Source organism: Eretmochelys imbricata, chromosome 1 (assembly GCF_965152235.1).
Source record: "Eretmochelys imbricata isolate rEreImb1 chromosome 1, rEreImb1.hap1, whole genome shotgun sequence".
In the NCBI taxonomy this organism is placed as follows: domain Eukaryota; kingdom Metazoa; phylum Chordata; order Testudines; family Cheloniidae; genus Eretmochelys; species Eretmochelys imbricata.
In genome coordinates, this window is record NC_135572.1 from 69,076,608 (window position 1) to 70,230,040 (window position 1,153,433).

At 41.8% G+C, this 1,153,433-nt stretch overlaps 2 protein-coding genes and 1 long non-coding RNA gene across 6 annotated transcripts; 1 reads left to right on the forward strand and 2 right to left on the reverse strand.

Moving 5' to 3' along the window:
- Positions 1-63,139: 63,139 nt before the first annotated feature.
- DIAPH3 (diaphanous related formin 3) lies at positions 63,140-594,886 on the reverse strand. The gene is made up of 28 exons (XM_077806852.1): positions 594,737-594,886; positions 571,523-571,555; positions 555,658-555,834; positions 542,271-542,375; positions 536,628-536,758; positions 494,513-494,587; positions 494,358-494,427; positions 491,059-491,195; positions 490,125-490,230; positions 470,774-470,884; positions 470,251-470,369; positions 469,896-470,012; positions 461,254-461,372; positions 461,077-461,141; positions 460,090-460,194; positions 442,397-442,738; positions 441,169-441,283; positions 351,836-351,931; positions 347,664-347,758; positions 323,625-323,726; positions 287,683-287,922; positions 270,835-270,964; positions 241,494-241,618; positions 213,722-213,886; positions 205,117-205,252; positions 183,725-183,820; positions 183,185-183,244; positions 63,140-63,419 (listed from the first exon to the last, which is right to left on the reverse strand). Exons 1-28 carry the CDS (start codon positions 594,884-594,886, stop codon positions 63,160-63,162), a joined length of 3,582 nt encoding a protein of 1,193 aa, XP_077662978.1. The 3' UTR covers positions 63,140-63,159.
- A 124,379-nt stretch (positions 594,887-719,265) lies between these two features.
- On the forward strand, positions 719,266-1,025,925 carry TDRD3 (tudor domain containing 3). 3 transcript variants are annotated; one of them, XM_077812194.1, is made up of 14 exons: positions 719,266-719,393; positions 808,790-808,874; positions 833,028-833,093; positions 868,833-868,993; positions 907,055-907,196; positions 929,808-929,879; positions 932,271-932,420; positions 933,216-933,356; positions 941,851-942,007; positions 942,404-942,529; positions 967,848-968,692; positions 970,752-970,877; positions 1,013,903-1,014,037; positions 1,025,684-1,025,925. In XM_077812194.1, the coding sequence occupies exons 1-13, from the start codon at positions 719,353-719,355 to the stop codon at positions 1,014,020-1,014,022; spliced, it is 2,232 nt and encodes a 743-aa protein (XP_077668320.1). In that variant the 5' UTR covers positions 719,266-719,352; the 3' UTR covers positions 1,014,023-1,014,037; positions 1,025,684-1,025,925. The 3 variants fall into 3 exon arrangements, with proteins under 3 accessions (XP_077668320.1, XP_077668324.1, XP_077668326.1); XM_077812200.1 differs by having other exon boundaries at positions 719,377-719,393; positions 833,032-833,093; XM_077812198.1 differs by lacking the exons at positions 1,013,903-1,014,037; positions 1,025,684-1,025,925 and adding an exon at positions 983,617-984,087.
- On the reverse strand, positions 724,537-787,878 carry LOC144262453 (uncharacterized). Of its 2 annotated transcripts, none has more exons than XR_013345521.1 (3): positions 787,687-787,878; positions 785,862-785,991; positions 724,537-725,318 (listed from the first exon to the last, which is right to left on the reverse strand). It is a non-coding gene; the product is annotated as an uncharacterized LOC144262453 (long non-coding RNA). The 2 variants fall into 2 exon arrangements; XR_013345519.1 differs by lacking the exon at positions 724,537-725,318 and adding an exon at positions 770,995-771,012.
- Positions 1,025,926-1,153,433: the final 127,508 nt, after the last annotated feature.

The window sequence follows — 1,153,433 nt, forward strand, 5'->3', positions numbered from 1 at the left end:
AACATATGGTAGGCCATAATTTGGGGAAAATAGAAATTTTAAAATTGTAACTACAGAGACCCACAATTAATTAATTGGGAACAGACGTTGCATTTGAACTAGAACAGCTATTTGATTACACATAATGTTTGCTTGATGATTAATGTATGAAGTGTTTCACTGTTCAATAAACAATAGTATATCTAGTTTTTACTATTCTTTACTATCTTATCTTTTAAAGACCTACTTTCAGAACGGTGATAGCTTTCTGGCACTTATTCTGTGTGTTTCTGCATATATTCAGGAATTATGAAAACAAGAACTGAGAGAAAGGTTTAAACATATTTTGATATCTGTGCACTGTGACCATTTTGTTCTGAAGCCAATACCATACTCCTGATATGTCTACACTGCAATCAGAGGTTTCATTACTGTATATGTAGACATAGCCTAGCTAGCATCAATCTAGCTAGCTCAAATAACAATAGCTGTGAAGCCACAGCATCATGGGCTGTACAAGCCTGCCTGAGATGCTGGGCATGTATTCAAGTGGCTAGACTGTGCTTCAGTGCTCCTGTCATGGGAGCTAGCTAGACCAAAACTAGGTCAGGTATGTCTCCATGTGCTGCAGGCCCACCTCTGATTGTAGTGTAGTCTTAGCCTTGGTTACAGACTGAACCCTCATTTACTTCATTTTATTGATAAAGTGTATTTTGTTGAAGCAATATAGGACCCTGTTCTGTGAAGTGCTGAGAACCTTCTGTAAATTACTGAAGGGTCTGAATTCTCATTGGGAGAAATCCTGGCCCCACTGAAATCAAAAGCCAAAATTGCCATTGACTTCAATGGGGTTGGGATTTTACCGTTGATTTCAGAGACATTAAGGTTATATGACTATTATAAATGTTCATAAAAGAAATTAATCCCATTACTTACCCCAAAATATTGACAAACTTTCTCCAGATAATATAACTGATGCATAAAAAAGACATCTGAGTGAAAGCCACCATTCACATGAAAAAGAAGGTGCTCTGGGGAAGAATGTTGCTCTTTTTATAAATGAGGATGGGGTTACACTCACAGAGTAGAATCTCATTTCCTCATTATTTTTCCACTTCCAGCAGCTAGGGGAGCTCTCTGATTCCTACACCATAGTTCTGTTAGATAAGTGCTTTCTGAGTTTGCTAGGCATGGACTTTCTACAGTCTGCAGGAGGGAGTGATGCTCCAGTCAAGTGCATAGATCCCACAAGAGATGTATGTAGGATCATGAAAATCTGCATGTGGCTTGAGCCACTGATGAAATATTACTGGCTTAGGGCACTGAGATCCAATTTGAATCAAGGGTGAGTTCTCATTTGCTGCTTTGGAAAGTGCAATTTCATTCTTGCCTCCACTTTTGTATTTTAAGGCTGTTTATTGTTAGTCTCTGGCTACAGTACTGGTAAATAATGATTTAACAGAATCTCCAGTATAGCAATGCCCTCTCTCTTATTTGTTTTACCAATAGGGCTGCTAGCATGAGTAACAAGGAATAGCCCTGATATTAAGAAAGTAGAGACTCCAGTATCTGATAACAAATTAGTATTATATGCTGATGACATCCTGTAATGTCTCTTCTCCTGTAACCTCAATATCAAATTTAATTACATAGATTCAGCTTTTTAGTCATGTCTCAGGATATAAAATTAATTTCCATAACTCGCATGCTCTCCTCATTCCATTATGTGCAGAGGTTAGCAAACAACCGTCCTCCTTCCTTGCCATTCAAGTGGGCTTTCAAAAAAGTAAGATTTAGTCATAAATATTATTCTAAGACTGACAGACTTACACAAAACTAATTTTCCCATCCTCTTATCAGGGGTCTGTAGACAAGCGAGCTCATGGAAACTATTTATAAACTGGACTAAGCAAAGTAATGCTGCTAAATGGAATTAGCTGCCTTAGGGATATTTAATGGTTTTTCTGTCCATTCCTATCCAAATTCACTCCCTCCACCCCCACCCCTTTAAATGAACTATCAGTAGCTTTGATTTGTTTAGAAAAAAAGACAAGGGAGCAGAGGAAAGTTTCTACCAGAGAGAAACAGACATTAGGAGGAATTGTGTAATGGGTAACAGGGATAAGATAATATTATGTGATTATTTCAATCTAATCTTCTGCTGAAGCATAGGCCAGAACTAGGTCCTTTCAGGACAAAGATTTAACATTGTACAAAGTTACTATTGAGAGAGAGAGAAAGTAACAAACAATGTAGTTAAAAATAACATTTGATAAATTTAAATAATCTATAACCAATATGTAAATTGGTTGTGAATATTTCTCAAAAACAACTAGCATGTGATAGCCCTTTGATGTTTCTCACCCAAACTTCCACACTTCTTGCTGTTACAAAATGGTGAGGAAATGTGTACCTTACACACATACACACACATCCTCCCTCCAACTTCCTTGTGGGTTAAGTCTCCTTGCAATATGTGCAATTCAAAATATATACATCCCTCAGGTTCCTACAGCTAGAGTCAGGTGGCAGTTCTACAGACTCCTAACTCCTTTGTCTTTCTTCAGCAACAATCTTAAACTCTCACAACCAGCAGTGACTTCCAGTGTCCTTCTCTGGCTCGCAGTAGGATAAGGAGTTCCCCATCTGGATCCAAATGGATTGGCACAGTCTGTGAGAAAAGACCACATAATGGACACCTCTTCTCCCTGCAAGGTTCAGCTGCTTAATTCCCGATCTCCAATTTCCTCCATAGCCTCCTTCTGAAAAGCTCTAGTGGACTTAGCCTTCAGATAATGACTATGGGTATGTCTCACCAAGCAGTTGCCCACAATGAAAGCTTCCTATAGAGCTTCCAAAAAGCTACTGAACATCTTTAGTAACCATCAGACCCCAGATTCTGGATGTTCAGGCTCCTCCATCAGTGTCACTGTCAGGCTCTGACAAGTCTGTAGGCACAGAGGCCCCAAAACAAAACCAACAAACGATGCGTCTTTCCCACTGTTTCTTCCCGTTCTTATTCCATTAAACTTTGTGATTCATGCATATGGGTTACAATTGCATTACCCACCTTCCTAGTACATTATCAGGCTATTTGTTTACTCTGTTGGAGACATATCTCTGCAAAGTACATCAGAAGATGAAGAGGGTTCTGCAAATGCACATCAGTGCTGATCTGCAAGTCAACCATCCCAACTGCAGAAACACTTGACAGACTGGGAATGAGATCCCCAGAGGGGTGTTATCAAGATTATTTCTCCTCTTAAGTAATACCTAGCGCTTTGATGCCCCTATCTTTTTTGGAACAATTAAAGCAATTAGGCCTTATTCCAGAAGTGTACACTCTTCATGACAGTTTTCAGGATTATCTATATAAACATAAGGTAACATAGATAACATTTATGAAATAATATGAGGACCAAATTGAATAGTCTCAGCAGCCTGAACAATTCATCTTAATGGCATCTTGTAAACTGTGGACTGACTGCGTACTTATATCCAGTATATTTGCTATCGGTCAACACAGCAATAGTCTGCTCCCTTCAAAAAGATAGTATTAAAACTATAGGGTCACAAACAGGTCATACTATAGAATGCACAAGTTAGGGTCTTTTGTACAACTACTACTAACATTCTGTGTTTTGTCTGTGTTTTGTATATTCTACACCAGGACTTGAGCCCATGCCTATTCCCAACAGCAGTGCAGGGGTGCTGTCCTAACTTGGGTTAGTAGAACTTGAGTTAGCAGACATTGCATTTGCTAAGCTAGGGCTTGAGCATCTACACTCATTTGTAGCCCCAGGTCAGGAATTATTAAACTCTGAGGCACCATTGCATTATGTGGGCCAGAGTCCAACTACTCATATCCCAGACTTCCTAGCGCCCTCCCAAAATATGGTCACTCTAGCCCTTTGTTCTTGGTGCTGTGTGGAAAAACTTGAATATCCACTAAACTTGACTGTCCAGAGGAAAAAGAAAGTTGGTCAATGAAATTGTGGGATACTTTTGGCAGATGAGTCCAGTGGGGCTGTGTCTATACTGCAAAGCAAGAGGGTTTGAACCATGGGTCCCACCTTGACTCAGACCCTCCACCTCCATGGGGTCCTGGGAATCTGGGTCCAAACCCTGGGTTAGTGTGATTTGTGAGTAGATGGAAGGGGATGAGTAGGCTTGAACCTGTGTTTGAATCCTGGGCTTATATTGCAAGACATACGCTCTGATGTACCATAATTTGGTAATATCAATGATATTAAAGCAACTACTTGTCTCTGAGGCCTTGTCTACACTACTGCAGTAAGTCGACCTAAGTTACACTACTCCAGTTATGTGAATAACATAACTGAAGTTGACATAGCTTAGGTCAACTTACTGCAGTGCCTACACCACACTGTGTAGACAGAAGGCGCTCTCCCACCAATTTATCTTACTCTTCTCGGGGAGTTAAAGTACCGGAGTCAACGGGAGAGCACTCTGCCATCAACTTAGCAGGTCTTCACCAGACCCGCTGAATTGACACCGGCTGTATCGATCACAGCAGTGCCGAGCTACCGGTAAGTATAGACTTGGCCTGATGGTGCACTAGGTAGAAGTTAAAGCTCCCAAGGCATGTTTTACAAAGATGAGAAGATAAGATAACCTCAGCATCTTTACCAATTGATATTTCTAACACTGTCTCACTCCTAGAAACATACTCTGTCCAATAGCTATAGACTTGTGGAGATAAAGGAAGGAGGCATGCCTCGGGGCCCTATTTCACACCGGGGTGTTCACTACTTCCCACCACCCAACACAAATGTAATGAGGTTAAGTGATGTCTGTATAAAATAAGTAGGAACTATTAATTATTCCTCAAGAAAGGTTTTTAATGATTTTCGACTATAATAACAGCATAAACAAAACAAGAAAAGGAAAACCAAAGACAAGCACTGAATAAGAATTAATACAAAAGGCAGATTATACTGAAGACAAGCGTAAGTACAAGTAATATTTTGGACCATTTGCAAGTTCCTGAACAGTGACTCTACATATGCTGGTCCTGGCAGGTTATAATAAAAGCCCTGAAGACAAGCATAAGTAAAGCTATTATTCACCAGCCCTATATTCCTGGTGTAAAAGGCAACATAAAGCTGATGAATGACAGCGCTACATGCATTTGCTATGACTATGTAAAAGACAAGCAATAACACATGCAAAGCTATTATACATCAGCCATCTACTATTGATTTTGTACTACAGTATCAATACAACTATGATCAGTTCAGCTCAAGCGACCAGACTTCTTTACTCCATAGACTTACCCTGCATTCATCCGAAAAATACATTACCCTTCAGTTGGCCGTTTTCCACACTAGCCAGGTACAGACAGTCAAGAAGTACACGTCCCTTCGGTTCAGGGGGTGTGGGTCAGGTACGACTGAAAACATACACACGCTCCCGTGCCTTCATTCTTTTTATCTGGTCTGATGGCCGTGTTATAGAACAGACCAACCAATCAGGGTGGGCCACATTGTTTATGTGGTTGCCCTAATTGTATAATTGATGCATATTTAATTTTTATGTTCAATTGTTTGTTGTTCGTATAATTGAGGCCTATTTATTTTCTGTAGCCAATTAGATTTTGAATGTGGGTAATTTTGGATTGATAAGTACATAGGAGTCAGCATAAATCGCTATCTGGTCGCCTCGTTTCCTGACCACAAGTCACAAGCTTAAGCTTTATTTTTGCAAGGCTTGCATTTTGCAGCATACGGAAGTTAGAGGCTTAACATTGCTATACTTCTATTTCGTTCAAGCTTGACAAGACAGTTGTTCACATTATTCACAAGACTGTGGGTTATTGTTGATTAAACAATGGATGCACTGTCTGCCTACAGCACGTGTCATGGTAGCACTAGTGTATAACCTTCATGAAATGCTTTGAATACCTTGGGATTGAAAGGTGCTACATAAAAACAATTTTTATTCTATTCCATGTTAGAGTGGCTCAACATTGCTAACAACAAGAAAAACATAGCTTGAACAGTTAAAATTTCCAAAGACTGTATCATTTTTATTTTTTCTACTAAAAATTCCGAGCTGCTGTAGATTTTTTCCTTCCAGAAGAAAGAAAAGTTTAGGTAAACCTAAAGTCTTTTAATCTGAATCATCTCTATTTTCTGTCTCTCTTTTTTTGCTTCCATCCTCCTACATTTTGTTGTTGTTGTTGGTTGTTGTTGTCAGGGAATAGATATAAATGCTGTTGAAAGAACAACAGGAAAACAGAAACTTGTATTGATTAAACTAAGAAAAAATCCTATAGCTTTCAAGGTCTGAGTCACACACCATTATGAAGAGAGATGCCTATGTGCAAAGCAAACATGAATGCACTGCTTGTTAGCATTATTATTATGGGGCTACACACAGAGTTAAATATTAAATAAGCTAAATATAGTGGAAACCCTTTGTGCAATATCCTTCATGAGTTCTGGGTGATGGCATTTTTTTCCTTGGGCCTATAACAATAATGGCTGTGTGATTTGTTTATGCAGCTCCATGCTCTTTGGTTGACAGATCCACATTTGGGAAAATCAGAGAGAGGGGTCACATGACCTTTCCAAACACGAGAAAACTCTGTTTTTCTCAAGATGACCTGAAATGTTCTAATTATTGGTTATTCCCTCTAGTCAGTGATGCGGCCAACCAGCATGTAAAGTTCAGTGAACCCACAAGTGTACAGCTGTTATCTTTGACTTGTGGCCAAAATAAAAATTGGAAAAGAATTTACCCAGACAAGTATAAAGTCTTCTTCTTAAAGCAGTTATTTTCTAAGACAGATAAACTGCTTTGAAACTAAGAAGGAATTAATCCCTTTTCCAGAATGTTTGAATAAATCTAGGGTCAATGTCCTGAAGATGAGATGTTAACATGGATTACCTACTTGACTGCACAAGCCTCCCAAAGAATGACAAAGTCTCAAATCTATTGAGATGTGTGCAGTTTTACCTTTTAATCCAATTGTTCGAATTTCATCTTTTAAAACAACTTGTGTCTTAACTTTTCACTGACAGGAAAGGGAGTTGATTTTATTTGGCTGCTGTACAATCAAAAGAAGAGGTTGACGGGAGCTGGTGAAAAGTACACTGCTGCAGGTTTTAACATATACCAAGGATGTGCATCCTAGTGTGTCAGTAGGGGGCAGTAGAGAAGGGAAAGGAATTGTTTCATTACTGTTTCTGCACAAAGAGTACTCTTATTAACCAATAGAGGTCTTATTCTGGGAGGTCAAAGGTAAATAACAGAAAGCACAGGGTCAGTGAAATATCATTTCCTCTTCCCCCTCCCCTTTTTTATACAAACACTGTTGCCTATGCTGATCTTTAGATCCATTTTTTATTACCCAACACTTCAGAGCAGGGAAACAATGCACTCCAGAAGAGATCTCCACAGCGCCTTTCACAGCTTGAAGTCCATTGCAGCTGCTTATATTGTACCTGCAGGTGGGTATAAAAAGCTGATTCCTGAGTCTACATAAGCAACATCCCACAGTACGTAGGAGGGAGATAAGATTTTTCCAATATGGTGAATGTGCATATCAATGCACCAGAATGGATATCTGGTTGCTGTTGAACTGTATCATGAGTTGCAAATCAGCCTGTGCCTTCCATCTAAAGTAACCTGTTCCATTGATAACAAGGCTTATATAATGTGCATTTCAAAAGCTTGCTCCTCTTGGTTTATTTGATATGAGGCACATTTGTACAGAGAACAGCACAGGTCTTGCTATCAGGTGTAATCCTATCCCAAATTCTCCTTGCACTATCTCTTTGCAACAATGACAGAAACACAGCAGTTCATTGAGATAAGACTTTCCTGGATTAGCAAGCGCTATGTTCCACTGGATGGCAAGAACAATTGTAACTACAACTTGTTACACTCAGTTATAAAATAGCCTACAGTTTAGGCAGTCAGCTGCATAATCTGTGCTGACTTCCTGCTAAATGGTTAGGGACAGTTTTCAGAAGCTCATTGAACAAATAGATTCTGAGACTCATAGAAGTTTCAAATCTATGAGTCTCAGAATCCTCAAAAAATAACTGTAACTGATAGTTGAAGTCATGCTTAATGGGATTGATTTAAATGTGAAGTGGTTTTAAAGCAGCACTGCTTTTGTATTGGTGTGAATGGGATTTGCAAGAAATATTATAAAAGAGGAATCCTCAACAAAGGAAAGATTTCTTGTTTGTTTTATAAATATTAAAATATCTCCAGATATTACTTTACAGGACCAAGAAATATGTGGCAACAAATGGGTGGGTAGCCAAGGCTGTGTATAAAAGCAATGTTTCAATCAACGTTTCTACCAACATCACAGACTACAACATCTTATTATAACTGCTGTGGAAACGGGGCTCCTCCAGTACTTTATCTATCTAACTATTGAGAAGGGTGTTCATTTATAAGGGATGACTTTTGCTATCTGTTTCCTATTTCAAAATGTCCAATAACTTCTCAGCCAGGCAATGTATTTTCCCTTATTTCTCTTTTTCTGTGGTTTAAATTATCATTTGTTTAAACACTCTCTTTACTTCAGTTGGCAGCTCAAGACCTTCCTGAGACTTCTCCCCACCCTGCTGCCCAGGAGTTTAACAAATGAATTTACTGGAGTTCTCTGATTCCATCAGATTTGCAGTTGTGGTTAGACTGATTGATAAATAATGTCACCATGCTATAGGCAGGGCTTCTCTATATGTGACGTATATGTGCTTAACTTAATTCCATATCAGACATGCTTATTCTGAAATCAGAGTGTCCACACATGGAGTTAATCAGGAACAACTCCATATGTGGATAATTCTATGTAGTAATGCAAATATGTTTCCTTTCAATGTGCTAGGGAGGGTGAGAAGGGAGCTCCTCTTGTCTGACTGCCTGCCTTTGTTTTAGCCCTACAATTGTCCTGTAGGCGTTGGTCTTATCTTTCTTACATTTAAATGTATATTTCTCCTGCAAGATGAGAATAGAAGCGCTATTACCAGGAGGCAAAAACAAGATGGATTAATCTGTATGTGATAAAGTAATCAGATTGCAAGATAAAAACAAGTAAAATTGCCACGGAATAACATGAGACAGATACTGTACACAGAGAGAATAAAGAGTATCACTCCAGATGACGTCTTCTCAATAAATTTTGCCACACACATAAGTTAGCTTTATTAAAGCATGTGTTGTATTTGAAATTAATACCAATTGATTATTAAGAATATGTTTTAGGATTGATAAAAATGTAACATTACACAAATGTCCTGGCTGCCTTCACTTAATAATCCAGCCACTCCTTCCCCTAAGTCCTTTCTCTCCCTGAATTTCTTTGTAACCTGTCTGGTCCTGTTTCCCTCACATCATGGCCTCTTCCACTAAGGCCAAGTCTACACTACCACTTACTTCGATATAATTTATGTCACTCGGGCTGTGAATAAGCCACTCTCCTGAGTGACATAAGTTATATTGACCTAAGCACCGGTGTGGACACCACTATGTCAGCGAGAGAGCTGGGGAATAAACAGGAAAAACTGGAAATCTTAGTATACAAGCTAAGTGCACACCTAATTGGCATCACAGTGACTCGATGGGATAAATCTCATGACTGGAGTATTGATGTAGAGGGGTATAGCTTGTTCAGGAAAGACAGGAAGAGAAAAAATGGAGGGAGTGTTGCATTGTCTATCAAGCATGTGTATACTTGTTCAGAGATCCTGAATGAGGTGAGAGGCAGACCAGTTGAAAGTCTCTGGTTGAAGGGGAATAAAACAGAGGTGATGTCATGGTAGGAGTCTACTACAGACCACCTAATCATGAGGAGAAGATAGACAAGGCATTTCTCAAACAAATAACAGAAATATCCAAAGCACAAGACCCAGTAGTAAATGCGTAACTGTAGCTACCCAGGCTTCTGTTGGAAAGGTAATACAGCAAACACAAAATCTCTAATATGTTCTTGGAATGCATTGAGAACAGCTTCTTGTTTCAGAAGGTGGAGGAAGTAACAAGAGGGGCAGCCATTTTAGACTTCATTCTGACTAACAGATAGAAATTGATTGTGAATCTGGAGATGGAAGGCAATTTAGGGTGAAAATGATCAGGAAATTATGGGCTTCATGATTCTAAGGAAAGGATTGACAGCAGCATAATAAGGATTTCAAAAAAGCAGACTTTAACAAACTCAAAGAACTGATAGGTGGGGTTCCATTTTTCTAAAGGGAAAAGAAATTTAGGAGAGCTGGTAGTTTGTCAAAGAGACAATATTTAATGTACATCACCAAATGACCCTGAGATGCACAGGAAATATAGGAAGGCCAGGAAGAGGCCAATATGGGCTTTATTGGGAGCTCTTTAATGAACTGAAAAATAAAAAAGGAATCCTACAAAAAGTGGAAACATGTAGATATTGCTCAGGACAAGTAAAAAATAGGACAAACATGTAGGGACACAATCAGAAAGGCTAAGGGTATATGTGATGGGTTACCTCCCACTCTGGGGTGCCACCTGATATACTGGAGTCCCACTGAGCCTGCCCGTTCTACCAGCCTGGGCTCCCTCACCCTGTCCTGCTGTGCCAGGCCTTCAGACCTCCTCCACCACACATACAGGTATGGACATGCCCAGCTACAGAAACACAGAAACAGAAATCAGCACTGCATGGGAAGAATCAGCTCGGGGATTGCCCAGCACTGAAGTGCACACCCGCTCTGGGGTGCAAACCCAAAATTATATTGTCTTGCGCAGCACAGAAAACTCATAAGCTCATGAAATTTGCTCCTTCCCTCAATGTGGAGGAAGATATGCACAGCTTTTTGCCCCGTTATGAATTGCACAAATTGCTGTAGAGAAAACAAACACAAGTTTATTAACTACAAAGAATAGATTTTAAGTGATTATAAGGGATAGCAAACAGATCAAAGCAGATTACTGAGCAAATAAAGCAAACATGCAAACTAAGCTTAATACACTAAAAAAGCTGACTCCAAGTAGTAATTTCTCACCCTAAATGTTGTTTTAAGCAGGTTGCAGAGTTTCTTGAAGACAAACTGCTCTTGCTTGCAGCTTAGAACTCCAGATATTCCTTAAACAGGCCAGACACCTTCTAGCCTGGGCCCAGTCCTTTCTTCCCCAGATCAGCGTTAAATGTTTTCAGCAGTCCTGTTGGGCAGGGATTCAGTGAAGAACCGACCCTGATTAACTCACTTCCCTGCCTTAAATAGCATTTACATATGGTGGGAATCCTTTGTTTCCCAGTTTGATCCCCACCCCCTATTTGTGGAAAAATACTAGTAGTCCAAGTTGGAATCCATTACCAGGTGACATGATCGCAGTGTCAAAGCAGCATCCCAGGAAGCTTCTCAGGAAGGTGGGAGATTAGCATCTTCAAAGTCCTATTGTTCTCTCTAATGGCTCATTGACTAACCAGCCAGACTGATTGCATTTTGTCTGGTGGGCATTCCCCAGGTGCAAACTCTTTTTGTAATTAATACATAATCCATATTCCTAACTTTAGATACAAAAATGGTACATGTATACATATTCAGTAAGTCATAACCTTTCCAATGATAGCTCACAAGACCCATCTTGCATAAAATACATTTTAGATATGCCATATTCATATCATAACAATATCTCTATGAAGACTACGGCGCGTAGCGTCACAGTATGTCTGCACATAAACTGCTACAGTGGCACAGCTGCACCACTGTGGCACTTCGGTGAATACACTACCTACGTGAATTGGAGGGGTTCTCCAGTCACCGTAAGTACTCTACCTCCACAAGAAGGATTAGCTAGGTCAACGGGAGAACTCTCCCATCTACTTACTGCTGTCTACACTGAGGGTTAGTCTGAGGTGCTCAATGACTCTTTTGTTTCAGTGGTAACTAAAAAGATTGTGACCAAAGGCTTAACAGAATTCATATTAACAATAAAGGGGAAAGAAGGTAAGTCAGAATAGGGCAAAAACAGGCTAAAGACCATTTAGTTGTTAGATATATTCATATCGGCAGAAATGCATGCTTCATTCTTCATGCAGATTACTCTGTGGGGGTAGGTGGGAGGAAACCTACGTAAATCCCCACTGCCATTCCTTATTGGGGAATCTGAGTACGGCTTAATATTTCTGTGGCTATGACCTCAGCCAAAAGTGTGGAAACAGAGGCACAGCGGAGTGTTCATGAAGCTAAGACCGCCCCCCCACCTCCCCCAGTCAAAATTGGAGAGACCAAGGTAGATCTCATTATTGGTGTAGTGAACACCTCAGCCAAAAAAGGGAACTCTGAGGCACAGCTCAGTTTCGCTACCGCCAGATTCCCAGCCACAAGTGGGGAAACTGAGGCATAGCTCAATGTTGCTGTGGCTTTGACCCCAGCGGAAAGTGGGGAAGTTAAGACTGTTAAAGAATATTGCATAATGTGTGTTTCCAATTAAGTTTCACACCCCTAGTGATGCCCTTAGTACAGGTATTTTGCACTTGGTAGCCAACTGTCTCCTCATTCATGGCCAGACTCAATTTATTATTAAGGACAAACTAAGAGATAGAAGATTTATTGAATGTTGGACAATCCCTGAATCAGTGCATTAGGGTTTCCTTCAAGTCAAGACAGTCTCAGTTATTAAGAAGAGTAGGCTGTTTTCACATAACAGCAAAGCTTGAGTCCTGCCAGGAAGTGCATTTTGCAGGCCTAGAGACCATTTCTTCCCACAATCCTTAGAATGGGCTGACAAGTTGTCCCACAATACTCTGGGAATGTCAGTATAGAGCATCACAGTGAGTTGCAGTACTATGAAAAAAGAAAAGGAGTACTTGTGGCACCTTAGAGACTAACCAATTTATTTGAGCATAAGCTTTCGTGAGCTACAGCTCACTTCATCGGATGAAGTACATCCGATGAAGTGAGCTGTAGCTCACGAAAGCTTATGCTCAAATAAATTGGTTAGTCTCTAAGGTGCCATAGGTACTCCTTTTCTTTTTGCGAATACAGACTAACACGGCTGTTACTCTGAAACCTTGCAGTACTATGAGTCTTAGCATGCAATGAAGCCATGTGGGACAAACTCATGCTTGCACGGGCTCAGCCCCGTTACAGTCAGTGGTCCTAGTCCAGGGATGACTTTGGCCCTGGCGTTACAAAACATACAACAACCACGAACTTGGAGTGAGACTCAGGGTTCAGCTCTAACTTGCCTTTTTGAGTGTTTATAAAAATGAGATGTTATTGCATTAGAAGTGCTCACATTACTTTTGAAGCCCGGCTTAATTGGGAACTATTTTAATTAAGGGGAAACAAAAATGTGTAGGAGTTGTAGATAGATTTAAGTATTTTTCAGAATGGTTAAAATAATTTCCTAGCTATGTATCTTTGCATGTATTATGCTGTTTCAGTTCCCTACCCTACATCCTGCCTACCTTTGGGCCTCAATCTAATGCTGGTATTACCTTTGGCAATGGTAAAATGTCTCTCTGTCAGCCCCCAGGAGAATGGAGGGTGCTTGACACACATGCTGTTTCTTCATCTTGTCCTTGCTGCTTCACTCACTACGTCACTGACTGAAAAGTGGCCAGGCATACAGTGGTTGCCCTATGGTCATTCGTGGTATGCTTGAAGTATGTGAGGCATGTGACATATGTTAAAAGTGAACTGTTAATGGCTTTCCATAACTTGGCTTCAACTTTATTAGCCCTGCAGCTCATCATGTTTAATTCATCCTTAAATTGCATTTGAATCAACCAGCTAGTTAACCCTATTTTCTTATGAAGCCCTCATGGTTACACTTATGTTGCAATAACTATTTAATTCTTGCATGACCATTAAAGTGAATTTAATCAACCCTTTCTTTGAGCTCTGCTTTGTAGTGATAAATTGGCAGGTCCATACCTGACCCACCACACAAACTTTCATCTGCCCTTTTTTGTCCATTCTCTCTCTCTTATCCTTTTTATTTTAATGTTGTGTTTTCTTTTTTTCTGTACATAAAGGGTGACCACTACCTCTCTATTAATTATTATTAAATATGATTATTATTACTTTATTTTATTACTACTACTATTATTATTTCTTTATTTTTCTGTTTGCTTCCTTTCCATCTCCCTCTCTCCCTTCCTTCCTTGTGACTCCTACTCCCCAATGTGTCATCCTATAGAAGTCCAGCAGGCTGATACTTGAGCTTGTAGCCCTGTCCACCTGAGCTGCTGTTGGGTCTATCTGCATGGAGGAAAGGCAGGCACCACCCCTTTACTCATAGGCACACATATTCGGTGTGGGGTACGGGAAGATCCAGGATTTTACAGTATTTCTCTCTCACATTGCTCCAGGCCCTCCTGAACCAATCCTGTGCCCTGTTAGGAATTCCTAAATCATAGGCACCATATCCTCCACTGTTGTAAATGGACAGAGCTCCAGCTATTGAGCTATGTCCATTTATACTGCCCCAGGATATACCAATCGTCTTAAAGGGATGCCCTTCACACTGTCTGCTGTGCTTTCCATCCTGGTCAGCAAAGTAAGGAATCAGAATAATTTGACAATGATTTCTCCACAATGAAAATAAGATTTTGCAGTTATGCTGCCTACCAATTGCAGTTTTGCAGTTATGCTGCCTGCTAAGCATAATCTTAATCAAGTCTCAATAAAGAGTCATGAAACTCCTAGCTGGCATGAACATAGTCGAACACAAAGTCATTCAACTTAATTTTAAATGCTAGGACTGGGCTTTTGTACTTCATGAAATAAAAGCTCAATATAAATTAGAGCTTCAGAAGCAAGGACATACCTGCTGTCTGCTGCCTTTTTACCCAGGAGCATTAAAAATGCCTGGTTTACATGGGCATCCAACACAGGTGGTCAGATCATTTCACCCTTATTTAATACCCTTTTTGTAACCCATCACTGGAGTAAGCTGTTTTGTCCTAACTAGAGATGTTGAGGTTAAAAAAAAACTCTATCTTCACTCTATTGCCTTTTTAAATGCTGTTCCTTCTAGCTTATTTTGCTGATATATCGCATCTGGATGTACTGCAAACAGAAGATGTCAACATGCTTTTTGGGGGTTAGGGGTATTTAAAATGTTTTTGTTTAAACCCACATATTTTAAATAATGTATTTTACCTGTGTGTTATTTGCTTACTTTTCCCATTGTATAGGCTTAAATTGGTAACGTGGATGTCATATACTTCTTTCTTTAGCTACCTAATTTGTTAGTAGAATTTCAGACTTTTACGTAGCATTTTTCTCCCACTAGGAACCTTCACATTTAAAATGCACATCTCTGCTGTAAAAGTCAAGCCCAGGGCCCCATTAAAATTTTTACTGTAAGAACAATACAAACTCAAACTGATAAGCAAATAGCTTGAGCTATATTTTTAGCCAGCATCATCTTCCAATATATTGAACTTCTACAAGTCAAGAAGCAGCAGTGTATCTATCTGTCTGTACTCTTCCATCAAAGTTTGCAATTTCAAGTCAGTGGGACTTGTATCCTGTCAGTTAGGTTCTGCTGAAAATCTCACCCTCAAGTGGGAAACTACCATGTCTGGAGGTCATTAAATCCTCATGGAGAAAACCAGTAAGAGCTCTAGTTGTTCCAAGAACAACTGTAACAAATCTCAGTGTAGCTAAGAATTTTACATCAGGGAAAATGGTTGTTATGAGCAAGCCCAAAAGATAAGGAGACAGTAAAAATTCAGCACAGAACAACATGTAGTTAATTAATATTGTTATTACAAACAGTTTGTGAAATGTGTGAATGTAAGGCAGGATGGGAGGATTGAAAACTATCACCAAGTTTGGGGGTAGGGAATGGTATTTGTGTTTCTAATTTCAGTCTTTGTGCTCATTTGCTACTGTATTTATTGGCTTAGTTTCTGTAAACTCAAGTGATAGTAAAAATATTAGTATTTAACATGTTTGTTACCATGCAAATTCAGCTTAATAAAATCAACGGTCAGCAGGACTGGACCCTCAAGCATGACCTATGTGAATGTCCACACACCTATGTGGAGGAACAAATAACACCTGTAATACTGAAGGCTCTTTCAGCTGGAACAGAGACGGGAGGGCATGCCAATTAATTCTGCCAACTTTGTGTGTGCTGGCCATATCATCCATTTATGTTGCCAGGATAAAAGAAAATCCTTTGTAGAATTCAGCCTAGGCTTACTGAAATAATTATTAATTGTGGTCTCAGCAAGCTCAGTATTCAGATGGGAAGAAAACATTCTGATCCTGATTCTGCTTGATCCGAAATATCAAACGGTGCCCTGATCGTCACCACTAGTCAGGTCTGTGACTGAATCTCTCAGTGAAACCCTCCGTGCATTGTATTAGACTTTCTATTGCCTAATTATCCTAAAACCTCTCACCTATTGTTCTTTTTCTTTCCCTGCCACCAACTTTTGGATTACTTCAGTGCTCATGAATGTACAAAACTAATAGCACTCACTTGAGTCAGATATAGAGCAAACAGACATGGTGAAAACTTCCCCACACATCTCTGCTAATACATCTCAATCCTGTCTTATGGCCTGCCTGTCTCCTTCCTCGTCTTCAGCCAAACAGAAGCCACTAATCATTTGCTAGTTTTTACTAAGGCAAACCTCTCTCCTAAGGCTTTGGGAGTTTTGCCTGAATAAAGACTGAGTAAATCCTGAGTACGGAGTTCAAGATCTGGCCCCAGGAACTAAGAATGAGAGAATCAAAGTCACTTCCATGTATGAGTTAAGTGAATTTTGAACTTGGACTAATGAAAAATGAGATGTTAGCACTGTGGTCCCAATCTTTTATTTTATTTTTATTTTATTTTATTTTTATTTTTGATGCAGCTCTACCTTCTGATGCATTGGCAGATTAGTACCTCTGCTGTAAGAGCACCAACTGAACTCAGCTAAACTGACTTCTGCCATGGAATCTGAAAAAGGTTTGGGGGTAGTAGTGAATATTCAGCTGAACCTGAGCTCCCAGTGTCTGGCCAAAAGAGCTAATGAAATTCCGGGATGCATGAAGAATCTTGAAAAGGACTAGAGAGGTTATTTTACCTCTATATTTGAAAGTGGTGCAACCGCTGCTGAAATACAGTGTCCCATTCTGGTACACACAATTCAAGAAGGATGTTGATAAATTGGAGAGGGTTCAGAGAAGAGTCACAAGAATAATTAGAAGATTAGAAAACATTCCTTATAGTGATAGACTCAAGGAACTGAATCTATTTAATTTAACAAAGAGAAGGTTAAGAGATGAGTTGATAACTATCTATAAGTATTACTCCCGAGGGAATTCTGCACCAAAAAAATAAAAATTCTGTGCACAATATTTTAAAATTCTGCATATTTTGTCAATAAATAAGTGTGGAGGCTCCAGTATGGCAGTGGGCAGCACAGGCCACTGGCTGCATGGAGGTGAGAGAGAGTTAGCTTCTATTCAAACAATGACATTTTTGATCCCTGAATTTTTGAAGCAGAGGCATCAAATAAACAAAAATGTATTCAGGAACACAGACCTTCACCCCATACAGTATACAGAAGAATTATTTGGTGGTGAATCTCTCCAGTATGTGGAAAGTGACATAAGCCACACAAGGGCTGTTGATAAATATTACTATACTTTCTCCTCTGAAATACTTTTTGGAACTCTTTACAACAGTTTTATTGTTTGGTTGTAATTAACAATTTTAATATCCCCCTTTCTTCTCCTTTTATTGCCACATATTTTCCTTTAAAACCTTATTACTGGCATCATATTGATCCCTTTCTGCTACCGGCGCTATTTATTAGAAAGATGTGTTCTCACTTCCATTCAGTAACTTGAAAGAAAAAGTGATTTAAAAAAAGATATTTAGCACAGAAAACTCATAAACTTCCACCTAAATAAGCAGTTACAGAAGAGCAGATGTTTTTAGATTGTATTGGTAAATGTTGCAGTGTTATAGGCCAATCAATATAGTTAATGCTAATTGTAATGTACTTTTGTCAAAACAGTGCTTTATCTTAAAGTTAATTTCTGAATTATATCATTTTCCATAAAGTAATTCTGAAAATGTAATGCTTATTGCATTTGGTTCCTGCTAATGGGAAACTGGCATCATTTAAATATTAGTCTGTCTTAAGTACTTAAAAACAAGGTTCAGTATTCTTGTTGGGAGAGGATAGCAGACATTTCCAGAATGACTTTTTTCCTAATAGTGGTGAGGTAATTTGGCTCAGCGTATAAATGTAGTTATTGTCAAGAGGTGCCAAAGCCAGGCCAAAATGTCTCTAAAGCCCAGTTCTCCTTCCATTTACACTGTTTTTACACTAGCGTAACTCCATTGACTTCAGTAAAGGAACTCATGATTTACACTGGTGCCCCAATTAGGCCTTCTATATTTATTGAAAATAGTATGATTTTTTGATTCTTGACTCTACTTACAAAATCATTTGCCTTGATTTATATTTATAGTACACTGTTTCATTTATACCATAAGCTTTTCAGGGTAGGGACTCACTTATGATTCTGTACAGTGCCTAGCACAATAGGATCTTGTGTCTGATAGGGGCCTTTTGGTGCTACCACCATACAAATCCTAACTATTATTGTGAAGTGCCAGGTTTGCTTTTTGAATATATAGTAAGTTTGCACATTTCTGTTCTTCAGATTTCTCTAATGCTGCATTGTGTTTTTTAGCCTGTTCTCTGATAATAACACAATGAAACTTAAATCGGAGGTCTACATGAAAGGCAGACCTTGCATATGACAGCCTGCTAATGAAAACAAAATATACTCAACAGCCTGAAAATATTAAAGCATCATTTTGTTTATGATGCATTAGTACTGCCATCCTCCCACAACATATACATACACACATAGGTTTCTGATATCAGTTACACCAGTGTACATTCAGACTAAACCCATTGGAGTTAGCCTGGATTTACATGACTATAATCTTTTGGTCTATTAAATCAGCTAAATTAGTTTACACACACACACGCACTTATACCCAGTCACACCTTTCCCACTGTTTAACATTTCCACAGCTTTTATAACTATATATTTTTTTGACAAATAGTTATTCAGCATCCTTGCCTTTCTGTTCTTTCTCATTGGTAAGGAAATGAAGTTACACATGTGCCTACATCTATCCAGCACTGAAAAAATTAGAAAATATTGCTTCTCCTTCGACCGCCTTTCCTGGACAGAGAACAATAAGCTGCTTGATAAACAGCTCATGAGAGGGTCACAGTTATACTTATTCACAGTTACTTGTAGCTGTACAGACCCTGCATGTGACCTAGGAAAGCGCTCTCACACAGACATACATGCTCTTAAATCATCTCATTAGTCTAATGAAGACAGAGACAGCCGAAGAGTTAACATGGCTAATTTGATCAGCAGGCGTTGCAGTTGTTTCTGCTCAGAGAGCCTGCGAGTGGCAGATGTATACAGAATCTATTAAAAAAAAGAGGCGTCCTTGTGGCTAGACTAACAAATTTAGAGACTCACAAATTTATTTGGGCATAAGCTTTTGTGGGCTAGAACCCACTTCATCAGATGTATGAAGTAAAAGATACAAAGAGAACAGGAGTACTTGTGGCACCTTAGAGACTAACAAATTTATTTGAGCATAAGCTTTCATGAGCTTCAGTTCACTTCATCGAGCAGGTATAAATACATGAAAGGATATGAGTTGCTTTACCAAGTGTTAGGTAAGTCTAATGAGATAAATCAATTAACAGCAGGATACCAAGGAAGAAGAAATAACTTTTGAAGTGGTAAAAGAGTGGTCCATTACAGACAGTTGACAAGAACGTGTGAGTAACAGTAGGGAGAAATTAGTATTGGGGAAATTAAGTTTAGGTTTTGTAATGACCCAACCACTCCCAGTCTTTATTCAGGCCTAATCTGATGGTATCTAGTTTGCAAATTGATTCCAGTTCTGAAGCTTCACGTTGGAGTCTTTTTTTGACGTTTTTTTTGTTGAAGAATTGCCACTTTGAGGTCTGTTATTGAGTGACCAGAGAGGTTGAAGTGTTCTCCTACTGGTTTTTGAATGTTATGATTCCTGATGTCAGATTTGTGTCCATTTATTCTTTTGCATAGAGACTGTCCGGTTTGGCCAATGTACATGGTAGAGGGGCATTGCTGGCACATGATGGCATATATCCATAGGTAGATGTGCACGTGAATGAGCCCCTGAAGGTGTGGCTGATGTGATTAGGTCCTATGATGGTGTCCCTGCAATAGATATGTGGACAGAGTTGGCACCGGGGTTTGTAGCAGGATTTGGTCCCTGGGTTGGTGTTTTTGTTGTGTGGTGTGTAGTTGTTGGTGAGTATTTGCTTCAGGTTGGGGGCGCTGTCTGTAAGCAAGGACTGGCCTGTCTCCCAAGGTCTGTGAGAGTGAGGGGTCATCCTTCGGGATAGGTTGTAGATCCTTGATGGTGTGCTGGAGAGGTTTTAGTTGGGGGCTGTAGGTGACGGCTTGTGGCATTCAGTTACTTTCTTTGTTGGGCCTGTCTTGTAGTAGGTGACTTCTTGGTACCCTTCTGGCTCTGTCAATCTGTTTCTTCACTTCAGCAGGTGGGTATTGCAGTTTTAAGAATGCTTGATAGAGATTCTGTAGGTGTTTGTCTCTGCCTGAGGGATTGGAGCAAATGCGGTTGTATCTTAGAGCTTGGCTGTAGACAATGGATCGTGTGATGTGGTCTGGATGAAAGCTGGAGGCATGTAGGTAAGTATAGCGGTCAGTAGGTTTCCGGTATAAGGTGGTGTTTATGTGACCATCACTTATTAGCACTGTAGTGTCTGGAAAGTGGACCTCTTGTGTGGACTGGTCCAGGCTGAGGTTGATGGTGGGGTGGAAATCATCAGAATCTATAGCAGCAGCAGGGGCGCTGAAAGAGGGGTGGGGCAGAGCCCTCTCACTTTTTGAAAGCAAATGGGCCTGGCCCATCCACTTTTCAGCAGGGGCCCAACCCTCCTCTTCCCCCTGAAAAGTGACCATTTATTCCTACTCTTCATTTCTTATCTTTTAATCAGTTACTGATACATGAGAGGACCTTCCCTCTTATCCCATGACCCCTTACTTTGTTTAAAAGTCTTTGGTGAGGGACCTTCTCAAAGGCTTTCTGAAAGTCATGTACACGATATGCACTGAATTACTCTAGTCCACATGGTTGTTGACCTCCTCACAGGATTCTAGTAGATTGGTGAGGCATGATTTCCCTTTACAAAAGCCGTGTTGTCTCTTCCCCAACGAATCATGTTAACCTATGTATCTGATAATTCTACCCAATTTTCCTTGTACTGAAGTTAGGCTTACCGGCCTGTCATTGCCAGGATTGCTTCTGGAGCCTTTTTTAAAAATCAGCATTTCATTAGCTGTCCATCAGTCATCTGGTACAGAGACTGATTTAAACAATCGGTTACATACTACAGTTATTAGTTCTGCAATTTCATATCTGAGTTCCTTCAGAACTCTTGGGTAAATACCATCTGGTCCTGGTGATTTATTACTATTTAATTTATCAATTTGTTCCTCTACTGATGTCTCAATCTGGCCAATTCCTCAGATTTGTCAACTAAAAAGAATGGCTCAGGTGCAGGAACCTCCCTCACATCCTCTGCAGTGAGCTTTTTGCTAATTGCTCTTCAAACTGTTTCTTGGCCTACCTAATTATACTTTTACACTTGATTTGCCAGGTTTATGTTTCTTTCTATTTTCCTCAGGAACATTTAACTTCTAGTTTTTAAAGGATGCCTTTTTGCCTCTAACCACTTCTTTTATTTTGTTGTTTAGCCACGGAGGCACTTTTTTGGCCCTCTTACTATGTTTTCTCATTTGGGGTATATGTTTAATTTGAGACTCTATTATGATATTTTGCAATTTCTTCAAGAGTTTGTCTGAGGATGGAGCTTGTTTCGTGATGATGCAAGAAGCTCCAGCCCTCTCAGAAATTTCATCCCTGCTTGGGGGAAACCCCCTCTGATTGGCTGTTTTTCCCCACTGCCCCCCTCCAGGGGAAGAGCAGCCAATCAGATCTGCTGCAGGAAGCAGGCAGAGCTCTCCCCGAACTTCAGAAGCTGACCCCATTCTCTCAGGAGAGGAGTGGAAAAGAGGTAACAAAAGAGCCCAGCAGCCCTGCTCCCTCTTCTCTTATGAACAAAGGGGGTGGCTCCTCAGCTCCCTCTTTCCTCTCCATCCCTGCAACACTGGGCCCGGGAAGGGTGTGTGTGACCTCTGAACCCTTCTGTGCCAGCTGACAAGAGGGTTACAAGAATATCTTGATTCTGGTGCACCAAAGAATATCATGTGACATTTTATATGAAAGCCGGCATCACCCTGGTCATTGTTATTGATGTGAAATGTATGTACAGATACGACGTAAGGAAGTCTGTACATACACTAAAAAGGCATTCTTAGATTCTCTATCATAGCAACGATGGAGAAACAGGGAGGTTTCTGTCAGACAACAGATGTTTATTCGCCTGTCTCTCTGTTGACATGTAAATGAAGCATTGTAAGCTAACACAATGAAAGCACATTTACATATCAACCCCACAGAGGGATATGAAGTCAGCAGGGAAGACCATACAGCAGAGGAAGAGAATCTTATCTTATCTTATAGTCCAGCAAACCTTTGAAGTATATTTGGGGAACAGAAAGACACCCTGTCACTTTGCACCTAGGAAGTATAAGGACAGTGTATTCACATTCGTGAAAATAGGTTCACAACCAGCTTTGTTTGAAATACTGCAGAGGACATTTGGAGTGAGATAAACTTCTTCAGACAGGAAGTTAGCCTGTTAAGTTTCTAGAAAGCATGTTATGATTTTGTTTTATAAGTGACCATTTGCTTTCATTATCTTTTCTTCCTTTCTCTTGAATATTTGATATTGTTGTTTTTACTATAAATATATCTTAATCCTGCGGTTTTAAGCAAGTAGCTGATCCTAAGTTAAATCATACAGGCTGGTATGTACACTTATTCTCTTGGGCACCACAGACCTGATATTTCTGTGAGTGTACAGTGGAGAAGAAGAATTTTTCAAAGGGGCTCTGGGACTGGGGTACACCTATTATTAACCTGCAAGGCAAAATTAAGGGCTGACATAGCCCAGAGGAGATTGTTTGGGTGGCTACCTGGCCGGTGGTGTCAGGGAGCTGACACCCAGTTAAGCACAAGGCAGTCTCCTTCTCACGAGAGGAAGACGGATAACAAAGTGACTCACGGTCATGAGTACCCCAAGAACCATCACAAGGAGGAGCCTGCTGTAGCCCCCCAGGCTTTGGAGAGAGGGTGAATAACCCCAGTAACTGCAGGAGGAGCAGAGGTGAGGCTGGGGATGGGGAGAGAACTGATGTGGAGGGAGAACTGATGGAGGCCAGAAGTGATGGGGAGTTGAGGGGCAGAACTGATGTGGGGGGCAGACTTGATTGGGGTTGGGAGGTAGAATTGATGGAAGCTGGAAGAGCAGAATCCATGGGGGATAAAATTGATTGGGAGGGCAGATTTAACGTGGTAGGAGAACTGATGGGAGGTAGAATTGATGGCAGTTGGGGACAGAACTGATAGGAGCCAGAATTAATGGGTCACTAGGGGGGCAGAATTGCTGGGGGGATTGGAGGCAGAATTGCTAGGCAGGAAGACAAACAGATATGGGGGTGAGAGCACCTGCAGCAGGAGCCAAAGTCACCTTTAATAAATTTGTGAGCATTGGCCACAGTTGTCACATACATGCTGGGGGGAGAAGGTTCAAAAATCAAAAGACAGAGCAAAACCACAAAGTAATCCTTTTTTAAAAACAAACAAAACGAATTTTTATTTAAAAAAAAAACTAAAACAAAACATGAGGGAGGAGGCGTGTCTGAGTTATGATTTTTGAATCTTTGGGGTTGGCAATACTATAAACATTGATAAGATGATTGTAAAAGTGATAAAATGATTGTTTTTTGAAGAATCATTGAGTAAGAATGATTTCAGTCTTTCGCTGTTTCTGAGTAGAGACTGTAGCAGTGGATTCCACTTTTGTGGGAGCCTGACAGCCAAACTTGCCCACCACAACAACACACAAATGCTCAGCGCACACACAGGCAAGCTAGCTCTTGTTACACATGGGCAGCATGTTAATGTAGGAAGCAGTTACATGTACGGTATGATAGCACTCACACACATACGTGAATTGCAGCTGTTCACACTTGTCAGCATTCCCATTTTGACCAGAACTGCCTGGAGGTTTGCAATTCTGGCCAAAGCCTGTGCTTCCTTCAAGTTAGGGCCTCTGTGGAGAGGGATTGGGAGAGGCCTCTGGCTGCCTCAGCCTCCCCTCTCCTTCCCTTACAGGCACTTCTCGCTCCTGGAGAGTTGGAGTCAGAGTTCAGAACAGCGACAGCAATGGGAGAAGTGTTTGCTAATCTCCCATCCGCCCACCAATCTGCTTAGTCTCCTTAATGTGTAAGTGATAGTGGCATATATAAGAGAGATTTCTGTAGTGGTCGTCTAACTGCTGCATAACACAGGCCATAGAATTTTACCCTGAGCAGCTATGCAGACATACCTCCATAACTCGGAATTATGATGATAATCAGAATTGCTGAACTTTGTCAGCTCAGTAAAAAAGGTGAATAGATCTCATCATAAAGAGGCACAGAGGAAGCGTTGTCTACTGGTTAAAGTATAGGATTGGGAGTCAGAAGACCTGGGTCCTACTTCCAACTCTGCTATGTGTTCGCTATGTGAGCCAGTGGTGCTGGAATAATTTGTATAGTGGGGGTGCTGAGAGCCACTGACCAAACTATAAACCCTCTATATGATGGAAACCACCTCAAGCCAGGGGGCTCAACAGTACCCCCAGCGTTCCTAGTTCCAGCGCCTATGGTGTGAGCTGTGGGCAAGTCAGTTAACCTTACTGTGCCTCTTTGTCGTTAGAAAGGGTATAATACTTCAGAGGTTTGTGAGGTTGAATACAGTTAATGTTTGTCAAGTGCTTTGAGGTTCTTAGATGAAAGGTTCTATTGAAATGCAAAGTATTAAATATGGAAGTAAACTTGTGCCAGGTGGAAGTGCCTGATTCCAGTTTCAGTGTTGTCAGCTGCAGGAGGGCAGTTTAACTGGCTTCTAGGAATGCCTGCCTGGAATGTGCTGTATTCAACTTCAGAGGTTTCATTTCATTAATTGGGAGAATTGTGTTTTGATAGGAAACTAGTGATTTGTTTCCTCTTCCCCTTAGCAAACCTTATTTAATTTTGTAAAATGTTTAAGGAGATTGCAGATATGTACTGTATATTAATAGACTGAGTCTGATATTCATTTTTACTGAGCTGACTTTGCCCCACAAGCTAAGTTTTTGTTGATTATATCTAACTAAATGGAATTTGATAGAGGATAAAAGTTTAATGATACTAGGTCTTTAAGTTTTTAGTTCCTGCTGTGTCTAGATCTTTTATGCATTCTGTGACCCATCTAAAGTTCCCATTTGAAAAGTGGGCTCTTTAACGTCTATTTAATATTGACAATGTTTGTGATGTTCCAGGTGATTTTATAATTAGAGGTTATAGGCCAAGATTTTTTAAAAATAGAAGCCTAATAAATGCTGATTTAGGAGCCTAAGTAAGTGGCCTGATTTTCAAATGTTCTGAGCATGCAACTTCCCATTACTCAGCACTTTTGAAAATCACACCACTCAGTCTGCTAGGTGCCTATCTATAATTTTAACATTAGGCTTTTATATTTGAAAATCTACCAATAATTTTCATACTGAGTGTTTACAGTTAGATTTCCAAATCAATATTTAGGTACTTAAATAAAAGTAGCCTGAATTTTAGACTGGCTGAGCACTCGTGAATCTTACTAAAGCCAAAGGGGCGAGCCGTGCTTGGCACCTTTGAAAATCAGGCCACTTTTATTTAGGAACCTAAATAGCCTGACTGTGAGAACCCAGATTGAAAATGTTGGTTCCTGCATTAGGAAAATGCCTGCAATTTCCAAGATGAATGTCACCTAGGGAAACTCTAATTTCTGACATTACCCTAAGCCACAAGGAGACATTGTTACAAAGAAGAAAGTGGACACTGGACGGCAGGGCTGGATGAGATGGGCCTCCCACCTACAGCAACTTTGAACCAGCCCTGTCTCTCTCTGCCAGGAACAACCACCTCTCAATCAGCTAGAAAACTAGGCAGCTTGCTTCAGCAGATATGAGTATGGGTAAGAAGCTGCCATGAAGCCCAGAGCAGCTTTCTGCAGAGGACCGGCTAGCACAGACAGCAAGGAACATGAAGCTTGGTGCCTTCACAGGAGCATGCATAAATCACTTCAGATGGTGTTGGGATTGGTTAGAAGGCTAGGGGAGTGGGCAAAATGTTATCTTAGAAAGGACAGAGTGCACTAGATCAGATGGAAGGGTGAGTCATATGTTCGGTGGCTGTGAGGCCCCAAGTTACTGAAGAGGTGCGTGCTCATTCTAACCACCTACGTGCAAAATGAGGAGGATAAATATAATGCCTTTAGCATACTTTGGGGTAAAGATAACATTATTAAACAGGTTCTATCATTCTGAAACAGGTGACTGATGGTTTGCTGTTTATTTATATTCACCTTTCTCTTCCTTTCATACACTGTCTAGCTTTATTTTTCTCTGACAGCTATGGCTAAAGCCTTTAGCTTAAGATCTCTCTCAGAGAATGGGGCAAGTTGGCAATGGCCTATTCTGCTTCCATTTATTTGTATCTATACAATAAAATATGGAAAAAGATTGTAAGATGATGCTGTTCGTAATGTCACAGACGTCTATATTTTAATACAATAGACTTGTTTTTTTCCATCAGTGGAAGTCAGCCTGCAGGCCACTGGTAGCAGAAAATCCATCCAGAAATTGGGAAGGTCTGTCTGAAGAGAAAGCAGGGTCAAGACACCTTGGTGATATGCTAATTTGCCTCATTCCCTTCCCCTATGACAGCTTCTGTTGACTGGGTGCTTCTGGAGGTCCCCAGAAATAAATTGAAGCTGTTCCACCCAGTTTAACCCACAGGAAAGAAAGAGGTGGAGATATTTCCAACAACCCTCCCTGAAGCATCTTCGCTTAACTCCAGGTGGATGCAGCTTGCATACTCTATATTTGTGGGGCTGAATAAAGCCCACAATGTCTTTTAAAAAGGAATGTCCAAATCAGTGCAGTGTACACACAGTAATCCTGGCCTATTCTGTCAAATGGTTTTTCCCCTTCATCTAGTGTGATGGCCATTTATTTATTCCCTTTTCGGAAAGTTTTGAGGCTTATTAATCTTGCATTGTTATTACTGTGGGATGTCTATTTTTGATATATGAATCTTGAGTCACATGTATTGTTTCAAGAAAAAATATCTCTAGTCTCCTTACTAAACATTTTTTGCTAACAGTTTACAGTCCCTGTGATGAGCAAGGATATAGACTAACTGTTTTACTGCATTCGGGGCTTGATACTGAAAAATGCAGAGCACCCTTTGCAATGTAGCTGATCCAGCAGTGAGCTACCTGGATTCCAAATGCCTTCAAAGGGAACTGAGGGTAGTCAGCTCGGCACGTGGTAAGAACTGGCCATCAGTCTCTTTCCTCTCCACCCCGCCCACCACCATCTATGTATTATAGTTCGATGTTATAAATTGCACTTAAAAATGTTCATTGAATATCAGCCTCTAGAATAATTGCTCTTTGTAGAGATGTCTCGTGGAATCCAGCTGGATATCTATCCAGTCCAGGTGTTTTGTGAACATAACGCCTCAAGTACTTTTTTGTCGATTGTTCCATCATTTATCCCTTTGTAATTAATTTCATGTAAAAACTGCATTTTTCCTCCAAAACTTGCTACTCTCAGGGATCCACCAGACCCTGTCACACTGTGCTCCTTTCCAGCCTGACTCTGGCTGGCTCCAGAACTCTTGCAAGAGTTGCAGTTCTAGGACACTGGAGGAACTCTGTGCTAAAAAAAATTACGACCAAACATTTTCGGCAATAACTGTCCTGTGCATTCCTGGTGGGGTTGGGTGTCTGCCATACACCTTTCCCACAATCAGCTCCTCAGCCTCCTGGAAGAGCTGCTACAAAGTCTGGGGGAAGGTGGGAAGCACAACCACCTTCTACACCTCTTACCCCCAGGATCCACAGGTTTTCTGTCCTTTCCAGGCACAGAAGTAGAGGGGATGCCTTGTTCAACTATTTGTATATACAATGTCCCATTTATGAGAATGCTGACAGAGCCTCTGCAAGCCACCCACAGATGTAAATGTGGAGTTGGTTTCAGCCTTAGCTCAGGTAAAAATAATGCAGTCCCCAAATATAACTTCAGTTAGATATATCTTCTGCAAAATCTGCAAGAAGATGTCTAAGCTCATATAGAGTTAAGTTTAATTATAAGCATCAACATACCTGGAGTAACCGTGGAAAGTGTTGAGTCCTGTAGGCAGTGTTTATTTTAGTTGTTGCACTTGTTCTAGTTATTTAGGTTTTGTCCCTTGTTTTCATTTCTTTCTTTATTTGTGGCACCATCAAAGCAAGTGCGTGTCTCAGGATCCTAACGATTGACAGCTCTTTTGGGTTTAACAGAAGAAACATCTCTCACCCACAAATTACATAAATTAAATTATTACATGGTCTCCTGGGCTTGCTTAGTTTTTAACAATACATAAATACACTGCAAATAAAGAGCTGAAAGCTCTTTGGGGCAGGGATCTTGTCGTCTTACATTTGTCCGTGTAATACTCAGCACACCTACAGTATTAAACAAACAATACTAAGCTAGCTTAAAAAAAGGGAAGTCACTGCATTGGAGAGAGAATGAGAAAAAAGAAATTCTTCTAGCATACGTGATCGTTGGTCTTTCTTAACACTCTTTAGTTGCCTCCAGATAATTAAAATCTCTTTCTTCTTTCCAAGGCAGTGGAGTTAATTTTCACGTATTTATTTTAAAGTGTTATCCTTTGTTTTCACATAAGTTACTTAGTTTTTATCTCCCTGTTCTGAGATCCTCCCCTTTACTTCTATAATTCTAGTGGATAGGTGACTTTTTTTTATTGACATATTTATTTCAGAAGCATATTCTGAAATCTTTACAGAACTGCTAGGTTATTATGTTTAATCATTTGCTCCACTGAAGGGCTTTCCTTGAGTTTCTTGAAGAGTTCCAACTTCAGGCAGTAAACGCAGTCCTTCTGTGTGTATGATAACACCCATTGTTTCATGTTCTCTGTGTGTGTATATATATCTTCCTAGTGTATTTTTTCCACTTCATTCATCTGATGAAGTGGGTTTTAGCCCACAAAAGCTTATGCTCAAATAAATTTATTAGTCTCTAAGGTGCCACAAGTCCTCCTGTTCATTTTGCGGATACAGACTAACATGGCTGCTACTCTGAAAACAGTCCTTCTGTGTTTCCCTAACAACACTGAAGTGTGTTGGGGAAGAGAGCAACTTTTAGCAGGTTTTTAATGCATTGTAAACAAAATTCTTCTTTGCTGTGGCAGTGCAACCCCAGGGACAGCAATGGGGTCACACTGAGAGGGTAATTTGGCTCTGCACATGTACAGCTTGTTTGTTACTTACAGCAGTATAAATCCAAAGAAGTCAATGATGCATCTGGAATTGGAAACTGTACCTTTAAATGGGTTAGCTTCCCAGACTGGAAGTCGGAGGGAGGATGCTGAAGAACCCCATGTTCTGGATGCAGAGGCAGTTAGAACTGCATCACTGAATAAACAGATCTCTTTGAAGTACCGTAGGCCCAAAGCGATTACTGAACACCACATGGTACCAGGTGTAAATAGAAATTAAGGAAAATTACTTGAGTGGAAGAATGGAGCAGGTAAAAGTTCCAGTAGAGATTAAACTCTCTGGAAATATGGGAAACAACTGGAAGAGATTTAAACAGTGCTTCCTCTGTATCTGCAATCAGCGGGCAACAGTGAAAAGGAAGAAAATCAGAGGTAGCCTTATTTCTAACAATAGCAGGTTCTAATACTCTTGGGAAGTTTAACAGTTTTCAGATAACTTGGGCAGAGGCTAACTATGAAACTGTATTACAGAAATTTGTAAAACTGAAATATGAGAGTGATGTTTTGAACATAAGGGCACAAAAAGAAAGTGAAACTGATGGAAGGCCGAAGAAACAATCTTGCAATTTTGGGTGCTGAGTCCTTGATAAAAGACCAGATTGTGACTGGAATCTGAAAGAAAAAAACTCAGACGGAGACTACTGGGAGACCCAGAATTAATCTTTGACAAGGCAATTAAAATTTGTCAAGTAGTGGGAGTCAATTTGTCCAGAATGCATGGGTGGCCAGTAACCCAGCCATTGGGGGAGGCTAGCCCCTGGCCCCTCCCCTTGTGCCTGAGGCCCCTCCCCTCCCCTCCCCCACAGGAATCCAGAGCACCCCCAAGCATGGACCCTGCCCCCAGCCCCAGAGCACCAGGTGGCAGTATCCCCAGCCCTAGTGTACCGGGCGGCCAGGCGGCCACAGCGCCAGTCACCTTGAGTCCGCACCGCAGGCCGGCCAGCCCCAGCCAGCCTGGGCCAGGGCAGACTCAGAGCACCAGGAACTGCAGGAGGGGACCTGGGAGCAGAGCATGGGTGGGGCCATGCCAGGCTGTTTGGGGAGGCACAGCCTCCCCCAGCCTATGATACCCACCGCCAAGGCAGGAATAAAACATATGGAGGATGGACACTTTAACACTGTAGATATGATTGAGAATCCAAAATACCACAAGAAAAGAGACCTAAGACAGAAAGGTACACAGAGCTCAAAGTCAGAGTCAAGCAAGACTAGCTCATGATGCTGTACACACCGTGAAAGCCAGCACATGCCAGGACAGTGCCAAATATATGGGAAAGGATGCAAGAAATGCAACAGATTACAGCAGTTTGTAAGCATCAGGAGTGTGTGCCTCTTTGAGGACAGGGAGATCACTAGCCAGTTTAAATATTTTCAGAGCAGGTTCTGAGCCCAATTTTGCTTCCTCCTCTGAAGCAGGACCATGGGAACAAAGTCCCCAAAGGGAAATAAATAATAAAATCTGCTCTCTCTTCCTTTGCTCAGCTTCACAGAATATAGCAAGGTGGATAATCCTCAGGGCTTTGTTCCCCTTCTCACCTGCACGAAATGCAGGGCACTTCAATGCAAAAAGGCCGGGCTACAGACACGTGCTGATTCCTCTAGGTATGCATACCCAAATCCCCCACACACACACACACGCATATCGTCCTGTGCAGAAGAAGAACTTGCTGGTTTGTTTCCTAAAAATATTCACATTCTGTGATGCAGGAAGGTAGATTTGAATTAGCCTGGCTGTGGAAGTTATCTCAACTAGAGGGAACTTCAGGAGGTGGTAGGCACTCCCCTTCTGTAAGTGACTGGAAGGTCTGGTTCTGCCCTCAAACTGCAAGCAGGCTGAAATACCAGTTGTAATGGATTTGTGGATTTTATTACTTGAAGAAAATAAATTTTCAGATGAGTACAAATACATTTTCCTGTTGAGCACAAAGATTCACTTTTCAACCTGCCATTCATACTCTTAGACCATCAAATAACATAACTACACACAGTCGTAAACTCCTTGGCTACTACTTTGCTTTTGTTGTCCAAATTTGTGTCACCTATCTGATTACATAGGTTTGTAACAGATTTTGGCAAGCATGCAGAATTCTCCTGAGTTTGTTATTTAGTTGGTATTTCCTCTTCTCTCTAAGCTTTTTAGTGAGCTCCCACAGACTGTAGCTTAAATTTTCAAAAGCATCCAACTTGGACTCCTAAGTCCCATTTTCAAAAGTAATTTAGGAGCCTAATTCCCATTGACTTTCTATGAGACTTGTACACCTAAGTGCCCAAATCACTTTTGAATATGGGATTTGGGTTTCTAATTCAGTTAGGAGTTTTTGAAAAATTTACCCCTTGCCTAAAATTGAATGTCAACCTTCTTTGGAAGAGACCCGGATTATAAAGACTGATGGGTGTAAATATCCATGTGAGATTTTTTTTACAGCTGTCTGTGGGGAAAAAAACTGATGTTTTCAGTTTTAAAAAATGCTCAAAATGTATGTCATCAAATAGCTATTAATATATTAAAATGGCTTAGGGACAGGTGAGCCTCACGTTCTAGCTACAGGAGAAAAAATACATATTACTGACAATTACTGTCAATTACTGACATATTATAGGAGAAAAAATACATATTACTGACAATGGGTATCCCAAATGGTTGCAGCTGGAATGGTTTTGATGCGCATGTAGACAAGGACAAACTACAATTACTGACATGGTGCTGAATGGCATTTGTCCTTGTTTATGCATGCAGTTAAGCCATGGTCATCAGTGGATCACCTGCAACCATTGCTGAAACCTGTCCTCAGAAAAAGGTACTTTTTCTATTGTAAACAGGATCTGAGACTCAAATGTTGCTTTGGCATCACTTCTCCTGTCTCTTGTTTGGGCTCACCATGCACAGATTATATTTAAATATATCAAAAGATGCACTGGGAGCAAAGTCACAGATCTTTGACATGAAGATGATAAATATAGCTCTCTTGTTTTTTGAACAAGTATTGTTTTGGAAGCTGGATTCATGAATCCTACAGTGGATGTGTTTTCAGTGTTGGCAAGCTGATAATGTCTTGGTCTCTCCTCAACAACCTGTATTATATAAACATTTGGGAACATGTATGATTTAATTACAACATCACAGGCTGCCAGCAAAACCTTGCTTTTGCAGTTCTCCGGTTATATATCTTTTCTTAATAAAGTTTGATCTCACCTGCTCAGAGCTGTGGGCCACTAGTATGGATCCAAATTCTATCTCAATCAGAAATAGAGTGAAAAAGAGGAGACTGCAAAGACAATATACATGGTTACATGTAGACATATACCACTTCTCCTAACCTCCCATATGGCACAGAATCAAGAAGAATATATGGTATCAACCTATGGACCCATTTGGTCCTGTACAGCAATAACTCTCAAGTGAAATGGAAGCTTGCCGAGATGAAACTTGCACATTTCCCTTTGACTACACCCGTCAGAGGTATGTGGTTTGCCCCCACATATCCAAGGACGAGGCAAGGCATCAGTCTCCCAAACCCATTGATCTTGGGTTTCTGGTGAAGTCAGGGGCCTGCCAACCTGAGAAACAGCAAACTAAACAACAACAAAGGCTCCATCTGCTTCCCTTCAGCCTGTTATATTTAAATAAACCAGTAAAAAAAAGACAAACTGGTAAGAACTAACATAATCGTGCTACAAGTAGAATAAAAGGGCCCAATTCTCCTCTCAGTTTTACATTGGTATAATTCCACTTACTTCAGTGGACTTATTCCTGATTTTACCTAGTGTCAGTAGAATTAGGCCAGAGGAGGGTTGTGCTGTCTTGTGCACATCTACTTCCAATATCCATCCCCTGAACACACCTACAAAATATGGTACATCCAGCTGAAATAAAAGGTGGCATAGCATATGCTCAGCGTGCTTCAGGCAGCATGTGCCCAGGATTCATCACCGAATTTGTTCTGCGGGTTGGATCATTAGCTTCCCTGGCTTGGGCTGGGTATTGACAGGGAGCGTGTCATGAATGCTGATCCATGTCCCCCATAACTCTACTGTGGAACAGGTATTTCAAAGAGCAGAAGAATCTGATGTGGGTGAAATTTTCACCCCCCTCGTAGAGGATGCCAGTGGTCTCTAGGCATTATGCTGATCCTCTGCACTGTGGAATTTCACCATATTGGAAGAAAAGTATTAATTCCCTGCTTAGCAAAACTAATCGTCAGTTAGCTGCCCACTCAGGGGCTAGGGAATTAACAACCAAGCCATCCATTATAGTGAGGAGAAACTGAGAACTGTTCTTTTAAGGACTAGATTTGTGACTGTGGGTAATTATTTGGAAGAGAAAATGTCTCCATCTCATCTTTATGCATGTCAACCATCTCTGTCAGTTTTCCTCTCCTTCTCAGACATTTCTGTGAGAAAACAGCATTAAAAAACCAAACTTCTATTCGTAGGAACAAATTTAAAAATTTTAGACTTGCAATGGGAAATCCTTTTAGTCCTGCATAACCCAGTGTGTGCACTAGCATGTCTGTTATCAATGAAGTGCACTATGCAACTGCAAACAGTCATACAACCAGGTTTTCATTTATATTTATGTGACCAAGCTCTGCCTTTGATAGTTTTAAAAGATACCTGAGTTCTAAATGCAGTTCCCATATATCAGTGTATTTTCAGTAATAGGCCATTGTCTATATAGTGTGGCTCACATGAGGATCCTGAATGAAATTTTATCGGTGAAACTGGCAAATATTCTCACTTAGTTTTAGATTAGAAGAAAACGTGAAAAATACAGATTCATATACAATCTATAAATTGCCATAAGTACCAGATTTACAAGTGCCATGGCACGTGACAAATTAATATTTACATAGATTGCCATGTCTTACAGCAGTGGTTCTCAACCAGGGATCCGGTGCCCCTTAGGGGTCTGCGGGCAGGCTTCAGGGGGCTGCCAACCGGGGCCAGTGTTAGATTTGCTGGAGCCCAGGGCAGAAAGCCAAAGCCCCACTACATGGGGATGAAATCCAGGGCCCTCAGTACTGCCACCCGAGGCTGAAGCTGAACTTAGCTTTGCAGGAGCCCCAGTGGCATGGGGCCCCAGACAATTGTCCTGTTTGCTACCCCTTAATGCCAGCTGTCATGGGTGTGAAGGGAAGGGTAGACACCTTTGGGGTCCCTCCTGGCCGGAGGAAAAACCCTTTCACCTGTAAAGGGTTAAGAAGCTAGGATAACCTCGCTGGCACCTGACCAAAATGACCAATGAGGAGACAAGATACTTTCAAAAGCTGGGGGGAGGGAGTAACAAAGCCTCTCTCTCTGTCTGTGTGATGCTTTTGCCGGGGACAGAACAGGAATGGAGTCTTAGAACTTAGTAAGTAATCTAGCTAGATATGCGTTAGATTCTGATTTCTTTAAATGGCTGAGAAAATAAGCTGTGCTGAATGGAATGGATATTCCTATTTTTGTGTCTTTTCGTAACTTAAGGTTTTGCCTAGAGGGATTCTCTATGTTTTGAATCTAATTACCCTGTAAGGTATTTACCATCCTGATTTTACAGAGGTGATTCTTTTTTACTTTTTACTTCTATTAAAATCCTTCTTTTCAGAAACTGAATGCTTTTTCATTGCTCTTAAGATCCAAGGGTTTGGGTCTGTGGTCACCTATGCAAATTGGTGAGGATTTTTATCAAACCTTCCCCAGGAAAGGGGGTGTAAGATTTGGGATGATTTTGGGGGGAAAGACGTTTCCAAACAAACTCTTTCCCAGTAACCGGTGTTAGATGTTTGGTGGTAGCAGCGGAAGTCCAAGGGCAAAAGGTAAAATAGTTTGTACCTTGGGGAAGTTTTAACCTAATCTGGTAAAAGTAAGCTAAGGAGGTTTTCATGCAGGTCCCCACATCTGTACCCTAGCGTTCAGAGTGGGGAAGGAACCTTGACACTAGCTCTGGCTTTTATATGCAGAAAGCCAGTTGTTGTGGCACAGGTGGGCAGTGGAGTTTTTATTGAATGTTGAGGGGCCCTCAGAAAGAAAAAGGTTGAGAACTTCTGCCTTACAAAATATTGACCTATATCCCACAGTCCTTTTGGGGAAAATGCCTATGGTTACTGAGTAAAAACAAAGCGCTCAGTTCTGCCACTTTACGCATCTTAAGAAATACCCTGTTCAGTATAAGGGTGGCAGAATCAAGCCTGAAGTAAGGACCTCAAGATTTGCCCAGGATGATCTCAATATGACAACACAGGAAAACAATAGAGTGTCCCCATTCCTCTAGACCCTTCCTTTTTATTTTTGCATTTTCATCAGTACAAATAGTCTGAATACTAACACTATGGTCTTTTGCACAATGACATAGATGTTTAATACAATTCAGTATTTCTCATACAACATACTATCAGACCGAGCCATAGGATTACTAAATTAGGATTCAGTTGAAATACTTCATAAATTGGTCTTTGCAACATTTCATAATATCATCTAGATTTTAGAGACAGAAGGGGCGGGGGTAAATGTTTATGTGTTGCCCAGATTCCCAAATTGCTAGCAATCTGACGTAGTGGCTGGCCACAAATTGCTCGATCTACTTGATAATCTCATTTTGATTCCGGATGATATGGCTGCATAATTACCTTTGAGATACAATATGGGACACACCTTAAATTTCTCAGAAAAGCCAAGAACATCTTTGTTTCTGAAAGGCTCTAAAGCCATTGAGTTTCACCTGTACACCACAAACAGGTTTTGTGCACAGCAGGATTCAGTGATCTTGGATAACAGAGGTGATTAAATTAGAGCTGAATTAATCTCATTTCTATCCCTGAATCGGAGAGATGACCTGGGTTATGCCTTTTTTTATGTGACACAAAGTACAACATACAACATCTGAAGAAGTACCTGGATGGCTCTTTGACTGCATACAATAGAATCCCTATGTTATGAACTAACTGGGGATTGAGAAGTTTGTAAAATAAAACATCTCACAATTACAGAAGATACAGTTAATAAATTAATGTTCTAATCATTCAGTGGTAGTGTGCCTAATGAATGGTAACAAATGTGTGCCTGATTTGTCTTTGTTTGAGAGCACTGCATCTCTTCTTAGGTGCCAGAGCTCGCAGTCTTTTCAGGCCTCTCCACCCGCTTGAATGTTGGCTGAGGAATTGAGGCCACCTTTGGCAGCAGAAAAAATGGTTCATATAATGGGTCATTCATAAAATCACTGTTTTAAAATTGGGCTTCTACTGTATTATGCTGTGTCACCACACTACTGAGAAAAGCAGGTGCGCTTTTTAAAGTGATTTTTGTGGGGCAGGTGCCACATAAAAGTCCAAGATGGATAGATACAGCTTAGTATGCTGCTGAGCCTATAAATAAGGGTAGCAATTGGTGCCAGTGGTGACGGTGTTTTTTTGTGCTGTGCTAGGAATTGGACCAAAATTGCTAACTCAGTTCACGTAGGCTACCTAACCAGTATCAAATGGCAATGAATGGTAAAAACAAGAGAGTAGGTTACTATTTAGAGACCGACTGTTCAGAAAAGGACACGGTTCAACTTGAGCTGTGTTACAAACAAGCTCAGATAGCAAAATGAGAGACGTGCCCAAGCGCAAAACAGGCTGTAAATCCAAAGATAATCAATGACTGACAGTCCAAAGCCACTTGCAGTGTTTCAGTGGGTGCAAAATAAAAAGATACTGCAAAATTGGTTTAACCTTCTGCCGTAAAAGGGCTCTCTCTCATTTCTCACTGAAGAATCCTTTTGATAGATCCTTATTACCCTTAAATTAGGAAATAACAGACACAACCACATTAGTTTTTTTCACTCCCATATGCTACAAAGAAATGTATGGGACATATTCTATAAATCCCCATTTCCATAATAAGATAATAAAAGTTCATTGAAACCTTTTTTCACCCTATTAGTAGCATTGAAGTAAAGTGGTTGCCATTAAAAATTTAGCATGTAATAGGACAGCAATAACAGGAAAATATCTGGATAAGAACTTTTTGTAAAAGTTAACTTTTTATTGTGGAAACCACCATATACAATAACTCTCACTGCTTTATATCAGCCATATTTATATTTTAATGGACGAGGTGTGCAGGATGTGTGTCACTGTCATAGACTCTCTACTGCCACTTTTAGTCATGTTGAGTGGGACTTGCACAAGTATTCCCATTGAAGACAAAAGGACTCCTTGTGAATACAGATTACTCAATGTGACTGTGTGTGACAGAAACAGACTCTGAAAGGCTACAGAAATGAGAGAATGGGGTAAGCCTTGTAGGAGTACAGTGCAGTAATGATTATATTCAAAAGTAACTTTGATTTTTTTTCTTAAACCAAATACTTAACAACAAAATTCTTCTTTGTTAAATTTTAAAAATACAATAGACTGGCTTTTGTCTATCTCCCCTGAGAGATAGGCATGATGGAAAGGAGTAGGAGGACAGCACCATGAGAGAGGAAAGGAAGAGGACAAAGAAGGAGGAAAGGGAAAAAAGAAAAAATATATAAGAAATAGAGATGTAGCTGAATCAAAATTCCAGATCTGATTCTGTCAAATTGAAGGGGATTGAAAACCCAAAGCCACACCTGATATTTTTTCAATTATGCTGACTTTATAAGAGATCAAACCATAAACTTTACACACAATCATCTCCCCCCAACAGCCAATCTTTAGATTTGAAGTTTGCAATCTTGTATTTTTTAAAAAAAAAAAAACAATCCCTTCTATTGAAAGGTTTTTGTTTACTGTTATTTAAATATATTACACAGATATTTCAGTGATAAAATCCCCTTCAGCTATATAGGCACATAGGAATTGCCATACTGTATCATGGTCCACGCATTCCAATATTCTACCTTAGACAGTGGCCAGCTGCTTCAGACAGAAATGCAAGAAACTTTTCAGTAGCAGATGTGGGATACTCGGCCACACAAAGGGGCTTTCCTCTTAACACTCAATAGTTAGAGGTTGGCTTAATCACTGAGGCTCCTTTTTATTTTTTAAAATATTTGACATTATAATGCTGGATATTCTTTTTATCCATATAAATGTCCAATTCTCTTTTAATCGTGCTGATTTCCTGGTCTCAACAACATCTGTGGCAATGAGTTCCACACTCTGGTTGTGCACTGAGTGAAAAAAAATGTTTTTAACTATTTTAACTTGCAGCCTTTTGGTTACTTTGGATATCATCTGGGTCTTGTATTGCGACAAGGAGAAGAAAAGTTACTGATTGACCTTCTGTAGACCATTCATTGTTTATCATTTCCCTCTTATTTATATCCTTTCTTACAGAAACAAGCCTGTTTTTTCACTCTCTTTTCTTATGGGATTATTCATCATTCTTGTTGTCACGAGACATTTGCTCTTGCCAATGATGTCAGCAGAGTCCATTCATGTCATTATAATCTTATACTTCACAACAATAGCCTATAATTTCATATATTTTATTTAGATCTAATAATTGATTGACTGCTATGTTCTGCTTTAAACATGTACACAGTTAGTTCTCATTGTCTTTTAATCTCTCCGGAGCACTTTGGGGTATGATTTTCCTTTTGCATGTGATTTTGATTTAGAAACACTCTTATTCACATTTGTATTTCTTAGTTTTCTTTTCAAACCAAGCATTTCACTGGAAAAGTCTTTCCTAAAAATAAATCCCACCCTGCCCCTTGTGGTCTCCCTGCAGTTACTGGAGGGACATCAATCTGAAATTGGTCATATAAAAAGTCATTATTGCTTAAAGACCTTAAAATCCTTGTCTTTGTGACTCCCTTGTTACCTATTTTCATATAACATCTTCCAAATCTGCTAATCTGATATGAATTGAAATAAATTAGTTCATTTGCAGTCCGACTTTCCTGCCAAATTCAAATCGGCAGTCAATATGCTTTATTGAACAGTGTACAGTGCTTGTTTTTGCTTGCTGAGTTCTTTTGAGGATGAAATCACAGACTTGCACACAGTCCTAATGGTTACTTTGTTTCCCTACAGTAGTCACTAATCTTTGTTTTCTCATCCTCCTTGCACAACTGTCAGTGGACCACTCATTGCTACTAAGCCAGACCCTTCAAACTCTTCCGGTGTTTAGGAAAATTCCAGCAGGTTTGACAGCGGTGACCTGTTTATGTGTGTGTGTGTATATATATATATATAAAGTTTTATTGCAGGATATTCTTGCAGCTGCTGCTAGCTGATGTTTCCTCTTTGGTAAAGGTGAATAATCTGATTTGCTTGTCCCAAATTTGTCCTTTTTCAGGCAAGGTGGGGGATTAATTCCCCTTGAATGACAAAACTCCCAAAGATTTTACTGGAACATTAACTTGAAATTTTACATGCAACATGATAATTTATGTTCTGATCTTCCAGTTAGATCCATGAAGGGGATCTTTAAATGTCTGTGGACCCCAACTGACTTTACTGGGGCGGAGGGGTGTCCATGTAATCATAAGTGACCTCTCTGTAGGTACACAGTTGCAGTATCTGGGCTTCAGTCTCTGACTGAATTTACATCTCCTCTCAGAAAGGTTTATATTGAGCCCCGGGAGCTGAGTTCTGCCTCCAGCGCACACTGTGAGAGTGGCATCCCTAAAATCAGAGGCAGAACTGAGCCTCAAGAATATTGTCCCATTAGTTTTCTCTAAAACCCAGATTTTTTTTTTTAACTCCCCAAATTGTGGTGGCATGGATAAAATGAAACCTGACTTTGGAACAACCACTGATTTTGGTTCTGCAGCAACTGACAGGGTTTTGAAAAACTAAAAATGAAACATGGGCTCTCCAGTCCATATCTAGTTGTCTCTCTAAACCTTAGGAAATGAGGATTTAGAGAAACAGGCTAAGGTTTTTAAAAATAGGAGCACAACATTAGGAGTCACTGAGAGCTTCTGGGTGCTCAGCACTTTGGAATATCAGGTCACTTATTTTCAAGTCTAAATTAAGGTTTAAGAGTGTAACTTTAGGCCCATGTTTCTGAAAGTCTTGACGTGAGGTATGGTCTACACAGGACTAAGTTAACATTCACAGAACCAGTTAAGACTTTTTGCCCATATGTAAAATGCCTTGCATCTATACATGACATCCTTGCTTCCAATGTCTCCAAGTAGGCCTGGAACCAACAAGAATAGATAGTTCTCAGCAGGTTTAAGGACTGATTCAAGATCAGTTAGTTAATTGGTTCACTTTTAAAAATCTGGTGACAGTGTGGACACAAAGTCCTCAAAGAGCTAGCCCACAATGCATGTTCTGAACAGTTCTTTTTATGTAAGGATGTGGCTGCAGAGGCCAACAGATGTTCATTTTAGAAGGTGAAATTTTGGACTTCAGGAGGCTGTGCAAAGTACAACTAACAGTAGGCTACTGGGACATGAAGATGGCAGGAATGGAGTGGGGTCTCTCTGGAGTGGGTTTGTTGGCTAGTTTGTTGGCTGACTAAACAGAGGTGGCTTGTGAGAGCAACACTTGCAGCCAGAGAAAACATCTGTAATTCACTGGCTGAAGATGTTCAAAGCCAGGGCATTAGTAAGTCTGGTGGGGAGGATGTTTTCAGAAGGAAAGTATGGTTCAGGGAGGGAGGAAGGCAGGGCCTCAGCCCGTGAACTGTATGAGGTTTGCCAAAAGAGGCAGTTGTGCTCTTGACAGCCTCCTGATACTGCCATTTCAGTTCCCAAACAAGCCACTTCAGAGCAATCACTGCAATGATGGATCACTGCTGGAATACTGTGTTCAGTTCTGGTGTCCACAATCCAAGAAGGATGTTGATAAATTGGAGAGGGTTCAGAGAAGAGCCACAAAAATGATTAGAGGATTATTGAACATGACTTATAGTGATAGACTTCAGGAGCTCAATCTAATTAGTTTAACAAAGAGAAGGCTAAGGGATAACTTGATTACAGTGTATAAGTATCTACACAGGGAACAAATATTTCATAATGAGCAATTCAGTCTAACAGAAAAAGGCATAACACGATCCAATGGCTGGAAATTGAAGCCAGGCAAGTTCCATCTGGAAATAAGGCATACATTTTAAATAATGAGACTAATTAACTTTTGGAACAATTTACCAAGGGTCCTGGGGGAGTTTCCATCACTGACAACTTTTAAATCAAGATGGGATGTTTTATTAAAAGATATGCTCAGCTATTTTGGGGGAGTTCAGTGGTCTGTATTATAGGAAGAAAGTAAAATTAGATAATCACAATGGTCCCTTCTGGGCTTGGAATCTATGAATGTTGGACAGGTATCCAGAGTGCATTGCAACTGGACTTGCTTATATAAGCACTTGTGTAGAAGTGGTACTGCCAACCCCCAATGCGCAAAAATCATGGGTCAGTCCCTCCAAATTATGAGATTAAAAAAAACAAAAACAAAAATCACGGTGGGTCCTTTTAAATTTCCCCTCTGGTTTTTAAGCCTTTGTGGGGAACATGGGTCACATCTTTAAGCTTTTCTCCTCAACGGTGAGGTTTGTAAATTTTTTTTAATGGAAGCAGAGATTCTCGTGTGTTTACATGACTCCAGAAACTGAAGTTTTAAACCTCCAATGCTTGTTCAGAGTTGGCAACCACACTGCTTCCAAACCGATTCAATACATCTTGGACTGAACCAAGTGAATGGACTGAACCAAGTGTATTTTAATTGGTTTCTTCAGATTGCTTACAATACAAATTTGTAGTGTGTATGAATGCATTCCTGAAACCGGTGGTGTTGCACTGGTGGGCACCAGAGCAGAATTTATCCTTAAAAGTCCAATCTTGCAAGGTGTTGTATGTCTGCTGAGAGGTGCAGTGCCCCCAACCCACATTGCCCTCTCAGAAGGCACTGAACAACTTGTAGGATTCAGCCCTAGTTGTTAAATAAATTTGAAATGGCTCCTCTAGAAATTGGGGAAGTCCTGCAGATATGACAACTATCTTAGTGTTTTTTAATTTAAAAAAGACAGCTGAATGAGTAATTTTTGAAAGTGGGCCAGTGTACATGCAACATAACTTCCTGTATAATGTTGTCTTAATAACATCCTACATTTATGGAGCATCTTCAATCCCAAAGTACTTCACAAAGTATATGCATATAGCACTGCTGAAATGCAGACAGTTTTGCAGTGGAGGGCAGCAGTCAGGCAGACAGCTTACAGTAAAGTGTGGAAAGAGGGTGAGAAAATTTTGGCCAGGGACAATCATCTACTCTTGTGAAAAGTACCCCTTGCTCTTTTATGTCCTTGCAGCACAGACAAGGCCGCATTTTGACAATTTCATACTATAATGGTTTCCCATTATACCCTGACCAGTGGCTAACAAGACTACCCATTGCCTTTTCTTTTTAATTATTTGTAGGTTAATGCACCAATGTTAATCCAAGTTTATTTGTTTAGATCATATTTTTTTATGCTGGGTGCCTATTCAGGCCTCTATCAGTCTCTGTACTTCAAGCACTGATACTATGAATGTTATTGTCAAAGCAAAAATATACCTCCACCTATCAGGCAAGTCTGTAATTTACATTTAGATTTATTTCATTTCTCAGGCTGTGGAAGTTACAGAGCTGAGAACATTTTGGCCTGTAAAGCCTTTGTCACATAGCTGAAACTGCATTCTCGTCCTCTTTTCAAACCATCAGACATCAAAGGCACTGACCCAGTCCCATTAACCAATTACCCACATGTCACACAATTAATCTTTCATTGCAATTCGATCAAGTTCATTCTCCATCTCCATATGATTCTTTACAATCCCACTGAGTAAAACCTGTTCATTTTGACCTGGCCTGCACTACTTTGATCTGGGAAATGAAAAGACTGTAAATGTAACTTATAGATTCATCGGCTGTGTGGAGGCTCTTTTCGGGCTGAGCTGATATGATAGGGCTAATGGCTCCTTTTGGAGTCATTCTGGATTGTCAGGTGGACAGGCATTTTAAAAACAGGCAAAATATATATTTTATGGTAACTCCTGAACTCAGGTGTCACTGATAGGGGTATTCCCCTAAATGTTTCTGAGAGAGCTGACTGCAGTACTGTCTTTTGTCTCTTTCACTTCTCATAATCCCCTAGGCACCCATTCTCCCACCTGAGGGCCAGCTCGTTTTTTGTAGTCGGCCACTCTGGGGGTGGAGGCACCAAAAACATTTTCTGCCCAGGCTGACAAAAGGCCCAGAACTGCTCCAAAGCTGCTCGCTGCCTCCCCTTTTGGATCTGTGCTGCTAATTCCCATGTCAACTGATCCCACCCTCTGTGAGAGCATCTGCTACAACTGCAGGGCCAAGATGGAACAGAAAGTAACACAAAGCGAAATGGCAAATATACCAGCAACCTGCCTGCCCCCCAACTGCATTAGAAACGCAACTACCCATTAACCTCTGACTTACACTGTGGTGGAGGAAAGTCTCATCTATGGAACTCTTAACAGCTGAGTCCAATCAAGAAGGAGGATCTGGTTGTAAAATCTTCACTCCTCTCCCCTGGCCTGTGGAGGGAGGAGAAGAAAATACAGCGTTACATACTAACCTTCCCTCAGGTCTAGGGCTGCGGGGAAAAGGGAGAATTACTGCTGAACAAATGAGAACACACATCTGGGGATGGCAGAGAACGGCTGCTGCAAATTCTGCCCTTTTAGACTTGAGAAAGGGGATACACTGATGTAAAGTTTGGAACACCTGCCCCAGACTCGGGTTTGGACAGAACAAGGATGGAAGTCCAGAGGTGAGGGGTTTTGTTGGGAAAGGAGTTCAAATTGTAAGTCATCTTCAGCCCTGCTCCTAGCTCTCAGGTGCTTGTACTGAACTTGTTAAAGAGCTCTGCCTTAACTTGGGCAGGAGAAGAGAAGCGTGTATGTCCTCTACATATAGAAACACTACTCCCAAGTGTTTCTCTCCTTTGTGAATCATGTGCAATGAGAGTTGTAATCCTATTTCTGCTGATAGACAATGGAGTCTTTATCTGTTTAAGGACAGAGGCCTGTTTTTTTGGAATGGAAGCTTTTTTACTTCTTGACCTGATGCCATATGTATGTAGTTTGCCGGCAGGTCTGTGTACATTTGTTGCTACAAATTATTATTTTTAAACTTCATAGGTAATCTAAATGTACAGATAAATGACAGTGATATGTCCTTCAGAACTTCCATGAGAGATACTCTTCTTAGTTTACAGGAAATTAAATACTCAAAACTGGGCGACAATGTTAAAGATCAGACTTTGCCATAAAACCAAGGAACTGGAAGAGTCAAGATTTCCACACAACACATATTTCACCGTGTTGTGTCTATAAGCTGCCATGCCTCTTGGAATACGATGACATGGAAATTTCCTGTTAGGTAGGAAGATATAAGGAGGTGAATTAAAAACAAATTGCAGATTAAACATTCTGGAATTTCTTGCTTTTGTGGATTTAGGTTGTCAAAGTTCGGGGCACCTACACCTATATTTGTCCTCAGAGGTCTAGCAGGGCACCCACTCTCAGGCTTCCGGCTCCGCAGCTGTTGCTTCTCTTGGGTGGACTGAAGACTCATGTCTCACTCCCTTCTGACTGGGGTATTTCCAGGCTATACAGTGCCTGCTTTCGCTGTGTTTTTCCCAGAAAAGACAGTCTGCCTAAACAGACCTGTTTGCTTTTGCTTCAGAGGCTGATAACAGAGTGATTGCTACAGATATGGATTACCACAGTTCCTTCTAAGCAAGTCTGCTTTATTCTTAAGGTAAAAAGCATTACAGAGAAAACATATTAAAAACAACAAAGGAAACTTCATTCACGGTAATAAGCTTACCAGAGTTTATCCCAACTCTCTCATGGGCTCTGGCAAGGACAGTCTTTCAACACCCACTGTTGGGGCTTCCTTCTGGTTATAAATTAATCAGATCTTCAGTTTGGAACACTCACCCAGTCCTATGAGGCTTTGATAGGCCAAGCCCTTCCAATCCTCCCCTAAAGGTTGGGGCCCTCTGTGGGCCAGTGGTCCTGTCTGTTTGCTGGATTCAGAAGAAGACTTTGAGTCAGATTAAGCTCCAGGCTTCTATCCAAAAATATTTTCTTTGCCTGTTGGTGCCTAAACTCACTCAGCGCCTATGTTTTCAGGATAAAGCTTCCCCTAAGTGCCTATGTTTCTGCCTTGGGGCTTGTGCACTGCTGCCTCACTCCAGACATCCGGCTGCCTGTCTCCCACCTAAGCCTCAGAAAATTTACAAACTAGGGGAAGATAGGTGTTCAGTTGTCTAACTTGTGTGCAGGGCCTGATCCAGTGGGTGTGCTCAGAAGCTGCCTGTTGGATCAGATCCCATTCAAAATCCAGTGGCGTTGGGTGGAGAGCCAGTATCTACCTTATAACTATTCAGTTATTATATAACTATTATAACTATTCAGTGGCAAGACCACTCACCTGGGATGGGATTCGTGCTCTCTCTCTGGCCCAGTGACTGTTCCATTGTGGATAAATACTCAAATAGTCATTGGACCGGACACAGAGAGAATGACTCTGCAGTCTTGTGGTTAAGAAATATCTTGGTCCAGTACCTCTGCTCCCAATTACTCCATTACTTATGCAGAGTGGAACAGCTTGAACAGGAGCAACTGAGGGAACCCTATATCAGAATATCCCATAGCGGTGTGGTTCGTGCACTCTCCTGAGACATGGGAGCCCCACTTCGAATCCCTTCTCCCCTTCTGGCGGGGGGAATTGGATCTCCCACATTCCAGGTGAGTGCTCTAATCACTGCACTAAAAATTCTAAGGTGAGTGGTGGCAGAACCACTTCCTGCTCCTTGGCTCCTTGCTGAAACACTCTAATGATCTAATACTAGGAGAATGTTCACTGTCGAGCGTTGCAAATGGAGATAGGCACCAAGTCCAGGCTGCAGGCAGGTGCCTATCTCCATGAGAGGGGTGAATCTTAGCACACACCCCTCTTGTCAACATCTCCCATTGCTAGCTTAGGCAGCTCCCTGCCTAATATGCTGGCTTTTGTGAATCCCATTCTGAGGTGCCCAAGGCTCCCCGTGCATTTTGTAGGGAACCCGAGGGCCTAACTCAAGCTTTGTAAATCCCAGTTATTTTCTAGGCATCTAAAGTTAGATACTGTGACACTCAGCAGCACCACACGGAACTTATTTTGAGCATCAAGCTCACAGTTATTACTAGTTTTATCCCCTATGCCTTCCCAGGTCTAGTATCAGTACCTAGATGGCACTATGATAAAAGCTACAGAAAAACCTGGGGTCAAGAGAGCAACGTGCCCCTCTTTTAGAGGCTAAAATCTATGGTTGCTGCCATCACAAGTCTCTGCATCTGATATCCTGGTCTCGTCTTGTGATACGGGCTGGGATTTGCCTTTGACATCTCCATCCTGGGTGGCTGTGTTGGAGTGTTAAAAGAAGCATGCTCAAGGTTTGTCTTCACTAGAAAATTAGGTTTTGTCGAAACACATCCTTGAGGAGTTGTGCCCACTAACATAAACTTGATGATTTTACAGACAGTGGAGACAAATAGAGTTTAACATTCTGTCAGCTGATTGTAGTTAACCCTATGACAGTTAACCCACTGCATGGTACTGCTATCTTCTATTCTATTTTATATATATTGCACTCACCACTGTTGTATCTGAGCACCCTCCAGTAGTGCATTAAGCAATGTGATAAACATCTGTCACATGTTGTTTGTTCTCTCATCTTCTCCTCAAAGGGAGAAGTGTATGCAGTGGAATGCTTTGTGATGGTAGGTGGGGATTTTTTGGGCCGGGGGTGTTTATTTGTTTTTAACATACTTGTTATGTATTTATGTTATATTAGGCAAGGTCAAAGAACTGCACCTTGCACTTGGTGTGGTGAGTATTGTGATAGTCCTTATTTCATATGGAAGTTCATTCCACAATCTTGGACTGGCCGCTGAGAAAGTTGTATCTCTCACACAGACGAGCTTTACCCTTCTTGTAGAGAGTTCCACTGTGCCAGTGAAGCAAAGTTGTTGGCCATGGTCTTCATCCTGGAGCTTTACTGATCTTTTAGGTACCCTGGGTCCAGGCTATAGGGCACTTTGAAGTTAAGGCCTGAGACCTTGAATTTGATTAGAAATTATGTCAGAAACCACTGTAAAGAGTGGAGGACAAGTTTGATGTGCTTACGGTGACTTGTTTTGCTGAGGAGACATGCTGTAGCATTCTGTGCTACTTGGAGTTTCCTAAGTGCTGAAGAATTTATGTCCAGGTATATAGCATTGCTGTAATCTAGCCAAGAAGTGATGAAGGCATGAATAATTAAGGCCAGGTCATCATCCATTGGGATAGAATGGAGTCTCCTAGCCAACTGGAGATGAGATAAAGCTTTACTTAGATGCTATTGTGTGAAACCATAGCATCAGTGAGGAATCTGGCAGGCTCTCTATGTCTGGAGGGATAACTTCTGTTACAGGAGCACCTGAGCGCTTCCCAAGGTCTGATTTCAGAATATTTATTGCTGGTTAAACAACAGGCAGAAAGAATCCAGTTTGACTCAGATGAAGGGTTATGTTTGCAGAGTGGGCAACTAGAAAATAATCATTGTACTTACAGACTGAGCTGACTGGAATTGGAATCAATGAGACAACAAACATAAAAGCCCTATGATTCCATTTGTACTGTTGCTTTCCGAGTAGAACCAGATTTCAAGTCATTCCATATCCAATGCTATTGAAGTCAATGGGTCTTGGATCAAACTGTGCTGTAAGGGTCTAATAGTAAGGTGATAAAGGCCAGACTTAAAGCGCTAGGTTTTGCAGATAAAATAAGAGCATTCTTAGATGGGTCATTGCTCACTGGAGGAACGTTATAATTGTACTTGAACAAGACCTCTGTATATTGCCATCATGTTACAAACTTATTACATTTCATTGTCGAGCAATGATAAAGGTAAACTTTTTCAACCACCTTAAGTCCTAGAATGGTATTTATAAATAAAAATGCATGTTTCGAAGAGACAATCACATACAGGGAAAGTCTCAACTAAACATCCTCAGAGTGTAATTTGCATACAAAGTGGTTGCTATTAAAAAGTCATACTTACCAACAGTTATCACACCATGGTATCTGAATTACTGCAGTTATATCATATTATAAATAGAATGAAACACCAGTATCTTTGCTGTGTCTGTAGGAAATGTTCATTTTTTAATCATGACCTCCTATTCAGTAGCATTGAAAAGCCAAAGTGGGTGGATGCCTTGATCAGTTAGAAAGAACACTATACTTTGTCTTGTTGAGACCAGTCAGAGGTCAGGTTGTCTTGCCAGGAAAATGTCCGAAGAGGAATATTTTATTTTACATTGTCAGCACACTAGGGAATGGTTTCACTCAAGTCACCTTTGTTTATTTTATTCATTAGGGAATGATCCTGCAAGGCTCCATTCACCTTCAGCTCTCACTAACTTCTGTAGAAGATGAAAGTGCCGATGAAGTGAGCTGTAGCCCACGAAAGCTTATGCTCAAATAAATTTGTTCGTCTCTAATGTGCCACAAGTGCTCCTGTTCTTTTTAAGTATTTTTAGGAGGTGCTCAGCAATTTAGGACTGACCTTTAGTCTGACCACTTGTGTTTACATAATGGATTTGTATTCCAGCTTTAGAAATGGGGCAGGTCAATTCTTTGAGACAATGTGTTGAGATTGTGCTAACTCAGGAGCTCCAGACCTGCCTACTAAATGGTGAATTAAGGACTGAGTTGAAGTTTCAACACTGAACATCCTTGTTTTTATCCTCTTAAGCCTGATTCAACTTTATTTGAACATAGATTGTATATTTACTAGTAAAGATATCAATAGAGAAGGGTGAGCAATGATCCTGCACAATCTTTCCTAGTAAGGGTTTAATTTGTTCTTGACTGCTGATTTTGATGTTAGTATCCTGGTGCTATTGAATTCAAACAATTTATTAGTTTCTGCAGTTTGTCTTTGTGGAAAGATTTACTGTACCACAGGTCTTCTGAGAAAAATAAAAACTTCTGATCCTTCAGGGATTTTTGTAATCAAGGAGTAGAAAATTGTCTTTCAAAGCTGAAGTTAATGAGAGATCATCCTGTTATATATAGGATAAAACACTCTATGCACTTCAGTAGGGACAGAGAAAATCTGTAGTCTGCCTGCTGTTCTTCTGTGTCATCCGGAAGTTTCAACAGTGTAATCCCATGTGGATTTGCAGACTGGAATCTGTTACACCTCAAGTGAAAAACACCTGTCACTACTGTAAATAGTATTGCATCTGATTTTCCATAATGTCAATGGATTCAAAGATAATCAAGACATTATTCATATCTTATTTACAATGGTGTTTCAGGACAGAATGGCTAAATGTGACAAACTACACAGTAGCAACATCACATTTGTATTTGCCTAAGCATTTCTAATGTAGTATTCAGGCCCCTTGGAAATACATTTAGCTGATCAATTCTGCCTTAAAAGGAGACGAACTCTTCCCCATCTTTCATTTTAAGCCACTTTTTAAGATGCTTCAGCTTCAGTGGCAGTCCCAGGAGGAATGTTGGTGGGTCAAGTTCTAGGTTCATTACTGGGAGAAGACCTGTGTGAAATTGATGGGTCTTGCATTGTACTCTGAAGGTGAAGTTCCACCTTGCATTTCCATCCCTTACCAGAAAGTACAGTTCATTAGAAAAATCTGATTTATAAATTGTATAATTACCATTTGTATCTTACTGAATGGAAGGCATGTAGTTGCACTGTTTATTTTCCACTGTATACAAGTCTTCAAATTGAAATGCAACAAATTAAGCATAGCTTTTACTGAGATCATCTTTATATTTACAATTAGACTGTGAAGCTTATGCAGCATAATCTAGACATTTCAATTCAAGGTTGAACAAAGCATAATGAAGCCTAGCTTAAATGATGAAGGCTTCTTTTGCATTTGTATATCACATTGGCTCAGCATAATTTGAGACACAGTGTGTTATAGGTGGTTTTATCTTGGTATATTATAGAGAGCCACAAAGATGATGTCATTTGCTGCCATCTTGACCCCTATAGCATATTGGAAAATAGAAATGCACCTGGAAGACAGTAGTGTCCTTTTGTATAGTAAATCTAGCCCTGAAGAATAGGTGTTGAGATCTCATGACAGAACCATTATGTTTTTGGGTAGCGTGGACTAGATTCAGCTTCCTGCAAAATCTGAAATTCCACTCCTAAGTCACTCATGAGTCAGTGGGAAGTGATGAACACTGTTGGTTCAGAGTAGCAGCTGTGTTAGTCTGTATCCGCAAAAATAAAAGGAGGACTTGTGGCACCTTAGAGACTAACCAATTTATTTGAGCATAAGCTTTCGTGAGCTACAGCTCACTTCATTGGATGCATTCAGTGGAAAGATTTATATAAATAGAGAACATGAAACAATGGGTGTTACCATACATACTGTAACCAGAGTGATCACTTAAGGTGAGCTATTGCCAGCAGGAGAGCGGGGGGGCAAGGGGGGACCTTTTGTAGTGATAATCAAGGTGGGCCATTTCCAGTAGTTGACAAGAACGCCTGAGGAACAGTGTGTGTGTGGGGGGGGGGGGAATAAACATGGTGAAATAGTTTTACTTTGTGTAATGACCCATCCACTCCCAGTCTCTATTCAAGCCTAAGTTAAAAACAGACACTCGCTGGAGTCTGTTTTTGAAGTTTTTTTGTTGAAGTATTGCAACTTTTAGGTCTGTAATCAAATCAAATCAAATCTGACCAGAGAGATTGAAGTGTTCTCCAACTGGTTTTTGAATGTTATCATTCTTGACGTCTGATTTGTGTCCATTTATTCTTTTCAGTAGAGACTGTCCAGTTTGGCCAATGTACATGGCAGAGGGGCATTGCTGGCACATGATGGCAGATATCTGCTGGTTCAGAGTGCTGCCCACACAACATTCCCTGTCTCAGTCACTCTTGGTACCAAGACCCTAGAATGCAGGGTTCTCTAGCATGGCGGTATAGAAATATAACCACTGTGTTGGTGCATCTCAGACTCCTTGTTCCTGATCCTGCACCCATCAAAGAACTTTATTTAGCAGGATCAAGACATTTTTTAATCAAAGGAACAGTAGTCTGAGTGGATCTGAACCTTTAGGACAAAGTATCCTTAGGTTTATCGTGCCATATATTTATCTCTTTTGGCCTCCCCCCATCCCCCCTTTCAACAGGACTGCCAGTCTCAGGATATTCTGATATATATCTTTCAATACACAAGACACCTGTGGCCATACTAAGCCTGGATCACCTATCCTCATTTCCTTTATGACCTTTAACAATGTGAGATAAGACTATCCCCCCCCCCCCAGTTGCTTCATTCTGCTCTAGATTCAATTTCAAGTCCCAGAAGTGGAATCAACCTGCACATTAATCGGCTCTGCTTCCCAGCCTCCTCACTTGTATATCTTCTTGTAGCTCTTGGCTGTCTAATACAATGCAGATTTAAAAACAAGGGCCTGTTACTCTTTCAGAATACATTATGTTCTGATATCAACAATGGAATAAGCTTGTTTAGATGAAAAGGACCATTTCTGTTTTGCTGAAGCTAAATAGCTTATCTACCTCTAAGTGGATTGATTTCAGGTTTTATGCTTCTATGGTACATAGAACTGATATAGCATATAAGGAACCCAATCAATCCATCTGTGTGCTATTAGCAGAAAATTGATTGACCTTTAGTAACTGTTCAGTGTACAAAAAAAATAGGCTCCATGGATCACAAAAATCAGAAGCTGCACTACCAAAAGAAATACATATACAAAAAGGAATAAAATGCACTCAAAGAACGTAACATCTAACTCTGTGATTGAAGGGGAAAATATTCCATACCAAACAGCTCCTGAGATTGTGCAATTGCAGCTGGTGTGGTATTGTCCTGGAATTCTGTCCTGGTATTATTTAAAAATAAAATTTGGAGAGACAGTCTTAATCTTGAATACTGTGGTTAGTTTCAAATAAACACCTGTAAGTATAATGCAGAAAGTGTTTTTAGTGGGGAGATGCACTTGCTTTGCACGCCAAGATAATTGAATGCAGATTGACTAATCTTTGTCATAATTAATTTAATAACAGACGTTCACCATAGAATTTCTTAAACATAGGGGTCTTAGCATAAGTCATTACTTAGAACTGATAAAAATTTGAAAGCCTAATTAAATGTTTTTCTTTCATAAATTTGAAACAATTTATAAGACCTTGAATTGTCAGTTATTTTTCTTTTGTAGCTAGGTTCTATGAAATTCACATGCACCGTATTAAAAAAAAAGTGGTTTAATACAGGTGAGTTTTCTTCTCTAGAGAAAGAAGTGTAGGTGCATAATTGAACAATTTCTGGTCACCCTGGCTGCTTATAATTTTTAGTTCAATGTTTGACTCTTGCTTGTGGCCTGAGTCAAAAAAACTGAGGTTGACAGAATTAAAACTAGGTCCTATGTATTAGAAATGGACCAGGAAGTAGCTTTAGCAGTGAAATTTGAAAGAAGGAGAGGACAGGAATGCCTCAGATCAGTCAATGCTGATCCCTTCAGCTGAGAAAGAAGTGGTATTGACTGCAATCAGAGTGAGACATGTTCATTCTCCTTCAACACCATATTAAGGAAGACTTTTTATGGGTAAAAGAATGACAATTGTGAGTGGGTTGTTAGAATAGCTCTAACTGGGATTTAGATACATAACTGCCACTTTAGACTTCTGCTACACACACCTTCTCTGGCATTTTTGACTGGTTAGGTAAGGTGGCTCTCTAATCAGTGTGCTGGTTTTTGAGAATGGAGCCTAACTTGGGGCTGTGGCTTTCACTAGACAGCAGGGGACCAAAATATTAGGTGTTGCACAGCTGAGGCTAAAGCCAGCTATACACTACAGAGTTAAGTTGACTTAAGTTAGGTTGACGATCATAAACTGCTGTAATTACATCGCTTCTGCATGTTCACACAACACTCTTTGTGTTGGCAGAGTGTGTCCACAGTTGATGCTCTAGCACCGACCAGGAGAGCAGTGCACTGTGGGTAGCTATCACACTGTCAAATTGCCGCCTTCTTCCACTAGGAGTTCTGGGAATGAATGACAGTGCGTCATGGGGGCAGGCTCACTGCCCCATGATGCAGTTTTCTCCATCTCATCATTCCATGGGCTTCTGACTACATTTCACACTATTTCTCAACTGTTCTTGTAAACTTTGCACCCACCATCTCTGCCTGAAAGCATGGCTCCTGTACTGCTCACCAGTCTTGAGGTGAGTGTTATGAACATAACACGGCTGATCTTACAGTATTTCATGAGCTGTAAATCTAAACAGGAACCCATGCTGCCTGCCCTGCTGTGTGCCAAGGAAAGGAACAATTCAAGACTGATGTTAGCATTCACAGAGCAGCTGCACATGGTGGACCGTCGCTCTTGGGCTCAGGAAACAAGCACTGAGTGGGTGGGATCAGATTGTGATGCAGGTATGGGATGATGAGCAATGGCTGCAGAACTTTTGGATGTGCAAAGCCACTTTCCTAGAACTCTGGGCGAAGCTCGCCCCTCCTCTGCAGCGCAAAGACACCAAAATGAGAGATGTCCTCATGGTGGAAAAGCATGTGGCAATCGCTGTCTGCAAGCTGGCAACTCCAGGACACTACCGGTCAGTCACGAATCAGTTTGGAATTGGGAAGTCCACTGTGGGGGTTGTGGTGATGCAAGTATGCAGGGCCATTAATCTCCTCCTGCTATGAAGGATTGTGACTCTGGGCAGTGTGTGGGAAACAGAGGATGGCTTTGCGGCAATGGGATTCCTTAGCTGCGGCAGGGCATGAGGTGGCACACATATTCCAATTTTGGCCCGAGACCATCTTGTGATGGAGTACATCAACAGAAAGAGCTACTTCTCTATGGTATTGCAGCCATTGATGGAGCACCATAGTCGTTTCACTGATGTCAACGTGGAATGGTCAGGGAAGGTGCATGGTGCATGCATCTTCCGGAACACAGGCCTGAAAAGAAAGCTGCAGGCAGGGACTTTCTTTGCAGACAGGAAGATTCTAGTAGGGGATGTGGAAATTCCCATAGTGATCCTGGGAGACCCAGCCTACCCCTTACTGAAGTGGCTCATGAAGCCTTGCGCCAGAAACCTTGACAGCAGCAAGGAGTGCTTCAACAACAGGTTCAGCAGGTACAGAATAACCATTCAATGTGCATTTGGCAGATTAAAGGGTCGCTGGCACTTCCTTTTTGGCAAGTTAAACCTCAGTGAGGAAAATATTCCCATCGTCATAGCAGCCTGCTGTGTTCTGCACAGCATTTGTGAAGCCAAGGGGGAAAGTTTCCCCAGGAGTGGGGGTCAGGTGAGGTGGATCGCCTGGTGGCTGATTTTGAGCAGCCAGACACCAGGGCTATTAGAGGGGCTCAATGGGGAGCTATTAGAATCAGGGAGGCTTGGAAGCAGCATTTTGACAATGAGCCCCAGTAATGTGTCTTTCTGTAATGCATTGCTACCACAAATGACTTTTGTAATGATTGCTGCCTGAGCGTAAATTATAGTCTGCAAATGTGCCGACTGCCACGCTGTATGAATTTCTGCGGCAACCAGTGTGTGTAGGATACATATAAAGAATCATTGTATTTCTAACACATTCTAACACATTTTGTTTAACAGCAATGCACAGATTTCCATTTCTTACAAGGGACATGACAGTCAGCAGCACTCTCTCCAATGAGGCTCTCACAGCCTTGTCTAAGCCCAGCTGTCATTATTGGGCATGTCCGTAGGGGTGTAGAGCAAGGGGTACTGTGATGGGCCAGGAACTTGCCAAGAATGTATGTGGAGAATTTGGGGAGGGCATGGAACACAGTTCTGTATGGGCTGCAGGGGTGTGGATCTGTTCCAGCTGCAGCACAATCAGGGACCTGAGCATCTTTGTTTCATCCTCCATGAGCTTTATTATCCCTCCTGCCCCTGTCTCCTCTCTTGGCTCTCCATGTTTAGTTTGTTGTCTCCACGCAGTGTACTCACTAGCTGCATGATCAGATGATTGCAGCACTTCTCAAAACATGTCCTCCTTATCCCTCCTCGTTCGTCTCTTTATCTGACAGAGGTGCTTCACCAGTGTGTAGGAGCTGGCCCTCAAGGGCACATCTGCAGGAGCAAAAGAAACAATACACAGAGTCAGTATTGTGAGTGCACTCACAGTATTGAATCATAAAAGTTACATATCCCTCTTTCTCACTTTACCCTTGGCAAGCATGCAGCACGGCGAGAGCACAAAACGTGGTGAGTTCAGCTCAGGGGAGGAAGGTGTAAGATGGGAGAATGGGTCTGGGTGGTTTCAGAAGAGGATCAGTACAAGTGCCGAAGGACATATTTTGAATGCTGGAACTGTTTTCCACAGGTGGGGCTGATTTAAGCTGATATCTCACTACTGAGGGTAACTGAGAATGCAAGGGTGCATCGCCCGTGTGCATGTGGTTTCAGACTGGGTCTGCATGCTGCTTGCCTGTGTACTGTTTTGGTTCCTGCAGACATAACTGCTGATTGGCATGGCAAAGTTTTCTACAACAGGGGAAGAAATGAAGCAGTTCTGCCAAGGAACCTTCAGCAGAGGATTGCAGAGTGTCTTCAGGAAAGGTTCCTATAGCTCTCTATGGAGGATTCCTGGGAAATCCGAGTGTGCGTTAACAAACTTTTCTGCAGGGTCTCCAATGCATTGCTGCACAGGGGAATAAGAAGCAGGTGCAAACAGTACCTAGTGTTGTTAATTTCTCTCCCTTCTCCCATGTGCACTATGTAATAAAATGAAGGACGCCTCTACCTCATATAACTATGCAATATCAAAGCAAAATGAATACTTACTGGAGGTTCCCTTTCCTGCTTCATGCACACCTGAGCTGGGACTGGCTAAATGACTCCGAAGTCCAAAAGCGGTCCTGGTGCACGAATGGACGATCCTGTCGCCTGTCCCAAGACCTCCTTGTCCACCACTTTGTCCTCGGGGTTGACTACGCTGGCCGCTGCCTCCAGTTCTCCGGAAATATCCATGGGGCTTTTGGTGGTGGATATGGGGTTGCCACTGAGGACGGAATACGGCTCCTTGTAGAAGTGGAATGCTTTTGGTGCCACACCAGAGCGACGGTTGGCCTCCCTTGCCTTCTGGTACACCTGCCTCAGCTCCTTGATCTTAGCAGGCACTGCTGCATGTCCCTTTCATGCCCCTTCTCCTCCATGCCATGAGAAGGGAAGAAAGGAGAGCAGCAGAATACGGATCCTGGACTTCAGAAAAGCAGACTTATTCTCCCAGGGGATCCTGCCCATCAGTTCCCTGAGGGAGTCAAACATGAGGGGGAAAGGAGTCCAGGAGAGCTGGCTGTATTTTAAAGAATCCTTATTGAGGTTACAGGGACAAACCATCCCGATGTGTAGAAAGAATAGTAAATATGGCAGGCGACCAGCTTGGCTTAACAGTGAAATCCTTGCTGATCCTGAACACAAAAAAGAAGCTTACAAGAAGTGGAAGATTGGACAAATGACCAGGGAAGAGTATAAAAGTATTGCTCGGGGATGCAGGAGTGAAATCAGGAAGGCCAAATCACACCTGGAGTTGCAGCTAGCAAGAGATGTTAAGAGTAACAAGAAGGGTTTCTTCAGGTATGTTAGCAACAAGAAGAAAGTCAAGGAAAGTGTGGGCCCCTTACTGAATGAGGGAGGCAACCTAGTGACAGAGGATGTGGAAAAAGCTAATGTACTCAGTGCTTTTTTTGCCTCTGTCTTCATGAACAACGTCAGCTCCCAGACTGCTGCACTGGGCAGCACAGCATGGGGAGGAGGTGACCAGTCCTCTGTGGAGAAAGAAGTGGTTAGGGACTATTTAGAAAAGCTGGACGAGCACAAGTCCATGGGGCCGGATGCGCTGCATCTGAGAGTGCTAAAGAAGTTGGCAGATGTGATTGCAGAGCCACTGGCCATTATCTTTGAAAACTCATGGCGATCCGGGGAAGTCCCGGATGACTGGAAAAAGGCTAATGTAGTGGCCATCTTTAAAAAAGGGAAGAAGGCCAGTCAGCCTCACCTCAGTCCCTGGAAAAATCATGGAGCAGGTCCTCAAGGAATCAATTCTGAAGCACTTAGAGGAGAGGAAAGTGATCAGGAACAGTCAGCATGGATTCACCAAGGGCAAGTCATGCTTGACTAATCTAATTGCCTTCTATGATGAGATAACTGGCTCTGTGGATGAGGGGAAAGCCGTGGACGTGTTGTTCCTTGACTTTAGCAAAGCTTTTGACATGGTCTCCCACAGTATTCTTGCCAGCAAGTTAAAGAAGTATGGGCTGGATGAATGGACTATAAGCTGGATAGAAAGCTGGCTAGATTGTCGGGCTCAACGGGTAGTGATCAATGGCTCCATGTCTAGTTGGCATCCGGTATCAAGTGGAGTGCCCCAAGGGTCGGTCCTCGGGCCGGTTTTGTTCAGTATATTCATAAATGATCTGAAGGATGGTGTGGATTGCACCCTCAGCAAGTTTGCAGATGACACTAAACTGGGAGGAGAGTTAGATACGCTGGAGGGTAGGAATAGGATACAGAGGGCCCTAGACAAATTAGAGGATTGGGCCAAAAGAAATCTGATGAGGTTCAACAAGGACAAGTGCAGAGTCCTGCACTTAGGACGGAAGAATCCCATTCACCACTACAGACTAGGGACTGAATGGCTCGGCAGCAGTTCTGCAGAAAAGGACCTGGGGTTACAGTGGACGAGAAGCTGGATATGAGCCAACAGTGTGCCCTTGTTGCCAAGAAGGTCAATGGCATTTTGGGATGTATATGTAGGGGCATTGCCAGCAGATCGAGGGACGTGATCGTTCCCCTCTATTTGACGTTGGTGAGGCCTCATCTGGCGTACTGTGTCCAGTTTGGGCCCCACACTACAAGAAGGATGTGGAAAAATTGGAAAAGAGTCCAGCGGAGGACAACAAAAATGATTAGGGGACTGGAACACATGAGTTATGAGGAGAGGCTGAGGGAACTGGGATTGTTTAGTCTGCGGAAGAGAAGAATGATGGGGGATTTGATAGCTGCTTTCAACTACCTGAAAGGGGGTTCCAAAGAGGATGGCTCTAGAGTGTTCTCAGTGGTAGCAGATGACAGAACAAGGAGTAATGGTCTCAAGTTGCAGTGGGGGAGGTTTAGGTTGGATATTAGGAAAAACTTTTTCATTAGGAGTGTGGTGAAACACTGGAATGCGTTACCAAGGGAGGTGGTGGAATCTCCTTCCTTAGATATTTTTAAGGTCAGGCTTGACAAAGCCCTGGTTGGGATGATTTAGTTGGGGATTGGTCCTGCTCTGAGCAGGGGGTTGGACTAGATGACCTCCTGAGGTCCCTTCCAACCCTGATGTTCTATGATATTATGATTCAATCTGCCCCTAGGTTTCAAAGTTCCTAAGACTGGCTCAGAGGTACAACAGAGCTGTACAGCTGCCTCTCCCACAGACCCAACAACTCTGGGGTACGCCAGCCGGACACATGTTTGCTGCAGAAAGCCAGCATGGTCAACTGGGAAGATGCTATGTGAACTTTCCATGCCAAGCACACAGGAAGTGGAATTTCAAAAACTCCCACGGCTTTGAAGGCAGAGTTCACTGCCTGTGTACCTGGCAGTAGCTCAGTGGTATTGAAACTGCTGGCCAGAGCAATTCTGATAGGCATTGTGGGACATCTCCTGGAGGACGTTCAAGGTGACATAAGGAAGCACAGTGTCTACTGACACTGTGTTGTTCTAACTTCATTGCAAAAAGCTGTGTGCCGCTTGGGGAGGTGGTTTTCTTATGTCAGTCTAGGAGGAGCGTTAAATCAGCGGGAGGAGCACTGTAGTGTGTACACCTCCACAACTAAGTTTTGTTGAGAAAACTGTGTAGTGTAGACAAGGTCTTAGTCCCCTTCATGAAACTAACCCATAGTGAATATGCCACTAGAGGTATGCTGGGATGGTGATATGAACAGTTAATGCCTTCATGCCTTCCCCTGTTCTCAAGTGGAATTACACCAGTGATGAATTTAACCCACTGACACAAACAATACAAGGTGGAAATGAACCACTTCTAACACCGTACAGTATATGTTAAGACAATGTAGTAATCATGTTTGCTCTCCTGAGTCAGATGAAAAGGCATAATAGAAAAATGTGAGGAAATGGGTAGGTGGAGGTGGTAGAAGCCCCATTTTAAAATTTTATTGCAAAATAGGGTCCTTAACTTATGCTAATAAATAGCACACAAACTATACCAAAGTAGGGCTCTGTTGAATGGCTCTCTAACAATCATCAACCTTTCAATTTTCCTGCTCTTTTTGGAGTCATGTAGGTGGAAGTAATGTACAGCTCCAAGAGGGTCCTCTATGTGGGCTTGATTTGCAAGAAGTGAATTGTAAAAAATCACCAAGTTTTTTGTGTTTGGAAAACTCCAATTACACCAAACCTCACTGGTATGTTATAATCTGTTGCCTTGAGCAACAGACTATGCACCAAAAACTATTATTGACAGTGAATCTAAGATCAGGACTATAATACAACCAGTTGTGCCAGAGAGCACCATGATTTTTTAAAAGTACACCCCCCCCCATCGCCCCCAAAAGGAAAGAAAATAACCCACTGCTGCTGTAGTACTGGCTGTTGAGGCCTAATATTTCTAAGGAATAATATGAAGCCACAGAAAGTCAGTGGAGGTTTCTGTTTTTCAGTCATATTTACATTTTATCTGAGAAATACTCGTCATTCTGAAAAATCACATTGTATGCCAAACTAAATGTTACCATAGCAATAGTTATAAAGAGACACTCTAGAGCCTACACATTTGCTTAACTATAAAGTAAGTAGGGATTTGTTTAATTAGAGCGATGAAATGCAGAACAAAATGTACTGCCATCTAGAATTATTGGGTTCATCTGGTTTAGCTGGACAATTCTAATTTAATTGAATGATGATGATACAAAACAAAGAGCCATTGGGAAAATAAATGCTAACTACTCACGTATAGCTCACATAACCACAGCTGAAAAGTTGCTAGCCATAAAGGAGACGTATAAACAAAAAAGTTTTTATATTTGAAAATTGGAAGCTACTGTACTGCTACCAGTTCTCTGCTCATTAAAAATTCAGCTGTAGTTTACTAAGCCCTATTATCTTGCCAAAATTTTAAACTTTACATAAAATAAAGACTGATAAAAGCTAAAAGGAATAATTTGGTCTCCATCCTAGATGAGTGCTGTGTCCATCTGGAACATATGCTGTCAAGTGTACTGAATTGTGTCAGTTTTCTGATGTGGGCTATTACCCACTAATTCAAATGAACAAACTGATTTTGCTCAGGCAGATGAATCTATATTTGAATCTCCATTCAGAAGGTCATTGCTGTAATATTTCAGCTGCAGTTCTCCAGTACTACTATTCTCTATACCCAACCCTTATTATTATGGTTAGGGTTTTGTTTTTGTTTTGGTGCTATTTTCAGCAGCATAAGCCATCTAAAGATTAGTTTCAGAGTAGTAGCCATGTTAGTCTGTATCCTCAAAAAGAAAAGGAGTACTTGTGGCACCTTAGAGACTAACACATTTATTTGAGCACAACCTTTCGTGAGCTACAGCTCACTTCATCGGAGACTAACCAATTTATTTGAGCACAAGCTTTCGTGAGCTACAGCTCACGAAAGCTTGTGCTCAGATAAATTTGTTAGTCTCTAAGGTGCCACAAGTACTCCTTTTCTTTTTTCTAAAGATTAGTGTGACTTTTTTCCCCCGGACCACAAGTTTTGTTTATACTCGTGAAAGCATTTTGGTAACCCATCTACTTAAGTCTGTCAAAAGTAGAAAAATACATTTTTTATTCTTTTATAGTAAATAAAATCATACATGAATGTCTGTCCTGGTGAGTCTTAAATTCACCTCTTATCCATAAAGATCCAGTCTTAGGATAAGTGGAGGTGATGAGTACCAAATCCTGATAACTGGGGAGGAGCAGGGGGCTTTGTAACCCTAATAATGAGGTGTGGGTGGATATGAAATTCATCTCAACATGAATTTGGTATTCCAGTCCATTCTTTGGACTAGCAGCTGCTATCCATCCACTATGCATTAAACACTGATCCTGTGGCTCTTCCACGCTAACTGGAGCCAGCAAAAGTGCTTCCTCAATATGGTTACTTCTTCCATGGTTCTTAAGTGACACTGAAGCTCTGGCAAACTAAAGTCTTAAGTCTGGTAGGATTTCTCTGTATCTGATCTCTCCTTATGCTTTACATTCATTTTTACTAAATTGGGGAGCATAACAAGAGGGTATAATGATAGTTTCAGCAGCCCCCGAAACATAAGACTAATTCCTGTGTTGAATGAAAAACATTTCATGCCCAACTGTTCATAAACAGGTCAGTGTCAGAGTTCTAATTAATTAACTTTATTTTTTTTTTTTGCAGGAAATAAGAAGGCAGCTTAAACAAGGAAATAAAATGCACCAGAACACTGGTTTCATTTAACTGACTCATTTATAAAGAAAAATAGAGTATTTGGAAGAGAGGTATTAGTCACTGAGCACATTCTGATTAGTAGGAACTTGAAATAAATGACCAAATGTCCTAACAGTAGCTTTCAAGTTGATAGTTTAAGTAGCATGTTTTTTTCATGGTGATGTGCAATTAATAAATATGTTAGTGAACATGTAACAGTGTACAATGACTTGTGTCAAAATGGAGACGCAATTATGTGTGAGATTCCTCCTGTGCCAGCAAATGAGATTGTACTGCTAAATGAGTTTGTTGAAAACCAATTGTAGAGGTCTCTGCCATTAGGCGTTCTTTATATTATTATTGCAATATTATGTTTACTCAAGCAAAAGTAGTGAAAAATTACTTTGGTAGCTACTTATAAAATAAGAAGCTGTTATCCTATGTGCACAATTGCAACATTGTATTCATAGAACTTTTGTACATTGGTTTTATACAATCATCCAAACAAGTTTAACAGCAATGAAATATCAGTCATACATAAAATACATTTCTTGCATAGATGTAAGCTTCTGTTCGTGTTACCATTTAGCTAACGCATAAACTATTCAGCATTCTTTGGTGTTCTTATTTAGATTAAAGTGAATAAAAACATGGCTATGAGAAATTTACATAGTATACATTTTCCTCCATAAGCATTTAATATGATACAATAATGAACTTCCTTAGGTGCTAAAAATTACACTGCAGGTGATGTGTAGAAATAAAATAGAAAAATATACAGGTTGATTCTGTAGCTATTTATTAGTCCTAGATGATGACCAAACATAATGGTTTAAAACTATTTAAAATGTACTGTGTGTTGTGGAGAAAAGTTCTCATAACATTGTGTTCAGAAGTCTGGACACTAAAATAATTGTTTCTTGGGGTAATTCAGCATCTGTCTGAATTACCAGACTGTCAGTAGGTAGAAATGCATACAAGCCTGCTTATAGTTATGCATAAACCATGGGCTCAAATTCATAGGCAAAGCATTACACATTTGTATTTTAGATATAAAGTATGTGAAGTTTGGAATACAGAAGTGCGTAAGTGTCACTCATGCAAAATTAATGTGTATTTTAAAAATGTAGCAGCTTATTATAGCTTGTCTTTAGTGATTGCTTAATCAGTTTTCTAGGATTAATTTACAATGCTCGTAATCTTGCCAGCAAAGCCTCTACTTCAGGAACAACATCTCCTTTGGAAGCAGAGCCAACAAGCTCCATTTCCTTTTCTCTGTTGCTTTCTCCATTGTAGGTCTCCTTTCTTCCAACAGCCTTGCTCCTTGCTGTAGAGGAATTAGCTTCCATGTCATAATTAAGCTCCTTGGTGATTGGAGTCCTTGTGAAGTTGAAATTGATATTGTGGTTTGAATGTGACTTTTCTAGGTGTGCTTTCTGGTTCTCTGTAGAAGAGAAGAAAATAAAAGCTTCATCTCATTGTTAAACAAAGACTGTTACTCTAGTTACATTTTTCAATACAGAAAGCCTTCAAAATAGACAAAGTTGGAGTAATTTTACATGTAGAAGGAATAGTATTGTTGGCATGAGGATGAACAGTTAAGATGGCATAAAAAAGATGGCATAAAATGAAAATCATTACTTCTGAAAACGCTATTTCTAGACAATGTGGCTCAAGGGAAGCAATATGGAAGTAAGTAAACCATATTTATCAAACTAGCTTCCATTTTCACAAAGCCAGGACCAGATCCTGCCAGGTGCTGAGCACCCTTGATTGACACTGAAATAATTTGGAATGAAGAACACAAGTGCCTTACAGGAATGGGCCTTCAGGTGAGAAGAGAAAGACACAGAAAGGTGTTTGACATTTTTAAACCCATGCTAGACTATATTTTTGTGTGTGCAGTGTTGTTGTAGCTGTGTTGGCCCCAGGTTATGAGACAAGGTGGGTGAGGCAATATCTTTTATTGGACCAAATTCTGCTGGTGAAAGAGACAAGCCTTCAAGCATCACAGAGCTCTTCTTCAGGTCCGACAAAGGTACTCAGAGTGTCACAGTTAAATACAAGCTGGAATAGATCATTAAGCATGAGAGAAGTTCACACGTTGCAGGAAATCATTCAAACTGAAGCAGGCAATTAACACCACTGCAGTCACAGGTCCAAGGAGTGTTAGTGGGTTACAGATTGTTATAATGAGACATCAAACCAATCTCTATTAAGTCCGTGATTATTTGTGTCTATCAGAGTTATAAAATTAAGCTCCCAGGTGCGCCTTTTGAAGGTGTTGTGCTGATTTCCTTTGAAGTTGACGATTGAGAGGTCAGATACGGAATGATCATTTTGTACTATTTATGGGTACTTTGTATTGTGTAGCCCTGGGTACAATTGCCTACCTCTTCGTGGGCCAACTCAAGGAAGAATTTCTTGAAATATACAACACTAAACTGATGATACACCTGCGATATGCTGATTATATTTTCATCCTCTGGACTTCCTCAGAGATTTTCACTGCAACTTCAACAACCACCATCCATTCATCAAACTCTCTCAAGAACACTCCCACATCCACATCGACTTCCTGGACACGAGGATAAAAATTCACCAACAGAACCCTACAGACAATTATATACAGGAAATCCATGGATCACCACTCTTACCTTCACAGATAGAGCAAATACCTCAGACACACCAAGAAATCTTATCTACAGTGAGGCACTCAGTTACTACAGGACAAGGGTGGACAAACTTTTTGGCCTGAGGGTCACATTGGGGTTCTGAAACTGTATGGAGGGCCACGTAGGGAAGGCTGTGCCTTCCCAAACTGCCTGGCCCCCACCCTCTGACTGCCCCCCTTCATACCCCCCCACCCAACCAACCACCCGTGCTCCTTGTCCCCTGACCACCCCCTTCCAGGACCCCCCCACCCCTGACCACCCTCTCCCGGGACCCCACACCCTATCCAACCCTCCCTGCTCCCTGTCCCCTGACTGCCCCGACCCCATCCACAGGCCCTTCAGGACTCTCACACCTATCCAATCCCCCCTATTCCTCGTCCCCTGACCATCCCACCTCAGAACCTCCACCCCATCCAACTGCTCCCTGTCCCCTGACTGCCCCCCACGACCTCCTTCCCCTTATCCAATCCCCTCTCCCCCTGCCCCCTTACCATGCCGCTCAGAACAGCAGGACTGGCAGCCGAGCTGCCCAGCTGGAGCCAGCCACGCTGCTGTGCTTCCCGGCAGGAGCTCACAGCACCACCACCCAGAGCGCTGGCTGTGGGGGAGGGGGGACAGCAGGGGAGGGGCCGGGGGCTAGCCTCCCCAGCTGGGCGCTCAAGGGCCAGGCAGGACGGTCCCACAGGTGGGTGTGGCCTGCGGGCCATAGTTTGCCCATCTGTGCTATAGAAAGCCCTCTGAGGAGAAAGTCCAGGATACATGCCTTAACATACCTAAAACTGTCTTCACTAAACAAGGACACTCCATCCGCGAAGCAGATTTGCCAGCAGAACCGGCTTTGATACAGAAAACCCACACACACCTTGTTAACACCTAGCACCCCACACTGGAACCCATACAGGGTATAATCATAGAATTATAACCCATACTTGATGGGGACCACATCTGAAAGAAATCTTTCCTGAATCCCCTCTTCTGGCATTCAAAGAACCCTCCCAACATTGCTAAACTCATCATCAGAAACTAACTCCTCACAGACCAGGACCCATCAACTCAAAGCAACACCAGACCCCGCCATAAACATAAGATGCAAAACCTGCAGCCATACATACACTGCTACAGTGATCAGTATCCTCCACAGCACCCATTTCAAGATGAATGGGTCCTACTCATGCCTGTCACAACATGTGGTGTACCTCATTCAGTGCATCAAATACCCCAACAAGAAGTATGTGGGGGAAATCAGACTATCACTATGCTCTCCAGTGAACTCATACATAAAAATGATGAAAGACAAAAACACCCTATCACTTGTGGGGGAACACTCTTGACAAACTGATCATTCCACATCTAATCTCTCAGTCCTCATACTCAAAGGAAACCCACAAAACACCTTCAAAAGGTGAGCCTTGGAGCTTAAATTCATAACTCTTCCAGACATTAGAAATCATTGACTCAATAGAGAGACTAGGTTTATTTCTCATTACAACAATCTGTAACCCACCAACTCTCCTTTGACCTATGACTGCTGACGTGTTAATTGCTCACTTCATTTTGAATGGTTTCCTGCAACTTGTCTCTTTATGTTTAACAATCTGTTCCACCTTGTACTTATCTGTGACACTCTGATTACCTTTCTGAGACCTGAAGAAGTGATCAGTGGAACTCAAAAGCTTGTCTTTTTTACCAGCCGAAGTTGGTCCAATAAAAGATATTACATCACCCACCTAGTGTCTTTTGTTTGTAGAATTTAGAATTTGTCAGGCAGATTTTTGAAACTTTAAATAAATCAAAATTGTATTGTAATTTAATCATCCAAGATAATCTACTTTCTTTCCTTTCTGGTCTCTTTGTGGCTATATTCAACTAAGTGACAGCGAGCTTGACTTATCTCACCAGCTGTGAGTTGCACTGGCTGATGAATAAATGGCTCTGCCTGATTGACTTTCTGAAAGAAGACTAGACAAATTTCTTTCTTTCTTTCTTTCTTTCTTTCTTTCTTTTTTTTTTTTAAAGCAAGTGACTCTTTCATCTACCAGCCTTTTGAGTGATCCCTCTCATAGATCTTATACTTTTTAAAAACAAGCATACTCAATATTCATGTAACCTTGAACAAGGCTTGAAAATGGCTTCAACAAACTTGACATGACATTTAAAGTTTTTTGGTTATTCGCTGAAAGATGTTCCATCATCCCAATAGTAATGACTCTGGAGCACAGGCAGTCACTCATGACAGTGTGTTTTATGTGAGTGCTGAAAATTCCTACCGAAAACAGCTTGTACATTCCAAGGCAGCTGCTGAAGATATTTACTGCATTGTCATTCCCTGACCAGGGGCTCACAGTGATGGATGAGTATTTTACACACTATCTTGGACAATCTCAACAAATTTTATTAGTATGATCACCTTTTGGCTGTTGGAAGAAAATAAATACCCTCCTTTCTCCTTCTATATCAGATGGACAATTGTTACTTAAAATTTAACAGAGCTTCAATTTTCACTTAGCTGAACGGTTAAGCTCTATTTTATATATACTGTATGTTGGAAATAACACAATAATCCACGTGACTATAGTTGCACACATTGAGACTCCCTGTAACACATAAGGCCAAAAGAAAAGAGCTTTCAGCAAGTGAGACCATGCATACACACACATTATATACAATTTAAAATAATTGTAGTATGTTTATATATATTTCTCCATTTAATATTTTTTACTTAATAATTGTATTATAATGAATCTGCACACACCACTGGGGGCTTTAAGATCCTGTAGGACTACATTGTCTATATCAATATACAGAGTGCCCCTAACCTTTGCTGCTGTCCATATTCTGATGGTCAAAAAGATGATTGGGGGAGGGGGAAGAGAAGGAACCCGTACTTTTCTGAAACTTCATCTTTTTTTTCTTTCTTTTTCTTTTAAGAGAATTTAGGGCTTGATATATGCTGGCCTGTGAATACTAAAGAATGAAGTTGGAATTTTCAAAAGAGCCTACATGTGTTAGGCACTCCTTTGAAAACTGCAGCTTGCGGTCTGATTTTCTCAGCTAAAGGTATTGAAAGAAGTGTTGTGATATAAATCTTGACGTGTGCTTCAAGCTGACCTGGAGGGGCCACCTACTACAGATAAATAAGCATAGTAAACATGTGAACTCTGACCTTGGTCTCTTACAGTGCTGCAAACAAAGGACCTTTAAAAAAAATGAGGCCCTGTTTCAGTGACAGATTTAAGCATAACTTTAAGTCCCATTGACTTCACCAGAGAACGAACTGTCTGTAATGATCAGATACAAAACAACAGTGGTAGAGCTGAAAATGCTTGTCTCACCCAGATTTAAAGGCTTCTGATAAGTCTCATAGATACTCTTCAAAAAGAGAGTGAACCAACTCTAGGAAGTTCAAAGATGGCTTGAGAAGGTATGTCCTGGGCTGGGGAGCTAAGTGGAAGATATGCTGAACTTTCCAAAGCTGGAGAATGGTATATTTGAAAGACCTATGTCTGTCATCCTTTAATACAATGGTTCAGATCCACAAAGGGACTTAGGTATCTAAAACTCAGATTTAGGTGCCACTGTGATTCACAAACCCCCACTAAGCTGCCACCTAACCATAGGTGCCTAAACTCACTAATTTTTGCTGTAAAAGTCCCCTAGGGGCCTACGTTTCTGCATCTGGCATGCATACTGCTGCCTCATGTGCACTGCATCCTCCTCTCCCCCTCCTGCCCTGCCATTTTGCGTCAAGGGGGAGTGCATCACTGCCATTCTTATCAGAAATAGCTTAGATGCCTGACTTCAGATGTCTGTGGATCTCAAGCAGGGATAGGCACCTCCCTCTTGCTTGGACTTAGTTGCCTAACTCCCTAAGAGGGACAGGGTTTAGGACAGACCTGTCTTGTTGGCATCTGCTGTTGGCCAGGTTAGGTGACTCCCTGCCTATTATGCTGGCTTTTGTGGATCCCATTCTCAGTTGCCTCTCTCTCCCTGTGCATTGTATAGGGATCTTAGATATCTAACCAAGGGTTTGTGGATTACATTGGATAGCGAGGTGCCTAAAAGTTAGGTGTTGCAACGCTGAATGTGGGACCCCCGAAGTCCCTCTATGAACCTGGGCCTAAGATCGTATAACAAATCTAGATTATTTTGGACGTTAGGTTTGAAATGTTGAAAGCCAACTATGGATTTTAATCCCATGAATTACATCAATTTTAATGAAACGTGCAGCTAAATCTACTAGTTGTCTTTTATAATTTGAAAATGGAAGTTAATCTGATTTGTGTGGTTATATTTCCTACTCTGCTTTGAAAATCTCAGCCTAGCTAGGTCCTGAGTTTATAGTTTGCCATCTCTGCATCACACTACCTAACATGCTTCTGCAGTTTCAAAGGTTTATAATATTCTTCCCTTCCTGTCTAAAACTATGTTATATGGATATTTCTTAGATAATCTATTCACAGCTCTAGCCACTTTTGTCAATATTTAGCAGTTACAATGCACAACTTCCTCGGTTTAATCAAGCCCCTCCCAACCAGTTACAGCAAGACAGAAAAAAAGACATGGAAAAATATTTTCCCTTCCTCCAATGCCAAATAATTAGGGTTTGCACAATGCCTTAAAGTTCGGCGGATTCTGTCTACATTAGATGAAGTGGTTGGAGTGAGTTCCAGAATCAAAGAGACTCATAGAGATCATCCCATCAATAGTCCTTATTTTACAGTAAGGGAGCTCCAGCCCTAGTATCATTTGTGGCATGAGGAAAGAGGTGGTCTCAGGTAGGTACGTTCCAGGCCATTTACAGCTTTTATAATAGGTCAAAAACAATGCCTTCAATTGTATCTAGATACCAATAGGCAGCCACTGAAGATCATAGAGCAAACAATTTTGTTAAATTTCAGTTAAGGTTGCTAAGCAGCTTTAGAGAGAAGGCATACCATTAATCACATCCGTTTAAACAATTCTGATACTACCCTTATCACTTCATTCAAACAGAAACAATAGCCAACCCAACCCAAACAACCTTAACTCTGCTCCTAGAATTGTGTTACTTTTTAAGGGCCCACTCCAAACTTCCACTGAAAATAATAGCATTTCCCCTTTGGTTTTAATGGGTGTTGCCCAGGCCTTTTAAATAAAGTTTGGATAATAGAGTGTGTATGTGTTTTATTTGCTCAGCAGTGTCAAATTTGATGGTTATTACACAAGTAGTTCCTGTTTAATGTAATGGCCCTATTTTAACGATGGGTGTAAGTTATGTTTATATATTTAGCTTTAGCTCTAATGTTTTGTCTAATTACGTATTTATAGAATTATATATACTGTATATAAGTATATACAGAAACCCCAGCTAACAGAATGGCTGCTGCTGTATACCACACCTGAGACCACTTTAATACAGTGCCAGGCTGCTTCATGTGAAAAAGCTCTGCACACTCTAATGAAAGCATGAGAGTCAGTTTAAAACTCTCTTTGCTGTGTATGCAAAGATTTTCCCAGAGCAGAAATTTTTGTTTTGCTAAGCCCCTCAGACTTTCTTTGCTGTCAGGCTCCAACTGGTCCTTATTTCCCAACAGCAGTTCAGTGCCTGGCTCCAGCCGCAGGCTTTCTATTGTAAGCTCCTTTTTACCTATTTCTCCTGCTTCCTCCAAACTTGATTATTTGCAAACCAGCCCCACTCCAGTGCTCAATTCCAGCTCTATCCTCTTCCATGCCCTGTCTCTACCCAATCTCATCCCTCTGTCAGTGCCAGTACTAGCCCACTGTGGCCCTATCCAGGAATATCCTCCCCTCCCCCAATTCTAAAACAGCCAAGTTCTTATAATAAAAAGCAAATGGGGGCCCCCCTTGAGATGCTTGGGGCCCTAAGCAATTGCTTAATTTGCTGATGCCTAGAGCCAGCTCTGCCCTCTGCTAACATCTGCAAATGAAGAGCCCTGGTCTCTTGGACTGTTAGGAGGTTTGACATCTGCCAAAGTTCCCTATGCTTGAGCGTGGAAAATGTCTGTCTGTGAACTTGGAGTTGTGGAATACTTGCTATGCTGACAACATGTAGGTTGATAAATCAAGGGAGACAGGGAATAATTTAAAAAAAGCGTAATTTTTGATGTCCTAGTATTTTAAATCTTTTAATCATAAATTTTCAAACAAATCTCCAGAAAAATTCGACTCCTATTTTTAAGCATACCAAGTGTAAATAAATTGGTCAACTAATGAACAGTTAGAAAGGGAATAAACAGAGAATGTACAGTGGATATATAGACTCAGCTTGAACTATGACACCTACACAATCCCACAGCATCTCACAGAATCACTGTTCACTTTGTTTGGCTGTGGTATTTCTACCAGCCACCAAGTATAAATATCAGATGTTTGCTCCTGTTGCTCCATTGTGGTGGAATTCTTTACATCATAGGAGTCACACTGGTGCCTCATTCTATTTCAAGTCAAAGCTTTAAAAGTCATTTTGCAGGTATTAAGAGGGGGAGAGGGAAACTCCTGTTCCTTTTTAATTAAAAATTCAAAAGACTCATTTGTTACCCTACCAAATCTTTTCATTTTAAAATTACAATGGGAATTTTATTCTGCTAAGATGACACCCTCAGGATCCTCTTTACTGCTGCACACAATGCTTCAAAGGTGCCACATGCATTGTTGCCTATAGGGCTCATTCACCCCAAGATGATCTCTGCCAGCTGCTGTAGCAGCTCCCCGAATCATCAAATTTACTGGTAATATCCAAGAAATATGCACTCATCCTAGAGGCACTGGAATGGCTAGTGCCTGATTTGTAATGCCACTGCAACTGACAAAGCGGTTCCTGGGAATGGATTAAAAACTCAGAAGTTGCCATCTGCTGTGTTTTAGCAAAGAATCAGGACCCTACTGCAATTTATAGGTAATAAAGGAGCGTAATTTATCACCTTAAAAAAACAATGTTGAGACCATATAAATCTATTTAGCTATTTGTAATTGCTAGCTGGCTAGTACTGTTGGGCATCAAACTACTGACCATAAGTTTGAACTCTTCTGTGCTACTTACTGTTATGCTGGACTTCAGGAGAAGGAGGCCTTTAGCCCACTCCTGTCTACTGGCAAAATGATTGCAATCCTTTTAGAAATGGCATCCTAGATGGAGGCTACGGACAACTTGTCCTCTCCCCACAATACCGGATCAATTCTTACATTTACTAAGGCCAAGTCTACACTTAGAAGCTTACAGCGGCACAGTTGTACTGATACAACTGTGCCACCATGAGAGTGCTCATGTATCCGAGTTATGCTGATGGGAGAGAGCTCTCCCATCGTACAATAAAACCAGCCCAATGAGCATCTCCCGCCGACATAGCACTGTGCACATGAGCGCTTTTGCTGGGAAAATTTATGTCGCTCAAGGATGTGTTTTTTCATATCCTTGAGCGACAAAAGTTTGGCCGACATAAATGCTAGTGTAGACATGCACTAAGCTACCTTCCCTCTTTGTCAGAGGCTCGCAGTGCCTCCACATCTAACTGCCAGCTCCACCAATGAAGGCTGCAAAATCTCTCGTTGAAAGACCAAGACCTTTTCACTATCTTTTTAAACTGGAAAACTCCAACTAATAGTATTTGAGGCAATACTGCTTCAAACTTTTTGTTTCAGTATTGCTACTTTTATCTGTTTTGGACAGCTTTTCACAGATTAAAGCATATAAAACGAAGCAGTACTTAGAAAATTCAATGTACAACAGAATAAATGACAATACAGAGCACAGCCTTTTTAAACTACATTTCTCCACTAACAGACTTCGCCTAGTCTATGTCAGACCAGTAACTCTTGAAAATGCAAAAATTCTCTTTGTTAATTTGGCAGTGGCACATTTCTGTAAATATTTGCAAAAGATATATATACTCAGTTCAAAATTACTCTTCCTAGGCTGAAAAGCATTCTCTCTCTCCCTGGATTTAAGCACAACTCTTTAAAAAATGACAGAAGAGCAACAGAAGCCTACCCCTGGAAAGGCTCTTCCGCAAGAACTCTTGTGATGAAGACACTTTATTTCTTTGGAGTGTAGCCTTTGTTCATCAACTCCAGGAATATGCTACAACCCTTTCACTCATCAGCAAGACCAAAAATCAGAAAAAGGCCCTCAAAAATTAGACATGTTAAATTTTAAATGTGCAGGAAGAAGCCAACAATACCAATGGACACAGTTAGAAATTCTCAAGCTATTTTTAAATTGGGAGGTAGTCCTCTGGGCGACAGACTGAAGTTGGTTTCGGATGTTTCATCAGCTCAAGGAACGCCAACCATAATGAAGGGTTGTCAATAACAGACAACGCAGCAATCGCTGAAGTATTAAATGCCTTTTTTTGTTTCAGTTTTCACCAAAAACTTAGCAGTGATTGGACAGCTAACATAGTAAACATCAGTGTAAATGGGGCAGGATCTGAGGCTAAAACAGGAAAAGAACAAATTAAGAATTACTTAGGCCTTGTCTACACTGCCACTTTACAGCACTGCAACTTTCTTGGTCAGGGGTGTGAAAAAACAGCTCCCTGAGCGCTGCAAGTTTCAGCGCTGTAAAGTGGCAGTGTAGACAGTGCACCAGCTACTCCCCTGGTGGAGGTGTTTTTTTATAGCGCTGGGAAACTACACAGCCACGTTCGCAGCCGAGGCAGCGCTTTAACGTTGCTAGTGAAGACATGCCCTTAGACAAGTTAGATGTCTTCAACTGGGCAGGGACTGATGAAATACATCCTAGAATACTTAAGGAACTGTCTGAAGAGATCTCTGAGCCATTAGTGATGATCTCTGAGAACTTGTGGAGAACAGGAAAAATATCCCTAGGATTGGAAAAGGGCAACTATAGTACCTATCTATAAAAAGGGGAATAAGGACAGGTGACAGAATTATAGACCAGGTAGTTTAACTTTGGTACCAGGAAAGATAACGGAGCAAACAATCAATTTTAAACATAGAAGAAAATAAAGGTGATAAGTAAAGTCAATATGGATATGTCAAGAACAAATCATGTCAAACCAACCTAACATGTCTTTAACAGGGTAACAAGACTTGTGGATAGAGGAGAAGCAGTAGATGAGATATATATCGACTTTAGTAAAGTTCTCGATACTGTGTCCCATGATCTTCTCATGAACAGATTAGAGAAATATAGTCTAGAGATGAACCTACAATAAGATGTGTGCACAACTGCCTGGAAAACTATACTCAGAGAGTAGTTATCAATGGTTCACAATCGAGCTGGAGGGGGAGGGACATATCGAGTGGGGTCCCTCAGGGATCTGTCTTGGGTCCAGTTCTATTCAATATCTTCATAAACTATTTGGATAATGGCATAGAGAGTACAATTATAAAGTTTGTGGACAACACCCTGGTGGGAGGGGTTGCAAGCGCTTTGAAAGACAGGATTACAATTCAAAATGATCTTGACAAACTGGAGAAATGGTCTGAAATAAATAGGATGAAACTCAAGGACAAATGCAAAATACTACATTTAGGAAGGAATAATCAACTGCACAAATACAAAATGGGAAATGACTGCCTAGGAAGGAGTACTTCAGAAAAGGATCTTGGGATTAGAGTGGATCACAAACTAAATATGAGTCAACAGTGTAATACTGTTGCTAAAAAAGTGAACATCGTTCTGGAATGTATTAGCAGAGTGTTGTAAGCAAGACACAAGAAGTTATTCTTCCACTCTACACAGCACTGATAAGACCTCAACTGGAGTACTCTGTCCAGTTCTGGGCACCACACTTTGGGAATGATGTGGAAAAATTGGAGAAATTCCAGAAGAGAGCAACAAAAATGACTGACAGTCTATAAAACATAACCTATGAGAAAAGATTTTAAAAATTAGGCTTGTTTAATTTGGAGAAGAGAAGAGGGGGGATTTGATAACAGTTTTCAAGTCTGTAAAAGGTTGTTATAAAGAGAAGAGTGATAAATTGTTTTCCTTAATCAGTCTGGTTACAGGAAATAAGGCAAATGTTATGAATTTATAGCTAAAGCTACCAAAAGCCATGGGTGATACACTGTTAATCCTAATGATTTTGACTTTACTACTGTTGTATCGTTCCACACATTGCTCTTGGACATATCCCAAAGGCTTCATAGACACAAATCTTTTAAAGCACATATCACCCAGTTTCTCCCATATCCTGAGGAGCTAAGAATGCGGATGAAGAACACAAGCAGAATTGAAGTGATATCGGTTAGTAGATGGAGGGAGAGATGAGGGAAAGCATTTAGAGGTTTTAGTAGAACTCATGCCTACTCTTTCAGTGAAAGGCATATGTTCATTGATCATCAAGATAGTGTGCAATGTGGCAGTTGTGTAAGACTTGGCTCCCTATTTGGATGCCAATGTCAGAGGAGAGGCAAAAAAACCCTTTTTCCACCTTCATGTGGATAGGAAAAATCTACCAGCTCCTTTTTGACAAAGAGCTGTTGAAAGTGTATTGTCTCTCACTTCAAGGCTGGACACTGCATTGCTCTGTACCTGGGGCTGACAGTGGATGCCGAAAGGAAAGTGGTTTACAGTACAACAGCCTAACTGGAACAGGCAAGCAAGAGCATCTCAGAACAGTGCTCTGCATTCTACATTGATTCTCCATTAAATATTCGATCCTACAGGAGTTTACAATACACTCATGACTTCCTTCCTTCAGAGTATATGCAAGACTTCTCTTTACATATACCTTCTGACAGGACAAGCGGTGACATTGTGACAAACCCTATTTCACCTGCATCTGAAAAAATTCAAGTGAAAACAACCAGCACCGACCAAGACTAAATAGATATGGCTAAGCCTCCAACTATTGTTATTCTGCCAAGAACTGGCCCAGATCAATCTCCCATACTCTACTTCCCTTGACATGGACAGTATATAGACCCAAATCCTCCTTTCCTTCATTCATGTAACCCCCCACCCCACTCCCTCCAAACACAGCTTGTTTAGTAACAGGATGGCTAGAATTGTAAAATACACTATAAGCTATTTTGTAATTAAAAAGAGAGCCAGAAGAAACCCGCTGCATTACTGACTCACCATAGCTACTAGGAGGGAGAGAGTTGATCAGCAGGATAAACTAAGAAAAAGCAACCTGACAGATGTTGTTCCCCTTTAAAGACATAAGAAAAAATAATCCCGAACCAATGTTGCTTCAGTTGTTCTCACACATTTATTTAACTGACAGGGTTTATGATATGAAACTCTTAGCACAATGGAAAGACCAACAAAACTGAGACTCAATCCTGTAGTTCTTAATTAGGTAAAACTCCCATTGTCTTCAAAATTCAATCTATTAATGTTTAGTTTTCCCACATCTGAATTTCCTGAGCACTGCTGTTCATCAAAATAAGTTATTAAAGAATTGTTACGAGATCATCTGATTTGTCTAGAGATTCTTATATTTTTGCTACTGAAATACATGTTACTGAACTGACTTCCAGAGAGTTTTGTCTGAGTAAGGACTTTGGGATAATTTCTTTGTTTTATAAACATAGAATGTAAACACTTAATTTTTAGTCTTTCAAACAAACAAATCTCTGGTGTAAAAAACAAATTCAAAATTATCTTCAGATCACCTAAGGCAATCCAGCTAGTATTATCCAGACACAAGTCTTCCTAAATTATTTTGATGAACAGCAGAGCTCAGGAAATTCAGTTAATGGAAAATTGTGCTTAATATCTTTCCTCTGTTTAAATGGTGATCTAGCATGGAACAGCATACAATGATATACATATAGGCTATGAAGGGATACTTATTTTCTCTGAATGAGAAAAAGTGTAAAGTGCGTGAATGAGAAGAAACACTAATACTGGGGACTTGCTATGAATGTCGTGGAGCAAATTTATGCTTGATCCTTTGGAAATTTTTAAACCCCTCCTACTCCTGGAATATAGGACAATTAATACTGAATACAAATGACTTCAAGATTTACTGAAGTAGAGGTATGATTTTTTTAACCACTGACAAATAGCTAACATTTTAAAAAAATGTTTAAATAGATTTATTATATTGCAACAGAATGCCCACTTTCTTGATACTCAAGACACTTGATTTTTTATGTCAATATTTTTATACTGTTTGTACACGAATTACTTTTGATTAAAAAAATAAAGCAACAAATGTGTGAGAGAGACTAATACAACAGCATTGTATGCTTACATGATCATAGTTTTCAGTGTGGGACATGATAAAATTATAACTGAAAGAAAAGAAATGTAGCTGTAATCTTATTACATTTCCCTAATTGAATCTCTGATTTACACAGGGCAAATACTACAGTGGCCAAAGGGAATATTTCCTAAATTATTGTCTTTCAGCTCCACATATTGCACCATGTTACCGAGAGTCCATACCTAACTACTGATGGCAAAAAACTGTTGCTAAACAGAGATGTGCCTTCTATGGAGACGGTCCAATACTCTGACATTACTAACTGAAATCACTCAAGTACAGCTTTCCAATCCTGAGTATAGCAGAGTGATAGTAAACAGCAAAAATATGCAGCTTGTAGAATCAGGACTATTCATTATGGAGTAGGTCTTGTTTATTGCTCTGTGCATTGCTCTCTTAATATCCAGAAGTAGTTTTTAGAAGTAATCAGAAAAATTGCAATAGCCAGAGACCTTGTGTATTGCATCATAGCTCTCATAAAGTACAAGATATATCTCCTCCCTCTATAGCACAGCAGAAGACACTTAATATACTTTAGTGTCACTTTTTATTAGTTTAATAGTTTTTCCAACAATGTTTTTGATTGACAAAGTCAGGATAAGAAAATGTTCCTGAATTGCAAAAAAAGTGCTGTGGGCTGCTAACAACTTATTTCATTTCTACTCTGTAGCCATGGCCTTAACACCTGATGAACTGTCAACTGCACTTAGATGACGCCACCATACATTTGAAATGTAATTTCTTGCACCTTAAGGCTTTACAATGGATGCTCAACAACCTTACTAATCAAAAACAGATGACACCACCAGAATTAATGAGGCACTCAATTGCATTACTGAAGAGTGGATTTTTTTTTTAAAACCCAACCTGTTATATGCATTTCATTCATTTAAAAGTTGCTGCTCTTCCTGGTATGAAAGAATGTGGAATTTAAAGGAATAAAACATTCAAATAAATAAATTCAGTTAACTGAATTTTACTAAGTGTTCAGAAGCAGGAGATACAAAATATTTTTCTTTGTTTCAGAGGGAAGAAAAGAGGGATGTACTAAAGTACTAAACGATGTTATGAAAGGGGACTGACTTATTTAGCATGAATTTCCTCTGCTTTCAAAAAACAATGTGTTTGATTATGAGCACTGAATAAAGTAATTTATGAAAAAATGAACCACACTGGACCGCAATTTGACTTTCCCATTCAACAGAGTCTAAATCAAAGGTTTCACAGTTCAGATTAGATAATATATACAATTTCTTCTCACCTACTTGACTACTGCTGCTACCTCCTCAAAAATCATCTTCAAAATTGCTGCCTCTGATTTTTCAATTCATTCAATTTTTCTCCCAATTTCTTCTCTAACCAAACCTTGCATACATGTAGAGTTGGAAGCAATTTCTCAATCCATCATACTAATCTATTTTCTTTCCCCCATACCTTAGCAATGACAATAGCTACTATAATAACTTTAGGATGCCAAGATTTAACTAAAATCTGGGGTGCATCTAGGAATGGCTTCAAAGCTTATCAATTAACTTCAAAATTAACCAAGAAATTGGGCACAATTTTAGATTAAATACATTTCTAAGTTTAAAAATAACGGTATAAACCAACCCTGACCCTATCTCAGTGGATGTGAAGAGCCCAGGGGCACAGGAAACAGTGTGGTTCAGCTAGGTGAGAGAGGGGCAGGATTTGACTGTCATTCCTCCTCCATTTACCCCGAAGGGCTGCACCCAGCCATGCTACTTGAGGTGGATGATGAGTTATGGATTTGCCCCAATGTACGCAGGAAGAGGATTGATAGTGAGGGCATTAAGTTTTCCCACTTCTCTCAAACATGTGAAAAACAACAATCATCTGAGAAAAATATTATTTCTGGAATTACAGTGGACTCCCAAGGAGGCAACATGCCTTAAGATCATTCTAAATTGTTAGAACATAGTCTCTTAATTGGCTTTTTCCTTGTGCATAAGCAATATCTATAGGTTCACAGGATTGGTACTGTGATAGAGAATCATTCAGTTGTAGGTTGCCATTTCAAATCCAGTCCAGGTCAAAAGTGATTGAAAGAAGTTACCACCAGACAACTATATGATTTGGTGCCCTCAGCCATGTTCCTAGTAGACAGATGGTTGTATTACAAAGCCACCACCACTGCGACTGGCAATAATTGAAAATATTTTTGGCAGTTTCAATGGGAGGGGAAGAATTACAGATCATAGGCACTTAATTATACCTTGCAGCCCTAAAAGGTTACTCCTGCTTGTGTTGTACTCATGCAGTAGATAAACAAAGGACTTCAGTTTCCTGGGCTATCCATTATCTATCAATGAATACTGACTTCAAGAAACATTTTGACAAAGAATTTAAGCAAAACAGATAACCTATTAGTAGCACAATTAAATTTCTGTGACAAGGGGAAATCCACATGCATCTTCAGAGGATAGCTGGATGAATACTGTTTGGGAAGTGCTGATGAAGATGACCAATCTGAAAGAAGACACAAAATCTGTGTCTCCCTTATTAATTACTCTGAAAAGGACACAGTAAAGAAGCCCATGCTATAATGACTGTGGGGAAATAAAAAAACAAAAACAAACCCCAAAGCTCTGACCTACTTGTTGTATATCCACATGTGACATGTTTAGCATGTTTCCTTTCTACTATAGTTTCCACTGACTTACTAACTTACCATAACAATTTATTTAGGAATTTTTTTTACTAATGGTTAGTAAACAAGAGTTTTAACTCTCAATTATTTTTAATCATCATACTTTACATTTTGTAACTAAAGCCCTAACTACTCTAAAGAAATTCTTATTTACTGTATAATTTGTTACGATTGTGTGTTTCCCATCCCTTGCCTTCACTTCCGTCTGAAGCCAGAAATTGGGTCACTGTTAGGGTGTTGTCTAAAGCAGAAGGCAACAGAGGAACACTTAGCAAAGACGCTTTAAAATTCCACCTCTGTTCCTCCCAAAGAGATGGTGTTGACTCTGTGGGTGCTTCGGGGCAGGAGCATCCAAGGGGAAAAATTAGTGGGTGCTCTGCATACACCAGCAGCCAAGCTCCCCTCCCCACCTCCTCCTCCCCGCTTAAGCGCGCCGCATCCCCACTCCTCTGCTTACCTCCCAGCGTTTCCCACTTGGCTGCTGCCAAACAGCTATTTGGCAGCATTAGCATGCTCTGGGAGGGGGGTGAGGAGCAGGAACGTAGTGTGCTTAGCGGAGGAGGCGGCGAAGAGACGGGGCCGGGATTTGGGGAAGGGGTTGGAATATTGGCAGGGAGGGGGCAGAGACTTCAGGGAAGGGCTGGGAAGAGGCAGGGCAGTGGGCGGGGCCTCATGGAAGGGGTGGAGTGGGGATGGGGCCAGGGGCAGAGGGGCGGGGTCGAGCACCCACAGGAAAGAGAAGATGGTGCATATGACCAGAGCTCTAAGTCTTAAGGAGATCAACACATTTTTTTAAAACTTTTTTATGATGTCTTAAAAAATGCTTTGTACTTCCCTAAAATTGGTGCCTCTGTACATTCCTTTCTTGCTTGCTTCAAACTCCTAGTTTTCTGTATCAGAAAAATGACTTACTTATAAAGTTTATCTGGGACAAACTGGTAACCAGGATTGCCTTTGTGAACAAATTGGGCATGGGGAAAAAGCGGAATTAACTTAGTACATGCAACTTTGACCATTAAAACCTTGGTAATCAAATAGGCTTCTTGTTCTTACAACTCACTCTAGGCATCTGATATATGTTGCAAATAACTAGATATAGGTCAAAAACAAGCCAGCACATTGTCCGAAAGTGTGTAACAGACGATAATGTAAACTACTAGATAGGCGACCCTTACCCAAAGCTAAAAATTAGGAAGCAATAAAGCAAAGACACAGAAGAAGTAGCTCTTTCCTCTCCTTGTGCACAAAACATACTGCAAATATCTTCAATAATTATAAAGTGCTTTCAGAATACCTAATATGAAGCACTATATTAGTGCTATATATTTGTACTATCTGACTTCCTATATTTGGGCCACAGTGTGTTATACCAATAAATTAAAAACCAGCAGGATCTTATTAAAGGGGAAAAGGCAAAATACCACATTTATTGTGAATACAGAAAGACTCATAGTAAACAGTTATAGTTATAACATTCCATTCAATCTCATATTTACTCACACATTCATTCAGTCATTCATACACACACACAGAGGTTCTGCAAGGTTGTTATCATAGTTACCAGCCTTAGAGTTGCTCATGCCAAGCCACTGGCCAGGTGGCCTGGACATGAGGAAAGAGCAGAGCCTTGTCAGATGCTCATCTGATGCTCCTGGAAGTTGGTTTGCAGCATCAGATCCCCCAAAGTTCTCACTTTCTAGAGTCTATTTTTATAGGAATTTATTCCTAGGCCAGTCTGTGGGAATTGCTTCATCATGGTGTTGCTGAATCAATCAGCAGATAGCACATTCCTGACGGCTCCGTGCTGCTAGATGTTATCTTGTTCTTTGGTTCTCCCATTCTTGAGGCTGTTGGGTGGATTCCAGTCTGCCCTCCGCGGGTCCTCTGGTTATTTCCACTTGATGCCTTCTTCAGCCGATGGACACTGGATTCTTAGGCTGGCACCTCCCTGATCATTCAGTTATTATCCACACCAAGCATCCATCCATATACATCCTCTATCTCTATTTTAATCACAATTGTTAATACAACAAAAGGGCGGGGAGTCTCTGGGTGCTGTTTTTGTTGTTACAGAGTATTGCTTTGAGTCTCTCTCTGTCTGAATTGCTTTGAGAACAGACTCTGTCTTAGAATGTACTAACGCAATCATCAGCTTGCAAGTTTCACACATAGAAGGAGAGAAACAGTATCAAAAACCAAGAGACCTCCTAATTAGTAATATCCTGGAATTTAAACTATGGGGAATCACACTCATTTGTGATTTTAATACAGAACTTCTTTAATATGATCCAACAAGTGTACTTGGCCTTGTGCAGGTATGCAAAAAGGTAGTTGTGGAGAAGATTACAAGGAGCTTTTCCCTGCACAAAAGCTGGTCACAGCTGTAAGTCTTTGTGCATAGTAGGCAGCCGTTATATATCAAAACAGGAAAATTTAAAATATCTTAGAACAAGGACTACAACACTTTAGCTCTGGCAGTAGAAACCTCTACATATAAGAAGAAGGGTCGCCTAGTACTTAAGGTACTGAACTGGAACGCTGGGTTCAATTCCTGGCTCTGCCACAGATTTCCTGTTTAACTTTGTGTATCATTTAATTTCTCAGTGTCTCAGTTCCCTATCTGTAAAATGGGAATAATACTTTCTTTCACACTTTGTCTAGTGTGTCTGCTTAGACTGTAAACTGCAGGGCATTTGTTCATGTTTATACAGTTCTAGTACAATAGGGACCTGATCTCAACTAGGGCCTCTAGTAAAATATAATACTGACACAGTAGTTGGGGAGAAGGCAGAGCCAGGGCATTCCACCTTCCACTCAGGCTGATAGAGCTGGTTCCACAACAGGGATGGTTCACACTGAACCTTTTTTTACTTCTTTGTGCTCCTGGTGAGGCACAATGGTGCCACTGGAAAACTGTGCTTCTGCATGTCTCCTGCATTTCGTTTCCTGAAGAGCCTCAAAGTGGCCCACTCCTTTTGGTTTCTCATCTCCATGTCACCTCTACTTGCAACTGTCCACAATCATTCTGAGTTATCCATAGTAGAAAGCAATCCAAATCAGCATGTAGCAATCCCTCCAATGGAAAATGCTCATGGAAAGTATGATTAATTAATAAGAGCTTGTTCTGTTAATTTGTGTAAATTTTGGCTGCCCTTAATAACTGGCATCTTACATTTCACACTGCAACCTCAAACTCATTAGTAAAGCATTCCCCAAATTGATTGGTTTGTTAGCATTTAATTTGTCATTTTATACTGCCAATTGTAACAATTTGGGGAACCTGTCTATATGTGACTTCTGAATTCTGACAGTTATGAAATTGTTGAATCATGGAAGGCACCAGTGTATGTGGAATCCACCACCTGCTAACAAATACTGTGCCACATTGCTACCAGACCAGGGACAATGGTAAGGCCAGAAAGGACCACCAGATTGTCAATTGATAACCTCAACAACTGTGCTCTAACCAAAAAATGGCTATGCTCATGTGATGTTGCCTGAGCTGGGAAAACAGTTTGACCAAGCCTCTCTGCAGCGAGGGGGAAGTGGAGAGTGGAAAATCCCCAACAGCTGAACCAAGGACAGAGGTTTTAGTGGTGGAACAAACATTTGTGAGACTGAAAGAGCCACACAGGAGCTTGATTAGGAGAGGGGGCATGCTTTTGTAGTGGGGTTATGCTGTTTAACTGCAGGATCATCTAAGGAAGAAGGAAGCTAACTGACCTAGTGGGAGAGACTGACTCCATGATTCTGAAGAGAAGCCATGAACTACTGAAGGAACCTGGGCACTGCAGAGGACTCTGTTCAAGCTCAAAGAACTCTCCAAAGTGATGGAAACTGAGAAAGGGAAATGTATACGGAGATGTTTATTATTTTGTCTAGAGCTGTGTCTCTGTCTTGCTAAGTAAAGAGTAATCATGTTTAGAATCCTCTGCAAAGTCTCTGTGTTTGTTTGTTTTCACTATCGCCTGCCCTGGAAAAGTCAAACTGTAAATCCAGAATACCTACGTGGCTGCAATTATGGGATACGATGTGCTTAAACTGTGAGCACGCTTGAGGGGTCAGCACTGGTCCCAGGGGCTAGGTAGTTGGACCACAGGGTCTCAGCTCTCAGAAGGGGGAGCTAGACAGAGGATCTGCACTTCAAGAGTGTGCTTAGAGAACCCACGTTGGGGATCATCCCTGACTATTCAAACTTAGGAGGCTTAAAGACTCCAGTGATATGGGCCATGAGCACGACAGCCTGGTGAGTGATAAGCCAGAAGGAGCTCTCCAGGACTGTGTGTATGACACCAATATACCACACATGAAAGTAATGTTATCAATTTCCTAGCATACTGTATTCCACAAATGAGAAAAATTACCTTTGTGTGGAGTCAGGCTTTCCTCTGTATTTAAATATGGATTTTATTTTTGAGATATGATTTACTACTGAGGCTGGTCTTGAGAGTTCCAAATTCCATTTACTTATGATCTGAGACAGATTCTAGACACATTGCCATAGGTGAAAGTGAATTATTCAGCTGTTGTACCAGCCCCCTGAATGCTGTATTTAAGAACATTAATGGCATACTACCACCATCTTTCCAGTGATAAATACATTTATTACTTTACAGTCTAAGGTTTAGAGTCATAGCATCTATTTTACTACAAAGACTTCAGCTTAATATCAGAAATTGATTTGTGGCATTTACAGTTGCCTACGTTCCTCATCAATTATACAACTGCACTTTAGCTATAACTCATAACAGGTATGCACAATATGTCAGATAACTAAGGGTACGTCTACACTGTAAAACAAAAAAAAAACCCTGCAGCAGTGAGTCTCAGAGCCTGGGTCAACTGATGTGGGCTCATGCTATGGGGCTAAAAATAGCAATGTAGACATTTGGCTCTGGCTGGAGCCCAGACTGTGAAACTGAGAGAGAGGGGAGGGTCTTGGAGTTGGGGCTCCAGTATCAGCCTAAATGTCTACACTGCTATTTTTAGCCCCGTAGCGCGAGCCCATAAGCCGAAATTGGTTGACCGGGGCTCTGAGATTTGTTGCCGCAGGGTTTTTTGGTTTTTCTGGCAGTGTAGACATACATTTTATTTGATTGTATTAGAATGGATGTTTATCATAATTTACAGATTGAGGCTTAGGGCTTGTCTACACTGGCACTTTACAATGCTGCAACTTTCTCGCTCGGGTGTGAAAAACATCCCCGTGAGCGCTGCAAGTTTCAGGGCTGTAACGTGACAGTATAGACAGTGCACAAGTGCTGGTAGCTATGCCCCTCAGGGAGGTGGTTTTTTTTAGAGTGCTGGGAGAGCTAAGCGCTTTAACGTTGCCAGTGAAGATGTGCCCAAAGTGAATTCTAAATCAGAACTCTTAAGTGGTACAGCACATCTAAACCATGTAACCAGGAGCACTTACAGAAACAACCTTCAGAATCAGAACAGAGAGCCAACACCACAATCAAAAAGATTGAAAGAACCAGAACCTTTCATGTTCTTTCACAACTCAGGGCAGAATAAAGTACAGAACTTCTGAGCTAATGAAATAAAGGCTCATGTACAAACTCATTCAGCTTCCCTTTGTCTGCTCTGACTTAACTGAGCAGCCCTGCAAACAGTGTGTGTCTAGACCAAGAGGCAATATTAAAAACAAAAGGTTAGAGATCATCATGGGACATTAATTATGCAAAAGAAGCCAAACTGAATTTAATCAGAAGCAGTAGATTCCAAGCAGGAAATATTTTCCCTTTTTTGACAGGGGTGGTTAAGAAAACATTTATGGTAATACCAGAGCATCTGCTGATTACAGTCAAAGCTGCAGGACACTGACATTAAATCACTGAACCATCTTGACAGCTACTGGGTACTCAAGTCCCATTCTAATAATAATTTGCTGTGAAATTCACCCAAATTTGAAAATTAGCCAGAAAATGTTTATGAAGAAAACAGGTAAGAATCAATACAGCAGTTATAAAAGGGATTTACATCTGACAAAACTTTTTAAATCTAAAATGAATGTTCAGCCATCAGACATTTTAGTGCTACATTTAAATCAATATATCTTTCAAAGAAGCTTAAGTGTCTTTTTAAAAGAGCAGAATGTAATTTTATGATCCATTTCATGTAGTTTGTGATATGGTACTTCTTTGTTTAGAAGATTTTTTTTTTAAATACAGGTTAGCCTCTTGAAGAAGGCCTGAATCATGGTAAATGGAATTTAACTCCTGATGTCACAGAATTCTGAACAAAACACAATACCTCATTGTAATGCTTTAATTGATGCTTCTGTGTGTTGCAGAGGGTGATTACTTGAATAATAAGTATAAAAGATGTGTGAGCTGGTTGCTAAGCTAACCTGAGTAAGAGGAAAAAAAATCAAGCAAATATACAGCCATGAACCAAGGTGATGATAGGACAATTATTCAATGAAAGGTCATGTTGAAGGACTTGCAGAGCACTGACCTGCACATTATCACACATCAGAAATTACTTGAGGGGTAATTAAGAGAATAATACACAAGTACAATCAGTGACACAGAGAAATATACAAATTTAAGGTAATTCCCTGGGGTTTGAGTGGTCAAATGCATTTCGGTTCTATATTTAAATCTTTGAACAGCCCAAGAACTCAGAGAACAAAAGATTATACCAAAGCCCACTGAGATTTATCAATCACTAAAGTTATCATTTCATACTTTATCAAAATTATAAACATTTTTCTCTCCTCAATTACTTTGAGAATTTAACTAAATTTTATTTATAACAGGACACATTAAAAGAAGCAAAACTGTAAACAGTTTTTTCTGAATGATATCAGGATACAAAATTTAGTTTACATGATTGTTTCCCTTTCCTTTGGTTAATGCTTTCAAAATACATTTAAGGATGTAACATAATATGTTACAAGGAATTACTGTTATCACTAATAATTCTGTACTTATTCAAGTGTTGGATATCTGCGTTTTTAAGGCCTGTATTATATTTCAAATCACAGTTTTAGGACTTTTAAATAAAAGATGTGCCTAAATCTCATTTAAATGTCCCACTTTTTCCTCTAGTTATGCATTCTTAAAAATGTGACTGTGTATATAGAAAAGCTACTTTAATAAATTTTTAGAAATGTCTTCTAAGCCCTGTGTGATTGAATTCATAGTAAATAGGGCATCTTTCCTTACACAGCAAAGGAATTTTTTTTAAAAAGTCTCAATGAAAGTTTTGCAAACTTTCTAAATCATTGCTAAAATAGTGTTTCAGTAACATATGCAGAAAACAAAAAAAAGTAAACAATGGTGTGGAATGGCATAAAGATTTTATCACCACCTGTTTGAGGTAACCTCTAACTTCCAAGTGGCTATGGTGGTTGTAAGCAATACATCCATGTGAAACTCAGGATGATGAAACCTTTCTGCCTTGCATCATACCACAGCATCACATTTTATATATATTTATTTCTCCATTTGTCCATGTCATGTAAGAATGAATCTCAGTACTGGAGAGGGGAAATGTCACACTCCACTAAACTCCAGAAGTTAAATTTGCAAGAATGTAAAAAAAACCAAAAACAGTTGGTAAACATGCTAAACATGATGTTAAATTAGAATATTCCATCAAACAAAGAGTTTAAGGAAGCATATTAATCAGGGGAGAAAAATGTTAAAAGAACCCAGAATACCATTATGGGAAAAACAGAAATCACAAATGAATGTTATTTTTGAGTAGCAGTATTTTAGATTCATAAACAATGGGAAACTTTTTTGCTGATCTCTATGGAGGAACTTTTGCATACTTCTAAATAAACTTATCACAAAACTTGTGCATTTAAAAAAGCCCTATGCAACATTCCATCTTTCATTCAAAAGTAAATCTGAGCTGTACATCCCTCTCAGAATCTAAACAAGAAATAAAATTTCACTTGCCATATCAAATTACATATAGCTCCATCTTCTTCCAAGCATGCAGGAATAATGCTGTACTACATGAAAGAGATCCTGCTGAAATGTATTTTAAATTTATGAGGCACTTTTTTATATGCAGGTACATAATCCATTCGCAGATGCTTGACTGAGGATGTTCGGTTCTGTGTAAACTGTATTACTTTCATATGTAACACAAGCTGCCGGATGTAGCCCACTGATCCTATGCAAACATTGGAAAACAGTAATCTAACCCTGACTAAAACACTACAATAACAAAGTTAAAGATGAAAGGCTTTTGAACTGGGCAGACCAACATTCAGAGGTCTGTGTCTCTCCTGCAGTAGGTACTTACAGCACAGGAAAGAACGAAGAGGAGGAAATGAACACTCCATTAAGGTAAAAAATCCTGGGAGCCATGGAAGGTCCCCAATAAAGAGGAACCACTTGTGCTGGGTGGTGCTGCTGATGCACAGAAGTTACACAGGAGACTCTGCAGCCCTCTTCATGCCATGAAACGCAGCTCTACTGTAGTCTGTTCTGTGTGAGTTGAGGGGGGGTTGAGATAGAGGAGTGGCCAGTTGGTCCACATACTGCTCAGACTCACTACCCTACAATCTGTATCTAGGTAGTAGCTATTTGTGGCTGCTACTCTTATTCACATCCTACCTTAGTAGTCATTCAGCAGTTGCATACCAGGTACTGCAGGTTGGGGCTCAGGATTCTGTTTCTCAACCTCACATACATATGGCTGAACACACAGTCCAGCGCAGCCAGAGGGCTATTCTAAACCTATGCTAGGCTGCAATGGCCAATGGGGGGTAGAAAACAATGGAGGACTAATGTCATTCAAGGGAACCTACTTCTTCCTCTTGCCGTGCCAATTTTCTCCACTACACAGAATGGGAGTGACATAAAAGCCTCTGTATCAGCTTCAAGCCATCAGAGGATCACTAGGATGATTCTCCAAGAACATGTTTATGTCACTATAGAGTCAGATTTCCAGGATAGTGTGGTGCAAAGCAAACTACTCTGGAAAATGTGGCCTGGAAAATATGCAGAGCTGATTCTCTTATGAAAAGTCTCTCATTCATACTTAAAGCATTGTTTATAAACATGTAACCCTCTTAAAATATAGTGACAGCATTCCACAGTCCTATGAACTAGATCAAGAGGAACAATATTTCAGAGGAACCAAGGGCTGATGGCCTGTAATACTTGGCTGGCACTCCATTCTGTTTGGGGAAAAGGACTGGATTATGATTGGAGACATGTAATAAAATAACTAATCATAGAGACAGTTTTCCAGTTTAAAAAAAACTTATGCTAAACAATTACTGACTGCTCAATCCATAGGCATCAAATGGAAAGATTACTATTCGAAATAGATGTGATTCTTATAGCATATTCATTCAATTGTATAGAATTTTAGAGGTGCTTCTTCTGGCACTGTACATCTATATATTTTAAAAATTCTGAATAAAACGATTGTTTATAAACTATTAAAGAGTAGTTTAAATATATCATTTGCTTGTTTTTACTTTGTATTAGATGTCACATTATGCCCTCTACATTTAAAAAATATTTTAAGTGGTTTTTAAGAGCAAGTTTGGCTTTTCAGCATGTTGATATATGTAAAACTGATAAACCATATTTCTTTCAACACCAACTCTTATTCTAGATATTTTCCCCCTCTTAGGCACTAACCTTTATTTGGAATAAGAATACAGAAGTCTTTCTTTAATTTAAAAAAATTTAAATTTGTTTAAACTCCTATTTGCGTTATGTTTGGTATTATGAAATAAATAAATTAAAACTTGTGTAGTATGATGTATGCTAAGTATACTACAGTATGTAACATTTAAACATGGCTAGGTAGGGCCTGTTCTAACTTCCTCTGAAGTCAATGGGAGCTTTTTACTCACTTTAATCAGAGTTATATCTGACCCTTAATGCTCTTATTTATTTATAAGTGGGTATCGCATTATTGTTTCCAGTTAGGTTGTTACGGAGAAGGATGTGTGTCTTTTGGCTACAGATAGCTCTTTTTTTTTTTTTAACTAAACTTACAAAGATATGGTATTCTCTTTATATAACTGAGAAGATTGCCAGCAGTAACAGGAGAATTTTATATATATATAATCATAAATGTTATAACTCAGTTGAAATGATTAGATCATCTAGTCCATCCCCATTAACAGTGCAGGATCATTCCCCACAATCTTCTTTTTTATATAGGAATCTGCTCCTGAATTACATATTCTTCTTCTATGGACTTCATGCAAGATGGCACGCTTGCTTATGGTTATCTTTTCCCCGTCAGCATGAATGCAGCTTGAGAAGTTATGTAGGGGGCTTTTGGTTGCTGAAACACATACCGTATTTGCTAAGGGAATAAGGATATTCACCCAGAATGGTGTGAGACAGAGTGGGATATGCCTGTATCAAATTATGAATTTGTATTATGTGTTGAACATGTGTAAACTTTCCTGAGGGCAGCCTATTGTACTGCATTCCAGACAGCTACCCTAGCCTGGAGAGGTGCTTCATACTTCACTGAAATACTAATCATTGGGGCTATCCATTTTGAATGAGTCAACTTCAACTGATGGCCCACCCCCAAGAAACTATGTTTTTTTCTACACAGGTAGGGCCAGCATGACTTCGGGAGGGAGCTGGAGCTTCCCAGTGGAGCACAGGGCAGAGACAGAAAGGCCTATTTAAGAGCAGGATTCTGTGTGCAGAGAATGATGTGCATGAGGGACTTTGCCCAGTCTGAAATGCTGACAAACTTGGACTCCAAGAAAGGATGAGATCAGACCATGGGAGAGTGTGCCTCATGACTTTTGTTGTTTTCAAATATTTGTAACTCTAGAGCGTTCTAAGAGTAATATCACCAGGGCTAAGAAATTCCTTTGCTATATCTGTATTCCTTGCTTACCTGCAACATTGTCCCGCAAAGAGGTTAAACTAGAAGCCCAGAGTAGAGTGCTCATGGCCTTGAGGGAGTATGTGTAAGAGACTGGTGGAGGGGCTCAGGAGGTCTCAGACACTGATTCTGGGGTTGAGGCTGGCATCCCACATCTCAAAGAAAGATATTAGATAAAAGGTTTGAACCTGGGAGTATGCCCTAAAATTCCGAAGCTAGTAACAGTGTCTAGCTCTGTCCAGAACCAGTTCACTTGGAAACAATGAAACCCAGTGACTGGGTCCACTCACAACAGTCGGGTGACAGTACACTGGATCCTGGGTCAAATACTCCCAAATTACATTTGACTGATCACCTGTAATTTCAAAAAGAAAAAGGAGTACTAGTAGCACCTTAGAGACTAACCAATTTATTTGAGCATAAGCTTCGTGAGCTACAGCTCACTTCATCAGATGACACCTGTAATTTGTACATATAAAAATATATATATTAGAAAAATAGTTTTAAAAACATGCTAAAAATTAAGAAATGTAGTGCAAATGCAGGGCACGTTTTATTTAAAATCTCTTCAGATATACCCCAATTCCTGAAGAAGCAGTTTGGGCTTGATACTTCACACAACCTCTCTCGAGCAGGTGACATAGTAACAGAATTACATCAGCAAATGTTGCTGATGTGACACTTTAGCTGCTTATAAATGTCCTTTATTATTATTTATATAGTGCCAACGGTTTGTGATATGCTTTATACTCGTATTGGCTTAAAGTAGTTTAAACCTAGATGTAGAATCACTACAATATTTTCTCTAATTATAAAAAATGCATTGATCTAATCAATTATTTTTCTTCCTACTATAGCTGTTACACTGTATATGGGAAAACAAAATGAAAAAGGTTATTGCTGCAGGGTAAAACAAAGATGTTCCCTAATTTGAAATGTCTGTTATTGGAACTTGAATTTATACTGCCTTACCTGCAAAATATGAAATGTAAATATTTGCAGGTTAGGAAGTATGATTCCAAATAAGCTATCAAACCAAAAATATACAAACTCCTGGAGAACAATATTCATCTGTCTGAATGAATTTAGGAGCAATTTTTTAGCTGTGTTAGTAAAACCTGCATGCAAAATTTATTCAGTGTGAATAATTTACTCAGTGCATTTCCATAGGCATCATAAAATGCAAGCGCTGATAAAAGATGAATATTCAAATAATCCTCTCAATCTTCAGCAAATCACAGCCATGGATTTCTAATTATTAAGATTATTACATTAGGAGAGTTTACGATCACAAACATGAAATATTAACTTTTGCCTCATATGAAAATTAAGTTTTATAGAACATCTCACAACTCTGTTCTAAGATCAGAGAGAAGGTACAATCAAGTACAAACAGCATGCTATTTAACTATAGTACCTCAATACTGAAATCTACAGTACTGTACTCATCTCTAATGAGAAACACCAATCTATGGTTTTATACACTGTTGCAAGTAAGACAATGCTTGCTATGTAAAAACTTTATTAAAAGTCATGCTTTTCTAACAAAAGAGAAATTAAGCCGCAGAATAGAAAATGCCCTTATCTCAGAGAAAATGAATACGCTAACAGAGCCAAGCAATTAAAAAGATATGCACTAGTACCCTGTTTAGTAATCTAATATGCATTGGAAAATGTCTGCTACTCCAAACTCTGCCATAGTGTAGTAAGAGAAATCAAAAACATTTTTTCTTTTGGAAAAAAACAAATGTTACTCTAAATTACATTTTATATGGAGGACCTTCAACTCTGTAAAGATGAATTTCCATCTATGATTAAAAATCAATTCCATTTTAATTGCTTCCAGACTAATTGACTGCTTTCTATTTAGATAAAGTATCCCTTTTACTCTTACTGATCTAATACTTTTAAGCATAGATCAGAAAAATAACCTGCCAAAAATTAAAAAAAAAAAAAAAGTAGAAGGATATTTTATTTAAATGAGATCATTTAAAAAATATTCGATTATTGTTATGTAACTTTTGGTTGGTTTCAGCTAAAAGAAATACCAGACAGGTATTAATAGTACACTATTAGAATATAAAACTAAGGGCAGTTTAAAAACCTATTTCTTGATACAATTACTGTTTCACAACATGAGGAATTATTTCTCACAGAGGGTGACATGTTCCCTTATGTCACAGTTATTCTTCCTTTACAGAAGCTGTTACAATGATAGGGAGGACAAACGCCTGCCATATATTACTATGCATTCCATTACAATGGGTTCATTCATATTTATAATACAACCTGTGATGTTGATGAAATCGCTTTAGACCTCACTGTTGTTTCAAACAAATCCATAACTGAGAAAAAGGCAGGCTGTTGACAGGAGTTAATGTGAGTTTCACTGTTTACAATTGCTTTCTAATCTACTAAATGGCTGTGAAAATTGATGCACTGTTAGAAGTGCTTTTATACACTATTACAGATAAAGGGCTGTTGTGCTGCAATAATCTCTGTAATGCTAAATTGAATTTTCGACAGTCTTTTTTCGTTTTCACAATTTGAATGTGACAAGGTATGCTAGTGAATTTATGGTCAATTTATTTCCATCAATTGAAAGCATTTTCCATTTTTATTAATTGAGATGTCTATTGCTGTTGTTGGGGAAAAATTAAAGATAATTTTATTAATATCACAGGGTTTTGTTTTTTTTTAAAGGAAAAGTCACCAGGGCCCAACCCACCAGGGCTCTGCTGCTGTGTAGGCATAACTGAATCCTGAGGACAGAAGACATGGCAGGGTATAGTTTGCACAGTTGCCCAGCTTCTCACTAGGATGGAGACAGACATTGCGCAGACTAAATGTTATGCAATGGAATTGGATGCTGGTGAGATTACGTGCTTATGAAGTGCTTCCCTGACATCCTAGCAGAGGGGAGAAGGTTCTTCTCCAGAAGACTAAAAACCAGCGAGTTCACAGTAATCAGCCTACATGACCGAAGAGTGTATGCTTCGGCTGACTGCTCTGAACAGCAGCAGTCAAGAACAAAGGGCGCAGTCTTCTGAGCTACAGACTCCCTCCCAATGAAGAGGCAAGGCAATACTTATGTAAAAGTGCACAAAGTTTGGGGGCAGTCTCTGGAAGATAGCTGTACTACAGAAATTCCTTTCCACTAAGTAAAAAGGAGAAAATAAAAGAACCTTATCTCTAAAAAGCCTGGTCCCTCATTATGTCCTTAGAAGGAAGGGTAGAAGATGGAAAACACTTAATTTCAGATTATTTATGTTAATATAGAATAAATTTAGCTCTTTCACATTATTTAGATTGAAAACTAACACATGAACAGTCTGATATGCTGAATTAAGCAAGTAGAATTTTGTATGGTAGTTTTATGACTCAGGGAAGGCTCTTGACAAGATTTGGAAACCATACTATTTGGCCTAATACACAGAGAACAGGTATTACAGTAAAATGCAGCCTTCCCAATATACCTCAGCTCTGACCTGGAGACACCAGTTAGACCCAAGAGTAGGTCCTTTCTAAATTTATTGGAGTTTTGGTATTTAATTTAATAGGGCCAGGATTTGATCCTTCCAGCAAAAAGTTGAGTTTCAATGTCCATTCAATCTTTGGGGCCCAACACTGAACAGGGTTACTCTTGTAGAACTTTGGAGTGGTGTGTGGAAATACTACACGTATGTGGTAACTACGGTGAGAATTTGTCTTCTACTGAGACTGCCACTGTTGATGTAAATTAGCACCAATATTCCAAGTTACTCCTCTTGTGAATTAAACTTCTGTCCTCTTGGAACTGGACTGAGAACACTTACTTATTCCAGACCATTGAATAGTCTTCAGATGGCAATAACTTTCTGTTGCCACTGAACTGGGCTGGTTTCTAATTTCTAACAGGTCACCTGGAGATGTAAGGCTCCATATCCTCTCACTTAGGATCCCTCAAAAAACTATGTTAATATAGCATAGGCTTTACCATCCTGTGAAAAGTTTCAAGATTTCAAAAAATTTCAGGATAAAACTGAGACCTCCTTTTTGTGAAAAATGAGAGCCCCAACCAGTGGTTAGGGCATTCATCGGGGATGTGGGAGATGCAGGGACTTGAAGTGGGTTTCCCACATCCCCTGTGAGTGTCCTGAGTATCAGGCTTTAGAGTCAGTTTCTATTGCTTGCTCTCTGGCCCAATGAATATTAAATTATTTATGCAAACTGGAATGGTTCCAACAAGAGTACTTGGAAGAAGATTACTTTGTAGCCCAGTGTTTAGGGCACTCATCTTTGATGTGGGAGACCCAGATTCAACTCCCTATTTTGCTGTCTCTTGTATCATCCTGGTCTGAAAGAACCTTTCTGACAAAAAGTTTTGAGGAAAGTTAGTTTTATGGATTTTGATGAATCCGCATTTTCTGACAAAAATGTTTTGTTACATAATTCCCAACCAGCTCTAAACATAGGTTGAGATTCTATGCCCACAAAAGCAAGAATTTTCAGTGTTAAGATTGCCACGTGATCTGTCCCCTTGTGTCTGTAATGAAAGAGGGTCTCATTGCACTATCACATAGCACTTGGCAATGTAACATACTGTACTATTACTATATCTGAACCAAGCTGATTTGGAGAAGATTCATATCTTATGTGATACTAAGAAATGTAATTTCTTAGGATCAGAAGTGTTAAATAAGAATTACATTTTCTTGCAAAAAACTCCAAAACCCACCTATAAGTGAACTTATTAAATATAAACTGCTTTGATAATACATACACGACAATGTTTACTAGTGCTACTTCTTTATTGTATTGTTAGATAGTATAAGTTACAACAGTGTAGATTTACTCTTAATAATAAACAAGATGAAAAATGATTAAGGTTAATACATTAGAATGTTTTAGAAGAGATTGGGAGCTTCCTGCACAAACTGTGTGTGTTATAAATATATAAAATGTGTTAAATAAAAATGAAATTTAGTCTATGAAGTAATTTTAAATATTTAATGACAATCAAGTTATGCTCGTATGTTTTTCTGATTAAAAATAGATAAGATTCTCAACCTTTCATCTTTAGACAATGTGTTTCCTAATTGTTTCCATGTACATTTGAAAATTAAAAATATTGACATTAAAATTTCCCCCATCTATCCAAAAGACATCTTAAAATAGGTTTTCATCATTGGATGTGCTTTAGAGTCTCTTCCCCTAATATTGGCCTTATTACTAAATGCTCTAATTTAATTACTGTAGAATGGCTTTATGCTAGTTGTCTGTTCTTTTTATTATGTTACAAACAAAATAAACCCTACGTTAAAATAACATTTTTATGGTTACCAAATCAAGCACTCAAAATTTAGGAAATTCCAGAATTAAGATTGCCTATGCAACCTTAATCAGGCCCTTTGTGAGAATGCATTATGATACAGTCTTCAATTACATGATCACATACTATTTTTCTAGACTCCTACCTCATTCACTTAATAAGCACTTACTCAGTATTTTGTTTTATCCTCATTGTTCAGTATATGGCTCCCATGCCTTTTTTACTGCTCACTATTCAAACCCTGCTCTGAATTCAGAATTATTTACTTACTCATGGGGCTTTTCAGTAGCACTCACCACTAGTATGAGTACTTCACAAACAATAATTAATATATTTTCACAACTCCCCTGTGAAGGGGATGGTATTATCTCCATTTTACAGGTGGGTAACTGAGACATAGGGGGTCAAGATTAAAAGTTTCCAGTAATATTTGGGGCCCAATTTGAGGCACCTAGGACCTGAATTTTCAGAATGCTTGGCATTACATAGCCCTTTGTATGTTCAAAGCACAGCTTTAGTGACTTCAATTGCAGTTTGAAGTGTTCAGCACTTCTGCAAATCAGACCTCAGGGTATCAAGCTGGGGATTCAGAAAATGAGAAATACATAATTAGTGATAACAAGTGGAAAGTTTGGTTCAAGTCACTTGCCCAGAATCACATATGAATTCTGTGACAGAGGCAGAGATAGAATCCAATTCTTCAGGACAGCACTCAACTAACTGCATTAACCACAAGACCTTCCTTTCTATTCCTGCAGTCTCCTGCACAATTCACTACACACCTCCCAACTTCTGCAACAAATGAAGCAGCGGTCCTAACATCAACAGCCTCCTTCATTACACAACCCTGACTCATTACAGTTCTCCCTCTTCCCACCAACCCCCAGCACCGTGTCATAAGGGCCTGTCTCCTAAGCACTCTCATGCCTGGAGAATCCCAGTCTCCTTACCTAGCTAGTCCTAGTCTCCCCTCTGGGCTTGCTGACCAAGTCCCAATCTCCCCCGTGTCCACACCCAGTCCCAATTTACTTGCCAACCAATCCTAGTTCCCCCCCTCAACACCTTGTTCTCAGTCTCTTTGTCCAGCCAATCCCAGTTCCCCCCTTGTTCTCTTCTCCTTTTCCATTCTGTCTCACCCCTATCTCCCCACTAGCTTCCAGTCCTAGTCTCCCTCTCCAGGTTCCTCATCTAATCTCAGTCTCTCCCCTGAGTCCCTCCCTCACCTCCTTGTCCCAGTCTCTTCCCTCACACTCTTGCTCCTTCTCATATGTCTTCCTTCCCACCCAGCTTTAGGTGGGAAATCGTTATTTGTGAAAAATTCTGAGATTTCAAAAATTCCCTGTTCTGCATGAGGGTGGGACTTTGTTTTTTGTTAAAAAAAATAATTAAAAAACCAGACACCCTACTCCCCAGAATAGCCATTAGCATGGTGATTAAGGCATTGACTGCTGAGATGTGGGAGATCCAGGTTCAAGCCCCTGCTTTGCCTGATTTAGATCAGGGACTTGAACCCAGCTCTCTCTTATCTCAGGTGAGTATCCTAAATACCTGGCTATTCTGAGGTAGGGTTCTCTCTTTCTCTCCTACACAACAGAAATTCCATCCTGGACTGAAAGTTTCACAGAAACATGCTCTGGCAAAGGGTTTCCAAGAATTGACTTCTCCCTAAAAAAAACTGTTTTGTTGAAAATACAATGATCAGCTCTGTTCCTGCCCCATTGGTTCTGAGTCTCAGTCTCCTTGTCCAGCCAGTCCCAGTTTCCCCGTACCCAGCTCATCTGATCTCAGTGTTTCCCTACATCTTGCTAGCTAACTGGCTCCCAGCACCTTCATTTCTTCATCAGCTCCCAGTCTTTCTCCACAAATTCCCAGGCCCAGTTTCCCTCTTCCTCCACCAGCCTCCTTGTCCCACTACTTCCCCACCCTCAGTTTTTGACCCCCCTCAAATCAGGCAGCTCCCTTCTCCACACAGCCTGAGCCTAGCAGGAAATTGAGAGCACAAGACAGTCTCCTGGTCTCAGTTTAGGCACCTGGACCTGGACCTTGCATGGACCCCAGCCACACAAAGCTGCAGTTACAGGGAAAGTCCTGTTTAGTCCCAGGCTGCAGCATGCTCAGTGCAGATGGAATCTTCTGAGATTTTAAATCTAAAAGCTAATTTAAATTTTAAAGCTAAAATCTAAGGAGTCTAAGGCATCTACTGAGCAAGTGAGAACTGTGATCTTTCAAAGGCTTATAACTTAGCCCAATTAGATTTGCTCAGAGATGACAAAAGGCTCATCCCTGACACAAAGGCCACCCTCCTGCCAAATGTCAAGTCCCTGCTCCAAAGAACGGTGACACTAGAGCTTTTCAAGGACCAAGTTACCAGAATGTTTTAACATGGGCAAAATAATGTAATTTCCCAAAGCCTTGTTCTCTTTAACAGCTGAACTCTTTTAGCTGGGTTTTTTTTTTAAAGTGTCAGCCTGAGATAGATATCCAGCATGTAAAATTTCAGCCTGAACGATCAAAGTTTGTCAGAGTTATAGACAACTGAAAACAGCATCTTATAATGAGAAATATTGGGCAACCTTAAAAATAAGCAGTGCTTCCAGCCCTGCCTATAGTATTGATCTTCTCCTATGCTTATGTTTAGATTTCTCTGCCGTGTAGGTGGCCATGAATCTAGGAATGAAGGGGACAGCTGGGAGCCTAGAACCATGTAAAAATAAGAGCTATAGGTATAAAAATACCTTGTCCTGACTACTGTCTGGCATTAATTAATTATGGAAAATGTGGGGTACAGTTTATGGCTAGACAAAATAAGGGATGAATTTTGCAAATGTTCATACAAAGGGAATTATTATGAATGTAAAGAATGAAGAATCAGGCCCTGATGCTGTATTGTGTAATAACGATTATGTTGCATAGGCTGATTCATGCTATTCGAAATGTTTTTGCATGTATACAGTACATCAATTTCTGTATACTATATCTAAAAATGTACTCTTTTTTTGTCAACTTAAAAACATTTCTTAGGTAGTATGCTGCATTTACTGCCTTGTATTTGGGAACCTCGTATTACTGTACCTAAAAAATCAGACAGCTTTAGTGAACTACATTTCTTTGCTATAGATGCTGTTTGTTGACCAAAATCAACCCCCAGATTGCATACCATACCCAAATAATGGCAGACAAAACTCCTCTATTTAAGAGGCGGTGTGTAAGTCTTACTATATTTTATGCATGGTTGGATCGGAGGTTTTTGTTCATGCCACCTCTACTTTTTCCCTATTTTTTTAGAATGGTAACAAGCATCTAAATTGTCTGAAACTGAACTACCTTCAGTTTCAAATCATTTGAGTCTTCTGATAGCTAAGACGAGCTGACCATCTTGTGGCTAGGTAATAGTATTGCTACATGTGAAGCATGTTTGATTTTCAGCAATAGATCTCAGGCCTGTTCTAGGTACGAGGAATAATTTTTAGTTTCTCAATATATTTTTTTAAATTAAGGAAACTAAAGAGAAAAGTAATATATAGTTATGCTTTATATTTTAAACCCACAAAACACAAGAAATTCAGAATTAAAGCTCCAGTGGCCATGTTAACTTTCCTCTAAGCAGATATGGACTCTGAAACTCAGTCATTCATTACATCATTAAACAATACAAGGAAAGAGAACATACTATTGGCAAATAATTAAGTGACAATTATCATCTTAAGTACCCTTGTGTAAATGCAAAATAAGGCACATGTATTTTCCTCTTTTAATATATTTGCTAGAGTTACAGAAATTGCTTGGTTTTAATTTTTGCTTAATGAGGAAGTTGCTATCTGCTCTCTTCAACACAGTTATCCAGGCCTTTGTCACCTCCAGCTTTCTTTATTGCAATGTACTTTATAAGGGGCTATGTAACTTGGAAACTTATACATAACTGTCTATTTACTTAACAGTGTCTAATGCTAGTGTTTCATGTAATTCATATAACAACACTACTTTTCAGTTTGTACTCACTTCAGATTCATTTTTGGGCCCAGCTTATGCTGATGATGGAACTCATCTCTATGGCTCCACCACAGCTGACCCAACCAGAGTAGTGAAATAAACAATCCAGTGAAAATATGATTTTGGCCTTGGATGAGTGCTAGCTGATTATAATTCAATCCATATTAGATTATGAAACTTCCCCAAGATTAGTGGCTCAGGCTCTCTATAATTTATTTGAATGTTTAAAGGCACAAATTACAGTTGCTGTAGGAATCATAACTTTGAATTGCTACGTTTTGCATATTTAAACATACCGTTTTGAAGACAATATTGTTAGTACTAGATTGTAATAACAAATACAATTTGAGTAAGATACCAATAATGTGTAGCTCTAAAACTAGGTGACTATGGTATGGGATGCAAGAAAATGCTTAAAACAAATGGTAAAGCAAACCACTTTAGAGACAGAAATCTAAAAGAAGACATGGCTAGAGCTGTATCAATTGTTAGGGGGTCGCTGAACTGAGTAAACTAAAACGAAGATTGGGGCAGAGTTGTAATATATTTTCACTTCCATATACGAAAAAACTTCATTCTATCCTCACTAGGTGATGAACAAGCAAACACAAAACCAAAACAAATCTAAGGTTGAGCTCTACATTCTTCCTCCCTGATTTTAAAAACTACAGTGTATTTGGGGAGTAAATGACATATGGCAAAGCTACATATAAGAAAAATGTTGCAAATTCACTTTGGGCTGTCAACAGGAGTTCAAGATGTATCAGTGAAGGAATACAAAACAATCCCTTTGAGAGGTATGACTTTAGCTTACAGTTTAAAGCACATAAAACTATTTGAGCCTCTTACTTTATGGAATTTCCACTCCAAATAAAATACCCTTTCTACTTGAGTACGCAAGATAAAGCTGTAGAATTAGTTGTAGTTATTCATTAGGTTTAAATCAGGTTGGGTTTTGTTTGAGTTACAGAACTGGTGTTGCACAGAGATTTTACCCTTAAAATATAACTCTCAGACCAAGCTGAGGTAGCAATCATAATAATCTTACTCATCTGTGGAAACAGAGAATATTAAAGGTTAATTTAATTAAAATTAAAGATTTTGGCCCTATGGTATTTAATATTTTTTATCAATGACCTGGAAGAAAACAAAATCCTCACCACCAAAGTCTGAAGATGGCACAAAGATTGGAGGAGTGGTAAATAATGAGGACAGGTCACTGATACATTACAATCTGGATCGCTTGGTAAAATGGGAGCAAGAAAACAACATGCATTTTAGTACGACCAAATGTAAACATATACATCTAGGCCATTCCTACAGGATGAGGTATTCTGTCCAGGGTAACAGTGACTCTGAAAAACATATGGGGGGCCATATTGGATAATCAACTGAACATGAGCTTCCAGTGCCAAAATACCAAAAAGGTTAATGTGACCTTGGATGTATAAACAAGGGAATATTGAATAGGAGTATCGAGGTAAAATTACTTCTGTATTTAGCACTATGTAACCTCTGATTTGTGTTCCCAATTAGTAGTTTAAATATAAAGAATAAAATCTGAATGTTTAAATGTGGCAAGCAAGTGCAACTCAAATTGAGGGAGTAAAAATGGAAACTTATCTGCACTTACTGCAGGGCCATCTACATAGAGTCATAGAAGATTAGGGTTGGAAGAGACTGTGTGAAGGCCGAGACTATAACAGGGTTCAAAAAAGAACTAGATAAATTCATGGAGAATAGGTCCATCAATGGGTATTAGACTGGATGGGAAGGGATGGTGTTCCTAGCCTCTGTTTGCCAGGAGCTGGGAATGGGTGACGAGGAATGGATCACTTGATGATTACCTGTTCTGTTCATTCCCTCTGGGGCACTTGGCATTGGTCACTGTCGGAAGACAGGATGCTGGGCTAGATGGACCTTTGGTCTGACCCAGTATGGCTGTTCTTATGTTCTTAGACCTCAGGAGGTCATCCAGTCCAGCCCCCTGCTCAAAGCAGAACCAACCCCAACTAAATCATCCCAGCCAGGGCTTTGTCAGGCTGGGCCTTAAAAACTTTTAAGGATGGAGATTCCACCACCTCCCTAGGTAACCCATTCCAGTGCTTCACCACCCTCCTACTGAAAGTTTTTCCTAATCTCCAACCTAGATCTCCCTCACTGCAACTTGAGACCATTGCTCGAAAAGTCTAGCTCCATCCTCTTTGGGACCCCCCTCCATCAGGGTGCATTTTCAAAAGTAGGGAAAGACAGGTGTGATAGAAAGGCCGATGCGTTCACTAGTTTGTGACAGCAACTCGTCAGAACTGACATACTCACCATACCTAATACACAGTTGTCATGGTATATGCTCAAAAGTGGTATGTAATATATCATTGGAAAACTAATGATCAGTGACTTATTAGTATTCTTTTGAGATGCATGTATGGGATGTGTAAAAAGAGATATGGATATGTGCTAGAATTATGTTCTTAAAATTTGTTTGGCAAACAATGCATAAGTACAGTCTGCCTTAGACAAAGGAATATATATTTGTTTGTCTGACCAACCTGGTAGTCAGGCAGAGACAATGAAAAGTACATAAAAAGTAAACAAAGCCATCACCCAAGCGAGTGGGAGATATAGCCTCAACTATAAAAACAGGGGGCCTGAACCTCAAATGCTAAGTAATTGAATCACCTGACTGTATACAACAGGGGTTCTCAAATTTGGGGGTCGTGACCCCTCAGGGAGTCGCGAGGATATTACATGGGGGAGTCACGAGCTGTTAGCATCCAACCCAATCCACGCTTCACCTCCAGCATTTACAATAGTGTTAAATATAAAAAAAATGTGTTTTTAATTTATAACGGGGATTGCATTCAGAGGCTTACTGTGTGAAAGGGGTTACCAAGAGAAAAGTTTGAGAACCACTGGTATACAATATTGCTGTACTATAAACGTGTATCAAATAAGGTCTTTTATGAAAGCTAATGATATACTGGTGATTAATATAATTGTAAAATGTATGTTTTAACACTGAGGAATTATGAATACTCACTGATATTATGCTTTAAAGTCTGTAACCAAATAAAAGAAGAAACAGGTTATCTCTGAGATAGGAGAGAAGGCAGATTAGCTGTCATCACTGGACAGACACAAGGGGCCAGAGCTTTAGCAAACTGAGAAAGGGAGGTCCTTCAACCCAGGGGATCAAAGTGTCTGGGAACTGAATATAGGTGAGAAACCTGCTTCGGCAAAGAACTTTCACCTAGGAAATCGAGGGAAACTAGCACCTTGTACTTCTGTGAAAGGTGCTGACTGAAAGAAAGCCAGCCATAGCTGGAAAGAAAAAAAGATGGATAAGAAATCTACTTTGAATCTAGGCTGTAGCTTGTAAAGTCTTTGCCGCTAGAAAGCGTATTTCACTTTTATTTGCTTGTCACCATTTTGTCTTTATCCCTTGTAATTGAACTCACTTAAAACCTCTCTCTTTTTGTTAATAAACTTATTTTACTTTTCATCTAAATCAGTCCAATGCTGTGTCAGACTTGAACTGATTATTAACTCCAGTTAAAGCAACAAGCTACTGTACTTGTGTCTCTTTAAAGGAGCAACGAACCTTATTATTCCTCTGAATATTCCAGGAGAGGCTGGCCATTTCAAGGCAGATGGTTTTGGGGAACTCTGGGACTGGGGTGGGTGTTGGGGTTACCTTTAGTAGTAACCAACACTGGTGAAGACCAGAGGGGGGCCGTTGTTTTGTAGGCAGGCTGCTGGGGTCAGAGCACTGAACCAGGGCTGCACAGCACACAGAAACTCAGGGAACTGCTTGCTTGTCTGCTGGCTGTTGGTGTCTGGTCTGTGAGCACAGTAGCAGAGCATTTAAAGTACCAGGTTACAGGGAAGGTGATGACAAAGCCTCTCACTAGTCTGGGCTGCACCCCAATATGTGACCAAGGCCTGTTTGATAAGAGGAAGAACACATGAGAAGCTGGTGACCAGATTATACTATTGGCATATGCTAAACCACCACATAACATATGTCTCAAATAGACTGGTTCTTACTATATTATTGATAAATTGAGTTCTTTCGTATATAAGATACAAATTTATTAAAAAGAAAACAGATGGACAAGGTGTATCATGCAAATTAACTGAAGTTGTACCAGAAGAAAATAGAAAGAATGAGTATAATCTTTTCTCTAATAGTATATTGATGGTGGGTGGGTGTGCCTATTCAAAATCAGTGTACTACCCTTTTTATAACCAGCTACAATAATGCTCCTTAATTAATTAACATTAAATTCACCTTTTTTACCATAACTAAATATTTTCTACTTTATCATTGGCTATTTAAGATTAAGCATCATCTTAATTAACACCTGCATAAAGGCCATACCAATAACTATCAATATAGATAGCATTTTCCCAAACATTTTCCTTCCTTTGAGGTTTTTAAGGTCACACTTGACAAAGCCCTGGCTGGGATGATTTAGTTGGGGATTGGTCCTGCTTTGAGCAGCGGGTTGGACTAGATGACCTCCTGAGGTCCCTTCCAACCCTGATATTCTATGATTAATATTTTCTCTAAAACACTTGTAATAACCATTTAGGACCAGAACATGTTTACAGCATGACCTGGGATTATGCCCTAAGTTATCTCCAAATTCGCCTCTGAATTGCCTCACTTGACTTTACTCATGTTTGTGACCGTAGGCATCCCCGGTTTTCACACCCTACATATTATTGCAATAATATTTGTACAAAATGTATCTTCAATGGTATCATATGTATAATTGTAAAATGTATGTTAGTTACATGTTACTAGAACGTGTGTAAGACCAGACAGCCTAGCTTAGGTAAGGGTAAAAAACAGGTCTGTCCTTGACAAAGGATTGTGGGTTCACCTCAGTTCATAGGCGGCGAGTTATATGGGCCCATGGTGCCCGTGCTCCACCAATATTCAGGAACGTAGGCCTGCCTGCACCAATGTTTGGGGCTCCGCTGCCGGCTCTGTGCCCTGGGTCCTGGGTGTAGCCCGGGGCTCTGCTGCTGGCCCCGCACCTGGGGTCCCAGGTGCCGCTCAGGGCTCCACTACAAGCCTTGGGCCTGCCCCGAGCTGTGGCCCCAGCGTTGGCCCCTTTACTCCTGTCCGGATCCCCCCTCCCAGAGACATGGCCCTGTTCCCAGCCCCAGCTGGAGGGTGCACGGTGGATAGGGGTAAGGATATATATCAGTTTATAAGGCAGGTATAGGGAGAGTGGGGGTGGGACTTGGACCCGTTCTGGGCACCAACAAAAATTATACAAACCTGGCAGCCATGCCTCAGTTTGCATATTAACAGTAAATAAAACCATTGAGCTAAACTTGGGGTTATCCTGATCCTGAACTTGAGAGACAGAGAATTAACATGTCTCCTCGACCCCAGAGACACAAAGGAGGCCTTCCTGACTTGTAAGATAAAGACATTCCTTTGGGGATATAAAGAAGAGAGAGAGACTCCATCTTTATCCTTCATCTCAGGAGACAAAGGAACCAAGCAATCTGATCTCCATCATGGGTCCCGGCCAGTAAAAGCTGGAAAAGAGACTGTGGGTGAGAAACTATTTTGAACAAAGGATGTATCACACTAGATTAAATTTTAGTCTTTTAGATGTGTGTTTTCACTTTTATTTGCTTCTAACCATTTCTACATCTAACCCTTTGACTTGGTATCAATTAATCCATGTTCATCTGTTAATAAACTTGTTTCCTTTCGTTATAAATCATGAGTGCTGTGTAAGTTCAGCCAAGTGTGTGCTTCTAGAAAGTTTACAGGTTGGAGTGTTTTATTGTCTCTGTAAAGGCAGTGAACCTAACACTTTCACTGTGAGGGTCCAGTGAGAGGGACCAGTCCCTGCAGTAAGGTGATTTTGGGAGAAATTCAGGGCTAGAAACATTCTAAGGTCAGCCTGCAAGGAATAACTAGGTTGGGCAAAACCAGGGTGAAGCTTGTGGGCTGCTGGCAGGCTGTTGGGGTCAGAGCTCTGAACCAAAACTGCACAACCATAAATCACCTAAGATTACAAGATAGAGGGTGATCAAACCCTTTACTGGCCTGGGTGAACCCTAAAACATAACATTTTACCAAGCCTCATTTGACTATTGTCAAACCTATTTTTAGGAAATAGATTTTTGGGCATATTTACATTTCAACACATTTCTATAAAACATTAGCAAGCATCATCTCTCTAGGCTACACACACTATTGGAATACTGTGTGCCGCTCTCATGTTTGCAGTTCAAGAAGGAGGTCAATAAATTCCAGAGGTTCAGAGAAGAGCCACAAAAAATATTAAAGGATTGAGCAAAAGTGCCTTACAGTGATAGACTGAGGGAGCTCAATCTCTTGAGATTTACAAAGAGCAGGGAAGGGGTGACTTGATCACAGTCTGTAAGTACCAACATGGGGAACAAAATGTGAATAAAGGGTTTTTCAGTCTAGAACAGTGGTTCTTAACCGGGGCTGCATGCACTGCTTCGGGGTGCGAGATGCCCTTTCTGGGGGTGTGATACATGCCAGATTTTTTTAGAAGGTAAATCATCGAAAACACAAATTAAGCACAGGCACGTAAGCACAACTACTTTGTTTCATCAAACCTATGTATTTACTAACATTATACATTTTTTAACGATTACTGTAATATACAAACAAAAAATATATCTAGGTTTAAAGAACTGACCCATTTCAATGATTTTTGATAAGGGGTGCGAGAACATATTTTGAGAACTAAAGGGGTGCAGGCTGCAGCAAAGATTAAGAACCACCGGTCGAGAAGATAAAGATGTAACGAGATCCAAAGGCTGCAAGTAAAAGCTACACAAATTCAGACTGGAAATAAGGTACACATTTTTAACAGAGAGAGCAATTATCCATTAGAGCAAGTTGAGTCTACATCACTGGCAATTGGATTTTTTGCTAAAAGATATGCACTAATTCAGACAGGAAGTATTTCAAGGAAAATGTCTGGGCTAAATTATGCAGGTTAGCCTAGATGATTGGAGTGGTCCCTTCTGGCCTTCTAATCCTTGAATCTATTAAATACTTTGTTAAACTAGAACTTGTTTTACTACCACATAATTAATTGTGCTGTTGAGTGCATGAGAGATTATGGAACGTTTACATATTCCATTTTATTGTACTTAAAATATGGTTGCTTACCCTACATGATCCCACATGAGTTGCAAGCTCAGAGTCTTCTGAATTGAACTGTCATGGCTTCCAGTGTGCCCTGTGCCTCCTCATGTTCTTGCACAAGGTCATAAAGGACAGAATACTTGCGCCCCTCCCTCAGTTCCTTTCCCATTTGAAACTCATGGTAGCAGAGGACTCGAAAGAGTGGGGAAGGAGGTCATGGGATCCACATTGACAACATCTTTACAGTTACTGTAAGTTAAGTAACTACTTTTTTTTTCTTCAGAAGATCCAGCCTCTAGAATCTTTGAACGTGCCTGCATGAGACAACTGTACCACTAATTGACCACTAATGCAAGATTCAACAGTGTACAGTATAGATATTAGGCATGTTATTAAAGGAGTGTCTAGTGCACCACCTCTAACACAGCACTCCTTGAACATACTGAAGGGCCTGTTTATTGTTAGATCTATTGCAATGCCTGGCACAGCTCCCGGGGGTACATGTACACTGTCTATGATGTATGATGTCTATTTGAACCTGTGCACTATTTTTGGTTTGTTCCACCACTTCTTTCAAATGGCTTTGTCCCACCTGAGGAGCTGAGCATAAGCTGAGTAGACCGGAGTCACATCCTCAACCCCTGCAGATGTTGTAGAGGCGGGTCATCAGTCTTTTAGCGTGCTGCTGCTTGCTTGACTCTGGGCACAGTAGCCCAAATATCATTTTTACATCTTAGTACTGGATGAGGTAAGGAGCATGATTTATTGTTTTCATTCCTTTATTCTGTAAATTATTACTTCTATTTTTTTGCAGAATTGCTTTTTCATTTCTTATTTTGGGCTGTTTTGTAGCTGATCTAATGGTTTCCTTATCTCGTGTGTCCTCCTAAGGTACAGAGGCAGGAATCATTCCGGCCCATAGTTCATAGATTCTAAGGCCAGAAGGGACCACTCTCATCATCTAGTCTGACCTCTTGTATAACACAGGCCACAGAACTTTCCCAAAATAATTCCTAGAGCATATCTTTTAGAAAAAGACATGCAACCTTGATTTACTGATTGTAAGTGATGAAGAATCCACCACCACTCTTGGTAAATTGTTCCCATAGTTAATTATTTGTACCATAAAAAATTTACACTTTATTTCCCGTCTGAATCTGTGTAGCATCAACTTCCAGCCATTAGGTCATATTATATCTTTCTCTTCTAGATTGAAGAGTCCATTATTAAATATTGTTCACCACATTGGTACTTATAGACTATAGCCAAGTCACCTATTAACCTTCTCTTTGTTAAGCTAAATAGATTCAGCCCCTTGAGTCTGTCAGTATAAGTCTTTAATTGTTGTGGCTCTTCTCCAACTCCTCGGCAATTTATGAATATCCTTCTTGAATTGTGGACACCTGAACGAACACAGATCAACTGATAGATCAACAACTCCTGGAAAGTCTTCCTATCTTTGGGCAGGAAAGCAGCAAAGGAACAGACCTCAAATTAATTTGGAGAAGATTAGTTGGGTTTTTTTCCCCCCTAACCTAATTAAACTATTAACCACTATTTACAAATAAGAATGGATGGGCAAGAAAAGGGACAACAGTGATAAAGGAAGCGCTGTTGACACTCAGCTCTGGTGTGTGTGTGTGATGCACCTTTGACAGTCATAAATAATTGAGGAGAATTTGGGGCTGATCCCAACATGTGGTGAGTGCATACTAGGCCCAAACAGACACTGTTTGCTAGAAATCTGTAGATTTGCAAGCTGGAGGTGCAGTTCTCCCCACAGTGCAGGTCCATATGATAAGTCTCCGACGAGAAAAGAGCAATTTCCTTTTTGACTTATTTTTCCTGAACATGCTTTTTCATCCCTTAGGAGACACCATATTATACTAGTGCAGGGCCAAACGTTATTTGTGTAAACAAAAGATGAGGCTATTATATATCAAAACAACAAACTGCTAATCAGAAAACAGATACCTAATATTGTTTTCTTCTGTAGTAGATGGGCTAGTTTAATGTAATGTGTCTGTAAAATCCCATTGGGCAAGAGATCATTGTAAACAAACTGTCAAGCTTAATTGGAATATCCTGTAAAAATATCTTTCATAGATAAACACATACATATGCAGTATCTATACCTGCAAACTCTTTCATGAAAGATGGACCTAAAGGATTAGAGAGAGAAAGATAGTATAATACAATTTCTCAGAGAATCTCCATACATTGCAGCATTGCTGGGGGAAACTGTCAACTGGGAAACTTTTAAATGCGGACTTCATCCTGCTACTTAGTGTCTGGAAATATATTGTATTTACACGGAATGATCTACATTTGTTTTAAAAAACCCTTATTTTTTAATTCAATAAGATCCAAATAAGCAGTAATAGGTATTTCATATTCAATATCAGTCATGTTTAACGCAGTACCTTTTAAACAGAGAGAGTGTATTTTTTAATCTCTTATAATTTAGTAAAAGTATAGCCATACAGTACTCACTATGGTGCAATTAGAAAAAATCTGAATTCCTTGCATGTGTAAGCAAATTGTGATCCAAAAACCCCACATCTTACTAAATGTTTAAAAATGAAAAAAAAAAAAACACCTTTATCCAGAGAAATGATAAAGCTTAAGTGAGGCATACATTTTGGAAGGAAGACAGTGACAAAAATAAACTATGTACAAACATTTTTAAGAGACAAGAACTAAAGGCTACGGTCTTTACTGGGTAAAAAAAAATTGTCTATATCCTTAGTGGACAAGGTCAGTTGCTAATTTAATGAGAGATAAATAGCAAGATCATAGGAGTAGGATGCAATCCTTATTCAAACATAGGAGCCAGAATGGCTTGGAAAGGCTATGTCTGTGGAAGTATAAGCATTTTCTCTATAGTGTGTTGAAGCATGTGTGAAAGATCAAACTGAAACTCTGCAGTACTGGACTAGAGAAGCTTTACTTCTGTGAGTCCTAGAGGTAGAACTGCTTTTAGCACACTGAGCTCTAATGCTTAGAGAGCTTTCTTTGTAGGTAATAGAAATATTGACCACGGCTTATCATACCGATCAATATTGTGTCTGTTTTTTTGTACTCCCCCATCATTCGATCTCTCCCCATCTGTTGTTTGTTTTGTTCTGTTCTTGTACCGCACCTAGCACAATGGAGTCTTGGTCCATGACTAGGGCTCCTAAGTACTCCAGTAATACAAAGAATTAACTGACTAAAATACATATGTCAAACTATGTGAATAGCACAATGATTCAAGGATGGTGGGTTTTGGACACAGACAACATATTGTAAAGAACTCTAGTTACTAAACAGGTAAGTATCTGAAGTTAAGCAACTTCCCTTTTTTCTTCTATGTGTATTCCATGTCTGGTGACTCCAAAGTAGTACACCATAGCGGCAAAGGGTACTGTGAGACTAATGAACTAGGGATTTCAATACAGCCCTGCCAAACTGAGTATCTGCATATGATGCTTCCACAACAGAGTAATGTTTCATGAAGGTATGTATGTTACTCCAGGCAGCAGTCCTACAAATATTAATTACAGCAACAGCTCTAAATGACGCTATGAATGTTGCCTGCATCGACTGAATGTATCCTAATGTTTCCAGGGAGAGACCTGTAAATTGACCATCTCATAACATAACTTCATACAACCTGAAACCCATCTAGAAATTCTCTCGGTTGAAACTGATTGACCCTTCCATCTTTCAACAATAGAAATAAACAGCCTAGGGGATGATCTAAATGGCGTCCTATTCAAGTAAAAGGACAAGATCCATTGATCATCTAATGAGTGCAGTATAGCTTCACCCTTGGTTGAGTGTGATTTCAGAAAGATGGATTTAAATGAAAATCAGACAGCATCTTAGGAAGGTCCCTCACCCAGGCAGTAAAGACAGTTAGAGTGAGTGTCATTAAGGAGTATAGCAGTCCCACATGACCAACAAAATTTAAAAACGGGGGAGTTTTGAGCAGACACGAGAAAATTTTCCTATAATGGAAAAACAAAAAACAAAAACTATTAAACTAAAACAAAAACACTATTAAACTAAACTACCAAATTAACTAAACCACCACTAACTAACCTACTTACAGATAAACTAGTGTGTGAGTGGCTGAGATGGGACACTGCTAACTGTCTCTGTCTCACAGTCAAGAGCAGTGAAAGGAACTGAGGGTTAGTTGTTTGCTCTGCTCCCTTTTTATACCCTCCGGGGAGAAGGGGCATGAGGCAAGGCATGGAGCAGGTTCGATCAGTAGACGCTGCTGGCTAAAGTGTTCTGATTTCTGATGCACAGAATGCACCCACACCAGATGTGGAACACAGAGACAAGCACTCGAACTAAAATTAGGGGGTTTTGCCTAAATCCCTCTGAGGGGAGGCTTTTAAAAGACTTTTTAGAGAACTCAGAGACCTGATATGATCTATGCACAGACTTTAGTTCTATAAAAATATTATAGAAGGATTATTCTATCTAGGGCCTGATCACCTCTAGAGCGTGGAAAAGGGTTGGATTCACCTAGAGGCTGGAGCTTTCATGGTGAGGTTAGGAGGTTTGAAGTAGTCCATATGAGTCTGCAGGCCTTGGAATGATGTAGGCCCGTTAGGGCTTTTGGTTTGAATATTTGGGATATATGAGTTTGCTTAAAATTTGAGAATCAAATGGGGTTGGGGGAGGGAAGAGAAGAGGCAAAAGAGGGAAGGGAAGGCTTTTGACAGCTCAAGACAGCTGTTGCTTCCTTTCGCTGCTGTTAGGACAAGTTGCCTTTAGGAGTTATCTTGTTTGACTTTCAACAGTTATGAAAAGTTGCAACCACTTGGCCAAACTTCTGCTACTTGTCTTCATCTTCACTGGCCCCCTGCCATTCACAATTTTAGTTTAGCTCTCTCCCTTCTTTCACTGCGTAATTATAATAATGTTGCATATTTCTTGCATTCTTATTCTACTCAGATGCTAGCAAACTGATTATATCTCATACAATCAGACTGAAATCTAATCTAAATCTTGCTGCAATCCACCATGAATGGAAAGTTCTACAAGTACCACTTGTTCTTTATCCTTACTTGTTAAAAACACTGTATTCCATTCAGTTTCAAATGACCCAAATGTAACATCTTTTGCACTAAAAACCTGGAATTGTTAACTACCATAACTGGTTTCTTTAAAAATCTGATTAGTATAGTTTATCTTGAATAGTTACATCTATTTGCTTGACTTTAGTGTTAAACTAAATTTGCTCAGGTGCTAACTATAATGTGGAAACCCAAAGGAAACAAATATTTATAAGAAGCAGTAATTAACATCACAGTAAATGGGTAAGTCCTTTTCACTAAACAATTCTTTCTTAACTTGCAAAACTGATGACGATTTACAATATATTTTGTTACCTGCATTTATTAAGTGTTTGTAAAAAGGTTATTTTGATAAATAATATTCATTATTGGGTTGTTTTTGTTACTACTGGCACTGCTCAGTATAAACATTCTTTGAAAGGCAGAAAGATATAAGTTTAGTTTCTAAACTTCTAATAAAAGTGCATTTTGTACCATTCAACCCCAAAGTATTGTCTCTAAGTTTGTTTCACTGCTTCTGAAAACTGATGAAATAAAATGCCCAATGAGCCTTTCCCCAGAAGCAGGAAATTTATGCTTTAGCTACAGTGACAAATGTTCCCTTTTCACAAATTCTATTGCTACATGAGGGAAACAGCAGAATTAAACTTAGCTTTCACAATTATTTTTTTAAGTAGTATTTGAAAGATGTGAAAAGTGAAAATATGAAAAAATTTAACATTCAGCACTCAGCACTGATTTTTAACACAAATTGGTGAAAAAATGAAAATTGCAGTTTAGATGCATGTAATTTAAGTTCTGAGAGAGTGCATTAGTTTATTCATTTAGACACTGATTCAGAACAGCACTTAAGCATGTGCTTAAAGTTAAACATATGCTTTAAGTCCAGCCCAGTTAAGCATTGCACCTAAACATGTGCTTGAAGTCAGTGGGACTTAAGCATGTACTTATGTTTTGTGCTGAATTGAGGTTTCATAGATGCAATTCACAATGACAATATATTTAATCAGCATACATTGCAAGCATATTTAGCCAACCATAGCAAAACCAAGCATGCCATGTACCCTATAGGTATTTTGTATAGTTTGGCAGGATCCAGCAGGTAAAAATGCCTTATCATGAGCTACTTTTCCTCATAATGTGACAGCTATCATCAACAACAACAAAAGAGTATATAGTTTGAAGTAAAAAAAGGAAAGATCCAAACTGGCATCTATTAGCTGTTTGTCAACCATGTTTTTCCTAATGAATTGCCCTGTTGCTCTGTATCACTCTGATTACAGTAGAACAGCTTTCATTAGTCACTGCAAATAAGGCTTGGTGCCACCTTATTTACATTCTTACTGCAAATAATTAGAATTAGAATGTTATAATCATTCAGAGCACTTCTGAACTTGTTGTAAGACCATTTGACATCATCCAACACTCAATTTCACCCTGAGCAAGCTTGAAAACGTATTCTGTATTTTTTTGTTACAACTGTGTCACCAATATAATTCTACCATGCCTCGAATTCCTGCCAATAACTTAGCTGAGGGAATCAAAATTCTACTGTAATTAGACCTTGCAAGCTGGGCTTCTCTAGTGGTAGAACTGTCACAGAGGGGGAGCATTGATATTCAGAGCTTATAATGGCTCAAACCTCTATAATTATTGCTTAAAAATGAACTCTACCTTTGCAGATAAACATATAAATGTATTTTTAGAAGAATCTGTATTACAAAACTCTAGAAAAGAAATGCAATACAAATTAGTTACAAATTTGTTTTGATTACATATACTGTTATTCCCTAGATGTTTAAAATAATTCGAAAGGTCTCGCCTTTAAGGATTTTCTTTTTGCCAAAATTCTAAGTAGGTGATAGCATACAAATTATATCCTGGTATAAGCAGATACAGTTCCCATGAATTCGGCCTAAATAAATCTCTAAATCTTCCTTTTATCCTGGCGACTGACATCTGAATCCTGTATAAAAATATAGCTAAATTTTAATAACACCAAGTTATGCTGAAACACAAATTTGTAAATTATTCTCTTCCAATCCAGCAAGATAACATAACAGAATATACATGTACATGAGGTTTCTAGATTTTAAGTATCAAAACAAAACCATATTACGTAAATACAATATATTTAGAGAAACACCTTATTTGTTACACATCTGGATGACTTGTAGCTCTTATATCATCTCTGGGGATTCAAGCCTTCTTTATTTATGTACAGAGCAAACACAACCTTGCTGTAACTCTGGCCTGGTGGGGACAATCTCCAGGGGTCAGAGGTCACTCCTTGGAATTTGCTCAGAGTGCAAACAAAGCAGCCAAGAGCTGTCAATTATGATTCTTGTTTGTGACGTGGACACCTGTAAATTGGAGTGAGACCATCAAAATCATTTTACACAGGCCACTAACTGGCAATCAGATGGTAAAAACTTTCAATCACTGCTGACCTGGTCTGAATTCAAAATCAGTGACCTCACAGTAAAAGGCTCTATCACCCATTGTCCATTTCCCAATTCTTTCGGTCCTACTGCTTTTCTTTCTAACACAACTCTGTTTTCTTAAACTAAGAAAAATGAACTTCTACTGTTAATGTAAAGCACTGGGGAAAATATTTTTAACTGGTATGTATTTTTCACATCAATGACTTACGTACCACTTCTCCACAAACTTCTACACACATACAACCTTATAAATTCCTATACTGAATTAATAGACTACAACTAATATTACTGGTAACACCCTCACAGATTCCATCATTACTTTAAACACTGACTGCTTGACAGTAAAATCTCAGCTCGACTTGATATATCCAAACTCTGTGGATAAAAAGATTAATCTTTTAACTAACTTATTCTACTACAGAAAGATTTATCTAAAATACTACAAGGATTCCAAAAAAATGTTTACATAAATATAATGGAATAAGGTACAAAGGCATGTCAAGATGTCTATAAATGACGCAGAGGTAACAAAGAAAAAAATGAAAATCTCTTCCTTTGAAAGAGGAAAGATTTTATTTTCTAAAATGAGGAATTAAAAGTTTTTTCTATTCAATTATTAAAACTCTCTCAATGAACAGTCAAATAACTGTTTGTCATATTTAATGTGTTTCTCCAGGTCTATCTAGCCCAGATTCACCTCTGTAATATTAAGCATCTCTCCTGACCTATGCTGCTGATGAGCGCACACCCAATTTTGCAGGCAATTACTCTAGGCTGCCCCTCCCTCACTTCCTGCAGCAAGTTGAAAAATGGATTCATTTGATTTTAAAAATAGATTTGAAGGACATGTTTTTTACATTTGGTTGATCATCTTGCTATTTTTCATGCAATTTGCAGTTTGAAAAGAAAACTCTTGACGTTCCCTATAAATAGGGTTTCCTTATCCTCTTAACTGATAACACACCAGATTAGGACACCTGAAATAAAACAGACATTTTTAACGTTATCAAACACCACAGTTAGTTAGTTTTATGGTGGAAGAACAGGTTCTATGCTGGTTGACCTTATATTCATTTTAATATTTATGATATTGCTCTAATGTTTGGTCCTCTACACTCAAACTCAGGAACCATTCTTTCTTTCCACTCCAACACTAGAAATATCTTTGTCCATAAAAAAAAAAAGATTGAAAAGACAATACTGATGATGGTCAACTGCTACAATTATGAATCTAGCTAACTGCACATTTTTCAAGCTGTAATGAGGTACCATTAATGCAAAATACTGTGTAATTATCTTTAATGAAATTATCATGTCGTTACTGCATAACAGGCTGTAATACTTCGCAATAAGAATGAAATCAACTTGCACACTACACTTGTTCTATGGCATGGGAGGATTAAATGTAGCTCAAAACAATAGAAGCATCTTTATTACACACACACACCGAGCACCCCAGAGTGGTGACTTAATAGAGAATGTGCGCATATAGAAAGATGTCTTTATTGTGTGTGTACATAGGCAGTACATAATGGAAGCTGCGGGAGGTTAAGTCTCCTCAAACCTCGTGCTGCCGGGGAGAAGGGAATGGCAGATTTGGGGCATCTGAAAAAATCTCCACCATCACGGCCACGGGGCTGGAGGAGCTCTTGCTCCATGCCGCAGCCCTGGGGCTGCAGCATGGGGTCAGAGTTTTTCCGTTCTCGGGGTCACAGTGAGGGAGTGCAGGAAGGAGCAAGCGGAGGGCAGGGCCTCAGGAGGAAAGGAGGAGTTGGGGCAGAACAGGGATGGGGCTGCAGGGAAAGGAGCATGATGGGGTGGGGCCATGGATGGAACAGAGGAGGGGCTCTGGGCTCAGACCGTTAGCCAGGACCGAGAGCTCCACCGTGGTCCTGGCCAAGGCTGAGCGCTCGACTCCAGCCGGGGCTGACTTCTCAGCCACGCTGCCCCCTGCGACTCCAACCGAACTCTCAGCAACCCCCTACCCGGGCTGTGGGCATGGGGAGAGGGGCCGAGCTCTCAGCGCTCCACTCCCTGACCGGGGCCATGCCGGGGGGGAGGTGGAGTGCTGAGAGCTGTGAGGGCTAATTTACAATGAAAAGAGCCTAGGAAAGTGGAAGGTTTCAGAGTAACAGCCGTGTTAGTCTGTATTCGCAAAAAGAAAAGGAGTACTTGTGGCACCTTAGAGACTAATAAGGTGCCACAAGTACTCCTTTTCTTTTTAGGAAAGTGGAAGATACTAAACTTAGATGTGGAGAGGAATTATCTTCTCAGGGCAAACAACAAATATCTTACAGTTAATAGTGTGTAGAAATTGTTGAAGATTGCCCTGTGAAATGGTCTTGCTGCGTAAGTACTGGCTATTAAATGTAATGCTGTCTAGGACTTGAGCTGCTCAATTTTTTTAAACAAAAATTCAATAAAAATGTTTGAAAAAATTATTTTCATGACTTATTTTGTGGTTGCTGTTTTACAACAAGTTTATAGAGTGATTAAAATTTGAAATCTTGATAAACAATTTACCCTGGCTCTATCTAGGACTCTGAATGAATCACTTTAATTTCTGGCTGGGACACTGAGCCAGAAAGCTGGATGGTAGGGAGCGGGGCAGTCTCTGAATGGCATACTGTCATGTAGTGCCCATTTGAAGCCAAAGACTGGAAGCTTAATCACACACGAACTATGGGCTTGTCTCAAGGGGGCAGTCAGGAAAATTAAGGCAAATCAACTTAAGGTAGGAAGTCAATTTACTTTGTCTTCAGACATTTAGTTGATTCACCTTCACTTTCTTGAATGTGCCTGTGCAGATTTGGTCTAAATTGGAGTACGAGTCCAAAGCCACTCCGGAATCTAGGGAGTGGATGACAAGATATTCAGACATACTATATAGTCTTCTTCCTTAGATAAAGTTAAGGAATAAGGTGCATTGGTTTTCACAGGAGAATGTAAGGTCCTCTTCCACTGACGTGGACAAAAGAATCATTTCATGTAAGGAATAAGGATCTTTACTCATAAGGAGAAAATTATTACATACTGTTTTTGTCTTTTGAGAGCAAAATTGGCCAGATTAGACCTCTAGCATTTAATTACTGAACACCTCTATGAAGGTTTTAAATACTTGGAAAATTATTCTAATTAGGAAACATGGAAAACAATAGCTTTAAAATGTTTAAACAGAACACAAAGCAGTACAAGTTTTACTAGCATCACTATCAGACAGTATAAGTAAAATACTCGGAAGGGCGTAAGCTCTGCCATCCACAGTAAGAAAAGGAAAAAGAGTGCAGGGAGTGAGTAAGTGAGCCTGCATGCTGATCACTTGGAGGCGAATTAGTGCCCAGGAGAAGCTGATTGGGGTAATGATCTAATCATGCTAGTGGGCTGCGAGGGGTAAACACTCTATTGGCCCCATCAGCCCAGAGCTGATAGAAAGAGGCACGTGGGGGGAGAGAAAGAGAGAGGAATAGGGCTAGTCACACAGAGGGCTCAAAGTAGGGAGACCTCTGTTCCCCTGAGGTCCTGGGTGAGAGGGCCAAAAGCTCAGTTAACATTGTAAATAGACTGTTGCACAGGGACTGTGGTGATATTGTTAGAAGGAACTAGAAATGAAAAAGAGTGGGATGCAGCAGGCCCCTATTATACACCGCCATAAATGTAATTAGGAAAAATGTGATTTATTTCTACTTCATTCATAGTACAAAATGAGAACAAATACACAAGCATTTCACTCTCCCCAGAATCAAAGAGAACCAGACAGAGAAATGGAATGACCAATAATGCCTATATGGATTTGGTGCAGAAAATGGTCATTGATTTTTTGCATGGTGTAAAAATGTTCACTTTTTAAATCCTTAATGGGGATCAGAATCAGAAGATAAAATGTACAAGTGTAAATGAAAGAGGAAAAGGAATATTATATTAGTAGTAACTCCAGAGAAGATGGAGGTATGACAGGAAAAATAAATTTTAGAGGAGAAGTATCTAGAATAGTTGCACACAGCTCTTATTTAAACTTTGCTAAGTATGTTATAAAGTCAGAGTGATAGTGTAAAATAGAGTGCAATAAATATGAGCATTACCGTAACTAAACCTCAATCTGTTGCTACCAATGAAAATCCATTTTATGAACCTGTGCAATATTCATATCTAAAAAACCTCTCTTTTTTGATAATTCTTCTACTTAAAAATTCTTACCTGTAATAAGTAGACACGGTTATACTCTGAAGATTTATAAATACCCTAAGCCTATTTGTTCTTGCACAGAACAAAATTAATGAGGTAATCTCAAATGAAAAGTCTGTTAAACCAACATTAAAGATCCAACAAATCTTAAGAGATGAAAACAATGTGGATCCTTATCAAAGCAAGCTCAAAACAGTGGATGGCAAATTTTATATGAATTGTGAAGTACAAAATGTAGGAACAGGGCACAGTGAGGATCTATTAGAGTCCCTTGTTTCTTTCACCAGTTCTTCTCTGCCAATTCCCCCCATCCTTGTACAGTTAGTGATTTGTTTTATTAGGTTTTAGAGAACAGATTTTAAATGGTTCTGTAGCTAGCATTTTAATTTTTTTTAATAAACACATGCAGAATCCCCCACTGCTTGGTTCTCAAAGAAGTTCATTCTTTGAATCACAAGGAGGAGTTCCATGAATGACTGGTGATCCACAGACCACAATAAAAGATTTCTTGCCTCAGATTAAAGCAAACAATGACACAAAGCAGCAGGCAACATGGGTTTCTCTTCCAGCATATGGTTCTCTAGTTGAAGAAAATAAAATGGTGATCCTCCCCTGCCACCCCAATCATTCAGTTATTCACCCATCAATATAGTTAACTCCCCTCACACAGTAAAGCATTGCTTCATTTACATGTCCAATCATTCACAGTCTCACTCTTCACATATTCTCCATATTCCTCTTCTAGGGGATGAAGAATTTTCTGTCTCTTCTCTTCACAAAGCAGGATTCCCTATAGGACAACAGGGGTTCTTTTCCTTTCCAGGGATGGTTATTCTTTCCTATCTCCCCCCTCTGATGCAGGAGGAGTTGAAATTTGAGATTAAGATGGCAATGGCTCTGGTTTGCTGCTCTCAGAATTATCCTATTCAAGTCTCCTCTTTTCTCTCTCCCCCTCCATGTGCAGACCTTCCCCAGCTAGCCTGTAACAATGACATTAGTAGGCCAGGTTGAGAGCAGGGGGAATGGGAGAGAGACCTGTAAAGTGGCCCCTGTTGGAAAACCCATTTATATGATCTCTGCTGCAGCTTGCTATGAACTGCAGAGAGTAGATTAACAAAAACCCAGGCAAATCACATAGGATGAAGTTCATTTGTTGTCCCTTTCTTACGACAAGGTCAGAGGGATCTGTTCAACCCTGACAAGAGCCTCGGTTAGGGACACCAGAGATTAACTTAAGGTCAGACTACGTTTATCTCCAGTGCGGAGGGACTGTTAACATTAAGGCTATGTCTACACTATGCAACTTATAACGGCACGGCTGTGCCGCTGCAGCTGTGCTATTGTAAGGTGTGCTGTGTAGCCACTCTTTGTCTCTGGGAGACAGCTCTCCTGGTGACAAAATAAAACCACACCGAACGAGGGACAGTAGCTTCGTCGCCAGGAGAGCGGCTCCCATTGGTGAAACGCTGTCCACACCGGCACTTTTCGTTGTTAAAACTTTTGCCGTTCAGGAGGATGCTTTTTTCCCACTACAGTACAAATGCTCATGACTTGCTCACATTTATAATGTGCAAACAGAATAAAGCGCAGAACTATATATCTATACACACACACACACACACAGAGTGTGCTTTAAAAGGGCCAGTTTCATGAAACTGAAAACAATCATCAGTCAAATCACCTGGGAGGAAGAATTTAATCAGAAAAACTTCTTCAATAATTCCCAATTATTATTCAACACCTTACTAGATGCCCAAAAAAGCCACAATCTCACAATTGAGAAAGAAGGCTGTATTGGTTAAAAAACTCCCCTCATTTAGGGGGGAAGTGAAGGCAGTTACAAAAAATAAAACAAATGGAAGAAAGGGGAAGTTGACAGTAATTAATATCAGTAATAGTAATAAATCAGAAGGTAGGAATTGAGGAAAATTGCTACGGGACACAAAGAGGCACAAAGAGAAGGATCTTTGGCTACCAGACTTAAGGATGAGAAGAAGGAATTTTTAAGTATATTAGGAACAAAAAGAATCACAGAATGGTATTAGTCCACTACTTGGTGGAAATGGTAGAATTATCAATAATAATGCAAAAAGGCAGAAGTGTTGAATAAATATTTCTGTTCTGTATTTGAGGAAAAACACAAGTGTTATAGTTATATCCTATGATAATACTTTTTCCATTGCACTACTTCTGGGGGCATTCCGTGCCAAAAAAATAATAATTCTGCATACCATATTTTAAAATGCTACAAGTTTTATTTATCAATAAATAAATGCAGAGGCTCCAGCATAGTATTGGGGAGTACAGGCCACTGGCTGCATGAAGGTGGAAGATCACCCTGCAACTCTCCCATCCCCAGGTCATGGACTCAGCGGTCAGGCTGCACCCGACCCTGACACAGCACAAGGCCTGGGCCTGCCCCAGAAACACCCTGGGGCCAGGGCTCTTTGTTCCAGGTGCACCAGGTGTTGGGGCAGGTAGGCTCAACAAGGCAGGATCCAAGTGTGGAGGGGCTCAGTGTGGGGGAATCCAATTGTAGGGTGAGAGGCTTCTGTGTGGGACAGTTTGGGTGCAGGCGGCTCAGTGTGGTGTCTAGGTGGGGGGGAGGGGGAGATCTGGATGCACAGAGGCTTGTTGGGAGCATTGCAGGTGCAGGGGCAATGGGACTCTGCAGAGGCTTCCAGGTGAAGGTTGTTGGGGCTGAACGGGGTGGTCTGGGTGTGATGGTGCCCCCCGCATAAGGCTTTATGGAAATAGGCTTATGAACATATATGACATAACTGGAATATCTATGCTACATATACCATGTCACATATCTACGTGAAGGTTATGATCTACTGAATCTATTAATCCTATTTGTATGCATGTATCATTTTTGTGTTTGAAGTTATGAATATTGGCCATGTACTGGCTTGATTTCTAAATAACCTTAGTAGAGCGTTTGGTCAGTTCCTGGAGAAAAGAATTCACAAAGTTAAGTGCCCAATCAAGAAGCACTTAAGGAACGCTCCAATCTTGGAATGCTCCAATCCACATAAGTAGTCTTCCTGGAGACATTCAAGATGCCATGTGGGCAATGGCTTCTGCCTGTAAAAACTGTGAGTTATGCATGGACATACAACTTGCCCAGGTAACTCCAGAACTCCATCTTGGAGATGGACTTTGCATAAGAGACAGGAGGGGGGCTCCACCGATGAGAGAAAGTCTATTTAAGCCCGTGGGAAACCCATCCATTTTGTCTTCAGCTGGCTAAGGAGATAGCCACTCCACCCCCAAGGATACCTGAAAGAAACTGGAACAAAAGACAATAACTACAGGGGGTGTGAGTGATTGCTGGACCCAGACTAAAAGGAGATTAGTCTGTAAAAGGAAGTTTACTGGAACTGGTGAGGTTTTGTCTATATTCAGTTTTATTGGACACAGATCTGCGGGTTTTATTTTATTTTGCTTGGTAATTCACTTTGTTCTGTCTGTTACTACTTGGAACCACTTAAATCCTACTTTCTGTATTTAATAAACTCCCTTTTTACTTATTAATTAACCCAGAGTATGTATTAATACTGGGGGAGGGGGAGGGGCAAACAGCTGTGCATATCTCTCTATCAGTGTTATAGAGGGCGAACAATTTATGAGTTTACCCTGTATAAATGGGTAAAACAGATTTATTTGGGGTTTGGACATCTGGGTGTTAAAGACAGGCACACTTCTGTAAGCTGCTTTCAGTTAAGCCTACGGCCATTAGGGGACGTCATTCAGACCTGGGTCTGGGTTTGCAGCAGGAAAGTAGGAGCAGAAGTAGTCTTGGCACATCGGGTAGCAGCTCCCAGAGGGTTTCTGTGATTCAATCTGTCACACTGGGTGCTGGGGAGTGGGGCTTGGTGGGGTGGGGGTCTGGGTGCAGCTAGTTGACAGTCAGTGGTGTGGGGTCTGGATGTAGGGGCTCAGGGTGGTGCAGGGGGTGGGGTTTGAGTGGAGGGAGCTCAGTGGGGGGTGGTTTGGGTGCAGGGGTGGGGGGTCTGGAGGCGGGGGTCTGGTGCAGGGGGGCTCCAGATGCAGGGGTTGAGGTTCAGTGGGCTGGGGTTCAGGTATGGAGGGCTAGGGGGGTTTGGATGTACTAGGTGAGGCTTAGCAGGGTGTCTGGGTCTGGAAGGTGAGAATGCTCAGGGCTTGGGTGGATGGGGGAGCAGCTCCCCATATAATGACCCCTCCCTCCACAGCTAAGGAGTAATGGGGGCAGGAAGCAGCGAGGATGCTGAGCTTCCTGCAGCTGGGGGAGGTTTCTGGGGGTGAGTCAGACACAGCCCCAGCCACTTCTTGCAAGGAAAGAGGAAGTCCTGTCTTCTTCTGCCTCTAGCCCAGCCGGGACTAACAGCTGATCCCAGCTCAGGGTATGAGCCACTGGCTGGGGTGTCCCCAGCCCCACAGTGATTTACCTCTCCTGTGGCTGCTCTGGGTGCTTGAAACATTGTATCTGTGCTGCTAGGGAGTGGTGCATGGCTGCTCTTGCAGCTTCCCTTTTCTTCCTTTCAGGAAGTCATTTTTCTGTAGGGAAGCAAAGAAATCTGCAGGGGACATGAATTCTGCACATGCACAATGGCACAGAATTCCCCCAGAAGTAATTATCATCTCAGGAAGAAATTAAACAGAAGTTACTGAAGTTAGACATTTTTAAATCAGCAGGTCCAGATAACTTGCATCCAAAAGTTTTAAAAGAACCAGCTGAGCAGATCGCTGGACCACTAATATTGATTTCCAATAAAACTTGGAACACCAGGGAAGTTCTGGGAAGACTGGAAGAAAGGTAATGTTGTGCCAGTGTTGAAAAAGACAAAATAGGATGACCCAGGTTATTATAGGTCCGTCAGTCTGCTACTGATCTTAGGAAAGTTAATAGAGTGACTAACACAGGACTTGATTAATAAAGAATTAAAGGAGAGTAATATTATTAATGCCAATCAATATGGGTTAATGGAAAATAGATCCTGTCAAACTAACTTGAGATCTATTTTTGATGACGTTTTGTTGATAAAGGTAATAGTGTTGATGTAATGAATTTAGACTTCTGTAAAGTGTTTGACTTGGTATCACATGACACTTGGATTAAAAAACTAGAAAGATATAAATTAAACATAAGAATGACCATACTGGGCCAAACCAAAGGTCCATCTAGCCCAGTAGCCTGTCTTCCGACAGCGGCCAATGCCAGGTGCCAAAGAGGGAATGAACAGAACAGGTAATCATCAAGCGATCCATCCTCTGTTGCCCATTCCCAGCTTCTGGCAAGCAGAGACTAGGGACACCATCCCTGCCCATTTTGGCTAATAGCCATCGATTGACCTATCCTCTATGAACTTATCTTGTTCTTTTTTGAACCCTGTTATAGTCTTGGCCTTCACAACATCCTCTGGCAAAGCATTCCACAGGTTCACTGTGCATTGCGTGAAAGGACAAGGCACACTTTAAATGTATTAAAAATGGCTAACTGATAGGTCTCAAAATGTAATTGTAAACATGGAAATATTATTGAAAGGTGTGTTTCTAGTGGGACCCAAAGAAATATGTTCTTGGCACTACATTATTTAACATTTTTATTAATGACCTGGAAGAAAACAGAGTCATCACTGATAAAGTTTATGGATACACAAAAACTGGGGTGGGTGGGTGAATAAATAATGAAGAGGACATGTCACTGATACACAGCAATCTGGATTGCTTGGGCTCAAGCAAAAAGAAATGCATTTTAATACAGCTAAATGTAAATGTATGCATCTAGGAACAAAGAATGCAGGTAATACTCAGAAGATGGGGGACTCTATCCTGGGAAGCAATGACTGAAAATGATTTGGCCGTCATGGTGGATAATCGGCTGAACATGAGCTTCTAGTGCAACACTGTAGCCAAAAGGGCTAATGCAATTCTTGGATGTATAAATAGGGGAGTCTTGAGTAGGAGTAGAGAAGTACATTTTACCTCTGTATTTGGCTCGTCCATTCATTGCTGGAATACCATGTCTAGTTCTGGTGTTCATACTTCAAGAAAGATGTGGATAAATTGAAGAGGATTCAGAGAAGAGTCATGAGAATGATTAAAGGATTAGAAAACATGCCTTATAGTGATAGATTCAAGGAACTGAATATTTAGCTTAACAGAGAGAAGGTTAAGGGGTGACTTGATTACAGTCTACCTACACGGTGAACAAATATTTAATAATTTCCTCTTCAATCTAGCAGAGAAACCTGTTTGGAAGTTGAAGATGGACAAATTCAAGCAAGCCATACATTTTTAACAGTGAGAGTAATTAACTAGAACAACTTAACAACGGTCATGTTGGATTTTCCATCACTGACCATTTTAAAATCAAGACTGGATGTTTTTCTAAAAGATATGCCCTAGAATTATTTTGGGGAAGTTCTATGACCTATGTTATACAGGAGATAAGACTACATAATCAGAATGGTCCCCTCTGGCCTTGCAATTTATGAATCATAACACAATCATGTTGTGTATTACGTTAAATCACACTGACTGCAATGGTGCAAGTGTCTTGTGAATTTTATAGCCCACACCTATATTCATTATTAAAATACACTTCAGAATGCACAAGTAAGCATAATCCGTGTAGACTCAGAAATAATTAAATTAATGTATTACTACAGTGACTTGTGCTGGAATGATTATACGTCCTCTTCACAATAAAATGCATTGGTCTAATGCTTCTGTAGTATTTTATACTGTATATTGTAATTGTTTTGTTTGTATAGTTTCAGAATATGCTACATTTAGCAGTCTGATCCTCTGAGTACTCATGAATTGCTGATACCATTTACCTGCTGGTCCAAAACAGAACCAAGAAGTGCATATGGTGAAAACTAGGAAGAGCTTTTATTAAGGTAAACAAACAATGGTGTATTGTGTTCAATAAGTCTCTGCAGTTTCCCTGTAACCTGTATTGCATATCTCTGTGTCATTTTGAACACAACCTGCTGTTCACAGCTGCACCAAATTGGGCTCAGTTTTTCAAAAAAGCTCAACACACACACAGACACCTAACTGAAATGACCAGATTTTCAAAACTGTTCACCCAGAGGATCTTATAAGAGCAATGTGAGCTGCTGGGTGCCATACACTTTTGAAAATATGACCCAAGCAATAAAGTGCCTTAGAAAAAGAGCAGAAAAATCATATGAGCTCCCCACGCTTCCTTGCTAAACATGAAGGAGAATGGACGATAACTGCTATAATTTTAGTTTTGAAGGGAAGGAGGGTAGCTAATAACATGCACAAAATCATACATCACATTCATCAGGCACCATCCCCTCAATGAGACTATTGATTTTAGATTTAGAAAAAGCTTCCAGTATGGTTAGACAATTTGGCTTTGAATAGGCATCTTTCTACCATAGTTACTTATATGACTCCCACTATCGTAATATTTAAGTGCCTCACAATCTTTAATTAGTTTATCTTCATAACTCCCCTGTGAAGTAAAGAAACAGTATTTATCCTCAGCTGTACAAAGGGGGAAGTGTGGCACAGAGACATTAAATGACTTGCCCAAGGTCACACAGGAATTCTAGGATGGAGCAGGGAATTGAACTTGGGTGTCTCGAGTTTCAGACTAGTACTCTACTGGACCAAACTTCCTCGCTATGTACTGCATCAACATGTTATATAAGTGTTCTCTGGCATCAGTGGTGAAGAATGAAAATATTTTCTCTACATTTCAAAGTGGGAGCCACCAAGCCAGGATGTTCCCTTTTCCACCTTTTTCTTAAATGCTGTATGTAAACATGTGCAGCTATAGCACAACGTGTGGTTTTGGGTTTTCTGCTAGTTAGAGTTGAATGTGAAATTTTCTAGCATTTACAGGAAATGCACACAGTAGTGAAACTGCAGTTCCACCTTGTGGAAAAACTTATGTGCAGTTTGTGTGTTTTAAGACTAGAGGAAATAAGGTTTAAACAAAGACAAAAACATGACTCTATATTCTCCCTTTAGAGTTATGAAGATAACCAGAACTCCAAAAGATTAGAGAGGAGATCTTCTACAACTGGAAACTATGAGGTCTTCTAAATAAGATTTGTTTTTTATTTGATTTGGGGATTCCATGTACACATTATACGTGTATACTGGGTATAGGAAATCTACACATCACATTTTATTTTTATAGAATTAATATGAAAGTGGTTGGGCGCCATGGCACATGCCCGTAATTCCAGCTACTTGAGAGGCTGAGGCTGGCGGATCACTCAGGGGTTCTGGGCTATGGTGCGCTATGCCGATTGGGTGTCCAGTGCCACTGACAGCCTGGCCAGTGGGTGGCTGAAGGACTGGTTAGAACAACATGAATGACATGTTGTGATTGGCGCTCTCTCTGTGAGGGCTGATGGAATATTTTGAACAAAATATGACCAGTGGTGCAGAGTAGGAGAAGGAGGACTCTATTCATTGAGAAGAACCACTCTATAGGATGCAAATAAAATATCATTCATAGAAAATACAGTATACCTAACATGGTAATTTACTGACAAACCAGAAAGCAATCTTGCCAGGTTTGTATTAGAAGGCAAGATACTGGATAAGGAAATTTTCCATCTGTGTTGAGATTTCTTTGAAAGTTTTAATGAACTCATGTGTAAACAGTATTGTCGTTTCTTTAGCTATAGCAATTTTAGAGACTTTAACTCTAGATGAATTTCTCCAAGTATCTAAAGCAGCGCTTCCCAACCTAGAGAATGGGTTCAGTCAGCAAGGTGAAGAGGGCAGCACCCTAACGTAAAGTGGGGTACAGAGGAGTGGAGCAACAGGGATGGGAAAAGCTAAATGATTCGGGCTTTGCACTGCTCATCCCTCCGATACAAATATGTTTCCGTTGTGGCAGGTAAAGTGGCTGCTGGTCCTTGAAAGCCCCCCAGCTTCCCTTCCTGCTCCTGTGATGGATCTTAATGGGTCTAGCTATAAGGAGCAGCTCCTAAGTACAGGACTCCTGTTCAAGAAACAGCCTGTCAATCCAAGAACTTGTCTGCACTATGGGGTAATGCACGTTATGGGGGTGTGATTTCTAAAGTGCACTAACATATTGTGTGTTAGTTGGTCCATGCAGACCAGGAGTAGGCAACTTGCGGCACGCGAGCTGATTTTCAGTAGCACTCACACTACCCGGGGTCCTGGCCACTGGTCCGGGGGGCTCTGCATTTTAATTTAATTTTAAATTAAGTTTTTTAAACATTTTTAAAACCTTATTTACTTTACGTACAACAATAATTTAGTAATATATTATAGACTTATAGAAAGAGACCTTCTAAAAACGTTAAAACGTATTACTGGTATGCGAAACCTTAAATTAGAGTGAATAAATGAAGACTCAGCACACCAGTTTTGAAAGGTTGCCAACCTCTGATGTAGACCCTGCTGGTGAGCATTAAAAGTATCCTAATGCACTTTAACATGGTGCTGTTAGAACAGATAAGGTGACCCAGCTGAAAAGATTTAATGAGAGTGAGCTTGGGACACTGTGAAAAGCTGGTACCTAGTCAGCAAGGTAGGCTGACCAAAAGGTGTTTAGAGAAAGAAGATTGGTTTCATGAGATACAAGTTATTCACTTTTCTTTTTTTCCTCTCTAAGCTGAAAGTGCTTTATCCAGTTTAGTTTATGGGAAGTATAAATCTAGACATATATTTTAATTCCATTTTCTTTCCGTTATTAATAAATCCTGGTTTTGTTTAAGATTACAGTTGTAATCCTGGGCAATTTCACACAGATGTTCCTGAAAAGAAGAGAACCCAGAGGAGTAGTGCTGAAGGGTAAAAGGTTTCTGAAATTTTGTCCTATTCCAGTGTTGTGTTGCCAGTAAGATATTGTGGGCAAACACAAAGGGAAAAGATGAAAAACCAAGCAGAAGATGGGAATTGGCAGGGGATGTTGGTCATAAGCAGCTTTCATAAGCAAGATATTCCTTAAGGGGTTTCTAATACAGTTAGAAATCAGTAGTGTAATAAATGTCAGCATAAAGCAGCCAGCTTAGATATTTAAGCCACAGTTAGATCAGTTAGTACAGTGCCATGTCTATACTGATTATATACTGATTGTGCACCCTAGAAGACTGATGGAACTCAGCGTACTACAAAATTCACTGGGGAATAAACTTGTCTTGCTTATGAAAACAAGTGTGGAGATCACCATGGTTTAATGGTGAAATATAACAGACTAAATAAATGGGGAGCACGCTAGAGAACAACTGGTTTAAATACATCAAATAAATCATCTCTGACATAAGCAGTTCTGATATTCCTATGCCACATCTGTGGTGGAGACCACAAGCTCCTTTACAGCACTATTGCATCTTCAAAGCTCAAATGATTAACCCAGATTGTCTTTGGCAGGTTTCAGAGCTAACTGCTTCTTATTCTTTACAGGTAAGATTGATTGGATTTTGGGTGGTAACTCTCATTAGATAAGAGCCATGTCAAAGCCAGAGAAAACAAATGCATCATTTCCTCTGACAGAGCTTTATTCAGGTCTTCAGAGTTTATAGATGCATTGGGAGAGATTCGCTCAATCATTTGCAGCTTCATATTACATGTGTTCTTGCATTGAGTGGTGGGATAGCTCAGTGGTTTGATCATTGGCCTGCTAAACCCAGGGTTGTGAGTTCAATCCTTGAGGGGGCCAATTAGGGATCTGGGGCAAAAATTGGGGATTGGTCCTGCTTTGAGCAGGGGATTGGACTAGATGACATCCTTAGGTTCCTTCCAACCCTGATATTCTATGATTTACATTAGCTGCCAACTCACTTCTGGGTAAAATTCAAGGTGCTGATCAGTATCTATAAAGCCTTACATGGTTTAGAGCCCAGTTCTCTCAGAAACTCTTTGTCCTTTTAGCAGACAGGTTTCAGCTACCTGTCCCATGAAGGAAGTTTGTAGGAGCTGGGGAGTGTCCTTAGTACCGGCCCTCAACTCTAGATATTGAAGTTCATTGTCTTAATCTTCAAAGCCCTACATACTTTTGCCTCTTACATCTCTGATCTCAATTCTTTCTATTTCCCCACTGACTTCCCAGATTTTGCTCAGTTCTCTTCATTTACTGCTCCTTTCATGCCATTTTGCGTTCTTGGCTCTAGGTGTTCTATCATGCAAATCTATGACTGAAATAGAGTTACACTTCCTGTCTACCAAGCTCCATCATCTTTTAAAAATCCAGTTCTTTAAGGAATCCTTTTTCCACCAATAATCTCTCCTCACTTTCTCCTTGTCTTATGTGGTAGAGAATGTATTTTACTTTATATTTGTAAAGCTCGATGAAAGCATACAGCACCACATAAATTATTATAACTGTTGATCCTCCAGAACCTGCTCCCATTTGAAATACATCAGAGCTGGGCCTAGCCATATAACAGTTTCTTTGTCTGGATTGTCCTATGACTGTAAGTTTTGGAATGTCCAAGCTTTAAGGCCCAGATTTTTAAAGGCATGCAGGTGTTGCCAGAGCTGGCGGTAGGCATAAGTAGACTAAGCAATTGCTTAGGGCCCTGAGCAGCTCAAGGGAGCTCCCTATTCACTTTTTCATTATGTGTTGATTGTGGTGGTGGTGGGGAAATATTTCTGCTCAGGGCCCCCAATGGGTTAGCCCACCTCTGAGTGTTGCTCTGTTCTAGTTTACAAGGCATAAATAACTTACGAGCCTAAGCCCCATTTTCAAAAGTGATTAGGGTACATCTACACTATAACTGGGAGCGAGCCTCCCAGTCCAGGTGAACACACATGCACAAGTTATGCTTGAGCTAGTGCATTAAAAATAACAGTGTAGAAGTTGCAGCTTTGGTGGCAGTTCAGGCTAGCCACCTGAGCACAGACCCATGTAGTGTCTACACAGCTATTTTTAGTGCACTGGCTTGAATGGAGCTAGCATGAGTCTGTCTACTTGGACTGGAATGCTTGCTCCCAGATGCAGTGCAGACATACCCTAAGGTAGCCTAAGTCTCAATGCCTCAAATGCTCAGTCAATGTACCAGAGTTAGATACAGACTATAGAGGAGAACCATTGTCTTAACAGTCTGTGTGGCTCTGTACAGTGTAATCCGTTTTAATGGTCTCACATAAAATGATGGGATGGTAGCATCATCTATGAGTCTATGCTCAGTAGAAAACAGTGCAGTTTACACATTTTAAGCTGGCAGCCGGGGGATTCTCTGGTGAGAAACTAAGTTCAAAATGTTACAAAGAGGATGTGGGAAGTTGTATAAATTAGAAAAGAATTATTATTGTTTAACATTTATATTATAGTATCACCTAAAGACCACAATCAGGTTGGCCCCAGTGAGCTTGGTGCCATAAAAACATGCAATAAATGACAGCCCCTCCCCTAAATAGCTTATGATCTAAAAGGCAGCATGTAATAAGGTCCATGAGATAAATGAGCATGCCGGGACGGGAGGTTACGTGGGGGATGGGGTTACAAATAAATATATGAGAAGTGTACAATTCTTAGCTGTTTAGTAGTAATTATCACAATTCTTCACCTGCCTAGAACAGAATCTCCCACCACTAGAGTCAGCCTCTTTCTGTTTTCCAGGAACACATCTAAAATAAAACTAAACAGCTACTTTCATGGAAAAGTACCAGCTTCCTTCTCAGGAAAGTCTATATAAGGCCCCCTCTATTGTTTCTAATCTGATAGTTTGGGATAGAATGATAGATATAATCACAAAGCCATTGCTATTCAAAGCATATAGTGGACCAACTTTTTCCCTGGTGTAAATGCACTCAAGTCAGTAGAGTTCACCACTTAGATGATCTGAACTCAGTATGTCTAGATCACTGCTGATTTCTGACTAATTTGAATAGTATTAAAATAAGTAAACAATATATTCTTCCCACTAGGTAAACTTGATGGTTATGGTCTAATAATTCTTTACACTATGTTGACCTCCTCCCCTCCCCCCGGCCAAAAAAAAAAAAAAAAAAGCTTTAATGAAATTAACATAACAAACAAGGCCATACTGAGTCAGACCAATGGTCCACCTACCCTCATATCAGACAGTGGCCAGTGCCAGGTGCCCCAGAGGGAATGAACAGAACAGGTAATCATTAAGTGATCCATCCCCTGTCGCCCATGCCCAGCTTCTGACAAACAGGAGCTAGAGACACCATCCCTGCCCATCCTGGCTAATAGCCATTAAAATTTAAAAAGTTCTGTTAATAATAGTTATCCCAGGAGAGTATTGCCTAGATTTCAATAAATGGGAAGACGACAAAATTATTAACAAATATTTTACACACACACACGTTTTTTCATTCCCAATGATTCAAACGGGCTTCACAAAAAATATACAGTATGTACATCACCACTGAAATGCAGCCAAGTCTGGGGTAGCAAGGCAGCAGCCAACTGGCATGCAGCACATTGCACATCCAGGAGGAAGGGAGAAGTAACGTAGCTCCATAATCTCAGTTTGCTTATAGGGCCTATTAGCTGCCTCTTGGGCCTCAAAAGAGGTTTGAATATTTTAAGAATCTGAATATTATCTGTACACGGAGAGGTGGGTAGGATGAAATTAATTTTTGATTTATAAAATAATAGAGTAGGAACTTCAAAAATAAAAACTACCTGTAAAAAGAAGACCAAACAGTAAATAGATACTACAATCTTTTTGTCACTGGTATATAGGTAATATTGGCTGTCACACCAGAATTATGGTATCTCCAATAATCTTGTACGAACAGCCATTGCTTCACTTTTGTTTTCTGTTTTACTGAAAGAAACACAGCTTATGAGAGAAGACCAGAATGGGTACTCATGTCATATGTTCACTGCAGACAGAACTAGGACTGATGGTGTATCAGATATGCTGTATCAGAACATAAAGATTCCCAGCAAGTCAAATATGTATGATGATAAACAATGTAGCCCTTTCCATCAGAACAATCCAAGTCAGTTGTTATTCAGGGCAAAGAAGGCAGGAAAACAGGAGGTGGGGGGATTAAGTGTTTATTCATGCAAATCCTTTAAGGCCATAAAATATTTATTCACTGAATGACACAATGTATAAAAAATACACTGCCGTATTAAACTCAAAACTTTGTATTCTATCAAAAATTGCATCTCAAAATTTTGGTTTATGAAATGTTTTGATAAACATACCCCTTTAAATCATGTAACTTTACCTCTGAGAAGTCATGTCACTTCTTTTTCATGTCAATTCTCTGCACCATTGCATTGCCACAATCTGTGGTGGCCACTAGAGCTTAAGTCAGACGGAGCCATCAAATCAATTATAACAGCCTGCCACTGTCTTACATCGACAACAAATGATTGATAACAAAACCTGCCTACTTTCAGTTCTTGTCTGACAGCAACAAAACAGTCCCTGCCTGCTTTTACTGGCATTTGTCATAAATCAATAGCAATTTCATCACTCAAAGATGCTGTCAACTCTGCTCAGTCCATCTGGTTTCACTTTACTCTCATAATTTTTAAATATAACTATTTAGCAAGGTTAATGCATAAAGTTGGTTTCTTTTTGAGCTTTCTTATACATTAACAACATTGCAACAATTTCAAAACATATGGAACCAATTATTTTTAGAGATTAGAAAAATAACCCCAATGTACTTTTACCATAGAAAATAAAGCAATATCTACAATCCATCTTTGCCGATGATTTGCTCTTTAGTTGGTAACAATGTCATCTTATCCAAGCTGAAATTAATTCTTCTGATCTGACATTATGGCTCTTTCGTAACTGTATGTGAGACTCAGAACAGGAAAGTATATAAATGTGACTTTTCATCTTCAAGTGTAAGGTGAAATATAGATAAGATTCTGCGTTCTTCATAACATCACTCAGTTTGGCCAACAGGACTACAAAAAGAACGGTTAATTCAATATTCTTCATAAAAAGACAGTGAAGTAATTTTAATATTTTAGAATAGCAATTGTGAAAAATATTTAAATGTGCAAGTTTATACTAAATAACAAAATTCATTGAATTACCAATGGGCTTGATTAACTTTTAGTTTGAGCAATAAAGCAGCTAAATATACCAACATTTGGATATGGGTAATATTGTCAGAGAGACTGAAGCGTTGGTATGAAAACAACAGCATCACAAAATGAATTAGAATCTAATGGCAAATATTCCACTTTTCTCAAAACGTGAGAGACAGAAGAAATTGCTGTTCTTGTTACAGAGCTGTGATCTGTTTGGTATTTCACAGGTTATAGTATGAACTTCTAAACAGTGGTTCTTTGATACTCAATTTTGCTCTATACAATTGTTTAGGCCACAAGTATAAAAATTAACAGCTGTTGTCAATGGGGTGCACTGGTTTGATGTTCTGACTTCGCATTTTTTAAAGCTGTTCCTATTCAGAAAGAATGGTTACTTAGCCTACAGTAACTATGCAATCTGTTTATCGTGAAAGTGCAACTTACAAATGTAGATTTCTTTTGTTATATAACTGCAATCAAAAACAAAACATCTTTAGTATCTACAAGTGCACTCAGTCCTACTTCTCATTCAGTCAATCGCTAAGACAAACAAGTTTGTTTACATTTATGGGAGATAGTGCTGCCCACTTCTTATTTACAATGTCACCAGAAAGTGAGAACTGGCGTTCGCATGGCACTTTTGTAGCGGCATTCAAGGTATTTATGTGCCAGATATGCTAAACATTCATATACCCCTTCATGCTTCGGCCACAGGAGGACATGTTTCCATGCTGAGGAAGTGCGTTAAAAAATAATGCATTAATTAAATTTGTGACTGAACACCTTGGAGGAGAATTGTATGTCTCCATCTCTATTTTACCTGCATTATGCCATATATTTCATGTCTCAGATGATGACTCAGCACATGTCAATTTTAAGAACACTTTCGCTGCAGATTTGACAAAATGCAAAGAAGATACCAATGTGAGATTTCTAAAGATAGCTACAGCACTCAACCCAAGGTTTAAGAATGTGAAAGTGTCTTCCAAAATCTGAGAGGTATGAGGTGTGGAGCATGCTTTCAGAAGTCTTTAAAGAGCAACACTCCGATGCGGAAACGACAGAACCCGGACCACCAAAAAGGAAAATCAACCTTCTGCTGGTGGCATCCGACTCAGATGATGAAAATGAACATGCAGTGGTCTGCACTGCTTTGGATTGTTATAGAGCTGAACAAGAAATAGGTTTGAGTGGACTTGTAGGCTCTAAAGTTTTATATTGTTTTATTTTTGACTGCAGTTATTTTTTTGTATATAATTCTACATTTGTAAGTTCAACTTTCATGATAAAGAGATTGCACTACAGTACTTGTATTAGGTGAAGTGAAAAATACTATTTCTTTTGTTTTATACATTGCAAATATTTGTAATAAAAATAAATATAAAGTGAGCACTGTACACTTTGTAAGTGAAATCAATATATTTGAAAACGTAGAAAATATCAAAAATATTTAAGTTAATGGTATTCTAAATGGTATTGTTTAACAATGAGATTAATCGTGATTCATTTTTTTAATCGCTTGACAACCCTAGTCCCTAGCCCTTTCCTGATGCATCTGTGACTAATGACCTGGAGGAGGGGGCAAAGAATGAAAATGGATGAAGTATTTGTGGGTAACCATGTCCAGCAGCTATTTGTCATTGTAATCTTTGACCACAACAAGTGGAAGGGGCTGAAACAATTTCTGAAGGTATGCTTCAGGATGGTTTTTACATGGCTCTTGACACCCCATTAATCTTCCTGTCTCAGGGACAGAGCCTCGTATCTTTCAGTAACTGTTGTTCTTCGAGATGTGTTGCACATGTCCGTCCCATTATAGGTGTGCGCATGCCTTGTGCACAGCTGTTGGAGAACTTTGTCCCTCAGGGTGACCTGTCGGGGTGACTTGAGTGCCCTCTGCTGTTGTGCGCCACTGTGTGCAGGTATAAGAGGATGGAGCAGCCCTCTACCTCCCTCAGTTCCTTCTTATTGGATAGGCTCTGATAGAGAGGGGAATGAGCGTGGGTCATGGAATGAACATGTGTAACATACCTCAAACAACAGTAGTTACAGAAAGGTAGGTAACCATTTTTCTTCTTCAAGTGACTGCACATGTTCATTCCACTGCAGGTGACTCACACGCAGATAAATGTGGACATGGGCTCGGAGCTAAGTTCCCTCTAAGCTGCGCGGCTGTGCAAGCAGGCTACCAAGGGCTGTGCAGCAGGTGTGGAGAGGCACCTCTCCGCCTGGCCCTGGGCTGCTGTGGCAAGAGAGGGTCGGGGGAGTCCTCTCTCCCTATTGCAGCCCCGGGGCAGCCTGCCTCCCAACCCCCTCATCCTTACCTCAGAGCCTGGAGCCCTCACCCCCAACACCCAAACCCTCTGCCCCAGCCCTGAGCCCCTTCCCACACTCCAAACCCCTCAGCCCCACCCCCACCACATATCACCTCCATTTTGGTGCACATAACAAAATTCATTCCACACATGGATGTAAAAATTCAGAAGGAACATTGGCTCAGATTCTACCTTAACAGAGATTGTAGAACCACCCATCCAAAACTGACATTGCTCCTGACTGACAGAAAATGGTATAATGATCAGCAGGTTGCCACTTTTCACATGTCTTGAATAGGAACGTGCACCAGGAAAGCTGCTGAAACTTGTGCTCTAGTGGAATGAGCCAACACTTTAGGAGATGGTGTGACGTTAGCTAACTGGTAGCACAAGTGACTGAAACAGGAAATCCAGCAGAAAATCCGCTGAGTGGAAACTGGTTTACATTTCACCCTGTCCACAATCATGACATAACTGCACTGAGGATCTAAAGCAGCAGTTCTCAACCCCTGGGTCGCAATAACGTATGAAAAGGTTGCCTGAGTCTCAGTGCCTGGGGTTGAAGTCAGTGAGATCATGTAAAATCACAGAATCCGTGACCTCCATGACACACATGTAGTTTTACCAATTAGCTAATCGAATGCAATGCAGGTAGAGTTATAGGAAAAGAGTATTCTGTATAGAACTTACAGTGAAGAGTGTGCATATTAATCACTAAGTGAGTCTTTAGCTGGTGAAATGGATAAATTTTTAAACTGTCCTATTGCAACTGCAAGCACCAGTGATATTAGGAATTCATCACAATTGAAAAGAAAAGTAGTCAAAGGCATGACCCTGCTTACTTCACGTATGGGTTTTCATTTACCGAGGACCGAAATGGTGAACACAGGCTGCAGCGTGCCATCTGCAGTGAACTGTTAGCAAATGAAAGCCTAAAACCATCAAAATTGCATAGGCATTTGGAGACAAAGCACTTTAGCAATAAAGAAAAGCCTCTAGATTTTTTTAAATGAAAAAGCAAAACTTTGGAAATGTCACAAAAAACACTAACCTCTATCTACTGTCCAAGAGCAAGCATTGTGTCTCTCTTACCTTGTTGCACACTCCCCAACAATACAATATGGAGACTAATCTGCGATATCTCAGAAGATGACAAATTGAAAACTGACAGTCTTTCAGTAAGCCACTGTTTTGCTTTACAATTAGATGAATCTACAGATGTATCAAACCGCTCTATCATGTTGGTTTATGCGAGGCATGTATCGGAAAGTGATTTTAAAGAATAGCACTTGTTTAGTGCAGATTTGCCTATTTCTACTACTGCTGCTGATAGATTCGTTGCACTGGATAATTACTTGGAGTTGGTGGGATTGAGCTGATCGAATGCATTGGTGTTACAACTGATGGAGCTGCTTCAATGACAGGGAAACATTCAGGAGATGTTCAAAGAATCCTTTCAAAAGCACCCAATGCAACGTGGAACCACTGTTTACTGCACAGGGAGGCATTAGCAGCTGAAGACATGGTACCTGAGCTTCATGAAACTCAAAGATGCTGTCAAAATTGTGAATTATATCAAACAAAATGCTAAGAACTCAGGATGCTTTCAAGTTTTCTGTCAGGAAATGGGCTATGTGCATGTAAATCTGCTTTATCATGCTGAGGTTCTCTGGCTGTTCCATGGCAATTTGCTGTCTTGTATATATAAACTTATAAGTGAGATGGCAGCTTTTATTGAAGAAAAAAGTCTCACCTGGCAGAAGACTTCAGTAATGACACATGGCTTGCTTGTGTTGCATATCTGGCAGATATATTCAATCATCTGAATTATCTCAATCTGTCTTTCCAGGGCAGAGGGCACAATCGCTTCGAAAAAACTGACAAAATTGCTGCATTAATAAAAAACAATCCTCTTTGTGGAACAAACATGTTTCAAATGATAGGATGGATATGTTTCATAATGTGTTTCTAGAAACAAAAATTGGAAAGATTCCACTAACCACTGAAGAAAACAATCCGTAATTGTTTAACTAAATTGCACACATGATTCTGGGATTACTTTCCAGGTGAGCAACTCAAGGGTGAAAAATGGATATGGGATCCATTTGGAGATGTGTTGGAAAATGAGAATCTACTGATGGAGGAAAAATCTCAGCTGGTCAAGTTATCTTGCAATCACGGTCTACCGAGACAATATACTGAAATGAGCCTTTCCCAGTTTTGGTACGGTGCTGCTGGAGGAGAATATCCTGCTTTTGCTTGCCATGCTGTTAGAGTCATTTTGCCTTTCCGTACAACATACTTGTACAAAATTGGATTCTCTGCCTTGACTCAGCAGAAGAATAAAAGCCAGAACAGACTGGATGTTGAACATGACCTTCAGATTGCACTGACTACAATTACACCAAACTTTGATTTTTTTGTCAAAGATAAGCAAGCTCAGGTTTCTCTTTAAGATTTATTATACCGTTGTTAATGTGTTCCCGTTAATGCTGATTTCTGCCTTTGGCTTTCTGACTGTTGACCTGCTTTAACGTTGTTATTGTTATTACATGTAACGGGTAAATAAGTATTTTGGGGCCAAAATATTTGTCTGTTTTCTACTTAAGCTATTTACTGGGTTGTGACTGGCCATCAATGTTTATAAATGGGTCCTTTTCCAAAAAAGGTTGACAACCACTGATCTAAAGGACCTGGTACGGTCCAAGTAGAAGACTAATGCTCTTCTCATAGCAATTCTGTTAATCTGTATGGATGTGAGGCTTCAGGAAAAAGGTTAGCAAACACATTGCCTCATTAATATGGAAATTGGAATCCACTTTTGTTAGGGATTTTAGGTGAGGGCAGGCGTAAACTTCACCCTTATGGAAAACTATAGAAGGCGGCTCTGAAACCAAGGGTGTTGATTCATCCACTCTCCTTGCTGAGTTTATCAGAAACATCACTTTCACAGAGAGGTAGAGCAGGGTCCAAGTTGTGAGAGGTTCAATGGCTGGTCCCATTAATTTTGTTAGCACTACGTGGAGATCTCATGGGGGAACAGGATCTTGCACCTATGGGTATAACCTGTCTAACCCTTTTAGAAATCTGATAGTTATGGGGTTGAAAAAAAGCAATCTGTCACCCACTGCAGGGTGGAAAGGTGAAATAGCTGCTAAATATAACATAGGAGAAATAACTGCCAGACCCTGATGTTTTAGGTGCAAAAGATGATCCAAAACATGGTTAACAGAAGCACTGGAAAGACATGTTTGGTGGGACCAGACATTTGGCCAGGTAAATATGCCTAGGTGAAGGCTTTTTGAACTCAGAAGCATTTCCTGAACATTTTTTGAGCAAGCCATTTCCAATGGTGTTTGCCATGAAGCATCCACACTGTCAAGTGGAACGGAGATGGAGCAGATGGCTATGGTCCAGAGAAATCACATGTGGATCCAATGGGAGAGGCAGAGGAGGTCTTACTAACAATGCTAATAGGGTCAAAAACCTATGTTGCTGAGGCCATGCTGGTGCTACTAGTATGAGGTGAGCATGGTCTTACTTGGCCTAGAAGTGGGGATAGAAAAAAACCCTAAGGGAATATCCCAGATCCACTGAGTTTAGGATCCACCAATCTGATAAGATGCAAGTCCAAGCACAAAGGAAGTGGGATAGGAACAGATGGGTCTATAAATACTGATATGTTGCCCGCGACAAATCCATCAAAATGCGTGTTAAGACCGGGCCGCTTGTTGAGAGGAACCTGCTGTGGCAGAGAAGGAGGGCGTGGTGGGCATCTCCTGAAATTCTCTTTATCTCAGCAGGTTTTGTGCCGAGGTATAAAAAGTTTGATACCTCAACTCTGGCTTGGAAAATCTCTCTTCCAGGATAGGATGCAAGTTCCACGGAGGGCCTCATAAAACGTAATTTGAGTCTTGCGTCTCTTAATTTTCAGTGTGGCACAAGAAGGAATGGCTCTAGTTGAGGAGTATGTCCTTTCTCCAGGCAGAAGACAGGTGCTGTGCATGTCAATAAGACCACTGCATGTGGGACAGGGTTTAAACCTGGTGGGTTTAGAGTCTTCCATGCTGGTGATGAAGTATCTCACTCCACTTTACAGGTTTTTTCCCTCCCAGTCCTGCTTTCTAAGTTTTATTTTAACAACTATTGTGATGGGGTGTATTGCCTGGCCCTGAGAGGGTGAAGTGGGCCAGGCAGGCCCAATCAACCAATTAAGCAGTGAGCTGGGGAGAGATTTAGGCTGTGAAGGAGCAACTAATTGGAAGCAGGCTCAGCTGGACAGGAACAGGAGGGAGCCCAGGAGCTGGCAACAGCTGGGAGGGCTGCAGGGAAGTAGGCTTCATTCACTCCCTGGGAGAAAGGAGGTGTGTTAGGACGATAGAGGGTAGTCCACAGTTACTCCCTGACAGGAGGTAGTTGGGAGGCTGGCAAACCCAGAGGTGGGAAAGCCAGAAAGGTAGGATAAGGCTCAGAGGAACAGCAGCACCGACCTTGGCTGCTGATTAGAAGGCCCCTGAGCTGGAACCCGGAGTAGAGGGCAGGCCCAGATTCCCCAGCCACTGACAATGTGGCATAGGCCAGATAAAGGACAATGAACTGCCTGGGACAATCTGGAAATATTTGTTACCACTCCCGGAAGGGGAAAACACATGTGATGACCTGGACGGAGGGCCAAGTCACTAAGAGGGGTCCACAGGATGAGAGGATGATGAGACACACACTGCCAGTTGAGAGCACAATGCCTAGCCAGAGCCAATCCCCAGAGTGAGCAGGAGGAGGCACAACCTGTGGTGAGTGGACCCCGTGACAATATTTTTTGAACATTCATCAAAAAATATTAAAGTAATAATAAAAGAGTAAAGAGGAGTTTCTTCACAAAAAGGGTTGAGATTGAAGCTCAAGAAACAGTAGCGAATAGGACGCTGTCCAGGTTCTGTCTCACTGACATGGGTGGTATAAAGGAAGGGTATAAGGCAGGGAGGGGTTTGGCTGCTCCACCCTTTATGTCCTTGGCATGTGAGCACAAGGAGGTAAAAAGTGCATGCACAGCCCCGCTGGACACTGCTATTCAAAAGATACCAACCTCGTGCCTGAGGCTAATGTGCATCTACAGTGGGACCCACAGTGACATATTAGGAGAAGAATTCTACTTTCCTTGCACTGACTAAAATAAATCATAGCTTTAATGCATATACTGAATTTTACTTTTGATCCCTAATGTTTATATTAGCTAATATTGTAGAGCTATATTAATTTTAAAAGATCAGCAGCTCTCCAAAGCATCAAGAGTTGTGGATCTTGGCAATTCATACTAAGATTGACTGCAGATTTACTACAGAATATATGCTTTAGACAACAATTTTTAGCATGTCAGTAGAGACAGGATCCCTAATTTCCTCACATGAACTACCATAACACACACTTTTCTGGGGAGGTCTAATATCTATTGACCAAGAACGGAGCATGGAGTCTTGCTATCAGAAAGTTGGAGGGCTCTGGCTTAGCCCCAGCCTGTGAAAGGTCCACTGCCAGACCCAGAGTCTCTTTTCCAGGAAGTTTCATTCCTCAGATAGGCAAACCCCCACAAACACAGTTCCTCAGCCCACCCTGGGTTATAACTCCCAGGGATTTTACCCTTTGCCTCTCTCAATTCCTCCTGCTTCAGGGCCTATTACAGGATTGTCCCATGATTGGTTTACTAAGCACTGGTTCTGAGGGCTCTCTCCCTGAAGAGCCTCTCTCCCCAGTAGATTCCCACGGCTACTCAACTCTTGTCTCCAGGATCAGGCAGAGAGAACCCATGTCTACACTCTCTCTCTGTCCCTTCCCTGACTGACTCTCAGGCCTGACTCACCCAGGCCCCCTCCTTCTAGGGCCTAGCTGCCTTCTCTTATAGCACAGGTGGGGATCAGTTGACCAGTCACAGGTGCTCTGGCCTCTTCGCTCTTAAAGGGCCAGTACTATCCAATAACAAGTAATCAATGTGAACATTCACAATATTTCCTTAGACTAAGCCCTGAGGGAGTCATGTAAGAGCACAGCACAATGAGCCTGAATAGCCACAAGTTCCTGACTGATTTAGCACATGATTTTATAAGAGAGTAATAAATAGTGTCACAATTGCATGGCTAGACGCACCTCAATTTCCTTTCTGATGTCTCTGAGCCCACCACATCTCAAAGGTTAGGCCTCTTGCCATGACCTATCTCAAGGTGGAATCTCAAGGTTCTTCCACTCAGATCACATACCATATACACAACTACGTGTATAACAATTACTTATTGCCCTGTAGGTTTGATTGCATTTTGGGCACCTGCCTTTCCTCCCTTTGGAAACGCGTGACTAGGCATATTGACCACCAGCCTTCTTGAAACAAAGTATTTGATTAGCAGTTGGAACAAAGTATTAAAAGTATGTGTGCGTGGGAGTGGTGGGATTTTAAAACAACACAGGCTTCACAGACATTTAGGGCACAAGACAAGTTAAGTAGGCTTTGTTCTTAAGTTACAGGTGTGACAGATGCCAGACCTTGGAAGCATGGAAATTTCAAAGGACTATTAACTTGAGATATACCAGACACCTCAGGCACCTCAAATAATCATGGCCTTTGGTAGCAACAAACGTTATATGTATTCTTGTGTTTTTGGTTTGTTGGGTGGTCATGCTGTGGAATCTAGACTCATTGGGCAGTGATTTATATAAAGTTCAAAAAGCTGATTATGCAGAACTCATCATTTGAAGCTTTGCCCCCTGGGTGGAAGGATGTTAATTAGTTTTACCATTTTCAGGAAACCTGGGGAAAACAAAAGCCTGAAAACTGTATAAAGCCTCAGATGGAACTGACTAAGAGAAACTTCATTTTGGAAGGGTCTGAAGGACTTTTGAAACCTACAAGATTCCCTAGGAGGAAGATATGTGACTTCTGCTAAGCTTACCATGCATTTAGACCTTTTTTATGTGATATGTTTTCTCTGTAATCCTTTTGTCCTAAACATAAATATGTCTTGCTCTGCAAAGTCTGGATGGTCACTGGTATTCATAGTCTGAGAGAGAGAGAGAGAGAAACATTGGCTTTGGAATAAGGTCACATGTGCTGGGATAAACACAGTGAAGGACAGTATGAATTGCAGCCTAAATCTTCAGTCTGGAGGAATAGCGTCATGGGACTCTGCCCACAGAGAGGGAACAACTAGAAGGCTGAGATCTATGGGAGCATCCTTTGGGCAGACCATACAGAGGTGCAGTTAAGCTAGAAACTGTGACAAGAGGAACAAAAGAGAACCAAACTTACATTCCCATAGCAAGCCCAGATCCCATGTGTCTCTGTTGGTCTCTTGGTCTGGCTCCCCCTTGAACTCACCCCTATTCAAATCAGTTTTGATGCTCCCCCAAGGAGAGGGGGCCAGGGCCCTTAAGGTTATTCATGCTGGCAGTCTTTTAATAACTCTTAAGTGGAATCAGTTAAACAACTCTTAGAAAGGGCCTTCTCCCTTTCTCTCTCTAAGTGGGTAGGTTCTGCTACCAAACTAACCCCCTAGGGTGAAACATCCATTCTTATATATGGTACAGAAACACTAGACTAGTGACAGATCCAGACGCCTTCTAATTATTAAAGAGCACCCACACATTTGTCACAAATGGTCTTCTAATAAGCCCGTTATCCAACTAAGGGTATATATGGATACCCATATGTCTGAGAAGTATTGTCACCACTGCCAAACTTTTACTAAAGTCATGGGGCTGTTAGCCAGTCCTAAAGGAAGATTCTTCCTCCATGCTCCTGGGATGGAGCTGTATCACAATCTTAACATCGGTCTCAAGAAATGAGTGGAGAGATGCTGGATACTAACATTGCAACATGAAACTTGAACTAAATTTTACAAAAACGTATAGGAAACAAAGGCATTTTTTCTTTGTGATGAAAAACTACCTTGCATATAATTTGTGTGTTTCTGGCAGTGCCTACAACGTGCTATGGACTTTATAAACAAAGACCATGCTCTGAAATGCTTACATTCTTAGAAAACATTAAAGACATACAGATGAAAGGTAAGAGGTAAAAGAATCACGAACAAGTAAGGTAGCCAGGTGGTGACTGGCCACCTCCTGATAACAGTTTTAACACTACACTGGTAGGGTTTCCCCCCCCCCTTTTTTTTTTTAAATATATAGAACACATTTCACTGAAACTGCTCAGGAACTTCGCTTGCTCCTATCTTCACTAAAGCATCTTCTTCCAATATTTTCTCATGAGAAGGATCACAGTAGAGGACTGGGGGAAGAATTGGGAAGGGGCAATAGGAAGTGGAATTGGATAACTAACCTTTCTGAAAGATCACTAGACTCCCTTGTCCACTGCAAGGAAATAGATAATTCCCAAAGGCGGAAGAAAAAGGGTAAAGATCTGGAGGCAACACTAGTCTTGTGATCTTCAGTGGCTTGTCAAATTTGATATCTTGTCCTCAAGGAACCTAGTCTGGATGCTCCAGCTGAAGCTTTTTGTCTACACTGACATCCCCTCTGAGACTTGCTGAAATCGGTCTCTCATGGCTCTGTTGCTGAGCCTTAAGTTTACTACAGTTGAGAAGTTGCCATGGAATCAAAGTGGATTTCTGATCACATGAAAGCAGAGTCAAATCAAGAACAGATGTAGACTTGTTCTCTTTCAATGCTGCTTGCGTTTCATCTAGACACTAAATCCTGCCGCTCAAAAGGCAGGTCCACCACTTTAATCTTAACTTCTTGAGAGACTCTAAAATTCTGAGACAAGAAGGATTTTGAATGGTAATTACTGAGGCCACAGAACACTATAGTTATATCTCAAGAGTAGTATGAAGCATTAATGGAGTGATTAAATGCAGTTTTCCCTGCCTTGATATATATCTTATACCTATTTCTCTTTTTAGAATTCCCAAACCATGGGATCAAGGCAAGAAATCTTCTTGGACATGCTCAAAAAAAAAAAAAAAAAAGAAAAAAAAAAGAAAAAAAAAGAAGCGTATCCAAGAGGCAGAAGTTAAAACAACAAGCCATGACAGCTTCATAGTTGAGGATTCTCATGGCCTAAACAGACAATGAACAAGATTCCCTACTCAATGCAGCTTATGTCTTCAACTCCTTATCATTACAAGTTGACTCAAAGATCACAGATGACTTCTTTCCCTCAGAGACTGTCACATGGGTCAATGTAACTCACAAGCCCAGGCACAGGATGTTAAAAGAAATATTTGAACTGATGCTGTTGCATGCATACTGGCAATCAAAATGCATACCTACAGCAGGCATAGAGGATAAAGAAGAAGTTGTTACTCTCCTTGTGGAGTAACAATGGCTCTTCAAGATGTGTGTCCCTATGGGTGCTCCACTGTAGGTGTGCTAGCGTTGCTGCACTGCTGATTGGAGAACTTCAGTAGCAGTGTCTGTTAGGCTCACACAAGCGCTGTCCCTCCTCATGCTCTGCCATAAGGCTAGTCAGATAACCCCCCACAGTTCCTTCTCTACCAGAGAGTCATTGACAAGAACTCCGAAGTAGAGGGGAGGAGGAATGGGTGTGGCACACCCATAGGGACACACATCTCAAGAACCATCGTTACTGCAGAAGGTAACTTCTTCTTCGAGTAGTGTTCCTATGGGTGCTCCACTGTAGGTGATTCCTGAACAGTATCCCTTCTGGAGGGCTGGGACTTCAGAGTCAGCTCAGTTACAGATGACAGCACTGTGGGGCCGAAGATGGCATCGACAGCAGAGTCCCCAGTGATCGCATAATGTTTTGTGAAAGTGGGGACTGATGCCCATGTTGCTGCTCTACAGATCTCTGAGATAGGGACATTCTCGAAGAAGGTGCTGGATGAGGAGATCGACTTTGTGGAGTGTGTATGAATAGTATCTGGAGGGCTCATATTGAGAACTTGGTAACATTGTCTGATACAGTTTGAAACCCACTTGGAAAATCTTTGGGCTGATATTGCTGAGCTCTTGTATCTTTCTGCAACGGAGAGGAAAAGCCTGGGGGACTTCCTGAAGGCCTTCGTTCTGTCCAGATAGAAGGCTAGGGCTCTTCTTACATCTAGTGTGTGTAATAGAGCCTCCCAGTTGTCTCGTGAGGCTTGGGATAGAAGATTGGAAGACGAATCAATCGGTTCATGTGAAACAGGGAGGTTACTTTAGGAATAAATTTTGGATTTGGTCTGAGTGGTCATGTGCCATCAGAGTAGCTATTTCACCTGTTCTCGTGGTGGAAATAATCACTATCAGGAAGGCAGTTTTCACGGAGCGGTACATAAATAAACAGGTGGCCAAGGGTTTGAAGGGAGGCCTAGTCAGTCCTTTCAGTACCAGGTTTAAATCCCATCTGGGCATAGGAAACCGAGATTGTGGGAAAAGGTTAACTATACCCTTGAGGAATCTTTTGGTGGTTGGGTGTGACAGCCCTAAGTACCCCTCTACAATGGTGGAAGGCTGTTATAGCCACTAAGTGCACTCTGGAAGAACTTAAAGATAGCCCCGATCTTTTTAAAGCCAGTGAATAGTCTAATATGTGTGGAAGAGTCGCGGATGTCAGGGAGTTTTGTTGGGAAACATCAGATCTGAAACTTGGACCATTTTTGCAGGTAAGTACATCATATTGAGGAGTTCACTGTGTAATATCATCTCTGGCACCTCCATTAAACAGGAACTTTCAAGGTGTTTGAACCAAGAAAGAGCCATACCTTGAGGCAGAGAATCACCAGGTTGGGATGTAGGGTACATCCTCTATTCTGTGAGAGGAGGTATGGAGTGACTGGAAGAGAGATCGGGGGGTGCATCGCGAGTTGTGACAGGTAAGGGTACAAGGCATGTCTCGGTCAAGTCGGAGTGACGTGTGTGCTCCATCTCTTTTTATTTTCAGCAGGACCTTCAAGAGTAGGGGAAAAGGAGGAAAGGCGTAAAGAAGGTCTCTGTCCCAGAGGAGGAGAGCATCGTCCTATTCCTGCTCTGGAACAGTAGCATGAACATTTCTTGTTCAGGTAAGTGGCAAACAAGTCTGTGGTTGGCATCCTCCACCACCTGAATAGATCGTGAAGTACTACTGAGGCTAGTTACAACTCATGGTTGTGTGGGAATTTGTGACGGAGACTGTCTGCTATTGCGTTCTGTGTGCTCGGGAGATAGGCTGCTGACAGTGTGACGTCGGGGGAGATACACCAGTTCCATAGTCTCATTGTTTACACACAGAGGAAGGGTGACTGAGCTCCCCTTGTCGATTTATGTAGAACATGCAGGGAACGTTATGCATTAGGACTGTTGTGTGAGATCCTTTGATCAGCGGCAGGAAGTGGGCGCAGGTGTTCCTGACCACCCTGAGCTCGAGGAGATTGATGTGAAGAGATATCTCCATGGGTGACCACGTGCCTGGTGTGGTGAGGTCGTTTAGATGTGCACCCCATTCTATGAGCGATGCGTCAGTGGTGAGAAGCAATGAGGGGTGAGGTTATGAGGAGAGAATCCCTCTGCAAATGATGGCTGAGTCTTTCCAGCAGTCTAAAGAGTTTTTGATCCTGGAGAGTAGTGACAGGGATTTCTCTAACCTGTCCCTGTTTGGTCTGTAAACTGAGCTGAACCATTGCCAATACTGGCCAAATGGATGTGTAGCATTGGTTGGCTGTAGCAGTTGGAGGAAGAGGACTATCAACACCTGAACCAGCCCATCAAAATTGGTATTTCGATGTAGATGCCTGGGATGAGGAAGATTGTGGGCCAGATGGTTTATGCCAAGAAAATTTACTTTTCTTTCTCTAAAAGAAATGGAGTACTTGTGGCACCTTAGAGACTAACCAATTTATTTGAGCATGAGCTTTCGTGAGCTAGTGAGCTGTAGCTCACGAAAGCTCATGCTCAAATAAATTGGTTAGTCTCTAAGGTGCCACAAGTACTCCATTTCTTTTTGCGAATACAGACTAACACGGCTGTTACTCTGAAACTTTTCTTTCTCTGTGACTCATAGTGGGGTTGAGTCAGATATTGGGATGTGCATGGCCTATGCAGGGACTGGGGACTGTATCTCCTTTTTTGTCCTGGTATATAGATACCCAGCGAATGGAGAGTGACTTTAAAGTCCTTCAGGATGTGAAGGGAAGCATCAGTCTTTTCTGCAAAGAGCTTTATGCCCTCAAAAGGAAGGTCTTCGACAGTTGAAAGAAAAGGAGTACTTGTGGCACCTTAGAGACTAACCAATTATTTGAGCATAAGCTTTCGTGAGCTACAGCTCACTTCATCGGATGCATAAAGTGGAAAATGCAGTGAGGATGTTTTATACACACAGACCATGAAAAAATGAGTGTTTATCACTTCAAAAGATTTTCTCTCCCCCCACCCCACTCTCCTGCTGGTAATACCTTATCTAAAGTGATCACTCTCCTTACAATGTGTATAATAATTTGTGCTGGAAATGGCCCACCTTGATTATCATACACATTGTAAGGAGAGTGATCACTTTAGACAAGCTATTACCAGCAGGAGAGTGGGGTGGGGGGGAGAGAAAACCTTTTGAAGTGATAAACACCCATTTTTTCATGGTCTGTGTATATAAAACATCCTCACTGCATTTTCCACTTTATGCATCCGATGAAGTGAGCTGTAGCTCACGAAAGCTTATGCTCAAATAAATTGGTTAGTCTCTAAGGTGCCACAAGTACTCCTTTTCTTTTTGCGAATACAGACTAACACAGCTGCTACTCTGAAACCCTTCAACAGTTGACTGTATCTCCCTTGGGAAGCCCAATAGATGGAGCCATGATGCTCATTACATCATCACCACAGTGGAGATGAACCTAGTCACTATGTTGGCTGCACTGAGGGCAGATTGCAATGATGTCTTTGTTTTACATTGTTCACAATGTGACTCTGGTAGTTCAATAAAATCATTCAGTTCTGAATAATTTATATAATTGTACTTCTTGTGGGAGCTTGGTAGTTGGTGATACGGAATGGAAGCGTGACCAAGGAATATGCCTTTCTTCCAAAAAGGTCCAGGTGCTTCCAGTCCTTATCATAGGGAGTGGACCTCATCTAGTGTTGACGGCCGTGGGAGTAGGGTGGAGGGTGCAAGAAGAGGAATTCAGATTCCTTGGCGAGGACATAGTATTTTTTGGTCTGCCCACTGGCAAGTAAATGCTACCGACACCGGGCTTTAACAAAATTTTCTTGCCAGATCCAAAATGGCCTCGTTAATCAGAAGGGTGATCTTTGAGGAAGAGGATGAATGAAGAATGTCACGAAGATGATGATGGGTGTCCTTGATTTCTTCCCATGGTATTTGGAAAGTGTCTGCAACTCTCTTTGCCAAATCCTGGAAGACACTAAACTTGTCAGCCAGAGATGGTGGGGAAGGCATGGCGGGTTGTTGGGGAGGAGGAGGAGATGATCTTCAGGTCACTTCTTCCTCAGGACCACCCTCATGTTCCTCCATGATGTTTTCTGAAGGCTCCAAAGCTCTGGATGTGGCAGCCAAGGGGGTTTGCCTCGAGGGTTCTTGGGTGAGGCTCAAAGCTTGAGAGGCATGCTGGCGATATACCGCCCAAGGGTCCCAATATGGCCTCTGGGTAGTGGTGGCTTAGAGCCCTGTGGTGGTGCTCAGGTGTGGCCGTACCAGGATGGTGATGGTGGGGCCATCTGAGGATATACTCTAGGGCCCTGTTGATATTGGGCGCCATACAGAGCCTGGAAGGAGTACTGTGATACCACCTCCTTTGGTTCACTGTTTGAACCCTCACTAGAGCAGGGATGATTCCTGTGCTAGGCGGAGGCCCCGGTACCGTGAAGTAGGGACTCTGGTATGTTCAATATGCTGAGGTCCCTGGATAGGCGGAATTCTCCTGGTACTGACTGGCTCGGAGCCAATGGAGGTGCTGGGGGAAGGACAGGGATCTTGCCTGTACCGGTCGCTCCAATGTCGGATGAGGCATTGATGATCGTACTAATACCATCTCGTGTACCGGGAGCACCTTTCTAGTGGAGTGCTTGCTCCTGTCTCTCAGTGCTGATGACTCAGTGCCTGTGTCCATTGGGTCCAAGGGCATGTCAACAGTACCTGCTGCTGTCGGTTTCCATGAGCACTGGACAGGGGTGGTCTTGGTCCATCCAGTTGCTCTAGGCCTCAAGACCAGTACTGATGCTCCAAACATTTACTGAAGATACCAAGCGTCATGAAGATTGCTTACAGCTATCTTGGGGGCTTCCTGCTCCCTTCTTCAATGACTTGTGACAATGGTCAGCTTGCTTCTTTGACCTACAGCCTTCAGATATAGAGGGCTGTAGGGAAGACTCACATCTGCCAGGTGACTTGCAGCATGGGCTCTGAGGTGGTCTGAGAGTTGCCTCCACAAAAATAATCTGTCGGCACTCTCTGTCCTTACGTGACCATGGCCTGAATTGCTGGCCTTTCCCAAGGCAGTGAATGAACTGGGAGTACTTGTTTGCAATCTGGATTGCCTCCTTGCAAGTAAGGCACTTCATGAAGCCCGGGGGTGAACTATGCACACACAGAATACTGCCTAAGAATCAAAGACCTTCATCATGCTCATCCTTTGCAGACATTTTATGATAATATGGGGGTTATAAACTCACTGTTACAGCCTTGGCTGCACTCCCCTTTATGGTCAGACACCAGGTTGCTGTACTGGATCCAACTCTTGGACTCCACAGGCATTTAAAGCCTACTGGGTCTTAAAAGCATGCAGACAACATTACTAAATCCAGCTCTCTGGCACACTTCTAGGGCATAGACCCCTTGTTTGGTAGCCCCTTCTTGGAATGTGGAGCTTTGCCATCCAGTTGCCCTAGGCCTCAAGACCAGTACTGATGCTCCAAACACTTAGTCCTCAGAGGTCTGCCCTAGTCAGTACTATGATGTGCTGTGTGACCCTTCAGGGACTTTGTGACGGTTAAGACAACGGAACACACAGACTTTGCAAGGAATGTCTAAACTAGACACACATTACTCAAAGACAAAGCACAAGAGATACAAATCTAGGGAAAAATAACTAAACACACATATGCAACCTCCCTCCCCACAGTATCCTCACCATTCTGGGTTTTGATTAGTGTGCCTTTCAGAGTCAAAGGACCCTCCTGCTCAGTCTCCTGTTGTCAGCAAATAGATGGCCAGGAAAGAGAGTGCCCAGAAGGTGCCTCAAGAAGAGCCAGCACTTAAATTGGGTCCCTCTAAATCCCCCATTAGGTGATCCCTCGATCAACTTCAAATCCTCTGTCAGATAACCAGATGCTTAGTTCCAACTCCTGCCCATTATTTTCCCTTCCTCAACCTCTGCCCCGAGTCTACACTGTGAAAAGTGGTTCCCCTGGAACTGCATCCAGACTATTATTCTAGGGTGGACACATCTGAATGGAGGACCATCAAGCTGAGGACTCTGTACAGTACAGTACTTTGTTACAATCAAAATGGCATTCACAAAACGGAACGGGATTTGCAGATAGATGTACACATACACAGGGATATACTAATCCAGCATACATATATTTCCTTTCCAGATCCAGCATGACTCCAGGTGGCACCAATGAAGTGAGACAAATATGAATCTAAATGGCACCATGACTCCAACATGATTGGATACTAAAAAGAACACCCTGCTCCCCAAATAATGGAAGTGTCAACCAAGATGAGTCAACAGATGAATTTTTTATTTAAATATATAACCCATTAATTAGAACAGAGAAAAAAAATCACTCACTGTGCATGAAATTCCAATCTATTTTTTGTGGCTATAGGAAAATAAATTACGGTAGTTGGTGCTGGTGTGTGTGTGTTTTTATTATACATATTCTTGGTCTGGACATTTAGATTTGAAAAAAAGTGCACACACAGCCCTAACAGGCGCTTACTTTTAGATGGTTCCAAACTTCCACCCTAAGGTCATGCACAGCACAAACATAAGAATCTACAGACACAGTTCTCTATTGGGAACCCTATTTCACATGCTCCTACTTTCCTGGATAAAACCTTCTTTCTTGATTAAATTGTTCAATGCTGCATGAAACGTGAATGTTTTGGTTCTATGTGGTTTATGCCAGACACAGAGCTTTAAAATACATTTTATGTACATATTTTCCTTTGATAAATAAGTCTATTCTTTTATAGGAGGTCAAAGAGTATATTAAAATGTACAATTTTTCTAGTAAATACTTATTTAAGCTAGAGTAAATATAATACATATTTAAGACCATTTAAAAATGTGTATTCAACCAAATGTGCATGTAATTTTTGTGCAGGTAATTATAGATTTTGCTACTAGTATTAAAAATGGTTTGGTATGCATTATTTATCTGATGGATATTAGAGACTTAGAATCACAGAATTCCATATTAACTATTCTTCAAAAAAGGATAATTTGTCCATCTCCGTAATTACATATTATCATGTCAGTCTGATTGGTTACACGTACTTCACATTCATACACTAAATCCCCTTATTTTACTTACATACTAACTAAATTTTAAGCCTAATGTTTTCAACCATCTTTTTATTTTTTCCAAAATATCGAAATTAGTTAGGCTTTGCTATGTACACCTTATTTTGATTTTTAAATCATGACTACTGTTTCTTTAGTTAAAGCAGCACAAACAGATATCTTAAAATAGCTAACTCTTATTTACAATATTTTCCAAAATTGATAACATACAGCTCTTGGTTGAAACAAGTTTCAATCTGAAGCATATTTTGACAGTCAATTTATAAACCTGCTAAAATAAGAGTTGATAACGGAATAAACAGTGGTACTGACCTAATGAATCCTTTTGCTAAAGGCCATACTAATAAAGTTTCAAAATAAAAATAAAAGCAATACCCATGCAGCCTATTAGGCTTTTGGGCATCTCACTGCTATGCTTAGGCTTATATAAACTGTTGCTGAGATTTGCCCAAGACCTATCTCTGAAGGGTTGGTGTCAAATTAATCTCCAAGTCGTTGATATATCTCAACAGGTTTTAAAGTAATCTTTTCCCCACAACCTCTTAAGTCTCTGATCAACACTTGTGGGTGTTTGAGTCAAGCGGTGCTTCTGCCCACACAGTGGCACTGTCAGCACTGTCAACTGCTCAAACAATTTTTTAAACAGAGCAGCCGGTTGCCTTCAGCAGCAATGCTTTTGGGGGCACTCTGTGCTGTTCGCCCAGAGACTCTGGCTGCTCTACAACTTTGCTAGTTAAGGGAACGACAGAAGGAACAACAAATGGCTACAATTAGCATTCGCCCTGCTCCTGCAACAGAATTTCATTGCTATGGCAACTGGAGTTGCCCAGACGACATAGGGCTTTGGCTGAGGCTAGTATACGACATAACAAGCACGACCAAATATAATAGTCACAGTTCAAGCTAATACCCTATCTCACTGGCATTTTAGATCTTTGCCTTTATTTCCCAGTTTAATTAATAAGAGCTGGTTTCTTAATTTTTTCTAACTTGCAGTATGTCTGTGATTACTTTAGTAACTAGAAACATTTGAAATACCTGTATTACTCCTTCCTTTTATATAGCCATAAAATATCTGGAATACAGCCAGACAGCCAAATGCAAGAAGTCCTTCCAAATATGCTAATTTTTTCACAGGTGGTATATATTTATTTCATAGCAACTGATGGAGAGAAAAAAAGATTTATTCCTAAATAACAGAGCTGTTCTAGCAATGAAGTAAAGGCTGTGACATGGGTGTGCAATAGTCTGCATGGTAAGCCAAGATAAGAGGTGACAAATTTAATTATCCCTAAAAACAGATATTTTTTAATTTGGACTAAAATTTAAATTAGCTGAAAATATTTTACCAGAAACTGAAATATGTGAATAAAATGTTCCATGAGATGAGATCTTTATAGCTCTTCAAACTCTGTTAAACCAAACAAGCCAGAGAATTTCATGCTGCTTTTTGCTGTTGGGACATACATTTAACTCAGGAAGCTGCTGTGAATTTCTAAACCTTTGAAAGCATCTTGAAATTAGTTTTTTGATAATGCTAATGAGTTTATCAAATGCAGCCTTCAATCTGAATAATACATATATAAATGCTCCTTTAGCAGATTCCTATTACAATAATCTGCAGCTGGGCCAATGAATTGCCCGGTAGTGAAACACTCCAGGTGGGAAACTAGTACACTTGCAGTCGCCGGGGTTGGCTTGGGCCTGGGTAAGGTTGCAGCTGCCAGAATTCTCTCAACCTCCTAGTGGCTGGAACATGGTGTAAAAGAAATTGCCTGTCCTCCCTGCTGTAAAGTGAGTGCAGGTCTTATACTCCTGAGGGAATTCTGCACCAAAAAAATTAAAAATTCTGCACACAATATTTTAAAATTCTGCAAATTGTATTGGTTAATAAATAAATTTGGAGGGTTCAGCATGGCAGAGGGGAGTACAGGCCACTGACTGCATGGAGGTGGGAGATCACCCTGCAGCCCCCATTCTCCTGGGACAGGGACTCATCAGTGAAGCTGCACCCGACCCTGCACCATGTGTGGGCAGGCAGGCAGGAAGGCAGGGCCCAGCAGGGAGGGGTTCTGGGGGAGTGGGGCTTAGCTAGGGGGGTGGCGGTATGGTTGCAACTGATTGGGGCTCAGTGGGATGGGGGTTCAGGTGGGCTTGTCGAGATGGTTCAGGTGCAGGGAGGTGTGGGTTCGATGGGCCTGCTTAATGGGGGAGCCCCAGCTGCTGCTGAGGGTACACCGCATGCCAGGCTCCTGCTTCCCCCTGCAATTCCCCATTTCACTTCTCTTCCCCATCCCCTGCTCCTTCTCTCCCTACTGTCCCCTGCCCCCCCGCATTCCCACATCCCCCTCACCCTGCCCTATCCCACCCATTTCCTTCCCCACTGCCTCTTCTCCACCGCTCACCCCTCCTTCCCCTATTTACCCCTCCTTACACTTACCCTGCCCCATCGCAGGCACTCACTGTTGTACAGAAAACAGGATGGCTCCCAGCACACAGAAGGGGATCACGACCAGCACTAGAACCCCGGAGACAGCATCCAGCTGCAGAGTCAGCGAAGCGGAGCAGCACCCCCCTTCAGCGAGGCAGCTCTGTGCTCGCAAAAAGGGGGTGGAGTGGCATGTAACACTGCATTCCCCCAGACTATGCTCATGGGCGTCCCCAGCCCTGCCCCCACCTCCACCCCTGCTTGGCTTCCCCATAATTTTCTGCGGGGAAGCAAAGAAATTCTGCAGAGGGATATGAATTCCGCACCCACACACTGGCGCAGAATTCCCCTGGAGTATATATAGGAGGATGACCAAGTTACAGGGAAAAAGGTAAAATAAAATGATGGAAGGGAAACCCCAATTAACTTCAGTTCAGCCTGCATGACTTCTGAAACCATTTCTGTAAGGTAAATTTGATCCCCAGTCCTTGGTTTATACCCCAAAAGGGGCAAGGGAATGGACACACTAAAATAATTATGTCCTTTTGATAGGGGGAAAAAATCTTCATGCAAGTTTTCTTAAAAATAATCAAAATACTGATTCCTTATTGTTTCTCCCTTTTAAGATCATCACTTCTTACCTATTAAAAAGTAAATTCTGATTTTTGAAAAACAAATGTAGAAATTCACTTTTTGAGCAGGTTTCAGAGTAACAGCCGTGTTAGTCTGTATTCGCAAAAAGAAATGGAGTACTTGTGGCACCTTAGAGACTAACCAATTTATTTGAGCATGAGCTTTCGTGAGCTATAGCTCACTTCATCAGATGCATACTGTGGAAACTGCAGCAGACTTTATATATACACAGAGAATATGAAACAATACCTCCTCCCACCCCACTGTCCTGCTGGTAATAGCTTATCTAAAGTAATCGTCAGGTTAGGCCATTTCCAGCACAAATCCAGGTTTTCTCACCCTCCACCCCCCCCCACAAATTCACTCTCCTGCTGGTGATAGCCCATCCAAAGTGACAACTCTTTACACAATGTGCATGATAATGAAGTTAGGCCATTTCCTGCACAAATCCAGGTTCTCTCACTCCCTCACCCCCCTCCAAAAACCCACCCCCATACACACACAGACTCACTCTCCTGCTGGTAATAGCTCGTCCAAACTGACCACTCTCCAAGTTTAAATCCAAGTTAAACTAGAACATCTGGGGGAGGGGGGTAGGAAAAAACAAGAGGAAATAGGCTACCTTGCATAATGACTTAGCCACTCCCAGTCTCTATTTAAGCCTAAATTAATAGTATCCAATTTGCAAATGAATTCCAATTCAGCAGTTTCTCGCTGGAGTCTGGATTTGAAGTTTTTTTGTTTTAAGATAGCGACCTTCATGTCTGTGATTGCGTGACCAGAGAGATTGAAGTGTTCTCCGACTGGTTTATGAATGTTATAATTCTTGACATCTGATTTGTGTCCATTTATTCTTTTACGTAGAGACTGTCCAGTTTGACCAATGTACATGGCAGAGGGGCATTGCTGGCACATGATGGCATAAATCACATTGGTGGATGTGCAGGTGAACGAGCCTCTGATAGTGTGGCTGATGTTATTAGGCCCTGTGATGGTGTCCCCTGAATAGATATGTGGGCACAATTGGCAACGGGCTTTGTTGCAAGGATAAGTTCCTGGGTTAGTGGTTCTGTTGTGTGGTATGTGGTTGTTGGTGAGTATTTGCTTCAGGTTGCGGGGCTGTCTGTAGGCAAGGACTGGCCTGTCTCCCAAGATTTGTGAGAGTGTTGGGTCATCCTTTAGGATAGGTTGTAGATCCTTAATAATGCGTTGGAGGGGTTTTAGTTGGGGGCTGAAGGTGACGGCTAGTGGCGTTCTGTTATTTTCTTTGTTAGGCCTGTCCTGTAGTAGGTAACTTCTGGGAACTCTTCTGGCTCTATCAATCTGTTTCTTTACTTCCGCAGGTGGGTACTGTAGTTGTAAGAAAGCTTGACAGAGATCTTGTAGGTGTTTGTCTCTGTCTGAGGGGTTGGAGCAAATGCGGTTGTATCGCAGAGCTTGGCTGTAGACGATGGATCGTGTGGTGTGGTCAGGGTGAAAGCTGGAGGCATGCAGGTAGGAATAGCGGTCAGTAGGTTTCCGGTATAGGGTGGTGTTTATGTGACCATTGTTTATTAGCACTGTAGTGTCCAGGAAGTGGATCTCTTGTGTGGACTGGACCAGGCTGAGGTTGATGGTGGGATGGAAATTGTTGAAATCATGGTGGAATTCCTCAAGGGCTTCTTTTCCATGGGTCCAGATGATGAAGATGTCATCAATATAGCGAAAATAGAGTAGGGGCTTTAGGGGACGAGAGCTGAGGAAGCGTTGTTCTAAATCAGCCATAAAGATGTTGGCATACTGTGGGGCCATGCAGGTACCCATAGCAGTGCCGCTGATCTGAAGGTATACATTGTCCCCAAATGTGATCCATCGTCTACAGCCAAGCTCTGCGATACAACCGCATTTGCTCCAACCCCTCAGACAGAGACAATTTAAATTAAATTATTTTTGTAGTTATGTTTAATTATGTTAAATTAATACTATTGATTGTGCTGCCTTATTTCATGTTGCTTTAATTCTTGAAAATATATTGCATCAAAACCAAACATAATTAAGTAATATTAACTTTAAACATTACTTTTAATTTTTAAAAATCCCAGGAAATACTGAGTTATGGTTGATATTCCAGTGTAATCACTATGTGTATATCAGGGCCCACCCAATTATCAAAAAGATTTGATGTGATCTGTTTACCTTTGATGTAGAGGGGAGATGCACAGATATCATCATAAATACTAATAGACGTTACAATAGAACATCCATTGTACACTGATAGGAAATAAAGCGTTATATATATTCCACTAGCTAACCCAAAGGATATCTCAAAGAATGGAGTTTTATTCTCAGTCTGGTTTTACTGGCTTTTGTTGACTGAAACCAGACTCTGAAAGTTACTTCAGCTTTCTGTGTGGAAATTTAGCTCTGCTTCCAGCTGGGACTGGACAACAGTATGCATCACCCGATAAATGTTCTGTTCATTTCCTCTGAAGCATTTGACACTGGCCAATGTTGGAAGACAGGATACTAGATTAGATGGATCATTGTTCTGACCCAGTGTAGCCATTCTTATGTTTTTATAAGAGTGAAAATTAAATCCTACATCATTTTGCTCTGCCCAGGTGCCTCAAAGCTCATAAAAGTAAAAAGCACTAAACATTGAGAAATCTATTTAAAATAAAAATGTATTTCCGCCCACTTTTGCTGAAAAGTGGCATGAATGTGTGTCTTTGTCTATGTGAGCCCAGTGTACATAAAGGCTGAAAAATTAATCTTTATTTAATCCTGGTTTAATAATTGGTGAGTCGAACTGGAAAACTTTTTCAAGACTAATGAGTATTGATTATGAGCAATTTAGGGACACTTTTGGAATGGGCATCCACCACAGAACAGAAGCCTAATACTACAGAGTGTCATTGAATCTCTGGATCAGAAGGGCTAATGGGCCAGGTGATATAAATTGAGTTAGTTAGCATCATTGACTTTCTGGCCCAAAGAATGTCTAACTTTTCAGGAAGGTTCCAATTAATTTTGTTAGGCAACAGAGTTAAATGGTTTAACCATTAAGGGAGTTATGCTGAACTTTCAGGGAGCTACTATTATTGGAGCCATAAAACACCTAAGAGACTCCAGGCTGACTGCAACAGACTGGTAAATACAAGCATTTGTTAGAGTGAGCCAAGTGAGGTCTGTTTTTCCTCTTAATTTAAAGAGTGACTGGTGTTTGAAAACATGGAGCCAGATACTCAGCTAGGCTAAATTGCTGCAGCTCCATTTCCATAAACAAATCTACACAGATTTTAATAAGCTGAAAATTTGGTCCATTGTTTGTAAGAAGAAAAGACACCAGGAGTTTGGAACCTGCAATATATTCATGTGAAAAGGAGGAGTCACTTGCCGAAACTGGAAAAATATACAGAGCTGGTGTATGTTTACTAATATGTCATCTACATATAGCATTTTAACTTGCAAGTTGTATAGGTACTGTAAATTAAACTGGGGACACTGTTTCCTTTTGGTATTTTCTTCTCTCTCTCTCTTTTTGGGGCAGGGAACAGGAGGAGGTTAAACAAGAAAAAAATTAAAAGGTTAGGTTAGGAAAGGAGTCACTGGAACAGGTTTGAGACCTAAAATATCCTAAAAATCCTAATAACACCCACATTTGAATTGTTTTGGGATTTATATTTTTGTCATATATAAAGATCTTTGTACTACTTAAAACAGATTGCCAGTGGAAGGTCTGAAGAAATCTCCTGTAATTCATTTGAAAGAAATATATTATTTTGAAATGTTACTGTAAGCTATATTGTAAGTTATTTTCCCTATGGATACTTGTAAATTGTTACCAGATTCTTATCTAAAATCTTATAAGAAACACTGCTAGATACTATATTTGGTTATTTGATTAATCTAGTATGGCAAAAGTCATTTCTGGTTTAAAAAACAAAAATTCAAAACCAAAATTTCACAAATTAAAGCCCAGATCCTGTCAAGAGAATTGTGCAGTGGACAACAGACCCTTTAACCTGTGTATAATTAAAAGGGGCTTCATGTAGGCACATGGATCCACCTTTGCAGTTCTCTTTTTAAGGTAAGTGCCTAAGATTCTGATCCTAAACAATTAAGTCAATGGTACTCCCCGGGGACATGGTTTCACACTAGTGTATCTGCTTACATGATCAGGGCCCTTACTTGTGTGTATTTTGTCTGCAATTTATTTCTATATTATAGTAAATAGTTTTTAAAAAAAATCAGCTTCTTGATTTTCAGATTTTGTAATCTGTGTCTGCAACAAATTGATATTCCAGTAGCCTGAGTGACTAAAGTATAAACTTGGAAATACAATTGTATCTCCGATTTCAAAATGTCTAGAGCACAGCCAGAGGTGGTCATGGAGTAGAATTAACCACTTATGATATGGTGATGGTTTTAGAGGTTGCTGTAAAATCATAGAATCATAGAATCATAGAATATCAGGGTTGGAAGGGACCCCTGAAGGTCATCTAGCCAACCCCCTGCTCGAAGCAGGACCAATTCCCAGTTAAATCATCCCAGCCAGGGCTTTGTCAAGCAAATCCCTTAGCTGTTAACAAAAAATATTGACTGGTGTATGACAGTAAATGTAAAGCAAATTGAATCGGTTACTCCACATTCTTGTAAAATCCCACGGGGTCTAGGGGTCATTTACATCTACACATTTGTTGGCTATATATATTTGCTTGTAACATAGTTTTGACTTAGCCACAATAAAACTCTTATCTCAATTTATTTGAAACAGAAATACTATTGTTTAGGAACGCAATATTAGTCAAACAACACTGGTGGCTTAACGGTCCTGTACAGATGGCTAAAGTTTATATAAATTTTAGAAGGAATATATATTGTTGATTATGTTTACCTTGCACCCCTACATTTAATATGAAGCCTCTCTTCCTATATTGCAAACTCTTCAGGAAGGGACTGTCTTTCTGTATGTATGGAAAGTGCCTAGCAAATTGTGGGAGCTTTTGGAACTATACTTGAATGCAAGAATTCTCTTGACTCCTCGTTTTATATGGAAAATTGCACATGTAAGTGGTTTACCTTGTCCAAATACACAGATATCTCCTAAATATGAAGGTTATTGTTAGGATAAGAATTGTGCCGTCCTCTGCTAATACAAACAACATACTCATGGCTTTGTAAATTTACTGATTACAGGATTAGCTACTCAACTCATACTGAGAAGATCTGAACATCAAAAAACTCTGCTGCAGCTGTCACTCTTTTGGCTCCTATCAAATCAATAAGTTGATTTAAAGAAAACTTCACACTATTATTTAAACAAATACATTTAGATCTGAAGACTCAACCCATCATAGCCATGCATATCAGAGGGTTGAATTCTGCCCTTAATCTTTACACAATAAAGTCATTCTTCTGGATTATAATTGGTATTTTTGAGGACAGACAATACTTTCCAACCTTTGATATGACTGTCATCTCCCATTGTCCTAATGTTTCCCACTAATGATGCACGTTTGCTTTCAGAAAAGCAGACTCAAAGACTGGTTTTAATTAGAGCTTACTTACAAATAAAATGTAGTTTAGTTATACCTGATAAAGCATGCTCTTGTCTAACTGAACTTTCATAGTACTATATAAAGAAATGTGTTATTTATTGCAAGCATTTATAATTTATCTACATAGATGTTGAAACACCAAATATTTGGAAACTATTTTAAAAAAGGGGGACTAATTCTTATTTTTTAAAACTAATGGCTTAGATTGAAAGCAGAACCATTTTATACAGAAAGAGAAAATACCCCACAATCACCGGCAGCACTGCAATGTTAAAGGGCAGAGAGGAGGAAAACTTTACCCATTAGGGTGAATGTTGGGATACAGTGGCAGTGAAAAACCTGGAAAAAAGTGCACTTTATAGCAATTTCTGAATAAAGCCAGGCTCTGACTGGCACATATTTCTGATGGGAACCAGTCCAGAGGCGAGGGTGCCCCTCCAAAAACATCTTGGCTCCAAAATGAGGGGACTTTGGCAAAAGCCTTTTAACTTAGAAATAATTTTACTAATTGTGAATGATACAATATTTTTAATTATTAATGACCTCTTACTGCTTATGCAGTTGTCTATTGTTTTCATTAAGATATAGTACTGAGACCAACTCTGAACTAAATTATATAATTCCTTGTGTGCCCATCTGTGAATTCTTACAAATGTCATGGAATTAACTACCTAAATGTACATGATGCTTTGTGTAGTTCCTAACTTTATGAATAAATTCCAGGCTGAGTTATTTGCAGGTTCTATAGTGTCAGTTCCTCCAAAATGCCCAAGTAATGCTTTACAACTAATGTAACTATAGAAGATATATTTTTATAATCACCTTTTGTAAAATATCACCTTTTTTGCAATATGCCACAGTGTATTTTACAGTTTATCAACATTAAGCCACTGTCCAACAAATTTCTATTTTAACATGATAAGTCTCCCATCAAGGATTACAACAGCTATAAATTGCATTAGAGTCTACCGTCAGTTCTAGTATCTAATACTAAAGTGGCTTTAGTTACAGGAGAGCAGAGAGTGACAAGAATGAGAGGGTTGGCGAGAGGGGGATGACGAGAGTGACCAGAAGGATAGAATAAAAATTCAGGGATAAGAGTTCAGAGACAACAGGAAGGAACTGAAAAACAAGAGAGGGAGACTAACTCCAAACCACAGGGAAAGAGCCAAATCTAAAAAGGAGCCTCAGTGAAAAACACAAGAGCTAAATACTAAAAATAATATTTTATCATTAATGGAGAGTTTACCTTTATTCTTTTTAAAAAATGAAATATAGAGTGTATTTTAACCGGCTCTCCCTATAACAGAGAAGGGAAAATAGGTGATGATATCACCACCCCATGTTTCAATTTTGTGCCACAGGAAGCAACCACTTTCTGAGTGATGTGAAATTCACTGTTGGATTGTAGGCTTCTTTACTTTTTGGCAAAGCTGCAGCAACAGTTTATGATCAGAGATCTCACCACATAACAAGTTTTCAATACAGTGATCTCCTGGCAACTTCTGGTAGGTGGATAAACAGAAACTGGGTTAACTCAGTGGAGAGTAATTGGCTGTGTCCTGTTTTCAGTCAGTGCCTTGAAAACAGAGAAAGAGCAGACCCAAAGCAGTGGTGTAAGCTTGGAGACTGATTAGTCGGGAAGCTATTGCTAAAGGCAGCAAGAGCAGCAGCTATCCCAAGAGCTCTCTCACAGCAGTTTTCTCTGCCCTGTGAGACTCAACTGGAAATCCCTTAATACACTATGCCCTTCATTTATTGTTGCTAGTGGACATTTGAGAGCATTTAAGAATGCTACTTTTTTGAGTAGTTGCCCGATGATGGATCACATTGAATTAAAAGGACTTTTATATTTTTTTCTTAGGGACAGGGGAAGACTACCATCTACAGTACAATTAGGAAACTAGGTCTTTTACCTGATAGTAAAAGATTTTCTAGTCTCTGTTGAGTAGCCAAAATACTATTTGTGACTGCTCATACATCTCTTTTAAGTACTCTTCAGGCTAAATCTAAGAACTTAATGTGACTATTAAAAGACTTATGACAAAACTGGCTCAGCTAAAACTTGTACAAGTAAACACTGATGTTCTATATTGTTTTGAAGTATGTTAGCGGTACATTAAATAAAATTTACATTTATTACACTGCTCAGCAGCTAACACCAAATTTCAATACTGTAAATTAAAATAGTTGTGCATTGTTAGATATCGTAAGGACAACACTAGGACAGTGACAAAATATTGTTACCCCAGCTAGCAGCGTCTTCACATACATAATACACACAACATCATGTTAAAAGAACATTATTAAGGTTGCAAAGTCAAGCACTCAAAAATTAGGAAGTATCAGAATTATTGCTTGTGCAAAGGGAGAAACGAGAAAGGTTTCTGCCCACATATAACAGCTAGGAAAAGGATGGAGATAGGAGAGAGAAGGTGGCAAAGCGTAGCAGGTAGTTGGGTGGTGTGTGTGTATGGGAGTTTCTTCCCTATTAAAAATGAGAAAACAGAGAAAACCATGGTCTTCACTTCAAAGATAATGAGCTCCTCCTTCCCACAAATTGCTGGGGAAATAGGTGGTGTGGGTGGAGGGAAAGAGAGAAAGAAAGGGAGTGATCTCCAAAAACAGCTGATACCTACAATACAAATAAAGGCTGCTGAGAAAGTGTCTCCACCAGGAAGTTCCTGGGAGACTGCTTTGCTGAGTAATTCCAAGCCACTTCCTAACTGCTGAGACACTGAGCACATAACCAGAGCGGACATTCTGGTCCCTCCTCTGGTGGCTATAGACAAATGGGAGATCAGCCTGTGGCTTGTAGTTTTTTTCCTCTGCCTAGCAGGTGTCTGAGATTTTTCAAGCCTTTTTCTCAACATCTTTAGACACTTTGGCTGCTGTAGCATAATGTGGCAACATTTGAAAGTGATATACCTGCTACATGGGTTGACCTTGGATGTGAATTCTGACCCATGCATCAGGCATATTCACATTTTGTCCAGCAAGGCAGCTACATTTCAATGACTCACTTGCACAAGGCCACACCAGGGGAATTGCTCAACCTTGCCTGGGGAGTCAGCCACAGACATGACAGGATTTGGGTGCTACAAACAGTATGGGTTGGAGGGATAGCTCAGTGGTTTGAGCATTGGCCTGCTAAATCAACGGTTGCGAGTTCAATCCTTGACGGGGCCATTTAGGGATCTGGGGCAAAAATTGGGGATTGGTCCTGCTTTGAGCAGGGGGTTGGACTAGATGACCTCCTGAGGTCCCTTCCAACCCTGAGATTCTATGAAGACTAAAATAGTTAAAATATAGTTCTTATATTTATTTCTTTTACTTTAGGTTTTTCTTTCACTTCAATAGATGTCATGGTACAAAGGCAGCCCTGCAGACAGACAAACAAAATGATTTTGAGTTTCAAGGGAGATGATGGTTATAGTTAGCACAATGAACAATGCCATAACGCCACAACAGTATATATAGCGCCCTTTGTTTTCAGTTTTTATTTTATTTAATTTTTCCTGGAAATTTATCTGTGCTTATTACTACAACAACAAAACCAGCTGAAAATCAGTGCAAAAAACACCTTAATTTTTATGGGAAAATATCAGAGTGTATTTTGGTGGACAGAAGGATGGGGAAAAAAGTATTCACTAGATTAATGCTCTGATGAACAGTATTCAATGTGGTTTGCTGCAGAACTGAAACAGAACTCAACACACAATGCCACCTCTGAGTTTAAGAAGACAACATATCTCTAATCCCCAAATAAAAATTTTTAATTGAATAAACAGTTTACTGTTGTAGATGTAGAACTAGTAGCCTATAAATATCTACATTTAATTGGGCCCAATATTTTAAAATATTTATAAACACTCACTGTCTTATCCTTCAGTGTAATTTCCAAAAGTCCTGCATAGCATAGGCTCACAGAAATCTTTTTAAGGAGTCTTTTCCAAGGCCTGTTCTCCTACTGTTTTGGATGTAGCCAAATTTTGAAAATACTCTCTCCACATCAGCTGAGCCAGGTGGGACACTGAGGATGTGAGAGGCAGCGCGGCTCAAAGTTGGAAAGTAGATGCGGTGGATTTTTCAGAATTCAACTGGAGTGATGGAGTGGTTGTCCAGGGAAGACATTGCCATGTAGACATGGAATGCACTTTCTTCATTTGAAGCCACAAAGAGGGAGTGTATATTAGCACACTCTTTACGTTTATCAGCCAAGGCCACACTTTTACGATGAGGGCCAAACAGCACAATGACTTTTCAGAATGATGATTCACTGTGAAAAGCTTCAGGGGATATATTGCGAGTGACAGTAGCTTCCCACTTCTTTGACAGCTCTTCGGAAAAACTTTTGAAAGCTTTTGCGAGGTTGTCCTGCTCAGTGACTGGCAACATAGACATGAAAAGATTTGTTTTTTCTGGTATCTCTCCAGGTGTGCTTTTGCAAGAAAGTTCTGTAGAGATACTGTTAAACGGAATGTCATACACCTCTGTATTAGAAAACGTGCTGTCTGTTAAAGAATTGGATTCCTATTTCTTCTGTGCTTCATGTAGTGGTTGAAGTGTTTCAATCAGGAATTTGAGTTTCGTATGAAGGCTTTGCCTAATTTCTTGCGTAGCTGCTTGAGATTTCAGCTTTTTCACTGTTGAACTCTTCATAGCTTCTGAACACACTGTGCAGCCAAACACTGATTAAACCATCTTTTCAGTACAAACGGAACTGTTATGCTGAATTCAAATGTGATCTCCTCACAAACATCACAGAAGAGGTTTTTTGTTTTACCGGAATGCTTGAAAACTGCACCAGCATCTATTACCAACTTTTAAAAATCAGCCATTTGAGAACACATTTGAGCAGGTCCTCAAGGAATCAATCCTGAAGCACTTACATGAGAGGAAAGTGATCAGGAACAGTCAGCATGGATTCACCAAGGGAAGGTCATGCCTTACTAATCTAATCGCCTTCTATGATGAGATTACTGGTTCTGTGGATGAAGGGAAAGCAGTGGATGTATTGTTTCTTGACTTTAGCAAAGCTTTTGACATGGTCTCCCACAGTATTCTTGTCAGCAAGTTAAAGAAGTATGGGCTGGATGAATGCACTATAAGGTGGGTAGAAAGTTGGCTAGATTATCGGGCTCAACGGGTAGTGATCAATGGCTCCATGTCTAGTTGGCAGCCGGTGTCAAGTGGAGTGCCCCAGGGGTCAGGTATTTGTTCAATATCTTCATAAATGATCTGGAGGATGGTGTGGATTGCACTCTCAGCAAATTTGCGGATGATACTAAACTGGGAGGAGTGGTAGATACGCTGGAGGGCAGGGATAGGATACAGAGGGACCTAGACAAATTGGAGGATTGGGCCAAAAGAAATCTGATGAGGTTCAATAAGGATAAGTGCAGGATCCTGCACTTAGGACGGAAGAACCCAATGCACAGCTACAGACTAGGGACCGAATGGCTAGGCAGCAGTTCTGCGGAAAAGGACCTTGGGGTGACAGTGGACGAGAAGCTGGATATGAGTCAGCAGTGTGCCCTTGTTGCCAAGAAGGGATGCATAAGTAGGGGCATAGCGAGTAGATCGAGGAACGTGATCGTTCCCCTCTATTCGACATTGGTGAGGCCTCATCTGGAGTACTGTGTCCAGTTTTGGGCCCCACACTACAAGAAGAATGTGGAAAAATTGGAGAGAGTCCAGCGAAGGGCAACAAAAATGATTAGGGGTCTGGAACACATGACTTATGAGGAGAGGCTGGGGGAACTGGGATTGTTTAGTCTGCAGAAGAGAAGAATGAGGGGGGATTTGATAGCTGCTTTCAACTACCTGAGAGGTGGTTCCAGAGAGGATGGTTCTAGACTATTCTCAGTGGTAGAAGAGGACAGAACAAGGAGTAATGGTCTCAAGTTGCATTGGGGGAGGTTTAGGTTGGATATTAGGAAAAACTTTTTCACTAGGAGGGTGGTGAAACACTGGAATGCATTACCTAGGGAGGTGGTAGAATCTCCTTCCTTAGAAGTTTTTAAGGTCAGGCTTGACAAAGCCCTGGCTGGGATGATTTAATTGGGGATTGGTCCTGCTTTGAGCAGGGGGTTGGACTAGATGACCTCCTGAGGTCCCTTCCAACCCTGAGATTCTATGATTCTATGACCTGTTGCGTGAGAGACCGCAACATGCAGCAGGTGAGCTTGGCAAGATGAACGAAGCAATTCAGGTTTTTCATTCAGTTTTACCTCATGTGAACTTTGCGCAGTAAGAAGCTGAGTCAGAATTCACTGTTGCCACATCCTTCCAGGTAAATACTTATTCATTTAAAGTTTTACTGACACAAACAGAAACTGTTTGATTGTTTGCAGTCTTTACAAACTCCAAATCTGCCAAAATGAGTGCCAGCTTCTCCACAACAAAATCAAAAAATGAAAACAAAATCACCCAGATGGGGTGGTTGAGAACATCTGATGATTCATCAAAAATCAAAGAATGAATTATTTTTCCAGCCAACCTCTCTTTAATTTTGTTGGTCAGAACAACTTTATTCTCGTCAGATTGATTGAATTTGGCAAGCATTTTGCAGCTGAACAGAAATTTCATACAAAGTCCCACAAAGGACCATCAGCAAGGCCTAACGTCTGCCCTGAAAAACAGAGGGGACGTACAAATTTACTTACTACAATGTGTTGATCTCTCTTTCTGCCATGCCTGGGAAAATGCTGATTCCAATGTTTGCTTGTTTCTGTTTTTGTCTTCTTGTTTTAGTCTTAATTGTGGTTCTCTCTCCAAATATTCTTTAATCCAGTACACCCAAGTGTCAACTTTGATGCTGCACCATTTGCAGCACATACACTCAATTTAATTCTTTTCTCCTGTTTTTTTTTATACTTTCTAATACTTCCTTGTGTTCTGAAATGTATTGATACAGACTTTTGTTTTCGTCCTATTTTAGTGTGTCAAATCTTTCAACTGTTATCTGCTAACAGCTTGAAATGTGTACATGGTAGGCATGAGATTCATCAATATGTTCAGATGTGCACGTACTTCAGAACTTGTGTGCATACCTGTTCGTTTATGTGTGTATCTTCTAGACTAATACATAACCTTACTTCAACCGGTAGCTTTGCATATACACACAGACTAATGTATTATTATAGTACATATATCTCATACAATGTATTGAATTTTCCTAATCAAAACAAGTTATTTTTTATATATTTGAATGATACAAAAGTAGGCTGAAAATCAGAAACAAAAATACTATTTTTTGCAAAACCCAGGATTTTTTTTGGTAAAAATCGGTTTAATCTGAAAACCAAGAGGCTTAGTTATATGCCATAAAATTAGGCAAGAGTTAATCTACTAAATGTTTTCATAGAAGTGATAGATTGTGTTTATACTAGGAGATGCTTTTGAAGATTTTTGTATTCAGTTGGATGGAGCATTTTTCTACACATTTTCCTATACTGTCCACAGTCAAAAGGTTTTTGTTTGTTTGTTTGTTTAAATAAAATTAACTACAGTCTAGGCTTTCCAGTTATGAAAATAATTTTCACTATGTATCTCCATGTTGTCTTGTTGCAGCCATACACAGTCATTTTTATTATTATTGTTAATTACAAGTATTGAGGCACTACTGAGAGGTCTCAGTTAGGGACTGGGGCATCATTTTTCTAGGCACTGTGCACGTATATAACAAACACTCCCTTCCCCAAAGAGGTAACCATCAATATGGAAATAGATTGTAAAACATTTTCTAAATCACTAACACACTGCCAGCTATTTATCTTCTCTCTCTTATTAGTAAAAACTTGTCATGTTATCTACTACAGGTATGAAATAGTTACAAAGAATCTGTGCAGACTGACTACTATTTGTAATGTACAGTATGCATCAGCCATTATTACTACTTTCTGAGTTCTTGTAAACGGAGACAGGTAGCTTGTTAAAACTTGGTGAGGGTGCCTAGAGAGTCTCCTTACCTCAGGGATATTCATATTTAACACCATTTCATCTACTATATTTTGCACAGGAAGATGGTGTAGCTGTTTCATCTGATCTGTGCTGCCATCACTGAGAAGACCTTTGTGAAGACCCTGGGTGCTCTTGCCAGCCCAAATGGGAGAATTCTGATCTGGTATTGTTCCTCTCAGAAACATCAGGAACCTTCTGTGGGATCGCTGAATGTCCATATGAAAGTAAACATCTTTCATGAAGAGAGTTGCAAACTGTGTGTCTTTTTCCAAGGAGAGAATTATTGATGCCATTGTAATCATGCAGAATTTTAACTTGTGAATACAAATATTTAGTCAACGTAGGTCACGAATGGACTTCCATCATCCCTTTCTCTTGGGAACTATAAAATAGCTGGAAATGAACTCTTTCCCTTGATGCTGAGGTGTTGTTTGAGGAATGAGTCCAATATTGTTGGAGGATCTTCTTGTGAGAGTGGTCCCTGAAGAGAGGCCAGGAAGGGATTTTTGGAGGAGGTAGAGAAAGCAACTTGATGGTGTTTCCAAAGTGGATGCTCTCTAGTACACATTTGTCTGATGCTATAGCCTTCCAGTTATAGTCAAAGTATGCTAGGCTGCCACCAAAGCGGACTTTGGAAACAGGTGGGTATGTCATCATAGTTAGGTAGCAACTCTTGAGCATACTGTCAAAAGTAAACTTTAGCCAGTGGATGAGGTTGGGAGGCTGTTATCCAGGTGGATGGGGATTCATATGTTGACGTCTGCACCTTCTATTGGCTGCATCCAATACAGCCTGCAGTGAGGTTTAGCCACGAGCCTAGCTTCCTCAATAAGGTCTTGGAATTGCGCCTTGTTCTCCATGAGGATTTTATCTTTGAAGTCCAAGAAATTCAGGTAGTTCGTAAAATCATATTTGGCTAACAGGCACTCATAGTTAGAGATTCTGAACTGGAAACTGGTGGATGTAAATACCCTCCTCCCCAGAAGGTCCAGGCATTTAGCTCCCTTATCTACAAGGTTATTTTTAGGATGTTGCCGCCTGGATCTTTCCATGCTGTTTGTACTGCTGTGGAGTTGGGGGAAGGGTGGGTGAAAAAGAATTTTGTTCCTTTTGCAAGCACAAAGTAACATTTGTTCATTCTTTTAGGATAGAGGTACAAGTTACTGGTGTATGCCATAACACTCTAGCTGGCTCCATAATGGCTTCATTCATCAGGAGAACAACCCAACTGGGTCCAGTGGGGTGCAGGATATCCAAGAGCTTGTATTGCCTATCTTGAACTTCTTCTAATGAAATATGAAGTTCTGCCACTCCCCTCTGCAATAGTTCTTGATGTCAGCTGTGGTAGACAGGTGGGAATGGTGAATTACCTCATTGGATGAGGAAGATGATATGGCTGTTGGTACTGCTCGATATGGCTCATCATCTTCCTCCCTCGCATACTCCTGCAGAGGCAGTTGCTGTTGTTTAGGAGGAGAGGGGTGATGTGACTTTCTATTAGAGCACATGGATCTGGTATGCCATGCATAAGGAATTTACCAAGGAAAGACATTACATGGATGACAATCAAATGGTCACCAAAATATTCAGTTGCACAATAAGATCACCAGTGATGAACAAAGACTGAACATCCAGACAAACTGTGTTAAGACCCTACCGAGAGATCGATCTAGGTGGCACTTGGTCTGCAAGAAGGCTATTTTCCCTCTGAGATTTGCCTTAATGATGATGATTGCAATGATGATTAATCTCCTCTCCTAATTCAGTGTAGCTCAAACTCTTCCTGATCTTTTAAATAAAGCTCAGTTTTAAAAAGAAGGTAAAATGAAAGTTATTTCATAATTGTTCTGGCTATTTAATCTACTTAGCCTTGAAAACTTTTATTGAAAATCTGGCCGTTTTTCACCTGGGCATTTGGGAAAAAATATATATATAAAAATGTACATTTTATTGGGGACCTTTAATTCCCATTACTACAACAATTTGTGGCATTACAATCTGAAATTTACTTGTATATGCAAACAAAGCAGCCTGCAAATTACACAAATTGTACATCTATATTGTACATCTTTAGCCTCAAAATATTACATGCCTGTTCTTTCTTGTTGTTTATAAATGCCTCTTATTCTCTGCTGAGGTCTTGCCTGTATGGTGCCTTAGTCTGAACCAAAGGAGTGTAAATTCTAGTGCACACTACATGGCATGCATTAATTGGCCATATGGCTCCCATTGGTGCGCACTAAAATTCCGTAGTGTGCATTTATGTAGTACTATTTGAAACGGGACTACATAAATGCACACTATGGAATTTTAGTGCATATCAGCAGGGTCATCACTGGCTAATAATATCTGACATGCTAGTGTGCCCTAGAATTTACACTCCTCTGGTACAGACTAAGGCACCATGTAAACAAGTCCTAAGAATGATTTACCTCTCGCTTTTCATCCTGGATGCTGTAAAATCCATCATCCTACAAGGTGGACTTGACGAGCCACGAAAGAAGATGCAATTGCTAATGTAGTTGATGTCCCTTTGATGGCTTAAAAGATCAAGACCAAGGGTTTGAACTGAAAGCAAAAAAAGACAGAGCCAGTAAAGGCATGTGACAGTGTCGGGCCAGATGGCTACAGGAGAGTAACAGAAGGCAGATATATTAGGCCCAGGTTAAGTAGGTCCCTTTTCCCTGGGTAAGGTAACAGGGAAGGTTCCAGAACAATCAGGAACCTTCTGGAGACAATTAAGACAGACAGGATGATTAGAACAATCAAGAAGCTGCTAGAATCAATTAAGGCAGGCTAATCAGGGCACCTGGGTTTAAAAAGGAGCTCACTTCAGTTTGTGGTGCGTGTGTGAGGAGCTGGGAGCAAGAGGCACTAGGAGCTGAGAGTGAGAACGCGTACTGTTGGAGGACTGAGGAGTACAAGCATTATTAGACACCAGGAGGAAGGTCCTATGGTGAGAATAAAGAAGGGGTTGGGAGGAGACCATGGGGAAGTAGCCCAGGGAGTTGTAGCTGTCGCACAGCTGTTCCAGGAGGCACTCTAGACAGTTGCATTCCACAGGGCCCTGGGCTGGAACCCGGAGTAGAGGGTGGGCCCGGGTTCCCCCAAACCTCCCAACTCCTGGTCAGACACAGGAGGAGTTGACCTGGACTGTGGGTTCACGAAAACGGCCAAACTGAGGGCTGCCGTGAAGCTCCAAGGTGAGCAAATCCGCCAGTAAGCACAAGACACACCAAGGTAGAGGAGGAACTTTGTCACAGGTATCAGAGCACAGGTGTCATGTACCTACTTCAACGCTTCCTGATAAGGTGGGCAGCCATATTATGTATAGGTTTGTAGCTTCTGCATTGCACAATCTTGCAGTGTCAGAAACAATGAATTAAAGTAAACCAGTAATTCCTCACTTAACATTGTAGTTATGTTCCCGAAAAATGCTACTTTAAGCGAAATGATGTTAAGCGAATCCAATTTCCCCATAAGAATTAATGTAAATAGGGGCAGTTAGGTTCCAGGAACTTTTTTTTCACCAGACTATATTTTTAAATATACACCTCTACCCCGATATAACACTGTCCACGGGAGTCAAAACAATCTTACCGTGTTATAGGTGAAACCGTGAGATATCGAGCTTACTTTGATCCACCGGAGCGTGCAGCCCCACCCCGCTAGAGCGCTGCTTTACCGCGTTATATCCGAATTCGTGTTATATCGGGTCACTTTATATTGGGGTAGAGGTATGTGTGTGTGTGTGTATACATATACACACACACACAGTACACACACACACACACAGTATAAGTTTTGAACAAACAATTTAATACTGTACACAGAAAAGATGATTGTGAAGCTTGGTTGAGGTGGTGAAGTCAGAGGATGGGATATTTCCCAGGGAATGCCTTACTGCTAAATGATGAACTAGCACTCGGCTGAGCCCTCAAGGGTTAACACATTGTTGTTAATGTAGCCTCACACTCTACAAGGCAGCATGAATGGAGGGAGGAGAGACAGCATGGCAGAGAGAGACCGAGACAAACACCATATGTGTGTGAGAGAGGCGTGCATTGCCCCTTTAAGTACGCTGACCGCACTCTTGCCTTTTTAAGTAGATCAGCAAGTTGAAACAGCAGCTGCTGCCAGCAAGCTCCCTCCTACTGAGCCCTGTTGTGTCCCCCCTTCTCTGTGGAGATGGGGTAAAGAAGCAGGGGGCACAAGAGCGGGGGACACCCTGACATTAGCACCCCTCTTCCCCCGCCTTGCACAGCAAGCAGGAGGCTCCCAGGAGCAGCTCCAAGACAGAGGGCAGGAGCAGCACACGGCAGTGGCGGGAGTGACAGCTGAACTGCCCGGCAATTGATAGCCTGCTGGGCGGCTGCTGCACAGGGAACTTAGGGGAGCTGATACGGGGGCTGCCGGCCCACCCTGGTTCTAAGCCCCCACCAGCTAGCTCCAACAGGCTTCTCTTTCTGCAAGCAGTGGACAAAGCAGGTGACTGCCAAACAACATTATAAGGGAGCATTGCGCAACTTTAAACGAGGATGTTCTTTAATTGATCAGCAACGTAACAACGAAACAACGTTAACTGGGACAACTTTAAGTGAGGAGTTACTATAGTGTAGTGATGAAGCAATGGACCACTGGGGCCAGAATCTCATGGAGAAGAAAGGGCAAGAGTTTACTAAAATTGTTTCTTTTATCACAGGCATTATGTGATAATTGAGGCTTAGAGATAAGTTGAAGGGGACACTGAATCTTTCTACCATTACGATGAATGGTTGGGAAAAAGCATGGCTGCCTTCAGAAGAATCCTGTGCTGCTGGAAGATGAATTTAGATTGGGATTTGCACTATGTGTTTTAATTTTTTACCCGTATGCTTAATTTGCCAATCTTCTCAGTCAGGGCAGGAGCTGGCATGTTGGCCAAGGTGGTCTTGTAGTTGGGTGGCTCTCTCTTCTGGAGTATGTGTCGGATATTAAAAGATTTAAGGTCTTCAAGTGTGAATCAGGTTTGGTAGTTTATTTAATAAGATCATAGAAGCATAGAAGATTAGGGTTGGAAGAGACCTCAGGAAGTCATCTAGTCCAATATGCAGAGAAGGACCTGATCTTCATTTGAATCAGTGGCTGGACTACACAAATTTAATGTTTATGATATTCACCTGGGGACTCCTAGGAGCTGGGGAGAAAGCTTCCAGGTGCTTCTACCCAAGAAGGGAAAAAACAGTTTGGGCTAGTCTCTAGGGTGCCCCTGCCTTTGACTTGGAAAGATCCAGTAGGACAGGGAGAAAGCAGTCAGATGCAGTGGGGCTATGATATCTTTCATAGTGCGATGAAGTATATTTTTCTAATTATATTTAATGTGTCATTTGTCTTAGTATCAATGTGTCTGGATGGGTCCCTGATAATGAAAAGAATCCAGGGGCAGTATAATTCCAGAGACTTTTCCAAGCTTTACTTTTAAATTGCAACAGCTACTATGACTAAAAGTTATATTATATTAGCACTGTATTTGGAAATTCTCAAACAAATAATGAAGAAAAGAAAGTAAACTATTAAGGGACTGAGTTCACTAATATGGTGAAGAGGGATGAAGAAAAGAACGCTCAGACTCATCCATGATTAATTTGTCTTTTCCTTTGCTGGCTTTACATCCTCCAGCACACCACGTATACAGTATTGTCCTAAATACAGAGGACCTGACTCACAGAGTCTGCATATGGATCTAAGCTTTTTTCAACATTTGAAGATGGTTTGATTTGGAGTTTTGGCCTAGACCCATCTTTAATTAAATACGAACCATTTCCCATGTGTGTCAATTGATGGAGCTATTACCTTAGCTATTGAAGTATCTCGTACATGTTAAACTACCTTTTAAAAAAGGTGAACACTACAGTATTTTACAAATGTCTAAACAGATTTAAAAAAAGAAGAAAGTTAATATGTAAAGCCATTCAATTCCATTTGTCTCATTGTATTTAGATATTTAAAAGAAGTCTCTGATTTAGATAACTTTAACCTGGATGTAAATGAGCAACATCTGAAAAATGTCTAGTAAATTTTTGTCAAAATCCAGAAACTTTGTTTAACAAGCATGGCAAATACTTAATAGGTACCCTTACAAGTGACAGTACCTCTCTGCTGCACCAGATCAACTCCATAATTTTCTTAGAGTGAAAAGTTCTGCATGGTTAAACAATGAAAAGATGAATAAGGATAAACTGTAAGTAATTTAAAACTTCCTTAGCTGATTTAAAATTGTCCACTGATGCATATTGAGAGCAATGCCTTTGAATATATAACTTTATACAGTAGCTTTTGGAAGTCTAGTTACCTAGATTACCACAGTACATAAAATGACATTTGCTGTAATTACGGAGTATACTGGATCACTGTTACCAAATGTCACCTCCTTTTCACATTTCTTTTTACCAAGCAGAAAATGTCCTTGCTCCCCTTGAAAAAGGAGCTCACATGAACCAAGTACCTATTCATATTGGCAAGATTTTTCAGAAATGAGTAGTGATTTGGGGCTTTCAACTTGACAGATCTTAAAAAGGCCTAATTTTCAAAGGATGAGCGCTCAGCTGTTTATTAAAAATTCAGGCCCATATAAGGATGTATCCAGTTGGCCACCCAAAATCACTAGTTACTCTTAGAAATATTTGCTTTTTCTTCTAGATATTCTATGCCAAACTAGATATATAGGTACATTTCTTCTAAGTTTGCGCTGAGAGGAAGTGCTTACATCCAAACATCCTTAAGTATCTAAGGGGTTTTCCATCTCTGAATCTTCAGATGACACTTCAACAGCAGTGAACATACAACAAGAACAGTCAAACAGGTAATCTGTAAAGTTACCTAGACAACCTGGAACGATCCAGTGATCTTTTGTAAAGTTATAGCTCTATCTCGCTCTTTAAAAAAATAGCCTGTGCTAAGCTTGATTAGAAAGGTTCTGGATACACAAAACACAAAGAAGTTAACAAGACTTATTGTTCCTCCATCTGTCTATAACAGGCCCAAAACAGTGTTGATGTATAAGGGTGCTGATAGCATTTTACAACCATCTAAAGTATCCTTCTGTCTCAGCTGAAGCCTGCACATCCATTCTGCAGTATTTGGCAGAATTGTGTACTAAACCTCATGTGACAGCCTTACAGATTTCTAAGAAAGGATGCCTTTGCATTCATTATCCAGGTCTAAGTTACTGCCCTGGTTGAAAGGGCTGGAAGGTATCTGACCCTTCTTCCTAACTCCTCATTCAAAATTATGCTAGAAGGTTCACTTCATCCATGACATCCACAGACTCATTAAAATCCCATATTGAATTCCTTCTCCACCCCATTATAACATTATCTCATCTCCCTGCCCCAAAGTTAAGACCCTCCTCTTAATATCCAACTATGTCATCTTTTTTGCATCTATTTTAGGCTATAAATTCTCAGGGCAGGGATTATTTGTATCTTGTACAGTCCCAACAGCGGTGTCAGTTCTAAACAAAACAACATCATTAATAAAAAAGGTATCCTTGGGTTGATCTTTTTTCCATTCACTCGAAGTTGACTTGTAGGGTCATTGCTGAATTCCTTATGGAACAAAGAACATCTCTGAACTCTGCTGTTCTTTCCAGGCAGAGCCAAAGAACTTTTGACATCTAATCAGTGTAGTCTGGATTGCTGGGATTCTTTTGGTTAGCGCACAGGTTGAGCATAACTACTGCTTAGCTCAAATAAATGGAATGTGTGCTGTTTGGTCTCAAAAGTGGCACAACTGAGAACGACCCATCTTGCAGAAATCTTATAAAATTTCTCCTTACAAATCAGAGCCTACACTTCCTCAATTCTTTTGGCCAGACAAAAAGCCTCTGGAATAAGATCTTAAAAGATAGGATCCTTACTGACCTTTCTTTCTCATGGGTTCAGAGGAGTTTTTAGAGAATTTCTGCCAGGCCCAAGTGCAGATTGCATCTTTTGCACTGGATTAATTAACTCAAAATAGGAAGGGGAGATACCAGTTCTGGCAGCTGCCTTCACGGGTTTCAGGGGTCTGTAGCCTCTGTTGCCAGAAACTGGGAATGGGTGGCAGGGGATGGATCACTTGAGGATTACTTGTTCTGTTCATTCCTTCTGAAGCACTTGGAATTGGCCACTGTCAGAAGACAAGATACTGGGCTAGATGGACCTTTAGTCTGACCAATATGGTCGTGCTTGTGTGTGAATAGCCTGAATGTATATTGTCCCCACACACAATTATATGAAAGATATTAGAATAAAGGACATACACTAAAGATCAAGGCAAAATGAAGTGAAAGTAAAGCTGGACTTTCAGTTAAATGACAGTGCTGCAGGATGGAGCCTCTTATACATGACAGAAAACAAACAGTAATGTTAAAATTAAATAATATGTTCTCAGTATCTGCACTGGAGGTCTCAAGAAAAAAGCTTGACCTGAGCCTATCATTGCTGTTACAGATCTGGTAATAAAAGCATTAATTTGACCCTCAAGTGACAGTTCTACTACAGATAAGAACTCACAAAAATCAAGTGTCTAAAAAAAAAGGTTTTCATTTATTTAATTAGGATGAGAATGACATCCTTGGACAAGGATTTTATTTAATTACTGGGGTTTAAAATACTTTGGACTAAATATGATGCATACACGAGTCAACTTTTTACTGATTCACTGGAAAGCAGTAATAATAGTTAAGTAAATCTTTCATGCAAAGGGAGAGCCATTTCAACACAGAAATGAGAGCTGTACCTATTTTTACACATGAGAGGTGTAACCTATGCTGGTATCTATTCAGATTAGTTGTCAAGAGAGAGACATTTATTTCAGGCACTACAATCACTTTAAGATCAGCCAACCTGCAGCTTCCCTTACATTTTAGTATTACTTTTCCCATTTACAGTAGTCTGAAACTTAAGTATATCACAAATTAATCTCCATTTAAGAAAATCTGCTTTTCCTTACATTTTAGACTGGTGACTTTCTATTCAGATCAGCCTTAGGCACCAGCTACTTTACATGGTCCTACCCTGCACAAACTTGATCACCGATGAGAGCCTAGTGAGTGCCAATTTTTTTTTCTGTCATGGATGTAAATTAGAAAAAGAAATGCCTTACTGAATGCAGAAGGGGCGCCCTGGCACAATTGAACCTGTTCCTCTCTCTACTTGCTTAGATACTAGAGATCAGCAAAGGCTCAGATAGAAAGGGAATTGATACAAATCTCTGATCATTCCTCAAACTGATCTCAAAACTATTTATAAGGTTGGAAACTGATGTGCTAAAACCCTCATCAAATATTTACTCTACCTTTAAGACAAATGGTGGGCCTCCTGACTGTCATTTTATTTGTACTGTGAAGTGCCTATATTACTTCAGGGAATTATAATAAATAATGGATATTTTTCTTCTATTTCTAAACTTCCAGTAGGCTCTTCTGGTCTGCTCCCCACAACCGTTCCTTGAAGATGTTTCAGGACTCAGCTGCTCTGGCAGCTTCTCCCCTGGATGCTAGTTGCAGCTGAATAGAAATCTTACATACTTTTGGATGCACAATGACATCTGTTGCATAAAGTCCTCAAAGTAAATTATGGGAGAAGTATGTATAGCATGTTGTATTTGCTGTAGCTAAAGATTTATGTTAGAGTGAGCTTAAATATTTACATAGATTGATGTGAATTTATAACTAATGCAGTTACTAATGAATAAAATGCAAAAAAAAAAAAAAAAAAAAAAAAGCAGTATTGAAGTGTAGTGGATAGAACCTCCCCCATGACTTTAGGACAATGTCATGACAAAAATCTAGTGAAAAGGTTTTAGAGGCTTAAGGTGCTATTACACTCCCAGAATAAGCTTCTCTTCATAGGAACATGTTTCAGACCACTGCAATAACAGAGCCAGGAAACAAAAATCTAAATTGAGAGAGACACTGCAAGCAGCATACACATAAAATCATCACTAATTATGACCATAAAAATGGGCCAGATTTGGAAGTGAAAACAAGTGTGCGCCACTTTGGTAGAAGACAATCAAATCAGTGAAAGAACAGAATAGATTGGAGGAAAAAAATGGGTCTGAAATGTCAGCCGTAGGGCATTATGTGCTACAGTGCTTCCTTTATGAGATTAGGTTTCTGGAACTAAAATGATCAATGACACCTTATGATCGATTCTTGAGAAGCCCAGCCTTTCCAATGGACAGTACCATAGGGATTGCAGAGGAAGCAGACAGGAAGAGCAAAGTATCTTGCTGCAGAACCTGAGAACCTTTAAAGGACAGCTCCTCATCTGGAAGAACTATCTTTCAGACCTAATATATTCCAAATATTATGGAGTTTTATGCTATCTAGATGACAGATCCTTGTTACAGAGGGAAAGGGGGAAGTTTATTTGTGGAACTAGACACCTGTGCTGAAACAATAAATGATAGGTTTGGATTACCTATGAAAAAGAAAAAATGTGTATTTTTCCAAATGAGTTTTATTATTTAGAGTCATATGACTGCACAGAAGGCTTACAGACTTTTCTAGAAAAAAATGAAGTTGTGTCCAAACTTATTGCACCTAAGAATTTCAGAATGTATATAATTTTTCGTTCTGTTTAATTATTCTGGATAGTTATTAGCTAGCTGTGTACAGTAATAAACCCACCGACAGCTGCTAAAAACGAAAAGGATAGTACAGTAAAAGCTGTGTTATCCGGAACTTTACCAACCGGAAAGCTCTATAAACCGGCATTTCTGATCTTCAGTGAAAGGCTGGTTTATAGTCTGGTTGGCTCAGGGCTGGCAGGCTCCCTACCTGGCTCCGTGTGACTCCCCGGAAGCAGCGACATGTCCCTGCTGCTCCTTGGCAGAGGAACAGCCACGAGGGGTTCAGAGTGCAGGAAAGTTTGTGGGGTTGGGGCGCAGGAGCGGGGTGCCAGGTGCGGGCAGATCCCTGCAAATGGCAACCTGTCCTCTGCACGCTGCCTCCGCCCCACCCCAAGCACTGGCTCTTCAGCTCCCATTGGCTGGGAACCAATTTAAAACTACAAGGGGAAATCTGACATCTGAGGATTTTGCTCCAGTGAACTAAGGAAAACTGTTTTGGAACTATAGTTACTTTCCACCAAGAGAGGGAGCAGGGTTAAAGAAGTAAAACAGACTGAGAAGAAAGCAACTGCAGGTCCACAGCATCAAAAGAAAGAAGCTTTCAAAATAGATATTAGTATGTTTTGCTAAACTTTTTTTTTTTAAATCTTTGTGATATGTTACTCGAGGATTTATTTAATGATGCCCCTCACTCTGCCATGTACCAAAGTCAATCCATTAATACTTGGCAGCCCACTCACTGTCCTCCAGTGAATCAATTTATTCGAGTCCCACAGAGTTCTCTCCTGAGACTGTAGAAGGGAACCCTCCCAGCACACATCCAGGGCACCCCAAAAAAGGAAGCAGTGGTCTGAAGAGGAGGGAGGCAGCTCAAGCAACTGTGGTGGGCACCTGCCTACCATCTGAGCAGAGGTTTATTATATAGGAGATCTGAATAACCCCCCCTCATCAGATAAAGGGCTTGAAAAAAGAGACTGCTGGAGTGGTTGGGACTGACCCATCTCCAGTGACCCCTGCCACAGAAGTGGAGGACCAGGCACACCCGCCTTCTTCTCCCCCACCCCTCTGGGGAACTATATACCTTAGCAGTGGATGCTGTTTTTGGCTGAGCTAATATTGACACTGAAGTTGCCTGCAGATTTAGGAAGACCTCCCTGAGGTTTTATACTCTGGTAAGATAACTGTCTAAATAAGCAATCACAAATACAAAAGGAATATATAAGAAAACTCAGATTATACCAAAGTTGATGATACTTAGCCAATAAATATTCCTACTTGCCATGTATGAATGAATGGGCGGGTGAATTTCCAAAGCTATATTCATAATTCTTTTTGCCTGCACTGTGTTTAAAGGGAGCTCAGTCTAGGTATGTCCCTGAAATGCATATTTACATAGCACATTCATGATGGGCTAATCTGTTAATCCTCATTTGCGGGGACAAACAAGCAAAGTGCTATATTGCAGCACTAACACTTAATAGGTTCCCCCTTGTTTTAAGCTCAAAATAAGCCACTGGCTTTTACAGGACAGTGATATAATCCTTGACTTCTATTCAAATTTCAAGGCTGTATCCAGGGCAAATGCTAAATTAATGCAAGATCAAGAAGCTGCTGGTACATTTGATTTCAGTTTAGAATTACTGGCACATGATCCCTCTACCACAGGTAGAGGTTCTAGACTATAAAAAAAGGTAAGATGGTACCGAAAGGCCTATGGCACTTCAACTTCCTAAAGAATAACTAAAACAGAAACAAAAATAGAAAAAAAAGCTCTGATGTTCAATTTGAGATTCTACATGGGGAAAAAAAAAAGTGAACCTTTATATTTTTATTAAAATGTTTGGTCAGAATAACTGCTTCATCAGCTGTAGTTAGGGAAATGAGCTCTGATTTTAGCAGGACATCAGGCACACATCTGCCTGGAAATTTTGATACATTCTTTCTGGTAACAGTTAGTGGTTAAAAGAAAAAGTTATCATAACCAAACAGGATTGAAATGAGTGATTCAGCAGAATGTGCAGTACACTTGGTGGCGATGTTCAGCTCAGATACAGAACTATTGAGTGCACACTGAGAGGGAAGTCAACAAGCCTGAAATGTGTTGCTTGCTACTGCAACAGGCAATGCTTCAAAGTGGGCTCATATTTTTGTTTTCCTAATCCTAAACTGATAACAGAAAAACTAAGATGACTTGATTTTAAAAATAACAAAAATCAGAATTTCTTTCAAGATCTCAAGTGCGAAAGTGGCTACAGGAGAAACATAAAACTGAAGATTAAAGACTGAGTATCAAGTGTTCTCTTCCGCCAAAATATTAAATCCTAGTATCAAACTCAGTCATGGGCTACATCCTACTTCCTTGGATGTACTCATCAGACTTCTATGTCAGACTAAAATTCTGCAGAATTTAAAGCTTCCATGTTTAAAAAACAAAACAAAAAACAACTCATGTTTTTAAAAACCCTGCCGATTGGGAAATGATACTATGTTCTTTGACAGAGTCTTCAGAACTGGCTGATAAAAATAGCAATATTGAACATATCCACTACTGGACACAGATATATACAAATTACAATTCAAATAAAAGTATGGTGAACTGTAGCAATTTTGTAATTGATTCTCAGCATGTTACTTCAACAATGCTATAAACAATATTTATATTTTGCATTCACTATATCCTTTTCTGTTACAACTATTTAAGAAAACCAAAAATATTTAACGAACAAATCAGGCAGAGTAATTAGTCCCTCATAAGCACAAATGGCATCTCCATTAGCAATATTTTTTTTAACTATTTGTTCGCCAAAAAGTGACAAACATTTCACCAACTCAAAAGTGGTCAAGGCAATTTTTGACAAATTTTGTTGAAAAATTTACTTCCAGATGGATACTAAGTATGCAAACTTCATTTTGAGAGGACTAGTTTTCAGTAACTGAATACAGGAGAGTCTGGCCTTCTCATCCTTAATAACACAGCTAACATAACATTATTTTGTAGGTTATCCAACATATAGTCACACATTAGAAACAAAGGCCCTGATCCTGATCTTAACTTTATGCATGTGAGTAGTCCGCTAAGTTCAATGAGACTACTCATGTATGGAATTTAAGTGGTTATAGGACCAGGGCCAAAATTAGGAACAGTATTCGATCATAAGGTCTTCCGTTAAATGGTTTGTTAATTGCTCTCATCATGCTAACACAACACACACCACTTATGTTACCAGATTAATACACAGTACTGTATGATACTCCCTGCTGATCCTTTGCAACTCCAGCTGCAGTTCTATTTATCAAGAAAAATGCCAAATGAAAAGAAATGGAGTAAATACCAATGAATCTCTAATTCAACATTATCAATATTTTGCAGTGGTTAAAATATGTGCCCCTAGAGTCCACTTCTATAACACAGCTCATAATCCATGGGAGGCACGGGGCGGAAACTAACAGTTTCTCGGGTTATTTAAATGCTACATCTGAAAACAAAACTAAAATTAAAATAAACAAAACCATCAAAGGCTAGACTAGGTCAGCAAAGTACCCTGAAAAGATAGTTTAGGGATGCAACATATGAGAGGCAGGTAATCCTTTAACAACTAGGTCCCAATACTTTATTTCTAATACATTTATATCTAAATGATATAGAAAACCAGGACTATCACAGCAGTCTTCAGAAAACACAGATCAACAGGCTAAGCTGAGATAAGAAGAACATGCCATTTATGAATATGGTTTATTACCATGGTTACAAGCTTTCAGAACAGGCCTCTGATTGGTTGGGCTGAGATTTTGCAGTATATCTGTAAAAGCGAAGAACAAAAGAAACATAATACAATCATCCATTAACTTTCAGAGGTGTAACCATATTGCCAGGTAGATTTTTTCCCCTTCAGGTTAAATATTTCTGGGAGCAAAGCAGTGTTAAATACCAGTAAAATATCTGACTCAGTGGAGAATGTTATGACTTTTTCTTCCCATTTAATTATGCTACTATAAACCCAAAAGAGATATGGTGCATATGTTTCTGTAGAAGAGTCTTGTCATAACAATCAGGCTATGTTAAGTTCAGTACATTGATTTGCAAACTGGTACTGACATCAGCCAACTGGAATGAGCATCTCTGTGAAATTTGTCATTGCAAGAAGAGGATTATGCATGCTGCTGGGACTCCAAGGAATTCCAGCCTGCAGCACACTGCACTCATGATACATTTTTTAAGCAAAAATGTCTTTCTATGCCATAATTCCTTAGAAAGTAACATGAACAGGTATAATATTCACCTTTAGGCCTTGGTGTCCGTTTTCTCCGGTCTCGGAAAGCAGCACCTGACTGCAAGGCCTCCAGCAGGCTATCCATCACTCCTGTCTCATCACCCTCTGTGAAAAGAGATGGAGGGAATTCCATCAGACCCTCAGGGTTACCACAGCAATGTCAAAGCATACATGAGAGTGGAAAAAAAAAAGCCTTGTGCCATTACTAAAATTAGCAATTTCAAACATAGACAAGCCTTTAACTTGCCCATAAATCAGCTCTCATAATGAAATCAGTTTCATTAACGTTTGTACTGCTGTTCAGTAAAGTGGACCAAACTTTATTTGATTCACTTCACACAACTGCTTTCTATAGTGAGATTCAATACTACCTTCAAATGGAATATGGTTCTATTTACGTGTGCATCTCTGAACCCTGTATGAAACCACAACCCATTGTGAATCACACATTTCACTTGCAGAAAGTGGTTACTTTTAGAGAATCAGCTCCTCGCCTAAAATCAAAAAGTTGTTTAGGACACATTTGTTATTAAAATTCTGTTGTCTGAACTGATAGCAAAAAATTGTACTTCTCTGTAGACTTTTGAGAGCCTGTCTCCCCAAAAACATTCATCACATTAGACAAAAACGATAATTTGAGTCACTGTTCTATAAAATCAAGCGAAAATCATTTCTCTACATGAAGCCAACAGAATAACACTGGACTAGAGTTAACATGGACTATAATGAACATGTTCATAGATAATGTACAGAAACCAGCTTCGCGCTCTCGCTTAAAAAACTGTGGTACATATTAAATAATTTACCAAATTTAGAGTATTTCTACTTATCGTATTAGACACAAAAACACGGTCCCATAAGTATAAATGTTACCATAAATGAGGTTACTCATGATTTGTGTACATGCATTTATACCAACAGTACCATGAATAAACTTGCTTACGTTATCAAATAAATTCATGATTAGAGCAATTTTGACCTTCAGCGTCAAGTTTACAACATCAGAGTAAACCAACTGGTCTATAGAGCTTTCAGATTAATGACTGAAAGCCATCTGCACCAACCTCCACTTTACTTGGAAACCTCTAGGAATGAGTGAGTTTGCCCTGGAATATCTAGATGATACTGCCATAGACATTCAAATATGAGAGGCACATCTTGCCCGTGTGAAGGCAATATTTCACCAAATTCAGAAGGCTGGATTAGCAGTGAAAATGGAGAAGCACAAAGTAGAGAAATGGCAGAGATATCTTACTTGGGACACCAGGCTGGAAATAGGAATATCACTCAAGCCATCTAAGATGGAAGCTATAAGAAACCGCGCCATTCCTCAAACCAAAAAATGGGCCAGATCTTTTATTCCTATATTCATATGGACCACCATCTAATCTGACCTTCTGTATAACACAGACCATAGAACTTCCCCAAAATAATTCCTAGAGCATATCTATTAGAAAAACATCCACTCTTGATTTAAAAATTGTCAGTGATGGAGAATCCACCACAATCTTTGCTAAATTGTTCCAAAGGATAATTAACCAAACTGATAAAAATATGCACCTGACTTCTAATATGAACATGCCTAGATCCAATGTCTAGCCACTGAATTCTGTTATCTCCACTCAGTTTGAAGGGCATGAACAAAAATGTCTGGTTCCAAGAGATAAGTTGTTTGGGATTGCATTCCAGCAAAACAGAAGAGAGAAGCCTAAGAACTAAGGAGGACACATGAGTTGGTGAGCTGAGATATAAATATGAAAAATGCTATCTAAAAGCTAGGCATCATCATCATGATGTCTGGCATCCTGGATTCTAACCTAGCCCAAACTTTAATATCCCCTCTATCCCCCCCAAAAAAATCCTCGAAAACAAACAAAAATAACTTCCTAAATATAACCTTTCCTGATATAGAGGTACAGTCACTACTTCTCTAATTTAAAAAAATAATACATTTAAAAATAAAAATAGGAGATATAAAATGTTAGTTTTCCAGCCTTACAGCTAGGTAAAACAGTCACTGCTTCAAGCAAACCCATTTCAAATGTAAATCAATTCCTTCACAAATATTCTTGTCACTTAAAAATTCTCTGTGGTACCACAATACATGTAATATTAATATGGGGGCCAAAGATCAATCAGATTAATAACTTAATTTCTGCAGCTACGCAATTAATTGCATTTATTTTGCACTACTGGGCCTTTCACCTGCATTTTGTGCATTAAGAAATCTTTTGTAAGACTACTTATAACTTCAAATAGCTGTGACAGATTAGTTTCCCTTTTTCCCACATATGGACATTCCCTCCAAAGTTACATTGGTCTGAAGGACAGGACAGGCACTATTCAGCTGCGGTAGGCTTAATATCCAGTACTACATGTCTGTTTAGGGCTAGAAACGAAGATTTCCATCTCTTCCTTACAGTATAGCACTTGTTACAGACCTAAGATACTGATCCTTAAAATTGTGGAATTATTATTATTTGTGGGGAAGTTATTTAGCTATTTCTATAGCTTTATTAGTTATAATTTTCTTCTTCATTTGCAAGGCTCACAGGTAATAAGGGATCCTATCTTTACAGGAAGAGGGATATGAAGAGAGAAGTAACAAATATTTATAAGACTAGCTAAAACATTTAAAAAATAGTATTCCTGTATGTGGCATATATAAACGATGGTGAGGAGTGGTATATAGGTTTTCTTGACATGCATTTAGGATGACTTGCATAACCCACTAGTGGTTAGGCCCATTATAATTAACATGGCAATCCCAAATTCGTGACAAAGAAAATCTTCTTGCTACACTATATTCTACCTTCTGCCTTTTCTTATATTCAGACTCCACCTGACTAATTTCATGTGATTTTCTTAGATACTCACTTTTGTGACTGAAATACATGCTTGATATCAAGAGAAAGGTGAAGCTCTTGGAAAACTTGAGGCACAACCTTTCAGTTATTTGAGTTACAAAGAAGGGGAAAAAAAGTCTTTGTCATTAGTAAAATCTGTAAATGTTGTGCATACTAGTAATTCAAAAGGGGCTGAACAAAAAAGCATACCCTGAAATTTGTACCATCACTAGTTACTGAGGAATAGTTGTGGGCTCAGTTTTGAGGGGGAAAAAATGAATAAGTTTATGCAACCCAAAAACTTCCTTATTCATCTCAGAATTCTGCATAGTCTAACAAAGCCCCCACCCCTTTCTAACATCATGCACAGACAGAGAAAAGCCCATTCTGCCTGTCCACCTTGATCAGGGGCCTGGCAGAGACAGGAACTGTTGCTTTCAGGCTCATTTCAATGTAGCTTCTGTCCTTGTCTTTTATGATCTCTCTCTCACACACCCCCCTCCCCCGGCCCATTTACCTTTTCAAGACCTCTACAGACTTGATAGTTATTTCAGGAAGAATTAAAGAGCAGTTTTCAAAAAAGATGAACCGCAGCATAATGTACTACACTATATAAATACAAATACAGAATAGAGACTTTAAATAATTATATTATTCCTATTCAATTAACAGGAAAAATAACCTTTTGAAGTGTAATTATTAATGCCATTTGAGGGTACTATCCATTTTTCACACTTGCATGCAATATATTGTATTTACAAATTAGGCTACAGATCAAGGCTTCAGATTATTAGCAAACGAAACCTATTGTGTACATGTTTTTAAAACTCAACTTTTCTAGTAATTTTTCCTTTCGTATGGATATAGTCACAAAACTAGGTTAATAATCATTACACACAAATTACCGACAGTTAATTTTCTCCATCCAAAACACAGAGTAAGAGCTAAATGTTCAAATTTCTGTGTCTGTAATTAGAAACCACATTTCTATTTTAGCAGCTATTGTAAGTGCAGATTTAAATGCCTACACGTGAATGTAGGCAAGTAAATTAGCATGTAGGTGCCTAAATACAGATTTAAGGACCTACTTTTATGCAACCAAATTTGGCAGGAGAGATACAAAGTAAATATGTTTAAAATAAGGGCATTAAAAATCTTAAACAGAAATATACTAGAAATATTAGTTCTCCATCAGCAGGAATAGAAGAACATGATTGTCATAAATCCTATATTACAACATAACGCTTCCTACACTCATAACTTCAGATCATGTATGTAAACTGCTGACCTGAAATTATCAGATTTAGGATTAACCAATGACTACTCAAATATCAGTGATTCAAGATATAAAATGATTCAGCTAAACAGTTTTAATGCACTGGCATATTGTTATCACATATATCATTTTGAATATGTGTTTGAACAGGAAAGTACTATGTTGTTATAAGATTACTTGTGGACAGAGATACGACTTTTCACTTTAAAAAAATGCTTTCCCACCTTTCCACAAAGAAACAGTTAAAACAACGTTGAGTCACATTAAGGATGATAGGTTTCAGAGTAGCAGCTGTGTTAGTCTGTATTCGCAAAAAGAAAAGGAGGACTTGTGGCACCTTAGAGACTAACAAATAATTTGTTAGTCTCTAAGGTGCCACAAGTACTCCTTTTCATTAAGGATGATAGAAGTTCACTTTACCAAACAAATAGTATCTAACAGTGTGACCCTATATAGAAATATTTTTCCTCTTTAAGGTGTTGTGTCTATATCCTGCTATCTTCAAAATCCTGCAAATCTTTTTGAAGAAATGCTAGTCAAACTGCAGGGCAGCAATTCAGGAATAATTTAACACATGTGCTGTCAGCATTGCCTAATCCAGCTGTGCAGTTAAGAACTTTATCTGAGACCAGGGAGTTAGACTGTCAGTTTCCATTGGGATCTAACTGATGACATGGCAATTAGACAAAGCTCTTTGTTATACTGTAATTAACTGACAGGATCAAACCTCAACCCAGATGATTATGCTAATAAGGCCAACTGAGAACTTTCTAACACCACCTACTCTAAAGAACTCAAAGACCTCCCACATCACAATTTACCCAGGAACTTAAGGATATCATCAAATCCTTTCCCAAACAACTCCAAGAGAAACTCTACAAACACATCCCCTATGAACCCACCAAAGGGACCTTCTATATCTTTCGTAAGATACACAAACAAGGGAACCCAAGCAGACCCACCATATCTGGCCATGGCACTCTTACTGAAGAAATATCGGGACTCTCAGAAACCATCCTCAGAATTACAAAGTTAACATTTTAACTCATTTAACATTTATAACCTTATTTATTTATTTAGTTCTCATATTTGGATGAGGTTTTAGGATTCATATATAGCACTTCCGAATATTTAACTACATTTATATTTTTATCAAGTCTGAATTTCCCTGGCCTTCAATAGAATTGTTTATACAAGAATTCCTGAGCTTTTAATTTTAAAGTTGGTGAAAAATAAGTTTTGGAACCAAAACTATAAAATTCCAGAAGGTAGAAAAATTTTACTGTGTTGGTAATTTATATTACGGTGGCAATAAATTTAACTGTCTTACACAGAAAATAAATGTACTACACTGGTGCCATAATGAGTTAAACCTCTGTTGTCAAATAGACTGATGATTTAGTATCTACTACAAACATAGTAGTGAAGTTGAGGTGGAAGTACAGTTGGCAGCTATTTAAACAGAAGTTCAGTTCCCAAATCTAAATTTCTGACACTGGTAAAAAAAAATATAGCACCGGGAGTGCAGACACATTACGCAGATTTATAGTTCTGTAGGAGACAAGGTAGGCAATGTAATATCTTTTATTGGACCAACTTCTGCTGGTGGAAAGACATGCTTTCCAACTACACAAAGCTCTTCTTCAAGTCTGGAAAAGGTGCCGAGAGCCTTACAACTAAGTCTATGTTTACACTGCACACCTTACAATGTGCTGTGCCGCTGCAGTCACGCTGTTGTAAGGTGCGCAGTATATACACTCTTTGTTGCTGGGAGAGAGCTCTCCCAGCGACAAAATAAAGCCACCCCGAAAGAGGGGTGGTAGCTTCATTGCCAGGACAGCGGCACTTTTCATCGTTAAAACTTTTGTGGTTCAGGGATGTGTTTTTTCATACTCCTGAGCAACAAAGGTATTAATTATGAAAGTGCAGTGTAGACAAAGCCTAAATACAAGATGGAACAGATTGTTTAGCATAAGTAGTTTAACATTTATTTCAAGAGAACGTTCACAGTGAAGTATCCCATTAATACCTCTCCAGTATAAGGGCTTCTCGACACTTAAAACGCTGCAGCACTTCAGTAAAGACACTACCTATGCCAATAGCAGGGATTCTCCCATCAGCATAAGTACTCCACCTCCCTAAGGCTGTCTACACTGGGGTTAGGTTTGTTTAACTATGTCATTTAGGGATCTGAATCTTTCACACCACTGAGCAACATAGTTATCCTGCTTTAATTTCATGGCGTAGACCAGGCCACAGCCAAGTTCTGTAGGAGAGCTAAGTCAAATGTTTACAGAAATAGTTCCCCTCAGATTTAAATTATTGTGGCAACACAAAAAGTTCAAATCAACTCCAAAAGAAATGAAAACTACAAAGGAGCTGCTAAGAAAGGACAAGAACTCGTATTAATAAGAATTACAGTACTATCCAGGCTGCTGCAGACATTACTAAAATTGTGCTCCATTTCTGGAGCTGAAAATAGTAGGAAGAACCTCTAGTAACTGAGAAAGGAATGGTAATGGCAATGAGAAATTACAGATTACTGTTTTGCTGTCTGTTCACATTCTGTATTAATTAGCCAAGTATTCTAATATTATTTCTATACCCTTATGCAAAAAATAATTTTCACAGTGATCACACCTCATACTTTATTTGCATGTTTCCAAAGTAGCAGCGTGGCTCTTGTGCCTGCAGAAGTGTCTCAGCTAACTAATACTTCTCTCCATGAACCCCTTCAACAATCCAGGGGGAATGCAGGGTAGCAGGGAAGGGGGTAGTTTAGGGGCCGTGAGGAGTGCAGCTCCAAGTCCTAATCTATTTGATACATCAGGAGCAACCCAAGGTATCTGATGTGACTGCTACAGCTCCTCCCATAATCATGAAAGGAGTTGAGATTTGGGCAACCCTCTGCATATCACAGGCACATGGCTGTGATTGCAGGGGGGGAGGAGGGAAGCACACAGGCACATGAACATTAGTGTCTATTATCTGCGCAACATCCATGTGTAGTGAGGGCTGATCTGACTGCTCATCTTGCAGGGACTCTGCACATGCTCCTGTGTTGCCATGGTTACTGCCCAAACTGTTTCCCAGAATAGGGATTGTCAGCTGAGGGAAGAGAAGGTGAAAGTGGAAGTCTCACCTTTCTTAAAGAATGCACTGTTTGTGCCTATGGTGATGCTGTCTGTATCTTTTTTAATTTAAATCGGCTTTTTTTGATAAAATGTTTTTTGAGAAAAAACCTATCTAAAGATAAAGATATATTATAGCTCAAAGATATCTCATCATGGAATAGGGATTATAAATTCTAATTCTATAGTATGAGACAATATATTCATGTAATGTTTACGAAAAGTTTTGTAAATGAGTTCCAATAGTTCATGGATTAGGGACCCAATCTTATGGGGTTCCAGAGGCTTCAGTATAGATTATTTAGACTAATAGGACTCAGTGCTCAGTCTAGAAGATACCATCCAAGATGAAAAGGAGGACTTGTGGCACCTTAGAGACTAACCAATTTATTTCATAAGCTTTTGTGAGCTACAGCTCACTTCATCGGATGCATAAAGTGGAAAATACAGTGAGGAGATTTATATATACACAGACCATGAAAAAATGGGTGTTTATTGTACACATTGTAAGGAGAGTGATCACTAAAGATGAGCTATTACCAGCGGGAGGGTGGGGTGGGGGGAGAGAAAACCTTTTGAAGTGATAATCAAGGTGGGCCATTTCCAGCACATTTCCAGGAGGAAATAAGGGGAAATAGTTTTACTTTACACCCATTTTTTCATGGTCTGTGTGTATATAAATCTCCTCACTGTATTTTCCACATTATACAAAGTAAAACTATGATAGTGTTTCAGTCACATCATCTATGTCACTTAGCCACAGTATATCACCTGCAGCAAAAAGAAAAAAAATCTCCATCATCCAGAAACAACCCTACATAAGTTTGTGATAAGAACCAGCAGATTACAAAAAGAGGTAATTGATGAAAAAAATTGCCCAGTTTGTTTATGCAACAAACTCTCCTTTCCATAGGATTGAGAACCCACACTTCATTAACATGGTTCAGTCATTAAGACCAGGATACAGTCCACCCAACAGAGCAGATGTCGCAGGCAAATTGCTGGATAAAGTGTATGAAAGAGAAATTGAGCAGTGTGCATAAGGTCTAGAGAGTGAAATTGTTAACCTGAGTCTTGATGGGTGAGCAATGTCCACAATGATCCTGTTGTACGTGCTTGTGTGACAACAGAAGAAGGGAATGTCTTCCTTACAGAAACAATTGATACGTCAGGAAATGCACACACAGCAGAATACTTACAAGAAGTAGCAGAAAAAGCTATAACAAACTGCAAAAAAAAAAAACAAAACCAAACGTCTAGTACGCAGCTTGGTCACAGACAATGCTGCAAATGTATCCAAGGTGAGAAGAAATTATTTGAGAGTGAAGAGAGTCCCAAGTTAATAACATAGGGTTGCAGTGCTCATTTGATGCACCTCCTAGACAAAGACTTCAGTGTTCCAGAAATAAAGGCTAATGTTGTTAAAATTGCAAAATACTTACATAACAACCACTTTGCAACAGCTGCTCTGAAAAAAGTGGGAGGAACCAAGCTAACTCTCCCACAAGACGTGCGATGGAACTCAGCAGTGGACTGTTTTCAGCATAATATCAAGAACTGACCTAATCTGATGACAGTTTGTGAACAAAATCGTGAAAAAATAGATGGCACTGTCACAGCCAAAGTTCTCAACATTGGGCTTAAGAGAAAGGTTGAACACATGCTGAGTACCCTGAAGCCTATTTCTGTAGCCTTGAACAAAATGCAGGGAAGTAGCTGTTTTATTGCTGATGCTGTTGAAATTTGGAAGGAACTGAGTGAGATCTTAAACAAGAAATATGCAATGACAGAGTTAAATTACAAGCATTAAAAAAACAAATGGGACAAGCACTATCTTCAGCTCATTTGCTTGCAAATACTCTCAATACTAGGGTCAAACCTGAAGTGCTGAAGAAGAGGAGTTGGCTATGACATGGACATCCAGCAATCATCCCTCTATAATGCCAACTATAATAAACTTAAGAGCTAACGGTGAGCCATTCGAGAAATATATGTTTGCCGATGATGTTTTAAAGAAAGTCACACCAGTGAACTGGTGGAAGTCACTTAAGCACTTGGATTCAGAGACTGCCAAAGTGATAATCCCACTTTTAACAGCAGTAGCTTCTTCTGCCGGTGTAGAAGGAATATTTTCTTCCTTTGGACTCATTACAAATTGAGAAATTGTTTGGGACCTGAAAAAGCAGGAAAACTTGTTTCTCTTTTCCAGATTATGAACAAACAGGAAAATGAAGGTGAAGACAACTGAGTTAGCTGCAGAAGCCAATATTTTAAGTTTCTCATGTTGACCTGGCTGACATAGTCAATTTAATTTGTTTTTTTTTTAAATATTTCATTTAACTGTTTGTTAAAAACAATTTTAACAAAAACAAACCTGATTTTTAAAAATTGAATGTTTAACTAAAATTCAAGAATTCATATGCTTGTTTTGTTAAAATATTATATTTTTGCTGTTGAAGAAAAAAAATCCAGAATGCATAATATTGTTGTTTTAGTTAAATAAAACTATTTAAATGTATGTCTGGTGATGTTCTCCTCCTAAAACAGCATGGCAAGAAAATGCTCCAAATATTAATGATTAACCTGTTGAATTGGAGATAGTTCACCTCCCAGTGATTGCATAAATATCTGCTTCAATTACCTTTGGAAAATGTAATAACCAATCATTCATTTTCTGATATAGCTGTAAAACTAATCTGAAAAGTTTTCAAAATAAATCACTTAAAAATGTATAGTGTGTACCTTCTAAAAAGGAAACCTATATCTGTCTCTGAATTGTGAAGAATATGCATTAAGGTTATAACAATCAACAAGAATGCACTTTTATGTAGAAATCCATGATTAAATTGAGTGTTCCTGACTAGTGATTTAAATTAATTTGATTTAAATAAAATCCACCCTGAAGAGCATACAAGTTACCTAGGAATAATAGCTATGAGGTGATGAACCTATGACATGATGAACTACTCACTTGCTCATTCTTTCCAGTACCAGGAATTTAAAGCGCGGCAGGGGAGGGACTCTGCACAGAATGTGTTCTAGTGGTGGGGACACATGATAACTTGGAGTAGCTCTGTGGGAAGGGGAAATTGACACAGAGAAGATCCCTTTACACATTGCATCACAAGGGCAAAAATCACAGACTCTTAGAAGTGTAGGACTGCAAGTGACCTCAATAGGTCATGTAGTCCAGTCCATTGCACTCACAGCAGGACTCAGTAATAACTAGACCGTTCCTGACAGGTGTTCGTCTAACCTGTTCTTAAAAACCTCCAATGACGCAAATTTCACAACCTCCCTAGGCAATTTGTTCCAGTGCTTAACTATTCTGACAGTTAGGAAGCTTTTCTTTATGTCCAACCTAAACCTCCCTTGCTGTAATTTAAGCCCATTGCTTCTTGACCTATCCTCCAAGGTTCACAAGAACAACATTTCATCCTCCTCCTTGTAACAACATTTTTTGTACTAGAAAACTGTTATAATGTACCCTTGCTGTCTTCTCTTCTCCAGAATAACCAGGCTCATTTTTTTCAATCTTTCCTCATAGGTCATGTTTTCTAGACTTTTAATCATTTTTGTTCCTCTGGCCTTTCTCCAATTTGTCCACATCTTTCCTGAAATGTGGCACCTAGAACTGGACACAGTACTCCAGCTGAAGCCTTATCAGTGCAGAGTGGAGTGGAAGAATTACTTCTTGTGTCTTGTTTATTACACTCCGGATAACACATCGAAGAATGATGTTCACTTTTTTTGCAACAGTGTTACACTGTTGACTCATATTTATCTTGTTATCCACTGTAATCTCCAGATCCCTTTCCGCAGTACGCCTTCCTAGGCAGTCATTTCCTATTTTGTATGTTTGCAATTGATTGTTCCTTTCTACGAGGAATACTTTGCATTTGTTCTTACTGATTTTCATCCTATTTTCTTCAGACCATTTCTCCAGTTTTTTCCAGATCATTTTGAATTTTAATCCTGTGCTCCAAAGCACCTATATTACCCCTCGCAGCTTGGTATAGTACACTTGTAAAGTTTGTGGACACTCTATGCCATTATTTAAATTATTTATGAAGATATTGATCAGAACCTGACTCAGGACAGATCCCTGGAGGACCCCACTTGATATGCCCTTCCAGCTTGTCTGTGAACCACTGATAATTACTCTATGGGAAGTTTTCCAACCAGTTATGCACCTGTCTTATAGTAGCTCTATATTGCCTGCAATTCTCTAGTTTGTTTATGAGAAGTCATGCAAGACAATGTCAAAAGCCTTAATAAAGTCAAGGTATACCATATCCACCGCTTCCCTCCATCCACAATCTGACACTAGTCTATAAATAAACAACATAAAATAAAATGCTATAAATTCAATAATTTAGGAAACACTCAGATAAAAAAGCCTTTATAAAAGATAGCTACGGTTGAAACACTGCTGTCACTGACTACTGCTAACACAAAAGAAAGTTTTGCACTTGCACTATATCCACTTCTGCAAAAGCCTAAACATTAAAAAAGGTTATACATGAAAAGTTAAGGCAACTACTGCCAAATCATCCTTCCTCATTCACTATCACCCTGACTCTCTGTCCTGTAAGTTACACCTCGGTGTAAATGTCTATCATCTCATTTACCTGAGGATTTTAAATATTGGGTTATTAGAGTAATATAAATATTAATAAGGATAATGTTTTTAAAAAGCCAATTATTGTGGATTTAAACTAATTTTAGGACCCTTCTTGTTCACCTGGGCTATTTATTTTTTATAGAAAAAGTAAGCAGCTACTATAAGAAAATTATGTGACATTAAATATGCATTACAACCAGAATAGACCAAGTTTGTGCACATTAATGAGCTCTGTTCATAATAGACTGGGGTGCTGATTGAACAATTGTCACTGAAAGAGTAAAGTCATCTATCTATAAAGAGGTCAATAAAGTCTACTATTTACGAATTATTCTTTTCATGTTCTTTGTGTATGTCACAGCTCCAATTCAAATGAAGCTGGTAAGAATGGAAGCAATCTTTGTTTTAGGTTACTTGAAAACTAATATTTCCACTAATGTCATTTTTCAGGGAAATATTTCCCATACAAATCACTTGTAAGCAGCAAGGAACTCAAAGTTCATGAGCACATTTTTATTTTAAAATGAAATCAGCGTCTCATAAGATCTGTTATTTGTAACATAATGTAATATATCACTATCATAAAGTTGTTTCTCTCTTTAGGCACTATATGCATTTGAAGGTAGTAGATCACAGAGAAAAAAATCATTTTAAAAAATTTAAACTGTATTTAAATTTAAAAATAAATACTCACTAATCAAATCGGAAAGTTTCTACATAGGCACAATGAGCACCCAAGTTGGCAGCCATAATTGAGAGAGAGAGAGACTGAAGGAACAAGAAAATTGAGGTACTCTTCAAACTCACAGTTGAGCTACAGGGTTGATTAGATTTGGGTTACTGTGGTCACAGGAAAGCCTCAGTGAGGTTAAGAGTGTGCAAGCCCCTTGTATGGAGCTGGCCATAGCAGCACTTTGTACTCTTTCCTCAGAACCCAGTGTGGCTGCTGAATTGCTGCTGAGTGGAGACAAAAGTAATGATCAGCAGCAGAGCAACACCAGAATCAACAAGAAGGGAAAGCCAGAGGGAAGACTGGAAAGTTACTACTTTCCTTTTTGAAACTGGAGTTCTTCAAGATGCGTGGTCCCTATATGTATTCCACTGTAGGAATGCATGTGCTCCATGTACCTGAGACCAGAGGTTTCTTGCAAGCAATGTCCATTGCTCCATGCCCACCCCCCTGCTCTCCTCGTGCTCTGTACTGAGGGTATAAGGAGTGGGATGGACTGACTGCCTGCCTCTCCAGTTCTTTCTCTGCTGCAAATTCAGTCATGATCTGAAGCAGAGGGGAAGAAGGGAGGGTTGTGGAATACAGATATGGACCGCACACTTTGAAGAATGCCAGTTGCAACAAGGTAAGTAACGTCTCTTTCTTCTTCGAGTGTTAGTCCCTATATGTATTCCACTGTGGGTGACTGATAAGAAATACTGAAAGAAGAGGTGGGTGCGAGAATGCAGATGGTAAAGCTGCTTGTAGAACCGTTTTCCCCCCAAAGGATGGGTCAGTGGAAAAGTCTTGGATCAAGGCATAATGTGTTTTGAATGTATGGATGGAACTGCATATCGCTGCCCTGGCAAATTACCTCTTGAAGTGATGCCACTGAGACTTATGCCCTTGCAGAGTGAGCCCTGGCCCCATGTAGGAGAAGGAGCTGTGCATCTGAGAGAGTCAGATACAGCCAGAGATCCTCTGAGAGGATACAGCTTGGACTCATTCTGCTATGGCAACAAACACTCTAGATGATAATCTGATCGGCTATATTTTCTGCAGGTATAATGCCAATGCTCATCTTATGTCGAGGGAATGAAGTCTCCTTTCCTCACCAGAGGCATGGGGCTTTGGAAAAAAAAAAATACAGGGAAGTGAATTGACTGGTTTAGTTGAAATTCTGAAAATATCCCAGAAGTGAATTTTGGATGTAGTCATGGTGAGATTTTGGAACACTGTGTGTAGTTATTCATCTATTAGTGTCACAAGCTCTGCCCATTCTGATAAAGCTGATGTAGAGAGACTCTGAGTGAGTGTTGAGTTGTGATGCTACCATCGGTGACTGAGGTTTCTGATGGGTACTCTTTGCCCATACTGGCAGTTCTCAGTCTTTTGACTTAGGTAGTACTGCTGGCATTGTTACTGCTGAGGAGGAGTCTGGTACCAATGGAGCCCTGCTCTTATGAGCCTTTTTATCATAGCCCTGGGACTTAGGACATTCTAAGTCTTTAGGGGCTGGGTGCAAAGGCTTGTTCGGCTTGGAGAGGAATGGACTTAAAGGGGGAAATCCGCTCTTGTGTTTATGAGTACATTCCCTGCTCTCCTGATGAGACCCTGATGGAGGGTTTATAAGTGTGCTCTCCCACACTCCTAAATCAGGCCACATGACAGGAGGTGTGCTCCTTGCTCACTCTGGCCAATGTATAGAGGAGGTTCCCCCAGCCTGGGTCTGACTAGGCATTCATAACCTTTTCCACTAGGTGTTTTTTAAGCTGGAATTCCTGAACCTGTTAGGTATGGCTAGGGAAGGAGTGACAAATATTGCAGCCGATGGAGCTATTTACTTCCCCAAGGCAGTAAAAGCAGTGCAGGTGATCACCGCTGACTAAGAAGGAATGGGGACAGGAGACTGCTTTCAAAGCCCGGTGTTCTGGGCATAGTCAAATTCCAGTATCAGGAGCCAGGGTGGTGGTGGTAGGGGTTCCTGGGGTGAGGAACCTAACTAAATACTGACTATACTATTAAAGACTATTTACACTAGCTATACTAAAGATAAAACTTTGAAATATTTATAGGTTGAAGACAAGGCTGAAAAAACCCCAGACACTCCAGATACTGGAGGTCCTGACTCAGGCCATGTGGCAGTAAGAAGGAACTGGAGAGGCAGTCGGTCCAACCTGCCCCTTATACCTTTGGTACATAGCATGGGGTACAAGGGCACAGGTGCAAGCAATGGACACTGCTTGCAAGAATTCTCTGGTCTCAAGCTAAGGGAATGAATATGTACCCACAGTGGAATACACATAGGGACCCACAATTGAAGCAGATCCTCTCTTCTACTCTCTCCTACAATGGAAGGAGAAAGTGCCTGGTTCCTTTGCAAGCCTTGACTAAGGCAGAACACCCATTAGCCTCCCCTGAATACTTTGAAGAGGGAAATACCCACCCAATGAAGAGAAAAGACCAGTGATTGTACAGAGACAGAAAGACAGAATGTGAGTGTGTATATACTGGGAAGGGGAGAGAGGTGATTCAGTTGCTGTGAGCCTCATGACAGTAGTAGTCCTTAAGGAGAAATTGAATGTGGAGAGGAAAGTGGCCTGCAGAACAAGTTCACAGAGGACAGTCCATGAATAGGGGGCAGCTTGGAAGCAGTTGTGGGAGAAGCAGATATACTTGCTACTGAAGTTAGTATCATTAGTGCAGCAGAGAAGGGGAAGGGAAGGTGAGATGAAGAAATTACTTTGGATTCTTGCATGACATGCAAGAGCGTGGCTTCCTAAAGAACTTTCTCCCTCGGAAGATTGCCACACAGCTTGCTTTTCCCTCCTTCTACAGATTCCTGAAGTGTTGAATATAAAGGTTAACTTTTACTTCTCTATCTGTACTTTGTATCTGTGTATTATTTTGTATTATTAAAATATATGTGCTAGTCTTCACTACTGCATTTTCTACAAAATCCACTTTTGTTTTTCATATTTCCCACAGTATTTAACCTAATATACAGGTGTACAAATAAACAGAATTATAAACCTAATTATAATGCTCAGTTGTTTGTTGAACTTAACATTCTATGCTGAAGACTCAATAATATAGAGGACTATTGCCAGTTATTTTGGCTGCTTCATATATATTTGAACTGAGGTAACTTGTATGGCTAAATGTATGGTTCAGGATGTAAATGTGCATCAGGATCCTACTATTGTCCTGGGGCCTGTGATTTTCAGCAAAAGTCACCTGACTAATCTATGTTAGAAATGACAAACTATCAAAACTGTTACTCTTAAAGAAAGGAGATTGCTTGTGTGATTCATTGTGGCAAGTTTGAAGGAGTTTTATTAACGTACTGATTCTCACTCACAGCCAGGAGGATTACTCCAATGGAAGTCTCATGTGTTGGTGCTGGGAGTAGAGAGGGTAGAAAATACAGGAAATTTCTACTCCAGACAAAGTCAAGTGTTTTACCCAATGGCATCAGAATTGTAATTCTTTGCATATATGCACAGCTGAAACTGAATAGTCTAAACTGGAGTAAAAATTCAACATCCTGCTGTCAGGTGGAATATGACTTTTTGTTTTGAAGTCTAGTACACAATTATTGACAAAATCCATATTTCACAACTCAAGGACAGAAATTAGAAACTAAAGCTAGTTTATTAAGAAATAATATACTAAGCACTCCAATAGAGTTTGCAAAATTAGAATTGTTTATTCCCAAAGAACAGGTTGAATATAAGGCAGAAAAGGGCTAAAACTGAGGTCATGATTTATTAGATCAATTGAAACATGCTGCTGCTGATTATTTCAACTCCTGAGTAACTTTTACAAAAATTAAAACAATAATTATATTGTGGATTGCAGGTTTGATGTGTAAGAAATCATTGTGGCATCACTTCGCTGCTTTTAAATAAGAAAAAGCAGACTATGTAAATAACTAGTGATTAAAGTGGCTTGTTCCCTAAGTAGTATTCAAAGTGATGCACAAAGAAGATGCCACAATGATGGAGTTCTCAATTATAATACAAGAAATGTAGCTGATGTTATCACAGTTTTAGGGTTCTTTAGACTGTGATAGGATCAAAATAATTGATTGGTATGCTTTCTACTGAGAATCTGAACAGCATGAACAAAGCTAGTCACTGAATGTTACTAGTATGCATACAAGGGGCATTTACATAAAGATCCCTTCCCATTAGCTATTTACCCTTGGAACTAGAGAATGTTATAATTTGAACTGGCATCAGAAGAGCAAGAAATCTTATTTACAAAGCATTTAATCATTAATTTAATATATTTGAGAAGAGTTTGGAGGACTGAGTCTGTTGTCTTCTGTTTTGCTTTATCAAAAGAGTCAATTTTTGCATTATTTTTGCTAAGGACTACCAGTTTTAGAAAGAATTCAATGTTTTGGTGTTTTAACTGAATTAAATATTTTCTTAGAATCAATGTGGAGCCACAATGAAAAATATGTAGCTTCTTTTTTTACCCGGTCAACTTAAGGTCTATTATTATAGTGAGCCATTTGAACCCAAGTTGTTTGGACAGATATGACAAATGTCACTCAATTTGAGTCACAAAGTTCAGATCCAGATTTTTTTTACACCTGAAAGTATGGAGATGTTTGGACCTAACATTTGGGTTCAGATCCACCTTTTTGAAAAAACCCCACAAGAAAATAGAGTTATCGTAAGCGTGGTTAATTTTAATTTCATGTAAATAATAAAATTTGGGGTTTTGCAGTTAGAGAGACACACACCTATGTTTTATGTCTGAGAAAGACAAGATGCCATTAATAGATTTAAAAATTCATGCTGCATTGCATATTTATAAATATAAAAATTAAACTTTATGAAGGTTTAATATACAGTTAACATATTTATCTAATTTTAGAAAACAGTGTGAGCATTTTTAGAGACCCAGGTTATTGCCATCCAGTCCTGTGTACCAGCCTCCTACAGAGCATATTTACTCTGGCTCTGGCTGGTAGAAATGGATTTAACTCTTGAGACCTGATCCATTTCCCATTGAAGTCACTGAAAGTCTTTCAGTTGACTTCTCTGGGAGATGGATCAGGCGTTTAGAGAGTACAAAGAATAAAAAATAATAGTTTCACTCTAAAGAGTTGTACAAAACAAAAGTGTATGCGTAAGCCACAACAATGAAAAACTATGAGACAGAAAACTTACATACTGTACATGATAGACTAGAGTGTCTAGAAAATTTATTGAATAATACAAATATTGTGAAATAAGTGACACACCATAGTGGCTTCAATAAGTGGAGTCCAGGCCCCCTTACATAATATACACATTATTATTAAAAAGCAACCATAATTCCTTAGTTTCCCAAAAGAATGGAACAGCAATAAAGGTATTGTACCAGATACGCAGATAAATAAATTTTAAAATTCTTTCTAGCTGCATATCTCATCACCTGGAACACAAGTGAAGGATCAATATATTAATTTTGGTAAAGGAAGATTGTCTTAAAGATTAAAGAAAAATAGATATTAGCCTTCTATTGCCATTTTTTTCCTCACTGAGAGTTGAAGGGAACATTTGACAAAATGGCAGCTCCTAAGAAAGCGAAGCTAGATGTCCGATCATTTCAGCCTGCTTGGACAGACACATTTGGATTTATTGAAAAGAAGGACCATGCTATTTTGCTTTCTGTTATGAAAGTGTTGTTTGTCACACATCAAGTGTTCGACATTTTGAAACGAAGCACGAGAAAACCTTTCTTGACAAAGCAGACAAGACTGAATCGATCAAAAAGGCAGTAGCAGCCTATGAGAAGCAAAGCAGTATTTTTAAAAGCTTAAGTGTAAGTAAAAATCAAGCTACAGAAGGAATTTACAAGATTGCACAGTGCATTGCAAAAAAACGGAAAGCCGTTTACAGATGGGGAATATATAAAAAGTTTTTCTCAGCAGTTCGGAGATTTTGTTCAATGATTTGCCAAATAAAGATACAATCGTATCTAGAATAAAAGAACTGCCCATCTCTGCCAGAACAGTTGAGAGACACATAAGTGAAATGGCAGAAAACATTAAGGAAAAGCAGAAGACTGCATTGAAAGACACAGCAGTGTTTAGTGTTGCAGTTGATGAGAGCGTGGATATAAACAACATTCCATGTTTGGCATTTGTTGCAAGATGTTGTCCTTCCGATGAAATCCAAGAGGAACTTTGCTGCCTAAAACCCCTGCATGGTACAACAAAGGGGGAAGATATACTGGAAAGTTTTGTAAACCATTTTGAAGAATGAAGAGTTGACATCAGAAAAATATTTTGTGTGACAACAGATGGTGCTCCTGCCATGGTCGGAAAACAGAAGGGATTTGTAAAGTTACTTGAAGATCAAATTGGCCATCTGACAGTCAAATTTCACTGTATCATCCATCAAGAAAAACCTGTGTGCTAAACTTTCTAATTCGGAGCTTAATAATGTGATGAATACAGTGTACGAATTGTGAATTTCCTTGTTGCTCAATCTGCTTTGACTCACCGACAATTTCAAGCACTGCTGGAAGAGATGGACAGTGCTTATAACGACATCCCACTTCACAGCAACATTCAGTGGCTAAATCGTGGCAAGGTTTTGGTGTGCTTTGTAAACTGTTTTGATGCACTCGAGGCCTTTTTGTTGGAAAAAGAACAAAACTACCCCGAACTGGATGATGACAAATGGCTATGTAAGCTCATGTTTCTAACTGATATCACCGCTCACCTAAACGAACTCAACTTCGGTCTCCAGGGTGCAGGGCAAACAGTTCTGGATCTTTATGAAGCCTGGAAAGCATTTGTTGTGAAACTAGCAGTTTTTTCCAGGGATATTCAAACTTCTACTTTCTGCTACTTCCAACTCATAAAAGAGCTATCGACACGTTGCACTGTCAATGTCGATGAGATTGGAAAGTACATGTAAGAACTGGAATCAGAATTTTCTGAGAGATTTCAAGATTTCCAGCGATTTGGCCCAAAGCTTTGTTTTCTAATTAAACCTGAAAAGTTCAAAGAAAGCGACTTGGATTTGCCTGTATTTCAGTGGATGGGTGCTGAAGATTTCGAAATGCAGCTCATTCAGTTAAAAAGCTCAGAATTGTGGACATCAAAGTTTGTGGATCTGCGGAGCGCACTTGAAGCTACCGAGAGAGATCATGGGGCCTCTGTTTGGACGTGCTGGATGTCCCTGCCAGTGAAATTTAACTGTTTGAAGAAAATTGTGTTTGCAATGCTTTCAGCATTTGGATCCACATACCTGTGTGAATAGGCATTTTCACACATGAAATCTGTCCTCCGTCCCTCTTGGAGCTGGTTAACAACTGATCACTCAGAAGCCTGTGTGCACCTTAAAGTATCCAAATACGTGCCAGACATTGGAAAACTCAGCAAGGAAAAGCAATGGCAAGGATCACACTAAACTGATAAGATCTGCATTTTAATTTAATTTTAAATAAAGCTTCTGAAACATTTTGAAAACCTTGTTTACTTTACATATAACAGTAGTTTGGTTATATAATATATAGACTTACAGAGAGACCTTCAAAAACGTTAAAATGTATTACTGGCACGCAAAGCCTTAAATTAGAGTGTATAAATGAAGACTCGGCACACCACTGCTGAAAGGTTGCCGACCCCTGGTATATATATAGGTGTCCTCCGAAAAGGACACACATCATCTATATATATAAAACCATATATATAAAACTTCCTGAACTGCACAGATCTGACTAGAAAGATTGCTGAGATTTGTGGCTTCTTCCTCTCTACCAGAGCCTCTAGAACCACCCAGACCCACAAGGACTATTGCAGGAGATGGAGCTTTAGCCTCACGTCATGACTTCTGTGTTCTTGCGGAGAATGACAAGCAGACCGATCATCTGCTTGGTATACGAGATTCTGACATACAGAAAACATACGTACTGTGTCTACCTTGAGGGATGGGGCTATAAGCCCACCAGTTTTGAGCTGATAATGCTAATGAACCCTGTACAGTGAGTGGAGTCTGATCATTAGAGATCAGTTCAGAGGGATGGAGACATTTCATGGTGGTCTATATTAAAGATCAGAAGTAGTTCTGAGATTTTCGTGAAGATATGTAGAAGTTTACCCTGAGCTAAGAACTAGTGAGTTGGACACTCACCAGGTTCTGTCTCACTGATATGGGTAATAAGAGGGAACTGATCAAACGTCGCAGTTGTCCCACTCTTTACACCCTCATGCTCCGTCAAAAGGAGGCAAAAGACACACACATGGCCCTGATGGACACAATACTATTCAGAAAAACTCCATTCTCATGCACATGAGGTACATGTACACTCACAGTGGGATCCACATTGACACATACTCAGAGAAAAATCTTAGCTACATAAAAGAAGCCTATTGTCATAAAAGGAACAATTACAAAAATCACAGTTTCCCTTAGTTAAAATATAAATAAATTGGCTCTGTGATTTGGAAAGTGACTTTGTTCACATGTAACATTATAGTTTCTTTTTCAACTTAGCTTTAATTGAGATAAATCATTGATACCTGAGTACAAAATGTTAAATAAATAGTGAATGGGAAAGTACTGAGCACCATTTTCAAGGTCTAACATAACTTGAGAAAAGCAGATAAGCTAGAACAGCTTGTTAATAAAATCAAATTTAAGAACAGCTTTGCTGTACTATTTATTGAAATAATTTATTGAAATATTGAAATAATTTATTCTGCCTCTCTTCCAGAGCACATCAAGATAATAACAAAATAGAGGCTGTAGTTTCATTTCATATAGAACACTAGATAGAAAAGGCTGTTTTCCATATTACTCACCTGTTTTCATTTCTAACAAGAGCTTTTTCTTTTGTTGCCTCTCTAATTTTTCTTTTTCTGCTTTCTCCTTAGCTATTCTAGCGCGTCTCTGTTTTTCCTCTGCTTCTCTTCTTCTTACATTCTCCTTGGCTGCTTGCTATTTAAAAAAAAAAAAAGAGAGAGAGAGAGAGATACTGGTAATGAAACTTAATGTAAGTAGTTTCAGACAGAACAAACTTGTAAACTATAAAAATGAAAAAATCCCTACGTTATATTGTCAGTCAAATAACTCTTGCTAAAAGGTCACTTGCACCTTCTACCAAGTCTGTTACATATTAAATAATATGTAATCTGAAGATATTGTACTTTCCATATAGTATATTTTACTCTCTAATATATCAGTCACTTAGGGAGAACCACATTATAGGAATGGTGTAATTATCTCCAAAACAAGCATTATAAACCCAGAAAATTCAGCATTCAAGTTAACACTGAAATCCCAACAAGTTAAGGTATAGAGAAACAGTTAAGGCACCCAAATAGCCTTAACTCCTCCCAGCAGCAAAACCCTAAAATGCCTGAGTGCTTTTGGTCCCAGATTAAACATTTTCTCCTCTATTGTCACTACAAAGGGGAAGAAAGGCATCAGCACAGGCTAGCACAAACTCTTATCCTTCAGAAGAACTCAGGAAAAACTTCCCTTTTTCAAAATAGCTACAATCTCCTTTCTCAATGGGTCTGAGGCAACAGGTTGCACTTTAGCCAAGGTGACCAGTACCTTTCATTGTTCCCCACAGGACTGAAGTCAAGCCACTCTCAGGGAAGATGGAAGCCCCTATGCTATCAAAAGGCATTGTGAGGTTCAGATGAATTAGGTCATGGCTATTTTTCCTGAGGACAGCCTGTGGCCTCAGGCACTCTGAAGAACATTGTTCAGCCACTGCTGAAACACAAACCCTCACTCATGAAGAAGAAAAAACAGAAAAAAAGCTACCATTCATCCTAATGTTTTTTTTAAAAAAAACTGCCCATTACACCATATCTACTAAAGATTCACTTCCCTGCCAATTCGGTTCATGACCTGAACTTTGAAAAACACTGATTAATGCAAGTAGTACGGGGAATAAGCAGGAAGAACTCAAAATGCTAGTAAATAAACATAATTATGACATAGTTGGCATCACAGAGACTTGGTGGGATAATACGCCTGACTGGAATATTGGTACAGAAGGGTACAGCTTGCTCAGGAAGGACAGGCAGGGGAAAAAAGGGAGAAGGTGTTGCCTTATATATTAAAAATGTATCCACTTGGACTAAGGTTGAGATGAAAACAGTAGACAGACTTGTTGAAAGTGTCTGGGCAAAGATAAAAGGGGTAAAAAACAAGGGTGATGTCATGGTAAGGGTTTACTACAGACCACCTAACGAGGAAGAAGAGGTGGATGCGGATTTTTTAAACAACTAACAAAATCATCCAAAGCACAGGACTTGGTGGTGATTGGGGACTTCAGCTACTCAGACATCTGTTGGGAAAATAACAGCAGGGCACAGATTACCCAACAAGTTCTTGGAATGTATTGGAGACAATTTTTTATTTCAGAAGGTGTAGAACGGTACTAGAGGAGAGGCTGTTCTACATTTGATTTTGTCAAATAGGGAGGAACTGGTTGAGAATTTGAAAGTGGAAGGCAGCTTGGGTGAAAGTGATCATGAAATGGTAGAGTTCGTGATTCTAAGGAATGGTAGGAGGGAGAACAGCAAAATAAAGACAATGGATTTCAAGAAGGCAGACTTTAGCAAACTCAGGGAGTTGGTAGATAAGATCCCATGGGAAGCAAGTCTAAGGGGAAAAAACAATTGAAAGCTGCTGGTAGTTTTTCAAAGAGACATTATTAAGGGCACAAAAGTAAAATATCCCATTGCGTAGGAAAGATAGGAAGTATGGCAAGAGACACCCTGGCATAATCAGGAGATCTTCAATGACCTAAAAATCAAAAGAGAGTCTTACAAAATGTGGAAACTAGGTCAAATTACAAAGGATGAATATAAACAAATAACGCAATATATTGTGACAAAATTAGAAAGGCCAAGGCACAAAACGAGATCAAACTAACTGGAGACATAAAGGGTATCAAGAAAACAGAGACTAAAATAAGGAAAGAACAAGTTAAAAATTACTTAGACAAGTTAGATGTCTTCAAGTCACCAGGGCCTGATGAAATTCATCCTAGAATACTCAAGTAGCTGACTGAGGAGATATCTGAGCCATTAGCAATTATTTTTGAAAAGTCATGGAAGATGAGAGAGATTCCAGAAGACTGGAAAAGGGCAAATATAGTGCCTGTCGATAAAAAAGGAAATAAGGACAACCCAGGGAATTACAGACCAGTCAGCATAACTTCTGTACCCGGAAAAGTGATTAAGCAATCAATTTGCAAATACCTAGAATTATAGACGAGTCAGTTTAACTTCTGTATTCAGAGCAAATACATACGCAATCAATTTGCAAATGTCTAGAAGATAAGGTGATAAGTAACAGTCAGCATGGATTTATCAAGAACAAATTGTGTCAAATCAACTTGATATCTTCCTTTGACAGGGTAACAAGCCTTGTGGATAGGGTGAAGTTGTAGACGTGGTATATCTTGACTTTAGTAAGGATTTGATACGGTCTGGCATGACCTTCTTGTCAACAAACTAGGGAAATGCAACCTAGATGGAGCTACTACAAGGTGGGTGCATAACTGATTGGAAAACTGTTCCTAGAGAGTAGTTATCAGTGGTTCACAGTCATTCTGAAAGGGCATAACAAGTGGGGAACCGCAGGGGTTGGTTCTGGGTCCGGTTCTGTTCAGTATCTTGGATAATGGTATGGAGAATACACTTATAAAGTTTGCTCATGAGACCAAGCTGGGAGGGGTTGCAAATGCTTTGGAGGATAGGATTATAATGTGGACAAATTGGAGAAAGTCCAGAGAAGAGCAACAAAAATGATTAAAGGTCTACAAAACATGACCTATTATAGGCCAAAAGCCTAATGGGGAGAAATTGTCTCAAGTAAATTGTACTTCATTTTGCTTTGTACTCCATTTTGCTAGCTTTGAATTAGTAAGAAGAAATTTTTCTGGGTTTATTCTTTGCTGATTGTGTTCATGATTGTTCTTAGAAGGATAGAAGTGTTACGGCTGTAATTCTTGTGTTTGAAATTTATTACCATTTTGCGTGAGAGTGAAGAATGTATGGCATGCTGATGCACAGAGAAGAGACAGGAGGCACCAGTACTGGTGGGCCGGATGGTCAAGGGGGAGTGAAGGAATTGAGAGGCACCAACTTTACTATCAGAATCACCTGGATGGCAGATTGACAACCCTAAAGCAAAGGCATATGCCCCAAGGACAAGTTAAGGAATGGAGCCAGAGGGACAAGATAAGAAACAGCTGCGGATACTCCCGGTAACAACCCAAAATAATGCTAATTAGGAGCAACCTTGAATACCTCAAAATTAACAGCTCCGGTGTGACACAGCAAGGTCCATGGACTTGTATGGGAACTTATTACTATAAAAGAAGGGTGCATTGCCATGGGACTTTGGGTTTGTTCTGCATCAGCATCGGAACTTCAGATGCATCCAACAGAGACCCAGCTCCATTCCACTCCCTCGTGTGCAGTTTCAGATGGCCACTGGAACTGACCAAGAAACACTAAGGACTAGTTTCAGAGCGGTAGCCGTGTTAGTCTGTATCAGCAAAAACAACAAGGAGTCCTTGTGGCACCTTAGAGACTCACAAATTTATTTGGGCGTAAGCTTTTATGGGCTAAAACCCACTTCATCAGATGCATGGACTGAAAAATACAGTAAGTAGAATATATATTCTAGCACATGAAAAGATTGGAGTTGACTTACCAAGTGGGGGGTCAGTGCTAATGAGCCAGTTCAATTAAGGTGGAAGCGGCCTATTCTCAACAGTTGACAAGAAGGGGTGAATACCAAGGGAGGGAAAATTACTTTTATAGTGCTAACGAGGCCAATGCAATCAAGGTGGCCCATTTCCAACAATTGACAAGAAGGCATGATTAAGGGAAAATTACTTTTTGTCGTGACTCATCCACTCCCAGGACTAAGGGCTGATAACTATAAGATACAGCTGTAGAACCATTTGGTGGATGTGCTTGCATGTGTGAATGGAAGCATATGCTGATTTTAATGCTTAAATTGTACTCTCAATAAATGTGGTATATTGCTTTATCCCCTTGAAAAAGATTCCATGTGCTTCTAATAAGCATAACACTATGAAGGAAGATTGAAAAAATTGGGCTTGTTTAGTCTGGAAAAGAGAAGACAAGAGTGGACATGACAACAGTTTTCCGGTACATAAAAGATTCTTCTTAACCTCTGAGGATAGGACAAGAAGCAATGTGCTTAAATTGTAGCAAGGGAGGTTTAGGTTGGACATTAAGAAAAACTTCCAAACTGACAGGGCAGTTAAGCACTGGAATAAATTACCTGAGGAGGTTGTGGAATCTCCATCATTGGGGATTTTTAAAAACAGGTTACACAAACACTTGTCAGCGATGGTCTAGATCAGTGGTTCACAAACTTTTTTTCCACGGATCATTTGAAAATTGCTGAGGGTCTTGGCAGACCATTTAATGATCTTTCCAAATGTTGTTTGTACTGTTAGCTATCTATTGTAAAGAGCTTTGGATAAAAGTGCTATATAAAAAAACTTTAGAATAATTAAAGTTTTTTTGTTCTACAAATAAAAGTACACAACTCATATTTTAATATCAGTAGTCTTACCTTCCTAATGTAATGGATGTGCCCTCTCTCACCAGCTGTGGCAGCCCCTGAGGTGGGGCTGGGAAGGAGGGGGGGTCTCTTCTCCCTCGCCATAGCAACCACAGAGCTGAGGCTGGGAAGAAGGGCCACCTCTCCCCAGCAGCGCAACCCTGGAGCTGGGGAAAGTCGCCTTTTTCTCTGGCCACCGAAGCCCTGCACATCCTAAATTCCCCCCCACTGCCGCCTCCCACCAACCCCATAATCCCCCCAAGGCCAGCACCTCACCTTACATGTGTGTCTTCTCCAGGGTCCAGGCACCTAATTAGTGGAGCCATGCCTACGCAACTCCACTAATTCGGTGGGTGGCCCTTCATTTTCTCAAGTGTGGCCGCCCAGGCACGCACCTTAGAGGGAACTATCAGCAGACCATTTGAATGGATCTCGTGGACCAGGGACCAGTTTGAGAACATCTGGTTTAGATAATACTTAGTCCTGCCATGAGTGTAAGGGACTGGACTAGATGACCTCTCAAGGTCCCTTCCAGTCGTATGATTCTATTAATGGCAATTTGCTAAACATACCCAAAATGTTAGAAAAAAAACATGAGCAAATCAAATGACAAAAACTCGCACTCTGATATTGTTCTCATGGAAATAGAAAAGTTATGATTGGATTGCTCTTGCCTGTGAAATAAGCAAACGGTTTCTCACAACAACTATTACCAAACCAAACAAGTTCAGATTAATCGGAATGTCTACGATGTACAAAGTTTTTGCTGGTCTATATTTCGCAGCTCTTATTGCAGAGAAGAAAACATTACTTTCATCATGGTAGAGATAGGCTCATAGCAAATCTACCATTATCTCTCATAAGCTTTCTTCCCTGATGGTTGATTCTATCTGGTCGAACAATACTTTGCACTGCTAGAAGATCTTCCCGCTGAAAGATCGCAAAGCACTTTAAAAACAAAATTAGTAATATTCCTGTTAGTTAGTGAAGCATTTTACAGCTAGAAAACTGAAATATAGTAAAGTTAACTAAACTGTCCAAGGCCACAGAGATTTAGTGGCAGAACTACAAATATAGCTGAAAACATCTGATTCTTATTCATTAACCACTAGACAATATTCCATTCGTCATTCTATACAAGAAATTATTTCAGGGACAACCCTTTCAAAAATCTATATTATGACGACTGGAATTTCCAAAAGCAGGACAGTTACTATATCATTTTATGTAAAATGATGATCAAGTGTATACATACAAAAATATAAGGACTAAGGAATCTGACTTGCAGAACTTGAAATATTAACTCATTTAATTTCTGCTCAATTTGTAGATGAAAGAGCAACCAACCAAACATGACAGTGACTATTTACAGGCCAGACATCCAGTGCTACTTGCTTGCCTATTTGTAAGGACTAACTTTGGCATCTGAAGTCCCCTCCTTAGTTGCCAGGAAGAACTGCCATTTCCCTGTTACTAAGAAATAGCAGTATGTTCACCCCTTTCTGGCCAGAGGATAGCCTTCTTTGCATAACATAAAATAGGTATAAAAACAATGGCAACTAGGAAGTCATTTTAAATATAATTGTAATGGATTCTACATAAATTAGTGATTAAGTTGTGTGCAGGAGTTACAAAATAATACTATGCCAGGATTATTTTTGTAATTGTTCTGTATACAGATAGATGTTGCATCTCTCTCTCTTTCTTCAATTGTGCAGTGGAAAATTTTAACAAAAGTACTCATATAGAGTGTGAGGTTTTCTTTTTAGTCATTGACACCGGCCCAATTTAAGTGTGTTGAATACAACAAGTACATCAACATGCTAAAGTAAAAGCAAGTGAGAATATACTATGCCCTCTGGATTTGTCTACCACATATAGAACTGCTTAAAGGATGGTAGTGGTATTTCAGCAATCCAAAGAGAAGACTATTTAAGCCTTCAAAATAATCTAGTTTTCACAACCTATCTTTTCTTCATTTGTAAAATTTAATTATACACAGATATTGATTTTAATTGTAAAAATATCTAATTCCTCTTAATTATGCAAATCTATAACATTTGGTCACACATTATGCACCAACAATTAAAAGCAAAGAAAGCAAGAAATCTGATCTCAAACTGCATGCTGATTTAAACTACCATATTAAAATATGTTATGGTGTAATTATCCAGTAACTTCTTCATAATTAATGTTATTTAAATGTAGTGTTAATAAAGGGGAACTAGAGTGTCCCCTACAGATAATGGAACAGCAACTGACCTTTAACAACTCCATTTGTCAAATCTTATAACTTAGCCAACTTAAATTTCTTGACCATATTTCCTTTTTCACAGACAAATGTACAATGGTGGATCAACTGCCAGCCATGTTACATGGTGATAGGTGCTGCATCTTTTTTACAGATGTTTTGAAACACCCATCACCATGGCATCTGGATTAAGAGAATTCAGTTAGGTGAGAAAGGACTGTCGTGTCCCCAAAAGTCAGGGTCTAGGAAAAGGAGAAGACAGTCATCTTATTTTCACGAGTTTTCTTCAAACCCTCCCTCCAGAGGCTGGTCAGCTGCAAGTTTGGAATTGTTTTTCCTTTTCCTGGAGGATTTTTCAGCCTGGAAAGTTACTGATGAATTCAGTGTACTAGATCATGCCCTAAGAGTTAAAATATCATGTTCTTCCTTCATACCCATTCCCGTACCTCCTTCATCCCATTGTTTGAACTTCTGCATATGCAATATTAATTACATTAAAAGATGAAAGATCATAACATTAAAAGATTAAAAAGTTATCTTTTTGAACATTTTAGTTACTCACCTAAAGTATTTTTTTTAATCTAAGCAGCTAAAAGTGTTTCTAAAAAATATTTTTTGTCCTTAAATAAAAAATAGTGGATATAAAAGAGCAGACCTCTTAAGAAAACAAAAACAAAAGACCAGGCATTCAGAATATATTACAAATCAAGTAAACCATGAAAAATAAAAAAAGGTTCCTCAGGAAGTGTCTAGAATCTGATAAAATTATGCCTATTTTATGCAAAAGCCAGGATTGGTGTTTCTTTGAGAAGCAGCCAGCACAGAACTCCCCCTAAATTCATTGTGTTTGCACACAGCCAGGATAACCTCTGCAGCTCATTTATTTCTGTTTGCTTCTTTCCTGTTGATTTTGTATGTAAATGGACATCTATTGTATGACCTTACAATGTTTAATTTACCTAATGACAAAGAGATACCAGAGGATACAGAAGGAAAACCTATTTTTCACCTTTGCTGATGACTTTTATCTTGGTATGACATATTTTCAGTATGTGCATATCATCTCTGCATATATTTCACAACAATGTTAAGGACCAGAGTGACAATAACTTTCATTTGAGACCTCACATGATCGTCTTTGGTGAACTGTAATATACACATCAGATTTATGTGATTTCTGTAACCCATTCCCAGCTCACATTAAGAAGTCCTTGGGTCATACAAGTATCCTATAGTAAGTCAGACAGAAGAAGTTTCATCTGAACAGAAGTAAAGAACTTAAAACTCTTCTCTGCCTTCTGCCCCCCTACAACCTCCTGCATGTTATCTAGTAAATCAAGGACCCAGTTTTAATTTATAATAGTTCAGTTTTTTCCTTCTGAAGGTACAGATAGTTTTAAGATAATGAATGAATATTTCCTTTTCTTTACATTGTAGAATCTGGGATGTAGAAATTAGGGTTTCTGATATGAATGTATGTTACCATTCAAGAAGACAGAAAAAAATATTGAATAGCCCATCAATATTTGAACTAACAAACAAATCATTCCTGGAAAACAATTTTAACATCAATAGACATACTGTACCAAGAACATTGTCCTGAAGTTGTTCAAGTCGGTTAAAAATTCTTCCACCGAAACCTTTTTCAAATCAATGGCATAGTATCCCATCACATTTTGATAGAGTTTATCCATGTTCTCATGCATCCTGGTAAGTTTTTGGTAATGTTCTCTTGCATAAACTGCAAAGCTGTGTATTACTGTTAAGGCTAAAAGAGCATTCAGTGAAGCTAGTTAAAGCAAATTATCATGGTTTATCTACCTGTTTCTCTGTAGCCAACGTTAACATTCAAATAAACCTCTCAATTATCTCAGTAGATTATCCATTTATTTCAAGTACAACACAAACTACATACCTAACAGTGTTTAATGAATACTTTGGTAATAGTGAAAAAATAATATAAGAATGATCCTCAAATTTTCTTGATCATTTTTTACTTTGCTAATTGAATGAAACATTTTTTACATATAATGGGAATTGACAGGCAACCTTAATAATAGGCAGTACATAATCTGTTTGCCACATATTGTGTTACATAAAACAACATACCTCAAAGACTTCAATAGGAAGTGGGAGGTGCTTGGAGATCCTTTGAAAACAGGTCACATCTATTTGGGTGCCTAAGTATTGATTTAGGCATCCAGAGTTCAAATTTTGACCTTAATCCCTATTTATGATGGAAACTGTTTTGCAAGTATAGCAGACTTGACGTATGCACATACGTATGTGTGTGTGGACAAAGCTATATATAAGTCCTAGGGCTAGCAGGTTTGTGGAAACAGAAGCTCTTTGGATTTCTCTATAGGTAAAATGGGAGAATTTAGGTTGCATTCTTACCTGCTGCAAGGCAAGTTTGCTTATGTCGCTCTCTAGCTCCCCCTGCAGACAGTTATAATTTGCATACACTTTTGAGGAGTTCCATAAAATACATAAAACTATCATCTGAAGTTTTCCCATAATCCATACTCAAGAACTGCATCAAATGTTCTGAGAGACACAACGTAGATGAGCTAATATCTTTTATTGGATCGACTTCTGTTGGTGAAAGAGACAAGCTTTCAAGCTACACAGAACTCTTTGTCAGGTCTGGGAAAGGTACTCAGCGTGTCACAGCCAAATACAAGATGGAACAAAATGTTTAACATAAGTAGTTAAAACATATTCTAAGTGACCAGTCAAGATGAAGTGGCCTGTTAACACCTCCGCTGGCTTGCCTCTCTAATACCCTGGGACCAAAAGAGCAACAACAACACTGCAAACATCAAATGTTCCAAGTAATTTCAGGTACGTCTAATAACTCATAGGAACTATTCTTTGAGGGATATTCCAAACCCTCCCCCCCCAAAAAAACCTCTTGTCATTAGATACCAATGGCTGGGTGGTACCAGCTGGCTAGGGCTAAGGGATGTCAACATTTGGGCTCTGGTTGCAGCCAGAGCTTTAGGAACCTCCCACCTTGCAGGGTCCTAGAGCCCAGGCTCCAGCCCGAGCATGAATGTCTACACCACAATTAAACAGCCCTTAGCCTGAGCCCCGCGAGCGTGAGTCAGCTGGCATGGGCCAGCCGGAGTTTTTTAAACACAGTGTAGACATACCCTCACACTAAAATGCCATAATTAATGTTGCCTATGCAGGTTTAATTCAGGCCTCATGTGTATACACTGTGATATGGTCTTTAAAAACACAAGACCCCTGGCTCATTCAGTGCACAGGACAGATCTGCTCTGGGGATGAATCAGTGTTGTGTCATGCAGAGGGGGTCTGTTGGACCCCCTTCTCATTTGTTGTAGAAGTTGGACGGTTTTTAGTGAATGAGGCAGGTGAATGCAGGAAGAGAACTGAGAGTCTCACGGTTAGGGCAGATGAACACTGCCTTGCAGACATAAATTCTATCATTGCCTCTGCCACTAAGTTTCTGTGTGATTCTGGTCAAGTCACTTACAACAAACTTTTTATAGGCAGTCACTTATGCATGTAATTAAAGACTATATCATAATGCATACATACATAGGGCCAAATTACAGTTGCACAGACAACCTTCTTTCTGGCTTTTTCTAACTTGACTGTGCTTATCTTTGCAACCTTTTAATCCTTTTAAAATCCCCAACTTTCTGTTTTCTACTTTTTTATTATTTAGTTTATGGATGACAGCAACCTTAAGTAACATTAAACAACGTTTGTGAATTTATTTTAATATAATTTTTATATATGTGCTATTTAAATAATAAAGAACTTACACATTTGTTGACTTCAATGTATACATTAACCTTCACATTTCAACACTCATTGCCATGTTGACAGATATACTAAAAGTTATTAAACTTTATTGAAGCAAACCACATTTTTAATGCAAGTTCAGTTTTACTGCAACTTCTAGATGACACAATTTAGAAAAAAAGAAAGAAAAAAAACCAAGTAAGGATTCATATCTATAATTTCCCACTTTTTTTAAAAAAAAGATAGTTATTCAGAAAGACGTACCGCAGCATATAAATAATATACATAAAAGAGCCGTAATTTTGTATTTTATTTTCGTGTAACTCTTTCTAAGGAAAGTAAGAAACAATTACCCTTTGAAATGAAACTTCGCCACTTACACATTACAAACCCCAAAGAGCAAAGCAGGAGCTTATCAGAACCCAATCTGCTTTTGTTATAGCCCCTCCTCTGACCCTTCTTTGTAGCTCTGCAAGCTTCCCCTCTTTGTCTTGCCGGTGTTCCCCTCGGACTTACCCTGACTCGAGTGGTCAAGTTCCTCTTTACTTCTTGCTGCTCTTCATGGGGGTTCCTGGTCCACCTTTCCCCCATTAGAGTTGAGGCTGCCATGGTGGGCTGTGGTTCCTACCTGCTTGCCCGCAGCCCTGGAACCTAGGGGACACAGACACAGGCTGGGCACAACTCACCATCTGCCAAGACTAAGCAAGCTGCCTTACAAATAAAGCATGATTTGGATTTAACTCTGTGCTTTCCTGGATGCTCTGCCATGCCTGCAACGGACAGAGGAGAGGGCGAGGAGATGCTACAGTTGTGGCTCAGAGAGGATTAACCCCCGAGGGGTTAATTGACCCAGGTAGGAGAAGAAAGCCAGAAGAGAGGGAGAGCAGTACTCCCCACTATCCAAAAAATGGGGAGAAACAGCTCAAATTGAAAAGGTAAGCACATACGCAGAGAACCTGGCAGCAAGTGGAAGTAGAGAGGTTGTGGCCAGAGCATGTGGTGTGAAAACATTGATCCACTCCATGAAGCCACAAAGAGAGGAGAGCTGCCCAAGTGTTCTGAATTGTAAGACATGCTGGGCTGTAGAATAATCAAGTTCAATAAATCCAACAGCGAAGAACATGAATATGTGTAGAAGGAACGTTTCACCATGCCTTATCATGAAAAGAAAACACAGCACCTATATGTCTAAAAGCATCATTGAGCTTTCCGTCAAGATTCATGGACTTGTCTCTCCTCTTCTGGAAGGCTAACACGAAATTCCTTCCATCAGTTTAATGAATTTTGCTCCAAGGGCCTATTTATTAACACATTTTATAGCTGAAAAATTTCTATTCCAGGTTTCTGACAAACTGTGCTCTACAACAGAATTAGTTAAATTTAATGCGAATGTGGTAGTAAAACAGCACTAGGAACCATTCTGGAACAATCACAGAACTTCCTCTGAGATGTGGTGTATTGCTATGCATTTTGATATGGAGATTCTCATGGGAAACTCTGAAAAACAGTCTCTCTCTTCAGTATATCAGTAGCCAGTTTCTTTTGCATCTCATTTAAAAACAAAAAGTTCTGGGGAAAATACGTGCAATTAGGTTTACTAATTGATATTGTTTCTTTATCACTGACCAAAGAAATGTTACAAAGAACAGTGAAATAAATTATCAATAAATGTCTTTAACCCACTCATGCTACAAGATATTTAAATCATTTAATTGGATTTAACGCATTAACTAGCAGTGCCAAGAAAAAATGTTTTTTTGATATTAAAAATGAATAATATAAAAATGGAACTTATACATAGATCCAAAGAATTGATTTGAAATACTTAAGTGTTCCCATACATTTTATCACCTCAGGACAGGATGCAGAGGTAAAGTTTCTTGACACCTTAAATGACTGCCTCTTGGAGCAGCTAGTCTTCGAACCCACAAGAAGAGAGGCAATTCTTGATTTAGTCCTAAGTGGAGCTCAGGATCTGGAGGTCCAAGAGGTGAATAGAGTTGGACAGCTTGGTAATAGTGACCACAATATAATTAAATTTAACATCCCTGTGTTGGGGAAAACACCACAGCAGCCCAACATGGTAGAGTTTAATTTCAGAAAAGGGGACTACACAAAAATGAGGAAATTATTTAAACAGAAATTAAAAGGTACAATGCCAAAAGTGAAATCCCTGCAAGCTGCATGGACACTTTTAAAAGACACCATAAGAGAGGTTCAACTTAAATGTATACCCCAAATTAAAAAATATAGTAACCAAACAGAACCAGAAAAGTGCCACCGTGGCTTAAAAACAAAGTAAAAGAAGCAGTGAGAGGCAAAAAGGCATCCTTTAAAACGTGGAAGTTAAATCCTAGTGAGGAAAATAGAGCACAAACTCTGGCAAGTGAGGTGTAAAAATATAATTAGGAAGGCCAAAAAAGAATCTGAAGAATAGCTAGCCAAAGACTCAAAAAGTAATAGCAAATTTTTGTTTAAGTACATCAGAATCAGGACGCCTGCTAACCAACCAGTGGGGTCACTGGACGATCAAAATGCTAAAGGAGCACTCACGGAGAATATGGCCATATGGAGAAACTAACTTAATTCTTTGCATTGGTCTTCACAGCTGAGGATGTGAGGGAGATTCCCATACCTGAGCCATTCTTCTTAGGTGACAAATCTGAGGAACTGCCCCAGATTGAGGTGTCATTAGAGTAGGTTTTGGAACAAATTGTAAACTAAACAGTAATAAGTCACCAGGACCAGATGGTATTCACCCAAGAATTCTGAAGAAACTTAAATGTGAAATTGCAGAACTACTAATTGTGGTTTGTAATCTATTATTTAAATCTGCTTCTGTACCAAATGACTGTGGCTAATGTGACACCCATTTTAAAAAATGTCTCCAGAAGCGATCCTGGCAATTACAGGCCGGTAAGCCTGAGTTCAGTACTGGGCAAACTGCTTGAAACTATGACAGAATAGTCAGACACGCAGATGAACATAATTTGTTTGGGAAGAGTCAACATGGTTTTTGTAAAGGGAAATCATGCCTCACCAATCTACAAGAATTCTTCGCGGGAGTCAACAAGCATGTGGACAAGGGGGATCCAGTGGATATAGTGTATTTAGATTTTCAGAAAGCCTTTGACAAGAACCCTCAACAAAGGCTCTTAAGGGGTAAGAGGAAAGGTCCTCTCATGGACTGATAACTGGTTAAAAGATAGGAAACAAAGGGTAGGAATAAATGGCACTTTGTAGCTGGCGTTGCAAGGCATTTACGTGCCAGATATGCTAAACATTTGTATGCCCCTTCATGCTTCAGCCACCATTCCAGAGGACATGCTTCCATGCTGATGATGCTCGTTAAAAAAATAATGCATTAATTAAATTTGTGACTGAACTCCTTGGGGGAGGACTGTATGTCTCCTGTTCGGTTTTACCCGCATTCTGCCATATATTTCATGTTATAGCAGTCTCGGATGATGACCCAGCACATTGTTCATTTTAAGAACACTTTCACTGCAGATTTGACAAAACACAAAGAAGGCACCGATATGAGATTTCTAAAAATTGCTACACCACTGGACCCAAGGTTAAGAATCTGAAGTGCTGTCCAAAATCTGAGAGGGACGAGGTGTGGAGCATGCTTTCAGAAGTCTTAAAAGAGAAACACTCCGATGTAGAAACTACAGAACCCGAACCACCAAAAAAGAAAATCAACCTTCTGCTGGTGACTTCTGACTCAAATGATGAAAATGAACATGCGTTGGTCTACTCTTCTTTGGACTGTTATTGAGCAGAATCCGTCATCAGCATGGATGTATGTCCCCTGGAATGGTGGTTGAAGCATAAAGGGACATATGAATCTTTAGAGCATCTTGCACGTAAATATTTTGCGATACTGGCTGTAACAGTGCCATGTGAATGCCTTTTTTCACTTTCAGGTGATATTGTAAACAAGAAGCGGGCAGCATTACCTTCTACAAATTGTAACCAAACTTGTTTGTTTGAGCGATTGGCTGAAGTAGGATTGAGTGAACTTGCAGGCTCTAAAGTTTTACATTGTTTTATTTCTGAATGCAGGGTTTTATGGGACATAATTCTACATTTGTAAGTTCAACTTTCATGATAAAGAGATTGCACTACAGTACTTGTATTAGGTGAATTGAAAAATACTATTTCTTTTGTTTTTTACAGTGCAAATATTTAAAATAAAAACAAATATAAAGTGAGCACTGTACACTGTATTCTGTATTGTAATTGAAATATATTTGAAAATGTAGAAAACATCCAAAAATATTTAAATAAATGGTATTCTATTATTGTTTAACAGCGCGATTAATTGCCCAATTAATCGTGATTACTTTTTTTAAATCGCTTGACCGCCCTAGTAAAAACAGAAAATGAAACTGTAAGGTTAAATTTATCAGAGCACATAAGGCAGTTAAAAAAAAAAGACAGCAAAAGAAAGTGGTCAGACAATTTTTGTCAAAACAGAAAAAACGCAGCAGCTTTCTGCTTCTCTGAAGGTACCATCGTTTATGGGGCTTAGATCTATTGCACAATATTGGCAGAATAAGCATTTTTAAAAATACATTTGAAGGCAGCCGTAGCAGGGCATGTGTCTTTCACCCTTATGATTTTTGCATGCCACCTCTTGCTAAATTATAAGGCTAAGTCTACACTACAAAGTTAGATCAATGTAAGCTGCCTGCCTATACCTAGTTGTGTATGTGTTTACTCTTAAATGTGTCTCCCACTGATGTAAACACCCATTATGCTGACATAACACCACCACCTCTCCGAACGATATAGAACCATGGTTGATGCCACACAAGTGTAGACACTGCATTACTTCTGCCAAACCTAACAGTCTTCCAGCAGCTGTCCCACAATGCCTGTCACCGACCACGGTGGTCATATTTGTGTGCTGTGTCCGTTTGAATCTATGTACCCCTTATGAATTCTAATTGTATTTTCAAAAGCTGTGTAAAACTCTAACCTTCAGCATATATTAAAATCAACCATTTGCTGACAGGGACCATGTTATGTACCATACACCCTATTTGGAAGCAGAAAATCAAAGAGGTTGTTAACACAAAATGACTTTGCCCTGGCAATACAATGGAGATGCGAAAAATATTGGCCAAGCTGAAGGAGATGGGTTTTTCTCCCCAGGTTGTCTGCAAAAATGGGGGAGTGGAGCAGTCAAAATTTGCCAGCAGCAAAGCAGAAACAAAGATAGATAATTTTAGAAATGGCTTTTAAAATCTCAAATTCTGTGAGGTTTAGAAAACACAAAAAGACACATTTTCTGAATTAGAAGAAGCCTTCCGACTTCCAGATCTGAATAAGCTAAGAGCTTGTTACAGGGGAAGAGAGAGTAAATCTGAAGGCTGAACAGGAGGAGATTATTGTCCGGGGCCTTTAAAAGAGCGATCCAGAACTAGTCGATTCTCAGAGTGGTGCTGACACTAGAGGAAGGGTTTTTGTGTGCATGAACCTCTCCATGCCTTCCCCCCACCCCAATAGATCTGTAAGTCTCTAGGATTTCTCTAAGAATTAATGGTGTAAGTGTTTAAGAAGTTACTTTGCAAAGCCTCTGGGTTCCTAGCTGTATTGGTCACGTGTCCCTGAAGGGGCAAAAAACAAACCAGAGTATCCACGAGGGTAGTGCTCTGGGAAAGGGTGTGCTTAAGCTACTGAGGAGACTTTGGGCAGGGGAACAGGAGGATCAGCACTGGTCTTGGTGCCTACAGCAGCTGGACCACAAGAAAGAGGACCAGACTTCCAAGAGAGGACCAGACAAGGAAACTGAACCCTAGGAATGAGTATCGGAGACAAAAAACAGAGGCGGTGCCTGGACAATGCTCAGAATCTGCTGGCTCAGAAACACCCAGGATCCCGTGTCTGAATCCAAACCTGGTCCCTCACTAAGTTTCCAGGAGGGGGATCTTGACCAGGTCTGTGAAAAAACGGTTACCTAGCTTTTGTAACTGTTGTTCTTCGTGTTACTCATATCTATTTCAATTAGGTTTTTCCCCTAGCAGTACCCGTTGGGTCAGCTCAGGTGCCCCCTGGAATTGTGCCTCCAAACTCAAAGACTGACACCCCTACATCAAATAGGAAAGAGCTATCTGGGGAGGCCAAGCAATTGGAGCAATTTGATCCTCACAGAAAAGGAGCTTGGATTCACAAGCTTACAGTTGGTTGGATATGCTATTCTCAGAAGTAAATAGAAATTTCAAACAGATCACTCACTACACTGACATAATTAATTCTACAGCTTTTATCTACAAGGTAAAGTTCCATAAGGATGACACTCCTAGAATTTTGTATGATGAAATTAAAAGAATCTGTGTCTCCGCTATAGAAGATGGTTGATATGAGAACTTTTGAGCTGCTCTGTTCTGTTTCCTAAGCACAGCACTGAAAAAATTGCTTTGCCTCCATTAACTGAAAATAGGGGAAGAACCAAAATAAAATTAACTGAATTGGTAAGAAATAAAGTGGCAATAGTAGTAAACATTAAGATGCATAAATTAACAATTAAATACATATTAAAAGGAACGAGGTAATTGTTTACAGTTTAATAGTGTGGTAATTCGGTATGTGTAAAATGTTGGCACATAGCCAATAAGAGTAGCTAGAAGTTTCAGTTTAGACTTTGGCTAGTATGTTGGCAGGCAGACAAGTGTAGACGGGGCCAAAGGTCACTCCAACACTGCAAGGAGGGGTCAGTCAGGCATGCAGAGGCCAAAACTAGGTGAGGGTCACCAGACTATTATAGTAAACAGACCATAATACTAAGACTTGTTATGTAACAGCTTTAATTGACAGCTGGATTTAGCAGTTGTAATTGGACTATAAGTATGGACCAATCAGAGAGAGTCGGAGGATAGACTGGAGGATAGAGTATGCTATGTCAGGATTGGGAAACAAGCCAATTTGAAAGGGTCTAGTGGCTGGTAAAACTCAATAAAAGACAGGCAGTCAGCAGGCAAAAGTCAGTCAAGATAGGGAGCTATCAGAAGAAAGAAACCTAAAACAGTAAAGAACAGCAAAGAAGACGACCTCAAAGGAGAAGCAGCAGCCACAGCAGCTGCAGTACCACTGACAGAAAAGAAGGCGGCTTAGGGCTTGTCTACATTACCCACTGGATCGACGGGCAGTGATCGATCCAGTGGGGGTCGATTTATTGCATCTAGTCTAGTGAGGACTCGCTTACAGACAGCCCCCCAACCTGAAGAAAATACTCACCAGCGACTACACACCACACAACAAAAACACTAACCCAGGAACCAAACTCTGCAACAAATCCTGGTGCCAACTCTGTCCGCATATCTATTCAAGGGACCTAACCACATCAGCCACACCATCACGGGCTTGTTCACCTGTACATCTACCAATGTGATATATGCCATCATGTGCCAGCAATGCTCCCCCTCCATGTACATTGGCCAAACTAGACAGTCTCTACGCAAAAGAATAAATGGTCACAAATCTGACATCAGGAATTGTGACACTCAAAAACCAGTAGAACACTTCAATCTCCCTGGACACTCAATAACAGACTTAAAAGTGGCAATTCTTCAACAAAAAAACTTCAAAAACAGACTCCAGCCTGAAACTTCAGAACTGGAATTAATTTGCCAACTGGACACCATCAAATTAGGCCTGAATAAAGACTGGGAGTGGATGGTCATTACAAAAACTAATTTCCCCCTACTTTTACTCACACCTTCTTGTGAACTGTTTGAAATGGGCCACCCTCATTATCACTACAAAAGTGATTTTTCCTCCCTTGGTATTCTACTGTTAATTGAATTGTCTCGTTAGCACTGACCCCCCCCCCCCAACTTGGTAAGGCAACTCACATCTTTTCATGTACTGTGTGTAATACCTGCTACTGTATTTTCCACTCCATGCATCTCATGAAGTGGGTTTTAGCCCACAAAAGCTTATGCCCAAATAAATTTATTAGTCTCTAACGTGCCACAAGGACTCCTTGTTGTTTTTGCTGACACAGACTAACACTGCTACCACTCTGAAACCTGTACATGTTTATGGTTCAGGTACTTTTAAACTGTACCCAAGGATAGTGCAAAGGGATTTATGTTTATGCTTTGATGTTTTTGTTTAGATTAATTGTATAAGGGAAGACTGGTTATGCTAAATTAAAAAAAAATACTTTGTTGCAGAAGAATACTGCCTGGGTGTCAAACAATTATATCCAAGGTCTGTATCAATGTCCTTCCTCCCAGGGTAGCAGGTCTAAGCTCTACTGGGAAGTTTTTGCTAAAAGTGTTTCCTGCAAAACCCTGGCAATTTCTCTAGGCTGGGCCCACGTTCACATTACAAAAACAGATAAATGAGTCAACAGAAGGGAACCTCTGGTAAACCCAGGAAGGGATAATAGGTGAGCTATTGTGGGGGAACCCTGGGTCTTTATTTGGGAGTAATAGTGGTGACCCAAATGACTGTGCCTACCTCATGAAGTTGTATATTGAGAAGTTGCCCTCCTCTGTTTGGAGCAGAATAGAGCTTTTGGTGGATCCTGGGGTAACACCAATAAGACATCATAGCCACGCATCAGATCATAGGAGACCCCTTCGGTGTGGGAGGTGCTAAAATGTTAAATGATCCACAGGGTAAAGCCTACACTTGGAAATATGAAGAGAATGCTTTAGAAATAGAAGATAGAGAATTACCCTGATTAAAGAACCTTCTCTTTCCTCCACAGAGAGAGAGGAGCCAGGCAGTTACAACCTAACACCTGAAGTGGCAGGTAAAGTGGCTGAAAAAAGAAAAACTCCAGCTGAGATAAACCTTCGAATCCTGAAGCAAGAATCCTGAAGCAAGCAGATTTCAAAAACTGTACGCAGACCAAATCAGTTATTGTCTCTGATGACTCACCAAGCCACCCATCATGCGATGATGCCACTAGACCAGGATGTCCTCAGAACAAGTCTTTCTGCATTGGAATCTGTCCCCAAAATAGATGACTAATGATGAGATCCAATCCCACACCAGGACTGAGCTTGACTTTCAGCCATGGTGAAGAAGAGTCTCTTGGAAAGGGGTTGGAATCCACAACCATTCAAAATGACCAGTCACATAGCAGGCAGAATTTGATTTTGTTCTGGTGGATCAACTAGTTCTAAATACAGGGTGAGTTTTCTTAGGGGAAGTTCTCCCCCATGAATCTTTGCAGAGGCTGTATTTTAAAGTTAGGATACAAGGCACTGTGATGTGTCTAGCTCTCCTAGCTGGGGGAAGAAATGACTAATGATAGAAAGAGTGGCCAGATTAACCAGTCAGGACTACAGTCAGCAGGCAGAATGCTTCTCCCACAACACAGTATAGCCAAGTTCACCAATTATACCCAAGACAGGGTGAGTACTGTGGATATCTGTGGATGAATCTAACTTCGGGGACATAGTGTGGTCCGTCCTGTGTATGTCACCTCATGTGAGGTTGAAGTCTTGTTAATTAGGAATAATTTACTAATGAATTTCAGTCCTCTAATTAAATTGCCATAGTTATACATTGTGGGCACAGGTTTCTAAGCCTAATCCTTACAAGTTAACTACTGAGAAAAAGGCAATGCAACTGTAGATTGTCACCCAAAATCCCAACCAGCGCTGAAGGTGATTGTGAGGCCCCCAAAAGAGGCCTGGTTAAGGCATTCAGGTGTAGAAATTGGAAACAATCTGGTAGGTAGCCAAAGCTCAGAAAGCAACAGCAAAGAGATAAAGGAGTTAAAATGTGAGTCTGCAGAAATGCTGCAGTCTGTGGATACAGAAAGAGGAAGTTTTTTGTTTTGTTTTGTTTTTGTTTTTTTTAAACAGGCAGACTTTGAATCTTCACAACAGTCTTCTGTCATTTGTAAAACTCAACTATGATCTTAAATGTAGTGGGGCTTATGTGCGTGATATCTCTCTAAAAGGAAAAGGAAAGATTTTTCCGAGTACTGTGCTGGAAGGCTTATGGGTGGAAGAGGCATTTATGAATTTGACCTTTGAGAAAACTCTCGTTAGGATGGATTGGTTTAAGAGGTTAGTCAAGGTCCATAAACAAACAGTGATCGTGCTCAAGAAAAAAGTATTCTGCACAGTGCAATAAAAGAAAGGGCCTCTGAGGAATCAGGGTATATATGCATTAAATATTCAGGTTGGCAATGGGAACTTATTGCATTATAAGGTACATTGGATTACAAGGCATAGCCAGCAAGGTTTTGTCAAGAACAAATCATGCCAAACCCAATTTCCGTTTTAGACAGGATTACTGCCCTAGTGGATAGAAGGAAGCAGTAAACGTGACATTCCTTGATTTTAGTAAGGCTTTTGACTCAGTCCCACATGACATTCTCATAAGCAAACTAGGAAAATGTGGTCTAGATGATATTACTATAAGGTGGGTGCACAACTGATTGAAAGACCGTATTCAAAGTGTAGTTTTCAATGGTTCATTGTCAAAGTGGGATGACAAATCTAATGGGGTCCAACAGGCAGCAATCTAGTGTCAAATACTATTCAATATTTTCATTAATAATGACTTGGCCAATGGAGTGGAGAGTATGCTTATAAAATTTGCAGATGTCACCAAACTGGGAGACGTTGCAAGCGCTTTAGAGGACAAGATTAGATTCATCATGACCTTGACAAATTGGAGAATGGGTTTGAGTTCAACAAGATGAAATTCAATAAAGACAAATGCAAAGTACTACACTAATGCAGGAAAAAAAATCAAATGCACCATTACAAAATGTGGAAAGGGTAGGTGGTAGTACTGCTGCTAAGGATCTGGGGATAATGGAGGATCACACATTGAATGAGTCAACAATGTGATGCGGCTGTGAAAAAGGCTGATATCATTCTGGGGTATATTAACAGGAGTGTCCTATGTAAGACACAGGAGGCAATTGTCCTGCTCTTCTTGGTACTGGTGAGGCCTCAGCTGGAATACTGTGCCCAATTCTTTAGGAAAGACGTGGATAAATTGGAGAGAGTTGACAGAAGAGCAACAAAAATGACAAAAAGTTTAGAAAACCTGATCTATGAGGAAAGGTTAAAAAACTGGGTATGATTAGTCTTGAGAAAGAAAACTGAGGAGGGGGGCTTTATAACAGTCTTCAAATGTTATAAGTGCTGTTATAAAGCAGACAGTGATCAATCATTTTCCATGTCCACTGAAGGTAGGACAAGAAGTAAATTGACTTTATCTACAGCAAAGGAGATTTAGGTTAGATATTAAGAAAACCTTTCTAACCATAAGGGTAGTTAAGCACTGAAATAGGCTACTATGGGAGGTTGTGGAATCCCCATCATTGGAGATTTTTAACAAGTGGTTGGACAAACACCTGTCCAGGATAGTCTGGGTTTACTTAATCCTGCCTCAGCACAGGTGGCTAGATTTGTTGACTGTTTAAGGTCCCTTCGAACCCTACATTTCTATGATTATGTACAGGTAGTGAAAGATCAGGAACCAGCTGTGCACATAGGAGTATAAGGAGGTTATGCGGATTTGATTCATGGTGTTTTGTGGTCACAAAATATGCATGGCTCATACCCCCCTTTCTAGTGACCCTAGACAAATGTGCTCAGAAAAGAGTATTCCATAAATTTGTCAGGTAATCTCTGAAATGGATCCTCTAAATCTCTGCTGGGAGCCGTGGTGGGGGACTATGTGCCCTGTCATTAGGAAAGGGCAGAATTTTCAAGGTAAACAAGCCTTTTTCAACTCCTGCAGAGAATTTGTAGCCACTGGATTTAGATCTTGTGGAAAGAACTGTGTTTCCTCCTAGTGACTAATCCCATGCAGAGTGCAGTCAGGTTTCCTTCTCAAAGTGAAGTTTGTTATTTGGTTGTTGAAAGATTCTATTGCTTTGAGCTTAGGATTCCTATAATTGGAGCAATGTCAGAGGAAATACAACAAGAAAGTAGCCATGGCAAACTGATTCAGACTTCCCCACAGTGATGATTACCTTGGAGCCAATCTGGGAAAATCACTGTTACAAGGCGATCTGGAGTGAGTTGGTTGAGGACCAGCTGGTTCTCTCAGGAAAACAGATAGATCCTGAGGAAACTGCTCTTTCTCCCCCTGAAATTCTTGAAAGCCAAGTAGAATTTAAAGAATCTGAGCTCCTCCCTGGATCTGAGGAACAGATAAAGCAACAGATCCAGTTAATAGATGCCACAAATAGGATAAAAAATCCTGCTATATAATCTAAATCCAGCCTCTCGTAAAAATAAATTTAAGATTGTTGACACTTTCAAACAACATGCATTTCTACGGATAACACACTTTAAACATTGCTAGAAAGCAAGGACGTTCATGAACAGCAGGTGTAACCTGAAGATATTACTTCAAGCACCCAATGGTCCGAGGTCAGTTGAGACTAGGCCAACAGGAAGGGGCACAGGCGGTCAAGGAAAGAGTGGGAGGGTGGATCCTGGGCAATGACTGGGGCACTGTTCTGGATCATATGCTCAAAATGTCTGCTTCTGGTCTCCTTGATTTCGGGAAGGGCCAGGCTGAGCAGATTAATGGGAAGACAATGGGTGTTGCTGCTTAGACCATTTTCTTTATCCTTTCTCCTGTAGGTGCTCAGCCGGGGAAGTCCCCCAGGACCTAGCCAGGGGAGGCAGAGGACGAAATGGCTTCCTGGCCTGCTGAGCTGTATGAAGGCCCAAGAAACAGAGGGTAGCACGGGAGTCTTTAAGGCCGTAGAGCCTTGTGCCTGGAGGCTCGGAGAAGAGCCCTGGCCCCTCAAACAGGAGGTCCTGAATGGTGGCCTGCATCTCTAGGGATAACACCGAGGACTGCAGCCAGGAGCTGCGCCTCATGGCCACCACAGAGGCGACCACCCTGGCCTCTGAGTCCATAACATCCCAGGCCGCATGAAGGGCCCCACTCACCACCATTGTGCCTTCGTGCACTAAAGCGGTGAACTCCTGGGCTCGGTCCTGTGGGAAGGCCTCCTTGAATTTGTTAAGGGAGTCCCACAGATTAAAATTGTACCTGCCTAACAGGGCCTGGTGGTTACACACTCGAAACTGCAGGTTGGCAGTTGAATAAACTTTTCTGCCAAACAAATCCAGTCTCTTGGCGTCTTTGTTTTTTGACATGCCACTGACTTGGCCCTGCCTGTTCCTTTCATTATCAGCGGACACAACCAGTGACGCTGCTGGAGGGTGTATGTACAAATATTTGAACCCTTTTCCAGGGATGCAGTACTTCTTTTCTGCCTTCTTTCTGTGCTGGATTCGCTGGCGGTGCCCTAGGCGGCTTGTTCGAGGTGGCCAGGGAGGACTGGTGGAAACATGGGACTGGGATTACAAGCACGCCCGCCGGTTCCAGTATGGCCACTGAGCGGGCCACTGTCCAGGCTGCCATGCCACTACTGCAGGTGACATACCGGTCTCGTGGGTCGGTGGTGACTTACGGCTCCTTGGCAAGGGGCTGAGCTCCAGGTCCGACTCAGACCATTACTCTTCTGGCGACCAGGGCAGGGCTGTCGAACCCCAAGTTTGATGATTGACCCTGGTCGGTGACCGGTGAGACATGGGCTAGGATCAGTGTCTGGCCAATGAGCAGTACTTGGGAGGTGGAGAACGGTGATGTGATACAGAGCGATTCTGTCCTGGGTGGGGACTGATGTCTTGGAGACCAGGGTACAGGGACCAGCGCCTCAGCTCTGGTGTCCCATGCCTAGTAGGGGAGAGCATGGCGCTGGGGACCTGGACCTTCTGACCGGAGACTGAGGGTGCGGTGCCGTGGTCCTAGGCTGCAGAGATGGGGATCTACACCTGCCGTCCAGGGACCGAGGGTGATCCATTGCCCTATGGGGCAGTCCCAAGACCAGCTTGCCCTTAGGTGCTGGGGTCTTGGCTGAGTCAAGCACGGCGTTTGCAGTGCCGGTTGGCCTGCTTGTTCCTTAGCTGCTGGGGCCACTTGGGAAATGAGGGCTGTAGGAAAAGCCAGGTCTCTTGCCGTTCCCGGGAGTTGGAGTCGGATCCTTGGCCAGGTTGGGGGCTCAGACTGCAGTGGTACGCCCATGAAACCCTAGAGTGGGCACATGGCCTGTCATAGGTCCTTTGCTTGAAGCCTCTTTGCCCTGTGGTGCCAGGGGGCTCTTCTTTTGCTGCTTCTTAGGCACCAGCGATGGGGAACAGTGCCAGGCAGACCCCGGTGCTGGCAGTGCGCTCTGTACCGATGCTGAGGTGCTCAGCGTGGGTCAGAGCGGGAGGGCTCCGACGCAGGACGAAGCGCAGCCTCCATGAGTAGGGCCCTCCAGCAGATATCCCATTCCTTTTGGGTTCTAGGGCAAAAGTTTTTAGAGATTCTGCACTTGTCCTTTTCAAGGGACTCTCCTAAGCACTTCAAACAGATGTTCTGGGGGGGGGTCACTAATAGGCATCGGCCTGTTGCATGACAATCATGGTTTGAAGCCTGAAGAACTGGGCATGCCCCACTCTGGAGTGAAGTCCCAACCGGGACTCTAACTACCAAACTAACCTAACACTTAACTTAATGATGAAATAAGTACCTACAAAGTATATACAAAGACGGACAATGGGCTGTAAAGAACCCCTAATGCTCTTGCAGTGCAAGATGAGGCACTTCGACCAACTGTCACGGGAGGTAGGAAGGAATTGAGAGGGCATAGGGTCGGCAGCACCTAATATTTCAGTGCATGAGTGAGGCACTCAAGGGGGCGCCATAGCCAACCCTGCGGATACCACTAAGGCAAAAATCTCCGACGACTGTGCATGTGGGCACGCACACACCTAGAATGGAATCAACATGAGCAAGGGCTAGAAGAACAACTTTGGTTGGCTTAAAAGTTTACCTACCAGTGATACTGATGGTTGACAATGGAAACATGCCTATAAAGTTGATGCTTACAAAACTTTCATGAGCATAATTTTCTTCTGGTGTTAGCAATAATACAAGCTTTAATTAAGGCTATTTTACACAGAAAATATGTTTAAGCAATGTTTTCTATATAAGGATTACTCACTTGCCTAGAAAAATCTAAAGGCGGCTTTTTTAATTTAATAGAATAGTCATTTTTTTTGTATACAATGAAATTGTTCTGCAGCATTAGTCAGTAGTTCTTCTTTTGAAATGGATATGGTCCAAAGTCTATCTCCCTATCAAAAGGGGAGAGGGGAGGAGAGATGTAAGAAGAAAGGCCCCAAAGTTATGAGTTACTACTATTTAATAATTGCCCAGGCATCAAGGCTGTTTAAAAAAGATGAGACAGAGGGCTGAGAGAGAAAACTCAAGATCTAATGGTAAGATTTCTTCAGAGTGTTTGAGAAAACAGAGTCTCTGGAGCTTTTCACAAGAGTGTAATTTGGTACAGCTGTATAAAGTTCCCTTTCTTCCCCCCTTCCCTCATCTGTGAATGAATTAATTAAAAAAAATGATATCAAACAATAAGTTATTGTATGATGTGCCAGATACAGTCATGAAAAACAGGGAGCTTGATGGAATCTAATATTATGATTAAAAGAAGTTATATGTATAAAAAGGAAGTCAACTACAAGCAATACAGCTTTGGGCAAAATAGTGTAACCTTTAATGACAGGTTTAACCTCATGGGCAATCCTGTTTAAAAAAAAAAAAAAGGGATTGCATTCATATTGATTTATGAATGTGATCAATGGCTCGATGTCTAGTTGGCAGCTGGTATCAGAGTGCCCCAAGGGTTGGTCCTGGGGCCGGTTTTGTTCAACATCTTTATTAATGATCTGGATGATGGGATTAATTGCACCCTCAGCAAGTTCTGAGATGACACTGAAATGCAGGGAGAGGTGGATATGCTGGAAGGTAGGGATAGGGTCCAGAGTGACCTAGACAAATTGGAGGATTGGGCCAAAATAAATCTGATGATGTTCAACAAGGACAAGTGCAGAGTTCTACACTTAGGAAGGAAGAATCCCATGCACCGCTATAGGCTGGGGACCAACTGGCTAAGAAGCAGTTCTGCAGAAAAGGACCGGGGGATTACATTGGATGAGAAGCTGGATATGAGTCAGCAATGTGCCCTTGTTGCCAAGAAGGCCAATGGCATATTGGGCTGTATTAGTAGGAGCATTGCCAGCAGATTGAGGGAAATCATTATTTCCCTCTATTTGGCACTGGTGAGGCCACACCTGGAGTATTGCATCCAGTTTTGGTCCCCCCACTACAGAAGGGATGTGGACAAATTGGAGATAGTCCAGTGAAAGGCAACGAATATGATTAGGGGGCTGGGGCACATGACTTACAAGGAGAGGCTCAGGGAACTGGGGTTATTTAGTGTGCAGAAGAGAAGAGTGAGGGGGGATTTGATAGCAGCCTTCAATTATCTGAAGGAGGGTTCCAAAGAGGATGGAGCTAGGCTGTTTTCAGTGGTGGCAGATGACAGAAAAAGAAGCAATGGTCTCAAGTTGCTGTTGGGGAGGTCTAGGTTGGATATTTGGAAACACTATTTCACGAACAGAGTGGTGAAGCACTGGAATGGGTTACCTAAGGAGGTGGTGGAATATCCATCCTTAGAGATTTTTAAGGCCTGGACTGACAAAGCCTTGGCTGGGATGATTTACTTGGTGTTGGTCCTGCTTTGAGCAGGGGATTGGACTAGATGACTTCCTGAGGTCTCTTCCAACCCTAATATTCTATGATTCTAATTTAGTGACAAGTAAAGTAATAGTAGAAGTAAGACTAATATTTGAAGTGATCCATGTTTATGCTATCAAGTTAGTGAAATACACCAGGGCTAAAAAAGGTAGTACATAAAGGAACTGAAACCAAGTAGTGTGTTTATAAGGACACTTGATCACAAGTGGAATAATTAGAAATGTAACTGTTGTATTAATAATGCACAGACTCAGATCAGTGCAAATGCCTCACCATTGTAGTTAAAACAAGAAGATTTATACAGCTGTTCCAGCCTGCTTGAGACTAACAGGTCTTAAAGCAACTTAGCTTTGTATAATGGACTGTTAAAACAAGTTTAAAAGGCATAAAGAACATGGAGGGACCTTGTATACATTATACTAACTTTAAACTGGACATTTCAAAAGTGAGCAAGGTGCTGATGGAGAAACTGCAACATGAGCAAGCAAAATTTCAAAGTTGGCCAAGGAATGCATTAAAAAAAGGGGCTCGTGGAGATAAGTTGCAGACTGGAGCAAACCAGACGGTGTTTGAGATATTTCCCAAGATGACTGTACCAACAGTTACAGCCTAACTTGTCTTACACAAGCTGGTGCAACAATATGTGTTGCACAAACAGACTGGAAAATAAGCCCCAATTGCAGTGTCTCTCCTTGTTTTATAACAGGTTCCAATCAAGATTTTGTACAGTAGCTTAGAAGTTAAACAAGTTACCGTTGTTAAGTAAGATAGTTTTCAGAGTAGCAGCCGTGTTAGTCTGTATCCGCAAAAAGAAAAGGAGTACTTGTGGCACCTCAGAGACCAACAAATTTATTTGAGTATAAGCTTTCGTGAGCTAAGGTGCCACAAGTACTCCTTTTCTTTTTAAGTAAGATAGTGGAACACGGTACATGTGTCTACTATAGTTAAGGGTTTCATATTGCCTGTCAAGCTCTAGGTGCATAGACATAAGACAGAAGCGTAGAAGAATCTTGAAATTACATTTCGTCTAAACAGTCTGCCATAAATATAGGAGTTTATGTTAGATAGTTGGGAATGTGAGTCAGATCCTGGGGCTAATATAATCTGTGAGGAAGTAGGTTAAAAGGGTTGATGTCTATAGAACTGTTGGGAGAGAGACTTTGGTGAGTTGGCATATAAGTAAGAGACTAAATTGTCTTGTGCTTTAGCTTTGAATTCTCCCTGTTCCTGTACCACCCCGTTGCCTTAGCAACACCAGAGTTGACCTGTTCTCTCGTTTATGTTGACCAAACCATAGTCCAATATTATTTTTATCTTCTTATATCCTAAACTATTAGGTGTGATTGTGAAGGGTATTTAATAAAATTCTTCTAAACTAAATTTAACACTCATGTCCTTTTCATTAGTTAAGCAATCAAAATTAAAAGAAAAACTTACAAAAGATGGTACTGGTACTCAGTTAAGCAATTACTTAATTAAGGTTTGTTTTATACCCTATCTTTCTTTTTGTATCATATCTTGTAGATTTCTGCACTCAAAGTTAGCCTAGAATTTTTTCAGTTTCCCCTTAATCCTGTCATTTCTATTTGTGTCCTACAGAACTTCATAACTATACTTCTCATTGTCCAGTAGTTCACCAGCATTGTCAGTACTTTTGATATACAATGCCTTCCCACAACCCTCTTCATTTTTTTTTATCCACTATACAGATTGTATCAGTTTATATGGACATTCACCCCCTCTCCCCCTCTCTCTCACATACACACACGAGTACTATGGTACTTTTTAAAGAGTGTGTTACTGTGCAAGCCATAATTTTGAAGCTTCTGACTTTTGTGGGTTTAAGTTCTGAACCATTACATATATTAATGAACCATCATGTAGACTCTCTCTAGATGTATCCAATGGATCTATCCAGTTAATTGAACTGGCAATTTGATTTTTTATTAATTAATGCATATTATTTAAAAAGTGCTATTTTACACAGAAACTCAGATGAGATGCTATTAAGATGCAATTACTATATAACAAATGTGTTTTATAGAGAATTATTTAAATTTCACTGCCAAATTTTTATCCTAGTTTGCTTACAAAAAGAGATTTCTTAATACTTAATGAGCACTTTAAGTAGTTAACCAAGATTTTCAGTACTGAGGAAAAGTAGTACACACTAATCCCCAAAAGATCAAAACATCCTACAAAATATTTGAACCAATTAAAATAGGTTTAGGCAGTTGATCAGTTCCATCTTTTTACCATGAGAGCAGAATAGAACTTTGAACCATTAAAACCAATGTTCTCCCGAGAAACCAGTTTCTTTTCCCAGCATACTCCAATACAATTTCTGCTCAGAGAGTCCAATTCAGCAAAGTATTTATGCATATGCTTATGTAAACATGGTTTAAGTCCATCACTATGTGCAGTAGCAGCACTTAAGCATATATTAAAGTTTACCTAAGATTCATTGACTACAATGGGACTTAAGCACTTTGTTGAATCAAGCTTCTCAAATATCCCTGTTCACAGTCCCTCCTCAACATCTCTCCTCAATGCTTCCTTCACCCATACTTCCTCCTGTACTTAAACAGTTTCCATGTTCTTCTCTGCAAAGTTGTTTTCTTTATTCTTCAAATCTGCTCTTAAAATCATGTCTTCCTGGAATTGTTCCTACACAGTTCTCACAGATAATAACCAGACCCTCCCTTAGCTGAACTGTTATCCTCTCTCATCTTGCCGTGATTAGAACTTGTCTAAATGGGAAAGTTTTTTCAGAATGTAGGCTTCCACTTTAACTATTCATGAATAACTATTCTGAAAGAGTAAGTCCACACTCCTTTGTTTGTGTGGACTTAAGCTACTTCTTTTTGAATCACTGCATCCAACACTTTCTCAAAATAACCATACAGCGTTCTGGACAGACAACCTATGGAGCAACGTTCTGCTACTAGATGCTTTGCATTCAGGGATTTTTCTTGTGGGGCTCTGTCAGATACCCACCAAAAAGGCACTGGAATTTTGGCACTTGGGGTCAAACTATAAATTCCCATGATTCTTCTCTTGTCATCCAGTAATTCATGAGCCCGTGCCATTTTCAAACTGCTGAACACCATGAGCCTGAGCCATTAATACAAACAAGCTAATGCACATGCATTGGCAATCACACAACTGAATGACTTGGGAGACAGGTATGGTGGTGCTGCAGTGGTACAGGCAGGAAGAGGAGGATGAAACCGAGCAGTTTCTGTACATCAACTTTTTTTTGGAGAGGCTTCATTCGGTGGACTGTCACTTCTGGGCTCAGCCGATTAGCACTGAGTGGTTGACCAGGATAATGATGCAGAATTGGGACGACCAGCAGTGGTAGCAGAACTTCAGAACTCTATGGCTCTGATCTTGCAATTCATTGCACCTGGGAACACTGCTGTACCTGCATGCGTGAATTACAGGATTGGCCTATGTTTATACAGTACAGTGTAAATTTATGGTGCTACATAAAGGATTATTAATAATATAATGCAGGGTATTATGACCAAAAAAAACCCCAAACAAACAAACCAATGGTCCAGAGCTGTTACCCTGCACAAAGTGAGGAAAGATCCACATCTGTACTATATTGAATACATCTTCATCAGTTTATGCGTAAACTGATTTTACTCCAGTCAGTCGTCATCCTACCTGTATATACTAATGGTACACAATCTACATATGGACCTGGTTGTGTGCAACCATGGTAAAATTAAATGATTGCATAGTATGGGCACACCTATTTCCATCTTGCAAAATTCTACAGGCTTGAGAGTTTGTCCCTATAGTAAAAATGAGAGTTTTAAGTAACGAGGCTTTTCTATTAAGGCCCATGAAAAGGTCTAACCCATTCATTGTTCAAGCGATAAAGAACCATATTAAGCTGTGGGATACGTAATTGCAATTTCCATTATTGCACGACACAGAATCTTTCATATTTGTTTATAATATTGCACAAAATGAATACAAACCCTATGCTTGCTAAATGTGTACCTACCAGGATTTATCAAATAGTTTGTCAAAGAATTTATCTGATGAATTCTGCAATATTTTCAAGCTTTTTTCCATTACTCATCCAGCTCTAATATCTATCCATGTATGTATGACAATGCCACAACAAATGCATATACATATACAGCAAGCAACATAACTTTACTGCCTCAGATATGCACTCTTTCCTAAAGTATGCAAGAAAAATGCTACACAAATTTGTCTGAATACCAAACTGTGTAACAGTCCCATATCAAGAAATCATACACCTACTTGTGTTCTAAACTTGCATATTTACCTGCATACTTTATCCATAAAGTTACCTGCAAATACCCATTTAAAAACCACAAATTGCTGTTCACTAAACTGAGATCTAAAAATATTTGCTCATTTAAATAGTTAATTGTGCATTTTTATAAAACTACCCAGTATACAGTATTTATTAAAAAGTTCAACACAATAATTTAATATTTTAAAGATTATTGTTAATGAATTAAATATCTGAAATATACATCCATAACACAAAGTCATAACCTACTAACCTTCCACAAATGTAGAATTAGAAGGACTTAATTATTTAAACCCTGGTAAAATACCAAATATTTATTTAAAACCTTCTTCACAAATCCATATAATCTCTATTTTGAGAACAGTTTGCTCAGTCTGCCTTTTTCCTAGCATATACATGAATGGATTTAATATTCTAAGTCTGACTTTTGACATTCCTAATTAAACAGACCATTTTAATAAATGATTGTAATTGCTATTAAACTAATATACGTAAAATGAGCAGCAAACTAGCACAATCCAATATATAAGTGGAATATTTATAATTATAGACTTTGTCAATAATAAAGTGCACCAGCTGTGCACATATCTGACTTGCAAAAGAAACAAGAATGCTAATCAGTTCATTAGAGGCTTCTAGGTTGTGATATTTAGTGACAGGATGTAATAGCTGGCTTGTCCATGGAGCATAATTGTACTCAGGATGAAAAATTGTTTCCAAAGAGCACCATCCTTCCTGTTTCAGATTTCCTGCTGGCTGATTTTTATGAGCAGCATACCTTTCAAGACATCAGCATCATTCAACTTCCTCTGTCACAGAAATAAAAGTAAAGATAGGTCCAAACTTCATCATGCTGCGTAGAATTATCTAACCTTTACATCAAGTCTCCTTTGCTTTAGTAATTTATTTTAGCTCCTGTTTTCCTGAAAGTGAGCTTCTTTAATTAGCGTGCTCACAGGCATTACCAGAAACCATACGCATGTCTACTGTTCCTAAATTACTGCCTGTCTACGGCGAGAGTTAATAGGTGAGGCTAACTACTTCACTTAACAGTATTTACTGATCAAAATAACAGTTAAAATGTCACATTTGGATATTCTAATATGGGAAAATAATTGGGAAAAATGGTCATGACATGTTCTGTACCAACAAACTTATTCTAAAGTCAAACAAGACCAAAACAGCCCAAAATATATATGACTTAAGGAAATCAAAGAATATGCTACTCCTATTACAATATACTATTTTAATTGCCTCTCAGAGTAGTAAAAATCACATTGGTGTCTAAATTATTAGTGGTCTCAAGGATAATGCTTTTTAATATATTGACTTATCAAATATTCATAATCTAACATAAATGTATCAAAATACATTAAAATAAATCCTTTATAAGAATAATCAATATTAATCCACCAAAAGAAAAGTAGCATGATTCTACTTCATCACATGCTTGTCTATTCTCAGGAGCTCAGCACCATAATAATGGGAGCTATATAAAATCCTGTTTAGTATTCTATGCCATTTAAAATTTGCTATCGAAAGGTTTTACAAATAAAAATCCTCCCCCATTTCCCTGTTTGCTCAATAATTCTCACATTCTGATTGCTTGTTTTCCTCTTGCCACGTTGTATATGTTACATATTCCCTATCCACCACAAGTATCTAACACCAAACCCATTTGTGCATAAAGCCAGCACTTCCAACAAAACATTTCTGTACATTAACTTTTCACTTAAAATTATTCTCACTCTTGTCGCTGTGGGGGAAACTCTTCTGAATGGGAATGGAAGCAGTGTTATCCCTTGAGTCTTCAGACACTGAAACAGTAGCTCTGTGAAGGTGTGAACTATGCCACTTATCTCCATGGTTAATTCCAAAGCATAAATGTTATAATTGTCAACACAGTTAACTATTTCAGTGTTTATCACTTTAACAGAAACTTCCAACTAATGTGAGTTTTTTTAGACGGAAACAAATGCTTCCCATCCTCTATCAGTTTAAAGTGAATGGCTGAACAGAGGAGCCTTGCAGTGCTGTCTTTCTTGCCCTTGAACCTCTGAATGAACCCTTGCACAACGGAGTGATGAAAAAATGGTTACCTACCTTTTCGTAACTGTTCTTCGAGATGTGTTGCTTATGTCCATTGCATTCTAGGTGTGTGTACACAGTCAGAGATTTTTGCCTTAGCAGTATCTATAGGGTTGGCTGTGGGTGAAGGAGAATATAATATTAAAGACGTCGTCAGACTCCTCCGCTAGCTTCTCGACCTCCAAGTTCAGGTTGGCAGCTACCCTTTTGAGCAGGGCCTGGTGCTCCATGAAGTTGTCAGGGGAGGGAAAGGGGGGCAGCTCGTTTACGCGGGGCCCGCCACCACTTCGTCCGATGACGACGAATATGACTGCTTCCCCTTGCTCATTTGGGGATGGATCCTTCGGCGTGGGGGTCCACTTTGTCACCCCTGCATTGGATTCGGCACCGTGCTCTGACTCGGGTGCCAGCTGCAGCTTGTCCAGTGCTGCCTGGGAGGAACAGTGTGAGTATGGGAATGGCATAACAGGTACACCCCACAGGTTCCAGTACTTGCACTGAGCGAGCCGTTGCCCCTGCCTCCACGCTGCCGCCGCAGGAACCACACCAGTCTTGCGGGCTGATGGCGATTCGCCTTTTATAGGCGAGGGGCTGAACTCTCCTTCAGGCTCAGACCACTGTCCTTCTGGTGACCAGGGTGGCGCCATAGATGCTTGAGTCTGTAAACTGACCCCCATCGGCGACCGGTGCCGCGACCAGGAACGATCCCGCACCGGGAAAAGAGGAGGGGGAGCTGGGGGAGGGCGACCGCATAGGCAATGGTGATCTGTGCCGTACTGAACTCTGGAGGGAGGCCCGACGGTGCCATGGGTACGAGGATCGATGTCACAACTCAGGTGTCCCATGCTTTGCAAGTGGAGACACTGGCGTCAGGGACCTGTGTCTTCTAATCGGGGATTGAGGCTGTAGTGCCAGGGTCCAAGGCTGTGGTGATGGAGACCAGCGCCTGCAGTCCGGGGATGAGAGATGTTCTGCTGCTTTAGGGGGCAGTTCCATAACCGGCTTGCCCGTAGATGCCGGGGCCTTGGCTGGGTCTGTTGCCTGGCTTGACATCTGCGGTGCCGGTCGCCCTACTTGCTCTTTGGCCACCGCACCCACTTGAGGCACAGATGACCCTACTAAGAGCCGGGACCCCCTGCCACTCCCAGGAGTTGGAGGCGGGTCCCTGGCTGGACTAGAGGGTCCAACTGCAGCGGTACACCTGAGCAGCTCCGAGGTGGCCATGTTGTCCAAAGCCCCCTTTTCCTGCAGTGTCAGCTGCACGATGAACATGGCTTAAAGCCTGGGGAACGGGACATGCCCCACTCTGAGGTGAAGTCCTAGCCAGGACTAACTCCTAAACAAGTACTCTAACGCTTAACTTAAAGATCTAACTAAGTACCTATCAACTAACAACAAAGGAAACAGAACAATTGACTGTAAGAACTGCTAACACTCTTGCGATGCAAGACAAGACACTCCGATCAACCATCATGGGCGGTAAGAAGGAACTGAGAAAGCATAGGGTCAGCAGCACCTAATATACCAACAACTCAAGAGGGTGCTACACTCGACCCTATAGATGCCGCTAGGGCAAAAATCTCCGACAACTGCACATGGGCACACACACACATAGAACGAATCGACATGTGCAAATACTTGAAGAAAAACTACTTTCTGCACAGTTTCCTTGCTACTACTTAGCGTGGGAGAGAGGACCGGAAGACATAAGACTTCACTAGGATTACTTACCCCCAACTCAGAAGAGTAAATTAGGAGTGCAAAAGGTGTTTCTCCTGAATTTTTGCACTTTGATTGCAAGGGGTTGCTGTTGGGATTGAAAGTAGTTGTTTCTTTCTCTTCCTTCCTCCTCCTGCTTTCTTGCCAGCTGTTTCCCTTATGGCACTTGGGAGGGAGGCAAAGAGAGCAGCTACAGAGATAAGACGTATATAATAGAACATGGACATCAGAAGGTAGGAAGAAATGGATCTGCTACTAGAGCCAAGTTTTCCCCTAAGGGGAAGAGAAAGAATCAGAGCCATTACTTTTAAATAAACATGAAAAAAAGGAGTTTTGTCAAAAACAAATGAGGCAGAAGCTGTCTTCATGGATGAGTTTCATAAGCTGAGACTATCAACAAACTTGAAAAGCTTTGCAGGCCACCTATACAAAAGTGGACAGAATCCCAGTGGTAATATACAACTTGAAGAGAACAAAACACATCTAACTGGAATGGCCCTCTCCTATTTCTATGTTCTATATTCAAGGTGAAATAAAATATGGCTTACCATGCTCCTTATAAAATTAGTTTTTAACACTCTTATTGTAATATGTTCACCTTTTCACTCAGCAAAAAAAGTTTTCTATGTTATGTACAAAATTCAGAATCATTGCCATTTGGCAATGTTGTTTCCATATTATGCATTACAGGTCATTTTTTTTTATTGTTCTGTATACTTAGTCTTTGAGGAAAGGAGAGTTAATGTTTTAAAATATGAATGCTGCAAACTAGACAAAGGTTCTGCAAATAAATTTGAAGAGTTAAGTAAACGTTAGACAAGCCCTCATAAGATATTTAACTGTCAAAAGGATATAGACATCTTTGTCACAAACTTGTCACGGATATCATCGGGAGGGGGAAAGATCTTCAAATCCTTCTCAAGCTGTTGAAGCTGCCTTTCCATCTGCCTCAGGTTCTTCTCCAGGTTTTCTGCTGAGACTAAAATATAATATATTCATTTGCTCAACATCTCAATAAAGAAAAACTGGTAAGTAATGCCTATTTGTAAAAGATTTTTTTTTATACCAATAGAGCACATATAATTCTGAAATGGAATTGTATCAGATAATCACAGGACAGGGATACTAGTTCATTGTGCAATATTTATTTTTTCTCAATTACACAATTTCCTCACTGTGATTAGTTGTACCCATTTTAAATAATCACTGCATTTTTTCCCTCAAACATGCAGTATGCAAAGCTGTATATTCTGATTGGTTCTTAATGAGTGTCAGCCAATGCAAAAGCAGGGTTTTGCATTAAAACCAAAAGTTTATTTTTAAATTACCTGTACTGTGAAAATACCAATCTCTCTTCTCTCTGATTAATGACTATATTAAGAAAGTTCAAGATATTTCCTTGCAATAAAGTTGCTCGCCTTAGCTTCACACTTCTGAAGAAAAAAAACCCTACTTATATTTACATGAAACAAGGAGAGAATTCGAATCCCCAAATATAGAGAAAATAGAGCTATTAAAGAGCTGAAAGAGAATTTCCTTTAAATAAACAAGCCAAATTTCTGACCCATTATTTCCATCCCAATTCAGATCTGAAGCATGATGTAAACTAAGAAACATTTGTTATTCTGCGGGAAAGTGCCCTGCCAATCAGAAGGGAACAACAGGGTATGTGGGAGAATGTTAAGAGGGATGAAATGAGGGGAGAGGAGAAATATAAAACATGCACAAGTTTTACTTGATCAGGAACAAAGCAATAATTGCCTTTCAATTGTCTGGCACCCTAGTTTACATTTGGAATATTTAATTAAAAAATGTCAGTACAGTAATAAAAAAAGCCAGTACAGTACAGTATAGTTCCTGATAGCTTGGTAAATCATAACCTGGGCTCATATGAATTCATACAGTCAAAGATATGGTTATCACATCATACACAGGAAGTAAGTAAACTTTCGTAAACATTCAAATGTTCTTCATAAGAATAATAAGATAGATTATAAATAATATACTTGAATATTAGTCTGGAAATATTGACATTGTATAGTTTTTCATTATCAGCTTGTTACACTAATTACAAAACCTAAAATTACTTACAGTACTTATTAGAATTTCATATATATTTTACCTATGCAGCTTCTGGGGGGGAAATTCTGAGCCTACAGAAGTCAATGTGAATTTTGCCATTGATCTCAGTGAGGTCAATATTGCAACAGTGGAGTCGAATGCAGAGATGAATAAACTTAGAACGGTTCATAATACACAGAAGTGATCAGAATATGGGCCACATTCACTGGCTGCATATGCTTTCATAAAGAGTGGCAGTCTCCTTCATGAATTATCACCCCACATCCTCATCTCAGTGACTACGAAGTAATGATCACCAGTAGGTGGGCTGATGAATACTGGTAGTTAGAGAGACTAGAGCTCTGCTAAGTGTATATCTACACATAAACTGCTGCTACACATAAAGTGCTTCAGTGAAGAATCATAGAATATTAGGGTTGGAAGAGACCTCGGGAGGTCATCTAGTCCAATCCCCTGCTCAAAGACACTAGACATAGACACTACCTATGTCAACGGGAGGGCTTCTTCAGTCAGCACAGGTACTCCACCTCCCTGAGATCCAGTAGCTAGGTTGACAAGAGAATTCCCCCATCGACCTAGCGCTATCTACACCAGGGTTTAAATACGTCGCAGAGGAATACGGATTTTTCACACTCCTGAGTAATGTAGTTATACCGACCTAATTTCCTAGTGCAGACCAGGCCTCAGTAATAATGCTGACATGCGTGTGAATTAAGCTCTGTGTCTTCACAAATTTTAGAAGCAGGAATATAATAAATCCATAGTTTAATGCCATGTTATAGTTCTACCAGCAGAAGAATGCAGTCCTTCAGGGATAGATACATAGTGAAGCAGACCGATCCAAGTAATCATCTCCTAGGAAAGCAATGTTTGATATGATACAGAGAAATTCCTCTGGCAAAGACTTAGGTGACCCTCCCAAACCATGAACATATCCCAGCAGGAGCTAGCTTGAATTATTCTGATATATCATAACTTATCTCTCTCAGGACTTTGTTGAATTTAGTGAAGGGATGGGAAACAGAAAGGGAGGAAAGCTGTGAATGGAAACATCTCTCCTACAGAAGGATTATATGGAGTGGAAATATAGGGTCAGATTCTGTGCTATGTATCCAAGAGCAAAGAATCTGCAGCCCAGAACTTAAGCCACCTTTGCTACCTCTAAATCCCAGACTGTTCCAAGGCCTGGAGAGCCCACTGACAATACAGACTGGGGGGTAAGGGGTGTGTGTGTGTGTGTGTGGCGGGGTGGTGGTGTGTGTTCTTCCCAGAGTGCTCTATTAAGTAGAGTGCTGCTTGCAATCTCTGCAGCACTATGGGCAGCAGTCCAGCCCCTGGCATGCCCTTCTCACCTGCCTCTGGTACACACCTCATGCTGCAGCTTGCAAATGTCACCTCTGGAGGCAGCCTTTTGTCTATCTACCACAGTTCTTTTGCCAGCGGAATTGTACCCCAGAGGGTTACGTGGATTTTCAGGACCTGTTACACCATTCTGACTCTTTTAAGTGGCATAAAGGGGCTGAAGTAAGAGTGAAGATCTTACCCATAGGATCGCTTCCTTCTCTGAAACAAAACTGAAGATATTTGAACTGCTCCCTAGAAACAATGCCTCTCCTTAGACCACATTTTAGAAAAATGGAATCCAACACCTAGTATAACAAAGACCACTGATGACACGAAATTAATTCTGTCAACCTGATACTGCATTCACCTCTTCTAGCTTATGAATACTGGAAATAAATAAGACAGCACATAGAATAATTCAGAGAATGCCAAAATATATTATTGACATAGTACAGAAAAACAGAGCACACTAGGTATCTGAAGTAAAATATAGCTGCAGAACTACGTAGAAGACTTATCTCGGAATGACAAAGGAATTAATACTAATAATTAAAAAAACAGCCATTGCCTGTCAGATAGTCTAGAGCTCCAACACAATGACGGGGATAAGTATTTCAGAGACAAAGAACCCAAAAAGGTACAAAAAACACCCCACAACGGCCTGAGATATCCATTAGCAGCAACATGATAGGAGCTGGTTGGATAAAAGTGACTCACTGAACACATTAGAGGGAAGGGCCTGACAAAAGAGAATTCTCTTTCACTTTCTGCTAGGATAATCTTTTTCCTCAGGGACAACAAGGGGAGTGTATTCTTTTCAGGCTTTCCTGCTCTTTATCTCACTCTACCACTACCTATACCAAATGTTTCTAAAATTGTTACGAGCTCCCAAAGCTCTAACCATGTCACTCTTCTGAACCCCTGTGGTGGTTTGCCCTTGCCTTCCACATTTCTCTATTATATAGCTACAATATAAGTATTTAAGTTAGCTTTCTTATTTGAAAATAGTAATAATACTCTGCTCTCACCCAGTCCATTCACATATTGAAAACACTGTACAAACATGAACTTAATTAATTCATCACCATATCCCTGTGAGTCAGGAACAAGTAGCATTATCCCCATTTTACAGCTGTCGAAACAGAGCAGTGAAAATGACTTGCCAGGACGAGTACAAATTGAGAATAAATAATCAAGAGTTTTTGGTTCTCAGTGCGGTGGTTTAGCCACTAAACAACATTTTTATATAGAATGTAACTATTAGATAAATTTTCCAATTTAATTGTTCATTCTAAAACTTCCTGAAAGATTAACTTTTGCAGACTTTTCTAAATTAACTCTCAATGTCAGAAGACTGTTTAGAGGCAGATGGACAAGCATTCAAACAAAGATTTGGGTTCAAATAGTAAGGTTTTTGTTTCAAAAATCAATCTCCAGCACAATGTATTTCAGTATCACATTATCCCACATGAAATACATGAAAATGGAGACTTTGTTAACTTGCTCAAAAAGTACACTTTTCCTGTTTAGAGTTTAAGTTCAGCATTGAATGGTGTATTTATATTTGTATGTATATGTGTGCATATATGCATGTGTATACACACACACACACTTTACATTGCTATGTATTTCCCAACATGCCAGCTATTGATTGTTTAATGATGTACATGTTAACTGGAAAAATATTACATTGCATAGATTGTGAAACACAGATATTTCAATCTGTTCTCAAACTTTGCCAGAGAGCTTCTTGTCTCAAGTACTAAAATTTTCAAAGAGCTGCCTTGCTTGGTCTGTTAAGATCTGAAAATGTGGTTACATAGGGCATAAATGGCAACTTGCTGGGGCAGGGGCAGGGAGGGAGAGAGACAACCTTTTTTTGCCACCAAATGATTTTCGAAATAGCCTCCTAAGTCCAAGGAATGGCTTTCAGCTATTTAATACTTTCAAAATCAGTACCAGTTTTGTTTGTTTTGTTTTGTTTTGTTTTTAATCCTTCCATAAGAATATCTGTTTCATATGCTTTACAGCTGAAGTGACCTCCTTGTACAACTACTGCATATGTGGAAGAATATCTAACCTGCTAAATCCAATTTTTCCTTGCATACATTCAGTAACAGCACATTACAGATTTTCTTACGGCAGATTATTATCCCATTGCCCGATTGGCCTATCAGCAATTAGTTTCTATTACATTTAAAATGATCTTCTATTTCTGGATATCTGATTCTCAACTTTTGTCTCCTTTTCACCACTACAAGTAATTTATCTTCTACTCTTTTATTATTGTCTCGGAGGCATATAGAAACATTTGCCACTATTTGGTGAATTGTACAAATAGAATTCTGTAGTCAAATAAAAGTCTGAAGTCCTTCTTGGGACCCTGAAACAATTCCACTGCATTTTCCCAGCTATTATATGGGCTGATCAAACACCCACTGAAATCATTGCAAGCTTTCCCATTGACTTCAACAGGAGTTGGATCAGAACCATAGTCTTTAATTTTTGCTACAATTTCATACTATCCTTCTCTTGTTCATAGTCCCTTCTAATTTGGTTTGATCACATTATTATAAGCAGTGCAAGAACACTACTGTGATTGAGGTTGCCGGGGCACCAAGCACAGCATGCCCCCTCCTCAGTTCCCCATGCCTCATGCCTCCCTGCCCCCAAAGCCTCCACATGGGCCTCACCCAACCATCCTTCAACGCCAGTCCCGAAGGCCTCTCCAGCTCCCCCATCCCACCGGTCACTTTCCCTCCCCAGTCCACTTGTTTCTGCCACATTCCGGCCTTCCCCAGTTTCCCAAGGCTGCTATCTAGAGTCTCCTTGGTCCTCCCACTACCCGGACCCTCTTTCTTGCCCCGACCCTCTGCTATCCCAGCCTCCAAAGGAGCAGCACACTGCTAGCTGGATCGTAGTTCAATAACTTCACCTCCTGGCTCTGAGCCCAAAAGTACTCACACACTTGCACACTCACATCCTGCTTTACTGCCTAGATCCCAGCCCATACCCATTCCTCTTCCCCCACATCTCTGCTACCTTGCTCAATTGGGAGCACAGAGGTGGGGGGCTTAGCAGCGGTGCCAGGTGGCTCAGGCCAGTCCCATGCATTCCCGTTTTCAATTTAGGGAAATATGGTCACCCTAGCAGCCGTGTATTCCACTTAGGTGACTCACATGCAGTACCCAGAGGAGGTCGGGCTCGGAGTCTATTTAAACAAGGATTGCAGAAACAGCTTCCCTGTTTGCATCTATTCTGGACACCACAATAATGGCATAATTGTTCGCAAACAGATGTATCGATGAACACCTGGCACCTCTGCAAATGTCCAATATTGAGACATTGCTTCAAAATGCATTGATTTGCTTGTGCTCTCCTAGAATGGGCGTATACCTGTTCAGGAGGTGTAGCCGAAGCTGTTTTGTATGCAGTGTTGATGCAGAAATTTATTCACTTAGAGATTATCTATGAGGAGACTGACTGCCCCTTTATACAGTCTGCATATGACACAAACGGACAAGGTGAAGCCCAAAAGGGTTTAGTCCTGTTCAAATAAAAAGGTGAGACAACATCTGAAGTTCAATGCATGAAGATACTACTCCTCCGGGTATGAACATGGCTTTAGGAAAAAACACAGGCAAATACACTGCCAGGTTCAAATGAAAAATTTTGGGTGAGGCCGCAATACCACTGTCTTTGGAGAACTGTATATAAGGAGGCTCTGCCATCAAAGCCTGTGACTTGCACACTCTCCTTGAAGAGGTCATTGCCACGAGGAGATTTTGACAGTTTTTTGACACAAGAGAGGAAAGGGACAGGATGCCAGAGGCTCAAATGGAGGTCCCATTAGAGCCGTCAAGACTGCTTTAAGGTCCCCCCAAAGGAACTGGTTCCTACACTGGCAGATGGAGATGAAGAATTCCTTTTAAAAATCTTGCTACCATGGCATTGGCAAACACCAATCTTACATGAATAGATGGATGAAAGTCTGAGATTGCTGTTAGATGCACCCTCAGCAAGGTAAGTGTAAGGCCCAATGACTAAAGATGCAGAAAATACTCTAAGATGTCCTGGATAAAAGACAGTGTTGGCTGAACTTCATGGGCCAATGACCACACTGAAAACTGCTTCCATTTTTGCTAAAGAGTCCATTGTGGTAAAGGGTTTCCTACTATTGAGTAGGACCTGTCAAATAGCCACTAAACATCACTCTTCCTTTTTATTTGCTGCAGAACAGCCATGCAGTGAAATACAGGGAGCTGAGCATGGGATGCTAAGTGTGACCATGATTCTGCATGAACAGGTCAGGATGGAGAGAAAGGGGTACGGGAGACTGAATTGACAAAGTGAGAAGGTGTGGGAAAACCAACACTGCCTCAGCCACGCTGTGGCAAAGATGAACTGGCTTAATCAGCTTTCAGTTTGAGGATAATCTGTGAAATGATCAGTATCATAGGAAAAGCATACAGAAGAGCTGGTTGCTAGCTGAGGTGAAAGGCGCTGGTCAGGGAGCCTGGACCGAGGCCCCCTCAGAAGCAACACGATAACACTTCCTGTTGTCTCTTGCAGTGAACAGGTTGATCATTGGGATGCCCCAAGTTGCAAAGATGACTCAAAGAATGCTAGACATCAGTGACCACTCATGACTCAGGTAAAAATTCCAGCTGAGATGGTCCGTGAGATGATTCTGGACCCCAAGCAAGTGGTTGGCCATGAGAACGATACTCACTCTAATGCAGAACTGCCACAGACTGATTGCTGGTTGGCAGAGAATCCTGGAGTATGCTCCTCCTTGCCTTTTCACATAATATATTTTGGAGCTCTGGTTGGTAAATATGTGAACCACTGAACCCTTGAGGCAGTCAAAAAAGTGTGACAGGAATTGTAGATTGCCTGAAGCTCCAGCACATTGATATGCAGTGAAGCTTCCTCCTCTGACCACAGACACTGAACCTTCAGTGACCCCAGATGTGCTCCCAAACCTAACAGGGACGCATCAGTGACAACAGTCCTGGGTGGTAAGGGCTGGATGAAGGGAATGCTTTGACATACATTCCCCTGAACCATCCACCACTGCCAGGAGTGCAGGATCAACACAGGGAGGCAGACCAACTTGTCCAAGGAATGAAGGATTGGATGGTAAACTGTCTTCAGCCACATCTGAAGAGGGTGAAGGCATAACCTAGCAAATTGAACCACCTGCAAGCATGCAGACATATGGCCCAAAAGCCTCAGGCCTATACAAACTGTCATGGAAGGTTGCAACTGCAGACCAAGACAAAGGCAGCAAATCATATGAAAATGCTCTGTCTGCAAAAAGGCTCTAGAATTGGTAGAGTCTATTAGGGCTCCAGTGAACTTGATTTTCTGAGTGGTTGACTTCCCAGTGTTTGGGATGAGACCCAGACAGTCGAGTAAGCACAGTGTAATGCAGTTGTGGGCAACCTGCGGCCTGCATGTGGCCCGTCAGGGTAAGTCGACTGTGAGCGACGAGACATTTGAGGACACTGACCGTCCACAGGCATGGCCTCCTGTAGCAGTGGTTTGCCATTCCCTTGAACCACCACAGAAATCTTCCGTGGCTTGGGAAAATTGCCATGTAGAAATAAGTGTCCTGAAGGTCCCAAGCAGCAAACCAGTCGTTCTAACATGGGGAGGAGAGTTGATAGGGTGACTGTTCAGAACCTCATCTATCTGATATATTTGTTGAGGTTTCAGAATTGAGAATAGGTGGATTTGGGAACCATAAAAGTACCCGGAATAAAAATCTTGACCTCAGTGCTCCAGAGAAAACTCCTCCACTGCTCCCAAAGCCAGTAAAGAGCATACCTGATTGACAAGCAGTATCTTGTGAGGTGGGTTCCTGAAGAGGGACAGGGAAGGAGGGAAGGGAGGACGTGTAGAGAGGAACTAGATAGCACAGTCTGATCTGACAGTGCTTAGGATCCAGCTGTCAGTGGTAACTGAACCCCAAACATTGAGAAAGCAAGCTAGTCTGTCTGTCCTCAAATGAGGGGGTGAGGAAACAGGGTAATGGAAGAATGGACTGAACAACAGCTGTGAACAGACAAGTCAAAATGGGGGTTCTGGGGTACTGGGGGGAGACATGTAGACTGGGCAAACCCAGAACCTGAATACCTCTGGGACCACTGTCTCTTTCTTGGGTAGTCCTGCTATCTCAGAGGAGGGAAAGCGTGCTCAGAGTGTTCCAGGCAGTACTGCTGCTGCTGTTGATGACTGCCACGCTGGTGTCTTTGCACTGCTGATATATATACCCTCAAGGAATGTAGGGTGGCCCTAGAATCCTTGAAGGAGTGCAAAGTTTCATCAGTTTTGTCCAAAAAGAGGACCCGAGCATCAAAGGGCAAGTCATAGAATCTCAGGGTTGGAAGGGACCTCAGGAGGTCATCTAGTCCAAACCCCTGCTCAAAGCAGGACCAATCCCCAATTAAATCATCCCAGCCAGGGCTTTGTCAAGCCTGACCTTAAAAACTTCTAAGGAAGGAGATTCTACCACCTCCCTAGGTAACACATTCCAGTGTTTCACCACCCTCCTAGTGAAAAAGTTTTTCCTAATATCCAACCTAAACCTCCCCCACTGCAACTTGAGACCATTACTCCTTGTCCTGTCATCTTCTACCACTGAGAATAGTCTAGAACCATCCTCTCTGGAACCACCTCTCAGGGAGTTGAAAGCAGCTATCAAATCCCCCCTCATTCTTCTCTTCTGCAGACTAAACAATCCCAGTTCCCTCAGCCTCTCCTCATAAGTCATGTGTTCCAGTCCCCTAATAATTTTTGTTGCCCTTCACTGGACTCTCTCCAATTTTTCCACATCCTTCTTGTAGTGTGTGGCCCAAAACTGGACACAGTACTCCAGATGAGGCCTCACCAATGTCGAATAGAGGGGAACGATCACGTCCCTCGATCTGCTGGCAATGCCCCTACTTATATATCCCAAAATGCCATTGGCCTTCTTGGCAACAAGGGCACACTGTTGACTCATTCCAGCTTCTTGTCCACTGTCACCCCTAGGTCCTTTTCCGCGGAACTGCTGCCTAGCCATTCAGTCCCTAGTCTGTAGCGGTGCATTGGATTCTTCCGTCCTAAGTGTAGGACCCTGCACTTGTCCTTGTTGAACCTCATCAGATTTCTTTTGGCCCCATCCTGCAATTTGTCTAGGTCCCTCTGTATCCTATCCCTACCTGCCACCGTATCTACCACTCCTCCTAGTTTAGTATCATCCGCAAATTTGCTGAGAGTGCAATCCACACCATCCTCCAGATCATTTATGAAGATATTGAACAAAACCGGCCCCAGGACTGACCCTTGGCGCACTCTACTTGATACCGGCTGCCAACTAGACATGGAGCCATTGATCACTACCCGTTGAGCCTGACAATCTAGCCAACTTTCTACCCACCTTACAGTGCATTCATCCAGCCCATACTTCTTTAACTTGCTGATAAGAATACTGTGGGAGACCGTGTCAAAAGCTTTGTTAAAGTCAAGAAACAATACATCCACTGCTTTCCCTTCATCCACAGAACCAGTAATCTCATCATAGAAGGTGATTAGATTAGTCAGGCATGACCTTCCCTTGGTGAATCCATGCTGTTACTGATCACTTTCCTCTTGTGTAAGTGCTTCAGGATTGATTCCTTGAGGACCTGCTCCATGATTTTTCCGGGGACTGAGGTGAGGCTTACTGGCCTGTAGTTCACAGGATCCTCCTTCTTCCCTTTTTTAAAGATGGGCACTACATTAGCCTTTTTCCAGTCGTCCGGGACTTCCCCCGATCGCCATGAGTTTTCAAAGATAATGGCCAATGGCTCTGCAATAACAGCCGCCAATTCCTTTAGCACTCTCGGATGCAACGCATCCGGCCCCATGGACTTGTGCACGTCCAGCTTTTCTAAATAGTCCCTAACCACTTCTTTCTCCACAGACGGCTGGCCACCTACTCCCCATACTGTGTTGCCCAGCGCAGTCTGGGAGCTGACCTTGTTCGTGAAGACAGAGGCAAAAAAAGCATTGAGTACATTAGCTTTTTCCACACCCTCTGTCACTAGGTTGCCTCCCTCATTCAGTAAGGGGCCCACACTTTCCTTGGCTTTCTTCTTGTTGCCAACATACCTGAAGAAACCCTTCTTGTTACTCTTAACATCTCTTGCTAGCTGCAGCTCCAGGTGCAATTTGGTCCTCTATAGCCTGTTGCATGTCTGGAGCAATGCTCAAACTTTGCAGCCAGAATGTCCTTCCCATGGTCATCACCGAGGCTATCACTTTGGTGGAACTATCTGCCACATCTAGAGCAGACTGCAGCAACATTCTGGCCATCAAGCAGCCTTCAGCAACCCATCTGAAATTCCTTCCTGGAGGTTTCAGGCAGCTGGTCTGTAAATTTAGACAGTCATTCAATTTACAAATACATATTTGGACAACAGTGCCTACTTGTTTCCGAATCCACATTTGCAGGGAGGAAGAGGTGTAGATCTTTCTACCCACTAAGTCCATCCTTGTCCTTGTCAGTGGACTTAAATCTGCCCTCTCAAACTGTCATTCACCGCAATTATGACCAGTGAATTAGGACACTGGTGCGAGTAAAGCTACTAAAACCCTTCATCAGGACAAAGTAATGCTTCTCGAAACACTTCACAGTAGTGCTACAAAGAACCTTTACAGGCTCTAGGAGTGCAATGTTAATAGGAAGGGTCACTCTCCCAAATGCAGATGGCTGCAGGATGTCCAACACCTCTTGGCTAGTCTCCACCTGGATTCCCAGGAAAGTAGCTAGGTGCTGCAAAAGGTCCTGGTAAACCTTGAAGTTCTCAGGCACTGAATGCCAGGAAGTCTAACTGTCCAGGGTCAATGAAGAGACAGTTAACTATGCCAGTGATGGCGCCTGTTCCTGAACAGGGACAATTCTGGAGTCTCTGCAAGACGGAGGAAAACTGGTGCCTGAACTTGTGGTGGCGTGACAGCCCCAGTCACTCAAGTTTCAGGTGATCTTGTCTTAGAGCAAGAAGAGGAGTTTAACCTCCGTAACAGAAGAGCATCCCATAAATTGCATGGAGCATAAGGGTAAGAGATTGGTGGCCAGTAGGCACCAGGCCAGGGGCTCCTGTTCCAACTGCAGGAAGGCTGCTGATCTTGACCTGGATGCCGAGAAGTTTCAGGGGATTCTGGGGATAAAGGTGGAGCCAATCCCGAGGGTGTGAGCAACCAGTCCAACTCATCAGTCATCCAAAGTGAGAGAGGGATCCATGCTGACTGTGAAAATGGTGCAGCCAGCACCATGTAATCCTCAGTTGTCTCCAGGACTGGCAGCAGCATTGGTAAGGATGTCAGTGACAGTACCAAAGCTGCTGATGGTGCTGAGGTGTAGGGTGGAGAGCACGACCACGGTAACATTGGCAGTGCAAAAGTGCAGTGCTGACAAGGAGTTTACTTGTGCCACGCCCAGCATCAGACTCACTTCCACAGTCTGCAGCAAGGGAACATCAGGATGCAGTTCCAACAGACCAAACGGTTTAGTGGCCTGTCCAGGCAGTGAGGCTGTGGATGCATAGCCCTGGTGAAGTCCTGGATCAAATGAGAGCAGAGAAAGGCAGATGAGGTTCACTGACACCTGATATTCCACTGATGTGGATACAGTCGGTGCCACCATCATCCTTGCTGGTGCTGGATTCAAAAGGGCCAGAATACAAGTTGGCAGTACGGCGTCTGTTACATCCCTAGGCAGTACTGGGGAGTGGTTGGAAGGACCCGCTCCATCCTGTGTGCTGGCATCAGCCATATTCTTCCTGGAGTAGGAAGAAGAGTCTCCACAAGGCCTGGTGAGGTTTTGATTGGTCTTGAGACCTTTTCTTTGGTGCTCTTGAAGAAGAGTGGTTTCTGCACCTCTTCAGAGAGGTGGCGGCTGCGGAGAATGAACTGTCACCATTCATTGAGATTGGCCTCCAATCCAACACAGGCCTCAGTACTGAAGCAGGTGCTCCTTCAGACGAAGGTCTCAAGCCAGAGTCTGATACCCATCATTTTTTTTCTCAGAAACAGTGTAATTCTGTATTTCATTAAGCTATACTGCAATGTTTCTCCAGAGTTTATGCTGGCCACTTTGGCATGAGTAAGAGCCTCTCATAGTCCAATTCCTCTTCCAATCCCCAAAGCCCCTACTATTTGGTTATTAAAATGTTTCATTCTGTAGAACCCCTGCCAGAGCCCTGTGGACTGTAAGTGGTTCATGTCCTATGTTAACGTGAAGCCAAAAAAGAAAGTTTGTTACCTCTCTGACACAATTTCATTTTTAATTTACTTATTTGCTTTCATAACAGTGATTATTTACAGACCATTTCTAGGGGATAACTGCAGTTCCTGGATTGCTCAGGATGTGTACTGTCTTTTTTAAAAAAAAATATGACAGAATATTTTCTCTAGACTTTTCAGATTCCTAGAATCAATTTATTAAAAGATGCATAGTTTTTAGATTATGCACATTCAGACAGTTGTTACATATCCTAGTGCAAGTTATTTATTAAACAAAGAAAAGCAAGTTTCTCTGATTCTGTTATCTATCTTAGATATTTCTATGGTATCTACCTGGCCCAGGATTATTTGAGTACAGGGACCAGTGGACAAAGTACGAAAGTCAGGAGACCCAGGTTTAATTACAAACTCTGATTCTGAGTCACAGTGTTACTTTAGGCAACTCAATTAACCTCTATGTGTGACAAGTACTCATTCTGTAAAAAGGGGATAATTGTGCTTACCCACCTTTGGAAAGAGCTTTGTGAATGTATAGAATTACTAAGTATCATTATTATAACAATAATATGTCTCAGTGACCATATATTATACACCCAATGTGTTCTATCTGCCTGTGCCAGTGAACTGTAACCTCTCTGAAAGAAGTTATTGTTCAGTTTGGCATAAATGAGAGAAATGAAATCAAGGACATTATTATTTTAAAACGCTCATGCAATTGCCTATTATTCGTCATACCACACATGGTCTACTAGAGCCCACCAAATTCCATTCTATTATATTATGAAGGAAAAATATTTCACAATAATTATGTATGATCAAGTTACACAGAGATATTACATAGCAGCTTTCAATAAACAAAATCAATTAAATCTATGCTAAGTCTTACAATGTAAATTAGATTCTTGAAATTATATTCTTTTATGGAGATTTTAAGATACATTAAGTCCCAAATAAAGACAGGACTTAGCTAAGTATACTTCTTTAATGTTCCTAGAAAACTATAAGTAAAATTGTATCAGTTAAGTATAGAAGGTAATAAACATGTTTTTTTTCTAGTGGATGTCATCTGCCTTGATCATTACCACACAGCAAATCTGTCCACTTAATATAACATGACTCCTAGTGATACCTTACTTCTGAAAAGGAAAACTTGACACTCCTCTTTAAAAAAGAGCCGTTTGATCTGTACTTTATGTAACAGAGAGATACTTAGTGAGAGACAACTTCTAAATTGTCTGGGTTGGCAAACCTAGGACTGTCAAGAGATCAGCTGAATCTCCTTAATTGGTAGAAGCAAATTTGCCTAACCTATAGGAATCATCTAGTTTAGTGAACTATTTTATGTGCTAAGCTTGGCTAAGACCACTAGATATATGAGAAGCTATGATAAGAGTACATGAAGGATTTCCTTCAGTAAAGGTGGAAAGTAAACACTATCTTTGTACCTTTAAAGGAAAAAGGTCATAAAGCACAGAATAAAATAGTGGTTAAATGTTGCAGAAAAAAATCCATCTTGAGTTACACTTAACTTTGAAACCGGGTTCATCTTGCCCCGAGCCAGGAATCACTTGAAAAAAATATATATGTGAGCAACCTAATTCATGATAGCATTCTTCACTGTAGCATAATTTGTAACACAGTTTAGCTGTATGCTGCCTATTTCAAAATTTGGTGCCGTCCCTACACAATAGGATGAATCCCTGCCTCTTCTATGTGCAAAAACAATTTTTCTTAACATTTTCACTGATAATACTGAAATCAATGGAAGGTATGAATGTTCAGAACCTTTGAAAATCAGGCCTCTTATTTGGGTGTTTAAATATGGATTTAGGTGCATTACTTTAGGCATCTCAGCTTTAAAATGTTGAACTACGTTCGTAGGTTGTTGATTAGAGAGAGAGAGAGAGAGAGAGAGAGAAAGAAAACTGCCTTTTAAATTTTCTGCTTTTGTATGTATCCATTACATTTATGTTTTTTTTAAACAATGAAGGAGAGAAATAATTTTGTGATTTTAATGAAATGCAGATTTATTCAAGAGGTTGAAACAAAGCTTTTTTTTTGGTATGAAAAGCTTTTGAAAAACCTAACGTTACATGACTGATACATACACTCTGGGGTTTGTTTTCCTCTGCATAATAATGCCTACTGTCAATGGCAATTATGCATACAAACATATGGAAAGAAGAACTTATTTATAACTTCCAAGTTTGAACATTTTTATATACTAAGCCAGGTTTTAAGGTAAGACGATTTTTTAAATTATTAATACAATCAAACACACTGTTCTTGGCACTGTACTATAACACAAATAGTCCCTACGCCATTAATTTACAGTCTAGTGGTACAGATCCTGTGAACACTTACAAATATTAGTAACTTTACTCAGGTGGATATTAACATTCAGTTAAATGGAAGCACTTGGTGAATAAAGTTATTATTATTTGTATTTTGTAGTAGTACAGGCTCATTTCTTATGTGAAATCTGGAAGAGGTAAGTCAAAGGTGATACATGACCAAGGAGAAGGGGTGAAGGCTTAGCAAACTGAAAGTGACTGGAAATAAGTATGGAGAAGAGTGGAAGAAAAATTAGTGAGGCATCAGTGCTGCAGTCATGGGCATAACTGAGGGGTTTGGTGGACATAATAAATTCCAAGATACAGGATGGAATGGAGTTGTGATGCCTACAGGTAAGGAAAAGACATTTGATCTTTGCATGATAGACAAGTCAGTGGAGGGATTAAAAAGAAAAGAGGCATCAGGATCAGATCACTGGGTGAGAAAAAAAAATTACAGCACCATTTTGGACAAACTAGAGTGGGGAAATAAGAGCACGAGAGTGATGTGACAGAAGTCTAGAAGACAAGAACTGATTATATAAGCCAACAAAGCTTTATACAATACCCTTTAAACCATCTGGAATCAGGTTTATTATTTAACAACATACAATCATAAGTGCAAAATTACATTAACTCTAGATTGAATTTTCAGAATCATAGATTAAGATAACTCTTCTTTATTCTCTGTGATCAACAGATATCATCTGTGATCCACAGATACCCAAGTGTTCTGAAGGAACTCAAATATAAAATTGCAGAACTACTAACTACTTTGTAATCTATCATTCGATCAACTTCTGTACCAAATGACTGGAGGATAGCTAATGTGACACCAATTTTTCAAAAGGGCTCCAGAGGTGATCTCGGCAATTACAGGCCGGTATGCCTGACTTCAGGACTGGGCAAGCTGGTTGAAACTATAGTAAAGAACAAAATTGTCAGACAAATACCTGAACAAAATTTGTTGGGGAAAAGTCAACATGGATTTTGTAAAGGGAAATCATACCTCACCAATCTACTAGAATTCTTTGACGGGGGTCAACAAGCATGTGGACAAGGTGGATCCAGTGGATATAGTGTACTTAGATTTTCAGAAAGCCTTTGACAAAGTTCCCTCACCAAAGGCTCTTAAGCAAAGTAAGCTATCACAGGATAAGAAGGAAGGTTCTTTCATGGATTGGTAACTGGATAAAAGATAGGAAATGAAGGATAGGAATAAATGGTCAGTTTTCAGAATGGAGAGAGGTAAATAGTGGTGTCTCCCAGGGGTCTGTACTGGACCAGTCCTATTCAACATATTCATAAATGATCTGGGAGAAGGGGTAACAGTGAGGTTGCAAAATCTGCAGGTGGTACAAAACTCCTCAAGATAGTTAAGTCCCAAGCAGACTGTGAAGAGCTACAAAAGGATCTAACAAAACTGGGTGACTGGGCAACACAATGGCAGATGAAATTCAATGTTGATAAATGCAAAGTAATGCACATTGGAAAACATAATCCCAACTACCTATATAAAAAGATGGGGTCTAAATTAGATGTTACCACTCAAGAAAGTGATCTTGGAGTCATTGTGGATAGTTCTCTGAAAACATCCCCTAAATGTGCAGCAGCAGTCAAACGAACAGAATGTTGGAAATGATTAAGAAAGGGTTAGATAATAAGACAGAAAATATCATATTGCTTCTATATAAATCCATGTATGCCCACATCTTGAGTACTGTGTGCAGATGTGGTCGCCCCATCTCAAAAAAATATATATTGGAACCAGAAGAGATTCAGAAAAGGGCAACAAAAATGATTAGGGATATAGAACAGCTTCCATGTGAAGAGAGATTAATAAGATTGGGACTTTTCAGCTTGGAAAAGAGACGACTAAGGCCGGGATATGCTAAAGGTCTATAAAATCATGACTGGTGTGGAGAAAATATATAAGGAAGTGTTATTTCCTCCTTCTCATAACACATGAACTAAGGGTCACCAAATGAAATTAATAGGCAGCATGTTTAAAACAAACAAAAGGAAGTATTTTTTCCACACAACGCACAACTGGTGGAACTCCTTGCCAGAGGATGTTGTGAAAGCCAAGACGATCATAGGGTTCAAAAAAGAACTAGGTAAGTTCATGGAGGACAGGTCTATCAATGGCTATTAGCCAGGATGTGCAGGGATGGTATCCCTAGCCTCTGTTTGCCTGAAGCAGGGAACGGGCAACAGGATGGATCACTTAATGATTACCGGTTCTGTGCATTCCCCCTGGGGCACTTGGCATTGGCCACTGTCGGAAGACAAGATACTGGGCTAGACGGACCTTTGGTCTGGCACAGTACGGCCGTTCTTATGTTCTTACCCATGATATGTAGTTAAAGTATATATACACAGCAAGCTGCCTTGGTGACAGTAGATGACATAAGCTGCACAATTTTCCCTACAAAAGTAGTAAAACTTTGACTGACCTTCTGCAAATTTTCCCCAAGAAGTGACTCAGTCCTACAGTTCTCCCCTTGCCAGCTTCCTGCATCTCATTTCATATGTAGAAATTGCATCTGCATTTACCTCTCACATGGCAACAGCTCTTCCAAATCCCTACAATGCACAGACCTACTGAACATAATTCAAAATTCAGTTACACCCACTTTCCTCATGTTATTCACCTGAAAATTGATCAATGTTCTAAAAGTTATCCCTCACCATTTTCAATGGCCAATCTCCCCTCACAATACCAACAAGGAATGTTAGAGACAACAAGAAGGGATTCTTCAAATATGTCAGAAGAAAAAAAAAGATCAAGGATGGTGTGGGTGTGCTGCTCAATGGAGAAAGTTAGCTGGTAACAGAAGATGACAGGAAGGCAGAGCTGCTCTGTGCCTACTTTGCTTCGGTCTTCTCACAAAAAAATAACGTGATCGGGCAACTAGCAAAATTACAATAAACAATAAAGGGGGAGGGATGCAGATCGGGATAAGTAAAGAACATGTCAGTGATCTTCTGACCAGTTTGAATGAATTCACATCAGCGGGTCCTGATGCTATTCACCTGAGGGTACTGAAGGAATTAGCTGAAGAAATCTCAGAGCCACTGGCAATAATATTTGCAAACTCATGGATGACAGGAAAGGTCCCAGGAGACCGGAAAGAAGGAGCCAGGGAACTACAGACCAGTCAGTCTGACTTCAATACTTGGGAAGCTACTAGAGAAAAGTATCTTATTATTTTCCCTTCTGTTTTCTGTGTTAGTGTCTTGTTTTGTCTGCTAGGAAACAGGATGGGACTTAAACAACAGCCCCAGACCATCTCAACTAACATTTTCTCTTCCCACAAAAAAGAAAATTACCACCTAAGAGACTGTCAGACTTTTTTTTGTTTATAAAAATTCTCTATAGCTAAAGGGAAAGGAAATAAGTGACACTGTTAAAATGAAATCCTCATTTTATACTTCACATTTCAAATACTTTAATTATTTGTTCTTCTTTAATGAAAATTAAAAAGGTTTTGAATGGTGTTTGCAGACACAGAACTAACCAGGTTGAGGCCTCTGGTCTGACTATACTAGAAATCTCCAAGAAACCTTGTTTAACCATTTAGCGTTGCAGTGTGACAGGGTAATGTTAACACATTTGACTCTCTGGGCCCATTTAGTCTATTGAAATTTACTCAATGGGGAAGGTTCTTTCAACTGTATAATATATACAACATAGTTAAGTAAACACAAAGCTGAATAATACCATACATAGCAGCCTCAAGTACTTCTATTTTTTTCTCAAGGACTTCATGTTCTTTACAGGCTTTCTAATCAGGCAAGCAACACTGCATAGGAAGAGTGAGCATTCCTTGGAAGAACAAATAGCAGACTGCTACCACAGGGCTTTTTTCTTTTTTTTTTTCATCCTTAACTCCCTTCTGCATTGCCCAAGTTCTGCATCATAATCTACATAAGAGCAATGGCTAATAGACTGATTATTGTTACACAAAGCAAAAGAGGTATTCTGATCGCCACTCTCAGATCATTTTTTGCAGGATACCCAAAGAGACTATCTGAGAAATATCTGCTACTGGCACGTTTCTTCATATTGTTCTTATAGGGAATAAACATTCTTTTTTTTACGCTTAACAGGCCTCTCTGACACAAATTAGTTTTCACTTAGACAATGTGCACAATACAGAAGAGAGTTTACAGACTACACATTAAAACAAAACCTTCTTGGTTTCCAGAGCTGCTTTGTCACACTTGGATTCTATGCTCTAAGGTATTGTTTAATTTTAATATTGACAATGAAAATACAAATCAAAATGGGAGTTAGTTTAATGGCTTCACAGATAAACGGGAACTGTAATGAAAATAATTAATAACCTTCTTTGACAACACATTGATCTTTCCATCTTCTAAGCATGATGTGTCTGTCTGACTTTGTCAAGTGTCAGCTCCTGAATATACATTGATATTAGAAACTTTCAGAATAAGGTAGACCTCATACCAGATAAAAAGATGTAGGACATAGGAATTCAGCACCCTCATTTCTACCCCCGTTCAGGCCTCTCAGGTGGCTGGGGAATGGGCCTTTCAAACCCTGTCCTCTCAATGATACTTTGGGTGGCACATTATTAAAATAAATTGCTCTTCTCTCTGCAGTGTCCTAGCAAAGGGTGTTCCCATGCGCCATATGTAACAGACCAAATGCAACATTACTACTGTCGGCTGCAGCAGGGCATTTGGAACAGAGCTCTTTTGTTTCTGGTCACTGCTCAGGGATCTCCTCTGCTTCCCCAATTGAGTTTTTGTGGGACTCTTTCAAGGGCTTGAAGAGTCTGCCTGTGGAAAGGCCTCCTCTTCCCCTTCTTCCCATACTCTTGATATTGTTACTGAGAATCATGATTTCCTCACCTGGAAACTGGTATCTCCAAATCCTAGACTGTGGTGTCGTGAGTGCTTGGAGTATAATCAGAGTGAAAATTTTGTCTTCTACTCTGCATCACTTATTTCTTGTACTCTGGCAACTCTAGATGTTATTGTCCCTCAGATTAGAGATCCAAAATCCTGAATCATCCAAAAGATTTCCTTTCCTCTTCTTAAAATCTCTTGGATAGTACGAACCAGGAAAGGGAATGTTTTACTCAACATCAGAGTGTCTCCGTTGTATTTACACAAAGTACACTTGTTCAGATTTTCAAAAGAAGTGCAGAGGTTTTAACCACAGATCTTCCATTAAATCCCAATCACCAATCATACCTATTAGGAGTGCTAAACTTTTGGAACCACCTAGAACAGGGGTTGGCAAACTGCGGCACGCGTGTCAAAGGCTGCACATGAGCAGATTTTTACTGACACGCTGCTGCCGCCCCCACTCAGCCTGCTGCGTGAATGGAATCTGAGGCCGGCAGTGGGCTGAGCGGGGCCAACGGCCGGGACCCCGGCTGGCAGAAGCCAGTGGATGGAACCCCAGACCGGCGGCAGGCTGAGCTGCTCAGCCTGTCACTAGTCTGGGGTTCTGTCCGTTGGTGTAGTGTATTAAATTTCTCCCCATAGGAATGTGCTACTTGAAGAGCACCAGGACTGGCAGCCGTAAGTAGTACACCATAAGTGGCACATTCCTACGGGGAAAAATTTAATAAACTACTCTGGGGTAGGAAAGGTTGTGCCTCCCCAAACAGCTGGCCCACTTCCTGCCCCCTGACTGCCCCCCTCAGAACCATCCACCCATCCAACCCGCCCCCAGCTCCTTGTCTCCTGACCGCCCCCTCCCGGGACTCCCCACCCCTTTCCACCCCCCCGGATCTCCCCTCCATCAAAGTCCCCCTGTTCCTTGTCTCCTGACTGCCCCGACCCCTATCCACACCCCCGACCCCTGACAGGCCCCCCAGGATTCCCACGCCTACCCAACCACCCTGTTTCCTGTCCCCTTACCATGCCGCTCAGAGCATCAGGACTGGCAACTGTAAGTAGTACGCTGTAAGTAGCACATTCCTATGGGGAGCAATTTAATACACTACACTTGGCCCCGAGCAGCCCGTGGGAGTTCTCAAAATATGTTCTCTCACCCTTTATCAAAAATTACACTACAATTAGCTTAAAAACTTGAAAACTTAAAAACTTTGTTTGTATATTACAATAATTGTTAAAAAAATGTATAATGTTAATAAATACATAGGTTTGATGAAACAAAGTAGTTGTACTTATGTGCCTGTGCTTAATTTGTGTTTTCGATGATTTACCATCTAAAAAAATCTTGCATGTCTCACACCTCCAAAAAGGGCATCTTGCACCCGCAGGGGGTGCATGCACCCCAGGTTAAGAACCACTGCACTAAACTGATAAGATCTGCATTTTAATTTAATTTTAAATGAATCTTCCTTAAACATTTTAAAAACCTTGTTTACTTCACATACAATAATAGTTTAGTTACATAATATAGACTTACAGAGAGAGACCTTCTAAAAACATTAAAATGTATTACTGGCACGCGAAACCTTAAATTAGAGTGAATAAATGAAGACTTGGCACACCACTTCTGAAAGGTTGCCGACCCCTGACCTAGAAGTTTTCTAATTCCTCTTCGACCCTAGACCTCCACCCTACGAAGGGCCTATGTTTCAGGAAACCTACCTTTAGGAGTGCCTAATCCTTCTATTCTGTTCACATTTTTATATTATGCATCCAAGTTACTGTAGGACAAGTAACTGTCCACATGCATTCTACTTCTGGTGATCCACAAGCAGTGAGCTCATGTCCACAAATGGGTGTTCAGAATAATGAAACAAGGACTGCAAGAGATCTCTGCCAAAGCAGGTGTCAGATCTGGAGCCCTCTATCAACGAACTCTGCTGGGTACAGATGTGAACTGTTCCACAAATCTCTGAGATTGGAACGCCTCTTAGGGAAGCTATGGAAGCCATTTGTGCTCTGGTGAAGTGGCTTAACTGAGGTGCAAGATGGTGTGATCCCCTGAGAGGATGATGAGCCGAAACAGCTACCAAGTAGACTCTTATGAAGTGAATGGAAAGTCCCAAATACTTCAGGGCAACAAGTAATCTAAAATAATGGCTACTGGGGTCCTGAATGGTAACAGGTGCTTCTGTATACCCCAGACAGTCTCTTCTATTTTGCTGCATAAGTCAGTCCAGTGGAGTCCTTTCTACTACAAGCCAGAACGTTTTGAACTTCTGTGGAGCAGGTTCTGTCTGTGGCCATCACCACACCAGCATCTAGTTTGTGAGTTGCTACAATGTTGTGTCCCTGGGGGGGCAGGGGGTTGAATCTGAGCTTTGGCTTGCATGAGAACATCAGCATGAGCTGGACACATGATTGGGGGCTGAGTTGACAGGGTCATGAGGTCAGAGTATCAGAAATGCCTGGGCCATGCTAGGGCAATCATTATCATCTGGGCTGTATTGTGTCTGAGTCTTCTCAGGGTCCTCGGTATTAGTGAAGTATGTGGGTAAGCCTACATAAGCCCTGATGTCCAGGGGATGAGGAAGATGTCCAGCAAAGATCCTCGGTTGAATTCTCCTCTGGAGCAAAACATGGTTTTGATCCATGACAAACTGGTCTGTCCTCGGCTGTTTGTGACAATCGGGGTTCAGATATCCAGGGAGAGAACAGAAGTTCTGATCTCCAAGAATAAGTAACTGAATCAACCAATTGAGAAATGTCATTTGTGAAAGATGTCTCCTAATACTGAGGCTTTGAATGACCACTCAGAATTGTCATAATATTGTCTGTTAGGGTGTTCTGCAAACTTGGAAAATGAAGGGCCAATAGTATGATCTGATAGCTGATGCACCAGTCACACAGCTGGATTGCTTTCTGATACAGTGGTGACGGGCGTATTCCATCTGCTTGTTGATATCATACATTGTTGTAGTATTGTTTGTCGGTACTTAGACTCTGGTCACTTGAAGTCTGGACAAGAATGCTGTGCATGCTTGGCGAACTGTGCTTAGCTCCAGGATATTTATATGGAGATTCATTTTTGGGGAGACCAAAGCCCTTGTGTCTGCAGGTGAGCCAGATAAATTCCCCATTCAAGAGTGGATGTATCCATTATTAGAGGTAGTGCGGGCACTCCACTGCATCTTCCATCAAACTAATGGGAAAGAAGACTTTTTGAGAAAGTGTGACCAACCTATCCATGTGGTGTCTGCCTGGTAGATATGCTTATCTCAAATATCCTTTCATGGAGGGACGGTGAACTCTGTCAAACTACTTCCCCTCGGTACATAAAGTTGTTTGTCCCATATGTCTAAAATACATCCTAAATGATGTATTTGGGTGAGCCTGACGTTGAGTGATGAAGTGAATAGTGAGGAACTTGTCCTGTGGTAGGTAGGACTTCACTACTGTGGAGTCTAATACTGCCCCTATTTACTTTATGCTTGGTGATGGACTAAGAGTGATTTTTTGTCTGTTGGCTCTGAGACCTAGAGCAGTGAAAACTCCAAAGTTTATTTCTAGAGGATTTTTCACTTATAAAGCAACCATCCCTGAAGAAGCTAGTCACTGAGATATGGATAAATCTGTAACTCTTGTCTACTTAGTGAGCTGGCATGACCACCAGAAACTTGATGAATACACTTTGAGCTATGGAGTGTCTGAAGGGAAGCACCTGTAATCATAATGAGACTTTCCCATGAGAAGTCTGAGGTATTTCCAGGGGTCCGAGTGAACTGCTATATGGAAATAGGCATTTTTCAAGTAGTCTTGAAGATCCAAGGTAGGGATTATAGAGGTAGAGTCAAGCATTGTGAAATTGAAATGATAGATGAATTTGTTATTCATCTGTGTAGAACGGAACACCAGCCTCTTTTCTTCACGAGCAAATAATAAGAGTAAATCCGCGCTGTGCTAGAACTCCAGAGGTACTTCTCCCCACTGCTCCAAGATGCAGAACGAAATCTACCCCCTTTCTTAGCAATATCTCATGAGAAAGGCCCCCGAAGAGTGATGAAGGAGGGTGAGGGGGTAGGAAAGAAATTGATAGAATATTCTTTGTTCAAGATCTCCAGGCCCCACTGAGGTTATTCAGTTCTGGGCCTCTCAAAAACAAAATTCCAGAAAGGGAAAGAAGAAAATAGATCCTGCTGTTCCATGTGGCTCTCAACAGCACTGTCTCACCTGCTGATAGAAGTTATTGTAGGTTGTGTGGAACTGAAGGACGCAGTGGGCCTTCTCTAGAACCTCTACCTCTTCCTTGGAGCCTCAGATAATCTTTGTGGGCCATAGTAGTAGGAATTATCTGCCTGGGATAATTCTGAGGTCTGTGTGGTATTCTCTAGGTGACTGGGGGTGTACATCCCCATAGAGCATAAGGTGGCTCAAGAGAGCTTTAATATATGCAGAGCCTAGCGAGTATGGGTATTGAAAAGATCATAGTGTGAAGGGTTGGATCACAGAAACCCCCTTGGGGACTGCCACCTGATGTGCCGAGACTACCCCTGAGCCTGTTTCCCCTGGCAGCTTGGGACTTCAGTGCCCTGCCTGGTTTAAGCCAGACATGCTAGCCTGCTGCTAACTCAAACCCAGGTCTGAACCACTTCCCCTAACAGCTGCAGGCTTAACTGAAAACAGTTTAAGAAGTGTTCCTGCCTCCCTCATTCTTCTCTTCTGCAAGAGCTTCCAGGTGTTGTGACTTGTAGGTATAACACGAGGAATCAGCCATTAGAAGGAGGTTTGGGGTAACTGTTGAATATACATGTTAAAAATTTGCTCATTTTTTGGTTTGCTGGTAGTTCTGAAATATTGAATAAATAAATTTCAGGTGAAATTAAACATTTAGTTCAACTCAAAACTAAATGTTTTGTTTAGTTTGAGCATTTTTTTAACTTATTTTTTTCAATAAAATTGAAAGAAGGGTGAAATGAAAACATTTTGAATTTTAAAAAATGAAATGTTTATTTTGAAAATGTCAAAACAAATTGCTTGGACTTTTTGGATTTTTTTCCCCTCTCTGCACGAACAATTTGGTGAAAGACATGAACTCATACAAGTTTCTGGAATTGACAAATCTGAATTTTTTGCCAAAAATTGTTTCAGCCAAAAAAATTCACCCTGCTCTACTCATTATTTCAGTGCAATTTAATGAGAAAGAATACTGTGGTCTGCAAGGTTCATAGTTTAATAAACATGGTTACTATTTGTTAACTAAAAATACAATTTGATAAATCTTTAACCAATAAGACCTGTGTAGGTCAAAATCAGTTTATTAAAATTTGAGAAAAATAGTATGCATCTTTAAGAGGACATAAGAAAACATTACGACATTGAGAGGTTCAATAATATCAAAAACTGATTTTCTCTGCAGTACTAACAGCAAAGTTGCAAGCGATTATCTTTCAGAAAAACAACAGCTCTATTGAAGTATAGCTTTGGAAACTGTCATATGAGTAAGCTGTAATGAATGTTCCCCCTACAGATCTAGGAGTACCTAACAAGCAGGACTTGTTATGTCACAAAAAAAAAAAAATAATAATTTATATACGGTAGCCACTCATTGAGCAGACTTCCAGTATTTCAAAAGCAGAAATTTTTAATCAACACAATGGAAAAGGGAGCTAAATCCTCTCAAGTAAATTAACACTGCACATATCATGCACTATCTACTCTATGTATGCCATATTTAAAAATATAGATCTAAAAATCTCCATTCAATCTTTGATAAAGAAATGACTTGCTTTTTTGTTATAAAATGTCTAATTCACAGTATTGGAAAAACATTACGATTTATACAGTGCTATGAAAACACACACAGAATTGATAACTAAAAGACAGGGTTACTTCTCCCAAAACTTTCCAATCTATGTTAATAGCTTGATGAATGATACTTGTAATGATCTGGGATGTACTTAAAAAAATAAAAACTGATATTACCTTGTGAAAAAAAAAAAGAGAAAGAACAAACTTACTATTGTTCTTTTAAGACAATGTTTCTCAGACTGTGGGTCGACCTCAAGTGGGTCATGATCCTGTTTTAATGAGGTCGCCAGGGCTGGCTTAGACATTCTGGGGCCTGGGGCTGAAGCCCGAGCCCCACCACCGGGGCCGGAGCTGAAGCCCAAGGGTTCCAGCCCTGGGTGGCGGGGCTCATGTTACAGGCCCCCTGCCTAGAGATGATGCCGTCGGGCTTTGGCCTTCCCGCCCGGGGTTGTGGAGCTCAGGCTTTGAATATCCCCCCACCCGGGGCAGCAGGGCTCAGGCTTCAGTCCCTCCTCCTGGGGTCATGAAGTAATTTTTGTAGTCAGAAGGGGGTCATGGTGCAATGACATTTGAGAACCACTGCTTTAAGAGATGGCGATGAAATAAAACTGAGTAGTGGAGAAAAAGCACAACACTGATGCAGCGGGCAAAGCAACTAGCAAAGGAATGAGGAAAAAAATGAACTGGCCGCTGAGACACAGATTCAGATTGAGAATCTAAGGAAAACCAGCATATATAGTATAATCTCACTCTTATAATTTGTATTCCTGATACACAAAACTCAGCCTGTCACCATGTGACTTTAAGTACCATCTGAACAACACCATTAGATGACTTTGAGAGTCAAATTAATTGTAAATGAACACTCCTACACCATTCAGAGACTGTTTTTTAAAAAAAAACAACAAACATCAGCCTTTGCAACACAATACAAGAAAGATGTGGAACAATTACAAAAACAGAAGGCTTTTACCAGCGTGAGAGGCCATAAGTATTAAAGATCATAATCAACAACTTGGATTACACCCAGAAACAAATGGCTATCCATGATAAAGTATGGAGTATTAGCAAAATATCCTAATAGAGATATGCTACACTGAAGAGGTGAGTCTCACAGTGATGAATCAAGTATGATTCCCATGCTGTTGACTTAATTGACAAAAGTTTGGCAAGCACCCACTGTATATGGCACAGCCATCACCCAGTTTACAGCATCACTTCCTTCTTTTGTGGATTAATTTTAGCTAGGTCAGCCCTCATCCATCCCTATGGCCACCAGACACTGGAAAGGAATAAGAAGAATCCAACATCTGGATTTGATTTAAAAAAAATATAGAACTGAGTAGCATAACTCACTTGCCAAAGCTTTGCAACCTAGTGCCTACTACTTAGGCGCCTAAAACCATATTTAGGCACTTAAATAAAAGTAGCCCAATTTTCAAAGGTGCGAAACAGTTGCAGTTCCCACTGACTTCATTAAGATGTGCAGGTGCTTAGCACTTCTGAAAAATCAGGTCATTTATATTTGGGGGCCCAAATAAAATTTTAGAACCTTAACTATAGACACTCTTATTTGAAAAGTTTGGACACTTTCTCTCCCAGAAGCTGTACATGTACTCTGAACACGAAGAGATAGCAGAAGAGCAACATTAGAATTTAACATGAGAGATCCTATGGAGATAAAAAGTAATTACTGAGAACAACCCATTAGTTCCCAAAAATGAATGTATGAACACCCTCCAATCCACCCTGGATTCCAAACTGGGAAAACTAGTTCCTCTGGACTGCAGCCAGCCTATTGTTCTAGATTGGACCCATTTGAATGGCAGACCATCAAGGTTGAGGACACTTGATGGCTTTCCCATTGTTAGTCTTTTCGGTAGGTGTAAGGATTTCTTGTCCCAGCCCATATGCTGCAAAAGTGAAGGGTACTGCACAGGCTGCAATCAAAATGGCATTCACAGAACAGAATGGAGTTGACAGATTGTTATAGATACATACAGGCATATAGAAATCCATTACACTCGGTCTGATCCTTCTGCCCTTTTCTTTCAGTAATATTTTAATACAATAGTGTGGCTGTGGTTATTTAAACTCTCTCATAATATAGAGAAAAATGCAGCCTATAAGCTTGACAAATATGGTCTTTACCCTACAAGATTAATTGTTTATGTGGCAATAAATGAAGTCTGATAAAATATAATAAAAGTAACTATGATGGTCAATACCCACAAATATCACCACAATATACTCCACAGTCTTCCTATGATGAGCGCATGGATGCTTCCCTGAGAACATGCAACACCACTATTTATGCACAAAAGTAAAGCATGGATAAATTAATAATTCCTCCAGCTACTATGGACTAAACGCTAAAAGTAGCATTGTTAATAAATGTATAAAGCATTTGTAAAACAAAACATATACAAATACATCCATATTTATAAGAAGTAATGTATGCCAATTGAATCTGAAAATTAAAAATGAGTGAGAACAGAGATTTTTATATATATATATATAAACACACACACATATGTATATCTCTCTCTCGATATATATATAGATATATATATGAATGTAGCTTGGGTGAATGTGAGTGACCACTATGTCACCAATGGCGGGGGGCAGAAGGGGGCAAACAGTGTGAATCTAGGGATTTTGGCAGGAAAGGCTACTTGAGCCATGAGAGGTGTCACTGTGCAAGGCAATATACTCCCCACTACATTTCTGTAAGCTAGAAAAACTATTAACTTCAACAATTTGCATAGCCAATCACTATTTTACTCATAGTGCTTTCTGCAGGAGTATGACAATGCTGAGAAGCCTCTCAATTTCTAACTCTATGCCCAGTTGAGTTTAAATTAGTCATGCTATGTCTTCATATATAGAGAAGAAACTCTTAATTGTGATATTATATGTAAAAGTCTTCTGCTGCTTAGATTGAGATGTACAAGAGGCTATGCTATATAATGAGGCGGTAAAGTGGAATTTATCTTCCCTGGCTTCCAGTACTACTGTTGCATGAAGAATTTACAGAAAGGAAAGAAAACAGGAAATTTCTGTGATTAATGTTTTTTGTTTTTATTAGAATGATTACATGACAAGCTTTTCAGAACTACTGTGTTAAATTTGGAAAAGTACTGTTTAATTGCAATTGATTTTTATGATAAAAAGATCAGAAGATTAAAGTAGTTTGAGGTTTGTTCATACAAAATAAAAATATATATATCTCTTTTGATACCATGGACATAGGGTATATGCCGGAAACTGTTTTGGGGACTATTTTAGAGCTCTTCTATTTTATTATTAGAGGTAGCAGGCATATATCTGAAAGTTCAATTGATTGACCTACATAGTATGTACATCAGATTATTAAGTGTGCTATTTAATGTTAGCTTTCAATTAAAATAAATGTAAATTGTTAGTTACAGACATTAAAGTGCCATCAAAATTAAAATTTTCATTTAATAATACAAACCTTTACTAGCTTTGTCTAAATGTTGCAAATCTTCAACAAAATTCAGGACATCAGGATACTTCTCCTCACATATTTCAACGAGAAAATGGAGCAAAGTTGTTTTCTGATCTGCTGACTTTGTGTCCTTTAACTAGAGAAGTAAAAAAAAAAAAATATATGTTGGGAATGAGAATGGTTTGAATTATTCTTACATTCAAAGTACTTTAACAACTCTGAATGTTATGAAGAGAAGAGCCAAGCTGTTAAACTGATGCAGCTTTATGTAAGCAAACCGTAACATGATTGATTGGCTGTTTTTGTTGATTTATTTTGGTTGGTTAAAATTTAAAGTAGATTCTAAATACTGACTAGTTTAACACTTATCTACCAAATATTTGTTTTTTTCCAATGAAAAGTAAAGGAGTATGCTAAATTATGAAATATGAAGCTCAAAACACTTAAGCTGTATTTAAATGTCTTCAGAAATGCAAGGGATGAAATATATTAAAGCACAAGAATGGTATGCGGTTACCAAGATGTTTGTAATTTTTTTTAAATGAAAAGAAAGATTCCAATAACAAACCTATTCATTTCCAATCTTGAATAATTATCTATAAAAATACTGCTCCACATTGGCTATTTACATAAGCATATTAACACCTACAGATGTGAATCCATGTATAAGCTCTTTTGCGCTCCTTACTGGTGGAAAAAGTTTCTTCTTAAGCATCATTTTAATTTGGGAATAGGATCTGCCTTAAGGCTCAAAAGAGACCAACTGAGTCAAAATTTTGGTAGCCTATGAGGGTCCCCCTCCACACACACACAATATATATATTTAGCATATATTGATCCAATTGAAGTGCAAATGACTCAGTGTCCTTAAACCATGTGCTCTACGATATACACTGGATGCATTAAAAAAATTAATTCCAGTTTTAGAGATATTACCATTTTCAAACATATTCTGACAATGAAGGATGTCATTAGAACTGGTATTATCTATAAAACCAAAATGAACTTTAAGTGTGCCCACTGTATATAAATCACATTAGTTTTCAACTCTGTCTGACAAGAAATAATAATCCAATTCACAAAAAGATGGGTAGTTAAACTATGTATTTACAGAACAAACAGTATTCAGGAAATTCCAGCTAAGGCATAGGTTAACTCTCTCCTAAATCTAAATTGTTTGTTTTTTTTAAAGGAGGGATATTAACAATTCAGATGAAAGAAATAAACTCCATTAGCCCATAAGTAACATTACATGATATGGATGAAATTCTGGCCCTATTGAAGTCAATAGGAGTTTTTTCCATGGAGTTCAATGGGGCCAGAATTTCACTCATGAATCTTAGAAAAGGATAAACAAGCACTGTCCCTGGTCTGTTTCAACTGATTTTTCCCTCGCATGAGCCAAACACAGAGACTTCACTGAAGCCAAATGTTAATGGAATCATAGAAACGTAGGGTTGAAAGGGAGCTTGAGAGATCATCTAGTCCATACCCCGCACTGAACAGAAACAAGTATACCTAGGGTATGACTACACTGCAACTAAACACACGCAGCTGGCTCATGCCAGCTGATGTGGGCTCACAGGGCTTGTGCTGCAGTGCTATAAAACTGCAGTGTAGACATCTGGGCTTGGGCTGGAGCCCAGGGTCTCGGACCCCACAATGGGGGAAGGTCCCAGACTCCAGAACCATGGCTATTTTTTCCCACCCACCTTACAGTAATTTCATGTAGACTACATTTCCCTAGTTTGCTTATGAGAATGTCATGTGGGATTGTGTTAAAAGCCTTACTAAAATCAAGATACATCACATCTACTGCTTCCCCACTATCAACTAGGCCAGCAATCTTGTTTTAGAACCCTGTCATCCTTCAGCACACATTGCTTCTGTGTTAAAGGGAAGGAACCTGAAATCTAATATGTAAAAAAATTTGTAGTTGTTTCAGGTACTATACTTGACTCTGAGGAACTTTGATAGTTTTTTGGTTTTACAATTTGTCCATCTGTGAAAGACCAACTCAAACATGAAAAACCAAGCAAATAACTGACTATAATAGAAAAAATAAAACGAACTCCACCGCACCTCATAAAGTTGCAACAAAAATTGTATTAAGAACCTAATCAATTCTCAATAGAGACAATAGCAGTGGAGGACATTCCACATCTCACAGGATATACTTGTTATTAAGAACTGAAGTACACAAAGTTTTCAAAGTATAAAGCTTTATCTCCAAAGTCTTTAAGCAATGAAAAGTGAAATGAAGAATGAAAACACTATACTAAAAATCACACTTTTTCCTATGGGTGTTAAAAATAGCAGCAAAAATTATTGTAATTGAAACATTAGAATACAAAAAATCCACATCAACTATGGTTTATTTTGTGCATTTGATTATATCCTATATAGTCAGTAGTTTTTCCTGTTTGTGGTGTTCTTTCACACCCCAAAGGGAAGAACAATGTTTAAAAAAATAGGAAAGTAACTTTTTAAAAATGACAACATATGTTGAAAGTGTCCCTTTAATTTCTTTTGAAAACCATTTCTTAATGAAAATATGTCTGCAGACAAAACTCACACAGACAGACAGACAAACATGTCCAGGCATGTGTAGATCTAAACTAAAATACTAGCTTAGTTCCAAACAGTTTTGCATCTTTGCATGTTGAACCTTAGAGAGAATGTATATAGTACAGGCACAGAACCAGTTTTTAAAATACTTTAAACTCAGTTATTTTTAATTAGCCTAGAAACCACTCTTTATTAAGAACGATACATCTTCAAATTTGCACATTTTAAATCATCAAAATTGTACCGAGGCTCAAATCAAAAATGTTTCTTAATTTGGTTACAGCACAAAATATCATTGTTTCAACAATGCATAATGGTGTGAGTAAGACAGCAGGGTGAAGAGAGAGAAACCCAGTTACTTACCTGTATTGTGATATATTACACATCTATTCCATGTATGAGTGTGTGAGGTATGTGCCCCAATGGGTACTTCACTTCAGGTGTGCATCCCCCTCCTATGCTCCTTTGTTCTGAGATATTCGGTAGCAGAGTCAGTTTGGCCTGTGCCTGGGTCCCACATATTCTCGAGCCCTGTACTGAGGATACATAGAGCTGTGCGAAGTGAAGCACCCCGAGTTCCTTCTCTACTGCCAAGTCCCGCAGAGGATACTCCAAAGCTGATAGCAGAGAGGGTGGGTAGTGAAGCACCCATAGGGAGAAGAACTCCAGTTATTGAACAAGGTGAGTAACTTCTCCTTCTTTCTGTGTAGCATCCTTTTGGGTGCTTCACTTCAGGTGACTCCCGAGGAGTATCCCTACAGGAAGGAGGGTGCTTCAGAACAGAGTCTAATATTGAAGACAGAACTGCATTGCCAGCTGCAGCATCTGATCTAGAGGCATGCACCAAAGCACACTGCTTGGAAAAAGCATATATTGAAGACCAAGTGTGACATGGGACACATGCCTCTTGTGACCGCCTCCTGTTGACTGGGCGTGAACCTGCACGCTCTCTCCCCCCGGTGACCCATTGGCTGTTGCCCTCGTCAGTCATGTCTTCAGTGGCTCAGCCCTCCAGCTAAGTCACATGGTCAAAAGCATGAATGAAGAAACTCCTTCTGGGGGAAAAGGTTCAACTGTGCCCTTGGTAATGTCTGCAGCCCTGTCTCTGAGCTCAGTTCTCAGGCCCTTCTGAGCTAGCTTTAAGTCCATGTCTGCCCTGGTATAGAGTAGTGCCCCCAAGGCTTTCTCCCTGGAGACTAAGTCATTTAGCAGTTCTCTGATGTCCCATTAAGTCCCGCCCTTCATTTGGGCCTCTAAACAAGAATTATCCCCTTCTTGGGGCTTTGGCCACTCCACCAGTGGCCAGCGGGGGGACCTGGCCCCACCAACTACTCCAAGTCCTAACCCAGGGACCATATAAATAGCAGCCATGTGCTGCTTCCTGAAATAGTTGCTGCTCCTATTCACTGGGCCACTTCCCATATACACCTTTCCTCCTCTTCAGTTCTCTGTCTGTTCCCTGTTTGAACAGGTTCTCTCCCAGGCCTTCTTGCCTAGAGAGTTTCTCAGTCTCTGTCCTGATTTCTCAGGGTCTTCTCTCAGGCTTTTTTGCCTGGAGAGCTTGTAAGAAGACCTGTCCCTGCTTGAGAAAGGTTTCTCCCCAGTATCTTTACTTGTGGAGTTTCACAGCCTCTTCCTCCTTCTTTACCCTTCTGGTCCCAGCCAGCAACTGAATTACTCAGGTCCTGCAGCTCCTTTTTTAAGTGAATCTGCTGGATTCTGATTGGCTGTTTCCTCGCAGCATTTTTAGGTAGACCTGGAGGACTCATCTTCACTGCCCCTGTTCTGTGGTGGAGTGTGGTAGGACTCCAAGGTCTCCAACAGGGGGCCTCAAAGGACCTAGTACACACCGTCACAAAAGGTTATTGCTTTTCAAATTTCAGTAATTTGAACATCCTTGAGTAATGACATAGAAATAGATTGTGACCTTGTAGTAAAGGACTAACACTCTCAAAGGGGGTTGAATGTGGGCAGAATCATAACATGAAATAATACACCCCAAGATCCATGTTGAAAGTTTCTGAGTGGAGATTGTGAATCCTTTGGATCGGTCACAATTGAAACAATAGTCTGGGATATTTTCAGAATGGTTTGGTTCCATTTAGATAGAAGGCAAATGCTCTTTTGACACAAAAGATACAGAAGACAGCTTCCTGTGTAGTCTGAGGTGGTCTCAGGGGGTGAAAAAAAACCTGGAAGATGAATGATCTGGTTAATATGAAATTAAAAAAACACTTAGGTAGAAACTTAGGATTTGGTCATAATGAGACCTTTTCCTTGAAAAGCATTGTAAAGTGCGAACCTACCATTAAAGCCCCCATATCTGGGGGGAGGACTGAGAAAGGCATACTCCATGCAGCAAGACCTCGCATATACAGTGCATGCAAAGTCATGCCACATGGAGGACACCATTTTGAAGAACAGGTCTTCTGCAAAACTGGACGTGTTCAGGGGCCAAATGGAATCATGCCATTGTTTGTCATGACCTTGATGGACTTGGCTCTCATCAGTGGAAAGAAATGAATGCAAGCATTGCCGAACGCTCACAATTCTAAAAGGTTGATGTGAAGACAACTCTTGGAGAGACCATTTGCCCTGATGGTATGAGACCCTAGATGCTCCCCACTCCCAAAAGGGATGCATCTGATGTTATAACAATGATAGGAGTAACAGAAGAACGGGACTCCCCCATGCACATGTGGAGGGGTCTTCCTGTCAATTGAGTGAATCCAGAATCTGACGAGGAACAAACATCTGCTTTTCCAGATTGTGCTTGTTCAGTACATAAAAAGCCCTGAGCCATCTCTGGAAGCATCAAAGATGCAACTTGGTGTATTGGGTTATGATGGTAAAAGCTGCCACCTGACCTAATAGCTGGAGACAATTTCTTGCTGAGGTTTGTGGACTTATCTGAATATTTGAAATGAGATTTTTTTTGGGGGGTGGGGGGTAGGGTTATGAACCTGTCCATAGGTTGGTAAGCCCTGGTTGTCATGACATCTAGAGAAGCTCTTATGAAATCTATCCTATGTATAGGGCTAAAAGAGGACTTTTTGAGATTGAGTTGAAGACCTAAACTGTGGAATAGAGACCTTGTCATCTTTACTGCTGATAAGCCTATCTTTCCAGAGGTTCTAACTAACCAATCACTGAGATAAGGGAAAACAATTATCTCCATCCAAGCTATAGCTATACCTGACGCAACAAAAGTCTTCAGTACCAAATCAAGTTTAGGGGTAGTGTGGCTCTTAGAGGAAGCCTGAGGTGTTTTCACAGTGTAGGAACTACTCAGAGCCTCAGTAGTACTCCCTTTGGTACCTGAGGTCCCTGGAACATTATTCTACGTCAGTGACAGAAGGAGATCTAACACTCCTGCTCCTTTTGCTGGTACCTACAGACTTAGCATGCCAGGCTCTTGGTACTGCGGACATGGATGGAGATGCCACATCCCATGAAGTTTTTGGTGATCAAGATGCAGAGGTGGATGGGGTAACCAGCAATTGTATCCTTGGAGACTCTTGGTAAGCAGGACCTGGAGGTAGATGGAGGTAGAATAGAGACCTTGTCATCTTTACTGCTGATAAGCCTATCTTTCCAGAGGTTCTAACTAACCAATCACTGAGATAAGGGAAAACAATTATCTCCATCCAAGCTATAGCTATACCTGACGCAACAAAAGTCTTCAGTACCAAATCAAGTTTAGGGGTAGTGTGGCTCTTAGAGGAAGCCTGAGGTGTTTTCACAGTGTAGGAACTACTCAGAGCCTCAGTAGTACTCCCTTTGGTACCTGAGGTCCCTGGAACATTATTCTACGTCAGTGACAGAAGGAGATCTAACACTCCTGCTCCTTTTGCTGGTACCTACAGACTTAGCATGCCAGGCTCTTGGTACTGCGGACATGGATGGAGATGCCACATCCCATGAAGTTTTTGGTGATCAAGATGCAGAGGTGGATGGGGTAACCAGCAATTGTATCCTTGGAGACTCTTGGTAAGCAGGACCTGGAGGTAGATGGAGGTAGATGGGGCACTAAGCGTATCTGTTCTTGAAGGAGGGGCAGCTCTTACATATGGGAGTTTGACAAACAACGAAGGCATCAAAAGTGTCAGTCACTAACTAGGATAGATTCCTGGCAGGAAAATCAGCGCTTAAACCCTAGGGATCCCTGCATACCACAGATAAAGTCAAGAACAACCCTTTAATCAGGGAAAGAACAAAGGGAAAACGACAGACCCCAAATTAAACTATTTACAACTAAGCTAAATTAACTACCTAAACTACAATAAGGTATAAGCATGGCAGGCAGGCTCAATGCTCTGTCTCAGGCTGAAGGCAGTTGAGAAGATACTTAGGCCAGTTCACCCATGCAGCCCTATATAGCCTCAATATGGTACATGAAGATGTGTACAGGCTGAACTGGCACTGCTAATGAAAGTCTCCAAAGGTGCACGGGGCACATGCATACCTGAAGTGGAGCACCCATTGAAACTGACTACTCAAAGAAGGAATCCCATCTCCTTGAGGTGCAACTGGTGTTCCAAAATACCTTGGACCCAAGCTTCTACAGGAATTGTGATGCTCCTGACGGGAAAAAACATCATTGCCACCTTCCCTTAACCACGTATGTATTTCTAATGGACAGGAGGTTTTCCTATTAAGTAAGATGTTTTAATAGCTCTTGAATAATCTCTTTTGGTGTGTTCTAACCACTCCAAAGTCGTGCTATGAGCAGGATTTGATCATATTGCTGTGATACCATGTGCCAGTCTGATGGTAGAATCAGACACAGATGAACTGACAGTCTTTGTAGGTCAGAAAACCAATGATTCCATGCTTGAGATATTAGAATAATTTTTGCATAGTCTTGTTTCAACTTCAGAATCACTTTTGGAATGAGTGGAAATGCATATATCAAATTTGACCCTTAGGGTAACAGGAATGTGTCTGTGAGGGAAACCTGGACTGTGACTTGCTCTGGAACAAAACTGATGGCACTTTCTGTTCAGTTCTGACTTCTAGCAAAAAGGGTTAGGCTGTTATTCCTTCATGACTGGAATATGAATCTAAGAATGTTTTTGTTCAACAACCATTTGTGATCTTCCGGGAACCTTCTGCTAAGATGGTTTGTGACAATTTCTGCAACCCTGTGAGAGGAGAGGCCATAAGCAGGATTCCATTTTGGATGCAAAAATTCCAAAGCTTGATTGCTTCCTAATACATTAGGTTGGATCTAGCCCATTCTTGCTTATTCAGGTAGAATATGCTGACAGGTTGTTGGATCATCTGACTCTTGATGTGAGTTATGAAGCCTTGATATGACCAGTATATGACTTGAAGCTCTAGAATGTTTATCTTCAGAGATGATTTCTGTTCAGTCCACAATGCTTGAATCCGCAAAACTGCTATATATACAAATCGCCCCCTGAGGCAGATACATCTGTAGTGGAAGTTTTTGACAGAAGAGGATGACAGAATAATACTCCCTAATGAGGACAGACCCCTGGGAAGTATGCGAATCAGCAAGTCTAGAGAGATTTTGATGGGATGATATTCAGACTTCAACCATATATCTCTGGTGAAGTCCAGCACGCTAAAGTCACATACATGTAGAATGCCATGTGTCCGAACCACACACTCAAGATCTCATGTTGCCCTTGGCTGGGATTGCAGAGTATTGCATAGGGAAAAGAGACTGGAGCAAGTAAGCAGTTGCTGTCTTCAAATTGAGGATCACACCAATGAACTTGATTCTTTGAACACGGGACAGAATCACTTTGTCTTATTATCAGGTCTTGTTGAGCAAATAGTGAGTGGAGATCTGCTGGATGCTATGTTCCCCTTGCTGACTGGAGTGGCTGAGGATCAACTAGTCATGTAAACAGGGGAATACCTGCATGCTGATTCTTCTGAGGTGAGCCACCACTTCTGTCATGTCAGGAAAGGTATATTGGTAGCAGAGGTCTACCACCATGAAACTGAGATATTTTGTGAGTGGGATGGATCACTACGTGAAAGTAGACATCCTGTAAATCGAGAGCAGCATACCAGTCATTGGGATCTAAGGGAGGACTAGAAGCCAAAGAAACGATGCAATGTTTTATTATCTTGATGAAGGCTTTTAGCTTCCATGAGTCTAGAATCAGCCTCAGAACCCCTTTTCTCTTGGATATGAAGTGGATATGGAGCAAGTATTGAGAGTAAAAATGTCGTCCCCAATTTTGAGAACATCCTCTGTAACTCTGAAACACAGAAGAGTCTACACCTCTTGCATGCATGCAGACTTTGTGAGATAGGTCCCTGAAAAGGGACAGGGGAAAGGTGCATGGGGTTAGGGCACAAATTGAAACCGTATCTTGAAACAGTCCCACAGTGCTTAGGACTCACTGGTCTGTTGTTTATGGCCTTCTAGCAGTGAAGAAATGGGACAATCTGTCCCCAAAAGTGGGAGAAAGTCAGAGAGACAGGCAAGAAAGATCGAGTACAACTGGTCTGCTGCTCTTGGGGAAGCAGACATATAGGTTGCCTAGCCTGAGATGGGTGCTGCTGAAATTTGAGGTACAAAGCAGAAGACGCAGGGGGTCTCTTCCTTTGTGGCTTGTGCTGTCTCTTAGAGGCATGAGGCTGCCTTGGTGGATAGTACAATTGTCTCTGCTGCTGTTATAGCCTGCTACATTTCCTCCTTGGGTTCAGCATATAAAACATGAGTGAGAGTAACCTGAGAGTCTTTAAGGGAATGCAAGACCTCACCATTTTTATCTGGAAAGGGATTAGATCCCTCAACTGGCAAATTCTTGATTATTTGATGCACTTCTGCAGAAATTCCAGAAGTCTGGAGCCACAATGGCCTCCACAAAATGGCTGCTGCTGCCATCTCTTTGAGTCCAAGACATCCAAAGCAGCTTGGAGGGACTTCCTCACTACATGACGACCTCCTGAGAACCAAGGCTTTGAATTCCTCTTGAGCATCATCAAGGAGTTTATCAGAAAATTTAGATGTGGAATCCCAAATGATCTAATCATACTGTGAATACATTTTCCTACCATACAAATCCAACTTGTTGGGCTCCTTTTCTTTTGGTGAAGTCTTGAAGCAACCCTGCCATCATTTTTAATTAGCTGCAGTAATGATCAGAGAGACAGGTGTGGGTGGGAAAAGAATTGTTCGTATCCTTGAGAGGGAGCTTGGTAACATTGCTCAGTTGTTTTAGCAGTTGGCGTCAGGAGGCTTGGTGTGCCAAAATACGTTGGCTGTTTCTAACAATGCTTCATTAATAGGCAGAGCAACTCTGGCAGGCACTGGAGTTTGGAGAACATGTCTACAAGTTTGTGAGGAATCTTTTGCAATAGCGCTGGCTGAACTCTTAGTTAGGATGCTACCCTCCTCATATGCTCTTGATGGGCCTGAAGTAATCAGGAATGGAGGAAAATGACTTAGGCATAAGAGTTACATTTGGCGATGAAAATATATTGTGAGGAAGTAAAGTCTCCTCTTATTGTAGGGTATCCTTCAGTGAGCCAAATTCAATAGCAGTCTCAGCCAAAAGGATGAGTATAGGCACCTGCTCAGTCTGAGAGAGTGTCAAAGGTGTTTCCTTAGCTGGCAGTGGAGCTGGCGATCTAGTTCTGGCATGGCTGGGAGAAAAAAACCAAGTTGAGTGTGGAACGCCACAGGATGCCCAAATGGGTCAATCCATGTGGCCGTGGAAGTCAATGAGAAGAGCCCCATGGCGAGCGGTCTCTCTAGACCTATTTTTATATGAGTGTCTAGATCAAGAGAGGGAATCTCTCTCCAATGAAGGAAGGAGTGAAAATCTAAGTGTCCTTGATCTCAAGGGATTCATGTCTCTGCTAGCTTCCGATTCCAAGCATGAATTGGTTAGTCTGTCAGTATGGGAGGAGCAGCACCCAGGTGGAGTGGTTGGTAACCTGGGATGATCCACGGAATTATCTGGTCTCTGAATCAGCCCCAAAGATTGCAATGAACGTCTTCTAAGTGTGAGCAGTGGAGACCATATCAAAGGTGGAATTGGGGTCAAAGGCTAAGCAGACAGTGGGACCGAGGTGAAATCTGCAGCCAGTACTGAAGTCAGTATGGATGATTGTACTGGAGTTGAGAACAGAATATCAGACTACAATAGGGAAGAGTCCAGTACTGAGACACAGCAGATCCCTTGCTGCAACACAGATCTTTGATGTTGTCAGTACCGACAGGACTGGTGCCTCTGAGGAAATCAGAAGTGGTGCAAATGCCAAATTAGATGAGTCTGTGAACAGATCAGTGGGTACCGGTCTCAACTGAACCGACAGGTTCAGTATCAGATTCAATGACACAGGCAGGTGGAGTCTCTCATCAGACCACTCTAGAGAGTATTGAGCCTCAATACAGGCAGAATCATAAGACAACTTATCTGAGCCACAACGACAGCCAGTCTCCTTTGTACAGCTTGAGAAACGCTTCTTGGGTCTCAAAGTTAGCCTCGGATCTGAAGCAGTCACATTGTTTGGCAACCTAGAAGAAGACCCTAGCAAAGGGAGTGGTCTGTTCTCTTCCATCAGCAGTTACCAGTCTTTTCAGCTTTGGGATGAGAGTCAGACAAAGCTGCAGGAGCCCTCCCAGTGGTGTAAAGTCTGATCTCAGAACTTCTGAGGGGTCAGGATCAAAAAATGGGCAAATAGACTGCTCAAGGAAATACTCTCTCAAGTGTCTCTCCCAGGATTGTGGGTTCTTCTCTTAAAACAATGTCAAATCTTACATTTTTCTTTGTTATGTCCCTCACCCAGTGATATTAGGCAAGGAGTATGAGGATTCTTTGTCTGTATAATGTCTATGCAGAAAGGGCAATGTTTAAAGCCCAGGGATTTCTGCATATCAAAACCGGTGCCGAGCACCTCAGACCTTGAATAACAAAGAAAGGGCCCATCAAGTAGGCAGAATATGGCGATTGTCTTGCATGAAGCGAGCAACCCATGCTCTGCATGGATTTCAGCTCAATAAGGACTCTTCACATTGCTGGAATTAGAAGGTTGGGTGAGGAGAGGCAGGCAGGACAGATTAATTACATACTATACATATACTATGGAAATGTGGTCTTAAGAATGACAGGAGCTATGGCAGCTGCCAAGACTTGGAAGAACAGGTGGTGCCCGTGGAGAACCTGGTATAGGGTATGACTGCTCTGATCCATGATCAGCATGGATGGCTGATCTACCCAAGTCTACCTTTTCCCAGTGTCAAGGATTTTGACAAGGGTAGTTGGGACCAAGAGTCAGAGCAGGGCCAAACCTGAAGCTGAAAGTAGCGGAGGTGTCCTGAGGCTGAGAGTAGCAGAAGAATTTGTAATCAAGTTTTTGGATCTGAGTGAATATTAGATATCATTGATTTTTTTCCCCCCTCTAACATCCCATCTTCAGGTTTTAGTAGGTATAATTTTTTGCATTCTCAGAACAGAGACGTTATTCTGCAAATAGAAAGAACAATGTATAATAAAAATCTCCAAAAATCTTTACATTTCTATGCCCAGGTGAATTGATCTGAATAGTAAAAAAAAGAGGTGATAGGTATGACCAACACAAAACTCCATAACTAAGAGCCTCCAGGAAGGAAGAATGTCATACATCATTATTACAAGAATTAATAAATCCAGTCTAAGACAACTCCTTTCACCGTGCCAAGTCCTGGAGATGCATCAGCAGCACCACAGGATTAGCTATGTCTAGAAGTCATTGAAAAATCAAGGTGCATCAGAAATTCTATTTCAATTCAGCTCCTACAGTTCCATGTTATCTGAACATCCAAATTTTATGGCGGGGGTGGGGGAGGGAGGAGGGCACAATATGGCTCTAGGGTTGTGTGTATGGCTGCTTATCCTACATGAGCTCGTGTGTATGTTGATGGCTTCAGTGAGGCTGCATATTTCCACAAGTCGTATTCCTTAAAGAAACAGTACTTTTAAATTATGCTCTCATGTACAACAGTGACAGTCTTTGTAACTGTTCTTCCACCTGACAAACTGATTGACTCTTCCCTTACATACGGCATCAGTAGCTGTGTTGATTTTTCTTTTGGCTCAGACTTTTGCTAGTTATTCATTTGTCATAGTCTCTGACAGCATGGATGGCTGATCTACCCAAGTCTACCTTTTCCCAGTGTCAAGGATTTTGACAAGGGTAGTTGGGACCAAAAGTCAGAGCAGGGCCAAACCTGAAGCTGAAAGTAGCGGAGGTGTCCTGAGGCTGAGAGTAGCAGAAGAATTTGTAATCAAGTTCCAGGCTGGGTCGATACCAAGGATCAGAGTCTAAGTCAGGTTTCAGGTCAGGAGGTAACGTCCAAATCAAGCCAAGGTCGAATCTTGGAGTTCAAGAATAGGAATGGTTGTGGCAGCTACAGGAGATTGACACTGTTGCCTGGACACTTCATGGTTTATAGAAGTCAGGGAGCCAATCACAAGGCAGCAGGCTGCTGCTTGGTGGATCCCTTGAGGCAGGACTTCCTGTGGTCTGTGTCTGCAGCAGGTCGTGGCTAGTGGAGTGTGAGCTGGTTAGAGTTGTCACTGGGTGGCAGCAAGGAGAGATTTTGCTGCCTGGCTGATCTACAGCCCTGGGTTTGAGACCCACTTGGCCTTATACCCAGGCACACTTTCCAAGCACTGTCCATTATCAGTATGACCCTACCGTTTGGTTGTTGGGAACAAGCCAACAAATTACCAGTGTCAGGTGCTGAGTAAGTTGTGAGGCCACAGACCTGTAGAATACTTATAATTTTTAAACCTCAGTTGATATTTATCCTCAGAGAGCCCCAATAAATTTAAAATAGCAGCCAGGACCTTGTAATCTGCAGCAGCATGCTCATCCAGGCCACAATACACAACTTGTTCCTCTTTAATCAAGAAAAAGGGAAAGAACTCAGATAGCCCAGGATTCATTCTCCCACTGAAACGCAGTAACTAAATCATTTTAAAAGTGATCAGGTGAGCCTCTAAGCCATTTCCAGGCCCCAGATTTATCAGGAAAGGGCTGGGAGTTGCTGGCAGCATAGTTTGCGCTGCTAGGCTCATGACCCTCTGCAGCAGACGCGCTTGAAGGTCTCTAGCTCTCCTGCTTCTTCAGCAAAGCCTACTGAGGTGCAACCTGAGCTTTCTGCTGCTCCCTCTGCTGTTCCAATGGGCATTTTTCAAACCAATTCCCTTTCACCAGAACATAAGAACTTAAGAATGGCCATACTGGGTTACACCAATGGTCCATCTAGCTCAGTATCTTCCGACAGCGGCCAATGCCAGATGCTTCAAAAGGAATGAAAAGACCAGGGCAACCATCATATGATCTATCCCCTATTGTCCAGTGCCAGTACCTGGCAGTCAGAGGCCTAGGGACAACCAGAGCATGAGGTTGCATCTCTGACCATCTTGGCTAATAGGGCACTGAGGGAGCTGTTATTCATGAATTTATCTAATTCTTTTTTGAACTCAGTTTGGACTTTCACAAAATCCCCTTGCAGAGTTCTACAGGTTGACTGTTCACTGCGTTAACAAGTACATCCTTCTGTGTGTTTTAAACTTCCTGCCTATTAATTTCATTGGCTGACCCATAGCTCTTGTGTTTTGGAAAGGAGTAAATAAGCTCTAAAAACTTTTGCAGTCTCAATTTTCAAAATTAATAAAGCATTCATCTCATACTGCAGCAATCTGTAATATTTTAGTTGCTAAAATCATCCTCAAACTGAAGCTTTTATACATCATATATACTCTCCATATATAGTAGAATTACAACAGCTGAATAGAGCTATGGTTGTGGAAACATGGACTGTTTAAAACAGCAGCAGCAACTTAGGTTTTAAACAATTTACCAAAGTTAGCACAGACATAGGAAAAGTTTTCCAAAAAACCAAAACTAAGTATTAGAACAATTTTTTTTGTATGGAAAGTTTATTTTATTTAATGTAGATGAATGCCTCACCTGATTTAATATTAAAAAAAAATTGAGACATGGCTGGTTTAGAAAACTTCATATAAAACCACTATAAATATTTTTACGACCATACAAAGTGTTTTTTGTTTTGTTTTTCTTCTCCAGTTTGTTTTTTTTATTCAGATTAAAGAAAAATAAGAACTGTCTGCACATTAGCAATTAAACTGTCCCAACTAGGAGGAAAAGTTTAAAGACACTAAGATGCATGGGATTCTGATGTACAGAATTCTTCATCCAGAGGCCCCCAAACACATGCTGGCTTTTGAAGGATATGGCAGTTAGTTCCTGCTTGGCTGACATAACATATTCCTAAAAGCGCCTAAGCCATACTGTTTTCCTGCCTCTAGTGTTGGTCACCAGTGAGGATGGCAGGGAAAGGTAGTCTCAGACTGCATTTTACAAAAAATATCTGCCACCATATGGATTCTCTATTGTGTTTAACACCAAATACTTAAGATCTTGGAATAGTAAGAAAAGGCAGACCTGACCATGAGGCAGTTGGCAAGGAGGAGTGCATGGCTATTTTTGACAGGCGCCTCCAGGTTTTCCACCTTCTTCTGGGTTCTAGAATAATTTAAGCAGTTTCCCCTTAAGTAAAACAAACACGTAGATGAAAGAGTTCACGTGAGACCAGTGGTTTATAATGAAAGTCCTTAGATGATCTAAATGGCAGGGAAATTGGTAATTAAGCTATAATGTGGAAGGAGTTGCACTGTAATTCTGGGATAGTTTAAATGAGGGTTCATTTCAGGCTGCAAAATAATTCCTGGGAAATCAGCACTCAAACATCAACTAATTCACCCTGCGACAGAATGGTAAACTTCGCTGATCAATGGTAAGTTCTATTCATATAAAATGTGAAAAACACTGCCAGGATTAGACACACACAACTATTAGGAACTATTAAACATCAGTAAAGCAAAAAGGAACAAAGAATCGGAGGAGGAGCAGTAATTCAATGAAATGGACGCTAATGCCTTAGGTCTTGTCTACAATGGAAAATTACACTGTGCTAACCAACACAATGTTAAACATGACTTAAGTCTTAGTGTAGAGGTACCATCTTTAATATCGCTGACACACTGGGGTTAACTATGACTAGATGACACTGTGCTAACGTGCTTATCTATACTCCACATTTAAAAACTTGTCAATTAGTATGTATTTTAAACCAATTAAAAATAATATTCCAATGTAGACAAGGCCTTAAGAGAGATTAGCAATGGGTGATTTAAAAAGTGTGCAAGAGAAGATAACAGTGATTAAAGAAAAGTGGAAGAAACACTGGAAGCAAAGAGATAAGCGAGCGAGCGAAAGGTACAAATGTATCCTCTTAGTAACAGAGCCTACTATCAAAGAAGGACTGTCTTTAAGAGGGCTGATTTAGCATCACAAGAAGCAGGAATAATATTGAAAAGCCAAGGTACCTCACCTAAGGCAAGAAAACAACACATTTTTGAGACCTATCATGTTAAATACCACACCAGGGTTCTGTATGATGATTGACGATGACGATAGAAGGTAAGGAAGATATAACAATTTTTTTCTCATAAAAAAATAGTTCTTTCTCCATGAAGGGTATAAAGTGTTTTGCAGTCTCTTTCTTAGACTTTGCAGTGACATCACACAAGATTATGAACAGAACGAATTACCCTGGGAGTAATCAGGTTTAGAAAGTAAGTAATTGTGATAGAAACTAATCTGTACTATACATTCTTTGGGGGTAGAGAACATATTTGCCCTTTAAACTACCTTGCAGGGTGGTTGTTCTTTTTGGAGTGTGCATGGCGGGATTGTATAAATAAATAATAATGGACAAGTGATGAAACTGGCTAAATAACCCAAAGAACAACTTCCATAAAGGAAAAATTTCATATGGAAAACATATGCAAAAATAAATGTTTCATAATTATAATAAGTAAAATACCTCAGAATACAATAAACTTCAAAAATGTTCACACTTCAGACAAGATTATAATGTTAATACAATGACAGTAATATGGACCATACAATATGTAATTTTATTCAGTCTGTTTCACTCTATGACAGAAATAGAAACTTTAAGAAGTTTAAGTGCAAATCAACCTCAACAGATGTAATTCTATCTTATATTTGATGTAAAATAGATTAGTTATTTTTAACTCAAACTACCAAGTACTCCTAGAAATGGACTATATGAACTGAAAGGTATAAAAGAACAAGTTTAAAAATCTAATCATTGGGGAGGGAGGATTCAAACAAGAGATTTAAGTAGTGCCATAGTGACAAAAGAAAAAGTGAATGCAGTATAAAAACTCAGCATGCATAATATTTTAAACTCACTTTACATAGAGAGCTGAGGTTAAATCCAAAGGTCTGTGCATTCCGAGAACCTGCATTCATGTAGTTTCCTATTAGCAACACTAGTTCCAGCAACTTGCTGAAGCTTTTGCTCTTCTTTATCTCTTCACAGGCAGCACTGACAGCCATGATGTCAGGTTTGATGTTGTTCACCTGTTCCTCAAACTGAAGCTTAAAGAGAATAGCACTGAGCCGTGTCTGTAGTCTCTTCACATTGCTCATCTGATTGAAAAGAAAATAGGAAATTTCCTTTAAAATTCATGCTATACTTTCCTTTAAAATTCACACTGTACAAATGCATATACTCTGGGATGATTTATTGGTGTGACAGGCTTGAAAAAGCAATGCATCTCCTATAACTAATAGCAAAACGGATGAATGAAAAAAGCCAAGTAATCTGAAAAACATCTTAAACATGGAACACAATATAGAATTTGCTTATATAATTCAGTATATGTACAAACACCACAGTGATGGGTGCAATATAATTAGACAAACAGAATTCTACTTACAAAACACTAACAGCTGTATAGTATATACAACCTTTCGCTTTCTTCATGCTATACAGGATAAGGTGTTTTAAAGTTACGTTGCAATCTTCCAGCCTGGTCAAATCCCATTGAGGTCAGTGAGATACCACCAAGGAGGTATTTCTATTATGTCTCATATCCTGATTAATCTATTCTGACTCCCCATTTCTATTTACAGCAACTCTCAAACCCAAGGTATTGTGGTATGTTGTAGCCCTATTGTAGCCTTGATGTAAACAGATCCTGGATTAAATTTGAAATGATGCCTCCACCTGGAAATCTCCTTGGCCCTAGGTGTACAGAAATGTATCCCTGAAATATAAGGAATGGCCTTGGCTGGCGATGGGACATTGGACAGGGAGGGCCAGGGCTCTGAGGTGGCACTGGGCATTTTCAGTCTCAGGTGCTTAGCTGGCTGGTTCTTGCTCACGTGCTAAGAGTTTGATTGCCATATGTGGGGTCAGAAAGGAATTTTTTCCCCAAGTCAGATTGGCAGTGGCTTTGTGAGGGTTTCGTCTTCCTCGGCAGTGGTTAAGTAGGGGGTCACTTTCCAGGATTATCTGGGTATAGCTCACTTATTATTTCCCTGCCTTTGCAGGGACCTTATGCAGAGGTGTACTTGGTCCCTCCTATTCTCTGTCTGTGGCATGTAACAGTCTAGTCTCCTGTGGGCTGTAATAATTCAGTCTAATTTCAGTTGTTGGGTTTAGTGTGCAGGTACTGGCTGGTGTTGGTAGCATGTGATACACAGAAGGTTAGGTGGTCCCTTCTGGCCTTAAACTCTATGTCTTATCATTTACTACTGGACTACTGCAGAACAAGTAAAACACCATAGGCATTTGTATTCAATATGCATCAAGCGGAACCTGATAAGATGGTAAATTTATTGAATAAAGTGGAAACGTAAGGGCAGTTGGACTGGAGATTGAACAGTTCGTACAACAATATGCTAGAAATGGAAATACCTTAGACAACTAAAATGAGCTCAGTGCATTTACCTCTTTCATGCTTTATTGTACTCTGTACAGTCAAATGATTGTAGTACACAAAGTGTGCTTTACACTGTACACACACAGACATTCATTCTATACTGTAAGGAACTTACAATATAATGGCAGACATGACACAACTAAGAATTGTAATTGTGCTGCCCTCTATTGTTCTGAAATAGCCAAAATCTGCTAACCTTCATAACATACTACAAGGTGCAACTTTTTAGGAGGACTGCTCAAGAATCAAATAATGTTAGTGTAAGGGGACTGTTGCCCCCTTACTAACATTCAGTGGGGGTGTTTTAGTTGCTAGCTGCCAGTACTAAAAAGGGGGAAGGGTCGATGGGGAATCAAGACCCTGAGACTGACAGCCCCCAGGAACAATGGGGAGAGACCAATGCTCCAGGTCAACCTGAATGACAGGGCAGGCAGGCTAATCAGGGGGTCAGGAGGCCAGGGAGGTCCCATCCTCCGTGTGAGCTGGATTTGCCTAGGTCAGACGGAGTGGGGCTGGGCTAAGGAGAAAGCAGGGGCCCAAGCTAAGCTGGGGAGCAGAGCCGTGCCAGATCCAGAGGGACCAGAAAAACAGCCCAGAGAGAGCAGACCCTGTCCTTGGAGCAGAGCTGCAGCCCCAAAGCCAGAGGCACAGCCCAGAGAGAGCAGACTTACCCTGGGAGCAGAGCTGCAGAAACCAGAGCCAGACAGGCCAGAAAAGCAGCCCACGAAGCAGGTCAGTGCTGGGAGCAGAGTCACAGAAGCAGCCTGCAGAGCAGACCTGTCCTGGGAGCAGAACTGTAGCAACCAAAGGCAGAGCAGCAGCAGCAGCGCTGAGACAGAGTGGTGGAGCTCGGGCCGAAGCAGTCCAGAGCTGGGCATGGTGAGCAGCTGGGGAGAGCGAGGGCGACCCTGGGCAGCAGGCCCACCACAGGGAGACGCCTCAACCAAGAGGCTCTGCAGGCCAGGCTTGGATCGTAACCCCGACAGGGAAGGGGCGACACTGGGAAGAAGGGTCCTACCACTTAGAGCCTGAGAGCGTGTGGCCACCACCAGAGCAAGTGTCCAAATCACAGCATCCCTGCAGCACAACCAGGGCCTGAGAAGAAGGCCTGGGACTTACAAGGAACAGACTGTGAACTGCCCTGACGTTCCAGAGACACTATTTGTGATGTTCCCTGCCACAGAGCGGGTTGATGTGTTTCCTTTAACCTTTCTCATTTTTCCTTATTCTCTTTAAAATTAATTGTTGATTAAATAACTTGCATTTGCTTTAAATTGTATGTAATGGTCAGTGGGTCAGAGACGGGCCCAGTGCAGATAGAGTACCCCAGAGTGGGGACACCCTAGCCCCTGTCCTAGGTGACCACAGCAGGGTTGGGGGTCGAGCCCCCCAGGAATCCTGGGCCCAGCCTTGTTGAGGTTCCTGCCAGACAGGAGAGTGGAAGGGGAGTCCTCAAGGGCACGGAGGCCACTGGGGAAAGGGAGTGGGAGTGAAGACTCGGATCCTTTTGCTAGCCCACTTCACCGGGCTAGTGCAGAAGCCAGGAAAGTTCCCCACAGTAGTGGGACTATTCCCCCGCTTACATTAGGAATTTTTTATATGGGTCGTGAGGCATTTGATTTATTGTTGTACCACCTGGTTATTATTTAGCAGTAGTATATGCCGAAGAGCTGGTATTTCTGTTTTTATTATGTTATACAATATTTGTCATGTGCCTACAGGTCTTTAAATAGGGACCTCTTATTTTATAAAACTAAATAAATAAGGAAATTGGAAGATGTTTAGAGAACAGTTACAAAAACAAGGTCCCATGGTCACTTAATTGTCCTTAGAGGAGGTTGAAAAAGCCAATTTATGGCATGGTAATTTCTAAAATACATGTTTAAAAAAAATCATACATATTTTTACAATGAAAAATCAAAATCTGAAAATTTGTTTTCAGAAAATTCAAATATCCAAAAATTTTACCAAATACGTTCAGGTCCCAGTTTTTTATAAATAAAAAAAATAAAGTAAAGTGAACATTTTCAGGGAAAATTGCAGTTTTGGATAAAAACATTTCTCATTAAAACAAAATGTTCCAACAACAACAAAAAAAAAAATAAAAATTTGACCAGCTCTACTTCTCATGCACACACTTTGTTAACCAAAATGTTCTTAGATATGAACAAAACTACCTTGTTCCCATCCATCCATTTACATCTCCTTTCAGGGCAGAGCACCAACTCACTTAGTCTTCCCTGACCCTTCCTTACTGCTCCAATTTCCTGGTCCTGCTATTCTCAACAACCACCACCCAACAAAGCTGCCTTACAGACAGTCAGCTAGCAATGTCTCTTAGGCAAAGCACATCCAACAGAGAATGATTCCTGACTCGCATGGTGCCTGAAAGTCTGTTTGCTTGGTCCTTGTCCAGTCTGAACTCTGACAAAGGTCATTACAGATGTCCAGGAATAAATTATCCAAATGTCAAGTTAGAGAAATATTTCAGGAGAGACTATAAAGGCTCTGGGCTAGATGCTTCACCCTCCAATTTCCTTTGGCAGAATAGTTACGGCTCCCAGGAGGCAGCTCATCCCCCACGATAAGTTGTGTTTAGGTCTGAGGCTGGAAGCAGCCCCATGGGCCACTCTCCATCCCATAGGGGATCATCTTTAAACTCTTCTTTTCTCTGAACCCATACATCTGGGTCATGTCCAAATTCTGTTGCTTTTTCCTGTTTAATATTTCTGGAGTCCAATATTTCCTCTCTGTATATTCAAGGTAAAAGTCTAGTCCAGCCCCTCAATATCTCAAGCTTTGATTATTTGTAACCTTATCCACTCAGGGCTCCCTGACATATACAGTGCCCCCCCTTCTAACCAGGCACAATCTAGCCACTAAGATATCCACCTTGCCTGATCTGAAAACATAAACCCTGCCTTCGTCTCCTTCACTGCATCAAGTAAAAGCTTTCTGTCCATGCTTCTGCATAATTCTGACCCCTCCCTACTTATGATGTTCCTCCAAAGTCCACTCCACTTATGATAACTAATTGCCCCACTGGTCTGCTCCTCCCAATACAATTTTCACACTTTCTTCCACACCAACTCCTATGCTTGAAACAATCTCCTTCAGCTCGTGTTCATGACAATAACTACTAGCCTTTCCATATTCAAATTTTTCCACAAGATCCACTCTCCAAATTTTACTGCTCCTGTTGCTGGTAGTTAATGTCATTATCTATGCTGGTCTGGAGTACAAGATGCTTCAAACTAACATAACAACCGCACAAAATAATTTTAAGATTTTTGTTTCAAACTGATACAACTACTGAAACTCTCAGTTGAGCATTGGCTTAATATCTAGTCACACTGTTACGGAGCTGAAAAAAAAAAGTTAGGGGAGATGCTCCACTAATAAGATTCTGATCCTTAAATAAGAATCCCCATTTTTTTTTATTGGTTTGAGCTCTAATTAATGGTTATATTAGTGTTCTTTTAGATTTTGAATAAATTATTCTTCTGTTAACACTCTGAACAGGATACAAAATTTCAGTTCAATTCAATTAAACTTTTCAACTGAATTGTGATTCAAACCAGATGTGTTAGAAGTACTCTGCAAATTTAAATGGATCTTTTCTAGCAAATCTAGAGTAAGCCTAGATAAATAAGAAATTTTCCAGTGATTTCAAAATAAACTCTCTCTTCCTTTTGGGTCAAAGACTTAATACAAAAATTCCATTTAAATTAGCCACATATTTTTATATTATTCATCTTGACCCAGGAAGCAATAGAATGGAGTACTATCAAATCATCAGAACTAACCAACCAATATGTCAGCTCCATTCATTTTAAATGATGTTACACTCCAGATGCAGTAGAACCCACACATTCAAAATTACTTAATGAACCTCAGACTCTCAGATAAATTAATTTATGAAAATATATAAAGGTAATTGTCTAGACCAGTGGTTCTCAAATTTATTTGCTCGGCTCTCCCTTCTTTGTGTCTGTTACCGTCCCCTTCCCACACACAACTACATATGCCGCCACCAAGCTCTGAAGGCAGTGCTGTGCCGCAGCTGCATAGAAATAAAGGTGGCAATGTGAAAAGCGAGATTTGTCAATAACACCTTTCACAGCAGACTTAGTGCCCCATTGCCACCCTTACTTCTGCGCTGCTGCTGCCACCCCGGGGCTGAAAGTCGGAGCCCTTCCGCCTCCAAGTGAGGGACGGGGAGTGGGGCGAGGGAGGCTGGGCAGAGAGGAAGAAGAAGAGCCTAAGCCCAGGCTGCCTCCAGGGGAGGGAAGTGGGGAGGGGAAAGGAGAGCCTGAGCCCAGGTGCTGGGACTCCAGATGTTCCGTTTATCCTTGCCTCCCGGATGTACATGACCCTTCTGCACGAGCCCCATTCACTGGGGTGGACAGCCAGAGCTCTTTAAAAAAAAGAAAGCACACAGCTCTTGCCTCCCTTGACACATTCTCTGGTCTCCCAAGGGAGGTGTGCCCCATAATTTGAGAACGCAACATATAGACTAAAAATTTGCAAAATCCATTTGTTCACAAATATTTTTGTAGAAATGCAAAAAATGTTCTAGAACCATAAATCCATTTCTCTCTCCTTTTCAAAAATGCCTCAGTGGATTTTTTCATTTTACAAAATCATCTGTGGTTAGATTGAAGCTGCTCACAGCAAAATTTTATCCAGGCATGAAAGGTTTTTTGTTTTGAATTATTAACAACAACATAGAAGTAATAAATCCCTTTAAAATGGTGCCTTTATTTGATCAAAACAAATAGCATCTTACTTAGTCATTACTGTATATAAATACTACTAAACATACAACCAGAATTTTTCATTTTCAAAGTACTTTAAAAAAATATTTTGCATACGTTTATTTAATTCCAAGGCCAGAAAAGCCCATTGTGATCATCTAGTCTGACATCCTGTACAGCACAGGCCAATAGAACTTCCCCCAAAAGAATTTCTACAGCATATCTTTTAGAGAAACAGCATTCAATCTTGATTTACAAATTGTCAGTGATGGAAAATCCACAGTGAGACTTGGAAATTGTTCCAATGGTTAACTACCCACACTGTCAAAAAATTATGCCTCATTTCCAGTCTGAATTTATCTAGTTTCAGTTTCCAGCTATTAGAATATGTTACACCTTTCTCTGCTAGACTGACTAACCCATTTTTAAATATTTGTTCCCCATGTAGAAACTTACAGAATGTAATCAAGTCACCCCTTTATCTTTGTTAAGATAAACAGATTCAGCTCCTTGAATCTGTCATTATATGGCAAGTTTTCTAATGCTCTAATCATTCCCGTTCCTTTTCTCTGAACTGTCTCCAATTTGTAGGCAGTGCTGGTCCCAGAATAGAAGAGCTCTGTGTAGCTCGAAAGCTTGTCTCGCTCACCAACAGAAGTTGGTCCAATATAAGATTATCTCACCCACCTTGTCTCTCTCCAGTTTGACAACATCCTTCTTGAATTGTGGACACCAGAACTGGACACAGTATTCTAGCAGCAGTGCCAGAGAAAGAGGTAAAATAATCTCTTTACTTCTACTCAAGATTAACCTTGTTTACATATCCCAACATTACATTAGCTCTTTTGGCCACATCACCACACAAGGAGCTCATGTTCAGGTGATTATTTGCCACAACCTCCAAATCTTTTTCAGCATCACTGCTTCCTAGAATAGAATCCCCACAATCCTGTAAGCATGGCCTACATTCTGCTTTGTTCCGAGCTGAATATATTTGCTTTTAGCCATATAAAAATGCATATTAATTATCTGCAACCTGTTTACAAAGCAAACCAATGCTGTGAATCAGTGATCTGTCCTTTTCGTTATTTACCACTCCCCCAATTTTTATATCAGTAGCAAACTTTGTTACTGATGATTTTACATTATCTTCCAGGTGATTGATAAAGATGTTAAACAGTATAGAGCCAAGAACTGATATCTACGGGACTCCACTGGAAACACATCCACTTGCTGTCTATTCCTCATTTACAATTACATTTTGAGAACTATCGGTTAGCCATTTTTTAATCCATTTAATGTGTGCTATGTTAATTTTATATGGGTCGATTTTTTTAAAATCAAAATGCAGTATCAAGTCAAACACCTTACAGAAGTCTAACTATATTACATTAACACTATTACTTTTATCAACCCAACCTTTAATCTCATCAAAAAAGATACCAAGTTAGTTAGACAGGATCCATTTCCATAAACCCATATTGATCTGCATTAATTATGTTATCGTCCTTTAATTCTTTATGCATCTAATCCCATATCAGCCACTCCATTATCTTGCCTGGGATGTCAGGCTAACAGGCCTATCATTTCCTGGGTCATCTTGTTTACCATTTTAAAAAATTGACATAACATAAGCTTTCTTCCAGTCTTCTGGAACTTTCCCAGTGCACCACGACTTATTGAAAATCAGCATTAGCAGTCCAGCAAGCGCCGCAGACAGCTCTTTTAAAACTCTTGAATGCAAGTTATCTGGACACGCTGATTTAAAAATTTCTAACATTAGTAGCTTCTAACATCCTCTAGAGATACCAATGGAATGGAAAGAGTTATTGTAACCATATGATGAGACTATATCATCTGTTTTTCCCCAAATACAGAATAGAAATATTTGGTGAACACTTCTGCCTTTTCTGCATTTTTAGTGACTCAAAATTTTTGCATTTTAAACAGTCCTGTAATATACCTAAGTATACTCCCTTTCTGCAAGTGGCAGTGAATGAACCGGGATTAGAACTCCATTGTTTTACAGTCCTCTGCTCATGCCCCTAAATGAGGTCTTTCTTTTACTATAGTAAAGCAATGCCACACATTAAGTGCATGAAAAAGTAAAGATTCTGGGAAATGTCTGCTGAGGTAATTGCGTTAAGATATTACCATGAGTCATGGTTTCCAGCATAAATAGTGGATGGTGCCAACTATTATTTCATACTCAATAGTTTAATAAATACATTGTGTAGATAGAGTTATTTCTATTTGTATGCTTGGAGGAAGTTTTTATTAAGATGTGTGTTAGCCATTGTGTGCATTTTCTTTGATTTGGTATTTATTGTTCTGTACTTTCATTCATATCAATTGTTCTGTGTTATGGCAATTTAACAAGGATATTAAGTTTTAGGTATCATAGTTTTAATTTAATTGTGTTTGTATGTCCCCAGGCAAAATAAAATCTCTGATAAAACTACTGCAATTGCACATATACCTCACCGCTACCATCAGAACTCCTGTTGGGGACACTGGGCATGGCCACTAGGTAACTCGAGGGGATGGAAGACCACAAGTGTCGATGAAGCCCCCTCGCACTAGGCCCAAGTGACCTTGGCCCCCCGCCTGGAGGCACTCGCAGCAGTTATGCTGAGGATCTGCAACAATATGTTGCAAAGTCAGACTGTCTGAAACTAAACAAGGCCAGACAGGGCAGATATGGCAAAACACTGCTGAACAAAGCAGCTTTATATATATGGTTTAACAGATGGTACAAAGCAAAAGGGAACTAGCTAGTGTCTGGATTGGCTGGCTATATGGATACTTAGGGCAGCTTGCTATTGGATAAGTATGCTGAAGACAGGATGTATAAAAGTCTGTGTAACTTCCTGCTCTGTGTACAGGATTTGAGGTGAATATCTCCCGGTACCATATTGAAGCTTCAAATAAACTTTTCTGCTTCTCCACTCCGTTGTGATTATTGGGTGACGCATACCGGGCAATGAACCTTGCTGTTGCTTGCCTCGGGCGCTCTGTGCCGGCAACACTCCCATTCAAAAGTATTTTTTCCCTTTCTCAAAAAGGGAATTTTAACTTCATTAATTTATGAGAAAAATAAAAATGATTTAACATTTCTTACACATTATATTTGTAGCTTTATATCCCTTCCCACTACAAAGTTATTCTGACTTTTTCTAATAAAGCAAGTTACCAGAAGCAAGGATATTTAAGAGCAACTGAAACTCAAGGAACCTGTCAGGGTCCCCCTTCTTTCCAAACAGAGCACTTGCACAACTTGTCTCTAATTCAAAAAAATTCAGCTTTAAGTAATTTTAACTTTTTTTCTTTATTTTTAAATAACTTGACTGTTTGGGGGTACAATTTCTGGCTTACTTAGTAAATAAAATTTATTTAAAAAAATAGTATACATTTTCCTAAATATAGCAATGCATATTACAAAATCCTAGAGATTTCACAAAATATGTATTTGTTTTATGGATTGAATAATATCTGGTTAAAATGTGGTTTTGGATTGGAAATGGTTTGTTTTATTAACATTTTAACTGCTACTAAAATAAACATAGTTCTGTTAAAAATCCATCAGAAATGGCAAAAATAATCAAAGTTTTTGATTAAAGATTTAAGCTAGCAATTTAAAGGCTCAGTTCTGCAACAGTTGTACAAATCAAATGCCCACTAGCTTCAATGCCGGAAAGATTGGATTATGTGTGTTTAAACATAATAGGTGACTCATTCCCTGACTACTTATGTAAATTAAAAAAAATGACCCGCTTAATTTCAAAGTCTTTTTTCTCTAGTAGTTTTATTACGCCTAATTTATTCTATGCTGTGCAGCAACCGAACAACAATAGAGGCAGATCTAGAAAGATTATTCAATAGGCACACTCCAAAGACATGTACTTTAATTCCTCTCATATAATACCTATGTTTATGCCAAAGGCCACACTTCCTGAAGTGCGTATGTTTATGCCAAAGGCCACACTTCCTGAAGTGTGTATGATGTAAGCATTATTGAAAAGATGAATTGTGCATACATTAATGAGCACTTAAGTGCAGTAGAATTAAGGCTGATGCAATACAATGCAGTTCCTTAAATCTGCATTAAAAACTAGCAGATTCACAAGAGATTAAACAATTCTACAAAAGAGTTCCTAATGCCAGAGGCAAAAAACAACCCATCAGAAATGCAGCCACTTATGCTATTACAGTACATTGTAATACATTGTTCAGATGCATTTTTCATAGTACAAGCATTTTTTGGACTCTGTACACTTAGTTCTGATTTTGTACGCTTACCTACTAATTTGGAAAAAACAATAATTTTAAGTCTGTTTCCCAGACATTAAAATGACTTTCAGGGCAAGCTAGTCTTCCCCATGCCTAACCCCAATCTTACAATCACTCCAGTCAAATCTTCTGATTTGACTTTAGCCCACGAAAGCTTATGCTGAAATAAATTTGTTAGTCTTTAAGGTGCCACAAGTCCTCCTCGTTCTTTCTGTCGATACAGACTAACACGGCTACCACTCTGAAACCTTTGTCCTGAACTCCTTAATTCTGCTCCTCAGAAGCAACATCCTTCACTGAACAAGCTGTGAAGGGGTAAGAAGATTGCTAGGTAACCTCCAATTGTGCTAGCTCTGCAATGCATTTCATCTTCACTACAACATCTATTCATTGATTAGTTCTGATGACAAGCTCCATGCTTCTCTCCATTCCATCTCTGAATCAACAAAAGTAATAAACAGAGAGGACAAACTGTATTAGGAACCATGGAGTATCTAATCTCATATGTAAAAACTTATTGAGCATTAAGCAAACCCCACCCCACATTTACTTTGGGTATTTGCTGCCAAAGTAGGTATGCAGTTAAAATGCATAAAATCGCAGTTTCACTCCATAATCTTTCTCCTGTTAAAATAGTGACTTGATATATATGCAAAGTACAAGTTTCCTTAGCAGTTAACAAAGAATGTCATACTACTTTCTTTCATCATCTCCCCATCACCACCCAACCTCCAAAGTATTCATCAGTTTGTGCAGTCTTCATATGATTTATTTGGTGAGCGCACAGACAGAAGAAGAGATTACAAGGCTATAGTTTACACGATCACTGAGTGGCTAGATTAAGTGGTATGATTGCAGAGGTGCAAAGTATTTATTTTCATTTTTTTAAAATGCAGCTTTGTAATATATAGCTGCGTATTCATTACTGTATCTGTGTGCCTATACACTATCCCACAGCCAGACTGTCTCTACCTGCTCTGTAAGATCCTTCGCTGTGATCCCTGACATATTAGACATACCAAGTATAGTCAGGAGGAGGAGGAGGGGCAGTGCAAATCCCCACCAAACTTAATGTAGGTTATGCCTTAAAGGCACAAATTAACTCTCATATAATAATGTTCATATTAAGAATTAAAATCCCATTGAAATTGTATTATCCTACCATTCGTTGTTTTTGAGTGGCTTAGAATTTAATCAGAAAATTCCTTCCAGGCTGAAAGTAGGTAGAGTCTGTGTCCAGAAGCAGGGTGGGTTGATTTAAATCAGCAAGAAACCCTGATTTAAATCATGAATTTTAATTGTATTTTCCATTCGTTAATTTCCAAAAGAAAGGTTGATTCTCATTGGTTGGTACCCATTAAAATTCATGCACATTTATTTAAACATTATACAGCTTAACTTAAATCTGATACTTAATTTTTTACGATTATGTTAGAAAATGGTGAATCATGCATTTCTTATTTACTAGATGACTTAATTTGTGATTTGTGTCAAGGTCTATTTTGCAGGAAATTCAAATAAATTAAAATGCAAAAAATCAGCATTTTTTATTAAATAAAACTATCTTAAACGTGCTGGATACCTAAGAAACATCTTTCAAAAATGCTTTGCATTACTAAAAAATTGGTTGGTTTTCAAACAAGAGAAGTATTACCTGTAATTTAGTCAACTGAACTGTTTCACCAAGTTCTTAAAAATTTTAGAACTAGCAAATCTCATCCTCTCACACCGGTTTTTCATTCATAAATTGGAAGAGAAAAACAAGCTTTTCTGCTTTTGCAACTCCCCATTAGTTTCTTAACTTTGAATGACTAGTCATTGAACTGAACCAGATGAATAAACTGAAAAGAAGAGAATATTTTCTATGCACCTGCAGAAGAGGCTACTGCTGACAAAAACTGGTGTAGCATTTTCTGATTCCAGGTGCTTAGCCCACTGATTTCCACCAGTTCAGTGGTCTTTCTTTAAAATTTGGCAGCAAAATGTACTAAATGTTACTTTTTGTGTTTAATTTAAATTATTTTACTAGATGGCAATAAATTTAGGCTTAACATACATTGTCAATTTCCATTTTAAGTCGATTTTTTAAAAATAAACCTGTTTTTAATTTAAATAAAAATCAGATTTAAAGCAAACATGCTTTTTTAAAAAATCCACTACCAAGAAGTGTTTTTTGTTTATTTGATTGGGGATTTTGAGGAGCATGGTCTAAGTCGGTCTCCCTCTTGGACATCTCTCCAGTATGAAAACATCAGATCTTTTATTAAAGGAGCTGCAACCTCTTCTTCATGGACCACTTAAAGTTTTCTTAACAATATGGTTATGCACATCCTGCAAGTGCATGCTGAATAATGGCATGAATCTGCAATAGACTGCTCAACCATTTGCCTCATTTGTTGCAGAAGTTGGAAGGTATGCAGTGAATCAGTCCAGGGATCTGCAAAAAGAAATAATTTGGTCTCATGGTTTAAGCACCTGAACTGACAACCTGGTGAACTGGATTGTATATTTCTATCTCTGCCACAGAATTCCTTTATAATTCTGGGCTTGTCACAAACAATTTTCCCCTCCACAGAGGTGGCCACTAATTGCATGCTCCTCACTTATGGGGGCCCAGTTTGAGACTATGAAGACTGATCTGCAGAAGGGCTAAGCAGTGACAACTAGAACTGAAATAAACAGGTGCCGGAACACGTTATAAAATTTAAATTCTATTTCATATGTTTTATGTAATGTGCAAAATGGACTATAAGTATTTTATATCTTGTTATAAAAAGGTGCTCTGAAAAAAACAGGTCCTATCTATTTTAGGTATTTATATGACCACCATTACCATAGTAGCTGAATGCCTCACAATCCTCAATGTATTTTTCCCCTCACAAGACCAACATGAGGTAGGGCTAGTATCTCATTTTACATGTGAGGAAGTTAGACCCGCATATAAAAACTGAACACAAAATTTATGGTTTCAGAAGTCTTTTACTCTTAGTTAAAGTCTAACCTTTCAATTTAGATTTTTGTGTGTTAACAAATGCTGGTCAAAGTTGAGCTGCTGTGTACTAAAATATTTAGGGAAGTTATAACCACCTGTTTGTAAAACAGGAACTATCTCCCTATGCCCATGTATGAATGAATGTCTGATTCGTGTTGTCCAATTATTTCAATTACAACATTTTGATGATCAATTTTTAAATTGAAGGATGGTCAGGATAACGCATGTGGATTGATCCATCACTGCAAATGTCTCAAAATACTTATGGAACTGACTAGCTGCATACATTTTTTGATCTCTGGACTTTCCAAGCATGCAGTCAGACACTATTTTGTGATGCCTGTCACTTCAAAAAAAGTGTCCCATTCTGATCTGTCAAGAAGCTATTAAGAGGAGTTCCAAAGGGTGAAAAAACAGCCAGGCTACGATCTTCAAAAACTGAACAAAAAGAAAGAAGCCTTACTGCTAGCTTCAAACCATGGCTTGCTGGCTTCTGTCTGTACAATGCTACCATTCCTGACCAAGAGGGCTGTGCTTCCTCTACCTCCTCTCTGGCCACTAAGGGGTAGGAATCCAGAAACTTGCAACACACATGATTCAACATCTGCCAACAAGTAACCTCTAGCCAGTTTGCAAGTTAAACATTGGAGCCAATAAGAGTACTTGCTAATCTTTTCAACCACATACCAGCTTACTGAAGCTGAATGAAACCCCAAAAGTCGCAACAACTAATCTACATATGTAAGAAACTTCTGGGGTTTGCTTTGTTTCCCAGTCTTTATTACTGGAAGGATGCCTCTACCTCAGCGGTCTTCTGCTTGTTTTTAGCTCCAGTAGATGACTGGCAGTGAGTGAGTGAAAGCATGTGGAGGAGTATGTATACAGTGAACCACAGAATTTGAGAATGACGCTACAGAATCATTCCATAAATAACTAAAACAGCCCTAAAATTAATCACCTTGCTGTCTAACAATGTAAAACTTTAGAGCCTGCAACTCCACTCAGTCCTACTTGTTGTTAAGCCACTCGATCAGACAGATAAGTTTGTTTACATTTGCAGGAGATGATACTGGCTGGTTCTTGTTTACAATGTCACCTGAAAGAGAGAACACGCATTCTCATGGCACTTTTATGGTTGGTGTCGCAAGATATTTATGTGCAAGATGCGCTAAAGAGTCATATATCCCTTCATGCTTCAACCACCATTCCAGACGACAGGCATCCATGCTGATGATGGGTTCAGCTCTATGAGAGTCCAGAGCAGTGCGGCCTGACACATGTTCATTTTCATTATCTGAGTCAGATGCCACCAGCAGAAGGTTGATTTTTCTTTTTCGGTGGTTCGGGTCCTGTAGTTTCCGCATCGGAGTGTTGCTCTATTAAGCCTGCTGAAAGCATGCTCCACACCTCGTCCCTCTCAGATTTTGGAAGACACTTCAGATTCTTAAAGCTTGGGTTAAGTGCTGTAGCTATCTTTAGAAATCTCACATTGGTACCTTCTTTGTGTTTTGTCAAATCTGCAGTGAAAGTCTTCTTAAAATGAACAACATGTCATCATCCGAGACTGCTATAACATGAAATATATGGCAGAATGCTGGTAAAACAGAGCAGGGGACATACAATTTTCCCCCAAGGAGTTCAGTCACAAATTTAATGAACACATTTTTTTTTGAAAGAGAGTGTCATTAACATGGAAGTATGTCCCCTGGAATGGTGGCTGAAGCACGAAGGGGCATATGAATTTTTAGCGTATCTGACATGTAAGTACCTTGCAGTGCTGGCTACAAAAGTGCCATATGAATGTCTGTTCTCACTTTCTGGTGACATTGTAAAAATAAGAAGGGCACAGCATTATCTACTGTAAATATAAACAAACTTTTTTGTCTTAGCGATTGGCTGAAAAAGAAGTAGGACTGAGTGGACTTGTAGGCTCTGAAGTTTTACATGGTTTTGTTTTTGAGTGCAGTTATGTAACAAAAAAATCTACACTGGTAATTTGCACTTTCACGACGAAAAGATTGCACTACAGTACTTGTGTGAGATAATTGAAAAATACTATTTCCTTTGTTTATCACTTTTACAGTGCAAATATTTGTAATAAAATATACACTTTGATTTCAATTACAACGCAGAATATAATCTATATGAAAATGTAGAAAAACACCCAAAATAGTTAATAAATTTCAACTGGTATTCTATTGTTCAACAGTGCAATTAAAACTGTGATTAATAGCGTTTAATATTTATAATTGCAATTAATTTTATTTGAGTTAACCGTGTGAGTTAAGTGTGATTAATCGACAGCCCTACGATTTACACATGTGCTAGGATGATTACATGTATATGTACACTACATGTTGCTGAAATAAATGTGCAGTATGGTTGAACTTTAAGGCCAGTTTTTTCTTTAAAAGTATGAACTATGTCAAATCTAAAAATTTTAATTTCTTTGCTTTTGACTAGCTTCCTCTTTTTGTTTTTGGGCGTTCTTTTTAAGGCCCCTCTTCTGAAGTTTTGTGTTACGATGCTAGGTTTTGGTACCTTTCATCTCTTAAGAATGTTTAAATTAATTATATATTGTGGTGACTATTACTTCATGGCCCAACTAGAGATATTTCTTGGACTAAATTCTGAATGTTATTTAGGAGTAAGACGAGAACAGCTTCTCCTCTTGTATGATTCAGAATAAGCAGCTCCAAGAAGTAATGAAAGTGTCAGGAAATTGCTTCTTTAAACCATATCACACTGAGACAAATTTCAAATCATACGTGAGGAGCAGAAGTCCCCAATTATTTCTGTTTTATGACACTTTGTTGCCTCTTTGATTTCTCTCAACATTGCACACTCAATATATTTTTACTGACCTGTGGTACAACAGCATAAGTCTACTAGTATGTTTGACCACACCACACCTTTAATCAGGTGTGTGGAGGGGAAGGGAGGGTGTTGTCCAGCTTGCTGGGGGAAGCGGGGAAACGAAGTTCAGGTAGGACATGCCGTGGACATCATACTAGCCGCTCCTTTCTAAGGATCTGGGAAATAATTTTTCCCTCACCACCTAATTGGCCTAGGTGGAGTGTTTGGGGGGGAGGGGGAGGTAAGGGGTGTTCCGCCTGCCCCACAGCGGGTTCATGGAGAGCTTTGTTATGGTGAGTAGGGAAGGGAGTTAGGCTATGATGTCACAATTCCTTATCTGAATGTGGGGTGGATGTCCAGCACAGATACTCCATATCCAAGGTATACAGTGAGCGGCTAAATGGCTTGGTAAAGAACTTAAAAAGTAGGCGTTGGTTAAAGGAGTGGAACGAGGTGCGGGTGGGTTTTGGGGCTCCTGTGATTGGTATAAAGCAGGGAGCCAATTCCCCTTTCTTATAGCCCACCTTAACCCTCCTATGAGGAGGAATGGTATGGTCCTAATCTCCCGGGTAGTCCCAGACATCTAATAAAGTTGCAGCCTGATTAAAACCATATAAAATATCTCCTGTCCTCCTTCGGTATAGCTGGACAATGCATTCTTACAGTTTGCAATCCATACCAATTCAGCTGTGTGGACCTCACTATGCAGAATTTTTATCTAGTCAATTACATAGAATCTTTAAGATCTAATGCTACCTCCCTATTTCTGACTTAGTATGTCATTTCTTCAGCCAGTATTAGAGTATCCCATTGATATTTGTCATTCCACCATGTTTCAGTGATATCTGTAACATCAAGATCCTCTTGCACTCTCAGATATTCAAGTTGACACATTTTTGCTTTCAAGTGACTCATTTATATGTAGACGTTTATTTTTATCTTTAACCATGTGCCTAACACTTGGAACATTTCGCTATAAGGCTTTTGTGCTATGCCTATCTTTGAGTTATCTATAAAGTTATTTAACACTTCACAAAGTGCGGTTAATCACTATCATTTAGTGAACACTTCAATTATTTCTTCCTCAGAATCTAAATTTCTTGTATTTATGTGCAGACATTTCAGTACTTTAATATTCTTCTTAATCTTTATCTTTTCTTTCAGGTCAGCTGTCATCTACGTTTAAAAGTAATGCAGGAAGTATCTGACAGATCATTTGAATTAAAGCTCCCATTTCCATTTCTTATCTAGGTTCAAGTCTGATGTACAATATCTTCAGTACTGTGCAAAGGACGATGCTTTATTTGTGAAGCAGCACATTTCAGTATGCCAACCAAAATTTCTCTTTTGCATCCATACTGACATGTAATTTCATACCTAATTTGCTGTCCTCTAATAGCACTACTTCTTTTTCCACATTACTTTTTTCCAGGTTTCTCTTTCCCGTTCAATATCTGTGTTTTCGGTTCTTTTTCTTTTGATTTATTAGCTTGTATATTTCCAGGTTGAATACACAATACTGTCAATACTACTTCTGTCAGAGTTCCTTCCCCACTCTGAACTCTACCAGCTTAGGTTAAAACTTCCCTAAGGCACAAAGTCTTTGCCCTTGGATTTAGTAAACGCTGCCACCACCACGTGATTTAACAAACAATCAGGGAAAGGACCACTTGGAGTTCTTATTTCCCCAAAATATCCTCCTACCCCAAACCCTTACACCCCCTTTCCTGGGGAGGCTTGAGAATAACAAGATGAGCACAAACCAACATTGGGTTTTTTGGGTCTTTTAAAAATCCAATCAGATTCTTAAAAAACAGAAATTTATTGGAAGAACAAAAAAAGATGAGAACAACTCTGTGAGATCAGAATGGAAGATAATCTTACAGGCAGGCAGATTCAAAACACAGAGAATCCTGCTAGGCAAAACCTTAAGTTACAAAAAGACACAAAAACAGGAATACACATGTCCTCCAGCACAGCGAATTTCACAAGCCAAAACAAAGAAAACCTAATGCATTTTTTAGTTAGATTACTTACTAACTTTACAGGAGTTGGAGGGCTTGCATCCTTGATCTGTTCCCGGCAAAGGTCTCACACAGACAGACAAAAGCCTTCCCCCCTCCTCCAGATTTGAAAGTATCTTGTCCCCTCATTGGTCATTTTGGGTCAGGTGCCAGCCAGGTTACCTGAGCTTCTTAACCCTTTACAGGTAAAAGAACTTTGCCTCTGGCCAGGAGGAATGTTATAGCACTATACACAGAAAGGTGGTTACCCTTCCCTTTATATTTATGCCAACTTCTTTAACACTCATGTTGTTTCTTTATTCTCATTAGTGTTTCAAATACCATTCAGTTTATTATAGATGAACTACCTATTTACTTTTATGCTATTAATCATGACATTATATAAAGCGTAAGCCTATCATAGATCTGATTTCTGACTCTTTCCCTCAACTTAATATAGTACATTTCATTAACAGTAGTAGTTTATAGACCAGCTGCTTTTCAATACACATGAAAAGCAACCGGCATGAAAGGGTCCAATGGTCTGCCCTTGACTTAGGGACTTAAATTAGCCTACCCCACAACACTTTGAAGAAGTGTCAAGTGTCAAGACTAAAGGAAGAGTCTTTCAGCAGGAATAAAAATTGTTGGCACCTCTCAGTGGACATAGGCATTCAATAGTGAATATAATTCCTTAATAAACTGGAACTGGAAGTGGATTAGGAGAAGGCAACTCCTTAAAAAGAGGGGAGTGGGTTTAGTGCTCCTAATGACTGGTACAGCATGGAGACAACCACCTCTTCCCCACTCCTTAACTTTCAAACAAGAGAGAACAGTGGGGTCTTAGCAACAGTGCTGGAAACAGATTTATGGGATGAAAAGGAGATGGCACTCCCCATCAGATAGCATGGATTACAATAGGAAGGATGACCTGCACTGTATGATTTATTGATAGATAATCCCCAGATGTGTTACTTTATAAAGTTGCAGCTTAGTTAAACATCATTTCTGGTGTTTTGTCTTTCTTCCTCTGGAGTCCAGGGCAAAGACAGAATCTGTGTATTGTAATAACTAAACGTGCCCCACCATCCAGGCGTCACCAGCAAAGAAATCCATTTTCAATCACTTATTTAAAAGACCCTTAGAAAAACATGACTGTTATAGGCAGAAAGCAGAATATATATATATATATATATATATAAAGACGTCTAAAGCACTGGCTGAAACACTAAAACATAAACCTTGAAAGAAGACTGAGATATGATAAAGTCCAAAATTGCCTATAGCAGCGGTTCTCAGACTGAGAGTCGGGACCCCAAAGTGGGTCGTGACCCCATTTTAATGGGGTCACCAGGGATAGCTTAGACCTGCAGGGGCTTGGGGCTAAAGCCCAAGCAGAAGGGATTCAGCCCTGGGTAGTGGAGCTCAGGTTACAGGCCCCCTGGCTGGGCTGAAGCCTTTGGGTTTCAGCTTTGATCCCTTCCCCACCCGAGGTAAGCTTGGGCTTTGGCCCTCCCACCCAGGGCAGTTGGTCTCGGGTGGGCTCAGGCTTTGGTCCCCCGTCCTTAGGTCATATAGTAATTTTTGTTGTCAGAAGGGGGTCGCAGTGCAATGATGTTTGAGAGCCCCTGGCCTACAGCAAATGCTTTGTGCTATCCTTTTCAAACTAAACCAATTCAGTAGGCTGTGCTATAAAATGTCAATACCACTCAACAAATCCAACCAGCAAGTATCAAGTTTACATATTTGAAAAATAAATGACATTTATATTACTGAACTAAATCTGGATTTTTTAAGCATTATCTATTTGAGCAAGATTATTTGGTTTTAAACGTAAAGAAGAAGAAAATACATGCAGATGACTGATACATAATATGAGGAACTAATAATGGACTCTCATGTGCATGTTAAACTTTTTCTTCAAGTTCTTCAGCAAAACTGGTTTCAAGTCACAATAGGATAATTGGAACATTTTACTAAACATTTAAAATGCTAATATAGCAAAACAAATACCTACAGTGTGATCTGGAGATAGGTTTAACATTAAAACCTCTACTAACAATTTCATGCTAATCAAGATCATCTCCACTGACGGTCAGTAAAATCTTAGTCCTTTCCAGAGTTCTCTCACATTACAATTGCATGACATTATATGGCTACCTGCTTTAAAAAGCAGTATAATAAGCAGTCCTTTTGGTGGCTAGTAATAGGTTTTACAGCATACATGACTCAAAGACTGGTCATAACTAATTCAATATAAAAGAAAAAAGTTAAGATATTAACTTAGGAAAAATAAATCTCAGTAAGTCAATGAAATGCAAAGTACTAAATATAGTAATCAAAGAAACAACTGATCTAGATTTTAGGAATCATAAATATACTTTGCCAAATATTTGAGCAACAGAATAGAGCATTCAACACAACTTCAGATCAAAAGCAACATCACAGAGCTAAAATTAGAATATATAATAAAATGAACAGATTTAACAGCATGTATAGAACACTTCAAGGATGTACGCAGGAAAAAAAGAAAACAGTAGTATCTGATAATACTAAGTTGCAAGACAGCAGGATGGAGCAAGTGAAGGAAAAAACGTAAAAGAAAAAGTATTTTATCTCCAGAAAAGCCAAAAGTCTGCAATGGAAGATAAGAGTAATACAAGATTAACACTATACTGACTGCAATAAGAATAGCAAACATAAAAGCATAAAATGAGTTAAGAGGATAATTGCAGAAATAATTGCACAAAAGAAATTTATACTGTCACAAAAACAAAACTAACAACCTGAAATGGAACCTAAAATGTTTACTGCTGTACCCTCTATGTCTATAAGGCTATAAACAGAAGTTGATTAACATAAACTGAAGCTAGACATATAATATTGTAGCTGTCATATCATGACAGTCACCTTAGTAAGTGTCCTCTCTAACTGTTTCTTTTAGGGTAACAGAACTTTAATTATGAAAGTAAATCCAGGAAAAAATGTAAAGAGCTATAAAAGTTTTATGAACCACAAAAGCAGTAATTATCTGTTTAGCGACTGCTTAGAAGGCATATAACATTTTTTGGTCTTTTGCTTTCAAGCACAAAATCAAAACAAATAAATACAGAAATTCTAAGGGTTTAACCCACTAAATACTCAAAATAACATGCCTGAAGAGGGCAGCAACCTAAAAGATGAACTCAAGAGTTATATACTACATTCATGTTTTATTGAGCTCTGCTCCCACTTATTTCAAGAAGCTTGATGCCTTTTTCTTCAGGGAAAAAGTGGCAAATATACTAAGATGATGCATATTTGGCTGAACAAAAGTTCCTACAGAAATGAACTGGAAAATCTGAGCTTATTGCCCAAGCAGAGTAAACCAAAGCAGTGGAAGCAGATTAGTTTAATGGAAATTCAAGGGCTTATATGAAGGGAATCAGAAATCAAATGGACATTTTACATTCAAAGACCAAAAAAAGTGACTAATCTGAAACTGAAAAAACTTACAGTTTTCAAAAAAGAATAAGAAACAGACAATGTGAAAGATAGGGTACGCTTCCCTGAGAACACCTCTCATTTTAAAACAGATCTATTAAGAAGCTGATGGACAAAACAGCAGATATAGAAAGCAGAAGTCCAAGACTGAATCACTCCCAGCAAAAGGTTTCTCAGAAGAGTATATTGGAAAATTGAGCCAAGGTAAAGACCATTCCTTACCTGTATTGTAACTGCTGTTCTTTGAGATGTGCGTGTGGATATATAGTCCACTCAGACATGCACACATCCTGCATACTGAAGTCAGAGAAACTGGCTTAGCAGCACTCATCGTGGTAGAGCTCATGCCCTCTGGCCCTAGTAACCCACCTCTCAACCCCCAATCTGTTCATTCGTACTGCAATTTAAGGCTGGCGACTCTGGTGCAGAGAGTTGGAGGCCAGTCGTGGAATACATTACTGCACACACATCTCAAAGAACAACCGTTACAGAACAGGTGTGGAACCGTCTTTTCTCCTTCAAGTGGTTGCAGGTGTGTATTCCACTCAGGTGACTCACAAGCAGTTCAGGTAGGTGGTGGGGCTTGGAGTCTACTTAAACAATGATTGCAGAACTGCCTTCCCGAAAAGGTAGAAGCATAGCGTTTGGTAAAAATATGCGTGGAAGACCATGTAACAGCCCTGCAAATATCCAATATTGAAACATCACTGAGAAATGTGACTGATATCACATGTGCTTTCATTTAATGAGCCCGTAATATCTGTGCGGTCATAGTCTGAGCTACTCCATACAGGAGATATCCACCTGGAAATCATTTGTGAGGAGACCAGCTGACCTTTCATCTGATCAGCATAGTAGTCAAGGTAATGAATAAAATGGTGTAGACCTTTCCAGATAGAACACCAAGCACTAACTCACATCTAACATACAGAGATGCTGCGTGTCTGCATTTGAGTGCAGCTTAGGAAAGAATACAGCAATTAAATAACTGGCTTAAGACGAAACGGTGAAACCACTTTGGACAAAACCTTTGGATATGGTCTTAAAGACACTTTTTCTTTGAAGAACTGAGCAGATGAAGATTCTATCGTTAAGACTAATTTGCTGATTCTTCTTGTGGATGTTACAGCCACAAGAAAGGTTGCCTTTTGGGAGAGGAGAGACAATGAACAGGTAGCTATCGGCTAAAATGGAAGACACATGAGGGCGGCCAGTACAGTATTATTATCCCACAATGGGACAGTTTCGTTCACAAGCAAAAACAATCATACAATACCTTTCAGAAATCTCACTTCCATGGAGTTAAAGAAAAACTCGCCTTGGATCAGAAGAGGAAACACCAGGACTGTTGCCAAGCGAACCCTCAATGAGCTGTAAGATCCAGACCCAAATGCAACAAACAGTCCAAAATGTCCTAAACACAAGCCAAAATGCATTGAATTCCCTGAGATATTGACCAAACCAAAAAACACACTTAGCCAATAAATAGAGCAAATTGATGTTTTTCTACAATTAAGCAGGATCCTCTGAACTGCTTCCAAGCACTGTCCTTCCTCCTCATCTAGACATTTACCATCCAGGCCATGAGGTATAGATTCCTCAGCACCAAAGTACCACCCTGGCCAAAATGCTGAGTCAGCAGGCCAGGAAAGAGAGGAAGAGATTTGGGAGGTCAAACAGGCTGAGAAGGTCAGAGAACCAACAAACACTGTCTTGGGCAAGTTGGCACAAGCAGTATTAGATTGCATGGTCCCATTTCAGTTTGAGGATAGCCTGTGAAATGAACAGAATAGGGGGAAATGCAAACATTAGGTCCATTCCACAGTTCAGATTAAAGGCATCAGTTAGAGAACCGGAGCTGAGTCTCACCCAGGAACAAAACATTGACAGCACATTTTGTTGTCCTTTGTTGCAATAGTTGACACAGCTGGTTGTCGTGAGCTCCTCCCTGCTTGTTCACATAACAAGTATGGTGAGTATGTGAACTGCTACTCCCCAGAACTGATCTTAGAAGGCACAACACACATTGTAAATGGCTTGAAGCTCTAGTACATTGCTATGGCACTACACTTCCATCTGTGACCACAAACTCTGAATGTTTAACGTTCCAAAATGCACTCCACAACCTATAGTGGAGGCAGGCAATGGTGACTACTGCTCTGGTTGGCAGAGGATGGGAAAAGGTAACACCCTGGCACACATTGTTCTTGTTCTTCCCAACCACTGTAGAGAGTTCAGTATTTCTGGAGGAACTCAGACAAGTCTGTCCAATGACTGGCAGATCAAGCAATAGACCAACTTCAAACATGACTGAAGATGACAAAGATGCAATCTCACATGCTGAACCAAATAACTGTGTGGGGCCATATTCCCTAGTAACTTCAGGTTTACAGAAATTGTGCTCAAAGGATGAGATCGGAGAGCCTGACAAAGGCTTCAAATTGCCTGGAATTACTTGTGCAGAAGAAAGGCCCTCAAATTCATCTAGTAGGGCTTCAGTGAACTCAATTTTTTGAGTTGGCATCAGTGTTAACTTTGCTTTGTTCAGATTCAACCTCAGTTGGTTGAAGAGATCCAGCTTGAACAGGACATGACTGAGGACTTGTTCCTCAGATCTGCCTCTCATTAGCCAATTGTCTAGATATGGGGAGACATGAATTCCCTTCCTTCTGAGATAGACCACTACCACCATCATGCATTTGGTAAAGACAGATGGAGCTGATGACAGTCCAAGAGGGCGAACCATGTACTGATAGTGTTGACTAGTGACAAGGAATTTCAGGAATTTCAGAAACTTCCCATGGCCTGGGAAAACCGACTAATTGAAATAGGTGTTCTGAAGATCAAGAGCAACAAACTGGTCACTGCAATTCAATGTGGGAAGAATAACAACCAGGGCATACATGCAGAGTCTCATATATTTGATGTATTTCTTGAGACAATGGAGATTGAGGATAGGTCTCACCCCTTCCTTGGACTTGGGGATCAGGAAGTACAGAGAGTAGAATCCCTTTCCACCATGAAGAAAAGAAACTTCCTCTATGGCTCCCAGAGCACGCAAAGTCTGGACTGCTGAATAAGCAGATTTCAGAGTAACAGCCGTGTTAGTCTGTATTTGCAAAAAGAAAAGGAGTACTTGTGGCACTTTAGAGACGAACCAATTTCTTTGAGCATAAGCTTTAGCAGTAGCTCATGAGAGGGGTACCTGAAAAGGGACCACAGGGGGAGAGGGAAGGGGGGAAGCAGGGCAGAAATTGTATGGCATAACCCAATCCTACAATGCCTAGGACCCATCTGTCCATAGTTATTGTTTCCCAATTACTGTAGAAGTGAGACAGCCTATCCCTGAAACGAGGGGAGAGAATTGAAATGTTTACAACTGGTATGCTGCTCTCTATATGAAAGTCAATTAGGCTCCCTGAAGGTGGAGGACGATGGGGGGGGTTGAGTAAAACTAGAGCCAGATCATCTCCTCTGTGATTTACATCCTTTTCTAGGGAAGTCTTGCTGCCTAGCAGAGTAGGACAACTGGAGAAAGTATCGCTGAGAGCAATATTGCTGGTGTTGTTCATGCTCCTCAAAATGACATCTCCTTGTCTCCTGGGTGCAAACCCCACAAAGACCATAAAGTAGCTCAGAAGTTCTTAAAAGAAAGTAAAATTTCATCCATGGCCTGCTGAACTTCAAGAGCTATGCTGGAGTTCTGTAGCCATGATGCCTCTCATTGTCACAGCTGAAACCATAAGTCTAGATGAAGCATCCACCACATCCAGTGCAGACTGTAAATATGTCTTGCTCGCTAACTAGCCTTCTGCCTTCAACTCCTCCCTTGAAGATTCTGATAATTTAGCCGTAAATTTGGACATTGTGCCCCAACTTACAAACTAATATTTAGAGAATAATGCTTGCTGGTTGGCAATGTGCATTTGTAATGAGGAGGATGAATTTCTCCCCATAGATTTGAGAGCTTTTGTCTTTAGGAGTAGATTTATACCTCCCCTGACAAACTCTCTCATTTGCAGCAGTCACAATGAGGGAATTAGTAAGTGGATTCGAGAAAAAAACACTTGAAATCTTGCATGGGGACATAATCTCTCCTATCAGCACACTTAACCATGGGTGTTACAGATGCTGGTGTATTGCACAGAGATTTGGCAGGCTCATTCATAGGGAAAGTGGGGGGCATTAATTCTGCGCTTGCATAGTGGCACAGAATTCCCCCAGGAGTAAACCTGCTTCATTTCTTAGTGGTCATGATTGGGAAGGTGAATGGAAGGTTAAGTTGTAAACAGGGCCTTAACAAGCAGTATATTGGGGTCAGGGTGTCTATGCTAGCTAAAATAAACAAGAACACCGTGGTGCTAGGAATAATGGACAAAATAAGTTAGGACTATAAAGATGAGATAAACAACAGGTTGAGAGTGGACAATGCATGGACACAGCATGCTATGCAGGGATTAGTTCCTACAAAGTAAACAAGCCAGACCCAAAACATGTGATGCAAGTTACAGTAAATTCAATCAAATTTACAGTAAATTCAATGTAATATGTAAATGTATGTAAAGAAAGAAGTTTTCTGTTTAACTTTGGATGTGTGGTACACCATATACCCACCCCCAATACTTGAGTATGATCAACTCAGTGTAGCTTTGCTGTAGGCCAAATGAAGAAACCTGAGTGATTAAATCTGGCATTGAACTGAGGTTTTTTTTGGATCCCAGAGAACTGGACAAAGTGTTCTCCAAGAATAGAACAAGGTATTCTGGATAAGCCAAGTGGAAAAGGTCAGGGTTCCTTCCCCACTCTGAACTCTAGGATACAGATGTGGGGACCTGCATGCAAGACCCCCTAAGCTTATTTTTACCAGCTTAGGTTAAAAACTTTTCCAAGGCACAAATTCCACCTTGTCCTTGAACAGTATGCTTCCACCACCAAGTGATTTAGATAAAGAATCACGGAAAGGACCACTTGGAGTTCCTGTTACCCCAAAATATCCCCCCAAGCCCTTACACTCCCTTTCCTGTCGAAGCTTGAGAATAATATCCTAACCAATTGGTTACAAAGTGAAGACAGACCCAAATCCCTGGATCTTTGGACACTGGGGAAAAAAAATTATCAGTTCTTAAAAGAAGAATTTTATTTTAAAAAAGAAAGGTAAAAATCCCCTCTGTAAAATCAGGTTGGAAGATAACTTTACAAGATAACAAAAGATGCACAAAACACAGAGGAACCCCCTCTAGCCTTAGTTTCAAAGTTACAACAAAACAGGGATAAACCTCCCTCCAGCAAAGGGAAAATTCACAAGCTGAGAAAACAAAGATAAACTAATATGCCTTGCCTGGCTGTACTTACAATTTCTGTAATGTGAGAGACCGGTTCAGAGCGGTTTGGGGTCCTTTTGGTCAGGTGCCAACCAGGTTATCTGAGCTTCTTAACCCCTTACAGGTAAGGAGGAATTCTAGGCTACCCTTAGCTGGGTTATGAGAATCCCATCAGATAGCCTAGCTTGAATCAAGGAAGCCTTATCTGGATTCTTAGACACAGACAAGTAGAGGTCGAGAAGTTGAACTCCTCAATGTCCAGTTAGAAGGATCCCAGATAAGAAAAAAGCCATCCTTAACATAAATTCGCTGTTGCCTTTTCTCAATCACAAAGGGAGAGAGAACTCCTTTCTGGCAAAGGCAGCCATTAAATGCCTACACACAGGGCTAAAACTGGACTTTTGCTCCTACAGTTCAACACCTCTCTGCCTTTATATAGCCTCAGTGTGAGGAAAAGTCTGTGAAGCAGAAAAAGCTATCCTGGGCCTTGAAAATGCATCAGCAAAGTAAAGATCAGAAAGGGTAGTAACCATATATGGAAGAGGTTAACACTGTTTTTTTTAAAAAAAACAAAACAAAAAGCTAACTCTGAACATCAGCAATACAAAAGGTCTCTACCAGCCAGCTCCCGGTCAATCATCAGACCCAGCAAGGAAGATCTACATTGACAAAGAAGAACTGAAAAATGTAGACTTGGCCTATCTTGGCAGCCATAGATGTTGAGATTCAACACAGAACCTGCTGAGCCAGCCTTGCCTTTGGCAGACTGTCTTGCCAAGTTTTCAACAATCGCAATATCAGAACACACACTAGACTTTTAGTTTATAAAGCGGTGGTAATCCCAACGCTCCTCTATGGTTGTGAGACTTGGGTGACCTATAGAAAACACCTGAAAAACCTGGAACGTTTTTTGGAAAAATCAGGAAGTCAAAGGACTTTGAGCATGTTCACTTGATGGCAGAACAAAATGGGCTGTATTTCAAAATAGACACAGCCAAGACCTATCCCACTCATTTAAAAGTCTCATACTGCCTCTAAGTCTGCAGATCAGAGGAAAACTCCATCATTGGGTATGAAAGAGAGACAACTGGAATTATCATAGTGCATAGATGAAATCAAATAGAGCACTGATTCTCAGAATTGGAATATCAAAAAACTAGATTTGAGCATCATAATATTAGACTCTTAAGCTTCCTTACTTCAGAAGGAAGATAGCGGTATTGTTGTTTTGGATAAATGAATCCAAAGTTATTTCTGAAATTACACAGATATGAAACCCAACTAGAGTTGAGCATGCATTTCAGATCCCAAGAAAGAATTACCATAACATGGCAGTTTTAAAAGTGTCAGATTTGTAACAGAAATTCGATTCCGGTATCAAGAAAAATAAAATCTGCCTACCATGGATAACAAACAGACTATTCTTCTATGACAGCATGTGTTTCAGAATGAATAAATAGATCCCAGCATTTTATACTCTACAAAATTAAGGAGGAAGTACAATCCTAAACTATCCATTTTTTGTAAGCATAATGGCTTTTCGTCAAAAACAAAAAAATGAATACTACCTAGGTGATCTGTACACTGATCCACATTAAAAAGATTGATGAGATCAACTTATTTGTGGTTTAAATTTATTTTCTAAATAGATCTGCCGAACTTTACATAAACTTTCCCTGACAAATGAAACAAATCTTTAGCAAGTTAGCGCCTTTCACTGTATGATTACGTAAGATCACAAATGTCCTTACAGTTGTTGCCCATTATTTTCTCTGCATGTTTATAAAAGAGAATTATAGTGTTAGTTCAGATCCGTGCTAACTAGACTATGACATGATCAGAGGAGCACATACATAGTACCTATCTTTAAAAAGGTCAAAAAAGGAGATTTTGGAGAATTATGGATTAGCCAGCATAACTGAGATACCCAAAAAGAGTACAAATGATTAAGAACAGCCAAACTGGGTAAGACCAATGGTCCATCTAGCCTAGAATCCAATCTTCCAAAAGTGGCTGGTACCAGATGCTTCAGAAAGCATGAACATAACAGGGCAATTTATTGAATAATCCATCCCCTGTCATCCAGTCCCAACTTCCAGCAGACAGAGACTTAGGGACACCCAGAGCATGGGGTTGTATCCCTGACCACTTTGGCCAATAGCCATTGATGGACCTATTAAACAATCATTTTGTTCAAACCTAGAGGATAGTAAGGCGAAAATTAACAGCCATCGGGGACCTGTAAATAACAAATGATGTCAAATCAATCTAATTTCCTTATTTGACAGTGTAGCTGACTTAGCAGATGGGGGGAGCAGGAGACATGATATATATTGAGTTTAGACACAGTCTCATAAGCAAACTAGGGAAATGTGGTCTAGAATAAATCATCATAAGGTGGGTGCACAACTGATTGAAAAAAATGTACTCAGTTATCAATATTCTGCTGTCAAACAGGGAGGACATGTCAACTGAGATCCCACTTGGGGTCCACTACTATTCAATATTTTCATTCAGGACTTGGATGATGGAGTAGATAGTATGTTTATAAAACTTGCAGATAAGAAGGTGGGGGTTCCAATCACTTTGATGGACAGGATTAGAATTTTATTAAACTAAAGAATTGATCTGCAATTAGCAGGATGACATTCAGTAGGAACATAATTTTCAGTATAAATACAGGACTCTTTAAATATTATCGATGTATACATTTCTCTATGATTATGACAACAAGTGATATTCTGGCTCTTAGCAGATAGCTCACATACCACCCTTTGGTTAACTATTATGTATATATCCAACCCCGGAGACCTTTGTAAAACCCTAAGCACTCCTTGTGTCGTCTGCTGTTGACATGAAGGGGTCCCTGGGTCACACGTAGGACCAGTAGCCCTCATCTTAGTTTGCAGCAAGGGAATATAGGAAAAACTTTCTAATCACAACAATTGTGAAGCACTGCAACAGATTACATAGGGAGGTTCTAGAATCCCCATGATTGGAAGTTTTTACAGACATGTTAGACAAACACCTGTCAGGGATGATGTAGGTATACTTAATCCAGCCTTAGCACAGGGAGATGGGCTAAAAGACCTCTTGAGGTCCCTTCCAGCTTTACATTTCTATGATTCTATGAAAAATGCCACGGTAAACCAAATAGAAAGTTGACAATTAAAATAACGTCTTTTCATTTACCCTGTTAAACGTCTTCAAACTAAATTCTTGTAGCCTGATTTAGGGTGTACTAATATTAATATAATTTATCAATTTAGTTTTAATAATATTAATAATTATTAATATTAATTAACATGGGTCTTAGGCTCACCAATTTGTTTGATCAGAAGACAAAAGTTCTTGTCCTGGATCAGGCTCCACAGAATTTATAAAGGACCCTTGAGGGTATGACAGGAAGCTCACACTGAGACAGATTATAGCCTTAAAGACTTTTTATTTAAAATCAATAATAGTAAGTAAATGGTAAAATACTCAGAGTTACAAAGTTACAATTGCATTACTGTTATTCAAAAGATACATATAATAATATAGTATTATATGCAACAAAGCTTTGGTTAATATACTCACACCCTTCCTTGATAACCTAGCGGAAAGAAAACACAGGACCAGCCTTGCCATTCAGGTTTCTCAATTCTTGAGTGAGGGATGCAGTGTTTAGAAGAAATCTAATGCTAAGAGCTATCAAAAACTAGCTTCGGGTTTACTTGACTAACAAACTTAAAATCAAAACCTAATGAACAAACTAAGAATAAAACTTAGGGAAATCAAGCTTAGCCTAGTTCCCTTGAAACTTACAGTTTAAGGAGAACAAGTAAGCTTACTAATAGTAGTAGTCATAGTAGATAGATGGAATAAAATAGAAGAGGAAGAGGAACAGAAATAGAGTAGAAAAGAATGAGTAAGAATGGAAAACTCTAGCGAGGTGAGTTACCTCTTTTACAGGGAAGAGTGCCAGAAATCCTTCCTCCTATGCCCAAATTTCATTCCTCACCCACAAAATGTTAGGGTATGCTTACCCCATAGGCTAGTATGTTTGTGCGTATTGACACGTATATACGCGCATAAGTTTTCTTGTGGTGTACCTGTTAAGTCTGTGGATAAACATTGAAAAACCCCCTATGCTATTCTTCCATTGTCTATTGGTCTAGATAAAAGGTCTTAGACATATGCATGGATATTCATCTATTTAGTTTAACAAGATATAGGTCAACTTTACTTTTCTAGGTAAAAGGTCTAAATACAGACATGCTAACTTTGCCTTTGCTTAACATACAGGATATGGCCTGCAGGTCTCTTGCATTACAGCCAAACTTACTTTAATATAAATTTATAAACCTATTACAACACATCAAATACTTAAACTATAAGACAAGATATATATATGCAAGCAAGCAGTTTAGTCCGAGAGACTACATTCTTAATTGCCTTAATGAATAGATGTCATAGTACTCTTCCTCCATTCTACAAGATTCCCCATAAAACAACCAAATAGCTTCATCTACCAAGAAACAAGCTAATAAAAATAGTAAGAGGAGCCTTCTGCTCTCCTTCTACTGCTCAGAAAATTCTGTAATTCAAATATATATAAATTAAATTCACCTCATATTTTATTTAGCTGGGTCTTGACACTTTCTAGCTTTGTCAGGAAGCCTGAGCTGAACCCTCATCAACATTACTCAAAGAAATCTAAGGCAAGTAGGATGTTAGTCCTCTTTGTTGAGGTCACTATGGCCTTTTACGATCAATCCCTGATGGAGGAAATCCAGATTAAGATGAGAGTCATTTAGTTTTTACAAGAACAGGTGGTCTACAAAACAAACTCATTTGGCCCACTCCGGAACTGCAAGAATTTCAGGTTTCTGCATTAAACAGCCTTGTTTGGCACTTTCCACTTGAACAGTTCAGGAGGGAACACCTAGGTTAAGTGTAACTCCCACGGTATGGCCAACAGGATGTAAAATAGAATTACCCATTTCTAGTAAGTGCTGAAGTTCTAGGACAGGGGTTCTCAAACGGGGGTCAGGACGTCATTACATTGGAGGGGGGGCCCTCCTCTAGGGAATATTCTTCCAGAAGCACTGTGGATCTGCTGAGTCAGTTGGCTTGCAGTTTCAAGTGCACAGGGATTTTACTGAAAGCAAGCACTTGTCACCCCCCATCCAAAGTAGCAGAAATGTCCCTCCAAAAACCAGGACTCTTGGTCTATCACCGGTTCAGTGCAATAACTGTTTGGATGTCTGAGTTAAGGGCCAGCCTGACTACACATGAGATCAAGAGAGTTTATGAGATGAGCCTTCTCAGCTGGGAACCACAGTGCATTTGCTCATCATACTTTGTTGCTCAAAAACCACAGCCAAGAGTTAGTGTTTTCTATTATCTCAAACAGTAAATTGAGGAGTTTAGCATGTTGACAAGGGGCAATGCACTAGGCAGCGTTCAAGTGTTTGTCTCGGCTTTCCACATTTACATTCAGAGTTATTCTTCAGCATTCGCTTTGTCCTACTGTCACCACTCTTTGCCACCCCAGCTCTAGCTCATTGTCCAGGGGAGTTGTTCTTAAGGATCCAGAAGTCATCTGTTTGCTGCCAGGGAGACCATGTATACTTCCCCAGGTGGTAGAGATGGACCTGGTCAGTCCCATAGTAGGAAACTTTTCTTTATATTTTGCTGATTTTTCTATCTTTGCAGAAAAACCTCAACCTTTCATGATATTCTTAGAATCCGGATGATTTAAGTCCTGAGCCATTAGGGTTGCTAGTAGCAGAAAGGTCCTGTAATACAATCATGCCCAAGGGACTAGATTATTATAGACCATTTAACCAAGAACAGAACTGCTCTCATAGGTGTCAAATTGGATTGCAGGATCAAGTCTAAGGATTATTCTAGTTTCTGAAGGGTTTATGCTGGCAGGGAATCTCTGCCTAGCTTCATGGGTATCAACACTCTCAGATGGTGTACTCAGAATCTTGATCCCTGTTTTCAGGGGTAGATCCCATGACCTTGCTCCAATTATCCAAGTTATCCAAATATGGAACCTTACAGGTTCTACTGATACAAAGAATGGCTACTGTTATAGGCATAATGCCCCTTTCCTGAAACAGAGTTACAAGGTGATTTGGAAAGGAAATGACTTTAGAATAAGTGAGGTTTGGACTTTTGCACCCGAGAAGTCAGCACTGGGAGGGAAGCCTCTTGACTCAATGTACCAGAAAATGGAGACTTGTAACCTGAGAAGAAAGAATCCTCCCTGCAGCCCTGATCTGTTCTAAAGTGCTCTAACAAATTATATGCAAAGAGCTAAGGATATTGGCAACTAACGAAAGGAAATCCCAAACAGCATCATTAAATCTTTGATCTACCAACAGTAAGTTAGAAACAATACCGTGACTTTCACGACCCACAACACTTAGGTAATGAGATCCAGAATTCCTTATCCTGTTGGATCTCTGGAAATCAGCAGATAGCAGATGCAGAGGGATAAGCTGCAGTGGAAAAATGGGAAGTGCCATAATCACAAATTCTCCCACGGACTCCCTCAATTTTCCTATGAGCTAAGGAATAATCCGATTTCTGGTACGTGACATAATAGCCCAATCTTTATGAAGGGTTGAAACCCATTTACCTGTGAAGCCAGGAAACTTATAACATTGACCAGTTCCATAAAAAGAAGTTTTGGTATCTAGGGCTCAGCAAATAGTCTGCATTATTTTCTGAGAGCAGTTCTGTTCTTGGCTTAACAGTATATAACTGTCTAGTCCCTTGGGCATGATTGTATTGCAGGACCTTTCTGCTACTAGGTCTCTGGCCAGGTTGTAGTGGGAAGCCAGAGCCAGAGAGTGCGGATCAGTTGCTCCTCTGGCTGGTGGTACCATTGAAAGGGTAGCTGCGGCGTTCCCCCATCTGCAGCTAGTGCCTCAGCTCCCAGCCTCCTCTGATTGCTCATGCAACACGTAAGAGCTTCCCGGGTTGGGGTGACCCAGTTCTGAGGCCAGCAGAGCCCGCAGGGAGCAACCACTACAGGGGGAACCCTCCCGGCCCACAGCCCCTAGATATCCCCTCCCTGCACCTTGAGCTACCTCCCTGCCTGCACACAACACATAGCTCCCCCGGCCCGCACCCTGACCCATTTTCAAACATTTTGAGCTGAGTCCCACTTTGAGTTATATTTTTTGGTTGCAGCCCCCAACAACCCAGATAGACTGGGTGGCCTGCTGAGGTGAGTCAGGGGGTGGAGGTCATGCTCCCTCCCTGGACCCAGCTATGCGGAGCTGATCCGAGCCCTTGCCAGGTCAGCCATTGCCCTCCCCAAAATAGAAGTCAAACTATGTCTATGCCCAAGGGTCCCCTGCCCTGGCCTGGAGCCCAGAGTTCTCACTCCCCGACCCGCTCTGGGTGCTGGAGTTTTTAAAAGTATGTTGAGGGGGGGCCTCAGCAAGTAAAAGGTTGAGAACACCTGCTGTAGAGTCTACTTCTCTGTTCTCCTGATATCATTTCTCCCTGGTCTGCTCTGGAAAGGAGGAAGAATCTCAGGGTCTGTGCAATACCAGACTCCATAAAAGAAATGAAAGGATGAATCTATGCACAGGACTGGGAACGGAGGAAAAAGAGTAGAGAACCCACCACTATCTCCAGGTCCAATCTCCCTTTCTGCTTGCCTTCCTCCCTAGTAGCACTGTTTCTATTACTACATAAGTTGCTCACCATATTCCAGTCATCTATCTATTGCTAAACACCTGTGACTCCCTTCTTACCACAATTTTTATTCTCCACTAGTCCTTCCCACAAAGCCCATTTCCCATCAACGCTTCATTCTGGTGCATGCTCAAATCCTGACATTTAGTGGGAAACAGAAGTGTTCCAGCTGACTGGAACGCTTCAGAGGCTACTTGTTTTGCACCCAATGTCATAACTAGGGTGACTTGCAAAAAGAAAAAAGTGATGAATAATAATTTTAAAACTAGTACCTCAGAATTCTATCATAAAAAGTCTTGAGAATTAAGATCAATGATCTCCAAATAAGGGTCTCCACATCACCCACCCTAGTTTCATCATGACAGAGATGAGTGTTATTGCCCCTGTACCCTTTCACTTACCCTTCCATATTCTTTCTACTATATGTTTGGAAAATGATGGGACACACTCAACCCCGTTATGGATTTGCGAAGGTGAGAAAAACTTGTACTACAAGAATATACGCTGTAAAACATATGCCCAAAGGCACAGGTAGTTTAGTGTGATGATGTAAAAGGGTTTTTTGCGCAAACATGGTCGATTGACAGCAGAAAGTTGGTGTGGAAATCTTAACTAGAAATTTGATGGTTATTTTTACATTTTGTCACGTTACAGAATGACTTCTACCATGGAAGTTCTAAAATAGCTATAGAGTTAACGTATTTTAGACACCTATGAAAATTCCAACATAGAAACTGCCATTGTAAATGATTTTGATGTAGAAAAGTTATATGATTAATAGTTACTTTATTTCAATCAGGAGACAAAGAACGATGCAATGAATGGGATTTATGGAAATATGGATATGTCAGTTGATATTTATCTAGAAAGTACCATCACTTCTCTCCTCCAGCTTCAGCCTCTGGTTATAATGAGGAACAACAAGAAGGTGACAACACTTCAACACTGGTTACTAATGTAAGACAACTGAAAAATAGCAGCAATGGGCTGGTACTCACCACAATTCCAAACTGCTCTGGTTCAGACAAATTATTATATTCACTCTTGAATTTGGATAGTGTATTCAGCTGCTCTTGTTCAGGAAGATGTTTTATTAAATTCTAACAAAAAAAGACCGAATTATGGACATTAGAAATCTCAAATCTTGCATTGCCTTTTCATGCATGATTATTATTGATATAGCAAGCAAACTGTACAATCAAATGTGAAGACAAGGTCCTTGTCCTGAAGTCCTTACAATTTATATACATAGTACATTGAGGAATGTGATTAAGAATGCACAGAAAAAGTGATTATGTAGTGATGGTTAGCATACCTCTTGTATATGATTTTAATTCTTTTTTTAATACCAGTTTGAAGGGAAGAACAAAATTGATAAAACACACTTCCTGTGCATGCCTGGGTAGAAAGCATGGTGAATGCAATAGGATAGGAATTTCAGATATAGGGTATCCAATGAGTTAACACAATAATTATTCATCTCTGGAAAAAAGTGTGAATGGTGTTTTGGTCATAAATGAAAGTGAGTTGCATTTCCTTATTCTAGCTCCTATTTCTGTAATTCAAAACCATCGTAGAATGCTGCAAAATCTGGCATGACTATGAGTTGTAGATCAACAATGATGTAAGACAGAAACAGGGTTCAAACTTGACTGTGATACAGTAGTACAGTGTATCAGCACCTCTCTCACATTCTTCTACAGAAGCACAGTTGCTATTTAAAAAAAAAGAATAAATCTTAATAGATAAAGATTGTGAAAATCTTGAAAGCATGAGCCAAGTGCAAACCAATGCAGTGATGTCTTCCTATGTTTGTAGAGTGGATAAAACAACAGCTCAAAGAGGTATGAACTGACCTATTCATTTCAGTAACTCAGGCCAAGTCCATGGTTACCAGTAGATCGGCACTGCTGCAGTCGATCTAGATGGTGTTGATTTAGCAGGTCAGGTGAAAACACAATAAATCAATGGGAGAATGCTCTCCCATCGATTTGTGTACTCTACTTCCCAGAGAAGAGTAAGGGAAGTTAGCAGGAGAGCCTCTCCTGTCGACCCAGCACAGAGTAAACACTGCTGTAAGTGTATCTAGCTACTTGAACTTTAGTTACATTATTCACGTAACTGAAGTAGCGTAACTTAGATTGATTTATCATGGTAGTGTAGACCAGCACTCAAATAGTCAAAAAGTTTACTAAATGTCAATACTATTAACTGGTTCACTGCACGGAAGAAAAAAATATCATATAGGGACAATATACAGTCTTTTGTAAATGATCATTCATTTTGATAACATAATAGGCTTGAGAGAATATCTCCTACTACACATCAAGAAGTAGCCAAGCTCAAGGTGCAGAACATGGCATCTAAGCCCCACTGAGGGGAATCCAAGTCCAAAGAACTCAGCAGAGCCCATGGACTTATTCAAATCCCAGGAAGGGGAAAAGTGAGTCCCAAATTACTAAGCGGAGCCAAGGGAGCATGCATTGTTTGAACCTCTCAGTCTATTGCATGATGTCTCATTTTGCCATTTCAAGCTTATTTTGTGGACACATCTTGCAATAGTAATCCTCCTTTTTCCTTCCTCCCATTATGACACCTGAATAGGAACTGCAGTGACTTATAGGTCAGGGTACTGATATATGGGTGGGAGGCTAACTCACCAACCTGCCAATATTATGTCTGGCTCATAATCTCACACTTCAGTGAACACTAAGTTAATTCAAGTTTAAAAATTACAAAACAGTCTTTAAATAGAACACAATTGTACTTAATACTTATTCTTTTCTCCTGAAGCTTTGTAATATTTTTACCATTCATATTGGCACCCACTCTACTTCTGCAAATAAACACTGTCATTTAAAAGATTAACCTATTTAGTGTTCTGTCTAGACTTTTTATAAATGGCCCAGGCACATAGGTGCTAAATGTTTCTTTTCTGGATGGATCACTGGATATTTGAACCCAAGATCTCTGACCTACTAACCAAAGGCCACCCCAAAAGGCCAATTCTTTTTAATGCAAATGTTCCATACACCAGCTAATATACGTTTTAGGTCGGTAATGACCAATAATTATGATTTGATGGCTGTTCTGGGCAGTAACTGAGGTTCTTTGAGATGAGTGTCCCTGTGGGTGTACTGGCCCCCTTGCACCTGGGATCGGAGACTTTAAATCAGCAGTGCCTGTCGGACCACACACACATCTGCTGTACAGTCCAACCATTCCTTCTCTACTGCAGAGTATGTATCTGGCTCTAAAGCAGAGGGGAGATGGGCAGGTAGTGGCACACCCATGAGGGGCACATCTCAAAGAACCTCAGTTTACTGCACAGGGTGAGTAACCTTCTCTTTTTCTTCGAGTAATGTCCCTGTGGATGCTCCACTTGTAGGTGACTAAAAAGCAGTGCCTCTAATTGGAAGGCTGGGGCTTCGGAGCAACACATACTGCTGATGCTAGGATAGCAGGTCCTAGAAGTATGTCCTCTGTGGTGTCACATAATAGCGTAGTGACCGGCAAAAGTATCTGTTGATCCCCATGTGGCCGCTTAGCAAATGTCAGCAATGGGGACATTATTAAGAAAAGCTACTGAGGTGGCAAGTGAGCGTGTGGAATGTGCTCTAATTTTAGTAGGAGATTGTTGGAGTTCGTAAGATAAAATGTCGACATTGTGAGATCCACTTGGAAAGGCATTGTTTAGAGATGGCTGTGCCTATGGATCTTTCAGTGGTTGAGAGAAATAATCATGGAGATTTTATGAAAGGTTTAGTCCTGTCCAAGTAGAACGCTAATTGTTCTCATGTCTAGGGTGTGTAGAGCTGCCTCTTGGTTGCTGTGAGGCTTCGGGAAGAGGCAAGGAAGGTGTATTGGGTGATTGAGATGAAAAGATGATGGAACTTTGGGTAAAAATCTTGGATGTGGGCATAACATAACTTTGTCGTTATAAAGCTGTCTATGGTAGATATACCATAAGTGCTGCAATTTCACTGATTCATTGGGCAGAAGTGATGGCGACAAGAAATGCCGTTTTCATTTATAACATGCACGTAAGAGCAGGTTGCCATTGGTTCAAATGGGGGGGCTAGTCAGAGAATGTAGGATGCAGCCGAGATGCCAGGCCAGGGTTAAGTCTTGTATGGATAAAGATTTTGGATACCCTTCAGAAAATGTTTTGTGAGTGGGTGTGTGAAGATGGAATGGTCAACTCTGTGGGACTGAAAAGTAGTGATTGCTACCAAATGTACCAGAACGGAGCTGATGGATAATCATGATTATTTAAGGTGTAACATGTCGTGAGGGATAAGTGGTAGTGGAACGCATATTGCGTTGACCTGATGGGAGGCCCACCGGCATGGAAATCTAGTCCATTTGTGAAAGTAAGTGCGTCTAGTCGTATTGCACCTACCATTCAAAAGTATCTGTTTGACAGTGTTCTAACAGGTTATTTCAGAATCCCAGAACCATGAAGGAGCCAGGCTTTGAGGTGGAGCATCTGTGGATTGGGACGGAGGATGTAACTTGTGAAAGGAGCCGCAGCATGGCATGGAGAGAGATTGGGCAGCACACCATCGTGTGAAGGAGGTAAGTATATCAGACCTGTCGTGGCCACGTTGGAGCTGTAAGGATGACAAGAGCTCGGTCCTCCTGTTATCTTGCGAAGTGCTCAGAATAGGAGGGGAAAAGGAGGAAGGGCAGAGAGAACTGGTGCATCCTATGTGATGAGGAATGTGTCTCCCAGTGATCCATGTACCCGTCCCACTCTGGAACAGAATTGAGGGCAGAGGGTGCTTTGCGTTGTGACAAAAGATCTATGGTGGAGTGATCCCAGAAGTTGCAGATGAACTGAAGGACTCACATATCTACAATGAATCAGAGAAATCGCCTGTGGGCAGGGCATACTGTGATTTGAAAGTATGAGTCTTGGAAGTCAAGGGCTGAGAACCAATTCCCCTGTTCAAGTACAGGGATAATAGTGGAAAGGACAACAATCTTGATATGTTGCAGTTTGATGAATTTTTTTAAATTGCAAAGGTCCAGGATAGGTCGCCAGGCTCTGGATTTCTTCTGGATCAGAAAGTAATGGGAGCAGAAACCCTGCCCCCGGTGTTTGAAAGGGATTGGTTCTATGGCTCCCAATTGCAGAAGATTATTTATTTCTCACCATAGAATAAGTTCATAACAGTATTGCGGGAGGAGGTGATACTTCCCTGGGTGTCTCTTCGGCACTGCCATGTAGATGCCAAGAGATTGGAGAGTAGCTTGGGAGTCTTTAAGGGAATGCAGAGAATTGTCCATGCGCTCCAAGAATAGTTTTTAGCTGTCACAGGGTAAGTCTTCTACAGTGGCTTGTACTTCCTTAGGAAAACCAGAGAGGTGGAGCTATGATGCATGCCCCATGACCACAGCAGCTGCGATGGAGTATCTGGTGGTATCTGCGGAGTCTAACTAGGCTTGTAGGGCTGTATGGGCTATGAGGTGTCCCTCTGATATCAGGGTCTGAAATTGCTCACTTTTGGCTGTGGGAAGATCATGGCAGAGTTCCTCCAACTTGCAGTAGTATAAGTAGTTGTATTTAGCCATTAGAGCTTCGTAGTTAGAAATTCAAAATTGGAGCGTGGCTGATGAATATGCTTCGTGTCAAATAAGTTTAAGTGTTCCCAATCTCAGTCTAGATGCCGGGAACAGGAATGGCACTGATGACCTTTCTCTTGCACCGCATTGACCACCACAGATTTCAGGGTGAAAGAACAGAAATTCTGCATCTTTCACCAGAACATAGTATTTTTTGTCAGCAAGTTTGCAAGTCTGAGGGAAGGACGCCAGGGTCTGCCAGAGCAACTTTGTGGGATCAAGAAGAGACTCATTGATTGGTAGTGCAATCTTAAAAGAAGAGGTATGTGCAGCAGTTTATGCTACTGGTCCTTAATTTCCTCTAAGGGAATCTGCAATTCTGAAGAATAATTCTTCAAAATATCTGAATTCGTCAGCAGCTATAGGCGGTGGAGACACGATAGCCTCATCAGGGGAAGAGGAAGAGAAATGTAATGTTGGAGGAGTTTTCTCCTCCAGTTTCTCCTCTTGTTCTTCCTCCTCATTTGGTACCAGTGGAGGTTCCAGCTCTGGAAGGCAAGAAACCATTGGAGAATGGAGAGGTGTAGGTCTCCAGCTTTGCTCCATTGGGAGTTTCCCAAATTGTGCCCTGTACAAGGCCCAAGGGTCCCAATATGGCCAGTGTAGAGGAAGTGGAACATGTGGTTGCATCCATGGTGGTACGTACTAAGATTGTGGACCAGATGTAGATTGTGCATAATGAGGATGAGTAGATGGAACTTGTCTGATAGACAAGGGTGCGATGGAGACCTCTCCTCCTCATCACTGGGGAAGCGAGAAAGGGAGGAGTGTTGAGAATCTGGAGAGGATGGTGGAAGTGGTGGAGGTCACATCTAAGGAGAGGCAACTCAAGAGTGTCAGATACCAGCAGGGTATATCAAGTCTTGTGGAAGGGGGAAAAGCATCAGCGGTGCCAGCGTATGACTCGGAGCTGAAAGAGGGTGTGTTCCCCTGAAAAGTCGAACATGGAACAAGAGACTTTGCTGGCGCCAATAACTTTGCCAGCACCAACAACTTATTCGGTGCCAATGGCATCATCGGTGCTGAAAAGGACACCGGTACCAGCAGTTTTGTCAGTGCCATAACTCCTGAAGTCATCCTGTCTTGGTCTCCAGAGCTGACAGATGGTGCTGAGGGAGCAGGTCTGCCCGACTGGGTCTTTATACCCTTGCTTCATGCCAGTACCAGAAGTAAACGGACGGGCACTGGAGCTATGTGCCGTCAGATGACGTTGAGGAAACTGATCTTGCAGGGGACAGTGTTCTGGCAGGCTGTGCCTCAAAGTGTGAGGAGGGAGCCTGTTTCTTTTAATCTGAGCAAGAAAGACAACTTTCTCTTCAATGGACATGGGAAATGAGGATCAGCTGACTACCTGGCAGAGCGAGAGAGCCTCACTGGAAGGGAGTCCAGGCCTGTGTCCGATACAGATCACAGTGATTTCTCCGTAAGGAGTTTTAGCCAAATGGCCAGGTCTTTTCTGGCTCTGGCTACCAGGCTGTGTCAGTGGGAACACTTTTGTGGGATGTGTCTCTCTCCCAGACAGCCAATACACTGTGGGTGGCCATCCAACACTGGCAAGGTAAATCCACAAGAGATACGCCTCTTAAAATATAAAAATCAAATGCAGAGCCAGATGCTCAGGTACACCAGAGCAACAAAGATCTGCATGTATTTGAACAAATTTTCATGGATTTGCATACATTCAGGTACAGCACTACCCTGGTGAGCTGTTGTAACATCAATACCCTTCTCTTTCACACACACAAAATGGGGAATCTGGAAGAGCCAGACAGATGCTGGGAGCGCAACCAGCAGAGCTCAATGGGCTGAACACTTAAGACAGGTGGGAAACAGGGGGCCAAAGCAATGCCTACTACATACGCTCAGGGAGACAGCTCCTATTTGCCTTTCTTCTCATTCAGACAGCAAATGAGAAAAGAAAGCCAATCAGAGGAGGTTTCTCCTTAGAAGCCCCGATTATTTTCCCTCAGACCCTTGAAATGTCTGAAAACCTGTAGTCTTTTGGAAAAACAGCTACCAGTACTGGGAGCAGGTGGCTTTCTACCACCTTGCTACTCATTTTCCACAACCCCCAATCATGGAGGCTACAAGGAACTAAGACAGTTTCTGGAGCAAGTTAGAACAACCCCAGGGCTACTTCAACTTGTACCAGCGGATAACAGCTCCTGAAGTACTGCACTGCTAATCAGAATAGCTGGAGCACATCAGACTATAGCCACACCCCTAAGCAATCTAAAAGAACCCTATATAAAGGAAGAGTGCAAGACCAGGAGTGGCTGACACATGGGCATCAGCTTAAAGTGCACCTTTGCACTACTGTAGCAGCACAGAGAGAAAGTTAGGAGGGGCCAATGTTCTATAACTCAAAATCCCACCTGAAACACACACATCACTGAAGGCTTTCAAAAAGATCAACCATTCCTTTTAAAGTTAAATGATTGCTACAGAAAGTTAGACATTAATGTGAGACTTACAAAATGGCACGAATAATGATCTCCTTTTATTTTCTGGGTTTAAGTAAACTATATAATTGTGTATTCTGCATGTTCTCATTTTTTAATTTCATTTCTATATAAGGGCCACAAGTGAATCAACCTGTTAGGTAAGGAAGTAATATTCAACATTCACTATTTACTGTCAGTGATATAATTAGTTTGTTTCTGTACCCACAAAGTTCTTTCTTCTCTATGTAAAAAGAGAAACTGACAGCCACTCAAAGCGAAGAAACCAATTCCAAAGTGGTAAAATAATGAGTTAGAAAAACAACTCAGAATTACACAAAATAATATTTGTCTTATACATAACAGCTGTGAGCGGTGCATGTATTTAATATGGATATGTATTAAATACTATAAACATTAGCACATTTTAAAAGGTAAGATTTTAGAATCCTATGAACCAACTGACCCTAACCCCCACTTTCAACACAGCAGAAACATACCAAGTTAGCAACCTGAAAGCATAAACCCTATTTTTGAGCTTTCCTTCTGTTCTTAAAAACAAAGAAATCAGACTGAACTTTCTTACTCAGGAACCCTTTCATCACTAAATTATGTATAAGCGACCAGTATAAACTGTAATGATGTCCCACTGTGAGGCACGCAGTTTTCTCAGTGGGTTCCTCAAACGCTGGCCTTCCCTTGGTTTCTAAAGTAAGGGAGGCCCAGTGGGTCATGCTCCAGATAATCCTTTCCCTCTGGATTTGGATTGTGAGGCCTCCTCTCTTCTCTTCTACGAAGCTGGGTACTTAAAGTTGGTGGGACACTTCTGACCAAGAGGCAAAACTGAGTTTTCTCAAGAGAATATGAGAACAGCTGGATCTCCTTGTGCTGCTCGAATATGACTACTTGCAGACAGCTCTCTTCCCCAAACTCTGTGCCTGTCTGAGCTCAGTGCACATATGTGGGCAGTCCCTGGAATGAGTTGCTTTCTGGACTGAAGTTGGTTGCCCTGGCATGTCTGCTAGGCTCCTGGTCAAGTAACTCCGCCTTCCCCTCTTCTTAACTGTTCCATCCCCCATTTCTGATATGGTTCTCAAACATCAGCTAGATAGGCAGTTTCAGTTTCAAAAAATGAGAAGTGGGCTACAATAGATAGCAAAGAAAATCAGAAGTTATTAAATGTAGAAAATTAAGAAGGGAAGCTAAAGACTTGTGGGAAATATCCAGGGATCAGCAGTTTTTTGCATTAACAAACAGTTTTTAACAACATATTAAGAACAAAAGAAATCCGAACAATGGAATAGGACCTTTACTAGATGATAAAATTCCTATTAATTATGCCAAAAAGGAAAAAGTATTCAATAAACATTTCAAACACAATGCATTTTAGTACAGAATGGACAAACAACTCAACATGAGCTCCCAGTACGATGCTGTGGCAAAAAGGGCTAATTTGATCCTTGGATTTATAAACATGGGATAAATAAGTAGGAAGAGGGAGGTGATATTACCTTTGTATACAGCACTGGTGAGACCAACAACATAATACTGGATACGGTTCTGGTGTCTAGTGCCCACATTTTAAAAAGGACATTAAAAAAACTGGAGAGGATATAGAAAAGAACTGCAAAAAATTATTCCAGGGCTGAAGAAGTGAGCCTTGCAGTGACATACTTAAGTGCTCAGTACTTAGCTTATCAAAAAAAAAAAAAAAAAAAAAAGATCAAAAGGTGGCTTGATTACATTGCATAAGTACCTTCACCAGGAAAAAATACCAGGTACTAAATACCAGGCCTAGCACAGAAAGAACCAATGGCTGGAAAATGAAGCCAGATTAATTCAAATTAGAAACAAGACACACATTTTTAATAGTGAGGTTGATTAATCATTGGAACAATCTACCAAGGTAAGATTCTCTATCATTTCATATCTTCAGATGAAGACTGGATGCTTTTCTGGAAGATATGTTTTAGTCAAAACCATAGTTTTGGCTCAATCCAGGGGTAACTATATGTAATTTGCTAGTTTGTAATATAAAGGCCAGACTAGATCATTTTATTGGTCTCTTCTGGCATAAAAATTTATGAATCTATGAATAACATGGTGCTCAGAACACCATCAGCAGCTGGTGGCCCAACTACATTAGGGGCCCAACATTGTTAATACCAGCAGAGTGAGTAGACAAGACTTTATAGATTTTTCAACATTTACTGCCGTGGGTTGGGCTAGCAATGTCCACAAGATCTAGCTGCAGACTAGTAAACAGAGTAATACTCAATCTTTATAAGAGCACCTGCAACCTGACACATCCCAGAGCAACAAATAGGGCTGTGACCTAAGTTCCCTCTAAGCTGCGCAGCTGCATAGCCATGCAGCTGCCTATTAAGCCCTGTATAGGGACTCAGGGCTATAGTGCGGAGAGAGGCACCCCTCCCCACCAGCCCCAGTGCGGACCTCCGCAGGAGGGAGAGGCGCCCCTGCTCGCTGGCCCCGGCGTGGAGCTGCTGCAGTGGGGAGATGCGCCCCTCTGCACTGGCCCCAGCATGAACCTGTCTCAGACTTGCCGTGGCCGGGGGAGAGAAGCCCCTCCCTTGGCCCACCCCAGCCCAGCCGAGGCTGCCGCAGCCAGAGAGAGGCACTTCACCCCCAGCCCCAAGCTGCTGCAACAACAGGAGGTTGAGGGGAGTCCTCTTTCCTACCACAGCCCTGTGGCAGCCTGCACCCCAAACCCCTTATCCCAAGCCCCACCGCAGAGCCTGCACCCCAACACTCTGCCCCAGTCCTGAGCCCTCTCTCACACCCTGAACCCCTCATCCTCGGCCCCATGCCAGAGCCTTCACCCCTTGCACACAACTCTCTGCCCCAGCCCTGTGCCCCCTCTCATACCCTGAACCCCTCGGCCCCATCCCCACCACATGAATTTTGTTATGGGTCCCAATATGAAGGTAATACACATCACCTTCATATTGGGGCCCATAACAAAATTCATTCCACACATGGATATAAAAAATTAGAGGGAACACTGACTGTGACCTTTCTTGGGATTCCCTCAAAGACTTTTTTCCACTCAGCTTCCCAAAAACTCAGTTCAACTCCAGACTTCATCACTCATGTATCTGAATTTGGCACAAAACAATGCTACACTGAGTTGATCAAACTCAAACGCATTGGGATCGATGTAGGGTACATCATAGGTCCAACGTCATACAGAAACTCTCGTTTTTGTATACATTTACACATCTCATTGCACTTATTGTACATGGCATCAAACATTTTAGGACTGGTTTGGTTACTTAATACAAACCAGTCCCTGTACCACACGCTCTGTCCACATGTTGTCCATGTTTTGACTTCCTCTTTACCTCATCTCGACATTCCTAACTTATTTTGTCCGTTATAATCTAGTTCATAGTAAATAGTTTCCTGAGTGTTCTCCTGAGTGTTCTCCCTCTGATCTTAGTTAGCTCAGACTTTGTCTTTTTTAGCCTATTGACCTATTTACTTGTCTTATTAAGCAGCCTGTTTCAATTTGATGATTGGATTTACCTCCCTAATCTCATCTTCCAAAGAACAAGGCCTCCCCTTCATGTATTAACTACTTATGTCAGGCCAGGCCTCAGCTATAACCCTAAGAGCCTCTCAAAGCCGAACGGCAGAGGACCCACTGTACTGAAACTCATATCAGGCCTGACACACTCACTACACTCAACACACTGTTGTGATAATATTTATCACAAAGGTATCCCATAAGATTTCATGTGAACTGGCAACACACTGGAATAAACACCATTGTGTGGTGTGTATACACGTTGTGTAAAAAGAGTTATGTACATGCGCTAGAAATATGTTCTTCAAATGTGTTTTGGAAGGCAATGAACACACAAGTGTGCCCTAGATACAGGAATGTTGTTTTGCCCAGTTACCTGTGTCTCCAATTCAAATTAAGCAAGGAAAGGCCAAAGACAAAGGAAGTATATTTTTATATCTAAAGTAAACAAAATGATTAAACCAACCAGAGAAGCATATTAACCAGAAGAGGAGGAAGACAGCATGGCATCCGCACAAGCAGAAGGGAAGAAAAACTCGATCTGGGGATACATCTGAAAGGTTTACGGGACTATAAAAAGAAGAAAAAAACTCCGTTTTCCATCTCTTACTCCTGTGGGAATTCGGCGCAACGCAGAATTTTGCGGAAATTAATGGTTTTTGCACATATTTTCTTTCTCCCACAGAAATGGGCTGCACTGCTGCTGGCCGCCACTAGGGGCCGCTGGACCTGGCAGAAGCCAGCTCTCAGGTAGAAGACACTGCAGGGGCGGGGGGAGTAAGTAGAGAGGTCCTAGCAACTGCAGTTCCCTGCACACCCTGAGGGAAGGAGATAACAGCACGCAGAAAACTCCACAAAAGCCTGGCTGGGACCCTGTTTCTTCTTCTGTCTCCCTGACCAGTAGGGGGGTTGGTGTCTGGGCTGCAGGGCCATGGCTGGCCTCTGGGAGGAAGGGGGCTGACATCTGGGTTGGGGGACCACAGGCTGGGCTCTGAAGGGGGAAGAGATGCAGGTATCTGGGCTAGGGGGCCCTCCACATATGGACTTGGGGGGAGGGGATTCACATGTATTGGCTGGTGGTGGGGGGCCTGGAGCTGGTCTTCGGGGGAGGGATTGTGGGTGTCTCGCCCTCCAGCTGGGCTCTGCAGGGGTGTGGGACTGAGAAACGGGAACTGGGTTGTCATGTGGGTTTCTTTAACTCTCTGCTCCTGGGGAAAATGTTGTGTGACTGTATTGTTACAGACATATTTGCTGATGGGTATTTTGCGATAAATAACCAAAATAATTGAAATGGGCATGAATATGTAGTGTTATTCTGACAAATAAAATTTGCAGAATTTTAAAATATTGTGCGTAGAATTTTTTCATTTTTTGGCACAGAACTCCCCTCTTAGGGACATAGAGAACAGTACCCTTTAAGACAGTGGATCGTATTGGCCTCAAGGGCAGGAGCCGCTGACAGCTTCCTATAAGAAACAAAATGGTTTTAGGCAAAGATATAGCTCACCTAAACTAAGTTTTAGGCACTAGAAAGTGTGTTATTTTTGTTTTATTTCTAAGACTTTTCTATCATTTTATTGTTGCCCAGTATCACTTAAATGTGCAAAAAGAAAAGGAGTACTTGTGGCACCTTAGAGACTAACAAATTTATTTGAGCGTAAGCTAATTTAACCCCATCATTTTCTATGTATAGTTGGGTTTATGTTTTCCAATGTGCATCACTTTGCATTTATCAACATTGAATTTCTTCTGCCATTTTGTTGCCCAGTCACCTAGTTTTGGAATCTGCCTGGAACTTAACTTAAGTCTGCCTGGGACTTAACTATCTTGAGTATTTTTGTAGTTTGAGTAGTTTTGTATCATCTGCAAATTTTGCCACCTCACTGTTTACTGTTTATGAATATGTTGCGGAAATTAATGGTTTTTGCACATATTTTCTTTCTCCCACAGAAATGGGCTGCACTGCTGCTGGCCGCCACTAGGGGCCGCTGGACCTGGCAGAAGCCAGCTCTCAGGTAGAAGACACTGCAGGGGCGGGGGGAGTAAGTAGAGAGGTCCTAGCAACTGCAGTTCCCTGCACACCCTGAGGGAAGGAGATAACAGCACGCAGGAAACTCCACAAAAGCCTGGCTGGGACCCTGTTTCTTCTTCTGTCTCCCTGACCAGTAGGGGGGCTGGTGTCTGGGCTGCAGGGCCATGGCTGGCCTCTGGGAGGAAGGGGGCTGACATCTGGGCTGGGGGACCACAGGCTGGGCTCTGAAGGGGGAAGAGATGCAGGTATCTGGGCTAGGGGGCCCTCCCCATATGGACTTGGGGGGAGGGGATTCACATGTATTGGCTGGTGGTGGGGGGCCTGGAGCTGGTCTTCGGGGGAGGGATTGTGGGTGTCTCGCCCTCCAGCTGGGCTCTATTTATTAACAAAATAAATTTGTTAGTCTCTAAGGTGCCACAAGTACTCCTTTTCTTTTTGCAAATACAGACTAACACAGGCTGCTACTCTGAAACCTCAGCTAAGCTGATTGGCTCATGTGTACTGTCTATTTGGAGGCAGCAAACAACTTCTGTGAGTGCCCAGTGAGAGGGACTGGACAATGCGGAGAGACGTGTCTCTAGAAAACTCAGGAACTGGTGTTCACTGATTATTACCTGCAAGGCAATGTTAAAGACTGGCAGCGTCTCGAGACGTTTGCTGGTGAAACAGACAGACTGGCATGGCAGGGAGCTGGCGCACAGTCTAATCTCCAGCAAAGCTCACTCTTGCTCAGGGAGAAGGGTAACACAGTGGCTGACAGTTCTGGGCTGCCTTTAAGAGAGCGTTGCAGGGGTGTGCTCTCCTTGTTTTCCCCCATGCTTTCTGCTTTGCATGCTAACTCCTGACCCTGTTGCCAGAAGAATTGGTTTCTCTTATGCCTGCTGCATTTTGACTTCATTGTCCAACAATGAGTTTGACCCCCTGAAGACCTCCAGCAGTCCAAAAGAGCAGGAAAGCACAACACTTACTTTCTAAGAAAACAAAGCCACGAGGGGGATATTTTTTTCCTGCAGTCAATCCATGTGGCCTCTTAGATGTATCACATTCAGTAAAGACATGTGAAAAGCACTATACTTAGGAAGGGAAAAAATCGAATACACAAATACAAAATGAGGAATAATCAACTAGGCAGTAGAACTACTGAAAAGTATCTGGGGGTTATTGTGAATAGCAAATTGAATCTGAGCCAATGCGATGCCCACTCTACTCAGCACTGGTGAGGCGTCAGCTGCAGTACTGTGTCCAGTTCTGGGAACCACATTTTGGCAAAGAAGTAGATAAATTGGAGAGAGTCCATAGGAGAGCATTTTGATAGAAGATTTAGAAAACCTGACCTACAAGGAATAGTGAAAAAAGTGGGCATGCTTAGTCTTGAGAAAAGATGACTTGGGGGGGGTGGGGAAACCCTGATAACAGTCTTCAAATATGGTAAGAGCGGTTATAAAAAAAAAAGGGTAATGGTCAATTGTTTTCCAAGATAAAAGTAATCAGCTTAATCTGCAGCAAGGAAGAATTAGGGGGAAAAAACTTTCTAACTATAATGATTGTTAAGCATTGGTATAGGCTTCCAAGCATTGGTATAGATTGTGGAATCCCTGCCATTGGAATTTTTTTTTTTTTTTAACAGTTTAGACAAGCACCTGTCAGACTTGACCTACGTTTACTTCGTCCTGTCTCAGAAAAGGGGGCTAAACTAGATGACCTCTCAATGTACCTTTCAGTCCATTTCCATATATTTCTGATTCTGTAATTATTCTTAGGAGTCCCTTTGGGTAGCGATGACCTGAATGGGTTCTGCTATCTGCATCAGCTCTGGTTTGATTAATCTTCACTGTACTTATGTTTGTGCACACATCCCTAAATTGCTTAGGACTGACACAATGCCTAGTTCTAGCTCATCAGTAGAGCAATGTCCCTGGGAAGCCCTGTTTATGTCCTCTTTAAAACGGTACTTCCCACTCCTATAGTTGCAATTAATAATGAGACAGGACTTATATACTCCAGTCTGTCAGACTGAAAGAGATGATTAGAAGGTCTGGAGAATCCTCCTTTGGATTCATAGCCAGTGTCCTTGTCTTTTTCATTCTCTCTCTCAGAATCAAGTAGTCTCTACATACTTCTGTACAATGATTCTTCAGTCCATCCAGTTAATGGTCCTTCAGCTTTAAATCTGACTATTGTTACTCCTCTGTCAGCTCAGTTTTCCATTAGCGATGAGGAAGTTACTAACCTTGTGGAGTAATGATCATTCTTCAAGATATGTCCCCCTCTGGGTGCTTCATTGTAGTGTCCCTATGAGTGCTCTTGCATCTCTGCACTGCTGATTAGAGAACTTTGATAGCAGTGTCCATTTGGCCTGCACGTGTTGTCCCCCCTTCATGCTTTGCCACGAGGCTAACCAGCACTCCGTGAGCAAAGCCCCTTCAGTTCCTTCTCTATTGCAGAGTCTTTGACAAGAACTCACAAGAAGAAGGGAGGGTCGTGGAGCACCCACAGGGACACACATCTAAAAGAACCATTATTACTACACAAGGTGAGTAACTTCCTCCTCTTCTTTGAGCAATGTGCCAATGAGTGCTCCGCTGTAGCAGTATCCCAAGCAGTATCCCTAATGGGAGGCTGGGGCTTCAGAGTCATGTCTGTTATGGATGACAATACTGCGGAGCTGAAGATAGTGTCAGAAGCAGAGTCCCCAGTAATCGCATAGTGTTCTGTGAAGGTATGCACAGATGGCCAGGTTGCTCCCTGCAGATTTCCGAAATTGGAACATTCTTGAGGAAGGCAATAGAGGAGGAAACTGACCTCATGGAGTGTGTGCAGATCCTAGATGGTGATACTGTTATGAACCTGATAGCAGTATTTGATATAGTTTGAGACACATTTGGAGGGTCTCTGGGATGACACCGCTGCACTATTAGACCTTTCCACAATGGAGAGGAAAAGCTTAGGAGATTTCCTAAAGGCTTTTATCTTGTCCAGGTAAATGGCCATGGCTCTCCTAACATCTTGCGTGTGCAGTATAGCCTCCCTGTTATCACGGTGATGCTTCGAGTAAAAGGTTGGGAGGTGAATCAACTGATTTATGGGAAAAGACGAGGTCACCTTGGGGATGAACTTTGGGTGTGGCCTGAAAGTAACTTTGTCCAGAAAAAATATTGTTTAAGGGCGTGCGCCATCAGTGCTGTTATTTCCCCTACTCTTCTTGTCAAGGTGCCTGCCACCAAGAAGGCTGTCTTCACAGACAGGTATGTGAGCAAACAAATAGCCATGGGTTCAAAGGGCAGCCTAGTCAGGCTCTTTACTACTAAGTTTAGGTCCCATGTTGGGGTAGGACGTCTGTGCTGGGGGAAGAGCTTTACTATACCCTGAGGAATCACTTTATGGTTGCTTATGAGAGCACTGAGTATCCCTCTATTTATTGATGGAAGGCTGCTATGGCCACTAGGTAAACCTTGAGTGAACTAAGAGATAGCGCTGATTTCTTGAGAGGCAGTATATCATCGAGAACCATTAGGAGAGTAGTAGACGTCAGGGAAATTTGTTTCGAATTACACCAAATTTGAAACCTGGTATACTTTTGCAGGTAAATACAACAGGTATCCAGTTTCCTACTGTGTAGTAACCACTTCCTGTATGTCTTTCTATGCGCTGGAAGTGTGAAGGAGCCAGGCCTTGAGTAGGAGTATCCACATGTTGGGAAGGAGAACATGTTCTTCGTTCTGCGAGAGGAGGTGTGGAGTGTGTTGCAGAGATCAGTGGGCACACTGCCAATTGTGACAGGTAAGGGTAACACGTTTGTCTCTGCCAGGAAAGAGCAATCAGTATGACGTTTCCTCTCTCTCTTTTTATTTTTAACAGGACTTTCACCAGTAGAGGGAATGGGAGAAAGACGTATAGAAGGTCCTTGTCTCACAGAAGGAAAGCGTCCCCTAAGGAGTGTTGTCCTAGTCCTGCCCTGGAGCAGTAGCATGGACATTTCTTGTTCAGGTAAGTGGTGAACAGGTCTATAGTTGATGTCTCCCTCCATCTGAATATGTTATGTAGTACTGCTGAGTTAATCTCCCATTCGTGGCTCTGTGGGAACTTGCAGCTGAGACTATCCGCTATCATGTTTTGTACTCCTAGAAGGTAGGCAGCTTATATTGTGACGCTGTGAGAAATGCACCAGTTCTATAGATTTAGTGCTTCTTCACAAGGAGACCACAATCGGGTGCCTCCCTGGTGATTTATATAGTACATGCATGCTATGTTGTCTGTCAAGACTCTTGTGTGTGTTCCTCTGATTAGCAGAAGGAAGTTGGTGCAAGTATTCCTGACCTTTCTGAGTTTGAAGAAGTTGATGTGATGTGAAGAGATATCTTCATAGATGATCACTTGCCCTGTGGCTAAAACTGTTGAGTGTGCACCCCACCCTATGAAGGATGTGTTGCTGGTGAGAAGTAATGATGGGGAAGTTTGCAAGAAGGTGATCCATGTGCAGACATTGCTGGGTCTTTCCACCAGTCCAGGGAGTGTTTGACTTTGGTGAACAGTGATAGAGGTTTGTCTAGTCTGTCTCTGTTCGGCCTGTAGACCAAGTTAAACCACAGCTGGGGGCACCTCATGTGAAGTCTGACATGAGATATCCCAGATGTGCCTGCAGCCATATGTCCCAGAAGTTGGAGGCCATGTCTGGCTGATATTTGAGGGCTGCTTTTTACTGCCTCTGACCGTGGCCAAGGTGTGGAACCTGTGCTCTGTGGCTGAAGTGCCCTTGTCTGTCATGAGTCAAGATCGTCTCCTATGCACTCTAGGTGCTGTACGGGGTGAACGTTGAATTTTGGACATTGATCTATAGGCCCAGCTCTGTGAAGAAGTCTACAGCAGTTTGGGTGACCTGGAGGGCCTCGTTGAAGCAGTGGGCTCTGAGGAGACAATCATCCAGATAGGAGTAGATTATAATCCCCGGGAGAGTAGGTGAGCTACCACTTTGCAGAGGACCTTGGGGAATACTCTCTGAGCCGATGAGAGGCCAAAGGGGTGTACTCTGTATTAGTAATGATCCTGGCCCAGGGTAAAATGGAGGAATCATCTTTGGGAAGGTAGGATCGATACGCAGAAATAGGCATCCTATAGGTCGAGGGCCAAGAACCAATCTGCCTGTTCCAAAGATGAAATCATTGCTGCTAATGTGACCATCCTGAATTTTTGAGCTTTGACAGATTTGTTCAGTGCTGAGGTCTAGTATGGGTCTCCAACCTCCCCTCTTTTTGGTTACCAGAAAATAACGAGAGTAAAAACCTTGGCCTTAACTTGGGCTTGAGAAAATGAATCACTGGCCTCTTACGCACCAGGGAAGGCACTTGGCCACATTCCCATGAAACTATTTAAACATTTTGGCCACATTCTCATGGAATACAGCCCATTTGGAAACCCATGCAAACACTTCTCCCTTGAAACACCCAATCAATTCAATATATTAGCCTTCACAGCATAGTACTCTGCACCAGAGTATATATCCATTTTAAAGTCTGTACCTCTCCCGTAAGAAAAAGGGATGGCACTGGTTTCATCCTATGCTGAGATAATGTGCCTATCCGCTTGAAAGTGACGGTATAAACACTTTTGGGCATCTTCTAGTCTCAGGTTGGACAAGAAAGGGGTTGGACTTACTGGCAGCTGGGCAGCACAACTTGGGCTAGTGACCCCCGAATCAGCTCCTACTGAAACTCTTGCCTCTCTTGGAGGAGATGACAGTCTGGTTCATCTTCAAAAATTGAATCTATGCTTGTTGAGTTTCTTCCTGTTGTGGTGCATCCTTGTTTAGCTGCTGCTCCTGTACAGTCAACCATTTCAGAACTTCCTCTATTTTTCTCCTTTTTGCGGTATGACCAGAAATTCCACTATTAGTATCAGATGTGAATGAAATAAGTCCCCGTCATTTCTCAATATAGTATAATACAGACAGACAAGTTTGGCATCCAAAACTCACACCTTACATGGGTACTTTTTTATTCTTAAGAAAAAAAATAAACATACATCTTAGCCTTAACTTCCTCCTGAGCCAGCTGTTTCTAAAGATTTTCCCCAACAGATGTTCATGAGGTTCTCAAAAACTACTATGATCATCACTACAGAAGAGCCTACAAATAAAACAAAATAATAAAACTCTCCTCTGTCTAACCCTATGCCATCTACCTTACCTTTAGACACTATCTTTTATCCTTCAAAGCCTGCACTAGTGAAACTCACCTGGCCTAGGGTATATCGTCACTACCTAGCCGGATTGGTGGGCAGCGATCGATCCAGCAGGGATCGATTTATCGCTTCTAGTCTAGACGTGATAAATCGACCCGAGTGCTCTCCTGTCGACTCCTGTACTCCAGCACTGCAAGAGGCGCAGGCAGAGTCAACAGGGGAGCAGGAGCAGTCGACTCACCATGGTGAAGATACCACGGTCAGTGGATCTAAGTACGTCAACTTCAGCTATGTTATTCACGTAGCTGAACTTCCGTAACTTAGATCGATCACCCCCACAGTGTAGATCAGGGCCTAGTGAGTCTATATCTCTCTGAGATCCTAGACCTGGACATCCTGTCACAACAAGGAAGACACGTGCAAATGTTAAGGATCTCTAATTTGCCCACATTGTCCATGGAAAGTATTTTCATTTACTGGTTCAGTGGTTAAATGTAACCAACTTTGCAAGTGAACACAAGTCTAAGAACTTTAGCACTTGAGGAATGACTTAGTTATAATTTAACCTTAAGGGCAAAAATGTATTTTCTTCTCTTTATTCCCCCTCCCATTTTTGGAGGGAGAGGGGGAAAACAGAAGAAAAACAATGTTAATGGTTAAATAGTTCAAAATATGCTTTCAGAGTTTACATCTCATTAAGGTAGGTGGTTGGGGGGAAGACTAGGTTTGTTTCTGTTATTTATTGACAGGAGTCAGTTTTTTGCAAGACTGGGTTATTTGAGTAGGAGCACATTCGTATTTTTTGAGACAGATTTTCAAACAGAAAATTATTTACTGGTAGCTCTGTTTCTCATAGTCTCCTCTTCTCTCCTCCTGTGACAATGGATAAACGGCAGACAGCAGAGAAAAACAAGATACACAATAAAGAGGCAGAGCACATCACCCACTGGAAAGGAGGGTGGAAGGTAGGATAAGAAAAAGAGGAGACTATGACAAACAGCTAAGTAATTTTCCCTTTTTGTATGTCTACCTTCTCCTATCCTCTGACAGGGCATTAAGAGAGACACAGTGCACGTATCAAGCAGTAAACCTAGGAAGCAGAGCTACCTTACTGTGTCAGTAGCAGAACCCTGCAGCCAAAGAAGGCATCCTGGGAAGCAGAGATAAAGACTTACAAATAGTGAGGAGACAACCACATTGCTACCTTACACAGCTTGGAAATGAATGCTCAGCATTCACTGCCCATGAAGCAGAAAAGTCTTTCATTACATGGCATCTTGCAAGTTGGGAACAAGGCCATCGCCTCATTACACATTGTGAGAGCACAACCTGAGACCAGGACCTAGCAATACAGGAGAACCTCAGAGTTACAGACACCTCCGAAATGGAGGTTGTTCATAACTCTGAACAGTGTCTTCACCTCCTACCAGTAAGTGGCTGCCTCACGGGTGTGGGTAGGGACAGGAAGCCCAGATGCAGCTACCTTTAAGATGCAATACAGGCACAGTACAGTATTTGCCCCCCCCCCCTTTTTTTTGGTCCCCACTGCTGCACGATTGCTTATTTCCAGTTCCACATGGTGTCCAATTGACTGGTCAGTCCATAACTCTGGTTTTCATACCTTTGAGGTTCTACTATAGTGATTTTATCTGCAGTCTTGCCCTGTTGCAACCCTCAAAATAGACAAACAGCTGCTTTGACATTCTAAAGTCAAGAAGGGAAGAACACACAACATTCAATAAATGCTGTCTCTCAACCTCAGGATGGTGGGGAGAGAGATGCCAGGACGAAGAGAAGAAGAGCAATGGGTTTGTTCAGGTGGAGCTAGGTACTCTCCTTGGGAACAAATTCAAGAGAAGGCTGAAAACCCGTCACTTTTTCTGGAAAAAGGTGACAAATAGACTACGTAAAGAAGTTCAACTTACTCTTCCGTCTGAAATCCCTGCAACACTAATGGCTGTCCTGAAGGAAAGAAATCTGCACTAGGAGCTCAACTGGGGGTTGCATTAGAACCTGCAGGATGTAGATCAAGTCCAACTGTGGAATCTCTTGATGAATCACTAGTCTGAGTCCCTTTTTGAATACTAATGGAAGAAAATCTAAACCACCAAGTAGTAAAAAGGCAGGCAATAATGGTCTGATGTCACATCAAGCCATAGAGATCTTGCAGATCAGAATAAATGAGAGAGGCAACAAGCAGCTTTCTGTTGCTCTATTGACAGTCCGTCACCTCAGCCAAGAAACCTCCCTTTAAGAAAGACTTCCTTCAAAGAGCATGCAGCTACCCTGAGATGAGGGTGATGGCAAAGCACATGGCTTTCAGAGAGCAGGTCTAGCATCTTGGGAAGTGTTCACAGGAGAGTTCACTTCTAGGCCTGTCAGATCTCAAATCAGCAGCAGTGGAGTTACTATGAAGCTAGGAAAAAGAGTTTTATCCTGTCTGACCTTTTTCATCACTCTCAGAAGCAGGGGAAGCAACATCTCACTTTCCCATTTCAACTCCATAATAAGCACTGCAAAGGAGAGTGAGGGCTTGGAGGGGGTGGGGGAATCTGAAAATAAAATAAGGACACTTGATGGATACCATTAACAAAAAAAATGAAGTGTCTTACACTCTGGCAGTGGCCTCAAAAATGAAAGAACTGAGGCTCTATTCTCCCTTAACAGTTTCTGACTGAGCCAGTCTACAAGCATGTTTTCACAGCACTCCAGCACTATTGCTAGAAGGCAGGTTCTAGCCAAACACCTAAAAGCATTACCTCTGAAAGGAGGGGAGCAGTGCCAGTACCTCCTTAACAGATGGCAGAAGCCATCACTGTCTGATTGTCACTACAGACAAACAGAAGGATGTTCAGGACCTGGGGCTCCCAAATTAGAAGAATAAGATGGGAGCTCCGTAGCTCAAGAAGCCTGACATTCCCCTCACATTCTTCCATGGGTCAAGATCTGGGTTGACATATTACCTGGATACACAGCCCCAACCCAAGAGACTCAGGTATGGAAGGAGAAAACCACAACTTTAGAGGTCCAAATTTACATAGGAATAATAAGGTTTCTTCCAGTGAAGAGAGGGCAAAAGGAAAGACTGCCAGGGCCAGAGTCACCGTCCTGTGAAGGTGAGATTTATGTATACAACACTGCTCTCTTGCTGCTAGTATAAGATATCATAGTATTATCTGTTAATTCAGTGTCTTACAACAGGAGAAGAAACACACAATGACAAGGAAATGATACACCCTTTAAAAATATTGTATATATTATATATACACACACTGAAGAACACCACTTCTGAAGAGAATAACTTTACGATAAGTCTCTCCATCCTCACTTAGTTATCAGATTGGCTCCCATCCTCAAGAGAAATGGCAGACTCCCAAGTATAGTAGTTACAATGAATGCCGGTCTATGGTATACATTTTAGATACTACATTTTTACTGAAGGATAAAGTTGAAAACAATTGAGCCAAATCAACCAGGAGAAAGAATTTAAACAAAATAATGAGAATGATAATTGGGAACTGTTTAAGAACATTATACTAGATTCCCCAAAAAAGCCAAAATTACGTAGTCAAGAAAGAAGGTTATACTGATTTTAAAAACAGCCTCATTTAGAGGGGATGTAAAAGCAGCTATAAAAATAATCATTGCTAAAAAAAAGCATCTATACATCTGAGACTGACTTATTCAACAAAAGACTTTTTTTCGAACATACTGTTCACTACATAAACTAATAATAATGGGCTTCATAAATGCTGACTGCAGCAGTAAATGCAACTTACTTGGTGCTACATTAGTTTGGAGAGTGCCCTGAATCAAGAATTTCTGGTATGAAGTGAGTCAAAAGACCTATTTAATGGTATGTTGGAGCCCTCCTCCTTAAGTTTCATTCTTGGATATACTCTTGATACCTGGAGGTTAGCTGGTAACAAGGTGGCATGGTTTAAATATGTAGCTTTCCTTGCTAAAAAATTAATCCTGAAAAAATGGAAAAAAGTTGATCCCCACCAAACATTGATTCCTGGCTCAGTGATATGGCTGACCTCACAGCTAACAAATAACAAATAATAAATAACTAGCATTCTGCAGAATGAAAAAAAATCAAATCAATTTGGGCTGCCTTTTTAAAGGTCTATGATTAATGCAAATCCTGAAGAAAAATATGTCCCTTCCTCTCCCTTTATCCTAACCCTGTAATTACTTCGTGTATTATGATTAATCAGATATTTTGTTATATTTATATATATGAAGATATATATATCTCCATCCACACACGCACACACATTCACACACCAAATACAAAAAAAGGGAAAGTTGATAGCAATCAATATAAATCAGAAGCTAAGTGTAGAAAATTGATAAGGGAAGTAAAAGGACCTAAGAAGAAATCTCTGGCCAGGAATGTTAAGGACAATAAGGAGATTTTTCAGTAGCAGAATTGTTAATCATGACACAGAAAAGTCAGAAGTGTTCAAATAAATATTTCTGTTCTGTGTTTGGAAGATGATGTAGTCCTATTATATGATGATGAAATACTTATTCACAATATATAAGTATGTCTACACTGCGCAGCCCTTTCAGGGTAGAGTACATACATGGCTAGCCCCTCCCCTCTCTGAGATTCTTTTGTCCCCAAATAGAACTGTGTTGATTTTCTGCTTTGAATAAAATGCTGTGTAATGTGAAGTGCTGTACAATTACACTCCAGGGAAGCATTCACAGATAAGCAGCTACTGAAGATTTCTGAAGGTAGGATCCCCAATCAAGTAAGCTCGAATTGAAAAGAAAAATCTTTTTCTGCCTAGTTCATGACCAGGAACAATGTGACAGCTTTGTGCAATACAGGTGAAGGTAATACAGTATGTTCCACAAAAAATAATTTTGCAGGTATGGTAGAAACAAAAAAATATTAAATATTGGTTTATCTGTCTGAATCCATACATAAAGTAGAGTTGCATTCTGGATGCTGGTAATAAGGAAGCAGATACTAAAGCAGAATATAAATTAAAGTGTTTAGATAAGATTTATCTACTCTGCAAATGTAAAAAAAGATTGAGTTTTGTTTGCTTACTAGAAATGCTAAGAGACTAATTATACAGCAATGATTTTCCAACTGAATAATTTGTGTTAAGAGTTTTTGTCAGTAACAGGTTTCAGTTTAATGAGACGCTTACACTGAAATATTGGTATTTAAACCGCCTGTCAATTTACATACCTGAATCATGGTCTCTGCCAGCTGTGTTTCATCTACTTCCAATATCATCATTTTGATTTCCTCATAAGGCACTCGGAAAGAACCAAGGAAAATTGCTAGAACAAAAACATAATACATAATGAATGGAGATATAGTAAGAAGCTGATCTTTCACTCTACTTACAAAATAAACACTAAATGGATTGTAGAATTCTACAGGCCACCCAAACATTGCATATGATAATATAGATAAGAGATAAAACTTTTTATGCAGATTTTGAAGCTTTTATAATTTTTAGTCTGGCTCTTCCAGTCCTCTGGCAGATGAATTACAGCATCAACAGATGCTGCAGTAACGATAGCAAGTGAGACAAAAAGAGTCCTTGCTCTAGGAGAGCCACTCATCATTTATTATATTATTTGTACACGTTTCCCCTTTACCGCATAGGAATCTCAGCTCTTCCCCTTACCCCCCCCCTTTTTTTTTTGAGAGAGCGAGCGCGCGCTATCTTTAGCGAAACCCCTGCAAATTGCAAAACAATCACATTCCTCGAATAATACTTTTGTTTGCTGTAGTATAACAACTGTCCAACATTTTCTTCATACACAGTATTTATTAAGTAATTTCTCATGGACCAACTCCCCTCCTAATTCCACATCTTCTCTTCAACCTTCCTCATCTGTTCTAGTGATTATCATTATTTTACAGCACCAGATGGAGCATTAGGCACCTCACTATAAAAATAAGACAATAAATCTGTTCCCTGAAATATCTTAGTCGCAGATATTATGCAAGAAAAGGATATCAAAACAGCAGAATGGGTAAGAGTAATAGACAACAAATGGTAAGATTATGCTGTTACTCAGATAAGTAGAGAGGAGGGTGCACCTTAAAGGCAAGGACACAGTTTAAGCTTGATGTTGGGAGACAGTGTCGTTCCTCAAAGAGGTAGTTGATGTGGCCAGAAATCACACCTTTGCAACTGTTTTGTGTGGGGTAGGTGTGGAAATCTTGGAAAGGGAAAACCTAGTACTCAAGACAGGAGACTGACAGCTTGGATGAGGATTTTGCTGTCTGGTCAGAGAGAAGAGGTTGCATTTTAAAAATATTGTGCAAAACCAAGAGGCAATATTTGGATACAAAATAGATGTGAGGAGAAGGAGGAATAAAGGTTGACCGTCAAGTTATGGGCCTGAGTAATAGGAAGGATGGTGGCATTGATAAAATTAACAGAAAATGGGAGCATATAAAAGGCTCCAGAGATTAAAAAATAGGTGCTGATGTTTTGGCCATAGAGACACTCCCCGACTTACGCAATCGTTCCGTTCCGGAAAGCCTTGCATAACTCAAGTTTTGTGCAAGTCGGAAACATATACCTGAACGTTATGCCAAAAACGAAAAAAACCTCCTTTTTCTAGCTTACGGAACTTTTTCTGTACGAGCGAATTTGCGCAAATCTGATTTTGCGTAACCCGGGGAGTGTCTGTATTAAGTTTAAACTGTTGATGGAGCATACAGGAGATATAAAAAAAGGCAGACTGAAATGCAGGTTTGGATGAAGGAAGACACCTAGTGGAGAAGATTTGGGATGTCAGCATAGAGATAGTAGTTCAAATCATGTAAGTGGAAGACATCACCCAGTGAGAGGGTATAAGGGGAGGAGAAAATTAGTCTCCTAAAACTGCTGCACTCTTCTTGGCACTAGTGAGGTCTCAGCTAGACTCCTGTGTCCAATTTTGGGTGCCACACTTTAGGAAACATGTGGACAAACTGGAGAGCGTTCACAGGACAGCAATAAAAATGGTAAAAGGTTTAGGAAACCTGACCTGTGAGGAAAAGTTAAAAAAAATGAGCATGATTAATCTTGAGAAAAGTTGACTGTAGGGGACCTGATAACAGTCTTCAAATGTGTTAAGGACTGTTAGAAAAAGAGGACTGTGATCAACTGCTCATGTCCATCAGAGGTAGGACAAGTAGTAAGTGGCTTAATATGCAGCAAAAGTTAAATATTAAAAAAGACCCATCTAACTATAAGGACATTTAACTACTAGACTAAGTTTCCAAGGGAAGTAGTGGAATCCTCTCTCAGGGGTGGTTTAGGTATATTTGGTACTGCCTCAACACAGAGAGGTAGACTAGATGATCTCTAGAGATCCCTTACAGCCCTACATTTTATGAGTCCGTGTCCATGTCTCCCTCTTACATATCACAGCCATCAGAAATTCTAGCTCCAATTTGTTATTAAAGTAATTTTGGGCAGAATACTTTAACTGCTATAAATTAGAGTTGTCAATTAATTGCAGTTAATGAATGCAACTAACACAAAACAAATTAACTAGGTTAAAAAACTAGTTACGATTAATTGAAGTTTTAATTGCACAGTTAAACAATAACAAAATACCAACTTAAATTTATTATAAATATTTGTGAATGTTTTTCAACATTTTCAAATATATTGATTTTGATTACAACACAGAATACAAAGTGTACAGTACTAGGCATATTATTTTTATTACAAATATTTGCACTGTAAAAAAGATAAAACAATTGTATTTTTCAACTCACCTCATACAAGTCCACTCAATCCTACTTCTTGTTCAGCCAATCGCTAAGACAAACAAGCGTGTTTACATTTACGGGAGATAATGTTGCCTGCTTCTTATTTACAATGTCACTTGAAAGTGACAACAGATATTTGCATGGCACCATTGTAGCCAGCGTTGCAAGGTATTTATGTGCCAGATATGCTAAATAGTCATATGCCCTTTCATGCTTAAACTTGTAAACTCTACAGTTATAAATTATTTAGTTTTGGAGTGCAGTTGTGTAAAAATAATAACTCTAAATTTGTAAGTGGAACTTTCACAATAAAGAAATTGCACTACAGTACTTTGTATGAGGTGAATTGAAAAATATTCATGTTTTACAGTGCAAATGTCTGTAATAAAAAATATAAAATGAGCACTGCACACTTTGTATTCTGTGTTATAACTGAAATCAATATATTTCAGAATGTAGACTAACATCCAAAAATATTTATAATAAATTTGACTTAGTATTCTATTATTGTTCATCAGTGCAATTAAAAATGCAATTAATCACAACTATTTTCTTAATTGTTTGACAGCCCTACTATATGTACCTATGATTCAAAGCTCTGATAGACCACAGAAAATTTGGGCTGAAGTGTTCCAAAATTTTGTCTGAGGCTGACACCCAACATGGAAAATTCATCCCAACAATTCAAGTTTTGAAAAGGCATACACAATTAAAAACAGATTCTTATACCAGGTCAGCCTGGTAACACTGACTATATTTAATTTTATCAAGTTCATATTAGGACAACATTCTGCCAAACATATCAAGTTTCTGAAAGCTGATTGCTGGATAAGGATTATGAAGAAAATATAACCAGCCATTTAAAGGCTCTCTTTGTTGAGGGAATGTCTGAGCAAAAAGATGGGTCCTATAGCATTTATTTGCACCACAGAATTAAATAAATTAGAAGATCAAACCACCACAGCCCTGGCTTCTTGCCACTGACCATTTGTTCTTTACAATTTATTTTCTAATATTTTATCGAGTGCAGCTTAGATATTTTAAGTGACAGGTCTTCCACTTTACAAATCTATTCCTGAGAAATCTCCTGAGACTATTTCCTTTGTATTCAACCTAAGTTCCCTTTCTAAGTCCCATTAGTCCTAATTATAAGCTTCACACAACCATAACATGGGGATACAGATGTACCACACACTCTCTTTCTCCTCACGCTACGTTGTGACAGCTGCAATTAACTCTATTAATGCTAGATCCCCCTCTCTTGATATAAACCAACAGAAGGAAACTGGCAGGATATACTTCATCAGGGGACCTGAACTCTGAATTACTCTCCCATCCCTTTATCTCGAATAGTCTGAATTTGTTGACTATTGAGACAGACTGCAGGGAGAGTGAACCAAAATACATTTTTGGTATTATATTTTTAAATAACTGATGGTGCCCAAAGCATGAGTATGGATGATTTGTATTATTCTCAATAAACACACACATTGAAAATGTATTAATTGAAATTAGCTTGAATTTTAGACTGATTATTAAAAAAATCGTCATTTGAATAAAATATCAACACAAGACACCCAACAAGTTCTGCACACATAATTTTAAAAGTTTTGGTTATCATCAAAATTGCTTACAGAGGTTCTGTGCAATCTTCGGGTCTAAGACTTTTAGTTCTTTGATTCGTTTCTTAACGGATTTCTTTTCTTCAAAATCTTCCTCCTCCTTTTTTACTGTAAAAGTAAAGAAAACAAACATTTATTCACAGTATCAAATGTAGGGAACAAAATTCCTGAATGGAAAAAGCTCTCCAAGTCAAACCATAGACAATTCACTATGAGAAAGAAAGTGCAATTGAGGAATGAACTTCCAGGTTTATTTTGTTTTGCAATTATTACTCTTGTGTTTTCTTCAGTGGGACCAAGGAAGACAGCAGCCTTTTCAACATATTAGGTTGGGATATGGTTGATTAAAATTATTTCCCTTTCCTCCTTCAAAAATGGGCATCTCAGATTAAGTTAATCACGTCTTGTCCTAGCTTCAGTGGACATGAAGAACAATTGATCATAACACAGGCGCCGGCTTCCTCTGGGCCCTGGGGTGCTCAACCCTGCACTCCACCCCAGGCCCCACCCGACCCCTTCCCTCAAGCCCCCACCCTGCCTCTTCCTGCCTCCGCTCCACCTTTTCCCATCCAGTTCCGCCCCCTCTGCCAAGAGCACCCTATCCCCACTCCTCCCAGCACCTCCTGCATGCCACAGAACAGCTAAACATGGCAGGCAGGAGGTGCTTTGGAGAGAGGGGAAAGAGTTGATCAGGGAGGCCAATGGCAGACAGAAAGCATGGGGGGAAAGGAGGGAGGTGGGCACTAAGCACCCACTAATTTTTTTTTTCTGTGGGTGCTCCAGCCCACAGTGTCAATGCCTATAGATCATAGTCCTCTTTATGACAGCCCGTAACATATTGAAAGACTGTTATTAGATTCCCCTCCACCCAATCTTCTTTTCTCAAGACTAAACATGCCCAGTTTTTAGACCTTTGTTCATCTAACAGGTTTTCTAGAGTTATCATTAGATTCTCTCCAATTTGTCCACATCTTCCTTAAAACGTCATGCCGAAAACCGAACATGACGCTCATACTGAGGCTTCATCAGTTCTGCGAAGAGTGGGACATAATGCTTCATATACAACACTCCTGCTAATAAACCCCAGAATGATATTAGCCTTTTTTGTAACAGCATCATATTGTTGCCTAGTCAGTTATTCTCCATTTTGTTTTTGCAGATTTAACTTGTGAGTCTTGAGCAACATACTTCACATTTTTTCTCTGAATTTCATAGTGTTGATTTCAAACCAATTCTTCAATTTATCGAGGTCCTTTTGAATTCTAATCCCATCCTCCAATGTCCTTGCAACCACACCTACCTTGCTGTCATCCACAATTTTTATAAGCACAATCGCCACTCTTATTATTCAAGATATTATTGAAAATACTTACTAGTATCAGACCCAGGAGAGACCTTTGTGGAAAACCACTAACATCCTCCCAGTTTGAAAGTGAATAATTGATAACTCCTCTTTTGCAGACTATGTATTTTCAAGACTAACAGTTAAAAGTGATTTAAAAATTGCCATTAATCCTTCAAAAATGAGTTTCCAACTGTATCCCACCTGAAATATTTCTGAGAGATGAACTATATGAAAAGCTTGAAGTATTTCTACTATTGTATTAAAATAATTTGAAACAAAACAAAACAAAACATGCCCGATGCTGGGTGCTAAGTTCTTAAAGAATGCACATTTTAATTTATTATATTTCAAATTAATAAACCAGTTTCATTGTTAATTCTTAGAAAATTACTTCAGACACAAAAAAGAGAATGTGCTGTACTTTGATGGGGATATGTTGTATTCTTCATATACAATAAAGTAATTGAATCTCTGCTTTAAGGAGGGAACTCAGCTCAGCCTTAACCATGGATCCATAAACAGCACTCCACGATAATAAAATTAACACCACAAATAATTAAAATGTAGAACATGATGTTTTCCATTTATCACTTTCATCACAAAAGTTGCAAGTTACAATGACATCTCAAAAAAGTAGATGTCAGTGGAGACTCATGATCAGATGGGGATGGGCTTTAATGAGGTTCCCCAGAGACTGGTTCTAAATACAACATGATACAACGTTTTATCAATCACCTGGAAGTAAATACAAATAGTGGTTAATAAATCTTTTAGAAGACACAAAAATAAATGATAATGAAGATAGGGCAACAATACATGGTGATCTGAATCACTTGGTGTCCTGGGCCCATTCAAACAATGTATTTTAATGCAGATAGATGCAAGGTCACATCCAGGAACAAAGAATGCAGGCCATATCTATAGAAGGGAAGCCTGTATACTGGAAAAGCAGTGACTTTAAAAACAATTAAGGGGTCGTAATATACAGACAACTGAAGATGAGCTCCCAGCACAATCCTATTGGGGAAACGGCTAATACAATCCCTGGGCATATAAACTTGATTAAAGAGTAGAAGTAGGAGAGGTGATTTTACTTCTGTATATGGCCATACTGAGTCTGATACTACAATACTTCATACAGTTCTGTTGTCTATATTTTTAAAAGGATGTTGAAAAATTGAAGAAGGTGCAGAGAAGAGTCACAAAAATTATTCAAGTACTGGAAAAAAACCTGCCTTACAGCAAGATACTCAAAGAGCTCAACCTGTTTAGCTTATAAAAAGATCAAGAGGTGATCTTAATACACTTCTCCCCGAGTATAAGCACTTGCATTGGGAGAAAACACTAGATATTAAAGGGTTCTTTATTAGAAAGGCATAAACAAGACCCTGTGGCTGGAAACAGACTAAACAAATTCAAATTAGAAATAAGGTGCACATTTTTAGCAGAGAGAGTGATCTATTACAAGAACAAACTATGATGGGAGTGATTAATTCTTCATCTCTAAAAGTCTTCCCCCACACACACCCACACCCCGCTCCAATTTTTTCTGTCTAGATGGTAAGCTCTTTGTGTATATGTATGTCACCAATCAAAATGGTTCCACAATCCTAGGTGGAGCTTCTGTGCACTGCCATAATAGAAGTAATAAATAATTAAAAAACACTCTTTAATGGCAGTGGCATAAAAAGTTACACTAAACAATTAAATAATTGTGGGCACTTCTCTTCAAAAAATTTGGTAACAAAGCATCAGATAACCTTATCAGATGCAGCTTCCTTAACTACCGAGAAGAACTTCCCAGTTCTTTTTTTTTTAAATCCTCAGAAGGTAGAAAAGCTTTTACATCACTATAGCAATAAAATACAAATTGGTTTTGCTTTTTTCACAAAACCTTATTTTCACAAATAAAAATAACTTCTAAACTGACTTAGACTCCTAAATCATTTAGGCACTTTTTAACCAGTGGAAGGAAAGCCTAAAGAAATAAATTCAGCCCTAATCAACAAATTATTTCTTCTGAAAAAAAAAACACGATTTATTATTAACACAATAGCACTTCATACATCTTTCCTGATCAGGAAAAGATGCAAAAACAATCACCACTGTTGTTTCATCAGGAATTATCGCTTTCCTCTACTGCAATAAAGGTATTACATTTTGCAAGCAAATGACTGTCTCCCAAGAGTCACAACAGAGATTCCAGTTGTAATGGACTGATTGTAATCAGTCCATTACTTTAGACACAACATGTACACTGTCATGTGCATTAAACAATTAATAGAACAGATGAGAATGCCACATTTCAGGTAGCATTTATGATTGTGTAGCTACACTTCTGAACAGTCATGCATTACAGACATGGCACTGGAAGAAAACAGCACAAAGGTACATGACTATTTTGGAAAAATGAGCCAGTATGACACTGGCTTGCCAGTCTATGTGCAGCCTCCTTCATTTTCACATTTATTTTTTAATTGGTTCAATCACTAGTTTGTGCAGTCTTTATTACATAGTCAGTCTCTTGAATTGGATTGCTTGGGTAAATAGCTCTAATAGAGGAATAACAAATGTGTTTGTGTTTCCTGCCTCCATCTGCTGGTAAAAAATATTTACCACAGGTGTAGAATGACTAAACAACGACCAGCAGAAAGTCTGCAGTCAAAAAAAAAATTTTTTAATGAGTCTGTAAATCAAAAATAAAGACTGGAAATAATCTAGCCAATTCCCTCTGGAATTTCATACAAAAAAAATTACATGAATGAATTTATAGCAATATACAATATGACATATCCTTGGGGGAAATATTTACTTTAATAAAGAGCAAAAAAATAGTCTAAAAGCAAAAATGTCAAAAAGGAACTTGGAACTATGTATTTATACTATACTATACATACATATACATACATACATACAAACAATTAAACTACTGTGAACTTACAGGATAATTCTTCACGGGAATTCCACTCACATCCTTTTTAATGCCAGCAGAAGGAAGCAAAGGATACATATTACTTTTATTTCACAATGAAAAACCTTGTATGATGCTGTGTATACGAAAGGTGATCATTTATATCACTGTTACCACCACTGTTACACAGTTTCCATAAATCTTATGCAAAGTATATCATGTAAGGCGTCAATGGAAAAACTATGATTTGGTAAATATGATTATCCTGTTTATATGCATGTATCATCTTTGTATTTGAAGTTATAAATATTAGCTATGTACTTGTACCTTAAACCTGCATTGTACTCCTGGGTGACACCCACCAGATAGAATTTACATCAGGGCTAGACAGCTATGTATTGATGGCCCATCAAGGAGACACAGCTCTCAGAACAGGACATTGAAGAAACTCATCCCACCCCTGCTAGCTCTTCCTGAGGATGCCTCAGACAGTAAGGAGCCAGTGGCCACCCTCTGTGATTTGGCAAAACATGTGAGGGCATGTGATATGCTCATGTGACCCTGGACTCCATCTTGGGCAAGTAATTTTCCATGCACCTGGCAGAGGACATAAAAAGGCACCTGAAACCTCTCCAAGTTGCCTCTTATCTGCTCTAATTCTCTGGACTCCTTTACAACAAAAAAGAGCCTCTTGAATTATAGACTGAGGAACTCCCAATCTTTTGGAAGTTACCAGAGAGACTTTACAAGACAGCAGTCTATTCCAACACTGTTACAAACCTGACATAAGGACTTTGCTATCATTTGTCTATATATGATCTATTAAATATTTGTAACTTTCTTCTTTTCTTATATTATTAAATCTTTAGTTAGTTTACTAAGGATTGGCTGACAGCATGATTTTTCAGTCAAAATCTGAGATTCATATTGATCTGGGGACATGTGTCTGATTCTTTGGGATTAGAAAGACCTCACATATGGTGAAATGGGTTTTCAATAACCTCTCACTATATTAAATTGGGTTGCCTGGATGGAAACCAAGGGCTGGAATGCCTAAAGGGGTCTGTGTTTGACTTCTGGTGGTACTGCAGAAGCTCTTTTGTTACTGGCTTGGTAAATCTAATTATAGAGTAAGCCACCAGCTTTGGGGATTGTCTGCCTCATTTCTTGCCCTGAGTGTGGCATTCTCAATGTAGCCATCTCTGGTACCTGGTCACACCTTGCATTTTTCAATGAAAATCCTTCCCCTGCCTCCAGATACTTAAGCCTGTCTCATTGCCTGCCTCCCCAAGTTCCTCCCTGAAGTCCTGTCTATTCTGAGTGAGTATAAAGCAGAACAGAAAGAAGACAGAGAACAAAAGACTTTTTTTACATTGGGTAGCGAAGGATGAACATGTGAATTAAGATACCTTGACTACTGCAAAGACAGAGAGAAGGAGACAATGAACATATAAATTTAAAAACACATTACAAAAGTTGTGGAATTTACAAGACATATGCCAAAGAGCAACCAATTACTTTGTTATATTATTTTCCTCCCCCCCCACCTCCATTCCTGATATGTTCCTTTTTCTCTCTAAATTATAAACACTTTGGAGTTGGGAACTTTTGTATCTAAAGTATCTAGCACAGTTTAGGTGTTATATAAATATGCCTGAATAATAATACAGAGTGCTGAACAGACCCATTTTCAAACTATATTGTATTCCAATCTTCCTCACACATGGATGGAATATACAAAAAAAAATCAAGCAAACACTGTAGATACTCTTTTTAAACGTTTAGGCTGGGATTTTCAAACTGTGAAACGCAATGGGAGGTGGTCACTACTTTAGCAAATTATTACTTATAACTTAAAATTAATAAAATTATTTATTACTACATTTTTATGGATAAACATTAAACATTTTATATTATCAGACGTTAATTGACCCCAACATAAAACAAGTTAGATTGATCACTATTATTATAATTACAGGCGTACGCCCTGACAAAAATATTTATAAAAGAATTAATGAGCATATTTTCCAATTGCACACATATAAATAATATCTTCAAATTAACTCAAAAACTATTAGTCTTTGACTCTGATTAGGAGAACAACTGAATTCAGGATAGCACTAAAGCTCTTTTAGGCCAACAGAGCTTCAGTATATGCTTAGAATTAAGCACATGCTCACATGTTGTTCTAAATGAGGACATTTAAGAAGGCTCTTGATGTAAGAGATGCTAGGTCTCCTCCATAGTATTTAATATGTACTTCACAGAATCTCCTTAGTTATGGTTTAGCTGAGATTCATATTCAGAAGACAGATTACCGTATATACTCGTTCATTAGCCCGTTCATTTATAAACCGACCCTCCAAGATGGATAGGTAAAAATAGTAAAAACTGTATGACTCTTTAATAAGCTGACCCTATATTTCAGGGGTTGGCAAACTTTGGCTCCTGGCCTGTCAGGGTAAGACTGGCAGGTCGGGACATTTTGTTTACCTGGAGCATTCACAGGCACAGAGCCCCTCAGCTCCCAGTGGCCATGGTTTGCTGTTCCCAGCCAATGGGAGCTGCGGGAAGTGGCGCCACTTCCCACCTCCCATTGGCTGGGAACGGCAAACCGTGGCCACAGGGAACTGAGGGGCTCAATGCATGCAGACACTCCAGGTAAACAAAACGACAATGCATTAGACATTCAATTCAATGATTTCATAGAATTTAAAATAATCAAATTTTGGTGTAGACCCATTTATAACCCGACCCCTGCTCTTTGATGCATCACTCTTTTACCAAAAATATTCGGCTTATGAACGAGTATATACGGTAATCTTTAATTTATGAGAAAAATACAAGTTACAGCTCTCTGGGTACAGTTTGGATTTCTTAATAATTGACAAATTAAGGTTTTAGTTTATGAATTACAGTAATTTTTAAATGGGCTATTTATGACAGTATAACTTTTACTCCCTCCAGTAAATTCCTGACTCTTGAGATTTGAATAATGACTCATTTCTAGACTGTAACAAAATCTAAGGCACAGGTTACTTTTAAAGTTTCTTAGTGTGGTAATTTTTCATTTATTGCTATTATTCATAACCATTTCTATCTACTTAGTGACCAAGAAGCATATATTTTCATCAGTATCACCTTTCACCAAATACACTATCATTGGATGGATGCAGTAGGATCTAAGTTTTACGGTTTTATAAAGTATGCTTTTATTCCTCATGTTTCAGAGCATAAAAATTTAGACGGAGTATAAACCTATGCAGTATTGTCTTTTACAGTCTGCATAGTCTAAAACAATAGCTATTAGATGTTTGACCTGCCATGCCCTAGGTGGTTTAACTCAAAGATAGCAATTTAAAAAGCTAGTCTCTTGAATATGTCAAAAACTAGTATTGCATGCATGAGCAATTACAAATTAAAACCTTCTATCAGGCATACTAGATGCTAGGTTTTATGTACAAAAGCTTACAAATGGAAAAGCATTACATTAGAAATTCACATATATTTATATCTATCCACTAAGCAATACAAACAATGGGCACACAATCTACTACTACTGGTGCATAACCTTCAGTGAGAAACTGAGCTGATCAACAGTTTTCTATATTTTCAATTGAAGTTTATTATAAATTACCTGTGTGATTTTTGACACATATGAATATGTGATGTGAAAACATTTCATGTTAGTATAGTGCAAAACGTTGGTATTCGCCATTTTAAAAAGACATGCTAAGAAGCTTAGTCTTTTCTGAAAGAAATACTTGCCCATCAAAACTAATAAAAATATTTCATTATATTGCCATTTGGTAGCTTTGACCAATAAACACCACATTAAGGTTTGAAATTAACTTAAACAGTAAAATCTGTAGTCAGTCATGTTGCAGTGTTTCGGGTCTGTGCAAAAAATGACAGTTTCTCATTTTGGGTACCAGTTTCACCTCGCCTATGGGCTTACTTAACAGCTTCTAAGAAATAGGAAATGGCTGCTCACAGAACTAGATGACTGATCTACATACCCACTCAAATGAGTATCGGATCATGATTATGGCAAATTACATTGTGAACACTTCTTCATGAAATATAGTTGTATTTCTAAGGACTTCTTTCTCGCTGTAACTATTAATCAAATTCTAAACTCAAATTCACAACAGACAGACCAAGACAATATGTTATCATCATTGATTATTCATGTTATTGTATCCTCTAGGAGCCACAGTCATGGACCACTGTGCGAGGTGCTGAACACACACAGAACAAAACAACAACAACCACAGTCCCCTCCTCAAATCGTTTACAGTCTAAGTACATTGGGGTTACTACTCTAATCCCCCATTTTAAAAAAAAGTGTAAGTAACAGTATCTTTCATATGTGCTCTCTCTCTAAAATACATATGTTATACATGTTTACAGGGCACTACAATGGGCCTTCAAAAGGAACAAAGAGAAACTAAAATCAGATTAAGACAATAGGCTGTGGCTACTTCAAAACTGAACAGCACTAGGTGCATCTGGGGCAGGCTACCACAGCTTCTCTTCTTTCCTATGCAATCTGTAACAGACCCACCATTTTTAAAATCCCTGTAAAGCTCCGTTCCACTCTCCTCCACTATCAAAAATGCCCATTTCTTTGGGGAGTGTGATGCACCCCATATCAACTCTGATAGGTTAACAAGGACTTGAGAGGCTAATTAGGTTATCTGTCATTACCTAAATAGGGAGAGCGGCGGTTAATTAAGAGTGAAGCCCAGCTGGGGAATGACTGGGACAGCACTATAAAGCCAGGAGACTGAAAAGAGGTGGAGGCTGCAGTCACTCCCTGAGATGAAGGAGGTCATCGAGAACAGGGGAAGGTCCTGGGGAAAGTAATCTCTGGGCAAGGAGTAAGGAGCCTAGAAAGAGGCTAGGAAGGGGTGGAGTAGCCAACAGAAGTATAGTAGGCTCCCATGGTAAACCCAATAACAGACAAGGAAGAGAGAGGCTGGATAGGAAGGAGCCCAAGGAAACAGAAAAAGGAAGGGGACCAAGCAGATCTGGATGGCTGGTTAAAGTGTCCCTGGGCTGGAAGCCGGTATAGTGGGCAGTGTTCTGTTCTCCTGCCAGCCCCTGGTCTTGTGGCACAGAGTCCGAAGCCGGGGCTGAATACTGTTTGGAGAAGGCATTTGGACAGTGGTCCTGTTTGACTTCATAACCCAAGAAGGAGTGTACTAAATGGAGACCTGGGCAGCCAAGTTACCCAAAGAGAGACTATCACAGAAAGAGTAGGGACCAGAAAGGGGCACCTTATGCCATGAGAGCTACTTTCCCAGCTGCACAAGGAGGCGCACTAGTGGTGAGTGGGAACCACACTACAGGGATCTTTTGGTGTTTCTGATCCCACTCTGTGCTAGACTAATTAGGAGAGACAAATTCTCATTCACTTCAGGTATTGCTTTCTTTCAAGAAGTAGTTGTTGTTGCCAGGTGCTGCTGCAGGATCCTGCTGACTTGCTGATGATATGCAAAGTGGTGTTGTGGGATAAGGGAATGGAGTGAGAGCTAAGACAAAAATAAGTTTGTTTTATAAAAATATTGCACTTATCCTACTCTTCACTTCTTCTCCGAAAGTGAAACCATTAAAAATTAGACAAGAATGCCTGACAATATAGTATACTTAAAATGCAGCTTCTCTTTATTTGGGGCTCTAGGTTAAAAACTAAGAAAACCAAATGTTTCCTGTGTTTTTTACTGGATTTATGACAACTAAAAATAAAGTGTTTAATTATATTTTACTGTATTTTATTTTTTAATTTATTTTTAAACAAGCTATAACAATACAGCAGAGGAAAGCAGTAGATATAGAAACAGAGAGATGGTTCAGATCTGATGATTAAATCCTGAGATCAAGAGATCAAAATAACTGTGTAAGATGATGTGTAAAGTTAGTCACAGAGACACGATGATAGGATTGTAGTTTGCTTCCATAATAACCCTGTCTCAATTACAAGGATGGGAACAATCATATTACACTAATACAGAATAAATTCATTACAAAAACATAAGGCTTTTATTATTTTAAACATATTTTAGAAAAGAAAAAAGTAACAGCAGCCCACTATTTTTTTTTTGTTTCATTCTTGCACCACAATGTGGGAGAAATCTGGCAACCACTTCAACAATATGGAAAACCACTAATGACTTCCCTGGGATCCAAGTACAGGAAATAGTTGTCTGACATTTAAAGTTAGGATAGTACCAATAACTCACCTCTCACCTTAAATATCCCATTCATGAGCTCCAGAAAGATATTATTAAACAAACACATTAGATAAACTATACAGCTAACCATAACCTAAATACTTTTAAATGGGAAGTGAAATTCACTCCGAGTGTGTGTCAGGCAGAAAATTAACTAAAATAGGGACAAATGATTCCTCCCTCCCAAGCAGTGAATGTTCAGTCAGGCATGGCAGAGGACAGGAAAAAAACTGGCTTCAGAGTAGCAGGCGTGTTAGTCTGTATTCGCAAAAAGAAAAGGAGTACTTGTGGCACCTTAGAGACTAACAAATAGATTTGAGCATAAGCTTTCATGAGCTACAGCTCACTTCATCGGATGCATGCAGTGGAAAAACTGTGTTCCTTGAAGGAGGGGGACAGGAGAAGGAGCATCAGGCTCTATTCAGCTGTTCCGGAGCTTGCCCCTCCCCCCAAGAGCACACATTGAGACATGAGAAGGGGACAAGACAGATAGGTGGGGAGGGAGAAAAGGGCAGCCAGACTGTTGGGAGTGGGGGTAGGGGCAGGGCAAGAGGAAACTGATGGTCTCTCTCATGCTCCCCCTCCTCTGCTTGCTGTCCTAATCGTTGTTACTACCTTGTCCCATAACGGAGGTACAGTTTGAACCTCCTGTGGATCTTACCAGAAGGCCAGTTTTTGAACTGTGATTTTCCCTTGGGGCAAGATTAGTAGAATTTTATCACCTTCTTTGTAGTACCCTAGATGCCTGGTTCTACATTAATAAGGAGTAAGTATAGCAGTTTAAAAGCTGTAAGTGTAAACAATTTAAAAATCCAAGTAAGAGTATTAGAGAGGAGATTGTGATTTCATTGCAATTTATGTTTTCCGCCCATACACATTAAAGACTCAAAGGGACCAGCTCCTAGAGATCAACATCAACAAAAAAGACCCAAGAGATGGCTAGTGGACCTTATCAGCCTGAAGGAAGAAGGGTACATCTTAAGTCTTCAAAGACTGAGTACCCATCATGTATACCCTCATTCCCTTCTTGCCAGGGGAGGGTGAGAGGATTCAGAGTGGTGCTGAACCCAAGGGCTTAGGATGCATGGGATCTAGGGAAGATAAAGTTGCTAAATAAAGAATTTGGCTTTGCCAGATCACCTTTCAGAATAAATGTTTCAACCCGTGTAACTCTCCTGCGCAGTCAAGAATAGACACCAAGATTTTCAACATTCCTCTCATGTTCAGCAAAGCAATGGCAAAAGCTGTATCATGTCTAGAGCAGGGAGAAATTTTTCAGACAAATGGTTTATTTGCCAAAAAATGCAGTTTTATCTGACCCAAAATTATTCATGAATTTCTTAATGCACTTAATTCGAGGGTGGGGGGGGAGGAAGCTTTTTGGCCTTAGTTGCCATGCTCCTGCAGCACTCTCTCACACCCCACTGGTTAGAGCACTTAGCAAAGTTGTTGGAGACCCAGATTCAATTCCTTACTCTGCCTGATGTGGAGAAGGAAATTGAATTTGGCTCTCCCATATCACAGGACCTCTGGGCTGTGTCTCTCTCAATATCTCTTAGTGAAGCTCTTCCACTTTTTATAAATATTTATCTATTAGAGCAGGGACTTGAACTTAAGTCTCCACATCCTACGTGAGTTTTTGAACAATCAGGCTATAGTATCATTCTCACTTTCTTTCCCTGGCCCAATCAACAATTATTTGTTGTCATTCATAATGTCTATTCATAATCATTTATGACTGTGATTATGTAATCAAATTAATGATTTCATGTGGCAAAGTTCCTGATCTTTCAAGTTTGTTTGTTTTTAAATAGAAAAGTATATACCCAAAACCCCTTATGTTAGAAGAATGTTAAGGTTGTGAAGTAAGCATTCACAAGTGGGGAAATGCCAGAATTAAGGTTGCCCATGAAAATTTTAGAAATAAAATTTTCTCCAACCCTGTATTGAAGAGGAATTCTTTCTATGGCTCTGAGAGAGATAAAAGAGGAAGGTAATGGGAGTATTCGATGCAGTACTTGAAGAGGCTAAGGGTCTTCCTTTATGGAAGCATTGTTTTTTCTTTGTTGGGTATGCAAGTCTTCAGTACATCTAGTAATATGAAGATGACAGAGCTTGTCTGGCGTAGGTCTGATGCAGACTGTTTCCTTTTTTATGTGGAGCATATACTATTAGTGATCTTAAATGTGGTCTGAGAATCTTTCCATGAGTAACAAGTGTCATCCCATTTTATAGTTAAAAAGGTCTCAACCCTAAAAAGGAAGAACTTCACCTGTGTTCTGAGCCTCCTGGGGAATTCCTGCAGATTGCAGCCATGACGCCCACTTCATCATCACCACAATTGCCAGCGATCTTGAGGCAGTGTCTGAAGCATCTATTGCAGACTGCAATAAGGCTTGAAACACTAACTATACTTCAGCGATCACCTAACTCCTCCCTAAATTCCCACAGTAATTTGTTCACAAAGTCAGAAACAACAAGAAAACAGAAATAATCATATTTGGAGAGGTGTGCCTGATAGTTGGCAATCCTTGGCTGAAGATAGAGCTACTCCTTTGACATTCTCCCTAACATGTTTAGTCACTCACGCGCCTTTTCTTTTTGGAGGAGATCTCTGTTGTTCCATACACCCCATACAGACACTCTTGAGTGGCACAATAGCTATGGCAGTTTTAAAGACTTTCAACAACTGGCACAGCCAGTCTCTCGTAATGTGGTATGCAAAATGTCTAATAACTTGTGTGTTTTTTGTGTTCCACCTCTCGGAATCGCTAATGTTTCACTCATTATTCTGAGTAGGTCTGTAAATGTATCAGTCATCTGGCTAAGATGAAGTGAACTGAACTACAGCCTAGTCAGACAGCTTTGAACTCACTGTACAGGACAGGATGATCCAACTCTGAAGTGGGTAGTGGAGGATGGTCTTCTAATGTGATGAGAGCCCCACGGAGCCCCTCTTCTGGCCTTCAAACAACCCCCCAACCTCATCATTAGACCAAGCCCAACACAGAGCAGGACCCACCAACTCAAAGCAGCACCAGGCTCTACCAGAACAGATGTAAAATCTGCAGATCAGCTCCACTGATCAATACCCAGCACAACACAGCTTTCAAGATTCATGGGTCTTATCACAACATGTTGTGTACCTTATCCAATTAATCAAATGCCCTAACCACCACCATTTGGATGAAATCAGACTGACAATCACTACACTCTCAAATGAATTCTCATAGAAAAATGATGAAAGACAGAAACACCATATCACCCATAGGCGAACAATTTTCACAAAGCAATCACTCTACTGGGTCTTTCAATAAAAAGTCTTGTCAAAGGAAACCTGAACACCACCTTCAAAACGTGAATCTTGGAACTTAAATTCATAATTCTGCTAGATACCAAGAACCATGGACTTAATAGGGACACTGGTTTTATGGCTCATTACAATAATCTGTAACACACCACATTGCCGGCCACTTCAACTCCTTTTGCATAGCAATCTAACCCCCATCTGCTCACTTTATTTCAAGTGACCACATTCAACATGCATTACTCCTTCTGCTTAACAATCTGTCCCAACTTTTATTCAGCTCAGACACTCCACTTTCTTCCCCAGACCTGAAGAAGAGCTCTGTGTAGCTTGAAAGCTTGTTCCTTCCACCACATAAATTGGCCCAATAAAAGATATTATCTCACCTACCCTGTCTTTGTCAGAGATATTGTAGACTGGAGATTAACTGGAAGAAACCCTCCATACATTAGTCTGAGGCTGATGAGGAGAAAAATACTCATCCTGGAGAGGTGGTGTAGATGAAGTAGGAGTCCTTGAGATTTCTTTATTGACCTCCCTCATTGGTACAAGTAGATACTCAGTGCCTGCAGTCTGGAAGAGCTCAGTACCATCACAAGAATTCTAACTGCTAAAGATAATAAGGCAGACTTGGGAAATTTGGACACTGTCAAATCCTACAAGTACTGTTGAAGTGTGATCCAGATATAACTGATACTGATTATGTTAATTTAGAAAGCTTCAGTGTCACAGTAGATGGTGCCAACATCAGTCCTGATGAAGCTGGTACTGATTCACAAAACACCTCTATATGCACTGAAAGCCCTAAAGGCAGTGCTGGTGCATTGATGTAAGCAACCACGATTATCTGGTCTCTAGTCAGTACATAAGAGCAGTTATCAGATTATTTTAGGGTAGCCAGAGGGACTATGTTAAAAGCTTGTGCCACCTGTAGATTAGCCTATGTGACAAGAACTCTTTCCCTTTTTCTTAGAAGATCCTTCAATAGTGGCCTAGTCGTATGCTTTCTTGAGGAGGAGCAATGAGTCCTAACTCCTGTCAGATGAGGATTAGGGAACAGGAACTGCATGGAGTAAAACAAAGAAGCAGAAGCCTGGAAGCAGGCAGCAGTTGGGGCACTCTTGAAAGAGGACTGCTCTGATCCATGTGGGTCTTGTGTACCCAGATCAGAAGCAGATCTCATACCATTATCCAAGAAAAATACTTTTAAGAGAGATCTCTTCCTTTCTGAGTCAGTTTTGAAAATGAACAAAAAACAGAGCATTTGCTCATGATGTGCTCCCTCACCTAAACAAAATTATTTTGAGTAGCCATCATTAAAGGGTATAGCTATCTTGCATATGAGACTATACTTAATACTGGGGGATTTTTGTTCCACATGAAGATTGAAGACCTGGCACTGGGTAACAGAAAAGTGACAAATGGTTAACCTAAACTACACAGCTCACAAAAAATGGTATCAAAACTATTCTTAAGTAAAACCATATCCAGAATTTTAGCAAGCTAGATTAGAGCAATAGAGTAAGGACACTACAGAGATTCCATCTCAGCTACAAGAGGTCAGAAGGAACTGAGAGGCAGCTGGCCCTGCTCCACCCTTTTATGCCATCATGGGGGGGGGGGGGGGGGGGCAGGAGAAGGAAACAATTGGGGTACAACGCAAGGGCACGAAATGTGAAAGCATGGGCCAATGGACATTACTGGCCACAAAAGAGTCTGATCTCCACTGTATGGTGCACATCTGCACCAGGAGTGGAATACATGTAGATAATCACACAAAAAACTAATGATTTTTTCTTGAGACAGTCAGGAGAAAGCAGCAGATCAAAGTTTAATTGATATGGTAGTTGAAAGTCAGTGTCCCCATCTATTAACACTAGCAAGGATTTCTCAATGTGTAAGGGAACTCCTTAGTAACAGACACACTGTTAAATAAGAGGAGACAGGACCTTTGGCAGGTGCACATTGGTAGGCTCCAAACAACATAAATCAACTGTCTAAAGCAGTGGTTCTCAACCGGTGGTACACAGAGGTCTTTCAGGGGTACGTCAACTCTGATATTGGCCTACTTTTACAACAGGCTACATAAAAAGCACTAGCAAAGTCAGTACAAACTAAAATTTCATACAGACAATGACTTCTTTATACTGCTCTATATGCTATATACTTGAAATGTAAGTAGATTTATATTCCAATTGATTTTTTTTAATTATATGGTAAAAGTGAGAATAAGCAATTTTTCTGTAATAGTGTGCTGTGACACCTTTATATTTGTATGCCTGATTTTGTAAGTAAGTAGTTTTTAAGTAAGGTGAAACTTGGGGGCACGCAAGACAAATCAGACTCCTAAAAGGGGTAAAGTAGTCTGAAAGGTTGAGACACACTGGTCAAAAGGGCCCATCCTGGATAAGTTAAAGTATTCCCCACCTCTCCAGCAGGTTCAAAAGACAGTTTTAAACAATTCCTGTATTTGGATTAGGAACAAATTGCCAATGCTATGAAGAATCAGCTGTAAGCAGGGAATGTATCTATTGCATAAGGACCATCAGGGCTCCCTTACTGTAAAGAGTATAGATGCAAACTCCATTCCCTGAAAATCTGAGACTGTTTGTTCCTGATGTATTCTCAAAGTTGAAAGAAAAGCACACCTGTCAGTCACAAGTTATGGAACCATATTCACTACCGTGAAGACACCAATGATTCTTGGAATATTACAGGGGAATTTCTAGATAACTGGAAGGCAGCACATTCCATATTGCAAGAACCTAAAATGACAATACACTAGAAGCAGAGAGGAAGATACTCCTGGCATGCCAGAAGGCGTATGTATCAGCAAGGGATCATGGAAAGAAGGAGCTGACCCCCCCCCAACCGGGGGGGGGGGTAATTCAATTACCATATTGATCAAAAATATTAATTTGATTAATAAAGAGAACTGCCATAATTTTTATTTAATTGCCTGTTTATTTGTGAAACTTTCAGCATAATTGCAGCATAATCTTTCCTGATTGTAATATAGCCTGGATTGTATGGTAAAGACATCTGAGTAATGAACTGAATGTTAAATCAATTAACTATAAAACACTGCATCAGCTTATCATTCTGTACCTTCCGGAAGTGCATATAAAAGTGCATAAAGATGACAACAGCTTCTAAGAAAGAACTCCAAATACACAGTACACATTACAATTATACAACACAATATGCTGCTTATCTAAAGCATGAGCTCATCAACTGGAAGACACAAATGTATATAGTGCATCACTGAAGATTAGTGGCAGAAAACGTTCACAATTCAAGTTTCTCAGAGTTGTCGCTAAAATGGACGTAAAATACAGAATAATTAAATAGTAGTATTTTCTGCCTTTGTTCAACATATTGACATGTTTTTTTCACTGAAGGATAGAAAAAAAATTGATAGCTTTACCACATGTCCACTGTTTAGTTCATTTTCCTAATATTTTCATTTAAAAGCAACTTTTCTCCATCTTTTTAACCCCATCATTCACCAAATTTTACAAGACTACTGGTGTTACTAAATTTTAAATCTTGTTACCTAATATCCATGGCTGCGGAACACTATTTTTATACTAATTCTGTGTGTCACATTATCCCATTCTTATTTCTGTAACCTCTTTGGGGTTTAGAGAGCATGGCGCCTTTAAATCTTTTTCCTGGGGGGGGAGGGGAGCAGTGAGAAAAAGAAGGGAAACTCGGGGTGGGGCTCTGGAGCTCCTGAGCAAGAAGGGCTGCAGCCTGGAGGCCCTGGACAAAGTAAAGCAGCAAAAAACCTGCCCGAAGCCTAGGAAGGACAGGACGGCCAATCGGGGACACCCCAGGACAGGAGCCAGGATGAGCACTGTGCCAGGGAGGAATCGCTCGAGGATAGGACGGAGCTGGACCCAGTATCACTGCTGCCCAGAGCTGCATGGGGCTGAGAGTACTGGGGCTTGTGACTCTGCACTAAAGATAAGGAGGGAGGCTGCTAGCTAGTTAAGTGGGGAGGTGGTCACTCTGTGTGGCTTTGTAAAGAGAGGCAGAAGAGGGCACTGGTGGGGTTTGTTGGGAAAAGTTCACTGGCACTGAAGATGACCAGGAGCATCCAAAACTCACCAGTAAAATGAAACTTTATTCAGAACTCCCAAAATCTGCGTGTAGACATTTCTCAGTGTCTGCCCTTTCAGACTGTGCTACCACTGGGCCTGTGGGGCCTTGGTTTGAACGCAACCCTGTTCTACTGCTCCCCCTATACTTCTCCTTGTTGTTTTTCTCCTCTCATCCCTCTGTAAATAAATATCTCCCTTTGTTATAGCCATTGTACTTTTCCTGTGTGTGTGTGTGTGTGTGTGTTCACTCTGGGGGGGTTGAAACAGGTTTGAAACAGGTGGGGTGGAAGAGATTTTTCCTGCTGCATTCCTGTGTGTGCTGTCTCTTGGCCAGAGCTGCCTACAGAGCAGCCTCCAGCTTGGCCACGAGGGCGCTAAAGTTAAATTTCATTAGCTGTGAAGACTAAAACTTGCCATAAAAGACTTCTTTACAAAAGCTCTAACAGGGTGCACAGATCTATGTAGAAAATCCAGAGCCTTCATGTGTTCTGCACATATATGGTAATAAAAACAGAACCTCTTCCGTTGCCATTTTTGCTTCATCTTTTGGACTACATAACACCTGATAACTATGTTAATGAGCAACAGCCCCTTGGTGCTGCAATTTTCCACAAAATGTCATAAGCTAAACAGGGTGGGACCTGGTCTGTAGTTGCTTGATAAACATCTCAATAGAAAACAGGTGCTTGCAGAAAGCATTGGCAATGATTAAATAGGCAGCATCCTTCCTTCTTAGTCAGCATTGCACCCATACCATAGCATTGTCCTGACGAAGGTACTTTCTCCCCCATTAGATGTAAAACAACTTGTGGCATTAAACATCCTGTCACTTTTCATAGCAGTAAGGATAATAACCCACTAGAAGAAAGGAAATTTTCAGTCAAGATACAATTTTCCAGTTCTTTTCTGCAGGAAAAGTCCATGGAGATCCGTTATAATAAGATGTGCAATAGAAGTGTGTCACCAGGGAGCAAAACAAAGGAAGAATAAGAAGATAAACGTTTCTCACTTTTTTTAAAAAGTGTCAGTTAATGGGTGAGCATAATATACCGATTCCGTCCCCACACAGTACAGCCTGAGGAGGCTCGCCTATTTAATTTGAAAAAATTAGTGCAGATGTGAAAAACATGACCAGGTGGCAACCCTAAATCTTTTTGTACACTGAATATGATCCTTCAGGCCATGCAATTTCCATGGCTTTGAATGAATGAGCATAACCATAGGGAGAGAAAGACTTCTACCCTTGAAAGCTTCTGAAATGTCAATTAGTATCTATCTGGTAACTGAAGCCTTAGCAGCACCTGCATCTTTTATTTTTTAATTTATGGTGAGGGTTATAGACCAAGAGCTAGAAACTACATTCAGTGTTGAATTTTAGATCTCTCATAACATCGTGAGTATGTCAGAGGTGGATGGGCAGGTGTGAGTGACTCAGGCTGAGAGAGAGAAAAAGCAAAAAGTTAAAAAGATGGAAAATAAAAATTTCTAGGAACCAGGTTAATTTGGGGAATATAAGCTTTGTTAACTCTTATCGCAATTTTATCCTCTTGAGAGGGGCAATTCTGGGCCCCAATAAGAGCTTAAACTTCCAAAATTATCCTTTATTCACTGATTGCAACCAGGATGACAACCTTCAAAGGAAGGGGCAGGGGGAAATCTATGCACACATGATAAGGGATAATAAATGCTCCAAGTATCTTTTTAAGAGATTTGGACCCCAGGAGGGACTTCTCCTCACTGCGGCAGATTTGAGAAGTGTTGTAAATCTTGTGTGTGAATGAGAAGGCAATCATCCACATGCTCGCTGACTATTTTAATTGGTATAGTTAAAGTTTTATGTTAGATTTAATTTTTCTGGGTTTGGGTGCAGAACTTTGTTCTTGGGAGCATGTCCTTCTTTAGAAGAGGCTTAATTGAGTGACAATTACCACATGAATTGGACAAGAACCGGGACCTCTCTGGACAATAAGAAGTCATGTCTTCTTTCTTATTATTGTCATCGTCCTGGAGAACAGAAAGAAAAGTCGTGCTTTTGGCCATGGTAGAAAGTACACAATCATAACTATAACCTATTAATCTCTTCAACAGGAATAAGAGTTTAGTTTATGTAGTGTTCTTGATGTGAACAGGTCCCCATTGACAGGCAGGCAACTCAAGGCCAGACTCTCTGCTGGAAGACCTGAGCTGTATTCTCCACTCTTTTGGATTTATCCTTTGCTTTCTTAATCAGCTGCTATCCTGTATTCTTCTTCTTCATGTGTATTATTTAAGAATACATATTTTGTTCTTCCTCTTCACCCAGGAACAGAGAAGATTAGACACACATAGCCAGGATGAGGATCGGATACCTCCCTGCTTGATGATAAAAGCCATTGCTCAGGTGCTCTAAGACATCAGCAGTACATATTTGATAATCAGGACAGGCGTTATATAGCTCTTAGGGTCAATATAATTTCTCTGAACTAACACCAACTGATACTGTGTTGGAAATCTGCTCTTCCATTAACTTTGGATGAAACTTTTCCACAACTGATCTTCCCTGCCTTAAAGTGACCCTCTACCTTACAGTGACCTTCAGAGTACCCCTTACAAGGCAAGGCAAGGCAAGGGAGGATAGGGATTACGAGTCCTGCAAGCTCAAGAAAATAAGAAGCTTCTGGAGAAGGCATGTGGAATCTCACTCTCAACACTGTTGGTGCAAAAAACACCTATTCTTATCCAAGATATCAGAGTTCTGATAGATACTACTAGAAAACAAATGCTGTTTTCTTGTGAACAGCTTCAAAATCCTGTACTCTGAGAGAAATAAACTCCCATGGAAGTTGATTTCTATGACACTCCCAAAAGTAATATTGACTCTGTTTGGCTATTCATCGTGTTAAGAAATTCATGTTGTTCCTGAAAAGAATCTGGGCTGTGCAACTGCTGTTTTTACAGGCCTCTTTGAGGAAGTACATGCTATGATCAGGTCATCGTAGCATGGGTATATATGAAACCTTTTTTGACCAAGGAAAACATCTTCATTAACACTTTGGAAAACATCCTTAAAGATGCAGGCCAAACAGTAAAGCAGCATATCAGTACTGTTTTCTGTTTCAGGTGAAGCTAAGATATATCCTCCGGGTGGGGTGTTGTAATGTGTACATAACTTGTTTTTCAGATCAATTAATGATAAAAAACAAATGTTTGAAAATTTCTACTACGTTGGAATTTAGAGTCTCCACCCTGAACTGGGGCTTCCATAGGAATCTCAGATTCCAGCTGAGTCTTTTTTCTTCCATTTTTTGAATGGTTGGGCAATAGGAAGATGGAGCAGAGCCCTTAGCCTTGTTCTTTGGGAGATCAGTTACACCAATTTGAAGTAGATAATATATTGTGGTCTTGATTTTCTGGTGATTTAATCAGTTGTAGAAAGAGAAGGATGAATATCACTTTGATTTTGGAGCTGCATTTAATTCTAAGCCGGACTGTACATCTCTGCATAAAATAAATTCTTCTGATACAGTATTGATCAAAAACTTCAAAATGTCCTGCCACTTTCCCCCATATGAAGAATCATACCATAAAGTGTCAACCTTTACTCACACTCACTTGAAAGCTGCAGAGGGTTTTCCTGCAGTATCTTCTCTGCTTCTCATGCCATTTGGTGTATTCAATCAGCTAGGTGGGCATCCCTCCTGTAACTCTTAGCTGGACCGAAGGAGTACCAAGACCAGAGAAGGATCTATTTTTATCCTTTTAAGCTACAAGGCCTCCTTACTTTTTTAAAAATGTGTTTTAAAAGATTTTTTTTAAATTTATTTAAAGAAGGCTCCCAGTCTAGAGGATCTTCTGATCTTGAATGTCAACAGTGGGAAATAGGGACTATGCCAAGGCATGCATGGCTCCAGCACAAGACGTGTAGGCAGCAAATGCATAAAAGGCTGTTGAGGTGCTTTCACTTTTATTATATTATTATATTATTTAAAAGCTTGTCTCTTTAACCAGGCATGAGAGTTGCCTCAGCTTTTGGGAGGATAAATCATAGTACATTTTCTTGTTAGTGGACTAAATCCCCTTCTCTGCCACTTCCTCCCAATTTTTCCTTTTTCAGGAGCTTATCTGGAGAATACCAAGCGTCTATTTGTCCACCACTGGGGAGGGAGGTTTAGGGGTGGAGACCTCTTCCTCAACCGTGACCTCAGAGTGATCTGCACACACCGAGCCCAGTGCAGTTGATGCCACTGGTGCCGCCTGCTGTTGCTCTGAGGCAGCAGCTGCTGAGCATTGGTAAGGGGGCACTGCCATGACCAGCATTCCCCATGTATCCCAATAAGGCCACTGGGTTGGCCACTAGCCTTGATGCCACTGCTGCACCGTCAAAGTTGATGTGTCCTTGAGGCCCCAATCTTGCCAGTGGGACCTGGGTGAGGGGCTAAACCAGCCCCCCATACCAGAGGAGTCCCCTTCTGGTGCTCACGGAGGAGCTGTCGATGCCTGGGTGTGCCTGTAACGGTTGCTGTCAGAGACCGGTAACCGGAGCAGGATAGCAGTGTCGGTACCAGGGTGAATGGCAGTGGCGCCTGGGAAACCGGAGCGTGGACGGGGAGCATTCCCACGTGGAAGATGATGGGAAATGTCAATAAGAGGCTAACTGGCAGGAGCACAAGTGGTGCCAGTAATATGGAGACCAATGTCGATCTTTAGGCTGGCTGGCGGTGACCGTGATCACGGTGCCGGGGACCGGGGTGAGCCCCAGAGGATCTGGGCTGCAGCTCCAGGGATTTGCGGCACTGGGGTGGGGAGCGCTGTATCATCTCACACTGCGGGGCTAGCAGCGCCTGATATACTGCAGCATGAGCGTGGCATTCCAGAGGGCACCAAGCGGGCCCTATGGATACCGCTGAAGCAAAAGTCTCAGATGACCGTGCATATGGGCATGCAAACACCTAGAATGGAATCGACATAAGCAAGCACTCAAAGAAGAACTTATGCTGATTTAAGAGCTGGCATGGACAGCACTATGTAAGTGGGAGAAGTTTTTCCATTGACATAGCTATCACTGCTCGCAGGGGCCGGAGTAATTAAGCCGACGGGAGGTCTCTCTCCCATCAGCTTAGAGCAGCGACACTGGAGAGCTTACAGTGCCGTAGTTGCGCCAATGTAGCTGTGTCGCTGTAAGCTCTCTAGTGTAGCCAAAGCCAAAGTTCAGAAACCAACAGGAATAGAAAAAGCAGGAAGGCATGTTTTTCTCTTCCAATCTATGAATAAAAGTTAGGTGTGAGACAATGAAATCTACAAATTCTGAAAGCCTGAAGGAAAAGAGACAGAAACAATCAATACAGACTTGAAACAAACAATTCAGATCACTAACTACATTTTTTTTGTTTAATAAATCAATTTTAAATGCAGAATATGTTTTGATGAACTCTTCATAAGCTTTTCTTTTGTGTCCAACAGATTTAACATATTTTATTTAATAAAAATCATCTCAAAATGCTGCTTTGGGCATTTTAATTGAATTTTAATTTCCATCCAAATAGAGCTTGACACAAATCAGAAATTAATCATCTATTAAATAAGAAATGAATCATTCACCATTTTCTAAGTGATAGAGAATCTGAATAAATTTATGTAAAGCTAAATAATTGCATAAATATGTTTGTATAGATATAGCACATTCCCCCCGATTAACAAAAAAGCAAACTTAGTGCAAAGGCTACATTTAGCTGCAAATCCACGTTTAATGGTTATAACAATGAAATTCAACCTTTCTTTGGGAAAACAACTAAAAAGTACAAATGCAAACAATGATTAAAAACAGGGCGGTCCAATGATTAAAAAATTAATCAACAGATTAATAAAACAGTTGTGATTAATTGCAGTTTTAATCACACTGTTAAATAATAAAATGCTATTTATTTAAATATTTTAGACATTGGGGGAGAAGTTGCGTGTGTGTTTTGGGGGGAGTGAGTGTGTTCAGTGCACTCTCTCTTTAAGCAGAGCACTCACCAGCCTGAATGTTTGTTCAGACAGCAGCAGCCCCTGGCAGCTCCCACTCCTGACCCAGAGGCAGCAGCACAGACAAGCTCCCTGTCCGCCGACCCTGCTCAGTGGAGACAGGATACACCGGCAGGGTGATGGGGATACCCACAACATCACACACACCCACTCTGTGCAAAAGACAGGAGGTTCTCAGTCTCAAGCAACTTGGCCGGGGGTGGTTCCAAGTTGGGCGAGGCTGGGAGGGTCAGAGCAGTGGCAGCTACAGATGGCAGAAGAGCAGAGCAGCCAGGGGAAGAGGGGCAGCCCTGCTCTGGAGATGTCCCCTGAGCACGGTGCCCTGGGCGGTGGCCCAGCCTGCTCACCCCAGAGGCCGGCCCTGCTCCTGAGCCAACAGCAGCTGCAGAGATGCTGCTCCTGTTCCCCAACCCCAGCTCATCAGTGACCAGGTGCACGGGCAGAGGGAGAGGTACACCCCAACATGAGCTACCCCACCCCCACTCTGTGTAGCAGACAGGAGGTAGGCTCCCGATCCAGAGCAGCTTCACCAGGCCAGCTCCCTGTGGGGAGGACAAGAGACTGGAACAGCAGTGGAGCAGGGCGGTGGAGGGAGAGACAACCCTGCCCCAGAGGCACACAGCAGTGCCCCCCTGAGCACAACGCCCTGATGTGCGATTAACGCTTGTTAAAAAAAATAATGCATTAATTTGTTTTAAGTTAATCGCATGTGTTAACCACAATTAATTGCAGCCCTTATTAAAATCAATTCTTTAATTCAGATTTCCTTTCCTGCTCGCTGATTTTAAATCATTATTAAACTCGGTGATTGATATTGCTTTGATTTAAATCAATACACCCTGGCTGTGGCTACTCCAAGCAACCCTTCATTGACAAATTGAGATTCTGCCTCCAAGGACTTCAAAGTAAGACCTGTTGTAATGATCTGCAGATGTTCCATGCAGAAAAAAAATATGCTTTTTATGTCTTTCTAATAAGGATAGTTGCTGTTGAGGGAAAAAGCCACATTCCTTCCAGATAATGGGTAAAACTAATCTAGTAAGGGGAGAAACCTACCAGTCAAAAAATATGTGAAGTGAGCTTTGGGGGTCTCTGCAAAATAAATCTACTTGATGACGCATGAAAGAGTCACTAAAATGTGTTTCTTAAAGATTTATGCTATATTGGTATGCCCCACATTAAAAAATAATATGTCATAGTAAGAGTTTTAAAGAACATATTGACTTCTTAAAAAAAATGTTTTTATTTCTTTCAAATTTTCAATTGATTTAATGCCTTCTTTTAAAAAGAAAAGTAAAATGTCATTTTTTTAAATAGTCGCCAAAGGTGTATTAGGTCCTTTGCAGAGAAAGAAAAGGACATGGGTCTCTGACTTTTTAACTAAGGCTCTGATAATGCAGATTAACTACCACACACGAGCAATATTAATCAATAAAGTAGTCCTTCTGAAATCAACAGGGTAATTTGCATGTGTGAAGTTACTTATGTATGTTTGCAGGATTAATTTAGACCTGACAACGTGGGTAAGTATAAACAATGGGGAGAGGATGGTATGGAGAAGGAAGCAAGCTACAGAAATATGATCATGTAGTGACAGCTTTGCTAATCTTGATGTTTCAATTGAAAGATTGTATTTTAACAGAAGTTATCATTGTGGTTATTGACGTACATGTTGCGAACGATGTAAAGCAGCCAGTCCTAAGAAAATATTTAAACACCACCACCACCAAGCTCTTATATAGTACTTTTCATCCATAGATCTAAAAGCTCTTCACCACCATCTTTAATTTATTCATCCTTATTACACCTCTGAGGTGGGGAGTATTATCATCCCCATTTTACAGATGGGGAACAGAAACACAGAGAAGTCTACCAAAGAGCAGGGAACCGAAGCAAGGTCTCCTGAGGCCTTGGCTAGTGCCTTAACCACTGGACCATCCTCACAAGAAACTAGTGGCTTAGTAGACTAGTACTGAGAGCATCCCATGCATAGATTGTGGCAGCATGGAACGATTACCACCAGTTAAATAATTTTTTGAATAACTACTGAGTTTTCCCTCCACGTTTCAAATCAAGCTTAAAATAAACATGGTTCACATTTCAAGAATTTCATTTTCTGTTTAACTGTATGTATATTACACATACACACAAAGTATAAATGTACAATAAATTAATAAAGTTCCTCCATTTATCTGTTTCTTCCACAATCATTTTGCCTACTTTCACACCATCCCAAAATCATGGAATATCTTCTGTGAACTGATCCACTAGTCTGCTACCCACACTCCTTTCAAGATCTGTTTCTACCACAACACATCCAAATTTATGCTTGTACCTAATTAGTGTATCTCACTTTAAACCTAATTACTTGACAGTTATGTTGGACCAATTGATACTATACCAGACAGCAATACATCTTAGCCCAGAAATAACTGTACAGAAATTGAAGTATCACTTACAGTAAACAATTCCACCCATCTAATTAAAAAATTTAAAAAATTAAATAGCTCATCATAATTTACTTTTACTCTAAAAAAAATCTAAAATATCAAGTAGTTATCAAAACAATGTCTGGCTCTACAGGAACCCTGAAGATGCATTATACCCCTAGCAAAAAACACAGAAGAAGCAAAAATCAAGTTTTTCCCCACCTGGAAAACATGCTTCATCATTTGCCATTTTAATATGTGATCTGTACAGAATCTTTCCAACACTATGCTCACAAAGCTATTAAAAATGTTTTATTTCTCCATCTTGATAGACCAGTGATCATTCAAGCCATGATTCTTAAAATAAGTTCCAAACAATAACTAATACATGCTCACAACCATAGTAATAGGTCAATGACCAATTCAATTCCAACTGGACCCTAATTCGGTTGTAATATACCACCAGCAATTATCAACAGTAAAACAAAACTAGAGAAACATGACACAGCTCTGGTTGCAACAGAGGTTTTTACGAATGTAGAGCTGTATAAAACTAGAAACATTCATAAAGATTCAATCACAATATTCACTCATGTTTAGAGGTGGTACTTCGAGTTTGATTCCATGCAACTGAACTACTACCTATTAGTATGCATAAAATTGTGTCATTCTGTATAAAAACGCACCTCCTTTATACTCCCACAGTACAAAGCTAAAGGATTTTTTTCTGACACAAACTTGTGCCATGTTAAACTTAAATCAATGGGATTATCTTACCTAATTATAAAAAACATATACATCTGATTTTACACTTCAGATTTTAGTACTACATTTTTAAAATAAACATTATACATGTTATTATACAGTCAGGATTTTCAACTGTCGAAGATCTGTGCATAGGTATCACGATGCCATGGCTCTTGCTGCTGAACCTGCCCCATCTAATGATGCCTGTAGAGAGATCTGATCCACCAGCTTGCCCTTGTCTAACAAGGCCTGGAATTCCTGTCTGGCATCCTCTGGCAACTTGTCTGAGAAATTCAGCAGATTGTCCCAGAGGGAGAAGTCATACCTGGCTAATATGGCTTGTCGGTTAGCAACACAAAATCATAGACCATATATGGAATAAGTTTTCCTATCATAAAGGTTTAATTTCTTTTCATTTTTGTCCTTTGTCCTGACATGCTCTTTCATTCACTGCCCAAAAAAAAAAAAAAAAAAAAAAAAAAAAAAAGAATCCGGTGAACGATGGGAAGGAAATTGTTCATAGCCTTCAGAAAGGATACATTACCTTCTCTGAGTTCTCTTAACTATTAGAGGGAGAGAACATGGTATTTGCCACACTGATTTTGTAGGCTCTAGTATGACATCGTTGATGGGCAGAACCAAACCCAGAATGTCCTCCAGCCTATGAGAACTCTCCTGGACCAACTCAACAGGAATATTAAGAGAGGTAGCTATTCTCTCTCTAAAGATCTTGATAAGTCCTGTAGTCATTCTGCACAAGTGAGGCATCTCGGGGAACTACTGAATTGTGAGGAGATGAGGAGCAATAATGCAAAGGAAAGTGAGGTTGATACTCCTGTGTTGCAGTAGGTCACGGTTCTGAGGCCTGAGTCTGGGCTTAAGGGTCTTGCTCAGTACTGACAATCATCTTCTGAACCTTCTCTTGTGAGCTAGCTTGTCATCTGCTGGAATATCTGAAAAAGCTGAGGAATCACAGATGATCTGGAAGTGAGAGGCCATACATACAGCACACAACCCCAGTCACAACTGCTCCAAATATCCCTGTATCTAGATATCTGCTGGGTACTAGTAATGGAAATCCCTTCAGGAAAACAAAGGAGTGCAGTCATCTATCCCAGAAGTGAAGGGCATAAGAGCCTACCTCAGACTCCAGAGAGGATCCTGAGTCACTCACCACAGTGGTGTTATACCAGGAAGTGCCGAGGTCCAAGGGCATCTCTCTAGAGAGAACACCACCATGGAACAGAATGATGGGTTTACCCCTAGTCTGCAAAAGTAAAAAAAAAAAAATCAGATTTCTTGCGGCTGCCACAAGGCCTAACACATGGAGACCAAGGCATAATCCAGTAATGGGAATCAGTTCCCTGTGAATAAGAGGGAATTCTCACTCCAAGAAAAATAAAGAAAACCTATATTAATCTAACACTAACCAATACCAAGAATTTAACTATTTATGGAAAGGGTATAATTTCCCTGTCAAGGAAGAAATTTGCAGTAGCAAGCAGGGTGGATAAAAGTCAATGATTTTAAAAAAAGAAATAAATAAAAAATTGTGGTTTTTTAATTTAAATCAGACTTTTTTGATAAAATGCTTTTTGAGGGAAAAACCTATCTAAAGATAGATAGTTTTAATTAAGATACATTATAGCTCAAAAATATCTCATCATGGAATAGGGATTATAAACTCTAATTCTACAGTATGAGACAATATATTCATGTAACATTTAAGAAAAGTTTCGTAAATGAGTTCCAATAGTTAATGGATTAGGGATCCAGTCTTATGGGGTTACAGGGGCTTCCGTATAAATTATTTAGGTTAATCTTTCCAACTACCCAATGGGACTCAGTGCTCAGTCCAGAAGATACCATCAGAGATGCTTAGTTTTGCAGTTCTCAAACTGTGGATTTGTGTCTCCAGAGATAACATGCTTGTTAACAGCAAAAATGTTTTTAAATAAATAGATAATATAGAGAGGTGAGAAACAACAGACCTCAACCCTATTGTCCCTCCGCAAATTTGTGTAAAAAGAGTCAAAACCCCCTACTTACCTCTCTCTAAAAGTGCAACGTTTCAAAAAGTTCAATGAATGGAAGATTCTTGGGGGTGGAATGATCTGGACAAGGAGAAGAAGTTTGGAGATAAATGTGATAAGGGAGGGACAGGCAGTAGAACCAAAAGTGAAACTGTTCGAGCAGCATATTCTAGAAGTGTTAAGGTCTTCCTGAGTACAGTCTTCATTGATTTGAGATCTACCATAACATTCTCTCACTAGAAGAGAAAACCTATAATGGCAGCAGGCTGTAAGAGAGATGCAGTTTGGGAACATTTTAATGAAGTTCCTCTTCCTCTGGGTAAGACAGGTATGCATGCAAAACGCAAAACAGTGCAACAAAGAAATGCAAGGCCTGGTTGCCCAAATGAAACATCATCATGAGAAGTGTTCCTTCTCAGGAGGAAGTGGCATTGACAATGATGACAGGTACATGTCTGAACATAAAGGATCTTCAGGTTGGTAAACTTTTTTATTTCATACTTCTTTCTTAAGAATTGTCTGTCTTCCTTCTGGACTATTCTTGAATTCTCATGTTTGAGCAAAAAATATAGTTGTTACTCTATGGTACTATTATTTTAGATGCAGTTGTGATAAAAAATAAATAGCTGAAATAGGCAGATCTTCCTTTTACAATTTCACCTTTAAAATAGTACTGAGTGTCAGTGAATGCAATGAGTAATACTAAATGAGCAGTATGGTAATAATAATTAAATAACTGCATTGACTTATTTTGTTTAGGAGAATCCATCCTCAACATACAGGATTCTGAAGACTATCCAACTTCAAGATCACCATCATTTTCTATATTTTCAGAGTTATCTGCCAATGATAGTTTTTCAGTCACATTATCTATGTAACTTAGCCACAGTATACCACCTGCAGCAAAAACAAAAAAAATCTCCATCATCCAGAAACAACCATAGATAAGTTTGTGATACGAACCAGCAGATTACAAAAAGAGGTAATTGATGAAAAAAATTTCCCAGTTTGTTTATGCAACAAACTCTCCTTTCCATAGGATTGAGAACCCACACTTCATTAATATGGTTCAGTCATTAAGACCAGGATACAGTCCACCCAACAGAGCAGATGTCGCAGGCAAATTGCTGGATAAAGTGTATGAAAAAGAAATCGAGCAGTGTGCATAAGGTCTAGAGGGTGAAATTGTTAACCTGAGTCTTGATGGGTGAGCAATGTCCACAATGATCCTGTTGTACGTGCTTGTGTGACAACAGAAGAAGGGAATGTCTTCCTTACAGAAAAATTGATACATCAGGAAATGCACACACAGTAGAATACTTACAAGTACCAGCAGTAAAACCTATAACAAACTGTGAAAAATAATTCAAATGTCTAGTATGCAGCTTGGTCACAGACAATGTTGCAAATGTATCCAAGGTGAGAAGAAATTATTTGAGAGTGAAGAGAGTCCCAAGTTAATAACATAGGGTTGCAGTGCTCATTTGATGCATCTCCTAGCCAAAGACTTCAGTGTTCCAGAAATAAAGGCTAATGTTGTTGAAATTGCAAAATACTTACATAACAACCACTTTGCAGCAGCTGCTCTGAAAAAAGTGGGAGGAATCAAGCTAACTCTCCCACAAGACGTGCGATGGAACTCAATAGTGGACTGTTTTGAGCACTATATCAAGAACTGGCCTAATCTGATGACAGTTTGTGAACAAAATCGTGAAAAAATAAATGGCACTGTCACAGCCAAAGTTCTCAACATTGGACTTAAGAGAAAGGTTGAACACATGCGGAATACCCTGAAGCCTATTTCTGTAGCCTTGGACAAACTACAGGGAAATAGCTGTTTTATTGCTGATGCTGTTGAAATTCAGAAGGAACTGAGTGAGATCTTAAACGAGAAATATGCAATGACAGTTAAATTACAAGCATTAAAAAAACGAAAGGGACAAGCACTATCTTCAACTTATTTTCTTGCAACTATTCTCAATACTCAGTAACAGGGTCAAACCAGAACTACTGAAGAAGAGGAGTTGGCTATGACATGGACATCCAGCAATCATCCCTCCATAATGCCAACTATAATAAACTTAAGAGCTAACTGTGAACCATTCCAGAAATATATGTTCGCTGATGATGTTTTAAATAAAGTCACACCAATGAACTGGTGGAAGTCACTTAAGCACTTGGATTCAGAGACTGTTGAAGTGATCATCTCATTTTTAACAGCAGTAGCTTCTTCTGCCGGTGTAGAAAGAATATTTTCTTTCTCTGGACTCATTCCAAATTGAGAAATAATTTGGAACCTGAAAAAACAGGAAAGCTTGTTTTTTCTTTCCCAGATTATGAACAAACAGGAAAATAAAGGTGAAGGCGACTGATTTAGCTGCAGAAGCCAATACTTTTAGTTTCTCACATTGACCTGCCTGACATAGTCAAATTATTTTTTTTTCATATTTCATTTAACTATTTGTTAAAAACAATTTTAACAAAAACAAACCTGATTTTAAAAAACATGTATGTTTAATTAAATTCAAAAATGTATATGATTGTTTTGTTAAAATATTATATGTTTGCTGTTGAAGGAAAAAATCCAGAATACATAATGTTGCTGTTTTAGTTAAATAAAACAATTTAAATGTCTATCTGGTGATGTTCTCCTCCTAATACAGCATGGCAAGAAAATCCTCCAAATATTAATGATTAACTTGTTGAACTGGAACCTCCCATGACTTCAAAAATATCTGCTTCAATTACCTTTGGTAAATGAAATAACCAATCATTCATTTTCTGATATAACTGTAAAACTAATCTGAAAAGTTTTCAAAATAAGTCACTTTAAAAATGTATAATGTGTACCTTCTAAAAATGAAACCTACATCTATCTCTGACTTGTGAAGAATATGTATTAAGGTTATAATAACCAACAAGAATGCACTTTTACGTAGAAATCCATGATTAAATTGAGTCTTCCTGACTCGTGATTTAAAATCAATTTGATTTAAATCAAATCCATCCTGGTAACAAGTCAATGAGCTCTGACTACCAATCACAGCAATAAAAAGGAACTGAGGAGAGCCTGGGGCAGCTCTGCCCCTTACACCATCTTGAAGCTGCACGATGTGGTGGATGTCCTTCCCTAATGGGTGCTGCTAATCTCTCATGCACTGGGCATGTACACACCTGAAATGGAATCAATGTATGCAAATCACTTAAAGAAGAATTAGCCAAGCTACTAGAAGCAAAAATCAATCCTGAACTAAGATCTATGAGTAGCAGAATAATATGTATAGCCTGTGACATACAGATTCATCTCCCACCAGATCCTAATTTGCTACGTGATGCCACAAATTTGCATTTGCTACTCCCAAATGCCCTCTGCATTCAACTGATCAATCCAAAGTAGGATTAAGCACCTTGTTAAAATCCACCCTAGAATAATACTCCTTCCCTAAAATGTCCTAAATCACTTTAAAAAACTGATTAAAAACAACTTGCTCTTGATTGGGAACATATACATTGGCTAAGGTGAGAAATCTACCTTTCAAGGACCCCTTCATTGAAATATATCTGCACTCTGCATCTATGACTTGGGCTGAAACAACAAAAATGAAGTGTATAGCCAAGTATTGCCACCCTTCTTACATTAGGTTATCCTGAAGAGACATATGGTAGCTGTATCCAAGTAAAACTCAGGTATTGATAATCATTTTTCTTCAAGTGTGTTTCCTTTAAATAGATTATCCTAGGAAAATCCTTTTTAAGTGAGTAGAATACTTTTTCCACTCCTTTGTGTTGGACTGTTCATCCAGTTAACATTAACAGTCATGACATTAATAAACTCCCCATAAGTACCATATATTGTCTCACCCAGTATATTACCCTCTGTTAAAAGCAGTGAGATCCCCCACCCCAGCCGAATGCCAGGCCTCCATTACATTTGTGCCTCTTCTTTAAATAAGTAGAGACCTGCAAATCTGCGGATGGGGCTATTTGCAGACCATGTTTGCTGATCGGATCCGAATACAAATTTTGTATCCACGCAAGGCTCTATAAAGAAGACATTTTAGATAGAGTTCCCATCATATGCAAAGTAATATTAGAACTCCCACACTTCGCTTTTCCTTTTTTAAAGAAACCTACATTGTAACCTGATCCTGAGTCTGATTTACTGTACATTTTTAAATTCAGACCTAACATTTTGTTATGAATATAATCTTTCCTATTAAAACATATAATATTTAACATCTGTTTCTGTTCTCTTATCCTGCTTACCTCCCTTCCCTATAAACTCACCTGTTGTCATTTGGGGCCCTCTAACTATGGGAGCCTGGGCTCTCTACTTTTTACATGCATATTAGTTCCCTGCTGGGGTTGGGATGTGGGATCATCTTTTTCCCCCTCCTTCCCCTTTTTAAATAAGTATTCAGAAGAACCAAGCCTAATCTAATCTCGTCTAACATCTCTATAACATCAGGCATTATGAGATTATAATAAGGCATACATTTTTTAAAGGTGAGAGTAATCAACCACTGGATCAATCTACCAAGTGTTGAGGTGAATTCTCCATCAGGGACAATTTTCAAAAGATTGGATGTTTTTCTAAAAGATACACTAGGAATTATTTGGGGGAATTGCTAGGATTTCTGCTATACTGGAGGTCAGACTAGATGATCACAATGGTCCCTTCTGGCCTTAGAACCTATGAGATTACTACACTGGGTTTAAGTTCACTTAGTCTTACAATTTTCCACCATAGATGACCCTTCTCTAATTAATATACATTTTTCAATGTTTGTGAAAACTCTAAAGTCAAATTTACTTCAGAGAAGATCTGAGTCTCCTGCTATTTTGTTATTAAATTTGTTTATAATATAAATTGCAACATTAATATGAACTATACTGTTATACCCATTAACTACACTGTATCCACAATGTAAAATAACCTGCATCCTCTACAGCCCAGCTCAATTTAACTCTCTCTCATCATCATTATAATTATATGGAGATAATATCCATTGTTTATTATAGTATCTTAGCCCATATACTGATTTTGTTCTTCTGGATCTGGACTATTTCTCTGCTCCCATGCCTGTCTTGTTGTCTTGCTAATACATATGTTCTGGGCCTTTTTTCATCTCACTGATTCCCAGTGATTTCTTGGTGGCTCACAGGACCAACACCTTTGATCCCATTCGGATTGTTCTTGAGCTGACTCCCCTATTCTCATGTCCATAAGTATCTGTTGCCCTTCTTTTGAATCTGAAATAGACATACATGTCCTTCCATTTAAAGGACAGACTAAATGTGAATGTTCATTTATACATCATGTTGTTCTTTCTAAGAATTGGTGATCACCTGGTATAGTTCTCCTTGTTTTCTAATGATTAAGGTTGCTACATTTGGGAAAATATATATGGACTCATTAAGAATCATCATTTGTTCAGCTCTCTCCCTCACTGCCCTCATTATTTTATCCTTATTTTGATAGCAGTACAGATGGACAATTAAATTCTCTTGGTCTAGAGCAGGGATTGGCAACCTTTGGCACATGGCCCATCAGAGAAATCCACTGGCAGGCCGGGACGGTTTGTTTACCTATTTGGATTATTTCATCTAGATTGGTAATTCTATCCAATTGCTTGTTAAATCCGGTTTCCACATCTGATAATTTTCCCATTAATCTAATTTTCATTTTTTGTGTTTTTACGATAAGCCTCATCTCCTTATTTATCTTTTTGATTTCTAACCATAGGTCCTTCAGGTTACCTTTAGTGATGGTCTTTCTGCACTTGCCTCTGAAGTTTTTTTGCTTATGGGGAATTACTCTCTTTTGTGGCTGTCTTTGTTTTTTGGTGTAAGATCTTTTTACTAGATGATTTCTTTCCTTTCCCATACATCTAGGTCTTCCTGTCTTTCCTCCTTGCTTGTCACACCTGTCACAGGTCAGGGCAACAGAACCTATATTTCCACTCCATAGTCTCCCAAGAGCACCTTAAAGGTTTATGGCTCACAGTCATCAACTTTCTAGGAGGAGGCCCATGTCTGTCTCTCTCTCCTGACCGGGGTTTTTCCAGGCTGCACAGTTACCAAAATGGGATATTCCCAGGAAGCCAGACTGCCTAAACTCACCAGCATCCTTGCTTTGCTTGCTCTACAGAGAAATTTGCCAGCAATTACAAGTTACCACACAGGTCTTTCTAAACAAGCACGTTTATTCTTAAGATGAAAGCATTACACACAAAACATTAAAAACAATAAAGAACATACACACATGCTAAAAAGCTTACCAGAGGTCACCCCAACACCAACCTCTGGCTCTGGTAGGTGTTAATCCTTCAAAACTCACAACTGGGTTTTCCCCCACAGTTACAAGTTCATAACTGCCTCAGATTCAGAACCAGAACACAGACTGGGCCTGTCAGCCTGTTTCATTATACATTCAATCTCCCAAAATAGATAATCAGCAGACACATACCTCAGACAGGGCTGGTTCTACTGTTTTTGCCACCCCAAGCAGTGAAAAAACCTGGCATCGCCGAATTGCCACCGCGGACGGCAGGGGAGAGAGAGAAGCTGCTGCCAAATTGCCGCCATGGCCAGCGGAATGGAGAAGCTGCCGCCGAATTGTTGCTGTCGCGGAAACTCTGCCGCCCCATTCTGAGTGCTGCCCCAAGCATCTGCTTGGAACACTGGTGCCTGGAGCCGGCCCTGACCTCAGGACATAGCGTCAAAAGGCAAGGTTTTTGTATAACTGGAGATGAGGAATGTGTATTAACCTGTTCCTTGGCATTTTCCAGGAAGTCCACTGCACACATTGTTCCACATGTCCATTCTTGTCTGACATTTTCAGTACAATCCTTTGAACTCCCACACCTCACATCACATCTCCCTCCAGAGGGCAGTTCCAACCCACAACAACACATAAACTTAGCATTTAATACAATGGACCCCAGAGATACTTAAACTTATTTCTGCAAGGTCTAGCAAGGATATGCAGGAAATTGCCGTATCTGTCACATCTCTCCCCTAAAGAAGTGGATGTAACTAGCATGCTTGACTGCCATCCTAGGGGAACCCTCAGATTTATTCCCTAGATGGTGTTTAAGTAGTTAACCTTCATAATTTTATATTTCAACTATGCATATGCTAACTATTCTACTAGCAAGTTAACATGCTTCAAAAATCGTAATCATTAAACAACCAGTACAATTTCTTCACTTAGAACCTACTGGTCTCTCAGACAACCTTACCCTTAATTGCTCCAAAACCTTTGGGTGAACTTGACACCTGGTCCTCCCATCTGGTTCCTAAAGAGTGTGTACAGTGTCCCCTTGTCCCTTGCCCCAGTGGAGTGTGAGGTCACCCCCATCCCCAGGATCATTACAGTGTGTTGATCCCGCACCACACTGGGGTGGCCTTTCATTCCCCACACACTGAGCCAAGATGAGCAGAATTTCCTGTCCTATCCAGTTCAGGGTCCTTTATATTCTCACAGACCAAGAGGCCATCTGAGTCTGCAGAAGTAGTTCCCGCTCCTTACTGCTTGTAATTATCTTTGTCATCTCCCAAGCAACTGTCACACACTTTACTGGAGCGGGTGTTAGACTGATACTATTGGAAATAGCATGCATTGTTTCTTCCTGCCCGCCTCCTGTTTATAAATTGTAAACTCTTCCTGAAAGCAAAAAAGGAAAGTGTTAACAGACACCGAAACAACACAATTAGAATTGAATTTTCCTTTTCTACATATAAGGCCAATCAAATTTATATTGACAATATCTATTTTACATAGTAAGTGACACCAGTCAGTCAGCCACACTTTGAAACAAAACACTATTCAATAAGAATATGACCCTCCACCCAATTACTGTCAAAAATAATTGAGTGTAACAACTTATGAACCATATTTCAATATGATCTTCTAGAAAAAGGCTAGAATTATAATGCTTTCTTCTTCTGTCAAAAAAAAAAAGACATCAAGAGCACAGTGGATATTTCAGCTTTTCCTAATTATAATAGCACTGTGAGACATCATTATAAAAAAGAAAATATGATATATTAGCATAAACAGTAAGCTGGAGAAAATTTAAAACAAGTGTAAATGAATTAAAAAAATGTTAAAAAACAATACAGCACCTGTAGCACTAGGTTATACCCAAGGTCAACAATACTAGCTCTTTATCAGTATACACAAACTAATTATTTAGCTGAAACACAAAATGTAGCTTCCGCCAACATCTTTCATTGCTAAGTCAAGAGCTGTCAATCTGCACCACTTGTTTGTGTGGTCTCATTAGAGCACATTGCTTCAATCTGAACATGCATAGCAAAGAATGCAGAGAGCATATCTGTATCTACTTAACCTTCATCAACCAACATTCATGCACCCTCATTAATTATTTTTCATCTCACTTTCAAGCATGACATGGCTCATACCAGAAAAATAACTTGCTGATAATTGTTCAAGACAACAGCTGGACAGGCATAGTGCAGAGGTGAACTTTCTCATAGATTACAGGGTGCGTCAGCGCATTACAATTAGTTTAAAAAGTCATCTGCCCGTGTTCAACGGCTTTGAAAAGAAAAAAATTTCATTAGCAGCCAAAGCAATCTTATCATATTTTAAGCCTTAATGACCCATTGCATTATATTCTCTCACATTACAATTTATCCATTTTGAACAGACCAGATGACAAACATTCATAGACTTGATCTCAAAACTCAGTACAAGATGCAATATTTCGGAAGTGGTGTCATCTGGTATAAACTAAGCAAAGTTCAGCCTTGTCATTCAAGATCACCTAATTTAGAGACTACTAAAAGAGTAAGAGCAATTTATACATCTTCCAAGTTACAATTTATCTTTATAGGTCTCCCTAATAATACCATTACTGAGATTCCTTTGAAAGAAAATGTTTTGTCATGTTTAAATGGGACACCCAATATGGGAAATCAGATCATCAGTATGCACAATGAAGAGTACTGCAAGACAATAAAATACTGCACTGGTTCATCTTATCCCACACAACCTCTCAAGATGAGGGCAACTATATATTCATAGCATTTAATACAATACAGTGGGAAGCAGGGAGGTATTTTCTTCTAACACAGAGCTTCCACTACAGAAACAAACAAAGAATAGAATTGATATGTCTGAGAAAGGCAGAAAGAGTCACTGGAAAATTAAGCAAGTACCTCCCTGTCTGTATAGTGACCAGCATAATGGAGCCCCAGTCCTGATTGTTGCTACTGTAATAATACGCTAAAACTAATAAAGGCCGTCAACTTACTCAAGTTCTTAAGTTCTGAATTTTGGTAATATAGAAAATAAAGTTATAAAAATGTTTTTAGATATTTACTTCTATTGACAAAAAAGACTTGTTTAGATATCTAGGATTTCAACAATTTATTAAATACCTACTAGCTAAAAGATTTAATATACTAGCCAGAGGTAGAAACAAAAGATAGGAATTTGGGCAGCAGAGTGGGGAATCCTACAAGAGCTCCCAGGCGATTGCCCTGGCAAAGCAACCTGACCCTTTCCCCCACAACCCTCAGCTGGCAGGAAGGGGGAAAAAATTAATGCAATTTCTACCGTAGTAATGTCACAACGCCGGTTTTGGTGACTCCATCACATCTGGCTAGAGCAGTTCTAATAAATCTAAGATCCATCAGCCCCCCGGTGCTCTCAAGCTTGCTGCAAGGAGCTTTGCTTCTCTCCTCAAAAGCAACCTAACAGGAAGAGCCATGGATGGGTTACATTTCCACTAACTGCACTTATTATCTAGTTTCCTGGATATGAAGGGGAGCAATGTGGCAGGGATACAAGGGGGTCTCCACTATCTCTCCCCTAACTTTTGGTCTTTGGGTCTTTTCCTATGAATAATTACAGCATATGCGCATTGTTTTCCCAAATTCTAAAAAATCTTGTTAATTGTCTATGGTGTGCAAATCTAGGAGGCAGCAAAAGAGGAACTGGCACTGTTTCCAGATTCAGGAGAAAACAGAATCGCTTTATATTTTATTCACAGTTGTCATGTCACCTTCAGAACCATAAAGGGTAGAAATGTGTTTTTTGTTGTTCGACAAAAGCTTAAAATTCTGCTGAAATTGATAGCTCAGGCCTCCATGTTTGCTGCAGGAAAGCATCTCACATACAAATTTGTAAATTGATTTTTCAAGTTGTATAGTTATGAAATGCTATAATATAGCTTTATTCTAGTGAAAAAAGGAAGAAAGCTCAGTGACCAAAGAAAGCCTATATAAGAGAACATACTATATTTCCCAACACTGAGTCTGGCTTGGAATGAACAAAATTTCTGGCTGCAAAAGTTATGTCTAATAATATTTAATAAACACTCTGTCCTTCCCCAGCTACTTTTCTTTAAGCAAAAGCTACCATGTTATTCTACAGTAATGATCCAATGCACCATATCTTACAAGAGGAAATACTGCTTTGTTTGGGGCAATTATAGGAGATCTATATTTTAGACGATTATTGATTTTCTTAACTAACTGAACCCCAAAAATCCCACTATTCAGGTACTGTAGGTAAAGGCAGTGTGGGGAGCATTTCACCCACCAGTGGACTTCAGCCATTTGTGGAGCCAGCACATATCAACACTACACAGCAGCGTATGCCAATGATAACGAATACAGAGAATCCTGTGAAAGATCACTGTTATTTTTAGACAACGTCCTTACTTAAGACCACTTCAAAGCATCCCCAAACATGCTGAATACAATTCCGCTACACCTTTATCAAGCAACAGATCTCTCCCAGTCTAGTGAGTTCATTTAAGATATACTTATCTAACTTATCTAACTTATCTAAATACTGCAGAAAGAATGTACGTAGACAGAAAGTAAAAAGAAAAGGAATACTTGTGGCACCTTAGAGACTAACCAATTTATTTGAGCTGTAGCTCACGAAAGCTTATGCTCAAATAAATTGGTTAGTCTCTAAGGTGCCACAAGTACTCCTTTTCTTTTTGCAAATACAGACTAACACGGCTGCTACTCTGAGACAGAAAGTAGTTACCCATCTTTGACACCAAGTAAGAGGACTATGTCAAACTTATTTTTTTTTATTTTTATAAGTCTGTCTCTCTCAAACAGATTTTAATAAAATGCTTAACAATAATACAAGCAAAAAAAAAGTTTATTTTATAAACCCACAACACTATTACAGCTACTCACTCCTTCGAGTGTGGAGACAGACCAAAGATTTGGCTATGGGCAGAAAGCTAAGACATCCCTTCCTGAAATTCTGCAGATTGATAGCTTCCAAAGCTGCAACTATTCTAGTTAGAAACGTACGCTTCCAAACAAACTTTATAAACACTGATCGTGGTAAGGACACTTTAAACACTCAGGAAATATCCCAGATTTTTAAGCACTTCTATCAACGGTGGGAGTTAAGCCAATTTAATATAGAATACATATTTTAATTTTGAAAACCTAAGGTAAAATATTCTTCCTGAGTCTGACTGACTGTATGACAAGATAGATAAAAGAAAATTTACAGACAAGGCCTAATTTTCATTTCTCACGTCCAACAGTTTAAACTGTGTGATGCACAAAGCAATACACATCCCTTGGGAGGGAGGGAAAATTTTAACTACATGCAATGAGAAGATTTCCAGATTATTGCTGAAGCAGCAATTTCTGTAACACATTGGCAACCTGCGGCCCATCAGGGTAATCTGACTGAGGACCCAAGACATTTTGCTGATGTTGACTGCCCGCAGGCACGGCCCAGCGCAGCTTCCAGGGACGCAGTTCACTGTTCCTGGCCAATGGGAGCTGCGGGAAATGGCGGGGCACAGGGCGACCACCGTTTTTTTGTTGTTGTTTTCTGGGGGGGAAAGGGAGGTGGTCAGGATTGGCACCACAACCAGGGATGAGGTATGGGGTGGGGGGGGGAGGGCAGCACAGGGGGTTATGTGCTCTCCCCCCCCCGCCCCGGCCCAATTTCTGCAAGTGCAGAGCTGCCCAGCTGCAGGAGGCTGCGTCTCAGCTCCACTGACTGCAGCTGAATGCCGCCTCCTTGGTGCTAGCGCCAGCAGTTCTCTCCTCCTGTGCGTGCTGGGAGCCTTCCTGTTTTCTGTGTAACAGTGAATGCCCACGGTGGGGCTGGAGAAATGACGGGGTGAGGGGAAGAGGCAGTGGGGAAGGAAAGGGGGTGGAATGGGACAGGAGGAGGGGAATGAGTGAGTGAGGGGAGGGGAAAGAAAAGGGAATAGGGGAATCATGATGGGAATCGGCAGCCTGGCATGTGGCGTCCCCTCAGCAGCAGCTAGGGCTCCCCCACTAAGCAGGTCCATCAAACCCTAACCCTGACAAGCCCTACCCCTGGACTCCCCGACATTCAGACCCCTACCCCACTGATTCCCCAACCATCTGCACCTGGCCATCAAGCCGCACTCCCCCAGCCCCCGGATCTCCCCACTGAACCATCACATGGCCGGACTCCCCCTGCTCAGACCCAACCACCTTCACCTGGATCCCCTGTAGAGTCCCATTGCCCCTGCACCCAGAATCCTCCAACAAGCCCCTGTGCATCCAGATTTCCCACTGAGCCAGCTGTACTCAGATTTCCCAACATAAAAAGCTCTCACCCCACACCTGGATCCCCCCACGCTAAGCCCCTCCACACTTGGATCCTGCTTGGCTGAGCCTGCTCTCCCACCCACACCTGGTGCGCCTGGCACAGAGCGGCAGGGACTAAAGTTTTTCTGTGGCAGGACCAGCCCTTGCACTGTGTCAGGTGCAGCCTCACTGCAGAGTCCCTGTACCAGCAGGGGTGGGGGACTTCAGGGTGATCTATCACCTCAGTGCAGCCAGTAGCCTGTGCTCTCCACTGCCCTGCTGGAGCCGCATTTATTTATTGACAAATAAAATTTGCAGTATTTTAAAATATTGTATCCTTAATTTTTTTTTTTTTTTGGGTGCAAAATTCCCTCAGAAGTAATAATAGCTTCAGCCTTTACGTTGGTGCCTTCAGCTTTTTATTATTATGCAATGTTCATATTTGGTGGCCATAGCCCCTCAAATCATGTCCCCCACTTTGTTAGGCACTATACAAATACAAAGGTAGACAGTGCCTACATATCTTAAAGCCACATGGGAAAGATGGCTAAAAGTGGGAGCTGGCCTTGCACAGTGCAGTAGTGGAAAGAGATACATTGAATAAAGGTTTCCTAAGGTTGATACCCAGATAGACGAGTTTTTCCTAACTGTAGAATTTGCCAAAATAAACTTAATTCACTGCCATCTCAAAGCAAATTTTGGAAAAGAATGCTTTGTCTGCCATGTTTCCTGCTTGCAGAGGCAGGACATTCTGGGCAGAAGTCCACGAGCAGATTCTAGTAGCCATAAGGAGTATAGCTTTGATCCACTTTTTGGAGATGGACAGTGAAAGGACGCACCAATTAGAAAGTTAATGGGCCACACTTGATAGAGAAAGGAGAATTCTGTGTGTTAATGCCTTTGAATTTGAGGGTGAGCTGGAGGGGGTTATGTCTAACTTTTGAGATTACACACGCAATATTTCTACTTATTCAAAATTATTTAAACAAAACTACTACAGGACATAGTTTATCCACACTCAGTTGCTTTCTGTATTTTCTTTATGAATGCAAATACAAATTTTTAAGCTTCCAAAATAATACAAGGGTTGTTCAACCTTTAAAATACTCCAAATCTTTAATTTGTTGTGCTTTAGCATACATACATAGGTTACACAAAACTACTGGCAGATAAAGCCTATGTTTTTGCCAGCGGATATACAAAACTATCAGTGCATAAAACTGAGAACAAGAAGTTACGTCAAATATAGAAGGGACACAATTATTTCTGAATAATCAGCTCTAAAACTATATCTGAGAGGTTTAGGGGAAAATCTTATATCAAATGTTACAGCTATCCATAAAACACATACTATATTCTATAAAAATTCTGGTTTGAGAACCACCACCATAAAAAGCCTTTACTAGAAGAGCTGAATTTTAGGTTTATGAAAATGTTGCTTAGTAACAGGATTTAATATGGAGTGCTTTTCTGTAGCTCTCTACAGGTATATTTTAAAAGGTATGTTAATAATAAACCTAAAATAGATAAAGTTTAACTATTATAGGAGTTTTTAAAAAATACAGTATAATTAAGCACCATTACCTCTGACGCATACGAAACATCAGTTAAAACTAGAAGATTTTGTTAATGCAAGACAATTGAATTGACACTTCGCAACTTTAACATAGAAAAAAATATCTTTCAGTTTCCACAACATTTCAGCACAGTACTTAACGGATATTTACACATGACCACAAAGCTACTGCTTGCAAATTGTGCAAACTATTAAAACAATAATTTATTAATCAGACCACTGCAAGATTTGATTGTAGTCTCTAACGAAGAACATAATATAAAAAAGTATTTAAAAAGTCCAACTACTGCAAGAAATATTAGGCACAGCAAAAGATTTAATAAATGTACTAACCTCTCGTTGCTATGGAGAAAGTAGATAGGAGCATGAAGCCAATATAGCATGCATAAATGTGAAAGAAAGTATTAGTCTGACTAGGTGCAGAACAAAAAGATGCTTTCCAATATTTACACTGTGTAAGTACATCAAAAGGAAAAAATATCTGACCTATATTTAAGTAACTTTAACATAATTAAAAAAACATGGACACTTGTGTGGCTACAGCAGACAAATTTGGGAACCCAGAAACTACAATACACAAAACATCTAGCTGATCAGAACAAATTTTATTTACACATGACATAAACCAGTCAGTATGATGCTAGGCCTCAGTTTTCATTACCTTCAATTAGGTAAAGAGAAACTTTACTGATTCACAACATGGCTGCTTACACCCAGTCATAAGCCATATATTACATTAGCATTCACAAAGTTTTTAACCATTCTCAGCTGGTCCTTACTATCTAGTCTGACACAAATTGGTTCAAGTGTTTCCTTTGCAATTTAGCTTTGAATAGTACTAGGGACATCAAATGACCAGTTAAAACTGAAAAAAAAGTGAATAATTCTAAAATATCCACCTATATCAAATGCCTAAATAAGGAGAGGTTACTTACCTTACAGTAACTTGAGTTCAAGATATTCTGTCCCCCTGGGTGCGCCACCATAGGATGTGCATGTGTCCATGTGATCTCTGCCTCTGTGTCTGACTGGTCCCCGTGAGCAGCTCCTGACAACTCATCACCCCACCCCACTCAGACTGTAAAGTAGCATCCACATGCTTGCACAAGCAATGCCTCAGGCATCAAATGAAAGGATAAAGGAAGTCCCAAGCCCGCCGCCGTTCAGTTCCTTCTTAACAACAGAGCCAGAGACTCCATAGCAGAGGGGCCAGGGGGTAGATGGAGCACCCATAAGGACTAAACATCTCGAAGAACTCAAGTTACTGAAAGGTAAGTAATCTCTTCTTCTTTGAGTATATGTCCTTATGGGTGCTACACCATAGGAGACTTCCAAGCAGTAACTCAATGAGGAGGTGGGTTCTGAGGAGGTAAATCCAGGACTGTTCAAAGTACTGCACCACCAAAGGCAATGTAATCTCTGAAAGCAGTCAAGATGGTGTAATCCTTAGCAAAAGTATGGATAGAAAACTATGTTGCAGTCCTACAGATTTCTGTTATGGGAATGTCCTTCAGTAGAGCTAGAGATGTGGACTGAGCTTTAGTGGAATGTGCTGTTATTTTGTGAAGGGGATGCACACCAGCAGTTTTTATAGCAGGTCAAGATGCAACCTGGAATCCACAGAAAATCAGTTGGCCTGTCATCCTTTCTGCAAATGACACAAAATAGTTTGGGGCAGGCCCAAAAAGTCTTAGTTCTGTGTGTAGAGAAGGAAAGGGCCCTTCTGACTTCCACTGAAGGCAAGCTAGATTGCTCTCTGGAAGCATGGCAGGCAAATCTCCTCATTAACATGATATTCTGAGGAGCCTTTTGGGGGGACAAAGTCTCACAGCAAAAGACTGCTTTTGGGGGGAAGCAAGGATGGGGATGTAGAAGAACTTTGTCTTTATAAAAGATGGTGTATGATCAATCAGCCATAATTCCCCCAGCTCTCCCCAATCTTGCTGAAGTGATGGCAATGAGGAACGAAGTTTGAGGGAGACACGGAGGAAAAACCAGATAGCCATCAGTTTGAAAGAGGGAGTTTCCAGAGCATTAAGAACCACACTGAGATCTCCCTAGAAGGCTGGGTTCTAACCAGGAGGAAACAAGCTGTATAAGCCCTTGAGGAATCTTGCCACAAAAGGATGGGCAAAAACTAAGAAGCCTGGATGAGTAAGTGAAAAGCTGTGATGGCGGCCAAAGATACTCTGACGTTAGCATGGAGGTTTTTGCAACTAATCGGCCTTCCAAGATGATAGACTGAAATTGATCTCTCTGCTATTGTAGCACATATTCAGTAAAATGTAAATTCTGAGTATGTGGGAAAGTCATATTTCACCATCAAGCTGAAAACTGGCAATACAAAATTGAAGAGCAGCTGAACAGCTCTTTCCACTGAGTAAGTCCAGCTGCTCAGATTCTTTGTCCATTGGATAAAATCTAGAACAAGTTTGAGGGCTCCTTGTATTAGCTGCATCCACCACTACAGAGTTAGGATTGAGATGGGGGAAAAAATGTGCCATTGCTTTTGGTGGGATATAATTATTTTTATCTGCCCTCTTACTGGTGGGTGGAAATGTGGCAGGTGTTTGTCACAGGGTACATGTGGGAGATAGCATCGCCTCACTAATAGCCACAGAGATCTTTCTTTGGGGATTAATGTTCAGAATTCTCATCAGGGAATGTTGTGACTCTTGGGCTTCCTCTACAAGGATTTGGCGACAGCCTGCCAGCTACTTCATGAGGTCCTGGAAGGTATTGCAATCAGTGTAAGAGGGTGGTGGTGGCGCCATTACTACTTTCTCCAGAGATGAAGATGTCCTGACTAGAGAACCTCTCAACTCCTCAACCTGTGGTTCCGCTCCTCTTTTTTAATATCTGGTACCGATGAAGTGTACGGTAACCGTGGCTGACATTGTACAAGTGGGTGTCAGCACTTTTTTCTAGGTATCCTATGGAATGGCCCCAAGGGTCGGAGAAACCCGACTTGGGACATGGATGGGAGAAGGGTACCCAATGATAATCTCTGGACCTATGCTGTTTTGTAGGTTCCTAAAGATCCTCTTCGTTAGAGGGACTCAGAAGTGCAGTCGTACAATGAAGACTGGAGACTTAGGAAAGTCTTAATTTTCAGCTGTCTCAACGATACCGGGGAGGGGGCTTTGATAGATGTCCTCAACAGCAGAGACTCAGGCTCATTGGAAATTATAAGGTCCTCTGAATAATGAAATCTAGAAGGAGGTGGAGGGCTCGAATAGCCTAGTCGCAACTTGGGTCAATAGTGGAGGTGGAAATGCTGACCAGCAAGATGGAGACTGCTGTGGTACGAAGGAGATTGCAGGGTCTTCTCCCACCTCAAAACTGTGGTAAAAGACTGGTGCTGCAGCATGTATGATAGCCCTGTACGTGTCACAGTGCAGCAAGGTATCCAGCCGTTCTGCTGTGGTAGGTGTTGTGGTGATAGTGGGCTTGTCCATACAGGGCTTCTTATGCATTAAACAATGCCTCAGTACCATATTCAGTTGGAGCCTCAATGGTACCCTTCAAGGGACACAAGGTCTTCCAAGAGTCTCTCTTATGAAGGCACCGATCCCTTTTCTTCATTTCCATGGCTGGGGAGATGTGCTTTTTTTTTTCTATGAAGTCTTTATGTCCTGGGCCACAGACAAAGCTGCAACAGTGACTAAAGCAGTGCACTGATGTTGATACTAATGCATCGGGGAGGTATAGGGGAGGAGGACCACCCCTATGGAGAAGGAGCACTTTCCATTAGCATGCATTTTAGTCTAGTCTCCCTTTTTTGGGCTTGTCTTTGAACCCAAGACAAACTTTATACTTTGAGGGGATGTGGGAGTCACCCAAACACTGCAGGCAACTCGAGTGTCTGCAACTGTGGAGAAAAAACCCAGGCTTGACAGGCTTGAATTCTGGGGTTTTAAGCAAAACAGACTGTGCTCCAGCACAAATGAAAGGTCCAAGAAAAAGAGAGAGACAGCACTCGACCCAAGATTTAAGAATCTGAAGTGCCATCCATAATCGGCAGGGGACAAGGTGTGGAGAATGCTTTCAGATGTCTTAAAAGAGCAACACTCAGATGCAGAAACTAAAGAATCTGAACCACCAAAAAAGAAAATCAACCTTCAACCTTCTAAAGATGACAAAAATAAACGTGTCGATCCGCTCTGCTTTGCATCATTATCAAGCAGAACCTGTCATCAGCATGACCGCATATATTCTGGAATGGTGGTTGAAGCATGAAGGGACATATGAATCTTTAATGCATCCGGCATGTAAATATCTTGCGATGCCGGCTATAACAGTGCCATGCGAACACCTGCTCTCACTTTCAGGTGACATTGTAAACAAGATGTGGGCAGCATTATCTCCTGCAAATTGCAACCAAACTTGTTTGTCTGAGCAATTGTCTAAAAAGTAGGACTGAGTGGAATTGTAGGTTCTAAAGTTTGACGTTTTTTTATTTTTGAATAGTTATTTTTTGTACATAATTCTACATTTGTAACTTCAACTTTCATTATAGAGAGATTACACTACAGTACTTGTATTAGGTGAATTGAAATATACTATTTCTTTTGGTTTTTACACTGCAAATATTTGTAATAAAAATATAAAGTGAGCACTGTACACTTTGTATTGTGTTATAATTTAAATCAATATAATTGAAAATGTAACAAACATCCAAAAATATTTAAATAAATGGTATTCTATTAACAGTATGATTAATTGAGATTATTTTTTTTTAAAATCGTTTGATAGCCCTAGTATATATGTGCTAAAAATCTAATAAAAATTGTTTTAAATAAAAGCACTCTTGCTTGCATCAATCATCATCAAACCAAAAAAACCAAACGTATCACATTAATTTATTCCTAATACTGCCTTAAAAAAAAAATTGCCACTGCTTTGAGTTCTAAACCCAAAGTAACTCCTCCTCCCGATGCTGCCCTGCTCCATTGCCACCTGCAGCCACCGCACTGCTCCTGCCCACCTGCCAAGGAGCCACTTCTGGCCAAACTGCTCAGTACCAGTAGCCTACCTCTTGATCTAATCCACAGAGCCAGGTGGTGGACTGATGTCGGGGTGTCCCTGTTCCCCTTCATCATGTGCTCAGTCTCTGTTGAGCTGGGGTGCAAGGGCAAGGAGCCAGTCTGTGCTGGTCGGTGCCAGTTTTAAAAAAAAAAAAAACATTCGCTAAACACATAACTTTAGAGACTGTGCAGATGAATTAGATAGGTTTTTAGTGGAGTGAAAAATAATGGACTAAAATAAAGTAGATAATGGCAATAACACAGTGTGTTCGTTTGAGAAAGTAAGCAGATTTTATTTATCTCTACTAAAGTTAGTGTATACAGTATCATACTTGTGTTTCTGATATCTGTGTAAAGGCTCCAAAACTGACACCTTAAGGCTTGTGATTAGAAATATCTTGCTATATTATCTCCTGATTGTTCTAAACTTACATATAAACTTAAAATGTGGCTTAAATTGGTGTTCGTATGCATTTTTTCTCTTTCTTTATGTAGGAATTAGATACAGTGCTCCTGTCTTCTAATTTCAAAGTTATCTGCAAAAAAACCTAGAGTTTTCAGGTGCCTAAATAGCCCCCAGAATCACGGTTGAAACTGTGTGTCATCCAACCCCCCCCACCACCACCACCACCACCTCCAAATCTGAAATGGTGCCCCTACATTTATGGCTTATTACACCAATCTGTAACCCACTAATCACCTCTTTTTCTCCTATGTCTGCAGGGGTGTTAATGGGCCACTCTACCTTGAATGGTCAATTACAATTTGCGCTAATTATGTATGTTAAACAATCTGTTCCATTTTGCATCATGCTGTGATGCTGGGAGTTCCTTTCCTAGACCTGAAGAAGAGCTGTGTGTGGCTCAAAAGCTTGTCTCTCTCATCAACAGAAGTTAGTCCAATAAAAGATATCACCCCACCCACCTGGTCACTCTAAAAAACCCCTTTGACAGTTTAAAATTAAAAAAGAAAAGAAAAGAAAAGAAAAGAAAAGAAAAGAAAAGAAAAGAAAAGAAAAGAAAAGAAAAGAAAAGAAAAGAAGAAAAAATTATTTAAGGATAGTCAAACATCTGTCTTCACAAAATCTCTTTACTCCCCAGCAAGTAATACTAGACATCTAGCATACTGTATTCTAAGATAATTAACAGCCATCATCAATATCAGGCTTTCACAGTCTTTTTTCCACAAGGAGATGCTGCAAAAGAAATTTTGCAAACTGACTCAACTCCAAAGTCTTCAAAAGCCTGAAGGTTTCAGTTCATTTAATCATGGGAGTTAGAACTTCGAATTCTGTTGTCAGTGAGGCTTAATTTTCTGGTACTAGGATATATTTTCATCACAATCGAACATTATCAATTGACGTATCCTGTGTTCACTACATTTAAATGATATTTTCTGAATTGCTGAGAAATTACACACTGGGAGACTGTACTGATGGAACAAATCACCACCTAAAACTTCTTCTATTTGCCAAAGTGGGCTTTATTTTTTCCCCTAATGTAGTTTCCTCTTTGGTATGGCAGGTCCTTATTATACATAAAACATGTATCGAACTAGCACCTGTGATTCCCAATCATGGATCACAGCTTGGTTGTGTTAAGCACTGTAGGAACACATGAAACAACTGACCCTGCCCCAAAGAGTTTACAACCTAAATATAAGACAAGAGACAAAAAGTGAACTCACAGCAAGGGCAGCACAGACAAACAATGAGATAGTGTTTGTTAGTCTGATAAGCAGTGCTGTATGCACACTAGCTGCCTAACAGCTGTCAAGATGTTGGGGCAAAAGCCTATATTCCCAATTGGCTAAGGAGAGTAAAACGGCTATCAGAAGACAATGTCAGACAGCTATATAAAACTGTTTATCAAAAGTAAAATTTGAAGACAAAAAGATTTGTATTAACTAGTTTAAGTTGAAGGAAATGGGATAAAGTAGTTTTCAAGTCTCCTGGTGAGGTCATGTGTTGGCATGACCCACTGAAAGTTCTACAAATAAAAAGAAATATTAATATTTAAACTCAACAAAAATATGTTGTGATAAATTTGATGGGATGAGGTTATCTCCCCTCTCTGTACATTATTTATATGGGAGTCACCAAAAAAGCCAAGTCTTAAGACTATCTAAACTTAATCTCTCCTCATCAAAAAGACAGTTAATATGACCTATAAAGCCTGTCAAACAGATAGTTTTCCCTCACTGTAGACTCTATACAGCTAAACGGGAAATTGTTACTCAACTTTTGTGTTTCAAAACTTTTACTTTTTTCTTCTTTTTCTGTGGTTTAAAGGCTTTTGATGGTAGTTGATATTGTGGGAGTAAACCAGTAGTAATTTGACACAAACAGCATACCATGATTAACTGCTTCACGTTGTAGCAGAAAACAATGGTTTTTGTTAACAACTTAACTCTTGTTCTACACTTTTTTCAACACAACAATCCTCAAACCTCTACCAACATGTTCCCACTTCAGGAAGTCTGGAAGCTCCAGCACCATATTTGTACAGTATTGGTGGGTGGACTACGTTTAGTAACAGAGCTTCTCCCACTGTTGCATTCTGATCCTCTAAAGCATTGCCTTGCTTGAAACTTACTTGTCTCAAGATTTAAACAAAAACAAAAACAAAACAAAAATAAGGAAATTCTTAAAGTTTGCTGAGTATTTGACAACAGCATAAACAACTGAATTTGCACACCTTTTTCCACATGTTGCCTATATGGGACTAGTAGCAAATTCACCATTGACTGGTAAGACTTTACCCAATTTCCAGAACATATACTAGGTTATCTGGGGAAGGACTGTAAGCAACCTGAATACAAAATAGGAATGTTCCATAAAATTACATGGTGGCAGTAATGTAACTGAAGGCTGAAATTCTGTACCTCCTTCATAAGATTCAAAAATGACATTTTGTTTTTATCTTCACTGCATGGTGTATGATCCATAAAACTGATTCCTAGGTACTCTGCTATTTTTCCTCACCACGTCGTATTGGCCATTTTCCCTCTAAAATCTTCTAAACTATGCCAATTCAGCAGAGGCAACTCAGCAGAACTTCTGTCTCTTTTTTTCCTGCCTTCGTGCATTCAGGAGTTAGAACAACGTAACTCTTTGGAGGGCACTAAGGAAGAAAGAGACTCAGGTGTTCCAGGCTCAAGATTTAACAGCTCAAGACAACATCTCAAGCAGATGTCACAATTAGCAACACAATGATCTTAAATGCAGAACCTAGAGCAGAGGTGGGCAAATTACGGCCCAGGGGCCACATCCAGCCCACCTGACCCTGCTGCCCAGCCCCTAAGCTCCTGGCCCGGGAGGCTAGCCCCCGGTCCCTCCCATGCTGTTCCCCCTCCCCCGCAGCCTCAGCTCACTGTGCCACCGGCGCAATGCTCTGAGCAGTGGGGCTGTGAGGTCCTGGGGCAGCGCAGCTGCAGAGCCCGGCCTGACCCGGCTCTGTGCTGCGCGGTGGCGTGGCTGGCTCCAGCCAGGCAGCGCAGCTGTAGCACTGCCAGCCACCAGTGCTCCAGGCAACACGGTAAGGGTGCGGGGGGGGGGGGGGTTTGAATAGAGGGCAGGGGAGTTTGGGGGTGGGGGTGGTCAGGGGGTGGGGGTGTGGATAGGGGCCAGGGTGGTCAGAGGGTGGGGAGCAGGGGGTTGAATGGGGGCAGGGGTCCTGGGGGGGGCAGTCAGGGAGGGGGGTTTGGGGGGGGACAGCAGGGGGCAGGGGTTCCAGGGGCAGTCAGGCGACAGGAATGGTTGGATGGGGCAGGGGTCGGGGGGGCAGTCAGGAATGAGGGGGGGAAGGCTGGATGTGGTGGCGGGGGGAAGTCAGGGGCAGGGGTTCCGGGGGCGGTCAGGGAGAAGGGATGGTTGGGTGGGGCAGGGGTCCTGGGCGGGCCATCAGGAATGAGAGGAGGAGTTGGATGGGGCGGCAGGGGGCAGTCAGGGGTGGGGGTTCCAGGGGCGGTCAGGGGACAGGGAGCAAGGGTGGTGGATGGGGCAGAGGTCCCAGGGGGGCCACGCCCCCCTCCCCTAACCGGTTCTCCATATAAATTTCCGAAACCTGATGCAACCCTCAGGCCAAAAGGTTTGCCTGGTCCTGACCTAGAGCTTGGGGACAGCTTATCACAGACATTTTCCATTACTTGAAGCAGCTGGACCACTTCACACTAATAGTCAATGCAAAAATAAATGCACATTCACAAAAAGCACCTGGCTAGACACCAAAAATGGAAATTATTTATTATTTCATTTGTGACTCTACCTCTTTCCCATTCTACAATAAAGTCCTTATCTTAAACATTAGAGCTACTTGTTTGAGAAAGCAGAAAAGGAAAGAATTGTCCCTTTAAACTAGTGAAAATACATCACCTAGTTTTTTTCCACCATATTTGACAAAGTCTCACAGCAAGAAAATAAAGAAAAATATATGGTCTATAACAAAGAAATCTGAGAAAGAATCCCTAAGAGGAAGGAGAAAAATGACTGAGGAAAAGGAAATGTATTACCAATAATTCACAGAAAGGGAAAAATCATACGTCTATTTTTTTTCCTCTGAGTAATTCACAGGATTTTTGCTCTCAAGTACAAGACAATATGGAATCTATACTAGCTACCACTTTTTATTCTGCGACAACAGTAATAGCAGCCAACAAATTAAACTTCTTCCTTGGTCAGCACATGCCTCAAACTGCCACAACCTTAGTACCTGCAATAGTACCTACAGAACAGAATTGTGCAAGAAGCAAAAACTCCAGCTAAAAGACAATGATACATTTCTAAAGTAAGAGACACAAAATGAGTTCCCTTGAACAAAATTGCCTCAGCCTTCCACACCTTACCCACCCACCCCAAAAAACGGTATGTTAGGTAAAGTTGCAAAAGCACATATGTGACTTAGAAGCCTAGGTTTCCTTTTCAAAAATGCAAGTCAATGGGGTTTAGGCACCTAAATCCCTAAGACATTTTGAAAATCAGACTTAAGCATTTTTCAAAATGTAATTTGTAAACTATAAAAATAACCACAGGGGAACACCATTAATTTAAAAAAATATTCCTCCAAATTCTATATGAAAGTGTGGCGGTGAGTTGAACTACATATTAGAGTATCTTCAGAGAAGTAGAACTACAGGTGAATATTTTGTCGTCTTTAAAAAAATGCCACTGGTACAGGATTCTCAGAATGTGACAGACCTCATACTCAAAGGCAAGACCAAATGTGGGGCATTTTTCTCTCTTAGAAACATTTGCAAAATGTTTTATAACAACTTACTTAAGCAATTTTTGGATTAACGCTTTTTTAAAAAATTATTACATGACAGCTTACATCCGATTGAATAAAGTTAAAGGTTGATCAGCCCATTAACTGTGGTTAGAAAAGCTCATTAGAAATATTTAGTATTTAGATGTTTCAATACATGTGCTAAACAAAAGTTGATGCTATTTATAGGATATATATAATGTAAGTGTCTGAATTATTCGGTTATGAATCCCCATGATCATCATATTTATATGCTGAATTCTTGTACATTCAAGCCATAATCAGATTGCAACCAAAGGTAAATGAAGCATACTTTCATTTAGATTATATGCTTTAATATCCTCAAGGCTATTCAGAAAAACTTGATTTAAAGCACTTAATTTTGGCACTTCTAATAAAACAGGAGCACAATACATAGAATAATATTAATGCTCATTGACTCATTTTGTATCTGAACTCTAGGGACCTGGCGCAGCTCCCATTAAACTCAACGGCAAATATCCCATTAAAGACCCAGTCCTCCTACCATTAAAATCAATCTTGAAGACAAACTACTTTGATTTTTTATTTAAAAAAAATAGAATTGTCAACTCAAGTAATCTAAGTCACGATATTTTTGTATGTCACAAAATGGAGAAAATATTTGTCCAGGCCAATCTACCCTCAGTTTATCTGTACTACAGTATGCTATACTATATATTTTGCTAATCAATATTTATATGAAAATACCAGTTTCCTGGTATTATAAATTATAAATGAAGAAATACACAGTGCCACAAAATTCATTCAGAAAAAGAAATGATTACTAGCCTGTTCTATAACTGTTGTTCTTTAAGATGAGCTGCACATCTCCATTCCAGTTCAGGTGTATGCATGCCCAGTGCACAGGGATGCCCACTGTCTAATCGCACAAACTCAAACACCCTTCCCCAACCCCCTGCACCACTCCTTCTCCAAGGTCCCCCTTCCCCATTCACTCCAGCCCCCCTCCCTCCATCGCTCGCTCTCCCCCACGCTCACTCACTTTCACAAGGCTGGGGTGAAGGGTTTGGACTGAGGGACTCAGAGTGTGGGAGGGGGCTCCGGGCTGAGCCTGGGGCAGGGGGTTGGGATGTGGGAGGGTGTTCGGGATGCAGGCTCCAGCTGGGCAGCGCTTATCTCGGTTGGCTCCTGGCAGAGGCAGCATGTCCAGCAGCAGCTCCTAGCTTCAGGGGCAGCCAAGCAGCTCTGTGTCCTGCCCCTGCCTGCAGGCACTGCCCCCACAGCTCCTATTGGCTGCACTGTTCCCCATTCTCTGCAAATGGGAGCTGTGGAGTCTGCGCTCATGACAGGTGGGAGGACAGTGCGCAGAAACCCCTGGCCGCCTCTCCTGGAAGGAGCCACTGCTGGACATGCCAGCTGCTTCCAGGAGCAGCACAGAGCCAGGGCAGGTAGAGATCCTGCCTTAGCCTCGCTGCACCATCATACTTTTAGCAGTCTAAAATCTCCCGGATTCTCTTCAGTAGCCTCTAGGAGATCAAGCCCAATACCAATAGATTCCCGGCCAATCCGTGAGGGTTGGAAACCCTACCAATGTAGTACTTCCACCCTCTGCTGCCTCACACTGCTACACAACAATATAAAGGACAGAACTGCCCTCAACCCCTTCACTTCCTTCTTACAAGACTGACTCCCATGTAGAAGGAAAGGAGAGTGGGTCACCTTAAGTGGAATAGACACGTGCCACACATCTCAAGCAATTGTAATATAAGAGATTATTAAACTTTTTTCTTATTTGAATGACTGCACGTGGCCATTCCATTACAGGTGACTCACAAGCCATTTGATCTAGAGGTGGGACCTGAATACGGACTGAAGAATCACATTTCCAAATCCAACATTACCTGACTGCATAATGGGAGGCAAAGATATGCACTGAAGACCAAAGTTGCACATCTACCCATGTCCAGAATAGGCACCTTGGATTAAAATGCTATAGAGGCTATGAGAGATCTGGTTGGATGCAATAGCACCCTGTTTGGTGGCAGTATCGATGGCCATGTTGCAGCACAAACATATGCAAGAATGATCCATTACAAGATTTGAAAAAAGACCTCAAGGCCCTTCATCCTGTCTGCAATTGCCACAAACAACTGCGAGGAGATTCTAAAATGGTTTAGTCCTGTCCAAGTCAAACACTAACACTCTCCTGACATCTGAAATGTGGAGTTCTCGCCACATCCTTGTGAGCGTGAGGCTTCAAGAAGAAAGTGGCGAATATATTGCCTGACTAATGTGGAAATGAGACACCACTTTGATGAGAAACTTGGGATAAGGTATACCTTGTCCTTGTAGAAGACTGTATACAGAGGTCCAAATACTAAAGCACATAATTAACCAACTCTCCTGGCCGAGATGATTGCTACAAAGGCTACCTTCATTGAGAGATGGAGTAACAAACAGGTAGTTAACAGTTCTAAGGGAGGACCCATTGGCTCTGTTAATATCAGGCTTAAGACCCCAAGGGGCATACGTTCCTCTACTTGGATATATAAGCAGTCCAGGACCTTCAAAAACCTAACCTACATGGGAGAAGAGAAAAGAGAGAGATTAACAATCAAAGAGTGGGAAACCAAGGCAGCTGCCAGATTGCCCCTGATGAAACTAACAGCATGACCTTGCTGATTCAGACCTAACAAATAGTCCAGCACATGTTGTATTGGAGCCTGGACTGGGGAAACTATTTTCGGTTGGGACCAGATGGAGACACTCTTCCATTTCACCAGGTAAGAATACTTAGTAAAACATTTTCTACTATTTTAGTGTATGTCCTGCACCCCCTTTGAACAGATCTCCTCCTGAGGCGTTAACATAGATTCGAAGGGGGCGAATCTTAGCGAAGGGAAGACTAGGTTAAGGTCTCATTGGAAGGCTATACACAGAATGGGAGGGTATTTTCGCAGAAGACCCTTGCAGAACCATACCAATAATGGGTGGGTAAAGATTGAATAGCTGTCCACCAGTGGGGGAAAGGCACTAATGGCAGCTAATGGAACCGAGGGCCAGTCCCAAGACCTTCAGGTGAAGGAAATATTCCAAGAGTAGAGGGTGCCCTCCGCTTCAGGGACAAAGACCTGCCAGGTAGCCCAGGAAGTGAAAAAGATCCATTTGGCTCATTATGAGCATCTTGTGGACACCTTCCTGCTGCTTGAGAGGACAGAGAACATTCCTGCACTACTGGAGGTGTCTATCCAAAAACCAAGCTGTCAGGTGATGGGTGTGTGGGTTGGAGTGTCTGAGTCTCCCATTGCGTTGGGTCAGTAACTCTGAGAGCGTCTGAGTGGAGAGGAAAAGCGGGAGCCAAAATTGGTGAGTCCATAAGGGGGGAGATCAGGATAGTAGTTTTCTCCTGTGTAATCTTGTGGATCACTCATGGTAGAAGGGGTAAGGGGAGGAAGATATAATTCATGCAGTCTGACCAACTGAGGACTAGGGCAGCCCTCTGTGATTGAGCTCCAGCTCCTCCCCTTGAATAATACTGGGTGCATTTGGTACTGTTGTGGGATGCCAAAAGATCCCGCATCAGGGTTCCCCATTGGCCAAAGATATCCACAATTACAGAGTTATGCAACTCACATTCACGGTCAGTTGCAAAGTTTCTGCTGAGAGGATCGGCAATCATATTCTGGGAGCCCGGTAGGTAGGCTGATGTCAAAAGAATATGGCGTGTGATGCACCATTTCCAAAGTCATATAGCTTCTGCAGACTGGGCTTGTCCCCGCCTTGATTGTTTATGTAGAACACAGTGGTGATGTTGTCAGACATGACAAGAACGTGTCAGTCCTGGATGGTCTGTAGGAACACCTGGCAAGCTTTGCGTTCTGCCTGGAGTTCCAATACATTTATGTACATCCTGGCCTCTCGTGTTGTCCAGGTGCCTTCTGTCATGTGGTTGCCTATGTGAGTGCCCCAGCCCATGCGGGATGCGTCCGTTATGATTGTCACAGTGGGCAAGGATTGGAGGAAGGTCATCCTTGAGCAGACTCATAGTGGATTCATCCACCACTGGAGTGAGCAGAGAACTTCTGATGGCATGTGGAGCAGAGGGTGCATGGGTTGATGCCTGGGGGAGTAGACACTTTGTAGACAGAGTTGAAGGCAGCACTGGTCTAGGCGAGCAAAGGACATGACGTATATGCAAGCCACCATGTGCCCCAAGAGAGAAAGGCAGATTTTGGCTGAAACCGAAGGGCTGGAAGACACCAAAGCGATTAACACCCTCATTGTCTGAAATCTCTCTCTTGGTAGATAAGCTCAGGCGGAAGCCACATCTATGCGAGTGCCTATGAACACCAGAGACTGTGTAGAGCATAAAGTTGATTTTTGACATTGACACTTACCGCCAGGGAGGAGAGGAGTAGAAACAGTTGGGATGTCAATTCCTGGGCCTCTTCTTTGGACTGTGCTGCTATCAGCCAATCGTCCAGATATGGGGAAAAAAGGATCCTTTGACATCTGAGAAAACTTTAGTGAATACATGCAGGGCAGTGGTGAGTTGTAACAGTAGGGCCCTGTATTGTAGATGCCGAGGCCCCACCTTGAACCTCAGCAACCTTCAGTGTGTCGGGTATATATCGATATGGAAGTAGGCATCTTGCATAGTGACAGTCGTAAATGCATGCATTTTTCTAAGGAGGGAATGACTGTTGCAAGCGTAGTCTTGCAAAATCTTGCTCTGGAAATCGAATTGTTGAAGCGTCGGAGACCTAATATCAGTCTCCATCCTCCAGTCTTTTTCGGGACTAGGAAGTAGCTCAAGTAGAACCCTATTCCCAGAAAGGAGTCTGGGATTAGCTCCACAGCTCCGCTGTCTAATAGGGAGTTGGCCTTGAGTTGAAGGAGGTCTTTGCGTAGGTGTTCCATGCATGTGGACTGAGGAGGGCAGCAAGATGGGGGCATCACCGTAAACTCTATGACGTAGCTGCTCCGGATGATATCTAGGACCCATTTGTCTGTAGCTAGGGCTTTCCACGCTGCCAGAAAGAGTTTGAAGCGGCCCTCAAAGGGGGTAGACAGAATGGGCATTGGTGTATGGAGTAGTTAACAGCTCTCTCAGGACACTCAGAAATACCATTTATATATGCTAGTAAAAGAATCTGAAGATGGAACACTACAACTATTGAGGGCAGTCAGAAGGAACTGAGGGAGGTCAGTAGTGGCTCTGCCCTTTATACCATCACACAATAGTACAAGGCAGCATACGCCACCCCAACAAGTACCACTGAAGGGTAAAAACTATGACAATAGCGCAATGGGCATTAGCACACCTGAAGTCCAATGGACACTTGCAATCACACAGAAGAAAAAGCCTTTTGATTTTACGGTTTAATTTTCTGATTTTTCTACAGCAGTGCATTTATATCCCAGTTTTTCATGCAATAAACAATAGTGGGGCGGGGGGAAGAGGTATAACCCTCTATATCCTCACAGACAGAGGTATGTTTGCCTCTTGAATCTAATCCCGTGAGGTGCTGACCATCCTCAGCTCCCACTGATTCTGCGCAGAGAACTCTCAGCAATGGACATAATCAAGCCCAATGTTTGTTTTTGGAACCAAATCAAAGTTTAAAGACATAAATTTGAAAGATCAGTTTTAAGAACTAGTGACAAAGGAAAATTGGATTCATAGATGTTTAAAGAACTAACAAGGAGCCAAAGTAAACTAAAATTTGGCTTTGTAATGATCTCATACAAGAATAAATTTTACCAAAATTGACAAAAAATTAAGTATCTGTCAACACAGAAACTAAAAAAGAAAGAATAACCAACCACAAAGTAGACAGAATAAGAAGAAAAAAATTGCATACAACACTGTTGCCTTCTGACACGTCTCATTCTGACACAAGCATCACCCACATCTCAAGTATCAGATGTTTCAGGCCTTTGCAATTTTTCAAGTGCAGGAGAAATCAGTGACAGTCTTGATCTATAACGAAGTGAAGTTTTTTTTCCTTATACCTAGGGCCCTACCAAATTCATGGCCACGAAAAACACATCACGGACCATGACATCTAGTCTCCCCCCGTGAAATCTGGTCTTTTGTATGTTTTTACCCTATACTGTATAGATTTCAGGGGGAAGACCAGAGTTTCTCAAATTGGGGGTCCTGACCCAAAAGGGAGTTGCAAGGTTATTTTAGGGGCAGGTAACAGTATTGCCACCCATACTTCTGCGCTGACTTCAAAGCTGGACAGCTGGAGAGTGGCGGCTGTTGGCCTGGCACCCAGATCTGAAAGCTGTGCCCTGCCAGCAGTACAGAAGTAAAGGTGGCACCATTTCTCCAGCTGCCCAGCTCTGAAGACAGCGCTGCTGCCAATTGCAGCACAGAAGTAAGGGTAGCAGTACTGCAACGCCCCCAGAATAACCTTGTGACCGCCCCCGCCAACTCCTTTTTGTTATAACTCCTATAATTATAACATTGTAAAATTTCAGATTTAAATAGTTGAAATCATGAAATTTATTATTTTTTAAATCCTATGACAGTGAAATTGACCAAAATAGACCGTGAATTTGGTAGGGCCCTCCTTATACCAGTCTACCTATTCAACAGTCCTGGAACACAGGCGATGAAATAGCATGCACAAAACCTCTTCTTTAAGAATCTCAGCCTATCAGTAATGTCCGGTTCCCTCAAGAGAGCTCTATCTCAAGAACTGACTCTAGGCAGAGACCAAAGCAAAAATGCAACTCCCCTGCTTCTTCTTCAGCTTCCTCTCCCTGTCTCTATACAGAATATTGTACAACCAAAACTATCTTCCCAAAACTGATCATTTGCTCCCATGCTAGGAAAAAGAATTTAGAAGTGTGTGTGTATAGCACCACCCGGCAATGCTTGCTATAACAGTATTCATAATGAGTTTCCAGTGTAAGTCATGGAGAACATGGATTTTTTTTTTTAAATCCAGATTTCTGTCCATTGTCAACCTCAAAAACTTTTGTAAATATACCTAATTTATTGAACCCACAATTCTAAACCCACATTGTAAAATAGCTAATGTATTCTTCTGAAATTGTTTTCAAACCACCTCAAGATTTGTTATGTTTTAATTTGTACTGTATCTTTCCCTTTTAATCATTTGATCCGTATTTTCAAGCTTATGCTTCACATTTGGCCTTTGATAAAATCATAGCTATGGATAATAGCCAGAGGAAAGATTAAGATTTTCTGCAAAAACAGAAAGCAAATGCTGTAACTAGTAACAGCAGAATATCACACTATCTTATTTTCAAAAGCTACAGTTGGATAGTCATTTGCTCACAATATATTTTTTTCAGCTGGAGTCACAATTTGGATTGTGCATCACCATTAAAGTTATAAATAAGCCATCTGCTTATATTCACATTGATTGGAAATGTGTGTGTGGTGAGCCAAAACATGAGATGATTGGAGATGAATAATTCCTTACCCTGTTCTTTCAAATAAAAACTAAGAGTGGCACAGAAAACCTAGTTAGTTTTAGTTTACACATGAATACAGTTCTCAATGAAGAAATACAACCAAAAACCGTAAAATATTCTGGACTATAATATACTAAGGCAGTCAGTTAAAAGGATGTCTACAAACTATAAACATGGTGATTACATCAAGATAACATGTGCCTCATATAATCTGTAAGCACAGCAGGGACATACAAAAATGTAGCCCTTTGGAGATAGCTGGAATAAGTAACAACTCCTCCCTGAAAATAACAGTACACTGGTCTTAAAATAGTACAAGGATTATTAGATGGGGTGGGATCTGAGTTACTACAGAGAATTCTTTCCTGGGTATCTGGCTGGTGAACCTTGCCCATATGCTCAGGGTTCAGCTGATCGCCATATTTGGGGTCGGGAAGGAATTTTCCTCCAGGGCAGATTGGAAGAGGCCCTGGAGGTTTTTTGCCTTCCTCTGTAGCATGGGGCACGGTTCACTTTCTGGAGGATTCTCTGCTCCTTGAAGTCTTTAAACCATGGTTTGAGGACTTCAATAGTTCAGACATAGGTGAGAGGTTTATTGCAGGAGTGGGTGGGTGAGATTCTGTGACCAGCGTTGTGCAGGAGCTCAGACTAGACGATCATAATGGTCCCTTCTGACCTTAATATCTATGAATCTACCGATCTATAACTAATTATGTAAATTCTAAGCACACTTAACACTGTTGTCATGATGAAGGCTCAAACTGTTTAACCATTACTTCACAGTCAATAAATCACTTAAAATATAGTGAAATATCTTAATTTATAAAATTTTGATTCTTCAATAGCTACAGGATGTTTCTAAACCACAATAAATTTTTGCGGTTAGTTCATAGTTCAGGTGCCTAGCAATAAAAACATTCAACAACATAAATATAATGCGTTTCTGTAATATGAAACCAATAGATACAAGGGACTAACAAATATAAACCAATATTTTAAAAAAGATGTATTAAAACCACTGGATTTTCATATACTGGATAACAATAGTTAATTTTACTAGAAGTATGAGCATAAGGTTTGAGCTGAATTTTCTACAAAGAAAAACTTACATTTCAAAGCAAGTATTTATATCTTTCACTGAATATGTTATATTACTTCAGGAATATTACAAAAATACTATGGATTTTACTTAGAAATTTATAGTATTTATTAGATTGTATATTATCTTACATCAAATCAGTAACTACTATGAAGCAACACAGATTATTTACTGTACTATGGGACACTCTTGTGGTATATGAAGGAATGAAGTGATTGGCCAGCAGCAGATAGAGTTCAAAGCAAGTTAGGATCCATCCCAAATAAAGATATGTTTACAGATTAAAATAATTAAAGATGTTAAATTCAAAAAACTCATCAGGAAAGCATTTGTATAATTTAACTTAACTACATACCGTATCACACTTATATTCAATATTCGTAAGAAATAGGACTTAACTATGGACATTCTGAAAGAAAATGCCCAATCATCTCTAGTTGAAAAGATTTTTAAGAATCATTGCCAAATAATAAAGATGAGTTTTTCACAGTATCATTGTAAATTCTTAAGTGTCTTGTATTGCCAAAAGATACACATTTCTGTGCTAAGAGGTAACTGTCATTCCAATATTACGAGGAAACTGTTACATCAGAATGACAATGAAAAGGCAATTTTAAATTGTCTATTAAATAGTGAGTCTCTTAATGTGAATGCATTTGAAACTCTATCCAGAAAGAAGAAATCTTCACACATTCAGTAATTTCGGCATGTTATATTACTATTCTAATACAGTTAAGGTTTCCTGGACACAAGTACATTCAAATCTTTATTGCATTTGCAACTTTGGGCCTAAAACTGGCATGAAACCTATTCAAGAGATTATGAAGAATCAAAACGAATAAGTGATTGAATAATTCCAACATGGAATTATTGTGACATGGTATATTTAATCAAACCAGTTGCAAAGCAGGGAAAGCCCAAGAAACCATCCCCATTGCATTTCCTGTAGAGTAAGAGCGGCAAGTAAATGTACCTTCCTCCACTCTGGCACCTAAGAGGCAAAAGCCCTCAAACCATAATTTCATTGTGGACATGGAGATGACCACATATATTTTTATTTATTTTTTAAAACAACACGTGCAGCTCACTACAGCCAACTATCAGTGACTTCAAGAATTTAGCAGGAGTAAGAAAACCTATACAAAACTTATATAGACATATATAAACCTCAGGTTTCAGAGTAGCAGCCGTGTTAGTCTGTATTCGCAAAAAGAAAAGGAGCTCTTGTGGCATCTTAGAGACTAACAAATTTATTTGAGCATAAGCTTTCGTGAGCTACAGCTCACTTCATTGGATGCATTTACGAATACAAGGGAGGATATTGTACTAGATAGAAAATGGTCAGCTTCTGTATGGTAATTCTCATATTCCTATACACCCCCTTATTTTATTTTTATTATTCATTTATACCTTTTATTACATCCTGTGTTATGTTTTCTTAAATTTATCTTGTACATTTTTAGAAAACTATATGACAGGCGACAGCAGCGACAGAGCTGCAGGTTGGGGCATCAGGCCCCCTGCCGCCACCAATGCCTCCTACCCTGCACACAGGTACAAGATTAACGTGTTAAAAAAATGAATGCGTTAATGCCTGCGATTAATTGACAGCCCTATAGTTTATGTAATTATATATCACCATGAGGGTCTGCTAGTTAATGATACGGAATAGAAGTGTAGTAGAGGAGTATGCCTTCCTTCCAAAAAGGTCCAGGCACTTCCAATACCTATCATATGGAGTGACCCTTGACTGGTGTTGCCAGCCGTGGGACTTGACTGCGTCCACCATGATAGAATTGGGTGGTGGGTGAGAGAAGAGGAATTCAGATTCCTTGGAGGGGACATAATATTTTTTGTTCGCCCACTTGCACATAGGTGCTACCAACGTTGGAGTTTGCCATACAGTTCTTGCTGAGCCTAAGATGGCTTCGTTAATAGGTAGGGTGATCATTAAGGAGAGGAAAAATGGAGGATGTCAAAGAGTCGATGGTGCGTGTCCTTGACTTCTTCTTTGGAGATTGTCTGCAACTCTCTTTGCCATCTCCTAGAAGAGATGAAAGCCATCTGCCAGAGATGGTGAGAAAGGCATGACAGCTTCATCCAAGGAGGAGGAGGGTTGTGGTCCTCAGTGTCACTTCTTCCTTGGCACCACCCTCCTGTTCCTCTATGATGTCTCATGGAGGCTCCGAGGCTCTAGATGCTTCAGCCAATGGGGTGTCTCTCAAGGGTTCTTGGGTAAGACTCAAAACCTGAGAGGCTTGCCACACAAGGTCCCAACTGGGGTGGGAGTGGCATGGAGCCTGGTGGTGATGCCTATGGGTAGCTGTACCAGGATGGCAGTGGTGGGGCCATCCGTGGGTATATTTTAGGGCTTTTTTGGTACTGAGCACCATACAGGGCCTGAGAGGAGTACTGTGACACCACCTCTCTGGTTCACTGTTTGAAGCCTCACTAGAGAGTGGAGGAGCATGGTATGTCCCTTGGTGCTCACACCCATCGGGTCCATGGCCAGCTGCCATCGGTCTCCATGAGCCATGGGTGCCGGACTAAGATGATCTCTGGGCCGACGGTGCCAAGGATACTGAATGAGATGTAAATCGCTTATGGCCATCTCAGGGCTCACTATGGGGACTTCCCACTCTCTCCTTAGATAAACTGCTGACCCCTCTCACAACCTATTTCTTCAATCCACAGCCTTTACACGTAGAAGGCTGTGGGGAAGACTCACATCTGCCAAGTGACTCATGGCACAGGTCCTGGGAAGGCCTGAGAGTTGCCTCAATAAAGATTATCTGTTGGAGCTCTCTGTCCTTACAAGATCATGGCCAGAGTTGGTGGCACTGTTACCAGATGTGGCCTTCCCCGAGGCAGCAAATGCACTGGCAAATGAGGCACTTCTTGAAGCTTGGCAAAGTGAGCATACCCAATTGAGGGAAGGGTCCCCAACGAAGAAGAAGTGGGAAAATATAAAGGTTTTTGGTTTTCTTTAATTTTTTTAGGAGAAAGACAAAACAGTAAAAAATAGACAATACAGCTACACTATGCTAAGAGACTAACTATCTAATTGCGAAAAGAGCAATGATCCTAACAGACTGGGAGGAGCTCCATCTCTAGCCAGGCGTGGTTGAGAAGGAACTGAGGGGGGTTAGCCCATACAGTGGCTAGCCTCATTGCACAGCAAAAGGAGACACAGTGCACATGCAGGCCTAAGAGATACTGCTACCGAAGCTGTCCGATCAGCAGCGCAGGAACGCATGCTCCAACTACACTGGAGCACACCTAGGGATGCTACTTGAAGAAGCAGAATAATTTTCAATAGATATTTTCAATAAATTTTAAAATCCTAAATATGCCTCTTCCAGCACTTTCTATTTTAAAAATATAAAAAATACTAAAGGAGAGACATTTTAACAATTATAAAAGAGAAAAAGAAATCCAACTCAAAGGCCCTATGAATGTTAATTGATGCAATGGATAGCAACAGAAACAGCTTCAAAGCTTCTCAATCTTTTTCTTTTAAAAACATAACTTACATGGGCTTATTTGATTTACTGAAATTGCATAATAAATTCAAATTGAGTTGTAGCACCTACAATTACTGAACAGAAACTTAATATTAATGCCTCATGGCATACTGATTTGACTTAAACAAAAGTAAATATATTTTTGACTATTTTCAAGGTGGTAGGAAAATGTCCTGATTTGATAACATCAAAGAAATACTTGCTTAGAATTTGTGACAGCCAGTAAATGTATTTCATCACAATGGTTGCAGAAACCTCTGTAGAAATATGGATATCCAAAATTAGAGAAATGGAATATTTCTGCCTATATTAAATTAACTGAAGTTGAAGAAAAATGAGCAAAACTGGAAGAACTGATAAAAAAATCCTTAATATATTTAATGCAAGCTATACATATTATAACTCATAACCTATACTGCCTTCAAATGTGGTCTATTCACTCACCTATTATTTTTGTCATCCTCTCAACAAGAATGTACAAAAATCACTTGTACTGTCAACAATAGTTAATCCTTATTAAGTGGTTAATAACTAAAAGATATGTCAATCTTTTGGCAGTAAAGAGATCTCTAACTGAAGAACTAGAAATGGCCATGTTCTTCCAGTAGAAATGTCACTTACATAATACAACTCTTATGTGGTTAGAAAACAAACTGATACACTGCTGTATGAAGGAAATTATTTTGTAATTTATATTTTTAGGACTAGTCTAAATGTGTTTTTCAAGTATCCATCAGCATCACATATTAGGTAGCCTTTCTATTTCAGTTGTCTGTCATTCTTTTGTTTAATAAAAGATTAATTTAGTTTTAACTGTTCTATCTGGGAATTTACTCTCTAATGTTCTCAAAGAGAATATATCTCATCTTACGAAAGAGAAACACTGAAGCAACAATTTGCATATGAGTGAGGGATAGGAAAAGTCTTCCTTTAAAAAGTACTGCCAAAGAGCTGAAGGCTACCAAAGAGAAGGATAGTAGATCCCAAGATCTACATCAGTCTGCTTTCTGGTCTGGCACACTATAGTGCTGGACTGAAGACCCTTATCAGCACCTTCCTGAAGGAAGGTCGGTGTGGCTGGAATCCCAGGATTTCTTGGATCTGCATGCACTCTTCACAACGTGAATTTAACTTACGTAGGGTATGTCTACACTACCCGCCAGATCAGCGGGCAGAGATCGATCCAGCGGGGGTCGATTTATCACGTCTAGTCTAGACCGTGATAAATCGACCCCTGAGCGCTCTCCCATCGACTCCTGTACTCCACCGCCACGAGAGGCGCAGGCAGAGTAGACAGGGGAGCGGCAGCAGTTGACTCACGACAGTGAAGACACCACAGTAAGTCGATTTAAGTACATCAACTTCAGCTATGTTATTCATGTAGCTGAAGTTGTGTAACTTAGATCGATCTCCCGCCCCCGAGTGTAGACTAGGGCTTAGTGTGGAAACTCTCCGGATGACAGCAGAGTCCTGATAATTTTGGAACATAGGCCAAGTGCACCTTACACTTCACTTTCAACAGGTAGGCTGTCAGTTGAACACTATTTTTGTCGGCATGGAAGCCACAGCACTCTTACTGAAGGAAGATCAGGACTCAGACCATCCTCAAACCACTCAACATAGAAAGGGCCAGCTTCCTTAAGGACACAACGAGCTTTCTCAAGAAACTGTGCAACATTAATAACCTCCTTCAGAACTCGAGCCTTGTCACCAGATATGTCACCTCCCTATACACCAACATTGCTCACATTGACAGCATCGCTGTCTCAAATATTTATAACGCAATGAACAACTCTCCAATGCATCCATTTAATCCTCACCCATAAAAATTTTATATTAAACTAACACTTTGTCCAAACCATGGGAACAGCTGTGGGTACTAGCATGGTTCCCCAATATGCCAAGCTTTTTATAGTCCACCTTCAGGAAGAATTTCTGGACAAATGTACCACAAAGCCAATGATATACCTGAGATATTTCAATGATATTTTTATCCTCTGGCCAGACAATCTAAACTCTCTCATAGATTTCCATCACAACTTCAACCACCACCAAACTATCAAATTCTCTCTAAAACTCTCCCACATCAACTTCCCAGACCATGATCAATTTTAACAAGAGAACCCTCCAGACAACTCTATACAAGAAAACCATTGCTCACCACACTTACCTTCACAGATCCAGAAACCATCCCAAACACACCAAAAAAATCAGTTAACTATTGCCTGGCACACAGATACCACAGAGCGTGCTCCGAGGAGAAAGCATGGGATAAAACATCTTTACGCAACAAGAACACTCCAGCAGAGAAGATGATCACATCATGGAAAGGGCAACCAGAATATCCCAAGAGAACCTGCTTCAATACAGAAATAAAAAACCCCTCTGACCGCATACCCCTAGTTGTCACCTACTACCCCTCTCTGGAACCCATATAAGGGATCATTTAAAAATTATAACCATACTAGCGGGGGACCACATCCTGAAGCATCTTTCCCAAACACCCTCTTCTAGTGTTCAAACACTCCAACCTCGCCACGTTCATCAGCTGAAGCAAACTCCCCACAGCCAAGGCACACCAACTCAAAGTAGTACCAGACCCTGCCAGAAGAACAGAAGCAAATCCTACCGACATATCTCCCTTGCTATGCTGATCACACTGTTCAAAATATATGGGTCCTAAACATGGCTATCACGACACTATGATATACCTCATCCAATAGTACTAAATCCCCCAATAACAACTACATGGGTGAAACCAGACAATCACTATGCTCTTGAATGAGCAAACGACCAAAAAAAAAAAACCACCCTATCACCCGTGGGCGAAAACTTTTCACAAAATGATCACTCCACATCTGATCTCTCTTAGTCCTCGTCCTCTAAGGAAACCTGCACGATACTGTCAAAAAACAAGGCTAGGAGTTTAAATTCATGACTTTGCTAAACACTAAAAATCATGGTGTTAATAAAGACATTAGATTTACAGCCTATTACAACAATCTGTAACCTACTCACTCGCCATTTTTGGTCTTGCAGAAATATTAACCAGCCGGTTCACGTAGAATGGTCTCTTACAATATGCATTAACTACTTATGCTAAAAAATCTATTTCACCTTGTATTTAGCTGTGACACACTGGAGTACCTTTCCCAGACCAGAATACCACCAGTCTCTCTTTCACCAACAGAAGTCTGATCAATAAAAGACCCATCCACCTTATCTCTCTCACACCCTGGGACAAACACAGCTACAACCACACCGACGTTTTGTATTGTTCTCTTCTTTTAAATAAATAAGACCCTCCAAAGAGATGGCTTTAGCATCTGAAGACCTACTTGGACTTATGTCCAAGATGCAAGGAACTGAGACAGGGCTCACTCACAGTGCCATCTCTGACTGCAAGCGGATGCATTGATAGATACCATAGTCAGAAAACAAGGAACACAAGATACATGAAAGGATGATTTATTGGAATTGGAAATGGGTGCACAATGTTGCCAAATACAGGTATTATTTGTAGCAAAGGCAAACTGGCAAATGGAAAAAGACTTCCAAAAGGTGCCAAAAATCCTCTTCTTACTGAGGAGGCATTAAGGAGAGGGAGAACAAAAAAAACCCAAAAATAAAGTCTAAAAGGAACTTCCTGCTTCTTCAACTGGAGGCAAGACACTGGGACGTTAGAGAAGCAATCAGTTTTCTGAACAGCTCCACTTGCTCACAGTACATTGTGAAGCTACAGGGAGGTTTAAAAACAATAAAATAAAAAGAAGCACCTCCACGCTTGGAAGACTAAGAGGAATAACCCAGTTGAAATAGATCACAAAGCACCAGGTTCTGACACAGGAGAAAAAGTAATATGCAGTTACTACCAAGTTGGAAAAAACTCCTTGAAATAGACGTTTGCCTGACTGTGCAGCTAATGAAGCTCCTGGAGCTATCGTGTACCAGTTGGATGCACAGGTGATTTCTGCTTGATAAAGACAAAAACAGCTGAATTAAACAAACTGAAAGAAAATGTGTTCATCCTCTACTTCTAAACCTTGCTACATATTCTCAGCACCAAAACGAATATCCTACTTGCTACAAAAAATTCACCAAGAAATACTTGCAAATCTCTATCCAAAATATAGCAAACAATCCTTTCATGAGGGCACTAGTCTAGGACCCTAAAAACCCAGGTTCAATTCTTGCTCTGCCATAGACTTCTTATGTGACTTTGGATGAACCACTTCATCTCTCTCTGTCTCAGTTCCCCATCTGTAAAACGGGGATAACAGTACTCAAGTGAATGTTCACAGGGGTGCTGTGAAGATAAGTACATTAAAAAGATTGTGAGGTGCTCGGCTATATGGACCTGACACCACAATAAGTAGCGGCCAGATCCAAACCCCACCCCTTTCCATTTTTTTAAATAAGTTTCAAATTAATAGCTTACTTTGGCATAGTTTTATTTTTCTAGCCTGTCTCTGCTTACTGATTTTACATTGTTTGGGTTGTAGGAGGTGAACTTCTCATGTCTTTAGTTCAAAAACCTAAGAGAGCAAGGCAGAGCTTGCTCTATTCCAGCAGGAGGCTCTGCTGTGACCAAAAGATGTCACTTGAGCCTTCTCTAAGCCGCTAACATAGGTAAGCAGAAAGGACTGAAATGTGGTGGGTTAAGGGGCTTCTGAATAAAAGGAGCTAATAGAGCAGAAGCTAATAGGGTAGCACTTTCTGCAACAGGTGCACTGAAAGCAGAGTAAAGAGTCTCATCCCAGGTGACCCATAACAAGAACGCATTGACAGAAACCAGCTCTTTGCTTTGTGGATGGATGCACACCGCCTCCACCATCTTCAGAAACAAGAGAAGGAAACAAAGCCCAAGAGAAAGCTACAAAAGTATGAGTATGTGTGTGTGTATATAGATTTGTATATTTGTGTATATATGTTTATATATTTTAAATGGATTTGCAATATCTGTAGTACAGTAGAAGCTCAGAGTTACAAACACCTTGGGAATGGAAGTCGTTCGTAACTTTGAAAGGTTCATAACACCGAACAAAAGTTTATGGCTGTTTCAAAAGTTTACAACTGAACATTGATTTAATACAGCTTTGAAACTTTACTATGCAGAAGAAAAATGCTGCTTTCGCTTTTTTTTTTTTTTTAAGTGGTTAACATTTAACACAGTACTCTACACACTTCATTTGGAACTGGAAGTACGAAATCAGGCAGCAGCAGAGAAAAAACAATAAATAAATAAAGTAGATGACTGGACAGCTTATAACTTTGGTGTTTGTAATTTTGAGGTTCTACTGTACTGCAAACTGACACTGTACAGTGTTCATAATATTAAAATACCTACTAAGGAGAAGAAGAAGTTATTTCTCTTCTGTAGTAACAATGGTTCTTTCAGATGTGTCCCACATGCGTGCTCCCCTGTAGGCATGTCTGTGTCCCTGCACTGCTGATTGGCGAATTTTCGGCCCACACAAGCACTCAGACTTACAAACACCAAAGTTATAAACTGCCCAGTCATCTACACACTTCATTTGGAACTGGAAGTACGAAATGTGCAGATCCCTCTGTAGCTGCTCTGCAAATTTCTGATATAGAAATACCCTTGGAGAAGGCAACGGATGAGGAAACTGATCTCTTTGAATGTGTGCAAATTTTAGATGGGGGTGCAAAATTGCCAATTTGATGACAGAATTTGATACAGTTCGAAACCCATTTAGAGAGTCTTTGACCTGAAATTGCTGTGCCCTCTAAACCTGTCCACAATCGAGAGAAGAGTCTCTGAAATTTTCTAAAAGCTCTTCTCCTGTCCAAATAAAAGGACAAAGCTCTCCTTGGATAGAGCATATGGAGGATGGCTTCCCTATTATCCTGCTGAGGCTTTGGATAAAAAGATTGGAATGTGAATGAGTTGGTTCACATGAAATAAGGACTCACTTTGAGGTTGAACTTTGGATGTGGTCTAAGTGTGACCCTGTCAGAGACCACCACTGAAGGGGGGGATGCACCACTATCTCTCCTATCCTTCTTGCTGAGGTAATGGCAGTCAGGAGCACTATCTATATGGAAAGGTGAGTTAAAAAACAAATGGCCATGGATTCAAAGGGTGCTCTAGTCAGTCCTTTAAATACTAGATTGAGATCCCATTCTGGGGTAGGAAGCCTGAGTTGGGGAAAGAGGTTCTCTATGCCTTTGAGAAACCTCTTTGTAGTCAAGTAGGAAAAATTGAGTACCCGTCTACCTGCTGGTAGAAAGTCACTATTGCTGCTAATTGTACATTTAGCAAGCTAATCAAGAGATAATTTCTTCAGATGTAACCAATAGTCTAGGACTACAGGTAAAATGGCCACACACAGGGTGACTCTTTTGGACTGGCACCAGATCCAGAATCCAATCCACTTTTGTAGGTAAATATGACAGGTAGCCATTTTCCTGCTGTGTAATAACATTTCCTGTATCTCTTCAAAGCATGATGTTTCTATGTGCTGGAACCATGAAAGAGACAGGCTTTGAGCTATACTATCCACAGGTTGGGATAAGAAGTGTCTCTCTCATTCTCCAAGAAATGGCAAGGAGTGATTGGAAGAGTCATTAGTGGACACAGCAGCAATTGTGACAGGTAAGGTACCACATCTGTCTGAGCCATAATGGAGTGATCAGTATGATGGTTGTTTTTTCTCTTTTCAGGACTTTCAGCAATAGAGAGAATGGGGGAAAGGCGTAACGGCGCTGCTTGTCCCATGAGTGGAGTGTCTCTCCCATGGAGCACTGGCCAATGCCTGCTCTGGAGAAGTACCATTGACATTTCTTGTTCTGATAAGTAGTGAACAAGTCTATTATTGTATCCCCATCATCGGACTATGTCACGGAGCATCACTGAAACTCCCATTCATGGTCACGTGGGAATTTGCAGCTGAGACTACTCCTTGTCATGTTGCACATTCCCAGCAGGTAGGTTGCTGATATTGTCACATTCTGGGAAATGTACCAGTTTCATAGCTTTAGTGCTTCCACACAAAGGGAGAGTGATCTGGCACCTCCTTGACAGTTTATGTAATACATGCACGCTATATTGTCCGTCATGACCTTTGTGTGTGTACCTCTGATCAGCAGAAGGAATAGAGCATATGTGTTCCTGACCACTCTGAGTTTGAGTAGATTGATGTGAAGGCATATCTTGCATGGAGACCATTTGCCCTGCACTTTGAAATCGTTCAGATGTGCGCCCCATCCTATGAGGGATGGGTCAGCGGTGAGTAGTAGTGATGAGAGAGGCTAAGCAAATGGGATTCCTGTGCTGGGGTTTGATGGGTCTTTCCACCAATTCAAAAATCATTCAATGTTAATGGGCATTGATAGCAGTTTATCTAGATTGTCTTGGTTCAGTTGGGTTTACAGACCGAACAATGACTGGAGGAATCTCATGTGAAGTCTGGCATGAGCTATCACCAATGTGCCCGCAGCCACATGCCCCAGAAGCTGAAGGCCGTGTCTGGCTAATATTTGAGGATTGGATTGCACCGTCTCTATAAGCATGGAGAGACTGAGCAATCTGTTGAGAGAGAAGTACTCTTGCTCAGATGGACTTAAGGTAGCTGCTATGAATTTTAATCTCTGTACCAGTATTAATGTCGATTTTTGTGCACTGATTTGTAGGCCCAGATTCTTGAATAGTTCCAGAGTGGTATGGGTAACACGCTGGGCTTCAACAAAGGGATGCACTCTGAGGAGGCAATTTTCCAGGTGAGAGTATCATAATGCCCTGGAGGCATGAGTGGGCACCGCCACAGAGAGCACCTTACAGAATACTCTGGGGGCCAAGGAGAGGCTAAAAGGGACTACTCTGTACTGGTCCTGGCCTACTGCGAATGTGAGATATTGTCTGTGACATGGTATGATCTAAATGTGGAATTAGCATCTTGAGGTTCAAGGGCCGAGAACCAGTCTCCCTTTTCTAATGCTGGAACAGTTGTTGCCCAAGTGACCATCTTGAACTTCTGAGCCTTGACAAATGTGTTGAGCACCCTGAAATCTAGTATGGGACTCCAAACTCCCTTTTTCTTGGGTATCAGAAAGTACCAAGATTAACAGCCTTTGCCTCTTAGATGTAGGGGCACTGGTTCTATGGGTCCTACACTGAGGAGATGGTTATCTCTTGTTGTAATAGGCTCTCGTGAGCGGGGTTCCTGAAGAGGGATGGGGAGGGGTAGGCGGGCGGGAGGGGAAAAGGGAGGCGAAATGGATGAAGTACCCATCTCAAATAATCTCCAGTATCCATTTGTCAGTGGCTATTCATTCGCAGATGCTGCGGAATGGGGCGAGATGGCATCCATAGGGATATGAGAGGTTTTCCAGCATTGGATGGCATTGTTGTTTTGAGGCTGTGAAGTAGGTGGAGGGCCGAAAGGTTTCCGTTTGGAGAAAATGGTCTTCTTTCTTTGGGGTTCATAGGAGTGTTGGGATAAATATTGTGACAAGGAGGCCTGAACGAAGGCTGAGGATTATATTTTCTCTTCTGCCCAGGTGTATAAATCCTGAGCGATCAAAGAGAAGCCCTGGAGTCTTTCAAAGTGAAGGAAAACATCCGTCTTTTCCACGAACAGCTTTGTGCCTTCAAAGGGAACATCCTCCACAGTTGTTTTGGATCTCTTTGGGGCAACCTGATGACTGCAGCCAAGAAGCTTGCCTCAACACGATGGCAGTGGAGATGGAACATGCCACCGTGTCAGCTGCATCAAGTGCAAACTGGAGTGATATCTTTGCCACTAGTTGGCCTTCATTAATGATGGTTTTGAATTGCTCCTTGTGAGAATCTGGGAGCTGCTCAATAAAGGAATTGAGTAGTTGATGTAATCATATTTTACCATTACGGCTTGATAGTTTGCAATCTGGAACTGGAGAGTGGCTGATAAGTATATTTTTCTCCTATACAGATGGAGTTGCTTCCAGTCCTGGTCACAGGGGATGGATTTCAGGTGACAGGTGGAAGAGGAGAAATTCTGTGTCTTTCGCTGGCATGTAATATTTTTTAATTGGCTCTCTTGCATGTTGGCAGCCCAGATGCAGGGGTCTGCCATATGACTTTGGCAGGGTCCAAGAGAGCCACGTTAATAGGGAGTGCTACTCTGGACAAAGTAGAGCAAAGTAAAATGTACAATAGTTTATGGTGTGATTCGATCACCTCCTGTAAGGGTAGTTGTAATCGATCTGCCACCCTCTTATCTATCTCCTGGCAAAGCTTGAAGTCTTCTGCCAATGATAGTGGAGGGAGCATCAGTGGTCATGAAGATGAAAAATTCATCTGAGGGGGTAAGCCTCCTCCTCGACTTCAGCCTCTTGTTCCTCTCAAACATTCAGGGGGTTTGGACACCCTCGATGCAGCAGCCAAAGGAGGGTGTATCATTGGCTCCTGATAGGCCAAGCTAGAATCCCTGTAAGGCCATTGATTGAGTAGGAAGGGTCCTGGACATTGGAACCATGGCTGCCCATACCAGGAGGTCTGGGGGCCAGAGCGTCAGCATGGTTGAAGTCCATACGGGAAATGAGTATTGTAGAATGGATGAGAAGAGCAACAGCAGACTGTCTTCTTGGTCACTGTCTGACTCAGCACTCTAAAAAATGGGGTGCATGGCATATCACCAGAGAGTCTAAAGCTCTTGGTAGACTTGGTACCAGGGCACTGGTAACAAGTTGGGTGCACCTGACACCAAAAGGTCTGTTGTGTACTGAAAATCCAGCGGTGCTGTCGGGGTCAGTACCAGTAGTCGTTGGCAGTGCCAAAATGTCTGCACTGAAAGAGTTGGTGATGCAGTGTGGATTGAGTAGTCCGCTGGTGTCTAGCATGTGGAAGACTACGGATGACAATGTCCACACTGAAGGAGCCTTCCCCCAGGATGGATTCTCTAGTTTTCTGATGCCCAGTCGACACCGATGATTACTTGCCTGTGCCCATTAGGTCCTCAGGCAATCCAACACATTCTGTCAGGATGGTACCATACGAGCTTTGGGTACCAGATTTAGATAGCTTCGGTGCCATCAGTATTGATGATATCAAATGAACCAGAAATCATTTTCGGCTTGGTCAAGGCTCACTGTGGGGACTCACGGCCCTTTTTTCAGACGTCTTGTATGGCAGCTCATGGTTGTTTTCTTGGACTCAACTTCCTTTGATGCAGAGGGTTGCAGTGAGGATTACCACCATTCAGAGTCTTGGTGCAGCTCTGAGGGTGGTTGGAGGGCGCTTACATTAAGAGATGCTTAAGTCTCAGTTCTCTATCCTTTCTGGATCTGGCTTTCAGTTGTTGGTCATAAAACACACTTCTGGGGGATTTGGTTCTCTCCCACACAGCAGACACACTGAGAATGACCATCAGTCACTGGGATAGATTCTTTGCAACTGAGATGCTTCTTGAAACCTGGTGAACCAGACATACGCTCTCCAGGGGGGTCCCCAGATATGCAGTGGGGTGGATGGAATAGAAGAAAAATAAGTTTAAAGTAAAGTGGGGGTGGTTTTTTAATAAAATGAAAAATAAAGGCGCAAGAAAAAGAAAAAGGAAGCTCAAAAAGGTAGCTGAAGTAAAGAAACAATTAGCAATTATATATGGGTAATAGTTGGCTAATGGACAGCTAAGGCTCCGTCAGCTAAGATGGTTGAGAAGCAACTGTTTGCCTGCAAAACACTGGTTAGCCTCCTGGCAGAGCACAGCGAGGAGAGGAGGGAGAAGGGGGAGAAGACAGCGCACGTGCAGGCTGAACGGACAGTGCAACCAAAATTCTCCGATCAGCAGCGCAGGGATGCAGACATGTCTACACTGCAGCATTCATAGGGCCATTACTTGAAGAACGATTATTTCACAAATGTTCAGTTACAAAAGTGTAGCCAAACTAAACTGATTTAACATGGTATGTGAAGTGCTTTATACCATCTTGTACTTATCTGTACAAGAACCGTAGCTTTTCTTCCAGTAAAACACTAGATTCCAGGAACTTAATCTGTGGAATACAAAATAAAAGATTCTTTCCAGAAAACTATGTTGTCCTAAAACCTATTTAATGACATATCTCGCAGCAAGCTGCTTTCCCTGCCAGTGATATTAGAATAAAATACAGTTCATTACTGATGATCCAGAACCATCAACCATTATTAGTCTGCTGAACTTATATTAAAGTGCCTATGCCATAGTTATTCAATTATTAATTCAAGGAAGAATTTCTTAGGATGAGCGCTCTCTCATATAAAGAAAAAAACCCACAAAAATTCCCATTTGATACACACATCTGACGCCCTATGCAGGAAAGAAGCTTTTCTCAGAGTACCTGAAGTTTATTACAATACTTCTCTATTTAGCTAATTCAGACACACAAGAGAACCAAAAATTTCTCATAAAACATTCCCCACGTTTTGCACTTTTGTGTTTGTCAAGTATTTTGGGGTGAGGGGTAAGGAGGTGGCAAGTTTTGAGGGAATGTTGGATCTTGTTGCTCAAGAGCATTTCCTAAGCATATGTAAGGCTGATGTAAAGCAGTGTCTATTGGACAAAGATGTAAAGTCTGTGGATGAGATGGCTTTTTTAGCTGATGCCTTCTAACAGAATCAGGCATCTATTGAGGGCAGGCCACAGAAAAGGGGGTTTAAAACTAGTGGGAAGGGAGGATCCCATTTTGCCCCTTGGAAGAGAGAAAGGGGTTGGGAGCCTAAACATTCTCTTACCCAAAAACATTCCTCTAACCCTCTTCCCAAATCTCCTGTAAAAGTAAAAGAACCCAAAAGGTGCTATCAGTGTAATTCCACTGCTCACCAGAGGAATAAATGCCCTGTATTAGGAAGAAGCAGGCAAACAATATCTCATGTTAGTTCTGCTGTCCTCAACACAGAAACCCCCCCAAGCAATTGAAACCTATCATATTGGTTCTGTGAGGTTAGCCTCTCCAGAACCAGATATGGAGCATGTAAAGGCTGTCCAAATTGATGGCAGGGAATATTTGGGGCAGAGGGATACAGGGGACCAGATCTCTCTGGTTAAGCAGAGTGTGATCCCAAAGGCCAGTATGTTGCCTGGACAAATGGCAGAGATTGTGGGGGTGGGCGATAGCAGATTCCTCATACCACGAGCTAAAATCCATGTGGTTTGGGAAGGTTTGGAAAGTGTTTTGACTGTGGGGGACTAAATTAAGAGCCCACACAGAAGGGAACGCAAGAGGGAAAGAAAAGCCAGTGACCGATTACACGGGAGAGAGTCAAAGGACACCACAGGTAACGAACAAACTAACCTCAAACCAGAGTATCTGAACAGAGGGCGTGATATCACAAAGATATTTGTAAACGCCCATCTGTGATTAAGAAATTTGGTATTAATGTTAAGTTTTGTGGATAAGAATTTTGACATAATGTTAAACGTTATGATAATGCTACTTTTCAATTAAAACCTGTAAACAGGTGTAAAGCCTATCACAGCAGAGAAACCATAAATGTTGTCACCCCACATGCACCTGAGCCCATGCCCCAATCTGTGCCCACACTAGCCATTCTCAACCGCAGTCTGTGATCCCCACAGCAGCCCTGTGTGCCCTGCTCTGTCCAAACCTGGCTCCACAGGCACAGTGCTGTGATGAACTTCTACTCCTGAGGAAATTCTGCAGCCGGCTGTTCTGGTGCCACAGCGGCCTCTGGTGGGCAAAAGATGGAACTGCAGCACTTCTTGGGCAAAATGTATGTGAATGGGGAAACTGAGGCACGCTGCCTCATGGCTTGATGGCTGGGTGCCAAGAGAACTATATCACAAACTGCCTTCGAGATGACTAATCCTCTTGCAGTAAACTAAGAGGAGAGCTGTGACATTCTGTACCTTGGGGGAGCATACCGTAATCCCCATATTCTTCATTTTCATATAATCGTGATCTCAAATACAAAGCATGCCTTGTAAGGAATCAGGGGAAAGGTTATGATCTGCTGAAAGTCATTTCTCTATCCATGTGTGTATCATTAATGCATATGAAGTTATGACAATTGTGTTGTACGATGGTCACTAAAGCATGCTGTAAATTGGGGAATCAGCCAGATATTAGCTCCCCAGAGGTAACAGCAAGGAAAGTAACCAACGCCTGGGCGGCGTGTCAAATAGCACATCAACAGTCATTGTCCAGCAAGGGAGATACAATACAGCGACTCACCTGCATGAGGCCCCACCAGAGGAATTGCTCAGCCTTGCTTGAAGAAACTCAGCAATGCCACACAGACATGCCTGGACTTGTGTTCTACAAGCACATGGACTGAGAGTATAAAACAGGCAGAATGGACAAATACCAGGCCTTTCTCTTGCCCCCACCTATGCTGCAAGGGACCAGGACACTGAGAAGACAAGACTCCAACAGAGGAGATAAGTTTGTTCCTTAAACCTGGGTCACTCTATTAAGGACTGCAATATCCAGTGCGGTGAGAAAAATGCTTAATCTAGTTGCTGCCCAGTCTAAAAGGGTTGAGAGTTCAGACTGCATGTTATGTTTTATTTTATTTTGGTAACCACTCTGACTTGTTATGCTTTGACTTATAATCACTTAGCCCTGGTCTACACTAGAAGCTGAGGTCGAATTTAGCAGCGTTAAATCGATTTAACCCTGCATCCGTCCACACGACGAAGCCCTTTTTTTTCCCCCGATTTAAAGGGCTCTTAAAATCGATTTCCTTACTCCACCCCTGACAAGGGGATTAGCGCTTAAATCGGCCTTGCCGGGTCGAATTTGGGGTACTGTGGACGCAATTAGACAGTATTGGCCTCCGGGAGCTATCCCAGAGTGCTCTATTGTGACTGCTCTGGACAGCACTCTCAACTCAGATGCACTGGCCAGGTAGACAGGAAAAGGCCCGCAAAGTTTTGAATTTCAATTTCCTGTTTGCATGGTCACCTGCAGCTTGCCATGCTGGCCAGAGCTCATCAGCAGAGGTAACCATGATGGAGTCCCAGAATCGCAAAAGAGCTCCAGCATGGACTGAACGGGAGGTACGGGATCTGATCGCTGTATGGGGAAAGGAATCCGTGCTATCAGAACTACTTTCCAGTTTTCGAAAAGCCAAAACATTTGTCAAAATCTCCCAGGGAATAAAGGACAGAGGCCATAACAGGGACTCGAAGCAGTGCCGCGTGAAACTTAAGGAGCTGAGGCAAGCCTACCAGAAAACCAGAGAGGCAAACAGCGGCTCCGGGTCAGAGCCCAAAACATGCCGCTTCTATGATGAGCTTCATGCCATTTTAGGGGGTTCAGCCACCACTACCCCAGCCATGTTCTTTGACTCCTTCAATGGAGATGGAGGCAACACGGAAGCAGGTTTCGGGGATGAGGAAGATGATGATGAGGTTGTAGATAGCTCACAGCAAGCAAGCGAGCGGAGAAACCGGTTTTCCCGACAGCCAGGAACTGTTTCTCACCCTGGACCTGGAGCCAGTACCCCCTGAACCCACCCAAGGCTGCCTCCCGGACCCGCCAGGCGGAGAAGGGACCTCTGGTGAGTGTACCTTTTAAAATACTATACATGGTTTAAAAGCAAGCATGATGATTAATTTGCCCTGGCATTCGTGACTCTCCTGGATGTACTCCCAAAGCCTTTGAAAAAGGTTTCTGGGGAGGGCAGCCTTATTCCGTCCACTATGGTAGGACACTTGACCACACCAGGCCAGTAGCACGTACTCGGGAATCACTGTAGAACAAACCATTGCAGTGTATGTTTGCTGGCAATCAAACAACATCCATTCTTTATCTCTCTGTGTTATCCTCAGGAGAGTGTTATCATTCATGGTCACCTGGTTGAAATAGGGTGCTTTTCTTAAGGGGACATTCAGAGGTGCCCGTTCCTGCTGGGCTGTTTGCCTATGGCTGAACAGAAATGTTCCCCACTGTTAGCCAAGGGGAGGGGGTAGGGGCTAGCCACGTGGTGTGGGGAGGCAAAATGCGACCTTGGAACGAAAGCACATGTGCTATGTATGTAATGTTAACAGCAAGGTTTACCGTGAAAGAGTGTACCCATTGTTCTAGAAAATATGTCTTTTTAAATACCACTGTCCCTTTTTTTTCCTCCACCAGCTGCATGTGTTTCAAGGATCACAGGATCTTCTCCTTCCCAGAGGCTAGTGAAGATTAGAAGGCGAAAAAAATGCACTAGGGATGAAACGTTCTCTGAGCTCATGCTGTCCGCCCACACTGACAGAGCACAGACGAATGCGTGGAGGCAGACAATGTCAGAGTGCAGGAAAGCACAAAATGACCAGGAGGAGAGGTGATGGGCTGAAGAGAGGGCTGAAGCTGAAAGGTTGCAGCAGCATGATGAGAGGAGGCAGGATTCAATGCTGAGGCTGCTGGAGGATCAAACTAATATGCTCAAGCATATGGTTGAGCTACAGGAAAGGCAGCTGGAGCACAGACCGCCGCTAAAGCCCCTGTGTAACCAACCGCCCTCCTCCCCAAGTTCCATAGCCTCCACACCCAGACGCCCAAGAATGCAGTGGGGGGGCCTCTGGCCACCCAGCCACTCCACCCCAGAGGTTTGCCAAAGCAACAGAAGGCTGGCATTCAATAAGTTTTAAAGTTGTAAACTTTTAATGTGCTGTGTGGCCTTGTCCTTCCCTCCTCCACCACCCCTCCTGGGCTACCTTGGTAGTTATCCCACTATTTGTGTGATGAATGAATAAAGAATACATGAATGTGAAGCAACAATTACTTTATTCCCTTTGCAAGTGGTGATCGAAGGGAGGTGGGGAGGGTGGTTAGCCTACAGGAAAGTAGAGTGAACCAAGGGACGGGGAGTTTCATCAAGGAGAAACAAACAGAACTTTCACACCGTAGCCTGGCCAGTCATGAAACTGGTTTTCAAAGCTTCTCTCATGTGCACTGCGCCCTCCTCTGCTCTTCTAACCGCCCTGGTGTCTGGCTGTGCGAAACCAGCAGCCAGGCGATTTGCCTCAACCTCCCACCCCGCCATAAACGTCTCCCCCTTACTCTCACAGCAAGCAGTAATAACAGTGGGAATATTGGTTTCGCTGAGGTCTAACCGAGTCAGTAAACTGTGCCAGCTCGCTTTTAAATGTCCAAATGCACATTCTACCACCATTCTGCACTTGCTCAGCCTGTAGTTGAACAGCTCCTGACTACTGACTTGGTACTGTGGACACACTCCGCCGACTACATGCACTTAGAGCATTTGTGTGGGGACACACACAATTGACTGTATAAAAACGCTTTCTACAAAACCAACTTCTATAAATTCAACCTAATTTCATAGTGTAGACATACCCTTAAAGACTATCTTTATAGTTAATAAATCTGTTTCTTTATTCTACCTGCAGCAGTATGTTTGGTCTGAAGTTTGTCAGAGGCTCCCCCTGGGATAACAAGCCTGGTACATATCATAGAATATCAGGGTTGGAAGGGACCTCAGGAGGTCAACTAGTCCAACTCCCTGCTCAAAGCAGGATCAATGCCCAACTGAATCATCCCAGACAGAGCTTTGTCAACCCTGACCTTAAAAACCTCTAGGGAAGGAGATTTCACCACCTCCCTAGGTAACCCATTCCAGTGCTTCACCCTCCTCTTAGTGAAAGTTTTTCCCGAATATCCAACCTAAACCTCCCCCACTGCAACTTGAGACCATTGCTCCTTCTTCTGTCATCTGCTACCACTGAGAACAGTCTAGAGCCATCCTCTTTGGAACCCCCCTTTCCAGTAGTTGAAAGCAGCTATCAAATCCCCCCTTATTCTTCTCTTCTGCAGACTAAACAATCCCAATTCCCTCAGCCTCTCCTCATAAGTAATGTACTCCAGCCCCCTAATCATTTTTGTTGCCCTCCACTGGCAATTTTTCCACATCTTTCTTTTAGTGTGGGGCCCAAAACTGGACACAGTACTCCAGATGAGGCCTCACCAATGCCAAATAGAAGGGAATGATCACGTCCCTACATCTGCTGGCAATGCTCCTACTTATACAGCCCAAAATGTCGTTAGCCTTCTTGGCAACAAGGGCACACTGTTGACTCATATCCAGCTTCTCGTCCACTGTAACCCCTTGTTCCTTTTCTGCAGAATTGCTGCCTAACCATTTGGTCCGTAGTCTGTAGCGGTGCATGGGATTCTTCCGTCCTAAGTGCAGGACTCTGCACTTGTCCTTGTTGAACCTCATCAAATTTCTTTTGGCCTAATCCTCTAATTTGTCTAGGGCCCTCTGGCCCTACCCTCCAGCTTACCTACCACTCCTCCCAGTTTAGTGTCATCTGCAAACTTGTGAGGGTGCAATCCACGCCATCTTCCAGATCATTATGAAGACACTGAACAAAACCGGCTCCAGGACCGACCCTTGGGGCACGCCGCTTGATATCGGCTGCTAACTAGACATGGAGCCATTGATCACTATGCATTAAGCCCGATGATCTATCCAGCTTTCTGTCCACCTTATAGTCCATTCATCCAGCCCCTACCTCTAACTTGCTGGCAAGAATACTGTGATGACCGTATCAAAAGCTTTGCTAAAGTCCGGGACTAACATGTCCACTGCTTTCCCTTCATCCACAGAGCCAGTTATCAATTTCTTTGTTAAACTGACTAATTTACAAAGTCCAGCAGGCATTACTCGACACTGTAAGACAGAGGTTCCTAGGGTTGTGTCTGGGACTGGAGATATTGGCTAGTGTCATTCGTTTGCAGGTAGCTGGGATCAGCTTACATGCCAGAAGCTGTGTGTGAACAGCCCAGGAGTGGGGGTTCTCACAGCAGAGCAGGGTAAGGCTGGCTCCCAGAGTCAAAGGTAAGAGAGGCCTAGCAGGTCACCCGTCCAGATAACACCAGAGTGGAACGTCACAGCATCCCAGGGGGGCCTAATGGTTGGCCACACTCAACTGGAGACAAGAGGACAAACAAACCTGATGTCCAAACAAGTCTAGCCTCTTAGAGTCTTTATTCTTAGGGGTAGCTCTGGGTTGACCCTGTCGCTCCCTGTGGTTAACCGCCCCTACTACTAGGGAAGTGGGAGCAGGATGGGTGTACAGGTATTCGTGGCCTTTCGATGGAACAAAGTATCAGCCCTCTTGGAGATGGGGGGCAAGGAGGAAGGAGTTTGCCACAAGGCATTGGTGATCTTTGAAACTCCTTCATGAAGGGGCAGAACCACTCTGGCCGGTGCTGTGGAGCAGAAGACATCTAAGAGAGAGTCCAAGGACTGCTCTTTATTCTCCACCTGAAGGCCCAGGTTGGTGATGACCCTCTTCAATAGTTCCTGGTGTGCTTTAGCGTCATCCAGAGGAAACAGGGGAGGAGGCCCCGTTATAGCCTCGTCTGGCAAAGACGAGGAAGATGCCGGTGCCGCAGGGTCCTCCACAACCATTGGTGGCCCTGGGGGTCCTTGCACCCAAGGCTTCATGCACTGGAGAAGGGCGGGAGAGAGGCAGCTGGTCTCTCCAAGGCTCAAGACACCAAGTGGGCAGCCTGGGAAAGCTGGGTGAACCCCCCCAGATTTCATGGGTGCCACAGGACCGGTTTTGGTGCCGACAATGTAGCCAGCACCACTGGTACCGGAGCTTGTCCCGCAATCAGGGAACCTCGCACCAAACCAGAACTGGATCCTGAGCCATTGCTCCCAGGCAATCAGCACAGAGTGGAAAGGTGGCTCTGTCCCAACCGGTGCTGGTCACGCCGCCTGGAGTCCCATCTGGAACAGGGTCTTGGGGACTAGCAGCATTTGACGGATCCGCAACAGCCTGGAGCCAGCCATCTACGTCTTGCACTTGATGAACTGTACCGGGATGAGGCACGAGATCAGGAATCAGAAGGGGCCTGGTGCGAGGAAGAGCAAGCACGTGATGATGCCTTTCTGGGGGGATCAGTGACAGTCCAAGGAATGGTAGCATCGATCCCTTGCCTGGTCTCTGGAGCGGTACCAGGGTCTCGGCAATACTGGATGCCAAGACCAGTACTCCTGTCAGGGGGCGCGTGCCTCCAGAGGTCTGCACCTGGTCACCAGTGAGCTGTGCCTCGAGCCTCTCTGCCCGTGCCCAAGGTTGGAAACTGAATGGGGCTGCACAACGCTTGCCTTTCATGGTCAGAGGCGTGGTGGCTACGGGAGGGCGAACACTGGTGGGACATCCCCTGCAATGGGGAATGGTGCAGCTGCGGTGGGAACCGTGACGGTCCGAACGCGGGTTTACCCCATGACCAGGGAACCGCAGGAGCTGGTGTAGGTGGAACCGGGAGGGTCATGATCTCCTGTGCTGACCTGCAGGGCCTCCAGCATGGATGGTACTCAGAGCTGACAGAGGCCTCCGCCACTGTCTGGGGTGGCTGGCAGGTAGTGGGCTGGGCTACATCGCTCAACCGGTGCTTGGGCCCGAGTTCCCGAAGTGGGTGAAGAGTTGCCCAGGATGGGAACTTTTTAGCACCCAGTCTTATCCTTTCCCTTGTGTGAGGTTGGAGACCGAGCTCGCACTGTCTTCTTGGCCAGAGCCACGGATGGGAACCAGTGCCAGACAGTGGATGGTCCCAGTGGGGCACTGTATACCAAGATCACAGTGCTCTGGTACCAGGGCGAGGGCCGACTTCATAAGGAGCGCTCTTAAATATCGCACTCCTCCTAGTCCTTGGCTTGAAGGACTTGCAAATCTTGAACTTTTCACTAATGGGCCCCTTGCCCAAGCAATGCAGACAGCTGCTGTGTTGATCGTTAATGGGCATGGGCCTCTTGCAGCAATCACAGGGCTTAAAGCCTGGGGATTGGGGCATGCCCCGTCCCAAGGCAAAGTCCCGTTTGGGACCTACAAAGTCTAACTATAGCTAAGGGATTTAATAACACTAACAGGAACACTACATACACTATAATACAAGCATCACTGAGTTCGTACAAACGAAAAAGCAACAGCACTAGCTGAAGCAGCAACAGTTCCAGCACCATCACTGGTGGCAAGAAGAAACAAAGGGGGAGGAGCTGGCGGCACCCTATATACCATAGTATGTGCGCCACTCCAGGGGGCGCCAGAGCTGGTCCCCTATGGACACGGCTGAGGGAAAAACTTCCGGCACCCATTCACGTGGCAAGCACACACACACACACACACACACACACACAAATTGAATGGACATGAGCAAGCACTTGAAGAAGAAGAAAGTGTTTGGTCTGTACAAGTATAACAGCAAGCACCACCTCACATCTAACATATGGCGATGCTGCTCATTCACACTGGAGTGTAGCTTGAGAAAAAGATATAGGTAAGTCAATAACCTGGTTAAGATGAAACTACCTTAGATAAAAAGTTTGGATGTGTCCTTAAGGACATCTTGTCTTTGAAGACTTGAGTATAAGGAGGTTCTACCATTAAGGCTTATAATTCACTGACTCTTTTTGCAGATGTTATAGCCACCAGAAAGAGTATCTTCTGGCAGAGGAGAGGCGAGCAAGTTGCTCTTGGCTCAAATGGAGGACCCTTACTAGGGAAAGTCCCAATGACTGGGGAAGAGAAAAGACTTCCTCTGATGTGGTACAAGTCTCTGACGTCCCTGGAGCATAAGGGTTCCAATTCACTCATCACAAAGGGGTCAGAGGAGAGAGACTTCGTATTTCTACCAATCACTGGCAGCAACTCCGATCACACCAGACCTGACCGATTCTGAGATTTCAACTTTGATAGTACCGATGGAAAGGGTGTTACCAGAACGAGGTCTGATACTGAAAGAGCCCCGGCTCTGAGAGTTAGTATGTCCTAGGAGGTTGACAGGGTAGGTTTGCTTCACTTATATGGAGTAGCCAGCTAAGAGGAGGAACTGCTCTTATATTTATGCGAGTGTTTTCTGCCTTCCTGATGAGACTCTGATGGGTTACAGGCTCCGCTGTAGCAGAGCTGGGCATCATGGTAGACATGCATTCCATGTAGATTCAGCTTGATGTACAGAAGGGTCCCCTGGCCAAGGTCCGACTGTGGCTTCTTGGTCTTTTCTGTAAGGTATTTTCTAAGCCTAATTTCCCATGACTAATGGATACCGCCAGAGAAGGAGCAGCAAATATTGCACTTACCTGTGACGTGTGCTTCCCCAAGACAGTACAAGCAGTGCAGATAGTCACTGTTGACCAAAAGGAATGAGGGCAGGAGACAATTCTTGAAGCCCTGAGTTCTGGGCATAGTCCGATACCCATAAAAGAGTGTATGGGGGGGAGGGTTGCCCCAGAGATAAGGAATCAAACTACAAAAACTTTTCTATAGTTTTTATATCTTTAAGAGTAACTATATAGAGAAGGCACTAACACAATCTTTAATACGTACAGCATGAAGTCTTGAAGGAGGAGAGCTCCGGACAGTGGAGGAAAGCAAGGGCACATGCACATGCCAATGGACATGTCTTTCAAAATTCTCCTACTCCAGGCGCATAGAGCGCATGCCTACCCCACAGTGGAATACAGACAGGAACCAGCTTTCAAAAAAGAACAGGGTTTTTTTCCCCAAATCTGATTTTTTTTAAACTCTGATCAGTTGACAAGCAGCCTCGCATACATTGTTCTTATGTTTGTTGCAGTGGCATGCCTTTTGAGAATAATGTAACTAAGCACATACAAAACAGAGACTTCAGAATGGTGCCAGTCTGACAGTGCTTTCCTGAAAAAGCAATGCTGCATAGGTAGCTGGAAGAGTGAGTTTTTTAAAAGTTAATGCATGTTTGTTTGGTTTCTTTGGCTCAGGCCATTTTGCCACATGCTTATCATTTTAGCACCAACAAATCTAGAAGGGATGGGGTTAGTGTGAAGTTTAAGAAAAATTTTTAAAAAACCAGACATTTACAGAAAAATAAATTGTCATTAGCTTTCAACAATTTTAGTACTAGAACTTCAACAGGTTAGTAAGTGTGCAGCTGAAATTACTAAACATTTTCAGTAAACTTATTGGCTCATTCAAATTCCATTCTACCAAATAAACAAACAAAAAGGACTCATCTATTAATGCACCTAATGCGATCTAAAGAATAAATTCAAAATTCTTGTCCAGACTCTGAAGGAGATAAAGGGGCAATGTTGCTTAACCAGTGCTCTGATTTACTATGCTGTCCCCAGCACTTACTCAGTTTTGTCAATGCAATGAGGCATGACATTACCTTCATCTGCCACTCCCATGCTACTCCCTATGTCAGGGATACCCTCCATATACCTAATTCTCAAGCCACCAGTCTCACCTCATTCAAGTATCTCATAGAAACTCACTTCAGGCATAGAATCTACAATAAATGAACTAAAACAAAAAACTTCTTTACAAAGAAAAAAAAAATCAGTCACCCCGCGAAGTTAATACAGCCATGTTCAATCTCACGCTGTCGTTCTTCTCATCTTCACCATCACATCTGCATTTTAGACTGCAAGTTTCTCAAGGTATCTGTTCTGCAAAAGCCTATGAAATACATCTCTGGATGCAATCCTAATAAATTATAACTTATTAATCACCCTGAAATAAAGGTAATTCTTGCCATGCAACATAACAAAGGGATCAGATTCTGTTAATCCAAACAATACTGTTCTTAATACCACATCAATATCTGAAACCATGCCACTAGCACCTAAGAAATAAAAGCAATCACCACAATCATTATTCTGATGAATACATAGTTAACTTGGTACAGAAACAATTATTTCTGTATCAGTATAGAATGTCAGTGTTTTCCTCAACAGTCAATGTTAGTGAAGATATACAAATCTCTATTTTGACATCTCCTTAAAAGCATACTTCAATATAGCTGTGATAGAAATATGCCCTGTCACTGAAAAAGTGAAAACTTTGGAGAATTTCTGCCAAGGGCAGTCCTAACCCATAGATGCCACCAAATCTACTGGTCTTGTATCCCCACTTCTGGGACAAGGGAAACAGCTCACAGTTCAGATTTTCAGATGTCAAGGGGACATGAGATTATTAATTTTCCTGTTCAGGAAGGTAGCAACACACAACCACAGGCTCTGAAAGGGAAATCCTTGGTTGCAACATACTCAGAAAGCAAATGGAGAGAAAGAGGAGAAAACCAGGAGCAGGCTACATGAAACTACTTTAGAGAGGGGGCTGCCCTCTGATTATCTGTGGGATAGCTGACCTTTCCACAGGCCTAAAAAAATTGGGTCAGGGACAGACTGAACAAGAGCAGGATTTCATGTGTAGGAAGGAGGGAACCTTGTGAAAAAAGATCCCCAAGAACGGTTTCTGGGAAAGCCTGGGTCAATTATACTCTCAAGTTTAATCGCTGCAATATTTGTTCAATGTGGGCGTGTCTGTATCCTTGGTGCATCAATAAATCATGTATATTTGCAAGCTAAACACCATAACTTCTGCACTCTACATTGAGACTCACCAGTTTGCCAATAGCTCATCTTTTTATATTGTATGAACAGATACTCTTAAATATGACGGAACAAAATAGTCTGAAAATACCAGGAAGCATTTTGGTGTCTTTCACTGAAATTTTTGTTCTAACTCTCACATTACATACTGCTTTCAAAATGATGGGATAGACTATTACTTCTTCAATAAAAATGAAGCGTGACTCTAAAATTTACTATTTTTCAGATTACATATTTTTTATGTGCTCTCATGTAAAATACGGAGAGTCAAAGTAGTTGATATATATACTATTCTTTAAAATTAGTAGGCTGTGATTACAAATGGTTTGTTTGATTAGAAAAAACAGCTTTAAAAGTAGTAAATCAAGTCAATGAACTACTTACCTTTCTTTTGACAACAAAACGTAAGCTCCAGTTTGCAAAGCAAATCAGCACTCTCATACTTGTCCTCATCTGCTATTAGCCAGAAACACTTTTCAGTCATTTCATGTGGCCTAATCTGCAAATCAAAGAGATATCAAAGATTCCTTGTAAATATGTAGCATAACCTTCTGTAAAATTCTACTTTGCTGTAAGGTCTACACAATACATAACAATGGTGAAGCAGCTGGTTGCTAAGACTGCCGCATACCATGCTGAACAATACTGTCTCATTGTTTCCAGATACACCCATCTATCTGTATCCATCTGTTCTTCTGTTGCCCCTTGTTTTGTACTTAAATGTAAGTTCTTTTAGGCAGGAATTGTCTTTTTTGGTTGCATGCGTGTACAACACCTAGCATAATGAAGTCCTGGTCCACAACTAGGACTCCTAAGTGGTATGATAATACAAAATAATAACTGGACAGTTGAAAGGCTGCATGTTCATAGAGTACTTCAATCACTGTTTTCACAACTACAAAGATTTCTAATTTTGAAAATACGGTATATCTAAAATATATTAATGTACTAAAGATATTGTTTAAAAGAAATTAAATGCTAATGTTTAGAAGATGTCAATACAAACACCAAGATCTTTAACACAAACTGAGTTTTATCAACTTTTGTTTAGAATTCTTAGCATAAATCTGACTTTTCTGTTGAAGCGCTCATGACAAATGTCTATAGACAAAGATTTTAATATAAAGTATTTTATCAGTACTACCTTATTAGTTAAAGGGTTAAATGTGCACTGAATATAAATATAGAAAATTTGACATCAGTGTAGATTTAAAACATCATCAATTTTAAGGGAGACCTTCTTTGATTCAAACACAAATATAATACTTTATTTTTTTAGCTATATTTTTCCAATGAATAACTCTTTACACTGAGTTTTTTAGTCCAAACATTTGTATTAATATAAAGGATAATGATTTTTTAAAAATTGATTATTTTTAAAGACGACCAAGTGATAAGATGGAAATACTGACAGAAGCAGAACTCCCTAGAGGAAGGAAGGAGGAAAGAGTGGGGAGGAAAGAAAAAGTAAAGCATAATAGGAGATTGATACAACATTATATTTTCATTAAACTGACATTCATTCTACACAGCTTACCCATCTGGCAATGCTAAATTACTATAATTTCGATGGTAAATTAGGCACCAGAAATTTTCCACATTTAAGTTTTACCTTTGACCAATTGAGCCTTTTCATGGTGATCTCAGGTTTGAATTCTTTTTTAGGCTTCAATCCAAAGGGCAATGTACGTGGAGGCGGAGACCACTGTACTCCAGGTAAGCCTGGTGGCAGAGGAGGAGGTGGTGGTGCACCAAAAGATGGAGGCATTCCCGAGCCCTTCAAAAAAGGCAGTGGTGGAGGTGGTGGTGGAGGTGGCACTGCTCCATGAAAAGGTGCTGGTGGGGGAGGTGGTAGTAATTGGTCAGGTGCTGCAGCAGCTGGTGGAGGAATAGATGTGCCTCCTTGTATTGATGGTAAAAAATGAACATCTGATCCATGTGGTAAGGAGTCATACTGGGGAGAAAAAAAATTTATTCACTCATTTTCTTAAACTGAGTGCCATAAGGTTCATATTTACAGAATAAATAGAAAAGTAATACTTTCAGTGAGACTCCTTCTCCATGAAGCAATGAAATATGAATTTTATTGAAACAGACATGGTCTCGTTACGTCCATATCTTTCATAATAAAAGTTCTTCGTCTTGCAAACACAATTTAGACTCAGAAGCAGACACAAAAGCATACCTAGAGATACTGTATTCAACACCTTGTTTCATTGGACGTGATACAATTGCTAAAACAGACAAGGTGGGTAAAGTAATTTCTGTTGGTGAGAGAGGCAAGCTTTTACGCTTAGAAAGAGCTCTTTTTCACAGTATTTCTAAGAATAATTTTTCTTGCTCCTAGATGGATTTTTATCTAAACCAGCCAGAGTCTGAAGCAAACCAAAAATCAAGATGGTCAGATCCTCAAGCTGCTATTACAGCTCAAAAAACTATTCCAACAATTAAGGATCCAGAACCAGTGGCATCACTTGGGACTAACTTGGTCCAGTGATTATTATAAACTACATGAACAAACAGGACTTGGGGAAAAAAATCTGTTTTCCTAGACAAAAGCCATTCACATTCTTAGAAGAAAGTTTTGATTCTGCAAATGAAATAGTAAGTTTCTAGCTCTAATAGTTCTGAAGATGACATCACTTCGTGTTTGGAAGGTTAAATCAATACCGTGATATCCTAAATGTGCATGATCCATAGCAGAGTGAAAATTGATCAGAGACTATTTGGTGAGGGTGTGCTTCAAATTTATTAGGCACATACCAACCCAGCAGCTGATATGAAAGAAGAAGCCTCAGAACAGGATCCATAAAGTAAAAGTGAAACTGACATGGAAGACAACTCAGGAAAAAACTAGACTTGGATCTGCTATTGGAAATTTTAAAAAAAGAATGAAGGCAGGAATAGAGAAGAGGTGTAACAAAAGCAAGGTGCCTGTTCAAGTAGTATTTGGCAATTATGAGTTTTACTGGTATTTGTAACACAAGTTATTCAATTAATACTTTTTTAATAGTGAAACAGCTCTGTATATGTCCATGGCACCTAGAGCATATGGAGACATGCCTTTTTTAACATTTGTATAAATCTAAAATAAAACTATAATTTCTGCACTTTTGACAAATTAGTTGTAAGTTGTTTTAAACATATTTAATAAAGAGTTGATTGACAATATTATAGAGATCAGAAATACACTTTTAGCTACTGGTTCTTATTTATATTACTGACCAGAAGAATGGAGATCTTTGACAGCAGATCTTTGACAGTAGATCTTTCCTACTTTGACAGCATTACTGGCCTAGTGGAGGTGGGGCCGGGAGACGAGGAGGAAAAAGAAGAATGGTTACTCACCCTGTACAGTAACTATGGTTCTTCAATATGTGTCCTCCCCCCCCATGGGTGTTCCACTTTAAATGCACTAGTGACCCCTGTACTTTTGATCAGATTTTTCTCACAGCAGTGTCCATTTCGCCAACACATGCATGTTAGTCAGTCTCATGCCCTGTGCCATTGTTATGTAACACTGCGCAAGTGAACCGCCCTCAGTTTCTTCTCTTTGGTGAAGCTCCATGACAGAGAACTCTGAAGCAGAGAGAAAGGAGGGCGGGTAGTGGAGCACCCATAGGAACATACATCTCACAGAATCACAGGGTGAGTAACCATTTCCTCTTCGAGTAGTGTTGCTAAGGGAGCTTCACTCTGGGTGACTACCAAACAGTATCCTCTAAGATGGGGTGGCTTCAGAGTCGAGTCCAGTAGAGAGGAAACTACAGACAAGCCAAACACCGTGCCAGAGCTGGAGTCGTGAGTTATGGCATATGTCAAGGTTCCTTCCCCACTCTGAACTCTAGGGTACAGATGTGGGGACCTGCATGAAAACCCCCTAAGCTTATTTTTACCAGTTTAGGTTAAAACTTCCCCAAGGTACAAACTATTTTACCTTTTGCCCTTCGACTTTATTACTGCCACCACCAAGCGTCTAACAAATATGTAACAGGGAAAGAGCCTGCTTGGAAACATCTTTCCCCCAAAAATCCTCCCAAACCCTACACCCCCTTTCCTGGGGAAGGCTTGATAAAAATCCTCACCAATTTGCATAGGTGAACACAGACCCAAACCCTTGGATCTCAAGAACAATGAAAAAGCAATCAGGTTCTTAGAAGAAGAATTTTAATTGAAGTAAAAGAATCACCTCTGTAAAATCAGGATAGTAAATACCTTATAGGGTAATCAGATTCAAAACATTGACAATCCCTCTAGGCAAAACCATAAGTTACAAAAAGACACAAAAACAGGAATATACATTCCATTCAGCACAGCTTATTTTATCAGCCATTTAAACAAAACAGAATCTAACGCATATCTAGCTAGATTACTTACTAAGTTCTAAGACTCCATTCCTTTTCTGTTCCTGGCAAAAACAACACACAGACAGAGCAAACCTTTGTTTCTTCCCCCCGCCCCTCCAGCTTTGAAAGTATCTTGTCTCCTCATTGGTCATTTTAGTCGGGTGCCAGCGAGGTTATCCTAGCTTCTTAACCCTTTACAGGTGAAAGGGTTTTTCCCTCTGGCCAGGAGGGATTTTAAGGGTGTTTACCCTTCCCTTTATATTTATGGCAGCATAGCATTTGATAAATGTATGTATAGAGGTTCAAGTAGAAAGCTTTACAGATTTTGATAATCTGCTCATTCTTGAGGAAGGCCTTAGAGGCAGCGATGGATCTTGTAGAGTGAGTGTGTATATCCAAAGGTGGTTGAATATTGGAAGACTAGTAACAAGCGTTAATGTAGCCTTGGAAAGCCTCCAGTTAGAGATTGCTGACCCTTTTGATCTATCTGCTAGCAAGACGAATAACTTGTGGGTCTTTCTGAAGGACTTTGTCCTGTGTAGATAGAAGGCCCGGCCTCTCCTAACATCCAGGGTGTGCAGCAGAGATTTAGATGCAATTTGGGATAGAAAACAGGCATATGAATAGGCTGATTGAGATGGAACTCAGAGGAAATCTTAGGTAAAAATTTGGGGTGGGGTGGCAGTGTGATCTTGTCCCTAAAAAAAATGCTGAAGAGGAGAATGCCATCAGGGCCCCTATTTCTCCAGCCCATCACACCAACACGATGGCTATCAGGAATGCTGTCTTCAGTGACAAATGGAACAGTGACCAGATAGACAGAGGTTCAAAGGGTGATCTTGTGAATCATTTAAGGACCAGATTGAGGTCCTATATGGGAGCAGGAAGTTGGACCAACAGATAGAGGTTTCCTAGCCCTCCGAGGAATCTCACTGTAGTCAGGTGAGCAAAGACAAAATAACCTTCTATTGGTGGCTAGAAGCCATGCTGGCTGTCAGGTGGACCTTTATGGAGCTCATCAACAGACCTGAGCTTTTGAGAGTTAGGGCGTATTTCAATATATCCGGAAGTGATACAGTCACTGGAGGAATCTGTCTGTGGTCATGCCAGTTTACAAACTGAGAATACATGTAGCGAGTAGATTGTTTCTTGCTATGTAATAATACCCTTTTCACATCTTCTGAGCAGGCTACGTCTCATCCCTAAAGCCATGGACAAACTATGCTTTGAGACGAAGCACTGTGCGACTGGGATGAAGAATATTCCTGCTCTCCTGGGAGACAAGATGAGAAGCAGTGTAAAGAGTAATCAGACAGCAAACAGCCAGTTGCCTCAGGTAAGGAAACACATTTGTCTAGGCCAAGTCAGTGCTATTATGATGACTCTGGCTTTCTTTATTTTGAGCATAACTTTGGCTATTAGGAGAGTTGACAGAAATGCGTAGAGTAGGGAAAAGCATCCCCTAGGGATTGGTGACCTTATCCGCCCCTAAAGCAGAAGTGAGTGCATTTTTTGCTTGACTCTGTGGCAAACAAGTCTGTGAAGTGCCCACTGATGGAATATGTAAATATGCTGGGGTCTATTTCCCACTTGTGGTCTTGGAAGAATTATCTGCTGAGAGCATACATGGTCATATTCTGTGAAACTGGGATATAGGCTGCTGTGATGATAATCTGGTTGCATATGCACTAATGCCAAAGCTTGACAATCTCGGTGCAAAGGAAGGGGAATCTCATTCAGCCTTGACAAATGATGTAAAACTTGCATGATATATTGTCTGTCATGATCTTTATGTGTTTGCCCCAATTAGTGGTAGGAACCACAGAGAGGTGTATATGACCACTCTGAGCTCCAGGATGTTGATGTGTAGCATTGCCTCTTGTGATCTCCACTTCCCATGTATAAGCACTCCTCATCCAAGCAAAGAGGCATCCGTCATTATGACAACATTTGGGGAAGGACATGCAAATGGGATTCCTGTGCACATGCTGTGATGATCTTTCCATCAGTCGAGGGATTGTTTTACAGAGGTACATATGGAAAGAAGCATATTTAAACCATGTCTGGTTGGTGAATTGACAGTTCTGAGCCACCTTGAAAGCAGCACATTTAAAGCCAGGCATGGTATGTAATGAAGTTCCACGAAGCGACCTCTCAGCAACCAGTTGTTCAGGTAAGGGAATATTAAGACACCTTTCCTGCAGAGCTGTACTGCTACAACTGACATGACCTTTGAAAAGACCCTCAGGGCAGATGACAGGGCAAAAGGAAGCACTCAGTATTGAAAGTGGTCCTGGCCACAATGAAAGATAGGAATCGTTTGTCTGAAAGTGGATAGCGATGTGGAAATGCACATCGTGAAGGTCAAGGGCTGAGAACCAATCCCCTTGCTCTAGTGATTATAAGTGATAGTAGTCCTAGGTCTAGGTTGGGTCTCCAATCTCCACTCCTTTTTGGTACCAGAAAGTACCTTGAATAAAACCACTTCCCTCCGTGCTGCATGGAGACTGGTTCTATAGTTCCCAAATGTAAGAGTGCGTCTACTGCTTGATGAAACACTCTTTGAAGGGGGGTACCCGAAGAGGAATGAGGAAGGGGGGGTTCATTGGTGGAAGAGAAGTGGATGGTGTAACCTGTAGGGATCATCTCCAAAACCCACTTGTCTGTAGTGATCAACTCCCAGGCTCACCTGAAGTGGTGAAGACACTCACCAAAGGGAGGAAGACTACTGGAATCAGCACAGCTGAGGAGTAAGGGAATGGCGGTTCAGAACCTCAACCAATCCCTTAAAATTGATGCTTGGAGGTGGATGGGTACAAGGCGGGAGGCTGAGAAGAGGACACCTTCCTTTTCTGAAATCTCTGCCACCTTTAGTATTGCTCATAGCACCTCAGTGAAGAAAGGAATTAGATCGAGCAGGATCTCCGGGCAGTGGGACTTGCTGAGTTCTCTCTTGTAGATGGGTGTATAAATTAGATCTGTTGATTAATTGCAGTTAGATTTCAGGTAAGGTAGATTTTAGAGTCCTTTAATGTTCTCAGAGACTCGTACATAATATCTACGAATAACTTAGACCTATCAAAATGAAGGTCTTCTACTATACTCTGGACCTCTTTTGGGAATCCAGAGAGTTGGAGCCAGGAGGCTCTTCTCATTTTCACTGCAGTAAGCAATCGAATGGGCAATGGTATCAGCGGCTTCTAGGAAAGCTTGTAGGATTGTCCTGGCAATTATCTAGCCCTTTGCAATAATTGCCTGGAACTGATCCCTGTGTTCTGTCAGTAGATGGTCCATGAAAGAGGTCAGTTCAGTGAAATTCACAGAGTCACACTTTGCCATCAATACTTGGTAATTGGCAATTCTAAACTGCAGGGAGGCCAAGGAATAAGACTGTCTCCCCAGTAGATCCAGACACCTGAGGTCTTTGTCATGAGGCATGGTTTTAGCATGGTGCTGCCTATCATATTCATTCCCTCTGTCAACTACCAAAGAGTTAGGTGAAGGTGAGAAAATAAAATTTCTTAGTCCTTTGCTGGGATGCAATACTACTTATCCTCTCTTTTTCATCTAGACAAAATAAAGCTGCATGTGCCAGATCTTCACTGGGTCCAGAAGAGCCTCATTAACAAGCAAGGCTATATAGGCTGAGAAGGTTGATGGGAGAATGTTGAAAACCTTATGATAAGATTCTGTCAGCTTCTCAAGAGGAATCTATAGAAAGTCTGGGACCCTCTTGACCAGGTCCTGGAAATATGCATAATTGGTTGGTCCCCAAGAGTAGTAATCAGTGGGTCCCAGTCAAGCTGGAAGGCCATATAAAGTGGGGTCCCGCTGGGTCCAGTTCTATTTAATAACTTCATCAATGATTTAGACAATGGCACAGAGAGTACACACTTACACATTTGCGGATGATACGAAGCTGGAAGGTGTTGCAAATGCTTTGGAGGACAGGATTAAAATTCAAAATGATCTGGAAAAACTGGAGAAATGGTCTCGTCTGAAGTACACAGAATGAAATCCAATAAGGACAAATGCAAAGTACTCCAATTAGGAAGGAACAATCAGTTGCACACATACAAAATGGGAAATGATTGCCTAGGAAGAAGTACTGAAGAAAGGTATCTGGGGGTCATCGGGGATCACGAGCTAAATATGACTGAAGAGTGTAACATTGTTGCAAAAACAAAAAAAAAGCAAAACACCATTCTGGGATGTATTAGCATGAGTGCAATAAGCAAAACACTAAGGAATTCTTTGCTCTACTCAACTGGAGTACTGAGTCCAGTTCTGGGCGTCACATTTCAGGAATGTGGACAAACTCAAGAAAGTCCAGAGAAGAGCAACAATAATGATTAAAGGTCTAGAAAACATGACCTGTGAGGGACGATTAAAAAAAGTAATTTTGTTTACTCTGGGGGAAAAACTGAGAGGGGACATAAGAACAGTTTTTAAGTACATAAAAAGTTCTTCAAGGAGGAAGGAGGTAAACTGTTCTGAGGACAGAACAAGAAGCAAAGGGCTTAAATTGCAGGAAGGGCAGTTTAGGTTGGACATAAGGAAAAGCTTCCGAACTATCAGGGTGGTTAAGTACTGGAATAAATTGCCTAGGGAGGATGTGGAATCTCCATCACTGGAGATTTTTAAGAGCAGGTTAGACAAACACCTGCCGCAAATGGTCTAGATAATACTTAGTCCTGCTATGAATGCAGAAGACTGGACTAGATGTCCTCTCGAGATCCCTTCCAGTCCTAAGATTCTATGATTTTATGTTTAAAATCATCCACCAGGGACAGAAGAGGGGGGACGACTGCTTCTTCCAGAAATGGAGAAGGTACTGGTTCTAGGAGATATCCTTTCATCAGCTCCAGCCTCATGTTCCTCAAGGGATTCCTCTGGAGGATCAGGTCTTGTGGAAGGAATAGGTAATGCTGGTTCCTTCTCTCTATGGTGAGTGATACTCAACGCTCAGGAAAATAGTTGGTGATAAGCCACAAAGGGGTCCCAATATAGCCAGGGAGGAAGTGCATAAGGCATAGGAGGCGGCAACCAAGGTTGCACATATCAGCAAGACATTGGTGGTAAATGTGGGCTGTGAAAAGTTGCAGCTTCAGCAGAGGCTTCTGGAAAGGGGCCTCTGTAGTAGTGAGGAGTAGAGCCCTGAACTGACATTTTAGAACAAGGCAAGGTCTTCATCAGAATCCTCTTCCTCAAGTTTACTCAGGAATGGTGGAACGCCTGAAAAGATCTGGATGGTACCAAAGGTCTCATGCACTCCAAAGGAAAGCACACTTGGAGCCTGAGTGGGTTTCTCAGGTATCAAGGAAGAGCTCATCTTGCCACCCCAGTCCACTAATGTTACTGATGGTCTCTCCAGCCCCGGGGCCTTGCGGTCTAGCTGTGCTCTGGGTACCCGAGGAACCAGGAGCCTCGACGGTACCTGACTGAAGAGCCAGTGGCACTGAGATAGCAGAGGAGACTGACAACCTTGGCTTTTAAAAGGTAGGTTCTCTATCTGGTGAGCAAGGGGCACATTGTTTCGAGGACCTATGAGAGGAGATCTGTCTCGCTCTCTCTCTTTTAGACGCCCTGGAGGTGTGGGCCTGTGATGCTGTTGAGGCAGTAGACCCTGCTCAGTCACCCTTGTACTGGGTCGGAAGCTGGCTGTAGAGAGCTCTCCATCACAAGAAAGCGAAGCTTTCTCTCGCTTTTTCTGGCTCTTGATTTTAGTGCCCGATGAAAGTTGCACTTCTGAGCAACGTGTAATTCCCCAAGGCAACGAATCCATTGGGAGTGCCCGTCGTTGACCGGGATCACCTCCCAGAAGGACAGACAACACTTAAAGCCAGGAGAATCAGGCATAACCTCTCCATAAAGAGAGCTAGTAACGATCTAATACAGTGATACTCAGACTGAGGCTCGGAATCTGCAAGTACCTCTTTAATTTAAGTTTTTCCTGGGGCTCTTTGCAGCACATATTAAAACACACTGATTTTATTATTAACCCATCTAAATTATTAACCAATCAGGATGCTTTTATTATGTTATTAACCAATCGTATAATACTTGATCAGTCATTTTGCTGTGAGAATAATAATATATATAAAAAGTTGTAAATGAAACAATGAATTCACACTACTGTGGCTCTTTTGAATAATGCTGATTGCTAATTTGGCTGCTGAACCACTGAGATCCAAGTGTTATTGATCTAATATCTACCTAAATACAATATAGAAAAAATAAAAAGATTTGTTTATGGAAAGAGAGCTATATTAAAAGTATTTACTAATTATGGAAAAGTAACATTAACACTACAACTAGCTACCAATAAGAAGAGAAAACCAGAGTTGAGGAAATCTCAACAGGACAGCTCCGTCCCAGGTCAACGTGGTTGAGAAGGAACTGAGGGCTGTTTGCACACACAGTGCTAAATAACAGCACGGAGCACAAGACACACACGAGTGGGCCCAATGGATACTGCTATGAGAATTCTCTGCTCGAAGGTGCAGGGGGTGCTAGCGTGCCCAGAGTGGGGCACCTGTAGGGACACTACTCAAAGAAGGAGTAGATGTGAGATATACTGATTTCAGTCAGGCTTTTGACAAGACCATACTCAAAGAGTAGTTATAAACGGTTCACTGTCAAACTGGGGTCCCACAGGGGTCAGTCCTGGAGCCAGTACTACTCAATATTTTCATTATTTATTTGGATAATGGAGTAGAGCGTAAACGTATAAAATATGCAGAGGACACCAAGCTAGGAGAGGATAGAAGCACTTTGAAGGACAGGATTAGAATTCAAAACCACCTTGACAAATTGGAGAACTGGTGCCAAGTACTACACTTTGGGAAGGAAAAATGAAATGCACAACTACAAAATGGGGGAAAACAAGCTAGGTGGCAAGACTGCTCAAAAAGGGCCAGGGGTAAAAGTGGATCAAAAAGTAAATATGAGTCAACAAACATTATACAGTTGTGAAAAAGGCTAGTATCATTCTAGGGAATATTAACAGGAGAGTCGTAAGACATGGGAGGTAACTGTCCCGATCTTCTGGACACTGGTGAGGCCTTAGCCCAAGTATTGTGTCCAACCCTTTAGGAAAGATGTGGACAAACTGGAGCAAGTCAAGAGGAGAGCAACAAAAAGCAATAAAAGGGTTAGAAAACCTAACCTGTGAAGAAAAAGGAATAAGGAAATGCTGAGTCTTGAGAATAGATATGGAGGGAGGGCAACCTTATAACTGTCTTCTGAAATGTTAAGGGCTGTTATAAAGAGGACTGCGGTCAGTTCTCCATTTCCACTAAAGGTAGGACAAAAAGTAATGGTCCTAATCTGCAGCAAGGGAAATGTTGGTTAAATATTAGGGCAAGCTTTCTAACTATAAGGGTAGTTAAGCACCGGAATAGGCTTCCAAGGGAAGCTGTGCAATCCCCATCACTGGAGTTTGTAAGAACAGGTCAAACACCTGTCAGCGATAGTCTAAGTTTACTTAGTCCTGCCCCATTGCAGGAGGCTGGACTTGATTTCTCAAGGTCCCTTCTAGATCAAAATTTCTATGATTTTATGATTAAGCAAAGGATAGGAAATATTTTTAAAACAAGGAAATATCAGAATACAATAAATAGTACACAACCGCTCTATTCCTTTAAATTGTTTGCCCTTCTCCAAGTCCTCTGGGAGCTCAGCTGTCCTCCTTGAGTTCCAAAAAATAATTGCTAATTCTGAAATTGCTTCACCTTGACTAGTAGGCCTAAGGTACATTTTTCAAACTGGCTAATAAATTAAAAGAAATAATTATGAATATACGTCAATGCTACAAAACAGCTAGGGTACAGAGAGAGTGAAAGAGGGTCCCAACACACAAAATTAACTATCTTAAGTAGTTGCTAATGGAATGAGAAGACGAAGGGTCTCTTTTCAAACTTGTCCTAAATATTCAGATCCGCCTGAAGGGGTTTACTTGCAGCATCCAAAAGTGTAATAAATCAAAACAGTTAATTTTTTTTAAATATATAAAAGTTGGAAAACAGATTTATACGTAACAGATGTGGGCGTGTTTGTAGTGTGTACACCATGAGTACAGCTAAAAGCATATTGAAGTGCTATGTTTAATTCAATGAATTAAAAAAATAGAGTACAGCTCAGAAGCTAAACAGCACCTCATGTCACCATCAAAAAATGAGGGGTGGGGTTTTTTTGGGTCAGTTTTGCCAAGAAATTTATATAAAATTTGGTCATTTCTTAGCCTGTCTACCACTATAAGAAAGTAGTTAAATATTTTTTGAAAAGGCAGTAGATTTCAGGGGGGTTTTTTTGGGGTGGTGAAGAGATGTGTACCTTTAAAATAAGTACTTAATTCCTTAATAGTGTTTATGGAATATCAATGGCTAATTGCACAAAACATACAGATAAACTAATTTACTTGTCAACAAAACTAAAATTATGAAGTGTGTCTATACAAGCTCAAGATGTAAACCAACAAAACATGGTCAAGAAAAAATGGTTAGTAACCTTTCGTAACTGTTGCTCTTAAAGATGTGTTGCTCATGTCCATTTCATGCTAAGTGTGAGCACACCAGGTGCGCTGTTGGCAGAGATTTTTCCCTTAGTGGTATCCATAGGGCCAGCTCTAGTGCCCTCTAGAGTCGTGCACATAAGCGCCAGCATAATGGGTGCCACCAGCTCTCTCAGTTCTTTCTTGGCAGTAACTCCAACAGAGGGTTAGTAGATTGGGTCTTGGAATGGGTACGAACACTACCTCTCGAAGAACAGTTACGAAAGGTTAGTAACCATTTTTCCTTCAAGTGGTTGCTCATGGCCATTCCATGTTAGGTGACTCACAAGCAGTGCTCCAGGAGGTGGGATCAGAGTTCACAAATGTGCTGACTGTAACACTGCTCTCTCCTTAAACTGGCATCATCTTGGGCTTGTTGAGTGATGACCTAATAGGATTGCGTAAAGGTACGAACTGACAACCAGGTTGCAGTTGTGCAGATGTTCTGGATTGGTACCTGCTCAAGAAATGCTACTGCTGAAGCCCGAGCTCTTGTGGAATGAGCAGTCACGATGGCCAAAGGCGGCACATTCACCTGCTCGTAGCAAGCCTGAATACAGGCGATTAGCCAGAACGAGATTCTTTAGGATGACACACGTAGCCCTCTCATCCGTTCTGCTATTGCTATAAACAGTTGTGTGGATTTGTGGATGGGCTTATTCTTCAATATAAAAGGAGAGGGCGTGCCTAACATCCAACGTATGAAGCAGGTGCTCCTCAGCAGACTTATGAGGCTTTAGGAAGAAGACAGGTTAAAAAATGACTTGGTTGCTGTGGAATTGTGACACCACCTTGGGTAAAAAGGTGCGATGGGGCACAGTTGAAGCTTGTCTTGAAGAACACTGTGTAAGGAGGTTTCAACAAAAGGGCTTTGACCGCAGAGACCCTTCTGGCTAAAGTGATAGCTACCAGGAAGGCAACTTTCCAGGAGAGAAGCAGTTGGGAGCACACAGCTAACAGCTTGAAACGGGGCCCCAGGAGCCTTGACAGGGCCATTTTTAAGTCTCATGGAGGGATCATCTCGTGAACCTGAGCATAGAGTCTTTCCAGCCCCGCTTGAGGAAACCGGACCATCATTTCACATAAGAACACCATTCTGCTGTTCACTGGAAGGTAGAAGGCTGAAATGGCTAATAAATGAATCTAAATAGATGAGAGCACCAGACCTTGCTGCTTTAGGTGAAGCAGATAGTCCAAGATAGACTGTAGAGAAGATTGGAATGGAGAGATTCCATTCAAAGGCTCAACAAGAGGAACATATAACACTTGGCCAAGTAGGTAGCCCTGGTGGAAGGCTTTCTATTTAGAAAGCAGTCAAACCTGATCCAAGGAGGCCTGTTCCTGGGGGTCAGCCACACAGCATCCATGCAGTCAGGCGCAGGAAGGCAAGGTTCAGCTGAAGCAACTTGCTGTGGTCTTGAGAGATCAAGTCTGGGCGGAGTGGGAGCACAAATTGCGCTGCCACTGAGAGGTCCAGAAGCGTGCCGAACCAGTGCTGGCATGGCCACATCAGTGCCATCAGGATAACCCTTGCCTTGTCCCATTTGATTTTTAAGAGAACATTGTGAACCAAGGGGATCAAAGGAAAGGCATACAGTAGATGGTCTGCTCATGAGAGCTGGAAGGTATCAGAGAGGGAGCCCATGCTGTACCCACACCGTGAACAGAGCTAATGGTATTTCCTGTTCTGCCTGGTGGCAAACAGGTCTACATGGGGAAGTCCCACCTCTGACTTCCGGGTGAAAAGACCTCTCATGGTGAGAGGAAAAGGCTCTGTTGAGGTGATCTGCTAGTATGTTTCGGGCTCCCGGGAGGTGCGTCGCCTTAAGTGAATGGAGTGATTCACGCAGAAGTCCCACAGCTGCAGGCTTCCTGGCATGAGGCCAGAGATCAAGCCCTTCCCTGCTTGTTGATATAAAACATGGATGCAGTGTTGTCTGTCAAGACCTGCACCACTTTGCTCGAGATCTGGAGAAGAAACACTCGGCAAGGGTACTGCCCTGAGTTCCCTGACGTTTATAAGTAGGGAGAGTTCTTCTTGGGACCACAGGCCCTGGTCCTGAGGTGAGCTGTTTACCCTAGGTCTGACGCATCCAAGACCAAGGCGACTGATGGTTGAGGGGCAGCAAAGGATACCCCTTCCATTACCGAACCTGGGTCTTTCCACCAGATCAGGGAAGCGAGGACCAGAAGTGGGACAGAGTACTAAGTGTAAGTGGTGTTTGCTTGGGGAGTAGATTGATCCCAGCCACATCTAGAGGGGTCTGACACAAAGCCTTGCATACTGTACTACGTAAGTACACATTGCCATGTCCCAATAGTTTGAGGCAGACCCAAACAGTTGTTACTGGGTGGATCGTGACCTTGGATATCAGGTCCAACAGTCTGGAATCAGGTCTCTGGCAAGAAGGCTCTGGCTTGGGTTGAGTTGAGCACTGTCCCAAAGAACTCTATTCTCTGAACTAGGATCAAAGCTGACTTTTGCTCATTTATCAGCAGGCCCAGCACTTGGAAGGTGACCCAGACAATACTGATGCTGTGCCATACCTGAGCCTGTGACTGAACTTTGATCAGCCATTTGTCAGGGTAGACTTGCACACCTCAGCGACTCCGGAAGGCTGCTGCTGCTACTACTACTATACACTTTGTGAAGAGCTGTGGGGCTGCCAACAGGCTGAAGGGAAGAGCGCTGATAGTGGCACTGACCCACAATAAAAACCTGAGAAGTCTTCTTTGGCCATGGAAGATAGAGATATGAAAATAAGCACTCTAAGTTGAGGATGGTGTACCTATCTCCTGGGTTCAGGGAGGGAATGACAGAGGCCAGGGAGACCAAGAGGAAGCTCAGTTTCTTGACATATCTGTTGAGGCGATGCAGGTCCAAAATAGGTTATAGGCCCCCTTTGGCCTCCAGGATTAGGCAATACCAGGAGTAAAATCCCTTCCCCCTCTATGATCTCCACACTTAGGAAGGATTGCACCTCCTGAGAGAGGAGTTGCTCCTGAGAAAGGTCCCTGAAGAGGAAGGAGGATGAAAGAAAACGAGGTGGCTGAATACAAACTAAAGGGACCCAATGGTCCAATGTTATATGTAACCACACTGGGATGAAGGGTGACAGACAGTCCAACGACAAAAGAGGGGCCCGATCCAGAGCTGAGACTGATAAATGCCCAAGGGCAAACCTTCAAAAGGCCTGGTTGGCACCGCCAGGACATCTGAGAGAGCCTCACTGTGAGGCTGATGTGGACGGGAGGGATTTGCAACACTTGTAACCTTTTCCCTTTCTTTTGTAGTGCGCCTATTTGGTAGATGCTGCAAATCTGGAAGACTGGTTGGGTCTAAAATGCTTTCTGGATGGCGGTGGCATGCGAAGTCTTAAGTACTGCATGTTGGCCTTCGAGTCTTGAGGCCATAAAGTTTCGAGTCCATCGACTCCAAAAACAGGGAGAAGCCTTCTAAAGGGAAGATCCTGGACAGACTGTTGAACTTCAGGAGGGAGGCGTCTGGACTGGAGCCACCAACTGCACCTCACAGTGACTGCCGATACCATAGTCCTGGCTGCTGAGTCCACTGAATCCAGAGCCACATGGAGGGATGTTCTGACCACACTTTTGCCTTCTCCGGGATGGCCATGAACTCCTACCTCAACTCCGATGGGAGGGAATCCTTAAATTTGGACGAGTCCCATAGATTAAAATTGTACCTCCCCAGCAAAGCCTGCTGGTTGGAGATACTAACTGGAGACTGCCCATTGACGAAACTTTCGGCCCAAAAAGGTCTAGAAGTCTTTTAGCATCTTTTTCTTGGGGATAGCACTTCGACTGCCCCTTCCTGTCCTGCTCATTTGCTACCAACGCTACCAGGAACCCCAGGAAGGGGTGCGAATAAAGGTACTTGAATCTGCTTGCCGGTTCATAGTATTTCTTCTCTGCCCTCTTCGGGGGGAGGGAGGGGAGAGAAGACAGGGTTTCCACAGCATTTTCACTGCCACATCACTACTTCTTTAATGGGCAAAGCCACTCTAGAGGGCACAGCTACCACCATGATGTTGATCAGACTGTGTGCAGACTCCTTAAGCTCCTCAATCTCCAGACCTAGGTTTGCTGTGACTCTCTTAAGGAAATCCTGGTTGGCCCTGAAATCATCCTGAGGGAGCCAGTTACTGGGTCCTGCCACCACCTCACCTGGGGATAATGAAGAGGAGGCTTTTAGTGGAGGGACAGTACCCTCCTTTTCCTCTGCCTCCACCATGTCTTTTGAGACCACATCCTGGAAAGTGGCACCAAGGTCAGTATCAGAATCAGGGTCCAGTACGTCTATCTGAAGCCACCGAGTATGTGTGGTGGGAAGCAGGGGAGGTACTGGGAGAAATTCCCAAGGGTTCCAATATAGCCATTGCATTAGCCAGTGGCCAGGTGACGGCCGGTACCGAAGTCCGGTGGAGTGTAGGCTGGGTACTGGTGTTAAGGTTTTGGTGAGGCGGAGATTCCCCCTCGGACTCTGAAGAGGATTCCTCCCTTGACAACCATGATGGAGCAGTACCCACTTCTGCCACCATGTGGTGCTGGGGGGTCCAAGGACAGGCACAGTTCAGTGATTGCTGTGCTAGGATCATGGAAGGCTTGCTTCTAAACAGTGTAGAGGTGATCAGTACCGGGAAGGAGCTCAGCACTTCCTGCTCTCTCCTGTCACTGGCCATCTTGGTTGCTGGGGGTATTTGTGGGGTTGGCAGAATTGGGAGGGCCAGCAGGTCCTTTGCTGCTTGGAACACCTCCAGTGTTGAAGGAGGCGGCCAACGCCTGGCACCACAGCTGCTTCCAGGAGTCAGCAGTGGGTCTCGAACTAGACTCGGCACTCTAGATGGAATCGGCGGCACCATCAATGGCTCAGGGGAGGATGAGTGGCCCAGCATGGGTCTAACTGAGTTGCCATTCCTCTACTTGTCTCTTTTCTGCACTGGAGAGCACCCTGTCACAGTGTACTGATTCTTATGCTTCTTCCTTAGCAACAGAAATAAGGAACAGTGCCAGGAAGAGCATGGTGCCGGGGAAGCACTCCACACAAATGTCGAAGTGCTCAGCACCAATTCAGAATGGTTCAGTTCCGACACTGGTCTGAGGGCTGCCTCCATGAGAATGGCCTTCAGCTGAATGTCTGTCTCTTCTAGTGCGTGGTCTGAAGTCCCCGCAGATGTGGCACTTACCTTTAACATTAGATTCCCCCAGGCACTTTAGACATGTAGGGTGCAAGTCACTCACTGGCATCAGCTTGTCACAAGAGACACACGGCTTGAAGCCTGGGAACGGGAGCATGCCCAGTCCCTCGGGCAAAAAGTCCCTCGACACCAGGAACAACTATTTATGCTATTATATATGCCAACTCTAACTAAGAACGATATATACTAAGTATATACTAAGAATGAATAGAGAAAATTCCAAAATACTGAGAAAGGGGCCCTGCCGCAGCAAGAAGAATCATTTCAGCAACCATCACAGGCAATAAGAAGGAACCGAGAGGGTGCGGGCCTGGCGGCACCCCTTATACCAGCGAATATGTGCACAGCTCCAGAAGGTGCTACAGGTGGTCCTACAGGTACCACTAATGGAAAATTCTCCGGCACCAGTGCACGCAGCGCGCACACACCTAGCATGGAACGTACATGAGCAAGTACTGGAAGAAATATATTTCTTCGACTTCCTGCATGTACTTCTTACCCAAGGAGCTGTGCTTCTAGTCAACGTTTAGATTCTATTCCTTTTACTCCTCGCTATAAAACATTGGGAAATCTTTTGGTCATATGTTCTTAATATCTAAATGTTTAATGTGCAGCAGTTATATGCAAGTTATCTCCTTTAAAATCTGGATTTACTCTCTTTTCTTATCTTTTAAAATCTGTTTACTTTTGGAAATTGAAAAATTATTAGAAAGTGTTCTCATTCAGCTAGAGGTTATCTTTCACTGCAGGATGCCCATTGCTGAAGGTTCAGCAAAATAAATTGCATGAGGAATAATTTCCTGTGGTGGGATAAAGATCAGTGATGAATGCCAAATCTACTAGTAGATTTCTTACCCTTTGTGGTTAATTATTCAGGAAATATGTGACAAGAAAAGTAAAACCCAAATGAAATATAAGCAACTGGTTTAATTATCATAAGCCTAGGCACAAAACAGGGATCAACTGGGAGTTCATGCAGCTAATTAATGTTATACTACAATTCTTTTTAATAAAGATTTGTGGCACACCAACAAAAGAAACTGATAGTAAACTATGTTCTGAAAATGGGTTCATTTTTCTTCTTTAAAAACCTCACACGCTGTATTAAGGTCTGAAAAGTATTAAATGAAGTATGCTTGTTTCACTAGTGACATTATGGTATAGAAAAATGTTATTTAATATTGTCCTTTACCTGGGATTTAAAAGCCTGTAATTCTGCTTCTAGCGCATTGATTTTTTCTTCTTTTTTCTGCAGTAGGGACTGGGTCTCCTGATAGACTATAAATTCTTTTTCAAACTGTATGAGAAAAAAACAAGATGAGAGCATAGTGGATATTAACAACACTGCTATGTTGCTTCAGAAAATTGTAATATTTCCTTAATCTTTCAACACGAAACGAATAGCTTTCTTACCAGTTAACTCTCACTTGAATATTTTAATCCTCAAGTGAAAAACCATAGCAATTACTAGTGGAGGGAGCACTTTGCACAGGGAGCACTTTGCAAATTTCATCCAAATATATCAATCAGTTCACCACAGTATCATGTGTGTTTTAATGGATGAAATGTGATGCATTAACCAAGCAGATTACAGTAAGAGTTTTGATGTTATCAAACTAATACTTTAGTTAGATTATACAAGTATTTGTTTAAAAGGACTTTTCTACAACGTAAAAAATGTCTTCAAAGATCAGTTTGGGAATACCATCTATCAAAACGTAAAGTTGTTTATGGGGATACACTATTCAAGAATGTAGTGTAAATGAAGTCTGACTTAAATCTGAGAGTTCGAATGTATTCTATTTAGACTATAAAATGTGTCAATTTTTATTCTCAATCTCTCAGTCTATTCTACTGGGTAAAAAGTTTATAACACACAACTCCAGTCATATATAAAAGACTTCAGTTTCTCACTATGTAAAGCTACGGTTGCTGTTTACAATTTAAAATAAAAATCTACCAAGTATTTGTAAATAGGGTCAGAATGCGTTAACTAACTTGGCACTAGATCCCTGCCTTCTACTACATATGACACACATACAACACATTTTTTCACTAATTAATAAACTTGGTTACTGAAAAATAAAAATATGTTGTGACTGTCACATTTGCAGTAACAAAATTTATATAGTAATCAAGTAAACCCTCTTTCTGATTAGATAACTTCAAAATTACTTACTTTCCTGGAAAGTTCTGAAGCTCTCTCTTCAAATTCTTCTATTTTTGCTTTATCTACACAAACATCTAAAAACAAAGTTATAAGGTTCTTAATGTTATACAACATTTAAACTCTTTGCTTTTTAAAAACACACAAACACATTTCCACAAAATAATCATTTCTAGAAACTGCTCTCACCTATTAAATGACTGAAATTTACATCTAACTTTTTACGATAGGTGAAATCTGGGTCTGTTCCACTTCGATGTAATACTATCTGGGACACACATTCTTCAATTAATTTGAAATACTGGGGTCTAAAGAAGGAAAGAGAAGGAAAACATTTTACAATGTTTTTACTTGTCAGTGCATACTTATATTAGTGTCATAAATCAACGGTATTTCAAAATGAACACATTAGGCCAAAGCATTTAGAATGACTTAGCTTCATAGAACTAGAGTTTTAAATTCCAACAAGTTCACAGCATTTCACCATTCAAGGACAAATACAGCTAAACCAGTGGGTCTCAAACTTTTTAATGCAGCACGGATCAAATCCCACACAAATATGATTCCATTTAAGATAACGCAGTATCTCTGACACCTACAGCAACCGGATACGTTCCTCACATATTTTCATGTAAGCAGTTTTAACTTTAAATGCAACTGATTTTTTCCCCTTTAAAAAGGCCCACCCTTGTTTCGCTCTTCGTTTTCTCTCCCCCACCCGTAAGTTCTGTACTTCTTTCCCCCTAACCCTTCTATCACCTAGCCCTCCTGCATATATATATATATATATATATATATTCCAGCCTACTAGCCCCTTTCTTCCTCATATGTACTCGGCAGCTTTTGTCTCTTCTCCTGCATGCGCTCTTCCACTGCCTGGTCCTCCTTTCCCTCTACTCGCCTACTATGAATCACAGAGCTGAGGGATGTAAATGTTGGCCAGCAGTGGAACTTGTGCAGAAAAGAGTCTTCCTCTTGGTAGAGTATGACCAGCAGCCAAGAAGACATCTTCTCTTTGTGGCAATGGCATGGATCTCAATAACCTACCTCTCACCTTATTATGGCGAAGCGGACGACCCCATGTAACAAAGAAGCTGTTGTACATTTAAAGCTGTTGTACATTTCAAAATTTCCTATCAAATTAAAGTTTTGTTCTTAAATATCAGGATGGGGTATTCTCTAGTCATATCTAGTGTTCTTAAAGTGAGGACAGGCTAGAAACACTGCAATAAAGTGGTTACTCACCTATTCTGTAGCTGTTCTTTTAGATGTGCTGCACATATCCATTCCATGTTAGGGATGTACGTGCCCAGTGTACTGAAGCCAAAGTTTTTTCCTATAGTGGTACCCAAAAGTGTAGTCCATGCACCCTGAGCCTGCTTGTATTTCCAGCTGAGGGTATAAAGGGCAGAGCCATCCCAACCCCACATGAACTACAATGAACTAAATTCCGAAGCGGAGGGGAAGGAGAGTTGGTCATGAAATGGACATGTGCAATATATCTCAAAGAGCAACAGCTGCAAAAACAGGTAAATAAACACCCATCCCCCTGTTCAAGTGATTACATGTTAGGTGACTGCTAAGTAATTCAGAAGGTAGTCAGGGCTCAGAGTCTATCAGAAAAGGGATTGTAGAACCATCTCCAAATCTACCAACATCTCTAGAAGCTTCAGAGATAGCTTAATATCTGGTAAAACATACATACAGATGACCATGTTGTTGGCCTGCATCCATCAGAAGTTGGGAATGTTTCTCAAAAACACTAGCAAAGTTCCTTGAGCTTTGTAGAACGTGGAGAGATCTTTGTGAGAGAAGTGGTCTAAGTAATGTCAAACACTTAGGAGAAAATCTACAAGTTCCATTTTGTTTTTGCACTTTGCCATCTTGTTTCTAAATAGTTGTGGTTTGTCCACCATGTTGGTGCCCTGCTTCTTGAGACTATTGAGGTCTTTTTCCCTCTGAGGCGGGAAAAGAGCAAGAGTAATATGGTATGTGATCTCCCTAGTAACAAGAGAACATAAAAAACTGCTGCATTTGAGAGAAGGGACTATCCTTCCTTCCTGGTGGCAGCACAGTGCATGTCCTAGCCAAGACTTCGATGGATCTACAGAAGATCACAGTAAAAGATCCAAACTCCTGTTCCAGTTACCTGTTCCTGATTGATTCCTGTCTTACCTGTGTTCGAGAATCCTGTTGTACCTAGTCCATGAAATCCATTGTCGTGGGTTCATTCCTCTGAACATGGTGCAGTATGTCTGTACCTTACCTGTGTTAAACTCCCTTGTCTTGTGGGTTTGGGTCCTGGACCATGTCAATTTGTTAAGCCAACCTGTACCTGAATACCCTTTATGTACTGTTTTATTTGGGGGTCCTATCAGTTACTGTTTAAAGTCTTGTTAAATAAATCAATCTGTTTCATAGTTAAGCCTGTCTGTAGTTTTATCACCGATGATGTATGCGAGTTGGGGGAACAAATTTGCTGGGTGGGGCTTTAAGGTGCGGAACCTAGGGCACATCCAGTTAGCCACTGGCAAGATATAAACAACACTGATACGCAATATGCAATAGATGAGATTCTTTATGAGAAAAAACAATGAGGAGTCCTTGTGGCACCTTAGAGACTAAAATTTATTTGGGCGTACGCTTTCGTGGGCTAGAATCCACTTCATCAGATGCATGAAGTGGAAATTATAGGAGCAGATACTCACCAGCAACTGCACCCCACACAACAAAAACACCAACCCAGGAACCAAACCCTGCAACAAACCACGGTGCCAACTCTGTCCACATATCTATTCAAGGGACATCATCATAAGAACTAATCACATTAGCCAGACCATCAGGGCTCATTCACCTGCACATCTACCAATGTGATATGCGCCATCATGTACATGGCACAGGGGCATTGCTAGCACATTGGCCAAACCGGACAGTCTCTATGCAAAAGAATAAATGGACATAAATCTGACATTAGGAATCATAACATTCAAAAACCAGTAGGAGAACACTCAAATTTCTCTGATCACCCGATAACAGACCTAAAAGTGGCAATTCTTCAACAAAAAAAACTTCAAAACCAGACTCCAACATGAAGCTGCAGAACTGGAATTAATTTGCAAACTGGATACCATCAGATTAGGCCTGAATAAAGACTGGGAGTAGTTGGGTCATTACAAAACCTAAACCTAATTTCCCCAATACTAATTTCTCCCTACTGTTACTCACACCTTCTTGTCAACTGTCTCTAACAGGCCACTCTCATTACCACTTCAAAAGTTATTTTTCCGTCCCTTGATATCCTGCTATTAATTGATTTATCTCGTTAGACTGACCTCACACTTGGTAAGGCAACCCCCACCCTTTCATGTTTTTTTACCTGCTCCTATATTTTCCACTTCACGCAGCTGATGAAGTGGGTTCTAGCCCACAAAAATTACGCCCAAGTAAACTTGTTAGTCTCTAAGACAGAGGTGGGCAAACTACGGCCCGCAGGCCATATCTGGCCAGCGGGACCCTCCTGCCTGGCCCTTGAGCTCATGGCCCAGAAGGCTAGCCCCCGGATCCTCCCCTGCTGTGCCCCCTCCCCCGCAGCCTCAGCACACCACATCACCAATGCAATGCTCTGGGCAGACAGGTAGCGCAGTTGCAGAGCCGCGGCCTGACCCGGTGCTCCAGGCAGCGCGGTAAGGGGAGGTGAAGAGTTGGATAGAGGGCAGACGAGTTCGGGGGTGTGGTAAGGGGTGTAGATAGGGGTCGAGGACCTTAATTGATGGAAGGGACAAGCCCTAGAGCTTGAGATGCATAAGGTAGTCCAGTATCGACTGCAGCGAGGCCTGCTCAAGGCTAACTCCTTGGGCCGAGATCCAGCACATGAATCGTTGCCATTTGGCCAGGTAGATTGTTCTAGTGGAGGATTTTCTGCTACCCAGTAGGACCAGCTGAATGTGGGCCAAGCACTCCTGCTCTTTAGCAGTTAACTATGCAGCAACCAAAAACTGTTAGGGGCAGCGCTGCTAAATACGGGTGCAGGAGCCTGCCATGATTCTGGGACAAGAAATCCAGCCAGAGGGGCAGCTGCATCGGGGTCGTCACCAACAGGTCCATGAGCATGTCGGACCAGTGTTGGGGAGGCCAAGCCGGGGCTATCAAAATCACCTTGGCCTTATCCTGCTTGATCTTCATGAGCACTCTGTGAAGCAATGGCACTGATGAGAAAGCGTACATCAGAGCCTCCAACCACAGGAGTAAGAAGCTGTCCGACAAGGAGCCCTGTCAATTCCCCGAAATGAGTAGAACAGTTGACATTTCCTGTTCTGACGAGTTGCGAACAAGTCCATATGGGGAGAGTCCCACTTTCAGAAGATCCCACTGACCACCTCGGAGTGGAGTGAACATTTGTGTCGAGATGAGAAGGCTCTGCTGAGGAGATCTGCTAATACATTCCTGGTTCTGGGAAGATGCGCTTCCACGAGATGAATGGCATGCTGCACACAAAAATCCCAGAGAAGAGGGCTTCCTGGAAGAGAACCGATGACCTGGCTCTGCCTTGCTTGTTGATATAAAACATCGTGGCGGTGTTGTCCATCAGGACTTGAACCACTTTGCCTTGTAAGTGGAACCAAAAAGACTGACAGGCCAAGTGACCCGCGTTGAGCTGCCTGACATTTATGTAGAGGGAGCGGTCAACCCCTGACGAGCGGCCTCGTGTACTGAGCTCACCCAGGCGGAATCCCCAGCCCAGGTCCGAGGTGTTGGAAACCAGAGTTAGCGACAGGGGCTAGGGCCGCAAAGGCAACTCCCTGCAATACCAACCCAGAGTTCAACCACCATTCCAGGGACGACAGGATGTGATACAGCACCCTGACTACCCAATCTAGATTATGTCTGTTGGGGATGTAGACTGAAACCAACCATTCCTGTAGCAGCCGGAGGTGGAGCCAGGCATGACGGACCACGTAAGTACAGACAGCCATGTGGCCTAGCAACTTTAGGCAAGTATGGGCAGTGGTGAGCAGGTGGCCCCTTACACGGGAGATCACTTCTGACATGGCTTGGAAATAGGCCTCCCAAAGGAAAGCTCCGGCTCATGAGGAGTCGAGGACTGCTCCATTCAACTCTATTCCTTGCACTTATATGAGGGTTAATTTATTTTCGTTTCATAACAGGCCCAGGTTGTGACAGGTGGAACACACCAGATCGAACCTGTTCTGCACTTGATCCCGCGACCTTTGATGAGCCAATCATTGAGACTGACATAGACCTGGATCCCATGACACCTCAAGTAAATGGCTACTGGGACCATGTATTTTGTAAATACCCACAGAGCCGAGGAGAGGCGAAAGGGAAGCACCATGAATTGTAAATGGCACTGGCCCAACATAAAACAGAGCAACCGTCTGTGTCCTTGGAAGATTGATACACAAAAATAAGCATCTTTCAAGTCGAGAGCGGCGTACCAGTCTCCCAGATCCAGGGAGGGAATGATGGAGGCCAGTAAAACCATGCGCAACTTCAACTTCTTGGAGGTACTTGTTGAGTCGCCATAGGTCCAGAATGGGTCTTAAGCCCTCTTTTGCTTTCGAGATCTGGAAACAGTGAGAGTAGAAACCTTTCCCCCTCCGTTTCTGAGAGACCTCCTCCACCACCCCCTCCATCACCCCCCGTTGTAGGAGGTTGTCTACTTCAAGGTAGCCTGCGATCAGGCTGAATGATAGTAATGGAGACGGTTGAGGAAAAGATGGGGCGGATCCAAGGAATTGACTAGGGCGCACGGTCAAAATGCACACTTCTGGCCCCCGTGGTGTTTCGCTGGGCCAGGTTGCCCAGGTAAATGAAAACAGGAAGGATGGCAGTGACTAAAACTAGTATTACTTCTGCACGTAGACTCCTGCTGAGGCTGCCAAGGCCTTGGCAGCGGAGGTGGCCGGAATTGCTTCCTCGCCAACTGAGGATTATGCAACCCACTCAGTAGAGGGTGGCCCAACTGTCCTTCAAACTGTGCAGCCTTGCGTCCGTTTCCTCCACAAAGAGTCCCACTCCAACAAATGGAAGATCTTGTATCAAGGACTACCTGTCCAGGAAATGCGCCTCATGACCACCACTGAGGTGACCATCCTGGCCACCAAATCGGCCATGTCCCAGGCCATCTGGAGGGAACACAGAGCCACTGCTGTACCCTCCTCAACAAGGGCCCTGAATTATTGGGCCACCTCCTGGAGCATGGAGTCCTTAAACTCATGGAGGGAGTCTCACAGGTTAAAGTTCTACCTCCCCAACAGAGCCTGGTGGTTCACGACTGAATTGGAGACTGGCCGTGCAATAAATTTTCCTTGCAAAAAGGTCTTGGCCTCCTTATTTTTGGGGCTGGAACTAGAATGCCCTCGTTTGACCCCAGGGGTGGATAAGCATATAAGTATTCGAACCCCTTCTTCTCAGCCCTCTTGGAAGTGGGTAGGATTGAGAACGGGGTTTGCCAGAGAGCTTTGGCCATCTTTAGGACCCCCTCATGCACTGAGAGGGCAACACATGCAGGAGTGGATGTGGAGAGCACATTAAACAAGTGGTCTGATTGCTCCGCCATCTCTTCCACCTGTAGGCCTAAGTTAGTGGCCATCCTTCAGAGCAGGGCTTGGTGCTCCTTAAAATCATCTGGTGGGCTAGTGCAAGAGGGTTCAGCCACAGTCTCATCTGGAGAGGACGAGGATGACTGAACCACTGGGGAAGGGCTCAGGGCATCATCCCCCATTGGGGGAAGAGGGTCTCGGGGTGGGTACCTACCATGCCACCTCAGCGTCTGCTTGTGCCTCGTGCGCCAAGCCCAGCGCCACTGGTGCTGCTTGATGATTGTCTGACATGGTGACCGACGATTGGTGTGATGAGGGCATTGGCATAACTGGCACGCCCCAGGCATTCCAGTAACACCATTGCGCAGGGCAATGGGCCTGCTGCCAGGAGGACATCTCTGAGATGGACACAGCCTCAGTAGCCCAATCTCATAGGTGCTGTCTTGGCGAGGAGCTGAACTCCCTCTCTCTGCCAGAGGAATCCTCCTCCATTGACCATGGTGGACATGTCGACGCCCGAGTCTGGCGGCTAACCTTCACTGTGGGTGAACAGTGCCTTGAGTAGGCAGACCGGTGCCATGCTGGGGAGCGTCTAGATGACGGTGATAGTCGGCATGAGGATGAACGGTGCCAACCATACGGTGACTGGCACTTCCCTCTGGGCAAGTCTCAACAAGATGGCAGAGACCAGAACATGGTGCCAGCAATCTGTGGCTGCGAACCGGTGACCTACGTTGATGCAGAGACCAGGGGCACAGCAACTAAGAGCTCTGCCTTGGCTCCAGAGACTGGCGGTGTTCACTCACCTTCTGGGAAGCTTTCATGGCTGGCTTGCCCGCCTATGGAGCCTTTGCCGGGTCCACGCCACACACAGTGGCAGCTGTATTGGGAAAGTCCTTTGCTCTCTGGGCAGGCATTGATTCCACCATCAATATGCATCCCCTACTGCTTCCTGGAGTCGGTGGCGGATCCCTTAGTGGAGTATAAGGTTCCCTCAGGGACGTGTCCTCCTGCAGCTCTGGCATGGGCAGGCAGCCCAAACAGGGTCCTTTACCCAATGACCCTTGGTCAATTTTGCTCAGTGTCAAGTCCCACTTTTTAGACTTCTTGGGTACCAGTGAAGGGGATTAGTGCTGGATAGAGCCCAGTGCCGGGGATGCGCTATGCACCAAGCCCGAAGTGCTGGGGGTTGAGTCCAGCCAAGACAGCTCTGAGGCTGGGCGAAGAGCAACCTCCATGAGGAGGGCCCTCAGATGAATGTCACGTTCCTTTTGTGCTGGGACGAAAGTTCTTACAGATGCAACACTTGTCTTTGCCGTGAGATTCCCCCCGGCCAGGCAGTTCAGACAGCTGTCACGTGGGTCATTGACAGACACAGGCCTATTCCAGTCAGTATAGGGCTTAAAACTATTTACAGCTATAACACAAAGTCAAAAGGGAAAGAACCACTGACCACTTGCGAGGCAAGGGAGAGGTGTGGTCTGACCAACCACCACAGGCAGTAAGAAGGAACTGAGAGGGCGCCCAGCGGCGCCTAATATACCGACACATGAGCGCGGCACTCCAGAGGGCACTGCAGCCGACCCTACAGATATCGCTAAGGTAAAGTCTCCAATAATTGTGCATGTGGCAGGCACACACCTAGAATGGAATAGACATGAGCAAACACTTGAAGAATTTTTAATTAAAGGAGTATTTGGAAGCCTAAATATAGGGCAACTTAGCAGCTCCCCATCGTATCTTTAGTCGGGGCCAAATTTTTGAAAGACATTGTTTGCGCATGTCTGAATTGTACACCTGGTACTCCCAGTTCAAGAACACAAGTAATCTTAATTTAAGAACATACATCACTATCTGTAGATCTAATATTGAACCTTTATCCACCTAGCGTTAGTACTTAAAGCCATATTTCTAGGAAGATTCCAGCATGATTTCCATGATCGAGAAGACTACTATTTTTACATTTTGTTTTAATGATCCCAATATGGGATCCCAATATGGACAAGGCCTCAGATTAAAGCACAACTGTGTTCTTACCAAAAAGAAAATAAGCATGTTCAGTTTCTTCTCATTCAGATCTCAGTCTCTTCTTTATGCCATCTTATTATGCAGTAATAATGCCATTTGTACAGTATCAATTATTTCTCTAATAGCAACCCAAAATGCAAAACTGATAGACTAACTCAAAATAATGTGTCACTAGATTTTATTGAAGCACAATGAAACACAAGAGCTAAAGAGCTGATATTTACCACAATTTTAACTTACCGTATAAAATAATCATTTCGTATGAGCAAAAGATGCTGGAGAATAGAAAGAAAATATCCTTCGGCACTAGTGTCCTTTACTGTGTTCCACACCATATTGTAAACATCATTTGCTTCAGTAAACAAGTTAAGGGGAAGAAAACAGGAACTCTTATTTGCAGTCTAGGATATACTTCTTTTTATTTTAAACAAACTACTAAAATGCAGTATACTGTTCAAACACAGTAAAGAAAAACATTTCAGTCAAGTTTTGAGTTACAAAATCTTATATTGCTAACACAAAAACTGAATTGAATTTTCTGATACTAAAGCATTATTGTTTGTACATGTTAAGTTCCTCTTTCCCAAAAGGATATTCTAGTTCAGATCTAATATCTTCCAAACGATGGGAAAACTCAATCATGTCTTCTTCCTTGTGCTCATTGAAGACTTTCAGCTGTATATCTAGAGCATCATTCTTTATACATGTCAATTGCTGCAAAGAAAAGGTAGTAGAAAGATACACACAACTAATAACTGCACATGTAAATGAGCCCTTCAATTCTGAGCAACTTTCATAGGTTTATGTTATTTTAATATTTAACATTACAAGAACTCTTATTAGTCATTCAATGTTAAATATTCAATAAAAAAGTTGTAACTGCACAACATGCTGTTCTATATTTTCTGTCATTAAAATAATAAAATTTGTTCTGATTTAATACGTCTAGATAATGTATAATTTTTTTTAATTCAGCTTTCAAAACTATTTTTCATATGTAACCTCTTTAATACTCAGACTTAGTATAATATTCTAGACTGCATTTCATACAACTCCTCCAACTAAGGTATTCTACTGATTTAAATATTAATGCAGAGACAGACTACCGAGCCACTTACCGGCAATATCTCCTTCAATCCAGAGCGCATAAATTCATTTCTGATGTGAAGCCTGAAGTCCAGATCATCAGGAGATGTTACAAGAGCATTGATAAGCTGCATACAAGCTACCTGTAACAGAAAAAGAAAATAGCTATAGTATTTCTTCGTTTTCAATATATTTTAATGTTAAAAGGGCATTACTGAAATCTGAATACCTACATTTTTAGTGTTCCACATTTTACAGTTTTAAATGTAATCTGTCATGTGTAAGTCATTATTAATAAAGATACTTTAATTTACCAAAATCTACTTAAGCCATGGATGCCAAATAAGAAAGTGAGAAAAACATATTTGTCATGAAACCATAAAATAGATCATTTCAGTTCTGTTTCTCTCTCCTGAATGCTGCAATTTTATACAAGAACCTAGATCATTTCACCCATAGTAACAGTATTTTAAGAGAGAGTTTATAGTAAAGTTATACTCAATATTTAAAGTGTTTGATGAATTAATGCATTATGGATTTTATGCAAAAAATGCTTTAACAGTGTAAATAACTGAAATCTGTACATGTGAATATATATTTAAAATCTGTGACAATGAAAATTGGCATCTTAAATTTCACATGCAGAAAAAATACAAGTTCTTGAAAGCCAAGATACAGATCACCCTAGACAGTCTAAAAACTCTACTGAAGAGGACATACAAAATAGCTTCCTTCTTCATGTGCAAGAATTCCCAAAGCGTTGAGTTTCACAGAAACACCTGGGGAAAAATAGCTCTGACTATTCCTTTTCAATTAAAGTGTCTTTTGTGCAGTGATTTTATGATCACTCTTAAAAAACAAACCACCAAAAGCAAGTTAAAGTAATCATCGTCCCAGAAGAAAAGTCAGATGAACAAAGGCAAAACCTTTGCAAATTCTCATAGTGAATGATCATTGCTCTACAGCAACTATATGGAAGAGCCAACAGAAATCTCATAATAGTGGTGCCCAACCTAATTACACAGGATGGTAAAATAAACCTAAGCACAACCTTGAGTGAGCCAAACAGAGCTGGGCAGCCAGAGACTGGCGGCTGCTGGCCAGGCGCCCAGGTCTGAAGGCAGCACTGGCATTAGCAGCAGCACAGAAGAGTGGCAATACCATACCATGCCACCCTTACTTCTCTGCTGCAGCCCCATGTGTGGAAAGTTAGTGTTGCAAGATGGAGTCCAGAGTCACATGAGAACAACACATGCCCATAAATGTCTTGCTGAATCACAGAGGGTGGCCATTCGCTCCGTCCTGTCTGAGGCTTACTCACAAAGAGTATCCGGACAGAATGAGTTTCTTCAATAGACCATTGTGAGGGTGGAGTGCCCTTGATAGGCCACCAACACATAGCTGTCTAGCCCTAATGTAAATTCTATCTGGGGGGTGTACCCAGGAATACAGCACATCTTTAAGATCAAAGTACATAGCCAATAGTCATAATTTCAGATTCAAAGAAGATATGTGTATATAAACAAGTTAATCATACTTACCAAATCATAACTTTTTCATTCACACCTTACATGACATACTTTGTATCACATTTGTTGCAACTGGCAACAGTGTTAGCAACAATGATACAAATGGTCATCTCTCTTATACACAGCATCACACCCCACTTTACTGGTCATCTCTCATTTGCTATGAGAAGTTAACTCTGCCTCTAATCAGCCCAAGGTGCCAACCTCCACCACCCGCTTATCTGAAAATTTAACAAGCACTTGTGCGCTTTCTCCTATGCTGCCCCTTTCATGTTTAGGAGGAGCATTTTAGAAGAATCATCTACAAAGCCACCTCACGATCCACCTTCCAAATCCTCCTCAAAACTCTCCTTTGCTGTGATGCCTACAGAAAGCTTGACAACGGTTAGGCTGCTGGTCTGCTAAGACTGTTTATCATGCTGACCAATATTGCTTGATTGTTTCCTTATACTCCCTTTCTCTATCTGTAGCTATATGTTGTCTCTTGCCTTTTAAATAGTTTATAAGTTCTTCGAGGCAGGGACTATCTTCTTCTTGTGTGTTTGTATAGCACAATGGGGTCCTGGTCTATGACTTCTAGGCTACTAGGCACCATGGTAACACAAACAAGTAAAAAATTCAGCGCTTGCATACAGATCTGTTAAACCAAAGATGACTAGTCAGCCATAAAACTTTGCCACCTTAACTGGAATGTTTAAAGGCTAGTGTAATCATTTGGGGAATATGTCTGTGTCAGATCATAAACTCCATTGGTTTGTTTACTATTACTATAATGTAGGTTTCATGTTCACAGAACAATTTCACATTTAAATTGTTTCATATCATCTCATCTGTTCTGGCTCTGGTTTCACTGTAGCATTCACAAAGTAGGTTGGTGCAGTGTATGCGCTGGGTGTTTGAATGGATCCTAATGGAGATCACTAGGAAGTTTTTGGATCACATGCTGTAATTATAACCTAACCCACAAATCAATAGTAGTTATGCTGTTTGCTGGAATTGCTACTTTGTTGCATTTCTGTAACTTAACTCTTACAAAATAATAGGTTGTTTGCCTAATATTCAACCCCCAACCTGGAAGACCAGTAGACTGCTTTTCATCTGCTCCCTACCCTTTTATCTCTCAGATTTGGATCACCCTTCCAGGAGTTGAAACTCTCACTGCCATAAATCCCAGGGTCATTGATACACACAGTCCCAGAGAAGGAGTAGAAGTTATGGATAAACAAGTTTCCATTTGTTGTTTTGGAAAACAGTTTCCTAAATAAAACAAGTTGGTTGAAAATGAGTAATTACTGACTCCAAAACTGTTTCTTTAGAATGTGTATAGCAGAAAAACAAAGGAATGATTATCACAGACATGCCCGCACACAACCCAAAGCAGGAGGATGAGTTGCTAAGCAAAGCACAGTTCTTGGATTGTGGTGGGTGCTTAATATTATACACAACTGCATACTGTTTGTTGTTGGGAGACAGCATAGGGCAGTTGTGTTATATACACCCTCGGCCCCAACTAACAGAGAAAGAGAACTAGCAAAACTAAAAACGAAATAAAAATTAAGTACAACTTCTTTATTATTCCTCCTCAATGTAAGAGACCAGACAGATTGGCCTGAGGCTGAAGCCTGGCCCAGATTCAGGGCTGCTGCCTCAGCCTGCCACCAGAGGAACTCTTCCCTCTGCTTCTCCAACTATGCATGAGGGTAAACTTGAAACTTTTAGAACAAGACTGGACTTTTTAAGATACACTAGTACAGAAAGAATTATTTGGGGAAAGTTCTACGGCCTGTATTATACAGGAAGTCAGACAGATGATCACAATAGTCACTTGTGGCCTAGGAATCTATGATATTCAAACTAAAGTAGTTGGTTAATTACCAGAGCTGGGGAAAGTACCTGAAAATGTTCTCAACTAACTGTAAGGAGCATTTTTTCTAATTTGACTATTATTGCGGTAGCACACAAAGTTCTGATTCAGGATCAGTACTCTGTTGTGCTAACAAGGATTTCTACAAACAAATGAGAGTACACTTCCCCTAGCATACAATCAAATAGACAGGGCAGACAACATACACGCAAGCTGTGAAAAGGTACACAGCTTGTATTTTTTCCCTCATGCCAGAACCATTGCCTCACCCATCTCTGTCCAGATTCTTCAATAGCTTCCTACCCACACTGTCCACATCATCCACCTAACATACATATTAAGGCTTAGAGTGTGTATTTGGAAGCGTGGCAGGTGAAATTATTTTACAATTACTGAAAGTGCTAATGCCTCATTAACTTCTCCTGCCCCTCTACAGTCCTTGCTGCAAAATCAAGCCACACTTGCGTCACCCCAGCCCTGGAAAGGATGTATGAAGTCTCCAACCTCCACTATAGGCAATCGCTGGATGTGGGGCAGGGAACAGCAATCAGCTGCTGCCTCCAACTTCAGTGGAAGGAAAGGGAGACTCCTGATTCTATCCCAAGAAGCTCCCTGTATTGGGAAGACGGACGGAAGTAGTTGAATGCATTGTGATCAATTCTAAAAAACTTGGAGCTTCAACGCAAAGGCTAATTTGTTCATAATAAGCACTTGAAAGTAATGGTTGCAACAGACCAATGATTCAGTGATTATATGAGCAGAAATTCTCACCATGGGGGTTTTAGTTCAAACACCAGTGGAATTTGATTCATGCTGTGAGCAAATCAGAGTAAGCCAAGTTTTCCTCCTTCAGAAACTTTCTAGGAAAAGGTGAGGAGTACTTGTGGCACCTTAGAGACTAACCAATTTATTTGAGCATAAGCTTTCGTGAGCTACAGCTCACTTCATCGGATGCATACTGTGGAAAGTGTAGAAGATCTTTTTGAACACAGAAAGCATGAAAAAATACCTCCCCTCACCCCACTCTCCTGCTGGTAATAGCTTATCTAAAGTGATCACTCTCCTTATGCTTATGCTCAAATAAATTGGTTAGTCTCTAAGGTGCCACAAGTACTCCTTTTCTTTTTGCGACTACAGACTAACACGGCTGTTACTCTGAAACCTAGGAAAAGGTGTTCTCTCAATTCAGATTTTAAGTAGAGAAGCCTTTTCTCAGACACTTAAAGACAATATGTCAAACTGCTCACGCCTCCTTTCCTTCATCCCCTTCTCTCTCTGGCTCCTTACATGCTGCTGGTGTACACTCCCCTCCACCTTCTGAAAATTGTGTGTGTCAAGTCTGGAACATTCATTAACACAGATTTCATACAATTACTGCTGTTTTTAAATTAGTTGGTGGCACCAATCCTCTTGTGGCAATTCCCACTCCAAATACTGGCTGCAACTTTAAAAACATCTAGCATTAGAGAGCAGAAATGCTTACATAAGCCTCACTTACAAGGTTTGTGCAGGATGCATTCTAACCATTATACAAGGTTTAAGATAAAAGCATCTTAACTTAAACATCATTAATGGGATACTAATATGACTTGTTATATTAGTTCCAATAGTAACACTGCTGAGAAAGAAAAAAAAACTTTAAATAACTCAATGAGAGCAAAGTTCATCTTGTATTAAATGAGCATAATATTTTAAGTCAGATATGTCTAGTGTAACCTTTGATTAGTAGTTTAAAGATGAATAAAAACAAACTGAATTCTTTAAGGTTCAAAGCCTCCAGGACAGCTACAGATAACTTAGTGGGGATCTGTGAATGACAATGAGTGATAAAATTAAAAGACTAGTTAAAGCAAACAGGCATCACAATACACAGTATTTTATACCCACATTCTAAGATGAAATGATGCATCCAGGGGTGATCAGTCCATGCTTGATGGGAAGAATGAATATAATCTTCTCTCTAATGGTACCTTGATGATGAATGGGCACATCTATCTAAAATTAGTGTCTTTCCCTTTTTATAATCATTTACAATAGAACTCTAATGAATTAGCACCTATCATCATACATATATTTTCACTACTGTAATTAAAATACCTTCTACTCCCTCACTGGGTACTTAATATTAAACTATTTTAATTAATATATGCATAAATGCCATATCAATAACTCAATTGAAATAGCCTTTTCCAAAACATTAACATTTCAACTAAAATATTTGTAAAAACCAGGTTGGACCAAATCATATTTATAACATAACCTGTGTTATGTCCTAACTTATCCCTAACTTGTCTCTGACCTGTCTCACTTAACTTGACTCATTTTATCAGGCCTTGCTTGGTTACTGTCAAATGTATTTTTAGGCCTAGATATATTACAATGCATTTCTATATAATATAAGCAAGAATCATCTCTATAGGCCAGGGGTGGGCAAACTTTTTTGCCGAGGGCCACACCGGCGTTCCAAAACTGTATGGAGGGCCGGATAGGGAAGGTTGTGCCTCCCCAAACATTTGGTCCCACCCATTTCCCACCCCTCAGAACTCCCCACCCATCCAACCCCCCCCGCTCCTTGTCCCCTGACCATCCCCACTCCAGGGACCCTGCCCCCTATCCAACCCCCCCTGCTCCCTATCCCCTGACTGCTCTGACCCCTATCCACACCTCCATCCCGACCAGCCCACCGCGACTCCCACGCCTATCCAACCCCCCCCCCCCGCCTCCCGTTTCCCATCCCCTGACCACCATCCTATCCAACACCCCCTGCTCCCTGTCCCCTGACTGCCCCCCAGGACTCCCTGCCCCTTATCCAACCCTCCTGATCCCCGCCCCCTTACCATGCCACTCAGAGCAGCATGTCTAGCATCCATGCCACTGCGCTGCCTGGCAGGAGCTCATAGAGCCACCGCCACAGAGCGCTCGCAGCATGGCAAGCTAAGGCTGCGGGGGAGGGGCCGGGGCCTAGCCTTCCCGGCCAGGAGTTCAAGGGCCGGGCAGGATGGTCCCGCAGGCCGGATGTGGCCCACAGGCTGTAGTTTGCCCACCTCTGCTATAGGCTACAGTAATGTAGTATGTAATATTTTATGACTTATCTATACAGGGTAAATTTTGAAGGATCAGAAATTCTACAGTGTGACCTGGCATTGCTTAATAAAAACATTCTGAATTCCAAGTCTATTTAAAAGTATCTTTTCATATGCAAACTATTTCCTAAAGAGATTGTGAGACTTGCCATCCACGATTGATACATCCAAACGTTCACAGGTTTGTTACCAACAATTTTACATTTTAATGTGTTTTTATTCCCATTTAAAATAGGACACATCACTAGTAGGACCCTACAAATGTATGGGTTCAGCTTTAAATTCCCTTTTTGGGCTCCTAAAGAGATTGAATATCCATAATTATCCAGAGCTAAAGTAATTTGCTAAGTGCTTTTAAAAAGTTAGAAGCAATAAAACCTTCCCACTGCTTTCTACAGGAAGGAGCTCTCCATTACAATATATCTGGACCTGCATTCTGGTACGATATCATGGAAGTTTGGCATTTTGCAAACAATGTTTCATGATAAGAGGCTAGTCTCACTGAAAGCAAAATGAGTAACTAAGAACATAAGAATGGCCATACTGGGTCAGAGCAAAGGTCCATCCAGCCCAGTATCCTGTCTCCCAACAGTGGTAGATGCCAGGTGTCCCAGTGGGACTGAACCTAACAGGTAATGATCAAGTGATCTCTCTCCTGCTATCCATCTCCACCCTCTGACAAACAGAGGGTAGGGACACCATTCCTTACCCATCCTGGCTAACAGCCATTAATGGACTTAACCTCCATGAATTTATCTAGCTCCCTTTTAAATCCAGTTACAGTCCTAGCCTTCACAACCTCCTCAGGCAAGGAGTTCCACAGGTTGACTGTGTGCTGAGTGAAGAAGAACTTCCTTTTATTTGTTTTAAACCCATTACCCACTAATTTCATTTGGTGGCCCCTAGTTCTTATATTGTGGGAAGAAGTAAATAACTTTTCCTTATTCACTTTGTCATAAATATAAAAGGAAGGGTAAACCCCTTTGAAATTCCTCCTGGCCAGGGGAAAGCTCCTCTCACCTGTAAAGGGTTAAGAAGCTAAAGGTAACCTCGCTGGCACCTGACCAAAATGACCAATGAGGAGACAAGATACTTTCAAAAGCTGGGAGGAGGGAGAGAAACAAAGGGTCTGTGTCTGTCTGCATGCTGCTTTTGCCAGGGATAGAACAGGAATGGAGTCTTAGAACTTTTCGTAAGTAATCTAGCTAGGTATGTGTTAGATTATGATTTCTTTAAATGGCTGAGAAAAGAATTGTGCTGAATAGAATAACTATTTCTGTCTGTGTATCTTTTTTGTAACTTAAGGTTTTGCCTAGAGGGGTTCTCTATGTTTTTGAATCTAATTACCCTGTAAGATATCTACCATCCTGATTTTACAGGGGGTATTTCTTCATTTCTATTTACTTCTATTTTCTATTAAAAGTCTTCTTGTAAAAAACTGAATGTTTTTTCATTGTTCTCAGATCCAAGGGTTTGGGTCTGTGGTCACCTATACAAATTGGTGAGGCTTTTTATCCAACATTTCCCAGGAAAGGGGGGGGTGCAAGTGTTGGGAGGATTGTTCATTGTTCTTAAGATCCAAGGGTCTGGGTCTGTAGTCACCTAGGCAAATTGGTGAGGCTTTTTACCAAACCTTGTCCAGGAAGTGGGGTGCAGGGTTTTGGGAAGTATTTTGGGGGGAAAGACGCGTCCAAACAGCTCTTCCCCAGTAACCAGTATTAGTTTGGTGGTGGTAGCGGCCATTCCAAGGACCACGGGTGGAATACTTTGTACCTTGGGGAAGTTTTGACCTAAGCTGGTAAAGATAAGCTTAGGAGGTTTTTCATGCAGGTCCCCACATCTGTACCCTAGAGTTCAGAGTGGGGGAGGAACCTTGACATGGTGGCAGCGGTGGGATTAACCTGAAATCATTTTGAGATCCAGTTGAGATTTTTTGAACTAGAAATACAGATTTTAAAAAGGAATTTTTTTTCCCTTTGGAAAGCAGTTGAAACTAAAAGCAGATTGTTTTTCTCTGCTTTGTGGCCAAGCAGAGACAAAAGGGGATTATCTTGTGAATTGCAGGTTTTCTTTGCCTGGAGGCAGGGTACTTAACTCCTGCAGGGAAATTCACAGTCTTCCAACCCAGAGGTTTTTTTTTCCTTCCTAAAAGTAAATAGGGGGTGTCTGCTCTACCCATTTGCCTGGAGACAAAAGTGGCAGGGTGTTTTTTTTTTTAGGATTTTGATTTTTTTTGTTTTACAAGGAGCACAGGTTTGAAAAGGAATTTTTTTTTCTTTGGGCTGGGTAAGCAGGTTTCCAAGTAGCTGGAGGTTTTTTGCTTTAAGTTGGGCCCAGAGCAGAGACAAGGGAATTGTCTTTTTCTGTAGGCTGACAATCACTATCAGAGAATAGGTATTCTATTCCAGCACAGCAAAATTTTACAGCCAAGTTTTGTTTGTTTATTTCTAAACCTCGGGTGTAAAGTTAGTTAAAAACAGAGAGGTTAGAATGACCAAATCCTCAGCTCGACTACAGCTGGAATTAGCCAAATTTCAGGCTGAGGAAAGACAAAGGGAACATGAAAGACAGATAGAACTCATGCGGCTGAAGAAGGAACAAGAAAGGGAGGCAGAACAACACCAAGCGGCTGCTCACAGGAGAGCTATGGAAGCGAGGGACAAAGAACTGGAGGAGAAGGAAAAAGAGAGGAAGTATGTGGAGGAGATGGAGAAGATAAAGGCTCAGCAGAATATCCCAACAAACCCTAGTAATCCTTCTCCAAGTACCACTTCCCATCCCAGAAAGTTCCCCACCTACAAGGCAGGCGATGATACTGAGGCCTTCCTAGAAAACTTCGAAAGGGCCTGCCTTGGGTACAACATCTCTACTGACCAATACATGGTAGAGCTGAGGCCGCAGCTCAGTGGACCCTTAGCTGAGGTGGCAGCTGAAATGCCTAAAGAACACATGAACAAGTATGAACTGTTTAAATCCAAGGCGAGAGTCAGAATGGGGATAACACCCGAGCAGTCTCGTCGGAGGTTCAGAGCCCTAAGGTGGAAACCAGACATGTCATTTACCCGACATGCCTACCACATTGTGAAACATTGGGATGCCTGGATATCAGGAGCAAGTGTTGAATCTCCAGTAAATTTGCCCTTCCTAATGCAAATGGAACAGTTCTTAGAGGGTGTTCCTGAGGAAATAGAAAGATACATCCTAGATGGGAAACCCAAAACTGTAATCGAGGCAGGAGAGATTGGAGCCAGATGGGTGGAGGTGGCAGAGAAGAAGAAAACTGGTCGCAGTTGGAGCGGAGACCAGAAGGGACCACCCCAGACCACACCCTATTACCGGGGGCCGCCCAAGGCCCCACCTACCTCCCAAAGAACCCTCCAGACCCCTTATCGTCCTGCCACCCCGTTCTCCAGCAACCCTCCTCGCCCCAGTGACCCGTCAGCTGGACGATGTTTTAAATGTAACGAGCTGGGGCATGTAAAGGCCAACTGCCCTAGGAACCCCAACAGATTACAGTTCATTGCACCGGAATCACACCAGAGATCCACAGGCCCAGATACCTCCCAGATACCCTTGGAGCGGAGGGAAACTGTGAGTGTGGGCGGGAAGAAGGTCACCGCGTGGAGGGACACCGGAGCACAAGTGTCAGCTATCCATGCTTCCTTAGTGGACCCCAATTTAATCAACCCAGAGATCCAAGTGACGATTCAACCCTTCAAGTCCAACTCTTTCAATTTGCCTACAGCCAAGTTGCCTGTCCAGTACAAGGGCTGGTCAGGAATGTGGACTTTTGCAGTCTATGATGATTATCCCATCCCCATGCTGTTGGGGGAAGACTTGGCCAATCATGTGAAGCAGGCCAAGAGGGTGGGAACGGTCACCCGCAGCCAGGCTAAACAAGCCGTGAGGCCTAGCTCTGTTCCGGAAACTTCTATCAGGACCCAGTCAGAGGTGGTGGACCCGGACCCCAGGCCAATGTCTGCAACAGCAGTAGTGGATCCAGTCCCAGAGACCCAGACGGAACCAGTCCCAGAACCGGAACCAGCCGAACAACCAACACCAGACCCCGTGCCAGCACTGAATCCGGTACTTGCAACCTCAACACCAGAGGGCCCCACTGAACCTGAACTGGCAGCAGCCGATAACCCTACACAAGAGGCTCAGCCGGAGCCTGAATCCCAACCTAGTGCACCAGCGGAGAGCGGTTCACAGTCAACAGAAACAGCTCCATCCCCTATATCGCTTCCAGAGGGACCAAGCCTAGGTCCACAATCCAATGAGGAACTGATGTCCCCAGCATCAAGGGAACAGTTCCAGACCGAACAGGAAGCAGATGAAAGCCTCCAGAGAGCTTGGACGGCGGCACGGAGCAACCCACCGCCTCTCAGCTCTTCTAATCGATCCAGGTTTGTTGTAGAAAGAGGACTTTTATACAAGGAAACTCTTTCTGGTGGACACCAGGAAGACTGGCATCCTCAGAGACAGTTGGTAGTTCCAACTAAATACCGGGCCAAGCTCTTGAGCTTAGCCCACGATCACCCTAGTGGCCATGCTGGGGTGAACAGGACCAAAGACCGTTTGGGGGGGTCATTCCACTGGGAGGGAATGGGCAAGGATGTTTCTACCTATGTCCAGTCTTGTGAGGTGTGCCAAAGAGTGGGAAAACCCCAAGACCAGGTCAAAGCCCCTCTACAACCACTCCCCATCATTGAAGTTCCATTTCAGCAAGTAGCTGTGGATATTCTGGGTCCTTTTCCGAAAAAGACAGCCAGAGGAAAGCAGTACATACTGACTTTCATGGATTTTGCCACCCGATGGCCGGAAGCAGTAGCTCTAAGCAACACCAGGGCTAAAAGTGTATGCCAGGCACTAGCAGACATTTTTGCCAGGGTAGGTTGGCCCTCCGACATCCTCACAGATGCAGGGACTAATTTCCTGGCAGGAACTATGAAAAACCTTTGGGAAGCTCATGGGGTAAATCACTTGGTTGCCACTCCTTACCACCATCAAACAAATGGCATGGTGGAGAAGTTTAATGGAACTTTGGGGGCCATGATACGTAAATTCGTAAATGAGCACTCCAATGATTGGGACCTAGTGTTGCAGCAGTTGCTCTTTGCCTACAGAGCTGTACCACATCCCAGTTTAGGGTTTTCCCCATTTGAACTTGTATATGGCCGTGAGGTTAAGGGGCCATTGCAGTTGGTGAAGCAGCAATGGGAGGGATTTACACCTTCTCCAGGAACTAACATTCTGGACTTTGTAACCAACCTACAAAACACCCTCCGAACCTCTTTAGCCCTTGCTAAAGAAAACTTACAGGATGCTCAAAAAGAGCAAAAAGCCTGGTATGATAAACATGCCAGAGAGCGTTCCTTCAAAGTAGGAGACCAGGTCATGGTCTTAAGGGCGCTCCAGGCCCATAAAATGGAAGCATCGTGGGAAGGGCCATTCATGGTCCAGGAGCGCCTGGGAGCTGTTAATTATCTCATAGCATTCCCCACCTCCAACCGGAAGCCTAAGGTGTACCATATTAATTCTCTAAAGCCCTTTTATTCCAGAGAATTAAAGGTTTGTCAGTTTACAGCCCAGGGAGAAGATGATGCTGAGTGGCCTGAAGGTGTCTACTACGAAGGGAAATGTGCTGGTGGTGTGGAAGAGGTGAACCTCTCCATGACCCTTGGGCGTATGCAGCGACAGCAGATCCAGGAGCTGTGCACTAGCTACGCGCCAACGTTCTCAGCCACCCCAGGACTGACTGAACGGGCATACCACTCCATTGACACAGGTAATGCTCACCCAATTAGGGTCCAACCTTACCGGGTGTCTCCTCAAGCTAAAACTGCTATAGAACGGGAGATCCAGGATATGTTACAGATGGGTGTAATCCGCCCCTCTGAAAGTGCATGGGCATCTCCAGTGGTTCTAGTTCCCAAACCAGATGGGGAAATACGTTTTTGCGTGGACTACCGTAAGCTAAATGCTGTAACTCGCCCAGACAACTATCCAATGCCACGCACAGATGAACTGTTAGAGAAACTGGGACGGGCCCAGTTCATCTCTACCTTGGACTTAACAAAGGGGTACTGGCAGGTACCGCTAGATGAATCTGCCAAGGAAAGGTCAGCCTTCATCACACATCTCGGGCTGTATGAATTTAATGTACTCCCTTTCGGGCTGCGAAATGCACCCGCCACTTTCCAAAGACTTGTAGATGGTCTCCTAGCGGGATTAGGAGAATATGCAGTCGCCTACCTTGACGATGTGGCCATATTTTCGGATTCCTGGGTAGACCACCTGGAACATCTACAAAAAGTCCTTGAGCGCATAAGGGAGGCAGGACTAACTGTTAAGGCTAAGAAGTGTCAAATAGGCCTAAACAGAGTGACTTACCTTGGACACCAGGTGGGTCAAGGAACTATCAGCCCCCTACAGGCCAAAGTGGATGCTATCCAAAAGTGGCCTGTCCCAAAGTCAAAGAAACAGGTTCAATCCTTCTTAGGCTTGGCCGGTTATTACAGACGATTTGTACCGCACTACAGCCAAATCGCTGCCCCACTGACAGACCTAACCAAAAAGAAACAGCCAAATGCTGTTCAGTGGACCGGAAAGTGTCAGAAGGCCTTTAACAAGCTTAAAGCGACACTCATGTCTGACCCTGTACTAAGGGCCCCAGACTTTGACAAACCGTTCCTAGTAACCACAGATGCATCCGAGCGTGGTGTGGGAGCAGTTTTAATGCAAAAAGGACCTGATCAAGAATTCCACCCTGTAGTGTTTCTCAGCAAAAAACTGTCTGAGAGGGAAAGCAACTGGTCAGTCACTGAAAAAGAATGTTACGCCATTGTCTACGCTCTGGAAAAGCTACGCCCATATGTTTGGGGACGGCGTTTCCACCTGCAGACCGACCATGCTGCACTAAAATGGCTTCACACCGTCAAAGAAACTAACAAAAAACTTCTTCGGTGGAGTTTAGCTCTCCAAGATTTTGATTTCGACATCCAACACATCTCAGGAGCTTCTAACAAAGTGGCTGATGCACTCTCCCGTGAAAGTTTCCCAGAGTCAACTGGTTAAAATCGTCCTTGAGATGTGGAAAATATTGTTAGTCTTTATGTACTTGGTAGTATACTTAGAGATGCATGTGTCTTATTAACTCTGTTTTTCCTAGAGCTCCAGGAAGAAATCCCAGCCAGTGTTTCACCCTAGCTGAGATTTGGGGGGCGTGTCATAAATATAAAGGGAAGGGTAAACCCCTTTGAAATTCCTCCTGGCCAGGGGAAAGCTCCTCTCACCTGTAAAGGGTTAAGAAGCTAAAGGTAACCTCGCTGGCACCTGACCAAAATGACCAATGAGGAGACAAGATACTTTCAAAAGCTGGGAGGAGGGAGAGAAACAAAGGGTCTGTGTCTGTCTGCATGCTGCTTTTGCCAGGGATAGAACAGGAATGGAGTCTTAGAACTTTTTGTAAGTAATCTAGCTAGGTATGTGTTAGATTATGATTTCTTTAAATGGCTGAGAAAAGAATTGTGCTGAATAGAATAACTATTTCTGTCTGTGTATCTTTTTTGTAACTTAAGGTTTTGCCTAGAGGGGTTCTCTATGTTTTTGAATCTAATTACCCTGTAAGATATCTACCATCCTGATTTTACAGGGGGTATTTCTTCATTTCTATTTACTTCTATTTTCTATTAAAAGTCTTCTTGTAAAAAACTGAATGTTTTTTCATTGTTCTCAGATCCAAGGGTTTGGGTCTGTGGTCACCTATACAAATTGGTGAGGCTTTTTATCCAACATTTCCCAGGAAAGGGGGGGGTGCAAGTGTTGGGAGGATTGTTCATTGTTCTTAAGATCCAAGGGTCTGGGTCTGTAGTCACCTAGGCAAATTGGTGAGGCTTTTTACCAAACCTTGTCCAGGAAGTGGGGTGCAGGGTTTTGGGAAGTATTTTGGGGGGAAAGACGCGTCCAAACAGCTCTTCCCCAGTAACCAGTATTAGTTTGGTGGTGGTAGCGGCCATTCCAAGGACCACGGGTGGAATACTTTGTACCTTGGGGAAGTTTTGACCTAAGCTGGTAAAGATAAGCTTAGGAGGTTTTTCATGCAGGTCCCCACATCTGTACCCTAGAGTTCAGAGTGGGGGAGGAACCTTGACACACTTTCTCCACACCACTCACGATTTTATATACCTCTATCATATCCCCCCTTAGTCTCCTCTTTTCCAAGCTGAAAAGTTCTAGCCTCTTTAATCTCTCCTCATATGGGACCCGTTTCAAACCCCTAATCATTTCAGTTGTCCTTCTCTGAACCTTTTCTAACACCAGTATACCTTTTTTGAGATGAGGGGACCACATCTGTACGCAGTATTCAAGATGTGGGCGTACCATGGATTTATATAAGGGCATTATATAAGATATTCTCCGCCTTATTCTCTATCCCTTTTTTAATGATTTCTAACATCCCATTTGCTTTTTGTGTTTGAGGGAAGCAGCAGCCAGCACATCCCTCAGCCCGCGCCGCTTCGCACAGCCCTCATTGTCCTGGAGCTGCGATCGGCTGAACCTGCGGACACAGCAAGTAAACAAACCGGCCCGGCCAGACAGGGGACTTACCCTGGCATGCCGAAGATTGCCAATCCCTGGTCTAGCAGATTAAGACTTTTAGAATGATACCTCAAAAGATCAACTTTGTACAAAACATATCCTAATTACATGATAGTGGTGAATATTGGGGTGTCAGGGTGTCATACCCTGAACTTGTGAACTCAGGCACCATCCCCTCCAGCTCATCCAGAAAGACTATCAAAATCAGATGGGCCATGAATAATCATTGCAGTACAAAGAACCGATTAATGGTCCTGTCCCACCTGGGAAATGCTGCATGCAAGGAAGCTCATCCTGTGGGCTGGGAAACTGAATGAAAGAAATAAAGCGAAGTTTTCCATCTTTTGGCTGTTTGAACTTGGAAGGGCCAGAGATACTAAATGGAAACCAGAGATCACCAGGGGCTCCCTCCTTGGTCTGCCCTGAAAATCTCTTTGAATAGACAGATTGCTACAACTTTGTCACTCTTAAGATTTAGATGGTAACTCATTTGTGTGTACGTTTGCTACTTTAACCTGTAAAAAAACTCTTATTCCCTTTTCCTAGTTAATAAAACTTTAGATTACTTATTACGGTATTGGCTACAGATGGTGTAGGATCTAGAATACCAATTCATCTGGAGTAAGTGACTGGTCTTTCGGGAATGGAAGCAACCTAAATATGTTGTGATTTTCTGTGTAAGTGGCCATTATCACTGAGTCCAGTTTGTCTGGGTGAGAAGATAGTCCCCTTAGATTTTCTAGTCTATCTGTGACTCTCTAGTAAGAGTGTTACAGTAATCCAAGAGTTCACATTTGTTACCGGCTTCATGAAATCTAATTATAGAACACCCCACTAGTTTGCAGGTGTCTACAGTGTTTTTGACTGTCTGCCCTGAAGTAGGTACTCACAGTCACGAGCCACTCCAGACAAGCTGACAATGAGATCCAATCTTAGGGAGCTGAAGCTAGACATACTCAGACTAGAAATAGAATGCAAATTTTAAGCAGTGAGGGTAATTAGCTATTAGAACCGTTTACTTAGGGACATGGTGGATTCTCCATCACTTCAAGTCTAACAATCAAGACTGGTTACCTTTCTAAAAGATATGCTATAACATACAAAAATAATGGTCTTGAGGTAGAAATTACTGGGTGTGACTCTATTGCTATGTTATGCAAAAGATCAGATTAAAGCACCACACCACCACTTCCAGGCTCCAGAAATCTATCAATCTGCAGTCACTGTCCCCTGCCATTTTCAGTCAACGTACCTCAGCTTTGACAAACACACAGTTCAACTACTTAGGCAAAACAACTATGTGAAAACCAATATACCATATAAAGAGATAAAGGATAAATGGTAAGTATGATTATTAAGCAATTTAGAGTATATTACAGTCTATTCCCTAACCTTAATTCTGATAAAAAACAGCAATTGAATTGACAGAGGTGGAGTTTTTCCATGTACAGAGTATGTTACCCACCTTTCATGTATTAATTTATGCCCAATGACTTCCTATGACTGAGAAAAGTGGAAGTCAATATTAAGTGTATTAAGTCATTATAATGATGTATGATTGAAACTTGACCATTTATAGGATTAATATTGTCATGGTTAGACAATTGCAACAAATATTATAGAAAGTACGTCATGTAAGGTATCAATGGACAGGTTATGATTTGTTGAGTATGATTATCCTGTTTGTGCACATATATCATCTTTGTGTCTAAAGTTATGAATACTGACTATGGACCAATATTTCAAATGTGTTTGCTCCTGGAGTAACATCCACAAAGTAAAAAAGAAAAGAAGTACTTGTGGCACCTTAGAGACTAACAAATTTATTAAAGCATAAGCTTTCATGGGCTATAGCCCTCTTCATCAGATGCAGAGAATGGAACATATAGTAAGATATAGATAGATAGATACACACACACACATATATATACACACACACAGATAAGTTGGAAGTTACCATACAAACTGTGAGAGGCTAATTAGTTAAGATGAGCTATTATCAGATCTCCAGCGCACCATCAAAGATTTACAACCTATCCTGAAAAATGATCCCTCACTCTCACAGATCTTGGGAGACAGACCAGTCCTCGCTTACAGACAGCCCCCCATCCTGAGGCAAACACTCTCCAGCAACTACACACCACACAACAAAAACACTAACCCAGGAACCTATCCTTGCAACAAAACCCGATGCCAACGCTGTCCACATATTTATTCAAGTCCCACCATCATAGGACCTAATCACATTAGTCGTGCCATCAGGGGCTCATTCACCTGCACATCTACCAATATGATATATGCCATCATGTGCCAGCAATGCCCCTCTGCCATGTACTTTGGCCAAACTGGACAGTCTCTATGCAAAAGAATAAATGGATACAAATCTGACACCAGGAATCATAACATTCAAAAACCAGTCGGAAAACACTTCAACCGCTCTGGCCACTCAGTAAAAGATTTAAGGGTGGCAATTTTGCAAAAGAAAAGCTTCAAAAACAGACTCCAACGAGAAACTGCTGAGCTTGAAGTAATACGCAAACTAGATACCATTAGCTTGGGTTTGAATAGAGACTGAGAGTGGCTGGGTCATTACACATACTGAATCTATTTCCTTAAGTTGAGTATCCTCACACCTTCTTGTCAACAGTCTAAATGGGCCATCTGGATTATCACTACAAAAGTTTTTTTCCTCTTGCTGATAAGAGCTCACCTTAACTAATTAGCCTCTCACATTTTGTGTGGTAATGTCCAACTTACCTGTATGTATGTATTACTATATGTTCCATTCTATGCATCCGATGAAGTGGACAGTAGCCCACGAAAGCTTATGCTCTAATAAATTTTTTTCTCTCTAAGGTGCCACAAGCGCTCCTGTTCTTTTTGCGGATACAGACTAACACGGCTGCTACTCTGAATCCACAAAGTAGTTTACATCCAGTCTAGCCAGCACATTGTGAATTAACTATTCAAGTTGATGGCCCATTAATTAAAACAATGGGCCATAGAAGCAACTTGTCCCTACCCAGTGAGCCTTCCTGTGGACAACTTAGCCAGAATATGAGTAATGGCTACTCCTAGGAGTCAGCAAAGCATGTAACGGCATGTAACTTGCTCGTGTGACCCTGGACTCCTTTTTGTGCCTGTAAATTTGCACAAACTAAGGGCTTATCTTCACTACAGGGGTAAGTCGACCTAAGTTATGCTACTCAAGCTACATGAACAACATAAATAACGTAGCTGGAGTTGACGCAGCTTAGGTCAACTTACCCCCGGTGTCTTCACTGAACTGTGTCGACAGGAGATGCTCTCTTGTCGACTTCCCTTACTCTTCTCAGAGAGCTGGAGTACCAGGGTCACACAGAGAGCGCTCTGCCATCAATTTAGTGGGCCTTCACTAGACCCACTAAATCAATCCATGCTGGACCTCCCGGTAGTGAAGACCGGCCCTAAGACTGAGAGCAGTCCCTACACATGGGAAAAGGTATAAAAGAACCCTAGAAGCATTTCCACTTTGCCCCTTTCCTGCCCTGATCTCTTGGCTATGGACTTACACTAAAAGGAGCATTCTGACCAATGGACTGAGGACCTTCCCATATTTTGGAAATTACCAGAGACTTTACAAGCTTGCAGTTTATTCCATCACTGCTACAAACCTGATTCAAGTACTCTGTAGTGAACGTATGTGTGATTTCTTGGGCCATTTTAAGTCTCCCCCTTTCTTTTCTCTTATAAATAAACCTTAAAATATTGGATACTAATGGATTGGCAACAGTGTGATTATTGGATAGGATCTGAGTTACATATTGAGGCTGGCTACATGGCTGATCAATTGGGATAGAAGGACCCTTTGTTTGATTAAACTAGTTTTAAATAACACATCAAAGTCTAGTGTACGTGCGGTGAAATAAGTGCTGTAATGCCTAAGGAGAATGCTTGTTTGACTTTTTGTTAACCAGTGTGCTAAAAATCAAAGATTACTTTTGTTACTGTAAAATAACCACCAGTTCTGGGGGAAGACTGCCCTATTTCTCAGCAGTTCGTTCTGAATTTGGCATCCTCAGCTGTGACCCACTGAGGCCTGGTGACAGTTGTGCAGTGTCAAGATGGTTTATCCCTAAAAATTGCTTCAGCATTAACCTACATTCCTTAAATCACATAGTTTTTACTGCAAAACTTGACCTAATCTGGTCAGCTTCCATTTCATTCTAATGAAAAATTCAGCATCCAATATACATATTTCATTTTTGTTTTGATGTAAAGTTCTCTTCATAAGACAGAGAACTTTCATAAAGGAAAGAATACTTACTTGCAGCTGGACTGAGTTATCCTGGAGGCCTTCTACAATGGGGGAGAATCTGTCAATGTTCCTTTCTTCTGCTGCTGTTGTTAGAGCTTCCAAAATTTTTTCAAGGCTATAGGAAATTAGAAGACAGTTCCATTTATGAGACATAAGTAATCTCCCTCACATACATCCCTTATTTTTTTACCTGCTGGGTATAGGCATCAATTTCTTAAAAAGAAGCAGGGCTATACATTTTAAACTTTTTTTTGTGTTAATTTTTGTGTTAAATTTTGTGGTTTTTTTGTGTGTAATTTTGTGTTAAAATGGAATTTTTGTTAGAAGGAAACTTATCTTAATTTAGCTATTGAAACCTAATTGGAAATTTACAAACAATAAAAATCTAACACAATGGGAGTGGGGAGGAAGGATGTCAATTTTTTTTCCATCTCCCTCCCCCCATTGTTGTAAATTTCACGGTTACTAATAAATTTCTTAGTAGGTGTCAATAGCTAACTTAAACTAATAGTTTCCCACTAACATAAATCCTAATTCTCTTTTTAACACAGAATTATAATGTGCAGTGTATGAACCTACTTGTTTAAGAAATATGTGCCTATAGCCAACAGGTAAAAAAGCAAGGTATTATTAATTCAGTTTTCAGGAGCGAACATTTTAACATGCTGTTATTTTATATTTCCCACATGTGGAAAACCAATTACGGTATACTTGTTAGTGATGAAAACACATTAAAACATTAAATTGTAAGAAGGTTCTTAAATCTGACAAAGTGGTGGTAACATGAAAGATTTACTTTCAGTTCTAAAATTAATACATTTGAAATCAAGATTTTCTAAAAATGGAGGTTTCCGTAAACTTGTTCAACAGATAATGACTATTTAAGTACAATTAGAAGTTTTAAAAGGGTGTATTGTATTTCATGTATAAATACAAAACTTACATGTTTTCCTCTCCAACAATGCATATAGCAGATAGGAGTTTTACAACATCAGTCATCATGTTAGTTTGTCTGGGATCAATTGCTCTGGCCAGCAGTGAAAGGCTCCTTTCTTCTCCCATTATTCTTTCCAACCCATACTAAAGTAAAATCAACAGATAACGAAGGCTTAGTTCTAAAAACTCAGGCAAGCAAAATTGCAACTTAAGAAATGGCAAATGTGAATGATACTGACATATTAGTCTAATGAATTTGTTAATTGGCATTTTCAGTCTGCAAATTCTGCATTTTCAAATACAAATGCTGAAGCTGGAGTAAAGAATAAGAAATGTTTCTTTCTGCAAGAATCATGGATATCAATGTCCAACTGATGAAAATTTTTGCTCCAGTCCTCTTTGACATCAAGTTAATCAATATTGAGTGATGTGAAAAAGACACCAAAATGGTCATCAATCACATGGTACACAAAATCCCAAAAAAATCAAATGAATTGTAACAAAATTACCATAAATTTAATCAAAAACTTTGAAGAAATAATAAATTCTAAATAGCAGTAGCAGAATATGAATTAACTGTATCGTCCTCAAAGTTGCATTTAAACTTTTTCTTCTCTCAATAATGAACAAATATGAAAGACATACAGAATAATTTACACTACATCACATCACTGGGAAAAAACAAAACTGCGTGTTCCCACAGAAAAGACTTATCCATAAGGTGATATAGTAACAGCCATATAAGGATGCAAAACGAATTTGCTGGGGATTGAAAGTTTTTTTCATCCGACATTTAATTTTAACTCTTGACCTTGAGATGTTAAGAAACTCATTATTCCCTGAAAAGCTCCGAATGCAGCACACAATATTCCAGTAAATCTTAAAATTTCGTATGTAGTAAATTCACTAAATATCAATTTGAGTCCTTGTCAGATGGTACAGGTATTTACAGACGAGCATAAACCATCATTACAATATAGTAGTGCATTTTTCCAACTGTTTATTAAATATTTAATAGGGAAATTTGATGTTTCCAAGCATTTTTCATTGTTAGGAATAATTGAAAAGATTAATGAAACACATGAAAAGGCCCAAAGCAACATTTGCTTAGGAATGATATTTTTCAACATCTGAAGGTAAAAGAAAACATTAATTTATTTTCTAAAAGACCATTCTTAACCATCTTAACACTTGGATTGTTCATCCTCGTGTAAATGTGAAGACACTGAAGAGCTGCTAAGTCTGTACCTATACAACACAAGGCTCACAACCCCTACAATGACCTGAAATATGAAAAAGGAATCCGACATACATGGAAAGATGGACAAATTGCTATGGATGAATACAAAAAAATAGAGCAACCATATAGGGACAAAATCAGAAAGGCAAAGGTACAAAATGGGTTACATCCAGCAAAGGACATAAAACAAGAAGTTCTATAAATACATTAGGAGCAGGAGATAGACAAAAGAAAACAAAGGTCCACTACTTATTGGGGAGCTAATCAAGGATAATACCAAGAAAGCCAAGACGTTTTTATGCCTACTTTTCATCATCAAGGTCAATGTCAATTGTAAGATTCTTAACACAATTAATATTAACAAGTGGGAAAAGAATACAGCCACAATAGGAAAAGAACAGGTTAAAGAATAGTTAGATAAATTAGATATTTTTTAGACTGAGGTCTCCAGTTCCATTCTGGATCACCTGGATATTAAACATTGGACTGTAACCTATGGACTAATTCTAAAACAGCTTTTTGCAACTCTAAAGCTCACCGTCTCTTATACAAAACTGACCTAAGAACTCTATTCATATCTGTATGTACAATGATATTTTAACCAGTTCTCTCTCTCCTTTTTTTAATAAATCTTCGTATTTGGGTAAGCATGTATTTGGGTAAGATCTGAAATATTCATTGACCTGGGGGATAATGTAGCCAGTCCTTTGGGATTGATGTAACTGTTATATTATGAACAAGATTTTCAGCAATCCTCATCATGTGTGACTTGGCTGTCTGGGTGGCAGCTCAGGGCTGGGTTGCTTTAAAGGAATTTCTGAGCAACCAGAAAAATATTATAGAAGCTGTTTTGTTGATGGCTTCATGAACCTAAGCATTAGAATAATCATCAGTTTGGGGGATTGTCTGCCCCATTCTTTGCAGTTTGCCCTAGTTGAGCAATCTCAGCATGGCCCCCCTTGGGCCCCAGTCACACCCCAAATGAACCATCATTATTCAGATATTTTGTGATTTAGTGCGAGTTCCTCAATAGGTACGTCAATAAAGACAGGACACATCTTTAAAGTCACATTCCCACTAGCACTTTTTGGAGCATTTAGAAACAATGAACTGGTGCCTGGATTTTTTATAAAAGATATTTCTAATAAGGCATCAGAGTTTAGGAATTTATAGAGGGACATATGATCGGTCAACTTGATCTTGAAACGTCAAAGACAGTATCATGACAAAAGTTGGAAGAGCTGTTCCTAGCACTGGTCAAAAGGAATACTTATCAATGCTAAACAAAAAGGAAAATCTGTGGATAATGATGCAGCAATGTCGAAAAAGAGAAGCTCAATTTTCTTCGGAGTTTAAATTATGACTATATTTAATGGATCATTATGATTTCACTAGCTAAATATTAGCTTCTTGGGTTAATTTGTATTGTTTGTTTCTTCGAGAAAATTTAGTGGAAATTACATTTTACATTAAAATCACAATAGGTGATTAGGCTATGTACTTAAACTCTGAAACCATGTGCACTGCTCAAGAAATTAAATGAGGTCTTGAAATTTTTTAGTTTTACAATCAGTCCACAAATCAATCCATTGAACTATTAGTGAAACATGTTGTACAGATACTCAGCTTCACGCTGAGGAATGAAACAGAATAGAGGGCAACGATCAAAAGAAACACTTTCAATTACAAAGGATGTTTCCATCCTAACAGAAGAAACAATTTCAAAGTTGTGGTACTGAAATAACATTTTCCACATTAAACTTGTCTTTTAAAGCAATAGACAGTGTTCAACTTATTGACTATGTTTAGTTGTCAAGATTCACAAATTTCCACTTGGATCAGAATATTTGGTTTGAGTGTACAGCACAATCTATGCACATTAATGGATCTGGGTTTAAGGGGCTGAAACATAACTGTGGTTTTCTTTCAGATATAATATCTGAAAACCATTCAAGCAAATAAAGTCATTTCGGGTTAAATCATGGTAATCCATGTATCTAAATCATAATGTAGCATAGACTACCTTATGAATAAACTCAATTATTTAGTAACAACAAATCACATACCTTATTATTCATAAAGGCCTTCAAACACTGTACGATCTTATGCTGACTCCTCTTCACAACTCTGTCCTGACTGAATTGATATAAAAAATTTAAGTTGTAATTACAATTTAATTACATATTACACAAAATTCAAAGTTTACAGAAAGTGTTCTTACGGTTTTGTTTCAACCAGTCTTTCTAAAACATCCAGCAATAACCCCAGTCCTTCATGTCCAAAATTTTCAACCCAACTAGAAGAGAGAAAAAAAAAAGACACCAGTGAAGTACATTTTTAATATCTCAGATTTCAGATACTGAATTATTATTATTTATTATTTGTATTATCATAGCATCTAAGAGCTCCTGTCACGGACCAGGACCCACTTGTACTAGGTGCTGTGTAAAAAAGGCAAGAAGACAGTCCACCCCCCAAATTGCTTTGCATTTCAATCAGTTATTTTGCACATGCCAAGAGCCTTCAAAGATATACAACATAAAATAATAAAATTTAAACTTAACTCAAAACAAATGAACCCCAAATTCAGCAGAAATAATCCTGAACAACTTTACTCATTCCTATATCAAATTAAATTTTCAAAATAGGGATTACTGATTAGCTCAAAGAGAACATTGGTATGATGCATGCTTTTCTGAAGCTAGCCACCAAGCCATCTGTTTTTTGGAAAAATAATTTTAAAATTTAAGAAATCTTCCATAATTCAGAGTAAAAACATTATTGTGTATTAGTTGTGCAAGCTTCCAGGATCTCTGGGAAATCTCAGCTTCCATCATTGTCAGTCATTCCTTTCCTTCTGTCACTTCATCAAGTTTGCAGTTCTATCGGATATCTGAATCCATATGGGTATTTCTGAATATATCATTTTTAGAAAACTTACTACAACAATGAAAATGTTTTCTTTGGTTCATAAGAGAAAAAATTAAAGACATCATGCTCTGAAATATTTTGACAGAGAATGGATTCTTATAACACACTTATTCTTTCTCAATCCAAGCAAAGTGTGAATTAAAGAGTTGTTCCATGTTTTAACACACTTTCTCATTAGTAAAATTTTTGACTAATACATTACTTCTGATAACATTACTAGAATTTTATCTTGAGACATACTACCATTTTCTTTTACTTCATCTGAGTAATGCCCCTCTTATAGGAAGAATGCAGGCCCAGAATTTTAACCAAAAGGCTGCTGAATTCTTTCAAACAGCAAGCACTCAAAAACCCTGGTTCAGCCCTATGATAGCTATGAATTCATTAGGGCTTTAGACAAGACTTATTTAATAGCTTCACTCCCACGCTTGTAATATTAACTCCTCGTACATATTAGCAACTTTATTGTAATGAAGAGTTTTCCAGAAATTGGATTAGAGAACCAAACAGTTCCAAATATTCATGGTACGTAACATTTTCAAGTGTGTTATGGTTACAAAACACAGAGAATGATAACAGATATTTGGGAGAATCAAAACTTTATTTTAGAATGAAGAACAAAATTACACTAATTTGTTATAGCAATCTAGGATGATGAGCCAGCATGTTGTTAGATTTGAGAACTCTTTCACTGCAAATTTGACAAAACGCAAAGAAGATACCAATAGGAGATTTCCAAAAATAGCTACAGCATTCGACCCAATGTTTAAGAATCTGAAGTGGCTTACTAAATCGGAGAGGTAAGAGATGTGGAACATGCGGTCAGAAATCTCAAAAGGGCAATACTCCGATGCAGAAACTACAGAACCCAAACAACCAAAAAAGAAAAATCAACCTTCTGCTGGTGGCATCTGACTCAGATGATGAAAATGAACATGTGTTGGTCCGCACTGCTTTGGATCATTACCAAGCAGAACCCATCATCAGCTTGGATGCATGTCCTCTAGAACAATGGTTACGGCATGAAAGGGAGCGCTCCTGCAGCAGCGTTTTGAAGCACGAGTGTGGTCATGTGCAAGCGCTGGGAGAGCACTCTCCCAGCGCTCCTGGTAATCCACCTCCACAAGAGAATTAGCTCTGAACGCTGGGAGCCCAGTGCCCAGCACTCGGAGCCTGTTTACACTTTAAAACGCTCTGACTTTCTGCACTCAGGGGGGTGATTTTTCACACCCCTGAGCCAGCAAGATAGAGCGATATAAAACGTAAGTGTAGCCAAGCCCTTAGAAGTGGGACCTAGATGGAGGAACTACACCTCAAGAGTACCTAAAAATCCAAAATCACAGGCAGTGTCTGGACTCTACTCAATCACAGGAAGCTTAAATGCACAAAGCCCCATCATCTTGGCCCAAAATAGCATCTGGTGACTGACCAACAGGGGATTTTTACCAGGACTGGGACAGAGAGGAAGAATTGTTTAGTGGATAGGGTGCTAAGCTGGAACTCATGAGACTCTGCCACACATTTCCTGTTTGACCTTGGGCAAGTCACTCAGTCTCTCTCTTGCTCTCTCAGTTCTCCACCTATAAAATGGAAATAATAGTGCTTTCTTATCTTATAGGAATTTTGTGAGGCATTCAGCTACTATGGTAATGGGGGGGGCACATAAGAACTCTAGGATAAGATGCTAAAAATCCTACATTGTGAAACAGGTGTTACAAACCCTAATTCCCTTCCATGGATATGCATAACAGAACCAGAAAAAGTTTCTGAAACCCTGCAACACTGTGCTCTCCCTAAGGGCTTACTACCTAATAGCTTGTTTAAAAAATTGAATATTTAATTTATTGCTTAAATTGTATTTGTAACAAAATGTAAGAATCTGTATATTAAGCAATTGTGTATTACTTTCTTGGAATATGAGTAGGAAACTATTAAGTTTTAAAATTTAGGATTTTGAATATGCTAGTCCTAAAGGTTTAATTCTGTGCAATGCTTTCCGAAAAAAATTTCAAAATAAACCTTGGCACATGCTTTAACAAAGGGATAACCTGAGGTGCAGGAAAAAGAACGCAACAAGAACTTATACATAATTTGCCCTAAAAATGACAGCTACTCTTTGGTAAAGGTATCCAGCACTGAATTCTCTAGTCACACCTGTATTGTTTTTATTTAATTACTATACACATTATTTAAATGATTTTCCTTTCAAAAAATGGAAGTCTATTCAACTGTGCAAGTAATTTTGGAAAACCACTCACCCTTAAGAGGTATGTCTTTTTTCAAAGGACAAAGAAGGCCTAAACTAATAGAGAAGGCACTCACCCCATTCCAGTGGAAACAAATAGGAGTGGACCGCTTTAAAGTTATCAGTTTCTATTAAAGATGGATAGTGCTCTCCTTTTACTTTGTCTCCGTTTTTTTAATAAGTTGATGGAATATATTATTTGTAGAGTGAACTTCATTTATATTAAAGCAATTGCTGAACAGAATACTTAAATTAAAAAGATTAATGCTGGTTCTTAGATATGAGCATATATTTCTTACCATCTCAGAAGCTAACGTTAAGATCAGCTGTTCTCAGCTAGTTGTTTTAACATTGATTCAAATACTTAAAAAGAAACTCTTAAGATGAAACAAGGCATTTAATTTAAAAAGAAGAGTGACTTACTGAAAAATTCTGGAAATGAAGTACCAACAGAAAAATTTCATTTCACTACTACTTTTCCTAAAATTTAGAATAACGCAATATGTTCATCTAAAAATTGATCCCTGAACATATGACAACCTTCCTCCCAGCTGTCAATCTAGCTAAAAAAAATCCTTAACTAGCACCTTAAATTTCAGTACACAGCTTCCTGCAGCACCCAAAACAAACGAACCAATACCCTTTTTCTGCTCACCAGATACCCTTCCTTGTGTTTCTGAACTAATTTCTGCCCAAACTTTCCAATAAGCAACCTTATCTAATACACTGGCTCCTTCTTTGCTCGGATTCATTTACTTTGAAATTAGGTTGCAGTCTAAACATTCAGTTTAAATGAGTCTCTCTAGCAATGGCTAATCCTGTACATGTATCCCCTGGAAAAAAGTTCCTGTCTTGCTGCTAGGACTCAACAAAGATAAGAGCCGAGAGGAAGCGGCCCAGGGAAACGCAGTTAATTAAAGGGATGTGGCTACTATTGAGACGGTCCCTGGGTAGAGGTCCGGAGTAGTGGGCGGGCCCAGGGTCACCCACCAACTGCCCCTGGTGAAGTGGCTATACCCTGAGAGACGGGAATTTAGACAGGTCTAGGGAAAGAACTGTACATGGAACTGGTACTCCACAGAAGGGGGCTGAACCGAGACTGACTCGGCTGAGGAGTTGGGGTCAGAAGACTAAAGGATAGAGGAAGAGAGTCTCCAAGGAGGAAGCCCTAGGGGCACTGCTCCATCCCTGAGCAGGAACCTCTGCACATAAGCTGGCCAACTAGGGTACTGAAACAGGACATGTTGGTTAGACTGAGGACTGAACCCAGGGAGGGCTGCAGGGATGCACCGAGGGTACCAGGATGGGCCCTATTGGACTGTGAAGGGATTGAGTCCAGGAAGAGCTGCAGGACATTACTGAGGGCTTTGGGATAGGCCCGGTTGGACAACGTACCCCAGGAAAGTTTTGTTTCGCTCATGCACTGTGAGAGACTCGGTCGGAGGACTGAGTCATTGAAGACTCGCCTGACGAGCGCAGTGGTCGCCCCATGAGCAGAGGAAATGAAGAAAAAACTGCAGGTGCGCGCGTGCACACACTCACACTCTCACTCTACGGGGGGTGCTCACAAGACACGAGTCTACCCCATTACAGAAGAATAAATATTTTTTTTAAAAACTGTTTAAATGAACCAGCTAACATCATTAAGCATTCAGTTACATCATTTACAAAAACAACCACTTAAAAGCAAGAAAATTAATAGTTAATGACATCCGGATTAGGACCATTGAGTGTACGTTATACAGCACACTAAGCTTGGGCTCTGACTCAGGTTCAAAGCCAAGCCTCCCTTCCATCCACACAGAAATCAGTCTGACTCAGACCAGGGACCGCTCTGGACTCCAGCCCACCAACACTGCTAAGTGGGGTGGGGTCAGAGCACAAGCCACACTGACACAGATAAGAGCCCAGGCATTTTGCAGTGTGGACGCAGCTCAAGTCCTGGTTGCCAGACTTCAGGTCTGGAAAGCCAGCCAATGTTATCCCACAATCCCAAGAGCTGCATTTCCTAGCTCTTCCAGCCCAAAACTTCCCATTTGCTTCCCAGGCAACCTCTTGGTTCTAATGCAGCTGTTTGGCATTTAACCCTTCATTTCCACGCAGACTGCTCAACTGGAAATACACTCAACCCTAATGTGTATTAGCTACAACCAGCACTAAAAAGTAATTCTGCATCAAGTGTGCTGAGAGCTAGCCAGAGGAACACTGTCAGATTCTGGTTAACCTATGGTACAAGGGAGGCAAGAAATACAACTTCAGCAAGATACTACAGAGTTGTATACGAGCAGTTGGCAACACTGTGGATCAACCCAACAGCAAAACAATGCAGACAACATGTCAAGTGGCTGAAGACTCTATTACAAAGTCAAAGATGCAAATGGCATTTCTGGGAACTCCATCTTCCTGCCTTTTATGAGAAATTCAACCAGGTACGGGGAACAGTAGCAAGTACTGAGGTGCATGATAATCTGCCTAGGGGGGATGGCACCCGTATGACACCTCAGTCAGGGTCACTGACAGAGAAGAACCAGCTGCCTGATGAATGGCAAGCAATGACCCTGGTGCTGCAGCCATAAACTGAAGAGAGTATGGATGGAAAGGATTTCCAGCTTATGGCCCTATCAAGTTATTAATACAAGCCAGGGATTTGGCATATTTCCATTCAGAGTGAAATTCATGCTATTCCCCTAGGGTCCCCTCTTCCCCTCTGACACGACAGGAGAGTCAAAAGGGACACAGCAAAAAGAAGAAAAAGGTTAACCAAGTAGCTATAATTTTTTAAAAACTAGCTACTCACTGACTGCTATGAGCTGGAGCTCCATAACGAATAGCCTCATGTACCCGCCCCCATCCTATCAAATAAAATGCACATTAAAAATCTGCTACGCCCACACTGATTCACACCATCTGTAAACTGAGTCCCCCTCATAACTGGCTGTTATGAGTCCAAATAAAACCGGAATGTGTATTTGGTCCATAGCTGGCTTTAATATGCAAGTACAAATAAAAGCAGAGTGTGGCTGTCAGTCTGTGTTACGAGGTCCCATAGCAGTCAGTTGGTTCTTTGCATGTACACTGAGAACTTGTAAGAAGCCTGTCCTGCATCTCCATGCAAAATCAGCATCTTGTTGATTTTACCACAAATTTTCACCCATTGCTAGCGATGAAAGCAAAATTTTTCACAGAGTAGGAACTCCAGATAGCGGATAGTCAGTCATTCTGGAGCAGGGCACACTTACTAGGGCCACCTCTGTTACTCACAAGCCCCTCCTTTCCAGGATATGCTGATCAGTCACTAGGTGTCTAAATAACTCCACGACATACACAGATGGCTGTCCTCAACTGGAATTGAATATTCCTACTCAGGGACCTCCAAAATATCAAAGTTCTCTAGAGCTTGCCCTGCCTGAAAGGACTGAAAACCACAGCTATTGATTAGGTCAGTTGTAAGTCCCACCCATCTCCCCAGAAAAATGAAAGGGATGTAATAATCATTTCAATTGAATTTTGTATTATATTACCATGATGTCTGATGGCTTTCAATGCTGTCCCAAAGGACATTTGAAGGGGCTGGTGTTTTGTATGTGAATAAATAATACCCATTGATAAAAAGTATCTTTTCACCTTGAATGAAAGATTCTAGATAAACACAAATGCAGACTGTGTTGCAGAAAGACCACATGGAGTATCAAAAAAAGATAAGGATGCAAGAAGGGTATCAGGAAAACAGAGGACACACACCTGGAAGAGTGCCCAGAAGAAAGGTTGAGGAAGAAAGATACAACTCCTTCTGCTGTACTCCTCAAGCTATTACTTGCGCTCATAGCTACCAGACTGAAGGCTCCACTTCAGTTCTTACTCCACCCGCACATCATGAGTCCCCTCTACATTATTATGCCCGGCGGACAATGCAGCCTTTGGACAATTCAGTGCCTACCTGGACCATGTCACAGACAATGAACACCACATAGTACAAAGAGATACACCACATGCCTTCCTCCAGTCCAGTCGCAGCTTTCCCAGACATAGTACCCCAGAAGAACAGAGGGACAGGAGACACCCAGGAAAAGCTCAATGTGTCATTTGGGGACATGCACTTTTCACTGTTTTGGCACTATTTATTGTGTTGTGAGTTTTGATGGTGGATGGTCTGCCTTTCTGATTTTTTACACTGGCATGTAAATACCCATGTAAAATAAAGTTTTGAATTTGCACAGAAGGCTACAGTAGCATATTTTCTTATATGTAATGTTAGAAGTGGCACAAACTGTAATGAACGTGCAGACTCAATAACTTTCATAAAAAAAATTAGAAATTGTCGTCACAATAATCCCTAAACTGTGAGTTGCAGTACCTGGCCAGTACTGAAAAAAAATGCATAACATCTCTGTACGTTTCATAAAAGCTTTTACAAAAATACATAATACCAACACATTAAAAAAAAATACCACAGCTGCCCCACTCCCATATATAGAACAATTTAAAATACCATTTAATTCCCCCTCATGCATGGGACCACGTAAACCCATTATGAGTGCACAAAGCATCCATGATTTCTGTTTTGCATGTGAATCCAGCACCAGTCATGCATGACAGGTACACTGTCAAACTGTGTGTACCGGCTCAGAAATCCAGCAATGTCTTTAGTCCATTCCTGGTGAAAAGGTTTCCCGCTTTGTCCTTGCAGACATTGTGCAGAACACAGCATGTTATAATAATGTGGACTGCTTTAATGATACCAGTAGGCATAACAGAATATCAGTCTGTCAAATGTACATTCCACCCCCATCCTACAGCTAGAGGATGTGTCACTCCATCTTCTTTGGTCAAGTGCCCTGAAATCAGGGTATGGTTTCATAAGCTATGGGAACATGGGACAAGCAGAGTCCCCTAGAACAACAGTGGGGACAGTGACTCCTTTTATAATGTCATTCAATGAGAATAACGTCCCAACTTCTCCACAAAGAAAGTCCCGATCTCAGGAACAACCTGGCATCAAGCATCCTGCCAGTGCGCACTATATTAGTGTCCATTAATCTGCTCCAATGGTTGACCAGGGCCTGCCTAACCATGAAGTAGTACCCATTGTAATTTGTGTACTTATGCTCCTTGCAGAGGGCAAAACTATAGGCTCAGGTCCCAGCAATGACCCCAGCACAGTTTGGAAAGCCCACTCTCTCAAAGCCAGTAATTACTTCAAAAACAATTTGTAATGCCCAACACCTTTGAGTAATCACTTCACAAACATTTGTCACAACCATCCCACAGTTGATTTACCAAATCCAAAATAGTTGGGCCATGGACCTGTAAGTCTGGTGTAACCCACTTCCAGATCGCTATAGCAACCTCCTTCTAGAACAACATCCTCTCTCATATGGTGCTAAAGGGTTGGGGCAAGCTAATCACAAACTTCTGCTTCTTCATGTGAGCGTTCTGGACCCAGTGTCGGTCACCCCAAGACCACATGACTATGTGATCTCACCAGTCTGTGCGTTGGCCCTGCTTCAGGAACATTGGTCTACAAAGGAGCAATGTGCACCTAATGTAACAGGCATGTGCAGCATCTGCTGGGTTGCAGCTGGCATGTCAATAGCCCCTTCCAAACTGTGTCAGTTCACAAACTGCCAACAGAACCACAACCTGCATCTGACATATGATTTGCCTGATTGATCTCACGAAGTGGAAAACTTCCTCCACCAGTTTGGATTCCAGGTTGATGGCCCCAGCTGCTGGGGACATACAGACACAAAGTGGTTGGAGTGGATGAGCTGGAAAGCGAAAACCACCCAGAACACTTATGGGTCAACTCATGCAGGACAGACAGAAAAGTTCTCCCACAACCTACTGTGAACCAACCGCTAGAGTTGCTTCAGCTTGCAAGAACACTAGGAATCCTAAAATACGATAGTGTATGCCCATAGAAGCTGAAATTCTGACTTAGGTATGCATAGTACAGTACAGTGGCACCAGCAGTCATGAGGCCTAACTTTTCAATACAGTGTGGATGCTCAAGCATGGGCTTGGAAAAAGTTGGCGGACATGGGTCACACAGACCTCGGCCTAATGTGCTGTGTAAGCATTCCGTGATGCTACTGCAATAAAAAAAAACTGTTATTTGTGTATTGACTCACTTATACAAATGGTAAGAAACAGTGGAAGATGTAAAAATAAACATGGAAAACTCCCAAAGTAAAAAAACAAAAGTGCTTAAAAGTAACAATGTAGTTACTGTATCATTTAAAGAACTGCATATCTCATTACGACAAAAAAAATTATGAACCATAGTTAACTAATTTTATTCATTCTTTTTGTGATCTGTATTTTTGTACTTAAATATTTCCCTTGAGATACTGTTAAGCAGAAAATAGCGTTTAACATGTTTAGCCACTGGTAACTATTACTTGAGAAAAATATTGTACAATTAGTTTAAAAGGATAACTCATTCATAATAAAATCATGTATATGGACTATTATTTGAAGTAGGTAACATGCATTAATACATATTTTGTTTTGTTTAAGAAAAGTTGGTAAGTATCATCCCCCTGCAGATGCGCATCAATCTGAATAAGAGGGGTACTTGTCTAATGGATTAGATGTGCATTCTGTTAAGCCACATATGAAAACCTAGTTCACCATCTCCAAAAACACAAGCTTCAATCGTTTGAGAAGCACTACTAGCTACAGAAATAACCTAACTCATGAACAGCCAAAAAATGGCACCATGCTCATACTGGGAGTATTCCGTTGAATTACTGGGGCTTAAAGCTAGCCACCGTACCTCAATTAATAACCTTCCCTTGATTACGTTTTCTGTATCTGAAGTAACACAAAATTTAGTTGTGTGGAAAGTTTCAAGTGGTAAGAGGTATGAAAGACAAAACACAGGCAAAAACTAGGTTTTCAAATCAGTTCAATGTTTTATTCATTGGCAAGTCAAGAACTATTAGCAGAGATCTGAAAAGAATTGGATATACTCTCAGTTTCAGAGAACACTTGATAAAACCTTGTTTTGGTGTAAGAACTAATCCAAAACAGGGCTTCGTGAATGAAATTAGTTGAAGCTTTTTACACTTTGCATAATCTAAAACCATTGTCATTCCCCTTTTTAGTTTTAATTTAATAAATCGGAAGTTTTGTTAATTTTAGAATTAGAAGGGCCCTCAAATGAAAATATTTATATGCACAAAGCAGTACAATATAGCTACAATTACTTTTATGTGGGGAAGTGAAGGAGTAATCAATACAAAGCCTAAGGCCCACTCCTCCCCTCTAACCAACACTGCCAACTGAAGGACATCTGGAAAAAAAGAAAGCTTAGAGACCTTGAAATGTGGATCATTACAGTGAATAACTTGATATAAGCAGAAATCTTTAGCTTTATCATGAGTAATTAGCTTCTCAGCATCAACACCAAATTCTATACCCACCTAACTATTGCACATACTCAGTCAACCTTTCTCCAGTACCAGCCTGAAGGAGCCACCTTGCAATTCCAGACAAAGACAAATAAGTGGTATCACATACAGAGTTTTGTGATCCTAAACTTTGCAAGTATTAAAAGGTGGACAGAGTTAATGAAAGTGCTATCCCACAGTAAAAGATTTAGATTAAGTTAACTCTAAGTTGTCCTCACATTTCTGCACTTATCTTCCATTATATAAAATGATGGACGAAAAGTCTTTTTTAATCAAACTTTTTAAAATTTAAAGTAAATACATATTTATGTTTTAAAAATAAACCTATTTGAAATCATGACAATTTATGTTCAGATTGCAACTCACCATAGCTATTACAATAATTTCAATTCAATAAAAATATTAAGCAGCACGTTTGCTGCCAAAGTTTTAAAGAAAGTCAAACAACTGAACGTGTAGAAGTCACTGGTTAAGCACCTGGAACTAGAGCTTGCTGAAGTGCTAAGCAACCTTTTGATGGCAGTAACCTCTTCAGCAGGCTCAGAGAGAATGCCTTCTCATTTAGTTTATTCCAATAGTTCAGTTCAATGTTTAGTTCACTCACAGCTTGTTTTCCTCTTCCAATCTATGAAAAAAATCCAGTTGAGAGGCTGAGATCTACTATTTCTGAAATCTTGGAGGAATGTAGTAACCAGAAACAATCACTTAATTCACTAACTACAGGTAATATTTCCTCTGTTAATAAACCGGTTTTAAATGCAAAAAACATTTTGATAAAGCTTTTTATTTAACTAAAAAAAATTAAAATGCTGTTTTTCTGCATTTTTAATTGAATTCAAATTTCCATCCCAATAGAACTTAATGCACATCACAAAGAAAAAATTAATCATTATCCGGTAAAGAAGAAACTAATCATTTACCACTTTTCTAATATAAGACATAAAAATTAAGAATCTGAATAAATGTATGTTAAGTGATATAATTGTTTCAGAAAGCATATATAGACAGTGTATCTTCTGGTTAACAAAAGTATAAAATGAGCATAAAGGCTATATTTATTTGCAAATCAACATGTTTTAATGATTCCCAGCCAATGAGAATCAACTTTTCTTTAAGAAAATAACTAAAAGTGGAAAACAAGATTAAAACTGGTGATTTAATTTGCTTTATTTGAATCAATCCATCCTGCTGTGTAATCAACAAAGACACTTGAAATTTTATTTTCATGTTTTTGCCAGTTATTGCATGTTTTAAAGTAACCTGACTCATTAATATTGTCTACATTTTCGTTTCCTTTTAATACAAACTGTGTGCCCATAAATATTTTTCAATTATTTATTTCCGTGAAGTATGTTTCCAATGTACAAAGGGGAAAAAAGCAGTTTGATTCAGAAAAGATTGCACAAGTCAAGAAATATTGAGCATGTTGGCCTCTGTCCTGACAGAAGTTTATTGAATTCCATAGCTTACAACAAAAAGTGGTATCTTTTCATCCTCAGCAAAAAAAGAAAACTGCAACAAGAAAATTATCAACTAATCTAGAAGTGATCACTCTTCAGGAAAGTAGATCAGCCTGTATTTCTTTGTGTCTGTCAGCACAATTCACCACCAGGTTTCAATAATTTAACTATAAATAGCATTCACAGATGACTAGACGTGCAAATATTCTCTCTACCTTTGTTGAATATTCACAGCAGAGTTTCAAACATTCTCACCAGGAAAGCTTCTTGTGAAATAAAGTACAAAAACAAAATAGTTACACATCAATATTTAACAAACCTGGATAAGAGTCCAACAATAAGCACTTTGATAGAAAACTGGATAGTGCAATGTCCAACCTTTTAAGAGAAAAATGTTCAAGGAATATTTTAACTTACATTCCTTAGCAAACTGAGTGAGTTTTCCCTCCAGAAATAGACAAAATGGGGCGACAGAACAGCAATACTGAACAAGGAGGTAGAACTAATGGAGATAGTAAGAGCCCAAACTACTGTTTACAAATTTATTTCCACTGTGGTCTTGGCCTTCTGACAAAGAGAAGCAATAACTACTTCCTTTTTACATAGAAGTATGGCTTCATTTTCATCACATAGAAGGTAGGCATGTGAAAATTCATTCTCCAAATGTAAGGTGAATGTTGAGTAACAAAAGCTTTTAAAAATAACGGAGGGTGGCAACTGATCCAAGCTCTTAACAGTTTTTATCTGCAGTGTATGTCATCATGATACTTAAGCTAGTTTTGTAAGCAATTTATGCCTACAAGCAGGATAATTCTCATTTAAAACCTGCTAACCATCCCAAGAGAAAAAAGTCATTATTGAAGAAACCAACATCATGTAAATTTAAGACTGTGTTGAAAGGCTCCAAGGCCTTCTGATCCATTCCTCTTTGATCATTAATAGGACCACAAAATACGTCACTTTAAAAAGTCATATTTTGACTTTTTTTCAAATCAACAGAAATGGCAGAGAATATTTCTTGTCACTGAGTAGAGAGGCAAAATTCTGAATTACTTGTGATTTAAAAACAAAATCCATAATAATACATTTTGGTGGATTCACATATAAAGAAGGTTAAGAATTCTAAATGCTGATTCCTAAACAAACTATTTCTATGGTTTTCCTACTCATAAACTATCATTTTCTCCCTAAACTGGGATTGACTGAAAAATAGCAGCTTAAATTTAAAAGAACCCTTTTCAAGCATAGCACAATAAGTGACTAAAATAGCAGCTGAAGAATGTAAATCAAACAGGACAAAGGAAAATTATTTTAATATTGCAGGTTATTTAGAACTAAGAATTATAACAAAATTATATTCTGATGGGTGGGGTTTTTTTACTCTAAGTTTACAAAATGAAATTTCTTTAAAGTTTTATAACCTATTTAGAACCAATTTGGTTACTCAAAATATGTAGTTTCCATGATAAATATTTCTTAACTTTTGTTGAAGAAAACTCATATTAAGACCTTTGACAAGGAGAAAAGGTGCAGGTGACAAAATAATAAATTTGATACCTTAAATCTGAAGGTCAGCTTTAATACACTATCAAAAACCAATTTCCACTCATGTGTCAGTCATTCACCAGGTATGTTTAACACAATTATAACCTATACCAAAACTTTAATTTGCTCCTAACTCTTACTTGGGGCGATTAGGTACTCAAAAGCAACAAGTCTAGTGGGACCTACAAACACTTAAGTCATGCACCATAAATTGGAACAAACATGAACAAACAGCAAAATATATGTAATCCTTCCATGGAATTCGTGTAAGCTACATGATGCCAAAAATGACTGGAAAGTGCTTTGGTTGAAAGAGCTAAGCAGAAGTCTACAGATCACTGTAGCGAGGCAGAGTGGGTCCCTGCCACCTCAGAAAGTGACGAGCCCCTCCGGACACCAAAGTAGGCAGAGCAAGAGCCAGGTGTGGCATAGGAAGTGTAAGGCCCGACCCCAGAGCTCACAGAGAGCAGCTGCCGGGGAGATCAGATGCCTCCAGCCTACCTCCCGCTTGGGAAACTCCAGCAACCTGCAGCAGACCCAGTAGCTGCCCAGGCCTCTCCCAGGCCAGCTACCCAGAAGAGTTGCCAACCCTGCCCCAGGCCAGCTATCCCAAGAAACCCCTGGTGCTGGACCCCCTGAGGACACCACCCTGACCCAGGTACCTCAAAAGTAGCCCGGGGGCAGCCAACCCTAGTCTGGCTGCAACACTGCAAGAACCCATGTCAGTGTGTTGCGGCCAGGATCCCCACTGATGCAGCAGCGGGTCATCTGCCGCTGCTAGGGCCCCGAGCTGGTACGCAGTGGAGTGGGAGGGCCTGCGTCCCCCCCCCGCCACCGAACTTGCAGGTGGCAATCTCCCCCTCTCCCAAGCCTTCAGACCTAGGCTCACCATTTATATACTGTTATTGCTCAACCCCTGCCTGAGGACCTGAGCCCCTGGCTCACCCTTGCCCCACCCTGATCTAGGGCCTGGGCTGACAACTAACTGTGTTTACTTCTGCCCTCACGAAGGCCACGAAGGGAAACTCCTGCGGCCAGACTAATTCCCTGCTAGGCCTCCGACTGAACTTAGTGAGGCGGTGGGGGTCCCTGCCACCCCAGAGAGAGACTAGCCCAGCTAGCCTCTCTACAATCACATACTTGTAACAAATATCTTATTTACTAGGGTTTCCATTGTTATAGTGGATTTCTGCCCTTTTGTTCTTTCCCTGACATCACATGCTCATCTTAGTAGGAATCTGATAACTGGCATACCAAAACACACTAGTGGCATATCCACAGTCCTGTATCTGGTGAAAAGACAACGCCAAATGAGTCAAAGAAAACACATGAAATCCTACAGTATACAGTTATGAAATAACTGGGCATGGAAGAATTAGATTATCTTAAGCATCAAACATCAATTTCACCATAAACACACAAACTGAAGATGATGATAATCAATAATAATCAGTCTTTACAGATAAGCAAAGTACGAAAAATGCTTCTTAACAACTTAGAGCAGGGCTGGGGAAACTTTTTGGCCCGAGGGACATATCTGAGTGGAGAAATTGAATACAGGGCCATGAATGTAAGGCTGGGGCAAGGGGTTCAGGTGCAGGGGGGGACTCGGGGCAAGGGGTTGGGGAGGAGGAAGGGGTGCGGAGTGTGGGAGGGAACTCAGCAGGGGGTTGGGAGCAGGAGGTGTGCGGTGTGAAGAAAGGGGCTCAGGGCAGGGGGTTGGGGTGGTACCCACAGGTTAGGGCAGCACGCAGAGCCCTCTGTCCCCCCCGCCACCAGGGGCTACAGGGATGTGATGCCGGCTGCTTCCTGGAGCAGTGCGGGGCCCGCAGCACTACAGGGGTGGCAATCCTGCGGGCCAGATCCAAAGCCCTGATAGAATCATAGAATATCAGGGTTGGAAGGGACCTCAGGAGGTCATCTAGTCCAACCTCCTGCTCAAAGGAGGACCATTCCCCAATTTTTGCCCCAGATCCCTAAATGACCCCCTCAAGGATTGAACTCACAACCCTGGGTTTAGCAGGCCAATGCTCAAACCACTGAGCTATCCCTGGCAGGATCTGGCCCGCGGGCTGTAGTTTGCCCACCCCGACTTAGAGTTTCATTAAGGCTTTGTATATTTTATATATATAGGCTTTGTCTATTTTGACATGAGGTTGACAATTTGTATTTTAACAGTTATAAAGCTTCAACTTTTTGAATCTCAGTGTCTGTCATTAAATTGTCTGATCCTTCCCCCATTATCTGTCACCCCATAATTTCCCACAACTGTTAAAATTTAAATCAATAAACAAAATGCTCAAAAATAAAGAGATATTTTGACAGATTATACCAAAAAGATCAAATTCTGCCAACCCCAGAAGTAACCTACTCATAGTGGAAGTTTCTCACTAACCGACGTGCTTCAGCGGCTGCCTTAAACCTGCTTCATATCTCCCCTTCTAGTTTTTTAGTACTTACCCTGATGGCTCAATGTTATTATCCAGAGAGAAAAAAAAGTTAACACCCTTTAACTAACATCGCTAACAACATTCTATTAAATGGTTCAAGAAGTAGCAACAAAGATTTGAGCCAAGACTTTTAATAAATTGTGTGTGTGTGTGTGTGTGTGTGTGTGTGTGTGTGTGTGTGTGTGTGTGTGTGTGTATATATATATATATATATATATATATATATATATATATATAAAAAGGACTTTTAGTTAAGAGAAGCTTACTGTTGGGAGAGCAAAGGTACTAAACATTTGTGTATATGTATTGTGAGGGGGCAAGCCCAGATGGCTATAGAAAAGTAGTGGGAGATAGATATATTAGCTCCAGGCTAAACAAATCCCTGGTACCAGGTTGAGTGAAATGGAAGCTGCTCCAGGTCAATTAAGACACCTGGGGCCAATTAAGAACTTTCCAGAAGGCAGGGAGAATGCTAGGTTGATTGGGACACCTGAAGCCAATTAGGGGCTGGCTGAAACTAGTTAAAAGCCTCCCAGTCAGGGGGGTGTGCATGTCAGGAGCTGTGGAAGCAAGTTGCACTGTTGGAGAGGCTGAGTAGTACACACCATATCAGGCACAAGGAAGGAGGCCCTGAGGTAAGGGTGAAGTGGAGCTTGAGGAAGTGAGGGCTGCGGTGGGGGAAGTAGCCCAGGGAATTGTACATGTTATGTTTCTAAAAGGTCAGCTACCATAGCTGATACTATTAGGGTCCCTGGGCTGGAGCCCGGAGTAGAGGGTGGGCCCAGGCTCTCGCCCCTCCCCCCCACCTTTGCCCCCTGATTAATCACTGAGACTGGGAGACAACAGAGACTGTGCAAGGAAGGATAACTTCTCCTCACCTCCCTTGCTGGCTTATGATGGAAAAATGGCTCTGTAGACTGTGACCCTTGTCTCTAGAGAAAGAAGGGTTACATGGAGGGTCACAGTGAACCTCTGAGGCTAGTGAAATCCGCCAGGAAACGTGGGACCCATGGAGGCAAGGACAGAGCTTTGTCACAGTATGTACGTATACACACATGCACAGAACTTATTAAAAGTATATATTTAATTAACGAGGCAGAAGAAGGAATTTCAAAGAAGAGGCTAGAAACCTTTGGAAAGGTGAACATTTTCTGTCATCTGCAGGATGGGTAAAAAACAAAATGACATGCTGACCTATCAAGTGGACAAATTTACAGTTTGCAATCAGATATACATACATCCCAATATCTTGGACTGCCCAATGGGAAGATAATTGAGGCAACAAACTGATTCTTTTTTTGGAACTGGACCAGCCCCTCAACAACCAACCAAATGGAAAAATCTGTATTAAAAAACTTTTGCAGAATCCCAGTTCATTGGGGTCTCTCAGTGGAAAGAGAACAATCATCTGAGAGATCCAGCTTTCCTCTAAAGATTCAGAGCTCCTGAAAGCTCAAGCATCCTGCTCCTGACCCAAGAAGAGACCCCTGTTTATGTAATCAATGTTTAGTACCTTTGCTCTCCCAACAGTAAGCTTCTCTTAACTAAATGTCCTTTATGGACAAGAACCTGAGTTTTGGAACCTTAGGAGGTCCAAAGTTTCAAATATAGGAAACATTAGGAAAGAAGAGCTTTCCCAAAGCTCAAAAACATGAAAAATAAACCATCACGTCACCAGAAGACTCCCTGGCCAACAGAAGGCAAAGGTTATATAATCCCACTTTCTTCTAAAGCATAGGAAGATTTGTAAATCAGTATTTACTGCCAAGATTCCACAGGCAATTTCTGTGCTTTGAAGGAAACAAGAATTTAGCCTTGGAGAGCAAAAATATTACCTTTCCAGAATTCTGAACTCCCTTGTATGTAGTTCAGATTCTTGTTCCACAAATGTTATGGATCTTTGAACTGAAATTCCAAAACTTAACTTCCATAGATACAAATAAAATATTCTGATTTCAAATAAGTACTTAAATAGATTATACAAGAAGGAAAGAAATAGAGCCTTTAACTCGCTTTAAGATTTCAAATCTTCCCCGAAGGGACACAGAGTGTGGGGTTGCATCCCTGGCCACCTTGGCTAATAGTCATTGATAAACCTATCCTCTATGAAACTTATCTTTTTTTTTAATCCCGTTATACTTTTGGCCTTCACAGCATCACCTGGCAAAGAGTTCCACAAGTGGACTGTGCGTTGTGTGAAGTAGTACTTCCTAATTTTAGTTATAAACCTATTGCCTATTAATTTAGCCGAGAGACAGCTGGTTCTTGTTGTGAAGGGGTCTTGTTGGGCCAGACATGCTAGCCTGCTGCAACAGAGACCCAACATCTGGACCACGCTCTCAAAACTGCAGGCTTTATGTGAAAACAGCTCAGCAGGTTACTTATCTCCAGCACTCAGACACCCAGTTATACAGGGTAACTTCATCAACTGTCTGCCCTCTATAATACCAATAGAAAGATATGCACAACTCTTTGGTCCTCCAGGTGTTAATCGCTTACCCTGGGTTCATTAATAAACAAAAGTAAAAGTATAAAGTATAATTTAAGTGATTTCAAGTAATAACAGACAGAACAAAGTAAGTCACCAAGAAAAATAAACCAAAAACACACAAGTCTAAACCTAATACATTAAGAAACTGATTGCAGGTGACCTCACCCTCAGATGTTCCAATCAGCTTCTTTCACAGACTAGACTGCTTCCTAGCCTGGGCCCAATCCTTTTCCCTGGTACACTCTTTGTTAGATCCAGCAAACATCTCAGGTGCTAAGCAGGGGTTTTCTCATGACTGGCCATGCCTTCATCCTGCTCCACCCCCTTTTATAGCTTTGGCACAAAGGTGGGAATCTTTTGTCTGTGCTTGTTCCCACCCCCGCTTCATCAATGGAAAAGTACAAGGATTAAGGTGGATTCCAGTATCATAAGATGGATTCCAGCATGACATGTCACTGTGAGTCTCCATTCTTCCTGGATTGGCCCAAACATACACAGGAAGGTTTGCAGGTAAATAAACTGTTTACAACCAGTTGTCTTAGTCAATAGGAGCGATCAAGATTCTAAACCACCATTAATGGCCCACGCTTTGCATAATTACAATAGGACCTCAGTGATACTTCGTATTTCTAGCTTTAGATACAAGAATGATACATGCATACGAATAGGAGGAATATATTCAGTAGGTTATAACCTTTGGTATGATACCTTACAAGAGACCTTTTGCATAAAGCCTATTCCAGTTACATCATATTTACACTCGTAAGCATATTTCCATAAAACATATGGAGTGCAACATCACAGTAACATTACTAGCTTCTTTGACTACTGCTACACATCGTGCAGATTTTTTCAGAGAACTATCCATGGTGACCCCCAAGATTTTGTGTGGAGTTTCTTTTTTGAGTAGTAACAGCTAATTTAGTCCCCATAATTTTTTATGTACAATTGGGATTATATTTTTCAACATGCATTACTTTGCATTTAACAACACTGAATTTCATCTGCCATTTTGTTGCCCAGTTTTGTGAGATCCCTTTGTAAGACTTTCAGTCTGCTTTGGATTTAACCATCCCTATTCTCTGGCTTTCTTTTGGTCTGGAATATTTCTCAGTCCTTGCACCGTCAAAGGAAAGGGAAGCTCTCCTTTATTATGAGGATTTAGATACAAGTACAGATATTTATATTTAGCCTTCTACAGTGCCGTTCAACTGAGGATCTTGTATTTAAAATTAATTTCATTTCTTGTTATAACCCATCAATTGCAACCACCAAATTAACAGAAAAACCCTGCTATATGCATTAATAAATTTTATATATCAAGATGCTTCATTAGCAAAGAATTTCAGATGTTGAACTAAACAAGTGATGTTACTATATACAAAGTGACAAAAATTAATTTAAAGGGGCATTAGCAAGAGAAATTCTTGTGTGTTACATAACCAGAACAAAAACACTCCTATTAAAGATTTAGCCTAGGTAAAGTAAGTTTTATTACTAGTAATAAACACATTCCAAGGAGCAGAGAGAAACTGACTGATTTAGAATAAACAGTTACTCACAGCGTTCTGAAAGTATCTGCACTATTCTAACTCCCAGTGTTCATTATTATGCCCTGAATTTCACAATGAAGAATATTTTAAGGTGTCATCTCAACAGTAACCACATGAACAATAAAAAGTCAGAATAAAAAACTGTTATTATGAAAATAAAACTTAAGTTTTGAATAATGACAATCTTGTGATCTACCTGCAAAAACAGTTTAAAAAAAACTTAAGGGATAAAATTTAGATATTCAGATGGCTTTTTCCCCTCAAGATTCACTTGTGTATCTAATACTCTAAAACATTTGTTTTAAAAAAATAGTGTTTACTAAATCAATTTATGATTTTTGTTCCCATTAAAAGCAGCCTGATACAAAAATAGAATCCACTGTCACTTTGCAGTGCTAGAAAACCTCCTGATGCTAGCTAGTGCTTCTAGTAGTTACTAAGAAACAAGGTACAGAAAGCAGAAAGGAGTATATGTTGTAAGGACCTGTATATTCTTATTTGGCTTTGCAGGTAACAAAAAAACATTGGAACATACAATAATGAGCTGTTGCTTTAGTTAACAATCTTAAGTTCAAAAGCCTCTTTAGAAACATCACAATGATGCACAATTACTTCCGTGTCAAGTGACTCAGCAACACCAGTGAGGGACATGGACAACATAGAAATGCACCGATCATCATCGGACTTCATTGCTGTGGGCAACATTTGGAACAGATAAGGCAATGTACACCCAGATATTTTACAAGTTTCCCTTATATAGTCACAAAAGTATTAACACCGGGATTCAGATAGCATGTGACTTTCAATTATTGAACCTCTTTAATTTGAGCCCAAAAATTCTCCTACCTAGACTCAAATCATAAAATCATAGAACATTAGGATAGGAAGAGATCTCAGAAGGTCATCTAGTCCAACCCCCTGCTCAAAGTAGGACCAACACCAACTAATTCATCCCAACCAGAGCTTTGTCAAGCCTGACCTTAAAATCTTCTAAGGAAGGAGATTCCACTACCTCCTGAGGTAACCTATTCCAGTGCTTCACCACCCTCCTAGTGCAATTGTGTTTCCTAATATCAAACTTAGACCTCCCCCACTGCAACTTGAGACCATTGCTCCTTGTTTTGTCATCTGCCACCACTAAGAACAGCCGAGCTCCATCCTCTTTGGAACCCCCCTTCAGGTAGTTGAAGGCTGCGATCAAAGCCCCCCTCGCTCTTCTCGTCTGCAGACTAAATAACCCCAGTTCCCTTAGCCTCTCCTTGTAAGTCATGTGCCCCAACCTCCTAATCCTTTTTGTTGTCCTCCGCTGGACTCTCTCCAATTTGTCCACATCTTTCTGTAGGGGGGGGCCCAAAACCAGATGCAATACTCCAGATGTGGCTTCACCAGTGCCGAATAGAGGGGGAATAATCACCTGCCTTGAACTGCTGGCAATGCTCCTACTAATGCAGCCCAATATGTCATTATCCTTCTTGGCAACAACGGCACACTGCTGACTCATATCTCCCTTCTTATACACTGTAATCCCCTGGTCCTTTTCTGCAGAACTGCTGCTTAGCCAGTCGGTCCCAAGCCTGTAGCGATGCATGGGATTCTTCTGTCCTAAGTGCAGGACTCTGCACTTGTCTGTGTTGAACCTCAAATTTCTTTTGGCCTAATCCTCCAATTTGTCTAGGTCACTCTGGACCCCATCCCTACCCTCCAGCATATCTACCTCTCCCCCAACTTAGTGTTATCTGCGAACTTGCTGAGGGTTCAATCTATCACATCATCCAGGTCATTAATAAAAAGATGTTGAACAAAACCAGCCCCAGGTTTGATCCGCTTGATACAGGCTGCCAACTATACATGGAGCCAATGATCACTTGCCATTGAGCCCAAAAATATAGCCAGCTTTCTGTACACCTTATTGTCCACTTATCCAATCCATACTTTAACTTGCTGGCAAGAATACTGTGGGAGACCTGTATCAAAAGCTTTGCTGAAGTCAAGCTATATCATGTCCACTACCTTCCCCATATCCACAGAGCCAATTATCTCATCATAGAAGGCAATCAGGTTGGTCAGGCATGACTGGCCCTTGGTGAATCCATGTTGACTGTTCCTGATCACCTTCCTCTCCTCCAAGTGCTTCAAAATAGTTTCCTTGAGGACCTGCTCCATGATTTTTCCAGGGATTGAGGTGAGGCTGACCAGTCTGTAGTTCCCCAGGTTCTCCTCCTTCCCCTTTTTTAAAGATGGGCACTATATTTGCTTTTTTCCAATCGTCCAGGACCTCCCCTGATCGCCATGAGTTTTCAAAGATAACGGCCAATGGCTCTGCAATCCCATCAGCCAATTCCCTCAGCACCCTCAGATGTATTAGATCTGGACCCATGGACTTGTGCACATCCAGCTTTTCCAAATAGTCCTTAACCTGTTTTCACCATTGAGGTCTGCTCATCTCCTCCCCATATTGTGTTGCCCAGGACAGCAGTGTGGAAGCTGACTTTGTCTGTGAAGACTGAGGGGGGCGGGGGGGGGGGGGGGGAATGCAACAACCAACAGAAAAAGAAAACACACTTGAGTACTTCAGCTTTTTCTACATCATCTGTCACTAGGTTGCCTCCCCCATTCATTAAGGGTCCTACACTTTTCTGACCTTTTTCTTGTTGCTAACATATCTGTAGAAACCCTTCTTGTTACCCTTCACATCCCTTGCTAGCTGCAACTCCACTTGTGTTTTGGCCTTCTGATTACACCCCTACATGCTTGAGCAATATTCTTATACTCCTCCCTAGTCATCTGTCCAAGTTTACACTTCTTGTAAGCTTCCTTTTCGTGTTTAAGCTCACCTAAGATTTCACTGTTAAGCCAAGCTGGTCACCAGCCATATTTGCTGTTCTTTCTGCACATCAGGATCATTTGTTCCTGCGCCTCCAATAAGGCTTCTTTAAAATACAGCCAAGCTTTCCTGGACTCCTTTTTCCCCCTCATATTAGCCTCCCAGGGATCCTGCCCATCAGATCCCTAAGGGAGTCAAAGTCTGCTTTTCTGAAGTCCACAGTCCACATTTTGCTACTCTCCTTTCCTTTCTTCCTTTTATGAGGATCCTAAACTCAACTGTCTCGTGGTCACTACTGCCCAGCTTGCCACCCACTTCTACTTCCCTACCAATTCTTCCCTGTTTGTAAGCAGCACGTCAAGAGGAGAATGGCCCCTGGTTGGTTCAGGAGATCAGGAGTGAAGTGTTACAGAAACTTTTAAGCAAATTGTTTGGGCAGTTTGAGTTCCACGGATCAAAAAACTCCCATTTCTGACTAGAGAGACCAACTGCAGTACATTTTTCTGAAATGGCTTTAGTATTTCACATTGCCCATGCACAGAATCCTCCATGAAAAAGTTGTCCATATATTAGTTGAGATAATTATGTTACCACATTAACATGTCTTGTCCATGGCAATTGATTTTTCATGTATAGCTATGGTTCAACATTTAAACTTGAATTAATGCAGTAATAAGCTTCCTTGTAGTTCGGGAAAAAATACGAGATGCTCTTACGAAACTACAAAAGCAAAATGCTCTTTTTTGTTTTCATTGTCTTTGATTTCTTCTGAGAAGGGAGTCCACTGCTCCCTAATCCATTTTTTCTCACCTCAACCAGACAGCAGAGTTCTGCTCACTTAGCCGCAGAAAATTTAGCTGGGCAAGTGTATTCTACTAAAGAACACAAAGTAAGTTGTATTTCTCTTAACGCAATTTCCTTATGTAGGGCATTGCCTGGGTGTTGCCTTGCCAAAATACTGTATTCTATAAAGGATCTTATACCATGATAATTGGCTTATCTGACCACCTTCCAGAAATGCAACTGTGCAATGGGACTACTATCTGTCATGAGTTACTCAATATCTTGTGCATCTCAGTATTCTGTTAATCGTTCCGACCGCCAGAAAGCTTGTGTTTGTCTGGTGTTTGAATGTGCATCATTCTATTGGTATTGAAAGGCTACATGGTGTTGAAAATAAGATACAACGCTGATTCTTTTTGCAGCAAAAAGAGTCTTCCTTCTGTATTTATTAGCAAACTGTGATTTAGCAATTTGAGTCAATGGAAGATGGGTTATTTTCCCTGTTTTAATATACATTGCTCTAAAAGAAGCACGTTTCTCTCCATGTGTCTTTGGTTGAACATCTAGACTAATTAATATATAGCATAGGAATAGGTAAATATGGATGTCTTGGTGCCTCCCCAAGAATACTATTACTAGAGTCATTTGGGACTAGTAATATAATTTGGTGTGCTCACAAAGGAATAAACTTGTTTCACAGTGGTGATTTTGGGCAACAAATCTGAGAAGTTTTCTTATATTCCTGGTGGGAATGTACTAAACTCTGAGGAGTTTGATCAAAGTGATAAACCTAAATTCTGCTCAGTTATATAGGTGTGAACTCCTATTTGAGTTAATCAGCATTGCACCTAGGGTAACTCAGCAGAATTTGGTGCCTGTTCTTTCAATAAAGTCGAAGGTATTTTGTTGTGGTGGTATGAAAAGTTTTACCTTTTGGTAGAAAGTACCTTCCCAGGAAAGGGGGCGTGTAGGGCTTTGGGAGATATTTTGGGGAAAGACGTCTCCAAGTGGTCTCTTTCCCTGTTCTTTGTTTAAAACACTTGGTGGCAGCATACTGTTCAAGGACAAGGCAAAATTTGTACCTTGGAGAAGTTTTTAACCTTAGCTGGTAAGAAGAAGCTGAGGGGGTCTTTCATGCGGGTCCCCACATCTGTACCCTAGAGTTCAGAGTGGGGAAGGAACCCTGACATGGTGGCAAAGCGGTGGGATCATTTTGAACCAGAGATCATTTTGAACCAAAAGAACAGACCTGAAGAGGTTTTTTTCTAAGCAGAGAGCAGCTAGAGGGTTTTCTGTTTATTTGCCTGGAGACAGAGGTGTTAGTTTTATTACAAAAGGGATTTTTCTTTTTTGAGCTGGAGTTTTCTCTACCTAAAGGCAGGGTAGTTAACCTCCTGTAGGGAAATTCAGAAGTTTTTTTTCTCCCTAACTCTCAGATATAGCTAGAGTTAAGCACAAGAAAGCAGGAAAATGAAGTAGCAAATAAACTAGAGCTGGCCAGATTCAAAGCTGAAGAGAAGAGCAGATGGCCTTAAGGCGCTTGGAGATGGAGACAGAAAAAGCCAGGGTGGAAGCAAAGGAAGCTGCCCACAAGAGAGCTATGGAGGAGAAAGAAAACGAGAGGAAGCATGCAATGAAGATGGAGAAGACAAGGGCTCAGTAGAAAGTCAGAATGGGGGTGTGTAGGGCTTGGGGGGGGATATTTTGGGGGAAGACATCTACAACTGGTCTCTTTCCCTGTTCTTGTCCCCTTATTGGTCCTTTGGGTCGGTGCCAGCCAGGTTAGCTGAGCTTCTTAACACTTTACAAGTAACAGGATGTTGCCTCTGGCCAGGAGGGATTTTACAGCACTGTATACAGAAAGGTGGTTACCCTTCCCTTTATATTTATGACACCATGTGACAACCTCAGAGCCACACAGGTCGTATATATATTGTGTGGATGCAGCCCACGTAACACAGAGAGATGCATATGCAGCCCACAATGGTAAATAGGTTGAGAACCATTGGCCTACAGTGTACAGATTTTTTAAGATCTTGTCCCAGAGTAACATAGCTACCTTGGCAGGCCACAGAAAAACATGCAGACACAGCTGTGTCCTAATTCATTTGTGGCCTAGACAAGATCAGGATCAAGATCTTGAACTGACACTGAGAATGGACAAGAAGCTAGCAGAGGCAAATAAAGGACAAGTGATATGATTATAGAAATGCATCCTCTTGAAAAAGTAAGCACTCACATTCTGCACAAGTTGAAGCATTTACACCTGCTTTGTGTTCAGCCAAAAACACAGTGAATTAAACCAACCCAATCTAGAGGGCCCACATGGATCACTGAGGCAGGACCCTCATGAGAAAAGAAGGGAAGAAATTTTCCTAACAAGAAACCTGTTGTTCCATTGGACAGTGCCTGGTCATTTAGGATTAACAGTAAGACAAACAAGACCTTCAGACTCTGTTCCGCTTTGGACACTTGCAACTCAACAGGACAACAACCCAAATAATGCCTCAAAGCATTTTTCCCCTCCACCAACATAAACTCATTCTTGCCTGCCTGCGTCTGAGTCAGCTGATCTTCATAGAAATGCTGATTTCCAGAATGAATTTTCACATCCTTCTGGAAGACACTGTTCAACAGGTAGAGAATAAACAACTATGTGTCATCAGCATACTGATGGCAGTGAAGCCCATATTGTGCCACCATCCCTTGAAGGGAAAGGGGGACAGGAGGGAATCAATGGGGGCCATTGGGGGAAGAGTAATTCGCAATCACCATGCTCCGAGTCCAGTGAGAGAGGAATGACTAAAACCATTGTGGCATTGTGCCATCTATACCAGCTTTGTCATGTATGCACATTAACCACACCTTGTAAGTAAACCATGCACAAAACAGAAAGAATGTAGTATGAGCCTTGAGATATGTCCTCTAGCCATTGCCATAAGAAAAGTAGCCTTTTAGCAGATCAAATGTTATCTCCAGGTGTCCTAGCCTAAATCATTTCAGCCCAAGTGCCCCTCAAGTCTTTACAAACTATTGAATGAAACTTACCAGTTTTGATTAAAAGAGAAATATGAGCACCTCAGTATTTGCAGCATTTCCTATGCTTCATTTACACAATACTTAGAAAAATACTGCAGATTACAGAGGTAACAATGATTTATGACAATGAATAAATTTTCCAGAGTGACCACTGTAGATACAAGCATCACCACAGCACCCACCTCTGAAATGCAATTAACTCAAGTAAAATAATGTATAAACATCCAGGACACAATCTTAGAAGCTTTCCAACTGACTATCATGTCCAATTGTAAGAATATTTGTAGGTAGCTTTAAAGTATTTATGCAAACTGGAATTTAATCACGACACAATGGATTAAAATCCCTGCTGTACAAAATTTCATTCTTTCAGCATGACAGATTGTATTATGCATATGCACAAAGGACCAAATTCAGTCCTCAGAGCTCTGTAGATTTGCTGCTCCCCAAAGCAGAATGAAACTGTGGAGCAACACAGGTTTTTCCACTATAGACCCATCTGAAGAGGCATGGGGATAGACTTCTATGTTATTGCCTTATGCACATTAGCTGCTACATGCAATTTTGGGGAATTGCCAGACTCGCTGAGCATTTCGGATCACAACCTGAGAGCGCAGCTGTTCCGGAAACGCACTCTCAGCACCGTAAGTGGTGGAAAATGCTGTTGCATTGTACAGAAGGTTGATTCCCAAAAATCTCTGCCAGGTGCACTCATATCAAACTAAGAGACAGGCCTGATTGCTTCAGAGAAATTAAACAGTTCAGTACGCTGGAATTGGGGTTGCTACTGGCAAGTGCTGATGCTGCATCACCCCGACATACAAAGCCAAATGCAAGTTTTTTGTTAAGGGTTTCTTGCTTTCAAGCAAGATGCCTTTGTAGAACACTACCTCTCTTCCCCCCCACCTCATCCCAGGTGAATGAGGGAGTCTACCTCTCGCTTTAACAGTCTCTCATGAGATGGGGAAAAGGACAGTAACATCTTGAAACTGGATGGGATATCTCTTGTTGACTGACCATCTTCATGACCCACCAGTCTGAAGTTATGCCACCCAAAGTGACCTGGAAACAGGACAAGTGGTTGCCAAAAGAAGAGTTAGAGAAAGGAGGCTCCAGAGTTGGTCCACAGCCAGACTCCATATTGGTTTCCACTTGAGGCTCCAGATTGTGGGGTAGGCGAAGAAAAGGCAGAGGTTTGCCTCGAATGAAATTGCTGCCTCTTACTTGAGGGCTCCAAGGACTGTTGCTGTGGATAGTACTGAGATTGTGATCTGTCTAGTACAGTTGTTGGCTCAGATGCTATCTCTTTAGGAACCAAACCATCTTAAGGATGGTTTTAGAGTCTTAAGGTATGTAGTACCACATCTGTACAACTATTAAAGGGCTCACTGCCCTAAAACAGAAGTCCTTAATAGTAGAGTACACCTCTCAGAATTCCCAATGCCTGCAGCCAGTGACAACTGAACTGGCTGCTGTATGTCAAACATTCAGCACTGCTTGTACTGCTGTTCAGACGATGAGCTAGCTTTCTGGTAAGAGGGATTTCAGTGACTCATGTTAGTCTTTTGGGAGTCTATCCCGTAACCAAAAATCATACTTGGAGAGTAGCCACTCTCATCTGAAGGGTTTTTGAGAAGTGTATGCCTTCCTCCAGAAGAGACGTCATTTCTGTGTGTTTTACTCTCAAGGGGGAGACTTGGACTGGTTTTGCTGCTTTCACTTCTCAGAAGCTGTCTCAATTACACCAGCACCAGAATAGGATGCTGACAGAAATGTTCAAACCCTTTATCGGGCACCTACTATCCCCTGTCTGCTCTTTTCCATGGCACTGCAACAGAGGCCTGCGTATGCCAGGTGAATTTGACTGGTCCAAATAGTCCTATCATTATTGAGCATGGCTTAGTTATTCAATTGAGGAAGGTTGCAGGACATCCAGAAGCTGATGTAATTTTTCCTGAATGACCTCCCGAGAATAACCAGCATCTCCATCATTCTTTTCAATGAGTCCTGTAAAACCTGTAGATACCAAACGTGGCCATAGAGTTGGTCACCACCAGAACCAAAGACACCAATGGTCTGAAGCGTGGTCAGCGCTGAGGGTCTCAGTGCAGGCACACCTGACACAGTGACCCCTGGAGCTGGCAAGGATTGTGCTGAGGTGCTCAGTACTGACATGTTTGGTACAGATGATGAATCTATCCTCTTGGTGCTGGAAGCAATGCGGTCCTTGGGCCTAGAAGAGACTGATTGTGCAGACATGGATTTCAGAATGGGTGCTGACTTTGATTTCAGGACTCCACCAAAAGACTTTGGGAGGCAAGAGTCTTAGAGGGTTTGTGTCTCCAGTACAGGGAGGTAATCTGCTGATATATCTGCTCTGATCCTGGGAGCAGTACTCCTTGTAGTCACTGAGTGCACCACTTGGGGGACTGATTAGCAAGGCTTATACAGTGCAGCATGAGAACTCACAGAAGCATCTCAGGACATCAAACCACTGACTGCATGAAACTGACCAGATACCTGAAGCTTCTGTGAGGGTTTTCCTGTATTTGATAAGACTTCCATGGATCTTGCCAAGAGGAAAATCTTCAACTTTGCCAACCTTGCCCTCTGGATCCTCTTGGAAAAGGACTCACAGGTCAAGCCTTGTGACAGGACAGGGCTCTCATCAAGACACAAGACATCAGAAGGGTCCATTGACAGGCATGGCAATGTTTTAGGACATGCAGATCTTAAAGCCTAGTAACTTAGGATCAGCTATTTTGAAAGGCAGTTGTACGGGGGTAAGGCCCTTGTACTGGGTCAGCAGCCTGGGTCTGTCCCAGAAAAACCCTATCACTACTCTGTTCTAAAACTAAGCAACTAAGCCATCTGGCAAAGAAAAAATTAATTTTATCAGAACTAATGTTAAAAAATATATGTAATACGTAAGTTAGGAAAAGTGTACATCTGGGTATAGTGCTTAGATTAGTCACAAATACAAAATTTTTCAAAAGTAATATGATCAATAGAGTACGTAATCAGCAATAAACCAAATTTAGGTGAATAGATTTAAAAATACAGTTTAGATCTTAGAATCAGAATACCTTGGGTATGTCACTCATGAGAAGTTGTACAGAGATTTGGTTGTGGAAAGTAAAGTAGATCAATGAGTGGAAATTGTCCCTCAGTAATTGAGAATTAGGTTGGTTGTCCATTTAGAAAATACAATCCATGAGGAAAGTATGTGTTACTATCCTGACTGCCCTTCTCATCCTCACTCCAGCTCATCCCTCCTGATATTGCCGATGCCCAGTGATGTGTTCTATGTAGATGTCCCCCGACCAACTGATGACGTCGGGACACCATGAGTTGTCACATCAGCCAAGCGTAGTGTTGACTGATTCCGCATTCTCTCAGCACTCACTTATAACTGGGATCCCATGCGCCTAAGGCTCCAATAATCAGTGCATGTGTCTGGACCTGGTAACTCTTAGCTCTCAAGGTTTCAGCCAGAAAGGGATATTTCTCTACCTTTTGAGCTTGGGCACAGAGGAAGGCCGGGGTCCTGTTCTCAAATGGCACTGTGACGTCGACCATGATGATCTTCGGGTCCTTGTTGATGACGATGTCCGGTTGCAGTTGGCTGTCGGTTCTGGGGATGGCAGAGTTTACGGCAACCTTCCCCTCGCATGGCAGGATGATTGTGGCCAGGCGATCTTGGATGGTGTTGTGTTGCAGCTGCCAAACTCTCAAATGGGGCTTTCAGCAACACAGGATGTGGGGTAGCATCTCATAGCTGTTGCCACACTTCCTGCATTGCTTGTCCCGATTCCTGTGGCAGAAGGCACCATTCAGTGGGATGAGCCAAGCCCTGTGGATGAATCTCCAGTCAGCAAATCAGGTGAAGCTGCCCCCAGGGAGGAAGTGGTTGCTGGCATCCCACTTGCATGTCATCTCGAAGGCCTTGCCCTGGTCTGGTTTTTGTTTTAGGTTTTCCACATATTGGCAGGTATTAGCATCCTTCAGGGTCCTCTCCAGCATGATTCTAGCTCTCTGAGCGATGATAGTGTGATCTGTGTTCTTCATCTGTGGCACCAGGACTCCCAGCTCCTGGCATTCCTCGCACCATGTCCAGTGGCAGCCGATAGGCTTCTCAAGTCATCACGTAGCGTTGCGGGCACGATTCCAGGGTGAAGCAAAGTCTCCCCTCTCTCTTCCAAATTCACCTTTCAGCGAGCCACTCAAGTAAGTGGCAACGTCTTGGTTGGGGGGGGGGGTCCTGGCGATACGCTTCTTGACTGCATCCTGCAGAGCACTCTCCATGATGTTCCTCACCATGGCGTCCGGGCACATCAGAAAGCATGAATGATCACGGCAACATCGCACAGATCACCCATTTGAGGGACGTTGGCACCCCTCTGCCTCTGCGAGATGTATACCATTGCTGGCCCTCTGGGGAAGAAACGTTCACTTCACCAGCTGCCGGATGGCATTGTCTGCCTTGTTCAGATGTATCTTCACCACGGCAGATCCCCTCAGGACAAATGAGATATAGTGGATCAGGAAGACAGTAAGGCGTTGTTCTTCTGCCATGGTGCCAGTAGGGAGGAGTTGATCCTGCCCACATCTCATAGGATCTCTGTGATGGCATCCTCAGGTGCCTGCTGGACACAGAAACCCGTCGGCATGCCAAGATGTTGGTACACTTGCCCGTCCTCGAGGAAGATCATGGGTTTGCCCTGGATCTGAAGAGATATTGCCTGGACTGAATCCCTTCTACTTTAATCAATATACAGGGATGCACACTTCCTGGCATTGAAGCAGAATCCCATCCAGATGGCAGCCTGTCTGGTGATGTCAAGCATTTGTTGGAGACTCTCAGGGTTGTCTGCAATGTGGACCAGATTATCTGCAAAGGCCAGGATATTCACTCTGTCATACAGATTGAAACCTCCTCGATGGCTAGAGATCGCTCAAATGAGCAGCTCCATGGCTAAATTGAAAACAATGGGGCTCAGGAGGCAACCTTGCTTCACACCGCTACAGATAGGAATTTCGGGTGTCTCTTCTTCCATGGAACAGATAGTAGAGGTGCAGCCTTCATACTTTTCCCAGACCAGTTGGAGAGTTTTCAGGCATCCCGAACTCTTGCAGTGTGGCAAAAACGTGCTGGTGGGGCATCAATCCAAAAGCATTAGCCAGGTCGAGCCACACTATGGTACATTGCCTCTGTGCCCTCCTGGCCATGTGGATGGCAGTCTGAAGGACAGTTATGTTCGTAGCAGCCTTCGCATGGCATGAAGCCTTTCTGAATGGAGATGACGGCTCCTCCATTCACCGACCAGTCTGTGATCCTAGCCGCAAGGCAGCTGGCATATAGTTTGTACATGGTGGAACAGAGAGAGATGGGTCTCCAGTTGTTGGGGTCATCCTGTTCACCTTTTTTGCGGATGAGCACCATCATAGACTTCCAGGAGCCGGGAGTACAGTGGAACTGTTTGCATTTGTTGAAAATGGCAATTAGTACCAGGCAACCGGGGTCTCTTTTTCAGGGAGTTGTTGCAAATGCCATCTTTTCCTGTGGTTGTGTTTTGGTCTTTGTAAGTCTGGCCTCTACTTCCCATGATGTGAAGTCCTGTTCCCGGTCCTCTGCATAGTCAACCCAGGGTTAAAGTTAAAACAACAAACTTTACAAACTGTAGAAGAACTGAGCTAGCTATGGGTCAAGGGCAAGGAATGCAGACAATTACAAGGTTCTGTCTTGCAGCCATAGGTATTAAGAAGAAACTCAGTGGGGGTTGAGGCGACCTTTGCCCATTATGGCCTTGGCTACAAGGAGCAAGAGGGCACTCAGGACACAGACAACTCCCAACAGACAAAACTATTCAAAATAAATCAGACCTTACATCAAAGCAGGGGCAGAAGCAGGATCTGTGTGGACAATGAAAGAAGAGCTTATCTTCATGACATCCCTCGAAGGCAAAGCGGTATTATATCCATTTTACTGTTGGGAAACTGAAGCAGAGAGATTACAGCCAATATTATCAAAGTATTCACTAATTTTGGAGGCCTCGCTTGAGACACCTAGAACTCAATTGTTTATTTTACTTAGTAATTTTATAGCGCTTAATATGTTAGTGCACAGCTCCAATTTATTTCAGTTGCAACTGTGAGCATTCTACAGAGCTCATGCCAGGTGGGTCAAGCAGGGCACCTGGAAAATAATGAACACACAGATACCAGCCACCTGTGTTAAGTTTTTGTTTAAGTGACTTGCCCAGCACCACATAGGAACTCTTTCATTAAGCTACATAAACCTCAAAACATTCTCTTTTCATGCATGATCCTGCCTCATTCACTACACAACTTACAGCTTCTGCAACAAACAACGCATAGATCCTAGAGACAGCATCCCCATTCATGGTACAATATTGATTCATTCCCAAAGAACTATCCATCCTATACAATGAATGAAGCAAGGGTCGTGTGCAGGGGGAAGTGTGATCATGTAACTGAAAATCATCAATGCATACACACAAGGGGGCCAAACTGCATGGGCAACTGAATACTTTTAAGCACGTGAAAGTTATTTAAAAGAAGACTGTAATCTTAAAGTTAATATATGTATTTGTATGCAATTTCCTAGTTTTCTTGAGAAAAATTAGAAAAAAAAAAATTTTAATCACATGGAACCCTACTGATACCCATATAGATCAACAGTTTTTACATCGATGGCACAGACCTTTCCCACCTGAGGTGATAGAATAATAGATAGCAGAAGAAAGCTGTTATTCTCTTATAACCAGCTACAAAAGTAGGATAAGACAATGTTTCAGCTGTTTACTAGACAACAAAGGAATGCTAAGACTCTGGAATGCTGGGTTACATTCCAAGTTCTAGAAGTGAGCATACTCTAGTGCAGGGGTTCTCGAACTGGGGGTTGGGACCACTCAGGGTGTCGCAAGGGTATTACATGGGGGGTTGCGAGCTGTCAGTCTCCACCCCAAGCCCCACTTTGCCACCAACATTTATAATGGTGTTAAATATATAAAAAACTGTTTTTAATTTATAAGGGGGGGTCACGCTCAGATGCTTCCTGAGTGAAAGGGGTCATCAGTACAAAAGTTTGAGAACTACTGCTCTAGTGGTTTTAGCCCGTCTTCCACTGCCCATCGCCTGTGCCTCCAAAAGACCCCTCTAGTCTGTCTGTCAACTCCAAATTCCATAGCTTGTCTCTGCCCAGTCCCTTGTAATCAAGTAATTATGATATTTTTTAAAATGAGCAAAACAATATATATTTTGCTTAACTCATTCTTTGAAATGGCTAAACCATTTCTGCTGAAACATTAAAAAAAATCTGCTTGAGGCAAACACCATACCAAACTTCAGCCATTCAGGCTGAAATTTTCCATGCTGCATTACAAGCAACAAATAACAGGGTCTTATAATTGGAAAGCACTAGCAAGCCTTAACTATAGGTATTGCTGTCAGTTCCACCTACAATTTTAAATATGCTTTGGTTTATTAATTAAACATAAGCTCAATTTCCTATAGTCTGGTTGTGACCACTCAACAGCACAAGCTCATGAGTCTTTTATTTTGTTGTTAAAAAGTGTAGTAATATTGTACATATTTTTGCATCAGTAAAAGGAAAGATCTGAGAGGCACAGGAATTTATGAAACCTGTAGAGATTCCTCGAGCCATGAACACTGATTTTACATTGAACTCAAAAATGTATTGACATTAGTTTGTTATTATCAAGAAAGTTAGTTTTGGGGACTGTAATTTTTAGATCCTCCACAAATTAAAATAGCTAAAAACTAAGGCAAAACTGATAGGCAAGAGCTTGATTTTATTGTGTTGTACTTGTTTTATTCACAATACAAATTTCTCTAGAATTAGACATTTTTAATGTTCTCTCCATCACTACTTTTTGTGAAATTGATATTATCCATCAGCTTGTCAAAAACAAAATATGTAGTTTGCAACCACGAAGTTGGAAGTATTATTCCACATACATGTTGAAACCCAGCCTTCTAATAAATACTCAACCTCAGTCCTATGAAGCTCAAGAGGGAATGACTGTAGACTATATTTGATTTCACAGAGATAAGTGAAACCAATTTTACAGTTTTAGAACAGTTCATGTCAAGTTGAAAGCTGTACAGCTTTGATCTGTAGGTACAGTAATAAGTCTTGAAAACTTATTACTGTATATTTATTGCAACACTATATTGATGCCAGCTTCCTTGAACGTTATGCAAAGTTAGCTGCAAAACAAGAGTAATAATGTGATGTCGTGTAGTTTTGACATAAAATGCATTAGGCTTATACAAGACTGCAGACTGTCTTATATAGAGTTTCTACTGCAAACAATTACTCTTTCCTCCTACTTCTCCCTGCATGTCTCTAAAACCTGAACCCTTTCTTTCCCCAGAAACTAAAATGCTGCTTTAATACCTTGGTCATCTCCCACTTTCAGTATTACGTTTACTTCCTCTGAGGCTGCTCCAGTTACCATACTCCAGTCAAATGAAGCTAAATAGTATCACTTTTAAATCTTACTCAGCTCACGTTACTCCTTTCTTCAAATACCTTCACTAAATTCCTCTTGCATTCTCTGTCTAGCTTAAGCTTCACATCCTCATTTGTATAGGCTTAATCTCTTCTCTCACTTCCCACAACTAGCCCTCCACACCCTTTCCCCTGCCATTGTATCCCCCCCTTACTTCACCCATCATTTCATATTGAACTACTTACATAAAATGTTGTTCCTAATCAAAGTATTCCTTCATCTCAAATTCCTCCTCAAAATTTCCTTCTTCCACAAAATCAACAAATGCTAACCTCACCAATAAACCTGAGGTCCTCCATCCATGATATTAAAAAGTGAAGGGTGTGGAGGAACACAGTGCATTTTTATATTGTCTGTTCACACTGCAAGTTCCGCGTGTCTGTCACTTCTAAAGCTTTTAAGTAAGCTTTTTTGTTAAAAAAAGTCAGAATACATGTAAGAACTCCTGTTTTCAGATAGACAATGTGAAGCAATGTTTATATCGAAAGAGCTTCTCTTTGTACCCTTGGAGAAGGGTGTGACAGGGTGTACCAGGTGTTGGGTGCCACCTGCTGGACATGCCTCCAACGTGGCGCATCCCATATGAGGATGGTTTGTTTTAGAGGTGACAACTCCAAGAACTGCCTAGAGAGGCCATCCAAAGGGATGGAAGCAGGAAGAAGCCAATCAGGTCAGAGCAGGCCAGATTAAAACATCTCGCTGCTTCTTCCAGACATCAGTTCTGGGTGAAGCTAGGACAAGGGAGGAAAGATTTTTCCTTGTCTTAACCAGGAAACCCAGCTTCCTGAGAGGCTTAACTATCCCCTGCTTTTGGCTAAAGCAGCAAAAGACTGTTTTATGTTATGGAACTTAAAAGCCCAGGTGGCCATCTTGACATAAATATCTGTTTATTACTTTAATATCATGGCAAACCGACTTTGCAAGATGCTCCACCGGCTCAGGTGAGCTTGTAACAAATAGACAATACCTTCTGTGCCCCATTCAGCACTGAGCCAATCACCCCACATAACCTAAAACTACACCTCAAAGATGAAAAACAGCAGTATCATGACTACCTTGTGGGGTCATTTTACATAATATGCTGAAACAAGCAAGCACGTATGTATATAGATTGTGTTGGTGGTTTTTCTTCCAAAGCTAGCTTTTCAAAAGGGGAAAGTAATACCTATTTCTGCTGTTTATGTCCCAGTAAAATCACAGTGGAACATCACCATGCACCAATATCAAAGTAGCACCCTAAGTCCATACCTTTTGCCATGAAGTGGAAGTAGGAGCTGTAAAATCAAATTTCAGCAGTGTGGGGGGTAGTCTGTTTTTTCCATGGACTATAAGGCCACAAGGGACCATTGTGACTACCTAGTCTGACCTGCAAAACACAGGCCATGGGATTTCCCTGAACTAATTTTTATTTGAACTAGAACATTTTAGAAAAAGCCAATTTTGATTTTAAAATGGCTAGTGATGGAGAATCCACTAGAACCCTCGGTAACCCAACTGAGCTTCTTAGGGCTTGTCTTCACTTAAATTTTACAGCACTCTAACTTGCTGGCTCAGGGCTGTGAAAAACCACCACCACCCCCACCCCCACCCCCGAAGCACAGCAAGTCTGAGTGCTTTAAAGCACTAGTGGAGCCAGGCTCCCAGCGCTCGGAGTTAATCCCCTCAAGAACGACCACACTCACACTTCAAAGCGCTGCAGCAGGAGCATTCCCGCAACAGCGCTTTCAAGTTTCCAGTGTAGCCATGCCCTTAGTCTTAAAACTTAGCCTAATTTTAAAACACAAAGTTAGGAACAGTTATCCTTTCAAAGCAACTGGTGCATAAACAGCAATACAAGTCTTACGGAACAACCCTATACAATGGAGACAGGCTGAAGTTAACCTCAGAGATGATCATTTCCCAGTAGATGAACAAAAACTAAAATATTCCAGGTGGAAGGAGGGGGGGGGAACAATTACTTGCCTTTCGTAGCTATTCTTCTAAATGTGTTCCTCATGTCCATTCCCTCTTGCCAACAACTCTGACAGAAGGAGACGATGACAGATAATGGAATGGACATGAGCAACATATCTCGAAGAACAGTTACAAAAGGCAAGTAACTGTTTTGTTTTTTCTTCGAGTGCTTGCTCATGTCGATTCCATTGCAGGAATCCCTGGAGGTGGGCTCAGAGTTCAGTCTTGCAGACTGGAGTACTGCTCTGCCAAAACTAGCATCAGCCCAAGCTTGCTGGGTCAATGCACAGTGCGAAGCAAACGTGTGGACCGACAACCAGGTCGCAGAGCAGAAAATTTCCCAGATCAGCACCTGAGCGACGAAGGCAGATGATGACACCTGCGCCCTAGTCAAGTGAGCCGTCACGATCGCTGGCGGGGACACCTTTGCCAGCTCATAGCAGTAGCAGATGCAGGCTATGATCCAGGAGGAGATTCTCTGGGTAGGCACTTGTCAACTCTTCATCCTGGCCATGACAGCAACAAACAGTTGTGTAGACATACAGAGCAGCTTCGTCCTCTCTACATAGAAGGCCAATGCCTGCGGGACGTCTAGAGTATGCAGCCTGTGTTCCTCAGCCATAGTATGAGGCTTCGAGCAGAAGACTGGTAGGTATATGTCCTGACCAGTACTGAACTGGGAGACTACCTTGGGCAGAAAAGCTGGGTACAGACGCAGCTGGACCTTGTCCTTATAGAAGATCATATCAGACGGCTCCGATGTCCATGCCCTGATCTCGGACACCCTACGGGCTGAAGTTATAGCAGCCAAAAAGGAGACCTTCCAGAAAAGAAGAAGAAGAAGAAGGGAGCAGGTAGCCCGGGGCTCAAACGGGGGTCCCCGTGAGTCTGGACAGCACAAGGTTCAGGTTCCAAGGAGGGACTGTGTCCCAGACACATGTGAAGATCTGGACCCCTCCATGCCTCAGGTAAGCCGCCACCAGCGCCATGCATTTCATGAAGAAAAGGAGTACTTGTGGCACCTTAGAGACTAACCAATTTATTTGAGCATAAGCTTTCGTGAGCTACAGCTCACTTCATCGGATGCATACCCCAGTGGCTCCCGGAAGCAGCGGTGTGTTCTTTTCTTTTTGCGAATACAGACTAACATGGCTGTTACTCTGAAACATGCATTTCGTGAACACTCTGGGGGCTGAGGACAGGGCAAAGAGTAAATTGGAAGTGGCACCCCGCCACTATGAAGCACAGGAAACATCTGTGTCCCAGAAATACGGAGACAGGGAAGTAAGCGTCCTTCAGATCGAGAGTGGCACACCAGTCCCCTGGATCCAGGGAAGGGATGACGGAGGCCAGGGATATGTGCGGAAATTGAACTTCATGAGCGACTTGTTGAGGCCGCACAGGTCCAGAATGGTCTGAGGCCCCCCTTCTGCCTTCGGGATTAGGAAGTAGCAGGAGTAGAATACTCTTCCTTGCATATCCAGAGGAACCTCCTCCACAGCCCCCAGGCTTAGAAGATTCTCAACCTCCTGAATGAAGAGTTGCTCATGAGAAGGATCCCTGAAGAGGGATAGGGAAGTGGACAGGGGTGGGGGAGGAGAGGTGGCTGAAAATTGCAGGGTGCAGCCCCCAACCAATATGTCCAGGACCCAACAGTCTGACATAACCCACGACCAGGCCGAACGCTAGGGGGAAAAGGCAGTTGAGGAAGGGGAGGGAAGGATCCGGGCAGTTGGCTCCCGAGCGCACCCTCAAAATGAACCCTGGTGTTTCACCAGGCCAGGCTATCCAAGAGATTGGGATGATGAAGGGTGGCTGCGCTTAAACCCAGCATCCCTTTTTCTCACAGGCCCATGTCGAGGCTGCCACTGTCTAGGTGGCGAAGCAGCTGCCTGGATGTCTGAGGAGTGTGCATCCCCAGGGAACGGAGGGTCACCCTCATATCCTACAGGCCACGCAGATGCACATCCGTTTGGTTGGAAAACAGGCCAACACCATCAAACGGGAGGTCCTGGATAGAGGCCTGCATCTGCTGGGACAGGCTGGCGGTCTGGAGCCAGGAACTTTGCCACAATCACCACAGAGGCGACCACTCAGGCAGCTGAATCGGCTGCATCCCAACCCAGCTGGAGAGAGCACCAGGCCACTGTGGTCCCCTCTTTCACCAGGGTCGCGAACTCCTGGGCTGCCTCCTAGGACATGGAGTCCTTGAACTTGATGGGAGAGTCCCACAAGTTGTAACTGTAGCAGCCCAAAAGGGCCTGGTGGCTCAACACCCAAAACCGGAGGCTGGCCGTGAAATAAATTTTGCAACCAAACAAATCCAGTCTCTTCGCCTCTTTATTCTTATTGGTGGAACTGGTGGCCCCTGCTTGTGCCTTTAGTTGGCTGCCAACACGACGACTGACACCGATGGTGGGTGAGCATACAAGTACTTGAAATCTTTTGTGGGAACGAAGTATTTCTTTTCCGCCCTTTTAGAGGTGGGTGGGATGGAGGACAGGGTTTGCCAGATGGTTTTGACAACGTTCAGGACCCCCTTTTGTACCGGAAGTGCAACCCACACTGGGGCGGACGTGGAGAGCACATCAAATGAATGTGTCCATCTGCTTCTCCATCTCCTCTGCCTTGAGGCCCAAGTTTGATGCCACCCTAGGGAGCAACACCTGATGCTTGCAGAAATTGTCCTGTGGGCTAGCGCTGGAAGGCCTCGCCACCTTGTTGGGGGAGGAGGATGAGGATGATTGGACAACTGGGGAGTCCGGCGGTGTCCTCACCCATCGGGGAGGACAAGCTTGTAGTGGGTACTGGCTCCTCACCAGCAGCAGCAGCCGCCGGGACGTCCTGAACCCTGCCTGGAGCTGTGGATACTGGGGAACCACCTTCAGCCTGTCTGAAAGAGCCACCAAGGGCTGGCAGGAATGGGGTACCAGCCTGATGGGAATGCCCCATACATTCCAATAAGGCCAATGGGTTGGCCACTGGCTCTGCTTCCAAGTCAGCCATGGACACACCCTCCAGAGCCCAATCATGTTGCCTGGGCAAGGGGCTGAATTACACCTCCAAGCCTGAGATTTCATTACCCTCCAATGACCGGGGTGGGGGTGAGGAGGCTTGGGTCTGGAGACCGGTGCCAGGAATGATCCAACCGATGCCAGCAGTAGGGGGAGCAGTGCCGCATCGGGGAGCGCCTTTGAGGCCTCGGCGATGGCACGACAAAGATGTGTGCTGGGGAGATCTACGGCTGAGTAAGCTTCGGCATGACGACAGGTATTGGGAGCATGGTGCCAATGACTCGTAGTGGTGAGCCGAAGACCTGGTTTGATGCGGAGACCAAGAACATGGAGACCTAGGGCTCTGTTTTGGCTCTGGAGACCGGTGGCGCTTGCCTGTTTTTGCGATGCCTTGCCAGCAGGCTTGACCTCGCAGAGAGCCTTAGCCAGTTCCATTGCCACTTGTGGTGCCAGCTGCAATGAAGGCGCTCTCAGCTCTTCAAGTGCCAGGTCAGTCAATTGCGCCATCAGCCTAGGCCCTTGACCGCTCCCGGGAGTCAGTGGGGGAGGAACGCCAAGCCCTTCAGTGGGTCCAGAGTGGGCGTAAGGCCCGAGCAGAGTCCTCTGCCCAGAGCCCTTTGGTTGGGCTTGGTCGGTGCCGCCTTCTTGGTCTTTTTTTTTCTCAGCAGCAGCTATAGGGATCAGTGCTGGGAGGACCCTGGTGCTGTGAGTGTGCTATGCACCAAAGTTGAAGCACTGGGTGCCAACACTGGGATGTGCCGACTCCGAAGCTGGACGCAGGGCAGCCTGCAGCAGGAGGACCTTGAGACAGATGTTGCGCTCTCTTTGTGTCAGCAGACAGATGCGACAGCACTCCTTCACATGGGTTTCCCCAAGGCACTGTGGACACCTCTCGTGCAGCACACTAACAGACATAGACCTGTTGCACAAAGAGCAGGGCTTGAAACTCAGAGACCGGGGCATGCCGCGTGGGGGGAAAAAATCCCTGCTTGGACACCAACACTTAACTAACAATGATTAAACTATTTACAGGTAAGGCACAATGCTAAGCTAGACGAGAAACCACAGACCACTTGCGAAGCAAGCGAAAGAGGTGCTCCGAATGACCAGCACGGGCGGTAAGAAGGAACTGAGAGGGTGCAGGACCAGCAGCGCCTTATTTTATGCGCCATGAATGCGGCACTCCAGAGGGCGCCACAGCCCAGCCCTACAAGTACCACTAAAGCGAAAGTCTCCAACGGCCGTGCACACGCGCGTACACATGGGCACGCACACACCTACAATGGAATTGACATGAGCAAGCACTCTAAGAAGAACATCTATGTGGATGAGCTGTTGGAACTGTAGTTGTTGGTGAACATCATTTTCTCCATCATTAAGCTTCCATAAGTTCCCTATCCAAGAATAGATATGAGTAATGACCCTTGGCATAAGCCAAGGTATAGTCCAGAAATAGAGGTTGAAGGACTACTTGATCAACTTTAAAGTCTTACCTATGTAGTATTTCACCTTGAATTGTCATTTGAAATGTGTTACTACTTATTCTAAACAATCTTGTTCCAGCTTGTATTTAGCTGAGACACACTGTGTACGTTTCCCAGACTTGAAGAACTCTGTGTAAGCTCAAAAGCTTGTCTTTCACAAGCAGAAGTTGGTCCAATAATAGATATTGCCTCACCCACTTAGTCTCTCTAGTGTTCTAGAACCAACACAACTACAACAAACACTGCCCTATCCTTATGTAGCATTCAGATGTAGCTAGAACTAGCTATTCTTTGGATATAAAAATTGCTTCACATTTTGTCCCTTATTCTTTTTTTGTCTGGAAAAAAAAAACTTAACAGTCTATGTAAAAAATTAGAGAACCTGAAAAAAAAAATATGTACAGCCAGCTTTAAAACTGAAACAAATAGTATTACCGTATGTAAACTGATCGAACACCATCAAAGTATGTATACTTAAAATCCACCTATTCATTTTATTTAGAAGAGAATTTCTTACTATAAAATTCTATGATAAAAGGCTACAGAACATTGTTAAACTTTGCAATATGCCCTAGCAGATGGAGGCATTACCTGACAGGGTTACTGGTCAAAGACACCCGTAGAGATTCTAAGCAAGTGACAAGTCTTTCATCTGTTGCTCCAGATTTTAGTTCCAGGATGAATTCCTGTGCTGTAATCTGTCTGCTGCTCTTGAGGCTTCCCTGCAAGAGGAAAGTCACACTGATTTTCTTTCTGGTACACAATTAGTTTATACAGATGACCCAATACAGTTGCTATTTATGAGAAAACCTTGATTCCTGATGCTTAATAAAAAACATTTTAGGAACTACTATAACATAATCTGAAAATATGAGTAAAACGAACTGGTGGAAATATTTGAATCATATGTTGTTTCAGAGTTTTCAGTAAATATTTTTGACTGCAAATAAACCAAGCGAGAGTCAGAGAGCAACATCTGTCAGTAGGACAAAGCCCAGGTATGTTCAGTGTAGCATATTTCAACTGTAAATGAATGTTAACAGCATAACAAAGGAGGTGAGAAAAATATATGGTATGTACCAAAAATACATAATTCAACCACAAAATGTATTACATGAGATGAGAAACTTGGCATATTATGGCTACTTGTTTCATTAACCTGAAAAACAGCAGACCCTTTGATTACCTCTATTAATATAAAAACATTAAAGTATGATAGAAAAGAGGGTAATTTTTCATGAACTAAGTCCAAGATAATTTTTGCAAAGATAATCATTTTTCATGTATGCTACATTTTGAGTAAATTTGTTATCTTTACAGATCTCAAAAAGTTAAGGTAATGAGAAAAGTGACTAGAATAAAACAAGTGTTGAAATCATTATTTACATGCCTAATCCACTGACGCCTACCCATACTAGTTACTTTTTTTTGAAAGACTGAGGGTCCGGAAAGCAGACACTGTATAATGTGCAACACTGAAGGTAGGTTTTGTCCAACAAACCTGGTATATCGGCACTCAAGGAATGTCTACAAGTAGCCAGTACTATTTAACCATATTAATCTATATGCTTTAATGCTCTGCCCTTTTTTTAAAAATTAAGCCAAACCTGGAAGAAAGTTAATTTCGCATCGTAAAGTGTTGAGGTGTCCTGTGACAACAGTGTCAATTCTATGACCATGTCTACGCTACAAACTTTGGTCAATGCAAGTTACATCAGCAAATTTTTTTTTTTAATTTTACCCTTCTGTAATACTAGTTTTGCCACAGTTAACCAAGTATCGTTGATTTTGTTTCAGAATTTTATAGTGATTAGAAGTTGACGTAAGTGTTAATACCTTGGACTACTCATGTATTTACCTTTCCTTTTATATACACCCAACTCATCTGCATACTCTGGATTAATTTTTATAATGATTAAAGCCCTATTTCATTTACAATATTGCGGCTCCTGCAATATTAGGCTTCCACAGCCTTCCCACCTTAGGCTGAGGCCTGTGTTTTTCTGTCATCTGCCTGAGCCAGGATGCCAGGTGAAAGATTGCCTATTGCTCTGTCCTACCCCAAGGGTCAGACCCACTTAAAACCGTTAGTTGCTCTGCCCTGCTGAGGGCCTGAGCTCTCTAGACTGGTTACTGCTCAGCCCTGACAGAAGGCCAGAGCCTCATAAGAGTGGTTGACGCTCTGCCCCACCAAGAGCAGGGGTCAGAGCCCTGAAAGCACTAATTCCCCCTTAAGCTTGGTTGGACAGCCAAACAGTAGTGAGGGGGCGTGGCCCCCTGCTGAGACTGACAGGGTGAGTTAATCGCAGATCCTTACATTGGGGCATCCAGGACTAAGTCATCCTGTTATCCTGACTCCAGCAAAAGGTAGTCTCTCTTATGGTAGTTGGGTATCAGTTCCCCAATGCCACCTGCCTTTCTGCCACTCATCACTCTTCCGGACTATACCATCCCTAACTTTGCCTTGCACATTAACAGGTGCATCCCAATGCCCAAATTGCTTTGAATCGTTCCCTTGTGAAATCCAGCCCCTGACATTGGATACTCTCAGAAATGCCAGATCATCTGCACCAAGAGGTACAGTACACCCCTATTTACCAGTTTTACCTTAAACCACAACTGCTCTAAACCACACAGCGTTTGTGAGCATTTGAACTTACTTTTGTTTTGTTCTAAGAAAGATGAAAGCAACAAGAGCTGTGGAAACAAATGGTTACAGTACACAACAAAATCATAAAATGCAAACCTGGGTCTACATTTATGCATAGTTACTTCTCATATCTAATAAAGTAGATTTCTTCCAAAAAGTTCAGTCTGTTGCACAGCTGGCTGGTTTCTCAGGATCCAAATATTCACAAAAACACCCCCCAATCCACGAGGCATTTTCCTCAGTGAATGGTTTCTTCAGAGTGTTTCTTTCTCCTCTGTTTTATACTGAAAACAGCGTACTATTTGTGTTCTCAGATAGGGCTTATCCTTATCCTGTTGTAAAGATTTTTTTTTTTTAACCTTTAAGTGGTTTAGATAGTTCATCATTCCCTCTGATGGTTTCCCATTCAAAATCTTAATATTGTTCAAAGCTATTGAGTTGCGCATTGCATCAATAGCCAAAAGGGGTGGGGTGACAACTCTCCCATCCCCCACCCAAATGGGCCACCACTGAGACATCTTATCTCCAGGTGACCAATTTCTATTCCAAGTTCGTAAAACACACTTTCAATATCAATATATTACTCCTTAAATATTACCCATACATACATCTCACAATGATTACAAATCTCTCACATTAGGAGCTCTCTGTAAATCTCTTACATGTTACTCTTTATAGATAAATATCCTGTAAGACATGTGTTTGGTGCAGGTCTCAGATGAGAGATGTTTGTTAAAAAAAAGGGGTGGAGGGGGAGAATCCTTCATAGAAGGGATCTCTGTCTCAGAGGTTGTGCGTTTATTTTGTACGGGGCATTTTGATGTGGTCAGAGTAAAGCAAAAGTAATTATGGATTATTTGCAGCATGATATAGTGATTCATCTGTCAATGCCACCACAAGGGAGCAAATGCCAGAACTCAGTACATGATGGTTTGCTGCATCCCCTTGTCAGATGGCATTTAAGAGGTTCTTGCATCACACTTGTATAGTAATGCCATATTTATTCCAGCTGTCACATTAAATCCACATGAAAACAAATTTTAATAGCTCTTTGAGACAGGGACCATCTTTTTGTTATTATACAGTGATTAGCACAATGGGACCATGGTCCATGATTTGCGCTCCCACGCGTTAATGTAGTTTGTATTCATAATAATAAAAGCCAGTAAACATAGTTGGTACAGTAGACTGGATCAATATACAAGCCCATATTACTCCTAACAATAGAAGAAAAAGGGTGGGGAATCCATTTACAGAAGAGCTTTCTGGAAACATTGCATTGACAGTCACTGGTCCAAATGCTCATGGTGCGCAACCAAGATTTGACACTGCATGGGACAGGAATGTAAGTGAGAGCCTTGAAGGATTTCCCAAGCCATGCCCGTTCAGGTAACGTATAATAAAGGTATCCAAGTGGTACTACTTTAACACTATATATTGCAATGAAGAATGGAGTGGCTCCTTATTTGGTCACCAAAATTACCTGTGATTTCTGTGCTAAATTTATCCATCAAGAAGGAAAGAAAATGTAACCTATATGTGATGACCGCCATCTTGGCTAACACAACATTGATTGAAGTAGGCACCTCCAATTCTAAATGCCTGACTCTCTACAGCTTGAACTAAGCTCAATAGCCGGGGGCTATAAAAAACTCATCTATCAATTAAGCACAGAGGGTAAGACATGTAACATGCTGGCCAGTAGGGTACATATGCAGAAATTCCTACATTTCAGAGTCATGATGCCAAAATAAGATTTCAATATTTTAAACTACTGACCAAGTTAGACCACACAAAACGTATTCTCCACGAACAAAATATTTACTTCATTTGAGTCTCATTGGTAACGAGCAGTATCAAGGAATTCGTACTTCATTCATCTCTTGGGTCACTAAATTAGAGTGCCCAAAAATTTTCCAATACAAGTACAACTTGTGTCACAAAAACTAATTCAAAACGTAGAACTGTTCCACACTGGATTCATTTGAAAGACTTTTCTAAAATCTGCAAACCTTTACTTTATTTTGACATCTTATGTTTCATCTAATACATGAATTAGGTTTTGCTATGTGAACTAGAGGAGCAGTGGCAGATGAAATTCTGTACTGACAAATATAAAATCATTCCTTCTCGTGTGTATTGTTTCAAGTAGTCACAACACTTACTAGGTTCCCAGTTGGTTCCAAAAACTCAGAAGAGAAACTGTAAAGCTCAGTGAAAACCTCTGCTCACAGTGTAGCGGTGGTCAAAAACCAAACTAAGTACTAGGATGCATAAAGAAGGGAGTGGATAATAGTGAAAATGTCATTTAGATAAATCAGTGATATAACCTCACCTAGAATACTGTGTTCAATATGGGTTACAAAAAGGATACAATAGAAATAATGGGGGGTAGAGAAACTGAGTAAAAGCAACAGGAATGACTGGACTATGAAAAATATTTGCTACGAAGAGAAATAGAAAAGAAATGATTTACACTGAAGAGAGGATAAATAAAATAGTGACATCATAAAGGTACACAAAATAAACAACAATACTGAAAAGGTCAGACATGTATAGTCACCTTGTCAATTCTAAAGTAAGGGTCATATAATGAAATTGAAGAATGGCAAATTTAAAATAATATGGAAAAAAAAATTTCACAAAATGCACAAGTAGTCTGTGGAACTCATGGCCTCAATATCACTAAGATCAAGAAGTAAATAGGATTCAAAATAAAAATTGACATTTGTGTGTCTATATGACCACTGTGAGACACAGAATACCGAGTTAGATGGACCCTGGTCTGTTGCAGTACGCACCTTCGATTTTGCTAAATAACATTGCACAAATTGAAATTAACTAAAACAATATAAAATGGAGAATAGAGTCAAGTTTAAAGGATGCATGATCAGCCAAGTAAAAACGAAGTTACTTTAAAATAGTACTGCAAAGTAACACTGTAACTGAAGTGTCAGATGTTTGCAAGGGAACTTATTTGTCCCAATTGACAGTAATACTTTTACCTTACAGCAGTGTTTCCCAAACTTGGGACGCCGCTTCTTCAGGGAAAGCCCCTGGCAGGCCAGGCCGGTTTGTTTACCTGCCGCGTCCGCAGGTTCATCTGATCACAGCTCCCAGTGGCCGCAGTTAGCTGTGCCCAGCCAATGGGGGCTGCAGGAAGTGGCGGCCAGTATGTCCCTCAGCCTGCGCCGCTTCCCGCAGCCCCCATTGGCCAGGCACAGCGAACCACAACCAGTGGGAGCCGCAATCGGCCGAACCTGCCGACACGGCAGGTAAACAAACTGGCTCAGCCCGCCAGGGGCTTTCCCTGAACAAGCGGCGTCCCAAGTTTGGGCAACACAGCCTTACAGGATAAACTCTGCCCAACATATACAGACAACTTCCACTGTTACCTAAAGATATAAACAAAACTAAAATGTGGTGCTTTAGGACATTTGCATCTAAGGATTGATATTAGTCCAAAAAATTAAATAACTCAATTATGCATTATCATCCCTCCAAACATACATGTAAAAGTAGTAAGTACACTAAACTTTTCATAGGCATATTTTTGGTGTATTTTAGAAGTGACATATACTTACAGCCTTTGAAGCAGTACTAATATATTGCATCACCATTTCTTTTTTGGTATTGAAGTCCTTTTCTCGCAATGGTGTTTTTCTGTCTTCATTTAAATTCATATCTTCCTATGGGAAAAAATTGAAAAAACTTGATTTAGCCATCCGTGTGTCTGACGATAAGGATCTTAATGAGGTCCTACACTTTGCTGAGTAGGTATATATGAACACGTTAAATGTGAAATTTAAGGAAAAAAACCCTATGAAAAATCGAATACTAACAATGAGGAAACCGAAGAATCAAATACAAAATATCCACTTAAGCAATTTAAAACCATGAAATAGGAAAAAATATTTAAAAAGTTCTCTTTAATTTTCAAGGAAAATGTGTCATGGTTTTACCCGCCCTATTTGGCAATTTCAGCATCACCACAGTAACCTTAGTCCTGTAGGGACTTTGCAGTGCAGAAGCACTAGCAGTGTAGTAGTTCCCGTTTAATCTCCTCCTAGGAATCATATGCAAAATGGACACATTGCATTGGATCCACTTGTTGGAGTGGGAGACCTGTATTTCAGATTAGATGCAAACAGCACAGTCACGCTACCTCCTCTTCCATCACCCAAACCAGTAAGGCTCTTGTAAGAGTACCACAGAGTTGTAACCATATGCACCAAAAATCAAGACTGCAGTATCAGTCATTTTGGAAAAATGTATGCAAGATTAGGGCAAAAAAAGTTATCTTTGCATCTTTTGTAGAGCAAGTGTCGCTGCCTTTTTGTCATACCTGTAATTAGACACCCAAATTACAATCATCATCTGCAGTGCAGTGATCACACAGCAGGATTTTTCCCCCACATATGCCCCTGTCAAGAATATTTCAGGCTCTTTTTGGATGCAGATCTTGCTACTAACATCCATGCCTGTCACTCACCATGAGATGAGATTACTTCACTGCATCCAAGTACATTTTAAATCCTTTTGAAAACTGAAACTGGTGTATAACTTGCTACAGAGTTTCCTGCCACAAGCTCATTATGCTAGCGCTCTGGAATCTGTACCATATACCTGTGAGTTTCTGCACATAGTTTTAAGTTACTGATTTGCTCTGTGAAGGTGACTTAGCACCTGCATATCTCAGAGGCAGCCTCTCCCCCTGTCCCATTTTATGCTACAGTATCTAAGTGTCTTCCAAATAAAATAAGCAGCAAGTCCATAATAGACTTCTTGGAGTCTGTGGCACTCTTCCCTTTCCATGGTAAAAATACTTCTTGTTTTGTTTTTGATTTTATTAATTTACTTATGTGTTGCTTCGATTGATTTGTTTCAGGGAAGCTGTTATGTTGGTTGAGGTTTTTATGTGCCTAAACAGGGTTTACAGGTCTTTCTGATGGAGTAAAAATAGGCCTTTTTCAAAAAGAAAGTTTTTGCAGCATTTTCTAAAGCTCTAGTTTCACCTAAGATCATCTGGAAAGTTGGTCCATAGCCAGATTTCCCCCCAGCCAACAATTCTTTGTCCCCAGTTCTTACGCACTTAATCCTGGGATCTGGAATCTGTACTGTCCTAGAAGAGTGAAGCCTTGCGGTAGTTCATAGGTCAAAATTTAGTCTTCAACATCATGGAGGCTCAATCTATTGATCCTTTTGAAATTAAAATAAAAGCCTTAAATCAGCATCAGAAGCTGACTAGGGAGACAGAAGTGGCTCTCAGCCTATTTACCATTGTGGACCACATCCAATGCTACCGATATAGCCCTGAGGATGTCACATGGGCCACAGCCCTGTGCTGATTGGGCCACAAATGTCCCGCGAGCCGCAGGTTGAGAACCACTGCAGTGAAGGGACTCAAGCACTGGCCTGATGTGGTCATAGCTGCCTAAACCATGCAGAAGGTGAGAAGCCACATTCCTTGTCAGCTGGAGACTGTGCTTTGTCATCTTCACATTTGGCTTCAGATACAGTGAATTACAATAATCCGGCCTTGAGCTGACAAATATATGTAGGACTGCGGCCAGGTCCTCAGCTGGGAGCAAGTTACACATATAACTTACAAGCTGAATGTGAAAAGAGGCATATTTAGATGCTGACACTACCTGGTCATCCAAGGCTATTGAAGACTGCTGCAGCTATTCTCAGATTAAACTCATGAGATGGACCTCCATCAGTTCAGGCAAGGCGACTGCTAGTCATTAAATTTTGAAGATGGGGCAGCTGTTGACTCAGCCTAGTCAGAAATAATACATACAGATCTCTGTTGGTCCTTCAAGACATGCTGCGAACAACTCTGTTCTCCTCGGATTTTAGGGAAGGAGAGGTGCAAGGAGAGCTACTATTTTGTGATATGGCAGGAAGTAAGTATTTGGTTTTCATTATTTTTTAGTCAGTGAATTGTGCCAAGTATATAACCATATCACACCCTAAGGATCTAACAGTCCGGTTCAGTGAATGGGGTCTTTTTTGAGAGACCCAAAAGCAGTACCAAAGGATCTATTTGTAATCTCATTTTTGTCCTACCACTGAGGTTTAAAATATTTAGCCATATTCCCATGCAGAACATAACATAGTTAAAGTTGCTTCTCATTCCACACACTTTCCAGACTCTAAAAGATATTATTTAAAAGGAAATGGTATCAGGAACCATTTAAACAGGGTTTGTTATTTTGGGGGTGGGGAGAGACACCATTTTCTTTTCATGTTACATATGTTGAAAATTTCTTCAATCACCATCACCAGCACTTCCATAACCGCATTGGTCATTGGGGCACCATCACTGATGAGCAACCAACCAATTGTCTCCACCCTGATGATTGTCTGTCAGTGCTTGAGTCTCCGTGAAGTCCATTCCTGTCCACTCTTATATTGTCAATCCATCTCTTCTTCTGTCTACCTCTTCTTTTCTGCTCTTGTACTGTCCCTTGGAGGAGGATCTTGGATAGGCCAGATGATCTTCTTACATGGCCGTACCACTTCAGCTTGTGCTTCTTCACAGTCATCATATGACCCAGCACATTGGGTGATGGGTGATGAGGTTGCAGACCCCTTCATTAGTGAGGTGGTCGAAGTAGGAGATGCCCAGGATTTTACGGAAGCATCTCATCTGTGCTACCTGTATTTTCCGTTGAAGTTCTGCCGTAAGGGTCCTTGTCTCGCACGCATAGAGAAAAATGGAGATACCCAGTGCACGCAGGAGTTTCAGTTTGGATTCCAGAGAGATGTTTTTATTCTTCCAAATTGGCTTTAGCTTTGCCACTGTTGCTTGCACAGTTCTTGCCCAAATTTCTGCTTTGGATCCTTCATCAGTGATGATTGCCCCCAAATACTTCAACTGTTCTACTGTCTCCAGCTCTTGTCCACAGACAGTAATATGTGAGCTGATCCCATCACATTTGTTTGTCATCAGCTTGGTTTTCTCTGCACTGATTTCCATGTCATATTTTGCGAAGGTTTCATCTGAACATTTCACACAGTCGGCAAGTTCATCTTTGCTGCCTGCCAGGCCATCAATGTTGTCAGTGAACCAAAGATTTGAGATTGTGCACCCCACAATGCTGACTGTGCACATGTGATCTTCTACGGCATCGGTCTCTAAGCACTCCAAGTAAACGTTCAACAGTGTGGGCGAAAGAAGGCAGCCTTGTCGGACTCCAACAGTGGTACGAAACCATTCTCCTGTTGTGCCATTGACAAGAACTGCACTGCTGGCCTTGGCACACAGTTGTTTAATGGTAAGAATAAGCTTACAACCAACACTGTACTTCTCCATGGTTGCCCAGAGAGCTTTGTGCCATATTCTGTCAAACGCCTTCTTGAAGTCAACAAAGACGTGGTAGATGTCCTGCAGGTGTTGTAAGTACTTCTCACATAGAACAAGAAGGTTGAAAATCTGTTCTGCGGTACTTCTTCCAGCACAAAAACCAGCTTGTTCTTCAGCAATGATATCCTCTGTTTGTGGCTTCAATCTGTTCAATATGACTCAACATCACTTTGCTAGGATGGCTGATTAAGCTTATGGTCTGGTATTTTTGATACAATTGCAGGTTGCCGTTCTTTGGCAGAGTGATGATTAGTGACTGTGCTCACGTGGAGGGCTACTCACCCATCTGCCAGATCTTTTTGAGTACATCTATTACTATTTCTTCTCCAAATTTCATCAATTCAGCTGGGATGTTAATACCTGTAGCCTTTCTGTTCCTGAGTGATTTCACAGCTGTGTCCACTTCTTCACGCAGTATTGGAAAGTCATCCTCCTCTGTTGAATCTGGGCTGTTTAAGACACTCGGATCTCCATGTGTCTGGTGGTTGTATAGATCAGACCAGTAGTTTGTCCACCTATTGATGATCACCCTTTCTTCTTTAAGGCTATTCCTTTCTTTGTCTTGAATTGCGTTAGCTTTGGTCCATTTTTCCGAACCTGGAAGGCTTGTTGGCTATTTTTATTATTGATATACTCTTCAATTTTAGAGCATTGTTTTTCAATCCATATCTTTCTGCCAATTGCTCGGTATTTATCAGCTCTATCAGTGCTGTTCTTGTCTCTCTTAAACTCTCTTCTAATATCATACACTTGTGACCTATGGTTTTGTCTTCTTACAATGTTTCCCAAGGATGTCCATTGCTGCCTCATTCATTGAAGCATTAAAATTGTTGGTCATTGTTCCTAGGTCTTCCTCTAGAGCAAGACCTTCTGCCCATCATTGCTTGGAATGACTCTTCAGTGTTTCAGTCTCTGAGTCTTTCAGAGTCAAACGGTTCTGGTGAACTTTGACCTGATGATTTTCCTTAGCTGCAGCCAAGAATTTAGCATCAAAAGGTCATGATCACATCCAATATCAGCACCAGGGAATCTCCTTGTTTTAGCTCTACTAATCCCAGAATGAAATCTGTTTTGCACCATGATGTAGTCGATCTGCCTGTTATATAGACCATTAGGTGCATGCCATGTTGATCGTCTGGATGCTTTATATGCTCCTAATGTGTTTGCAAGAACCAGATTGTTATAGCTGGCAAACCCCACAAGTCTCAATCCTCTCTCATTGGTTACCACATTTCAGAAAGGACCACAAGAATCTCACCAATCTGCCTGTGCATCAGTACCCACTTCAGCATTCCAATCTCCTTGTATAATCAGGATATCTTTCTTGTGTACCTTATCAATGTCTTGGAGCTGATTGTAAAAACCTTCAATTTACTCGTCATAGTCTGTTGTAGGGATGCAGACTTGTACCCCTGTGATATTAAATGGTACTGCCTTTAGACAGATGGAAATAAGCCTCCTAGACATTGGGCAGCATCCTAATATTGAATTCTTGACATCTTTACGCACAAGTAATCCTATGCCGTTGACGTTTTTCCTCTACCCTGTAATAGAGCACATGGCTTCTTCCAAAAGATCTCAACAAAGTTCTTCCATCTGATCTCAGAGATTCCTAGGAGATACCAAGTGTATCATTCCATTCCGTACGCAAGTTCTTTTGACCTTCTTATTTGTCTCAGTGCCCTTACATTCCATGTGGCTATGGTGATGTTATCTCTTCCACCGATCCTCTTTGTTGGGGTTACACCAGTAGAATACTTGTCACGTCTGCCCTGGTGGGAGATGGATGGTGCGGTCATTATTAACCTGGGCTGTGATTAATTCGCTATGGACATCGTTGACTTGCTCATTATATGGTATTTCTTGGGCAAATTTCTAACCTGGCGGAGCCCATCCTTCTCCAGTCACACTCTTACAACATGCAGGACCAGTGGGCCTATTCTGTCATCAGACCCACAAGGGAAAATTTACTCCAAGCCAAAACAGGGATCAAGTGCTCAAAGGGCCTTATATAGAGCTTTTTCCCATTTATGTAATTAGATTTATCTTTCTTGCTTATAAAATTCAGTGAGCCCACCATCTCTTAGTGGTTGAAATAGGTTTTAGTTTTATATAACGAAAGTTACTGTAATCTACATACTAAACATTCTTTCTAAAATATGTTCCCTATTTGCTCTTCTGGAATTGCCCTAGTCTTTGCAGGCCCACTTTTGCTCATTTAAACAAAACAAAACCAAAAAAAACAAAAAAGGACGGTCTCTCTTGAGGATACTTTAGAAGTATCCAGCTGTTCTTAGAAAAGGAGAATTCTATCCTTTTATTATGCTCAAAACGCCACTATCTTGATATCCCAAATAGAGCTGATCCATAAAAAGATCTTAGACATGAAATAGTCATATTTGTCTACGATATCTTATCCTGACCTGATACTTATCTACTCTCAAAGCCAGGGCACTGAGAACTAAGCTGACTAAGTAATTCTGTACCAATTGCAACTCTTATCAAGCAAAGCCTCAGGTCCCACTGCAGGGCCGTTCCTAGCTATTCTGGGGCCCTAAGCAGCGCTCCCCCCCCCCATGAGGGGGAGGGTGTGGGCCCCAGGCCTCCATGGCGCTGGAGCTGGCTTGGGGGCAGTGGGAGGGGGAACTTCCCCCAAGCAGCGCAGTGGGGCCAGGTTGCTGCACTTCTCACTGCCAGAGAGTGCAGGTCTGGCCCTGCTGCAGTCCTCCGGGAAGTGTGGGCGGGGCTAGGGCAGGGCTGGGGCGGGGCCAATAGGCAGGGCAGGGCCTGGAGCAGCACACAGCTGAGCAGGGAACCAGGATATTTGCTGCCCCAAATTTCCTGGTACCCTACACAGCTGCGTACTTTGCATACAGGTAGGGACGGCCCTGTCATAGAATCATAGAATATCAGGGTTGCAGGGGACCTCAGGAGGACATCTAGTCCAACCCCCTGCTCAAAGCAGGACTAATCCCCAACTAAATCATCCCAGACAGGGCTTTGTCAAGCCTGACCTTGAAAACGTCCAAGGAAGGAGATTCCAACACTCCCCTAGGTAACGCATTCCAGTGTTTCACCACCCTCCTAGTGAAAAAGTTTTTCCTAATATCCAACCTAAACCTCCCGCACTACAACTTGAGACCGTTACTCCTCGTTCTTTCATCTGCTACCATTGAGAACAGTCTAGATCTATCCTCTTTAGAACCCCTTTCCAGTAGTTGAAAGCAGCTATCAAATCCCCCATCATTCTTCTCTTCCGCAGACTAAACAATCCCAGTTCCCTCAGCCGCTCCTCATAACTCATGTGTTCCAGTCCCCTAATCATTTTTGTTGCCCTCCGCTGGACTCTTTCCAATTTTTCCACATCCTTCTTGTAGTGTGGGGCCCAAAACTGGACAAAGTACTCCAGATGAGGCCTCACCAATGCCGAAGAGAGGGGAATGATCACGTCCCTCAATCTGCTGGCAATGCCCCTACTTATACAACCCAAAATGCCGTTAGTCTTCTTGGCAACAAGGGCACACTGTTGACTCATATCCAGCTTCTCATCCACTGTAACCCCTAGGTCCTTTTCCGCAGAATTACTGCCTAGCAATTCGGTCCCTAGTCTGTATCAGTGCATGGGATTCTTCTGTCCTAAGTGCAAGACTCTGCACTTGTCCTTGTTGAACCTCATCAGATTTCTTTTGGCCCAGTCCTCCAATTTGTCTAGGTCCCTCTGTATCCTATCCCTACCCTCCAGCGCATCTACCACTCCTCCCAGTTTAGTGTCATCTGCAAACTTGCTGAGAGTGCAGTCCACGCCATCCTTCAGATCATTAATGAAGATATTGAACAAACTGGCCCCAGGACCGACGCGTCGGGACACTCCGCTTGATACCGGCTGCCAACTAGACATGGAGCCATTGATCACTACCCGTTGAGCCCAACAATCTAGCCAGCTTTCTCTCCACCTTATAGTGCATTCATCCAGCCCATACTTCTTTAAACTTGCTGGCAAGAATACTGTGGGAGACCGTGTCAAAAGCTTTGCTAAAGACAAGGAATAACATGTCCACTGCTTTCCTCTCATCCACAGAGCCAATTATCTCATCATACAAGGCAATTAGGTTAGTCAGGCATGACTTGCCCTTGGTGAATCCATGCTGACTGTTCCTGATCACTTTCCTCTCCTCTAAGTGCTTCAGAATTGATTCCTTGAGGACCTGCTCCAAGATTTTTCCAGGGACTGAGGTAAGGCTGACTGGCCTGTAGTTCCCCGGATCCTCCCTCCTTCCCTTTTTTAAAGATGGGCACCACATTAGCCTTTTTCCCATCTTCCAGGACTTCTCCCAATCGCCATGAGTTTTCAAAGATAATGGTCAATGGCTTTGCAATCCCATCCACCAACTCCTTTAGCACCCTCATATGCAACGCATCCGGACCCATGGATTTGTGCTCGTCCAGCTTTTCTAAATAGTCCTGAACCACTTCTTTCTCCACAGAGGGCTGGGCACCTCCTCCCCATGCTGTGCTGACCTTGTTTGTGAAGACAGAGGCAAAAAAAGCATGGAGTACATTAGCTTTTTCCACATCCTCCGTCACTAGGTTACCTCCCTCATTCAGTAAGGGACCCACACTTTCCTTGACTTTCTTCTTGTTGCTAACATACCTGAAGAAACCCTTCTTGTTACTCTTAACATCTCTTGCTAGCTGCAACTCCAGGTGTGATTTGGCCTTCCTTATTTCACTCCTGCATGCCTGAGCAATATTTTCATACTCCTCTCTGGTCATTTGTCCAGTCTTCCACTTCTTGTAAGCTTCTTTGTGTTTAAGATCAGCAAGAATTTCACTGGGAGGTTACACACAGAGACTAGAACCCAACTCTCCAATATGGCAATCCCAAATTACATCCCTTTTGAGACACTGCCTCTCAAAGAATCAGACAACTTTTTGTCCTTGACTATGCTGCCTGTGAAATGGGGCTACTAATGCATAGGAAAAACCTACTGTTCTTGTGTTAAGCATCCTCTAAGGGCTGGATAACAGCACTTCTATTTCTTTGACCATGGGATGCTGTTCCAGAAGAGCTGAGCAGAGATGGGATCCACCTATTGAGAAAGAAAATCTGAATCGGACTAGCTAATCTAGTGAGGAGGGATTTAAACTAGGCTCAACAAGGTCAGGAAATAAAAGCCCACATATAAGTCAAAAACATGGAGACCTGGGAGAAGGGTCAGAATCTGGGGGGAGCATTGGCAATTATAGTATGGACAAGGCAGAGATGAGAGAACAGAGCGGAAATCAAATCAGTATCTTAGATGTCTATATACTAATGCACGAAGTATAGGGAATAAACAGGAAGAACTAGAAATGATAGCTGACACCACAGAAACTTGGTGGATTAACACGACTGAAATATTGGTACAGAAGCATACTGCTTGCTCAGGAAGGACAAGCAGGGGAAAAAGGGAGGAGGTACTCCCTTATATACCAAAAATGTAAACACTTACACTGAGGTTGAGATGGAAATAGGACACAGACTCGTTGAAAATATCTGGGTAACGATAAAAGGGTAAAAAACAAGGGTGATGTTATGGTATGGGTTTACTACAGACTACCTAAACAGGGGGGAAAAAAGGGGGGGGGGTGGATATGAGGCTTTTGTTTGTTTTTTAAAAAGCAACAAAATCATCCCAAACACGCAATTTAGTGGTGATGGGTGACTTCAACTATCCAGACATCTGTGGGAAAGATACAGCAGGGCACAGATTATTCAATGCTTTGGAGACAATTTTTGATTTCAGAAGGTGGAGAAAGTAATTAGTGAGGAAAAACTGTTCTAGATTTAATTTTGACAAATACGGAGGAACTGGTTGAGAATTTGAAAGTAGAAGGCAGCTTGGGTGAAAGTGATCATGAAATAATTGAGTTCATGATTCTAAGGAATGGTAGGAGGGAAAACAGCACAATAAAGATAATGGGTTTCAAGAAGGCAGACTTCAGAAAACTTCGGGAGTTGATAGGTAAGATCCCATTGGAACCTAGTCCAAAGGGGAAAAAAGCTCGAGAGAGTAAGCAGTTTTTCCAAAAAGCTATTAATAAGGGCAAAAGACCCAACTATCCCAACACATAGTAAACATTCGAAGTATGGCAAGAGACCGCCCTGGCTTAACCAGGAGATCTTCAATGATCTGAAACTCAAGAGAGTCCTACAAAATGTGGAAACTAGGTCAAATTAGAAAACAAACACCACAAGCCAAGACATAAAATGAGATTAAACTAGCTAGAGACAAAGAGTAACAAGAAAACATTCTACAAAATACATTAAAAGCAAAAGGAAGACGAAGAATAGCGTAGGCCCCTTAGTCAATAATGGGGGAAAGACAACATAAAATGTGGAAATGGTAAGTGTTGAATGACTTTGATTCAGTTTTCATCAAAAGCGTTAGTAGCAATTGGACGTCTAACATTGTGAACGCCAGTGAAAACGAGGTAGGATCTGACTCTAAACTACGTGAACAACAAGTTAAAGATTAGACAGTTAGATGTCTTCAAGACACCAGGGCCTGATGAAGTACATCCTAGCATACTAAAGGAGCTGACTGAGGAGATATCTGAGCCATTAGTGATTATCTTTGAAAACTCACAGAAAATGAAAGAAGGCAAATATAGTGCCAATTAAAAAAGGGAAGAAGGACAATACGGGGAATTACAGATCAGTCAGCTTAACTTCTGTACCCGGAAAAATAATGGAGCAAATAATCAAGCAATCGATTTGCAAACACCTAGAACAATAAGGCGATAAGTAACAATCATCGTGGATTTTTCAAGAACAAATCATGTCAAACCAAACAAATAGCTTTCTTTGATGGGATAATCAGCACTGTGGATGGGGGGAAGTGGTAGATGTGATATATCTCTACTTTAGTAAGACTTTTGATACGGTGTCACATGTCCTTCTCATAAACAAATTAGGAAAATAGTAGTTCCATCTAGGCTCTATAAGGTGGGTGCATACCTAGTTGGAAAACTATTCCAATGGTTCAAAATCAAGTTGGAAGCACATATTGATTGTGGTCCCACAGGGATCGGTCCTGGGTCCAGTACTGTAATGATTTAGATTTAGATAATGGCATAAAGTTTGCCAATGATACCAACCTAGGAGGGGTTGCAAGTGCTTTGGAGGGTATGATTAAAACTCAAAATGATCTGGACAAACTGGATACATGGTCTGAAGGAAATAGGATGAAATTCAGTACGGACAAATGCAAAAATAGTCCACTTAGGAAGGAACAATCAGTTTCACACATACAAAATGGGGAATGACTGCCTATGAGGGAGTATTACAGAAAGAGATCCGAGGGTTATAGTGGACCACAAGCTAAATAAGAGTCAACAGTAGAACACTGTTGCAAATAAGTGAACTTCATTCTGAAAATATTAGCAGGAATGTTGTAAGCCGGACACAAGTAGTAATTCTTCTACTCTACTCCATGCTGATAAGGCCTCGCTGGAGTATTGTGTCCAGTTCTGGGTGCCACATTTCAGGAAAGATGTGGACAAACTGTAAAAAATCTAGAGGGAAGCAAGAAAAATGACTACAGGTCTTGAAAGCATGATCTATCAGGGAAAATTGAAAAAACGGAGTTTGTTTAGTCTGGAGAAAGATTGAGGGGGGGGGACATGATAATCTTTTATGTACTTGAAAGCTGATGTCACAATGAGAGTGGTGAAAAATTGTTCTCCTTAACCTCTGAGGATAGGACAAGGAGCAATGGGCTTATACTCCAGAAGGGCAGGTTTAGGTTGAATATTAGGAAAAACTTCCTGTCAGGTTGGTTAAGCACTGGAACAGATCGCCTAGGAAGGCTGTAGAATCTCCATCATTGGAAGTTTAAGAACAGGTTAGACAAACACCCTGTCAGGAATGGTCTAGTTATTACTGAGTCGTGACTTGAGTGCAGGGGACTTGACTACATGACCTATTGAGGTCCCTTCCAGTCCTACACTTCTATAATCCACCTACTACAAACTGATGTTAATCCTGTAGCTCAAGTGGCAGAAGGGTCTGTGCAGTGCTGAAGGTTCAGGCCCCAACACCACATGATGGAGAGCAGTAGTGTTACACGTAACAGAATTGGCTTGAACTTTACTTTTATTCCTTTTTTTTAAAAAGCTAGGTAAATTTCAAGGTAACTCTTATTTACCCTACAGCAAACTTATAGAAAACCACTTACAGATCTATCAAGTCTACTAACCTTCCATTTATAAAACTTAATAGATTGAACTCCTTTAATCTATCACTGTTTTACATGTTTTACAATCCTTTAATCATTCTTCTTGCTCCTGAATTGCGGACATCAGAACTGTACATGGTATTCCAGCAGTGGTTAGACCCGAGTCAAATATAGAGGTAACATAGCCTTTCTACTTCCATTCAATCTTCCCCTGTTTATACATCAGAGGACCACACTAGCCCCTTTGGTCACAGCTCATCATGCATCATGACAACTAAGTCTTCTATAGAGTCTCTACTTCCCAGGATAGAGTCCCCCCAACCAAAATTCTTTGGCCTCCTTTGCTAGAACCTCTTTTCTCTTTGTTGTTCAGAAGGCCTGTGCTGAGAGTAGTAATAGGAAGGGAGCATCTCTCTCAATAAAGTCTGAGGTCTGGTTTGTTTTCTCCTTGATACCTGTGGCATGTAGCACCCCACAGATCAAAAACTGGCTCACAAATTTTATGGAATGATGGTCTTGATCTGTATTGGAATTAAACAAGTCACAGCCTTCAAATAAGAGGCCCGCAGTTGTGATCTGTACTTCTTCCGGTATCCATGAAGACTGTAACCGAGAAGCCTTGCTCATGGCAACACCTGTGACCCTAGAGGTCTTTGCAGTGTCTGAAGCATCTAACACAACCTTCAAAGAAGTATGAGCCACAAACTGACCTTTCTGTTATAAATGGACCTCAGTTTCTCCCCGATATCCTGAGAAAGCTTTTCTATACAACTTGATACATAATCCCATTTAAATAACTATATTTAATTAAAAAGGGCCTGGCAATTAGCAGTAAACATTTCCAAGCTAGCTGAAGAATAAGTTTTTTCCTCCCAAAAGATAGTCCTTTCAACTTATGGCGTTCATTTTGGTAGCCCTTACTATCTAGATCATTCAAACAGCAGCTATCACCAAGGATCCTGGGATAGGATGCATTCAGAAGTACTGAAAGCCAAATGGGGGTACTGTTTGCTTGTACCTGGTTTACAAGCAATCCAGATTGCATTACAAAAGTGAGCTGTAGTTTTCATTATTTACTATTCCCAAAAACTGTCTCATCTGAAAATTGGTAAATTATGATTGTGTGCCTTCTTCCAGGTCACGGATTAAAAAAAGAACACGGGACTAAGATCCCACAAGAAACACCACCACTTGATGATGATTCCCTGTTTCCCTTCACATCTTGATACATACTCTTCATTCAATTAGGGACAAAAAAAGACTCATTCACACATTGACAATGAGCTTCAAGTGAACACACATCAGTCATGGCATAATTATCTCAATTAGAAACATCTAAAATTTACCACTAAGTATTAAACAGTGAGATAGGATTCTTACCATCATTTTTTCAAAAAGTGCTAGAATTTCTCGCTCTGACAAGGGTTTGGGGATGAACTCAACCACATCTGCAGGAGGCGATGACCAATCAGTAGAGGAATGCGATTGTTTCAGCTGCAATAAAGGAGGTCTTTCTTTTCTACTGCCTGGAATCCTTATGCTGGCAAATCTATCCAACTGCAAACAAAAAAAAACAGTGAACGTGTATCACCAGCTGTCATTCATATTATATTCAACCACAGTAAATAGTTTTCACATATACTTTTTTTAAAAAGCTAATTGTCTGACATGTTTGACCAACAGCTCGCATTTACAATTTGATTTTAACATTTTTATGATGAGAGACCTATTCTACTCATCTTTAGACATTTAAAAAAAAAAAAGTCAGCTGCTCCAATACGTCTACTTTAAAAGTTGGCATCGATAGGTATCTTTTTTGGTTTTTATTACCCGAGACAAAGGGAATAAGGCACATCAATTCAGAGATTTATTTACAACACATCTTTAATTTCGGATGCCCAAATATTATTTGACCAAACCTCAGCAATATATTCCAGTAAAAAATATAAAGTTCACTCTTCCCAAGAGTAACCTTGAGTTTAAAATCTACTATCTAGTAACTGATAGAAAATGAGGGTGTATCCATGCAAAGTCAAAGCACTAGATGAAAGCTCATCACCACCACCAGTCCCCACTGGGAAGGAGACTGCTAAGATTCTTACCAGGCCACTGGCCCTGCACTCCAACAGGAGATCACTCCTCCATATCAGCCTCTGGTTAAGGGCTGCCAGATTAAAATTTAAGGCTGCTCAGATGCTGCTGCTACAGAAAAAAGTACTTGTCCCTTCACCCATCGGATACATGGGAGGTCTCTGCTACTATCCATTTTCTCCAGCAGCCTCCTGGTTGCTTCAAAAGGGCAAGTGTCGCTGTAAGGTCCCCTTCCCCTGAATATCCAATGCCTTTATCTATTATAGCAGAACAAGCACCAGTCAAATGAAATGTATGTAGGTCTTGGCAGTTTCACAGCTGCTCAGAGCTCTAAATAGGAGCAAGTAACTAGCCAGGCAATTGGTAAGTTTTCTATGTGTTGCTGTCTTGGAAAGCAAGAAGAGGAAGCAGAGGCACTACAATGGTCTTCAGTATACTAAAGAAAATAGCACTCTATTTGGTTATACTTAGTTCACATTTGGAAGCTTATCTTCACAATCACATTAGCTAAAAAAAGGGGTATTTTTAAAAAAATAAGTGAAGTAAAAATTAGTTGTTTGCCCCACACACACACACACGCACGTGACACACACACAAAGTATTTGAGGCCCAGCCCTTCTCCTGGGTAGTTATGGTGCACAAGCACAAAGACTTACAACAGTTGTCCAGAAGCACGCTGAGACACCAAAAGCATCCCAAAGGTGCATCAGTACATCAACATATCTACGGGAAAAAAAAAAAATAGGAAAAAAGCAAACATTTAGGCCATGTCTATAGTAGCAAACTTACAGTGGCACAGCTGTACCAATGCAGCTGCGCTGCTGTAAGATCACTTGTTTAGTTGCACTATGGTGATGGAAGAGAGCTCTCCCATCAACATAATAAAACCACATGAACAAGTGGCGGTAGCCATGACGGCAAGAGAAGCTCTCCCTCTAACATAGCTCTGTGCACATGAACACTTATGCCAGCACAACTTATGTCAATCGGGGACGTGGTTTTTTCACACCCCTAAGCGACAAGTTTTGCCAACAAAAGTCATAGTACAGACATGGCCTTAGTCCTAAAAGTACAAGCTCTTATTGTTCAGAGATCTCAAAGTACTTTATAGAGCTAGGTAAGAACTGTGCATTGTACCTCAAAATTGTGCTCCCAAAATTGATGCAAATACATGATGTTACTTGTCCAAGGAATAAAAGATGGAGCTAGAACAACGTTCCTGACTTCTACCCACAGCACTATCATAAAACCAGTATTTTTGGCGTGTGTTTGAATTTACAAAAAGAAAAGGAGTACTTGTGGCACCTTAGAGACTAACCAATTTATTTGAGCATGAGCTTTCGTGAGCTACAGCTCACTTCATCAGATGCATACCGTGGAAACTGCAGCAGACTTTATATATACACAGAGAATATGAAACAATACCTCCTCCCACCCCACTGTCCTGCTGGTATTGTTTCATATTCTCTGTGTATATATAAAGTCTGCTGCAGTTTCCACGGTATGCATCTGATGAAGTGAGCTGTAGCTCACGAAAGCTCATGCTCAAATAAATTGGTTAGTCGCTAAGGTGCCACAAGTACTCCTTTTCTTTTTGCGAATACAGACTAACACGGCTGTTACTCTGAAACCTGTTTGAATTTAGTAACTATTCGGGATTGTCAAAGAATAATTTGATTAAATTCCATTTAAACCTATCAGCCAGATTAGTACAGCACTATACAGTACCTCCTCACTTAAAGTCATCCCGGTTAAGTTGTTCCGTTGTGACGTTGCTAATCAATTAGGGAACATGCTCGTTTAAAGTTGTGCAATGCTCCCGGACAACGTCATTTGGCAGCTGCCTGCTTTGTCCACTGCTTGCAGGAAGAGCAGCCATTGGAGCTAGCTGGTGAGGGCTTGGAACCAGGGTGGACCAGCAGCCCCCCATCAGCTCCCCACTCCCTTAAGTTCCCTGTGCGACAGCAGGCTATCAATTGCCAGCAGTTCAGCTGTCCCTCCCCCCACTGCCATGTGCTGATCCTGCCCTCTGCCTTGGAGCTGCTCCCCGAGCCTCCTGCTTGCTGTGTGTAGGGTGGGTAACAGGGGCCCTCATGTCAGGGTGTCCCCCCTACCCCCTGCTCCCCTCTTACCCCATCTTCCATAGAGCGGGGGGGGGGGGCACACACGACAAGGCTCAGGACAGAGGGAGCTTCCTGGCAGCAGCTGCGGTCTCAGCTTGCTGATCTACTTAACAAGGCAGTGTACTTAAGATGGGGTCAGCATACTTAAAGGGGAAATACGCATCTCTCTCTCTCTCACACACACACACACACACAGGGTCTCTCTGTCTGCCATGCTGTCTCCCCTCCCTCCATTCGTGCTGCCTTGTAGAGTGTGAGGCTACATTAACAACAATGTGGTAACCCTTGAGGGCTCAGCCAATTGCTAGTTCATCGTTTAGCACTAAGGCATTCCCTGGGAAATATCCCACCCTTTGACTTCACCACCTCAGCAAGCTTCACAATCACCATCGCTGTTTGTTTAAAACTTATACTCTGTGTGTGTGCGCGCGTGCAGTCTTTTGTCTGGTTAAAAAAATTTCCCTGGAACCTAACGCCCCCTATTTACATTAATTCTTATGGGGAAATTGGATTCGCTTAACATCATTTCACTTAAAATCCCGTTTTTCGGGAACATAACTACAACGTTAAGTGAGAAGTTACTGTACAAAATACAGAAGACAGATACATTATCACCCTTGGTGTAAAGTGAAGAGCTAGCCTTTCTCCCGCCCCTCCTCTGTATCTGGTAGGATGCTGGCAGTTTTATACTCTCCAACCTAATTTTTCAAGGTCCCTGTTTTTATAGGGTGGCAGAAAAACCCCTTATTGAAGAAAAAGTTGCCTTTTCATGATTAATTTCACCATGTCTCCTCTTGACATTTTTGTTTTACCTAATTACTTTTGGAATTTCTTTTATGGCATCCTTAGGGTTACATGAATGATAAACTAAGGGGAATTCTACTCCAGTTACCATTAGTGACAATTGTGACAGCCAGCAGTTTTTACTGAGTTAGCAAATATCTTTCAAAGGATTCTTATTTTACCCATTACAAAAAGATCTGCAACAAGTACCTCTTATCGAAGAATATAAATAAATATTAGGTATCACATATGAAAAATATTAGGTACTCCTTATAAATCACCCAGTTTTGTTTATACCATACTTTTGCAGTATAAGGGGTCTTTTCCCTAGATATCTATTTTCCCATAGACTTCAGACCAGCCATAATAAAGTAAAGCCCAATATTCAGACACATGAAATTCCTGAATACGGGTCACTCAGATTAAAAATCAACATTCTGGTCTTCGAGTTCAAACATACCCTTTACTAATACCATGAAGGCTTTGGAAGAACAATTAATATCTGAATGACTTTAATGTACAAAAATTAAAAAAGGATTAAAAGGGTTAATATTAAACTAACCATTGCAAAAACTTATTGAAAAAGCAGGGGTTTTTTTTTAAATAGACTTCTTTGCTTCTTATGAAGGAAATTACAATTCATAACGGGCATGATTTCGGTGTTCTAGAACTCTTCCTAATAAGATGCTGACTTTTTTTATTCAATACTTAAAGTAACATTGATTTTTTTTTTTTTACACTAATCACAATTTAAGCCTGTCAAGATACTTCACAGTATTAAATGTTGCCATTCTAAAAATACTAAACTATTGTTTATGAAAGCGACTTGGTAAATTTCTTCTTTGTACTTATTGCATAAAAGATAGCATTCACTAAAACACAAGGAAGTCAATAGTAACATCTAGATGGTTTAGTTTTGTTAAGAATTGTTTCAAAAGTTTCTTTCCATTTCTTCTCCTCCTCCCTCAGCTCCACAGCATACCACAACACCTTACTTCCTTATCAAGTAATACCACCAGAATTTCCCACACTACCATACCAATTACTTCACTTTACCCTTCTTTTTCCACCTGCTAACCCCACAACTTGACAGGGCAAGGAACACTTATCAGTTTTGTGGTCTTCCCTACACTTGGCATTTCCAACACTTCAGATTGGACAGCACATAGGAGGAGTAGATGTAGAAGTGCAGAATCAGTTTGAACAATCCCATAAATCAGAAGTTTGTCTTAGTCACAGGTTTGACTGAGCCTTCAAGACTGGACACTGTCAAGGAGGATCAAAAATACAAGCAACTGGAAGTACTACTGCATAATTCAGACTTTTGCTGTCTGGTAAGCAACAGATATTAACCTAGCCAAATCAGCTAGGCACCTTCCCTTAGTTTTTGTTACTGCAAGAACGCTGTTTTTAAAAGTATCTGAACTTCCTAAAGCCTTACTAAACCAAACCTTTGGTCCAAATATTTTGTATCATGTATACCTACATGAAAGCTTGAGTCATACATATTAGATAAGAAATATAGAAGTAATCGGCTCTAATATAAACAGACTATTATGTGAGAGGTCCCTTAGCCTCTATGTAGATTACAAAAGTATTGCTATTAAGATGTACTATTAAGAGCAAGTAGAATAACAAATGGAAGCTTGAAGTCTGTACCTGTTTTGTGTTTTCACAATTATGGAAAGACAACCCTGCCAATTGCCATGGTCCCAGCTATTAGTATGTTGCAACAAAGTAACAGTTATTACAATCAGACTTTAGGAATTCACATTTTACAGCAAGTATTGAAAATATGTATCCAATCAGGTACTACACATGGGGATGATATACAAAATTACTCCAATAAAAAAAAATAAAAGCACAAACTTGTACTAAGCTAAAAAACTCCATTTAACTGCAGTTCATATTAGAAAAAAGTAATTTTCAGCTTCACTGAGTTCCACCTCATGAATTACAAATTCATCATCTCTTGATGACCTTGAGTATTGTACGTACACACACACACACACTGAAGGTCATCAGGTGATTAATCTTTGTATGTGTACATATGCATTACAGAAAAAGAATGGTTTCTTGTCTTAACTGTAGTTTGAGAGGTTTTGTCTGCACAGATCCCACACTAGATGTGTGCGCACCTCATGCATGTGATATCCGATTCTTTTTAGCCATCAGCAACTGTTGGAAAGACAGAGTGCAGTGACCCAATTGCCTCCCAGTTCCTTCACAATGGTAAAAGGACTCCACATTAGACTCCACTGACAAATTGTGCATTAGATTTAGAAGCCTGCACTACATCAGTCACCTCTGTACGCCTTCTGATCTCCTCATTCGGTATGTGATCATGGAGCGATATTTTACACATTCGCCTTTCCAGTCCTCTCTGGGTGAGAGAATTTTTCTTCCTCCGCTTTTGTCACTGACCAGCATTCCGATCTGTATATCATTGCTAGCAGAACACTGGAGTTAAACAATTTTTTCCTTTTCATCTCCACTAGAAACATCTTTATTTTGTTTAAACTTGCCCACCCCACCTTTCTCCTCCTACTGCATTCATAAGAACATAAGTAGCGGCCATACTGGATAAGACCAAAGGTTCATCTAGCCCAGTATCCTGACTTCTGACAGTGGCCAGCACCAGGTGCCCGAGAGATAATGAACGGAACAGGTAATCATCAACTGATCCATCCCCTGTCGCCCATGCCTAGCTTCTGGCAAACAGAGGCTAAGGACACCATCCCTGCACATCCTGGCTAAGAGTCATTAATGGACCTATCCTCCATGAACTTATCCAGTTCTCTTTTGAACCCTGTTATAGTCTTGGCCTGCACAACCTCTTCTGGCAACGAGTTCCACAGACTGTGCGTTGTGTGAAGAAATACTTCCTTTTGTTTGTTTTAAACCTGCTGCCTATTAATTTAATTTGGTGACCCCCTACTTCTTGTGTTATGAGAAGGAGTAAATAACACTTCCTTATTAACTTTCTCTACACCGGTCATGATTTTATAGACCTCTATTATATCCCCCCAGTAAAACCCCCCATTAGTCATCTCTTATCCAAGCTGAAAAGTCCCAGTCTTATTAATCTCTCCTCATATGGAAGTCGTTCCATACCCCAACGATTTTTGTTGCCCTTTTCTGAACCTCTTCCAAGTCTAATATATCTTTTTAGAGATGGGGTGACCACATCTGCACGCAGTATTTGAGATGTGGGCGTACCATGGATTTATAGAGAGGCAATATGATATTTTCTGTCTTATCTATCCCTTTCTGAATGATTCCCAATATTCTGCTCGCTTTTTTGACTGCTGCTGCACATTGATTGGACATTTTCAGAGAACTATCCACAATGACTCCAAGACCTCTTTTTTTGAGCACTCACAGCTAATTTAGACTCCCATCACTCCCATCACCACTAAGTAGCAGCTTTCCTTACTGATTCATCCCTTCCTCCATTTTTTTCCTAGGCTTTCTGCTTTCTCTTAATAACCTGTTTGAGATGCTTATTCATCCAGTTTGATCTGCAACTCTTCCCTACAAATTTTTCCTCTTGCTTGGGATGTACACTTCAAACAGTTTCTGCAGCTTTTACTTAAATAATTCCAAGCCTTTTCCACATTCAAACCTTAGAATTCTTCAGTCCAGTCTACTTCCCTAATTCCCCTAATTTTTTTAAGTTTCCCTTTTGAAATCAAGGACTCCTAGCTGCAGATTTATTTTTGTTTATCCTTCCAATTAGTTTGAACTGAAATTAACTCATGATAAACACCGTTGGCGCGATAGGAATGCAAAGGGTAGAACTCTACTGGTATTGACAGTCTTTTGCTATGAAAATCAGAGGCTTCCCATAGCATTTAAGGATAGAAATATGGAAGTACGCATCCTTCAACTCAAGAGTCATAAAGTATAGACAGAGGATCACTTGGCTGATAAATATTTCTACATACAGATTTATAGTCAAAGGCCAGAAGGAATCATTAGGTCATCTACATTGACCTCCTGTATATCACAGATCATAGAATTTTACCCAGGCACCCCTCTACAACATCTGGTAACTTGTTTTTGGTTAACACATCTTGTTACCGGATGGGTAAAACCTCACCGAAATTGATGGGCATAAAAGAAGGGTGGCTGTTAAGATAGTAAAAACAGTTTCCTACTTCATGAAGTAGGAGACTCCACCTAAAAGAGAGGCAGAATCAAGGCCACTCAGGAATTTGAACTGTTTGGGCAGAGAGGCTTTGCCAGCAATTGTAAATATTAAAATCTCTACCTTTTTTAAAAAGTATTATACAAAAAATGTGGTCAAAAACCCAAATATTTTGTATCTACATAGGTAGTGCTCTGTACCTAATCAAAATGAAAAGTTTTGTCCTTAGTTGAACCATAGTGGGTGACCAAATGAAGGAATGTGTATCACTTTTACTCTAACATTGTTGACCTGTGGGAAATGTGTCCACCTGTCCTGAGAGAGACTCCTGGTGACTAACAAAGGATGTCTGTTACCACAGTTGTGTTGTAAAGAACAAGAGGGTGTGACAGATGAGGAGTATTTACAAACCAAGTATGTTCTGTGATTGATAAAGGATATTGGTTATTGCTATGTTTCCTATGATTTATAAGATAATGACCCATTGAAAGATGCTTTTAACTCATTAAGAACTGAGTTCCACCACAGATGTTCTTAGTATTCACGACTGAGTTAGAAATCCCTTTAGCTTACCAAACATGTAAAATGAGATACCATAAAAGAAGTTCCATAATAAATTAGGAAAATTGAGATAAACAGAACACAGTGAGATCAATTGTGGAAAGTAGTTTCTCTTCCCCACAATCTCTTTGTCCCCACACCTTATGAAAAGGAAGTGTTTTGGAGATTTAAGGTGGACATGGACAAGCTGAGATCACTGTTCCAGTTACAGAATGTTTGGTAAAGTGTGTTTTTTTTCTGTATTCTGGTACAGTCTCAAGAGATCATGGGTATATGCTCCGAGAGGTAAAGAATTTACTCAGTTGGTTTTATGGCAGACGCAAACATGGCTAAAGAGAACCACTTGAGAGCAGGCAGACTGTTGCAGCACAACACCCTATTGTCTGGTAAAATTGCTCTTATTGAAGCGAGTTCAATGGCAATCAGAACTATGCAGTACAAACATTCAAACTAACATCAAGTAAACCGAGCCCCTGTTAAAAAGAAATATTGCGTAGTTGGATTCTTTTTATTTACCTTCTTACCTTTAAGGCTTAACGGTTCACACAGGGAGGGGTGACACACACACAAACCACTACCCTTCCACACACAACAGGGAGAGGTGACACACACACATACACACTCCCGTACACCTCTCACACAGGGTGGGTGACCGACCGACCGACTCTCCATGCCTGGCTGGGCCTCTGGCACGGACCTGCCACGGCTGGCACCGCATCTTCCAGAGGTGAAACGGGGGAAGGGGTGTGGGGTTTGAAAGGACGCAGGGTCACATGCACCTGCCCCCGCCCAGATTTCTGCCAGTGTTCACACTAGGGTGTGGCTAGCAGCAGCACTGTGCGGGAGGGAAGGGATGGGAGCTGCTTCCAGCCACAGGGGAGGAGTGGGGAGGGAAAGGGATGACCTAGCCCTTGTCTTTGCAGAGCTCATCTCTTCTCCCCTAACCCCACCCTCACGCCATGTGGCTGGAAGCAGCTTGTCCCTTCCTACCCACCTAATGTTGAAAGGCAGCTAACACCTCCAGGCTGCTGCTGGCCACGGACATACCCCAGCTGCCTCCTGTCCTCCAGCTACAGCGTGAACAGGAAGGGGTTAAGCCTTAAGGATGCATTGTGCACCAGGGCAAGGCAACCTGACTACAAGGGCTTCAGCGAACCTGCCAGAGAGGTGGCTCAGCTGGGGAGGGTCCCTAAGGGATAGAGCAGCCCTGTGCTCCCTGGGGGCAGGACCCAGGGCAGGGGGAAGGGTGGGTGAAGAGCATGTATAAATGTATAAAGGTACCTTACTCTATTTATTTATTCTGACTAGAACAATGTGCTAGACCCCAATTTTTGAACTAGCCACTGGGGCCAAAAGATTTAGCATCTTCCAGAACAGTATCCAATCTTGACTTGAAGCCATGAAGAAATGGAGAATCTATCACTTCCCTTGGTAGTTTGTTCCAGTGGTTAATCCCCTCACTGTTAAAAACATGTGCCTAATTCTCAGTTAAGTTAACCTGGCCTAAACCTCAACTGTTCATGTAACAGCCACAAAAAAAAAAAGCTATTTTATGAGGCAAGTTGCAAAGAAACTTTCTCCAGTTGTTCAAAGATGTGCCTTGTTAGGTTATTCAGCAATTGTTGGAAATCCTTTAAATTTGTGGATTAGTGATGAGTAAAACTTCCCTGAGAAGTGTGGATGTAACTAAATTGAACATACACATTCTCAAAACACACTCAGTACGGCAACTATCTGGCTTTCTAAAGTCTCTGTTGAAGACTGGAGGGTGCCTCTTGCCACTAGTTTGCTCTTTTCCACCAAGGCAGCGAATTCCTAGACTCAGTCCTGTGGAAGGCCCTCCTTGAACTTGCTGATGGAGTCCCACAGGTTGAAATTGTACCTGCCTACCAGGGCCTGATGGTTAGACACCTGAAATTGCAGGCTGGCTGTCGAATAAATTTTCCTGCCAGAAAGTCCAGCCTCTTTGCGTCTGTTTTTTGGTGTGCCACTCGCCTGGCCCTTTCACTGACAGCGGACATGACCAGGGGTCCCATTGTAGGGTGAGTGACAGGTACTCAAATCACTTCGCGGGGACATAGTACTTCTCTTCCGCCTTCTTGGAGGTAGGCAGAATGGAAGAGGGGGTCTTCCACACAGACTTGGCAATTTTAAGGACCCGTGGGTGGACAGGAAACACAACTCAGGCTGGAGTGAAAGAAGGTATGACGTTCAAGAGGTCATCAGACTCCTCCGCTAGCTCCTTAACCTCCAAGTTCAGGTTGACAGCCACCCTTTTGAGCAGGGCCTGGTTCTCCTTGAAGTTATCTGGGGGGAGGGGGGCACGGAGGGCCGCTCATTTGTGAGGCTGGGTCCATCCCCTGGCTTGGCATCTGCAGTGTTTGTCGGCCTACTTGCTCTTTGGCTACCAGAACATCGGGCACAGATGACCCTACTAGGAGCTGGGACCCTCTGCTTGTCCCAGGAGTCAGAGTGCTGGGGGGCCTCCAACTTCAACAGCTTAGTAGACACCGGCGTGGGGGAATGGTGCCGGATGGATTCCAAGGTGCCGGGCATGGAGTCCAATAGAGAAGGCTCTGAGGTAGGACAAAGCGCAGCCTCCATGGGGAGAGCCCTCAGGCAGATATCCTGCTTCTTCTGAGTTGGAGGGAAAATGTTTTTGCAGATCCTGCACATATCATTTCTGTGGGAGTCCCCAAGACACTCTAAACAGCTCTCATGGGGGTCATTAATAGGCATTAGCTGGCTGCATGATCAACATGGCTTAAAGCCTGGGGAACGGGGCATGACCCACTCTGAGGCAAAGTCCCAGCCGGTAGTAAACTACTACTTTAACAGTTAACTTAAATGCCTACAGGCTTGTCTACAATGGCAATTTACAGTGCTGCAACTTTCTCGCTCAGGGGTGTGAAAACACACACCCCTGAGCGCAGCAAGTTGCAGCGCTGTAAAGTGCCAGTGTAGACAGTGCACGCTCCCAGTGCTGGTAGCTACGCCCCTCGTGGAGGTGATTTTTTTAGAATGCTGGGAGAGCTTTCTCCCAGGGCTGCGCCGTGACCACACAAGGCACATTAAAGTGCTGCCACGGCAGCGCTTTAGCCTTGCCAATGTAGACTAGCCCTAATTAAGTAACTATCAACTAACAAAGAAAACAGAACAATGGACTGTCATAACCACTAACACTCTTGTGAAGCACAGCCAGGCACTCCGACCAACACATGAGTGTGGCACTCAAGGGGGTGCTACAGCCAACACTACGGATACCGCTATGGCAAAAATCTCCGATAACCGTGCACATGGGCTCGCACACACCTAGAATGGAATCGACAGGAGCAAGCACTCGAAGAACTGTGGAGCATAAGATCAAATGCAGCCATTTCTAGAATATATAGAATAGATATATAGAATATATATAGTATCTTAGATCCTTGCTTTCTTAATAGAAGGAACTATCAATCCTCATTTGCTATCTTTCCAGGAACCACAAAGAACCTAGACAAAATTCCTGAATGACGTTCTGAGCAGTTTTAGTCCCAGGCCCACCACATGAACTTTTATTATTTTTAAATTTAAGTTTGCCAGCACTAGAAAAGAGGAAGTCTCTTAAAATTCTGTAAGGGTACACTTTCCGTATGACATTTGTTGGAGTGGAAGCAATTTGAGATAGAACATATTTAGCTTCCCCACTAAACTGGCAGGCTTACAGTATCTTGCGTCAGATATCTATATTGGCATCTGCTCTGCAAAGTTGCAGAAACATTTCCCCATCATTATAGTTGGTGGACAAGCTGGCTGGAAAGACTGCTTGTTAAATATATTCTGAGAAATTCTGGAAGCGTCTCTGTAGTTCCTTACAAGGATGTTTTTCATTCCACAGAGAAGAAATTTGTTTAGTTCAGATGAATCTTTGAGAGTATTAGAAAGCAGAAAAAGATGACTCGGGATGACATGTTCACTGAGATAATCGACACCTCTGGGACAGCCAAGGATGAACTCCTAATATTATTAGTTTCTTGGGAAGAGAAACTCTCCGTGGACAGCAGGAGAGCATCCCAGGAGCAGGACTGTGCCACACAGGATGAGATGCTGCAGATTATGAAGGGTCAATCAGACATGTTAGGGCATCTGGTTAAGCTTCAAGAAAGGCAACTCAATGCTAGACTCCTTGCAGCCAAGAAAACAGATCAAGAAAAATATGCTCTTTATTTATTCAACACATGGTGCTTGTTTAGGGGCGGGGGGGGGGGGATTTTTCAAGGAAAAAAGGAATGGAGGGGGTTGGTTTGGGAAGGAACAACGCAGATAAGCGTCACACATTACTGTGACTCATTGCTGAAATGCGTTTTCAAAGCCTCAGAGATGCACAGCTGGCTCTTATTACCCTGGTGTCTGGCTGCTTAAAATCAGCTGCCAAGCAATTGGCCGCAATCCCCCACCCTGGGGAAAAAACTTCTCCCTTAGTTTCACAAGTATTGTACAGCACACAGAAGGCAGCAATAACTATGGGGATATTGCTTTCTCTGAGGTCTAACCTACTAAGCCAACAGCGCCAGCGACCTTTTAATCATCCAAAGGCACATTCCACCACCATTCTGCACTTGCTCCTCCTATTGTTGAACCGCTCCTTACTGCTGTCCAGTCGGCCGGTGTATGGCTTCATGAGCCATGGGAGCAAAGGATAGGCTGGGTCCCCCAGGATCACAATTGGGGTTTCAACATCCATAGTTTTTTGTGGTCTGGAAAGAAAGTTCCTGCTTTCAGCTTTCTGAACAGACCTGCATTTCTGAAGATGCGCACGTCACACATCTTTCCTGACCATCCAACACTGATGTCGGTGAAACGCCCCATGATCCACCAGCTCTTGCAACACCATTGAAAAGTATCTTTCAGCTTATGTACTCTTTGGCCAGGTGGTCTGGTGCCAAAATAGGGATATGCATGCCATCTATTGCCCCAGTACAGTTAAGGAATCCCATCGCAGCAAAACCATCCACTGTCCTGCACATTTCCCAGAGTCACTACCCTTCTTAGCAGAAGTCGATTAATGCCCCTGAAAACTTGGATCACAAGTTCCACAGTGCATTTACCAACTCTGAATTGATTCCCCACTGACCAGTAACAGTCTGGCATTGCAAACTTCCATGGAGCAATTGCCACTCGCTTCTCCACCGTCAAAGCAACTCTCGTTTTAGTACTGCTGCACTTCAGGGTTGGGGAAAGCTCTGCGACAAAAAGTTCCTGGAAAGTGTCTTCCACATTTGAAAATTCTGCAGCCACTGTTAGTCATCCCATAGCTGCACAACCATGGGATCCCAGTCAATGCTTGTTTCCCTGGACCAGAAACAGCACTCAACCGTGTTCACCTGACGTGCGACTGCCACCAGCAACTGCAAACCGTTTTGCTCTATGGCTTGCAGCAGGGCTCCTTGTGTGACACTGCAATGTTCCACGTGGCAGCTCCTGTCTCAGCTTCAGAAATACTGCAGATTAAGGGATGAGGTGTTTGTAATGTTAACAAAAGTGCACACAGTTGAGCAGGGTCCATGTTGCTCGGGCTATGATGTATGAGCCGCTAAGCCAGGCTTCCAAAAAAAGGTGCAATAAAACCTTGTTTAGTTTGCTGCAGAGATATGGGAAGGGAGGGAGGAAAGTGCATCATAGGAGACAGAACTCATTACTAACCACGACAACGTTTTGGTCCCACAAGGCATTGCAAACCCTACCCAAAATCCCATTAAACTAGTTGCTCTGTGCATCGATGCAAGCGCTGCTAGCAAGGACACACTTCACCAAGACAATAAGTGTGGTGCGCACATGCAAGATTGACTTACTTAATTCCAAGGCTCAATGTCAACTTGCACAAAATGGACCATGTCTACACTAGAAAGTGAAGTCTAAGATGTGTAAACTTACTGTTCTCATTTTTAAAAAAGGAAGTCTGTTCTAACCATAAAAGATGACACTGATGTTCATTGTTTGAGAATGAACTGCAGTATCTCATAACTATGAGAAGTCATCACAAAGTATTTCATGTTACGACTCTATTTAGACACACAAACCAACAAGTTTAAGTGACAAAGGCTAAGCTAGTTTCAGAACATAAATTATATCGTATACTGTTTTGAAGGAGGTAGGAAAAGGCGTTCACCACACATTTGCCCTGAAAGGGTTACTGAAGACAAAGAAGAGGGCTAATTAACCCAACAGGCCATAGGTGAGAGGTATCCAGTGACTAAGTAATCCCCTGACTGAGGGAGGGAGCCCAGCTGAGAAGGAATGAGCTGGGTTGGGCTATAAAGGCAGGAAATTGGCAGCAGAAAGGGGCTGCTGGGCAAGTCTGTAGTCACTCCCTGGGAGAAGGGAGGTAGGACAGGACTCATGGGAAGGCCCTAAGGTCTAAGAGGGAACAGACCTTGACTGCAGGCTGGAGGGTCCCTGATCCGAAACCTGGAGTAGAGGGCAGGCCTGGGTTCCCCAACCAACCACTGGAGGGACTACGAGACAGTGAATAGGAGGCTGCCTGAGCTTGTTTGTGGAAAACACTTTCCAATCCCAGCAGGTGAAACCATTTGGTGACCTGGCCAGAGGAAGGAGTCATGAAGAGGCAGCAGCAGCTTGCAGAGCGAGAGGTGCTGCAGACCTACATAGAGAGGTGGAGGGATGACATGCAACCACGGGAACAGGTGTCAACCTTGCAAGCTATTCCCCAGAACTAGTAGGAGGGGACACCATCTTAGCGGTGAGTGGAGCATGCCATCACAGGGGTTTTATATAAAAAAAAAAGCACAAGCTAGTATTAAAACACTATTTTAGCAAGCCATGCAGCCGCAGCAGATTAACCCAATTTTTGCATGCCTTAAACGTGATTACAACACTCATTATGTGGTTTGCCTCAAACAGTTATACCAGTTGCCCTATGATGAAGCAGCAACTGGTACAAAGTACAACCATTTCAAAAATGAATGACCAATACTGACATTTTTACTGGATGCATCTAGACCAGTGTTTCCCAAATTTGGGACGCCGCTTGTACAGGGAAAGCCCCTGGCGAGCCAGACTGCTTTGTTTACCTGCCGCGTCCGCAGGTTTGGCCGATTGCGGCTCCCACTGGCAGCGGTTCGCTGTGCCCAGCCAACGGGGAAGCGGTGGCAGGAAGCAGTGGCCAGCACATCCCTCGGCCCGGGCCACTTCCCGCAGCCCCCGTTGGCCGGGCACAGCAAACCGCGGTCAGTGGAAGCCACGATCGGCCAAACCTGCGGACGCAGCAGGTAAACAAAGCGGCCCGGCCCGCCAGGGGCTTTCCCTGAACAAGCGGTGTCCCAAGTTTGGGCAACACTGATCCAGACATATCATAGACCAGTAACCTATTTTTCCAATTTAGCCAGATTTTATCAGTTATATTTTAGCATTTCATTCGAACTGGCAGCATAAAAAACTGTTTTTAATGCAGACACTGCCTAGCAGAGAAGTCAAGCTAATGTGGAAGATATTGGGTTAGTCACCGAGCACAGGAGAAGCAAAAAACTCTTAGTCTTACCATATCATCTGTCAGTGTCTTGATATTTAAATGCTGTAAATTAAGGGGGAAAAAAAACAGTCATGTCACTACCTTACTTTGTAACAGCTATTTTACTTTAAGAGGATTTTAAAAATCTACAAAAACAGCAAAAGTTCAATATGATTGAATCCTTAAAGCTATTCTAATAAACTAATCTGAAATTACTAACTCACAAGAAATTGCCTTAGAAGTTAGTACTACTTCTATGGGTTTGGGGCGGGGGGAGTTTCTTAGATTTGCTGTCAATTGTAAGTAAGCAGTAACACCGAGAGACAACAATTTACATTTCCCAATGTGTAACAAAATTGTATAGTTACTGGATTCTTACTTGACTGAATGGAAAATAAGGCAATACCATGCAAGTACAGCCTAAAACAATTCAAATTTTACCTGTTGACCTGTGATAAGTGAACCCTAGAACACCTCCCACTAAATCAGGCAGGGGGGTAACCAATACAAAAAGTGTCTTTTGGTTCTAAACTACGGCTGTCAACTGCAGCAAATGCATGCGATTAACCCAAAACAAATTAACTAGTTTAAAAAACAGTCACAATTCATCACAATTTAAAATTGCACTGTCAAACAATTAAATATTTTTGGCCGTTATTCTACATTTTCAAATATATTGATTTAAATTACAACAGAATACGAAGTGTGCAATGCTCACTTTTATTATTTAACACAAATATTTGCACTCTAAGAAAGAAACAAAAGAAATAGTATTTTTCAGTTCACCTCATACAAGTCCACTCAGTCCTACTTCTTTTTCAGCCAAATCACTAAGACAAACTTGTTTATATTTATAGGAAATAATGCTGCTCGGCTCTTATTTATAATGTCATCTGAAAGTGAGAACAGGCATTCACATGACACTGTTGTAGCCATTGTTGCAAGGTATTTACGAGCTAGGTGTGCTAAATATTCATATGCCTCTTCATGCTTCGACTTGGAGACTCAAGTTTTCCACAAAAAGAAATGGAGTACTTGTGGCACCTTAGAGACTAACCAATTTATTAGAGCATGAGCTTTCGTGAGCTACAGCTCACTTCATCAGATGCATACTGTGGAAACTGCAGCAGACTTTATATATACACAGAGAATATGAAACAATACCTCCTCCCACCCCACTGTCCTGCTGGTAATAGCTTATCTAAAGTAATCGTCAGATTAGGCCATTTCCAGCACAAATCCAGGTTCTCTCACCCTCCACCCCCCCACACAAATTCACTCTCCTGCTGGTGATAGCCCATCCAAAGTGACAACTCTTTACGAGTTGTCACTTTGGATGGGCTATCACCAGCAGGAGAGTGAATTTGTGTGGGGGGGTGGAGGGTGAGAGAACCTGGATTTGTGCTGGAAATGGCCTAACCTGACGATTACTTTAGATAAGCTATTACCAGCAGGACAGTGGGGTGGGAGGAGGTATTGTTTCATATTCTCTGTGTATATATAAAGTCTGCTGCAGTTTCCACAGTATGCATCTGATGAAGTGAGCTGTAGCTCACGAAAGCTCATGCTCTAATAAATTGGTTAGTCTCTAAGGTGCCACAAGTACTCCATTTCTTTTTGCGAATACAGACTAACACGGCTGTTACTCTGAAACCAAGTTTTACACAATAAAGAGACAGCACTACAGTACTTGTATAAGGTGAATTGAAAAATAATATTTGTTTATTTTTTACTGTGAAAATATTTGTCAAATAAAGTGATCACTGTATACTTTGTATTCTGTGTTATAACTGAAATCAGTATATTTGAAAATGCAGAAAAGCATCCAAAAATATTTATAATTTAATTTGGCATTCTTTTAAGTGCCACTAAACTGTAACTCTCACTTTTTTAATCTCACAATTGTGATTTTTTTCATCTTTGACAGCCCTATTCTAAACCATAGTTGAGAAATTCTCAATTTGAAAGGAAAGGTGTTAGCTGCTTAATATATCATGTCTACTTGCTGAGGTCTCTTGTCCTTTAGGGCAGTTGGGAAAACACTAGTACAGACACCCTCCCAAAGATGTGACAACATTTAACAGCTGAGAAAATAAAATGTTACCCCATAATACGGCTGCCACCAAACACACAAGGGGTCTAACCAAGCAATGACCTAAATGCAGGGGTGTAACAGAAGGAATATTTATGGGAAAAATATTAAGTGTTCAGCATTGTCCTTACTCTGCCTTCACTGAAATCAACAAAAGTTCTATCACGGGACTTCAATGGGAGAGAAGTTAGGCCAATGATCAACATTTATGAAAATCTCTAAGTAAACTTACAGTGGGATGATAGCAAATATTGAGGATGAAATGAGGACAACTGGGTACAATAAGGTCTGATATTCAGAAGTAAGAGCTTTAGACATACCTGACAATATTGCCCTGACAGTTTCCATTTTCTACTGGAGCCTAGCTAACTGCTTGAACTGCTGAGCAAGTTTCTGCACCTCTGCCCAAGTTTCTCCACCTCTCATCATTAAAGCTTTTTCCCTTATTCTTACAAATCTTGTGCAAAAGGCAGCATGCAGCTCTAATCTTGGGCACATTTTTTTCCCCTGTAGACTCTAACCTATTCCACAGACAGTTCCGCCTTCCTTGCAAAGCGGCCACACTCACACAATCTAACTACTACTGCCTTAGCCGTTGCAGAATGACAGTCAACAGTTCCTTTCTTCTGTCCAAGCAGCCTGTGAACAGCTTCATTATCCAGGAAAGCAGAGACTAAGCTTGGTCTCCCAAATAACCAGAGCAATGTCCACACCATTCTTGTCCATAATGATCCTGGAAGCAAACCGTCTTTTATCCATTAAAGTAAACAGAACCAAGTGCTGATCCTAGCAGACTCCTAACATGGATTCTTCCAGACTATCCTTCATTTATGTTCGTAAACCTGCCACGTGGTCAGCCAGCCCACCCTCAGAGCATCATGGAGAACTACCCCTTGTTTATAAATTGTGAGACTAGAACAGGAGGCAGGGAAGGGAGGAGATTAGGTACATAGGGGGTCCCTTCATTTGTCCCAGTGCCGTATGGGAACTCCATGCCTGAGAAGTCACCAATATCATCCTAAACATTACCAACCTTTATATCCCAATGCATGAGTACTTTTACCATGCCTTCACAAACCTGCACAATCATGGCCCCAAAAGTCGACCTCACCAAATCGGTTGGCTACAGACCCGTAGCATTTGATGGTGGCGAGCTTCCAAACAGCAATGGCAACTCACTTATCCATTGAAATGGGGCACCACATGTTGGTAGGCTGCTGCAGGCTAGTTCTCAAGAAGGGTTGCCTTCCCCATCCTGAAATTCTCTCTCCACTACTGGTCAAGTCTGCTAAATGATCCTTTTCCACCAATCAGTGCTAGTTTACCAAGCCCAGAAACAGTGCTGCATAATCTGGAATTGCTCCAGGAACTGTGTCACTAGTATCAGTTGCTATGCCTCTGCCTCTTTTCCCTTGTCCTTCTACTGCTTCCTCCACCACTATTGAAGCTGTTGGAGAAACTGCAGCTGATAGTATATCATCTGGTTGGTGGTGCGTCAGGCAAAATCCAAAACCAATTTTCTCTCATTTTGAGCACTGAAATACAGCCCAAGCAGACTCTGCATATTCACGGTTGCCAACATAGTGGTGCGGAGCATTGTTGGATCCATGTTGGCAAGCTGCTATTTGAAAGTGGCACGAGGAAACATTGGGGTGGAAACAGTGCAAACACGGAATTTTTTAAAAAATTGAACCCACCTGGCGTCCGCTTTGCATCCACAATACAGAGCAAAAAAAAATTCCAAAATGCACACTGCTCAGTAGCAACGCAAAGGACCAACTGATGCCACATGCTTAGTATGTAGAGAGTTGCCACTGTGTACACACAAGGATGCATACTGAAAGAAGGTATAGCCTCCCGCATGCTCAGTGTTAGTACAGCTTACATCAGGGATTGGCAACCTTTGGGATGCAGCCCATCAGGGAAATCCGCTGCGGGCCAGGACGGTTTGTTTACCTGCAGCATCCGCAGGTTCCACCAATCGCAGCTCCACTGGCCACGGTTCGCTGTTCCAGGCCAATGGTGGCTGCGGGAAGCGGAGTGGGCCGAGGGAAGTGCTGGCCGCCACTTCCCACAGCCCACATCGGTGAACCGCGGCCAGTGGGAGCTGTAATCAACTGAACCTGAGCACGCTGCAGGTAAACAAACCGTCCCTGCCCGCCAGCGGATTTCACGGATATTTTTAGTAAAAGTCAGGGACAGATCACAGGCTTCTGCGAATGTGTTTATTGCACATGACCTTTCCGTGACTTCTACTAAAAATATCCATGACAAAAATTTAACCTTAATAATGGCTACCAGAAACAACTTCCCATTAGGGAATGTTTAAAGGGATTGGACAAAAGAATAAATAAAATATCTTGAATAAAAGAGTTTGACAAACAGATTAATGTTCACCAGCAGAACTGTAGACTTTAGTGAAGACTGCAGATACTTAACTTTTCAGAGAGCTAGATATTAAGGAAGCTAACAGACACTTTGCTCACCCAGCCTAGAGAGGCCTAAGACCAACAATTTTCAGGCTCGGCACTTAAACAAAAAAAAGTGAAAATACACCAAATTCTTATACTACTTAAAATACAAAAGTATTCAAGATGTCAGAAACTACATTTTAAAGAGCCATCAGCTTTTTGCAAGCAAGCCCCCAACATTAAGGGGGAGGGGAGAAAGGAATCAAGTATGAGTCATCTTGTGGGGAAGAACACCTTTGACCTTTTCACACCTTCAGTAGATCCTTCACAGCTACTTCTGGATAAATTAAACAGAGGATAGCTGCTCACTGTCTTTTAAGTCTTCCAAATTAGGGGAAGAGAAGCATAGACAGACTGCTTACCATAGTCGCAGATTGTGAATTTCTCCTGAACACTGAGTTTTACAGCTGGGTTTCAGTTTCGCTGACCTGGGAATGTAGTGGTTGTAGCTAGATACACAAGTCTGCAAGTCAGGATTTGGAGACCATTCAAGTCAAGATTGTTGCGAGGGGCATCCATTTTTCTGAATGTGCAAACGATATGCCTAAAAAATTAAGAAGTCTAAGATGACTCATTTTCCAGGAGCCAGAGTTGTTTGTCTGACCTGTTCTCAGACTAACTCAAAACAAACCTTCTTGGTTGGGTCAATTCCAGATTATCCATTGGTAGCCAGACCCAAGACATGAAATTTTCAGGGTCAGGGAACAGATTTGGTCCCTGGAAATCAGATCTTTGCAGAAATCCTGGTAACCCAGAGACATGCAGTTCTAGACCCAACATTGATGTTGACTTAGAAGACAAAGTCAAGTTCCAAGTTTGCCATTTCTCTTAACAGAAACGCTTCTCTTTTCCTTGTCACATGGAAATGAGCGAATCTCCAGGAAGAGATCAGAAAGTTTGTCTTCGACTCAACATTAGCCTCAAGACCCCAGAGATAAGCAAGGATTGTGGTTTCTTAATGAAGATAGTTTGCCAAGAGAAGACATGGGATCCCATATATGCTCTCTTGCCTGCAGAGTGCTATTACCACAGTAAATTCTCAATGTCCAAGGAGTTCATGCCAGCCCAAACAATAGGAATTGACTGAAAAATAAGGTGGCTAGTCACAAGCCTAAGCAATCTCATGAACCAGTCAATGAGATGTCATCTCTGACACTGAAGGACGTGAAGTGCCTTTACTGATAACCATTTGAGCAACCCAGAAGCCTCTGATATTTTAGGTCCTGTTTCGGCCACTTCAGGCCCAACCTCCACCTTAATTGTTATCAAAAGATTGAGAGGGTAAGTACCCAAATAACCTGTAGAGCTGTTAAGAAGCCCAAGAGCATTAGAGCTATTTAGGCTAACTCCCAAAGGGAGTCAGACCTAAATACCTCTGGGGATCAGAGCCACACTGGCTTATATTTCTCATTTGGACAAAAGTATTACTGTATTTCATTGTTAGAAAAATAGTAATAGACATAAAAGTAAATCTTACATACCTCAAAAAAAAATATGGAAGTACCCAGGCCAAAAACTGGATTAAAGAGTTAAGTTCATATATCAGTAAATGAAAAATTCAACATGCAATAGTTTAAAGCCATAACTTTTATATTAATAATCTAGGTCATTTAAGTTAAAGCTGCAAATACAAAGTTAAGGCTGTTAAGGATACCTTAGCTCTGCCCCTAAATCCTAAGACAGTTTAAAGTCTTGTGATTGCATTTTATTCCATCTTCAACAGTTGAAGCTATTATGCTATATCCACTACAGAGCCAGCAGGTTTATCACAATATATTGGCATGTGGGGCATCTCCCTCAGACCACATCAGCTGAGCTAGAGAAAATGGATCCAGAAGGTGGAGAGCAATGTTACTCAGTTCAAATACCAGCCAGTAAAAAGATTCATAACGCCTGAAGTACAGGAAAAGGAAGTAATATCTTGAGTTTGTGGTAGGAGTGCAGACCAGACTCAGAAGAAAGATAGGCTGAAAGTGAGCAGAACGCTAGAGGGCAAGCCAGGCAGTAGGGAACTGGATTTGAAAATGGTGTGCTGATCTTTGTGTTAGCTATTGCAACTCATTGTGCCTAGGATACTTGCACCATTATTTCTGGCAACCCCAGTAAGACAGTCCTGCTACTTACTCAGATCCCGCTATGGTATGGTAGAGCCTATTGCTCAGAGCCCATGCAGGACTTGCTTCTGAGCTCCTGCTATACAGGGTCTGCAGCTAGATTTCTACAAGACAGGTGTACCACAACAATTACGACACATTTCAGTTGAGGAGGTGGGTTACAATATGTGCCACCATTCTGCACCACCATTCTGCCAATTCCTTCTCTCAAAAGAAGGTAAAGCAAATATAATAACGGTCGTGACCTGTTTGCTTCCTTGCCTGAAGCCAAAAAGAACTTTCTCTGGATGAAGTGCAATGAAAGAAAAGAAAGAAAAGACTTGTGGTTTGGAAGAACAAATACTTATGCTCTGGAGCATCAGGGAGCGAAGAGCATTTGGAGAGTTTCACAAAGCATCACTGCACCAGAACCAAGAAAAATCACGTCTCTGAATTACCAAGGAATTTAAAAAAAAAAAAAGTGGAAACTAGAGAGTAGCCTTAGTAGCTTGTAACCACCGGCAAGAAGAGGACCAGGCAACATTCTACACAGTTGGAAGCCGATGAGGATAGGTAGGTTGTGACTATCAGAGAAGACCAGGACCAATTCCACACAGCTAGAATTATCCAATCATTATTAGGTTCTCAACTATGGATAATGAACAGAAAAGACAGCTGTACAGGGCTCACGCTGGAGAATGACTGCTCATCCCAACCCACGAGTCAATCAAGCATTCCTACCGAGATTTCGAGCCATTTGAGGAACACAAACTATTTTTGTGAGAGATTCTGTGCTAGAAAGAAGTGGGAAGGGGGGTGATTTCCACAAGGGACAGATTGATAGCATGACAACATGCTGTCCTCCTGCATACAAGACACAAGATGTGACTAAGATTGGTTAGGCTTCTCAAGTTAGCATGCAAGAATCCATTGGTAGTGGCTATATTAACCCTAATGACACTTCAGATTTATAGACTGCTTCAAAGAGCTTTGAAGAAGCTGAAGAAGAGGAACAGTCAAGTTACCTTTTCTGAGATCCTTCTTGTCCCACAAGCGAAAAATTCTGGAAGTAAATCACTAGCTAGGTAGGAAATGTGAAGTAGAGGGCTATGTTTTTGTAAAAGATTATTCCATATTCTTTGGGGAGAGGGAGATGTACAATTTAGCTGACCTCCACCTCATCAGAAGGGGAGCCAATCAGGCTAGCTAAACTAGACAGGAAGGCATTGAACTACCAACAAAAGGGGAGGGTAAAAAGTGGAAACAAATGAGCACTCATTTAACACACAAAAAATCAAGATGTTAAGAATAAAATAGTCAAGGCACCACGGGATGTGAGGAGAAGAAATTCTTTAGTTACCTATACACCAAGGCTAGGAGCTGGAGCAATAAACAAGAGGAACTGGAACTGCTGATTTATGAGCATAAATTCAACCTAGTTGGTATTCTGAAAGCTGGTACAAAGATGTGCATGAGTGAAGTTTAAAAATTACTGGCTATGACCTACTTAGGAAACACCAAGTGGACAAAAGCAGGACAGTGGCATTCGGTCAAAATTAGCATTACTCATTCCAAGTCACTGACAACTCAGGAAAAACATGCTAAAGCACAAGATGGGGCACTAGCTAGGTGTTCTACAGACCACTAAATCACCCGAGAGAACAAGACAACCAGCTCCTAAAGCACAGAGCTAAGGTGTAGGAAAAAAGCTGGGTGAACATTAGGGACTTCAGTTTGCTAGGCGACTGTGTACTGGTAGCACGTGATATCCTTGGAACTGCTAAAAATCATACATGACCATTTAAGTCAAGAAGTGTTGTGTCCAAAATTGGGAATTTCTATAGTAGAGCTCACTCTAAACAAATGAATTCCTCTTTAATCACAGTACTAAAAATTAGTGTTTGCTTTAGGTGCAAGCGATCATGACTTGCTACATTTGTTATCTGCCCACAAAATAAAGTCCAAACCAGGAATTAGTATATATTTGGTGCTTTAAAAGGGCCAATTTCATAAAGCTGAAAACAATTATGAGCCAATTCAGCTGGGAGAAACAATTTAAGAAAAATGTGATTGATCACTGGGAATTCTTTAAGAATACTTTACTAGGTGCCCAAACACCCAAACTCTCCCAATCAAGAAAGAGGGACACACTGATTAAACACAACTACCTTAGAGGTGAAGTGAACGTAACTATAGAATGCATCCAATGAAGTGAGCTGTAGCTCACAAAAGTTTGTGCTCAAATAAATTGGTTAGTCTCTAAGGTGCCACAAGTCCTCCTTTTCTTTTTGCGGATACAGACTAACACAGCTGCTACTCTGAAAACTATAGAAATGTTTCCCACTTGTTACATATTCATTTTTAACAAGGGAAGCTGACAGCTCCTAATTCATATAGAAAATTGATGAGATACACAAGAGCACACAAGGAGAGACCAGGAGAGAGGCCCTGGAAGCCAAATTTAGACTGCTAGGTAAGAGATTGAAGTCCAGAACCTCCATGGTAGCATTCTCTGAAATGCTTCTAGTTCCACACACAGGGCCAGTTAGACAGGCAGAACTGCAGGGTCTCAACATGTTGATAAGACAATGGTGTAGGGAGGAAGGGTTTAGATTTATTAAGAGCTGGGGAACCTTTGGGAAAAGGGGGAGCCTATACAGGAAGGATTGGCTCCACCTAAACCAAAACAGAACTGGATTCCTGGCACATAAAATTAAAAAGGTCATCAAGCAGTTTTTAAACTAACAGCTGGGGAAAAGCCGACAGGTGCGGAGGAGCAAGTGGTTCGGACAATGTAGCCCATAAAGCCAGTTTGCAAGCTTGCTATTGTGATGTATTACAATGTACATTGGTAAATTCTGGCTCCTTCTCAGGCTTACCATCTGAGGATTGTCCTTACCACACAACCCAAGGGTCATCTCACAACGTTGAACTCTTGAGTTTTCTAACCCTGTAGCCTGAATTGGGACAAGAACCTAAATATCTTCTGGTCAGATCATTGGCGACCCATAATAAACTAGCCCATAAATTCAGGTCAACAGAGACATCCTGTCATAAATATAAAGGGAAGGGTAAACCCCTTTGAAATCCCTCCTGGCCAGGGGAAAGCTCCTCTCACCTGTAAAGGGTTAAGAAGCTAAAGGTAACCTCGCTGGCACCTGACCAAAATGACCAATGAGGAGACAAGATACTTTCAAAAGCTGGGAGGAGGGAGAGAAACAAAGGGTCTGGGTCTGTCTTATGCTGGGTCTTGGCCGGGGATAGACCAGGAATGGAGTCTTAGAACTTTTAGTAAGTAATCTAGCTAGGTATGTGTTAGATTATGATTTCTTTAAATGGCTGAGAAAAGAATTGTGCTGAATAGAATAACTATTTCTGTCTGTGTATCTTTTTTGTAACTTAAGGTTTTGCCTAGAGGGGTTCTCTATGTTTTTTAATCTAATTACCCTGTAAGATATCTACCATCCTGATTTTACAGGGGGGATTTCTTTACTTCTATTTACTTCTATTTTTTATTAAAAGTCTTCTTGTAAGAAACTGAATGCTTTTTCATTGTTCTCAGATCCAAGGGTTTGGGTCTGTGGTCACCTATGCAAATTGGTGAGGCTTTTTATCCAACTTTTCCCAGGAAAGGGGGGGTGCAAGTGTTGGGAGGATTATTCATTGTTCTTAAGATCCAAGGGTCTGGGTCTGTAGTCACCAAATTGGTGAGGCTTTTTACCAAACCTTGTCCAGGAAGTGGGGTGCAGGGTTTTGGGAAGTATTTTGGGGGGAAAGACGCGTCCAAACAGCTCTTCCCCAGTAACCAGTATTAGTTTGGTGATGGTAGCGGCCAGTCCAAGGACAACGGGGGGAATATTGTGTACCTTGGGGAAGTTTTGACCTAAGCTGGTAAAGATAAGCTTAGGAGGTTTTTCATGCAGGTCCCCACATCTGTACCCTAAAGTTCAGAATGGGGGAGGAACCTTGACACATCCCATAGGGGAGGGTCTATTAATGGAGATTCTCTATACCCTATTAAGGAGGAGAGGATGGAAAACAATAAAATTTGGTTAGGATCTGAAGAAAAACAGTCAAAGAAAAAAATTCCCATTCAATTACATTACATAATGGCAGACAGCTAAAAAGTGAATTTTTTTAAGTGCTTATATACAAATGCTAAAAGTCTAAATAAGATGAGTCAACTAGAGTGCCTCATCCTAAATGAAGATATTGATATAAAAGGCATGACACAAACTTGGTAGAATGAGGATAATCAATGGAATATGGCAATACCAGGGTACAAAATATATCGGAAGGAAAGACTAGGTTGTGCTGGTGGGTGAGTGGCACTCTATGTGAAAGAAAGCATACAGTCAAATGTAGTAAAAGAATCTTGAATGAACCCAGCTGTGCAATGGAATCTCTATGGATAATTCCATGCTTGAAAAATAAGGATATAGTGGTACTGACCACAATGGTGAGAGTGACTGTGAAATGCTCAGGGAGATTAGAGAAGCTATAAAAATAAAAAGCTCAATAATAATGGGGGATTTCAACTGTCCTGATATTGACTGGGTACATCTCACCTCAGGATGGGATACAGAGACAAAATTTCTTGACACATTAAATGATTGCTTCTTGGAGCACCTAGTGCCGGAACCCATAAGAGGAGAGGCATTTATTGATTTAGTCGTAAGTGTAGCACAGGATCTGGTCTAAGAAGTGAATATAGCTGAACTGCTTGGTAATAGTGACCATAACATAGTAAAATTTAACATCCCTGGTGGGGGAAGGGGCGACACCAAAGCATCCCACCACAGTAACATTTAATTTTAGAAAGGGGAACTACACAAAAATGAGGAAATTGGTTAAAACAGAAATTAAGAAGGTACTGTGCCAAAAGTGAAATCCCTGCAAGCTGCATGGAAACTTTTTAAAGACACCAGAATAAAGGCTCAATCTAAATGTACACCCCAAATTAAAAAACATAGTAAGAGAACCAAAAAAGTGCCACCGTGGTTAATCAACAAAATAAAAAGCAGTCAGAGGCCTTTTCGCAGTTAGAGGCGAAAAGGCATCCTTTAAAAAGTGGAAGTTAAATCCTAGAGAGGAAAATAGAAAGGAGCATAAACTCTGGCAAGAGAAATATAAAAATATGATTAAGGAAGGCCAAAAAAGAATTTGAACAACAGCAGCAAAAAACTTTTGCAAATACATCAGAGGCAGGAAGCCTGCTAAATAACCAGTGAGGCCACTGGACAATCAAGATGTTAAAGGAGCACTCAAGGAAGATAAGGCCATGCGAAAAACTAAACCAATTCTTTGCATCGATCTTCACGGCTGAGGATGTGAGTGAAATTCCCAAACATAAACCATTCTTTTTAGGTAACAAATCTGAAGAACTGTCCCAGATTGAGCTATCATTAGAGGAGGTTTTGGAACAAACTGATATCTAAACAGTAATAAGTCACCAGGACTAGATGGTATTCACCCAACAGTCCTGAAGGAACTCAAATGTGAAATTGAAGAACTGTGGTATGTAACCTATCACTTAAATCAGCTTCTATATCAGATGACTGGAGGATAGCTACTATGACACCAAATTTTTAAAAAGGCTGCAGAGGGTATCTTGACAATTACAGGCTGAGAAGCCTGACTTCAGTACCACGTAAACTGGTTGCAACTGTAGTAAAGAACAGTAAAGAACATAGATGAACATGGAAGAGTCAACATGGTTTTGTAAAGGGAAATCATGCCTCATCAATCTACAAAAATTCTTTGAGGCAATCAACAAGCACATGGACAAGGGGGATCCAGTGGATATAGTGTACTTAGATTTTCAGAAAGCCATTGACAAGGCTCCTCACCAGGACTTGAAACAGGAATTAATACAGTGAAGTCCTATAGTCTGTAGTATGCACAGGGTCAGACTAGATTATGAGCCAATCCCTTCTGACCTTAAAAAAAAAAAGATAGCAATAATCTACAATTAAAGTGGGTAGATCTGATGAGCAACAATATGTTCTTTTTTACAGCACTTTATGAAACAGTACTTTAAAAACATGATTGTTAGTCTGACAACATTTTCTACCTTTGATTTCTAATTTGCAGCCTTAACATGTAGTTAATGTAGGGTTTTGAAATGGAAACATACACCACCCTGTCCGAAGGCATTTATTTGGAAGGCAGTCTGGAAGAAGTGATTAAAGGTTGAGTTACACTGACATGATTGTTACTATGTAGTAACAGTCTCCAGGACTACACAAGTGTGTTCATTTGAATTAGATATAAAAAGGCAATTTTGAATTAAATTCATAAAGAATGTGTAGAAAGACATTAAAATGCAGTGACAAAATTTCATGTCATAAACCAGAGTATTAATTCAAGCCAACAATGATAACATGAAGAATTATGGAATTCCACAAAACTGTAATGAGGTGTTCTAGGTAACATCTGTTCAGTAATCATTCCTATAAAATAGATTAATTTAGATTCAAGATTTTACACTGCAGTATCTCCAACACTAATTGAGTTGCTTCATAATTAGAGATATTTACATCGCGAAGAAATAAGAAAAAAATCATTTGGATCCAAATAAAGAGGCCATTTAGTCTCATCTGTAAGATTGCTTCATAAATTTCCAGACATTCTGAACATTAAAGTGTCATTCCGCTTTTTCCAGCAAAAAAGTTGGCGCAAATGAGAAATTATTCATAATTCACATGAACACTGCAGACTGACAATTGCTGAAGACTGGTCAAAAGTGCACTCTGAAATCAATCCAACTTCCACTGAAGTGAGTGGAAGTGGTCCCATTGATTTCAGTTAGAAACAGATATTTCCTTTTGAAGGTTAAAGTTTATATGTGAAAAGACTCCGGGCATGTCTACGCTACAGTGGCACAGCTACAGCACGACAGCCAAGCTACCATCACACTCTAGTGGGGACATTTCCTACAGCCACAGAAGGATTCCCCCCCCCCACAACCCCCAGTCAAGCTAGATTATCTACCTCTCTAAGAGACAGCAACCAGGTCAACAGAAGAATCCTTCTGTTCACCTACCTACATCTACACCAGGGGCTAGGTCAACCTACCTACAGTGCTCAGAGTACACAACTTTTCACAGCCCTGAGCAACAGGTCAGCCTATATCTTAGGTGTAGGCCAGGCTTCAGTGCCAGCAAGCAGCAATTAAAAACTGTTTAAACATCAGCAGCAATAAGCCAGTTGCAGAGTCACACGGCAGCAGCAAAGCTCAGTTTCCCCACATACACAATTTCAGAGTGGAAGGTGAATCCACATGAATGTACCTCTCAACTCTGAGGCCGTGTCTACACTAGTTTTGTCAGTAAAAGGCAGCTTTTGCCAACAAAGTAGTGGAGGTGTACACATTACAATGCTACTTTCGTCATCAAAACTCTATTTTGTTGGCAAAATAAAACCACCTCGACAAGTGGCATAGAGCTTCCTACGACAAACTTAAAGCGACAAAGCAGCAGCGTAGACACTGCCATTTGTTACGTCACCATAACTGGCTTCCCCCAGTAGCCCACTCTGCTCACTGTTTTGAACTCGGCTGCATTGTATACAGCTACGCAGGCATGCCCTCCTCCCATTTCGAAGCTCTGGGAAGTTCTGACAGCTGAGCATGCCAAACAGGAAATCACTAACTCAGAATCCTGCTCTCCCCAGGCAATAGGAACACAGAGGCAATCAGATGGCTGCTGCTGGGGGGGGGGGGGGGGGGGGAAGAACTGCTATACTGTATAGAGCCAGGGAGGGAGGCAGTGGCTGATGTGGAGGGAGGTGTCACTCTCTCCCTGCCTCAGGACTGGTTACTTCCCACCGCTGTGAACTTAGAGACAGCATGCCAACACACTCCCCCACCACACACAGTTTGTCTAAGGGCATGGCCACACTTGCAGATGTGGAGTGCTTTGCGTTAAACCCACCTTCATAGAGCACAGTAGGGAAAGTGCTGCAATCTGTCCACACTGACAGCTACAAGTGCACTGGCGTGGCCACATTAACAGCTCTTGCAACAGCCACAGAGAGCAGTGCATTCTGGTAGCTATCCCAGCATGCAAGTGGCTGCAATGTGCTTTTCAAATGGCGGGGGGGGTGGAGTGTGTTGTGTGTATGTGGAGGGAGAGAGTGGGTTCAGGGGGCTGAAAGCATGTCAGCATGCTGTCTTGTAAGTTCAGACAGCAGCAGACCCTCTCTCACTCACACAGCATTCCACAGTAATGGTTGCTTTGTCTCGGAGCAGATAAGCATGCCAGCTGTCAGAAACTGAGCCTTCAAAGAGCATATCCGTATTCCTACAGCAAGTTCAAAACAATGAGAAGAGTGGCCACTTGACTTAAGCGGATTATGGCATGTTTCTGGAGGCTGATCAGAGCGCAGCAATGAAACACCTTGTCCCTACTGGCACCACAGCGCTCCAGCGGAGGCACAGCAAACGTTATTCCACTCACCACAGTGGAGTACCAGCAGTGCTGTAGCTGCGGAGTCAGAGCGCTCTACGTGCCTTGCGAGTGTGGACGGGTAGTGAGCTGTGTCTCCCCCCGCGCGCATGCACACACCCCCCACTTCGCACTCGAGTTGAAAAGCAGCCAGAAATCTAGTAGGATGCCCATGGAACAATGGGATTGAGATACCTGCTTCATGTGATGCTGTACCTGCTCCACGAGGCATTGCAAAGCATTCTGCAGCCAGTTGCACAGTGGCGTAGCTACCCACAGCACACTGCTCTGTCGCTGCAAGAGCTGATAGCATGGATGTGCTCTGCCGACACAAGGAGCATAGCGTGGACATGCAACAGCGGTTTAATTAAAGCAGCTTAACTTTTGTCAACAAAACTCTGTTCTGAGTCTTTGCTGACCAAGAACAAATGGTCAGTCAGATGCAGTGGAGACTAAAGGTAGTGCTGTGTTAAAGGGACATTCATTCCAAAGTCTTTCACATTGCAAGGTGGGAAACTGCAATGAAGGATGCTGCCCAACATACTATGGTGTGGGTGTTTGCTTATGGTCACATGCTTGTCAATTGTGGGGTTTTCATAAATTAATCCTGGGTTCCTTTTCCTTTTTAATAAAAGTTTTCTTTTGTTATCCACAGACTCAGTGCTTGCAAATGGGCAAGTATTGCTTCTTAGAGAGGCACCACGATGGTGTTTAGGTTTCCCAAATTACAGGGTGGGGCATGAGCCAGTTCTGTTTTGCATTGCTAAGAGGCACCCCTAGATATTGAACCTGGCCTTGTTGCTGCTGACACCACCTGGCAGAAGGGTTATACCTGCACAACAACTTGATAATCGTTAAGCTGCTGGTGTACTGAGACCACAACCTATCATACTGACCAATATTATCTGTTTCCTTGTACTCCTCCGTCTGTATCCATTTGTTGGTCTTATCTCGTAAGCTTTTGGGGGAAGGGACCATCTTTTTGTTCTATGTTTGTACGTTGCCTAATGCAATGGGGCCCTGGTTCATGAGTAAGGCCCCTTGGCACTATGATAAATATTAAGGTACGGAGATTTTGGAACACAGAACTCCAATCTGAATAATTTTTAAGAAGTCTATTCCAACCAAAATCCAAAACCAGGTGCACATAGTAGCAACATCCAAGCATATTAATTACATGATTCTTTTTCTTACTTCCCTCTGGGCACAAGTTACAGTTTAAGTTTAGTATTCAAGTATATGGAATATTTTGCACTTAATTTTAGCACTAAAAAGTCTGTGTAAACACTAAGATCCATACGCTTTCACTAGTTAGATTCAAGAAATACTACAGGAAACAGTCCACAGATCAGATATTTGGTACATAAAAAAAGCAATCATAAAAAACCAAATATGAAAATATTTATCACAACTCCTAAAACCCAAATTTAGCTAATAAATTTCATTTAGATTATAAGCTCTTTGGGGCAGAACTGTCTTCCTTCATATTTGTTCAGCACCCATCATAAAGAGCCTTGATAAAAATAAAAGTTTCTGGGCATCATGCTATACTATTTGAAGGACTGATAATTCTTCCTGCAAATTAAATATTTGGACCTCTTACTAGTTTAATGCTCCACAAAGTAAATACAGTGCCCCAACAAAACAAAACCTAAAAAGTGGCTCTATCATCAGACCTGACCCTCCTGGTGTTGTCATAGCTGTTCATTTCAGGGACAGAGCTAAAAGCAATGAACATTTGTTCCTCTTATCACTGAGAAACCAATTCAACGAAGACAGTGAGTGGCATTCTAATCTGCTTGTGCATCAGAGTCAAATACTGCCCTCAATAATACCTGTATGATTGCAAGAAGAATTTGGCTGACATTTGACTTTCAGATACCTTATATATAAGCAATTTTACCACATTCTGAAACTAAGCAAGTTTAATGTGAAAGTCGCTTATACATAAAATGAAACTTCATAATGCTTGTCTTTTTAAAAAGCATCACTTTCAGATTACAACTATACTGTAATCAACCTGCTGGCTTGTTTTCACCCCTCCCCAACCTCCAAGCTGTAATGATATAATCAGGAAGGAAACACTCCACACCACATTCCAGCTGGGACTATTCTTCCCAGCATGTGTAGACAAACACATTAGTTGTGCTCAAGCTAGCATGCTGGAAATAGCAGTGTAGCTGAAAGTAGCATGGGTGGCAGCTCAATCTAAGCACCTGAGTAAAAAACCTGCCTTGACCCACTTGGTACATACTCAGGTGGCTATCCCAGGCCACCACCCATGCTACCTCTAACCACCCTGCTGTTTTCAGCACACCAGCTTAGGTCTGTTTACCTGTGCTCGGAAGCATGGTCCTAGCTGCAGTATAGGCACACCTTAAAAAAGCACTGGGTTACCTAGTTTACCATCCGCCCAATAAAGAGCTCCATAATCCCTACAGTAGAGGAGAAGGAAGTAACATTCTGAGGTCAGAAGGGATCAGCCTGGCAAAGAACCAGAAGCAGTAGCTGATCAAGAGCTTGGTGTAGAAGTCTGGGAACTGACTGTGGAGCAAAAGATGAGTAGCAGGCAACCTGAGAGCTGGGACTAGAAAACAGAGCCAGTCGGAGAAGTAGCCTTATTTCTGGCATAGAATACATGGAAGCCCTACCAACTTCACAGCCATAAAGAACATCACAGACCATGAAATCTGGTTTTCCCCATGTGAAGTCTGGTCTTTTGTGTGCTTTTACCCTATACAAGAGACCAACATTTCTCAAATAGTGGATACTGACCCAAAAGGGAGTTGCAGGGGGTCACAAGGTTATTTTAGGAGGCTTGCAGTATTGCCACCCTCACTTCTGCAATTACTTCAGAGCTGGGCAGCCAGAGGGCAGCGGCTGTTGGCCAGCTGCCCAGCTCCAAAGGCGGTGCCTCTGCCAGCAGCAGCGCAGAAGTAAGGGTGGCAATACCATACCCTGCTATCCCTACTTCTGAGCTGCTGCAGGCCGTGGCTCTGCCTTTAGAGCTGCTTAGCTCTAAAGGCAGCACCGCAGCCAGCAGCACTGCAGAAGTTAAGAAACACTCAGAAGTAAGGAAAGGCAGTACCACAACCCCCACTATAAAAACCTTGTGAACCCACACAACTCCTTTTTGGGTCAGGACCCTTACAATTACAACACCATGAAATTTCATATTTAAATAGCCAAAATCATGAAATTTACAATTTTTAAAAACCTCCTCTGACCATGAAATTGACCAAAATGGACCGTGAATTTGATAGGGCCCTACATATATGGGATGACTGTACTTATGGACAGCAAATCAGTGCAAAAGGGTTACAATCAGGAATCTGTGCCAATATACTGGACTCCCCCTAGGTACTGTATTAGGGATCATTTGTTGATAGTTTTAACTGTTAGAAGTAGTTGTCTGGGGTACTTGCAGCTTTTATTTCTAGCAGCACTAATAAAGTAAAATGGAGAATTCTTGCTGCAGTCCTCAGCTGAATCCAAAGCTCTGATCAACTGTATTCAGTATTATACAGCCCCATTCTCTGTTGAATCATGCAACTCCCCCATCATTTCTTTAAAATCATACTTAATGACTCACCATGTGTTCACAAAGTTTTGATTTCTGAGCAAGTTGTGACCATGACTAAGATCAGATGAACAGTTAAAATCAATTTATGAAAGAGTAAATCCTAAAGTGCTCTTTTACAACTGTAAAAAGAATGAGTACTTGTGGCACCTTAGAGACGAACAAATTTATTTGAGCATAAGCTTTCGTGGGCTAAAACGCACTTCATCGGATGCACGCAAGGGAAAGTACAGTAGCAAGATACACACACACACACGGAAAAAGTGGGTGTTGCCATACAAACTATAAAAAGAGTGATTAAAGTGGGCTATTATCAGAAAGAGAAAAAAAAGCTTTTGTAGTGATAATCAGGATGTCCCATTTCCAACAGCTGACAAGAAGGTGAGAGTAACAGTTGGGGGCGGGAGAGGAATAAGCATGGGGAAATAGTTTTACTTTGTATAATGACCCATCCACTCCCAGTCTTTATTCAAGCCTAATTTAATGATGTCCAGTTGGCAAATTAATTCCAATTCAGCAGTCTCTCGGAGTCTGTTTTTGAAGTTTTTTTGTTGTAATATTGCAACTTTTAGGTCTGTAATCGAGCGACCAGGGAGACTGAAGTGTTCTCTGACTGGTTTTTGAATGTTATAATTCTTGACATCTGATTTGTGTCCATTTATTCTTTTACATAGAGACTGTCCAGTTTGGCCAATGTACATAGCAGAGGGGCATTGCTGGCACATGATGTGTATATATATCACCTTGGTAGATGTGCAGGTGAACGAGCCTCTGATAGTGTGGCTGATGTGATTAGGTCCTACGATGGTGTCCCCTGAATAGATATGTGGACAGAGTTGGCAACAGGCTTTGTTGTAAGGACAGGTTTTTGGGTTAGTGTTTTTGTTGTGTGGTTGCTGGTGAGTATTTGCTTCAGGTTGGGGGGCTGTCTGTAAGCAAGGACTGGCCTGTCTACCAAAATCTGAGAGAGATGAGGGATGGTCCTTCAGGATAGGTTGCAGATCTTTGATGATGCACGGGAGAGGTTTTAGTTGGGGGCTGAAGCTGACGGCTAGTGGCGCTCCGTTACTTTCTTCGTTGGGCCTGTCCTGTAGTAGGTGACTTCTGGGTACTCTTACAACTACAATACCCACCTGCTGAAGTGAAGAAACAGATTGACAGAGCCAGAAGAGTACCCAGAGGTCACCTACTACAGGACAGACCCAACAAAGAAAGTAACAGAACACCACTAGCCATCACAGACTCCAGCGAGAGACTGCTGAATTGGAATTAATTTGCAAACTGGACACCATTAAATTAGGCTCGAATAAAGACTGGGAGTGGATGGGTCATTACACAAAGTAAAACTATTTCCCCATGCTTATCCCCCCCTCTCCCCCCACTGTTACTCTCACCTTCTTGTCAACTGTTGGAAATGGGGCATCCTGATCACTACAAAAAGGTTTTTTTCTACTGCTGATAATAGCTCACCTTAATTGATCACTCTCATTATAGTGTGTATGGCAACACCCATTTTTTCATGCTCTCTCTCTCTGTATATAGATATTATATATGTATCTTCCTACTGTATTTTCCACCTCATGCATCCAATGAAGTGGGTTTTAGCCCACGAAAGCTTATGCTCAAATAAATTTGTTAGTCTCTAAGGTGCCACAAGTACTCATCGTTCTTTTTGCTGATACAGACTAACATGGCTACCACTCTGAAACCTTTTGCAACTGTGTTTGCTATACCATTAGGTATACAAGATTAAAAACTGTGGGAGACAAGTTGAGAAAAGAAGACTACTGTTTCAAGAAAGGACGTTAAATAGCTGTCTTAAAAAATATGAAGTCCAGTGCAAAAACTTAGTGATCAAGATACATGTTATACCAATAAAATAAAAACCAGCAGGATCTTATTAAAGGGAAAAAGGCAAAATACGGCATTTATTGTGAATACAGAAAGAATCATAGTAAGCAGCTAGTTATAGCAATAACATTCCATTCAATCTCATATTTATTCACACATTCATTCATTCATTCATACAAACACACACACACACACACAGGTTCTGCAAGGTTGTTATCATAGTTACCAGCCTTAGAGTTGCTCATGCCAAGCCACTGGCCAGGTGGCCTGGACATGAGGAAAGAGCAGAGCCTTGTCAGATGCTCATCTGATGCTCCTGGAAGTTGGTTTGCAGCATCAGATCCCCCAAAGTTCTCACTTTTTAGAGTCTATTTTTATAGGAATTTCTTCCTATGCCAATCTATGGGAATTCCTTCATCATGCTATTGCTGAATCAATCAGCAGATAGCACATTCCTGAAGGCTCCGTGCTGCTAGATGTTATCTTGTTCTTTGGTTCTCCCATTCTTGAGGCTGTTGGGTGGATTCCAGTCTGCCCTCTGGGGGTCCTCTGGTTATTTCCACTTGACACCTTCTTCAGCCGATGGACACTGGATTCTTAGGCTAGAACCTCCCTGATCATTCAGTTATTATCCACACCAAGCATCCATCCACATACATCCTCTATCTCTATTTTAATCACAATTGTTAATACAACAAAAGGGCAGGGAGTCTCTGGGTGCTGTTTCTGTTGTTAGAGTATTGCTTTGAGTCTCTTTCTCTGTGAATTGCTTTGAGAACAGACTCTGTCTTAGAATGTACTAACACAATTAGCAGCTTGCAAGTTTCACACATAGAGGGAGAGAAACAGTACCAAAAACCAAGAGACCTCTTAATTAGTAATACCCTGAATTTAAACTATGGGGAATCAAACTCATTTGTGATTTTAATACAGAACTTCTTTAATATGATCCAACATACAGTCTATTATCCTTTCCTTCTATGATGAGAAAAATAATACTTTTAGTCATGTCAAAATAACTCACCCTGTGAAAGTAAATTTTTTACAGAGGATTTTTAGATAGTATAAGGAATTCACAGTTTGAAATTAAAGAAATTACCAGATGTACAGGAATACCAGGTACAAGTTAGCCCTGACCCAACTGTAAAGTCAGTCAGATAATTAATGAGTATAACAAAATTGGTTAGACACTCACTAACTAGAGCAGTGGTCACCAACCTGTCAATCGCTATCGACTGGTCAATCCTAGAGGATCTCTCAGTCAATCGCGATCTCAGGCAGCATAGTGTGGCTGCAGCTAAGGCAGACTCCCTGCCCACCCCGGCCCTATGCCACCCCCGGAAGCGGCCAACACAGCACTCTGTACCCCCTCATACACCCCAACACTCTGCCCCAATCCAGAGCTCCCTCCTGCACTCAAACTGCCTCCTAGACCTTGCACCCCAGCACCCTGTCCCAGGCTCAGCAGAGAGCCCCCTCCCATGCTGCAAACCCCTCGGCCCCAGCCCAGAGCCCACACCCCCTCCCGAACGCCAACCCACTGCCCCAGCCTAGTACAAGTGAGTGAGGGTGGGGGAGAACAAGCCGGGGGGTGGGCAGGGAAATGGAGTGGGAAGGGAAGGGGTAGATCCTGGTTTGCCCTTAGATTCCAAAAGTGATCTTGGGCATAAAATGGTTGGAGACCACTGAACTAGAGGATAAAATCTACTAGCCAGAAAACAAATCTCACTCACCAGCAAAATCTACCAGATTAACTTTTCTACGTAGACTAGTAGTTATGTGAATATAGTTAGACATGGGTAACACTCCCTCTGCACATTCTTACTCAAGTTCTTTTGTTCATTTCATTTAGTTTAGCTAAAACACCTTTCCAAGCAATATGAACTAAAAGGAAAAAAAACTCAAAATAAGAATGTCTGGGGTGTGAGATGTACTGGTATAACTTGTTGATTTAAATTCACACTTCAGGTTATACACAAAAAAAAACACTATTCTATGAAGATCACACCTAACTTTAATACCTTTCTGAGAGATCCTGCCCACACCTAACAGCTGGGAAACACTAGATGCTGTGGTTCCTAAAAAGGCTTCCTTAACCCAACCCTCTTTCACTATCAGATTGTGGCTATCAAGAGTGCCCTATCTGAACTCCTTCTTAAATTACCCTATTACACACAGCCTTCTAGGTACCACTTTTGATTTCTTTAATTGACCATGAACAGCCAGCAGCTCCTGATGCCTTCTGCGTCAGTAGATCAGAAACACTGGTATTTAAGTTTGTGACAGTAAACCCAGTTTATGGGAGCCCCGAGGTCCCCAGTAAACAAAATATCCTTCGACACATAGAATATGAATGTAAAGGAAGACTGGCAACGTCAATCGTTGTTCTCAGACAGTTCTCTCTCTTCCGATTTTAAAACTGACTCCAGCTGCTGGCGTTTCCAGCGCTCACCTTTGCTCCTGGGCCAGCTCGGGAGGAAAGGCAGCTACCGGCCGCCGGGGCCAGGGAGGGGCAGCACCGCCAGCCCTTGGTGTTCAGCGTCGGACACACCCAGGTGCCCTGGGGCTGAGCTGACCGGGCAAGGCCGGGATTTGCTTCCCGCCCCACTGTCTAGGGCAGCAGCCGCAGCCCTGTGCGCGCAGCGGCCCGAGAGCCCGTTACACTCCCCGGCTCCCGGGCGCGGGCCGCTACTGGCCGCCTCACACTTACAAATTTGGGTTTCCTGGCGTCCACAGCCGCGTCCTCCGAGCCTGGCCCGCTCCCCGCGCCGGGCGGCACCTTCCTGCGAAGCAGCTTGTTCTCCCGGCCCCCCCGGGCAGGCGGCGGCGACGAGTCGCTGTAGCGCTGCGGCGGCTCCATGGCAAGGGGCGCGGAGCCCGCGTTGGTCTTTTTCCCGGGCAGGTCGCGGGCGGGGCGGGTGGGGCAGACTGGCCCAGGCCGGCGGATCCGGGGCTCTCCCCTGCTGGCGCCGCTGGCCGCGCCCGGCGTGTGTCTGTAATTAGAGCGGCTTAGCGGGACGGCGCGGGGGGGCTCGGAGTAAAGCCGCCGCCTCGGCCCGGCCGCGGATTTAGCCGGGAAGCTCCTCTAATCTCGGCCGCCTCCGGCTGCTCGCTGTGCGCCGGCGTGCGGAGAAGGAAAATCCGGCTGTGCCGCAACCCGCTTCTCCAGCGCGACTCTCCCCGCCGTGTCCGAATAGTCCCGCCACTGGCAGGCCCGCCCCTTCGCTCCCGAACTACCCAATCCGAAGCCGAGGGCGTGAAGGTCTGCTTTACGATTGGTCGGACCGTCTGTCAATCCCTCCAGTCAGCTGTTTGCCCGGCGAGGCTGAACCAGCGGCGTTCTTCGAACCACGGGGCGGCCCCAGCCGGACTACATATCCCGCAAAGCAAAGCGGCGACTGGTACGCGGGGAATCGTTGGCATTGCATGCTGGGAAGTGTAGTCGCCGTCGGTGTGCCGCGTGTGGGTGGAGTGTCTCCCCGCCACGCAGGGAGGGATTGGTGTACCCAGCAGAATTTGGGGCAGGAAACCAGGGCTGAGCGCTCTCATTCCTCGGGGGGCCGTCAGCTTACTGGCGAGTCACGCTGACGTTATGACAAGGAGAGAGAAGTGAGGAGTGTGTGAAGTGAAGCTAAATATGCGTCCCCACGCACTGTCAACATAGGAACCAGGATAGAGAAAAACTGGCAGCCCCATTTCACTCCAGCTGCATTCGTCATTATAATGGTCCTTGCAAGTTGTCAGAGCAGTTCCCTGAGATGACCAGATAGTATGCGCCTCTGGTATAGCAGTTTATCCCAGAGGTGCTGGAGCAATTTGTATAATAGGGGTGCTGAGAGCCATTGAACCAAACCGGAAAGCCTGTATATAAAGCCTGTATATCCACTTCAAGCCAGTGGGTGCAGGAGCACCCCCAGTTCCAGCACCTATGCTGTGTGCCAGACAGATTCAGCCTAGGATATTCTGAGTAGAGCGACCACGTTTTTTACTTGAAAATGGGGAATGTTCCTCTTCTGAGGAATTGTCCCTCAAACATTTAACCAAAAAAATGTTTTTGTTCAAAATTAACCCTAAACAGGAGGCGCTAATTTTCAAAGATGGGACACCAAAGGGCTATTGACCACCAGAGACTTATTCCAGGACACAATACTAATGAACTTTGAACAACTCATAATTAAATTTAATCTACCTGCTCAGTTAGACGTTTTCTAGATTCAGTTACTAAAAGAGAAACTCTACTCTTGGGGAAGAACTGATTAGAAAAAACATACATACAGTAGGACAAGTTAACCAAATAAGCTCCTATTTCTATAATAATAATAACTATATACCTCAAATTCTATACCCTGGACTCAAGATTTTAACATTCCTCTTAAAAATAATAGCAATAAGCACTCTGAAGCATATAATTATTACTGTGCATGTTACTATTTTCTTTCAATATTGAACAAGTATCTAGATCTATAAAATATCTATATTTTAGATGTTAAATGTGATTTTTGATTATCTTCTCTCATACATTGTTTATGGAGCTGTCATCATGAAGATTAACAGTGAGATGACATAGGTTCTATTCTAACATTACAGGTTTCAGAGTAGCAGCCGCATTAGTCTGTATCCACAAAAAGAAAAGGAGTACTTGTGGCACCTTAGAGATTAACAAATTTATTTGAGCATAAGCTTTCGTGAGCTACAGCTCACTTCATCGGAAAGCATCTGATGAAGTGAGCTGTAGCTCACGAAAGCTTATGCTCAAATAAATTTGTTAATCTCTAAGGAGCCACAAGTACTCCTTCTCTAACATTACAGTTATTTAAAATATTTATAAATTTTATGGAAAATGGGTAAATTGTAAGGTGACAACATTGGTATGCTAATCAAAAGTGGAGAAACCCTAAGAAACTTAAGAAAGACCTAATAAAGTAAATGACCAGCTCAATGGCAGATGAATTGCCTTGTTGGTAAATACAAGGTAGTAGACATTGCAAGGAATTAACTATATATCTGTGTCTATGTCCTTAGTATTTTATATCAAATAACAGAAGTAAAAGGCACAAGTCTGCTTTTGCTTCCATTATGTGATATAAAATACTCCAGTTACCCATTCTAATTTTTTCTTTTGTGTTTGTCTTGAATGCAATAAAAATAAAATCCAATTAAAAACCCAGAACAATTACAATCACCTTTTCTGGAATAACTTGACTTGCTTAAATACAAAACAATGACAAGGAAACAGTACAGGCCTTGATCCCTCAGTTTGTTCTATGCCTGCAGACCCCTCCACCCCTGTGAAACCCCATTGAAGTCAATGGGGTTCTGTGTGTATACTTATAAAGTTCCACCACATATAGCCTTTTGCAGGATTTGGGTCATAATATTGTTTTATGGAAGAACAGGTTAATTTAGAACAGGAGTTACAACCAAAATTATTATATGAAGGTGTGATTTTTCTTAAAGTACAGTAAAGCACTTGTGCTTTGGTAGGTTTCTCTAGCACTTTTTACTGTAAATTCTGATTGGAAATTCTTCATGGGGAGTATAAGTAGCACAACTCTGTTTAATGTCATGCTTAAATTATTTTTCAGAATGTTTTGATTAGAAAATTAATCTGCCTATGTAGTGCAGATGATAGAGCTGTTTAAATGGGACCTTTTTAATTGCACGGTTGTAGAATGCAATAGTTGTACCAGCAGATCAGTTTCAAAGTACCGTATTGAATCAATAGCAAGCAAATAAAGAGAGAGTAGTTTATTGGATATGTTGTAAAAATATAGTTAGATATCATTAAGTAAAAAAGGTGATTATTTGAATCCTGAACACAAGGGGGTTTTAGTAGAGTTATCAATTATTATTATTTTATAGTGCCCCCACCTGTGTTTGCTAGGTGATTCACAGAACAAATAAAAACAAATTAACTCTATCCCCCAAATCCATCTAATTTTATACATGATATAATGCCTAGGAATCACACAACATGAAAGGGAAAGGATGAGACAGAGACAGACCAGGTCCTCAAGGAACAACACGTCCACTGCTCTCCCCTCATCCACAGCACCAGTTATCTTATCATCAAAGGCAATTAATTAGGTTAGTAAGGCATGACTTGCCCTTGGTGAATCCATGCTGACTGTTCCTGATCACTTTTCTCTCCTCTAAGTGCTTCAGAATTGATTCCGTGAGGACCTGCTCCATGATTTTTCCAGGGACTGAGGTAAGGCTGACAGGTCTGTAGTTCCCCGGATCCTCCTCCATGCCTTTTTTAAAGATGGGCATTACATTAGCCTTTTTCCAGTCGTCTGGGACCTTCCCGGATCGCCATGAGTTTTCAAAGATAATGGCCAATGGCTCTGCAATCACACCCGCCGATTCCTTTAGCACCCTCATATGCAATGCATCCAGCCCCATGGACTTGTGCTAGTCCAGCTTTTCTAAATAGTCCCGAACCACTTATTTCTCCACAGAGGGCTGGGCACCTCCTCCCTATACTGTGCTGGCCAGTGCAGTAGTTTGGGAGCTGACCTTGTTCGTGAAGACAGAGGCAAAAAAAGCTTTGAGTACATTAGCTTTTTCCACATCCTCTGTCACTAGGTTGCACTAGGTCCCTCATTCAGTAAGGGGCCCACACTTTCCTTGACCTTCTTTTTCTTCTTGCTTACATACCTGAAGAAACCCTTCTTGTTACTCTTAACGTCCCTTGCTAGCTGCAACTCCAAGTGTGATTTGGCCTTCCTGATTTCACTCCTGCATGGCTGAGCAATATTTTTATCCTCTTCCCTGGTCATTTGTCTAATCTTCCATTTCTTGTAAGCTTCTTTTTTGTGTTTAAGATCAGCAAGAATTTCACTGTTAAGCCAAGCTGGTCGCCTGCCATATTTACTATTCTTTCTACACATTGGGATGGTTTGTTCCTGCAACCTCAATAAGGATTCTTTAAAATACAGCTAGCTCTCCTGGACTCCTTTCCCCTTCATGTAATTCTCCCAGGGGATCCTGCCCATCAGTTCCCTGAGGGAGTCAAAGTTTGCTTTTCTGAAGTCCAGGGTCCGTATTCTGCTGCTCTCCTTTCTTCCTTGTGGCAGAATCCATGTTGACTGTTCCTGATCACCTTCCTCTCCTCCAACTGCTTCAGAATGGATTCCTTGAGGACCTGCTCCATGATTTTTCAGGGACTGAGGTACACCCCTGTGGCACTCTCCTCCTTGTGTTTTCTCCCGCTATCCCACTTCCCCACTTACCTCTCGGCTTAGGTCACCGTCCCCCAGCAAACCTAGTTTAAAGCCCTCCTCACTAGGTTAGCAAGCCTGCCTGCAAAGATGCTCTTCCCTCTCTTCATTAGGTGGATCCCATCTTTTCCTAGCAATCCTTCTTCCTGGCGCAACATCCCAGGGTCAAAGAATCCATATCCCTCTCTCTGACACTACCTGCATAACCACACATTTACCTCCACAATTCAACGGTCCCTACCTGGGCCTTTTCCTTCAACAGGGAAGATGGACAAGAACATGACTTGCACTTCAAACTCCTTTATCCTTCTTCCCAGAGTCACATAGTCTACAGTAACAACAAGGAGTCCGGTGGCACCTTAAAGACTAACAGATTTAGTCTGCATCTGAAGAAGTGATTTTTTACCCACGAAAGCTTATGCCCAAATAAATCTGTTAGTCTTCTAAGGAGCCACCGGACTCCTTGTTGATTTTGTGGATACAGACTAACACGGCTACACCCTGATACTTGATAGTCTGCAGTGACCCGCTCAAGGTCATTCTTGGCAGTATCATTAGTGCCCACGTGGTAGCAGTCGGAGAGCTTGATCAGTCTCAGCAGACACTCCGTCACATCCTGAATTCTAGCTCCAGGCAAGCAGCACATTTCTCGAGTCTCCCAGTCTGGACGGCAGATGGATGACTCCATCCCCAACCGTCTCCTCCTCTTGGGAGTGGTGGTCATGGAACCCCCATCCCTAGGACAATGCATAGGACAGTTGATGGGCTCTTCTTTTGATCCCTTCACTCAGATAACTTTTCCAAACCATTCTCTGCCATAGTACCTGTGCAGAGAGCCTGAAAATGGTTTCTTACCTCTATCTGCATTGGGGGTACATGGGTTCTCCTCTTTCTTCTTCTGGAGGTCACATGCTGCCAATTTTCTTCCCCGTTCTGCACTGTCCTCTCTGATTCTTCATTATTAGCTAATCCAATCATACCATGTAACTCTAGTGTTGATTTGAAGTGTGATTGCCCTCATTTCAGCTAGGCTAGCTCAAGTGTAGTAACTCTAGTGTACTAACTCCGAGCTAACTGTTGCAGCGAAGACAAGCTCTGACAGTTACACAACAAGAAATTCCCCAATTCAGCAAACATTTATGCATATATTTAATTTTATTCATCTGACTTTAATAGACTAATCATATGCATACACTTAAACAAGCGGATGTGTGCAGGATTGGGGCTTTAACTTGCCTGTCCAGAATCTCCCAACCACAATCTCTTTTCCACACTATTGTTCAATTCCCCTTCCTGCCAGAAACAGACTGTCCATATTCTGGGATATGCCGCATAGTTGTAGCCATGTTGGTCCCAAGATACTAGAGAGACAAGATGGGTGAGGTAATATGTTTTATTGGACCAAATTCTGTTGGTGAGAGAGACAAGTTTTCAAGCCACAGAGACCTCAAGAAGAACTCTGTGTGGATCAAAAACTTGTCTCTTTTACCAAAACAAGTTGATCTATTAAAAGATATTACCCTACCTACCTTGTCTCTCTCATATTCTAGAATGAGCCTGATCCTGCTGCTGCTGCTTCCTTCCTGCTAGGGAGAAACTGGATCTTTTGTAGGTCATTTACATCTACACAGCAATAAAAACCCCAAGCAGTGAGTCTTAGAACCTGGATCAGCTGACTTGAGCTCCCAGAGCTGGGCTACATGGAGAAAATAACACTGTAGAGATTCAGGGTATGTCTTAACAGCAGCTAGATATCTGCGGCTGGCCCATGCTAGCCTACCTGGGCTCGTGGGGCTCAGGCTGTTTCATTGCTGTGTAGATTTCTGGGCTCAGACTGGAGCCGAAGCTCTGGGACCCTCCCACTTTGCGGAGTCCTAGAACCCAGGTTCCAACCTGAGCCCGGAAGTTTACACAGCAATGAAACAGGCCTGCAGCACGAGCCCGCCCGCTTTGTTTACATCAAATAGAAAATACCCCAATTATTATAAACCTTTCTTCTCTTTTGTTATCTAGTTTTGTACTTGTGTTTCAAGATATAGAAATATCTGCCCCAATTATCCCTAGTACCTGCACTAATTTTCTCTATCAGTTGTACCTACCACACTACTCAATTTGGCAAGCATTAACAGAACATACATCTGCACCACTAATTTTTAATTTAATTTAAATAATCCCTACATGTTTCTACATTTACCAAGAACAGAGGTCATACTTAGTTCACCGTAAGCTTAACATAAATTCAAAGCATGCTGGGAACGTGGTTCAGAGTTATACAGCTTAGCATAAGTACAAAGAATACAGAGGTTCTAGAAATATTGACTAACAAAAAAAAAATATTTAAAATGTCATACTTGAGCACTAAACCCAAGGAGAATACTACCAAGTGATATTTCTAATTATTTGAAGATATATGGTATTAACTTTAAATCATTTTTTAAATTTAAACTTGTCAGTGCAGATTCAGTAGTATACCCTTAGCAGCATAAAGAAGCCCAAGCTTACTGGTTAATTTAGCTCTTAATTTGCACATGACTTATTCGTTCGGAGTGCAGTGTTAGAGAGACCAATGCTATGTGAAGTATGGCAGGAAGACATAAGACACTGATTCCCAATGTCTTTGTGTTTTAAGGTCTTCCCCAGCACTCCTGCCTCAGTTCTCCTGTGAGTCTTGCCTCCATGTGCAGTTGATCTGAGGCAGCAGTGCCATAAGAATTGTTTCAAACACCGACACTCAACCTCTAACAGTAATGATGGATGGACCGAGTGATCTACCAATGAGAATCTTTGACACACATGACCCTCATGCCACTGAGTCAATACAGGCAATAGAATTGAAACATGCAAATTAACTGTCAAGAGAGAATGGTGATTCGTTGAGTTACGATCTGATGTCATAAGTAAAGTTACCTGAACTGTTAACCTGACAATATTTGTAAATAATCATATCAATGACATATAACAATAATTAACAACTTAATTAAATCCTAACTTCAAATATAGCCTATGCATAAGACTTTGATTAATTTTAACTCCATGGAAAGTTTAAAGTATGTGCATTATTCTGGGGTTAAGATCATTGTTAACAAAGGAAGAACTGATTCAGATGCTAAATTTCCAAGGACCTAGTTGTTAATTTTATCTTACAAACTAGTTAATGGATTTACCTGTACATTTTCAGAAAATTAATTTGATACTCAAAGAGTAAATGCCCTAAGTTTGAGTAGGATACACTATACTTTTTCCTGCAGAACAAAGAGGTTTAATTCCTGCTTTAAGTACACAAGAAAACTCAACTTTAACTACAGAGTTATAACCAACAATGCTATAATGTGCCTGTGGTGGGGAGCTCTCTTAGTTCTTTGGAGCTTGGGTCAGGAAGTCTTTTGTTAAAAATATAAGAATGGCCAAATTGTCCAGCTAACCCAGCATTCTGTCTTCTGACCATGGTGGGCACCAGATGCTTCAGAGAGAACGAACAGAACAGGACACTTTATCGAGTGATCCATCTGCTGTCATCCAGACCCAGCTTCTGGAAGTCAGAGGTTTACGGACACTCAGAGCATGGGGTTGTGTCCCTGATCATCCAGGCTAATAGTCATTTATGGACCTATCCTCCATGAAATTATCTAATTATTTTTTGAATTTTTTGCCTTTACGACATTTCTGGCAATGAGTTCCACAAGCTGTGTGTGTGTGTTGTGTGAAGAAGTACTTTCTTACGTTTATTTCAGACCTGCTGCCTATTAATTTCATTCAGTGACCCTGGGTTTTGTGTGATGTGAAGGGGTAAATAACACTTCCTTATTCACTTTCTCCACACCATTCATGATTTTATAGACCTCTATCATATCCCCCTTTAGTCATCCCTTTTCTAAGATGTAAGCCATTTCATTTCTAAGAGTCCTAGTCTTTTTAATCTCTCCTCATATGGAAGTTGTTCCATACTGTTAATCATTTTTTTGCCCTTCTCTGTCCTTCTCCAATTATATCTTTTTTGAGATGGGACCACCAGAACTACATGCAGTATTCCAGGTATGGAAATCTGTGGATTCATATAGTGCAAGGGTTCCCAAACTTGGTTCACAGCTTGTTCAGGGTAAGCCCCAGCGGGTCGCGAGATGCCTTGTTTACCTGAGCATCTGCAGGTACAGCTGTTTGCAGCTCCCAGTGGCCACGGTTCGCTGTTCCCAGCCAAAGGGAGCTGCGGGAAGCGGTGGCCCGACCCAGGCCACTTCCCACAGCCCCCATTGGCCTAGAATGGAGAACCGCGGCCACTGGGAGCTGCGAGCGGCCATATCTGCACACTCAGGTAAACAAAGCATCTCGTGGCCCAACAGGGGCTTACCCTGAACAAGCCACAAACCAAGTTTGGGAATCCCTGATATGGTGGCATTATGATATTTTCTGTCCTATTAGCTATCTCTTTCCTAATAGTTCCTAACATTCTGTTGGCTTTTTTGACTGCCACTGCACACTGAGCAAATGTTTTCAGAGCACTATCCACCATGTCTCCAAGATCTCTTTCTTGAGTGGTAACAGCTAATTTAGATCACATAATTTTGTATGTTTGGTTGTGATTATGTTTCCCAGTGTGCATTACTTTGCATTTATCAACATTAAATTTCATCTGCCATTTTCTTGCCCAGTCACCCAGTTTTGTGAGGTCTCTTTGTACGTCTTTGCAGTCAGCTTTGGACTTAATTATCTTAAGTAATTTTGTATCATCTGCAAACTTTGCCATCTCATGTTTTACCCCTTTTTCCAGACCACTTATGAATACGTTGAACAGCATTGGTCCTAGTTACAGGCTCAAACTCTGCTGGAAGGCAAGGGTTAATAGGGAAGAACTAGAAGCAGCTTGAGCCCAATATCCTATTGGGAAACCAGTCTGAAGTTCATAAAAAGAAAAGGAAGAGGGAGTCAGATACTGGCTAGTAGAAAACTAAACCATACTGAGGGAGCGTGTGCTACAACTATGTCTTTGTTTATTGTTTTGAAACGAAGTTTTGGAGTTTATTTTTTTCTCCTTAAAAAGAAGTAATTTTTTGTTTAAACAGTAAGACAGAGGAATTTATTTGCCATAATCCCAAAGAAAGGGAATTTTGAGACTAGATTTAAAGTAAATCCTGAAGAAGATTTCTTTTCCTTATTGGTTTACCTTGGGTTTTTGTTTTTTTAGTTATTGCAGATCAACCATTTTACACATACAGTGCTTTATGAAAGAGAACAGAGATGAGTTTTCAGTGTTCGTGCCTTGTAGCAATGCTTTCTCTTTACAGAGCAGGTTACTACATATTTTTTCCCCTCTGCCTATCCAGTGTGCTGCTTACAATTTCCCACCTAGGTTTGCTGGCCCAACTGCAACTGCTAAATATGAGCCTGCTGAGTAACCATCCCTCAGAGTCTTACTTCGTGTTTTTCTGTCTCACCTTGCTGCTGGTTTCTCATTCCTGTGTGTCTAGTTGCCTCTGTTAAATGGTGCCTCCTAAATTAGGGTTGCCAGGTATTCGGTTTTCGACCAGAACACCCAGTTGAAAAGGGACACTGGTGGCTCCAGTCAGCATTGCTGTCTCGGCCATTAAAATTCCAGTTGGCTGTGCAGCGGGGCAGGCAGGCTCTGTGCCCATCTCCGTGCCCATCTCCGAAGCAGCTGGCATGTCCCTCCAGCAGGGGGGTGGCCACGGGGACTCCCTGGGTTGCCCCAGCCCTGAGAACTGGCTCTGCAGCTCCCATTGGCCAGGAACTGCATCCAATGCGAACGGTGAGGGTGGCGCCTCTGGGCATGGGTGGTGCCTGCGGGCGAGGGCAGCATGCAGAGCCCCCTGACTGTGCCTGCACTTAGGAGCTGGTGGGACATGCTGGTTGCTTCCTGGGAGTTGCTGGAGGTAAGCGCCATCCGGAGTCCGCACCCCGAACTTCATCCCGTGCCCCAACCCCCTGCCCCAGCCCTGAGCCTCCTCCCGCACACAAACTCCCTCTGAGAGCCCGCACCCCCTCCTGCACCCCAACCCTCTGCCCCAACCCTGAGCCCCATCCAACACTCTGAACCCCTCAGCTCTCTGAAGCCCCCTCCTGCACCCCAAACCACTCATCCTTGGCTCCACCCGAGAGCCCGCACCCTCAGCCGGAGCCCTCACCCCCTCCTGCACCCCAATCCCCTGCCCCAGCCTGGTGAAAATGAGGAAGTGAGCAACAGTGCGGGAAAGCAAGTGATGGATGGAGTGGGGATGGAGGGAGTGGGGAGCAGGATCTCGGAGAAGGAGCAGGGCGGGGCGGGACCTTGAGGCAGGGGCGGGGTAAGGGTGTTACGTTTTCTGCAATTATAAAGTTGGCAACCCTACCCTGAATAAATAATGAATGTTATGGGCTTGTTGCTTATTACAACTCTTTCTGCTAAGAATCAGGATTAGCTACTGCATCTTTGCCGCAGAGGAGGATATGTAGATTCGTCATAAGTCAGCAACTGGGAGGATTTGTACCTGATTCTGGGTTGTCCTGGACCTTGTGTATAATGAATGTATAATGCCACCAATCTAATATGGTTGTGTGGGACACCCATTCAATACTTATTTTGCACAGGTGCAAAACTCAAGGCAGTGGAAGTCCATAGTTTTGATTCATACTCTAACATAGCAAATACCCGCAACCCAGAAAAGATTTTTAGATGTCCCAATATGAGTTTCTCACTGGGACTGGTCTTTAAAAGTTCATAAAACTCCATTCAGAGTATCCTAGCATGACTGCCTTTCCCCCCAAAATATAAAGGTGAAGGAGGAACTCTTGTGGGTAGCACATATCATGGAGTTTATATCAGCCACACATTTTTACATCTCAAACAAAATTTTACATACTGTAGGTAGCTGGTACTAATTCCATACCAGTTTTCCTGATCTATTCACTAACATTTTTAGCTAGAGTTTACATAAGTGAGTAGCAGAAGAAGCTGCAGACTGAGTATCACTTGCCTACTTTTTAAATAGAACTTATGTCCCCATGCTAAAATTGAGAATATGAGCAAAAACACAGATAGGAAGGCAAGTTGGCTTCATTAAACATTTGCAATAAATTTTTTAGAAATAACTAAGCACAAAGAGAGTTTTTTACACTAACATCATTTAACATCATTGCAACATTTAACATCAACATAATTTAAATTAACTAACATTGCCTTTGTGGAAACATGATATACCTTCTTCAAGACTCTGCCTGGATAAACAATAAAATTATATTGTAAATCAAATGGACACTTATGAGGACATATGAAATATAATTTGTGACATTATTGAGGACATACTTATTATATGAAGTTCAGGTTTGTACTGTAATTATGGGCCAAATTCATCCATGGCCTAATTCCACTAAAAGTCACTGGGACAAGTTGACTGGTATAGTAAATTATAAATTGATAAGTGGATCTAATGTGCCATAATAAGGCATATGTTACATAATTTTAGACTTAGGCTGGGATTTTCAAAGGAGCCTAAAGGATTTAAATGCTGATATCCTATGCACTCTGTCCCTATAATATTAACTGTCCATGGTAATAAATATTGTAAATGACAAAAGAAAATAAACTTATTTCCTGAAGAAAATGTCAGTGAAGCCCTGCAAAGAGGTAAATGTTCACACAAGCAGATCCCTTTGTTGGAGGATCAGGCAAGGACTTCTCAGAGCATGTACAGTAAGGTAAGGTTGCTTGATGTAAAATATTACCTTTCTTTGCTCCTTGACAACTGACAGATTTTTTCACAGACTGCTTCCTTCTGGTGTAATTCAATAATTTCTTGTGGTTTGTTTTTCGCTATTTGCTCTTCAAATTTCCAAAGCCTTCCTACTTTCTGTCTTTCATTTTTACCTGGTATAGTTTATACTCCTATCTATTGCCTACATTAGGGATGAATTGCCATTTTTTGAAGGATATTGGTTACCTTGAACAACCTTTGAATCTTAACACTTACCTATACGTATTATTTGGTTTTTAGAGGTATGTTTACCTTCTGTGATTCAGTTATTATAAAGTGAATAAGGCTCCAAAATGAGTCTAAAGATTTTAATTTTCTTATTTGACTGTCAGGTCTCTTTGACTAACTTTCTTGTTTTTGTTTTAATCCACTATTCTAAAACTTAGTATTGAAGTTTTTTATATGATCCTTTCCACTTAACTTAATTCTATCATGGACACTATTACTTAGTGGGTCATCAGTAATTAATCTTGAAGCAACTTTCATGTGTTATTTAGGACAAAGTGGAAAGTAGCCTTTCCTCCAGTGAAAAACTAATTTAAGGCATTGGAAAATTACTTCACTAAAGTGTACCCCTATGTGAAATATAGTCAGTGTATACAGTGGGTAGATAAAGTCATCATTATGACTATTTCATTAGATTTTGTTACTCTTTGCCTTACACTTTGCATAGTCATGTTACACTTGTATGAAGTGAATGCAAAATGCTACTGTAACACCAGCAGACCCCAGTCATCAGGGGGCGGAATGGACCTGGGAACCTCTGGAGCTTGGGGCATGAGTCTCTACTGCAGCGGTGGGCAAACTTTTTGGCCACATCGGGGAATAGAAATTGTATGGTGGGCCATGAATGCTCACAAAATTGGGGTTGGGGTGCAGGAGGGGTTGCAGGCTCTGGGATGGGGTTGGGGATGAGGAGATTGGGGTGTATGCAGGTGCTCTGGTCTGGGACCGAAGGCGGGAGGGGGATCAGGGCTGGGATAGGGGTGTGGGAAGGAGTGCAGGTTCCAGCTGGGGGTGCGGGTTCTGCGGTGGGGCTGGGGATGAACGGTTTGGGGTGCAGAAGGGAGCTCCAGGCTGGGATTGAGGGGTTTGGAGAGCGGGAGGGGGATCATGGCTGGGGCAGGCGGTTGGGGTGTGGGAAGAGCCTAGGGGGTGCAGGCGCAGAGCGGCACTTACCTCAGGCTCCCAGAAGAAGTGGCACGCCCCTTCTCTGGCTCCTACATGGAGGTGTGGCCAGACAGCTCTGCTCGCTGCCCCATCTGCAGGCATCACCCCTGCAGCTCCCATTGGAGTGTGTAGGAGCTGGAGCGGGGCCATGCCGGCTTCTGGGAGCTGCATGGTATGGTCCCCGACCCTGCGCCCCACCTGGAGCACTGGAGTGGGGCCAAGCCGCATGGTCCAGCCGCCAACCCAGCACCCTGGCCAGAGCTTTTAGTTAAGTGTGTAGAGCAGACTCATTAATCTCTCTATTTTAGTGGTCTCGGTGCCACTAGATGGGACAGAGCACCACACCCAGGTGTGTGGGTTACACTACCATTCTGGTGTTATGCAACTTCTTTATCTTCTGTCATGAGACATTTCTGGAATGTACTTCTGTCATCACCTCCAGTGCAACTTAACTGCCAAGTTCCAGGTAGCTGCTTGAGTGACATTTTTGTGAATGTGAACCTGTGAAGTTAGCAAGCTTTTTCTGATTCATTCTCTTTCCCCAGCTAATAATGCTGATAGTTCTATTTGAGGATTTAAAGTACCTTCACCTATTTATATAAGGTAAGTGTTGTTATCCCCATTTTACTCATGGGTAAATTGAGGCATCAAAAGGAGACTTTCTCAAGATACTACAGTGAATCAGAGACCAAGGTGGGAATGGAAGCCAAGAGCCCTGATTCCCAATCCTCTATGTTAGCCACATGACCATTCTTCCCCAATTTGTACTGAGCAGTGGGTTTCTCCCCTTACCTATCTGTCCAAACTCATCCATCTTTTTTCTTCACCATTATCTCTTTCTTTGCCTGTCACCAGTTGTTTCCTTTGGCCCTCTTTTCCCAAGAGTCACACTTCCTTCTGTCATTTCCATCTCTGAATTTCTTTGTAGCCTGTCTGATCCTGTTACCCTCACACCATGGTCAGTTTCTGCTAGTGGAATGTGCTGCATCTCAAAGCCGGGAAGCAGCAGTGCTGCGCATCTTAGCTCAGGAAACAACAGTTCCTCCCCTCTGTGCTCTACTGAGAGGTACAATGGGAAGGAGTGAGCCAATCCATAGAATCATAGAATCATAGAATATCAGGGTTGGAAGGGACCTCAGGAGATCATCTAGTCCAACCCCCTGCTCAAAGCAGGACCGATCCCCAATTAAATCATCCCAGACAGGGCTTTGTCAAGCCTGACCTTAAAAACTTCTAAGGAAGGAGATTCCACCACCTCCCCAGGTAACGCATTCCAGTGTCTCACCACCCGCCTAGTGAAAAAGATTTTCCTAATATCCAACCTAAATCTCCCCCACTGCAACTTGAGATCATTACTCCTTGTTCTGTCATCTGCTACCACAGAGAACAGTCTAGAACTATTCTCTTTGGAACCCCCTTTCAGGTAGTTGAAAGCAGCTATCAAATCCCCCCTCATTCTTCTCTTCTGTAGACTAAACATCCCCAGTTCCCTCAGCCTCTCCTCATAACTCATGCGTTCCAGTCCCCTAATAATTTTTGTTGCCCTCCGCTGGACTCTTTCCAATTTTTCCACATCCTTCTTATAGTGTGGGGCTCAAAACTGGACACAGTACTCCAGATGAGGCCTCACCAGTGTCGAATAGAGGGGAACGATCACGTCCCTCAATCTGCTGGCAGGGAAAGGTGAGAAGAGGATGTGTAGGAGAAAGCCTTGTCTGCCTGCTCAGAAATAGCTTCTAGCACTGGGATCAGCAACCTTTCAGAAGTGGTGTGCCGACTTTTCATTTATTCACTCTAATTTGAGGTTTTGCATGCCAGTAATACATTTTAATGTTTTTAGAAGGTCTTTTTCTGTAACTCTATAATATATAACTAAACTATTGTTGTATGTAAAGTAAATACGGTTTTTAAAATGTTTAAGAAGCTTCATTTAAAATTAAATTAAAATGCAGTTCTTATTGTGTAGTGTGATCCTTACCCTTGCTTTTCCTTGCTGAGTTTTCCAATGTCTGGCACGTCTTTGGATACTTTAAGCTGCACACAGGCTTCTGAGTGATTAGTTGTTAACTGGCTCTGAGAGGACAGAGGGCAGATTTCATGTGTGAAGATACTTGTTCACTCAGGTATGTGGCTACAAGTGCTGAAAGCATTGCAAATGCAATTTTCTTCAAACAGTTAAATTTCACTGGCAGGGACATCCAGCAGATCAGAATAGAGGCCTCATGATCTCTCTCCATAGCTTCAAGTGAACTCCGGAGATCTCCAAACTTTGATGCCCACAATTGTGAGCTTTTTAACTGAATGAGCTGCATTTCGAAATCTTCAACGCCCATCCACTGAAATACAGACAAATCCAAGTCGCTTTCTTTGAACTTTTCCGGTTTAATTAGAAAACAAAGCATTGGTCCAAATGGCTGGAAATCGTGAAATCTGTCAGAAAATTCTGATTCCAGTTCTTGCATGTACATTCTGATCTCAATGTCAAACGCAGTGTGCTTTTCTACGTGGCATGATAGTGATGTAAGCAGCAAATCAGGACTTAAAAATATCCCAGTACAGTAGCGCTGGAACAATTTTTAAGGTGGGGGTGCTGAGCTGTGCCCCCTCTTGCCCCTGTCTGCACCCCTCACTGCCCCAGACTGCAGCCAGTGGGCCACTGCTGGGGCAGCTGCAGACCCCCAGGCCGGCGGCCAGGACCCCAGGCCAGCAGCAGAGCCCCCCAGACCAGTGGCCGGGACCCAGGGCCAGCAGTGGGCTGAGCGGGGCCAGCGGCCGGTACCCCAGGCTGGCAGCAGAGCCACCGGAACGGGTAGCCAGGACCCAGGCAGCGTGCGTGCCACTGAAAATCAGCTCGCATGCCGCCTTTGGCACGTGTGCCATAGGTTGCCTACCCCTGTTCCTGCAGTAATGTGGGGAAATACTTCCTTGCTGCCAGTAGTCCTGCTGATGAGTGACAGGTCAACTGGCATGGATGAGAATGTGACAGCAGAGGCAAATGTATGATTGTAACTCCATACAGGTAACACTTGGAATATACGGTATGGGTCTGCCCTTTCCTACCCTTTATTACCAAACCAGCTTCTAATTTAAGACACTTTGTCGTTTCTCTATGTCAGCAGTGTAGTCTAGTTTGATTGAGGTGGAGCCCATCCCTTCTGCATAGGTAATTTCTTTCCCCAAAGTTTCCCATAATAAATTGAAAACCATTCTCTCTACCCTACTATATTATCCATGCATCCGAAATCCCACATGTGCTCTCAGAAATTTTTCACATGATAGCACAATGCACGGGGCCTCTGGGGATTCCAGCCCAAAGTTTCTTCTCCAACAAAACTTGTGCCCAGAGCAAGGAAACAAAACAGAGTCAACCACCAAGATCTATCAGTGGGCCATTGGCAAACCCCCTTCATGTCTAACCCCCAGGCCTCCCTGCATCCTGCTCCCAACTGGCTCCCCCATGAGTGCACTCACCTCAGCTCCCCATACTTGTAGCAGGTCTTGCGGCTGTCATTGAGTGAGTCCTTTGGGCAAAGCAGAGAGGACACAGGCTTCAGGAAGTGTGGGGAAGCCAGGCAGCCCCCTCTCCCCCCCCCCCCCGCCCTCCCCAGGAGGGAACTCTAGTGCAGAAGGTGGTCCCATGGCAATGTGCCTTTTCTCCTTGTGGAGATACTGGTGAACTTTCCTCACACACAACAGATGATTTATTGATAAGTAGAAAATTATTAAAAGCACAGAGAAAATGGAGTAAAAACAAGAAGAAGCTGCTTATATGCCTAGATTTACACTTTGAGTGAGCTAAACTATGGAAGGCTTTTTGAGCTTATATTACAGAAAAGAAACACTGTTTTCTGAACATGAAAGTAATCTGTGGCTCTGACCCCAGTGTCAAAGTTCCCACCCCATTCTGTCCCAAGCGAGCCTCACTTCTCTGTATTCAGAGACCCCTCTTCCCTTCACTCTAGGTCCACATGCCTGTACTGACACACCTCGTCATCTAGGGCAGCCACCTTCCATTCTCCAAGCCTGTTTTCTCCCAGTTACCTATATTCACACACAGTAGGGTTTTAGGCTTACTTGTTTTCTCTACACACAGTTTTTGCATGGATTCATCTATATTTAGAAATCAAGATAGTAAAATCAGTGTCAAAACTGTGCATAGACAGGGCCTAAGTCTTTTGCAGTGGCACCGACTGCCCACTTAGGTTTGACCCTGCAGACCTGCATCACAATGTGGGGTGGCAGGGTCAAAATTGAGTGAGCAGCATTGTGGCCTCATGCACGGGGGATGCAGTTCTGCTCAGGTCACGAAGGAGAGGCCATGGGGCCAAACCTGAGATTACTTTCATGTTCCAAAACCACAGTGTTTCTTTTCTGTAACATAAACTTAGAAAACCTTTCTTAGTTTAGCCCTCTTGAAGTGTAAATCTTGACATGTTAAGCAAACAGTTTCTTGTCCTTATTTTGTCTGTGCTTTTAATAATTCTTATTCTTATCAAGAAATCATCTGTTATGTATGGGGAAGGGTCACTAGTATCTCCTCAACGAGAAAAGGCACAATGTATAAGAGAAGTACAGGAGGCAAAGGAGGTTGCAGAACCAAAAACCACTGCTCTTATCTTGATCAATAAGACATGAACAAAGGTATCCAGCCCCAGGAAAGTATGTTTCAAAGTGCTGTGGTGGGCAAACACCTCTGGACACATCAACAGAACCAGGAACAAGACAAGAGTTGGCAGGAGGGTAAGGTAACAGGTATACATTTATTATACAATAAAACAATTATTTGCAAATTTCCTGACTTCATTAAAAAATAAAATATTTGTTTCCCTTTGTCACAATATGAATACATTTGGTCTGTAAACATAATTTTAAACTATCCCTGGGATGTTAACAATTCACAGCCAACACATTGTCTCACTTTCACTACATTTTATTGGACCTACTCAGATTATTTCTTTACGGACGATTGTAATGTTTACCTAGTAACACTAAACTCACAGACTTTAAGGCCAGAAGGGATCATCATGATCATCTAGTCTGACCTCCTGCATATTGCAAGCCACAGAATCTCACCCATCCACTTCTGTAATAGACCCATAACTTCTGTTTGCTACTGAAGTCCTCAAATCATGATTTAAAGACTTCAAGTTACAGAGAAGCCACCAAGTACACTAGTTTAAACCTGCAAGTGACTGGTGTCCCAGGCTGCAGAGGAAGGCAAAAAAACCCCAGAGTCTCCACCAATCTGACTCAGGGGAAAATTCTTTCCCATTCTCAAATATGGTGATAAGTTGGATTTTGGCAAGGCAAGACCCAACAGCCAGACACCTGGGAAAGAATTCTTTGTAGTAACTCAGAGCCCTCCCCATTTAGTGTCCCATCACTGGCCATTGGGGATATTTGCTACTAGCAGTCGCAGAACAGCTACATGCCATTGTAGGCAGTTTCATCATAGCATCCCCTCCATAAATGTATCAAGCTCAGTCTTGAAGCTACTTAGGTTTTTTGCCTCCACTGCTCCCCTTGGAAGGCTGTTCCAGAACTTCAGTCCTCTGATGGTTAGAAACCTTCTTCTAATTTCAAGCCTAAACTTGTTGATGGCCAGTTTGTTCTTGTGTCAACATTGGTGTTTAACTTAAATAACTCCTCTCTCTCCCTGCTATTTATCCATCTGATATATTTATAGAGAGCAATCATATCTGCCCTCAGCCTTCGTTTGATTAGACTAAACAAGCCAAGCTCTTTCAGTTTTCCATTCCTCTGATCATCCTAGTATTCCTTCTGTGCACTGTTCCAGTTTGAATGCATCTTTCTAATAATGCCTCTGAATTAATTAACATGAAAAGTACTTTGTCATCCTCAAACAATGAAACTCTGAATCAGAATCCTTTCAAGCCAATCTGTACCACCTTTTACACTAGATTTTGTTAATCTGAAAATGTGAGGCAGGATTTCTTCCAGAAGTATTAGTAGTGTGGACTTTTAGTTCCTTCAGTCCCCTTTGCTGCAGACTGCTGCAAATGTTGACATTTAAAGTAATTTGTAATTTCAAAACAGTGTAGGTGTGCTGACTTACAAGTTAAACAGTTATTTTTGTTTTTCAAAGTCCGTGATGGAATTGCTCAGATGTCAGCTATGGGAGAACTAGCAAGTTGAATCTCATATGTGAGTTAGATGCATAAAACAGAAGAACTGCATTGTCCTTGCTTGTTCCCTAGACCTTTCACTCTGAATCTCTGCCCTTATCTACATGGGAAAATTGACCAGAACAGAACTGTTTTAGAATAGCTCCCCATAAGGACAAAATATTCTTGAATTTGTTCTGGAATAATGACCCTATATAATCACATAGCAGAGTAAGTGCTAAAGACAGGAAGCTGCCTATATAAAGGTGGCCTTTTGTCCCATGTCCACCGTATTTACTATATAATAAATATGAGACTAGTCAGACAAACTGAGCTGCAATGTCTAATATTTTTAGACTTAAAGAGCAATCATATTTCACTTGTCATCCTTGTGCCTATTGTAATTTCCACTCAATAGCGCTTGTGGGGATATAATTGTCAGATTATCTTTAGATGTGATTGAAGTAGAGAAAAATTGGCCTGTATTTAGTTCTAAAGATGAACTCTGCTATTGTACAGCTGTTTGTTCTAAACTTGAAGGTTATATAAATAACATTCAAACAGCTTCTCCCTCATTTATGTGAATCATGTCTTTGAAAATGTTAGTGATTTTTAAGTGCCACAGTTATCTAAAATGTCATTGTTCAGCAAAGTTTGGAAAGTTGCTTGATTTTAGTTTGTTTTCGAATGACAGTCGTTCTTGACTTCTGGTAATTTTGAAGCACAGACCAAACCTTGTTTCAATAACTACATATTAGCTGGACAATAACAAATGAAATGCAGAAGCATCCCTGCGTCTGCATAATATTATCAGCATTCATGAGAAGCTAATAAGGTCTATTTTGAACATCCTAATTGGAGTTCTGTGTACTCTGTGTACTGTGAACTAAGATGTCTGGGTGATTGCTAAGAACTTGATTGTTCCTTGTGCTGATAACTTACAGGAGTTTTTAATATTCTAAAGTCCAACTAGATGGGAAATTTGCTACATTTTATCTTGACTCAGTTTTAAACTGTATCAGTTTGTCATCTCAAGGGAAAAATAATACTAAACATCTGCACCAATGACATTTAAAATCTCTGTATTCTTGACTTTGATTCGTACAAAAGCCAATTTACGACAATCATAGGAATCCATAGGCCTTTCACAAAAGCCAGGTATAAAAATACTCAAGAGGGGATCAGAGATTGGATAAGAAAGAATGCAGAACTGCTATTTAACTGCTGTATGCCGGCTATTTAATCCTGTACGCAGGATTTAGCTTGTGGTTCTACAATAGGATTGGAAAGTAGAGAAGGTCAGACTAGATGACCCCAAGGTCCAGAATCTATGAAGGGGGTGAAGATGACGGTGGAGAAAAATAATTGGGAAATGATACTTTTTGAGTATCTATTTAAAAGGTTCTATGCAGTGTTGTTGTAGCTGTGTCTATCTTAGGATATTAGAAAGACAAGGTGGGTGAGGTAATATATTTTACTGAACCAACTTCTGTTGGTGAGAGACACAAGCTTTTGAGCTACACAGAGCTTGCCTTCAGGTCACAGAATGGGGATTCCTTGGCCCCACTGTCACCATGGCTGACCTTACCCACTATTTGGTCGGTGACACCTGTCTGCTGGTCTCCACAGGAGCTGCATACATCCTTTAGTGTGGCCAGTCCACTATCAAGGCCTGAAGCTTGGGTTCCAGTAGTCAGGTGAATCTGACCCAATATGTTAATCAATGATGTAAGGAAAAGAGTACAAAAATCCCCAACTTTCGTAACTGAACTGTGACTTTGAAACCAGATGCTTTCAGAAGAAAGAGCAATTGCTTTGGATTATATTAGTGATACTAGCCTTGCCTGCTGAGAGGGAGAGGAAAAAACTCATCATGAAATAAAAATGACAGAAAATAACTAGTACACAAAGCCACTTGTACAGAATTAAAATGATCTGAATCATGCTTGCACAATGCAGTGGTAGTTTTCAGCCTTCAGAAGACTGGTGTCTCTCTTGTTCCCACAGCAGCAGTGAGCTCAGAATATATGTGAAAGAGTGCCATTCTTATTGTATTCTAGCAATCCCAGTGGTTAATTTAAAGAGCTATACTGATAGCTCTGTTCCTGTTTGGAAGGATGATTAACACTTTTACACAGTATCAGCAAGCAATTTGGAGAGACTTGTAAGCAGGGTCTGAACATCTAGTGATGAAATTGGGAGAAAAGATTTCAGGAATGGATTGTATTTGCATAAACACACCTACTCTGCCTACATGTGCAGCATCATGGAGCTGCTTTGCCAAAGTGATCAATTTTGGCTGATGCTGGGTTATAAATCACTTACATATTGAGTGCCAGGGTAATGAAATGTTGTTATCCTTGTCTGAGTAAAGGGCAGCAGAAATGCACTTAGCCTGCCCTGACTGAGGGGGTCACCCTTGACTGAATCTCACTTGTTAGGCAGGGGGTAGGGATGCAAATGACTTATGCTGGGAAAATGGGGAGAAAACGGAGTTTGTGTTTTTAGGTGGAGGTGTGGGTTTTGTATGTGTAGTTTTAAGCACTATGTGATTCTCTTCTTTCCACTGTTTAAAGATACAACTGATTAGATTGAATTGAGAGCTATTATTTTGTTTAGTGCTCAGTGAAGCTAAAATCACTGGTAATTAGCTGTTTAGTCTTCGATCTGGTATGGGATAATATTGCAATGAAAAAGACTACACAGTCAGCCCTAGTTGTGAGGTTTCTTACTACTTGCTGAAACTGCTGAGAGCTGGGCTGAGTGGTGGAACCTCAGAACATGAGGGTGGTAGCTGTAGGGGATGGTGGCCAGCAGCCACAGAGTGAACAATGGTGATGGTAGAGTGAATGGTGGCAGTAGTGGGAATTGATGGCAGAGGGAATGGTGGCAACTGTGAGGCAGTGGCAGCAGCAGTAGCAGCCACAGCAGCTGAGGTGTTGCTTGATGTTTTCCCCCATTTTCCTGGGATTGTTGGACTTCCGCACTGCAAGGTGAGAAATTGAGGCAAAGGACACTGTTCAAAGTACTCTGGGGTTGGTGTTTGCTTTTGCTTTCAAATTGTGGTTGTAGTGTTTTCCCAAATTAATGTTGGGTTTGTTTTTTCCCTTTTATTAACAGTTTTGTTTGCTATACACAGGCTCAGTGCTTGCAGGTGGGGAAGTATTGTCTTTTAGAGGCTCCTGGTGTGGTGTTTAATTTTCCCAGATTACTGTGGTCTTGAGCTAGTTCTGTTTTGTATTGTTAAGAGGCACCCCTAGATATTGAACCCAGACCTTGTTGCTGCTGACTCCATCTGGCAGAAGGGTTACAGATTGATATAATTAAAAAGTCTCACATTCAAACAGTTTGTTAAAAGGGGGTTGTCAAGACCTGCTGGAAAACATTCTGATAACCAGATGCTGATTTTTTTGCTCTCTGCTTGTTGTTGTGTTTTTATAAGTTTCTGTTAGAAAATAGAAATTACAAACAATTAATAAAGAGAAATTAGAAGGGCATGTCTGTGATGTTCCCCCTCTTGCTATCCGGACCTGTGATCTGCTAGGTCACTCCAATCCTTGACTCTGGGAGCCAGCCTTACCTTGCTCTGCTGTAAGAACCTCCACTCCTGGGCTGTTCACGCACAGCCTCTGGTATATGAACTGCTTCTTCGATTGTGCAACCGCATGACACTAGCCAGTATCTCCGGTCCCAGACACAACCCTAGGAACCTCTGACTTGCAGTGTCCAGTTATGCCTGCTGGATGCCGCAAGCTTATATGAGTTTGTCAATTTAATAAATAAATTGATATGTACCAGACGTGTACATATCCCAAGGGGAGTCTCTGACATGCTTCAAACTAAACGCACTTCTTCAGGTAGAATAAACAAACAGATGTATTAACTACAAAGATAGATTTTAAGTGATTATAAGTTAAAGCACAACAAGTCAGATTTGGTCAAATGAAATAAAAGCAAAACTCATTCTAAGGTGATGTTAACACTGTCAGTGCCCTTACAAACTTAGATGCTTCTCACCACAGGCTGGCTGGTTGCTCTTCAGCCAGGCTCTCCCCTTTGATCAGCGCTTCAGTCACTTGGTGTGGTGTCTGTAGATGTAGGTGGAAGAGAGAGGAAGAGCATGGCAAATGTCTCTCCCTTTTATCATGTTCTTTCTTCCCTCTTGGCTTTGCCCCCCCTCCCTTTTAGAGTCAGGTGAGCATTACCTCATTGCAGTCCCAAACTGACCAAAGGAAGAGGGGGTGACTCACTTGAGAGTCAAACAGATCCTTTGTTGCTGCCTAGGCCAGTGTCCTTTGTTCCTGTGAGGCTGGGCTGGGTTTGTCCCATACATGCCCTGATGAGGTGTGAACTGCCCCTCTGCTCTTGGAGAGTTTTGCCTGGGCCTGTTTTAAGCCACGAGGACACATTTTTAGCCTCATAACTATATACATGAAATTACAACCTATAACATGCTGTAACAACAGTTACTATAACATCACTATAGCAACAATGCTCAGTGCATCATGAGCTTTCTGAAGACACCTGACATGACAAACTTTGCATTGGATACCACACAATCACATAAGGATGAACATGGGGGTGCTGGGTGTTCCCCCGAGGTACAGAATGTCACAATGTCCCTGGAATTATTTTGAATCTAGAATATTTACTGCAGTGTACTGGCTATTTAAGGCTACTGAGGGAACACCACAGGGCTAGCACTACTCCTTTCCAGGATTTTCTTCTTAAGATATACTTGTAGAACCTGGAATGTCATCACTGAGTCGAAGGAAGTGGTCTCTGGGAGGTAGTAGGGGGAACATTCTAGAATGCTAATTTTGTTTTGATCGTGAGATGAGAGTGCTGCACGTAGGATGGGTTGGATCGCCTTTCAGTCATGGAGGATTAAACTGGCCCCTGGCAGTGCCAGCCAGGCCCCCATTTCAGAATCAGAAGAGCTGGGCAGCCAATCTCTAGTCATAGCTTGGGAAAGGTAGGTTGCAATAAAGGACAATAAAAGTCCTACTTTTTCCACAGTCAGGCTAAGATCTGGATGGAGGTAGGGCAAGTAAGCCTTTCATCTTCATGTTTTCCTTTTCCTTTTCTTTCAAACCTATGCTAGTTTGGTTTTTCTTAGACCAAGGGAAAGAGGTTAGGCAGGGAAAGGGAAAATGTGTGGGTTTCATTTTTATAGGGCTTTTATATAGGGCTTTCTTTTTATATACTTTTAATGTTTGACTTGCCTTGAGCAGGCTTAAAAATGAGGAAGCCAGGTGGGCTGATTTTGTTGTTCATGCATTGGAAGTATGTGCCTGTTTTATTTGGCTGGCCATAGATGAATAAACCGATGAAGCCAATGCCAAGAAAAGCCTTTGGACCATGTCACTTGAAGTATATCGAGTCAACTCATTATGATGGACAAGGCCACCTTGATAGCCCATATACCTAGGTCCAAAGCCTGGATGATAGCTACTAGTGCAACTAACCTGAAAATAACAAATGCTGTTGCAAGCTCATTAACTGTATGATCTTCTTAAGAATGTGGGGGGGGGGGGCGGGACTAAAGGAATTGGTATGTACCCTCTGTAAAGAATTGGTATGTAACTCTCAAGGCTGGCAACTACTTGGTAATGAATAAAGAGATCATATATCTGAAGATACATTTCCTAACTGGTGAAGTCTTTTAAGGAGAGCTCTGGTGGCAAGACACCCCCTCCAGAGCTTCATCTGAGGACACATGATAGTCTGTACCCCTTTCAGAAATCTCCCTCCCATCCAAACCTAGTATAATTTTTCCTGCCTCCCTTCCTCAATTTGTTCCTTTCTGCCCAGGCCACAGGCTGTCTTGGTACTCTCCTTTCCACCCATTCCAACCAATCCTCACATCTTTGACATCTGCACTCCCTTCTATACAGGCTTGCCTGCCCCACTTTAATCACCCTGGATGGCATTAGTGAGGGGGCCCAATCTCCAAGGTACTTAAGGTAGTGCTAGATATCTGCTTTCCCAAACATGTAGGAGTGGGAGTTGTCAGGTAAGTGCTACCATTCATAGAGTCTTCTGGCAGTGATAGGGAAAAATGCATCTACTGCCTATTTCTACCACTTCAGGGACAAAAAATCCATGCAGACTTTCAAGGATGCTTGTGTCTTGTATTTGTACATAGCAACAGGAAGTAGAGCATATGGTTTTCTATTGACTGCTATCATACCTCATGGGAAGGGGCAGATCTGGATTACAATCCAGTTACTCACACAAAATGCTCTGAAAGAACGGTTTGAAAGCCAAGGAAACAAGCTCCAAGAAATTCTGTTCAACATCAGACCCAAAACAACAGAGACAGTTCAGATTGGGATCTCTGAATCTAATCCCTCTTTCTGCAAAATGTGAAGATTAAGACAAGAGGGTCATTTAGCTCATCTGTAAAGACTGTAACTCTGACTCTAACTTCACCTGAGTTTTTCATTAGTGTAACTTGAAAAATGGCTTAAGTAGAACTTATGTAGTGCATAGGCTTTTGCTGGCCCTTTGCACAGGCATGAATGTTACTCATTGTGCCCAGCTACTGAATAAGCACCCAAATTGGTGCAAGTTATGTTACTTGACTACTTACAGCAGTTTTGTGGCCATCTTAATTTACTTATTGTGATTGCAGATTTTTAAATTCTGTTTGAAGTTGAATCTAATTGCAATTCACACCCTCCCCCCCTTTTTAAGTTCAGTATAGGGACAGCGCTATGGGGACTTGCGGGGGCCATAGCCACCCCAAAATTTCTTAGCCCCTCCCATAGCCACCCCTCCCACTGCAAAGATCAAACACGACACAGGAGTAAGGGTAGCGTGGTATGGTATTGCCCCCCTTACTTCTCGACTGCTGCTGGCGACACTGCTGCCTTTAGAGCTGGGTGGCCAGAGAGTGGTGGCTGCTGGCTGGGTGCCAGGCACTGTAGCTGTGCACTGCTGTGCACTGCTGCCTTCAGAAGTAAGGGTGGTATGTGCCCACAAGATGTATAGCGCCCTCCCACCCAGTTTTCTGTCTAGGCCACTTTAGCCTCTGCACTGGGAAGAGGCTGGCACTGCCCCGGTACAGTATCTTAAATAGACAAAAAAGGTTTGATGAGCAAGGGTGACAGCAAGCGAAGGAGCCTCATCTGACCAAATTCAAGACAACAAACTGCCTTGCGGAAGAAAATGTGCTGTATATGAAATACAGTTTATTAACAGAACTGCAAAAGTTAAATGACTATCTCAGCTTTCATAAGGACATGCTGCTCTAAGCATCACTATGGGGTTGCTGAAAGGCAGTCAAGCATGGCTGAAGTCCTTATTATGGGCAGTAAATCTAGATTAAATTCAAGTCCATTTATTGGTTCAATATTTCATAAAATCTGTTGACATTAGTGTCACTAAATGGTTCGTGCTGTACCATGTTACAGTTTAGACCAACTGATGGGAAAGTTCAATTATTAGTGCTTGGAAATCACACAGTGTAAACGATTATTTTTAACTTCACTAAATGTTAAAAGTTTTAGAGGAGCATAACTTCCCAGTAAGTAAAGTTGGTTTAAAGAATAGTGGTTGTGCTATGATCTGAGGTTTAGATTTAATGTCTGCTGTACCTACTCCACTTACTCTAGTTACCTGTGCCACATGGTGCTGATCTGAGGAATGGCACTAACTGCTTTTAAAACAACAAATTATTGAACAAAACTAATTTAAAAATCCTATTACTACTAATAGGAGGTGTAGGTAGTTACATTTTCTAAATGGAATCCTGCACTGCATTAAAATATATGGTACTAACCAGAAAGGAATAGTGAACGTTTGTGGCTGGATGTCATTCTTCTGAAATAAGGCGTAGGCAGTTAGATGACTTTCATTGCTGCCAGCTGTCAATGCACTTGAGAAAAGCTGAGCTGCTCATATGATGGAGGCTGCACAAGAAGCTTGCTCCCCGAACACATCGCAATTGGTAGCAGAGAATTACTGAATGAAATAAAATAGATGTGTGTCTACTCTCTTCTAGAAATCCTTCTAGTCAAAAACAAGCTGTCTGGGTTTTTTTCCTAAGGAGAACTTTTCATACTGTAGTATGTTAATCACTCTTTGAAGCCACTAAGACTCATAATTGCATGTATCTAGATAGAGGCAATATAAAGTAGCTTTTCAAAAATACGCTTGCCCAATTGCCTGGGACAAGTAACTTTTTTTGACAGGCAAGTAAAATATTTTTGGCTTTTGTTGTTGTTGTTGTAATTCGTCATGGTAAATAGACATGCAGGCCAGAATTTTAAATTTAGGTATGCACAGGTGTGAGCGTACACATAATGTACCTAATTTATGGATCTGAATACCCAATGTGCATTTACAAATCAGGTATTTTTACTGCACATTGCCAGTTACCTGCACTATGGGTGTTTGTGTGCATAAATTAGAAATACACAATTGTATATAGCTAATTAGGAAAAATCTGGCCCACATGTTTTATTAACCCACTTCTTTTCCTTCTCATTAAACATGGTTGCTCTCAGTGTTCAGTGGGAAATTAACTGAAAGCAGGAAAAAGAGTCAAGTGAAGACAAGTTAAAGCAAAGTAGTTAAAACAAAGAAGAGTGGTTAATTTTAAACTCACCCTGTACTTTGTTCATATAATACTGTATATGGTGGCTGAGGAGGCCTGGACAACTGAGTTTAGTTTGAATGTGCCCCTTTAAAACCCCTGATGCCGGCCAACTGATGCACTGGAAATACTTAGATTAGATATGTATTGAGCACTGTATAGGTTAGAAGTTTTAATGCAGATGCCTATTTGAAGAACAAATGCAATCCTAACAAGGAAGCAAGGGATGAACATCTTGTGTGATTTGTGAAGTGTGTATGACTGTCAGACTGTTTTCCCCCACACATACATCAGTAATTGTTTTGTCACTGAAATAGAGAGCCTGATGCAGTGTAAATCAGTCTAGCTGTTTGGGAAATCTAACCCACGCTGTTGTTCCAAGATGGTTCAATATCCATTGTCCTGAAGGCAGGGCTGGATTAACTCATCTCTGGGCTCTAAACAAAACTGCCTCATGAGCACCTCCCCCCACACCAGGGCTCCCTGCTGCCCTCTCATGGCTGGCTTTTCTGTGTGGCAACTCACTGCAGCTCTCCATGTTTGTAGCAGCTCTTAAGGTTATCACTGAGCTAGTCCTGCAGGGGCAGCAGAAGGGACCTGGGCTGCTGGAAGCTGGGGGATCCCTGGTACAGGAGCCAATCCCACGGCAGCAGTGAGGAGAAACACTGTCGGCCACCCCACTGCCCATTCAGGTTTGGCCCTGTGACTCTCCGTAATGATGAGAGGGGGTGGTGGTGAGATCAAAATTGAGTGAGTGGCCATTGCAACCTGGTTAAGGGGGTAATAGCACCACTAAGGTTTAGCCCTGCCATCCCCACGTCATGATGCAAGAGCCATAGGGCCAAACCTGAGGGGAGCAGCCAGTACTGCTTCTTCTTGTCACTGCCATCTGACCAGCTACTTAAATCAGACCAGCCAGAGTTCAGGTTGCCCCCTCCTGCCCACAAATTGGGCCCCATGCACATGCTTAGGTTTCCTATGCTTTAATCCACCCCTGCCAAATGGTGCAAGTGCTGCTTTTAAGAGTGTCTGTATCTGTGCATCCTAGGACATATGAGCAATCATTCCATATAGCCATAGCAACATGTTTTTGGAGCAAGGAGTTTTGGGAAGCTTCCAACCTAGCCATCCCAGTATCCCAGTCCAAACAAGGCAAATCATTCTGACAATTGCTTAATATTCTGCTTAATTTTCTCAGTTGTAGCTAGAGTTACCACTATTTCCAACAGGGATGTCTACCCAGAAGAGCTATTTATCCTACTGATGGTGTGACAGGGTATATAGAACATAAGAACATAAGAATGACCATACTGGGTCAGAGCAAAGGTCCATCCAGCCCAGTATCCTGTCTACTGACAGTGGCCAATGCCAGGTGCCCCAGAGGGAGTGAACCTAACAGGAAAAGATCAAGTGATCTCTCTCCTGCCATCCATCTCCACTCTCTGACAAACAGAGGGTAGGGACACCATTCCTTGCCCATCCTGGCTAATAGCCATTAATGGACTTAACCTCCATGAATTTATCCAGTTCTATTTTAAACCCTGTTATAGTCCTAGCCTTTACAACCTCCTCAGGCAAGGAGTTCCACAGGTTGACTGTGCGCTGAGTGAAGAAGAACTTTTATTTGTTTTAAACCTGTTACCCATTAATTTCATTTGGTGGCCCCTAGTTCTTATATTGTGGGAAGAAGTAAATAACTTTTCCTTATTCACTTTCTCCACACCACTCATGATTTTATATACCTCTATCATATCCCCTACTTAGTCTCCTCTTTTCCAAGCTGAAAAGTCCTAGCCTCTTTAATCTCTCCTCATATGGGACCCGTTTCAAACCCCTAATAATTTTAGTTGCCCTTCTCTGAACCTTTTTTAATGCCAGTATATCTTTTTTGAGATGAGGGGACCACATCTGTATGTAGTATTCAAGATGTCGGCGTACCATGGATTTATATAAGGGCAATAAGATCTTCTCTGTCTTATTCTCTATCCCTTTTTTCCTAACATCGCGTTCACTTTTTTGACTGCCACTGCACACTGCATAGACATCTTCAGAGAACTATCCACGATGTTTCCAAGATCTTTCTCCTGATTAGTTGTAGCTAAATTAGCCCCCATCATATTCTATGTATAGTTAGGATTATTTTTTCCACTGTAAATTACTTTACATTTATCCACATAAAATTTCATTTGCTATTTTGTTGCCCAATCACTTAGTTTTGTGAGATCTTTCTGAAGTTCTTCACAGTCTGCTTTGGTCTTAACTATCTTGAGCAGTTTAGTATCATCTGCAAACTTTGCCACCTCACTATTTACCCCGTTCTCCAGATAATTTATGAATAAGTTGAATAGGATTGGTCCTAGGACTGACCCTTGGGGAACGCCACGAGTTATCCCTCTCCATTCTGAAAATGTACCACTTATTCCTACCCTTTGTTCCCTGTCTTTTAACCAGTTCTCAATCCATGAAAGGATTTTCCTTCTTATCCCATGGCAACTTAATTTATGTAAGAGCCTTTGGTGAGAGACCTTGTCAAAGGCTTTCTGGAAATCTAAGTACACTATGTCCACTGGATCCCCTTGTCCACATGTTTGTTGACCCCCTCAAAGAACTCTAATAGATTAGTAAGACATGATCTCCCTTTACAGAAACCATGTTGACTTTTGAGCAACAATTTATGTTCTTCTATGTGTCTGACAATTTTATTCTTTACTATTGTTTCAGCTAATTTGCCCGGTACTGACGTGAGACTTACTGGTCTGGAATTGCCAGGATCACCTCTAAAGCCCTTCTTAAATATTGGCATTACATTAGCTATCTTCCAGTCATTGGGTGCAGAAGCTGATTTAAAGGACAGGTTACAAACCATAGTTAATAGTTCCGCAATTTCACATTTGAGTTCTTTCAGAACTCTTGGGTGAATGCCATCTGGTCCCAGTGACTTGTTACTATTAAGTTTATCAATTAATTCCAAAACATCCTCTAGTGACACTTCAATCTCTGACAATTCCTCTAGTGACAATTCAATCTCTGACAATTCCTCTCTGACAAAATATTGGGAATCTCCCTAGCATTCTCAGCCGTGAAGACTGAAGCAAAGAATTCATTTAGTTTCTCTGTAATGACTTTATCGTCTTTAAGTGCTCCTTTTGTATCTTGATCGTCCGGGGCTCCACTGGTTGTTTAGCAGGCTTCCTGCTTCTGATGTACTTAAAAAACATTTTGTTATTACCTTTCAAGTTTTTGGCTAGCTGTTCTTCAAACTTCTTTTTGGCTTTTCTTATTACATTTTTACATTTAATTTGGCAGTGTTTATGCTCCTTTTTATTTACCTCACTAGAATCTGACTTCCACTTTTTAGAAGATGCCTTTTTATCTCTCACTGCTTCTTTTACATGGTTGTTAAGTCATGGTGGCTCTTTTTTAGTTCTTCTACTGTGTTTTTTAATTTAGGGCATACATTTAAGTTGAGCCTCCATTATGGAGTCTTTGAAAAGTGTCCATGCAGCTTGCAGGGATTTCACTCTAGTCACTGTACCTTTTAATTTGTTTAAATAACCTCCTCATTTTTGCATAGTTCCTCTTTCTGAAATTAAATGCCACAGTGTTGGGCTGTTGAGGCGTTCTTCCCACCACAGGAATGTTAAATGTTATTATATTATGGTCACTATTTCCAAGCGGTCCTGTTATAGTTACCTCTTGGACCAGATCCTGCGCTCCACTCAGGACTAGATCAAGAGTTGCCTCTCCCCTTCTGAGTTCTTGTACCAGCTGCTTCAAGAAGCAGTCATTTAAAGTATCGAGAAATTTTGTCTCTGCATTTCATCCTGAGGTTACATGTACCCAGTCAGTATGGGGATAATTGAAATCCCCCACTATTATTGAGTTCTTTATTTTGATAGCCTCTCTAATCTCCTTTAGCATTTCATCAGCACTATCACTGTCCTGGTCAGGTGGTCGATAATAGATCCCTACTGTTATATTCTTATTAGAGCATGTAATTACTATCCATAGAGATTCTATGGAGCATGTGGATTCATTTAAGATTTTTATTTCATTTGTTTCTACATTTTCTTTCACATATAGTGCCACTCCCCCCCTGCCCCGACCTGTTCTGTTCTTCCGATATATTTTGTACCCTGGAATGATTGTGTCCCATTGATTGTTCTCATTCCACCAGGTTTCTGTGATGCCTGTTATATCAATTATGATAGACCCAGGCCAGTTGGGTACAGCAGAGTAGTCAAAAGCAGATATACTGGCCACTGGATAAGAAGTTTTCTGTTCCCTGACTGACCTGAGCAGGGGCTACTCCAGGCTAATGAGAACACCTGACTCCAATTAGCCTGCAAAGAGTCAGATGAGGTCGTTAAGCTAATGTGAACACCTGACTCTAACTAAGGCCCCTCTGATTCTATAAAAGGGCTCACTCCGGTCAGGCTGAGGGGAGCCAGAGGAAAGGAAGTGTGGCTGAAGGGCTGGGTAATGAAGACACCCTCAAGCCACTGAACAGGGAGCCCTAAGGTAGGGGTGAAGAAAAGAGAAGTGGGAGAGCTGTGGGGAAGTGGCTCAGGGAAACGTAGCAACTCTGGCAGTGTAAGGTTGGCTGCCAACAGCTGCTGCCACTAGGGTTACTGGGCCGGAACCCAGAGTAGAGGGTGGGCCCGGGTTCCCCCCCAGCCCGCCACTTAACGAAACACCTCCTGGGACGGGAAGACAGGCCCCTGTCAGGACAGGAGACTAAACTGTACTGGAATAAGCCTGTAGGGACAACAGAGACTGTGGGAGTTCTCTCACCAACCTCCTTGCTGGCTTATGATGAAAAGGGCTCAGTAGACTGTAACCCCAGCCCTTGAGAGGGAAGGTCTATGTGGAGAGTTGCAGTGAGCCTCTGAGGCTAGCATAAACCACCTGGAAGCGTGGGACCCATGGGGACAAGGTCGGAGCTCTGCCACACAATATCCTCCTTTAACATGAGGCACTCTAGTTCACCCATCTTATTATTTAGACTTCTAGCATTTGTGTCCAAGCACTTTAAAAATTTGTCACTGTTTATTTGTCTGCCCTTTTCTGATGTATCAGATTCTTTATGTGAATGTTTCTCATCTGATCTGGCTCATACTTTATCCTCTTCCATCCTCTCCTCCTGACTAAAACCTAGAGAATCTCTATCAATAGACTCTCCTCGAAGAGAAGTCTCTGTCCGATCCACGTGCGCCTCTGCAGCAATCGGTTTTCCCCCATCTCTTAGTTTAAAAACTGCTCTGCAACCTTTTTAATGTTAAGTGCCAGCAGTCTGAATCCACTTTGGTTGAGGTGGAGCCCATCCTTCCTGTATAGGCTCCCCCATCCCCAAAGTTTTCCCAGTTTCTAATAAATCTAAACCCCTTCTCTCTACACGATCATCTCATCCACACATTGAGACTCTGAAGCTCTGCCTGCCTATCTGGCCGTGCGCGTGGAACGGGAAGCATTTCTGAGAATGCCACTATAGAGGTCCTGGATTTCAGTCTCTTTCCTAGCAGCCTAAATTTGGCCTCCAGGACATCTCTCCTAGCCTTCCCTATGTCATTGGAACCTGCATGTACCACGACCACCGGCTCCTCCCCAGCACTACACATAAGTCTATCTTGATGCCTCGAGACATATAGACACTCACACTGACAAGGAACGTGCCAGAAAGGCCCTAGGGTCAGGGCTAGCCTCACCCCTCTGGACCTGTCCATCAGGTATGGTAGGGAGGAAACTGTGGTCAGCTGGTGGGGAAGGAGTAGGATTTTTCTAAGTGGGAGACTCTTGGAGTCAGAGGAAATGACCAGCTTGGGTCAGTTTTCTTCAATACCTTCATTAATGATCTGGAGGATGGCGTGGATTGTACCCTCAGCAAGTTTGCAGATGACACTAAACTGGGAGGAGAGGTAGATATGCTGGCTGTATTTTAAAGAATCCTTATTGAGGTTACAGGGACAAACCATCCCAATGTGTAGAAAGAATAGTAAATATAGCAGGCGACCAGTTTGGCTTAACAGTGAAATCCTTGCTGCTCTTAAACACAAAAAAGAAGCTTACAAGAAGTGGAATATTGGACAAATGACCAGGGATGAGTATAAAGATATTGCTCGGGCTTGCAGGAGTGAAATCAGGAAGGCCAAATCACACCTGGAGTTGCCGCTAGCAAGAGATGTTAAGAGTAACAAGAAGGGTTTCTTCAGGTACGTTAGCAACAAGAAGAAAGTCAAGGAAAGTGTGGGCCCCTTACTGAATGAGGGAGGCAACCTAGTGACAGAGGATGTGGAAAAAGCTAATGTACTCCATGCTTTTTTTGGCTCTGTCTTCATGAACAAGGTCAGCTCCCAGACTACTGCACTGGGCAGCACAGCATGGGGAGAAGGTGACCAGCCCTCTGTGAAGGAAGAAGTGTTTCGGGACTATTTAGAAAAACTGGACAAGCACAAGTCCATGGGGCCTGATGCGTTGCATCCGAGAGTGCTAAAGGAATTGGCGGATGTGATTGCAGAGCCATTGGCCATTATCTTTGAAAACTCATGGCGATCGGGGGAGGTCCCAGATGACTGGAAAAAGGCTAATGGAGTGCCCATCTTTAAAAAAGGGAAGGAGGATCCTGGGAACTACAAGCCAGTCAGCCTCATCTCAGTCCCTGGAAAAATCATGGAGCAGGTCCTCAAGGAATCAATTCTGAAGCACTTAGAGGAGAGGAAAGTGATCAGGAACAGTCAGCATGGATTCACCAAGGGAAAGTCATGCCTGACTAATCTAATAGCCTTCTATGATGAGATAACTGGCTCTGTGGATGAAGGGAAAGCAGTGGACGTGTTATTCCTTCACTTTAGCAAAGCTTTTGACATGGTCTCCCACAGTATTCTTGCCAGCAAGTTAAAGAAGTATGGGCTGGATGAATGCACTATAAGGTGGATAGAAAGCTGGCTAGATTGTTGGGCTCAGCGGGTAGTGATCAATGGCTCCATGTCTAGTTGGCAGCCGGTATCAAGTGGAGTGCCCCAGGGGTCAGTCCTGGGGCCGGTTTTGTTCAATATCTTCATAAATGATCTGGAGGATGGTGTGGATTGCACTCTCAGCAAGTTTGCAGATGACACTAAACTGGGAGGAGTGGTAGATGCGCTGGAGGGTAGGGATAGGATACAGAGGGACCTAGACAAATTGGAGGACTGGGCCAAAAGAAATCTGATGAGGTTCAACAAGGACAAGTGCAGAGTCCTGCACTTAGGACGGAAGAATCCAATGCACCGCTACAGACTAGGGAGCGAATGGCTCAGCAGCAGTTCTGCAGAAAAGGACCTAGGGGTTACAGTGGATGAGAAGCTGGATATGAGTCAACAGTGTGCCCTTGTTGCCAAGAAGATCAATGGCATTTTGGGATGTATAAGTAGGGGCATTGCCAGCAGATCGAGGGACGTGATCGTTCCCCTCTATTCGACATTGGTGAGGCCTCATCTGAAGCACTGTGTCCAGTTTTGGGCCCCACACTACAAGAAGGATGTGGAAAAATTGGAAAGAGTCCAGCGGAGGGCAACAAAAATGATTAGGGGACTGGAACACATGATTTATGAGGAGAGGCTGAGGGAACTGGGGATGTTTAGTCTTCAGAAGAGAAGAATGAGGGGGGATTTGATAGCTGCTTTCAGCTACCTGAAAGGGGGTTCCAAAGAGGATGGCTCTAGACTGTTCTCAGTGGTAGCAGATGACAGAACAAGGAGTAATGGTCTCAAGTTGCAGTGGGGGAGATTTAGGCTGGATATTAGGAAAAAAAAATTCACTATGAGGGTGGTGAAACACTGGAATGCGTTACCTGGGGAGGTGGTGGAATCTCCTTCCTCAGAAGTTTTTAAGGTCAGGCTTGACAAAGCCCTGTCTGGGATGATTTAGTTGGGGATTGGTTCTGCTTTGAGCAGGGGGTTGGACTAGATGACCTCCTGAGGTCCCTTCCAACCCTGATATTCTACGATTCTATGATTCTCCCTCTAGCCCTGTGGAGAGTGCAGCAAATGCTCAGGGTAATCCAGAGAGATTTAAGAAGGCCTGCAAAGGGCAGGGCCTCTTGCAAGTTGTAAGGAGCTGGGGCCTGTGCTGAAGACACCCACTCTAAGTAATTCGGTGTGGTCAGTTCTCCCACTATCTGAGTGAAAACCTCAAGGGGACTTCTTTACAGATGGCTTAAGAGGAAAGGTTGCCTAGCCATGGAAAAGTCTGAGAGAAAGGTCGTTGAACATTAAGGATGGACAGCAAGAGCAATATAGACAATTTCACCTGTTGAGATGAAGAGGTCACTGAGTACCCAAGTTCCATTCTTATGCTACCTTTGTATATTTTCATAATTATTCAGATTACAATATTCAGATTACAAAATTTCATAATTATTCAGATTACATTCCATGCTTATGTTACTGTCTCTTGTACTATGTGTTCTTAAAAGATAAGTTAAATATCAACCAGTAATATTGCTTAGCCACACATTACTAAGTGCTGTGTTGCTCAGCTTGGCAATTGTCTTGCTCTCCTGCCACATACCTATTAAATTAGGTCATTTTTAATCCATGCCCCACCCCTTTCTTTTTCTTGAAAGAATATTTCTGTTCATGTCATGGTCTCTTTATTTAGTACACTATCTATTTATTTAGTATAGTATCTAAACACCTGACAATCATTAGTGGATCTTTACCTTTACAATACACTTGTAGTGTAGGAAAACACTAATAATTTTACAGGTGGGAACTGAGGCACAGGGTAGATTAAGTGATGCATCCAGGGTCACATAGGGAATCTGTTACTGAGCCAGGAACTGAACCCAGGTCTCCAGTCTCATTCCAGTGCCCTACCCACATGCTTTCTATTCTTAGATGGCTCATAGAACACTAAAATCACTTGGCTACTCTTGCTCAGCACGTAACAATTCTCAGATAGAGAGGGCACTGAGAACAAAGAATCAGACTGATTAAATTCCTGTGACCTACGTTTGTGTATTTAGTACTTTGCTTTTGTAACTATGTACTCATGAAGCAATACAAATTTTTGCTGAATAAAAAACTGCATTGGCAATCTGTGCCAGACTGTATCTGGCACTTGTAAAATACAATTAGGGTGACCAGATGTCCTAATTTTATAGGGACATTCCTGATATTTGGGGCTTTTTCTTACATAGGCATCTATTACCCCTCTCCCTGCCTCCATCCTGATTTTTCATAATTTCTAGCTGGTAACCCTAAGTAAAATATTTGTGGTTATACAAGAAGCTAGCACTTGTAATGGAAGACAGCAAGCTAGTATACGGACTCAGAGCGGTAGGTGACAAGGTTAGATTGTTGTCAAGGAAGATGTTAGTAGCCTTGTTTTCATAGTGCAAAGGGGCAGATGGTGCTTATCACCATACTATCTGAGAACCTCACAACATTAATGATTTTTTTTTCCTTACTGTACCCATTATATGCCGAGAGAGATCTGCATTTTAAGATGGGAAAGTGAGGCACAGAGATTAAGACAAAGACGTTAAGTGACCAGTTATTTTAGGTATCTCCAATTCTTGGTGCCCCACTTGAAATAGTTTAAACAGCCTGATTTTTTGGAAACTGCTCTATACTAACTCTCTGCAAATCAGGCCTTTTAATGTATTGTAAGTTGCGGTCCCAGAAACAGAGGTACTCAATTGTTTGATGCTTTTTGAAACTTTAGCCTGAGTGACTTGTCTAAGGTCACACAAAGTATTCAGCACACCAGATCTCCTGAGTCCACAATTGTCCGCAGCTGGCTCTGTTCGAAGAATGCATTGGCTGTCCTGGGAGACTCAAGAGGGATTCCATTCCCAAGAGATGTTCCCGCTACTGTAACAGAAGCATATTGGCTGAATACTGTGGAGAAACTTGTAAATGCTCAGAGCATAAACAGATAAATGTCATCCCCCATGGTTGTCAATTTAACTTCTTTCTTGAGCATGATGTTAAATATTTTAACAATGATTTTAATATATGGCTCAGAATCCCCATTTACATTTGGTCTATGAGGTGGGGTCCTATCTGAATACCATGCACTGAAGTGCTAGTGTGTTGACACCTGCCTATCTGCATATCACTGGCATATGAATGACTGAGATTAGGAATGGCAAATTTGTTCAGAAAAAATAAAATCAACCCCCTATTTTCATTTCTCTGCCAAAACAAATGTAGGATTTTTTTCCCATGTCCCAGTAGTGATCTCCTCTATTTCTTGACTCTTCAGATAGCCGCATTTTGTACTCTCACCACACCTCTCTGACAATCTACTCAGTTTGTCTTTCGCAGCGATCCTCCAGTCTTGCTCCATCCCTATGACATTTTCTTAGGGAGCAGAAGTAAGGAAGCTAGGAACAGCATAGTTTAGGTTGAGAATACAGAACCTTATTTAAAAATAAGGTAAAAAGGCTCATAGAATGAAAGCTACCTTGCTTAACTGCATGGTATTTAGTACTTGTAATTATTAGGCCTTTGGCACAGATAATGTCTTGGAACAATCAAAATACAGACTATGAAACACATATGTATTAGTAGCATTGGTAGTGTGTGGTCATGACAGATAAAGTCCTTGTAAAAATACATTTTGTTCCTTTTGTAATGATTTCAGACTTAAAATTATGTTGGTTTTATGCAGCTATATTTAATCATTCCAAGTGTGAATATCCATATCCTGTTCAAGTGTGTTCTCCTTCACTTAATTTCTTATCAGTGACAGCAGTCCAAACACTTGTCTCAATTCTCAGATCAAAGCTGATGAAATCCAGATCTCTAAAGAACTGAATTGCTCATGTATTTTTGTTCATCACAAAGCAAATAAACAAAACCGAAATCAGAACAATAATTTCAAGCGTGTTAGATATTTTAGTAGCATTTCGTCCACTGCAAGCAGATTTTCCTTTTCTAACATCTCTGCTTTGCTCTTTTCTTACTCTGAGTTCATAAAATGGTTCATTTATTAATTCTTGTCTCATGCATGCACTTTTGCTCAGTAATGGGGCAAGAATGCTGGCATTTAGTAACGTCTTAGTTACTGAGGATCCACTGTGATGCTTTGCTGGAGTGCCAAGGAAGCACTTGTCTATGCCTGCTGTGGGTCAACTCCCCAACTCCGCTGGCCCTGGACAACACAAGCACTCCCCTCTAGGCCTACACAGGCCCCACTCTTTTGCTACAGGTTAGCGATAGGCACACTCCAACCCCCCAAGCTCTCCAAGTGTCTCCTTGAAATGTCTAGCCCTTGTTTCACTGGACACTCCCAGTATTCACAGAATCACTGCTTCCAAAGAAACAGTACAGCCCAGCTTACCAGTATCACCTTAGATCATCACTTTGCTTGACACACAGCACTTAAATTTGTTTACTTAAAGTAAAAATTTATTTAGCGAAGTATAGAATTCAAAGTAATGACAAGTAGAAGTATTGGAAACAAATGGTTAAGGATAAAATAAAATTATAGCATACATTCTAGAGTCAACAAGTTACTTTGATGTTTTAGAGCAATGTGTTTTAGAGCAAAGTCCTTTCAGGCTTGACTGTGATTGTTCATAGAATACACTGTCAGTTTGCCTCTGTGGTGAAAGATACAGAGTGTCTGTTTGCATGCCCAGATATATCCAAACGATCCATTGTCCTTACTCATAACATGATGCTCCCTGCTGGTTGTATTTTCCTGTATACTCCTTCCTCGTACATTTCACAATCTCTGAATCAGCATCTGGCTCAGGATGCAAATACGCGTGAAGTGTGGGGAAACCAGAGAGGGAGATATGCCTCTGTTACACCTTCCTGAAAGAAACCTGTCCAAGACATGTTACCTGCCTTAAGAACATAATTTTCAGTATAGATACATAGTCCTTAAATATTAGCTGTGCATACGTTTTGCAATGATTATGGCAATCAGTGAGCTGTTGGCTCTCAGTAGAAACCTTACATGCCACTCTTTATTGAATTAATATGCATCTATTCAGTGCAGGGGATCCCTTTAAAATCCTCTGCACCTCCTGTACCCTCTGCTAGTGGGCATCAAGAAGTTATTGGATCACATCCACCATCACTGGGAGAAATTTCTGCTGGCTTCAACACTGAATTAACCAGATTTAAGAAATGATCACACTAAATGATTACAAAGGTCAATTTCTTGGTTTTCTTTCTTGAAACAAGTTGCACTGAACAGAAACAATTCAGAAGTAAGTCACCTGATAGGCCTTCTGTACTAGCAGGAACTTAAATATAAACAAACATCTAATTAAGCTACCCTCTTAAGAGAGTCACATAAGAAAGCAAAACCTGAAGAATTAGGGGTTAGAGTCAATGAAAACTCCCATATTCTACACCATGGTAGCCCTGGAAAAAAGTCTATTATTCAGGGATTATGTGGCTTTTTGTAAGATCGCACAGTACAGAAGCAGAACTATGTTTTTATTAAACCCAGCCCAGACAACCATAGATGATCAGGGAAGAACTTGACAGGGTGAAATAAAACTATGCTAGTGTAGAGGGCAGGAATGGTTGATAAAAAAAAAAAATGTGATACTCTGAAAGCTAACTTATAAATGTTACTATTAATTTGTACTTTAACATATTAGTTACTCACCTGTGAGGATATTTCATGCCATTTGAGGATGAGTTTCCTTTTACTTAGAATAATATGTGGAAAACTTCAGAAACAAAGTTTTGTGTGATTACATGAGTACTTCATTTTGCTTGTGGCTTCATTATGTCCATGTATAGCTAGCACTTTGTACTGCCAGATTGAAAACTTGCAACAAATTTAGCCATGGCATATAAATTCATAACTTTGTACTTCAAAAATGTTACTTGATATTGCACATATTCTACTAATATCAGATATGTTTTCCTGTTCAGGACAATGTGCTACTAAGGTTTGCAGTTATTTCTACTACTTTTAGATTCAAATTTCTAGTGTAACAAACAATATATTAGTTAAATTCTCACACCAGACCTATGAATCAGGAAAGCAGCATGTTCTTTAATCTGCAGTAACTGTAAGTAGACACTGTGTTATTGTGTGCTCTGGCAGTCCCTATACAAAATTGGCAATGAGGAAAAAACATAGAATGGCATTGTGACACCAAGGCCCATTGATGGTCCGCTACTCTGTGTCAGCAATTCTTGTCAGGCCTTCTACACCTAACACACAGTTGTTATAATCTCTATTTAAAAGGTGTCATTGAAGGTATCATGTATAAACTGGTAACATGCTGTGTGTGTGTACTGGATCTGTACAAAGGATTATAAATATGTACTAGAATTATGTTTTAAAAATGTGTTTGGCAAGCAATGCATACGCACAGTCTGCCTTAGCTAAAGGACCAGGTGTTTGCTTGTCTGACCAGCCTGGTCATCAGGCCACGACAGTGAAGAGATATTTACATATAAGGTAAACAAAGCCATCAGGACAGCAAGTGGGGAAAGATGAATATTTAACAGTTGTGACAGAGGGGTGGAGACTGTGCTCCCAGGGAGCCTTCCTGCCTCTTGAATCAGGGTCAATAAACTTTGGGAAGACAGCATGGCATCTATACCCCAACAGGGAAGAAAAGCTTGGTCTGAGTTTACTTTTCAAAGAATAAATTGCAAAGGTTTACTATGCTATAAAGAAAAAGTATCTGAACCTCAAATGATGATAAGCAATTGAATCAACTGATTGTATACACAATATTACCATATTATACAAGTGTACTGAGTAAGGTCTTTTATGAAAGCTTGTGGCACACTGGTGATTAATATCATTGTTAAATGTATGCAGTAACACTGTATGAGGAATTATGGATACTCACTGATATTATGCTTTAAAGTCTGTGATCAAACACAGGAAGAAACAGGTTTTTCCCCAAACAGGATGGAGGGCAGCTATCTACCTGTCTCCAACGTAAACTAAGGATTATGGAATCAAAACAATAGAGGCTCCATTTGCACACAAATCAGCAGGGGAATGGGAAGATAACAGGAAGGGAAGAACATCAGGAAGTCTCCCTGTCTCTTGTAACAGGGTCAGTGAATGTTGGGAGATATGAACAGAAACATAAAGCTATTTTTGTATCCATCACTTGGGGAAAATGAAAGGGCCAGAGCTCTTGAAATCACAGAATACTGGGTCTTTCAACCAAGGGAGTTGACGTCTCTGAGAACTGAATACAGGCAAGAAATCTGCTTAGGCAAAGATTGTAAGTCGTTGAAGTTAAATTTTAGTTTAGAAGCATATTGTTTTACCTTTGTTTGTAACCATTTCTATCTTTACTCCTTATACTTGGTATCACTTAAACCTGTTTCTCTTGTAAAATAAACTTGTTTTACTTTTACTGTAAACCAGTTCAGTGCTGTGAATTGGAATAACAGTGTTTGTCAAACCCCAGTTCACTTAACGAGCTGCAGTGTATTGTCTCTTTAAAGGAGCAATGAACATAATAAATTGTGTGAGTGTTCCAGGAGAGGTCTAGGGAACCTGGGAGTTGGGGTATGCTGTTTTTTACCTGCAAGGCAAGGTTTGGACTGTCAGACTCTTGAAGAGTTTGCTGGCAAGGCAGACAAGCTGGTATGGCAGGGAGTTGTCACAACTGAGCAGAAGCAAAACTCTCACTTGCTGAGGCTAAGAGGAGTAACACAGTAACTCACAAACCTGGGAACCCAAGCAGATTGTCACACTGAGCAGATAGTTTTGGAGAAATTTGGGCTGTGGGTGGTAGGGATTTAGGGTCACCCAGTTAAAAGTAACTAAGGCTGGTGAAAGCCAGGGTCTGGCATGCATGCTTGTATGCAGGCTGTTAGTGTCAGGGCTGTGAGCCATAGCAGCATAGGATGTAAGGCACCCAGTGTTGCAAGCAGGTGGTGACACAACCCCTTACTGGTCTGGGTTGCACTCCAAAGTGTCACATATACCCATTTTACAGAGAGAGAAAACTGGCATAGTACCAAAGTTTAGACCCTGTGCATTGAGGTTCTGTAACTGGCTAGAGGTGTGGTCACTGTAACCAGATACAGGTAACATAGTTCATCTTGTATCCACACAACAGCTTTTTTGCCATCAAACATGCTGCATGTTTGTATCTAACACACTACTCAGTTGTTATGAGAATTGTGTATCAGAATGCCTTATCAGGAGATAGAGTGACATGTTCACACAATGACATTAGTAGCATGTGGGTCAATACACTCTAAGATGTGCTTCTGCAGGGAGCTGGGAGAAAAGAAGACCAGAAAACCAGTTACAAGAACAGGATACAGGAAAATCACCATGTAGCATGTAGGCTTTTGGTGAGATGAAACATTGTTAGCTACCATGGTGTTGGGATTCCCTCTGAGACCTTTTCTATTCGGCTTATCCACAATACCTTCTCCAGTTCTGGGAGAACACTTCATTCAGTTCTCTGGGATCCAAAACACTCAGTTTGACTCTGGATTTCATCACTCAGGTTTCTTTATTTGGTATACAGCAAAGCTATGCTGAGTTGATCAGACTCAGGCATAGGAGATGGTTATATGGCATACCAAACTTCCAAAGTTACACAGACAGCCTCTTCCTTTATGTACATTTACACATTACATGGCATTTGCTATACATTATACCACACATTTTTGGACTGGCTTGGTTATTTTGCAGGAAGCAATCCCTGCACAGCAAGCTCTGTCCATGTGCTGTTCACATGGAACCTGATCTTTTCATTCCAGGTTTATTTTGTCCATAGCATGAAGGTGTTGCTGCTTATCTTAGCTAGCACAGACATCCTGACTCCAGCATAATGTTTGTCAAACCTTAACCTACAACTTAACCTTCCAGTCATCTTCCCAGTTATGCTCACTAAGAGATGAGGCAAGTTACTTATACCAAGCCAGGTCTACACATGGTTACTAACCATTTTTGCCGTGTGATGTGTGGACACAACAATATCACTAACTGGTTACAAATTCATAGGAATTCTACTATGGACAGAATTTTACTGATCTGCCCAGGGTGACATGGCAGAATGAGGACTAGAACCTACCCATCATGACTGCCAGTGCCCTGCTCTAATAAATCTTCTCCTTTAGCCCCAAGTTAAATTATTCCTGTTTTTCATTTTAATTCTTATATTAGTTATTGCTTATCTTATGGTGTAGGAGTGAGGAAAATATAGGGAATCATATGGATTTATTTTTCAGTCATATAAACTTTCAAACTGCATTTTAAAACTATTGGGCAATTTTCTATTTCAAACAGATATTTTTCCCTTTAAATGTGCCATTATGTACATATCTCATGCATGCAGAGAAGGAATGCTGTATCATCAGGCAGAAATGCAAGCATGAATGAAATTTTGGTACAGTATCTCATCATGGTTTTAAAAATAATGTTTGTTCAGATTTCTCTCTTTGCAAATTGTGAGCCAAGAACCAACCGACCCTGTGACAACTAACAATTATAGACAAAGTGTCTCTGAAATATGCTTTAAAAGATGCAGCCTGAGGCATGTTCTGTTTCCTGTAATGTCAAAAGAAAAATTAATACAAAGTGGGTCCTTAAATGAGAAGAAACTAAATTGATGTTTGGCATTAGCTGAAAAGAAACATCTTTCTTTCTTCTTTTACTTCTTATTTAGTTTTGCTTTTCTTCTTGCAAACAAGATTTTGTAGTTATTCACACTTTTTCACTCAGACATGTGGATCTCGGTAAAGACTGGAGCGATTCGGGAGCCCAAACTTCCCATTTCAAAAGTATATGTTAAAACTGCAAACAGTGCATGCAGATAGGAATGTTAAGTTTCCCCACATACAAACTAATTTAACTGGGGTTTGTGGGGGGATGACTAAGCACTGCTTGAGATAAATGTGAATCATTCAAGAAACTCCATTTTGTAATCCCTTCCACAGCTATTGTACTGCTGTGGTGATGAGATAGTGGCTATTTTTCTCTAACACCCTGTGTGCAGGATTTGGAGGCCGCACTGAAGCTTTGCAATCCCTACTCCAGGAGCATGTCCTCTGGCCTCCTATCAGTTTGTCCTATTCAAGGATTATGTAGGGCTTCCATCTGCAACACAAAAGGGATGTCTCTGTCCTGATGTCTTGGTGAAGAACTAGAGCAGGGCCCCCATCTTGTCATTTCACTTTGTGCACTCTATCTAAAGGGATGAATTTTGCCCTATCCATAACTTATTTGTGCAAAAATTGGCAGTGTGTGGAAGGATTTATCAATCTAGTCCTTCATTTGCAATTGTAAATGTTGGGTTGGCAAATTCTAATTTGCTCATGCAAATTTAGACGAGTATAAAATGTAGACGAGTATAAAAAAAAAAAGATTGGTTCATAGAGAATAGGCCTGACTGGAACGTTAAAAGTCCTGTCGGTGACGCTGCCCAGCTAAGGCAGGCTAGTGCCTACCTGTTCCTACACCACACTGCGCCCCAGAAGCAGCCAGCAGTGGGTCCGGCTTCTAGGCAGGGGGGTCATGGGGCTCCACATGCTGCCCCCACCCCGAGCACCAGCTCCAAACTCCCATTGGCCAGTTCCTGGCCAACGGGAGTGGGGGGGGGGGCGATGCCTGGGGACGAGAGCCACGCGGAGCCACTTGTACACCTCTGCCTAGGAGCCAGACTTGCTGCTGGCCACTTCCAGGGCACAGCACGGTTCGCGGTGCCAGAACAGGTGGGAAGCCTGCCTCTGCACCCTGGCTGCGCCGCTGACTGGGAGCCACTGGAGGTAAGTCCACGCCCCAATCCCCTGCCCCAACCCTAAGACCCCCCAACACAGAATCCCTTCCTGCACCCCAAACCCCTCATCCCTGGCTGCACCACAGAGCCTACACCCCCAGCCCTGACCCCCTCCTGCACCCCAACCCCTTACCCCAGTCCTGAGACTCCCCCAAACCTGGAGCCCCTCCTGTAACTTAAACCCCTCATTCCTGGCCCCACCCCAGAGCCTGCACCCCCATCTCAGAGACCTGACCCCCTCCTGCACCCCAACCCCCTGCCCCAGCCCAGAGCCTCCTCCCACACCCTGAACCCTGCCTTCCTGGCCCCACCCTGCAGCCCTCACCCCCATACGCCAACCCTCTGCCCCAGCCCTGAGCCCCTCATCCCCAGCTCCATTGGGTCACGGGCATCAACAAGTTTCTTCAACTGAGTCCCAAGGAAAAAAGTTGGAAAACCAATGCTCTAGAACATATCTTTTAGAAAAGCATCTAATCTTGATTTAAAAATCACCAGTGATGGAGAATCTACCATGACTCTTGGTAAATTGTTCCAATGGCTAATTACCCTCATTGTTAAAAGTTTACACCTTATTTACAGTCTGAATTTGTCTAGCTTTATGTTCTAGCCATTGGATCGTGTTATACCTTTTTCTGCTAGACTGAATACTCTTCAGTGAAGAGCCCATGTCAAGGTTCCTCCCCCACTCTGAACTCTAGGGTACAGATGTGGGGACCTGCATGAAAAACCTCCTAAGCTTATCTTTACCAGCTTAGGTCAAAACTTCCCCAAGGTACAAAGTATTCCACCCGTGGTCCTTGGAATGGCCGCTACCACCACCAAACTAATACTGGTTACTGGGGAAGAGCTGTTTGGACGCGTCTTTCCCCCCAAAATACTTCCCAAAACCCTGCACCCCACTTCCTGGACAAGGTTTGGTAAAAAGCCTCACCAATTTGCCTAGGTGACTACAGACCCAGACCCTTGGATCTTAAGAACAATGAACAATCCTCCCAACACTTGCACCCCCCCTTTCCTGCGAAATGTTGGATAAAAAGCCTCACCAATTTGCATAGGTGACCACAGACCCAAACCCTTGGATCTGAGAACAATGAAAAAACATTCAGTTTTTTACAAGAAGACTTTTAATAGAAAATAGAAGTAAATAGAAATGAAGAAATCCCCCCTGTAAAATCAGGATGGTAGATATCTTACAGGGTAATTAGATTAGAAAACATAGAGAACCCCTCTAGGCAAAACCTTAAGTTACAAAAAAGATACACAGACAGAAATAGTTATTCTATTCAGCACAATTCTTTTCTCAGCCATTTAAAGAAATCATAATCTAACACATACCTAGCTAGATTACTTACTAAAAGTTCTAAGACTCCATTCCTGGTCTATCCCTGGCCAAGCACAGCATACAGACAGACACAGACCCTTTGTTTCTCTCCCTCCTCCCAGCTTTTGAAAGTATCTTGTCCCCTCATTGGTCATTTTGGTCAGGTGCCAGCGAGGTTACCTTTAGCTTCTTAACCCTTTACAGGTGAGAGGAGCTTTCCCCTGGCCAGGAGGGATTTCAAAGGGGTTTACCCTTCCCTTTATATTTATGACAGCCCATTATTAAATATTCATTCCTTATGTAGGTACTTATAGCTTGTAATCAAGTCACCCTTTAACCTTCTCTTTGTTAAGCGAAATTGATTGAGTTCCTCGAGTCAGTCAATATAAGGCATGTTTTCCACTCCTTTCATCATTCTTGTGGCTCTTCCCTGAAAATCTCCAATTTATCAACATTCTTCTTGAAGTGTGGATACCAAAACTGGACATCATATTCCAGCAGTGGTCAGACCAGTGTCAAATACAGAGGTAAAATATACTTTCTACCCTTTGTCAAGATGCCCCTTATTATTGGGCTTGAGGGAGTGGGTGTGGGAGAAGGAGAATAGCATCATCATAATAGAAAATCCAAATGGGGTAAATCCTCCTTGCAGATCAAGCTTCACCCAGATCAGTCTCTAGCAAGGTCCTTAAGATGGTCTGGCTACATATTCAGTTTATGTCCATCACTGGCAATCTTATTGTGCCACTGAAGCTGTTGGTGAGCATGTGATCACCATCCATGTAGCAGCATTCCTTGGTACACATACTTTGTAAGTCGTTAATCTTCCAGCCTAGCAACATGTCTGTACCAAAAAAGCTGAAACTGAACCAGTGCTGATGGAGGCAAATGGTGGGTTCAACTATGAATAGCCTCACTTCTGATCTTGTTTTGCCACTTAATATAGAGCTGCTGACAAGACAAGAATAAAAAAATGTCAATCCGCTACTATTCACAGCGTCTATGTTTCACTGTTGTACAACAGAGTTGGTCCCTGGTTCTATATATCTTCAGCTTTGTAGGAAGCTTGATGTCACAACATCCCTACAGAGGCAGCTGAAGGCCTGAAACATGGCAGCAGCTGCTGCTATCCGAGTGTCCACATCTTTCGAGCATCCTCCAGCACTATATATGATAGTTGCCATTGTTCAATGGCCCATCTGAACAGGTTAATACTGAGCTGGAGGTTGCTTAATGATAAGAACCAGGGAATTCATTTTATCCAGATTAATAACCATACCAATGCATGCTGCTTCTTGCCTGACCAGATCAGCCATTAGCTGCAGTGATTCATCAAACTGAGCCAACATGACAATGCCATTGACATATTCAAGATCTCAACAGAGAATGGTGTTCAGCTCAATGTCAGGGACAGTTGCTTCATCAAGCTTCTCCTTCAACCAGTCAATGCTGATACTACACAGGGATGGTGGCAGAACATAGCCTTGATGAACTCCCATGGAAAAGGGAAACCATGCCATGTATCTGTCATTGACTCAAACACATCTTTCCATTTCATTATAGAGCTCTTCTGTTAATGACACCATCTTCCCAGGGATGCCAGCAAACATCTACAAAGTCACCTCATTGTCCTCCTTCATATCTCTCCTTAAAACTTTCCTTTGCCATGATGTCTACAAAAATATTGACAGTGGTTAAGCAGCTTGTTTTCTGAGACTGCTGCCTATCAAGTTGACCAGAATTGTCTTCTGTTTCCTTGTCCTCCTCCGTCTGCCTCCACCTGTTCTTTATCAGCCTATACTTAAGTTATTGCACAGTTCTAGAAAAATATCTAATTTGTGACAAGGACACGAGAAGAAGCAGCAGCAGCCTATTGTTAGAGTGTAAGCTCTTGGGGGCAGAGATAGTCTTTTTGTTCTCTGTTCTGTACAACTCCTAGCACAATGGGATACTAGTCGATGACTGGGGCTCCTACATGCTATCACAATACAAATAAATACTAATTATTGAAAGTGGAAAATTCTGGAGATACCATTGTTAATATTTTAGCAGCACATCTTTGACTGTTTCCGACTGTACATTTTTGTTTTGATTATTTATTCAGATATTTAGAAGGTGTTAGGTGCCTTTCATATATAGAACAAAGACCAGTCCTTACTCCATATAATTTATGTAAAAATTGGGTAGGCCTAATCTTTGGTCAAGCTAACTGTGTATGTGGTCAGAGGGCATGAGAAGAGAGTGAGGAAAATTCCATTGTAAGCCAATTACAACAGCCCAGCTTAAGAAATATAACCATAACAACTAGGATTAGGAAAACCATTAACCACAAAAGAATAACCTGTCAACAACAGGAAAAGCTTGTTTTTGCTATATTCCTAATAAGGTATTAGATTGCTAAGGTTTGGAAAAATACTAATGAGGAAGTGTGAGTGATTGAATATTGCCTGTAACCTATATAAACTTCTGTGTGTTCCTGTTTGGGTAGAGCAGCTAGGCTGGCTGACTCTCCCTTCATGCGCATGCTTGAATACAGGTAGCCTCAGGCTGTTCTGATCCAAACACAATGCATGGTTAATTTTCCACAACACTTAATATAAATAGACAAAATACAGGTTGGGGGAAGACAGACAAGAAAAATGACCATGGTGAAATTTAACATGTGGTTGATTTGGTTTAACTTTTTCTCTCCCCCTCCACTTCAACTCCTTTTTTGCAATTCTCCTCTAAAACAGTGTCCTCCTTCCCCCACTGCCCTCTCTGTCTCCTTTATGGATCTTGATTTGAATTATAATACACAGAGACCCATTTGATAAAGGGAATAAATGAGATCTTCTAGGGTACTTGCCTACACACTATGCAAGATTCTTGTTCCTGAATTTGTATCTTAAATTTATTGTTTTTAATATCTCAAAGTCCAACAGCTTATTAACTGCTCAGACACTCAGAATACACTTTTTCTGATCACGTGCCACTCATTCTAATGGCTTTGTTTTTCCAAGGACCACTAAATCTTATAAGCAAAGGTTTAATTTCCTCTTTTGAAAGATGAGAAAATATGATGAAAGTGTCTGATGTGGGCTGTATAGCAATGAGGCATTCATGTCTATTTCTGTCTATTGAGATACTTTTCAGGCTAATAATTGGAGATTGATCATTGTAAAAGCTATACTGCTGTAACAAAAATGACATATGCACTGTGCAGATAGGATTATATTGGCGTTAATTTTTCATAACACTATCAAATAGGGAAGCATGAACACCACACTCATGAAATATACTTTAAGAGTTTCCTTCAGAAATATTTAGTATCTCTAATTGTTCCACATAAATTTCAGTTCCCCCACTTGCATTGTTTAGTTAATACCTGTTGGAATTTTAAATTGAAGTTTTCTCACATCCCATGCTAGCATGAAGAGTATTTTACATTGTGTGGGAATTTATCTTTCCATAAGTAATAAGAACAGTGATCCGTTGTCAAGTCTTCATTCTCTAAATTGTTTTCTCTGATGTTTATGTATCAGTGGAGTAAAATTAATTACACCAGTTCTGTAATGATGATAGAATGATAATTGTTAAACATCAATGAGATATTTCAGGTGTGGGGGGAAAGAGATTTTAAATTTCGAGAATTACTTGAGAGAAATGAATCAAAAAAGAAAGATCTGAGCACAACAGATTTGACAGATGTTTGTGATGGCCAGAGAGAGGGAATGTGTGTGCAAGTCCCTCAGGACTCAGTAGAAGCACACAACTGAGCTGCAGGCCTTCTGCCCAGATTTTCTCCGCTATGATAAAATTCTTTTGCCCTTTAAATGATACAGGGTTGAACTCTGCAGCGCTCTAAGTAGCCAGTTGCTATTCCTAAATGTGTGTTGATTAGGATAGTATTTCCTTTCCAGATTCTGGATCTTGTGGGACTCGTGAAAAGGGGATAGGAGTTCCTTACATTCCACTTTCTCTGGGTGGAGAGAAAGGAAATGTTTTGACTTGACGTGTTAGCCCAGAATGGATGGACCTTATTAACCAATCAACGAAGATATATGTGGCTGGTCTCTTTGTAAGAGAAAGGTGGAGAGGAACGTACGATGACTCTTTGGGAGAAGTATTTGAAGAAGAGGAGGAAGATCTGTTTGTAGCTGGGTTAGTTTCTGTATTAACAGCTTCTCTTCTGTTTTGCTTGACTTACATTGTCAAGAGGCAGCACAGTCAGCATCCAGCACTGTGGGTTAGGAGACCAGCAACCTGACATTTTTGACATGAGTGGTGTTATTTTTGATATACATTGAGGCAACGGAGCACAGAATCACATTTCTGGGTTCTAGTTCCAGCTCTACTATGACCTACTGTGTGACCCTGGGCAAATTTTACGTCTTCTCGCCTCCAGTGAAATGGACATAATACCAATCTTGCAAGCATTTTGTGGGAATTAATTACAAGGTAAAAGCAGTTTACAGAAACTAGGTAAAGTGCTAATTATTGCTATCATTAATGAAACTAGCCATAGAAAGAAGAATATCATGCTGACGCAGGACAGTGGTGTTTGATTTATTTTGTTGAGTACCCAGAAAAAAATATTTAGTATGCTGGGATGTGTCTCTTTGGAAGAGTTGTGCTGACCAGACTCGTTTGTTAATTTAAAAATTATTAGCCGCTTGTAATTACAATCACAATTGTCCTTAACTCTGAGAATTATGTTAATTATTTGCAAAGTATTTCTTGGCATTGACACACACACATACACACAAAAGTTTTAACTGCTGTTAGTTCAATGCTGTTTTTGTTTTGAGTGAAAGCGGTCCATAGACTCTTGAAGTACAGCATGAGATCCACAGTGATTCTGATGCAAAGATTCAAGGGTGTGAAGATACATTGAATAGCTTGTGGGCTTGTTAATGGACATGGCTCCCTTTACCTGTACAGTTTTGATCTTTATACAGCCTGGATTAATAGTGAATATGCTGCTTCAATTCTGCCTCACAAAATGGCAGCTGGCTCTGCCCACAGCTGAATGCTAAAAGGTAAAGATTCAGTACACAGAAAAGAATCATTACATAGCTATATATTCCACATATTTGCACCAATTTTATTTTTTTTCTAAAAATTGTAGGAAATTCCTAGACAGACTTAATTAATGAAATTGTACATACATATCAATTGCCTTAGAAAGATTTTCAGAGGAATCTTTTGAGGAACATCACCTGATAGTTCACCATTTTGAGACTTTATCTACAAGTGTAACAGCTAAGATTACAATAACTGAAAATGATTAAAGAAAAAATTCCTGTTTTAGTTCGTATTTAGTCGATTTCACTCTTCATCCTTGTAGCAGTGTTTTACCTCTCCCATTGAGTGCCCCAGTTTCTCCTCCTTGTAGATAGTTTATTTCCTGCTGATTTCATAGTTTCATGTAACTCCCTAAACAACAAAAACTACCTATTGTCTAAAAAGGTATACAGACTAACACGGCTGCTACTCTAAAACCTCCCTATTGTGTGGTAAACAAGAGTCAAAAGCAAATAATTGCCCCAAGAAGCAGTTCTTTTCCCTCATTCTGCCACAGCACTCCATCAAGGGCCCGAGCAATATTCCCTCACATTCATACGAGGAAATAGCAGCAGACTTCCTCGTATCCTCTCTCAGAAACATTGCTGTGGGCCCCAAAACTTAGAACTAACACTCAGTTCATGTCCACAGCCCTCTCTGCTCCTTTATCCTTTCTGCTGTTAGTCCACCTGAGAATTTGCCAATTCTGGCTCAATAGCCTACCATCACCCTTCCTTCAGAACCTTTCGTTGCTATTCCTGTCTCTCTCTTTCCCACAGCTCTTGCGTCCTCTACTCTATTCCAGCCTCGAAGCAGTGCCAGCCTCGACTCTTCCCTAGCTTTTTTCTGTTAATCAAAAGAAACCTTTTTTTGTATTGCTACCCCCTTTCCTAGTGTGTATTACTACTCAACCTATAATCCTCAGCGTTCACCTGAGAACTACATCTCCCAGAATTCCTTTGTTCTTAGGATGAAATTGATCTTGTAGCCACTGTTAAAGAGCCAGCACAGCTGTTACAATCCTATATAACAAATGAGTCAGTTGCCCTGATTTGTGTGCATGGGTTTATCTGCATAAAATTAAGGTCTGTTAGGCAGAGTTAAGCTGAATTTTGGATAAGAAATATGGAACTGGGTGTAATTTAATTTTGTTTTTTGATTAGTGCATGGGAATTGGGTAGTAGCCTTTAACTAGTTTATGAGGCCTGTAGTGGCCTTCACTCTGTGTTTCAGAAACCGCCAATACCCTACAACAGCAAATGTATGTAGTTATGCCTTGTATGTTGTTTATAATTAGTAAACATGGCTGTTTGGATCCCACTGTGCCCATGAGGTTTCTTCATAATGTGCTGACTGTGTAAAGAACAAAACACATAACACTAAGTGTTTGTGAAATTTTTTACCTCATCTAGATGTAGAACTTGTTTTAGTATGTTCATTAATAACATTGTTCAAATATATTTGAAATTAGGATATCCCCACCTTTTGGCAGGTAGAATTTAGATAAGCAAAAAACAGGTAAAATGTTGTTAAATTGTATCTGAACCAAAATTCGGTCCCCTTACTCACCAATAAAATTATGTACATAGCAAGTTAATCATAACAACATGGTGGGTCAGTGTTATGGCTGTTTGTGAAATATTACTGGGGGGAGGGATAGTGCAGTGGTTTGAGCATTTGCCTGCTAAACCCAGGGTTGCGAGTTCAATCCTTGAGGGGGCCATTTAGGGATCTGGGGCAAAAATTGGGGATTGGTCCTGCTTTGAGCAGGGGGTTGGACTAGATGACTTCCTGAGGTCCCTTCCAACCTTGATATTCTATGATTCTATGATTAATTATGAATGTCCTGGTTTTCAAATGTGTATATATGTTTAACTAACTGATATATAACTAACTAGATAATATTTAGTTCTGCCATGAGTGTAGGGGATTGGACTAGACCTCTTGAGGTCTCTTGTAGTCCTATGATTCTATGTTTGCAGTCTGCAAACTGTTAAAGTTTTGTGTGTGGAAAGAAATATCCAATTGTACTGTGTCAAGCAGACAAATGAGAGATTGTCATGCTTGGGAAAAAACGCTCCATTGTTCTGCTGATTCTAAAGTAAATGACAAAAAATTGGACTAATTTGCATAACTGGGAGATTAGAAAAGTATTCCATTATCCTTATTAATATATTTCCCCTTCTTAATTATAAAGATTTGAATCTTTTTGAAACAACTTTATACAAAACATTCTTGGGGACATAGGCTACATGTAAAGTTTCAGTTCTGGATAGACTATTTGCATAACCTTACAAAAGGGATAAATTACCTCCTATTGAACAATAGCTGGTTTTAAAAGGGGATTTGGGATATCTAGCAAAAATTTAAAACCCTGAGAAGGAAACCTTTTTCTTATATTTAAATATAGACACTTGACTAGAAGTAATTTTTTAATCTGTTACATACCCTTGCACAAAAACGTGATCCTTCCACTCCTTTCAGATAAGCTAACATGCATTTAAAAATTCCTACAATATAGAATTTCAAAGAAATTGTGTGCAATGATCCTGCTTTTTTTGTTAATTAGAGATTTATTTAAAATAATAAATGCTTTGCCCTAAGAAGATTTCTTGGGAATCTCAAAAAGTGGTAATGTAAAAATCATGAGTTTTATTTGGCTTAAAAAGCAATGGGAAAGTACTTTCCCACAGTGGGGTTTCAAGGAAAATGTATGGTACACATCAATGCAATGTGATGGTACTCTTATTATTTACCTGACCAGAAAGGAGTGCAATTTACTTCTCTTCTTTTTTCCACAGTAGGTTGCAGAACCTGTAGTACAAGTAGCAAAATTCCAAAGATAGTATTATCTACCTACATCTCTGAAAGATTACCTCTTGCTGCCTTAGGAAACATCACACCATGGGAACCCATGGCATTAGTAATTGTGCGAACATGGTAACACCTCATGAACAAATTGCCCAGAAAGGAAAAGGGAAGAAATGGAACCATGACTTTCCTCACCTCCACACTGGCCTATGGAACTCAGCTGACACACTAGAGGCAGTTTGTTCCATCCTGATGAACTGGCAGGTCTAGCCTTACCATGAGGCGAACCGAGGCGGCCGCCTCAGGTGCCAGACTGTGGGGGGGCACCACTAGGACCCGGAGTGTAGAAAATTGTGTCTGCTGCTGGTGCATATGTATTCTCTCTGCTCTAGATGCACAGAGATGGTAGAGTGCTGTGCTGGAGGAAGGAGGGATAAGAGACATAACAGGCAGGCAGGAGAAAAGTGAGAGGGAATAACAGAAAGCAGCAGGAACTGCAGGGGAAGAGAGGAGGAGGAGGAGGAGGAGGAGGAAGAGCCTGTTATGTACCTCTCTAGCACCCGCAGGAGCCAGGACTGATTAACACCAGCTTCTCAGGGAGCTTCCTGTTTCCTGCTGCTTCCCTGAACCCGCCTGAGGAGAACAGGCAGTCAACTGAAGTAGTAGGAGCCAGTTAGGCCCTTAAGACTCTAATATTTTCCCTCACTCAGGCCCTGCTACCAGCCTGCTTATTTGTCCCCTTCAACTGATTGTTGAGAGCCACTATACCTGGCACAGAACAGCAGTCATGAGTGAAAGAAGAAAACGCCCCTCTGGGGCAGCATTCAGAAAAAGAAAGCAAGCAAAGAAAGCTTTTCGATCTAAGCAGGAAGGAGCTCTCCTAAGATACATAGACACAAATGTTCACTGTGAGTCTTCCAGCCCCAGTGAGGATGTGAGTGGTAAGGAGATGCCTGATCTTCCAGTTAGTCAGAGTGCAGGTGACCTGTCAGCCACTGCAGCATCCATATCTCCATCTCAAATGGATGTAACCATGCACATTCCTGAAGAAAAGTGTACATCAGAGAGAGTGTGGTGGAGGTGCAAGAAACAGCTGCTGCTGAGTTTAGTTCCTTAAGTCTAGATGATCCAGGACTGTGGACCCACTTGAGCAGTAGCCTGAGGGACTTCCTTGTACTGCATGGGCCTCAGCAAGTAAAAAGCTTCATGTTCCCCAAAGACAATGAAAATAGAAGTTTCCATCCAACACATTACGGGGGGTGAAATCCTCAATGGTGACAAAGTGGAGAGGACATGGCTTATGTACTCAAAACCCTGAATGCTGCATATTGTTTTTGTTGCAAACTCTTCCCGTCTAATGTTCCGGCCACATTGGGTTCCACAGGAACAAAGGACTGGAAAAATCTGACTAGAAATCTGGCATGCCATGAGAAGGCAAACTAGTGACAGAGGATGTGGAAAAAGCTAATGTACTCAATGCTTTTTTCGCCTCTGTCTTCACGAACAAGGTCAGCTCCCAGACTACTGCACTGGGCAGCACAGCATGGGGAGGAAGTGACCAGCCCTCTGTGGAGAAAGAAGTGGTTCAGGACTATTTAGAAAAACTGGACAAGCACAAGTCCATGGGGCCGGATGCGTTGCATCTGAGAGTGCTAAACGAATTGGCGGATGTGATTGCATAGCCATTGACCATTATCTTTGAAAACTCATGGCGATTGGGGGAAGTCCCGGAAGATTGGAAAAAGGCTAATGTAGTGCCCATCTCTAAAAAAGGGAAGAAGGATGATCCTGGGAACTACAGGCCAGTCAGCCTCACCTCAGTCCCCGGAAAAATCATGGAGCATGTCCTCAAGGAATCAATTTTGAAGCACTTAGAGGAGAGGAAAGTGATCAGGAACAGTCAGCATGGATTCACCAAGGGAAAGTCATGCCTGACTACTCTAATTGCCTTCTGTGACGAGATAACTGGTTCTGTGGATGAAGGGAAAGCAGTGGACGTGTTATTCCTCGACTTTAGCAAAGCTTTTGACACGGTCTCCCACAGTATTCTTGTCAGCAAGTTAAAGAAGTATGGGCTGGATGGATGCACTACAAGGTGGGTAGAAAGTTGGCTAGATTGTCGGGCTCAACGGGTAGTGATCAATGGCTCCAAGGGTCGGTCCTGGTCCAGCCGGTTTTGTTCAATATCTTCATTAATGAATCAATGATCTGGAAGATGGTGTGGATTGCACCCTCAGCAAGTTTGCAGATGGGAGGAGTGGTAGATACGCTGGAGGGTAAGGATAGGATACAGAGGGACCTAGACAAATTGGAGGATTGGGCCAAAAGAAATCTGATGAGGTTCAACAAGGACAAGTGCAGAGTCCTGCACTTAGGACGGAAGAATCCAATGCACCGCTACAGACTAGAGAGCGAATGGCTAGGCAGCAGTTCTGCAGAGAAGGACCTAGGAGTGACAGTGGATGAGAAATTGGATATGACTCAACAGTGTGCCCTTGTTGCCAAGAAGGCCAATGGCATTTTGGGGTGTAAAAGACAGCCATAAGAGACAAGGAGGAATGAGTAAAGGGTTGGGCAAAAGTGAGATTATAAGATGATGTAGTCACGTGAGAGGCTTTGTTTTGGGTTCTTTGTTTCTGTATTGTTCGCTCTTGGGACTAAGAGGAACCGGACATCAATCCATGTCCTCCAAACCAATCTCTCATATTACAGAAATTGTAAGTACAGCCAGGCAAGGCGAATTAGTTTATCTTTGTTTTCTCAACTTGTAAATTTTTCCTTTGCTGGAGGGAGGTTTATCCCTGTTTTGTTGTAACTTTGAAACTAAGGCTAGAGGGGATTCCTCTGTGTTTTGTGCATCTTTTGTTACTCTGTAAAGTTATCTTCCAACCTGATTTTACAGAGGGGATTTTTACCTTTTCTTTCTTTTTTTTTTTTTTTTAAATAAAATTCTTCTTTTAAGAACCGATTAATTTTTTTTTCCAGTGTCCAAAGATCCAGGGATTTGGGTCTGTGTTCACTTCGTAACCAGTTGGTTAGGATATTATTCTCAAGCCTCCACAGGAAAGGGGGTGTAAGGGCTTGGGGGGATATTTTGGGGGAACAGGAACTCCAAGTGGTCCTTTCCCTAATTCTTTGCCTAAATCAATTGGTCGTGGCAGCATACTGTTCAAGGACAAGGTGGAATTTGTGCCTTGGAAAAGTTTTTAACCTAAGCTGGTAAAAATAAGCTTAGGGGGTCGTTCATGCGGAGAGTGGGAAAGGAACCCTAACAGGGTATATCAACAGTAGAGCTTGAAGGTGTAAATTCCAGCTTGAGAAGTGTAGCTGCGGTGATTCAAGTGGTGGGAGGAGTTAGCTGCCCTGAGTACATACCTATTGTCTCAGATGGTATCAAAGTCAGGGCAGCTAGTCTCTAATGGTCCTGAGGCTACATATCTATTTTTACTGTGTTAGCTCAATCAGAATTTGTGCGGGTGTGTCTCCCTGAACTGGAATTTACACCTTCCAACTCTCGTGTAAATGTATCCTTAAGGTATGTCTACACTGCAATTAAAAACCTGCAGCTGGCACATGCCAGCTGACTCAGGCTTGTGGGATTCAGGCTAAGGGACTGTTTAATTGCGATGTAGATATTCAGGCTCAGGCTTCAGCCTGGGCTCTGGGAACCTTGCTGCAAACTAAGCCAATTGCTTCTTATCCTGCCTTTGGCAGACTTGGAGAGCAATTGATCATTGTCCTCTTTATAATAACTATTTACATATTTGAAGGCTGTCATCAAGTCTCCCCACAGCCCTCTTTTCTCTAGACTAAAACATACCCAATTCTTTCAACCTTTCTTCATAGGTCATGTTTTCTAAACCTCTTGTTTTTGTTGCTGTGCTCTGGCCTCCTTCCAGTTTGTTTACATCTTTGTTAGTGTGATGCCCAAAACTGCACAGTATTCCAGCTGAGGCCTTCTAGTTCTGAGTTATTTTTTCTTGGCTTCTGTCACACTTCTCTTCACAGCATCACTTTCCCGAACAAAGCAAGGGAAATGGAAAACTGGAAGAAAAACAGCAAATATGTCATATCTTTGAGCGAGAGCTAAAGAAAGCTTCCAGGGGCAAGCTGATTGCATCTAATTAAGTCAGGTTCCTTCAAGATGAAAAGCCTTAACATTGTCAACATTCCAAAGTTACCAGTGTTTGTCAGAGCATCTACTTGTGAACCACATGTGATAGGGAATCTGTTGGGTACGGCATTAAAAGAGAGAGGATATAAAATGTCCTGATAGATGAGCTGAGGCTGCTTTATGTAAATCCAGAAAAGACAACAGACATCACAACTGATGGAGCCTACACTGTGAATAAGGAGACAAATTGTTCTGAGGGGAAAGACGTTCAAGTCAGAACAGTCTGTCCCGGACATTTTGTCTTCAGATATTTCATTTTGACTTTTACTACCTATTTGACAACTTAAAATCCTTTGTGCTTCTATAAAATAGTGAATTCTAAATGAAATCTGGGAATCAACAGCAGTTATGTAAAAAGTATTGAAAACACCCAGTGTGATACCCTGTCATAGCATATTGAAGTCAAATAGATTTCTGGAGACAAATCACCACACATGACATTTCTGGAATCCGCAGTGTCATAGGCAGTCAGGTCCTACAATTTCCAAACCTGGGTGACAACAATAAATTTCTCTATATTGTATTTCTGTGTGAATTTCAGTCAGGGAAGATTTTAGCTAGTTGAAAAATAATATAATCCAACTGTGAATAATATGTGCTTTGTGTTAGATTTTTCTGGCATACTACTGCAGTGTTCCTTGGCTCCTTCCTCTCTTGGAATGACAAACATAAAGAAGAACACTCCTCTTACAGCCCAGGCATAGCTGGGGGATGGGTTTCTCCTTCTACCCATGCATGTGGGCCAGGAGAAGATGCAGGGAGAGGTTTGTGTGTTTCCTTTTCTCCATCCTCCCCACACTGACCAGGAGAAGGATGTGTACGGAGCTGCCTTTGACACATTCTACAAGCTCCCCTCTTTTAAAGCACCAAATTCAAGCTTTGTTCCCTCACCTTCAAGGACTTTCACTTCTCTTCCCCCCTCTACATTTACCTGCTCTTATGTCACCCTACACTCTCTACTCTCCAGTGATGCCACCTTTGACCACCCATTTTTCTGCAATTCCTACAACTGCTTTCACAGCAACTCCTACATTGTTCCCTGCCTATAGAATGTCCTCTCTGAAATGGGCCATCAGGATACTACCCTCTCCTTCAAATATCTTCTCAAGACCCATTTCTATCCTGATGCACAAAGGAAACCTGGCAAACCGCTCCTAGGTAAATACAGGAGCAGCAAGAGACAGTTTGTGTTGATTTATTTATTTAAACAAACAAAAATAGTGGTATTTCTTCCTCACCTTTGTCTGTAGCCTGTTTTTTTAAACATCAGTTTCTTTAGGGCAGGGATTGTGGACAACACCTACCACTTTATGGGCATTAGCGTGATAGAAGTAATACATAATGATCCTCTTTCCCATATCAGCCAGTTACCATTAAGTAGGCACAGCTGCATTACGGAAAACAGCCGATTAGGTAGACCAACTGAATATTGCCCCAACTGTGTTTATTTTATTATAGGCATTTTATGGCTCTCATCACTTACAATACTCATCTGGCTGGACAGCACCAACATTCATGCTGTTTGGCAAATGTTGTATTTGATTTGCCCAATCCCTGCAGACTAATGGCCAGATTCAGCAATATATTCTGGGCTGCTTTGCAATGGTCTGGTAATTCAAAACAGTATAAACCCTGTTTACGTGTCTGTTTCTTTTACAGACTGAACAGGATATAAGGTGATTGTTACACAGAGTACATCCATCTCATAACCCTCTGTTTACTTGATATCTGACTAGCTGAAATTTTAGACTGAAAAATATAAACACAATGTGGCATATTTGATTCTGATTTTAAATTAATGATTGGCTTTAATGGGGTGGCGAACCTGTGGCTCCGAAGCCACATGCGGCTCTTCAGAAGTTAATATGCGGCTCCTTGTATAGGCACTGACTCCGGGGCTGGAGCTACAGGTGCCAACTTTCCAATGTGTCAACCCCTCACTGCTCAACCCCTGGCTCTGCCACAGGCCCTGCCCCCACTCCCCCCCTTCCCCGAGCCTGCCATGTCCTCGCTTCTTCCCCCTAGATCCTCCTGCATGCCATGAAACAGCTGATCAGGAGGTGCAGGGAGGGAGGCGGAGGTGCTGATCAGTGGAGCTGCTAATGGGTGGGAGGCAAGTTGACGTTGGGGGTGGGTTGCTGACGTATTACTGTGGCTGTTTGGCAATGTACATCGGTAAATTCTGGCTCCTTCTCAGGCTGGCCACCCCTGGGCTTTAAAAATAACTTCTAATTCTGTGCTTTGTCTCCAGAAGGTATAACATCGAAGGTGGAGCCAAAGGAGGGGCAAAAGTGGCTATTTTTGTAGTTGCATGCTAGACTCCAAGCTGCCCTAACTTACAGAAGCCTGTCCTCATATGAAAGTTGTGTCTTTCCTCAAGACAGCCATTGTTGCCTCTGTGACAGGCCTACAAAGATAAACTTGGCCAGAACTTCCCACCACTCACTGGGAATATTGTGTTAAGGAAAAGTTAGCACGTGACTCCATTTTGGTTTGGGGCCCACCATTGTTTAAATGCCAGCACATCATACACCAGGAGGAGTAATCCTTAGATATTGAATCCCTGTGAAAATCCTCCTCCTCGTCTCCAGCCTGCCTTGACTCCCAGTATCTGGTTTTTGTCAGTCTCTAACTCCCTGTCTCTTGGCCTTGATGTGAGGCCTCCCATCCTGATAATAAAAGTTTTTGATGCATGGCTTTAGGACCATGCTGTGTAATTAACATACTGGTATAGCACGAGGAATGCACCAAGCAGGGATAGGTGGTAGATAAGACAAGGGTTTGTTTATTGGCTAAGGTTTCCGATGCACGAGGGCAACATGCTTTGCTAAAAGGTATATAACCTTTGTATAATCTGCATTCAGGGTCCCCTCCTGGCTAGCAGGGGGGCACCACGCTCGAGCATAATAAACTTAGTGTCTTTTGGGAACTCTGCAGTTGTGGATTTTGTTTCTGGGCCTCAGCCTAGATTCGAACTGTGCGTGACCTATCAGGTATAATTCGCAGCACTGGTGTGCGTGTCCTACCAGATGTAATTCGTAGCACTTGTGTGCATGTCCTACCAGGTGTAATTCGTAACAATTGCTACTACTCAATTATGAGTACATTTTCAATAAGGTGCCCAAGGAATTAGGAATATGGTTTATATTATTGGTTAACAGTAGTTACTAGCACAATTAATGTCCTAAATTGCATTGAAATTGTACAAATTAGTGCTTACTAGTCCCGTCATAAGATTTATCAGGCCATTCCCAGATGAGTTGCAAACCCATGCACAGCACTACCATGATGCCACTAGGCCATTCAGCTGTATTTTAATATTGCACACTGTTTTATATGCCTTTGAGATTTCATAAATACTGCACCACATTGTTCCCAGGGTGCTGGTAAGCTGCTTAAACGTCTGATTGTCTTGCCATGAACTCTGATCATTCTTCTGGGTAGTGAGGTTTCAGATGTCATCTTTAATTTGTGATATTAAGACTGAACTTGATCACTGTTCACTGGTTTTACTGAATTATTTACATACCAGTGAAGTGCTTTTTTCCAGAGTATTGGAAGCTGTCCTGTCCTAATTGGAATCATAAACTTAACCGCAGCATCTGCATGACCTGATTTTTGCTTATGAAATGGCCTTGGAGGCTTCTCTCAAAAGCAAATGGAATATGTTCCTTTGCCTCATCCATTTAGCCCTGAATACTTGGGGAATGATTCTGTGAGTAAGTGTTTTGAATGTACTTGGAGAATTGGTTTTTCCACCCCAGCACTCTTTTAAGCAAGATGAACTGTCTCAGTGAGTTTTACCAGGACTTATTTTAAATTCATGAACTAATTAGTTAGAAATATATTATTCTATTATGCAAAGAGTAACCCTGTTCTGCAGTGATAGCTTAGTCACATAAAGTGCCCTTTCATTTTATGTTGTAAAGGGAAGATGGACTTGTTTTGGAACATTTGGACCACTGTTATTAATGATCTAAACTGAAGATCTCCTCTGCCTGTTGGAAAGATTGATATTAATCTGTATTTGATAGATTCAGAAGGATTAAAGGAGTGGGGGAAAGTGAATAAAATGGAACATCTTCCTGGTTTCATTGTTAGATGACCTTGTGCCTTAGTACATTTAAATTGCTTACTTCCCATAACTCTATAAAGTTCTGTGTTTTCATTTGCTGGATTAGATTGAAGTGTCAAATCTTTTTGATGAATTACACGAGTAATATATGTTCATGTTCTTCTTTGCTCTTTTCTTTTTTATTTATATATGTCCAGAATAATTTATTTCTTCTGAAAAAGCTTTCTGCGAAAGTTTTTTTTTTTTTAAATCACATTTTTAAAAAAGTGAGCGTTTTTTTAAAAAAATGTTTTTATCTTTGTTCTGATCAAATCACTCACCTTCCCACTTTTTTTTTTTTTTTAAAAATATTAGAAAGTTTTGGTCATGTGGCAAAGGATACACTGAATTTCATTGAAAATAGAGGAGCTTTGGAAGAGGACATGAGAGTAAGGTGCAAAGTGTACCATTTAAATAAAATGGACACCTTGTCATTGCTCATTAGGCGCCAATCCCAGCTGGGTCCATGCAGAGCTTTATAGAAGTCACGGAGTTTCCTATAAGGTGTGGGGGGTTTTCTGCATGGATCCAGCTGCAGGACTGGGTTTTGTTTTATTGTTTTTGTTTTTTGCTGAGTAGACTGGACCACAAAGCTAACGAGTTTTTTGTGAGAAGGTTTTGGGTGCATTACTTAAAACTTGCAGAACTTGAAACAAAGCAGCAAATAAAGTTAGGGGACATCTGTGATTTGGTATGCTGCTGCTGAGAATATTTACAGGACTCTGGATATGCTAATTTGTATCCTGAGTTCACAAAAGAGACAGAGGTAAACTTGATTAAATTTATTTGTCTTTCTTCCATAGGACAGAAGCGATTTTGTTTGTACAAAGCGCAAGCTGGTCTCCATATTGGAAGAGAAGGTTCAAGGTCTGGAGAAACAAGTATCGATCCTGCATTGCAGAAGAGAAACTGAAGATTTCCTGGACAGATGTCAGGAGATGCTTCTATGGGCACAATGTTCTGAAGATTCAGAGCAGGTTGCGCAGCGGGGACAGGACGACGGTGCAGAAATTTGGCAGCATGTGACCTCCAGAAGAAGAAAGGGGAACGTCCATATACCAGTAATGCAGATACAGGCAAGCAACCTTTTCCATGTTCTCTCCACAGGTACTAATGCGGAGAGTGGACTAGATGATACATCTGAGGGAAGGGAACAAAAGGAGACTCCGCCAATTGGAAGGCATGAGACGCACTGTCCTAGGCATGGGGGTTCCATGACCACCGCTCCCAAAAGGAGGCGGCGGGTGGTGGTGGTTGGGGACTCTCTCCTCTGGGGGACTGAGTCATCTATCTGCCGCCCTGACCGGGAAAACCGAGAAGTCTGCTGCTTGCCAGGACCTAGCATTCACGATGTGACGGAGAAACTGCCAAGACTCATCAAGCCCTCGGATCGCTACCCCTTCCTGCTTCTCCACGTGGGCACCAATGATACTGCCGAGAATGACCTTGAGTGGATCACTGCAGACTACGTGGCTCTGGGAAGAAGAATAAATGAGTTTGAGGCGCAAGTGGTCTTCTCATCCATCCTCCCCATGGAAGGAAAAGGCCTGGGTAGAGACCGTCGAATAGTGGAAGTCAACTAATGGCTACGCAAGTGGTGTCGGAGAGAAGGCTTTGGATTCTTTAACCATGGGATGGTGTTCCAAGAAGGAGGAGTGCTAGGCTGAGACGGGGTCCACCTGACGAAGAGAGGGAAGAGCATCTACGCAAGCAGACTGGCTAACCTAGTGAGGAGGGCTTTAAATTAGATTCACTGGGGGAAGGAGACCAAAGCCCTGAGGTAAGTGGGGACGTGGGATACCGGGAGGAAGCATGAGCAGGAGAGTGCGAAAGGGGAGTTCTCCTGCTTCATACTAAGAAACCAGGACAAACAGCAAGTTATCTCAAGTATTTATACACAAATGCAAGAAGCCTAGGAAAGAAGCAGGGAGAACTGGAAGTCCTGGCACAATCAAAGAATTATGATGTGATTGGAACAACAGAGACTTGGTGGGATAACTCACATGACTGGAGTACTGTCATGGATGGATATAAACTGTTCAGGAAGGATAGGCAGGGCAGAAAAGGTGGGGAAGTTGCATTGTATGTAAGAGAGCAGTATGACTGCTCAGAGCTCTGGTATGAAACTGCAGAAAAACCTGAGTGTCTCTGGATTAAGTTTAGAAGCGTGAGTAACAAGGGTGATGTCGTGGTGGGAGTCTGCTATAGACCGCCGGATCAGGGGGATGAGGCTTTCTTCCGGCAACTAACAAAAGTTACTAGATTGCAGGCCCTAGTTCTTATGGGAGACTTCAATCACCCTGATATCTGCTGGAAGAGCAATACAGCAGTGCACAGACAATCCAGGAAGTTTTTGGAAAGTGTAGAGGACAATTTCCTGGTGCAAGTGCTGGAGGAGCCAACTAGGGGGAGAGCTTTTCTTGACCTGCTGCTCACAAACCAGGAAGAATTAGTAGGGGAAGCAAAAGTGGATGGGAACCTGGGAGGCAGTGACCATGAGATGGTTGAGTTCAGGATCCTGACACAGGGAAGAAAGGAGAGCAGCAGAATATGGAACCAGGACTTCAGACTTTGACAACCTCAGGGAATTGATGGGCAGGATCCCCTTGGAGAATAACATGAGGGGAAAGGAGTCCAGGAGAGTTGGCTGTATTTTAAAGAATCCTTATTGAGGTTACAGGGTCAAACCATCCTGATGTGTAGAAAGAATAGTAAATATGGCAGGCAACCAGCTTGGCTTAACAGTGAAATCCTTGCTGCTCTTAAACACACACAAAAAAAGAAGCTTCCAAGAAGAGGAAGGTTGGACAAATGACGAGGGAAGAGTATAAAAATATTGCTTGGGCATGCAGGAGTGAAATCAGGAAGGCCAAATCACACCTGGAGTTGCCGCTAGCAAGAGATGTTAAGAGTAACAAGAAGGGTTTCTTCAGGTATGTTAACAACAAGAAGAAAGTCAAGGAAAGTATGGGCCCCTTACTGAATGAGGGAGGCAACCTAGTGACAGAGGATGTGGAAAAAGCTAACGTACTCAATGCTTTTTTTGCCTCTGTTTTCACGAACAAGGTCAGCTCCCAGACTGCTGCACCAGGCAGCACAGCATAGGAAGGAGGTGAGCAGCCCTCTGTGAAGAAAGAAGTGTTTCAGGACTATTTAGAAAAGATGGACGAGCACAGATCCATGGGGCCGGATGCGCTGCATCCAAGAGTTCTAAAGGAGTTGGTGGATGTGATTGCAGAGCCTTTGGCCATTATCTTTGAAAACTCATGGCGAACGGGGGAGGTCCCGGATGAATGCAAAAAGGCTAACATAGTACCATCTTTAAAAAATGGAAGAAGGAGGATCTGGCAAAATACAGACCAGTCATCCTCACCTCAGTCCCTAGAAAAATCATAGAGCAGGTCCTCAAGGAATCAATTCTGAAGCAGTTAGAGGAGAGGAGAGGAAAGTGATCAGGGACACTCAGTATGGATTCACCAAGGGCAAGTCATGCCTGACTAATCTAATTGCCTTCTATGATGAGATAACTGGCTCTGTGGATGAGGGGAAAGCAGTGGACATGTTCCTTGAATTTAGCAAAGCTTTTGACGCGGTCTCCCACAGTATTCTTGCCAGCAAGTAGTATGGGCTGGACTATAAGGTGGAGAGAAAGCTGGCTAGATTGTTGGGCTCAATGGGTAGTGATCAATGGCTCCATGTCTAGTTGGCAGCCGGTATCAAGTGGAGTGCCCCAAGGGTCGGTCCTCAGGCTGGTTTTGTTCAATATCTTCATTAATGATTTGCAGGATGGTGTGGATTGCACCCTCAGCAAGTTTGCAGATGACACTAAACTGGGAGGAGAGGTAGATAGGCTGGAGGTTAGGGATAGGTTACAGAGGGCCCTAGACAAATTAGAGGATTGGGCCAAAAGAAATCTGATGAGGTTAACAGGGACAAGTGCAGAGTCCTGCACTTAGGACGGAAGAAACCCATGCACTGCTACAGACTAGGGACTGAGTGGCTAGGCAGCATTTCTGCAGAAAAGGACCTAGGGGTTACAGTGGATAAGAAGCTGGATATGAGTCAACAGTGTGCCATTGTTGCCAAGAAGGCCAATGGCATTTTGGGCTGTATAAGTAGGGGCATTGCCAGCAGATCGAGGGACGTGATCATTCCCCTCTATTGAACATTGGTGAGGCCTCATCTGGAGTACTGTGTCCAGTTTTGGACCCCACACTACAAGAAGGATGTGGAAACATTGAAAATGTCCAGCGGAGGGCAACAAAAATGATTAGGGGACTGGAACACATGACTTATGAGGAGAGGCTGAGGGAACTGGGATTGTTTAGTCTGCGGAAGAGAAGAATGAGGGGGGATTTGATAGCTGCTTTCAGCTACTTGAAAGGGAGTTCCAAAGAGGATGGATCTAGAGGGTAGCAGATGACAGAACGAGGAGTAATGATCTCAAGTTGCAGTGGGGGAGATTTAGTTTGGATATTAGAAAAAACTTTTTTACTAGGAGGGTGGTGAAACACTGGAATGCATTACCGAGAGAGGTGGTAGATTCTCCTTCCTTAGAAGTTTTTAAGGTCAGGATTGACAAATCGCTGGCTGGGATAATTTAGTTGGGGATTGGTTCTGATTTGAGCAGGGGGTTGGACTAGATGATCTCCTGAGGTCTCTTCCAACCCTGATATTCTATGATTCTATTTCCTATTTTCATATTGCTTAGGTAAGATCAGTAGATTAAATCAGAGGTTCCCAAACTTGGCTCGTGGCTTGTTTAGGGTAAGCCACTAGTGGGCCGTGAGACACTTTCTTTACCTGAGAGTCCGCAGGTACGGCCGTTTGCAGCTTCCAGTGGTTGCAGTTCTCCATTTCCTACCAATGGAAGCAGTGGCCCTGCCCGCGCTGCTTCCTGCAGCTCCCATTGGCTGGGAATTGTGAACCGCGGCCGCTGCGAGAAGCCGTACCTACGGACGCTCTGGTAAACAAAGTGTCTCACCAGTAGCTTACCCTGAACAATCCACGAACCAAGTCTGGGAACGGCAAGCGGCACCTCCTGCTCTATGCTCTGACCCTTAACTGTAGAGCTTCTTTTGGTAAGAGAGTATAAAGTATGTGAGAGAAACGTGATTCCTCTGTAAGGATACTGATTAACTTGGCTGCATCTGCATTGGAGAATTGTACTGTAGCACCTTGGACTAGTATGACTGAAACAAGCTAGTAGTATGTGTCCACACTAAGCATCCTGCTTTTCTTCACACACAGTGTTGCCAGAGTGTGTTACAGGGCCTGTACAGGGTTGCCCTTCGTCCTTAATGCCTGGCACAGGTTGGGAACAGGCATATGTCTATATTATATAATGTACATTTACACTGGTTCATGTTGTTTGTTTGCTCCAGGGGATTCTTCAGATAGATTTGTCCTACACCCATGCAGCATGAGATATGTCCTGTGACATAAACGACTAAGCTTCAGCAGTAAGGTTGCTCTCAGCTAACTGAATCATTAACTTTTCTCTCATTTTATACCAATCCATGATACTTGCCCAACCTAATTTTGGTTTTTACAGTGAATGGTTGTTTTGGGGTATGACTAGGTTGCTGTGGAGACAATACGGTGGCATCTGCTCTGGGGACACGACTTTGGGCAACAGTGGAACCAGCTACTCTAGTTCACTGGCATTCCCAGAAATTGAAGGTCCCTATAATCCTTTAATATTTTGCAAGCAGGAGATGAAAAGAAAGAAAATCCTGATCCTCTGGGCCAAAATCCAGCTTCTAAGGAATACTGTGGACATTATTGCCTTGGTTTCATGTGCTTAGAAGGCAACCCTAGAGAGTATGAGAACTACAGTGTGTCACTTTGCAATGTGGCAACAGAAGTCTTTCAATTTCTAAAGCATGAACTTGAAAGCAAATATTCTGATGGACGTGATAGAAATTACTAGGTCCCCAAAGCACCTCTCCTATACAAAAGCACATAGGAAGAAACAAATTCATTGAAAAACTGTGAAGCTCTAACATTCTCTATAGATTCCACTTTTCTCCATAGGACTAGTAGGAGCATTGACCAGCCAGGGAATGGGCCCAATAAATGAAGGTCAATGATCCCACAGGTATCTGGAACCCCTAACTTACTTTCCTTGGGCAGAGGAATTTTTGACCAGCAGGTGTATTAACGTAATCCATCTGTCAATTCACCATTGGCTGCCAGCCCTCTGTGTGACCTCTCTGAGGTTGTGAAAGATACCAGAATGTGCAGCAGCAGTTAATGGTGCTTTAAGCGTTAACTTGCAGTGGGGTTTACAACAGCTTTCATGCAGTTCTGAGAACAGAAAGGGAGAAACATGGAGTTTAATGCAGCTACTTTCCCCTCCACCCCATGTTAGGCCACATGACCTATCCATGATGTGGATTTTTTATTTCAAAGGGGAAGTTTTTCCCCTTGGTACATCATCTTAGCTCTATTCTCCTGTCTGCCCTGTCAACTAGGGACAAACATAAGGGTTGAAGGGATTAATGGAAAATATAATACTGTGGATTTAGATTAGTGTAGCAGTGCAATGACTCACCGGTGCAGCACCTCCTGCTGGTAGTCTCAGGAATTAGCTCATCCAGCCCAGAGCACCCTCTGCAGGCCAGCATCTCACTTGCTGCTGGCCCCTGTGTCCCTCCCAGACCCCAGTGCCCCTTTATCTTGGGGTGCTACCCCCTGGCAGTGCCCCACACTCTGGGTCTCCCCACCCTGGGGAACCCCCAACCCTCTATCCCCTCCTTGCCTCAGAGACTACTGCCAGTCACCATCTAGTCCCTGCTCACTGGGGCCAACTGCAGTCTGGAAACCAGTCATCATTGGCAAGGGGAGTTTTGACCTTCTACCTTTGTCTAACCCTGGGCTGCACCTCTGCAACCCCAGTACCTTTCCCAGCCTTTAGCAAGGCCTGCAGCCTGGGGGCTCACCAGGCTGGGGCTTCCCCAGTTCCTCTAACCTTTCCCCAGCCCTGCTCCACTCAGGTACCTTGCTCAGCTCCCCAGCAGCAAAATCCTTCTCTCTACAACTAGAGAGAGACTAACCTACTGCCTGCCTAGCAGCCCTTTTATAGGGTCAGCTGTGGCCTGATTGGGGTGTGGCCCCAGCTGTGGCTGCTTCCCCAATCAGCCTAGCCTACTGGCTCCCTCGACGCTGCCCAGAGGAACTCTGCCCAGATACATGTTTGGAGAGAGGAAGAGAAATAGACCCCACAGTCTCAGAGAACCCCCTCAGCCAACCTCCTCTCCCTGGTGTTGTAGATGGCCTCTTTGGCCATTGCTAAGAGGAAGCTGACGAGGAGGTCCAGTGACTTTGTGGGGTCATGGACAGGGTGTGTATATATAAGAAGGTGAGGGAAGAAGTGCAGCCAAAACCACAATAGAAAATCCAGGAGGAACTGGAAAAGGGGGTGCAACCTGGTGCATTCAAGATAAACATATCCCAAGGTCTTCCTCATGCCACAAAAGGGACAGGCATCAGGGACAGGGGTGAAGCGTGCCAGGTACACACCTGTGCTCATGGCTCCATGTAAAATCAGAATTGAGTCCTCTGAATGTGGAGGCAGAACCGTCTGTATAGGAAGTAGGGAAGGTGCAACAGGAAAAGCATTCAACAGGATGGTGTGAAATAAAAGAGGCCTACCTACTATAGATTACACTGTCCTGAGAGTTTACTTTCCTTCTGCAATGCCTTCCACCTCCCCAACATATAAATTACACTGGACACACACACACATCTACATACACTGTCATCTTGTTGCAAGTTAACTTATTTTACTCCCAACACCTAAACTGCACTTACCCTACATTTTACATCACTACAGAATTTGGCCCCTGATATCTTTCTTATCTTCTAGATCTTCGATGATTTTTAAAATGTTACCCATGTGACGATTTAGGAACCAAAGTCCCACTGAAAGTGAATAGGATTTTGGCAACTAAGTCATTTGCATGTTTTTGAAAATGTACCCCTTATAACTTGTTCTGGTGTGTTTAAATGTTTTTTCAGTCCTTGTCTCTGTAACAGAGCACTGACTCTTATGAGTATGTAAACATTACAATCATCCGTAAAGAAATAATCTGAGTAGGTCCAATAAAATGTAGTGAAAGTGAGACAATGTGTTGGCTGTGAATTGTTAACATCCCAGGGACAGTTTAAAATTATGTTTACAGACCAAATGTATTCATATTGTGACAAAGGGAAACAAATATTTTATTTTTTAATGAAGTCAGGAAATTTGCAAATAATTGTTTTATTGTATAATAAATGTATACCTGTTACCTTATCCTCTTGCCAATTCTTGTCTTGTTCCTGGTTCCGTTAATGTGTCCAGAGGTGTTTGCCCACCACAGCACTTTGAAACATACTTTACTGGGACTGGATACCTTTGTTCATGTCTTATTGACCAAGATAAGAGCAGTGGTTTTAGATTCTGCAACCTCTTTTGCCTCTTGTACTTTTCTTATACATTGTGCCTTTTCTCCTTGAGGAGATACTAGTGACCCTTCCCCATACATAACAGATGATTTCTTGACAAGAATAAGAATTGTTAAAAGCACAGAGAAAATAAAGACAAGAAACTGTTTGCTTAACATGTCAAGATTTACACTTCAAGTGGGCTAAACTAGGAAAAGTTTTCTAAGTTTATGTTACAGAAAAGAAACACTGTGGTTTTGGAACATGAAAGTAATCTCAGGTTTGGCCCCATGGCCTCTCCTTCATGACCTGAGCAGAACTGCATCCCACGTGCATGAGGCCACAATGCTGCTCACTCAATTTTGACCCTGCCACCCCACATTGTGATGCAGGTCTGCAGGGTCAAACCTAAGTGGGCAGTCGGTGCCACTGCAAAAGACTTAGGCCCTGTCTATGCACAGTTTTGACACTGATTTTACTGTCTTGATTTCTAAATATAGATGAATCCATGCAAAAACTGTGTATAGAGAAAACAAGCAAGTCTAAAACCCTACTGTGTGTGAATATAGGTAACTGGGGGAAAACTGGCTTGGAGAATGGAAGGTGGCTGCCCTAGATGACGAAGTGTGTCAGGACAGGCATGTGGACCTAGAGTGAAGGGAAGAGGGGTCTCTGAATACAGAGAAGTGAGGCTCGCTTGGGACAGAATGGGGTGGGAACTTTGACACTGGGGTCAGAGCCACAGATTACTTTCATGTTCAGAAAACAGTGTTTCTTTTCTGTAATATAAGCTCAAAAAGCCTTCCATAATTTAGCTCACTCAAAATGTAAATCTAGGCATATTAAGCAGTTTCTTCTTGTTTTTACTCCATTTTCTCTGTGCTTTTAATATTTTTTGTTCTTATCAATAAATCATCTGTTGTGTGTGAGGAAAGTTCACCAGTATCTCCACAAGGAGAAAAGGCACATTGCCATGGGACCACCTTCTGCACTAGAGTTCACTCCCGTGGAGGGGGGAGAGTGGGCTGCCTGGCTTCCCTTCACTTCCTGAAGCCTGTGTCCTCTCTGCTTTGCCCAAAGGACTCACTCAATGACAGCCGCAAGACCTGCTACAAGTATGGGGAGCTGAGGTGAGTGCACTCATGGGGGAGCCAGTTGGGAGCAGGATGCAGGGAGGCCTGGGGGTTAGACATGAAGGGGGTTTGCCAATGGCCCACTGATAGAACTTGGTGGTTGACTCTGTTTTGTTTCCTTGCTCTGGGCATGAGTTTTGTTGGAGAAGAAACTTTGGGCTGGAATCCCCAGAGACCCCGTGCATTGTGCTATTATGTGAAAAATTTCTGAGAGCACATGTGGGATTTCGGATGCATGGACAATATAGTAGGGTAGAGAGAACGGTTTTCAATTTATTATGGGAAATTTTGGGGAAAGGAATTACCTATGCAGAAGGGATGGGCTCCACCTCAACCAAACTAGACTAGACTGCTGACATAGAGAAACGACAAAGTGTCTTAAACTAGAAGCTGGTTTGGTAATATAGGATAGGAAAGGGCAGACCCATACCATATATTCCAAGTGTTACCTGTATGGAGTTGCAGTCATACATTTGCCTCTGCTGTCACTTTCTCATCCATGCCAGTTGACCTGTCACTCATCAGCAGGACTACTGGCAGCAAGGAAGTATTTCCCCACCTTACTGCTAGAACAGGGGTAGGCAACCTATGGCACACGTGCCAAAGGCGGCATGCGAGCTGATTTTCAGTGGCACACACACTGCCCGGGTCCCAGCCACCGGTTCCGGGGGCTCTGCTGCGAGCCTGGGGTCCTGGTCGCTGGCCTGGGGGTCTACAGCTGTCCCAGTTGTGGTCCACTGGCCGCAGTCTGGGGCAGTGAGGGGTGCAGACGGGGGCAAGAGGGGGCACAGCTCAGCACCCCCACCTTAAAAATTGTTCCTGCGCCACTGTACTGGGATATTTTTAAGTCCTGATTTGCTGCTTACATAACTATCATGCCACGTAGAAAAGCACACTGCGTTTGATGTTGAGATAAGAATGTACATGCAAGAACTGGAATCAGAATTTTCTGACAGATTTCAAGATTTCCAGCCATTTGGACCAATGCTTTGTTTTCTAATTAAACCTGAAAAGTTCAAAGAAAGCGACTTGGATTTGTCTGTATTTCAGTGGATGGGTGTTGAAGATTTCGAAATGCAGCTCATTCAGTTAAAAAGCTCACAATTGTGGGCATCAAAGTTTGGAGATCTGCAGAGTTCACTTGAAGCTACAGAGAGAGATCATGGGGCTTCTATTCTGATCTGCTGGATGTCCCTGCCAGTGAAATTTAACTGTTTGAAGAAAATTGTGTTTGCAATCCTTTCAGCATTTGTATCCACATACCTGTGTGAACAGGTATCTTCACACATGAAATCTGTCCTCTCAGAGCCGGTTAGAATCATAGAATATCAGGGTTGGAAGGGACTTCAGGAGGTCATCTAGTCCAACCCCTTTCTCAAAGCAGGACCAATCCCCAGGTAAATCATCCCAGCCAGGGCTTTGTCAAGCCTGATCTTAAAAACCTGAAAGGAAGGAGATTCCACCACCTCCTTAGGTAACACATTCTAGTGCTTCACCACCCTCCTAGTGAAAAAGTTTTTCCTAATATCCAGCCTAAACCTCCCCCACTGCAACTTGCTTTGTTGGAGAAGAAACTTTGTGCTGGAATCCCCAACTAACAACTAATCACTCAGAAGTCTGTGTACAGCTTAAAGTATCTAAAGACGTGCCAGACATTGGAAAACTCAGCAAGGAAAAGCAAGGGTAAGGATCATGCTACACTGATAAGGTCTGCATTTTAATTTAATTTTAAATGAAGCTTCTTAAACATTTTTAAAAACCTTATTTATTTTACATACAACAATAGTTCATTTATATACGATAGAAAGAGACCTTCTAAAAACGTTAAAATGTATTACTGGCATGTGAAACCTTAAATTAGAGTGAATAAATGAAGAGTCGGCACACCACTTCTGAAAGGTTGCCGATCCCTGATCTAGAACATCCCTGACAGATGTTTATCTAACCTCGCCTTAAAACTCCAATGATGGAGCTTCCCCAACCTCCCTTGGCAATTTATTCCAGTGCTTAACCACCCTTACAGGAAGTTTTTCCTAATGACCAACTTAAACTGCCCTTGCCTATACTCAGAGTTTATGGAGAACAATTTATCTCACTCCTCCTTGTAACAATGTTTTGTGTACTTGAAAACTGTTATCATGTCCCCCCGCCCCCTTAATCTTCTCTTCTCGAGACTAAACAAACCCGTTTTTTTCTATATTCCCTCATAGGTCAAGTTTTCTAGATCCTTAATAATTTTTGTTGCTCTTCTGTAGACTTTCTCCAATTTGTCCACATCTTTCCTGGAAAGTGTCACCCAGAACTGGACACAATACTCCAGTTGAGGCCTAACCAGCACGTAGTAAAATCGAAGAATTACTTCTTTTCTCTTGCTTACAACACTCTTGCTAACACATCCCAAAATGATGTTTGCTTTTTTTTTTTTTTTTTTGCGCAATAGTGTTACACTGTTGACTTGTGATCCACTATTACCTCATAATCCCTTTCCACAGTACTCCTTCCTAGGCAGTCATTTCCCATTTTGTATGTGTGCAACTGATTGTTCCTTCCCAAGTGGAGTACTTTGCATTTGTCTTTATTGAATTTCATCCTGTTTACTTCAGATCATTTATACAGTTTGTCCAGTTCTTTTTGAATTTTAATCCTATCCTCCAAAGCACTTGCAACCCCTCCCAATTTGGTGTCACATGCAAATTTTTGTGGTAATAAAACACAGGTCTAGGGGAAAGGGCTGTGGACTGAATGCACTGCTCCAGTTTTCTCTTGGAGACTTTTCTGCATACCTCAGAGATCTATTCTTACATGTGCTTGAAATGTTTTTCTGATACTAGCTTATTTCTTGTGCAGTCTTCATTTAATTCTCTGCTTTAGATTTTCTTCTTTGTTTTATGCTATCTTAAGTTCATCTGTAAACTTTTCATTCTGCCTCTGTGCGTGATGTTTTGTGACTCTCCGATGCCTTTTTTATCCTTATCTTTTTCAATTTCTTGTTCATCTGCAATGGTCTTTTTCCTCTTGTAGTGTACGTATTGCTAGATGGTACACATAACCCTTGGACATACAGTAATTGCTTTCTGAACACTGTGTCCTTCCCTCCTCCCATTGCTAGCTTACTCCATGGATTCTTTCTAGTACTTCCCCCATTCTTCTAAAATCAAAATTCTTGATTTTTCTCTTTTGGTTTCAGTCTGGAATAATGAATCCAACTGGATTATAGTCATTAGTGAGTCCTCTGCCTTTACATCATAACAGCTGTGCTGCTGAAAGTCAAGCCTTTACCTTTTTTGTCACCTTTTAATATATTGAGGATATAGCACAAGACTATTGCTTGATTTATTTCTCTCATTGTATCCCTTTTTCTGTACGTCTGGATAGTTGAAATCTCCTCTTATTAGTTTTGACTTCATCTGCTCATTCTTTTTGATCATATCTTTCTGGATTATGTCCAATTCCTATTACCACTTTGCTTCCCATACTGTCTCAATCTGAGCCATAATGATCCTTTCAAACTCCTGCAAGAATGTCCAGCATCTCCAAAGTTCCCACCTGTCTGAAAGCAAAAGTTTTTAACTGTGAATGTTATTTTGACCTGAATTGTGTCCTGTTTTACAGAGTCCATTGAGCAAGCACAAGCTCAGTCCTGCAAACTGCTGAGCATTCTGGCCCCAATCCCACAAAATACTTCTGCCACACTTAAATTTAATCCTGTTAATAGTCTCACTGCATTCAACGGGACTACTTATGTGCTTAAAGTTAGGCATATGCTTAAGTATTTTGCTGAATCAGGGCCCATGTGACTCTCTGTTGAGTTGTAAATAAATCCAATATGGCTTGGTTAAGGATACATGAACTTCCCAGTGATGTGAAAGAGGTACAACAACTTCAGGTGGTAGAAACTTACAAAAAAGCAGCATTCAAGAGTATCAAATAGGTGTAAAAAGCAAAAATAGAGAATCTGCCCTTCATCCACTCTCATTGACTTCAGTAGATGCTAGATTGTGCTTTCTAGGAGGAAGTATTATGACAGCACTTATCGGACCATTCCATTCTAGAGTATATGCATTCAGTTGTACTGTAATCTTACTGGATCCTAAGTAGTCTTCTCGTAAGTTTTCAACTAAATTCAGAGCCTTTCAGTATAGATTTCAAAAGCTACCCCCCCCCTTTTTTTTTTTTAAAATCAACCATGCCACAGTGGATTTGGTTCTGTGTCTCCATTATGTTGTAGCCTTCTCTTAGAACATATTTTAATATGCCTGAATTGAATAAAAAAAGATTTAAATAAAGCAAATGTAAATCTAATTTTCCTTCCTCTCCCCTCCACTGGCCCATCCCAGTCCTTATACATTGAAGAGATAATTTAAATGAGCATTTGAACTGTGTACCAACTCTTTCTTCTGTATGTTTCTCAGTGGTAGAGTAAACATCAAAATTCATATCCTTCCTAGGATAGGATATTTATTTAATCTAGCCCTTTGTGGTTTTCAGTACTGTTTTAAAGAAAATTATATCACCTCTGGAAACTGAATCCCCAGGGTGAAATTACATATTACAGTGACCACAGTATGTCAGATTCTTTTTGTTACAAATGAATATATCAACTTACATTCATTTTAAAATAGTTTATGCTTTCAGAATCTAAGTCTTAAAGATGCCATCTGAACAGTATTATTTCAGCAAGATGTGTCTAGGTAGACTGTTGGATCTCATTTATAAGTGTCTCTCACTTTCTGCTTCATGCCATAATAAATGTTCATGACTGTAAGATTTTAGAGGAGATCAATTGCACTTTCCTTCTTATCCCCTTATCTACTTGCAGACTCGAAGACTGTTTCTTTTCCATGGACTTTAAAGAGGTAAGAATCACTTGACTCATTTTTCTAAATTAGATAATTTAATATCATTGGAATTATTGTCTGAATTCCATCTCTCAGATGGTGTTTCAATGGTTTATTGTAAGATAATATAATAAGAACAAAAAAGAACTTCTCATATTACTGCTAGTTTCTCTTTCCCAAATTGTCATGTCAAAGAAATGTCAGTTTCCTAAGTTGTTTTCCCCCCCCTATTTCTTTTAATATCTTGAAGCCTTTTTGGGTTAACCCTGACTGATGATTCAGGAAAATGGAGTTCTTAAGATGCATTGGAAGTCTGAGTTCCAATGTACAGTATGTAATGAGGCTAGTTCTGGTGGGACCCAACTGAGAGTGCCAGTTCAGGACAAATTGCTTAAAGCAAGGCAGCTACAGCCCAAGGCTGTGGTTTCCATGCACACCAAGGCAAACCAAACCAGCCAAATAGAGAAGACTTTGGTTGGCTAACCATAAGTCATACAAGCAATTCCCTTAGACACTCCAGTTTCCCAGTATTACCACCAGTGCCACTTGTTATGGGGACAAATGGTTATGAAAACCAATACCCCAGTAAAAGAAAAGAGGTTCTCTCGATCCCCCAAACCCAGGTCAATATACAAATCAGATCTTACCCACAAATCATGCTGTTGCCAATCCTTTAGAATCTAAAATCTAAAGATTTATTCATAAAAGGAAAAAGATATAGATGAGAGCTAGAATTGGTTAAATGGAATCAATTACATAAAGTTCTTGGTTCAGGCTTGCAGCAGTGATAGAATAAACTGCAGGTTCAAATCAAGTCTCTGGAGTACATCCACAGCTGGGATGGGTCATCAGTCCTTTGTGTAGAGCTTCCATGTGTAGCAAAGTCCCTCCAGAGGTAAGAAGCAGGATTGACGACAAGATAGAGGAGCTGCAGCAGCTTTTTATATTCTCTTGCCATGTGGTCTTTCTTTCTTTGTTTCAAAGACAAGCTGTCCATCACATGGCATGGAAAAACCTTAGAGTTCTGTCCATAGGTATGTCCCTGCATGCCTTGCTGAGTCACAGGGTGTGTCTGCCTTCTCTCAATGGGTCAATTGTATAGCTGATGGTCCTTAATGGGCCATCAAGCAAGCGAGGCAGAGCTGATACCAACTTGTCTGGGGTGTCACCCAGAAGCATAGCACAAGTTTGAACTACAGACAGTATAGAGCCAATATTTATAACTTTAAATACAAAAATGATATATGCATACAGATAGCATTATCGTAACCATCAAACCATAACCTTTCCTTAGACATCTTATTTGACCCCGTTTATACAAGATTTGGTGCCACTACAGGACCTTGGTTGCAACAATGATCTATACAGTCCCAGTTCATGTCAATAACTTCACACAGTATACAAGACTTTTTTTGCAAAAAGTTCTTATTCTTGGCAAAACAAAGAAAAAAAATTGTAAAATATTTTTCTCCATAGGAAATTACTTAAAATATGTGTTTTGGCTTGAAGAGAATTTACATTGGGTGGTCGAATTTAAAAAAAAACAAACAAAAAAACGAAAAACCCACACACATAAGCACATTGATCATCCCTTAGACTACACAAACCTATGATGGAATAATACAGCAATTCTCTTTCTCTGTAGAGAAGCAAACCTAAATTCGTTTGTAAGTTGCCATAAGTGATAGCTCATTTTACAAGGTGTTTTCAAAAGAAAAAGGGACAAAAACAAAACGGAACAAGACAAAGGGCCATATTTTTCTCCATTATAGCTTTGGTGTTACCAGAAGATTTGAACTCTGCTGTCTTTTTAGATTTAAAACTCTTTTCTTTTGCTTATTCTGGTATTAAAGGTTGAGGCCTGCCCTATGGATTTTCCAAAGAAAAGCTGCAAACCAAAGCCAGCTAACTTTCCCCTTGAAGGACATGGATACAGCCCTCCGATCAAGAATAGGCAGCAAGCAGTAAATTCTTCAAAAACAAAAATGTTTATTTAGAAGTAAAATGTTACAATAAAAGAGGAGAGATAGGGATAAAAATAAAACAAACAGTAAATGTAAAGGAAGTGGCGCGAAAAACAAAACAACACAGCTTTGTTGTGGTGCAAAAAACAAAACACAAAATAACACTTCCACTTAAATCTATAACATACAATCATTTAATCATGTAATCGTTTACTTAATACTCTCTAACAAGTAACAAAAAACATGTAACAATATATTGATGAACTCTAATATTAATTGCTTAACACTAACATCCAATAAGTGTTGGCCTTAGTTAGGGTTACTGAATGGGTAGGGAGATCTCACTCAAACCATCAGTAGACATCATAGAATATCAGGGTTGGAAGGGACCTCAAGAGGTCATCTAGTCCAACCCCCTGCTCAAAGCAGGACCAATCCCCAATTTTTGCCCCGATCCCTAAATGGCCCCATCAAGGATTGAACTCACAACCCTTGGTTTAGCAGGCCAATGCTCAAACCACTGACACAGGCATCCAGCTTTATTTACAGACAATACCCATATATTTGAGGAATAAAAGGGTAAAAAGGAAGATTTACACTTACAACAGCTTCTTCAATTCCCTCTGACACAGTCTATGGTCCTTCTGTTCTGTCAGATACCAGGCGCGATGCTATAGAGAGTGCTGCTTGAGAGTGGCTTCTCTAGATGCTGCTGTGCTGGGCGGCTGCTTGCTCTCTGTCATAAATATAAAGGGAAGGGTAAACCCCTTTAAAATCCCTCCTGGCCAGAGGAAAAATCCTCTCACCTGTAAAGGGTTAAGAAGCTAAAGGTAACCTCGCTGGCACCTGACCAAAACGACCAATGAGGAGACAAGATACTTTCAAAAGCTGGGAGGAGGGAGAGAAACAAAGGGTCTCTGTTGGTATGCTGCTTTTGCCAGGGATAGAACAGGAATGGAGTCTTAGAACTTTAGTAAGTAATCTAGCTAGGTATGTGTTAATTATAATTTCTTTAAATGGCTGAGAAAGGAACTGTGCTGAATAGAATGACTATTTCTGTCTGTGTGTCTTTTTTGTAACTTAAGGTTTTGCCTCGAGGGATTCTCTATGTTTTGAATCTAATTACCCTGTAAGGTACCTACCATCCTGATTTTACAGGGGGGATTTCTTTACTCCTATTTACTTCTATTTCTGTTAAAAGTCTTCTTGTAAGAAAACTGAATGCTTTTTCATTGTTCTCAGATCCAAGGGTTTGGGTCTGTAGTCACCTATGCAAATTGGTGAGGATTTTTACCAAACCTTTCCCAGGAAGTGGGGTGTAAGGGTTGGGAGGATTTTGGGGGGAAAGATGTGTCCAAACTGCGTTTCCCATTAAACCCAGTTAGAGTTTGGTGGTGGCAGTGGATATTCCAAGGACAAAGGATAAAATTAATTTGTACCTTGGGGAAGTTTTAACCTAAGCTGGTAAAAGTAAGCTTAGGAGGTTTTCATGCAGGTCCCCACATGTGTACCCTAGAGTTCAGAGTGGGGGAGGAACCTTGACACTCCTGCTGAGGTAAAATGGCTCCTCAGGCAGAGGAGACAGAAGCCTGCTGGTTGCTGCTGCTGGGCTGCTGTGGCGGCCTCCTGCTGGCTGGTGGCCAGAAGTGGTTATTGCCAGGGGCAACCTTGGAATCATGGGTAGGTGCTGCGGCTGTTACAGTTGTTGGTTTTTAAGCAGTTTCTTCAGTGTAGCTTCTCGGGTGGCTTCTCTTACGCAGGTGTCTTCTCGTAGCTGTCTGGCTGTGTTCTGCTCTTTTGCTGGTTCCTATCCCTACGGAGTTTTAGCTTGCTGGCTGTCACCTTTATATACAATTTTAGCTCATTAACTATTAATTTATAATTGTAATTCAGCCAATCATCTTTCAGAGATTTGCATATGCTAATTTGTTACATGTACTGACATTTGACACTCAAGATCAGCCAATCAGGTCCCAGAGATTAGCATATGCTAATTAGTCACATGCACAATAAGCTCCTCCTCTGTCCCATAGACTTCTATAGGCTCAATGCATTCCTATGGGGTTTTCCAGATGAACTTTAGATGAACTTCAGCTATTTCTTGTCTCAGAATCCTATTGGTTTCTTTGAGCTACAGTAGCAGCAATGAGTCCTGTGGCACCTTATAGACTAACAGACATTGTATGGGCTATAATGTATCTCTATGGGATTTTGCTGAATCATTCCCCACAGGTTGATTGCATCATCCCTATTCATTTCTATGGGCTCTCATGTATTTCTATGGATTTCCCTCTACATTACATAACCCTATGGCCACCATCACTAATTTTTTCTAATTTAAACCATTATTGATTTTTAATTAAAACTTTGTTCCTAAAAATAATCACTATTCTAAACATGTCAAAGGGTCCCGATACCATCACCACTTATTTTACGTTCACTTAAACAGTTTTTGTAATTTCAGGAAACTAAACCACTTCTGAGGTTTTTCTGCAGATTTTACCGTTCAGAGCTTGATAAGGCATTCCAGACAACTGAGGCAAAACTCTCTTGTCACATTGGAACCCCACTGATGTCCCAGTATAAAGTAAAACAACAAAAGCTCTGACCAGATGGTGGCGGGAAGGACCTAGAGAAATCCATAATATGATAACTGTCACTCAGATACCAAGGCAAGGTATACCTTTCCATCTTCAAGCCTGCCAGTGTATGACAAAAGCTATCAAAATGTGTAACAAATAACCAAAATGTGGAACATCTACATGGTCTGTCCTGCCATAATTGACAGATTATGTTTCCAGTTTTCTTTTTAAAAATTGGTTTATTTAATTCACATAGTGAGAAAACATCCTTTAAAACAGTGTTTATAGTTAAAAACAAATTCCATTGTATGCAACCATAAGGTTTCTTTTCCATGGGTCATCACTCAGGTTTGAGCTCTATTCTGTTCGATTTAGATTCTTATGTTAGAAACATCTAGGATGGAGGATGCTGGCTGACTACAGATGACTACAGCAGCACCAAAGGAAGAAGGAGAACTGGCTGCTCTATGGGATGGAGACTAGCTTCTGGCCACCTCGGACAGTGCTCCACCCTAATCCAGGTGCCCATCCATCTAAGTGGAGACCTGGTATGCTGTACTGGCAACAGGATACGAGGAGCAGACCCCAATAGCTGACCAGGAGGAGCAACCTGCCACCTAGCCTGTGGGGCTCAAAGCCAGCACATCCCGAAGGAAAGGAGTCTGAGGGTGCTGGTGGCTGGGGACTCCCTTCTGAGTGGGACAGAGCATTTATCTGCCATATTCACATGATGTTCTGGGAGGTGTGCTGCCTGCCTGGAGCCTGGATCTGAGGCGTCATCTGATCCTCCAATCACTACCCCATGCTGCTCATCCATGTGGGAAATAATGATACTGGCAGGTTTGACCCCAAGGAGATCAGCAGTGACTACAGGGCTCTGGTCAATGTATGAAGGAGTCAGGTGTGCAGGTTGTGTTACCCTCTACCAGGAGACTGGAGGAGAAGAGCCCAGGCAAGGACATATGCATACTGGAAATGAGTACATGGCTGTACAGATGGTGTTGACAGGAGATCTGCAGATTCCTCAATCATGGGATGCTGTTCCAAGAAGGTCTGCTGGGACATGATGGGGTCTGCCTGACCAAGAAGGGGGAAAACATCTTAGTGCACTGACTCACCAACCTAGTGAGGAGGCCTTTAAACTAGATTCAAAGCGGGCAGGTGACAACAGCCCACAAGTAAGCATACAAAAAGCAACTTTAAGAGAGGGCTGAATGTTGGCGGGGGGAGCTGGAAAATTGCAATAGGGTCATAAGAGCAATAAGAGGGAAATCTAGTGGAGCAATCTGCTCGCATCTTAGGTGTCTATACACAGATGCAAGGATATGGGGAATAAATACAAAGAACTGGAAGTATTAGTACATAAGCTAAATTATGACTTAACTGGCATCACAGTGGTAGGATACATCTCATGGAATATGGGTACAGAGGGGTATAGTTTGTTCAGGTAAGACAGGCAGGTTAAAAAGCAAGAAGGTGTTGTATTAGATATCAAGAACATCCTTCTGAACCTCAAAATAAGTGTAAGAGGTAGACCACTTGAAACTCTCTGGGTAAAGATAAAAAGGGTAAAAAAATAGGTGTGATGTCATGATAGTGGTCTACTAGACCACCAAATCAGGAAGAGGAGGTGGATGAGGCATTTTCTAGAACAAATAACAGAAATATCCAAAATGCAGGACCTGGTAGTAATGGGAACTTTACCCATACGTCTATTGGAAAAGTAATATGGCAAAACACCATATGTCCAGTAAGATCTTGGAATGTACTGGGGACAACTTTTTGTTCTAGAAGTGGAAGAAGTAACCAGGATATTGCATGAAAAACAAGCTCCACTTCAATTTAGGTTTAAACAGTTTCTTTTAGGCTTTATTTTGTACATTTTTAACACAATGCTATTATCTATAAATTACATATACATGCAAAAGCAGATAAGGCAAGAAAGATAATTGATAAAGTTGCCTCTCCCGGAGACAAGGAAACACTTTATAGATCGCTGGTATGTCCTGTGTTCTTCTGTATCTTCTCATCTCTTTTGTCATCAGACATGGATCTTGTATCTCCTGTTCTGTAACTTTGTGCAGACTCAGTTTACCAAGTTACCTCATCTGTGTACCTACCTATTTTAACTTCATAATTAAAATGTTCTAATGCATAAATCACAATAACTAACCTAAACTAATTTTTTGCTTATCCTGCTAAAACTTACTTTTATCTGTCTACTTTTGTCATCTATTCTCTGCTGACCACCCCACTAACTCTATCCAATGCTTATCTTACAGTAGTTGTTGTTCTCTTGACTGGTCTGTTTTTGTGGCCTTGGGTTTTTGCTCATTAGCGTGTCCTGGGGGGCACCTCAAGTTAACAATTCCTTCATAAACACTCTGCTTCACCCTGATATTTACACAGACCGAGGTTTTTTACAAATAAGACACACAAACCAGGTTTCATGATTTACTCAAACTGAAGCTGTTTCAGCTAAGTTCTGAAATGCTACATCAAAGATACATTCAAAGAGCAAAAATTCCTTTTTATTTTCTTCTAATAATACATATAATATGAATTTCTCTAACATTATTTAGGATATATTTGACTAACAATTCGTAATGTTATAACAAGAGGGTATAGAAGGTGTACCATCACCACAGTGCCACCGTGTGATTGGTGAGTGTGGTTGGCAGGGCACATACACTTTGAAAGCACAGTACAGTCCTTCAGCACCTCTGCCCCAAGAGTTTCCACTCCTCCCCTTTAGCACAGAGACTTCATTGAGGCTGGGTCCTTGAACAGTCAAGGTCTTTTCCAGCAGGTCTCTCACCTCGCTGAAAACTCCAGGTGTGCTAATGTTCTCTCCAAGTGCGTAGGGGAGCCCAAGCCCACCCTCTCCACCCGGCTCCAGTCCACGGACCAATGGTGGGCAGTTACACTCAATACCATCGGGTGTTGAACTGGACAGCTTTCTGCCCCAATCTCATTTTTGCGTCCTAGTGAGTCACTCGCTATTACCAAGTCTCTGGCCTGCAGTCTCAGTCGCCTGCCTCTCCTCTGTGAGTTTGCACAAGCCTACCTTGCCAGGACCCAGGCAATGAGCTCCTGGGCAGTACTTTAGAGCTCAGAGCAGCCCTTTGCTCTCTTCTGCTGCTGCCCCCTTGAACTGCTGTGTTTCCTTTTTTAAAGCCCTGCCTTCTGTTTGTGCAGACTTTACAGGTGCGACTGGGCAGAGCTGCCTAGCCCCAGATCTGTCCCTTAACCCCTTGCTCTCCAGCATGAGGTTTATATACCCCATTGCAGGAGGACAGCCATTTTAGACTTGACTCTGACCAGGGTGAAAGTAACTTAAAGGACTTGCTGATATGCCGGAGTCCTGAGTGGGGGTGTGGCCTCAACCGGAAGAGGCGATTTAAAGGCACCGGTGCTCTGGCTGGGAGCCCTGGGGCTCAGGGGTGAATTAAAGGGCCCGGGGCTCCATCCGCCGCAGAGCTCTGGGCATTTAATATCCCTGCTGGAGCCCGGCTGCCGGAGCCCCGGGGATCCGGCAGCCGGGCTCCGGCAGGGATTTGAAGGGCCCAGTGCTCTGGCCACTGCTGGGAGCCCCCGCCCGAGCCCCGCTGCCAGAGCTCCGGTGGTGCTTTAAAAGGCCTTGGGCTCCCCGCAGCGGCCAGAGCCCCGGATCCTTTAAATCCCTGCCGGAGCCCTACCGCCGCTACCCTTAGCGGCAGCCGGGCTCCAGCGGTGCTTTAAAGGGCCCGGGGGTCTTGCCACTGCGGGGAGCCCCGGGCCCTTTAAAGCGCTGCCCAAGCCCCACTGCCGGAGCTCCGGAGGTGATTTAAAGGTCCCGGGGCTCCCCGCAGTGGCAGGAGCACCGGGCCCTTTAAATCACCACTGAGGAAGGCAGTCTGGTCCGGCAAGGCGTACTGGCTCTTGCCGGTACACTGTACCGGCTTACTTTCACCTCTGATTCTGACCAGCAAGAAGGAGTTGGTAGGGAATCTGAAGGTGCAAGGTGATTTGTGTGAATGTGATCATTAAATTATTATGTTGGTCTAAGGAGAAATAAGAGCAGTGGAATAAGGACAAAGGACTTAACGCAGACTTTAATAAACTCTAAGAAGTGGTAGGTGAGGTCTCAGGGGAAGATTTTCTAAAGGAAATAGGAGTGCAGGAGAGCTAGCTGTTTCTCAAGGAGACAATATTAAAGACAGAACTGCAGGCTATTCCAATGTAAATGAAAGCTAGCCAGAATAGTAGAAGGCCAATATGGCTCCATCAGGAGTTGATTAATGACCAGGAAAAAAAAAAGGAATTCTACAATAAGTAGAAACATGGACAAAATGCTAAGGAGGAGTACAAAAGAAAAGCACAAGCATGTGGAGACAAAATCAGAAAGGCTAAGACACAAAATGAGTTACACCTAGCAAGGGACATAAAAGGCAACAAGAAGAGGTTCTTTAGATACATTAGGAGCAAGAGAAAGATGAAGGAAAGTGTAGGTCCTCTATATAGAAGGGAAGCAAAGCTAATAACTGATCATCAAAAAGTCTGAGATGTTTGCCATTTTGCTTCACTAAAAAAGGTTAATGGTGGCCAGATTCTCAAAGGAATTAATATAAACAACAAGGGAGAAAGAATGCAAGCTAGAATGGGGGAAGAATATGTTAAAGAATAACTAGATAAGTTAGATATATTCAAGTTGTCAGGGCCTGACAAAATTCATCCTAGAGTATTTAAGGACCTAGCTGAAGTAATTTAAGAACCATTACCAATTATCTTCAAGAACTCCTGGAGGACTGGTGAGGTCCCTGAAGACTAGAGAAGGGCAAACATAGTGCCATTTTTAAAAAGGGTAATTATAAATCAATCAGCTTAACTTCAACATCTGGAATGATACTGGAAAAAATTATTAAGCAATCAGTTTGTTAACACTTAGAGGATAATAAGGAATAGTCAGCATGGATTTGTCAGGCACAAATTATGCCAAATCAACTGAATTTTCTTCTTTGACGGGATTACTGGCCTACTGGACAAGGGGGAAGCAATAGATGTGATATATATTAATATTAATAAGCCTTCTGACACAATTCCATAGGATATTCTCATAAGCAAACTAGGGAAATGTGGGCTAGATTAAATTACTATAAGGGGTTGTGGCGGGGTGCACTCACCCTGTACTGGACGGGGAAGAGTTAACTCCTCACTGTGGGCTGAGGAAGCCACACTCCCAATTCCCTACTGGGCATGCTGCAGGTGCAGCACTAGTATAAAAGGGAGCAGCTGCCAAGGAGGGAAGATGCACTTTGCAGGCTCCAGCTCAGGAGCAGCAGGAATCCTTGATGCTGAAGTTAGAGGTGCCGAGACCCACACAGATGCACGGGTTCCTGAGGATGTTCCAGAGGGATCGAACTCACCAGGGACTGCACCCACCAAGGAGCTTGGAGACCCTGACAATGCCTTGACTATGGCGCTGAGAGACATGGTAGGAAGTGTCCCGGGGCAGACTAGCTATAATCCTGAGGGAAGCTGGCGTGTTTCAGTTGGAGCCCCATTGTCTCAGTGGCAGAAAACTCCACCACTGCTAGGGCCCTGGGCTGGACTTGCTGGAGCAGGGAGGGCTCTGGTCCCCCTGCCCTGGCTGTCACCCACCCCTTGGTGGTGGCCTACTTCCCTGACTGTCCGCTGGGCTACTCAGTTCTCAGAAAGGGGTCATCCATATTGATTCTGGTCACCAGGTCTTACTGCCCTGGGAGCCAAGGCAACTCTATTGACTCCAGGGCAAATCTATTGACACTGACTGCGAGGCATTACAGCCCTGAGAGGAGGGGCATCTCCATTGGCTCTGACCATTAGGCCTTATAGTCCTGAAGCCAAGGAAAGTCCGGTGGGCTTATTCACGGGGTGCACCTACTTGGTACTAGCTATATCAGAGTGTTTGCCTTTGTCTTGTCTTCTGTAGACTACAGGTCCATCATTAATGATCTCAATTGAAACAATATCGGCTTTTACCTTTCCTCACTATCCAGACTATTAAAATGAGTCTGACAGTAGTTTCTTAGTATGCAAGTAGTATGTAGTTTTCTTTATATGTAGTTTCTGGGAAGGTCAGCTACTATTGCATCCAAAAAATCATAACTAAAGACAGGAATTAAAAATAAACCATACAGTTTGGAGTGCTACAAAAATGTGCCATCTCCTTGCTAGCTCAGATCCCTAGTAAAATATGTTAAAAACAGACAGTTGTCTGGCTGTAACTGCATGATGGCTCGTAGCAGAAAATATACCCTCAGTCTGAGGGTTTTTTAACTTTTTTCTATATTTAAGAAAACCTATTGAAAAAAATTTGCTGAAAGAAAGTGCTTAAATTGTTTGCTGTTTAGCAGAAGGAACAGTGATAAAATGATACAGCTAATTGTACCTGGGGAGAAACAAATCAATGAAGGGACTTTGCAGAGACCACACGTAACTGTTGACAATGGGGGGAGGGGCACAATTTAAAGGTTTTGGTGGTATGCAGCAGGGTTCAGGGTAGGGCATATAAACCTGGCAGAAATCTGGGGGGGCATGTGACCCCATAGGGGCTTCCCCCCACGTGTTGCCTCTGCTCTGATGTCAAGTAAGATTTTGATCTGTGAAGAGCACAGAATTCTAAAACAGTTAATTCAGATTCTATTCCAATGTATTTGTGCCAGTTAGGGAGACTGGGGTGTTAATTCAGGCTTAACTATCAATAGCTTTATCTATAAAAAGCCTCATGTTAAAGTTGGATGTAAGTGTTGGAAATGGTGCATTTATTGCCTGGGCCACACTTTGAAATGCAACTCTAGGTCCCTCTGCTGGGCAGCAGATTTATGACAGTCTTCAGCTGGAAGCTAGGGAATGGCACCATTGAATTGTATTAACAGAAATAACAGGCCCTTTTTGCATGACAGAGAGCAGACAATATTGTGATCAGACTAATATTTTCAAATCTTTAAATTTTGTTTAATATGCTTTTAAAAATTAGAACAATTATGGGGCAAAATATAGGATTTTAGTGGAAAATTTCACCATCTATAATAATGCTACTATATTCACATTATCTTTCAATTTAAATTCTTCTACAGAAATAATGACCTCAGATAAGAATGTTTATAATGAATGGTATCACCTTACAAAGATGGAAATTGAGGCACAGTGACATGCCCAAGGTCAGACAGCAGGTCAGTGGCAAAGATAGAAGTGGATAGAACCCAGGTGTCTTGAGGCTAGATCTGGTATCATATGCCTGTCTCTCTCAAGGCAAAATGTGAACCATCAGTTCCAGAAGCAGCTGAAGCAGGGATACACCCACTGGTGCAGCTGGATTGTGATGCTGTGTGCCTGGCATTCATGTTTAAAGGAACCAGGTTTATAAGTAGAAATATTCTGCATACTTGTATTCTACTATGGCACCTGAAGATATTGTATCATGCTGTTCTTTTCAAATATACATATTAGCTGCTTGCTAATATTTACCCTCATAACTATAGTTTTTTGGTTTTTTTTAAATAATACATTTTGCCACTCATGAAGCCACTAGTAGCACCTTCATTCGTAGCCCCTTCATAGTTAAAGCTGCAAACTGGGTTCAAGTACAAGAGCTACTTCTGGTACCCCCTGTAATTCTAGCAAGAAACCTCCATTCAGACTGAAAGTTGGCAGGCAGACAGGCTTCATGCTGGTGATGGTTTGTTGGTTTTGGTTTTTGTCACGTCTGAAGGTAATTGATCAGGCCATTTTTGAGATAGAAGAAAATGTGACCCTGTTCGACAAAGTCTAAATTATTTGGGTATCTTTAACTCAAATCAGCGTAGTTTTTAAAGCTCAGACTTTACATACAGTGATCAGAAGAGTGAGGGAGGATTTGACAGCAGCCTTCAACTACCTGAAGGGGGGTTCCCAAGAGAATGGAGCTAGGCTGTTCTCAGAAGTGGCAGATGTCAGAACAAGAATCTCAATGATCTCAAGTTGCAGTGGGGGAGGTCTAGGTTGGATATTAGGAAACACTATTTTACTAGGAGGGTGGTGAAGTACTGGAATAGGTTACCTAGGGAGGTGGTGGAATCTCCATCCTTAGAGGTTTTTAAGGCTCAGCTTGACAAAGCTTTGGCTGGGATGATTTAGTTGGTGTTGGTCCTGCTTTGAGCAGGGGATTGGACTAGATGACCTCCTGAGGTATCTTCCAACCCTAATATTCTATGATTCTGTGATTCTATGATCCACATCCTCAAGGAGCACTTGGCTGAGGTAGAAGCAAAGGTGTCATTTACTTTCAGTCATGGAGCTGCTGTATTCTGATCCAGTTCCCTATTAAGGGTTAGAGCAGCCCAGGCTGTTCTCTGCCAGCTGCCAATAGCCCCAAAGGGGCTGGGGAAAGCTGAGGTGTGTGGATGCTCTGGCCATGTTCTCTCTTCCCCAGCCACAGGTATGCCATCTGAGGATTCCTTTCCAGAGGAGACATCCCTTGGGGCCAGATCTGCTGAGTCTAGACAGCCTTGTGCTGGTGGAGAGCTGGTGTGCAGTCCAAGATCAGAGTCCATATTTGTAATATACCATGAAACCCAGGGAAAAGACTAGTTTTGGGGTAAAAGATATTTATGAAAGGCCTCCTTGCTTATTGCCTGAATTTATGGAACATTTAATTTATGAGTATACATTTAACTTTGCAGATATCTAAGCCTGAATTTAAAAATACATTCTCTAGTTCTTTTTTTCTTTGTGTGATAAGAGCATTCAAAATGTATATCAGTCAGTGACGTAGTTTGTCCTGGTCAATTTTCACTAAAAGTTTATTATTCCTGGTCTTTTCCCAGCTGCCCAGTTCTGCTTTTATATTCCTCTGTTCCTGAGTCAATGGCTGTATATCAAGATGCAGGGGTACTGCCTGATCTTCAGGGAACAAGGGCCTTCCCGGAGCCCAGACATGAGATGTCTCACTAAGATTGGTTAGGCTTCTGAAGTCGACAGGCAAGGATCCATTGGTGATGGTGTGACAGATTTTTGTTGCCAATCTGCCTGCGGCATCAGGTGATTAGGCTGAGGCTACAGGATCATTAGGGAAGGAGATGATGGAACACAGCAAGTGTCTAAGTTTTAAAGCTTTATTGATAAAATAATAAAACAATAGCAGACAGTGATGGGTGCTCCCCATGTCACTTAGAGGAAGGAAGAAAGCGTTAGTGCCCCAAGCCCTAACCCACTTTCAGACTCTCACACTCACTACCAGAGGCTGGCCAGGCCTGTGTGTAAGGTAAGAAGAAGAGGGGGAGGGGTGGAAAGGAGCTCTGTCCTGTGCACACAGGTCGTCCAGGGTCTACTGTTAATCTCCAAATTGCTTCAGCTTTCAGGAGGGTTTTAAGTCCTAGGTTTCTTTGGGGGTGTTTCATTCTGCGACCTTTACTCCTGGTGCTCTTTGTACTGGTCTAAACCAGCTTTCTGTGGTCTTTTCTGCTTTTTCAAAACACACCGGCTCCAGGGTAGTGAAGCTCTGCCCCACCCCCCCATCATCTTACCAGTGTTTTCCATCTCTGCAGCCCTGGTTCAGTGTACTTTTTCTTTTATAAGAGTGGTGTAACAATGGTACATACTGGCAATAATGACACTGTCTGGGATTATCTTGCAGATAATAGATGACTTCAGGGAACTTGGAAGCATGCTGAAGAATAATAATGTCCAATTGATCTATGCAAATCTTGTTGTCCCACTAGTGCTAGAAGACAGAAGGCAAAAGATTCTGGAAGTGATCTGCTGGCTAGGTAAATGGTGCAGGGTTTTGGTTTTGTGGAACACTGGTCCACTTTCTATGAGGAGAGAGGGCTGTATAGTTTGGATGGCCTCCAACTCAGTAGAAGGGGAACCAATCTTTTCAGACACAGGCTGGCTGGAGTAGTCAGGAGGGTGTAAAAAGATGGAAGATCTAAACATTAATTTAGCACAAAATCAAGATGTTGAGAACAAAATTAATCAAGGAACCAAAGGACAGGAAGAGAAGAAATTCTTGAATTGCCTGTACACCAGTGCTAGGTGCCTAGATAACAAACAAGAGGAATTGGAATGGCTCATTTATGAGCATAAATTAGAACTAGTTGGTGTTACTGAAACCTGGTGGGATGAGTCATATGATTGGAATGTTAACATCAAAGGTTGTAACATAGTTAGGAAGGATCAAGTGAGCAAAACGGGAGGGAAAATGGCACTCTGTCAAAAATGGCATTATCTATTTCTGAGTCGCAGGTAACTTAGAAGAAAATGATCTTGAATGTTTATGGATCAATGTCCTAACAGATAAAGCAAAAGATTGGGTATTAGTTGGTGTCTGTTACAGACCACCAAATCATCCTAGGGAACCAGATGACTGGCTCTTTATGTACCTGTCTATGATGTGTAGGGGGTAAAAAAGCTGCATGATCATGGGGGACTTCAGTTTGAGTGACATATGCTAGAGTTCTTATGCTGCCAGTACTAAAATATCCTTGGAGTTTTTAAACATTATAGATGACCATTTCTGAACTCCAAAAAGTGTTGAATCCGAGATGGGGGAACTCTGTGTTAGACCTCATCCTGACACTGATGACACAACTAAAAATTAATGGTAACTTAGGAACAAGTGATCATGACTTGATCATATTTATACTGTGCAAACAATAAAATCCAGACCAGTAATATATACAGTTTAAAAGGGCCAATTGCACAAAACTGAAAACAGTTATTATCCAAATCAGATGGGAGGAAGAATTTAATGAGAAAAATGTGAATAATTGTGAACTGCTTAAAAATACTTTGCTTTTCTAGGTGTCCAAAAGACCCACAATTGAGGAAGAAGGCCATAAAACAAACAAGACCCACCCCACACACACCTGGTTTAGCAGGGAACTGAAGGTGTGTGTAAAACAAATGGAGGAAAGGGAATTTGATAGCTTCTGATTTATATTCATTACTATGAATTGTAGAAAATTATTAAGGGAAGCAAAGGGAGAAATCTATGGCCAGCAGAGTTAGGGACAGTAAAAAAAAAAAAGGCATTTTTAAAATACATTAGGAACAAAAAGAATCCTAACAATGGAACTGGTCCATTACCAGGTGGAAATGGTAGAATTAGCAATAATAATGCAGAAAAGGCAGAAGTGTTGAATAAATATTTGTGTTATCTATTTGGGAAAATAGATTATATAGTCCTATTGTAAGATAATACTCTTTCTATTCCACTAGATCTCAGGAGGATGTTAGCTAATAAAGTTAGACATTTTAAAATCAGCAGGTCCAGGTAACCTGCACCCAAGAGTTTTAAAAAAGCTGACTGAGGAACTCACTGGATCGTTAATCTTGATTTTTCAATAAGAGTTGGTAAACCAGGGAAGTTGAGAAGACTGGAAGAAAGCTAATGTTGTGCTAGTATTTTAAAAGGGTAAATGGGTTGACCTGGTTAATTATAGGTCTGTCGGTTTGACATTGATCCTAGGCAAGATAATGGAGAGACTGATACAAGACTCGGTTAATAAAGAATTAAAGGAGGGTAACATAATTAATGCCAATCAGTGTGGGTTTATGGATAATAGATCCCATCAAACTAACTTGATATCTTTTTTTTATGAGATTACAGATTTGGTTGATAAAGGTAATAGTGTTGCTATAATATATTTATACTTCTGTAAGGTGTTTGACTTGGTACCACATGACTTTTTGATTAAGAAACTAGAACAACATAAAATTACCATTGTACTCATTAAATGGATTAAAAGCTGGCTAACTGACAGATCCCAATGTAACTGTAATCAGGAAATCATCACTGAACAAGTGTGTTCCTAGTGGGGTACCTCAGGGATCAGTTCTTGGCCCTACATTATTTAATATTTTTATCACTGACCTAGAAGAAAACACAAAAACATCACTGATAAAGTTTGCAGATGACATAAAAACTGGAGGAATGGTAACTAATGAAGAGGATGGGTCACTGATTCAGAGTCAACTGGATCACTTGGGAAGCTGGGCACAAGAAACAATGGGGTTTCAGAGTAGCAGCCGTGTTAGTCTGTATTCGCAAAAAGAAAAGGAGTACTTGTGGCACCTTAGAGACTAACCAATTTATTTGAGCATAAGCTTTTGTGAGCTACAGCTCACTTCATCGGATGCATAAAGTGGAAAATACAGTGAGGAGATTTATATACACACAGACCATGCAAAAATGGATGTTTACCATACACATTGTAAGGAGAGTGATCACTTAAGATGTGAGCTATTACCAGCAGGAGAGTGGGATGGGGGGAGAGAACCTTTTGAAGTGATAATCAAGGTGGGCCATTTCCAGCACATTTCCAGGAGTTAACAAGAACGTCTGAGGAACAGTGTGGGGGGGAAGGGAGGAATAAACAAGGGGAAATAATTTTACTTTGTATAATGACTCAACCACTCCCAGTCTCTATTCAAGCGTAAGTTAATTGTATCCACAATATGCATTTTAATAAGGCTAAATGTGAATGTAAATGTATACCTGTGGGAACAAAGAATGTAGGCCATGCTTAGGGGTTGGGGGGACTCTATCCTGAGAAGCACTGATGCTGAAAAAGAATTGGTGGTCATGGTGCATGATCAGTTGAACATGAACTCCCAGTGCGACGCTGTGGTCAAAAGCGTTAGTGTGATCCTTGGATGCATACATGGAGATTTCAAATAAGAGTAGAGATGTTGTTTTATCTCTGTATTTGGTATTGGTGTGCCTGTTGCTGGAATACTGTGTCCCAGTTCTGGTGTTCACAATTCAAGAAAGATGTTGATGATAAATTGAAGAGCGTTCAGGGAAGAGCCATGAGAATAATTAAAGATGAGAAAACATGCCTTAAAGTGAAAAGAATGGCCATACTGGGCCAGATCAAAGATCCATCTAGCCCAGTGTCCTGTCTTTCAGTAGTAACCAATGCCAGACGTTTCAGGGGGAATGACAGAACAAGGCAATTATTAAGTGATCCATCCCCTATTGTCCAGTCCCAGCTTCGGGCAGTAAGAGGCTTAGGGATACCCAGAGCAGGGCTGTGCCCCGACTGCTGTGGCTAATAACCATTGATGGACCTATCCTCCATCTTATATAATTTTACGTAACTTATATAATATTTTTGAACCCAGTTGTAGTTTTGGCCTTCACAACATCCTCTGGCAATGAGTTCCATAGGTTGACTGTGTGTGTGAAGAAGTATTTCCTTTTGTTTGTTTCAAACCTGCTGCCTATTAACATAAAAACCAGGGTCACCCAATTAAATTATGTGAAGGGGTAAATAACACCTCCTTATTCACTTTCTCTACACCATTCATGATTTTATAAACTATCAGATTCCCCCCTTAGTTGTCTCTCTTCTACACTGAACAGTCCCAGTCTTTTAATCTCTCCTCATGTGGAAGCTGTTCCATAGTCCTAATCGTTGTTGGCTTTTCTGTATCTTTTCTAATTCTAAAATACATTTTTTTGAGATGGAGTGACCAGAACTGCACACAGTATTTCAGGAGTGGGTATACCGTGAACTTATATAGTGGTATTCTGATATTTTCTGTCTTATGAGCTATCCCTTTCTAATGGTTCCTAACATTGTTAGTTTTTTTGACTGCTGCTGCACATTTAGCAGATTTTTTTCAGAGAAGTACCCACAATGACTCTAAGATCTTTCTTGAATGGTAACAGTTAATTTAGACCCCATCCTTTTTATATATAATTGGATTATGTTTTCCAGTGTGCATTACTTTGCATTTATCAACATTGAATTTAATCTTGCCCAATCACCAAATTTTGTGAGATCGCTTTGTAATGCTTTGCAGTCAGCTTTGGACTTAACTATCTTGAGTAATTTTGTATCATCTGCAAATTTTGTTACCACACTGTTTATCCCTTTTTTTCAGACCATTTATGAATATATTGAACAGCACTGGTCCAGTACAGATCCCTGAGGCACCTTACCATTTACCTTTCTGCGCTGTGAAAACTGAACATTTATTCCTACCCTTTGTTTCCTATCTTTTTTAACCAGTTACTGATGCATTTGAGGATCTTCTCCCATAACTGCTTAGTTTGCTTAAGAACCTTTGGTATGGCACCTTGTCAAAGGCTTTCTGAAAGTCCAAGTATAAATTGGTATTGATCACCCTCATCCACAAGTTGGTTCACACTATCAAAGAATTCTAATAGATTGGTGAGGCATGACTCTTCTTCAACATATTTGTTGATCTATGTGTCTGATAATTCTGGTCTTTACTAGCGATAGACTCAAGGAGCTCAATCTATTAAGCTTAACAAAGAGAACATTAAGGGGTGACTTGGTTACACTCCATTAGTATCTACATTGGGAACAAATATTTAACAATGGGTTCTTCAATCCAGCAGAGAAAGGTATAACATGAGCCATGGCTGGAAGTTGAAGCTGGAGAAATTCAGACTGGAAAGAAGGTGTAAATTTTTAACACTGAGTGTAATTAACAATTTGTATAAATTATCAAGTGTTTATGGTGGATTCTCCATCACTGGCAACTTTTAAATCAAGATGGAATGTTTTTCTAAAAGATATGCTCTAGGAATTATTTTGGGGAAGTTCTGTGTTATACACAGGGTCAACTAGATGACCACAATGGTCCCTTCAGCATTGGAATCTATGAACTCCATTTTTCCCTTCCTTATACAGGTACTATGGAAAATGGCTATAAAAGTGGCTACTTAAGAGACAGAGGTGAGAGAGTGCCCTTAGGAAGTTCAGGGCTCTATGCTTGGATCATAGGGCTGGTTGGAAGCCCAAACTGGTGTGATTTTTTTTTCTCTAGTCTTTTTTGCTTATGTTAACTGTGATACTGACAGACTAGGTACCAACTCATGCCAAGGCCCCTACGCCTCACTGAACACTGACAAATGTGTAGTTGAATAGCAGTCTGGCTCACCTGTGTGTTAGCATTGTTTAAATAGATGCTAAATTGATAAAAATGTGTTTAGACTGGATGAAACGTTTTGATCTCACCTATAACATCTGTAGCACATAGTATAAAATTGAGTGTTTGCATTGCAAACCTCTGTAATTATGTAATTCACCAAACAGGAAAGAAGCATTAATTAGTGTAAAGTGCTAGTCCTGCACACATGAAGGCCCATGGAAACCAAATGAGCCATTGTGAAACATCAAAGTACAAAAACTTTGTTGATTGCCTGCTCTCCTTCTTCCATCACCCATGAAGAGGAGAGGAGACAGACACCAACACTTGTTCCATTAGTTTGACCTGTTGGGGAAGGGAATAAAAATGCCTGAAGGAACTGTATCACTATGCTGCTTGGAATTTGGAGAGGGCATTTCTAAGCATAAGCAAAGGATCCTCAAGCTATGTATCTTGGGTTAGTCCTAAAGGACTTACAGAGCTTGCATATTACTGCAGCTTCTATCACATTTTGGAAGCTAGGACTGCAATTAATTTGTGTGTTTGTATGTTTACCTGCTTTAACTTTGTAAATAGCTCTCATTTCTTAAATGTTTAGGTGGTTTATTATAGGATTGGGTACAAGTGTCTTTGGTTGAGATATCTAAGGTTGATCTTGGGTTAGTGACTGGTCCTTTGGGACTGGAAGTAACTTGAATATATATATATATATATAATATAAATAATATATATTTTAGTGTAAGGGTGTACCTATCATAAAGGCAGGCTTGCCTGGGTGGCAAGATAGACTGGAATGTCCAAGGTGAATGTCCATGTTAAGGCTATTATAATACGTGAGGAGTTAACCCTTGATACTCGGTTGGTGAAATCCAAGTATGGAACACATCTCGTTTGGGGTTTGTTCTCTGGTTCTTAACAGCCTGCCCTGAAGTTGGCACTCAGAGTCGCAAGTCACTCTAGACAGCCTGACATTAAATTGTTTGGGCCTGATTCTCCATTGCCTTGTGCCTTGTGTACATAGTCAATTATACTTGTGCAAAGGGAGTGCAGATTAAAGTGGTCCTTCATTCTCCATATGCAGTCAGTCCCTTGTCTGAATGGCCGGCGAGGCTGCCAGTTAGTGAGTGGCTTTGTGATGTGGAGAGCTGCCTGACAGGAAACGAATTGTGAGTCACTCATTCAATAAAAGCAAATGAAGAGTCATCAAATGGTATAAATTTTAATTCCTACTTACCTGGGCATTCATCTACAGATGAAGATACCCTGATCCACTGAACCACTCATTTACCTTTAGTATCACTCCTCTCTGACACACACCTACCATATAATATATTTTATGAGTACATTTTCCAGCTGTGGGAATTTGCAATTGAAATAACCTTCACGTGGAGGACATTGTTATTAGCAGCACTTCTTATCACTTTATTGTTTAAGTCTCCAAGATGTGAAATTGAAATGGTTTAGCTGTACATAGATATAATTCATTCTAACTATTTTCCTCTCAAAAAGAGAGAATGCCTGGGACTAAATACTAAGGTGGTAATTTTTCAGTGTATGCTCAGGAATTTAGCTACATGACTTAATAACATTAATTTTCATCTGCAAATAATTATGAAATATTTTAACTAGAAGGGGTGAAATTTCATCTTTTGTAATTAGTTGATGGTAAAAAATGTGTGACAAAACCATCTGGTCTTAGTGTAATGTTGGACTTCAAACTCTTAATAGACAATTTGATTTCCTCTACTGAATTAGTTTTCTATTCCCTGGATCAATTCCCTCTCCAAACTAGGCAATACTGTATTGTTAAATTGCTTGTCAATCAGTTCATATCTCACCAATTGAGATTAATAACGAGGTTGGTATGAAAATTTAGTAAGGCTCAAAGACTACTTGTCATTTATGCTAAGGTCACTTTACACCACTCTGATAGTTAAAGGGGCCTTATAGAAATTGGAACTAAATGCCAGAATGTTGTAAATGAGAATCTGGTCCTCAGTATTCAAAGCAACAAGACTCAAAATTGCTGATTATCTGGTTTGCTATGTTTTAAATGAAAGGTGAGATTAGCCCTGATACTTCTGTGTTCTCACAGCTCAGGCATTACAGTTTACGAAGCCCATTGCTCCAAGCAATTTATGAAATTAAATCAGTGGGCTAAATTCCATTCTCACACTTTAATGGAGCTAATCCAGATTTACACCAGTATAATTAAGAGCAGACCGTGGTCCATTGTTTCTAGTTCAGTTAAAGCATTGTTAGTAATAAAAAGTATTCCATCATCCCAGAAATATATCTCAAAAGTTTTTCTTGCTATAGGGAAAAAATCAATATAAATGCTATACAGGAATGTTGATCATCATATATTACTTGGGGAAATTATGATTAATTTTGTATATGTTAAAATACTATAATGTTACTTAAAATTGTAGTGAATATAGGAATTTAGTGCCATCTATTGTTGACAAATGTAGAATTATAAGAGTTAACTTTCTACAGGATAGAGCATGAGAATGAAACTAATACTTTACTGAATTTTATTTATTTCAAGTTAAAATACTGCATGTAATTGCATTTTGAAATTCTTATGTGGTTTGTTCTTTGGATCCATTTAATTTTAAATAGTCCCTTTCGAAACTGAAGGATAGGGATTTAAATAGTCAATGCTCTAAGTTATGCAATCAAATATTCATGTTAGATATGCAGTAAATTTTTTGAAAAGTTTGATGTAAAATCTAAAACAAGTTGAACTTTCATGTTGGTGCTACACTTAGCCTTCTTGATGGATGATTTCAAGGTGATTTATGAAAACTTTCCTGTCTGATTCTTATTTGCAATGAAAGCTGATAGAGGAAAAACAAATCCAAACTCCTGCTTGGCACTACTTAATTTTGGAACTTGAGAAAAATTGCTATACAATATGGCAAACATCAAATCTTTGTGGGGGGGAGTTTTTAAGTTGTACGATAAATTTTTCAAAAATGCATAAGTGACTTAAAAGTCTAAGTCTCAGCAATAGCCATTGGAACTTTGGCTCCTGAGTCCTGGATCCACAAAGGGACTTGGCATTGCAGTGCTCACTCCTTTTTCTTGCAATTCTATGACGAGAACAAATGGAAAGTTGTGGTTTCGTGTTGTCATCCCTTTTTCACCTGAGTGCATAGTCAAATGTTTGAGGCCTTGTGGTTTGTTCCCATTAGGGTGAGAAATTGATGTTGGAGTCAGATATTTCTTTGATGCAATCCTGTTATCTAAAATGAACGTACACAAATTCCTGTTTCCCTGAACATCATAGGAATCCAACAGCAGCAGGGCAGCTAAGTTCCCTCTAAGTTGCACGGCTGTGCTGCAGCCTATTAAGCGCTGCTCAGGGCTGCAGCGGGGAGAGATTCCTCTCCCGCAGCATGGACCTGCCGCGACCAGAGGAGAGGTGCCCCAACCCCTGGACCTGCTGCAGCTGGGGGGGAGAGGCACCCCTCCTCCAGCTCCAGCCCCAACTCATCTCCAGCACGGACCTGCCACAGCTGGGGAAGATTCGCCCCTCCCACAACCCAGCCCCAGCATGGAAGTGCTGTGGAAGAGGCGCTTATCCTGCAGCCCCAGCCCTGGAGCTACCGTGGCGGGGAGAGGTGTCTCTCCCTCCCGCACCCCTGCCGGAGCCCGCACCCCGCACACCCCAACCCTCTGCCCCAGCCCTGAGCCGCCTCTCACACTCCAAACCCTTCAGCCCCACCACAAGATTTTTGTTATGTGCACCAATATGGAGGTGATTTGTCACATATCACCTCCATAGTGGTGCACATAACAAAATTCATTCCGCACATGAGTGGGAAAAATCAGAGGGAACACTGGCAGGCAGTTTCCTTCTTCGCAATTTCTAAGTCTGCGTTTTCATCCAGCCCTGCAGAAAAAGCTCTGTTTTCTCTCTGGATATTCCTACACAGCACCTGTGATATGTTCACTCTGCTTGAGCTAGTGCCTAAAAATAGCAGTGTGGCTGCGGGTGGCTCGAGCTAGCTGCCCAGCTAAAATTCCATTCAGTGCCCTGGGTACATACTTTGGCAGCTAGCCTGAGCTGCTGCCTGTGCCACTATGGTCACATATGGTCATTTATAGGTGCTAGTTTGCACAGAGCTAGCATGTGCATGTTGACCTGCGCTAGGAATTACACCTCCCCACTACTGTGTGGACATATCCTCAAGGTCCTATTTTAAGTGATTCTTTCTTTTGCTGTTTCCAGGCTTTCCTGTCTGCTTCTGGCTCACTCAGACACATACACTTCTCTGCAACGAAATATAACCATAGCCTCTTACATTTGCATTCCATCTAATGGGGGGGCAATTTTTCCCATTGTTTCAGCTATCACTAAACAAAGAGGTATTTTATTGGTCTCTCATTTAGCCTGAATGGAAGATGACCTGAATGCCCAGCAACTTCAAGGAGATTTGATTACCCATATATCAAAGACAAGGTTGTTGGGAGCCACCCAACTTCCAGCATAATGAAATACAACGAAAACATCAGTTCTAGCTCTTTGGGGCAGAGTCTCTGTCTCCATGTCTGTACATCACCTACTACAATGGGGGTGACAAGGGAATTTGACTGTGTACAATACAAACTAATAATAAAATGTATCTGTGCCAATGACTTCTTTTAAAGAGTCATGAAATTTGCTATCACACTTGAAAACAAAACTTCCAAAGCTTGAAATTTGAAGATATTGGAAGCTGCTGGGTGCTTAGCACTTTTGAAAATCAGAGCACTTAAGGAGCCCAAATAATTTTAGACCACCATTTGAGCTTTGATTAATATAAAGAAATATAAAATATTATAAACATGTAAGAACCAAATTAAAAAAAAAAAATCCTTCTCCCAGACAGGAAGGGACACTTAAAAAAATCCCCTTTGTTTATAAATAGATCTGATGATTGATTTTCAGTCAGCCAGTATAATATTATGCTGAGGATTGGGTGAAACCTCACTGAAGCTGGTGTGCCTAACAGTTGCCCTTCATTCAGGATAAGGGTAAAAAGCAATTAAGCTCCAGCTGAAACAATAGGAGCCACTGCCCAAAACACAGCCCAAACCAAGGCTGGTTAGTAATCTGCGCTGTGGGGGTAGAAGGATTTGACTGAAGGCTAAGCACAGGAGGCTAGACACCATTTGAAGGAGGTGTGTGTGTGTGTGTGTGTGTGTGAAACACAAGCAGCAGAAATACCACAGAAGCACACACCGAAGGCATCAAAGAAGCCACAGACACAGCCAGAGAAACATTTGTAGCATGACCCTGAGAAAAAACTGAGGGGGAGAGAGCTTTTGGGTAAAGGCTGGCGGGAAAGAAGCTTGGAACCATCAGCAAAGAAACTATATCCTGCTGTTTGATTTCTGCCATGTTCAGAGAAACAGAACTTTATGTATATTCTTTAAATAAACAGGATTGTATCAAATACCTGACTCAAACATCGATTTCGTCTCCCAATAGAACCAATCTGCAAGACCCCAAATATTGGCTAAATGCTTGTGTCAAAAGAGGTGACAATATCAAACTTTCCTTTAAAAGGTCTTCAGCCTTTTATCTTTTTGGCTGCAACAGTCTTTACCTTTTCCTCCTCAAACTTCTGACCTTCAGAGCAGACAATCCTTTATTAAAGAAACTGGGACACGGGGGAACCATGAACAGAAGGGCTCATTTCTGTTGCCTAAAGATTATGTACAAACTGTTACCATATGTATCATATATCCCCATGGTTGAAACCCATCTTTGCAATGATTGTAAAGTTGGGGGCCTCTGTGATTATAGGGGATGTAGCCAGTCAGAAATGGGATAGAACTGTGGCAAACAAGCCAATAATCACCCTGAAAATCCACTGGAAGTTGCTATTCTTCATCGTTATAGCTTTCATCCCCCCCCCACCCCCTGGTGGGAAGGAGTAGGGTGAAGCATAAGCACGTCACCAATGATAGAACAGTTCATGACTGAGACATGTTGCTGGGGGTGAAATAGGGGGTAGAGGGGTAAGGTGAGAGTTAGTCTGGAGCACAGCGGGGGCAGGGGGCTCTTATTCTGCACAAGTGCAATGAGAATCCTCTGACTTGGATTCTCAGTAGATAAGTAGGATCAATATAGCTTGCAGGCCCCACTCCTACCTTCTCTGCTTGGCCATTAATTCGTCTTTGCAGAGATGATAGTGCCTCATGAAATCTATGTAATGAACTATGTAGCATTCTAAGTAACTTTCCCACTTTCCCCCATGTTCTAAAGCATACGAGGATTACTCCTGGGGGAATTCTGTTCGACTGCGCATGTACAGAATTCATGTTCATTGCAGATTTTTTTAGTTTCCCCGTAGAAAAATGACTTCTGACGGAGAAGCAAAGGGAATCCACAAGAGCAGTCACGCACCCCTCCCTAGCAGTGTGGGCATGTTGTTTCAAGCCCCCGGAGAAGCCAGAAGAAAGGTAAAGCACTATGTGAGGGGGTGGGTGTGGCTGGGAATGCCTCAGCCAGTGGCTCTTACCCTGTGCCAGGCTCAGTTGCTAGTCTGAGCTGGGCTGGGGGATGGGACTTTCTCGTCCCCTGCAAGGAGTGGCTGAGGCTGGGCTAGACCCTCCTTCCTTAGATGTTTTTAAGGTCAGGCTTGACAAAGCCCTGGCTGGGATGATTTAATTGGGGATTGGTCCTGCGTTGAGCAGGGGGTTGGACTAGATGACCTCCTGAGGTCCCTTCCAACCCTGATATTCTATGATTCTCCCCCAGAAACCTTCTCCAGCTGCAGGAAGCTTTGCGCCACCATCCTGCTTCCAGCCCCCATCATTCCTTGGCCATGGGGTGAGGGGTCTCTGTATGGGGAGCTAATCCCCCATCCACCCAACGCTGTGCATCTGGACCCCTTTCATACCAAGACCCCCGACCCACTGAGCCTCACCCCCCCATACACTGAGGATCTCCCACACCTGAACTCTCACCCCACTGAGCCTGAGCCCTGCATCTGGAGCCTCCTATACCCCCCACCACCAACACCCATGCACCTAGACCCCTCCTCTGCATCTGGACCCCCACCCCTATATCCAGATAATCCCCCGCTGAGTTCCCTACACTCAAAGCTCCACCCCCCTGCACCTGCACCACCTTACTGAGCCCCCTGCACCAGAATGTGCACTCCACTGAGCTCCAACCAGCTGCATCTGGACTCCCACTCCCACAGGCCTCCTGCTGAGCCCCCCACACCCAGACATTCCTTGCCGAGCCTCATTTCCCCACACCTAGATGCCCCCACACTGCTGAGCCCCTGCAGAGTCTCATTCCCTTGCCCCTGGAGCCCCCAATGAGTCCCTGTTCATCTAGATTCCCCACCTGTACCCAGATCCCCCATCAAGTTGCCTGTACCCAGATTGCCCCACACAGAGCTCTCCCACCACACACTTGGATCCCCCCACACTAAGCCCCTCCACACTTGGCTTCTGCTGGGCTGAGCTTGCCTGCCCCACACCTGGATTGGGTGCCAGGTCTGAGGAACAGGGGGGTGGGGTGGGGAAATAAACATGGGGAAATACTTTTACTTTGTGTAATGACCCATCCACTCCCAGTCTCTATTCAAGCCTAACTTAATTGTATCCAGTTTGCAAATTAATTCCAATTCAGCAGTCTCTCGTTGGAGTCTGTTTTTGAAGTTTTTTTGTTGAAGTATTGCCACTTTTAGGTCTGTAATCAAGTGACTAGAGAGATTGAAGTGTTCTCCGACTGGTTTTTGAATGTTATAATTCTTGACGCCTGATTTGTGTCCATTTATTCTTTTACATAGGGACTGTCCAGTTTGACCAATGTACATGGCAGAGGGGCATTGCTGGTACATGATGGCATATATCACTTTGGTAGATGTGCAGGTGAATAAGCCTCTGATAGTGTGGCTGATGTGATTAGGCCCTACGATGGTGTCCCCTGAATAGATATGTGGACACAGTTGGCAACGGGCTTTGTTGCAAGGATAGGTTCCTGGGTTAGTGGTTCTGTTGTGCAGCATGTGGTTGCTGGTGAGTATTTGCTTCAGGCTGGGGGGCTGTCTGTAAGCAAGGAGTGGCCTGTCTCCCTGATCTGTGAGAGTGATGCGTCATCCTTCAGGATAGGTTGTAGATCCTTGATGATGCGTTGGAGAGGTTTCAGTTGGGGGCTGAAGGTGACAGCTAGTGGCGTTCTGTTATTTTCTTTGTTGGGCCTGTCCTGTAGTAGGTGACTTCTGGGTACTCTTCTGGCTCTGTCAATCTGTTTCTTCACTTCAGCAGGTGGGTATTGTAGTTGTAAGAATGCTTGATAGAGATCTTGTAGGTGTTTGTCTTTGTCTGAGGGGTTGGAGCAAATGCGGTTGTATCGCACAGCTTGGCTGTAGACAATGGATCGTGTGGTGTGATCTGGATGAAAGCTGGAGGCATGTAGGTTGGAATAGCAGTCAGTAGGTTTCCGGTATATGGTAGTATTTATGTGACCATCGCTTATTAGCACCATAGTGTCCAGGAAGTGGATCTCTTGTGTGGACTGGTCCAGGCTGAGGTTGATGGTGGGATGGAAATTGTTGAAATCATGGTGAAATTCCTTAAGGGCTTCTTTTCCATGGATCCAGATGACGAAGATGTCATCAATGTAGCGCAAGTAGAGTAGGGGCATTAGGGGACGAGAGCTGAGGAAGCGTTGTTCTAAGTCAGCCATAAAAATGTTGGTATGCTGTGAGGCCATGCGGGTACCCGTAGCAGTGCCGCTGATTTGAAGGTATACATTGTCCCCAAATGTGAAATAGTTATGGGTGAGGACAAAGACACAAAGTTCAGCCACCAGGTTTGCTGTGACATTATCGGGGATACTGTTCCTGACGGCTTGTAGTCCATCTTTGTGTGGAATGTTGGTGTAGAGGGTTTCTACATCTATAGTGGCCAGGATGGTGTTATCAGGAAGATCACCGATGGATTGCAGTTTCCTCAGGAAGTCAGTGGTGTCTCGAAGATAGCTGGGAGTGCTGGTAGTGTAGGGCCTGAGGAGGGAGTCTACATAGCCAGACAATCCTACTGTCAGGGTGCCAATGCCTGAGATGATGGGGCGTCCAGGATTTCCAGGTTTATGGATCTTGGGTAGCAGATGGAACCCCGACTTGGGGTATTCTAGGGGTGTGTCTGTGCAGATTTGTTCTTGTGCTTTTTCAGGGAGTTTCTTGAGCAAATGCTGTAGTTTCTTTTGGTAACCCTCAGTGGGATCAGAGGGTAATGGCTTGTAGAAATTGGTGTTGGAGAGCTACCTAGCAGCTTCTTGTTCATATTCCGACCTATTTATGATGACGACAGCACCTCCTTTGTCAGCCTTTTTGATTATGATGTCAGAGTTGTTTATGAGGCTGTGGATGGCGTTGTGCTCTGCATGGCTGAGGTTATGGGGCAAGTGATGCTGCTTTTCCACAATTTCAGCCCGTGCACGTCGGCGGAAGCACTCTATGTAGAAGTCCAGTCTGTTGTTTTGACCTTCAGGCGGAGTCCACCCGGAATCCTTCTTTTTGTAGTCTTGGTAGGAAGGTCTCTGTGGGTTAGTATGTTGTTCAGAGGTGTGTTGGAAATAGTTCTTGAGTCGGAGATGTCAAAAATAGGATTCTAGGTCACCACACAACTGTATTATGTTCATGGGGATGGAGGGGCAGAAGGAGAGTCCAATATGATGGAGCAATCATCTTATCTGCAGTGAATCAAAAAAGTAAAAACAAGTAATTCCAATTTTTTTGGTATCAACTTGCAGACTCAAATAACAGATCAGTAAACATAATGTACCATATAAAGAAAGAGTGACTCCTGTAAAAATGCTATTGAGTTAGTTTAAGCAACTGTATGTTTGGGACCTGATCTTGCAACTGGATCCATTCACATGCGCCTCTGCCCACGCAAAGTCCCATTTTCCCTGTCTAAATAGGCATAAAGGTGTATGGTTTTTAATCAAGTTACCTCAGCTGAGTTAACTCAACTAAAATCACCCTTATCACCTGTGCAGACACAGTTTAGCACATTTTAGATAGTTTGAGCTGCTGCTGCTTCTTTCATATGGCAACTTGAAAAGCAACATTAAAAGTCAATGTCCAAATTTCTCATCCACTCTATGGGTTTCCGGTGTCATGGAATGAATCAAGGCTGTCCCTCCGCAGAAGGATCATAGAGAATTCCCAGATGTTTCATGATTTGGATGTTTTCTCTTCATTCACATATTGGTCTGTCCTTCATTTTTCATTTGTGTAGTAGGCAATTGCAATGCCTGAGTGAGGTTCTGATGTGGTCCGGTGTGATCCATATCTTATATGGAATGGTGAAGTCAGGTTGGTTGATCTGTAGGATCTGTGATCAGTTCTTGATTTTTGGCCCTGCTGTTCTCCACAGCCTCCACCACTTAAGTTTTGGTGACAGTCCTGAGGTTTTAAGAGCTTTGGCCACTTTCCAGAAGAGGTGTCTAGATTTAAGGCCACATCTCAGTGGAGGTTCGAGATCTTCATACATGATTGGGTTAATTATTGCAGTCATATTCTTGTATTATATCGCTTATCTTCAGAGGGATAGTGGTAAGATATGAGTGAGGATGGTGAGCCAGACTGTCAGTGTTGACTTCAATGCTCCTGTGACATTTTTCATAGCAGTGTCCAATTGCATGTTGACTAGTTTCATATGTTCTCTACCTGCCCATACTTGACATGTAATATTCAGCTCCTGATAAGATGAGGACCAAGGTGAGCATCTGGTCCCAGATAGTTTTGTGGTAACCTTAATCTTGATGGCTGTTTTCATCAGATGGTGGTGGTGCCTGATGCTGTAATCCAGAACCATGATGAAATATTTTGAATAATCATCAAGCCTAAGTTTAGTGTCACAGAAGGGTCTATTCAGGTGTGTTGGTTGCTCAGGTGAAACAGGAAGGTGTGTGTGTGTGTGTGTGTGTGTGTTTTTAAGGGATTGATTGGAGTGGCAATAACCAACAGTACTCCTCCAATTTTTCAAATCTTCTAGGAGGTTGCATTCTGCTTCGGTGAAGTCCTCGCTTGCATGGAAAGTGTGAGATCATCTGTATATCCAAATTTCCATGACTCGATTGATGGGATGTCACTGATATAAATATTAAAGACATGGTGCCAAGACAGATCCCTGTGGGAGCCTGTTTATTAAATGTGGACTGCAGGTCTGTTTTCATTAGATGTACACAAGTTGCAGTTGGTGAGCATGACTGTCAGTAGAAGCAGTGCTGTTCTGCAATGCACTATTTTCTAAACTTTCAAAGTTGTTTGAGCTGATCATCTTGTAGCTTGGGATGTGGGAAGCCAAGTCTACAACTAAACTAGCTCAAATAATCTGAAAGGTGTTAAACTGTGTTGAGGTGGGTGTTCGGAACAGTGGGGAGAAGAGGTTCAGTCAAGTTAAGCTTACTTAACTGAGGCAACTCGATAAAACATGCTTCCCCTCCCGACCCTCCCTATTAAGCAGTGGCTACTAACTTCAGAAGTTGTTAATGGTGATTACAGTGTGGCTCCATGCAGAGCTGGAACATAATACCCAAGCTTTAGTCGTGTTTTTAAAGTGAATGGGCAATTTGCCTGAGTGAGGTATTTCATATTGCTAATGTATTTATTACAGAATGTGGTTAAAGTACCATATTTTCTTTTCCTTATATTATTTAAAAGTTTTTAATCTGTTTATACTGAGTTTGTACTCTCTGTGGGAATACTTATGGGAGGAAGTCTGAGGAGCTTGGAAACGTCCCCATATTGAACAGAATTTCCTTGAAATCTTCCCGTTTATGGGAGGGCTCTGAGAGGCTGCCAAGGAGGTGAGAGGTACAGCCTTTCAACCGTGCAAAACCTCAGATCAATGAGAAAAGGAACCCTATTGAAGTGGTGCTGTTGTAGGGCAGGCAACCTGCACCAGTGCAACCTCCCCTTCACAATTCGGGGAGAAGGTGTGGAGAGACTTATGCGTTGGTTCAGAGATTATCTCTGTGCATGCAGACTCCTGCGCTCACGCAGAGCCCCAGTGAAGTCCATGGGGTGCCATGTGGGTGCAGAACTCATTGGAGACTTAGTTAATACTACTAAAAGTGGTAAGAAAGGGACAGATAACTGCTGCTAGAGAGGGAGGTTTGTTGCGGAGCGTGACTCTATCCCACGCTGTAACCATCCAACTAGTGGAAAGTAGAAGTACCTCCCCATCACTCAAAAGCCTTCGTGGAGTAAGCAGAAGCATCAATAGGATTGTCTTATCTAGTTCTAGGCTCTGTTTTCTGAGGCTTCTATTGAGTGTTGCCTTATTTAGTTTTTCCTCACCTGCAAAGATAAGAACGTGACTTCAGTGTAAGACTTAAATGGTGATTAAAAGTGATTACAATATTCTGTCCTGAGTAATTGTAGGCATACCTATATTACTGTCTTTTCACTATACTGCTATAAGTAATGTAGATAATAAGACAGTAAATATCCTGATGCCACTATATAAATTCATGGTATGCCCACACCTTGAATACTGCATGCAGTTTTGGTCACCCCATCTCAAAAAAGATATATCACAATTGGAAAAGATACAGAGAAGGGCAACAAAAATTAAGGCTATGGAACAGCTTTCTTATGAGGAGAAATTAAAAAGACTGGGACTTTTCAGCTTGGAAATGAGACGACTTGAGGGGGAAATGATAGAAGTCTAGAGAATCACGAGTGGTGTGGAGAAAGTGAATAAGAAATGTTTACTCCTTCACATAATACAAGAACTAGGGGTCACCCAATGAAATGAATAGGCAACAGGTTTAAAACAAACAAAAGGAAGTACTTCTTCACACCATGCACAGTCAACCTATGGAAATCATTGCCAGGGGATATTGTGAAGGCTAAAACTATAACTGGGTTAAAAAAATAAGTAGATAAATACACGGAGGATAAATCCATCAATGGATACTAGCCAAAATGGTCAGGGACACAACCCTGCTCTGGGTGTCCCAAGCATCTGATTGCCAGAAGCTGGGAGTGGATGATGGGGGATGGATCACTTGATAATTGCCCTGTTCTGTTCATTCCCTCTGAAACACCTTTGGTAAGCAGGATGCTGGGCTAGATGGACTATTGGTCTGTCCCGGTATGGCCATTCTTGCGTTATGTTCTTAAGTTTGCTTTCTTTGCAGTATTAGTACAGTCCTTCAGATGCATGAATAAATAAGAATCATAAATAAATAGGCATAAATAAATCAGAATTGAAAGCCAACTAAAAATGCTCTTGGCTGTATATTCAGTGTTTGACTTTCAGAAATGCAGACGTCAGTAGTAGATGCAGGTGCTCAGCAGATCTGAAAATCAGGCCCTTACACTATTTAATTTTCAAATTTACACTCTGGAATATAAAAAGAATTTCACATTTTTTGCTCATGAACTTTGTTGTAAGGATAGATGTTTTCCTTAGTCAAGCTAATTTAATTTACTGATAAGATTTAAGGCCTAAGTCTTACTTTTGGGTCTCATCCTGCTATATGTTTCACAGACTGTCTTTAACTGCGTATAGAGAATTGTTAAATGAAAATAATAGGGTGATAAATTTGAACACAATAGGTACAAATTAAGTTAATTATCTTATATACATGCATCTCACTCACTTATGTCTGATAAGGAAGTCTAGTTAAGCTCAGGTACATTTAACCATTATACATCTTATAACTAGGTCAAGAACATAACTTTTTGGATCCGTTTTTAGCAGTTATGAAAGCAAAAGACTAATTGTACTGACTGTGCCTACCATAATACTGTGTTATGTATAGTATAATGATACAGGTTTGCCTATGCATTTCAAGCCTGAATTACAGTGCCACTTTTGTTGCACTCTTGAGCCTCCTGCCAACAGACTGCTTCATTATTATGTAAACAAATAGCTGCAAAAAGCTACATTGACTAAACAAGTAGTTAGAACCCAGGCCTTAAAATATATCCATCTTAGCTATCTATATGTCTTAGGGTGTTTTTTTTTATCGTGTCCATCACCATATTCTGGCTCTGAAACATAAAGGGCTGATTCTCTTAGCTGTTGCAATTCCTACTTTGATTTCAGTCGGAGTGGAGGATATTCAGTATCTCTGAAAATCAGGTCTCTGGATTCTCAAACTGGACACTCAAAAACTGAGGCATTCATAGTACCAAAAAAATGGGCCTAATTACTGATTATACTCAAATTTCAAATGTCATTCCAAATATGTTCCATATTTGAGAATAGTCTTAGCGACCTTCTAATAATCTGAATGTTGGCTATTGTGACAATGTGTTCAGGGCTATACAATACACAAAATTAAAGATGGTACTGGCTCCATCACAGGAGAAGATTACAATCTCAAAGACAAGCACAGAGGAGACAAGATGTACTGGGAGAGGCAGACGAAAGGGCTAGTTTAAGTGTTTTCTATTATAAATCTAATTCTATCACTCTAGATTCCAATACAGTGCCCATGACTGTGGTATTTGGCCATCATGGAAGAAGTAAGTTTTTAGAAGGGATTGGAACAAAGAACATGGGCTTTGTTAATGGGGATTGAGAAAGCATTCCGTGCATAAACATGGAAAAAGGTATAGGGATCAGAGAAAAAGAAGGAAATGAAAGGGGGTGGAGGCTGGCATCACTTACACAGCACAGTGGATAAAATGATTTGATAAAAGAGAAGGTCCAGGGCTGCTATGATTTTTGGTGCCTTTTACCTGTTATGCCTAAAGAGAATCAACATGAGGGTTGTTTTTTTTAAAGTTCATTGAGGAGATTGATGCCTTATGTCATGACCCATACGGCCTGAACCTGGTTCTGCAGGGTTTATAGGAACAGCTATGCTCCAGCCCTCCATCTGGCTGCCTGCTGATGCTTGCTTACCTGGAACCTATTAAGTCCAGCCCCAATCTGAGGCTCCGCCCCTGCTGTCCTAGTGGTGGAGTCCCAGAACAGTTGATAGCCTGCTGACCCTACTTAAGCCAGCAGCAGGAACAGGAAGCTGTCTGAACAACTGGACTTCATCCTATTGTGGGCTGTGTGCCTTGTGCTCCTTGCTTTTACTCCACTGGCTTGATTTCTTGGCATCCTGGCCTGACTCTGGTTCCTGACTTGTGGTTCTGATCTCCAATTCGTCTTCTGCTTCTGACCTCCTGGTATCCTGATCCAGCTGATTCTTGACTTCCGTCTTGTGACTGTGTACTCTGGCTCTAACTACTGGGTCTGGCTGTCCATGACCTGGCTGTGACACCTTGGAAGAATGATTTGATGCTCTCCTCGTGGAAAGTGATGGTTGTGTAGATGTCTTGTACTTGTCAATTTAATAGAATAACATGAGTGTGGTCTATATCATTCAAAACAGAGGAGGAAGAGAGACCGCTTAGGGATCGGTTATCTCTCTCAAATGTTTCTAAAACCTTGTCTATACTACACACTTTTGTCAACAAAAATCTGGTTTCATTGACGAGAGTGGAGTGAACACTGCAATGCTCCTCTTGCCGATTTAACTCTCCTGCTACACCGACAGAATAAAACCACCTTGATGAGCAGCATAGAGCTTTTTATGATGAAATTAGAGTGACACAGTGTCAGTGTAGACACTGCGCTTGCTTATGCTGCCTTAGGTGGCCACCAGGAGTTGTCCCTCAATGCTCATCATGTCCACTCATCATGTTTCAACTTGGCTCCCCTGGTGCCAGGTACACAGGCATTCAGACCTCCCCCTTTAAAGCCCTAGGAATTTTTGAAATTCCACTTTGCTCTTTGCTTGGCATGGACTGTTCACACAGCATGTTCCCAGCTGATCATACCAGCTTTTTCCAGCAAACGTGCACCCAACTGGCGTACAACAGAGTTGTTGGATCTGTTGAGAGAGGAGGCTATGCAGTCACAGTTCCACTCCAGTCATAGGAACTTTGACACCTATGAGCAGATTGCTCATGGCATCGAGGAGAAGGGGCATGAAAGTGACATGCAGCAGTGCCTGCTAAGATCAAGGAGCTGAGGTAGGTGTACCAGAAAGCAAGAAAGGCCAACAGTCGCACTTGTGTAGCACTGAAAACATGCCACTTCTACAAGGAGGTGCATGCCATCCTCGATGGCAACCCCATGTCCACTGCCAAGAGCCCCATGGACACTTTGGGGATGGGGGAAGGCTGGAGGCAATGGCCAGTGGAGTTAATCCCAAAGACAAAGTGGTGGACAAGGAGGTCAAGTTGGAGCAGGATGTGGGACAGGCAACAGTGTCATCCAATGGCATGGCGAGCCAGGACCTCTTTTTGATTCCAGAAGGGTCTAGCCAGTCCCAGCATTCTGGCTCTGGAGCGCCTGAAGCAGGAGAGAGGAGCTCCAGTAAGTACTCATTTTGCTTTGATACTACTTGTTACATGAGGTAGAGGTGTCTTTTATTTTGTTACATGGTGCATGTGGGAGAAGAGATAGTACTGTTTGTGCATCTGTTTCTCATTCCTCTGTGCAGCTATGCAATGGGGACCCTGTGGAAAAGTTTGTTAATGGATACCGGGATCTCCCGGGACTCCTCAGTAGAGATCTCTAGGAAACTTTCCTGAAGACACTATGGAATCCTCTGCTGAAGGTTCTTTTGTAGAGCTCCTTTGTTTCTTTCCTCATTGTAGGAAACTTTGCCATGCCAATTGGAAATTACTTATGCAGGAACCAAAGCAGCACACAGGCAAGCATCATACGGACCCAATCTGAAGCCACACGCATGCAGGAGATATAACCTTGTATTCTCAGTAACCCTTAGTACTGAGCTATCAGCTCCAATCACTTCTCCCTGTGGAAAACAGTGTCAGCATTCAGAATAGTGTCCCTAGGCGCTTGTACAGATCCCCTTCTGAAACCACCCAGACCAATTCCAAACTGATTCGTGATTGACCGGAAGCAGTCTGGAGTTGCCAGCTTCCATACAGCGATCACCACTCGCTTTTCCACTGTGAGGTTACTCTCATTTTGGTATCCTTGCACTGCAGTGCAGAGGTGAGCTCTGCACACAGTTCCAGGAAGGTGGCTTTGTGCATTCAAAAGTTCTGCAGCCACTGCTCATCATCCCATACCTGCAGCACAATTCGATTCCACCACTCAGTGCTTGTTTCCATGAATACCAACATCAGTCTTGAATTCTTTCTTTCCATGGCACAGAGCCGTGCAGGCACCAAGTATTTCTGTTTCGATGTGCAGCTCATGAAATACTGCAGGATCAGCCGCGTTATGTTCATAACAGTTACCACAAGACTGGTGAGCAGTGCAGGATCCAGGCTTTCAGGCAGAGACATTAGGCGCAAAGTTTACAGGGGCAGCTGAAAAATGGTGTGAAACATAGTCGGAAGCCCATGGAATGGAGAAAATAGCATCATGGGGTGGTGAGCCCATCACCATGATGCACTGCAAGCCATTCCCAGAACTCCTAGTGAAAGAAGGTCGTGATTTGCACAGTGGAATAGCTACCCATGCTGCACTGCTCTCTCTGTCGGTGCGAGAGCACCACCTGTGGATGTACTCTGCCGACACAAGAAGCATTGTGTGAACATGCACAAGCGATGTAGTTTAAACAGCAGTTTATGATTGTCGATATAAGTAGACTTAACTCTATAGTGTAGACATGGCCTAAAGTACACACCATTACAGGCGATTTTTTCTCTCACTCCTTTCTCCTCTGCCCCTCCATGACTGGCTCCTTCACCCTGAATGGTCCCTTGAAATGTGTTAACTACTTATATTTAACAATCTGTTCTATTGACCTGTGACACTCTGAGTATATTTCCCTGATCTGAAGAAGAGCTCTGTGTAAGCTTGAAAGCTTGTCTTTTAAATTCTGCTGATGAGAAAAATAGTACCTCACCCACTTAGCCCTGGTCGACACTACAGAGTTTGGTTGACGTAAGGCAGTGTAGACCTCTGCCTCCGTGAGAGGTGTAGCACTTAGGTCAATGTAGTTATGTGATGCTGTGTCAATGTAGATACTTACATTGACTGTGCTGCCTTTCAAAAGCTATCCCACAATGTCCCACACTGACAGTTAAATCTGTGCAAGCACTCCGGGTGCAGATGAGCACTACTGACACAAGGAGCATAGTGTGGACATGCAAATGTGATTTAGTTACTGCCAGGGCTGTGAGCAGGAATTTAAATGTTACCACGTGCGGGGAGGGGCACCCTTGGGGGACACAGAACTCCTCTGGTGGGGAGGTGGGAGGAAGAGCAAACTCCTCCACAGAACTCCTCCTGCTCCCGGGCTGCAATGAGAAGAGAGAGAGAGCTCCTCTTCCCCAGGGCTGCGGTGGGGAGAGCGGAACTCCTTCAGCCCCAGGGAGATTACTGATGAACCCAGGAAGCTGAGTAGCACATACTGTCTCCTCAGATGCTCCGGAACCTGCATGGGGCATAATAAAAAGCAAAAATTTCCCCTACCAAACCCACAACTGGGGTCCAGCGGCTGCGCTACCCGCAGCCCATGACTGTGTTGTTTTGGTACTTGACTTAAAGATGTGGATTGCATCTATCATTCCAAAAAGTTACTCTGGGTGGCTTTTCACGGTGGTTTTAATACACCTCTTGAGCACAATGGAAGTGAAACTTAATTAAGTAAATTCTCCCTGTCTCCACTCCACTGCTTCCCCCAAACCCTCACCCTGCCCCTGCTCCTCCTCTTTCCCACCTCTTTCTACCCCTCACCCGAGCATGCTCCATCCCCACTCCTTCCCCTCCCTCCAAGTGCCTCCTGCATGCAGGAGGCGCTGGAAGAGATGGGCAGGAGTTGAGTTGATTAGCGGGGCCTGCAGACCCCCTGAAGTACCCTCGCAGACCCTGGTTTGAGAAACACTGCTCTAGCTCCCTCCCCCTTCCCCCAGCAGTGTCTTCCATGTGTGAGCTGGGCTCTGCCAGGTCCAGCAGCCCCTAGTGGTGGCTACCAGCACTGCAGCCCATTTCTGTGGGGGAAAGGAAATTCTGCACACACATTAATTTCTGCAAAATTCTGCATTACACAGTGGTGCCAAATTCCCTGAGGAGTAATAGGTTAGCTAATCTGAGTCAAGAACACTTTTTTGCAGTGTAGACATACCTCACATGAGTTGCACAGCAACAGGGACAAAGTACTAATGTTATCAGACTTTATGTGCAACAGAAGGGTGGGGGGAAGCTTGGAATATATGAGTATATTCTACAGTTATGTCCAAATCCAACAGCAATAAATATGAGAGTAAGAAATAAAATTAACGGACCACTGTATGTTTAAAATCTGTACTTGTGTTCCCCTGTGGCTGTTTAGTGGCAATGTTGCTTAAAGAATTATTACTTCACGATGTGTGATGGCTTAAATCAGTTGTCCCTAACCTTATTTTTTTGAAGTGTCACTTGCAATTAATATGGATGCCCCAACTATTACTGGATGCTGTGGCTTTGTTACTGCCATCTTTCCTGTATTGTATCTATTTTGAGTCTCTTCCTCCTGAACTTTTCTTTCTGTTTTCTTTCTTTCCTTGTCTTTTTGCTCACCTTTCACTGTGGGTTCCAGTCCTGGTTGGTTCACCCACTTGCCCGAAGGCTATCTGCTTTCTGGTGCATGAGTGCTGGGGGGTGGAACTTGTCTTCTGTTGCTGAGTGCTTAGGGCGGGCCCACATGTACTTGCTGCTGAATTGAATTCCTTGGGAGCAAAGAAAAGTGAACCTTGGCCAGTATGCACTGCTACCTGACCAGCAGCTTTGCATAAAAGGTCGGGGCGGGGGAGTGGTTTTGAAACACTTGTGGCTGTGGGAGTAGTTTTGCAATGTAGTGGATCTGGAGTCATGCTCTCTATCTGCAGCGCTCCTCTTCTCTGTTTTGTGCTCTTGGAGTTATCTGAAATCTTCCGGGGGAGGGGCTGACTTCTTCACCCCATATAGGGAAAAACTACTAATACACAGAGAAAGTGAAACATCTTACACTCTATAAACGAAAGTGAAATTGACTGGTCCATATATGAGCTGAATAAATGCTAGTAAACAAACTTATAAACAATGAGAAGTACATTAGACAGCTAGAATTTCAGCTTTAATAATCCTGTTCTTTTCAGTGATAATCATGCCTGAGTGAGGACAGCAGGATTTGAGCAGTAACATACAGTATGTAAAGACATTTTGTTTTTAATAACCTTTAAAAATTGTCATTGTCCCCTTAAGAGCCCCCTCTGCATAAGTATGGGTGTACACAGCTAATCTCCAATTGAATGTAATTACAGATCACTTGGACTACCACCAACATAAGACTCTATTCTCTTTTTTTAAAAAAGAATAAGACTTTTTGATGAAAATCTGATGATTCTTCCATTTTCTATGATCTAGTCTGATTTGCTAAAGGTTAATATGAAGGGAGTACTGAGGGCAGAACAGTAACTAAAATTAAAAGAACCAAATATATATATCAATAAAAGCCAAACGGAAAAGAAAGGAACTAAACCTCCATCAGTGAAGGTCATTGAATCCGTTGTTCAGCTCTTGCATTGGATTGGTTTAAATTCCATGTAATTTAAGTTTAACTGCTTCTTGAAGGTTGTGCTAATGTTCATTTAGTCCTACCACATTGGGACTCTTCAGATCAAATACACAAACTAATGGAAAAGCAGTATGAATTGAAGCTTCCACATCCAACTAAGAAAATACATGAAATAGCTGTATTTTCACTGACAGGAAATAATAAAGGAACATTCTTGCCTGCTTAGCTTGTTCTCAGTCATGGACCCAGAGCCAAATGCTTAGCTGGAACCTGGCTTGGATTTCCATTAGTTTACCTACCTCTGACACAGAAATACTGTAGCTTTTTAGAAAACTACAGGGTGGATCCTTCTGTGAACTGAAAATAATACTTTACATTTCCTGATGAAAATAAGTAAATGTTTTCTATCAACAGGGGTCTGTAAAGGCTACCCTGCTCCCTTTCAGTTCAGAAGAGTGCAGTCTCTTCCAACTTGGCAGCATCCATAAATAACCTTGGTGAAAGCACAAATATAGAATTGCTTAGTAATGGTTAAACACCTGTTGGTAACTGCTTCTATGCTTAAGAGCTTTCAAAGGGGGCCTAATATAGAGACTTCACTTTGAAATCTTTGAGCTTCAAAATGCTGCTTTGAAACATAATCGGTGATAAGGCTTACAAATCTGAAATCCTCTAACCTTCCTCGGAGGGAGAGGGAAAGTTGATGCAGGGCTTTAGCTTCATATTTCTGCTTGACATTAAGCCAAAAAGCTGCCCCAGACTAGTAGATCATTTCTGGACTTAACTACTGGTAATTAGCTAATGCCTTAATTAGAACTCTGAGGATACAAAGCCAAAACTCTAGTGGTATCATGGTAGTGACACTAACACCAGAGACCCATATATCTGATTACACAGTTGTTTACACTGCTGCATAGTTGTCTTTCCTTTTTATTTTGCTGGAAAATTGTGCTCTAGAATCTAAGCCTTCATTCTGAAAATAACTAAAGGGCCAGATTCCATTAATCTTACTTACATTGAGTAATATCTTACCCATTTGTGACTCTTTCTGGAATATGTCTATTAAAAAAGGGAAGAAGGAGGATCCTGGAAACTACAGGCCTGTCAGCCTCACCTCAGTCCCTAGAAAAATCATGGAGCAGGTCCTCAAGGAATCAATTCTGAAGCACTTAGAGGAGAGGAAAGTGATCAGGAACAGTCAGCATGGATTCACCAAGGGCAAGTCATGCCTGACTAATCTAATTGCCTTCTATGATGAGATAACTGGCCTGTGGATGAGGGGAAAGCAGTGGACGTGTTGTTCCTTGTCTTTAGCAAAGCTTTTGACATGGTCTCCCACAGTATTCTTGCCAGTAAGTTAAAGAAGTATGGGCTGGATGAATGGACTATAAGGTGGATAGAAAGCTGTCTAGATTGTCAGGCTCAACGGGTAGTGATCAACGGCTCCACGTCTAGTTGGCAGCCGGTATCAAGTGGAGTGCCCCAAAGGTCGGTCCTGGGGCCGGTTTGTTCAATATCTTCATTAATGATCTGGAGGATGGTGTGGATTGCACCCTCAGCAAGTTTGCAGATGACACTAAACTGGGAGGAGAGGTAGATAGGCTGGAGGGTAGGGATAGGATACAGAGGGTCCTAGACAAATTAGAGGATTGGGCCAAAAGAAATCTGATGAGGTTCAAGAAGGACAAGTGCAGAGTCCTGCACTTAGGACGGAAGAATCCCATGCACCGTTACAGACTAGGGACCGAATGGCTAGCCAACAGTTCTGCAGAAAAGGACCTAGGGGTTACAGTGGACGAGAAGCTGGATATGAGCCAACAGTGTGCCCTCGTTGTCAAGAAGGCCAATGGCATTTTGGGATGTATACGTAGGGGCATTGCCAGCAGATCGAGGGACATGATCGTTCCCTTTTATTTGACATTGGTGAGGCCTCATCTGGAGTACTGTGTCCAGTTTTGGGCCCCACACTACAAGAAGGATGTGGAAAAACTGGAAAGAATCCAGCGGAGGGCAACAAAAATGATTAGGGGACTGGAAGAGGAGAGGCTGATTAGGGGACTTATGAGGAGAGGCTGAGAGAACTGGGATTGTTTAATCTGGAGAAGAGAAGAATGAGGGGGGATTTGATAGCTGCTTTCAACTACCTGAAAGGGGGTTCCAAAGAGGTTGGATCTAGACTGTTCTCAGTGGTAGCAGATGACAGAACGAGGAGTAATGGTCTCAAGTTGCAGTGGGGGAGGTTTAGGTTGGATATTAGGAAAAACTTTTTCACTAGGAGGGTGTTGAAACACTGGAATGTGTTACCTAGGGAGGTGGTGGGATCGTCTTCCTTAGAAGTTTTTAAGGTCAGGCTTGACAAAGCCCTGTCTGGGATGATTTAGTTGGGGATTGGTCCTGCTTTGAGCAGGGTGTTGGGATAGATGACCTCCTGAGGTTTCTTCCAACCCTGATATTCTATGATTCTGTGACACGGATGGCTGTGCCATGCCAGCCTACTCGGGCTTGGCTTGCAGGGCTGTTTCATTGCTATGTAGAGTTCCGGGCTCGGGCTGGAGTCCAGGCTCTGGGACCTTGGGGTGGGAAGGTCCCCGAGCCCAGAAGTGTACACCACAACTAAACAGCCCCGCAGGGGCCAGCTGCAGGTGTCTAGTTGCTCTGTAGATACACCCAATAAGATCAGTGAATCTGCTCAAGAAGCAAGGTTGACAGGTTGAAAAGGAATCTTTCAAAATGTGAAGGAAATGTAAACCAGTGCAGGGAAACGGAAATAATAGCCCTGAGAGCTGTTAACTGCTCTACTCAACTTAAAGGGTTGTTAACTCCAATACCTTACATTCCACTTCATTAGGCATTTAATTGCTGCTTATCTTAGAAGAACAATGAAGCTAGTATCAGCCATTGTTATTGGATGCTGTCTCTACTTGTATATATACACAGATATTGGGACACATTACAGTTGTCACTAACTAAGATCACATGTTAAGCAACCTCTGCCCTTTCACTTCCATTGCAAGATGTTTTATTACCTTTTGAAAAATTATCTTTTAGGCTAATACTTTGAACAAAGAGGTATTTTTATGTAAAGTCTTTATGGAAACAAAAACTGAACAGGCTTTTTTATTGATTAAGAACATTTTATTAAAATGTAAATACTTTATTGCTCATATAGCATTTTGAAGAGATAAGGCACTAGGTATATATAAAGTTATTTCTTTGATGTGAGAGTCTGCTGTTTTTAATCCTCAGTGCCTGGAGATAAGAAACAATTTTCTTTAAATGAATCCTTTAGAAGGGACACAAGGACAGTCTGTTAAATCTCACCTCAACTGTTTGTGTGATTCAGAATATTGTCGTGTAGACATTAAATGTTCTTATTTAAGATACTGAGAAACCTGTCTTAAGTGACAGATTGTAGATCAACAAAAATGGGTTGCCTAGCAGAGGTGTTTGTATGTTAGTAGTAGAGCAAAAGTGTTCTTTTAGTTTAGAGATACTTGAGGTGGCTTAAAGATAGGAATAAGCCTAATAAGTGTGATTCATTGGTCAGTGATTGACTGCATTAGTTACGTCATCTATTTCCTTCAAGCTTCAAATTCCTAAATTAACATGCAAACTGACTTTATATTGCACTTATTAATACAGAACTTTCCTTGTTGGTGCTATTTTGTCCCATTTCTGGGAATGGTTGGTTGACTCTCCTACTTAAAAATGACTGGTACATAAACTGACTAAGTTAATTTCAAAACAAACCAATAACAAACAAAACCAAAACCCAAAGACACACATACACTGAGTCACTGCAACCACTGAAAATTTTCTCCTAATGTTGACACCAGTCAAATATGTCACATAAACATGATTATTGTATCACACATATTGCTGTGTGGTAGGATTTGGATTTAGTTCTGCGAGTTGTTTCTCATAGGTCTTGCTTTCCAAGCCCATACTGTTAACATCTAACCTTTTGAAACAGACATTTGAAAGAAAAATAGGAACACATTGCCTAACTCTACTGAAATATATCCAACAAGACTGTGGTTTGGAAACCGTTGAAAAATGAGGATAAATAGGGCTGTGAAAGCGCTTGGTGGGAATATATGACTCTTTTGTGCTGCGCAGTTGGTTGCAGTGGAAAGTAGGTGCCAGTGCAATGGAGATATCTGCGCAACTACAAGCAATTTAGGGGGAGATTTAAAGGGGAGCCTGAGCCTCTATGCTTTAATGTAACTCAAGAGATGTTTTGATGATTTTATAGAAGTCAGTAATTCCCACAGTGACAGGTTCTCCATGTTGGTTGATCTGTATGTAATCAATGAGAGAACGCTTTTTCTCCATAGTGGCTCCCCTTCTCTCACCAATTTGTTATGTAGGCACACTTTTTCCAGCCCCTGTACAATATCCCTAATCACACTGTGTCTCTTCTTGACATCTAACATGCAATCAGAGAAGTTTCTAAATGAAATCCACTTTTACTACTAATACTACTGTCTATCCAGTTAACTCTGCCCCACCCTCTGAGTAAGTAGTATGAATGCATTAGCACTATAGTTCCACACCTCTGGTACAGATGCCTGCCAGCAGCTGCTATGCATAGGCATGTAAGACTGCTTGAATGGATCAATTTGTTTCTCAGAAAATTGATCTCTTGAGATTTTAGGCCATATCTCAGTGCTAATATAAGAATTTCTGGGCGTAATGCTATGGCTAGTGTATCTCTGTGCATCAGATAAAACTCTCCTTGCCCCCACCACTAATTAAACTCACACTTTGCTTAAAGTCTACCAGGATATGGGCTGGCACAATCCATATAGACAACTTGAGTACAAGGTTGTCTGGTGATTCAGTGCATGTCGTGTAGAGCAGCTTTCTAAGGGGTAACCATGAATACCACCTATAGTTCTCTGTCAGTGGTATTGATGACTATTATTATTTTTCATGTACTTGCAACAAGAAGACAATGGCTTCAGTACCTGTACAATTCATAGAGAATGTCTGCCCTTTCTCCTTCTCCCTGTCCCAGTGCATAATGCTTTTTTTCTACATTTTTCCTGAAGCTAATATGAGAAAGTATGAGTAATGTGAGGAATGGCCCAGATCTACCAGAGCTGTATTGGCATTGGTTCCTTGCTCTGTCAGTTGTTGTTGTTCAGTGTTTCCATATTACTTGTTATTTAATTACAGACAAACAGACAAATAAGATGAAGCAAGAAATTGAATGGCAGTGGTCAGAAAAGCAGAAGTCAGAGCTCATCATGTGCAGACTTGTAGACATGAGGATAGGGGCTGCATGGAAGAAGGTATGGAGGCTGCTTTCATTGGTAGAGCAAAGACGGTGTCAACAGTTTGATAAACTGGTAGATCTGATAGACAAAGTAGGATTAAAGGTGATGGGCACTGAAGAAAAAGACAAGGTGCTAGTGTTTGATACAGTGGAGGGAAGGAAGACGGTGGAAGGACGTAAAGAAGGTAGTTTTATGAGAGAAATGACAAACCACAAAGATGACCTCAGTAGCATTGTTCTGAATAGTGACTGAGAAATTGGTGAGATAAGGTTTTCAGGCATGTGTGCATAACAGATCAATAGTTAAGTTTTGGCCAAGTTGAGCTTAAGATGCCCACTGGACATCCATGAGATGTCAGAGAGGTTGGGATTGTACAGAAGTGGATATAGAGGCTCCCTCGCTTTCTTCTTTGCTCTTTGGGTTAAAAATCATTAGCTACAGAATATCAGCAGCTTGGACACTCAGACTACAGGCTGCATTTTCAGAAAACTTGCACTGTATAAATCCATGGTACACCCCACACCTTGAATACTGCAGCAATTCTGGTTACTCCTTTCAAAAAAGATATATTAAAATTGGAACTGGTAGAGAAGGGCAACAAAAATGATTAAGGGTATAGAGCAGCTTCCGGAAGAGAGATTAAAAAGACTGGGATCAGGGATGCGAGGGAGGGCTCCGGACTCATCAGGCCAGCCCTGCGTGGGAGGCTGGGGTGGAGCTCAGGCTAGCCTCACCCAGGTTCCTGTTTTTCCCTTTGGGAAAGATGGTCACCTTCGCCCTGCATTGCTGAAAGGTTTTCTTCTCTAGTTAGCCTCCCACGGGCAGCAGTTTGCACCATATCTAAGTGCTGGGAGCTGGCGTTACAGCCCTGGCCTGGTGAGACCTTTGGGGCCACGCTACTTCCCCGATTATTTTATTTACACACAGAGGTTTGGGGCCCCCCCATGCCCCTGACTCTGGCAGAGCTGCCCTCCTCCCCGTGCAAGAGCTCAGACCAGGGCCGCCTGAGCGGGCGAGCTCTCGTACAAACGGCCTTCTGCCATCAAGGGCATCCACTTCATTCCCGCCCTGCCCGGGGTGGGTGTGTGACAATAACCTCCCCTCTCCCCATGTGGCCGAGCCACGCCGTCCGTGGGCTCCCCTGCCAACATCCGCAATCACCGCCGGGAGCCGGACAGTCAAGTCACCCCCCGCCAGCGAGCCTGGCCTGGCCCCGCCGAGCCCGCCGGTAGCCCAGGCCCTGGGGCGGCCGCGCCGCTGGCGCCGCCTCTTCTGCCCGTTCCCGTGATGGCGGCGCCGGCGGCCTCCCTGGCGCTGGCAGGGGGCGCCGGGCCCGCGCCTCCTCAGTAGCGGGACGGCGGGAGCCTCCCCCGCCCCGGCGGCTTTGTTCGCTTGCGAGCGGCGGGGTCGGCGCCGGGGCCGCAGTCGCCTGGAGCCGGCGAGCTGCGCCGAGAGCCAGCGGGGGCGCGGCCCTCAGCCGGGAGGGGCGGGCCAGGCCACGCGGCTCCTCCCCCGCCGCTGCCCCCCCTCCCCCGGGTACGGGCCCAGCCGGCCGCCCAGCGCCGCGGCAAGTTTGTGGGAAGCAGCAGCAGCAGCAGCAGCAGCCGAGGGCCACGGAGGCGGCGACGGCCGGAGCTACCATGGCTGGCGGGACGAGCTCCGCGCTCTCGGAGTCCGGCTGGTAAGTGGGGCCTGTCCGCTGTGCGGCTCCGTGGGGCCGATGGTGGGACTCGGGGCCTGCCCGGAGGCTCGGGGCTGGGAAACGGCTGCTGCTGCTCTAGGCCTCTCTGGTTCCTGCCCCTTTCCACCCTGACAGTAGGTGCCTCCCCCCGCCTTGTGAGAGGAGCAGGAAGTGCTCGGGGTGGGGGAAGATAGGTAGCTTTCGCATTTGAATGGTAGCTATTGATTTGACCTTTTCTGGGTCACTCAGAGGGGATGTATTAGGTACAGTCCCTGAGCAGAAGATCCAGGGGCCAGACCTGGTATTCTTTTTCTCAGTTTTCCCAGTTTATACAGTGAAGGGTTGATCTTGTCCTGCATGTTTCCTACTTGTTACATGGGTAGGTGGGCTGTAGTTGCTTCTACTTGCAGAGGCGTGGTGTGGCTTTTTTAGTTATTTTATGCACCTGGGCAGTGGGTTCCCTTCATCATCTCCCATAAATGAAACAGAAAGTAAGGTTAACACTAGTTAATGAAGTAAGTTTCCCAGCATCCCTCAGAGTTGGTATTATTGAGCTAATGTTACAGAAATGATCAAAAAGTAAAGCTTAATGCACCAAGAAGTTGTCTTATCTAAATTCATAGGCCTTGTGTAGTCTACTCCAATCTTTCTCTGAACAGTTTCCCCTCATTACTAACAATGATGTTTGGGTGCAGCTCCATGGTAACAACAGTGGGAATGCTGATTTAGACAGGGTTCTTAACCACCAATGGTAGTTTTTACTGAAATGTCATGTAGATATGTTGCAAATAGATTTAGTTGAGATGTAGTTAAAACACTGTAGGCACACGCCTTTCTGGACCACTAATACTACTACTGGTTGTGCTGCATGGGTAGGAAACACTTTCTTTAAAAAGGGGGGCGCTAGTGTAGACAAAGCTATAGTGAGGGCAGACTTTGGACTAGAACCCAGGAATTGTGACTCTCTCCAGTTTGTGCTAACCGTTAGACATATTACTTCGCTCAAAAAGCAACACTTACCAGACTCACCACTTTTTTCAATACAAAGCATACACATACTCACCAGGGTATGGGTTAGTATTATTTATTTACTAGTTCAGACTTTTTCTTGACTATTTTACAACACTTTTGTAAAAATGAGCACACCTTGAAATATCTGCTCATTGTAAAAATTAGTAATTTAGGCCTAGTTTGGAAAATTACTGTAGTACATGCATAAACGTCAAGCATGTGAGTAGGCTCATTGACTTGCTTGGAATACTTGCTTAAAATCCCAGATGCTTAAAATATAGCATGTACCTCCTTCCTTCCGGTGTTTTGTTGGATTGGGGCCTTAGAGTACCTAAATTTATTGCTGCCACTTTAAAAGGATCATAACAAAGGTCACATTTTAATTGCTGGAGCTTATATACTGTAACACCTATGCTGGTTCTTCAAATTTTAATTCAAAGTTCAGTTTCTGGAGAAAATAATCTATGGGAAGACTATAAATCTGCTGATCTGTGAACTTTCTGCTCCTACAAACTTGTATTGTCTTTGAAATAACCTTCTGTTCTTTTATGGAATCATTGATCAAACTGAGAAGCTGAGGTGTCTTGCTTGGTCTGCTTCTCTGCAGAGGCTTGGCAAAGGAGTAAAGGTGCTAATTTCAGAAATTATATTCTTTTAACACTATTCTAATGTGCAGACTTCAGTACACAGGGTAATGACTCTTGGCCACTAGATGTTAGGCACTAAAGGTAACTTAATTTTAATAACTGTATTGAAGGAACTGTATCAGCAATTTTAAGTTGAAATTAACCAACTTTTCAGGCAAGTAGTTTATACTTTACGTAATTTTTTTGTTTTTTGTTTGTTTCTGGTTTCTTATTATGCAGTATATAGATATAGTTTTATCGGAGTAGAGAGGTTATTTGCTTCTGTATTTGGCACTAGTGCAACTGCTGCTTGAATATTGGAATGTCCAGTTCTGGGGTCCACAAGTCAAGAAGGATATGGAAAAATTGAAGTTAGTTAAGAAAAGAGCAATGAGAATAATTAGAGGATTAAAAAACATGCCTTATAGTGAAAGATTGGAGCTCTATTTAGTTCAACAAAGAGAAAGTTAAGGGATGACTTGATTACAGTCTGTAAGAACCTACATGAGGAACAAATATTTAATAATGGGCTCTACAATCCAGCAGAGAAAGATATAACATGATCCAATGGCTGGACATTGAAGCTAGACAAATTCAGACTAGAAATAGAGTGTACATTTTTAACAGTGAAAGTAATTAACTATTGGAATAATTTACAAAATGTTGTGGTCGATTCTCTATCACTGGCCATTCTTAAAGTCAAAATTGGATTTTTTTCTAAAAGATATGCTCTAGGAATTATTTTGGGAGAATTTCTGTGGCCTGTGTTACACAGGGGATCAGACTAGATGACCACAATGGTTCCTCCTTGGCTTGGAATCTGTGAATTTAAAATATTAGTCTTAACACACAAATTGAAATTTTTAGGCTGCTGCCACTTTTCTATTTTGACAGTCAAATGAATGTAGTGTTAAGAAGATGGCTTGTTGATATTTGTACTACAAATAAAAAATTTTCCAAACATTTTAGTGGCTAGCTTATATTAAATCACTGAAATTGTTCACACAGTTTCTGCAGTGTGTGCCCTGGACCTTGGCAAGCTATAGCATTGGGGAGTGGCTGATGTGCTTAAGCATTTGATTTGTGCCCTCATGATGTTACAGGAGGTGAGCCAGTGGTGGGTAGTGGGCTGACTGCCAGGCACTGCTCAGTCACTAGTGGCATGTTGTAGCCTAGTCTTATTGGGGGGAGGGGGGGCATCATATAGGAAAGAAATGGATGTACATGGTGGGGAGGAGGAGAAGGGGAGAAGGATTGGAAAGAAGAGAATGAACAACAGAAATATCATTAAATAAACACCCAACTACTTAATTTGTTTTTTCTGCATCTGTACTCAAGATGTTCTACTGTGGGGTGTGATTTTTTCCTTGACTCCTCCACCGTCTGATAGCAGCAGCAGAGCTTCAAGCAGATTTTAAACAAGTCTTCAGAACTGGTACTTAACTTGGTGTGTTTCTGGTCTACGTTAGTAGTTTAAAACATGATCAGCACCAGCTAAGTTGCAACTGTTGCTGGCACCTCTTGCGAGAAGTGGGAACCTTTCCTACTTCAGAGACAAGGTTAAAAGACGCTATAAGCCAAATTCTGTACTCATTTACACCAGATGTGCTCTTCTTTACATATGTGAAACACCATTGTCTTTTGCAACTGCAATTTAATTAACATATCTGTTGATTTATGAGGCACCCTGTACTCCAGCTTGCTTTCCCAAATCCTTACTGGTTCTGCTACAGTAACAAGAAATGAGAGTAGTAAAAACTAATTGTTGGTGCTGACGTAAGCAGATATAACTCTAAATATATTTATGGAGCTGGTCTGTTGAGTAAGGAGGTGGTAACATTACACAGTCATTTTGCAGAGTAGAACTGCACTTGGGTTTTTTTTAATGTAGGGATATCTTAACCTTTTTTCTAGATAAATGTGTCCATTAAAGAGTGTAGTTTGAAATTTCCACTTGACTCCATCTTACACACCACCTAATGCAAGAACTTAAATACTTTTATAAGCACAAAGGGATATTGCAGATATATTATCTGATTCCGAGTAAATAAAACTTAAGATAGAAAAGAAATATCTACGGTACATCCAACTGGAAATGTTAGAGATTTGTCTTGTATATTTGTGTTGGTATTACAAAATGTATTTTATTAAATTCTGTGAACATTATATTTATTTGCTGTCAAGTGTAATTTTGGTAATAGTGATCAGTAATTACAGCAGATGTATTTTTTCACCTCGTTTGGAAAATTTAGAGATTCAGCCCCCATTGATGTTAGTGTAGTTGTATTTTCTTATGCTTCTTTGGTCAGTTTGGAATTTTTTCCCCTTTGGGAGTCCAGTAGGAACTTCAGGTAGTATAGGGCTGTGTCATAACTAGTATTGGCAGCGATGGTAGATAAAATCTGACAAATTCTGCACAATATTTTGTTTGTGTGTGTGTTATATATGAAAGAATCTTAAAATTTAATACAACAGAAAAAATTTGTCATTTGGAATCTTGGATTTGGGAATGCCTTAACTTCTTTATGATTTACTTATTTTATGGTGCCCACAAAAAATGAACTGAATTCCAAACGCTTCTTCTTTTCTCTCTGTTTCCAAAGGTGTCCCATTTTCTGTTTCTCATTTGGTAAAAATGTGGGAGTTGGTGTGCCGTTGATTTTTAATTCAGCCTTCTTGTGTGTCCAACCTGTGCTCTGAATGAAGCTAGGGTCTTGTGGAAGATGTGTATGTAATGATCCTAAATTACACAACAGTTTTTTTTTTTCTATCCTAATGCATACACACAAAGTGGCAGATAAAAAGTAGCATGGGAAGCTTTAAATCTGACATTGCTTAATTTTTGAGTGTTGGCTTTTTAAGCTAAAAAATGATGATGACGTCTCACATTGATGTATGAGATTCAACCAAAACTATAGGTGAACAGATATATGTGAGGTCAGACCAGTGCTTCCTCTAATTTTTCCCATGCATAGGCGGAACGAATTTTGTTATGTGCCCATTACAAAATGTGTTTGCTTGACACATTACCTCCATATTGGTGCACATAACAAAATTCATGTGGTGGGGGTGGGGCTGAGGGGTTTGGAGTGTGGGAAGGGGGTCAGGTCTGGGGCAGGGGGTGTGTGTGGGGTTGAGTTGAGGACTCCGGTGGGGCATGCGGGCTCTGGGGTGGGGCCGAGGATGCGGGGTGTGGGGTGCAGGCTTTAACGTGGCTGTGTAGTCGCGGCTTTGTACAGAGCTCTCCCAGTGCTATAAAAAACCCACCTCTATGAGGGGTGTAGCTACCAGCGCCAAAAGGGCAGCTACTAGCACTGTAGCACTGTCTACATTGCCATGTTACAGAGCTGAAACTTGAAGCGCTCAGGGGTGTGTTATTTTTACACCCCTGAGCGAGAAAGTTGCAGCGCTGTAAAGTGGCAGCGTAGACAAGGTCTTAATGTGCCTCACTTTAAAGCAGTTATTGACAAATCTGCCACCACCTTGCTTTGCTGTGGACTGTTGCTTCCTAGTTGCTGGGATCAAATTGACGTGCTTTCAAGTATGGACTTCAGTGTGTCTTTATATCATTTGTAACCTACATAACTTTACATTAAAGTCTTTTTGTATGTCAAAAGGAAAAAAGTAAAAATATTTAATACTACGTAGCTGTGACATCTCCTTCATCATACTTCTGTCAGCAGTGTGTGAACCCTGCTCCTTTAGTGTTGCAGCACATAATCCTGTTGCCACACGAGTTACAGAACAAACTGTATTAGCTGGCAATAGGAGAAGACTGTTATCCTAGGGTGGTGATTGAACCACTGAAGACAGGTGCTGGATCCAGAAGGTTGTTGCAGAGCCTGGCACACCTTGACTCTTTCACTCACCCTGCCCTCCCACCAAGCTGGGGGAGGTTTTGTACCATGTGATGCTCGTGGAGTTGGGTCTCTGAGGTTATGTGCTGAGTCTGGATGGTTGCTGCTGATGGAAGCCTGGCCTGGCTCTCTCCCACAGATGTCTGCTGCAGTTGCTCAGACAGCTTCAGGATGGTTCGTACTGTAGCAGCTGCTGCTGCTTTTGCATAGGCCCAGCCTTAGAATGTTTGTTTTCACTTTAATGTTTTGGCATGCTCCCAGAATTTTCCTGAGGAATGCAACTAAGTGGAGGGATAAGGTAATTTTCAACAGTTGTGTATCAGCAAAACTTTAACATAATTTCATGGGACAAAGGAAATGCACCTCTCTAACCCCAAGGCTTCCCCACTGCCAGATTTCAGTGGCTCTCTATGATAGTAGATGTGTTGAACCTAAAAAAAAAAAAAAAAAAAGTTGCAAGTATCTTTTTTTAATGAAAAGTGTTAGGCAGCCTAAATATAGGGCTTGCTACCAGGATCCCCTTTAATAGAAAGCATTGTTTGCCAATAGTTAATACTAAGGCCATCTATTTGTAAGTATAGGGATAAACCGGGAACATGAGACACCGCTCACTATGTGTTAACTGTTGGCAAGTTCTAATTTTTTTCCTCACAGGAACAACTGTGCTTGGGTGCTGATTAAAATGTCCATCACTAAATCTATATTTATAAAGTAATTGTAGGTCTGACTCCTGTTATAACGTATGGGAATCAATGCTGAAATTCCATTCTTTAAAGTGTAATCCTAAAGTATTACTTAGTCACTTAAAATACATATGTTTAACAGATATATTCTTCTGATGTAGTAGTAAATAGTCTACTGTAGTAAAATACTTGTATGAGAACTGAAATACTTTTTCAATACTGGAAGCTCCAATTTTGATGTTTTATAATATAGCTGATGTTCAGAATATATCACTAAAATATAGCACTTGAAAAATATGTAATGTAAGAATCTATCAAGTGGCCATGTACTATTTACACATTATGGTGTATCGTAAAATCACTTTTGTAACTCTGTTTTGATGTTAGTTGTTGTTGCACACACATCATGGCTAGAACCATAAAATAATGCTGGATTATAGCTATTTCAATTAAAAGAAAATAAAAACAACCTCCTTCCACCCAAATCGTATGTGAACAGATTGTTGAAAGGTTTCAGAGTAGCAGCTGTGTTAGTCTGTATTCGCAAAAAGAAAAGGAGTACTTGTGGCACCTTAGAGACTAACAGATTTATTTGAGCATAAGCTTTCGTGAGCTACAGCTCACTTCATCCAGTAAGGTACTCAAAATCATGAAATTCCAATCTTGCATGGTCTGCCTTAATTCTCCCCATTTGTGTGCATTATAATCTTTAATTACAGGAGTGTATACTATCCTATAACATTTAAAAATATTCTACAATAATAGGTACGTGTGTAGTATTGGTAAATTTTTAAAATTTGCACTACTTTTGCTGTACTTACACTGATTTATCATAATGGTTCAATATCTTCCCTGATGTAAATTTGGTTTGTAGATATTTTTCTCCGTGGTATGTATTATAATAGTTAAGACCCGTAATTTTCATAGGAGTGTTTTGTAGCCTTTTGTTTGAGATACACAGAGCAGCAGTACACAGTGTTACAAAGTGCTTCACATGTGTAGCTTTAAGGTCATGGAAAAATGTACCTCTTATGCATTTGTTATGTATATGGATAATGTTTCCATACTGCTTCTCAAATAATCCAATTTGTCATTTTCCTATAGCCTTACATGCGTTTGTAGCAACTTCTGGGAGTGTATACTATGTGTGTATGCTAAACAGTTAAAGAAGGTCACTTGTATGAAAAGTACAAAAGGGAATCATACCTGCAACATAAGCTAGAGAGTATCCCCCAATCCTGCAAATGACTACATGTGAGTAGTCTTACTGACCAATGGTGTCCATAGATGATGATGGGAAGATATGTCATGATTCATTGAAATAGTGCTGTAACATGTTACAAAATATAATTTCAGTGAAGGATGCAAGTACTTCTGGAAGCTACAGAAAATTTGGACAACCTTTCAGTCCATTTAGCAAAGTGCTTGCAGATCCAATTGTAAGAAAGTTTAAACGAATAATTAAGTGTAGAAGGCTTTTCTTCTCTCTACTAGTGTTTTAATCAAGAATTTAGTTGTGTAGTATTGATTCAACATTTATTACATATGGGCTATTTCCTTGGTGGAACAAACTGCTCTTGGAGTTAATTCCTTTAAAGAGTAGAAAAAATGTTAATTTTAACCATTAGATTTTCAGTTTATTACATGTTAATGGCTTGATAAAATCGTAGATAAAGCTTCTGTGCTGTAGCAAGGTCATGACCCAAAACTGAGTCACCAGAATGTATCAGAGAGTTGCATGGGAGGCGTAGGTTGGAGGAGGGAGGGGAGTGGAATCGGGTATGGATGGGAGGATTCAGGGGAGGGGTTGTAGAGCCCGCCCCACAGCAGTGTCTCCTGAGGCTCTGGTCTTGTGGGATTGATTAGACTCTGTTCCCCACTCCAGGCGTTCCTACATGGTGCATGGGATTGCAACAGTGTTCAGGTTTGGCCCAGCCACCCCTCTGTTCTAATGATGGGTAGCCAGCCAGGCCAAATTTGAGTGATTGGCTCTGCAATCTCATGTGTGAGTAATGTTGCGACCTGGCACAAATGTGGCATGGCTGGACCAAACCTGAGCGATGCTGTGACTCCCAAGGTCATGATGCCTGGAGCGGGGAGCCAAGCCCAGCCAGCCCTGTGGGGCTGGGAATGCCACTGTGTTATGTACGATGTACTTGTTCTGTTAATGTATATATTGTATGTTGTGGGTAAAAAAGACAGGTGGCAGTTTTTCAAAGAGACATTATTAAGGGCACCAGAGCAAACTATCCCACTGCGTAGGAAAGATAGGAAATATGGCAAGAGACCACCCTGGCTTAACCAGGAGGTCTTCAATGATGTAAAACTCAAAAAAGAGTCCTACAAAAAGTGGAAACTCGGGTCAAATTACAAAGGATTAATATAAACAAATAACACAAGTACGTAGGGACAAAATTAGAAAAGCCAAGGCACAAAACAAGATCAAACTAGCTAGGACATAAAAGGAAACAATAAAACGGGTTGGCAACCTATGGCTTGCGTGCCAAAGACGGCACGCGAGCTGATTTTTAATGGCACGCTGCTGCCTGCCGGGTCCCAGCTGCCGGCCCTGCTCAGCCAGGGACCCTGGCACGCAGCAGCATGCCATTAAAAATCCTGCCCGCCCCGGCCCGCTGTTCTCCACCCCTCTCCCCCCCCCCACCCCCACCCCGCTGGAGCAGGGTGAAGAAGCTTGGTCCTGCCGGCTACTGCTGCAGGGCAGGTGAGCTCCCCCCTCCCCTGCCTCTTCCCCCAGCATGCTGGGTTCCTGCCCCTCCTCCTCTCCCTCCCTGCCGCCGATCAGCTGATGGCCCTTTTGCGGGAAGGGGAGAAGCGGAGCTGCAGCGCGCTCGCTGCTCCGGGGAGGAGGCGGAGAAGAGGTGGCCTTGGGGAAGGGGGTGGAATTAGGGCATATCCCCTCCAGCCCCCATCATGAGCCGCTCTGGGCAGGGGGCTGGGAGCACCCCCACGACCCTAGCCCACACCCCCAGCCCTCTTCCCTGACCCCTACACTCCCTCCACACACCCCAGCCCCCAGCCCTGACTCCTGCACCTCCCTACGACCCCATGTCCTGAATCTTGCACCCCCCGAGCACCAAATGGGAGCTTCTGCACCCCTTCCTCCCACATTCCCACCTGCACCCCTCGCACCAAATGGGAGCAGCCCAGGTAAGCGCTCCACATCCAAACCTTCTGCCCCAACCCTGAGCCCCCTCCCTCATTCTAGCTCCTGGCCAGACCCTGCACCCTAACCCCCAGCCTGCTCCTTCGCCCCCAGCCCTTTGCTCAGTGCACTCCCACCCTCAACTCAGTGCAGAGAGAGAGGAAGAGAATGGGCCAGAACTAGGGAGAAGGTAGGTACCCACTCTATGTGGGCAGGGCCGGGATCCCAGACCGGCAGCGGGCTGAGAGGGGCCGGCAGCTGGGACCCTGGCTGGCAGGAGCCAGCGGATGGAACCCCAGACTGGCAGTGGGCTGAGAGGTAGTGGGCTGAGCCACTCAGCCCACTGCCAGTCTGGGGTTCTGGCTGCCGGCCCTTGCCAGCCGGGGTCCCGGCCGCAGGCCCCGCTCAGCCTGCTGCCGGCCTAGGTGAATGGAACCCCAGACTGGCAGCGGGCTGAGCGGGCTGGAGGTGTAAGATCAGCATTTTAATTTAATTTTAAATGAAGCTTCTTAAACATTTAGAAAACCTTGTTTACTTTACATATGACAATAATTTAGTTATATAATATGTAGACTTATAGAGAGAGACCTTCTAAAAAACGTTAAAATGTATTACTGACACGCAAAACCTTACATTAAAGTGAATAAATGAAGGCTCGGCACACCATTTGTGAAAGGTTGCCGACCCATGCAATAAAACATTCTACAAATACATTAGAAGCAAGAAGATGACCAAGGACAGAATAGGCCCGTTACTCAATGAGAGGGGAAAGACAATAACAGAAAATGTGGAAATGGCAGAGGTGCTTAATGACTTCTTTGTTTTGGTTTTCACCAAGAAGGTTGATGGCGATTGAATGTCTACCATAGTGAATGTCAGTGAAAATGAGGTAGGATCAGAGTCTAAAATAGGGAAAGAACAAATCAAAAATTACTTAGACAAGTTAGATGTCTTTAAATCACCAGGGCCTGACGAAATGCATCCTAGAATACTCAAGGAGCTGACTGAGGAGATATCTGAGCCATTAGCAATTCCTTTGAAAAGTCATGGAAGATGGGAAACATCCCAGAATACTGGAAAAGGGCAAATATAGTGTCCGTCTATAAAAAGAGAAATGAGGACAACCTGGGGAATTACAGACCAGTCAGCTTAACTTCTGTACCTGGAAAGACAATGGAGCAAATAATTAAGCAATCAATTTTCAAATACTTAGAAGTTAATAAGGTGATAAATAACAATCAGCATGGGTTTGTCAAGAAACAAATCATGTCAAACCAACTTGAGAGCTTTCTTTGACAGGGTAACAAGCCTTGTGGATGGGAGGGAAGCAGTAGATGTGGTATATCTTGACTTTAGTAAGGCTTTTGATACTGTCTCTCGTGACCTGTTCATAAACAAACTAGAGAAATACATCCTAGATGGAGCTACTATAAGCTGGGTGCATATCTGGTTGGAAAATCGTTCCCAGAGAGTAATTATCAGTGGTTCACAGTCATGCTGGAAGGGCATAATGAGTGGGGTCCCGCAGGGATCGGTTCTGCGTCCAGTTCTGTTCAATATCTTCATCAGTGATTTAGATAATAGCATAGAGAGTACACTTACAAAGTTTGCGAACCGTACCAAGCTGGGAGGGGTTGCAAGGGCTTTGGAGGATAGGATTAAAATTCAAAATGATCTGGACAAACTGGAGACATGATCTGACGTAAATAGGATGAAATTCAATAAGGACAAATGCAAAGTACTCCACTTAGGAAGGAACAATCAGTTGCCCGCATACAAAATGGAAAATGACTGCAGAAAGGGATTTGGGGGTCATAGTGGATCAAAAGCTAAACATTAGTCAACAGTGTAACGCTGTTGCAAAAAAAGCAAACGTCATTCTGGGATGTATTAGCAGGAGTACTATAAGCAGGACACGAGAAGTAATTCTTCCACTCTACTCTGCGCTGATTAGGCCTCAACTGGAGTATTGCGTCCAGTTCTGGGTGCCACATTTCAGGAAAGATGTGGACAAATTGGAGAAAGTCCAGAGAAAAGCAACAAAAATGATTAAAGGTCTAGAAAACAGTACCTATAGGGAAGATGGAAAAAAATTAGGTTTGTTTAGTCTGGAGAAGAGAAGATTGAGAGGGGACATAACAGTTTTCAAGTACATAAAAGGTTGTTACAAGAAGGAGGAAGAAAAATTTTTTTTCTTAACCTCTGAGGATAGGAGAAGAAGCAATGGGCTTAGATTGCAGCAAGGGAGGTTTAGGTTGAACAGTAGAAAGAGCTTCCTAACTGTCAGAGTGGTTAGGCACTGGAATAAATTGCTTAGGGAGGTTGTGGAATTTCCATCATTGGGGATTTTTCAGAGCAGGTTGGACAAACACCTGTCAGGAATCGTCTAGATCAGTGGTTCTCAAAGCTGGTCCGCCGCTCATTCAGGGAAAGCCCCGGTGCGCTGGACCGGTTTGTTTACCTGCTGCAAACGCAGGCTCGGCTGATCGCGGCTCCCACTGGCTGCGTTCGCTGCTCTAGGCCAATGGGGGCTGCGGGAAGTGGTGCAGGCCGAGGGATGTGCTGGCTGCCCTTCTCGCAGCCCCCATTGGCCTGGAGTGGCGAACTGCGGCCAGTGGGAGCTGCGATCAGCCGAACCTGTGGACACGGTACATAAACAAACTGGTCCGGTATGCCAGGGGCTTTCCCTAAACAAGCAGCAGACTGGCTTTGAGAACCACTGGTCTAAATAATATTTAGTCCTGACATAAGTGCAGGGGACAGGACTAGATGATCTCTTGAGGTCCCTTCCTGTTCTATGATTCTATGAAATATTTAAGTAAGTGAGACTTTTTTGCGCTATATCTATTTACTGGGTCGGAACAGGCTATCAAGGCTTACAAATGTGTCCTGAACCCAAAAAGTTTGAGAACCACTGTTATATCACATTAATACTACTTTTATATTAGAAATGATCAATTTTGCTTCAGTTCTGTTGTCTGAAATACAACTATCCGTAAGAAAACTCATAGAGAAGATCCCTCTTGTCATATAAATGCCTACACTTCATTACTGCTAGGGTCAATGCATAAAGTTTATGGGGGAAGTTTTCAAAAGTACAAAGGGTAATTGGGTGCCTATCTGCTCCTGTGCCTTTGAAAATCTCCTCCCCTCTCCCCATGCTAAATTGCAGTATCACAGCATAGAAAGAGGTTGAGTTTTAAGGTTGAAATGTTTAATTCTAAATCACTGTTTAGGGCCCCATTCACACTGCCATTCTAAACTCTAGAGTCTATACCCAGCTCTCCTGTGTCTTTATGTATGACCCAAGGAAAGTCATGGAACTGCCTTATCTGATTATGCTTGCCAGCTTTTTAGAAGACTTTGAGATTTACAGTTGAAGAACCCTATATAAGTGCTAAGAATCTTTATTCAGTGATGTTAGGGGCAAGTGCAGGAGTGGGAGAAGAAAGTGGGTTATTTTCAGGGATCTGTTTGTGACTTTATTCACAGCAGCAGTTTTTGAGTGAGTCTAATAATATGAGTCTGAAGGGATAATGGAATTTGGGAATATTGAGAGGAGCCTCAGATAAAAAAACAGTGTTTTGTAATATCATGAATGAGAATTCTTTTGCCTCATTTGAGAGAGAAATTCCTTCAAAACAAGTTCTGGGAACTATGAATATGTGTACTACTTTCCCTATCTTCAGAGAAACACAGCTAGGTGTATCTTACTGAATTTTTGTAGGTTTGGATATGGCACACATCAAATGTCTATATTTGTTTGTGTGTATGTATTTTAATAGCCTCAAGAAAATGGATGACTGGGATGAGGAACATTTAATTACTGTTCATTAAGTTTGGAAATATCTACAGACTTTGGAATTCTTGCTTAGGGTGAGCACTACTCAATGCTTATTCTTGGCAATATTATCCTCAACTTTTTGTCTGTAAAGTGGTATATATTATATTTTAAATCTAACATTACAAATTCAGTATTACAAATTCATTCTGGTATTAATGAACCACAGAAGTCTTAGTAAGTAAAAAGGGAATGGTCACCCAACCTGAAAATCCTTTACTTTTCAACTGATATTCAATAGCTAAGCAGGTTTGGACCTGAGTGATACTTCCATAGATGATCACTTGAGGACACTACTACTTAGCATTTATATAGCACTTTATATTTTCAAAGCACTCTGCAAACATTAAATAATACCAAGTGGACTAATCTCTGCTTTTCTGTGATAGCAAAGGCTGTTACTGATTTCATACATGACTTGAAACATTTGCTGTGCACGCATTACCTGAAGGTCTGTGCTGATTAGCCAGAGACATATTCCAAAAACTTGGAGAGAGTCTACAGGTGGCAAATGGTGGGGGAGGGGGAAAGACTGTGTTTTTAATCTGTGTCTGGTGCTTGTGGGGTGTTAACTTTTGGCTGTCACTGTTTCCAGATTTGGATTTGTCCTTTTATGTCAATCTTGTGTGTAGCAACTGCCTGGCAAATTTTGAGGCTTCCTACTGTCTCTGGGCTGCTGAGACAAAAGAGCAACCTCTGTCTTGCCCTGGCTCTGGGAAGGGAAGGCTGGGCTCCCCACATAAATACTGGAAAAGATTTTGTGACTGGCCTATTGTATTCCTTAGTCATCTTATTGGGAGGCTTCCCTCTTGTAGCCCCTTCTCCTCCTGCTGTTGTCTCTTTTTTGGTCCTCCTCCTATTTAGGTTACATTTCTACCTCCTAAAACCAAACAAATCTGCCCTGTGGTGACACTATAAAGAAAACTGGAAAAAACTAATGTCCTTAAAATGTATTTCATGTGATTTGGAGCTATGAATAATAATATGCATAATTCTAATTACATGTATGCTTCATGATGTTAGTGCGGGGTGGAGATAAGGTTGGTTGTTTGTCTTAGCTGTGTATTTCCATATCTTAAAGGGTTTTTCATTTCTTTTAAGTTTAACCGTAATGCTGAAATTCTTGGCTTAGTAGTACCTTTTTTATTTGTTTGGTAAAGGGCGGATACTTACAACATCCTAGTATTGTTTTTATCCTGAAGTAACTGATAAATACTCTCAACCCTAACTCCCAATTTAATGTAGTTCTTGTCTGGTAATAATACTTAATAAGTACACGTGATACATGTTTGGAGAGAAGCCACAGCAATTTTATTAACTTCATGAGTGTTCAGCTTTGAGTCTGCTCAGGTTTTTGGAAGCATCAAGTTCATACTTGGCATCTTAATGCAGTTATTATCATAGCCACTTTCATACTAGTAAAGACTGCTGTTCTTGAGTGCCTGGCTAAGGGCTTGTCTACAGTTTGGTAGTCCATAGCAAGCGGAGGTTGTTGATCTATGTAGCCTGATGCACACTAAGGGCTTGTCTACACTTGCAAGTTAGAGTGCATTAAAGCAGCCCCAGGCACCCTAACTCCTGACCCGTCTACACTGGCGAGGCACTTAGAGCGCCCGGACTCTGCAGCTGAAGCGCTCCTGTAATCCACCTCCACAAGAAGCATAACGCTTGCTGCGCTCCGGCTGAAACACCTGAGCGTCAGTGTGAACGAGGTGTTGCATTACTGTGCTGTGATTGGCCTCCGGAAATGTCCCATAATCCCCTGAAGTCAAGTGGCCACTCTTGTCAATGTTTTGAACTCGGCTGTAGAAATGCGGATATCCTCTTTCAAAGCTCCGTTTCTGACAGCTGGCATTAATGTGGAATGTTGCTGCTGTGAGTGTGTAAGAGAGAGAGAAGCCGGGGGAGGAGTCTGCTGCTGTTTGAATTTACAAGACAGTATGCTGACACACTCTCAGCACCCCAAAAACTCACTTTCTCTCCCCCCACATACACACAACACGCTCCCTGTGACACTCCCCACCCCCATTTGAAAAGCATGTTGCAGCCACTTGTACTCTAGGATAGCTACCACAATGCACTGCTGTCTGTGGCATTGCAAGAGCTGCTAATGTAGCCACGCCAGTGCACTTGAATCTGACAGTATAAACACACAGTAGCGTTTTCCTTGCTGCGGTCTCCAAAGGCTGGTTTAACTCCCAGCTCTCTACATCTGCAAGTGTAGCCATTCCCTAAGGCATGGTGAATAATGTAATATGATATTTCTATTGTGAATGAATAGTTAGGTGGCTGTGCAATATTACTGAGTGTGCAAATTTTTTCTGTTGAACTTGCCTGTTGTACTATCGTCAACTTGCTTTTTTGTCCCCTAATTATGAAATACATATCATATAAATTATTCTAAAAGGTTCAGCATTTTATAAACACCTAGAAAGCCATTTAACATAGTGGTAACATTTCTACACTGCCTTTGCCACATTTCTAAGACCAGTATAATTTTTGTGTCTCATGACCAATGCTATCATATCCACATTCTAGACTTAGAGCTTTTTAAAAATCCACTGAAGACAAACAAATGTGTATTTTAGGATGATATTTCTTTCAACAAAAGGAGTGGTTAGAAATATTTTGCATCTGTAAATTTTTAACTGTTGAAACCTGATGGCAACAAATTATTATTTAATTTTCCTGCAAATTTGAAATCCAGTCATAACATTTCCAGAACATAAGTAATTTCGAGAAAGTTTATAAGTTCCTGTTTTTAAGTCTCAGTGACAACCATGGTACACGTGTCCATCATTAGGGAAAGAAAGAAAAACAGATTGCTAAGACTAGTGAATGAGCATGCAATTTGTTTTAAGGGGCACCTGAAATCGAGTTAGGTCTTGTCCACACTACAGTTTTGTTGGCAAAAGGTAGCTTTTGCCAACACAACAGTGGAGGTGTACACTCTTCAGTGCTACTTTTTGTGGCAAAACTCTCCTGTTTTGTTGATAAAATAAAACCACCTTGACAAGAGGCATAGAGCTTTTTGTTGCAAAGTTAAAGCGACAAAGCGTTAGTGTAGACTCTGCGGTTCGTTGTGTCAATGTAACTAGCCTTCCACAGTATCCACAATTCCCCCAGTGACTGCTTTGCTCACTGTTTTGAACTCTACTGCCTTGCAGGCATGCATCACTCCCCTTTCAAAGCTCCAGGAAGCTTTGACTTTCCTCAGCATGGAGAGTTCATATGCTGAGCAATGGTGCAAAGTAAGCTGGTACTGTCAAGTACGCCATACCGTTAAGACATTTATTGCTGGTATTTTCAAGAATGAATAATAAATACTGTTTTTGTAAATTAACTGCTGTCATGGACTATTTTTGTGTAATGTGCCAGGTGTCGTAGCTGTCCCAGTATGCATGTTGTGCAGTGTTTTAGTGCAGCTGCGTGAGACTACTTCGTGGACTAGTTCCTCTTGTTATCCTCGTAAGGATATCGGAAGAGTGGGCTGGCACATTTATCTAATTATGAGAGGGTTCCGTTGATAAAATAAGTCCCTTGTATGTGTTGTGTATTGGATTGTGTTGATGTCAGAGCGAGTTGCTATGGGGTTAGGTGGTAACTAACTGGGGGGTTGGGTCAGTGGTTACCACATGGGGTTAGAATATTTAGGTGTGGGGTGGAGGCTTAAGCCACAGTTTAAGTTTAGTTTTGGAGTTGGGACTGAGGGTGAGCGAGAGAGCAGATGGCAGAATGTGTTGGTGCCGCAGCCCTTCCCCCCCACACCACGTGGCTGTATAATGTGTGCATCATACAGTAAAAACCCATTCTCTGCACCGCTGTTTCCACGTTCCTATGTCTTTGTCCCGGCCAGAAAACCATTTCTTTACGTTTTCTTTTGTTTTTGCTTAAATTGTTTTTTTAAATATCCTTTTATTATTTCAAACGTGTTCCGTTGAAAACTAAAATGATGGGAAAATAGTGGTCTTGAAAGTGATCATGTCTTTTTTAGGCCATAACTTGTTTCTGTTTATCTGATTGGCATAATTTTTTATTTTCTTCAGTTTATTTTAGCTCTCCATGGCAAACAACATTTTGATATGGCCTGGTGGCTATTTTGTTTTTCATGAACCTCCCAATAGGCTATACGAAGCATTGCCATAGTCTTGGATAAGTTATGGCAATAAATCTAACTTGTCTACTACCCTTGAAGGGGACGACGATATCATCAGTTGACAATAATCCTTTGCTGCCCGTACTATTTTCGAATGGTAAGAGTATCTTCCCCTGGTGTATTAAAAATGCAAATCTGGTTGCTATCAGAGCCTATATATAATTATTTTGTTTATAGACAACTCTGGTTGCTATGTTTACACAAATATTTTACAGATATAGAGTTTATCAAATCAAATCCATTATTTAAGTGTGCCATGTGTGCTTTTGTAAGGAGCAAGCGGGACACAGTCTGCATTATTTGTGTCGTGTGTGTGTGACACTTGATTTAGAATCCTAATTGTCATGGTTATGCATCTATGCCACTGTTGCATGGCGCGAAAATTAAAAATCTGGGCAGTGAGTGAAATTGAAGACAGCCAAATTGGGAAAACAAAATGTAGCTAGCTAGTTTTTTTTTTTTTTTTTTTTTTTTTTAAACTGGTGACTAAGGATCGATCACAATGTCAATGCAACAAGCATTACTAAAAATGTTCAAGCGTAAAGCAGAGGATGGATGTGGAGAAAAGCAGGGCCTCTAAAAAGACTGACAAATGTGTCACCAACACTGCATGAAGCCACAGAAAGGCCAAATCTACAGCCTGAGGAGGGTGAGAGATCTGCTGAATCGTGGGGTAAGCCTCCTAATGAAAAGCAATGCCCAGCTGTGTGGTTGAGGGTTCAATCTGAGGAATTTCAGAGGAAAAATGATTGGATGTTGGCTTCCAGTGAAGAGCTAGGGTGTAGAACATGTGGTAACATTTCCAGTTGAAAGTTTCTCTGCTCGAGGCATGAATATTGCTTCTCAATGGGCTGAGTGTCAGATTTCATCTTTTGGGAAGAATAAAGAAACAACGCTTGCTTCACTTCAAAAAAATTAATGAACACAAAAAGTCAGCTGCTCATACTGATGGCACAAAAATTCTAAAAACAGCTAAGAAAGACATGCTGATAAACATCAATGCAAAAAGTGAAGAAGCAGAATTTGAAACAACTGCTTGTGTGTTCAGGATGGCTTACTGCATTGCGAAAATGAATCGGCTGTATACTGACCACAAGAGCCTGACTGACCTGCAGCAACTGAATGGGGTTGAGATCGGGCGATTGCTTCAAAGCCAACCTGCCTGCGGTGATATCATAGGGCATGTCTCCACAGAAATGAAGAAAAAAATTGTCTCGCAGATAATCGAGACCAAATCCAAGATTGCGATACTAGTTGACCAATCTACTACTCTTGTTCAAAAATCAACTCTTATAATTTTTTACAAGCCAGTGTTGATGGTGTTAGAAATCCAGTAGCATTTCCTTCGGATTTGATTGAGTTAGACAATGCATCGGTTAAGAACATAAAGCAAGACATAATCAAATGTTTACTAGGTTGTGGATTCACTGTGGAATTACTGACCTAGGTCTGTCAGTGTTTGTAGTAATGGTGCAAATGTCATGCTAGCAGTCAAAGCTGGGGTGGGCAAACTCCTACAAAAAGACTTCCCAAATCTCATTTTGTGGCATTGCCTTAACCAAAAACTTGAACTGGCCATTAATCAAACACTGGATATTACTGGGGGTACAAACGATATCAGACCATTTTTAGACAGCTTATACTTGCTTTACAGTCAGTCACCAAAATTGCCTGTGAGCTCAGTACACATGCAAACAAACTGCATGTTGTACTTAAACTGAAAACTCTACCAATTTTTTTTTATGATGGGTAGTTTCAACGTGGAGAGCTGTCAATACAGTCTGGCAGACTTACCGAGCATGAGCTAAACATTTTGAGGAAGCTTCACAAGACCAGTCAAGAGATAGAAGGGAATAAGCAAAATTCCAACGTCTCTCAAAGCTGTGTTTTGTTAACTTTGTGAAAAATCTATCATTAATGTTACATGTCCTAACTGAGCTCAAGAATTTGTCTGAACTCTTATAAGACAGAGAACTGACAATCCCAAAAGCAGACAACCTGATGAAAATCTGTTTGCAGAGAATCGAGAGCCTACATAGAAACCCTGTATTGCACACTGAACAGGCACAGCGAGCCGAAGAGGCTATGATGTTCAAGAACACAAAGTTGACAGGCGCTGGGAAAAGTCCCACAATTAATCCATCACAATTCATTCAGCCCATTGTTGACAACATGAGGTGCAAATTATTCACCACCGCTACTAACCAGGCTAATCAGAGCACAGCAGAAAGCAGTTAAAATTGCTTACCACAACCTGATTGAGAATGTGTCTGTTTTCAAACCTGAAACATGGTATATTGGCCAGACCGGACAGTCTCTACTCAAAAGAATAAATGGACACAAATCTGACGTTAGGAATCGTAACATTCAAAAACCGGTAGGAGAACACTTCAACCTCTCTGGCCACTCAGTAAAAGATTTAAGGGTGGCAATTTTGCAACAGAAAAGCTTCAAAAACAGACTCATAGAATCATAGACTTTAAGGTCAGAAGGAACCCGTTGTGATCATCTAGTCTGACCTCCTGCACAATGCAGGCCACAGAATCTCACCCATCCACTCCTGCAATAAACCTCTCACCTATGTCTGAGGTACTGAAGCCCTCAAATCATGGTTTAAAGTCTTCAAGGAGCAGAGAATCCTCCAGCAAGTGACCCATGTTACAGAGGAAGGCGAAAAACCTCTGCCCTGGAGGAAAATTCCTTCCCGACCCCAAATATGGCGATCAGCTGAACCCTGAGCATATGGGCAAGATTCACCAGCCAGATACCCAGGAAAGAATTTTCTGAAGTAACTCCGATCCCACCCCATCTAACATTCCATCACAGGCCATTGGGCCTATTTACCATGAATATTTAAAGATCAATTAATTACCAAAATCATCCAATGAGAAACTGCTGAGCTTGAATTAATATGCAAACTAGATACCATTTACTTGGGTTTGAATAGAGACTGGGAGTGGCTGGGTCATTACACATATTGAATCTATTTCCCTATGTTAAGTATTCTCACACCTTCTTGCCAACTGTCTAAATGGGCCATCTTGATTATCACTACAAAAGTGTTTTTCCCCTGCTGATAATAGCTCATTAATTAGCCTCTTACAGTTTGTATGGTAACTTCCACCTTCTCTGTATATATATAATCTTCTTACTATATGTTCCATTGTATGCATCCGATGAAGTGGGCTGTAGCCAATGAAAGCTTATGCTCTAATAAATTTGTTAGTCTCTAAGGTGCCACCAGTACTCCTGTTCTTTTTGTGTGAACCTCTGAAAGTCAGTCACCATGAAACACACCTGGGATTTGTGGAATACAAGTGTTGTGCAGGACGGACTGTTCCTGAGAAATTAAAGAAATTACTCCTCACCGTAGATACTCTTGCAGCGAGTAATGCGATTGTGAACGAGGCTTCAGCGTTATGAACAACATAATCATGGATAAATGGACTGCATTGACTGCTCATCATGTGGCGGATCTACTTTTCGTTTCAATGATTGGACCTTCCTACACTGAGTGGAATCCTGCTGTATATGTTAAATCATGGCTGAGCAAGGGACATCAGGCGGCCCATTCAACTGAGGGCATGGCACAACGAGAGCAAGCAAAGCAACAGGATCAGGCCTACTACGCACCGCTGTGGAAGTGTCTTTGATTTGGTAAGTTTCTGTCATAAATTTGAAAATTACTTTATTAAATTGTCTAATTGAATTAGCTATTTGAGTGACTATCAGTTGGTCTAACTATTGTTGAAGTTAGCTAGCTATTGAGACCCTGAGGTTATTGTGTTGATGGTTATGGAACATTTTTTTTGTAGGGGAGTGGGGTCAGGGGTCGGTACTGTACAGGTAAAAGTTAAAATCTCCTTCGCCACTGATGCTGAGCATGCCTGGCAGGAAAACAGCAACATGCTCTCATGCCTGAAGTATAGGGGAGGGGTGTATCTGTGAGCTGAAGAGGATGTGGAAGAACTCTGAGGGAATCACAGAACCCTTAATGTGGAATCCTGCTCTCCCTGGCACTAGAAACACAGCAGCAGCCGGAGATGGGAGAGAGACTGCTGTGCTCTGCAGAGCCAGGGAAGGTGGCGGGGGCTGATGTGTGTGGGGAGTTCCCCTTCCTTGCCTCAGGATTGGTTGGTTCTGGCTGCTGTCTGAACTTAAAAAGACAGCATGCCGACACTCACTCTCCCCCAACACATACTCTGTCTCTGTCTCCCCCGTCCACACCCCGGCCACTTTCTGTCACACACTCTACTCTCTACCCCCCATTTCAGTGGAAAAGCAACTGGCAATCTAGATGTCCATGAAATGATGGGTTTGAGAATCCTGCATTGTGTGACGTACCTGCCCCATGAGGCATTGCAAAGCCTTTCCAAAGAATTCTGTGGCCAGTCGCACAGTGGGAAAGCTACTGAATGTAGTGCTTAATGTGGTGAGTAAGAGTCATAATGATGGTTTTGTTTTAGGTTTTAATTGAAGTCTGTGAAACCAATATCAGTTGCCCAGTCTCTGCTTTGTACGTCAACAAGGGTTGGAAATGCTACTAAATTTTCATATTTATTCCATGCAGAAAGAAATGTTTCACATCACCCATTAATATTCTCTCTTACTTACTAAGGAGTGTCTTTAGGAGGCTCTGGAAAGAAACTCATTTTTGCATGACCTTCCTCTTTTTCCTCTCCAGGTTGCTATGTAAAGAACATTTTCCCTTAAAAAAGAGCGCTTATAAACATTAATCTAAGTTTCTGTAACTTTAGTGGTTAAAATTTTAGCGTTAAAGTTAATAGTTAATAGACATGAGACTTCTTGTGTTTTATATAATGGATATTTTTGGATCACTATCTATGCTGTTAAAAGTATACCTGAACATATAATGACGTGTTTTATGCCAGTTTATGACAGGTTTGTGCCTCTTCAAATACTGTTCGTCTTATGTGCAGTATAGATGGATTAGTTACTACAGTGTGTAAACCTTAACTTTTGCATTTACTTACTTTAGCCCTGATCCTGCAATCCGGTCTGTGGTAGAGGATCTCTGTGTCTGCAGTAACTCCTTGTTTAATGTTGTAGTTCTGTTCTTGAAAAATGTGACTTCAAGTGAAATGATGTTAAGCGAATCCAATTTCCCAATAAGAATTAATGTAGATGGGGAAAGGGGGGAGAATGGGTTAGGTTCCAGGGAATTTTTTCTCGCTGCCTGCTAGTAGAGTATTTTGTCCACTACTTGTGGGATTATCTGGAAGAGCAGTCCGTAGGAGCTAGTGGGTCGGGGCTTGGAACCCAGCACCTCCTGGCAGGCCCTGCGGAGCAGCGCCTTATCCCCTCCCTATCTGCGCCTCCTGAATGCAGCAAAACACCTGATTGCTGTGAGTGGGAGGGATGGGGGAGGCTGCGTCGCTTCTCCTCCCGCCTCACCCGCAAGCTTCCTGAAGGTGGCGAAACAGCTGTTTTGGTGGAAAAGTCCACAGATCCATTACAGATCCATTACAACAGGTCTTACTCTTGCTTGCAGCTCCTTGGAGGAAAAAACTAGGAAGTGAAACCAGATATTCTAGGGATAACAAATATGGTAGATTAGTAGTCATGACTGTAGCACAGGTATTGAAGTTGTTTTTCAGGAAAAACAGAAATAAAGGTAAAGGTGGTGGAGTAGCATTGTATATGAATTACGAGGTAGACTGTAGAGAAATTAGAAGTAATGGAATGGATAAAACCACCTCTTTGGGTCAAAATAACTTTGGGGAGCAAAGATAACACAGCCCCCACTGCGATAGTGCTTGGGGTCTGCTACGGACCCTCAGGATTCGATTTGGATATGGCTAGAGACCTCTTTCTTATTTTTAATGAAAGAAATACTACTGGGAATTGTGTGATTATGAGAGGTTTTAGTTTCCCAGATCTAGATTAGGGACAAGTGCCATTAATAATGGCAGGACCCAGATGTTCCTGGATGGGATAGCTGACAGATTTCTTCACCAAATAGTCACTGAACCAACAAGGAGGTGATGCCATTTAAGGTTTAGTATTGGTAAGTAGCAAGGGTCTTTCAGAAGAATTGGTTGTAGAAGACAGCCTTGTTTGCAGTGATTATGAGATAATTAAATTTTAAACCCTAAATGGAAGGATAAACAAAAATAGGTCTTCAAGTTGATTTTAAAAGGGTAAACTTAAAAAAGGTAAGTGAATTAGTTAGGGAAGTGGCCTGGACTGAAGAACTCCAGAATCTGGATGTGGAGGAGGCTTGGAATTAGCTTCTGTAACTTTGACTTAAAGTATCTGGCCTGTATCCCATGCAAGGGGGGAAAAATTGGTAAAAAGGTTGCAGACCAAAGTGGATGAGCGAGCATCTAAACAGGTTATTAAGAGAAGGCCAAAAGTCTACAAGGAATGGAAGATGGGAAGGATCAGCAAGGAAAGCTACTTCTTGGAGGTCAGAAAGTATAGGGAAAAAGTTAGAACTGCCAAAAGCCAAGCAAAGGCTGAGGGGATTGCTGTCTGTAAATACATCAGAGGGATAAATGCCAGGGAGAGGAATCAAATGGATATAAACTGGCCATCAACAAGTTTAGGCTTGAAATTAGATGCAAGTTTTTAACCATCAGAGAAGTCAAGTTCTGGAATATCCTACCAGTGGGGGCAAAAAATCTAACTGGTTTTAAGACTGAGCTTGATAAATTTATGGAAGGGGTGGGTGGAAGGAGTATGATGAGATTGCCTAAAATGGCATGTGGCCCATCTGTGACTGCTAGTAGTAAATATCCCCAGTGGCTGGAGATAGGGCAGGGCTCTGAGTTACTACAGAAAATTCTTTCCCAGATATTTGGCTGGTGGGTAATTGCCAACATGCTCAGGATTCAACTGTTTGCCATATTTGGGGTTGGGAAGAAATTTTCCCCATGGTCAGATTGGCAGTCCTGGATTGGCTCACTTTCTGGTTTAAGAGGGGTTGTTTGAGGTTCTGTGGCCTGTGATGTGCAGGAGGTCAGGGTAGAAGATCATGATGGTCCCTTCTGGCCTTAAAGGGTATATCTACATAGGGAAGAAAAATCTGCAGCTGACCTGTGCCAGCTGACTTGGCCTCACAGGGCTGTTTCACTGCTGCGTAGACTGCCAGGCTCCTGCTGGAACCTGATCTCTGGGACCCTCCCACCTCACAGGTCCTAGAGCCCATGCTTTAGCCCAAGCCCAGATGTCTACACAGCAGTGAAACAGCCCCACACTCCGAGCCCCGTGAACCCGAGTCTCCTGGCATGGGCCAGGGTGTCTAGTTCATGTGTAGACATACTGAAAGTCTGAGTCAATCAGAGCACGTCAAGAGTGGCCCCCCACTTGAATATTCAGTCAGGCAGTTTGAACTACCTGCAGTAGCTGTTTTAAGGCATTACTTGACCACCTACTCAAAAGCACAAGAATACAAAACTAAGACGAAAAAGGGATCCTTTTTATCTTAATATTCCTCTTATTGTATTCTAAGTGTTACTGGGCTGCTGTTAGTCTTGGGGGCATTATATCAAGATTGCTGGAAACCCTCTTCTGATACTGAGATAACTGGCTACAGCAACTTCAGCACAGTAATGTCTGTGAGGCAATTTTAGTTGTTTCTCTGAAGTAAGGGAGGCTAGGGTTTCGCTGTGTTGTTTCTCTGTAGCCGGGATCGGCAACCTTTGGCACGCGGCCCATCAGGGAAATCCGCTGGCGGGTCGGGACGGTTTGTTTACCTGCAGCATCCGCAGGTTCAGCCGCTTGCAGCTCCCATTCGCTGTGGTTTGCCGTTCCAGGCCAATGGGACCTGTGGGAAGCAGTGTGGGCCAAGCGATGTGCTGGCCGCTGCTTCCTGCAACCCCATTGGCCGGAAATGGCAAACCATGACCCGTGGGAGCTGCCATCGGCCAGACACTGCAGGTGAACAAACTGTCCTGGCCCATCAGTGGATTTCTCTGATGGGCCGTGTGCCAGAGTTTGCCTATCCCTGCTCTATAGTCTACTATAGTGATTCTCAACCACAGGTCTGGGGCCCCCTGGGGGCTGCAAGCAGATTTCAGGTGGTCCACCAAAATAAACCAGAGAGCCGGCTGGCGTTAGACTCGCTGGGGACCAGGACGGAAAGCTGAAGCCTGAGCCCCGCCAGCCGGGGCTGAAGTCGAAGCCCAAGCAACTTAACTCTGCAGGCCCACTGTGGTGTGGGGCTCTGGGCAATTACTCTGCTTGCTACCCCCTTACACTGACCCTGGCTTTTAATCTACTGGATACAGAGAAAAACAGTTGTGGCAAAGGTGTGTTGTGGAGTTTCTATAGCATGTTGGGGGTAGGAGGGGGAGCTCAGAAAGAATATGGTTGATACCTCTGTTCTACTTCACTAATTTTGCCCTCCCCGCACCTTCTGTTAAAAAAAAGCTTCTTCCTAATCTGTTCTAATTTTTCACATTAGTAGTGGTTTCCTTCCTTTATATTTGGTGAGATACCTTGATTCTTTTTAATTGGGAATATAAATGAGCCATGGTGTCGTCCTCCTTCTAATCCAGAAGCAGACATGAACCTCATTGCTGCATTTCTCTTGATCTGCTAGAGGGAGCCTTGAGAACTGGTAAACTGCTATATTTTCCTTTTTCCTTCTTTCAGTATACCATAGTAGAGATACAGAATCCCTCAATGAAGTCATGGAAGGGATGACTGTGTTAAGCGGTCTCTCGTATCTTGTGCTTAATTTTAATTAGTAGTAAGTTAAGAAGTCAGCAACAGCCAAGCATCTCTTGTGAGCAGCTGTAAACAGCATGTTACCCCCAGTTGCAACATAACTCCAGTGAAAGGCCTGTCAAATGAGAGGACTCCCTGTGGCAGTTACTGTAGTATTACTGTCTTCGTGGCTGCTTCTGAGACTGCATTTATCAGCAGCTCCCCACTCTAAACTTTCATCAGTCCAACAGACATTTTAGTAATCAAATGGTCATTTTGGTATTGCTTTTAGCTTCAGGAACACTGACTAATTTTCAGATAAAAAGCCCATTACTTGTGGGGAGTTGTCAAATATAGGTGCTAGTGCCCCTATACTCTATCATTATCTGTTTTGAGAATCAATTAAAAATGTTTATATAACATGTTGGCCATAATATTGCTTTACCTGTATACTACAGTGTCTAAAAAGACCTTCTTTGTCACTGCTTTCTTTTTGGATGACATCTGCTCTGATTTTTTTTTTTTTTTTTTTTGTAATGGCATCAGGCTGAAGAAAATAGGTGAATGGCCTCTCTGTTATAACAGTATCAAAATAAGTACAGAACTGTTTACTCATTTGGTCAGTTACTTCCTGCTGCATAACACGTACATATTTATCTTCTGGTCTGTCCTATACTTTTGTTCGTTTGCCTCTGAATGCTCTTTCAGCATTTTTCTTTGCAGCGAAGACTTCATGAGCTTCAATAATGTGTAGTTTGAATGTACTTCATCCGCTCTCAGAATGATTTGTGCTAATATCCTGGCTTTTATCATACTGCTGACACCAAGCGCAGAACATCAAAGCTGTCAGCATCATATGTCAACCAGTGTCTTTTCCATGCATCTCATAACATTCTCACTTGTACAGTTCTGAATTAATCTGGATTTTCAGAATTGGTGACAGGAGGACCTTCGTCTGTCATTATTGGTCAGGTTAACGTTGCTTGACATGGTTTCAATCATCTGCTTGAAAATGAAATTGAATTAGATGCAGTCAAGTAAATTTTTCTATTTTAGTTTTATCATTGTATTCTCTGTGTAAATTGATTTGTTTATACTTATTTCATTGGTGAGGGCTGTCAAGAATAGTCAGCTTTTAATAGCCTTACACCCTCTTCTCCTCAACGCAGAAATTGAAATGTTCTGCTAAAGTTGTTATGCTAAGTAGCAACATATTCACATGGCTGTGATATAGCTATGATGGTGCGTAGAATGGACTTCCGTGTTGAATGGTCCCTTGTAAGACGTCTTTCTTTGGCAAGAGTGAGTATAGGCGGATTTAGACTTCTTTAAATTTCTCCATTTTATCTTCCAGCTTTATTTGTGGTCAGCTTTGTGCTCTATTTCCTCTGTCCTCAGCTCGGTAAACCTCCTGTAAAAATGTACCTTCTTCATGACCCCACCATTGCAGTCATCTTGTTTTCAGTTGGTGCAAGACTGCAACCTGTTGGTATCATCTCAGTCTCTCCTTGTTTGTGACAAAATCAAATCAACGGAAGTTAAGAATATGCCGTAACTTCTGACACAGAAAGCTGTTTAGTTTCATCTGCATTAAGACCCTAACAATATTATTGTCACTTACATTATATAAGTGACATTAGCATTGTATATCATAGCATTTAATTAAAAAAACACCCAAATTTATTACATCAAGCATATGTTAATCAGATAAATGTATGAAAGATACAGGTGACAAATTGAACTTAAAATATAATTAATCACACTTTTTGTGTGTGCGTTGAGTGTAAACTTTTCAGGAGGACGGTGTGTCTTTTATAAATGGCTTTTTGTAGTCATCTTTTAGTGTACTAATCTGATTCTTCCTCTTCTCCTTGCTATCTTGTTTTCCCTTAGTTCCCCCACCCCCTACCATTGTTCATGTGTGGTGTCTGCCATTTTGAGTGTTGGCTTTCAACTTCCCACAGTACTTGCCTCTTGCTGTAGAAATTGCAGTGAGTGGTGCTATGTAAGTCACATCGAGGGGGTCTTAGCAGGGGAGAACATAGGGGCAGCAGAAACACCAGGACACAAGGGGAGTAAGTGTCTGGCAATAATCTTGTGGCTCTCCAGTGTTAGACTGAAGGGCACAACTTCATTTGCTCTGAGTGGGGTCTGTCCTTCCCCAAGGATTCACCTCAGATGCTACAGATCTCTAGCCCATCACATGTTGGACACTACTGAATTATAACAATACAGCATGGTTGTTGCACACTTAAATGCATTTAACTCGGGGAACTAAGTGAATGTTACTATGAGAACAATGTATATCTATAGAATATTGCATAATATTGGCAGAACTGGTGGCTATAGTTAAGGTTATCTAACATTTTCCATTATAAGACCCTGTTTTCAGTTGCTTCTAACTTTGCCAAACTTTAAGTGTTAGAGCTGACATTTTCTATGCTGAATGTCTATCTCAGGCTGAATATTTTTTGAATGTTTCAGCTACCCAAAGGCCCAGGCATTCCTGAGACAGTGCCTTGGGCAGAAATGTTGTTTTGCCCATGTTAAAATAAGTCTGAGAACTGCTTCATTTAGAAACTCCAAGTCCTCCATGCTTCGGTGGAGGGAATATAGAGAAGGGTGGCCATAGCATTGAGAGTGTGCCTTTTTCTGTGTTCATGAAAATCTGCCAAAATGATAAATTTTTGAAAAATTTAAGTTGGCACATGCTTAGCAAAATTTTGTTAGGTGCTAGCAGCTACATTCTCCAGAAAGTCAATCTATGGCAAGCATGCTTCATCCCCACACATCTCCCAGTTGCTGCCTGGACTGCACATGTAACATCCCCACAGAGTAACTGAGCAGGCTCCAGAGTTGCTGGAGCTGAGCAGGACTCTTCCCGCAATTGCTCCTCGTGGCTTCTAGGAGCTGATATGGCACTGGGCACCAAAACAGAGAGCAAGGAGGCTATGCTTTAAATGCTTCTCCTGCTTGCTGTCTTGGCACCAGCAGCAGGAGGAGGAAACTGCTTGATTTGAATGCAAAGGGTTGAGAAACTGGGTGTGGAGCAGGAGCCAACGGGCAAAAGTAGCATGAGGGTGAGGAGCAGCAGCAAGAGCCAAAACAGAGGAGGAGGGGGTAGAAGCAGGAACTGTGGGTGTGGGATGGATGGAGGACAGAGGTGGAAGGATCTACAACTATTAGAGAACATGCCGGTTTCAGAACTTGGAATTGAACCAGAATTCCTGAACCTCAACATTCTTTTGTTGTCTAGCAAACAGCTGTGAAACTTATTGCCAAAATGTTTGCTTTGTTCCACTCTAGTGGCTGGCTTACCTAATGTAACAGCTTATTCCTGCTAACGTTTACTTAATTAGCTTCAAATGTTAGAAGCCTATGCTGTGGATTGAAAGGTTCCATTCTTGCTTTCTGTCCATGTGGGGGTCAGTATTGTTTCACATGAAGAAAATGGGTGGAGGGACTAGTGTGCTTTTAAAACAAACAATACATAGGAAGTTATATGTATAAAAAAGTTAAAATAATGTTAAGATGGCAAAGTGAAGCAACCAAAATTTAAGAAATGTTTGTATTAAGGCTAGCTGTACAATCTTGTGCATGTGCATTCTGATATAGTGCATAATTATATGATCACATGCTATTTTCCCACTGGACACTTTCCTCATTCAGTGTACAGGATAGATGGTGTTCTGGAAATGAATCAGGGTTATGTAGTGATGAAGGAGACAGTTGTCTGTAGGACCCATCTCATTTGTTGCAAAAGTTTGAAGGTGTGTAGTGAACCAGATAGGGAACTGAAGGAAGAAAGGATGTGTTTTATTAAGGCATATGAATAAGTGAATTGGAGAATTCCTGCCTCTCCTCTGCCACAGAGTTTCATGTGTTATGCTGAACAAGCCACTTACACCAAAATTTTCGCAGGAGGTCAATAACTTGTTTTCTGGCTGCTTAATTTAAGACACCTGCAGCCAGATTTGCAGAAGTACTGAGTGCTCACAACTGAACTGAAGTTGATCAGAATTGTGCTTTGAACATATAAAGTGCTTTAAAAATGCTAAGTACTCTGAAAAATGAGACTAGTTGTTTGAAGTTGGGCACCCAAAATTAATGGACTCTTGACAGTTTTGGCCCCTGTACTTTTTGTTCCTTATCTGGCTAAAATGGGGATAATAACTGCACATGGTTTTTTTTTAGGATAAAAATTCATTAGCAGTTTTGGAGCACTCAGATTCTGTGGTGACAATGTCATGGAAAAGCCCACAGGAAGCTCATAATTTTGTGTTCAGGACAGGATTTAGGCATGTGTGGTTAAGAAGGCCTTGGGTTGCACGTTGAATAAGGATAAATAGAAGTGTTGAATTACTGTCCATTCAGTGAGCACAGTCCATCCTAGGTGCTGAATGAGGTAGGGATCCTGTGAAAAAAAATTCTGATAATGTATTTTAAAACTGTCATAAGGTGTCCGCACGAGGACACCAAACTAAGGTTCTTTTTTGAGGGCTTGCTCATGTCCATTCCATTCTAGGTCTGTGTGCTCGCCACGTTCACCAGTGCTGGAAGTTTTGCCCTCGGTGGTATCCATAGGGGACTGGCTCTGGCACCCTCTGGAGTGGCATGCATACCTGCTGTATAAGGGGCGCCTCTGGCCCCTCCACCCGTTCCCCAGGCTTTAAGCCGTGTGAGTGCTGTCGGAAGCCCATGCCAATTAATGACCTGCATCAAAGCTGCTTAAAGTGCCTGGGAGAAGCCCACATCAGTGACAAGTGTCAAATCTGTAGGAGCTTCAAGCCAAGAATCAAGAAGGAGCGGGACATAAGGTTCAGAGCGCTCCTCGTGGAATCAGCCCTCGCACTGGTTTCCGAGCCACAGAAGTCACTGTGTGCGTCGTCATCTGTGCAGAGTGCGTCTTCAGCACTGACTTCCTGACGCTGGTCCCAGTTGCCAGCACCGGCGAAGAGGCCTAAAAAGTGCCAGGACAGAGGGCTCTCCCCAGTTCCACATGGGGTGAGGGCAAAGGCTGTGGAGGCGCACATGCCCCCCGAGGGATAGCAGCTCTTCGGTGCTGAGCCTAGTACGGACATCCCTGGCCAGGCCCTCCAGCCCCCCAAGACTCGTACTCTGTCTAGTGGAAGAGGTCCCCAGTTACTGGAAACCCCATCCAGCCTGGAGGCCTTCCAGGCGGCCAAAGACATTATGTCTTTGCCAGTGCCTTTGACACCTTGGTCCGGCATGGTTGTCTTTAAAGGGAAGCCAGCGCTGGGACCTGCTCTGCGATCCTCATCGGTGCGGCATTGCTCCCCGGCACTGAGGTGGTCGATGTTGAAGTGTTGATCCCCGGGGATGCACTTCCGACCTGCCCAGACTTACCAGAGTTCCCGGCATTGCTGGCAGGATTCCTGGTTCCAGTCCCCCGCAGGATGGTGCCGCTCACCCAAGAACTGGCATAGGACCGAGGCTCAGTGGTCCCGGAGTGGCACCACTCTCCGGGCAGGAGACATCACTCCCCAGGGTGCAGGTCCCCAGTGGAGCCACGACGTGGCAGATCCTCTTTATTGAGGGGGGTGTCGTGAGGTCTGCTGTGCCAACTGGCTTCACTCAGGCATAACCCTTCAAGCCAGCCACTCTTGGCCAAGAACGGAGGAGCTCTGTGGGGTTACCAGCTGGTGCCTGGCCCCCAGGCCAGTGGCTTTCCTCATGGCAGTTCTGGACTCCATGGTGGTTTCCGTAGCCGTTGGGGACTCTCATACAGCGTTTGGTGTCGGGCGCATCAGACAGGAGATCGGCGAACGTATCCCGCCCTCCCCTGGCATCGGACGCGGCGTCAGACTGTGGTGCCCTGGAGCCTACTATGGGGGTAGAGGCTAACCCAGAGGTGGAAGTCGCACCCACCCTTCCACCAGGCCCTGCCTCATGGTCGTCTTCATCTTTGACAAAACAGTCGCCGGACCATCCCAGTCGATTCCTCAGGACAATGCTGAGACCCACCAGGAGCTGCTTTAGAGGGTGGCAGGAAGCCTGAGCTTACAGGCGGAGGAGTTAGTGGAACCCTCCGATGGCCTGTTTGACATCCTGGCAGCGGTAGCCCTGTGCACACTACCTGTGCATGAAGGGGTGGCAAAACTGGTGAAGGCCCTCTGGCAAATCTCTTCCTCCGTCCTGCCCATTTCTGAGCAGGTGGAGAGGAAGTACTATGTCCTGGTGATGGGATCTGAATATTTGTATACCCACCCTGCCCCAAACTCTCTCGTGGTATGTGCGGTTAACAAGAGAGATAGGGGCAACTTGGCCCTATTCCCAAGAACAAAGACGGCAAGAGGCTTGACTTGTTTGGAAGGAAGGTTTATTCATCTGCCGGTCTCCAGCTCAGTGGCTAAGCACCAGGCCCTGCTTGGCAGATACGATTTTAATGTTTGGCAGTCTATTGCTAAGTTCGCGGATGTGCTGCCTGAAGAGTCCAAGACGGAGTTAAGGCAATCCTTGAGGATGGGAAAACGGTGGCAAGATCCTCTCTCCAGGCAGTGTCAGATGCAATGGACTTGGCTGCGAGGTCCATGGCCACAGCAGTCGTGATGAGACGGGCTTCGTGGCTAATGTCGTCTGGGCTGGCCACAGAAGCTCAGCTCACTCTACAGGACCTCCCCTTTGATAACCCTGGCAATGTTTGCAGAGCAAACAGATGCAAAAGTACATGGGCTACAGGACTCCAGGGCTACCTTTCGGCCTCTACACACCAGCCCATGCTAGAAAGAGGTTCAAGCCGCAGGAATCTCATAGACCTACCAGTCAGGTGAGATTGGAGCCCTATCATAAGAAGGACAGGGGTTACAAGTGCTGCCAGGGCCACCAATCAGGCTCAGCCTCCCAGTCAGGTTTGTCCTGCTTCCCTCAAGGGAACACATGGACATTTTGAGGGTGCACCTGAGGGTGACATTCCCAGACTGCAAACTGGATCTTTCCCCTTTTTGTTTTACCAATCGCCTTTCTTTTTTCCTCCCCGCTTGGCTCGCAATATCTATGGATCATTGGGTCTTCAGCACTGTGGCAGTGCAGTACACCCTGCAGTTTATTTCTACTCCTCCCTCCTACCACCTCTTCCTCATCCCTCTTCAGGGACCCTTCTCATGAACAGCTGCTCGGACAGGAAGTACATGCCCTTCTACAAGTCGGTGCTGTAGAGGAAGTCCCTGTGCATGGAAGGGGTTTCTATTACTGGCATTTTCTCATTCTAAAGGCAAAGGGCAGTCTCCACAGCATTCTAGACCTGCAGAATGTCAACAGGTATCTCAAGAAGTTGAAGTTTCGCATGGTCTTCCTGGCCTCCATCATCCCTTCCCTGGATCCGGGAGACTGGTATGCCGCCCTCGATTTGAAAGACGCGTATTTTTATATATCAATATTCCAAGGACACAGATGCTTTCTGTGCTTCTTGGTGGGGACCACTCACTACCAGTTTACTGTGCTCCCCGTCAGCCTTGCAATGGCACCAGGGGTGTTTACCAAGTGCATGTTGGTAGTGGCCACTTGCCTCAGGCGTTGGGGAATCCAGATCTACCCATACCTGAAGGACTGGCTCATCAAGGGACACTCCAGGTCCTGAGTCCAGCACAGTGTCAAAGTGCTGCAGGATTCGGGCTAAGCTCTGGGTCTGTCAGCGTTAGTCCAGGTCCAGAGGATAGAGTTAATCGTTGCAGTGCTGGACTCTACTGAAGTCAGGGCATTCCTACCACAGGACAGGTTCAACTCGATGTCAGAGCTGATCCCTGAACTCTTCATGCACTCAATTACCACAGTCAGAGTCTGTCTCAGACTTCTAGGCCACACGGCTGCATGGTCCACTGTGCAAGGCTCAAAATGCAGCCTCTCCAGCTGTGGCTGGCAGTGGCCTACTCGCTGTCCAGAGATCACGTGGACAAGGTTGTTGCGATACCATACAGCGTACTCACCTCCCTAAAGTGGTGGTCCGACTCAAAGCGGGTGATGACAGGAGTGCTATTTGTGAACCCTTGACCCACAATATTGCTGATTTTGGATGCCTCAGGGCACGTTTCTGAACATTGAGGACCCAGGGAACTTGGTCCCTGGAGGAGCATGCGCTGCACAGAAACGTCAAAGAACTCAGGGCCATCCGTCTAGGTTGTGGGGTCTGTCTTCCCCAGTTGTCGGGTCAAGCAGTACTAGTCCTGACAGACAACAGGGCCTCCATGTTCTATAAAAAGAACAGGAGTACTTGTGGCACCTTAGAGACTAACAAATTTATTAGAACATAAGCTTTCGTGGGCTACAGCCCACTTCATCAGATGCATACAATGGAACATATAGTAAGAAGATTATATATATACAGAGAAGGTGGAAGTTAGCATACAAACTGTAAGAGGCTAATTAATGAGCTATTATCAGCAGGAGAAAAAAACTTTTGTAGTGATAATCAAGAAGGCCCATTTAGACAGTTGACTAGAAGGTGTGAGGGACTTAACATAGGGAAATAGATTCAATATGTGTAATGACTGAGCCACTCCCAGTCTCTATTCAAACCCAAGTAAATGGTATCTAGTTTGCATATTAATTCAAGCTCAGCTGTTTCTCATTGGAGTCTGTTTTTGAAGCTTTTCTGTTGCAAAATTGCCACCCTTAAATCTTTTACTGAGTGGCCAGAGAGGTTGAAGTGTTCTCCTACCGGTTTTTGAATATTATGATTCCTGATGTCAGATTTGTGTCCGTTTTTTCTTTTGTGTAAAGACTGTCCGGTTTGGCCAATGTACATGGCAGAGTTGCATTGCTGGCACATGATGGCATATATCACCTTGGTAGATGTGCAGGTGAACGAGCCCCTGATGGTGCGGCTAATGTGATTAGTTCCTATGATGGTGTCACTTGAATAAATATGTGAACAGAGTTGGCATCGGGCTTTGTTGCAAGGATAGGTTCCTGGGTTAGTGTTTTTGTTGTGTGGTTGCTGGTGAGTATTTGCTTCAGGTTGGGGGGCTGTCTGTAAGCGAGGACTGAACTGTCTCCCAAGATCTGTGAGAGCGAGGATTGTTTTTCAGGATAGGGTTGAAAATCTTTGATGATGTGCTGGAGAGGTTTTAGTTGGGGGCTGAAGGTGTGTTCTGTGTGAACAGACAAGGGGGAGCACAATCACCAGCTTTGTCAGAAAGCCATCTGTCTGTGGGACTTATGTATCCAGCACCAAATCCACATGGAGGCAGTACATGTCCCTGGCATTCACAACATGCTAGTGGACCACCTCAGCAGTGCCTTTTGCTCTCACCACAAGTGGGAGCTCTATCCTGAGGTCGCCCGGATGATCTTCCACAGGTGGGGTACTCCTCAAGTAGACCTCTTAACCACCAAACAGAACAAGACATGGAAGTGCTGCAGGAATCTCTCTTTTCAGATTTCCAAGGCATTGAAAATGGCTGCGTTGACATGAGCATAGTTTTGGCCTGACTAGGATCTAAAGCAAGATACATGGTTTACGCTTCTCCAGTTTAGTATGGGGCTAGCACTACGGCCCATCTTGTTAGTGACATTTCACATTTCAATGCGGAAACTAAGAATATAATTCCAAAACTGAGTCAATAAGAAGATGAATTATGAACAAAACACCAGATTTGGAGTAAACAATCCCCAAAAGATTGAAAACAAATGAAAGGAGAAGTGTAGAATTTTTGCAGGGTAAGGAACTGAAGTGTCTCCTTTCAGAAGAAAAATCAAGAACAATGAGATGCTTTATAGTAAGCATTTTCACACGTGCTACAGAATGTCAAGTGAAGCATGGCACTGAAGCAGCAAATTGTTTGAAGTAGAAGTTAGCTGTTAGCAGAGACTTATTAGCAGAATGACAATACAGATGAGCAGAGACATAGGTACTGAATGGCCCAAGGCCTGATGCAGCACCCACTATCAAGGAAGAGTAAAGATATTCAAATAATTTCTCATAACGTTTCCCCTTTTTTTATGCAATTTGACAGGCATGACTGGCTACGTCCAACTGATGATTTAAACTATATCCAATGTGTTTTTGCATATTTTTCAAGTTCTGCCTGTTTGCCAGATTTAATTCTAGTATTTTAGGCAGCCTGTGCTTAGTTTCTTAGGCATCAGAGGAATGTGGATGCAGGCTACCAGTTCATTTTAGTCATCTTGGTTTATGTAACCAGGTACTCTGAAATAGCATCATTACGTTTGATGAACACCAAAATGGTGGCCACTGAACTCCTGAAAATCTTTACTCTGGTTGGGGTATTCGGAAGATCTTAACAGACCAGGGAATGAACTTTGTCTCAGGCAATCCAACTACTATGTCAGTTGCTGAAAATCAAGGCCCTTGGTATGTCTGTTCACCATCCGCAAACAGGTGGCCCGATGGAAAGGTTTAACAAAACACTGAAGACGATGCTCCAGAAGTTTGTCCTCATGGCTGTCTGATGCTGGGACCAGTTATTCCATCCTCTCCTTTTTGCGGTGAGAGAAATTTCCCAATCCTCCACTGGCTTTTCATCTTTTGAGCTGCTATATCGGAGGCAACCTGGAGGGATTTTAGTCCTTGTTTGAGAAATGTGAGAGGAACAACCATCTCAGACCAGTAATGTAGTGTACAGGAGACGCTTCATGCCCTGAGCTCCTTCGACAGAAAGAACCTTCTACATGCCCAGAATGCACAGGAGGCAGGCTATAATAAAAGGGCTCATCTCTGGGAGTTCCAGCCAGGTAACTGGGTTGTCCTATTACGACCAAGCTCAGAATTAAAACTTCTAGCCCATTGGCAAGGGCCCCATGAAGCGTTGCGATGAGTGTGGACAGTAAACTACGAAATCAGACAACTGGCTAAACAAAAGGTACGCCAAATCTACCATGTGGACCTGTTAAAAGCGTGGAAAGCACAAGGAAGTCTGCTAATAACCCCTGACCCACTTGAACCAGAATTAGGTCCACAGGTTGCTGAGGCCTCAGAGCCAGCTCTGGTCAAAATTGGAAATAACCTCACCGTGGACCAGAGAGCCCAAGCTCAACAGGTGATCGCTACCTTCTTTTCCATATTTTCTACTCAGCCTGGTCAGACTCATTTAATAACCCATAATATCCAAACAGAACTCGTGCTTAAAGTCAGAGAAAATCTTCCACCCTTTTTCCAGAAATTCAGAGAAACCATATAGCAAGAACTCCAATCAATGCTAGAAGTAGGAGTAATTGAGGAATCCTTCAGTGACCGGAAAAGTCCCATAGTGTTGGTCCCTAGGCCTGATGGAACTGTTTGGTTTTGTATTGACTTTTGAAAGGTCAATGCAATCTAAAAATTTCATGCGTACGTGATGAACTACTTGACTGGCTGAGGGAAGCAGAGTACGCACTACCCTGGATCTGACAAAGGGATATTGGCAGATCCCCCTCACACGAGAGTCCAGGGAAAAGTCAGCTGTTTCCATGCCTTTGGGCTCTTTCAGTTCTGGACAATGCTGTTTGGGTTGTATGGGGCCCCAGCCACGTTCCAATGGCTGATGGACCAGTGCTCCAACCCCATAACCAGTATGTGGCTATGTACCTAGATGACAGCATAGTCTACCGTCGGAACTGGCAGGACCATGTACAACATATGATGGCTGTGTTACAGTCTCTCCAGGAAGCTGGCCTACTGCAAATCCTGAGTAAGGATGAAATAACCTACCTTGGGTACGCATTAGGAAAAGACACAGTGTGACCCTTGGTCACCAAGGTCCAGGCCCTTGTGCCCCATAGCTTCCTCAAGGAAACCGCTACGGTGGTTTTTGGGATTAGTTGGGTACTACGGCTGATTTTATTCTGGGTTTCCTCAACTATCGTAGCACCCCTCACTGACCTCTTCAGGGCTGGTGGCCCCAGCGCACTCCCCCCCCCCCCCCCAAAAAAAAAATCCAGTGGACCAAAGCTTGTGAGGAGCCTTTTCAAGCCCTGACAGCCCAACTCTGCTGAGAACCTATTTTGTACAGCCCTGATTTTACAAGAAGTTCCTGCTACAGATGGATGCATCAGACATAGGTCTAGGAGCTTATTGTCCCAGGTAGTGAGAGGTGATGAACATAAAGTCGGTAGCATAGTTGGGAATGCTCAGCTCTTCTGACTCTCATTCCTGTGCCCTGTCTTTTGGGCTATAGTGCCTCAAAATTAGCAAGAGCCTGCACAACAGCAGATGGCAATGTCTCTTGGCCGACATATTATTTTAAAACATGTTTTTCTATTTTACATGATTATGTGGGGTTTCTTATGAGTACAACAGTTGAACTGCAGTGGTGGGGTAGTTACTGCAAGAAGGACCATGGCTAGAAAAATTCCTAGTTCTCAGACCTAGTTCTCTCTCTTGCTACTTCTGGCTACGCATATCAGAAAGAAAATGCAAGTGGCAGTAAGATAAAGAAAAGAATTCTCAGGGTTCATGAGAGAATTCCATTGTCCACAGTCTGTATTGAATCTCACAAAATACTTCAGGGTACCGCAATGTCCCAGTACATATCCCCGTGCTGTTGAATGTAGTCACTAATGATCTGGAAAGGGGGTCAACAGTGAGGTAGCAAAACTTGCAGACTATACTCTATTACTCAAGATTAAGTTAAGGCCAAACTGACTCTGAAGAGTCAGATCTCTCAAAGCTGGGTGACTGGGCAACAAAATGGCAGATAAAATTCAAATGTTGATAAATGCCACATATGAATGCACATTGAAAAATATCCATACTATACCTACAAAACGCTGAGGTCTAAATGATCTGTTACCACTCAAGAAAGAGAGCTTGGAGTCATTGGGGATAGTTCTCTTCAAAAATGTGCTCTTTGTGCAGTGGTAGTCAAAAAATCTAACAATGTTAGGAACCATTAGGAAAGGGATAGATAATAAGACAGAAGATATCATAATGCTACTATTTAAATCCATGGAATGCCCACACCTGGAATAATGCATGCTGTTCTGGTCACCCCACCTCAAAAAAGATATATTAGGATTAGAAAAAGTACAGAGAAGGGCAAAACAAAAAGGATTAGGGGGATGGAACAGCTTCCATATGAGGAGAGATGAAAAAGACTGGGACTGTTCAGCTTAGAAAAGAGATGGCTGGGGGTCGGGCGCGGGGGGAGGGAATATGATAGTGATCTGTAAAACCATGAATGTTGTGGAGAAAATGAATAAACCAATGTTATTTACCCCTTCACATAATGGAAGAACCAGGGGTCACCCAATGAAATTAATAGGCAGCAAATTTACAACATATAAGAGTATTTTTTCACACAACGCACACTCAGCCTGTGGAACTCATTTCCAGGGGATGATGTGAAGACAAAACATATAACTTTGTTCATTAAGGAATTAGGTAAGTTCATGGAGGGATAGGTCCATTAATGGCTATTAGCCAACATAGTCTGGGTGGCAACCATATGCTCTCAGTGACCCTAAACTTCAGACTGCCAGAATCTGGGAGTGGATGACAGCTTCATAGGGAATGAACAGACCAGACAATCATTGAGTGATTCATTACCTCTGAAGCATCTGGCACCAGGCACTATTGGAAGACAAGATGCTAGGCTAGAAGGACCATTAGTCTGACCCAATATGGCCATTCTTATGTTCTTATAATGTAAAACTTGAAAAGTCTCCTGAGGCGCTATCAGATAAAACATACAACATGTGATTCACTTCAGAAGCATCCCAGTTATAAAAATGCACATAGTGTTGAAAACAAAAATCTTTCAAGTGTATAATTGAAACCTCAAACCACATTAACTAAGTACCTAATCTGGTAACTATTCTTTTCATAAATGCCCTTTGCTAGCCATAAGCTTTTGCCAACTTATTACTTTTTCAGTGCCTAGCACATCACAAGTCTGATCTCAGCTATCAGAATGTGCTAGACATACGTGATTGAAATTTAACTGGAGGGCAAGGCGTACAGACTTTTATAACTTAGCAAAATTTATAACTTAGCAAAATTCTGAATTCTTCTGTTGTTTCTTTCTTACTATCATTTCCACCTTTTGATGCACCTGATTACTTATACTACTGTAGCCACTAGAAACCCTAGTCATGGAATTGATTTAATGTTTACATGGCCTAATCACCTGTTGGCCTTTGCCATTAGTGGGTGTTAAAAATGAACAGAACTCTCCTGCAGGAAGTGGAGGTTGGAGAGCTGCTGGAAGGAAGACTAAAATAACACTTGAGTCTACATTTTGATGGCATTGACTAAGTGTTACTTGCTGGGTCATGAAATTCAAAGTTCTCTTGGACATGAATAGACAAGGTTTCATTCATTTTGAATCTGAAGAGATCATAAATAAATCTTCTTTACCTTGTGACTTAACTCTTGACGATATTTACACTTAAGAAGAATTATTTGCATTTGTTACTTCATTCAGTTCTTCATTTTCTTACCAGTTCCTTCAAATTATTGTGTTCCGAGTCATAAATTTTTACACTGAGACTAGGTAATTACCAAACACTGCTAAGTTGTTTGCAGTATTGGTCTGCACCTTTCATCAATACATACAGTTAAGATGAGAAACAACCACCTACTGAAATAGTAAATTTAATGTTGTGAAGATTGAAAACTGAAAAGTAAGAAGACCCATTTAGCTGCATTTAAAAACTCAGTCGTTACCATGTGCCTTTTGCCTACTTTCCACAAGCTTCTAGATTCTGACAAACCAAGCCTGTTAACAGTTAATCCCATCTACTTCCCACTCTTCAGTAGCAAATTGTAATTGATTCCACCCACAGTCCATGTTCTGCACCATTTTCCTTCCCCTTTAATGACAGGTTTCAGAGTAACAGCCGTGTTAGTCTGTATTCGCAAAAAGAAAAGGAGTACTTGTGGTACCTTAGAGACTAACCAATTTATTTGAGCATAAGCTTTCGTGAGCTACAGCTCACTTCATTGGATGCATGCTGTGGAAAGTGTGGAAGATCTTTTTATACACACAAAGCATGAAAAAATACCTCCCCCCACCCCACTCTCCTGCTGGTAATAGCTTATCTAAAGTGATCACTCTCCTTACAATCTGTATGATAATCAAGTTGGGCCATTTCCAGCACAAATTCAGGTTTTCAGGGGGGTGTGGGGGGGGGAGAGAAAACCTGTCTTTCCACAGTATGCATCCGATGAAGTGAGCTATAGCTCACGAAAGCTTATGCTCAAATAAATTGGTTAGTCTCTAAGGTGCCACAATTACTCTTTTTCTTCTTCCCCTCTAAGTTACCTCCCACCTGTCAGCTTTGTTTCCTGCTCCAGGCAAGCTCTGCACAGTAGCGAGGGGGCGCAGGGGCTGGAGCTGCTCCCTCAGGAGGCTGTGAGGAGGTTTTGGGACTGGCTCCCACTTGCCACCCTGATAGTGCATGCTGCCCTGCACATGCAGCCCCTGGGAGGGCAGCGGGGGGGTGGGGGTGGGTCAGAGATTGGAGTGGGGACTAAACAGCTGCCCTGAAGAGAGGGGGAGTAGCTGGGGTGTTGTGGGTCATCCTCCCCAAGGTGTACTGAGCCAGGAGCTCTGCCACTCCCCTAAAGGGCACCCACTTAGTCCCCGCTCTGCTTTCTGGTCCTTGCTCATGGGACCCCTGCCTTCGTTGGGGCTGTGTGTGCACGGGCATCTGGGCAATATGCACTAAAATTTGGCTTGTGACTGGGAAGCAGTCTCTGCAAAAAAAATAATAAAATACAATTCTTCTGATCGATCTCCATTGAAAACCCCACAGGCTTTCTCTGATAGTGTGTTTCAGCAGACTATGGGTTAACGCTGATCTGAACTGCCGCCATTTGCAAATGGAGGTGTGGCTTCCATTTACAATATACTGCACCACGCATTGTTGGCATAGAGAGGACTAAGGAAATTGCCCCAAGGACCCCTGGTATACAGCTGGAGCACTTCTGGACTTAAGTCAAGCTGGGGCTGTGTGCACACAAGAAAGCAATAGGACTTCGATCTTGCATCCCAGCTGAACCCGGGCTTGGAGCCTCCAGCCATTCAGAGTACTGGGTTTGAGCCCTAAGTTAACAGAATTGGTGTATGGATGCAAGGGGGCTTAGGCTTGAACCCAGGATCAAGCCCAGGCTTAAATTGGTATGTAACCATATTCTGAAAGATTCACTTTTATGTTTAGTTGTATTCTTACATTCGCACATACTGAGGTTTGTTCAGTACCTAGTATAACTTGCACATGTATTTTACTACTACTGGTGTGAACTGATTGGTAGAAAAGCAATGACATTTAGCAAAGATGGATTTTTATCAGTCTTCTTCAATATTTTGCCTTGTATCTTAACTTTTGTATAATATCTTAATTTCATTTTTAGTGAGCTTTTTTTTTCATTGCTATTGCTCTCTAATGCTGATTTTCCTTCTCATGCTGCTGCTTTTTGTCTGTATAACTTGCCTAGGTTTAGTCTGTTGTCCTTGATGCCCCTGTATGTTTTTTGGTCTTGGTGTGCTCTTGCTACACCTAGTACCATACTTCATCTTCTTATGGTATCTGATCTTAAAAACCTTCTGAATTTAATATTTCAGTACCAGGGTGGTGGTTAACCAGTAGCTATAAATTTACATTGTGATGCTGGCAGACCAGGTGTCAACTCATGCCAAGGCCCCAAATTCTCAACAAAACATTGACACAAACATAGCTGGAAAACAGTCTGGCTCACGTTTGTGTTAGTATTATAAAATAAATAGATGTTAAGTTTTATGAAAATATGTTTAGTATTTAGATGTTATGAAACATTTGTAGAATGCTGTATGTCGCTGTACTTAGGTGGACAAAGGGTGAGTGTAGTCACTGTGTTACTTATGTCAACCCTAACTGTTCTCCAGCAGCTGCCCCCAATGCTCCAGACTGACGGCTCTGGTCACCATTGTGAACTCCACTGCCCAGAGGCCATGGAGACGGGAAGACTCTTCCCTTACCCTTTAAAGCCCCCCAAATTTTTGAAATTCCTTTTCCTGATTGCCTGGCTTGGCGAGCACACTTAGCCGCTCTCCATTATTCAGTGCAACTGCCCAGCTGGCCGTGCCGGCTACAGGCTCCAGACGTGCTCCTGCCTGGAGTAGACATGAAATATTGGATCTCTTGGGCCTGTGTGAAGAAGAGGCTGTACAGGCACAGCTCTGTACCAGCCATAGAAACATTGACATATATGAGCAGATTGCTAGGGGCATATAGGAGGAGGAGTGTGACAGGGACCACCAGTATTGCTGCTTGAAGGTCAAGAAGCTGTGGCATGCATACTAAAAGGCCAGGGAGGCCAATAATTGATTCAGTGCTGAGCCCCAGACCTGCTGCTTTTACAAAGCATGCCGTACTTGACAGAGACCCCACCATCGCAACAGCATGGATGTCTCTGAGGAGCCTGAGTCCCAGGCATCTGCTGGGAACAGTGAGGATGGAGAGGAGTTTGGAGGACAGGTGACTGGGGAATCAAGTTGTGGGGGAAGCCAGGACCTGTTCTTGACTCCACTGCAGTCCAGCTAGTCCCAGCAGTCGAGCATAGGCGAGCCTGATGCAGGAGAAGGAACCTCTGCTAAGTGTAGATAAATTTTCAATTCTGGGGATGGCACTCCCAAAGTAGCAGGACACATCTTTTGACTTTTCATTAATTTACTCATGCTAAAAAAGGTAATGGTACAGCCAAGAGAGGTAGAGTTGCTATCAGCTTTAGAGTTAGGAGTTAGGCTGGGGGGGATGGGAAGTGGTGGCATGCAGGGCAGTTTATGTACACAGGGATGTCCCTTGAATCTACAGTCTGTACTTGCCCTGTGTCGATCTAAGTATATTGACCATGGCTCTACACAGCCTGAGAAGTCTCGGAACTTTCATGGAGGTACCCTGCAATCATCTGCTGAAGGTTTCTAGGGAGGGCTGCCTTATTTCTTCCTCTGTGGTAAGACACTTTTCCACACCACTCAGCAATAACTTCAGCAGGCATCGCTGCAGTACAGGATGCCAACAGTAGCTGTGGTCTCTCTGTCTTTGGTACCATCAGGAGTCAGAGGTCAGCTAAAATTACTACTGCCTGTGGAAAACGGTGCCAGTATTCGGTGCGATTGCCCTATACTACTAGAATCATGCAACTGAGTACTCCCCCCCGCCCCTCCCCATTTTTCTGACCCCAGTCAGGCCATACTCACCATGGCTGACGCTGTGACTGGCGCTGGGCACAAGCAATCGCAAGCAGAAGTGAGAAGGTAGTACTTCAAACTTTTGGGGAGCAAGGGCAGTGAGTTCAGCATCTTAAGTTTTGCTTTCTGTAGTCAATACACTGACTGTAGTACCTCTGTGTTGTATCAGTAGCTGCTGCCATTCCAGCCTTCAGAGTCTCCCCCTTTACACCTGTGGAACACCTGAGCTAGATGAGGAGGAGGAAGAAGAGGACTTGGGATGACATGTTCAATTAGATCTTGCAAGCCAGTACTGCATCGGAGAGTGAGCACAAGGCCTGAACGAACGTTGCAGACAGCCTGAAGAAGGAAAGAGTAGGGAGGGGAGAGGCCCAGGAGTCCCAGCAGGAAAAGAAGAGGGAGTATGCACCAGGACTTAATGGTTTTTTTCTGGCAGCAAACACAGGTCTGGTGGACCTGCAAGTAGAACAATCCCGGGCTTTCCTCGCTCTGCAACCCATTGAGAACTCAATATTGGGACCTCCTTAACACTTCCCGCCGCAACATTCCGTGTGGTATCGGGGTTGCTACCCCTACCACTGCACCCCAGGGACATTAAAAACAATCACAGCTTCACATACACCGAATTGTTACAGTCATGGTAGGTGTAGCTTAAATGGATGGGAATGCTCTTTCACCTTCATACGTTCTGTTCTCTTAATTTATTAAGTTTTATCAAGTTTTTAAAGTATTTGTTTTAAAATTGTATAGGGTTTTTTGCACGGGTTTTGTTACAGAATAAAATTCTATTTGGAACATTATTTATCTTTATTAGTTCACAACATATGGTGCCAAGTGCACAGCAGTTCTGAAAGCAACACCTGTTACTGCATGGTGTTGCACAGCTCCTAGGAGCATGCTCTAACAATTAATAGGTGCATTGACAAAGTTATATTCGTACATGTACAGCAATAACCACAGCAGGCCACAAAAGAACAGGGCCAGGTAGAGCGCACTACAACACAAAGTACTCTAGCTCACTGTTTAAAATAGTCTTTCAACGCTTTCTTGAGCTATATCGCTCCGTGCTCGGCTCTTCTAATATCCTTTGTATCAGTCTGTTCAAAGTCAACTAACAGCCACTCCACCTCTGCCCTCCCATTGGTGGGAACTTTTCCTCCTTTTCTTTACATTATTATTATTATTTATTATTTATTATGCAGGACACAGCTGACCTCTATAACGATTGGGATATTATTCTCACTGAGGTCCTGTCTGGTGAGTAAACAACACCAATGTCCTTCTTTGAAACAACCAAAAGGACATTTAACTGTCACCCTGCACCTGCTGAGCTGGTAGTTGAATTGTTGCTTGGTGCTATTGAGGTGGCTGGTGTACAGCTTCATGAGTAAGGCATAGGCTGGATCCCTCAGGATCACTGCTGATCTCCCAGAATCACAACATTCCCAATGGTAATTCATTATTCAGGAAAGAGAGTTTCTGTTTGCAGCTTTCTGAACTGATCTGTGTTCTTGAAGATGCAAATGTATTGCACTTTCCCTGACCAGCCCACACTGATGTCAGTGAAACATTCCTGGTGATCTGCCAGTGCTTGCATAACCACAGAAAAGTAGCTCTTTCTGTTGATGTATTCTGTAGCAAGGTGGTTTGGTGGCAAAATAGGGATTAAGGGTACTGTCTGTTGCTCTGCTGCACTTTGGGAATCCGACTGCTGCATATCCATCCAGTATGTCCTGCACGTTGCCAAGAGTCACAGTCCGGTGTAGCAAGTATGCAGGGCCATTCATTGCTTCCTTCACCTCCACAGTCCCCCTGGTGGATTTCCTGATTCCAAATTGAGTTGTGACTGACCAATAGCAATCTGGCATTGCAAGTTTCCACAGTGCGATTGCTACTCACTCCTCCACTGTCAATGCAGCTCTCATTTGGGTGTCCCTGTGCTGGACACGGATCCAGTAATGTGTTCTTGTACATCTGAAAGGTCTGTAGCCACTGCTTATCATCCCAAACTTACATTATGGTGTAACCCCACCAATCAGTGCTTTTTTTCTTGAACTCAGAAGTGGCACTCAACCAGCTGCAGCTCCTCCATGAACGCCACCAACAACCGTGAATTGGTTCTCGCTGTGTCCCACAGCGATCTGTCTTCCAAGGAATCATCATGTTCCCCACTGATTTGATTCTTCTTGCGACTCTGCAAATATTCCAGGATTGTGTGTCCTGTGCTTGCAACGCTCATGACAGTAGTGCAGAGTGTGCAAGGTCAGTGCTTCTGTCAGAGATGGTGGACAGCAAGGAGTGCCACGGAGGTGTGTGGGCATTTGAAAAAAATCATGAAAACTATGGAATACAAGTAACATTATGGGATGGAGACCATTGCAAACTGGAAAACTTACCCTGCAGTCCAAGTCATCCCTGCATGACTTGTTTCGGCCCCATCATGCATTGCCAAATCTTTCCAACAAGTGCACTGAATGGTGGCAGGTTACATTGTGGGATACCTATCCAAGGTACACTTCACTATGCATTGATACAAGCACTCCTGGTGAGTACCTGCACTGCTGATACAAGGAGCCAAGTATGCACGCACATAAAAAATATTTTAACTGCGGTGGCTGTATGCTGATGTAACTTGAGTCAACATAAGTTTGTAATGTAGGCCTAAGACTGTACCTCAGCCTGTTACTTTAAAACTTAAATTACACATATTTTTACACTGTTATCAGTAGGAATGTGTTGAGGCTGAAAATTGTGAAACTTTACTTTTTATTAGATAATTAATGTAACTTTTTAGCCAAATGACAGAACTATGTGCTAAGCTATATTATGCATAATACAACTAAAAAGAGGAAAATTCACATTAATTCTGCTTGAGAAAGTGTTAAAAAGATGACAGATTATTTGAGATAATTTAGATTTTTTTAAGTGTCCCAGAATGAAACTTATTTTAAAAAAAATCTTACTGATAAAACTAGCATAATATTGAACATGCTTTGGTATCTTTCTGTATTTCCTTGTTAATTTTCCAAATGGGCATGTTGTTTTAAGGATTAAAATTGTACCCTTCAATTTAATAGTAAAATTAAATTTTTTGCATTGTTTTTGTGTGTTGTGGCCACAAGCAGGTTTTTGAGGCCTTCTTAGTAACAGATAGATCATTAAAAGGCCTATGAGAAAACAAAACTATGTCTTTGTTTGAAAGAGAAATATTAAAATTAGGTACTTTATTTACCACTAACAACTTAATTACTTACCACCTAAAGGTATGAGTTGATTCCTTCGCCTGTGATATCATTCCCAGAAGCATCAACATAGTAGCAACAGTTTGATTACTATATCAGTAAACTGTTATTTTTCACCGAAAGCATTAGTCTTAAGAAAATGTCCTTTGGTCAGTGGTATCCAGGATCTTGAGACAATATGTATATCTTTGCACATATGCTATTAAAAAATAGTATTTTGTCAAATTAAAGTGTTGCCTTTATTATCTGTTGGAAGTGCTCATGATATGAGTAAAGAGGAGAGGAAGGCTGCAGAAATGTGGAGTGTCATGCAAATATGGCAATATAGTGATGGTTAGATATAAACAACATTGACAGAATGACATGGGAGGAATTTGGAAAGGCAAACGTGTATTTGAGAGTAATGAAGTGGGTAAAAACTTTTTGATCTTTTTTGAATGCAAGTAGATAAAGTGATTGGGAAAACTGATGAGGGATTTTGCAGTCTGATCATTGGATGGATCTTGATAATAGATAGAAAAACACAAACTTAAGATATTGCTGTGTCTAATAAATAATTGCACATCTATCTCTTGTCCCATAACCCAGAAGCCCCATTAAATATTTTACAGAGTAATTTAAAATGTAACTTTTATAATAATAAAATGTAATGATAACTTAAGTTGCCACATGTTTAATAAGGCACAAAGAGTGATATGCTGATACATTGATTTTTATTGCCCAGAATAATGCTTCTGCATTTTTTTGCTCTAACCAATAAAACCCTAGACAAAAAATCTTGCTAGCAGTTGGCTTAGATACAGCAGATTAATGTATTAAATTTTAAACTTGTTACCTCATTTTATGGAAAGCTTGTGGGGTTTTTAAAGATATTAGACTCTACATACTTTAGGTTGAAGCTAGCTTTCCATTATAAGCCTAGTGCTTACTAGCCCCATCGCATGATCAAAATTTGAATCTGTCTGAAATTTCACATTTCTAATCCTATGCCAAGGTAGAATTTTTGTGCAGATACAGAGGCAAAACTGACTAGGTTTCAGCTCAGTAAGTAGGTTTTTTTTTAAATGACGGTTTTTACTTTTGTAATGTTTGTAAATAAATTAAGCTGGCTTTGTCTAGAAATTTAGGGTTTGTTTTTAACGTAGGTGAGGACTAGAAACTCCAGATTTGTTGCCTTCTGACTACTCATGTTTTTCAGGTTGGGTGGGGGTGACCTTTCAAGTCTTTGTTATCCACAAAAAAGAAACAAAACTAGTCACATTGTTAGGCTTATAAGAAGCACACGGAATCTTTTTCAGGGGAAAAGGCAATATGCCCCATTTATTGGAGATACAACAATTAGCATATGCATTCAATCACACACACATGCACACACTGTCCCACCAGTAGATGTTATAGTTACCAGTTCAGATTCCAGATCAATCTAGTGGCCAGCTCCACTCCATGCATGCTTGGGTATTCAATAATTTCTCCTTTTTCCTAGCCCACTGACCCATAATCCGGGGGATCCCATGGTCAATTTTGGGAGCTGGCTCACTTTCCATATTTCTGTCTCCACAGACTGTCGGTGAGCAATTTTAACAATAATTTCACCGAATAACAAATTAGGCTTAACCATGCTGGAAACATATTGCATCCATTCATATTTGTAGCTGTCAAACAAGGACCTCTTCCATTGTTTTAAAAGATGCGTTAATACCCTAACATTTCCAGGTATTACGCAAAACATTTTGTGTTCAAGTAATGCTAAACTAAGAATTTGCATTTCAGTACATCCTATGGCCAAGGTAGTTTTATTCCCTAATTTTGTTTGTTGTTTATACAGCAGCCAGGTGGTGGTGTTTAACCACCACCACATATTCCATGTTGCTTTCAGGTTTCCCAGACCTATTTTTACCAAATCCACAGTAGTATCTGCCTGTTTTGTGAATGAGACTATCTTGCAGTTGTGACAAGGAACTTAATTTATTCTTAATTATATCCAGGGTTACAGTATTTATAATCCCTGCTCCAAAAACCAATCCCTCCTAATATGGTGTCTGCTACCTGTGGATGTTTTTCCTGTTAACAGACTGGCATTCCTTGACCTCTGCCCTTCTGCAACATTGGTTTCTGTAAATACAATTAAAATGCTTATTAATTCTTTTTTGCCTAACGCAGTAGGTTTTTTTGTAACACAATACACAACAATGCTAGCAACAAGACAAACAACACAAGACAAAACATAAAACACAAAACACAATTTTTGTCATGACAGTAGGTTCATGGTATTCTGGGTTGCTTTTTAGCTGGTACCAGCTTTTTCTGATTTTCTGAAAGACAAAAAGAACATGTTTCTACTCCTTTTGGGGTGGAAGATTATCGCTTAAAATATCCCTTTCTTTTACAAATACCCTTGCTGATTGCAGGCAAAACAGAGGAATTACCCCCAGAGTTTCCTGTGTTTTTGTTCTATAGGCAGGCCAGGTTTCAATGGCTTCTACCTTTTAAGGGTTTAGGGTGAATTATCCCGCTGTTCAGTTATTAAATTTATGAGGTGGTGTACCTCAGTTTTTCTTATACAGCAGACCAAGTTGTAATGATTTTTTCTGCAGTGCTAAGCTTTAAGTTTGTTCCCAAGTAACAGCTGAGAAGCATCATTATCATATGACCTTAAATTTTTTTTGAAAAATCATACACCCTATACATTGTTACAGGGGTACTTTATTAACATTAAATTTATCCCAATATTTAATATTAACATCAAACCTATTAAAAGTATCTTGTTATACATGCCTTTTATTTAGACAATTTGTTTTTGAGGCCTTTTTTCCTCATGAAATCTTTGCATAGGCTTTTTAATTTAATCATATTCTTGGGGTTTTGGTGAATTAAAAGTAGGGGTGTCGTGCATATAAGCAGACCCCTTTTGAACCTATCTTCAGATTTCAGCTCTTCATAAACAAAAAAAATATATATTTTTTTAAACTTAGGGTTATCCCTTTTACCCACTTTGCCATTTAACTGCTTTCAGAAAATTAGTAAACTATACTTTTGGAGTTAATAGTTAATAAGCATGCAAACTTCAAGAAGCGTACATAGTCACATAACAATTACTACATGACACTACAATGACTGCATTGGCTTCAGAAAAGCTGGAAAGGTAGTAGCCAAAGGCCCTATATTAGAGCCACTGTGTGAATTACTTTATGCCTGCAGATTTCCTCTTGGTCACATGAGAAGTGCTATGCTATGTACATTTTGGGATGTTGAGTTTCTGCACGCAATGATGTTTTACTCCATTGTACTCTGTTAATTAACACTCTCTCATTGGGATGACAAAACATCAGTGTTGCACAGCTGTCCTGACCAATACATACATAAGCCTTTTAGGAATCTGTTAAGGACATCAATACCACAGGTGTTCATTTCAAGTCCATACCAAAACCTAAAGAAGATAACCAACCAGAAAGTTAACCTTGGGTTTCCATAACTGGAGCGGGATAGGGTGGGGAGGAGAGGAAGGAAGGAAGTAGGTAAAACTAGATAACTTAAAAAGGTCATCCAGATAACTCTATATCACTACAGTGAGACAGACTTATGAACAACTTCAGCGCTAAAACTGGACAGGAACCCACCCCTCCCCTCTTCTCCTATTTTACCCTTTTTTTTGTGGAGAGGGGAGGGCATGATATGGGCAGAATTTTTTCCTGACCCTTGAAGTGGTAGCTGATCTCTTAAAACATAAGTAATTATTGTGGGCTGATCTACCCTAAAAAATTAGCGGGGCTTAACTAGCTCGTTCAGGATTGTGAAAAATTTCACATTCTGTGTGATGTAATTAAGCTTACCTAAGCTGTGGTTTCTTCTGTTGCGCTATCACCTCTTGGAGGTGTGGATTTATGTCAGTGACGGAAGAACCCCTTCCGTCATTGTAGTAAATGTTTACACTACAGAGCTGTTGCTGTAGTGTTTCTAGTGTAGATGCAGCTTGGGTGTAACTACAAATGAGTGCCTCCCAATCTTCAATGCATTTTTCCTCACAACAGTCTTATGAGGTAGAGAGGTGCTATTATTGTTTTTACAGATGAGGAACTGAGACGTAGACAAGCTGTGATTTGCCAAGGGTGACTCAGGAAGTCTGTAGAGGAGCAGGGAATTGGTCTCCGGTCTTCATAGGTTAGTCTCCTAATGACTGGACCATCCGCCTTTTTCTCTGAAGTATTTCTGATCTGTTGTTGTAGCCTTCAAACACCCTTTGTTCTGTAGATAAAACTTCATAATTTTAATGACTAATTTAGGCTTTGGCTGCTTTTTCTTCATTGGTTAATGAAGAAACTAACCATTTCTAGTATGTAGAAAACATACTTTTTTAAATTTTGTGATAACTGCAGTGTTTGATTAAAAGCCTAATATGACTGTGATGAAGCAGGAATTTTTTGTAATAAGACTATGAATCTTCTGTGTGCCTCAGTTTTCCCTATAATGCACATGGTTACTCAGTGAGAGAGAAAAATTACTGTTTGCTTTCAGGGTAGGCTAAGAGAGATAGGTATGAATGTTGCCTAGCTGAATGTGAATGGCCATTAAAAAGGACTGGTCAAGGCTGATCCCATATCAGTGGAGAGTCTGAGAAGACCATGGCAAATCCAATCACCAGGACATTGACACCTATCAACCATAGACCAAGACAGAGATGGATTTCCCCGCCTCTCAGCAAGGAAGCTGAGCAAGATCTCTTAGCTCCAGAACAAAAGTTTGGGAAGGTCTGAGGGGGAAGCAGGGGGCTAAATGTTGGCTGCTGGAGGGAGTTAGGGTCCTCACAGAGGAACTGACAAGGAGGTGAGATGAAGAGAGACAGAACCTGAACCTGGGGTTTCCTACAGCTTGGCTGGGCACTGTGGGCTAACCAGAATGATCTATGCCTTAACCTTTATTTCTCTATGCTAACCTGAGGACTTCCTATGTTGTGTGCCAGCTGACGAATAAACCCTACGGTTTTGACAACGTAGCTTAAGTGTCTCTGCAAATGCTTGGTGAGATGCATTAATTCCTGAAGAACATACAAAGTCTCTATCAGGAGTCTGTCTCAGTTGGACTCACTGAATAGAGCTTGTGATGTGAAGCCGGAGTGCTGAAGCCACAGAAGTTCAGTCTTAGGAAATGATGAGGCCTCGTGGCCTATCCTGAAGGAAGAGTGCATCCCCTTGGGGCTCTGGCACACTGAGTGAGTTCCTCCAGGAGACTGTTCCAAAGCTGGTGGTGTAGCACCCATCCTGTGGATCTGTGACAATGACAACTGAGTGTCCTAAATCTAATCTGACACTATATACAGTGAATTGCTGTGCATGATACTACACTGTTAATGCAGTGTTACGTATCTGTAGAAAATACTGAACATTAAGCAAAATAATGGGTGGTTATACTGTGATAGGTTTTTACTACTAAGCTTTTGATTTTAGTTTCCTTCTCTTCTGTAGCAGAGTAAGCCTTAAGGTGACTTAGAGCTGGTCTATACACCCACATATTGATTTAACTATTATGGTATAATTAAAGTGGTACAGCTTTCCTAATGTGGATGCACGTATGGATGGAAGCATACCAGTATGCTTATACCTGTATAGGAAGGGGAATAAGATGTACTGGTATAAGGCACCTTTTCTATTGATATAACTGCATCTGTGCTAGAGGCTGTCCTGGTATAACTCCCTTTGCCCCCAAAATAGTAACACTGAAACAAAAACTATGTGTAAATCAGGATGTGTGATATACTGTGGCACAGATATTGATAGTGTAGTTCCCCTTGTTATTTAAGGATCTGAAGGATGCCCAAGGCAGTAGTGCCATAAAAATGAATAAGACTTCAAAGTGAATGCAGGGTGTGAAATTGAAAATGTAATATGTGGCATCAAAGTCTGAGAAGAGTCTTGTGAAGTTTGAAAAGCTTCATTGCCTGGAGCTTTATTGCTTTCTAGTGATGGGACAGTTTTTTCTCAAAAGTTTTCATGGGCATCCAAACTGGTGTAAAATAATTATTTTATTCAAATTCAAAAAGTTACTATTTACACTGAGGAACTTCTCACTTTTTTGAATCTCGCTTTATTCAGGGTACTAGGATAAAGGATGTAGAGTTGTCTCCTTTTAAACACTAGATTGTAGTGGAATGCTAGCTGTGCTACAGTTGGGTTAAGACCAGTTTTCTGTTGAAGCTTTAATCTTAAATGCTATAAAATCCACACAGTTAATTGGATTATCTTGATATTTAGTTTACCTCATAGTGATGCAAGGGTTCAGTCAGTGGTCCAAATTTGGAGTCAGTTGAGTAAGGGGTTCCTGAGGTGTAAAATGCTCTGAAAATAAAACAGCTTTTCTTCAAGTTGACTTGTATTGCCAATGTGTGTCTGCCCATACCAGGGAATCAAAGCATGGTTCTAATCCTGGCTCAAGAGTCGCACTCACTTGAGGTTATCCCCAGAAATTTCATGGCACCCATTTAGCTCTTTGGAGGGTGGGGAGCAAAATGAGAACATTGTTAGCAAAAGAGTTTGCTTCTCCGGTTAGGTTTATGCCTAAAATGCAAGAGCAAACAGATTACATTGAGCAAGTGCAAAGAGAGAGCCAAAGAGTATTTAAGTGGATAGCTTTCACTGCAGTTGGTTAGCTCAAGGGCATGAACAGTAAGCCCTTGATCCTGAATCTAGCAGCCAGTGCCAAGTCGATGGACAAGTGAATTCTTTTTGGGAGGGGAGAGTTGAGTGGGTTGTGGAGTAGGGGGAGAGGATTGCCAGACTACAGTGAGGGGGCATAAATGGGGATCGCTGGAGAGGAGTTGGGAGTCTCAAATGAGGATAGGGGGATACTGGGAAGGGAGAGGGGATAGTGGCAGGAGGACTGAGGGAGAGTAGAGGCCAGGGCACTTGTCAGACCCACACACTCTCTCCTTCTGTTTGTGTGCCAGAATCTGGGGGATTCTGAGCCCCTCTCCCTGTCTTCATTTGTGTTCTGGGATCTGGGCAGCTCCTGCCCTTTTAGGGGGTATCTGAGCCCCCCTCCCTGCCCCTGTCCCTCTAGGGGGAGTCTGTGCCACACTCAGGGGAGGGGGAAACCATATATGGGGGTTTGACACCCTCCTCGTGAGCCGGGTTCTGGGGATGCCTGCCCCTTTGGGGGTGTCTGGGCTTCTTCCCCCTCCCCTCCCCCATGTGAGTCAGGATCTTGGGAAGCCTGCTCCTTTGGTGGAGAGCCCACTACTGACATACTGGAGTCATGCACATGCTGCCGTGACTGGGCTAAGGAGATGCTTATGATAATTGATGCTTATCATAGACTTCGTCTACACTGGCAAGTGAAAGACAAAACTTTTGTCTTTCAGAGGTGTTAACCCCCCTTCTCCCTGAAAGACAAAAGTTTTGCTGACGACAAGCGCTGGTGTGAATAGGGCTTGGTCGGCAGGAGCACTCTCTTGCCGACCACACTAATGCCGCTCGTTGTGGGTGGAAGTGTTTTGCCAGCAGGAGAGCTCTCTGCTGCTGACCAACAGTGGCTGCACTGCGCATCTGTTCGTGGCACGGCTGTACTAGCACAGCCGTGTTGCTAAAGGCGGTGTAGTAGACACAGCGTTAGGCTCTGCAATGCTGGGGAGGGAGGATGGGAACACCAGCCAACATGAATGGAGCAGTTCACATGTCTCCAAACAGTTGTTTCAGGCCATATCAATCTCCGTGGGGTGTGGTCATTCAGTTGAGAGCATCCTGTTAAGATGAATGAGCCACTTCACACCTCTCAGATCTTGCCACTTTCAGGAATATTCTGTGCTGGGAATTTGCATATAGCAAAGTAGTCGCTGATAAAATCTTAAATAGTATAGCAAAGTCTTTGCTACAGTTAAGATTAAACCAATGTTTAAAGGACAATTTTTCTAAGTGTTCCAAAATCTCCATTCATCTCCAGAATGTTGGGGGGTGCGGTGCGCGCAGGGGAGGGTGTTGTACTGTAGGGTTAGTGATCTAAATTTTGGGTCATTTGAGTAAGATGTGTCTGAGGAAAAAACCCTAGGTTTTATCAATGGATTTTGTGGTCACCTGGCTTCTAAAATACCAATGGCTTAATGTGACAGGAGTGGGAGAGGGTGAGCTGGAAATGGTGGTAGGGAGAGCTATATATGGTGGGAAACAGTGGAGAAGCGGGGAGGGAGAAAAGATATATACCAGTCTTCTCTTGCATGTTTAAAGGTACTGTGAGTACCTTGTAATAAAACTGTCACATTTTTGGGACGAAGAACGGTCTGAGATTTCTCTCACTGGCTGTTAACAATTACACACCAACCATTTCAGAGCACAGCCATTATCACCATTTCGCTACCTGTGTGTGTGACTTAAAAAGTGCATAGCAATGATGTTGCCTAGTGGAGAGAACAGTGGACTGGGTCTCAAGAAACCTGGACTCTCCTCAATTTCTCCGTCTGTGCAAGGGGAGTAATTAACTTCCTTGAGATCAATTGATGAAAGGACTATGTAAGAACTAGGTATTATCATTACCTGTCCCCAGGAGCATCTGAACTGCACATCTACGTGAAAACTACAATTGACCACCACCCCTACCAACACATTTCTCTTTCTGTACTGCATAGGCACTGTGTACACTCATATGCTTAGCCTACTCCACAGAAAGAACACCACATGCACTATATTTTTACAACTTCTTCAGCCTCTTTTACAGTCCCTTTACCCTTGTGCATATGATACCATCAAACCCTATACTTTCCACTTACCCTTCATTGAACTCATAGAGAACACTTGTTTCCCTCCTAACTGCTGACAATACCCATGGCAAGAAGACCCCTGTGCCCTACTAGTGATGCAGCCTCTACACAATGTAGTACTAACATGAGGCATACTGGATTTCCCAAGGTACCTATGTACCTCTTTCCTTTGATCATACACACAGGGGTCAGGTAGAGAGGCTCACACATACACACAGAGGGCCAAAGCCCTGAAGATGACTGAATATCGCAATCACAGCTCTTCTGTGCTGCTCCAATTTAATCCTCCACCATTCATTACAGCTGTATCTAACACACTGAATGCAGCTGGCGTGCATGCACATAATTCCCTGTGGCTAGTGCCAGCTCCAGGAGTTAAGTCTGCCTGGGCATTTACCTTCATTCTGCATTTCCTGGTTTTCATAAGCTTGAGTTTTGCTGAACTGGGCATTCTGGGAGGCCATGAGCTATCACCAGGCAACCTTAACTCTCCATTAACAAAGTTTATTGCCATTTAATTTGTTTCTGGGGGTTGGCGCTGAAATTTTTTCCAGTTGTCAATAACCATGAATTTTTTTTTTTATTACTTAATCATTTTCTCCTTTATTGGAACTATTCCACTGTAATTTTCAAGGGAAAAGTGGCTGTGTGTTCTCCTTCACCTGCAATAATTCAGGTTCACTTCTATTTTTTTAATGTTTGTATTCTGTGACAATACACGTGGACTCAGTTCATCTATACCTTACATTGCTGCAGTAGGAGTATTCATATATATATATTCATGGGTTAAAAAGAAGGGTGAAATGGAAGGAAACCAAATGTAAAACGTGGTATGGATTATTGAAATTGGTCAGTCCTCTGTAGATCGTGTGAGGTAGAGGAAAGTAACTTCTGAAGTACCACAAATTTTCCTTATGGAAAGAAGTGATGAATTAAAAAAAAAAATTCCCACAATGTATTATTTACATGGGAGGAGAGAGTATTGCTTAGAGCTAAGGAAAAATAATTAGCATTTATGCATTTTTTGTGTGTGTGCTAACAAGTCCCACAGAATAACAAGCCAAAAATTTAAAAATATCATATAGACGTGTTTGTATGAGTATATGAATATACATGTATATCACTTACAAAAAACTTTGTTAAAGAGAATGTTAAGGCTGCAAAGTCAAACATTTCCAAGTTTGGAAACACCAGTATTGGGGCTACCTGTGCAACCTTAAATTGGCCTCCTTGTAGATATGTGTTATGGTAGAATCTTGGATGATATAATCACATAATTTTTCTACAGTATACATACCTCACTGAATGTACAGTACTGACTATTTTTATGTATAGATCTGTTCTAACTTTTTCATAAAGATCCACCAAGAACTACAGTATTTATCATTATCACTGGTAGTAGATGGAAAATAGTGAAGGAAATGTAAAGCTCAAAATCGGTTCCTGCATGCCTTAAATGTTAGAAGGACAGCTACACATACTTGGCTTGTATCAAGGTACAGAGCACCATGTTAGAATTTTATTACCAGATGATTCACAAAAAGTGAGTCTTAAGGGCTGGTCTACACTGCTGTTTAAGTTGATATAATTTGCGTCGCTCAGGCATGTGAAAACAACAGCCCCTGAGCGATGTAAGTTACATTGGCTTAAAGCGTTGAACACACTCTCTCCAGTCTCTTGCGGATGTGGAATAATTATGCCAATGGGAGAGCACTCTCCCATCGTGTCTTCACCAGCTGCACCAATGTAGCGTAGTAGTGTAGACATGCCCTCAGTCCTAACTCCACATGGAATCTATACCTCTGCCTACCTATGTTCCTGACTCAAACAGCCAAATAAATTTTGACCTCACCCAAAGTTGTAACATAATATACTGAAACATGCCCAAATGCAATTCTGGCTTGACCCAAACAGAAGAGAAAGCAATGTTTAGTCAGTATTAGAACAATGTGCATCCAGAAATGAAACACCAGTAAATACACTGATGATAAGGATTTGAGTGTTTCCTCTATGTCCTGTCCTCCTCTTTGCAGCAGGAGAGTATGAATAGGCCTTTGTTCCAACACAGCTGGAAGGGGGGCACTTTCCTTTTTTAGGGCAAAGAAGAGGGGTTCTTAGAGGTGTGACCTTTGGTGTGGGCTGTGATTGCTTAGGAGGGCCAACAATCCTCTAGCAAAAAACCCAGACACTGCCATGTGTGGTTAGGAGGGCTAAAGGAACTGAGATCAGATGCCCAAAGGTTCGCCCAAAAGATGAGTTTACAAGCCAGGGTAGTTTAGTACCAAGCCAAACTTTATTAAATAAACAAACAATACAAATTTAAACAGAATTGGGAAATGAATGTAACTTTTGCAGCAAAGAGTGGCTGTAGCTGTTCAGACTAGCCATTAGCTGCTGTTTATCGCTGGCCAACCTTAAGGTCAGATTGGCTGCCCTGCCAGATACACTGTTTGCCTGCCCAGCCCCTAGACACATGACTTGGACTGTAAGCCACAGTGCATCCTTGTAGAGCTGTTACTGAGACAGAGTCCAGGTAGTCTTCTGCCATTGAGTGGGTCTGTCCTAGCTTGAATACCTCTTGCAAAGGCTGTCTGTCACAAAATGCTGCCAGCAGCTGCTTGGCTGGCATCCTGCCACACAAACTGCCTGCATGCTATTCTATGAGCCAAATTATATGTGTAGATTAAATATGAAACCCTATTTCTGTAATCAAGAGAAGGTGTCAGTAAATATTTCTTTAGAGACATCATAACACTAATTATTTCACTATGCCCATAACCTCTGGTGATCTGGCAGTTGGCAGTGTTTACAGCCATTTAGCTGTTTGACTGAAGTGCATTCTTTTTTCAGGTGAGAGCATTGTCTTGGTTAATTACCATTATTATCAAGAAAATTTCTAAAATGTATACTCCTTTTCAGCTTGGTTTAAACCCAGTACAGAGCAGCTTTCCAGCTCGTGAAAAATAGATTCCAAACCAAAGACCTCCTAGAGACATCCATGTGCAGTTGCAGGTCCATGTGGTGATCACATTTGATGATGACTTGTGAGTCCATCAGCCATAGCACCACTAATAAATCTTTTATGGACTGTAAATACTTCAAGGTAACCTTTACTGCATTCTTGACTTCTGATCTGTTCCCTTAATCTTAATGTTTTCTCAAGGACTATCTGACTCTTTCAGTTTCAGCATTAATTTCTGTGCTTAAATTATAAGGTATGCACAAGAGGTGTTCTGTTTTCTTTTATCAAAAATGTATCATGTTGCCTGGTGCCTACCCAAAGACTGTTCTAAAAATGTGACATTGTCATGACTTCTTGGAACCAATAAAGAACATCCTTGTCAATGTCATGCCCCTGTGATGGCTACTTTTGAAACCCATTTGACTGTCCACTCTAAAGAGAAGCCTGAACTCAAAAGCAGCACAGGAATCTGAGAACACCAGGGACCTGGCCCCGTCAATGTAAGATGAGCCTTCAGAACTAAAAGCTAGCTGATCAAAATAATTGAGATTAATGGTTAGCAAATAAAATGCCATCCCATTGCCATATGCATGTGTTTTTGTTTTTTTTGGCACTGTATCTAATGATGCAAAAACAACAGGAGTACTTGTGGCACCTTAGAGACTAACAAATTTATTAGAGCATAAGCTTTCATGTGCTACAGCCCACTTCATCGGATGCTTATGCCCACGAAAGCTTATGCTCTAATAAATTTGTTAGTTTCTAAGGTGCCACAAGTACTCCTGTTCTTTTTGCGGATACAGACTAACACAGCTGCTACTCTGAAACCTATCTAATGATGAAATCTCTTAAAAATTCAAAGGGTAGCTGTTTAAATATGATGGCTATTTTGATGATCCGATGCATCCGATGAAGTGAGCTGTAGCTCACGAAAGCTTATCCTCAAATAAATTTGTTAGTCTCTAAGGTGCCACAGGTACTCCTTTTCTTTTTGATGATCTCAGTTTCCCCTCATATTATTTTTCTTACTGTGTCTGCCAGCAAAGCTACCAACCAGAAGTTTCTATACACATGTAACCTCAAGTCTATGTAGATAATTCTAAAACCTTTTGAAAATCAATTTCCTAATATTCTGCTGACCCTCACATCTGACCTGTCCTTTGGGAGTACTAACTGAAGAAGAAAAATGAGGATTTGACTCCTTCACTTTTAGAGAGTGCTAATTTGGGGCCATGCTTTTCCTGGAGCTCATCTAGGCTTTTGACTTAATTGAGTTTTCTTCTAGATATTTGCTTTTTTGTAGTTTTCCCTTTGCTTCACCCCCAGCTCTTCTTAAGGCTGTGTGTGTGTGTGTGTGTGTGGAGTTGACGGAAGGGCTCCCTTCTGCCTAATAGGAGAGCTCCTTTTGAGCCAAAGGACTTTTGGCACAGGTTAACACAAAACTGGATTATGATGGGTTATGAAGGACAGAGTAGGATTGGTTACCATCCAGGTGCACACAATACTCAGCATACCCAGCTCAGTTGGCCACTGACTGCTTTGTGAATCTGTGTGGAGGAGGGCTGGACTGTTAAGTTGGGTGCTGGAGCTGAATTCTTCACTTATGACACTTAATGTAAAGCCTGTTCCTATTCCCACTGATGTCATTTTTGAGTTTTGCCATTGACTTGGAGTGGTACAGTTCTATATCTCTTTTTCCAGAAAATATTGCATTTGTTTATATTAGCTGGTACTTTTCAGAGATCATGTACTTCATTTTGCACCAACCAACCCACCAAAAACCTCCAAACAGTGAATAAGAATAAAAAAATACTTGGGAGAAACCAGTAAATGGAAAACTCTATGGCATTTTGTATCCATCTTAGACTGTAAAGGGTGAATTCGTATGTTAGGCAGAAAATATGGAGAAAGAGATATTGAAACAAAGAAACATACCTCTCTAGGTTAGAGTGTGAGTAATATTTTCAAGTTGTATGCTTTTTTGGTTCAAAATGTACTTGGGAGCAATACAGGTTAAAGGAGGCTCATGCTGGCCCAGACACTTCCATGTGAATTTTTGAGCACTATAGCTTGCACATGCAAGTGATTTACCATCAGAGCATATTTGGACAAGTATTTTTTTTGTCCGTGTAAAGATAATTGGTGCATGCAAAAAATAATCCTTAAAAAACACATGCAAGTGTCTGAGCGTATAAACTTGTGTTTATGCAAAAAGAGGCCAGTGTACATTAGATATGTGCATATATACCATATATGAGGTAGGGATAATGTAATAAAGAATCATGTTCCAGCTACCAGAGATGTTTCCCTTCTCCCCGCCCCTCCTCCCCCCAAAATAGAAGAAAACAAAAAACCTGCATTGAACTTAGGCTGTACTTGTGAGTTATGTGGCAATTCCATGGCAACAAAATCCTGATACCACACCATGCTGTCATATATTTTATATGATAACCTGAGATAAATATATTTATTCCACACACACTTTTAATCTTGGAGTGAGAGCTGTCAGGTTTAGATCGAGGAGGAGATTTAAGTAGGAATAGCAGGAAGGAGCAAGAAATCGTATACTATGCTTTAAAAATTAAAATACGACGACAAAACCAACTTGGACCATATTATGCTCTGATACACACCTATGAACAAAAGAGAAATCATATATACTAGTCTTAATATGCTAATTAGTTGTCTGCAGTTGCCTAAACTAATATCACACTCATGGAGATATTAAAAATCAAAATTAAAGCCTCATTAAATACATACAGTTCTTTGAATATCACAAATAAAGATAAATTAATAAAGCTGGAGAAGGCTGACTAGTAAGGAGAGAGAGTATTTGTAGAGATACTGATCTTTGGAAATATCAACAGTGATATTAAATTTCTTGAATTTCACAACTGTTTAAGAAGGCTTTGCTAAAATAATGGTGTAATGTTTGCATGAGTTTGGCGGTGTTCTGTCAACTTGTTTTCCAAATACTAATATTGGGTTTTATGTTTGTAAAGTACAAACTCTGCATTATGCCAATCAAAAACACAAGATCCTGTAATTAAGAAATATTAGGGCACTTGGAAAACAACGAAGTTTAGGGAATTAATCATGAACTTAATTACAATAATTAGTTTCAAGAAATTTTTCAGAAAAATAGATTTTTGAAGACTAGATTGTGTACATTTCTGTATTTTCATATTGTGATTTCTTTTATGTGTTCTGTGCTCTTTTTATGGTTAATGATATATCTAGTTTCTCATTTCTGTGTGCCATGGGAACATAGTTGATTTTAAGTTAAAAATATCTGCTTTTTCTCTCAGTAAAGAACTAATTGATCTGCTTAACTAGGGCCCAGTCCTCTCACTGAAGTTAGTCAGAACTCTCATAAAAGTCAATGGAAGCAGGATCAGACCCCTGAAGAGCAGTGTCCTCTACAGGAAGTGGGTCTTACTCTCATAAACTGGGTAATGTAGGAAGCTCTGCGCTGTCAAACATGCCAGAAATGTTTTAATCTAAATAAAGTGATTCCATTGTTTTTTTTTCTCTTTGTAATATTTAGAAATTTTAAAACCTTTTTTTTTCTTAAATCCTATATACCCTGGCATTTGGTTTACAGGTAAAATACTTAATGCTCATGAGGTTTAATATGATACCAGCCAAACAGGCATATTAACCATATCAATTAAAATATTAATTGGCTGTAATATAATAGGTACAGTTAACCTGTCATTACCCTTTTATCAGTAGGTAAGAAAACAGTTCAACTATACTTCCCATAGTAAATATAGGCAGCATCCGCATGCACTGAATCTTAACCACTCCCACTTTATTTTATTTTCCACGTATCTGTTTTACGTGGAGAGTTCGAGAGTGGCAAGGACACAAGTGAAGATCTACAGTTTTGTTGTACCGTAACTACATTCCCATATACCTTCCCAATTTAGCGTTTAAGTATATCATTAACTTTAAATGGTTTGGCTTTCAACCGATATTTTTTGTTTGTTTATAAAGTTTTCTTCTTCAGGCATATTTAAACTTAACTCCAAATTTAATAAAATTTTTGTCCAGAAATTGTGATATTTATCAGTTTGCTTTTCCTCTTGAACGTTGGGGTAAACTGTATTTGCTTACATTTATTCATTTGGTAAATCTTCAGTGTGATGAAACAACTTCTTCTATTCGTCACTTATCAAACATGCATTTTATATACAGATGGAAGGTGAAACAAAAAAGATGAAGTTTTTGCTGCTTTTGAAAAAGACATTTCTACAACTTAAGCCAAAGCATACATCAATATTCATATGCAGAGCTTATATGGCAGTACTTCAATCCGATTTAATTTTGAAAACATGTTCCCTATCTAATACTCTGCTTTGTACAGCAGTCCTAACAGAGCTTTAAGGTTTATATCTCTGAAGTTGTAAAGGACTATAATAAAATGCGGTAGTCTACTGATTTTTATAATGCATACAGTAAACAGCTGGTATGTACATGGCCTCTAGTAACCAAGCTGATTACATGACACAGATTAGAGGTCTTAGAAGTTCTATAAAAGGCTAGAGGAGAGAATTAAAGAAGACTGGTATGAATTTATGTAATACAGCAAATCTAGAGGTAATTGACTTTACAGGAACTCAGTAACACTTTCAGCAATGAATGACTGACTTGGGAAGAGGAAAAAGGAGTCCAGTAATAGTTCTGTGAGAATCCATTAAGTAGGCTGAAATGCCTGCTGTTTACCTTTCTGCTTTATTTAAGGTGTTACTGACATTGGCAACAATTTTTATATTTTTCTTTTGCATCAGTTAAGATCTGAATTTTTCACAGGAGCAGAATGTAATTTTGTTGTCGCTGTACAACAACTTTTAAAAAAATGTTTTGTATGGTTAGGGAACTGGAAATGTTTGGATCAGTTTAAATCTAGCCCATTATCATTAATGCCCCAAAATGATGATCCAGTTGCTGTTCAGGTGCCTAAATGACATGGCTTTGGTTCAATTCCCAGTTGAAGAGCATCCATGTTCCAAAAATCATCATCCCAATTTAAACTAATTGGCATTCAAAGATGAAAAACTTTGGAAGGCACAGAAACGGAAGTAATCTCTCAAGCACAGAGTTGATCCTCTCTGTAAGACTAAGGCATCAAGACAGTGAGCAGTGTAAGTGAGCTTGCACTGGTGATTCCCGTACTAGACTAGACCCGTGCTATAGAGAGAGAAAATTGTCACTCTCCAGAGTGTCCAGGTAATTAATTTTCACCAACACTAAATTCAGTAAATAAAGTAAGTAAATAAAGGTAGAAGAAAGGGAGTAGTTGGGGCAGAAATCATGCAATTTGAACATACTATTACTCCTCTCTCTCACTCAGAGAGAGTGCTTTGGTGCTTTGCCTTGTTGTTTTAGCTTTCTGCTGCTGCTACTCCCCCAAATATATGTTACTGCCTGCTAGAATAGAATGATTAGTAACTCTGTTTTAGTAGAATACTAGAAAATATAGGTGAAATGTGTCAATCACAGTATTTGCTTACTTACTACTATGTGGCTGGAAAGTGAAACTGTGACACTTCAGCAGATAGGAAAACCCAAGTCTAACAGCAGAGAACTGGATGTTTGTTCCTCACATATCTATCTCTTAGTCATGGTGTCTTTTTTTTTTTTCAGGAACATACCGTCTGACCAGGCAGAATTTGAAAGGAAAGACTGAAATGTTACTTTAAGTTAAGATTTAATAACTATCCGCAATTAACTTTTTTTAACTAAAAATTATTTTGCCCTAACCCATGGGATTGATTTTGCAAGACTCTTTTCAACAACTAAAACTTGAGGTTAGGTGATAGCATCTTTATGCAGAACTATGCTGGAACTTGAGAACTTCTGATGGCTCTTGAGCTAATTTCAGATGGTTGTATTGTGCTGTATCATCTTCTGTTGCTCTGAGTTTAGTTGTATTATTTGAGCCTCTTCTGTTATTACTTTGGCCTCCCCTTTTGTTTTTAATAAACTGCATCAGTTTCAATGTGCTTTCTATCCACTTTGTTTAATGGTTTAACTGGATTTGTGTATTGGCTCAGATAACCTTTTTTTATTTCATCTACTTATGAGCTCTTCTCTGCTGCATCTTGAGGTGGTGCATCGGAAAGAGGAGATGTAAATGTTGGACAAATGTATTTGACCCTTTGATTCTGAGTCCCAACTTTTACTTTTGAAACCTGTAGTTTGTACATTTTCTGAAATATAACTTCAGTTCCATATGTGCTTATTTGACAAATAGCTTCTTTTGTTTAAGACTGCTTCAGAATTGTGACAGTTGCAGAGCTAGGGTTGCAACTCTGTTCCCTTTCTGGTCTCTAAGTACTACCACTCTGGTATAATGCCTCATTCCTTTGCTTATCTTGGGGTGGAATTTCATAATTCTCCCATTCTTAGACTGGGACCTGGGCTATGGTACCATTCTTACCCTGCATGTCCAACTGAGCTCTGGTACTTAACTGCTGTTCTCTGTATCCAGTGATATACAGTGATCAGACAGCCTTCTTAAAATACAAGTAGATATTTTGTTCCTACTGCTAAAATAAAACAGAGAAAAAAGGATTTTTAAACAACGGTCTACATGCATGCCTGATTTACTGAGCCCCACCATTGTTGGTTGACCTACACAAAGCTAGATTCTCCAGACACCACAGCTGATGCCTGTGTTTCAGTCAGGTTCCCCTGAACAACCACTCTCTCTTGAGATGGTCCCTTTTAATCTTGCCAGAGTTCATTTGTTCCCTGGGCTTTAACCTTTCCTGGTCCAAATGAGTTTTTTGCAGAATAGCTGAAGATATAAGTAAAATCATCAAAGGAATAGTTCTGCCATTGCCAGTTACCAGCACTTAAAGGTTTGCTCAGAGGTGACTGTCTTCAGCCGTTCTTTTCCTTCCTGCCTGTTTCTTCCAGATAGGCTCCTGCTGAGCTTAACCAAGATATTCATACAAGAAACATCACAATAATTAGACCAGGGATTGGCAACCCTTGTCAGATGGCCCATCAGGGTAATCCGGTGGTGGGGCGTGAAACATTTTGTTTACATTGACTGTCCGCAGGCATGCCCCCTCCCCCCAAAAACAGTTGTCTCAGAAGTGTGGGATTTTAGCGGGGCAAAACAAAGAAATCGCTCTACAACTTCACCATTGCCAGTCACATACCTCAAAATCATATCTGGTGTTGAATTGACTATTATGGAATAGTACTTGGCATCCTTTACTTCATCAGTGATTTGGTTTCTGAGCTGCTCTGCTATTATAGTGATGTATTCATCATAGGTTTGGTGCATTAAAAAGTTGGTCGTTTTTGAGCCACAATAGTGATGATTTTTCAAATGTTCTTTGAGAAAATCGTCAAGATAGTTAAAAAAATTACCTTTTCGATGTGACAAACATGACTCATCATGTTCTCTTAGAGGTAGTCCCAAAGAAGACAGCAGTTTGACTGTGGCAACAACACGTCTCAGCACTTTCCTCCAATAAGGACATACCTTTTCAAACTGAGCCTGTAATACAGAATCAATTCTTCCAGATAATTTACACCTTTGAGCGAGCTTACACATAGCATTAACGTGAGCTTTGGAAGTTTCATGATCAGCAATATGTCTTGCAACGTTTCTCCAGTTAGAATGCCCGTTGACAAATGTTTGTTTTCTTTTACTATGATCAGGGAATAATTTGCAAACATAACAGTAGTGCCTTAGTGGTTCTGAAAAAATTAACCAAATTGTCATTTCTGTAATTACATTTTTTTCATCCTCAGAAAATGAAGACTCATGAAGACCTCTTAATTGCTTTTGTCCTGCAACCTCATACTCTTTTTCTCAAATTTTCCATATTACTTACTTTTTTCAGTTTATTTACTAAGAAATATTCTGTCATAGCCAATGAAACAGATTTTGGCCATAATGCAATGTCTTCAGGCTAGGTTTCTTCCCTTCCTTTGACAAAATCACCAATATTTTGTAGTTCCATTGTCACTTCAGAGTCCACTTGTTCAACTTCTGCAGGCGTTGTGGTATCCCCACAACTCGGCAAGTGATCAGATAATTCAGATGTTTCCTCGCCCATACTTTTTGATGAATGTTCACTATTCAATACTTCAAGCTTTTTAAAATAAGATGACAAACTGTCTTTTTGCTTAGCTTTGTCTTCTTGCCTCGCCTTCATTTCCCCCCCCCCCCCCATTTTTGACTGCCAGACTCATATTGCTTTATTATTGCTAAAAAACTGACCTTGATCTTAGGCAGGAGCATGGCCACAGGTGGGCCGTGGACCACCTAATTAGGTTTAATGCAGTTAATCCCGCATTTTTAATTGGTCCATGTCTAAGTAGTTAGGTCAATGCAGAGTCAGTGTAGACACTGTGTTGCTCACATTAACTGTTGCTGGCTTTCAGAAGCCATTCACCAGTTACCCTCTTCGATAGTTCAATGGTGCAAGCGTTCTTGGTAAGGATGCACACCGCCAACACAAGGAGTGTAGACGTGCACTGTTACCCCAAAATTTGGACCGAAGGCACCTCAGTACTGGTTTGTCTATGACCATAAACCAATTGTCAGTTTGTCTCACCCAAATGGTTAATGAGGGGTGGCTTGTCCTAGAGGAATTGCTGGGGTTTTACCTTGGTGTTTGTCTCTGACTGTGGAGGACCCCCCAGAGCAGACTATTTCTCCTAATCTATGAGAGGACACGGATACAGCCTTCCGCTCGAAGGATTGATATTCAAGCAGTAATTTCATTTAAAAGAAATAATCAATTACAATACACTTAAAGCAAAAAAGAAGAATACACTACAATACATGAGATATAGTGAAACACAATTGCTTTACATTTAGAAGTTATACACTAAAGCAGCGCAATAGAATAAAATGCACAGAATCCACAGAGTATATAGCAGTTATAGTGTAGCACTTAAGGTACATAAAGACCTCTCATACACATGCATAGAGCCCCCAATGCAATGTTGTCACACAGTGCTACAATTATCACAAGGAGACAAGCAGAGCTTCTATACATACATACAGGAAGGGATTATGATGTTATTTAAAGAGACGTTACTATTTAACATTAACATTCTGTGAGCCGCGGCCAAGCTGTCACAGAATGGGTGCGGTGGATGTCACTCAGACGCAGACATCTGACTGTATTTAAAGGCACACCCAGACACGCTTTTAAAACAGATAGAAAATCAGACTTACACTCTTCCTTCTCAAAAATTCCTCCGATTCATCTTTCGGGGTCCTTTTGATCTGTCTTATTGGGCTTCATATTGCCTGTGCTGCTGCTTCTCCTGCTGCTTTTGCTACTGCGGCTTTTTCAGTTGCTGCTGTTTCTTCTGCTGCTGTGGCTTCTTCAGCTCCCACCACTCTCTTCAGCTCCTGATCTCTTCACCGCAGCTCAAACACCCACACACAAGCCTGCTGGCTGTCAGCCTTTATATAGGATTACCAGCCCTCCTCTCATTGGTTGCTTTCTCAAGTCCAGCTCATTAGCATAGATCCTCCCCAATGGAGCGACATTTGCTTAGCCAATCAGCTTTATCTATTATTCAAGCTGCTCCTCCTCCTAACTCAGTCGCGTAGATCCTCTGCTCGCCTGACTTACTAGCATAGATCCTCCTCTCTCCGGAGCTCTCCCTTTTACGTGTTCTGACGTATGCTGAGTCATTCCCCATTAAACTCTATCTAACCTTTATCCCTTGTCTGCTCTGCATCCTCCATTTTAAGATCTATAATAGAGAATCATTGCGGCTGCCATTTTGGGTTTTTCGCTATAAATTGTCACTATTTACCACTTATCTCAAGTCTTAATTCTAAAACAAACTACAATTCTATGCAAGTTAAAGCATCATAATACTGTTACCACCTTTGTAATACTTACTGGGCTTTTCGCGATGTTTTTTCTCCCTCTGCAGCTGCCTCGTGCTGCTTTTCTTACACAGGATCAGAGGAACTTAAAAACCCCTCTTGTGTCAGCGGAAGCAATGTAATTATTGTGGCAGCTGTATGCCAACATAAGTTAGGTCAACTTACTTTTGTAGTGCAGACTTGGCCTTAGTGTAGTAAACGTGTAAGGCATTTGACTGTTGCATCTATCTACGCTTGGAGTGTGGGCGTTCCAGTAGGTTTACAAATGAGCTAACTGTGAGTTGTTTGCTTTTTTTTTTACTATAATGGTATAATTTCTTCTACCATTAAAGTGAGAAAGCACTTATAAAAAATTAAAACTTGAATATCTAACTTACTGCATTTGTCATGCATGATCAACCATCTTCAATTAATCTCTTTATGCATTGTTTTACATTTTAAAGCTACTGATAATTAAAGAAAACAAACTGCTAAACAGAAGGAAGACAAAGTTTGTCAGCTGCAAAAGCTAAAAATAGATATGAGTGATCACATTTATGATTAGTTATGATGCAAGGAAGAAATATTACTGAAGATAAGAATATAGTGCAGAATTTTGACCACTAAATTGTGAATTTTGACTTTAGACAAAAAAAGCATAATCAAAGGTGTGCACCCTATTATATTCAGCTTTAACACTGGGCACATTGTTGTGTGTTAAATAGGCAAGACAGCGTATTTTTAAAATATATAAATAGCATGCATTTAATAGCGTTTATCAATAGTTTAATAAATCTAGTTTAGATTTCACTGTCATCTTTTTGTGATATGTTCATATTTATGCTGCAGGGATTGTGAAAAATCTATTTTAACTTTTAAAATCATAATAGAAATAGGATGTTAATAGTTTGATTACAAGGACAATAAGTTAAAGCTTACATTACATTACATGTCTCTTGAAATTCAACCTTATTTATTGTCTATCACAGAAAGAGATCAAATCAGACTTGTATAAAAATACTTTTTATTAATTCATAAATTAATTTTTTAAAGAAATTCTTCAATTCTATTTTATACATTTTATTGAAATAAGGTATACTTTTGCTATTACTGTGTATTTTAGATAGCTATGATATGCAAAAACTATATTAAAAACATTAAGGTTACAAAGTCAAGCACTCAAAAGATAGAAAATGTCAGAATGAAGCTTGCCTCCACAGTCTTAATTTGCTCCCCTTGAGCGTATGGATTATGATGTAGTCTTTAAGTCAGTGCACAGAATGGACAGTGCTCGCTTAGTGAGTAACTATTCAATGTTTTGTTCTCATTATTCAATTTGTGGCCCCATAACCCCTTGTTTACAACATACTACTCAAATCCTACTCTGAAGACAGAGCTGTTAATTTCTTTGTAGAGTTTTCTGTGGTGCTCATCGCTACGATGTGAGTGCTTCACTAATTTTCATGCATTTAATTTTACACCGTCCTGGTGAGATGCATGGATATTACAGTAGAACTACCAGAGTTACGAACTTTCCGGTGAACTACACATCTAATTTGGAAGCAGAAGTACACAATCAGGCAGTTGCAGAGACCAAAAAAAAAAAAAAAAAAAAAGCCAATACAGTATACTACTGTGTAAACTACTAAAAAAATAAAGAGAAAGCAGCATTTTTCTTCTGCATAGTAAATTTTCAAAGATATATTAAGTCAGTGTTCATTGGTAAACTTTTGAAAGCACAACCATAATGTTTTGTTCAGTTAAAAACATTTCAGAGTTACAAACAACCTCCATTCCCAAGGTGTTCGTAACTCTGAGGCTCTACAGTATCCCCAATTTACAGATGGTGAACTGAGGCACAGAGAGATTAAGGTTTTTTTCTTAAAGAAGTATCTGCTAATTTAAATATCTGACATGCTTAGGACCAGATTGTTCAGTTTCAGAATTATATAGCACTTAATACATTAAAGCAAAGCTCCGTTTGTGACTTCAGTTGCAGCCCCGAGTGCTCAGTCCTTCTGCAAATCAGACCCCAGCCAACCTTAATTCTGTAATTTGTGCATGTGTGAACTGGAATTTTTTTCAAAGGTTTCTAACTTGGCAAAATTTGGGCACATTTTCACAGGGATAGCAAAAGGTACATGCCTGAAAAAGGATCACCTCTGGCCAAATTTCAGACAGTTAGAATTTTTTTAACATTGAGAGTGAAGCTGATAAGTTATTTCAAGTAGCTTAACCATTTTGGCTGAAATTTGCCACGAGCAGACACCTGGCATAGAAAATTTCAACCCAAATAATTAAAGATTAGGAAAGATTAGAAAGCACCTAACATGTTCTTTGTTCAGTGAATTAAAAATGTAGATTTGGAATTGTTTTTATGGACTGAATTTATGAAAATTTCAATACTGTATAATGTAATTGGTGTGTATGTATAACTGTCCCACTCCCTTTAGTTATTTATAGGTGGGTGAAGAGTTGTTAAAGTCATATTTTCTTTTGGAAAGACATTAACTTTCAAGTCAACTCCCTCCCCCCCTTTCTTCTTACTTTTGGTGTCTCTTTTTTCTATAAGGTATTTGTGTGTATTGTGTTTGTTCGCTTGTAGTAATGAAGGATATATCTAGAGTGTGTAGTATGTGCAGTGGAGAGGTATTGAGGGCAACAATTGATATAATTACAAGCATTATAATTATTTCTGGTATCATAGTGAACAAGATGCTGTACAAACACAAAAGAAGACGTAGTGCTTGTCTCAAAGAGTTAGGTTATTTTTCATCTTTATGAATGGCTTAAAAAATAAAAATGCATGCTTGCTAGCAGCCCAGTTTTCATATGAGAAAATGGACTATAAAAAGCATACAATAGCCCTACTAGTGTTAGTATTATTTGGAGTTAGAGGCTTTGCAAACAGCAACTGTTAAAATTAAACGTGTTTTAAAACTGCAAGACTAGGAAACTTGTACTCAGGTATTTTCAGAGAACTGGCTGAGGAGCAATCGGAGCCCTTGGTTTTGATATTTTAACAAATTTTGGAACACAGGAATTTCCGGGGGACGGAAGGAGAAAAATACCCCAAACCTAATGTTCCAGTATTTAAAAAGGGACAATCTAGGTGACATTGACATCTGTCCCAGACAAAATCATGGAAAGGCTGATATGGGATGCAAATGTTTAGAATTAAAGAACAGTGTGAAAATTAATGCCAATCAATATGATTTTATTTAAAATTCGTCTTGTCAAACTTGGTATTATGTTTTGATGAGATAGGTTTGGTTGATAAAGACATAATTTACTTAGACTTCTGCAAGGTAGGAGTACTGCATGACTTTCTGATTGATTCTGTATAATGTTTTTTATTTAATGTAGCAATTCTGTTCAGAAACATGGGCCACCATAAATATCTCTTCCAGTGTTGCAGTCTTTGCACTGGCTCACTATTGAATAAAGGGTCCAATTCAAAGTCTGTCTTGATACTCAAATTCTCACCAGTACTGGCCTCTCTCTCTCAGAGACGATAGTTCTTACAACAGCTGTGTTCTATTGGAATCATGGATTGCTAAACTATTCTGGATGGACTCATGAGTGTGGGAGATGGAACTTTCACAAGAGTTGGACCTAGTCTATGGAACTTGATCGAGAAGATACTAAAAACACAGACTTCATTGTGTTTTGAATATAATGTAGAACTCATTTTTTCAGTTATATATGTTCTCACTTTCTCTTCCTCTCAGCCCATCAAACAATTTTTCTTTTACAGTTTGGGAAGTTGCTTAGCTAGTATAGTATTGAGGGCCATGTGAGTACCTTAGGAAGAAACAGTGAGTTAGTCTCTTCTCCACTTAACTCTTCATATTGGGTTAAAAAGTCAGGAGTGGTGTAACGCAGGCCTAAAAAGCCTGATTCCAGTTGGAGGAGAATTTTGCCAGCACAGGAACTGTGAAAGAGAACCATAAGGCTGTGTTCAGAGCATCTCTTTGAAAGCTGTGGTATAAGGCATAGAGTTGGGCATGATGGGTGTGTTGGGAGCAGAGCTGGGGGTTGGGCTGAGGGCAGGAAGTGTGGGGCCACAAGTGTGGGGGTGTGCAGCACTGTGGAGATTGAAGACAGTGTTATGGCCCATAGAGCAGCTCTGGGAGCCTTCCATAATTTATCTGGGTCCCCAAGGCTGTCTTTTATTCTGTGAGTTTTTCCAGCCACCATGAGCATCCCAAGATTAGGCATGTGGAAAGCTGACTCAGTCATTTTTGTCCCCTGTGCTCCCTGGCCTGTGAGTTGTGTGCTGTGCCTCTTAGCCTGTATCTTCCCTCACAGAAAGCATGTTTTGTACGACAGGATAACTATTGTGTGTAAAAACATCCTGGAGACAAGGCACTTGAGTTTTACTACAAGGCTAGCTGAGGTCAGCAGGTGTGTGTGGGGAAAAGGGGTATAGTGCTGACCTGTCCTACCTACTCTTGGTAAACCCTACATGTGCCTTGTCTCCATTTAGGATTTTACAGAGAAGTACTATTGCAAGTTTATCTCACTGATAAAAAAAAAAAAAGAAAACAAAATACCCTTTGTGTCAGTGAAAACACAGTGTGAGACAGCACAAAATCTTATCCAGCATGTGTATGCAAGGAAAATATCTTGGTAAGCAGATATATTTGTTTTAAAAATGTTGTGGTATTTTACTTTTTTAATTATGATAAAATATCTTTATTTTCTTTAAAGATTCAGTGAGTGCCTTTTTAACATTTCTTCGGACATATGTGTTCAGCAGTTTTTACTTTTTACTTTGCATCATTATAGGGATGCCATTCCCCACATTCCTACAATTGAATGTATCCTTTTTTTAATGAAAGAAGTTGGCCTGGCAAATTTTTATACTATGTTATATGCCAGTTTAAAATATAAATACACCCTCCCACCTGAAAAACAAAATAAGGCAAAAATACAGCCCAGACCTTGAAAAGGTAATGCTTTCAGCTATTCTTAAATTAAACATGAAAAATAGAGTATTTCATCTGGCTTCATACAACTTCTGCTCACTGTATAAAGCCTGGAGTGGTGGTGGTGGTTGTCAGTCCATTTTGTGGGTTAATAATAATAGAATTTTGTTTTTTTAAATGAAAAACAACTGTTGAATTGTACAAAAATCTGTCGACCACAGCATCTCAAAGATATTCTGATTGAACAACAGTTACGTGAATACATAATTCCATGATAAAACAAAATCCTGAATATCGAATATATCTTAAAATGTAATACTTGAAAAATTGTAAACACCTGCTGTTTGTAATCCTATAAACAGCCATTAGGAATCATTTCATTCTAGTGGCTGAAAACGGTGCATTTGGGGAAAAAAAAAATCGGACTAATTACATGGGAGAATGATCTCTCTGATTAATAATGTGCTTTTTAGCAACTTTCTTCTGTGTGTATGTGTGTGAGAGAGAGACTGGGGAAAAAGAAAACAAACCAAGACATTTAGGCCTTGTCTACACTACACAATTTTGTCAGTAAAAGTCTGCTTTCGTTGACAAAACACGGAGGTGTATACATTGCAATGCTCCTCCCGCCAATTTAACTCTTCAGCTACGTCGACATAATAAACCCCATTGATGAGAGGCATAGAGCTTTTTTCGACGAAGTTAGAATGGCTCTGTCACTGTAGACGCTGTGCTTGCATATGTCGCCATAAGTGGCCTCAAGGAGATGTCCCACAATGCTATCCTGACTGCACTGTTCAGCAGTTTCAGCTCTATTGCCCTGGTGCCAGGTACACAGACCTCTTTTAAAGCCCTCGAAATTTTTGAAATTCCATTTCCTGTTTGCTCTGCAGTGGGAGTTCACATAGCATCTTCACAGCTGACCATGCTGGCTTTCTACAGCAAACATGCTCCTGCCTGGAGTTGTTGGATCTGCTGGGTCTGTGGGGAGAGGAGGCTGTGCAGTCACAGCTCCGCTCCAGATGTAGGAACTTTGATATGTATGTGCAGATTGCTCATGGCTTGGAGGAGAAGGGGCACTAAAGGGACACGCAGCAGTGCTGTGCTAAGATCAAGGAGCTGAGGCAGGTGTACTAGCAGGCAAGGGAGGCAATGGTCACTGTGGTGTGCTGCCGAAAACATGCTGCTTCTTCAAGGAGCTGTATGCCATCCTCTCCGGTGACCCCACCTCTACCGCCAAGCACACTGTGAATACTTCGGGGGGGAACAGAGGCAGGGGCCAGCGGAGTCAACCCCGAGGATGAAATGGTGGTTGAGGAAGTAGAGTTGGAGGAAGATGTGGGATATGCGACAGGGTCATCTGGTGGTGTGGTGAGCCAGGACCTCTTTTTTAATCTGGAGCCAGCTGTCCAGCTCTGGCTCTCCTGAAGCAGGAGAGGGGAACACAGGTAAGTACTTATTGCTTTGATACTGCATGGTGACATGAGGTAGAGGTGTCCTTTATTTTGTTACGTGGTAGAAGTGGGGTAAAGGAGAGAAATTAACAAGACTAGATACTGTTTGCATCTGCTTCTCATTCCCCTGTGTAGCTATGCAGTGGGAGCCTTGCAGAAAAGTTTGCAATGCACATCAGGATGCCCTGGGAATCATCCTTAGAGATCTCTTGCAAACTTTTCTGGAAGTACACTGCAATCCTCTGCCAAAGGTTCAGAGCAGAGCTGCTTTGTTTCATCCCCCGCTGTAGGAAACTTTGGTGTGCCAGTCGGCAATTACTTCTGCAGGAACCAAAGCAGCACACAGGCTAGCAGCATACGGACCCGGTCTGAAGCTGTATGCGTGCAGGAGATGCATCCTTGGTTACCCTCAGGAGTGAGATATCTGCTTCAATCACTCTTGCCTGTGGAAAATGGTGGCAGCATTCAGAATAGTGTCCCTAGGTGCTTGTACTTCTGAAACCACCCAGGCCCTTTGCTCCATCTTGTCCCTTTCCCTCCTAGAACAAACTCACCATGTGGAGGGCTCTTGCTGAGCTGTGTGCTTGCCAAGGTTTATGTAAAGAGGTGTATGTAACTTTTGTGATTCAAAATACTGCCTCCATGTATTGTTTCTTTTGTTTCTGAGGATGTGCCCTTGAGGGCCATCTCCTACACACTGGTAGAGGACCTCTGTCAGATATGGAGGTGAATAAGGTGTAAGGATGACTGCTAAGAGAAGTGCTGCAATGATCTGATGCTGCAGATAATGAGCACTGAGCCTGGAGAGAGAACGAGTCCATGAAAAACTCAGAATGGATAGCCAGGAGAGGAGACAAGGGCAGGAGTGGATGACAGAGGGGCAGGAGTGGATGATAAAGCGATGGAGGACCAAAGAGGGATGCTGAGGTTTCTGATTGTGCTGCAGTCAGCACATATCCGTGCTCTACTCACTGCAGCCCATACAGAACTGCGTTCCATGTCCTCCAGAAATTCCCCCCCCACGTTCCTGGCATGGTTCTAGCCCATTGCAGTACCCCTTGCACTCCACCCCTAGGGACATATTTCATAATGACAGCTGGACTTACACGCAGCTGTGAGAGCCGCATTTCAGAGAGTGCTGCTCAGTCTCTTGTAAGAAATGTAAATCTGTGTTTTACTGTTTTTAAAAATTATTAGGGTTGTAAAGCGATAAAAAAAAATAATTGCACAATTAATTGTGCTGTTAAACAATGACAGAATACCTTTTATTTATTTTTGGCTGTTTTCTACTTTTTAAAATATATTGGTTTCAATTACAGTACACAGTACAAAGTATACTGTGCTCACTTTGTTTTTTATTACAAATATTTGCACTGTAAAAACAGAAGAAATAGTATTTTTCAATTCACCTAAAACAAGTACGATAACATCCTTCCACTACCTGAAGGGGGGTTCCAAAGAGGATGGAGCTCGGCTGTTCTCAGTGGTGGCAGATGACAGAACAAGGAGCAATGGTCGGGGCAAAAATTGGGGATTGGTCCTGCTTTGAGCAGGGGGTTGGACTAGATGACCTCTGAGGTCCCTTCCAACTCTGATATTCTATGATTCTATGATTCTAAGTACGTTAGTGCAATCTATTTATCATGAAAGTTGAACTTACAAATGTAGAATTATGTGCCAAAAAAAAAAAACTGTATTCAAAAATAAAACAATTGAAAAATATTTAAAGGACCCATTATTAAATACAGTTTTTAATATTTGTAATTTAATTTGCTTAATAGATTAATATTGACTGAAGAGATACTGGGCTTCATTGATGTTACTAAGTATGGAATTGATATTTTGCAATTTCTAATTAGTTCTAAATATGCATATCTAATTTAGTTTACGTCTGTGTTCCAAGTGAAAATATCTAAATTTGAAATATTTCTTAATTATAAAATATTGTAGCTGAACCTCACTAATCCACATATCTATGGTGTTTGTTTCACCCCCCTTCCCAAAAAGAAAAAAAAAGCCTGCCAATCACTCCCTAACTTTCATCAGTATTTTGTTTGTTTTGGGTTTTTATGTATGACTCTAGTAATCTGAAATGTGCAGATTGACACTTCTGTGGAGAATGAAGCCTTTGCTCTCTTTTTATAGAACAGGAACAGTAGAGGTGGCAAAAATACAAACATTTCACCCCTGTTTTTGTCAAATTACCTCAACCTGCAGAAAGGACCACCTCTACAGACAAAAGAGTACTTTCTTTTGTGTTCATTCAGTTCTTGACATTTCCCCCCACCTCCAACCCTCCCTCCCCCTCCGAGACGGTCAACAAACGTGCAAGCTAGTGTCACTTGTGATGGTGGTTCTTGTGATGAAGGTGCTTGAACATAGTTTAATGTGCTGAGACCAACACATTCATTTCACATATGATACTGAAAAGCCATCCAGTGTTGAAAACCTTTTTTTTTTTTTTTTTCCCAGTACCAACCTTTGCCGGGTTCAGATTGGCTTGAAAGACTTTATATTGTATCTCATCATAAAAGTTTACTATTACATTACCATAACTGTTTGAGGCACATAAATTTTCCTGTGTGTTTGGACAGTGCCTAGCACCATGTGGGTACCACTGGAATACAAATAATATTACTAAGATTTCCTTACTTTTATGAAACCTATTACAGTATATTTACTAATATGTTGTACTGTTATCAAACGATGAAAGATAAACTACACTTTTAAAATGTCTGATGAACAAAGAATGTCTGTTGCAGTTTCTTAAATATATTAAATTGTTTACTTAGGTCTTAATCCTGTGAGCTGGTGAGGATGGTGCTGAGCATTTTTCAATCCCTGCTAACTCAAATGAGAGCTAAAGGCACTTGGAATCTATTTCTGCAAAATACTAGTTCACTAATACACAGATTTTTATAATCGTTGGTGGATTTTTCAGCCAGTGTGAATTAGCAAAGTTCTACTGTATTAGGAAAACTGTGAACTCACATATCATTGGAACTTTTAATGGTGGTATAGTGTGACAGAAGATACTTTTTGCTATGTACATTGTAATTCTGATGGATCTTGTATTTGTTCTTTCTCTCTCAGCTGGTAAAATGTTAAGTTATTCTTTAAATAAATAAATACCTCCTCCCACCCCCCCAGATTCTTGGAGGAAAAAAACACACAGTTCTTTTAAGAACTACAATATCTTGGTTGCTGCAGTAGCAGAATATGTTCCTACTGTTATATAGGTAGTAGGGGAGTGCATAAAAACTATTCTCTTTAAATCTATGATTTTCCTACTTTAATATAGAAATATTTGTAAAACACATTTCTAGAAGGTTTAATGATATAGTCACTCAGTAAAATTTATGACACTGCAGCAAAATTTTCTTCCTTTAGAAAACTGATGTAACTTCAGCAGAAACCTTTGAAACTATATTGTGCAAAATATTCCCCAAGTTTGAAGTGACTCAGTGATATAGAAAAGCAATATTGTTCTTTTATTATGTAGCAATGGTGCCACCTAGTGGATGTCTCAATGTTGTGCATTCTTTCTGTAATTTCACCTTCTACGTACACTTTATTTTAGATTAAATACAAAGTTATAAAATTATCTTATCTTTGTCCAGTGACCAAAAAAAATTGCATGTTGTCAATTCAGATACTGAATTTAAAGAATTCTCTTCTGGTTTTGAGGTTTATATTTTGCAGGAGAGCTAAAAAAATTCTGACTGGGTTCTCAGTTTGACAACCTGAAAAAGGATTTTAATTTTTGATATCTGCATATTCAAGGTTCAGTGAATACATAAAGTTTGGCCATGAGATTCAAAACTGCTTTACGTGACTGAAGTTGAGTTCAAAACAAGCTGTTACAGGAAATAATGTAAAATTGATTTGTATCTTCTGCCTCCACTAATAGCGGGTTTGTGGTGAAATGTGACTCTGTATTGAGTGCTAATTTTAGTGAACATTTATTGAAAATTATGCATCTTTCACGTACTTTTGTTTTATTTTCTTCTTAGCCAGAGCTGCTTCTTGCATAATGTGTAACTAGAAAGATGAGAGTAGAAGAAAACTAAAATAGATTTATGTGACAGAATATAATATCATGGGATGGCGATAGTACAAGTAGTTGAATATTTATATGTGCATATGAACCATAAAAGCCCAAAAGTGATAATTTAATACGTTTTAAAAGAGAATTTACTATTTTATACAGTAAATCTTATTTTGAAAATAGGTTACCTGATTGATTCAGTTCAACGTTAAGTACTCATACTTAAGGTGCTTCTAAATAATAGATATATATTTTTATTGGCTTGATCCATCTTTATAGAGACTAGAGGGCAAATAAAAGCAGATCTTATTTCAGCTAACGTTGTTTTGGTTGTGCATTTCAGGCATTTGTGTTATTACTGTTATAAAAAAGATAAGCTTTATATATTTAGATATGTGAGTTGTCACCTGCTTTCTTTAAAAGGTATAAAATAAGACAGATGGACACATATAGGTGGACAGTGCGAATGGATTTTTTGGCAATCAGAGATGCTGTAAATTTTGGTTATTATGCCTCCAACAGAATAGGGTATATTCCTGCAATATAGAAACTTTGGAGGTTAAGTATTTACTTCATTTAATATGAGGGGGACAATTGGAAAATAAAACTAAGTATATGTCTGGAGGTGCAGGCTCTGAAGTGGGGCTGGGCATGAGGGGTTTGGGGTGCAGGAAGGAGTTCCGGGTTTGGGGGGGCTCAGGGTTGGGGCAGGGGGTTGAGTGCAGGAGGGGGTCAGGGCTCTGGGCGGGGGGGCAGCGTGTGGAGCCCTGGGGCCCCCTGCCTAGAAGCTGGACCTGCTGCTGGCGGCTTCTGGGCTGCAGCGCAGTGTCAGAAAAGGTAGGCACTAGCCTGCCTTAGGTGGGCAGCACCGCCCATGGGACTTTTAACGTCCCAGTTGGCAGTGCTGACCAGTGCTCATCACCGTAATGCAACATTGTAATTATCTACAAAATTCAAAATACCAATGTTGCAAGGTATGTATAATATGGGTAAACAAAGGAATAATTATTGGATGTTCAGAACTCAGGAACATTTCGGAGTAATATCCAAAAATTCAGATGTTTGTGTGGACTTCAGTTTTCTTCCACCAGGCCTTGCAACCTCATCTGCTTTCCTGTTTACATTATGGAAATAATTCATGCCTTCCTACCCTCCTTGGCATCTATGTAGTGGGTTGGACAGCAGACTTACTTCTCTGTAAGTGTTTTTGTGGGGCAGTCTCTTCTGTTTCTCCTCTTTCTCCTCTCTTCCCTTGTGTTCTTCTTCCTCCATTACTCTTGCACTCTTTTTCCTCGTTCAGCAAATATATGCTTTTTAAGAGTGTATATGTGTGTGGGAGGCTGTATTAAGGGAATGTTTCTGTTGCTATCCCAGCCAATCGCTCCTTTCATTTCCTTATTGAGAAGGAAGGAATGGATAGTGGTAGGCAAAGGGAATCAAGAACTAGCCGAGGCACAGAGTACTGTGCTCTCAGGTGCCTGCTGAGAAGAGCACTCTCCCTGTCTGTCAACTGCAACAATAGTGCCGCAACCTCTAGTGGAAAGCAGATGTAAAGGGAGACTTTTTGTTCCCGCACAAACTTATGGAGTGGTATGTCCGGAGAAAGCAGTCTGTCCTTTTATCATTAAATTTGACTTAAAAGACAAACATGAAAGTGGGTACTTTAATCTTTCCCCTCTCCCTTGTCCCCATAGTATATACACACCACTGTATTACATGTTTTTAAATGTAGCTCTACCTCCAAGGTACATAATTTCAGTCACTAAACAGATTTAAATGTGGTCAGTACTTGGAAGAGAGCCTCCAAAGAGAAAACAGGTCTGGTACATTTGGAAGGAAGTGGGAGAAGGTCTGTAGGTTCTGAAAGAGCTGGGCATGAGGGACTGAAGGGCAGACAGCTGTATTTGGAAGTTCACACTCCCAGTATGAGAGTGGGGATTGCATACACACAAATTCTGTGCATTTGGGCATGATGGGCACTACGGTACCTTATTCTGTTGTGCCCGGAAGGGACCGAGTAGTCCCTCACGTTGAGGAGAATGGATTCCCCCAGGTCCCATCTCAAGAGTTATCTTTTGCAAGCTCTATCCCCACTTGGGCATAGCTTCAAATTTCTGAGGTGGGTGTGTGTTTTTCATGTTAAGTGTACTGAGTCTCTGTAATAGATTTTTTTTTAAACGTAAAGCATATTTTATTTGTAATGCTTCAATTGACAAAATTTTGGTGTCTTGTGAATAGCAATTTTTCACAAAAATAATTTGTGGGCTGCCTTTAAATATATCAACCAAATAATTAACAGAGATTGAGATTTTTCATTAGCTGTGATGGAACAATGTATGGACAATGAGATTATGAAAAAAACACCGCTGAAGTAGAAACTAGCTGAAAGGTTTTTCTCTTTTTAGCCACTCTACAGGAAACCTATCTGGTCTAGTTAGAGCTCAGGTTGTGCTTAATAAAGCTGAATGTGTACATATATATGTTTAGTTAGAATAGAAATGATTGGGTTTGGAATACAGCACATCCAGAGCTCCCATTAGGGAGGGAAAAAAACGTGCTCTTACCAGTTGTTTTAGTAAACAGGAATTCTCTAGGGTAAGAGGTTTTTTTGGTACTTACAGTAGTATCTTCACTCTTGGGTCCTATTTGCTTACAGGCAGCACCTGGGAACTGATTAGAAAGCTCTAGACATTTTGATCCTTCTCCTGAGGTCTGTCAGTGCAGGTGTGCAGAGGGATCTTTTGAGACTCACTCTATACTTGTCTTTTCTTTTTCCTCTTGATCGAAGTAGTGTTGCTGTTAAAAGTTCTGTTACTTAAAAATGAAAACAGTTTTCTAATACACACCTTCAAACTTTCTCTTAAAATGTAACTGGGATCTTGCATTTTCTCTTTAATTTACTCGTGACAGTGTTTTTTAATGGTACATACATTGTGTTTTAGAAAATATTTTAAAATATTGGATGAAGTTTTAGTTTAGTTTAGTTTTTTTGTTAGCTGTTAATTATGTTGAAGTGATGAAGTAGCTGCTGAAAACTCCTTAGCTGATGTCCCTAATTGGACATTTGTTGTTGGTGAGACTGTTGTGTTGACAATGACTGTAATAGTGCTGGCTAAAGAGATGTTATTTAGCCAAAAAGTGACTCAAGTTTGTTCTCTGTGCCCTGGTCTACACTACGACTTTAGGTCGAATTTAACAGCATTAAATCGATGTAAACCTGCACCCGTCCACACGATGAAGCCCTTTATTTCGACTTAAAGGGCTCTTAAAATCGATTTCCTTACTCCAGCCCTGACAAGTGGATTAGCGCTTAAATCGGCCTTGCCGGCTCGAATTTGGGGTACTGTGGACACAATTCGATGGTATTGGCCTCCGGGAGCTATCCCAGAGTGCTCCATTGTGACCGCGCTGGACAGCACTCTCAACTCAGATGCACTGGCCAGGTAGACAGGAAAAGAACTGCGAACTTTTGAATCTCATTTTCTGTTTGGCCAGCGTGGCAAGCTGCAGGTGACCATGCAGAGCTCATCAGCAAAGGTGACCATGATGGAGTCCCAGAATCGCAAAAGAGCTCCAGCATGGACCGACGGGAGGTACGGGATCTGATCGCTGTATGGGGAGAGGAATCCGTGCTATCAGAACTCGGTTCCAGTTTTCGAAATGCCAAAACCTTTGTCAAAATCTCCCAGGGCATGAAGGACAGAGGCCATAACAGGGACCCGAAGCAGTGCCGCGTGAAACTGAAGGAGCTGAGGCAAGCCTACCAGAAAACCAGAGAGGCGAATGGCCGCTCCGGATCAGAGCCCCAAACATGCCGCTTCTATGATGAGCTGCATGCCATTTTAGGGGGTTCAGCCACCACTACCCCAGCCGTGTTGTTTGGCTCCTTCAATGGAGATGGAGGCAATACAGAAGCAGGTTTTGGGGACGAAGAAGAAGATGATGATGATGAGGAGGTTGTAGATAGCTCACAGCAAGCAAGCGGCGAAACCGGTTTTCCCGACAGCCAGGAACTGTTTCTCACCCTGGACCTGGAGCCAGTACCCCCCGAACCCATCCAAGGCTGCCTCCTGGACCCAGCAGGCGGAGAAGGGACCTCCGGTGAGTGTACTTTTAAAATACTATACATGGTTTAAAAGCAAGCATGTGAAGGGATTACTTTGCCCTGGCATTCGCGGCTCTCTTGGATGTACTCCCAAAGCCTTTGCAAAAGGTTTCTGGGGAGGGCAGCCTTATTGCGTCCTTCATGGTAGGACACTTTACCATTCCAGGCCAGTAACACGTTCTCGGGAATCATTGTACAACAAAGCATTGCAGTGTATGTTTGCTGGCGTTCAAACAACATCCGTTCTTTATCTCTCTGTGTTATCCTCAGGAGAGTGAGATATAATTCATGGTCACCTGGTTGAAATAGAGTGCTTTTCTTCAGGGGACACTCAGAGGAGCCCATTCCTGCTGGGCTGTTTGCCTGTGGCTAAACAGAAATGTTCCCCGCTGTTAGCCACAGGGAGGGGGGAGGGTTGAGGAGGTAGCCACGTGGTGGGGGGAGACAAAATGCGACCTTGTAACGAAAGCACATGTGCTATGTATGTAATGTTAACAGCTAGGTTTACCCTGAAAGAGTGTAGCCACTGTTTTATAAAATGTGTCTTTTTAAATACCGCTGTCCCTTTTTTTTTCTCCACCAGCTGCATGTGTTTCAATGATAACAGGATCTTCTCCTTCCCAGAGGCTAGTGAAGCTTAGAAAGAAAAAAAAATGCACTCGAGATGAAATGTTCTCCGAGCACATGCTGTCCTCCCACACTGACAGAGCACAGACGAATGCGTGGAGGCAAATAATGTCAGAGTGCAGGAAAGCACAAAATGACCGGGAGGAGAGGTGGCGGGCTGAAGAGAGTAAGTGGCGGGCTGAAGACAGGGCTGAAGCTCAAATGTGGCGGCAGCGTGATGAGAGGAGGCAGGATTCAATGCTGAGGCTGCTGGAGGAGCAAACCAGTATGCTCCAGTGTATGGTTGAGCTGCAGCAAAGGCAGCTGGAGCACAGACTGCCACTACAGCCCCTGTGTAACCAAACGCCCTCCTCCCCAAGTTCCACAGCCTCCACACCCAGACACCCAAGAATGCGGTGGGGGGGCCACCGGCCAACCAGCCACTCCGCCACAGAGGATTGCCCCAAAAAAAGAAGGCTGGCATTCAATAAATTTTAAAGTTGTAAACTTTTAAAGTGCTGTGCTTAAAGTGCTGTGTGGCATTTTCCTTCCCTCCTCCACCACCCCTCCTGGACTACCTTGGTAGTCATCCCCCTATTTGTGTGATGAATGAATAAAGAATACATGAATGTGAAGCAACAATGACTTTATTGCCTGTGCAAGAGGTGATCGAAGGGAGGAGGGTGGTTAGCTTACAGGGAAGTAGAGTGAACCAAGGGGCGGGGGGTTTCATCAAGGAGAAACAAACAGAACTTTCACACCGTAGACTGGCCAGTCATGAAACTGGTTTTCAAAGCTTCTCTGATGCGTACCGCGCCCTCCTGTGCTCTTCTAACAGCCCTGGTGTCTGGCTGCGCGTAACCAGCAGCCAGGCGATTTGCCTCCCACCCCGCCATAAACGTCTCCCTCTTACTCTCACAGATATTGTGGAGCACACAGCAAGCAGTAATAACAGTGGGAATATTGGTTTCCCTGGGGTCTAAGCGAGTCAGTAAACTGCGCCAGCGCACCTTTAAACGTCCAAATGCACATTCTACCACCATTCTGCACTTGCTCAGCCTGTAGTTGAACAGCTCCTGACTACTGTCCAGGCTACCTGTATACGGCTTCATGAGCCATGGCATTAAGGGGTAGGCTGGGTCCCCAAGGATACATATAGGCATTGCAACATCCCCAACAGTTATTTTCTGGTCTGGGAATAAAGTCCCTTCCTGCAGCTTTTGAAATAGACCTGAGTTCCTGAAGATGTGAGCGTCATGTACCTTTCCCGGCCATCCCACATTGATTTTGGTGAAACGTCCCTTGTGATCCACCACAGCTTGCAGCACTATTGAAAAGTACCCCTTGCGGTTTATGTACTCAGCGGCTTGGTGCTCCGGTGCCAAGATAGGGATACGGGTTCCGTCTATGGCCCCACCACAGTTAGGGAATCCCATTGCAGCAAAGCCATCCACTATGACCTGCACATTTCCCAGGGTCACTACCCTTGATATCAGCAGATCTTTGATTGCGCGGGCTACTTGCATCACAGCAGCCCCAACAGTAGATTTGCCCACTCCAAATTGATTCCCAACTGACCGGTAGCTGTCTGGCGTTGCAAGCTTCCACAGGGCTATCACCACTTGCTTCTCAACTGTGAGGGCTGCTCTCATCTTGGTATTCATGCGTCTCAGGGCAGGGGAAAGCAAGTCACAAAGTTCCATGAAAGTGCCCTTACGCGTGCGAAAGTTTCGCAGCCACTGGGAATTGTCCCAGACCTGCAACACTGTGCGGTCCCACCAGTCTGTGCTTGTTTTCCGAGCCCAGAATTGGCGTTCCACAGCATGAGCCTGCCCCATTAGCACCATGATGCATGCATTGGCAGGGCCCATGCTTTCAGAGAAATCTGTGTCCATGTCCTGATCACTCACGTGACCGCGCTGACGTTGCCTCCTCGCCCGGTATCGCTTTGCCAGGTTCTGGTGCTTCATATACTGCTGGATAATGCGTGTGGTGTTTAATGTGCTCCTAATTGCCAAAGTGAGCTGAGCGGCCTCCATGCTTGCCTTGGTATGGCGTCCGCACAGAAAAAAGGCGCGGAACGATTGTCTGCCGTTGCTCTGATGGAGGGAGGGGCGACTGACGACACGGCGTACAGGGTTGGCTTCAGGGAGCTAAAATCAATAAAGGGGGTGGCTTTACATCAAGGAGTATTTCAGGCAGGACTTCACGGAGGGTTCCAATAAGAAATGGTGCACCTAAGTTATTGTTCTTATTGGAACAAGGAGATTAGCGTGGCCTCTGATTGATACATGGCTAGATTTATCTCGCTGCACCTTCTCTGTGAGTGACTGCAGTGTGACCTAGAGAAATGAGTCCCCTAGACAGGGGAGGGGGGGAGGCAAATGAGTACAAAACAAATCTGGTCTATTTCTTGTTTTGATCCACTCCATCTATCTTTTACATCTTTGGCTGGCAGCAGACGGTGCAGAAGGACTGCATGCCATCCACATCTCATGGCTGCTCGGCAGAAGATGGTACAGTACGACTGCTAGCCATCCTCATCTCTTGCCTCCCCGGCAGAAGATGATGCAATAGGACCGCTAGCAATCCGTATCGCCTGCCTGCTCACCATAAGACGGTTCAATAGGACTGACTGCAGGACTAAAGAGAATGACCTGGTCAAGTCACTCCAAATTTAGTCCCTGCGCCCATGTCTGCCCAGGCGCTCCCAGCCGACGTGGCCAGGAGCACCTCAGACACGACAAGGACGGCTACCAGTTGTATTGCACCGTCTGCTGCCAGAAGGCAATGGGTTGCTGCTACTGTGTAGCAATGCCGTACCGCGTCTGCCAGCACCCAGGAGACATAGGGTGACGGTTACCTGAGCGGGCTCCATGCTTGTCGTGGTATGGCGTCTGCACAGGTAACTCAGTAAAAAAGGCGCGAAACGATTGTCTGCCCTTGCTTTCACGGTGGGAGGGAGGGAAGGGGGGCCTGACGATATGTACCCAGAACCACCCGCGACAATGTTTTATCCCCATCAGGCATTGGGATCTCAACCCAGAATTCCAATGGGCAGCGGAGACTGCGGGAACTGTGGGATAGCTATCCACAGTGCAACGCTTCGGAAGTTGACTCTAGCCTCGGTACTGTGGAAGCACTCCGCCGAGTTAATGCACTTAATGCACTTAGAACATTTTCTGTGGGGACACACACACTCGAATATATAAAACCGATTTCTAAAAAAACGATTTCTATAAATTCGACCTTATTCCGTAGTGTAGACATACCCGGTGTCTTTCTGGGGGAGGGGAGGGGAAATATTCTGGTTTAGTGAGTGAGTTCAGTTGACACCTGGGTTAAGTGATCAGTACCTCAAGTCTTATGATCCACTTTGTAATCCTCATTTTAGGGTGAGACATTCAGTGGTAGAGCAAAGAATCCCTTTTCAGTAACAGTTATCAGCAGTGTACTACTTGATGCAGGGGAATAATGTATGCTGCTTAGGAAAATTTCAGGTTCTAGTGCGTAATTTTTTTAGTCATTCAATAGAGAGAGGGTTTCTCTTACTAGGAAACAGTTGAGCCACTATCTAGAAAGCACTGCTTCTAAGCAAGCAACTTTTTCTGTTTTCATCTGGTAGCAACTGGTAGACTATATACTTCTGCATTGGTTCCCAAAATTTATTTGTGTGTGTGTGTAAATTATACAGTATAAAACGACTGACATAATTATAACTGGTAGAGTTAAAACTAAATTTAGTATTCACTGTCCTGACGTTTGAGGAAACATACAATCATCCTTAATGTTGCAAAAAGATTTTTCTTTTGGATAACTGCATTCGTAGTCTAAGAAGATCCACCAAAAATTAGACACATAATATTTTTACCCTGTTGACTGCTGTATGTTTCTGTTAGCTTCCCTCTCCTATTTTCTTTCATTTTGCCTCATTAAGAAGATAGTTTTCACAAATCTTGAGTTTGTTCTAATTCTTCTTTTAGTAATGAAAGCTGATCAAAAAACAGCCAGGGGGTGAACTTCGTAGAAGTTTTTTGCAGATATGAAAGTATTTTTCATTCTGTTGTCATAAGGTTTTTTTTTTTTTTTTTTTTGGGTGCAACTTTCTAAGGAGTTTTTGTACAATTTTTTGTTGAAATTGGAAATTCCAAAACTGAATCGTGATAAAACTGATCAATCAAAATTGGCAATACAAAATTAATTGTGTGTGTGTGTGTAGCACAAAAATGAGAATATTTCAGAACAGCTGCCATTTTTAATTTAAAATTTCTGTTAATTCGAATAAAACTTTTTTTTATAAAATCTCTTTTAGGAAAGCCAAAAAGTTGTCATATTTTTCATTAGAAAAATTTTGTCCAACTTGAATAGTTGTCAGTTAACATCTTTGGGAAAAGCACATTATCTTCTCCAGTAACTGAACTTAGCTGACCACTGTGTTCTACTAAACCTGGGCGTAGGCTGTCACTTGTTTGTGTGGATCGTGTCATCTTTGTTTAACATTTACAGAAAAAATAGTTTCTGCCTTGTAACAATCTTGGGGTTCATTAAGTAACAAACCAGTGAATGACAAAGCAATAAAACTTTAATAAAACAAACTGGAGAGCTTCTGTAGTGAGCTGCTCCACACACAGCCATGTGGTGTTTCCAACAACTGCTTCCAGGGCATATGTCCACACCCACAACACTGTCCCTATGTGGGAGTGTCTCCAAATCACAATCTTTCATAAATATATCTTTGCATGCCTGTAAGAACTTATTAACTAGTGTCTCGATCATTCAATTGGATCTGTACAGATAGTGTTGCTGTAGATTTCAGTGGGATGCTACAGGTGCAAGGATCAGCTTATTTTTCTGCCTGGGTCTGAATGCCTAAGTTATGATGAGGGAAGGAGATAAGACAGTGGATAGGTAGATGAGGGCCATGGTGCAGTAATTTATACGATAAATTGGGAAATCAGTGTATGCATCTAGGAGTTCACATAAAGATAATTAGTAGTTTTATATATAAATCTTGAAGAGAAGGAGAAAAAGGAAGTAGGAATGGCAGAAATGATCAATAAGGGAACCGCCCACATAGAGGCAGTGTGAAGGAACTCCTCAACTGAAGGAATCCTTTAATCTCTGTCAGTTGTTTTCTAAACTGCATTGTAAGAATACAGAAAATACAGAGTATTACATATATTCCTACTGAATAAGCCTGAAGTCCTGCCATTGTGGTTACTTAAGGAATCTAAAAGGAGGATTAACTAATAGCTTAGTCTAAAATGTGTTTCAAATACCTTCCTAAAATAACTTCATTTTGTTTTAACAGGTATCTTTCAGATGAAGGAATTGAAGCTTGCACAAATTCTTCTGACAAAGTCAATATAAGTGACGTTATCCTGATTGCCCTTAATGTAGGTTACGGTTGTGAAATTTTTGGAAAAATCTTATATCAGATTGTTCAGTCTCTACATGTTGCACATAATACACAATGTTTTTATTTCCATGTGTTGTTAAATTTGGTATATCTGAATTAGATCTCAGAAGTGCCATCTTTGCCAGGCAGTGATTTTCTTAAAAACTTCAAGCTAAAGGAAATTTTTTAAAGCATATTTCGTCATAGAAAAATATGTAGTGTTTCTTTTTTAGCTGGATGTTCATTTATTAAAAAACAAACATCAACACCCAAAATACATTACATTTTATGAATGCATACAGTCATGTAAATATAAATACAAATATTAACTCTTGTGGTAATTAAGGTATTTCCTTGGGCACTTACGGTAGCTCAGGCTTGAGATCCAACATGCCTTAAAAGTGATATGATGTAGAAATTAGACTCTGATCTATTTATGTATTTACGAAGATACAACTTGGAAGCAAAAAGTGTACTGTTGCAGGTGCTTTGTGTGTTGGCCCTGCAATAAAAACTAGTTAGCAAATATTATGCCCATGTCTGTTTTGACAGCCCTAATCATTCCAAGTTAGTTAAATGAAAAAGGCCACAATTGAATTGAATGCTTTAAATTTTGGGGGAATAGTTAATAGCATCCTTTGTTAAGGATACTGCTTTATGATATAAATATATTCAAAAAACCTTGCGGTGCTTGAAACTCTTTTACACATACTGTTCTTGTATTACAACTTTTGTAACTCTGTGCTTGTAACTTTTATGCATATTGTTCTTGTATTGCATTCCATCCATGGACTGTATAAAGAAAGAAAGGCATACCTGAAGATGCTTTATAGAAAACAGTATAAATACAACATAATTATAGCACTAAATAAATGTGCATTTACTGAACTAATCTGGATCAATAGTCTATCTATTCCTGTCAGCATGTGGATAAAGAAATATAAATGCTGTATAAATACCTCAGCCACATCTTACTCATTTATCTTTTTAGAAGATGAGAAAAGTAGATATGAAATGTTTAGAAAAGTTGTTCAGAAGTCAGATTAATTGCCTCTTCAATAATCATGATGGAGATGATAATCTGGTTTCCCCCCAGGTTATAAATAACTCTTCAAAGAATGGTTTCAGAGTAACAGCCATGTTAGTCTGTATTCGCAAAAAGGAAAGGAGTACTTGTGGCACCTTAGAGACTAACCAATTTATTTGAGCATGAGCTTTCGTGAGCCACAGCTCACTTCACGGTATGCATCTGATGAAGTGAGCTGTGGCTCACGAAAGCTCATGCTCAAATAAATTGGTTAGTCTCTAAGGTGCCACAAGTACTCCTTTTCTTTCTTCAAAGAATAGAGATCTTCTAGCTAGGGAAAGAGGCCTGTCAATGTGTCTAAGTTAGCATTGGTCAAGAAACTTAGGGCCTTACTTGGAATGTGACGTTTTAGAGTAGCAGCCGTGTTAGTGTGTATCTGCAAAAAGAACAGGAGTACTTGTGGCACCTTAGACGCTAACAAATTTATTTGAGCATAAGCTTTCGTGGGCTACAGCCCACTTCATGGGATGCATGCAGTGGAAAATACAGTAGGACGATGTTATACACACAGAGAACATGAAACAATGGGAGTTGCTGTGCACACTATAACGAGAGTGATCAGGTAAGGTGAGCTATTAACAGCAGGAGAGAAAAAAAACAACCTTTTGTAGTGATAATCAAGATGGGCCATTTCTAGCAGTTGACGAGAACGTGTGAGGAACAGTAGCGGGGAAAAATAAACATGGGGAAATAGTTTTACTTTGTGTAATGACACATCCACTCCCAGTCTTCATTCAAGCCGAATTTAATGGTGTCCAGTTTGCAAATTAATTTCAATTCAGCAGTCTCTCGTTGGAGTTTGTTTTTGAAGTTTTTTTTGTTGTAATATTGCGACTTTTAGGTCTGTAATCAAGTGAGCAGAGAGATTGAAGTGTTCTCCGACTGGTTTTTGAATGTTATAATTCTTGATGTCTGATTTGTGTCCATTTATTCTTTTACATGGAGACTGTCTGGTTTGGCCAATGTACATGGCAGAGGGGCATTGCTGGCACATGATGGCATATATCACATTGGTAGATGTGCAGGTGAACGAGCCTCTGATGGTGTTGCTGATGTGATTAGGCCCTGTGATGGTGTCCCCTGAATAGATATGTGGACACGGTTGGCAACAGGTTTTGTTGCAAGGATAGGTTTTTCTTCGAGTGCTGGAATCCATATAGATTCCAGTTAGGTGTGTGCGCGCTGCGTGCATGATCATCGGAAGATTTTTACCCCAGCAACACTCGGTGGGTTGGGTGAGGCGCCCCCTGGAGTGGCGCCTTCATGGCGCTGGATATATGCCCAAGCTGACCCATCGCCTCCTCAGTTCCTTCTTACCGCCCGTGATGGTCGTTGGAACTGTGGAGCGCAGCGTACCTGATCTCCGCTCTCCCTAGCTTTCTCTCTAATTACCTGTTAATAGTTGTAATTCATTGTTAATAGTTGTTTATAGTTGTTAGTAGTTTGTTAATAGTTAGTGTAGTTAGATTAGTGTACTTAGTAGTGTGGAGCAGGGTCTTCTCCCCTCTCCCTCGTCCCGGTACCGGGGCCCCTGCCGGGGTCTCCAGGCTTCAAACCCTGCTCGGCTTGCCTGAAGCCGATGCCAATGGGAGACCCCCACGACTCTTGCCTAAGGTGTCTGGGGGAATCCCACCAAGCGGACAAGTGCCGCATTTGCAAAGCCTTCAAGCCGAGGACCAAAAAGGAGTGGGACTTCAGACTCAAGCAGCTCCTTATGGAGGTGGCACTCAGCCCGGTCCCTTCCTCCATGCACTGGGACTCGGCGTCGTCTTCAGTGTGGTGTGCCCCTGCGGCACCAACTGGTCCGGCACCGCGTTCAGACTCTGCTAACGACTCGCGGCGTCAGGCCCCCCCGGCACCTCCACCACCACGTCACCGGTCCCTGTCTCCGGGCCAAAAGAATAAGCAGCCCAAGCAGGTGCCGACTGCTTCTTCTTTGTTGGTTCGACAGCCACTGACACTTCTTGCAGCCTGAGCTGCGTCCAGTGCTGGAGCGCACAGGACAAGTAACAGCTCCTGCACCGTCGACTCCGGTGCTGCAAGGGCCGTCGAGTCTGGTGCATGTTAGCTCCCCGGTGCACACAGCCATCGCGCTAAGGCTTCACTCCATGCTGGAGACCTTCTCTACAGTGCGGGATTCGATCACGCTCACAGAGCCGACTCCCCTGCAGCCAATGGCACCTCCGGTGCGGGTGTTGTGGTCGAAGGGAAAACCGTCCCTGATATGACCGCTGTCGCCGAGTGAAGCAGGGCAGCACTGGTCCCAGTCCCGATCTTGGTCCCAGCACCTTTCACGGCATCGCTCGCAGTCCTGGCACCGATCCCATTTTTGGTGCTGGTCGTACTTGCAACGCTGCTCCAGCTCGCGAAGATCCAAATCACGGGTACAGCCGGACCGACTGGACTGTCAGCACCGCTCCCGGTACTGGTCAGAGCAGCGCTCGACCCGGAGCTGATCCCGGTGCTGGTCTCATCGGAGGTCACTGTCGAGATCCAGATCAGGCTCCGGGTACCGATACGACCGCAGGCACCGATCAACATCTCGGTACTGTTCTACATCTCGCCACCGGTCCCCGGCACCATGGCACCGTAAAGCACCAGGGGACTCTGCGCCGACACGTGTGTCACCGCCTTTGCTGTCTCGCTCCGCCTCCACATCGTCACGCTCACAAGGTGGCCACCATGCCCAGGACCAGGGTGAGGATGGTGCAGGACAGTAGCTGGATGAAGGCCAGGATCTGGGCCAAGGAACTCCACAGTGGTCTTTTTGGGCCCCCTGGGCATACCATCAGGACCAAGGGGTTCCTTCGAGGGCTTCCCTTTGGAGCCCCGAGTACCAGAGGTCACTGTGTCTCGCCCCCACCAGGGGGTTCTGAGGGGACTGCTCCAGCACCAACACAGGCCACACCCCTCGCTTGGTGGACCTTGGGCAACAAGTTATTCCACATGAGGACCCCACACAGGATCCTGTGTCCCGGGGGTATCTTCCTCGTCCTCACCTGATGAGGCAGTGGCAGGGACTACGGTTTCGAGCCCTCCTCCTATGGACCTCTGCGCCCACCAGGAGCTGCTCTGCAGGGTGGCACGCAATATGAACCTCCAGGTAGAGGAGGTGGTGGAGGTAGAGGACCCGGTGGTCGACATTCTGTCCATGGAGGCACCGTCCAGGGTGACCCTCCCAGTCATATGGACAAAAAGGCCAATGCCAAGACAATCTGGCAATTGCCAGCCTCTATTCCGCCTACGGCCAAGGGAGTGGAAAGGAAGTACTTTGTCCCCTCTACACGCACCCCCAACCTTGTTCCCTTGTCGTGGCTTCAGTCAACAAGAAGCAATGGCACGGTCAGCAGGCCCCGGTGCCCAAATCAAAGGATGCTAGACGCCTAGAGTTGTTTGAGCGCAAGGTGAACTCGGCTGGAGGCTTGCAGCTCAGGGTGGCCAACCAGCAGGCACTCCTGAGCAGATACGCTTACAATTTGTGGCACTCTATGGAGAAATTCAAATAGTTGGCTCCACAGGAGTCCAGAGAGGAATTTGGGGCTCTAGTGGAGGAGGGTAAGAAGGTGGCCAGAACCTCCCTGCAAGCCTCTCTTGATGCAGCAGACTTGGCGGTTAGGACCCTGACCTCAGGCAAAGTCATGCGCCGCATCTTGTGGCTGCAGGTCTCTGGCTGACCACCAGAGTTGCAGCAGATCCTCCAGGACCTACCTTTTGATGGCCAGGGCCTATTCTCAGACAAAACAGACTCAAGACTGCAGGGTCTGAAGGACTCGAGAACTATTATGCCCTCTCTGGGATGCATACCCCAGTAACGCAGAGAAGGCCCTTCAGACTGCAGCCTACCCTCCCCCTCGGCCAAGACAGGACTTCTTTAGAAGACGCGGCCGAGGTGGTAGAAGAAGACAGACTGGCCACCAAGCCAGCCAAGGCCAGGGCCCTCCCAAGCCATCGCCTGGGCCTAAGCAGAACTTTTGAAGGTGCGCCCGAGGATGGAGCACCAGTCTCCATTCAGGATCCTTCCCCGCCGTTCCAGGATTGTCCCTCCCATTTCCTCCGTGCATGGTCTCACATAACATCAGATGGTTGGGTCCTTCGCATGGTGGAAAGGGGTTACTCCCTTCAATTTGCTTCCCCCCCCCCCACCCCATCCCTCTTCAGGGACCCTTCTCATGAGCACCTCCTTCTACAGGAGGTCCAATCACTCCTAGCTGTGGAGGTGATAGAGGAGGTTCCAAGAGAGTCAAGGGGCAGGGGTTTTTACTCCTGCTACTTCCTAATCCCCAAGGCCAAGGGCGGGCTTCAGCCCATCCTGGACGTACGGGGACTCAACAAATACATGGTTAAGTTCAAGTTCCACATGGTCTCTCTAGGGATCATTATTCCTTCCTTTGATCCTGGAGACTCGACATGAAGGACGCGTACTTCCACATTGCAATCTACTCAGCGCACAGACGCTTCCTTAGCTTTGTGGTCAATCAACAGCACTTTCAATTCACCGTCCTTCCTTTTGGCCTATCTGTGACCTCCAGGGTGTTTACTAAGTGCATGGCTGTTGAGGCTGCCTCCCTTCGTTGACAACGGATCCAACTGTTCCCATACCTCGACAACTGGCTTATTCGGGGCTGCTCCAGGGATCAGATGCAGTCTCATGTCCAGCTCACCATGAACATGTTCAATCGATTGGGCCTCCTGCTCAATGTCGCAAAATCTACTCTGGTACCAACCCAGAGGATAGAATTCATCGGAGCAGTCTTAGACTCAGGCCTAATCTGAGCACTTCTGCCGGAAATATGCTTCCAATCCCTGGTGAACATCATCCACAGCCTGCAAAACTTCCCAACCTCGACCGTGAAAACATGCCTATGCCTCCTGGGACATATGGCCTCTTGCACATATGTGACCATGCACGCCAGGCTGCGGCTACGTCCACTCCAAGCCTGGCTATCAACAGTATACCGCACAGGTCGGCACAGCTTGAGCACGGTGGTTACTGTACTGCCATGGATATTGGCCTCTCTAGACTGGTGGCTGGACCCCAAATCAGTGTGCGAAGGGGTGCCATTTCACACCCTGCAGCTCTCCGTGTCCCTAGTCACGGATGCATCATCCCTGGGATGGGGAGCCCATCTCGGGGTCCTCCGTACACAGGAGCTATGGGTGGCAGGAGAGTTATCCCTGCACATCAACGTACGGGAACTCGGAGCTGTGCGCCTGGCGTGTCAGGCATTCCGAGAGCTCATTCAAGGCCGTTGTGTTGTAGTCCTCACAGACAATACAACGGCCATGTTTTACATCAACAAGCAAGGGGGAGCCCGGTCACCCCCCTTCTGTCAGGAGGCCACTCATCTGTGGGAATTCTGTATGGTCCACTCGATCCATCCGGTGGTGTCCTTTCTCCCCGGAGTCCAGAACACCTTAGCGGGCCACCTCAGCAGATCATTTCAGACTCACGAGTGGTCGGTTTGCCCGGACGTCATCCACTCTGTCTTCCTGAACTGGGGCTTTCCCCTGATATACCTATTTGCCTCTCACGAGAATCAGAAATGCAAGTGTTCTGCTCTCTACAAGGACTCTCTCCGGGTTCCCTGTCCGACACCTTCCTCATACAGTGGAAGGATCACCTGTGCTATGCCTTCCCTCCATTTCTGCAAGTCCACAGGGTCCTGTTCAAGCTGCGCAGGGACAGAGCCCATCTGATTTTAGTCGCCCCGGCATGGCCCAGGCAGCACTGGTATACCACTCTCCTAGAGCTGTTGGTGGACGCTCCAGTTCCACTCCTGCTGTAACCAGACCTGATCACTCAGGACCATGGAAGACTGTCATCCCGACCTGCAATCTCTCCTCCTCACAGCGTGGATGCTGCATGGCTAATTCAATCTGAGCTGTGCTGCTCTTGCTTGGTACAGCAGGTCCTTTTGGGTAGCAGGAAGCCCTCTACCAGGTCCACGTACATAGCCAATGGAAGCGTTTTTCCTGCTGGTGCGCTCAGAGTCATATGGCCCCCCTACAGGCATCAGTACCTATCATCTTGGAAGACCTCCTGTCCTTAAAACAGCAGGGCTTGGCAATATCATCTGTCAGACTGCACCTGGCAGCTATTTCGGCTTTCCACGCAGGCGAAAAAGGGCTTTCAGTCTTCTCCAATCCCATAGTCAGCAGATTTCTCAGGTTGGAGCGCCTGTTCCCATGAATTCGACAACCGGTCCCTATGTGGGATCTTAACCTGGTCCTCCCCAAACTCATGGCTGCCCCGTTTGAGCTGATGGCCACCTGCTCGCTCCTGTACCTTTCGTGGAAGACAGCCTTCCTCGTAGCTATCACTTCGGCGAGGCATGTCTCTGAGCTCAGGGCCACTGTATACGGTGTTCCATAAGGACAAGGTACAGCTGCGACCCCACCCGGCCTTCCTCCCTAAGGTGGTGTCTGCCTCCCATCTCAACCAGGACATCTTCCTCCACGTCTTCTACCCGAAGCAGCACGCCTCTCGACGGGAACAACAGCTGCACTCCCTGGACGTTTGCAGGGCCCTCGCCTTCTACATCAAGCGAACAAAACCTTTCAGGAAAACGCAGCTGTTTGTTGCTGTGGCAGACCAGATGAGGGGCCTTCTGGTCCCCTCCTGGATCACATCATGCATCCGTGCGTGCTATGACTTGGCTGGTGTCCCAACTACGCACCTTACCGCCCACTCCACGTGGGCTCAGGCTTCGTCTTCTGCTTTCCTGGCACACGTACCCAAAGAGGAGATATGTAGGGGAGCGACTTGGTCATCGTTGCATACCTTCACTGCCCATTATGTGATAATTCAGCAGTCCAGGGGTGATGCTGCATTTGGTTCAGTGGTCCTTCACTCCGCGACATCTCTCTCCAACCCCACCTCCTAGGTAAGGCTTGGGAGTCACCTAATTGGAATAGATATGAGCAAGCACTCTAAGAACAAAAGACGGTTACTCACCTTTGTAACTATTGTTCTTTGAGATGTGTTGATCATATCCATTCCAAACTCGTCCTCCTTCCCCTCTGTCGGAGTAGCCGGCAAGAAGGAACTGAGGGGGCGCTGGGTCGGCTGGGGCGTATATCCGGCGCCATGACGCCACTCCATGGGGCGCCTCAGCTGACCCACCAAGTCTTGTTGGGGTAAAAATCTTACGACAATCATGCACACGGCGCGCATACGCCTAATTGGAATGGATATGAGCAACACATCTCGAAGAAAAACAGTTACAAAGGTGAGTAACTGTCTTTTCCTGGGTTATTACTTTTGTTTTGTGGTGTGTGGTTGCTGGTGAGTATTTGGTTCAGGTTGTGGGGCTATCTGTAAGCAAGGACTGGCCTGTCTCCCAAGATCTGTGAGAGTGATGGGTTGTCCTTCAGGATAGGTTGTAGATCCTTGATGATGCGCTGGAGAGGTTTTAGTTGGAGACTGAAGGTGATGGCTAGTGGCGTTCTGTTACTTTCTTTGTTGGGCCTGTCCTGTCGTAGGTGACTTCTGGGTACTCTTCTGGCTCTTTCAGTCTGTTTCTTCACTTCAGCAGTGTGATATATGTCATCATGTGCAAGCAATGCCCCTCTGCTATGTACATTGGCCAAACCGGACAGTCTCCGTGTAAAAGAATAAATGGACACAAATCAGACATCAAGAATTATAACCTTCAAAAACCAGTCGGAGAACACCTCAATCTCTCTGGTCACTCGATTACAGAGTTAAAAGTCGCAATATTACAACAAAAAAAACTTCAAAAACAGTCTCCAACGAGAGACTGCTGAACTGGAATTAGTTTGCAAACTGGACACCATTAAATTCGGCTTGAATAAAGACTGGGAGTGGATGTGTCATTACACAAAGTAAAACTATTTCCCCACGTTTATTTTTCCCCGCTACTGTTCCTCACACGTTCTCGTCAACTGCTGGAAATGGCCCATCTTGATTATCACTACAAAAGATTTTGTTTTTTTTTCTCTCCTGCTGTTAATAGCTCACCTTACCTGATCACCCTCGTTATAGTGTGCACAGCAACGCCCATTGTTTCATGTTCTCTGTGTATATAAAATCGTCCTACTGTGTTTTCCATTGCATGCATCCCATGAAGTGGGCTGTAGCCCACGAAAGCTTATGCTCAAATAAATTTGTTAGTGTCTAAGGTGCCACAAGTACTCCTGTTCTTTTCTTGGAATGTGAGAGACTCTGTCCCCAGGCTGAGCAGAGACTTGAATTTAGATCTCCTATATCACAGATGAGGGCCTTAACTGCCAGGCTGTAGTCGGTCTCTCAGTCTCTGCTGCTGTTGTTACACTTCGTATAAATAAATGTTCATTGAGTGAGGGAGAGGCTGAGGCCTTTTCTACACTACAGAGTTTTGTCTATCTAAGTTATGGTAATGATCAAAAAAGGTATAATTACATTGCTTGTGCATGTTCACACAACGCTCATTCTGTCAGCAGAGTGGGTCCACAGTTGGTGCTCTAGCTCTGACAGAGAGACCAGTGCACTGTGGGTAGCTATCCCACTGTGCTACTCGCCATCTTCTGCAGGTAGGAGTTGTGGGAAGGTGGAATGGATCACAGTGCATCATTGGTGCAGGCTCAGCATCCCTTGATCAGTTTTTTTTCTGTCCCATCATTCCATGAGTGTCCGACTCCGTTTTGCGACATTTTTCAGCGGCCCCTGTTTACTGTACACCCACCATCTCTGTCTGAAAGGATGGATCCTGCATTGTTTTCTACTGTTATGGTCACTGTTATGAACACATTGCGGCTGGTCATGCAGTATATCATGAACAGCCAATCTGAACAGGAATCAGAGGTACTTCACCTGCTCTGTACCATGGAAAGATACAACACCAGATTACTTTTTGGCATTCACGGAGCAGCTGCACATAGTGGACCATCGCTTTTGAGCTTGGGAAACAAGCACTGAGTGGTGGGATCACATTGTTATGCAGTCCTGGGATGACGAGCTGTGACTGCAGAATTTTCAGATGCGGAACGCCACCTCCCTAGAACTGTGTGGAGCTCACCTGAGCCCTGCACCGGAAGAACACAAAAATGAGAGCTACCCTCTTGGTGGAGAAGAGCATGGCGATTGCCACGTGGAAGCTGGCAACTCCAGACTGCTACAGGTTGGTCATGAATCACCTTGGGTCGAGAGGTCCACCATTGGGGCTGAGTTAACGCAACTGTGTAGAGCCATTAATTGTATCCTGCTACAAAGGATTATGACTCTTGGCAATGTGCATGAAATAGTGGATGGCTTTGCAGCAATGGGATTCCCTAACTGCAGCGGTGTGTTAGATGGTGCACACATGCCAATTTTGGCCCTAGACCATCTTGCAACAGAGATCATCAATAGAAAGGGGTATTTCTGGATGGTATTGCAGGAGCTTGTGGATCGTCGTGGCTGTTTCACTGATATCAATGCAGGATGGTCATGGAAGGTGCATGACACACACATCTTCAGGAATACTGGCCTGTACAGAAAGCTGCAAGCAGGGACTTTCTTTCCAGACCAGAAGATACCAGTGGAAGATGTTGAAATGCCCATAGTGATCCTCGGAAACATAGCATACCCTTCCTTCCATGGCCCATGAAGCCTTACACGTGAAACCTTGAGAGCAGCAAGGAGTGCTTCAGCAATAGGCCGAGCAGGTGTAGATGACCACTGAATATGTCTTTGGCAGATTAAAAACACGCTGGTGCTGATTTATAGCATGTTAGACCTAAATGAAGAATATAGTCCCATGGTCATAGCAGCCTATTTGTGCTCTCCATAATATTTGTGAGGCTAAGGGTGAAAAGTTTACCCTGGAATGGAGTTGGATGCGGATTGCCTGGTGGTTGATTTTGAGCAGTTAGATACCAGGGCTATTAGAGGGGCACAATGGGGAGGTTATTTGAATCAGGGAGGCTTTGAGGCACCATTTTGACAATAAGATCCAGTTATGTGCCATTCTATACAGCACTATGCAATGCTTTGTTAACTTGCCACCGTGCATGAAAACTTTGATGATTACTGACCATGATTTGTACTCAGGAAATGATCAAATTGCTATGGTGTATTAATTCCATCAGCATCCATCATGTGTAGGAGACACACAGAGATTGGCCAGTACCTCCAGGAAAGTTTCCTAGAGAGCTCTCTGGAGGATTCCCGTGAAATCTCAGTGTGCATTAACACACTGTTCCACTGCACTGCTTAGCTGCACAGGGGGAATGTGAAGCACACGCCAATACAGCTAGTCTTGTACATTTCTATGCCTTCACCCACTTCTATAATTTAAAAAGCAAAGGGCAGCTATACCTCATGTAACCGAACAGCAACAGCTCAAAAAGGTCACTTACCAGAGCTTTCCTCTCTTGCATCATGAGCCCCAGAGACAGACTGCTGGGACTGGCTAGGCCTCTTTAGAGTGGAAAGGAGGTTCTGACTCGCTGCGCCACCAGATGACCCTGCCGTATGCTCTGCATTGTCTTGCAGCTCGATCTTCTCGTCCACAACTTTGTCCTCGGGGTTATCTGCTGCCTCCAGCCCTGCCAGAATATCCAGGGGGCTCTTGGTGGTGGAGGTGGGGTCACTGCGGAGGATGGCATCCAGCTCCTTATAGAAACGGCAGGTCTTCAACGCAGCACCAGAGTGACGGTTACACTCTCTTGCCTTCTGGTGCGCCTGCTTCAGGTCCTTGATCTTTACATGGCACTGATGTGTGTCCCATTTGTAGCCCTTCTCCAACATGCCACAAGAAGTCTGATTGTAGGTATCAAAGTCCCTATGGCTGGAGCGGAGCTGGGACTACACAGGCTCTTCTTCCCTCAGCGCCAGCAGATCCAGCAAGTCAGGTGTGCTCCAAGCAGGAATGCGTTCAGTGCCTGGAGCCAATATAGTCAATTGAGAAGATGTGATATGAGCTCTCCACACTGAGCAAACAGGAAGTGGAATTTCAAAAATTCCTGGGCCTTTAAAGGAAGAGGGCAGAAGCCTGTGTACCTGGGTGCAGGGCAGCTGAGTTTGAACCGCTGAGTGATCAGGATGGGCATTGTGGGATACCTCCCGGAGGCTATTTGCAGCAATATAACTAAGCGCAGTGTCTGCACTGACACTTTATCAGTGTAACTTTGCTGAAAAAAGTTCTCTCGTCAAGGTGGTTTTATTTTGTTGGAAAAACAGGAGAGTTTTGTTGGAGGAAGGAATGTTGTAGGGTGAACACCTCTACTGTTTTGTTGATGAAACCTGACTTTTGTCGACTAAACTGTGTAGTGTAGACAAGGGCTGACTCTCTAGCCAGAGATTGGGGTGTTCAGGTGGAAGGTGGGAGACACAGATTCAAGCCCTTGCTCAACTAAATATGTATTTATACAAAGTTGAACAGCTTCAGCAGGAGAGAATGAGAGAGATTTATCACTGTGACAGTGGTTCCCAAACTTTGTCATGCATGATTCCCTTTGGGTTCATTTGCGTTAACATAACCCCCAGGAGCAGTGGTGCCAATTCAGATATTTGGTGGTGGGGAGGGGGGCGGGGGAGCAAGGGATTTTTCATCCCTGTTCGCTCCTTCACTGTCGCACTGTCCTGTTCTCACCACCTCCTGGGGTCCTCATGAGAGAGTTGCCATCACGGGCAGGAGCACACGGGCTGGGCACCCCCGACCCCAGCTGCAGTAGCAGCACAGGTTCCCCATCCCTCCCCGTGCTGCAGCTTCCCACCAAACTGGCGCGGGTTATTGCAGCACTGCTGGCCCATGGATTCTGCTGCCAGCAGCAGGGAACAGCCTCTCCACAGTCAGCTCTGTGTGTCTCTCTTCCCCGCTTGGGACAGGACCATGAATAGTCTTCTGCCTCTCCCCATCCTTAAATGGAGCTCCTGGCCCCTGCCTACCTCTTTTCTCTTTACTTTTCTCTGGTGGCTGGAGGAGCTGCTGCTGGGTTCCAGCAGAATGGCCTGGCAGGTGGAGTGGGATCTGGGTGCTGGCCATGCACCCTTCAGAGCCTCTGCCTTCCCCATCTTTTTACCCCTCCTCCTTCAAACCCCTATGGTTTGAAGTCTCATAATCCCCTTGATATCCTTTCATGACGCCCATGGGATATCTGTTCATAGTTTGGGAAACACTGGCTTATATATAGGTTGGTGGTAAAACCCTCACCTGGAATATGGGAGAGCCAGGTTCAAACCACTGCTCTGAATCAGGCAGAGCAGGGAATTGAACCTGGATTTCCCACATCCTGAGTGAGGGCCCCTAACCACTAAAAAAAAAAGGCTGTTTGTGGGATGGATGTCTGTCTCCTGGTTTTTCATTGAAAGATCTCTGTTTCATCCTGATGCGGAACAGGGAACTTTTTGGAATCTCATAACTTTATATGGGATGGGAAAACTGTTTTGCACCCAGCAATAGTTTCATTGTTCATTAGTCATCTATATCTATATTCTTCCAAAATATCAAAATACTAGTGAGGGAGAGGTCTCCCCTGTCCTTTGCTTACCTTAGTGATTGGAATTTTTGAGTCATCCATATCTAACTATCTAAAATCCAGTGTGAAATTCTTCCTAGTCTGTACAAGCATTTCCATTGTACCATTTTTATGTAGAACCCAGAGAAAATAAAAGAAGATACTCAAACCCTCATGTTTTGTGGTTTCCCACAAAATCAACAGAGAAAAAGACAAAAATTTCTTGTCTGAATTTGTAAAGATGTTTATCGCAGATCCTAGTTTTGTGTGCCTCAGTAGAGATTCCCTATTTATTGCATCAGGAAGGAAAGCTTTAAAGCATACATCCCTTTGCTCCTTTTAATTTTTGTGTGTGTTTTAGTCCTAATACCTTTTAACATTTTGATAACTAAACTTCAACTCTGCCATTTAGCCTAAAGCCCTGGGCTGTCATTGAGTAGACTTGTGAGTTGCGTTGAGCAGAGGGTTGTGAAAAAAGCAGAAAAAATTCTATAAAGAAAAGAAATTACCAAGGAAAATTTAATAAACACTATGTAGCACTTCATACTTTGCATTCTAAGGGCTTGAAGTGCTTTACAAGGGATTGTAAGAATTAATGTAAAAATATGGCATATAGGAGACAGTTAAATGATTTGCCGAAGACCACACTGAAAAAGATTCTTTTGTAGAGCAGAATCATGCATGTTGGTTGGCTCAGTTTAATGGATGTGGATATGAAGAGAGTCAACTGTATTTCTCTCCTAGGTTCATGCTAAGGCTAAGATTTGATCTCCTGTACAGGGCTGCATATCTTACAAAAGTAAAATCCGATTTAGAGCGTGCACATGTAAACTCTTCATTCCAAAATACATGGCAAGGTGTCAGCACAAATCTGAGAATGTGCTCATAGATTCGGAGATTCTAAGGCCAGAAGGGATCAATGTGATCATCTTGTCTGACCTCCTGCATAACATGGACCATAGAACTCTCCTGAATTAATTTCTATTTGAACTAGAGAATCTCTTTTTTTAGAAAAGCATCCAATCTTGATTTAACAATGTCCAGTGATGGAGAATCCACCACAACCCTTGATAAGTTGTTCCAAGTTGCACCTTGGTCAGGGTTTGACTCTCTCCTCCTTCTGGGAACTGTGTCCTACAATCCAGGGTTCAAGAACTGTGTTTTGTGCCCTCACTCGTTCTCCATGAACAGCGAGCACCAACGCTATCTCTGCTGCCTCGGGGAAGCCCATATCACTGCTCAATGTGCCATCTGTAAGACTTTGCTGCTGTGGACCTGTGAAGCGTGACAACTTCGCCTCAGGAAGCACCTTAGGGAGGAGGCCATGAGGCCGCATGCACACTTGCATCCAGGATCGTTGGAACTGATGGTGCAGTGTTCATCACCGGCAGTGAGCATGTCTCCCAGCACTTCCCATTCCTCAGATCCGGTGGCACCAGCAGTCCTCGACAAGCCCAGACATGAGAGTAGGAAGTCCCAGTGAGGGCTGCTTCTAAGTGCAGCGTTTCCTCCTAGAGCCATGCCAGGTTGGGTGTGATGTTGCGTGCCGGCACTGTTGCACTGGTGCCCAAACTTCCCTTCCTTTAGGGTAAGTCGAAGAGGAAAAGGGGTCTGACAGCACTGATTGGTGGCCCCAGTACCTGCCCAGTCTGTGCCGTTTCCTGTTCACACATCACCTGTTCTGCTGCTGCTTCTGCAACCTTCACTGCAGCTGGCTCCATGGACTCTCCCTGCATCTTCAACTGCCTCCAAGGACGCTCCCCAGGTCCCTGGGCGATCTGGAGCCCCTTCTATCCATGGAAGAACTGGGGCTGCTGTACCCATCTTTGCTGCTGCTCTTTGGCCTGTCACTCACCCTTGCAGTCCCCACTCCAGTAGACGAGCCAGTACTGTTCCTGCCAGAGAGGGCCGTGCCAACCGTGCACTGTGGTTCCCCTGCACCACTGGCTCCTCTGCTACCGGAGGCATCTTCGGACTCCGAGGGATTTTTGGAACAAGAGCCAACCTTTTCCCCTGTATCCAGGTGCAGCACTGACTCTTGCTTCCGCCCACCTTATCTTCCTGCTTGGCGATGCAGTACCAATACGTGACCCCAGGTCCATACTCTTTGGCTACACTGGCCACCCTGGGACCAATGCAACCCTTGGTATATGCCCTCTCAGGTCTCCTACCAGTCTACCCTGGCTCCTCTACCAATATGATCGGGGTCTGAGGAGAAGGTGGAGGTTGGGCCCGTGCTGCCGGTTCTGCGGTCCCTACAGCCATTTCCTCCTCTTTGGACAAATCTCATTCCTGCCTCCATGTCTCTCCATGGTGACAATAGGCAGTATCAGGACCTGTTACAAAGGGTGGCAGTGGATCTGGGCATCCTACTGGAGGAGGTTCAATACCAGCAGCACCATTTCCTTGACACCCTCCAGTCTCAGGGACCCTCAAGAGTGGCACTCCCATTAATGATGCCATACTCCAGCCTGTACAGCAGTGTGGCTCTCCCTGGCTGCTTTTACTCCCACATCAAAACAAGCAGAACAGCATTATTTTATCCCAGGTAAGGGAGGCAGACTTTTTGTTTCCTTCCACCCCCCCCACCCCCAGCTCCCTGGTGGTGCACAGAGAGGGCATGCCAATATGCCTAGAAGTCTACTTCTCCCGTCTGGGCAGTGAAATGGTAGACGTTTTTTGGTTGGGACGGTTTACTCCTTGGTGTAGCGTTGCAATTTTGCATCGCCAGCTATCAGGCTCTGCTAGCCAAATACAACTTCAAAACCTGCGCCAGGCTAGCATAGTTCAGGGACAAGCTACCCCCAGACCAGCAGCAGCAATTTCAGGTGCTAGTGGGCAAAGGGTGCCTCATAGCCAAGGTGGCCTCCAAGAGGCTGTCAACACAGCTGATGCAGCCTCATGCTCACTCACAATGGGCACTGTTATGTGCTGCGATTCCTGGCTGCAGTCCTTTGGCTTCCTTCGAGAGGTCCAAACGACGATTGAGGACCTCCCCTTTGATGAGGACAGGTTATTTTATTCTAAGACTAACTAGTCCCTTCACTCGTTAAAGGACTCGGGGGCCACACACACTCCCTTGGGATTATACTCCAGCCCACGATGCAAACAGCAGTGCCAAAAATTCCTCCCCCGGTCATATACACCCTATCTGCGGTACTACCAGTGGCACCAGGAACCCCCATGCAAGCACCACTGGTCCTAGCATCAGTGACACACAATCTGTGCTGTGGCTTCTTCCTCAACCCTGACCCACCAACAACCCAAGTCACAGTTTCGATGTGTTGGTTGGGAGCTGCAAACCGCCCTGTTGCCACCTGTGGCCCCATACGTTATCTTTTCAGGCCATCTTGCCCTATTTTCCCACAATTGGGGCAAGATTACCACAGACCACTGGGTACTGGAGATTATCCACCACGGCTACTCTATAGAATTTCTTTCATTTCCCCTGCAACTCCTCCCAACCCAGACACCCCTAGGGAACCCTACCCATCAATGTCTTCTCCAACAAGAGGCTGAAGCTTTACTCACAAAGGGCCCCATAGAGACCACGGCACCTTCCTATGTAGGCAGAGACTTCTACTCCCATATGTCCCCATCCCCAAGAAGGGCAAAGGGCGCCGTCCCATTCTTGATCTGCTTCCACATAGGGCAACACCACTGCTCTACGTGGAGTCCTCTGTTTCAGCATTTCGACAGCTCCATCATACTTCACGAAGGCCTTTGTAGTCGTGATGGCTCACACGCACCACCTCAGCTATTTGGTGTTACCCTACCTCAATGAATGGCTCCTCATAGTGCTCTTTCGACAGGAGCTTAGCTTTGCCATTTCCGCTCTTCGTGCTCTCTGAGCGTCTGCATCAATGAGTAGATACCAGTGCTCTTATCTACGCAGATGATCAACTTAATTGGAGCACAGCTTGACTCAGTTGCAGCTTGAGCCTTCCTTCCACCACACCACTTCGCAACGCTGACTGCCCGAGTGACGAATCTCCGCCGTGCCCCTCACATCATGGTATGTCATTGTCTCTCACTATTTGCCCATATGGCGGCCTGCACATACGTGACCCCTCGTGTGTGTCTACATATGTGTTGTCTACAACAGTGGCTCCTCTCCCTGTACGGACCCCCAGAGATCAGCTGGCTGCCAAGGTTGTGGTTCCTTGGATGGTTCTGGCCTGCCTCACCTCATGGGCCAACCCTTCCAATGTCCCGGTTCGTACCCCCTTTACTTGTCCCACCCCGCAGACCACCATCGCAATGGACGCTTCCCTGGTGGGCTGGGGAGTGCACATACACCATCACACAACCCAGGGTGTTTGCATGCCACAAAAGGCCAGATGCCACATCAACGTTACGGAGCTCTGAACAGCTCGCCTAGCTTGCCAGTCCTTTCTTCCTGTGATCCAATCACAGCACCTGCAGCTCCTCTTGGACAATATTGCAGCAGTCACCTACATCAGCAAACAAGGGGGCGCCAGGTCTCCATCGCTCTGCGCAGAGTCCATACACCTGTGGAACTGGTGCATCTACCATCACGTCAAGCTCCAGGCTACATATCTCCTGGGCACCCAAATTCCATAGCTGATGCCGTTCAGGAGTACTCTCCACCTCAACCGTGAGTGGGAACAGCACGACCCCACTCTCTGCTACCTCTTCCAAGTCTGGGACCTTTTTGCCACTCATGAGAACTGCAGGTTGCCTCTTTATTGCCCAGGGGAGCCCTGGGGCACCTCCGCTATGCCTCCTACCACAAGTCCTCTGCAAGATTTGACAAGACTGGGCTGCCATAATAGTCATAGCCCTGTATTGGCCACATCAGTTTTTATTCCTGTACCACCTCAGACTCTCCACCCAGGCACCTCTCTGCCTCAGAACGCTCCCAGGCCTCCTCACGCAACATTGGGGATGAGTCTGTCATCACAGTCCACACCTATTTCACTTCCTGGCCTGATTTTTGGATGGAGCTCAAGGATAGACAAAGCATGCTCTACCCCAGGGTACCACATCCTTTCTCAAAGCAGGAGGGCCTGCTACCAAGTTAAATGGAAACATTTCAGTGCTTGGGCTCACCACCATCACCAGTGAAATTTCTATATACATCATCCTTGCTTACCTCCTCGAGTTCAAAATGGCAGGCTTCACCTTCAGCTCTATCTGGGTCCACCTAGCAGCACTTAGTGCCTTCTTCCATGTGATGGATAGTGCCTCAGTGTTTCCTCACCCTACCACCATTTCATGAGAAGTCTTCCCAACACCTTTTCCCCGATATTCAAGTCCACAAGCCCATGGGACTTTAATCTTGTCCTTATCTCCTCTCACGAAGCCGCCCTTCAAACCGATGGTAATGTGCTCTCTGTTCCATCTCTTCTATGAAGGTTCTGTTCTTGGTAGCCATTACCTCCATTAGATGGGTCAGTGAGCTGGCGGCCATGATGGCTGGTCCCTCCTACCGTGTTTTACAAAGATAATGTCTCGCTAAGGCTGCACCCTAAGATCCTCCCAAAGGTGGTGTCAGAGTTCCATCTCAATCAGTCCATTCACCTCCCTGTCTTCTGTCCCAAAGCACATACCTCCAATGTGTACCGGACTCTTCGCTTTTGCAATGTCCGTCATGTCCTAGCCACCTTATCTCCAGAGAACCCGGGCCTTTCAGGCATCGCTGAAGCTGTTTGTAGGAATTGCAGACTGGTACAAAAGTCGAGCGCTCTCCTCAACAATGGAAATGGGTGCATCCGGACATGGTATGCGCGCTTCAGCACACAGCTGCTGCATACAGTTATAGCGCACTGTATGCGAGCACAAGTTACCACAACAACATACTTAACAGATGTCTCATGGCAAGATATCTGTCCAGTAGCGACATGATGCTCCATTCACACCTTCACCTTCTACTATGCCGTCGCCCAAGGGGCAGCTGCAGTTGCTGCCGTGGGCCGCACTGTACTACAGACGACATTTTCTCCTGTATCGTCGCAGGGACCTCCATGTTGATTACTGCTCGCTACTCACCCACAATTACAATAGCATAGAGACCATCACTCGAAGAAGAAGAGGAGATTAGATACCTGTAACTGGAGGTTCCTTGAGATGTGTGGTCCCTATTTGTATTCCAGTACCCACCCTCCATCCCCTCTGCTGGGGACTAGCATACTCAGCGGTAAGAGTGTCACTGGAGACTGGTTGACCCACATGGCATATTATAACCTTGACCGGGAGCATGAGGGGAGACACAACACTTGAGGATCAATGGACACTGCTATGAAAACCTTCCAGCTCTGGCACATGCACACCCATGATAGGAATACAAATAGGGACCACACATCTCAAAGAACCTTCAGTTACAGGTAAGTAACCTCCTCATCATATCCAAGGTTGTCACAGGTTGGCCAAGTTGTGAATTTTGAATAGCAGTGTAGTCTTGAGGAAAGAATGTAGTGTTGGGAGTGTAAGGACTTATTTGGGATTTTTAGTGAAAACCGGGTTAAGCTAAGAAGGAACTAGCTCTTTTTTTCTAAACATTGAGTAAGAATAAATATGCTAGATAAGATTTCCAAACGTTTTCATTGTCTGCACAATGTCTTACAAGAGTGTTATATGGGATACCCATCCTGTCATTGTTGGGATGGCATAATGTCTCTGTGACAGCAATAGCAACTGCTTCCATGATCAGGAATATTAGGGAAATATGAAATACCTATTTAGCTAACTCTTAATGTGATTTAGCTTTTGAAAATGAGAAGTCATTGCCAAATGACATGTCTGTTCCCTGCAGATCGCTTAAATTCTGTGTGATGATTAAAGAAGGTGAAAAATCTATTATCTACCACTGAGTCCTTACAATTCTGAAGTCTGGAGAATAACCATCTGGACCAACTTATTTAAGTTTTTCTAGTGTTATATAATTTTAGCAAACTATATAAAAACATAAAAGAAAACATCATCAAATTAAAATAAAATGGATTAATATCAAATCATCACATGAATCTAAAATAAACCAATCATTATTTATAAACTTTAATCTGGGAAGGAAGTAGATCTTGTTTGGTGCTCACCCAAGAATAATTAACACCAGTTTCAGTGCCAATTTATATTTTTATATTCAAACCAACTGGCTGATGCTGGGAGGGTTAAATAACTGCAGAGGTGAAATTAATATTTAAACTACAACTTTGATGTCAGCTAAAGGTAGTTTGTCTAAATTGCTAATGATAGTTTAATAATAACTGATCTCCCCCTCCTTCCAAATATATCATTATAAAAGTTTTTCCAGTACAATCCAGGATGACACATGTTGTTACATGAAACTGGCAAACACAAATTTAGGTGAAAATAACATTTTTTCAAGATTTAAACACACATCTTCCAACCTACAAAATATAAATGTGTGAGATATTTTAGACAAATGAGGTTATTTAACCTTATGCTGTTTTAGATTTTTGAGAAACCATCCTGTAGGTGCTGTTTTCAAAACCACACACATGCAAGCTCACTGTCCATCACTTGCTGAACTAAAAACGTAAATCAAAATGCAAGAATGTTCAGGTAGAGGAATCCCTCTACTAATAAAAATTTGAGAATCAAAAGGTTGATACTTATAGAAGATGGTTGTTAGAACTCTTGTAATTTCAATCAGCTTCACGAAACTTGTACATCAGTTGAGATATTTTTCTGTCTCTTGACTCCTCCCTTCTCCTCCATGACATTGGCAGCAAAACACATTTATATAATTTATAAAATACAGTTTAGCCAGTGTCAGAAATACAGTAGATCACAGAGCATTCTTGTAAAATAAGTTTGTTGATTACTTTTTGCCATCTGGTGAAATGGGAGACCCAACCCCCCGCCAAACCCAAAAGAAAATATTGTTTCAAGTACATTGAACATGAATTTCTCTTTAATTTCAATACTTTATGGCTGTTATTCCTAATTATATTATTACATTTAAGGAGCTTGGGGAAATGAATACAGTAAGTCAAAAAGTGTTATGTTAGGGTTTTTAAAATATCTATAAAATATTTTTAAATTTAATTTTAAGAATTTTAGTACAAGTTGAACTTTAAAACTTATGTGTCTTATGTGCATATTAAAATTAGGAAAGGCTCATGTCCAACAAAATGTATGAAAGTGCAAAAGCAAATATTTTTTCTCATTTACATTGTATTTGACTCTTTTTACACTGCAGAAAAGGGGCAGAAAGTGGTTTGGACATTTTTTTATAGATATTTAGAGTAAAACCAGTGAGCAGCTTCCATTCTATAAAGGTGTGAATAGTTTCAATACTACATAAGTGTAAAAGTAAAAGCACAAAACATTGGATTTAATTCATTTTAGCTGCTAAAAACCAGTAATTGTCAGTTCTGAATTGTCAGTTCTGATGGTAGCCCATATAAGATAATAGGCCACTGATACCAGGGCAAATAAATATCCAAGTAACAGTAGCAATTCCATTCTACATGTCTGGATGAATAAGGTTTGTATGAATATATGACAGGCCATTTTCAAAATCTGTAAGACAGCATTAATAAAATAAGAAAGTGCTTTGTGTTCAACAGAGAAATTTACGTTATCCATAACTTCTTTTTTTTAAAGGCAACAGACTTATTTCAAACACTGAAATGTAGAAAAAATATAGAGCCTTGTCTACATTGGGACTTAATGCATGGCAAGCTAGGGTAGCTTGCTGCATACTAAGTCACTCTGTGGACCTTGCTACCACATGCAAAAAGTGTCAAAAAGCAGTATGTCAAAGTGCATGACAGAATTTTTAATGCACTGTAGCAGAGTCCCATGCGGTGACTTGGTGCGGGTCAGGCTACTATGCCGTGCTTTCACCCTGGCTTGCTGCACACTAAGTCCCTGTGTAGATAAACCCTTAGATGCCAGTCTAGGCTGTACTGCTGTTTTTCCTTGTAACATATGTAGCTGCAGTAACGAGTCATACAAGAAGCTTAGTAAGATTTGGATTAAGTTCCACTAATTTTGTGCGGTACAGATTTTAGACATGGAGTACCATCCTGTTATCCAAACCCAGAGTAACTAAAATGCTTATCTAAATTGTGTTTCTATCCCCTGTTGTGAGTGCTTGTGGTCCAATTGCTTCCTTGGTCATATGAATGCTTTTTCTCTAATTTTTGATGTCCCTGTCATACGTCTGCTGAATGGGATAATACTGATTTACTACTTGGCGCAATCCCAAAATAAACAGTTAATTAAGCTCAAAAGTATTTAATTCCTTAGTGTAACTGTGATGTAAACTCTGGATATAACTGTGAAAATCATCCACAAATTTTGACAGGTTTCAGAGTAACAGCCGTGTTAGTCTGTATTCGCAAAAAGAAAGGGAGTACTTGTGGCAGCTTAGAGACTAACCAATTTATTTGAGCATAAGCTTTTGTGAGCTACAGCTCACGAAAGCTTACGCTCAAATAAATTGGTTAGTCTCTAAGGTGCCACAAGTACTCCTTTTCTTTTCACAAACTTTGAGTGATCTGAAAGACATCTAGCTGGAAATCATTTTGTTTTTTTTAAAGTGTGAAGAGAGGAAGAAAGAAACATATGTTAAATATCTAAATGACTTCTATTAATGTTTTAATGATTAGTGTTGCTTAATACTTGAGAAAAAATATGCAACTTAAACACTTTAACAATTTTTGAAAAGCAGTCTAGAATAATGAGTTCATAAGAATGAGTATGCATTTAAAATAACCATCTTCATAACTCTCTGTGTGTAGTAATTATTCTTCTAAACAGAGGTGGGCAAACTACAGCCCACGGGCCACATCTGGCCCGTGGGACCATTCTTCCCAGCCCTTCAGCTCTTGGCTGGGGAGGCTAGCCCCCGGCCCCTCCCCTGCTGTGCCCTCTCCCCCCAGCCTCAGCATGCCATGCCGCCAGCGCTCTGGGTGACGGGGCTGCGAGCTCCTGCTGGGCAGAGTGGCTGCTGGCTTGCCCCGATGCTCTAGACTGTGCAGCGGCATGGCTGGCTCTGGCCAGGTGGCGTGGCTACCATTCCTGGTGCTCTGAGTGGCTTAGTAAGGGGGCTGGGAGCAGGGAGGGGTTGGATAAAGGGCAGGAGGTCCCAGGGGGCAGTCAGGACAGGGAGCAGGGGGCGGTTGGATAGGTGTGGGAGTCCTGGGGGGCCTGTCAGGGGGCGGGAGTTTGGATGGGGTCGGGCCAGTCAGGGGACAGGGAGCTGGAGGGGTTGGATAGGGGTTGGGGCGGGGAGTACTGGGGGGGGAGAAGTCGGGACAAGGAGCGGGGGGGTTGGATGGGTCATAGGTTCTGAGGGGAGCAGTCAGGGCGTGGAAAGTGGGAGGGGGCGGATAGGGGGTGGGGGCCAGGCTGTTTGGGGAGGCACAGCCTTCCCTACCTGTCCCGCCATACAGTTTTGGAACTCCCACGTGGCCCTCAACCCAAAATGTTTTCCCACCCTGTTCTAAGAAAAAGAACTTCTTTTCTTATTCAAATGTATACTTACTGGTATATGTAACACATAATGTGCAAGCTAAAAGTATTGTGTGTAATACTGGAAAATGTAGGCTGTTTCTGCTACTGTATTTAGCAAAGCATATTTGGGATAATATATTTAAACTGAAATTTTGTTATCCTCTATTTTGATTTCAGACAGATTTAAGAACGATTGGCAAGAAATTCCTCCCCAGTGACATCAATGGTGGAAAGGTGGAAAAGGTACCCAAGAATATGAGTTACTAATTTATCTTCCTCTGTTCATTTTGACTTCTTGATAATGGCTATATGTTTCATCCAATTTGCATATTCTGGCTCACGTTACTTCATAAATATCTAAATATCTGCATGGTATGTATGTTTGTTTTTTTTCAGTGCATACATATATTTCGTTCACAAGTTTTGGAAATTTTGAAAAGTGTAAGCCACTTCTGTCTGTGTTTTAGCACAGGCTCTTCAGTCAATTAAATAAATGGAAATCTGATTCATTTATACAACTTGGGTTTCTGTGTGCTTAGTCTTCATACTTAATTTAACTCCCCTGTTTTTGTTTATAAGTGGTGGTAGTTTTCAGTGCAAATAGTTATTTTTGATTTCTACATTTTGACTGTCTGTTGCTGATGGGAAGGTTTGTGGAAACATTTTTCATTAGCACTTAGTTGCTGAGCTAAGTAAAAACAGGTTTGTTTTCAGTAAGGTTGCAGAGTGGAGAAGTGGCTACCTGTTGTATGGAGTTGATCATCCACTGGTGCTGTGCTATCTGTCTGAAACCATGACAAATGTAGTGCAAGCGTTAGTGACGAAGAAACTGATGATAAACCATAAAAAGCTGATTTGAGACATTTTGTATTGCAGAGTAGATTTGAGTTTTGAACCAAACTTTGCTTTGTGTGCATGTAGCTCTTCACCATTTAAATAACCAAGCTTTCTCTGAAAAAGGGTTTCAGTTCTTATTTAATCCATCAAAACTATGTTTTTGTAAATATTTCTAGCAACTTTCAAGTTGGTGTTTTATCATGTGTAGCTAGTAGATGGATTAATTTAGCCATTGAAGCTTCTAAATAATATTCTGTCTAAGTTTGAGGCTTCCATTTCACATCACATGAATGATCTCTTCTCATTTTGTTTTTCATTAGATTTTTTTTGTTTATCTGTTTCCATATCTGCTTTCCGAGTTTTTTCAAAAAGAAAAAAAAAATTATATCCAGTTGATGAGTTGATAGCTTTTGCCACATTGAGAAATTAGCGTGAAAAGGAATAAAAAATACTTCAGGCTTCTTCTACCTCAACCTAGTGTGACAGGGTCGGGCCAGATGGCTATAGGAGAGTAATAGAAGGCAGATATATTAGCCCCAGGCTAAGTAGGTCCCTTTTCCCTGGGTAAGGTAACAGGGAAGGTTCCAGAACAATCAGGAACCTTCTGGAAACAATTAAGACAGGCTGATTAAAACACCTGCAGCCAATCAAGAAGCTGCTAGAATCAATTAAGGCAGGCTAATAAGGGCACCTGGGTTTTAAAAAGGAGCTCACTTGAGTTTGTGGTGCACGTGTAAGGAGCTGGGAGCAAGAGGTGCTAGGAGCTGAGAGTGAGAATGTGGACTGTTGGAGGACTGAGGAGTACAAGCATTATCAGACACCAGGAGGAAGGTCCTATGGTGAGAATAAAGAAGGGTTTGGGAGGAGGCCATGGGGAAGTAGCCCAGGGAGTTGTAGCTGTTGCACAGCTGTTCCAGGAGGCACTCTAGACAGCTGCATTCCACAGGGCCCTGGGCTGGAACCAGGAATAGAGGGCGGGCCCGGGTTCCCCCCAAACCTCCCAACTCCTGGTCAGACACAGGAGGAGTTGACCTGGACTGTGGGTTCAGAAAGACGGCCGAGCTGAGGGCTTCTGTGAAGCTCCAAGGCGAGCAAATCAGCCAATAAGTGCAAGACCCACCAAGGTAAAGCAGGAACTTTGTCACAATGGTTGCACCTCAGATCAGTGTTGACGTATCACTGGGTTTTTGGTTTTTTTCTCATGTGATATCCACCAGACCCTTGCAAACACACAGCTTTGAGAACTGATTTAATTTCTAAAATGATTTAAGTGTTATAATTTTCTGACCTTTCATTACACTCTTATGGATTACTTGAAGGGTAGGTGTTCATTAGTTTTCACTGATCACTAGAGTAGACCAGATAATTGTACTTGTCATCTACTTCAGGGCTTTACCCTCAAAGAAAATGCTTGCTGAAATATTTGTTACCATGACCTCATTAGTTCAAAATGTGAAGGCCATTCTCTCTCAGAAATATATTTGCATTCTGAAAACTTAGTTATTAGTCTAGTTGTTCTGGTCACCACTCAATTCTGTTTTTAATGCCATCTTAGTACAGATTAGAGAATGCAACTCTGTCATGCGTTTTCCCAAGACTCTTGTTTCAAAAAGGGCTCTGCCTTTGGATGTCATGGTGATAGGTGCATTAGAAGTAACAGAGATAGTAATGGCTGGCTGTTACAGGAAGAAATTGACAAGAAATACAGCTGTACATTGCAGGTATTGCATGCAGAAAACCATTGAACTGTGCTTTAAAGCTTCTGCTTGGGGAGATGAAAAAATAGTTCATCACCCTTAGTTTAAATTTCAAAGCTCTTTTATAAATCTGTTGTTATCTCTCAGGCATAATCTAATGTATATTGCTACGTTATGTGTATTTGAGGGATGTGATTCACACTTTGAGGCATTTATTGCCCTGTGTGCAAAACGTAGTACATAATGATATTGATATATATCCAATAGGGTTTGTATGGCAGATAATTTGTCTAATGCACGTCGAACATTCACAGAGCATTTAAGAGGTTAATAAACTCTCTTAATTATTTTTATCAACCTATTGTTTTGCTTTCATTTTTTCTCTCCTGTTCTTTTTGCTTTTTTTGGTTTGTTTATTCATCTTTTCCTATTAATACGTTCCTCTGTCATGCTATGCTGAGTTGATCTGCTCGGAGAGGAGCACGTAGGTTTTCAAAGAGGAAGAGTCTAGTAAATCTCACTTCACTCCTTGCAAACTGAGCATAGAAATCTGGGGGCAATATAAGAGGTTAATCTAAAAATCAGATCATGTTGGGGTAATGTGTGACCTTTGAGTCCAGAACTGATGTATTCCTAGTTGTCACTGAGGCCATGTGTACACTAACACTTTTGTCAGCAAAACATGTTGCTTAGGGGTGTGAAAAACCCCTGAGCGACATAAGTTTAGCTGGCATAAGTGGTAGTGTGCGCAGCTCTATGTTGGTGGGAGAGCTTTTCCTGCTGACATAGCTACTGCTGCTTGTTGGAGGTGGCTTAATTATGTCGACGGAAGAACTCTCTCCTGTCAGCATAGAACGGCTACACAAGAGATCTTAAAGCAGGGCAGCTGTATCAGTTCAGCTGTGCCGCCGTAAGCTGTCTAGGGTAGACATAGCCTGAGCATCAGGAGACTCAGGCGCGTCAATTGCAATAGGTATATCTTTGTTAGTTAATTTTAATATCCAATTTAAGACTTACCTAGTGAGAATTATCTTTTGGATTCTAAATATCAGCTTGACTATTCTAGATTTTTCTTACCTACCTCTGTTGTAAGAATTAAAAAAAAAAAATAACCATAATGCCTGGAAATGTACTGTGTTTTTGTTCTATTGCTGAAGACCCCCAGTAGAGGGAGCACAAATCAGCTAACCCAGTAGTTCTCAAACTGTGGGTTGTGACACAGTTTTAATGTGGTCATCAAAGCTGGTGTTAGATGTGCTGGGGCCTGGGGCTGAAGCTGAAGCCTGAGCCCCACCGCCCAGGGCCAAAGCTGAAGCCCAAGGTAACAGGCCCCCGGCCTGGGCCTGAAGCTCTTGGGGTTCAGCTTTGGCCCCCTCACCTGGGGCAGTGGGCTCTGGCTTTGACTTTGGGCCCCCCTGCCATGGGCGACGGGGCTTGGGCTTTGTCCCTTCCCCCCAGGGTGGCAGGGCTCTGGCAGGCTCAGGCTTTGGTCCCCCCTCCTGGGGTCATGTCGTAATTTTTGTTATCAGAAAGGGGTTGCAGTGCAATGAAATTTGAGACCCGCTGACCTTATACCTTTTTAAAAACCACAAAGTGGAAGGCACTTCAACATAATTGGGTTCTGAGAATTATCTCACTGTGAGCTACAGCTGCCAACACTGTATTTCAGAAATATGGGACAGACCTCAGATGTTCCTCGTCTTGACTTGAGCCTCCGAGGTTGAGTCCCTTCTCCCTTGCTCTTTCTAGGAGTTCTCTGTCTTTCACTCTGGGTGTTGCACAGAACCAAGGTCCTGGGCAGCTGCTGTGACTTCTGTTCAGGTTCTGCACAGGTGCCTGGAGTTGTCTGAGACTGAAGTTGTAGTGTTTGCTTACTGCAGTGCTGTGCGCCTCTGGGAGGCTTGGGTGCAACTAGCAGGGGACACCATTTCAAATTTCAGTGGGAGGGCAACTTTCAGCAGGGGTCCGGGAATTTGGTCCAACAACCCCTTCACCATGTCAGATGGGTGGCAGGGCCAAATTTGAGTGACAGTGCAAAAATGTGCACCTGGTCAAGTTGCCAACCAGCAGCACTTTGCAAAGTGAAGTGCTGGAGTGCTGTTCTGTCCTGGAATCCAGGTGCAGGAGCAATGCTTGTGCCGCTCTGGCAGCATGACACCCTACTTGAAATACAGGATAAAAGGTGTCCTATACTGATTTAGTATGAGAGAGGCCACTTTTTATTTAAATAAGGTATGTCCCTTATAATATAGGACCGTTGGCATAAATGGAAAGAGCCATGCCCTGGCCTAAGCAGTAACTAGAGAAGGCCCTCTCATTATTAAGCTCCCCCTACAACACACCCTGATCCTGTCTGGTAACAGTGGAGGACCAGGAACTCTAACCACTCTATAACTTCTCTCCTAAAAAGACAGAGTCAAAGTACACAGAAGGTTATAGATAAACTATATGATTTTGAACAAAACTTATTTCTAGAATTTTGACTGCCTCATCAGCAGAATCAGTTAATAAAAGCAAATCCATTTCTTTTTGTGGAAAGAACATTGTGGCCCAGTTATATGACCACTAAGGGAGACCAAAAAAATATTACTCTCCCTTCTGAAATTGCTTCTGCAGATGAGCTGTGTAGGAGTTGCACGCTGTGGTTTGCAATCCTGGAATGGGAAACAGGGAATGGATCACTTGATGATTACGTGTTCTGTTCATTCCCTCTGGGGCACCTGGCATTGGCCACTGTTGGAAGACAGGATACTGGGCTAGAGGGACCTTTGGTCTGACCAAGTATGGCTGTTCTTATGTTCTTAATCATTTAAAACAGTTTAATAATTGGGGAACACATGCACATTGACTGTAGAACCAGATGTTCCAAACCATATTTATTAAAGGTCCCGTCCACCTAACATCAGTTCTTTCCATGAGTGTGAATGGTATTTGAGCCATCGTCTTTGTTTTGGTCGTTTTAAATATTTTGCTTTAGTGTTTAATATAGTTTTTAAAAGTAGAAAGGCAGTTTTAGCTTAGGTTTTAGAGTACCTGGATTCATGGCAAATAAAGAGAAGTAATCAGGTAGTAACTACTGCATTTCATGTGGTAATATGTACAGCCTAGCATGCTTGTATATAATTCCTAGGAAAAAAGCTTTCCCCTGAAACCGTACTCTGCCTGTGCAGCCTTTATGATAAGAAGCTTTGATCCAGAGGACTCGTTTTCCAGATTAGTTCTTAGTCAGCTGGGACCAAAACCACTACTGCTGATTGGTCTTCTTCCTGCTCAAGGGTATAACATAAGAGAGAAAGAAGAGGGAAGATGTCAGAGAGAGGGAGGGAGGTGTTCCTTGCACAGACAGAACATCGCTAACACCTGGGACTCGAGCTCTGATATATTGGATAAGAGGAGAAAGGTCTGAAAAATGGACACACATTGTTGAAGATGTGACCATTAGAATTTCTTTAACTTGAGAGAGTTGCATTTCCTTAGGTGCAAGGAGGCTAGGAAGTCTGAAATCTGTGGAGTTTTTTTTGTTCAGTTTTGATTATGAACAACTCCTTTCAGTTTTTGTAGCAAACTTTATTTTATTTAAATCATGTTCGAGCTGAGATGTAGTTCCCTATAGTCTATTCCAAAGAGAGGTAAATTATCCTTCAGCCTCTGAGATAATGAGATAATGAATGGTGAGGAGAACTTTTTATCTGGATATCTCTTTGGTTCTCAGTCACAGGTCCAGATCAACAGGTACCATATCAGTAAGTTTATTTTCTAAACTGAGCAATATTTGAGTAATTAAAATCACCTGATATGCAGCAAATCTGACAACCTCTTCAAACTTTTTAGTATTTATTACTTTTATGGGATGTACCATAAATTATTCCAACACCACAAAAGCACATGAGATCTTGTGAAAATGGGACATTATATAAATAAGCCTGGTTGTTGTGATTCAACAATACTTGCTGCTTGGGATTCTCTCCAAGCCATAACCAGTCATTTGTCACTGAGAGGAACTTGAGAAAAAAAAATTAGAAAGTACATTTCAAGTTTTTTATGGGTGGAGTGCCACTTTTACTTTCCTCTTTGAATTTAACACATGATTAAAAGTTTCTAGATTATTTTGGAAAGTATTTTCAGGTGAGCTGTAACTGTCTGCATATTGAATAAATGCGTCATTCTTCGAGTGCTTGCTCATATAGATTCCAATTAGATGTGCGTGCATGGCTGTCAGAGAATTTTTACCCTAGCAACACCCGGTGGGTCGGCTGTGGAGCCCCCTGGAGTGGCGCCTTCATGGTGCTCGATATAGGCCCCAGCCGACCCAGTGCCCCCTCAGTTCCTTCTTACCGCCCGTGACGGTCGTTGGAACTGTGGAGTTCGGCTTTGCTGCTCTCCACTCTCCCTAGCATATTCCTCATACTCTTGTTAATAGTTCATAGTTAATAGTTGTAGTTATAGTGTTTAATAGTTATAGGTGTTAGTGGGTTTGGAGGGGTTTCGTTCCTTCCCATCTTTCTGTTGGGCTCATGCCCAAGGCTCTGGGTTTTAAGCCCTGCGGTTTCTGCTCTAAGCCAACGGGCGACCCGCATGACTCTTGCCTGAAGTGTCTGGGGGAGTCTTATCAAGCTGAGAAGTGCAGGATCTGTAAAGGCTTTCGTCCCTGGACTAAGAAGGAGCGTGACTTTGGTTTAAGACAGCTCATCATTGAGGCAGTTCGTAGCCCTCGGCCTTCTGCGGCAAGCCAAGATCCGGCACCGAGCGCTTTGGTGCGCAGCGCCCCGGCAGCAGCGGTAGGAACGGAACCGCGGTTGGACTCTGACAGAGACCTGCGGCACCGACATTGCCCAGCATCGCTTCCACTTTCCTGGCCAGAAGAGGCACCGGAAACAGCTGGCCCACCTCAGCAAAGACCAGCCTCCCTGGAACCACCAGCGGGGAGACATCCTGCAGCAGAGCGCCTCAGGGCACAACTTGTGGCTTCAGCACCGGTGACTCTGGCCCTGAGCGCGGAGCCCTTGAGTCCAGTGACTCTGGACTCCCCAACTTGCAGCGTGGTTGAGGTCCAGTTGCTGTCTACCCCAGATACCTTCGCGGCTGCAAGGGATCTTATTGCCTTGACAGTATTGGCGTCCCCTCAGCCTCAGACCAAGGAACTGGCATGTGTGGCACCATCCTGGGGCAAGCCAGCACTCAACCAGCTGCTGGCACAGTCGGTCGAGCCGCGGCATCAGTCCCATTCTCGGTGCCGTTCGCAGTCCCGGCACTGCTGTCTGTCGTGACGCCGGTCGTACTCGCGGTACCACTCCCACACCTGGCACCGGGCTCGGCACTGCTCCGGTTGCCGTTGAGGAGCAGATCCTGGACCCAATGGTATCACAATATAGCTGCCCACCCCTCCCCGCCCCCCGGGGTCCCCTGAGTAAACAGCAGCATCATATATTGCTAATGCTTTTGTATGTATTGGAAAGGATCTTGGGAAGGGTTAAAGGTGTGAGTGTGGAACAAGAGATTCCTTTGCAGGTGGCGAGAGGCCGAAGCGGGAGGAAGGGAAAAAGGAATGAGTTAATTCGAAGATTCAGCTAGCCTCAAAGATAAGAGGCGAAACTGCCTCTCAAGGCCAACAGACACACAAACAAGCTTCCTGCTGCTAAACAGCCAAAAGCCTGTGGGAAAGGGGAACTGAACCAGACAGACCTGAAAGGGGGGTGCAGAACTAGTGAGAATGCGAAGGTCAGCGAATGGGAACATAACAGTCTTGCGACCCTGAAGCCAATGTGTTTCGGGGAAGCCAAGGAAGCCTCGGAAGGCCTGTTGGGACTGGTACAGAGAGCACGGGGTACAAAGGTCCCTGGACGAAACGCCCCCCAGAAGAACCCAGGACTTAAAACCTTCCCGAGTGCTGAAGCAAGCTGGAGATCAACAGCGGACCCTGGACGACCCGTGCATGGGACAAGAACTCCTGTCCACCCTTCCCCCTCTTCTTCTTATGTTACACCCAGGCTTGGCCAACCTCGGGTAGTGTGGGTGTGAGTATGAAAGTGATTTAGGGCTTGGGGCACTAATGCTTTCTTCCTTCCTCTGGGTGATGTGGGGAACCCCCAGCACTCTCTGCTGTTGTTCTATTATTTTCCAATAAAGCTTTAAAACTCAGTTACTTGGTGTGCTCTGTCATCTCCTCCCCTAAGAATCCTGCGGCCTCAGCCTGATCACCTGACGCCTCAGGTAGATTGTTAACAGAAATCTGTCACAACGCCACTCTCGACGCCAGTCATCATCTTGGCCCAGGTCCAGATCCCAGTACCGGTCCAGGCACCGTTCCCCAATATTGTGGCACAGCTCTCCATCGCCTCGTCGACGTGACTTGGGGCAGATCCGCTCAGCACCACTGTGGCCATCACGTTCCGCCTCTTGTTCTTCAGGATTGGAGGTGGGGTTGCTTTTTTTGGAACACCGCCATTTGGACCACAGCCACCTGGACTCAGGGGCTGGACATTGGCAGGCACAGGAGCAAGGTCCCGCTCAAGAGTCTACTCAGTGGCCGTTCTGGATGCCCTGGGTGTACCACCAGGCCCAGGGTGCTCCATCTGGGGCTTCTCAATCAGCCCTGTCTGAGCCGCGAGTGCTGGAGGCTACTGCCAGCCGACCCGCCCCTGTAGGCATGGAGACAGTGATGGCTTCTCTCCCTGCTTCAGGTCCCCCTCCAACTCCGGTTCCTGGTCCGCGCACCGAGGTCACTGGCACAGGGCAACTGGGCTCTGCAAGAGGCCCCAGAGGACCCTCTTCCTCCTATGGCCTCCTCCTCCTCCCCTCCCAATGAGGCGGTGGTGGGTACTGCAGTATTGGGTCCCCCTCCGATAGACTTCCGCACCCACCAGGACCTCGTGCACAGGGTGGCATGGAATATGAACCTACAGGCAGAAGAGGTGATAGAGGTGGAGGACCCTGTGGTTGATCTTTTGTCTGCCGAAGCTCCATCAAGGGTGGCACTACCCCTTATTCAAACCATCCAAACCACTGCCAGAACAATCTGGCAAACACCTGCATCCATTCCCCCGATTGCTAAGGGAGTGGAGCAGAAATACTTTGTCCCCACTAATGGGTATGACTATCTATTTACTCACCCACAGCCCTGTTCACTTGTGGTGGTCTCAGTGAACGAAAAAGAATGGCATGGCCTTCAAGCCCTGGCACCCAAGTCAAAGGAGGCCACGCGCCTTGATTTATTTGGGTGCAAGGTTTATTCCTTGGGGGGACTTCAGCTCAGGATCGCTAACCAGTGGGTGCTCCTGAGCCGCTACAGTTTTAACTCTTGGAACTCCCTGCTGAAGTTCAAGGAGTTAGTACCTCTGGAGTCCAGAGAGGAGTTTGAGGCATTAGTGGAAGAGGGCAAAACGGTGACACGGACCTCATTGCAGGCCTCACTGGATGCCGTGGACTCTGCCGCACGTACTTTATCCTCAAAGATTGTGATGAGGCGCATCTTTTGGCTGCAAGCTTCCGGCTTGCCACCGGAACTTCAGCAAACATTTCAGGACCTCCCCTTTGATGGAGAGGGCTTGTTTTCAGAAAAGACCAATTCAAGGCTACAAAGCCTTCAGAATTCAAGGGTGATAATGAGGTCCCTGGGCATGCACACACTGGCTATGCCGCGGAAGCCCCCCCAGCAGCCTGCACAGTGCTCCTATCCCATTCCTCGGCCGAGGCAGGAATTGTATAGGAGACGGGGGAGTAATGGTAGGAGGAAACCCTCCAACCACCAGTCTGGATAGGGCCAGGGCCCGTCCAAGCCCTCAACAGGTTCAAAACAAACCTTTTGAAGGGACGCCCAAGGATGATGTACCAGACCTCATTCAGGATCCTATCCCACCTTTCTTGAATCATTTATCCCGTTTCCACTATGCTTGGTCTCACATAAACAATGACCGCTGGGTCCTCTGCATGGTGGAAAGGGGATACGCTCTCCAATTTTCTTCCTCCCCACCACCCTCCTTCCCTGTCACTCTTCAGGGACCCCTCTCACAAGCAACTCCTTATTCAGGAGGTTCAGATGCTCCTCGCCATGGGGGTGATCGAGGAGGTTCCGAGAGAGCTAAGGGGCAGAGGGTTTTACTCGTGATACTTCCTTATTCCCAAGGCAAAGGGTAGGCTTCAGCCCATTCTGCACCTGCGTGGACTCAACAAGTTCATGGTAAAGTTGAAGTTCTGCATGGTCTCCTTGGGCACCATTATACCTTCCCTGGAGTCTGGCACGCCGCCCTCGACGTGAAGGATACGTATTTCTATATAGCGATCCATCCGGCTCACAGACGCTTCCTCCACTTTCTGGTCAACCGTGAACACTATCCATTGAGCCCTTCCCTTTGGTCTCTGTATGCCCCGGGTGTTTACCAAATGTATGGCAGTTATGGCTGCCTTCTTCCATCGATGACAGGTGCAGGTATACCTTTACCTCGACAACTGGCTTATCTGGGGGTGCACCAGAGAACAGGTGCAGTCCCACCTTAGTTTGGTCACGGACACGTTTCGTTGGTTAGACCTCCTCCTCAGCGTGGCAAAGTCAACACTAGAATTGACCCAGAGAATAGAATTCATCGGGGCAGTCCTGGACTCCCTGCAGGCTCGAGTCCTCCTGCTGGATGCTCATTTCCAAGCTATACCGAGCCTCATCCGGAGCCTTCAGAGCTTCCCAACCTCATTTGCAAGAACTTGCTTGAGTCTTCTAGGACACATGGCTTCCTGCACGTACGTGACCAGGCACGCCAGACTTCGGCTCCGGCCGTTATAAGCCTGGCTTGCATCAGTCGATCGCCCAGATCGAGACAGCCTGAACTTTGGTGGTCACCGTCCCGGAGCGGATCCTGGCCTCCCTCCACTAGATCCCTGGGTGGTATGCAAAGGAGTCCCCTTCCACAACCCTCAGCCCTCCTTGTCCCTCATCACAGACGCGTCAGCCCTGGGATGGGGTGTCCACCTTGGGGATGTTCAGTCGCAGGGCCTATGGTCACCGTCGGCACTTTCCCTTCATATCAACATGCGGGAGCTGATGGCGGTATGTCTTGCTTGTCAAGCCTTTCAGGAGTGGTTGCACAGTTGTTGTGTGGCAGTCCTCACAGACAATACCACAACCATGTTCTACATCAACAAGCAAGGGAGGGCCCATTCCTCTCCCCTCTGTCAGGAGGCCATTCGACTGTGGGAGTTCTGCACAGCCCACTCCATTCACCTAGTGGCATCTTTTCTCCCCGGGGTCCAGAACACACTTGCGGACGACCTAAGCAGATCCTTCCATTCCCACGAGTGGTCACTCAGACTGGTTGTCATCCACCCCATCTTCCGAAGGTGCGGGTTTCCCCAGGTCGACCTGTTTGCCTCCTGCAGCAATCGGAAATGCCCGGCTTTCTGCTCCCTCCAAGGTCACTCTCCAGGCTCTCTCACAGATGCCTTCCTGCTCCCATGGATGAGTCAACTGTTTTACGCCTTCCCCCCATTTCCCCTTGTGCACAGGGTCTTGCTCAAGGTGTGCAGGGACAGGGCGTGAGTGATTCTGGTAGCTCTGGCGTGGCCCAGACAACATTGATACACTACACTGTTGAGAGCTCTGTGGACGCTCCAGTCCCGCTGCCCCTTCTTCCAGATCTGATCACTCAGGATCATGGCCGCCTCTATCACCCCGACCTACGATCTCTCCACCTCACGGCGTGGATGCTGCATGGCTGAACCATTCAGAACTTCTCTGTTTGGATTCAGTACACAAGTACTGATGGGCCGCAGGCAGCCCTCCATTCAGGCCATGTATATGGCTCAGTGGAAGTGATTCTCGTGCTGGTGCACTAACTGCAGCACAACCCCCTCCAAGCGTCCGTGCCTGTCATTTTGGACTATCTCCTGAGTCTGAAACAGCAGGGCCTGGCGACATCATCTGTCAGAGTTCACCTGGCGGCCATCTTGGCTTTTCACCCAGGCACGAATGGCTGATCTGTCTTCGCCAATCCCATGGTCGGTAGGCTCCTCAAGGGCCCGGACCGTCTTTACCCAGAGGTTCGGCAGCCAGTCCCCACATGGGACCTTAACCCGGTTCTCTCCAGACTCATGGGGCCCCTGTTCAAACTGCTGGCCACCTGCTTTCTTTTATACCTCTCCTGGAAAACTGCTTTCCTTGTTGCCATCACGTCGGCGAGGCATTTCTCCTAGCTCAGAGCCCTTACCTCAGAACCACCTTCCATAAAGATAAGGTGCAGCTACGGCCTCACCCAGCCTTTCTTCCAAAGGGGATATCGACCTTGCATATCAGCCAGGACATTTTTCTTGTGTTTTTTTTATCCAAAACTGCATGCCAGTTGCCAAGAACAGCGTCTGCATTCCCTCAATGTTGATTGGTACCCTTGCCTTCTACATTGGGTGTACGAAGCCGTTCAGGAAAATGACCCAGCTCTTCGTTGCGGTGGTGGACCAGATGAAGGGCCTACCGGTCTCCTCTCAGCAGATCTCTTCATGGATCACATCCTGCATCCACGCTTGCTATGACCTGGCTAGTGTTCCAACCCCGTCCCTCACTGCTCACTCCACAAGAGCTCGGGCCTCCTTGGCAACTTTTCTGGCCCAGGTGCCGATCCAGGAGATCTGCAGAGTCGCAACTTGGTCCTCAGTAGACACTATTGCTTTGCACTATGCCATCGTCCGCAGGCCAGAGACGATGTGGCATTTGGTAGAGCTGTCCTACAATTACGTTCCTTCACTCCGACCCCACCACCTAGGTAAGACTTGGGAGTCACCTAATTGGAATCGATATGAGTAAGCACTCTAAGAGGAAAAATCGGTTACTCACCTTTATAACTGTTATTCTTCGAGATGTGTTGCTCATATCCATTCCAAACCCGCCCCCCTTCTCCTCTGTCGGAGTAGCTGGATCTAGACTGTTCTCAGTGGTAGCAGATGACAGAACGAGGAGTAATGGTCTCAAGTTGCAGTGGTGGAGGCTTAGGTTGGATATTAGGAAAACCTTTTTCACTAGGAGGGTGGTGAAGAACTGGAACGTGTTACCTAGGGAGGTGGTAGAACCTCCTTCCTTTGAAGTTTTTAAGGTCAGGCTTGATAAAGTCCTGGCTAGGATGATTAAGTTGGGGTTGGTCCTGTTTTGAGCAGGGGGTTGGACTAGATGACCTCCTGAGGTCCCTTCCAACCCTGATATTCTATGATTCTAAGGAACTGAGGGGCCACTGGGTCAGCTGGGGTATATATCGAGTGACATGAAGGCGCCACTCCAGGGGGCTCCACAGCTGACCCCCCGGGTGTTGCTAGGATAAAAATTCTCTAATGGCCATGCACACCGAAATGGAGTGGATATGAGCAACACATCTCGAAGAAAAACAGTTACAAAGGTGAGTAACTGTTTTTTTCTAATAAATCTAATCTTCCTTGGGAAATGACTTTTTTTGTAAAATAACTAATGTGAGTGCCCAGACACAGAGATTTGCAGATTTAAGTCTTAAGAATTACTCACAGTTAAAATACCTTGAAAGACAGCACAGAGTCCATATAAAATATTTTGTGACAGACAAGAGATGTGAAGTGTGACACAGGTATTCAAATATCATCATTGGCACACCGTGTCATTGCATTTGTGTGTGTATTAACACACACATTTTATTCTCTGTATGTTTTGCATGGTTCTTAAAATCTGTATTACCAATATTAACCACCAGATGGCTACATTAGCTTAAAATTAAAAATCCTTTCCTCTCTCCCCCAAATGCATAAATGCAATGAATAACCAACAAGCATTTTGAATTAAATACAAATAAGACATGTAAAATGCTGCTTATTGTTAGCATGTTTAAAGTGTTTTAGTTTTCTGTTACAAGTTAAAGCGGCAAATAGTCTTGTGGCACCTTATAGACTAACAGACGTATTGGAGCATAAGTTTTCGTGGGTGAATACCCAGTTCATCAGATGCATTTTACAAGTTAAACTTTCACCTCAGAAAAAGTGCTAAAAAGGAACTTCATTTCTGATGATTGATTTGAGAGGCGCTTGCGGAGATTAAGGAAGAAAGGGACACGCATCAGGGCCCTAATTGTGCCCTGGGCGATTGCTACTTCCCACCACAGATGTAATGGGGTTGAGTAGTGCCCGTATAAGAGAAATTAAAACTACTAATTATTCTTCAAAAAAGGTTTTTAATGATTTACGGCTATAAAAGCAACACAGACAAAACAAGAAAAGAAAGATTAAAGTCCAGCACTGAATAAGGATTAATATAAATGGCAAGTTATACTGAAGACAAGCACAAGTACATGTAAAGTTATTCACCAACTACCTACTATTATTCTTAACACTATGGTATCAATACAAACTTGAGATCAATTCAGCTCGAGCAACCAGATGTCTTTACTTCATAATTTTACCCTGCATTCGTCCGAAAATACGTTACCCTTCAGTCGGCCATTTTCCGCACTGGCCAGGTACAGACAGTCGAGAAGTGCACGTCCCTTCAGTTCAGGGGGTGTGGGTCAGGTTTCCTGATCAAAGAGGGGTCCCCTTATGATCAAGACACATACACCTTAGTTCTGCGCCTTCAGGTACTTTTTATCTTATGTGTTGGCCGTGTTTTAAAACAGACCAACCAATCAGGGTGGGCAAAATTCTTAGTGTGGTTAGTGTGGTTACCTTGATATTATAAACTATGAGCGGCTGCATAGTTTATCTTCATGTAGCCAATTATCTCAAATGTGCTTTGTCAGGGTTCTCTCCCCACTCTGAACTCTAGGGTACAGATGTGGGACCCGCATGAAAGACGCCCTAAGCTTATTTCTACCAGCTTAGGTTAAAAACTTCCCCAAGGCACAAATCCTTCCTTATCCTTGGATCGGTACTGCTGCCACCACCAAGTGAGTTAGACAAAGATTCAGGGAAAGGACCACTTTGAGTTCCTGTTCCCTAAAATATCCCCCTAAGCCCCTTCATCCCCTTTCCTGGGGAGGCTTGAGAATAATAAACCAACCAAATAGCTTAACCAGATTCTTAAAAAACTGAACTTTATTATAAAGAAAAAAAAGTAAAAGAAGCACCTCTGTAAAATCCGGATGGAAGGTAACTTTACAGGGTAATCAGATTCGAAACACAGAGGATTCCCCTCTAGGCAAAACTTTAAAGTTACAAAAACAGGGATAAACCTCCCTCTAAGCATAGGGAAAATTCACAAGCTAAAAGCAAAAGATAATCTAATGTGCCTTGCCTTATTTACTTACTCTTTTTGCAATATTGAGACTTATTTTAGGATGATTTTAGGAGAAGGAGTTTTCTGACCTGATGCGTCTCTGCTTCCCCAGAGAACACACAAAACAAAGAACACAAACAAAGCCCCCCTCCCGCCCCCCCCCCCGATTTGAAAGTATCTTCTTTCCCCATTGGTCCTTTTGGTCAGGTGCCAGGTTATTTGAGCTTCTTAACCCCTTACAGGTAAGGAGGAATTCTAGGCTACCTTTAGCTGTATGGTTATGACATGGTTGCCTTAATATTATACGCTATGCTCAGGTGCATAGTTTATCTTCATACATATGAGCCAGCCTAAAGTGTTAACTGGTTGCAGCGCATTCTGACCTCAAGTTTCAGTTTAACTTTGCGGAGCTTGCTTTCTGAAGCTTCTGGAAGTTTGAGGCCTAACATTGACAATACCTTTGTTCATTTTTAGTTTAACAATACTTTTGCATTAATCACAGTGCTTTTGGAGTAATCAAACGTAACTGGAGTTATGAGTTATCTTGTAATTACTATGCATTCTCTTTAAAGTTAGATAGTAGGTTTTCTACTATTTCTGTAGTAATTTAAGTCATGTCAGCAGCATACATGATTCTGTACTTTTGTTCCTTCCTCAGCTTTCACTGGCCATTTTTTTTATTGATTGTCGTATACATTAGTTGTAAAATCAATCAAGAAATACGGGATGGTCTAATTTTTTCATAATGTGAGCCACATTTTAGAAAGATCACATTGTGGAACTATTCCTTTCTCATTTGTTATCCCACTTGTGACTGTGACAACTACAGTAATTGCTTACATAAGTTGTTAGGTAAGTAGTTATTTTAATCTTGAATGCACTTGCACTCAACTAACATAGCTCTCATCAACGTGTATAGCCAAATATCAGAACCAGTACTCCATCCTCATTCATCTGGTAGCCACAGTGGTCCATGCTCCTCCTCCTGAAATTTTATCCTCCCTTGACTTCCCTGAGTCTTTCCTTCGTTCTCCTCCTACCTCTCTGGTCACCTCTCCAGTGATGCCTTTGGAGGATCCTCCTCATCCACCCTCCAGCTTTCTGTGGCTGTTCCACAGGACTCTGCCCTTGGCCTTCTTCTTGTCTTCTTCTACACCTTATCTCTGAGTAAGCTCATTGCAAACACAGATTCAACTACCAATTGTATACTGACGACTCATGAATGTACCTCTCTGTTCCAGATGGAACCTTTTCTGTCCAAACTAAAATCTCTGCCTGTCTCTCTGATATCTCATGGAAGTCTAGCTGACAGCTCGAGCTCAGCATGCCTAAAAGAGAACTCTTAATGCATCTTCCCCACCCCTACAGCCCATCCGTGCTATCTTCTTTCTCAGTCTCTGTGGACAAGACAATCATTATCCCTTTCATTCAGGCCTGTAACCTCGGTGTTACCTTCAACTTGGACTTCTTTCTGGGTCTTCACGTCCAGGATGTGTTTAAATCTTGCCGATTCTTTTTATATAATGTCTCTAAGATATGTCTTTTCCTATAGATCCACTCACACAGCTAAAACTCTTGTCCAGGATCTCATCATCTCATGTGTTGATTACTGCAACATCCTTTTCTCTGGCCTTGACAAAAGCAGTCTTGCCTTACTTATATCTATTCAGAATGTTGCTGCAAAGATGATTTTCCTAGTCTGTGGTTTTGACCCTGTCAAGGTTCCTTCCCCACTCTGAACTCTAGGGTACAGATGTGGGGACCTGCATAAAAACCTCCTAAGCTTACTTTTACCAGCTTAGGTTAAAACTTCCCCAAGGTACAAACTATTTTACCTTTTGCCCTTGGACTTTCGCTGCCACCACCAAACGTCTAACTCCTGTTACTGGGAAAGAGTTAGTCTGGAAATGTCTTTCCCCCCAAAAATCCTCCCAAATCTTACCCCCCCTTTCCTGGGGAGGGTTTGATAAAAATCCTCACCAATTTGCATAGGTGACCACAGACCCAAACCCTTGGATCGTAAGAACAATGAAAAAGCATTCAGTTTCTTAAAAGAAGAATTTTAATAGAAGAAAAAGTAAAAAGAATCACCTCTGTAAAATTAGGATGGTAAATACCTTACAGGGTAATTAGATTCAAAACATAGAGAATCCTTCTAGGCAAAACCTTAAGTTACAAAAAGACCCAAAAACAGGAATATCCATTCCATTCAGCACAGCTTATTTTCTCAGCCATTTAAAGAAATCAGAATCTAACGCATATCTAGCTAGATTACTTACTAAGTTCTAAGACTCCATTCCTGTTCTGTCCCCGGCAAAAGCATCACACAGACAGAGAGAGAGGCTTTGTTTCTCTCCTGCCCCTCCCCCCCCCAGCTTTTGAAAGTATCTAGTCTCCTCATTGGTCATTTTGGTCAGGTGCCAGCGAGGTTATCCTAGCTTCTTAACCCATTACAGGTGAAAGGGGTTTTCCTCTGGCCAGGAGGGATTTTAAAGGTGTTTACCCTTCCCTTTATTTATGACAGACCCTGTCACCTCTCTCTTTGCTTCCCTCCATTAGCTCTCTCTTTTCTATTGTGTTGAACGTACGCTTCTTGTCTTCGCTTTCAAGGCCCTTCATGGCCTGTCCTCATTCTACCTATCACCTTTCATTCAGCATCAAAATGTTGGCTTTTGTCTCTGATCTGCCCATGACATCAGCTTTGAGCGCTCACTGTTCTATATTCAAACAAACCTTTTCATGCTTCTCTATGTTGCCCTTCATGATTGGGAGATGCTCCCTCTAAACTTCCACAAAGCCACTTGATTACACTTCAAATTCCTCCTTAAAAATCTGTCCTTTCCCATGATACCTACCAAAAAAATTGACAATTGTACAGCGCCTAGCTCAGTGGTCCATGTCTAGGACTTCTAGGTGCTATCATACTAATTAATATCTTAAGTGTGGTGTTCATTTTAGGGAAAAAATCAGTCTCCTTTTGCATCTCATTTAATCTCTAATCTGATTTATTCTGTTCTTCTCTCCTCAGCCTGTGTTGCCTACTCCTTGGCTCCCCTGCACATTTATCACCTGCCAATTACTTGTAACTCCACACCCAACAGCAGGGTGGCGGGTAGTTCAATAGTTGCCTATAGTTTCAGTCCTGCTGCTGCCTCCATTCTCTTGAACAGCTCCTGCTTCCACGTCCTCTTTTATGCATTGTTAGCCTCTAATGAAGCTGTTTTTGCTTGGAAGTCTTTAAGAAGACCCTGACATGACACTGGATACAAGAAGAAGCCAAACCAATTTGACATGTCAACTCTGTGGTCTCCCAGAAAGTACTCTGCAGAGCAGTTTGGGAACAGATGACATAATGCATTTCAGGCATTTGGGAATGAAGTATAACAGCAGTTTTGGAAACAGTTGTGCATATTCCATTTGCCAGTTATACATCCTATAACAGAACCTGAATTATAAAAGATAGGTATTGCTTACAGTTTATAAAAAAATATTTTCATGACATAGGGCCCACAGGCATCAACTTGTGAAATAAAATAGTGAAAATATACTCTTCTGTCTAGATTACTCATTTTTTACATTTTTTGTACACTTTGTATCTTCCCTACCTGGCTAGAATTCTACCATCTATTACTTGTGTTCAGAAGGAGAGGCACTAATGGCATTCTGTTTGCTGATACTCAATATACATTGTACTATGGCCAGCCTTGTGTCTGAGAGAAAGATGTCAAGCACCTGCCTCCAAAATCAGTTCTTGACTGATGTAATGGGAATACCAGTGTTTTATCTAGAGCCATGCTCCATGGTCCAAAATAGTTATAGTTTATTAACCTTCTGGACATGCTGGTAGGCCCGTTTGCTGTAGGTGTGAGGGAGATTCTGCTGGAAAATCATAAATACCTACAGTATGTTTTCATTTGCTTATATATTCTAATTCTGTGAAGGAGGTCAGTGCATTTGTCTATTTATATAATTGAATTTTTAAACTTAAGCAATACTCTGAGTAAAGTATAAGCACTCCTTAATATTGAACGAATGTATAAATCAAAACAAAAGTAAATTGAGCAATACTTAGCTTAACTTTACAACTCTGAGCTATTGTATGATATTTTGATTTATTTAATTAGTACATGTGGGGTTGTCAAGGTTCCTCCCCCACTCTGAACTCTAGGGTACAGATGTGGGGACCTGCATGAAAAACCTCCTAAGCTTATCTTTACCAGCTTAGGTCAAAACTTCCCCAAGGTACAAAATATTCCACCTGTTGTCCTTGGATTGGCTGCTACCACCACCAAACTAATACTGGTTACTGGGGAAAAGCTGTTTGGACGCGTCTTTCCCCCCAAAACCTTGCACCCCACTTCCTGGACAAGGTTTGGTAAAAAGCCTCACCAATTTGCCTAGGTGACTACAGACCCAGACCCTTGGATCTTAAGAACAATGAACAATCCTCCCAACACCTGCACCCCCCCTTTCCTGGGAAATGTTGGATAAAAAGCCACACCAATTTGCATAGGTGACCACAGACCCAAACCCTTAGATCTGAGAACAATGAAAAAGCATTCAGTTTTCTTACAAGAAGACTTTTAATGAAAATAGAAGTAAATAGAAATAAAGAAATCCCCCCTGTAAAATCAGGATGGTAGATATCTTACAGGGTAATTAGATTCAAAAACATAGCGAACCCCTCTAGGCAAAACCTTAAGTTACAAAAAAGATGCACAGACAGAAATAGTTATTCTATTCAGCACAATTCTTTTCTCAGCCATTTAAAGAAATCATAATCTAACACATACCTAGCTAGATTACTTACTAAAAGTTCTAAGACTCCATTCCTGGTCTATCCCCGGCAGAAACCAGTATAAGACAGACACACAGACCCTTTGTTTCTCTCCCTCCTCCCAGCTTTTGAAAGTATCTTGTCTCCTCATTGGTCATTTTGGTCAGGTGCCAGCGAGGTTACCTTTAGCTTCTTAACCCTTTACAGGTGAGAGGAGCTTTCCCCTGGCCAGGAGGGATTTCAAAGGGGTTTACCCTTCCCTTTATATTTATGATAGGGGTCAAAAGGGATAATTTTAAATTGTTGGATACCAAGTCATTTTATTTTAAAAATGACTAAAAAGATTTAGTTTAGAGAAACAAGAAGTGGTAGGTCAACTCTTACGAATTGTTTCTCTTGCTGCCAGTTCAGGGGTGTGATTCCCACTGCTTTAATCCCAGGTATTCTTTTACATATCTTCGAAGATGCCACAATTAAAGCCAAACAAAATATTAAATTATTAACTAGGGCTATTTTATTATTAAAGTGAGGAGAAGAAAACATGAAACAAAATGATAGAACCCAAATAATAAATTGGTTACATGTGTTAAAATCTCTTCTTTATGCCTCTGAGAGCATTTAACAGAGATTACATCTTGGAAAGTAAACCGCTTCTGGGGATGTTCTTCATCTGATAAGTTAAAACCTAAGTATATATTGTCCCAAATTTACTAAGGCCAGCTTAGTATCTCATAAGTTACTATTATTATTATTATTTTATTAATAAAATTATTAAGTTTTTATAATTGGGAAAAGAATTTGTTTAAGGGCAGGAGGATCCTGTTAGCTATTAATAATAACCAGACAGTTTAGAACAGGGCAAAATAAGCAATTTTATGAAATCAAAGAAGATATTTAAATCAGTTACTTAGAAGAAGCCTGTGGCAAATTGCCGGCACTACTATGATGGATCTCGCGCTTCCTCTTCTGGCGGGGGTGGAGAGGGGGTTCAGGGCACCGTTTCTTGTCCCTGAACTGGGGTATTACCTGCCCCACTAGTGTCCTAGAGGAGGGGAGTGGAGAGGGAGGGACCTGGGCCCGCCCTCTACTCCGGGTCCCAACCCAGGGGCCCTAGGGATAGCAGTAAACCACTAGAACTAGTGGTTCCTTCTCCTGGGCTACTTCCATCTCCTGCTCTTCAGCTTGTGGGGCTTCCTGCCCTCCCTCTGCACAAACCAGGTGTCCCTTTACCGAGGGTCTAGGTCTTCTTAGCCCACCACAGCACTTCTCCAAACTCTCCTCTGCTTCCCTCCAAACTGCTCTTTGCTCCAGTGCCAATCCACTCTGCTTCAACTCCTCCAAACTGCTCTCTACTCCCACATCAATCCACTCTGCTTCAACTCCTCCAAACTGCTCTCTGCTCCAACACCAATCCACTCTGCTTCAAGTCCTCCTCTTGTCTGATTGAAGCAGGGTTTTTTTATCATGTGACTGGCTTCAGGTGCTCTGACTGGCTTCAGGTGCTTTAATTAATTTATAGCAAACTTTTTTCCCTCTACAGGGAATAAGGCTCCCTTTCTAACACTCTCCTGCTGCCCTCTGGCCATGCTGTATCGCAAAGCCATTTAAAGAGATGTCTTGAAACCGCTAATTACAGATATGAAGATTCTTAAAGATGATTAAACCCCACTATTTCTCTGTTCAACAGTGTTTATCCCCTGTCTCCTCTCCAGGAATACATGGTGTAACCATTTGGTGATTAAAAGGAGAAACCGTTAAGATATTAAGTTACAACAGCATTTCCATATCCCAATAAAAAAATCACACACATTTGTAAATCAGATCCTTTGAAAGTGTCTTAGTTAACTTCCTCTTACCAATCCTTGCTGAAGTCTTGGGAAGGGTTCTTGGTTTGATTTCTTCTTGAATCTGCTCTGATTTTCTTAGCTGTCTGTGGTAGTTTGCTTTTAGAGATTAATAGGATAAGTTGATGCATGCTTGCTGGTTAAATAGGTTAGCGGGGTGTGTGCGTGTGTTTGAGCATGGTTATCAGGGAGCGTGTTTGTTTGAGGACTGCTCACTTCAGAGGTTTTTTAAATACTCTTCTTCTTCCTTTGCCCATGAAGTTAGAGGAAAACAGACCTCTTCCAGGGTTTTCTAGATTTAAAGATGGTTGCTGTCTTTGGCTCATTAACGTCTGTTCGGTTGTCCTTTGTAGCCCCTTCATCTTATGAACATGTAGTTTGTTAATTCATATATGAATTAGGGTTGTCATTCTTTCTTGACAGTCATATTTCCTTTTTCTTTATGACGGGAAATTCTCAGGACTTCTTTAAAGTGAATTTTAACTTTCTTTACTCCATTTCTGAAATGTTTCTTTAATTTTATGAGAGACCAGCTGGAAATTAATTTCCGTTTTCAAAAATTCCGAACACTCCAGTTCTTTATTGAAAGCTTTTTACTTCCTTTTAAACACTGTTCTAAACAATTCAGTAATTCTTGAAAAGAATCTTTCGCATAAATAGTTATTAAAGAAATTGCTGATTCTTTATAACAGTTTTTGGAGAAATGATTCTTCTTGTCTTCCTGAGGTAGGTGAGGGAATTTCTTGAGCAAAGCCAGTAATTAATTCTCCATTAATATAAATATTCTGTACTTAAATGGCTTTTTATTCTAGTTATTAGTTTAGCAAGATCATTAGATTTCATGTTGTTGCATAAAGCATTTTACTATTTACACGGTTAATGATATTAGGAATTATGAGGAGCTTTGCATTTAGCTACCATATTTGCAAGTATACATTTCACAAAGATGTTTTCCATTTCAGCATTTAAGAAATTAACAAAAGGTTTAAAACATTTCCAACTACACACGTTTTTCCTAGAGGCTTTTCTTTGCAAAGAGGGGAAGGCTGGGCTTACTTTACCTCTACGTGTTATGGTTTGATAAGGATCTTCAGTGTTAATTCTCTGTGAAGTCCTTTTGACCAAATTGTGTTTACTAGTTGAAGCCTTTACATTTAAAACTCCTATCCTACATTCTGTTTGACATACCCATCGTAACAACCAAGCATATATCCATTTTTCAAAACATAGTATAAAAGCAATTGGCAAAGAAAATGTAAAGCAAGAAAAAGTTAAAAATGTAGCTTTTCTGATTTTATATAAACACCCTTAGGAGTAATAAATGTGGTTTTATAGCCAAGGAGGAGTTACATCCATGAGACTTACTTGTCTCTGGCACACCAGAAAGCAGAAGCCTCCTGGAAATTCCTTTGGTTAATTAGAATTTTTTATAACAAAACTAATTAAAATATGCAGTATTGTTATGTTTTCAAATATCTCGGCTATGACATACTTGTTGTGATGGGTTTGGTCACAGAGATCCTCTTGGGACTGTCACCTGAAGTACTGAAATTACCTCTGAGTACGTTTTCCCTGCCAGCTTGGGACTCTAGAACCCTGCCTTGTTGAGCCAGACATACTAGCCTGCTGCAGACTTTAGTAAAACTGCTCAGAAGGTTACCTATCTGCAGCACCCAGACACCCAGATCCCAATGGGATCCAAACCCCAAATAAATCTGTTTTACTCTGTATAAAGCTTATATAGGGTAAATTAATAAATTGTTCGCCCTCTATATCACTGATAGAGATATACGCACAGCTGTTTGCTCCCCCAAGTATTAATCACTTACCCTGGGTTCATTAATAAACAGAAGTGATTTTATTAAGTATAAAACGTAGGATTTAAGTGGTTTCAAGTAATAACGGACCGAACAAAGTAAGTCACTAAGCAAAATAAAGCAAAAACATGCAAGTCTAAGCCTAATACATTAAGAAACTGATTACAGGTAATATCTCACCCTCAGAGATGTTCCAATAAGCTTCTTTCACAGACTAGACTCCTTCCTATTCTGGGCCCAATCCTTTCCCCTGGTACAGTCCTTGTTTGTTCCAGCAGACATCTCAGGTGATAAGCTGGGGTTTTCTCATGATTGGCCTCCTTTGTCCTGCTCCATCCCCTTTTATAGCTTTGGCACAAGGTGGGAAACCTTTGTCTCTCTGGGTCCCCACCCCTCCTTCTAAATGGAAAGGTACCAGATATAAGATGGATTTCATTATCAGGTGACATGGTCACATGTCACTGAAGTCTACATTCCCTATGGGCTGGTCCATGCTTACACAGGAAGGCTTTTAAGTAACTAAGGCCATTTACAACTGATTGTTTCTGGAGCACCCTTAACGGCCTCCACTTAATATGTTTGCATCAGTGATACAAGTTTATATCGTATTCTCCGAACTCCAGATATAGAAATAATACATTCAAACAAATAGGATGAACACACTTAGTAGATTACAAGCTTTCTAATGACACCAAAGAAGGTGTCATTTAGCATGAAGCATATTCCAGTTATGTCATATTCATAAGCATATTTCCATAAAGCATATGGTGTGCAACATCACACCCTCCTCCTGAACTTATTGCCAGAGACTTGGACACTGTCCATGGCAGAGGCAGCACATTTAAAATTCTGGTTCAGCTCTGGTCATACCCCCATCCAGCATTATCAAACACTGTAATGCTATTCATAGGGGTTCTTGCGAAGTTCTGGGTTCCTGGTCCCCAGGTGCCTGAAAACGTGTTAGGGTGTAGAATTGCTAACAGAATGCAGACAGCAATATCTATTAAACTGTAAGTGTCTTGGCATTTAGCCACCAATGCCATGAGGTGGTGTGTCTCAGTTTCCCTTTCCACACAGCAGCATAGGCCTGTTATGCTTTTGCTGCTATGCCAAGCTTCCAGCCTGTTTATAGGTATAAGCTGAAAAGCAACATGCTTGTGGTACTGTCTTGTCACCATCCCTAGCATGTATAAAAGTTTTTTCCAAAAATCAGGTATGTCACACATCTTCAAAGCATTTACCATTAATATTAACTCCTTTGTCTTGACCTATAGGTGAAGTAGCCAAAGACACAAGATATCTAGCAAATCCACGGCAGACAGGTGCGCACCGTTTAGCTTGTGCAGTGTCAGTTGCATTTCCTAATTTCTTTGTGTACCATGGTAGGGGTTTAGACACAGAGTCTTCTGTCTTTTTGGTGAAGGCTCTTAATTGAGGTATGTGTTTTGGGTTTTGGCAAGGAAAGAGTACACTGCAGCCATGCCTGCCCTCGGCCCCTCCCTCTGGAATCTCTTTGTGTCAGGCCCCACCCGCTTGTGAAGCTTCCCAAGTGCAAAGTGATTCTTCCTCTTGCCTTGAAGGGACAGTTTTATCTCTTACAAGCGTAGCAGGAACAACATCCTTTAGTGGAGTGCTTTGGATTGTTAAGATCCCCTTGGTCACCTCACTCTCTGTTTCCAAAAGGTCAGCTGGGTGGACTCTCCCGTCCAGGATACATGTCCCTGTGCACCCTAGGGCAGGGCCTGTCCCCTGCTGACCTGCAACTTCCTGGCAGTCAGCAGCTGGGAAGGCCCCTCTGTTACCAGTTGGATCATCCTCTTCCCACAGGGAGATGATCACAGGACAGGAGCTGGCTCTATCCACACCTTCCCTCAAGGACCTGCCTTGAACTCTGGGGCTAGAGGAACTGGTCTTGACCATCCCTGCCCCCAAAAGCCCATTTTCCACTGCTACAGAGGAATTCAAGAGACACTCTTCTATTTTCCTAGCAGCACATGTGACTTCATCCTCCGCTCTGGGGCTTTCAGCACAAGATTCCTTCTTGTTGCTAACAAACGCTGGGACAGAATCTGTCACATTAAAAAAGTCATGCCGCAGTAGAAACGGTGCAAAATTGTGTGTCACTACTGCGACAGTCAGTTCAGCAAATCACCAGTTTCCATGTGTACCTGCTTAACAGCATGTATATGCTCACTGCTTGGTTGTGTAGAAGCAACCTTTACAAATCCTGTGTGGTAAGAGGCAGTAGCCTGGGATACTACTGCATCCACCTTTTTGTACCACAAATACTGTTTTACATCGTCACTGCACATATTCAGGAACTGCTCCTGAGCAACCAAATCACATATTTCTTAAAAGCTTGCAATGCCTTTTTCCCCTTACCCATTTGCCTAACAAATCCCTCATTTCATTTACATGAGCCACATTACTTAATCCAGTTTCCCTCTTAAGGCTCCTGAATTTAACCCTGTAGGTTTCAGGTATAATCTGAAACTGTTTCAAAACCGATTCCTTAAATACACCGTAGTCTGAAACATCAGCAATAGCCATTTTATTGAATATGTCCAGAGCTCTTCCAGTCAATTTTGCAACCAAAGTAGTCATCTTTTGATCCTCAGGAATCGCATGGAAAGTGCACAGTCTCTCAAAGGTGGTGAAATATTCGGCAGGATCACTGGATTCATCATATGGTGGGCATAACCGTTCCCATTTGTGGATTTTTGGGGAAGTGAAGCCAGCTGCTGAAGAGTTCTGTATCTTGCACTCCATTACACCCAGTCCATGCTTCATGCATTTGGACCTGTATTTCTTTGTCTTTTAATTCCAGTGCAGGTTTTTGTGCTTCTATCTGAGCCTGTTTCTGGGCCTCAGTTTCTTTGTCTTTTAACTGCAGGGCTTGCTCCTCTCTCTCTCTCTTTCTCCTGCCTTTTTTCATTAGCCTCTAGCTGCCTGAGGTCCAGGGCTTGCTGGTGCGCAGCTTTCTCCCTGGCAATTTGTGCATCAGTTTGCATTTGTCTTAATTCCATCTGCCTTTTGTATTCATTTTCCTTCTCAGCAATCTGCAACTTGTGCAGTTCCAAGTTTTGAGAACTTCTTTTGAGCTTCGCTCTTGCTCATTTTGCTTATTTTTCTGTCCCTAATTCCCTTACCCGAAATAAGCAAATAGAAACTCCTTTGTCTGTTCTCCAGCCACCACACTCAAAACTCACTTAAAGTCATTACCAGTGTCTCAAAGCAATCAGCTGTGCACATATCCTGCCGACTATGCTACTGTGACAGGTTTGGTCACAGAGATCCCCTTGGGACCGTCACTTAGTAGATTACAAGCTTTCTAATGACACCATAGAAAGGGGTATTTAGCGTGAAGCATATTCCAGTTATGTCATACTCATAAGCATATTTCCATAAAGCATATGGAATGCAACGCCACATTGTAAAGGCACAAATAAGTTTGTAATGACCTAATATTAAAAATGTTGAATAATTTCATTAAGATCATTTTTGCATCAATGGGGAGGTCTTCCTCCCCACCAAAAACTTAAATTGTAGGTGTATTTTGACATGCAGAAAAGGTGTGGGCATAGTTTGCTGTGATGACATGGTGTCTCTGAGAGTCCTATGTGCTTCAAGCTAGGAATACATTATAAAAAGAACTTAAAAATTGAGAGAGAACTGCAGTTACAAGATCAAGCAGAATTTTTTTTTTAAATGGATTAGATTAAGACTAGTTAAGAAAAAGGTAGGAGATCATATTTTAATGGATGCTTTGCTGGAAGAAAGCTAGTTGATACATTTTGCTCTTAATTTTTTTCTGTAATATTGCTTCATGTACTAAAGTGACCTGATCTATGTAGGTTTTGCCTTTTAATTTTTTTTTTAAACACAGGAAAGGAAAGGAAAGCCTAGCCTGAGGCTTTATACTTGAAGGATGCTGTCTGTAATATAAACTTTTCTTATCTAGTTTGTTTTTGTATGTTAGTTTTTCTAATGGTTTCTTTAATGATTGTCTTTTCAATTGATTTTTTAAACTTGGCAATTACCTTTAAAATGTAAAATCATTAACAATTTCAAGTGTATGTTTTAAAATCAGACCATTTAAAAAATATGTGCCCCTGATAATTTGCAGAAGCCAGTGTTCAAGAGTCAGTGTCTTGCTCTGTGACAGCAGGTGGTATTTTTTTCTATTATGTTTGTGATAAAGGCAAGTAACATAGTCCTTGCCTGTGGAACTCTCAACATAGAGTTAAAAGTACTTTTCAGTTGCAGTGCTTTAAACCCAAAGATTTCAAAGCATTACTAAAACTGAGTTAAGGCTTATGCTCTGTGAGGTAAAGTAGTATTATTATCCCTATTGTACTAGTGGAGAAACTGAGCCCCGAAATTAGTGGGCTGACTTTTAAAAAGGCTGAGCGCCTGAGGCTAACTTAATAGGAGTTGTAGCTCCCTAGGACCTCTGAAAATAAACCCACAAGTGATTTGCCCAGTGTCACAAAATGAGTACATGACATTACCTGGGACAGAGCCTGGAAGTCCTTACTTTCAGTCCTGTGCTTCAAAGCCATCTTTCCTGTCCAATACCCATATTGTTTTAGGTAGTTGTGATATCACCAGTTTTTTGAAAGGGAAATACAGAATTTTGAGCTCCAAAGTGAAGAAGGAACTGTTTTCAAATATTTAATTTACAAAAGGCGTATAAACTAATTTAATTAGTTAAGTAAACAGATATTGCAAGCATATATTTCATCGGGGTTTAGTTTCTTAATGGAGCATTGGACTTTAAGTTTTCAGTATTTGGGTGGCAAGTTTATATGTAATAAAGCACAAAAACTATGTTACAAGAATATTATTAAGCTTGAATTATTATTTTTATTGAATTATTATTAAGCTAGAATTAGGGTTGACTGTACAATCTTAATTCATCCGTCCTCGTTCATGTGCATTATAATACAGTCTTTACACCATCGCTAGGGCCCTACCAAATTTACTGTCCGTTATGGTCGGTTTTATGGCCATAGGATTTGAAAATTGGTAAATTTCACGTTTTCAGATGTTTAAATCTGAAATTTCATGGTGTTGTAACTGTGGGGGTCTTGACCCAAAAAGGGATTGGGGGGCGGGGAGTTCGCAAACCTGTTGTAGGAGGATCATGGGATTGCCACCCTCACTTCTGTGCTGCTTTCAGAGCTGGACTCCAAAGGCAGCAACAGTAGAGCTTCCTGCAGCCGCAGGAGGTTCTCGGGGGTGGAGGTGGGTCGGATCTCACCCATGCTGCTGGGAGCGCCCCAGCCAGGGGCTCCTAGCTGCTAATCCTGGCCGTCTTGGAAGGGACAACCAATGTTCCTTCTAATTTTTCCCATCCATGTGCAATTGAATTTTATGTGCACCAATGTATTGGTGATTTGCTGGGGCAGAGGGTTGGGGTGTTGGGGAGTGCGGGCTCTGGGGTGGGGCCAGGGATGAGGGGTTTGGGGAGCAGGCTGCCCTGGGGCTGTGGTAGGGAGAGAGGACTCCCCTCCAGCCTTTGGTCCCCACAAGCTGCACTGGGCTGGGGGAGTCCTCTCTTCCTGGTGCAGCAGCATTGTGGGCGGGGGTGTATGGCCCTGCTGCAGCCCCGGGATTGGGGCGGGGGAGCGGCGTTTGGCCCCACCTCAGCCCCGGGGGGAGGGGGTGGGCAGCAAGCGTTTGGCCCCACCGCAGCCCTGGAGTCAGGAGTGGGGGGTGTTTGGCCCTGCCGCAGCCCAAGAGTTGGGAAAGAGGTGTCTCTCCTTGCTGCACTGCAGCCCTGGGCTGGGGGAGTTGCTGCAGCCCTACATGCCCCAAGCTGCCCCATCGCCACCCTCACCTCACCCCACTGCCATCTTCCAGGCCCACCTTGGCCAAACCCCTGAGTACAAAGTGCATGCCTGCGCAGCTCTGCTAATTAAGTGCGCGGCCCTTGGTGGCCTGCTGCGCAGCCGCACACCTTAGGGGGAATGTAGGGCAAGACTTGCTCTTCATCTGCACGGCTGCTCTTTGGGTATCTCTCCCGGTTGCAGAAAGCTCTGCACCCTTCCTTCCCACTTCTTGCCCCCGTCACGCCGCGGGGGAGGGGTGACTCTACAGGGTGCACCCCCCTTCCAGATGCAATTATTAGCTTGTTTCAATAAAATAAAGTTTATGTGAACTTGACAGGGTTTATTGATTGACACTTAGCAGCAAATAACACTCAGGGCTCAACTCCCTGATTGGTAAGTAGGAGCATCTGAGTTTTGTAATATAGTGATTTCAATTGATAGCCTCAAACTTGAGAACCACAGCCTTAAGTTAACAAAAACTTTGAGGAGGGGGTCGGAGTTAGGGTGATCAGATGTCCTGATTTTATAGTGATAGTCCCTATTTTTGGGGCTTTTTCTTATATAGGCACTTATTACCCCTCCCCCCCGTCCTGATTTTTTACACTTGCTGTCTGGTCACCCTAATTGGATTAGATGACCTCCTGAGATCTCTTCCAACCCTAATCTTCTATGATTCTATGAAAAACAAGTGGGGGGAAAAAAAGTTCTGGTTTCAAATGTCATTAATTAAATGTCAGCATGGAGCATGCAGCAACCGTGTCTGTCTTCATTCCCTGTCTCTGTGCTGAAAACAGCTGTCTGTGTTTAGACACTGCTATCTCTGCATCCATGGACTTTGTTGGAATTGTCAGATAGCACTGAGCTAAACTTGCAAGATGGGGGATTCTGCCTTCCACTGAGTTCCAGAACTGTAGCACAGACAAACTACAGTCCTCTTCTTTCATAATGTTTTTGTAAGCAAGCATTTCCAACCTACAATTCTTATCAGAGCCAGGATTTGCATTAAGCAAGGTTAAATCCGACATCAACAGGTGCATTTGTGCAGGGTCAGAAATACGCACTGCTTTTAGGAACCCTAAAGTTTCAGGTTGCTGAAACTTTTGAGCTGTTTTTGCTACGTCGATTGACTCTTCTCCATAGCAGTAGAGTGTTGTCTGAGCTTCTTTGCCATTCACGAACTCACCTGGTGAGCGCTGGCATTTAACTCAGCATTGTCAGAGTGATTTTCGTTTGACTGTGCTTCAGCCCAGAACAATACATTCATTGCTTTGTTGTACGCTTGGTGGATGGTGGCATGTTGAGATTCAAACCAAGTGATTAAGTCCATGGCAACAAACTGAACTTCCTCGTTCAGCTGAGCATCGTTTAGAAGGGTTGACAGTTCTGTTAAAACCTGCGTTTTTGGTGTCAGTGTCAGCTCTTCTGAGACGAAGTCAACGTAGTGCTTCAGATGAGCTGCAGAGTATTGTACAGCCCCAAACTAGGAATCCCAACGAGTAATTACTGGCTCTTGGGGAAGGCAATTTTTTGTTCCCCAATTTCAGTCACGTTTGTAATGTGCTGCCTGTATCAAAGTATGTGGCTAGGGCAGTGTTAAAAGATATATTTAATGTAGCAGACCAGTTTATCAACTTTACCAAACTCGCACCTCCACGGCTCACTGACGAGAAATTAGATGTGCATTACATGTAATATGGACCACATTTGGCATTAGACCTTGGAGAACTGATTTGAAAGATTGTCATATAAGTTGCATTGTCACTTATGAAAACAGATACTTCGTCAAAGTTTGCACTATATTTTGAAACGGTTTTAATTATTGCGTGAGGAACTGTAGTGTACTTAACAGCAAATGCAGTCGGCAAGCACTGTTAGCTTTTCTGTCCGTACATCTTCAGCCTTTTCAGAAACAAAATCAAACAGAACGTGCAGTACTTAGTTGTCTTGCTCATCTGTGGACTCATCTGAAATCATTGTAAAAGACTCAAATAGGTTAATTTGAGACTCCTTCTTCTCAAAATGTGTAGCAAAAACCTTTGGAAGGTAGTCCTGTCATAGCTGCTTCTCACTTGGTAAGCAACCGGCATTTTGTACATTCCATTGAATGAACTCACGCAGCTTTGGGTGATCAGGTTTTTTTAACGGTGTATTAGCACTTGCAAATGCATCCACGAGTTCTATTCTAGCTCAGTGATGGGTCTCAGAGCTCTCTGTTGCCTTCTTAAAAAGAGAAGAAATTGTGGGGTTTTTTTTTCAATTTTTCATTTACCAGAAATGCACTATCTTCAGCCCTCTTTCTGCTTTGATAGGTTTCCAAGTCTAAGGCCATGTCTATGCTACCAATTTTTGTCGACAAAAGTGATGTTGACACCCAAAAGTCGACATAATAAAAATCAGAATCTCATGTTCATACTAGCTTCCTCTGTCGACAGATTACATCCACAGTGGGAGCACCATCATTGGCAATGTGAGCAATGCCCTGTGGGTACCTATCCGACAGTCTGTGATCCAATTTCTATACAGTATCAGAATGCTTTACAGACAATTAATTAATTAAATTTTGATGTCTGGCCTGTGAGTTGAGCGGGTGGTATTACAAATGGAGAGCAGAGGCACAGAGAACTTCAGGTCGAAAGTGTACACTAATTTTGTGTGGTCAATTTGAAACACCGAGGACCTGATTTTTAGCATTGTAAAGCACTTTGTATATTCAAATAAAGCTCCCACTGACTTCAGCTGAAGCTATAAATGCTTAGCCCTTCTGTAAATCGGACTCAGAGGTCTCAAAGTAGGCACCCAGAAAATGAGAAACATGCACTTAGTGACCAACTGTGAAAACTTTGGTTTAAGTGACTTGCCCAGCATCATGTAGGAATGCTGTGGCAGAGGAAAGGATAGCACCTCTTTCTTCAGGGCAGTATTCAATAGCCTGAATCATGAGATTGTCCTTTCTTTTCCTGCAGTCCCCTGCCTCCTTCAGTACACATCACAACTTACTCAGCAAATGAGACGGAGTCGTAGATCCAACAGCCTCCTTCACTACCCAACCCATATTCATCCCGAGATCAGGTTCATCCTGTGCACTGAATGAGGCATGGGTCCTGTGTGTGTGTGTGTACACGTATATATGTGGATGTCTGTGTATATATAGAATGTGATCATGTACTTAAAGACTGTATCATAATCATAGATACAAGGGGGTGAAATTAAGGTTGCACAGTCGACCTTAATTCTGGCGTTTCCTAACTTTAGAGTACATCATTTAGCAACCTTAATGATACTATTTTAACCTAGGAAATTGCCCTAAAAAGTTAGTTTGTTTTTTTTTAAAGAAAGCAAACTGATAAAAATAGAAATTTCATGATGTAGCATCCTGGTTCATCAGATGGCTTGGAACCTGGAGCTCTATCACAAAGACCTCTGCCACTTTACTGATGGAATAACTGGTAGCAAAAGTAGGTTGTTCTCCTGCTATGTGGACCAACAGTATAGGGGAACAAGACACACAGTTTGCCAGTGGGTTTCACAGAAATTTTGTTGACAGCAGAGGAATGGTGCGAGACTCAAGAATCTTGAGTTCCATTCCAGGCTGTGGAGGGGAGTGTGCTCTCGTGGGCTCAAGCTCTTCTGCCCATTCTCCCAAACTTGACCCCATCAGGTTCATCATCTCTGTCCTGTCCCTGTTCCAGTCCTGTCTCTTCCTCTTCCCTGGCTATCCTAGTACCATTCTCTTTGCCTGCACACACTCCACTCTTCAGCCTTCTCATCCCACTGTTCTTTTCCAATCAGTCTCAGTTCCCCTATCTCGCAGCTCCTTTTCCAGTCTGGCTCTCTTTTCCCCCCTTCCTTCCCCTGGGACCCAGTCCTAATCTCCCACCCAGGGTAACCCATCACATTTCAGTTGTCCCTTTGCACTTAAAACTAAGTGGTTTATTAAACAAAGAAAGTAATTGTAGTTAGTGGCTTGATGGATTGTTTCTGGTCATCATGGCCCAAATTTTCAAAATTATTTAGGTGCCTAAGGATGCAGATAGGTGTCCCTCTCCTGCATGCCCATCTCAGGCTCCTTGTTTCTTCCCGCTCTAGCTTTTAGTTCCAGTCTCTTCACCTAGTTGGTCCCACTTCTCCCTGCTTACTCCAGTCCCTTGTCAGAGTTGTCTACCGTCACCATTGCCCCAGTTCCCCTTTAAATTAAGTTTTTGTCCAGTTATTGCTGTATTGAGCCCAATAACTTGAGCATAGGATATGATCATGGAGGATAGGTCCCTAGCCTCTGTTTGCCAGGTCAACTCAAGCTTTATAAATAAGTTACAATGTCACATGTTGCATTCGGTATCTATATTATTTTCAGCTTTTACAATGGAGTGGATGCTGGTATTTAGATTTTTTTTCTAAATGTAATACTTTCAGTTTCTGTTCTGCAGGAAAGCTTTTGCCTTAATTATTTTTGGTTTCAGTTGAGCTAGCAGGCACAGAGACAATATTTTCTTCATTTGGAGTAATTCATTAAAGTTTGGAATCTAACTGCAATTTGTAAAAGCAGGAGAGTTTGTTTTTCTTTTCCAATCTATAAATAAAAAATGAGTGGGAGAAGATGACATCTACTAATTCTAAGAACTTGAAAGACAGGGGGCAGATTATCAAAGGTATTTAGGCATCCAAAGATGCAGATAGGTGACTAGGGAGATTTTTTTTTAAAGTGTCTAAGCAAGTTATGTGCCGAACTCATCTATCTGCATCCTTAGGCACCTAAATAGCTTTGAAAATTTGGGCCATGATGACCAGAAACAATCCTTCAAGTCACTAACTACAATTAATACTTTCTTTGTTTAATAAATCACCTAGTTTTAAATGCAAGGTATATTTTGTTAAAAAGTTTTTTTTCTTATGTATCCAGCGCATTCAAGGTAATTTTATTTAATTAATAAAAACAAATTTAAAATGCTGTTTTTGTGCATTTTTAATTGAATTCCAATGTCCATTCTAATACAGCTTGGCACAAATCTTGAATAAAAAAAAAATCATCCAGTAAATACATTGTTTACAATTTTTTAACATACTAAAAATGTAAAAATTAAGGATCTGAATAGATGTATGTTAAGTTATATAGTTGCTTAAATAAAATGTATATAGCTATAACGTATACTCTGGGTTACAGTAAATTTAGTGGTTTTTTTTTTGTTGCTAACAGCTATATTTGGTTGTGAATCAACATGTTTTAGTGGTTATACCAACCTTTTTTTAGGAAAATAACTAAAAAGTACAAATGTAAAACAAGATAAAAATTATTTAAAGCAAGGTTTTTGCTTGCTCATTGAAATCATAATCAAAATTGGCGATTAAAATTACTTGGATTTGTATCAATCTGTCCTGACTCTCAGTCAAACAAAATGTGATTCTTTCTGTGGGATATCTAGTACAACGTGGATTTACTGAATTTAGTTAAGTGAATTTCACTAATGTCTTCTGGGGGCCATACATTATGTTAACCCCCTATTTGAAGACCCGATGTTGCTAGTTTAGCTGCCAAAGCTAGCTGGAATACAGCTCTTTTAAAGCCAGCTGGTCTGTAAAGCCAGCTGATGTTCTCTTTACTGCACTCTGGCTTTGGGAACCTGTGGTGTAGCATTTTCAAATCCTAGTGTTTGGCCTTCATGAGAATCTGAAAGTGACAATATTTCCATAGCGTTTTTTTTTTTTTTTGAATACTCTTCATCCCCTTCAGATAATTGGCATTGTAGCTAGTACATACGTAGAAGGATGCCTTTTCTCTGCAAATCCATTTTATGTACAATATAGTCTAAAACATGAAGTTTCAGAAATTACAGACCATTAGGCTGTGTTTTGCCTATAGGCTTTGATTTGTATGGCTAGACAACACCATGTAGCAAAATCCCAATGTTTTTTTTTAAAAAAAGCTTGATTGAGTTTTTCATGTTTTCACTTTGCATTTTTTCATTTTGTATTTATAGCTAGAAGGCCCATGTGTCCTGCAGATACAAAAAATACGCAATGTTGCTGCACCAAAGGATAATGAAGAATCTCAAGCTGCTCCCAGAATGCTGCGTTTGCAGATGACTGATGGACACACAAGCTGCACAGCAATAGAATATAATTACATGTCAAAAATAAGGTGAACAACAATTTTCTTCACCAAGTCTTTGTTGCAACATTTAAACATTATATAGGATTAATGGAAAAATCAGTAATATGCAAAATATTTTGTCAAAATAACTCAAAAACTAAGCAGAATTAATTCTTACAATGCAATAGTCCTTTTTGTTCCTGACTGCATTGCCTTTTTCCCTTTTCTTCCCTTGCTGTTCTTGGCTTTTATCCAAAAAATAACATAGCTTTTGCTCTTTACTTCTTCTATGCCAGAGAGCTTGCATTTTTCCTTGTCATTGTTAGGTTTAAGTTCCATAGAGAATAAATAGAAAAGTCAGAGACAGTTGTCTGGTAAATTTGAGATGAAGAGGAAACCTGAAAAATAGTGAAATACCAAGCAACCCAGGTAAAATTAGCTGTTGGCATACAAGAGCCAAAAGATTTGAGAAAACCAAGCAATGAAAGATTGAGTACATGGTCACGATCCTTGGTCAGAATGTATCTTTTTGTTTGTTTCTGTGAGGCAATACTGATAATGTATCAAAAGCAGAGAGAGAGAGAGAGATGAGTAGATGAAGTTGCTCCCCAGAATATCAGAAGTATTTTTTTGAGGCTTTTTAATTGTGGAATCTTAACTAGACATGGAGAGAAGAGAAGCTCAGAAAGATTTAATTTTATAGCCCGTGAAAATGGCCCCACTTTCATAAGGGTCTCTCTTTACAATTTTTTTACATGTATTTAGTTTTATTTATGTGCTGTGGGTAACAGGGCTTTGGATTGACTCTGGGGAAAAGCTTAGGGACCAAGACACTAATATCCGTGGGGTAGGAGAAAGGAAAATGGGTAAAGTTTTTGGGACATGCACTTTTGCATTGCATTCTTACAATATTGATATGTTCCTGGTTCATCAGCTGCCTAGGTAGTGACTGCTTTTTGATCATGGTATTTTTCAGGAAAAGTAATAGGGTGTTCATATTGAAAGGGCAAGAATGATGGAAATGCAGTCCTGCCTCACCCCTCCGAAAGATCATATGTCGTGGATAGTGACTTGAACTATAAATTGCATTTTTCTGGTTAGTGCTAATAAATAGGTCTCAGTGCATGCTGTGAAAACGTTGGATATATTAGGAAATTGCCGTACCACTAGCAACCTTGACAAAACCATACCTAACTCTACATTTTTCTTTATTCGAGGAAGGCAAGCCAGAGATTTTTCCCATAGCAGTATCTTTTGGGCCAGCACATGTCCCTTGCATCTGCTTGTGCTCACAGCCAAGGGTATAAAGGCCAGAACTTCCCTGCCCGCCCTTCGGTTCTTTCTTATTGTCTGTGGTCAGTAGTTGGAACATCTTGTGGGTGTTTGTATGTAACCTTTTTTCCCTGAAGAGAAGTATTTCCTGTTGTAAATAGTTGTTTAATAGCTCATAGATAAATAGTTTATGGAGTAGGTTTTTTGGTCTCATTTGGGATATTTATTTATTTATTTTTTACTTTTTTTTCTCTCTTTCACTTATCTGCTCATATTGGAGTTGTCTGCTCCTGGTGCTATTCTTTGTACTATTGAGATTGACACCAACTACACTTTGCATTGTTGCTGTGACTGTGTTGGTCCCAGGATATTAGAGAGACAAGGTGAGTGAGGGTAATATCTTTTATTGGACCAGTTTCTGTTGGTGAAAGAGACAAGCCTTCGAGCTTACACAGAGCTCTTTTTCCGGTCTGGGAAAAGCACTCCAGAGTGTTGCAGCTAAATAAAAGGTGGACCAGATTAAGCATAAGGACAGGTTTCAGAGTAGCAGCCGTGTTAGTCTGTATTGGCAAAAAGAAAAGGAGTACTAGTGACACCTTAGAGACTAATCAATGTATTTGAGCATAAGCTTTCGTGAGCTACAGCTCACTTCATCGGTTGCATTCAGTGGAAAATACAGTGAGGAGATTTATATACACACAGTATATACACACAGAACATGAAAAAATGGGTGTTATCATACACATGCCGACGTGCACGGGCTGAAATTGTGGAAAAGCAGCATCACTTGCCCCATAACCTCAGCCGTGCAGAACACAATGCCATCCACAGCCTCAGAAACAACTCTGACATCATAATCAAAAAGGCTGACAAAGGAGGTGCTGTCGTCATCATGAATAGGTCGGAATATGAACAAGAGGCTGCTTGGCAGCTCTCCAATACCACTTTCTACAAGCCATTACCCTCTGATCCCACCGAGGGTTACCAAAAGAAACTACAGCATTTGCTCAAGAAACTCCCTGAAAAAGCACAAGAATAAATCCGCACAGACACGCCCCTGGAACCCCGACCTGGGGTATTCTATCTGCTACCCAAGATCCATAAACCTGGAAATCCTGGGCTCCCCATCATCTAAGGCATTGGCACCCTCACAGCAGGATTGTCTGGCTATGTAGACTCCCTCCTCAGGCCCTACACTCCCAGCACTTCCAGCTATCTTCGAGACACCACTGACTTCCTGAGGAAACTACAGTCCATTGGTGATCTTCCTGAAAACACCATCCTGGCCACTATGGATGTAGAAGCCCTCGACACCAACATTCCACACAAAGATGGACTACAAGCCGTCAGGAACAGTATCCCTGATAATATCACGGCAAACCTGGTGGCTGAACTTTGTGACTTTGTCCTCACCCATAACTATTTCACATTTGGGGACAATGTATACCTTGAAATCAGCAGCACTGCTATGCGTACCCACATGGCCCCACAGTATACCAACATTTTTATGGCTGACTTAGAACAACGCTTCCTCAGCTCTCGTCCCCTAATGCCCCTACTCTACTTGCGCTACATTGATGACATCTTCGTCATCTGGACCCATGGAAAAGAAACCCTTGAAGAATTCCACCATGATTTCAACAATTTCCATCCCACCATCAACCTCAGCCTGGACCAGTCCACACAAGAGATCCACTTCCTGGACACTGTGGTGCTAATAAGCGATGGTCACATAAACACCACCATATACCGGAAACCTACTGACCGCTGTTCCTACCTATATGCCTCCAGCTTTCACCCAGACCACGCCACACGATCCATTGTCTACAGCCAAGCACTATGATACAACCGCATTTGTTCCAACCCCTCAGACAGAGACAAACACCTACAAGATCTCTATCAAACATTCTTACAACTACAGTACCCACCTGCTGAAGTGAAGAAACAAATTGACAGAGCCAGAAGAGTATCCAGAAGTCACCTACTACAGGACAGGCCCAACAAAGAAAATAACAGAACGCCACTAGCTGTCACCTTCAGCCCCCAACTGAAACCTCTCCAATGCATCATCAAGGATCTACAACCGATCCTGAAGGACGACCCATCACTCTCACAAATCTTGGGAGACAGGCCAGTTCTTGCTTACAGACAGCCCCCCAACCTGAAGCAAATACTCACCAGCAACCACACACCACACAACAGAACCACTAACCCAGGAACCTATCCTTGCAACAAAGCCCGCTGCCAGCTGTGTCCACATATCTATTCAGGGGACAGGGCCTAATAACATCAGCCACACTATCAGAGGCTCGTTCACCTGCACATCCACCAATGTGATATATGCCATCATGTGCCAGCAATGCCCCTCTGCCATGTATATTGGTCAGACTGGACAGTCTCTACGTAAAAGAATAAATGGACACAAATCAGATGTCAAGAATTATAACATTCATAAACCAGTCGGAGAACACTTCAATCTCTCTGGTCACTCGATTACAGACCTAAAGGTCGCAATATTACAACAAAAAGACTTCAAAAACAGACTCCAACGAGAGACTGCTGAATTGGAATTAATTTGCAAACTGGATACAATTAACTTAGGCTTGAATAGAGACTGGGAGTGGATGTGTCATTACACAAAGTAAAACTATTTCCCCATGTTTATTCCCCCTCCCCCACCCCCCACTGTTCCTCAGACGTTCCTGAAATGGCCCACCTTGATTATCACTACAAAAGGTTTTCTCCCCCCTCCCCTCCGGCACTCTCCTGCTGGTAATAGCTCATCTTAAGTGATCACTCTCCTTACAGTGTGTATGATAACATCCATTTTTTCATGTTCTGTGTGTATATAAATCTCCTCACTGTATTTTCCACTGAATGCATCCGATGAAGTGAGCTGTAGCTCACGAAAGCTTATGCTCAAATAAATTGGTTAGTCTCTAAGGTGCCACTAGTACTCCTTTTCTTTAAGCATAAGGAGTTAATACTGTTGCAAAGAGACCATTCAAGGTGAAGTGGACAGTTAATATTTCTTTGGTCATAGGACAGAGGAAGGTTAGTTGGTTACAGAGTGTTGTAATGAGCCAATCCAATATATTCATTGAATCTGCAGTGTTTTGTGTCTAGCACAGTTATTAATTTAAGCACCCAGGCTCCTCATCTTAAGATGATGTGCAGGTTTCCTTTGAGGATGAGGACCAAGAGGTCAGATATGGAATGATGGTTCTGTGAAAAGTGTTCGCCCACAGTGATATTGGTTTTTTTTGTATTTTATCATTTTTCTGTGAGGGTTAATTCAAGGGTATAGTGATTGTTTGGCTTCACCCACATAGTTGTTGTTGGGGTTTTTAATGCACTGGATGAGGTACACTGCATATTGTGATGGGCATGCGTAGGACCCAGGGATCTTGAAAGTATGTTGCAGGGGGATGTTAATCATTGTAGCAGTGGAGATACATCTGCAGGTTTTGCGTCTGATGTTATGGCAGGGGCTGGAGCTGTTTGGAGTTGGTGAATCTTGGTCTGTGGGGAGCTTCCTTCTGACAGTGAGGTTGGGGGGGTTGTTTGCAGGCCAAAAGATGGGGTTTGGAAAAGATTCCTTTCAGGATGTGATCCCCATTGAGTATGGATTGTAGTTGTTTAATGATACCCCATAAGAGTTCCAATGGGGGGTGGTAAGTGACAACTAGGGGTGTGAGATGGGAGGGTATTTTTTCCTGTATTGAACCAGACAGTTTTAGAATATTTGGGCTGCCCATTCCATGGTACGAACTACTACTCTGGTGAAATGTCCTTGTTTGGTGAAAGGTGCTTTTAAGTATATTAAGCATATGTCTCAGACTTTCTCCTTGGAGCATATACTGTCGTATCTGAGTGCCTGGCTGTGGATAACAATTTCTTGGTATATTGGGTAGTTACTGGATCTGTGCAGGTAAGTGTGATGATCAGTGGGTTTCTTGTATTTAATTGTCTGTAGGGTCCACTTTAGAAGCAGATTGTGGTGTTGAGGAAGTCAATACTGGTAACAGAGTGTTCTAGAGAGAGTTTGGTGGATGCATGGTGGTTGTTGAAGTTGTGATGGAAATCTATGAGGGAGGTTAAGTTATCGGTCCAGAGGATGAAATACCATCAGTGTATCTCAGGTAAATCATGAGTTTTGTGGTGCATTTGTCCAGAAATTCTTCCTCAAAGTGGCCAGGCAGAGTTTAGCATATTGGGAAGGCCTGCTGATACCCATGTCTGTTCCCATGGTTTGGACAAAGTGTTTGTTGTTGAATGTAAAATTGTAATGGGTAAGGATGAAATGGATGAGTTTGGCATTATGATGGTTTCCCTTATTTTGTGTATCTTGGGAAGCACGAACAAGGTCCCTGGGGTGGGCTCATGGGCAATGAGGCTGTAGAGTTTCTCTTGGAGAGTTGTATGGTAAAGGATTTGTCAATATCATGACACTTTTGGGTGAATTGTGATGTGGCGTGGTCTTTGAGTTTTTTTTATAGTAAGTGGTGTAAGAGAATTGTCAGTTGGCCTTGTTGATATAGTCATCATGGCTGAGAACTAATGGTGTCCCCTTGGTTTGATCTTTAAGTGGTTGTTGGATTTCAGGGATTGTATAGGTGTCCTATGGGGGGAGGGATAGCTCAGTAGTTTAAGCATTGGCCTGCCAAATGCAGGGTTGTGAGTTCAATCCTTGAGGGGGCCATTTAGGGATCTTGGGCAAAAACTGGGGATTGGTCCTGCTTTGAGCAGGGGGTTGGACTAGATGATCTCCTGAGGTCCCTTCCAACCCTGATATTCTATGAATTCTATGATTCCTCTTGGCAGTGGAATGATTGTGTTGGATATAGTGTTTCCTTTGGATTTCACAATTGATTTTTTTCCTCCCGAAACAATCAATGTAATGATCAGCTGTGTTTTCATCCTCTGTGGTGTATCCAATCAAATGATTCTTTTTTCTCTGACTGTTGGTTGGGACATGGGTGGTGTCATCTTTGTCATGGAAGAATTCTTTGAGGCGGTGTTGGGAAAAGAATTCTTCTAGTTCTTCCTTTGTTAGAAGAACAGTCAATATGGCCATTTGAGCATTTGTTTATACCAGCGATCCATCTAGCCTGTATCTTGTCTTCTGACAGTGCTTCCTGCCAGATGCTTCAAAGGAAATGAACAAAACAGGGCAATTACTGAGTGATCCATCACCTGTCATCCACTCCCAGCCAGGCGCCCAGTTCTGAAGGCAGTCAAAGGCTCCACAGCATAGGGTTGCGTCCCATACCATTTGTTAATAGCCATTAATGGACATATCTTCCATGAATATATCTAATTTTCTTTTTAACTCCGTTACAGTTTTGACCCTGGCAATGAGTTCCACTTGTTGACTGTGTGTTGTGTGAAGAAGTACTTCCTTTTGTTTGTTTTAAACCTGCTGTTTATTAATTTCATCAGCTGACCCTGGTCTTGTGTTATGTGAAGGAGTAAATAACTCTTCCTTATTTACTTTGCTTACACCATTCATGATTTTATACACTTCTGTCATGTCCCCCTCATGTCCCCATTTCTTTTCAAGCTGAACAGTCCCAGTCTTTTTAATCTCTCCTCATATGGAAGCTATTCCACACCCCTAATAATTTTTGTTGCCCTTCTTGGTATCAAGGTTGGCTTATCAGCCTGTAATTGTCAGGATCACCTCTGCAGCTTTTTTTTAAAGGCTCAGCGTGACACTAGCTATCCTCCAGTCATCTAGTATAGAGGCTGGTTTAAGTAATAGGTTACATACTACAGTTTATAGTTCTGCAATTTCGTGTTTGATTTACTGTAGAACTCGGATGAATACCTTCTGGTCCTGGTGACTTATTACTAGGGCCCTACCAAATTCATGGCCATGAAAAACGCATCACAGACTGTGAAATCTGGTCTCCCCCCATGAAATCTGATCTCCTGTGTGCTTTTACCCTATACTATGCAGATTTCATGGAGGAGACCAGCATTTCTCTAATTGAGGGTCCCTGACCCAAAAGGGAGTTGTGTGGCGGGGGGGTGGCGCAAGGTTATTTTTTTGGGGGTGTGGGGGAGTCACGATATTGCCACCCTTACTTCTGTGCTGCCTTCAGAGCTGGGCAGCTGGAGAGCGGTGGCTCTTGGACAGGCGCCCAGCTCTGAAGGTAGTGCCCTGTCAGCAGTAGTAAAGAAGTAAAGGTGGCAATACCTTACCATGCCACCCTCACTTCTGCAATGCTACCTTTAGAGCTGGGTGGCCAGAGAGTGGCGGCTGCTAAATGAGGGCCCAGCTCTGCAGGCAGCAGCGCAGAAGTAAGGGTGGCAAATACCATGCCATACCATCCTTCTGTGCTGATGCTGGCGGTGAATTTTGTAGGGCCCTACTTAATACTGTTCGATTCATCAATTTTTTCTAAAACGTCCTCTGTTGACTCTCTTTATCTGGGCTAGTTCCTCAGATTTGTCACCTAAAAAGTATGACTCAGGTGTGAGAATCTCCCTCACGTCCTCTGTAGTGAAGACTGATGGGAATAATTAACTTAGCTTCTCAATGGGCTTGTCTTCCTTGAGTGCTCCTATAGCATCTCAATCGTCCAGCTGATTGTTTGGCAGACTTCCTGATGCTGATGTATTTAAATATTTTTTGCTGTTTTTTTGTGTGTCTTTTGCTAGTTACTCTTCAGGTTGTTTTTTGGCCTGCCTAATTATATTTTCCACACTTGACTTGCCAGAGTTTATGTTCCTTTCCATTTCCTCAGTGGGATTTGACTTCCAACTTTTAAAGGATGTCTTTTTGTCACTAACCACCTCTTTTACTCTGTTGTTCAGCCATGGTGGCTTTTTTTGGTCCTCTCTTACTATTTTCTTATTAGGGGTATACATTTAATATGTGCCTCTATTATGATGATTTTGAAAAGTTTCCATGCAGCTCGCAAGTATTACGCTCATCCTTTTCATTTACATTTAACTATCTTCCTCATTTTTGTGTTCCCTTTTTTTAAATTAAATGCTATGGTGGTGAGCTTCTTTGGTACGTTTCATTCCCCCTTCCCCAAGGATGTTAAATTTCATTACATTATGGTCACTATTACTGACTGGTTTTGCTATATTCAGCATTTAAGATTAAATGAAGAATTGCCTCTCCCTTTATGGGTACTAGGACTAGCTGCTTCAAGTCATTAATGGTGTCTAGAAATTTTATCTCTGCATCCTGTCCTGAGGTTACCTGTACCCAGTCAATATGGGGATAGCTGAAATCCCCTATTATTATTGAGTTTTCTATTTATGTACCCTCTCTAATCTCTATGAGCATTTCACCATCTCAATGCTGGTCAGGTAGTTAGTAGTATATTCCTGCTGCTATACTCTTATTATTCAAGCATGGGATTTCTGTCTATAGAGATTCTGTGGTACAGTTTGAGTCATTTAAGGTTTCTACTATATTTGATTCTATACTTCCTTACAAATATAGTGTCACTCCCCCAACAATATGACCTACTCTGTCATTCCTATATATTTTATTCCATGGTATTACCATGTCATATTATCATCATTGCACCAAATTTCTGTGATGCCTATTATATCAATATCCTTATTTAATACGAGGCACTCAAGTTCACACGGCTTAGTATTTAGACTTCTTTCATTTGTATATAAGCACATATACAATTTGTCAACATTTAGTTGTCTGCCTTCTTGTGATATAATTGAATGGGACTTTCTTTCATTTGACCGTTTCTCTTCAGCTCATATCTGGACTTTATCAACTTTTGTTCTCTCCTGTTTACTAGGATATAGAGAATCCCTTTAATAGATCCTCCCATAAGAGATGAGTCTGTTCGATCCATGTGCTCCTCCTCACTGGTTGGTTTCCCCTAGTCCTTAGTTTAAAAACTCCTCTATGACCTTTTGAATTTTATATGCCAGCAGTCTGGTTCCATTTTGGGTAGGTGGAGCCCATCTTTCCTCAGGCTCCTGCTTTCCCAAAAGATTTCTCAGTTCCTAGCAAACTAAATCCCTCCGCCCTACACCATTAGTTTATCCACCCATTGAGACCCGGCAGTTCTGCCTGTCTAAGTGGCCCTGTGTGTGGAACTGGAAGCATGTCAGAGAATGCTACCATGGAGGTCTTGGACTTTAGTCTCTTTCCTAGCAGCCTAAATTTGGCCTCCAGGATCTCTCTCCTACCTTTCCCTATGTTATTGGTACCTACATATACCATGGCCACCAGCTTCTCCCCAGCACTGCACATAAGTCTTTGTAAATGACTCGAGAGATCTGCAATCTTCACACCCTGCAGGCAGTTCACTGTGTGGTTCTCCCGGTCATCACAAATCCACTATCAATATTTCTAGTGATCAAATCCCCCATTGCTGTTACCTATCTTTTGCTAATAACTGGGGACCCCTCCCCTGGAGGGTATCGTCAGTGCAAGAGGATACCATGGCATCATCTGGAAGGAGGGACCAAACTATGGGGTCATTTACCTCCGCTCCAGTTTGATATTCTCCTTCCCCGAAACTTTTATCTTCCTCAACAACACAGAGGCTGTCAGGCTGGAGGTGGCAGTCTGCGGGGGCTGCTCTACTAAATACCGGAAATTCTCCTCTGTGTACCTCTCTGCCTCTCTTTGCTCCTCCAGTTCAGCCACTCTGTCTCAAGAGCCCGTACTCGGTCTCTGAGGGCCATGAGCTGCTTGCACCGAATGCACGCATATGCTATTCAGTGCAATAAACTGGATAGCCCCCATTCTACTACTGGACTTCTAGCTGCATTATTTTTACCCTTACAGGGTTGTGGAGTTTTTTAGGTGGAGTGGGGGGTGTTTGTTGGCTAAGTTTAGAGAATGTGAAGTGTATCTGGCTCTCATGGTCCCTCTCTAAACTCCTTTGCAAAACTGGCATGTTTGCTGCTCCTGTTTGCTAGCTCCTCTGGTTGCTTCCGAGCTGACTTTTTAAACCCCCGTTCCTCCTTGTTAAGGGATCCTAAACAGATTAGGGATCAAAGGATGGCAGGCTAGACCCCCATTCAGAGGCTCTCAGCCTTATCTAGCTGGCCGCTAAGCTCAGCACACAGTCCCCCAAACAGACCACACTTAAACCTTCAATCGAGTAGGCACATGGCAAGCAGAAAGCACACAACAACAAACAAATGGACAACAAACTCACCCCTAGGATCTTCTCATTTACCGGGAGAACTCCCTTGCAAAACTCCCGTTTGCTGATGCTGTTCACTAGTTCCTCTGGTTGCTTAGGATGTGGCTTTTTAAACCCCTGTTCTACCTGAGTAGCCCTGCTCCTTCTTAAGGGATCCTAAAGGGATTAGGGATCAAAGGATGGCAGGCTGGAGCCCTATTAGGGGGTATCAGTGTTGGAACAGAAGTTCAGTCTATCGTAGAGTGCAGATAATTCAACTCTAGTTAGGGGTAGTCTTCATAATTGATTTTTGGGGTGTCATGTAGTGTCCATGTGGTGGGTCCTGTTACGTTTTTTCCCAAATGTAGTGTTCTGTGGATTATGGAGTTGTTGTAGTTGGTTCCACTTTTTATTTTTGTGTTGGATGACTATCATCAAGTATTTTTTATAATTATTTTGGGTTTCTTGCATGATCTCCAGATAAGCTTTCTTGATTTTTTTTTTTTCCTTCCGGTGTGGGGGAGTATGTGATGATTTTGTGTTTGAGGTGGTCCCATCTGTAGTATGTGAGGTTTAGGAGATGATTCCTTAGTTTTTCAGCATATTTGAAGTTTTATGTTGTGGTCAGAGGGTTCTAGATAGTGAGGCCTCTGGGGATGATGTCTATTGCATAGCCAACCTCAACACCACCACATACTTTGGTGCAACCAGTCCTCTTGATGTTGACCACACTAGGGGCAGATGAAACTGCTAAGGACCTTTTGTACCTCATGGTGCTGGACTCCCCACTACTTTAAATTGATGGGGACATTTCAGCACCACTCATTTCCATGGTGCAAATGCTTGTGGCAGCCTTTGTTTGTCAGAAGCTGGAAATGGGTGACGGGATGGATCACTTGATGATTACCTGTTCTGTTCATTTCCTCTGAAGCACCTGGCCATTTGCTACTGTTGGAAGATGGGATACTGGGCTAGATGGACCTTTGGTCTGACGCAGTATGGCCGTTCTTATGATCTTGCCAGCAGAGTTGATGCATACTGTTAGCAACCAACCCTTTCTTCAGTACCAACTGTGAAGAAGTCTCTGATACAGATTCAAGGATGACAGGGTACCAAGAACTTGTAAGTACTGATGTTATGTCTGGTACCAGTGTCTACTCATTCGTCCTGATTTTAATCCCCAACAAGTTAGCCTGGTACTGTGCCTCAGATGCCATGGGAGTATTGATACTCTTCATCAGAGTTGAAGGTTGGTTCATATGTCTGCCATTTGTATTACAGAAACTCCTGGGGTTCTTCCCCTCCTTCCTTTGAGACTTGCTTATGTGTATGCTGTATATGTTCACAGAGAAGTAGACCCAGAAACAGGGCTTCTTGGAGTCGGTACAACTGACCACCTATGCCCACCTGTGTTCCACTTTGGCCCTACTGTTATCCATGGAGTATGCCCTCTAGTTTGAGATTCGACTCCCCTGTTTTATCAAAGTCTGTGTTGCATAGAAGGGAGTCAGCTATGCCCAGTATCTATCCCAGTACCAGCCTCAGCACCACTGCTGCTGAGGCAATATATTCTTTAGTAGCTAGATCTATACAACTAGACCCTCAGGAACAACCAACTCATACTGAAGCTGCTCTCCCTCACATTAAATACATCTTCATCATCCCGGTGCCTCTGGTTTTCAAATCTTCATCTCCAATTCCTGGTGACTCTAAAATGTATCAAGAACTACTAAAGAGGGTGGCTAATTCCTTGGGCATACAGTTTGAGTTAATACAGGAAAATCCATACAGATTGGTGGATATCTGCCACACTTCCACTCCAGGCAGGGTGGCATTGCCAATTAATGAAGATACACTGGAACCAACAAAGACTCTTTGGTGGACACCCTCACCTTTACCTTCGATTGTTCCACCTGACCCCCCAGAATCTTCAGTGGTTGTTGCAGTTGATGAAAAAACTCATCAGGGCTGCTCCAAATCTACCCCTAAGGACAAATACTCTAAGTTTGACTTATGTGGACTTTAAAAATTTTTCAGTATCAGCTTTACAAGTTGGTATAACCAATCATCAAGCACTTTTGGTTAGGTATGATTTCTCCAGCTGGGACATGATGAACTGCTGGAGGTGGTCAAGGAGGAGTTCCAGGCAGTTGTGTTCTGTGGTGGCACGAACAGCTTTCCAAGCAGACCTCCATGTGGCTGACACAGCAGCAAAGGTAGTAGCAACGGTGATAACTATGCACTGTTCCCCATGGTTTGCAATCCTCTGGCATACCTATGGAAGTCCAGCAAACGCTTCTCTGAAAAAATGAGTGAGACTCTACATTTTCTTAAGGATTCTAGAGATACTCTCAGGTCCTTGGGCATCAACCTGCCATCTCTAAACAGGAAATAATACCACCCTTAGAATCAGCAGAGGCAGTCATCATATCCCCTGAGACAACCTGGCCAGGCTAGAAGAAGACATAAGTCTCTGAAGGAGATCACCTCCTCCTTCCACCTTAGTTTCATCTAAACAGCCGTGTACATCAAAGACATCTGTTTGACTCTTTGGTTGAGGTCAGTATATGAAACCCATCAGAATCTTCCCTGTCCTACTCCTGCTTGGAAACAGGCTGTCTTACTTCCTCAGTGCTTGGATCATCATCATAATAGACCGATAAATTCTGAGCACTGTAGGACTGGGTTACAATCTGCAGTTTCTCTTTATCCCTTTTATCCACACCACTTTCCTGTCCCTTTTTGGAAGCCAATCTCTTGAGGCTATTCTCAAGCAAACAATACAGACTTGTTTAATTAAGATTAACTATATGGATTCAATGGGTTAAAGGTGTTTATATGACCGTATCACTATCCAACATTAATCAGTGTTAAACAAGATATGAGGTTTGGTGTATGGAGACCTCAGCTTGCTTAATACCACGGCAACACACTAGAAAGTTTATGCTGAAGGTTAGAAGTTTATTGATTAAAACGCACAAAAGGAAAGGAATCAAGAAAAGGTAAAATTCAATGAAACTGAAATTGAGTATTGCAGAACTAACTTAATTAAAACCTATCAAACTTTCTTTGTAAAGAAGAGGAACATTGGCCTGTTTCTTAATCTGCCAAACAATCCTCCTTAGTGGGGGAAAAAAGGGTTAGTTCTGTTCAATTCTGAGTCAATGATAGTTGCTTTTCTGCTTTAGACAGAACAGACACACACACCAGGGAGAAGAGATGGTGAAGATGGGAGAAATATGGCTTTTGTTGTTGATCTCAGGATAACAGTGTGGCCGGTCAGTCATGGATGGATACTGTAGGTTGGACACAACCGCTGTTGCTCTGGCCCCAGGCTCTCTTCCTTGGACAGGGACATCATCTGATTAGATCGGTCCTATCTCTCTCCTTCAGTGGTCCATTTCAGGCTGAGCAAAGCTGGATGGGATGTCTCATCTCCCCATGCTGGTGCTGAGCAGTAGAATTTAGTGCAGGATCAGATCAAAATCTGAGAGAGGGGACAGGAGGAAAGTAGTGGAGGATAGAAGGGGGTGACACAAGAAGGAGGGAAAGACAGAGCAGGCTCTCACATGTATCAGCTTGGTGTCCTCACTAGTGCAGCAATGATGCATCCCCACTGGAGTATCAAGGTCCGTTGCTATGCCAACAGTTCTACTGCTGCAGCTTCCATGATGGTAAAAAGTTTCTTTTTTCTCCATCAAGCCTCTCTTGAAGGGCTACAGAAAGGGTGAGTGGAATGGTCCATCCTCTCATTATTTTGCCCAGCAATTAGGCTGAATTTTTGAAGCATCCCTATTCATCCATTGATTTCCAGTATCCTACTATTCTTATGTACCTGTCGTAATCTTAACACAGTCCTTGAGTAGTGTCAGTCAACCTTTTCTGTTTAAATTAATTCAGTGTTTGTCTCCTTCTCAAATCTTTTCTTAAACAATTTTATGTAACAGGTTATTGTAACAAATTCATGAACCTTTACCTACTTTTGTCCAGTTAGCTTTAGAATTAAGGTAAATTTATAGTCCCAATTATCACAACAGACCGTTTGAGTCAGGAGCCATATAGTGGGTGCGTCCACTTCATCAGGGAAAGGGGTTTTTATTCTTAGTGTTTCCTCATACCCAAGTCCAGAGGTGGCTTGAGGGCTATCCTAGATAGGTTTTTTTGCATGGTTTCTCTGGCATCCATTATCTCTTCCCTAGATCCTGATGATTAGTATGCTCCTGTTGACTTGAGCGATGTGGCTGTCCTCTTGGGTGACAGATGATTCCTCAGGTTCACAAATGCTCACTGCTAGTTTGCAGTCCTCCGCTTTGGCCTGTCATCAGCCCCAAGGGTTTTCACAAAAAGTATGGCAGTCGTGATACTTAACTCAGAAAAATCAGTATTCAGGTATTTCTGTGTCTGGATGACTGGCTGATCTGAGACTGCTCCAGTCAGCATGTGGAGGACAACATCAGATAAATCCAGTCCGTTTTTGATACCTTTGGCCTGCTAATCAACAAAAACAAGTCAGTCCTGTACACCATGTAGGAGAGAGAATTTATTGGTGGGTTCTCGGTTCCACTACAGCAACAGCTTACTTTTCTCAGACCAGGTTCTAAGTGATTCTGGAACATAAGAGCATAAGAATGGCCATACTGGGTCAGACCAAAGGTCCATCAAGCCCAGTATCCTGTCCTCTGACAGTGGCCAATGGCAGGAGCCCCAAAGGGAACGAACAGATCGGTTATCATCAAGTGATCCATGCCCTGTCACCCAATCCCAGCTTCTGGCAAACAGAGGCTAGGGACACCATTCCTATCCATCCTGGCTAATAGCCGTTGGTGGACCTATCATCCATGAATCTATCTAGCTCCCTTTTGAACCCCGTTATAATATTGGCCTTCACAACGCCCTTTGGCAAGGAGTTCCAGAGGTTGACAGTGCGTTGCATTAAAAAAATACTTTCTTGTGTTTGTTTTAAACCTGCTACCTATTAATTTCATTTGGTGGCCCCTTGTTCTTGCATTATGAGAAGGAGTAAATAACCCTTCCTTATTTACTTTTTCTACACCACTCATGATTTTATAGACCTCTATCATATCCCCCCTTAGTCACCTCTTTTCCAAGCTGAAAAGTCCCAGTCTTATTAATCTCTCCTCCATACCCCAAATAATTTTTGTTGCCCTTTTCTGAACCTTTTCCAATTCCAATGCATCTTTTTTGAGATGGGGCGACCACATCTGCATGCAGTATTCAAGGTGTGGGTGTACCATGGATTTATATAGAGGCAATGTGATATTTTCTGTCTTATCGATCCCTTTCTTGATGATTCCCAACATTTTGTTTGCTTTTTTGACTGCCTCTGCACATTGAGTGGATGATTTCAGAGAACTATGCACAATGATTCCAAGATCTCTTTCTTGAGGGGTAACAGCTAATTTAGACCCCATCATTTTATATGGATAGTGAAGATTATATTTTCCAATTTGCATTTATCAACATTAAATTTCATCTGCCAGTTTGTTGCCCAGTCACCCAGTTTTGTGAGATCTTTTTGTAGCTCTTTGCAGTCTGCCTGGGACTTAACTATCTTGAGTAGTTTTGCGTCATCTGCAAATTTTGCCACCTCACTGTATACCCCTTTTTGCAGATCGTTTGTGACTATGTTAAATAGAACTGGGCCCAGTACAGATCCCTGGGGGACAACACTATTTACCTCTCTCCATTCTGAAAACTGACCGTTATTCCTACCCTTTGTTTCCTATCTTTTAACCAGTTACCAATCCATGAGAGAACTTTCCCTCTTCTCACATGACTGCTTATGTTGCTTAAGAGCCTTTGGTGAGGGACCTTGTCAGAGGCTTTCTGAAAATCTAAATACACTATATCCACTGGATCTCCTTTTTCTGCATGCTTGCTGACCCCCTCAAAGATTGGTGATTGGACTTGCACATCACTCTTCAGGCTCACTTTCCAACTACTGCAAGAGATTGCCTGACACACTAGGGGCATATGGTTGCTCACATGTACATGATTCACACGCTAGACTTCACCTGAGGTGAAAACAGGGGTGATTGAAGTCTGTCTATTGTCAATCAAGGCACCCACTGTCAATAAAGGCACCTACGTGCTTATTCATGTTACCAGTAAGAGTTCTGTCCTTGAACTGGTGGATGGATCCATACAGTATCTGCAAGGGAGTTGCCTTCTCACCTCCCATCACCTAGTCGCAGATGCATTGTCATTAGGCTGCGGAGTGCACTTAGATCTCTGAGTCCAAGGACTTTTGATTTGATAAGGACTTATCCCTACACTTAAAAGTGGTAGTTTTTCACAGTATCCTGGGTTTGTCAGGTCTTCCTGCATCAATGAGAGTTCGATGCAAGTCTTCAAGTAAAATATGATGGCCAGGCTTTATTTGAACGGGTTGGGAGGAAGAGGTGCCAGATCCAATCAGCTTTGCCAGGACTTTCTGCTTCAGTAATGCTCAGTGTTCTATCTGCCTGCAATTCAGAACTGCTTAGCAAACCGTCTTAGCGGATCCTTCTGGATAGACCACTAGTGGTTTCTCAAAATTGAAGAGGTGATGTTGATATTTCAAACTTGGGAAATCCCAGTAGTAGACCTATTCGCCATGAAACAGAACAGAAGGAAATGCTATCAGTTCTGATCCAGAGTGGGCCACAGTCCAGGCTTCATCCTGGATGCATTCCTATTCCTGTAGAAGAACAATCTACTTTGTGTTCCCACCTGTACCTTTAATTCTGAAGGTGATTTTCAAATTGAAGCAGGGACATACCAGTTGATCTTAATAGCCCATGCTTGCCAAGGCAGCACTGTTTTTTGGACCTTCAGAGGTTCTTTCTCTGGTGACCCATAACTCTGCCTCAGGTCAGAAATGTATTTTTTCTGAATCACAGAATCATAGAAATGTAGGGCTAGAAGACTCTTTCAGAGGTGATCTAGTCCAGCCCCCTGCACTTAGGTTGAACCAGCTAAACCTAGACGACCCTGACAAGGATTTGTCTAACTGTTCTTAAACATCTCCAATGATGGGGGCTCCACAGGCTCCCTTAGAAACCTATTCCAGTGTTTAATCACAGGCATTTACTTATTGTGAACCCTCACAACCTCCACCTGACTGCTTGGATGCTGATTGGTGGTTGGCAAGGGAATTAAATTGCTCTTCTTGGAGTGATTGCCCATGTCCATTCAACTTCAGTGTGAGTGCTTGCCGCATGCACTGGTGCTGGAAGTTGTTCCCTCAGCAGTATCTGTAGGGGACTGGCTCTGGCACCCCTTGGAGTGATGTGTGTATACCACGGCATATAGGGTGCCGCCGGCCTCGTCCACCCTCAGTTCCTTCTTGCCACCAGTGATGGTGCATGGAACTGCTGCTGCTTCAGCTAGAGCTGTTTTTTTTCATTTGTTCTAACTCTTTTGCCTCTTGTAAATATTACTGTACATAGTTTCCCTCTAATTATTTCAACCTGTTTGTTAAATTAGAGACTTAGTAGGTCCCTAAAGGGACTTTGCTTGGGATGGGGCATGCCCCGGTCCCCAGGCTTTAAATCCGGCCATCGCTGTAAAAGGCCTCTGCCCATTGGCGATCCACATAATTGTTTACAGTGTTTGGGCGAAGGTCACATAAGGGATAAGTGCAAAATCTGCAAGTCCTTCAAGTCCAGGATGAAGAAGGAGCGTAACATTCGCTTGAAGGCACTCCTGATGAAGTCTGCCCTTACCCCAATGCCAGAGCAGTGCTCTGATTTGGTGCTGAGCACTGTGACCTCAGTGCGTAGTGCCCCATCAGTACCATCTATGAGCCAGCACTGGTCTCCTTCCATGGCTTCAGCCAAGAAGCCCAGGAAGATGGGGTAAGGAAGGTCTCCAGCTTCTTGCAAGGGAAAGGACAAGTCTGAGGTGTCTGGGGCACCTCTTCACCCCCTTTGGGATCCTGGGCCCCAGCTCAGGTCGAGCGGTATAACTCAGCCCGTTCCCCGCTGGCTACCCCGGATAGTGGTGGAGGTCCTCATCAGCTCCAGGTGCCATCTCCGCCAGAGGCCCTTCAAGTGATGCAAGACATTATGTCCCTCTCGGTGCCGCCCACTCCATCCCCTGTGGGGTGCCGGGGTAAACCTGCGTTGGGACCACTGTTCCCTCTAAGCTGTGCACGTGTGTGCACGCACACGGATCCTAAACCCTGCACACACACACAGCGAAACACTGTGTGCACAAAAATTTACACAGAAGCACAACAATTTGCACAAAAGAAAATTTTGTGCACATGGCCTGTCAAAAAATTTGCACAGAAGAAGTTTTTTGCTCACACGGCCTGTTTAAAAATTAGAGGGAACATTGGTTGGCCACAGTCTCCACCTTTCTGGCAGCGCTCCCCGTCGCGGGTGATGTCCTGCCAATTGTCGCCCTCTTGCAGCTGACATGCTTCTTACTGTGACAGGCAGAAGCTTCATAGCCCCATCCGGTCTCCGGAACTAGGACAAGAGCAGAGAAGCTCAAGGCACTGCTTGCCAGTAACTGGGTTCAGACCTCTGCAGGCACACCCCCCGCCGCTGCCACGCCCCCCCCCCCCCCCCCCCAGAGTTTCAGGGTCAGTGCCTGGAATCTTCATGACACCGGTACCACTCCAGGGACAGGTCGAGGGACTGACAGTACTGTTCTCCAGACCATCGCTGATCCCCCAGGGCGGCGTGACCGTGTGCGGCTACATCTTCACAATGCCAAGCCTGAGCTAGTTCCTGCTCCCGCTCCACATCCCGGTACCACTTGTTAAGTGTGAGGCATAGATTGCCGGCCCAGGGCCGTTGCAGATCCACCGAGCGCCGCCTGTTGCTGAGGCCCCAATCCAGATGCTTGTCAAGGTCAGCCAGATCCAACTCCAGGAGGGGCGATTGAGACGGAGCCACAAATCAGCCCCGTCTTTATTTGCAGGGGAGTGACCGCTCGGGCTCTGGCTCAGGTTCGGAGAAGGTTCCCTAGTGGCGGGACAGGCTCCGGCACCTACGGTTCAGCCTATGTCAGCGGCACCGCAGATGGGCCCGTGGCCTCAGACTCCATGGCTGACACAGTGGTACCCATGGGGATTCACTCAGCCCTCTCAGGCTGCCTGCTTGGTATTTGGAGCTTCGGAGAGACTGGCTACCGCCCTTTCCCTTCCCCCTCAGCCGAACAGGCTGAGGCTGCAGGCACCCTGTAGGCACAGGAGGAAGTGGGCAAGCAAGCCACCAGACCACCTATGGTTTCGGAGGACCCCTTGGTACTGCTTCCTCCTAGTCGTCACCAGACGAGGCCATAGTGGGGCCCCCTCCACTGGTGCCCCAGGATGATGCTGAGGCGCATTAGGAGCTGCTGAAGAGGGTTGCCGCGAACCTGGGCCACCAGGTGGAGGAGTTAGAGGAACCTGCAGACTCCCTCTTTAATGTTCTCTACCCTGTGGCCCTGGCCAAGGTAGCTTTGCCTCTAGATGAGGCTAAAATTACAAATGTCCTCTGGCAAACCCTCTCCTCCCAGCCTCCAATCTCCAAAAGAGCGGAGCGCAAGTACTTTGTGCCATCCAAGGGCCACAAGTATCTTTATACCCACCCTGCTCCCAATTCCCTAGTGGTAGAGGCGGTCAACCACAGGGAGAGACGGGGCTACCCCTAAGAATAAAGACTCAAGGAGACTGGACTTGTTTGGGCATAAAGTTTATTCGTCCTACAGTCTACAGTTGTGGGTGGCCAACCATCAGGCCTTACTAGGCACTATGATTTTAATAAAAAGAACAAGGAGTACTTGTGGCATCTTAGAGACTGACATATTTATTTGAGCATAAGCTTTCGTGGGCTAAAACCCACTTCATCGGATGCATGCAGTGGAAAATACAGTAAGATGATATACACACACACACAGAGAGAACATGAAAAAATAGACATACACACTATAATGAGAGTGATCAATTAAGGTGAGCTATTATCAGCTAGAGAAAAAAACCTTTTGTAGTGATAATCAGGATGGCCCATTTCCAACAGTTGACAAGAAGGTGAGAGTAACAGTGGCAGGGGGCGGGGTGGCAATAAGCATGGGAAAATAGTTTTACTTTGTGTAATGACCCATCCACTCCCAGTCTTTATTCAAACCTAATTCAATGGTGTCCAGTTTGCAAATTAATTCCAATTCAGCAGTCTCTTGTTGGAGTCTGTTTTTGAAGTTTTTTTGTTGTAATATTGCGACTTTTAGGTCTGTAATTGAGCGACCAGGGAGATTGAAGTGTTCTCCGACTGGTTTTTGAATGTTATAATTCTTGACGTCTGATTTGTGTCCATTTATTCTTTTATGTAGAAACTGTCCGGTTTGGCCAATGTACATGGCAGAGGGGCATTGCTGGCACATGATGGCATATATCACATCGGTAGATGTGCAGGTAAACGAGCCTCTGATAGTGTGGTTGATGTGATTAGGTCCTATGATGGTGTCCCCTGAATAGACATGTGGACACAGTTGGCAACGGGCTTTGTTGCAAGGATAGGTTCCTGGGTTAGTGTTTTTGGTGTGTGGTTGCTGGTGAGTATTTGCTTCAGGTTCGGGGGCTCTCATTTTAATGTGTGTCAGGCCCTGACCAAGTTCAAGAGCACCCTTCCTGAGGCTTCTAGGAAGAAGTTCCAGGCGATCCTGGATGAGGGCTTGCAGCCAGAGCAGCTCTCCAGGTGGCATAGGATGCTGTGAATACTGCCACCCGTACCATGGCATTGGCCAATTCATTCCACAGGGCTTTGTGGCTGCTCCTTTCTGGTCTTTCCTTGGAGGCTAGCAGTCAATGCAAGACCTCCCTTTCAATGGGCACACCATGTTCATGGAACAGATGGACATTAAGCTCCATGGCCTGAAAGATTCCCATACGACCCTAAAAATACTGAACCTGTACGTCCCTGGCTCTGCCTGCAAGCGGTTTAAGCTGCAGCAGCCTTAGAGCTAGGGGAGCCACCCTTAGAGCCGGGAACCTCCTCACAAAAGATCCAGGGGTTATCCTGGCCTGGCCACCAACCCCTGTCTACATCCCAGGCGGGCTTGACCCGCAGTAAGCAGACTGGCAAGCATCCATTTTGAGGGTATGCCCAAAGGTGACCTACCGGACTGTTCACCGGATCCTTCCTGCCCTCTGTTTGCCGCCAGTCTTTCTTCCTTCCTCCCTGTATTTAGGTCTATAGCATCGGACCAACGGGTCCTCAATAAGGTGGTGCAGGGTTACACCCTTCAGTTACTTTCTACCCCCCTTCTCACCTCTCCTCCCCATCCCTCTTCAGCGACCCCTCTCATGAGAATCTTCTCATACAGGAGGTAGAGGGTCTACTACAGCTGGTTGCAGTGGAGGTAGTTCCTGTGGAGTACAGGAACAAGGGGTTCTATTCCCGATACTTTTTAATACTCAAAGCCAAGGGCGGTCTGCAGCCGATACTAGGTCTGCAGGGCTTGAACTGCTACTTAGCGAAAATGAAGTTCCACATGGTCTCCCTGGCTTCCATCATCCCCTCCCTGGATCCGGGAGACTGGTATGCTGCCCTCGATCTCAAAGATGCGTACTTCCACATCGCCATCTTTGAGGGACACAGATGCTTCCTTTGGTTCACGGTAGGTCCTGACCACTATCAGTTCATGGTCTTCCCGTTTGGCCTACCGACAGCACCACGGGTATTTACCAAGTGCATGTCAGTGGTGGCTGCTTACCTCAGATGTCAGGATATCCAGATCTACTCACACCTCAACGACTGGCTCATCAAGGGCACCTCCAGGACCAAGGGGATGTTGCGGTGCTGCTAGTCACGTGCTGTCGCCTTGGCCTGTTGGTGAACAACAAAAAATCCACATTAGTTCCGATACAGAGGATAGAGTTCATAGGAGCGGTGCTCGACTCGACATGTGCCAGGGTGTTCCTGCCACTGGAGAGATTCAGGGCACTGATGGACTTCATCATGGAAGTTTCTGCTTTTCCCCTGACCACAGTCAGGGTTTGCCTACGCATACTAGGTCACATGGTGGCGTGTGCAGATATGGTGCACCATGCCAGGCTCTGGATGTGACCCCTGCAGAAATGGCTAGCGAAGGTCTACTCCCAGTCCAGGGACTACCTGAAGAAGGTCGTCACCATCTCTGCGATGGTACTTACCATGCTGCAATGGTGGATCGACCCCAGGAAAGTCCCGGGAGGAGTTCCCTTCGTCAGCACTCCTCACTCAGTTGAGTTGGTTTTGGACGCCTCGGATGAGGGGCGCACCTTGGCACCCTCCAGACCCAAAGTATGTGGTCCCCAGAGGAGTCGATACAACGCATCAATGTCAAAGAGCTCAGGGCAGTGTACAGAGCATGAGTGGTCTTCCTACCTCACCTGTTGGACAGTGGTCAGAATCCTCACGGAAAGCACAGACTTGATGTTCTACATCAACAGGCAAGGCGGAGCATGATCCTTGGCACTTTGCCAAGAGGTGCTCCGTCTCTGGGAGGTCTGCATTGACCATGGAAACTATCTAGACGCATGTCATCTTCCAGGGGCCAGGAACATGGTAGCAGATCTCCTAAGCAGGTACTTCTCCTGTCACTATGAGAGGGTGCGCCACCTAGAGGTAGCTGGCATGATCTTGCCGAGGTAGGGAACTCCTCAAGTGGATTTGTTCACCACCAGGCAGAACAGGAGGTGCCACAGATTTTGTTCTAGACAGAGTCTGGGCAAGGGCTCCCTCTCCAATGCCTTCCTCCTCCTGTGGGCAGGAAGCCTGATGTATGCATTCCCTCCAGTTCCACTCATCAGCAAGGTGAAAATCAAGAGGGACAAGGCGCAGGTTATCATGATGGCTCTGGTGTGGCCTCACCATCACTGGTTCGGGATGCAGTCAAGCTTGTCAGTGATCCTTCTGTGGCCCCTGCTGAACCGATTGGACCTGCTGTCACAGGATCATGGCCGACTCTTGCTCCCCACGTCCCTCCACCTCACGGCATGGATGTTGCGTGGCTGAACCCGGATGAATGGGCCTGTTTGGACAGGGTCCAGAAGGTTCTCCTTCAGAACAGAAAGCCCTCCACTAGGCAGACATATCTGGCAAAGTGGACGAGGTTCTCCCGTTGGGCGGCCGAACAGGGCATCTGCCCTTCACGTTCTTCGGTGCAGTCGATCTTAGACTACCTGCTCCATTTCAGGAACCGTGTCTGGCGCACTCCTCTATCAGGTTGCACCTGGCGGCCATTTCGGCTTTCATCTGCCAATTCAGGGTCAGACTGTGTTCTCCCATGACATGATGGTCAGATTCCTTAGAGGCCTCAAGAGGCTCTTACCTCAAGTCCCATCTCCGTCCCCTCAGTGGGATCTCAGCTTGGTTCTGTCCAGGCTCACAGCTCTGCCCTTTGAGCTTTTGGCCTCATGGTCCCTCTCTCACCTATCATGGAAGGTAGGTTTCCTGGTGGTGGTGACGTTGGCACGGCGAGTCTCCGAGCTGCGAGCCCTGACCCTCCGAACTGCCATACATGGTCTTATATAAGGACAAGGTCCAGCTCTGGCCCCACCCAGCTTTCCTTCTCAAGGTGGTGTCCGCCTTCCAGGACAGGACATCTTTCTTCAGGTCTTCTGCCCTAAGCCCCAGGAGGCTAGTGAAGAGAGGTGCTTCATGTTTTGGACGTAATAAAGGCTCTGGCTTTTTACCTAGATCAGACAAAACCTTTCCTTACGTCGACTCAGCTTTTCATCTCTACAGCTGATAGGATAAAGGGCCTCCCAGGGTCCATGCAATGGATTTCTAACTGCATCAGCTCTTGCATTCAGACCTGCTACAAGTTAGTGGGAGTCTCTTCACCGCTAATAGTCAGAGCCTACTCGACTAGAGCTCAAGCATCTTTGGCGGCATTTCTGGCATACATTCTGATCCAGGACATCTGTAAAGCCGTGGCGTGGTCCTCGGTACACATGTTCATGGCCTACTATGCCATCACACAACAGGCTAGGTATGATGCTGGGTTTGGCAGAGCTGTACTGCAATCTACGTATTCTTGAACTCCTTACCTGCTTCCAGGGGTACTGCTGGGAGTCACCTAAGTTGAATGAACATGAGCAATCGCTCGAAAAAGAAAAGACAGTTACCTTTTTCCATAACTAGTGTTCTTTGAGATGTTGCTCATGTCCATTCCACAACCCACCCTCCCTCCCCCACTGTTGGAGTTTCCGGCAAGAAGGAACTGAGGATGGAGGGGGCCGGCAGCGCCCTATATGCCATGGCAGATGTGCACCACTCCAGGGGGCGCCAGAGCTGGTCCCCTACGGATACTGCTGAGGGAAAAACTTCCGGCACCAGTACATGCAGCGAGCACACACACCTAAGTTGAAAGGACATGACCAACACATCTCGAAGAACACCAGTTACGGAAAAAGGTAACTGTCTTTTCTCTGGCTGTCCAGACCATTTTATTTAACAGTATAAAACCATCCACTAGATATACTGACACTACGAAAGGAAGAGTTTTTCTGTCTGGTCTTAGGAATAAAGCGTTCCTTCTTTGCAGACTAAAGTCTGGGACGTCCTGAAATGTTTTCTCCACATAAAGAAATAGATTCTGTTTATCTAACACCACCCTGAGACTTGAAGCTGGTATTATCCGTTCTGAGGGGTTCACCTTTTGAGCTCTGGCTTCACATTCTTTTTTTATATCTTTCAGCTAAAGTGGCTTTCCTTACCATCGACCAGAAGGATAGGGAAATTGTATCTTCTCAGTTGTTAGTCTTGTGTGCGGATAGGTTGAAGGGGAAGGTGCTTTCCACACAAAGGATTTCTAATTAATTACAACAATTAATAACAATGTGTTATGAGATTATAAAAATAACACCTCATGCAAAAATACTCTCAGCAGACTCCATGATAGTTCTAGCAGCTTCAATGTCCTGTTGAGGAAACATCCCTATTTCTGACATTTGCAGAGCAGTTATTTGCCCATCTGTTCCAGTGTTCACCAAGCATTACATATCTCGGTAGCTTCCAAGGATGGAGTCAGCTTGGGAAAGGTGGTTCTGCAATACCTTTTCAGACAGACTCCAAGTCCCACCTCTGTCATGAACTACTTTGATGTCACCTAACATGGAATGGACATGTGCAATCACTTGCAGAAGAAGAAAAGTCTACTTGTGTGTTTTGTAACTATTATTCTTTGAGATGTGTTGCATGTGTCCCTTTCATGATATGTCCTCCTTCCACAATGCTTCAGAGTCCAGTTCATTTTGGATTCCAATGTTAAGGAGCCAAAGGGTGGCTGGGGTGGGTCTGCCCTTTATACTCTCAGCTGGGAGCATAAGCAGATGCAGGGTACCATTCTGGGAAAAATTTCCAGCTTCGGGCATGCACACAGCTGAAGTGGAATGGATATGTGCAACATATCTCAAAGTTCAACAGTTACAGAATAGGTAAGTAACTATATATATATATATATATTTGTAAAATAAATACACTCACACACACATGTATGTATATATAACAGCACCTTTCATAACGAAGGATCCCAAAGAACTTTGAAAACTATGTATGAGATGAGTAATTGTGCAGCCACAATTAGGATGGGAGGGGTCAACAAACAGCCAGTACGCTACCCAGCTGGGTGCCTGTGTTAGGGTAACTTTTTACTAAGGACACAAGGAGGCAAGTAACAGACAAGACCTTTATTTTTAAGGTCTCTTGAAAGCTTCCTGCCACTCTATATCTAGTAAACTAGGTATACTTCAATTAATTTCCCTTAGTTGATGAGTGACCGAGATTTTGTTTGCACAGCAAAAAAAAACCCCCTGCAGCTGGCCCATGCCAGCCGACTCTGGTTTGCGGGGCTTGGGCTATGGGGCTATTTCACTGCCTGCGTAGACTTACGGGTTCGGGCTGGAGCCTGGGCTCTAGGATCCTGTGTGGTGGGAGGGTCCCAGAGTCTGGGCTTCAGCCCAAGCCCAGAAATCTATAAAACCTGTACCCCTGAGTTGGCTGACACAGGCCAACTGTGGGGTTTTCTTTTCTGTATAGACATACCCTAAGTCAGCCCTATTGAGATTTAAACCTTGGCTTCTGGAAGTCTATGTATTTCAAGATTGACATTTGTGGTTTAATATAGGTTAAATCATTATTTCACTATTTCACTTGCTCATCTACCAGTAGACAATATTGGTAGCTCAAACTTCTAAACTTTAGTGACCCATGTAGTTCTTAATGGATAGAATGTGGAACTGCCATTCTCTCTGCTCAGTGTTCATTTGTTAGCATCTTTTTCTCTTTGTTGCTTTCTCTGCCTGTTCCACTTTCTCCTATTTTTGTCTTGACCTTTTTGTACACAAAACAACTTAGATTACGCATGGTTTGCCTTACTACTCGTGGAAACAGCTGTAGTAGTCAAGATTGCATGATTCTAATCAATTTAATTGTGCTGCTGGCTTTCCAAGGAAAGATAGTTTAGCTTGTGCACTGCAGTACATCTGTGTGTAAGTAGCACTGGCTGTCCTGGGGAAACCTGCTGGAAAGGTGCCTTGTGGGTGAGAGGCAGACTTTTGATGGGGAGCATAGCAGAGTTGCTCATATAGTAGAGGTTAGATTTAGGCTAGATATGCTACACATAACTGTGTTTGGAATAGGAATGCTGTTATGGATTATAAATGTAATCTAAGGAACGCCTTATAATCCACAAGTCTTAACTCTAGGAATTCTAGAGCTTGAATTTGAACTGAGTACTTGATAGGCCAAGTCAGGATTGAAAACATGCTACCCCATGACCATAAGCGGTACAATCTGTATTTGTCAATGCCGAGTGCTGGGCGGTGGTTAATTAACCCAGAAACCTCAGGAAGCGCCAATGGCTTTGGACTGATGGGCTCCTGAGGAGAGTAGTGGAACCCTTGATGGAGGAAATGCCATCAAGAGGCGGACAAACAAATTCACTCAGTGTTTTTGCCAATTTGGGTCCTTCAGCTGAGGCTGATAACCAGTCTAGGAGAGGAGCCCCGAAAGGCAGGCAGTGGAAGATTTCGTCTGCTCTGGCAACTCCTGCAGCGTAGCTGGTTCCAAATGTATCGACTCCCCTCCTTCCTTTGGTCCAAACCAGCGAAGTTAAGAGAGGGATGCTGACACATGGGCAAAGCAACACCTCCATATCAACTGCCCAAGCTATTGCAGCCACATCACATGGAGAGGGGAAAAAATTCTTAGGCAGGAGTTGTAGACCAAGCTGGATGAGCAAGCATCTCAGAGAGGTGATTAAGAAAAAGCAGAAAGCCTACAAGGAGTGAAAGATGGGAGGGATTAGCAAGGAAAGCTACCTTACTGAGGTCAGAACATGTAGGGATAAAGTTAGAAAGGCCAAAAGCCATGTGGAGTTGGACTTTGCAAAGGGAATTAAAAGCAATAGTAAAAGATTCTATAGCCATATAAATAAGAAGAAAACAAAGAAAGAAGAAGTGGGACCACTTAATACTGAGGATGGAGTGGAGGTTAAGGATAATCTAGGCATGGCCCAATATCTAAACAAATACTTTGCCTCAGTCTTTAATGAGGAGCTTAGGGATAATGGTAGGACAACAAATGGGAAGGAGGATATGGAGGTAGATATTACCACATCCGAGGTAGAAGCCAAACTCAAACAGCTTAATGGGACTAAATTGCAGGGCCCGGATAATCTTCATCCAAGAATATTAAAGGAATTGGCACCCGAAATTGCAAGCCCATTAGCAAGAATTTTTAATGAATCTGTAAACTCAGGAGTTGTACCGTATGATTGGAGAATTGCTAACATAGTTCCAATTTTTTAAGAAAGGTAAAAAACGTGATCCAGGTAAATACAGGCCTGCTAGTTTGATATCTGTAGTATGCACGGTCTTGGAAAAAATTTTGAAGGAGAAAGTAGTTAAGGACATTGAGGTAAATGGTAATTGGGACAAAATACAACATGGCTTTACAAAAGGTAGATAGTGTCAAACCAACCTGATCTCCTTCTTTCAGAAAGTAACAGATTTTTTAGACAAAGGGAACGCAGTGGATCTAATTTACCTAGATTTCAGTAAGGTATTTGATACGGTTCCATATGGAGAATTATTAGCTAAATTGGAAAAGATGGGGATCAATATGGAAATTGAAAGGTGGATAAGGAACTGGTTAAAGGGGAGACTACAGCAGGTCACATTGAAAGGTGAACTGTCAGGCTGAAAGGAAGTTACTAGTGGAGTTCCTCAGGGATCAGTTTTGGGACCAATCTTATTTAATCTTTTTATTCCTGACCTCGGCACAAAAAGTGGGAGAGTGCTAATAAAGTTTGTGGATGATACAAAGCTGGGAGGTATTGCCAATTTAGAGAAGGACCGGGATATCATACAGGAGGATCTGGATGACCTCGTAAACTGGAGTAATAGTAATAGGATGAAATTTAATAGTGAGAAGTGTAAGGTTATGCATTTAGGGATTAATAACAAGAATTTTTGTTATAAACTGGGGACGCATCACTTGGAAGTAACAGAGGAGGAGAAGGACCTCGGAGTATTGGTTGATCACAGGATGACTATGAGCTGCTAATGTGATATGGCCGTGAAAAACGCTAATGCGGTCTTGGAATGCATCAGGCAAAGTATTTCCAGTAGAGGTAAGGAGGTTTTAGTACTGTTATACAAGGCACTGGTGAGACCTCATCTGGAATATTGTGTGCAGTTCTGGTCTCCCATGTTTAAGAAGGATGAATTCAAACTGGAACAGGTACAGAGAAGGGCTACTAGTATGATTCGAGAAATGGAAAACCTGTCTTATGAAGGGAGACTCAAGGAGCTTGGCTTGTTTAGCCCAACCAAAAGAAGGCTGAGTGGAGATATGATTGCTGTCTATAAATGTATCAGAGGCATAAATACCATGGAAGGAGAAGAATTATTTAAGCTCAGTACCAATGTGGACACAAGAACAAATGGATATAAACTGGCCATCAGGAAATTTAGACTTGAAGTTAGATGAAGGTTTCTAACCATCAGAGGAGTGAAGTTCTGGAACAGTCTTCCAAGGGAAGCAGTGGGGGCAAAAGACACATCTGGCTTTAAGATTAAATTGATACATTTATGGAGGAGATGATATGATGGGATAGCCTAATTTTGGCAATTATTTGATTTTCGACTAGTAGCAGTAGATATGCCAAATGGCCTGTAATGGGATGTTAGATGGGGTAGGATCTGAGTTACTGCACAGAATTCTTTCCTGGGTGTCTGGCTGGTGAGTCTTGCCCACTTGCTCAGGGTTTAGCTGATCGCTATATTTGGGGTAGGGAAGGAATTTTCCTCCAGGGTGGATTGGCAGAGGCCCAGAGGTTTTTTCGCCTTCCTCTGCAGCTTGGGACACAGGTCACTTGCTGGAGGATTCTCTGCACCTTGAAGTTTTCAAACCACAAGTTCAGGACTTCAATAGCTCAGACATAAGTTCATAGAATCATAGAATATCAGGGTTGGAAGGGACCTCAGAAGGTCATCTAGTCCAACCCCATGCTCAGAGCAGGACTAATCCCCAATTTTTGCCCCAGATCCCTAAATGGCCCCCTCAAGGATTGAACTCACAATCCTGGATTTAGTAGCACAATGCTCAAACCACTATCCCTGAGCTATCTCTCCTTGGGGTTTGTTACAGGAGTTGGTGGGTGAGATTCTGTGGCCTGCGTTATGCAGGAGGTAAGACTAGATGATCATAATGGTCCCTTCTGACCTTAAAATCTATGCTTCTTTCATCCTTGCTGGTAACGTGGACACAACACGGAAGGTGGCAGTTACGGGTTATAAGCTCTGGCTTGATTGGTGTACATGGGTCACCTTCGACCATGGGAGGGATAACTGTGTTCTATTGGTCGGCCACCGCCCGCCACAAAGCCAGGCAGCCCCCAGACAGTTTGGTGCTGATCTGCCACAGTCTGCCGGCCTCATGGGGTGTGTGGGCCTAGGCCCAAAAGTTCCAGCAGACGGAAACCTTGTACCTGACAAAAATAAGAAACCAAGAACTTTCTGGCTTGGTAGCTGGAATGTCAGAACCATGTGTCTGGGATTCACGATGATGACCTACAATATACAAGCAGCATATGGAAGTCATCTTTGATACATTGTGAGCTGTACAAACTCATTGTTGACATTGCAGCACTTCAGGAAACAAGGCTTAGAATCATAGAATATCAGGGTTGGAAGGGACCTCAGGAGGTCATCTAATCCAAACCCCTGCTCAAAGCAGGACCAATCCCCAACTGAATCATCCCAGCCAGGGCTTTGTCAATTGTGACCTTAAAAACCTCTAAGAAAGGAGATTCCACCACCTCCCTCGATAACCCATTCCAGTGCTTCACCACCCTCCTAGTGAAAAAGTTTTCCCTAATATTCAACCTAAGCCTCCCGCACTGCAACTTGAGACCATTACTCCTCGTTCTGACTTGCAGATCCTAAGAAGCCAGTTACACTTCTGTTGGCAAGTTAACAGCAGCGAAGAAAATTGTCTGCACGGTTTTTGTTTTGCTGTGGGAAACAAATGGGTAAAGCTTCTAGAAACACCCATTGGGAAGTCAGAGCGTATCATCTCACTTAAACTTCGGATGACCGTCGGCTCTGTGAACATCATTAGTGCCTGTGCACCAATACTCAAATCTAGCCTGGAGGAGAAGGATACATTTTACAACTCTTTGCATCAAGTTGTCAAAAGAATACCATTAGCTGAGCAACTAACTTTTCCTCCTTGATAACTTTAATCCAAGGGTATATCTACACTACAAAATTAGGTTGATTTTATAGAAGTCGGTTTTTAGAATTTGATTTTATACAGTTGATTCTGTATGTCCACACTAAGCGCATTAAGTCATCAGAGTGCGTCCTCACGACCGTGGCTAGCAATGACTTACAGAGCGGTGCACTGTTGGTAGCTATTCCAGTTCCCGCAGTCTCCGCCACCCATTGGAATTCTGGGTTAAGCTCCCAATGCCTGATGGGGCAAAAACATTGTCACGGGTGGTTTTGGGTACATGTAGTCAGTCGCCCCTCCCTCCGTGAAAGCAACGGCAGACAATCGTTTCGCCCCTTTTTTCCTGGGTTACCCAGGCAGATGCCATACCACTGCAAGCATGGAGCCCGCTCAGCTCACCATCACTGCTGCTTTTGTGGCAAATCTATTGTTGGGGCTGCTGTGATCCAAGTAGCCAATGCAATCATTGACGTTCTGTTATCAAGGGTCGTACTCTGGAAAATGTGTGGGCCTTTTTAGATTTTAGGTGCATCATATTCCTGTCCTTTGTCGCTGGTGAAGTCTTGCAGCCGTACATTCCAGTCCAGTGGGCGCTGTAACACCCCGTAGCATTTCTGTGGTTGACACATGTAACAGCTACAGGGCTCTTGCTCTTTTGTTTTGGCCGAGGTGCCTTGCCCTATCAGGACCTCCAAGCATTCAACACAGAAGCACCTGCAGCAGCTGGCATTCCTACTCAGCAGCAGCTCCTGGGTGCCTTCACAGCAGACGGTGCAATAGGGCTGCTAGCTGTCCTAGTCCATGGTGTATGGCTCCACCTTTTCCACTGCAACTCTGCAGCAGACGGTGTAGTAGGATTGGTAGCCGTCATCGTAGGACATGTAGCTTGGCCGGGGGTTCCGGGAACGTCTTCCCTGCCCGGCTCCTAGCAACCTCCAGGGCATGGTGTGCAGCTCCACCGCTTCTACTGCAACTCTGCTCTCCTGTGAGCTGGAGGCTTCTGCCTCAGGCTGCTCTCCCAGCCGGTAGCACCGCGCAGTCACACCTGCCTAGCTCCCATGGCTCACGAAGCCTGGACTGTAGTAAGGAGCAGTTCAAACTATAGGTTGAGCAAGTGCAGAAAGTTGATAGAATATGCCTTTGGACCTTTAAAAGCTCGCTGGCTCTGTTGGTCAGATGTCAGCATAACCAACATGCCCATTGTTATTGCTGCTTTCTATGTGCTTCGTAAAATCTGTGAGAGTAAGGGGGAGACGTTTATGGCGGGGTGGGCGGTTGAGGCAAATTGTCTGGTGTCCGATTTTGAGCAGCCAGACACCAGGGCAATTAGAAGAGCACAGCAAGGCACGCTGTGGATCAGAGTGGCTTTGAAAACCAGTTTCATGACTGGCCAGGCTTCGGTGTGACAGTTGTGTGTGTTTCTCCTTGATGCAAATCCGCTCCCTTTGTTGATTTTAATTCCCTGTAAGCCAACCACCCTCCACCCTTCGAAATAAAGTAACTATTGTTTTGAAACTATGCATTCTTTCTTTAGTAATTAAAAAGAATCAGATAACAGACAAGGTAGCCGGGGTGTGGTGGGGGAGGAGGGAAGGACAAGGCCACATTGCTTATTGTAGCCACACTAAAAATCAAACTGTTTGAATGACAGCCTTCTGTTGCTTGGGCCATCCTCTGGAGTGGAGTGGCTGGGTGCCCGGAGCCTCCCCCCCCCGCCGGCGCGTTCTTGGGCATCTGGGTGAGGAGGCTATGCAACATGGGGAGGAGGGTAGGCGGTTATACAGTGGAAGCGGTGGGGTTCTGTGCTCTTGTTGGCTTTCCTGCAGCTCCAACAGACGCTTCATCATGTCCGTTTGCTCCCCTATTAGCCTGAGTATTGCGTCCTGCCTCCGCTCTTCGTGGTCACTTAATTCTTTCCTGGCCTCTGCCACTGAATGCTTCCATGCATTAAGCTGTGCCCTATCAGTGCAGGAGGACTGCATGAGCTCGGAAAACATCATTGTGAGTGCGTTTTTTTTTCACCTTCTAATCTGCGATAACCTCAGGAATGGAGATGATAGGGGGAGCGTAGAAACATTCTACACGCTACGATTCTGGTGCGACTGCATGGTCACCTGTGCTGCTGAGTTCGCCACGCTGACCAAACGGGAAATGAAACTCAAAAGATCCCGGGGCTTTTCCTGTGTACCTGGCTAGTGCATCGGAGTTCAAACTGTTGTCTAGAGCAGTCACAATGGAGCACCTGGAATAGCTCCCAGAGACCAATACTGTTGATTTGCGTCTGCACTATCCCAAATTCGACCCAGCAAGGTCAATTTTAGCTCTACTCCCCTCATCGGGGAGGAGTACAGAAGTCGATTTTAAGAGCCCCTTAGGTCAACAGAATGGGGTTGGTTGTTGGATGCAGTCATTTTTAAATAGACCGAACACGACTAAATTCAACCTAACCTCGTAGTGTAGACCGGGCTAAGAGTCAGTGCAGACAACAACTCATGGCCAGATTGCCTAGGACATTTTGGCATTGGCAAGATGAATGAGAACAGCCAACGACTTCTTGAATTCTGCGTCCAAACCCAAATGTGTATTACTAATTCATAATTTACAGGAAAAGATTGCCACAAATTGTCATGGCGACTTCCACGGTCAGGCCAGTGGCACCAATTAGACCTTGTTATCATCAGGAGAAAAGACCTATCCTTAGTGCAGAACACTCGCATGTTCCGCAGCACTGATTGTGACACTGAACACTCCTTGATTATTAGCAGTGAAGATTACAGCCAGGAAACTACATAGAGAAAAACCTAGGAGCCAGCCCAAAATCAATGCTATTAACTCCGAAAACCAGAGGAAATGCCAGGAGTTTGTGAACTTAGCATGCATGGGAAGTCATTACCAGAGAAGGCAGAGGAATTTTTGGGAAGATTTAAGAATAACAATCCATGAAACAGCTTTAGCTACATTTAGGGGTAAGAGACCATCAAAAATGACCAGTTTGAAGAAAATGAAGCAGAACTATTACCTCTCATCTACATTAAGAACACAGCCTATCTGGATCACAACAGGAAGCCAACAGAGTGTACCAAAGTGAGACTTCCACATGCAAAAACCGAGATACACCAAGCAAGCAGATGCTGTGCAAATCCTAACTGGATCAAGTTCTGTGAAGAGATACAGATAGTCTCAGACATAGGAAACCTCAAAGTCATGTATGATGGCCTGAGGAAGCTCTAGGTCCCGCTGTCAACAAGGTTGCCCTTCTCAAATTGCACAGTGGTGAAATCATTACAGATAAAAACAAGCTGTTGTCTCATCGGGTTGAATGCTATTTAGAGCTATATGCACAGGAAAGAAACATCACCTGCAAATCACTGGATCAAATACCAGCTCTCAGGTCATGCTAGAGCTAGATGTGGAGCCCACTGTGGAAGAGCTAAGCAAGGCCGTTGATTTGCTATCAATTGGCAAGGTTCCTGAAAAAGATGGCATCCCAGCGGAAATCCTCAAGTGCAGGAAAGACACCCTATTACCATATCTTTATCAGCTGCTACTTAAGTGCTGGAAAGAGGGAGAGGGGACCACAAGAGATGCGCAATGCAAACATCATCACTTTGTATAAAAATAAAGTTGAAAAGGGTGACTGCAACAACTATAGGGGTATCCTGCTACTAAGCTTAGCAGGAAAAGCTTTCGCAAAAGTCATCTTAGTGCGCCTACAACAGCTGGTGAATTGTGTCTACCCTAAATCACAGTGCTGATTCAGGGCTGGAAGATCAACTATAGACATGATATTTTCTCTGCGTCAACTCCAAGAAAGGTGCAGAGAGCAAAACCAACCATTGTACATAGCCTTTGTGGACCTAACTAAAGTATTCGGCACTAAGAGTAGCAGCCGTGTTAGTCTGTAGTCGCAAAAAAAAAAAAAAAAGTGCTTGTGGCACCTTAGAGACTAACAAATTTATTTGAGCATAAGCTTTCGTGAGCTACAGCTCACTTCATCGGAGCTGTAGCTCACGAAAGCTTATGCTCAAATAAATTTGTTAGTCTCTAAGGTGCCACAAGTACTCCTTTTCTTTTTGAAGATGGAATGTATCTTCACACAAGATCAGATGAGAAACTATTCAACCTGTCCCAACTTAAGTCAAAGACCAAAGTCAAAAAGGTGCTAATCAGGGAACTTCTATTAGCTGATGATGCTGCCCTCATAGCCCACAATGAAGATCTATTACAAGAACTCATGGACCGCCTTTCAAGTACCTGTCAGACATTTGCTCTTGCCATCAGCATCAAGAAAACAGTTGTAATAGGACAGGGGGTTCCACAAGATCCTTCAATTACCTTAAGTGCAAACCAGCTAGAAGTAGTCCAAAAGTCCAGCTATTTAGGTTGTACAGTGACTACCAACCTCTCATTGGATAAAGAACTAAATGTTCTCATTGGAAAGGCTGCCATCATCTTTAGCAGACTAACTAAAAGAGCATGGAACAACTCAAACCTTACCATCAAGACCCAAATGCTAGTGTACCAAGCTTGCGTCATCAGCACTCTCATGTATGGTCAGGAAACATGGACAATTTATGCTCATCAGGAGAAAAGGTTGAACAGTTTCCACTTATGCTGTTTATACTGCATACTCAACACCAAATGGCAAGATAAAGTTACCAATGCAGAGGATCTTCAAAGAGCAAATTTACCAACTGTGACAGCCCTGCTCAAGTGAAGACGACTGCCCTGGCTGGGCCATCTGAGTAGGTTGGAAGGTAGATGCATACCCAAGGATGAGCTCTACGAGGAGCTATCAGAGGGAACAAGAACAACAGGACATCCTAAGCTTTGCTATAAAGACGTATGCAAGTGAGATACGAAGGAATTTGAAATTGATCCTGACCAATGGGAAATCTTGGCAAGTGATTGTAACAAGTGGTGCCATCGTCTCCATCAGGGTATCAAAGTCCATGCTGGGAGCTGGCTCCTACAGCTTGAGGAGAAAAGAGCCAGTAGGAAGCAAGCAGCTCCCAACTAAGATATATACATTTACAGTAACTGCCAAAGATCATGCAAATCTCGGATTGGCCTATTCAGTCACATGAGACATTGCAAACCATCTACATCATAGGCTGCAATTCCCACCGTGTCTCACAGATGAAAGGATGCCAACAACAGAAGTTGATTGGTGTTGTACTACTTTAAAAGAAAAAAGGAAAAATATAAGTCTGACATTTGTTATCATTTGCACTTGCATGTGGCAAATACCTTAATAAAACAGTATATGAAGTTAGGTACTTTTTCCAATTTCAGTCTAGTAGATCTGGTAAATGCTCTGTATTTATTTGCAATAAAAGCTTGAAATCTCAAATCTGTTATCCATTCTGTATGCCAGTGGATCTACTGCAGTATTCTGTTAGCATACAATATAAGCAAAGCATCAGTAGCTACACTTAATAGTACCAGAAACCACTATGGGCTTTCTTCTTCCTCTACTGAAGTAACTGTTAATGTATCCTGTGCTGCTTAAGAGCCATTGTTATTTAAACAATATTTACTTTGTCATACTCCCCTTGTGTCTTCATAAAGCCACCCTAAACTTCTCTCCAGAGTTCCTCTGTGTGGTAAAGTTTAGGGAAACTGGTAGTGACTCAGGAAAAGGAGAGACAAGAAAAGTAGCTCTGACCCAAGCACTGATCTTATTATGCAAGCTGATCATTAAAGCTAGTGCCAGGGAACATGTGAATTTATAGTTGGCTAATAATTGTAGCTGATTGTCCAGTTCCTTTGAAAAACAAATTTCAGGCTCGCAATCTAGTCCAAAGTATTCCACCTGTGCACTGGTTATACTGTTGTACATGTGCAGTCCACCCCATAGAACTTGGTTTTTGTTTGCATTACTTAAAGTAGTTGTGACTTGTAGTTATTGGATATTATTTCACAACAGAATTCTTTGCAGCCTGGTATACTCTGTTTTAATTATAGTGGAACCTGATGATTTTATTTTTTAGATTTTGGTCACAAGGCAGGTTTTTTTGCCATAGTAGCCCAGTGCTAATAAAATTTGCAAGTATAAAGCCGTAGGGCAATAGGTCTGAAATAAAATAATGAATTAGTAACAAAATATCCTGTGGTTGGCTTGGGGAAATGAGTATTGGTGGCTGGGGATGCGGGGTTGCCTCTATGTAACTGGCTTGAATTTGGCATGCTTGGTAATTGCTGAGAAGTCATTATCATCTGACAGCTGATGAGTGGCTTATGTGAAATGAGTAGGTGTTTCAATCCAAAAATCACTAATGAACGAGTTCCACATAACAAAAAACTGCCATCAAAATTGGCATTTATTAGTACCTTTCTTGGCACTTAAGCAGAGAAGTCAAAGACTGAACAGGCATGGAGACTGTTCCCTGAAAGAATTGTTATCTGCAGAACAGAGTTCAGGGACATACATGTCAGGGGAGTGCGGGAAAGTTTGTATTACCATTCCTTGTGCTGTAAGTGTTGTGTAGTTAAAGAGATCAATTCACTTTTCCGCGTGGTTAATCTGGAGTCTTTCCTGAACATCAAATTTACTTTAAAACATGCAATCCTAATACTGTGTTTTATTTATTGTATTTCTTATTATTTAATACTTTGCAAGGGTGATTTTGTAGCTGTTTATCTTAGTAATTTGATAGTTTTTCCTATGCATTGTTTGTTTCAGTCAAATCAAAAATTTCGCAAAAAACACCAATTAATCCCAACAACCCACTCCAAGTGTTCAGGTGTTTTATAGCTGCGAAGTATTGACTTTGGTTCCATAAATAGGTTTGTTCAGACATATTATTATTTAAAAAGTAACTGAATATCATTTGTGTTTATATAAGAAAACATATTTATAGGTAGTTTTCTGTCAACATTGTTTCACTCTATTTAAATGTACTGCTATTTAGTAACCTGTGGTTGGGTTTTGTCTGGTAGAATCTCTATATGTAATGTTTGAGATTTTCTTTGTTTGTTTCTATTTTTAGCTTGAACACACCACCTGGAACAAAAATTAAGCTGTCAGGAATTGTTGAAGTGAAAAATGGATTCCTGCTTTTGGATGACAGTAACACTGTCATTCTCGGCGGTGAAGTGGATCATCTTATAGAAAAGTGGGAGTTACAAAGGGTGAGGTAGCATCGCTGTGAATGCTTGTCTTACAGGAGGTTAATTATATATAACTTCTGGTAGCTAATTGTGACTAATAAAATGTTAGAAGTTTTTATGCAATAATAGTATTTTAAATGCAAATATTTAGAACTTCGTTGCCCAAGTTATTGTTATGGGTAAAGCCAAATCACTGTAATTAAATGTAATATTTTATGCTGCAGTTCAGATGCTGCCCATGCAGAAATAAGTGAAAACTTTTGAGCAACAAATGATTCATTTTTTATTGTGCAGAATTTTAAATTTAAAATGTGGGTTAAAAATTATATTGGCCAGCAAACTGTTTTTAGCTAATCATTCTCTTCACCTGAAGCAGGTATGCGGCCATCTGTCTGTTACAATGTATTTAAGCGTGGTGGTGATTGGCAGGATGGTGGTTGTGCTTTCCCTGACCAGTGCATATAGATTTTTTTTTTTCTTGCAACAGAATTTTAAAATAAAAGATTTTCAGTTGTAGTCTGTAAGCATACTTTTATGTCAGCTGTGCTTAAACATAATTTTTGCTTATGTGTCAACAGTAGTATAAATAAGGCTGCAGTCACGTAAGATGAACTGAAGGTGTTGAGAGCTTTTAAAGAAATCACAAAGATTTTTAATTTCATTCACTCCACTCTAATATGGCCAAATTAGGAGAGCATATCAGTGGAGAAAATGTTATAGGCTGGCTATTTTCTTATCCAATATTAATGATAAGACAAAGCAATGATGATTATTCCCAGAGTAGGAAACCTTGGACTTGTGACAATGTTCTAGCCTGTTGATTGATTTCTGTTATACTAAATGACTGATGTAGATTTAGTCACTTTGCCAGATGGATTTAGGGACCATTGAGTGATATTTATTCACTGAATTATCTTAAATATTTAATGGTTCAGAATGTAGACCTATTGCATATGTCAACCAATCAAAGAGCATCTTACCCATGAGCATTATTTTCAACTGACATTAATTTTGGCAAACGTATTTTTTGTTGTTGTTGAAACTATCTTTGGTCTTAGTATGGGAAGTGTTTTTTTTTTTTTTTTAAAGTATTTTGGACAAACTCAATTATAATTGATTTGAATGATTATGACTTATAAAAACACACAAATAAAGAAAATGTGTGTTAACATGTCTTTTTGTGCTCCGGTAATTGAAAAATAGTTGTAAAAAAATCAATATAATCTGTAAACTGTGTAGGTATCCTTAAGCTATGCTGCCTTCATACAAATAATGTCTGAAATGCTAAATCAAATTGTGTAATCTCATGTCCTGTGCATCTCCAAATCTGGTGTCATAAAGGGAAGAGAATTCCAAAGGTGAGGGTTGTCAGGTATAGAGCTCCGCTAATATCCTTGAAAATTCAGCTCTGGGGCCGACAGCAAAATAATTTCATTCATAAAATCAACAGGCCCAGCTTGACAAAGGCCTGGCTGGGATGATTTATTTGGGGTTGATCCTGCTTTGAGCAGGGGGTTGGACTAGATGACCTCCTGAGGTCCCTTCCAACCCTAATCTTCTATGACTCCATGAAAGTTTGCAGATGACACAAATGTGGGGAGTGGTAAATAACGAAGAGGGCAGGTCACTGATTTAGAGTGATCTGGATCTCTCGGCAAACTGTGCACAAACAAAAAATATGCATTTTAATACAGCTAACTGTAAGTGCATGCGAGAATGTAGGCCATACTTACAGGATGGAGGACTCTATTCTTCAAAGGAATGACTCTGAAAAAGATTTGGAGATCGTGTTGGATAATCAAGTTAACATGACCTCCCAGTATGATGCTGTGTTCAAAAGGGCTAATGTGATCCTGGGATGCATGAACAGGGGAATCTGGAGTAGCAACAGAGAGGTTATTTTACCTCTGTGTTTGGCACTGGTGTGACCACTGCTGGAATACTGTGTCCTGTTCTGGTGCCCACAATTCAAGAATGATGTTTATAAACTGGAGAGGGTTCAGAGAAGAGCCAAGAAAATGATTAAAGAACTAGAACACATGCCTTATAGTGATAGACTCAAGTAGCTCAATCTATTTAGTTTAACAAAGAGAAGGTTAAGGGGTGAGTTGACTACAGGCTGTAAGTTCCTATATGGAGAACAAATATTTAATAATGAGCTCTTCAGTCTAGCAGAGAAAGGTATAACATGATCCAGTGGCTGGAAGTTGAGGCTAGACAAATTCAGACTGGAAACAAAGTGTAAATTTTTAACAGCAAGGGTAGTTAACCATTGGAACAATTTACCAAGGGTTGTGGTAGAATCTCCATTTCTGGCCATTTTAAAATCAGGATTGGATGTTTGTCTAAAAGCTATGCTTTAGAAATCATTTTGGGGAAGTTCTATGGCCATTGTACAGGACATCAGACTAGATGGGCACAATGGTTCCCTCTGGCCTTGGGATCTATGAATTGAGGATAGAGGCTCTCTGTTCCTGTGCTCAGCCACACCCTGGTCTATCCTGGGGCAGGTGGGAACAGCCAGTAGAGGGAAAGTCCAGCTTTGCTCTAGTAGCCCTGGGATGGAGCTTGCTCAGAAATTCTGTTTCTATGGGGATGGCCCACATGCAGTTCTCTCACAAGTAGCAGCTGAGAGAGGATAGAGTCTGCTCAGTTGCTTTGTGGGGATGGTGTCTATGCAGTGTTGTCAGCACTGGGAGCTGAGAGAGGCTGGAGTATGCTCAATGAGGATGAGATCTTCTGAAAATTTAGCTGCTAAAATCAAAGTGTGTTGTGTGAACATAAGAACATAACATAAGAATGGCCATACTGGGTCAGACCAAAGGTCCATATAGCCCAGTATTCTGGCTTCTGACAGTGGCCAATGCCAGGTGCTTCAGAGGGAACGAACAGAACAGATCAAGTGATCCATCCCCTGTCACCCATTCCCAGCTTATGTGAACTGTGATCCTTAACGGTTTTATCCTGGTTGCCATCATTTTCTCTTGGTGTCCATGTTCTATGCCAGGGATCAACAACTTTTGGCATGCCGCCATTTATAGGAAAAAATTTTTAACATGAGGACTAATGAAAATTTGATGGCTGTCTGGTGTCTTCTGTATGTCACCATTTTGATGTCACTCAAGAGCTATATTGTAGCGAAGTTAATGTATGCCCTTCTGCTTTGCTTTTTTACAGTGTGTAAAAACCCACCACAGGAGCATATTTTCCTGTACAAAAGTTCCCCAGTTCTTCCACAGCTATCCCAGTGGCCCTGTTAGATTCCTTACTGAGGAGGAGATAGTCCACAAGTGTAAATAAATACATTGTGTAATCATTGGCCATCTGCAGATTTTCTGATCTCTGTGATATTGTTACTACAATGATGAAAGAGCTGCACCACAAGAGAACCTTTGAAAGGGCTTAATCTGTACACAATAAATGGAAATCTCAGCAGTGGTGAAGTGTCTTGGAAATGCAGGAGCTCTTGGTCAGCCTTTTGAAATAAATAGGGAGTGGGTTTTGCTGAGGAGAGAAAATAGGAGAAACATTTGTCAAAATGCAATAAACTGAATTTTCTACACATTCAGCTTGATCAAAACCTCTTCTCTCTTTCAACTCTTTCATCAGTACATTTGTTGTACAGCACCCCATTGCATGGTTTTATTATTAGTCATAGACACTGAGCTCAAAAAAGTAAAATCCATATGCAGGTAAGATAAGAAAACATTTTTCATATACTTAGATTGTAAGAGCTGTGGGTAGGGACCATTTTTGATCTACGTATGTATGATGTGCAGCACAATGGGTCTTCTGTCCCTGATTAGGGCCTTTAGGTGCTACTTTATTAATTTTCAAAAGGAAAATGGTTGCATCTGTCGAAAGAAAGTGGCCTGGGTCTTTCCAGCTCCTTGCTCTTCCACACCCAATCTGTGCTACTTGTCATCATGGCCAGAATGTAAGCAGACAGGCACATAGGGCTCCAACTGTCCTTTATTGATATAATAATACTCTGATGAGGTCAAACTAGAAGATTATAAGGTCTCTTCTGGCTTTAATATCAATGAAAATTCTGTAAATAACTCTTTCTATACGAAGAGTGTACTCTATAATAACCCAGCCTGAATTTTGGATTTTTTCCTCCAAACGAACACAGCTCCAGAAACAGAAGCTGCTAGAAGCTAGTCCAATGTGTTTATTTTCTAGTGAGAGCAAGAACTACTTGTATCTACATCTCATATGCCTGCAAAGGCGAGGGAGTGGGGAGAGAGATTATTTTGTTAATCCGCTTGTCGGCAGGAGAAAGGTCCAGTGGTTAGAACACATGTTTAGGAAGTGGGAGACATGGGTTCAGTTCCCAGCTCTGTCATGGACTTTCTGTGTGACCTTGGGCAAGTCACTTAGCCTCTGTGCCTCAGTTCCCCATCTGTAAAATGGAGATTATAATGTTTCACCTACAGAGATGTTGGGAATACGTATTTGAAAGATTATGAAGCGCTTTGAGATCTACCAGTGAAAAGCACTGTAGTATAATTAGTTATCAGAATTCCCTTTATCCAAAAATCCTAGGTATCTAAATCCACAGTGTGTCCCTCATGTACCTCTGTGCTAATTAATCACTTGGTAATAACATCTCAATTAGCCTGTTAGGGCCTGTGCACTGTATTTGGCAGCAAGCTTCCCACCCTTGGCCCACAGACTTGTGCTAGCAAGGTTCAAGCTAGCACTCTAAGAACAGTTGTGTACACAGTACTTTGACATTGCAGCTTGGGCTGGAGAACAGGCTCTCAAGCCTACCCCTTTCCAGGCCTCCGACCGTGAGCTTCAGCCTGAGCTGCAGTGTTTAAACAGCAGTTTTTAGAGTGCAAGCACAAGCTGTGCTCACGTCTGTGGATCCAGGCCTGTTGGCTCATTCCCAGATGAAGTGTACACGTGCCCTTAGGGCAGGGGTGGGTAAACTTTTTGGCTCGAGGGCCACATCTGGGTATGGAAATTATGTGGCGGACTATGAATGCTCATGAAATGGGAGTTGGCATGCGTGAGGAGGTGAGGGCTCTGACTGGGGGTGTGGGCTCCAGGGTGGGGCCAGAAATGAGTTCAGGGTGCAGGAGGGGGCTGTGGGCTGGGACAGGAGGTGTGGGGTTGGGCTGGGGATGAGGGGTTTGGAGTGTAGGAGGGGAATCAGGGCTGAGGCAAGGGGTTGGGGCACTGGGGGGGTGGCTTAGGGCTCCAGGTGGCACTTACCTCAAGTGGCTCCCGGAAGAAGGAGCATGTTGACCCTACGCAGAGGTGCGGCCAAGAGGCTCTGCTCCGCACTGCCCCATCCGTAGGCTCTGCCCCTGCTGTGGTTCCCGGCTAATGGGAGCTGTGGGGGCAGCACTTGGGGCAAGGGCAGCATGCAGAGTGGAGCCCCCTGGCTGCCCCTATGCATAAGAGCTGGAGAGGGGTCACATCACTGGTTCTAGGAGCCGCGCAGAGCACCTCCCAACCCTGCTCCCCGGCTGGAGCGCTGGAGCAGGGTAAGCCCCAGATCCCGTTCCGCAGCGGGAGCTCAAGGGCCGGATTAAAATGGCTGGTGGACAGATGCGGGCTGTAGCTCACTAATTTATGGCTTTACATTTGTATAGGGTCTTGAGCAGTTACCTGCAGTTACTGAGACATAATGCTCTTACAGGAGCTTGCTAGGTCTACGTCAGTGAAACTGCAGTGCAAAATAGAACTTCTGTTTATCTGGACACATGGTTATCAGAGAGTTTTGGATGTCCCGCAGGACATTCAGATAAACGGAAGCCTACTGTGTACAAGAAATAAGTATTATTATATTTATTAAGGTAACAGGAAAATGCAGAGGAATAAAAGATGGCTGAAAGGTGCATGCCTTCTATCTATTATGTATACTTCCAAGTTAGAAAAATAAGTGGAGTTGGGGGAGTGAAGGAGGAAAAAAAAATCATCTCCTTCTTTGGGGTGATGTGGTGAACAGCTCACAAACACACAATAGGAAAACAAGTCCCTGTTCTGAAGAAATTACAATCTAAGTAAACAAAACAGTGAGAAATGAGCGAAGGGATCCAAGCAAGGTAAGTTTGGCGTGTATTTTGATGGGTGTGTGTTTTTTTATAATTTTGTAATGAAATTTTCTGTTACATTTTTTACTCCTTGTGATAGCGTGGCAATCTGCACCTCCTATCTGGAGTGGCCCACAACTGTGAGTGCCTACCTCAGGGCAGAAATAATTAGACATGCAATAGCATATAGTAGACTGTGTTACAAAGGAAACATTTAGCTTGCTGTGCTATAAATACCTCTCTTTTTATGTTCTAGAAAATTGTTACCATTTCAGGATGATAAAGTAAATGTTATGATAAGGTAAATCTTCTCCTTTAAAAGTTGAATGTATAATAATTGGACATCAGTGAGGTATATGATACATGGAATACGAGGCTTATTTCTGATAGCCATCTTAGGCCTTGTCTACACGGGGTGGGGGGATATCTATCTAAGGGTACGTCTACAGTACAAAATTATTCTATCAGAATTTTTGGGAGCTATTTTATACATTTGGTCTTCTGTGTCCCCACTAAAGCGTGTGAATTTGGCAGATTGCATCCACAGTACCAAGGCTAACATCGAATGTTGGAGCGGTGCACTGTGGGTAGCTATCCCACAGTTCCTGCAGTCTCTGCCGCCCATTGGAATTCTGGGTTAAGCTCCCAGTGCATGATGGGGCAAAAACATTCTCGCGGGTGTTTCTGGGTGTGTGTCGTCAGAAAGCTACGGCAGACAATCGTTTCGCGCTTTTTTGGCGTGCAGATGCCATCCTGCTTTCAGCAGACGGTGCACCGCTGCTCTCCTGCTACTATGAATCCACCTCTCCAACTCAACTCTGCTCAGTCATCATGAACCGAGCAGCACAGCTTCCACCACCAACTCTGCTCTCCCGCTATTGTCACGCTTCCGAGCTTCTCCATGTTGTCTGTCCTGGGCTACCACCTCCGTGAAAGCCACAGAAGACAACCATTTTCAGCCTTTGTTCGGCTACCGTGAATCAAACAGCACAGTTTCCACTGCCACTCTGCTCTCCTACGTTTCGTGCTCTTTTTCCAGGATTACCCGTGCAGGCGCCATAGCCATGGAGCCTGATCAGATCTCCACTGCAGTTTTGACCATTGTAAATACCTCACGCATTATCCAGCAGTATGTGCAGTACCTGCAAAACTGGGCGCGGAAGCGACAACAGCGCGATTACTATAATGTTGAGGTCATGGACACAGACGGCACGGCATGTGGCGATTAGGAGATCATGGTGCTGTTGGGCCAGGTTCATGCTGTGGAATGCCGATTCTGGGCCTGGGAAACAAGCACAGACTTGTGGGACCGCATAGTGTTGCAGGTCTGGGATGATTCCCAGTGGCTGAGAAACTTTCGTATGCATAGGGCCACTTTCATGGAACTTTGTGACTTGCTGTCTCCTGCCCTGAAGCGCAAAAACACCAAAATGAGAGCAGCCCTCACAGTTGAGAAACGAGTCGCCATAGCCCTGTGGAATCTTGCAACGCCCGATGGCTACCCGTCAGTCGGGAATCAGTTTGGAGTGGGGAAATCTACTGTGGGGGTTGCTGTACTGTAAGTATCCAACACAATCATTGACCAGCTGCTATCAAGGGTAGTGACTTTGGGAACTGTGCAGACCATTGTGGATGGTTTTAATGCGCTGGGGTTCCCTAACTGCAGCGGGCAACAGACGGAATGCATATCCCTATCTTGGCCCCAGAACACCGGAGCTGCCAGTACATAAACCGCAAGGGGTACTTTTCCATGGTGCTTCGAGCACTGGTGGATCACAAGGGACGTTTCACCAACATCAACGTGGGATGGCCGGGAAAGGCGCATGTCGCTCGCATCTTCAGGAACTCTGGTCTGTTTGAACAGCTGCAGGAAGGAACTTACTTCCCAGACCAGAAAATTACTGTTGGGGATGTTGAAATGCCTATAGTTATCCTCGAGGACCCAGCCTAAACTTTAATGCCCTGGCTCATGAAGCTGTACACAGGTACCCTGGACAGTAGTAAGGAGCTGTTCAACTATAGGCTGAGCAAGTGCAGAATGGTGGTAGAATGTGCATTTGGACATTTAAAAGCGCATTGGCGCAGTTTATTGAGTCGGTTAGACCTCTGCAAAACCAATATTCCAATCGTAATTGTTGCTTGTTGTGTGCTCCACAATATGTGTGAGAGTAAGGGGGAGACATTTATGGCAGGGTGGGAGGTTGAAGCAACTCGCCTCGTCGCCAGTTTCGCACAGCCAGATAAGAGGGCAATTAGAAGAGCACAGCAGGGTGTGCTGCACATCAGAGAAGCTTTGAAAGCCAGTTTCATGACTGGCCAGGGTACAGTGTGAGTGTTGTTTGTTTCTCTTAAAGTTACCCGCCCCCTATAAATATATGAAAGGAAATAAAGTTGCAATTGTTTAAAAACCGTTCTTTATTATTTGTTGCACAAAACATTGAGAGAAATCGGAAGCTAGATGGGGGATGGGGGGTATTGGGTTATGGGGTTGGAGGAGGAGGGAAGGACAAGTCCAGAAACCAAATAAAAATTTAGAATATACCAGCTTTCTGCTGCTTGTGCAACCTTTGGGGTTGATTGTGTGGGTCTCCATACCCCCCCCCCCCAGTGTTTTGGGGTATCTGGGTGAGGAGGCTATGGAACTTGGGGAGGAGGGAGGGCGGTTATTCAGGGGCTGCAGCAGCAGTCTGTGATCTTGCTGTCTTTCCCGCATTAGATCCACCATACAGCGGAGCTTGTCAGTTTGCTCCCCCATGAGCTTGACCATAGCATCCTGCCTGCTCTCATCGCACACGTCCCTCCTCTCTTCGTATTCATGTAACGCTTTACGTGACTCCGCAATTGTTTGCCTCCGTGCATTCAACTGGGCCCTGTCAGTGCGGGAGGACTGCATGAGCTTGGCAAACATGTCGTCCCGAGTTCATTTTTTCCACCTTCTAATCTGGACCAACCTCTGGGATGGAGTAGATAGGGAACGCATTGAAACATTTGCACCTGCTGCAAGAGGAGAAAAAGGGAGGGTAGTATTTTAAAAGATACATTTTAGAGAACAAAGGGGACACTGTTTCTCAGTGAAACAGGAACTTCATAGTACACAGCACATGGTCTTTCTGTACAAGGTTTCATTTTGCCTCTTATGCTGAAGTGCCTGCCCCTTTGGTGTGAGTAAGCCATCACATGCTGCCAGGCAACAGAATTCAGCATGCAGGCAGCAGCCAGGCAGCAGAATTCAGCTTGCAGGCAGCCTGCGGGCTCTCTGAGATGATCGCTTCACACAACACCCTTCCCTTCCACCCCCTCCACACACACACCCACCGCGGGGCTCCAATGAGGATCTGAGCAGGGATGAGCCCTTTAAACTAAACGCAAACAGCCTAGCGTGGCTGGGTCTCCCCCCACCGCGTGGCTCCGATCAAGCTCTCACTCACCAGAAGTGCCTTCTTCAGGGTCATGGTCGGGGAGCATGCTTTGGGAGTAGGAGGAGACTATTGGCTCCAGCATTAAGAATAGTTCCTGGCTAAGGGGGAAAACAGATTCCCCACTTGCTGCGTGTGCACTGTCCTCCTCCTCCTCCTCCTCCTCCTCCCTCCGTGCTACTCCCCCCTTGCAGGTATCCATGGACAGTGTTGGGGTAGTGGTGTCATCACCCCCCATAATTGCATGCAGCTCACAGTAGAAGCAGCATGTATGGGGCTGTGACCCAGAGCGCCCGTTCGCCTCCCTGGCTTTTTAGTACGCTTGCCTGAGCTCCTTGATTTTTGAACGACGCTGTTCTGTGTCCCTGGAATAGCCTCTTTCCCTCATGGCCCTAGAGACTTTAATGTTCGTATTTCCGTTCCTTTTTTTGGAACGTAGTTCTGCCATAACAGATTCGTCTCCCCAACATGCAGTGAGATCCAGTACCTCCCGTTTGGACCATGCTGGAGCTCGTCTGCGAATCCGGGACTGCATGGTCTCTTGAGATGGTGGACTCTGCGTGGTCGCCTGTGCTAATGGTGACCAAACAGGAAATTTGAAAGTTCCCAGTGCTTTTACTGCCTACCTGGCTAGTGCATCGGAGTTCAGAGTGTTGTCCAGAGCGGTCACAAGGGAGCATTCTGGGATAGCTCCCGGAGGCCAATATCGTCAAATTGCGTCCACAGTACCTGTAACCCGGAACTGCGATCTCGATTTTCGCACTACTCCACTTGCCAAGGTGGAGTACAGAAATCGGAGTAAAGAGCCCTTTAAATTGAAAAAACTGGTTTGGTCGTGTGTACGGAACCAGTTTTATTTCGAGGTAACTTGGCTAATTCCGAAATAACCACGTACTGTAGACCAGGCCTAAGTTATGCAACTTCAGCTACATGAATAACATAGCTGAAGTCGACATACTTAGATCTGCTTATTGCGGTGTATTCACTATGGTAGGTTGACTGCTGTTGCTCCCCGTCAACTCTGCCTACGCTTCTCGCTCTGGTGGAGTACCTGAGTCGACGGGAGAGCGTTCGGTGGTCAATTTATCACATCTTCACTAGATGCGATAAATCAACCCCCGCTGGATCAGTCGCTCTGGAGGTAAGTGTAGATATTACCTAAGTAACTTGCAACAAAGGGCAGTATGTTCTAATATAAAGAAGCACAAGTTTCAAATACATAAAGGAATGAATATTTTTTTCCTAGCACATGAAATTGCACACAGATAAACAAGGAACATTCTCTTTCATTCTATCATTGATAACTTAGTGGATTTTATAAGTTATACGGTATTACGTATATAAGTACACATCAATTTTTAATTAAAATTATCTCTCCTGTTTCTGTCAAAATAATTTCCTTTCCTAGTTGTTTATAGTAGACTATAGGAGGTTGTATGTATGCACATTGATTTCCAGCCTCTGGTGATCCACTTTTTTTCTGTTGGTAGGAATGTGAAATTGAATTTAATGCTCTGTTTAGTGGGAGGATACAAATCTTAATCTAATCTCTGACAAGAGAAAATAAACTTCCAGGTTCAAAGATGTTGGAAAGATGCTAGAAATATTTTCAAAAAGTTCTTGTTTTATATTACATATTATAATACATACTATTCAGTGGTGATGTCTGGGGGTTAAATCCAGTAAATGTAAGACCCTAGCGTGAAAGTCGGCTGAGCAACAGTATCATGGGCTCTGTCCTTAAGTGTTTACTTCTCTGTCTGAGTGATTTGCTACTTTCAAGTGCTTCTCAATGAATCAGTCTTGAGGAGTGCTGGAAGCTTTTATTTTCATCAAACAAATCAGTAATTGTGTTTTCCATTGCAAGTGGGGCTCCTATAGAAGGCAATGATTTGGCAGTTGCATATACTGAGTTATTTGGTATCTCATGTAATCCAGAAATGCTGTTATTACTTGACGGTGTTCTAAAAAAGTCAGATTTGATCTTAAGGGTACTTTAAAAAGTCTTTATAATTATGGTCCAAAAATCTACACTTATGCTATATTCAGGATGCTGTCAGCATTCTAGTGTTGAAGAGAGAGGTCATTTTATTTTTTCAGCAGTGGAGTTGTCTTTTTGAGCTACTGTTGATTTTCTTCCTGTTCCACCCATGTGACTTGCGAGTTTCTGGCTTCATTAATAATCAAATATAGATACTAAGGTCAGAAGGGACCATTATGATCATCTAATCTGACCTCCTGCACAACGCAGGCCACAGAATCTCACCCATCCACTCCTGCAAAAAACCACACCTCTGTCTGAGCTCTTGAAGTCCTCAAATCATGGTTTAAAGACTTGAAGGAGCAGACAATCCTCCAGTAAGTGACCCGTGTCCCATGCTACAGAAGAAGGCGAAAAACCTCCAGGGCCTCTTCCAATCTGCCCTGGAGGAAAATTCCTTCCCGACCCCAAATATGGCGATCAGCTAACCCTGAGCATATGGGCAAGATTCACCAGCCAGATACTACAGAAAATTCTTTCCTGGGTAACTCAGATCCCACCCCATCTAAATCCCATCACAGGCCATTGGGCCTATTTACCATGAGTATTTAAAGATCAATTAATTACCAAAATCATGTTATCCCATCATACCATCTCCTCCATAAATTTATCGAGTTTAATCTTAAAGCCAGATAGATCTTTTGCCCCCACTGCTTCCCTTGGAAGGCTATTCCAAAACTTCACTCCTCTGATGGTTAGAAACCTTCGTCTAATTTCAAGTCTAAACTTCCTGGTGGCCAGTTTATATCCATTTGTTCTTGAGTCCACATTGGTACTGAGCTTAAATAATTCCCCTCCCTCTCCGGTGTTTATCCCTCTGATATATTTATAGAGAGCAATCATATCTCCCCTCAACTTTCTTTTAGTTAGGCTAAACAAGCCAAGCTCCTTGAGTCTCCTTTCATAAGACAAGTTTTCCATTCCTCAGGTCATCCTAGTAGCCCTTCTCTGTACCTGTTCCAGTTTGAATTAATCCTTCTTAAACATGGGAGACCAGAATTGCACACAGTATTCCAGATGAGGTCTCACCAGTGCCTTGTAAAACGGTACTAAAACCTCCTTATCCCTACTGGAAGTACCTCTCCTGATGGATCCCAAGACCACATTAGCTTTTTTCACAGCCATATCACATTGGCGGCTCATAGTCATCCTATGATCAACCAATACTCCAAGGTCCTTCTCCTCCTCCGTTACTTCTAATTGATGCGTCCCCAGTTTATAACAAAAATTCTTGTTATTAATCCCTAAATGCATAACCTTACACTTCTCACTATTAAATTTCATCCTATTACTATTACTCCAGTTTATGAGGTCATCCAGATTCTCCTGTATGATTTCCCGGTCCTTCTCTAAATTGGCAATACCTCCCAGCTTTGTATCATCCGCAGACTTTATTAGCACGCTCCCACTTTTTGTGCTGAGGTCACGAATAAAAAGATTAAATAAGATTGGTCCCAAAACTGATCCTTGAGGAACTCCACTGGTAACCTCCCTCCAGCCTGACAGTTCACCTTTCAGTAGGACCCGTTGTAGTCTCCCCTTTAACCAGTTCCTTATCCACCTTTCAGTGTTCATATTGATCCCCATCTTTTCCAATTTAACTAATTCCCCATGTGGCATGGTATCAAATGCCTTACTGAAATCTAGGTAAATTAGATCCACTGCGTTTCCTTTGTCTAAAAAATCTATTACTTTCTCAAAGAAGGAGATCAGGTTGGTTTGGCACGATCTACCTTTTGTAAAACCATGTTGTATTTTGTCCCATTTACCATTGACTTCAATGTCCTTAACTACTTTCTCCTTCAAAATTTTTTCCAAGACCGTGCATAATACAGATGTCAAACTAACAGGCCTGTAGTTACCCGGATCACTTTTTTCCCCTTTCTTAAAAATAGGAACTGTGTTAGCAATTCTCCAATGATGCGGTACAACTCCTGAGTTTACAGATTCATTAAAAATTCTTGCTAGTGGGCTTGCAATTTCGGGTGCCAATTCCTTTAATATTCTTGGATGAAGATTATCTGCGCCCCCCGATTTAGTCCCATTAAGCTGTTTGAGTTTCGCTTCTACCTCAGATATGGTAATATCTACCCCCATATCCTCATTCCCATTTGTCATGCTACCATTATCCCTAAGATCCTCTTTAGCCTTATTAAAGACTGAGGCAAAGTATTTGTTTAGATATTGGGCCATGCCTAGATTATCCTTAATCTCCACTCCATCCTCAGTGTTTAGCGGTCCCACTTCTTCTTTCTTTGTTTTCTTCTTATTTATATGGCTATAGAACCTTTTACTATTGGTTTTAATTCCCTTTGGAAGGTCCAATTCTACTTGACTTTTAGCCTGTCTCACTTTATCCCTACACGTTCTGACCTCAGTAAGGTAGCTTTCCTTGCTTTCCTCCCATCTTCCACTCCCTGTATGCTTTCTGCTTTTTCTTAATCACCTCTCTGAGATGCTTGTTCATCCAGCTTGGTCTACAACTCCTGCCTATGAATTTTTTCCCCTTTCTTGGGATGCAGGCTTCCGATAGCTTCTGCAGCTTTGATTTAAAGTAATCCCAGGCCTCCTCTACCTTTAGATCCGTAAGTTCTTCAGTCCAATCCACTTCCCTAACTAATTTCCTTAATTTTTGAAAGTCAGCCTTTTTGAAATCAAAAACCCTAGTTGCAGATTTATTTTTGTTAATCCTTCCGTTCAGTTTGAACTGAATTAGCTCATGATCACTTAAACCAAGATTATCCCCTACAATCATTTCTTCTATGAGGTCCTCACTACTCACCAAAACCAAATCTAAAATGGCATTCCCTCTAGTCGGTTCAGCAACTACTTGATGAAGGAATCCCTCAGCTATCACATCTAGGAAAATCGGAGCCCTATTATTATTACTAGCACTCGTCCTCCAGTCTATATCTGGGAAGTTAAAGTCTCCCATGATCACGCAGTTTCCATTAGTATTTACTCTATTAAAAACATTAAAAAGGGCTCCATCCATATCCAAATTAGATCCCGGCTGTCTATAGCACACCCCAAGCACTATCGCAGGGGCAGCTCTAATAGTTTTCTTCCCCAATGTAATTTTTGTCCAGACGGACTCTGTCTTATCCATTCCATCGCTTCTTATTTCTTTACATTCTACCTCATCCTTGATATACAATGCTACTCCACCACCTTTACCTTTATTTCGGTCTTTCCTAAACAGAACATACCCTTCAATACCTGTAGTCCAGTCATGACTGCTATTCCACCATGTTTCTGTTATCCCTATCATATCTGGTTTCACTTCCTGCACCAGTAGCTCTAGTTCCTCCATTTTGTTACCTAGGCTCCTTGCATTGGTGTACAAACATCTTAATTTTTGCTGTTTGGCCTCGCTCACATTCTGTACGCTATTAGGCACGGTCATTCTACAGCCAGTATAACCTATTAGACTGTTAACCACACTGCCCTTCCTCTTTATATACATTCTCCTACCCATGGCTGTATCCTTTCTTTCTTCGTTTTCTTCCCTCTCAATACTAAAATCTGGCGTGGAGATTACCTGGACATCTCCCCCAGATTCCTAGTTTAAAGCTCTCTTAATCAGTTGAGCCAGCCTCCATCCTAGAAGTCTGTTTCCTTTCCTACTCAGATGAAGTCCATCCCGAGAGAACTGTCCTCGGTCCATGAATGCCTGCCAGTGGCCATACATCCCAAAGCCCTCCTTATTGCGCCACTGCCTAAGCCATCTGTTAATAGTCATAATCTTATCACATCTTTGTTGCCCTTCTCTAGGAACAGGCAGAATCCCACTAAAGATCACCTGAGCCTCAATTTCCTTAAGCGTCTTCCCCAGCCTAGCATAGTGTCCCTTAATACTTCCAGCAAGAATCTAGCCATATCATTTGTTCCCACATGAAGGATAATTAGGGGATTCTTTCCTGCTCCCTTTAGGATCCTTTTCAACCTCAGGTCTACATTCCATATCTTAGCACCTGGAAGACAGCACACCCTTCTATTCTCTGGATTAGCTCTGATTACAGGCCTGTCTGTTCTTCTCAGTAAAGAGTCCCTGATCACATAGACCTGCCTTTTCCTGGTGACGGTGCTATTTTCCAGTCTATCCCCTGTTCCCTCTGGCTGCAAGTTCTTTCCATTCCTATTCTCCCTTGTAATCCTCTTCAACCCATCCTGTATCCTCCTAGGGCTCATATTTGGTGTAGTCTCCATTGACTCTTCCCTTTTCCTATAGGACTAGCCGCTCTTCTCTTCTTCCTTGACCTTCTACCTTCAGCGACTACTTGCTGAGCCCCTTCTTCATTTTCCAACTCTACAAACCTGTTCTTGAGCTCTATTTCTCCTTTACTAGCACGTCTTTTCCTCTGCCTGGTTCTTTTAGTCACATGCTTCTACTGACCACTTTCCTCACCCAGTCTCCCCTCAGAATTCCTTAGCCCTGCTTCCATCTGCAAGTCTGAGCTTTTCCCTTCGATACCTCATGTCTTTGCTCCATAATCTGCTCAGACTCCTTCCTAAACTCAACCAGACTTTCCACCTGCATCTCCAAACCTCAGATCTTTTCCTCCATCAGCTCTATCAGACAGCATTTAATGCAGACAAAACTCTTACCGAGTACCCCCTCCAGGATCATGTACATACTGCAGCTTCCACATCCAGTCATCTTCATTGTGTCTTCCACTACATGGGTCACTCCCACTTCTGCCTCTGTATCTGTCATAGCCTTCCCACCTAAATCCTGTTAATCTGGGAAACACAAACCATTCCAAAACACCAGCACCCACAGCAAAACCAAATCCCAAACAAGTACCACAATTCAAACTCCCCTGTTTACAGCTCTGTTTGCTGGCTCCTGTGCCACTGCCTGACTGGCTGGCTACCTTTATAGGACCCCTAGTCAGAGAAGCCCTGCCCCCTAATCAGGGCTCAGCTTCTCTCCCATCACAAAGCCCCTACAAGCCTCTCCACATACAAATACTACCAATACAAAACCAAATACAAATACCTTCTCCTCCAACAGAACTCCCACTCAAACTCCCCTGTTTACAGCTCTGTTTGCTGGCTCCTGTGCCGCTGCAGCTGGAGGATGGTCCATATGGATGCTAGTAAATTCTGCTTTAGGTGATGAGTGACAACATTTGATGGGTCTGTATATATTACATAATATAGACACACATAGAGAAATTCATAATAACAAAGAAGTGGGAGGGACGGACTGTATGATGGGTAGGTGGCATGCAAACTGCTGAGCAGATATGAGCCTCTCCTTTTGTTGTATGAATGTATTGGAGTGTTCCTTTATAATTACTAATCTCAGTGGAATAATCCAAGCACATCTGGTAGGGTGAAGGAGCTCCAATTAAACATTTTGAATTTTTTTTGAAAAACGAGAAGTTGTAGTTTGTTCTTTTAGGAACAAATGCAGATGCTGGGTTTTTTTGAGTGATGTCCATATTGTATTCAACGGAGGGGTTATGCACGTGCACCATGTGCCCGGAGCCGGAGCTTTTGGAAATAGTACTGTTCAGCAGTCCACACATGTACCGCCTTGTGGTTTTGCCCGAGGCGATAGAGAATGCAGCGAGCCACAGGTTTCTCCAGTTCCTTTTCACTGACACATGGTCCAAGTCGGAGCTTCTACTCTCCTATCAGCCTTGTGACCCACTTTCCAAAATTTTACAAAAGTATCCTTAGTACTGTCCATACACCAATGCCCATCCTTCCGACCCTCTTTTAGAGGCTGCCTCAAACTCTTTCTGCCAGCATGGAAAGCCATAACAATGGACAAGTGGGTCCTAGATATTATCTAGGGTGGCTACGTCATAGAGTTTACAGCGATGCCCCCATATTGCCCTCTTCCTCGGTCCACATGCGTGCAACACGCACGCAATGACTTCCTCCAACTAGAGGATGACTCCCTGTTGCGGAGGGGAACTCTGGAACTAATCCCAGTTCCCTTTCAGAGAACAGGGTTCTATTTGAGCTACTTCCTAGTCTCTCTCCCCTCCCACCCCCCAAATGGGGGATGGGCACTGATATTGGGTCTTTGATGCCTCATCTGTTCGATTTCCAAACCAAGATTCTGCATGGTCACACTTGCAACAATCATTCCCTCCCTAGAAAAAGGCATATGGTTTACAGCTTTCGATATGCAGGATGCCTACTTCCATATTGATATACACCTGACAAACAGAAGGTTCCTGAGGTTCAAGGTGGGACTTCAGCTTTTTCAGTACAGTGTTCTACTGTTTGACTTACCACTGCCCCACGAGTGTTCACAAGTTTTCTCAGTGGTGGCAGCTTATCTCAGACGTGAGAGGATCCTCATTTTTCACTATCTGGATGACTGGGTCATAGCACCACAGTCAAAGAAAAGACACAGGAATTGATGTCCCAACTGCTTCTACCCCTCTTCTCTCTGGGGCCCAGTGTCAACATCGAATAATCAACTTTATGCCATAACACAATCCCTGGAGTTCATAGGAGCTTGCATAGATGAGACTTCCACACAAACTTATCTACCATGGGAAAGATTCCATACAATAAGGGAACTAAATACGTTGGTGACTTCCAATCCTTCCTATGGCCAAAATATGCCTCGCTCTCTTGGGACACATGATGACCTGCACATACGTCACGCCCTTCGCTCACCTTTATCTGCACCACCTTCAACTCTGGCTACAAAGGATCTACTCATCCATGCATCAACCTATTCACACTCTGGTATGCATGCCACCAGAATTCTCTCCTCATTACAATGGTGGATGAACCCAGTATAAGTCTATTCGGGAATGACCTTCCTCCCATCCACAACCACCATGACCATCATAATGGATGTGTCCCTCATGGGTGACTGCATGACACAAGGCACCTGAACAACATGGGAGTTCCGGATGCACATAAACATATTGGAACTCCGGGCAGTATGCAAAGTTTGCCAGGCATTTTTGCCAAACATCCAGGACTGATATGTACTTGCCATATCAGACAACACTACTGCAGTCTTCTATATAAACAAGCAAGGGGGAAACGAAATCCCGAGCTCTGTATACGGAAGCTATATGCCTGTGTGAATGGTGCATCATGCACAAAATTGTTTTGACAGCAACCTAACTGACTGGCACCCAGAATGTGATTGCTGATGCTCTCACAGAAACTTTGCAACCAACCACAAATGGGAATTGCATGACTCTGTAATCGCAGACATCTTTGGCTGATGGGAACCCCAGCAAGTGATCTTTTCAAATCCCACAACAACACCAAATATAACCAGGATTGTTCAAAGGGAGGAATTGGAGCCCAATCACAGGGGGATGCCCTAGTCATTGATTGGTCAGGCAGCATGAACTCTGCCTTCCTCGCCTTACCCTCATAGCATGAATAATCCATAAAATCAAATGAGAGAAAGCAACAACCATTCTGATCTCCCTTTTCTGGCCTCACCAATTCTGCCTCCTGCTTCTCCTCTGCATTTCAAAGCACTCTTCACTCGCACTTCAGGCATTCCCGGCGCTACTGACTCAACACAATAGCATATTCAGACTTCCAACCTGCACACTGTTCAACTGATGGCTTGGTTTTTGGATGGACACCACCACTAGCTCAGGAGTGCTCTCTGGCAGTGCAAGATGTCCTTTCAAGTAGCAGGAAAGATTCCACAAGATGCTTGTATTGAGTCAAATGGACGCATTTCATTTCCTGGGCTACATGACAGGGCCTTGTCTCCAGAGTGGCATCCCAATACTCTTGGATTATTTACTCTTTCTGAGGGACTCAAGGCTGGCCCTCAATTCCATCAAGGTGTATTCAGCTGCCATTTAGCTCTTTTCACCCACTGGTGGATGGTCAATCCATTTTTGCCCACCCCCTACCTGTATGATCCTGGAAGGGCCTTTTTTGAAAATACCCCTCCCCCCCTTCAGCCTATTGTCCCCTAATGGGACCTTAACCTCGTCTTCACCTCATTGATGACCACCACCTTCGAACCTATGGTCTCCTTCTCTCTATCTCTCTTTTTTATGAATGTTGCTTTCCTCATCACCATTACATTGTCTAGGAGGATTGGCAAACTGGGAGCCATGGTGGCTAACCCGCTCTTCATGACTTTCCGTAATGACCAGGTCTCTCTATGCCTTCACCCCAAGTTTCTACCCAAGGTGATTTCCCAGTTCCACCTCAATCAAGCCATACATTTACCTACCTCCGAACAGTACTACTTTCAAAAGCTCTGGCTCCTGATGCATGGCGCATGTGCAAAACCCCTCAGTGGAATACAGATGGGAACCACACATCCCAAAGAATCTCCAGTTACAGGTCAGCAATTTTGTTTTTAAAATAATTGTGTGTGTTGTCAGTTTGATATTCCATATATGCAGGAGGGAGTTTCATCAATTTCCAAAGTAAGTTCCATAATGGAGCAGATCTATTTCTTCTAATATTCTGCCTATTGTAATAGCCAATATCGCATGCCTCAGATGAGAGAGTCAAAGTCCTATATTTCACTTAATTGTGAAGTTATTTACCATTGGGGTGGTATTTCTTTTGTTCCCAGAAGATCATCTTAATCAGAAGTAATTATAGTATTTACAGTCCTTGTAATTGTATCTTAGCCAATGTAACCACATGAACTATTTTTATTCCTATAAATGAATAATCCTTTTGTGAATCTCACTAAACTTATTTACTTCAGTGATATATCTTGGATCAGTTTTTTTCACAGACACTCCTTATGGCCCTGATTTATTAAAGCACTGAAATAAGTGCTTAACATTTAGCATGTTCTTTAGTGCTTTCATGAACAGGAATGCTTTCCTGAAGCAGGCCCTATTCCTTGATATTTTGTAGTATTGTTAACACTATTAAAACCACTGTCGCAATTCACCCCAGAAGTGGCTGAATTGCTCTGAGGATGAAATTAAATATTTTATATAGATAGTAATTTTTAAATGCTCATGAAAGGCCCCATATAAATCATTTTTTATGCAAGATACTGTGTAATTTTCTTTTTACTGTTTTAAATTATACTAGTCTTATGGCTTTCAAAGCCTTGTTATTTTTGTGTTCTTGGAAAGGGCATATAGGAATGTCCATTTATGTTCGATATTATGTTGATGAGAGCATAGTGTAAACATCTATATAGCTACTGTTTATTGGTATATGTCTATTATTTCTTCTCATGTGTGTCCTTTTTAAACTAAGTAGTCTTTTAAATCTCTCATTTTATGAAAACAGTTCTTTTCCTGAAATATACATTTGCCCCTTTTCTAGAGCTTTCTTGTTTCTGCTAAGTTTGCAGCTGAGTATAGTCAAGCCTCTGCTGTAATTTATTTGGAAGTAGGGAGAAGGTGGGGCTGTATAAGGCTATGTCGACACTTAAAATGCTCCAGCGTAGACACTCACTACAGTGACTGTAGGATTTCCCGATCGCTGTAGGTAATCCACCTCCCTGAAAGGCGGGGGTAGCTAGGTCAGTGGAAGAATTCTTCCATCAACTTAATGCTGTCTACAACAAGGGTTAGGTCAACATAGCTGTGTCTCTCAAAACCATGGATTTTTCAAACCCTTGAGAGATATAGCTGTGCTGATGTAAGTTTTCAGTGTAGACTAGCCTTATTACTTTGCGCACAGTAATGTCTTCCACTCAAGGATCTCAAAGCACTTTATACATATTAATTCACAAACTCAACAAGGCAGATAGTATTTGCATTTTAATGATGGGCAAACTGAAATACAGAGAAGTTATGACTTCTCTAAGTTTATATGATGAGGCTAGGTCTACACTATGACTTTCTGCTGGCATAGCTGTTAGAGCTAGGTGAAATTTTTCAAACAAGTAGTCAATTCTCTGAAAAATGCAGTTTTGGTTGACCCAAAACTAATCTTCTCTCTGTCTGATTCAGAGAAGGGATTTGAATCCACACCTTCTTCCGCCTAGCTGAGTGTCTTAATCATCAGGCTATAGAGTTGTTCTCACTCTCTATCTTTGGCCGAGTGAATATTTAAATATTTATACAAAATGGAATAGCGTCAACCGGAGAGATGCAGAACAGAATAGGCCCTGATCCTTCAATGAGCTCTGCACAGACAAGCCCCTTTTGTACATTGTACATTTTTGTCAGACCTAAATGAATAATTATAGTAGTAAATTCTTAATGTAAGTGTTAGAAATATAGAGTCATAGAGATTGATGCCGGAGGGGACCACCATATCATGTAGTCTGATCTCCTGCATATGACAGGACACCAAAACCACCTAGAACCCCACACAAAACTCAGCAACCTAAATTAGATCAAAGTAGTATAGTAGTGATTATAGTACTGATTTCTAAATAATTTTTTTTGAATGAATGAAAGTGAAATAATTGACTGTTCACTTCAGATTACATCATTTCATATTATTTCATTAACATTTGGTGTTTACCCTAAAAAAATCTACAGACTGCTCAGTTTATATTAATTTATTTTTATAGCTAATGTACAGAAAATAGTTATCAAGAATTTAATTTTTCAGTTACTAAACACCCTATACTGCTTCGTGGTGCAGTAAAATAAATACCCTTTCCAGCAAGTGTTCCCTATTAAGTTAGACAGCTTTTTCTTTTTATATGGTATGCTGAAGATCAGATAATGTATGCACAGCTTGGAAGCTGCGTTAGTGTCAATTTGTATTTCTCACTAGAGTCTTTCCTTTTCCTGAAATTAGGTGTGGGTTGGTGTTGAACTTGGGGGTGAAGAGGTGGTAAGTTACACATCTGGTATGATTGTGGTTTCAGAAATCTACATCAGAGGGTTAGCAGTGAGGTATATCAGCTGCCACTCTTTTCATATTCTAGCTTCATCTCTCTGTTTTAGGATACAGTGCATAGGTTGCTACTGAATGACTAGCTAATTCTTATGTTGTGAAGGACTTTGCTTTTGAAAAAATTTACCTTATCTAAGTGATATTGATATTAAAGGGCCTTTCCTGTTTGAGGTTGATAAAAGGCATAAAGGAAACATTTTTATAACGTTCAGGAATTTTTTATCTTGCTACTTCCATTGACTTCCTAAAATACTGAGACGTTTATCAGATAACCTTGCCATGTTTTCATTTGCAACTTGTTAATCAAAAGCTGTTTTTTTAAATTTTACAGAGTTTATCAAAACACAATAGAAGTAACATTGGAACAGAAGGTGGACCACCCCCTTTTGTGCCATTTGGGCAGGTATAGTAGTCTTTTTTTTTTTTTTTTTTTTTTTTTTTTTTTTTACACTTTTGACCTTGGTATAGATGTAATCAGGATTAATATTTTGTAAAATAATTTTAAAATCATAATGACTAGAAGTTCTATGTTAGAATGGATAGAGTGACTATTTTCCTAACTAATAGGAAATGTGAAATCTTTATTTTAATACATTCTTTTTGATTTTTCAAGATAACACACTTTTTTACGTGTTTTCAAAATGTTAGTTAAATGCTTACCACTGTGGCAAATTGATTCTTTAGATAATTCGGAATATTGCTGATTCCAACACCTCATAGATTTCAAGTCATGATCAAAATTGTCCCTTTACAATTAAAAAAAAATAGGTTTCAGAGTAACAGCCGTGTTAGTCTGTATTCGCAAAAAGAAAAGGAGTACTTGTGGCACCTTAGAGACTAACCAATTTATTTGAGCATGAGCTTTCGTGAGTGAGCTGTAGCTCACGAAAGCTCATGCTCAAATAAATTGGTTAGTCTCTAAGGTGCCACAAGTACTCCTTTTCTTTTTAAAAAAAAATAAAATCCCAAAATACCCTGAAAATAACTTAAAATGCAATCTAATGGCTATTGAAAGTGTGTGTGGGAAAGAGAGATTACTTTTCAGTATGTTTGACCTTGGTAGATTGAAGTCAGGGGTGTCAGGCTCTGATCCTTTATAAGTAACTGAAACATTTTGCCATAGACACCATGGCAGATATCAAGGCTAACATTCAATACATTGTCCAAGATAATACTGGCTGTGGACAATGAGGGAATTGTGTATTATTTTTATGACTATCATATGCCCTGCAGTTATCTCTGATATTAGCCTGCCTAACTGCCAAGAGTTAAATTAAAAGAGACCGTTAAGGGAGAAACCAATGGAAAATGAAACAATGACACACATGAGAGTCCTGGAGGAAACCAAGGAAAAGCTTTTTACTGGGGAATACCCCAAATGACTCATCCAGGCTTGGATGGTCTACTCTTAGGCTGAGCCTAAGATCAAAGGGAATCCTAAATTTAAGAAAAAATGCTGTCCTTGGGAAAGAGGAGTGTGAGAATGGGTTGTGAGCACATGGAAGCTGACACCCAGATTGGCAGAGATAGGGGGAATATGCTGTGAGCGGGACAGGTTCACTGATGTGAGTAATCTGCACCTCCCAGAGCTACTGATAGGCTAAATTTTTAGAAGGAAGAGCACATCAGATCTTTCATTCTGTTAACTCATTTAGGAAAATGCTTTATGCCTTTGAGGAATGAACATATAATGCTTTGTTTTGAAGACACTGCTTTGTGTCACTGTTAATATACGCTTTCACTGGCTCCCAAATGGAAACTCTTACAGGAGCCAAAATTGGATTGTTAACGTAGTTATGAGCCAGTGGGACTGCAGCCTAGAGATCTAGTCTGTAAGTGGTCAAACGTGAGGTTCCACCCAGAATTAGGTGCAGAAGGCCCGGTCTGTCACCTAAGAGATGCATTTGAGGGGGACTAAAAAGAGGTCTGAGGCACAGTTTGCCCTGTAGCCATGTCTCTGGCTGACTGCTTAATTATTTCTGTTCAGACCACAATATCTTGGACCCCTAAAAATAAAATAAATAGTATCTAGTTGTGTCTCTGTGAATTCCAGATATTTCACAGGAGCAGGCTTGGACTTCAGGTTATTTATTAAGATCCCTAGTAACTCCTGCAATCAATCATGTGATGATACTGGTGGATCCTTGGATACCTGCCAAAGTACTGAACTTGATCAACCCATCATCCAGAGAATTGTTCAACACTAGTTATCTTTGAGACCCGATAACTCTAAGTGGTTGGCAAATACAAAATGCTGCTCCACTGTCAGATATCTGGTGTGTATGTGAGCCAAAATATACAACTTTAGGGGTGCCTAAAGTTAAACACTTAATAGATTTTAGAGGTGTTGTGCATCCCCAACTCACACAGAAGACAATGGGATTTGCTTTAATACCTCTGATGATCATTTTTATTTAGGGGTTTACCTAATGAATTTATAGCTAGCGCCTGTGAGCCAAGTTCAAAAATTTTAACTTTGGCTTTTGAAAACTTCCCCTTATAATTTTTCTTGCCACATTTCCCTGGCAACTGGATCTTCCATCCTTGGAGGGTTAGACTGTGTGCCAAAATTTTGATCCCCTCCTCCTTTACTAGAGGTGAAAGTTTGAAGGCCACTTTCTCCCATGGACCAGACATATGTTGTAAACCAAGATGTTTAGTTGTCCTAACTGTATATTTTTTGTGATTAACTCTTTTCAAAAGTTAATACTCTAATGAAATATGAATATTTTGTTCTGTAACTGAAAATAGAAAGGAGAGAGTAAATTTCTGTAATACTACTTTTGTGTTACAGAAATGTGTGTCTTCTGTGCAAGTGGACAGCAGGGAACTTGATCAGAGAAAGACTCTGCAAATGATGAGCACTGCTAAGCCTGTTGGAGACAATGATGAATTTGAAAAACAGAGAACAGCTGCTATTGCAGAAGTAGCAAAGAGCAAGGAGGTTAGAATATACATTTGCTACAGTATTTTACTTACTGTACTTCATTATTTTAGTTTTTTCAAGTATTTATTTCCTTAATGTGAGTCACATTATGGTGTCTGTTTTCGTAAGTTCCTTTGTCTACCAAATATTTAGAAAAGGGAGAACACACAGCATATTTCCAAAGACTCATTGCCTTAGATTTTTTATTTTTCTAAAGAGGTAATATGATGTAGACTGACCACAGAATATTTTCTTGTGGATCTAATTTTGACCTAACCAAGTCTGCTAAAATATGATGAATTTTATAATTCAGTTTTGCTTTATGCAGACAGTACAATTTGAGTAAGCAAAACTTGCTTACTAGGTGGCCTGTATTGAAGCTATTTTGATGCTGAGATTAAGGTAACGGTATTAAATTCAACCACTATTTCCAACTCCCAAAAAACTTTGATTCATTATGTTCGGTAATGTTGAATTGTATGGAACTTAACATGTTTAATCCTTGGGTTATTTTATATCCTTCCTTACACTTTTCCATTTAATTTTATTTTTATGATTTGCCTCACAGTAACTCATAAAACTTAAAATTATATCACTGTTTTTACAGCCTCGCCTGGACATAGGGGAGAAGGGAAATTCTAGCTAGTAAATTACTCTGTTATTTTATTGGAAATTAACATTTTATTTGTCTATATAAAGGATAACGATAAACATTTTAGGTACCTGAGATTTACTGCATTTTTCTGTAGCATCTTAAAGGTTATTTTCCTAATTGTGTTGTTTACTGAAGGTTTTTTCCCTTCTTATCTAAAGACCAAGACATTTGGAGGAGGCGGTGGCAGTACTAGAAGCAATCTTAATGTGAGTGCTGGAGGGAATCGAAACAGGGAAGTGTTCCAGAAAGAAAAGATAACAAAACCTGAGGGGAAAAATGAAGGTGTCTATCGTGAACTGGTAAGGCTGAGGATCTAAATGGAACCTTAAATATCAGTATTTGACATGTAGACTAAAAACTATGAGATAGTGAATTTTCCTTCAGTTTCTATAAAAGGTTGTATAGATTTCTGTATTTTACTCTCTGTTGAGATTGGTTTATTTTCATGGAATACCTAACTCATGGAGGATACAATTAATCAGGCTGTATATTGCAACTGAGTAGAAACTCTTACAAAACAAAAAATTGTAACGTTTGTGTGATAGGCTCATTACAGTAATATTTTTCTCTCTTGAATTTTAAAATAAATGCAGCAGTTTGCAAGTTGAAGTAACTTAACTGTTATAATCAATGGCAATTTTATACCACATTTTAAGACTATTTTCCTTCTGGATTAGTATTAGTTTATCATCAAAAGAATATGCTTACTGTTTCGTGTTTAAACCATGCAGTGAAGTACTGCTTCTGCTATTTTAGCTGGTAATAAAAGAGGGAAACTTCTGTTAATTCTCATCCTGGAACCCCATGCTGTCTGGGTCACAAATAATGTCTCTCGTTTTGTAAGATGGGGGCCGCTGGCAGGAGGCTCAGAACTATCCATTTTAATTCAAAACAATATTTTCAAATCTATATCACAGTTACTTGGTGAGAAGTTGTCAAGGTTCCTTCCCCACTCTGAACTCTGGGGTACAGATGTGGGAACCTGCATGAAAACCCCCTAAGCTTATTTTTACCAGCTTAGGTTAAAACTTCCCCAAGGTACAAACTGTTTTACCTTTTGCCCTCCCCTAACCCTACACCCCCTTTCCTGGGGAAGGCTTGATAAAAATCCTCACCAATTTGCATAGGGGAACACAGACCCAAACCATTGGATCTCAAGAACAATGAAAAAGCAATCAGGTTCTTAAAAGAAGAATTTTAATTGAGGAAAAAGTAAAAGAATCACCTCTGTAAAATCAGGATGGTAAATACCTTACGGGGTAATCAGACTCAAAACATAGAGAATCCCTTTAGGCAAAATCTTAAGTTACAAAAAGACCCAAAAACAGGAATATACATTCCATTCAGCAAGGTTTATTTTATCAGCCATTTAAACAAAACAGAATCTAACACATATCTAGCTATATTACTTACTAAGTTCTAAGGCTCCATTCCTTTTCTGTTCCCGGCAAAAACATCACACAGACAGAGAGAACCTTTGTTTCTCCCCCACTCCAGCTTTGAAAGTATCTTGTCTCCTCATTGGTCATTTTGGTCAGGTTCCAGTGAGGTTATCCTAGCTTCTTAACCCTTTACAGGTGAAAGGGTTTTTCCTCTGGCCAGGAAGGATTTTAAAGGTGTTTACCCTTCCCTTTATATTTATGACAGAAGTGTTATTAGTTATGTGAACTTTCAGAACACTCCACTGAGCAAAATTGATAGTATATACAAACAGTCCTTAAAAAAACCCTGCATCTATTTTGCTCAGTCCGATGGTCTATAAGTTCATAAGGTTAGAAATGTTTTTCGCTATGAACAAACCATGAAAGATATTTTTAAGTATGTAATTGCAATTGACATTTTGTGTTTTAGTGTTGGAGGCAGACATCTTGCTGGAAAGCGGTGTCATTTGTGACAATGGGGTAGCACCATAGAAGAGACAGTAAACTAGTTTGACCTGCTTTAATAATTGCTTAATAATATAAAAATATTGTGTATGTCTAGTTTTTCTTCCAACTGTTAAAACCATTGATAAAGCAGGTTAGAGACTGGTTTAAAGTAACTGTTTAATAGGATTTTTAGACCGTGTGTGTCATAAATGCCATCTGTTTTCAGCAAGATGGCTGCCTCCAGCACTGGATTTAAAAATGCTAAATGTAATTAAAGACTTAAAAAAAAGAAAAAAGTCAGAGATCATTAATGTGGTAAGTGTTTCTTACATTTATATCCTAATGTGAGATACATGTCACAGATACAGTACAGGGTGCAGTTTATATGGAGTTGAAAAAATGGAATTTTTCATAAGTTAAGTTGTAATATTCTGCCTTCCTCACATGACCAACTCCAACTGCATGAGGGGTGTAGTGCTTAAGTTGACATAGGGTGATGCAGTGTCAGTCTAGACACGCAATTACATCAACTTCAGTGATCTCCAGGAAGTGTCCCACAATGCCCCCCTACTCCATGACCGGTCTGGTCACCATTTTGAGCTCCGCTGCCAGATATACAGGTACATGCCCTTCTCCTTTTAAAGCCCCATGAATTTTTGAAATTCCATTTCCTGTTTGCTCAGCATGGAGAGCTCACATAGCAACTGCATGGCTGACCGTGCTGGCTCTACACTGCAGACATGTTCCTGCCTGGAGTACACCAGAGGTGATGGATCTCCTGGGTCTATAGGAAAAAGAGGCTGTGCAGACATAGCTCTGATCCAACCACAGAAATGTCAATATCTATGAGCAAATCGCTTGGGGCATGGGAGCGAAGATCTACAACAGGGATATGCAGCAGTGCCATGTGAAAGTCAAGGACCCTGTGGCAGGTGTACCAGAAGTCAAGTTGCTCTGATGTGGAACTATAGACATGCCACTTTGACAAAGAGTTTCATGCCATCCTTGGCAGTGACCCATCACCATCTACAAGGGCCCCATGTGTACTTGGGAGGAGTCACAGTCACAGGCTACTGGAGTGAACCCTGAGGACGAGGTGTTGGACAAGGAAGAGGAGGAGGAGAATGGGGGACAGGCAACCCGGGATCCAATGACTCAGTGAGCCAGGACCTCTTTATGATCTGTTCATTTACTCATTGTTACCATGCTACAAGATGTAGTGAAATAACCAGTAGAGGTAGAGTTGCTATCTGCTTCTCATTCCCCTGTACAGTTAGGCAGAGGGGACCCTGCAGAACAGTTTGTTATGTGTACCAAGAAGTCCTGTGAATCCTCCATAGATCTCGAGGAAACTTTCCTGGAGGTACTCTGCAATCCTCTATTGAAGACTACCGGGAATGGCTGCCTTATTTCTTCCACACTTTTGCACACCACTCAGCAGGCATCATTGCAGCACACAGGCTAGCAGCCTATGGACCCGGTCTGCAGCTGGACACGTGCAGGAGCAGCTCCCTTTCAGCCTCCGTTACTCTCAGGAATGAGATATCAGCTGAAGTCACCACTGCCTGTGGAAAATGGTGCCAGTATTCAGTTTAGTTACCCTAGCTGCATATATTCATGTCTGTGAGCTCCCCTCCCTCTTACTGTGCCAGCTCGCCCCCTCCCTCTCCGCACCATATTTGCCGTGTCTGGGACTTTATGAATTCCAAGCAGAAGTGAGAATGTCGTGCTTATAACTTGTGTGGATCAAGGGGAGTGAGTTCAGTATACCAAGTTTCCATTTATCTTGTGAATACACTCACAATAGTACCTCTGTGCATTGTATTTTTTTGCAGCTGGAAATGTGGCCTTGAGGGTCTTTCCAACCACAGCAGTGGAGTAACTCAGCCAGATAAGGAAGAGGGCGCAGGATGATGTGTTCGAAGAGATCCTGCAAGCCTTTAGTGCTGCGGGTACTGAGCACAGGGCTTGGAGGATCAAGCTCGTGGGCAGAATGGACAGGGATAGTGTGGACAGGAGAAAAGCATGGAAAAAGGAGAATGATGTGACGCAGGAGATGATAGAACTTCTGAAGCATCAGTCAGACATGCCGGAGAGGCTTGTTGACCTTCAGGCTCAAAAAAATCCATGATTGCCTCCCTCTGCAGCCCATAGAGAACTGCACTCTGGGACTTCCCTACACTTCCTCCGCCCACATTCCACGTGACATCTGCGGCCTTGCACTATCCCTACCACTCCACCCCCACGGAGAGTACGGACCATCACAGCCGCATATACACCAACCTTTGAGAGAGACAGTTGGTGTATGTGTTTGCAAAATGGAAATGTTCTTTCCCCTTCAAAAGTTCTTTTCCCTGTATTCATAAAGTTTCATTCAGTTATAAATGTCTGTTTGCATGTGTTTGGAATAAAACTCTATTTATGGAAACTTAATTCATATTTATTAGTTCACAACATATGGTGGCCGGGGCTAACATTATTCACAGTTAATAGTGATAGGGGCATTTGCAATGTTATATTACCACTTGCACAGCACTCCTTACAAGATTCATACTGGGGTGCAAAAAAAAACAAAACAAAAAACAAAAAAACAGGCACACTACACAACAGTAACACACATTACTGTGGCTCCTTATTAAAATGGTCTTTACTCCCTGATCCAAATAGCTCTTTTTATAACTCTGGTGTCTCAAAATCATATAGCTCAAAATCAGCAGACAGCCATTCCACCTTCACCCTCTTGGAAACTTCTCCCCCCTTGCTTTAGAGAGATTCTGAAATGCACAGCTGGCAGTTATAGCCATGGGGATTTTTTTCACTGAGGTCTAATATTGTGAGTAGACAGTGACAGCGGCCTTTCAAGCAGCCAAAGGCACTTTCAGCTGTCATTGTGCACCTGCTGAGTCTATGGTTGAAGCGTTCCTTGCTGCTGTCGAGGTGGCCAGTGAACAGCTTCATGAGCCACAGGAGTAAGGGGGTAGGCTGGGTTTCCCACATTCACTACTGGCATTTCAACATCCCCAATAGTAATCCTCTGGTCTGGAAAAATAGTCCCTGCTTGCAGCTTTCTGTACTGGCCTTTGTTCTTAAAGATGCATGCGTCATGCACTTTCCCTGACTATCCTGCACTGATGTCAGTAAAATGTCCTCGGTGATCCTCCAGTGCTTGCAATACTATAGAAAAGTATTTCTGTTGATATACTCTGTGGCAAGGTGGTTTGATGCCAGAATAGTGATATGCATGCCATTTATCGCCCCAGTGCAGTTTGAGAACCCCAGTGCAGCAAACCATCCAGTATGTCCTGCACATACCCCAGAGTCACAATCCTTCGTAGCAGGATGTGATTAATGGCCCTGAACACTTTCCGAACTCCAGATTGATTCCCGACTGATCAGTAGCAATGTGGCATTGCTTCAAGCTTCGATGCCGTGATTGCCATTTGCTTCCTCAGCGTCAGTGCAACTCTCATTTTGGTGTTACTTCAGCGGAGGGCTGGGGTGAGCTCTGCACACAGTTCCAGGAAAGTGGCCTTGTGCATCCGAAAGTTCTGCAGCCACTGCTTGTCATCCCATACCTGCATAACAGTATGATCCCAGCAGTCAGTACTTGTTTCTCAGGCCCAGAACCAACACTCCACTTTCTGCAGCTGCTTTGCGACTTCCAACAACAGCCTGGAATTGTTTCTTTCCATGGCGCAATTTTCCATGTGGCTCCTCTCCTGACTCTGGAAATACTGCAGGATCAGGCATGGTGTGTTTGCAATGCTCATCACAATAGTGCAGAGCTACGCAGGAACCAGGCTTCTCACAGAGATGGTGGATGCGCAGATTTGTGGGGCTTTTGAAAAGAGGTGCGAAACGTTATCGGATGTAGATAAAATTATGGGATGGAGAACACACCATCATGGGACCTTGAAATCATGTTCCGTCACCCCTGCATGTCTCATTTGCCCCCAGGAGGCATTGCAAACCCTTTACAAAACACCCTGCGCTAGATGGTGGCGAGTTGCACAGTGGGCTGCTTACCCAGGGTGCACTGCTCTCTGCATCTATGCAAACGCCGCTAGTGAGGACATGCACCACTGACACAAGGAACATAGTGTGGACATGTAAAAGTGATTTAATTGCTGTGACTGCGGTACGTCTATGTAACTTAGATCAACTGTAGTGTGGACCAGACCTGAAGAAGAGATCTGTGTAACCTCGAAAGCTTGTCTCTCATCAACAGACGTTGGTCCAATAAAAGGTATTATGTCATCTGCCTTTTGTCTCTAATATCCTGGGACCAACACAACTACAACAACACTGCATATAACAGTGTTCTGATTTGGTGGTGATGTGATAATGTAAATGTTTATTCAAGGTCCCAAGACAGTGAAGAATCAGCTCCTTTTATCCTTTGTATAACCCGAATATTAGGCATGGTTGTTTATTTGAAATGAAATCTTTAACAAAGATGGTTTCTTTCATTATGTTACCTTCTCCCACATCCTATAAAGGAATCTGATACCACAACATCTTTGCCTCGTGTACTATGAAGCAATGAACTAGTTTCTGTCATAGCTGTTATACCGGTACCAGATGACTTACTTTCAGGTCAATCATTCTGCCTCCTTCAGCTTTAAAACACAGACCCTCCTTTTCTAATCTTACTTTTTTATTTTTCATTCCGGTCTTTATATATAAGAATGAGGAAGAGAGAGAAGCTTTTGGTACAATATATATATAAGAGAAGAAAGAGATACCTTGAATGTTATAAGGACTATGTGACAAAGAGGGTCTCTGGGAAATTGCCTTTCCCTCATGTCTCAGATTATGGTCTTGTTCAAGATTAGCTCTCAACAGTTCAGCCTGTGGCTGCTGCTTAGCTCCCTAGTGAAAACAGTAGCTGTCATATACATCAGCAGACACGAACACTGAGTATTTCCAACTCCGAAAGGAGGTGCTGTACCACTGGTACATGGTAGAATATCCTTTCTTCTCTATGACAACTATGTAAAAGATATTACCTCATCCACCTTGTCTATCTGCAAGGGAGACAGAACAGTAGAACAGATATACTGGGCAGGCTCCAGCTGGCACTAAAGGAGTGGATTCTAAACCAACACTGTTGTTTTTTTTCCAGGAGAGCTGCATTCTAATCTGCCTGGTTTTTTACTGATATGCTCACCTACATGGCCCATGTCACTGTACTATCTGTGTGCCTTTTAGTCGTTAATGGACTTTATCCTCATCACACCCCTGTAAGATAGGGAGGCACTATGCCTATTTTACAGATGAGAGACTGAGTCCCAAGTTAGATTAACTTGTTCAGCCTCACATGGGAAGTCTGTTGCTGAGCTGGGCATTGTACGTATGTCACTTACTAACATAGACCATCCTTCCTACGACATTGCAGAGGACATAAGTAATTATAAGTGTTTTTATTTAGTGATCGTCCTTGTGCTTCAGTTTGTGGACATTCAGTCTAAGAATATTGTTGGGTGGACTTGTTTATTTGGGGATGCGGAAGGAATTATGAAGGAAGTGGAATCAGTTTAGCCAGAAGTGTAGGAGTTTTAGTTTATCCCCAGTCAACTATACTTTATTCTTTTTTAGAAGTTATTCTTGCATGCTCCAGTTTGGTTTTGGAAATGAATTTGGATATTTGTATCTGCAAACTAGATGGCTGATGTTTAAATACTGTTATTTACTACTTGTGTTGTAGTAGCACCCATATGCCGTAAGTGGGATGCATCTAATTGGAAGCAAGACTAGTGAAAGTAACAGACTATAGGAGAAAATGGGTAATAATGAAAAGATCACATGGTTACATTTGTTGTTGCACAACTTGTACTAATCTCTCAGCAAAACTAATTGTGTTCTTTTAATTGGGTTTTATTTAGTTTTGCATTAAGGAATTACTGAATTTTCATGTTTGACACATATACCAAAATATTTCTAAAACATCCACTGCACTGTCAACCTACTGAGTGATATGGTCCAGTTTATCTGGTATGTTTGTTCCAATACAGGATTGTCCCTTTCCCCTTTTTTAGGCAGAGAAGTGTGACATTTTTACAGGGAGGTGTGTGAGGCTAGAACCTTTTCCTCATACTACACATTTATTAGATGTAACAAAATGGAGGATTGGAGGATTCACTTTTCAGCTTGGTACTTCAAACAGCAATATTATGTAAGGCCTTCGCCTTTACTATGTGTACACTGATAGCTATATTTGCTCTCTGTCAGAATGTTTCATATCATTGGGAATGAGAAGTCATGTATTTCTGAAGAAGGAAAATTACTTGTATTTCTTTCCGTTTTATTCTGCAGGACCTTTATTCGTTATATATCTAACCTCCCTATTTTGAAGAATGTATAATCTGATTTTTCACAGCCATTGTCAGTCATAGCTTTGGAAATGTTTGTACCAAGCACAAAAGGCTGGCCCATTACTATGCTTGATATATTTTTGCCTTCTTTCTTCCTGCTAAGGGGAGAGATACTGCTGTCTATCAGGATACTCCTTTGTTTGACAGAGTGAGAGTTAAACTATGGGAATCAGAGTTTGACATCATGTAATGTTATTTCTTTGGTTTTCTATTTGAAATTAAATCAAAGCAAAAAAGAAAAACAAAACAAAAATCCCTCCAAAAAACGAAACCCAAAAATCAAAGGAAACCTCCCAAAGCACATAAAATCCATCTCCTAAAATTACCATCTGTTCCTGTCTCCTCAGTGTACTCTAGTCAGTTACATGAAGCCATGAAATCTTATTTGTTAGTATTTTTATAAATAGCCCTGTCTAAGTATTTATCATCATACATGAAAAATAAATTAATGTTTTAATTAAATATTAATATGCAATTTACAAGCAAACCTAGTATTTTATGGAATCTGTGTTGTAGCCTGTGATTACTTTTGTGTATATCTTTTATTACAGGTTGATGAAAAGGCTCTAAAGCACATAACAGAAATGGGTTTCAGTAAAGAAGCCGCAAGGCAGGCGCTTATGGATAATAGCAACAGCCTAGAAGCAGCATTAAATTTTCTTCTGAACAGCAGTAAACAGAAACCTATCCAGGGACCGCCACCTAGAGGTATAACTTGTAAAGCTGTGTTTTAGACTAAAGTGTCTATATAATAGGGGATCTTGTGCTATAAGCACAAAAAGATAATAGTGGCCTTTGTTAGTGTATTTGGAGTTATGCAGGGGCATAATTGCATGTATGTTTTCCTCTGAGTCGTAATGAATTCAAGACCTGACAGTGAATATTGGAAAAGTACCTCTGTATATTATATCTATAATTGTTTCCTAGTTAAAAATCGCACACTTAAGTGTTCTTAATTGAAAATAATCCATGTAATTTGTGGATCTGATTATATTTTCCTGTTTAACGGCTTCAGCTGTTTTATAAAAACAATTACAATAAAAAGAAATGTAGAGTTTCTGTAGATTTGTCTGGATCTAAGTCATTTGTTTGTAATATACACAGGGAAAGGAAAGGGCAGAGGCCGACTAAGACCTGAAGATGAAGAGGAACTAGGAAATGCCAGACCTTCTGCACCCAGCACACTGTTTGACTTTTTAGAGTCCAAAATGGGTACTCTGACAGTAGAAGGTATGTTGTTGAAATTAAAATGATCTATGGAAGCAAGATCAGACACCGCTGGTCTAATTTTTCTAAGTTGCTAAGCACCTTCTTCTATATAGATGTTACTGAGATTTGTGTCAGGTCAGAACATCTGAAAATCCAGGTTGTTCATGTTTCATGTATGTATGGTGTTCAATTAACAATGTATATTCATCTTTTCTCACTATCACTTGGTTATAAAGAGATGTTACAAGTTTATTAATAGGAAAAGACTTAATTACTTCATCGTCATCATGGATCTAATGGAAAATATTACATTATCTGTTTGCCATTGTAGTGTGTTCATGGTCGTCCCTCCCCCTCTGGCTCAGGGGGAGGCCCCTCCGTCTCACTACAGCCATGAAAATGTTAAATTATCATTTTCTGTGAGTTCTTTTAATACACTGCTTAGATAAAAGGCTGATGTGGAGGTAATAGTGTGTGGTTTTGCTGAAGTATGGGTGAGTGGACATGAAGCAGATTGGAAGTAACGAGGCCTTGGGTTATCTCAAGGTGGGTCTGCATATCCAAACCACTTAAGAGTGCGGGGGACAGAAGGTAAAAGGAAATAAAGATGCTTACAAGAAAGGGGACCTGACTATCCTGAAGAAAACAGTACTATTTTCTCATGAGATAGCTAGTTTCCTTTTCTTCTGGGTTCATAGGGTTTCAGTTCCTTCCTCTTCAGCCACATTTAGATGAATATAAGATGCTTGTGTCCACCTAGCTGTGGAAGTGTCTTCACTTAAATTTGGCTCCCACTGATGTAAGTGCCTCTCTACACCTATTTAGTAACACCACTTCCCCAATCTCCTGCACATATCATCCTGCCCACCGATTACCATCTCGACTGTCCCGATCTTCTGACCCAGTACAAGGGCAAGATCAAGCATCCCAGTCGATCCATGTCTGCTCCATCTCAGAGTGTGGTATTTAGATTGTCATCAACTATCAAACGGGCATGTTCCTCTGCTGTATAAGACATTCTCTTTAATAGTCGGAAAAATTCCATTAGATAATGTTATCAGGCCAATTGGAGATGCTTTTCGTCTTGGCCACAACATAGATTTTACCAAAAGCAGAAGCGATTCTGCTAATCCTGGACTATGTTCTATCATTAAAGATGTTGGATCTTGCCCCCAGTCCTTTGAGAGTCCACCTAGCAGCGATCAGCACACTCCATCCTTGTATGGAGTGTTACTTTGGTTTTACAAACCTGCTAACTGCTAGTTTTTGGAAAGGCCTCCTAAGAACCTTCCCACTTCTCTAAGTGATAGCGCCTCAATGGTGTCTGAGTCTGGTACTCTCAGTATTAACATCCTTTGAGCCAATGGCATCTTGCTCCATGTCTCTTCTCTCCATGAAGGTCACCCTCCTTGTTGCTATCACTTCGGTGAGAAGGGTTGGGAAACTTGGAGCTATGATGGCGGACCCATCATTTACAGTATTCCACTCGGATAAGGTCTTCTTACATCAACACCTGAAATTTTTACCAAAGGTAATCTCCCAGTTTCATATTAACCAATCCATTCACGGACTGATTTTCTTCCCGAAACAGCATGCATCTGCAGAAGAATCTCCCTCAATGTCCAATGAGCGTTAGCCTTTTACCTTCAGAGAACAAAAACAATCAGGAAGTCCCCTAGACAGTTCCAGCTGGGTAAGGAATGTTAACTGAACTATCAGTGGGGATAGGCAAGTCTGACTGGCAGGAAGCATACATGGGTCATTCACTCTAGCGCTGTCTGTAGTGCCAAATTAAAGGCAGGCCATGTTGGAAAGTATCTGTCTCCTGAAATGCTATGGTATGGTGTGTCTTGGGTGTACAGATCATTTGAGGCTACCTCTTTCATCTCTTCAGTTGAAGTTGTATTCAGTGATTTTTCACCTCTGGAATGCATTCCACTCTTTCTCAATAACCGAATGATGTCAAGATTAGTGAATGTAAAAGGTTCTCCTGTAGTCAATTCAACAGCTGCTTCATTGAAAACTGGACTTCTTGGCTTTGGAACTTGGTAGGAAAATGAGTGAGTCATGAAGTCAGGAAGCTCCTTAAAGGAGCGGTTCTTTACTGTCTAGACAACACTTGAGGCTGGGACTTGCCCCGTTAATACACTCTTGATAGCAGACCACAATAGTACAGTTGCCACCTGCTGGATCTTCCAGGAATATCTTATCAGGAGCACAAAATCTAAACCTGCCCTTGATGAGGTCTGGGAGAACATACAATTCTTCATTCAGTTCCATGTGGCAAAGAATCTTGTTTGCAATTGCATTTTCCAAATGGAGTACTTCGTTGTAATCAGTGGAGGAGCCAATGCTGTGCAAGATACATGAGAAATTTGCCACAAGTTTTGGAATCAATTGGTAAACCAACAGCTGCTTGTTATGGTAGGTTATCTGTATGCCGCACAGTTGTTGTGTATGTTTTGAAAACCTGCCTTTTACTCAAGCACTTGTACATGAGGCTTTATGATAAATGGCAGCCTTCTGCTCCATTTGCTTGTTGTCATGCTGGTGCTAAAGTCACTTCAACCACTGATACATCACTTAAAGTAGTAGTACAGGTTAGGCAGTAATATTTTTTCAGGTTTGGCATCTGCTATGGATCCCTGTAGCAGCTGCAAATAGTCTCTTCATATTAGTGTTGACATCAGTGCTTTCTTCCGCTTTTGATGGTATCACATCTTTTGTAGCCTTTAAGAAAATGCACTGTGATTAATTTCTGTGGATGGGATTGCTAAGAACTATGATCATATCCCACAGTTCATCTTCAATAAGAGCCTTGTGCTAAGCATTTGCTCCTCTTCAATCCCATTCAAAGCATATATTTCTCCGTATTTAGCCTCTGCACTGGCCAGCACCATTACTTTCGTATCCATTAGAGCCACTGTGATTCAATTTCTCTACTCCAGCTAAGTATTGCAGCTTGTAGGAATAAAATCAGTATTTGTTTCTGTTGCTTTTACCTTTTGACACAACACATTACATACATTCTTGGTATAACACTCAATGTGATATGCAGTGTGGTATGTCTTTTGGGTCAGGGCGCCCACTTCACTTTCCATGCAACGTTCTCACTAAGAGTGATTTATTCATAGTTTCTCCTCTGTTTCTCATGTTGAAACTGTGCTTAATGGATGCTTTTGGGCTTCCAACTTACCACAGAAGAAAGAGGTGTTCTTCTTGAAACCTTGTGTAGCGATTGCGGGTCCCCCTCACTCAGTTCCTCAGGATGATGCTAAGTCCCATCAGGAGCTGTTGAAAAGAGTTGCCTCTAATTTGGGGCTCCATGCGGAGGAGCTAGAGGAACCATTGGACTCCCTATTCAATGTTCTCTGCTCTACAGCACCGGCCAAGGTGGCACTGCCCCTGCATGAGAGGTTGTCAAAGATCACAAATGCCCTGTGGCAGACCCCCTCATCTATGCTCCCCCTCTCCAAGAGGGCAGAAAGAAAATACTTTGTTCCGGCTAAGGGTCATGAGTACCTCTATACCCACCCATCCCCAAACTCCCTGGTAGTAGCAGCCGTTAATGAGCGGGAGAGGCAAGGCCAACCAGGAGCTATACCTAAAAATAAGGACTCAAAGAGGCTGGATTTGTTCGGATGCAAGGTGGTGAGAGTGCTGACGGATAATACAGCCTTGATGTTCTACATCAACAGGCAAGGGGGGAGCACGCTCGTCGACTCTCTGTCAAGAGGCTTTCCATTTGTGGGATTTCTGCATCAAGCACACGATCCACCTGGAGGCCTGTCACCTCCCTGGGTTCAGGAACACGCTGGCAGATTGCCTCAGTAGGTCCTTTTTTTTTCTCACCGCAAGTGGTCACTTCATCCAGAGGTAGCCTGATTGCTTTTCCAGAGGTGTTGAACTCCCCAGGTGGACCTGTTCACCACCAGACAGAACAGGAAATGTCATCGGTTCTGTTCCCTGTAGGGTCTCAGCAAGGACACTCTCTCTCTGACGCCTTCCTCCTGTCATGGTCCGGGGGTCTGATGTATGCGTTCCTGCTGATCCGACTCATCAGCAGAGTCCTGTCAAAGATGGAGAAAAGGCCAAAGTCATCATGATCGCCCTGATGTGGCTGCACCAACATTGGTTCGGCACGCTCATGGACATGGCAGCGACCCTCCATGGCCCCTTTCCGACCAACCAGATCTGATTTCGCAAAATCATGGGCGCCTCCTACACTCCAGCCTCACCTCCCTCCACCTCACAGCTTGGATGCTGCGTGGTTGAACCCGGAGGAGCGGGCCTGCTCTAACAAGTCCAGCAAGTCCTCCTGGAAAGCAGGAAGCCTTCTACTAGAGCAACCTACCTGGCAAAGTGGATGAGGTTTTCCCACTGGGCGTCTGAATGTAGCATCTCTCCATCGAACTCCCTTTACAATCTATTTTAGATTACGTGCTTCATCTTAAGAGCCAGGGGCTGGCCTTCTCTTCCATCAGGCTGCACCTTGCAGCCATCTCCGCTTTCCACCTACCGATCCAAGGTCAGATGGTGTTCTCGCACAACATGTCGATCGGATTCCTGAGAGGCCTCAAGAGGCTCTTTCCACTGGTTCGGGCCCCTGTCCTCCTGTGAGACCTTAACTTGGTTCTTTTTAGGCTCATGGACCTGCCCTTTCAGCTTATGGTTTCCTGCTCACTTTCCCACCTGTCATGGAAGGTCGCTTTCCTTGTGGCAATAACATCGGTGAGATGAGTGTCGGAGATTAAAGCCTTGACATCAGAGCTGCCACACATGGTGTTCTAGAAGGACAAAGTTCAACTGCGACCCGATCCGGCCTTTCTGCCAAAAATTATGTCTTCCTTCCATGTCAACCAGGACATCTTCCTCCCAGTGTTTTGTTACAAGCCTCACACCATTAGTGAGGAAAGGCAGCTGCACGTCCTGGACATTAGATGTGCCCTGGTATTTTACCTGGAGCATACCAAGCCCTTGTGCAGGTCAACCCAGCTCTTCATCATGACAACAGACAAGATGAAGGGCCTCCGGTGTCCTCGTAGAGGATTTCCAACTGGATCACCTCTGGCATCTGGACCTGTTTCAAGCTGGCACAGGTCCCATCACCGCTGATCATGGGGGCCCGTTCGACCAGAGCCAAGGTGTCCTCAGAGGCCTTCCTGGCGCACATTCCCATCCACGACATTTGCAGAGCTGCAACATGGTCTTCGGTTCACTCATTCACGGTGCATTACGCCATCACAGCAGGCCAGAGATGACGCTAGGTTTGGCAGAGCTGTGTTGCAATCTACACATCCATGAACTCTTACCCACCTCCATTGGTACTACTTGGGAGTCACCTATAATGGAATGTACATGAGCAAGCACTCGAAGAAGAAAAGACCTGTTCCGTAACTGGTGTTCTTTGAGATGTGTTGCTCATGTCCATTCCATGACCCGCCCTCCTTCTGCACTGTCAGAGTTTCCAGCAAGAAGGAACTGAGGGTTGGGTAGCCGGTGGTGCCACTTATACCGTAGCATGTGCATCCCAGTCCAGAGGGCATCAGAGCCAGTCCCCTCTAGATACCACTGAGGGAAAAACTTCCAGCACTGGTGCATGTGGCGAGCACATACACCTAATATGGAATGGACATGAGGAACACATCTCGAAAAACACCAGTTACAGGACAGGTAATTGTCTTTTCTCTCAGGCTTTGATTTTACACAAAGTCTGGACATTGCTGTATTGCCTATGGAGAGAATTAATGACGTGTTGTCTCGCTCTTTAATAAATTGTGACTTTCTGAGAAATACTTAGGTGTGATCTACACTGTAGACCTATATCAATATAACTACGTCACTCAGGAGTGTTAACAGTATCACTAACCTGCTGCAAAATTTTTCAGAGTTAGGGGAAAACAGCCTTCTCTCTGCTCCTGTGGCCCAGCTACTCCCAGCACACACAGATGACATGGCCTTTTGCAAAGCAGTTGCCCCGACTACTTGCCCTTAGTGGAGTCTGAGTCCAGCTACCAGGAACCTATTGAGCATACCCAAAACTGCCACACCCAATTCCAGAAACTTCTGGAATTGGGTGTGGTAGTTTTGTAATAAAAAATAATATAATGTAAGCACTATACACTTTGTATTCTGTATTGTAATTGAAATCAGTATATTTGAAAATATAGAAAAAATCCATAAATATTTACAATAAATTTAAATTGGTATTTGATTAAGTTTTAAGTGTGATTAAAACTGCGATTAATCACAACTATTTTTTATCTAGTTAATTTGTTTTGTGGTAATCGTTTGAGTTAACTGTGATTAATTGACAGCCCCTAGTTCACATAACTAAGTAAACAAAAACAAATATGTCTGAGGTACCTTTTTCAAAGCACCATATGTTTAAAAGTAATGATAAATGTGCCCTATTCTTCAATCAAGACCCAGGCAAGTATGGTGGCAATTATGTTATAAAAAAATTATTAATATAATTTCTGTATCAGTATTGAGGTCTCTTACCTAAAACAATTGTGGTGATCCAGTCTGACTTCCTACATAATACGGTCCAAAGAACCTCACCCAGTACTTCTGTATCAATCTCATAATTTAAATTTGAGCCGTAGCGTAACATTTAGAAACATAACCAGTGTTGAGCTAAAGACTTGAAGTAATGGAAAATCCTCCATGTCCCAAGAGAAATTGTTCCAGTAGTTAATTACAGTAAAATTTGGACCTGTATTTCTAGTCTAAATTTGTCTAGCTTAAGCTTCCAAGCATTGGATCTTGTTACGTCTTTTTCTGCAAGAATGAAGAGCTATCTCTTGTCACAAATCAATTACCCTTGTTAGGTACCTGTCAACTATGATCAAGTCTCCTTTTAGCATTCTCTTAGACAAGCTAAATAGATTGAGCTTCTTTACTCTCCCACCATAAGATATGTTTTCCAGACCTCAGATTATTCTTTTTGGTCTTTTTGGAATCTTTTCCAATTTGTCATCCTCCTTTTTGAAGTGTGGGTGCCAATTTATGGTATTCCAATTTATGGTCTGACCTCTACTATACACAAAGGCAATACCACCTCCTTACTTCTACTTGATATTCTACTTTTTATACATCCAAGAATTGTGTTAACCCTCTTTAACTATAGCATTGCAGGGGGAGCTCATATTCAATTGGTTATCTAGCACGGCTCCTAAGTCCTTTTCAGAATCATTGCTTTCCTGGATGCAGTTTCCTATCTTATAAATGTGGCCTGCATTCTTTGCTCCTGAATATATATGACTTCGCATTTGGCTGTGATAAAAGTGCATGTTGATCAAATAAGCCCATCATAACAGTGATTCAGGTTGGTCTGTATTACTGATATATCAACATCAGTATTTAATACTCTACAATTTTTGAGTCATCTGCAAATTTTAACTATGTATTTTATATTTTCTTCAAGTAATTGATAAAGATATTGAATAACATTGGGCTGAGTCCTTTGTCTTCGTCTTTTATCTTAAGTATCTTGTAACTACATCTTTCCTTTAGTAAATGGGAATTTAGAAGCATTATGTATCCCATATTTTGGCAGGAGCTCAAGGGCTATAAGCATTGGATTCTATGGACTGGGGAATGGATTATGATAGCAGTGAGATGTAACAGAAAGCATTACCTGTAATTATGAACTGAAACAGGAGTACTTGTAATTGGGTCTAAAAGGGATAATTATTGATATGAAAATACAGACCACCAATAAAAAAACATAGTGATAATGATAAATTATAGTGTGTCCTTAATTCTCTTACCAGCAATCTTTTTTTTTTTTTTTTTAAAGGGATTGTCAGTCCACTAAATTATTATCTAGGAGTACATTTTCTTTCTGGGCAGATCTTCACTTTCCTTTTCCTTACATAGTGACTTGATATGCCTGTGGACAGAAAAATTGGTACAAGAGGGCTTTCCTACCCTATCTTCCTAAGCAGAAATTAGTGTCCATTAACAGTCATAAAAATATTTGATGACTAATGTGACTGATATGGCAATTTCCTGTAATGTGTGTGTGGGAGATCTTAACTGTGTTAAGTTCATGTATCATTGTGTGCCAGGGATTGTCTGGAAATTCCATGGGCGAGGGTAATCACAGCTCCTCCAGGAGTTAAGAACAGTGGGGGATGATTAGGCAAATTCACTCCGGTTGTAACACCTCAGAGAGGTACCACCACCTGAAGACATTTGCATGTAATGGTTCAGACTGGATTCTCCAGAGGCCAACAGACAAAGAAAGGACTTCTGGATTAATAGTCTGAGTTTAAACTGACTCCAGGCCTTCCTTCTGATCCTGCAAAAGACAGCCTCTTCTGTCCAAGTGAAAGGGTGGGATTGACATCTGCCAGAGCCATTGTTGGAGTTGGGGTGATCTCTGGTAAGTTTATTAGCAAGTATGTAGGTTCTGTTGTTATTAATGTTTTCTCTATAGTGCTTTTACCTCAGGAACAAATGTACTTGCATAGAAAGGACCGTGTGGTAACTTACAAGTGTGGAAAATTAGACTGTTTATATCCACTGGAGAGAAAGCAACATGCAGATTGACCATTTTGGCAGTCTGGCATGCTGAGGAACTCAGTGTAGGCAAGGAGATGTACAGCCTGGAAAGCCCCAGTCAGAAAGGAAAGAGACATGGGTCTCCACCAGGGGGAGGTGATAACTGTGGAACCATAAGCCTAAAGTGATTACCCTTGCAGGACCATGAGGGGGAAATAGTGGCACAGTTACCCTAAACTGTGATAACTAAGTCGGAATAAAACAAATATCACAAGGTGCCCAAAGCTTCAGTGAACTGTGAGGTGATCGAACAGGCTGTTGTGGTTTTTAGTATTAAGTGCAGTATCGAGTGTAGCATTGATGAAAAGAAGATGATGCGAGAGAGGGCAGAGCCAGAAGAGATGGACATACAAAAAGGCAGTTTCAATACTGTGCAAGGGAAAGATACCAAATTCATAAGACTCATCAAGATGATTACTTCTGGAGACATTTTTGGACTAGTAATTTAGTGTGATTTAAGGATTTTTGCAATCAAAAGAGGGGATGAAGGTTGGTAGCTAAACTATACAGTAATTCTTAAAGAAATCCCAGATGGAAATCAAAATATTTAATATTAATCTTACTGTGGAACTGTTAGCTCACCATAAAATCACCTGGTAAGAACAAAATTTTCCATTTTGCTATGATAATTTAAATATGATTAAATATGCTAACTTTCTATTTCTATAATTAAATAAAATGTGTATCTATGGTCTTAGAATTTTTAATAGACCCACATTATAGAAGAGCTACTAGCTGCATTTTATATATCTTACATTATTTGCTACTCTGCATCTAACTTCTGTGTAAAGTAACTTTGTCATTATAGTGTTTCTCAAAGGTTTTGTCTAGGTTAGGAAAATAATTTGAGGTTAGGCCAGGGTTAACTAATATGAGTTTGCTAACCCCAGCCTAATCACATCCTTTTCCACAGCATAGACACAAGTCTACATACCTTTCACTTTCAATGTACTTGGCTGAAGTCAGATTTCAGGTAGAAGGTACTGACCTTCATTTTTACACTTGAGAAAAGGTTAGGGTTAGTTAATGTTTCACATCCTCAACATCCTCATTTCCTATTCTAGACAAAGGTAAAATGTGTCGTTGTTGTTCCTAATACATTTTCAAAATAAGGTAAAATTTTATAAATGAAATTGTGCATTTCGTTTGTCAGGGCGGAACAGAAAAATGTAATTTAAAAAAATTGTCTCCCTGCGTCAATTCAATCCAATTAACACCTAAATGTAGGTTTTTGTATTATCTGACAAAATTTATGATTTGGAGTGGGGAGAGGTACAAAGAATACCACCCTTCCCCCCATAACAACAACCAAACTTCCTCATTGCATCATTTCTATGAATCAAAAAATATTCTTTTCTTATTTGGACTTAAATACTCCAGTGCAGTATTTGCATCAAAAGCACTGCAGCATGGTGCTAATACATGAGAACCAAAAAGTGAAACTGCCTACAAACAAAAGTGAAATTGATGGTAAAGGTAATTCAACATTATTGGTGAAAATTAAACTAGATATATTCAAATCTTTAACAGTGTAGTTTGACATTGGTAGGATCGGCAAGGAAATTTGATTTTTTTGGTGTTTTGTTAATGTGTCTCTAATTATTTATTTTACTATACTTACTTTCATCTGTTAGACTTAACTAAAACGTCAAATAAAAAGATATATATTTTTCCTCTAGTTCCTCTAGTTGCATGTCACTTCAAGGTTCTGCGAGGTCAATTATCTTTTGTAAATCTTAGTCTCCAATTACAAAATAGCAACTTCCCTTTACTTTTTCGTGCCAAATGAAATACAGAAACAACTTTCCAATTGCTTAACTTATATTCAGAAACTTAGAAATAACATTTTTATATATTGCAAAACACCATTCCCTTAATAAAATTGATTTTATTAAACAGCACTGGCTGGTATTTCCTACTCAGCAAGTTCCTGCTGATTCCTTTAAAAAAGGGAGTAAGGTTTTTTCCATGTTATCTTCTTAAGGTCACAGATGTAAGGAGGCCTAAAGAAGTAAAATAATTGACTGACCGTTTAAAAGGGAAATGCCAGTTGGCTTCCTTAAAACTACTTGGCAGAAGACAAAAGCCTTCTGGCATGTAATTAATTTAGAAATGGAAATTTTTCCAAACCATTTCCCCAAACTTCCAGTTATAATAATAACAGGGCTGATGTGTCTGTTTGTGTGACAAAACAGCATGTCATCTCTATAAAGTGTCAAATTTAGTTTTGTTTATTTGCTACCCTATGGAAATCTGTTGCTTTCCTGAGAGCTTTAGTTAGTGGTTCACTGGAGAGGGCAAAAAGTAGTGGAAACAAGGGACATCCCTGTCTGCCACCTCTGCATAAAAAGAAAACCTTTGACCAGCATCCATTAGTGTTAACTTTTTCTGTTAAGGGATGCATAGAATACTTGCACCTATTTAGTGACCAATTTACATAGCCCAAGTTTATTGAGACACTATAACCTTCATGCAAATTTAACCCTATCTCTAAATTTTTCAACACTGAATGACAAGGCAGGTAGGCTTCACTTATCATTCTGTATTTTTTCCGTATACAACTGATGATGTCAAACATTGCACAATAAACTCATGTAGTACCCTCCGGCTAGGTCCAGGCTATGAAGTAGATCTAGTCCAATAGGTATTACTTGGCTAATATATGTTTGTCTCCTGTAATTAAATGTGGTTGTAAGACTTACAGTTTGTTAGATTTTGATTCTCTCAATGTAAAGGTATAAGGCATTTTTATAAGGGCCCCTTGCGTGTCACAGTAAATATGCATAGAAAAGAAGAGCCAGTTTGAATTTTCTGTATTGAACTGAACCCTAATTCTAACAGATCCAGACTGTCAAGTTCTTCTTTGAAAAATGTACCTGTGGGTGCTCCACAGTAGGTGTCGGTGTGCCCCTGCACCGTTGTGCGGAGATTTTTACAGCAGTATCCGTATTGGCCTCGCATGCGCAGAGGCTGCCTCACATACCAGTCTTGTCTTAATAGTGCACATGGGCAGCCGAACTCCTCAGTTTCTTCTCTACCATCCCTGGCTGGAGTCAGACCTACAGCAGACTTGTTAAAACTTTTTCCATTACCCATTTTACATCCTTTTTTCCCTTAGTTTAGCACTCTAGTTACAAGATAAGTTCATTCCTTAAAAAAAAAAAAATAAAAAATTTGTTCTCGCTTCTTCCCCTCAGCCTCCAGCCGACGCTAATATGCCTGACTCCCCAGGATTTAAGCAGTGCACTACATGCAGGGACATCATCCCTATCTCAGATGATCACTCCCAGTGTATAAAATGTCTGGGGGAGTCTCTCATTCTTCAACAATGTGCCCATTGTTCCAAATTAAAATCCAGGGCATGTAAAGACAGAGAACTCTGCCTGAAAATGATTCTTGGGCAGGAGTCACTCGGACTTGCTTCTGACCCAGGTACGGGCTCCTCAGTGAACCGCAGCCCTCCTGCCTCCTGAAAGGACAAAAGAGAAAACGCCAACTTCCCTCACCCAGAAGGGAAACATGGCAAGCAAAAAGGTCACTGAGCAGGTCTATTTCTTCTATGCAGACCTTCTCTCGGCTCCGCACCTTTGATGCACCGGGTTCCTCCAGCATCACACTAATCCCGCCTCTGGCTGCGGCGACAGCGCAAGCTCCTGGTGCTGAGAGTTCAGGCTTCCAGTTGCCTGCCTTTCTCATGGTACCGTTTGGCACCGCAGTGGACATGGTGCCAGCACAGAGGACCTTGCTGGAACAGACGTGGGCTGCGCTTATCGCCCTGGCACCAGTGACCTCAGTGCATGCATTGATGGCTACGGTGTAGAGAAAGTTGGTGCCAAACGACCCTTCAGTGCCACAGGTGCTCCAGCAGAGGGTTTCTCTCACACAGGCTCTCTGGCACCGCAGTTCATTCATTCACCAAACCTACAGGTGTCACCTAACCTACAGTCACATCTACTTGACACCTATTTTTTTTTTCCCGGACATTCACATGCGGTCCAGACAGCTGTCTTCTGCTATACCTCACTTTTCTAGTGATGAGGAAGCCATAGTGCAGGGAGACTTTTCATCATACCAGTTCTCCCAGTCACAGACCCAAATCTGTACTGGTCACACAAAATCTAGGTCTTCGTTCATCAAAGACCTCCCTCCCTGGTATACACACCCGTGGATGGCACCACCTATGCCCTTCCCCGGTCAGTGGCAATACTGAGGTCAATGGGCACCATATAAGCGATTCCACTATGATAGCCAAGGTGCCAGAAATAGGAGCAATGCCACCTCGCCACCACCAGTGCATACAGCTATGAATGAGACACAACAACAAGTTGTTACTTCACACTTCGATAAATATGCTACACCTGCTTCCCCAACCCTTCTGGAGCCCGTATCCACACAGGATGAGGCTGTACTGCCCCACCAACGCTGTCTGATGATTTCTTAAAATTTCAAGACCTTATCAAAAGAGTCGCCAAAGAATTGAGGATCAATCTAGAGGAAGTTTCTGAAAACCAACATGAGTTGACTGACATCCTGCAACCTCCCTCCATATCCAAGATTGCCTTCCCTATAAATTCAGCCATTATGGATCCTGCCAAAACCACATGGCAGACACCGGCTACTAGCGCACTTACCTGTAAGCGAGCTGACCGGAAATATTTTATTCCTTCCAAAGGGTCTGAATTCCTTTTCACTCACCCAGCGCCAGACTCACTGGTAGTAGAGGCAGCTAACCAAAAGAACAAACACCAGTTTCCAAGATCTACCCCAACTGTTAAAGACAGTAAAAGGCCCGACCTGCTTCATCGTAAAGTGTATGCTTCGTCCACATTATAATTCTGGATATTTATTCGGCCATTCTGACAAAATAGGACCACAAAAACTATGAGAAACTCATGGACTTTATTGATGACATTCCAGAGAGCAATAAAACCATCAGTTCAAAGCCATGGTCTCTGAGGGACAAATCATCTCCAGTACCGCACTACAAGCTGCGCTTGATGTTGCTAATACAGCTGGAAGGTCCACTGCTACAACAGTTGTGATGCATTCAGCTTCATGGCTTTCATCGTTGTCTTTTCTTCGCACGGTTCAGAATACCAACGAAGATCTCCCTTTTGATGGTGAAAAACTATTTGCCAGTAACAGCAACAATGTGTTTCACTCCATGAAGGACTTGAAAGCGATATTACGGTCTCTGTATCCAAACCCCTGCAAATAGGAGGAGACAATATAGATACCAACCTTATCAACATCCACGCTACAACAAAGTCATAGACCATATGAACAACATCATCAGCAACCAAGATACCAATATTGCTGTACCAGTTCATCGACTCCATGTCAACCCCCTGCCACTAATAAGCAACTCTGAAGATGTGGTCGAGGGTATAGAAAACATCATCCCTACTTAAGTGCCCATTCCCTTCCTATCTTTGCTCGCCACCCTGTCCCTTTTCCGGGACCCCTCTCACGAACAACTGCTCCACTAAGAGGTGCATCACCTCCTCCAATTAGGAGCAGTAGAACCAGTGCCCAACCAACACAGAGGAAACGGGGTCTGCTCCCATTACTTTTAACAGAAAAGAAAACTGGGCGGTGGCGACCCATTCTTGACCTCAGATACCTCAACAAATTCATTATTAAAAAAAAAATTCAAAATGGTGACTCTTGTAACCCCATAATCTCATAATCCCAGCACTGAAGCAGGGAGATTGGTTTTCAGCCCTCCACCTGCACGACGCTTATGTTCATGTGACCATACATCCTGCTCATAGATGTTTTATTCACTTCGTTCTGGGCTCACAACACTACCAGTACAGGGTCCTACCTTTCAGCCTCTCGACTGCGCCTCGTGTCTTTTTTCCAAACTCCTCGCAGTTGTAACAGTTCATCTCAGAAGGCAGGGAATCATAATTTTTACTTACCTTGACAACTGCCTTTTCAAAGACTGGACCCTCCAAGAAGCCATTCAGTCCACACACCGGACAGTCCAATGTTTCCATGCTCTTGGCCTGTGAATGAACAAAGAAAATCTACACTCACTCCCACCCCACAACTGGAGTTCATAGGAACACATTTCGACTCATACAAAAGAATAGCATCTCTCCCACTCCACCTTTTCAACACCATCAGCCTTTTGGTTGCCAAGCTGTACAACAGTCCACAGGTGATGGCACGAGATTGCCTACAACTCCTAGGCCACATGGCCTCTTGCACTTTTGTAGTCAGGAACGCTCGCCTATTCATGAGGTGTTTCCAAAGTTGGATGACCACTGCCTACAGACTGAATGTCTATGGTCTGAACAACCTTTTATACATACTTCCCAGAGTCAAGGACTCTCTCCACTGGTGGACATTGCCTCACAACGTTTGCTCCGGGGTCCCCTTTCTACAGGATGTCCTGCTGGTTATCATAACTATGGATGCATCCCTTATGGGATAGGGAGCACACATGCCCCAATACACTGCCCAGGAGCTTTCGTCTCCTGCCGAGACGTCCCTTCCTGTCTAGAACTCTGAACGATACGCAATGCCTGCCTCCATTTTCTCCCCTTCATACAAAACCAACATGTTGGGATAATGACTGACAACATTGTCTGCATGTTCTATGTAAACAGGCAAGGGGGAGGGAATCCCACTCCCTTTCTACAGAAGTGATGAAATGATGGAACTGGTGTCTCAGACACAATGTCTGAATATCAGCTGCATGCTTACCTGTCTCTCTCAGTACCACCACAGACTACCTCAGCAGAAGATTTCCCATAGACCATGAATGGGAACTAAACGAGGATATAGTACTAGACATATTTCACACATGGGAATACCCAACTACAGACCTTTTGGAAATGCAGCAAACAAGAAATGCCCAAGATTTTGTTCCAGAGCAGAACTAGGCAAACACTCCTCGGGGGATGCGTTCATGTTTCCATGGAACACCAACCTAATGTATGCATTTCCCCAATACCACTCATACACAAAGTACTGATAAAAATATGAACAGACCAAGCCAAGGTCATAATGATCACCCAGACAGGCATGGTACCCTTTCCTTGCCAAGATGGCGCTTCCGCACCCATCCCACTACCCCTCCACCCGAATCTCTTGTCCCAACAACGCGGTCTACTATTCCACGCCAATTTAACCATGTTACACCTCAAGGTTTGGCTCCTTCATGGTTCTCTCATGCCAAGCGAACTTGCTCGGAGCAGGTTCAAAATGTACTCCTTCATAGCACAACGAATTCTACATGCACCACGTACCTTCATAACTGGACAAGATTTACACACTGGTAGGCTGCCACAGAAACCGCTCCTTTTTTCCGTGCCTCTCCTGCTAATCCTTGGCTATCTGTTAGAGATTAAACTCTCTGGACTCTCCCTGAGTTCCATCAAAGTCCACTTGGCCACAATTACAATGTTCCATGATGCCACCGACGATAGGCCTATCTTTGCTCACCCCATTACTAAGCAATTCTTTAAGGGACCCCAAACCCTATACCAAGACATCAAACTGCCTAATCCACCTTGGATCCTTCTCCTAGTCTTAATTTGTCTAACCCAAAAACCATTTGAACCATTAGCCACATGTTCCCTCCTACATCTCTCTATGAAAACTGCATTTCTAGTAGCAATTACTTCTGCGAGACGTGCAGGAGAAATTGAAGCACTCATGACAGATCCACCATACACCATATTTTTTAAGCACAAAGTCACCCTACGCTTACTCCCCAGAATTCTACCGAAGGTGCACTCATCTTTCCATGTCAGTGAGCCTATCCCTCTCCCTACCTTTTTCCATAACCACATGCAAATTCCTTTGAATCTACAATGCACGCTTTAGACATGTGCAGAGCTTTGTCCTTCTACTTGGACAGGACTAAAACCTTTAGGCGTTCTGACAAGCTATTCGTCCCCACTGCAGAACGCTCTAAGGGCTCATCTGTGCCTAACCACAGACTTTCTAACTGGATCTCGAGTTGCATTTGTCTCTGCTATCAATTACAGAATGTGACTCCCCCTACTTTTATCAGGACTCACTCCACCAGATCCATAGCAACATCAATGGCCTTTCTGCGTAATGTCCCCCTTAAGGACATTTTCAGAGCTGCCATTTGGGCTTCTGAAAATACGTTTGCAAAACATTATGCTCTTTCACAGGGACCCATCACCGATACACGTATGGGCAGAGCTGTTCTTTCTACTGCTTTCCTTCCAGAGCCAAAGTCCCTACCTCCTTGAGAGATACTGCTTTTCAGTCACCTGCAGTGGAGCACTCACAGGGACACCTCTCGAAGAAGAGGAGGAGGTTACTCACCTGTGCAGTAATGGACGTTCTTCGAGATAAGTGTCCCTGTGGGTGCCCCACTCCCCATCCTCCTCCCCTCTACTTCGGAGCTAGGGCAGCCTCCGTTGTAGAGAAGGGACTGAGGAGTTCGACCACACATGTGCACTATTAAGACAAGACTAGTATGTGAGGCAGGCTCGTGCATGCGTGATTGATACGGGAACTGCTGTAAACATCTCCGAACAGCAGCGCAGGGGCGCACCTACACCGACAGTGGAGCACCCGCAGGGACGCTCATCTCGACGAACATCAGTTACTGCCCAGGTGAGTAACCTCCTCTTTTAGTAGCATGGGAATCTTCAGGTACTGTTAAAGGAGCTAATTATTCCCTAGGCAAAGTGGAATCTTTTTAAATGATGCTCATTTCTTGGATACTGTGATAAAAACAATAAAGTTTTTATCCGTTGTCACCACCCCCTGTGCTGCTACTCAATAGCACATACGTTAGAAACACATTGTTTTCCAGTATGTTAGGCCAATGTTCTGCCAACTTTGTTACCTTGCTGCAAAAATTTTTGACATGTGGAAAAAAGGTTGTTACATGAGTTTCTCCAAGAACTTAATTTTGGACATATTTAGCTGTGTCAAGTTCTAAGCCCTCTGCCAAAACCATTCTGCTAAAAGCTTCTGTTTTCTGCATCACTGTTATGCTATTCTGAATCTTTTTGCTCCTCTGTGTGATGGAGGGTAATTGCACGCCTCAGAAATGAACTGTCTGTCTCTTAAATGAACATTATCTTCCAGACAGACAATAGTCTTTACAAATAATTTGAATTCTGAATCATTAAAAATTCCTTCTCTTGACTTTAAAATCAAACTTGATTTTAAAAAAGTGAACAGAAACATTATCTGAATTAGTAATGTTCTGTAACTATTCCTTGAAATTGAAATCAATAAGTGGGAAAAAAACATTTGAAGCTAGTTTGTGGAATTATATATAATAGTGTTCCCCAGGATTAAATGAAGGTCCGCAGTGTCACAGTTCCTGCTCTCTCCTATTCCCCTACTGGAAGTAAGCTTTATCAGCCCTGTAATGATAACACATCATTTATACCTGCACACCAACTCATCCATGTTGAGAGGGCAGAGTCAAGACTGCCTTCTCTTTCTCCCCGCCTTCCCATTCCCCGCTCAGTTGTGTGGTAGAGAGCACGGTGGGCCCCACAGCAGCTGCTCTTCCCAACTTGCACAGATTAGTGGTATGGGTTGCCATCTGAAGGAAATAATGGGGTGCCTGATGCCCCGTTACTCCTCTCCATGGGTGTTAGAGGTGGTTCAAGATTGAGCCCTTTCATTTTGTAGCCATGAACATTCTCTAAACTTTAAACAATTTGGAGTTCATTACACAATATGTTTAGATGCGGGACATACTCAGATGGCTGGAAAAAGACATAGATTACACTCCTTTTAAATATAGGCCCAAAGTGTAACTTTTTTTATTACATGACATCCAGACCTGTGTGCTTAATATTTTTGGAGTTTTATAATAATATCCTGAAATAGTTCTTGTGATTACATTTGTGTGATTATGTCCACGCGTATCTGTTATACCTGATGCATTATTATACATCTCAGTCATCTATTAAATGGACTTGTTTGGGGTTTTTTTGGCTTGCGCTCAAATTTTTTGGCTCTCTTAAAAATATGAATCCCTTCAAATGGATGCAAGGGGCTACCAAGATCCAAATGTAGTGTAGGAAATTACAGGGCGGATCAGTGTGTGAGATACTTACACCATGCCCTGCAATTTCCCAGCTGTTTTGTTGCTGGTTACTTTGCTGTTCAGGGATTGTTAATTATATTAAATTATATTGTGGCTTCGTAGTGAATTGCATTATTTGAATCTAGCATATGGCATGCTACTGATTCTTTACTGTACATTTCTTACTTTGGGTAATAAACCTTCTATATTTGTAAGTATATACTTAAGTACCTTGCTTGCTTGTGGCCTTAAACTGCAACCCCCACCAAAATAATTACATAATTCATAGAAAGATTTCAGAAAATGGCAAAACAGTGTTTCCAGATACTTAAAAATTTAAACCCACAGCAAGAAAACTAAAAAAAACCCACCTGTTAAAACATTAAATTTATAGTAATTACATCAGATACTGTTATGTAAGATATGAACAGACTATACAATAAATTAACCATCTTCTTTTTCAGAATGACTATCATAAAAATTAGTTTGAAAATTCACCATTATAGAATTTCTGCCCATCCCTAAAACAGACACAAGAGTTGAATATAAAAATCTCTTCCAAGTTTTTCTGCATAAACATATGCCTCTGATGTCCCTCAAGGCAAACCGGTCTGTTTAATAGCTGACTGTCATCAGTTTAACTAGAAACTGTCCTCAGACCATGGGAAATTGTGTGTTACCAATATGCACTCCAAAAGCTCTTCAAAAACTACTTATATCCAGATTTAGTTTAATCTATCACATACTTTGAGTGACAGTTTATACACGAAAAAGAAAAGGAGTACTTGTGGCACCTTAGAGACTAACCAATTTATTTGAGCATGAGCTTTCGTGAGCTACAGCTCACTTCATCGGATGTATACCGAGCTCACGAAAGCTCATGCTCAAATAAATTGGTTAGTCTCTAAGGTGCCACAAGTACTCCTTTTCTTTTTGCGAATACAGACTAACATGGCTGTTACTCTGAAACCAGTTTATACACTGAGTAATATTACTTTTCACATCAAAATAAATTGTAAATATGTTTTCATTTATGGAATATGAAAAATGACTGTCATTATACCAGGGTGGAGAAAAATCAATGATTGTTTTTAAAAACCAAAAAAAAAAAAAAGAAAAAAGGATTTTTTCATTTTAATTGGATTTTTTATTTTATTGTTTAAATTATAATAGGAGTTTTTATTTTTAAAGATAAAACTTTTTACAATGAAATCTCAATTTGATATAAAATATGTGTGACCAGAGTCGCAGAGGAGCCAACCGAGGTCACTCAATTAGGGTGAAATGCAAAGAATGGGGCAGACAGTCCCCAAGCTGGTGGCTATTCCAATACGTAAATTTAACAAACCAGCACAAAACAGCTTCTGTAATACCTCGCTGGTTACCCAGAAGCCAACAGCACAGTTCCCTTAGAGTAACCCAGCCTCAGGCCTCCACCCAGATACCCACGTCAAATATGATGAGGATTACTGAAAATCTTATTCATCATATAAGAAAGTTCTACTAATCCCAAAGGATCTGACACATTACCTCCCAGGTTAATGAATATTCCAGATTTTACCCAAATACATGCTTACTGCCAGTTCTCATTAACTAAACTAAAATGTATTAAAAAAAGAAAAGAGAGTGTTGATTAAAAGATCAGTATACATACAGACATGAGTACAGTCTTGAACTCATCTAGCAGAGATGGTGAGCTTTGTGGTTGCAAAGAGTTCTTTCAGAATTGGTCCATAGGTTATAGTCCAAATTATATTCAGGGTGGTCCAGTCAAAGCTGGGATCTCAATCTTGTGGCATAAGCTTCCCCTGCATTGAAGCATCAAGCAGATCTGAGATCATAGAATCTCAGGGTTGGAAGGGACCTCAGGAGGTCATCTATTCCAACCCCCCTGCTCAAAGCAGGACCAATCCCCAACTAAATCATCCCAGCCATGGCTTTGTCAAGCCTGACTTTAAAAACTTCTAAGGAAGGAGATACCACCACCTCCCTAGGTAACGCATTCCAGTGTTTCACCAGCCTCCTAGTGAAAAAGTTTTTCCTAATATCCAACCTAAACCTCCCCCACTGCAACTTGAGACCATTACTCCTCGTTCTGTCATCTACTGCCACTGAGAACAGTCTAGATCCATCTTCTTTGGACCCCTTTCAGTTAGTTGAAAGCAGCTATTAAATCCCCCCTCATTCTTCTCTTCCGCAGACTAAACAATCCCAGTTCCCTCAGCCTCTCCTCATAAGTCATGTGTTCCAGTCCCCTAATCATTTTTGTTGCCCTCCGCTGGACATTTTCCAATTTTTCCACATCCTTCTTGTAGTGTGGGGCCCAAAACTGGACACAGTACTCCAGATGAGGCCTCACCAATGTCAAAGAGAAAGGAACAATCACGTCCCTCGATCTGCTGGCAATTCCTCTACTTATACATCCCAAAATGCCATTGGCCTTCTTGGGAGCAAGGGCACACTGTTGACTTATATCCAGCTTCTCGTCCACTGTAACCCCTAGTTCTTTTTCTGGAGAACTGCTGCCTAGCCATTCGGTCCCTAGTCTGTAGCGGTGCATGGGATTCTTCCGTCCTAAGTGTAGGACTCTGCAATTGTCCTTGTTGAACCTCATCAGATTTCTTTTGGCCCAATCCTCTAATTTGTCTAGTTCCCACTGTATGCTGTCCCTACCCTCCAGCGTGTCTACCTCTCCTCCCAGTTTAGTGTCATCTGCAAACTTGCTGAGGGTGCAATCCACACCATCCTCCAGATCATTAATGAAGATATTGAACGAAACCGGCCCCAGGACCGACACTTGGGGCACTCCACTTGATACCGGCTGCCAACTAGACATGGAGCCATTGACCACTACCTGTTGAGCCCGACAATCTAGCCAGCTTTCTATCCATCTTATATTCCATTCATCCAGCCCATACTTCTTTCACTTACTGGCGAGAATACTGTGGGAGACCGTGTCAAAAGCTTTGCTAAAGTCAAGGAACAACACGTCCACTGCTTTCCCCTCATCCACAGAGCCACTTATCTTGTCATAGAAGGCAATTAGATTAGTCAGGCATGACTTGCCCTTGGTGAATCCATGCTGACTGTTCCTGATTACTTTCCTCTCCTGGTGGTAGGATCAGGCCCTAATTACCATTCACATACGTTCTAATATGTCTTTCATGGTTGGCTTTGTGTCATTTAGCCTGCAGGATGCTTAACCCTTTCTGGCCATGTGTCACGCTTTGTATAAGATTCTTTGCAATTACATAACAGTGGTAGCAACATTGATTTGCATGGTTATTTTTTAATTAGACCACATCACAATATGTTAAGGCCTAAACTACTTATTATCTCTTAAAATACGTAAATAAAAAAAATATGCTGACTCCGTAAGCCTCTGTCAAAAACTTTGAGTTAAAGGCTGCTTTTCTATATAAATAATCAGGGGGAAACATCTGACTTTTGAGGTCAAGTTTTATAAATATGGCACAGTAGGTCAGCCTCAGTAATTTAGGAGGCCGTCTTATTTTCAAGAGACTGAAGTGTGACTAGAAATTTAAGCTCCAGTCACTTTCAGTTCAGCATATTTGAAAATTTTCCCAGGCTGACCTGAAATAATCAGTTTAATTAGCTGACTATAGTTAATCTCTCATTTAATAAATCGTTTAGTTGTAATTGTGAAACATGTTTTGATAAGAGAAGTTTTTGTATCCAAAACCTTTTAAGGTTTTTTGTTTAATACAAATAAATCTTATACGTTGCTTTGTGTGTTTAATTAAATTCCAGTTACCATTCTAATGAAGCTTAATACAAATCATGTGCAAAAACTTAATTATCTAGTAAATAAGCAATATATCATTCAGCATTTTCTAACATACTAAAAATGTTTGCAGTGTTACTGTAGCTGTATCAGTCCAAGGAAATAAGAGAGACAAGGTGGGTGAGATGATATATTTTATTGGACCAACATCTTTTGGCAAAAGAGACAAGCTTTCGAGCTACACGGAGCTGAAGAAGAACTCTGTGTAGTTCAAAAGCTTGTCTCTTTCACCAACAGAAGTTCATACTAAAAATAAACAGTTAATAAGAATCTGAAAATATTAAACTATATGATTGCTATATACTATATGAAATAAATGTACATCTTTCTAGTGTACCCTCTTAGATAGCAAAAAGATGCACTAAATCTAATGTAAATGCTCTATTTAGTTACAACTCAACATGTTTAATGATTATATCAGCCAGTGAGAATGTACCTTTCTTTAGAGAATAACTAAAGTACAAATGGAAAAGTTGATTACGATTAATTATTTAAATTGAGACTTTCCACTTGGTGATTTAAATAATTAATTAAATCACTGATTTAAATAGCCTTGATTTAAATCAGTGTACCCTACATTAATCCCTTGATAGCCCCTAAAGGAATTGCAGGTATTCTGGACCCCTTGGGTATGTCTACACTGCAGTTAGACACTCACGGCTGGCGTGTGTCTGCTGACTCAGGCTCACAGGGGTCAGACTGCAGGGCTGTTAAACTCCACTGTAGACATCCAGGCTTGGGGGCAGCCTCGGCTCCAGGACCTTGCAAGGTGGGAGGGTCTCAGAGCTCGGCATAGGCATCAGGTTCCACTGACACCTATGGCTACATGGTGCAATGTGTTAACTTGAGACCGAATTCTGACTTGAGCTACACAGCTGCAACTCCCATTAACTTTGGGAGGGTTGCAAATGAGTATATTGAGGACAGAATTTGGCTTTATTTTTTACAATTATTCTGTACTGCTGTATCTCAAACTAAATAGTGTGCATAGCTCTATTGAACTTGAAAAGACTACTTGAGAAGGAAGAATGGTCTTAAAATTTGCTAACAGGTGCTGCTAATAAAAATGCTTTGTACCCTTTTCATAAGAGTAAATACAAAAATTGACAGAGTTTCAAGGACCCAATTCCCAGTGAAAGTCCTTTTTTTTTTTTTTTTTTTTGTTAAATAGTTTTATTGGACTAAGTGACGTACATGTGACTATAAAGTAACATAAGCAGTGGTTCCAAATTTTTATATTCAGTTTGTTCCTTTTGATCATTTTCCATAGGGGCATGTGCAATGAATTGTGATTAATTTCACTAAATAATTGGCCAGAAAAAAACCAGGTTACCCTGAAGGATAATACGTTTACTTACACAATGTGTTTTTGTAATGTCCTGTGTAATTTGACTTACAATTATACAATTATAATTCTCAACTATTAGTTGCTAGTACTTGGTATGGATTTGATTCAGCGAGGTAATAAGCATGTATTAACTTTAAACACATGAGTAATCCCACTGAAGTCAGTGGGGCCATTGATATGCTTACTTTCCTTGCTGACTCAAGGTCTATTTTGGCGCTTCTCTGGTAATGTCGGGTTTTTTGTTGTTTTTTTTTGTTCTTAATTGTATGGCTCTTTCCTAGATTTGTACATGTCTGTTTATAAATATTTTTTCTGTTTTCTCACGTAATTTCGTTGCTATTTCCCAATTTTTTCTGTTCTATGTAACTTTGGAATAACATTTAAGAATATTTTTGCAAACGTAAAACCAACGTGAAAGATCTCTATTAAAAACATACTGAAAGAACAAAATGCACCTTATTTTCAAGTGTTTTCCAGCAAAAGCGATCCAGGAATGGTATTGCTGTCTTGTTGGATTCTTCCTGCCATGTTTGTGAATGGGGGTTTGGGAACAGACAAGATTAAAGATTGAAAAGATGGCATAAGCAGATAAAAGCTTTAATATTACTTTGTAGTCTCTGAGGCTTGTAAATTTTCTGGTTAGCTCACTGACTTTTTCATAAGAAGGTCTCCCTGTTACATTCCATTTAAAGGTTTAGCTACTATCCATTTTTCAGATACTGTACCTGTCCCCGTTTGCTGTCAGAGAGAAGAGATTAAGAGAAGATGTTGTCCCTAGTCTCTGTTTACCAGAAGCTGGGAATGAGTGACAGGGAATGGATCACTTGATGATTACCTGTTCTGTTCATTCCCTCTGGGGCACCTGGCATTGGCCACTGTCAGAAGACAGGCTACGGGGCTAGATGGACCTTTGGTCTGACCCATTAATGCCATTCTTATGTTCTTAAACACACCTTGTTGTATCTTGAGTATGTCTGAGTTCATCTACATCTTGCTCTGAATTTGGAAGCCGTAATTTAAATTAGAAATCTTCTTTTTTTCCTTTCTTCCAGTGAAGTGAGCTGTAGCTCACAAAAGCTCATGCTCAAATAAATTGGTTAGTCTCTAAGGTGCCACAAGTACTCCTTTTTTTTTCCTTTGTGTTCTCCCCTTACTTTTCTCCACACTGGAATCTTTGTTTTCTCTCCCCTCCTTAAAATGGCAGCTGTTCAAGCAAGTTGCCTTTAGGGAAAAATGAGTGGCTTCCTGCAGATCTCTCACCCACACTTTCAGGTGAGTACGTGTTTTGATGGAAGTACCACAGAGTATGGTACATGTTTCCCACTGGATTTGGGAATGATAATCTCAAGTTCAAACCTAGTTCTGTCCCTGTTAAACATGGTGTACTATTCCATTGCCACACCACGTGCGTGAACGCCACTTGTTTTTCTAAACTAATCATAGAACCTCTGTATCTTTCAGTGTCTGACGTGTTATTTCTTAAAACTGATTCTTTGTATGTGAAGTAAATTGTTCATGCCACAAATTAATGGTGCCAGTAATTGAAACACTGTGTCCTTTTTCTTTGTAGAACCAAAATCACAGTCTCATCCACCACATCAAGTGCAACACAGAGTGCTCAATATAGAGCAGAATGGCATAAAAGACTACAGCCATCCAAGACATCTTCCTCGAAATGATACTAGACAGCCAAGAAATGAGAAACCCCCTCGTTTTCAAAGGGACATTCAGAATTCAAGACAGGTTTTGGAAAGTAGTGGCTTACCAAGAAACAGAGGTCCTGAAAAACACAGCTCTTTAGGACCAGAGCAATGGACTGAGGATAAAAATAAGTGTGATAGACTTTATCCAAGGAATGATAGGCTAAAGGATATTGGTCATCCCTCAGCCATTCACCAGAGTGATGTTTCTTTTAGAAAGAGGGATAATACTATGCAAAACAGACTAGGAAAAGGGGCTGCATTCATGGAATTGAGAGAGAATTCCAGTGTTCAAGATACCGATGATGATGATCAGAAACGAGGAAAAAAGGAAAACCAAATACATAATCCTGACAATTTTTATGACAGGAAAACACGAACAATAAGTAATGAAACTTTCAGTTTAAAAAATGAGCAACATTTTGGTATGAATAGTGACTACAAGAATCCTATTAGAACTGATAGTTTTAATGCTTTACCAAATGGAGACACTGAATATCCACAGAAAGGAAGACGAGTAGGACCTATTAAATCACCAGGACCCAATGTTGTTCCACCTTTTGAAGACAAAATGTTATATTATAACGCTGGTCCGAAAAGGAGATCTGGGCCCATCAAACCAGAAAAAATATTGGAACCGTCTATTCCTGTGGAGTATGGTAAAAGCTGGAGGCCCAGGGATGAATGTTTTGCTCTTTATTGGGAAGACAACAAGGTATGCCCCAGTTAAGTAGGAAATACTGTAAATTGTATCTTTAAAAACAAAAGGGATGGTGGCTTCAATGTGCTGCCACAAAGGGGGAGGGGAGAGAGAGAGCGTGTGTGTAATTTCTTATTTGAGCTAGTAACTTGTTACCTAGGGCCGCATACGTGAGGTACATGGCGTACTAAGTCTTGGGGAAGGGAAACGGAATTCCTTGCTGTCCAGAGTGATCTTTATGGTGAACAGATGACATTTTTGGTGCTAGCAGCAGCAGCCTACAGCCCTTCTTAATATAGGTGAAGATCATATTGATCAGGGGAAATGGGCACCTCCCTGCTGTTTGATTTTTATACGTCACCAGGACATTGTTTATTAGCTGAAATATTTCTAGAATGGGTTAATTATTTGTGTCTATATTAAAAAACCAACAATTTTGTTGTCTTGACTTTAAAAGTATAAATATTCCCTTGTTTCATTTGAACTTTTTAATGTTTCCAATTCCTGCTACTTCTGATTATGAGAAGAAATTTTCTTTTTTTTTCTCATTCTTATGGCCAGTTTACATTATTTTTTCCCAATTGTTAATCTCAATTGCTATTGCCATCCATCTGTTTTGGTTTCTTAATCTCTGCCCCCCAACCCTGAGTTTTTTGATAATCTGAAAAGAAAAATTACATTAATTTGTTGTGGGTTTTTATGTGGATTTTTTCATTGTTGGTCTAACAGCTAATATTTCTAATGATGTCATATGTCTGTTTTTTTATCAGGTGTGATTTGTATTATTTTAATATTTTAAGCAGTCATTCCGCTGTATAAATGTTCAGAGTGGGAACTGGCCAAGGCAGTTTTGGAAACTTTTACAATAATGAATTTTTTTCTTTTAAATAAAGAAGCAATTAAGGTTTTTTATTTTTAATCTGCCTCTTTGGCTTATATGACTCAAACAAATGGTCAGATGTTCACACACAAATGTTTGCCGTCATGAGGACAGGTTAATATAGGGGGTTGCATGTTTCAAATATGTGTGCATATTTGGAACTGGTTCATTTGCATCGTGTACACGAATTATGGATGGAATTTTTTGAGAAAAATAATTTAATCATTGTGTGATGCTTGAATTGCTGGGTTGTGGATAGTCAGGAACTCACAAAATGTGCTAAGCAAGAACGTAATTCATTGCTTGTTACTGATGTAGTGTATCTTGGTGAAAATTAGCGACAAGAAATGTATTGATGTAGCAGATAGTCGTGGACTGGTGTGCGCCTGTGCTGTCTCCAGTGGTTGTTTGGAAAGATCCTGTAGCCAGGTAGTCAAGTGCAGTGGTGGTTGTAATTACTGTAGGAAATAATGATTTCTTCCTGTTGAACTCTATAAAGAGTGATAGGATAGCCTCCAAAGATTTATTTCAGTCTGGAGATTATCTGAACATAGATGCTTGATAGGGAGGATTAATTTATGTGAGCTGATTTGAACATATTTCAGCTTAGTTCTGTTTGGGAAAAGGCTGAGGTTAGTTTGGCTCACGGCTGCTCTAAATCCCCTTTAAGATCCTTGCAGAAATTAATTAGAAGTGTACTCGTTCAAACTTCTTGTTTTGTTAGAATTAGAAAAGTGAATCCCTACTCTCCTTCTATAAATCCTTCTAGAAAGATAAAATAGTTGTCATCTTGATACCACTTTTCTGTCTCTGATAATGCCACCAGGACTTCCCTGCATTTTAAACCCTAAATCACTTAGGCATTCTGTTGGTCTAGGAATGCTCACACATTTTTTGTAATAATCTGAATGTGTTCTGAATAAAAAGTCCAAATGAATTGTTAATTTTTAGCTCTGTCCACTGTCTATCTTTTTTCCATTGTTTAAAAATGTCCAGGTAATGAGGGACATGTAAATTTGCATTTGGTTTGAAACTGACATGAGTTTCTAGAATATGCATATTTGATACAAACATTTTTTGAAAATTTAATAAATTTTATAATAAATTGTTTAAAATATAATATTTTAAAATGTTACTGATTTTCTTGTAAAATTTAATCCAATGTTTTATGACCTTTTGAAATTTCTCTTTAAGTTTTATAGAGCAGAAATTGAAGCTCTTCATTCTTCTGGAACAACTGCAGTTGTTAAATTCTGTGATTATGGAAACTATGAAGAGGTGCTACTAAGCAACATCAAGCCCATTCACGCAGAGGCATGGGTATGTGATAACAAATTGTATACAAAGATATAAAATACATTATTTGTATAAAATATGTAGCTTTAAACAGATGAGTCCTGCAGAGGGTGTAAATGTAAAAGCACTGTGTGGAAAAATACTTTAAAACTGAAGAGATCTGCCTTAGTTATTTAAATAAACACCCTTAGATAATAGAAAAGAATCCTGTGGTATTATTTTTCATGTATAATAAAATTAAATTGTATTGTTTTGAAAATGAATACCATTATTTACTTGTTAGAGAAACAGTGATTTGTATATGCAAAATGGGCATTTTATGCATATTTTATTCTCTCTCAAGTTTGTGTTTACTCTATATATGGAATACCAAGTGATTGTCAAAATAAGATTTCTGATTCACAGACATGGCTATTGTTTTTTTTTTTTAACATGTAAAGATTAGGAAAAGAGCCTTTCAGATATACAAATATATTCCAAACATTTTTATTATGTGTATATGTATAGGTAAAAAAATACAGATTTGTTTGTATCATGATTTTTCTTTTTTTTTTTTTTGTTTCACTTTTTTCTTCTTTGCCAAATATCATGCCAAAATTGTGTGATTACAGAGATTCGCTTAGAACATATTGGCCTTATAGCATCTATTTTTTAAAAGGCTTTGGAAATATGCAGTCACCCAGTGTTCACTGCCAACTGTCTTTCATCTTGAGTTGTTACCTCTCATTCTGTGGACCTCCCTTGTGGATTTTTTGTTTTTGTTTTGTTTGGCAACTCTACAGGAATCTGAAACGTTTTCTAGTTTCTGCATTAATTTTCCTATGAAGTCTCAATATCTTATTTCCACTGGTCGAACTGCTACTTACCACCTTTTGGGACACAGTTGTTTCGCAACTCTTGATATTTCAAAATCTTCCACTTGTAAGGCACCTCATTCCTTTCTCCCATCTTCTCTCTTTGAGTTTCACCACAGGCTGATAGTTGGTCTCAAAGTGCTTATGGAGAAACCCTGAGATTTCGCTATTGTGCTGCTTGGATATCCTTGCAGCTCTGAGTTTCTTGCACGAGAAAGCTATTTGCACTTTGCGCTTTACTTTTGTGTCCTGATGCTAGATCTAATTCTCATTTTAAATACATTCCTCTTCAACTTCTCAACACTTATTGGAATCTTGTTCTAATGCTAGTAGATATATTTTAAGTTATTTTGTGGTTTCTCTCTCTCAGTATTCATACATTAACCAATGTAAGAGTGACTTAGGCAACATATACAGCAATTCAAAGTGAAGTTCTAAAGTCTTGTGGTTCACCATAAGATTTGAGACTTTCTGGGGCTTGATCAGTATGATCCAGTTTATAGCTGTCTCCAAACTGACTGCAGGGATTCCTTTCATTCAGTCATTTTCTATTGTCAACAAGAGTGGCTATGCTCCATCCTTTAGAGGGATTCTCTATGTTTGACCCTAGTCTTTCCACATAATACTGGTCCTTGATAATCTGTATTGAAGATGTGCTGTTACCTACACACAGGCATCTTCTTTGTCCCATACTTCAGCTCTGGTTCTGTAATACTGCTTGGTTCCCCACATTGTATTTAAAAGCATCCTTTGAAGCAAGTGTCGGTGCTGATAGGAGGAGCTTTAATGATTTAACTCTATAGTCTATGCTGCAATAAAACCACGAAGCATATTCAATCTATTTTTCAGATTCCTTGTGACTGTTTTCTCCAAAACACTTTTTTGGTGCTTAGAAACTGAATCACACCTAAAATTTCTCAACATGCATCAAAATAGAGAAAGTACTTCTCTGCAGGAGGAGGATGCAAAAATATTATGTCAGTCAGCAGCGAAGTAAGAAACACTGAACTGAAGGCATATGAAAATCCAGTTTAACCACTGTGTTCTGTTTCTTTTGGCTGACATCCTCTATGACCACATCCAAATGATGCTGAGATACTGCTTTCCCCATTAGCATAACTATCAAACTGCTTACTGTAGAAGTGTAGTGATTCTTGGTGTTATCAATAAGAAAAAGATTTTTCATTGTCAATATAGATATAGGACTGGACTGCTTTAGTGAAAGAATCTTCTCTCTTTGCTGGGATGTAGATCCCATCTGCCTGATATTTCTGGGATCCCCTTTTAATTTCCGCCTCATCTGAAGAAGTTAATGCAAGATGATCTGAAGGTTCCTAGAGCTATACATTACATGTGGAAATCTATTGCTGCAGAGTGATAGTCCTGCTGTAGCGTTCTTCCATTATCTCATTTTCTTTGGATCCTGGTATGTTTCTTTTAAAAAAAACCTCTCTGACAGCAAACATGCTGATTGCTAGAAATATAGAAAACCAAACCATTGGCATTAGTATACCAAATGTTACAAATCTAGCTCTGATAGGTTACACAAGGTAAATAAAAGGGCTACTGAGTATTGGTTTTTTTAAAGACCCCATTAACAACTATCATTGTACTTGTCATGCAAAAATAATAAATCTTTATAGTTTTGCTTAGTTCTTGTAATATATGTATAAAAGCCCTGCAATCTGACTGTTTTTAATTAAATTTTTTTTTTTTTTACTTTACATTATTTAAGAATTCTTTTAGTGGTCATCTCCTACACAAGGTTTTGAAAAATGTACCCCCTTGTTTCCCTAAAGGTAGCAGTGATCACTTAATGAAAATGTTATATTCCTAACAAAAAACACACCAAAAAAGCCTTTGTAGAAATAACAATTGCTTGTTTTTCTATTATAAGATGTAAAGTTATACTAGCAAACTGAAAAGCATGAAATGTTAAGGGGCTTCATGACTAAATTAATAGTCTGTTGTGTGGAAAAATAAAATAAAGTGAAGATAATACTTTAAACCTAAAGTGTTAATTTTTTCCTCAAAGTTCTAGGTTTATTTTTTCTTATTAATTACTACTGGTTTTCTTTCTAGCATAAGTGTTTACTCGGTCACTTCACTATGAAGATCATTTATTTATTTTCTCCTTTTCCTTCCTGTCATCCTTGGGTAATAATCTGATAGGGTTTGCTCCTGGATCTACAGATAGAGTTTTAGGTTGTGGTTATAACTGCTTTTTTCCTGTAATGTAAAGAAAGGCAACACTGTCTTCCCCCACCTCCACACATGGTAATCTCATTCTGGTGTTTCTAGAGTCCAACTAGGATTAGGTTCATAGGAGCTTTTCTCAGTGCCTCTTTACTTAAATAATAGTGATTATAAAATAAAGTCTATAGTTTGTTTGTTGTTAGTCTCTTCTTCCTGAATTCCACCGTACAATTCTGCATAGAGAGCAGTGTCTCCTAACCATGAGGCAAGGAGGTGTAAAGAACTGTCAATCAAGATAAGTATAATGATGCTTTCTCCACACTCTGTGGCTTTGTGAGGCATGGAATCCATTCATCAGGTAATTTCTTGTTTTGGACTATCCAGTATGGGGAGGTTGCAGAAGGGAAAGGAAAAAAGAGAGGAGTCTAAGGCTCCAGCTGCATTATTCTTGCTAGCATAAGTACTTCTTTTGGAGCAGGGTAGCAATCTTAATTCTAGGTGGTCTTGCTTCCAGCTTTCTGTCTCCTTCCTCACAGACTTGTAGGCACTTTAAAAGTTCTGACCCTTTCTTAAAGCAGACTGTATCTTTGGCCCTCTCCCACAACAGTTTCTAGTGCTGGGTAAGTAAAAGAAATTTAGGGCCCTTCTCCAGCAACGTTCTTTCGTTGGAGTAATGCACCGGACAGGGCTTTCAGCTGCCTCTTCTATCTACACTCAGTCATGCAGTTGTGTCTTGGCTGGAGAAAACTTTTGCTGCAGGGTCTGAAAATCAGTCATTCTAGGGCGCAGGGCAACTCTTCCAAACCCCCCACTCCCCCCCACCCGCGACTCTTGATTTATAGCAACTATAGATTACTTGAAAGATCTGATTTTCTCTTTGTGCACTAACGTATTTAATGCCCTAGCACAGAGGTGGCAAACTACAGCCAGCGGGCCACATATAGCCTGCGGGACCATCATGCCCGTCCACTGAGCCCCCGGTCTGGGAGGCTAGCCCCCGGTCCCGCCCCTGCTGTCCCCTTCCCCTGCAGCCTCAGCTCACTGCGCCCCTGGCTCTGTGCTGTGTGGTGGTGTGGCTGGCTCCAGCCAGGCGGCACGGCTGCCTGTCCTGGTGCTCTGGGCGGCGCGGTAAGAGGGCAGGGAGCAGGGCGGGTTGGATAGAGGGCAGTGGAGTTTGGGGTGGTGGTCAGGGGGCAAGGGTGTGGATAGGCGGTCAGAGGGCAGGGAACAGGGGGCGTCGAATGGGGGCAGTCAGAGAGAAGGGGTGGTTGGATGGGGCAGGGGTCCTGAGGGGGAAGTCAGGAATGAGAGGAGGGGTTGGATGGGGCGCTGGGGGACAGTCAGGGGTTGGGGGTCCGGGGCTGTCAGGGGACAGTCAGGGGTTGGGGGGGACTGTCAGGGGACAGGGAACAGGCGGGGTTGGATGGGGCAGGAGTCCCAGGGGGGCTGTTAGGAGGTGAGAAGCAGCGGGGGTCTGATAGGGGGCGGGGGGCCGGGCCACGCCTGGATGTTTGGGGAGGCACAACCTCCCTTAACCATCCCTCCATACAATTTCAGAAACCCAGTGTGGCCCTCAGGCCAAAAAGTTTGCCCGCCCCTGCCCTAGCATCACACCTCACTGCCTTCACAGCTTACATTTAGGCAGCAAGCCTCCCTGTTGTTAATATTTAGGCAGACAGAATGAATATGACTGAGACGACTTTATTGTTATTCTCTAATCTAACTACTGATGGCTTCTTGCTTATCACCTTGTATGTCTAGCCTCCTAAAAATGAGGCAGCCAAGTAAGGTTCTTCTAACATACTGTTTCTCAAACTGAGGGCCCCAACCCAAAAGGGAGTCGTAAGACTATTATAGGGGGGTCATGAGTGCAGTGGCTAGTGTCCAGGCGCCTAGCTCTGAAGGCAGTGCTGCCGCCAGCAGCAGCGCAGAAGTAAGGTATGGTATGGAGGTGGGTCTTCACGGTCTGAAATATTTTCAAAGAGGGTCCCAGCAAAAAAAGTTTGAGGACCCCTAACAATCTAATATAATAATTCAAAGATTGCCTTAGGAGAACTACCCATGTCTAGCTGCATCCATTAGAAACACAACATTCTTCTTTTTATATCTGCTTCAGATAAGCTTCAAGAACTTTGGCTCTTTGGCTCTTTCACCATTAGGAAAACCTCCAGGTTGATAGTTGGATTCACAATGTGTTGAATGAATGATTGAGGATTCCCTTATGCAGGATTTCCTACTACCTCCTCTCCACCCCCCCCACCCACACACTCACATAGTTTTCATCTGGAAGGCTACCATTGCAGGCTCTGTCTCCCATAAAGGGTCTCATGGTCATGATCTCTCTACTCCCATGAAAACTCTAGGTTTGGGTTTTTGTGGATATGTGCCTTCAAAATCCAATTTTTCCATTATGATGGTTTAGTTTCCAATCTCTTCTCAGTGGCAAAGAGTCCTGTGGCACCTTATAGACTAACAGACGTATTGGAGCATAAGCTTTCGTGGGTGAATACTGACAATACGTCTGTTAGTCTATAAGGTGCCACAGGACTCTTTGCTGTGAGTATTCACCCACAAAAGCTTATGCTCCAATACGTCTGTTAGTCTATAATGTGCCACAGGACTCTTCGCTGCTTTTTCAGATCCAGACTAACACGGCTACCCTTCTGATACTATCTCTTCTCAGTTAAACTAAAACAAGACTTTGCTGTGGGTCTCTGAGTTTCTTGAGTCTTTCCCCATTCTTGTGAGGGAACACTTTGACAGAAAGGAAACAGCAAGGAGTCTTAGATTCCTGTTACTTCTTCCAAAGGGTATCATTCATGTTTGGTCATCTTTTCCTTTTACATAGGAAGTCGTAGACTCATAGAATATCAGGGTTGGAAGGGACCTCTGGAGGTCATCTAGTCTAACCCCCCTGCTCAAAGCAGGACCAATCCCCAATTAAACCATCCCAGCCAGGGCTCTGTCAAGCCTGACCTTGAAAACCTCTAAGGGAAGAGATTCTACCACCTCCCTAGGTAACCCATTCCAGTGCTTCACCACCCTCCTAGTGAAAAAGTTTTTCCTAACATCCAACCTAAACCTCCCCCAATGTAACTTGAGACCATTACTCCTTGTTCTGTCATCTGCTACCACTGAGAACAGTCTAGATCCATACTCTTTGGAACCTCTTTTCAGGTAGTTGAAAGCAGCTATCAAATCCCCCCTCATTCTTCTCTTCTGCGACAAAACAATCCCAGTTCCCCCAGCCTCTCCTCATAAGTCATGTGCTCCAGTCCCCTAATAATTTTTGTTGCCCTCCACTGGACTCTTTCCAGTTTTTCCACATCCTTCTTGTAGTGTGGGGGCCCAAACTGGACACAGTACTCTCCTTTGAGTAGTCTCCTATACTTCTGAGAGTGTGGTTTCCTTTCCTCCATTATCTTCTAACAGACATAACCTAGGGTACATCTACACGAAAGCTGGGAGCATGCTTTCCAGCTCGGGTAGACATATGTGCTAGCTCTGCTTTCATTAGCATGCTTTAAAAATAGCAATGTAGCCAAGAGATGGCTTGGACTAGGTTTGTATGCAGGTGGCTACCCCTGGCCATACTGCTATTTTTAGTGTGCTAGCTTAAAAAGAACTAGTGTGTGTTTGTCTACTCATGCTGGGAAGCACACTCTCAGCTGCAGTGTAGACATACCTGTACAGATGCAAGCAGTATGGAAAGCAGCTCTTGAGGTTCACCTGGATTAGGAGTCTGTGAAGATTTCTCATCTTGGTACGTGTAGGCTGTACAATTCCACATGTTTCTCTCTGAGTCTAGGTTGGCAAATGCTCGTCAAGCAGACCATTGTAGGCCATTTTCCCATCTTACATTCAGGCATTTCTCATTCATCCAGCCTGTGTAATATCACTACTTGTTATTACAGATTACATCCCTTTCCCCATTTTGTGGTTGCTCAGAAGTGTTAAACACCTTTACCATCTAAAAGATAAACTTGCCATCCCACTCTTTTAACCTTTCAGAAAGTCTTTAACTGAACCTAATCAAAGTCAATGGTTTAGGTATCCAGTATGATGATTTTCTCATGTTGGGGACAGAGTAATTTTTCTTGGTACAGTCCTTAAGTTCTTTAATTTTAAAAGGGACTGTTTTCCCCCCTCCCATTTCCTCAAAAAATGTGGCTTCCAGGACTCTCAGAGCATAATGTGACTAAGCTGTTCTGACTTCTATCTTACAATCCTTTTGTCATCTGAAAGGACACCTTTAGTTTCTCTTTTTATGGGACTTTATAAACTCTCGTGTTTAGCTCCCTTAGTCCAATAAGATGTTGAAATATCTAATTTCTTATAGAGAAAGCATTGTCTGTGCAGAAGTTAATTTGGTCAGTACATATGCCGGTTACGGAAAGAGATAGACACACCTCTTGGGTAGGTACTGTTTCACTACATCTGCCCTCTATCTGGAAGTATATGATGGGGGAAGAGACAATGGTTGACAAAAAATTGACTGGTAATTGTTGAAGCAATCTCTCTTCTCTATTTTGCTTCCCAACCTCTTTTCCCCCATTAATTTTGGGAGTCTGACTGGCTGCCCTTAAAGGATTAGCTCAGGAATTTTATGAACAAAGAAGGAAGTGAGAGGACTCGAAGAATTATCCCTGCCTTGATTGACGGTTTTTTGCTCTCTGGTAAGAGGAGATGTACATGTTGAGTGGTAGAGAAGAAATTATGACAAACCGTATTCTTAGTAAATAATTAGTAAATAATTGTATTCCATTTTCTATTATTTTCTACTACACACAGTACATATTCAGTAGATACAGAACTCATGGTGAAGGTTTAGTGTCTCATCCTTGGACGGTCACACCGAATGCCCTGATAATTTGGGTTTTCTTCATTAGTAGGCATTCTGTAGGCATTATCAGATTCCCTCTGCCAAAAAATGTTCTCCACTTGAGGAAATACTTCTTAAAAAATTAATTTCAATTGACTGTGAAATGGCTGGCTGCCTTGGTAGTGGTAAATCATAGGGAATATTTTTTTTTCCCCATTGAGACCTGCAAAATATAGCAGAAATACGAAGACAATTAGTAAAAACTTGCTAAGAGTACTGTGTTTCCTGTTCTGTTGTTCAAGCAAACCATTTTTTGTTCTCAGGTTGAGTTATCAGACAGTTGTTTTAATATTGGCAAGAATGGTACTGAGGGTCTCCCTCTATGTTCACAATGCCAATGCAATTGATAGTTTATTTCATGTCCCAAGAAAGGCTTTTACAGTTTAGAGAGTTAACTGGTGGTAGGCTTCTGAGTTTGGACTTTTCTGTTTACAACTATAGGAGAATAGTGATAGTTTAATAATCAGTGCTGCTCAGGAAACTCATGAGATCTATAACATTTCCTACAAATTAATCTGCTTTTATGGCTTGTGAAGATGTAAAACTTGAATTGGAGAGGTATTTATCTGTTTGAGGCTTATATAAAAATAATGTCTACACTATAAAAATTGCCATATTTAAGCTTGGCTGTTAGGCAAATTTAGGGAACAGCTAACAACTTCATTAAATTCCTCTTCTAGCTTTGATCTGTTGTGTTGCATAATGAGATGAATACATATGGCTAATTTTGCATGTGTGTTCTTCCCACGTATGCAGTGTTGTTATGTCAGTCCCAGGATATTAGAGAGACACGGTGGGTGAGGTAATATCTTTTATTGGACTGATTTCTGTTGATGAGAGGCAAGTGACATTTACAAGGGAGCTGAGGTGGGAGAGGCCAGTTTTCGTTTTTAGCCTCAAGCTTCGAGGCACCAGTGAGCCAATGCGGACAGAATTGTAAAATTCAGGTCAGATTATGTCATTAGTTATCCTCTGTGGAACAAACAACCAAAAAATGGCTTTGGCATTTCAGTTGCCAAAATATTTAGCACAACTATATTTTCGTGTCATAGTTTTGAGACCCAATTAGGTCTTACACAAACTAACTTAGTGTCTTTTCCCTTCTAGCCAGCACTAAAGTTAATAAAGTTAATCAAAACATGGTTTAATATGAGAAGTTCTGAAGCATTTCAATAACTGGAATTAGGGGGAAAATCTTCTTTTGTCTTTATACTGGGTTTTATTTGAATAGTGTTATAATCTAATTTTCTTTTTTTTCTTTTTTTTTTTTTTTTACCAGAATGTTAACCATTGACAGTAGTTATCATATTTTGGCATTGGAGATATCACAGTATTTCCTAATATTCAGAAATAAAATTTAGCTTTTGGTATCTCAGATACACTTGTGGAGTTACTGTTGGCAAATGTTGGCTTTTTTAATGGCAAACTCTATAAGTGAAATGGTAGGTCTTAAAAAGAGCCAGATTGACACTTCTGTAGACTGAAGTCTTGTACCTCAGTTCTTAGATAATCTCCATTGATGCATTTTATATTATATGTACTATTATTATTATGTATTACCAGAGAGCCTGTTTCCCTGGTCATGAACCAGTACACCATTGTGCTAGTTGGTGTACAAATACGGCTAGATCTAAGACAACTAAGAAATGAAATAGAAAAAATAACTCTGTTCATTGTTGAACAAGTTGATTTAAGCCAATTTGCAATTTGACAGATATTTATTTCCTTATCTCTTTGGGGAATTTGCATAGGTAATTCAGACAAAATAAATTTTAAGAACCACCACTGAGTTAAATGCAATCCCGATCAGACTGTAAAAGTCAAAATATTACCCTTCTGGTTAAAATACCTCACTACTGTTATGGCACATCTAAGGGCTTGTCTTCACTACTGTGCTAAATTGGCACCAGTGCAATTGATGCAGCGACATCGATTTAGCGGGTTTGGTGAAGATGTGATAAATCCATTGACATAATTAATCCACCTCAACGAGAGGCGGAAGCTATGTCAACGGGAGAGCATGTCCCACATGGTGTAGACGCCGCATTAAATCAATGAAGTTTCGTTGCTCAGCTAATTGATTGTTTTACACCCCTGAGCGACGTAACTGACGTCGACTTAAGCAGTTGTGTAGACAAGGCCCTAGATATACAACCATTTTTGTCATAGAGGACCTGAGTAATTTGGTGATTGGAGTACTTCATACAAATGTCTTCTCAATATAACCAACTACTATAATATGTAAACCTTTGCAGAAACTGAAGGTTTTTTTAATTTTACACATATCCCAACTTTAATGAGTAACAGGGTATAATACTTACCCTGGAACCATATCTTTGAGTCCTCTTTGAGAATCCATATCTTACTCAGTGGGATATTGGATATTTACACTCCACCTGGGAGATATGGAAAGTAAGTAAAACTTGGCAATGTAGTATAGTGGATAGAGCATGCACTGGGACTCAAGAGATCAGGGTTCTATTTCTGGCTAAGCCACTGGTTTGCTGGGTAGCCTTGGACAAATCACGTGTCCCTGTGTTTCAGTTTCGCCATCTCTTTGTAAAGCCCTTTAGATCTATTGATGAGAAAAGTGCTATAGAAGAGCTAGGTATTATTTTATCCAAGTTGTTAGAAGTTAGTTCACAGTTCATACTAAATTTCCCTGTGCCATTATGTCATTAATGGCCTCTGATATCTACTTTAAAGACTGATGACAACATCTGGTTCTAGTATCTCCATCTTTCTCATGTATATGCACTAAAAGTAATAGCAAAGTATACTAAAATGCTATTTTTAATATTCAGAATAGCACATAGTCAAAATAGGAGTGAACAGCATACCAGCAGCTTACCATATGAACAGACAGTGGGAAACTTAATTCTTGTGTTCCTCAATTCTGGATATAGTGATTATTTACATATGTAGCTGCCAGCAGTCCTAGTGCCATACTTCAAGAGTAGTTTCAAACACATTCAGAGTATGGGTATTTTAATTTCTAAGTCGAAGTTACAGAACACAAACTGCAAGAAATGTCTTCTGGATGTGAAGTACTCAGTGGTATTGGATCCATTTACAACTTGCTGCAAACACCTTGTCTCAAGAATCAGCTTCTTGGAAACCATGACATGTATGCCATGACAACATATTGGCTATCTTTGAAGTAATGTGACCTACAATCTTGAAAACCAGATTTAGGCACAGACTAATTGAAGTCTAACTGGAAGTAATTTATTGGTCTCCTTCTGACTAGGGGTCCAATCCTGTAAAGTACTAAATCTCTCTTGTGAGGTGTACTGAGCTATCTTAACTCTCATGGAAATCAGCATCTTGTTTTGGGCCCTGTGAAAGTATGCTTGGTACATACTAGTAAAAATGACAACCCCGTGCTCTCAGAATATGGATAGATGAAAAATATGAATACATTTCCCCTTTCTCCAAATTTCAGGATCATAGCCACCAGTGTATGAAAGAAGTAATGTGGAAAAAAATCCTACATCTCTTCTTTTTTCGAATTGCATAGTCTGTAAGAAAGGAGATAAAAGTTTCATAGAGATGATTTACCTCGTAGGTTAGAAAAGTGTTTTAACCAGTATAGCTGCACATAATCCACAACTGTAGATTATCTGGTATATCTCTTTTCACAGAAATTACATCCTGTCAAAGGTACACCTGACAGCAACTCCATTAGGGTTTTCAGAATTATTGTTCATTTTATTTCTTTTGGTTTATATAAAAAAAACTCTTAACCAAGAAATCAGGGCTTTAACATAATTTAAATGCACAGCCATTGAAAAAACAAAGATATTAGTCACACAGCTACACTATTTTTTAAACACATATGCAGAAAAACTAAACTTGCATCTTTCTGAAATCTTAATTCAGTATTCAAATTAAACTCTTGGGCTCTGAAAACTCATGCATATAATTACAGTATTTATAACTGCTGAATCTGCCAGAACTGAGTTAGAGTGAATACTTCAATCTTTTTGTGGGGGGGATGTCAAAGGACTTTTAAGACTAACAGCTCCTTCACTTCTAAAACTATGGATTTGAGTGTCATTTTCAAAATGTGTTTATGAGCTCTACTCAAGTACCATAAATAAGAATCCAGTTAAACAATAGCAACTGGTTATCAAGAGAGCAGTACATTTCTCTGTTAGTTGTAAAATGTTTTAAGAAGTGATATAGATTATTTTCTAAATAACACTGTGGGTAAATTCTTGTAAACTGAGGCATATTAGCATTCAGCAAAATGCCAGGCATTGCTTTGACAGTACAGTAGCCAGAAATATTCTAACAGATTCTCCCCTGCATAGGAGCATCATGGAGCCAGTTACAGCTCCCTGACCCTGTGGGCCAGTCTATGCTAGCCCTACTGAACCTTACACCCATAAAGCTAGATCTAGCAATCACAGACTTTTGTTCTATTATGTCCTTTATACTGGGATAGGAGTGACTGGAGCAGGCTTTATGCCAGCAGTAAGATACCATCTACCATGGAATTCCAAGTGGTTCTGAGCAGAACAACAGGGTTGAATCATATTCTAGAATCTGGCCTGTTAATTATTGGAAGTAATTTTCCTGTCAACTTATTGTAAGCCTTTGATATCATATACTATTAACTCATTTCGCTAGAGATAGTAATAATAATAATAATTAATAATTCTTGTACTGGAACAGGTTAATCAAAAAAGTTTGTGAAGTTATTTCATGGGCATCCTGCTGTACTTACAACATAGTTTACCTGAGCTCATCTTTTTTTTCTCTGATGTCCTGGTAGTTCTGTTCTTTACTTATCCTACCCTTTTTCACCTTATTTCTGTTCTTAAAGATCTTCCATTGTGGGCAAAATGGAACTGAGGAGGAAACAAAAACATGAGTGTGTAGCTGTTGCAGCAGTGTCTGTTCCTTTGTTGATGGAGCTCCCTCAGTGCACACCTCCTTTCCTTTTTCTCTCTATGACAGTGATGGTGAACCTTCTTGAATCAGAGGGCCACAAGTGAAATTTTTCTAGTTATTGGATGCAGACTTTAGAAGGGCTTCAGTTGTGTTAAATCTTTCCCCTTTCTAGCTTTCACTCTTCTTCCCTATTCTACCTTTCTCACCTAATCTATTCCTCTCCTTGAAATTTTTCCCCTTTCAGTTATTTCTTCCTGGTCTTTCCCTTCCTTTCCTTTCAGTCTACTGTCATCTGTCTCATTCTGGCCCTGCCTCTCTTGACATCTGACATCAACTGGATTACGTCAGCGATCTCCACTGCTGATCATCACTTCTACCAAGGCTCAGAACTCCATTTGTGGCACAGCCAACAGAAATGGCATCAAATGCCATAGAGGTTCATCATCACTGTTCTAGGAGATGAGTGAAGTTGAGCCCTCAGTGAGAGAATCACTCTGGCCTTATAGCATAAGTTTCAGCCCAATTAAAGGAGGGAACTGCGGACCAAAGCTTGATGTCTTGACCCGAAAAGGACTATCTAATGCCATGTCATTGGGCGAGCTTCATCAAGGAGGGAAAGGAAGTACTGCAAACGTGAGTAAATCTTGTTTATTTGGGTTTTATTGTGCAGTGTTTTGCTTCTTATGTGAACTGAAAAGCTTTTAGTTAGATGTATGTCAGATTACGTGTTGACTTAAAAATTGCCACAATCCGACTCATTGTTCTGTTCTTCCTGCAGCAGCTGATGACATTGCTAACACCTGAAAGGAGAACATCCTTGCACTCCTTAGGTGCACGTGATACCATCAGCTCTTGCAGGTGGACCCAGAATCCTGAACTCTGATTTTAGCACATAAGTAAAGGTGGAATTTTTGCATGTATTTTCTTTTAAAATGTAAATGTATTTATAATTTTGAAGTCTGCACATAATGTTGAGATACTGCCTTGCAAGCCAACACGTACAATTATTCACAAAATCTTCAATTTTCAGTTATTGTATGGACAGTTGAACTTTTTTCTCAGTTTTTAAATTTCTTGGACTCCCATAAAAATAGTGGTATGCATTTGTAACATTTAATTGTTTTTGCAATACTTCCCTCATTTTTCATTTTAAGAGCTAGATATTAACTAGCTTTGTCACATTCTTTCCTTCACTCTGTCTTAAATCTTCAGTATCGTGCACATATTTGAAATTATGCTAATACCCCAAGTCATATGAGAGTTGGAGCTTGTTTATTCACTAGCCATATACTATGTGCCCAAACTCCAGCCTGCAACTCAGATTGAGGGATTTCCTTACCAAATTTGGGATCATGCGTGTGCATATATAATTCTTTCTAACTTAAAAATTGTAACTTTCAAAAATATATGATCATTTTTTATGGTGGTTTTTTACCCTGGCAGCCAAGTGGTTTTTCTCGCTTTATCTTTTGGAGGCTTCCTTGTAATCCTTCGAATTTTCTGTCCACTGCCAAAAGCCGGGATGCATGATGTCATTCTCACTAGATTGTTTTCTCAGTTGTCCAGCAGTATAGCAAATTTTTTTCTTACTCTAAAAGCAAAGCATATTATCTCTGTTAAGTGTGTACTCAATTCAAAAAAGCAGAGCCCTGAAATTGCCTAAAGCATATATTCCACATGGCACCAAATTAACACATCATCATTCTTTATTATCTTTGTAGAGATTTTAATTTTTTTAAATCTTTTTTTTTACCTCAATCATTTAAAAATTTAGACTTATTTTTTCTAATACTGAGCCAATTATTGGGATAGTCTTCTGTAACTCATCTTTATTTCCACTTGCTGGATTGCTTGTCTTTTCACATGTGATTTAAGAACCCAAACAGAATTCTCTGGGATTTTTCCACAGGAAGTAAAGGGTTGTATATATTTTGACACACATACAATATGCATTCTCAGTTTCTAATCAGTGATTCTTTTCCTGGTGGTTTGTTAAAATTTCTACTGTCCTGCCTTAATTAATGAAAGGTTTTTCTGTAAGATACCTTATTGCATCAGTTTGTCTTTAACTGCTAACTAATATTTACAGCCTGGTATTTACCACTGGATCACGTTCTTAATGCTTAGTATAAAGAACCTCTTCATTTTTGTGATAGCAAAACCAAGATGCTTGATTAGCAGTTCTGCTAACCAAGATGTCAAGGTAACCCAGTGGTTTCATAATGTGTTACGAGGGAGCTAAAATACTATCTCAGAAGGACTCTCAAAAATAATGATTTTCTGTCTTTGAGAATATTATGACACCTTGCATCTGGAAATGTTTGCATAGATCACAATAAGACTTTTACTGTCTTTTATGTGCCACTGGCAATAATTATAGTTTCAAATGTGAAAGGCCTGTGTTGTCATCCTGTGGACCTATCTCCCGCCGCAGGAGAATAGCAATTCTAGTGGAGTTACTCTGGGAGAATTGGACCCCAGGTTTATGTGATCCTAATTTTAAAGGAACGTAATTGTAAGATCTGCTGGGATGTCTGGTATTCAGGAAATAAATGAATGACCTGTCTTCAAAACTGGAGCAAACCAGTGAAATGTCAAGAAATGCTGATACTCGATGCTACATCTGTTGTTGTTGTGTACCTTCTATTAAATTCAAGTCTACTACGGGTCATCTGTCCTCTCGTCCGTGCCCTGATCTTTCCTTGATTTTCATAAGGAATTATTCGTTTCCTGTCATTTGGATATTAGATAGCTATTTTTCCCAGAAAAGGGCTAGGACAAATACTAATACTAATCTAACAGAATGTTTTTAAAAGGGCAGCTGTCTTTAAGACTTTTGATATCTGTGACACAGTGAAATCATTTTCCCAATTGGTGCTCTACTTGCTCTGTTAATGCTTTCAAATCTGTAGACGTCTGTGTTTCCAATATTTTCAGTCTTACTAAATAAATCATTGTCAATTTAGAATCCCAATTTAGTATGTAAAGAGCATTTATTTTGGTTATTGGGAAATACTGGGACTAATAAAGCAATGAGGACTGTTAAAAACTTGACAGCATGCCATGCCCAATGGAAATACATCATAGACTTTCATAGGATCCAGCAAGGAAAATGTAAAATAATTTGGCAACTTCTGACAGCTTACTAGGGATGCAAGTAGTAGAAAAGGTCTTGTACGAATAATTTAGTTGCTATATTTAAGGAAGGAACAAAGGATTGTTCAAGGAAGTGTAGACTTATAATTTCGTTTGTAAAAAAGTGTCTGTGAAATCATTACTAAAAGGAGAAATAGGAGGCATAATATATGTCGATTTCTTCTAAGCATTTAATACTTTGTAATGAATGAGATACAGTTTGGTCAAAAAAATGGAATGTTGAAATCAAAAAGTTGAAATTTGCTTAGGGAAGGAAATAGGAAAGTTTCAGGGGAAAATAAAACTGCTTAAGGTACATTGCAGTGCCCTACTGAAGTTTCTGTATTAGAATCACTTATTTACTTTCGGACAGAAATTCTGTTAAGGCATTCTTTATGAAAATGTAAACATTTGTTGCTGAAACACAACACAAAAGCAGTGGATTAAAAAAGGAATAAAGATTTGTAAAGGATTAAATGAATTTGGAGTCTGGTTTTATGGACTTGCAGTAGCTCGTGAATTTCCATATTCAAACAGCAGCGAAGCAGGGAACCAAACTCCTAGCCTATGTAAAAGACATGGTACACTGCAGAGAATGGATATTGGAGATAGGGTGATAGCTAGATAGTACATTAAAATATTTACATAATGTTGAGCAGCAGCATAAGAGATAAAGATTGTTTCAGGATCATGTGTAGATATGGAGCATAAATGGACAGGAATTATTCTGGCTGTATATACTGTGCTGACACAATAATTACATAGTTACTATTCAACGTCTCAAGAGATTTCTCAGTAAATCTTATAATATCATATGCTAATTCTATTTTATCCCATTAAATAAAATATTTTGCAGTAAATCTCACTGTAATTCTCATAATACCTGTAACTGTGCCGTTTGTCACCATTATCCCATATTATTAGTAAGACTACATTTAGAATACTGTGTAAATCAAATGATTTTATTACAGTTAGGATGATGCTAAAGCTGAAAAGGTTCAGCATACGGTTCAAGATTCAAAATTGGAGTGAGATTAATCAGATTTGCCAATTTTGCTGTCTAGCTATAGATAGATTTATACACTGTGTAAGTCTAGCTACAGATATATTCTGTGTGTGTATGTATTATATATCTTAGAAAAAATAATTATGAGTACATCTGATAGTAACGAGGTCCATAAATGAGATAATCTGTTTAAGGTACTTACTTATTTAAAATCTAATTCTCACATTTACTTATGCTGAGTAGTAGTAGCTTACTCCATGAGTAATCACGTAGAAAACAGTGGGAGTGTTCACACATTCAAATGTTACTCAGCAAGTTTAAAGCTGACAGATTTGGACCACCAGAAAAAAGAGGAAAATGGCTTATTATTCATTGAGGTGGAATACTCTTCTGTTGCAATATATATTTTTGTAAAAATCCCTAAATCACTAATAGAAGTACAAGTTTAAATCCATGGAAAAGGAAAATGTCTTATTTATTGTTTTTGTTGTTGTTTTTTAGAATGAGAGACTGGAATTTAGAGGGAGTCTAGTAATCCATGTCCTTATCAAAGCAGAATTTTTCCTACATTATGATGTTAAGTGCTAAATCTTGAGTGCTACAGTTTTCCCAGTGCTATCACTGGGAGGCCATTTTACAGGCTTGGATAGATGTCACTATTAGGAAGTATTTCATTATATCCAGCCTATATTTTCCTTTGATCACTTTAGGCCACTACTACCATGATATTCTCCTATAAATCAGCCAAAACAAGTTATCACCTTCTTTGGGGTTCACACTTTTTAGATACTTGCAGATGATGATAATGTGTCAGAATCTGTGAATACTGATATGTAATAATTAGGGCTGTCAAGCAATTAAAAAATTATTTGTGATTGATTGTGCAATTCAAAAATAGTAGAATACCATTTAAAATTTTTTGGATGTTTTCTACATTTTAAAATATATTGATTTCAATTACAACACAGAACGCAAAGTGTACAGTGCTCACTTTATATTTATTGTTTGTTACACATATTTGTGTGGTAAAAAAACAAAAGAAATAATATTTTTCAGTTCACCCTATACAAGTATTGTAATACAATCTCTCTATCATGAAAGTTGAACTTAAAAATGTAGAATTCTGTACCAAAAACAACCTGCATTCAAACATAAAACAATCTAAAACCTGAGCCTACAAGTCCACTCAGTCCTACTTCTTGTGCAGCCAATCACTTGAACAAGTTTGTTTACATTTGCAGGAAATAATGCTGCCCACTTCTTGTTTCAATGTCACCTGAACGTGAGAGTAGATGTTCTCATGGCACTGTTTTAGCTGGCGTCGCAAGATATTTGTGTTCCAGATGCAATAAAGATTCATATCTCCCTTCATTTTTAACCACCATTCCAGAGGACATGCATCCATGCTGATGACTGGTTCTGCTCGATAACTATTCAAAACAGTGCAGACTGACGCATGTTCGCTTTCACCATCGGAGTCAGATACCACTAGCAGAAGGTTGATTTTCTTTTGTGGTAGTTCAGGTTCTATAGTTTGCACATCAGAGTGTTGCTCTTTTAAGACTTCTGAAAGCATGCTCCACACCTCATCCCTCTCAGATTTTGGAAGGCACTTCAGATTCTTAAACCTTGAGTCAAGTGCTGTAGCTGTCTTTAGAAATCTAACATCTTTGCGTTTTGTCAAATCTGCAGTGAAAGTGTTCTTAAATGAACAACATGTGCTGGGTCAACATATGAGACTGCTATAATATGAAATACATGGCAGAATGCAGGTGAAACAGAGCAGGAGACATACTATTCTCTCCCCAAGGAGTTCAGTCAAAATGTAATTCATGCATTATTTTTTTAACGAGCGTCATCAGCGTGAAAGCATGTCTTCTGGAATGGTAGCCAAAGCATGAAGGGGCATATGAATGTTTAGCATGTCTGACACGTAAATACCTTGTAATGCCGGCTATAAAAGTGCCATGCGAATGCCTGTTCTCGCTTTCAGGTGACATTGTAAATAAGAAGCGGACAGCATTATGTCCCGTAAATGTAAACAAACGTGTTTGCCTTAGCGATTGGTTGAATAAGAAGTAGGACTGAGTGGACTTGTAGGCTCCAAAGTTTTACATGGTTTTGTTTTTGAGGGCAGTTATGTAACAAAAAAAAATCTATATTTGTAAGTTGCACTTTCACAATAAAGAAATTGCATTTCAGTTCCTTGTATGAGGTGAATTGAAAAATATGATTTCTTTTGTTTATCATTTTTACAGTACAAATATTTGTAATAAAAATAATATAAAGTGAGCACTGTACACTTCATATTCTGTGTTGTAATTTAAATGGATATATTTGAAAATGTAGAAAAACAACCAAAATATTTAATAAATTTTGATTGGTATTCTGTTGTTTAACAGTGTGATTAAAACTGTGAGTAATCGCAATTCATTTTTTTCGTTAATCACCTGAGTTAACTGCAATTAATCGACAGCCTTGATTCAATGGTTTGTTTGCCACTGGGGCCAGTATTTCACTCCAGTTGAGTATAGTCACCTTAAAACTCCTTACTGCAGTTTCCCCATGCCTGTATACCTAGCGACCTTAATATAGGAACTTCCCATGAAAAGGCTCTTTAATCAAGTCTGCCTCCATGTATAAAAGCAATCACATCTCCCAGGCCAGGTGCAAGACTACTATGTTTTTAAAATTATAACTGGAAAAATAAATTGCAACCTTTCTGGGATGCAAAGAAATGTATATGCATAAAGCCAACCATCTTGATGCCATTCTGTGCACCTAAATAAATCAAGTTCCTGTATATTATTTATATTTATTAATATGTCCACTTTAGGCAAACTAGATTTTCAATCTATCTCTCCATATAAAATATGAAGATTACCTAACTATATAACCAAATAGATCATAGAAGGAATACTAGTGGCTGGCTATGCAAAATGTTATGTTTTAAGCGGGCAGGAAAAGGACCCTTGAGAATTTCAGGCAGAATCTGAAGAACTCCTGTTCCTTCCTAAGACAGCTCAAAGGGGTGAAATCAAGTCCTCATTTCATCACTTAGCTTTGGAAAAAAGTAGCTCAAAGAGCTCAAGCTAAGCTTCAGTACATCATGGGAAGAACCCACATAAAGAGTGACAGGAAAACATGTCTGTAGAATACCCAGAAAATTTCTTTAAACTTCTTAAAACATAACAAACCCTAAAGCATAATGTAAAACCTTACAAAGGATCTTAAAATTTTGTCTTTCTGTCTTTCTTTCTTTCTTTCACAGCTAAACCTTTCCTAGTCTTTCAATACTGACCTCTTAGATAATTGCCTGGTGATGATGGGTGGATTATGGGATTTGTATCCAGTGAGCTGATTAGAAGCTATCCTATTAATGCATGGAAGCTGCCATTTTGTACAAAAGATGTCAGGAAGAACAGGAAGAGAAGGAAAGCCTGGACCCATTAGAAACACTTGGTCTTGGCCTGGAAGGAATTTTAAGCAGCTCAGAGTCCTTTAAAACGGAGTTGGAAGGAACCTGTGTGGTCTCCCCAAAGAGAAGGTTTCCCAATTCCTTGTTTTCATAATGTATTTGGCCAGGAAGGGTAGAGGGGGGATTCACCTGATCAATCTCAGGACATGGCTACACTGGCAGATGTAGAGCGCTTTGAGTTAAACCAGCCTTCGGAGAGCACAGTAGGGAAAGTGCTCCAGTCTGTCCACACTGACAGCTTCAAGCGCACTGGCGTGGCCACATTTGTGGCACTTGCAGCAGCATTGGGAGTGGTGCATTATGGGCAGCTATCCCAGCATGCAAGTGGCTGCAACATGCTTCCCAAATGGAGGGGTGGGGTGGAGTGTGACAGGGAGCGTGTTGTGTGTATGTGTGGGGGGAGAGAGTGGGGTTTTGGGGGGCTGAGAGCATGTCAGCATGCTGTCTTGTAAGTTCAGACAGCAACAGACCTCACACACACAGCATTCCACACTAATGGTTGCCTTGTCTCGGAGCAGATAAGCAGCCGGCTGTCAGAAACAGAGCTTTCAAAGGGCATTTCTGCGTTCCTTCAGCCGATTCCAAACAATGACAAGAGTGGCCACTTGACTTAAGGGAATTTAGGGACATTTCCGGAGGCTGATCAGAGTGCAGTAAAGCAACACCTCGTTCACACTGGCGCCGCAAACATTATTCCATTCACCGAGGTGGAGTACCAGCAGCACTGTAGCCGCAGAGTCAGAGCGCTCTACGTGCCTTGCCAGTGTGGACTGGTAGTGAGCTAATGCGCCCGGGGCTCCTTTATTGCACTGTAACTCATAAGTGTGGTCAAGCCCTTAATTTGTCTAGGATTTCCAAGTCAAACTTCGGTACTCTAAATACAAAGGCAGAAATAAATGTGCTACAGATATTGTACCCAAGGTAAACAGGTAGGTAAAACCTTTTAGGATCCTCTTTGACTTTCTAACTAAACATTGTCATTAGGGAACTGAAGTGTCTAATTATATAAGTGTATACTGGTTTTGTTTATGAGAACAAGAATCCAGAGTTTAATGACTGAAGCCACTATACTGAAATAATTACAGGAGAAGGTTTACAATGTTCTGCACAATAAAGAAATTCTTACTGTTACACTGGATACATTGCAAATGTAATGGGCTATGTGAAACAGGCAGGGTAATATAAGGTAACGCAGAAGTATAGATAAAAAGTAAAAGAGGACTTGTGGCACCTTAGAGAGTAACAAATTTATTTGAGCATAAGCTTTTGTGAGCTACAGCTCACTTCATCGGATGCATTCAGTGGAAAATACAGTGGGGAGATTTATATACATAGAGAACATGAAACAATGGGTGTTACCATACACACCGTAACCAGAGTGATCACTTAAGGTGAGCTATTACCAGCAGGAGAGCGGAGGTGGGCGGGGACGGGACATTTGTAGTGATAATAGAGGTGGGCCATTTCCAGCAGTTGACAAGAATGTCTGAGGAACGGGGGGGAGGGAGAGATAAACATGAAGAAATAGTTTTACTTTGTGTAATGACTCATCCACTCCCAGTCCATATTCAAGCCTAAGTTAATTGTATCCAGTTTGCAAATTAATTCCAATTCAGCAGTCTCTCATTGGAGTCTGTTTTTGAAGTTTTTTTGTTGTAATATTGCGACTTTTAGGTCTGTAATCGAGTGATCAGAGAAATTGAAGTGTTCTCCAACTGGTTTTTGAATATTATAATTCTTGATGTCTGATTTGTGTCCATTTATTCTTTTACGTAGAGACTGTCCAGTTTGACCAATGTACATGGCAGAGGGGCATTGCTGGCACATGATGGCATATATCACATTGGTAGATATGTAGGTGAACGAGCCTCTGATAGTGTGGCTGATGTGATTAGGCCCTACGATGGTGTCCCCTGAATAGATATGTGGACACAGTTGGCAATGGGCTTTGTTGCAAGGATAGGTTCCTGGGTTAGTGGTTCTGTTGTGCGGTGTGTGGTTGCTGGTGAGTATTTGCTTCAGGTTGGGGGGCTGTCTGTTAGCAAGGAGTGGCCTGTCTCCCAAGATCTGTGAGAGTGATGGGTCATCCTTTAGGATAGGTTGTAGATCCTTGATGATGCGTTGGAGAGGTTTTAGTTGGGGGCTGAAGGTGATGGCTAGTGGCATTCTGTTATTTTCTTTGTTGGGCCTGTCCTGTAGTAGGTGACTTCTGGGTACTCTTCTGGCTCTGTCAATCTGTCAATCAGAGGTATAGATGTGTGCCAGGGCAGAGACGTGAACATCTTCCTTTTTATGGAAGTCATGTGCTAGTCAGGAATTAAGACTACCATGAAGTTATTTCATTAACATGCTGTTACACTTGACTTTTCATGTGGTCTCTCATGGATTTCTTTGTGTGAAGTTTGTTAAATTTTGAAAGGTAATTTATGTGATTTATGGGAGGGATATTCAAACTCGGGTTAATCATACAAATCAGGCTGAATTTTTTAGTATAATTACAGATATTTTACTTTCTGCATAATTTGTCTTTTATGCAAATTAATCTTCTAATTTGAAATGAATTACAAATGTTTTGCAATGTACAGTTATAATAGTGTTAGTTTTCACTGTTGCCCTCCCTTTCCCCGTCCTATCCTTTTAATTTGTCTTGCAAGAAAAACAAACATATAGGAATACAGTTATTTTGGTTATGGTTTTATATTCTTTCTAATCCCAAACTCAGATTCTCATCACTGTGTAATATAATGTTTTTCCCAAAGTGACTATTGTACAATCCCATAATTCTTAATTAAATGATCTTCTAAACTAAGCTTTTGAGTAAAATGAAATGATATATCATCATCTTTCAGTGCTCTGCAAAAAACATCTGATTGATAGGGCTTTAGAAGAAGACTGAAGGTATGTCTCTTAGATTATAGAGAGAGAAAAAATGTATGGTAGGTGACAGTCTAGTTGATCTGCAGAACTGATGATTTTAATCCTGTTGAAATTTAAATTGTGTTTTTAATTGTGTGTTATGGTGCCGATAGCCTTGGATAGGTGTCTTTTTAGTTATTTTTAAAAATCAAATATATTTCCATACATCTACAACTTAATCGTAATGATCCAGATTAGCAACTATGTAGCATAGACATACACTCCTGTACTATCTTTTCCTTTATAATATTATTTGTATTTTGAAGACTATTACAGTGCTGAGGTGGACAGATAGGTTTAACCTCTCCTCTTAGATTAATGGATACAAGTGAGTGTTTTGTTAATATATTCCTTCATGTGAAATTTCAATTTACCTTATGGTTTAAGGCTACTTGAAATTGCAATACCACTTAAGGCTGTTAAACACTACCTTGTTTAATTTTTATAAGCCTTTTGCCTTTTATTCAAGACCTTTCAAGGATTGAGGTTTAATTTAGTTTCTTCCTCTACCCTATGAGTTTGTGGCATTCTTTCTCCTTGGCAAAAAACTGCCTCCTTTCAGGGTATGATTAGATGGTAGTACTTCACGCATGATACTCCATGCAACACTTCAAGCCCTTAAGATAGGCATTTAGAGATGGAGAGCACTTTGCTAAGGAGCTAAGTATTGATGTAGTGTAGGAAATTCACGTAATACTAGTGCAAATACTGTATGATTAATTTTGACATTTTTTCAAAGAAATGAACTATTGCAAATAGCTAAAGAATGCTAATATGCTCCACCCTCCCTCTCCTACACTGATCCCAAATAGTTGTTATAGTAGTTGTTCTTGGAGTGCTTCCACATGTTCATTCCAATGTAAGTATGTGCACGCCTCATGCACAATTGGCAGAATTTTTTCCTTTAGTGGTATCTGTTGGGTCGGTTCTAGTGCCTCCTGGTGCCGCACACTCATAGCACCGGAATAAAGTGTCCTGCTGAGCCTGCACCCTTCAGTTCCTTCTTACCACCCATGACAGTTGCTGGACCATCCCTCATTGTTTCAGCAATCTTTTCCGGTGGTTTCCTCTCATTTGTTCTGTATATAGTTTTTAGTAGTTAGTTTGAAAGTAGTTTTAGTAAGTTAAGTAGGTAGAGTTCTTGGACACCTCTACACTTGTTGGAGAGGCTTATCTATTCCCCGCTACTGGGGTATGCCTCGGTCACCAGACTTTAAGCCCTCCTTTTCCTGTGGCAAGTCGATGCCATTGAGCGACCAGCATGCTAGTTGCCTCAACTTCTTACAGGAAGCTCACAGGAAGGCTCGCTGTCAGATCTGCAGTGAGTTCAAGCTCTGCACCCAGAAAGACCAGGCAGTGAAGCTGAAGGCCCTGATGGAGGCATCACTGAGACCAGCATCAGAGTCACAATCATACTTGGCACAGAGCATCTCCACTTCGGTACAGAGCATGCAGCCCGCCAGTAGGGACTCTCAGCACTATTCCTTCTTGCCAGTGCCTAGGGAGGCATTGCAAGCACCGAAACAAAAATCACTCCCTGGTACCAAAAGGGAGCAAGCAAGGGGATTGGGACAGTGTGAGACCCATGTCGGGCTGCTCTCCCTCCCCAGTACCACTACAGACCCCACCAGTGGCCCTGGCACACATGCCGATCCTGCTTCCCTCAGCAAGGAACGCACCATCCTCCAGCAGACAGTGTACTGGGCAGTTCATGGTACCATCTACCCCAGAGGCATGTGCAGTAGCTAGGGACTTGCTCACACTGCCAGTACCAGGGTCCCCTAACATCCAGGTCTTGACAATGCCAGCGCTGCCGTGGGGCAAAGAGCCCTCCACCGGCCTCCGAATGGCACCGAGACCACTCTTCCTCAGTAAACCCACTTTGATCACCTCATCCCGGGTGTCCCCACGACACCACTCACCAGCACCGGGAGGGTTGGCACCACCATGGTCTCCTTGCAGCTCGTCTTCCTCATCAGGGACAGAGGTGGAGTCCTACTCTTCCCACCATCAGGGCCATCCACGCCACTCACCATGCCCGTCCTACACTACAGGGGCATCTAGTTTAGTGGTACCTCTGAACACTTGGCCAATGCGATAAGGAGGGTCGGCACCCATGCAGTGGCGTTTTTGGAATCTCTGGGAATTTCTCCCAGGCCAAGGCACTGACTCGAGGCCTCAGAGAGTAGGGCACCTCCGGTTCTGTGCCACAAGACACCAGACCTGGGCTCCAGTACTGAGCCACAGGAGCACATCCCTCAAGTCTTGGCTGACACAGAGGAGAGATTAGAGGTCTTACCAGTCTCACCCACTACCCCCTCTTGTCAGGACTTGGTCTCAAATTTGGGCATCCAGGCAGAGGTGGTGAAAGAGAACTCATGGCCTCCTGGACACCTTGGCAGTGGTAGCCTTGAGTGGATCTCCCCCTGAATGAGGTTATTATGGAGCCTGTTAAGGCTCTTTGGCAGAACCCTCCTTCCTTCCCATTGACAGCTAAATGGACGGAGCAAAAATATTTTGTGCCTGCTGAGGGCTGTGAATTCCTATTCTCGCACCCTCCCCCAGGATCCCTGGTGGTGGAAGCCACCAAGGATAGGGACTGCCAAGGTCAAGCAGGACACACATCTAGAATCATAGAATATCAGGGTTGGAAGGGACCTCAGGAGGTCATCTAGTCCAGCCCCCTGCTCAAAGCTGGACCAATCCCCAACTAAATCATCCCAGCCAGAGATTTGTCAAGCCTGACCTTAAAAACTTCTAAGGAAGGAGATTCCACCACCTCCGTAGGTAAGCCATTCCAGTGCTTCACCACCCTCCTAGTGAATTTTTTTTTCCTAATATCCCATCTAAACCTTCCCAACTGCAACTTGAGACTATTACTCCTCGTTCTGTCATCTGCTACCACTAAGAACAGTCTAGATCCATCCTCTTTGGAACCCCCTTTCAGATAGCTGAAAGCAGCTATCAAATCCCCCCTCATTCTCTTCCGCAGACTAAACAATCCCAGTTCCCTCAGCCTCTCCTCATAAGTCATGTGTTCCAGTCCCCTAATCAATTTTGTTGCCCTCCGCTGGACATTTTCCAATTTATCCACATCCTTCTTGTAGAGTAGGGCCCAAAACTGGACACAGTACTCCAGATGAAGCCTCACCAATGACGAATAGAGGGGAACGATCATGTCCCCCGATCTGCTGACAATGCCCCTACTTATACAGCCCAAAATGCCATAGGCCTTCTTGGCAATAACGGCACACTGTTGACTCATATCCAGCTTCTCATCCACTGTAACTCCTCGGTCCTTTTCTGCAGAACTGCTGCCTAGCCATTCAGTCCCTATCCTGTAGCGGTGCATGGGATTCTTCTGTCCTAAGTGCAGGACTCTGCACTTGTCCTTGTTGAACCTCATCAGATTTCTTTTGGCCCAATCCTCCAATTTGTCTAGGTCCCGCTGTATCCTATCTCTACCCTCCAGTGTATCTATCTGTCCTCCCAGTTTTGTGTCATCTGCAAACTTGCTGAGGGTGCAATCCACGCCATCCTCCAAATCATTGATGAAGATATTGAAGAAAACCGGCCCCGAGGACCAACTCTTGGGGCACTCCGCTTGATACCAGCTGCCAACTAGACGTGGAGCCATTGACCCCTACCCGACAATCTAGCTAGCTTTCTATCCACCTTATAGTCCATTCATCCAGCCCATACTTCTTTAACTTGCTGGCAAGAATAATGTGGGAGACCGTTTCAAAAGCTTTGCTAAAGTCAAGGAGTAACATGTCCACTGCTTTCCCCTCATCCACAGACCCAGTTATCTCGTCATAGAAGGCAATTAGATTAGTCAGGCATGACTTTCCCTTGGTGAATCCATGCTGACTGTTCCTGATCACTTTCCTCTCCTCTAAGTGCTTCAGAATTGATTCCTTGAGGTAGTGCTCCATGATTTTTCCAGGGACTGAGGTGAGGCTGACTGGCCTGTAGTTCCCCGGATCCTCCTCCTTCCCTTTTTTAAAGATGGGCACTACATTAGCTTTTTTCCAGTCATCCGGGACCTTCCCCGATCACCATGAGTTTTCAAAGATAATGGCCAATGGCTCTGCAATCACATCCACCAACTCCTTTAGCACCGTCATATGTAACGCATCCAGCCCCATGGACTTGTGCACATCCAGCTTTTCTAAATAGTCCCGAACCACTTCTTTCTCCACAGAGGGCTGCTCACCTCCTCCCCATGCTGTGCTGCCCAGTGCAGCAGTCTGGGAGCTGACCTTGTTCGTGAAGACAGAGGCAAAACAATCATTGAGTACATTAGCTTTTTCCACATCCTCTGTCACTAGGTTGCCTCCCTCATTGAGTAAGGGACCCACACTTTCCTTGACTTTCTTCTTGTTGCTAACATACCTGAAGAAACCCTTCTTGTTACTCTTAACATCTCTTGCTAGCTGCAACTCCAGGTGTGATTTGGCCTTCCTGATTTCACTCTTGCGTGCCTGAGCAATATTTTTATACTCCTCCCTGGTCATTTGTCCTATCTTCCACTTCTTGTAAGCTTCTTGATGATCTAAGGTGAAGGACCCCAAAAAGCTGGGCTTGTTTGTCAGGAAAGCCTACTCCACAGGGGGATTGGAGTTCCGCATAACGAACCAGCAAGCCTTGCTAAGTCACTATGACTTTAACGTGTGAGAAGCAAGGCAGAAAATTTAAAGACAGGCTTCCCCAGGATGCCAGGCAACAGTTCTTTTCCCTGGTGGAGGAGGAGAAGACAGTGGCCCAGGCCATCCTGCAGGCAGCCTTGGACATCTCCAATTCCATGGCCAGATCAATGGTCACGGCTGTCATCATGCACAGAAACTCGTGATTACAAGACTCGGGGTTTCTTCAGGAGGTGCAGCAGATGATCCAGGAACTTCCATTCTAAAGGTCCTTGCTCTTTTCGGAGTAAATAAATCCAAAGCTGTATGGCCTTAAAGACTAAGGCAACTCTGAAATCCCTGGGCCTATATTCGCCTGCAGAGTTTAGAAGGCATGATAGCCCCCAACGATCTGGGTGCTATTATTCTCAATCACCCAACCACAACCAGCAGAGGAGAAAGAACAAGGGGTTTGAGCATAGGTCCCTCTGCCGTCTTTCTCCACAGGACCATCACAGTCTACCCCTCATTATTCAGGCACCTCGAAGCACTCGTTTTGATGAGGTGTTCGAGGTCGATTTACCAATCCCTTCACTTCAGGATCCAGTTACCCCTGTATGTTCCAACCGTCTGTCCCATTTCCTTAGTGCCTGGAACCACATTACCTCAGACCACTAAACACAGTAGAATATGGGCATACCCTCCAATTTTCGTCAGCTCCACCTTCCCACCAACTTTCCCCATCCCTCTTCAGAGATCCTTCTCACAAGCAACTATTGGAGCAAGAAGTCTAATCCCTCCTTTGGAGGGGGGCTGTGGAAGAGGTTCTGCACCAACTAAGAGGAAAGGGCGTCTATTACCGCTACTTCCTGGTCCCAAAAGTCAAGAGGAGTTTCAGACCAATCCTAGACCTGCATCGGCTCAACCGCTTTATCAAGAAGTTGAAGTTTCACATGGTCTCCTTGGCCTCCATCATCCTGTCACTGGATCCAGGGGATTGGTATGTTGCCCTCGTCCTGGAAGACACAAACTTCCACATATCAATTTTCCAAGGCCACAAATGGTTTCTAAGATTTTTGGTAAACCAGACCCATTACCAATGACCATTTGGTCTATCACAGGGGCGGGCAAACTTTTTGGCCTGAGGGCCGCATCAGGTTCCTGAAATTGTGTGGCGGGCCGGTTAGGGGAGGCTGTGCCCCCTATCCAACCCCGACCCCCCCTGCTTCTCACCCCCTGACAGCCCCCCCGATGTTGGACTCCACCTGCCCTATCCACCCCCCCCCCCGCTCTCGGTCCCCTGACCTCCCCCAGACTCCCCACCCCTAATTGCCCCCCGCCATCCCATCCAACCCCCCCTCCTTCCTGACTGCCCCCCTGGGACCCCTGCCCCATCCAACCACCCCTTGTCCCTGACTGCCCCTGGACCCCTCACCCCTAACTGCCCACCACCACCCCATTCAACTCCCCCTCTCCTTCCTGACTGCCCCCCCCCCCCCGTCCCTTGACTGCCCCATCCAACCCCTCCTCTCCTTCCTGACTGCCTTCCCCGGGACCCCTGCTCCCCTTCAACCCCCGTTCCCCACCTTGTGACCACCAAAACCCCTATCCACGCCCCTGACCACCCCCCAAACTCCCCTGCCGTCTATCCAACCCCCACCCCCTGCTCCCTGCCCCCTTACCACACTGCCTGGCACACCGGTGGCTGACAGCACGGCTGCACCAGGACAAACAGCCACGCCGTGCAGCACAGAGCCCTGGGTCAGGCCGGGCTCTGCAGCCCTGCCGCTCAGAGCATAGTGCCATGCAGTGGCGTGGCTGCGGGGGAGGAGGGACAGCCTCCTGGGCCAGGAGCTCAGGCGCCGGGCGGGATGGGCCCACGGGGCATTGTTTCATAGAATCGTAGAATATCAGGGTTGGAAGGGACGTCAGGAGGTCATCTTGTCCAACCCCCTGCTCAAAGCAGGACCAATCCCCAACTAAATCATCCCACCCAGGGCTTTGTCAAGCCTGATCTTAAAAACTTGTAAGGAAGGAGATTCCACCACCTCCCTAGGTAACGCATTCCAGTGTTTCACCACCCTCCTAGTGAAAATGTTTGCCCACCTCTGGTCTATCAGCTGCCACGCAGGTCTTCACCAAGTGTTTGGCAGTGGTACTGGTCTTTCTAAAAAGGAGAGTTTATGTTTTCCTATATCTCAACAATTGGCTGATCAAAGGTTCGTTCAGAGCGCAGGTGGAGTCCAACATCAATCTCACGCAATCAAACTTCCAAGCTTTGGGGCTATTATAAATGACCAGAAGTCTACTCTTATTTCTGTGCAGAGAATAGAATTCATCGGGGCAGTGCTCGAATCTGTGCAGTCAATGGTCCTGCTTCTGGAGGACCACTTCCATGCAATTTCATCTTTGTTAAGCTCCCTTCCGGCACATCTAATCATGACAGTTGCAGGTTTGCATGAGCCTCCTCAGTCACATGGTATCACGCACATATGTGGTATCATATGCGGGGCTGCAGCTCAGACCTCACCATGCGTGGTTGGCCACGGTTTACTTTCCTTCCAGACATCATCTGGACATGATGCTCACCGTTCTATCTTGAGTCCTCGACTCAGTGACATGGTGGTTGGATTGCCACACAGTCTATGTGGGAGTACCCTTTGTTAGGTGCTGGCCATCCCCATATCTGGTCTCTGATGCCTTGGTGCTGGTTGGGGAGCCCACCTGGGATATCTCAAGACCCAAGCTCTGTGGTGTCGAGAGGAACTTTCACTCCACATCAATATCAGAGAACTCAGGGCAGACTGCTTGGCCTGTCAGGCGTTTTTGGCCCACATCACAAACAAGACAGTCTTAGTTCTCACAATGCAACAGCCATGTATTACATCAACAGGCAGGGCGCAGCTCACTCTCTTCACCCCACCCCCCATGTCAGGAGGCAGTCTATCTGGAAATTCTGCATTTCACATTCAGTCAGCCTAGAAGCATCTTACCTACCTGGTGCACAGAACCAGCTTGCAGACTGCCTCAGCAGGTCCTTTTCCAGTCACCACGAGTGGTCCCTTCACCCAGATATTGCAAGAGACATCTTTCAAAAGTGGGGGACTCCCCATGTAGACCTATTTGCCACCCATTACAACAGGAAATGCCAGCAGTTCTGCTCCCTAGGGGTCACAGCCCCAGGTCTCTTATGGACACCTTTCCTGTTCTACGCCTTCCCCCCATTCTGTTGATTCACAAGGTTCTGATGAGGATCAAGCAGGACCGAGTACGGGTCTTCCTGATAGTTCCGGCGTGGCCCAGGCAGTACTCATTCACCATCCTTGTACCCTTTCAGTGGAGGCCCCAATCCAGCTTCCGCTGCACCCAGACTTGATCACACAGGACCATCTCCAGCTCCTCCACCTAAACCTCAGCTCGCTTCATCTGATGGTCTGGAACTTTCATCGGTGAACCTTGAAGAGCAGGCTTACTCATAGCAGGTTCGTAGCATCCTTCTGGGCAGTAGAAAACCCTCCACTAGGGCAACGTACCTGGCAAAGTGGAAAGGATTCTTCATCTGGTTTTTCCATCATGGAGTTCTGCCCATGCAGTTCTCATTGCAGCTTGTTCTGGAATATCTTCTGGTTTTGAAGCAGTAAGGACTGGCTTTTTCTTCAGTCAAGGTTCAGCTAGCAGCCATTTCAGCCTTTCATCACAGTAGGTCAGTTTTCTCACACAAAATGGTAATTCATTTTCTCAAAGACCTGGTGAGGGTATTTCCTCAGATAAAGGAAACAATTCCCCCCTGGGACCTAACCCTTGTTCTGTCAAAACTAACAGACCTGCCCTTTGAGCCACTAATGACATGCTCGCTGTTGGAAGGTGGCCTTTTTGATGGTCATTATGTCAGCCAGGAGAGCGTCAGAGATCTGAGCCCTCACCTCACAGCCCCCATATCCAAACTTCTTCAAAAATAAAGTGCAGCCCATGTCCAAAGTTCCTCCCAAAAGTGGTTTCTCAATTCCACTGCAACCAATCAATTTTTCTGCCAGTTTTCTATCCTAAGCCACACACAGATAGGGAAGAACAATATTTGTACTCCCTGGATGTCAGACGGGCCCTGGCATTCTGTTATTAGAGGACCAAACCATTCTGTAAATCACCACAGCTTTTCATAGCAATAGCTGGAAGAATGAAGGGGCTCCCCATCTCCGCTTAGATAATTTAGTTTTGGATCACATCATGTATCCAGGCATGGTATGACCTCTCAGCCCCCACCCACCCACACACACACGCAAACCATCACCACCTCCACCACTACCTGAGTGCTCCTTCCATAAGGACTCAGGCTTCTTTGGCAGCTTTTCTAGCTCAAATCCCTATCCAAGATCTCTGCAGGGCTGCAACCTGTTCCTGGGTGCACATGTTTTCAGCGCACTGTGCCATCACTCAGCATCTAGAGACGATGCCCACTTTGGCCATGCTATGTTGCAGCTTCTCCTTGAACTCTGAGGCCACCCCTGGTGCAGCTGCCTGTGAGTCACCTACATTGGAATGGTTATGTGCAAGCACTTGAAGAAGAAAACCGATTACTGACCTTTTGTAACTTGTTGTTTGAGATGTGTTGTACATGTCCATTTCGAGGCCAGGGATGTAAAATATTAAACAGTTAACTGGTAAGTATAAGTCTGACCATTAACCCACTCTAACCGTTAACTCCCTGTGCACTGGCCGGTGCTGTCCCAGACGCGCTGGCCAGCTGGAGCAGCCATAGCCCCAGCCTGGCTGGCCGAAGCAGCCACAGCCCCTCTCCCTTTAATCGGTTAACTGGCTAAATGATATCATTTTAATCATTTAAATGGTTATCTTTTACAATGATATTTACATACCTGTCCAAGACCCACCCACCAGCCCCTCTCTCGGAGTGTTTGGTAAGAAGAAACTGCAGGGTGCGGGCTTGGCAGGGCATTTTATTCCGGCGCTATGAGTGTGTGGCACCAGGGGGTGCTACGCCTAACCTGTAGATGGATACTACTAAGGGAAAAAATTCCAGCAACTATGCTCAGGGCACGCACTCACATACATTGGAATGGACGTGTGCAACACATCTCGAAGAACAACAGTTACAAAAGCCAGTACATAATCAGTTGTGAACATGACTCAGTGAGGCTGGAGAAACAGTGTTGTTAGTCAAGGCATGTGGCATAACTGAAGGAGGACAGCAAATTTGTAACATAAGTAATTTATTTGGTCATGGGACCTTCTCTAGAGGTGTTCAGGAGCAGCAACAAGGAAGTGGATCTTGGAAATGAGCTAGCATTCATGACCCAAAGGAAGGACTTTGTGCTGCAAGAGGGAGGACAAAGAGGAGTGGAAGGATTAGACAGCAGGTTCCACAGAGGGAGATGAGTTAGAGAGGCGGAGAAGTCCTGGACATAAATGGATAGGTAGCTAGCGATTGAAGAATAAATGGGTGGGCGGTGGTCAAGGAGGTGAAGTGCTGGTGGCAGAGAGGGAATGTAGAAATCAGAGAAGGAGGTATACATAGTGAAGGTAAGGTCAAGCAAGTGGCCATTTTGGTGAGTGAGACAGTTGATTTAGCATTTGAGATCAAACAAGGTGAAGGTCAGAAGGCAGGAAGCTAACAAGGGACAAGACATCAACAGATGAGGGTGGGAGATTGTGAGCAGAGGAGGGAGAGCCAAGTATTGGAGAGAGCAAAGAGATCGGGAGGGGATGCAAGGAAAGAAGAGGGAAGAGTCAGATGGAGTGTTGTTTAGTAAACTATCTCTCTGTCACTCTCACTTGTTACAAAGCCTCCTTTTGTTTCACCCAAGGCTTCAAAGAAGAGGGGAAAATGTTTTTTGTCGGTTGGTTTTTTTAGGTTTCACTACAGACTATTGTAGGAAAGCTAACTGAATTGAAATGTGTGCACCTTCAGCTCTTCACTATATTTATAATGGAATGACAGTACAGTAAAATTTGTCTTACTCAATTTTTAGTTTTAATTTCGACTGATCAGTTGTGTTTCTGGGGTTCCCAGGACCAACAGCATTAGGACCAGAGGTTTTGTATAAGCCAGATATTGTGGAGACTCTCTTGTTGTACCTTATCAGTGACCTTTACTCTGAAGTGCTTGTCATCCTTACAAGGAGACACCATTCATTACAGGTGAAAGGTAATTCATTCTTTAATTTAGTTTCTGGGTCTCTCTTGAGGAAAGACTATCACTCCTGTGAAATAATGTATAGAGTTTTTCATGGTATACGCAACTACTGAATAGCTTCAAGCCTGGCTTAGGCTGTTAAAAAGAAAATGAAATGGCTGATTGAGTACACTCGTTTGAAAATACTAGAATACATTGCTAAACCTTCAGCCAATATTCTGTGCAGTATAGTCTGTCTGTTCCAGAGAAACCTACATTTAACAGACAGACCAGGTTAATTCTTCACTCTTAAGAAGGATAATCTTTTTATTTTAGGGTTGAAGACTTTGGCAGGGAATTGTAGAAAATCTCAGATTGCATCTGTCTTCATTCTCTTGGCAAGTAAATAAATGTACAAAAAACTTTTTGCTTTCAGTTCTGCTGATTCCCTAATTTAGAAAGAAAGACATACTGACGGTGATGAAAAAATCAGGAAACTTTCCTATTAAAGTTTTCAGCATCTCAAAGTTTAAATAATTTTACACTGACCGTACTAAAAGTCTAATTATGGTATAAAATAGGGTTTCATGATTTAGGTCCTAAGACTTACTTTACTTTAGTTTGTTATATTGTAGATCTTATTTTCTTTTCTGTGGCAGGTGAAAAACCTTCTGTATTTCATACAGCTCAGTGTTGCAGAAATGAAAGTGGGTTAATTAGGTGCTGAAATGTCATTGTTAACTGTGTTTGCTTTATCTGCAATTTTAGAATAACCAACGTTGATACATATTAAGTTTGTTTTCAAGAACATGAATCTAATGACAATAATACATACTTTGGTAAATAATGGAGAGTTCTGTGATTTGTGAAAGGTGTTTCTCCCTTTCTAGAACACTCAGTTTTTTTGGTAAGCTTTTCATAATACAATACAATTACACAGAATGATTGCCAGGGGGCAACTTTGTAGGTGGATAGCTGAAAAGGATTTCATTACATAGGCCATTAAACACATTTGTTTTGTCAAACATATTTGGTAACAGTTGTTGAGCAAACTGTATTCTTGGAAGATTCTCTTCATCCATTACGTTGTTTTCCCTGATCCCACTCAACTGCTGTCCAGTTAATATCTACTATGGAAGTTTTAATTTGTCACTAACAAAAAATAAAGAAAGAAAGGGTGCAATCAGTCAGAGAATCTTGACATGAAAAGAAACTCTTGGTATTAATTATATTAGTCTGTCACGAGGATTTAGAGTTGTGTATTGTTCAGAGGTCATATTTATTTGAACTGTTTTAACATAGAAAGTTTTTAGAGGGTAGAGGAAGGAGATGCAACATGGATTGTACAGGGGCTTGGGAATAGGCACAGTCACATTCTTTAAACTCAAGAACTGCAAGGAACAAGAGGGTATAATGCTGCCAGTAATTCTCGGGCAGGTTCAGGGCAATAGTCCTTAAACTACTTCAGAGTTGGCCCCAGGTGAGTCAAATGCCTTCTACAATCTGATGCCTCAGTACATGCTGACCTTATGCTTCAGGAGGTATTCTGCTCCAGGATGATACTAAGAGCTTCCTCTTCTCCGACCCCAATTCTAGAGTGTCTGAAAAGCCATGATCTAGCCCTTTCTTTGTTTCACTTGCCTTAGCATGAATGAGCGCGACCTAAAGGGAGGTACTTCAGAGACAATACTTTGCTTTTCTATAGCATCTTCCATCCATATTCAAAGTTTTTTTTACTAATTAAAGTTAACTGAGGATTGCAACACCCCTTGGAAGTAGGCAAGTATTTTATCCCATTTTGCTAATAGGGAAATTGAGGCACAAAGAGATTTAAGTGACTGGTCAGAAGTCAAAAAGGAGGTTGGTGTCAGAACCAGGAATAGAACCCCAATCTTCTGACTCCTGATCCTCAGACTTAACCACAAGACCAATATAAAGTATCTGTTAACGAACTAAAAAATTTCAAAACATGATTACCGTCACAGAATTGGGAATGTAAAGCTATAGCTGTACCTTCACATGATCAACTTCTGTGCAAGTGAAACTAATATTTCAGCTCTGCCTCATGTACTGAGAGCTATCAACCATATTTGTTCTATTGCAGGGGATTATTTGAGGGACTAAACAATTGCCAGACCCTTTCAGAGATGAACTATTGAAAAATAGATACAACTTCAAAGAAAGTAAAACCTTTACAGATAACAGAAGGCGAGATATCCAAATCCACAGTTTCCAACCTACAGTATCTGAAAATTTTTGACTGAGGCACAAAAAAGGTTGTGCTATAATGCTAGCTTTCACTCCTTTTGTGTTTAAGCTTTTAGTCAAGACAGTGTTTTTGTTAACTCAAGTAATTTGTTTATCCTTGAGATTAAATAGGAGCAGGCATTCAAATGATAAAAATAACCACCCTTTTGCCTGCGACTCCATGTTCTTACATTTGTCCTTCAGCTCTGACTACAGTTAATGTGAAAAGTTGTACATTACTAATACGTCATTGCAAAACATTTTGAGATACTTTGTATGCAAGACAGATTAAAATAATCACCCTTCTTTCCCCTTTCTTCTTTACATTCTTTTTACTACTTTTCTCATTATTAGTTTGTGAGAAATTGATGTTGGTAATGTTATTTCATTTTATGAAGAATGTTTTAGTATTAGGTGCAATATGCTGTATACTGATTTGAATGAGCTTTTATACCCAGAACCCATTTGTTCTTTGCTTTTGGATATAGTGAATCCATAAAATGTAAAAAACAAACAAACAAAAAAAACCACCTATATATCCCTTCTATGTCCATACAGGAAATTCTGTTTTCTTCTCTTGTATAGATTGCCTCTCCCTTCATAGGGCAATCAGATCCATTTGTGCCCTAGGAAACTTAGCTGTGTCCAAGAACCTAGTTTATATAAAGGGGACCTTCATTTGAACAGCTGGACAACTAAAAAAGGAAAAATCTTTGAAAATAATATGCATTTCTAAAATAACCTCCAAATCATTCAGTCTGTTTAGGAAACAGATTGCAGATTAATTCCCTGGATAAATAGAATAGATTTGCCCTTTTAGAAAATAAGACATGTCTCTCGTTCAATCACATTTGTAATAGAAGACTTTGCTGTGTTTCACTTAACTCTTTATTAACTTCACACTGCATTTTAGGAGAGGAATAGCAAGATATGTCAGTTCTAAAGACTTGTGGCTTCTTACTGAACTTTTAAGAAACCAATAAGTCTGCCTCCTTAGTTATAGTATTTGACGGAATTAAAGATGCTTTTTCTTCCTCTTAGTCTTTTTTATCCTAGTTCTCCCTTGTCCTCTTTTTAGTATTGATTTATATTCCTATTCATTATGAGGAAAACAACTAGCAAGAGGGAACCAAAAGTAATTTACTCACCATGCAGGACTCTGTTTCCCATGTGGCTTTCTTAATACACCCATTCCGCCTCTTGAGCTAACATTTCCCTGTACCCCTTTATTAGATTTTTGCCCTATAAAGTTATGAACTATTCTCTAGTTTGTGTTCAGTGATGTGTAACATAGGATTAAGGGTTGGGATCAACCAATAATGTCCCCTTTTTCAACTTTTCACAATCCCACTATCCTCTTTGTCTGAAAAACTCCTCAGTACAAAAATAACTGTTTTCTTGAACTGAATGTGCTGTGCTTGGGCAGGGGATTCCTCTTTGAGGAATCAAATCAGAAATGAAAGCAACCTGGGTTGGTCATTTTGCCAATCCCCAGAGCAAGATTGTTTTCTACAGTACACTTATTAGTGCTTCATCCAGGCTAGTTTTAATACCTCAAGAAATTGAGCTTCCACCATCTCCTATGAGAGATTATTTAACAGTCATAGATTCATAGATTTCAAGGCCTGAAAGGGATCATTATGATAATCTAGTATGTGACCTCCTGTATAAGATAGGCCTTAGAACTTCCCCCAAATAATGCCTGGAGCAAATCTTTTAGAAGAACATCCAAGTCCTGATTTAAAAATTGTCAGTGATGGAGAATCCACCACAACCCTTGGTAAATTATTCCAATGATTATATTACCTTGATAGTTAAAATATACTAATTTTTAGTCTTAATTTGTCTAGCTTCAACTTCCAGACATTGGATCACGTTATACCTTCCTCTGCTAGATTAAAGAGACCGTTGTTAAATATTTGTTCCCCGTGTAGTTACCTACAGATTGTAATCAAGTCACCTCTTAAACTTCTCTTTGTTAAACTAAATAGATTAAGCTCTTTGAGTCCATCACTGTAAAACTTGTTTTCTAATCCTTTAATGATGCGCATGGCTGTTCTCTGAATCCTTTCCAATTTTATTGTGGATACCAGAACTGGACACACTATTCCTGCAGGGGTCACACTAGTGCCAAATTCAGAGGTAAAATAATCTCTCAACTCCTACTCAAGATTCCTTTATTTATGCATCCCATGATCACATTAGCTCTTTTGGCCACAGCATCACACTGAGAGCTCATGTTCAGCTGATTATCCATGATGACCCCCAAATCTTTTTCAGAGTCACTGCTTCCCAGGATAGAGAGTTCCCCATCCTGCAAGTGTGGCTTTACATTCTTTCTTCCTAAATGTATACATTTAGCTGTATTAAAGCACATATTGTTTGCTTGCACCCAGTTTACCAAGCAATTCAGATCATTCTGAATCAGTGACCGGTCTTCTTCATTATTCACCGTGGTCAGGATTTTTTCCCCTGATAAACCTTAATTTTCCCTTTGTTGTTGCTCATGTCAATTCCATTCTAGGTGTGTGCATGCCCACGTGAAAAGTTGTCAGTTTTTTTTTACCTTAGCAGTGTCTGTAGGGTTGGCTGTTATGCCCTCTTGAGTTCCACACTAAATCGTTGGTATAATAGGCGTTGCTGACCCTATGCCCTCTCAGTTCCTTCTTACCGCTCATGACGGTTGGTCAGAGCACCTTGTCATGCATCGCAAGAGTGTTAACAGTTCTTACAGTCCATTGTTCTGTCTCCTTTGTTATTAGTTGATAGGTACTTAGTTAGATCTTTAAGTGTTAAAGTAGTAGTTAGGAGTTAGAGTGTCAGCTGGGACTTCACCTCAGAGCAGGGCATGCTCCATTCCCCAGGGTTTAAGCCATGTTCATTTAAGCTGATGCCCATTAGTAACCCCCACGAGAGCTGTTTAAAGTGTTTGGGGGAGTCCCACAGAAAGGATAAGTGCAGGATCTGCAAAAACTTTCGCCCTCAAACTCAGAAGGAGCGGGATATTTGCTTGAGGGTCCTTCTCATGGAGGCTGTGCTTCGTCGTACCTTGGCGCCCTCTCGATCGGACTCCATGCCCGGCACCTCGGCATCAGCATGCACTGCCTCACCAGCACCAGAACCCACCCGGCATCATTCCCCCTTCCCGGTGCCCAAGAAGCAGTTGGAGTTCCTGGGCCCTCTGCCATGACAGAAAAACGGAGCTTCAGGCAAAGGACCAGTGTGGGTACTGCTGCAGTAGGATCCCTAGTCCAGCTAGAGACCTGCGTCCAACCCCTCACCTGTAAAAGGTGAGTCGCCACCAGCCTGCGAGACTGGCATGACTCCTGCGGTGGTGGAGGTAGGGCAATGGCCTGCTCAGCGGCAGTCCTGGCACCCATGGTGTGTACCTATTATGTCGGTCCCATACTCCCATGGTTTCTCCCAGGCCGCATCAGACAAGTTGCCTCTGGCACAGCGAGCACCTAAGTCAGAGCATGGTACTGAATCTGACACCAGGGCGACATAGCAGGCCCCAACACCCAAGGAGCAGCCCCTCCCCCTGCTGTGCATTCATCTTTGTCGTCTCCGGACAAAGCAGTGGTGAGCCCCTCGCAAACAAGCAGTCCCCTCCCCCCAATGACTTCAAGGAGCACCTTGCTCAAAAGGGTGGCTGCCAACCTTAACTTAGAGGCAGAGGAGCTAGCGGAGAAGTCATGTTGCCCATTCACCCAGGGGTCCTTAAAATTTCCAAGTCTGTGTAGCAGACCCCCTCTTCCATTCCGCCTACCTCCAAGAAGGTGGAAAAGAAGTACTTTGTCCCCACAAAGGGATTTGAGTACCTGTCACCCACCATCCAGCGGTATCCCTGGTCGTTTCCACCATCAATGAAAGGCCCAGGCGAGTGGCATACCAAAAAATAGACTCCAACAGGCTGGACTTGTTTGGCAGGAAAATTTATTCGACAGCCAGCCTGCAATTTGGGGTGTCTAACCATCAGGCCCTGCTAGGCAGGTACAACTTCAACCTGTAGGACTCCATCAGCAAGTTCAAGGAGGGCTTTCCCAGAAGACAGTGCCCAGGAGTTCGCCACGTTGGTGGACGAGGGCAAAGTGGTGGCAAGACATGTCCTCCAGATGGTCTGGGATGTTACGGACTCAGCTGCCAGAATAGTCCCCTTCATGATGATCATGAGGTGCAGCTCCTGGGTACAATCCTCTGGGCTCCCAGGAGATGCAGACGATTTTTCCGCTTGAGGGAGCAGGGCTCTTTTGGGAGCTGACTGATGCATGGCTCCATGGCCTTAAAGACTCCTGTGCAACCCTTCGTTCCTTGGGCCTTGAAACCCCCCAGCAGGCTAGAAAGCCGTTCTAACCACTGCCGCCTTCACCTCCATTGAGGCCCTGGGGTGTCCCCCGGTCCAAATCCTACAGAAAGAAGGTCAGAGACAAAGGATTTAAATGGCGTGACCGTTTGTCTTCCTGTTCCTCCTTCCAACCTTGTTCTTCCACAGGCCAAGGAAGCCAAAAGCAGGTGTTTTGAGGATGTGCACTCGGACGGTGCCCCAGTCACTTCCCAGGATCCACCTCCCTGTTCTTTCCTCAACCGCTGCTGCCCTTCCGGTCAGCCTGGTCGCGGTTGACCTTGAACAGTTGGACGCTCAACATAATATTTTCAGGCTACACCCTGCAATTTGTGACCAACCCTCCCTCCCACCTCCCTTCCCCGTCCCTCTTCAGGGACCCTTCTCACGAGCAACTCCTGTTCAGGAAGTGGAGAGCCTCCTATGCCTAGGGGCGGTAGAGGGAGGTCTTTCCACACTTGAGGGGAAAAGGATTATGCTCCGTTATTTCCTAATCCCAAAAGCAAAAGGGAGCCTCAGACCCATTCTTGACCTGGGCCACCTCAACAAGTCTCTCAGGTTTTGCATGGTCTCGCTGGCCTCCATTATTCGCTCCCTGGATCCAGGAGACTGGTATGCTGCCCTTGACTTGAATGACACCTATTTCTATTTTCCAGGGGCACATGCGTTTCCTCCATTTTGTGTTGGGCCACTGCCATTTTCAAATAAGGCGCTGCACTTCGGTCTCTCGTCAGCCCCAAAAGTGTTTACAAAGTGCATAGCACCAGTGGCCACTTACCTGAGGCACCAAGTGGTGCAAATGTATCCATACCTTGATGATTGGCTAATAAAGGGCTGGTCCCGGGATCAGGTGCAGCGGCATCTCGATCTCGTTTGCTCCACCTGTCGTGATCTGGGGCTATTGATAAACGAGAAAAAATACACCATAATGCCTCTACAACACATAGATTTCATTGGACCGGTCCTCGACTCTACTCAGAAAACCCTCTACCAGAGCCACCTACCATGTCCGTCCACATATTCACCTCCCATTATGCACTTACCCAGCAGGCCAAGGATGATGCTGGCTTCGGTAGAGCAGTACTGCAAGCCGCTAGACTGTGAACTCTGAGCCCCCCTGTGAGGATACTGCTTGTGAGTCACCTAGAATGGAATCGACATGAGCAAGCACACGAAGAAGATAAAATGATTACCTGCCTTTTCGTTTAACTGTTGTTCTTCGACCATTACCCGCCCTCCTACCCCTCTGTCGGAGTTGCCAGCAAGAAGGAACTGAGAGGTCGTAGGGTCAGCAGTGCCTAATATACCAATGCATGAGTGTGGCACTCAATAGAGCAAAACAGCTCACCCTATGGATACCGCTAAGGCAAAAATCTCCGACAACTGTGTACATGGGGGCACACGCACCTAGAATGGAATGGACATGAGCAACACATCTTGAAAAACAACAGTCATGAAAATGTAGGTAACTGTTTTTATATCCTCTTGTGCCACTCAAAATAATTCTTCCCCATTCTTAATGTATACACCCTTTAAGTTTTGTAGACAGCTAATATTTTGCACCTCAAAACATTTTAGAGAAGCTATATATTTAGCTCGTTTCATCTTCTTTCATAAATCAATCTTTCCAGCCCCCTAATTATTTTTGTTGCTCTTCTGTGAACTCGCTGTAATTTGTCAATATCTCTCTTGTTTTGAGGTGCCCAGGACAGAATGCAATATACTAGATGTGTAATTGCTTCTCTACACCATTACCTGGTGCCTCTAAATATACAGAGGCTATTTTTATTACCACTGCACATTGCAAATTCATATCTAATTTGCTGTTCACTGTTGCTTGTTGGCCTTTTCAGCATTACTCCTTTATGGATATATGCCTCTTGTTTCAGATCTGTATTTCTGAACATTTCTCCCCAGATTTCTTCGTTTGCATTTTTCCATGTTGAATTTCTCTTTGTTGCATTCCCCCCATGTTTCTAATCTCTCCAGGGCCAGTTTCTCCAGCTTTCACTGGTTTTGGCAAAAATATCTTGCTTCTTTGATTATGTTGCTTGTATGACTTTTGGTAAATAATTGTACTTTTATACATGTATGTCTCTGCTGCAAGTCCCTTTAACCTTTTCCTGCTGTTTCTGAGATCTAGTTTTGAAACTTTTCAATATTTTACTATTTGATTTCCCAGTTTTGAAAAAATTTGAAAGAATTGAAATAGTCATCCATTATGGCAGTTTCCATGTCATGGTAGTTTCCTGAGTGATTATCTGCATAGAAGCAGCAGTTTCTATTAATATATAATGCATTCATTTACTTTCTACGTTTAAAACAATGCTGTTTACCTGCAGGAGGAGGAGGAAGATGGTTATGAACAAACTCTAGAGTTCCGCAGAGGAGGTGATGGTCAGCCAAGGCGGTCCACACGACCAACTCAACAGTTTTATCAGCCCCCAAGGGCTAGAAACTGATAGGAAAAATAAAAGGTAAATATGTAGTAGTGACATTTTATTTGTGGATTTCAGTTTCAACAAAGTGCATCCATTGTGGCAAAGGGTATGTACCTCAGTGTTATAATATAACCTGTTCAAAGTTACCATAATTAAAAAGAAAAAGAACTTTGAAGCTTTGTTAATGACAAGGTTGCCTTGAGGTCTCCGGTGTTGAGTTGCCAATGGTGAGCAGGTTGAAAAAGTACCATAAATTATAGTAATTTCTATTATAAAATACTAGGACCAAATTTACAGTGTAAAGTTCCTAGGGGGGAAAATGAGTGTTTCTTATAAAAAGTCTTATTAAAATAAGTAAGCAGTAACACATGACATGGCCTGCTTTATATTGTAATAATGGCATTTTTCAGAAGTATAATGCGGCATAAGCCAAAAATCCACACCTAGAAATGACTGTTATTACAGCTTTATGTATGTACTAGAGTGTTTGTGTCTTTATAAAATACTTGTTTTAACAGTTACACTAAATTTAAAAGTTTCATGTTTTCCTTTCAAAATATTATATCAAGTTGATAATAAAACAACCTAATATGTAATCTTTAAAATAAAGATTTACTATTAATTACAAATTGTACTATTTACTATTTTACTATTACTAATTTACTATTAATATATTTTTTTCAGAATCAACCCTTTGCAGTCAGAAGTAAAAGCTTTTACACAACTAATTTTATACTGTTTTGCTTTGATTTAGTTCTTTTCCCCCTTAACTATAAAGACTTAATATCTTTTTGGTAGTAAATTGTGCATACATAGGGTACAATTCTGTAGACAGAACGTAGATAGATGAAAAATATATTTGGCGTTTTTGTCCCTGAATGTTTTGATGAGGTATACCTGAATACTGACAGCAGAGTTGGGGCTGTCCAGTTTATTGCACTGAATGCAGCATGTATGTTTGCCTGCCTTGTGGGCAGATGGCATATGTGTGCACAGAGGCAGACTAGGGGTTTGTGGAACCCTGGGCCAGAGCAAGTGGGGGGCCCTCCCCAACCCTTCCAACCTGAAGTCCTCCTCTCTCCCCGGCTCTCCTGCCAGGGAAATGGGGTTGGGGCGCGGGGGCTTGTCCCACCCTGTCCCCGCTCCTGCCAGTTCTGCCCTGGAGCACTGTTGCGACGCGGGGCCTTCCCCTGCTCCCCAGCAGGAGCCCCAGGCGGGCAGAGCGGGGCAAGTCACTGCACCCCGATCCTGCTCCCCAGCAGGAGCGCCCGGTGGGAAGAGTGGGTTTGGGGCACAGAGGTACCCTAATTGGCCCAGGCTCCTGGCACGGATCCCATTGGCCCAGTGGCTGATCCACCACTGTATGTGCATTTGGTGCAAGGAGCTCATGGCCGTCAGAAACTGAGTGCAGACTCTTGAGACTAGAGTGACTGAACTGGAGGAGATAAGAGAGACAGAGGTACATAGAGACAATGTTCTGGGACACAGTAGAGCAGTCCCACGCCCAGTTTGCCAGCCTCTGTGCTGTTGAGAAGGTGAAAATCTTGGGGAAGGAGAACATCAAGCTGGAGCAGAGGGAAACAATCTCATAGTTGCAGGTTTCAGAGTGGTAGCCGGGTTAGTCTGTACTTCCAGATGATGTCATGGTATTCTCTTACACTGACAACTGACTAGGAGGGAATCTCAGTTATTAGGAAAAGGCAGATAATAGTAATGGGGATTCAGTGATTAGAAATACAGATAATTGTGTTTGTGATGACTGGGAGAATTGCATGGTGAATTGCCTGATGAGTGCAAACATTGCTGACCTCTCAAAATATCTAGATAGACTTATGCACAGTATTGAGGAGGAGCTTATGGTTGTGGCACATCTAAGTACCAGTGACTTAGAGAGAGGTAGAAGAGAGGTCCTGGAGGCCAAATTTAGGCTTCTAAGAAAGATTAAAATCCAGGACCTCCAAGGTAGTATTCTCTGAAATGCTTCCAGCTCCACACACGTGGCCAATTAGACAGGCAGAACTTCAGAGTCTCCATGAGTGGATGAGATAATGGTGTTCGGAGAAGGGATTTAGGTTTATTACGAGCCAGGGAACAATTTGGGAAAGGAGGAATCTATACAGGAAGTATGGGCTCCACCTAAATCAAAATGGAGCTTGACCACTGGCATGCAAAATTAAAAAGGCCATAGAGGAGTTTGTATACTAAGGGCAGGGAGAAAGCTGACAGGTGTGGAGGACCACATAGTTCGAACAGACACGTCCCTTAGGGGAGGATTTATTAATGGGGATACTCTATATCCTATTAAAGAGGACAGGATAGAAGTTGATAAAGTACATGTAGGAATTGAAGAGAAACAGATAAACAAAAGAGAGTCCCATTCAATTACATCACATGAAGGCAGACAGCTAAATATTGACAAATTTCACAAGTGCTTGAATACAAATGCAAGAAGTCTAAGATGGGTGAACTTGAGTGCCTGGTATTGAATTAGGGCATTGATATAATGGGCATCTCAGAAACTTGGCGGAATCATGGTAATAAATTGGACACAGTAATACCAGAGTACAAAATATATAGGAATACCAGCGTAGATCACGCTGGAGGGGAAGTGACGCCATATGATCCAACTTAGCTGTTACTACTCAAGAAAGAGACCTTGGAGTCCTTGTAGATAGTTCTCTGAAAACATCCACTCAATGTGTAGCAGCAGCCAAAAAAGCTAACAGTATGTTAGGAACCGTTAGGAGAGGATAGATAATAAGACAGAAAATACCATAATGTCACTATCTAAGTACATCGTACGTCCCCACCTTGTATACTGTGTCCAGTTTGGTCGTCCCATCTCAGAAAAGATGTATTAGAATTTGAAAAAGTACTGAGAAAGGCTACAAAAATAATTAGGGGTATGGAACAGCTTCCCTATGAGGAGAAATTAAAAAGACTGGGACTGTTCATCTGAGAAAAGCAACAACTGAGGGGGCATATGACATGAATGGTATAGAGAAAGTGAATAAGGAAGTGTTATTTACCCCCTCACGTAACACATGACCTAGAGGTCACCCAATGAAATTAGTAGGCAGCCAGTTTAAAACTAACATAAGGAAATACTTCTTTACACAAGATACAGTCAATCTGTGGAATTCGTTGCCAGGGGACTGCTCCTGTTTTTTCCTATTCAGATGCCTATTCCTTCTGTTCCATGTCCAGTTACCCAAAGTCTCCTCTCAGATACATAGGTGAAATTCCTACTGAAATCAGTGTTGTCTTCCTTTGTCCAAGACTCCCGCACTTCAGCCCTTTTATCAGCAATGTACACAGCCAAGTAATTTCCCTTTTTTATTGACTCACTGAGCCCAGCAAAAAGAGTCTACAGATCTTGCATTAGAGTCTAGGCCCCAGTGAGCCTATCATGAAATGGTCAGGTGAAAAGATACCTGACTTCAGCACAAAAAATAGCACATAAAAATCTTCACTGTGGTCTGAATCTGTAGTGAAGATTATCTTTGCAGCTATAGTTATTAATTTATTAATAATTTATTATTTTAAAATTGAGATGATTCATCCTCAGAAAATGTAACTGGCATCTATGCTAACAAATGTAAAAGGCAAACCATATAATCTCTAGACCCCCAAAAAGCATGATGTTACTAAATTAAAACAAAAATGCAGTGGCTATTAACAGCTGAGTTATCAAGCATGCCCCGCTTGTTAGCCTTTTTCTTTCGTGTGAATCTAATGAATCCTTCAATCTTTAACTGTTGGTCAAAGGTCGGTAATGAGTGAAGTGATGTCTTAAGTCGCATCATATTTGGTGAGCATAAACCAGTGAATCTTTTTCAGTTGCCTCTTGTTTTCTTACATGTTTGTTTTCATTAAGCAGTACTTAAATTTGTGGTTGGCTTCTGCTGTCCTCTTCCTCCTTCACATGGCTCGGAGTATATTTCTCTAAATTCCTTTGCAAGGTCTATCTGCTAGGGTATGTTTTCACGGAGTTAGTTTTGCGGAGTTAGTCTAGACTATAACGAGGGCCCTACCAAATTCATAGCCAAGAGAAACACATCACGGACCATGAAATCTGGTCTCCCCCTGTCAAATCTGGTCTTTTGTGTGTTTTTACCCTATACGATACAGATTTCATAGGGGAGACCAGCGTTTCTCAAGTTGTGGGTCCTGACCCAAAAAGGAGTTGCAGGGGGGTCACAAGGCTATTTTAGGGGGGTTGCAGTATTGCCCCCTTTACTTCTGCACTGCCTGCAGAGCTGGGCAGCCAGAGAGCAGTGGCTGCTGACTGAGGGCCCAGCTCTGCAGGCAGCAGTGCAGAAGTAAGGGTGGCCATACTATATTATGCCATCCTTACTTCTGCACTGTTGGTGGCTGTGGCTCTGCCTTCAGAGCTGGGTTCCTGGCCAGCGTCCACAGCTTTCCAGCTGCCCAGCTTTGAAGGCAGCACTGCTGCAGAAGCATTTGCAGAAGTAAGGGTAGCAGTAACACAACCCCTCCTATAATAATCTTGCTCCCCCACCCCCACACAACTCCTTTTTGGGTCAGGACCCCTACAATTACAACACTGTGAAATTTCAGATTTAAATAGCTGAAATCATGAAATTTACGATTTTTAAAATCCTATGACTGTGAAATTGAACTGTGAATTTGGTAGGGCCCTACCTATAACTTGGGTGTTGACCCAAATCCTCTTCTGTCCACACAGAAAAACCTCTAACCCAGTTTTGACAGTGCTTTAAGACAGATTAGCTGGCATGGCTTTAGCTTGGGTTTCATTTCAGCCTGGCAATCTGCCTACTTTACAGTGAGAATGCAGGATAATCAAACCTGAGTGCGGTTAGTCCTCCAATCAAATCCCACAATTCCATCTGGGCTCTTCTTGTCTAACCACTCCCTTCTTCTGCACTGCATTTTAACCCCATGTTTGCCTGCTCCATTTCTGCTGCATTTCTACACCATTTGAACAGATATGTCATCCAAGAAATCTTTCCTCCATGCTGCCAATTGGACAGAAGCTGACACCAGGCTTCTGGTAAAGCTGTGTGTGTGATATCAGTAAGACCCATAATTCAGGCAATGTACCCATAATCAAGAGTTCTGTGATGATAACTCTGAGAAGCTGGCAGCAGAGGTAATTGAGCAGGTGGAATCTCAGTGCAGGGACTAGGTCTCCCGTATCAAATTGTGCATGAGTTTATAGAGTGGCACAGTTGAATGCGCTGCATGGGATATCCTGCTAGAAATCCAGCCCAGGGCACAGGCTGATACAGCACCATTGTGGCCACAGCCATGTGGGTCTGGCATGGGTAGGGTTTTGCAGTGGGGATGTTCCACCCATACTCTGCAATGAACACAACTAGTGTTTCTGAGGTGAAAGGACAAATACTTTCCTTTTCTGATCATATGCTAAAATATCCTGCTTTCTTGGGGATTATTCATTTAGTTTTGGCAATTGGGCATACAAAATTTATTCCTGACTTGTATCAAAGTAATAATCGAGCTAATTATGGACACCCTGTTTAGTGTTCTGTAGAGATTCAATTTTTAAAACCCAATACATTTACTGAGAAATTTGCTGAGAGAAGGTGAGTCACCGACACCAGAAATTTCACAGATAATTAAAAATACAAACAAACCTTTATGTATTTCCAAATCTTGTGGATATATACAAATGTGGATTCTAAAGTAACTGTATCTGCTGAGGAAAAAAAAAGACTTGCGTGTCATGGTGAACTTAATAAACAGCCCTTTCAAAGTTCAGTGGCTGTCAATAAAGCTAACAAAATAGCAAATTATAATGAAAATATTGTATTTTCATAATATGAATTGATGGTACAAGCTGTCTTGGAATACCATGTTCAGCTGTGGTCACTCTTATTGCATAAGAGATATAGAAAGAGTAATAGAAGTCCACAGATGGATGATGATAATGGTTAGAGGCATGGAAGGTCTTCCATAAGAGAATGATTGAAACGTTTTGGGATTGTTTAATTTAGTGAGATGGAAAAGAAGGGATTTAAGAGAGAGTTATATTTGGTTGCTCCTTCTTACCCTTCCTCATATTGCAAGAACAAAAGGATATTTAATTAAAAGAAAAGTCAACAAATTTTGATCTACTAAAAAGAACTCTTTACTGTGAGATAAATTGAGGCCAAGAGTGAAATCCTGGAGTTTCCCGTTGACTTCAGTGGGGTTAAGATCTAATCCCTATAGTTAAATAGGATTCAAAAAAGGATTAGGCGTGTTTATGGATAATGGGAACATCCTCAGTTGCATAATAGGTGAAAATATAGGATGGGAGGCGGTAGTAACCCTCATATTTCACAACATAAGCAAACCACTAACTGATGGGAGTTCGGAAGAAACTTTCTCAATGAGTAGATTATTCTGTAATTGTTTACTACAGGGCTCCTCACACCTTCCTTTGAAGCATCAAGTACAGACCAACGACAGAGACAGGATACAGGATTAGCTGGACCTGCTGGTCTGATCCTGGGTGGCAAATACAATTTTTCTAACATTTTTCTAAAATGTCAGTCATGATTGGACAGTGGGGTGGGAGGAGGTATTGTTTCATATTCTCTGTGTATATATAGAGTCTGCTGCAGTTTCCACGGTATGCATCTGATGAAGTGAGCTGTAGCTCACGAAAGCTCATGCTCAAATAAATTCGTTAGTCTCTAAGGTGCCACAAGTACTCCTTTTCTTTCTGCGAATACAGACTAACACGGCTGTTACTCTGAAACCTGTTTTTTTGCAGAAACTCTCTAAATTAAGAAAAGGAGTGCTTGTGGCACCTTAGAGACTAATAAATTTATTTGAGCATCACGAAAGCTTATGCTCAAATAACTTTGTTAGTCTCTAAGGTGCCACAAGTACTCCTTTTCTTTTTGCGAATACAGACTAACACGGCTGCTACTCTGAAACCTCTCTAAATTAAGTGGCTATATTTAGGTGGAAAAATATCTGCACAACAAAACAAATTTAAACATGCTCTATCTGTAGTTAGTAATTAAATTCTGCAGAGAAAATTGATATATAATTTATTTTAAAAGAAAATAGAGGATTTAAAAAAAAACAAAACAGGTGTCTCATGAAGCTGAATACAGTTTCTTAGCATGTTTTATCATCTTTTAAGAGACAGTCCAAATAATATGTTTTAAAATATCACTATACTTCTTCCTCACAATTTAAAACATTATTCCTTAGCTGAAGAAATTAGATATTTCCTATCCTCCAATTCTGCACAGAAGCTGCTTATTTCAAAACTTGCTCAAAAAGATACATCCAATAGCTATTTCTTACCCAAAACTTGGGGTTATTGGCCAAATGTAATAAATGGCCAATGGCAGCTTAGACTGTTACACCTTGGCTAATGTTATCAGTCCCAGTGCAGTTCAGTCTTAACGTACTTGTATTTATGCAGTTCAAATATAAAATGTAGTGGGGTTATGCATATCCAATATTCATTGTCATTACAACTCACTATGAAACTATATCATTTGCACATTGACTAATATGAATCTTCAGTTGGACTAGATCAAAAAATTAAATGAGTTGCTTTCCTTGCCTATTATAATGTAAAATCTCAGTAACTATGACTAAATATAAACTATTTAAAAATGTGAAAATTACACATTTGTGTTTGTGGATTTGTGTGCATATTTTATATTAATAAAAATGTTTAAATCTGATGATGATCAACTTTTATTTTTATTATTAACTTTAAGATTGTATTTGGAAAACTTCCAATACCAAACATAGGAAATAATTACAAAGAGAAAATCTTTATTATACTTCATGTTAAAAGTTTATTCCATTTTTACACCAAAAGAAAGCATTAATATTTTAAGGCAAAATTATATTTACAGCTTTTTGTTCTCTAAGTAAATTCTGTAATTAGGAAAAGAAGTGAAGTGATAGCAAGGTAACAGGAGAAGCAACAGGATTATATGTAAAAAGAAAAGGAGTACTTGTGGCACCTTAGAGACTAACCAATTTGATCATAAGCTTTCGTGAGCTACAGCTCACATGCATCCGATGAAGTGAGCTGTAGCTCACGAAAGCTTATGCTCAGATAAATTGGTTAGTCTCTAAGGTGCCACAAGTACTCCTTTTCTTTTTGCAAATACAAACACGGCTGTTACTCTGAAACCTAGGATTATATGTGTATCTGAGCTTAATGAAGGTTCCCATTTAGGCTAGATAATGTAACGGTTCCAAGTAAAACAGTCTTTTGACTTTATTCCTTCTGGAATTTGTAATACAAGTTATTTCCCTCCCACACCGCGTCAGTGTTTGCTGTTGAATCTTTAGAAAAGAGGCATGGCTGTTTACTTTTCCAGAAATGGGTTAGACTTTTAACCATCTCAGTAGTAAGCATTTGTGCTTAATTTTAAAACTGTATGTTTCACTAATCCGTTTGGATACTGAAGTATATCTCAAAGTTCTCTTTATTTTACTGAGCTTACTAGGTTTGCTTTGTGGAGTTTGTGATGAGTCCAACAGAATCTATAGAGGAAATTGGTCTGTCTGAGGTGTAGGCAGGTGAAGAAAAGGTCAGCTTTACATTGCAGTGGATGGGTTTTCAACTATAGCTAAGACATCCATCAAACAGGCCCTCTTAGTATCTTTTTCAGGTAGATCACTATGCTGCTCTCTGTTCATTACATTTTGGGTGAGATTTGCAGGATTTAGAATTAATCTCACTGTCTTGTCATTGAAATCAGTGGAACAGAGCTAGACCAATGCTGAAAATTCATCCTAAATGTTTTCCTTTGCACTTCCCCATGTCAGAATTTGTTTGTATTTTTTGTTTTAAACCAACTTTGGGAGGAAGGAGTAGCATTATAATCTATTCCTCCCCAATTTTAAATATAGGTAATAAAGTCAAAATGGACCCTTCCCCTTTATCTTCTTTAGCTCACAAGAGCTTTCAGGGCTGTAGGAACGAGATCTTAGGTAATTGGGGAAAGGCTCCAAATGCTGACCCCTTCCTCATATCTATTTCTGAGAACTTTTGAGAGGGTGTCATTTCCTCTTTAAAGAGTAATTTGGTACTGTTCAGGCAGGAAGTGAAGTCGTTCCTATGCCATTAGTTAAAGACCTAGAAGATGCAAGAAACTTGGTGATGGGCAGTCAAGGTATAACTTGCCAGATTGGTTCATAGTTGCATTATATCCTGAAGGTTTTATATCTCTTATTCATTTTTGTCCTATCTAATGCAACTGATAATCTTCCCTGCACAGAGATATAAGCATGAATGGCATTAAAAATTGCTGAAATCTATGCAGTTTGAACAGATGGTGGGTACATTTTTCAAAACTGCCTGAGTCCCATTTTCAAAAGAGACTTAGGTTCCACTGACAGGTTTCAGAGTAGCAGCCGTGTTAGTCTGTGTCCGCAAAAAGAAAAGAAGTAATTGTGGCACCTGAGAGACTAACAAATGTATTTGACCATAAGCTTTCATGAGCTACAGCTCACTTTATCAGATGCATACAGTGGAAAATACAGTGGGGAGATTTTATACACACAGAGAACATGAAACAGTGGGTGTTACCATACAGGCTGTAACAAGAGTGATCAGGAAAGGTGAGCTATTACCAGCAGGAGAGCGGGGTGGAGGTGGGGGGGACCTTTTGTTGTGATAATCGAGGTGGGCCATTTCCAGCAGTTGACAAGAACGGGCGGGGGGGGGGGGGGGGAGGGAGGGAGGGAGGGAGAATAAACAAGGGGAAATAGTTTTACTTTGTGTAATGACCCGTCCACTCCCAGTCTTTATTCAAGCCTAAGTTAATTGTATCCAGTTTGCAAATTAATTCCAATTCAGCAGTCTCTCGTTGGAGTCTGTTTTTGAAGTTTTTTTGTTGAAGAATTGCCACTTTTAGGTCTGTAATCGAGTGACCAAAGAGATTGAAGTCTTCTCCGACTGGTTTTTGAATGTTATAATTCTTGTCGTCTGATTTGTGTCCATTTATTCTTTTACGTAGAGACTGTCCAGTTTGGCCAATGTACATGGCAGAGGGGCATTGCTGGCACATGATGGCATATATCACATTGGTAGATGCACAGGTGAACGAGCCTTCCACTGACTTAGCCTCATAACTTCATAAGTGCCTTAGTCACTTATGAAAATGGGACCTAGACTTGTAAATCCCTTAGGTGGTTTGGAAAAATTTACCCACAAATTATTTTATGATCTTGATTATTCCAAGCAATTGTTATGGCCCCACAAAAATTTGAAAAATTTTCATTCAGCTTTCACTGAGAAGACACAGTAACAGAATGATTCTTTCAAGAAGAAATATTACAAGTAGGGGAGGCAGGAAGCTCAGGCTTTGGGTTGCCAGGCATCCGGTTTTCAACCGGAACACCAGGTCGAAAAGGGAACCTGGCAGCTCCAGTCAGCACTGCTGAAGGGGCATTAAAAGTCCGGTGAGCAGCGCAGTGGGACAAAGGCAAGCTCCCTGCCTGCCCTGGCTCTGCACGGCTCCTGGAAGTGGCCAGTATGTCCGGCTCCTAGGCACAGGGGCAGCCACGGGGCCTCTGCACACTGCCTCACCCCAAGTGCCAGCTCTGCAGCTCCCATTGGCCAGGAACTGCAGCCAATGGGAGCTGTGGGAGCGGCACCTGTGAGCATGGGCAGTGCGCAGAGCCCCCAGCCCCTCCACCTAGGAGCTGGACATTCCAGTCCCTTTCGGGAGCCACCTGAAGTAAGCACCACCCGACAGGAGCTGCACCCTAAAGCCCTTATCCCCGGCCCCACCCCAGAGTCCACACCCCCAGCCAGAGCCCTCACCCTGCACCGCACCCCAAATCCCTGCCCCAACCTGATGAAAGTGAGTGAGGGTGGAGGAGAGTGAGTGACGGAAGGAGGGGGAATGGAGTGAGTGGGGGCTGGGCCTCAGGGACGGGGCGGGGCAAGGGTGTTTGGTTTTGTGCAGTTAGAAAGTTGGCAACCTAACTCAGACTGGGCACACCCAAACTAGAAAGGATACTTTACTGCTATCTAGGAAAAGAACTAGGGAGATTCTAGTTCAAACATTTATTGAAGAATCAATAAAGGACCCACTGGAACTGTCCCTTCAACGCCAGTAGTAATTAGATCACATAAGATATGATTTCAGCAGTGCTACTTGTGGAGTAATGCACTACTCAAAGCAAGTAAAGGTATCAGAATCTGGCTCCTAACTTCAATTAAAATACTGTCTAGCCCACCTTTGCTAGAGATAATATCGCTGTAATGTAGTGGGAGGAGGATAACTAAAAGAGAAAAAATCTCTGCTTTTGTGGATTGTGGGTCTTGGAGAGGGGCTGAGGAGATCCTAAAAGCCTTGGTCATTTATTTATTTTTTAGACTTCCCTTTGCTCCGTCACAATTACTCTAAACCTCTTTGTCAAAGTCCCTTGAAGTTCTCACCAAAGAAAAAAAATGTCATTTTCATAGACTGTCATTGCTTAGAAGTGTATGTGTGGGGCAGGGGAGGGTTGTTTTGTTTTTTTGGTAATATAGTATTAGTCATGTCTATTGCATTGAAGTATAACCTTCCAGTTTACTCTTCTAAAGGCTTATTTCTCTTAAGTACAATAGAATAGATACGTACTCTTTTGGATGAAAAATAGAAATTGTACAGAAAATAGAGAGCTTTGTAGCTTATGTATCTTATTCTTTTCATTTAGCAAAGTTCTTGGGGGGGAAAAAGTCATCGACAACTCCCCAGTGCTCGAGACTTCTAGAAGAACTTCTGGTTTTTCCTGAGGAACAGAATACAAGAAAGACAGCTGGTGTGATCAGGAGGAATCCAGAGCTGATCAGCACACAAGACTTTTTTTAACGTTCTTAGTTGTATGAAGCAAAATACTTTTTACATATGAAAAAAGCAAATTGTTACTGCTGCCATCAATAAACCCACGGTGCACTATTCTGTTCTTTGCCTTATATTTTACTCATCCTTTGGTATTACTTAAACTTCAGTATTATACTTTTTATTCATTTGGAGTGGACTACGCATCCATTCCTGCTTCCATTAAAGAAAATAGCAAAACTCCTACTACATTAAATGGAAGCAGAATTGGGCCCTTAATATTATTTTATTTTTCTAGAATAACCATTCTAAAACTTGTTAGAACATCTCCAGTAATTACTGTAGAGTGGAATCATGGACTGACTCCCACACAACTTCATATGGTTCTTTTCCAAAATTACCTGAGGCCAAAGTTATGACTCTGCATGCTATGCTATTCACAAAATGTGCTTAAAAGGCTAATGAAGGATAATTGGTCAGTATTTCAACAGTAATATCCTAAATAATTTTAGCTAAATATTTCCTTTTAAAAAATTGATTGTACTTTGCTGTGGAAACAGATATTGTCTGAACGTGGCACAGTAAGGTATGGTTTTGCATCAAGGTACTTTTAACTGGGCTTACAGCACCAAAGACAGACTCAAAGGCACAGGAGAACATAGATTACACTTGAACTGTTGAATATTAAATTCTCACTTTTTCTTATAGTTTCACATTTTGCTTTTATTGCTTCCGTTACTGTTGGAAATGTTTTAATTAATCTTCTTTGAAGCTTGAAAAAGGGGCCCCAGGTGGGGAAGGCTACATTTCATTTTAATCCTTATTGCAGAATGGGTAAAGTTTTATCCCTGTGCGGAGAGGCACTACAAGACCTGTGCACCACCCACGTCCCATGTAAGCCTTATATTGATGGCTGAAATGGGACTGAAATGGTGTATAAGGGAAAGAATAAGTTAAAAATTATTTAGACAAGGTAGATGTGTTCAAGTCACCAGGGCCTGATGAAATACATCCTAGAATACTGAAGGAGCTGATTGAGGAGATATATGAGCCATTAGCGATTATCTTCTAAAAGTCATAGGAGATGGGAGAGATTCCAGAGGCCTGGAGAAGGGGAAATATATTGCCAATCTGTAAAAAGGGAAATAAGGACAACCCAGGGAATTCCAAACCAGTCAGCTTAACTTCTGTATCCGGAAAGATAATGGAACAAATCATTAAGCAATCAATTTGAAAACACCTAGAAGATATTAAGGTGATAAGTAACAGCATGGATTTATCAAGAACAAATTGCGTCAAGCCAACCTGATAGCTTTCTTTGACAGGGTAACAAGCCTTGTGGATAAGTGGGAAGCAGTAAATGTGGTATATCCTGACTTTAGTGAGGCTTTTGATACTGTCTCGCATGACCTTCTCATAAACAAACTAGGGAAAAACAACCTAGATGGAGTTACTACAGGGTGGGTGTATAACTGGTTGGAAGACTGTTCCCAGAGCATAATCATCAGTGGTTCACAGTCAAGCTGGAAGGGCATGTCAACTGGGGTCCCACAGAGATCAGTTCTGGGTCCGAGACTGTTCTATATCTTCATCAGTGATTTAGATAATGGCATACAGAGTACACTTATAAAGTTTGTAGATGATATGAAGCTGGGAAAGGTAGCAAGTGCTTTGGAGGATAAGATTAAAATTCAAAATGATCTGGACAAACTGGAGAAACAGTCTGAAGTAAATAGGATGCAATTCAATAAGGACAAAAAGCAAAGTACTCCATTTAGGAAGGAACAATCAGTTGCACAGATAGAAAATGGGAAATGACTGCCTAGGAAGGAGTACCGCGGAAAGGGATCTGGGGGTCATAGTGGATCATGAGCTAAATATAAGTCAACAGTGTAACATCGTTGCAAAAAAAAGCAAACATCATTCTGGGATGTATTAGCAGGAGTGTTGTAAGCAAGACACAATAAGTAAAAATTTCACTCTATTCCATGCTGATTAGGCCTCAACTGATTGTGTCCAGTTCTGGGTGCCACATTTCAGGAAAGATGTGAACAAATTGGAGAAAATCCAGAGAAGAGCAACAAAAATTATTAAAGGTCTAGAAAACATGACCTATGAGGGAAGATTTCTTTAGTCTGGAGAAGAGAAGACTGAGAGGGGACCTGATAACAGTTTTCAAGTACACAAAATGTTGTTATAAGGAGGAGGGAGAAAAAGTGTTGTTGTTAACCTCTGAGGATAGGACAAGAAGCAGTGGTCTTAAATTGCAGCAAAGGTGGATTCGATTTGTTTTTAGGTAAAACTTCCTAACTGTCAGGGTGGTTAAGCACTGGAATAAATTACCTAGGGAGGTTCTGGAAACTCCATCATTGGAGATTTTTAAGACCAGGTTAGACAAACACCTGTCAGGGATAGTCTAGATAATATTTAATCCTGCCTTGAGTGTAGGGGACTGGACTATAAAACTCTCAAGGTCCCTTCCAGGCCTATGATTCTATTCAAGACTAGGGAGTCTTTGGGGCCCACCACCAGACCAGTAGCACTTCTGAAACCTGTAGGGAGTCCCCCTGGTTTCTAGGTCATATATGAGGTGTTCCTGCTCTGTTTCCTCTCGCGGTCCCTTCCAGTCCTATGTTTGTGATGGTCCTCTGCACAAAGGTGAGTTTCACCCAGGTAAGTTTAGCAGGGTGATTTCGTCAGTCAGTAGGCCTTGTGGTCTGGGCCTATGATTCCAGTCTTTTTATCAGTTTGGGGTGTTCTGGTCCTCTGGATGGACTGGCCCAGCTGGATTTGCTTCTTGGCTGGTAACCCCTAGGTCTGCCCTCCTTGGGGCCAGGAGTTGTATCTCTGCAGTGGGTAGGGGGACTTGGACCCTCCCTTTCCACCTGGCCCCCACCCAGGGCTCTGAAAGTTCAGTGGTGTGAGATGGCCTAGGTTTGGCCAGCCCTTTGTTCACCTTCCCCCCGGGCCACTTCCTACCAGACCTTGTGTCTCAGTTTGGCATGTGGCTGTAGTTTATTTAGTCTTTACTTCAAAATCCCTGCAGTCTAGGGCCAATGCCTGTGGCCCTCTTGTCCCCCTTGCCCATGGTTCTTGGCTGGGGTGGGGAGGGAAGAAACTCACAGCCACATCCCATCAGTAGCAGCAGCTTCTGCTGCTGCAAAGTGGTACTCCTTGAAATGCCCTCTCTTTCTTCCCTTAACTGGGGCTGCAGGAGCTCCCTTTATATTGGTCTTCTTCCCAGGAGCATGCTCGACAGATTCTGAGGGACAGGGCCTTCTGGGCCTAGCCCTTCCCCTGCCTCAGCCTTTGTATGGGGTTTGTAAACCCCATCACAGGAAGTGTTAATAACATGTTTGAAAGTATCCATTCCTGAGTGGAAGTTGAATTTCTCTCTACTAAGTGCTAATACAAAATACACCAAGAATACCAGAACGACTACAACAAAAAGAGGGTTTATACTGATGTAATTAAATAAATTTATATAATATATAAGGCACATACTGTGGTCTCAAATCTGCAAACACTTATGCACATGCTTCACTCTGTTTGCTGATTGCTGTTTGACGTTTCCCTTCCAGCATTATCAATGAGACCCTTACAGCAGCTATTCAACTTCACAAAGCTATACAGGTTATAGTACTACTTAAAAAGTAGTTTTGTCTTTTCAGTGCTAGTAGACTGTGTGCTTGGACAAGTATTATTAAGGACAGAGCCCTACAATCGATGTACCAAAGCAGTCAGTGAAATTGAAATCATTTTTTATATTATCTGAAATCTCTTGCTTTCTTGAACTAAATCCATAAAAACCAGGAAAAGAGCAGTCTGATTTAGTGAAACGCAAAACAATACAAAGTCAATTTAATTTATCCATGAAAATTCAAAGAATCTGTACAAAATATGATGTGCCTTTCCTCTATGGCACACTCATGTGATTTTGAAATTATCAAATCTAAATGGACTGGTCCAGATACAAATGAAATGTGTACATAACTATTTTTATTTATGAAACACTGAGGTCAACATCCATGTCCCATTTCTCCCTCTAGCTACGTACATTGCTTGGTGGTACACAGTAACTAGAAAGCTTGTGTAACTGGCCACCATGGGATTCTCATAATGTAAGAAGGGAACTTATTTTCCATATCTTTATAGTCCCTGTCCTATACTGGAGTAGTTATCCTTCCTGTGTTTGAGTTAACTCTGTTTAAAAGTTGCTGCATTGCTCTGATTCTTTAGGCGCTTGAGTATGATTGATTTGATTGGATAGAGAATGTTTGCATCAACCTGTTTCTCAGGGGAAAGGCTTTTTATTTTTTAAATGAAATATTGTCACGGCATTTAACCTTGATCATTGATCCAACATATGGAAAAAAGAAGATGATAATATGGGTCTCCTTATGTCTTATTTTCTTGATTTCCAAACTGATCTATCAAACACAAAACACCTCTAAGCACACAAACAACATAAACTCAAGCATATTAATATCAGTCTAAATAATTTGTCTATAAAAATATAATAGATCACTCGTGCAAGAGAAAAACGAAATAAAAACTCTTCAGTAAGCCTTCTCTTTCAGAAAAAGCCTTTAGTGAGGCAGGCTTTCAGGTATGCCCCAAGAGTTAACAAACCTTAGTTTGGTTGGGCTAACAAGGGTAGTAAATTCCTGATTCCAAGGTTCTCCACTGAGCATTCTGCTATTGTTCTTCTGACGTACTTTTAGGTAGAGCTGGTTGAAACTTGGATTCTCTGCTTTGAGTGACATTCAGACACTGAATTGGAACAAAAAATCAATTCCCAAGAACCAATATTTCCCCCCCCCCCCACCCCGGTGTCCGGTCAATTTGTATTGATAAATTCAAAATGTTTTGTTTTAATTTTGACTTTATATCAACAATGCATATATAGTGCTTGAAACAAAAATGAAATGAAATCTATTTTGTAGAGCTGTCAATTAATCTGTTAACTCATGCGATTATTTCAAAAATTGTGATTAAAAATATTAATTGCTATTAATCACACTTTTAATCACACTGTTAAACAATAGAATATCAATTGAAATATATTAAATATTTTGAATATTTTTCTACATTTTCAAATATATTTATTTCAATTACAACACAGAAATGTACAGTGCTCACATTGTATTATTTTTTATTACAAATATTTGCACTGTAAAAATCATAAACAAAAGAAATAGTATTTTTCAATACACATCATACAATCTCTTTATTGTGAAAGTACAACTTACAAATATAAATTCTTTTGTTACGTAACTGCACTCAAAAAAACAAAACAATGTAAAACTTTAGAGCCTACAAGTCCACTCAGTCCTACTTATTGTTCAGCCAATTGCTCAGACAAACAAGTTTGTTTATATTTATGGAAGATAATGCTGCCCACTTCTTATTTACAACGTCACCTGAAAGTGAGAACAGGTATTCTCATGGCACTTTTGTAGCTGGTGTTGCGAGATATTTACGTGCCAGATATGCTAAACATTCGTATCCCCTTCATGATTTGGTCACCATTCCAGAGGACATGCTTCCATGCTGATGATACTCTTTAAAAAAAAGCATTAATTAAATTTGTGACTGAACTCCTTGGGGAAGAATTGCACGTCTCCTGTGCTCTTTTACCTTCATTCTGCCATATATTTCATGTCATAGCAGTCTCCTATGATGACCTAGCACATGTTGTTCATTTTAAGAACACTTTCACTGCAGATTTGACAAAACACAAAGATGTTAGATTTCTAAAGATAGCTACAGCACTTGACTCAAGATTTAAGAATCTGAAGTGCCTTCCCAAATCTGAGAGGGAGGAGGTGTGGAACATGCTTTCAGAAGAGTTAAAAAAGCAATATGCTGCTGCAGAAACTACAGAACCCAAACCACCAAAAAAGAAAATCAACCTTCTGGTGACATCTGATTTAGATAATGGAAATGTATGTGCATTGGTCTTCATTGTGTGCTTTGGATTGTTATCCAGTAGAATCCATCATCAGCATGAACGTATGGCCTCTGGAGTCGTGGTTGAAGAATGAAGGGACATATGAATCTTTAGTGCAAATGGCATGTAAATATCTTGTGATGCCAGCTACAACAGTAACCTGTTAATGCCTGTTCTTACTTTCAGGTGACATTGTAAACACGCAGTGAAGGAACAAAGTATGGACACCATGTAGAATCAACCCTGTGGGTTTATTATGCACAGCGCTGGCGGAGTGTCACCTTGCTTATTAGGCTCAGAGACACTGCCAAACAATTGATTACAATGGATTATATGGATTTTCCATGGGCGGAGGGAAATGACAGGGTAGGCAGTCCCAAACCCCTGGATAGGTCTAGCAGCAAGACAAAATAAGCACAGTAACCAATTGTCAACGATTACATAATGTCTCTGCCCATGGTTTCAGGTTAAGAAGTAACATACAATTAGTACTCAGGTGTTTTCCTTTAAACAATGTATAAACTGTGTTATTATAAAATATATATGTTGAATTCTGATTCGGGATCCATAGGAACGAAGTAGCTCCTCTGATTGTCCACAGGTACATACCTAGGGGTTAAAGCAAAGAGACAAATGAAAAGTACATGGCAATGAAGATTGCTTTTTAGTTGCTCATTTGTGTTTCTAAGACAGGCACTGGTAATGGCTTGGAGGAGGGGTGTACATCTGTGAGAGGGAGGATGTCATATCTCATACTGACAAGTTTGAACCTCTTCCATAAACTCAAGGTTGGTGTGTAGGAAGGCACCTCTTCTACGGAAGAAACAGGGCCCCTTTCATTCCTTAGGTCTGTTTGCAACTTTTAGATATAGCCACCAGTTATATTTCTCCATCTGGCATCATGCTGACCAAGCTTATCTCAGCAATAAGCAAGGTTGTCTTTTGTTTGTTCTGCTTCTTAGCTAATATTGTTCACTATTTGCCTTAGGCTCTGGCCTCTTGACCAAACTCTGGACTTTGGGCCTGTAAAAAGAGCTGACACAGTCTATATATCAGGTTGTTACATAAATAGCATATAGATTTCGGCCCTTCAAGCGAGTAGCATTATCTTCTGCAAATGTAAACCAACTTGTCTGCCTTACCGATTGGCTGAACAAGAAGTAGGGCTGAGTGGACTTGTAGGCTCTAAAGTTTTACATTGTTTTATTTTTGAGTGCAGGTTTTTTTGTACATTTGTAAGTTCAACTTTCATGATAAAGATGTTGCACTACAGTACTTGTATTAGGTGAACTGAAAAATAAAATTTGTTTTTTACAGTGCAAATATTTGTAATAAAAATAATATAAAGTGAGCACTATACACTTTGTATTCTGTGTTGTAATTGAAATCAATTGTTTGAAAATGTACAAAATATCCAAAAATATTTAAATAAATGGTATTCTATTCTTCTTTAACAGTGTGATTAATCACAATTAATTTTTTAATCTCTTGACAGCGCTAATATTTCAAAATGAAACATGCAGTTTTGATCTTATCAAAATGCTTTGTTTTGATTATTTTTTTCTAAATGAAATTTTGCTGAAATTGAAATTTTCCCATGGAATGTGTCTATTAGGAAAAACTGGCATTTTCTAGTGGAGGAATCATCCATTGGAAAATTTTTAACCAGCTCTAATTTTAGGGCCCATCAAATTCTTCCACTGATCTTAACTGTCAGATTAGAGCATTATCAGAGGGTTGGTTCCTGAGAGAGACAGCCCCTAAATCATGTAAGACTGGATAGATTATGCAGACACCTGGCATTTACTGAAACAATCTGGAAGCCAATGGAGTCTATGGAATGCTGATTAAATAACCCCCATGCATGAAATTGCTCCAAGTAAACAAGCAGCTATAGTCTGCACTATCTGAAGTTAGAATGATCTTTAAGGATAAAAGGCATGAATATTATGACACAGTCTGCATCCACTGTAATAATTTGTAACCTCACATGCACAGAAAAACACTTAGCCAAACCTGTTTTCTGGACATACAGAAGCAGCCAAAGTTACAGTTGGACCCTTAGACTGCATATTTAGTCACAAAAGTAAGTCCTCCAGGCCAGGGATTGTCTCTGTTTATACAAAGCCTCGCACAATGGGGCCTCAATCACAACTGAGACTTTTAGGTGCTACCATACTGTAAATATATACTACTGATACCAAGAAAAGGTAATTATTACTCCAGTCAAAGGAGATGATATCTCCTACCCTTCTTTGGTTGTTTCCCCAGTCCACCAGCTGTGTGAAACAAGTTCTTTTCTCTGTGATACAATAGTTTGCCTGTATTCTTAGAATCCTTGTCTCGTAGATGGATAAATTGGAAAAGGATGGCTCAAGATGGAAGCTGGTCTTAAACAGAGATCATGCTTTGTATTCTTTAAACATTCGTCAGGAATGTAATGCCTTATCTAAATTATAATATAGCCAGGATCTCGCCCTACAAAAGGCAAGGACGCTCACTCACTCGAACAAGCCACACTTACACGAATGGTGAGCTCTGCACCAGCTTTTTCACAAGGTAGGTGGTAAGACAGGTTTTTATATTTTTAAATCATTTTTTCAGCAAAGAGCTAAGGAATGTTTCAGCTCACAAGCCCGCAATGTTTTCAGTCAGCTAGCTGAGCCCATATTCACCAGTATCTACACAGCCCTCTAGAGTGTTAACCCACTCAACCAGACAGTATTAGTTCCAATTCTGGAAAGTTCTTGTTTTATACCATTTCATTCCTTAGCTAGGTCTTTTAATGCAGAATGGAGTCTGACCTATTGGATTGGGGTGTGCTTTTAGATAAGGGGAATCCATGTGGTTCAGTGCAATATTTGTTATGCCAGGTTTATTGTTGGCTTTCTCCTACTCTTTAACTCAACTCCTACCTTTCTCCCTCCTTCCATATAGAATCCCAGTTCAACTAACTCCATGTCAAAGGGCCTGATCCAACTCCCATAAAATACTGTTATTGACTCAGTGAGAGCTGGATAAGATCCAAAGATTCAAGGATTCAGCAAATCCAGGTGTGATGCTTTTTCAATGCACCCAAATCTGCAGGTCATCGTGTAAACTCCCCCCCCCCCCCCATTACTTATCAAGAGAGAGATTTGCCGGTGCTAAACTGCATGACAGCTGTCACCCCTCTGTGTTAGCCATGTTGACAAACTTCTCATGACTCTGTCAGCCCTCACTTCGCTTTGCAGATAACACTTTGTGCACCCCAGTTCCCGAGCCCCCTGTGTTTCCCTGGAGTATCCAGCCCCTGCCACTAAATCCTCAGAAATTACCAAATTTGCTATCTCCAAAAAGAGAGTGTTCTCACCAGCTTGTTTGATTCAACTAAGAATTCACACTTTGCTTACTCCACTGGTCACTGAGATCTACTTATGAGAACATAGGGAAGTTTATTACCAAAGAGAGAGATTTAAGTGATACAAAGTGAGAATAATGGAAACAGAAATGGTTGCAAATAACATACTTCTAAGAGCTAAACATGACTTTGACTTGAAGAAGAAGAGCGCTGTGTAGCTTGAAAGCTTGTCTCTCTCATCAACAGAAGTTGGTCCAATATAAGATATTACCTCACCCCCTTGTCTCTCTAATATCCTGGGACAAACACAGCTACAACAATACTGCAATAAACATAAGCATCTTGCCTACAGCAACCTCTCAATGTTACCAGGCTCTAAAGCCAGGATCCGGCTTTCATAGATACAAAAAGTGCTGTCCTTTTTGCTCTGTCAGTGATGAACCACAAAAGTGGTTCTTTCCCCCTCTTCATAGTCCAGTAATCCTCTGAAATGTACCCTTTGGAACTGTGCCCAGTAGATGAGATTCTCTGGTGTGCTCACACCATGCTGCTTTCTCATACTCCTGTTAACTTGTTTGTTCTGATTGCCTAGATGCAAATGGAGCATACTTTGTGTTTGGCTTACCCTGATTCCTTTACATCAGAGACCTAGGCAGACAGGTAAATCAGTGTTCCTTTGTCTATGGAAAACTTGTTTCTCAACCCTTCCTGGTTACTTAGTTTAAAGATATTTTTGTACCTACAAACAACTTCTTGCATGACACCTGTACATACATCTCACCATGCTTATGATGACCAGTATGATAGAAGCTTTTATTAGATACCTTTTGTGACATTCTTTATAGATAAATATGACAGCAATGTGTTTGATGTAGTGAGTTTGTCAGGCCTGATAGGACACCTTTGCCAGTTGGCATTGGGGGGCTCTGAGACTCACACCACAGTATGGGACTATACAGTTGACCACAGTGATAGGCATGGCACAAAATTCTATATAGACACCCTTTCACTTTGACAAATTTCCAGAAGCATCTTTTCCCAGCAGAGTAGATAACCATGTTGGGACTTTACAGAATGGGCATATGCTCCCTCTCTCTCTCGCTCTCTCTCCTTGAAAGGCAATGGTGTCCTTTTTCAGTTTGCTGGGTTTTTCCAGTGCTCATTTCTTATTGGATTATATGGATTCATTGTTTCACTCCTGATCTGATATTTGTTTACTGGACCATTCTGGCTTTGATTATAAATTTTGCTTTCAGTTACATTTTCTTAGGCACCATGAGAGTCCTTTGATTCGGAATACCTTAGACATTAAGTTACTGCCGCAGCATAACTTCATTTATCTCAGAAGTTTTATGGACCACAGAATGAAGCATGCATTTGGATAATCAGGAATGCTCACTGATCCACATGCTCTGTGAAGAGATATAGTTACATTTTGGATGTAACCATGACTGCATTCAGAATCAAGCCTTTTGAAAGTACAGAATATTCCAGAAAAGGAAGCCTGAAAATGCTATCCATAAAAAAGGGGACATTAATCCTTACATTCAAATAGCTAAAAAACCCTAGAAAGGAAGATAATCAGACACAGAACACCAGTCAAGCATTGTAGATAATAACAATAAGACATTTGTAAAAATTTTCACTAAGGAAAATATTTCTGACAATATTCTACGTAACTGTTACAAAGAGAAAAAACAACTCAGTATGAAATAGGTAGGTAACATTTTAAAACTGCTTTACAATAAAAATATTATTCTTAACCCCCAAACTTAGCACTCCAACTATTAGAGGGGATAACTAATGTTTTGCTAAGGCTGCTTTAATCGTATGTCATTGTGCTCCAATTTAAAATCCACATTAATTATCTGTCTCATGTTGATTCTTCTCTTTGTGCTAGTCAGCAAGGGAATGATTTAAGAGTTGCATTACTGTGGCTGAGCATGATAATAAGAAACAAATCATAACCTCTTAATGAAAAGGAATCTGGGTCTTTAGATAACAGAAAAAGCATAACCAATATGATACACTGTGATAGTATTGACCTGGCACAAATGAAATAGCAGTCAGCTCTCTAACTGAGAGAATAAAAGAGCAAGATTACTGTAGCGATTTTCTGAATACCAGCCAAAGCAGTAAAATAATCTTCTTCCAAAATAAAATAGATTTTCTTTCTTTCTTAAAAAATATTTTATTCAATCTCTTGCTCAGGTAATTATATCCAAGCTTGACTGTTATGGGATGTTGATGATGATGTGGTGTTTTTTTTAATTTTTTTGTTTGTTTGGGTTCATTTTGATGGTTAAAGTAGTGGTAATAGTGTTGATTGATCTTAAATGCTGTGTTCCTTACTCAGGGTTCACTTGCTCATTTCTCAAAGTCCCACAGAATGAAACTGCATAAAAACTGAATTAAGGACCTCAGGATTTGGCTGTTCGTGTCATACTGACAGTACAGTAGAAGTAAGACATATAGCTGGGGTCCATGTATTCCACAACTGCAGAATACAACCCTTGACACAGAATTGTGCTCCAGAATGTTAGCTTTCATTTTAAAAAAAATCAAATTCTTATACCTGTGCAGCTGACTGTACTACATGTGAACTGATGCTGTGGTGCGACCCTGTGTCTTCAGTCTGCCAGGGAGCAGGGAGTTAGGAATCAGAGCGTGGGTCCAGTTTGCAACCAGGGGGTGTAGGAGCCAGAAATATAGGCTGGTACACAGCGCTAACTGAAGAACAGTGCAGTAGCCAGGCATATTAGATGGCAAAATCAGTTTACAAACTTTTTCTATCCTAACTCACATGGCAAGAAGCCTGTTGTTGTCCAGGGTGCTTGGAAAACATGGCAGGAGCTGAAGCCTGGGACCACCTGGAGAGCATACGCTCTCATCCTCAGAAATAATCACTGGACAAAAAATAATTGTCGAAAATAAGCTCTGATAAATGTTATGTTGGCAAGTATGTTTGACTATTAAACTTTGTTGTGCAGGAGAGAGAAGGTATTTTGTGGCAACAGAATAAATTAATTTTGCTACAGAATTTAGGGGTTGTTTCTGCACAGTATATGGGATCCTGAAATGCAGTACCTACAGATCCAAAGTGCCAAGTATTTTATGATCCAGAGGGATGATGATGTTTAAGATATCTCCTCCTATATGGGCCACCCAGATTACAAATGTTTCCCTTTTATTTTCTCTTTGTCTTGCAATGAATATAAACATCTTTACCAGGTTCACCACATCAAAGACACTCTATGCTGCATGACTCCTTATTACTGAGCTCTCCTTAAATGAATAGTGTGTACGTGAGGGAAGATGATGTGCAGCTTCTGTTCCTGTGGGACTAAGAAAAATGACCCGTTACTAACGCAAGGCTGTCTTTCCTTTTGATTTGAGGTCAGAAATGATGACCGTGTTAGTGTCTCCTTTACATTAGACAGTAGTGCTTATGTTTATGTTGCAAATACCTGGAATAACATGTGCCACCAACTTGACAATTAGTAATACTAATGCTCCTTTTTATGTCTCAGCATGCACAGGATCACATTCATAGCCAATATCATTTGCATTGTGATTCACAACACAGCCATTTTTTCTGGATTTTTTTCATTGCTATAGCAGATGGCAAAACTTGGGCTATTATTTGGTGCTGGTTAGAGCATATACTTTTGTGCCAGTTACTTTCATTACAGACCATTTTTCCCTAGTTTTACTTGTTGATGTTTATTCACAGATATTAAGGCGATTAAGAACACCTAATCTGACCTCCTGCACAGGCCATAGAATTTCACTCAGTAATTTTCCATCAAACCCATAAGTTCTGGCTGAGCTTAGACTATATATTTTAGAAAGATGCCCAGCCTTGGTGTCTTCTTCTGTTCAGATTTCAGAGGAGAACACGGTATTGTCACCACTGAAGCTATGGTGAACTCTTTCAAGTTCAATATGGAAAAGGTTTGTGAATTTTTGTTTTGAGACACAGCTTTCAAAAGGGTACTCCCAGCGGAATTCTGCACCACTGTGCATGCACAGAATTCATGTCCCCCGCAGATTTTTTTTCTTTGCAGAAAATACATTCTGCTGGACAGGCGCTGCAGTTACACCTTTCACCCATCAGTTTGAATTATTTGTCCATAAGTGGTTTGAGCATGAAATCTCCCTAAATAAGACTTGCCTCAGGCACCTCCGTAATAAAGAGAGGATGATGAGACTGCCAAGAAACCTTCTTCTGGGACAGGCACTTGGAACAACAATTAGAAAAAAGTTTCCTGAGGGAACCATGTCCAACCCCCACTGGAGATAAAATAGTGAGGTTTTATATATGTCATAGAAAAGTAAAGGGATACTTCCCAGCTGGCCAAAGTGTAAACTGATCAGGACAAAACCCTGGCTAGCCATCATTTGGCCCTCTTGCTGGATAAGAGAACGTCAATTGGTCTTTTACATCTCTATGATATCAAACCAAATTGGATAATAGCTTTTAACCAGATTTTGCAGCAATCCACACCTCTGTTGGAATGTGTTGTTTCAAACTTGTCTGCGCTCTCAGTAAGCGCAGTATGTAAGTGTGTTAGTTCATATTAGAAAGGTTCTCTTTGTAACCAAACTGGCTACACACTTACTCTCGCTCATTTTCCCCCTTTTTTATTTTTCATGAAAACTTACATGCTGCAGAGAAACGTTGAAATGGTGAGTAATCTGACTTTGCAGCCTGCTGCTGCTGCTGGACAAATGCAGGAAGAAATCAGGCTGGAAATCATGGAGGAAGATACTCTTCCTTGAGAGTTCCAGTACTTTCCATTTCTAGCTAGGTTAGAAAAGCTAGATCATTTTTTGGCATTTTGGCTGAAACCAGAAAGGTCAAAGGTATGTAAAGGGAAGTGTAATGAGTCCTCGGAGGGCCAGGTTGCCTGGTGGGTAGTGCACCCAGTTCCCAGTTTCAACTCCCAGTGGGGAGGGCTTTCAGTCCAGTTCCTAACTCCTGTGTGTGGCTGAGCTTCACCTCAGGATTTACAACATCCTTGCTCTTTCCTTACCAGAGTGGGAGTGGAATGGAAATGAGGCAGGTGGTTGTGGAGCCTGGGCCCTCCCATTCCACCATGCTCTGACCCAGGGACCTATGAGAGCCAACAGTGTCCATCACCCTTAGAGTAGCCTCCCTGGGTCACTTCCTATCATCCATATTCCTCCCCCCCAAAACCCATCTCCAAGTCCAGTGTAGGGTTATTGGCCAGACAATGGTTTCCTGCTCAAGGTACAGCTTCAAAAGGATGGACCTTGAGGTGGGTCATTTGCATTTCTCTCACCCCAAGTGTTTCTTTGGAAATCCACCTCACACATACAATCCTGCAATTACACATAAACATTTGTATTTTTAATACAAGTTCTTAAGCACCTAACCTCATATCAACAAGGTTTAAACTTCATTCCATAGGTTTCTCCAGATATTGCAGGATATGCTCACATCTTGTGATAAGATCCTATTTTCTTTTCATAAAAATCCCATGGCACATTGGAAATCCAGCTCCAGCTTCTGTATCTGCCTGTGGAACTCTGTATAGACAGAGCATTGCTCAAGCATTTTATGCATAGCTATTTTGAAGAGAGTCTTCAGATATTATAGTGAGCCATTTCTGTCCCTTTAGCTTTTAGTTGTGTGTACCACACATGGAAGTCATTAGCATCTTCCTATGTATCCTGTTTTAGAGTATGGTCATTGTTCTGAGCAGTGGTACATTGTAAAATAAGTAACCCAAAATATGGATTAAAGTCAACATATATGCATGACTGAGAGAATTATGGAGGAGAGGCTGCTTTGGCACATTTGAACAGTGCTTCCAGTTTGTCTAGTTCTAAATAGCTCCTATATAGTATGTAGGATCAAATTATGGTTCACTGAGAGTGATTGATAATGACATTAGTGTTCATAATCTCAAGACAGATAATTTAAAATCATAACATAATTTCATTGTTAGTGAAAAACATGATTGTCATAGCCTGATAATGTTTATCTTTATGAAAAATAGCCAATTGTCTACGGTATATGATTCACTTTAAAGCTCCTAGTATAGATAGACTTATTATGTCACATGAAGGTACTGTTTGCAGTATTGTTGGAACTGGGTTGGTCTTAGGATATTAGAGAGGGTCAAGTAATATCTTAGAATCATAGAATATCAGGGTTGGAAGGAACCTCAGGAGGTCATCCAGTCCAACCCCCTGCTCAAAGCAGGACCAATCCCCAATTAAATTGTCCCAGCCAGGGCTTTGTCAAGCCTGACCTTAAAAACTTCTAAGGAAGGAGATTCTACCACCTCCCCAGGTAACGCGTTCCAGTGTTTCACGACCCTCCTAGTGAAAAAGTTTTTCCTAATATCCAACCTAAACCTCCCCCACTGCAACTTGAGACCATTACTCCTTGACCTGTCATCTTCTACCACTGAAAATAGTCTAGAACCATCCTCTTTGGAACCACCTCTCAGGTAGTTGAAAGCAGCTATCAAATCCCCCCTCATTCTTCTCTTCTGCAGACTAAACAATCCCAGTTCCTTCAGCCTCTCCTCATAAGTCATGTGTTCCAGACCCCTAATCATCTTTGTTGCCCAAAACTGGACACGGAACTCCAGATGAGGCCTCATCAGTGTTGAATAGAGGGGAACGATCATGTCCCTCGATCTGCTGGCTATGCCCCTACTTATACATCCCAAAATGCCATTGGCCTTCTTGGCAACAAGGGCACACTGCTGACTCATATCCAGCTTCTCATCCACTGTCACCCCAGGTCCTTTTCCGCAGAACTGCTGCCTAGCCATTCGGTCCCTAGTCTGTAGCGGTGCATTGGATTCTTCCGTCCTAAGTGCAGGACCCTGCACTTATCCTTATTGAACCTCATCAGATTTCTTTTGGCCCAATCCTCCAATTTGTCTAGGTCCCTCTGTATCCTATCCCTACCTGCCACCATATCTACCACTCCTCCTAGTTTAGTATCATCCGCAAATTTGCTGAGAGTGCAATCCACACCATCCTCCAGATCATTTATGAAGATATTGAACAAAACCGGCCCCAGGACCAACCCTTGGGGCACTCCACTTGATACCAGCTGCCATCTAGACATGGAGCCATTGATCACTACCTGTTGAGCCCGACAATCTAGCCAACTTTCTATCCACCTTATAGTGCATTCATCCACCCCATACTTCTTTAATTTGCTGACAAGAATACTGTGGGAGACCGTGTCAAAAGCTTTGCAAAAGTCAAGAAACAATACATCCACTGCTTTCCCTTCATCCACAGAACCAGTAATCTCATCATAGAAGGCGATTAGATTAGTTAGGCATGACCTTCCCTTGGTGAATCCATGCTGACTGTTCCTGATCACTTTCCTCTCGTGTAAGTGCTTCAGGATTGATTCCTTGAGGACCTGCTCCATGATTTTTCCGGGGAATGAGGTGAGGCTGACTGGCCTGTAGTTCCCCGGATCCTCCTTCTTCCCTTTTTTAAAGATGGGCACTACATTAGCCTTTTTCCAGTCATCCAGGACTTCCCCCAATCGCCATGAGTTTTCAAAGATAATGGCCAATGGCTCTGCAATCACATCCGCCAACTCCTTTAGCACTCTTGGATGCAACGCATCCGGCCCCATGGACTTGTGCATGTCCAGCTTTTCTAAATAGTCCCTAACCACTTCGTTCTCCACAGAGGGCTGGCCACCCACTCCCCATGCTGTGTTGCCCAGCGCAGCAGTCTGGGAGCTGACCTTGTTCGTGAAGACAGAGGCAAAAAAAGCATTGAGTACATTAGCTTTTTCCACATCCTCTGTCACTAGGTTGCCTCCCTCATTCAGTAAGGGGCCCACACTTTCCTTGGCTTTCTTCTTGGTGCCAACGTACCTGAAGAAACCCTTCTTGTTACTCTTAACATCTCTTGCTAGCTGCAGCTCCAGGTGCAATTTGGCCCTCCTGATTTCATTCCTACATGCCCGAGCAACATTTTTATACTCTTCCCTGGTCATTTGTCCAATCTTCCACATCTTGTAAGCTTCTTTTTTATGTTTAAGATCTGCAAGGATTTCACTGTTAAGCCAAGCTGGTCGCCTGCCATATTTACTATTCTTTCGACACATCGGGATGGTTTGTCCCTGTAACCTCAATAGGGATTCTTTGAAATACAGCCAGCTCTCCTGGACTCCTTTCCCCCTCATGTTATTCCCCCAGGGGATCCTACCCATCAGTTCCCTGAGGGAGTTGAAGTCTGCTTTCCTGAAGTCCAGGGTCTGTATTCCGCTGCTTCCCTTTCTTCCCTGTGTCAGGATCCTGAACTCGACCAACTCATGGTCACTGCCTCCCAGATTCCCATCCACTTTTGGTTCCCCTACTAATTCTTCCTGGTTTGTGAGCAGCAGGTCAAGAAAAGCTCTCCCCCTAGTTGGCTCCTCCAGCATTTGCACCTGGAAATTGTCCCCTACATTTTCCAAAAACTTCCTGGATTGTCTGTGCACCACTGTAGTGCTCTCCCAGCAGATATCAGGATGATTAAAGTCGCCCATGAGAACCAGGGCGTGCGATCTAGTAGCTTCTGCGAGTTGCCGGAAGAAAGCCTCATCCACCTCATCCCCCTGGTCCGGTGGTCTATAGCAGACTCCCACCACTACATCACTCTTGTATTATATTAATTTCGGTTGGTGAAAAAGACAAGCTTTCAAACAACCCAAAGTTCTTCTTGGGAAGGTATTCAGAGGGTCACAGCGAAATACAAGGCGGGGACAGATGGTTTAGCATAAGTAATTAACACATATTGTAAGAGACCTTTCAAGATGAAGTGGCCAGTTAACACCTCTGCCGTCCTAGGACAAAAAAGGGAGGTTAGTGGATTACAGATTGGCGAAATAAGCAATAAATCCTGTGCGTCTGTTCTGTCCCTGATTTTTAATGTCTAGCAGAGTGTAGCAGGGTGGACACCTGCTCGGGCCCAGAAGGATTTAAAACATCCCTGAGAGAGGGCTGTTGCAGAAGAAAGGCAGCGAGGCTGATTGGGGAAGCAGCCTCAGCTGGGGGCCATGCCCAATCAGGGCCCAGCTGGCTCTATAAAGGCTGTGAGCCAGAAGCCCAGAGAGTGTGTCTCTCTGCCTTGAGAGAGAGAGAGAGAGAGAGGCCTGGCTGCAGGAGCTTAACTAAGTATCTGGAGGGGAGCAGGACTGGGGATAGGCCAAGGGAGCCAGGGAGCTTTGGCCTAGGAAAGCCCCAGGCTATGGGCTCGGTAAGGCCTATTAGGTATGGGGGTTGCAGGGGCAGCCACGGGTAGGCAGAGGCAGCAGGTCCAAACCCAAACTTGCCTGTGATGCGTGGCTCATATTGCAGTCTGCTCCAGGGTGCGGGGGCTAGCTGGTGACTGGCAGGAGCCTACGACTGAGGCAGGGTAGGGATAGTGGGTGGGGGTTTCCCCTGGGAGGGGGAGACTCAGAACTGTGGGGTACTGCCAGGGGGCAGCACCCAGTGAAAGGGGCACTGGGGTCCTGGGAGGGATACAGGGGCCAGCAGCAGCAAGGTGAGACACTGGCCTGAAGAGGGTGCTCCGGAGGCTGGAATGCTAATTCCCTGAGACGACCAGCAGGAGGCGCCCCTGATGAATCTGCGCCCGGTTACACAGAGTGATGAATTTAACCTCCCAGGCTCATCTTTTGAAAGTGTGTAGGTTTGCTTTGTGGATGAGGACTGAGAGGACAGATATGGAGCAATGGCTTTGTGAAAAGTGTTTGCCCATGGGTGATGTGGTGGTTTTGTTTTCCATAATTTTTCTGTGAGTTCATTTGACAGCGTAGTGATTGCCTGGTTTTACCCAGTTGTTTATTGGGGCAGTTGGTGCACTGGATGAGGTAAACCAAATGTTGTAAGAGGCATATGTAGGACCAAATGATATTGAAAGGTGTGTTGTGGGGGGTGTTGATCATTGTAGCAGTGGAGATATGTCTGCAGGGTTTGCATCTGTTGTTATGACAGAGTCTGGTGCTGCTTTGAGTTGGTGAGTCCTCGTCTGTGAGAACCTTGCCTCTGATGATGAGCTTAGACAAGGTTGGAGGGTTGTTTGAAGGCCAGAAGCGGGAGTTTGGGAAAGATTTATTTTAAGAGGTGGTCCTTATTGAGTATGGATTATAGTTGTTTAAAGATACCCCATATGGGTTCCAGTGTAAGATGGTAGGTGACAACTAAGGCTGTGCAGTCGGAGGGTTTTTTTTCCCACCTGTATTGATGCAGGTTCTCGCAGGGTATCTGGGTGGCCCATTCCATGATGCAATCTATTCCTCTGCTGGGGTGTCCTTGTTTGGTGAAGATCGTTTTAAGTGCATTAAAATGTGTATCTCAGACTTTCTCCTTGGTGCATGTTCTGTGGTTATCTGAGTGCCTGGCTTTAGGTCACAGATTTCTTGGTGTGTTTGGGGTGGTTACTGGATCTGTGAAGATAAGTGGGGTGATCCTTGAGTTTGTTGTGTATAATTGTCTGTAGCGTTCCATTGTTGAAGCTGATCATGGTGCCCAGGAAAATGATGCTGGTAAGGGAATATTCTAGAGAGGGTTTGATGGATGGATGGTTGTTGCTGAAGTTGTGGTGGAAATCTATGAGGTAACTTAGGTTGTCGGTCCAGAGGATGAAAATATCATTGATGTATCTCAGGCACATCATTGGTTTCTTTATGCACTTGTCCAGGCTTCCTCAAGATGGCCCTTGAAGAGGTTGGCATATTGGGGAGCTATCCTAGTACCTATGGTTGTTTCCATAGTTTGTACAACGTGTTTGTTGTTGAATGTAAAATTGTTATGGGTAATGATGAAATAGGATGAGTTTGGGGGTGGATATCTGAGTGTTGTTCATTGTCTTGTAGATATTTGAGGCAGGCAGAGATGGTATCATTGTGAGGAATGTTGATGTGTAGGGAGGTGACATTATGGTGCCAAGGATGGTGTTCTGAGGGAGGTTGTTAATGTTGGGCCAGAAGTTCAGTCCCTTGGAAAGTACAGATAATTCAGCTCTGATTGATAAATGGATGATGTTGGGGTGATGATAAATGAATGATGTTGGGGAGTCATGTAGTGTCCATATGGTGGGTCTTGGTATCATGGTTTCTCCCAGAGGTGGTGGACTGTGGTTTGTGCAGTTGTTGTAGTTGGTTCCACTTTTTGTTTTTGTGTTGGATGGCCGTTGTCAGCTCTTTGCTGAGTTTTTATAGTTGTTTTGGGGTTCTTGCATGATCTCCAGGTACGTTTCCTGATTTTTTCTTTCCAGTGTGTGTGAGTATGTGAAGATTTCTTGTCTGGGATGGTCACTTCTGGAGTATGTGAGGTGCAGGAGATGATTCCTCAGTTTTTCTGAAGTCCTTCTGTAGAGCTATTCAACATATTTGGAATTGTATGCAGTGGTCAGAGGGTTACAGATGGTGAATCCTCCGGGGAGGATGTTTTATTTCTTGCATTTGCTCAGGAAGTAGATATCGCTGTTAGCTTCTGCTTCTTTTTCTTTATATTGTGGAGTTTCCTTTTCAGATGGCAAAATTCAATATCTTCCATTGTTGCTTGCAGTGTTTAGCCAAGTTGGTCCCAGTATATTAGCGAGACAAGGTGGGTCAAGTAATATTTTTTATTGGATCAACTTCTGTCGGTGAAAAAGACAAGCTTTCAAGCTACACAGAGCTCTTCCTCATATCTGTGAAAGTTACTCACTATGTCACAGCTAAAGGCGGAACAGAGTTTTTAGCATAAGTAGTTAACATAAAGGTACTGTAGGACTCCCAAGTGCAGCTGTAAAGGAACAGGAGAATCTTGTATGTGTAACCCTTCTGCCCGTCAGAGTTGGCAGCAACAAGGGCCAGGTTCAGTATCTAGGGGTTCCATTCCAATAACACAATGCAAAACTGGCTCAAGCCCCCACTCAGTGACCTGGGACAAATATATACCACCCCCACTGGGCACCTCTAAGAGGCAATACTTCCCTTCTAGCAAGCACAGAGACTGAGTGTAGCAAAAGCCTTTTAATAACAGAGAGAAACATTGTGGCATTATGTTAGGGAAACACTAGCAACAGGATTCATAACACAACCCATGAGCAAAACCCATCCCAAGCAAATTGGGCCATGTCCTTTCCCTTTGGTTCTTGAGTCCAGCAACCCAAAAGTCTCTGTCCGTGGTCAGTGCAGCCCCAGAGTGCGAAAGTTTATCTGCAGAGTTTTACCTCCCAACCTGGGTAGAAAGGGAGGGGGTGTGTGTGTGTGTGTGTGTGGGGAGGGGGTTTAAGGGGCACCTTACGTGGTCTGAAGCTGATTGCCCCACCTCTCCATGGGGCTCCGCTCCACTCTACCAGCTGTACCACAAATTGCTCTGCTCTGCCAGCCCCCCCCACCATGAGCTGCTCCAGCCGTCCTGTGAACTGCTCCACAATATATCTTCAGCCCTCCCCTCCACTACTTAATACAACACTCAGTGATTTCAGCTCTTAGTGATTTTAGCTCTTTCATGATTTCAGCCTGTAGTAGTTTCAGCTTCAGTGCTGGTGCATCATTGGCCCAAAGTGAATTCAGCTCAGCAGCCTGTAACTAGACTCCTAATGGAATCAAAATTAGCTCTGATATTCCACAGTGGAGAGAGGAGGAGGTGCAATTGGCATGTAGGGCCCTCACCAGGGGCCCATACCACCAAGTATTAATGTTTGTCCCCAACCTATCTCAATTTACTGAGTTTTGGAACCCATGCCCCTTGCCTAGCGAGTGCTACTTAGTTGATGGCAAGTCCCTCCATCAAACAAAAGGCCAAGTACAGTTCCACTGTCCTTGATTCACATAATCATGATAACAATTTATTCTTCCTGCCCTAATAACAAAGAAACTGAGGATCCCACAGCAGCCAAAGTGACCATTTGGCTAGCTATGGGCTCATGCTAGGCGGGGTGGGTGTGCCTGTGCAAATGAGATCAGCTCCTGAAGTTCTTTTCCACAACTTGCCACAACTCACCACCAGATGTCAGGGTGGAGCTCATCCTGACTGCTTACATCTGTTAACATGTGCTCTTTGGAACTGTTCTTGTAAACTCATATTGGATGGGCATTTTGCAATGGGTAATGGTCAGCTCTTACAAGGCAGGGACTGTGATGAAGAATCATAATTTGGCCCCTGCTTACCCTTTCTATGAGGGAAGTAAGCTTTACCAGCCCCTTTCCTGGTGTAGCTTACTTCCCCCTCCATACTGATTCCTGCCAAAGTTCTGCCCATTCCTCACCCCTGTCCACCTGTCATAAATATAAAGGGAAGGGTAATCACCTTTAAATCCCTCCTGGCCAGAGACAAAACCCTTTCACCTGTAAAGGGTTAAGAAGCTAAGGTAACCTTGCTGGCACCTGACCAAAATGACCAATGAGGAGACAAGATACTTTCAAAGCTGGAGGGTGGGGAACAAAAGGTCTCTCTGTCTGTGTGATGCTTTTGCCAGGAACAGATCAGGAATGCAGCTCAGAACTTGTTAGTAAGTAATCTAGCTAGAAATGCATTAGATTTCCTTTTGTTAAATGGCTGGTAAAATAGGCTGTACTGAATGGAATGTATATTCCTGTTTTTGGGTCTTTTTGTAACTTAAGGTTTTGCCTACAGGGATTCTCTATGTTTTGAATCTGATTACCCGGTAAGGTATTTATCATCCTGATTTTACAGAGGTGATTCTTTTACCTTTTCTTTAATTAAAATTCTTCTTTTAAGAACCTGATTGTTTTTTCATTGTTCTTAAGATCCAAGGCTTTGGGTCTGTGTTCACCCGTACAAATTGGTGAGAATTTTTATCAACCCTTTCCCAGGAAAAGGGGTGTAGGGCTTGGGGGATATTTTGGGGGGAAGACGTCTCCAAGTGGTCTCTTTCCCCGTTCTTTGTTTAACACGCTTGGTGGTGGCAGCATAGGGTCCAAGGACAAAGCAAAGTTTGCACCTTGGGGAAGATTTTAACTAAGATGGTAAGAAAAAGCTTAGGGGGTCTTTCATGCAGGTCCCCACATCTGTACCCTAGAGTTCAGAGTGAGGAAAGAATCTTGACACCACCTAATCCCCACCCACCTGAGTGGGAAGGGGAGTTGTATCCTGGTGGCAGCTGAGTTCCCTTTACCCCTCCCCCCTCAGCCTGAATGTGAGTAGCCCACATAGGATGCAAGGGGACCCCTTATACAATTCTATTACTCTACGTAGGCACACAGTCTAACTCCCAGTTGAGCCCACTGTGTTCAATAAACCTTATACCTAGTAGTTCATATCTATTTTTTCCATTACATATAAAACATGGGTACTGTGTGTATAATCTGCCAAACTCATTACCAAGATGTAAGATGTTCCTTGTGAAATATGTGTTTGTACACTTATTCCTCTGCAAGGCCTAAAAACTTGTAAAAGAGCTGTATTGCTCCGAATTAATCTGGCTCCATGGGCTCTTGCTGCTTGAATTTTTTTAAGGGTGTCTCTTCTGCTAATCCAAACCTGTAAAGGCAGATTAATTAGTAATGCTTACACAGCACTTTGAAACTGTAAAGCTCTAATGTAACTGCTAAGTATTTATTATCCAGGGAAGTAATGTGGATGAATCATGTCATTCTAGCTATATTTTCTTCTTCCTCTTCTTCTTCTTCTTTGTCATGCTGTGGTAGCTTTCGGTTGTTTAGACTTGCCAGATCAGAATTGTACTTACCTTTGTATTTTCTCTGAATATTTTGATTTGATCACTGGCCTTTCTGTAGTAGTTTTGCCCACTTTTTTGGTCATTTTTGCTAAATCTGTATGAATGTATATGTGCCTTCTTTGAATGTTATGTGGGACTGTAGTCCTTTTCATGGGAGCTGGAAGAATTTTTAATACCCAGCCCATCGTGTCAAGGCATCAAAGAAATCTTTTTCTGTAGCCTAGCCATTGCTGTAGGTGACTTGCAAGGGGACACAGTGGATTTTTATTGAATGATACAGAAAATTAGAAAAAGGAATGTTGCATTTTTACATAAGCAGCGCCTTCAAAAACTGCAGTTTTTAAAAAAAGAAAACTAGAACTTTATGGTTTGAATTGCTGTTCACACATCAAATGGTTACAACTTTTGCTTTGTTTCAGGACTAAATGTCAATTTTCTCTTTTTTGGGTCAGTATTTTTTAACACGATCGATTTAATTGTGTGTCGGATATGTTTTGCTCTGATTTGACACTGTTTTAGAATTAAATTGGCTTCTTCATTTCTGCTATAGTAATTCAAACATTCATTGCATTTTGATGAGACTCCTCTCTTCTAGGGAATGTGATTTCATTGTACGTTGGTAACAATATGTTTCAGGCTTTGACAATTCTTCTTGTAAGTCTGTTGAATGTAGCAGGATTCTGTGACTGTGCAGGACAGAAAACATTTTCTTTTCATATGGTCAAGAAAGTAATGGCCCCGTTCTATAGAAGAAATCTATGTGTATCATAGCCAAAATGAGATCAGCTCATATGATCAGGAGCCTGGATGAATTTTTGTTATTTTGAATTGGGTAAAAGTTCAGAATCCCAAGGGACACCATTAAGTCGATAGCTAGATAGTTTTTTTTTTTTAACTGAGTTCAGAGAGATTTCCTGTACTGCACCTGTCTGAATTTTCCTGCCAATCTTTGTAGCTTTACAGTTATATGTTTCTATTTAAAAAAAAATGTTTCCCTTTGTTGCTGTATGAAAGATCCTCACAAACAGAGGACACCGACTATTCAGGGGAAACAGTAAAACTGACTGTACACAAAATGCTGACCAATTTAATGCAGCAAGTAAACAAAATAATGAAATACAGACATTGTTTTTGCTAATATTTTAGTTACAGTAATTTTAGGCATTACTTTGCTAGTAGTTGTCTCCTTAAACTTTTAAAATAGTTTTAATTAGGAAAGGCTTCATCTAGATGTACAGAATTCCTTATTTCTGTAAGATGCATGCTTTCTGTAAAACTGAGAAAAATTCAGCTCTTGCTAAATTCTTATCTGATCATCTTATTTGTAATAACCTTAATCTGTCAACACCTACGGAGAACAGAACCATTATAAAGTATTATTCTTAACAGTATTTTACTGAACAGTGCAAGCAGATACATTTGTACACACAGTGTTTATTGCCAGAAAGAATCAGGGACATCATACATGTGGGTAAGGTGACCAGACAGCAAGTGTGAAAAATTGTGATGGGGGGTAATAGGAGGTAATAGGATCCTAAATAAGACAGAGCCTCAAATATTGGGACTGTCCCTATAAAATTGGGACATCTGGTCACTCTACATGTGGGACTTGTAAGGTATCTTGCCAATTCCTGTAAAGGCCCATTTAAATGTTTGAGCTAAATGGCTCAGTGAGACCTACAAAGTTTTTTCCTGGTGCCACAAGGCCCTAGTATTGTATTTTTCATCATTGGGTTGGAGTATCATGCTTTGGAACATTCTGGAGAAGAGTGTTTTTTAAATGTGAGATCATTACATATTACATGAGAAGACTTCACTGTTAAATAGAATTCTGGATTCACTGTAAGGTCCTAATCCTGATCTAAAAGCATTACATAGGGTAGGACCTAGCTACTTCAGGGACTTCCTCCACACAACACACCATGATTCACAGAGACACTGATGAAACTTAAGGTGTATCTCTCATGTGCCAAGGAAAATTATTTTTGGGTCTGACAGGTGGAACATCCTAATGCTGGAGATTAGGAGTAGTCCATGAGTTTTGGAACAAAATGCGAGTTGCATTTATTTGTGAAAAACTTTCCTCCCAATAGAGGAGTCTACATCCACGCAACAAACAGATCCATTCTAAAATCTAAATACTGCTCACCACAGCACATGCTTTCCTCACCCAACACTGAGAAAAAACAGAGCTAATGGACTATTTTCAGTTGGTCATGAATGGGTGCTAGATACTTTAGTGATATGTGTATGGCAAATGCATAAGCGTGATAAGGGTCTTTCGGACTGTTTTCTTTGAAGTGCTCATGTTGATTACTTGGATTTTTAGCGTCTCTTGACACAATTTTGTGATTCTCTGGTAATTACTTTGACAAACTTTCACCCATTTTACTTGCTGCGTCCCTCCAATTCTGAATGAAAATGTCTAAATAAAAGTTTGCCAAATTGCGAAGTAGTTTAGGAATCCAGTTTGTGTATTAGGGCTAATTTTCAAGCAGATGCCACTTACTGCTATTGAGATGAAATAATCTGGTGACTGATATTTCCATGTGGTCTTGGATCCTACCTTTCTATAATGGCTTTCTCAGTAGAATCTCCCTAACATGCAAACTTTCTTTGAAGTTGAATTGGAAGTTGCTTTCAGTAACTTGGAAGAAGTCAGGTGTATTGCTCTTTATTTGTTTTAAGTCATCTCTGTCTTCTTTAGTAGCTGTGATATAATCTCTCTTCTCAGGCTGACAAAGGTCACTCTGCTTGCCAATATATAAAAATGTGTCAGGCCTGGGTGAGGAGGGTTGATACATTTGTGTTTGTTACTGTGTCTTGCAAAGTTCCCCCCTCTCCTTCTACCTATATTTTCTCCTGCAAATATTTATTTCAATATTTTTATTCCACCCATTGCAGTTAGACCACATCAGTTAAAATATAGTACCTTTCATTTCCATTAGGTTTTAATTTTGAGTTTTTCCTTCTGTATCGTCTGTTGTCATTAATTAGCAGCTTGTCGCTGGTTAGCTAACCTGCATTTAATAAATAAGTTTAGCATTAATTCCTGTGGGTGGCCCAAGTGTACTTTCCAGTCCCTTTAGATTGGGTAAGCTGGAGCTAGCTGGGTTGAAAGACATCAACAACATGGCTCCCCCGAATGACATGCTGCCACAAGGGATGAGGAAGCCAAGGCAGCAGTGTCTTGTAATAAAGTGTGTAGATTTGTCCTTGGTTGCAGGGAAGAGAATTGAGCTGCAACCATGTCACCATCTTCAACAGTTCTAGGAAAGGGGTTGGTTGTGAGCATTAGAGGGTGTGGAGTAGACACAGACAACTTGCAGGAATTGCACAAGACACGTTGATGCAGACTCACACTGTGTCATCCATTCTAGAGAGCTGCTTCCTTTCAAGGGATCCCTCTTAAAACAGGGTCCTGTGAATTGCCAGAGTTGGAGGAAGCACAAATGGAGCTACACTGCCAGTGGCCCTGGAGTCAGTGCCAAAGCACAGGAGGTCTATGTGGATAGACCTATGACTTCAGATTTCCTCCTGCTTCTTCTGTTGTGGGGTAAACCATTGGATACTAATGGAAGAATCTGACAAACTCCCTGGGGGAAACCTTGAAGAGTTTCAGGGCAGGTCTACACTACAGCCAGGATAAATGCTCTGAGATAGATCCACCGGCGGTCAATTTAGTGGGTCTAGTAAAGACCCGCCAAATTGACAGCAGATCACTCTCCAGTCGACCCCTGTATTCTACCCCCAACGAGAAGAGTAAGGTAAATTGACCTGAGATTTTCTCCCATCGACTCCCTGCGGTGTAGACCCCATGGTAACTCGACCTAAGGTATGTTGACTGGAGTTGATGGCCTAAAGTATGTCGACTGGAGTAGTTGGAGTTGCATAGTGTAGGTCGACTTACTGCGGTAGTGTAGACATAGCCTTGTTCCTTCCTTTCATCTCTCTTACATTGAGGAGTGTGTGAGCTGGGTCAATGTCATTCTGGAAGTGAGAGGAAAGTACTGAATGTTAATAGTCTTTTTAGTGATGTTAAGTGCTGTTTAAGAGATATGACTTATTATATAAGGCAAGATTGTAGTAATGGATGCCTTGGGAGAGAATCCTAAATAAACAGCTTGCATGTGGGGTCCTGCTACTCTTTAGCTTCCGTATGGATTAGATTGGTGTCTCTGGGCCCAGGCTTTCCATAGGGCATTCTACTTCCCATCTGTTTTTAAGGAGTGATTCTGTTTATGCAGTGTTGTAAATAAAACACAATCCAATATACCTGCTGGTTGCCTTATTAATCCTGTATTCAAATTCAAAAAGAAAAGGAGTACTTGTGGCACCTTAGAGACTAACCAATTTATTTGAGCATAAGCTTTCGTGAGCTACAGCTCACTTCATCGGATGCATACTGTGGAAACTGCAGAAGACATTATATCAAATTCAAATATTCAAATTCACTGTCTTTCAATCTAATTGAAGCATTCAGTTTTTGGATAAAGGACACTTATATCTTTGTGTATTATTAGTTCCATGATACCATGTGTTGTTTGGATATTCTCCAAATTTGCTATTAAAGAAAATGTTCCTTCAGAGTTCCTTTCCTTCCTGTCCTCAGAGGGAAGGTTTGTTAGTTTACAGAAGTTTCTGGTCAAAGGGGTCACCAGGAGGAAGCATATCTGTCTTCTTTCCATTTTTATTGCACATGGGAACCTCTTAATCTGTAGGTTTTATTGTTTTTTAAAATTACAAGATACAGTGGCATTCAATAGAGGATGATTGGCTTTTTTGCTATCATCCTTGTTATTTCAGTTTAGATTTGTTTCTCTGTTCCAACTGTTTTCCTATTAGGGGAAAAACACACACTATTTCTTTGTTTTGTTATTATCTGTACTCAGTTTGGAGGGGGTGGAGCTGTAGAGATTACAGGTCTATTAATGTTTTTTGAGGAATTCTAAAACTGGAATTAAAGTCAATTGTATTAAAACAAAAAGAAAAGGAGGACTTGTGGCACCTTAGAGACTAACATTTATTTGAGCATAAGCTTTCGTGAGCTAAAGAAAATACCCTCCCATTCATATTAACATTCCATATTCTCTGGGTCTTTTAAATGTGTCCATTGAAGAAGTACCACAAACAGCTTAGTATTTTTTGTAGCTCACAAAAGCTTATGCTCAAATAAATTTGTTAGTCTCTAAGGTGCCACAAGTACTTCTTTTCTTTTTTGCGAATACAGACTAACACGGCTGCTACTCTGAAACCTGTATTAATACAGATTCCAATATCACAAGTGTACTAGTTTTAAGTGTAAAAATCATGCTGGCCGTTACAATGGTTGTGGCCTCAATATGAGGTGGTTTTAACTTTGGATATGTGACACAGTTTAGGGATCTCTTCTAGCTATAATCTTTCAGGTCCAAGAATTTGGTTTGAAGTTGAAGAAAGAGTTTAAGTGGGGAGAAAAAGGGAAAGCTGAATCTAGTTGCACTAACTGTTAATGGATTAAACAACCCAACCAAGAGGAAAACAAATGTTTTCTTCTTTAAATAAACTAAGCTGTTTGTGGTACTTCTTCAGTGGACACATTTAAAAGACCCAGAGGATATGGAATGTTAATATGAATGGGAGGGTATTTTCTTTAGCTCAACTCAGAATATGCCCACACAAAAATCTCCCTAGAGCAAGCAGATTCTCTCCCTCACTTTGGTTGCTTTTCCAGTGAGGGCTCTTTGAGTGGACTAATTTCGTGGTACCACCTCCATGTCCCCCTACAGCTGCTGGCCCTTTTGTGGGATGGGCTCATCTCAAAGGTTCCCCCATTCCTCATGGTTATTGATCCTACCACTGGGACTAGAACTAGGGTTCACCTGCTGTTCCCCCCTTCATCCATCTTCTCCTTCTGCTGTGGGAGCTTGGATCTCTTGAATGGATTATTTGCTTCCTAACTTCCCCACTGCCATGGTTGCTGCTCATTCAGTGGGGGCAGGGCTCAGCAGTTCACCTGCTCCCTTCGCCCACCAATCCTCATAGCTGCTGTTTATTACATTTGGGAGGGGGCTTCTGGGCTCTCACTCTTTGCAACTGTATCTGCCTCGAGAGCTCCCTCCCCACGTCCATTTTTTCCCTTTGGGTGTTCTCCAATTTTACTGCATCCCCATATTCAGTTCTATGTGTCAGAACGCACCCCACCAATCATCCAGTACTGCCACCAACAAGTTCAGCTATCCGGGCTCCTGCCCATTCAGTTCGCCAGTCACTTCAGTTCCAGCTACCCCCAGGTTCATATGTTCTCTACCCTCCCCACATATTGTATCTCTTTCCCACCCTCCATCAGCCCCAGCATCATTTTTCTCACCTCGTGATTCTCCCCCCACCCCGATTTCCCTTACTTGTGTTGGACTCAGAAAGAACTGAGGGGGCTTCTGGACTGGCTGGGTGAAGCTGGAGATGCTCCTTGCTATAGGGTTGGGAGAAGGCTCAGCAGCCCTTCTTTCATTCACTTCACTGTGTTTCAACGAGGCGCAGCCTGAAGTAGCATTCCAAGTTTTCCCAGCCTGCACAGCAGCCCTTTATGGGGTCCCAAGAATCGGCCAGGATTCTTTGTGTGGGGAGGTGATTTTGATTATGTAGTACAACGGGGTCTAGACAGTAACGAATAAATGTGCATGGACTCCAAACACCACTAGACTTTATGTAACACTGCTACCAGTGGTGTTGGCAGCAACAAGGTTGGATTCAATATTGAGGGGTTCCTTTGTATATTACAAAACAGAACCGGTGCAAGCTCCCACCCATAAATCTGGGAAACCTGAACTCCACCCCTGGGTGCCTCTAAGAGGTAACACTTCTCCACTCGTAAGCACTGAGTCTGCATATAACAGAAGAAAACTTTTATTAAAAAGGAAAGGGAATCCAGCATTAATTTGGAAAAACAGGACAACAATGATTCAAAATGATGCCAACTATAAGTAAAAGCCTGCCCCACAGTATCTTGGGCTGTATTCCTTTGCCTCAGTTTTTCACCTTGCAGTATGAAAGTCCAAAGGATGAATGTCCCTTTCACATACCACTCCCCTTTCCCTCTGCTGCACTCCGCTCACAGTTGGTTGTGTGAAACCAGCCAAGTCCCAGAACTTGGGGGGAGTGTTCACGTGGTTTCACTTCCCACCCCTGAAGGGGAGGGGTCAATCAATGGCTCTGCTGCTGTCTCTGCTGTTATTTGCCACATGCTGCCATCTTTGCCTCTAGCTGCGATGCCATATTCTGAGGTTTCACAACTGAACTCAGTTCTTAGTGATTTCAGCACTTCGTGATTTCACCAGGTAGAGGGGAACCTCACTGCTGCTGTAGCCTCTGTGTTGTCTTTCATTGCAACACCATCCCCAACCAGGTCTAAGGTTCAGTCCCCTAGCCCTACTCATAAATGATTTCAGTGGCAGTGATCACTGACCAGAAAACAAGGACTCTAAATTGAGTCTGATCAGCCAGTCTTGAACACTGGAGGGGGAAGGCCAAATGGTAGCTCTGACTCTTTAAACAGAGTCCACACCCCCAGGTAAGAACACCTGTCTCCTCCTCACCCCTGACTTTCACTTGGATTTGGCATCACTACCCCCTGCTTAGCAAGTGAGGATAAATGGTGACCATCCTCAAGAAGGCATGTTAAATACAGTTCTGCTGCCATTTAGTCAGACAATAAGGATAACATTTAATTCCTCCTATATTCAACACTAAAGTGAATTTTAACCCAAAATTGATCACTTTAGCAAAGCAGGTCTGTCTGCTGATCACCAAAGGCAAAGTCGGTGAGTCTTTTCTCCCGGTTCCTCAACAGACGGCAGGGGAAAGCTCATTCAGACCCTGCCTTATACTTAAAGATGACAGAACACAGAGGGTTGGGGAAGTAGGGAGCCTGGGACAAGTAGCCTTGAGGGTAGCATGGAGGGACTAGGATATGTAGCTGGGGTGTGTGGAGACTGGGACAAGGAGCCAGGGTGTGGCTGGAGACTGTGATGAAGAACTGTGGAGGGAGAGGAAGACTGAAACTGAGATGACAAATTGAGGGAGGATTCGGGCCAGGTAAAATGGGATTAGGCTTGGAGAGGACAGGGCATAAGTATCTGTAACTGCTAGAGTACATTCCTGTAGTATATAGAGACCCAAAACAGATCAGAACTGGAAAATGAGATCTTTTAGTCCAATACAGGTTTACATACAAAACTAATCAGCTTCCATTTTGGAAAATCTTCCTCCCCCGCACCCCAACTCTCTGGAGGATGCTCAGTAGATCTTCTAACAGTAAATAGCTGTTCTCTCATTGGCCACCAGGTGGAAATAAACATCAAAATACCTGCAATGTTAAACTCCTCCCCCTTTACATTATTAGTAATAATAAACTTAAAACATTAACATTATAACAACAAACAGAACATCCTAATTAAGAGGTTGGGGCAGATTAACCTAATCCCCAAGCAATTACAAGGGATTATTTTGCAATCTCCAGCATCACTGTCTTACTACTACAAGTCCAGACTGTCTCTAGGTTTGGGAGAACTTCTTGAATGGCATAGTGGAAACACCTGGACTATTAGCAGATGCAGAAGGGCTTTCTGATGATACAGGTCTATCTGCAGGTTCAACTTCCAAGTCTGCTGTAGTGGTTGGTATGGGGTCCCCAGCAATTTTGCTATTTCTGGATTAGCAGTTAGGTAGTCTAATGACTCTGTAAAATGTAGTACTTCACCATCAGAATGAGAATGTTATACAGGTAACTCCTCGAGGTACTGCAGATGAATCCATTTATGATGTCTATGAATGTGCCTCCCATCTGGTAACTCAATCACCCAAGAAAGTGGTCCCACCTGTGCCATGATGCAACCTGATAACAGCGAGGGACATGGTGAAAATTAAGAGTATATACTGTATTACCTACACTTAATGTTCTTGGTGATACTTGTACTTCATAACAAACTTGTGCTGCCTGCAGTTTCATCAGGGTGTAGAGAGTCCAGATGAGTTCTTTATTTTCTTTTGATTTAGAGTTCTGCATGTGAATTTCCTATTCTGGTTTATAATATCACATGATACTGGAAAAGGAGACCGGCCATCTTGGCTTCTACATTACCACATGACATCTTCATTCCCTCGTTTATGATTTGCACAGCCTGCTCTGCTAGGCCATTTGGAGAAGGGTGGTACGGCGAAGTTCTAATGTGTTTGATGCAGAGTTTTTTCTCTATAAATTCCTGAACTACATCATCAGTGACCTGAGTACCATTGTCACTCACCACTGTGTCAGGCAGTCCAAAAATGGAAAATGTAAGTCACAAGTTATCAGTTGTAGCCTTGGCTGCAGAGGAGGGCATCACATGTGCCAAGGATCAATTATTATTAAAAACGCTTTACCCATAAATGGACCAGCATAGTCTACATGAACCTCATCCAGGCTCGCTGAGGGCACTCCCATGGGTGCAAAGGAACCTCCACAGGAGTATGGCAAATCACACATTGTTGCACAACAGTCTCACTTTCCTGATCCATTCCCAGCCACCACACAAAATTACACGAGAGCCCCTTCATCCATAAATGCCAGGATGTGCTTCATGTAACACCTTCACCATTGCTCTACTTACTGGGTATGATCATTCAGACCCATTCTGGACCCTTAAAGGCTCCTTTTGATAGTAATAAGGTTGGAGTTCTGTGCTTACCCTCTCTTACTCATTTGTAACCATTCCCTGCACTCAAGACAATAATGGGTTTCTCTCTGTCTCTTTTCATCTGTGCTGCGTTGATCAGAGACGCGGATGGTAGTTCAGTAAGGATGATAATTTCTGTAGGCTGAGATACATTTGGTGAGCTAGCTGATAAAGGAAGGTGACTCAAAGAATCCGCATTACCCAGCTTTTCCAGGTTTATAATCAAACCAGAAGTCATAAGCTGATATGGTCAGAGTCCATCTCTGAATTCTGGCAGATACCATATAGGGTACAGGTTTGCTTTCACCAACCAGGCCTTTCAGAGATTTGTGGTCTGAATGTATAATAAAATACCTGCCATATTGCGAAGAGTAGAATTTCTTTACCCCAAACACTATTGCTAGCCCTTCTGATTCCAGTTGGGAATAATTTTTTTTCTGCTGGAACTAGTGACCTTGATGCATAACTGATAGGATGCTCAGATCCATCTGATGTTCGATGAGCTAGTACTGCTCCCACCCCACATGGTGAGGCATCACAAGACAATACTAGTTCTTTCCAGCTATCTTAATGAACTAAAAGGTTTGATGACTTTAGCAATTTCTTTGCTTCTGCAAAAGCTAGTTTTTGTTTTTGAATCCACTGGAATGTTATCCCTTTCTGTAACCGTTTGTGTAATTGAGTGAATATGGATATCAAGTTGGGTAAAAAATTACCATAATAATTTAGTAGATCTAGAAAGGATTTCAGTTTGGATGCTGACTTTGGTAGTGGTGCCTTGGTAATGGCCCATACTTTCTCCTCTAACTGGATGTAAATCAGTTGCATCAATTTTCTGCCCAAGGTAAATGTCTTCAGCAACCTGAAAAATACACTTCTCCCCCTTAAGAGTCATACTTGTGTCCGCCAAGTTTTATAGCACATGGTCCAAGTTTTGCAAGTGTTCTGACACATCATCTCCTGTAACCAGGATATCATCGAGGTATAAACAGACATGGTGCATGCTTTGAAAAATACCTGGAGCTGCTGACAGTTCAAATGGGAGGCGAATGTAATGAAACAACTCTTAGGGAGTACATAGGGTTTAGATCTATTTTCTAGAGCAGAGATTCTCAGCTGGGGGTCTGTGAGCTGGTTTCAGTGGGTCTGCAAGTCCTGAGCCCCCCTACCCCACCGAACTAAAGCCAGGAGCCCAGAGCCCTGCAGGACCAAAGCCCTGAGCCTCGGTACCCTGCAGGGAAGAAGCCTGGAGCCCTGAGCCCTCGGGTTACTATATGTCCGTGTTTTCCCAGACATCGCCTCTCTTTTGATCCTCCACCATCTGTCCCAGAGGGTTTTTCAAATCGGAAGCTAGCCTGGATTTTTGAAGAGAATAAGATGGAGAATATCTTATTGCCCTTGTATAAATCCATGGTACGTCCACATCTTGAATACTGTGTATAGATGTGGTCCCCTCATCTCAAAAAAGATGTACTGGCATTAGAAAAGGTTCAGAAAAGGGCAACTAAATTATTAGGGGTTTGGAACGGGTCCCATATGAGGAGAGATTAAAGAGGCTAGGACTTTTTAGCTTGGAAAAGAGGAGACTAAGTGGGGGGGGGGAATATGATAGAGGTATATAAAATCATAAGTGGTGTGGAGAAAGTGAATAAGGAAAAGTTATTTACTTGTTCCCATAATATAAGAACTAGGGATCACCAAATGAAATTAATGGGCAGCAGGTTTAAAACAAATAAAAGGAAGTTTTTCTTCACTCAGAGCACAGTCAACCTGTGGAACTCCTTGCCTGAGGAGGTTGTGAAGGCTAGGACTATAACAGGGTTTAAAAGAGAACTGGATAAATTCATGGAAGTTAAGTCCATTAATGGGTATTAGTCAAGATGGGTAAGGAATGGTGTCCCTAGCCTCTGTTTGTCAGAGGGTGGAGATGGATGGCAGGAGAGAGATCACTAGATCATTGCTTGTTAGGTTCACTCCCTCTGGGGCACCTGGCATTGGCCACTGTTGGTAGACAGGATACTGGGCTGGATGGACCTTTGGTCTGACCCAGTATGGCCATTCTTATATTCTTATGTTAAGAGCAGAGGCAGCTCAGAAAGTACTTTGTCTGAGCTGCCTGAGCCCAGAGTTCCTTCCCTTGCAGCTGCAGCTTCTTGATCACATGCAGCTGCCAGATCCCACCAAACAGCTCCACAATGCAGCATGGAAACCATTTTGAAGCACTTGGAGGAGAGGAAGGTGATAAGGAACAGTCAACATGGATTCACCAAGGGTAAGTCATGCCTGACCAACCTGATTGCCTTCTATGATGAGATAGCTGACTCTGCGGATATGGGGAAAGCAGTGGACATGATATATCTTGACTTTAGCAAAGCTTTTGATATGGTCTCCCACAGTATTCTTGCAAGTTAAAAAAGTATGGATTGGATGAAAGGACTATAAAATGGATAGAAAGCTGGCTAGATTGTCGGGCTCAAGGGATAAGTGATCAACAGCTTGATGTTTAGTTGGCAGCCGGTATCAAGCAGAGTGCCCCAAGGCTCATTCCTGGGGCCAGTTTTGTTCAACATCTTTATTAATGATCTGGACAATGGGATAGATTGCACCCTCAGCAAGTTCGCAGATGACATTAAGCTGCGGGGAGAGGTAGATATGCTGGAGGGTAGGGATAGGGTCCAGAGTTACCTAGACAAATTGGAGGATTGGGCCAAAAGAAATCTGATGCGGTTCAACAAGGACAAGTGCAGAGTTCTGCACTTAGGAAGGAAGAATCCCATGCATTACCTGGGGACCGACTGGCTAAGCAGCAGTTCTGCAGAAAAGGACCTGGGGATTACAGTGGATGAGAAGCTGAATATGAGTCAGCAGTGTGCCCTTGTTGTCAAGAAGGCTAATGGCATATTGGGTTGCTTTAGTAGGAGCACTGCCAGCAGATCGAGGAAGTGATTATTTCCCTCTATTTGGCACTGGTGAGGCCACACCTGGAGTATTGCGTCCAGTTTTGGGCCGTCCACTACAGAAAGGACAGAACAAATGGGGCTAAAACATTGTCGTGGGTGGTTCTGGGTACATATCGTCAGGCCCCCGTTCCCTCCCTCCCACCGTGAAAGCAAGGGCAGACAATCGTTTCGCGCCTTTTTTCCTGAGTTACCTGTGCAGACGCCATACCACGGCAAGCATGGGGCCCGCTCAGCTCACTGTCACTGTATGTCTCCTGGGTGCTGGCAGATACGGTACTGCATTGCTACACAGCAGCAGCAACCCATTGCCTTGTGGCAGCACACAGTGCAATAGGACTGGTAGCCGTCATCGTCATGTCCGAGGTGCTCCTGGTCACCTCTGTGAGGTCGATCAGGAGCGCCTGGGCAGACATGGGCGCAGGGACTAAATTTGGAGTGATTTGATCAGGTCATTTTCTTTAGTCCTGCAGTCAGTCCTATTGAACCATCTTATAGTGAGCAGGCAGGTGATACGGATTGCTAGCAGTCCTATTGCATCATCTTCTGCCGGGGAGGCAAGAGATAGGATGGCTAGCAGTCGTACTGTACCATCTTCTGCCAAGCAGCCATGAGATGTGGATGGCATGCAGTCCTTCTGCACTGTCTGCTGCCAGCCAAAGATGTAAAAGATAGATGGAGTGTATCAAAACAAGAAATAGACCAGATTTGTTTTGTACTCATTTGCCCCCTGTCTAGGGGACTCATTCCTCTAGGTCACACTGCAGTCACTCACAGAGAAGGTGCAGCGAGGTAAATCTAGCCATGTATCAATCAGAGGCCAGACTAACCTCCTTGTTCCAATAAGAACAATAACTTAGGTGCACCGTTTCTTATTGGAACCCTCCGTGAAGTCCTGCCTGAAATACTCCTTGATGTAAAGCCACCCCCTTTGTTGATTTTAACTCCCTGTAAGCCAACCCTGTAAGCCGTGTCGTCAATCGCCCCTCCCTGCGTCAGAGCAACAGCAAACAATCATGCATCTGAGTTGAGAGTGCTGTCCAGAGCAGTCACAATGGAGCACTCTGGGATAGCTCCCAGAGGCCAATACCGTCGAATTGTGTCCACAGTACCCCAAATTCGACCTGGCAAGGCCGATTTAAGCGCTAATCGACTTGTCAGGGGTGGAGTAAGGAAATTGATTTTAAGATCCCTTTAAGTCGAAATAAAGGGCTTCATCGTGTGGACGGGTGCAGGTTTACATCGATTTAACGCTGCTAAATTCGAGCTAAAGTCCTAGTGTAGACCAGGGCTGAGGGAGGAAGGGCAGATTTCTGTTTTCTCAAAGTAACTCTTTTGGCCACTAAAATAGTTCCTGCAATCCATGTCTTAATGTTATCTGGTAACACCAACTCATCCAGCGCCCCTGAACACACAATCTTGGAGAAGGAAAGATGGCGACACAACATTTTTGAGAGATCGCTGAATGTGGTGTTCCAGAACACATGCATTTTTTTTTGCCAGGTTTAGAGAATGTGGGAAGGGTTGGCATGTAGCTGTTTACATCTCTCACATTTGCTGCGTGGAGATGTTCTGGAGTCCCACAGGATCCCTTTAATAGCTTGTTCTAGAAGAATTGCAAGAATAAGGAACTTGACATATCTTTCACATTAATTCAGACAGCCTCCTTGGTTTCTGTGGTGATAGTAAGGCAAAGTTCTTTTCCCCATTTTTCTTTGAGACTGAGAGGGTAATGCGGAGCATTAAGCCACCTAGAAGTAATTCCTACAAAGTGACTGTAAAAGTAGGCAATTTAATTGGGGATCGGTCCTGCTTTGAGCAGGGGGTTGGACTAGATGACCTCCTGAGGTCCCTTCCAACCCTGATATTCTATGACTTTTGTTTCCATATTTCTTAACGTGTTGTTCTAGAGATCAGAGAGTCAAAACAGACCAATTGTCTCTGTCCTTTCATGAATCCTTGAGCATAGCTGCTGAAAGAAGGAACTGGGAGACAGCAGTGGTTGATATTTTTTACACTTGTCATCAAAGTAGGCCAGTTTATCAGTTTGTTTTAGATCTTTAATTTTTGTTAATCCTTGTTCTATCCAAAAGTCTTAAGCATGGAATTGGCTTTGATCCTGAGGCATGGGATATGCCATAGTGGTACAAGAAGAGAATGAGTAAAACTGGATGCTGTAATCCGCTTAACGTATTGCAGGATGGCCTATATAGATGCAAAGATCAGATTTTTTTTTCTTAAGGTATATTAAAAAAAGGAGAGGGAACCCAAAATAGCTAAGCTTTTTTCTGTCTCAAACCAGGGTAGTGCGTATGCAGAGCTACTGGAGGGGAGTCTGATAAATCCATAATGTAAGTGGATGTGTACTTGATGCTGTATCTGAGTTTGGTCCCCCTCAGGATTTGCTTCATGCCATTGAATGCAGCCCTCTTTTTGTTAAGATCAGTTGAGAAGTCTGGAAAAACAGAAATTTTGTGGCCTTTGTACATAAGGGTTTCAGCTTTTCTGGCAGCATTTGTTGCCATTACTTTATCGTTGAACTTCAGGAGTTTGAAGATGATGGGTCTGGTCTCAAAAGATTCCTGCCTTCTAGTATGAGGCATTTGATGAGCCCTTTCAATATCTAATGGGGCAACTGGGTGTCCAATTTAAGTATGTCAGGAAGCAGCTTCTGTGAAGAAAGCTAATAATATCTTTCTCCTCTAGACCCTCAGCAATTCCCAAGAGGTGAAGGTTGTTCCTTTGAGATTTGTTTTCTAAATTATCCTGTTTTCCTTCCAATTTGTCTATCTAAGCTTTAAGGAGGCAGTTTCTTCTTTAATTTCACTGGTTTCAATGACAGTCTTTTGTAGCTCATGTTCCAAGTGAGCCACTTAGGATTTTGTGTCATATATATCTTTGGAAATGCCAGAGATAACTTGAGATTGAATCCAGTCAGTCTGTGAGGCATTCTTTCAGTGCTGTGATATTCTGTGCCAGGTTATCCTGTGTTGAAGTTTATCGAGGGGATGAATTTAAGCATTTATGTCACAAACTTATTGCCAATTTGCTAGGAAAATAATTTCTAGAGACAAACTGATAAGTGGGGAGTGAGGAGGTCCAAGACTAGGCAGTCATCTTCCCAACTGTTAAATTTTAAATGCTGCACCATCTCTGAATGCATGGGGATATGATGGTGCATTACAACTTTAACCAGTTTATCAAAGGATTTGGCACTGGGCTTTTCTTGTGCCACTAAACTTCAGATTAAACTCCAAGTTTTTCCTCCACAAATGCTCAGTAAAATGGTGTGTTTCTTATTATCATCCTCCATATCACTTGCAATGAAGTTCTGCGAGAATCTCTCCGGGTACTGACTCTCCCTGCATCATACTCTTCGATTTTTCCATATTCAGCCATTTTTCTCTGCAATAAAAAAAGCTTGTCACTTATTCACACAGTGTGTAGAACTTGCTGGTGGTTGTTTTCCGTTTCTCCTTGTCACCAGTGTAGTATATGGAGACCTAGAACAGATTAGAATTGAAAAAGAAGATCTTTTATCCTAGTACTGCCTCTATCTTGGAAAAACTTCCTCACCTCCTGCCCCAGCCCCCTGGTACATGCTCAGTACAGTCTTGGGGCTTTTACCAATAAATAGTTATTCTTACGTTGGCCACCAAGTGGCAATAAGCATAACAAAAAAAATACTTAAAATTCCCCTCACAACCTGGACCGGAACCCAGGCTTTGTGAGTCTCAACAGCTCAGATCTACAAAGAGTAACACAAACATGTCCAATCCATAAAGAAGAGTTTGAGTTTGTAACTGGTATGTTTGTACCTATAATCTTAAGTCTCCACAGGGTGACAAAAAATAATTTTTAAGAAACAGAAACCATGTGAAATGGAAAAAAAATTGTTCTTTTTAATACTGTCATTTTGCTTTGCATTTGTAAGCTACAAAGCAGTATTTACATCATGTAAGGATTGGAGAATGTATAACTTTGACACTCAGATTATTGACAAAAAGCTTATCTGCTTCCCTAAAGGCTTTTAAAGTAATTAACTCCCCATCATTTTCAGAGGGAACAGTGATTGTATATTGATTTAGAAAAGGCAAAGTGTAAACCACATATGAATCAAATGAAATCAGTAAGTAACATCTGTATCTGTGTACGAATGTTCCCATTCCGTATACACTGCTCAGTGTGAGAAGAAAAAGTGTAGGTGGACTTGTGTGGGTGCTTCAGCTCAAAGGGAACAAAGTACAGGTGGAGGGTAAGTTACGTACTGCAGAACAGTTCTAGTCCACCCCTTAACTGAGCTGTTTGCTCTCCTTCCAAAATCAAGATGGGTTTTTAACCTTCTATACTATTTCTTTTTCTCAAACTCTTCATCATTAGCATTTCCTTTTTGTTCAAGAAAATTTTTGATTTTTTTCAGGACAAGTGCTGCTATGGAGCTCCTGCTGGAGGAAAACTGCAGAGGCTGGAGTCCTTGTGAACTTCTGCTCACTTTGAACACTGCATACATGTTTACAGCAAAAGATGTTGGTGTAAAATATACAGACACCAGTCTATCAAAAAGTACTGTTAAAACTCTCATACACATAGTTAGCTGGGCTTCAGGATCGGAAGACGAGAGGGGCTTCACAAAAGATGTGGGCCGATCTGCGTAAAATCTCAGAGACAGAGACTTGGGGTATGCCTACATTGAATTAGGTATGTGATGGTAGCCTGTGTAGACATACTAGCTTTGAGCTAGCTAATGTGAGTACAAATAGCAGGGAAGCCACAGGAGTATGGACTTAAGCTGTACAGGCCCACCAAGGACGCCTGGTACTTTGTTGGGTGCCTAGCCCATGCTCAATTCCATGCTGCTGTAAATTCATTATGAGCGGTACTCACACTAGTTAGATTAAAGATAGCTGAAAGCTATTTTAGGTATGTCACCATTTTGAAGTCTGCTGCCCAGACTGGAAGCCTCCCTTCCTCTTTAAAATCCCCAGGATGGTTTTGAAATGACTCTCTTCCTGCTTAGTGAGCACCTAGGTATGGCTCCACTTAACGTTACTTTACACTGCTGCGTGGTCCAGGAAAGCAGTCTTGGATTTTTCTCAGCCTGTGGGAAGATTGAGCAGCACAAGCCCAGCTGCAGAATAGCCATAGAAATAAAGATGTCTATTTGGACATTGCAGAGGGCATGCAGCAGCTGGGGTGCCACGGGAATGAGCAGCAATGAAAGGCAAAGGGGAATGAACTGTGACAGTCCTACCAGAAAGTGAGGGAGGGCAATAGAAAATCTGCTATCCCCCATGCCTGCTGCTTCTATCTGGAGCTGGATGCCATAAATGGAGGGACTCTGCCATTACCCATGAGTGGCAGTGGGCACCTCATGAGATCTGGAGGAAGGAACCTCAGTAGTGCCTAATGATGATGAGCTCATAGAGGAGGGGGATAAAAGCCAGGAGCTTTTTTTGAGATGCAGCCAGAGCTGAACCAGATGAGTCCAGAGACAGAATCCAGAGGGGAAGGGAGTTCAGGTAGGTGTATTAATACACATTTCCTTTTGTTTTCTCTCTCTTCATGTTCCCTGAAACACCTCCCTACCCACCCCCCGGCTTCTCACTCCTCAGCTTCCAAAACAGAAAGTGCACGGGCAGAGAATATAGGAATTGCCTTGTAAAGTAGCCAATTTTTATTTCAAAAACATGCCTTGGCAATAAAATTAGAGAAAACTGTAAGAATTTAAAGATTGTGACCATTTCAAGATTTTGTTAGGGCAGCCAGGTCAAATTTCTACTAATATAAATCAGTTCATTGATTACAAACATGAAAAGAAATGTACTGAAACTGATTCCTGAGGATTCAAATAAAATCCATAGAAAATTTCAAATAGCCTCTGTAAGCAATCCAGTAAGTGGTCATTCAGACTAGCTGATTTTTATGAATAAACTTGAAAACTGAACATGTAATGTAAACATGCATGGGGCCATGCTTTGGTTCTCCAGTCCAAGAACCTATGTCCCAAATTAATCATTCATGGGCTGTGCTCTGGGGCTGGTTCACAAGAAGTCACGGATTGGAGGAAGCACATGGTAGAAAAGCAGAAGGACCAAGAGGAAAGATAGAAGAATCGAACAATGTATCAAGAAGTGCATTAAGAAACCATGCCACTCCTCAGACAGCAAACTCAGATGCTTCAAAACATAATGAAGCAAAACACACACAGACTTCTACCCCAGTAGCAAGGTTTGAACAATTCTATGTTCTTGGGCCATATGCCATACACACCACCTCCAGCAAGACAACAGCATAGCCAGCCACAGTACCCCTTCCACTCAATCCCAGTATAAAACGTGAACGGCTATGATTTAACCAATGGAGTGTCATGACATTTTTAATATCATGGAACAGGGCAGGTGCAGGGACATGTACCTGGGAGCTCAGGTGCTGCTTCAGGTGCTAACTTCATACTGTCTTCTTTCAGTAGGAGAGGGGCTTGATGGTCTTTTCCTCCAGATACAGCTGGCAGCTCAGTACCAGGAGGGGCCTGAAGTCTCCTGCTATCAGGCCAGAGAAGGCACGGACAGCAGATAGAAGTCAACCTCAGTGTTGCTTGCTGAGGACAAGGGGTGTTTGGCTTGGGCCGGCATGCTGTGGGCAGGAGTTCAGGCATGGCCCCAAGCTGGTCAGTCTCCACACAGTACACATAACTTCAGAGGGGATGGCAGCTATTGCTGTGTCTCTCTGGCCCTGCAGAGGGCACCCCAACCTTTGCACCACCCCTGGAGACTCAGTGGATGGCCGCGATGCCTCGCTCCGTTTAGGCCTTCTTCAGAACCTGCGGGAAGTGGCTCCTGCTCTCCACTCCACCTGTCACTGCTGGGCTTCAGGTCCCATGGACAAGTCCCCTCCTGCTGTGGCACCTTCTACCTGGGCTCCTGGCTTCTGCCAGCTGGGAACAGAGGCTGAGTTGCAACTGCCCATGGGTACTCAGCAAGCTCTGCTGCTCCCTATCCAGCCATCAGGCTCTGAGCACCACTCCATAACCCAGCGGACGATTCAGTTCTACATTTGCATGCCTTCGTTACATTTTCCAATACACAGCTGGTCAGGATGTCAGCTGCCTGCAGTCATGTTGCCTAGGCAACTTGAAGCATTGCATGTCTTGTCAGCAAAACAAGGTGAGAGGGCAGAATTGGGATATGTCCCCATCTATTGCACTACTACAGTTAGGGAAACCCATTACACTGAATCTGTTATTTCCTGTGCATTGCCCAGCATCACCATCCTGTGCAGCAGGACACACTTACTGGCCTTGCACACCTGGATGATGACAGGTCCCTACCACAGATTTTTTTTCCAATCCCAAACTGGTTGTCCACTGATTGATAGCAATCCGGTTGCACGCTTCCACTCATGATAGCCATCCATTTCCCCACTGTCAAAGCAGCTCTCATTTTGGTGTGTTGGCACTGAAGGGTTGGGGTGAGCTTGGTACACAACTCCAGGAAGGTGGCCTTCCACAGCTCAAAGTTGAAGCCACTTCTGATCATCCCATATTTGTATAAAAGGCCAAAGGGTGAAATCCTGGTCTCAATGAAATCAGTGGGAGTTCTGCCATTGTCTTCAATGGGCTCGGGATGTCACCACATTTGTTTAAAATGGACCTTATCTTTATAATGAGATGAACCATAACTATGGAGCTGAACATTCTCAGTCTTGTGCATGTTTTGAAATCCAGAGCCAAATGTTAATTATATCACATAAACTCCTGATTCTCCATCCCATTCCATTTATTTTGGTGGTGTTACATCAGTACATGGAGTGGAGTCTCAGGCACTTAGCATTTAATTGCCTTTGTCCAGAACATTTTTCATTTTACAACATTTCCAGAACATTTGCACAAAGTGGGATCCAACTTTGATCTAATGACAATAGATTTTTTTTATAGGAGGTGATTTTTTTCATGGCTGATAATGTAAAATATTAGTTTGTATTTAACTTTAGCAGAGAGTGCTTTAATTTGTTCCTATACCTGAATCAGTTATTATGTCCCCCTTGCAGGCCTAAGGTAATTTCCCATTTTTGTATACAAATCTTAAGTGACTCACAAATAGATTTCAGCTGTTAATGAGAGTCGAGATGAGCTATTTGTCAGCTCGTTGAATCTGGGCTTATACAGCTTTTTAATCTTGTAGCTATTTTTATTATTATCTTTTATTCTTATTGCATTTTTGCCCTTCATTGAGAAAATATCCTTTCTGAGGAGATACCAATAGAAATACTTATTATTGATTTTAAGCTAGTTTTCCATAGATCATATAAATGTTTGAATAACAGGGGTTTGTGTGTTGTCCACTGTTTTTTTAACTGTTGAGTAAGATCTTTAAGACTTCTGAGACATGGTGGAGTTTTGTGACCTTTATTTTGATCTGAAGGCTTGTTGTGCAGGCTTCTTCCATATTCTATTAGACGTACTGAGAATTTGTTACTTTGTTTTGATATCTTCATATAAAATATCTAAGAAGGAGATTGGAACAGTTTGATGTTTTGGAATAATTTTGCTATGTTACAGTTACACTGGGCTGCTTTCAAGTAGGGAAGTTGCAAGGTCCCTTTTCTCATTGTAGATATACCATTTGGCCCAGAAATAGCTGGATTGCTTGACTTGAAAATTATGGGAATATTAACAGACAAACTTGATGAGATATTTAAAGGGTGGCAAGAGTAAATGAAACAAATTAGGAGGGGTAGATCCTCAGCTGGTGTAAATCAGCATAGCTCTGTAGAAGTGAATGGGGTGAGCTGACAATCTGTCCCTAAGGTTTATGTATTTTTTCTTCATTTTGCTGTTGTTTTTTTATATTGAGAGGCTTGTGAATGAACTTTTTGACTAAATTGTTCTGTTAGTGGTCAGAGCACATTACGGATGAAACCGGGGGTCAGAGCACGTCCTGGATAAAACAAGATTAGAGAGCAACTGATATCAAGGTATTTCCTTATGAGTTATATCCTAAGCATGGCATCATGTGGGCCCACAACTTTCTTCTTTGCAGTCTGTATTCGCTCTCCAAATGAGCCTACTCTAGAATTACACTGCACCTAAGGTTCGCAAGTGCATGGAGAGTACTCTCTGCTTGCAGCCAGAAGGATAGTGACCAGGCCCTTCTCCATTGTGATATTAATTTAGTTAGTTTCCAAGCTATGTGGATTGAACAAATGAGTCCATTGTGCGTGTACCTATTTCCACTGTGCATAATCTCTCTCTTGTTACAGTAATAATGGGAAACTATATAGCATACCAATCAGTTAATGACTATTAATTGTCCTGGAAACTGAAACCACAGGCAGGTTGCTCTTGAAATATGCAGTGAGAATATGCTCTGAACTGTCAAGGTAATATATTACAGTGAACGGTGACTCTCTAATTTTTTCCTGTAAATGAAGTTTGTAATTTTGGGAATTTATTTAGATTTGGTAAGGATAAAATCACCTAAATGGGAATGTTTGTCTATTCCATTGATTCTCAAGCTTACTTGATCAGGCCCCCTTCTTTGTATTTGTAGTCATTTACGTCCCATCCTAACCCTGGTCGCTTGGCCAGCAGCTGCTTTCTGGCTGCCCAGCTCTGAAGGCAGAGCAGAGAGCCGTGGCTGCTGGCCGGTCATCTGACTCTGAAGGCAGCACTGCCACCAGCAGCAGGGGAAGTAAAAGTGGCATGGTATGGTATTGACACCTTTACTTCTGCGCTGCTGCTGGTGGCTGCTCTGCCTTCAGAGCTGGGTGCCCAGCCAGCAGCCACTGCTCTCTGGCTGCCCAGATCTCACTGTGTGTAGTAAGTTCCCCGCCCCCCCCAGCTAAATTTTCTCACGCCCCCTAGAATACATTCCATGCCCCACAGTTTGAGAACCTCTGGTCTATTCTAATCCAATATTAATAAATTGACACACAGTGCTAAAGCAAGAGATGATGCAGCCAGTCAGAATGCATAAGAGCTAGGTTTTACTAGCCATTTACCAAACAAAAGCCTATTTTTCTGTTCTGTAATTAGTATAATTGTAGTTAAGGTTTATATTGTCTCTATAGTGAACGAGTAAACAGCGAATTGCTTGTTTTGACTTTTTTTTTTAAAAAAACAACCCCACAGCCTAATGAAATATTTTGATATATTCAGCTCTAGTTCTAATTCAATGGAAGAAAATGAAGGTGTAGAATAAAATTGCATTTTTCTTTTGAAATTTCTAAGTAGTTGGTTTCAGTCATCTCTGTTTAATGAGGTCTATGCCACGGCAGCAGGGTGGATTGATTTAAATCAAAGCAATTTAAGTAACTGATTTTAATCCTGATTTAAATCAGCACACAGGAAACCTTGATTTAAATAATCAATTTTAATTGTGTTTTGCGTTTGCACTTTTCAGTTATTTTCCTAAAGAAAGGTTGATTTCATGTTGATTCGTAACCACTAAAACTCTTTGATTTGCAATTAAATATAGCATTTGCACTATATTTGGTGCTTTTTTGGGCTAACCAGGAGGATACACTATGTTGGTTCACTTTTATTTAAGCAACTGTATAGCTTAACTTATATATTTTCAGATTCTTAATTGTTACATATTTTATTATATCAGAAAATGGTGAATGCTGTGTTTCTTATTTGAGATGATTTCTCTTTTACGTGTGATTTGTGACAAGCACTGTTGAATGAAATTCAAATTCAATTACAATGTACAAAAACAGCATTTAATTTTTGTTATTACATAAAAGTACTTTATGCTGGATAAATAAGAAAAAAGTTTATCAACATATTTGTATTTAAAACTAACTGATTTATTATACAAAGGAAGTATTTTTTGTACATAGTGAATTGAGCTGCTTATTTCTGGTCACCATGTCCTTTAAGATTTTAGAACTAGTAGATCTCATTTTCTTATGCTTAGTTAGTATTTATAGATTGGAAGAGGCAAACAAGCTTTCCTGTTTTTTCAACTCCCAATCAGTTTCTCAACTGTAAATGAGCCAGTTATTGAACCGAGTTAGCTGAATAAACTGAAATGAAGAAAATATTCTCTCTGCACAAGCAGAAGTGGCTACTGTTGTCAAAAGTCAGTTTAGTGCTTCAACAGACTCTGGTTCCAGGTGCTTACCTAAGTGGATTGACTTTCTTTAAAACTTGGCAGCAAATGTGTTCTGGTTAATATTATTTATTGGTTTTAATGTAAATGATTATAATAGATTATAATAAATTTAGATCTTAACAGAGGCTGTCAGTTTCAAATTTAACTTCAGGTTTATACTTTAAAAATAAACCTATATTTAATTTAAATTTAAAAATCTGATTTTTAAAAGAACCATTAATCACACTTAGAATTTGAAAATATTTTCCTGAAATGCTATACAAATATTTCAACAAATTTGCAATTGACTGTATCAGTGGCAGAAATCTTCATTATTTGTGTATTTTACAGGTATTGGAGAATAATATTAAATGTTTCTCTATTTTGTAAGCTCTACAATTTCAATATATCTACATAGGTTCATTCCTGTTGTTATTGCATAGACATATGCTTTCCGGGAGTTTCGTGTTTTACTGAAAGATCAGACCTATGTGATGGAACCAGCCTTCATATTCTGAAGTGACTGGATAAACTTAGAGGGTCAGACTAATTCTAGTGGTATTATATGAGGCATACATGTAATCTGAACATAATTTGAGAGCAAATCCAAGCCTTTTAGATTGAATGGCCACCATTATGAAATTTGGATTGTGCAGGAGAAACTATGCCTTGTCTTCTTGTGGGTTATGAAAACAGGATGTGTATCTGATCGTTCTAGCTGACTGGTAAAGCTTCTGGCAGCAGGGAAATGTGATACTTGTCCTCTGTCATTGAGATCTTGGGTATCCCAACATAAGCCTTGTGAGGCACCTAGATGCCACAGAGATGAGCCACAGATAAATATTTATACTTCTAATGTTGACACTATTTCACAGCGCTCAATTTTAAATCTGTAAAATCTTCTGGGATATTGTTACATTATAGAGATGGATCTCTGTTGTTTCAGTGATGTGCCATTCTGAGAAATGCAGCTGGAGTAGCTGAGAGATTAGTTAGTGTGTCCCAGTGAGAGAGAGGTGGCTGGGGAACAGATTGGGGCAGTCTCTCTATCCAGGTTATGGTACTTATATGACCCCGCTTATCTTACCATAGTATCTGAGCATTTCACAATCTTGAAAGTATTTGTCTTCAGAACATCCCCGTGAAATAGGGATTATCCCCATTCTACAGATGGGGAACTGAGGCATAGAGAGCTAAGAGAGTTATCCAAGTCACATAGGAAGTCTATGGTGGAGCAGGGAATTGAGCTTGTCTCTCCAAGACTAGTATCCTAAACACTGGACTATCCTTCCTTGTGTAAATCAGAAACATGTGGGCAACCTCACAACATAAATATAAACTGGTGCCTTAGTAGTCACCTGATCTTGGAACATCTGTGTACTGGACCAGTGTCTCACTGTGACTTAGAGCATCCTGACTGCTGCTCCAAATGATACCAGCTCCTTTAGGAGTCCATATGGCAAGCATCAATTTTCAGGGCTGTCAGTGAGAGTCAGAGATCGTGTAGAAATTGCTGCATCAGTGCTATGTCACTGGAAGGCTACCCTGCAATGAGGTAATCTACCTGTGTAGCACAGTGTAGCTACACTCCAGCATAAAATATAGGCCTGGATGTATAAATTCAGGACTGGTCTGTACATCTGTACATAGTAGTTGAATCTCTAGAAAGGATAATCTCTGCCCAATTATTGTTGTTGACTGAGTTGTATGCAAAATACAGTGCATAGCCAGTGCCTCACTTGTTGTATTTTGAATTTTGTGCTAGTCTTTATGTGATTCTGACCAAACACCTTTATTATTTCTTAGTTGGTCACAACTTTAAAATGTAATCATAATTATTCTGAAATTGTTTTCTTTATTGTACTTCAGTTATTAGTGGATGCACTCGGTATAGCCAAACTGCTTACAAGTACTTCCCTAAAGTTAAATTGACTTAGATGTATTACAGCCCAAACTCTGCTAATATCTTTCTTTCTGTCTTGTCGACTTGAATCGTATCCAGTATTCAAACAGAATAGTTGTTAAATGTGGTTAATAAAAAGTTCAAATTCCTGTTTAGACTTCAGCTAGTTGTTGAAATTTGGAGAGTCAAGTATTTTAGAAGGACACACTGAGTTGAGAGTTAAAGTGATTATGCAGAAAATTGTGTGAAGGCAAGTTAGTGATCTGTGTTGTGTGTGGCAGAGGAATAGTTTCCCCTATTGCTCCATTCCATTTGAAATGTGTTAGATGTTGCATGACATATTGTAAAGCTCTAGTGATTGTAACTGAACTTTTGTGAATGTTGTAACTTTTGAGCGGCTGTCAGAAAGGTTAAATCTTGGTTATTTTTACCATTTTCTATGTTGATACAATTTTTACCTTCCAATATTTTCTTTACCACAAAATTCTTTAATATGTATTTTTATTTCTTTAACCTTTTGCTATATCTATTCTGTCTCATTTGTACAAAATTCAAGAGTCCAGCATGTAAACTTGGCTGTAAATACCAACCTTTTCCAGAAGAGGCTCTTAGCTACTATTGTTAACTTGGCTTTGGTCTTTTATTTTAAACTGCCGCAATTATTTCAGACCAACGTATTTCTCACTGATTATTGGCCAGCTGAAAGGGACGTTCTCCTGGATTCATTAACCCCCAGTGGTCTTTATTTCCTGCAGAAATGCAGTTACTATTATGAGCTACATAATGATCTCCAGAAATAAACCTTTAAAACATCTTCTTGAACCATACCAACAGCCTCTTTTTAAGTTATTTGTATTACTAATTAATTATTTTCATAGCACCTATATTGCACTAGGTATTTGCATAGGGCTTGGTCCTGTACCCTTGAACTTAGGGCAAGTGTTTCCATTAAATTGAATGGATAAGGTTTCAAGCCTCTAGTACAGTGGTTTTAACCTTTTTTCATTTGCAGACCCCTAAAAAATGTTGAATGGAGGTGCAGACCCCTTTGGAAATCTTAGACATAATCTGCAGACCCTCAGGGGTCTGCAGACCACAGGTTAAAAACCACTATTCTATGGTAACGACAGTCTTTGGTAGAGCCCTTAGACATAGTCTGTGGACCCCAGGTTGACAACCACGGCTCTAGTGTGCTAGATGCTAGTTTAGTGGCAATATTGGGCTGCTGTGCTACATATTTGCATTCTTCACAGTTCAAGGGCTGGGTGTATTCTTGAATCAGCACACCTCCCTAGGAGGGGAAGGGCTGACAGTTGGGCTGATTTGGATAATCTCGAGAGGAAGTTGCATCTGAATGGTCTTGACTGGGAGAAAGATTGCGCCGATGCAAGGCACTAGAAAAGTGAGGTAGGGAAAAAGAAAATGAGGCTTGATGTTGGTGGATCACACCTTTACCCAATCCCTTTGGGAAGTTCTGGTGGGAAAGGGGGATGCCTTTTTTCTGATTCTTTTGTTGCATGTGTAACACCGATGGACCCTGGTTGTTGGTGTCTGGGATCAAACCTGGCACCTTGGGCACTTAATGCATGAGCTAAAAGACACGTGTCTTTTAGCCAAGGCTGTAGCAGGCTCATCAAGCTCTAGCTGCCCCTAGACAGGGACAGACTGCCACACCAAGAAGGCATGGGTTACGTACTTCCCTTAGCTGAGGAAGTACGTCTTGAGCTTCAGAGACTTTCCAGTTGATATCCTGGATGTGCCCCCTCTTGTAAAGCCAATGGACCCTGGTCATTGTCAACCAGGATCAAATCTGAGACCTCTGGAGCTTAACACGTGAGCCTCTACGACATGAGCTAACGGATACATGTCTTTTAGCCAAGTGTGTGGCAGACTCATCTATCGATTGCTGGTCCAGCTGCCACTGGAGCAGGACAGAGTGCCACACCAAGCAGGCATGGGTTACACATGATTTGACTGTTCCAGGCATTACAAGGAAATGGAATATGCCCTGAGGAGAAATAAAGGGGACTGTAATGGGGTTCACTCACCACTGTGGCACCTCCTGCTGGCTGTCTTGGGAATTAGCTAGGTTCGCCAGTGTGCCCTCCTCTGGTGATGCCTCACAGCCATCACTCCTGCTCCAGGACCCATGTCTCTCCAAGGACCGCAGCGTCCTCTTCAGTGACACAGCTCTCTGGCTATGCCACACTCTGTGTTCCCCACTTCCAGGGGACCTGCAATTTCTGTCTAGCCACTTATTTCAGTGGCAACTGCAGTCCATTGTCCATTGCTGCTTCCTATGTGGCTCCAGCACCCCCTTTGCCCTTGCTCCAGGGACTCAGCCTGCAAACCCCAGCAGTCAGTCAGAAGCTGTCTCCCACTCCCCTGGTCTCTGCTAGCAGCACAGTTCTCTCAGCCCTCCCGAGACACAGTCCTTCCTCCCTGGGCTCCCAGCAGAGAATTGCCCTCCTTTGCACTGCAGCTCCCTTTTTATATGGGGCTGCTTGGCCCTGATCGGCTGCTCCCTTCAGCCCTTCTCTGATTGGCTGCCTCCTGCGCAGCCTCCCTAGGGCTCTATTAACCCCTTAGAGCCCAGACACTTTTACTATTTTTTGATGACTTCCTCCATGCAGTTGCAGAACTAAGCAAGTCTCACTCCTCCTATCATATTTTCACCCCCTTCTCCCCATCTCTGTGTGTGGTTACTCCAGTGAATGCTTGGCAGATTGGCCAATCAGGTTTCACTGCTGCTTTATGACCATTCTACTGAGGCCCCATCTACAGAGGTTTACAAGTGAACAGTTTCTGGGGGGTATAAATAAGGTGAGAATTTAAACTGATAAAATTATCCTGGCATGATGCCCTGAAGGTACGCTATTCTGGTATAAGAGTGTCTTTTCCAGATTTGTTTGTCACTTGGGAAGGGATTTAAGCTATACCAAAAAAGCCACTCTTATTCCAGAGTAAGTGTGCCTACACTGGAGTTATACCATCATACCTGTATTGGTATAACTGGTAAAACTTTTCCATGTAGCCAAGCCTGCAGCCTCTGGATATTCTGGGATTTCATTGTGATCACCCTCCTAGGAGGTCTAAATGCTCTACTTATTCTATTTTTCATCTCTTTTCCTTTTGTCCCTAATGACCCCATTTGTTCACAATGAGTTCAGGGGTAGTAGAGCTGTTAAAATGTTCAGTGTTCTTTGCTTAGAAAGGGATACTTTTACAATGAATCAGTGATTACATTTCCTGATTACTCCGAGAATGGGGATATTAGTATTGCCTATTAAATTGAAAGAAATCTAATATGGTGACTTGTCTGACACAGGTTGCAGTGCCTTATGTATGATATTGAGTTGTTAGGGTATTTGTTTTGATTTATATACCCACATGCACTTAATTATTTCTATTTCTTCTTGACAGCCTGCTAGAAATGCCTCAGCGCATCTTGTCCCTTTGTAGAGTTGATGAATAGCACCTGTGTGGGCTGAAAGCCTTCACAAAAAATTCACAAGGTAAAAAAGGTATCAGGATCCCTAGTGTCAGTGAAGTATAAGGAACTAAACAATAATGAGCATACAGTGCAGTTGATGATTCTTCTGCTGTGAGAATTGTTGATTCTATAAATGTATTTTAAAAGATCCACCAGTAAACATTTAAAAGTAATTGCAGGGACCCCAGTGGTACACATAAAAGCCAGCAAGTAATAGCTGAGGTTGAAATGCTGGGTATATTTATACTGCAAAAAAAGACTTATGACAAAGAGTCTCAGAGCCCAGGTCAACTGCTTGGGCTAAAAATAGCAGTGTATAGATGGTCCAGCTCAGGCTGGAGTCCAGGCTCTGAAACCTCGCCAAAAGGGTGGGTCTCAGAACCCAGGCTCCAGCCGAAGCCAGAATGTGTATGCTGCTATTTTTAGCCCCCTAGCCGGAGCCTTCAGAGCCTGAGTCAGTTGACCCTAGCTCTGAGACTCTCTGCTGCAGATTTATTTTGCAGTGTAGACGTACCCATTGTCTTCTGCTGCTGTGTCTAGGTATTAGCATGATTCATAAGACTACCCACTCTTTACAGATCTCTGTAATTACTACACAGAAGGTAGTGAAAGCGAGCTGGTTACAGGATGTGGCAGTGGGACAGATTGTGGTAAAATTAAATCTAAATAGGTACGGAAGTTCTCCAGTGGTGGTGGATGCTGTGATATTGGGCCTTGTCATCATGTGGAGATGTGGCACTGTGTATTGATGGAACGCAGTATGAAGCAGATGAAGAGAGACGCACAGAGAAATAATCTGAAAGGAGCTTGTCCTCAAACTAAGCAAGAAAAAATTATTGTATAGTTTGCATATAGGAAAATAACTGTAACTCCTCACCTCCATACCAAATTCTGATCCTGCTCGCTTTACTCAGATGTGTAATCCTACTAAAATCAATGGTGCTGTGTAGTGGGGTGGCAGATCCTCATGCATAGGACAGCAGAACTCCTTTTTTGACCCACCCTAAACTCATTGCTAGTACCCTGCATAAATCTCCAGAGTAATTACTGATGACTCATGCTGGCAGGCAGTGGCAGATTAACCACTGGGCCAACAGAGCCATGCCCAGGGGCCCCAGACAATTGGGAGTCCCCAGAAAAATGGGTGACCCCGTGCCTCAACACGATCTGCCTGCCCAGTGATCCTGCTGGGGAGTGGTGTCAGGAGGCGGGGGCTTGCCTCGGTCTGCCCGCCCGGCGCTCCAGCCGGGGAACGGGGTTGGGGCTCAGGGGCTCCCCTGCAGGAGCGCTGGGCGGGTGAAGTGGGGCAAGCCCCTGATCCTGCTCCCCGGCAGGAGTGCTGGGCTGGCAGGGCAAGCCCCCTGTGCCCTAACCCCATTTTCCTGGCAGGAGCGCTGGGGGCGGGGCAGGTGCAACTGCAGGCAGAGGGGGTGCAGAGGGGCCCCCATTTGCTTTGGACCCGGGGCCCTACAAAATCCGAATCCACTCCTGCTGGCAGATGGATCTTGTTAGCTCCAACCATGAGGCTTGGAAATATCTCTCTGAGTGATCTAGAGCTAGGGTTGGGGACAAAAGAGGGTCCTTAAGGATAATCAAGCTTGAGGAAAAAACACTGTGTAACCGGAACAATTATTTCATTTATATGATTATGTATTGGGCTGCAACTTACACTTGTCAAGGATAATGAGTTCTTTTCCTGGGCGGCTACTTAAGGTTAATTGAGAAAATGAAATGTGCTGAGACACACAGAGAAACTTTATTTAATGCAGACAGGTATAATTGAAATCATATGAACGGATCAGTGTACATAAATATAAGAATATGATAAATACAGTAAAGTGCTTTCCTGTATTGTTCATATTTACAATCTTGTACTGTGCATACTTATAATTTATGGAGACTGTATATAATCTCCTGACATCTTTAATTAACTATGGAGGTGCCACTAGCAATTACAAGAATATGGTCAGCTTTTCTCTATACTACAGTCCTAATCCTGCAAGTGTGTGCATGTGTACAGTGCCAGGGAACTCAGTGGGACTATTCACACGGGAAAGTGACACAGGGCTAGATTCACAAAGGGACTTAGGGCCTAACTGCCTTTTTAGGTACCATGGTGGTATGCAGTGTTGTTGTAGCCAGGTTGGTCCCACGATATTAGAGAGACAAAGTGGGCGAGGTAATATCTTTTATTGGACCCTGCTGGTGAGAGCGACAAGCTTTCAGACTCACATAGAGCATCCTGAAGAAGAGCTCTGTGTAGCTCGAAAGCTTGTCTCTCACCACCCACTTTGTCTCTCTAGGTACCACTCACATTCACAAAACTACTGTTTGGCTGCTGCCTAATTCTGTAGGTGCCTAAATTCCCACTGGTGAGCATGTGCAACACCACTTAAGTCCTGATACTGCCTCAAAGCTCATGAGTTGCTTGGAGCCCTTGCTTACGCCTAAGCCCCAGCGGAATACTCAAACCAGGCATTCCCCTGTCTATCTTGCCTGTGAGACATGATCTGGTAGGCGTGCTGAAAGCTTCTCTAACTCACACAAAAGATGGCTGGGGCAAGGAGGGGTGTGTGTGTGTCTCCCACATCTCAGGTGAGTGCTCAAACCACTGGGCTATTAGTGTGTGTGTGTGTGTGTGTGTCACTCTTTTGTTTTTTTGCAACCCTCCAGGAGAGGATTCACAAATGAGAATCCTGGGAGGAGGGAGGTGCCTCCTTCTGGCCTGTCAGTCAGATGCCTAGAGGATCAGTACAATAGGAGCTAGGCACCTAAGTGCTTTTGAGGATCTGGGCCTAACCCCTGCCCTTTCCTTTGTAAACCTAGTCCAAAGTGCATAAACATTTGCAGGGTTCAGGGAGGTCTAACTTTTTGATAGTCTTAGATTGTTTTTGTATTCTAGTGTATTCTGTGTATTTTGTATTCTCTTGTTTTAACTTTTCTTTGTCTTGAGAATCATAATAAAAAGCAGCTGATGTGAGTTTTGACTGGGTAAGGACAGCAAAATTTGTCTCTGGGGAAAAATACTGTCCCTTTCCCATCCACAACCAGACCTTTTAAGCTCCTTCATCCTTACATAATAATGTCCTCTGCCAACTAAATCAGAGAATATGTAATTTATTATTGTATTTTTAACAATGTATTATCTACAAAACAATTTTAAAAAACAGACATTTGTCCATATTTTTGTTCTTCCTTTCTCTACTCACCCTGTTTCTTTCCCTCTCATTCTCGCCTCCATTTTCCTTCTCTACCAACCTTCTAATCCATTCTCCTTTATATCCCCTAATCGTTCTGTCTCTTCCTTCACCTCTTACTCCACACTTCCACCTCATTGTTCATCTCTTCTCTTCAAGGTCACAACACCTGTCTGCAGGGTTGTCCTCTTACCATTAGACAATAAGGCCTTCCACAGATAACAAGGGAAGAAATGTAGCTAAAAGCCGTGATTCTTAAATTATGATCCATGGAGCCCTTTTTGTTGTTCCAAGAGTACAGTATGTTAGGAACAAAACTGTATTAGGTAGGTGATTGAGAGGCCTAGGAGAGAAGTCCATGATAGACTATTTATCTTAGAAAGTGGTCTGCAAAATGAATAGTTTAGAGAATCACTGGGCCAAAGTATGAGTTCTATCTTCCCTTATGCATTACTTACTGATATTAAAGATGCAGGATATACATTACTAGAAGCTAACCACCATGTGACCTAACAATTATTCATGTAAGGGTGAACATTAATTTTCCAAAGATTCACACTCTTTTCTTTCTTTTCTTTTTTTTGCACAGTGTGGATTTTAAGAAATGCCCTTAATAAAACAATTAAAGCAAACAAAGCTTTGTCAGACACACTACTTGGAAGAAAATGTTTGATGTAATTGTTGATAATGGCTGTATAAATAGTGTACAGTGTGTTTGCATTAAATGACTCATGATTCAGATATTATTCATGAAACCCATGATGGATTTTTTTTCCTCAAAGGACAACGACATTATAAATGTTATGATTTATAGAATTCACTGCATAAATATTTGGAAGACACTTTTTCACATCCTATATAATATTGTTTTGAATGTTTTAATATATAAATCTTTGAATAAGATAAAATTAAATATTTTGAAATTAAATCTATGAAAAGTTTAATATGGAAAAAATTAATTAGTATCCTAAAAATGTTGCTTGTAACAAACTTCAGGTTATGAGACATGAAATTAATCAATTGAACACATGCAGTATGCATATACTTAAGTTTTGCTTTAAATATAGAATAACTTATTTGATAGGCTTGTGCTTAAAAACTATATGTAAAGTATTATGACATTATGCTTTAATATATGGTTTTGAAAATTCCAGCTAAGTTATTCTCCGAAATTTTGTGTTTTGATAGCATCTCGAGATCTATTCTGTAGAAATCCATCAACCCAAAGTCAAATGGCCTTCATTTGCCTAAATACTGAGACTGGATGTTTCAAGTGGGCATGGCTACCAACTCTCCCCTTGTCCAGCTGCTCTGAAACTCAGAGGAACTTCAAATTTGTTTTACAGGTATTTCTTTGAAGTTATAGACGTCCATCTTATAGGTTAAAACAAACAAAATAATACAAAAGAGTGGTCTAGCAATATCACAACTCAGTCCATTCCTCCTCCTCAGTAGTCTCAGAAAAGATGGGTTATGTAGCATGTGTGAAAGGGTAACAAATCTGTGCTCTGGCTGACAAAGTGGGGGGAACTGGTTTGAAAACTAAGGTCCCCTCCCAGAGAATGCTCCATCAGCGGTGAGGGGTGCCAGCTCAAGTTCCTCTGCTGATCTTAGCTGTGGCCATATGTTGAAAGGAGAGAGAGGCAATCTTTCAGGAAACCAGGTTGCAAACCACTTAGGGATTTATATGTTGAAACCAGCACCTCGAATTTCAGCCATGAGCTAATTGGGAATCAGTGGACACCACAGAGTTCCCAGCCAGCAACGCTGCTTAAAATGTAGACCTCAGCATTCTGCACTAGCTTCAGCTTCCAGATAGTCCCCAGGTGTAGCATTGTGTACAATGTATTGTGGGAGGGCCCAGATCAGAGAGAAAATATTGTACTGTTCTTGCCAGGAGAAAAAATTGCTCTTGTCCTCAGCTACCTTGGATATCAGGAGCAGCCCAAGATCTATCAGCACCTCTAAATTGTGCACTTGTCTGATTAATGGTGGACACCCTCCTTCAATGGTGTGTGCCAGATATTTCTCCAGCTGTTCCCAGACAGGTCTGACAATAAGCAGTGTCCAATGTGGACAGGTCTCTGCTAATCTCCAGGCATATAAAATGAGAGCTTAATCCCTACTGATCATTTTGGTGAGGTTGCTGCATAGCGTGGTCCTGAGTGATGCTCCCAATATTTCACCTTTCTATCACCGTTTTGTATCAGATACTTATATTAGTATTTCACAGCATGCTTTTCATTGCTACCCTTGGCCTAATAATATAGTGTAATAGGGAATTACTGATTCTAGTACAATTAATGATTTTGGTACAATGAAATCGATATCAGATTTGTCTGCAGTGTTTGGCATTGTTAGTAGTAGGCTGCAGATTTATTTTTCATTTTTTTATTGTATGTCAGCCTTTGAGGGGAAATAAGACTTTTTTCCTTAAATTTATTTGACCACCTCTTAGCTATTGTGCAGCAACTATTGCTCAAAACTTATTACATATAAAAAACTATGCATGTTAAAGAAAAGAAAGAACTGTCAGCCTCAGAGATTTTTTAGCAAGATTTCATAACGTCTGCTGACAAAATAAGTATTTCCTTCCCATAATCCACCCAGGACAACTCCAATTTGAACAAGGAGAACTATTTTGTTTTGTTTTTTTTAATAAAGAAACCAGTATGTTTCTGGAGACACACAGCCATTGACTCCAAGCGGTTTTAAACCTCCTGCTATAAAGAGGGTGGTTCATTCATAAATCGATTGATGTTTTTATGTAATCTTTCGAGCTTGCAGTTTCTTAACCTTGTGTCACAAAATATTTCCGTAGAATAAAAGGCTCCAAGATGAAATAGCAAGCAGAAGAATCACGAGTAGTAAATTGTAGAGACTAGGAACATTCATTTCTTTATTAAACTGTGTCTTGTTTGAACAACAGAGAAAACCCAAGTCTCATTCTTTGAAATGTGGTGTTATAACAATGAGTGCTTTACTATTTCAAGTTAGTACTGTAGTTGGAAAAATCACTTTTGTTTGTATATGTTTTCCAGTACTTAGTCATAGGGACTGGATTATTTATTTCATACATTTGTTTCTCAGGGCAAAAGACAAAATAGTTATAAAGTGATAATGTCCCCATCTCCCAACTGGCTTCCAATCCCCATCCATTTCCCTCACTGGCTCCCAGTTCTGGTCTCCTTGCCCAACCAGCCACAGTCTCCAACTCCCATTTGCAGTTTCTCTCTACTTCTCCATTCCCAGTGACACCAGTCTACTCCTTCCCCAACCCCACTCGCCATCCAGCTTTTCTCCCTCTGACAGTAAGGAAGTCATTCAGAGCAAAAGAGAGAGAGAGGCTCCATACTCTCAGTTCCAGTGCCCAGCCCCACCCTGACTCAGAGCAGCTGTGGGTAACCATTACAAGAAAAGTCCTTCTGTATTGCCATAGCCCTGGGCTGGAAAGAACATGCTCAGTCACTCTGTGGGGAGAGCACACATGCAGCATGGTCACAGGGAGAATATGTGATGAGATGGTACATGCTCAGTTGCTTTTTTTGATGCACGCAGTTTGGTCAGCACTAGGAGCATTGGAGGCTCAAATGTGTTTAGTGAGCAGGGCTGTCCCTAGCCATTTTGGTGCCCTATGCAGCACCCCTCCCCCCACCGTGGCATGTGTGTGGCCCAGGTCTCCACAGGGAGCAGAACCAGGCTTGGGGGACAGGAGGGAAATGACCCCCCAGCACCCACAGGCGGAGCGGAACGGCTTTGGGCCAGGTTGCTCCACTTCCCGCCACCCAGTGATTATAGGGTGGGCCTGACCCTGCACTCACGGGGTGGCGGGAAGTGGAGCAACCCAGCCCAAGCCTGCTCTGCTCTGCCCCACTGGCTCCCAGCCTTGGGGGGCAGGGGAGAACCCACCCCCCAGCACTCACTGGTGGCGTGGAGCAGGCTGGGGATGGGCTGCTTCACTTCCCTCTGCCCAGTGAGTACAGGGCGCCCGAAGGGGTGGAGTGGGGATGGGTCAGAACGCAGGGGCAGGAAGAGGCGGGACGGGGCAGGGGCCATGGGGAAGAGGCGGAGCAGGGGCTGTAGCAGCATGCAGCTGTATAGAGCACCAGGAAATTTGATGCCCCAAATTTCCTGGTGCCTTATGCAGCTGCACACTTTGCATATGGGTTAGGATGGCCCTGTTAGTGAGTATGAAACCTTCTGAGATTTTAATTGTTAAGCTCAAGTGTCCACTGAGTATGTGCAAACTATGATTTTTTTTTCAGAGGCTCATAACTTGGGCAGATTTTCACAGGGATGACAAAAGGCCACCCCCTGCCAAATTTCAAGACACCCTTTCCAAAGCAAAGGGTCACTGGAGCATTGACAAGACAGGGTCTGAGGCAGACACCCAGGATGGAAAATTTCAGCCCAAATGGTTGTAGTTTGGCAAAGTTACGAGCTACTGAAAACAGGGTTTTATAATGGGACATGCTGGGCAGCCTCACCTATATGTCATGGACATGTAAATTCAAGTCTGTTTATGACTAAGGTAAATACTATTTCTTCCATCTAATGAACTAACTTCTGTGAAGTGCTATTGTATCCCCAGGCAGTAGCTTTGTGATTGTTGTATTACATGTATGAATGGTTTGTGTCACTGTGTTCTACTCCGGGGTGTGTGTGTGTGTTACAGTTAATAAAGCTCCAATAGGAACTATAACAGTCGGGGATGGTTACCTCTGGGATTGTAAAACAGCTCCAGAGAAGTTCCAACCATTGGGGTTGTTCGCATATACCAGTTCAAACTGCGTTTTCCACAGACTGGGAAACAAAGAAAGAGCTTTGTGTAAAAGGGATGAGCTTGAACTGACACAGAACCTTCTTTCTGATCTATGAAAAACGGACAGGACCTTCTGTCCAACAGGGTCCCAATCCTTGCAGAAGAGTTGGAAAGATTTGTCTTACTAGTGCTCTATAAGACTGATGAGTGACTCCCTGTATTGTTAGTGTGTATTTAAATCTGTTTATTGTTTTTATTATGTTTTCTCTTTAAGGCGTGCTCTTCTCTTAAGAATAAATGTGCTTGCTTAGAAAGAGCTGTGTGGTAACTGCTGGCAATACACTGCTCATAGCCCTTGGAGAGAGAGAACAACATGCAGGCATTGGCTATTAGCTCCTGGCAAACTGGCTTGCTAGATAGAGGGAGAGACTTGAAACAAAAGCAAAAAAACACCGAAAAGCAATTTATGAATTTTTAAGAGTTGCTAATTTGAAACACTTAAACTCACAGAGCTTTTAATTAATTAAGTTATGTTTAATCTAAGCAATTACAATTAATTATTTAATTATGGCATTAGTCAGTGAAGTCATGAGACATGTTTGGAGTCTTTTCTGCAGACAGAAAACTGCACAGGTCCAAGATCTCAGGCAGATAGCTCAATAAAGAAATGGCATGGAGTGTGTAATGCTACTTTATGCAGCTGGAGGAGTAAAGCTGGACTGATGGGGAGGGAAAGGAGTAGACTGGTGATTCTGGGACTGGAAGGGGGAACAGTGACGGGGAGATGGAGATGACTGGGAGTGGTCAGGCAAGGATTATATTTGTCCAAGTTGTCCAAGTTTCATTTTATTTCAAATATCTGAGGCCCTTTGGATTATTTCTTTGTCCTCACTACACACACTAGGTTTACGACACCTTTCACTTTTATTTGATGCCCTAATGGTGCACCAATGAGCAGTGAATAAAACTCTATAATGCATTATTTTAAATAAACCTACATTACTTTAGTCTAAGAATATTCTATGCCTTTTAAGGCACTTGTACTTCTATGGATTAATTCTGTAAAGTTTAGAATTTTAACAGACATATTTTACTTGATTTTTAAAGAGTTTAAATAACCTGGTTCTCTATGCATTATTCAAAATAGCCATCTGCTTTGGGGATTTTGGTTGTCTTTGGAAGGAATCTAGCATTTCTGATGTAGTGTCATAATTTAAACTGAAATATCTAGGTCTAGCATAGTTAGCATACTTCAATACTTTATAGCTCATTGAAGACATAAGAGTGAATTGTCTCCATAGTTAGTTAGTTTCGGTTTCTAAAGTCTTCAAGTCTCTCCTGTGGTTGGAAAATGTTAATGTTTTCTATGTCTCTGGGAAGTATTTTCTCCAAACAGCTTTGAAGAGTTGTACACTCTTGGTCTCATTGCCTTTTAGCTTATTTTCTGACTAATTAGAGCCAAAGGCTGCAGTTCATACTCATTTTAAAGACTGAGGACAGGATAAGAAGCAATGGGCTTAAATTGCAGCAAAGGAGATTTAGATTAGACATTAGGAAAAACTTCCTAACTGTCAAGGTGGTTAAGTACTGGAACAAATTACCTAGGGAGGTTGAGGAATCTCCATCACTGGCAGTTTTTAAGAACAGGTTAGACCAGGGATCGGCAACCTTTGGCATGCACCCCATCAGGAAAATCTGCTGGCGGGGCAAGACGGTTTGTTTACCTGCCGATTGCAGGTCCCACTAGTTGCAGTTCCAGGCCAATGGGGGCTGTGGGAAGTGTCACGGGCCGAGGGATGTGCTGGCCGCCGCTTCCCACGGTCCCCATTGGCCTGGAACGGCAAACCGCAGCCAGTGGGAGCTGCGACTGGCCGAACCTGCGGATGCTGCAGGTAAACAAACCTTCCCGGCCCACCAGCGGATTTCCTTGATGGTCCACTTGCCAAAGGTTGCTGGTCCCTGGGTTAGACAAATACCTGTCAGGGATGGTCTACATCATACTTAGTCCTGCTTCCGTGCAGGGAACTGAACTAGATGACCTATTGAGATCCCTTCTACTCCTACTTCTATGAGTCTATGTAAAACCTCCATTGATTTGGACTTGTGCCTAAGACCTTGATTCAGCACTCTATCCCTATTTAGCAAAGCACTTCAGTATGTGCTTAAAGTTATTAAAGTGGTTAAGTGCTTGCTGAATAGGAATGGATTTAAAGATGTGCTTAAATGTTTTGCAGTACTGGGAAATAAGGAAGGTAGGATTTGTTTGTGTGTATGCGTGCACACACAAATATATACATACACTTAATTGATTTAGGGCTGCCTTAGTGTGGATGCAAGGGCAAACTTAAACTAACTGAGGGTGGGTAGTGTGAATGCATTCAATCATCAGTGCTTTAACTGGTGCATAACTCAGTGCTCTAGTGTAGACAGACCCAATATCCTTTCACCTATTGCAGCGATTTTCAACCTTTTTTCATTTGCAGACCCCTAAAAATGTTGAATGGAGGTGCCAGACCCCTTTGGAAATCTTAGACATAGTTTGCAGACCCCTAGGTGTCCACGGACCACAGGTTGAAAACCACTGTTCTATGGTAATGACAACAATTCATGGACCCCTTAGACATAGTCTGTGGATCCCTAGGGGTCTGCAGACCACAGGTTGAAAACCACTGAATTATTGTACTGTATTTAATAGCATATCCAGCTCTTGCTACCTTAATGCTACCTTCTGTTCCCAAATGCATTTACTATGGACTTAAGAAAAAAGTCCAAGAACTACGATAACCTGCACAAATCATGGAATCATAGGGTTGGAAGGAACCTTGAGATCATCTTGTCCAGTCCCCTGCACTCATGGCAAGACTAAGTATTAAGTATGAAACTGAGGAATTGCTGAAAGTTAGGCTAGACAAATTCTTTCCTGAACTGGAGCATCAGTGTTGAACAAACCACCAGATGAAACGTTCACAGAATTTCCTGTAGTTTCCAGAAAGGTAATCACATGAACAATCAAAGGCCAATAGTCACAGGAGCACTACCTTCAGTGACAAGTCTATTAGTGTTCCTTTGGAGGTAGAATTTGTGTGTGTTTTGTTTTTTATTTTAAATTGAAAGCTCTTCCTGCTCGCTTGTTTGCTGAATTGACCACAATTCCCCCAGTTTCTCTGCATTTCTGGAGGAGAACTGATATTTTTTCTTCTACTTTCTGAGAGAGACTTTAAGGATTTTTTTTTCCTGGGAGTTTTCTTCCTTTCCCCCCAGCTTGGCCTTTGTTGGGAGGGAGAGGATTGACATGGAACTTCATTTGGGAAGGCTGGGGACTCTCCTAGCTTAGTGTGAGTGATTGCAGTAGTTGAGCAGCCCTAGCATTAACAATTAAAGGTCACTTGCTTTCCCATTGAGTGAGTGAAGTGCAGTGCATGGGGAAGATTACCTTAGTGCCAGAGGTTTCTCCTGGTAATTACCACCCTATGGAAACATGGCAGGACCTGCTCCTGTAGCCAGGGGATAAATGCCCCCTGCTTTGATGCATAGTGCATTGGGGCATACTAAAAGGTTCAGTAAGGTGGTTCATCATTATGCCTCCTGTATAAACAAGTCCTCCACTTTGCTACCAAATATTCTGGGATCACCTTGAGGCAGCTTTTGGATCAATATTGACTGTTTGCTCCTTCACTGGAATCTGCCTCCAGACATTCACACACAAAAATAGTCCATTCTCTCAGAAAATATGACAATTTGGTGATTTCTTTTAGATATGGTTCTCCAAGTCCGGTCCTGCCAGTTTGGCAGACAGTCTCTCAGCTGCCTGATCAATGCTCTTGAGAAGTTGAAGGAGAAAACAGCCAGCTGCTTGCCCAGCACTGTGAGATTCCAGGGTGTTCTTTTATTTTGCTGTTATTTTAAAGTGCATTAGTTTCTTTCCAGTGCAAGGATGGGGTATTGACCATGGTTAGAGTCTCTGAAAACAGGTTCTATTTGATTTACAAAAAATAGGTTACCAGCAGGAACATGTAGAGGTGAATAGAGCTGGTCCAAATATTCATTGTTCCAGAGGGAAATGCTGACTCTAGCCTGGTTGTTAGGGATCACGTGGGATATGGGAAACACAGGGACTTGAACCCAGGCTATAGAGTCAATCTCTCTGGCCTAATGGTTTAAATAGGGCAGAGTAGGGATTTAAACCTAGGTTTCCCACATCGCAGGTGAGTACCCTCACAGGTGGAGTATTCTGGGGTTGGTCTCCGTTTAGTTATTTTTTCACATAAAAAAGGACAAAACCATTTCCTGCTCAGCTCCAATGGTGAATAAATTGGGTTAAAAATAGAGGTCTGATACAGCCTAGTCACCATCTGGTCACATTAGAAATCCTGCATGCAGTATTGGCATGTCTGGCTGTTGGAATAAGTAGGGATAATGGATAAGTTGGGGATAATGAAAGAGATGCATTGTTTGGGGAAGTTTGTGTTACGCATTATTGCTGTATGGCTGGCCCATAGTGGTGGATTAACTTCTTTCTCCAATAAATTCACCCTCAGGCTTATGGACAAAGTATGATTTTCTCCCATATTAATTTTATAATGCTCCAAACTGTGCTAAGTATTTCACAGAAAACATAGAAAGATCTGGTCTCTGCCCAGTTGGGCTAAGAATCTAAGGTCTTGTTCCTGCAATTGGCTGCAGGTGGTCTGATTGCTGTGCCTCCAGAGAGCCCTACAGAAGTCAAAGTGGGTCCACGTTGGTGCAGGGGAGCTTCCCAAACGTGACTCATGGTAGGATCAGGGACTGAATTTTAGACAAGACAAAACTAATGAGGATAACAAATAGTGGGGGAAGTGATGAAGTGAGGCAGGACAAGAGTTACAGAAATAGAATGGGGGTCACAACAATATGATCATGCAGTAAGTTAGTTTAGGCCTGTCCACATCTTGTTTCTGTTAAGATGATTATAAATAAAAAGAACAAGAAAGTGATACTGCATCCAGTTTTGCCCCCCCATCCTCCTCGAAAGAATGTGGAAAAATTGGAGAGAGTCCAGCGGAAGGCAACAAAAATGATTAGGAGACTGGGGACATGATTTATGAGGAGATGCTGAGGGAATTGAGATTATTTAGTCTGCAGAAGAGAAGAGCGAGGGGGGATTTGATAGTAGCCTTCAACTCCTGAAGGGGGGGTCCAAAGGGGATGGAGCTCAGCTGTTCTCAGTGGTGGCAGATGGCAGAACAAGGAGCAGTGGTCTCAAGTTGCAGTGGGGGAGGTCTAGGCTGGATATTAGGAAAAACTATTTTACTAGGAGGGTGGTGAAGCACTGGAGTGGGTTACCTAGGAGATGGTGGAATCTCCTTCCTTAGAGGTTTTTAAGATCAGGCTTGACAAAACCCTGGATGGGATGATTTTAGTTGGGGTTGGTCCTGCTTTGAGGGAGGCTGGGGGAAGTTGGACTAGATGACCTCCTGAGATCTCTTCCAACTCTAATCTTCTATGATTCTCTGATTATATGATAAGGGAATGAATATTATTGGCTTATTTGCTGTGGGCATTGCTGAAGAAGTCTGTTTACAGGAGGGATTTAAATGAGGGAAGGAAGGTGGCTTGGCAGACAGAGTACTTCCTACGTACGAGTGGTATGAGATAAGGTGCAGAGCCCAAGTGGAAAGGATTGTGTTGGTTTTCAATGGCAGGGACATCACATTTAAACGTTTATAGTGGGGGAATCAAAGAAGGGGATGAGATGGTCAGATTGACAGGCCAGGAAGATAAACTGAGTGTCTGCAATTTGGATGGACAGGAAGGGAGGCTATTTAGAATTCAAGCTGAGCAGGGAGGGGGGTGGGGAATGTTTGAGAGTTCTGGCTGGGTACTAGGGTGGAGAAAAAGGATCAGATCTTTGACATGTTGTGCAGGAAGAAATGTCAATATTTGGACATGGCCTGAATGAGAAGGGAGAATGAAGGGGTGGAGTTTAAATTTATGAGCCTGGCTGACAGAGGATGGTGATGGGAGCACCAACAATGATGGAAAAAGAGATGCTAGTGTAACTCACTGGTCAGTTTATGTTACAGGTTTCCCTCTTTGATGCCCAGGGGATGAGAGTCTGTTGCAGTCTCAACTACAGAGGTTGGCTTTTTAGCTCAAACTGTAGTGACTCATGCTTTTACTTCTGAAGGTTCTTGGTTCAATCCCTGGTATGTTGGTCGAGATGGAAGCTGTCACACTATCTTACATTGAACACTTACTAGCTGAATACTTGTGTCATGTTCAGTCTCCTTCCCCTTCCAACAAAATGTCACATGCCTCTTTCTGCTGCACAAGTAGAATACTTTCTTTAAAATCAGAGTCCTACTTTCTACTACCTTACTTTGATATTCTGATTTTACCATTCCCTCTATTATGCTTTTTAATAATATAGTTGGTCGTAATTTATAGATGGTACTAGGAAAAATGAGTGATGTCATATCACAATTACAGCCTTAGAAATTTAAAGTTTAATTATTATCCAGTGAGTGTATATTAAGGCTAATGAAAGAGTAACACAGTGGATTTATTGTTCACCATTAATCCACACAGCAGAAAAAGTTTAGGCACGTGTAGTTGAACCCTTCCCTGACTTTCAGCATCATGCCATAAACTAGTTTTGCTATGCAATGCTGCAGCTTGCAGATATGCTATTCTTGTTGCCACATTTTTACTATTTGGTTCTTTTATTTCATTTTATGCAAAATAGAGGGAAGAAGACCACTGGCTTTTATGTTGAGATCATCAATTAGGTGGTGGCAATCAACACTGGGGTCAAATTGTTCAGCCAGGGCTGGATTAACACTAAATGGGCCCAGATCCACCAAAACTTTAGGGCTCCTTGAACATCAAAGGGTCTCTTTTGAACTCTGATAGTCAAACTTCATCATCCCCCGGAAAGATTATTTCTTGCGTGACAAAGCTTTGTCCTTGCCTCCGTGGGTCCCACATTTCCTGGCAGATTTTGCTAGCCTCAGAGGTTCACTGTGACCCTCTACAGAACCCTTCTTTCTCTAGAGACAAGGGTCACAGTCTACTGAGCCATTTTCATCATAAGCCAGCAAGGGAGGTGAGGAGAAGTTATCCTTCCTTGCACAGTCTCTGTTGTCTCCCAGTCTCAGTGATTAATCAGGGGGCAAAGGTGGGGCAGGAAGCCGGGCCCACCCTCTATTCCAGGCTCCAGCCCAGGGACCCTAATAGTATCAGCTATGGTAGCTGACCTTTTAGGAACATAACATGTACAATTCCCTGGGCTACTTCCCCCACAGCAGCCCTCACTTCCTCAAGCTCCACTTCACCCTTACCTCAGGGCCTCCTTCCTTGTGCCTGATATGGTGTGTACTACTCAGTCTCTCCAACAGCACAACTTCCTTCCACAGCTCCTGACATGCACACCCCCCTGTCTGACTGGGAGGCTTTTAACTAGTTTCAGCCAGCCCCTGATTGGCTTCAGGTGTCCCAATCAACCTAGCATTCTCCCTGCCTTCTGGAAAGTTCTTAATTGGCCCCAGGTGTCTTAATTGACCTGGAGTAGCTTCCATTTCACTCAATCTGGTACCAGGGATTTGTTTAGCCTGGAGCTAATATATCTATCTCCCACTACTTTTCCATAGCCAGCTGGCCTTGCCCCATCACACTTGTAATCCTCCGTTAACTCTCCAGTAGGCTTCTTGATCTAGTCCACCCATAAATCTTGGTTTCTTACTGCAAGCCAGGTCCTCTCAGACCTCCAGGATGGAGCCAAGCATCTTGCTTAAATCTGCCCTAGCAGAGCATTCTCTTTTTAGGTGTTTTTTCAAAACTCAAAGATAGAGTGGATGGCAGAAAAATCTCACTGTTTTGTTAAAAATTAGGGTAGGCTAAGCAGAGCCAGAGACTTAAATCTTTAGAATGGGGCTTTCACATTCCAAAGGGGCAGATGGTAGGTAATTCTTCTGTGATCTGGTACAGTGAGAGTGAGGAGATATATCCTCCTCCTGATATATTACTCCTTCAAGAGTGATTTATTGTAAATATATAGAAGTCATGTAGTGTGTATATGTCCATAAAATAAGGAAAACCCCGGGAATTTACAGACCAGTTAGCTTGACTTCAGTACCTGGAAAGATAATGAAGCAAATAATTAAGCAATCAATGTGCAAACATCTGGAAGATAATAAGGTTATAAGTAACAGGCAGCATGGATTTGTTAAGAACAAATCATGTCAAACCAACCTAATAGCTTTCTTTGACAGGGTAACAAGCCTTGTGGATGGGGGAAGCATTAGATGTGGTACATCTTGACTTTAGTAAAGCTTTTGATACTGTCTTGCATGACCTTCTCATAAACAAACTAGGCAAATACAATCTAGATGGAGCTACTATAAGATGGGTGCAAAACTGGTTGGAAAATCATTCCCAGAGAGTAGTTATCAGTGGTTCACAGTCAAGCTGGAAGGGCATATCAAGGGGGGGTCCCACAAAGATTGGGATTTGGTTCTGTTCAGTATCTTAATCAATGATTTAGGTAATGTCACAGAGATTACACTTATAATGTTTGTGGATGATACCAAATTGGGAGGGATTGCAAATGCTTTGGAAGATAGGATTAAAATTCAAAATGATCTGGACAAACTAGAGGATGAAATGGAATAAGGACAAATGCAAAGTACTCCACTTAGAAAGGAACAATCAGTTGCACACACACAAAATGGGAAATGACTGCCTAGGAAGGAGTTACTGCAGAAAGGTATCCGGGGGTCATAGTGGATTACAAGCTAAATATGAGTCAAAAGTGTAACACTGTTGCAAAAAAAAAAAAAAAAAAAAAAAAGCAAACATCATTCTGGGATGTATTAGCAGGAATGTTGTAAGCAAGACAAAAGAAGTAATTCTCCCACTCTACTCTGTGCTGATTAGGTCTCAACTGGAGTACTGTGTCCAGTGCTGGGTGCCACATTTCAGGAAAGAAGTAGACAATTTGGAAAAAGTCCAGAGAAGAGCAACAAAAATTATTAAAGGTCTAGAAAACATGTCCAATGAGGGAAGATGGAAAAAACTGGATTTGTTTAGTCTGGAGAAGAGAAGATTGATAGGGGACATAACAGTTTTCAAGTACATAAAAGGTTGTTACGAGGAGGAGAAAAATTGATTTTCTTAACCACTGAGGCTAGGACAAGAAGCAATGGGCTTAAATTCCAGCAAGGATGGTTTAGGTTAGACATTAGGAAAAACTTTCTAACTGTCAGGGTGGTTAAGCACTGGAATGAATTGTCTCGGGAGGTTGTGGAATCTCCATCATTGGAAATTTTTAAGAGAAGGTTAGACAAACACCTGTCAGAAATGGTTTAGACAATACTTAGTTCTGCCATGAGTGCAGGGGACTGGACTAGATGGCCTCTTGAGGTCCCTTCCAGTTCTACAATTCTTTGATTCTATGCATGTCCTGTTGAACCTTACATCTCAAGATAGTAGAATTGGAACCAGGAAGAGTAGCGGTAGACCTTTATTACCATTCCTATGTAAAGTTGTATACTGAGGACCATAGATTATATTCTGGGATGCAGTGACTCTGAAAAAGACTTTGGGGTCATGGTGGATAATCAGCTACACATTAGTTCCCAACATGGGCTAATGAGATGCTGGGATGCATAAACAGGGAAATCTCAAGTAGGAGTAGAAAGGTTATATTACATCTGCCTTTAGCATTAATGCAACTGCTGCTGGAATACTGCATCCAGATATGGTGTTCACAGTTCAAGAAGGATGTTGATAAATAGGAGATGGTTTACAGGAGAGCAATGAGGTTGATTAAAGGATTGGAAAACATGACTTATAAAGAGAGACTCGAGGAGCTCAGTCTGTTTAGTGTTTCAAGCAGAAGGTTAAGAGATGAATTGATCACAGTTTACAGGTACTTACCTAGAGAACAAGTATTTGATGATGAAGCGTTCTTCAATCTATCAGATTAAAGTTGATTGGAAGTTGAAGCTAGACAAATTCAGACTAGAAATAAGGTGCAAATTTTTAACAGTGAGGGTAATTAATTGTTGGAACAATTTACCAAGGGTTATGGTGGATTTTCCATCACTGGTAACTTCTGAATTGAGATTGGATACTAAAAGATATTCTGTAGTTCAAAAAGGAATTATTTCAGGAAAGTTCTATGTTCTGTTATGCAGGAGATCAGACTCTAGATTATCACAATGGTCCCTTCTGGCCTTAGAATATATGAACACCATTTCTTGTTTATACAAAACTTACTGGATCAAAGATATGGTTAAAAAGCTCTGAGCCGCAACCCAAACTGTTTTAGAATTTCTATTTCTCTGTTACCAAGCACCCGGACCATGTCACATTGTCAGACCTGTGCTACCAAGTATTCTGGACTGCCTTGCCATCACTGCAATAGTGCTATCTGGCACTCTTCACTTTTCAGTCATAAATATGCTAGTGCCATCAAGCATTCCATACTACTGCAGAATTTCTACACCAGATTTTGCAAACATATCAGAGTGCTCCAGCATCAGTCAACAGTGCTAATAAGCACTTCAATCTGCTCCAGCATAATAATACCCCAGTACTATGGCCATTTCCAGACTGCTCCACCAGATTAATCAAATACTACAAAGGTACTCCTAAATGTCCCAACACCATCACCCCACATGTATACAAGTTGCCTGTTTCTCGGCTCCAGTTGCATTGAACCTGGTATTCTGACCTCTGTTAGAACCCTTGTGAATCCAATTATGCAAAATTCACTTTTATGAGCAGTGCTATATTTGGTGTGCATTGATTATCCCTGAAAGGCTTCTATAGCTTGATTCCCCACACAGTGGAAACAGTTACATACTTAATGCCTTGGCTAAAAGTAAATGGGGACTGTAGTTATCAACGTATTGACTTCATTCGGAACTGTGGGTGCTCAGCACCTTGAAAATCAAACTATTATTATAGAAGCAGTTCTGCTCTCAGGTACTCCAGTTTAAAGCAGGAGAAAGTCAAACGAATTTCATCAGATTTAAACAGAGATCAGAATCATGTCTTTAGACTTTGAATAGCAACATAGAACTTGAAATATGTTGCCAAGAAGTCAGTGAAAAAATTGAGTGCAATGGTATCCTTTTTTTCAGAACTTTGTTTTTGGTGAATTTAAATTCCATTTTCTCAAATTATTTTATATCCAGTATCTGAGAATATACCACAGCTGGAAATCTGAAGAAGGTCATTCAGCTGAAGCATCGTTGATAGGCTTTGGGGGATTTTTGTGGTACTTATACATAATATATAACAAGATGCCACCTCTTAATATAAAACTGTCAGAAGAGTGCACATAGGGTAGTAAGAAATAGTGAGAGGTACAGTAAATGAATCATCTCTTTGTCAGCCAGTAAATTCTTTTCCAGACCTCTTCAGAGGAAGTTCTTCATGTCTAGCTATGTTTCTCTATTTTTTCTGTGATGGTTCAAGATGACTCTTACTCTTCAAAGCAGTATCTTTAATTCCTGCTCTCTGGCAGGGGCTTAGAGTATATGCTAAGCTTTGCTCTGAAAAGAGAAGACAGGAGGAAAAGGGAAGTAAAATAAATCAATCACACAGTAATGTAAACATCTTAGAAGTCATTGGCTTTCTGTCAATGCAAACTGATTAAACTTGCACGAGGGGTAACCTCAAGAGATTAAAGCATTGACATGCCACACTATGCTACTGAACGTTAGAGCACATATTAATAGTACAGAAAAAAATCTTACACAGTTTCCAATGACCTGTACAATTAAGGAATGAAACATTTTGATTGTCTCCTCTGTTGGCAGAGAATGCTGCATCAGACACTTCATTAGTATGCATTCTTGTATGATCTGATTCCCTATCGTAGCTGCAGACTGCCAATGGCAATCATAGGAGGGATAGGAGATTATACAATCTATAGATCTTGGAATAATTTCTAATTAAATGTAGCAAATAAGGAATCTGTAGTTTGCTGTGATTCATTTATGTCTAAGTTAATATCGTTTTAGTGAAAAATATAAATATAATAGCACTTACATTCGAAGTCCAAACACAAATTATTGTTTAGTAAACAGACTGAGAATCAGCTATGACACTTCACTGAAATACACTAGGTATTTAGTCTGTACTATGTATTTCTTTAGTATGTGGAACATTTACCTATATTAGGTGTGAGATCTTCTACAAATGAAAAAATACTTCAATTTGACTTTAGTTGTCAGTACCTATTTCATAGTGGAATGGTCATGAGAATTATAGGTTTCATTGTATGTCTAGTGCTTAATAGAGGATATCCTTATTATCAATCTCCTTCTCATGAAACATTTGTTTCAATCTCAGCGCATTTGTTTGTAAATGTTGTGAACAACAAGTAAATTTGTGAATAAGCTGGAAAATAAAAAATGTTTATAAGAGGTTTACACCTTTTTGACTGGCTTTGTTCTGGGGATCTTAAAATACCTTGCTGGCTATCAAATATTAGCTGTTAAAAAGATTTAAGATTGTTGTCTAATATTTCAGTGACACCAATAACTTATGCCATGGTTATGTTTGTGTGGTAAATCCTTGTTTTCAGGGAATAATATTTTAGCTATAACCATTCATTTTGCTTTAAAACTAAGCTAACAAGGTCAAAGCCATTGTAGGGGCCTGTTCTTATTGGAGTCAATGGTATGGCACACACTTTGTCATTAATTTCAGGAGAAGCAGCACTCGGTTTCAGGAGTGACTTTCCTCCAATATAAAATGGTCACTTTTTTTCCCCAAGTGCTGGGATGTGTACACACCTATGACTTTACTGGTTTCATCTTCCTAATTTTCCAGAAACAGACTGATTATTTAAAATCTGTATTTCAGATTATTCGTTCATAATGAAGACTAAGGACCTACTACTTAAAAACACCAAAACACTTAAAGCAATTAATTATATAAAGGTAGAGAAAAGAGTCACTGTTCCTGCACCACCCTTGTTTTTTTATTATATAGTCAGCATTATGGAAACATAAGAGTGAACCAGTGCATATGATTGATCTTTCATATGCAAATGTATTATATTGTGAATATGCATTTGCACTGTATTGTACATAATAATGATGTCAAAGCAGCCATTACAGTGTAATCTGTCAATGTGTATCTGTCAACCTGTCAATTAAGACTCAAAACATGACTGAATATATTTGGTGTTGTGGTTCTATAAGACACATTAACAACCGTTTGCATTCTATATTTGTAACATTCTCAGTCATTGCAGTGTGCACCGTGAATGCATATTAAGAATAACGTATTGTGCTCAGCTAAATTTTAAACATACTGATTGACATGTCTCCGCCACCTTTTTTTAAATACTGCCTTAATTTCTCCTACCATCAAAACAAATTGTATAAAACTGCCATGGCCTCTGTTTACAAAATGTTACAGGTCTGATTGAAACTCACAAAAGCATGACTGTATTTCTCAGGGTATTTGTAATAAGAAAAGTGAGCCTTTAATTCAAATCACTGGCAATAGTGGCCTTAAGTTATCATCATCTTCAGGCTGCATGGTGGTCAATGTGAAATGAGTTGATAGGCTCAGTCCAGTTCACAGTGGGCATGTATCCACATCATACAACTCCCTCCACTACTGGGAGCTCTTGCTGGAGTCTCCAAAGAGAGGTCAAAGATTCTGGAAGCCTGGAAAGTGAAATACTCCATTATCCCACTAGTAGTGGTCCTGTCAGAACAGGGTTGAGGCACATCGATGGTGCAGTATGGGAAGCGTGCACTCTCACTATACATGCTTTGCCTGCTTCGGGGAGTATACACATGGTTCGTTCTCCAAGGCTGTCAATCTGTGCAGTTCTTTGGCTTCACCCTGATGCCAAGTGGCAGGACCTGCTGCCACTTTGTGAAGGTGTAGATCCATGCTGGACAAGTTGTGACTCCACCCTAGTTTCACATTCTGCAGGGACATTGCTTCACAGCTCTTCCAGGGAGTCCTTTGTTTTCAGTTTTTATGTTATTTAAAATTTCTCAGAAATGTATCCGTGTATTTTATATAAATTAATAAATGAGCAAAAATCAGTGCAAAAATTAATTTGTCTGGGTTAGTATTGGGGAATAGGAAGACAGAAAAAAGCAACAAATAGAGGCAAAGTAGGGGTATTTAAAGTAAAAACAATTTAAATACCCTTACTTTTATTTATTTCATGAACGGTAAATTAACAGTTTGTACACACGTGCACACATGCATTGGTGTGTATCTTCTATTACATTGCCTTATTTTATCTGACAGCCTCGTATTTACACGTAGACTAATCTATTATTAAGATAAACATATCTACCCAATGTAGGGGGATTGGATTTTCTTAACATTATCAGTATTTTCATGAATGTTCCAAAGTGTGGGTGAAAATCAGGAAAATCAGTTTTTGCCAGTATAAAATCTGTAAATAGTGAAAAAAAGGGCCTTATCCATGGGGCTATGAGCACAGGAGCACCGTTGGTACTGTTCACTGATACCCTCCGCGCCAGCCTCTTCTGGAGGACCCTGGCACATGGCTTACTGCAATGTGCCAGGTTGCAGCCTTATCTTTCATCTTCTCCAGAACCTCTTATTGAGTTTCTGGTTGCTTTTTTTCCTGCACCTGTTCCTCTATGTGCTCCCTATCTGTGGCTCTGCAATGTCCTAATACCTCTTCATCAACTTCCTCCTGGCACTGGCCTAGATGACCATCTGTCAGTCCTAGAGAAGGAGGCTGGACTGGGCATTTCTCTGTGAATCTACAGCCTATCTACAGTCCTTTGTCCATTCATGCATCTGTGCAGAGTTCCTCTGAGTGGTGTCCATTGACTCCTTGGACGACTCCTCAGAGCAGTGGGCATTGTCTGGGGTTCTCTGCTTGATCATGTCAACCTCTGAATCCCTTGTTTTGACCCTGCACCTTGCAACTTTGTCCCTGTCTCCTGTCCTTCTTTGTCTCATACAATCTGTTGGCCTCAGTCACCCTTCCCTCACCTGAAGTGCTTTTTATTGTTTTTGGCTCCATTCTCTTTTGTCAAACAGGCTAGGACTTTTCATTACATTCACATAATGATTAGTTGCCACTAGATGGCGCTGGTTATTGTTAGGGGAGTATCTCGCTGTCTGGTTATTATGAGACCAGCATAGCATGTGAGATTTTTTCACTTGTGACCTGGGAGCCCAGAACAAGCAGCTGTGCCATGGAGAGAGATTTATTAAAAAGCACTCTATTACCTAAAATGTCTGGTCTTCTCATGCTACTGTTACTAGCATACTAGGAAGAATCAGCCTATTCGGTCATATATACAGCATATGATGTGATTCCTGCAGTACCTAGGAACAGGCAGAGGGTTAAAGGCAGAATTAAATCTGAGTGCAGATTTTCCCTCTTTGAGGAGTTTAGGTCAAACTCAGTATTATTTCTGTATAGTTTTAACTCATTTAATTCAATGAAATCAGCTTTATGGAGATCATGGCCACTGTGAGCCCCCCCGTGTCTTTAATTGGATTTTCTATACACATCTCATTTATTACAATACTATCAAATAATAATGAAAGTCAGTATTATTCTCTATATCAGACCCTGCTCATGCTGCTGATTAATATGGCAACTGCAGAGATTGTTATTCAACTTGGAGAAAAGACATAACTGGAACACAGATTATTTCTATTTTAAAGTCTCCATTTCAGACAAGCAGAAATTGCTTGTTTGCTGCATCTACTAGTCCACTGACTAAATCCTTTATTGGAATGATGATGATGATATATGGTAATTAGTATGTTCACTCTGCCTGATGGGAATATTTCACAATTCAAGAGATGGAGTTCTCACAGGGATTTCTTGTTAGCGGAGTTCACTTATTTATTTCCTAATGCTTATTGAGTTCTCTGAACCTGTTCAGTGGAATTTCTTGAGAGCAAGAGGATAAACTAATTGGGCTGGTTTCATGTAGAGGTGTGTTCTGTTTTTTTTTTCCTTTTCAGTTAAAAACGTCATAAGGGCATATATACAGATAAATAGCATATCTCTGGTGTGATAATTGAGGGAAAATAATTGACAGAATCTGATGGAAACCGGAATATGAAGAAGTCAGATAACACCGCTTGAATATTGCATTGGGAAAACTGAGTTTATGTTAGAACTTCAGATCATATGCTGCTTTCATATTGGAAGACACATCCAACTGATGGAAAATGCATTTCCAGTGAAATTATTCAGGGTGGGATTTTAAACAGTTGAAAGTCACTGGCACTTGTGCTCCTACATCACTGAGATGCTTTTAAAAATCACACCTCAGCAGTGTTCCATGCTGATTCATCTAACACATGGGACCATATTTGATTGACATCAGATTTATTGTAAAGTAAATGGTCACTGAATTACAAGGTTATAAATAAATTGTAGTAAAGAATTCTGGTGCCATCATTAACACAGGAGCACAGCATCAGTTTTCTTCTCTATGTTTTATTGATTTAAATCCATTTTTAAATTCACATTTTCTATTAAGATATCAGGCCAAACAATTTTTGATTTAATTTTTTAAACGTGAAGCTGAGAGCTTGGTAATGGTTCATTGGAGACTGAGAGTGCTCGGAGACAATGCCTCAGTGCCAATCTGGAAGGACCATTCCTAAATTTCTCTCGCTGCAAACTAAGCTGATTACTTCTTTTCTTACCCTTAGCGGGCATCGAGAAAAATTGATCAATCCTCTTTATAACAACCTTTAACATATTTGAAACTGTTATCATGTCCCCCTTTAATCCTCTTTTCTCCAGCAGACTAAATATGCCCAGTTTTTAATTAACCTTTCTCATAGGTTGTGTTTTCTAAATGCTTTATCATTGTTGTCGCTCTCCTCTGGACTCTCTTCAGTTTGTCCAAATGTTTCCTAGAGTGTGGTGTTCAGAACTGGACACAGTACTCCAGCTGAGGACTCACCAGTGCGGAGCAGAGTGGAAAAATATAGACACTCTTTGTATTACATATAACACTCTTGTTAATGCATCCCACAATGATATTTGTGTTTTTTTGCAACTGCATTACATTTTTGATTCATATTCTATTTGTGATCCACTGTAACCCTCAGCTCCTTTTCTGCAGTGTTATTGCCTAGCCAGTTATTACCCGTTGTGTATTTGTGCATTTGATTTTTCTTTCCTAAGTGTAGTACTTTACATTTTTCTGTGTTGAATTCCATCTTGTTGATTTCAGACCCATTCTCCAAAGTCTCAAAGTCATTTTGAATTGTAATCCTGTCCTTCAAATTGCTTGCAACCCCTCCCAGCTTGGTGTAATGGGCAAATTTTATGAGCACACTCTTCTCTCCATTATCCAAATCATTAATGAAAACAATGAATAGACCAGACTCCGAACAGACCCCTGCTGGACTTCACTAAGTACATCCACCCAGTTTGACAGCAAGCCATTGATCACTACTCTTTGAGCACATCTTTCAACCAATTGTGCACCCATCTTATAGTTATTTTATCTAGACCACATTTCTCTAGTTTGCTTATGAGAATGCCATGTGGATTTGTGTCAGAAGCCTTACTAAAACCAAGATATATCACATCTATTGCTTCCCACATCCATTATGCCAGTAACCCAGTAAAAAAAGATTAGGTGTGTTTGGCATGATTTGTTCCTGCTGGCTATTATTTATCACTCTATTATACTCTAGGATTGAGCAAATTAAGTAACCAATAATTTGTTCCAATATCTTTCTGGGTATTGAAGTTAGGCTGACTTGTCCCCTTTGCTGCCTTTTAAAAGATGGGTACTATGTTTTTGCTTCTCCAGTCCACTGGACTTCACTCATCCTCCAAGAGATTTTAGAGATAATCCCTAATAGTTATGAGATTGCTTTAGCTAGTTCCTCACATACTGTAGGGTCAATTTCATCAGGTCCTGCTGACTTTAATACATCTAATTTATGAAAATATTTATCTAATCTGTTTTCCGTTTTGGCTTGTATTCTTTCCCCTTCATTTTTTGTACAATGACCAACACAATGAGGTCTTTGGGTATTACCATAATGTAAATGGATGATGATAAAGACTTGACTGATAGTTTAAAATTGCAGTGAGTTAACATTTTTATGCTACATATTTGCAAGTATGTTACTAAGCTTTATGGAATGTTATTAGCACAATAGGGCATACTACCTTATTTTGACTCCCCGCAATGGCTCACATAGAAAGACAATCCCCTTACCTCTGGGGCAGCCATCAGTCCCATATTAGGACGTGTTCAAAGCTTTGTGGGAATACCAACCTTCATCTTTAGAAATAGTCAGATTGGCCAGTTTTGCCAGTCCAGGAAACAGGGAGAGTCTTGGGAGAGAAATATATTGTCCTCTTTCCAACTTAGTACGCTGAAATGCAAGAACTGGAGGGGTATGATGTGATAGTGCCTCACTTCTGATAGTCCCATTGAGCAATTGAGCGGAGTAATTAAAGAAATACTTAACCTTATTACTATGCAAAATTGTACCAGAACTCTGTTCTAGACTAGACCCTTGGTAAAGTGGCTTATCCATAAAGTATTCATTACTTCTCACAAACAGGGGCCCTGTACTGTGCTAATAAAAATCTTTCCATTAAAAAGGGAGAAAAAAAAAACAATCAAAACACACACAGTCTGAGTATCACAATGGAATCTGTAGGAGCTCAGCACTTCTGGAAATCATGCCGCTTTATTTAGCTGCTGAACTATGGATTTAGGTACCTAACTTCGGGTATCTGACTTTGGAAAAATAAATCAACTGACTTGACCAAGGCAACAGACAGGAGAGATAGTGCCATCTTAGTCTGACGAGGAATAAATTCTAGAGAGATTTGAAGGAAACATGGCTAGTAAGTGTCACTCATCAGAAGTATTTTATATATTGGGATAGGTACACGGGTTCTACTTTAAAAATCTTTTGCATGAATTGGCTAATGGAACTAGAGATGTGATTCTTTTCTACTTGGTTTATTGTTTCCCATTATGAATAGCTATAATCTCTCATGTTGTGGTTAGTAAATTTCTACTGAGGGTGTTTTTACATCTTGTGATGAAAATGAATCTGTAGCTAACTTGCCCGTTACCTTACTTATCAAATTCCCATGCTTTCTGGGCTTACATAAAAGTTTATTGATAATGGCCTTGAGTGCTGTTGATTTATCCATACCTAACTAGGCGGGGAGATTGTCCATTTGAGCACATGGATTTCTATTCCCCATACGCTCTAAAATGACCTCCTCATATGAAAAATCTTGAACTGTAGTCACTGCTGCAAATGGTATGGAATAGTGGGAGGATGAAAAGAATGCTGCAATTCACATGAAAAATGGTAACAAGGCTACATAAGCATGGTTGTGCAACCTTGAAAAGAACAATATGTTTAAGGAAGTTAGCAGTGATACGTTTTTTTATTGGACAGCTTTATGTAGGTACAGAAGCTATTTAAATTTTAGTAAGGCATAGATGAAGCACACATGTACAGGACTGCAAGTCCTTTTATCAGGTTAGTCAAAATATTAATGGAACTGTTTATGGCTTCACTACATCAGTAGGTTTCACACACCTCCTGCAATTCCCCTCCCTGTGCTTGTATCGTCACCTAATTTTACTGCTTCCTTGCTACTCTTTTCTATGATTATTTGCTGTGGGTAACCATCTGCCATGACTGCTCCTATACTATTTGCTGTACTACCAATCAGCTGTTTGTAATGAGTCTCCAAAGTAAGAGTTCAGAAGTCCCGACTGGATTGCACCATTACCATTTTAAGATAGCACATTTATCTTACCTGGTTTTTGTCACCATATGCTGTCTCTAAAGCAAGTGTCTCATTGTTTCACATTGATTCCAGCTCCAGACTGTTCAATCTGCATGACTGACTGGGTCATATGTGTTTCCTTTTCCATCTCTTGATTTTCCTTGTGATAATCATCAGCTAACACAGTTGCATACCCCTTTATGGTGTGGTTCTGTTGCCTCAAACACTGCTTGTACTGTATTTGTTCATTCAGTTTCCACAACTTTTCCCATGTAATGTCTCTTCATAAACTCTTGGTTATGGATGGTGGCGAGATCATATTCAAGGATCTTTTAGGTGTGTAATTCTAGATCAACAGTCCTTTTAAAAATGGGCTGCCTCTTTTGTATACAGTCTACAATGTGGTTGCTGAACCCAGTGGTTTAGGGGTTCTGAGCCAAATATCAAATCTTACTGTAAGGTGGGCCGGGGGCTTGGTCATAAGATTACATTCAGTACAGCATCATTTCTAGTAATGTCACATGTCTGTCAACCAATCTCTTATCCCACATCAATGCCATTTAGACAGAAGCGGTGGGTATTGTACTATTGGTAGATGCTAATCAGTTCAGCCATCAAACTAGCCTAACAATGGTAATTAAAGAGATCAATCAGAAGTTTACCTTAGTATATAATGATACCTATGTGTACTATTTAACTTTGAGCAGTCTTAGAAATTTTGCAAACCTGGTCAGTGACCTGTGTACATTGTGATTTTCCCTGTCTGAGTTTTAAATGGTAACCCCCCACCACTCAAGGAATCCCAAACCCAAATAAAACATATTTAGGGAAAAATCAGTAATCAGTTTACTTTCACACATGTTGCATAAGAGAATTGGGGGTCTGTTTTCTTCAGATCAGTTCTTCGCATGCATGTAGTCAGCAAACTTCTATGTCAGTACTTATGAACCTTGCAGCATGGTACTCTGCACTTCTTCAGAGAAAATTAGATCTAACAACATTGTCAACCCCCGCCCCCCCTTTTTATATCCGTTATTTAGAGTCTTAGCTACTAAAAACTGATCTCCTGAAAACTCAAGATTCTTCACAGAAAGTTGATAAGTTAAGGATACAATGAATGGATGCAATTAAAGTCTCCACATTTTCTAGGCCAGGTGTCTGCAGTAACTGGAAAAAGAGATACTGTGGAATTAGTCTTTGGGGAGTGGCAAAAATTGGGTTTTATTGGTTCCCAACATACACTGGTGAGCTTGGAAATGAGAAATTTAGACTAGTGAACTATTATAACAGGGTGGTGGGATGCAGACCTAGTTTTTGCTGACTCGCTCAGATGTCAGGTGTTAGACACGCAGAACTATTTTTACTGATTCAATCTGATGTTAAGTCAGCTAAGTTCTATTAGCTATAGAAGACTATAAGGTGAGATGGAGTACTTCTCTGAGGCAGAGAGAACTAGGGGGCTCCTGTCATGAAAACACAAGGAACAGTTACGCTCAGGAGAAAACTTAGGCTGAGATTTATATTGCAGTTATTTAAGTTTTCCATAAAGGGAAACTCCAGGAAGAGAGAGAGGGGTGATTCTAGGCTACTTTCATTAGCTACTGTGGTAAGAACAAGGTAGGAACTATCCCTGCCCTGTGCTTGGGGGGAGAGGTTTGTACTCTTGGCCTTAAAACTTGTGAAAACAATAAATGTAGTCAAGGCAGAAGAGAGGAGTACCTATGGACCAATGGCTGAGGATCCACTTGCATGGAAACCTGTACATTGTATATCAGTCTAATAGGCAATTACAAGCAAGCAAGCTAGTTAGCCTATCCCTCACTAAAGAGATTTTCTTTATGTAGGATTTTTTTCACACCAGAGCATTGTAAAGATGTTTCGAATGTTCTCCTGGCAAAGAAAAGCAGACAAGAAAGTTCTTAAAATAAATCAGAACTCAATAAAAATATGGATGCTCTTCTCACTGTATTCTCTTTTTAACTTTATTTTTATTGTTTTTATATAAAATATAAACACATAATGAATCAAAACATAGAAAGATACGTACAAGATGGAAATAGCATATAAACAACAAAATTCAACTTTCATTATTTACAAAACCTGAAAAAAACCCAAACCCAAAACAAAAATACCCTGAACCTGTAGAGGTCATGCAGGGCATCAATTATTAAAGTGACTAAATAGATAAATAAATGAGAACATTACCTATGAGTTTTGGGGACTAATGTATACTAAACTGCAAAAGTATGCAATAGTTTCATGAGTGATCAGATATCCTCATATACTGTGCTGGTTTTAATAAACTTGTAAGGAACTTGAATACTATTGTTTTGGACATGATATAAGAACCTAAACAGACAGTTGTAGTGTTAGACCCGCATTGTGGAGCAATAAACTGTGGCACCCGCTCTGTATTTAAGGGGCTGATGTTACATCTGATTAGGCTCCTACTGCTAAGATGCAATGCTACAAGACCCAACTCCAGATCATCCATCATAACATAAAAGGGGACATAATTTGACTAAAATGGGATGGAAGCTGCACAAAATACTAACCCACCGTCTGTCATCGGGGAAAATGTGGCTAGGAAGGGGACATTTTAGCATGTAAGTGTCAACCTTACGTGGAATAAATTACACACTTCTGTATCCATAGCAATAGGGGCACTAGGAAGATTTTTGGCTTCTTATGACTTCCATATCAACCAGCTACATCAGAAACAAAAATATAAAACTGACGAATACTATGTGAATTTGTCACACTCCCTGGAGAACACTGGGTCCATAAACCAACAAATGCATGATAATGAGATAAAAATATACTATTTTCGTCTGGGATAGATACAACCTTGCTTCAGTACTGTTCATTTTATGTAAATTTGTTCTTACTTTCCTTAGACCAATAATACTACATTTTTGAAGTAAAGAATATGTTGTAAATTTGTATCATAATTAACTTGTCATTTTCTTATTTAGCTGAATACATCTGAGATGAGCAAAATAGGTAGTGTTGTCTTTTTATTGTTTTACAATGCCCTGTATGAATGAACCCTTCAGAACAGAAATAGCTTGAGCAAAACATGAAATGAACTTGCAGTATTTTCTGGAAAATGCTTTTTTGTAAAGTGAGACATGACAAAAACATTTTTTTTTTTTTGCTTGCTGTGTTACAATACTTCAAACGTGCTATACTAATAACTAGTTGTGGTGATACAGTCTAGGTACCTCACCACAGTCAAAAGACGTGTATGTTCTGCTCTTAATAGTATCAGTTGAGAAAAGCTATTTCTAATGCTTGATATCATAGACAACATAATGCTTTAAGAAGATAATAAAGAGACTGACTGGACAAAGCAGTAGTTCCCTCGAGACATTTAATGGATGCTTGCAAGAGCAGTTAAAATAGGCTAGAGATTCTCCTCTAGTATTTGTGGTGAATGGGTTCACAAAGCACATTGTTGGGCCTGTGTGCAATACTGTTATTACTCCCTGCTAGAAGCGTTGACTTGGTAGAAGACTCTTAAAACTTTCAGGCAAAATTTCCAGGGGTATTAGAGGACCTGAGCAGACTTCAAGGAGATTATAGGATTCAGATGTGAGAAAATGCATTTCCATATTCTCTCACCTCACCTCACACACTTCTCATTTTTGTAATAATAAACAGTTTGTCTCTAAGGTGCCACAAGTACTCCTTTTCAGTTTGTGAAGACTTACACTGTTTACAAAGTAGCTGAAAGTCTTCTCTCATGTTCAAACTGCTGTTCAACCTGACCAGTGCACACAGGTGCTGGTTAGGCTAAAACCAAATGGGAAAATCCATACCTGTATAGATGTAACTTCTCGAAATGAAGAGACTAAACCCACTGCAGTAACCACACCATAACTAGACTTAAAACCAGGTGGATTGGGTGCCATGGATGAAGCTCTATTCTCAGTAGTTGTTGCTGGTTAACCTGACACCGATTCCCTTTGATACTTTAATCAAAGCAAATAATTGAAATAAAACAATTAACATGTGACAAAGATATAGCCATTTTTTCCAGTTCCATTTTAGCTTTATTTGCAATGTTTGTAGTAGCCAAACCAACTTTAGCTATGTTTACAGAGTCACCACTTTCCAAAATATAGTTTCCCATCCTGTAAATGCTACCTACATTTTTTGTTCCTAAATGCATCACCTTGCCTTTGGGTGTCTTAAAATAATCTTGTTGGAATTAGACTAGTTTACCAAACAGTTCAGATTAGTCTGTATAATTGACCTGTTTTTTCATTATTTATCACTCCAACTTTTGTGACATTTACAAATTTTACCAGCAATGATTTTATATTTTCTTCCTGATCATTGACAAAGATATTGAATAGCACTGAGCCAAGAACATATCCTGAGAGGGCTCAATAGCAGCACATTTTGGATGATGATATCCCACTGATAATTTTTATTTTTTGAGATCTATATATAGAGTTGAGCCTGGGACACTTGTAGCACATTTAAAATGAGGATGATATCTGGATAATTGGTTTTGATTCTAATAAGCAATTCAATACACGGGATCAGCTCTTGTGGGTTGGCTTTTATTGTTTCTATTTTGTGGAAGTGGAAAAAGGGATAAAGGGAATTAGAGTTAGCCTGACTCTTGCTCTATTCCTAAGAAAACTAAGATGTCTGCGTTCAAACTCTAATAATGCGAGACATTAAGGCAGGGCCTGGGCGAGTGGGAAGCAAGTGGGAAAACTGTAAGAGATGCTATTTTGACCTTGTGTTAAATAAGAACGGAACGCAGACTGTAGCAGGAACTGCTGAGAAAAGTAAGATTTCAGGAAGGAATATGTATAAACAAGACACGGCTGTTGATCATTATTGTATGCAACAAAAGGCATAAATGCTTGCCCTAATTGTTTATCTGGCGGAGACCTGCCTAGGAAGGGGGAATCCCTGCCCGTGTGCACTCTCCCCCTTGCAATTGCTTGAGAATAAACTGTCTCTGACTTGCTGGAAACAACCTAAGAGTGAAGACTGCGTTTTCTTCCACAATTTTGTTTTTAAAAACATATTTTCTACATTCAAATGCCATTATTTGTAGTCAGTCATTGTGTTGCATAAGCCATATTGTTCTATGACTTTTTTGCTGTTAACCAGGAATGTCTCCAATAATTTTCATGAAATTTTGACTGGAAGTGTGAGATGCTTCCTGGCGGATACCCAGTATTGGGAGGCACCTCATTACCTTTAGCATGAGAAAGTTGTGTCTTTGCCTGACGGTGGTCAGCTCCCTAACTCCACTGGCTATGGGCACTCCCCTCTAGGCTTATGCAAGCCCCGCTGCCACTCTAAAGGTTAGCGACAGGGCCCTGAGCCCTCTGAGTGTCTCCCTGGAGAGTCCAGCCCCTGTTCCACTGGACACTCACTGTATTCACAGATTTGCTGCTTACAAAGAAACAGTACAGCCCAGCTTACCCGTGTCACCTCAGATCACTTCTCTGCTTAACACACAGCTCTTAGATGTGCTTATAGTGAAATCAAGATTAAGTTTATTTACCAAACCATAGACATTGAAAGTAATAGCAAGCAGAAGCATTGGAAACAAATGGTTACATATAAAATAAAAAGTCTAGGCATTCTAGACCCCAGACTTATTAACATGGTACTCTAATGTCTTGTAAAGTAACGTTCACTTGAAGTCCTTTCAGCATTTTACAGCCATGCTGACTGCAGTGATTTCAGCAGGCAAACATGCTTATAGCTTGTCTCCCTGGGGAAGGATCCAGGGTGTCTTTTGGTGTCTCATGATCAATTAGAACAATCCTTTGTGCTTATTCATAAACAGGATACCCCCTGCTGATTGTTTCTTCCTGTGGCTTTCCTCTTTTGTTGATTTTGCAATAGCTTGATTGCATCAGGCTTAATATGCAAATAGACATGCATTGTGAGGCAGATAATACATATTTGACCAGACAGAAAGATAAGCATCTGCTACCACTTGCCCGAAACAAATATTTCTGAGGATTGTCACCTCATGGTAACTTCCATTAATCCCAATCTTTAAGAACATAGTTTCAGTACAGATACATAAATAATATCTGTAAATACTTTTCACAGTGACTCTGATGACTAGAAGGCTACTGGCTTTTGGTAGAGACCCCACATGGTGAACTATAATGCCTATATCTGACCCAGGGGATCCCTGTAAAAGCTGTGCACCCCTGTGTTCTCCTTCAGGTGGCCCCAAAGGTCCCTGGGTCACAGAGTGGATGTTAGCCACTACTTCTTCAGGAACAATATGTAGTATGTAATGCTATTACCTGCCACCCTGATGGTTGTAGGACAGATTTAGATTCCTCCCTGAAGTTGTATCTGATCAATGTGCTAATTGCTTTCTCACCAGGGAAGAATTCCTTCGTGTTTAGATATGCAGGATCAAGGAATGAGTAGATTATGTATTTACTATTATGTAGAAGTCACGTTTAATCTGGCATATAACAGACAGCCCTGTGATAGTAATTGCAATGAATCTAGCCTTATCGTAGATTCAGCCTTTATGGTGTATGGTGTTTGAACATCTCATAGGAGAATGTTGACCCATTCCTTTTATTGGAAGGTTCTTTTTTCCAGAGGGGTCATTATACATTGTAACCCTGTGAAAGTTTAATTTGCTTGGTTCTCTGGCTATTGCTATATCGTTTCTGTCAGGGTTGACATATCCCTAGGTCATACAAATAATTTTAAAGAGCAAATATTTTGAAATTGTAGTTTCACCAGGTTATACCACATATCAGGTATTTTAAAAAATCTTATTCTGTGATAGACTTTCCTTCAATCTTTTCCTGCAAAATCTTTGTCCCCACATCCATTTCAATTGATATATGCTGAACTCTGTGATGTACTATCTATGTACTCAATAGAGTAAAACATAGAAAAAATTAATCAAATACATGTAATATAAGTTTGTTTGCCAAACAATGTTTCATCCTTAATTCCACTTATGAAAAAATAAATGACTAGACCACCCTGTCCTTTGCCCCTCCTGTCTGACATGCAGTTCTGGTACACAGGGTTTAACACAGATTGAGGGAAACTTTTGTGGAAGCTCCTTGTTGAAATATTGGCAGCACATCAATGAAGAAAATAGTAAAAGCTTAAAAAACCTTCATTTACCAAGGACATATCTGGACAGATTCAACACCTGACTTACACAGGTCTCCTAAGGTTGCATCTCTCTGAAATGGTCTTTGACTGTTGCTTTCTGACCTCAGGGTGCAATATCTCTGCTTTCAAGGCGTGATGTTTGTCTCTTTCTAGGCGGGCGATTTCTCTCTCTGCTTATCTCTCTCAAATCAGCTCCCCATGTCTGGAGAACATTTCACCTATCTCCCATTCTCCCTTTCTGACAATTGCCTGGTTTTAGCTGACATCCTTTTCCTAACTATGATTATTTATTATTTATCTAGCAGCATAGGTGTGCTATAAAAATGCATTGTGAGACCTGGTCACTGCCCTGAAGTGTTTAGATACCATGATGCTTAAGATAGATAGACCTAATTCAATGGAATACAAACAAAGGATGAAGCAGGAGGATGGGAGTAGGCAGACTTGTAGTTGATCTGTGATGAAAGGCAGTGCTGCCAGGGTTCTCTTTCAGCTGTCAAGTAATTTCTTCTCCAAGCATAAACTGACCACAGACCATCCTCACTTCGCCAGGGCTGTCTTTCTTCCTCAGGATGTCCTCAAACCACCACCTGTATCCTGTATGTTCGGATGGCTCTTTGAGGAAGTGTTACGCATTATTATTTAGCTAATTTGTAGGCCATCTTACTGCGGGGCTTGTATTTATTTGTCAAATTAAAGTTAAAAAACATCAGGTGAAAAAGCTCATTGGGGATCTTTCAGCTGAAAAAGTTATTTTAAGGTTGTTTTTTGGGGGAGAGCCTTATGTAAAAGTTGCAAGATTTACATATAAATTGATGATTTCTCTGAGGAGTTGAAAACATTAAAATCTATTTATGACTCAAATGGGTTGGTGTTACCAGTGTTTTTGCCCCCTTGTGTTGCTTTCTTTAAGGGCTAAACTAAAACTAATTTTTAAACTGCTGATGACACTGCGTGTGGCAGGAGGGTTTGAAGGCAGGAGCTCAAGTATTTCGTATATGGTTGTGATAGTGGTGGCTGCTCAATTGCCAGTTGAAGGCAATTTTTTTGCCATGCTGACTGGCAGCCACCATTAAAAATGTAAGCTACTGGTATCATGATTTCAGTCAACAGCCCAGCTAAGATTAGCCCTATACTAAATAGTTTTTGAGGGTGCCTCTTTCCCTGTGGCCCTGTTGTGGAATTGGCTCATATTGGTCCCTGGACTGAAACATCTGTACTGTTTTGCTGATTTGGGTCACTAGTTGAGTGGTAGTTTATCAGTGGGCAGGATTGGTGGTGGTGTGAAAGGGATTAATTGTCTGTTTTGTGGCGAAGTCTAGGAAGATAGGTATTGATAGCTTTTAATTTTTTGTCAATCTGCCCAGTCATGATGGAAATGACATAAGTCATTGAAATACCATTTCCTAACTAACTTTACCAGAAGCAGCACCAACTTGGCCACATAACTTCATGGGCCACTGAATCTTCATTTGATCTGAAAAAGATGTGGCATTTCAGATGGTATATTGCTCGTTGTTGCGCATGCATTTAAACAAGCTAATGTTTTAGGATATTTTTCTAAATTTGAAACCTTACATTAACTAGCCATTGGGAGTCTGAGTCTCAAAAGCTGTGACCAAAATAGTTGGCACCATCTCAACTGTGTGTGCTAATTTCAATTTAATTTGTGTACACAAACCCCATTTTTATGAATATGAAGAGCCATTTGTACTTGTCAGCATTTGACAACAGATACCACATGGTCATATCTGAGTGTATTTTCTCTGTTTATACCCAGAAGGAAGCAACTGTAGCTGATTTGAAGTATCTGTTGGCAAATATGGATTTTTTAATAGTTCCCACTTTAGAAGTGCAGTTACTTATTTAAAAGACTCGGCTCTGTGAGTGCTATATCCTTAGCCAACATACATCATGTATCTTAAAGTGGTCTTACTGCAATGACCTCACACTTGGCATAATGGAAACCTTTTCTTTTTCAGGACATACTCTGTATACCCTAAAGAAGAGTACTTCAGGGGTTACACCAAGCCACTCTGTTTTTTATTACTTCTATAAGTCAGGAGAAATGATGAACTATTCACCTTTCATAAAATGTATTGATCTTCTTAGGGATGATTTAAACATCTGTTGATACCTTCTTGCAGCCTCCCTATAATATGAAACACAGTATCGCCTCTCTATTTGCAATTCTTACTGTGCCATGAAAATCTCACAATTACGTTAATTTCCTTTAGTGTTAATTCAGAAATATCTATTTCTTTTTACTGTTAATTATAGAAAATTGATGCATCAAATTTAGGTTGTTTTTCTGGTGTTAATGTCATTCTTATGTCTTCATATTTTATCTATTTGTTGTCTGTAAACTCAATATAGATTGATTCTGACTGTGGAAAATCAGAAAACAAGGTGTCTATTTAGCAAGAGTCAGTCCTACAAAGTGGTCAAAATTAATTACTGGTAAGCTTCACTTTTCTGTGACTGGCATATAGAATTAATTATAGTCTAGAGTTAGTATGGGATGGTGAGATATTGAGGCTTACTATAGTATCAGTATAACTCACAGGTTGTGTAACCTCCCCAAAGTATCTGGGGACAAAAGTATCCTTTACTTGGAATTTAGAATAGTTTTACTGAAACTTAATGCACCAGTTGTCAGCTGTTCATTAACTAGACTCTATCATTCTGTTTCCACAGCCTAACATTTGATTACTTCAAAATTATATTTGCTATTAATTCAGGAATCGTGTCTGGATGACTGCATTTATAATTGCATTATGTAGGCAGCGTAATCACCCTCAAGAGCAAAGGAGGCCTGACCTTCAGATCTGGCCCACTAGCTCCGTGTGTACTTACTTTCCTCCATTGTTCTGTATAGTACATTGTTCAGTTGGATATGTTTTCATTCTCTCAGACTTTTTTTTTTTTTTAGCATAATTGATTAAAGCACCTTCTGTATAAATTGAGTTTCCCATGTGGAGTTTTTAAAGCCTCTGGAACCTGATAAGCTTTTGTAACAGAAGAAGAAATGTTTCATGCAGCTTGAAGTCCCTCTTGCATAAAGCAGCACTTCATCAGCTACCGTCTGCTCTGTTGAGTTCTGCTGGCACAATGATACCTGAATCCCATAGCCTAGCAGTAACTAGCTTTTTTGTCCTTGCCTCAGGGAATGGGATTCAAGAACAAGTTGTTTTGTTGTTCAGGAATGGGAGATATTGGTGCATAAAATATACATGTTCCTTGTTTTAGTGGAAAGAATTTTGCTTTAACCTTATGGGGGGTAGGAGGATTCAATCTCTGTTAATGGTAAATGTCACCCCTTGGTCCCATTTATAAAACTGTGTGTAAGTGCAACACCATTGGGATTTAATTTGCGAACTTAAAAAAGATTGGATATTAAACACACTGACTGCAGGTTAAATGTATTAAAAATCAGAATCCCAGCAAGCTGTTTTGTGAAAGGTTCAAACTCTGGCAAACAAGCTGCTACCTCCTCACCTGCTTTCACGTGGCCAGCAGTGACATTCGGCTGCTGGTAAGGTGAAGCCAAATAGATGTGGGAGAACATTATTTTTTATACCTGTCGCTTTAAAATATGCCCATTCCTGCTGCTGCTCTGCAGCAGTGAAGTAGAAATGGAAGTGGGTATATTTTAAAGTACCAGCAAGGAACTATAATTAAGCTCTCACTAGGCTGGTGAACCTATTGCCATTTTCTTCCCTAAAAGACATGTGCTTTTCCACAAAGCACACTTTTCTAAACACCCACAGCTGTGACAAAATGCAACAAAAATACTTTTTTGAGTAGCAAATTGTCTTTTTATGTTTGAACCACTCTAACAATTAAAGAGAATAAATGTAAAAGGCTTATTTTAAATTTAATTTTTTTTAAACGCTAGCTTTTATAACATGTAAATGGTATGGATGAAGGTACTTAAACTTAATGATTCATTAAAAGTGTGTTTGAAATTTTAGATCTCCAAGAGATGAAAAGTAACGCAATGCCTTGTGATTAGTTTAGCATATGTATATGCTGTTTCAGGTGTCACTCTAATAGGGTAACTGTGGGACTGTAGGTGTTGTCAGGAGGGAATAATTATCCTAAGCCCATAACCACCCTGCACTGCTACCCTATCCTACGTCATAAGCTCAGTAAACTTAAATCAAGTCTATATTTGGATGGGTGATCAAAAGCAAAACTTGGGTTCTGTGGGAAGTGCTTTTAGTGGTTCAATAGGTGGCACTGTTTTCTCTCCGTTGGTGTGAGCAGATACCAACCACATCATGGTGTTAGAGGGTATAGTAATGCTAGAGGTGTAGTGGATGGAGTCATTTTTTGGATTAACAATACTTCGCATTTTTCTTGCTTAGATCTCAAACTGCTCAACTAAGGTGGGTAAATAATAATACCAACCCTGCTTTATGGGTTGGTAAAATGAGAGACAGAGAGATTAAGGGCTATATTCTGAAGTTCTTGCTTACGCTGAGTACTTTACCCTGCAAATAATTACATTGAAATCAGTGGAACTGCTTGTGGAATGAGATGCTATTCAGCAGGGATAAGAGTTTCAGACTCTGGCCCTAAGTGACCTATGGAACAACTCAGTGCCATACCTGATAATAATACCTAGTTTTCCTGACTGCCAATCCCATACCCTATCCACAAGTATAGTCCTACTTATAATCCTATATAGTCCTTATAGTCCTAATCAGTGGTGGATTAGCCAATGGGCCCACGGGCCCCGGCCAACTGGGGGGCCCTGGAAAAATGGGCATCCTGTCCCCAGCAGAAAAGTGCCAGGGTGGGGCGGGGGAAGCCCCTGCGTCCCGACCCTGCTCCCTGGCAGCAGCACTAGGCTGGAGGAGCAGGGAAGCCCCAGCACCCTGACCCCAGCTGTGGCCTGGACCTGGAGGAGCTCTGGCTCCCTGCCATGGCCTCAGGGCTGGGGGAGCTCTCACTCTCTGCGGCAGCCCTGGGCCCTGGCGAGAGGACAGAGCTTCTCCAGACTTGGGGCTGCAGTGTGGGGGGGTATAAAAGAACAAATGGGGGGCAGGTGTAATTGGGGGGGCAGGACTGTGGGTAGAACAGGGGCGGGGCTGTGGGGGGGAAGGGGCAGAACGGTGTGAGGCTGTGGGTGGAGCCACAGGTGAAAGGGGCGGAATGGGGGCAGGACCGCAGGTGGAAGGTGTGGGGAGGGGTTCCCCACTTGCTCTGGCCCAGTGCCCCACAAAACCTTAATCGCCTCTGCTTATAGTCACTAAGGGCTAGAATCACAAAGAGGACTTAGGCATTGCAACATTCAATGTTCCACTTTTGGTGGGAAATAAGGGTCATAACATCTAGATAAAAATACAGTCAGAGCATGTAATTGTGCAGTTTCCATATTATCCCCCACCTATGGGTAGAAATCTCATGAATTAGCCAAGCTAGTGAGATTTTTCATGTTGGACCTAAGTGTCTGAGAGCTGTGCTTGAGATTTTGTGCTGTAAAAGCCAAGATGATGATATTATTTGTATCATGGGAGCACCTAGAAGCCTCAGCCATGGACCAGGACCCCACTGTGCTCGGTGCAAACACAGAACAGTGAGAACAATGAGGAGTCCTTGTGGCACCTTAGAGACTAACAAATTTATTTCTAAGCATAAGCTTTCGTGGGGTAACACCCACTTCATCAGATGCATGTGTTGTTTTTGCTGGACAGACTAACACGGCTACCCCTCTGAGAACAGAGAGACAATCCCTGCCCTGAAAATCTGTGATATCTAGCCCTAATTTGACCTTGACTCTGAACACCAAACTCTATCCTAAACCCAATTCTGATCCAGTCACCACCTCCTTTGCCTATCTCTGGTATTAGGTAATTCATTGAACTTCTCACTTCTGAATGCTTTTGTCTCTAGTCAGATGGAAGTCACGGTTATTAGAGGGTTCTAGAAGCCTTCCGCAAAACCATATCTTATCCATCATTCACATACATCCATACAACTCTCAGTGAAATCAATGGCTGTTTTGTATACATCTCTGGGTGAGAATTGGGTCCTGTGACTCAGTCTCCCCAGATTTTGATCAGAACTGATCAACAATTTCTTCTGAACTGAAATCTTGAACAGAACCAGAAAATAATTTCCACATGTGTGTGTTGTCAACAGGAACTGCTTTTGAGAACTGAGCCATTCCTTTTGGTACCTAAATATACTTCCATTTAAAAAAAAATCATTTTGCCTATTGTCAAGGTTCCTTCCCCACTCTGAACTCTAGGGTACAGATGTGGGGACCTGCATGAAAACCTCCTAAGCTTACTTTTACCAGCTTAGGTTAAAACTTCCCCAAGGTACAAACTATTTTACCCTTTGCCCTTGGACTTCCACTGCCACCATCAAACGTTTATCTGGGTTTATTGGGAAAACGTTGTTTGGAAACGTCTTTCCCCCCAAAATCCTCCCAACCCTTGCATAGGTGACCACAGACCCAAACCCTTGGATCTTAGAACAATGAAAAAAGCATTCAGTTCTTGAAAAGAAACATTTTAATAGAAGAAACAGTAAAAAGAATCACCTCTGTAAAATCAGGATGGTAAATACCTTACAGGGTAATTAGATTCAAAACATAGAGAATCCCTCTAGGCAAAACCTTAAGTTACAAAAAGAGACACGGACAGGAATATTCATTCTATTCAGCACAACGTAATTTCTCAGCCATTTAAAGAAATCATAATCTAACGCATACCTAGCTAGATTACTTACAAAGTTCTAAGACTCCATTCCTGTTCTATCCCTGGCAAAAGCATCACACAGACAGACACAGACCCTTTGTTTTTCTCCCTCCTCCCAGCTTTTGAAAGTATCTTGTCTCCTCATTGGTCATTTTGGTCAGGTGCCAGCGAGGTTATCCTAGCTTCTTAACCCTTTACAGGTGAAAGGATTTTTCCTCTGCCCATGAGGGATTTTAAAGGTGTTTACCCTTCCCTTTATATTTATGACACCTATATTAACTAAAGCGAATATTGTTATATTTCTTGAATCAAATGCAGAAGTTTAGAGGGAGTATAACTAAGAAAGAATGGAGAGAATGAGAAAGAGTTGGGGAGAAAGGAGAAAAGTAGAGTGATATGAAGTTTGATCTGTTTCCATGCGTTTTCCTCATTCTTCCTGTAAGAGAAATGTAAGGTAGTTGTTAGCCAACGGCCAAGGATGTTTGGTGAGGTGCCAGCTATGCCCGTTTATACCATCCGTGACTTTAACCGCTAGGACGCACTGTCCCTTCGCGGCGGGCAGCCCGGGCTAGGCTGACGGATGCCCCAAGGTCCTAACCACCCGTGACTTTAACTGCTAGAGCTCAGAGCCCCTTCGCAGCGGGCAGTCAATACTGACTGACAGGTGCCCCAATGGCAGCACTAAGAGCCTCTCCACACCCGTGACTTTAACTGCTAGAGCTCAGAGCTCCTTCGCAGCGGGCAGTCAGGATTGACTGACAGGTGCCCCAAGAGTTTGCCCCGTGGAGGCGGCACAACTCAACGCTAGGCTCTTAGTACTCTCACCTAATGGCCAGGCTTTATAGCCAAAACGGCTGAGGTTCTTTAATTGTGTTGGCTGCTTTACAGTAAACCAGAGAAAACAAGTCAGGCTTATGCATAAATGGTTACCAAAATTTATTAAGCTAGATTCTAATCATATGGTTACAAAATTGCTAGCGCCTACTTATTTAAATGTAGAGATGTTACACACACAAACAAGTTACAAAACTGAAGCCACAATCCCAAAGAAAGAAAACAAAGTATAGAGCTCTATTTCAAAATATGTGTACACTAAAGATAGGAGATCAGGTGTGGGTGCTTCTTACCCTCCTTGCATCTCTCGATTCCAGCGGTGCCAAGCCAGGATCGGTCACTCAATTCCGCGGAAAGACGAATAAGGGACAAGGCTTAGGGACCCTCTTAGCTGCAGAAGCCTTGGGAGGCTGTCACTTATCTGACCAGCAGATAGATAGTGAAAAGCACTCAAAAATCATGTTGCTGTAGGTCCCCTACTTATACCTCTGTACTCCTTTATTCTCTTTCTCCTTTCTTATGCCAAATTGAGGCTGGTCTGTCTGGGTGACGCCAGCTTTCGCAAGAGTAGTTTACACTTGCAAAGAAGAGAAACAATAAGTTTCGACTACTGGACATTTCTTTTATCAGGGTAAATATTTTCCCACCTAGGATGTTGGTGTGTGTGCATCACGCTATTTAGTAGGGGCTAAGAGCCATGTCTGTCACAGGGCCTCTGCCTGCTGTGAGCTTAATCGTCATATCTGTTCCCAGAGGCACATTGTAGCAGCACACCTGTGCTTTCACAGCTTCAAAGGCTGTGCTGGAATATATGTTAAGTGCCCTGTTCCGGCTTCCTCCTGTGTTTCCAGCAATGCTGGTCTGAGAGGGGGGGGGCTGGCTGTCTGGCTACAGTAGTGTACTCATCATCTGTAGCACCCCCTTCTGTCAGGGCACATTGCTGCAAGGAGTCCTTCTCTTCAGTGCCTCCTGCTGATCATCTGCCTTTCCCTGGATCTTCCATGTTTTGGCCTTCCGGACAAGTAACAAAGTTCAGTTCTGTTCTGGAGTAACAAAGGGTATGTCTAGGCTGCATTGTAAACCCAGGTCTGTGGGACCCGGGCTTTTGGGCTGTGTTTCCAAGCCTGTGTTTGAACAGCCACACTGCATTATAAACCTGGGTTTATAACTGCTGGACCTGGGTCTCACAGCCATGCTAACTTGTCCATGCTGCACTACACAGACCTTCTGACTCATCCTGTGGCTTGAGATGCATCCACACTGAAAAATGACAAGGTATGATGGGACTCAGGATCTTATCTCCCCCACGCAGGGTCTTAGGATCCAGGTCAGACTGATTTGTTTGTGGATGGAACGTGTGTGTGTGTGTGTTGTGGGGGTGGGTTGGGATCAAACCTGGCCCGTAGCTTTTGCGCAGCATGTAGTATAGACATGTCTAAAATGTCCAACTGAAAGTCCAAGTGAACATTCAAGTAATAATTCTTCCACCCCCCTTGGGCTCCACTGAAGTGTTCTTACTGGCCTTTCCTCAGGGACTCCCTCCCAGGACACTGATCTGCTCCAGCAGTTGGGCTTGCATGCCTCTTCCTCAGGGGCTAGTAGAGGAACCCAGGCCAACCCTCTACTCTCAGTTCTGGTCCATGGACACTGTATTAAACAGATAGATTTGGTTCTTCAGATATGCTGCTGTTTGCCCCTTTCTACAACTAAGCCCTCTAATGCTTCTTCCTTGCAGCCTGTGCTTAACACAGCCTCCCTTTGGTTCTCAGGTCTCTGGCTTCTCCATTGTTTGGTGAACTAATCAGCATTCCACCCCTGGACTCCACTGAAGTGCTTTTACTGACCCTAACTCTGGGCTTTCCCACAGGAGCCTAACCTGCTCCTGCAGAGTTCTTCCTTTGTTCTTCGTTGTCTTAGCAGGTTTTTCCTCACTGCCACCCTTCCCCATGGTCTCTGGCAGCTTCTCTTAGGGATCTCCCTGCTCCCTGTCTGCCCTAGTTCAGTGCTTCCTCCACAGGAGCTTAAGCTGTTTCCTGTGGGTTCTCCTACCTGACTTCCTGCCTGTTTAAGCCCTGTCTCAGGGTTCCCACCCACGGGTACTTGAGCCTTCAGGTTCTTCTATCTGCAGTAGAGATCTGCTTTCTCTGGAGTGTCTCCTGCTAGGCTGAATTCTCAGCTCTATATGAGTAGTCCTTCCTAATTCCCTGCAGCTAGGGTCACTAATATAATTAAGTTGCCATATTACCAACAGTTGGGGTAGGCCACAGCCAAGGCTGAGCCTGTGACAAGGAAAGAGTGATGGGTCGCTAAGTTTGTATTGTATAGTCAAGACTTCCATGGACCCAGCTGATAATGACATAAGAATATAAATAGGCTCTTGATATATTCAGTTTAAGTAGACATCTCTAATTGGTAGTAATTATGGTCTGACATAAGGAAATATTTTGTTCACTTTTTATCATATGTGTTTCCCCCCACCCCACCCCCAGTTTTTAAAACTTTGCCTAAAGTTGCTGCTATATTATTGTTACACAGTGTGTTTTTTTTTAAATAAAAAAGAAATGTAAAATATGGCTCCTTTTCAAGGATAATCAGTGTATAGAAACATCTTTCCAGCATTGTATAAGGGAAGGGCTCTGACTCAGTAAGTAATCACAATAGTTTCTAACCAACGTATTGTTTAAATACCTAAGCATAATATGTGTTGATTAGCACTACAAATGGGCTATTCAGCATCCACGTCCTTTTTAAAAGTATTTTTCTTACACCTTATTTCCAGATCCCTTCTCCACTGAATTTTCTCACATCCTTTGTATTTTGCAGTGATAAGCAATGTAAAATTTCTTATCATAGTCATACCACTGACTTAACTATTAACATTCTTTTGTCTAAGGAGATTATCTGTCTGAGGAGTTGGGAGGTACTGTACCAAAAGAATGTTTGGTTAATTGAAAAATGTGATGGTGATTTTATTGTCCCCCAAAATCCAGTCAGCCAGTCATGCCCTTTAATTTACTGATTGTTTTAATTGGGTTAAAATAACAACAGCAAAATAAGCAAATTAGCCAATGACAGATACCATTTTTTGAAAAGCTATATCCGGTCCCACTTTATTTTTAGGTATCGTCTTTAACTACAGTTGCAACTGTTTCCAACCTTTTGAATTGTTCTGTGAAGCATGTTCTGGATCTTAAATGTTCAATAATAAAACACAGACACCACAGTTCTTAAAGTTCCATACACGACAGAAAAATTATAGGATTTAAATGGGTAAACTTTTCACTGTGGTTCCAATTATTCATTGCACCTACTCCTTATTTTTACATGCAGAACAAAATCAGCATAAGACCAAAACTCTCAGTGACTGAATGGAAGTTTTGGTAAGCAAGAAATGCCCATAATATAAATATGTTAAGGTTGTAAAGGCCCAGGTAATTAGCTTATATATACAACCATTTCTTGAACTTCACTGTTATCTTTTTGGGGTGCCACTATTTATCTTATATATTCTCGGTGATCACACTGGCATATATTAGAAGAGGCATAAGTATTTCCTTAGAAGAGCCTTTCAGTATAATGTAGTAGGAAAATTAACAAGAATAGTTGAATCAAATGGTAAAATTGATAGAAGTTCCATTATCTTAAATAATGAAGTACAGAGGCAGTAAGATAAAGGAATTTTTCTTCAGTTATTTTTAATCCTGTAAACTTCAAGATCAAAAATGGAAGATAGCTGTGTCTCTTGAGTGCATGAGAAAAAAGAGAAAGATCAGTGACTATCTTTTTTTTAAATGCATGTAAGTTTCTTGACTTTAGTTTAATCCATCACTTACAGTAACTTTTGCAACTACTAGACTATATGTCTTCTGTAACTAAAAAGTCTCACGGCGGACAGGTCATGAGATAATGTGGTGGGATAGAAAAAAGAACATTGCTAAGTGGGAAAAAAGGCTAAGGATTTTTTTTGGGGGTGGGGTCTAAATAACAGATTGGCTAGAAACAGACCTATGCCTATTTACTAAAGTGGAAGATCTGGCTCAAGAACTCTTCTGTTATTCCTGATCTCTCTTTGGCATTTAACACTAACATGGTGTTATTTATACTCTTGGTGGAATTCTGTGCCAAAAAATTAAAAATTTGGCGCCAAAAATTAAAATTCTGTCACAATATTTTAAAACTCCGGAAAATTCTGCATATTTTATTTGTCAAAATAACACTGTATAATCATGCCAGTTTCAGTTATTTTGGTAATTTATTTCATAATACTTGTCAGCAACTATGTCTGTAACAGTACAGACAAAAAAAATTCCCCCAGGAGTAGAAAGTTAAAGAAACCCCTATGACAACCCAGTTCCAGTTTCTCTGTCCCCTCCCTGCCAGAGCCCAGCTGGGGGGCCAGACGCCTGCACTCCATACCCCCCAGGAACTAGCTGTGGGGTGCCCCCTGGTCCAGACACTTGCACCCTACTCCCTCAGATCCCAGTGGTGGGGCACCCCCCCCCCAGTTAGGGTTGCCAGGTTTCCTTTTTTTTACTGGAATGCCCAGTCAGAAAGGGACCCTGACGGTTCCGGTCAGCGGCATGGTGGGGCTAAGGCAGGCTAAGCCCTGGCTCTGTGTGACTCCCAGAAGTGCCGACATCTGGCTCTTAGGTGCATGGGTGGCCATGGGGGCTCCATGTGCTGTCCCTGCCCCAACACCAGCTCCACAGCTCCCATTGGCTGGAAACCATGGTCAACAGGAGCTGCTGGGGTGGTGCCTGTGGGCATGGGCAGTGTGCAGAGCCTCCTGGCTCCTCTGCCTAGGAGCTGGACATGTCAGTGCTTCCAGGAGCCATGAGGAGCCAGGGCAGGCAGGGAGCCTGCCTTAGCTCCTCTGTGCTGCTGACTGGGAGCTGCCTGAGGTAAGCTCCTCCCGGCTGGAGACTGCACCCTGACCCCTTCCTGCACCCCAACCCCTGCCTCCGCCTGGAGCCCCCTCCTACACCCCAAACACCTCATTCCTGGCCCAACCCCAGAGTTCAAACCCCCCAGCTGGAGCCCTCACTCTCTCCCACACTCCAACCCCCTGCCCCAGCCCAAAGCACCCTCCTGCACTCCCAAACCCCTCATCCCTGGCCCCACCCCAGAGCCCTCACCCCCTTCTACACCCCAACCCCCTGCCCCAGCCAAGACCCCCCTTTCCGCACTCCAAACCCCTCAGCCCCAGCCTGGAGCCCCCTCCTGCACTCCAAACCCTTCATCCCCAGCCCATCCCCAGAGCCCACACCCCCAGCCAGAGCCCTCACCCCCTCTCGCACCCCAATCCCCTGCCCCAGCCTGGTGAAAGTGAGGGTAAGGGAGAGCAAGGGGTGGGGAAGGGCCTCAGGGAAGGGATGGGACGGGAGTGGGACAAGGGTGTTCAGTTTTGTGCAATTAGAAAGTTGGCAACCCTAACCCCAGCCCAGACATCAACATCCCCTACTCTTAGAGCACAGCTGTGGGGCATCTCCCAGCCCACATATTCACAGCCTCTCCCCCCAGAGCCCAGGGATCCAGAGGGAGAAACAGCCTGATGCTGAATCCTGGGCCTGTATGGAGTTTCCTGCATGTCACCTCCTTCCTTCAGGGCATGCCAGGAAATGTAGCTGCTTGGAATCCTCCAGCTTCCATCCCCTCCCCCGGCACGGTCTTCTATTTGTGATCTGGGGAGCTGGACTCTGCCAGGTCCAGTGGCCCCTAATGGCAGCCAGCAACTTGGCAGCCTATTTTTTTTGTGTGTGTGTGTGGGGGGGGGGATGAAATTCTGCACAGACCATTAATTCTGCGCAAATTCTGCATTGTGCAGTAGTGCAGAATTCACCCAGGAGTATATTTATCAGGTTTTATGCTGTTGTCCCAAAATAAAAGCAACCACAGAACTGACAGTATATTCCTATAACTCACATTAGGGTGATAAACCAGAGGGATGTGTGGAGGGGATGAAACTGGGGCCCCTAGCAGGAGGGCTTTGTCAATTTGAACAAGGGTGATTTAAAAGTGAAGGTGATTTTAGGAACCAATATTTCAAAAGCAGGCACCTACATTGTGAATGCAAAGCCTAGACAAGCATCCATTATATGCATAAAATCCTCTGTTGCATGCAGAAATAGACATGTATGAATGCAGTTAATCATTTTGCATGGGTAAATGAAAGTTTTTCATGTCATAGATTCACACAAATGTTTCTATATATACATATAGGCAGTCATTTTTTTATATTTGTCCTGAAATGTGTTTTCACTGAAAAATCTCTCATCATGAGAGGGGAGATATTTTGAAAAAACTGCTTAAAAGTGAATCCTAAATGAGGTTATCTCCTTCAGATTAATGAGACCTGGAGGGCAGGCAGAGATACTTATGGCTGTATTTCTTAGTCCATTATACAGAACAGAAACAAATGTAAAAAAATTAATAAAAAGTCTGACAAATGGCCAGCCCAGAGTTGTACTGGATTTTCTTTGTTTCTTTTAAATTTGAAATGAATGTGATACTTCTGAAAAATGCCAGAATAAGAGTGTTGGGGACAGAATTATTCGCTTTATCCTCAGATGTGTTACAGCACAGCCAGCATGGGAAGTGGCTTCCCTCACCGTTTCTCAGCTATGTGTCTTACCCAGGAGCTGGAGAAGACCATACCTCTTAAATAGCTGACCTCTCTACAGACACTTATAGCACGGATGCCACGTGAGTGTGGATGCTTGACTAGAAAACTTTTGTTGTTGAGATAGGTCTAACCTGCTTTTATACTGAGATATAGTAAGTCTAGCAGCTGGTACACTAGTATAATCATCTCACTGTTACCTTTTGTTCCCCTCCATTTGTTGTATTCACCTATTGTCTCTCATCATATACTCAGGGTCTACACTGGACCTGGAGGTGCTATTTCCAGATTGGGTGGCTAGTGCACTTAAAATAGCAATGTAGCTGTGGTGGCATGAGCAGCAGGACAGGCTAACTTCCCTGACTACAGTCCTGCCTGAAACGCTAGGTACATACTCAGGGCGGCTAGCCTGTCCCACTGCTTGTGCCACCATGGTTACACTTCTATTTTAACATGCTAGGTCAAACAGAGCTAGTGCAGGTATGTCCACCTCAGATGGAGATTACACCTCCAGTTCCAGTGTAGACATACCTTTAGATTGTAAGCTTTTGGGGCAGGGACCATCCTTTTGTTATGAGTATACAGTGCCTATCATAATGGGGCCCCAATCCTGATTGGCATTTCTCAGCACTACTGCAGTATGAACAATAATAATTATGTCAGTCACCTCATTCTCATACACTAAATTAATCTAAGGCCATGTCTACACTATGGGCTCAATTGACAAGCTGTGATCGATGCAGCAGTGTCATTTTAGAGAGTCTGGTGAAGACACAACAAGTCAATGGGAGAATGCTCTCCCATCGACCTCTGTACTCCATCTCCCCCAGTCGCAGAAGCTATGTCGATGGGACAGCGTCTCCCATTGACAGAGTGCAGTGTAGATGCCACTGTAAATCGACCTAAGATATCTTGACTTCAGTTACTAGCGTAACTTACCTCATTAGTGTAGACCAGTCCTTAGGGTCCAGTGTGTCTCAGTACTAAAGAATACAAAAAAACAAGCTATTTCTGATTCTTCCTCATTTTCAACTGATTGTGCACATTGACTTCGACAATTTGCTGGTGCAATAATTTGGCAATCAGGTGGGGAATAAAAAGCCTCTATCACCCCAGTGACCAGAAAAAATAAAATAAGTGCTTGGCAAGCACTTGTATAGTGTTCTAGTGACTGTAAAATTAAACAGATCGTGTCTAATCTTGTAGGTTAAAAAATTAGTGAGTAAAAAGTAATCACAATATTTTTCCAGTTTATTATGACATCGGTACGTAATGTTGTAAAAAAGACAGCTGCTATAAAGTGTTTACATATCACTGTGATAGATGCCTACTCTAAGGTAGATAAGATTATTTTTAGAGGATCTGCAAGTATTTTTTGCTTCCTTCTGCTTTACAGAAGCATCCAAAGACATTTTCCCAGACCTGGGCTGACATCACTGATATAGCTGATGGTAAATAAGGATGTTTCGGCATAAAAAGTTGTTATGTAAGTTGTTAAATGAAAGCAGATGTTTCAATTTCATTTCCACTCACACACAAGAACAAAACAATGTGTCTGAAATGGGAAGTACAAATTGGCAGCTCTTTTGTGGACAACCAGACATAAGGTTGAGGTAAATAAATGAAAGTTTTATCTCCTGCTAAGCTTTGCAAAGGTGGCTTATTTAAGGTGGGTCCAAGCAGCTTCATTGTCACACATCCCCGTTTCTATTCCTAGTGATAAAACATGTATCAACTTAAAAAAAAAGACAGAACTTATTTCTTCTTGCATGCATCTCCCTGCATTTGTCAACAATGAATTTCATCTCATCCTCCACCTAGCTTGGTTATATCCCAACATGAAAATATCAGAAGTAAATTACAGGCTAAAAAGCAGTAAAAGGCTTATGGTACATTTTCCAAAGCACCTAAGTGACTTAGCAGCCTACAATCAATTTTCTAAAGTGACTTAAGTACTTAGGAATCTAATTCTCAGTAAAAGTCAGTGAAACTCCTAACTGCCTAAGTCAGTTTTGAAAATGAGTCTTAAGCTCTGAAGTCACTTTGATGCTTTTGAAAATTTTACCCATAGTCTTGCTTTTTATTAGAAGATTATGTAAATTTATAGATTCATAGCAAGATGAAAGAAAGACTAGATTTAAAAACCAAACAGCCAAGCAACCCCACACAAAATCGCTTATAATTACAGAAGGAAAAAGAACAGAAGTCTCAGTTGTGGTTACCTTTGCACTAGGGGTCAACTACTATCTTTCTCTCTCTCACCTAATCTAAAGGTCTTTTATTTTATTTTATAGTATCTACCTGCTTCCAAGGTAAATTACATCTGCACAGAGCATTCCTAAAAAAAGGAAACATACATTTTTCATGGCAAATGGACTTCAATAGTTTTGGTTTCAAATTTGTTTTCAAAGCATTCAGACCAACTTATTTGCATTAATATATTTTAAACTGGAAATAGACTTTGTCAATTGCTCATGAAATTGGTGTGTCCTCTGCGTGGAAATGCTACATAATGCTATACTATGTAATAACAACTGATATTGAGTTAATAAAAATGGAAAACTCTATTGAGGTTACAGGGACAAACCATCCCGATGTGTCGAAAGAATAGTAAATATGGCAGGCGACCAGCTTGGCTTGGCTTAACAGTGAAATCCTTGCGGATCTTAAACATAAAAAAGAAGCTTCCAAGAAGTGGAAGATTGGACAAATGACCAGGGAAGAGTATAAAAATATTGCTCGGACATGCCAGAGAGAAATCAGGAAGGCCAAATCACACCTGGAGTTGCAGCTAGCAGGAGATGTTAAGAGTAACAAGAAGGGTTTCTTCAGGTATGTTAGCAACAAGAAGAAAGCCAAGGAAAGTGTGGGCCCCTTACTGAATGAGAGAGGCAACCTAGTGACAGAGAATGTGGAAAAAGCTAATGTACTCAATGCTTTTTTTGCCTCTGTCTTCACGAACAAGGTCAGCTCCCAGACTGCTACACTGGGCAGAACAGCATGGGGAGGAGGTGAGCAGCCCTCTGTGGAGAAAGAAGTGGTTCGGGACTATTTAGAAAAGCTGGACGAGCACAAGTCCACGGGGCCGGATGCGTTGCATCCGAGAGTGCTAAAGGAGTTGGCAGATGTGATTGCAGAGCCATTGGCCATTATCTGTGAAAACTCATGGCGATCGGGGGAAGTCCCGGATGACTGGAAAAAAGCTAATGTAGTGCCCATCTTTAAAAAAGGGAAGGAGGAGGATTCTGGGAACTACAGGCCAGTCAGTCTCACTTCAGTCCCTAGAAAAATCATGGAGCAGGTCCTCAAGGAATCAATTCTGAAGCACTTAGAGGAGAGGAAAGTGATCAGGAACAGTCAGCATGGATTCACCAAGGGCAAGTCATGCCTGACTAATCTAATTGCCTTCTCTGACGAGATAACTGGGTCTGTGGATGAGGGGAAAGCAGTGGACATGTTGTTCCTTGACTTTAGCAAAGCTTTTGACATGGTCTCCCACAGTATTCTTGTCAGCAAGTGAAAGAAGTATGGGCTGGATGAACGGACTATAAAGTGGAGAGAAAGTTGGCTAGATTGTCGGGCTCAACGGGTAGTGATCCATGTCTAGTTGGCAGCTGGTATCAAGTGGAGTGCCCCAAGGGTCGGACCTGGGGCAGGTTTTGTTGAATATCTTCATTAATGATCTGGAGGATGGTGTGTATTGCACCCTCAGCAAGTTTGCAGATGACACTAAACTGGGAGGAGAGGTAGATATGCTGGAAGGTAGGGATAGGATACAGAGGGACCTAGACAAGTTAGAGGATTGGGCCAAAAAAAATCTGATGAGGTTCAACAAGGATGGAAGAATCCCATGCACCGCTACAGACTAGGGACCGAATGGCTAAGCAGCAGTTCTGCAGAAAAGGAGCTAGGGGTTACAGTGGATGAGAAGCTGGATATGAGTCAACAGTGTGCCCTTGTTGCCAAAAAGGCCAATGGCATTTTGGGATGTATAAGTAGGGGCATTGCCAGCAGATCGAGGGACGTGATCATTGCCCTCTATTCGACATTGGTGAGGCCTCATCTGGAGTACTGTGTCCAGTTTTGGGCACCACACTACAGAAGGGATGTGGACAAATTGGAGAGAGTCCAACGAAGGGCAACAAAAATGATTAGGGGACTGGAACACATGACTTATGAGGAGAGGCTGAGGGAACTGGGATTGTTTAGTCTGCGGAAGAGAAGAATGAGTGAGGATTTGATAGCTGCTTTCAACTACCTGAAAGGGGGTTCCAAAGAGGATAGATCTAGACTATTCTCAGTGGTAGCAGATGACAAAACAAGGAGTAATGGTCTCAAGTTGCAGTGGGGGAGGTTTAGGTTGGATATTAGGAAAAACTTTTTCACTAGGAGGGTGGTGAAGCACTGGAATGCGTTACCTAGGGAGGTGGTGGAATCTCCTTCCTTAGAAGTTTTTAAGGTCAGTCTTGACAAAGCCCTGGCTGGGATGATTTAATTGGGGATTGGTCCTGCTTTGAGCAGGGGGTTGGACTAGATGACCTCCTGAGGTCCCTTCTAACCCTGATATTCTATGATTCTGTGATTCTATGAACGTGACCTTCCTGTTCAATAGGGTGTAAATGATCACCATTCCTTTTGCGTGACTTTCCTCCACCTTTTCTCAAGTGTCTAGGAGTTCCACTGCAGGTGTACAGATCCGCTGATGACATCTTCATATGTGGTAGATTTAGTGGTAGGTAGGAATTGGACCCCCCCCACTATTCATGAGCTAACTATTTCCCAAATTTGGCTTACTGAAGAGCATTAATATTCATGCTATTTGGAAAATTTAAAAGTGGTTCACTCGCATACCCTCCCCCCCATCATGCATAGCAATCTCATGCAACAGTTTGAAAGGAAGTGATAAAAAACACCATATCCAATGGAGAATTGGAGGGGAATTTACACAGGCATACTGTAATTATTAAAGTTCTGGTTAAGCTAAGGCACCTGTTTGGTAGCAGTGGTCAGGACCCAAGTCCAAAAGATGGAAGCTCCAGCAGCAAAATGTCCCTTTATGCTATTCTGGATTGTTTGTTCAGTACTGACTTAGAGAGAGAAATGCCATCTCCTGAATTGCTAACACAACTTCCTGTAGCAACAACATGTTCCTTGGAGGTTTTCCGGCCAAGTACAAAATGGGCTTGACTCTGCTTAGCATGTAACATTTGGTTTGATCACAGCACAGTGTGGTATGGGTGCAGGATCTATACATAATAATGTATAGATCCAGCTGCATCCTTATAGAGTTTTAAGGAGGAACAGGAAGTATTAGTTTGGTGTGCATTTATGTTGTATTTATAATAGTATTTATATTCTGTGTCAGACCTGTGTGCTGAGCCAGGTATTTTCCAGTTTTTGTTTTGTGAAATCAATAGAACAGGCATCCAATTCAAGCTCTGTTTCTGTATGTGTAACACAAATGAGTTCAATTAAATAACTGGGAACAAATAGAAATAAAATGAGAGGTTATAAGCACATCCTTGAGGGAAAAACAGTCAATAATATTAGAGTTATGTAAAACAATGAATCACTGTGGAACTCTCTAGGCTTAGCTCTAGGGAGATTTACAGTAATAAGAACGATCAGATTTCCTGAGTTCAAGAGAAAATTCATGAGTCATTATATTTACCTCTCTAATAAATAGAATATCAACTCTTGGTATCTGATTCTGTACTGCCTAGCACCTTTTGTAGTCATTAAGTTGGTACAAAGTGAGTGTAAAAAATCTTACAAATCAGAATACAATAGCCTTTTACTTTCTTTTTGGACAGCTGTAAATCAATACACCAGGTATAAGAAAATGCACAAATGAGGCCATTATTCTTTAACCTGATTGGGCATGCATGCATGTTGAGCAAGACCAAAGATCAATCAAGAAAAATCAATAGGAAAAAAACCAACATATTATTCAAGTGAAAATGTTGTTGTTAGTTTTTCTTTCTTTAGTATTTCACTAGGTATTGGGTCAAATTTTCAAAAGGGCCTAAATGACTTAGAAGCTTAAGTCCAATTTTCAGGCCTTAAGTCACTTGTGAATATGGCACTTAAGCTCCTGGCCCAATGCAGGACCAACACCAACTAAATCATCCCAACCAAGGCTTCCTTAGAGGTTTTCAAGGTCAAGCTTGACAAAGCCCTGGCTGGGATGATTTAGTTGGGGATTGGTCCTGCTTTCAGCAGGGGGTTGGGCTCGATAACCTCCTGAGATCTCTTCCAACCCTGATAGTCTATGATTCTATGGAGATTCCACCACCGCCCTAGGTAACCCATTCCAGTGCTTCACCACCCTTCTAGTGAAACAGTGTTTCCTAATATCCAACCTAGACCTCCCCCACAGCAACTTGAGACCGTTGCTCCTTGTTCTGACATTTGCCACCATTGAGAACAGCCTAGCTCCATCCTCTTTGGAACCCCCCTTCAGGTAGTTGAAGACTGCTATCAAATCCCCCCTCACTCTTCTCTTCTGCAGACTAAATAACCCCAGGACCCACAGGCTCTCCTCGTAGGTTATGTGCCCCAGCCCCTAATCATTTTTGTTGCCCTCCGCTGGACTCTCTCCAATATGTCCACATCCCTTCTGTAGTGGGGGGACCAAAACTGGACGCAATACTCCAGGTGTGGCCTCACCAATGCCGAATAGAGGGGAATGATCACGTCCCTTGATCTGCTGGCAATGTTCCTACTAATACAGACCAATATGCTGTTGGCCTTCTGGGCAATGAGGGCACCCTGCTGACTCATATCCAGCTTCTCATCCACTGTAATCCCCAGGTCCTTTTCTGCAGAACTGCTGCTCAGCCAGTCAGTCCCCAGCCTGTAGCAGTGCATGGGATTCTTCCTTCCTAAGTGCAGGACTCTGCACTTGTCCTTGTTGAACCTCATCAGATTTCTTTTGGCCCAATCCTCCAATTTGTCTAGGTCACTCTGGACCCTATCCCTACCCTCCTGCGTATCTACCTCTCCTCCCAGCTTAGTGTCGTCTGCGAATTTGCTGCGGGTGCAATTAATTCCATCATCCAGATCATTGATAAAGATGTTGATCAAAAGCGGCCCCAGGACCGACCCCTGGGGCACTCCGCTTGATACCAGCTGCCAACTAGACATCGAGCCATTGATCACTACCTGTTGAGCCTGACAGTCTAGCCAGCTTTCTATCCACCTTATAGTCCATTCATCCAATCCATACTTTTTTAACTTGCTGTGGGAGACCATATCCTCTGTAACACAGACCGTAAGACTACCCTGTATTAATTCCTGTTTGAATCAGAGCATATATTTTAGTAAAATTTACAATCTCGATTAAAATAATTCTAGTGATGAAGACTTCATCACAACCGTAAATTGTTCCAACCGTTATGTCACTGTTAAGAAATTGTGCTTTATTTCTAATTTAAATTTGTTTAGCTTCAACTTCCAGGCACTGGATCTTGTTATACCTCTGTCTGCTAGATTTAAGGGCACTCTATTATCAAATTTATGTTCCCATATAAGTACTTATTGACTGTGATAAAGTCACCCGTTAACCTCTCTTTTGATAAATGAATAGATTGAGCTCCTTGAGTCTATCACTACAAGGTATGTTTTCCAATTTTTTAAACATTCTTGTGGCTCTTCTCTGCACTCCCTCCAATTTTTCAACATCTTTCTTGAATTGTGGACACCAGAACTGGATACAGAATTCCACCAGCACTGAATCCAAAAGTAATATAACATCCTTACTCCTGATCAATATTCTCCTGTTTAAACACCCAAGAATCACATCAGCCTTTTAATCACAGCAACACTGGGATCTCATATTTAGCTGATTATCCACCATGACGCCCAAATCTTTTCTAGAGTGTCTGCTTCCTAGGATAGAGTCCCTCATCCTATAAGTCTGGCTGTCACATTCAGGGGTGCAATTCAGACCACTGAAATGTAGTGTCATTACTTGTTTATAACCATGAGTGCCCCAAATGCTTCTGCTACTATTGGTACCTGCCTGGAACACACATGCAGCCAGCATGCACTCTGTGTTCTGTGTACTGTACAGCTCTGATTCAACCACTTTGAACCCAACAGCCTACAAGCAGTTATCACAGACTCACTCTTATCTTTACCAGACTTGGTTAAAGTTAGCAAGTGACCCCTAAACACCCCACCAAGCTTTCCCAAACCTGTGTGCTCTGCAATGTCCAGCCCTCTCCTGCAACATTCAGCAGAATAATAAGTTCTGTTTGCACCTGTAGGACAAAATACACAGATGATCACTTTAACTGGAGATAACTAATTCAAACACAACACTGTTGGTTTAAATTAAAAGTAAAATAAGTGAGATCAAGTCTTTGTCTAATATGACTTTTTCACCCAGAATCTTTCTGCAAGATGGCTGACATCCCCCGCCTCCCCAGTCAGGATCTCCTCCAGAAACCCAAAGTGCTGGTTCCTTTGTCTTCTTAGCTGAAAGAGGTAATATAGTGTTCATTACCCCTTTCTGTTATAGTCCAGTGGAGCTTTGAAAATGGATTCTCCTGAAAGTTTCTTCTCAAAGTAAAGTGTATTCAAGCTGTGAAGAAGGCGAGATGGAGTCTGGTGGCGAAGGAATCGCCATACTGTTTTCTTTCTTGGCAGTGTTTGCTAACATGCAAACTGCGTTGTTTCCTGCAGTCTCCTCCCTTTGTTAACTTGATGGCCCTGTTTACTGCTTATATGTAAATTGAGGTAAGCCTTTCCTTAGGACAGACCTGTTTAATATCTTTATGTAGGAAAGGCTCTCTGGTCTTGAACATGTGCTCGTAACATCATATAGGATTCAGAGTAGCAGCCATGTTAGTCTGTATTCGCAAAAAGAAAAGGAGTACTAGTGGCACCTTAGAGACTAACCAATTTATTTGAGCATAAGCTTTCGTGAGCTACAGCTCACTTCATCATACAGGAGACATTCATAACTTTACATAGAATGTTTCTACATACATTTTGCCATGATATTATTGACCAGTGAGTTATTAGTTTTCCAATGATACCTTACAAGGTGTATTTTTTTTACCACATTTATGATAATTGTGTGTAGGGTGTGAATATAGAGGTACTTAGGGTCACAAAGGCATCTTCTTCATTCCTAGATGTATGACTTTATATTTGGCTGTATTGAAATGCATATTGTTTGATTGTACCTAGCTTACCAAGCAATCTAGAGCACTCTGTATCAGTGCCTTGTTCTTTTCATTATTTATCACTCCCCCAGTCTTTGTGTCAGCTGCAAACTTGAACAGTAGTGGGTTTATATTTTCTTTGCAGTCATTTATAAAAAAAATATTAAATAGGGAGGGGCAAGAACTGATCCCTGTGGGACCTCAGTAGAAACACCCCCACTCTGATGATTTCTCTTTGACAATTACATTTTGAGGCTCATTAGTTAGCCAGTTTCTAACCCATTTAATGTGTGACATTTTGATTTTGTATTGTTCTAGTTTCTTAATCAAAATATTGTGTGGTACCAAGTCTAATGCCTTGCATAAACATAAGTATATTGCATCAACACTATTAACAACCAAACGTGTAATCTCATCAAAAAGGAATATTGAGTTAGTTGGACAAATTCTATTTTCGTAAACCAATGCTGATTAATATTTCCTTCCTTTAAATTTTTTATTAGTCGAGTCCTGTGTCACTATTAGCATTATTTTGTCGGGGATTGATGTCAGGCTGACAGGTCTATAATTACCTGCGTTGTTTTGTTTATTGTTTTAAAATAATGGTACAACATTAGCTTTCTTCCAGTCCTCTGGAACTTCCTCAGTTTTCCAAGACTTATTGAAAATCAACATTAATTGTCCAGAGAACTCCTCACCATGCTCTTCAAAAACTCTGAGATGCAAGTTATTCAGATTTGATGATAGAGCAGAGATTCTTGCTAACAGGCTTTCTGCAATTCCTGGTAAATATCACCGCGGATGTCTGTGAAGGCATCATCTATGTAAGATAGCACTGTCTCTGATGGAAGTGTTCTTGTCTGATGCCTATCTCTCTGTCTATTCTACACATTTCCCTGGTTCTTCTCTGCAGTAGCTGCCGTGTACCAGCTGGGAGACATGGAAGCTACATTGCTTTCTGCTTGCACTTTTCCTCAGGATCAGCATGCTCAGCTATTCCAGGCTGTGACAGATAAAGTGACAGCCGATGAAGACACAGCAGTGAAATGAGAACAGACACACAGATAGATTTTAAACAGCAGGATGTAACTTTTATTAAAACTTTTTGATACATTGGTCAAACTGGACAGTCTCTACGTAAAAGAATAAATGGACACAAATCAGATGTCAAGAATTATAACATTCATGAACCAGTCGGAGAACACTTCAATCTCTCTGGTCACTCGATTTCTGATCTAAAAGTGACTATTCTTCAACAAAAAAACTTCGAAAACAGACTCCAACGAGAGACTGCTGAATTGGAATTAATTTGCAAATTGGATACAATTAACTTAGGCTTGAATAGAGCCTGGGAGTGGTTGAGTCATTATACAAAGTAAAACTATTTCCCCTTGTTTATTCCTTCCCCCCGCCCGCTCACTATTCCTCAGACGTCCTTGTTAACTCCTGGAAATGGCCCACCTTGATTACCACTTCAAAAGGTTTTCTCTCCCCCGACCCCACTCTCCTGCTGGTAATAGCTCATCTTAAGTGATCACTCTCCTTACAATGTGTATTTTTTCATGGTCTGTGTGTATATAAATCTCCTCAATGTATTTTCCACTTTATGCATCCGATGAAGTGAGCTGTAGCTCACGAAAGCTTATGCTCAAATAAATTGGTTAGTCTCTAAGGTGCCACAAGTACTCCTTTACTTTTATTAAAGTTACCCCCCCCACACACACACAGTGGTGGTGCTAACACATCGGGGCGCCCCACAATACTAACCTAACCTCCAGCCATGATTGCCTAACCAAGCTAATATCCCTCTTGGATTCTGTCCCTGAAGTTGACTCCAGTGCACCCCCCAAAATTGTTCTCCTGAAGGTGAATAACCGGGACATGAGGTGAGGCTGCATTGTTCATCAGTGAGTGAAGAACTGGCATGAGCTGATTCCCACTGAATGCCTCTTTTGCCAAACCACTGGAAGCAAATATCTTTGGCCCTGAGCTGAGATCTACCAGTGTCCTGGCTGCCCTCTTGTGTGGCCAGTGTAGTGTAGAGTGCCAGCAAGTCCAAATATTGAGTAAGCTCTGGATATCTTCTGGAAAAAAAAAGTGCATGGGGTAAGTTACATTTTTTTACTGTTCCCTGCCATTTTTAACTTGGTGCAGACCTAAGTCTTGTAACACCTTTATTTCCAGCCCCTATTACTTGCACTGTCTGTGGGCCAAAACTCACTGCAGCTGCTAACATCATTACCCCGATTCTTAAAGGTCCCAAATTTACCTGGGTCAAGACCACAGTAGCGCCAGGCTTTTCTCAGAACTACTGCCAGTTGGTACCTTGTCCGGAAGCTGTCATCACTGTGTAGCAATCACAGGCCTGGCTGCTGACTCTGGATTTTTAGTAGAGTCTTTTACTGCTTTTATGGGACACAAACACTCATCTGCACATTCCTTCACCACCACATAAGCCCCCCATTTCCTTTTGATCTGTTTTTGAGTACCTTAAGTGCAGGGACACTGCTCCTGTGTGTAGTGATACATCCTTTAAGTTCCATGCACGCTGGAACCTGAGTGCAACTTCCAAAGGCACCAACTCAGTCACTAAAAGTGTCCAAAAAAGGGCAAAACCGAATGTCATCCTAAATAAAATGGAATCCCTCCCAGACCCTTGGCAGAGCAGTGGTACAGCCTTTAATAACCTGGTCAGAGTTTCTACTGTTATGGCTAGCCTGTCATCACTCCGGCACCCAACCCTCCTTGACCATCCTTCTAAGAGCTTCTGTACTACAAAATCCCTGCATCAGTTGGGGAAATCCACCAGCCTACTTCTATAGGACAGGCCTACTAGCTGGCCAGATATAGTGGAGGGAGCCAACCTGCGGTGGGCTGAAGACACCACATATCGTGCCATCTGTTGTGTAGATATGGGCCACTCTGATGAAGCCCTTTGCCTTATAGGTCCTCAACGTTTGCAGGGCCACCAAGTCCTCAACTAGCCCTACAGATGTCATGAACCAGGTTTCAGATTGTTGGGGAAATCACCCACAAATCGCTGCTGGAAGGTTGGGTGAGGACCTAGCATATGTCATCCTGAAATCAAGATAGAAAATCGGCTACATCATTATCCACTCCTGAGACATGCACTGCATGAAAAAGGATGTTAAACTACAGGCAATGTAAAATGAAGGCCATCACCAGCTTCATTAACCAAATAGTCTTAGCCAGCTGTCTATTTATGATATGGACCATGGATTGGTTGTCACACCAGAAATGGAAGTTTTGGTTCTGCAATTTTTCTCCCCAAATAGTGATTGCCATCAGTAAAGAAAAAAACTCAAGGAAGGCGATGTTTCTTATGACATCCTGAACCACCCAGCTTTCTGGCCACCTGTGCCCCCGTTACTATTCTTGAAAGTAAACCCCAAATCTATGCCTCCTGAGACATCAGATTGTACCTGCAGCTCAGTCTTGAGCAACGATGCGAAACATCATATTGAAACCCCATTAAGCTGTTTCAGGAATCTTTCCCATGCTTCTTAAACTTCCTTTGTTTTCTGACAAAGTGGTAGAGTTTTAGTACTCCTCAGGAGGTTAATGCCAGATGGGCACAGAATGCCCAACCAGGAGCCACCGCCTGGCACTGAAAGTTTGGGTGCCTCATGACCACCTGTAGTTCCCTCAGCGTAATTTTCTTTGTCCGTTTGAGAGTCCGCATCAATGCCCTGACCGATTTTAACTTCTCTGCACATAACTGTTCAGTTCAATGCCCAGATATGTGAAACTTTGGGCAGAACCCTTTGTCTTCTCTGTGGAGATGGGGACCCCAGCGTGCTTGCTTAGGTTCTGGAGCGCCTGATGCAAGCACTTGCAGATGCCTGCTCCTAACCTTCCTGCAAATAAGGAGTAGTGGAGATTGTGCACTGTGTGATGCAGGCCAGTCTCATGCACAATCTCCCACTCTAGCATGGAACTGAATCATTCAAAAGTAGCACTTGACACCGAGTATCCCATGGGCATGGCTTTATCAAAGTAGTAGTGGCCTTTGGCACAAGGCAGGAATCTTTTGTCTCTCTGGGTCCCCACCCCTCCTTCTAAATGGAAAAGCACCAGGTTTAAGATGGATTTCAGTATCAGGTGACATGTTCACATGTGCCGGGAGACCCCAACCTCCATTCTTTCAGGGCTGTCCCGCATGTACCCAAGAAGGTTTGCAAGAAAACAGAGCCATTACAGGTCATTGGTTCTGAAGCACCCTTAATGGCTTCCACTTAATATGTTTATAACAGTAATACGAGTTTATATCTTATTTTCCTCACTCCAGACATAGAAATAATACTTACAAACAAATGGGATGAACACACTCAGTAGATCATAAGCTTTGTAATGATACCTTACAAGACACCTTTGGCATAAAGCATATTCCAGTTACATCATATTCACACTCAAGCATATTTCCATAAAACATTATGGAGTGCAACGTCACAAAGCCTTCGATATTAAGTCCTTGAACTTGAATAAGGAAATACATCTTTCAGGGCTCCTCACACAAATTTATACTTGCATAAATGTGAAAGGCTGTGGACCAGTTCTCACACATTTGAGGCACCTTAGGTCTGTGGGATTAATCCTTCTCTTCCCTGTCCTTTTTATCCCCTTCCTCTGTGTGCTCTTCTCGAAACAGCAAGGTAAATAAATTCACAAATCCCCCTTTAAAATCTATTCCTTGCCCCTTTAAACAGATGATTCCTGAGGGGCTGATTGGATCCCGCATAAGTTCTAGGGGCTCTAGCCACTCTGTCTCCTGCCTGTATCTTATTAGGAATGCTGCCACCTGGTGATAGGAAAGTCCCTCCCCGATTGCTCCATATCCCTTGGATATTACTCCCTCCCCAAATCTCTGACAGTGTTACCCCATTGCCTGAGAGTGGCTCACTTTTCTCTGGCAGGCTGCCCAGCTTTGGGCCACCAATGCCAACAATTTGGCCAGGTCACCCAAATCCCTTGCTGGGGGCTGGGGGGGTTGTCACAGGGAAGAGTGACCTGGGAAGCCACCATTTCCCCAAGTGCCAAGGCTCACAATTCCTTCCTTCCTCATTTGCAGGCCGCTGGAGACTCCCACTGCTGTATCCTGAGGAGACCTGCTGGACTCTTGGTGGGTTCTGGGAGTGAGGGACACTCATTCCTTTTCATCTTTATCCACCTCAATGAGGCTCAGACCCTCGCTAGCCTCAAAGTCAGACCCTGAAGCCATCACATGAACCTCTTGTATAAAAGTTCAGGTCTCCATCCCAGCGGAATGCACTTCTGCGGCTCACCACTATCCACAAAGCAAATTGTTCCAGCCAGTGTCCTGGCTCCTGCCCACTGTTCCCCTCATCCTGCAACTCTTCATCCGCATTGGTTGAGGGCCACTGATCCTTGCTTGATCTCTATTCCTGTGAAGACTGAACACATCCTCCCCCATGAGGCAGCAATCCCAGGCCCACAATTCCTTGGCAAAGCTGCCCAAATGAATCCTCACCCACCTCTAAGGCCACCATTTTCAGTGCCTCTAGTAAGGCAGTGCCAACTGGAGGACAACCCTACTACTTGTGCCCCACCCCAAGAGAGCAGGGGAAGGGAGTGGTTATTCTGCCTGGCTCCCTCAGAGTGGCTCCTGAAGCAGGAATTCACAAGACTTCTGGCCACACCCTTGGCCGAAGCCCCATATGGGAAGAGAGGGTATAGTAGGACATAAGGAGCAGTGCGCTTCTGTGGTAGCAGAGACATGTCCATGGTCTCCCCTCCCATGAACACAGGAGTGGGGGTGGGAGACTGTGCCAATGGACCTGGTACTGGCTGTGCCGTCCTGTCCTTACCACCACAATAGTGATCCCACGTATCTTCTGTCCTCTCCTCCCATGAGCTATGGGGGTGGGGCAGGAATGGGAAAAAGCCACAATTTCAGGCTTAACATGGGCTGCACCATCTCAGGACCCAGAAGCCTCGTCAGCTTCCCCATGCAGCCCTGGCCTCCCTCCCCCAAACAGAGAGGGTGGGGGGAAGGAGCCCTTGTGGAATTCCTCCAGCTCTGATAGCAGAGGGATCCTCCATGCTGGGGGGGAAGGGGTATGACCCTCACAGCTGGACAGAGTCACCACTGCCAGGGCAGACTCTCCACCCGTGGGAGAAGGGCCCCAGAGCCTTTATCTGTATTCCTTTGCATTCTGTTGCTGCCGGAATGGTGACTAACCCTTTCTCTGCTGTATCAGAGCCAAAAGAACTGCCATAGCGTTACGGTTCTTGGTTAAATCCTGGGAGCTGAGGAATGCTGGCCAATCAGCCCCTTTCCCCCCCAGCTGGCCAGTGGGTGCCAGAGACTCCAAGGGTGAGGAGGAGCTACTTGGTGTCCCTCTGTCAATGTCTCCCACCCCCACCCCCTGCTTGCTTCTGGGACTGTTTCCTTTCATTTTTGACCCATCAAATTCCCCCACCTATTGAGTTCCCATAACAATCTCATCCCAGAGACTCCAGCATGTTGGATGACTCAGGTAAGAATTGTTGACTGGCAGTTTGCTATATTTTTCTTTACTTCTGTTTTTTATCTTATCTAGCGTAATATTGCCACGCTTTAGCTAGATTTTTTTCTGCAAGTCTTAAAAGTGGAGGCTTTAGCTTCAAAGCAGTTGGCTATAGAACCGACAGGGTACAGCTTAAAGCACAGACCCAGGACACAAAGCATGTATAGCCATGTTTTATTCAGCATGGCAGAATCATAGAGCTCATCTTTTTTTGTTTTAGTTTGTTTGTTTCATGGTTCTGTTCCCCTTGTTCTCTGTTTAAGTGCTGGTAGAATACAAATGCAGACTTGATCCCAGTTTATCTCTGGAGTTAACTCCTCAAATGGCTGCAGATTACCCATGGCAGTTTTAGCTAATTTCCATATGAGGCAGACAATGAACCTGGATTTAACTCATGTGTATGTCTGAAAAACAAAAAAGGCGCACACACGTTTATTGTGGCCTGGTACTCAGTGTTTCACTACTTCCTGGAGAGGAAGCCCTTATCACATGGCTCTTCTACCTCATCTATGCGATTCAGAGACTCTGCTGGTCTGCTTCCCCTTTGCAGCCCAACCTCCCTGCCATCTATGTACAAAGCGGTACTTACATCTTGCTCTGTGTGTGTGTGTGTTTGTTTGTTTGTTTTGGAATTTAGGTCAGGTGACATGTGGCTTGAGCAAAACTGGTAGCAGTGAAAATATATTAATCCTGTGGCTGTACGAAGGGAGATATGCCCTCCTCATTTTCAGCAGTTGTGCCTATTGTGATGTTTTACTGGTCTGATGCATTCCTGTGTCCGTTATCTTGTTTCTCATTCAGATTTTGCTCAAGTTCAATGGCAGGGAAAATGCGGGTGTGCGATGTTTCTTTATTACCATGGTGGTGTGAGATCAACTGGAGCTGGGTGGGAAGATGTTTGGTGTGGACAACCAGTCTAGTTTGGGGGCTGAATATTTGGAGAGAGCTAGGACTATACACTATTTCCCTACCACATTGTAAAATATACTACGTTTGGGCTCTAGCTGTCTGTGACACTAGATGGTCCTTATTTAAATGGTCTGCTGTGTCAGTGTGACAATTTAGATATAGCCACAGTATGGAAGCTGAGAGAATTGGGCAGCACTGGTATAGGCTGGGGATTTGGAGCAATGAGGTGGGAGCATAGTGACTCTGAGATTTGACACCTTTAATCTGTTGCGTGATGGGCATAAGGAGATGACATAGAAAAAGACTTGGGTCTGGTATGTTTATTGTCAGTTCCACTGATCTCATCATCTGGGTTATAACCATTTCTGGTCCATAATCTGCAGTTCATGCTGTTCAATACAAGGTTTAATGGTTACCAATGTCTGTGATTAATCATGGATGAGACACTTGCTTTTACTGACATGGCTTTTGTTTGACATTACTGATACTGGATGACTGGGCCTTTAGTAGCTCTCCTTTCTACAGATTGAACACAAAGAAGATGTAGCTATGCCATCACTTCCAAAGCAAGAGGTGTCCCACCCAAAAATTGATTTAGGTGTGTAAGCCAAATGTGAGAGTCACAAGGTGGAATTAAATTAGGAATCATGATGGTATTCAGGCTGATGTGCTTCATTGTTGGTTTCCTCTCTGACCCAACTGAGTCCTGAGGGTTGAGGCCTTGTGCTGGAGATACCCAAGGTTATTGTCTTGGTTGACTTCAATATTCATCTGATAGCTTGTGAGAATGGTTCCTCCTCTCTGGCAGTGCACAAAGGTCTTCTTTACTATACTGATTATTTTGGATCTGTCAATATTAACTGTAGTGTTGATGGATAAAGAAAATTACCTCGAAGTACCCATATTTCATTGCATGAATAAAAGAATTTTAGGAACTCAGTGTTACATGACAACATTTTCACACTTTTGAAAGCAGCTTCCTGTTCACAAAACCTCCTTATGGCAGATCATTTCAAAACAGAATAAAATGTGGCTGTCTAAAATCCCATTTCATTTTGTGCTGAGATTGAAATGTCACCTGGCTTCTGATTCCTCCTGCCCCAAGTCATTCACTTATTGTCTGAGAGAGTAATTTTCCCAAATGTTGTACAGAAGCCCTGTAAATTAGATAGTTTAGCTTTATTATCTTATAAAATATACTCTTAATTTCTAGGAACTGTAAATCATCCATTACATTTCATGCATTACTCTGGTTTTGCATGACAGTAATTAAGCTGCTGGCAACAGATAATCATTCCTATTTTTATTTACATTGATTTCCATTACCTTTCTGGATATGATAAAAGGCAGCTTGCAATAGTGAAATTAAGTCCAAGAGTCTGATTCTTCTTTCACAGTTATTTTACATCAGCATAGTTCCATTAACTTTCAGTGAAGTTACTCCTGAATTCCCATATGGCTTTGAGTCTCCTCACAGTTGCTCTGGTGTAATTTAGGAGTAACTCCCATGAAGTCAGTGGCATTAAACTAGTGAAAGCAGGAACAAACTTTAAAATTGTCTGACTTTAAAATTGTGCACTGTTGTTGGTGAACAGCATTGAGACTTTCACCTCTGGGGCCAAGTTCAAATTCACCCTAAGCAGCAATGCTAGTGACTGAAAGTTATTACCACATGTGAGGTGGCTGTGGTATCTTCTGTGAAATACATTGGTTGTCTAAAGGTTCCAGTGTTATAAATGCAGTCTGTGTTATTGTGGCTTGCAGTCTTTGGGTGAAGCCAAAGGTGAGCCATTTGCCTCAGAGTGGGCTGATGTCAGTAATGGATTGCTCAAATGTTACACTCAACCAGAAAGTGCACTCCTCACAGCTGGAGCAGGATGCACCCAAGCAACCAAAATCAAGGCGGCTCTGTGCTCTCATATTATGGACTTGCATGGGCCAAAGGAAGAGGGAGAATAGTATGTTTATGAATGTTTTTTGTACATCAACATTTGCAGTAAACGAGGTACTGTCACATCACTCAGTGAAATGAGGGGGGGTGTTACTGTCACAGTAAACGGAGAAAGGTATTGATTGTCATGAATTTTTGTTTTGGATGCTATGACTATTAATATAATGGGAGAAAACTGCATTTACATTATTGATAGCTGTCCAATGATGTATTTAGGAATTATGTTGGGATACATCTTGTCGTGCCTCACTCTGTGTTTATCTTTATTATTCCAAGTACACATGATAAGATGTGATGTAGTGATGGCAGTACATTTTCTTAATAAAATAAAAGACTTTATTTGAATTACAAAAATGACAATATTAAAGTACTGCCAGGCAGGCCATCTGCTACTAGAACACTGAAATAACACGAACAAAACAAAGTGTATAAACCAAACATTGAACAGTGCAAACGGTGCCATCAGAATATCCCCTAATTTTGCATGTCCCCTGGTATGTTCTCCTTTCCCTTTCTTGTGCATTTTGCATGCACTTCTCGCTGCTGCATGGGTTTTGAGGCCTGTAGAGGGGCCTGTGTGGGGGTGGATGCATGCAGTGGGGAGGGGCTCAGCATGGGGGTGGAACTATGCTGGGGCATAGTGAAACTAAGTGAGGACTTCAGAACTATCAGCCTAGTACATTTCATGGCAATATAGGCCTGTCCACATTAGAGAAATCAACTGGTGATATATCAGCCAATTGCTTAAACCCAATTGTTCAATCATCAGTTTTGTGTGTCCACACTGTTACTGCTGCTCCAGTTTAGCTTTGTCTCTGCCTCTATCTCTGCTTTCATGTCCTCTCACAGTCTCTCATTTCCTACTCTCAGTTCTTTACCTTTTACCGTTTCCTTTATCTTTTACTCTCCATTTCCATGTCACTCCTTCTATTGTGTTACCTCACTTATGCCCTTTGCCTGTCAGCCTCTTCTCCTTTCCTATCCCTCCTTAAATAAATATTTAGTTCAGGAATCCTTCCTACTTTTCAATCCTCACTATTCATTCCCCAAATCATCTCTTACTGAGCTGTCATTGTACGCCCTAGTCTTTGTGGATTGTGAAGTATTTGGAGTAAAGAGTGGGCCTGATTCAACCTGTTGAATATTACGGGAGTTATCCAAAGAATACCTTGGCCCAAGGTATTCAATTGTGTTTTTGTAAAGCACTGTGTAAATGTATGGCAGTATAAAAGTAATTAACAATCATAATATTATTATGATTGTTAATAATAAATAGAATCCATAGGAGTATAGTTATCAATTTGTCACCATTGCTGTAGCTGCTCAATGAATATTGTGCTGGTGGTAATAAACATTTTCAGCAAATAATACCCTTGATTATAGAGGAGTCATTCTGGTAATTTACCTTTCTAGTAATTTACCTACTGTAGATAACATTTGAAATGGGTCAGTAATTATTAATCTATTTAGAATTACTCATTTATGGAGGGAAGCAATTACTGCCTACTTCCACAGCTCAATCACTTTTCATTGCAGAATGGAACATTAAAAATACACATTAAAAATACCAGAGATGGGACTGCTAAGTCTAGAGTCTGTAGATAACATTTTCAAAAGCGCCAGCAGCCTAAGACTTATTTTCAACGGGATTTAGGCTCCTAAGGACTTAAGACCTATTAAGTTTCAAAAGTGAATCAGGCACTCAGGAGCTTATTTCTCATATTTTGTTTTGTGCCTGTTAAGAAAATGTTTTTTTTTTTGGTTTCCAATTTTGGTCAAACACAAGGGAGAGAACTGTTCACTGTGACTTGAGAACCAAGAAAGTTCACCAGAAAGGTGGCAATATTTCTTTGATATTTGCTGTGCTTAGTTTATGTTGATTTGAAATAGAAATAATAATAATTTAATAATTTGCTGCAAAATCAGGGGTTCTTGCCACAGAAGTAGTGGCTAAATTAAGATCCTGTGTATGTTATTGAGAATTTGTTTATGGATTTGATTTTTCTTGTTCCTAACTTCTTCCATTTCAATTAGTTACTTATCTTGATATGGGTGATGGGAAAAATCATACATATGCAGCTCCTCAGTGACTATTACCACCTGGGGTGGTTTTGCTACAGGCTCAGATTTTAAAAGGTATTTAGGCATTGCAATCATAGAATCATAGAATATCGGGGGGCGGGCCTCAGGAGCTCATCTAGTCCCCCCCCCGCTCAAAGCAGGACCAATCCCCAATTAAATCATCCCAGCCGGGGCTTTGTCAAGCCTGACCTTAAAAACCTCAAAGGAAGGAGATTCCACCACCTCCCTAGGTAACGCATTCCAGTGCTTCACCACCCTCCTAGTGAAAAAGTTTTTCCTAATATCCAACCTAAACCTCCCCCACTGCAACTGAAGACCATTACTCCTTGTTCTGTCATCTGCTACCACTGAGAACAGTCTAGATCCATCCTCTTTGGAACCTCTTTTCAGGTAGTTGAAAGCAGCTCTCAAATCCCCCCTCATTCTTCTCTCCTGCAAACTAAACAATCCCAGTTCCCTCAGCCTCTCCTCATAAGTCATGTGTTCCAGTCCCCTAATCATTTTTGTTGCCCTCTGCTGGATGCTTTCCAATTTTTCCACATCCTTCTTGCAGTGTGGGGCCCAAAACTGGACACAGTACTCCAGATGAGACCTCACCAATGTCGAATAGAGGGGAACAATTACGTCCCTCGATCTGCTGGCAATGCCCCTACTTATACAGCCCAAAATACCGTTAGCCTTCTTGGCAACAAGGGCACACTGTTGACTCATATCCAGCTTCTCATCCACTATAACTCCTAGGTCCTTTTCTGCAGAACTGCTGCCTAGCTGTTTGGTCCCTAGTCTGTAGCGGTGCATGGGATTCTTCCATCCTTGTTGAACCTCATCAGATTTCTTTTGGCCCAATCGTCTAATTTATCTAGGTCCCTCTGTATCCTATCCCTACCTGCCACCATATCTACCACTCCTCCCAGTTTAGTACAATCTGCAAACTTGCTGAGGGTGTAGCCCACGCCATCCTCCAGATCATTAATGAAGATATTGAACAAAACCCGCCCCAGGACCGACCCTCGGGGCACTCCACTTGATACCGGCTGCCAACTAGACATGGAGCCATTGATCACTACCCATTGAGCCCGACAATCTAGCCAGCTTTCTATCCACCTTATAGTCTATTCATCCAGCCCATACTTCTTTAACTTGCTGGCAAGAATACTGTGGGAGACCATGTCAAAAGTTTTGCTAAAGTCAAAGAATAACACGTTCACTGCTTTCCCCTCATCCACAGAGCCAGTTGTTTCGTCATGGAAGGCAATTAGATTAGTCAGGCATGACTTATCCTTGGTGAATCCATGCTGACTGTTCCTGATCACTTTCCTCTCCTCTAAGTGCTTCAGAATTGATTCCTTGAGGACCTGCTCCATGATTTTTCCAGGGACTGAAGTGAGGCTGACTGGCCTGTAGTTCCCAGAATCCTCCTTCTTCCCTTTTTTAAAGATGGGCACTACGTTGGCCTTTTTCCAGTCGTCCGGGACCTCCCCCAATTAGCATGAGTTTTGAAAGATAATGGCCAATGGCTCTGCAATCACATCCGCCAACTCCTTTAGCACTCTCGGATGCAGTGCATCTGGCCCCATGGACTTGTGCTCGTCCAGCTTTTCTAAATAGTCCCGAACCACTTCTTCCTCCATAGTGGGCTGGTCACCTCCTCCCCATGCTGTGCTGCCTAGTGCAGTAGTCTGGGAGCTGACCTTGTTCGTGAAGACAGAGGCAAAAAAAGCATTGAGTACATTAGCTTTTTCCACATCCTCTGTCACTAGGTTCAACGTTGCAATGCCTAACGGGCTTTAGAACCTAAGTTTCTTTTTCAGAAGTGACTTAGACATAGAAGCCTTCCTTTCAGTGAGACTTGGGCTCCTAATTGCCTAAGTCACTTTTGAAAATGTATGTCTACACTGCAGCTGGGAGGGTGCTGCTCTGTGTGAGTAGACAGACAGGTGCTAGCTCTGCTCCAGCTCCAGCGCTAAAAATAGTAGTGTAGCTGGGGGCAGCATGAGCAGTAGCTTGGGCTAGCCACCTAAGTACAAACTTGCCTGGAACCCCAGATATAAACAGTTCTCTCTCCCCTGTGTGTCCAAAGTATATATACATATAAACAAAAAATTCTTCACACACACACACAGAGCCCCTGAATCACTTTTGAAAAGTTAATAGGACTTAGGCCCTTAGGGCACCTAAAACACTTTTTAAAATGAGACGTAGGCACCTAAGTCAGTTAGTGAATGTTGTGCTGAGTGAAACATCTAATAAGATTTTTTAAAATCTGAGCCGAAGTACTTTTTAACAAGAAAACAGGCTAAAGCTAGGCAAATTTAATTTGCATACAAAATGGTGTATTTTTCCCTTGATGCACATACATAACTCCCATTTATCCTAATGTGTGTTATAAACGCTCACAAAGGCTAGAAGCCAAAGATTTCCTCATATCTTCTTTCTTACATGTATTATAATCACTGCATGTACAAACAAAAAGTAATCCCCCCACTGTTTGTATTGGGAACAGTGATTATCTGTGCTTGATAAACCTATCATAGGGTAGGTAACTACCTGATGCATATAGCTTGGAATTAGTCATACTTGTTCAGCACTTCAGTAACATTTGTAAATATTAAATAAGAAAAGTTGCTAACGATAAAATTGTGGTTGAAATACTGGAAAGAGCTATGAAGTCTATTTAATTGTATTGATCAACATTTTCAATTTGGTCTTTCAGAATTTACAACTCAAATATTTCAAGAAATTCAAACACAGTTTGTGTCTAGTCTTCTGTGCTGTTAAAATGAGTTGGTTGCTGTTTTCTCTGCACACTGAGTGAAACTTGTATATTGTTGTTTATTTCTGGTAACACATTTAATGTGCCTGACGCTATCCAACATAAAAAAAAAAGGGCATGGGCTGTGTTCTAAAGACCTTACAATTCGAGCTGTGTGAGGTTTTTTTCAACCAAAACTGTTTTTTGGGGGCGAAAATGCAGATTTGCCAACACTGGTTTTGCAAATATGTCAATTTCACTGAATAGTTCTTTTCAACCCTCCCTTTCAAAATTCTGAAAAAATTAAACATTTCAACCTTTTCAAAATGACATGTTTAAATTTTTTGATTTTAAGTGACTTTTGTTTTGATGAAATTTCCTTTTAAAAACATTACTAATTTAATATTTGAAATTAAAATTAAACATTTCATTTGGGGTTAAACAATGTTTAATTTGACCTGAAAATTTTTTTTTAATTAGCTAAAAATAAAAAAAACCATTATGAGTTTGATCCAAAACTAAATTTTGTTTTGATTTTTTTCTGAATTGACAGTGAACTGACAAATGCATTATTCACCCAGCTCTACTTACTATCTGAAGTCCCTATCCTACAAATTGTGTGTGGTCAGTCATCTGTTTCAATTAGTAGGGCTCCACATTGGCAGTGGGGTTCATGTACTTGCAACGATTTTGCTGGATCTGGGCCCAAATGACTAAAACACAGCAACAAAAGTGTGTGTGGGGAAGCGAGTTGAGCAGAGGCAGAGAATGCAACATACAAATAAGTAGTGGCCGTGTTTTTGTAGAGCAAAATATTTGAAACTCATTGTGGCTTTTTTGTGGTGGTGGTGGTGGTGGTATCATCAAAAGGGTATAAAGACTACGCTCAGTAACTCCGAACTCCATCATTGGCTGGCTATTTTTTTTTATAGGAATCACAGTACAAGTGAGTCTTCAGGAGGGATTTGAATGAGGAGTGGGATGAGGGAAGTAATAAATTTCCTGATAGCCCTTCCTGTAATGTTTAGTAAGCACTCAGGTGTCAGTCAGCCTTGGCAGGAGAAAAGAAGCGACATTTTAATAACTGCACACACATTCAGCTCAGACTTAATTTGCTCAGACTTCTGGAAACATCTAGTTTTCACAGTGCATGTTCATAGGCATTAACACAGATCAGGGCCCGCGCTAGGCACCAGCAAAGCAATAACGTGCTTGGGGCGGCACAATTCCAGGGGCAGCATTCCAGCTGCCCTTTTTTTTTTTTTTTTTGATTGGGCAGTTGTGCTCTTGGAGCTTGGGGTGGCAAATTTGTTTCTTGGGATGGCAAAAAACCTAGAGCCGGCCCTGACACAGATATTAACATAATCATGTTCACATTAATATTAAATAAACTGAGTTACATAGTCACTCTCATACTAGTATTATGCAGCCAAATTTTCAAAAGTGGTCACAAATTTTAGTTGCCTCAACCAAGCTGAGGCACACAATCAGTGATCACTTTTGAAACTTTTGTCCTTTATACCTCTCTCTATAGATCCCTTGTCTGGAATCAGAACAAATGTATATGGGGTGTGTATTTGTATACAAAACGTGATGGCATACATAGATTTGATGCTTATTAGTAATATGGTCACCCAAGTTTCATGCCAGGAAAAAGCCTTACATCACATCAGACCATAAGCTAGATGTCACATATTTTAGAAAATTGCTATAATTTAAAAAAAATATATTTGTTATGTTTCTGCTCTTCTACCTCAAAGGTCCCATGTACAGGTAGAATGAAAGAAAAATTACTACTCATCTCTTTTCAGAGAAAATCTAAACATTTTCTAAAGCAGTCTATAAAGCATAGTGTTATGATTAGCCAGGATGGTGTCCCTAGCCTCTGTTTTCCAGAAGCTGGGAATGGGCATGTGACACTGCACCCCATATTCTTAATAGTGATATTATGATATGATTATGATATAATTATGATGTATTTTATGCAAGATAGGTCATGTGAGATATCATGGAAAAGTTATAATTTACTGAATATGGTTATCCTATTTG

Bases quoted from the DNA above. Each gene is read 5' to 3' on its own strand.
- DIAPH3 (XM_077806852.1), bottom strand. From the start codon at position 594,886: ATGGAGCCGCCGCAGCGCTACAGCGACTCGTCGCCGCCGCCTGCCCGG. The intron at 494,588-536,627 runs GTAATGCCTCCA...TCTCTCTTCTAG, and splicing joins TTGACCAGTAACCCTGTCAG to TTGGGTTGAAAATTTTGGAC. The intron at 347,759-351,835 runs GTAAGCAATTTT...TTTTTGTTCTAG, and splicing joins GAAGATTGCACAGAACCTCT to CAATTTTCCTTGGTTCTTTC.
- TDRD3 (XM_077812194.1), top strand. From the start codon at position 719,353: ATGGCTGGCGGGACGAGCTCCGCGCTCTCGGAGTCCGGCTG. The intron at 929,880-932,270 runs GTATAGTAGTCT...TTTGTGTTACAG, and splicing joins CTTTTGTGCCATTTGGGCAG to AAATGTGTGTCTTCTGTGCA. The intron at 970,878-1,013,902 runs GTATGTGATAAC...GTTTACCTGCAG, and splicing joins CCATTCACGCAGAGGCATGG to GAGGAGGAGGAAGATGGTTA.